The sequence below is a fragment of the Schistocerca serialis genome, chromosome 3, assembly GCF_023864345.2.
Source record: "Schistocerca serialis cubense isolate TAMUIC-IGC-003099 chromosome 3, iqSchSeri2.2, whole genome shotgun sequence".
Classification (NCBI taxonomy): domain Eukaryota; kingdom Metazoa; phylum Arthropoda; class Insecta; order Orthoptera; family Acrididae; genus Schistocerca; species Schistocerca serialis.
In genome coordinates, this window is record NC_064640.1 from 654,333,748 (window position 1) to 655,487,180 (window position 1,153,433).

The following is a 1,153,433-nucleotide window of genomic DNA, read 5'->3' on the forward strand; positions in this document are numbered from 1 at the left end:
AAAAAATAGTCCAGTGATCAGAACGTCTGTCTAGTAAGCAGGAGGTCTGGGTTCGAAACCCAGTCGGTCACAAATTTTCATCTGCCGTCGTTGCTGTATTTCAACGCGCTGTGACAGTGTGGACGTCGGTCCTTCGATATTTAAGATGCAATTGTTTTTTTGAGGCAATAGAGGTGATTTGCGAACATTTCCATCAATGTAACAGGACTTCAACGGCATCCAACCCTTAGTCATACCTTTGTGCCGGCACTAACCCATGTCATATACATGCGAATTAGATTGTAGTTCATATTTAGTCAAATAACGAATGGTCAATATACAAGTATGCAGGCCAGAGTGGCCGAGTGGTTCCAGGCGCTACAGTCTGGAACCGCGCGACCCCTACGGTCGCAGGTTCGAATCCTGCCTCGGGCATGGATGTTTCTGATGTCCTTAGGTTAGTTAGGTTTAAGTAGTTCTAAGTTCTAGCGGACTGATAACCTCAGAAGTTAAGTCCCATAGTGCTCAGAGCCATTTTAACCATTTCTGAAGTATACGAGTATTTACAAACAGTACAAGCAGGATTGCAGCGAACTGATCACTTAACCAAGTGCAACATGGAGTACCTGTGTAATGAGTCATTCCAGCTGCATAGCTGAGGGTAAGATTTGTTAAGCATTTCATTGCAGAATTAATGTAATACCCGCACGATAATCTCTGCATTCAAACTGTATTAGGAGCCCACAATTGGAGTACTCAAGCTGAGGCCAAATAAAGACAAGCGATGACGCCACAACACTATCTTTACTCAAGTAGGTAGTCAGCGCTAAATTACGTGCGTCACCATTAACGTTACTGTAAGCAGTTTGACAGCATAACACCACCACAACTACTGACAACCTCAACCATTATCATCTAGCAGTTGTGACTTTCAGTGATTACAGGTTGCTGATGTTTGTCAAGAATAGCGGAAAGCGTATCTAAAGTTCCATTTGCATTACGACTAGGACGGAGAGAATGCTAAATAACAGTAATAGGTCACCCTACGAAGATAAGAGTCCACGTATTGCCTCAAGTTCTTGCAGTTTGATATAATGCAGTTCCCGATAGTTTCACACTAACGGGTTCTTTTGGCTATCGAAATACTCATATGGGAATCATAAAAGTGTAATTGTTAGAACGCTCAACTACCTTAATAACACATCATTCTGGATCGAATACGACTCGGAAAGCGACGTTAATTTGACGTTTTCATCCATCTCCTGACGTCTCACTGAATGAAGTCTGAAGTGCACGCACAGTTGTGTTGCCTGCCGCAAGGATTCTGTGAAGTGTTGTGGCAGCTGGCAGTCATTGCTGAATACACACATGTGCAAATATCCTCACTGCTCTAGCGGAACTCGTCTTTGTTGCATTTTTTCCATACCGTAATTAGCACAATAACATGAGGCTTGTTCTGCTGAAGAACTTGATACCCATAAGTCTTTAAATAAGAATCTCCTAGCGGCAGTAATACATGAAAGGAAACAGACTGTTGGACAAAAGAATGGACAGCTCCCTGCTTTTGGCGTTTCCGATAGCGCCCACGATAAGAATCTGGTGTCGTATTATGCTTCAGAACTCTAAACTGTTTATTTTTTTTACTTCATACTAAAACAAAAGTTGTGATATGAGAAGAGGAAATGACTTATATGCTTCACAGGAACTTTAGTTTTTCGTCTTTATTTTCTCACTTCATATTAAAACAAGGGCGTTAATATGAGAAGAGGAAATGAAATATACGCTTCCAAGACATAATATTTCCTTGTGTGCTATTACTGCATACATGAAAGCCTTGCAGTTAATTTTTGTATGTTGGATAAATTTTGATATCACATCACATTCCTTTGTGAGAAGGTTCCTATTTTCTTGGGATTCAAATAGAGTGGACATTTCATCACTGGTTAATATTCTGATGACTAATGACATGATACCCGTTGCAATTGCTCCATGGCACTTGTGAGTAGAGTCTCACGTTGGTTACTATAAGAACACGCAGGCAGTGATATCCGCTCACTGCAGTCAGAGCCAAGGTGATTTCTTTCTGTTTAGGGCGAAGCGTCTGCTGCAGTGTCCACGCTCAGCCAACATAAACAAATCGCGGCGGCATTGGGCACTGCTAATCGCTGTACCTGTTGCGAGCCTCTACAACAAGAGCGCACTGTCTCTGCTAACGATACTATGGAGTTAATACATCTTACTTAACGTAATACGCAGGACGTGGGATGGGTAAAAATTCAGTTTGTAACTTCCCATCGCATTAAAATACTTTAGTCATATTTGATGCAATATTTATTGTTGGTTGTCTCTCTAATGTTAATAGTACTGATTCAGATTGTGGGTGAACACGAAATCACACACACACACACACACACACACACACACACACACACACACACACACACAGTCATTGATCCGAGTGAGGGTGACAACTACTGTGTGTTGAACAACAAAAAAAATGGCTCTGAGCACTATGGGACTTAACATCTTAGGTCAGAAGTCCCCTAGAACTTATAACTACTTAAAACTAACTAACCTAAGGACATCACACAACACCCAGCCATCACGAGGCAGAGAAAATCCCTGACCCCGCCGGGAATCGAACCCGGGAACCCGGGCGTGGGAAGTGAGAACACTACCGCACGACCACGAGATGCGGGCTGTTGAACAATACATGCACCAGTCAGTTCCTCAGTTAGCGTCGAGTGGATGAGATTTTTCAATTACCTTGCATTGCAACAATTGTAAGCAGGAGACTGAAAGTAAATGGACTTGCTGTATGCTAAAGAGCTGCGACAAAGCAAAGCTTGACCGATTATCAGAAAATTTTCCACATGGGTTTTGTGGACGAGTATACTTTTAGTAAGCAACCGACCCACGATCATTACGTAAGATTTCTCGAGGGCGTAGGGGAATTGATTTCATTAAGTCTGTAAGTAGGCTGTTTAGGTCTTTTTATTGGTAACGCCACCTCTGTATGATAATCACTGGCTGTGCTGTGTGCAGTCTGTGGCTGCTTTGCATTGTTGTAATACTCGCCATTGTAGTGTTGGATGTGAACAGCGCGTAGCGTTGCGCAGTTGGAGGTGAGCCGCCAGCAGTGGTGGATGTGGGGAGAGAGATGGCGGAGTTTTGTAATTTGTCATGAACTGCTATATATATAATGACTTGTAAGGTAAATACATTGTTTGTTCTCTATTAATATCTTTCATTTGCTAACTATCCCTATCAGTAGTTAGTGCCTTCCGTAGTTTGAATCTTTTATTTAGCTGGCAGTCGTGGCGCTCGCTGTATTGCAGTAGTTCGAGTAACGAAGATTTTTGTGAGGTAAGTGATTTGTGAAAGGTATAGGTTAATGTTAGTCAGGGCCATTCTTTCGTAGGGATTTTTTGAAAGTCAGATTGCGTTGCGCTAAAAAATATTGTGTGTCAGGTTAAGCACAGTCTTGTATAATTTTTCAAAAGGGGACGTTTCATATGTCGACCCTTAGCCAGGATACCTCACTGAAATCTTCTGATTTTTTTCTTGTAGTTTGTGTAATTAGTGTAGATTTTGTTTATTGCTATTGCGTAATTGTAGAGAGAATCTCCTTGGTAGTTGTGGTTTTTCATTGTGGCACAGTAAAACAGTTATGGCATGCATGTAGATTTGCACCAAGTATTTCGCAGCTGCAATTAACTAGATATTATTTTCAGTTCTATGTTAATGTATTCTCTTATTTTTGCTCTTAAAATTGTGCTTTTCTGTGTTGTCGTGTGAAATACTGTGACAATAATGGCGTGTGAAAAAGGTAATACTAGGCTCCAAAGTAAACTGAGAAATGACAGTGAAAATGAAAGCAGCGTGTTAGCGCCACCGAGTAATAAATTAATTGATGTTCAAAGTAGTAATTTGGTAATTGTACATAGGGAAATGGAGCGGGCTGCAAACAATGGTGTAGACAGTGAAACAATTAGTGAACAGGGAAGCATTATCGATCGATCGGTCGGCAACAGCTCGCCTCAGGAATCCGAAATGACAGGACACAATTTTGCAAATACTGTAGATTCCGGTTTTGCGTCCTCACCGTTTTCTCAAATGAGTCAAGACACATTTTCCGCTTGTCAAAATGTGAATGTTGCCGGTGCAAATTCACTGCCGAAAAGCACTGAGGAACATGTTTCAGACACCAGTGCATTGTTATTACAATTAATGCAACAAATGGGACAAAAGCTTGAAAAGTTAGACACAATGGAACAAAATCAGAGACAAACACAGCAAAAGTTGGACACAGTGGAACAAAATCTTCAAAAGTTAGACACAATGGAACAACACCAGAGACAAACACAGCAACTGTTAGACGCAATGGAACAAAATCTTCACACCACGCTTGAACAAACACGTGAAGATTTAACTAGTGAGTTACATAACATTGAATCGAAATGTCAAAAAGTCTGTAATGACGTAAAAACACAAATTTGTGAGCATTTTCAACCTATTTTTGCGCGGCATGAAAATGCATTACAGAATCACGAAGCAGCCATAAAAGAACTGCAAACCATTGTTCATGAAAATCATGAGACCTTGTGGGCTAAAATTGACTCAGTTGCATCTACCGATTCGGTTACGCAACTTGCAAAAACTCAGGAAAACTTAAAGGACACAGTAGATTCGATCTCAACACAAATGGACACTCTGAAACTTGGTTCAGAAAAACACACTGAGGAAATGTGTTCACTATCGGAGAAAGTAGCCGAACTTTCGGATCAGGTCACTAACTTATCTACAAAGGTAGATGATGATCTGAATGACACAAGACCCGTAGCCTTCACTGACACAGAAGAGTATGAACAAATAAGAAAATTCAAACAAAATCAAAATCAAATCAATACACAGTACAAAAGAGAAATCCGGGAAGTACAAGATCAGTTGACGCAGGTGATACAAGAATTACATATTTCAGAGGACACTCGCGCTCCAACGCGGGAAGAGGAACTTAGAAATACGGAAAAGCCACAAAATAATAACACAGGGCATTTCGGTAATTATGAAAGGAATTGGCAAGGTGGACCGAATTTTGAGATGGAACCGCCGACACGACGTAACAATGACCGATATGCTACTCGCCGACACGATGACTTTGACTATAAGCTGTTCATTACTACACGTAAATTCAAAACATTTAAGAATTCTGCCAACGACATTCATCCACAAGCGTGGCTCCATCAATTCTCTCATTGTTGTCCTCCCAACTGGTCATTAGAACACAGATTAGAATTTATGTGTGGCTACTTGGAGAATGAACCAGCTGTAAGAATGCGATCGGTCATTCACGATTGCCACAGTGAAGGAGAGTTTTACCATGCCTTCCTCTCAGCATATTGGTCTCAAGCCACACAAGACCGAGTAAAACATAGCATCATAATGATGAAACGTTTCGAACAATCTGAATTTTCCAGTCTTATGAAATATTTTGAAGACATGTTGCATAAGAATCAGTATCTTTCAAACCCATACAGCCCCTCAGAACTTATCCGCATTTGCTTAATCAAATTGCCTGAATATTTACGACACATTATTTTGGCAGGACGTTGCAAAGACGACATTGAGGCTTTTCAGGGACTGTTCCAAGAATTGGAAATTGACACTGACAATCGCGGAATGCGGAAACAGGAACACAACAATTACAGGTCACATCCGTCACAATTCCTCGATAATAACTGGACGCGACAAGGCTATTCTCACAACACAAATCGTGACCAAAACAGACACCACCCGTATGACAACCGTTGGCAGAGTAGTAATAATTACAGGGAAAGATCACCTCTCCGCGGTAATGACTATCACAGAGACAATCAGAGAAACAGACAATATGGGAACCAAAAAAATTATTATCAAAGGAGACAGAATAACTTTAGACGCAACGGTCCAGCGCGCAGTTACGACTCAGGGAGAAATTCTCCACCACGTGACCGACAAGAAAGAAACTATGGAATCTACCGACATGACGACAGACGATATGATCGTAACGACAGACCTGAACTGCATCAGAACTGGCGGGATTCTCGTCACGGTGAATTTGTAGAAGTTAGGTCTCCAAATCCCAATAACGACGCGCGCCAACAAAGGGACAGACAATGACTCGCACCGCAGGCAGCCGCTTGCGCCGGCTGGCTCAGAGAAAAATGACATAGACGCTAACCTTAAGAAAAATTCCAGTATTGTTTAACGACGTATACCGCATGATAATTGCGTTGAAGCTGAAACTCTGCGTACTAGGAAGAGTAAAGGATTGCACCACATTTCACATGTAAAACCGTTTATTGAAAGATAATCTACTTTTTAACTTTCTCTTTGCCATAAAACTTTTCACTTCACATTTCTAGTATGCTTTGTCAGACTTAAGAAACTGTTAACATGCAACAATGTTTGAAGTTAAATATCCAGTTTAGAACCTAGGGGACATTTGTTGTATTTGTACATTCTTGCTTGTTAGTTGCACGATTACGTAACGACTATCAGGGTTACATACTTAGGACACATACTGGTACTGCTAATGAGATTTTAATGCAACATTTTGGTTTACTTGAAAATACATTCTGGGTTTAAAGTACTTTCTGTGAGATACCAGACGACACAGTGGTTAGTTTATGTGACAACTACACGGTTTTATCACGACGCTACTAATGTGTGACACAATTTACCTTGTTGCTTTTGCGGTGTATCTGCTTTATATCTGCACAGTTTTTCTGAATTCTTCTGGAAAGTAAAACATATTTAATAGTGACTTATGTGGTATAGCTACAATGAGACAGCCTTTTCCGTAGCACAACAATACGTTACAGCACAGTACTTTCTTCATCACAACAATAAGCGTAATAACTAAGATATCTATACGCTAAGCATTTCACTTTTGTTTATCATGAGGTAAGTACATTGGCTTCTGCTTCTGCAGAACTTAGCTTTTGGAGGACGATAACTACGACACTTCCACAGAGATTATCTTACAACAAGATGCACATTTAGCGCTGCAGGACACGCATTTCAGTGATTAATGTTGTACTTAAAACATTTATTTTTAAAGATTTTTGAATTACAAAGAAAGTTTTCCGTGATACATTTCATTCCATTGCTGTAATCTGTAACACCTGAGGGTATAATTACATTAATCCTCAGGGGGGTACATGCTTACTTTGTGTACCATGTGTGTGGCAACCACAAGGAACCCTAGCTAATATGGTATTTGCTTATACAACTTTACACATCGGTACCATATTTCTCTAACACAGAATTACACAGCTATCTGATCATTTAACAGAGAAAGAAACTTTTTTTACTACGTCAGTGACAGATGTTTACGCAATTACACAGTTGGGTAACTTCACACTTACGAAATGGTATTTTGTCTGTACTTTGTGAACTGTTCATATTTTTTCAGAACCATTGTGATATTATAAGAGCTTTGAATGATATATTTGGTATGAGATCATGATTTTTAAAGTACGTTTGAGGCAGATGTCACTATTGAAATGAGCAGAGAATATTTTTTATGGTTTGAAATTATTGCAGAGATCTACGACCTTTTTGAGATTTGACTGAGGTGTTATGATGTTATTTTTACGACGACGATGTGTATTATGCTGTTGAGGTATGTTTATGTCAATAAGATGATGCTACCATATATGAACAATGTGATTACGTGTTTATATGTATATGAATAATGAATAGAAGTTAGGGACTCTTGACTTGTGAAACAGGATGTTGGAAACCAAGAATCGTACTTTAAGAGTTATGAAATGTGTGTAAATGCGTGAATGTATCACAATGCCGGCGAAAATTTTTTTCGACACTGTTATATTCATAGGATTTTGTTTCTACACATTTGCAACGTAAATTCTCGACCTGTGAAATTTTTATATGAGACTGTCACTGTAGCGGAAACTGCTGTCGTAAATATTTCCTTAAGAAAGTTAAGTGACCACCTGCACGTGCGTCGTCGGCACACCGCTGTGTCAGACACCTGGAGAACAAGCCATTAGGGTGTGCCTTTCCGGAAGCACAGGTAGAAAAAAAAAAGGGGATGCCATTATCCTCGCTATTGACATTTCCTTGTTGAAAGCATACTGTGGAGCTCGTAATTTATGATATTTACTGAAATGCCTAATGAAATGACGAGAAATATTTTTACATCTGCACACCTGATTATGAGAAGCGTCTTTCTACGAGAGTTGAGAGAATTTCTACTAACTTATGAAATGTCACATGACTATTGAATGATATTTGTATGCTTTGGTTTGCGTAATTGCTTATTTCATTTGATACCTGTTTTCCAGCTGTGTTACAGCATTAGTTTTATAAAATAAAATTAGATGCATTTGCTAATGTGAACACTTTCTGTCAACAGATCTATTAAATGATAATTTTGTAATCCACATTCTTATAAAAAAGGAGCACTTGGAAAGGAAAGAACAATAAGAAGGGACTAGTAACAGTAACTGGTTACATAATTTTCTTTTCAAGTACTTGGTAATTTCTTTTGTAGAATAATTTGTGGTGCACCACTTTAATTACATAGACATGAAGATGTGAATACACTCCTGGAAATGGAAAAAAGAACACATTGACACCGGTGAGTCAGACCCACCATACTTGCTCCGGACACTGCGAGAGGGCTGTACAAGCAATGATCACACGCACGGCACAGCGGACACACCAGGAACCGCGGTGTTGGCCGTCGAATGGCGCTAGCTGCGCAGCATTTGTGCACCGCCGCCGTCAGTGTCAGCCAGTTTGCCGTGGCATACGGAGCTCCATCGCAGTCTTTAACACTGGTAGCATGCCGCGACAGCGTGGACGTGAACCGTATGTGCAGTTGACGGACTTTGAGCGAGGGCGTATAGTGGGCATGCGGGAGGCCGGGTGGACGTACCGCCGAATTGCTCAACACGTGGGGCGTGAGGTCTCCACAGTACATCGATGTTGTCGCCAGTGGTCGGTGGAAGGTGCACGTGCCCGTCGACCTGGGACCGGACCGCAGCGACGCACGGACGCACGCCAAGACCGTAGGATCCTACGCAGTGCCGTAGGCGACCACACCGCCACTTCCCAGAACATTAGGGACACTGTTGCTCCTGGGGTATCGGCGAGGACCATTCGCAACCGTCTCCATGAAGCTGGGCTACGGTCCCGCACACCGTTAGGCCGTCTTCTGCTCACGCCCCAACATCGTGCAGCCCGCCTCCAGTGGCGTCGCGACAGGCGTGAATGGAGGGACGAATGGAGACGTGTCGTCTTCAGCGATGAGAGTCGCTTCTGCCTTGGTGCCAATGATGGTCGTATGCGTGTTTGGCGCCGTGCAGGTGAGCGCCACAATCAGGACTGCATACGACCGAGGCACACAGGGCCAACACCCGGCATCATGGTGTGGGGAGCGATCTCCTACACTGGCCGTACACCACTGGTGATCGTCGATGTGACACTGAATAGTGCACGGTACATCCAAACCGTCATCGAACCCATCGTTCTACCATTCCTAGACCGGCAAGGGAACTTGCTGTTCCAACAGGACAATGCACGTCCGCATGTATCCCGTGCCACCCAACGTGCTCTAGAAGGTGTAAGTCAACTACCCTGGCCAGCAAGATCTCCGGATCTGTCCCCCATTGAGCATGTTTGGGACTGGATGAAGCGTCGTCTCACGCGGTCTGCACGTCCAGCACGAACGCTGGTCCAACTGAGGCGCCAGGTGGAAATGGCATGGCAAGCCGTTCCACAGGACTACATCCAGCATCTCTACGATCGTCTCCATGGGAGAATAGCAGCCTGCATTGCTGCGAAAGGTGGATATACACTGTACTAGTGCCGACATTGTGCATGCTCTGTTGCCTGTGTCTATGTGCCTGTGGTTCTGTCAGTGTGATCATGTGATGTATCTGACCCCAGGAATGTGTCAATAAAGTTTCCCCTTCCTGGGACAATGTATTCACGGTGGTCTTATTTCAATTTCCAGGAGTGTATACATATCCCTTATCTGCATTGTTGTTTTTACTGTAATATTTTTTCTGCTTAAGCTATGTCATGTTTAGGCACACGGGTAAGTTACTGCTGTTTGCCAGGCATAGTGTTACTGAATTTAACTTTGTGGTACTCTGCTAAGCCAGTTTTACTACTCATTTATTTTTCTTGTAGCTGCACATTGGCTCATATTAGTTGTAATGTTGCATTGCTTGGTAATTTAGATTTACTGTAGCTTGCTTTGCAATTTTCCATTTTTTTGGTCATTGCTGTTTGTGCTGCTGCATTGCCTCGTCCCTTAGTTTAGCATCTGAGCTCAGTAGATTTAAGTTAGCGTAAGAGGGGGTAGCCTCTAAGAGAATGGGTTGCGATGAATTGGAAGAAATGCATTCAGAAGTTATATGAAAAAAAGTACAGAAAACAGGTTTAGGTAGGATTTTCTTGGAAATAAATGTTGAGGTAAGAAATGTGTGAACATATAAATACAGAAAGCATGCTTAGATAGAATTTTTTTTGGTGGAAACAAAGGATGAAATAAGAGGAAAGATATATGAAGTTTTGGGTTGGACTGCAGTACCACATGTTACACTGAAAACGAACCCTGTCCTTTCCTATTGGTGTTATCCCACTATGTGTTTGTGTACCCTTGTGTATTTGTTTTCTTCCTGTCTCTGTGCAGTTTCATAGAATTTTTTCTTCTTTTAATATTAAGCTACATTCACTATGATGAGGAATACTGTTATCCTCGAATATAATTGGCATTAATAATATGTTATTTACTTTGTAAAGATGTTAGACATTATTAATTCTGTTCTGTTTAATGCTCATGTGTGAAGTTGATGTTTCAAAAGTTATTGTGATCTTTTATGTATGTACTTATGTCATAATTCCACTGATGTACATGTTAGTTCGATTCTTTTGTAAAGCCTGTACTACAAATGTTATCTGTACTATTATGTTCTTTAATGATGTATTTTGTAATTGTGTTTTCATGTTGTAAATTTATAATTGTATAGACACCAGTTCTTCACATTAAGTTACATTTCACTGCACACGTTTCTGTTGGTCATAGTATATGGACAATATGTGAGAAGTAGGTACTATTAGTGTTTGCACGTGTGTTAATAATACAGCAAGGGACTGGATAACAGCATTGCTGGTTCTAAGGACAATTCCAAAAACTTTGTGAGTGCACAAGTGGTGGTTATGGACCTGCTACATTATCCGCAAGACTCTTCAATGGTGATTGTGCACCTGCACAGTCACAACAGATGGCTGCTGACCATCTCTACAAGGACTGCAGTGGGTCTGCATCTTTGATGACCCACCAATACCATTATTTCTACAAGGACTGCAGTGGGTCTGCACCTTTGACGACTCACCAATACCATTATTTCTACAAGGACTGCAGTGGGTCTGCACCTCTGGTGGCCCACCAATACCATACTCTCTACCAGGACTACAGTGGGTCTGCTCTGTGATGACCTACCTACCAATCTTCTTCAAACTGTCGAATAACTCTGCTGTGGGTTTGCTCTGTTGTGGCCCATTACCTGTCAGCATGTCAAGAGTCAGCACTGTCTTTCCGTTGGAAGGACAACACTACTTCTTCAAGACTGCATGGAAATCCACTACTTCTGTGTGCATTTTCTTTTACTGCTCAGACTTTGAGAAAAACTCTGCATTTTTACTGTGATGAACAATCTGGACTGTCTTTATGGACTGTGCGAAATTTTTAGCTTTTGACCAACATTGTATCAATAAGTGTGTGCATTTGACTTCTTTGTTATTGTAATTATGAAAATTTTTTTTCAAATCTGTATTGGCCACTGCCCAATCCAATTTGTAAAATTTTTTGTGGGGAGCATGGGGGCTATGTAAGTAGGCTGTTTAGGTCTTTTTATTGGTAACGCCACCTCTGTATGAAAATCACTGGCTGTGCTGTGTGCAGTCTGTGGCTGCTTTGCATTGTTGTAATACTCGCCATTGTAGTGTTGGGCAAAGGCAGCTGGATGTGAACAGCGCGTAGCGTTGCGCAGTTGGAGGTGAGCCGCCAGCAGTGGTGGATGTGGGGAGAGAGATGGCGGAGTTTTGTAATTTGTCATGAACTGCTATATATATTATGACTTGTAAGGTAAATACATTGTTTGTTCTCTATTAATATCTTTCATTTGCTAACTATCCCTATCAGTAGTTAGTGCCTTCCGTAGTTTGAATCTTTTATTTAGCTGGCAGTCGTGGCGCTCGCTGTATTGCAGTAGTTCGAGTAACGAAGATTTTTGTGAGGTAAGTGATTTGTGAAAGGTATAGGTTAATGTTAGTCAGGGCCATTCTTTCGTAGGGATTTTTTGAAAGTCAGATTGCGTTGCGCTAAAAAATATTGTGTGTCAGGTTAAGCACAGTCTTGTATAATTGTTCAAAGGGGACGTTTCAAGTCGTCGACAGTGTAGCGTGATGGTTTATTTCCCACCATACGTTTTCTATATTCGTCCAAAGGTCGCTCGCATTTGTAGGGACACATGGCAATGACCTTGTTACCTCTGCCCGCATATTCTCTATCTGGTTGATGTTCGGTGATCGTGGAACAAACGGCAACAGCTTTATCCTCTCTTGGCCCTGAAACCAATCTCGCACTACTCTGCTATGATGGATGGGCCTCCGCTCCTGTAAATAATCTTTTATCTCGTTAGTTCATATATTTTTATTTAAATAACGTATTTGTAATAAGCACATTGGATTATTATTTTCCACGGTGTTTAAGACCTCATTCCCTGTCATAGATAAGTGATCTGGATTCAACAGTCCGATTAAGGATGTGGTTCACCCAGTCTATCATATGATGAGAGTCGTAGTAAAAAAAAAATGTGTGTGACATCTTTTGGGACTTAACTGCCAAGGTCATTAGTCCCTACGCTTACGCACTACTTAACCTAAATTATCCTAAGGACAAACACACACCCCCATGCCCTAGGGAGGACTCGAACCTCCACCGAGACCAGCCGCAGAGTCGTAGTCGGATATCCAAATTAAGACTGACTGGCTGAATCCGATTAGGACGATCTTGTTTCGAAATGAATTACAGAAATCGGACAATTTGAACGTCTGTATTGCAACAATGCTGCGCACATAAATTCCTATGATGGAGTAACAGCTAGCAACTGTCTAAGAAAAAGTGAGAAATATGTCGACTAGCAGCAATGTAACGTAATTATAACCCATATTTATTTGATGGAAATATTGAATGGAACAATACACATCTATTTCAGTGTTGGGAAGATACTCCATATCAGATTTGCTGATGACATAATGACAATAATAATAATAATCCCGTGTGGCCGATAGGGGAAACCCTCCCCCATATGGGTGGTACCGAGGAAATCAAATACTTGGGGTGAACCAAATACTAACACAATCCTGAACGGCTACTCAATCCGTTGAACCCAAAATCCAGACACATCTGAGTGAAAATCATCGCTACTCTGGTCACCGTCTGTTATCTCAATGAGCTTGGCTGAAAATATTTGCTTCCAAAGGCTTCAACACCCTCTGGTCCTGTCTGGTCCCGGTATCACCCAGTCCAAACCAATGAAACACACGAAAACATGAACTATGCAAGCAAAGGTAACTTTACCCCAGGTGGTACACAACTTGGCCACCGATAGGCGGCAGTTGGATTTTCGCACTCTGGGGAGTCCAGGTTAGCACGGCAGAGAATATCGAAGAACTCTGGTAAATTTCCCTACCAGCAGAAAACATTCATTTGAAAACTAAACATCGATACATTGATCCAAACAAGAAACCTAAATAATCTCACAAAAGAAATCGTCCGCCAAAAAATTCTCATCCTTGCTCTTCAAGAACCACGATTAATTGACAATTAAAACTTGCATTACGGAAACCATGGCATCTTCAAGAGCAAAAAACAAAAGGTAGCGAAAGGCGCATCAATCTTCGGCATTGCATTTCTCGAACACAGATCTATCAACAATTCTGTAGAAGAAATCACACCCACCAACAATCGAGTTATGACTATGCTCATTCAGAGCCCCTATAAAAAATATACACTCATAAATGCAGATGCACCCACCAACATCGAAAATAAGGAAAACACCGAAAATGTCGAAAAATTGTGGAACACACTCGAAAATACTATGAGCAAAATTCACCAAGATGACGTGAAAATACTAATGGGAGACTTCAACTTTCTGTTTGGGACAGAAAAAACCTGTAGAAAAGTCATTGGTACTAATTCAACACACCGAAACGCTTAGACCAACGGAACACGTCTGACATTTGCCAACAATTCAACCACAAAAGAATGTCTTCCTACTTTAGGAAGTAGCCTGTTCCCAAGAAACATGTTTGGCTACCAAGTGCAAGCTGCTTTCGTAGTTGTGTTGGTCGATTTTCTTACGCTGAGACCGAAAGGTGTCTCAGTTGTTGGCAACAAATTCCAGCTGTGTTGCACACAGCCCATGGGGCAGAATTCGTAGCCCAAAACACACTTTTGGAGCTATCAGATGTAAAATATTATGTTCACATTACTCTTTGCTCGAGGTTATGTCTTTTGGAGGGGCGCAGCCTTTCATTTCTTCTTAGGAAGTTAACGATAAAGGCATCATAACACGTCACCAGTAACAGTACTGCATACGAATGCTCAATGAGCGACCTGATGACGTTCAATAATAGTCACTCCGTTGATTTTTGTTGTTTCGAATTAGAGCATGCAGTACTCCTACACCAGACTTCTGAACTTTGCCTGTTGAATGCAAATGTCGCATGATGGTAAAATGATAATCTATCACATATATCAGTAGTCGAGACTTCCATAATGTGAAAAATCATTCATGCCAGAACGATCTTTGTTGAAACAAGAATATCTTTTTCTGGCGTATTTTTCCCAAAAGCACTCGCTCCACACACAATTCAAATCTTTCTAGCTGCCTCCTCTGCACTCACCCCTCTGTTATACCAAAAGTAAACGTTGTGTTGCAGATGTTACACCTATTTCCACTTGCGACTCAATTTTACAAATCTTAACTGTAGTTCATGATTTTCTAGTATGCAAAATCCAATGCTTAACTGCAAGATGATAACTAGAACTTCAAATTCGAAAATGACAGTTGATACATACACTGACAGCGTGGCGCCGCGTTCACCTGGGCGGCGCCGGACTTTAGGCGGCGGGTGGCGTCTGGCCGGTGGTCGGTAGCCGCTGCAGCGCGACGAAACGCTCGAGCGTAAGCTGCTATGATCGCGGCGCAGCCATGAACTGTCCTGCGGAATTGTTTCTGGAATATTGGGTATTGCTGGTGGGTAGAATGTTAAGCGAATTATCTTCGATGTTCAGTCAGACTCATAGCTTGAGACCGACTGTGGTAAAAAAAAAAAAAGTAATACAGTTGGACGCGAACAGACGACTAAGTTTAGAACGCACGACGCTTGCCACTTTTTTTTTTTATTGAACAAACGGGGAGTACATATATATATATACACAAAGCAAAAGTTCTTCAAGGTACCAGTTAAACATATACAAATGTGTGTTAGGTAAACAAATTATTAGAATAACATGAAATACAACAAATTAGAACATATCCTGTTTTCCTTTTTTGTTTTTTTTTTTGTTTTTTTGTTTTTTGTTTTTGTTTAAAAATTTGTATTGAACAAACTAAAAGTACATATATATTCACTCTGCAAGAGTTCTTCAAGGTACCATTTAAAAATATACAAATGACTGTTAGTTAAACAAACAAAAATATTAAAAAAGAAAAACATTAAATACAACAAAATATAACGTATTCTGTCTTCTTCCTTTTTTTAAAAAAAATAAATAAAATAAAAAAAATTGTGTTTGTTTTTGGTCGATGCATGAGAACGTGGATAAGGGTGCTGCATCATGTGACAGGTAGGCATGGTACACCCCAACTTCGAGGGGGGTCAAGGAAGACGCTGCGGAGATAACCGGCGAAAGTTTGTCGGTAAGATGGTTTTTGGGTGAGGGTGCTATGCGCGGTCACAACTTTGTACCAGAAGTCAAGGACTGTATGCGGACCACTCCGAAAGAGATATTCTAAAGCCTGTCCTCGAAACCAGATTAGGGTATGGTGCTTAGCAAGAGGGTAGTGAAATGTCTGGGGCAACAACAAGAAATCCGGGGTTACCGTCGTTGGCGGGGCACGGAGGTAAAAGCCCACGATTCGTTGGATGAGGAGCCATACGTTTTGTTTCAGGGGGCACGTAAGACGGTGCTCGTCGGTGTCTTCGAGCTGACAGTCAGGGCAGAGTGGGGAGGTGGCCAGTCCTATGCGATTAAGTCGACTATTAGTCGGGAATTTTCCATAAACTAAAACATACCAGAGTGCAGACACAGACGACGGTAAAAAGGGTGCATGCACACACCCCAAAACCGTGCGCCAGTTAATGTCAGGATGCTGTAGCACCATGGGGTCGCAAGGGTTGGACAGCATAAACAAACGATAATAATCTTTTGTACGGGGAGGACGGGTGACTGGAAGATCGGCCCGAACGTAGCTGAGTTCTATGAAACAACTGGCGACGTAGTACAATAATGGAGAAATAGGTGCCACATTGATCGGTGGATCGAGAGAAGCTGGTCGGAGGATATCTAAGAGACTGCGTGTTAAAGACGGGACCGGCCCCTGCCAGTGCCGCAACAGAGTGTGGACAAAGAGTGCAGAAGAGCGTGCCCGCAAGTTGATGAGTCCGAGGCCACCTTTTGCAGGAGGCAGTTTAGAGTGTTGTAGCGGACTTTGAAAAGTGCCCCTGCTGACACGAAATATCCAAAGGCTGATTGGATGCGGCGGCCAAGGAGTAACGGCATTGGGAGGATCTGGGCAACGTGTACCAGCTTAGGGGCGACATAGATGTTGACATAGGACACACGTTGGAGTTGGTTTAAGTTACGCTGCACTTGACCGCGGACATGGTGCCGAATCGACTGTAAAAGCCGCCGGTAAGCCAGGGACACTGTGCGGTGTGTGGAGCTCGTATATTCGATACCCAAGTAACGAAGGGTGGCACTGACTGGGAGTGGGGTCGGCACCATAGCCGGGAGGCCGCGCCCAATGTGCATCATAGTCGATTTACGGACATTAAGAATGCTACCAGAAAGACATCCATACTGGTGGATCCATTGGATGGCGTCATTGAGTTCCGTGGAGGAGCAGGTGAGAAAGAGGAGATCGTCCGCATAAGCCCTACAGTGAAAGGTGTGGTCACGCAAAGTGAGGCCCTGCAGTCTAGAGGTAAGTCCAGTGATGAGGGGCTCAAGTGCAATGGCATATAGTAAAGTAGACACAGGGCATCCTTGACGCACAGAGCGGCGTATAGGAATCGGTCCTACAAGCCTCCCATTGACTTGTACCATCGAGACCGCGGGAAGGAGTAACCGACGAATGGCATCGACAAAAAGCAATGGGAACCCATACGTGTCGCCACCATGAGGAGGAATGGGTGTCGAACGCGATCAAAGGCACTCGTGAAATCGACGGATACCAGTGCTGCACGAAGGCGACAAACCGACGCCAGTGCAATGAGGTCACGGCATTCTCCTAGGGCTGTTTGTAAGGTGGCCCCACAACCACGTGCAGTCTGCTCAGGTGAAAGGACCGTAGGTAAGACGGTGCGTATGCGCGCTGCTAAGAGGCGTGAATAGATTTTATAGTCTGCATTCAGTAGTGTAAGGGGGCGATATGCAGAGACATGAGACCCTCCCTTCGGTTTAGGCACAGGTAGAAGAATGCCAGTGACGAATTCAGGTGGAATTGGGAAGGACGGAGTAAAGAGTTCCTGAATCATTTCCGTCCAGCGAGGAAGCATTAACGTGGTGAACGCCCGGTAAAACTCCACTGGGAGACCATCTGGTCCGGGTGATTTGTTCTTGGCCCCTTTGTTGATCGCATCTACCACCTCTTCTGCGGTGATTGCAGACATCATGGACGTTGACTCCGCTACGGTGAGGGTCCGATCACGGAAAGGACGGAGATCATCAGGGATGGGCGTCGCCATCGGTTCATCATCATAAAATTGGCGATAATGTTCAGCAAAGGCGGACACGACTGCCGCCTGTGTTGTGTGGTGAACACCATCGGAGGTCGTGATGTTGGGGACGAAAAGCCGACGTCGACGACTATGGTCGGATGCGGAATGGATTGTGGATGGGGTTTCGTCGTGGAGGAGGTCTTGTCATCGGGAACGCACCACGACACCGTGCAGTCGTGCACGTTGAAGAGAGAGGAGACGAGCTTTAGTACGTTGTCGTTCCTGTGGGTGTCAGGTGATGGAGGGAGCGCATCGAGCTCACGGAGGACGGCGTAGTGAAATTTGTGGTGTCTCGATGCCATGCTACTGCTTCCTTGCCACATTGTATGAAAGCCTTTCTGATCGCAGGTTTGGCACATTTGAGCCACCAATGGAACGTGGATGTGTACTGCGGAAGGCGTCTTTCGCAAGACGCCCATGTAGTGGCAATACATTGTCGGCAGTGTGGATCATTAAGGAGGGAGGTATTAAGCTTCCAGTAACCTCTGCTGCGCCACACTGACTGAGGTGGCAGAGCCAGGGAGCAAATGACAGCGCAATGGTCCGAAAATGCAAGGGGCCATCGTTCAGCTTGGGCGACTTCATTGCCGCGGTGAGCAGAGACATAGAACCGGTCCAGTCTGCTCGCAGAATGTGCTGTATAATGGGTAAAACCGGGGGTATTGCCATGAATTTTCTCCCAAACGTCCACTAGATGAAAATCTTCGATTAAGGTGAGCAGAGCCGGGCATGGCGAATAACCAGGTACTTGGTCCTGCGGATGGAGGACACAGTTGAAATCGCCTCCCATGATAAGGCGATCATAGCGTCCAGAAAACAGGGGCGCCACGTCATGTCCGAAGAAAGTGGACCGCTGCCGACGGTTCGTGGAGCCAGACGGAGCGTAGATATTGATGACGCGCGTGTCGAAGATGGTAACAGCCATGCCTCTTCCACAGGGAAGGATTGTCGTGTCCATGAGTGGGATTCCTTCGCGTATGTAGAAAGCCACTCCACGCTCTGATTGATCACATGTGGACGTGTATGAGTCGTAGCCGTAGACTGGTGGTAGTGTGGCAACGCGTACTTCCTGAAGAAGGGCGACGTCGACGTCAGAGGCCCGAAGCATGTCACATAGGAGTTGCAGCTTGGGGGCAGTGCCGATCATGTTGATGTTCAGTGTGGCAAACCGGTATGTTTGTTTCAGTGGTGGTGGACGCGCATCTACCATCACCAAGGGAAGTAAGAGGAGGGCACCGACAGGAAGTCCCGTCCCATCAGCTGCAATGCCTCGCTTTTGATGTTAACAGGCAGCCTCGTCCGGCGGAGGTAACTCATCCGAAGGAGGGGGCGTACCTTCCTCAATGTCGTCGGCCCATGCTCCTGTGCCGTGGGTCTGTCCAATGTCCATGGGAATTGCTTCGTGGTGAGAGAGATCTGGAGTTGTCGGCGGGGAGACAGGCGTCTCAACCGGCGCACCGATCGTTACATTGTGCGTGGCGACCTCCATAGTGGTCCCGTCCTGCGAAACGTCTTGTTCATCGTGAAAGTTGTCCGCCGACCTCTGCGTGGAAATGTCGGCTGCTTGGGTGTCGTCTTCGTCATCGCGGGTGGCAACGCTCTGAGAGCCCGTGGGTGAACGGCGACGGCGTTTGCGCCTACGTGGCGAGTGTTGTTTGCGCACGTGTTCCTCAGTGTCGGACGACGGCAAGGAGGAGCGTCAACCTGGTTCGAAGGCGTCGGTGGGTACAATGAAATTGTCAAACAGGTGTTGTGAAAATGTACTGGTCTCCTCAGCGTCCGGTGCGGGAGCCTGTTCGGCGGCAAGGTTGTCAGGTGGGACGTCTGTACCGTCCGTTGGTGACTGGGACGGTGGGACGTGCCGATCGGAAGGACCGGGCGACGGACTGGACGAAACTGTAGACGTGGCAAGAGCCGCTGCGTAAGTGACCGGTAGGGCGGTCATCGTGGGTGTGACGGACGCTTCCGACAACGGGAGCTGCACGACACGTCGTTGAATGCATTCAGACCGCAGGTGACCTTCTTTCCCGCAACCGGAACAGGTCCGAGGTTGGCCGTCGTACATTATAATGGCACGGCAGCCTCCGATACGTAGATAGGAAGGCACGTGTTTCTGCAACTCGATGCGGACCTGTCTAACACCGTTTAAAACTGGATAGGTCTGAAATTGGACCCATCGTTCGGCAACATGTTCCAGAACGTTGCCATAGGGACGGAGCGCCTCGATGATGACGTCTGCAGGTAGTTCGAACGGCAGTTCGAAGATCCTTATCGTCCGTGTGCCGAGACCTGCGTGATCGACGGTAACGGGTCCGACGTTGCCGTCGGAATGACAGAAGCGCAGTCCACGTTTTGCCTCTTGAAGCACCTTGTCGCACGCCGCATCGTTGATCATTTTGACGTAGACGGTACTGCTAACTATAGACAAGTGGATACCAATTAGATCCGTTGGTGGTATTTTAACTTCATCGCGTATGAATCGTTATACCTCCAGGGCCTTGGTCGGGCGAAGTCGGAACAAAAGTTGAAACGTAATGTCTTCTTCCGATAGTTGTGCGCCATGGTGGTCTAGAAGGAAAACGGCACTTACAGCGGCCGAAGTAAACACAAACACACCGTGCGCGCCTCGCCCGCAGCGCTCTGGCGCGTGACCGCCTCGCAGCACTGCCGGCGGCAGACTGCGCTGAGACCGAAAGGTGTCTCAGTTGTTGGCAACAAATTCCAGCTGTGTTGCACACAGCCCATGGGGCAGAATTCGTAGCCCAAAACACACTTTTGGAGCTATCAGATGTAAAATATTATGTTCACACTACTCTTTGCTCGAGGTTATGTCTTTTGGAGGGGCTCAGCCTTTCATTTCTTCTTAGGAAGTTAACGATAAAGGCATCATAACACGTCACCAGTAACAGTACTGCATACGAATGCTCAATGAGCGACCTGATGACGTTCAATAATAGTCACTCCGTTGATTTTTGTTGTTTCGAATTAGAGCATGCAGTACTCCTACACCAGACTTCTGAACTTGGCCTGTTGAATGCAAATGTCGCATGATGGTAAAATGGTAATCTATCACATATATCAGTAGTCGAGACTTCCATAATGTGAAAAATCATTCATGCCAGAACGATCTTTGTTGAAACAAGAATATCTTTTTCTGGCGTATTTTTCCCAAAAGCACTCGCTCCACACACAATTCAAATCTTTCTAGCTGCCTCCTCTGCACTCACCCCTCTGTTATACCAAAAGTAAACGTTGTGTTGCAGATGTTACACCTATTTCCACTTGCGACTCAATTTTACAAATCTTAACTGTAGTTCATGATTTTCTAGTATGCAAAATCCAATGCTTAACTGCAAGATGATAACTAGAACTTCAAATTCGAAAATGACAGTTGATACATACACTGACAGCGTGGCGCCGCGTTCACCTGGGCGGCGCCGGACTTTAGGCGGCGGGTGGCGTCTGGCCGGTGGTCGGTAGCCGCTGCAGCGCGACGAAACGCTCGAGCGTAAGCTGCTATGATCGCGGCGCAGCCATGAACTGTCCTGCGGAATTGTTTCTGGAATATTGGGTATTGCTGGTGGGTAGAATATTAAGCGAATTATCTTCGATGTTCAGTCAGACTCATAGCTTGAGACCGACTGTGGTAAAAAAAAAAAAAAAGTAATACAGTTGGACGCGAACAGGCGACTATAAGTTTAGATCGCACGACGCTTGCCACTGGACCACGGGCTCACGTAGTCCGACAACGTCTCGGAAGTAGACAACACTTCCACATCTTACAGTGTTGCCAGATTGTGCATATGGCCGGACTTAAGAGTTGTCAGGGGCGGTCAGTTTTATTGGCCACCTTAAGTGAATGACTCGGACTTAGTCTCTTTGGCGGCCGGCCGGCGGTCAGTTTTACTGTCTAAAACTGTACTTGTTAATCATTTATGTTTCATTTTATATTTCTGTGTAGTTTATTAATCGCAATTCTAACCAATGCATAGACTATCTGACTGCAGGATCACAGCTACAGATTATTATTTGCAGCGAATTAGCTGCGGGGCATTAAAGCAGACGTACGCGGCGCGACCCTATGACTACATTGAGCTATTCTTTTTAAACAGAGCCGTGCATAGCCCACGCACGTAAAGTACGAATAACAACAGTAAAGACGCAGCTGGTTTGCTCGCATGGGACGCTGTTAGGGAGAGCAACTAAACTAGCAGTAACAGTTAGGTACTGTCGCTAAATCAGAACATAACCAAAACATGCTGAGTCAAGAAACGGTAGTTCTGTATGATGGAGATGGAAGGTAATGATTTCTTCAGCTCTGACAGTATAACATCAGTTATAAGAAACAGGGAAAACGTAGATTGACCAACTGTATCGTGGATGAACAAAAGATCCATCACTGTTGAGAAGCACAGTTTAATGCAGTTCAAATACACTCACAATCACGATGTGGACTACTATGAAGTGAATTTCTGTAAACGAGCCGACGAATTGTTTTCGTTTTGTATTTGCACCACGTCTCGACAATTTATTCCTACGGTTACTGCTGATTCTATGTTCATCGGAGGCGGTACCGGATCACCTGTCAATTAGTTAGTGCAATTCTTGTTCTTCTTTACACCTGTTTTCTTCGCTCATTAATGTTTGCTCGGCTCACGTACTGTTCATTGAACCACTATTTCGTTGGCCCCGCTTAAATAATTCGACCAACTGTTCCCTATTGCGATTGAATTTAATGAGTGCTTTTATCTCTTCCTAATCTTTTAAATCAGCAGGAATGGTCCTATCTGAACTGGCGTTACTGCCTGATGACAATATCTTCTACTTGTTTCTTTACATGGGAAACGTCGGTGAATACATCCAATTCCTTAATGCTGTCAAAATCCTCTCGTAAATCAACGCCCGATTTCTTCACTTCTTGAATTTTCCTGCCTGATTTATTCTTGCAACTGCTAACCTAATCCTGATCCTCACTGTTGTTTTAATTTCCTAACGTGATCACTGTATTTCTTAAATTGATCTGCAATAGTTTTAAAACGCGCCACATTTTTTTTTTGTTTGCCTACTTAAAATGTTCGTCTATATTTTTAAATTTTTCGTGTCTTTTTAAAATATTCGTCTGTCCTTTTGAAAAATTCCTCTCTATTATAGTACTGCTTGTCTGCCTTTTAGTCTGTCCTTTTGACCTGTTCTTGTCTAGTTTCTAGCACCCGATATAATAGTGACTATACATCAGCATTTGATGATAGAGAATAATTTGGGGGCGAAAGGCAACACACTGGTTACGTTCTCGCGACCACCGGCTGAGGAATCTTCTGTTGCCTGAGACATTGTCACATTCTCTTCACTTAACACCCCTACTTCTGCTTGTTCTATATTACTACGTAAGTGGTTTGTTTCCCTATTTACGTGTATGGCTCGCCTATATTACTCTCCCGACTACCCATTACTTCAGAACTGTGCGAACTGCCTTGTTGGATCTCCATGCTGTGTTAACGGTTTACTGGTTGACTCGTTTCCTTCATATCTACCGTACTCATTCTCTCTTGCTCTATGTGCACGCGCATGAGTTATTCTTGACATAACCAAATACTGACACATAAACCACGCAGTTTTTCCCAAATAACCAAAATTCTGACTACACGCCACAAAATAAAGTGAAGTTCTTAGCCACACTCGTAAACACATAAAAATATTTTCCCCGAAAGTCCAACGATGTGAACTCTGGACAACGACGGACTTTCACTCAACAACGTATTGTTGTTTTGTAGGAAAAAAGCACAAATTACTAACGTGCTTGCATTTAAAATTAGTTTAGATTTGATGATGTTCAGTTGTTATTAAGTGTTAGTCCCGCTTTTCCAGTTAAAGTCAGTTAAAAGAAAATTTGACTACACACATTAGTATGTCCAGGCTTCGAAGAGCCTGGGTAAGTGTCGACAAAATCTTACGCAGGTTGTCGGTTGTAGTTGGAGCATACCCCTATTATATACGCTACGAATCTCTGATGACCAACAGAGTGAGGAACCACTCCAAATGACCACCCAAATTAATTTAAAACAAGGATACCGTTCCGCAATGGAAACGTCTTATTTAAATGAAAGTTAATAGGGGTGGCCTAAATAAGCATGAAACAAATGGAACCACACCACTCATATAGATATATTAGTGGGAGGCTATGAATGGAAACAAATGGTCGCTATAACAGTTAGATTTATTCTCTTACGAAACGACACAGACATGCTTCGAAGGGTTGTAGGGGTTGTATAGAGTGTTGTGAGGAACAAATTGAGGATAGGAACCCATGTCCAGAAACAATTGGTCACTATAACTGCAGAGCATTGAAGTTACAGGCGTCGGCGTCTTCTGGTAGGCCACCCCTTCGGCAACAAACGTGACTCTGTACGCCGACAGTCCGTAGGCGGAACGTCTCGTAATGTTGCTTGTTATTCAGTGATAGCAGCTGATTGCCACGATCGGCAGTGGGAAAGATGGAAGTAACTGCTGCGTAGACAGGCCTTGTCTCATATGAATGCGATGCTGTGTTGACACGGTGGATGACGGTTCCAGACACTGGTTTCCACCTGCAGTTTATTCTTCTCCTGTATACCGAAAAATATTGGAGATTTTAGAGGGTTCCAGGAGAAAAATATACTGCAGATGGAAACCCGTGTCCGAAAATGTCATTCACTGAGGCAACAGAGCATTCATAGGAAACAAGACTTGTCTTCACAGCAGCTAGCTCCGTCTTCTCCACCACCGATCGTGGCAATCAGTCATGATCACCGAATAACAAACGCCACTGCGAGACGTTCCACATACGGTCCATTAGCACAAAACGTCACGTTTTCTCCTGAAGCGGTGACCTAGCGGCTGGTGCTGGCTCCTATAGCTTTAAGGAGATGTAGAGTCGTTGGATGACGTTCGCAGGTACGGATTCCTATTCTCAGTTTGTTCCTCACGACACCATCTACAACACATCGAAGTTGTTTGGTAGCGTTTTGTAACACCTGGTATTTTAAAAAGAATCATTGACAAGTGGACAAGTGATTATAACTCTAAAGCATGACTTTGGCACAGGTGGGGGGGAAGATGAAGGACAGTTACGCTAATAATTCGCAGACACAACCAGTGATTGCAGAAGTTGTTAATTAAATATAGAAATCACACGGAAATATAGGATTGAATACCATAAGATTGCTAAAATGTCCATTGAGAGCAACAATATGCATGTGTGAGTTTAAACCTGTGTAGATGCCTACTGAAGGGAGTAAACTAACTTCACGACTGGACGTCTGAACGCCATTGGCGGGTGTGATGATGGCGCAACTTACCAAACACTTGGAGCATGAATAAGGAAGGCGGTGGCAGCAGCGGCTGGAGAATATGATTTCAGCCCTCGCTTTGTACTAAAGAACAGACAGCTTTTTCGTGGGAGCTAGGCTCGTCTCATCAGTCACCTCTTAAGAAGTCTCTCTCCTATCCTAAATTCTACAAAAGCCCAACATGAAGTCTTCACTCTTACAAAGCCTAATGTGAAGTTGTTTACTCTTTGACTCTCTAAAGTGAAGTTTACTCTTCCAGACCTTAACGCACTGTTGTTTGGCTGTCCTTTCGCCAGAGCGGGAACTCGCCACCCAACGAGCGCAGAGATTGTGAGTTCCAGTAAATTAACAATAGGTAACTAAGTCAAGCAATACCCTACTTATTTCTGTCTCATTATTCCTAATCCAATCAATCGGAAGGGGGGAAATGGAGCCAGAAGACTTCTTCCGTTCCATGACATGATTCTGAAACCGACAAACGGCAAATTTGGCACATAGGCCTCAAATAAAAAATGCGCCAAACCTCGAGAGAGAGATGGTAAACCATTACGATTTCTGGATTCCGAAAATTTTGAACAGACATTTGCTGGAATGGCCATGGACTCAAAGCCATTTCCCACAGAGGGCTAAGGGAAGCAACACCTCTTTAGAAGATTTTTATCGATCCATAAAGGGCCTCCTTCCAGAATGTTGTGTCTTTCGGAAAGAACACATTCGCAGCCACTGGTCGTACGGGAGGTTAATGATGCCTGGTGAATACCGTTCTGGCTGCCTCCTGAAACCTACTCTAGGCCTGAACAAGTTTACAACTCTGTTATGTTCTTTTAAGAAACGCCTTTTGCTCTCCAGCCTTGCTCTCAGCTTTTGGAAGCCTCCAGTGTAACACTAAGAGAAGGGAAGAAAAACAGTGAAATGAAAGCAGCCACTGGTGACGCTGGCCCAGCTCTGGAGTTACAGGGCAGTGTAACTGAATGACTTCTTGATCAAGGGAATTTGCATATCATCTTTTCAAATCTGTTAGTGGACAATTTCAGAGAAAAATGGCCACGTAACATCATCATATTGTATTTTAGCCAGAAGGATAACTGCCCATCTTGGATTTCCTGCCCGTTTACAGTTAGGATAAGCACCCTGACTCCACAGTGACGTCATAGGAGTGGGGAGAAAACCCTGCCTATTTTGAATTTCCTACCAATTTTTGAACTTTTAACCATTTCATACAGTGAGCAATAGGCCTATGTCAGAGGGGTGAGGGAGAGAGAGAAATCTGGCAACAATGCATGACGTCATAAATGACGTCGTAATGAGAAGAGAAGGCAGAAATTTAGCAGCAATGCAGGCTGTGTCAGAATCCGCCTAACAATACTAGTAACTCCTGGCCACACAAGCTGTGGTAGGTGCTTTAAGATCTATGTTATGTGTTTTAATGTTTTTCCACCGTACGTTAGTCAAAAAAAATGTTCAAAAGTGTGTGAAATCTTATGGGACTTAACTACTAAGGTCATCAGTCCCTAACCTTACACACTACTTAACCTAAATTATCCTAAGGACAAGCACACACACCCATGCCCGAGGGCGGATTCGAACCTCCGCCGAGCCCAGCCGCACAGTCCATGATTGCAGCGCCTAAGACCGCTCGGCTAATCCCGCGCGGCTGTAGCTTCGTGATGAGACGCGGCGTACGTTAGTCTCTGTGTACATTAGTATACATAATTTATTTCAGTTTCCTGTTAATCGGTCGACTTTTGCAGTCTTTACTACCATCCGATACAGGAAGCAATATTAATAGTCTCCTTTAGAACTAATGATGGAAGACAATCGACGGTTTTGTTATTGCTATCTAGTTCTTTCTCACGTTGATAAAATAGGCATTCCTCATTGAAATAATATAATTACAGCAAAGATTACACTTAGCATTTTTGTGAGTTACATGTAATCGAAGAAGTTACGATCAGTGACATAAAATGTTGCTGTTGTTGTTGTTGTTGTGGTGGTCTTCAGTCCTGAGACTGGTTTGATGCAGCTCTCCATGCTACTCTATCCTGTGCAAGCTTCTTAATCTCCCAGTACCTACTGCAGCCTACATCCTTCTGAATCTGCTTAGTGTATTCATCTCTTGGTCTCCCTCTACGATTTTTACCCTCCACGCTGCCCTCCAATACTAAATTGGTGATCCCTCGATGTCTCAGAACAGGTCCTACCAACCGGTCCCTTCTTATTGTCAAGTTGTGCCACAAACTCCTCTTCTCCCCAATTCCATTCAATACCTCCTCATTAGTTATGTGATCTACGCATCTAATCTTTAGCATTCTTCTGTAACACCACATTTCGAAAGCTTCTATTCTCTTCTTGTCTAAACTATTTGTCGTCCACGTTTGACTTCCATACATGGCTACACTCCATACAAATACTTTCAGAAACAACTTCCTGACCCTTAAATCTATACTCGATGTTAACAAATTTTTCGTCTTCAGAAACGCTTTTCTTGCCATTGCCAGTCTACATTTTATATCCTCTCTACTTCGACCATCATCAGTTATTTTGCTCCCCAAATAGCAAAACTCCTTTACTACTTTAAGTGTCTCATTTCCTAATCTAATTCCCTCAGCATCACCCGACTTAATTTGACTACATTCCATTATCCTCGTTTTGCTTTTGTTGATGTTCATCTTATACCCTCCTTTCAAGACACTGTCCATTCCGTTCAACTGCTCTTCGAAGTCCTTTGCTGTCTCTGACAGAATTACAATGTCATCGGCGAACCTCAAAGTTTTTATTTCTTCTCCATGGATTTTAATACCTAATCCGAAATTTTCTTTTGTTTCCTTTATTGCTTGCTCAATATACAGATTGAATAACATCGGGGATAGGATACAACCCTGTCTCACTCCCTTCCCAACCACTGCTTCCCTTTCATATCCCTCGACTCTTATAACTGCCATCTGGTTTCTGTACAAATTGTAAATAGCCTTTCGCTCCCTGTATTTTACCCCTGCCACCTTCAGAATTTGAAAGAGAGTATTCCAATCAACATTGTCAAAAGCTTTCTCTAAGTCTAAAAATGCTAGAAACGTAGGTTGGCCTTTCCTTAATCTTTCTTCTAAGATAAGTCGTAGGGTCAATATTGACTCACTTGTTCCAACATTTCTACGGAATCCAAACTGATCTTGCCCGAGGTCGGCTACCATCATTTTTTCCATTCGTCTCTAAAGAATTCGCGTTAGTATTTTGCAGCTGTGACTTATTAAACTGATAGTTCGGTAATTTTCACATCTGTCAACACCTGCTTTCTTTAGGATTGGAATTATTATATTCTTCTTGAACTCTGAGGGTATTTCGCCTGTCTTATACATCTTGCTCACCAGATGGTAGAGTTTTGTCAAAAGTGGCTCTCCCAAGGCTGTAAGTAGTTCTAATGGAATGTTGTCTACTCCGGGGGCCTTGTTTCGACTCAGGTCTTTCAGTGCTCTGTCAAACTCTTCACGCGGTATCATATCTCCCATTTCATCTTCATCTACATCCTCTTCCATTTCCATAATATTGTCCTCAAGTACATCGCCCTTGTATAGACCCTCTATATACTCCTTCCACCTTTCTGCTTTCCCTTCTTTGCTTAGAACTGGGTTTCCATCTGAGCTCTTGATATTCATGCAAGTGGTTCTCCTTTCTCCAAAGGTCTCTCTAATTTTCCTGTAGGCAGTATCTAAAATGGTTCTGAGCACTATGGGACTTAACATCTGTGGTCATCAGTCCCCTAGAACTTAGAACTACTTAAACCTAACTAACCTAAGGACATCACACACATCCATGCCCGAGGCAGGATTCGAACCTGCGACCGTAGCAGTCGCGCGGTTCCGGACTGCGCGCCTAGAACCGCTAGACCACCCCGGCCGGCATAGGCAGTATCTATCTTACCCCTAGCGAGATAAGTCTCTACATCCTTACATTTGTCCTCTAGCCATCCCTGCTTAGCCATTTTGCACTTCCTGTCGATATCATTTTTGAGACGTTTGTATTCCTTTTTGCCTGCTTCATTTACTGCATTTTTATATTTTCTCCTTTCATCAATTAAATTCAATATTTCTTCTGTTAACCAAGGATTTCTACTAGCCCTCGTCTTTTTACCTACTTGATCCTCTGCTGCCTTCACTATTTCATCCCTCAAAGCTACCCATTCTTCTTCTACTGTATTTCTTTCCCCCATTCCTGTCAATTGCTCCATTATGCTCTCCCTGAAACTCTGTACAACATCTGGTTTAGTCAGTCTATCCAGGTCCCATCTCCTTAAATTCCCACCTTTTTACAGTTTCTTCAGTTTTAATCTACAGTTCATAACCAATAGATTGTGGTCAGAGTCCACATCTGCCCCTGGAAACGTCTTACAATTTAAAACCTGGTTCCTAAACCTCTGTCTTACCTTTATATAATCTATCTGATACCTTTTAGTATCTCCAGGGTTCTTCCATGTATACAACCTTCTTTCATGATTCTTAAACCAAGTGTTAGCTGTGATTAAGTTATGCTCTGCGCAAAATTCTACCAGGCGGCTTCCTCTTTCATTTCTTAGCCCCAATCCATATTCACCTACTATGTTTCCTTCTCTCCCTTTTCCTACTCTTGAATTCCAGTCACCCATGACTATTAAATTTTCGTCTCCCTTCACTACCTGAATAACTTATTTTATCTCATCATACATTTCATCAGTTTCTTCGTCATCTGTAGAGCTAGTTGGCATATAAACTTGTACTACTGTAGTAGGTGTGGGCTTCGTGTCTATCTTGGCCACAATAATGCGTTCACTATGCTGTTTGTAGTAGCTTACCCGTACTCTTAATTTTTTATTCATTATTAAACTTACTCCTGCATTACCCCTATTTGATTTTGTATTTATAACCCTGTATTCACCTGACCAAAAGTCTTGTTCCTCCTGCCACCGAATTTCACTAATTCCCACTATATCTAACTTCAACCTATCCATTTCCCTTTTTAAATTTTCTAACCCGATTAATGGATCTGACATTCCACGCTCCGATCCGTAGAACGCCAGTTTTCTTTCTCCTGCTAACAACGTTCTCTTGAGTAGTCCCCACCCGGAGATCCGAATGGGGGACTATTTTACCTCCGGAATATTTTACCAAAGAGGACGCCATCATCATTTAATCATACAGTAAAGCTGCATGCCATCGGGAAAAATTACGGCTGTAGTTTCCCCTTGCTTTCAGCCGTTCGCAGTACCAGAACAGCAAGGCCATTTTGGTTTGTGTTACAAGGCCAGATCAGTCAATCATCCAGACTGTTGCCTCTGCAACTACTGAAAAGGCTGCTGCCCCTCTTCAGGAACCACACGTTTGTCTGGCTTCTCAACAGATACCCCTCCGTTGTGGTTGCACCTACGGTACGGCTATCTGTATCGTTGAGGCACGCAAGCCTCCCCACCAACGGCAAGGTCCATGGTTCATGGGGGGAGGGACATAAAATATTGGTGGGTAAAAGTAGAGAGATGTACGAATGTGGCGCTACGGTAAGGCACTTGACAAACACTCCATATGGTAACCGTCACCCAGATTTGGAGTTATGTGCCTTTCCAAGGTCGCTAAGTAAAAATGTTATATTGGTTCCTTTGTAAGGCCGCAGCTGATTTTCTTCTCTATTATTCTCCCACTCGAGCTTGCGCTCCGTGTCTAGTGGCGTCTTCATCAATGGCACATCAAACTCGAGCTCCCTTCCTTCCAAGATTATCAACAGTAAAAACAAGTTAACTGTGGGAATCTACTGAATTGACACGACTTAGCACTCATCCATAAGAATTCAGCCTACGTTCTGAGCTGACTCGACAACACCTGCTGCACTTCATCTAAAGGGCCTGGAATCGTGCACGGAGTTAGATGCCCTTCCACTGAGCTCTTTCATTCCAGTTTGTGCGTATAGGGATCTAGAAACTGGGGAGTCTTGCCTCTGTCACTAAACGAAAAAACAAAAACACTACAGTTACGGAACTTTTACCACAGGAATCCTGAAAGAGAAGCTGTCCGAGAATTCACAATGTCAGGGAATAATGGGAGTGAAAAGTCAAAATCAGTCCTATTTTAATTGCTGAGCATCGTCACAAGGGTGGTAATCCTCACACTGATTTCTTGGCAAGGGCCTATTAGGGATGGCGTGTCAGGGTCTTTCCTCTCCATCCAATAAAATACCAGAAATTCCAAAAATACACCACGAATGAATTACCTGTATGGGATCTAGATCCAATTTGCGCGTTGGATGGTCAAAATTTCGAGGTGATTGTGGGGTCCTGCCAATAATGCTCGAAACGTTCTCAATTGGTGAGAGATCTGCTGACCTTGCTGGGCAAGGTGGGGTTTGATAAGCACGAAGACAAGTAATAGAAACTCTTACCGTGTACGGGCGGTCATTATCCTGGCGAAATGTAAGCCCAGGATGGCTTGCCATGAAGGGCCGTCTTCGCTATTCATCGGGGCTTAATTCAAAGCGGGACTCATCGCTGAAGACAATCCTATTTCTTGCAATGAGATTCCAGGCAGAAGGCGTGTCTGGAGCCTCCCAGGACAGTGGTCGTATACCAACCGGACTGTCACCCACCATACGACCCAAGAACCAAACGTGATCGTCTGAGGTGCCATTTCTTTTCATAGCAGGACTCCTTTGGTTGTCACCCGCGGCACCCTTTCAGCACAGTGGTACGTCGATGATATTCTACGTCCGGTTTTGGTGCCCCTCATGGCAAATAATACTGGGCTTACATTTCAGCAACATAATGCCGGCCTGCATATCGCGAGATTTTCTACTGCTTGTTTCTGTGCTTGCCAACTCCCACCTTTGCCAGTATGATAGCTGAATCTCTCGCCAGTTGATAACGTTTGTAACATTATGGGCTGGATTTTCCAACCAGCTGAAAATCTGGACGATATAACGTCCCAGTGGGACAGATGTGGACAAGATATCCCTCTGGAGGACATCCAACTCTGTCAATCAATACCAAGCCGAATAAATGCTTGGATAAGGATCAGAGGTGTACTAACGCGTTATTGACTTGCTCAATTTGTGAAGCTCTTTCTCTCGAATAACTCATCCAATATTTCTGAAAGTGTAATCATTTATTCGTCTGTACATGTTTATCCCCTCTACAGATTTTCATCCCATTTGGATAATTCCTTCGTGGTGTAAGTGTAGTTTATTTTGTCTTTTATTTTCTTCGGGTTTTCTTAGGGTTTGTCGGAGTGGGTAAACTCATTATTGTTTAGGGTTTGTCGAATCTGCGACCGTAGCGGTCGCTCGGTTCCAGACTGTAGCACCTAGAACCGCTCGGCCACCCCGGTAGGGTGTCTAGGTAACAAATACGGACCGTATGGTTGTACATAACAGGTTTTGAAACGTGTTAGTTGTATGGAATTCATATACATTTCTGTTGCTATTTCTTAAAATACTCATTTATTGTTATGATATCGTCCCCTGGCGACAGACGATCGTTCTGACAATGAATTGATGTGCACCTGTTTCTGCTAAGGAATTTATGACCCTTAATTAAGTAATACTAATTACCTCTTAAAATTACGCTCTACCTAATTTTAAGAGAGAAGAAATATAATACAGTGGTATTAGTAAGGAACTAATCATAATAAAATGTACGACAGAGAGATGAAATAGAAGACAATAGAAAAGAAGAAATATAAGAAAGAGACTTGGTAATATTACTAAAAATATTGAGGAGACGACAGTTTTTCAGTAATTTCAGTGGCTAGGATACTCCATTTCCAGTTTTCTTTCCGCTGTAGCTAAGGAACAAAGTGGATCCGAAAGCAAGTCGATGGACCCTTGAATTATTTGCACTTCATTAACTGTGTGACAGGTTAGACACTGAAAATCCGTCTCCCACTCTAACTCGGTGTCCGATCGAAAGACACTCTGCTTCCGATTCAGGGAGATGTTACGGTTTACGGGCTGTATTTGCCTCCATTCTGCTTCTTCTTTTGCTTGTATCGAGCACTGACCTTATTCCGCAGATATAATTGTTACACAGGGTACATAATTAATTACACAATTGACCACCAAATTGGAGGTTCAATTATATCTTTGCCGATATTTAAATTGTATGATGACAACCAACGCTAATGCTGTTTTTGGCATAGTATGCTGTAGCAGAAAGACTGCTCTTCCATACGCAGGTGCGCCGCTTGTCTCGAATGAGCGAGATACGCTTCTTTACGGCCTGCCGCGATATATGTGTTTCCATTTTGTCCCTGAGGCTGAGTAGAGATAAACGGCAGCGCTTTTAGTTCTGCAGCCCTGGGGACGGAAGAGAAAGCGGGCGGTAATGAAACGCCACAGAAGTAGCTGCTGATTTGCATCGCAGCCTTTCCCGCAGTCGACGGAGAACGCTCCGGTTCTCCAAGGAGCGATAAATTTCGCCATCCTGGAATTACGCTTTTCGTCTACGGTGATGGTCGATTATTCAGGACGCTGATGAAACTTTCATATTAACGAAAAATTATTCCAAAGAGAGCTCGTACATAATGAGAAAGTTATAAATTTTGTATCCCGCTGGGAAAAGGGCACGTCGCTCCCGCCAGATGATTTTTAGTTCCGTCTGAGACTTGTACTGGTGTCGCGCCCGCTCCACAAACTCACGTCCATGCGGCAAGTACATAAATTACTCTACAAAAGCTATGTACGGAAACTTCCACAACCGGAGTGAAGACAACTAAAGCTCGCAAGAATTAATGCAGTAGACATGGAAGTAAGTTTCGTTACTAGTACTTATCAAGTCAATGAACGTGAAGTAATGGTCTATAGTAATACATTACCTGACTGTCAACTGATTCCCTGTGTTACATTCAAAATTTGTCGATAGAATCAGAGCGTCATAGAATGAGACATTATTGGTGGTTACTCCGTGCTATTTGAATTGAGTATAGGAATAATCCCTTTCGTAGCTCATACACTGGTGTGTAAAACTTACGGACAGAAGCAGCTTTCTCGGGATGTCTCACTGCCATATGAGGGTACGTAATACCCTCAGGAATTTTGTCGATGTCGGCCTTGGTAGCTGTACGGTCAGCACGGTAGGCCGCTAACCAACGAGGCCTGGGTTCAACTCCCGCTCCGGTCGGAGAGTTTCCCCCTTTGGTGACTTGTTGTTGTGCTGTACTTAAATTAGTATCGTCACAACTGACATTCCACTGTTGAAATGACTGTATGGGCACGGACCGAAAGCCAACAAACTTGAAAAAAAAACCCACATTGTCGAAGATGATTATTCTGGTGGTCCAGGTGTTATTGTACGGGGAGGCATAATGCCGCGTGGACATACTGACCACCAAATTCGGTGTACTCACCGGTCAGTGTTGTTCTGAGACTGTACTCCTTCCCGTGGGTCTCTTCAGGGATGCGTTTGGCCCTGACTTCATTCTTATGGATCTCAATGCGCGACCACAGGAATAGCGCAGGTGGACGACCTCTTAGAACGAGAGGATATTCGGCGAATGGATTGCCTGCCCGTTGCGCCTTCTTGAATCCCATCGAACTAACTCAGGTTAGCGAGGAAGAGAGCTCACAAATTTCTTCATCCATGCAGTATCCAGCTGAATACACTCATTGATTATTAAATGCCGTACACTGCAGATCTATCTAAGTGCGGGGATATTGATAGCTACGCTTCATCCGCTGTTCCAGACTCAGACATTTCCAATGGATTAACATCGAGTTATTAGCGGGCCAGTAGATGTGCGATTGCTTCGTCAAACCAGGAACGTAGCGTACAGCCTTGTGAACAGTGCTGTTGTCATGCTGGAATACAGCAGTGTCCTAATAACGAAAATGTAGAAGAAAATGCAACACCTTGTCGCTGAGAATATTGAAAAACACTTCCCGGTTACTGTAGGCGGTAACCTGAACGAGTGGGCTCAGGACATGGAACTAAAAATACTCCCAAACCATTACAGAACCAAATGTGACATGAACGACGCCAACTGCTGATTAAACGGCTCATTGTCGGTGCACTCGACGCCTTGCGTCTTTTGAGAAGCGGAAAAATCACGATTCGCTATACCACAATATACGTCTCCACCCACCTAATTACGACACACATACAGCTCTCAGCGCTAGGTTCAGGCTTTTGTATGCCAATCTCCCATAGTGCTCAGAGCAGTTTTGCAATTTGTTTTGATCTTCTCATGACTTTACTAGACGAAAAACGACAGCGTCATATGCAAACAACCTAAGACGACTGCTGAGATAGTCTCCTGCTTCGTTTATGTAGATCAGGAACAGCAGCGAGCCTATAACACTTCCTTGTGTGACGCCAGATATCATTTCTGTTTTACTCGATGACTTTCCGTCAGCTACTACTATCTGTGACCTTTCTAACAGGAAATCACGAAACCAGTCGCACAGTTGAAACGATACTCCACAGGTACACAATTTGGTTAGAAGTCGCTTGTGAGGAACGGTGTAAAAGTCTTTTGGGGAATCAAAAATATGGAATCAGTTTGACATCCCCTGTCGATAGCACTCGTTACTTCGTGAGAATTTCACAAGAACGACATTTTCTGAATTCATGTTGGCTGCTTGTCAATAAATCGTTTTCTTCTGGACGGTTCATTGTGTTCGATCACAGAATAAGTTCCAAAATCCTACTGCAAGTCGGCTTTAGCCATATGGCTCTGTAATTCAGCTGATACTCCCGTTTTCTTTGTTGGGTGACTTGTGCAACATTCCAGTCTTTAGCTACGGATCTTTCCACGAGCGAGTGGTTCTGTCTGATTGCTAAGTATGGAGCTACTGTATCAACATACACTGAAAGGAACTTGACTGGAATAGAATCTCAACGGAGTCCTTGTTTATTAAGTGATTTAAGGTGCTTCGCTACACCGAAGATACCTACTTTTAAGTTCTCCATACATATTCCAAACTCAAACCCTTGCACCGGATTGCCACAGGTTATAGCATGTCCCATCACTCCAGATTACCCGTTTCCAGTCATCCACGGTCCAGGTCGTCGCTGTTTACACCATATCAAGTTTCACTTGGCATTGGCAACAGAAGTACGTGACTTACGAGGATCTGCTCGATTGTTGTATCCTGTTATTTTTAACTCCCTATGCACATTCACTGCTCTAGCCGGAGTGCTTGTATCACGTTGGAACTCAAGAGTGATTTCTTCCAACGACTTTATATGGCTTTTTATAACCACTCTCCGGAATGTTCGATAGTCACTGTCCGTCTGCCTGATAGTGGATTAGCTGTAGTTCCTTCGCGTTTTCACTTCAAAATTCCCTTACCGGCAATCGACTTAGGCAGTTTTGAAAGGGTTGAAATGTACTTGATGGATTTTTTAGATGGCGTCCAATAACTCAGCTCTGCTGACCGACCCCGTCTACTGTTACTGCGTCTCTGCTGACAGCAGGCCGGTGTGGCAAAGCGGTTCTACGCGCTTCAGTCTGGAACCACGCGACCGCTACGGTCGCAGGTTCGAATCCTGCCACGGGCATGGATGTGTGTGATGTCCTTAGGTTAGTTAGGTTTAAGTAGTTCTAAGTTCGAGAGGACTGATGACCTCAGATGCTAAGTTCCATAGTGCTCAGAGCGATTTGAACCATTTTTCTCTACTGACAATACAATACTGCCTCCCTCCTATTACACTGGCGCGCCCGCCTCTCGTGACATCTGGTGGTCAGTTCAGCATTAGACAAGGGTGTACAGATGCTTTTGATCAGACGGTGCATTTTGTTCGTCGATCATGTAATGGTAGCATCAAAGCGTCAACATTTCGCAGTACGAGTGAAGGATCGGAGCAGTTATTTAAAACAGAAGGTGGCCTCACGTTCACCAACGATATAGGGATGGTCTGGAGGGTATACTCATGTGATGCTCGGTTTTGATCAGTGGCGACTGTTCCTTGATGCTTCGAAAGTAAGCCTTAAAGCAGTACTTTTATACAATGGTAACAAATTTCCTGCTATTTCTGTGGGAAATGACACAAATACAAAAGAAACATGTCACGACATTAGTAAAATCCGTGCAGTAGTAGGCTATGCAAGATACAGATGGGTAGTTCGTGGGCTAGACGTGATAGTGACAAGTAATAGTTGAAAAGACAGTAATTAACTTCTGAAACGAAGCACCACAAACATTTGATTCCAGCCCTACATATGAAACAGAATCTGATGAAAAATTTTGTAAGAACTTTAAATGTAAGTTGTTCGGTATCCAATACCTTGCGTCAAAAATTCCCTTTACAAAGCAGAAATGGGATATAGAATTCTGACACCTTCAGTGATTATTTGTGGATGGTGAAACGGGACCCTCCTGTATCGTAGTAACAGAGGTGGGCAACAAGAGACGCTCTTGACATATAGAATATTTTTCCGTCTTTTTGGCTCAAATGGCTCTGAGCGGCCGGCACCGCCTTTTTCAGATTTTCTTGCAACATATATCATTACCTCAAAAATGACAGCCGATCAATCAGTTTAATTTTCATTTTAGTGTTCTGTGATCCAAAAATATAAAGAAAATAATATTCTATTCACTATACCACTAAGATTTTCAAAATTTGTAGAAACGTGTTATTTCTCGTGCAGTTTCTTGTTAGTGGAAAAGAGTACAAGTCATTCTTTATACAGAAAATAAAAGAATGGATGTCCAGAATTACAAGCCAATTACTGCTAATGTCCATGTGCTGCAGTATTGTATGGCATATGCTAAGCTCGAAAAATATGGCTTTTTGGAGAAATAGATGCTCCTTTCAAGGAATCAGCACTCGTATGAAACACAACTCGTTCTGGTCACGCTAATATCTTTAAAAGAGTCGATATAGGTGAACAAGTGTATTCCACACTCCCAGAATTCCTTAAGGTGTTCGATTTGTACCACATCGCCACTTGATAATTAGGATATGATCATACGAAGTATCTTCATAAATATATGATTTGACTGAGGAATATTTGAATAGTAGAGCCTAGTACTGTATACAGGCGAAAAATGTTTAGCAGAAAAGAAAGCAACATCGAGAGTGCCCAAACGTAGCCTACCAGCACGGCTAATACTCTGCTAAATAACAGCACACTCCTCAGATGTGCTAATTCACTCACTACATGCTGTAGTAAAATTAGATCGGAAGTCAGTATATGTCAAAGTTGTACTGACAGTAAACCTATTTTGTGGCTTTCTGAATGAGTTATAGTATATTAAGTTATTAATTTTATCATACAGTAATCCATTTGAGGCGCTGAGAATCATAAGGGCCTAAACAAATTCACCATCAATTGTGAGATTGTAGCATTTATTCATGCTTCTGAAATTTGTTGATCTTATGGTTAGTCAGGTTTATGTGTGCTGTAGGACCACACTGCATATATGATAATTCATGTAAAGCTGTATCACTGGTTTATCTGATATTCATTTAAATGTTAGATCGGCGGCGGTGTGCTTTAGGCCCTTATGGATTTCAGCACCTCATTTTCATTCTAGTCAAGTGAACATGTTAGTAGACATTTCCACAAACGGCACTTTGTGTTTGCAGGTTGTTAACTGTGCGGGATTCGGCTTTCGTGTGCTGTGTAAACACTAACTATGTTGAATCTATTTTAAATGCTGACAGAAAAGCTCAGTCGGTAGAGCACTTGTCTACGGAAGGCAAAGGTCCAGAGTCTCGGTCTGCCACACTGCTTTAATGTGCCAGATAGTTTCATATCAGCGCACACTCCGCTGTAGAGTGAAAATCTCATTCTGGGAACAGAAAAGTAAATTGCCAGGAAAAGTCAGCCGCAAAGGAACAAGTCCTCCGAGAAAAGATACTTTGATTGAGAGAGTGATGAAATTAAATAAGCGTGACTACAGGCGAACATTTAACAAGGAATTGTACAGTTAACACAAGTAGTTGCTTGGATCAGCATAAGAATATCTGATTTTCAGCCCGGAAGTAAATTCGTGAACTAATACATCTCTTAGGGATCTTGTACATTTGTCCGAAAAAATGGAAAAGCACGAAAACTCCAACTTACGCAAAAATGCCAAATCAAGGGTTGTGAAAGCTTACACATTATTTCGTTATTGCCCTGAACTGTACTTAATTATGTACAAAGCAACAAAATTCCACAAAAACAATTCTTTCTTTTGTCAGTTAAGTTATACATCATATTATTATTATTATTAATGTCGTTATTGTTATTGGTAGTGGCTGTAGTTGTATAAATTTGTTGGTAAGCGTAAATGATATACAGCAGATGCTATTAATTTCACATTCTCAAATTTATCTGAATCTAAAAATTTGTGAACACTCTGAAGCAATACCCACGAGCCGCCACTGCCTATCGCGGAAGCAAGTGATGACTTTCCCAGGGTTGTATAAAAGCGAGCGATCTCTGAATGCCTTGGGTGTTGTTTAAAACCTCTGCTCCAAAAGGAAACAGTCGACAGCCTAAAGTGCCTCTCCGTTTTATGACCAACCTTATTGTGTCTTGTGTAAAAGTTCTGGACAGGCCACTCCGGGATGTTAAGCTGCCAGACATTGGTGTATTGTAACAGCCAACTTCATCTTGCGTGTGAAGGCATTCAAGGTCATACAGACCCATTGTATTAACGGAAATCGCCGATGTTTAGTCACGATTAAATGCAACAAGGTATCGTCTCTCAAAATCAGGGAAAAGTTTCTCTGTATCAACGTAAGCTATTCGTTCGTCGTCGTTTCAAACATAAAACTGATTTGCAAATACACAAATATATTATTTAACGAATATTCTGGATTTATTTTTAGCCTCGAGTGCTTCATTTCCTTTAATATGACTAGTTACAAAGTTCAAGACCATCCGCTGTGGACGAGCGGTTCTAGGCACTTCAGTCCGGAGCCGCGCTGTTGGTACGGTCGCAGGTTCGAATCCTGCCTTGAGCATGGATGTGTGTGATGTCCTTAGGTTGGTTAGGTTTAAGTAGTTCGAAGTCTAGAGGACTGATGACCTCAGATGTTAAATCCCATAGTGATTAGAACCATTTGATATCTGAACCATCCTTTCAGAGGGTGGTTTGACAACGTTTTTACAACAGTTCAGTTGCATCCGTTGCATATTATGTGTAGGATACATGAAAATCAAACAATAGGTATTAGGATTTGCACCAAGACGTATAGAAAGTCATTTTCCCTGGTTCTGCAGTGAAATGGAACACCAAAGAAAGTCCTAATGTTGGTATGAAGTACCATCAGCCATGCACTATGCAGTGGCTTTTGCAACATTGATGTGGCTTTATCTTCTCCCTTAGCGTTTTGAGAATAATCAGTAGACTAGTGCGGAGCCTGGAAACAGAAATAACTGAATAAACATTAAATAAAAATGTTGAAATCATTATTTGGAAAAAGAAATTTTGATCTGTCAGATTTCAGACTTTGTGCTGTTAGAGTTGATCAAGTCTAATAGATTATTAATTTGTATTCTCATATAATTTTTATTTTGTCACCGAAGAGATACAATATTCTCTAACAGTAGCATAATGAGGATACCTGCCTGCAGGTAACTAGTAACTCAATGTTACCTCATACCTTATTTTTCGCTCTCCAGCAGCAACCAATTGATTATTTACAGGCGGTTACATGTTTTTTACGTGGGATACTAAACATAAAAGATATTCATAACCGTTGAGTGTATTCATATGTGTAAAGACTACAAATGAATAACACAAGAAAAGTAGTTTTTACCTTATATTTATAGCTTTTTTCAGATTGTTCTCAATAAGATAACATTAATCAGTGCCTGTGCATTTGACCTGACTCCTGTAAAAAAAAGTGATTCGTACAGCGTAGTGCAGCGCAGGATTAGCCGAGCGGTCTAGGGCGCTGCAGTCGTGGGCTGTGCGGCTGGTCCCGGCGGAGGTTCGAGGCCTCCCTCGGGCATGGTTGCGTGTGTTTGTCCTTAGGATAATTTAAGTTAAGTAGTGTGTAAGCTTAAGGACTGATGACCTTAGCAGTGAAGTCGCATAAGATTTCACACACACAGCGTAGTGGCGTATTTCGTGCGATATGCTTCGAAGTCTATAACAGAAGAAGTGAACACAGAGCAAGCTCAGCGTCGCGTGAGGACTGTAATTCCCGGCAGCGATGAATAACAACTGTCCATCTGCCTTCTGACCATCAGAAATATGACTTTGTGGCTAATTTAATTAATGCTCCATTAAAAAAAACTGTTAGTGGTATTACGTTAGAGAAACACTATTCACAGTCGTTTACATTTCATGTAAGAATATTAGACAGGCGACTTTGAGGGAAGTAGGGAGGCCTTTCATCATTATTTCGGTGTGCACTTGAAATGGCCATGCCCTCGTTCAGTATCTCAGTACAGTACATTCCTCATTCATCCATGTAAATAAGACAAGCTAAACGTGCCTGCGGACAAAAGGCAGGCCAAAAATAAATTTCCATAATGTAAGTGGTTCGCTATGGGAAGAAACGGAATGTGCGAATTTGCAAAACAGATCTAGAAACTGATGTTAATTATTAACGAAATTCATTTGACGTTCTGTGGGAGAAATAGGAAAGAAGGAAAGTAAATTCGGCGAAAGCAGTGGAATGTTATGAAGAAAAACATTGGGTGGTAGCCATTGCAGAAACAACATCTACCAGACGACCAGCAGGAGTGAAGTCAACTCAGTGAAGATATAGGAGCACTTGTTGAAGAGGCAAGCGCACACTGAACTATCTCATCAAACGGCGTACCTGGCTGGAACGGTCAGAATCTCGTTGATTCATTCATAAGCCTCACTACTGAAATGAGAGTGTCCTTCGTTATTATGTTGCAGTGCAAAGTGTAACTTCCTGTTTCTTCCCTGTGCTCTGCATGTTCGTTAGCATGTCCTTGTTACGACATGTTACTATTAAATTTGGAAATTGGCTGATTTCATAGTTTTCTACATAAAGATATAGTTAGAAAAAAAATCTTGATTTGGTGTCGCGCTTTCGCTCTCCGTGCGTGTTGTCCAAGTTTGCATGGAATGACATCTACATCCATTATGAATTTAGAATAGCTTTGCGAGTGACCGGATTACACGCTGGAGACTGTCACTACGACGTTGCGACAAGACCCAAACACAAAAATAACAGCCAAATAATATTCTCTATTTGCGAAGGTGTAGAACGATCAATCAGTACCAGAAATTGTACTTAGTTACGGTGCAGAATGTAATATTATACTAGTGCAGTCTGGCAACGTGGCTTGGAGTACTATCATTTGTAGTCGTTATATTACTGAAAACATATCACATGTGCTCAGCTGATTGGCCAGTACAATGCTGTTTCGAAAAATATAGTTTTTTATGCAACTGGTCACAATTTATTCGAAAGTGAAAGGCAAAAATTTTGTTAATGTTGCTTACAAACGGCATTAAACTTAATTCAGCAGTTTCCTAATTGTCACAAGAATGCTCCTTGATCCGTGAATACACTGCTCAGCTTGTATCTTGTAGTTATTACAATTCTCATCACGAAGCTACAGCCGCGCGGGATTAGCCGAGCGGTCTGCGGCGCTGCAGTCATGGACTGTGCGGCTGGTCCCGGCGGAGGTTCGAGTCCTCCCTCGGGCATGGGTGTGTGTGTTTGTCCTTAGGAAAATTTAGGTTAAGTAGTGTGTAAGCTTAGGGACTGATGACCTTAGCAGTTAAGTCCCATAAGATTTCACACTCATTTTTTTTGAACGAAGCCACAAGTAATTAAAAGAGCATCGCAGAAGACAGATAATAATTACAAGAATTAATTACTCATTGCTTTGGAAATCTGTCAACCTCAGTGACCATTCAGTATGCATACTGGATACATTTTAACTAATCCAAAACTGTCGTTCCACCCTCCACAGCTGGATAAAATTCGTGACGCTCCCTGCCTGATATGACCATTTATCCTTGAAGCCACTTCGGCGGTGGACGTGTGATTTTCAATACATTTTATCCAAGGAGCCTCTCATACAACCTCACCACACGAGCCGACCATGCTCCAGATTCTCCCAACCCAAAAACCGTGATCCCCAGAAATAGCGTTATTTCTTTAGTGTTACAAAATCACCACATCATCAACTCCAGCACATATTCTCAGTTTTTTCCCAACAAAACTTTAAGTCCCTCTTGTATTAAATATACAATGCTTAACAAAATAAGTGAAGCATCCGGAAGGGGAGGCGGAAACGAAATGAAACTTGACGGGTTGGAAGGGTATGTGATGTTACTGAAGGGATTACAAAATCGAGTCAAATTTACAAAGAACTTGGTACGATGAGCCCACCTATCATGATGAAGTTGCTCCTCTTCTTGCCTAGATACGCGTACTGATTCCGTTTGGAAGGGTGTCATTAAGCCGTTGTATCCTCACTTGAGCAACAAATGTACTAAATGGTCCTTGGTGTTATGCTGTCAATGTCTCGGAGTTGACGTCTGAGCTGGTCCTACACGTGATTTATCTGGGACAGATCTGAGAATCTTGCTCTCCACTGGAGTGCCTCAATATCACGCAGACGGTTCATAGAGATATGTGCTATGTGCGGACGAGCATTGTGCTGATGAAAAATGGCACACGGGACTGTCGTATGAGAGATAAATGACGAGGATCCAGAATGTCCGTAATGTACCGATGAGCCTTCAGAGTTCGATCAATCACTACCAGCAGTGACATCAAGCCCTACTCGACGTATCCGACACCATGACGCCAGGAGCACCACCGATGTGCGTCCCCAAAGCATTGAAAGAATCGGATCTCTTCCCAGATCCCACCATATTTCCCGACGATGGTCATCCAGGGCTGTGCAAAATCGTGATTCATCGCTGAACACCGTGCAACGCTATTCATCAACACTCCATGCTTCCCAGTCACGGTACCAATTCAAACGCAGACGTTTGCGGTGCCGTATCAACGCCATCCTACTCATGGGATAGTAATTCCTTAGTTCGGCTGTTCCTAGACTCTGACCAGTGGTATAGAATGACGTAGAATGTTGAAGGAAGACCATTACTTGTCTCGGATGGCAGTTTCAGATGTGAAGGGTTACGATGTGCCTGGTCCTTAGTGTGTCTTTCGGTGCTCCGACGCAATCGACAGCAACCTTCACGACTGACATGCTTGCCCTCTCTTTGTTATGGTGCCCAACATCGAGTCGCTGTCACATCTGAAAGCCCCTCAAATCTGTACACTGCACAACTCGATCAGCCGGCCAAATGGAGACCCACAGTGAGGCCACTTCAAAACTCTCTCAGGAGCTGATAGTGCTGTCTGTTGTGGGGTTGTGAACCACTGAGGGATACGGCGGGACGGAGCCTCTTCGCCGTTTCTAGGTCCCCGGTTTAATACACAATACACACACAGTCATGGACTGTGCGGCTGCTCCCGGCGGAGGTTCGAGTCCTCCCTCGGGCATGTGCGTGTGTGTGTGTGTGTGTGTGTGTGTGTGTGTGTGTGTGTGTGTGTGTGTGTGTGTGTGTGTTTGTCCTTAGGATAATTTAGGTTAAGTAGTGTGTAAGCATAGGGACTGATTACCTTAGCAATTAAGTCCAATAAGATTTCACACGCATTTGAACATTTTTTTGTAGAATCACGCCTACCAACTTTCATTTATATCGCACAACTTCTTCTTGATGTTGCAATTTTTTTCTTTCAGTGTAGTTTTGTCCCTCTCTCTCTCTCTCTCTCTCTCTCTCTCTGTGTGTGTGTGTGTCTGTGTGTACTTCTGCGGAAGAGACGCTTGCTTGTTTCTCCTCTTCTTGTGTGACACATGTTTTACGCCCATAAACTGTCGGTAAAGAGCGACATGAATTGTTTCAGGCACTTATCGACAAGCTCTGAAGAAAGGATAAGTCACACACAATCATTGTTCTCTTGAAGAACATGTTGTGGCAGAGATTCTTAGGAGACATTTAGCAGTTTCTGTTAGCAAATGAAAGCTATGGTTGGGCAGTTGATGGCACTATTACATGCACAGTGGACTAACGTATCAAAAACTTTCGAAGAACAAAACATAAGTTTATCAAAAAATTTAGAGCCACAGGGCTAGAAATTTGAAGCACAACCAACTCAGATTGCGAGTTCTATTGCACCTCTGAAAAGGGACCTGTCGGCAGAGTTGGATGTCATAAACCGCAGTGGAGTCTCCTGCTTGTTTGAGTTCAGACTCTAGCTTTTAAAATGGAAGTTGTGATTTCTGAGAGGGTTCTTTCAGATAATGGCGACGTCTTCATTAAAATTACCTCTAAATTGGATACAGTAGATGAGTAAATAGTAACTCATGCTAGACAGTTCGATGACCATCCTAGAGTGGGAGAAGTGAACATGGTAATTTCTGGCCAAAATGTGTTGTTGTGCACCATTAACGCCAAATTTCACTCGACTGAAGGACGATTAAGAGTTCAAAGCAGATGTAGATGATAAGATTTTTGTGCAGTACTTAGTGAAAGAAACTAACCAGCTAGATAATTTGTAAGGTTTCAAATGTCGATGCCGGCTGCCGATTGAATAAAACTGTTGCAGTCATACCACTGTTGCTAGAACCGCAGGCAGGCTTCTTTGCCCAGGAAGGTGCTTCTTGTGGCCTCTCCCTAGGCCACGGCTGCTCGTCTGTAGTAGCAGCCCCACACTCACCTCTTATGGAGGCTGCTGTGCCGACAGCGGCAACTTTGAACTTGCGGTCCCTGAAGGAAGGAGAGTGAATTAAATAGAATCTTTCACTTCGACAGAGCAGGCTATGTTGGTGCCAGAAGGCACATGTACCCAGCATTCAGTGAGCAAGAACATGTCTTGCTTCCACCTAATTCCTGGCTACCTTTCTACCACTCAACTACATTGTTTATCCCTCCTGACTGTAAACAGGTTAGTGGTATGTCATCAAAGATACACCAGCTTGATTTTGTGCAGAATTTCAGTGGCTGTTTCGACATAGTCCACATTAGTCCCCGGCAACTGCTGAGTGTTTTGGGTCTGCACCTGACTTCCGTAGCTCGTCTCTGGTTGTAGATTACAGAGTAACGCTGTTCTGACTTTTTTGTGCAGAATTTCAGTGACTGTTTCGACATAGTCCACATTAGCCCCCTGCAGCTGCTGAGTGCCTTTGGTCAGCACCTAACTTCCAAGCACGTCGCTGTGGTAGATTACAGGGTAACACTGTTCTGACTTTATACAATTAGTTTCTCGTTCAGTAGTGGGGCGCGCTTCATCAACAAAGTCATACGCTGCTTAACGTCAAGCCTGGCATACAGTGCGAGTGGCAGAACTCTCTGAGCGATTTTCTTGTGTGAGGTATCGGCTGTTTGCCATCTGAACCCACCAGTAGAGCCAGTAGAAATGATTCCTATGATATATATTAGAGGATGCCCGAATGGGCACGGATGCAGCTGTCAACCGTCCCCACTAACTGCATGCAACAGACTTTAGACATCCGCGCCATCTTGGTCGACATCCAAGAGAAGCGAAATCGCCGAAATTGCTATAACGGAGGTGAAGGTCGTTCTCCTAACCAGTCACAATCCTTAAAGAGTCAGAGAAAAAAGGCCTGGAGGGCGAATAATCAGTAGGGGCACAAGCAGAATAGTAATTATCAGCCGAGTAGCCCAAACGAGATGAACCTCATGTCAGTACAAAGTGTAAATACACGATGAAGAAAGCGAAAGTGAAACCAATGTCGGCCACGCACACTGCCATATGAACAACTAGAGATTGGGTTTACAGTGGCAGTAACATCTTTCACCGAAGATACTTCGGAAAACTAAACAGAGCCTATCGAAAAGTCTGTCATAGGAGTAGGGAAGCTGTTAGAATTCAATGCCACACATAACACTCTAAGTAGATTCATTATATTCCACAGTTCGAAAAAATTATTAATTATCTAGTCCACTACATGAAAGATTATTCCACAGCCGCCAGCCGAGAAGATGTTAAACAGGCCTGTAATCAAACCAACAAGATAAGTGTCGAGATTACTTCCTTCCCCTACTATTGACTTGGAAAACAAACAAGCATGTTGAAAATTAGGAGGTAGGAGTTTTGAGGAAAAATAAGGCATGAGCACACCTCGAAGAAACCTACGATCAAGGAAGGAGACATGGTACTGGTCAGAAATCACCTTCGGTCAGACTTGATCGAGAAGAAAATATCCAGGTTCTACCCTTTATAAGTCCGCACTTACCAAGTGGAGAAGTTCCTAAGCGACCACTCATATGTATTTGTAGATCATGATACTAGAATCTAGAAAAGGATACAAAACATTGGAAACGTTAAGCCATTGTTAGTTAAATCCTCTCCTTAGTATTTGTACTGATATTTGTGTAAAATTACAAGTTGTTGCAAGATCAGCTGTCTCTGCACCATAATGTGTTTCTTACCTGTGCGCTGTAGGCCTAATTTCCTTACGGTCTAGAGGTAGTACTGGGGTTGTGTTTGTTTAATATCTAAGTTTGTAAAATATTGTACAGACACTGACAGGTCCACTAGGTGCACAAAATGTGAAGAGCGAGAGAGACCTCTGTCAATGCCAATCTGCTGAAATGTCTGAGAAGAATGTGAATTAGAGAGAGAGAGTACTAAAGTACGAGCACGTGTCCCCGAATTATCTGGGTAGCTAGTGGAAGTGGAAACAGTAAGAGGGCTGCTCCTCTGACGGTGAATACACCCTTCAGGTGACTGCCGTGCATGACTGAGTGTAGCCGGCACACTACCAAACACCCCCTACCCCCAAACACAAATACCTGCCGAAGGTACACCTGATCAAGGTAATGATCTGTGATACTGAAGCCCTCCAATTAGCAGGCTTATTCTAATTGATTTATTTAACCTGTGGACTGCAAACGCACACACACGCACGTTTCTGACACAGACTAAGAGGAACACTTAGAAAGAGTTTGTCCTCTCCATGATAGCAGCAGTATGCATGAAAAAAAGGTACTGGCAGTCGGTGTGACTTCAGAAATAAGTAGTGGCAGCTAAGATCATAAGGAAGGGTACAAAAAGGAATATATATACAGGGTGGTCCATCTGAGATGTCAGAAGAGTTAAACGATACGATATCTATTACAAGAAACTATTCTAATTTATTGCTTTTTAACGGTCCATACATGTGTAGGAGAGTCTGGAGTTTGTGTCTGAAGTTTGTACCACAGCACATTAGCACATGTCCACCATCGCATGTATCACACCTCGCATCCATGTTGTGCCACGTAGTGCGCGGTATTTCTACAGTGATTTGCTGAAAGGCCTGTGTAATCTGTCTCCATAGTCTTTGTGCATACACTGTTGACTTGACGTAGCCCCACACAAAATAATCTATAGGCGTTAGTTCGGGGCTATTAGGAGGCCATGGGATAGGTCCGCCACAGCCGGACCACCGATATTTGAATATCTGGTTCAATTGTTCCCGAACTATGAGAGCCCAGTGCGATAGAACACCGTGCTGTTGACAGATAATGACGTCCGTTACTTCGTCTTTCTGTAATTGATGACACAATACTGCTACATCATTTCAAGGTAACTGACGGAACGAACAGTCTCCTCCACAAAAAAGAGTGGGCCGAAGACTTTTTCATTGCTCAGTCCGCACCACACATTCACTTTCGGGCTGGTTCTTTCGAATTCTTATGAGACATATGTATTTCCGGTTTCCCAGATGATGAAGTAATGCGTGTTGACACGGCCACTCATATGAATATGCCATCGTCCGTGAACATCCACCGCATCAATCATTTATCGTCCGCTTGCTGCCGCTCACATATCATCATAACAAATTGCAGTCGGTTCCGAAATTCGGCTGTGTCGCTGCTTGCGTGTGCTGAACACGGTATCGATAAATGTTAAAGTGCCGTCTAACAATCCTCTGACATGTTGTGTATGATGTATTCTGCTCTGCTGATAAACGGCAGAGTGACTTCCATGGACTCTGAGTCATGGCTTCTCGAATATCTTCCTCCTTGTTTCTACCACCCCGCCTTCCGTCTGTGTGAGGAATGTGCAGACTATTTTCTAAGAACGTGTTTAACCATTTAACAACGTCTCGATGTGATCGGGCATACTTAACACTGTACCGACGTTTCAAAGCTCGCTGTCGTCACGTAACGACTATTTTCACTTAACGATCGAGAAACACTAATCACGATAATTTGTGCCACCTCTGTACAATGTTTTTCTGACATTTTGTGTCTGTGCTGTGAATTACTCGCTGTTGGCTCGCATCCCAGAGCACGGTCCGTCATTATTAACTTCCATCATCTTCACGTGCATTAGAGAAAACTTGCTCAAAGGTATATACATAACATGTTACACTTCCCTGACGTCTCAAACAGATCATCTTGTACATACACTGACGGAAAAAACTCGCAGCACCACGAAGGAGGTGTGCGACATAAACGAAGTTTGGTAGACGTGCTTCTGCATCAGGAAGATGACGTCTCTTCAAATTTCGCGCCATCGCATAAGAGCTATTAGCGCCACTTTGAGGATGCAAATCTGGTTTGCTTTACTTGATGTTGGTCAAGAATGCTTTTAAGGAGACAAAGACGCCATTATCAATACCTTACTGAGTTTGAACGAGGTCGTGTAATAGAGATACGAGGAACTGTTTTCTCCTTCTGCGATATTGTAGGGAGACTTAGCAGGAATATAGACACTGTACGTGATTGCTGGCAGTGGTGGTCCCGAGAACGTACGGTCGCAAGGAGACCGGCCTCCGGACGACGACTTCTGCACGACTGAGTAGCAAGACCATTGTGTTCGGTGCATGGCTCTGGCACATTGTACGGCATCTGCAGCAGCTATTTGAGCAAAAGTTGGCACCGCAGTGACACAACAGTTACGTCAAGGTCAGCTCCTGACCAGACGTCCTGTAGCTTGCACTTCACTGACCCGAAACCGCCGCCATCGACTTCATTGGTGTCAAGCGAGAGCGCATTGGAGGGCAGGTTGGAGATATTTAGTGTTTTCTGGCGAAAGTTGGTTCTATCTCTGTGCCAATGATAGTTCAAAAATGGCTCTGAGCACTATGGGACTTAACTTCTGTGGTCATCAGTCCCCCAGAACTTAGAACTACTTAAACCTAACTAACCTAAGGACATCACACACATCCATGCCCGAGGCAGGATTCGAACCTGCGACCGTAGCAGTCCGGCGGTTCCAGACTGCGCGTCTAGAACCACTAGATCACCGCCCAATGATAGTCGTGTGTTATTTAGAAGGAGGCTAGTTGAGGACCTAACTAAAAAATTTTACGTCAGTCTGGCGATTCGACCTGTTGTGATGCAATTCATGAACAACATTCCCGATGACGTTTTCCAACGGGATAACGCTCGTCCACATGCCGCTGACGTAACGTTAGTTACTTGGTTTCAGTTTGTGTCTGACAGATAGGAGGGAATTTTATTTGCTGCAAGGGCAGCTAACCTTCCATTTGGAATCCTTGGAAGGAGCAGGTTGTAACACATCGACTTTCTGAAGACATTTAGAGCACTTGGCGAAGTCTCAGCAACTGTCCAGCCAACTCCCGTTATAAAAGGAGAGTGAGAAAAACAACAGTTATGAGCTCGTTTCACAGATGCAGATTTGTTATGCAGTTAAGAGTTCAATAGTAGGGGGCACAAGGCTGTACACCAATTAATTAAAACGATGATTTATCTTAATCAGCTTATCTATGAATTAAAAGTAAATTTTCCAAGCCAACACAGTGGGGACAGACCGATTTACATGATCACCAGTTATTTAATTCATAAAATACTCAAGATGGCGTAAATCTGCACATTTTCCAGTGGTCGTTAGTTTCAAATTTATGCTAAGCCAACAGCAATATGGAGGCAGACTGACCCATTCTGCAGTCAGATAACTGGCGCCATCCTAGTACCATCAACCTGCATGCTGGGGAGGCCAAAATGCTGCTCGGCAGTAAGACAGTGCATTTCCGCCCCCAGTCAAGTTGACTACACGAACCTCTTGTCTATCGGAGGAAGCCCACAGTTGTGCAGTGTCCGATGTAACAAAACTACTGAGAGGCGCCCTCTCATTCTCTGTTTGTTGCCATTCTTGGTAGGTGTCACTTCGTCATTAATATTCGTGCGGTAGCTGCAACCAATTTTGTGTCACATTTGTTGGTTCCCATCACGCTGGAAGAAAACATGCACTCTTACGTTCAACTTTTATCAAACATTGGCGGTAGAGTGCTTTTAGCAACTCCGACTGTGATTAATATGCAAATACTCGATTTGCACCATGAGAAATCAGCATTGAGGCTCCATCAATGTTAGAGTGGTAATCTTTGTCGCGCTGCCCCTGTTTGCATTCTCGCATCTCGTGTCTATTTATGGCTCATTAGTTTTGTCCGTCATTCCAAATTCCTACAGTCATCTCTGATATTCCGATCAGTACTGTCTGCAAGCATTGCACTAGTTATCATTACTTCTCATGTGTTTCTATGTATTTTCACGTACTTTTGGTTAGCCTGTAGCAAGACTTCAGATCACCGTGTAGTCAAAATTTATCGACTGGTAAGTTCCTTTTTTTTGTGACGAGCCTGCCTTTCATTTCTGTGTGTTATCAAGATCTAATTGTAGCTCTCTGCTACTCGGCTGTAGTCTCCCTGTATTTTCCACATTAATTAAGTATTGGATGTGGCAGTCGAATTCCTTCTGTACGAGAAGTTGTCCAGTGTCTGCATTGTCCAGGGAGCTGAAGAATGTCAGGTGAGATCATTTTACCCTGATGATAGAGAAAACGATGACAGGCAGAGCTCCTCGCATTTCTTCGTCCACAACAACCACCAAATCTACAGACTTGGTGATTGTGACATGACGGGTAGAGAAAAAACCCACGTACAGTGCTGATCGCCAGTCACTCTTGTAGATTTCGAAACGAGGCGCTCTAGTAGTCCAATACTCAGTCTAATACGAAATTTTTTAGTTATTTGCTTGAGATATCCATACGTTCCTGAGTGTGATTAGGAGGATTTCTGCACAAATTAGATATCATTAAGTTCATGTTTGACTCGTAGTTGTACAAGGAGTATGGTTTGGAAGTGATTAATACGCCTGATAGTGATACAGCAATGACTGTACAAATTTATTAAGCGCAATTGGATTAAGCTCAATTTTATTACATAATGAAGAGTGGCACACGACACTGCTGATATGTCAAAAAAAAAAAAATCAGGAGGCATTAAATGAAGCAGAATCGTTAGCCATGCAGTAGACCCCAAAGTCGGCTGTTAGAAGGTAATCGGACATGAGGTGCGATGGTGAAAACTGCTGCAGTCATAATTCAACCATTCATTTTAGGTTCTTTGAAAGGTCATAAACGTCATACGTCCTAGAATAAGAACATCACTTGATAAAGAAAGTTACATTTATGCTATCGATGCTTGTGAAGTAATTTTTGGATACAGTGAGCCACAATGAAATTAATAGTAAAGCATGGTGCAGAAACGCCCTCCAAGTGAATTAATGTTAGTCCATTTAGCTAACTGTTACCAGTATTAATGTGATAAGAATATAATTGGAATCGCAGATCAAATTTTCAAATTCTTCAACTTTGATTGCCAAAATTCAGAACCTATAACTAACACTTTTACCGTCATTATGAAAAACATGCTCTTCTTCTTCTTCCAGATCAGGTAGCCAAGTGGGCGCTCCTGCCGTTCGAAACTGCTCTTCTCCTCCGCCAAGAAAGCTGTACAACCTGACCGATTAGGAGGCTTCATTCCCCCATGTTAATCATCTTTCTAACATTACTTCGTTAGTTGTTACGAGTTTCGCGATTAAACTAATGTGCTTGTGGTATCTTCTGAGTGCAACATGTCAGAACTGCTCTATGTCTTTCCTCTCTTGTCTTTCATCAGTTTAATTAGTCACAACACTACTTTCGTGCGTAGCCTCGTCCTCACAGACAGGCACTCTAGTCATTGTAATCCACTGTTTCCCACGCCTGGGTGATCCTGCTTGGTGCCAACAAGTCTCAGCTTCTCTACGGTACCATTACAGATTTGAAAGTGAGCGGCGATCCCACCCAGCCCGCCGACCAACGCCTCTCATTTCCTCTATGGAAGTCTCCAAACTACTTCTCCACCTCGATAGAATAAATTCTCCAGTGCTTTGAATCTACCTTATTTTATCTTCATATCACATGATACGTAATACCATGTACCACTGAAATATGCTAGGACTCTTGTGATGCACACAGCAGGTGGTACCATCTTCCGTAGATCTCTATGTGACGAATACAAGAACTGATAGTAAGCTGATTCAGTTAAGCGTGCTAATAGTACTCCAGGTCCTAAAAGATACTTACCAACCATTACAACTCGCCGACTGTTATAATAACTAGCATGCTTCCAGAACTAATTTTCACTCTACAATAGAGTGTGCACTGATTTGAAATTTCCTGGCACATTAAGACAGTGTGTCGGATCATAAACCAAACTTGGTACCCTTACCTTTCATGCGAAAGTGTTCTGCCAACTGAGCTGCCCAAACACGACTGACGACCCACCATCACACTTTCATTACCGCGAGTTCTTCTTTGTACCAGGAGCTCCAGTCCCACAAATCACGGAGGAAAATTTCTGTGAAGTTTGTAAAATATGAGATGAGGCACGGGCGGAAAAAAAACTGTGAGGGTATGTCGTGACTCGTGAGTCATGTCTGGATAACTGTCAGTACAGCACGTAGCCACGAAAGATAAAGGTCCCAGGTTCAAGCCCCGGTTTGGCACACGGGAAGTTTGAAGTAGTATCCAAGTCGCCCCCCCCCCCCCCCTTGGTGAACACGTGTATGTCGAAGGTGGCATAATTAACATCTTTATGAAGAAATCATTGCATAATTTCTACACGAAGGCCGAAATCGCATATGCCAACTGCTGTACATAGCGAAAGTAGTGTACGAGTAGGCTTTACGCCTCCAGAATCCTCCAGTGGTTACGTGGCTTGTGCTGAAGTGCTGGCCACAGCGCGTTTACTGGTTTGAAGTGCATAGTTACACGCCTGTGTCACGGGATCCTCAAACTCGGTGTTCTTACATCCCTCCTACCACCAACACGCTCAGCACGAAGATTCCCTGTTCTCGAGAAAGTGTAACAGTGGTACTGTGGACTGGATGTGAATGCAAATAGCAAATAAATGACGTGTTATCTTAATACCTTCTTAATAAATAATGATCTTCAGTGTGTCACTCGATTGTCCATCAAAGCCATTTAAGTTCTTCCTTGGCAACGATCACCGCTCGATACAAATCTCTCCATCTGTCCATCCAGCATTGCAACTCTTTTTCCCGAAGGTTTAGCATTCCCATTTCAGAGGCTTATGTGCCTTCAGTCGCACCTCCGTTTCCTAGGTGCCATATTTAATCCGTCTCATTATTTTTCTTGAAGTTTACATTGACTTAAAGTGACAGTATTATATCAGAATTATAAAATTTTTCATTTCCCGAATTCTTCTGCCTGTTTCTTCACTACTGTTTTCTTGAAAAAATAGCACAGTAGCAACATAGAGTACCTCTTGCTTTCTGAACATTTCAGTAAATTCCTGCTTGCGCAGGTATTTACTTTTATTATATCCATTAGGCAGTAGTATCACTTTTAACACCTCCTTTGTTTCGCTAAATCTATGAGTACTTCTTCCAGTGTACCACGGCCATGTTGAGACGGCTTTCTCTTCGCTGTTGTGTCATAGCAGAAGTAGTTGCTCAATAGCGCGTCAATCTGCTCTCTTTTTAATTTGACTTCACGATATTTTCTAGTGCTAATTGAGATTTCTTCCAATGTCACTTAGATTTAGTCCCCGGTTTTCGGCTGAGAGGATCAAAGTGTCAAACTTGACTTTGAAAATTTTAACACGAGTTATAAAATGACCCAAAGCTGAGAGAAATCTTGCTGCTGTTTCAGGTGGTACGTGTAATACATGTACCACATAGCTGATTTCGACACGTTGCATGTCGTCAAGTATTCTCACGCTACATTTTGACGCCGGTTCGCACGGTTGCAGGGATTTTCCTAGAGTTTGCAGCTATAGTATGCTTTATACAAGATTTGTTGTCGATACCTAGAATTTGCATATGGGTGACCACATTTAGTTCTTCCGTGTCTTGCAAAGATATTCCGCGCCCTGTATTCATGGTGCGTGATTTAGGTTTGCTTAGCTTCGCACATGATGCAAGTTCGCATTTGCTAATGACCTGCAATGTCATCTCCACGTCACTTTCACCGATGATCACGAAACCAACATCATTATATTCTGGTCTTGTATGCACAGCCCTCGTAGCTGTTTATGCAGACTGGCTAGCAGGGGATCAATGGCTGCGGCAAACAAGGCCATCGGCGCAGGACGACCTTGTCTCACCGAACTCGTGAACGCAAGTTGCCTAGTTCGCTGACCATTAATCATTATTTAGATGTGCTGTTCTTCAATATCTGAGAAAACATTGGGGAAAACACACTGCGGTCATTGTTTTGAGAAGGTGCTGGTGGCTCACCCTATCGAAAGCCTTCTAGAAATCAAACTTCATTACAGCGCATCTGCCGTCGGTATTATATCACTATATTTTCACACGGTCTTTATCCATACCAGTTTGATATGGGCCAGTTATCTCATACATCATCATTTTCAGTCTTCCGGCAAGAATGCTCGCCCAAGTTTTGTAATCATTATCCATGGGAGTAACTGGTCTTAGGTATTTTATTGACCCGCTGCGTGGGTATTTCGGAATTAGCATTACAGTTCCTTCTAGAAATTCCTTTGAGATTTCACTGTCAGAGCTCATTAATTCATACATACGTGGAGTAATTTAGATTTCATTCGCGCCTGGAAGCCGGCCGGTGTGGCCGTGCGGTTCTAAGCGCGTCAGTTTGGAACCGCGTGACCGCTACGGTCGCAGGTTCGAATCCTGCCTCGGGCATGGATGTGTTTGATGTCCTTAGGTTAGTTAGGTTTAAGTAGTACTAAGTTCTAGGGGACTGCTGACATCATTAGTTAAGTCCCATAGTGCTCAGAGCCATTTGAACCATTTTTTTCGCCTGGAAAACTTGGTATAGCTCTTTTGAGAGGCCGTTAGGCCCGGCTCTTTGTTGTTGGGTCTCTGAGCAATTGTCGTTACCAAATCATCATTGTCAATCTCTACTACAAGATTCAGACACGCAGCAGTGCTAAGTTTGCCTTGAAGATTTTGTGACGCGTCTACTTGTGCTTCGCAACTGACAGAACTGCCGGACATTAGGTCAGCAAGGTGGCCATAGATTACCATTTTGATGTCATTCTATGTTGTGAGAACAGTCCCGTCAATTCCTTTAATTTATGTGTTTATTTTTATAAGTCCCCTCTTCTTTTCGCGTATTTCAGAAATATCGAAGTTTCTTCCAGGTGAGACCAGTTTGTACAGGTCCTGCAGGCAGTAGGAATAAATCTCGGCTGTTTTCTTGTACCAGAACCGTTTTTTCCAAGGATACCGAAGATAGTGGATTAATATTTTCTTCAATCGAGGTTTCGCGCATTTTAGCCACCAGGCCAGAGAAGAAATGTAGGACATGAAGTAACTTTCACATTCCTGCCAAGTTTTGTGGAAACACTCGGGTCGTTTGGCATTTTGCAAGTGTGCAACGTTTAGCTTCCAGTAACTTCTAGTGCGAGAGGTGTCCTGTTTGCCAATATTAATTGTGCATTTACACTGAAGAGCCAAAGAAACTGCTACACGTGCCCAGTATCGTGTAGGGCACCCGTGATCATGCAGAAATGCCGCAACAGGACGTGGCATGGACTTGACTAATGTCTGAAGTAGTGCTCGAAGGAACTGACACCATGAATCCTGCAGGGCTCTCCATAAATCCGTAAGAGAACGAGCTGGCAGAGATCTCTTCTGAACAGCACGTTGCAATGCATCCCAGATGTGCTCAATAATGTTTAAACTCAGAAGAGTGTCCCTGGAGCCACTCTGTAACATTTGTGGAGGTGTGGGGTGTCGCATTGTCCTGTTGGAATTGCCCAAGTCCGTCGGAATGCACGATGGACATGAATGGATTGAGGTGATCAGACAGGATGCTTACGTACGTGTCACCGGTCAGAGTCGTATCTAGACGTATCAGTGGTCCCATATCACTCCAACTGCACACGCCCCACACAATTACAGAGCCTCCAACAGCTTGTACAGTCCCCTGCTGATATGCAGGGTCCATGGGTTCATGAGGGTGTCTCCATACCCGTACACGTCCATCCACTCGATACAATCTGAAATAAGATTCGTCCGACCAGCCAACATGTTTCCAGTCATCAACAGTCCAATGTCGATGTTGACGTGCCCAGACGAAGCGTAAAGCTTTGTGCCGTGCAGTCATCAAGGGTACATGAGTGGGCCTTCGTCTCCGAAAGCCCATATCGATGATGTTTCGTTGAATGATTCGCACGCTGACACTTGTTGATGGCCCAGTATTGAAATCTGCAACAATCTGAGGAAGGGTTCCACTTCCTTCACATTGAACGATTCTCTTCAGTCGCCGTTGGTCCCGTTCTTGTAGGATCTTTTGTCTGGCAGCAGCGATGTCGGAGATTTTATATTTCACCGGATTTCTGATATTCACTCGTGAAATGGTCGTACCGGGAAAATCCTCACTTCATCGCAATCTCGGAGATGCTGTGTCCCATTGCTCGTGCGCCGACTATAACACCACGTTCAAACTCACTTAAATCTTGATAACCTGCCACTATAGCAGCAGGAACCGATCTAACAACTGCACCAGACACTTGTTGTGTCATATAGTCGTTGTCGACAGCAGCACCGTATTCTGCCTATTTACATAACTCTGTATTTAAATACGCATGCCTACATCAGTTTCTTTGGCGCTTCAGTGTAAATGCAGCGTAGTCAGTAAAGCTGGTGGGCCACACTTCTCACTTCTGTGTACAGGATATTAGTTTTTAAGTTATTAGATATGTGTATCCTAGGTGATCTAATTAAAATCAGGCGTGTCACATTTTTGTGCTCTCACACATGTCAGTTAAACTGAACTCTTTAATTACGTAATTCTAGTTCAGCAGAGTGTCTAATATTAGGGATTTGATCGCCCGCTAAAACGATGTTATCGTAGTGCACTCCGGAGAGGAGGACAAATTCATATTTAAAAAACTCTGGTCTGTTCCGTTGTTTACTGCCACCAGATTGAGCTTATATATTAACGATACAGGTGTTGTAGGTAGTATAAGTGATACCTCTGCTATTCGTGAATTTTTCAAAGTGATTGACTATTATACCCTCCTTCAAGAGTATCGCTGTCTCAAGTTCACTTCCAGTTGCAGCATTAATCATAGCGATATACCCAAATACATCATGTATTGCAGTGTCGGTTACTTCTTGTAGTAGAATAATATCAATGTATTAAACAAATAGGAAGTCTTTCAAGCCATTTAATTCCAGTGAACTGCGTATGCTGTTGATGCTCGAAGCTACAATTCTGTGGGCTTGAGACGGGTTCATAATATGCTTTATAAGTTCAAAAAAATCAAATGGCTCTGAGCACTATGCGACTTAACTTCTGAGGTCATCAGTCGCCAAGAACTTAGAACTAATTAAACCTAACTAACCTAAGGACATCACACACATCCATGCCCGAGGCAGGATTCGAACCTGCGACCGTAGCGGACTTATAAGTTCAACTCTTTCATCACACGCATTCAGTATGAAAGCTGGAATGAAATTTTCACTCTGCAGCGGAGTGTGCGCTGATATGAAACTTCCTGGCAGATTAACACTGTGTGCCGGAACGAGACTCGAACTCAGGATCTGCAAGGTACGAAAGGTTCGCAGGAGAGCATCTGTGAAGTCTTGAAGGTAGGAGACAAGGTAATGGTGGAAGTAAAGCTGTGAATATGAAGAATCGATATAACTGTTTGGAATGTCTTTAATTTCTTAATTTGTAGTTCTGCAGGACCATCGACGTCGTGTTGTATAGTACTGACTGTTCTCAACTTAGGATCGTCACGTAGGCCATTAATAATCAACTGGCAGGTAAGAATAAATTCTTTGTCTTCCGATCACTTACCAGTTGTTCCGGAAGTTCCTAGCTTATTTATCACAAAGGTGCAAATACAACTACATGAACCTACACAAAGTAACAGGCCCATTCTGACATGATACAGAAAAGAAGAACGGCACGATTGGAGTTGGAAGGATTCTTAAATCCAAAAACCAAGGACATTAAAATGTCAAGTTTGTTGATCAAGGTAAAGGGTTATAAGGAACTCCTGAAATTTCCTTACTACCACACGCTGCCCACGAGCTGCATTGTTTAACAGTTACCAGAGAAGCAGACCCCATCCCCAAGCACAGAGTATCCAGATGCACTTCAGGAGCCGTTACTGACGATCGAGCTGCAGAAATCTGTCACCACTAGTAGAACAATTCATGAAGGTATGTTCCGTCTATGTAACTAAATGAAAGGCAGTTTGTTTTCTGCCATACGCGTTTCCCTTCTTTTATTTAAGGAGCATCTTCAGTGGCCTGTAATACATATAATAAATCTATTATGTATTAGTCACAATATGCTACTATGTTACATTTTGCCGTGTTTTTCTCTTGTTTTTCAGATTAGAAAGAACTTTTGTAGCACAAAGTTCGTGGGGTTAAGTCATCGTTTGGTGTTACTTACGATTTAGAGTGTTATTAATCAATATGTGAGGTCTCGCAGATGTGTTAATTCTGTCCCCATGCTCCAGTTGACCGATTTCCGGCGTTTTTTGAGCCTCACTTTTCATTTTGTGACCAACATGTGGTGTTAACAGTGTGCAGTGTTGCCAATTGTCGTTGTATTTTTATCTTTCGTCTTTTGTTTGTGTTGTGTGTGTGGTTTGATAATCGTAGCACCAAATGATGATTTAACCTCACGAAATTTGTGCTACAAAAGTTGTTTCTAATCTCGAAAACAAGAGAAAAACATGACATCATATAACACAGAAACATATTGTAACTACTACATAATACATTTATTATGTGTATAAAAAGAAACTTGAGTTACAGGTCACTGAAGATGCTTCATAAATAAGAGGAACGGAACGCGTATGGCAAAAAACAAACTCCCATTTAGTTGCATGGATGGAAAATACCTCCACAAATTATGAAGCAACCAAGGAACGACGAAAAACGGAAAAAATGACGAGTAGAACTATTATTCGTGTCCCAGATACACTATCTAATCACATTAATGTCACCACCAGTCAGAAGCCTGAATAACCGGCTCCTTTTGCAGGGCATACTGCTGCGAGACGCGAAGGAAGAGAGTCAGTGAAGTTCTTGCAAGTACCGACAGGGATGTCGAGCCATTCCGACTATAGCGCCGTGGTCAGCTGCGCTAGATGTCTCCTTTAAGGATCCATGGCACGAACAGCCCGCTCGAAGTGATCCCACAGGTTCTCGATTGGGTTTAAATCTGGTGAGTTCAGTGGCCAGGGGAGCACTGTAAACTCATCCTGGTGCTCTTCGAACCATGCACGTACTCTGCGAGCTGAATGACGCGTTGCATTGTCTTGCTAGTAGATGCCATCGCGCCGCGCGGGATTAGCCGAGCGGTCAAGGGCGCTGTAGTCATGGACTGTGCGGCTGATCCCGGCGGAGGTTCGAGTCCTCCCTCGGGCATGGGTGTGTGTGTTTGTCCTTAGGCTACTTTAGGTTAAGTAGTGTGTAAGCTTAGGGACTGATGACCTTAGCAGTTAAGTCCCATAAGATTTCACACACATTTCAACATTTTAGATGCCATCGCGCCGAGGAAAAACAAACTGCATATAGGGGTGGACTTGGTCCTCAACGATAGGTGCATACCTGTATGATCCATTATGTCTTCCGGAATGACGAGATCATACAGTGAATGCCACGGATACATTTCCCAGACGACAACAGATGCAGGGCGTCTTCTTTCGACATTTCACACCAAAAATGGTTCAAATGGCTCTAAGCACTATGGGAGGTCATCAGTGCCCTAGAACTTAGAACTACGTAAACCTAACTAACCTAAGGACATCACACACATCCATGCCCGAGGCAGGATTCAAACCTGCGACAGTAGCGGTAGCGCGGTTCCAGACTGAAGCGCCTAGAACCGCTCGGCCACAGCGGCCGGCTATTCAACACCGTGCACGCCAACGGCGACCTGTCAGATGGAGCGTGAAACGTGATTCATCTGGAAAGGTCACCTATTTCCACTCAGTGGACGCCCAGTTGCGGTGTTGGCGTGCAAATTCCAGCCTTAGTCATCGATGAGCAACAGTGAACATTGGTGCAGGCGCCTGCTGTGGAGGTCCATACGCAGCAACACTCGCTGAGCGGTCATTGAGGAGACACTGTTGATAGCCTCCTGGGTCATCTTGGCGGTCAGTTACTCAACGGTTACAAGTCTATTCGCCCGTATTCATCTCCACAGCCGTCATTCACCCCAGACATCTATGGTCCGTGGTGCAACGCAGTTGCCTCGGCGCCGGTTTTGGATAGCACCATTTTGCCATGCACGGTATACTTTAAACAAGGCGGCACGAAAATTGATTCCAGACTTGGTTGTTCCGGAAATGCTTCCATTCTCTAGGATGTCAGATACATCGTTCCGTTTCCACAATACGACAACACCTGCATTGTTTTCCGCGTCCCCCAGAAGCTATATACTCGTATATATTTTCCACTGCTAGCATTGCCACCTGCCGTTGGAAATGTGTGGCTAGGGCCTCCCGTCGGGTAGACCGTTCGCCTGGTGCAGGTCTTTCGATTTGACGCCACTTCGGCGACCTGCGCGTCGATGGGGATGAAATGATGATGATTAGGACAAAACGTGAACTGAATCGAATTGTATTCGGCTTGTGTTAACAGACAACCGGCATCGTACTGGCCAACACAACAGTTAATGCCCCTACGAGGTGCTGGATAGTACAAATGGTTCAAATGGCTCTGAGCGCTATGGGACTTAGCATCTGAGGTCATCAGTCCCCTAGGACTTAGAACTACTTAAACCTAACTAACCTAAGGACATCACACACATCCATGCCCGAGGCAGGATTCGAACCTGCGACTATAGCGGTCACGCGGTTCCAGACTGAAGCGCCTCGAGCCACTCGGTCACTGCGGCCGGCCTGGATAGTACGTCGATTTACGGTTAGACTAGTGGTTAGCAATCTTAAGTTATTCCCTAGTACTAAAGTATATTTTTGCAAAGGGGACCGTACTGAAAATATTGGCGCCCGTCTGGTCAGCAATATGTAACACCCACAAAGAATGGTGTGAGTGAAACAAAACTGAAATAATGCATCTTCTATACTAATAATAAAACTGTAAAACAACCGTGTCCGTCTGTTTGTCTATTTGAATATGCTAATCTCCAAAACTACTAGACGAATTTTCGTTGGGTTTCCACAGGTAACGTAAGCGTAGCTTGCTGCACCGTCCAGGCTTTATTTCATAAAAATCGGTAACGAAAAAAGAAGAGGAAAAAAGATCTCGTCATGTAAAGTCTTACCCAAAACATCGTGGCAGTCTGTTTGTCTCTTAGAAAACGTTAATCTACTAAACTACTAGACAAATTTTCATTGAGTTTTCACAGGCAACTAGTGTTTAGCTTGGGGCAACATACACTCCGGGAAATGGAAAAAAGAACACATTGACACCGGTGTGTCAGACCCACCATACTTGCTCCGGACACTGCGAGAGGGCTGTACAAGCAATGATCACACGCACGGCACAGCGGACACACCAGGAACCGCGGTGTTGGCCGTCGAATGGCGCTAGCTGCGCAGCATTTGTGCACCGCCGCCGTCAGTGTCAGCCAGTTTGCCGTGGCATACGGAGCTCCATCGCAGTCTTTAACACTGGTAGCATGCCGCGACAGCGTGGACGTGAACCGTATGTGCAGTTGACGGACTTTGAGCGAGGGCGTATAGTGGGCATGCGGCAGGCCGGGTGGACGTACCGCCGAATTGCTCAACACGTGGGGCGTGAGGTCTCCACAGTACATCGATGTTGTCGCCAGTGGTCGGCGGAAGGTGCACGTGCCCGTCGACCTGGGACCGGACCGCAGCGACGCACGGATGCACGCCAAGACCGTAGGATCCTACGCAGTGCCGTAGGGGACCGCACCGCCACTTCCCAGCAAATTAGCGACACTGTTGCTCCTGGGGTATCGGCGAGGACCATTCGCAACCGTCTCCATGAAGCTGGGCTACGGTCCCGCACACCGTTAGGCCGTCTTCCGCTCACGCCCCAACATCGTGCAGCCCGCCTCCAGTGGTGTCGCGACAGGCGTGAATGGAGGGACGAATGGAGACGTGTCGTCTTCAGCGATGAGAGTCGCTTCTGCCTTGGTGCCAATGATGGTCGTATGCGTGTTTGGCGCCGTGCAGGTGAGCGCCACAATCAGGACTGCATACGACCTAGGCACACAGGGCCAACACCCGGCATCATGGTGTGGGGAGCGATCTCCTACACTGGCCGTACACCACTGGTGATCGTCGAGGGGACACTGAATAGGGCACGGTACATCCAAACCGTCATCGAACCCATCGTTCTACCATTCCTAGACCGGCAAGGGAACTTGCTGTTCCAACAGGACAATGCACGTCCGCATGTATCCCGTGCCACCCAACGTGCTCTAGAAGGTGTAAGTCAACTACCCTGGCCAGCAAGATCTCCGGATCTGTCCCCCATTGAGCATGTTTGGGACTGGATGAAGCGTCGTCTCACGCGGTCTGCACGTCCAGCACGAACGCTGGTCCAACTGAGGCGCCAGGTGGAAATGGCGTGGCAAGCCGTTCCACAGGACTACATCCAGCATCTCTACGATCGTCTCCATGGGAGAATAGCAGCCTGCATTGCTGCGAAAAGTGGATATACACTGTACTAGTGCCGACATTGTGCATGCTCTGTTACCTGTGTCTATGTGCCTGTGGTTCTGTCAGTGTGATCATGTGATGTATCTGACCCCAGGAATGTGTCAATAAAGTTTCCCCTTCCTGAGACAATGAATTCACGGTGTTCTTATTTCAATTTCCAGGAGTGTATAAACTTTCAAATGGTTCAAATGGCTCTGAGCATTATGGGACTTAACATATGAGGTCATCAGTCCCCTAGAACTTAGAACTACTTAAACCTAACTAACCTAACCATATCACACTCATCCACGCCCGAGGCAGGATTCAAACATGCGACCGTAGCGATCGCGCGGTTCCAGACTGAAGCGCCTAGAAACGCTCGGCCACAACGGACGGCTATAGGCTTTATCTCGTCAAAATTCTAACACAGGGAAAAAAGTAACGTAATTTAAAGTTTCATCTAAAATCGTGTGCTCAGCTTAGTAGTTCGAATGTTTAATCATCACAGCGTTGTACACCAAAATCCTAATAGAGTGCGCTTTTGATTTCGTGGGACACCGGAGGATCAATAGATGGCATCTATTTTTAACTCAGGTACTGATGTATTTTCGGAAGTTTACGTCAATGAAAGGATTACGCGCCGAAATCTTATCTTTATTTGACTACGGTATGCGGATTTACTGATTTCGCTTTATTTATTAAAAACGTAACGGCAATGCTTTGTTTTCTTCTATATGTTTTCATTATATTCTTTGCTAGGAAAACGAATCTATCAAGTTTGCTTCGTGATTTGTGTGCCTACTCACTACATTTTGATTTAGTATTGTTTACCAATAAAACGCCTGGAAACGGTCGAGTCTTTCTCAGTACACCAGAGATGCTAAAAGACTGAGAACTCCGCGGTCTCCAGAACCCAATGAAGATCGTGAGGTGAAATTTGCAGTAGTCATTAGGTACTGGAAATCATAATGTAGGCATAGCAATGGACGACAGTCATTCTGTCTGTGTGCTACTAACGAACCACACAGATTTGTTCACATTTTTACTTGACCATGGAGCACTGATATTGCCGTGGATACCTTTTGGACACTACCCTGGTTACCACAATTCGGCAGTCTGCGCTGTAGTGTCATGGTACACTATGTTGGATGGCGTAACAGATAAACACCAAGTGTGATGATTTGGTGTGCTGTAACTAATAGGTCAGAGGTGAAACCAGAAGAACTAGCAGATAAATGTAAGCAAACAGTAAAAGAGCGGAAGCTCTCGGTACTGGCGTCATGGAGCATATAATCATTCATCCGCATGACTGCATGGCCCTACTGAAGGCAGCTGCCGCCTTGAACGAGGATCCACTGTTGCTCATGTGTAGGTTACCGGCGACACAGTTTTATCATGCTTGCTGTGAGGGCATGGTTGCTAGATGCTGCTCCTGAAAATTCATAACACAGCAGCCTTTTATGCTTCCGAACATAGAGTACACAGTCCGAAGGTTCTCACTTTGTCGAAAGAGATATAACATCAGTCAGACTTGCCTCGATTGAGCGCCGCGCAGCTGAAAACAGTTAATAGCATTTACATCATAAAAGGCAATGTACCCGCCCTCTTAGGGCAGCCCATAGGAAACAGATGTACTTCGTATAATTCCGTAGTGCCTCAGAAATGTGTGAAACAGAATTTGTCGCCTGTCACCGCCTCAAAAGTAGTTTAAGAAGCTAGTCCATAAAACAGCTTTAAAAAAATAAAAACTGAAAGTTCCATTCAGTGCCAGGATAGTTGCGCCAAATCTGTGACGCTCAGCTCACGACCAGAATCAGTGTCGGAAGTTCCATGCGGCTTTTCGCGGATGACGCTGTAGTATACAGAGAAGTTGCAGCATTAGAAAATTGTAGCGAAATGCAGGAAGATCTACAGCGGATAGGCACTTGGTGCAGGGAGTGGCAACTGTCCCTTAACATAGACAAATGTAATGTATTGCGAATACATAGAAAGAAGGATCCTTTATTATATGATTATATGATAGCGGAACAAACACTGGTAGCAGTTACTTCTGTAAAATATCTGGGAGTATGCGTGCGGAACGATTTGAAGTGGAATGATCACATAAAATTAATTGTTGGTAAGGCGGGTACCAGGTTGAGATTCATTGGGAGAGTGCTTAGAAAATGTAGTCCATCAACAAAGGAGGTGGCTTACAAAACACTCGTTCGACCTATACTTGAGTATTGCTCATCAGTGTGGGATCCGTAGCAGATCGGTTTGAGGGAGGAGATAATCCAAAGAAGAGCGGCACGTTTCGTCACAGGGTTATTTGGTAACCGTGATAGCGTTACGGAGATGTTTAATAAACTCAAGTGGCAGACTCTGCAAGAGAGGCGCTCTGCATCGCGGTGTAGATTGCTCGCCAGGTTTCGAGAGGGTGCGTTTCTGGATGAGGTATCGAATATATTGCTTCCCCCTACTTATACCTCCCGAGGAGATCACGAATGTAAAATTAGAGAGATTAGAGCGCGCACGGAGGCTTTCAGACAGTCCTTCTTCCCGCGAACCATACGCGACTGGAACAGGAAAGGGAGGTAATGACAGTGGCACGTAAAGTGCCCTCCGCCACACACCGTTGGGTGCCTTGCGGAGTATAAATGTAGATGTAAATGTAGATGTAGGGGCTACTTTGCACTTCGCATCTCACTCCTCAGGTATTTGCGTAGCTCATTTACACCGCCTACGTGCGTCTTGTACAGCTGTCTGTCATCAGTTACAGTAATAGCTAGTTTTCTTTACTTCAGTGTTGGTTCCTTGAATTTCTTGACCAAACTTTCCTCGACAAGCCGAATACAGTGCAGGTTTGTGTACCAGATCACCTCAACTCTCACCCTTAATCTGGAGCAGACTGGTGTTGAGAACTCGTAATGTGAAAGGTGACACGCAGACATCTGGTCTTAACAACGCCATCAGATCCCTATTTCTGGGTAATAAGGGAAATATGAAAAACATCCTCAACATCCGGTTGATTTTGTGCCTGTAGCAACATATTTTCTCAGGAAATCTAAACTGCTATATTTCAACTGGACAACGTTCAGCCACATGAGACAATGACTATATTAGTCTGTGTGACGGGTGATACTGATTTCCTATTTTGCTCATTCATCTAATGTGTGGCCGATTGACCATTTCTGGGAATTGTTTCGTTGCGCCCCTTCGGTAACCAATGTCGACTCACAGGAGACTGGCACTCAACTGCGTGGAAGGAGGTTCGCAGGGGTTAACACAGACCTCTTTCATCCCAAGCGAGGCACTGGTAACAGTTTTTGTGCGTTTCAAAATGCTCAGGGTTAGTGACCATCTACAGATTTGTCATCTTAATCATTTGTGTAGATCGTCTTTGGTATAAGTTCCTTTTCAATGAGAGTTACACTCTAGGTATTGCAGTCGATGTTGCTATGTATTTGCATTAAAGATTGTGTACTATTAACTGTAGATATAGAGCGTTCACCATATTTTTCTATATGTTTAACGTTTCTACGCGCTCAGTAATAATAATGTGATGTAACAAAAAAGGAAGCCTTGGTTTATTAATGTTAATCTCCGCCCATCGACCTCTGACGGAACTGAGTGTACAGCTGAAAGGATTGTGCAGCCGCGAGGGCTGTCGTGGTCGCTCGTCGCTATTGCACTGAGGGGCGGGCAGCTATCGATTGGAGTAGTCTTTGGCAGAGCCTCTGCTCACCCAGCCGTGAACAGCCGCCCGCGCACTAACTTTCTGCCAAGTCTCAAGGCCTAGCGCCAAATTACTTATCCTCTCCTCTGACGCCGCTCGGCACAAATATTTCGATACAGATACTAAGCAACAGACCACCAGGTCTCAACAGTGCCATTAGATACCTATTTCTGGTTAATAAGGAAATTATGAGAAACAGTCTCAACAACAGCGTCCTTTAATCCAATACCGATTTTGCTTCTTTTGCTGTTAACTCAACCTCCTCGCTACAAACAGCCGGGGATGGGAGCTCATCGGCAATAGCTCAATTTACTCCTCAACCTGAGAGACTTAAGATACACTGGTTTTCAAAAATTAAGGACGAAAGTAATTTTCACATGATGTGTCGCTGCCAAGTAACATAGCTCGATGAAACTTGGACAATACATAGAAAGAACTGCTACATTATAGTAAAGAAGAAATACGAAATGAGACGAACGGAACTGACATTTTTATTCAAAGACATCATTGAAATTGAAGTCACCGCGATTCATTATGGTCCCCAGGACATTACAGAAGGTAGGGTATGTAATCACCCGTGCATGCTGTGCAACGTGTTCCCACCCTGGCCACAAGGTCGGTAAGGAGTGCTTGTAGTAGGATGTTGCAGTCTTCCACCAGCGCAGCTGACAACGGCTGGATGGTCGTTGGTGCATCTGGACTTAATGCAATACGTCTCCACAACACCTCTACCACAGAAACGATCATGTCAGTTAAAGTTGGACGTACTTTCATATGGTAACCGCCAGGAACGTTGTCGATCAAGATTGTTTTGGTAGTACAGGTGTTACGGTGTGGGGCAGCATAATGTTGCATTAGCGTGCTGACTTCCAAATCTTTGAACATAGTGTCCTCACCAGTCAACGTTATGGTGACACTGTAATATTTCCCAAAGTGCATGTTTCCAAGTGGGCATTGGGCCATTACTTTATTTTTATGGATCACAATGTGCGAACAAATCCAACAGTGCTGGTTGAGGAGTTCTTGGAAGAATAGAATATTCGGCGGATGGACTGGTCTTCTTGTTTCCTCCTCCCCCCCCCCCACCCCTTTAATCTCATCGACAACGTATTAGGTGCGTTGTGAAGACTTCTGCAGCACGGCCACCTGCACCAACGATTAATCCGGCATTCATCAACCACACTAATGGAGGAATGGATCGCCCTACCACAAGAACTCCTTACCAACCATGGGGCCAGCATGGGAGTGCGTTGCAGAACATGTACGGCCGTCCGTGGTCATCATACATCCTATTATCGGAAGGACGACGGTTCAATCCCGCGTCCGGCCATCCTGATTTAGGTTTTCCGTGATTTCCCTAAATCTCTTCAGGCAAATGCCGGGATGGTTCCTTTGAAAAGGGCACGGCTGACTTCCTTCCCTAATCCGATGAGACCGATGGCCTCGCAGTTCGGTCTCCTCCCCCCAACACAACCAACCAACCAACATCCTATTAAGAAACATGTTCCGACGTTTGTAATGTCCAGGGGATCATCACGAATGGCGGTGGCTTCAGTTTAATTACTGTCTTTGAATAACAGTCTCATTTCCGTTCGTCTCGTTGCGTATTTATTCTGTACTACGGTGTGCAGTTCTTTCTATGAATGGTCCAGGTTTCTTTGAGCTGTGCTACTTGGCAGTGTCGCATTATGTGCAAGTTACTTTCGTCCTTAAGTTCTGCACACCAGTTTATATACAAGTTCCTTGTAGGAGACACTCACTCACTCACACATACACAAAAATACACACACACGCACACGCGCGCGTACACACTATAAGTTTTTTAGTATACAAGCCCTATTGCTTCATGATTATATGGATAAAAACTAATTTCTTGCACTTATATGTGAGGAAAGAAAGATTAGTGTTCTCGTTTCTTCGGCGACTAGATTAATAGAAAAGAATCTGACAGTGGGGCTGGGGAGGCAAACCGGCCGTGTCCTTTTCTTTGGAACCATCACAGAGTTTGCCTTAGGTGGTTAAAAGAAATAAAGAGAATTCTATATCGTGATGGTTGTACAGGGGTTTGCGTGTCCAATGTCTTACCATTATACCATTCCTCTCAGTCTGATGTTTTTGGTGGTGATACTGGAGGTGCAGGGCTTTGTGACTGTTCATACGAATGGATGGAGGGAAAGTGGAATGTGTTGATCATGAATATCAGTTGAGCAGTACTATAAGGTGGCTATAATTTTAACCTTACAAGCACTCATGCACATACTTTGCCGTGATCTACAAACACCATTACGTATCACGTGATAGGTTGTACATCGTATATATGAATATATAAAGGAAACTGACATTGTCACGTACACCTTGCAAATAATTGTTAACGCTTATTTCATGAAAGGTGACGGAGTGTCTTTATTATCGGAACGGCGTAATGAATGACTGCCTATACTAGTAGTGGTTGGAACGACAGTGGAAATGAAATGGCAGGCGGAACACAAGCCCTGGGTGGAAGGCCCACACAGGTGTGGTGGTTCAGCTCCACACAGGAAGTGCCAAGACGGACAGTCTGGACATCTGAGCGCGAAGATGCAATTCAGGGGCGGCCGGCCGCTGTTGTAGTAGGGCCTGAAGGATAACCGGATAATACTTCCGAAATCTGGAAACCTTGGACGCAGCTGAAAGGAACGAAGAAGTGTCATCTCGGAAACCACGCAAGCTGGGTCATTTCCAAGGATTTTTACTCAGAAGCGTATCATTGTACGAGTATAGGTATTTCTTCGCAAACTTTCCGCGCTGGACGACAAAAGACTAAAATATGGTTGGTCGGCATGTCGAAGAATCTGTAGAGAGGGAGAATATTCCGTGGTTTCGGAAATATGATTCGTTTTCGGAATTACGAGGATGGGGAGCCGAGCCTTGCTGAGAATCCAGCGGTGGAGAGACGTGGTCTTCGGTAGTGAGCGCCTGTGTGTGACGGTCACCCAGTATCAGCTTTGTTGGTACAGATGGACTTGCTGTCTTTGATCTCAGTAGAGTTTATAGTTAGAACAATTAGACACTGTACTTTTGCGAACCTATACGATTCTGGACTTCACCTCCAGGTTGGAAGTCATCGTTGAGTTCGCAGCGTTCAGTAAATGAGAGCACTTCTTCTGCCTATACTTCCGTTGAGACGTTATCTGAACTCCGTCCTTGTGGCTGGGAGTTCGCGTTTCTCGTCTGTAGAACACAGAGAGGAGAAGACAGTGTTAGAGTGTATTAGTCAGAGGACCACCTTCCGCCGTCCTAGTGTTTGAAAGAGTTTATTTGTGGCTGGAGTTCTTCCATCGTCGCAGAAGAGTACGAGCACCATCACTTCGACGCATCGGATGCAGTACATACGGTTGTAAGTAGGCTGTTTAGGTTTTTTTATTGGTAACGCCACCTCTGTATGAAAATCACTGGCTGTGCTGTGTGCAGTCGGTGTCTGCTTTGCATTGTTGTAATACTCGCCATTGTAGTGTTGGGCAGCGGCAGCTGGATGTGAACAGCGCGTAGCGTTGCGCAGTTGGAGGTGAGCCACCAGCAGTGGTGGATGTGGGGAGAGAGATGGCGGAGTTTTGAAATTTGTCATGAACTGCTATATTTATATATGATGATATCAAGGTAAATACATTGTTTGTTCTCTATCAATATCTTTCATTTGCTAACTATCCCTATCAGTAGTTAGTGCCTTCCATAGTTTGAATCTTTTATTTAGCTGGCAGTAGTGGCGCTCGCTGTATTGCAGTAGCTTGAGCAGCGAAGATTTTTGTGAGGTAAGTGATTTGTGAAAGGTATAGTTTAATGTTAGTCAGGGCCATTCTTTTGTAGGGAATTTTGAAAGTCAGATTGCGTTGCGCTAACAAAATATTGTGTGTCAGTTTAAGCACAGTCATGTATAATTGTTCAAAGGGGACGTTTCATATGGCGACCCTTAGCCGAGGATACCTCACTGGAATCTTCTGATTTTTTCTTGTAGTTTGTGTAATTAGTGTAGATATTGTTTATTGCTAGCGCGTAATTGTAGAGAAAATCTCCTTTGTAGTTGCAGTCTTTCATTGTTGTACAGTAAAACAGTTTTGGCATGCATGTAGATTTGCACCAAGTATTTCGCAGCTGCAATTAACTAGATATTATTTTCAGTGCTATGTTAATGTGTTCTCTTATTTTTGATCTTCAAATTGTGTTTTTCTGTGTTGTCGTGTGAAATACTGTGACAATAATGGCTTGTGAAAAACGTAATACTAGGCTCCAAAGTAAACTGAGAAATGACAGTGAAAATGAAAGCAGTGTGTTAGCGCCACCGAGTAATGAATTTACTAATGTTCAAAGTAGTAATTTGGTAACTGTGCATAGGGAAATGGAGCGGGCGTCAAATAATGGTGTAGACAGTGAAACAGGTAGTGAACAGGGAAGCATTATCGATCGATCGGTCGGCAACAGCTCGCCTCGGGAATCGGGAATGACAGAACACAATATTGCAAATACTGTAGACTCAGGTTTTGGGTTCTCACCGTTTTCTCAAATAAGTCAAGACACATTTTCTGCTTGTCAAAATGTGAATGTTGCCGGTGCAAATGCACTGCCGAAAAGCGTAGAGAAACAGATTCCAGACACTAATACATTATTATTGCAATTAATGCAACAAATGGAACAAAATCAGAGACAAATGGGACAAAATCTTAAAAAGTTAGACACAGTGGAACAAAATCTTAAAAAGTTAGACACAATGGAACAACACCAGAGACAAACACAGCGACAGTTAGACACAATGGAACAACACCAGAGACAAACACAGCAACAGTTAGACACAATGGAACAAAATCTTCAAAAGTTAGACACCACACTTGAACACACATGTGAAGATTTAACTACTGAGTTACATAACATTGAATCGAAATGTCAAAAAGTCTGTAATGACGTAAAAGCACAAATTTGTGAGCATTTTTAACCTATTTTTTCGCGGCATGAAAATGCATTACAGAATCACGAAGCAGCCATAAAAGAACTGCAAACCATTGTTCATGAAAATCATGAGACCTTGTGGGCTAAAATTGACTCAGTTGCATCTACCGATTCGGTTACGCAACTTGCAAAAACTCAGGAAAACTTAAAGGACACAGTAGATTCGATTTCAACACAAATGGACACTCTGAAACTTGGTTCAGAAAAACACACTGAGGAAATGTGTTCACTATCGGAGAAAGTAGCCGAACTTTCGGATCAGGTCACTAACTTATCTACAAAGGTAGATGATGATCTGAATGACACAAGACCTGTAGCCTTCACTGACACAGAAGAGTATGAACAAATTAGAAAATTCAAACAGAATCAAAATCAAATCAATACACAGTACAAAAGAGAAATCCGCGAAGTACAAGATCAGCTGACACAGGTAATACAAGAATTACGTATTTCAGAGGATACTCGCTCCCCAGTACGGGAAGAGGGACACAGAAATACGGAACAGGCACAAAATAATAACACAGGGCATTTCGGAAGTTATGAAAGAAATTGGCAATGTGCACCGAATTTTGAGATGGAACGGCCGACACGACCTAACAATGACCGATATGCGACTCGCCGACATGATGATTTTGACTATAAGCTGTTCATTACTACACGTAAATTCAAAACATTTAAGAATTCTGGCAACGACATTCATCCACAAGCATGGCTCCATCAATTCTCGCATTGTTTTCCTCCCAACTGGTCGTTAGAACACAGATTAGAATTTATGTGTGGCTACTTGGAGAATGAACCAGCTGTAAGAATGCGATCGGTAATTCACGATTGCCACAGTGAAGGAGAGTTTTACCATGCCTTCCTCTCAGCATATTGGTCTCAAGCCACACAAGACCGAGTAAAACATAGCATCATAATGATGAAACGTTTCGAACAATCTGAATTTTCCAGTCTTATGAAATATTTTGAAGACATGTTGCATAAGAATCAGTATCTTTCAAACCCATACAGCCCCTCAGAACTCATCCGCATTTGCTTAATCAAACTGCCTGAACATTTACGACATATTATTTTGGCAGGACGTTGCAAAGACGACATTGAAGCATTTCAGGGACTCTTACAAGAATTAGAAATTGACACTGACAATCGCAGAACGCGAAACCAGGAACACAACAATTACAGGTCACATCCGTCGCAATTCTGTGATGAAAGAAGTAATAACTTGACACGACAAGGCTATTCTCACAACACAAATCGTGACCAAAACAGACACCACCCGTATGACAACCGTTGGCAGAGTAGTAATAACTACAGGGAAAGATCAACTCTCCGTGGTAATGACTATCACAGAGACAATAAGAGAAACAGACAATATGGGAACCAAAATAAATACTATCAAGGGTGACAGAATAACTTTAGACGCAACGGACCAGCGCGCAGTTACGATTCAGGGAGAAATTCTCCACCATGTGACCGACAAGAAAGAAACTATGGAATCTACCGACATGACGACAGACGATATGATCGTAACGACAGACCTGAATTGCATCAGAACTGGCGGGATTCAAACAGAGCAGGGCCCTCTCGTCACGGTGAATTTGTAGAAGTTAGGTCTCCAAATCCCAATAACGACACGCGCCAACAAAGAGACAACAGACAATGACTCACACCGCAGGCATCCGCGTGCGCCGGCTGGCTCAGAGAAAAATAACATAGACGCTAACCTTGAGAAAAATTCCAGTATTCTTTACCAACGTATACCACATGATAATTGCGTTGAAGTTGAAACTCTGCGTACTAGGAAGAGTAAAGGTTTACACCACATTTCACATGTAAAACCGTTTATTGAAAGATAATCTGCTTTTTAACTTTGTCATTGCCATAAAACTTTTCACTTTACATTACTAGTATGCTTGTCAGACTTAGAATCTGTTAACATGCAACAATGTTTGAAGTTAAATATCCAGTCAAGAACCAAGAGAACTTATTGAAACAGAAATGACGAATGCATTGTTATAGTGAACAGACGTCACAGTGTTATTGTGTGTGTACGTTCTTGCTTGTTAGTTGCACGATTATGGAACGACTATAAGGCTTACATACTTAGAACATTTACCAGTACTGCTAATGAGATTTTAATGCAACATTTTGGTTTACTTGAAAATATATTCTGGATTTAAAGTACTTTCAGTGAGATACCAGATGGCACAGTGGTTAGTTTATGTGACAGCTACACGATTTTATCACGACGCTACTAATGAGTGACAATTTACAATGTTGCTTTTGCAGTGTTTCTGTTTTATATCTGCACAGTTTTCTGTTTTATTCTGGAAAGTAAAACAGGTTTTAGTAGTAACTTTTGTGGTATAGCTACAATGAGACTGCCTTTCCCGTAGCACAACAATACGTTACAGCACAGTACTTTCCTCATCACGGCAACAAGCGTAATAACTAAGACATTTATACGCAAAGCATTTCACTTTTGTGTATTATGAGGTAAGTACATTGACTTCTGCAGAACTTAGCTTTTGGAGGACGATAACTACGACACTTCCACACAGATTATGTTGAAACAAGACGCACATTTAGCGCTACAGTACACGTATTTGAGTGATTAATTTTGTACTTAAACCATTTATTTTTCAAGAGTTTTGAATTACAAAGAAAGTTTTCCATGATACATTTCATTCCATTGCTGTAATCTGTAACACCTGAGGGTATAACTACATTAATCCTCAGGGGGGTACACGCTTACTTTGTGTACCATGTGTGTGGCAACCACACGGAATCCTAGCTAATATGGTATTTGCTTATACAACTTTATACATCGGTACCATATTTCTCTAACACACAAATTACACAGCTATCTGATTATTTAACTGAGAGATAAACTTTTTTTATTACATCAGTGACAGATGTTTACGCAATTACACAGTTGGATAACTTCACACTTATGAAATTGTATTTTGTCTGTACTTTGTGAAATGCTCATATTTTTTCGGAACCATTGTGATACTATGAGAGCTTTGAATGATGTATTTGGTAAGGGAGCATGATTTTAAAGTACGTTTGAGGTAGATGACACTATTGAAATGAGCAGAGAATTTTTTTTAGGTTTTGAAATTATTGAAGGAAGCTACGACGATTTTGAGAATTGACTGAGATGTTATGATATTATTACGACGACGATGTGTACTATGCTGTTGAGATATGTTTATGATCAATAAGATGATGCTACCATATATGAGGAATAAGAAGTATGTTGGAAACCAAGAAGCGTACTTTAAGAGTTATGAAATGTGCGTAAATGCGTGACTGTATCACAATGCTGACGAATATTTTATTTGGACACTTATATTTATAGGATTTTCTTTCTAAAGATTTGCAACGCTAATTCTTGACCTGTGAAATATTTTTATGTGAGACTGTCACTGTAGCGGAAACTGCTGTTGTAAATATTTCCGTAAGAAAGTTAAGTGACCACCTGCACGTGCGTCGTCGGCACACCGCTGTGTCAGACACCTGGAGAACAAGCCATTAGGGTGTGCCTTTCCGGAAGCACAGGTAGAAAAAAAAGAAAGGGGAGGCCATTGTCCTCGCTATTGACATTTCCTTGTTGAAAGCATACTGTGGAGCTCGTAATTTATGATATTTACTAAAATGCCTAATGAAATGATTAGAAACATTTTACATCTATTGTCTTTGTAGTCAAGAGATTGCTCATTTTGTTTAATATCTGGTTTCCAGCTGTGTTGCAGCATTGGTTTTATAAAATAAACTTAAATGCATCTGCTAATGTGAATACTTTCTGTCAACAGATTTATTAAATAATTATTTTCTGATCCACATTCTTCGAAAAAGGAGCTCTTGGAATGGAGAGAACAATAGGAAGGGACTAGTAACAGTAACTGCATACATAATATTCTTTTCAAGTACTTGGTAATTTCTTTTGCAGAATAATTTGTGGTGCACCACTTTAATTACATAGACATTAAGATGTGAATATACATTTCCCTTATCTGCATTGTTGTTTTTACTGTAATATTTTTTCTGCTTGAGCTATGTCATGTTTAGGTATAAGTTACTGCTGTTTGCCAGGCATAGTGTTACTGAATTTGACTTTGTGTTACTCTGCTAAGCCAGTTTTACTACTCACTTATTTTTCTTGTTGCTTCACATTGGCTCATATTAGTTGTAATGTTGCATTGCTTGGTAATTTAGATTTACTGTAGCTTGCTTTGCAATTTTCCATTTTTTTGGTCATTCCTGTTTGTGTTACTTATTTTGTGCTGCTGCATTGCCTCGTCCCTTAGTTTAGCATCTGAGCTCAGTAGATTTAAGTTAGCTTAAGAGGGGGTAGCCTCTAAGAGAATGAGTTGCGATGAATTGGAAGAAATGCATTGAGAAGTTATACGAAAAAAAGTACAGAAAACAGGTTTAGGTAGGATTTTCTTGGAAATAAATGTTGAGGTAAGAAATGTGTGAACATATAAATACAGAAAGCATGCTGAGATAGAATTTTTTTGGTGGAAACAAAGGATGAAATAAGAGGAAAGATATATGAAGTTTTGGGTTGGACTGCAGTACCAAATGTTACACTGAAAACGAACCCTGTCCTTTCCTATTGGTGTTATCCCACTATGTGTTTGTGTACCCTTGTGTATTTTTCTTCCTGTCTCTGTGTAGTTTCATAGAATTTTTTCTTCTTTTAATATTAAGCTACATTCACTATGATTAGGAATACTGTTATCCTCGAATATAATTGGCATTAATAATATGTTATTTACTTTGTAAAGATGTTAGACATGATTAATTCTGTTCTGTGTAATGCTCATGTGTGAAGTTGATCTTTCAAAAGTTATTGTGATCTTTTATGTATGTACTCATGTCATAATTCCACTGATGTATATGTTAGTTCGATTCTTTTGTAAAGCCTGTACTACAAATGTTATCTGTATTGTTATGTTTTTAATGATGTATTTTGTACCTTTGTTATTGTATTCTTATGTTATAAAATTGTAATTGTCACCAGTTCATGATATTATTAACTTGTTAGTTACATTTCACTGCACACGTTTCTGTTGGTCATAGTATATGGACAATATGTGAGAAGTTGGGGCTGTTAGTGTTTGCACGTGTGTTACTAATTCAGCAAGGGACTGGATAACAGCATTGCTGGTTCTAAGGACATGTCAAACAAATTTTTTGTGAGTGGACAAGTGGTGGTTTATGGACTTGCTATATTCTCCGCAAGACTCTTCGATGGTGATTGTGCACCTGCACAGTCGCAACAGATGGCTGCTGGCCATCTCTACAAGGACTACAGTGGGTCTACATCTTTGATGATCCACCAATACCACAATATCTACCAGGACTACAGTGGGTCTGCACCTCTGGTGGCCCACCAATACCATACTCTCTACCAGGACTACAGTGGGTCTGCTCTGTGATGACCTACCTACCAATACACTTCAAAATTTCGACTGACTCTGCTGTGGGTTTGCTCTGTTGTGGCCCATTACCTGATGCATGTCAAGAGTCAGCACTGTCTTTCCGTTGGAAGGACAACACTACTTCTTCAAGACTGCATGGAAATCCACTACTTTCTGTGTGCATTTTCTTTTACTGCTCAGACTTTGAGAAAAACTCTGCATTTTTACTGTGATGAACAATCTGGACTGTCTTTATGGACTGTGAGAAATTTTTAGCTTTTGACCAACATTGTATCAATAAGTGTGTGCATTTGATTTCTTTGTTATTGTAATTATTAAACATTTTTTTCAAATCTGTATTGGCCACTGCCCAATCCAATTTGTAAAATTTTTTATGGGGAGCATGGGGGCTATGTAAGTAGGCTGTTTAGGTTTTTTTTATTGGTAACGCCACCTCTGTATGAAAATCACTGGCTGTGCTGTGTGCAGTCTGTGTCTGCTTTGCATTGTTGTAATACTCGCCATTGTAGTGTTGGGCAGCGGCAGCTGGATGTGAACAGCGCGTAGTGTTGTGCAGTTGGAGGTGAGCCGCCAGCAGTGGTGGATGTGGGGAGAGAGATGGCGGAGTTTTGAAATTTGTCATGAACTGCTATATTTATATATGATGATATCAAGGTAAATACATTGTTTGTTCTCTATTAATATCTTTCATTTGCTAACTATCCCTATCAGTAGTTAGTGCCTTCCATAGTTTGAATCTTTTATTTAGCTGGCAGTAGTGGCGCTCGCTGTATTGCAGTAGCTTGAGCAGCGAAGATTTTTGTGAGGTAAGTGATTTGTGAAAGGTATAGTTTAATGTTAGTCAGGGCCATTCTTTTGTAGGGAATTTTGAAAGTCAGATTGCGTTGCGCTAACAAAATATTGTGTGTCAGTTTAAGCACAGTCATGTATAATTGTTCAAAGGGGACGTTTCACGGTGATATCACAAATTGCTTCGGCTTATTAAGACTATAAAGCTAAAGAGCTGGGATCACGTTAATTTATTTCCGCTGAGGTTCCACACCACCATAGATCATCTTTGAAAGTAGTGTCCTCCAGTGTTTGATACGTAGATGATGTCAGTCATTTCGCGTTAGTGGTATTCGACCGTGCAGTCATAATAAGGGGCAGAGACGGGCAATTGATTAATAATTTTAGTTAGGAAATATAGACAATTGTACGTAAAGGGTTGATTTTAATCTATAATAAATATGTATTAAACAACAACGTTTATCATTTAGTAGTGTTAGTTGCCTTCATCATTCATTTATGTTTAGATTGTAATTTATATGTAAAAAAGAGCATTAAGGGATCCTAAGATCTGCTTCTGGGGGTAGTCAGACAGGACAAAACATTTTAGCGTTTATTATTTTCCGTTGCGCACATTCATTTTACACCCACCAGGAGTAACATCTTGGAGTACATTATGCAGGTTTTGATGGAGAACGTTTTGGAAAAGTAGTGAAACGGAAATTACACTCCAGGAAAGTTATGGGGTGGACTAGAGAGAAGAGAAGGCCTGAAATGAACTTGTAGGTGACTTAAGGAAGGCCACAGTAAACATAAGTGTTGATGGCTGGATGGGGCTTGAACCGCCGCCCTCCCGGAACCGAATACAGTGTAGTAACAACTGCGTCACGAGGAGTGGAATGCGAAATAAAACGATTGGTTTTAGGAAATTTGAAGATGTTATAACAACAATTTTTTTGCTACACTGTTCTTTCGATCCCCTCTCTCTATATGAGCGGAGGTGGGCTTTCATTTGTACAAACTTACCCTGTTCAATTTAATGGTATTAGAATGCAGTGATTTTTACATTATAATTAAAAAATTTGAAACATTTACATTCGTTTTTAGAAATATTTTAAAGAAAATTTTCACAGGGAGTATAAAAAATATAACAGGCGACGAATTTATCGTTTTAAATTTAGAAAAGCTATTAAAAAAATTGATTAAGGCGACACGGAAAGGCGGAATATCTTGAGAACAAGCACTGCGCATTCACTGAAATTTGAGGGATGTGCTCAGGCAACAGGCTGAGTTACACGAGGTAATGTTAGAGGTTCTGTAGGGTCACAGGTTGTGGGTGAAAACGAAGGAGTTAGGTAGATGACGAAGGTAGGTGGAGAGGGGGAGTGGATGGTAGGAGGCAGAAACGGAAGAGAAAGAACAGTGTGTAGAATGAGCCATGTTATGAAAAGGAAAGGAATAGGGAAAGAAGGAATGGGAGTAAGAGTGCCATGGGAATACTGTGGGAATCATGAAATGAAATAGGACAAGAGAGAAAGAGAAAGGGAAAGAGAGAGAGAGAGAGAGAAGGACGTAGCGGTCTAATAACGGCTCGCCTAAACGACCGTTGAAAGGAAATCCAGTTACCACATCGGAGCGCAACCAGCTTTTTGATACTATGTGTTACTCCCGCAGTTGATGAGTATTCTCACTCTAAACACTCTTTCGCCTCTCTTGCGGGATGATTTACTTGTCACCACAGCATACTTTTAAACTAAGCAAGGAGGAAAAGTCGTAAAAGCTATCTGTCTCGGTTTTTTGTTTCAACTGTCTAGGTATTGTTTTTCTAAGGTGGACTTGTGGAAATAGACACATGTTTGTGTAGACAGGTGTGGCAAAGCACCTAATATCTCATTTCGTGTCAGGTATGCTCTTCAGTTCTGTGCGAGGATTCGATAGAGATGAAGCTTAACGTCTCCAGATGTTAGCTCAGCTGGAGGCAAGAAGCGGGAGCAGTGCTCTCTAAGAAGCCGTTCCCGAAATGGCCTAAAATTACTATATAAATCTGGTTTACCAGAAAAGGATTTCCTTTCCGACATATTTAGCAGGCTAGTGCAGTGGTTCAGAGAGGGTATGCGCTTTCAGACAAGTTTTCTGTGGTTTCCCCAAATCGCTGACGGCAAATGTACGCCAGTGCAACTAACCCTCTCATTAGTACCTCTATCCAAGCAGAACCCAAAGTAGAGATTCCGTTCCCTGTAGATTCGAAACCATTGTCACATGATGCTAATTACAGGTGTGAATCAAATAGTCGGTTGGTACATTAGCCAAGATTAGTTATTGGGATATATGTCACAAATGAACGCCGCTTCCAGTCATATCACTGGAAAGAGCCCCAATTTGACGCGATAATTGAAGTATATTATGCACAGAAGACTTTAGCAAACAAATACTTTGCACTAAAATTGGACGAAAAGCGAGTACCAGTAACTGTCGTGAAGTTTCACCGGCTAACAAAAAGATGAACTAAAAAAAATTACATAATTAATAACTTCCAATACTTAGAAAGACATTATAGGATTGACAAAAAGAAAGTTAGGGGTTAACGTCCGGTCGACATCGAAGTCATTAGAGACGAAAGAGCTGACAGGATCGAGAGAGAAAAATGCGATAAATTAGAAGCGACTGTGGTACATGACGGCATATTACGTTGTCTGTAGGCTGAAGCGTTACGTGTTGGCTGCTTCAGAAGGCTGATAGCAGTGAGACTGACAAGGGGACCTCACGACAATTCGATTTTTGTAATTTTCTTGTATTTATGGTACGTGAAGACTAAAACTCAAGTATTAATCACCCAAAATAGTTCGATGCGCCGGCCGCGGTGGTCTAGCAGTTCTAGGTGCTCAGTCCGGAACCGCGGGACTGCTACGGTCGCAGGTTCGAATCCTGCCTCGGGCATGGATGTGTGTGATGTCCTTAGGTTAGTTAAGTATAAGTAGTTCTAAGTTCTAGGGGACTGATGACCACAGATGTTAGGTCCCATAGTGCTCAGAGCCATTTGAACCATTTAGTTCGATGCGACTCTCTAAAATTCTCGAGAAAATCGACTTTGAAGTTTCCGACCATTTGCAATATGCTAAAGCAAGGTCAGTTTTTATTGACAGGCCGTGTGGCTGTGTGAAAGAATATTAGCCTACCACCGTGGCGTTTCAGGTTCGATTCCCGGCTGATACAATTTTCTAACGGGGTGGCCCCTACCAGGCAATTCAGTGAAGTTTAAAATATCTAAAGACGGGAAAAAATCAGCAGCGCTTGGGACTGGTAATGGCTGGTTCGACTCTCGTTTAGATCTGTATTTCTTTCCTTTTTTCGTTCAGTTCGAATACCTATGCCATTTAAATATAAAATTCGTCAAATATATGCTAACAGATACCTAATTTCTACTTTTATTAAAAATCACCTTCTCTTATTTATAATTACTAAGTACGTATCTCTCACAAAAATCCAGTTTTCGTTGCAAATATACATTTTTAATTAGTGATCCTTTATATAAAGTTGTTTATATTAAAATATCACAGATGAAATTCTTTTCAAAACCTTACTTATACCTCGCTGAATAGAAACGTTAATAGAATATTCGCCTTTGTCTGAAATTTTGACAACGCTGGAAATCGAAATACGCTACACACGTGGTAGGTAAGCATTCTACCACACAGCCACACGTCCTGTCGAGAAAAGCGACCTTGCTTTGGCATGTTAAAGAGAAATCGATTTTATCGAGAATTGTTGAGAGTCGCATCGAACTGCTTTTGCTGACTGATATTTGAGCTCTGAGTAGCACGTACCATACATTTCGAAAAATACGGAAATCCAATTGCCATGTGGTCGCTAATAAGAGACTGATCCACTGGCCTCTATTTACGATCTCGGCCCCAGCAAGTAAAGGGCATTCTTTCGTGATTGGCATTATTTCTTGAGGTTACCGTAAACGGAAGTTCCTGCTGAAAAATAGGCCTCCCTTCAAGCGCAATCCGGTGAGAGGGGGGAGGGCGGTGGGGGGGGGGGGGGGGTGGGAGTTACTGGAGAGGTTATGGGTTATCGACCTCACCTCCAAATGATACATGAAATTACTTGCCTGACGGCTAGCCAACAGGAGTGGACTTGCAGAAAACATTCCAGCCAAATATCAAAATATCAACAGAGGCGGAACGACCAACAGAAACGGCGCTCTCTCCATTTGCACATTCATGTAGCCGCAGTCCACAAACCTGATAATGCTGGGTGAACACACTGATTTTATTTCATGTAAATTGTTACGTTGTCACAGTTCTGAGACTTTATTGTTTAAACAGTTGCATGGCGTAAGTAACTTTAAAATTTTTGGACAGGTACTTTACAAGTAACATATGTATTTGTGTGGCAATTTCTTGAAAACTATGCTAAAGCGATTTATTTAACGTGGACACAAGGAACACCCATAAATTTTTTATGTTTAAGCAACTAACTGAAATATTCTCATAACGTATTTAAAACTATTAATTCTGCTACATAAAAGAGTAATACAAACAATAAATGTAACGATGATATGGATTATTAGCCATAGGTTTTCTGATGATATAAAATGGAACCTATGTTTAGTATGCAGGACTGCATTCATTTAATTTCTGATAGCTGCTAAGGTCCGCATTTCTAACATGATCGTGCTGGCCGCGGAATAAAGACTTCGTTGTCGCTCACAAAAGGTCGGTGTAATTTAAACTCAGCATATGCATTATTTTACCGTGGCTTACAACCTTTTCAAATGACGGGTTAATTTAAAGATACGGAAAGTTTATACCAAAGGGGCTGAATCAAGGATCGGACTGAGCGTGCGCTTGTGATGTCTTAGCATTCCCCACTTATTGAATAAATGCTTCAGTTCAGTGATCATAACCTTTCATCTCATAGGCTTTAAAATTATATAATATCCAATGGATAGTCACAGATCCACAGATTGTCACATTACGTTTTTAGGGTCAATGCCTCTATGTCATATGAAATATTTCACGATAAATACATTTTCGAGTTTAGGTGCAATAAATGCCCTTAGTTATGACATTCCTGAAGCGGCTTTCTTTTCAAGTGCATCACAACATTATTCTGTAATTTCAAATTACTGATAAGTTTCCTACTACCTTGGTTCTTCCTGTCTTGCGACATATTGTCTCCTCTTTCTTGAATTCTTCAATTATCTATGAACAGTGGAATGACTTCGAGCAATAAGTACTCGAATTTCTCCTAAATAGTTGGGCTGAAGTGGAACTTTCTCCGTTAAATTGTTTTCCTCGACAGTTACCTCGCTGCTACCACTGGCAATTACTACGTCATTTTATGTATGATATGTGAGACGAAAGCTTTTTGAACAAGTGATTTTATTTAGTAATTGCAGTTTCGCATGTTATAGTGCATCTAATTAAAGAAGTTTACAACCAGAGGACGATACTGCTACTCTCATAAAACGCTGCTGTGTGTTGTCATTCTTTTAACGTGGCTGTACTGCTATAAAGTGCTTAATGTGCAGACGGGAGAAAGGCGTGAAAAATTCTTCAACTGTTTCATGGGCCATTTTTGTACCAGTTTAAACCTAACGTATTAGATATTTTAAAAAAGTAACTATGAACCGTGCGCTGTTCTCTGTCATCTACATCTACATGACTACTGTGCAGTTCACACAAGTTCCTGACAGAGGGTTCATCGAACCATCTTGAAAATATTTCTTTATCGTTCCATTTCCGAACAGCGCGCGGGAAAAACGATCGCTTCAATCTTCTCGTGCGAGCTCCGATTTCTCTTATGTTAGTGTGATGATCATTTGCCCCTGTGTAGGTGAGCGTCAAAAAAATATTTATGCATTCGCAGGAGAAAGTTGGTGATCGATATTTCGTGAGAGATCTCGCCGCAACGAAAAACCCCTTCTTTATGATTGAATCCCATACTGCGCAGCAAAACTCCAGAAGTGGACGGACAAGCGAAGTGTAGGAAGACTCTTTAGCGGATTTTTTGCTTCTTCTAAGTGTTCTGGCAATAAAGCGTAGTCTTGGGTTCCCCTTCCCCACAACATTAACTAGTGATCGTTGCAATTTAAGTTGTTCGTAATTTCAATCCCTAGATATTTAACTGAACTGGCAGACTTCATATTTGTGTAATTTATCGTGCAACCGAAATTTAACAGATTCCTTTTAGTGCCCAAGTGGATGACCTCTAAGTCACTTTCCGCACCATACAGACTTCTTGTCTAAATCATTTTGAAACTGCTTTTGATCTTCTTATGTCTTTACTAGACGATAAACGAAAGCAGCATCTGCAAACCGTCTAAGCTGCTCAGATTGTCTCCTCAATTGCTTATATTGAGGGAGTGAACAAAAATATGGAAATACGGCGGGAAATGCGTACTTGAACATAAATGTAGGTTGCACTGTTGCATTTGACCACGAGAGGCACCTGTACCATGTCCTCAATACGTCGCAAGTGTTAGACGCAGTCAGGACAGTGTTCTGTATAGTTGTGAGTGCCTTATGATAGTGCTCCGTGAAGCCGAACTTGAGCAAATTTTTGGTGCTCGTATGGTGGGTGCTTCCGTGACCATCCGCTAAGTCACGATGCGGATGAAAGTATGTGTCGACTAATAGTGAAAGACGGTCATTGAAGAAGAGTGTGAAGAAAAATAAGAGGACGACAGCTGCAAAAGCCACTGCAGGACTGAACGTTGCACTCGCGGACCACGTCAAAACGAAAACAATAGGAAAGGAGCTCCTTAATCAAGGAATAGCAGGGCGAACTTGAATTCCAAAACCATTCATCGATGATGCCAACGCCCGTAACAGTAAACCGTGGCGCCGAAGCCATAAAATGTGGTGTATGAAGCAATGGGAGGATGTCGTTCGGTTGGATGAGTCTTGTTTCACAGTATTTCCATCTTCTGGTTGAGTTTACGTCTCAATAGTGAAACATGACGAGGTTTCAGTTATGATATGAGCATCCATATCGTGTTATTGCATGGGCCCCACAGCCATGTCGTGTTATCGTATGGGCCCCATGGCTTCTCTGCAAGGTTGTGTTACTGCCAAGATTGTGTGATCGCTTTGGCTAAAGAGGTCTGTCTCATGGTACAATAATTCTTCCCCAGTGATGATGCCGTGTGGTAAGACGACAAGGCCGCTGTTCACACAGGTCACGTCGTCCAGGACTGGTTTTGTGCGCACGACGGGGATGAATTGTTGCAGCTCCCCAGTCCACGACACTCATCAGGTGCCGGCCGAAGTGGCCGTGCGGTTCTAGGCGCTGCAGTCTGGAGCCGCGAGACCACTACGATCGCAGGTTCGAATCCTGCCTCGGGCATGGATGTGTGTGATGTCCTTAGGTTAGTTAGGTTTAACTAATTCTAAGTCCTAGGGGACTAATGACCTCAGCAGTTGAGTCCCATAGTGCTCAGAGCCATTTGAACCATGTTTTTTTTTTTTTTTAACTCATCAGATCTCATATTATTGACCCTGTCTGGACTACTTTGGAGCGAAGGGTGCGTGATCGCTACCCACCTCCATTATTGTTATGTGAAATTGCCACTATTTTGCAGGAAGAGTTGTATAATATTATACTACTCCATTGAAAACTTTACAGGACCCGTATTTATCCATTCCGAGACTACTGGAAGCTGTTTTGAATGCTAACAGTTTTCCTACACCGTATGAGGCATGATACTGAGCTGTGTTTATGGTTTTTCACATTTTTGTCCATCCGCTGCAGATTAAAAACAACTCGATGACTTTCGGTCAGTTATCACATACTGTTTTTTTTTTCTGACAGGAAATCATGAATCCAGTAGCACAACTGAGGTGATATTCCATAGTTACGTAGTTTGATTAGCATCTGCTTGTGGGAAACAGTCTCAAAAGCCTTCTGGAAATCTAGAAATACGGAATCAATATGAGATCCCCTGTCGATAGGCGACCGGTCTACCCGACGGGAGGCCCTAGACATACGACAATTCATTTCAGCAATCATCATTTTATGTTAATAAAAAGCCAGCCGTCTTTCGCAATAACGATATTTTCTGAATCCGTGGTTACCGTGTCGTAAATCGTTTTCTTCGAGATAATTCGTAATTTTCGAATACAGTATATGTTCCAAAATTCTCGTGCAAATTGACGTCAGTAATATGGGTCTGTAGTTCAATGGATTACTAGGTTGGGTTGTTTTGGGGGAAGAGACCAAACTGCGATGTCATCGGTCTCATCGGTTTTAGGGAAGAGCGGGAAAGGAAGTCGGCCGTGCCCTTTCAAAGGAACCATCCCGGCATTTGCCTGGAGTGATTTAGGGAAATCACGGAAAACCTAAATCAGGATGGACGGACGCGGGATTGAACCGTCGTCCTCCCGAATGCGAGTCCAGTGTGCTAACCACTGCGCCACCTCGCTCGGTCTCAATGGATTACTCCTTTTTCCTTTACTGAGTATTGATGTTACCTGTGAAACTTTCCAGTCCTTACTTACGGATCTTTCGTCGAGCAAGTGGTTGTACATGACTGCTGAAGATGGAGCCATTATATCTGCATACGCTGAAAGGAACCTAATTGTTGCACAGGCTGAACCGGAAGACTTGCTTTTATTAAGTGATTTGAGATGTTTCTCTACGCCGAGGATATTTACTTCTAAGTTTCTTATGTTCGGGGCTGCCCTTAGTTCGAATTATGTTACTGGGCTAGTGGAATATTTACCTCGTCGTCTTTGGTGACTTCTATCGGTACCATAACCGTGGCTACCGCACAGTGAAGTTTCTGGTGTAGTTTACATACGACCAGAATCTATTTGGATCTTCTACCAAATTTGTAGACATATTCTCGTTGTGGAAACTATTAAAAGCATGTTGCGTTGAAGTCCGCGCTAAATTTAGAGCTTTAGTACAAAATCACCATCTTGGAGATTTTGTGTTCTTTTAAATTATCATGCTGTTTTCGTTGTTTCTGCAATAGTGTTCTGACCTGTTTTGTGTACCGTGGGGGATCAATTCCATCTCTTACTAATTCACGTGGTAAAAATCTCTGAATTCCCATCTTTTCTATTTTTTTAATGTAAGCCGCATCTGGTCTACGCTTACATAGTTAGTTTGGAAGCAGTGGAGAGTATCTTGGGAAATCATCAACCCAATTTTTACCTGCTTTTTTAGAAACTTATATTTTGGTGATGAGGATTTGCCCTACTTGTAGACAGAGTTTGCACATCTAGCATGGCCCGTTCGGATGCGGTTCAGGGTATTCCAAACTGCCTGAGGCTGGTCAAATCCAGCGCGTTTGTTCTGCATGCAAGACAGTTTCAGGCACTGCGGAGGACAGTTTTGTTGCTAGCAGCATTTCCATTCATCGATGGTATTGAATTCAGTTTCCGTGAGAGTTCTGGGTGGATGAGTGTGGGATGTCTTGATCTAGGTTGGTCTGATGCCTTGTCGGGCTTTAGTATTGCTATGATTTTTTATTGTTTCATGTTTTTCGGCGCCGATCCAGATATATAACATCAGCGAAGAAATCCGCCAACCATCTTTTTGCGTAGTTCCCATTATGCAGAAGAAATTCTGTGTGGATTTCATCATCAGCAATAGATAGATTCATACCGCATAATTTAATAAGAGACGGGAATGATCCACCATGGTACACAAAACACGTCAGAACGCTGTTGCAGAAGCTACGAAAAAAGCATGCCAAATTCAGAAGAACGCAAAATCCTCAAGACTGACTAAGTTTCACGGAATCTCGAAATTTAGTGCGGACGTCAATGCGAGATGCTTTTAGTAGTCTATGTAAAGTACACCAGTGGCAAAAAACAGCCAATACCGTCACAGCGCGATAGCGATGGAAATGTTACTGATGATGGTGTCACTAAAGCGGAGTTACTAAATACTGTTTTCCGTAATTCCTTCACGAAAGAAGACGAAGTAAATAATCCAGAATTCGAAACCAGAACAGGTGTTGCGAAACAACTCAAATCACTTAAGAAAGGCAAGCCTTCCGGTCCAGATGGTATATCAATCAGGTTCCTTTCAGAGTATGCAGACACAATATCTCCTTTCTTAGCAATCATATGCAACCTCTCTCTTGACGGAAGGTCTGTTCCTAAACACTGGAAAGTAGCACAGGTCACACCAATATTCAAGAAAGGAAATAGGTGTAACCCATTGAATTACAGACCCATATCACTGACCTCAATTTGCAGTAGGATTTTGGAGCATATAATGTACTCGAACATTATGAATCACCTTGAAGAAAATGACTTATTGATACATAACCATCACGGACTCGTTCTTGTGCACAGCAGCTAGCTCTTTATTCCCATGAAGCAATGAGTGCTGTCGACAAGGGATCTCAAATGGTTCAAATTGCTCTGAGCACGATGGGACTTAACATCTGAGGTCATCAGTCCCCTAGAACCTAGAACTACTTAAACCTAACTAACCGAAGGACATCACATACATCCATGCCCGAAGCAGGATTCGAACATGTGACCGTAGCGGTCGCGCGGTTCCAGACTGAAGCGCCTAGAACCGCTCGGCCACACAGGCCGGCACAAGAGATCTCAGATCGATTCCATATTCCTAGATTTCCAGAAGGCTTTTGATACCGCTCCTCACAAGCGACTATTAATCAAATTGCGTGCATATGGAGTATCGTCTCAGTTGTGCGACTGGATTCGTGATTTCCTCTCAGAGAGGTCACAGTTCGTAGTGATAGACGGTAAATCATCAAGTAGAACAGAAGTGGTATCTGGCGTTTCGCAAGATAGTATCATAGGCCCTCTGCTGTTCCCGATTTACATAAATGATCTAGGTGATAATCTGAGCAGCCCCCTTAGATTGTTTGCAGATGACGCTGTAATTTACTGTCTAGTAAAATCATCAGACGATCAATTCCAATTACAAAGCGATCTAGAGAGAATTTCTGTATGGTGCGAAAAGTGGCAATTGGCACTAAACAAAGAAAAGTGCTAGGTCATCCACATGGGTACAAAAAGAAATCCGATAAATTTTGGCTGTACACAAATCTAACGGCTGTCAATTTGACTAAATACCTAAGAATTACAACCAAGAGCAACTTAAATTGTAAAGACCATATAGATAATATTGTGGGGAAGGCGAAACAAAGACTGCGCTTTGTTGGCAGAACACTTACAAGATGCGACAAAACCACTAGAGAGACAGCCGACATTACACTTGTTTGCTGCGCGGTAGGGGATCCTTACCAGGTAGAGTTGACGGAGGACATCGAGAAAGTGCAAAGAAGGGCAGCTTCTTTCGTGTTATCGCGCAATAGGGGTGAGAGTGTCACTGATATGATACGCGAGTTGGGGTGGCAGTCACTGAAACAAAGGCGGTTTTCTTTGCGGCGATATCTATTTACGAAATTTCAATCACCAACTTTCTCTTCCGAATGCGATAATATTTTGGTGACACCCGCCTACGTAGGGAGAAATGATCATCATAATAAAATAATAGAAATCAGAGATCGAATGGAAAGATTTTGTTGTTTCTTTTTCCCACGCGCCATTCGAGAGTGGAATGGTAGAGAAGTAGTATGAAAACGGTTCGATGAACCCTCTGCCAGACACTTAAGTTTGAATTGCAGCGTAACCATGTAGTTGCATATGTAGATCTCGATTTCCTAGTGCCTTTCCAGGTTTTAGTGTTTTAAGAGCAGCAGAAATTTAAGATACAGAGAAAGCTCTTCAGAACTCGGATTCTCCATTAGTGTTCTTTTTGAGCAATACAAGTTTGCGCCCGATACATCTTGTACGAGGTTTATCTCTTGGTGCTGTTGATGTGAACAGTAAATGTGACGCTGTCCTATTAGCTGATATATGAATGTTGTCCCTTACTTTAATTATGTTTCCATCCAACTTCCTTAGTAATGACCACGCTTCTCTACTTGACGTCTGAAAACTGAGTGACTCAACAGTATTTATACACACAGTACGTCTGGTGGTATCGAGGCTACGAAGTAAGTTATCCGCTACTTCCACGTTCCTGCTTTTTAGAATTTATCGTACTGTTTCTCATTAGTTTCATTCCAACCTGGAATATATAGCTTTCTGTAAACCCTAAAGATTGCCTTCTTCGCGGCACTTATCGTAGCTCCAACAAACCTCTCATGACTTTTTGCTTTCAAATGCAGTCAAGACATTTGTCTAGATTTTTGACAAATACATCCCACTTTGCTTTCCTAAAGTTCCATCTAGATTGTGGAAAGCATGATACGAGTGGGATATTTGTCCCGATTTCAATCAAGACTGGACGGTGTTGGCTGTGTGGGAAGTCTTGTAATTCAAACCGCGAACTTTGGAGAGGTAATTTAATTTCATTGGTTGTTATAAAGCATAGACTGTGGTTATACTCCTGACCCCAAGCTGCTAGTAGAAATGTTCCTTTATCCTTTGAACCAAACACCAAATACCGGGTGATCAAAAAGTCAGTATAAATTTGAAAACTTAATAAACCACGGAATAATGTAGATAGAAAGGTAAAAATTGACACACATGCTTGGAATGACATGGGATTTTATTAGAACCAAAACAAAACAAAGTTCACAAAATGTGCGACAGATGGCGCTGGACAGCAAAACGCCAGTGACTGCCCACGACAATCGTGTATAAAAGGAGCTGTAATGAGAGAGAGAATCAGATGCGCCAGCAGTCGCAGCATGTTGACGTTATCTGAAAAGGCGCTTTTAGTGAAGCTGTATTATCAGAATGGGGAATGTGCTAGTTCACGTTACGATCCTATCGCCATAGGAAGGGGATTCGAACGGGTAAAAGTCCGTTGACAAAAGCATTTGTGGCGTGAATGATTTCGAAGTTCGAAACCACGGGTTGTTTAGCCGATAGACTCCGTAGTGGCCGACCGAGCACAAGGCGTAATGCTGCTGAGACAGTTCAAAAAGAAATAGAGACTGTAGCGGGTTTGTCTATGCACGGGGAAGCCAGCGCTCGTGCAGTCGCACGTGGCACCGGCATTCCATACACTACTGTTTGGTTGGCACTTAGGCGTACTCTCCGATGCTATCCGTACAACATCCATCGGCATCATGAACTGTTACCTGTCGATTTAGGGAAGCGGCGAGCATTTGCGGTGCGGGCGTTTGAAAAGATGGTGGAAGATGACGATTGGTTGAGTAACGTGTTGTGGACCGACGACGCTCATTTCACGCTCCGAGGGTCTGTCAACGCCCACAACTGCAGAATTTGGGCTACCGAAAATCCTAGAACTGTTGTGGAAACTCCAATGCACGACGATAAAGTCACGGTATGGATTGGATTTACCACATCTGCCGTTATCGGGCCTTTTTTCTTCGAGGAAATGCGTGATTCTGGTATTGTAACTGCTATTGTGACGGGTGAGATGTACGCCGAAATGTTACAGAATCGCATCATCCGCAGCCTGGCTGATAAACACCTGCTGGAACGTATGATGTTTATGCAGGATGGCGCTCCACCCCATATTGCTAGACGCATGAAAAATCTCTTGCGCGCGTCGTTTGGTGATGATCGTGTGCTCAGCCGCCACTTTCGTCGTGCTTGGCCTCCCAGGTCCCCAGACCTCAGTCCGTGCGATTATTGGCTTTGGGGTTACCTGAAGTCGCAAGTGTATCGTGATCGACCGACATCACTAGGGATGCTGAAAGACAACATCTGACGCCAATGCCTCACCATAACTCCGGACATGCTTTACAGTGCTGATCACAATATTATTCCTCGACTACAGCTATTGTTGAGGAATGATGGTGGACATATTGAGCATTTCCTGTAAAGAACATCATCTTTGCTTTGTCTTACTTTCTTATGCTAACTAGTGCTATTCTGATCAGATGAAGCGCCATCTGTCGGACATTTTTTGAACGTTCTAACAACGGCGGTACGCAGACAGTTTATAAACTTAGCCGTTTCGGAAGTTCTTCCACCATTGTCCCGAAAACCAATGACAATGCCCTTTTGGATGTCAGATAAATTGCTCCATTACCACATTGCGACAATGATGAGTGCACTGTTTCCCACGTTGACCGACACCCTTTGTATACCCTCCACTGCCAGTTCTGCCACCCGCCGTCTGTGCGTGGTTATTACACGTCGATGTCGAACATAGGCGATGGTCAAATTAATGTGGTGGCCTGTCTGCTTCTAATCTTGTCTGACTTCTAATTTTTATTCGCTGAAGAAAACAAGCAAAATAACTTTTAAGTCGAAGTTAAATTCAGGTAAAGCAACTTACGATACATTCTTTCGCATATATGAAAAACCTTCCAAAATTTATGACGCCGATATCAACGAAAGTAGGTCTACGTTGAGTGGACAAAAATTCACAAAACCCATATGTAAGGTGCAAGAGAAAAATATGCATAAAATATTTGCGACAGCAAGTGAACTTACATTCACTAATTGCATTTACTTCTCGATGTTACGTTTCAATTAAAAAGACAACAACAACATCAACAAAAACGCCATCAGTGTCTACATGAAAATCGAAAGTTTTCTGACTGCATCAAGGAGAATCCTTATTAATAAATTCAATCCTGGCACGGTAAATACTAATTTAGGTGAAATACCGGTATGAGAGCTATACTTCATCTGCATCAATGAGGCCGCTGACTTGCAGATTGTTCACCGAAACTCAGATGCTTGATAAAAGTTACTCAATGGGTCGAATTAACGCAATTAATGAAAACAGGGGGACCCTTGTATTGAATCGCATAGACCAGTATTCCTATAATTTCCTGTTAACCAGCTTCATGAAGGGGGCCTATTGAGTGTAAATCATTGGCTTGGACCAGCTAAATCCCAATATTTATTACAAATTCTTAGTGTGCAGCAGTTGTTAAAGAATATTACAAGATTTCTACAGAAGAACACAACAGTTCGTAGTGAAAATATTTCTGTTTTGATAAATCAGATATTTGTACAGTATTTAACAAGAGCATTGCTGGTGAATTAAATAAAAATTTTGTTTCTGCAGCGCATCATACGAGGGCAGTTCAATAAGTAATGCAACACATTTTTTTTCTCGGCCAATTTTGGTTGAAAAAACCGGAAATTTCTTGTGGAATATTTTCAAACATTCCCGCGTCGTCTCGTATAGTTTCATTGACTTCAGACAAGTGGCAGCGCTGTACGGAGCTGTTAAAATGGCGTCTGTAACGGATGTGCGTTGCAAACAACGGGCAGTGATCGAGTTTTTTTGACGGAAAACCAGGGCATCTTAGATATTCATAGGCGCTTGCAGAATGTCTACGGTGATCTGGTAGTGGACGAAAGCACGGTGAGTCGTTGGGCAAAGCGTGTGTCATCATCGCCGCAAGGTCAAGCAAGACTGTCTGATCTCCCGCGTGCGGGCCGGCCGTGCACACCTGTGACTCCTGCAATGGCGGAGCGTGCGAACACACTCGTTCGACATGATCGACGGATCACCATCAAACAACTCAGTGCTCAACTTGACATCTCTGTTGGTAGTGCTGTCACAATTGTTCACCAGTTGGGATATTCAAAGGTTTGTTCCCGCTGGGTCCCTCGTTGTCTAACCGAACACCATAAAGAGCAAAGGAGAACCATCTGTGCGGAATTGCTTGCTCGTCATGTGGCTGAGGGTGACAATTTCTTGTCAAAGATTGTTACAGGCGATGAAACATGGGTTCATCACTTCGAACCTGAAACAAAACGGCAATCAATGGAGTGGCGCCACACCCACTCCCCTACCAAGAAAAAGTTTAAAGCCATACCCTCAGCCGGTAAAGTCATGGTTACAGTCTTCTGGGACGCTGAAGGGGTTATTCTGTTCGATGTCCTTCCCCATGGTCAAACGATCAACTCTGAAGTGTATTGTGCTACTCTTCAGAAATTGAAGAAACGACTTCAGCGTGTTCGTAGGCACAAAAATCTGAACGAACTTCTCCTTCTTCATGACAACGCAAGACCTCACACAAGTCTTCGCACCCGAGAGGAGCTCACAAAACTTCAGTGGACTGTTCTTCCTCATGCACCCTACAACCCCGATCTCGCACCGCCGGATTTCCATATGTTTGGCCCAATGAAGGACGCAATCCGTGGGAGGCACTACGCGGATGATGAAGAAGTTATTGATGCAGTACGACCTTGGCTCCGACATCGACCAGTGGAATGGTACCGTGCAGGCATACAGGCCCTCATTTCAAGGTGGCGTAAGGCCGTAGCATTGAATGGAGATTACGTTGAAAAATAGTGTTGTGTAGCTAAAAGATTGGGGAATAACCTGGTGTATTTCAATGCTGAATAAAACAACCCCTGTTTCAGAAAAAAATGTGTTGCGTTACTTATTGAACTGACCTCGTATAACTTTCTTGGCAAATGCCTTTCCGAGATTATTGTCTGAAATACTCCTCTGTGATACAGAAAAGGGGGAGATTGAGTCAGTAATTAAATCACTGAAGACTAAGGACTCTCATGATTATGATGGATTGCCTAGCAAAATATTAAAGTACTGTGCTGCACATTTTAGCCCTGTATTTAGCTATCTTTGTAATTTTTCCTTTAGGAATGGCCAGTTTCTTGAACGATTAAAGTACTCTGTAGTAAAGCCGCTATATTAAAAGGGAAAAACGGATAATGTAGATAATTTTAGACCTATTTCTATGCCATCAGTGTTTGCTAAAGTTATTGAAAAGGCTGTGTATGTAAGGATAATTGATCATTTTGTATCTCACGATTTGATATCAGATGTACAGCTCGGCTTTAGAAGTCGTTTAACAACTGAAAATACTATTCTCTATTCTCTGTGAAGTGCTGGATGGGTTAAACAGAAGATTTCGAACACTACGCATATTTTATAATTTAACTAAGGCATTTGATTGTGTTGATCACAAAATGTTGCTCCAGAAGTTGGACCATTATGGAATACAGGGAGTAGCTCACAACTGGTTCACATCTTGCGTTAGCAACAGATAGCAAGAGGTTATTATTCACAGTGTTGAGAGTAGCTGTGATGTGGGGTCTGAGTGGGATACGGTCAGGTGTGGAGTGGCCCAGGGATCAGTGTTAGAGGCGACTCCTGTTCCTTATTTATATAAATGATATGCCCTCCAGTATTACAGATATCTCTAAAATATTTCTGTTTGCTGATGACACTAGCTTGATAGTAAGGGATGTTGTGTGCAACGTTGACTCGGTTTCAAATGGTACAGTTCATGACCTAAGCTCATGGCTTGTTGAAAATAAACTAACGCTAAATCACAGTAAGATTCAGTTTTTACAGTTTACAACACAGAATTCAACAAAACCTGACGTTTTAATTTCACGGAATGGGCATATGATTAGTGAAACTGAACAGTTCAAATTTCTAGGTGTTCAGATGGATAGTAAGCTGTCGTGAAAAGCCCACATTCAGGATCTTGTTCAAAGACTTAATGCTGCAATTTTTACTGTTCGAACGGTATCTGAAGTGAATGATCGTTCGACACAAAAATTTGTCTATTGCTGATGTTCATTCGCTTATGTCGTATGGTATTACGTTTTTGGGTAACTCTTCCCATTCTAAAAGGATATTTTTGGCTCAGAAAACGGCGGTTCGGGCAATAAGTGGTGTAAGTTCACGAACCTCTTGTCGACCCCTGTTCACGAGTCTGGGTATTTTGACACTGCCCTCCTAGTATATATATATATATATATATACATATTATTATTATTATTCACGTTTGGGCCCTACTGGACCACGCGAAGTACAATCACGGGGCATTCAGTTATTTTCTTTTAGACTTTCTCTCTGCCCAAATTGTTTTCATTCTCTCGGAATGAGCTCTTTTCCTTTCATCAGACCATGTGGTTCCACTTTTCTTTGGTTTTTCAGCTTGACCAACTACCCAGTCATGAATTTTTTGCCTAAATAATTTTCTGTCTTGAATTTCATCTTGTTTTATATCTGCCTCTTTCATGTCCTCCTTTATAGCAGCAATCCATTTTATTGTCTCAAATTTAGCTTTACTTCGATTTTCGTAGAATTCCACTACTTGTTTAGTTAGTCTGGTAGCATCCATTCTTTTAATATGCCCATAAAATTTTAATCTGCGTTTTTTCATATCCGAATATATGCTGGTGTATTGTTGAATTTCACTATTTGCTCTTAGCCTGTATGTTCCTTCTTCAGTATATTTTGGACCTAGAATTTTTCTGATTACTTTTCTTTCTCTTTTTTGGATTTCTTGAATGTCCTTTTTTCTGTTTAAAATTAGCGTTTCAGCCCCATAAAGGCACTCTGGTTTTATGACCGTGTTGTAATGTCTCAATTTAGAGTACCTCGAGAGACATTTTTTGTTGTAGATGTCTTTTGTAAGTCTAAAAGCTGTCTCCATCTTTTGACAACGAATTTCATTTCCAATTTTTTCTAGACCAGTCTCTGAGATTGTTTCACCTAAATATTTGAATTGCGAAACTCTTTTGATTTTTCCATACTTAGTTTCCAAAAGTTTGGGTGCCAGTTTGTTGCTAGTCATATACTGTGTTTTTTTTTTCAAATGAGATTTGGAGACCTACTCTTTCTGCTGTTTCTTTAAGAATTTCTATTTGTTTCTGAGCAATTTGGATGTCCTGCGTTAGAATAACCAAGTCGTCTGCAAAGGCCAAACAGTCTATTCGAATATTTGTTCGTCCTAATTTCACTGGTTGGTCAATTTTGAACTCCAATTTTCGTTCGCGCCACTCTTGTATTACTTTTTCTAGAACGCAGTTAAATAGCAACGGAGAGAGTCCATCACCTTGCCTCACGCCTGTTTTTATTTCAAAGGATTCTGAAATTTCTCCTCTGAACTTTACTTTTGATTTTGTACCAGTTAGCGTGTCTCTGATAATTGCCGTGGTTTTAGGATCCAGGCCTTGTTCTTTCACAATTTGGAAAAGAGATTCACGATCCACTGAGTCATAAGCCTTTCTAAAATCTACAAAGGTACAAACTAGTTTTTTATTGTAAATTTTTTGATGTCTGAGAATTAGTTTGAGGACTAAAATCTGTTCTGGGCAAGATCTATTTGGCCTGAAACCTGCTTGATATTCGCCAATTTTCCATTCAAGTTGTTGTTGTGCTCGGTTCAGAAGACATTGAGAGAGGATTTTGTATGTGACTGGAAGAAGAGAAATTCCTCTGTAATTATTAACATCAGTTTTGTATCCCTTCTTATGAAGTGGGTGAATCAAGGCGGTTTTCCATTCATCAGGAATTTTTTCAGTTTGCCAAATGTTTTGCATGATTGAAGTAATTTCTTTAACGGTTTTTGGACCAGCTGCCTTTAAAAGTTCTGCAACAATTCCATCTTCACCAGATGCTTTGTTGTTTTTCAACCTATGAATTTCTTTAATGATTTCCTCTTCATTTGGTGCAAGTGAAACTGGATTGCATTGTTGGGGAATTTTTGGTGGAAATCTTTCTGTGGGCTCGGGGCAATTTAGAAGATTCTTAAAATATTTAGAAAGTTCTTTGCAATTTTCTTGGTTGTTAAGAGCCAACTGTCCATTTTCCTTCTTGAAGCAAAGGTTCTGGGGTTGGTACCCCTTTATTTTGGTTTTAAAAGTTTTATAAAAATTTCTGGTATTGTATTTCTGAAAATCTTCTTCAATTTCTAAGAGTTGACTATTCTCATATTGTCTTTTTGCTTGTCTAATTAGTTTTGAAGTGTCTTTTCTAGTTGTCAGGAATGTATCATATGTGTCTTCTGTCTTGTTGCTATTCCATGCTTTAAATGTCTCTTGTCTGGCTTTGATTGCATGATCACAGTTTTCATTCCACCAAGCATGTTTCTTGTGTTTTCGTAAAGGAATTTGATCTTGAGCTGTTTTGATAATCTTGTGTTTGAGTTGTTCCCAATTTTGTGCACTTGTTTTGTCAAATTCGTCTGCTAATAATGATGGTTGGATTTTACTGGTGTCAAATTTGGGGATTAATGGTGTCCTTTTGTTGAAATTTTGGGGTTTTAGCTTTAGTTTCACACGGGTTAAGTAATGGTCTGAGTCAATATTGGCGCCTTTACGAACTTGAACATTTAAAATTTCTTTGTGACATGGATACGAGATTGCAATATGGTCAATTTGGAATTCACCTATGTCCTTGTTAGGTGATCGCCATGTCTTTTGTTTTGAAGGTTTTTTCTTAAAATGACTTGACATAATTTTGAGATTGAAATTTCTGCAAAATTCTACCAGCCTCTTTCCATTTTGATTGGTCCATTTATGTGCAGGGAATTCACCGACCGTTTTTCTAAATTTTCTCTCTTTCCCTAACTGTGCATTAAAATCACCCATTAAAATCTTTACATAATTTTGAGGAATTTTGGAGACTGTATTCTCTAACACTTCCCATGACTTATTTACTTTTTCTGGATTTGTTTTATTCTCCTGGTTGATAGGCATGTGTGCGTTAATTAAACAGTACATTTTATTTGCACATTTCATGGAAATTGTCATTAGTCTGTTGTTTACTGGATTTACTTCGATTACGGAGCCAAGAATGTCTTGCGAAATTGCGAATGCAACACCCAGATGCGGAGTGTTTTTAAGAATTCTTTTGTCTGTTTTACTTTTAAACAATCGGTAGTTTCCAAACTCCATGGTATTCTCATCAGGCAACCTTGTTTCTTGCAGGGCTAAAATTTTGATATTTTGTTCTTTTAGTGTGTCTCCTAATTTTTATATATATATATATATATATATATATATATATATATTCCTTACTGTCATTTCTTGTTAACAATATCAGCTTATTCCCAAGAATAAGCAGCTTTTACTCAGTTAATAGTCGGCAGAAATCAAACCTGCATTTGAATCGGACTTCCTTAACTCTTATGCAGAAAGTCGTGCAGTATACTGCTGCACCCATTTCCAATAAACTACCACTCGAATTCAAAAATCTTAGTAGTAATCCACGCGCTTTTAAATCGAAACTGAAGTGTTTCCTCATGGGTCACTCCTTCTATTCTGATGAGAACTTCCTTGAAAAATTAAGCTGATTCTTGTTGTATTGTTGGTTGCTTTTACTTAAACTTATGGATTGACTTTTTTGGGCACATAATAATTTATTTTTATCTTTTATTACTTTTTTGTTGTAATTCCATGTACTGACACATTCCATTACTTTGGAGATTTGCTCCTCATTTTGGTCCTACGGAACTTGACGTGTAAATAAATAAATAAATGACATCAAAGTGAGACATGAATAAAGGTTATAATAAACAATGGTACGACTGGCAGAAATTGTTCAACAGGCCTACGTGTTTGATGCATATCAATTCCGTACTGTATTAATACTACACAGCATAACTGCGAAATAAAACCATTAACTGCTTAGTCATGAGAAGTCAGTGTGAATTTTTAAAATAGTAACAAATATATGACCCGTTCCGTCCTAACTAGCTGATGCCACTAGATGTTCTCACCACCATGTGCCTGTAGACCAGCAGATTGAGTGCTGTAAGTGGATACGTCACACCAGTCTTCTCTGCAAGTGAACTCCGCCTGTCTGCATCTAAGTCTGCTACTACAGATGTCTGCAGAAAGCCGTCAGCAACCAAACTGCCGTCGGGATAAAGTCTCTTAGCATACTGAAGTCTACTACCAGAGTATTGATATGAGAACAGCACATGTTAAAACATTGCCCATGAATGAGCACAAAGTTCGTTTGGCGCTAGTCAGTACTGTACGTTTTTTATATTGTTGAGTTCTCTCACTATGGACTGCATAAAAATCGTCCTCTAATCGTTCGTTCTCCTGATCGCACCGTTCTTAGCATCATGGGAAAGGTGGCCAATGTCAGAAGCTCGTGTCTCCTACTTCCAGTCTGCAGTCTCTTCTCAAAATAATGTTGGATACTTTTCAGTGACCTCCATTTCTTAGCTGTCTTTTTCAGAACATGCAAGTCATAGCTTTCACGACCGCAGGATAGAAAAGTTTTTCCTCATTGCATCTGCTTTCCACGAACTCACCGGCCAATGACTTCTGCAGAAATCGCTTTGCGAGGAGCGACACATTGTAAATCGCCTTTTATCGCGGGAAGTGTGTCGACAAGACTGTATTTCTAGCGCATTCTACATGTTGTTCTTCGTTTTCTAAATTTCTTACAAGAAGCCTACTTCGTCCTCCAACGCAGCGCCAGAGGGACAATGTTTCGAATGCTCGCCTTGGGCGGCCAGGGCCGCCACACATACTTGGTCAGCGTCCTGCCTTTTAATTTGCCCCAAAGATCCCTTGGGAGAAGCATGGTAGGGAGTGCTGGTCACTGCCCTTTGCGTCCTGTTAATACTGACTGCTCACTGCCTCAGCTTGTAAGCGAGAATACTACATTCATGCATCGACTCGCAATGACTAGATAGAAAAGAGATGAAGAAAGATGTCTTGATCTATACAATCACTGTTGCAGTTCTCGTCATTTGAATCAACAATAATGTGTTGGTCGTCCTACTCATGACTTTGATCAGTGTCAGATCTGATTTCCATATCGGAAAAAGTGACCGTTACTACAATCCACATGAGCTATACAAAAGGTCACGCAAACTCTAAATGGCGGTGGTCATAAGGATCGTGCGGTGGTTGCCAGGAATGTACCTGCTGACATGGTATTGGATGGAATGCAGCGCACACCTAGCAGTGTACTGCCATCTTGGTGACGTCTTGATATATACCATGCCATTATAAATGTCGGAATGTAAGTCATTTTGTTCTAGATACGCCCAAGTGTTCCTGATAGAGGCGTGCTAATACCTCTGACCTTAGAACTCCTGGAATAATCACGAGGTCGCCATTTGCGGTCGCACATGATAGCACGGTAAGCTCTCTAAGCTGGTGGAAAAGAGAGAACAGGATTTTGGCCACTACTGCTTGATGGCCATCCGTTGCATGTTTAATCCCGAATACGCCGTAAAATATGGTATTTATTCAATGCATCTGCTGTTTGTGCGTCTGTCAGCGGCAGATCTATTAGAGGTGCTTGTGGTTGGTAGTGTATTTGCCAACAGACGTATCGGGAGGCATCAGTTGGCTCAATTGCATCCGCTGGTAACCGCTATAAAGTGTCTGCATTTGTAGTGAGGAGTGAAGCTATATACCGGGTGATCAAAAAGTCAGTATAAATTTGAAAATTGAATAAATCACGGAATAATGTAGATAGAGAGGTACAAATTGACACACATGCTTGGAATGACATGGAGCTTTATTAGAACCAAAAAAATACAAAAGTTAAAAAATGTCCGCAACTCAAACAACACTGAGTGGCTACAAGAGGAATTTTCAGATAAATCACATTTTGTGCTGCTTTGGACATACGGCCTTTGGCATGTAAGGACCTGCAACAATTGTCAGAAAGGTGTAGGTGGAAAGAGGGAGTCTTATGGTCTGGGGAATGTTTTTGTGGCATTTCCCGGGTGATCTCGTCATTATGGAAGACATAATGGAAGATCAACAAAAATATGCATCTATCCCTGGGAACAACGTCCACCATTGCATGTAGTTTGTTTCTTCCTCGACATTCATTTATTTCTCAAGTAAAGACCTGCTGCCTGTTATTATATAGCAGGTCGTACATTGTGTGGTTTTACATGTTATATCATGAAAATCCTGTTTTACTACTAATACTTTTTTTGTTCAAAATTTTACAAAATGAAAATTTAAAAAAAAACTATTTACAAAAAACTCTACAAGAGACAAATAGAAAAAACAGAGTATGATGTCATCAACAATCTCAACTAACACACAGCAAAACAAAAGCAGTGAGACAACACTCTTTGGATATCCAGGGTGTTTGGGGAGGAAAGGTCAATATTTTAAACAGTGATGTTATAAGTAATTCTGAACAAAAAATGTTAAATGAACATGGGTCCGCAAATACTTCGTTAGGGAGGTATCAGTACTGAAAGGAACTTTAATTCTGCAAAACTGATGTGCACAACGTGAACGTATACGCAATACAACTGAACCGTAACGTGATTTTTTTGCATACAATGCACGGGTACATGCCATGTTTACGCTATGCAACCTACCACGTATTATGGTCATGTGACGTACGTTGTACGTATTATAATCGCCTGTTGTTTGCGCAGTTGTGCCGTGTAAGCTGCATTGTGTAGTGTACCGGCGACAGATCGGTTAGCTGTGTAGTGTATGTTGTTAATTGTGTAACATAACTGTACTTCTCTGTAACATCTTGACACACCCAAACAACATAAACGTAAATTAATTCTTCCCTCGCCTGAGGATAGGTTACCGTATAATGAAACAACAGCTTCAGAAAAATACGAATATGACACATCAAAATGTAAACCATACATGCAAGCTATACGTTTCGTCTACGGTGGCAATACGCACGAAAAGACAATTCAGGTGCAAGAAACAGTTATCAGTGAGGAACATACGCATACAGAAAACTTCAATCAATAAAAATTGATCACACACCATGTCGATACTAAAAACAACATGAACACACAAAAAGCTCACACTGAAAAATCACAACAATCATCAACTGACTAAGACGTCACATCACCCAAAACCGGAAACTACACAAAGAGATAAACACCATGACCCAGTTAGTCAGTCACAAAACCACGAAGTAAGAAACAAAAGCCGCGCGGGATTAGCCGAGCGGTCTAGGGCGCTGCAGTCATGGACTTTGCGGCTGGGGCCGAAGTTCTTTGTTTTTACTGAATTTCCATAGCGAAAGTCTTGCAGCTAAACTGTATAGCTAGCACTACGGTGGCCGCAGAGCTTGGCAGGCTAGTGAACTAGGTATGCGCGGACATATTGTGTCTGCAAGAACCATACACACGAGATGGAAGAACTCCTGGCCTCCCGAGGCAGTACATGCAAATGACAGGCACGAACAAGGCCAAGGCTGCAATCATTGTGCTAAACAATAACATTACAGTAACATAAATATTGCAATTACGCGCGCAACATACGGCTACAGTCGAAATAACTGTAAGCAGGGAAACATGGAGCATCTCGTCGATCTACGCCCAGTACTCATTTCATATAGAGCCTTTTCCTGAAATAATAAAAAATATTGCTCAATTTTCAAATGGCAGACGACTACTTATCTTAACAGTCACAAATGCTAGGTTAACCCTCTGGCACTCTGACAGAACGGACGCCAGAGGACAAATAATAGTCGACGTTATACACGAATGTAATTTTTCGTTTTAAACAAACCAGGTCAGCCGCCAACTTACCACGGAAATAGTAGAGTAGGCAGCAACGTAGAGATTTCTCTGGCGAACAGCCCATCATTAATACAGGTAGTTAACTGGCAGGTGCTCGATAAGAAAACACTCAGTGATCATAACGGAATAATCACATACACTAAAACAAACACAGAAACAGACACATTGCAACACCCAAGGCTGCTGCTAGGCAAAGCAAACTGGCAAAAACTAAGGCACGTGATTGAAGAGCTTCCTCTACGTGTCACCCAAGGAAGCATAGATTACAGAGCTCACGTTCTTACAGACGTCATACAGAGAGCACAAGTTGCAGCAATACCTGCAGCGCGCGACGCACCCAAAGGGCACCATGGTCAGCACTATTAACAAGCCTAAGAAAAGACGCTCGTGATAGACGACGATATTACCAAAAATCAAAGACAGCATGGGAAAGAGAAATTAGACTTCAACGTTATCTTGAAGCTAAAACACGATACGAAGACGAAATACATAAGATCAGGAAAGACCACTGAGAACACATATGTTGGGACAAACTTACATAACAACATCTGGGGGGGGAGGGGGGGAGCCGCTTAAACTGCAGACTGAACATATAAAGAATCCTACAGTTTTATCAATACTGAACAAACCAGATGATTCTACCACAAGAGGCTGGAGATGCACAGCACAGTATCTCCTCAACAAACTACCTCCTGATAATGACCCCACTCAGGACAACCAGCTTCGCACCACCCTTCGCAGACTACTTTATGACAAATACGAAGACGAAGGTATCACCATCCCCTTTGCTCGCGAGGTAATACACCAAATAAAGAACAAAAAGGCTCCAGGCCCTGACGACATCCATCCCCAAACCATCAAACAAGCTGCTCCACTTATCGCAGCATTCCTGACAGACTTATTGAATGATGCTCTGCTAGAAGAACGAATATCAGACATATAGAAGACGGCAAATGCAGTTATAATCAAGAAAGCTGAGGACAAAGACCCGACTGGCCCTAAGACATACAGACCAATATGCCTCATTGACATTCTGGCAAAGGTACAGAAGAGACTGCGTGCGACAGACTTCAGTCGCACCGGCAGCTCTTCGGCCTTAGCCCACATCAGTTTCGTTTCCGACCACGTACATCCATCGACGACGCAGTAAATAAGGCCATGGAAATGACACAGACAATACAAGAGAAATACATAGTAGCAATTCTAATTGACATAGCTCGTGCTTTCGACAACCTTTGACGCTGTTTGCAAGACTTAGAGAGACGAGTGTGCCACTCGCTCTAGACAACAGCCTTAAAGATTATTGTAAAACCCGGATAGGGAATGGAAGACTGGTCGCCAAAAGGTTATAAAGAGGGTAACATAGGGTTATCCGCAAGGATCCATAAGCGGACTGATTTTCTGGGACATAGCCATAGAACCACTACTGAATGCACTAGAAGATAACGACATGGTTAACGGAGTGATTGGGTACGCTGATGACCTTATGGTCATGGTATCTGCAAACACCAGGTCCAAATTGGAGAGTAAAGCCATGCGTCTCCTTGCGTTCATCGGTGAATGGTACACGAACAACAAACTCACAATAGCATCAAACGGAGCTGTTTACCTATTCTAAGAGGCACTCTAAAAATAAATCCAGTTATTAAGTTAAACAACATATCTATAAAAAGGGAAGTTGTGACAAGATACCTTGGCATTTATATGGAGGAACATTTTCACTTTAAAGAACATGCCAGACTGACAATTAACAAAGCGACGAAACTCATGAATAAACTTGCAAGACTGAACACTACAAGATACAGACTACCCCTTCAGACAATAAGGCCATATTACACAGCACTCTTTGAGTCAGTAACTTGGTTTGCGGCTAGTGCTTGGGCACATGGTACGCATAAAACCATTGTGAGGCGCTGCCAGAAGAGTATTCTACTCACAATCCCGGGGGCTTTCGGCATGACCTCGATTTAGGCACTTGCGTGGTACTGGGAGTTTTCCCTATAATGACAAATCGGCACAGAGCAGCTGCGTACTGGCTGACGTGACAAAATAAGAGAAATAACTGGACATAACCGACAAAAGGAAGTCAAACAAGTGGAGAACTGATACATAGCAGACAGAATGGGACACAACTGATAAGGGTAGACGAGTCTACTCTTTCTTCCGCAGTATACGAGAGCGGATGAATTTGAAGTTCATAATTCCAACAGGTGTGGTGATGCACTATCTCACGGGCCATCGCCCTTATCCTATGCATCTTCACAGGTTTGGCGTAAAACAGACTCACAGTTGTGCCAATGGTGAGAATGACACACCTGAACACATAGTGTTCATCTGCGATGCTATAGGACACATAAAACCGAGTTTAGGAAACCAGGACATAGTCAATTAATACGCAGGCAAGATGACTCGAACTCTATAAACAACATTGCAGACTAAGTATCGCGAGCATTATATGCCGCATACAAACAGGAGAGACCATACGCCTGAATAAGACAGACTCCACATCGGACAGATCAGCGGTACATAGTAAACGACACAGGCACAAGCACAGAAACGGAATCGGATGCCATATCATACACAGGAAGTGAAGACGATGAATATACAAACATAACAAAAGAAAGCAAAGGTTCTATAACACTAAACCGAATCAATCTGGAAAAACAACCTCTCTGTGTAGCCGTTTGTTATACCACTTCACAGCCAGTAACATTATCTGAGGAGGTAACATTTCTTCTTCTTTCGCTGCATCGGGTGTGATTCGCTGGAAGTTTTACCGAGCACTCGCACCTGATACAGCTGACTATGACATTTTAAATCAACTCTCAAGCTTCACTGTTACCTTAAGTTCGAAAACACATTGTAACCTAACTAATCAGTACATTAAATTAAGTATACAACTTGTATGACAACATATGTAACAGACCGAACCACACACCCAGAAGGTATAAAGGGAAGATATGTCACATAGTATCTAAGTCAAATTTCAATCTCTTGTTTCTCCCATTAAATGCACATTTAATTCTAATTTAAAACCTATTAGGTATCTTATTTATTATCATCATCTAAGTTAGCAACAAGTTCAAACAAAATTGTATATATGCAGCTCTACTGGCCATTAAAATTGCTACACCACGAAGATGACGTGCTACAGACGCGAAATTTAACCGACAGGAAGAAGATGCTGTGATATGCAAATGATTAGCTTTTCAGAGCATTCACAAAAGGTTGGCGCCGGTGGCGACACCTACAACGCGCTGACATGAGAAAAGTTTAAAACCGATTTCTGAAACACAAACAGCAGATGACCGGCGTTGCCTCGTGAAACGTTGTTGTGAAGCCTCGTGTAAGGAGGAGAAATGCATACCATCACGATTCCGACTTTGATAAAGGTCGGATTGTAGCCTATCGCGATTGCGGTCTATCGTATCGCGACATTGCTACTCGCGTTGGTCGAGATCCAATGACTTTTAGCAGAATATGGAATCGGTGGGTTCAGGAGGGTAATACGGAACGCTGTGCTGGATCCCAACGGCCTCGTATCACTAGCAGTCGAGATGACAGGCATCTTATCCGCGTGGATGTAACGGATCGTGCAATCACGTCTCGATCCCTGAGTCAACAGATGGGGACGTTTGCAAGATAACAACCATCTGCACGACCAGTTCGACGACGTTTGCAGCAGCATAGACTATCAGCTCGGAGACCATGGATGCGGTTACCCTTGACACCGCATCATAGACAGGAGCGCCTGCGATGGTGTACTCAACGACGAACCTGGGTGCACGAATGGGAAAACGTCATTTTTTCGGATGAATCCATGTTCTGTTTACAGCATCATGATGGTCGCATCCGTGTTTGGCGACATCGCCGTGAACGCACATTGGAAGCGTGTATACGTCATAGCCACACTGGCGTATCACCCGGCGTGATGGTATGGGGTGCCATTGGTTACACGTCTCGGTCACCTCTTGTTCTCATTGGCGGCACTTTGAACAGTGGACATTACATTACAGATGTGTTACGACCCGTGGCTCTACCCTTCATTCGATCCCTGCGAAACCCTACATTTCAGCAGGATAATGCATGACCGCATGTTGCAGGTCCTGTACTGGCCTTTCTGGATACAGAAAATGTTCGACTGCTGCCCTGGCCAGCACATTCTCCAGATCTCTCACCAGTTGAAAACGTCTGGTCAATGGTGGACGAGCAACTGGCTCGTCACAATACGCCAGTCACTACTCTTGATGAACTGTGGTATCGTGTTGAAGCTGCATGGGCAGCTGTACCTGTACACGCCATCCAAGCTCTGTTGGACTCAATGCCCAGGCGTATAAAGGCCGTTATTACGGCCAGAGGTGGTTGTTCTGGGTACTATTCCTCAGGATCTATGTACCCAAATTGCGTGAAAATGTAATCACAATTCAGTTCTAGTATAATATATTTGTCTTCTTGGTGTAGCATATATATTTTATCTTCCTCGGCACCATGGCATCTACCAGCAGGGCAATGCAATACGTCACACAGCTCGCAGTGTACGTGTGTGGTTCGAAGAGCACAAGGATCAGTTGGCCATTGTCCTAGGACCACCAAATTCTTCGGATTTAAGCCCAGTCGAGAATCTGTGGGGCCACCTCTATTCGAGAGTTCGCACGATGGATCGTCAGCTGAGACACCTAGCACAGCTGGCCATGGCGCAGGAGTCGGCACTGCTCCACATCCCTGTTGGTACCTTACGGAACCTCACTGACTCTCTTCCTGCACGTGTCGCAGAAGTCAGCGCTGCACATTGTGGTTATTCAGGCTTTTGAAAGGTGTCACATTAACGTGACTGGAGCGTGTAATACTAGCGGGATAGAATGAATTGGACATTATGGAGTTAGATCAAGATAGATAAGAGATTGTACGGGGTGCACTCAGCTGTTGTGAGGCAAACTGAGGACCCGAAAGAGTGGTGTGCTGACCACATGCCCCTCCGTATCCGTATCCAGTGACGCCATGTGGTTGAGGGTGACACGGCGGCCGGTCGGTACCGTTGGGCCTTCGTGGCCTGTTCGGGAGAAATTTAGCTTTAGATAAGAGATTGTAGTAGACTGAGAGTAGGTCATGTTTCCTACTGAGCAGATAGCCTTCATAGACAGTTTATCTGAGACACAATTATCAGAGTGTAAGAAAAGAGACACTTATACAGGTAGTGTTAATATGGAAGGGGATATGATGACATCATGACACACTGACACGATTGTGGCAGTTACAAATTCTGAAGTAGAGGGTAGCGTCAGAGTGAACAACACAGCACAGAGAGTTACTCAACTGAGTCTGACGCCCCACCGCTAAGGAAACATAGGACCCAAAGGAGGTTAACTTTGGAATTTTAGAATTTAAAAAAAATGTATGACGAGGCAAAAGAGGCAAGGGAAGAGAAGAAACGAAGAAATGTCCAAGTGATGTAGATCGGGAAATAAAGGAGCTGGGAAGGAGGTAAGAGAGACAAAGGAGGAATCCCATGCAGGCCTCTCGAAATTAATAACACAGGTGACATAACAAAGGAGTTAGAACAAATCCCTGGCTTGCCGAAAAATGCCAGCATGGTAAAAGAGAGGCAATAAGAGTAGGAGGGGTTGAAAAGGTAGAAAGACGTGTAATTAAGATCAAAGAAAAATTTGTCCACTTGCTGGGAGAAATAGAAAAGCAACTATGTGAACCCACATAGCAACTAGCAACCACATATTTGCGGCGGAAGAAATCGGGATACGTGAGTGCTTGGATGGAACGTGTCCTGTATCAGTTGTGGAATCCACGGAAATACAGGAACTGTTTGCACTTAAAGAAAAGCAAGAGGTGTTAAATTAATCGACAGAAAGAGGAGAATGTTAACCTAGCAAAAGATTATGGTGGATTCAAGGAAAAAGTAGTTCCAGTGTTACACTGACAGGTAGACATGAACAGTGCGTACAATTTCAACCTAGTCAGAAGAAATCACACCCATGGGACGAGCAGTATCAAATCACGAAAGAGCTTTGGTCACGGATTTTGTATCAATCTGAGGGATGGTGGATTTTGTATCAATCTGAGGGATGCTGGAAGCAAGAATCTGATTACAAACACTTCCTCTCAGTTTGCAAATTCCAAGTGTACAGAGACAATAACAACAGCTTACACCCTAAGGTATGAATTGTGCAGTTTGAAAAATTAGTATCATTGTAATATCCTTCACCTATAGCTGAGTGGTGCCGGCACGGTAGCTCAGCGTGTTCGGTCAGAGAGCTGGTTGGCTTCTGTAATAAAAGACTGAGGTGAAGGATCTACAAACGAACTTGACCGAATGTCATGTGATGTCCGCAACAACCAAACATAACGATCAACAACGGAAAAAAGAAATTGGTTAGCGCGGCGGTCTCTCACGCCAAGGGGCCCGGGTTCGATTCCCAGCTGGGTCGGAGATATTTTGTATCTGATCTTAGTAATTGTATAATATTGTCAATTGTTGTTAGTAGTATGTAGCATCTTATGTTGAATTAGATTCAAGGAGAGGAACTGATATGATGTCTAATAACAAATTCTCACTGGTAAACCCTGGAAACTTCCTCCTGCAGGTAGTTGTTTCAGGTTATATAAATTAGAGTGTAAGATCTCATAATGTCTTCTCCATAGATAATTGTATGAAGATAATAAATAGAAATAGGAGCAGTAGTGAGAGGAATACAGCTGGTGTAAGATGTTGTGGCAAAGGGTGTGCTAATATAGTGAATGGAATGAGGTTTCTCACAAGCAAAATGAAGACAATATGTGAGTGTTGGGAAGAAAGAAGTAATGTTGTAGTAAGAGGTGATATTCACTTGAGATATTAGAGTTATGAGGAAAATTTTGTCTTTATGAAATTCAGTATAGAGAGGGGTACTTCAACTGTGCTTGATTTTGCATCTGGCGTTAGCTGGCGAAAAGAATTATTGTGATATAGTGTATAGTTTTGTCGATATCAGGGGAGCATCAGGACCGTACAGTAAAGAGAGTTTGTGGTTAGTGTTCATGCCAGGGAAGTGTGAGGACCAATTGGAGAAATGAATGAAGTATTATGAATTCATCCAACATTGTAAGTACATGTGGGTCTTCGTGATACGTTAACTGTGGACATTTAAAAAATTTTTTTTTGGAGCATGGATGGTGTGGGTACTGCAGTTTTAGTAAGGAAATTACTTGACTTACATAGTTCGAAAGGCCAACTACAAACTGAGACAATCCAATACCCATATCCTGCATCAAGACGACCAGCATTCCATAACGAACCTTATAGATAACCGTGAAACTCATGAGTCAGTTGGAAGGCCATTTTAAATTTATTGTTTTTGTATTTCTTCTATGGAAACTTATCTAATGGAGACTGAGAAAATAGCAAGAAAAGGAAAGATCACATGGATTACAGGAAAACACAAAAAGAATGCGACTGTACAGACACAACCTTTGTTGAAAAATGACCACAATAAATGGTTCAAATGGTTCTGAGCACTATGGGACTTAACATCTGAGGTCATCAGTCCTCTAGAACTTAGAACTACTTAAACGTAACTAACCTAAGGACATCACAAACATCCATGCCCGAGGCAGGATTCGAAACCGCTACCGCAGCAGTCGCGCGGTTCCGGACTGAAGCGCCTAGAACCGCTCGGCCACACCGGCCGGCAAAAATGACCACATATGAGTTAACCAGGTACGCATTGTGATAAAAGAAAGATATGGTTATATGTCGTACGAATTTTTGTTGTACCAAGTATCTATGTTCAAAACAGAAGATGCTATGTCTAAAAGTTTTATGTAAAGTTAATATTCACAGATCAAGTATTTTCTGTACATGCATGCCGTCAGCCGGCTGCTGTGGGCGAGCGGTTCTAGGCGCTTCAGTCCGGAACCACACGGCTGCTACGGTCGCAGGTTCGAATCCTGCCTCGGTTATGGATGTGTGTGATGTCCTTAGGTTAGTTAGGTTTAAGTAGTTCTAAGTTTAGGGGACTGATGACCTCAGATGTTAAGTTCAAATGGCTCAAATGGCTCTGAGCACTACGGAGATGTTAAGTCCCATAGTGCTTAGAGCCATTTGAACCATTTTGCATGCCATCAAAATATAAAAAGACAAAGTAGGAATGAGGGCCATCGATGACACCTTGGCCAAGGAAAGAGATAACAGAAAACAGAAGGAATCAAGGACACACGAGAAGTAAAGAGAGGCTGGCTAACTGATCAACAGTAGAGACACTGTATGGGTGCCAGTTGCATGTTCCTCTTTACTTTATTGATTCCATTAGGGGGCATAGGAAGTAACACAAGGATTTTTATTAATTTAAGGCATGTATGTAAACTAACAGTTGCATGAATGGAAGGAGGAGTGATGCATGTCTTTCCTAATGACTAATAAATCTAATAATACTAACTTAATAATACTAACCTAATAACATGTAAATGACAGTCCATTTACAATGTAAATATAGTACTACGTTAAATGGATACAATTTTATCAAGTTAAAAATAAAGGGATGAGATAAATAATTTACAAATAAGAGGAGTATTGTAGAGCAGTTCAGTCAGAATTCGGTTTTCAATCAAACTAGATATGGTAAATAAATGTAATTAGAATAAAAAACATGTGAAGAGCAGCGAAATCAAAATAATTTGCAATTTTTAATCAAACAAAATATTGTAAGTAAATTTAGTTTGAATACATAACATGTAAAGCAAGCTAACTGTGAAGGTATAACCCATAAAAAAGCAAATTGTGTGTATAATGAATTAACAAGTTAGTGAGGGTAAGATTGTATTTCCTGGACCTTGAGTAATGTGCCACAGGCTGAGTGAGAACGCAAGCAAACGACTTGGGCATTAGTCAGTAGTCGGCAAACAGACATCGTCATGCGATGATGCGGCCCTTTCTGGAATCGGCGGTAGCAGCGTGCAGCTTCGCTAAGGAGAAAGGAGGCAGCAGCGCACAGGTGTGCGGCAACAACTTTTGTTTGCGCTTCTGATGGTGTGAGTGAGCCGCTTCAGCGCCGAAGAGCCTGGCGGGGCGACACACTGAAGGCAGATACCCGCACACTGGGCCACCGCACACTGGGGACGAGCTGCTGCCGCAACTGCACAAGGCGCCCATCGAGGATATTAGCAGGCGTCCCACCTACAGTGCTAGCTGCTATCAAGTCACGTAATAGCAACATGTAATCCGACTCGCGTTAGCACACCACAACAACAGAAAAGGAACACTGAGATGCAGCTTTGCACGCGTTAATAGATGAAAGCAATGCAAAAGCAAACACCACACATGTTCCTTTTCTGACAACGACATCGCTAGTCCGCTATATATAGCAGCTGTGCTGTAAATATTTCCAAGTGTTTTCCTCCTTAAGAGAATTCACATGTGCTATCACACATGCACAAGCTGTATGAAAAGCATAAAGTCTTTTCCTTCCTCTGTCTAGCAACCTTTTTACAGCTCATTGTTATCAGTGAAGAGGAGATCAAGACAAATTACGGTATGCTGTCTGCTACACCAAGAAGGACCAATACAAAGTAAACACTTCCTTTCTCCATGAACCATTAAGAAACCCTGGTCAAAATCAGAGACGTTGAGAACAGGAAGCAAAAGTATTACCTACACCTTGCCAAAGCCACCACGCTTCATCACACCAACATTGGCCCTGCCTGGGTGACTCTTCCGCTTAGAGAAGGAGACCTGATCGATGATAGCACGTTATGAGGAGCCTGCCTAACCAACTGCACACTACCGCTATGCAGCTACAATCAGTCAACCCAACTCGAACTGAACTTCGTTTTGTATGTTTTCCTTTTTTTTCATATTTGGGTGCCAGTGTCCGTATACTCCCATGTCGTGTGGTGAACTCAGCATATCACACAGTTCTCAGGATAAGTTAGGTTCCATGGCGTAATTATGCATTATATGGCGAAATAATTTCAGTGGATTTACGTGTGAGGATAAAAGAGAAATCCTACTTTTCGTTGCTATATTTTTTTGTGATTTATGTATATACATTTGCGTAACTATAACTGTTTTCACACTCGCCTTAGCTGCACCCTTTTCAGAACACATTCACATTAATGTATTTTGTATCTCTTTATTATTGTTTAAATACAACTTGTAATATGAAAGTGATCTTGAGTCACTGTTTTATTGAGATACATCTTCACATATGGTTTAAAGTTTTACCTTTTCTATTGTATGTACCTCATATATACAGAAAACAGAAATAATATCTAGTTGCATCAGGTGGTTAGGGCGGAACAGAATTAATGTTCGCTAACGTTTCAGTGAAACTCACGCTGGCTTTTCATTACTAAGCAGAAAGGCACAGTTGTATGTAATCCCATTTTCTATTTCCGGCATGACCACGCGATCACAGGTTTCATGTCGAGCGGTATTAGTATATCAGGAAGTTGATTTGCAGCAAACCAGTTTCCCCATTAAATTACCACTACGACTGCCGATTATAACCTTGTTTCATGTCTGACTCTGGTGCTTTGTTGTGTGCTCCTATAGAAATCTTGTAACGTCCTTCATCAAATTGTGCACTCTAAGAATTTTTAATAAATGTTGAGATTGGGATTATAGAAATGGAAGAGGACATAGATGAAGGTGAGATGGGGGATGCGAGAAGAATTTGACAGGCCACTGAAAGCTCTAACTCGGAACAAGGCCCCGCTGGCAGGCGACATTCCATCAGAACTACTGATCGCCCTGGCAGAGCCATCCATGACAGAACTCTTCCATCTGGTGTGCAACATGTATGAGACAGGCTAAATATACTCGGACTTCGAGAAGAATATAATAATTACAATTCCAAAGAAAGCAGTTGCTGACAGGTGTGAATATTACCGGACTATCAGCTTAATGAGTCATGGATGCAAAATACTAACAGGAATTGTTTACAGAAGAATGGAAAAACTGGTAGAACCCGACATTTGGGAAGAACAGTTTGGATTCTGGAGGAACGTACGAGCACCGAGGCAGTACGGACCCTACGACTTATCTTAGAATATAGGTTAAGGAAAGGCAAATCTATATTTATAGCATTTGCAGACTTAGGGAAAGCTTTTGACAGAGTTTACTGGAATACTCTCCTTGAAATTGTGAAGCTAGCAGGGGAAAAATACAGGGAGCGAAACGCTATTTACAAACTATACAGAAAACAGATGGCAGTTATAGGCATCGAGGGTCATAAAAGGAAAGCAGTGGCGGAGAAGGGAAGGAGACGGAGTTGTAGCCTATCGCCGATGTTATTCAATCTGCACGCTGAGCAAGAAAAATTTGGAGTAGGAGTTAAAGTTCAGGGAGCAGAAATAAAAACTTCGAGGTTTACCTCTGAGACTGTATTTCTGTCAGAGATCGCGAAGGACTTGGAATGGCAGTTAAACTGAATGGGCAGGAAGATTGAATGGAAGATATAAGATGAACATCAACAAAAACAAAATAAGGGTAATGGAGTGTAATAGAATTAAACCAGGCTATGCTGAGGGAATTAGATTAGGAAATGAGGCACTTAAAGTAGTAGATGAGTTTCATTATTTGGGAAGCAAAGTAACTTTTGATGGCCATGGTAGGGAGGATGTAAAGTGTAGACTGGTAATGAAAAGAAAAGCGTTTCTGAAGAAGAGAAATATAGTTTTAAGTGTTAGGAAGTCTTTTCTGGAAGTATTAGTATGGAGCGTAGCCACATATGGAGGTGAACATGTACATTAAACAGTTTACTCAAGAAGAAAATATAAGCTTTTGAAATGTGGTGCTACAGAACAACGCTGAAGATTAGATAGGTAGACCACGTAACTGGAGAGAAGCTGCTGCGTAGGACTGGGGAGAAAAGAAATTTTTGGCACGACCAGACTAGAAAAAGGGATCGGTTTATAGAAGCAATTCTGAGACTTCAAGGGATCGCCAATTCAGTACTAGAGGGAAATGTGGGGATAAAAATTTTAGAGGCCAGGAGATGAATGCAGTAAGCAGATTCAGAAGGATATAAGTTGCAGTAGTTATTCGGAGATGAAGAGGCTTGGGCAGGATTGAGTAACATGGAGAGATGCATTAAAACTGTGTTCGAACTGAAGACCACATCAACTACACTGGGATTTACCTGGACCAAATTTTTGATTTGTAGTTAGTAACTTACTTTCATGAAATTAGTTAACAGTAAATTATGGAAATACTGGTACCTGAAATTCAATGCTAGGGCCGTCCATTTTCTTTAACTGGCTTAATTAGATCCGTTTTGTAACATTTTTTAAATACATAAATTTCGGGGAGCGATATGCTGTTCGCCAGACTCACTGATGCAGATCACGTAAAGGGCTCATGTATGTATTTCCCAGACTTCTCATATTTCTCCTGTGTGGTTGAAATGCCCTCCACCTCAGAAGAAGGCTGAGATTTCGCATTAGCCCATAAACTTGCAATGGGAAAGCTTCCTGAAGTCATCATCTTGGACAACTGACCCCAGTTCCGATCTCAAACCTTTTCAAACTTTTGTAACCTTTGACATAAAGTATCTAGTATCCGCTTCATTCCATCATGCAGACGCCTTCCAATGATCTACCAGAATATCTGATGTGGACGATGAAGACACGTATGACCCAGACAATGCAGGAGACGAAGTGTGGTACAGCATTTACCACCTTAGATGTACGTAATATACTACACTCATCAATGAACGAATGGCCAGCAGAATTGCTTCAACGTAGACAAACAAGGACAGCGCTAATCCTCCTGTATCCGGACATCACTGTGAACCCAGCATACCTTCAGAGAAGAAGATGACGTTCTCATTACTGGGTATGAGCGTCGATCTCTTTGGATCCTTGGCACTATCATCAAGTTATAATGTCCAGCAATGGGTGCTGCACAAATCCAGATCGGAATGGTTCAGCGACACATCAACTAGATCAGGGTCAGCCATGGAAAGCAAGTAAAACTTCATGCATACACAATTTGCTGCATACGTGCGGTCCGAGACCCAATCTGCCTCGCTCCTACTCAATACATCTCAACTTTGCTCGCTTTGCTACGCTTTCTACCAGCATTTTTTGTGGGATTTTTCTATCGGCACAACTTTCTTCAGTTCTGCAGAATCGTTGTGCCAGTGCTGTTTATCCTTCCCTGTATGTTCGTTGTATAAAGGAAATTCTCAGGTCCCCTGTCCGTCTCACAAAAAAGGCAGTCTAACCATCGATCGTCAAAAGCCTTTAAAAATGTGTCAACTGTTCTGTCTGATATGCGCTATGAGGACGTGTGGGGCGTCGTTTGGAGCTAATAAAACAAAATTAGTTATTGCCCAATTTATTGTTCAATATACGTCTCGTAGCTGTGTCTTCTGTGACGGCCGGTTTCTGCGTAGGCTGTGGTAAAACTGCTGTCATCAGTTGCAGGCTGAGCTTCCCATGTGGCAGATCCACGAAGGAGGCGTCACCGTGGTGCATGTGTGGCTAATTTACACACCACCCTGACAGTGCTCTGTCCCCCTCTGGACACAGCCAGCAATGTCCCATCAGATGGACCTCTGTGTCAGAAATCATGAACTCTGATGTCGGCAATGTTTGCTGAACCTGGCCCACTTGTTAGGTGGGCCCTCTGGTCTGTACAGTGCCAAAGCATCAGCGTGCAGTTTCCATCCTGGACTGTGGCTTCAGTTATCCGTAGTTACTGAACTCCTGTCATTACCTCAGCCAGCGAGAGTATGACTGTCACAGTGTGACTATACTCAACAAAAAATGGTTCAAATGGCTTTGAGCACTATGGAACTTAACATCTATGGTCATCAGTCCCCTAGAACTTAGAACTACTTAAACCTAACTAACCTAAGGACATCACACAACACCCAGTCATCACGAGGCAGAGAAAATCCCTGACCCCGCCGGGAATCGAATCCGGGAACCCGGGTGTGGGATATACTCAACAGTCTTACACAAGATGTTACAATACAGTAATCAGAGAATCAGTTGTCTTGTGACAGCCAGAGCGAGAGCACCAGCAGCAGCGAGTACTGTTTGTATAAAGCGTTTATTTTGCATTTTGTTTACGACCTTCCACTAAGGAAGGGATTCTATTTGTGTTTATCTGCTCTGCATAGTAACTAACAGTTCTTGATAAAACTTTAAGTAGTTTTCGTGTTAGATTTCTTAGTGTTTTCTTGATCGTTTAGAACAGAAAGCGCCCTAAAACCGTCTTTTGTTTGTTTCGCGGCCGTTAGCCACTAGTCACTTGAATCAGCAGTTGTCTTGTGACAGCCAGAGCGAGAGCACCAGCAGCAGCGAGTACTGTTTGTATAAAGCGTTTATTTTGCATTTTGTTTACGACCTTCCACTAAGGAAGGGATTCTATTTGTGTTTATCTGCTCTGCATAGTAACTAACAGTTCTTGATAAAACTTTACGTAGTTTTCGTGTTAGATTTCTTAGTGTTTTCTTGATCGTTTAGAACAGAAAGCGCCCTAAAACCGTCTTTTGTTTGTTTCGCGGCCGTTAGCCACTAGTCACTTGAATCAGCAGTTGTCTTGTGACAGCCAGAGCGAGAGCACCAGCAGCAGCGAGTACTGTTTGTATAAAGCGTTTTTGTACTTATTTGCTGCGCTTAGCTTTTAAATAGTTTTTCTGGGAAAACCTAGCGTAGTTTTCGCGTCTCGTATTTCAGTGAGTGTTTCTTGATTATCAGAGTAGCTCATCAGAAGATTATCTTGGGAATTTGTCACCGTATAGAGTAGGGTAAACATAGTCATGTGTAGGGACTGTGGTTGTTGTGAGCGGACGCAAGGAGAATTGGCCACTCTTCGGGGGCAGGTGGAGGCTTTGTCTGTTAGGCTCATCGAGCTCGAGGCGCAGGCGTCGGCTCGTAGTGGCGTTGGGGCAACTGTGGTGAGACCTATGCCTACTTCGGTGGCCTTGGAATCACATGGAACCCCTGATGTCGCTGCGTCTTCCGGCAGTGAGCATCTTACCGGTCAGCCATCACTCCAGGGTGAATGGCGGACAGTGGTGGGCTCGCGCGTGCCTGGCCGAAAGGCGAAGGTGGGATCTGGCCGCGTGGCAGCTGCCTTACCCCTTTCCAACAGGTACGGGGTGCTTCCTAGTGGTGATGACATCGTTTCCGAGCCACCACAGGATGCCTCGCCTGTTGGGCCAGTGGCCTATTCTCCGGCAAGGTCCCGACAGTCACAGAGGGCGGGCCTATTAGTTATAGGGAGCTCCAACGTTAGGCGGGTTATGGAGCCCTCAGGAAAATAGCGGGTAGGTCGGGGAAGAATGCCAGTGTGCACTCGGTGTGCTTGCCGGGGGGTCTCGTCCGTAATGTGGAGGAGGCCCTTCCGGCAGCTATTGAACGCACTGGGTGTGACCGGCTGCAGATAGTAGCACATGTCGGAACGAATGACGCCTGCCGCTTGGGTTCTGAGGCCATCCTTGGTTCCTTCCGGCGGCTGGCTGATTTGGTGAAGACAACCAGCATCGCACGCGGAGTGCAAGCTGAGCTTAATATCTGCAGCATAGTGCCCAGAGTCGATCGCGGTCCTCTGGTTTGGAGCCGTGTGGAGGGTCTAAACCAGAGGCTCAGACGACTCTGCGACTATAATGGTTGCAAATTCATCGACCTCCGTTATTGGGTGGAGAACTGTAGGGCCCCCCTAGACAGGTCAGGCGTGCACTACACACCGGAAGCAGCTACTAGGGTAGCAGAGTACGTGTGGCGTGCACACGGGGGTTTTTTAGGTTAGAGGGACCCCCCCTTGGGCGAAACGATAAAATACCTGACGGCTTACCAGAGAGGACATTATCATCGTTGATAAAGAACGTCCGTCCTCAGAGACCAAAAACAGGAAAAGTTAACGTAATATTGGTAAACTGCAGGAGTATCCAGGGCAAGGTTCCTGAATTAGTATCTCTTATTGAAGGAAATAGTGCGCATATAGTATTAGGAACGGAAAGTTGGTTAAAACCGGAAGTGAACAGTAACGAAATCCTAGACACAGAATGGAATATATACCGCAAGGATAGGATAAACGCCAATGGTGGAGGAGTATTTATAGCAGTAAAGAATTCAATAATATCCAGTGAAGTTATTAGCGAATGCGAATGTGAAATAATCTGGGTTAAGTTAAGTATCAAAGGTGGGTCAGATATGATAGTCGGATGCTTCTATAGACCACCTGCATCAGCAACCGTAGTAGTTGAGCGCCTCAGAGAGAACCTGCAGAACGTCGTGAAGAAGTTTCGTGATCATACTATTGTAATAGGGGGAGACTTCAATCTACCAGGTATAGAATGGGATAGTCACACAATCAGAACTGGAGCCAGGGACAGAGACTCTTGTGACATTATCCTGACTGCCTTGTCCGAGAATTACTTCGAGCAGATAGTTAGAGAACCAACTCGTGAAGCTAACGTTTTAGACCTCATAGCAACAAATAGACCGGAACTTTTCGACTCCGTGAATGTAGAAGAGGGTATCAGTGATCATAAGTCAGTGGTTGCATCAATGACTACAAGTGTAATAAGAAATGCCAAGAAAGGAAGGAAAATATATTTTCTTAACAAGAGTGATAGGGCACAAATCGCAGAATATCTGAGTGACCACCATCAAACGTTCATTTCTGAGGAAGAGGATGTGGAACAAAAATGGAAAAAATTCAGAAACATCGTCCAGTACGCCTTAGATAAGTTCGTACCGACTAAGGTCCAAAGCGAGGGGAAAGATCCACCGTGGTATAACAATCATGTACGAAAGGTACTACGGAAACAAAGAAAGCTTCATCATAGGTTTAAGAGTAGTCGAATCATAGCTGATAAGGAAAAGCTGAACGAAGCGAAAAAGAGCGTAAAGAGAGCAATGAGAGAAGCATTCAACGAATTCGAACATAAAACTTTGGCAAACAATCTAAACAAGAACCCTAAAAAGTTTTGGTCATATGTAAAATCGGTAAGCGGATCTAAATCCCCTATTCAGTCACTCGTTGACCACGATGGCACCGAAACAGAGGACGACCGAAGAAAGGCAGAAATACTGAATTCAGTGTTCCGAAACTGTTTCACTGCGGAAAATAGTAACACGGTCCCTGACTTCAGCCGTCGCACGGACACCAAAATGGAAAATATTGAAATAAACGATATCGGAATTGAAAAACAACTGCTATCACTTAGTAGCGGAAAAGCATCCGGACCAGACGAGATACCCTTAAGGTTCTACAGTGATTATGCTAAAGAACTTGCCCCCTTTCTATCAGCAATTTATCGTAGATCGCTGGAAGAACGTAAAGTACCTAGCGACTGGAAGAAAGCGCAGGTCGTTCCCATTTTCAAGAAGGGTCATAAATCAGATGCGAATAATTATAGGCCTATTTCGCTTACGTCAATCTGTTGTAGAATAATGGAACATGTTTTGTGTTCTCGTATTATGACGTTCTTAGATAATACAAATCTCCTTCATCATAACCAACATGGATTCCGCAAACAGAGATCATGTGAAACTCAGCTCGCCCTATTTGCCCAAGAAATTCACAGTGCCGTAGACACTGGCGAGCAGATTGATGCCGTATTCCTGGACTTCAGGAAGGCATTTGATACGGTTCCGCACTTACGTTTAGTGAAAAAAATACGAGCTTACGGAATATCGGACCAGGTTTGTGATTGGATTCAGGATTTCCTAGAAGAAAGAACACAACATGTCATTCTTAACGGTTCAAAATCTGCAGATGTAGAGGTAATTTCGGGAGTACCGCAGGGAAGCGTGATAGGACCTTTATTGTTTACAATATACATAAATGACTTAGTTGACAACATCGGTAGCTCCGTGAGGCTATTTGCAGATGACACGGTTGTCTACAAGAAAGTAGCAACATCAGAAGACTCGTACGTACTCCAGGAGGACCTGCAGAGGATTAATGCATGGTGCGACAGCTGGCAGCTTTCCCTAAACGTAGATAAATGTAATATAATGCGCATACATAGGGGCAGAAATCCATTCCAGTACGATTATGCCATAGGTGGTAAATCATTGGAAGCGGTAACGACCGTAAAATACTTAGGAGTTACTATCCGGAGCGATCTGAAGTGGAATGATCACATAAAACAAATAGTGGGAAAAGCAGGCGCCAGGTTGAGATTCATAGGAAGAATTCTAAGAAAATGTGACTCATCGACGAAAGAAGTAGCTTACAAAACGCTTGTTCGTCCGATTCTTGAGTATTGCTCATCAGTATGGGACCCTTACCAGGTTGGATTAATAGAAGAGATAGACATGATCCAGCGAAAAGCAGCGCGATTCGTCATGGGGACATTTAGTCAGCGCGAGAGCGTTACGGAGATGCTGAACAAGCTCCAGTGGCGGACACTTCAAGAAAGGCGTTACGCAATACGGAGAGGTTTATTATCGAAATTACGAGAGAGCACATTCCGGGAAGAGATGGGCAACATATTACTACCGCCCACATATATCTCGCGTAATGATCACAACGAAAAGATCCGAGAAATTAGAGCAAATACGGAGACTTACAAGCAGTCGTTCTTCCCACGCACAATTCGTGAATGGAACAGGGAAGGGGGGATCAGATAGTGGTACAATAAGTACCCTCCGCCACACACCGTAAGGTGGCTCGCGGAGTATAGATGTAGATGTAGAACGACATGGATGCCATCAATCCTACTGATCTAGTGCTTTTAAGCTGGCTGGTCTGTGAATTTATATTGAAGTGAGGAGAGATTTTGCTGTGAGACATCGATCGTAATGACCGCATCAGTCCTGTCTACTGAGACTCGTCAGCAGTCTGCAGTTCCGCTACAACGGGTCCCTGATAGGTGTCCTATCTAGTGAATATTATTTAATGTTACGATGGCAACGAAAGCACTTCGGTGTGGTCCGGTCTTACATTTTTCAGCTGAGCTTGCTCACACTCTCACGCAGAAGCGTCCATGTCGCACTCTTGGTGAATGAGTATCGAAATTTTACGCCTTGTGGCTGGCCTGTACAGACTCATCCCAGCTCTGAAGCAATGCTGGGCTGTAGGGACTCTCCTGCTTCAGTAATATCTCAGTACATAACACTCTCCTCCACATTTCTCTTTGTCTACTAGTTTTGTATCTTACATATTTACAGTTTCTTTTACTCTGAATATCCGATTTCTTAAATCAACAATAAAGACCTTAACCAGTTTAACTTTATTTTCCTAGTCTACTTCGTAATTCATTTTTCTAGTATTCCTTGCTTTCTGTCGCGAATCAATTCTATGGGGATTTCATGAATGGTTGCTTCGCTCGCAAGAGCGATTTTCCTTTTTAGACAAAAGTAAACTGCAGAATTGAATGTCAGTGTCAGAACAACACCAGTAGTTGATGCAGTAATCCTAATGATATTCCATCATTAATTCGTCTATTGCTTGTAGTAGCTGTTCAGGAAGTTTCGGTTTTGAATGGGTACTACACCTACAGGTTTCTGTGGCCAATGCAACACTGGTCGAGTGCCTGTAATTATAGTGGTGCCTGTAATTGTAGCGGGAGGGTGAAATTGCGTTCTGGCTACGTCACACTTGGTTCCATTAGTCAATAATACACTCTGTCGTAAGTCTAATTTCGGCATATCTGTAAATACTCTATTGGCTCTGAGCACTATGGGACTTAACATCTATGGTCATCAGTCCCCTAGAACTTAGAACTACTTAAACCTAACTAACCTAAGGACAGCACACAACACCCAGCCATCACGAGGCAGAGAAAATCCCTGACCCCGCCGGGAATCGAACCCGGGAACCCGGGCGTGGGAAGCGAGAACGCTACCGCACGACCACGAGATGCGGGCAAATACTCTATTATCATAGCAATTAACTACTGCTGTTTACGGCAAGAACATGGAACAAATCCAATGATTTACAATCCACTGAAAGTTTGTCTGTGGCACTGATATTTTAGCCGAGCGGTTTAGGCGCTGCAGTCATGGACTGTGCGGCTGGTCCCGGCGGAGGTTCGAGTCCTCCCTCGGGCATGGGTGTGTGTGTTTGTCCTAAGGATAATTTAGGTTAAATAGTGTGTAAGCTTAGGGACTGATGACCTTAGCAGTTAATTCCCATAAGATTTCACACACATTTGAACATTTTTGGCACTGATATTACGCTATTGCATTCTGGTGCTTCCATTTGTCCTAGGAACAGCCGAATTTCACACGATCGCTAGTAAATCCATACCATCTGAGTTGGACAAATGGTGACTAATTCCTTGAGCAACTGCTGAGTTCTCCTATTGACATAACAAGGTCGACATCCCTTTGTTCCGAAAGTAGTAATATCCCGCGAGTTTGAAACTGTACCCATTTATTAATAAGTTTGCATTTGAGTGGATACGAATGGATCGTAAAACACTGGTATCGAGCATTTAAACCTACTACTGGAAATTGTACATCAGTATATATCCTAGCCTGATACGTATAGATCTTAGCCGTGGAAATGTGATAGAAAAATGCTGTATTGCTAGACCTACGACATGTCGTAACCCCGTTGGAAATTCTTTTTCCGCTTCTTATAATCATAATAGAACTTGTTGTGGAGTTAACAGCGTTGCTCTTAGCTGTCTGTGTGTGGCATAGTGAACTACTTCCTGTACCCTCTCGACTTGTATTCTGGCATCTCCCGAGCTATTAGCCAGTTCTCGTAACAATTTGACTTACTAATCTCTCATCTAGTATACTAAAATGATTTCGTGTTTCCTTCAGAACTTTGTTTAGTGTATCCATAGTTTCTTCTGTATACTGCTGTAATTCTGATTTTATTTTACGCATTGTTTTAGTAGTGTTCAACATACCTTGTTCTATATTCGCGATCTGTGTCTTATGCTGACTTACTGTTGTATCCGTGTTCTTGGCTATTTCCTGCACCAACCCTACTGTATTATTTAAGTTCGTGATGTCTTCACTGTTTGCCGTCCCAGATATTGTTTTCAGCAGGTTCAGATCAGCGTCTAACCAACTTCTCTTCTTTCGTACTGGTGATTCCAGAATTACTTCTGGCAGTTGCTGTAACTGTGTCCTTAGTTTCTCGTAGAATAATTTCAAATCCTTATATTCATTCCGTATGTCCGCTAGCGTTTCACCTTTGGCTGCCTCACCAGATAAGTCTATGAACATATCTAGTAATCGTCGTACTTCATTTCGTATCTTCCAAATGATAGACGTGAGCTTTAGTGACCACTTGTAGTTTGTGAGCAACACATTTGCTTGCGGTGAGAATAAGATTCCAGTTTACAAGGATTGGTTCTTAACCACATTTGCCTGACATAAGCGTAAGAGCACTACGCTCTCGATAATACTTTTGAACATCATCGTCGACACCACCTAGTAGAAAGGAACTATCATGAATTTCCTCCTTCGTTAGGATAAAGGTGTATCTCAAAAGGAAATGACACGCGTTATATCAAACTAAGCAAAATAATGTTATCCTAGGTAACCTAACACAAAACTAAATCCATATAACCTGATAGTCTATTACCAATCCCCAGATCTCACCTGATATGGTACATTGTGTGTTCGTTTCATCCTGTGGAGTAGCTTCTCTTTATGTTGTAAACCAGAAGGTACTTGTGGTAATGTATTATTGATGCCCTTAAAAGGTTTTATCCAACTGGCATGGACTACTGACGTTTTGGTTGGTAACTCTAACTTGACGTTTACCAGTGAAGTCAACTCCACTACTTGATATGGTCATTGAAACCAGCCTTGTCAAGAATTTCTTAGCTTTACCCTTTGGGATATAAGGATTTGCTAGTAAGACATATCATCCACCTCTGTACTAAGGTAACTTACTTGTAACTTGACCAATGCGATATTTACACTCCAAAGATTTCGTGACGGCACATTTTACTAGTTGTAATACCTCTTACAATGTTTTTGCTAATTGTTTCATGCGTTCGCCCTGAATTCCTAGCTTTGGCTGGATCATGTCAAAAGGTGACAGCATTTTTCGCCCATACACCACCTCCTATGGCGAAAGACTCATTCCTGTGTGTGTTTTAGAGTTTTATGTGCTCACTACACAACTTAAGTTCATACTGTAGTGTAAGTGTTAGCTATTCACGTAATGATTTAAGATTTTTGCTATGTTACAGTGGACTCACCCCATATGACTATTTGCTCGTGGGTGAAATGGACTGGTAGCAACATATTATGTTTTAACAGGCAACATAAATGTCTAATCGCATCAGACATAAAACTGGTTCCTTGATCTGTAACAGTGGTTTCCAGTACTCTGAATTTAAGCACCCAGTTGTTAACCATGGCTTGAGCTACAATACTCGCTTTTTGATCTGATATCGCTACCACTACTAGGTATCTCGAAAAATGGTCGGTAATCGGTAGTGCATATTTATTCCCTGCCGAAATTCAATTAAATGGTCTGAAAACGTCAATTCATACCATTTGAAATGGTTTCTCTGATTGCAGAAACCTTTGGAGTTGTATTTTCTGGTGATTCAAATCTATTCGTTAAGCACATGCGATGCAGTTTCTGACATATTGTTCCACATCACCACGTCGTGTTTTCCACCAAAATCTTACTGCAGTTCGACAGTCATTCACTTTTTTACCTCCATGTTCTGACAGCACATGGTCGAGTGCCTGTCATAACACTTCAGTTCTGAGTGTTGCAGGAACGATGATACGTGGTCCACATTTTGTTGACTTGCACAGGAAACATTTGTGTATTAGAAACTGTGGCTGCTTGATGTACTATTGGCATTGTTTGGCAGTTGCTTGCACGTTCTTCCAGTCTGTCAGGCTCAACCCAGATATCTGTAATATACCGAGTTTTCTACTGATGTGTCCACATTTGAGTGCTTAAATCCAGGCTTGTGAAGTACTTCGTATTGAAACTCGCTTGACTACAGTGCCCATCTTGTGAGTCAACTTGAAGGGTCTTTCAATTCCAGTAACCACTTCAAGGCTGCATGATCTGTAACAACTTTAAATTTACGACCATAAAGGTAACAGTGGAAATAGAAATCATCATACCTTCTTTTCGTTACCATGTTAATTCACGTCAGCTTCGTTTCTTCTGGTCTTCCTAATATTCTTTCATTATCATAATTTTCAACCTCCTTCACTCTACTGTCCATGACGATTTTGTTCTCGATATAATTCCGTCCTCAAAATCTGTCACAACCTGAAGTTTTGATTTAAAAATCGCCATGATGTGTCTCTCTGGTTCCTGTATTCCCATTTCTTCTAGATCCGTTTGTACCTCTTGAAACTAGAGCACTTTGTTCTCTTGTTCACCAGAAACTGTGTTATTTTATGTTCTAATCTCCCCTGGTCGAGTCTAAGGATATGTCCGAAGAACACTCTCCTACTTTTCGTGTTGATGTCTGAGATTCTCTTTATCTTGGTATACCATTCTTGGTTCACTCGTTATATAAATTGACTATCTTTTGTTCTTCGAGGTCCCACTATCCTCTTGACAATTTCTCAGTCCACCAGCTCTAGTCCCATATGTACTCCTGTTCTTACTAGGTTAAGAGTTTCTGCTGCATGGAAGGCCTTAGGATGTATCACTGTGTGGTAATGTTTCCGTTTTGTATTGATCGAAATATTCTTCTTATTTTAGACGTTCACTGTTAGTTTGTATGCTAAATCCATTTTGTTTATTTGTGGTCCCATTGCTTCCTTTTTCGTCAGCCCTGTTTATATCCATTTTCCCAGGGATTTAAATCTCTACTCTTCTGAATTTATCCTCCTCCTATTGTCATCCATACAGGAATTGCCTCGATGTTTGTCATACAATGTGTCTTCTCGATAGAGATCTGTAGGCCTGCTTTAGTCGCTTGTATCTGCAGTTGCGTGATTTGTTTAACCATCTCTTTTAAACAGTCTGACATAATCACTATTTCGGCTGCGAATGCTAGACAATCTGGTATTCCATTTTCGTTGCACCCCAGTCGTATCCCGCCCACTCCTTTCATTTATCGTCGCCATACCCTAATCACATTATCAAGTACACTGTTAAAGAGCCAAAGAGGCGTGTCCATTTCCCTGTCTCACTCCAGTTTTGATCTTGAAGGCCTCTGAAAGCTTTCCTTAACTTCATATTGGATGTTGTGTTCTTTAAAGTCTGTTTCATAATTTCACTGAATATTCTACCTAAACTCATATCATTTAAAATTGGGCACAGTGTTCGTCTATCTACTGAATCATAAGCTTTTTTGAAGTCTACAATAGTGATCGCGAAATTTTTGCTTCTCTCTTTTTGATATGCTATTTAGAGGTTCAGATCCAAAATTTGTTCTACACATGATCTCGCCTTTCTGAAGCCTCCTTGGTACTCACCAAGTGTGGATTTCACTGTTTTTCCACGTTGTTCAACAATGCCTTTCATAATGCTTTATAAGCCACTGCTATTAACGATATTCCTCTGTAGTTCCTGGCCACCAATTAAACTCCTTTTTGTGTGTGGGATGTATTAATGCTGACGTCTGTCCTTCATAAAGCTGCTCTCCTTCCAAAATCGTTCTTGTAATAGTTGTCAGTTCGATAATCACATTCTCATTCGAATACTTCAAGAGTTCTGCACTGATTCCCTCTTCCACATGAGCCCTGTTAATCTTCAAGGTATTTATGGTACTCCTAACCTCTTCTATAGTTGGTGGTTCAGAGTCGGTATTTGTTTCTCTCGTTGCAGCTAAATGTCTCAGATGGCACTTCACAACTTAGGAGCTCTTCAAAGTACTTGACGGAGATTTGACTGTTTTCCATGTCTCCAACTACCGTTAGCGTTCAATGAAAAGGTAAAAAATTAAATTAAATCAGTGCTAAGACAAGGTGTAATAAAAGAAGCGGTCACTTCTTATAAAAATTATCTGAGGTCCGTCACGAAAAAAGACTGATCTATCCAGCTGGTGCTTGATCCCCAACATATCAACACCATAGATGAAACAGACAGATAGACTGGAAACGCTCGAGAAATTAATGCAGCGATTCCATGTTGTGCAGGTCCTCACAACCGTGAAATTCTGCATACGTTACTGACGGGCTAAACTGCATTTTGTGTGCTGACAGTAGATGGCATTTTTATGTTACAGGCTGAGTTATCAGTTTAAGGAGTCACCATTCGGACTAAAGTGTCATCGGTTACATTCATTAAGGGCTGGATTCCTCATCCTAGAAGCATTGGGGAACAAAGTGACATTCTACATCAATGATGCTCTCATTGTATAAAAGACGTGGAAAGATCATAATACCATTTTACATCAGTTACTTAATACTTTCAAGGATCAAGTAGTCACAGTTAACTTAATGAAGTCAGAGTCTGGACGCAATGAGGTAGGATTCCTGGTGTATGTAATATCTGATAGTGGTATCCAGCTCGACATGGGAGTAGAGTGGCAACATCCATTACAGTGCACTTTGTTAGTGCGAGTTGCCTACATCAGGGGCAAGTATGCTCTCAGGAGCAAACCCATAGTTCTCTTTTGATTGACAGATCCTTAACCTATTGTTCTGCTAAGAGGATTATGACCCCTTGGTGATAATCATTCCTTTCATTGAGAGATCCTTAACCTATTGTTTCCCGCCCCTCCCCCTCAACCCATCAGGAAACCTCCAACCCACCCCCTCCCCCTCGCTGATACAGGTACACTTTCAGGTCTGAGTTATTCAGATAGCCCCCTCTCACTCTTATCAATTTGATTGACTACTTAATTAGTCGCACGGGATTAGCCGAGCGGTCTAAGGCGCTGCAGTCATGGACTGTGCGGCTGATCCCAGCGGAGGTACGAGTCCTCCCTTGGGCATGGGTGTGTGTGTTTGTCCTTAGGATAATTTAGGTTAAGTAGTGTGTAAGCTTAGGGACTGATAACCTTAGCAGTTAAGTCCCATGAGATTCCACATACATTTGTACCTTTGAACTTAATTAAATTGATCAATTAATTAACCCCTCCCCTCTGGTAACTCACCTCCGCAAATCCCCCCACCCCTCTCCCACTCTCCTCCTCTACCCAGAAATTGGCAGCTCTGCAGTGGACAGGCAGGGATCTCATGACAGGAAATTCAAGGGTATATTGTTTCTATATAACAAATTCAGTTTGCCAGGGTTGGATTTCTCTTGCTCATCATTCTCTCCTTTTTCGAAAGCAGGGAAAACCATCATGAAACACCTATCACACGTAATTATAAAGTATAAATCTTTCTATCACAAATCATGCACCGTTCACTGGACTCCACGGAATGCCAGCGCACATGCTGCCAGGAGTCGGGGTACAAAGGCGGTCCCCACAAAGCGACAACGCAGCCATCAGCTGCTGAGCCATGCACAGATGTACGTTTGGGTCCCACAACTGACAGATTGGAGGTGACACTAATCCTCGAACTCGAACAAAAGCAAGAGGCAGTTGCATCCCTTTAATACTTGACACCTGAAAAATTCCTGTCAAAACATGTGTTAACCTTGCCAAAGTAGCTGACCCATCCCCTTTGTACCTTTGGGTCCAGTGCCAATCTAATTGCCAACCGAGATGTTTGGCCAGCAACCCACCCTCGCAGGTGCAGCTAAAAGGTCGCCAGTGCTATACTGACATCTCATGCCTATGTAAATAACAGCCATGTCTCCCTCTGGACGTTCTATAGAAGTTTTTTTTGCAATGCTTTCACAAACTGTTTACCAAAATATCCCAGAATAACAGCGAATGCATACCTCCTGATGGTTCTAATGAGGCATCTTATCCATCACCTTAGAACCACTCCCAGAAATTGTAATATCGTGCTTCGGACTCAGTACCTGTACGATATAGAGTCTTCCTAAATTTTCAGATAAAGAACACCACTGTAGCTGTTCATACTGCCTTTTGTACTGCTTCATGTTGCAGAGGAAGGCTTTGTTTGGCACTGACCTTACACATCATACACGGTTGGCAGATCTATGACAACATGTCCCCATTTCCACCGAATGTTCGAAACATGTTCCTGTCGCACTAACTCAGCTTAGCCTGTTTCTACATTCTACATCATCATCTACATTTATACTCAGCAAGCCACCCAAGGATGTGTGGCGGAGGAAAGCCACTGTCATTACCTCCCTTTCCTGTTCCAGTCGGGTATGGTTCACGGGAAGAAGGACTGCCGGAAAGCCTCCGTGCGCGCTCGAATCTCTCCTATTTTACATTCGTGATCTCCTCGGGAGGTATAAGTAGGGGGAAGTAATATATTCGATACCTCATCCAGAAACGCACCCTCTCGAAACCTGGACAGCAAGCTACACCGCGATGCAGAGCGCCTCTTTTGCAAAGTCTGCCACTTGAGTTTGCTAAACATCTCTGTAACGCTATCACGCTTACCAAATAACCCTGTGACGAAACGCGCCGTTCTTCTTTGGATCTTCTCTATCTCCTCTGTCAATCCAACCTGGTACGGATCCCACACTGATGAGCAATACTCAAGTATAGGTCGAACGAGTGTCTTGTAAGCCACCTCTTTTGTTGATGGACTACATTTTCTAAGGACTCTCCCAATGAATCTCAACCTCGCACCCGCCTCACCAACAATTAATTTTATATGATCATTCCACTTCAAATCGTTCCACACACATACTCCCAGATATTTTACAGAAGTAACTGCTACCAGTGTTTGTTCCGCTATCATATAATCATACAATAAACGATCCTTCTTTCTATGTATTCGCAATACATTACATTTGTCTATGTTAAGGGTCAGTTGTCACTCCCTCCACCAAGAGCCTATCCGCTGCAGATCTTCCTGCATTTCGCTGCAATTTTCTAATGCTGCCACTTCTCTGTATACTACAGCATCATTCGCGAAAAGCCGCATGGAACTTCCGACACTATCTACTAGGTCATTTATATATATTGTGAAAAGCAATGATCCCATAACACACTCCTGTGGCACGCCAGAGGTTACTTTAACGTCTGTAGACGTCTCTCAATTGAGAACAACATGCTGTGTTCTGTTTGCTAAAAACTCTTCAATCCAGCCACACAGCTGGTCTGATATTCCGTAGGCTCTTACTTTGTTTATCAGGCGACAGTGTGGAACTGTATCGAACGCCTTCCGGAAGTTAAGGAAAATGGCATCTACCTGGGAGCCTGAATCTAATATTTTCTGGGTCTCATGAACAAATAAAGCGAGTTGGGTCTCACACGATCACTGTTTCCGGAATCCATGTTGATTCCTACAGAGCAGATTCCGGGTTTCGAGAAATGACATGATACGCGAGCAAAAAACATGTTCTAAAATTCTACAACAGATCGATGTCAGAGATATAGGTCTATAGTTTTGCGCATCTGCTCGACGACCCTTCTTGAAGACTGGGACTACCTGCGCTCTTTTCCAATCATTTGGAACCTTCCGTTCCTCTAGGGACTTGCGGTACACGGGGAAAGTTCTTTCGCGTACTCTGTATAGAATCGAATTGGTATCCCGTCAGGTCCAGTGGACTTTCCTCTGTTGAGTGATTTCAGTTGCTTTTCTATTCCTTGGACACTTATTTCGATGTCAGCCATTTTTTCGTTTGTGCGAGGATTTAGAGAAGGAACTACAGTGCGGTCTTCCTCTGTGAAACAGCTTTGGAAAAAGGTGTTTAGTATTTCAGCTTTACGCGTGTCATCCTCTGTTTCAATGCCATCATCATACCAGAGTGTCTGGATTTGCTGTTTCGAGCCACTTACTGATTTAACATAAGACCAGAACTTCCTAGGATTTTCTGTCAAGTCGGTACATAGAATTTTACTTTCGAATTCACTGAACGCTTCACGCATAGCCCTCCTTACGCTAATTTTGACATCGTTTAGCTTCTGTTTGTCTGAGAGGTTCTGGCTGCGTTTGAACTTGCAGTGAAGCTCTCTTTGTTTTCGCAGTAGTTTCCTAACTTTTTTGTTGAACCATGGTGGGTTTTTCCCGTCCCTCACGGTTTTACTCGGCACATACCTGTCTAAAACGCATTTTACGATTGCCTTGAACTTTTTCCATAAACACTCAACATTGTCAGTGGCGGAACAGAAATTTTCGTTTTGATAAGTTAGGTAGTCTGAAATCTGCCTTCTATTACTCTTACTAAACAGATAAACCTTCCTCCCTTTTTTTTATATTCCCATTTACTTCCATATTCAGGGATGCTGCAACGGCCTTGTGATCACTGATTCCCTGTTCTGCGCTTACAGAGTCGAAAAGTTCGGGTCTGTTTGTTATCAGAAGGTCCAAGATGTTATCTCCACGAGTCGGTTTGTCTGTTTAATTGCTCGAGGTAATTTTCGGATAGTGCACTCAGTATAATGTCACTCGATTCTCTGTCCCCTACCACCCGTCCTAAACATCTGAGTGTCCCAGTCTATATCTGGTAAATTGAAATCTCCACCTAAGACTATAAATGCTGAGAAAATTTATGTGAAATATATTCCAGATTTTCTCTCGGTTGTTCTACCACTAATGCTGCTGAGTCGGGAGGTCGGTAAAAGGAGACAATTATTAACCTAGCTCGTTTGTTGGTTGCAGAATGTGGTAGATGTAGCTCTGCCTGAATTCTGCTCAGTTCTGACCTAAACTGGAACGGTCACATGTGTAAAGCTGCACCGATAGCAGGGTAAAGTGTGAGGAGCAGTTACAAGATGCATAGGGGCTATCTAAAGCCATGTTTGAATTTTACTGTAACGGACAGGTTCGGAAAAGGTTACTCGGTTTGAGATATGAGAGTGCCACGAACATGATTCTATAGTGGCTGTAATCATTAAAAGACTTCTCCATAGAATCCAACACAGGTATATGTTACATGGAAAGACTTGACTACAAATCGCTACTGGAATTTCTACTGGAAAGCATAACACTAGAGATCTGGAAAGCCTGTTTACATTTCTTAAGACCTTTATCAGCACACTGTCTACTGTATGTGATTATTGTCTATCAACCATCACCTATAACCCAGTGGATATATCGCAGAAACTCTGATGTGGTATTGAAACAGAATGCATTACAAATACTGGAGAAATATCTAGTGGCGGCGTGAGGGAGTTGCAAACACCTGCTTCATACCAAGTTCCTTAGCCGAATCACTTTCTAAATTCGGTAATTTTATTACGAGCTTACACTGTCAGCGACGTGTTAACCACACTGTTGGTCTATTAATATACACACTGGCGATCACCGTCTATATTCAGTGACGCGGTATTTGTGTGGAAAAAACACTCCGGAGGTAATTTCATACCCCGATTTATAAGGCTTTTATAGTTTTTAACGTGGATATCGTTAGTAATACTTGTGATCACCTTAGAACCAAGACCGATTGTGACAGTAAGATGAACGTTACGATCGTGTTTTTAACATTTAGCGGCTTGTAAGACGATTACGCCTCTCTATCTAAGACACAGTGGTACTACACACAAGAAAAGCTTATGAGTCATGTCCAGCCATCGCTGATTTTAGCTCAGTATGTTTCATATCGGCAGCATTCAGTTATTGGCCAAGTATTATACTTAGTAATAGGGGATGCGTGATAGATTCGCCTTGAGTATCAGGCTTATAAAGAGTGTGTGTGTGTGTGTGTGTGTGTGTTCCGACATGTGCAAAGGAACTGGACATGTCCTGTCGTAAGGGAAGGATGACTTTGACGTGCAATACTGCAATAGCGACAAAGGGAATTACAGATTTTTTTTTTGTACTTGGAAAATTTTGTCAAGACGTAGGAATGGTACAGATATTTCTATTTCCAGAGCCACAGTCGTCAGAAGACGGTATTTCTGATACTTCACTCATTGTTGAATGTCGCCCAATTGAGGTTGCAATCATAATATTTAATTGTAAGAACAGCGATCAAATGAATGTGTGTCCGGTTTCCTAGTAATATAACTGTGTGGGGGTGTATGGTGCACGGTGGCGGTGGCCAGTGGGAGGAACAATTGAAGTTTCTGGCTTATGGCAGGAGCCGTCCGAATGGAAAGGCCGGTTGGGGTACAGGAATATAGCTGACCTAACCTTGGCTCTGAGCAGTATGGGACTTAACTTCTAAGGTCATCAGTCCCCTAGAACTTAGTACTACTTAAACCTAACTAACCTAAGGACATCACACACATCCATGCCCGAGGCAGGATTCGAACCTGTGACCGTAGCGGTCACGCGGTTCCAGACTGTAGCGCCTTTAACCGCTTGGCCACCCCGTGACCTAACCTTGTCACCCTCTAGATGATTGAATAGCAAACACTCATTATGTGTTGCACAGCCATTGTGATCGCATGTGTTCTCCATAGGAATTTGAGAAGATTCAATATGGGCATGTGTTTACGCTGGAGCATTATTACCTGCCATGTAAATTGTCCAGTTGACTGCTTCTGCACATTTCTCGTCTTTGTTTAGGAGAACATCGACTGTGGTGTGTGTTGTGTGCATCTAGGAGGTGAAAGACGGGTGGAAGACACATTTGCTGGTTCTCTAGACATGATAAACACCGTAGTTGACGTAGTAAATTATAGGGATTACTTGGAATCTATTATATCATCAGCATCAGTATTCGCTAGTGGAGTTATCAGTTTCCTCTATTTTTTTCGAGTTTTCACATAAAGCTACTGGCAGACGAGATAATTTTTTCGTTCTCTGTGGTTTACAGCACGTTCCACCTCACTGCACTTCGCTAAGGTTTTGGGTTTCTGGGGAAATAATTTCCAGCTTGTAAACTCAAAATTATACAGTGCAAACGATACTGCTATGCAAGCGACATTGCTATGTGCTTGATATCGAGAAATATCGCGTAAGTGATATGATATCCTGGTAAACCTTGTGAAATACATATGTTCTTGTAATTCCAGAGTCTGGAGATGGGTGTAGAAAGCAAGCAAGCAAGCAGGTCGGGGTCAGAAATAGTAATGTCTATGTGCCGAGGTGAACCGACCCAGCCTCCATACAACAGTTTGGAAAGTGATTTTGGTCCTCTGAGGGTGCTCTGGTTACACGTCGGGCCAGTGTGTGTGTGTGTGTGGGGGGGGGGGGGGGGGGGGGCAGATGACTTGTGACCGTCTGCTGCAATGGCTGACCACCCGACCTCATTGCAAATATCTAGAGCTGTTAGTGTATACTGCTTATGTGCTTATGCTATCTGTCTTTGTAGTATATGTAAGAGTGTTTGGTGGTCGGTAGCTGTATGCAGGATGCAGAAGTGGTGATTTTGAATGGCATAGGATACGAACTGTATTTTAACTACATTGATATCTGATGTGGGGATATAACTGGGTTGTAGATCGGGTTCATGCTGAAATATTCAAGCTTTCTTCGACATTAGCAGAGCTGTGTAATTGAGGAACTGTCTTTCCATATCTGAAGATCTTTTGCGGGGTTTACCTGTCACTGCAATATAGCCATCTGTAACAATTAGTTTTGCCATTGAGAGTCTCGTCTGCAGAAAAAAATGGCGGACAGTGCTCCTACACCGACAGCAGCAGCAGTTTGACAGGTAAATTCAGTAAGAGCCAATTGGAATGCTCCATTCATTCACAAGACATCCTTTGTGCAGGGACGTAGGAGCCTCTATAGAGTAGTTCGAACAAGATTCGGGCAAGGTATCTATGGAAAGTTCTGAGAGTAACGTGATCTCTTCTTTGTTCAAGTGTTCAAAGACAAGTTGAAACAGACCATCCATCTCTTGCGGGATGCTGTCCGTCATCCGCCATTGTGGTATTAGGACGTCTTCAGACCAAGAGCTGTAGGACACCGAAAATTCCAGACATTTTTCCCTTCTGTAGGACAATGCTTCCAATTCTGTTTGTGTAATTGTTGTGATTTTCCTGTCTATGCTTAGACAGTGGTCTTTTTCCAAACACCAAGAATGCTTTATGATTAACAGTGTTTTCGCAAGCATGCGCAGACCTGATGAAGACTTTTAGTGGTGATAATATGAGCGAACGGTTACCATTTCTGAGACGTATGTTGATAGCAAGATATTACTGTTTCTGGGAAGGCTAACACTTGATGGACGGGGTTCCTCGTTAGGACCATCAGTAAGAATTCAGTCGGTGTTATTCTGGGATATTTTCATAAACAGTTTCTGATAGCATTGCGAAAGATTTCTATAGCATGTCCAGAGGGAGACTTGGCTGTTATTTACATGGAAATGAGATGTCAGTATAACACTGACAACTTTTTAACTATGCCTGTGAAGGTGAGTTGCTAAGCAAACATCTCTGTTGGCAATTAGGCTGGCTCCGGACCTGCAGGTACAAAGGCGATGGGCCAGCCACGGTGGCTAGGGAAACACGTGTTTCGACAGGAATTTGTCAGGTGTCAAGTATTAAAGTGATGCCGCCACCTCATTCTTTTGTTCGAGAATTAGTGTCATGTCCAATCTGTCAGTTGTAGGAATCCAACAGACACCTTCGCATGGCTCAGCAGGTGACGGCCGCGTTGTTGCTTTTCAGGGTCCACCAGTGCACCCTGACTCTTGGTAGCGTGTGCGGTGGCATTCTGTGCAGTCCAGTGGATGGCGCATGCTTTGCGATAGAAAGGTTTTTAACTGTGTAATTACATGTTATAGGTGTTTCATGATGGTATTCCTTGCACTATCAGAAATAAATGAAAGGCAATCGATTTAATTACTTGTTACAAGACCTGTATCTTCCCAAAAACAGAGAATGATGAGCAAGAAAAATCCAAAACCGCAAACTGAATTTGTTACATAGAAACAATATACCCATGAATTTCCTGTCATGAAATCCTTCTTAGGGTTGAGCGGAGGGTTGAGTGATGGGTAGGTTACCAGAGGGGAGGGTTTAATTAATTGATCAATGTAATTAAGTTGTCAATCAAATTGATAAGAGTGAGAAGGGGCTATTCGAATAACTCAGACCTGAAAGTGTACCTGTATCCGCGAGGGGGAGGGGGTGGGTTGGAGGTTTCCTGAAGGGTCGGTTGGGGAAGGGGAGGGGGAGGGGTGTAGCTAACAACGCACTTACAAAATGCACTGAAACGAATGGTGCCCTCCTACTCACAGGAAAGCTTGAAGCGATCACAACCCGTTCACTACCAAGAACGAGTCATCAAATACGTGCGATCCTGGGACAGGTGAACTGTTATAAGTATTTCGTGAAAGAGACAATTTACCATACCTAACTTGTCATTTGATAGGTAAGAAAGTGACATGTAACTGATGTGAAGTAGAGCAACGCGAGTTCAAAGAATTTTGAGGACACCACTTCTGCTCTGACCAGACTTATGCCCGGCGATCTGCTTGTGATCTGATGCATCACGAACCAGTCTAGGGGTCCATTTGTTCCAGAAGGTCGCACAGGAGGGAGAATTGGTTAAGCAGACCATCGCATTTGGTAGATGCGTCCTGAGCAAAGCTGAAAGGAATTACTCAGTGACTGAACTTGAGGTATTGGCAGTTGTGTGAGGATTTACTAAATTCCAGTACTTACTGATGAGGAGATTAACGAAACTTCACAAGGCTCCAGAATTACTGATGGTTGCGACATTTACACACGGATGCCTTGCCTGCTCGACCCTTTACAAGAATTAAGGTTCTATGCTGTGCATGTCCCAGGAACAGGAAACATTGTAGGAGGTGGGTTGGCATGAGCACTAACAGAACTAACACGTCTGAACAATAATGAGTTAAAGAAGATAAATTTTGATGTTCTGTACATGAGGAGAGTAACGTGAATTTTGTGGGAACCACACTTACTGATATTGGGAAGAGGTAAGACAATAATTCCATCTTGAGAAAAGTTAATGTGAAACAACAATGTGGTGATGCGGCCCATATCAGACAATATTATCTAATTAAGAAGGGCTTTTAGTTCAGGCGATCCAATCCTAATGAGTGCATATAGTTTTTGTGCGCGCCGAAAAAGTTCATTAATAAATTAATCTTATACACACATTTGACAAACGCGCATTTCGGGCTACAGAAATTCGCGTTCATTTCAGCAACATGGATATGTGTATTAGAAGGGTATTAAGCAGTTATGTGCCCAGAAAGCCAAGCGTTCAAACGTCGTATACCAACCAGACACATTTCCTATAATCCCAAGAAGACTACGAGACACCGAGCGAGGTGGCGCAGTGGTTAGCACACTGGACTCGCATTCGGAAGGACGACGGTTCAATCCCGCGTCCGGCCATCCTGATTTAGGTTTTCCGTGATTTCCCTATATCACTTCAGGCAAATGCCGGGATGGTTCTTTTGAAAGGGCACGGCCGATTTCCTTCCCCATCCTTCCCTAACCCGAGCTTGTGCTCCGTCTCTAATGACCTCGTTGTCGATGGGACGTTAAACACTAATCTCCTCCTCCTCCTACAACGAGACAGCGCTGCCACCGATTTTTTGGCCAGTTTTGAGAACACTTAGAGACTCCGAGTACATACTTGTGACCATAGAGTTCATTCCTAAAAGTGTTACCTCCACACATCACTTAAGACTGGAACTGGTAGATCGGTAACTACAGCTTTCATTAACCATTTTCTTCGCGTGTTTGGTAGAGTAAAAAGAATGCCATTGGACAACGGAGCACTGTTTCGTTCAAGGTGTTCGAAGATTGTCGTGAGTTAGGACAGGATGAAAATGATATACACATCTGAATTAAATTCAGGCTTAGTTGCAATTTATTCTTTTATTAACAACGCTTTTCGTCTTCATGCCGCATCTTCATACTATCCATAGGGATAACAAATTAAGCAAAAATTAGGGTATGGTCCTAGTATGTTTGATTCTAAATGTGAATAAAGCATTATTACTAACCTTAAATTTTTCCATTTAAAACATTTTAAAAACCATAAAACGACTCTTTGCTGGATTGAAGTACACATCAAATCAGATAAGCCCACAGAGACCTAGTCAAAAACAACTAATATAACATAGATAATCTCAAGATGTCCCACGGAGGCGAGACGCGTTGTTAGTAAAAGAATAAATTGTAACCAAGATTGTTTTTATGTTAGATATTCTAAACGCGGCTGCAGTACCAGACCACCTAATGGAGTGGAAGATATTTTATGATATACGTATCCCCTGCCACCTGACCTCGAATCACGCAGAAAGGATTATGCAAGAGATAGTGTAGGGATTCCGATTCTACTGCCAACATCAACACAGATCTTGGGATGAATATTCAGCAGACATTCAGGAGACCATATATCATCCGCTACATGAGGTTACAGGGATGGTGCCAAGACTACTACTACTGAACTAGGCACAGTGGATACAGTGAGAGGGATTGTGGTTATCTGCCTGCTGGATACAGACGTCACCGACAAATAGGATAAATAAAAAGGCCGCAAGATTCAGGGAAAGTCAAAGGGTTTAATACAAAAATGAAGTTCACCATGTAAGATAAAGTGTTACTGAAACCAAGTAGAAGGTAAGTAAAGTAGATGCTTATACTGCATCATTCTCAAGAGGGTTCTTTTACATATTTCGTGGGCCGTTCCGTGTGTAAGGAATAATACACGACAATACTGTAGAACTGCAGATAATGTGAAGCTGCAAATCAAATGTGAGAAAGCACACACTGAGGTGCCAAAAGTCATGGGATATCTCCTAGTATCGTTCGAACCTCCTTTTGCTCTGCATAGTGCGTGGACTCAACAAGTGGTTGGAAGTCCCCTGCAGAAATACTGAGCCATGCTGCCTCTATAGCGGTCCATAACTGCCAAAGTTTTGCCGGTGCAGGATTTTGTGAACGAACTAACCTCTCGATTATGTCCAACAAATGCTCTATGGGACTCAGGTCGGGCGATCTGGTGGCGAAATCATTCACTTGAATCGTCCAGGACGTTCTGATTTGGCGCATTGTCATACATAAAAATTCTATCGTTGTTTGGGAATATGAGGTCCATGAATGGCTTCAAGCGGTCTCCAAGTAGCGGAACATAACCATTTCCAGTCAATGATCGGTTCAGTTGGACTAGAGGACTCAGTTCATTCCATGTTAACACAGCCCACAAGATTATGGAGCCACCACCAGCTTGTGCAGTGACTTGTCGACATCTTGAGTCCATGGCTTCGTGGGGTCTGCGCCACACTCAAAACCTACCATCAATTCTTGCCAACTAAAAGCTGGACTCATCTGACCAGGCCACAGTTTTCCAGTCGTCTAGGGTCCAACCGATCTGGTGACGAGCCTAGGAGAGACGCTACAGACGATATCGTGCTGTTAGCAAACGCACTCGCATCGGTCGTCTGCTTCCATAACCCATTAACTCCAAATTTCGCCACACTGTCCAAACGAATACGTTCGTCGTACGTTCCACATTGATTTTTGCGGTTACTCCACGCATTGTTGCTCTTTTGTTAGCACTGACAACTCTATGCAAGCGCCCTGCTCCCGGTCGTTAAGTGGAGGCCATCGGGGAGTGCGTTGTCCGTGGTGAGAGGTAATGTCTGAAATGTGGTATCCTCGGCACACTCTTGACACTGTGTACCTGGGAATATTGAATTCCCTAACAATTTCTGAAATGGAATATCCCATGCGTCTAGTAGCTCCACCTACCATTCTGCGTTCAAAGTCTGTTAATTCCCATCTTGCTGCCATAATCACGTCGGACACCTTTTCACATGAATTACCGGAGTGCAAATGGCATCTCCGCCAACGAACTGCCCTTTCATACTTTGTGTACGCGATACTACCGTCATTTGTGTATGTGGATATAGTTATCCCTTCGCTTTCATCACCTCAGTGTATTTCTCACATCAAGATTTTTAAGGAGTAAGAAGGTTTATAAGAAGATGCAAAGACAGTACATCTAGTCTCCTGATGTTTAAAAGAAAGTGTGTATATGTGAAGAGAAGGCAGTCTGACCCACGTAATGAGGTGTCGTAAGATGGTACTCAATATTTTTGCATATGGGATAGTTGCAATCGTGATCATGTGGAATCACGGAGACTGTGTGGATATTCCAAAAGAAGAATCACTGGCCAAACCGTGAGATAAATTAAATAATGAGGGTGATTTACGTATATTATTGATGATGATTTTTTAATAAGCCAAGTCTGGAGGTAGCACTGCACTGGATCTCTTAGAGATTAGGTATTAATTGAGCCTGCCGGAGTGGCCGAGCGGTTCTAGGCGCTACAGTCTGGAACCGCGCGACCGCTACGGTCGCAGGTTCGAATCCTGCCTCGGGGATGGATGTGTGTGATGTCCTTAGGTTAGTTAGGTTTAAGTAGTTCCAAGTTCTAGGGGACTGATGACCTCAGTAGTTAAGTCCCATAATGCTCAGAGCCATTTAGGTATTAATTGAGCCATTATGAGGTAATGATGAGCAGTTGAGTGAGCCAGTTGAGAGGTAGCACTGTGCCACGGTATTAGGATGATTAGGAAGATACACAATTTTTATATGAAGATACATAAGTACTGTAAGAGTTGACTGAGTAAATTTTTTGTATGTTTTATTGCACTGTCAACACGATTGACGCCTGAGCCATTGGAGCAAACCCATACCGAAATATGCAAAAACGAGATGTACTCTGAAAGACGAGAATTTTAGGCACGGTAAAAAGGACTACAGAACGACTGATAAAAGGATAATTAGCATTCGGTTCATTAAAGTAACGAATCGCCATGATTAAATAGGTTTGGTACGACCAAAGCAAGGTAAGAAAGTAAGAATAATATGTGGTCAGATAACCTGTGAGATAAAAGAACTATGTCGTCTGGTATTTTTACTGTGAATGGTGAACAGTGCTATGTGTACAGGAAAAATCATTTGGTAGGGAGAAATTTCAAAAAGTAATTGCATAGAAAGAAGAGCATCAATTGAGCAGCAAATGGGAGATGGAAAATCAGAGATGAAGTAAAAGTGAACAAGAAGACTGATACGGTAATACTGACAGCGTGAGTAGAGTGGCCACATTAGATGCGTTTTCACAGTAGTTGATTGTGAACTAAAAGGTAACAGCAAGAAGCTTGCACCAGTATCAGTAGACATCTCAGCAGCAATAATGTAGTGCATAACTGAATGAATAACAGCATGTAAACTAACCCATTAACAAATCAAACCTGACAACCCAACCTATACTCCCTACCAGTAAAAGTGACAACTGTTTTATGTTGAACTCAGAATGAAGCAAGAAACTTGTGCCGTCTTGTTCCTGGTTGATCTGTATGTAGATAAAGCCAGTGTGAATTATGCCCTTGGATTAAGGTTTATTCAAAATAATTGTGAAACAGGAAAGCTTAGAGCAAACTTTGTATCCAAATAATCTTTTGTAATCTTCATGAATTAATTGTACGAATGAGGAGTAGCCTATGATGAAGGAATGTAACAGTGTTCTTTATTATATTTTTGTAATGTATTTTTGCAACACTGTTCGAGGTTACATGAGTTACGCATCTAAAAGAGGCACGAGAGAGCAGCAGCTGGGATGAGATAGAAGTCACTGGTTAACGAGGCATCTGGCACACCGCCGCTGACATGGGACAGTGGCCTTGGCCACACCTGAAATCTGGCAGAAGAGTCTGGCATAACAGTAATGTCGTTGGCACACGAGACCACACTGCACTCAGCTGACCCGAAACTGACCGACATGCAGAGGAGCAGTGCAGTAGAGGGGCTGTAACGTGGGGCCATGCATCGAATTATCACTTGCTGGCTGCCATGAACTGACTATGGAGGGATCCATCCTGGAGTCCTGCCACCACTACACCAGTACACCGCAAGCACCCTTTCAGCGACTGTCTAACATCAACAACAAAACAACAAATGAGCCACGCATGCTTCAGCAGATCTGGAGGGTGACCATGTACGTAGGGTCTGCATGTGGATGCTATAAGACATCTATTACATGTTGCCCATGGAACACAATGAACTCATCTTCACGTGTATCACGCATTGACCTACGACGATACTGATCAATCGACACAAGGTACTGTTCATGGGATACAATTTACGCAAGACACATGAGAGCTGTACACAGGGATCAACAGTGCACTTATCTTGAGACAATGTTGTTTGGTAAGTGAAAATGGACCATGTAAGGCATCTAACCATCAGGCATTCGAACTCTTGAGTAAGCAGAAGAACATCATAATCTGCTTAAGTTCACGAGACGTTTACAGCATTACTGAGAGACTGAACATTTACTAGGTAACAGGAACTTTTACATAGCAAAAACAAGCAAGAATAGTAGAGACCAAATCAAAGACTCGAAGAGTTTTTGAAAAAGATAGGTTGTGGTTGTAAACAATACGAATACCTGGATGAGTGAACATACACCGATGCATGACGAAAAGAGTACAGTAGAGACTTTGTGCTGAGATGTATCTCGCAAGTTCATTCAACAATTACAGAAAATCAATTCTCCTTTGCTAATGAATGTAGATTCATACCAGCGAACATTAACTTGTAACTTTAATTCATTTTTCACATGCTGAACTAATGGTAGAAATTATCTCGTGGGACGAACATATCGAATGCCCTCGAACCACTAACACATTTTTGTGTTTACGTTATCTTACTGGACCGCCGGCCGGAGTGGCCGATCGGTTCTAGGCGCTACAGTCTGGAACCGAGCGACAGCTACGGTCGCAGGTTCGAATCCTGCTTCGGGCATGGATGTGTGTGATGTCCTTAGGTTAGTTAGGTTTAAGTAGTTCTAAGTTCTAGGGGACTGATGACGTCAGAAGTTAAGTCCCATAGTGCTCAGAGCCATTTTTTGAACCTTACTGGACCTGATTCATAACTTTTAAGGCGTTGTATATGTTGTAACTTCGATTCACAGGAACTGGTCTTTAGGCAGTAATAATAAACAATAATTCGCTGTGTAATTCCAAATAAAGGAATTACCAGTCTGATGGCGAATTAATAGTGACATTGTCAGAGGTGTAAAGGCATTGATCAATGAATATTAGTTATAAAATCTTGCATTAGTCAATAATATTGAGCTCCATGTGGAGGACATAAGCCTTGACTAACGCTGTAGTGCAATTCTTACACCATTTTATGTGCTCCCATTTACAGTAACGTACTTATGCTCATGAACACATAAAATTAAAATAAATTTTGATATGTGTCAGTGACGAATTTAAGTAAAGGCCAATGACTGTAAAGCTGATCTAAAAGGATGGATGAAATCTGTGAGCTGGTGCTCACTTTGAACACGATGTTCCCTGAAATGAAGTTTACCTTCACACCAACAATTAGCGTGAATGTGTGGTGGCTGAATGTGTGAATGTATTATATGGTAGGATGTATCTCTGGAGAAAATCCTTTCTCTTACCTAAAAGTCCATATCGTGACAAGCACACGAAAAGCAATGCCATGTAAAGAAAATTTCGTTGAGGTACTTACGCCATGACAAGTGTAAGCATAATTTTGAAACAAAGGGAGGAGTGATGTTACGTAATTGTTTATGTCAAAACTGCCGTGTACCATAATAAAAGTACAGTAAATTGATAAACCCATCCAATGTAAATCAGTCTAGGCGAAGGCTGTAATTCTGACTCATTAAGGCAGCGAGGTATGTTAATCGTTCACTGGGTGTATCTCATGTGGATTATGAGCAGAACAATAATAACCCAAGACTGTTCGAAGTGTCTATGATTTGTAATGCAAAAAGATCACCTCAAACGTACATATGAAGCTGAGAAGCTGCACTGTGTATAACAACAAGATAAGTATATCTACAGGACTTGTGGATTTGGGAATCTCCGTTGCTAGTGGGGGGGGGGGGGGGCAGTAGGAGTTAATGCCAATTAAAATAAACATCAAGTAGATCTCACTGCGTCATTATCCTTCTAGCTTAGGATGATTTCCAGCTGCCAGATATAGAAGCCCCTGGCTTACTACGTACTTCTCACTACGAGTCCACTATAACTAGTACTTTAGTTAATTTTGTCGTTTTTATATACACTTTTTTAGCTTTCGTCAGTGTTCTTGCGATCTATTTCAGTTTGTTTTAATTAGATGTAATCGAATGGAACATATTACATGCTCTTTATTAACGAGCTGTTTTGCCGGTCTTGAAAGAGTAATGACAGTTATTCTAAACTAATGAACCGTTCACCTAATTTAAGGTGCTTCCTAAAGTGCTGTATTCATATTACAATAATATTTCTATATCAGAGAAGTAAACGGCTGTGTTTTTAAGAACTGCATATTGACCACGTCAGTGCTTAATAAAAAATACAGAGAGAAAGAAAATGGTCCTTATCTGTTGATAAAAACAGCTACCTATTACAGTCACTAGGGAGCGGCAGTTTCTGTAACTCATGTTACATATTATTTGCTAAAGTGTGCCCATGTATTTATTTTGCTGCTTCCTACGGGCATTGGAATACACAAATATTTTCACTTCACTCGTATTTCTGGGAATCTCATACATTTGTCTCGGTGGAAATATTACTGTCTGCTCCGATACCGCTTCAGACTGTTACTCGTCCATAATGCCTTTTCTGAGATTTTACTCTTTGTTTCATGGCCAGTATTGCTGAGACTTCATTTTCTGTTTTATGACCTCTTATTTCCTCACACGTTAATAATATTATGTATGTACCACTCACAGGAACCCTCACACTTCGTTTATGTTGCTGTTCTGACTTCCTTTCCTAACAAGCATTCAGCAGACCCAATAGGTCTGTTGTTTCGCTTTTCTAAACGACTCTAAAACATTGCTCCGTTGCTTTTCCTCGGAATTGGCCCTCTCAATGGCTTTCGCTGAATGCAACATTCGGATATATCTCATAGCTCTGATCTTTTATAAGTCCATTTTACATTCATCTTTGTTTGAAATAAAGTGTCGCTGGTCAATTTTATCGACTCATAATGCTCATTGTTAACTGTCTTCAGTCTATAACACTCTCACTGTTATTCGCTCGCAGTTGTGTGGTGTGGCCTGAAAAGAAACAAAAGGCCATTTACTTCGTAGAAAGATTTTACTACTGTCATGCCATTTCTGTGTAACTTTCATATGCGGCTATCGTCTGTCGACGAGAATGTCCTCCGTACATTTTTAATTGCCTTTTGATCTTTCATTTGCTGTGTAGTTATACAGTCAATCGATTGCTTCAGCCGTGAGTGCTATCCGCAGCTAATACCCATTGTGGGCCCACGAATATTTTTTCATTGATATCAATTCTCTCTGAAAAACTTATTCAGTACACCAAATAAAAGGATCTCTTTCACTCGCCAGCGGCTCGCTATTTCTTGTTTGCCGGAAATTTGTGACGACTGCAGGGATCAGGCATCATTTGTTGGATGAAGTTTTCATGAGGAAGCAAGTGTGCTTGTAGCAACGACGTGCACTTCAAATTCTGAATAATATGTGTAAGACGCGATCAAAAAGTTTCCGTTTGTGAGAGTTGCTGCAGTATATATAACGTAGCGCGACTCCGATGCGAGTACACTACTGGCCATTAAAATTGCTACAACTCGAAGATGACGTGCTACAGACGCGAAATTTAACCGACAGGAAGAAGATGCTGTGATTTACATATCATTAGCTTTTCAGAGCATTCACACAAGGTTGGCGCCGGTGGCGACACCTACAACTTGCTGACACGAGGAAAGTTTCCAACCGACTTCTCATACACAAACAGCAGTTGACTGGCGTTGCCTGGTGAAACGTTGTTGTGATGCCTCGTGTAAAGAAGAGAAACGCGTACCATCACGTTTCAGACTTTGATAAAGGTCGGATTGTAGCCTATCGCAATTGCGGTTTGTCGTATCGCGACATTGCTGCTCGCATTGGTCGAGATCCAATGACTGTTAGCATAATATGGAATCGGTGGGTTCAGGAGGGTAATACGGGACGCCGTGCTGGATCCCAACGGCCTCGTATCACTAGCAGTCGAGATGACAGGCATCTTATCCGCATGGCTGTAACGGATTGTGCAGCCATGTCTCGGTCCTTGAGTCAACAGATGGGGACGTTTGCAAGACAACAACCATCTGCACGACCAGTTCGACGACGTTTGCAGCAGCATGGACTATCAGCTCGGAGACCATGGCTGCGGTTACCCTTGACGCTGCCACCACAGACAGGAGCGCCTGCGATGGTGTACTCAACGACGAACCTGGATGCAGGAATGGCAAAACGTCATTTTTTTTAGGATGAATCCAAGTTCTGTTTACAGCATTATGATGGTCGCATCTGTGTTTGGCGACATCGCGGTGAACGCACATTGGAAGCGTGTATTCGTCATCGCCATACTGGCGTATCACCCGGCGTGATGGTATGGGGTGCCATTGGTTAGACGTCTCGGTCACCTCTTGTTCCCATTGACGGCACTTTCAACAGTGGACGTTACATTTCAGATGTGTTACGACCCGTGGCTCTACCCCTCATTCGACCCCTGCAACCCTACATTTCAGCAGGATACTGCACGACCGCATGTTGCAGGTCCTGTACGGGCCTTTCTGGATACAGAAAATGTTCGGCTGCTGCCCTGGCCAGCACATTCTTCGTATCTCTCACCAATTGAAAACGTCTGATCAATGGTGGCCGAGTAACTGGCTCGTCACAATACGCCAGTCACTACTCTTGATGAACTGTGGTATCGTGTTGAAGCTGCATGGGCAGCTGTACCTGTACACGCCATCCAAGTTCTGTTTGACTCAATGCACAGGCGTCTCAAGGCCGTTATTACAGCCAGAGGTGGTTGTTCTGGGTACTGATTTCTCAGGATCTATGCACCAAAATTGCGTGAAAATGTAATTACAATTCAGTTCTAGTATAATATATTTTTCCAATGAATATCCGTTTATCATCTGCATTTCTTCTTGGTGTAGCAATTTTAATGGCCAGTAGTGTTTATAAGCACCAACATGTAGGCAAAGGATTAGTGTGACATTGAAGTCTTTCCGACGTACGTGCGGTAAATGCTGAAACGTGAACTATGGCGACATTATTATCAGACAAGACCAATGTGCTGTTATTCTTTTATTGGTTGCCGAAGGACAAACAGCGGTAGACATAAATAGTAGAATAAAAAATGTGTAATGGGCAGTACGTCTGTCGAAAACCGTAGTTGGGGAATTGCGCGACAGGGGATGCTGCTGCTTCATGGTAATATAGCACGCCCCTATATAGCAAATATTGTCGCGCAGAAGTTACGCCAACTCAAGTGGGAGACATTCGAACACCTGCCCTATAGTCCTGATATCTTCCCACACTGTTATCTCGCTTTCAGTCCCTTGAAAAAGGCCTTGAAGGGTCGACGATTCCTGTTGGACGAGGATGTGCAACAGGCAGCTACGGTGATTGGCATACCGGTTCTGCACTGAACGGCCTTCAGACGGAAACTTAGCAGGTGTAGAAGTACGAAACCGGAATTTCCCTATAGCTGGTGCTTGCCGTCAGTGTGGGGACCTTGAGACCGCGTCTGTAGCGCCATCTGCTTCCTGTAACGGGTGACGACGACTGTCAACACACAGTAACCAAAGTTTCACACATCAGTATCGGTTTCAAGCCCGTAAACATGTCGAGTTTTGTGCCTACGAACTACGATTTGCGGACAGCATTGACTTTCTGTTATCATTTGAAGAAAACTGCTGTCCGCAGCTCGTGGTCGGGCGGTAGTGTTCTCACTTCCCGCGCCCGGGTTCCCGGGTTCGATTCCCGGCGGGGTCAGGGATTTTCTCTGCCTCGTGATGACTGGGTGTTGTGTGGTGTCCTTAGGTTAGTTGGGTTTAAGTAGTTCTACGTTCTAGGGAACTGATGACCATAGATGTTAAGTCCCATAGTGCTCAGAGCCATTTGAACCATCTGAACCAGAAAACAGCTGCAGAATCGCATCGAATGCTTGTCGAAGTTTTCGGCGAAGATATTCTTGGGAAAACACAGTATTTCGAGTGGTTCAAAAAATTCGAAAGTGGTGATTTTGACGTGAGAAACTACAAGCGCAAGAAACAACCGAAGAAGTTCGAAGACAACAAATTGCAGGGTTTATTGGATGAAGATGATGCTCAGACTCAACAGGAACTCGCGGAACAATTGAATTTGACACACAAAGCCATTTCTCTTCTGTTGAAAGCTATAGGAAAGGTGCAGAATGGCGGAAAATGAGTTCGGCATGAACTGAATGAAAGACACCAAGTAAATCGAAAGACCACTTGTGAAATGCTGCTCGCCAGCTCTCCATCGAATAGCGACAGGTGATGAAAAATTGATATATTTTGAGAACCCTGAGCGTCGTAAATCGTGTGTGAGTCCAGGCAAACCATCGACATTCACTGCAAGACCAAATCGCTTTGGAAAGAAGACAATGCTCTGTGTTTGGTGGGATCAGAAGGGTGCCATCTACTATGAGCTGCTAAAACCTAGTGAACCGTTAACTCTGATCGGTACCTACAGCAAATGATCGATTTAAATACAGCTTTACGTGAAAAACGACCGGAATATGGAAAAAGGCAACGCAAAGACATATTGCTCCATGATAATGCCCCATCACACGCAGCAAAACGGGTCAAGGAAACAATCGAGGAGTTCAGTTGGGAAATGCTAGGGCATGCGTCTTATTCTCTGGACTCGGCTCCATTCGATTATCATCTGTTTGCATCACTGGGACACGCTCTCGCTGAACAACGCTTCAGTTCGTATGAAAATGTACGAAAATGGCTCGCTGACTGGTTCGCTTCAGAAGAAGAACAGTTTTTTTGGCGTAGTATTCATAGCCTACCGGAGAGATGAGAGAAACGTATAAATAGCACTGGAGATTATTTTGAATCAAATATTGTGCTGTGGTCTTCTCCACCAGACATCACTGTGCCTAGAGTATCAGCAACCAAACTGACAGCCTGCAGCCGCGGGTTGCCCGCCTCGCAGGTACACCGAAGCACTACACAACCGACAGGCAATATTGATGAACGGCCACAGCAATAACCACAACAACAACACCACTGCAAAGACACCAGCGGCCACCAGGGGCCACTACTGGCCCACAAAAGACATAAGGAAGAGGTCGCTGCAGATCCCGGAACTATTTTCACACGTCAAACCACGTGATGGAAAATAGTTCCGAGGTACTCATCCGCCGAAGTGCTATAAAGGCCGGTGCTCGGGGGCACATCGGCAGTTCATCGACCGCCAGCAGACATGGAGAGCTGCCGCTCCGGCGGCCTGGCTCGGGTCTTCTCGCTGATCTCTGGATTAGGCTTGGTATATCGTAGAAGTCACTGGCGGAGACTAGTAGGAACTTATTTCAGTTGTTTACTATATTATTCATGTATGTAGTTGTGATTCGAAGACGGATCACTGTTATGTGTTGGTGTTATACTTGGAGAAGTTGTTTTGGTTAATTGAACAGTCCAATAAATTGTTTTCGGACTTCTATCGTTAGTTTCTTCTGCTTACGCAGGCATGTCATATTGTTTACCAGTTTCAAACAACAGACGTATAATTATTGCAACCAAATTCAGGTTTTATACTTCTACACCTGATATTATAGCATCTTATAAATTATCGAAGCTGTTCAAAGTAAAGCTGATTCATTCGTATCAGTGAGAAAATTAAGATGATAAGGGTTATGGAAGCAGTATTAAGTAATGTAATAATAATTGAAATGCTTTCATAATCGGTGTCTAAGGGCGCTTATGTTTTATTTGAACTTTTGTTGTAATCCTTTGTGTTTGGTGGCTGTTGTTGCCACCGTTCTACTGCTAACAATCCCACTCAGAAACATAAATTATTACTCATCTACTTTCGGGACAGTAGCTACTATTACCGACATTCTTTAATGACTAAACAATTGCAGTTCTTGCACTTTGCGAATTTCACTGTCGCAAATTTTTTCGTTGTTCAGCACACACACACACACACACACACACACACACACACACACACACACACACACACTATAAAGAACGCGAAACCCCCAGTCAGAATAAATGACCAACCTGTGAAAAGAAGCGAAGTATATAGTTACCTTGGTATATACATTGACGAAAAGCAAAACTTTGACCACTTTTAGAAATCGTCTGGCAAAAAAATAAATAAATAAATAAATAAATAAAAATGGTTCAATTGGCTCTGAGCACTATGGGACTTAATTTCCGATGTCATCAGTCCCCTAGAACTTAGAACTACTTAGACCTAACTAACCTAAGGACATCACACACATCCGTGCCCGAGGCAGGAATCGAACCTGCGACCGTAGCGGTCGCGCGATTCCAGACTGTAGCGCCTAGAACCGCTCGGCCACTCCGGCCGGCAAATCGTCAGGCAGACAGGCATTAAAACCTTGAACAAAATAACAGCAACTGACCATAGAAGGTTTCAGCTGCCACTAAGTGCCATAGGATCGTACCACAGACACAATCTTAATCGTCATTGTAGGCTACGGGTCAAGCATTTGGGCTCACATAGCCAGAAAGTTAAGGACAGCATTGGCTCTACGGTGAGCACAGAGAAGTGTACTCTGCCCTTGACAGACGAGTGTAGAATAACGCCAACTGAGGCGCTGCTGGCAACAATAGACTTGCTACCTCTAAACCTAGTAGTAAGAAACAGAGGTGCACAAAATTGGCTCAAAAAGTGAATGTGATAAGGTACATGAAACACTGGGCAGTCCGCAGCTCGTGGTCGTGCGGTAGCGTTCTCGCTTCTCACGCCCGGGTTCCCGGGTTCGATTCCCGGCGGGGTCAGGGATTTTCTCTGCCTCGTGATGACTGGGTGTTGTGTGCTGTCCTTAGGTTAGTTAGGTTTAAGTAGTTCTAAGTTCTAGGGGACTGATGACCATAGATGTTAAGTCCCATAGTGCTCAGAGCCATTTGAACCATTTGAAACACTGGGCACAAGAGCCACATCGAATGAAGAAGTAAGGGTTTACATTATTATGAATGGCAAGAAATGTGGGACAGGGCAAAACAGGGAAGAGAACTTTCCATTTCCTTGAATCAAGAATGTCATACTTTCTTCCGACGAAGGGAGCAACACACTACCTCTCCGGACGTAGGCCGTATCACGGCTGGTTACTGAAAATACAACGCACCACAGAAACTTGAGAGTGTAGAACAAAGGTCTCCCTTGGTATGTGGTAGCCCTTTTGTCGATCTCAAGAATACTAATTGCTATTCTACGGCGCAGTATGAGGTGATCTATTTTACATTCGTTGCTTCTGTACAGAAGTCATTTTAAACAGATACATCAATTACATGAGCAGAGATGGAAAAATATTTTTTGCCTCTTACAGATGTGCAATAAAAGGATATGTTTTGACCAGTACGGTCAGCACCTCTCATATGGCTGTTGTAAGCTTGAAACATTTTCAGTTGAGGCACTGTCACTCACTGTTTCTTTTCCCCGGAGTAACTTCCAACTTGTCTGAAAGCCAAAACTTGATCACAGTTTGTGGCAATGGTAACAATGTTATTACCGTTCCGTCGGACGACCGATATATCTGAAACAATGGAAAATGAGTATGATACATACACTCCTGGAAATGGAAAAAAGAACACATTGACACCGGTGTGTCAGACCCACCATACTTGCTCCGGACACTGCGAGAGGGCTGTACAAGCAATGATCACACGCACGGCACAGTGGACACACCAGGAACCGCGGTGTTGGCCGTCGAATGGCGCTAGCTGCGCAGCATTTGTGCACCGCCGCCGTCAGTGTCAGCCAGTTTGCCGTGGCATACGGAGCTCCATCGCAGTCTTTAACACTGGTAGCATGCCGCGACAGCGTGGACGTGAACCGTATGTGCAGTTGACGGACTTTGAGCGAGGGCGTATAGTGGGCATGCGGGAGGCCGGGTGGACGTACCGCCGAATTGTTCAACACGTGGGGCGTGAGGTCTCCACAGTACATCGATGTTGTCGCCAGTGGTCGGCGGAAGGTGCACGTGCCCGTCGACCTGAGACCGGACCGCAGCGACGCACGGATGCACGCCAAGACCGTAGGATCCTACGCAGTGCCGTAGGGGACCGCACCGCCACTTCCCAGCAAATTAGGGACACTGTTGCTCCTGGGGTATCGGCGAGGACCATTCGCAACCGTCTCCATGAAGCTGGGCTACGGTCCCGCACACCGTTAGGCCATCTTCCGCTCACGCCCCAACATCGTGCAGCCCGCCTCCAGTGGTGTCGCGACAGGCGTGAATGGAGGGACGAATGGAGACGTGTCGTCTTCTGCCTTGGTGCCAATGATGGTCGCATGCGTGTTTGGCGCCGTGCAGGTGAGCGCCACAATCAGGACTGCATACGACCGAGGCACACAGGGTCAACACCCGGCATCATGGTGTGGGGAGCGATCTCCTACACTGGCCGTACACCACTGGTGATCGTCGAGGGGACACTGAATAGTGCACGGTACATCCAAACCGTCATCGAACCCATCGTTCTACCATTCCTAGACCGGCAAGGGAACTTGCTGTTCCAACAGGACAATGCACGTCCGCATGTATTCCGTGCCACCCAACGTGCTCTAGAAGGTGTAAGTCAACTACCCTGGCCAGCAAGATCTCCGGATCTGTCCCCCATTGAGCATGTTTGGGACTGGATGAAGCGTCGTCTGACGCGGTCTGCACGTCCAGCACGCGCTGGTCCAACTGAGGCGCCAGGTGGAAATGGCATGGCAAGCCGTTCCACAGGACTACATCCAGCATCTCTACGATCGTCTCCATGGGAGAATAGCAGCCTGCATTGCTGCGAAAGGTGGATATACACTGTACTAGTGCCGACATTGTGCATGCTCTGTTGCCTGTGTCTATGTGCCTGTGGTTCTGTCAGTGTGATCATGTGATGTATCTGACACCAGGAATGTGTCAATAAACTTTCCCCTTCCTGGGACAATGAATTCACGGTGTTCTTATTTCAATTTCCAGGAGTGTACATACCTGTACTTCAGTGTAAAGTAACTAATTTTCTGAGTACTGACGTATTTACCTGACCTTTTATCTGAGCAAAATTAGTATGAACCTCTCTTTTCCTTCTTGAATTTTTCCAAATTTGGCCAGTATGCAGCGCTTAGGAATTTGGGTTTGACGAGTAGTATTTGATACATCGATACCTCTTCTCTTCTGATCTTGTAAATGTTCAATACTAGTAAACTGATTATCAAAGAATTGTCGATATGGTACATAACAAACCAATTGATCGGCATAGGTCATTACGACTCCGTATCCTAAGCCTTTGTCAGCATATTTTTCACATCAAGTTACAGCTCGTTGGTAAGGTTCCAGCCATACAGTTGAACTGTCATTGGACTCTCCGAACCAGAATTTGTATCCACACTGAGTCGGCTTTCCTTTGCTAAATTAACTGCGTCCACGACTTCCAGAACAGTGAATCATAAAGTCATCTTCAGAATGATGTTGTTGGTGTGGTGCAAAATGTTTGAAATTCTCATTCTGCATGCATAGTAGCCGTCGGAATTTTGAAAGCGATCATATTCATCTAGTGGATCGTTGTTACAAACATGCATTTTTGTCGTAATGAACTCTTTGTGACTCTCATTTTCTGATTACCAATACATTTTTCTCATTTGGAGATATCCCATAAACACAAGCATTTCATTTTCACTGCAATCACCTAGACTGTTACTTTTGGCGGCATACTGATTTGTGTATATAACCATTATCCTAATTATTTCTTCATCAAAAATTTTGGTGAAATAATTTGATGGAGTTTTCACTAGTTTTTAGGGGACTGTAGGCGTGAATGGCCTTCCAATATGACATGGAGCTAAATTACCCTTTGTTTACTCATACTGAATTTCTTTTTTAGTTTTTTCACTTATTCTGCAGTCGGGAGGATGTGGAGTTGCAGAGTGTGACGCCTGACTTTTGTTTGACGATTAAAATGGTCCAGAGTAACAGCTGATGCTGATGATTTTGTACTATTATCTGTGTATTCATTGATGGCTGTTATACTTCGTATCACAATTCGTTATGAAAACAATGGAGTTCAGTTGTTTCGCTTATAAATTGGCTAGACGTAGATTGTTCTCAGGACCAGAATCTTCATCTACCAGGTCATCAGTTGCATTATTGGGTGAAAAAAGTTTCACATCTAGCTTATTTTCGGGGACATCATCAGTGCATTACAGTATTTCGCACAGATCATACAACGTAATTCGTTTCCTGTAAACGAATAAATCTACATCTCTTCATCCTAACCTCCTTCTGAAAGGATAACAAGAAAAATATCACTCCTATTCCCGCCACACATGTGCATATCTCAAAAATAGTTATGGATAACAAAGATATAACATTCTCTCTACTATACAACATATGCAGTGAACTTTAAATAATTATCGAAATCATAGAACATAATCTTACCCATCCAGAATTACGTCTATCGACTCATCCAGCGCAGCTACACATTGAACTTCCCACTATTCAAACACAATATGCAATAACATAATGATACAGTTCTCAACAATGTACATTTAAATTATATTTCATTGTTGAAAGAAATTTGTGATAAAATTAATAACATGGAAATAAAACTGTTATTTTAAGAGTTTTCAAGCCTTCTGGAATGACGCCAGTTTCATCTGGGTTATCCATCGACATTACGATACACTTGGTACACATGTTATCCCTTGCTATACACTTTAAAAAACAGAGTAATGTATACATTACATAAATTACAAAAATCATGTATTTAGGCGCTTGAGTTTTAGACCAAGTACTACTTCCGTTCCAACACTATCGCCCCTTTTAAGCGGACATTTCCAAGGGAAATATTAATCTGGGAATGAAATTGAAAATATTTCATTAACTACGTAGTCATATGTTGCGTTAAACGTAAAGAAAAATAATTTTAAAAACACGATTAACAGATTTTAAGTAACCTGATTTTGATTGAGTGACTAGTATTTCTTATTCAATATGTTGGCGAAATTCGGATGACATTATCCGCAGTCATCGACTTAAACCCTTTTGTTTTTCTTCCAGCGTGAAACGTCTCTTTAAAATACACTAAAAATAATGGTGACTAATACCTTCGTCATTCATCCACTTTAAGGGAAATATAATACACAATTAGTCATAAAAATTGTACTTTTGACCATCTGTGGTCAAATTTGAAGTCTCAACTCATCAAAGACTTCGAAATTCATATTTTTTCGACGTTTTATTTTAATTAAGGGAAATAATGAACGAAAACATTTTATTCCTGTGGGGCAGAGATTGTGTGTGTGGGGGGGTGGTATTCCACAATCACTTTAACATGTTTATTATGTTTGCAGTTTAAAAGCCTGTCAAGGGCCAGGCCACTGCAAAAGTGTCCAATAATTTAATCTGCTTAAGAAAGATGCTGTTTGGGGAGCAAAATAACTGATGATGGTGGAAGTAGAGAGGATATAAAATGTAGACTGGCAATGGCAAGGAAAGCGTTTCTGAAGAAGGGAAATTTGTTAACATCGAGTATAGATTTAAATGTCAGGAAGTCGTTTCTGAAAGTTGGTTCAAATGGCTCTGAGCACTATGGGACTTAACTTCTGAGGACATCAGTCCCCTAGAACTTAGAACTACTTAAACCTAACTAACCTAAGGACATCACACACATCCATGGCCGAGGCAGGATTCGAACCTGCGACTGTAACGGTCGCGCGGTTCCAGACTGTAGCGCCTATAACCGCTCGGCCACCACGACCGGCCGTTTCTGAAAGTATTTGTGTGGAGTGTAGCCATGTATGGAGGTGAAACGTGCACGATAAATAGTTTAGACAATAAGAGAATAGAAGCTTTCGAAATGTGGTGCTTCAGAAGAATGTTCAAGTTTAGATGGGTAGATCACATAACTAATGAGGAGGTATTTTATTAGAATTGGAGAGAAGAGAAATTTGTGGCACAATTTGACTAGAAGAAGGGATCGTATGGTAGGGTATATTCTAAGGCATCAAGAGATTATTAGTTTAGTACTGGATGGCAGCGTGGAGGGTAAAAATCGTAGAGGGAGACCAAGAGATGAATACGTTAAACAGATTCAGAAGGATGTAGGTTGCAGTAGGTACTGGAGGATGAAGAAGCTTGCACAGGGTAGAGTAACATGGAAAGCTGCATCAAATCAGCCTCAGGACTGAAGACCACAACAACAAGAAAGATTGCGCGTTAGGATAATGAGAGCTTCGCTGTATCGCTTTGACAGTAACGCAACTGAAAAAATGCTTGAACTGTCAATAAATGGGCTTCATGAATCTAGGAAACTGCGAATAAGTGTCCGTCTGGCCAATAACGCAGTGCGCCCACAGCTAAGAATTCAGCTCTGCTGACAGACCAATCGTGAGATGATTCTAAATATTGTTTTTTGTGTCTGTGTGCAGGGTGATTCAAAAAAAGTTTGCAGGCATGGCACGTCTGACATACAATGAGAATCAATAATCACACAGGAACCGGTGATCGCAAAGGCCATCCGGGGCTACTAAATCGCGTTGCGTTTATTTAATCACATGCTGCAAATGGACGCCCACTGCAGAAGATGCTCAAAGTTTTAACCAGATCCATCGAGACACACCTGACATCGGCGGTGCATTGGGTGCATTGAACGGCGCACCCTCTCAAAGATACTTGGTGTATCTCAAAGACATTCTGCTGTCGCAACGATCCTGCCCTCTAGGTCCTCCCGCGATATAACAGGTGTTTCATACACAGGGCCGTCCATATTCCCCCACGGGAAAAAAATCGATTGGACACATATCGGGTGATCGTGGTGGCCATGCGAGTGGTCCACCGCCACCAATCCAGCGGGCGGGAAAGCTTGCCTACAAATGTGTAGTCACTCGTCTGCTGAAATGCGTGGGGACTCCGTCGTGCTGAGATTGAATGTGGCGACGAATAGGCATGGGAACATCGCTCAGCGTGTGCGGCACGAGGTACGCGCGACAGTCAAGGCAGTCTGGGAGAATGCACAGCCCAATTAAACAATCTCGGACGATACCAGCCCGCTCGTTAAGGGTAAATTTGCTTTGTGAGGCATGCGAACATGTAACATGTGAGATCACATCCGCCGACGCATGCAGGTTGTGAATGTTCATCACGCCTTCGAATGAGAACGCAGCCTCATCGGTGAAGACGACATTCGCTGTGAAGCTTCGGTCGGCTGCTGACTCCTGCAGGAACTACCGCGCAAATACCATGCACTTGTTGTAGTCCCCGGTCGCAATGACTGGAAGCGTATGAAATGATACGGATGCAGTCCGTCGTGTACACTGCGCCAGACGGAAGGTTGGGGAGTATCAGTGGCTCGGGGTACACCACGTGTACTTGTTGACAGTGTACGCTGTACCCTTTCGAGAACGCTTTCTTACGCCACAACTGTCCGTACTGTTCGTTGGCGACCAGCATCCGGCCTGCGCAGTCATGAAACAAGCCATTTTCTCGCAATCAGCGATGCAGGATGGTGAATAACGTGTGGCACGGTACCTCTCTATCGGTATATTTCGCACGATACAATCGCACGACATCTCGTCCATTGCAGATGGCCACTCCGTAAATTAATTGCACCTCAGCCATTTCGCGATACCTGTACCTAGCCATGTTACTCCTAACGCTTCCACGGCGTGAATGGCGACAGTCTCCGTGCGTTCCGTCCGTGTTTCTATAACAACGCTCTCTTGTGACCGCAGCGCCCTCTAGTGGCGTTTACGACCCCCGGTTCCTATGCGATTACTGATCCTTGTTGTATATTCGATGTGTTCTGTCAGTTTGTGAACTTCTTTTAAATAGCCCTGTATATACGTGGTAAAGTGGAGGGCGGGTGCCAGCCTGCATTTACCTGAATGAATGTGAGAAACTGCTAAAGGTTATTCGAGACAAAAAGACCTTTCATGCCTTTTCTGTGAAGCTACATTACAATATATGATATCCCTTGAGTGAAATCTGTTTCATTCCGTATTCTAAGGATTTTGTACAATATGTACCATTTGGCTCTATTGTCGTCTTTGCGGCTTTGCATGTCACTATATAAAGTAACTCAGTACTCACAAACGAAGCTCATAGCCCAATATGAAGCATCCAACCACAGTTTGTAAGTTAACGATCTTAATCGAACATGTAGGTGACACTATAGCAACTCCGTGCTACTGCGACTGTGTGTATGTGTGTTTGCGGTAGTAAAACGTAGGAGTTAAGTGATTTAACATGCTTGTGATTCTGTCTGCGTGCAATTTGATACCATACACTAGGTTAGGAACCGAATTTGATTCTCCTCACAAAGGCAGTTCGAAGGAAAGAATGCTTGTAGCTACGACAGGAATAGGGTTTTCCTGGAAACTGCCCTTTAACTGTTTATCGGCAGACATCTCGGTATACAGTAGTGGAAATCAGTATAAAGATATAGGTTTTTGTAGGAAAATTGACTTTGTCGGATACAATATGCAGCCAAACGGTATCGCATTTGTTGTCAGCAGTAGAGCACACAATAGCTATTCAGACGGTGGAGAGTGGGACCCGGTATAAGGGCAGTTGGCTGTGTGTGGTGTTAGTATGTGCGTACGTGCCTTTACTGCAGATAGGACACAGTCACCACTAGTGACAGAGCGTGTTGTGTACATAAACCACGACTGTGACGATGCTACACAGAAAACAGTTGTCATCTGACGAAAAAGCAAACATCGTTGCGTACAACGAAATGGAATACACTAATAGATAAATCGGCAAGAAGTTGGAACTCTCAAGTATAGTGATTAATAATTTCGTTCGATTTGGCACACGATATCGACAGAACGGAAAATATGGTCAAAGTAGAAAATTATATGGCACATGGAAATGCTTAGTGCTGGGCAAAGCAAGGGTCACAAACAGTTATTCTTCTCAACTTCAGCTGATTTAGCTGTCAGTAACTGCGAGACATGTAAGACAAATATTGTCGCATGACAAATATCTAGCATTCAAGAAACGACTGCAGAAACCTTGTATGCCACTCAAACATAAATAGGCTAAAGTGGAGTTTGCTGAAAAACGTATGACATGGACGTTAGGATAAAGTGATCTTAAATGATAAGAATAAGTTTAATTTAAATTGGCTGGTTGGATTTCAGTATTTTGACATGATCTGAGAACAGAGAAACTGATAAGAATGAACAGAAATTTTGGTGCTGGATGAGTTATGATTTTGGCAGCCTTCTGCGCTAAAAGTAAATCACGCATTACTTGGTTGAAAACTAAAATGAACTCTAACATTTACACTGAGGTGCTATAGACAGAAGTGATTAGAATGTATGAGGACCTAAGGGACGAAAGATTAATGTTTCAACAAAATAATGCATCTGTGTACCTTTCTGCTCCAACCAAAAAGTGATTTGAAGATAAAGATATCGATGTATTGCCCTAGACTGCACATAGCCCACACTTGAAACCCCGTGGAGAACCTTTGCGGAGTACTTTCAAGACGTGTTTATTACGATGGCGGGCAATTTCAGGACATTTGTGAACTGAAAAGAGTGATACGAGAAGAGTGGGTGACAATTTCACTTCAAGAACTACGAACCCTAACAAAATCAATGCCAAAGAGAATTTTTGAGGTAACTAGGAACAACGGAGGTTGGAAAAAGTAATAGCAATGCAGCAAGACGGCAGTATGGTGAGTGCATTGATACTAATTTCCATCCAGGAAATACGAACACCTTATTTTGTTACTCATGTTACAAAAGAAACAGTGCAATTTCGTCATAACCGCTTATGTCTTACATGTATCTACCACTTAAGTTCGATACATGTTGCTTCAGGCATAGCAAATTACTTTCGTGGGATCGCTGCCTTTATATTGATTTCCACTGCTGTACCTCTCTGAGCTCTAGGCCGTTCATCTGAACACAGGAAAAGTCGGTCTCTGGAGAATGACTGAGACAGATCAGTGCAATTGCACCAAAACACCATTAGAAAATGGCAACTCTCCGTCCTAGAAGGGACTTTCAATGACCAGAATCACATCTCACCCAAAAAAGGGTATTCCTGTGGGAACGTGGTCGTGGGGGAATTCGTTTGATGAACGAACAAAGTGGCATCGATAACACGTAGTGCGGGTGACAATGTTGTAATGCGACGCTCCACCGATTGCAGAAAGTGCCACGAAAGAATCAGTGAAAGAAACCCATGGGAAAAGGAAGAGCAAAGGTAAGAGCACATTTGACAAGAGATTTCTGTTTGGTTTGTGTGCAGTCCTCAACCCTCGACTGCACATTGACCAACGAAGCGCCACGAAACCGCATCAAGAAGCGCTGACCCGCGAGCCAATAGAAAAAGTTCAGCGCCGGCTGTCAGCCCTGATGTAACCAACCGCCCATCGCTGGTCGGGCTCAGTTCAGTCGCAGACTTCGAGAGCATCAACACTGAGTAATAGGACGACGTTACTTAGCCTGCGTTCTGCGAGTAGTAATAGCGAGTAATGTAGCTGCATGTAAGGGGCACAGGAAGCACAGAAACCAAGTCAAGTTTTGTTTCTTCCCTCAACAGAAATAAAGTTTTACATTAATTATAAAGTGTTTTGAACAGATAATTTTGGATTCCAGCCACCGGCCATCGCAAGTTCTCTCCTTCCTTGTCTGTGCCGGTGCTGACTCCCACAGTAGAGGACACAGTACTTGGAGCCTTAGAGATGATGATGATGATGATTGGTTTGTGGGGCCCTCAACTGCGCGGTTATCAGCGCCCGTACAAATTCCCAACCTTTGCTCAGTCCAATTTCGTCACTTTCATGAATGATGATGAAATGATAAGGACAGCACAACCACCCAGTCAGGAGCCTTAGAGAACATACAGAGACAGAGCTGTTCTGGTCAATATTGTCATCGCCATTGTCTCTGAGATTCTTCTGCTACCAGCGTCGTAGTTGTTCCTTCTGGATTAATCGCAGCTAGCTGAGGACGTTACGCACTGAGCGCTCACACGAGGACTTCCTTGCTACCTGCTGACTGCATCTGCCGGCTGCCTCAACAAGCTGTAGACAACTTCTAATCCCATACAGCAGGTGCCTCTGGTGTTACGCACACTAAACACCCTAGGAGAATTTTGAACAGCTGGTCAATATTTTTGATAGTCAATAGTTCAATACATGAACTTGCAAAAGTTTAAGTTTCAATGCCTGGTATATTGTATCTCTGAAGTTCATTCTTAACGTATCTCCCTTAGGAATTATGCTCACTGTAACATGTTTTAATTGACTTGTAGTAACCAGCCTGGCACCCAGATCAGTGAAGTAACTGAACTTCTTTAGCATAAACTGACCTAACAAAAATTAATTATTCTAAAAATTGAAGTCTTGACGTACATTTTATCTGATCAGGCCATATTTTTCTGCGTTTGGATCATAGCATTTGGCATCTTACGTGGAGCGAGATATAACGATCTGACATGGAACAAAACGTGGTTTTTAAATGTGAGGCACATGCTGACGTTAAAGCTTTGCATGAGCAGCTGAAGATACCCATGTGTAGATTGCATGCAATGACAGGTCTTGTCGAGCAGCACATATGCATGGAATGTAAGCGTGGGAACAGCACTAGTGTGTCTTGTCTATGTCCACTTACCGATTTATCGGTGTCGTAATCATTTTGTCAGTATTTATGCATGTTGTCAGATGGCCTATACTTTTAAGGTCTGGAAAAAGTATTACAATTAACTCAGAGAAAGTAAACAAGGCCAAGGAAATAAATCCAGCAGCTGAGGTCCTTGTAGTGTCCTGCGGTCTGCAGGAAAGAATTAACCATCAAGTTTAAACACACTTTAACTGAAACGCCTTCTTGGCGTGCACTAATTTCCAAGCTCAAGATCAACAAGAAACACAATAATTATTGTGGTGACAAAAGCCAGATAAAAGTTACAAGACAATGAAAAGAAATAATAACAACCAAAATACTATGGTATATAATTCCAAAGTGGCGTTACTCACAACAAGATACAAATTTCTACAGAAGACTACGGCGAGTGTCTACTGGACTAGAGCTGGCGTAGGTATTGGCCGGAGCTGCTGTGGCTGTAGGCACACACTGCCGCTCTGACTCTGCTGGCGTGCTTATAACACCGATTCTGTGGAGTGCTACACTTAGTCACATTAGTTCCAATTCGTGGATCTCTGACACATGGCTTTTCACGAAATAGTGCCCCGTTTATGCGGAAAGTCTGTTGATGGTTACATTCACCGGCGATATTTTGATGTGTTCCTGAAAAGAGGCCGGCAGACCACCTTGTTTGTCTGTTGTGCAGGCCCTCTAACTGATAAGGGGCCGCTACGACAGTCATAGTTAGTTACACTGTGAGGGAAAAAACAATTACGTCTTCGGAAAATTTATCAGTTGCTCTAGATTCCATGCCACTGGTAAATCGTAATCTGTTAAAAAACTATACTTCCGTAAGTAAGTATCCTCTGCTGGCACCACTTCTCTTTGAGGTACAATGACATGTCTTTATCAGAAGTACTGTGAAAGCAGGGTTTTTATTTTCTTTTGAATTTTCTTCATTGTTGCCTTTGACCTATGCTCTTCTCATGTGCAACATATTCTATTAAACGCTGTATTACGTTTGTTTCGCGTTGTGATAATTTTTACTTCTGGTATTAGAAATACACAATCTTATTTCATATCATCAGTTAGAAGTCACATGTTCTTTGGATCAAGTTGCCATTTTCTATCTCCTTTCTTGACGAAAACACTCCGTCAGAGAGCATCAGGAGCTGTGAAGCGTTCAGCTGCAGAAGTCTTCACTTGTTGAAGGCACGTGTGTGTGTGTGTGTGTGTGTGTGTGTAAACTCTCCGGCTTCTGATGGTAGCATTCGTGTAATATCATATACACTGTCACTCACGGATATACAGTAGACTTGCCTTCAGTTCCCTGCAGCATTCAGCATCAGGATGAGGGCAATGAGCTAGGCAGTCTGCGCTACTCAATGTATTCCTGTGGTGCGCTAAATGGAATCTGTAAATAGAGACTTAGCTGATGTGAGTAAAATGATGCAGATTATTTGGTTCGCTGATATGGGGGAGGGAACCAAACAGCGAGATCATCAGTCCCATTGGATGGGGAAGGAAATCGGCCGTGCCCTTTCAAAGAAGCCTCCCCAGCATTTGCACAAAGCGATTTAGCGAAATCACGGAGAACCTAAATAAGGATGGCCGGAGGTGGGTTTGAACCGTCGTCCTCCGGAATGCGATCACAGTGTGCTAACCACCGCGCCACCTCGCTCGGTGGTCCAAATGGTCCAAATGGCTCTGAGCACTATGGGACTTAACATCTGTGGTCATCAGTCCCCTAGAACTTAGAACTACTTAAACCTAACCTAAGGACATTACACACATCCATGCCCGAGGCAGGATTCGAACCTGCGACCGTAGCAGTCGCGCGGTTCCGGACTGAGCGCTTAGAATCGCTAGACCACCGCGGCCGGCCTCGCTCTGTGATGCAGATTTCAAAACTGAGATGACGACTCGGATCTACTATGGTAAAAAGAGTCCGTATCGTATGATCCTTGAGCAAATGGACGGGTATCCAGAAAATCTGCAAGGCGAAATAATTGGAAAGCTGGATGAGCACTCCTCTATTCTCGTCATACGCGTCGGTGGATCAGTCGGTATAATTATGCTTGGATCCGGTGACGTCAACAGGCGCGAGGTCCGCCCCGACAGCTGAGTGGTCAGAGCGAAGGACTGTCATGCCAAGCGGCTCAGCTTCGATTACCGGCTGGGTCGGAGATTTTCTCTGTTCTGGGACTGTGTGTTGTGTTGTCTCTTATCATCATCTCACTCCCATCGACGAGTAAGTCCCCGAAGTGGCGTCAACTGAAAAGACTTGCACCAGGCGGCTGGTCTACCTGACGGGAGGCCCTCGCCACACGACATTTCATTTAATTTCAACCGGCGCTGGGCGGAGTGGCACATCAGCCGCCGCCAGGTCCAATGGTTAAACACAGTGGGGTTTAGGGACTTCCAGTAGCACTATCTTGGTTCACTGCCAGGCCACTGGGTGTGCTACAGATTTTATCATTTCGTTTTGTTATTGGATGACAAATATTCTTCCACATTTTTCTTCATTTTGTATAATAGAGAAGCTGGTGTTCTAAAGACTTACTCACAATTGTTCCTTCGTTAACTATTTCTTATCCTGTCGTGCTACGTTGATAATCATTACTTTAGGACCATCTAATCACACTATTTTTTTTCTTTCCATAACCGTTTCGTCTGTATTATTTGTCAGACATCATCATTTGTTGGTAGAGCACTTAGAAGATGTGACAAACCCTCTAAAGAAACAGCCTACATTACACTTGTTGCTGGAATATTGCTGCGCAGTGTGGGATCCTTACCAGGTGGGATTGACAGAGGACACCGAAGAAAATGCAAAGAAGGGCAGCTCTTTTAGTTTTATCGCACAATAGGGGTGAGAGTGTCACTGATATGATACGCGAGTTGGTGTGGCAGTCACTGAAACAAAGGTGGTTTTCTTTACGGCGAGATCTATTTACGAAATTTCAATCATCAGCATTCTCTTCCGAATGCGAAAATATTTTGTTAATAGCACCTACGTAGGGAGAAATGATGATCATAATAAAATAAGAGAAATCAGAGCTCGAACGGTAAGATTTAGGTGTTACTTTTTCCCACGCGCCATTCGAGAGTGCAATGCTAGAGAAGTAGTATGAAAATGGATCGATGAACCCTCTGCCAGGCACTTAAATGTGAATTGCAGAGTAACCATGTAGATGTAGATGTAGATCACTCGTCTGTAACATATAGGTACAATGTTGTCTTTAAACTATTTTCCTTTATAATCTAGGCAATTTACATTGCGTTTATAAACAGTTCTGGTACCGTCTGTTTATGTATGATGTGTCCATCCATATTATAAAAATGGATGTACATATGTCTGTTTCACATATCCTCCTAAACCACTGGACTGATTTCAGCCAAACCAAACACATTTCTTACTGTCTGGGAAGACTCTATATGTAAGAATCACTTACCTCTCAAAGTGTTGGTTGTGGGAGTGGGGGTGAAAAAGTAGTATAGCTTTCGACGTGCAGATAACCAAACTCTGTTCATCCTGTATTTGAGAATGAGAGAACTTAGTTACTAGCAACCAACTTTACACATAATTTTAAATCTTTACCACACTTTTTCTAGCTGACATCTCCACGAAATGATGAAAGGAAAAAATATCGCTGTTGATGCAGTGAAATTACCACATCAGCCATATCATTTGCAACACATTTTACAGACAGTATTCACATTTACCTCTGAATGTACATGCAGAAATGTATTATTGTATGCCACATCGTTCAGGAGATATGACGTCAAATACTGAGTCCCACACACGAGAGCAAGCCTTAAAGATTTTTATTTCCGTTTACCGTTCCTTGCCACATGATGGGTCCTTGGCAGAATTATTACACGGTCGCCATCACCGTACCCAGTTGCATTTTCTGCTGCTTCTGCGGAAACTGTTCATTCTGCCTTGCCAAACATAGTTTTAGCATCAAGTGAAGTCTTTTTTTTATAAAGTTTTTGGCAAGGAAATGCGTAGGGACTGCAGCCATAACAAAAGTCTTGGGATGTCCATTTTAAATCATTCAAGATTCCGCTGGGATGCAGCGGAGTCACTAGAACTAGCTGTGGCGCCCTTGTGTCAGTGATTCTGCTGCACAATTTTTGCCCACCGATAAAGTATGCTGCTGGGGTCCGCAACAGCAGTAATCTTCGCCTCTATGCCTGTCGTGGCCGTCACTGTTCAGCGTGGTAGCAATGAAGATCGAAGACACGCCGCCACCGCCACCGCCACCGCCCCCGCCACCGCCGCCGTCGCTGACATCGCCCACTTCAGCGCCCGTCCTGCAGCCTGAGCCAATGTCCATGGAGGTGTCGCCCCCAGACGGCCATCACGCCGCCTCAGGAGATCAATTTGCTGTCAACCGGATCTCAGCATCTGCGCCACTGGATGCGGGCATGCCCCCTGCGGCCGATTTTCGGCCGGTGTTCCCAGTAACTTGCAAGATGGATACCGGGGTTCGAACAGGGAGCTGCCATCGTTTGTCGTTCCACTTCCTGTCTCCCCATCAACGTCCGCATTCAGTCATCGCCCCCCCCCCCTCCTCTCCACACCAACGTCACGTGACACGGCGCTACCCGACGATGGTGCGGAGATCTGCGGAGAAGAAAGACGTTCCGTGTAAATTGGGTACCTCGTGACGGAACTACAAGTAAGCACAGTCGCTGCCAGATGCTGCAACAAATGATAAACATCAGCGTAGATACACCATCAAGAGCTTACATCCCCCGCCGCTGCTGAAGATTTACTCTCGTCAGAGAGAGGTGCTGCTCAGCCCATTCTGCAGTCATCCTCGAAGACGACAGCATCGTCTCACTACAGAGAGAGTAGCACGAGAGATGTATTAGACAGAGTTAAGTAGCAAAGTTTACAGTCAGTTGTATATTGAGAGAAAAGACTTATCTTTTACTGTATCAAATGATACATCGACGTTCAGTGACAGTAACAAATACACGTTACCATTCCTTTGGAGATGGATTGTTTCACAGTTAAGTACTTCATCTTGTTCGAGTTATACTTAAGTAATCTAATATTTTGTGTGTGTTGTAGTATCCACTAGGCCTCCTCCAGAAGAAACTCTAAGACCCTACCACGGTGCCGACGAGTATTTTTTCGTCCGGCACAACAGGGGAGATGGACAGACAGAAAGGCAGAAGGATCAGATGGACACAGATAAGGGGGAGGAGAAGGCGGATAGAGAAGGGGGAAATGGGCAGAAGGGGAAGAGGAGGAAATGGACAGAAGTGGTCTCCTCTTTGTAGGGAAACGTACAGAGAAAGGAAAGCGGGATATGGAAGAGAGAGGGAGTAGTTAGAGATAGGCAGAAACAGTGGGAGGAGGAAATGGACAGAGGAAGGGAAGAAGAGGAGATGGACGGGAAGAGGGGGAAGGAGGAGATTGTCTAATAGAAGACTGGCATAAATTCATACCGAACCAACGCCGGGTACTCGGCTAACTGATAGTACAATCTTCTGTTTACAGCTTTCGTAGATGCTGATCTACATGTTTTCTTATTCCTTTTATACAACTGTTCATCTCCTGCCTTCTGGCATACGGAATTTCGTTTTCACAGCACTAGCAAATGAAAATTTGTTTATAACGTCAATATAAAATATCCAAAATATAAAGCAAAATAGTTTAAACCAAAAACGTATATACTCCAGGTCACTGAAGAGGCCTTGCAAATACTAAAGGCGAAATGCCTAAGGCAAGAAAACATTGTTTTATACAGTTGTGGTTAGATGGATCTAAAGTAATAATAATCGTCACGACATAACGTTTCCTCGTGCTTACTACTTCATTCGCTTATTGCAGTATTTAAATTTCATTATTAAGTGTATTGCTCGTATCATCTTTGATTTTTGTCGAATCTGTAATACTGGATGATGTAAATGATTCGAACTTTAGTAAAATGTTAACTTTCACGGCAGGAAATGTCACAATTCATAAAATGTTCCGGGCTATTATGCCGTGGTCGTCTGGATTTCGCACTTAAACCCAACGTGGATTTAAACTTAAAATCCATGCTACCAAGGCATAACAGTTGGAAATATTTTACTCAGTGTCATTTCCGGTCGTGAAAGGTTACATTTAGCAATTAGACACCTCTACGGGGAGGATATGTCAAGATATATGAGGCACATGGAAGGTCTCCGGAAGAAGAAAATGCAGCGTTTGTGTTCCCTCACATTTCTCTCTCGTTGCACAGCGGTCAGTGTGTTTCCGCAGTTTCTGAGGATTAAGCGACATGCAGTTCGGCCAAGGCGTAGCGGATTTTCAAGCGGATGGAAGAGGCATTCAACAAGCCCGCCAGGACCGCGCAAGCACGTACTACAAGTTAATATCTCTCGATATTACTACCAGCAATACATTGTGTAGTTGTGACTGGGGTAGAATTGGCAGACTACTTCACGATAATATTAGGAAACGTATGTAAACAATTTCTAATAGACGGAAGAAGTAATTTGATATTCTGCCGGCCGAAGTGGCCGTGCGGTTAAAAGGCGCTGCAGTCTGGAACCGCAAGACCGCTACGGTCGCAGGTTCGAATCCTGCCTCGGGCATGGATGTTTGTGATGTCTTAGGTTAGTTAGGTTTAACTAGTTCTAAGTTCTAGGGGACTAATGACCTCATCAGTTGAGTCCCATAGTGCTCAGAGCCATTTGAACCATTTGATATTCTAACTCAATCAGACGATCCGCCGTTTAGACGCTTCCCGCATGGTTATCAATTTATCCGGACATTCGTTACCTGACGATGAGAGATCTGTGCTATCTAGGGGTGGAACTTTTGCTATTAGTCCGCAAGTTGTGCCCACGGAAGAAATAATAGCCAGTGCAGAAGCAAACATTCGTAGCGTCAACACGGCTACAGCCAAAGAAATCCGTATAGAAACTGTAAGAGTACTGGCTGTCGCAGAGCCTCCAAAAAGTAATTTAACTGTGAAAGGAATGCCATAAAACGCCTGAATGAGTACTACAGTACTATCATTCTCCCCCTGACGGGGGGAATGCGACGGTTATTTGAATGTAACCGACTATCATGGTAAGATTAACGACTTACAGACGTATAGAAAACTGAGTGAAGTCCCCATTGACAAAGTTCTTAGAACTTTATACAGTTGATAAGAAAGTTCTCTACCGAACAGAGCGTTCAGAAAAATCTGTTCAGTTCAGCTGCGCAACCTCCAAGACTTTGCGGGTCGTCGAAGGCACATAAGGAATATGTTCCTCTAAGACCTATAGTGACTGCTACTTGTTCGTCCAGGTTTTGACGAAATTATTACGACCATATGTCGGCCAATCGGATTCGTATATCAAGAATTCGGCACATTTTATCAGTCAATTAAACGACATAATGGTCCAGCTGGAGGACATATTATTTAATTTTGGTGTGATACTGCTATTTACTATGGTTCCGCTCAATGAGGTGTTACTACAGTTGAATCGAATTTTTCCTCACAATATTGCAGAACTGTTTAAATATTGCCTCACAACCATGTATTTCAAATGGAACGATGATTTCTGTGAACAGACGGATGGCGTGGGTATGGGGAGTCCCTTAAGCCCAGTTATAGAGAATGTTTTAATGGAAAGATTCGAGGAGCAGGCACTGGAAACTGCCAAGAAGAAACGGGATACTTAGTTCTCCTATTTGAATGATACCTTTGTATTGTGGAGGCATGGCAGAGAGGAACTAGGTTGTTTTCACATGCATCTATGCGGGGTTAATCCGTAGATTCAGTTTACCATGGAGCAGGAGGCAGGCGGAAATTAAAGTTTCTTGATGAGCTAGTTTCCAAGAAAGAAGATGGCAGCTTAGACCACACAGTTTACCAAAAACCTACACACACAGATCGTTACCTGCACCGAGAATCGAACCACCACCCACAAAAAAAGACAGGCATCATAAAAACATTGGCGGATAGAATAAGGAATATCTGCGAACCTAGAGCTGCTTGACGCGGAATTAAAACATTTCACCAGTCCATTGCTCAAAAATGTGTACTCGTCCGCTGACGTAAAAACAGCGTTAACACCACCGCGCAAAAATCATAGCGGTGCACAAGCGTCTGTGGAATCGAAAGTTTCCTACCTTTCACTAAGGACGTTACTAACCGTATAGAAAAAATCTTGAAAAAAAGAAACGGAACATCGCTGTAATCTCCAAACCCACTAGGAAGATGCAAGAACATCTAAAATTGGCAATTGGCCGAGGATGCCCACAAACCGCTGGATAACGCAGGAATCTATAGGATTCCGTGTAACTGTGAAGAGGTGTACATCGGTACTACAAAAAGAACGGTCAAAAAATGACCATCAGAGCGTAAGGGCAATTGCAAAAGGAGGGAGACTTCACGGATCAGCTGTTGCGGAACATGCTTCGCAGCCAGAAGACTACCAAATTCATTTTGATAGGACTCCAAGTACTGGCAGCCACAAGCGGATACCATGAAACGATACACAGAGAGGCCACAGAGATTGTAGAACACCCCAGGAATTTCAATAGAAAGGAAGAGGGCGTGAAATCGAATGCCATTTAGATCTCGGTGCTCAAGAAGATGTGTACCAGTATTCCACCACGGGGTGATAGCAGCAGCGGACAACTGCAGTCGACAAAGGCCAGTTGCGCTCAGGCATTCAAAACATGTAACGTCATGCCACTGCGCGGAAGCATGCGGAAGCGGAATTTTGCTGCAGTCAGTAGCGAGCCAAGGTCTGAGTCGGACTCTCAAAGAAGCAACGATCCCCCTTGAAAACGTCGACCACAGATGTAAATGAAACATAGGTTTAAACGTGAAATCCATTCGACCACGGCATAAGAGCCCGGAACTCTCTATTAATTATGGTTCCAGTATTTGTTTTTGTTTTGTATAATTCCAATATTTGTTTTTGTTTTTGTGTATTGGGCGATTTAGTTACGTTGTAAGCATACTGCTCGTTTTTTGTTTGCATCTATTTTTGTATTTTCTCGCTTTTAATGAGGAAAGTGGTGTTATCAGCTCTTGACAGCACTGGTGTTCAACTTCATTCCTTCGTATCACGGAAGAAATATACAATTCTTCATTGAATGGCACTGCACTTGCCCCAGTGTGTAGTTAGTAATATTGCACCAGAATAAGCAATTATTGTCCCACGCAATACTACACAACAAAACTATTCTACATCGAAGCGCAATTTTGTACTTGACATTATATAGTATAGTGCGAACGTATTTCCACCATACTGAATGGTAATGCGTTTTGTAAACTGTTGTTATACAGAATTAATTGGTATATCCAATGATCAAAACATGACAGTGGTGAAGAGATATACTCTATATTTTAAGTGCATTTAAAGGTGGTTGGCACTTCTGATGAAAATGGTTCACTTTGCCTTACAACAAGGACTCTGGGTAGCCGAGCGCTATCTGTTCACAAACCATATGATTGACATTATTTATTTAGCTCTGAGTGCCACGTCATCTGAAGTTCCATGAATTTCGGTTCATTATCAACCCTACTCTCTATCCTAAAGAGAAAACTGTGCAACGGTATTTAATTAGTGAGCCACAGAACAATCGATCAGAGATCACCCTTTGCTAAACATATTAAGTATTTTTCTCTCAGAGATTCGCTAAGGACTACAGGAAATGGAGAAATGTGGTGGGGCGTACTTTTGAGTGAAGTGTAGCGAACTAAATAGCTGCATTGTTAACATTTATTTCACAAATGGAGCATATTCCTGAAACTACATTTACATGGCACACACATAAAAATACTAAACCAAATAACACTAACATACCGATCGTTTGACAGCAAAAGGACCAGTGGATTAAGGGAGCGCAACATGGACACGCAGTTTCTCACACGCAAAGATTTTGTAGCAAAATTCACCACTTTGCAATACTAACTGAATCCTCAAAGCAATCTCGTGAGTCACAGCGAAAAGAATCATGATAATCAAGTGGGCATACGTTGCAGGAACTGCTTCATGACCGATCAAACACCGATTCAGTTCCATCGGAATTTATGTGAAAAGATACTGAAATCGTCACTCGTGAGAAATAAGCACTTCTATTAATGATGGAGTTTCATCGTTATTGAGAAAACTAACTCGGAATTGAAAATAACTCCAGTCCTAAACCACTAAAGTTTCTCTAAAATTTAAACTGCCTCGCCTATGCATACAGAGTGCGACAAAACTTTGTGGGGGCATATTGACCGACCCCATAGTGCTTCGTTTAGGAAGAGGTGGCGTTTTGTCCAGTCAGAAGACAACAGAGGAAACGCTCGCTTCTGTCTGCCTATCATGTTCCATTCCTTTGAACGGCTGAAATTTTAAAGACGTCTTTTGAAGACTTTTCGGTCTCGGAAACTCACAAACGGCCGGGAGAGCGGTGTGCTGACCACACGCCCCTCCCTATCCACATCCAGTGACTTCTGTGGGCTGAGGATGACACAGCGGCCGGTCGATACCTTTGGGCCATATGGCCTGTGCGGAAGGAGTTTAGCTTTATTTTGGAGACTTCGTCCCAGTTGTCGGATACGAAATGACCAACATACGACTCCACGCGGCTGCATCTGGCGACATAGTGTCGCACCGACTTGACGCCACCAGAGCTGGCTTCAAAAATAGAGTTCAACTGTCTCTCCAGGCTGAAATGAAAAAACTAAACCAAGAGCCTCGGTCTGAAGTTGTCTAGTTGCATGGACTCGTTATTACACCCACATTCATTCAAAGTGGACGTGCAGCCATGTTTTGGACAGGTAGTAACAGGTACATGGTGTAGTGACTGTCATCTGTAATTAAAGTAAGAATGAAAACACAGAATTTCCCGTTCCCAGCGCGGCATGGAAAATACGAGAAAGGAAAATAATAGTAAATGCAGGTAGAGAAAAGATACTCTATCAGACTTGATCAGGCAAAATCACCGAAATTATTTGACAGGCGGAATTACTGACAACTTTCACATTGAAACTTCCTGGCAGATTAAAACTGTGTGTCGGACAGAGACTCGAACTCGGGACCTTCGCCTTTCGCGGGGAAGCGGTCTACCAACTGAGCTACCCAAACACGACTCACGACCCGTCCTCACAGCTTCAATTCTGCCAGTACGTCGTCTCCTACCTTCCAAACTTCAGAGAAGCTCTTATGCGAACGTTGCAGAACTAGTACGCCTGGAAGAAAGGATATTGCGGAGACTTGGCTTAGCCACAGCCTGTGGGATGTTTCCAGAATGAGATTTTCACTCTGGAGCGGAGTGTGCGCTGATATGAAACTTCCTGGAAGATTAAAACTGTGAGCCGGACCGAGACTCGAACTCAAGACCTTTGCCTTTCACAGGCAAGTGCTCTACCAAGGCAAAGGTCTTGAGTTCGAGTCTCGGTCCGGCACACAGTTTTAATCGGCCAGGAAGTTTCATATCAACGCACACTCCACTGCAGAGTGAAAATCTCATTCTGGAAGCTTTCACATTATTCGCTTTGAAATTTTTATGAGACTGGGAGCATAATTCTTATGCATTGATTTCTGCTAATGTGCACTGGTTTTAGCACCTGCTGATAATTTCTGAACACATTTGAGTAACTGTTGTTGCATTGTAACTTTTGTAAAGAATAATGCTGTGCTTGTACTGCAATGTTTGACATTACACTGTACTCTCAAGTGGAAAATGAACTGGATTGAACTGAATGTTACAGCATGATGGCGCTGAGTAGATCTACAATTTTACTGTCTTGCGAGTTACTTTTGTTCTGTTTCTTTTTATCTTTTGTTGCAAAGTCACACAAAACAGGTCCTTAAATTTGAACGACATTCATACACATTCTTGTGGCAATATTCAGCTTAGTGGAGGTCTGCTCCAACTATAATGCTCAGCACATTGTAGTTGAATGGCTTCATTAGGTTTGCAGAATTAAGTCTAATTATTTATCATAATATGTAGCTAGATTTGTTCTTCATCGTTATACGCAGTGGTATTTGCTTAAATGAGTGCTGAAGCTAACAACATATACAACTAGCAGTGTTACACATCCGACTCTGTCAGCAGACTTATTCAGTGCATTTGGGTTACAGATATTTTCTGGATTAAATTAGAGTAGTAATAATGCAGTGGAATTATGCTCGCACTATAACGTACGGATATGTAATACAAATGAGAAATATCATTATTTTCTCACCCTACTATTAAGCAACAGAACATCACCAGAATTACAATCCGTACTCCAATGGAAATAACCAATATCTGTCGGTAATGGATAGTTGCATATCGTTTCTGTGTTAAGATGCAGTGACATTACATAAATACGGAACAACTTTTAAACTATCTGTCCTTTACCATCCTCCACTGTTACACTGTTCTGGATTAAATTAGAGTAGTAATAATGCAGTGGAATTATGCTCGCACTATAACGTACGGATATGTAATACAAATGAGAAATATCATTATTTTCTCACCCTACTATTAAGCAACAGAACATCACCAGAATTACAATCCGTACTCCAATGGAAATAACCAATATCTGTCGGTAATGGATAGTTGCATATCGTTTCTGTGTTAAGATGCAGTGACATTACATAAATACGGAACAACTTTTAAACTATCTGTCCTTTACCATCCTCCACTGTTACACTGTTCTGGATTAAATTAGAGTAGTAATAATGCAGTGGAATTATGCTCGCACTATAACGTACGGATATGTAATACAAATGAGAAATATCATTATTTTCTCACCCTACTATTAAGCAACAGAACATCACCAGAATTACAATCCGTACTCCAATGGAAATAACCAATATCTGTCGGTAATGGATAGTTGCATATCGTTTCTGTGTTAAGATGCAGTGACATTACATAAATACGGAACAACTTTTAAACTATCTGTCCTTTACCATCCTCCACTGTTACACTGTTCTGGATTAAATTAGAGTAGTAATAATGCAGTGGAATTATGCTCGCACTATAACGTACGGATATGTAATACAAATGAGAAATATCATTATTTTCTCACCCTACTATTAAGCAACAGAACATCACCAGAATTACAATCCGTACTCCAATGGAAATAACCAATATCTGTCGGTAATGGATAGTTGCATATCGTTTCTGTGTTAGGATGCAGTGACATTACATAAATACGGAACAACTTTTAAACTATCTGTCCTTTACCATCCTCCACTGTTACTAATATTTATTACTTTAAAATATGACACAATCTTACTCATTTTGCTGAAACCTTCCCTCTTATCCCATCTTCCCTCTCCCTCCCCCCTCAAATAAATAAATAAATAAAATTAAAAAAACTGCTCCTCCATCTTACATAAGCACTATTACACTGAAATATTTTTTCTGTGTTTGCAAAAATTTATCATTTTGGAAAATATGAACGCACAGTGCTTAACTTCTAGTAAATATATTGTATCTAAATGGAATGTTAACTTTCATAATGGTAACCAAAGTAGAACAGTCACAGTATTTGAATTAAAATTAAATTTAATTGTGAAATTTTAGTAAAGCAAATGGAATGTGGAATATCCTTATCGTCGATGTGAATTTAATCTGATATTTTTTATTTTAATGACATCTTACAGAAATGAAGGTGATTCACACAGGAAGGAAAAACCCTAATTTAAGATTAAAATTTTCCTGGATACAGAAGTGGTTATTTTTTAAACCTAAACTGAAAACCAAAATAACAGAATAAAAATTTCTATAAATTGGCTCCTGCATAAAGAGTGAGACATTAAGCAGGTTCAGTATATCAATTTCAGTATATATAAAGACATTAACTATAGTTATTGATATGGGTGTGAAGATTACTTTGTCCAAGCAGATTTTGTAAACATATCTCGGCACAGGTTAAATCCTGGAATTATACTAAAGCATGTAGTTTTGATTTTATATCAAGTGCATCTTACTTCTTTATTTAAAATGCGTAGGTGTAGCCTAAGAAGACTGCAAGGGTTACTTCCCCCACACCGTTTGGGAGGAAACGGTAAAAAATTATCATGTAGCTCGCTTTCTTTGAATTTGTGCCATTAAATTTTTTTTTGTCCTACACTCAAGTAATATGTCATGCCTCTGCTCCTAATTTATTCCCCATGTGGTCCAAAGAAATGATATTTAGAAGGTTTAGTAGATTTAATTCGATTGAAAATGACTGAGCAGAACAGTTTCAGGTGAGTGAATTGACATAAATATTAATTAGTAGAAATTAACAGAAATTGATTTTAGTAGACATGAGAGTACGTCGTTATTTCGCAGTGTAAAATGTATCTGCTGGTTTCTGACTGAGGTTTCTCGAATATCTTACTCTTCGAAGTCACAAAAATCTTTTAATTTGCGGACACGACATCAAGGCCCACCGATGAATCATAAATGCCGGCCGCGGTGGCCGTGCGGTCCTAGACGCTTCAATCCGGAACCACGAGACTGCTACGGTCGCAGGTTCGAATCCTGCCTCGGGCATGGATGTGTGTGATGTCCTTAGGTTAGTTAGGTTTAAGTAGTTCCAAGTTCTAGGTGACTGATGACCTCAGATGTTAATTCCCATAGTGCTCAGAGCCATTTGAACCATTTTTTGAATCATAAATGAACAATATTGTCATATAATTTGTGAGAAAACCGACAGCGCTCATTGATAAATTTATTCGTACTCAAGCGCTTCACAGTCGGACAAGTTTAAAGTGTTCTCCGGCAATGGCGTTTAAGTTATTTAGTAAATCTCCTTAGTATTTTAATGGCCAAGAGATGTCCACCTCTGAAGTCTTTATTTTTGTTTGGACCTATCACAGTCCGTGATTTATTTGTACTTGATTAGTGTTCAATAAAGCTATTTTTTTTGAGGAAGTAGTTTTACAACAAGCACAGTTAGGAAATAGGAAGGACACAGGAAGAGGAACGTGTCGACCACACCGAAGCCACAATATGTGAAACTAATCGCGAAATACACTCCTGAAAATTGAAATAAGAACACCGTGAATTCATTGTCCCAGGAAGGGGAAACTTTATTGACACATTCCTGGGGTCAGATACATCACATGATCACACTGACAGAACCACAGGCACATAGACACAGGCAACAGAGCATGCACAATGTCGGCACTAGTACAGTGTATATCCACCTTTCGCAGCAATGCAGGCTGCTATTCTCCCATGGAGACGATCGTAGAGATGCTGGATGTAGTCCTGTGGAACGGCTTGCCATGCCATTTCCACCTGGCGCCTCAGTTGGACCAGCGTTCGTGCTGGACGTGCAGACCGCGTGAGACGACGCTTCATCCAGTCCCAAACATGCTCAGTGGGGGACAGATCCGGAGATGTTGCTGGCCAGGGTAGTTGACTTACACCTTCTAGAGCACGTTGGGTGGCACGGGATACATGCGGACGTGCATTGTCCTGTTGGAACAGCAAGTTCCCTTGTCGGTCTAGGAATGGTAGAACGATGGGTTCGATGACGGTTTGGATGTACCGTGCACTATTCAGTGTCCCCTCGACGATCACCAGTGGTGTACGGCCAGTGTAGGAGATCGCTCCCCACACCATGATGCCGGGTGTTGGCCCTGTGTGCCTCGGTCGTATGCAGTCCTGATTGTGGCGCTAACCTGCACGGCGCCAAACACGCATACGACCATCATTGGCACCAAGGCAGAAGCGACTCTCATCGCTGAAGACGACACGTCTCCATTCGTCCCTCCATTCACGCCTGTCGCGACACCACTGGAGGCGGGCTGCACGATGTTGGGGCGTGAGCGGAAGACGGCCTAACGGTGTGCGGGACCGTAGCCCAGCTTCATGGAGACGGTTGCGAATGGTCCTCGCCGATACCCCAGGAGCAACAGTGTCCCTAATTTGCTGGGAAGTGGCGGTGCGGTCCCCTACGGCACTGCGTAGGATCCTACGGTCTTGGCGTGCATCCGTGCGTCGCTGCGGTCCGGTCCCAGGTCGACGGGCACGTGCACCTTCCGCCGACCACTGGCGACAACATCGATGTACTGTGGAGACCTCACGCCCCACGTGTTGAGCAATTCGGCGGTACGTCCACCCGGCCTCCCGCATGCCCACTATACGCCCTCGCTCAAAGTCCGTCAACTGCACATACGGTTCACGTCCACGCTGTCGCGGCATGCTACCAGTGTTAAAGACTGCGATGGAGCTCCGTATGCCACGGCAAACTGGCTGACACTGACGGCGGCGGTGCACAAATGCTGCGCAGCTAGCGCCATTCGACGGCCAACACCGCGGTTCCTGGTGTGTCCGCTGTGCCGTGCGTGTGATCATTGCTTGTACAGCCCTCTCGCAGTGTCCGGAGCAAGTATGGTGGGTCTGACACACCGGTGTCAATGTGTTCTTTTTTCCATTTCCAGGAGTGTACATAAACAGAGGAGAGAGCTACAAGATGATTCGGACTTAACAACATAGAATTGAGACATTTAAGCATAACAAAATAGAATGTCATAGCGAACTGTGGTAGAATCGTTAAAGAACAGCGCTCTCGAAGAGGTAAACAGTACATCTGGATGAAGCCTTGTTGCTAGACGTAAATCATAGAATTTCATGTCGAGATACTGCAAACAGAACAGTACCCCGAAATCATCCTTGTATGAAATCGAAAATTAATTTTCGAATTAAAGCTACACCTGAACGACGTAGGATTCTGATAGTCCAACGAACTGACATAAGTGAGAACGTCGTGTGACTTAGAGTTCCATGCTCAGTGTTTCGTGGAAATTCGTTGGTAATATTTTGGAACGTAGCTGCACAGACAGAGAACAAGCTTAAAATTCTAACATGTTACTTAGATGAGGAGATGCCAGAAGGTGAATAGGATATGCCGGCCGCGGTGGTCTAGCGGTTCAGGCGCTCAGTCCGGAACCGCGCGACTGCTACGGTCGCAGGTTCGAATCCTGCCTCGGGCATGGATGTGTGTGATGTCCTTAGGTTAGTTAGGTTTAAGTAGTTCTAAGTTCTAGGGGACTGATGACCACAGATGTTAAGTCCCATAGTGCTCAGAGCCATTTGAACCATTTGAATGGGATATAGTGCTATATAAGTACATTTCTTTCCACGCGTCCAAACTGTGCCTATCGGTGCTCAAAGGAAGATGGTTTTCATTCAGACCTTGAGAGAGACAGATGACGCGGAGCGACCGCAAATTATGATAATTGAAATGATGAATAATAAAACTAGTTGTAATGAGCATCCTCACATCCCTATCGACACAGTCAGGGGTACAACCATTACGACGAGAATATAAGTAATCGTTTTTTACAGACGTGTCACAAGTAAAGGAGAATCCTTTGGAAGCAAAATTCATCCTCTGTAATTGCGGAGAAGGCTGGTGAACGCGATCAATAGCCAGGATCGAAATGATGGTACTAGAAATCACAAACGGCACAGAGTAGTGCTTTCGCTCCACGGTCTTCAGACACCCGAATTTGAGGATGCGTTCTAGGGACGATTGAACCACTCAATCGACGATAAGCTTTTGAATGTCAGATGTTTGGATTCAGCCCCCAAGAAGTAGGATCAGGCAGACTTCGGAGGTAATCATACGGCTGTGAAACCTATCCCAAGAAGTGCTCAAAGTAAATGGGATTGGAACAGTGAACTGTGTTAATTCAGGATCTCAACATACCACACTATCGGACGGATTCCTTCAGAGAATCATTGCTAGTAACGAAAGTATAAAGATGATTCTGACAGCTGGTCTTGTTTTAGTAGCTACCTCTTGGCGAAAGGGAACAGATATGCAGTAGTTCGTTTGAGTAGGTACGAGTGGATGGGCAATGTAGACAGGGAATCCGCGCTAGATGCTAAAGGGCAACTGTACCATAGGGGCAACCATACAGTCTTCAAGACAGTTTTAATGACCAACACTCTTCACACTCAGACATCACAGCACTTATACCCCCAGTTTTTCTAAATATACAATGGTGGGATATTCAAACAGTAGTGGAACTGAGTGGGTCTGAGTGGAATGATTTATGACTGTTATGTAAACAGACACCATCCATGATCCTTATCTATCGATCTATCGCTCCCCCCCCCCCCTTTGCCCTCTCACAGTACACCACTTGGACTGTTCTCTGTTGTTTATTTAGGATCTAATTTATTACTCAATGTGACTTAGATGTTTTAGAAGATAACTTCATCCTATTGTTTATGACCCAGTGTGGTCGGCACACAATGCATCACTCTCAAACATGTCTCCCCGAGCTAAGTCCGACACTGTGACATTACCGTGAACATGGCCCAGTGTAAAAAAAACGGGGCGAAATTAAAAGAATCTAAGTAATATTTTTTTGTCTGTTTATTCAGGAACGATCAGCGCAGTGCTAAATATAAAATGGCATGTAATGCTAGACTTTTCTACTTTAAAACAATTGCTGACGTGTTTTACTGCTTTATTTAAACATTACAACATTGTCATCCAAAGGCACATGTACGGGGACGTGCTAAAAACTAATGCCCCCGAATTTCTATTCTGTTCTCAACATTGTTTGAGCGACTACATGTCATGCATATTACTCGGTTGACTTTCCCGCTTCGCTGACCCAGGATGCCGCTAGAGGGCTCCGAATTTTAGTGTGTGGCATGGTGGTGTGTAACGTAAGTTTGTCAGTGTGCTAAAGGCACCATCATAAACTCTGCACCATACTGCGATACCTTCAGAAAATTGAAAGCATGAATCTGAAGAGTTCTTAAATACCTGGACACCTTCTCTTTCAGCATGACAATCCCAGACAACACACAAGCACTGTGACATGTGCAACAATCTGACTGTCATCGACCATCCTCCATACAATAACGACTTGACCCCATCCGATTTTAATCTGTTTCCAAAATTTAGAGGACACCTTTGAAGACTTTTCTTTGATAGTGATGAAATGAGCAAGCAGAGATGATATTGTGGCTCCGTCAACATATTCAGACGCTCGACAGTGATGGTACCAACAAGCTGGTCTGTAAATAAAGTACGCTTTTTTATAAAATCTTTAAATTTTTTGACATAAAAAGTTTGGAGGCATTACATTTCATGCGACACTTTCACTGTTTAAACAATAACCGCTCGGCACTTGTTGTAGGATAGAGAAGAACAAGAACGTTTATTAACTGAAAGGCTCAGAAACCTGCTGCTCTGCTGACCAAGCACGGAGAGTCGAGACTCTATGTAGGGTCGAGCGCCACCAGTATAGACTAAACACTACACTTTGAACGCACTACACTGCTCGGTCTCCAGCCAGCAAAAGCACCCGCCGGCTGCCGCCTCATATGTCTGAGTCAAAGGTCCAGCCTGGAATGGCTCTAAGCGCTCTAAGCAGCCCATTCATAGCCCGACCAGTGCGTCGATCAGCTCACCGACCCGTCTGGCAGAGTGTGCACGCAGCGACTGCTTGTCGAGCCCTACCTGCCTACACATTCGGAATGTGGGCTGGTAGGAAGTGGTCAGTGCTAGCAGGTAGTGGTTCGCTGTAGGGACGGGAAAAACCGAACTATTAAAACCGATACCGGTATTTTAGTTCTCAATAACTGATATTTATCAGTATTTGTTTGGTGTCGGTTATAACAAGCTTTTTTATATTTGTTACTAACAACTAGGTAAGAAAACGAAGAATCAATTAACTAGTAGCAGTGCCAAAACTTTGCCTTTCAGGTAAATCTTTTTTAAAGATGGGTAATTTTTATGTGTAAAATTTCTATTGTTTTGAAATATTGTGTTATTATAGAAAATGAGAAAAGTTGTCAGCGATATTTTAATAACAATGCCGACAGAAAAGAGCAACAAACACATGGTCTGAGAACTGGTACAGCATTGCTGAGTTAATAAAGTACTTGTTACCATGTGGCGTGGCCTGTTGGGTGGTACACATGTACATGAAGTGTGGGAGATTTGCCCCATCTGGTCCATATGTTTGTTTCATGTTGTCGTCGTCAGACTTTAGTTCTATTACCGACCGGCACCATCCCTGGTCTGGAAGTATTGTACGAAGTGCAGTGTCAGGGAAGTACAATGCTCCATTTGCTCTAAAAGAATAAAAACGGGGTGAGCCACAACAAACTTGCAACAGCATAGAACGATAAAACTTATCAATTTATTCATAGTTTACAATTAAAATAGAAAGTAGCTGATCTACCTCTACATAATATGCCGTTATCTGCTTGTATCCCTTGAAACAGGATAAATTAACATGAAAATTAAGAGTCCTCCAACCTCAGTTTTCACCCTTTAGCACTGGCTGCTTGTAATGCCCACATAGTGGTATGACCCTCGATTACAACACAATTTTTATGCAGAGTTTCGAACAATTAGAATCAATAGGAGACTACTGATGATTTTATGTAGCGTCTAATCACGTATCGGTTCTCAAGGAAAGCAGCGAATGGTGAACAGTGTAAGTTTTCTTTTATTTACCTATTTAATTAAAATATTTTAATTCTATTTACCTTGAAACTGAGGAAGTCAAAATTTTTCCGCCTTTGCTAGATTTTCATTTTTATCACAGGAAATAATAGGAATAAAAAACCGAAAACCGGTCATTTCAGAAACAGGTTATTTTGAGCGGTTTTAACACTCAGGTTTAAGTGGCGTTGAGAAAAAAGCCGATATAATCCAAAACCGGTTGTTTCAGCGATAACCACCTAGTTTGCCATCAATCTGACGCATCCAAACAACGGACGCGACTGCTATAAAATTGCCCACACACAAACGAAAGGGGGCGGAGCAGACTCACTCGGCAGTGGGGGTGGTGGTGGGAGGAGGTTAGGCCTCCGACTGATCGGCCTAACTAGGGGGGCCTTTCAGTGAAGGGCGAGCAACTGCTGGCAGTGCACTTGAATTAACACATTAAGCGTCCCATTCCGCACCCCACCCCGACAGCAGTGACTTTTTCGTCTAAAATCTAGAAAGGAGTGCAAATGTTCTTTGACACCTATTATTTTCGGATGAAAGTGTTCTAAGCATGGACACTGAATGAGAGGGTTCGAATTTTCGAGTAAAGGTTGTCTAGAACGAGCGCTTCTATGTACAGTCGTGGACAAAACGAGCGAGACCCCTCGTCTTCTCGTTATGCTGATCTGCACAGCTTTAAAGTCTGCTACACAGTATAACAGGCAAGGCGACCAAGTGCTACCAACGTACTATGCACAGGCGTGAAAGTGACGAACTATCCAAACTTTGTCAGATTGTTTTCAATCATATGTAAGACTATACGAGGGTTGGAACTTAAATAGTGGCAACTATTTATTCACAACCGATACAAAAGAGTTACATGTTTGCACCTATTACTGTCCTCCAAAGTAGTCATCAGCGTTGTGTAGAACCCGTTGCCGCTACTGGCTAATAACAGTATTTTGTTATTTCGATAAACATCCCGAATGATTGTCACATAAGAGGTGACATAAAGGTAGAAAATTCATGTTTTAGAGTCCAGAAAGCTCTATGCAACAGAAACTGCAGATCATTTTTCCATTTTCATTGCGAAATTGCCGGCTTATTCATGTCTGGGGTAATAATAGAGGGCTGTTTGCCTGGGTTGTCTGCTAGCGTAGTGAAAGGTGTTTGCTATTGCAAGGGAGGTCTGGTTTGTTTTCGGTTCTGATCTCTATGGAGGCAGATAGACTATCAGTACAGCAATTTTAAGAAATTCTCGCTCCCCCAATACGTTTTATTGCTACATTTACTCTGTAGTGGCGCCCTGTAGATGTCAATATGAAACACTTGTAAAATTTCATACTTGTTACTGCCTTCCTTTTTCCGCTTCTGTCAATAATTGAATTGACTTACGTGTGGCACTGAATGATTTTTAACTGAATTTCGTTATGAATCTTCACGCATTGCAAAATTTGCACACTTTCATGGTAGTTTAGCAATGGTAATCCACTATGACTTGTCTGAAAGATGACACAAACCGTTTCGCGGACGAGTGCGCATAATATTTTGCTAATTCGTAACGATCTCGGGCACTTTGTCTTACTAGAACAGTTGCGTTATCTCGATAAGCTGAAATTCATTTTGTTACTACAGTTCATACTAATTTGCGTTTCGTCTTTCGTTTATATCTTATATTTACGTGTTGTATTTAACACACTAATCAGCATTAATATAGTGTTACACATAACTGAAAACAGTCTGCCAAAGTTCGGATAGTTTGTCAATTTCACGCCTGTGCATAGTATGTTGGTAGCACTTGGTCGCCATGCCTGTTATGCTGTGTACCAGACTTTAAAGCTGTGCGGATCAGCATAACGAAAAGGCGAGGGGTCTCGCTCGTTTTGTCCTCGACTGTACATAATGTTCACTGATTCGCATGCTCTCTTGAGCGACTGATTAATAGCACAATGAATATAACCCAATAACTCACCTGAACTAAGAGTTGGCACAAAGGATAAAGCGAAATCAGATTAGAGTGCCAGGGAAGCCAACCTATCCAAAGCAATGCTGGATTATATCAGACTGCACATTTGCCTTTTTGACTCCCTAATATCTTTAACTACGTTTTAGCGCTGTGTGTACAGGTATCTCTCGTGGTTAAATACATATGGATGGAATGCGGACGGGTATGGATGATAAAAAATCATTTGCGCAAACAATAGGTTTTTTTTTTCTTTTGAAATGGCTAACATTTAAGAATCCAAAGGAATTGTGGCGACAACTTTATTGAATACATTCAGTGTGTTCAACTCATGGCACAAACAGGTTCACTGGATCAAAATTGAATTGGTGGTGGTCACTTAATACATTATGTGGTGGAATCGTTTGGCTACCGGTGTTTCGGGGTAGTGGACACAGTCTAAGATTAGAGACTGCTTAGTTCACTACTAGACGGCAAAATTAAATAATTCACACACACTTACATAGTAAGAAAAACTTGCAACATTTTATTCTGCTCGCTACGGTTTATGATCCAAGCAGAGAACGAACGCAGGAGATCGTTGGTGATTTAAAACCAATAAAATAGTGGCTGGACAATCATTCGTAATCCATGTAGGTGGTCATTCTGCACAGATTTTAATGTAAACACAATGTAAGATTTTATAGCTCACTAGCTGTAAAACCATTAACACGGATGGTTGTGCTGAATAAAGGATATAGTACTGTGCACAATGAAAATACAACCAAAGATTATAAAATCGTTCACAAATTCCTCCGCTTACTCTGCGAATTAATGATAGCCAGTATAGACCTGCAATACTTAAGGCAAGGAGTTTGTTGATCCTGAAATTAAAATAACGCATTGAAATACCTCTATCCTCTATCAGACAAGACAGCTAATCAGAGCAGTTTGTCAACTAACCCAGTCAGAGTCGTTGTGAATATCATGGTGCTCACCGGAAAATGGCTCTGCTTTCAAACTAGTGGTAAAGGTGAGAGGTTAGTTCGATCTAACGTACCACAGCACGACTAAGATCTGTCCTAACTCACATACATCATACATAAAGTCTATTCGCAGTTGCGAATATGGGCAACCACCTGCTGTATAATGGAATGACGATGACGAATTCCCGCTTTAAACGAACGGTTGCCTTAACTGCTTTGGTTATCCGTGCACGACTCACTGCCAGACTCAGACTTCCACATGTCGTTGTTGATGTGTCACAACCCACACTCGTACATATACAATAATTCCCGTGCAAGTCGGACATTTTAACTGACAGTCATTGCCTGGTATCGGCGGATAAATTCGATGTATGCATCGAGCTTCTTAACAACACAGGCACTGCAGTATCGTATATGTTTGACTGTTCCCCCAAACTTCGTATTGCCAGGCCTGCTCATAAAATTTGGTTGCTAATGGAGCTACGCTATGCATCCTCCACTGGTTGCCCACCAAAACATTTCAATTACAGATACACTTATCTTCACACACTTATGATCATACACTGAAGAGCCAAAGAAATTGGTACACCTACCTAATATCGTGTAGGGCCCCCGTAAACACGCAGAAGTGCTGCAACACGACGTGACATGGACTCGACTAATGTCTGAAGCAGTGCGAAAGAGAATTGACACCATGAATCCTGCAGGGCCGTCCATAAATCCGTAAAAGTACCAGGGGTTGGAGATCTCTTCTGAACAGCACGTTGCAAGTCATCCCAGATATGCTCAATAACGTTCATGACTGGGGAGTTTGGTGGCCAGTGGAAATGTTTAAACTCTGGAGAGTGTTCCTGGAGCCAATCTTCAGCAATTCTGGAAGTGAGGACAGTCGCATAGTCCTGCTGGAATTGCCCAAGTCCGTCGGAATGCACAATGGACATGAACGGATGCAGATGATCAGACAGGATGCTTACGCACATGTCACCTGTCAGAGTAGTATCTATAGGTATCAGGGGTCCCCTATCACTCCAAATGCACAGACCCCACACCATTACAGATCCTCCGCCAGTTCGAGCAGTCCCTTGCTTAAATGCAGGGTCAATGGATTCATGAGGTGGTCTCCGTAACTGTAGATGTCCATCGATACAATTTGAAATGAGACTCGTCCAGGCAGGCAACATGTTTCCAGTCATCAATAGACCAACGCTGGTGTTGATGGGCCTAGACGATGCATAAAGCTTTATGTCAAGCAGTCATCAAGGGTACACGAGCGGCTCTGAAAGCCCATATCGATCATGTTTAGTTGAATGGTTCACACGTTGACACTTGTTGATGTCCCAGCATTGAAATCTGTAGCAATTTGCGCAAGGATTGCACTTCTGTCACGTTGAACGATTCTCTTCAGTCGTCGTTGGTCCCGTTCTTGCAGGATCTTCTTCTGGCCACGGCGGGTAGTACGACAAGGCCAACACGAGCACATTTTGTTAGTATGGGCTGCCTACATCAGGGACAGGTATGCACTCAGGGGCGTACCTATTGTTCTCTTTCACTGACAGGTCCTTAACCTATTATTCTAGTAAAAGGATCCTTCCTTTTGATTGACAGGTACTTAACCTACTGTTCCCCCACCCCCCACCCTCCCACCCCTCAGGACAACTCCAACCGACCCCCTCCTCCTCGCTGCTACAGGTAAACTGTCAGGTCTGAGTTATTGGAATAGCCCCTCTCACTCTTATCAATTTCATTGACTACTTAATTAAATTGATCGATTAATTAACCAGTTGCCTTTAGTAACTCTGCCCCCTCACCCACCACCCTTACCTCTCCCTCTCTTCTCCTCTGCTTGGAAATTGGTGGCTCTGCAGTGGAGAGGAACGATCTCACGAAGGGAAATTCAAGGGTATATTGCTTATTTATAAGAAATTCGCTTTGTGGGAGTTGGGTTTCTCTTGCTCATCATTCTCTGCTGTTTGGAAAGCTGCAGGTCTCGTAAGAAGAAAGCAGAGTGTATGACCAGAAACCACGTGACCGGAAGTGCAATCATCTTGGATCTTTACAGTATAAAAGAAGTCCTGACAGCCGCAACTGATCAGTCTTCCGCGGTAGATGAAAGTGTCCACATAGATTCCTCCAAAGTGCTAAACATTCCAAAGCTATAAGGGAGGAAGGCAAGACCAACGGACGAGCGCTTCGGTTTGTGGTTATTACAGTAGAACCTGCATAATCTGGCTACTGACATTGGTAACATAAATTATACCGACAATAGTAAACCACTTAGCGAGAAGATTGTAAAAGTGCTTACACCTATTACAGAACTGTTTTGCGATAACATTATGGTGATTAAATTCTGTCACCAAGTGGACTGTCAAGAACAATTAGAAAGGGACGGTCTGTAATGTTAAAGAAGAATATGTGTGGCTCATTTAACTATTGCCTATGTTGTAAATTCTCCAATTTCGTAACTGCAAGACATGGTGTCAAGGCGAAGCTACCTTTTCTCCTACACAGGAACGATGGTTTCACAGCAAGAGGAATACTGGAAAAAATCATCGGCAAGGAAGCACTGGAAACTATTTCTAAGAAATGCGAAAATCCTGTGGTTATACCATATAAAGTGGAATTATCTGTCATTAAAATAGATATTCTAATGGAGGAGCTACCTAGAATATTACAACAGCTACGTGTAGACGACTATTACATTTTGGATTTGGACATAATGCAAGACTTCGCCAGCATTTTTAACAAAATGGAGATGTGCAACTACTAAATATCAACCCAGGACCTCTGCATGGAAGGAGATCACCAGGGCACAATGATACAACAGTGGGAATAGAGTGTTCAAATGGTTCAAATGGCTCTGAGCACTATGGGACTCAACTTCTAAAGTCATCAGTCCCCTAAAACTTAGAACTACTTAAACCTAACTAACCTAAGGTCATCGTACGGTTCCGGACTGTAGTGCCTAGAGCCGCTCGGCCACCCTCGCTGGCGAATAGTGTCTAACGTGGTTAAGACCCAACTGTGGAGTAAAGACACATAATAAATTTACATGTCCAGAAGTGAAGAAAGATATTGGTAACCACATTATAGATTTTATAAAGTGTCCAGACATGTGACTAAGAGAAACTTTTAAGTCCTTCTTAGCTAAATAGCATGGAATTACCAGGTTGGAGGCTACAATATACAACTACAGAATGGATCGTGTATTCGACCCTGTGGACGAGTGTTTACGTGTAATGGACACCAATAACCAGTATTTACAATGTGCTCCACTTTACTCTGTTCCACCTGCTTCCATATGGAGTCAATTAACGGATAACATACAGAATAATTGTTGTGTTGTGTTTAATAACTTTCCGCAGTTTGTGTACTATGGTAATAAGACTACCCGAAAATTGACAGGTGTACAAGTAAGTCTTCCAGATACTCCAGACAGAGAAAAGCTTATCAGCTATGTTCTGTCTGCATACAGTTTCAATTATCTACCTATAAACTATGTGGAGATTCGTAACTCTGATTCGAATAAAGACAATGTAAGTATTATACAAAAGTGTTATGTTAAAGCAGGAGAAACTTATTTTTCTGAGTCTAGAACACTGTTCTCCAGAATACCGTCTGATATCGATATTGCGGAATTGGGATTGGTTGACACGAGCAACGTTATTACACAAGTCCTAAGAAAAAGAGTAAATATATCACACACACTTAAACCATTTCCCATTGAAGAAATTACGCTTTGAAGTACAGTTAATATGTTATGTGCACGGAAAAGGAAACTGGAAATGGAAGACATCGAAGTAAAGAAATGAAAACTGGAGTATACAGAAAAGACAACAGCTATAAAGGAAGAATATAAGCTGCAAATCGAAAAGGAAGAGGCTGTAGCGGATGTGCAGGCCAGGTTTATGTATGGCTTTAAACACAAGATATGGAGAAATCTAGCTACGACTGGAGAATACCAGATAATAGTGTTTACTGTAGCAGTGGTGAGTGGCCATATATCGGAATACTGGCCGAAAACGACGGACTGCAGCATGTTTATTATGTTAAAGGACATACGAAAAATCTGTTTATCAAACTCCATGCCTCCTTAGAGCTGCTTACAAAGGATGGATACATTATATCGAAATGTGGTGGGCTCGATGTCATACACTTAGCAACAGAACAGCCATTTGCAGAGCTAAAAACAACAGAATAACAACCTTTAATAGCAATTCGTTTGCAAAAGTTGTAAACATAAAGTTCTATACCGAAATATCGCAAGAATGTGCAGCAGAAGAACTTGCAGCTTACACCCAGGAGGATGTGGTGTGTTAAAGCAAAAGTGTCATCCAGGAAATAAGAGGAAAAATTAAAGTCCCCCAATGTTCTTTTCTAGAAGAACTGCCAGAAGGAACAGAACTAATTGTTAAAGCCATAAAAGAGATAGTTTACAGGAAAAAGTTAGATATATACTGGAGTTCGAAAACATACCTTCTCTGTATTTGTGAAATTACTGTCTAGAGAAAGAAATAGATGTTTCAGATGTGGATTTAAGTTATAAGTTAAAATTTAAATTGGACATTATTAAAGCTACACCTACCAAAAATAAGGAAAGCGTTGTTTTCTGTGTGTAAATGTAGATACAAAAGATAATAAAGATTTGGTACTAGAATATTTGCTTGTCTTATCCGCTAATCTACTAAAATTCCTTAGATATTTCCTATATATAATGAGCCATGGACATGCATTTCGGTTGTGGAAAGTGGATAGTCGGATTACCTTCAAAAGTTGTTGAAACTAGGTAGTTGAAAGTACAGTGACACCCTTTTCATACCTGTACGAAAGGGATGCCGCCGCCTCATGCTTGTGGGACCCGAATAGACACCTGTGCGTGGCTCGGCATCTGACAGCCGCGTCGTCACTTCGTGGGGGCCACCGGCGCACCCCAACACCTGGGGGTGTGTGCAGAGGCGTACCCTTGAATGTCCCTTCATGAGATCCTTCCTCTCCACTGCAGAGCCACCAATTTCCAGGTAGAGGAGGGGAGGGGAGAGGATAGGGGACGAGTGAGGGGATGGGGTGTAGTTACCAGAGGGGAGGGGTTAATTAATTGATCAAATAATTAAGTAATCAACCGAATTGATAAGAGTGAGAGGGGCTATTGCAATAACTCAGACCTGACAGTGTCTCTGTAGCAGCGTGGAGCAGGGGGTGGGTTGGAGGTTTCCTGAAGGGTGGGGGGAGGGATGGGCAGGTGAACAATAGGTTAAGTACCTGTCAATCAAAACGAAGGATCCTTTTAGTAGAACTGTAAGATGGCAAGAACTATGGCCCTTACATGAAGTCATTAAAGATCACCTAACTCACGTTGAGCGAACAGTAGGGCTGAACAAAAATGACTGACAAGGCACAAGGCACAATGCATCTTGTAGAGGGTATAGTATGGACGTATTGGAATAATTAATGTTGGGTGATGGTTTTAAAGTAATTCACACGACATGAAAACTTTGTGGAAACGTGTTGATTTACTGGAGGCTAGTTTACCCCAGGGAAGTACTCAGAATTGACCGTGGCCGCTGGGGGAGCGGCTAAGGGAAACGACAATAGGCAGCTTAGGGCGGCTCAAGCTCTGATAAAGTGGTAACGGGGCGCGGCCTCCAGCCGCCTTAAGATGAGTGACAGTGAGTGGGTGGTAGACCCCAACTCCATGTTGGTGTACCAGTAAACAGATGGAGAACTTGTACGCCTGTTGATAAATGTCTGTCGTCCCGTTTTCTGTGAAACATGCGACAAAGCTGAGCTAAACTGCGGTGGAGTGGTCAACAGAGGTCAAAATATGCGTGTTTGTGACTATAGCAACTTCACGCTGAATTCACGGTCTACAGAGTCTGAAGCAAATCAGGTGAAGTGCGACAGAATGAAATACGCCAGCCTCCGATGGGAACGTAGGACCAAGGAATCTGAAGTACTCTCCTGGGAGTCAGAATTCCAGAAAACTTGGTGTTGTGCAGACGCTAATATTGATGGGTGTCCTGGGAGGAGCTAAATAACAGAAGCTGAGAGGAAGGGAAACTTTGTGGGAATTTGTTCACTTCCCAGAGTAGTCATTGGTCGGCGCTGGGAAGTGACGCATAATTAACGCGACTTGCGCTGCAATTGGCGTAAGTGATTTTGCTGGAGGGGAAACCGAGGCGAAAAGCGGACTGTGAGAAGTCTCCGTAGAGGTCTTCCGTTCCCAGCTTGCCTAGAATGCGGACGTGGCGATCTTTACTCAGCTTGCCTGTGAAAGAGTGAGCATCTCTGCAGTTTAGGACCTAGCAAATGGAACGATTGAGCTTGGAGATAGGACGTTTTGGTTCAGCTATGTACTGAGCAAGATAGCTAGGAGTGAATAGACGAGTGCAGCCTTGCAGCACCACGAGGTCGGCCGACGTCTGCACAACGACGCTGCTCCGCCATGCTGTATTCAGTGATATTGCGGCCTCTCTGGCCACTGATTAATTTGCTGGATCACGTCAGCAAAGTTTCCTCGAGGGTTTCATGGGCCGTGTAGTGTAGAATTCTTCTCGCACTTTACTCCACGCAAACGCAATTTATTACCACTGCCTGTTAGGAGAGTCATGTAATGTGATGATTGAAGGTCGTGAGTTAAAAATAAATTTGTGCTAATCGACTGCATCTGTTTTCAATCAAGTAGTTGAAATCCCAAGTCACTTTCTTAATTAATTTTATGTTCAACATTTGCATCTGGTGTTCAATAGCTGAATATAACATCAATGTGCACCCATTTTAATTAAAAGGGATCAATTCTGAATCAATTAATGTCAACACTGCCGCTGCAGTTCAATCAGGAGTCACGGGGCCTTATTACTTTCTTTGCGTTATCTGACATTGCGGCAGTTTTGCACTCTCTATTGATCTGTTAGTCAATTACCTGGGGAGAACACACACCAAAACCAGATAAGTGATGGGTGGGGTGTTGTAGCACAATAGGTTAAGGACCTGTCAACCAAAGGAGAACAATAGATTTTACCCTGAGTACGTACCTGCCCCTGATGTAGGCAACCCAAACCAACAAAATGTGCTTGTGTCAGCCTTGTCCCACTACTGAGGCGATGTTGGAGTTTTGACATTTTACCAGATGCCTGATATTCATGGTAGACTCGTGAACTGGTCAGATGGGGAAATCCCCACTTCATCCCTACCTCGGAAATGGCGTGTCCCATCACTAGTGCGCCCACTGTATCACCACGCTCAAATACGCTTTTAGTCTTAATAACCTGCCACTGCAGCAGCAGTAACCGATCATGCCAGACACTTGTTGTCTTATATAGGCTTTGCAGACCGCAGAGCCGTTTTCTATCTGTTTACATATCTCTGTATTTGAATACGTGTGTCTGTACCAGTTGTTTGGCGCTCAAGTGTGCAAAGGGTACACAATCACTAGAAAGAGGATATACCAATAAATAAAGGAAAATGTCGGACAGTTTCTTCTCCAGAGACTACTGGTCTACAGGATAGGTAAATGAGCAACACGAAAATCAGCGTTGCAAGTTCACAAAATATTAGATCAATGAAACTGTGCTGATGGACTCATCTCAATCTCATCAGCCCCTGAACCACAGATGCCAAACGCACTGCCAACGCTTGTAAGCTGCCTCCACGAATATTATCACGATGAAACGACGGGGGAGTAATGCTGGCTCTACAGATGTCATCACAGCCGCACACTTCACGTCTCGCACTGCTGCCGCCACCGTACTCCTACTCACAAGTCGCCCTGGAAGACGTCTCACTCTGCATACTGTCGATACGGCTGTCTAAAGCAAGTGCAGGATAGTACGAGGGTTGCCCAGAAAGTGATGCACCGTATTTTTTTTTTTTTTGCTCAGCCGAAAACAATGCTACGAATGAGAAATGTTACGTACACTACGTGATCAAGAGTATCCAGATAGCTGGCTGAAAATGACTTAGAAGTTCGTGGCGCCCTCCATTGGTAATGCTGGAATTCAGTATGGTGCTGGCCCATCCTTAACATTGATGACAGCTTCCACTCTCGCAGACATACGTTCAATCAGGTGCTGGAAGGTTTCTTGGGCAATAGCAGCCCATTCTTCACAGAGTGCTGCACTGAGGAGAGGTATCGATATCGGTCGGTGAGCCCTGACACGAAGTCGACGTTCCAAAACATCCTAAAGGTGTCCCATAGGATACAGGTCAGGATTCTGTTCACGCCAATCCATTACAGAGACGTTATTGTCGTGTAACCACTCTGCCACAGGTCGAGCACTATGAACAGGTGCTCGATCATGTTGCAAGATGCTATCGCCATCACAGAATTGCTCTTCAACAGTGGGAAGCAAGAAGGTGCTTAAAACATCAATTTTGGCCTGTGCTGTAATAGTGCCACGCAGAAAAACAAGGGGTGCAAGCTCCCTCCATGAAAAACACCACCACACCATAACACCACCGCCTCCGAATTTTACTGTTGGCACTACACATGCTGGCAGATGACGTTAACCGGTCGTTTGCCATACCCACCGCCTGCTATCGGATCGCCACATTGTATACCGTGATTCGTCACTCCACACAACGTTTTTCCACTGTTCAATCGTCCAATGTTTACGCTCCTTACACCGAGCGAGGCGTCGTCTGGCATTTACCGGCGTGATGTGTGGCTTATGAGCAGCCGCTCGTCCATGAAATCCAAGTTTTCTCACCTCGGGACTGCTACGGTCGCTGGTTAGAATCCTGCCTCGGGCATGGGTGTGTGTGATGTCCTTAGGTTAGTTGGGTTTAAGTAGTTCTAAGTTCTAGGGGACTTATGACCTAAGATGTTGAGTCCCATAGTGTTCAGAGCCATTTGAACCATTTTTTTTCTCACCTTCCGCAGAACTATAGTACTTGCAGTGGATCCTGATGCAGTTTGGAATTCCCGTGTGATGGTCTGGATAGATCTCTGCCTATTAGACATTACGACCCTCTCCAACTGTCGGCGATGCCTGTCAGTCGACAGACGAGGTCACCTGTAGGCTTTTGTGCTATACATGTCCCTTCAGATTTCCACTTCAGTATCGCATTGGAAACAGTGGACCTAGAGAGGTTTAAATCTCGCGTACAGACATATGACACAAGTGACACCCAATAACCTGACTACGTTTGAAGCCCGTGAGTTCCGCGGAGCCCCCCATTCTGCTCTCTCGCGATGTCTAATGACTACTGAGGTCGCTGATATGGATTACCTGACAGTATGTGGCAGCACACTGCACCTAATATGAAAAACGTATGTTTTTGGACGTGTCCAGATACTTTTGATCTCATAGTGCATGTTTTATTTGAGGTCTCATGAGTGAGCGCGCCAAGTTTCCGTCACTTCTGGCAGATAGCGTACCAGCAGGACAGTTTCAAAATAGCATCTGTAGGTGATGTACGTTACAAGCAACATGCCGTCATTTAATTTCTCGCTGCAGAGAAAGGAACTGTGAGGAATATTCACAACCGCTTGTGAGAAGTCTATGGAGCATCTGCTGTCGACAGAAGTACAGTTAGACACTGGGAACTGAGGGTGACGCCATCAGAAGGCGGTTCGGTGGAGCTTGACGATGTGCAGCGGTCGGGGAGGCCATCCACGGCTGTCACACCTGACAGCCCTGACCTAGTCCCCTCGGACTTCCACTTGTTTGGGCCATTAAAGGATGCCATTTGAGTAAGGCATTTTGAGGACGATGAGGTGGTGATTCACACAGTGAAGTACTGGCTCCGCTACCAGGACAAGGATTGGTACCGACAGGGCATACACGCCCTTGTTTCACGCTGGAGGACGGCCATAGAACGGGATGGATATTACGTGGAAAAATAGAGTGTCTAGATAAAACATCATTCTTTCGTGTGTGTAATTCTCATTATGCTCAGTAAAGAACTGTTGAAAGAAAATGCGGTGTATTACGTTCTGGACTTTGTAACCTCCCCCTCACTTATCGACCTTAATGACAGTGAAAAATTTAACCGCGTGTACCTAATAGAAATTTGGGAAAAGCAATCGCCACCGAAGTTAATTTGTCGGTAAAGAGGGAGGAAAGGGTTACATCTAAATGAAAGGAAAAATGCAAATGAAATTGGTGGAAATTAATTTTGAGAAAAGGGTAAAATTAATAAAGAAAGTAAATGTGCGGTCGCTACGTTAACAATTAATTGGCGTTAATTAGGTATTTGAGATTTGGGAAAAATTACGGTCGCCAGTCCTATGGACAACTACTATAATAACTGAAAATGAAAGGTTATCGCACATATAATTAGCACTAAAAGCGTGGCAACTGAAGGTTGACACGTGTTGTGTGAAAACTGAATGTATGTCGGAAGTAATAAATTTCGCTACACTCTGACTTAATTTAGCAAAAGAATTAATAAAACCTGAAAATTGAAAGTTAATTCAGTGACTGAAATTAATAGTGAGCTTTGTTTCTGAAGCACTACGAAATTCAGTAAAATAAGATTAGTCTTGGGCTACCTCAACAATCATTTCAAAAGCTACTTGAAGCTACGCAATTTAGAAATAAGAGATTTAACTTTGAATTTGAATTAAATGATTCTGAACAATTAACAATTGTAAAATTTAGTACGTACCAAGCTGAGCTGCAGTCACAGGTAAGCTAAAATATGGTAACAAAACTTGCACTCTTAATTTGTGCTTGTGTAATCTGAATATTGTAGCCAGCTATGAGTACTTTAACTGAACTTTGAAATCAAAGCAGTGACATGGAATGATATTACTTTAATGCTGGCGTTTGAGTTTCAACGACACTCGGGTTCATTCCGGAAAAGGAAGGGACCCTGCTTGGTAATGCAATTGGGACAATGAGCAACAAAGGTTCATGCCAAGTTGCTGTAATTTTGCTAATGGAATAGTTCGAAAAGCTGAGGTCTGCCATACAGTTCTAAAACTTCACGTGCTTCTAGTCTTCCTTGTTGGTTGATTGAAGGTTTGCAGTCGTCGATCGGGGAGGTGGCGACAGTCACTCATTGTCGGCCGTCGCTGTTGCAGAAGCTGGATGTTGGCGCGCCTTCTTCTCGACACGGTCACCAGGCGAAACGGGCTCTTGATGTGCGCCAGCTAATGCTTCCCGTCCGCGACACCGTGTCAGAAACCATCATAGCAAGTCGAGCGCAATTACATGCTGCTAAACCCCGAAAGCGCGGCAACGTCACACAACACACCTGTTCCAATGCCCTACTCCAGCCAGACTCTGCTCTGACAAACATGAGACACAGAAATGTCATATCTTCAGGTAACAAAACAAGGAAAAAATTTAGTGTATAATAGATGGAAATAGGAGGATACGCATTTCCGGCGTTACAACATCCCTCGTAGTTCCCATTACCACTGCTTGAATGCTGCTTGTGTTGGTGCTGCAGTCACAGTCCATGTGACCCAAGTTAAAATGGCGGAGAAATGTTAAAATGCAAGCAGTAACCTTATGCTCTATCCCATGTTCAAAAATGGTGGGAAGCTCAAAATTGTCCTCAGTTAAAATGATCAATATCCCACTTGAGACCTAAACACGTTTACACTGATTTACAAGTCTACTCAGGTCCGTGAAAACTATCGCGAATATAGATGACAGGAGGAACGACATTTTGAGGCAGTGGTGCTTAGTGGGCATCATCTGCATAGTAGTTCGACACGAAAAAACTGTCACCAGTGTCAGGACCACAGCATATGCTGTCAGCATGATCTGGAGACTTCAGATGAGAGCCCCCCCCCCCCCCCCCCCAAGATTCGTGTAATGAGAGATGACGGTGTCATCATAGCGAAGCTGCAGGGGAAAGACAAAAATATAGAAACACAGCATTAAATGCTTGCTTGAACGTAGCTACAGATGCTAGCCAAGCCTGCAGACTGATCTGTTGTTCTTGAGCAAGAGTGTCACCTGCGTAATGTCCTTAATGCGTTGCAAGTGTCAATCGTAGCCACAACACTGTTCTGTGGAGCTGAGAGGGCATTATGTCGGATCTCAGTGCATTCGAAAGCCGCCAAATTATTGGCGCTCGTATGGTGCTGTAACCAAAGGAGCTGAAGTGTTTAGTGTTTCAAGAGGCACCATACTGGAGATTCATACCACATACAGGGAAAGAGGAAAAACGTCATCCACTAAGTCACAATGAGGACGAATATTTGTCCTGAGTAAGCGCCACTGACGGTCACTGCCGAGGAATGTGACGAAAAATAAGAGGACCACAGCTGCAAAATGCACTGCAGAACTGAGTGTCGCACTCGTGAACCTTATCAGCACGACAACAACACGAAGGGGGCTACAGAATCAGAGAATTGCAGAGCGATCTGGAATTTCAAAACCATTTATCAGTGATGCAAATGCTATCAACAGGGAAACGAGGTGCCGCAGCCATTAAAACGATGATTTTGCCATCCGTATCCTGGTATTCCATGGGCCCTATGTGTCCTCTTCAAGATCGCATTACTGCCAATGATTATGAGACCATTTTGGCTGATCAGGTCTATTCAATAGTATAATGTTTGTTGCCTAATGTTGATGCTCTCTTCCCAGGCGGGTTCCCTGTTCACACAGCTCACATCATCTAGGACTGGATTTGTGAGCACGAGGATGAAGTGTCGGCTGTCCCCGGGCACCAAATTCATAAGATCTCAGTATTACAGAGCCTTTGTGGTCTACTTTCGAGAGATGGGTGCATAAGCGCTATCCTCTTCTATCATTGATAGCTGAACTTGTGGCTGTTTTGCACTGGTACGTGCTTTCAGAGTGTTGAGGTGCTCGAATCTACTCAGAGTCGTCTGTCGGTGCTTGGCCATTGGAGCAGTAGGTGCTCCGAGCAGTATTTGTCACGATAAATAGACGATCCTGTACCATTCCATCGTATGGCACCCAAGGATTGGTAACTGCTTAAACTTGAAAAGTCTCGTATGTATGATGATGTACACATGTCCTTGGATGACGATCTCGTAATAAATTAGATCCTAAATAACCAACACATAACAGCCCAAGTGGCCTAGCGGGAGAGGGGTAAGGGTACGGAGAGAGGGAGATAAGGATGATACGTGGGGTTTGTTTACAGAAGGGCCATAAATCATTCCACTTAAACTGGCTCTGTACCACTGCTATTTGAATTTCCTACTATTCTATACTTAAGACAGCTGGGGATACATACGCTGTGACGTTGGAGGGTGTGGATGGTGTTGTTTATTAAAACTGCAACATCTTCAAAAGTGTATGGTTGCCCCTACAGCACAGTTTCTCCTTAGCGGATAGTATGGATAGCTTATCGACATTGCCCCTGCACTTGTATGTACTGCGCTCCACTACTACTGAATCTACTCATAATAGGCCATGCGATTAATACGATCTATGTGGTGGGATTATTTATTACTGGACTGAGTTTAGAAGTACTGATAGGAGTCGACGTTCGGCCTGAAAAACAGCATGTTGTTCACTCGGGAAGAAAAACAATAAAACGGTTACTTTCCGAATAAACACTGTAGGCAGACAAGGATAAAAACGTGGGTATGTATTCCATCAGAATATATATAATGGTGGTGTGCTGAGACGCTTTATGGAGACTTTTGCGGAAGAAAAACGGAAACGCACTGATTAGCGAGAATACTGCTGGGAAGAATGCCCGAAGAATCGTTCAGTTTAGGAACTGTTTCAGAGGAAAGAGCACGGGAGATAAGGACCTTGAATCATTGGAGCTAGAATTGAGTCTGTTTAAAGTGAAATATGTGAGAGAGATACGAGCAGGACGCTGAAGGACGCAGTCAATAAGAACAGCTTATTGAATCAAAAGGAGAAGAAAGATGGTGGGAATATTCTGTGGAGGTACAGGCAAATATTTTGGTTCGTCTCAGACAAATTCTTCGAGTACAGATTTCATGCAAAAGACCAGAAGAACCTGGTATCTTGTACCTACGTAATCAGTACAGAGATGCGTTGCAGAGTGCAACAGCTGCCATGGAACATAATAACGTTATCAAGAACGTGTTATCAATCCACTGACCACTGCACCTAAAACGGATGACGTTGTTCGATGATGTCCAGATGTAAGTGATTTAAACAAAAAGGGATAGGCATATGATGAAAGGTATAAGGTCTGCGTAGAAATACTATTCGCGTCCCTAAAACATTTATTCACTTGTATTACAATATTTTAAACCACTTTAACCCGTTCGATACCCTTGAACTCTGACGTCAGCTTGCGCCTGGTCTCAATTGTCCTTTGCTGACGTCAGACATCGTAATTTTCGTTTCCTAGACTAAGAATGTAGATACCGATCATGATCACATTTTAATTCAATATCTCCGTCCGCACAGTCATAGGCGTCACTGGATGCAGATATAGAGGGACGTGTGGTCAGCACACCGCTCTCCCGGCCGTTGTCAGTTTCCTTGACCGGAACCGCACCCTTTCGAGCAAGCAGTTCCTAAAGTCGCCTCGCAAGGGCTGAGTGCACCGCGCTTGCCAACACCCCTCGACAGACCCGAATGCTCAACCATTCAAGTTCTAGCCAAGCCCTACAACGCTTATCTTCGGTGATCTGACGGCAACCGGAGTCACCACTGCGGCAAGGCTGTAGGCCCTTAATCCAGCGTAGTATGACATATTCTTCAGACGTTCCTTGATTTACAACTTTAAATCACATTTACCGAGAAAAATTTTGTGAAATTCTCTGCAGTATATTTCATCAACATTGGGAAGTTAAATGAAGTGGTGTTGAAAGTTGTCGTCGCATCATGTTTAACGCTAGCTACAGAGGGTGAACGAAAATCCGCTACTTGGACGCCACAGTGCGATTCCTTGCATACTAAAGTGCGCGTCATTTATCTTGGCGGCCGAGTTTAGGTTCGTTCTGCGCATCTGACGTCACAAAACACAGTCAGCCAATGAACAGAGAACGACGTTGCCACATCTCGACTGCAGTGCAGAGCATGGACGAGTGTCTTCAGTTTTAGAAACGTTCAGTCATAAATAAAGTAATAGAACAAAAGCAATGTCTTGATAGCAGACATTCTTTTATAGAAAGTTTGGAAAAAGCATTCTTTATACCAATTGCTTCATATTCTATTAATTAATTAAACCAAACAAGCAATAAGACTCCTAATTCAGGCGATAGCAAGGAAAGGTGTTTGTATCACTCTCACGAATCGCTTTTTCGCAATAAAGAACAGCGATAATTGTTTATTTCCTATTGTACTTCGACGAAGCGTGAGTAATTCATAGTCATACCGACAGTGTTTGTCAGTATTTTGCGTGACACGTTATAATCATCATGGCGCTATATAGTTACACGAGGTGCGTTAGCGTAACGGTTAAGGTGTTGGGCTGCTCCGCAAAAGGTTATGAGTTCAAACCTAGTGCACTGCTTAATATTTTCATTATTTAAAAACAATATCGAAGTGCCTAATTTCGCGAATTACATTCGTTTGAATGCAATTTTTTGAAATTTCTAGTGCTTTGTCTCTTCATTAACCCTTTCGCTGCTGCAGACACGTGCTCGCCGCATTCCGCGCTGTGAGCGATTTTGTCATCACTGCACTGCTCGCCGCTGGCTAAAGTGGCCGTGCGGTTAAAGGCGCTGCAGTCTGGAACCGCAAGACCGCTACGGTCGCAGGTTCGAATCCTGCCTCGGGCATGGATGTTTGTGATGTCCTTAGGTTAGTTAGGTTTAACTAGTTCTAAGTTCTAGGGGACTAATGACCTCAGCAGTTGAGTCCCATAGTGCTCAGAGCCATTTGAACCAACCACTGCTCGCCTGTGCAGACACATAGTGTTCCCACTGCTTTGACACACTTATCATTCGATTTCACAAAAACTACTTGGCCCAAAAATTTGATTTTTACACGTCTTCTTGACTGATACCTTCCCCCCATAGATGACTTAATTTTGTTTCGATGTTCAACGCAGTTATTATGCAGCATTAAATGTAGTAAACCATTGCACGGAATTTTGAAGAGTTTGCAGAGGTAAAAGTCCATAGCGTATACTTTCCGTATGGTCGATTTTAGTTGCTACAATGTTGAGAATGAAATGTGGACAAGATACCTAGATTTCATATAAAATTTACTGTATAACAATATCTCATTTAATTTAAGTACGACATAGGTGTCGTATGTAATATTGAGAAATATTCCGTCTTTCGCGACTGTAATAAAAGTATTATTTACACCGGACGCGTTTGGCTTTATTTTAAAGCACTTCAATCAAGGAAAGGTATGGCACATACACAATGGTACTCATGTTTTCTTTCTTGTTTTTGTTCCACAGTCGCAGTTTTACCAATGGTACTGAAATATATTCCTCTTCTGCAACTGTAATAAGGGGCTTATTTAGACCAGACGCGTTTCTCTCTTTTGAAGCATCTTCAGTGGACAGTATTTTCTCTCCTCCATTGCCAAGTCACCTTTCGTAGTTTTGTGCTGCGGTAACACAATATTCAACGTTTGTGTTGGCAGATCAGTGTTTTAGCAAATAAATGATGTTTGTGTGTGCCACACACAAAAATTATATTTGACATAGCTCAGAGCACTTCACTGGTAGACGGTGTATTCAAGTCCTAATGTTTTTGTAAGTCCACAGTTTTGTTTAATGTATTTTGTCTACTTCCTTTTGATTGACTGAAGTGCTTTAAAATAAAGCCAAACGTGCTCAGTGTAAATAAAACTTTTATTACAGTCGCGAAAGACGGAATATTTCTCAATATTACATACGACACCTATGTGGTACTTAAATGAGCTATTGTTATACAGTAAATTTTATATGAAATTTAGGTATCTTGTCCACATTTCATTCTCAACATTGTGACAACTAAAATCGACCATACGGAAAGTATACTCTATGGACTTTTACCTCTGCAAACTCTTCAAAATTTCGTGCAATGGTTTACTATATTTGATGCTTGCATAATAACTGCGTTGAACATCGAAACAAAATTAAGTCATTTATGGGGGGAAGGTATCAGTCAAGAAGATGTGTAAAAATCTAATTTTTGGGCCAAATAGTTTTTGTGGAATCGATTGATAAGAGTGTCAAAGCAGTCGGAACACGATGTGTCTGCACAGGCGAGCAGTGCAGTGACAAAATCGCGCACGGCGCGGAAGGCAGGGAGCACGTCTTTGTAGCAGCGAAAGGGTTAATGCGGCCGTGGTGGCTTTACTTCATGAACTGCGCGCTCCCCCCTAAACGTAAGTTTGCGAGCTATGCTATACTATGGCGCTGCTTCTATTGGCGCGTGCGTCGTGTGCAACTGGCAACGCAGCTATCTCCCGCGTCTGGGCGGGCATGCGCGAGCCGCCAAGATAAAAGAATTGAACTATAATAGCAAAAACATGTCTGTAACAAAATTTCGTTCCGTGTATATTTGCGATAGAAAATACGTAGAAAAAGGGAAATTTGGCAACACTGTAATCACGTGAATACCAAATACCTTTATTCCATATAATGTAGCAGAGCTGCACAGTTTGTGCAGTGGGTAGTTATGCCTTAGAATACTCGAATTAGAGAGTTCGATTCTGGGTCTAGGTGCATTTTCTTTTTTATTTTCTAGGCTTCACGGTGTATCAGGCTTCTCAGTCGTTATACAGCAAGTGTTACACAATTATTCAATACGAACACAGTAATGAGGCTTTTCGTGGACAATGCTGTTGTACACAGAGAAGTCGCAACGTTAGAAAATTGTACAGAAGTGCAGGAAGGCCAGCACAGGATCGACGACTGGTGCAGGTGTAGGTAGTTGACCCTCAACATAAACAAATGAAACGTACTTCGCGTAAATAAGCACAACGTTACATTATTGTATGATTGCACGACGCCAGAAAAATCACCGGGAGCAATCACATCCATAAAGTATCTAGGAGTTTGCGTGCGGAGCGATGATTTAAAGTGGAGTGACCACATAAAACTAATCGCAGGTAAGAGAGATGCCAGACTGAGATTCATCGGAAGAATTTTCAGTTATTACAGTCCACCCGAAAAGAAGGTAGCTTACAAAATCCTCTTTCTGCCGATACTAGTATACTGCTTGTCAGGCTGGGATTCGTATAAGATAATAATGACAGCGGAAACAGAGAAGATGAAATGATAGCAGCACGTTTCATTACAGGTTCATTTAGTATACGGGAAAGTGTCACGGAGATAATCAACCAGTTCCAGTGGCTGACGTTGAAAGACAGCCGTTCTGCATCACGGTGTGGTTTACTGTTCAGATTCGGAACGCATATGTTCGACGAAGAGTCAACCGATGTCGAGAAAAGGCCGTGAACGTAAAATTAGAGAGATTCGCGGTTACGCAAACACTTACCAACAATCCTTCCCGGACCGGAAGAGGGCGGAAGTGACAGAGGTCCACAAAAAATCCTCCACCACACGCTATAAGATACTTTCGGAGTGTAGGTCTAGATGTTGAATTCAGAGTACAATCTTTTTTTATTCCTCCACCTATAAAGACTTCTTTTCCTTGAAATGTTAGCTCTGTTTTCTTCCACGCTCTAACTCCACCACGTTTTCCAGTCCACAGTCAGCATTGTTTCCCTTTTCTTTAGTTATACCCCTCCCCAAGAGTACAAAAAAGAAAAAACGCTGACTCCATACCTCTCTATCTTGGTCTATCCCTGCTTCTTTTATTCTAAATATTTAACCTGCAACCATACAAAGCACATCGTCTAATTACAGAAAAACTTGATTAAAACGAGGCGTGTATAAATCGAAAATCTGCCCAAACCGTACAAGTGTTTCAGTCCCAACGTATTCAATCCACTTTTATGTGCTAATTTTTTTTATTAAGTGGAACGTGCCTAACATGGAAACGGAATGCAAGTTTTCAAACTTAATTAATAATTCATTGTATAATGTAGAAAAGAGCTTATACAGTACTACTGTATTACAGTATGCATCAGTTATTCACGACCGTACAAGGACACTACTTTTAACACAAAGACAGTACAACCCCGACAACGCTGTCAAGCGGCGCAAAACCAAGGCGCAGCGCCGCTCTGTGCAACAAGGAACAAGTTACGAACAGAGTCGGTATATCAGAGGAAATGGTTGGTTCGTGAGCGGTGTGTTTGCCGCCGTTTCTCGTTTTACGTTATTACTGAGAGTGCGCGGTCGCACTCTAGAACACTGTCGGGCACCTACGAACACTCTGCTGCCATATGGGCAGTGAAAGAGTTGGATGTTGTTCCGTTAAACAACGATTTTACTCGGCAAGGTCAGACATTCCAAAGAAATATACTACCTGCATTATTTTCTGCCAGTTTCATTTGACTAGTAGCAGTTTAAGTGATAACATGATGTCGAACGAAAAGTATGTGTCGCTAACACGTAACCAAAAGATTAAGGCAATCGAGGTTAGTGAGGAAGATAAACACTCTTTTTGCGAAATAATGTTGCGTTTCAAATGCGATAAATCACAAATTTAATAAAAGCTTGGAAATACGCAGTTTAAGGCATCCAAAAGACGCCTGGACAGTTTCAAAGACAGCAACAACATTGTGTGACACGAAGCGTGTGGGGAAGCTAAGGATGTGCAGGAAAGTGTAGCAACAGAATGCAAGACAATATCGTACGACATAAAGCGAATTTGACCCAAAATACGTGTTCAGTGCCGATGAAACGGGACTGTTTTATCGCGAACTGCCTTCAAAATATCTAGCAATTCGAGGTGAAAAGCGCACCTGTGGAAAAATGTCCAAGGAAAGACTCACTGTACTGCTTTGTGGAAACATGTTGGGTGAAATGGAGAAGCCACGGCTGATCGGGAATGCAGCAAAACCACACGTTTCAAAAACATAGACGTGAGTAAGCTTCCAGTCACATGGTGAAGCAATACGAAAAGTATGTGTCGCTAACACGTAACCAAAAGATTAAGGTTATCGAGGTGAGTGAGGAAGATAAATACCCTGTTTGCGAAAGAATGTTGCGTTTCAAATGCGATAAATCACAAATTTAATAAAATCTTGGAAATACGCAGTTTAAGGCATCCAAGGGACGCCTGGACAGTTTCATAGATAGCCACATCATTATGTGAGACGAAGCGTGTGGTGAAGCTAAGGATGTGCAGGAAAGTGTAGCAACAGAATGGAAGACAATATCGTACGACATAAAGCGAATTATGACCCAAAATACGTGTTTAGTGCCGATGAAACAGGACTGTTTTATCGCGAACTGCCTTCAAAATCTCTAGCAATTCGAGGTGAAAAGCGCAGCTGTAGAAAAATGTCCAAGGAAAGTCTCACTGTACTGCTGTGTGGAAACATGTTGAGTGAAATGGAGAAGCCAGCATATACATACATCATACATTAAAATAAGGGAGTTTAAACAGCAATATATATATAACCAGAACTACGTTATCTTGCTGACAACGTTAATAATCAGTCGCCAGACCTGCTACAACCCAACATATACATACATAAAAGGAACTCAAAACGCAACATACATATATATACACTCCTGGAAATTGAAATAAGAACACCGTGAATTCATTGTCCCAGGAAGAGGAAACTTTATTGACACACTCCTGGGGTCAAATACATCACATGATCACACTGACAGAACCACAGGCACATAGACACAGGCAACAGAGCATGCACAATGTCGGCACTAGTACAGTGTATATCCACCTTTCGCAGCAATGCAGGCTGCTATTCTCCCATGGAGACGATCGTAGAGATGCTGGATGTAGTCCTGTGGAACGGCTTGCCATGCCATTTCCACCTGGCGCCTCAGTTGGACCAGCGTTCGTGCTGGACGTGCAGACCGCGTGAGACGACGCTTCATACAGTCACAAACATGCTCAATGGGTGACAGATCCGGAGATCTTGCTGGCCAGGGTAGTTGACTTACACCTTCTAGAGCACGTTGGGTGGCACGGGATACATGCGGACGTGCATTGTCCTGTTGGAACAGCAAGTTCCCTTGCCGGTCTAGGAATGGTAGAACGATGGGTTCGATGACGGTTTGGATGTACCGTGCACTATTCAGTGTCCCCTCGACGATCACCAGTGGTGTACGGCCAGTGTAGGAGATCGCTCCCCACACCATGATGCCAGGTGTTGGCCCTGTGTGCCTCGGTCGTATGCAGTCGTGATTGTGGCGCTCACCTGCACGGCGCCAAACACGCATACGACCATCATTGGCACCAAGGCAGAAGCGACTCTCATCGCTGAAGACGACACGTCTCCATCCGTCCCTCCATTCACGCCTGTCGCGACACCACTGGAGGCGGGCTGCACGATGTTGGGGCGTGAGCGGAAGACGGCCTAACGGTGTGCGGGACCGTAGCCCAACTTCATGGAGACGGTTGCGAATGGTCCTCGCCGATACCCCAGGAGCAACAGTGTCCCTAATTTGCTGGGAAGTGGCGGTGCGGTCCCCTACGGCACAGCGTAGGATCCTACGGTCTTGGCGTGCATCCGTGCGTCGCTGCGGTCCGGTCCCAGGTCGACGGGCACGTGCACCTTCCGCCGACCACTGGCGACAACATCGATGTACTGTGGAGACCTCACGCCCCACGTGTTGAGCAATTCGGCGGTACGTCCACCCGGCATCCCGCATGCCCACTATACGCCCTCGCTCAAAGTCCGTCAACTGCACATACGGTTCACGTCCACGCTGTCGCGGCATGGTACCAGTGTTAAAGACTGCGATGGAGCTCCGTATGCCACGGCAAACTGGCTGACATTGACGGCGGCGGTGCACAAATGCTGCGCAGCTAGCGCCATTCGACGGCCAACACCGCGGTTCCTGGTGTGTCCGCTGTGCCGTGCGTGTGATCATTGCTTGTACAGCCCTCTCGCAGTGTCCGGAGCAAGTATGGTGGGTCTGACACACCGGTGTCAATGTGTTCTTTTTTCCATTTCCAGGAGTGTATATATATATATATTTTAAAAACTAAAACTATGTAATCAAGCAAGTCACAAACACAGAGTACAACTGCTAGTGGCTGTAAAACATTCGGTAATAACAGTTTTTGCAACTGTACGATGATTGGACAGTCAACGGCGCTCTGTCGAAAGGCTCCTGTTGTTGCGTGCCGTTAAACTAATTGTCGTTCAACGGTGCACGTTAACAACAACAGGACAATACGGGGAACACTACGAGAAAGCCTCGACACGAATCCGCAAGATGCGAATTTGCAGATCATGTTGACAATATACCTCTTAACGGTGAACACACACACGCGCAGGCAGACTCAAACGGCCAAACGGTGAGCGTCGCTCTACCAGGAGGCAATCTCGCCGGTGCAACCTTGCCGGCAGCAAAATAAATAGCAAACAACCAGCACAAACTAGCAACCAAGAGTCCGATCTGCGTGAGGCAGCTTCCAATCCCTCGCGAAACGCGGCCGTCCACACGGGCCAACAGCCGCCAACTGCCAGTGCGCTAGTACGTCCTCTCCGGAAGCCACCGGCGATCGCACGCTAAGCACCTTGACCCCTTCTGATGATGTGCCAGAGGAAGGAGAGCACGGCTCACTGTTTCCTATACTTAGTGCTGAAGGAGCCAAAAGTTCATTTTCTCTTGTACAGTGTCGGCCGTGGTGGCCGTGCTGCTCTAGGCGCTACAGTCTGGAACCGCGCAACCGCTACGGTCGCACTTTCGAATCCTGCCTCGGGCATTTGATGTGTGTGATGTCCTTAGGTTAGTTAGGTTTAAGTAGTTCTAAGTTCTAGGGGACCGATGACCTTAGAAGTTAAGTCCCATAGTGCTCAGAGCCATTTGAACCATTTTTTTTTCTTGTACAGTCAGTGGATTGGCTTGACGGTAAGGGAAATAAAGACCGGAACTTTTACTAAGTGTTTCGACAAAGCGGGGTTTCGAGGTCAAGAACAAAACGCTTCTGTGGCAATCATAGCTTCAGGAATTGCACAAGCAATTGCTGAATTAATTAAAATGGGAAAGATTTCCTGTAGCGCAAATGACTAAATTCGAAGTGATGACTTTGTGTCCACTCAATCCATATTTACTTCGGCAACAGATTTAATAGAAATTGGCAGCACAGAAAATGATCAGGAAGAAACAAAGGAAGAAGAGGAACAGAAATGACGTCCCTAGAAGAATTAATTCGTCTGAAGAAGCTACTGCATGCATAAAGGATATTACGCAATTTGCAGCACACACAGCTTCTCCTAAGCTGTGTTCCAGGACAATAGGTCTCCGTTCATACAGCTCGCATCGTCCAGGACTGGCTTCTTGAGCACGACGATGAATTATCGCACTTTCCTTGGCCACCACAAGCACATGATCGCAATGTTATTGAGGCTTTGTGGTCTACCTTGGAGAGAAGGGTGCGTGATCGCTGTCCACCTCCATCATCGTTAACTGTGCTTGCCACTATTTGAAAGAAGAATGGTATAAAGTTCTGTTGTCCATTCCGAGACCACTGGAAGCTTTTTTGAATCCCACCGTGTTTCCTACACCGTACAAGGGCATGTTAATACGTTATGTTTTAGGCGTTTCCACATTTTTGCCCTTTGTATACATTGTGAGAATGTGGGAAATTCGAATTTTAAAGCGCAAGAGCTAAATGAGAAGAGAGGCATCCATTAGATCTGTTTCATAAGATTTGACTTTTTTGAATTGCCGTTTCCGCCCCTCGCTACTCAGATGTGACGGGAGCAGACCTTGAGGAAGGACGACTGCCTATTTATTCATTTCATTCATATAAAAAGTATCAGCGTTGTACCTCCCCCCTTCCCCCCCCCCCCAACTTGTTCGCACATAAATGTGAAAGTATGATAGTAGGGTGAATGAACGTATCTTCATTCCTATTTTCGCCCACCTGCTTGTCCGTGGAGATGAATGTAGTTCATCTACATCTACATCTATACTCCGCGAGCCACCTTACTGTGTGTGGCGGAGGGTACTTATTGTACCACTATCTGATCCCCCCTTCCCTGTTCCATTCACGAATTGTGCGTGGAAAGAACGACTGCTTGTAAGTCTCCGTATTTGCTCTAATTTCTCGGATCTTTTCGTTGTGATCATTACGCGAGATATATGTGGGCGGTAGTAATATGTTGCCCATCTCTTCCCGGAATGTGCTCTCTCGTAATTTCGATAATAAACCTCTCCGTATTGCGTAACGCCTTTCTTGAAGTGTCCGCCACTGGAGCTTGTTCAGCATCTCCGTAACGCTCTCGCGCTGACTAAATGTCCCCATGACGAATCGCGCTGCTTTTCGCTGGATCATGTCTATCTCTTCTATTAATCCAACCTGGTAAGGGTCCCATACTGATGAGCAATACTCAAGAATCGGACGAACAAGCGTTTTGTAAGCTACTTCTTTCGTCGATGAGTCACATCTTCTTAGAATTCTTCCTATGAATCTCAACCTGGCGCCTGCTTTTCCCACTATTTGTTTTATGTGATCATTCCACTTCAGATCGCTCCGGATAGTAACTCCTAAGTATTTTACGGTCGTTACCGCTTCCAATGATTTACCACCTATGGCATAATCGTACTGGAATGGATTTCTGCCCCTATGTATGCGCATTATATTACATTTATCTACGTTTAGGGAAAGCTGCCAGCTGTCGCACCATGCATTAATCCTCTGCAGGTCCTCCTGGAGTACGTACGAGTCTTCTGATGTTGCTACTTTCTTGTAGACAACCGTGTCATCTGCAAATAGCCTCACGGAGCTACCGATGTTGTCAACTAAGTCATTTATGTATATTGTAAACAATAAAGGTCCTATCACGCTTCCCTGCGGTACTCCCGAAATTACCTCTACATCTGCAGATTTTGAACCGTTAAGAATGACATGTTGTGTTCTTTCTTCTAGGAAATCCTGAATCCAATCACAAACCTGGTCCGATATTCCGTAAGCTCGTATTTTTTTCACTAAACGTAAGTGCGGAACCGTATCAAATGCCTTCCTGAAGTCCAGGAATACGGCATCAATCTGCTCGCCAGTGTCTACGGCACTGTGAATTTCTTGGGCAAATAGGGCGAGCTGAGTTTCACATGATCTCTGTTTGCGGAATCCATGTTGGTTATGATGAAGGAGATTTGTATTATCTAAGAACGTCATAATACGAGAACACAAAACATGTTCCATTATTCTACAACAGATTGACGTAAGCGAAATAGGCCTATAATTATTCGCATCTGATTTATGACCCTTCTTGAAAATGGGAACGACCTGCGCTTTCTTCCAGTCGCTAGGTACTTTACGTTCTTCCAGCGATCTACGATAAATTGCTGATAGAAAGGGGGCAAGTTCTTTAGCATAATCACTGTAGAATCTTAAGGGTATCTCGTCTGGTCCGGATGCTTTTCCGCTACTAAGTGATAGCAGTTGTTTTTCAATTCCGATATCGTTTATTTCAATATTTTCCATTTTGGCGTCCGTGCGACGGCTGAAGTCGGGGACCGTGTTACGATTTTCCGCAGTGAAACAGTTTCGGAACACTGAATTCAGTATTTCTGCCTTTCTTCGGTCGTCCTCTGTTTCGGTTCCATCGTGGTCAACGAGTGACTGAATAGGGGATTTAGATCCGCTTACCGCGTTTGATTGTGTTTTCTTTGGATGAAAGGTAGTATGTTCTTTTAACATAGGTATGCCCAACATAAAACAATAGTGTGCGGACAGAGAAGCTCTTTAGATGTAGTAGTCCACGGGTGTTCCTGCTAAGTTGGGCAGAACGAGCTAAGCTTCTTTGAAGCACTTTCCTCCATACACAGCCATGAGTAGCCAGTGAACGGAAATCGTTTGGGGCAGCACTTACGGCGTGGGTCTTAGATAATATAGACGTGGATCCTCTCCACTCCGTATTTGGTGCCATAAAGATATTCGAATTTTCGTTTTAGTGCATTATCATCTTACTTAATAATTTTCCTTTCGGTGTTTAAATATTAGTCTAGGATTCAGTGTTCAGATGTGTATAAATCATGCGTTTAGGGGAACTTTTGATTTTTTCAAGAGATTACTTTGTGTATTGGACTGCTGGCCACGCATAATGATCATAGAAAAAGAGTAAATACCTGTTTAACGTTTCCTGTAATAAATCCACTCCCTATTCTTAGGAAGAACTGTTGTGAGCCAATGCGCTCCATTCGTGGTCGCACTTCAAAATCCCTTTCGAGTTACTAGACTTAAAAACTCAATGTCTTTGTGCCCTTGTGCGATCCCTTGTTAACTTGTGTTGCAGTGCGGATTGTACTGAGTGAGGATAAATTATTAGTAGAGAATTCCGTTATTCTGCCTATTGTATGGTAAGATTTATTATCCATTCTGTGTCGGAATTTTAGTTGGTTTCTTTGTGAGAGTAGATTGACGAACGACCACGTATCTTGCGGACAATCCGCAGGCATCTGTGGTATCATGGGTGAGCTAGAATTCTCTCCCATGTTTGTCAGTCAATCGTGGGCAGCCGGAGTAGATGGCTAAACACGTGGTTTTCCGAAACGTAGCTATATTTTCGGGAACTTAGATCATTCCATTTGCTGGCGCGGTAGCGCCTCTATGTTCTGATTTCATTTCTAAGTGATTCATTGAATACATGTATGAATGTCTGGGTTTCGGGTGTTTCTCATCCCAGTATACCGGCAGCGCTCTCGATGCTCGCTGCGCTCATGTGTAGATATAGTAGTATGATCCATCCTTATACATAACGTTCTCTTATTGTTAATTGATAGTGGCAACCACATTTTCTCACTTTTATGTGTATGTTAATTGTTTAATGAAATCTGACGAACTAATGGTGAATAAACTCCAAATGATGGTTCACACTATAAGTAATTAGAGACAAAGTCGTTACCAATGTAGGCCATTAGTCAAATTCATTTCCACAATAAGTTGTTTGGGGAGCCCATCTTAACAGTAGGATCAGGCCGTTTGTAGTGCATTTTGTTAGTGCGGTTTGAATACATCAGGGGCAGGTATGCACTCAGGGGCAAACCTGTTGTCCTCCTTTGATTGACAGGTACTCAACCTATTGTTCTCCTTTGATTGACAGGTACTTAACCCATTGTTCTGCTAGAAGGATCCTTCCTTTTGCTTGACAGACACTTAACCTATTGCTCCCCCTCCCACTCCCCCCCCCCCCCTCCTCAGGAAATCTTGCCCCCCGCTGCTACACGTACACTTTCAGGTCTGAGTTATTCGATAGCTCCTCTCACTATTATCAGTTTGATTCACTACTTAATGAAGCTGATAAATTAATTAAACCCCTACCCTCTGGTAAACCCCCTTCCATCCCACCCTCCCTCCCGGAAATTGGCGGGAAAAAGACTCAGTTGATCCATCATTTTGAGCGAATTCCATTGCAGTGTATGGAATATTGCTTAAACAATTTAGACATTGTTTGGAATATTGTTTATTTAAACAATTTAGGCGATTCAAGGCAGTGTATGGAATATATGGAAACTGGTGGAGAGGTAGCATCTCATAACATGAATTCTTTACAGACGAATAGAAAAACAGGTAGAAGCCGACCTCGGGGAAGATCAGTTTGCATTCCGTAGAAATGTTGGAGCACATGAGGCAATAATGACCATACGACTTATCTTAGAAGATAAATTAACGAAAGACAAACCTTCGCTTCTTGCATTTGTAGACTTAGGGAAAGCTTTTGACAATGTTGACTAGAATACCCTCTTTCAAACTCTGAAGGTTGCAGGGGTAAAATACAGGGAGCGAAAGGCTATTTACAATTTGTACAGAAACTAGATGGCAGATGAGAATCGCCCACGTCGGTGACGTCTTTCCAAGCATTACGTTTGCGGGTGTGGTATTCGTAATTAGACATAGTGCCAGACGCCTGTACAAAATAATTTTTGCACTGAAAGACTCATCTGCAGAAATCCATGGCCGATGGTGTTCCCACACCGGCAGCAACAGCAGTTTGACAGGTAACTTCAGTGACAAAAGGGGTGGCCCATTAGGATCGCTACGAACAGTGTACCCTGTGCTATTTTGGGAAGTACTGGAACATCTCTCAGCTCTATACCCACTCCGCAGCTATGCATCATCGCACCAACACCTGTTTCTAGGTGAACGCATATTTCGACAGGAATTTCTCCAATGTCAAGGATGAAAGGGATGCCACCGTCTCATGCTCGCTGGACCCGAACGGACACCTGTGCATAGCTTGGCAGCTGATGGTGATCTTTCGTTTAAACTATATTCCATCGATCTCACCGACCAATAGGATGCTGCGAATTAAGAAAAACTACCGCATACATGTGAAGAAACCGATTTAATTAATTTGTATTTTTGTATCAACCTGGTGTTAGCAGTCTGTGAAATTCGAAAAGTATACCAGAAAATGGTGGGAGGCCATAACTAATTACTTAATTTGGTATCAAAGGCGGTACAATAGTTTAAGGAAATGGGGGTGACATGGAAAACCACTTAACAGAACAACAGGTTAAGTGCCGAGAAAGGCCCAAACATTAGATTAAGACACCTAGAGTACAGTGCCGAACGTTAGGTTATGCAAAATGTTTGCTTCTTACAAAACCTACATGTTTCAAAACAGCAGAGACATGAGAAACAGAAATCCAACCTCACAAACTGAATTTTTTATAAATAAACAATACACCTTTGAATTTCCTGTTATGAGATCCTTCCTCTCCACCAATTTCCATTTACTCCATACACAGACTTGTATCCCCTAAATTGTTTAAATAAACAATATTCCACACAATGTCTAAATTATTTATACAATATTGCATACACTACAATCGAATTCATTCCATATGATCGATTAACTGTGTCTTTTTCTTGCCGACTTCTACGAGGGAGGGTGGGAGGGGTGGGGGTTTAATTAATAGATCAACTTAATCAAGTAGTGAATCAAATTGATAAGTGTGAGAGGGGCTAGTTAATAACTCAGACCTGAAAGTGTACCTGTAGCAGCGAGGGACGACGTTTCCTGTGGGGGGGAGAGGAGTGGGAGCAGGAACAATAAGTTAGGTGCCTGTCAATCAAAAGGAAGTATCCTTTTAGCAGAACAATACGTTAAGTACCTGACAATCAAAGGAGAACAACAGGTTTGACCCTGAGTGCATACCTGCCCCTGATGTAAGCAACCTGCACAAACCAATTGCGCTACAAATGGGCTGCCCCTACTACTCTTCTTTACATGTTTAATAACCAATCCATTGCCTATCTTTGATGAAAGTAATGGAGGGGAAATTAAAATCGAAATGTAATCACTGTGTATCTCTCTCCTTCTTATTCACGGCAGTGTGTTCTGACTGACCCCTCATGCTTTTAGAAACATGTTACTTATACGTGTCTGACCCTAACAGTATTGCCAGCCCCAATAATACCTCCCCCCCCCCCCCGAATAGGTAGCTTCTGCATGCCAACCCAGCCATAGCAGATATAGCATACATGCCGAACCTGCCATTGTGGATAGATTGTAGCTAGTAACAGTCCACTGATAGGATGCCTTCCTCACCCTCATTTCCTTTCCATGATGTGCAATGACACAGCTGCTAACATGACTAATCGGTAAGAGTGAAGTGAATAAAGTGCAAACAAAGACCTAGAGCTCTGCATTGTGAGACAGTGAACTGAATGCTGAGGAAACCAGGACCCCCAAAGTGTGAAGTTTATTCAAGAGACTTTACTCAAGACGGAGAATGTGAAGAATGCAACGGTTGTAATATATCAGTCATTTTACTTCAACCAGCAGCAACCCTCAGGCGCCGATTTTCCTAAGGATGGAGGAAGTGTAACGGACTAGAACACAGCTTGAGCACAGAGTCGTAACTAGGGCTCAGTCGCCGAAAAATGGCCTCCCTGCCCAGCAGGAGTGACACCTTTCTGCACTAAATTTCCATTAGTCAATGTCCTCGCACTGATCTACCCTTGGGAAGCTTCTGCGGAGGTGGACCTCTATCACTGGCCTGTATTCGAGACACTCCCGCGTGAGACAGAAATGGGAGCCGTCTGCCTAGTCAACGCCAGACAGCTGCATTCAAACCTCTGGCCCAGTCAAGTAATTTGCTGACATGGAAGGTTCACGCACGGCACCTGCCGCGTGTCAGTCGTTGCCACGTGTTCTATGACGCAGCGCAGCGGATCACATTCCAGGATTCATCTGCCTAAGATGCACTGCCAGCCGTCACGCCACTAGGACACCACCGACTACAACATAAGATGCCTTCTCTGCCAGCTGCGAGATAGCGCCTGTAATCACATATTGCCTCCCCAGCAACGTGCATAAGCCGCAGGATGTTTGCTCCGCCTACCTCGCCGAGAGGAAATATTGCCAGATATCAAACTGTGCCTGAAATTGCGGCGCATCCATTTAGCTGTGCAATGATGGAGTAAAAAAGAACTGTTTTCTTCACGCTTTACTCTGCAGCCACCTCTCTACGCTGCTACATTCTGGAGACTCTCCTGTCTCTCTCGCCATCATACGTACGGAGGATGCCGCAAGTGGGAGTCGAGTACATCCTGAAATATATGAGGACGGCTCTCATCACCCAGTGGTCGTCATTGGACCCCAACCTGCTACAGATACAAGCAGTACCTAGTACTAATTTTTCAACCACTATATGTGAGCTCGAGTCATATTTAGGTCGAAATAATAATATCAGTTTAATATTCACCAGCCCACTGTTGAACGCGTGGAACTGATTGATAAATAGTGACATATTTTGATAATTAATGTCATTGTTGGGTGACGATGTTTATACGGCATAACTATAAATTCAACCTAGTGTCGCAGTTGTGCAAACACAATAGAAAATCATGTTTGCGATTTTCCGTGTGGAAGAATAGGATTCAATTATTCTGGTAAGTGCACAAATAAAACTACAATTCAAAATCATTACACAAACTTGTCACAACATGACCTGCTTCCAGTACAACTAATGTAGGCGCTGCACTTGCCCAAAACTGTGAACATGGTTTATAGTAACAAATTAACAACACTAACAGATGTTTGCTACCTGTTGTATCCATGGACAATAGTAGAGGAGTGTCCTAATTTGTTTTCCTGCATTCTGTAAGTCGTTCGTAACCACAAAGTGCTTGCATTACAAGAGCTGTGTTTCACAGTATCGAAGATGAATTGTAGCTGATAGCTCTTAAGGTAACAATTTTAAAGTCCATGTGTACTGGACATTTTCTTTCGTTTCGATCCATACTACCACCTCTCAAAATGTGGAATACAGGAATACTTCCTATCGCCACCAACACCTCCTGAGAGGTCGTGAACGTACCTAACTCAGCTGACAGCCTTCATTTAACGACCGAGAGCAGTGGTATTTGCATAGAGTTGTTAGTGCCAACACACAAAAAACACTGCGTGAAATAACCGCAGAAATCGTTGTGGATAGTTCGACGAACGGATCCGTTAGGACAGTGCGGCGAAATTTGACGTTAATGGGCTATGACAGCAGACGACCGACACGAGTGTGTTTGCTAACGGCATGACATCGTCTGCAGTGCCTCTCTTGGGCTCGTCACCATATTTGGTAAACCGTAGCCTGGCCAGATGAGTTCCGATTTCAGTTGATAGGAACTGATGGTAGAGTTCGAGTGTCGCGCACCCATGAAGCCATGGCCCCAAGCTGCCAACGAGGCACTGTACAAGCTGGTGGTGGCTTCAAAACGATCTGTGCTGTGTTTACATCTAATTGACAAGGTCCTCTTGTCCAACTGAACCGATCATCGATTGGAAATGGTTATGTTCGTTTACCTGGAGACTATCTGCAGCCATTTATGGACTTCATCTTCCCAAACAGGGATGGAATTTTCATGGATGACAATACGCCATGTCACCACGCCACAATTGTTCGTGATGGGTCTGAAGAACATTCTGGGCAGTTTGAGCCAGTGATTTGGCCACCCAGATAGCCTGACATGAAGAACATTTATGGGACATAGCCCAGAGACCAGTTCGTACATAAAATCCTGGACCGGCAACATTTCCGCAACTATAGACGGCTATAGAGGCAGAATGGCTCAATATTTCTGTAGGGAATATCCAATGACTTGTTGAGTCTATGACAGGTCGAGTTACTGTGGGCAAATGGTGGTCCGAAACAATATTAGGAGGAATCCCATGACTTTTGTTATTTTATTGTATTATGTGCTTTTAATTGCTTAATTATATCACCATATATGTGCTTCAACAAGTATTTTAGCATTACACATTTGCATAAATCCTGATTTCCTGCATTAATAACCTGGTTCATGTGGGACTGTTAGGTAATTTATTTTCCGTTAGTGTTGTGATTCACCATTTGTGCCTGATGAAGGAAAGTATTTTGTTAATTTACCTGTTAATTTGTTTTATCGCCAACTAAGTCAGTTCACATGTCACTACTGTACCAGAATAGTGATTTGGTAGGGTTCGTGTTAAAGATGTTGAAAGACTCATCGTAAAGATACGACGATGACATGCATACATGTCAGAAGATTTTCACATTCTGACAGATGCTGAAGCATACCGTTTAATAATGTCCATAAAGCCGAAATTGGCATAATGCAAATAAATAGCTTCTCGAGTCTAAAGTGATTATGCTGTCATTTGCAAAATTGTGATTGACCCTAAGTCCCAACCACAAGAAGTAATAACTACATTTATTGTCCGATTTCTCTAGTAGTAAACTCACAAACGGGAGGAAGTGAGTATGGTATGCTTTGAGAGGTGGCATGAGCCCCCTCTCATATTTCTATCTTACGATTTTCGTCTCTAATTGCATGCAGTGAAAAGTCGCTATTCCTTCACACGCGGACTTCCCACGCAGCGTCTCTCGTCACCCGGGTGGTCCGGTGACAGGCGGGCTCTGCTGGTCTGGAAAAGGTTAAGCCGACGGGTGTGAGGAAGTCGAGTGAATGAATGCTTTGCAGACGCCGACATTGTCAAAAGACACGCCCGGAGGGGTCTGAAGTAGTGGCTGGGCTAGAGGTTCCGTTACTTCGCAGAATCTTAGCGAAAACACTTTCTGGAGGGCTACCAGCGAGGCGTGGGAATGACTTGTGTACCCAGGCAGTTGTGGCGGGAAAATTCCCGCGCTTTCTGCAAAATAGTAACTGTGATTGGCTTGCTCAGGGCATAGCTCCATGACGTAGCAAAATCAGCGCAGAAATTGGCGCCAAGAATCTCCATTGGTGGAATGGTAGTGCTCCGGCAATAGAGTGGAATTTTCCGCCGGTTTTCGAGTTGCTGATTGGAACATTTAACCACGGCCACTGTTGTGGGGGCGGGAATGTTGTGTGTTCGGCCTGTACGGGTGCTCTTGGTAGTCGGGTCTCGCCTTTCTGTCGAGGACGTCGAAGCAACCAGCCATCGCCTCCGGTACGCCAGATCGCATTCTGGCAGTTAAGAAGACAGTTTGGTAATGTATGTCCGCAGCACCGACAGATAGGGATTTTCCTAGGTGATAATCAGAGCTCAGCAGAGCGCGCCTGTTCGTCTTTTTCTAACTTTGTTCTGTCTTGAGTAGCAGCAATTAATGTTGGGTTAGCTGTGTGTCTCTCTTAAGATCTGAGTGGCAAGGAATTGGCTCCACATACCACTTCGTCATAAACCTCACAATCTAGTTTAGGGACAACTTCACCTTCACAGCGTTTGTTTGAGTATCCAATTTGAGCCAATTTGATGTATTATAAATGTTTCATGTGTTTTTGTTTATTATTTTGTGTTTAGTCCTAAGAAATCATATTGTTATTTAGGACAGAACTTTCATTCTGTTAATCGGTAGAGCAACCCATCATTTCTCACTACGTTAATGAAACCTTCCTTTATTTAACTTATTTATCAAATTAAATTATTGCAGGTGCCAAACTCTTTTCTACTCCACTTGCAGGGTTGATTACAGTCAGTTCGCGTATATTTTTTAATCCATGTGCAACAGCAAAAGTCGGAGTTAGAATAGGGGGGCTTAGAGCATCATTTACATATGTAGATTCTAGAATTTAGTGTTAAATACACTGCTTGCCCCGGCACCTCGCATAAAATGGCGACCCTTAGCCTCAGATCTTTCCTGTGAATCGCTGATAAGCAAGTATTATTAGTAGTAGGGACACTCCAAATTTTTTTTTGCTTAATTTTTTTTATTGATTAATACCCAAGTTTTTTTCTGGTAGTTCCGCGTTTAGTTTTAAGTAGCGGCGCATGATTACAGTTTTTGTTTTCAGTGTATAGATTCTTTTGTTCATTGTTTTTGTGTTCCTTTGATGGTGTGTCCGTATCACATCACACTTTATCAGGTTTGTGTGCGGTTTCTGTACAACAACAAATCGTGCGTATAATTACAGCATTGGAGAGGCGTTGTTGAAATTTTATGTCTATGTGTAAAAATATATGAAGTAGATTAATTTTATTGTGCATTTTAGATAAATTTGTTTTTCATGAATGATAACGAGAAGTAAGGCACAACTATTATCGAGCGAAGCTAAAACAAAAGAGGATAGCATAATGGATAAGGGGCAGTTTACTGACGGGAATAGGTTCGGAGATGAGATGGGCATATTTTTAGCAGGACAGGAGCCAGGGTCATTGATGAGGAAGGTGATTTGGACGCGATCTCAGAGCAGGGTTGCGGCCGTGATTATGATAGTGAAGTAGAGGATGAAACAGAGACAGGCACACAGGTCGAGACGGTAGCAGAAGTTTATAATCAAACGAACGAGAGCAGACAGGGGCTAGCTCGGCCACGTCAGAGCTCTAGCGCCCAGGTGTCCAGAGTTACATCTCCCACATTTGAAGAGGATTAAAAAGATGACGTAAACCCAATACTGAGCTTCCTACGATCAATGAAAGAAGAAGCTGACGAACAACGTAAGAAGGAAAAGGAAGAAGATGAGAAACAACGTAAGAAGGAGAAGGAAGAAGACGAGAAACAACGTAAGAAGGAGAAGGAAGAAGCTGACGAACAGCGTAAGAGGGAGAAGGAAGAAGAGGAGAAACAACGTAAGAAGGAGAAGGAAGAAGCTGACGAACAGCGTAAGAGGGAGAAGGAAGAAGAGGAGAAACAACGTAAGAAGGAGAAGGAAGAAGCTGATGAACAGCGTAAGAAGGACACTGAGGTAATAATTTCGCATATAGGGGAAATTCGTGGGGAATTACTAACAATAAAGAGAGAATGTGGAGAAGTAAAACAAATGTCAATGGCTGCACAAAAAGTAGCAGGCCTGGCCAAAACGGCAGCAATAGGGGCAATGAAAGTCGTGGAAGCAACTTCTAAACTCGCAGGGTGCTTGCGACGTACAACACAATCCCACTCAAAATCCCTATCATTCTTAAAAACTCAAGGTAATATCGCGGTTGCGAACACCACGAAATGAATGGAAGAAGTAGAGAGTCGGATAGCAAAACTAGAGCAAAACGGGCACACGAGCACTGCGCGTTAGGATACCAATGATGGAATACACAGAATTGTGTCTCCGAAGAAAAGCCCGCCGTGCTCTAGCCCAATGACTGAGTGCGGAACTAACAATGCACACGCAGAAACAGCGAGTAATAGCTCCAATAATTATAGCCCACTTAGGAGAGTGAATTCTGAGTGCCACTTCCACTGTGATACAGAGGTAGCACATCACAGTTATCAGCAAGATAGAACAGGAGACTCAGCAGACGTGCAAATATCGGAAACGAGTGACAACACCAGTGCGAGGATCAGACAGGATTTTGATCACAATCACTTCCTGTCGATACTAAAATTCCAGAAGTTCAAAGAAAATGGAGGGCCGATGCATCCGAAGAGCTGGGTGATGCAGTTTACAAATTCATTACCGGCATCATGGCCAACCCAGGCAAAATTAGAATTCATGTGTGGACACATCGAAGGCCAAGCCGCGGAAAAGATGCGGGGTGTGGCAGTGACGTGTCGGACTTATCAGGAATTTGTTGGTGCATTCCTGCGGACTTACTGGTCAAAGGAAACGCAAGACAGGATTAAAGAGGAAATAATATTTTGTCCTGAACTGGAAGTGTCCGGGCATAGGAGCGCAACCAAATTTCGTGATTATTTACTCAAGAAGAATCAATTTTTAGATAGTCCATATAGCAACGGAGAAATCATTAAATTTTGCTTTTCCAAATTGCCAGTTACGTACCAACAGACACTTGTCGGGAAGTGTGGATCTGACACAGAAGCATTCAAGAGTCTATTGCGCGAACTCGATGTAGTCTTTGATAAACAAGACGCAAAGGACAGGAAGAAGAGGCAAAGTAACAAATACCACGGGCCAGGAAGGGAAGACGACAACAGATCGCATAATCGCACTGGTCAGTTAGGAAACCAGGGTTACGGAAGTCAAGGTTACGCTATTCAAGGTTATGGAAACCAAAGACACGGAAAGCAGAACGTCAGGGAGCAGGGTCAATCTAGACAAGGAATCTGGGATAGGAGGAATAACAAACGGCAAAGCGACCGTAATTGGAGAGAGCGAAACCAAGGACAACAGTGGAACCAGGAGATTGAAACTAGACCCGCAAATCCTAATGCACGTCAGAGGAGGGGGAGCTTAACAAGGGATTGACGCCAGACCAGTGCGAACACAGGCCGCCGGAATTTCGCACGTAATCTCGGACCTGGCCAACTACGGATGATACATTACGAAGATTTATCAGAAATCCTGCTCGAGGAACATAAAGCAACTCCTCGACAAGATCGGCAGCCTCTTATCACAGTAGCAATAGCTGAAAAGAGTATGAATGCGATAATAGATAGTGGAAGCTACATAACAGCAATATCTGAGGCAGCATACAAGAGGTGCTCTCAGGAGATGGACTGGCCTGTGCTATCGGTTAAGAAAACCAAAATAAAAGGGGCATTAGCGGGGAAATGTACGGAGGTCACCCAACAAACAAGACTGGAATTGTACTGCCAAGGACACAAAATAGAGTCTAACTTCTGGATCGTGCCAAATCTGGCGATCGACATGATAATAGGAACGGACTTCCTAAATGAACATGAAGCGATAGTTGATCTAGGACGAGGTGAAGTGGTTTTGAGGAAAGGGAATCCCGTCCACATAAAGTTCGACGACCAGCTGATCCCAGCTCAACTACCGTCTAACTGTGTACGGGTAAACTACGCGTGTCTGAAAGACAGAAAGGAAGAACAGGTCGACGTTGCGGGTAGGGGAGAGGACACGGATGAGAATGAAGTCGGAATAATGGGAGAAATAAAGGAGAAAATAGGAGAAAAAGTGGAAGCAATAAAGAATATAAGGTGCGACCACCGCAAAGAACTTCATAAATTACTAGTAGAACATGCGGAGGTCTTCCTTCCCAAGACAGGATCAATAAAGAACTTCCAATATGAATTTCGTGTACGTCCGCACAACCAGTTTCGTGTGCCACCCTATCCAATCCCCTTGGCATATCGACAGAAAGTAGCAGCTGAAATTACGCGAATGCTGAGTGAAGGAATAATAGAACCTACGGCTTCAGCCTATAATAACCCGTTAAGAGTAGTCGAGAAGGCAGATGGTAGTATTCGTTTAGTCTTGGACTCGCGACAAATTAATACCATAATAGAACCCGAAACAGACAGATCGGAACGATTAGAGGAACTCTTACAAAACTTCCATGGAATATCAATCTTCTCATCAGTTGATCTAAAATCGAGTTTCTGGCAGATCGAGCTCCATCCAAATTGCAGACAGTACACAGCCTTTTTAGCATTTGGAAGATGTTACCGGTTTCGTCGTCTGCCATTTGGTTTGAACGTTTCATCTGCCGCATTCATTCGGGGGCTGGACGGCATACTAAGCGATAATTTGAAACGTCATGTCACCAGCAATGTGGACGATTTGCTGATCGCGGAGAAATCTTGGGGAGAGCACAATGCGGTCCTCGGTGAACTCCTTGCGACATTCAAGGAATACGGAGTGACCATCAATATCGAAAAATCGAATTTTGGGACGTCCTCTGTCAAATTTCTAGGACATATCATCACGGGTGAGAGCATTGCGCCAAATCCCGAAAAGATCGAAGCGATTCCTACGACAAAGAAGCAGTTAAGGGGGTTCATGGGGATCATAAATTTTTACAACCGCTTTATACATGTCAAAACTCAGAGCAGTCCTAGGTTGCATCAACTTACAGGAAAGAAGATTCCTTGGGAATGGGATGAGGCGGCCGAATCCGAATGGAAAGCATTAAAATTCGCATTATTACAAGCACCCATCGTATCACACCCTAATTTAGCAGAAGAGCTTTGCATAGTAACGGACAGTTCATACTCAGGTCTGGGTGTCATGGTGTTCCAAGACTATGTACATGAAGGAAACAGGGTGTGGAAGACAATTGCGTTTGGTAGCAGAGTACTAGCCAAGAGTGAGAGGAATTACTCAGTAACCGAGTTAGAGGCGCTGGTTATTGTATGGGTGTTTGAGAAATTCAGATACCTTCTGTTTGGTCGCAAGACGAGGGTCTACACAGACCACAAGGCACTCGAGTTCTTGATGACTACAAAGCTTAATCACAGGCGGCTCATTAGGTGGGCATCATATCTGCAGCAGTACAACTTTTCGATAGAATATATCCCCGGCAGTCAGAACATTATTGCAGACGCCTTATCACGGTCACCGATCGGATTTGAGCACAACATTGAAGAAGATCTGGAGGAAAATCACTACTGCCTTTTCTATATGCAGAAAGTAGCCTCTGAAAATTGTATTACCTGTAGTATGCAGGACATCAAGAAGGAGCAAGACAAGGACCCTGCCCTAGTGTTATTGAAACAGAAATGGATAGACAGAAGACACGCCACCATCAGGCAGTTATACCTCTTGCGGAAAGGCAAAATTTTCCACCGAAATTATGCAAATGACACTGAATGGGGGCTATGCATCCCTGAACACCTAATAAACAAGGTTATATGGCATACTCACCTCAGCTATGGACACTTCGGACCACGCAAGTGCAATCTCAAGCTAAGGACCATGTGTTACTTTCGAAACATGGAGCGTCGAATTCGGAGGGTACTGTCGGTGTGTAAAGACTGCCAAAAGGCTAAGCACACCACTGTGAGTATGCAGGCACCATTATACCCAATCGTACCGACCAAATTAAGACAATTAGCAGCAACAGATTTGATGGGACCTTTGCCAAGAACAAGAAGAGGATATACTTACGTATTAGTGTTTGTTGAACTAACGTCCAAATACGTTACCTTTACGCCACAGAAGAGGGCGACAGGACGAACTGTATCACGAACCCTAATCCGGGATTTCCTACCACAGGTTGGTCATGTGAGTAGAATTATTTCTGATAACGGGCCACAGTTTAAGTCAAAAACATGGAAGGAGACGTTGCGTCAATGTAAAATTGATCCCATTTTTATATCTTCACACCATCCGAGCTCGAATGCTGCAGAACGGGTTATTAAAGAACTCGGAAACTTGTGCCGGTTGTACTGTAACAAACAGCACACGACATGGGACGTTTTCCTTAAAGACTTCCAGGAGGTGATCAGTGAGGCACCCCATCGGATAACAAAATTGGCACCCATTACAGTACTGAAAAACCGGATTCCTAAGGACTTGATAACCGAGGTCGTAAACTTCCCACCAAGGGCGCGAACGCAGCACCAAGCCATAGTGGATTTGGCTCTCAAGAGGATACGGGCTGCAGCAGAGGTCAGGAAGAGACGTGCCGACAGGGGAGCTCGTCTACGACACTTCCAAATTGGACAAAAGGTGCTCGTTAAGTCTTTCCGACTTTCGAACAAACAAAAAATGAAATGCCAAAAATTCTATTCTGTTTACAACGGCCCGTACCGTATAAGGAGATCAGCTCACCACAATGCTTATGAATTGGAGACGCTGAAAGGAAAGAAGTCCATAGGACTCCACCACATCTCTCACATAAAGGAGTTCGTGGAATAGTAGTAGTGTAAGTGGTGTACATAGTAGAATGGGCAAATACATGAACCTTGCTATAGTAGTAGTGTAAGTGGTGTACATAGTAGAATAGGCAAAGATATGAACCTTTCTTCGGGGAACAATAATCGTTGCATTAATAGATTAAGATTGTTAAAGTATTAACACGCTGCGTTTTCTCGCATAAGAATTTACTGCTGTTAACTTTTTTTGTCTATGTTCGGGATCTCCTCTGTCGTTGCGATAAGAGGCACTACCTTTCCATGAGCAATGTTTTTGACCTTTCCTATCTGGTGTCCATGTTAAGGGATAAAGATGAGTGACGAGATGTCGCACAAACGGGCGCATACAAGAACGTGCTCTTAGAAGCGTTCTGAGAAGTCGTGATACGCTCCATAGCGGCCACAACCAGTTCGTGAGACGTTCATACCAATGCTTGCAGGCACGCGTCAGTGCACTGCAAGATTGTGGTATATTGCGTGATTTCGAGGATGAATATGGGCTGTATAGTTTTTTGCAGAGCTGCGCCCGCATCGTTGTCTTGCAAGTCGGGGTTAACCTGTGAGCGTTTGACTCCAATGGTGCCCTAGACGAGAGAAATGCGGGCATAAAGCCCACCATGCCAATGTGCTGGTTGGGGATTTAGCGTGCTGCTCGTGACTGTCACAGATGAATAACCAGGGACTTATACTTGGATATTCGTGACATACTGTGTAGCTGGCGTGTGTTGGGCGACTGAATCCTCAACAGGAACCAGTCCTGGCTTGGTCATATTACATTGCCTCTGGAAAGGTGTGCTTTGATCGCGAAAACCGCATCACATAGAGAAGGAAGTTGCAACTATAAATTTATTGTCGTGTATAGCCATGGCTAACCCAGTCTCTGGAGTTTCAGTGAGGCGTAATGAAAACTCGGAGGTCATGTCGTACGGCGCGCACATCACTGTCGTCAATAGCGGCGAGCAGCGAGACATCTCAACGTAACAGGAATTATGTAAGAGTATTGTATAAGGTAAACAAAAAAAAAAGGTACTATATACTAGGATAAGTTAAACTGTAGGATTTAACAATAACTAGATTAATATTGTGGGGGTTTTCTACCACAAGTGTTTGGCGCGCGCCTGTTGGGATGTTATTTTTCAGGTCATCAAATCACAGACCCAAGATGGAGGGACGACCGGCGAGCGGACGTAGAATAGTTGCTTGTTCTTTATAAGCTCAGTAAAACTTCGACCTGCATAATAACATAATTTATTCAAAAGACATAGAATGTAGATCGTTGGCAAATGATAGTTAATTCTTGAGCATGTCTACTGTCGATCTATATAATTAATAGTAATATTAGTGCGGGCCCGCACATTTAATTGTTCATCCATTACATAGCATCAGTTATCACACACCATGTACAATACTGAGATCGGTCTCTACACAAATATCAAAATAAATTATTTCCATGTCTAGATTAGATACACCAAGATAGCTACAGATAAATAACTATAAAATTAAAATTAGAGTGTCTGAAATGACAGACCATCAATGTATCGTTATGTAAATTTATTATAACATAGAAGGTCATGGGGAAAAGTTAGGCATAAGATTTTTGTAAGAATTGTGCAGATGACGGGGATCGTGGCAATGCAGAGGCCAGCCGGAGCACAAACAAGAGGTCATCGGCTACCTGCAAGAAGAGAGCGTCAGCGCACCACCTGACGTGAAGGGCGCGAGAGCATCCGGTCCTACAAGCTGACAGTCACCGGGCCGTATACCTGAGGGATTAGGCGGCAGACAGCCCTCGCCGGGCCACAAGCGAAAGTGAGGCTGGCCGTTGACACTGACACGTGACCCACACGCGACAGCCTGCTAGCTCTCCGGACGCGGCAGCCGTTTGGAGGGATTCCCTGCGGCAGACCACGTTGTCGTGAGTACACGAAGAAGATCACATATCGTGTCAGAACCTGTGCCTCATGTGTCTCAGGACAGAAAGGGACGCTATATACTCACCTGTTTGGGTTTTTACAACTCACTAGCATTGGCCGATCTGCATGCACAAAGCAATATCGTGCCACACTAACAAATGAATGGTCTCATTTCTAACTTCTCCTCTCTATTAGAGAGCAGTTGTAGCAATCGTCGCTCCTAGTTCGATCCTGTATGGATGACCTCACACACTTGTGGAGTCACTCCATGTGCCATCATCCCTCATCGGACTGCAATATTGGGAAACGTAAAGTACTGTCCAGCGAGAGAAGAGACCTAGACTAGTGATGTATCCCAACAAGTAGACCTCAGAGACAATTAATCGACATGAGAAGAGCCTATCACTGTGTCTTCCTACCGTACTGCCGTGATCATATGCGTGGGTCTTGGTGCAATCTCAACAGAGTACTGCAGATGCTCCAGCACACCCTATTGCCGTTGCAACAACGTAGCAACAACACCCGACGTTTAGCCCTATGTGATGTCAGTACTGTGGAATTTGTGAAGTGCTTCGAATATTTCTAACAATGTGATTTAGTGCCTCATTCTCAGCACAGTCGTGAACATTGTGCAATGTGCACACACAACTTGATGCCCCATGAACCTTGTTTTTTTTCTTAAATTTCTTTCTCTAGTGTTGTTTTTGTAATGTATGTTATACCTTGTATGTGTTTGTGTTTTACACTGTAATTCTTATTACAAATTACTGTATTGTTCTCCACACCATGTTTTTTTTGTATTTTGTATTTATTGTTGTGTGTATGCAAACAGTGTGCCTGAAGTCCACATAAACTGAAGCAGATACCACCACTGTCATTGTGAATGGACCATCAGTTCAGGGAACATTTTGTAAAGGTTATTCTTGCTGCAGGGAGACAGAATGAATCGGAGGTTGTAACTAGATTCTGAAAGCTCACAAAGAGATTGTTAACTTAAATAGTATCACGTGTGAGTGAGGTCAGGTTAGTTTCATGATTGAAATTGTTGTAAAATCTTGGGCATTTAATTGCGGAGCACTCCAACTCTGACTGTAAAGAATAAACTGCTCCATATTTGGCTCACATGCCCGGGCCATATTTAGAGCGTGAATGTCTGTGTGAATCGGTGTTTGGAAGGGGCTCCCTGGGTATGGATGTGTGATGTGAGTGTTAGTGTTCCATATTAAGAAGGTCAAGTTGGCTACATCATAAATAATCCTCCCTCTATGAGCTGCATTTTTCAGTTGCAATGATTTTTTTTATAGAGTGCGGCATGTGGAGTCAGTTTGTAAGATTGTTCTTGGGCGATTGACTCACTACCTTGCTCCTAGGTGAGCCAACCGCTCACCAATTACAATCTAAAATGGCGTAGGGGCTATGAGAGGTGGCATGAGCCCCCTCTCATATTTCTATCTTACGATTTTCGTCTCTAATTGCATGCAGTGAAAAGTCGCTATTCCTTCACACGCGGACTTCCCACGCAGCGTCTCTCGTCACCCGGGTGGTCCGGTGACAGGCGGGCTCTGCTGGTCTGGAAAGGGTTAAGCCGACGGTTGTGAGGAAGTCGAGTGAATGCTTTGCAGATGCTGACATTGTCAAAAGACACGCCCGGAGGGGTCTGAAGTAGTGGCTGGGCTAGAGGTTCCGTTACTTCGCAGAATCTTAGCGAAAACACTTTCTGGCGGGCTACCAGCGAGGCGTGGGAATGACTTGTGTACCCAGGCAGTTGTGGCGGGAAAATTCCCGCGCTTTCTGCAAAATAGTAACTGTGATTGGCTTGCTCAGGGCATAGCTCCATGACGTAGCAAAATCAGCGCAGAAATTGGCGCCAAGAATCTCCATTGGTGGAATGGTAGTGCTCCAGCAATAGAGTGGAATTTTCCGCCGGTTTTCGAGTTGCTGATTGGAACCTTTAACCACAGCCACTGTCGTGGGGGCGGGAATGTTGTGTGTTCGGCCTGTACGGGTGCTCTTGGTAGTCGGGTCTCGCCTTTCGGTCGAGGACGTCGAAGCAACCAGCCATCGCCTCCGGTACGCCAGATCGCGTTCTGGCAGTTAAGAAGACAGTTTGGTAATGTATGTCCGCAGCACCGACAGATAGGGATTTTCCTAGGTGATAATCAGAGCTCAGCAGAGCATGCCTGTTCGTCTTTTTCTAACTTTGTTCTCTCTTGAGTAGCAGCAATTAATGTTGGATTAGCTGTGTGTCTCTCTTAAGATCTGAGTGGCAAGGAATTGGCTCCACATACCACTTCGTCATAAACCTCACAATCTAGTTTAGGGACAACTTCACCTTCACAGCGTTTGTTTGAGTATCCAATTTGAGCCAATTTGATGTATTATAAATATTTCATGTGTTTTTGTTTATTATTTTGTGTTTAGTCCTAATAAATCATATTGTTATTTAGGACAGAACTTTCATTCTGTTAATCGGTAGAGCAACCCATCATTTCTCACTACGTTAATGAAACCTTCCTTTATTTAACTTATTTATCAAATTAAATTATTGCAGGTGCCAAACTCTTTTCTACTCCACTTGCAGGGTTGATTACAGTCAGTTCGCGTATATTTTTTAATCCATGTGCAACAGCAAAAGTCGGAGTTAGAATAGGGGGGCTTAGAGCATCATTTACATATGTAGATTCTAGAATTTAGTGTTAAATACACTGCTTGCCCCGGCACCTCGCAGCTTCAGTTCCACGCATATGAATTGGGAAAAAATTGTACAACACCAAAAAAATGGACCAAAGCTCCCATTTCATGTTCTCGCGACAGAGATGTGAACGTAGTCGTGAATGCAGCAGTGAAGTGATCTGTTATGTGAGTGATTCTGTTCAGGCGTGGTATAATTCTAATCACTGGTGTAAACAATTTATACGATTCAATCCAGAACGGCACTTTGAGGGAAAGGACAGCATACCGACATTACAAAAACGTCTTCCTGAAAGTGACCTGTCAGTAGTTTGTCAGAGGATGTCCCTGTGAACGCTATGCAATCCGTCTCGACAGTGGAAATGTCGCTCTCTGGAAAATGAATGTGGTGGACGAAGATGCCATTAGAAAATAACGAGCAGAAGGGAATCTGGCCGTTGTAGAAGGATCTTTCCAAAAACTAGAGGCAGGCGGTAGGTAGGGATGAAAATTTATGATTGAAAGGTGTTTATAGAGTAATTATGTTTGGTTTACAGCTATTTACGTGTACTGGGGATGCAACCTGCCAATGTGTGTCACTGCCGCCTTATCCACACTCTGCCGCTGCTGATCTCATGGGTCTTCCAACCCTGACCCTCTGTTTCAAGACCTACCACATCATATTGAGGGTGTCAGGCACTCAGTCTGCTCGCTAAGGTTGGTCTAAAACGTGGCTCTCCGTTATCAGTGCTTTCTGTGAATGCTACATTTCATTAAATGGCATGTTTAATTGTGATTTTTTGCTGTTGAAAATAACATTTTACAAATTCACAAGTGTATCCCTCTGCCCTGCACAAACTTGAAATATTCCTCCTGTTATTTATAGCCGTAGTTGTTGCACTGTGGCTAGTCATAAGTGACAATTAGCAGACACTGTGTTGATGCAACGAAACTTACACAGAGGTGAACAAAATGTAGAAACACCAATAACGCACACATTAACATGCGCGATATGGTATATGAAATCCGTTGGTAGTCAAAATAACTTCCAGTGGCCTTTGAATGGATAAATGCAGGTCCGGTATGGTTTCTACCACTTTTCACCCTTGGGACGTAAACTCAGACAGATGTTGGAAATAGAGTTAAACAATACTCATCTAACCAAATAACTTCTTTCCATTGTTCCACAGTTATTCCCTTTTGTAGTCCTCTTATTTTATTATTCAACACGTACTCTCGTCCACGTTGTGACTTGGTGGATGATGTTTTTCTGCATATCCTGTATGCGGTATAAATCTTCGAAACGGTACCTCTTGGAACACCTCGGCTACCTTCGTTATGGAAGTACCCACCATACGAACACCAACAATTTACCCGCGCCAAAATTCACTTAGCTCCGGCAAAAAGGTGCATGGACACCGATACTGATGAACACGGTTCAAACCATGACTGAAACCTGCAACACGTTGACGATATTGCCCAGGTACCGTTCTTGGTTAAATACAACACGCTGGACTAGCATCTGGATTTGTGTTCAAGCATGCATTTCTCGTGGTGTTTCCACATTTTTGCCCAACCTCTTTATGTTCTGTCCTGTATAGGCGATTACTTGTCAGCACTTAAGGACAATGTTTTCTGTAACGAAACTGATAATAAGTTAGTTGTTATGACACTGTAAATATTTGCAACCATTCTGACCCAGTTGTTACACAACAAATATAAAATACATGATAAATGGCCACGTTTGTGTGCAGTGAAAATTTCCCTCCAGCAAAACAGCCTGGCTTTAAAATTTTTTGGTTATGAAACAAGTATGAAAATATTAGTAGCCTGAGGTTGAGAATAATGACATAAATTTCCACACAGTACAGTTAGAGTCCCTGTTTAGAATATGGTTTCTAGTCGCTTTGTTACGTTCACAGATGTCTCAACTCCGTTTTCAGTCACTCGATGTTGTTGTTGTGATCTTCAGCCCAGAGACTGGTTTGATGCAGCTCTCCATGCTACTCTATCCTGTGCAAACTTCTTCATCTCCCAGTACCTACTGCAACCTACATCCTTCTCAATCTATTTAGTGTATTCATCTCTTGGTCTCCCTCTACGATTTTTAGCCTCCACGCTGCCCTACAATGCTAAATTGGTGATCCATTGATGCCTCAGAATATGCCCCACCAGCCGATCACTTCTTCTAGTCAAGTTGTGCCACAAATTTATCTTCTCTCCAATTCTATTCAATACCTCCTCATTAGTTATATGATCTACTTATCTAATCTTCAGCATTCTTCTGTAGCACCACATTTCGAAAGCTTCTATTCTCTTCTTGTCTAGACTATTTATCGTCCACGTTTCACGTCCATACATGGCTACACTCCATACAAATACACTACTGGCCATTAAAATTGCTACACCAAGAATAAATGCAGATGATAAACGGGTATTCATTGGACAAATATATTATACTAGAACTGACATGTGATTACATTTTCACGTAATTTTGGTGCATAGATCCTGAGAAATCAGTACCCAACTCTGGCTGTAATAACGGCGTTGATACACCAGGGCATTGAGTCAAACAGAGCTTGGATGGCGTGTACAGGTACAGCTGCGCATGCAGCTTCAACACGATACCACAGTTCATCAAGAGTAGTGACTGGCGTATTGTGACGAGCCAGTTGCTCGGCCACCATTGATCAGACGTTTACAATTGGTGAGAGATATGGAGAATGTGCTGGCCAGGGCAGCAGTCGAACATTTTCTGTATCCAGAAAGGCCCGTACAGGACCTGCAACATGAGGTCGTGTATTATCCTGCTGAAATGTAGGGTTTCGCAGGGATCGAATGAAGGATACAGCAACGGGTCGTAATACATCTGAAATGTAACGTCCATTCTTCAAAGTGACGTCAATGCGAACAAGAGGTGACCGAGACGTGTAACAAATGGCACCCCATACCATCACGCCGGGTGATACGCCAGCATGGCGAAGACGAATACACGCTTCCAATGTGCGTTCACCGCGATGTCACCAAACACGTATACGACCATCATGATGCTGTAAAAGGAACCTGGATTCATTCGAAAAAATTACGTTTTGTCATTCGTGCACCCAGGTTCGTCGTTGAGTACACCATCGCAGGCACTCCTGTCTGTGATGCTGCGTCAAGGGTAACCGCAGCCATGGTCTCCGAGCTGATAGTCCATGCTGCTGCAAACGTCGTCGAACTGTTCGTGCAGATGGTTGTTGTCTTGCAAACGTCCCCATCTGTTGACTCAGGGATCGAGTCGTGGGTGCACGATCCGTTACAGCCATGCGGATAAGATGCCTGTCATCTCTACTACTAGTGATACGAGGCCGTTGGGGTCCAGCACGGCGTTCCGTATTACCCTCCTGAACCCACCGATTCCATATTCTACTAACAGTCATTGGATCTCGATCAACGCGAGCAGCAATGTCGCGATACGATAAACCGCAATCGCGTTAGGCTACAATCCAACCTTTGTCAAAGTCGGAAACGTGATGCTATGTATTTCTCCTCCTTAAACGAGGCATCACAACAACGTTTCACCATGTAACTCTGGTCAACTGCTGTTTGTGTATGAGAAATCGGTTGGAAACTTTCCTCATGTCAGCACGTTGTAGGTGTCGCCACCGGCGCCAGCCTTGAGTGAATGCTCTGAAAAGCTAATCATTTGCATATCACAGCATCTTCTTCCTGTCGGGTAAATTTCGCGTCTGTAGTACGTCATCTTCGTTGTGTAGCAATTTTAATGTCCAGTAGTGTACTTTCAGAAACGACTTCCTGACTCTTAAATCTATTCTCGATGTTAACAAATTTCTCTTCTTCAGAAACGCTTTCCTTGCCATGGCCAATCTACTTTTTATATCCTCTCTACTTCGACCATCATAATTTATTTTGCTCCCCAAATAGCAAAACTCATTTACTACTTTAAGCGTCTCATTTCCTAATCTAATACCCTCAGTATCATCCGATTTAATTCGACTACATTCCATTATCCTCGTTTTGCTTTTGTTGATGTTTATCTTATATCCTCCTTTCAAGACACTGTCCCTTCCGTTCAACTGCTCTTCCAGGTCCTTTGCTGTATCTGACAAAATTACAATGTCGTCGGCGAACCTCAAAGTATTTTAATTCCTACTCCGAATTTTTCTTTTGTTTCCTTGACTGCTTGCTCAATATACAGATTGAATAACATCGGGGATAGGCTGCAAACCTGTCTCACTCCCTTCCCAACCACTGCTTCCCTTTCATACCCCTCGACTGTTATAACTGCCATCTGGTTTCTGTGCAAATTGTAAATAGCCTTTCGCTCCCTGTATTTTACCCCTGCCACCTTCAGAATTTGAAAGAGAGTATTCCAGTCAACATTGTCAAAAGCTTTCTTTAAGTCTACAAATGCTAGAAACGTAGGTTTGTCTTTCCTTAATCTATTTTCTAAGATATGTCGTAGATTCAGTATTGCCTCACGTGTTCCAATATTTCTACGGAATCCAAACTCATCTTCCCCGATGTCGGCTTCTACCGGTTTTTCCATTCGTCTCTAAAGAATTCGTGTCAGGATTTTGCACCCGTGGCTTATTGAACTGATAGTTCGGTAATATTCACATCTGTCAACATCTGTGTTCTTTGGGATTGGAATTATTATATTTTTCTTGAAGTCTGAGGGTATTTCGCCTGTCTCATACATCTTGCTCACTAGATGGTAGAGTTTTGTCAGAGCTCGCTTTCCCAAGGCTATCATTAGTTCTAATGGGATGTTGTCTACTCCCGGGGCCTTGTTTCGACTCAGGTCTTTCAGTGCTCTGTCAGACTCTTCACCCAATATCATATCTCTTATTTCATCTTCATCTGCATTCTTTTCCATTTCTATAATATTGTCCTCAAGAACATCGCCCTTGTATAGACCCTCTATATACTCCTTCCACCTTTCTGCTTTCCCTGCTTTGCTTAGTACTGGGTTTCCATCTGAGCTCTTGATATCCATGCAAGTCGTTCTCTTTTCTCCAAAGGTCACTTTAATTTTCCTGTAGGTAGTATCTATCTTACCCCTAGTGATATGCGCCTCTACATCCTTACATTTGTCCTCTAGCCATCCTTGCTTAGCCATTTTGCACATCCTGTCGGTCTCATTTTTGAGATGTTTGTATTCCTTTTTTCCTGCTTCATTTACTGCATTTTTGTATTTTCTCCTTCCATCAATTAAACTCAATATCTCTTCTGTTACCCAAGGATTTCTACTAGCCCTCGTCTTTTTACCTACTTGATCCTCTGCTACCTTCACTATTTCGTCTCTCAAAGCTACCCATTCTCCATCTACTGTATTTCTTTCACCCATTCTTGTCAATCGTTCCCTAATGCTCTCCCTGAAGCTCTCTACAACCTCTGGTTCTTTCAGTTTATCCATGTCCCATCTCCTCAATTTCCCACCTTTTTGCAGGTTCTTCAGTTTTAATCTACAGTTCATAACCATAAGATTGTGGTCAGAGTCCACATCTGCCCCTGGAAATGTCTTTCAATTTAAAACCTGGTTCCTGAATCTCTGTCTTACCATTATATAACCTATCTGATACCCTCCAGTATCTCCAGGCTTCTTCCATGTATACAGCCTTCTTTCATGATTCTTGAACCAAGTGTTAACTATGATTAAGCTATGCTCTGTGCAAAATTCTACCAGGCGGCTTCCTCTTTCATTCCTTACTCCCATTCCATATTCATCTACTACGTTTCCTTCTCTTCCTTTTCCTACTGTTGAGTTCCAGTCACCCATGACTATTAAATTTTCGTCTCCCTTCACTATCTGAATAATTTCTTTTATCTCATCATATATTTCATCACTCTCTTCATCATCTGCGGAGCTAGTTGGCATATAAACTTGTACTACTGTGGTAGGCGTGGGCTTCGTATCTATCACTCTATAAGTAGATATAATTTAAAATATTATTGACAGTGGAACTGAAGAAGTTTCCACTGCTCCTTTGGACTGTCTTCGTCTGAAGAAAGGTTACTTTATGAGTTTGTGAATGACCTTAACTGAGATTGTATATTACATACGTGTAACGCAGAAAATCATTACGAGGTGTCATTCTGCCGTAGTTAGCCGGGGAGCCGGCTGACGCTGCCTACTGAGCCGAGCGAGCCGTGTGAATAATCATGTTGCGTGCAATACGTTACACATACTCTCGAATAATCTAAAGAAGTAATATTAAATATTAATGGATCTTTTTCACACTTAGCATGGATAACACGAGGAAATTGTTAAAATTTCAAATCAATAACTTCCATACTTTTGGAGATCTAAATTGTTACCAAAAACACATAATAACCACGCTGGCATTGTAAAACTGAGTTAGGGACTGTAATGTATTCGTCTATAGTATCAACTGAAACTACAACCAAGCGGATAGGTTCACATAATCTAATTGTGTGGAATTTTCTTTAGTTTCATTACCACAGATTTGTGACGTAATTAAGAGTACTTTGGAAAATTGTTATTTCATTGTGTTTTGGTTGTGTGAATGTTTTGAGAAACTGAGAGAGTGAATGGAGGACATACGTAAAGTGAGATGTGATATTTTATTAAAACTATGTAAACTTATGGGTGAGAAAGTTGTGCAATTTGGGGTTGTAAAAGGTAGGCAGAAGGGGCGTTGAGTATTAAATTTATTAGTAATTTATTTTGTGAAAAGGAATCGTATTTTGTTTTAATTAAATTTTATTCGGTTTTGGAATTACGAGATTTCTAGCCTAAATTACTTATGGTGTGACTGACTGACATTAGAAATACCGCGAGAATAGAAGTATTCAAGGTGATCTGACTGGCTGCTTAACATAGTACGCAATAGGAATTTAGCATTTCCCGCGCGTTTCAGTAGGGCTTTGTGTCTCAGATCTATGAGTTGAGATAGTCGCTCGAAAACCGTCTTCCAGAAAACATCTATGTTAAACTGCGCTGATCAAATTTGTACAAAAATGCAGAAATTCTGGCGTTTGATCAGTCGGTTCTCGTGTTGTTGACGAAAGGTGACTATTGGGAGTTTTGTGAAGGTTTGAGCCTTGTGAGTTTTTTTGTTTTTTTAGGTATTCGCGCGAGAAATTTCATGTCGTACATAAACTCCGTATGGCGTGTTGCATGGCGTGTTTCGTGCAGATTGTGGGACATTCTGGCGAACACTACTTTACAAGAGGTCCACTGAACGACGGAATATGTTAACTCGCAAGTAGTCCTGGGTTGGTAACTGCTTAGGAAGTTCGAAATATCCTGTCGGACCAAATATATTCTAGAATGAGATTTTCACTCGGCAGCGGAGTGTGCGCTGATATGAAACTTCCTGGCAGATTAAAACTGTATGCCGGACCGAGATTCGAACTCGGGACCGTTGCCTTTCGCGGGCAAGTGCTGCAAGGTTCTTAGAAGAGCTTCTGTGAAGTTTGAGAGGTAGGAGACGAGGTACTGGCAGAATTGAAGCTGTGAGGACGGATCGTGAGTCGTGTTTGGGTAGTTCAGAAAATGGTAGAGCAATTGCCCGCGAAAGGCAAGGGTCCAGAGTTCGAGTCTCGGTCCGGCACACAGTTTTAATCTGCCAGGAAGTTTTAAATATATTCTGGCTGCTTTCGTGTGCGAAGTTGTAACGGAGGCAGTCAGTAATATTGCATAATTGATGTCGGGATATTAAATATGGACTTGATAGCCATTTTCCGTGTTTTAAAGACAATAAACCAACTTAACGGAAACTTTTTACTTTTTTTCAAACCAGCCATGCAACACTCCCTAACGATCGATAGTTGAACTAACTTTCAGAAACTGCCCATGGACTGGAATTATGTGACCTTTGCATGGTAGGTATTTAGTCGAATTACCGCCAACGCTGCTTTTGTAGGATAAAACCAGTATCTACCATCGCAGAGTAAAGGACAGACAACCTGAAACCTATCCAGATAGGTGGCCTGATTGCTTAAAATTTAGTGAGAGACCAACCCGCGCTGCTGCAAGCATTAAGACGTCCCCCACTCAGCTGCTTTCGTAATCATAAATATTAGCAGTTTCATGCCGTAAATTACATTGCTACTAATCAGTAATAGTAGAAAAGCTCAATAGTCCTCATGATTTTCCAGACGCAGTTCCTACTCTGATCACTGGCTGCTCTACGTAGCCCACAAGTAGGAAAGAGAATAGCGAAAAGTCAGGACAACTCTGAAGAGTCGTCGCTGATAACGTAAGTGTGCAGACTGAGCACTTGAATAGTCTGTCATTGAAGTAACTATGCAGTTTCAAAGGAATGATAAATAAATGTGAAATACACTGTGAGTGAATAACCCCAAAATTTTCTGCCATCTAGTTGCTAAAAAAGACTTGTGTAGTGTAGCAGCAGCACATGGGAACAGTAATGTCAGCATTTTCAGGGTCAGATTACAGCTGAGGCAATTATTCTTGTTATGTTCAGGGTTACTCCTCCCCTCCTCCCCTTCCTCGCCTCCCACCACCTCCGATTTGCTTGGCCAATCGCCCGGGCGTCCCCTCTTCTCTCGGCCAAGGAGAGTCGTTTCAGGTCGGTGCTTCGAATGGAGAGGTTCATTTTGTTATAAAATATAAAAAGATTAATTTTATTATTATTCTAATTACGGGAGCTTCATCATTCAAAGTCTTTACACTATAAAGAGAAGACAAGCAGCAGTGGAATTATCATACCTGTAAATATTACCATAATTCAAGAGGTAAGACACTTTGACAGTAGAAATTGATCATATTCTGACATATTCTTCAAAATAGTGGTAAATATTAATGTAAGATGTTTTGACATTACAATGTGTTATAATTTAATGACGGCATGGAAAATTCTGCGAAAAAGTGAACTATTTGTGTGTGTGTGTGTGTGTGTGTGTGTGTGTGTGTGTGTGTGTGTGTGTGTGTTTGTGTGTGTGAACGACAGTGTGCCATCCCACCTAAAAATGCTAATGCATTGCTAACGGATCGCTAATGCATCGCTGACATATATTTCATGGGTACCTTCAGTTTCATATCTTAATTAACACAATTAGCAGCAAATATTGGGCATTTTTTCTGTAAGCAGTCAATTTTCCATTGTAATTTGAGTAAAGGCTAATTGCCTTACGTAAAAATAAATTAATTTTATTATTATTCCAATTACGTGATATCCATCATTCGTTGTAGTGAGAAGACCATCAATAGCAGGGTTATCCTGCCGTAATTTATGACATAAAGTACTTTGACAGTATTACTTAATGATGTCATGGCATTTTCTGCAAAGAGAAGTTGTAACATCGTTGCAAGCGTGGCGCTTGTGATGTGACCAAGGCTTGCTTCTGAGGTTCCGTTGGTCTCTTGGCGGCTACAGTGATGGTCGTATTCGCACTTCGCATCGGTGTAACTGTTCGACAGCCTGCTTCCATTTTAGCGATATGCAAACCGCGTGAACTGTATATGAACAAGAGTATCTAGCGTTAATATCAGACCTTACTACTGGTGTGTGTGAACAAGTAGATGACGAGTATTCCTAGCTAACGGTTTAGACAGAATAAAAATAAAAGGTGAAAGAAAACATGTAAGGTCAACCAACGTACGACAACACAATATATGAAAAAATAAAACTAATGCTTCATACCAAATCTATGTCAGCCCTACAATATTACTGTATGTGTGTTAAAACGAGAGTATTGTCCTATCAGAATTACTATAATTTAGTGATGTCATGACGTTGTCTGTAATCATTAAAAAGCGTTGACCACCGAAGTATTCCAGAATACACACGTAAATATGAGATGCTTGAATGTTTACTAATGCATTATTTAACTACAAATACTCATTTCTACATTATGTCCACATTATTAGTGCGCCGTAACTGTAAGACTGCCTGAGTATAATAAATGATTCACACTACAGTTTTTCAGACTACTACTATGAATAACAGCCGTTTGATTATCATGCAACACAGCATGCACCTGAATTATTGAACGAGGAAATGCAGCTGGCATATACATACAAGCACAGCGACGGCCATCTTATACAGGGCTATTAGAAATGATTGAAGCGATTTCATAAATTCACTGTAGCTCCATTCATTGACATATGGTCACGACACACTACAGATACGTAAAAAAACTCATAAAGTTTTGTTCGGCTGAAGCCGCACTTCAGGTTTCTGCCGTCAGAGCGCTCGAGAGCGCAGTGAGACAAAATGGCGACAGGACCCGAGAAAGCGTATGTCGTGCTTGAAATGCACTCACATCAGTCAGTCATAACAGTGCAACGACACTTCAGGACGAAGTTCAACAAAGATCCACCAACTGCTAAATCCATTCGGCGATGGTATGCGCAGTTTAAAGCTTCTGGATGCCTCTGTAAGGGGAAATCAACGGGTCGGCCTGCAGTGAGCGAAGAAACGGTTGAACGCGTGCGGGCAAGTTTCACGCGTAGCCCGCGGAAAATTGGCTCATGCCACAACTGGAGTCCGACAGCGCCGACTTCATCTTTCAACAGGATGGTGCTCCACCGCACTTCCACCATGATGTTCGGCATTTCTTAAACAGGAGATTGGAAAACCGATGGATCGGTCGTGATGGAGATCATGATCAGCAATTCATGTCATGGCCTCCACGCTCTCCCAACTTAACCCCATGCGATTTATTTCTGTGGGGTTATGTGAGAGATTCAGTGTTTAAACCTCCTCTACCAAGAAACGTGCCAGAACTGCGAGCTCGCATCAACGATGCTTTCGAACTCATTGATGAGGACACGCTGCGCCGAGTGTGGGAGGAACTTGATTATCGGCTTGATGTCTGCCGAATCACTAAAGGGGCACATATCGAACATTTGTGAATGCCTAAAAAAATTTTTTGAGTTTTTGTATGTGTGTGCAAAGCATTTTGAAAATATCTCAAATAATAAAGTTATTGTAGAGCTGTGAAATCGCTTCAATCATTTGTAATAACCCTGTAATAGCAAGTGTTCCAGTTACCAACAACATGTATTTATATTTCGATCGCGTAGCTTACAATGTTCATCAGTTACTCCCTGAGGCTCAGAGAGCACCTGATGAAGATTTTGAGTTACATGATCGAAATAACGTGCAAGTACGCGGATTATAGGCAGAAAACCCGATTTTCCAAGATGACAGCGTCTCGCCGGAAAAGCCTGAAGAACTATCTCAGAGGACGTTTATGCAAAGAATTTTGATGAGTGTTGTGCTTATATATGCAGTATGTATGGTACATCGTCACTACCCGACGGTTGTAAAGAATTATGTGCGTTGTATGTCCTATAATGCTATATGAAATTTTAAAAAAAGAAAATAAATGGATTTCTCCAAACTGCAATGTACTATTTAAAACTACTGTTGTGCGCCACTGGACAGACCTGAATTATTGGACGAGGAAATGCAGTTGGTAAATATTACCATAGTTTATGGGGTAAGACATTACAGTGTGTGTATAAATGAATGACATCGCATTATATTCTACAAAAAGACAGTAAACATTAACGTAAGATAATTTCACACTAAGTTGAGTGTGTGGTAGAGTTACTACCACAGTAAGCAGAAGACTCCGGAATACTCATTACAAAATATGACTCTGGTTATAAATACCTTCGCTTCCATTATAAGATAAATAAGTAAATATGACATTGTGACACATTCTACAAAATGTCGGAAAATGTCAGTCCTCTAGGCCACTTACGTGTGACAGCACATCATCCCTAATCACATAACGTGATTTGTATCAGTAGTGTCATTATGTATTCTAACTATCATAACTAGAAGTGATATCATGATCACATGGGCAAATTGTAATACTTACGTTGCGGTATACATTGGGAAACACTTGCTGTCTGTAACTTATACTGCAGTACTTTCTTGCAGTCGTTAGTATTATCAACGAGTATGGATGTGCACTACGGGAAAATGGTGGTAAATATTACATGGCATGTTCTGAAAAAGTGTAACAAACACACGTTAAGCAAGTAACACACTACAACAAATATGTAACAAGTATATGGTTCAAATGGCTCTGAGCACTATGGGACTTAACTGCTGTGGTCATCAGTCCGATAGAACTTAGAACTACTTAAACCTAACTAACCTAAGGACATCACACACATCCATGCCCGAGGCAGGATTCGAACCTGCGACCGTAGCGGTCACGCGGTTCCAGACTGTAGCGCCTAGAACCGCACTGCCACTTCAGCCGGCGTAACAAGTATAATTTAGCTGTGTGTTATGTATTCTCATAAACAATTTACACAGTTAAAAAAGACAGTAAACCTACAGTACTAGCATAGGATGAGAATATGAGAGACAAGCACTTTCATTTAATACAAATTAAGATTCTAGAGACCTACATGTGACTGTCCACACTTGACTTACCTGGTTGCAAGTTGGGAAGACGCTGCCACAGATCGCCACGTCGCAGCTTCACAACAGATGAAAGAGGGAGAGGCCAACACACACACACCACAAAACACACACAATTTAGAAATGGCAACTCAGCTTTCAGCGCGTGACACTTGCTGGCAGCTTGCCGTCTGACAGGCAGTAGTGTAAGTCAGTTTGTTATCCTGTTGCTCTCTGGGGTGTCTCCAGATACATCTTTGCCAGTATTCGGGGTTCATTTCGAAGAGGGTCTCACACCCATATACAATACTACTCCAGTCAACAAGATTCCATGCAGAACACGTGTCTGGAGACGCCCCGGAGTGTGGTGGGATACCAGCCTGACTGTCGCCCGCCATATGGCCGGACAACTAGGATGTTGGTCTGGAGTGTCAAAAATGGCTCTGAGCACTATGGGACTTAACTACTGTGGTCATTAGTCCCCTAGAACTTAGAACTACTTAAACCTAACTAACCTAAGGACTTCACACACATCCATGCCCGAGGCAGGATTCGAACCTGCGACCGTAGCAGTCGCGCGGCTCCGGACTGCGCGCCTAGAACCGCGAGACCACCGCGGCCGGCGGTCTGGAGTATCATTTCCCTTCATAGCAGGACCCCTTTGGTTGTTATCCACGGCATCCTCATAGCACAGCGGTACGTCTTCGATATTCTATGCCCCGCTTCGTTGTTGTCCGCAGCTCGTGGTCGTGCGGTAGCGTTCTCGCTTCCCAGGCCCGGGTTCCCGTGTTCGATTCCCGGCAGGGTCAGGGATTTTCTCTGCCTCGTGATGACTGGGTGTTGTGTGATGTCCTTAGGTTAGTTGGTTTAAGTAGTTCTAAGTTCTAGGGGACTGATGACCATAGATGTTAAGTCCCATAGTGCTCAGAGCCATTTGAACCATTTGAACTCCGCTTCGTTGCGATTCATGGCAAGCCAACCCGAGCTTACATTTCAGCAAGATAATGCCCGCCCGCACATGACTAGAGTTTCTACTGTTGGTCTTCATGGTTTCCAAACCGTCCCTTGGCGAGTAAGGTGGACGGATCTCTCTCCAATTGAGAACATTTGGAGCATTACGGGCAGGGCCCTCTTCCCAGTTCGGTATTCTGATGATCTAACGAACCAGTTGGACAGAATTTGGCACGATATCTAATAACTCTATCAATCAATACCAAGCCGAATAACTGCTTGCATAAGGGCAAGATGTGGATCAACGCATTACTGACTTGCTTAATTTGTGAAACGCTTTCTTTTGAATAAAACATCCAATTTTTGGTAGATTTTAGTCATTTGTTTCTCTGTACATGTGCATCACATCTACCGATTTCCGTCCAATTCGGATAATTCCTTCGTGATGCGCCGTGTTTCTTGTCTTAGGGTGTATGTACCAAGTTCGGTTGAAATCGACCAAGGGGCTTAGGAGGAACACTTTACCCATAGTGCTGCCACCGTTTCTACATATCAAGTGTATTTCACACATATTTGTACACATATTTTACCTATATCTTTCGCGAATTTCATGCTGCCGTTTCATTTTCACACAGCTCATTTTCTAGGACGTCATATTTCCTGAGCTATGTTGCATACAATGATGAACACGGACTTGCCAAAGCAACTGATATAAGAATGCATATTCAAATACAGAGAAATGTAAGCAAGCAGCATACGGCGCTGCGGTCGGCAACGCCTACGTAAGACAACAAGTGTCTGGCGCAGTTGTTAGATCAGTCGCTTCTGCTGCAATAGCAGGCTATCAAAATTAAAAGTGAGTTTGAATGTGGTGTTATAGTCGGCGCACGAGCGATGGGACACAGCATCTCCGAGGTAGCTCAAATGGTTGAAGTGGCTCCCAGCACTATGGGACTTAGCTTCAGTCCCCTAGAACTTAGAACTACTTAAATCTAACTAACCTAAGGACATCACACACATCCATGCCCGAGGCAGGGTTCGAACCTACGACCGTAGCGGTCGCGCCGTTACAGACTGTAGCGCCTAGAACCGCTCGACCACTCCGGCCGGCTTCGGAGGTAGCGATGAAGTGGGGATTTTCGCGTACGACCACTTCAAGAGTGTACCGTGGGTATCAAGAATCCGGTAAAACATCAAATCTCTGACATCGTTGCGGCCGGAAAGAGATCCTGCAAGAACTGAGCCAACGACGACTGAAGAGAGTCGTTCAACGTGACAGAAGTGCGATCCTCCCGGAAATTGCTGCACGTTTCAATGCTGGGCCGTCAACATGTGCAGGTACATCCACGTGTCAGCGTGCGAACCATTCGACGAAACATCATCGATATGGGCTTTCGGAGCCGAAGGCACCTTCGTGTACCCTTGATGACAGGACGACACAAAGCTTTACGCTTCGCCTGGCCCCGTTAGCCGGCCGAAGTGGCCGTGCGGTTAAAGGCGCTGCAGTCTCGAACCGCAAGACCGCTACGGTCGCAGGTTCGAATCCTGCCTCGGGCATGGATGTTTGTGATGTCCTTAGGTTAGTTAGGTTTAAGTAGTTCTAAGTTCTAGGGGACTAATGACCTCAGCAGTTGAGTCCCATAGTGCTCAGAGCCATTTGAACCATTTTTTTGAACCTGGCTCCGTCAACACCGACGTTGGACTGTTGATGACGAGTCTCGTTTCAAAGTATATCGAGCGGATGGACATGTACGTGTGCGGAGACAGCCTCATGAATCCATGGTCCCTGCATGTCAGCAGGGAACTGTTCAAGCTGATAGAGGCTCTGTAATGGTGTGGGGAGTGTGCGGTTGTAATGGCAGGGGAGACCTGATACGTCTAGATACGACTGTGACAGGTGACACGTACGTAAGCATCCTATCTGATCACCTGCATCCATTCATGTCCATTGTGCATTCCGACGGACTTGGGCAATTCCAGCAGTACAATGCAACATTCCGCACGTCCAGAATTGTCGCAGAGTGGCTCCAGGAACACTCTTCAGAGTTTAAACACTTCCACTGGCCACCAAAATCCCCAGACGTGAACATTATTGAGCATATCTGGGATACCTTGCTTGTTTCTCTGCCTCGTGACGACTGGGTGTTGTGTGATGTCCTTAGGTTAGTTAGGTTTAAGTAGTTCTAAGTTCTAGGGGACTGATGACCATAGATGTTAAATCCCATAGTGCTCAGAGCCATTTGAACAATTTTTTTGGGATACCTTGTAACGTGCTGTTCAGAAGAGATCTCCATCCCCTCGTGCTCTTACGGATTTATGGACAACCCTGCAGGATTCAAGGTGTCAGTTCCCTCCATCACTACTTCGGATATTACTCGAGTCTATGTCACGTCGTGTTGCGTCACTTCTTCGTACTCGCGGGGACCCTACACAGTGTTAGCTATGTGTACCAGATTCTTCGTCTCTTCAGCGTAATATTGCAGGTACATCCATTGGTATATGTTGATACTGTTTGCGAAATATGTTGGGAACAGAGTTCGTAGTTAAGAAGTAAGAAATAAAGGCATCATATATGATTCGGCAGTAGTTCCCGCATCTCAGCGTTTATGACGTCATGCCTCCTGAACTATGTTTCAAACAATGATATATTTTGCAAGGACTTCAGTAGCATATGTGAATACTGTCTGCAAAACGTGTTGCAAATAGACTTAGTACTAAAGAAGTAACAAATAAATAGATAATAACTGATGTGGCAGGTTTACTCCATAAACTTTGTTCTCTTCATCATTTTGTACCCGGTGTCAGTGAGAAATGTTCAAATGGTTCAAATGGCTCTAAGCACTACGGGACTTAACATCTGAAGTCATCAGTCCCCTAGACTTAGAACTACTTAAACCTAAATAACCTAAGGACATCACACACATCCATGCCCGAGGCACTATTCGAACCTGCGACCGTAGCAGCAGCGTGGTTCCAGACTGAACGGCCTGGAACCGCTCGTCCGCAGCGGCTGGCTAGTGAGAAATGTCTCATAAAGGTTTGAAATTATGTGTAATGTTGGTAGCTAGTCACCAAGTGCTCTCAATCTCACATACTGGTTGATTGTAGTCATGCTATTTGCGCCTTGTGAGCTATGCTTCTTTTTAACCCCACCTCTTTAGAGGTAGGTGGTTCTCACCCTCATCATATGTGCCAAATTTGGTTGAAATCGATCTAGTGGTTCAGGACAAGATGTGAAACATACATACATTCACCATATACAGTGTGAGGCATTTAAAATTGTTCTTGGAAATAGCAGGAAAACTACAAATCGGATGAAGAAGTGGATGTAATAAAAGTTGGTGATCTCGAAGGGCAACATCCAGTGGTACCAAACTCAACCCCCTGCCGCACGCACTCCCATGGAATCAACTATGATTTTTTTTTCTGTGGATTCAGATTCTTCAGGAAAATACATGTAACTTTAGTATTTAACATTGTTTTCGTTGCATGATAGATCGATAAAAATCATAATGGGTTCAAAACCGTTGATAGGTGATAGTATCTCAAGAATTACGCATCAGATTAGGATCCTAGAATGCGAGAAAGGCAGTTATTCTAAAATCTTTAATGAGGAAACCGTTTTTTAAAGCAAAAAAAACTGCTTCTCCAGAACATGATACACTACTTTGTCCACATTTTCGTGTAATTATTTTCACAGATGTCACTGAAGTGGAGTGGAGTTGGGAGAATTTATTGTTCTGTGCATCAATGAATTAAAAACTACTTTGCTTCTCACTATCGGGTTGCTTCTTTTAGGTCATTTGCATGGATAAAATGTTTCACAAAAAATAGTCACCATTTCGAATATTTGCTTATCATTTTTCAACGGTTTCTAACCCCCTTTTTTTTTGCCGATTACAGCGGCATGTCACGCAACGGAAAAAAGTTAAATACAAGAGTTACATTTTAGTTACGTATTTTTTCCCGTAGAATCCGAATACGCAATAATAAATGGGGGTTCCTATTTAAGATTTCAAAGTTGAACCCACTCCCACCCCCTCGGGGTGTGGCAGGAGGTCGAGTTTGATGTCATTAGACGTCCCTTTTTGAGACGAATAACTTTTATTACAACCTTTTTTATCCGATTTCTAGTTTTCAGGTATTTGCAACAACAGTTTTAAATGCATCAACCAGTATACATACACACATACATTCAATTTTATGGCATGTATGGATTTCAAGATGTTTTGGGTTGTGTCAGCCATGCCACAGTACCAGCAGTATGTTTCTTATTTTGTGGTTGCGTGATGCTGTCGAACACTCATGATAATGAGGGTCTGGTGTTACTACTTACACTGAACTCCACATTCAGGCTTACGACTGCCAACACACTGAGCATGCATATGAATCAGTTTTAAAGTATACTCATACAAGTGACATTGCATTCGTATGTGAGATAGATCCCTTCAACCACTGTATAATCACCAGTGTCAAGTTTGCTTCATATTCTTACTGGATACCACTGTGAAGTACATTTGTAAGAATGATTACCCGTAGGCGTTACATTCACAGTCAATGGAAATGTATCATTTGTTAGTGTCTTAACCCACTGCACTTACAACTTACACCGCACTTTACATGGATGTTTAGGATTGTCAACGGATCAAACATGCTACCGGGGGTTCTTCAAGATATGTGAATTACGTGTTTACACAGCTCTCATAAACTGAGGCTGCAGGGCCAACATCTAGTAACGCACCCAGATGCATTTCGATAATACGGATTTGATGACTAAGACATCAACGTTAGCAGCACGTGATATCTGAACTTACGTGCATGCTGCTGATATTCTACTAACACTGTGAAAACAACGGAATACTTACTCACCCCGATCTCTCTCACAATAACGACCAAGCACATGGTTAGAAAAATGTGTGCATGACACCCTCAAACTATCATACCACAGTATGATTTGGTCCTTATAGCACAAACACAGCCATTACGCTGGAAAACAGAACACAGGAACACAGTTCTTTACCAGCAGAAAAATGCTCCTGTCGAAGCACAAAGAGGCGAATATGCTCCTGTTTATGAAAAGTGAGGTAGTAGCTACCTCCTGCAAGCTTCCTCAGCGCCTTCAGAATTTTTCCCTGACATTTTGACGTGGAAACATATTCACGCTCTTTTTGATATGCAGCTCAGGTTTCACTTCAACAAGCTGCCCTAACTGTAACTCTCTCCACCCACTAGTGCATCGCTATAAATCGCTCATACCCATCCACTCCCACTTACTCATTCTCAGTCACTGATTCAGCCCAGCTCATTGTCATTATCTCTTTACGTCTCTCTGACTATCACTGTCCCCTGTCTCACAACCAGAGTCTCCTTCGTTTTTTCCTTGTAATATTGTCTCTTCTCACTGTAGCTGTCTTCATCTTGCTCTCTCTTATGTTAATATCTCATTCATTCCTTCCCAGCTCTTCCGTCTCTTCTCACTGTCACTGTCTCCTTCTTCTTCGTTTTCTTCGTCACAGACTATGTCTCTCCAGCAAAAAAAAGCGTGAATATGTTCACATGCCAAAATTTTTTGGAAAATGTGTAAAGGTGATGAGAAAGATAGAATGAGGCAGCTGGTACCCCACTTTTCAATCAGAGTCCTTAAAAAACAACAGGATACTCGCCTTTTTTGTGATGCAATTGGAGGTTTTTTTTCAGCAGGTTCCTTTCTTTTCCGTGCGACAGCATATCATGTCACTCATATGAAAAGAACTTTATAGGTCAGTAAAATTTCAATAGCTTACTTGCGTGAAATCGAAATAACGCAAAACTATGTAATTTCCACCTTATACCGCACTTTATATCCAAAAAAATCTTGCATGTGCTTTTGTACTACAAGAACATGGGGTTCCCAGAGCACTTCTGACGATAACGGAGGCACTTTTTACCATATTTCTCCGTGCTACGTCACTTTACAAACTACGTTTCCGCCTCACGGCGTATTTTACGTGCTTATATTGCGTGTACAAGTAGGATAAATTTGAACTTCTATATCTCAGAAACGGCCAAAGATATGAAGAAAATTTCCAAGGTTGTTCGAGATCAGGGTCTTATGAATATATCGGAAAAATTTCAGCCATTTCCTGCGCATAGGTGTCTTGGAATACGTGGCTAGGTTTTGTAAACCAAAAATCATGTTTTTTGGGTGTTTCTCTGTATAATGGATTTCAATGTTAGTAAAGAAATAATACTGTCGCCAGTCACAATAGTGTGTGGTCACTGTGGTGCAGATGACTGAGAATCTATGGTTATAAACCTACTACTGCAACTAGGTGGGAACCTACTGCAATCCATAGTATGAATCTACTGCTACTACCTCACTGAATTTGCCGTTGGACCTACTGACTGAATGTATGGAATGAATGTACCACTAGTACTTTACTAACTGAGCAATATCGATCACACTCATTTAACAACTTCCGTAGCACATTTTCTTGCACCATATAACTGTGATCTGAGGATCACTAACACTGATGTCTTAGCCATCAAATCCGTCGGATCTAAATGCTTCTGAAACACTACTGGATTCCGGGTCTACACCTGCAATTTATGGGAGCTGCGTGCAGACATTCGATGTCACATACCTCAGGATTAAATCCTTATAGAACTGACTCATCTACATCCACATCCTTGTCCAGAAAAAGACTTCCAACGCAAGCATGCTCTTGAACGGATAAGACCCACATTCATCAGATATTATTTAGAAATGCTGTGGAAACGTTTGACTTCTATGTTTGTCGTTTATGTATATTGAGATGAAAGATATTCACAGTATAGTGTAAAGAACTGTGTTCTATCTTCATCAGGATGGGTGTGTCTATGGTACAAGGATCAAATCGTGTCACAGTACGTTAGTTTCAGGATGTAATGCACACATTTTTCTAACCATGTGCTTGGCAGTTATTGTGAGAGAGATCGGGATGAGTTTGTGGTCTCTTCTTTTCACAATGTTAATACAATATCAACAGCATACACTTAAGTTCAGACCTCAGGCGATATTGACGTTGATGGTTTAACCATCAAATTCATCTGATCTAAATGCATCTCTGACCCTTGTTGGATACTGGCTGTGTAACCTCATTTTACGAGGTATATGTAAACATGTAATATCAGATTCGTTCAGAAACATGGAAGAACCCATTTTAGCATGTTTGTTCCAGCGACAATCTTAAACATCCATGTAGTGTGTAATGCAAGTTGTAAGAACAATGAGTTAAGACACTGAGAAAGGGCACATTTTCATTGACTGTGAATGTAACTCCTACACCTCATTGTCATGAGTGTTCAACAGCATCAAACCACCACAAAATAAGCAACATACTGCCGGCACTGCGATGGTTGACACACACCCAGAACACCTACAAAACGCTATACATGGATGTTAAAGGATGGGCTTTTTTTAATTTTTTAATAATTCGACTTACAGAAAATGTTTTCTGTACAGGAGACATTTGCTAGCTTGCAGACTGTTAATAGCACATAATTATTGGAAATATTCTTGGTATTTAGAGAGAGATGTTCAATAATTTTTGTCTTAGAGGAGCTGTCTGTGTCCTCTGCTGGTCGCTCTGACAGGATAAAACCTGCTGACGTTGTCTCACCTACTTTCTGTCAGGCAGTGCGTGGTTAAAATGTGTTGCACACCTAACATTGCGTCTGCACCCGTAAGGTGTGTGTGTGTGTGTGTGTGTGTGTGTCTGTGTGTGTGCGCGCATGAATGTCAGTCTCTCTCTTTCTCTATCTCTGTATTTGCGATGCCATCGTGACACAACAGGCAACTATCGTGCTGTCTTTTCCTGCCTACTTTGGGTAAGAAAACTAGGGGCAGAGTATAGCGATGTCGCACACTGGCAGTGTATACTTGATACGTATTTGTTGTACTGTATTTGTTTACTGTGGGATAGGCATGTATTTTTAAGTCACTTTTGCATAATATGCCTTGTAATATTTACCACCATTTTCCGAGTGATCCACATACGTACTCATCAATAATACTAAAGACTGCAAGAGAGTATTGCGGTGTGAGCATAGGTTACAGATGGATGACAGCAACTATTCCTCAAGCCTTAAAACTACAATGTACGTATTACAAGTTGATCATGTGGTCATGATATTGCTTCCAGTTATGAGTGCTATATTAGAGTAACTAAAGATACTACTGATGAAAACCACGCTACATGATTTGGGGCTATTATGCTGTCACACACAAGTGACCTAGAAGACTAACATTACCTCACATTTAGCAGAATGTGCCCCAACATCATATTTACGTATTTACCTTAGAATGGAAGTCTAGATATTTAGAACCATTGTCATGTTTGTAACGAATTTGTTGGAGTCTTCTGGCTTACTAGTAATTCAACCACACAGCCATTGTAATTTCAAAGTATATTAATTTACATACACACACTTATTCTCTTTCTTTTTCTCTCTCTCTCTCTCTCTCTCTCTCTTTCTCTCTCTGTACTGTCAAAGAGTGCTCGTAATTCGCAGTAATATTTACTGACTGCAGTTCCTCATTCAGTAATTCAACACACATACACATACACACACTCGCGCGCGCGCGCGCACACAGACTTTTCACCTAGAGGACTGACAGTTTTGCAGAGTTTGCAATAACATCTGACGTCATTAAATTACATGCACACTTTAATGTGTATGTCAAAGCATCCTGACATTGGCATGAGATCATTAATTTATACGTCAATGTTTATTACCTCATAAATTATGGTAATATTTGCAGGTAGGATAACTCTGCAGTTGATGATCCCCTCACTACAGAGTACAGACCTCGAATGACTCCCATTCGCCAACAGCAGTGAGGGACCCGCAGTGATTGGTCAAGAGCGTTGTGACGCGAGCTGACCGGTTGCCGCACCCCTATCCAGCCATTTACTCGCCTCTCCTCCCGTCCCCTACCAAGGGGTGATCTTGATTATGGGAAGAACAACTACCTCAGCTGTAATCTGACATGTGAAGTACTGACTTCACTGTTCCTGTATGCCCAGTGCTACACTTCTACTCGATTAAGTGTTATTAAGATTTATGAAGTTCTAGTGAAATCAATGTTGAGTATGGATACTCCAGTTAAACAATGTCATCGGGAATAGTTTAACTGCAATACTTGAAAATAAGCAGAAAAACTTTGCCCGTGTAATGTAGTGTTGAAAAAATATCCGTTTTGTGAATACATCATTGTTAAACAAGTAATAAAAGTTACTTAGTGGATCCTTTTTGCATTTTTCGTAGTTTATATCGGTATATGTGCATAACGCATCAAAATACTTGCCGAACATTGTCCATTATCTAACATACGTTTTCTGAATTGATCTTGCAGTTTCAGTGGTTATGATGGAAACTGCGATGAGTCTGTTTAAATAATGTAAACACGAGGTTACGCTACAGGTCTGTCTGTTACCACAACCTCTATTTGGCATTCACATCTACTGCCTTACCAACTCACAACCAAGTTATCTCCTTTCAAACTAAACTAGACCTCGGGTTATGCTTCAGATCCGTCGGCCACCACAACAAAAATTTGAAGAGGGTCCAATATTACACTCTAGCCAAACATTTCAGTGCTGCTAACAGGTAAAGCACCAAGTGTAAAATTTTACTCGGTTCATTTCTTCGACCATGAATGGATTATACATCAATAACATTGGACACAAGGTTCTTAGAACTAAGTACGAACGTCGGTCAATAGACAGCACACGACGCTGAATATTGTAATGCTTCTTTTAATTGTTACTTGTAACTTTTAGTTGTAACTGAAATCACAGTCAGTGCTGATGATTGTTATTGTGGAAACTGTGACTTCTTGATCACTTGTGATTTGTAATAGATACCTAATTTCTTCCCCTCCTCTGCTATCTTCTGAGAACTCATCATTACCTCCCTCTGTCGACAACCTTTGCCAGAGATGGGGAGTAGTCATCTGCCTTTCAACAAGCTTCATACCTGTACACAAGAACTTGTAATCCAGTATAGCTTCCTCCTCTAGCGATACGCAGGTAAAACACTCTCAGAGAATTTTGCTCAAACGTACTCCGCAATCCACCATACGGTGCTTGGTGGACAGTACTTTGTGCGGATGCTGGTCATTCCCTTTCCTGTTCCACTCTCAAATGGCGCGACGGAGAACAACTATTTGCACCCCTCCGTACAATCCGTAATTTCTCTGATCTTGTTTTCGTGGACCTCAGCGCGGCGTTGGTGGCAGTATAATCGTTCTGCAGTCAGCTTCAAACACCGGTTCTCCAACATTTTCTCAATACTGTTTCGTAGAAAGAACTTCGTCTTCCCTCCAGGGAATCCCATTTTAGTTTTTAGAGCGTTTCTGTAATACTCGAGTGGCGTATAACGGCAAAGAATCTAGCAGCACGCGTCCGAATAGCTTGGATATTTTTCTTTAATACGACTTGGTGGGGATTCAAGACGCTCGTGTAATATTCAAGAATGGTGGCACAAGTGTTCCATATGCGAACTCCTTTATACGTGAGCTACACTTACCTAGAATTTTCCCAATAAACGGAAGTCAAGAAATTGCCTTCCCTGCATCTGACACTATGTGCTTGGTCCATTTCATTTCGATTTCCAAGATAACGCCTATATACTGGATCGATTGACTATGTCCAGCAGCACCACTGATAATGTAATCAAACATTACATAACTGCTTCTTCTACTCATAGTATTGACTTATATTTTTCTACGTTTAGAGTAAGCTGCCGTTCATCACACCTAATAGAAATTCTGTTCTAAAAATTAATCATCCTATATCATTCTACAGTCACTCAAGGTCGGTACTTTCCCGTACACTATAGCACCACTAGCAAACATTCGCAGTTCGTTGCTCACCCTATTCGGTACTTGTACTTGCTTATTTCCGATGGCTCAATACGTATATTTTCCCACGTTAACGTTTCATTGCCTGACAGCCCATATCTCCATATCACAGTTGCAATGTCTTGTTTTGAAGGATACACTCTGTAACATCGATAATTAGTTTGTAGCAACCAATATGTCGTCCAGAGCTATGAACTAAGTGAGCTCTGTAAGTATAAACTAACACGTATATATTAATCATCCTTGAAAAGCCTTAAAGTGTATTTCATCGAACTGCAATATATTTGTCTATGTGAGATATACCTCAACAGGTACGTGATCCTTGTAATGCTAAAGCACACATAGGCTCTAAAGCATAATTTTGAATCAATTTCCCTAATTTCATTTTAGCGCTCGGATCTGTTCTACGCTGTAATTTTTTTCTGTGCAAATGTACGGTTTTTAATCTTTACTCACTCTTCACGAAGCCGAATCTAACAATTCGCTATTGATTTTAGTGAATGAAGCAGTAAAAACAGACAGACAAATTGACATCATTGTCGTCAAAATACTTGTTACCACCTTTGCTGTAAATTTCTCTTAGTTCCGGCGTTACTTCTTAAAATATCTGTTGTAGTATCACTCGAAAATGTTTGCAGAGAACTTTTTGTATTCTAACGTAAACATAATACTCAAAAGTCGTTTGGAGAGTACCGAATTTATTTGACTATTTGAAGCTCCTTTTCATAAACATTCACTCATGCTGAATTCTCTAAATCTTATGTTCCAGGTACAGAATGCCAAAAACCCAACGTTAGAAACTCTGAATCTGAATCAGATTACAAATAACGTTGTTTTCACGTAGATAAGTGTATGTGATCGATAGTGTATGAAATTAAATAAGGCAGACTGATAAGTTATTAAATGCAAGACAAATATAACTAATCATTTGAAAATGTTTACTTAAAATAAGATATTAATAATCATTTAATAAATTTGGCTCTACATATTTGTTTACAATTAATTTTGTGTTACTTACATCTGTCTATAAAAGGAACTGTTGAGAGATCTTCAGAAAGTCTCTTGTATACTGACTGCAAAAAAAAATGGTTCAAATGGCTCTGAGCACTATGGGAGTTAACTACTGGGGTCATCAGTCCCCTAGAACTTAGAACTACTTAAACCTAACTAACCTAAGGACATCACACACATCCATGCTCGAGGCAGGATTCGAACCTGCGACCGTAGCGGTCACGCGGTTCCAATCTGACGCGCTTAGAACCGCACGGCCACACCGGCCGGCCGTATACTGACTGCAGATTGAATTAAAACTTGAACTGTTTTTTCTACATTTTCGTCAGTAAGTAGTTACTATTGTAGAGCTGTTCCCAGTAAGAAGCGAACACCCAGTTCACTGTAGTACAACTGAGTCTTCATTATCAATTTAAAACGTCGCAGAAATTCTTTATGCGAGCATGAGGCATGCAGATGGCTTCAACAGTAAAAAACTAAATTTTTTAATGGTTCAATGCAGTATCAACAACACTTATAGTTAAACATAGCGCTGAATGAGTATTTACAACATAGTGCATGGGCTAAATAGGTCGAAGTCTGAGCAAACATTTTCCTTACATATTTAACATTGTATTTGATAATAGCTTTTGCCGATGGTACGTAAATGCCTGCGAGACGAGGAGACCTCTGTCTTGTCCCGCACACAGACATGCTATTTCGTATTTTGATGTTACCTAACGACAACAACCGCGTTGCTGAAGTATACAGAACCAGACACTTTGGCACGTCAGGCACGACATCAATAAATAATTCTCTTAATTTTAAAGGAGATATTGTATCCTAAGAGAAAAAACTGGGAACCATGTCTTGTATGATACAGCAACCTAGACAGCACGTTTCGGGCCTTGCACGCCGTAAGCAGCGTTACGCGCTACGTGCGAAAAACAAACATTCTCAACTCCGGTCCAACTGATATTAGCTACAATAACAGCGAATTAGTGGTGATATGTATGCAGATTCATCATTCTGCATCTTTTTACGAATTACTAGCTATACCGGGCGAACTGCTTTCCGCCTCTGAAAATCTTTATATGTCATAGTTGACCCGGCAAACGTTGTTTTGCCATATAAACTATCTCTTGTCTATAAGAATAATGTATATGTTTAACACAATGTATATGTGTAACACAATGGCCGAAAACTGTGTAGGGAGTGAAAAAAGGCTTAGGGGGAAGTCCGGCAGTATCGGCCACTATTAGTTCTAGCGTTCCTACCGTAGATCGCGAGTATTTAACAATTGCAGCCGGTACACGGCTCGTCCATGAGCGTACAAACATAGCGGCAATTTCGTGTCGAAATGTGTTCGCCAGCATTATGAATAACGCCAAGCACACGCGCATTAATTTTTATCGTACGTAAAAATGTTTTGCGATTAAATTCTTTTAGAGGAACAAAGGAGAGCATAGGAACTTCTTTGTTCCACTAAAAGAATTTGATCGTACAATATATTTCCGTACGATAAAAATCGATGCGTGTGCGCTAGGCCTAAATGTTGGTTTCGCGAATGACGTGTGCTACCTAGTTAAAGTTCTCGGTCTAGTTACGTCGATTCAAAGAGGGATATTCGAGTCGTTGCTGTTGGTACGTTTTCTTCAATTACCTATCTATCGAATAGTGAAAGACTATCACGGTAGACATCTGGCGGGGATAACTGATCAAGTGATAATTGTTCAGTTATCGACCGGGGTTGAAATTTATTAAATTACTAAAATCGCTATTAAAAAATAGGGGTTGGTGGTAAAAGGGTGAAAATTTAGGGTTGTGTGTATTTTGTAACGCCACATCATAAAAAAATAAAAATAAAAAGTTCTGTGCAAAAAAATAAGAAAATTTTTTTTGGGGTGGACCACCCTTATCACTGAGGGGTATGAAAAACAGATTGCGACCGATTCTCAGACCTACCGAATATACATGTAAAATTTCATCAGAATCGATTGAGCCGTTTCGGTAGAGTATGGCAACTAACACTGTGACACGAGAATTTTATATATAAGGATTTTATGAATTCTAATCAAATATTGTGGTGTTCTTGTATTTTTGGAGTATAGTTCCCCTTATTTTCTGTAAGTAAACCGTAACACATGTACTTGTTATTTCCGCTAACTTATTTTTTAACAGCAGGTAATTATTTTCATTGGGAAATGTGGTGTTATATTGGTAAAATTTAATGCTATATTTGTTCTTAGGAAAGAATTCATTTGAAAATTGTCTTTAATCGCGACGAAAATCATTATTGCTATATTGAATTCTCAAGTAAATTGCTCTAAACTTTCCTTGATGATTTTTAAATATTACCTCTGCTCTTTTCCTGACCCATGGCATACAAACTAATTTGCGCCCTTGCATGTTTGAGTTGTCAGATAAGATGGTATTTACCGTCTGTAACTTGCACTGTGTGGAAGAAAAATATCTAGCTGTCTTTCTGCGCTGCTGTGTTATGCAAAAAGGTTTTCACGCCACGTAGTATACCAATCAGTACGCCACATTAGTGTTCCTCCCAGTATAGCGAAGAACTTCGTAAATCTCTCCCTCCGTCAAGGTAAACAGGGTGTTTTAAAAGTTATCACATATTCCTACAGAAGATAATACTCATCAAGGCTAGCAGGAAAATTCTGGCAGTGATGTGTCGGGAAACCAATACCTATTCAGATATTGACCGTTGAAGATCCGCGGTTCACATCTACATCTATACTCTGCAAACCTCTGAGAAGTTCACTGCAGAGCGTGTGTCCAACTGAACCAGTTAGTGGGGTCTTTTCAGTTCCATTCACTCACGGAACGCGTTAAGAATGATTATTCAAATGCCTCCGTGAGTGTTGTAGTTAATTTAATCTTGTCCTCACAATCCCTACGGGAGCGATACGTACGGGGTTGTAATATACACTACTGGCCATTAAAATTGCTACACCTCGAAGATGACGTATTACAGACGCGAAATTTAACCGACAGGAAGAAGATGCTGTGATATGCAAATGATTAGCTTTTCACAGCATTCACTCAAGGTTGGCGCCAGTGGCGACACCTACAACTTGCTGACAGGAGGAAAATTTCCAACCGATTTCTCATACACAAACAGCAGTTGACCGGCGTTGCCTGGTGAAACGTTGTTGTGATGCCTCGTGTAAGGAGGAGAAATGCATACCATGACGTTTCCGACTTTGATAAAGGCTGCTTGCTGCTCGCGTTGGTCGAGATCCAATGACTGTTAGCTGAATGTGTAATCGGTGGGTTCAGGAGGGTAATACGAAACGCCGTGCTGGATCCCAACGGCCTCGTATCACTAGCAGTCGAGATGACAGGCATCTTATCTGGGTGGCTGTAACGGATCGTGCAGCCACGTCTCGATCGGTGAGTCAACAGATGGGGACGTTTGCAAGACAACAACCATCAGCACGAACAGTTCGACGACGTTTGCAGCAGCATGGACTGTCAGCTCGGAGACCAGGGCTGCGGTTACCCTTGACGCTGCATCACAGACAGCAGCGCCTGCGCTGGTGTACTCAACGACGAACCTGGGTGCACGAATGGCAAAACGTAATTTTTTCGGATGAATCCAGGTTCTGATCACAGCATCATGATGGTCGCATCCGTGTTTGGCGACATCGCGGTGAACGCACATTGGAAGCGTGTATTCGCCATCGCCATACTGGCGCATCACCCGGCGTGATGGTATGGGGTGCCATTGGTTACATGTCTCGGTCACCTCTTGTTCGCACTGACGTCACTTTGAAGAGTGGACGTTACATTTCAGATGTGTTACGACCCGTGGCTCTACCCTTCATTCGATCCCTGCGAAACCCTACATTTCAGTAGGATAATGCACGACCGCATGTTGCAGGTCCTGTACGGGCCTTTCTGGATTCAGGAAATGTTCGACTGCTGCCCTGGCCAGCACATTCTCCAGATCTCTCACCAACTGAAAACGTCTGGTCAATGGTGGCCGAGTAACTGGCTCGTCACAATGCGCCAGTCACTACTCTTGATGAACTGTGGTATCGTGTTGAAGCTCCATGGGCAGCTGTACCTGTACACGCCATCCAAGCTCTGTTTGACTCAATGCCCAGGCGTATCGAGGCCGTTGTTACGGCCAGAGATGGTTGTTCTTGGTACTGATTTCTCAGGATCTATGCACCCAAATTGCGTGAAAATGTAATCACATGTCAGTTCCAGTATAATATATTTGTCCAATGAATACCCGTTTATCATCTGCATTTCTTCTTGGTGTAGCAATTTTAATGGACAGTAGTGTATTTCTAGACACATCATTTAAAGCCATTTCTTGAAACTTCATAAACAGGCTTTCTCGAGATAGTTTACGTCTGTCTCCAAAAGTCTGCCAGTTCAGTTTCTTCGGAATCTCTGTGACACTTTCCCATGGATCAAACAAAACTGTGACCATTCGTGCTGTCCTCCTCGGTTTACGTTCAATATCCCCTGTTAGTCCTATTTGGTATTGGTTCCACACAATTGAGCAATATTCTAGGATGGGTCGCACTAGTGATTTGTAAGCAATCTCTTTGTAGACTGATTGTATTTACCCAGAATTTACCTACAAACCTATGTCTACCATTTGTTTTACCTACGACTCTGCCTATGTGATCATTCATTTCATGTTCCTACAAAGTGTCACACCGAGGTATTTGTATGAGTTGACCTGTTCCAGCCGTGCCTCACTGAAACTATAGTCATAGAATGCTACGTTTTCCGTTTTATTAAATGGACAATTTTACATTTCTGTACATTTATAGCAAGTTGCCGTCGTTGCACAACTCCGAGAACTTATCGAGATCTGACCGAATATTTATACACGTTTTTTTAGACAACACTTCATTATAGATTACTGCGTCATCTGCAAGAAGTCAGTTTACTATTAATATTGTCTGCACGGTCATTAATATAGAACAGCAAGGCTCCCAATACGATTCCCTGCGGTTGATCCGAAGTCACTTCTACGTCTGTCGATGACTTTCTATCCAAGATAATTTGTTGCGTCCCCCCTACAAAAAACCCTTAATCCAGTCATAAATTTCGCATGATACACCATAAAATCGTACTTTTGATAATAGGGATAAATGTGATACTGAGTCACGTGCTTTTCGGAAAGGAATAAATACTGCACCTAACTGAACGCCTTGATCCAAACCTTTCAGTATGTCGTGTGAGAAAAGTACTAATTGGGTTTCACACGATCAACCTATTGGGAATCCATGCTGGTTGGCGTGAAGGCGGTCATTCTGTTGGAGACATCTCATTGTCTTTGAGCTCAGAATGTGTTCTAAGATTCTAGACCAAATCGATGTCGATGATATCGGATGGTAGTTTAGTGGACCACATCTACCATCCTTCTTGTAAACCGGTGTGATCTGTCCTTTCTTCCAACAACTGGGCACGTTTTTTTTATTCAAGGGACCTACGATAGATCGTATTTAAACGAGGGCCTAACTCAGCCGAAAGTTCAGTACAGTATCTGATAGTTATTCCTTCAGACCGTAGAGTTTGGTTCAATTTAAAGCGATTTCAGCTGTTTCTCAATGCCACTGACTATAATATCTATTTCACGTATCATTACATGGATTAAATTGGGGTAGTTCTCCTGGATTTTACTTTTTAAAGTAACATTTGAAACGGAGTTAAGCATTTTTTCCTACCCTTGATTTCAGTTCCTGTCTCATCCACGATTGGACCCTATCTTTGGTGGCACTAACAATCTTTACATACGACCAGAATTTCTTTCTGGTTTTTGAAAGGTCATTAGACAAAATTCTGCTACTGTAGTCGTTGAAGGCTTCACGCGTTGCTCTCTTGAGAGCCAAACGTGTTTCATCAGCATCTCTGTATCTATAATCCAATGTATTTTTTTACACCTACTATACAGTTCTCTGTATCAATGGGGGTTACTCTGGGAAGAAGGTAGAGCTGGCAGAGGCTGCAAGTAAGATGGGACTGAACGTTTCAGCTGTTAGTGACGTTCGGATAAGGGGTGAGAAAGAAGAGGAAGTGGGAGAATACAAGGTCTACGTGTCAGGAGTCAAAGCAGGAATAACAAAATGGGGTGTAGGGCTTTACATCAGGAAAGAAATGGAACCCAGCGTAGTTGCAATAAGGTATGTAAACGAACGACTGATGTGGGTAGATATGACAGTGTCTAGCAGGAAAATTAGGATTGTGTCAGTATATTCGCATTGTGAAGGGACAGATCAAGATAAGATGGATAGTTTTTATGAGGCACTCAGTGATGTAGTTGTTAGAGTAAAGGAAAAGGACAGTGTTCTGCTCATGGGTGATTTTAACGCCAGGATTGGAAATCGAACAGAAGGGTATGAAAAGGTTATGGATAAATTTGGAGTAGATATGGAGGCCAACAGGAACGATAAACAACTCTTGGATTTCTGTGCCAGTATGGGCTTAGTAATCACAAACTCCTTTTTTAAACATAAGAACATTCACCGGTATACTTGGGAAGGCAGGGGAACCAGATCTGTCATCGACTATATAATAATAGATCAGGAATTCAGGAAGGCTGTGAGGGACACACGTGTATTCAGGGGATTCTTTGATGACACTCATCATTATTTAATCTGCAGTGAAATTGGGATTGTGAGGCCGAAAGTGCAGGAGGTCAGGTCCATATGTAGGAGGATAAGAGTGGAGAAACTTCAGGATAAGGAAATCAGGCACAAGTACATAACAGCGATCTCAGAAAGGTACCAGTTAGTTGAATGTAGTCAATTACAGTCATTGGAAAAGGAATGGACAAGGTACAGGGACACAGTACTAGAAGTGGCTAAAGAATGTCTTGGAACAGTAGTGTGTAAAAGTAGGCTGAAGCAAACAGCTTGGTGGAATGACACAGTCAAGGCAGCCTGTAAAAGGAAAAAGAAGGCGTATCAAAAATGGCTACATACTAGAACCCAGGTAGACAGAGAAAGTTATGTTGAAGAAAGAAACAAAGCCAAACAGATAATTGCAGCGTCCAAGAAGAAATCTTGGGAAGACTTTGGAAACAGGTTGGAGACTATGGGTCAAGCTGCTGGAAAACCATTCTGGAGTGTAATTAGCAGTCTTCGAAAGGGAGGTAAGAATGAAATGACAAGTGTTTTGGACAGGTCAGGAAAACTGCTGGTGAATCCTGTGGATGCCTTGGGCAGATGGAGGGAATATTTTGAAGAGTTGCTCAATGTAGGTGAAAATGCAATCAGTAATGTTTCAGATTTCGAGGTAGAATGGGATAGGAATGATGATGGAAATAGGATCACATTTGAGGAAGTGGAGAAAAAGGTCAATAGATTGCAGTGCAATAAAGCAGCTGGGGTGGATGAAATTAAGTCGGAACTCATCAAATACAGTGGAATGTCAGGTCTTAAATGGCTACACAGGATAACTGAAATGGCCTGGGAGTCGGGACAGGTTCCATCAGACTGGACAAAAGCAGTAATCACACCAGTCTTTAAACATGGAAACAGAAAAGATTGTAACAACTACAGAGGTATCTCTTTAATCAGCATTGTGGGTAAAATCTTCTCAGGTATTGTTGAAAGGAAAGTGCGAGTATTAGTTGAGGACCAATTGGATGAAAATCAGTGTGGGTTTAGGCCTCTTAGAGGTTGTCAGGACCAGATCTTTAGCTTACGGCAAATAATGGAGAAGTGTTATGAGTGGAACAGGGAATTGTATCTATGCTTTATAGATCTAGAAAAGGCATATGACCGGGTTCCTGGGAGGAAGTTATTGTCTGTTCTACGAGATTATGGAATAGGAGGCAAACTTTTGCAAGCAATTAAAGGTCTTTACATGGATGGTCAGGCAGCAGTTAGAGTTGACGGTAAATTGAGTTCATGGTTCAGAGTAGTTTCAGGGGTAAGACAAGGCTGCAACCTGTCTCCACTGTTGTTCATATTATTTATGGATCATATGTTGAAAACAATAGACTGGCTGGGTGAGATTAAGATGTGTGAACACAAAATAAGCAGTCTTGCATATGCGGATGACTTAGTTGTGATGGCAGATTCGATTGAAAGTTTGCAAAGTAATATTTCAGAGCTAGATCAGAAATGTAAGGACTATGGTATGAAGATTAGCATCTCCAAAACGAAAGTAATGTCAGTGGGAAAGAAATATAACCCGGTTGAGTGTCAAATAGGAGGAACAAAGTTAGAACAGGTGGACGGTTTCAAGTACTTAGGATGCATATTCTCACAGGATGGCAACATAGTGAAAGAACTGGATGCGAGGTGTAGCAAAGCTAATGCAGTGAGCGCTCAGCTACGATCTACTCTCTTCTGCAAGAAGGAAATCAGTACCAAGACTAAGTTATCTGTGCACCGTTCAATCTTTCGACCAACTTTGTTGTATGGGAGCGAAAGCTGGGTGGATTCAGGTTACCTTATCAACAAGGTTGAGGTTACGGATATGAAAGTAGCTAGGATGATTGTAGGTACTAGTAGATGGGAACAATGGCAGGAGGGTGTCCACAATGAGGAAATCAAAGAAAAACTGGGAATGAACTCTATAGATGTAGCAGTCAGGGCGAACAGGCTTAGATGGTGGGGTCATGTTACACGCATGGGAGAAGCAAGGTTACCCAAGAGACTCATGGTTTCAGCAGTAGAGGGTAGGAGGAGTCGGGGCAAACCAAGGAGAAGGTACCTGGATTCGGTTAAGAATGATTTTGAAGTAATAGGCTTAACATCAGAAGAGGCACCAATGTTAGCAGTGAATAGGGGATCATGGAGGAATTTTATAAGGGGGGCTATGCTCCAGACTGAACGCTGAAAGGCATAATCAGTCTTAAATGAAGATGATGATGATGATGATGATATACAGTTCTCTCTGTTTCTTTAGAAGTTTCTTCACAGTGTCCGTATACCACAGAGGGTACCTCCTATTATGAACTGTCATACTTGGTACATATCTAGCCAGTGTATGGTCAACTATTCTTTTAAACTTGAGCCATAGCTCCTCTACATGCAGCTGTCGTGTGCTAAAAGTTTCAAGTTCCACACTGAGTTACGACACTAATGCTTCCTTTCTAGTTCACTGAACATATGTATCTTTCTGCTTGTTTTATTTGCCCTTTGTACTTCGGTAATCATTGATTCCACAACCGTGTCATGGTCACTGATATAAGTTCCGATAGTGAAACCCTCAAAGAGGTTAGGCCTGCCGGCCGAAGTGGCCGTGCGGTTAAAGGCGCTGCAGTCTGGAACCGCAAGTCCGCTACGGTCGCAGGTTCGAATCCTGCCTCGGGCATGGATGTTTGTGATGTCTTTAGGTTAGTTAGGTTTAATTAGTTCTAAGTTCTAGGGGACTAATGACCTCAGCAGTTGAGTCCCATAGTGCTCAGAGCCATTTGAACAATTTTTTTGGTTAGGTCTGTTTGTTGCCATTAGATCTAAAATATTCCCCATCGTGAGTGGGATTCTGAACCATCAATTCTAGGTAGTTTTCAGTACAGGCATTCAGTAATGTTTCACAGGATGTCTTTTCTCGCCCACCGCTAACAAAACAGTAATTTTATCGACTGATTGTTGGGTGGTTAAAGTCTCGTTTGATGATGACAGTATAACTGGGGCATCAAGTACAAGCGAAATAAGGTTTTCTCTAAAGTTTTCTGTTACATCGGGTGAGAATCTGGTGGTCAACAGAAGGAACCTACTACAATGTTATGCCCACCTCTGATACTGACTCTCGCCCAAACAATCTCGTATGCAGTTTCAGTTTCTGTCTCAGTGGATTTGAGTGACTTGTGTACTGCGAAACATACATCACCTCCTTTTCCTATTAGCCTATGCTTTACATAAGCTTAAATTTTCGCCAGAAATCTCACTGCTCTCAGCTTCAAGTTTTAGCCAGCTTTCTGTACCCAGTGTTATGTGAGCTTCACTGCTTTTCAGAAGCGCTTCAAACTCTAGCATTTTGTTGCGAATGCTTAGGCAGTTAATTGCTAGGGTTTTAATACTCTTGCCTGCCTGTGGGGAAATTCCTTTGAATCTTACACTGATAATTCTGGATCTCATACTGCTGTCATTATCTACACTGGATGGGGAGTCGCCTAATCCAAAAAAAAAAAAATGTCTTGTGTGCACTCCACACACGGTTAGCTACTTGGGTAGCAGCCTCTGATATGTAGTGCACGCCTTACCCGTTTAGGGGGCCCTATAGTTACCAACCCTACGGCACAAGTCCAGGAAGTCACAACCTAGTTTGCCACAGACCCTTCGAAGTATTTGATTCAGCCCTCCGACTCGACTCAGAGCCAAGGGGCCACGATCAGTTCTGACGACAATGCTCCAAATTGTGAGCTTCCTTGAAACTTTTTACGAAAGGCTGGTCTCCTCAACTTTACCTGAGAGTCACTGGAGGAATCCAAGTACGACCTCGAAACTCAGACGACAGGTATCGTTTGTTCCAACGTGCGCCAAAATCTACAGTTGGTAGCACCCTGTTCCCTAAATGGCTGCCGGAATAGACTCTTAAACATGTTAAATAAGGTCCCCAGGCATTCACTCTTAGTGCACTGGTCTTCCTCCCTGTCCCTTACTGCCATTTCCGTTAGGCGTACCATTATTCGCCGCATGTTTGAATTGCCGATCATTAATAGACCCCTATCCTTTTGTGCTTGCCTTCTCTTGACACAGAACAAAGCAGGTTTCCCAGTAGGTGAAGGGAGTCCCACTCTGTCAATTTTAGTTTCAATAAAATACAGCACCTCGAACCTGTTAGTTAGGGGGATCTTTATAACGACCTGAGCCGGCCAGTGTGGCCGTGCGGTTCTAGGCGCTACAGTCTGGAACCGTGTGACCGCTACGGTCGCAGGTTCGAATCCTGCCTCGGGCATGGATGTGTGTGATGTCCTTAGGTTTAAGTAGTTCTAAGTTCTAGGGGACTGATGACCACAGATGTTAAGTCCCGTAGTTCTCAGAGCCATTTGAACCATTTTTTATAACGATCTGAGTCCTCCCTGCTCCCTGTCTAACCTGTAAACGACGTCAAGTGGAGGAATAGTGACAGACCGCATACTTCACACAGATGAGACAGAGGACAGTGCCCGAGGTGCCTTCCCGTGCACGACTCTTGGAAGACCTCCTAACACGCACATTCTCAGCAGCTACCTATCGTTTGACAGTATTCAGGGCGATTGCCACCTGCTTACAAACTCAAACTAATTCGTCCCATGTTCTAGAACAGCATTCACAGCGGGTCTGCATTGTGGCTGTTGCAGCGTTTTACAGAGCAGTGAATAAATAACTTCAAACAAAGCCTCATTATCTTTTAACCTGTTTATCTAAAAATATTCCTAATTCTATTTAAGATCTGAAGCATCTAGTACAAAAAGGAGAATTCCATTGAGACAACAGATAAACATATGTTAAAAATTATTAGTTTTCTATAACTGTTTGAGGCTGTAGTTGCTAACAGACTCGAAAGAAACCTTCATTTACGTTAAATGTAGGAAATATTCACTCCTCTTGAAAGGAAAAACTAGATGTAACATGATATGTTGTAAAATGAGCTGCTGTAACTGCAGTATATGATCAGAAGTATCTGGGCACCTGGCTGAAAATGACTTACAAGTTCGTGGCGCCCTTCATCGGTAATACTGGAATTCTACATGGTGTTGGCCCACAATTAGCCTCGATGACAGCTTCTACTCTCGCAGGCATACGTTCAATCAGGTGTTGGAAGGTTTCTTGGGCAATGGTAGTCCATTATTCACGGAGTGCTGCACTGAGGAGAGGTATCGATATTGCTCGGTGAGGCCTGGCACGAAGTCGGCGTTCCAAAACATCCCAAAGGTGTTCCATACAGGGATGTTATTGACGTGTAACCACTTCGCCACAGGCCGTACATTATGAACAGGTGCTCGATCGTGTTGAAAGATGCAATCGCCATCCCTGAATTGCTCTTCAACAGTGGGAAGCAAGAAGGTGGTTAAAACATTAATGTAGGCCTGTGCTGTGATATTGCCACGCAAAACAACAAGAGTGCAAGCCCCCTCCATAAAAAACACGACCACACCATAACACCACCGCTTCCGAATTTTACTGTTGGCACTACAAACGCTGGCAGATGACGTACACCGGGCATTCTCCAGACCCACACCCAGCCATCGGATCGCCAAATTGTGTACCGTGATTCGTCAATCCACACAACGTTTTTCCACTGTTCAGTCGTTCAGTGCTTACGCTCCTTACACCAAGCAAGCCGTCGTTTGGAATTTACCGGTGTGGTGGGTGGCTTATGAGCAGCTGCTCGACCATGAAATCCGAGTTTTCTCACCTCCCGCAGAACTGTCATAGTACTTGCAGTGGATCCTGATGCAGTTTGGAATTCCTGTGTGATGGTCTGGATTGATGTCTGCCTATTACAAATTACGACCCTCTTCAACTGTCGGCGGTCTCTGTTAGTCAACAGACGAGGTCGGCCTGTACGATTTTGTGCTGTACGTGTCCCTTCACGTTTCCACTTCATTACGACATCGGAAACAGTGGACCTAGAGATGTACAGGATTGGGCAAATATCGCGTACAGACACATGACACAAGTGACACCCAGTCACCTGACCACGTTCGAATTCTGTGAGTTCCGCGGAGCCCCCCATTCTGCTCTCTCACGATGTCTAATGACTACTGAAGTCGCTGATATGGAGTACCTGGCAGTAAGTGGTAGCACAATGCACCTAATATGAAAAACGTATGTTTTTGCGGATGTCCGGGTACTCTATATCACATAGTGTACATCACAAACGCCGATTTAACATGAAATAGATAATGCTCAAGACCATAACAGCGTCCCAAAAATCTCAAAAATGTGCATGTATTCGCTTTGATATACGCTGAAATTCGGGATGAATTTCATTAACCGCGAATAGTGATCTGCTACGAAACAAGTTAGCTACAACATTTGTACAAAAATTTTCTAAAATGTAATTTTTTAACCGTCGAAAATTCTCAAAATAAACCTGTTTATCTCGAAATTATACACTGAGGTGACAAAAGTCATGGGATAGCGATATACACATATACAGATGACGGTAGTACCGCGATCGAAGATTTATGAGAAATAATCGAGACGTCAGTTATTGCATAAAAACCTCCGCCAGTATACTTTCGTAATTATGGACGGCCATAGAGACAGTATGGCACTATGTTTCTGAAGGGAACTTCCAACAAGATGTGAAAGGGCATTTCATTGGCGAGGCTGTCACTTGTACTCTGGTGACTCATGTCAGAACGTTTTCGCAGATTATGGTCGCACGATGGGAATTAACAGACTTTGAAAGCACAATATTAGCTGTAACTAGACACATGGGACATTCCATTTCGGAAATCGTTAGGGAATTCAATATTCGGAGATCCGCAGTGTCAAGAGTATGCCGAGAATACCAAATTTCAGGTATTAGGCCTCACCACGGTCGATGGTCTCTTAACAATCAAGCGCAGTGGCTTTTACAAAGAGTTCTCAGTTCACCAACACTTCGTGAAATAACCGCAGAAATCACTATGGAATGGTGGACGAACGTATCCGTTAGGGCAGTCCGGCGATATATGGCGTTAATTGGCTATGGCAGCAGACGACCGACGTGACTGCCTTTGCTAAACAGCACGACATCGCCTGCAGCGTCTCTCCTGGGCTCGTGACCATATCTGTTGCACTCTAGATGACTGGAAAACCGTGGCCTCGTCGGATGAGTCCCAATTTCAGCTGGTAAGAGCTGATGGTAGGGTTCGAGTATGGCGCAGACCCCACGAAGCCATGGACCGAAGTTGTCAACAAGGAACTGTGCAATTGGGTGGTGGAAACAGAATGGTGTGCGCCGTGTTTACATGGAATGGACTGGGTCCTCGGTCCAGATGAACCGATCATTGACTGGAAATGGTTATGTTTGGCTACTTGGAGCCATTCATAGACTTCATGTTCCAAAAAAAAACTTGAAATTATTACGCTGACAATGCGCCATGTCACTGGGCCACAATTGTTGGCCATTGGTTTTGAAAACCATTCTGGACAGTTCGAGTGAATGATTTGACCAACTTGATTACCCGGCAAGAATCCCATTGAAGATTTATGAGAAATAATCGAGGCGTCAGTTATTGTACAAAATCCTGCACCAGTAATACTTTTATCATTATGGACGGCTCGTAGAGGCAGTATGGCTCAGTGTTCCTGCAGGGAACTTCCAACAACTTGTTGAGTCCATGCCACATCGAGTTGCTGCACTATGCTGGGCAAGAGGAGGTCCGACACGATATTAGGAAGTACCTCATGACCTCTGTCACCTCAGTGTACAAACCGCGAATTAGCCTGATATCTGTCACTAGCCACGTGCATCGTAGCCTGGAACCAGTACTTGACTGGTACGAATACATCATCTTTCTTTTACATTGCTATTAACACTGGTGTGACGCCAGTTCTGCACAGCATATTCAAATCCGTTTTTCGAATGACTGGGTTATTTGCAACTCGTGGAGTCCATCAATTTTTTTTTCTCATTAGGCTACTAAAAATTATTTAGGCTATAGGGCACAGTTTTTACAATAGAGCAGGAAATGACCTCATAGAGTACATGCTAGTAGTAGTGCAACAAGAACATGGCTCCACTCTGCAGTGTTGCGAAATTTATTCAAGATGGCGGATCCAAGATGGCGGCAATAGATGAGACAATGTCGGAATCACTCATAGCAGGGAGTTCAAATTTTGGTGGGAAAATAGGTCTATTGAGCTACCTCCACAAACCTAACACCTCTCTTCGCCCACCTCCCCTCCCTCACCACCTCTTCCCTACCAAGAAAATGGTAGTAAAATTTTAGCTGGAAAAATGGTGGGAGAAAATCAATTTGTCTACCTCCTCTAACCTAACTCCTCCAACGACCACCTCTTCCTTGGAATTGGTGGGAAAAGGACTGAGTCTGTGATGCACTGCTGGATAGGATGAGTGTAAGTCAGTATTTTGCGTGCATTGTTTATTTAAACATTTGATTTGTCATAGACAGTAGCTTCATGAAATGTGTTCACCATGAGGTCCAGAGTCCGACTAATGTAGTACACAGTACCGCCACCAGAGGGCACTGTCATCCTTTCCATGACATAATCGAAGGTGGTGATCTGGGGAAGAAATGGCGGGAAAAGGAATCATTCTGTGTCCTGCTGCTGGAGAGGAAGGAGTGTACCTGATTTATTTTCAGCTGAAAGTTGTAACAGTTTATTTAGGGATGGATTTGACATAATTTATTTATTACACTGATACAAAACACTCACCCTGGCATGCTTGGTGTCACAATAAATAACCTACAGATGTGGAAACTGCTCGTAAATTACCGAAATAATGTAGTACACTGGTGTACAGACACCCAAACAACTCGTGAATTGTCAAAATAATGCATAAAAACCCTCTGCAAATGCGCTCACTACTTGTAAATTGTCGAAATAATGCACTGCACAGCGAACAGACATGTTCACAAAATAATGCAATACACTGATGTATAGACACACTTACTACATGTAAAATTGTCAAAATAATGCATGTATAACACTTCACAAACTTGCTCACAACGTTTAAACAGCCTAAATAATGCAGTGCACAAATACTCATTACATGTAAAAACACTTTCGAGCTATCTTCAAAATATTCGACAGCGACGTGTCAGCAATCTGTTTCCTACAGAGGTTCGAGGCAGAATGATGACTGGATGTGTGGGCATCCACAGCAGCTTAGCCTGTCCCCCACGCGAGATGCGTTTGTCCTCGCAAATGTTTACCATTGCTGGTGTGCTAATGCATCGCTTTTCTACCTGCGGGTTCAGCACTGGCCTAATTGCCGAGCGACATTTTTGCCTAGCTACTCACCCTGAAAGGTGCAGCTAAAAGGTTGTCAGTGTTATACTGACGTCACATGTCTATGTAAATGACAGCCAAATCTCCCTCTGGATGCACTATAAAAATCTTTTGCAATGTTTTCCCAGAATAACACAGGATGCATTCTTCCTAGTGATCCTAATGCAACAGCCTGTCCATTATATATCAACCCTTCCCAGAACTTGTAAAGTGCTGCAAAAGTTGCCTTTGTTGATGTAGGAGCTTCCGTGATGTCTCAGCTTGTCTGCATGGAAATTCTTGTCCTAACAGGACCTGTTTACGAAAATATCCCAGAATAACATCGAATGCATTCTTCCTGAGGGTCCTAATGAGGGACCCTGTCCATCATGTGTTACCCCTCCCAGAAATCGTAACGTCCTGCTTTCAACATATGTCTCAGAAACGACAAACGTTCGCTAATATTTTCACAGCTAAAACCCTTCATCATGTCTGTTCATGTTTGCAGAAACACTGTTAATCATTAAACCTTTCTTGTTGTTTGGAAAGAGAGCACTGTCTACATATAGAGGGAAAAATCGGAGCCGGCCGGAGTGGCCAAGCGGTTCTAGGCGCTACAGTCTGGAAACGCGGGACCGCTATGGTCGCAGGCTCGAATCCTGCCTCGGGCATGGATGTGTGTTGATGTCCTTAGGGTAGTTAGGTTTAAGTAGTTCTAAGTTCTAGGGGACTGATGACCTCAGAAGTTAAGTCCCTTAGTGCTCAGAGCCATTTGAACCATTTGAACCATTTGAAAAATCGGAACAATTACGCAAACAGAATTTGAAGCACTGCCCCACAAAAGAGAAAAATGGCTGGAGTTTTCAGTGTCCTACAGCTGGTAGTATGGTGATGTCCTAATGCCACTATAGCGGATGAGGGACAGCATCCACCCCAGAGATGGATGGTCTTCTCCAACTTGTCTTTGAACACTGGAACAAATAAGGCATCACGTTACTCTCAGAACTTTCTGTAGATACTTTGCCCCGTCTTGTACAAACCAGACTCCTATCCTCCAACACAAATGATGTCTTGTGAATGAAGGGAGCATTTTGTGACTGGCTCTTACTGAATTTACACTTCAGACTGCTGCTGCTGCTGCTAGAGTGGGAGCACTACCCTCCATTTTTTATCTGCAGACGAAATTTTCAGTGGCAAAACTATTTTGAACAGATCGGCATGTCGCACTGACAGTTAAACGTTGCAAAATTGGTCTACAGATGGTCTAATACGGAAAGACACTTACGCAATTACGCCGCTCTGCTACTGTCGAGGAAAGCTCTAATATTTCAGCGTGAAACCGATCTGATACCCGGCTATATCACCACATACCATATCGATGTAGTAAACACGCAGTTCGTATCCTCCACCATACAGAATCATTCTCTCTGCATCCTGCATCTAGCTGTCAACCACCAAACACACGTACATACACTAAGAAGACAGATAGCGTAAGTAGTTGCACCGAATATACTTCGCGCACCACTACATATTTCGCACAAGGTCAGGTGGCCATCCACTGTAGCCGATGGGCACAAGTACACTGACCCATCACACACACTGGCTTGACGTGTGACCACAGCACCCTCATCATACCGAGGTCAATATCCGATCTGTTGTACAAAGGCTGGGTCTGTTCCCCTCGGCACAAAGGCATTACTGTTTCTCAACCTGACCTGCTATCTTTCTTGCTTTCTACACCCATCTCCAGACTCTGGGATTACAAGAACATGTATTTTCACATGGCTTACCAGAATATTATACCATTTCCGCGATACTTCTCTATATGATGCGCATAGCAATATCGCCTGCATAGCTATATCGCTTGGACAGTATAATTCTCAAGATATAGAGTGGAAATTATTCCTCTAGAAATCCCAAACTTTTGCAAGTGCAACGAGATGGAACGTGCTATAAACCATGCAGAACGTGAAACTTATCTTGTTTGCGAAACCCATTATGTGAAAACTCGAAAAAAAAAAGAAAATTCTACTCACGGATACCAATGTTGGTGATATAACAGATTCCAAGTCGTCCGTACAATTTACAAAGTCAACTAAGATGTTTCTAATGTCTAGAGAACCAGTAAAAATGTCTTCCACACGTCTTTCACCTTCTAGATGCAAACAACACACACCTCAATCAATGTTCCCACAACCAAATAAAGCAGTCAACCAGACAACTTACATGGGAAGGAATAATTCTCCAGCACAAGCACACGCCCATATTGAATCTTCTCAAATTTCCACACAGACCATATGGTATCACGAAGGCTATTCAACACATACTGAGTATCAATTCGCTATTTAGCTGTCTAGAGGGCGCCACGGTTAGGTCAGATATATTCCTGTACCCCAATCGGCCTTTCCATTCAGACGACTCCTTCCGTAGTCCAGGAACTTGGATCGTTCCCACCATAGGCCACGACTGCCACACGCCACGCACCCCAAGACAGAATCGTCCTAGGAAGTAGGCCACATATATATTTGAAAGCTGTACTTAAAATTAAATATTACTATTGCAGCCTCACTCGACAATGAGCGAAGTATCGGAAATACCCCCTTCTGTGGCTGTGGAAATAGAAATGTTCAAATGTGTGTAAATTCCTAATGGGCCAAACTGCTGAGAACATTGGTCCTAGATTTACACACTATGTAAACTAACTTACGCTAAGGACGACACACACACCCATGACCGGGAGAGGACTCAGACCTCCTGCAGAAGGGGCCATGCAATTTGTGACATAGCGCCTCTAACCGCGTGGCCACTCCACGCAGCTGCAAATAGAAATATCTGTGCTATTCTCATGACCTGAGATTAATTTCCAAGTAGAAATATATCTTCTATTCCCTCTGCGGCTATCGCAGTTTTCCACCTCAAATCCATATCTTCCCTTACGACAGGACGTATCCATTTTCTTTGCACATGTCGGAACACACACACATATAAGCCTGATGCTCAAGGCGAATCTATCATGCATCCCCTACTACTAAGTATAACACTTCGCCAATAACTGAATTCTGGCGATATGAAACAATACGGGGGGAAAATTACTGATGAGTGGACATGTGTCGTAAGTTTTTCTTGCGAGTGATACCACTATGTCTTAGAAAGAGAAATGTAATCGTAATCCAAACCGCCAGATATTAAAAACACGACCGCAATGACTATGTTACTGTCACAATCGGTCATGATTCTACAATTGCTCACAAGTATCGCTAACGATATCAGTGTTAGAAACTATAGAAGCCTTATAAATCGAGATATGTCATTACCTCCGAATAAAGTGGTTTTTCCACACAAATACTGTGACACTGAATATCGGCGTTGATCACCAAAGTGTGTATTAACGGTCCGAAATTGCGGTTAAACGTCACCAACGTCGTAAGCTCGTAATAAAATCTCGAATTTAGAAAGTGATTTGGCTAAGGAAAGTGGTATGAAGCCAGTATTTGCAACTTCCTCATGCCGCCGCTAGATATGTCTGCAATATTCTGTGATATGTTCACTGGGTTATAGACGATGGTAGATTGAAAATGATCACATACAGTGGATGGTGTGCTGAATGAAGTAGTAAAAAATGTACACAGGCTTCTGTGATCTTTAGTGTGTCTGCGATTTGGAATCAGGTTGTTCCATTAAGCCACATACCTGTGTTGGTTGCTATGGAGAAGTCTTTTAATGATTACAGCCAATAGCGAATCATACTCGTGGCACTCTCATATCTCGAAATGAGTCACCTGTCTCAAACCTAGCTGCTACAGTAAAATTCCAACGTCGTTTTAGATAGTCCCTACGCATCTTGTAACTGATTCTCAGACTCTGTCCTGCCATAACTGCAGCTTTGCGCATGTGATCGTTCCTATTGAAGCCTGCGCTGAGCAGAAGTCGGAGAGAGATATATCTACCACGTTCTGCAACTCGTGTAGAAACAGGCTAAGATGAGTTAGTGCGACAGGGCCGTGTTTTGACCATTCGGTGGAAATGGGAACATGTTGTCATTGCTCCGCCAACCTTTTATGATGTGTAAGGTCAGCGCCAAACGGAGCCTGCTCCTGCAACACGAGGTAGTATAAAAGACAGTACAAACAGTTAAGGTGGTGTTTCTTATTGGGAAAGTTAGGAAGACTCAACATCTTACAGGTACTGCAGTCAAAGGAGATCCACATCCCTCAGGTTCCATTCACGTCTATCACCCCAACATTCTATCATCGTTGCGAACTATAAAAGCTCCGCTAACTTCATCTAATAAAGAACTCAATAAGATTTTTATCACGTGTCTCTCTTCCGATATATCTAAAACAAATACCGTATGCATGCCATCACCGAGCATATGTGGCAATCGCATTAAATATACAGGTATTGATCCACTGCACAGGCCAGTGTTAAGTGTCAATGCCTGTACTGTAGGAGGAGGAGGACCATATCCCACAGACTATCAGTGGCAAGAGAGGCTCCCTGTGACCCTGTGTCTTTGTTTGAAACATTGTGTTTTTTCTGCTGTAACACACTTTGTGCGTTACCATAAATTTTGTTTTTTCCGCTATGACTTTGAGGTCTGTGTCAGGTTGTAAACTGATGTTAACAAGTTTCGATATATTGCCTGTCACAAGACTAGACGTCGCACAGTGTAAACCACGTTGTTGCTGCTGCACCCACAACACAGCACCCCCTCCCCCCCCCCCCCCACATACACACATAGTTGATGATTTTAAATAAAAGACAGTCACAACACAAAGAGAATGGAAGAGTTTCATAGCATTGTGGAGCGTTTCCAAACTGCTGTCCAACAGTGATTGATGGCCTCTACATTTAAACTCATCTGTTACAGTGACATGATAGGTGGTGGCTCTATTTTCTGTTTCGATTGATTCGTCATATTGCAGTCATGCACATGATCCCTGTTTTAGTGCTAGCCATCTCCAGAAAGTGTTGCCCCTCCACCAAGACTCTTTCTCCATCTCAAACAAGCGATGTCAGTCAATCATTATGTGGTAATTAACATTTTACCAGTGGATGGATGAGATGGAAAAGATGCCGTCAATGTATACTAATAATAAGGATCGCAGTTGATAATGCGTACAGTTTTAGCAATTCTACCATAATTTCAGCACCGACAAATGACACGGCAGCATGCTTCGCAGATTCTGTATCACTGCAAAACCACCCCTCCTCTACTCTGTGAGTACCATTGCGAATGTAGATAGATGACTGCGCAGTATGTCCATTCATTGTTAATTCTCGAATATACACATCAAAGTATACCAGATAACAATCTATATATTTCTAGCACTCCGAGCATATCGCGTAATTTACGATCTTTCTCTACACGGACAGGAGTAGACACCTTTGGTTGGCTAATACACATCCATGCGATCAGTGTCTATATTCAATGTTGCAGTGTTTGTATGCATGACCACTTCATTCAGAAGCAATACCATATGACGATTTATAAAACATATACGTTGTTTAACATGGATCTTGTTAGCGATACTTGTATGTGCCTGTAGAACCAAGAATGCTTTTTATGCACGGTGACAGAAACATAGTCATTGCAATCGTGTTTTTAACAGCTGGTCGCTTATAAGACAATTATGTCTCTGTTCCTAAGACATACTGGTACCACTCGCAAGAAAACCAAATGAGGCATGTGCATCCATCGCGGATTTTCACTCAGTATTGTTTGGTGCCACCAGCATTCAGTTTTTGGCGATGTATTATACTTAGTTGGAGATGTGTGATAGATTCACTGTGATCAGCAGGATTATAAAGTAAGTTGTGTGGTGCAAAATTACTGTGGTGAGTGTTGTGGCATGTGAAAAGGACAACAAATAGCCATAAGCAGGATGACAGATTTCACATGGAAAGTTATGCGCAGTCAGAAGGAGGGTATACATATTATTATTTCAATGTGGGATTCATCCCAGAGCCATAGCCATCAGGAGGATGTATTTCTGATACTTTGCTCATGTGGAATGTCACCAGATTGGGGCTGCCATCATAATATTTCATTTTAATTACAGTGATAAATATGTGGCTGCTTTCCTCAGATGACTCTGTCAGCTGTCCAGGTATGTAGCAGAGGTAGCCAGTGTCCAGAACGAATTGATATTTCTGGCTTAAGGCTGTCGCAAGCTGCAGTTAAAAAGGAAGGTTCTAGCTCTACATCTAGTCAGTTCTTGCCTGCAGGTGTGGAGCACGTCCTGGCGGCGGCGGCCTCTGCACAGCTGAATAGTGAACCAATACTTAGTATACTTAGTATGCATCTCCACAGTCGCATGTGTTGTGTGCATTCTCCATGGAGAATTGAGCGATTCAATGCAATCACTGCCAAGTGTTGCCACTGGATGTATTGATAACATCCGAACTCCAGTCATCTCTGGATGCCCTCCATAGCTGGGGTGGTGCCTTCTGGCAGGCACATGCGTCCATGATTGTGGCTGCTGTCACGGCGGCAGTTTCGTCCATCATCTGTTCATTGGCACTGGCGGTTTACAAGAGGATGTATGCACTGTGTGTGGACATCTGGGAAGTCAGTGGGCTGTATGTACGAGTGTTTTCATCGATTTCAGGAATCTAGCCATGACAACTACTATGATCGTGAAACTTCCTGGAGATTAAAACTGTGTGCCGGGCCGAGACTCGAACTCAGGACCTTTGCCTTTCGAGGGCAAGTGCTCTACGAACTGAGTTACCCAAGCACAACTCACGCCCCGTCCTCACAGCTTTACTTCTGCCAGTATCACGTCTCCTACCTTCCAAACTTTACAGAAGCTCTCCTGCGAACCTGGAAGTTTCGTATCAGCGCACACTCCGCTGCAGAGTGAAAATCTCACTCTGCGTACTAGGATCGTGGTTTTGTGCCCTCTATCTTGTACTGGTATTCGTTGTTGTTACCATCTTATTACACAATAGATCCTTTCCTCCTCCTTATTTGCCTCCGTGTAACTGAGAGAACAAACTTCGGAATTCGAAACTGCTTCACAAAATAAACTTAGCAGGCTTGTAGTGGTCGGATATTCCACAACTGTGATGGTATAAATCTACGCCGAAACCTGAAATTTTAACTATCCTATAATATTCTATCCTCAGCTACCTTCAACGTAATGGACTTCCTATCAAATGATGTAACTGTGACAGTATCCACCAGTAGGATGGAAGAGAAATCTAGATGAGTTTGGGAACTGTGCAGTTGCAGGATCAAATCTGTAGAAACACCCCAGTCCTAGTATCTACTAATAGGAAGCAGGGAAAAACTGTCCCATACAGAGGACATCGATTTAATTAATTAATCAGTCAATCAGGTAGAGTGAGCTAGTATCTGCAAGACATCCACACCTGGTGATTTACCAATTATCCACTACTTTCTTCATGACAAAAGAGGAGTTAGTGTGGCACAAACAGACGCTCACGAGGCAGGAAGTAGCCACTTGAGAGAGGGAGTGACAGAGAGAGAGAGAGAGAGAGAGAGAGAGAGAGAGAGAGAGCATGTGTTTGTGTTTTGACAGGAATTTCAGCATGTGTTTGTGTTTCGACAGGAATTTCTCAGGTATCAATATCAAAGAGTTGCCTCCACCTGATGGTTTGTTTGGGGTCGTGAGATCAAAGGAGGCTGACATCTGGTCCGTGGTTGGAGGTATTTAGTATCTTGATCTGTAATTACATTGGGTGATTTTTGACAACCTTGACGGCGTCCAGACGACAGACACATATTCGGGAGGCCCCTCGCGATGGCTACTATACCGCACTTCATTTCATTCCTTGGTGCTTCAGTTATTACATGATGGGAAGTGGGGATGGGGGTTGCAGACGTCAGCTCCACCCAAGTGGGGGAGCCCTGTCTCCCGCAAATTGATTAAATAAAGAATATGCAACAATATATTATTGACAATGATTTGAATTTCGTGCTGTGAGATCCTTCCTCTCCAGCACAGAGTGAGTCTTTTTCCCACTAGTTTTTTGTAGAGGGGTGGGGAGTGAAGGGGTGAAGTGTGGGGTAAGAGACATCCTCTTGTGGTAGCATCATGGACTAGCTCAGTCAATCCCTGCATGTCAAGGTGATCACACACACTAAAATTTTCCAACGAAACAAAACTTACAATCTGCAGGAGTGTAATTATGTAATTAGAACATGTAGTTCCTGGATGTGAGCTTTTCCCGCCAAATAAAGAGACTCAGCCTCTGACAATTTAATTTTATACATGACAGCATATCCTCTGCTATGTGATTGACATTTTGTATCACGAGATCCTCCCACTCCAGTACATGCTGAGTCCTTTTCCCACCAGTTTCCAGGTTAGGGAGGATAGAGGGAGTGGGGATGCAAGGGGAGGACTACTGGGGGATATCCCAGAGGAGAAGGGGTTAGTCAAGTGTTGAATTTAATTAATTAGTCAATTAATTTGATATCAAAAGTATACTTGTATCAGCAAGTGGGAGAGGGTTTGGGGATTTCCCAGAAGGGTGGTGAGGAAGTTGGGAGGGGGCATTTCTCAGAGGGATGGAATGTTCCCAGGGATCATAAATCAACCCCCAGGGGTTCATAAATCAGTTAACAGAACAATTGGTTTAGTGGAGGGGGAGAGGTTACATGAAAACCCACTTAGTAGAACAATGGTTGAAGTCTTAAATCAGTCAGCTGTCACAATTTAATTATTTTCCACATCAATTTTATGTGGTGTAGGAACGCTGTTACCCTACTACTTGCGTTACAGCCTGGGGAACGTTTTCGTCGCATTCCCTGTATTATCTCGTCCTTCTGGAAGGCACAATGCATCAACACAGCTATGCATCTATCCTTGGGGACTATATGGTACCTACCAGCAGGACAACGCATCGTGTTGCACAGCTCGCATAAAATGTGTGTTGGCTGAAGAGTACCAGGATGAGATTATCGTATCACGTGCGCACCAGACTCACTGGCTTTAAACCAATCGAGAATCTGTGGTACCAACTTGATAGGGCTGTTTGCATCAAGAATTCTCAACCGAGAAACCTAGTGCTGCTGACGGCGCCACTGGAGTCAGCATGGCTTCACATCGCTGCCAGTACCTTCCAGAACCTCACCAACTCTCTTCCTGTAGGTCTTGCGCGAACTGCACCGCAACAGATGGTTATTCAGGCTTTTGTCAGGTGGTTACATTTGTGGTGTCACCGCCAGACACCACACTTGCTAGGTGGTAGTTTTAAATCGGCCGCGGTCCATTAGTACATGTCGGACCCGCGTGTCGCCACTGTGTGATCGCAGACCGAGCGCCACCACAAGGCAGGTCTCGAGATACGGAAGAGCACTCGCCCAGTTGTACGGACGACGTAGCTAGCGACTATACTGACGAAGCCTCGCTCATTTGCAGAGCAGATAGTTAGAATAGCCTTCGGCTAAGTCAATGGCTACGACCTAGCAAGGCGCCATTAGTAACATTGCATGTATCTAAGGAGTCTCACTTGTATCGCCACAATCTCCAGATGTACCAAAAGGATGGATTAAAGTTAAGTATTCCAGAAGCTACGTATTTTTCTTTATAGCATTTATTACGTATCCTGTTTCAGACCTCACGCACCCTGCTTTAACTTAGCGCGTGCCTTTCGTCTTCCTCTCATTGTGCCTAGGCTGTCTTTGTAACGCCGGAAATGCATATCCTCCTATTTCCATCTATTGTACTATTATTTTTTTTCCTTGTTTTGTTACCTCAAGATATGACATTTCTGTCTCTTTATATATTGTAATTGTTTTACTGTTTGTATATATATATTTATGCACTCATGTCGATGTATAATTGGTTTGTTTCGTAAATATTATTTGTATTTTTACACTGGGTCTTGCCTAGGGAAAACTGCTATCGAACGATTACATCGATGGGTCGTGTGAAGAATCAAAGTGTGTAGGATCTTTGGTAGTGTTAACTCTGCCGCGTGGAGCGCGGGCAGAGAGAGTCTGGCTGGAGTAGCGAGTGGAGCAGGTGTGTTGTGTGACGCTCCCGCGAGTTGCCGCGCTTTCGGGGTTTGGCAGCATGTAATTGCGCTCGACTCGCGATGATAGTTTCTGACATGGTGTCGCGGACGGGAAGCATTAGCTGGCGCACATCAAGAGCCCGTTTCGCCTGGTGACCGTGTCGAGAAGAAGGCGCGCCAACATCCAGCTTCTGCAACAGCGACGGCAGACAATGAGTGACTGTCGCCACCTCCTCGATCGACGGCTTCAAACCTTCAATCAACCAACAAGGAAGACTAAAAGCACGTAAAGTTTCAGAACTGTATGGCAGACCTCAGCTTTTCAAATTGTTCCATTTGCCTCGCAAAATTACAGCAACTTAGCATGAACCTTTGTTGCTCATTGTCCCAATTGCATTGCCAAGCAGGGTCCCTTCCTTTTCCGAAATGAGCCCGAGGGTCGTTGAAATACAAACGCCAGCATCTTTCGATTTCACTGCTTTAATTTCAAAGTTCAGCTGGCTACAATATTTAGATTGCACAAGCACAAATGAAGAGCGCGAGTTTTGTTACCGTATTTTAGTTACCTGTGACTGCAGCTCAGCTTGGTACGTACTAAATTTTACTATTGTTAATTGTTCAGAATCATTTAATTCAAGTTCAAAGTTAATTCTCTTATTTCTAAATTGCGTAGATTCAAGTAGCTTTTGAAATGATTGTTGAGGTAGTCCAAGACTAACCTTATTTTACTGAATGTCGATGTGCTTCAGAAAGAAAGCTCACTATTAACTTCAGTCACTAAATTAACTTTCGATTTTCCAGTTTTATTAATTGTTTTGCTAAATTAAGTCAGAGTGTAGCGAAATTTATCACTTCTGACAAACTTTCAGTTTTCACACTACACGTGTCAACCTTCAGTTGCCACGCTTCTAGTGCTAATTATATGTGTAATTACCTTTCTTTTTCAGTTACTATAGTAATTGTCCTTAGGACTGGCGACCGTAATTTCCCCCAAATCTCAAATATCTAATTACCGCTAGTTAATTGTTAACGTAACGGCCGCACATTTACTTTCTTCATTAACTTTACCCCTTTTTAAAATTAATTTCCACCAGTTTCATTTGCATTTTTCCTTTCATTAAGATGTAACCCTTTCCTCCCTCTTTACCGACAGATTAACTTCGGTGACGATTGCTTTTCCCAAATTTCCATTAGGTACACGCGGTTTAATTTTTCACTGTCATTAAGGTCGATAAGTGAGGGGGAGGTTACACGTGGCGACCTGGTGACAGGACAATCTTCGGATTTGAGGTTGTTCTGGACACGAATTTTGTATGTTGCAAATCTCGTAACGAAGTACTGGTTACGTACAGGCCGTTACGTCAGCGAGAATAAGTAGTGGGAGTAATCCTAATTATATTTGAGATTTGGCATTTATATTGAAAATTATTAAAATGAGTGAAGGCAACAATTACCAAAATTTGGTAGACTTGGATACGGAACAATCGGTCGAACAGTGGGAAACGCGCACCGCGGTACCCATTGTTCAGGGGCAGGCGGCGAACATGAAAGACGCGACCGCCGAAACGCAACAAAGAGCAGAAATGGAATTCCAAACTTTAGAAAATGTTTCGGAATCGGAAGTGAAAATCAAATCTGAATCCCTTGATGACGAATACGGGGGGAAAATTAAAGAGGAAGCCGCTGCGGAAGTAAAACCGGTAGTTTCCGGGAATTTAACTGATTTGTTGAATGTTTTGATTAACGAAATCAAGAGTCAATCGGCCAAGCAAGAAGATCAGGCTGCCAAGCAAGAAGCTCAGTCTGAAAAATTTGAACGGATGCTAGACAATCAGAACAAAGCTATTAACGTTGTTATCAACAATGTTGGAGTTGTTAACACAAAAGTTGATAAAATCAAAGAAGATATTGTTGTAATTAATACCGAAATCGGTAATCTTAAACAGGAAATGATAGGCGTTCAGGCGGAAATTGCGAGCATAAATACTCGTTTTAATTCTGAAATTAGCAGAATCGAGAAAAATGTAGGAGAATCAGTTGCTCCGATCATCGAGAATAAGGTGACGGAACAAATTCAATTAGTGAAAAAAGAGGATCAAAAGAAGGTGGAAACTTTAAAGGCTTTAGTATCCGAAGTAGATACCAAAGTGACGAAGCAGGCTAATACCTGCGAAGAAAAAAAAAGGGAAGTAGAAACGCTTGCGACAACCACTTGCCAAGTAATTACGAGAGTGTCAGAATTAGAAAAGAAACTTGACGAAAAACAGAGCTATGTGCCAATCTATGCACATAGTTCGGAATTGTTGACGAAAGAGGAGCGGTTCGACCCCTTGAAAAAAGGCGGTATACACGCGACGGATTTCATTAAGAATTGTGAAAGAGTTTTACCCAGATCATGGACTGATGAGAGAAAAATTAATGCGATTATTGATGTGTTGGCTGGTGATGCCAAGCGTTGGGGCTTAAACCTCAACATTACGAACCTGACTTTTGACGAATTTAAAAATTTGTTTCTGGCTGAATACTGGTCAGAGCAAAAACAGTAAAGTGTCTGGCGCGAATTTGTCGTATCGAGGCCTTTCGATGCGAATTCGCGCGGTTCGATGAAGGAGTTTTGTGAGGGCTGGATCCGCAAGTTGGAATATTTGCGTGACCGCCGCTCGGAATCCGAAATAGTCTGGGAACTCTACAAGAAGCTTCCAGATGATACAAAACGATACGTAGGAAGCAATTACAGGACAATCAATGATTTCCTGGAAAGAGTGGAGGACGAGGACAATTGGCGCAATAATCGCGACAGTGGCAGAGGCCGTGGTAACAACAACGGGTACCACAGCAACCACAACAACGATAACCACGGGAATAATGCATACCGCAACCATGGCAGCAATAACAATAATGGTTCGGACCGTAATAACAATCGATACAATGCAAATAATAACAGGAATGACGGAAACCAGTATCATACTAACGTGATACGGGCTTCACAGAATAGTAATAACGCCAGAGGGTGTGATCAGCCACCTCAGCAGCATCCGGGGAGCGTATCTGCTGGGACGAGACAGGGAAACCATTAGCCGCGCCGGTGAGGAGCCGACCAGGCGTGGAGAAATTTTGGTGGCCCAATAACAGGAGAAAACCCAGGTGTCGTCGTTATGAAAATTCCGTGTGGAATAATCAACGGCGGGAGAGTGTGCCAGTGTTAGGAGAAAGGAGTGCGCCCACAAGTAGTAGATCAACTGTATACACGGCAGTAGAAAATACATTCACTGTCAGTGAGAACAATTTAAGTAGTGTTCCGGAAATCGATTATAAAGGGGCAGCTGTAATACCCACAGCGGAACTGGAGATTGAGTTTAAGAATGATTCGCAATTGTTGAGAGAAGATCAGATGTCGGATAACACGTCCGTCATTGAGCGAGGGGATGCAGAGAGGGATGAGGTCTGGTTAAGGCAGTTCGGTCGCTTATACGACGAACTAAGAGATTATAGGGGCCTGTACGGGAGAAGCATTTATGGAGAGCGCGGGCAGAATTTGCCGCGTCTCGTCCCACAGGAAGATAGTATTTGTGAAGTGATGGAAAGTTCTGGCCCTAACCGGCAGACTTTACCAGAAATAGTTGATGTTAATGGGGAGCACGAGCAAGATTCGTCGTGTTTCGTCCCGCAGGAGTTAGATGTTGAAGTAGTAACGGAAAGTTCTGGCCCTAACCGGCAGACTTTACCGAAAGTTATAGTGATAGAAGTAGCCGACTCATCCGACGCAAACCTCCAGTTTAAACGTTGCGAGAGTATTAAGGAGAAAGATTACGAAAATTTTAGTGATAGCCGGGCACGATTGGTAGAAAAGCACATAGATTACAGCGTGTATGAGGTTAGAGCTGACATTATACAGTCAGACGATAGCAGTGTGGGTTGCGCAGATCCAGAGGAAGTAATTTCAGATGCTACTGGGCACATTCCTCCAGGTAGATTGGCAGATGAGATCAATCTGACCAAAGTGGAATCAACGAAGGTGACAATTAGTAAATTGATAGCAAAGCAACACTCACTAGTTGACGAGTTACAGGAAAAGGTTTCGGTATTGGAGGCGAAGCTAGAGACTAAGCCTCAGGACAAACGTGTTGAAATTAAAACTGTAAGTGAACAGAGGCTGAAAAAGCCGCCAGATAAACCGGATTTAGGATCAAAGCCGGATGGTTTGTTCTGGAATGACCTGGATATAGAGGAGGATTTACTGTGGGAAAATAAAGAAACAGTCGAGGACAAGTGTAGACAGATAGTAGTGTCTGTTAATATGCACGACCTACAACTAAACGCGTTGATGGACACCGGTGCAGAACTGAGTGCTGTATCTGGGAAAATATTTGAGTTACTGAAAAACAGACCCGGCATCGTAGTTGTGCCAGTAACAGGAGTGAAAATTATCGGTGCTACTGGGAAGGCCAGTAAACCGGTCACAAAACAGATTTTTGTCAACTTCGAGATATGTGGGGCACAATTTGAGCAAGAGTTTGTCGTCGTGCCAGACTTAACTACGGAAGTAATTATCGGGTTAGATTGGCTATTAAAGTACCGTGCAGTGATTAATTGCGAAAGCAAAACTTTGACATGTACGTCCCAAGATAAAACAATAGTAGTTAGTTTTGACGAGGCAGGAGACGGTGTGCATAGGCAATACCAGCCTATACGCATTGTTAACTGGCCCAATGGTATTGACGTAGGTATGAATTTGAACTACTGTAATGTGAGGAATCTCGGCATTGACAATAGTATAGAAAGTGAATTGGAAATTATTGTAGACGGTGTGTCAAACGTAACACACGAACAAAGACGAGGCCTGTATGAAGTAATAATGAGGAATAAGAGTGTGTTTTCAGACAAACCGGGACTTATGGAAGGATATGAGTGCAAGTTGCACGTAATTCCGCACGAACCATTCTTCGTGAGACCGTATGTTATACCGCTGTCCAAAAAGGAAGCAGTGCAACGGGAGATAGATAAGATGATCGAATGGGGAGTGATTGAAAGAAGTACGAGTCCATACAATAACGGTTTGGTCATTGTAGCAAAACGGGATGGTAGTGTGCGTATTGTGATTGACGCACGCACGTTGAATAGGGTCGTTCAACGCGAAACAGACAGACCAGAGAGTATGGAGGAGATTTTGCAACGTTTTCATGACGTTAAGTTCATGACTAGCCTCGATCTGACGGCTAGTTACTGGCAAATAGAACTCGAAGAAGAATCTAGGCCATAAACCGCCTTCTTGTTTGCGGGCAGGTGTTATCAGTATAGAGTACTGCCGTTTGGACTTAATATATCTGTGTCCGTATTCATCAGGGCCCTAGATAAAGTGCTAGGACCGGCTTTGAGTTCAAGATTAACTGTATATGTTGACGACCTATTGTTGGCCAATGCCACTTGGCATGACCATTGTGACCTGTTAGATGAAGTTTTTAGAGCATTGCGCCGTGGCGGAATGACTCTAAAGCTAAAGAAATGCGAATTTGTGAAGCAGGAACTGAAATTTTTAGGGCATGTAATTACCACTGCTGGTATTACGAAAGACCCAGAGAAACTAGAGGCAATAAGGAATTGTCCTCCACCCAAGTCTAGGAAACAGTTAAAAAGTTTTCTGGGGCTCACAGGATTTTACCGTAAATTTGTAAAAGGACAAGTGTTTAATGATGAAAATTTGAATAACCTCTTACGCAAAAATGTTCCGTTTGTGTGGACTGACGGGTGTCAGACCGCTTTCGAGAGATTAAAAGACGAGTTGTTAAGATCTAACATACTATTTCATCCTGATTTATCGCTACCCTTCCATCTGGGAACGGATTCGTCGAATTACGGGGTGGGGGTAGAACTGTTCCAAGAAGTTGGTAAAGGAGAGGATAAGGAACACCGGACGATAGCGTTCGCGAGTCGAACTTTATCAAAAAGTGAGCGAAACTACACGATTTCTGAGAAAGAGTGTCTCGCTATCGTGTGGGGATTCAAGAAGTTCAAGGGTTACCTATGGGACCGTAAGGTGATTATTCATACGGACCATAAGGCGCGCACTTATCTGAAGGATTGTGAACTACTTCACGAAAGACTGACTAGGTGGTCGCTGTATTTACAGCAATTTAACTATGACATTTGTTACGTAAAAGGGACCGACAATTGCGTAGCGGATGCGCTGTCGCGGTTGCCCGAGTCTAATCAAGGTCTATTGAAAGATGAGGCAGATGGAGTGGTCAAATTGTACTATTTTAAAGAAGTTGAGGGACGTAAATTAATAATGAACATTTGTAAGAATCTACGTCGTCATCAGAACGAGGATGGTTGTTTAAATATGGTGAAAACCCGATATGATGAAAAGAGTCCAGAAGGAGAGAAATTAAGGAAGTATTACAAGATATACGATCATATCTTGTACATACGTAAGGGTGAAGATAGTAATATTTGGCGGGTATGCTGGCCCAGCAAATACGTCACGGAAATAATAGACTACTACCATTTGGCGTATGGTCACTGTGGACCAAAGAAATGTACGGAAAAGCTGAGTGAAGTAGTGCATTTCAACAACATGTTAAAACGAGTTACTGACAGAGTGAAAACTTGCGATTTATGTCAGAAGGTGAAGGTTACCAACTGTACGAGTCGTGGTCCTATGCAAAGTATAAGGCCTAACGACACCTTTGAGTTACTTTGCGTGGACTTGTACGGACCTTTGCCCAAGTCATCAGGAAACTTTGCCTACATTTTAGTAGTGCTAGAAGCTTTTTCCAAGTTCATCAAACTATACCCGATTAGGAAAGCTACAGCCAAAGCGGTCTATAGCAAGCTTGTGAACGATTATTTTGTTCATATTGGTAAGCCCAAGGCGATTCTATCAGACAATGGGGCACAATTTACTTCTAAGTTGTGGAATGAAGGCGTGGAAAGTAATGGGGTCGAGGTGATCCATATTTCTGCTTATTGTCCGGCTGGGAATCCCGCTGAGAGGTATATGCGCGAGCTAGGCCGACTGTGCCGTACCTATTGCCATCACAACCATAGGGCATGGGGCAAATATGTAGCAGCATTTGAGAGAATTATGAACACCTTGAGACATGAATCGACGGGATTTTCTCCAGAGGAAATCCTGTTGGATGACAGAAGTAAAAGTTTAGTGGAAGAGATAATCAAATTCCCTCCACGGATTGACATTAGTATTGGTGTGAAAAAAGATCGTTTGCGAGAAGTAATGAAGCTTAAAGCCGATGCTCGCATACGTCGTCATGACGCTAAAGCGCGTTTTGCTAAGTTTGCGATCGGAGACTTAGTACTTGTAAAAGCTCATGAGAAATCGAGCGAGATAGACAATGAAATCTCTAAATTTAAGTTTGTTTATAATGGACCATATAAAGTCATTGGTATACCTCACACAAATGCTTATTGCTTAGAGTATCCAAGCTCTCGAAAGCTATTAGGTATACGAAACATTGTAGACCTGAAATTGTACCAACCAAGGATTGATTAGTACCACAGATAGGGTAATTTGTACAGTATGTAGATATAGAGTGTAAGATTTAAGGATGTGCCATGTGGCGATGCTTTTGCCTGACCTAGAGGTCATTAAAGAAGTTGTAATTAATAAGTAATTTATGTTGATTAAATGATTTAAGAGTTACTGAATATTTATCAATTGAAAAATCCAAGCTGCTAGTTTAAGTTTTCAGCTGAGTCACAGTAGATTAAGCAATGTAAATATGATTTTGTAACTAGCTGTAAGATTTCATGAACATGTGTTTTACTAGTCATTGCCGGTGTACTTAGACGCTGTTTTAAGTTTCAGGCTTGTACATGTGTGATGATGGACAGTGTTGACTTATCCACTGTGATAGTGTTAATGGACTCCTTGAGATTACTCGAGAGTGAGTTTTTCCGAAAGAATTCAGTGAAACGGACGTTCTGGAAATGCCGTTACACAGGCAAGTGAGATCAAGCGTGCCGCACAGGCGGGCGCAACAATACTGGCGAGGCGGTGACGCTGTCGGCTCTTGTGCCGCTGTCGGTATTCTTTGTACTTGCGAGTACGGAAGGCGGAATTGTTTTTCTTCCCGGACAGATGATGTGAAAGAATTCTGCTGTCAATACTTATGTTTTTTTCGATCTACTGAATATTATTTTCTTGTTTAGCATTAAGTGGACTCTCATGGCAAGCGTATTAATTACGAAAAGGTTATATAAAATGTGTATTCTATGTAATTAATAATTAATTTGCGTATTTTGATCTACCTGTTTTTATGACCATGTACTCTGATTAATTTTGTAAATAGTATTCCATTTCATGATAGTGTTACGGATTTTGACGATTTTGGAATAGCTAAACCATTTTCTATATCTTCTATGAATTTTAATATGTTGTCAACCTGTTTTATTTTGTGCAAGATGACAGAGTGGAATAAGATTAGGAGTGCCTCCACTCAGTTATTATGGTCTAAAAATTGATTTATGATTAATTAGACGAATGCTAAATTTTGTTGATGTTTTGAGCATATGCATTTCCGTTGTTTCTTTTTTGGGACATTTTCTGAGTCTGTTTACGTTACACGAACATCCTCAGACAATGTGGGGCACGTGTAACGCCGGAAATGCATATCCTCCTATTTCCATCTATTGTACTATTATTTTTTTTCCTTGTTTTGTTACCTCAAGATATGACATTTCTGTCTCTTTATATATTGTAATTGTTTTACTGTTTGTATATATATATTTATGCACTCATGTCGATGTATAATTGGTTTGTTTCGTAAATATTATTTTTATTTTTACACTGGGTCTTGCCTAGGGAAAACTGCTATCGAACGATTACATCGATGGGTCGTGTGAAGAATCAAAGTGTGTAGGATCTTTGGTAGTGTTAACTCTGCCGCGTGGAGCGCGGGCAGAGAGAGTCTGGCTGGAGTAGCGAGTGGAGCAGGTGTGTTGTGTGACGCTCCCGCGAGTTGCCGCGCTTTCGGGGTTTGGCAGCATGTAATTGCGCTCGACTCGCGATGATAGTTTCTGACATGGTGTCGCGGACGGGAAGCATTAGCTGGCGCACATCAAGAGCCCGTTTCGCCTGGTGACCGTGTCGAGAAGAAGGCGCGCCAACATCCAGCTTCTGCAACAGCGACGGCAGACAATGAGTGACTGTCGCCACCTCCTCGATCGACGGCTTCAAACCTTCAATCAACCAACAAGGAAGACTAAAAGCACGTAAAGTTTCAGAACTGTATGGCAGACCTCAGCTTTTCAAATTGTTCCATTTGCCTCGCAAAATTACAGCAACTTAGCATGAACCTTTGTTGCTCATTGTCCCAATTGCATTGCCAAGCAGGGTCCCTTCCTTTTCCGAAATGAGCCCGAGGGTCGTTGAAATTCAAACGCCAGCATCATTCGATTTCACTGCTTTAATTTCAAAGTTCAGCTGGCTACAATATTTAGATTGCACAAGCACAAATTAAGAGTGCGAGTTTTGTTACCGTATTTTAGTTACCTGTGACTGCAGCTCAGCTTGGTACGTACTAAATTTTACTATTGTTAATTGTTCAGAATCATTTAATTCAAGTTCAAAGTTAATTCTCTTATTTCTAAATTGTGTAGATTCAAGTAGCTTTTGAAATGATTGTTGAGGTAGTCCAAGACTAACCTTATTTTACTGAATGTCGATGTGCTTCAGAAAGAAAGCTCACTATTAACTTCAGTCACTAAATTAACTTTCGATTTTCCTGTTTTATTAATTGTTTTGCTAAATTAAGTCAGAGTGTAGCGAAATTTATTACTTCTGACAAACTTTCAGTTTTCACACTACACGTGTCAACCTTCAGTTGCCACGCTTCTAGTGCTAATTATATGTGTAATTACCTTTCTTTTTCAGTTACTATAGTAATTGTCCTTAGGACTGGCGACCGTAATTTCCCCCAAATCTCAAATATCTAATTACCGCTAGTTAATTGTTAACGTAACGGCCGCACATTTACTTTCTTCATTAACTTTACCCCTTTTTAAAATTAATTTCCACCAGTTTCATTTGCATTTTTCCTTTCATTAAGATGTAACCCTTTCCTCCCTCTTTACCGACAGATTAACTTCGGTGACGATTGCTTTTCCCAAATTTCCATTAGGTACACGCGGTTTAATTTTTCACTGTCATTAAGGTCGATAAGTGAGGGGGAGGTTACATCTTGTCTAGACACAACAACATTAATGTGACTGGACAGTGTAGTTCTACATGGTCATGCCGCTCGTACCAATAACTTTAAGATAATTCGTCGAGCAAGAGAAAATAATCGCACTTTTTTGTGTATCTCCCACACTGCACAGACTGCAATCTATGGACGTTATTTTCATACCTATTTCTCCACTTACTATGAGCAACAGATTAGCAAATGGACGATCGACCACCCAGCGAGACAGGTAACAATTTACCAAGTAACAAAACTGTTTGGGAGCTCACTTTACAGGACAGCTGTGATGGAAATAGTGGTTTTAAGAGAACCAGAGATTTTCCCTTTCAACAGATACACCATCCCAGAGCATTTATAGCTCCCTTCATAACAATGGAAAGGGCTAGGCCTAAACAACCACAAGTGGCTGCAGCGACAGAATCGTCCCCAGTCCCACCCTAAACGACAGAGGCAGTGATCAATCTTCAATATCCTCAGATCTTCCAACATCATTAACAGTAACTGATAATTAATTGAAAACCTCAGCTGCCGACAGGTGTTGTTGATATACCTCGATGGAGACAGCTGAAAATGAGTGCCCCAACCGGTACTCGATCCCTGCATCTCCTGCTTACATGCCAGACGCTCTATCCATCTGAGCCACCGAGGACACAGATGAACAGCGCGACTGCAGGGACTTATCCCTTGCACGCTTCACGTGAGATCCACATTTCCAACAAAACCTGATGGCAACTAAGGGTTACAATTAATTATCATTTATTCTAGAGAAGCTGCACGGTCATCAATGGTATCTGTTCTTTCGAGAACAGTTACTATCTTCATATACACTCCTGGAAATGGAAAAAAGAACACATTGACACCGGTGTGTCAGACCCACCATACTTGCTCCGGGCACTGCGAGAGGGCTGTACAAGCAATGATCACACGCACGGCACAGCGGACACACCAGGAACCGCGGTGTTGGCCGTCGAATGGCGCTAGCTGCGCAGCATTTGTGCGCCGCCGCCGTCAGTGTCAGCCAGTTTGCCGTGGCATACGGAGCTCCATCGCAGTCTTTAACACTGGTAGCATGCCGCGACAGCGTGGACGTGAACCGTATGTGCAGTTGACGGACTTTGAGCGAGGGCGTATAGTGGGCATGCGGGAGGCCGGGTGGACGTACCGCCGAATTGCTCAACACGTGGGGCGTGAGGTCTCCACAGTACATCGATGCTGTCGCCAGTGGTCGGCGGAAGGTGCACGCGCCCGTCGACCTGGGACCGGACCGCAGCGACGCACGGATGCACGCCAAGACCGTAGGATCCTACGCAGTGCCGTAGGGGACCGCACCGCCACTTCCCAGCAAATTAGGGACACTATTGCTCCTGGGGTATCGGCGAGGACCATTCGCAACCGTCTCCATGAAGCTGGGCTACGGTCCTGCACACCGTTGGGCCGTCTTCCGATCACGCCCCAACATCGTGCAGCCCGCCACCAGTGGCGTCGCGACAGGCGTGAATGGAGGGACGAATGGAGACGTGTCGTCTTCAGCGATGAGAGTCGCTTCTGCCTTGGTGCCAATGATGGTCGTATGCGTGTTTCGCGCCGTGCAGGTGAGCGCCACAATCAGGACTGCATACGACCGAGGCGCACAGGGCCAACACCCGGCATCATGGTGTGGGGAGCGATCTCCTACACTGGCCGTACACCACTGGTGATCGTCCAGGGGACACTGAATAGTGCACGGTACATCCAAACCGTCATCGAACCCATCGTTCTACCATTCCTAGACCGGCAAGGGAACTTGCTGATCCAACAGGACAATGCACGTCCGCATGTATCCCGTGCCACCCAACGTGCTCTAGAAGGTGTAAGTCAACTACCCTGGCCAGCAAGATCTCCGGATCTGTCCCCCATTGAGCATGTTTGGGACTGGATGAAGCGTCGTCTCACGCGGTCTGCAAGTCCAGCACGAACGCTGGTCCAACTGAGGCGCCAGGCGGAAATGGCATGGCAAGCCGTTCCACAGGACTACATCCAGCATCTCTACGATCGTCTCCATGGGAGAATAGCAGCCTGCATTGCTGCGAAAGGTGGATATACACTGTACTAGTGCCGACATTGTGCATGCTCTGTTGCCTGTGTCTATGTGCCTGTGGTTCTGTCAGTGTGATCATGTGATGTATCTGACCCCAGGAATGTGTCAATAAAGTTTCCCCTTCCTGGGACAATGAATTCACGGTGTTCTTATTTCAATTTCCAGGAGTGTATATAGTTAAAGGCTACCCAGCCATTGACCTTCGTCTGTGCGAATGCGCATAGGTTGCCCTAACTCTTGCGGAAATCGTCAGTCTAGTGTGCGCGAGTAATGAGTGGATGGGCAAATATCTATTAGATACATTACGTATGTAGATTGTGGACAGTTGGGAATGTGGATCTCACGGGAAGCGTGCAAGGGATAAGTCCCTGCAGTCGCGCTGTTCATCTGTGTCCTCGGTGGCTCAGATGGACGCCGGCACGGTAGCTCAGCGTGTTTGGTCAGAGAGCTGGTTGGCCTCTGTAATAAAAAAAAACTGAGTGGAAGGATCAACAAATGAACTTTAACGGATGTCATGTGATGTCCGCAACGAACAAACACAACGATCAACAACAAACAAAATGAAAAAAAAGTATGGATAGAGCGTCTGCCATGTAAGCAGGAGATCCCAGGTTCGAGTCCCGCAAACATGAAATTGATAGACTGAGGCGATAATATTGTTAACCTGGGTGAATGAGTTTTGGTAATTTACTTTCCCTAATACAAAAATGCATTACTTCAGTTTAGTTTAATATCTGCATTGAAGAAATAATAATAAATCGGCAAGAGCAACAGGAAATTGTTACTTTTTCGAGTACCTTACCCAATTTCACCCAACCCCTTTTTAAAATGGTAATTTTGCTTTCATTTTCAAAATTTATTCTCCCGAGCGTTAAGTAAATCATTTTAAGCAGTAGGATATATTTTAGTTGTCCATATAAGTCTAAAGAGAATAGCTGGGAAACTGAAACTTTTGAAAGTCCAGAATTTCGAAAATTAAAAAAAAAACAGTTACCGGTACAGTAACCAGTTTTGCCCCATCTATCACCGATTTCCGCGCGATGAACTACCAGTGCTACTGGAGAACGTTACACTTGGACAAAGACAACGGCTGCGGTATGTGCACGACGGGGCACCATCCGATTTTCTACCGTTCGTGGGACAGTACCTCACTGCAACGTATCATAGGCGATAGATTGGTTGAGGGAGTCCGATATCATAGCCTCCTCGTTCACCGGATCTGAATCCGTTGCATTACTGACGATGCTGATATTTAAGGGCACTGCTGTATGCCCAGCCCATCGTCGACGTACATGTGTTACGGGAACATGTGACCATTGCAGAGCGCCGGGATCAAGTGTATCTGAGAAAGTACGTGATTCAGTGCGAAGGAGGGCTGAAGGATGTCAGGATTCGTAGTAACTACGTACAGTGATACCGATAGTGTCTACTTCAACGTTAGAGACAGACGGGAATGAGAGGACAGATTGGCCAAAATCTAGTTTTGTCCAATACTAACTCCTGTACGGATATGACACACTTTTTTTAAACAACCCAGGATATAATATTAGTAACAAGATGCTCAAGTCATTTTACATGCACGAAGTATTTCACGAATTATTAATTGCAGTTAGCTTTAGTGTTTTGGGGTATCTTACGAAGAGAATTTCGAATGGACTAATACAGCAAATATGTATAGTGAGCGAAAAATGCAAGTCGCAGTTACATTGTGGATACCTAAAGATAATACCGAGCACTATTAAAATTTTATTTGTCAGAGAAATTATGATAAAAGATTTGAACGGAAGAAAGCAAAGAATTTTTTGGTGTGACAATTTTGTGCAATAAAGGAAGAACATTGGAGTTTGTCGTTTTGTTGATGACGAGGCCATCACAGCCGGTACGCAAGCTCGGATCGCACACAGATGTGGAACAAAATTGATCATACCTTTTTCAAACTATTCACTCCAGAATTCGCCCCAAACAATTCAGAAGCACTACAGAGAAGATAAATCTATATGGCCGGAGGGAGATTTGAACCCCAGTGCTCCCGAACACATGTCCTGTGCCTTAACCCCTCAGCACCGCTTCCTTGCACGATGTGATAGTGACTGAGAAGTGAGTTTATCATTCTTTACAGAGCGTCGATACGGTATATACTAAACTAGATCACTGGAAGCACCTGTAACATAAATTAAGTTTATGGGTTAAATAAACGCTCGTAAGAAGTAGAATTAATGACTGTCGAAAGTTTCAGAATCAATGTAAAAAGAGGGTTGTCACATCATTTGAGTAGTTAGTAATTGCAAATTGTTTCGTTTCAGTAAAACTTAATTTAGGCGAGTTTCTATTTGTGCGTGTAATATGAGAACGAACAGTCGACACAGAGAAAGTTTCCCTGTGTAGGTTAGTTCGAAACTTGTCGTTCGGCGAGTTCTATGATAATACTCTCGCGCAGTTTATAATAGCCAGGTCTGGAGAAAGTGGGTTGGTGCGGATAAAAAGTGAAACGGGTAGTGCGGATAAAAAGCGAAACGGGCAGGTGGCTAGCGGAAAGAGAAAGCCCCATACAGCAGCGCGCTTTAATAGGAGTGCCTCGCGCCGCGCCCTTTGTGTGCGTGGGGGGTGGAAACCAACTTCCCCGGGAACGAGAACTTGCAGGGAGAGAGATGTGCGATGCAGAGGTGTGCTGGCCCCGCGCTCCCCCAAATGTTCCCCGGGGGATGCTCGGTACAGCCGCGCGCAAATGAGATGAAGCACGCCTCGAGCATCAGCGCCACGTTAAACAAGGGCCTACAAACGGTAACGAAAATAAAGCTCCTGAGGCACCACAGAAGGAAGACAGGCGGAAAAGACCTTAAAGAGAGGTGCTCTAGGCGCATTCAACGTATAACAGTGAAGCACAGGTTGAAGATCTGCTACGGGAGGCACGTACGGGTAATGATGGCACCTTCTTTTTCCTTTCGTTTCTGAGGTCCTCAGCTGTTCCTATATATTTGTATGAGTAAAATTAGAAAAGCTGTTATTGGATGTTTCTGTGCTCTAAAAGTTGTTTTATGACACAATGTTATAATTTTTGCTTTCAACTACAGCACGATTTAGTCCCAGACTGTTTCATGAGAGTTATTGGATACTTCGTATTTTTTTTTTCCTTCGCGTATTATATGAAAGCTAAACTGAAATACGTTTCGCTGTAACGGAATCCAAGCTGTTCTCGTTTATGTAGTGTAAAGGTGAGGGAAGTGAAGAGAATAACACGTACCACGCGATATAGGATCTGTTTCTAAGAAGAAAAATTAGTAAGCTGAGTACTGGCCTAACTTCAAAATTATTATTTTTTGCGGTTGTGTGCTTCATGTGGAGTGTTCTCCATCAGAGAAAAAGGACAGATTTTGTCTCCGTGAGGCTCTAGTATATTAAATGGCCTGTTAAGTAGTATCTTACCGCTTTGATGAAGGGTAAGAGAATTAAAATACTTATTGATACATATCACCTAGGAAAGAATGGTAAAGTTTAGGAGGATTCTCAATTACGTGGAACTGACTTGAAAAGAAAACTTAGTTTACTGTGGCGAGAAATGAAATGTGCATGATTGGAATAAGTTCAGTAGAGTAAAAGACAAGATAGTTCTCATTTTCGTCGCTTCCTGAAGTCTAGCAGAGCAGTGTACTATGTAAACACTGAAAAGTGTGATCATGTACTCAGTGAAAAGTGTTGTGCTTTGGTTCGTGTACTCAAGATAAACCTATCAGTCCACACTTGTATAGAGACGGAATACTTGTAGAACTACGTATGTGTACCGCACTCCGTAAATCGAGATCGGTCAGGCGAGTTACAATTAAACGAAGTCGACCCTTTAGTCTCGGCATAAAAATAAGTTTGGATTTTAATAGACACGCCCGTTCTCAGTTTGATGTTGCTGGTGATGCCTATGCGCAGTTCTCACAACTTCGTCATCAAGGGCTTTCGTTTTGCCAGTGTCTAATCTCATTAAAGAAATGTAAACATTCGACATCGCACGATGAAAGAGATGATTAAGAAATCAGTTGCTTTTACATTAGGAGAGCTTTCATTGGTTCATAAAATTGAATCTCGGTGATCGAGATATGAGCATTAGATTTTCCTCATTATATTCACTTTCTGGTTCATTTCATACAAACTTTTTCAGTTCCATAAGAAATTTTTCCCATTCTGATAAAATTAAAAATGTATTTTAAACAGTAAATTTAACTGTCTGTCTGTGCTAGAGCTGATGAAAATCCCTACTAACAACAGTTATATTTCGTATTTCCCCTCTTTTGGAAATTATTATTGCAGTTATTTGTGTCGGTGGTTATTGACCTGTTGTTACTTTATTGACTCATTATGGTGTTAATTTAAACTACGTTATACGTTTTACTCTGTCATTAAGCACTAGAAAAACATTAATGTAGCTATTTTCATCTTTTTTGGAACCCTTCAAAATATGATGATTGACAGTACATTTCATAAATTACGTTGCTTTTAAGCTATTCGTTGATATATGAAACTGACATATTATTAGGCACTACTTTCCTCGTGAGAAAACTAGTGACCCGTGGTGGTTAGAACCTGTTAAAATCGTGACAAATACAGACATTTATTTTGATTTCCTGCAGTAAATGGGGAAATAGTTCAACATTTCCCTACCATTTAACACTCATATGCAGTTATAGACAGAAGATTTTCCTTATGTAATTGAAACAGGCATATATCAATGAAGTAAGTCACAGCATATCACTGCTGGCACATTTTAATGTACCATACTGTTCTGTACGTGCCCGTAACCAATATAAACAACTGGTAGTTTAACCTTAAAATATTTTGACCTTTTGTGCATTTAATAATTAACTTCATTTATGAAAAATAATTGTAGACAGTCACGAGAGCGCAACACAGAAAACGGATCCTCGCGAAGAGCATCGCGATTCTCATTAGCTTGTTTCTCACTTGATGGATGTCTTCAATAAAGTCCTTTCTTCTACGTTTTGAAAGCACGAAGAGCATTCATAAGTTTCAGAATTGTGTAAGATTATCAATAGAAAGACTTTTAAAGCAGTTTCTTCTGTTACGGCTTTGTACTCCTTTATACTTCCATTTTCTATAGCTATCGCAGAGTCCCAATTTTGGAGTTTCTCCGTAGATATTCGCTTCCATATTGACTGATACGCTGAATGGTCAGATGAAAGCGTCTATCCTAAAATGCTTCTGACGTGAAAAGACCAACGCGAATTTCCACTTTTATCTGAGTGAAGTGAAATCATATTAACTGCCTTTACTTCACATGTGCACGTCTCCAGAAGTGTGGACACGAATATGCTCGTCCAGATAACGGAGCATTTCTATACTATTATGCGATATTGTGTACATACTGACGAAAGAAACTATGCGTTGGTACTGAATGCTTCCCGCCTTCCTGTTAACTGGTGTGATGAAAGTGGAATGTGCGTTGTAATGTCGTAATGAAACATTCAAAAATAGTTGTGAGCAAGAGAAATGATACAGGTGATGTTCTGCAGGTACACTGCCTATGCACACCGTCCGTTGTGTCGATTATCGAAAGAGATTTAACATCTTATATTGAGATTAGTTCTGCGACTTTTATTGATCAAAAATTATGTTTCCGTGAGTGCTAGGAAAAATATTAGCTAATGCCGAGAGCAAGCATGTCGCAAGAATAATCCCAGTACCTTGCCGTTCTAATGCGGGGCGATACTGGAGCGACATAAAATATTTACCTGTGTAGTCGGTTACCCGAAACAGCATTTTGCCGTATTTATTAAGGCAAAGGAGGATTTTACCCGTCTTTGCATGCAGAACTACCTACAGGATTCAAAACACTGTTCCATCTTCTCAGCACATGTTTTATGCAACAATTTATCAAAACTAATTTTTCAAAATTTTTACAGCATGTGAAACGGTTCAATGAACTGCCTGAATGAAGACAAAAAATTAAGACTCAAACTTTCCGATTTTTTTAATGTGGATCCTAACGGTATTTTGACGTTACAAAGGCTAATCGGTAGGAATATCTGGAGATCCATATGTAACTTCCTGTTTTACACTATGAATCGTACCAAATGATCGAGTCACAGATAGCGTCTTCTCCGAATTCGAAAATAACATTAAAATGTTGTAAGTATAGTGATAGACTACTCCTTCCCCTAACACTTGCTACTAAACAGTCAATTCACACATATATTCTTGAATGCTTGAACTAATGCAAACCAAGAGGCTACAGATGAACGTTTTATGAACCTGTCATGATAATCGCTCAGTTCGTGTCGTAATTCTTCAGAATACTAATGAAACGAAAATTTCTGTCGAGATATTTTCAATTAGGAACAGAACTGTTGATCAACTGGATGAGTATAGCTGAACGTATTGTCCGTCTTAATACATACATTACAACTACTGCTGTAGCTGTGGTGGTACAGTGCTTGTTACACAAGCCTTCATGGATTTCTGAACACAAGAAGTGAGTATGTTCGATAGTTACTTTCCTAACAGAAGAATTTGATCAGTTTTACTGATAATTTGCATGCTGCTAATGTGTTCGCTTTACGATCGGGATTTAGTAGTATTAGGAAGTATGTTTAAGAAACTAATTGGATGTAAACATTAGATAACTGTGTAAGCCGATAAACAAATTCCTTAGATAAGAGTAATTTGTGCCAGGGGGTGCAGTTCCTTTATCAGCTAGAAGTATCAAAGAGAATGTAAAAATTGTGATGGGTATTGATAGAAAACTAGCAGAACTAATAATAAGTCATAAAATGTTTGACACTAGGATGATGTTTATTTAGTACATTGTTTAATATATACACTGATGCTGCACTATGTAAATGGCATTTTGTAAGTAACACAGGATTAGACTAAAAGGCATATCAGTGCCGAAATCATTCCATCATACTTAAACCTAAACTGATTTGTTGAAAGAAGATCAACTGACAAGAGAAAATACACAAACTGAACAGTGTATAATTACAGCTTTTTTATTTTAAAAATTTTGATAAAAAAACAGCTTTCATATACCAAATTCATGTTGTAACTAACATCGTTGTTATTAATGGAACACTAAAACAAGTGTAGCCGAATGGTAGCGACACAGAAAATAAAAATATTACACAAACAATTTCACGCTTTTTTAACAGTTTTAAGTAAGATCTAGTCTGCTGATGGATGCCAGTTGGTAAGGGAAAGGAAATATTACTAAGGGTTCATTTATTCTCCGGTGTCTTGGACTGTACAGTCTGCGTAAACCCTTCCATTTCTGTAATTATCTAGCAGCTGATAATTATATGTAGAACGTTTCCTGTAAACAGTTGTAAGGAATAACTGTTAGGCATCATCATCGCCATCATTAAAATTTATCTATCTGGAACCTCTAAATGAATACAGTACATTCGAAGCAAGTTTTTGATTTTCTTCATCGAAACGAACGAAATCCATAGAAACGGTCTATATTGAAAAGAAAAGGAAAGAAGCCACTGTTTCTAGCTAGGCTAAAATAGCACTCATTATCACTGCAATACAAACTGATATTCTGCTATTCTGCTCTGTGAAACACATCTGAACATTTCATTTGTATTTGTGTTCACTCAATAGTTAGAGATACAAAAAATCATTTTATACTATACACTCAATGTCTCGAGAAAAACAGGTAACTTAAGTTTGAAGTTTAAACATTTAGTTTGTTTCAAAACGTAGAGCATGTGAATATTAATACTCGACTGTCACAAAATTCCGTTTGTCTGATACTATTACAATTTTGCATACAGTACTGGCAACTAACTCAATTGATGTATATTAGGGTATTTTTGCTTTTTAATATACAGAATTTTTTACCAAACTAGATCACATACGTACGGAACTACGAATGTTCCTTGTTCTTATAAATAAAATGAACACTGTCAGATTCCTCCTTTGTCACCAACTAGCAATCTCGTGAAAATTTAATTCGAAAATGTATTCCACTTGGTTGGCACACAAATACGTGAACCTCCATAACTTACATGGAGATGCACGTAGGAATTTAGGCCGAATGTGAACTCGTAGGCAGGCATGTGCTGTTAGATACTTCCGTTTCCTTCACATGACAAGTTAGCCAACTGCTGGACTTTTATCATATTTACACTTCGTAAACATAAAATGACTCAAGTATACCCCCACAAAACGTTATATCATTCATAAGAGCAAAATGACGTTTCTTTCCCATATTAGTCTACAAGAGTAGTTATGGATCACAGTGATTCTCCTGCCACCGAAGCGTAGATCAATCTTATCTGATAACTTAGTCAGTAACCACGTTCGACACAAATCAAGAAAGTTAAAGTGACATACCAAAACAAATTATTTATTGCACAAAATGAAAAATTACATCAATGTGATTTGTCGAAAACTTTAGTAAATTCATACTTATAACAGCCAACATTTTAAAAAGGACTGAATTATCGAATGAGAGTGATTAACTATTATCGCTTAGCAGAAACAATTCTCTTTTAAAAAACTAACAAGTTAGTATGCACGTAAGTTAGATACGAGTGTTTACCAGCTATGTAACTACATACCACTTTAATTTATCTTTGACTAAAGCGACCCTGCAGTTACAGGACCTCTATGTTTATGTATTACCAGAGGGTACTTAGCTTTGAAAATAACTTGCTATGAAGTGCACATTAACGTTCTGCTTTTAATAGTTTTTTTATACCGAAAATTTCGTAAATGTGCGGCGTACGTGGCAGTAGACAGAAGAGAGATGATACTTGTTCAGCTAATTCATCTGGGTACACAAATATTTTTCTTCCAAAGTCCTGGTGATTCTGCAAGGATTTTCGGATGTTCCGATGATCCTGAATCCTAACGTACTTTCATTTTTGCTAATCGTCTCTAGTTTTCAGATGTACAGTTTTCTTCAAAAAGCGTTATGTTTCAATTTCTCCTCGCTGCAGACAGCTGTACCAAGAAATCTGGACCTTTCTTTTTATTGTTAGTGTTGTTTTTTTGTTTCTTTTTCCTGTAGTATCGTGGTATTTAAGATTCTACTGCGTTTACATTTCCATTCAGGCTTATACACTTTTTGTTTCTATTTTCGTAAGGATAATTCTTCTCAAAACTGTAGTTTGGATGCCTAAATTTTCTTCATTTGTGCTGGAATAGGGGTTCTTTAAATTATCCTGATGATTTCTGTTATATCTTTGGTGAATACGCTCTCCACACTAGCAGGTAAGACATCACTGACTTTGTCAAGGGAGCACATCTTGCATATTTCAGAATGCACTCTGGGTACCAAGCTAAATTCTCCCCTCTCTCTCCCCTCCCCTCCCTCATAATGATTGTAAAAGTCGTGTGGAAAGTCTAAAACAGTGAAAAAATGGATAACTGGAAGTTTCTGTTCTGGAGTGCTATGATATGGGGAGAACCAAGAAATTATCACGATGACTGTTGCTTTAATGTTGTTGTATGTAGAAAAGGTTTCAATTGAAACAGAAAACGTAAGCAGGAGTGTCCAGATCCGGAGCCAGCAAGGCAATCTGTTACTCAAAACACAGACGTTCCTTACCAGTGTTTAGCACACTCCCACAAATTCCACTGTCAGAGGCCGAATAACAGGACTGTGTTAGTAGCAGTGGATTTGAATAGGAAGGAAGTGGTTCAGTACCTCAGAATTTCTCACAGGAAGAACTCAGTGATCTCACATGAGACTCCAGTCTAAGAAAGTATCTGAACCTTTGAGATCTTCCATAGTTCAGTGAAGATGATAAAGTCGTGCACTGCAAGAATATCCCTGATCCACTTATTAAGATAGTTTACCGGAGTGTGGACCAGAGGATGGGAGGCTTTTTATGTTTAGGTTCTGCAAAAGCACGAAATGTGTGCTATTACAAAATGGTAACTGCTACGCCCCTGTTTCTATTGCTCATTCAGCGCAGATCTATGAGTTTTATGGAAATGTAAATGTGGTCTTGCGGAAAATTTATGATTAACATCAGTTGCTCTCAAGATGGTAAAATTCTTACTCTGGCAGCAAAGTGGGTATACGAAGTACTCGTGTTTCATATGCATGTGGGATAACAGAGCACAACGGGATCATTGGAGAAAGGTAAATGGCGTACAAAGGAACAAATGACACCTAGTGTAGTGAACATCGTAAATGAATCTTTGTTTGACAGAGAGAAACTAATTATTTCATCACTGCACATAAAACTAGGTCTAATGAAACAATTTGTGAAGGTTATGGATAGAAATAGAAAATGTTTCACGTATGTCTGGCGATCCCTTCCTGGACTCAGCAATAAGCAGGAAACCTTCGATACTGCTCGTATTTGCAAACTCATGCATGGATCAAATTGCACTACCAATAATGACATTGCCTTTTCTCTGTTGTAAGGAACATCTTGGACAACCATAAAATATGCACCTATGAAGAATGGGTCTGCAACATGCTTGCAAACTCTCAGAATTTGGGAGCTAGGATGAGGATGAATATTCAGATTATCCACAGCCACTCAAGAAGATTTCATGAAAATTTTGATAAGGTGAGAGGTTCCATCATGGCGTCAAAGGTATAAGGATAGACTGAACAGATAGCATACAACTGCTGGAATCTGCAACGTGTCGTACAGGAGAAAATCAAACACACAGAAATTTCTAATCTCATATCCAGACTCCATTTCCATTGTGTGGTTCATATATACAGTTTGTAACGACTTTTTTTAATAGCGAAAGCTATTCATGTAGTCTAATACTTTTCGGTTCTGTTTATTTATTTCTATAAAATGATGATTATCTCAAAAGCTAGCGTGAATCAACCAAAATCAAAAACATATTTTAATTCAGCCTCACAAAGTAATCCTAAAATCACTTTTATAGAAATGGTGATAGAGTCATTGTTCCCCAGTGATACAAATATGAATTTTTCTAGTGAAGGTTAGCATATGTTACTTCTTATATAAAGAAACCATCAGGTACACGTTGGTGAGAGGCTATTTCCCCATCCTGCGCAAACACTGATATGCTTAGAACTTTTGAAACCTAAAAAAGTCTTAAAATGTTATGAATGCTAAAGACATTTTTCCGTCGTAATATGCCAGTTTAATCAAATCCATTCAAGGCCAATGAAATGCGAATCAGTGTCTCAAAAGCTACTGTGCATTCCACTTAGGAAGCCTTCACATCCCATTATCAGTCAGCGAGATATTTTATTGAAAATCACCTTCAGCGAAATAAAAAATCGGTAATGATAATGTAGGGGCTTAGGTGGCAGGACGATCTGGTTTTTGACGTATAAAGTTAAAGGAAAGTATGTCGCTACGAGTGAACCAGTATTTAACATTATAAAGAAATTTCAGTGACCATGACTTGAACGTACTCTGAAACCTACGTTCATTTAAACGCTTTAAGTGCACGTCATGGCTCTGTTTTAAAATGACCTTGATGATCATCTTGAATACCGAATTTCACTAAAAAATGAATGATGTTGCGACAAAGATTTGTGATCACCTGTCTGTCGAAGTAAAATATACGACAGATACCAAAGTTATTTCTTAAAATAAATTGAAAATATATATTTTCCTGACAATTCCCTCAATTGAATAGACGATTATATGTTTAGTAGTATGTACAGTACAAAAGAACAGTATACGTGTTTGCTATTGCTAAACTTGTACTATTGTGTAAATGAGCTCCTTCTTTTTAACAGACTTCAAAATTAATTCTAGAATAGCGTTAAAGCCGTCTCATTCCACATCAGTCTGACATGGCATGTAAATAATTTATGGAAAATTTAAGTAAATAGCTAACGAAGCAAGTAATTAACTAAATGACGCACTAACTTTCGTCTTACACAATGAATACTGTTCTTAATGAGGAAGCGATTTTTCAGTTCTTCTTTACATGTGTGTTGGTTAGTTAAAGTATGAAGACTTGAGTGAGAATCATACCGAACAAAACTTGAAACAAGTTCGCTAGGCCGTTCTATTGCTCACTTTAGTGCCAAGCACAAGCAAGTCGGTCTGTTGCCGACGCAGTTTATGCAACTTCATCTTGAAAATTAAAAGGAGAACATTAGCGGATGCTGAATTGTAAGTGACCTGGCACATGGACGTTTTTATATGAATGTGACTGTCGAAATTTCTCTGTGACTGGCGTTCACCGAAAAAAATGAAATTGTATTACTCTCAAGATATCATTTGTGACAGGTTAACACTGTGGCGGGGACAGGCCGAGGGTGGAATCTGTTTCGTGAGCAGCAAACTTTCGATTGAGTCCCTGGTCAAGTCTCAAAAGTGATTAATGGGATGAACATGCCACGCGCTCACTTACATTCCTTCGAAACTTCAAAGAGGCTCTCTCATGATGCTGTGGAAGCAGGACTCCCGGAAGAATATATATGGCTGTGAGTTGGATACCACAGAATCATGGCTGTAACTTAACAACGATTTTTTTTTAACTCTCGGTGGAATTTACTCTGTGTTGATTGTATTACTAAGGCGCTATGTTCCTAAGGCACTAACCTTAAAGGGTCGCAGGAAAGGTTCTTTGGAGTCTAGGAAGAATGGCGAAATTTTACTCTTGGAGGAGTTTATACGATGTTGATCCTAGAGGATCATGGGAGCAGTTTTCGGTAGCGCCGGCAGAATGGCATTAATTTTGTCTCTATGGAATTCACACCGTGTTGGTCACATTCCCTCTATATAGCATCTTGTGAGAGGCTCTTTGGAGTCTGAGAAGAATTGTAGAATTTTGCTCTTCGTGAGTTTGCGGGGTGTTGAGTGCATTCCTTTGTGAGACCTGTCCCTTAGGATCGTGGAGGGGGCTTCAGCTACGTCGGTTGGAATAGAGGTGTTTTACCTTTAATCGATTTTGCGTTGTATCAATCATATTCCTAGGAGTTCTAGGCAAATACAACAGCAGTAGAAAGCTGTCGGAATTAAGAAGAAATAATGACAAGTTGAAGCTTTTATTCCTTCGATGTGGGCTAGTGCGCCTCAGTCAGAAGAGAAATGTCGGCGAATATCAAGTACTTGCGTTCGCCTCCTCGTGTGATATACAGTTTCGACATGTCGCAAATGATAAGACAAATAGTTGTCCAACTTTTGTAGAGGCTAATCGAAAAATATCGCCGAAGAAGAAAACTGAATGGTACGGAGAATGACAGATGTGAGAGTACAGTCTGGTGGATCTAGACATGTTTCACACGTACACGATGCTCCTGTGAGAGTGAGGTCCGCAGGAGCTGAGACCAGTTTGTTTACAAGCGGAGCACTAGGGCGGCGGCGAGCAGTGCCGAGGCGGCTGCGGCAGCCGGTGTGGGCTTGGCGGCGCCGTTGTCGGGCTGGCCGCCGAAGCCGAAGCCCGCGCCGACGGCCGCGTGTTCGAGGCCCAGCTGGTGCGGCGCGCTCGCCGTGCTGGCGCTGGGCAGCCACGCCGTGGGCGCCGCCTCGGCCGCCGCTGCTACCGCGGGCGACGCCGGCCAGTCGGTGGGGGGCGCCGGCCGGCTGCTGGGCAGTGGCGGCCAGCTCTCGCTGGGCGTCTGCCGGTGGAACGGGCTGGGGCTGTGCGTGCTGGCCGGGAACTGCGCCGTCCACGTCGACGGCACGTAGCTGCTCCCTGTAACAAACATCGTAGCCCTGTACTCACCTGTCTCCAATGAATACGTGGTCAGAAAAGAAATTTTGTGCCACAACTCATCATATCCTCTCAAATGAACAGATTCCACAGATGTAGAGGTGATTTCAATGGCACCGCAAAGACTTGTGATAGGAGTGTTACTGTTTACAACAGAGGATTATTTGTAGGTGTGGTATCACATATCGATACATTGGTATCAGAATTGTAGGTTTCTGTTCGATGCCGGCAGCGGTCGCGCGCGATCGGGCGGGCCCGATTGTGCGCAGCCAGCAGCTCCGTACCACGAGGGCACTCTGCCGCCGCGCTATAGGATAGCCGGCAGTAGCTGCTTAGCCCACTCGAGCTAACAAGGGAACCTCACCATCGCACCCTCCTCAGATTTAGTTATAAGTTGGCACAGTGGATAGGCCTTGAAAAACTGAACACACATCAATCGAGAAACAGGAAGAAGTTGTGTGGAACTACGAAAAAAATAAGCAAAATATACAAACTGAGTTGTCCATGCGCAAGATAGGCAACATCAAGGATGGTGTGAACTCAGGAGCGCCGTGGTCCCGTGGTTAGCGTGAGCAGCTGCGGAACGAGAGGTCCTTGGTTCAACTCTTCCCTTGAGTGAAACGTTTACTTTCTTCATTTTCGCAAAGTTATTATCCGTCCGTTCGTTAATTGACGTCTCTGTTCACTGTAATAAGTTTAGTGTCTGTGTTTTGCGACCGCTCCGCAAAACCGTGTGATTAGTAGACTAAAGGACGTGCCTCTCCAATGGGAACCGAAAACATTTGATCGCAAGTCTCGTTAGCAGAAATATTCTCTCTTCCGTCTCTTCCGTGCGCTGTAGTCGACTGACGTCGTGTGTTTCGATGTTTGATTAGGTGTAGCGTCCCCCATACTACGCATCGGACGGACGGACGGACAGACAACAATTGGCTGAAAAAAAAAAAATTTGACTAGAGGGGAGATTTGAACCAAGGTCCTCTCGTTCCGCGGCTGCTCACGGTAACCATGGGACCACGCCGCTCCTGAGCTTACACTATGCATGGACTTCTCAGTCTGTATATTTTGCTTATTTTTTTCATAGTTCCACACAACTTCTTCCTGTTTTCTCGATTGATCTGTGTTCAGCTTTTCAAGGCCTATCCACTGTGCCAACTTATAACTAAATCTGAGGGGGGTCCAATGGGGAGGTTCCCTTGTCAGTATCACATCACCACGTGACACTACACAGACGCGATCTAGTCGACACCACAGTTCGTGCTTAGTACAGCGAAACTCTTCCCTTTCGACATTGATGAGCGGGGCTCTGTTTCTTATTGCAGTATTTATACAGGGTGGAAAGTATTTAAACCGAAAAACTCTGGGAGGTTGTAGGGGACATCAAAACAAATATTTTTTCCTAATGTATTTTTTTCCTATGAGGATTATTTAAACTGATGGATGCCATATTACTCTCTTCAGTTGTTAGAGACCGTATTACTATCTTCAGTATTACGCTCTTCAGTTGCAGGCAACTGCTGTCCACCAGTGTAGTAGTGCATTTTTAATATTTTTTGTGGGATCTAAAATTTAAAAACCTCTCTCACACCGGCCTGATTTAGCTTCACTGATCAGCATAATAAAAAACATGCGTATATTAAGGGAATTTTCATTCACAAAGCAGGCTTATCACATTCACACAGTTCAATACCGTTCTATCCTGATTAAATTGAGCTTAACTTAAATTTCATAAGGCAGTGAAGCAATTTCGAAGTCTCGGTGCTACGAAAATTGTCAGTCGATCTCCAGAAAACATTTGTAATAATTATTAACTTACGGTGATCACATGGGGAAGACCGGAGATCTGCTGGTAAGACCGTGTTAGCCCATTTATTGAAAGTAATAAGCTGGATATCTTGAGCATACAAAACGGCAGGTTCGCCCAGTGTAAATCAGACGTTCCCCACTGATCCCGTGCAACACAGCGTAGTAAGCAGACACTGTCAATAATAATCAGTTAAATAATACGCGAACACACTTACTTTAGTTTAGTTCATGTATTAAATTCCTTCTCATACAGAATCTCATCAAGATGGCGACTAGCTCAACAATACATACATATACGTCTTCGTTCTTTCACGGCTAATCCGCAAGATCTCCTTCATTCTTTTCATAAGAGAAAACATAGATAGCAGAGAAGCTATTCCATGGAGTAAATGGACGCTCCAACGAATAATGTGTGTGTGTGTGTGTGTGTGTGAGTGTGTGTGCGTGTGTGTGTCTTGTAGCTATCCCACAGTCGTCTGATTGAGGATAGGAGCCCGAGTCCGGAAACGTCAGCCAACGATGATGCAGAGCGTCTAAGTTATATGCGCCGGCGCCTGTCCCTAGGCCATCCCTCCGGCAGCAAACGTGGCTCTGTACGCTGACGGACGTTAGGTGGAAAGTCTAGCAATGTTATTTGTTATATAGTGAACTCGACTGATTGCCACAATTGCCTGTGGCGAAGACGGAGCTAACTGCTCCGTACATAGGCTTTCTCCCCTACGAATCGGATGCTCGCTGCATCGGTGGATGACAGTTTCGGACACAGGTTTCCATCTGCAGTTTATTATTCTTCTGTATACCGTAAAACAGTGGAGATTTCAAGGGTTCCACGAGAAAAATAAACTGCAGATATAAACCTATGCCCGAAGCCGTCACCACTGAGGCAACAGCGGATCACATTCATAGGATACAAGGCCTGTCTACGCAGTAGCTGCTACATCTGCTCCATTGGCGATCGTGGCAATTAGTCTCGATCACTGAGTAACAAACAACGTTGCGAGACGTTCCGCCCACGATCAGTCGGCGTAGTAAGTCAAGTTTGCTGCCAAAGGGGAGGGCAAGCGGCAAGCGCCGACGCTTGTAACTTCGACGCTCTGTAGCGTCGTTGGATGACGTTTCTGGATACGTGTCCCTATCCTCAATTTGTTCCTCGCGACAACCTTTACAGCCCCTCGAAGTCTGTCGGTATCGTTTTGTAACAGCCGTATAACTGATCTTGTAGATACGTCAGAAACTCGATAAGGCTGTTCGAAGACGTTGCTGTGTCTATTAGAAGGCAGCAATGCCACAAGACTGTAGCGGACTGTGTCTATGAAGACGACCAAAGACTGCTGCAGGGACTGGAAGCTGAACCTGAACGTAAATAAATACAACATATTTTACATTGATAAGTGAGTAAATAAACCAGTTTTCGATCACACTACTGGCGACAAACCACTAGAAGTAGTAATTACCGTAACATAGCTAGGAGAAACCACCCGAAGTGACCTAAAGTAAAATGACCACATGAAACAAACAGTAGGAAAAGCAGACACCTGACAGATACTTTTTTTTTCTTTAAATGGCTCTTAGCACTATGGGACTTAACATCTATGGTCATCAGTCCCCTAGAACTTAGAACTACTTAAACCTAACTAACCTAAGGACAGCACACAACACCCAGCCATCACGAGGCAGAGAAAATCCCTGACCCCGCCGGGAATCGAACCCGGGAACCCGGGCGTGGGAAGCGAGAACGCTACCGCACGACCACGAGATGCGGGCACAGATTCTTTGCAAGACTTTTCGGGCAATGTACTTCATACACGAAATACGTGCCTTACAAAATATTTATTCGGCCGATTGTTGAGTATTGGTCGCCAGTTTAAGATCTTTGCCAGGTTGGATTCATTGAAGAGATAGAACAGATCCAACTAAAAGTGGCACGTTTCGTCACGGGATCCTTTAATCGTCGAGAGAGCATTAAGGAGATGCTGAACAAACTCCAGTGGCGGATGCCACAGAAGAAGCGTTGTGCATCACGCTCAGATTTACTATTGCCATTTCGCAAGAGTTCGTTCTAGGAAGTGTCGGGCAACACATTACTTTCTCCCACACACGTCTCACGAAATGACGACAACGAGAAAAACAGAGAAAGTACAGCTGATTCAGAAACTTAGCGACAATCATTCTTTCCACAAGTCATTCTCGAATAGAACAGGAAAGGGGAAAAGATAATTTAAGAGCAGAACGTTTCTCAGCAACTTCACCAACCTCATAATCTAATATTTGTAACTAACCAGTACACCATTCTCGTGTATGATCGTGTTTCAGAGAGTTTAGTGAATATATAATCCAACAACTATTAATTTATAGGAATATCTTTGTTTATTCCAACATCTGTCCATCATCAAAATGGCTCTGAGCACTATGGGACTTAACATCTGAGGTCATCAGTCCCCTAGAACTTAGAACTACTTAAACCTAACTAACCTAAGGACATCACACACATCCATGCCCAAGGCAGGATTCGAACCGGCGACCGTAGCAGTCGCGCGGTTCCGGACTGAAGCGCCTAGAGCCGCTCAGCCACCGTGGCCGGCTGTCCATCATCATACGTAAAAATGTTTCGAGTATTTTGTTTCAAATTATACCAACCTGTCATCTCTGTACCTTATTTTAAGCATACCAGTTTCTATATTAGCTCATAGTTAAGTAAAATAGTCAAATGATACCATATGCTACGTATTGCTACATTGCTATCTCTTAAGTCAAACAGGTGAAAACTAAGTGAAGCATCTCTGTCAACGTATAACATCTCTGAGCAACTATTGTTTATTTGGAGTCAACCTTGTGTACATATTGTGGTATATTGTCAAAATCTGGCATTCTAATATTGCATGTAGAGGAGATATACAGCGATATTTTAGAAACCAGTATACTGTGCTGTGTCAGCCTCACGATAAAAACATTGAGAAAAACGAAATGTGCTTTAAACAGTGCAGAAAAGTGATACAAATGTGCGGACAGATAGTCAGCCACCACAGCAACCAGAAGACACACTGTAACGATGCAGTACTCCCATCCAGCTATTGCAATAACTTCAAGAAACTGGGCAATTTTTATCTCTGCGTTTGGCTTTCTGTGCTGGGCAGGGCGGGTGCCCCGAGTTTCTAGTGATGATACCTGTCTCTCAAGCACAGTACAAATTCTCGGAAATCACAGCCGTGTAGGCCACAACATGCTCTGGTAGGTGTCCTCAAATAGCAAGGACAACTACGGCTGCCCGCCAAATACTGTCTCACCAACTCACAGAACGAAGGGCGTGCTGAAAAGCAATGCCTCCGAATTTTTAATGAGAAAACCCTTAAAGCTTTTCAAATAAAAGAAAAGTTATTAACATTCTACATTTTTATTTTTCATGTCTACATATTTGTTTCTCAACATAGTCACCCTGGCGAAGAACTCATTTCTCTCAGCGAGAGACCAGTTTGTTGATACCATCACTGTAGATAGAATGTATGCTTTTTAGATGGAGCCACAACCTCGCCTCTGCTTGCACTGCTTCATCACTATCAAAGTGAAGTAGCCGGTCGGGGTGGCCGAGCGGTCCAAGGAGTTACAGTCTGGAACGGCGCGATCGCTACGGTCGCAGGTTCGAATCCTGCCTCGGGCATGGATGTGTGTGATGTCCTTAGGTTAGTTCGGTTTAAGTAGTTCTAAGTTCTATGGGACTGATGACCTTAGAAGTTAAGTCCCATAGTGCTCAGCGTCATTGTTTGAAAGTGAAGTACTCGAAGGTGTTCTTTATGTTTTGGAAACAGAAGAAAATCCGATAGTACCAAGTAGGGACTGAATGGAGGATGAGCAGTGACAGTTTACTCAAGGTGTTGGATAGTTGCAGATGTCGCATCAATCGTTTGTGGTTTGACATTGTCATGCTGAAGAAGAGGGTGCTTCATGTGTGGACGAAATCTTGGAATTCGAAAGTCTATTACAGCACGCTGTTTTTCATACATCAACATAATTACGTTACATACTGCCGTGTTACTCGCTACAAGTCGAAGCCCTCTAGCGACAGAGGGCTGCAAATATGTATACATGTGAAATAAATATGTATAACGTTAATAATGTTGGTTTTATGTAAAATGCTTTAATAGTTTTCACACAAAAATTTCTCAGGCATTACTCTGAATCATGCCCTCATAATCAGAGTAATAGACTAATATTAAAACTGACGTTTAAAGGATAGATATAGTAACTTACGATACAGACAAGTCTGACTGAGGCAATAAAACCTGAATTTAACCTCAGCAAATATTATAACATGACAGAAAAAGAAGACATGTTGCCGGTATGGTTGCACTGTGATTGGCTGTCACTTACAGCAGTACATCCAATCTGGCCAGGATTCTTTCTTACTTCCTTGGCAAACATGCTATAGCTCAGAACTAGTGGAGATTGGGTGACTTTATTATGCCATGTAGGCTTATTGGGCTGAAAATTGCGAATGCCATGGTAGTTGGTAGCGGTGCTGAAACTCGTTTCTCTTCCGCTAAACCTATAAGACATAGCTATTGCCCTCTTACAGTAGTAAGAGTTTTGTAGCTAGAATTACTATTACTCATGTGTTAAAACCAGTAGCGTATTACATGTGCTGACTTCTGCAATGCTATGCTAATGGTTTTCTAGCGGTTTGGGTACTGTAGAAGTAATAAACTTCAGTGTGTGTCATAACAGAAATTTTAAAGTAATTCTCATATTTTCAACCGACTTTCCCTCGCTGCGTCCCGGTCGCTGTTGCAGGAACCACCCAAATACAAGCAGATGTACTGTGGCTTTTCTCACACGAGTCTCATTAGTTTATAAGATGCAGAGTCTTCTTCACAAAACCACAGAATAACATTTACATGGCAGCACGTCGTTATCACAAGGAACACACCACACAGTTTTACATTTGTGGCTATACATAGAATATAAGCACTAACTCCCCCAGTAAATGAAATGGAAGGAACTGTAACATATTTTACCAAATATACTCTAAGACGAAAAACGATGCACAATGAGAGAATGATCGGCATGGGGCGGAAATTGGTAGATGTAATATACATATACAGACAAACAAATGATTACAATTTCACAAAAACTGGATGATTTACTTAAGAGAGAGCTTCACAAACTGAACAAGTCAATAGCGTGTTGGTCCTTCTTGGGCCCTTATGTAAACAATTATTTGACTTGGAATTGATTGATAAAGTTGTTGAATGTTCTCCTGTGGGATATCGCGTCAAATTCTTTCCAATTGGAGCGTTATAAAGTCAAAATCCCAAGCTGGTTGGCGGACTGTACCCATAACGCTCCAAACGTTCTCAATTGGGGAGAGATACGACAGTCTTGCAGGCCAAAGTAGCAAGCACCAAGACAAGCAGTAGAAACTCTCACCTCGTGCGGGCTGGCATTATCTTGCTGAAATGTAAGCTCAGGGTGGGTTGCCATGAATGACAACTAAACGGGGCGTGCCGCGCGGTCTAGGGCGCCTTACCGTTGTTCGTGCGGCTCCCCCCGTCGGAGGTTCGAGTCCTCCCTCGGGCATGGGTGTGTGTGTGTTATCCTTAGCGTAAGTTAGTTTAAATTAGATTAAGCAGTGTGTAAGCCTAGGGACCGATGACCTCGGCAGTTTGGTCCCATAGGAACTTAACACAAATCTCCAGTGGATGAGAACCAAAGGAGTCCTGCTGTCAAAAGAAATGGCACACCAGACCATTGCTCGTAGTTTTCGGGCTGTATGGCGGGGGACAGTCAGGTTGGTATCTCACTGCTGTCCAGGGCGCCTCCAGACACGTCTCCGGCATGGGATCTCATTGACTTGAGTAGAATTGTCTTCAGTGATGAGTCCCACTTGGAAATGGGCTCCGATGTCCAGCGAAGACGTGTCTGGAGACGGGAACAAATGCCTCATTCTCCTTTCCGATACAAGTTGGGCAGACCTTGCAATAAAATCTGATACTACGTTAACCATAGTGGCTTATCGACTGTTTCGGACACGTTCCGCTCGTTCTTGCTGGTCACGAGCACATTGCAGCCTTGTTCAGGAAGTGTTTTTTATATTCGGGTCCAAGCGAAGGTACTGGAGATGTTTAATCTTCAATCCTTGATGGAGCCCTACCTGGAAGGAAACGTCAAAAGCCTCCAATCTAGCGTCCACAGCTGGTAAGCAAATCGTTACAAAATTACACTGTGTTCTTCCTCCATGAAGCATCGTGGACAAATTTTGAATGTAGAGCAGGAATTTGATCAATTTTTCTTTGGAATGAATGGTACGAACCCTTAACGGATGATATCTTTCAGAATATGAAGAATAATAAAGGTGATGCTGAGCCTTTTTGTATCTGACACTGTAAGTAGTCAGATGCTTTTACTAAAGCCCTCCTTCTAAGAGGGATTACGTTCTACTTCAGGGTGACAATGATTGAACTAAAAGAAATAAAATTGTTAAAACTTCTGAACGGTTTGCGTTGGTACGATCAAACTGCACGGCTGGTCGCGAGGCATGATGGGAATTAATATGCATATGTATGGTTTGGTTTAGTGACGAAGCCCACTTTCATTTGGATGGGTTCGTCAGTAAGTAAAACTGTCGCATCTGTTGACTGAGAATCCACATTTCGCGATCGAGAAGTCTCTTCACCCTCAACGAGTGACGATGGGGTGTGCAATGATCAGACACAGTATAATCGGTGTGATATTCCTTGATGGCACGGTGACTGCCGAATGGTACGTGAAGGTTTTGGAAGATGATTTCATCCCCATTATCCAAAGTGACCCTGATTTCGACAAGATGTGGTTCATGCAAGACGGAGCTCGACCCCATCGAAGCAGGAGAGCGTTCTATATCCTGGAGGAGGACTTTGGGGACCGCATTCTGGTTGTGGGGTACCCAGAGACCACTGGCATGGACCTCGATTGGCCGCCAAATTCTCCGGATCCCAACAAATGCGACTCCTTTCTGTGGGGCTTTGTTAAAGACAAGGTGTACAGCAATAACCCCAACACCTTTGCTCAGCTGAAAATAGCCATTCAGGAGGTCCTTTCAGCATCGATGTTCCGACACTTCAGCGGGTCATGCAGAATTTCGCTATTCGTCTGTGCCACATCATCGCCAATGATGGCAAAACCAAATATCTGTAGCGACGTTTACATGTTGAATAAAGTGTGTGAACGCCGTAGTTTGTAATTAATTTATATTTCTTTTCATACAGTTCAATAATTGTCGCCCTGCAAGTGCTTTCATCCAACGGACGTCATCATCTCCATTTAATGCCTAGACGTTTTCCCAGGGTAGTTCGACTCTAGGGTTCTACGAACTGGCGGCATTTCGAGATGCTCTGCAAGAAGTTCAGATGATCCTCTGCTATTTGGCGTTTGGCCACAGTCAATGCAGTTGCGTCACAATTAGCGAAATAATTTCTTAAGATTATCTCTGACCTTGCGGAGAGATTGAAAATTAACACCAATATTTAAAAGTTGAAATAAGGTGGCTTTCATTGACCTGTACTAAGCATTTATGTATGTTTCGTTGAATTAGCGAAACTTCGTGAAAATTATTCTTCCGTGCTAACAGGAATTTTATTGTTATATGATTGCCACACTGTAGATGACGAAAGTCATGGGATATAGCCGTCCATAATTGCGAAAGTGTTGCCGGTGCAGCATTTTGAGCACGAACTGAACTCTTGAACCCAACTCTCCTGTTGGGCGATCTGGGTGGCCAAATCCTTCGCTCGAACTGTCCAAAATGTTTTTCAAACCAATTGCGAACAGTTGTCACCCAGTGAAATGACGAATTGTCATCCATAAAAAAAATCCTTCGGTGTTTGGGAACATGAAGTCCATGAATGGCTCCAGATGGTCTCCAGGTAACTGAACAAAACCATTTCCAGTCAATGATCGGCTCACCTGTACCAGAGGACCCAGTCCATTCCATGTAACCACAGCCCACACCATTATGGAGCCACTACCAGCTTGCACAGTTCCTTGTTGACAACTTCGGTCCATGGCTTCGTGGGGTCTGCGCCATACTCGAACCCTGCCATTAGCTCTTACCAACTGAAATCGGGACTCATCTGTCAAGGCCACAGTTTTCCAGTCATCCAGGGTCAAACAGACATGGTCAGGAGCCCAGGAGAGGCGCTGCAGGCGATGTCGTGCTGTTAGCAAAGGCAGTGGCGTCGCTCATCTGCTGCCATAGCCTATTAACGCCAAATTTCGCCGCCCTGTCCTAATGGATATGTTCATCGTACGCCCCACATTCATTTATGCGGTTATTTCATGCAGTATTTACTGTCTGTTAGCACTGACAACTGTACGCAGACGGCCGGCCATTGTGGTCGAGCGGTTCTAGGCGCTTTAATCTAGAACCGCGCGACCGCTCCGGTCGCAGGTTCGAATCCTGCCTCGGGCATGGATGTGTGTGATGTCTTTAGGTTAGTTAGGTTTAAGTAGTTCTAAGTTATAGGGGACTGATGCACTCAGATGTGAAGTCCCATAGTGCTCAGAGCCATTTGAACCAATTTGTACGCAGACGCCGCTGCTCTCGGTCGTTAAGTGAAGGCCGTCGACCATTGCGTTCTCCTTCGTGAGAGGTAATGTTCGAATTTTGGTATTCTCGGCATACTCTTGACACTGTGGATCTCGGAATATTGAATTTCCTAACGATTCCCGAAATGAAATGTCCCATGCATCTAGCTCCAACTGCCACTCCGCGTTCACTAGTCTGTTAATTACCGTCGTGCTGCCATAATAACGTCAGACACCTTTTCACATGAATCACCTGAGTGTAAATGACAGCTCCGCTAATGCACTGCCGTTTTATACCTAGTGTAAGCGATAGTAACGCCATCTGTATGTGTGCATATCGCTCCCCCTTGACTTTCGTCATCTCATTGTATAAGAGTTGTTAAAAACGTATAACAACATTGCAGTCGATACTGTTACAAAATTACACTGTTTTGTACCTGAAAAGAATTGTGCTCCATTTAATGTATTCGTGATTCTGTCGTGGTTCATACTTCCAGAGTAGAAAAAGAAATTATGTACAAAACTGCAGTAAACTTTGAATCTATACAAATAATAATTTATTAATCATTTTTTGTATGTAGGATAAAGGTTTCACATTAGAAGACTGCATTGTAATCTCGTGGCACATTCTTACCATTATTTAAATTTGTAAGCAATATTTTGCCTACTGTGGACACACCATATTCCCTTCTTTTCTCTCCCGTACTCAGCCTCAACTAAATTCCCCTTTTGCCTTTATCGGCAAACAGGAGACTGGCATGTGCTACTAGCGAGAGTTTCCTGACATTATTGTTTCTCTGATAAAAAAAGGTCAGTTTCTCAGCTAATCTTTCTTTAATGTTTGTTCTGATAATTCAGACAGGTAAACCAAAGATTGGGGGCTCGATTCCAGGCTAGTACAACGGTTTTCTTCGCTACAGGTGGCTTCCACCTTTATAAATATGTCGCGTATCTCTGGAATTTCTAACGTTCTTCGTTCGAATGTTAATTATCAACTTACGCAACCCTGCACACTCCCTCCCCTGTCCTTTCTACGTAAGGTGGCTTGCGAAATACAGACGTAGATTTATCTACTAGTTTATCACGTCATCACAACTATGACGCTCTGAAGGTTGCTTTTTCGGATGGATATTGTATCTAATGCAAGAATTTTAATTTACTACATCAAGGCGTTTCTAACGGCTCAAGATAATCTATTCCGAAATGAATATTTGACTCCGTGCGAAGTTAGGAAATATCCAGACGGAGCAAAACTGTCAGCCGTAACGGGCCTAGTGTGCAGACGAGACGTACCGACAGATTTGAACCACTGAAAGCATGTCCTGAGTCCCACCTGGAGAGCTCAGTCAGTAACACTTCTATGGAAAAAAAATTGGAGGTTCGAGAGCTGTCTCGACACACAGTTTTAATTTGTAAAATTTTCAAATCCAAAATAGCTTACTTTTATTTTATAACAGCGTGTGGGGGCCTGAGCTGCAGCACTCGCAGATCACAAAATTCGGATACTAGCCACGCCGAAGGTCCACTTCGTCAGTGGCATCGGCCAGTGAGGTAGATGGCTACATCTTATTTGGAAAGAGGTGAATTCTGATTTTTTTCTAACTTCGAGTCAAACTGAGAATGATCCTTTTAATAAGGAAGCAGTGGGTTCCTTTGGTGAGTTCTTGTCCAACTACGCTAGTGTAGCTGCTGTAAGAACCACTTTCACAGCCATAACTAAGGTAATGATATCTTATATGTTTGTTTCATTAACAGAAACGCACAGCCAAGAGACACAGAAAACAACCAGTATCGATCAGAGCCTCTTAACCGCGTGGCGGCTGGATATTTCACGAAAAACTACAAAAATCAATCAGTATAAAGGAAGAGTCGACAATTGTATTGCTCAGAACTTAACATGTAGCCTCTAGTGTCCATCTTTAATACCGAAAAGTTTCGTAACTGTTATAGCGTGGTAATTATTGTAATATTCATTATGCCCATATTGATATCTGATGATCATATTTAATAAAAGTTGACACATGGTGAATGCTTCGCACATACCGAACCTAGATAGGTTTTTAACAGGTTAATTTATACTAACGTTTGATTTACAGGGAACTTTGTTGTCAATATTAACGCTGGTGATTTGAAAATGTGTGTTTGATAGTGGTATTTCTGATTCCATGGCCGCGAATTATACTTATCACAAAAATGTTAGACGCGTGGTGTTGGGATTTATAACTTACCTAACTGGTTGTAATTTATTATAAACATTATTCCAAGATCGCTCTTCTCACACCTCACAAGTATCCATCTTTCATAAGTGTTTAACTAGCTTTAACGCTGAAATCACGCTTGAATGGACGGAAACGAATAAAGCAAGAATTGATTTTTTTTTTATATTTACTCCATTTAAGCGCAAAGAGCGAGGTGACGCAGTAATAAGATATTGGAATCGGATTCGGGAGGATAGTGGATTTTAAGGCCATTCATTTAGGTTTCCCGTGGTTTCCCTAAATTGCTGAAGGCAGAAGTTGGGTAGGTTCCTTTGAAAAGGACATAGCAGATGTCCTTCCCATCCTTCCTCAATCAGAGCTTAGCTTCCTCTCTAATCAACTTGTCGACAACGGGACTTTGAATCACAATCTTATTTCATTCGTTAGTCGTGCTTCAGGAGGTCGACAAACATTGAACCACGAGTATCTACTCGTAACACTGCTGGAAGTCTCTTGCTTTTTGATTATTTCAACCGCCCCAGTCGGCTGGAAATATGTCTGACAAGTGGTTCAGGCTGACAACAAGTGTGAAGCAAAAAATATCTCTAGAACACGGTAGCTTTATAGCATGATAGATACGAACTGAAAGGACAGGCAATTAATATTGAGTGCTGCGATGGAAATCTAGTAATGCAGTCAGTGAATCTACAGGACTGGTTCTTCGTTATTCTTACTCATTTTTCTGTAACTCACTCTTTCTTCCACTCCCTGACACTATCTTTTCGGGTTGTTGTGAAAAGGGCCTGTTTTAGCCACATTTCGTGTAACTGTCATCTGTAATCTGTAAGCTTCTCGGAATTAGTCTAACAGACTAGTCTTCTGCTATTTTTTATTATTATATTTATATGCTGGGAGAAGGACTGCGTAGAGACCCTTTTGTGTGTGTGTGTGTGTGTGTGTGTGTGTGTGTGTGTGTGTGTGTGTGCTTTCCGTGATCCCCACCTTGAATAAGCTTTGCACTGTGTGATTGTGCGGCTAACTGAATCTGCGTATGTTCCAGTAGTGATCAGGATAGCTTTTCTTACTTCTCTCTGTAGAGTTTTAGGGACTTTCCGTTGAATCTTGTTCGTACGTGGCCTGTAGATTGATGTGGCTGAGGACAACAGATGGCTCGTCTTTTCTCAACGTTCACGTTTCGTCAAGCAAGTCATTGAGTGAAGTCGTGGAAATTTTCCACCGAACTCCGTTGAAAATTTTGTCCGTTAAACTGGCACGTGTGCTGAAGAACGACCTCTAACCTTTTCTAGCGTTCCCCCGACTGGACAAACGCCTGGCGAATATAATTGGCGGTTTTTGCGATTGGTCCGCCACTGCCTCCTCCTCCCCCAGCCAGTAATGATGCGCGGGTAACGGCGGCAAAGCAAGGTAGTCTGAAAGGTCCTGAGAGAACACTGTTCTGGCGATGGCGTGGTGAGTGGGTAGTGCTCTCAGAGGATACTTAGTATAAGTTTGAATTTTGGCTGAGATCCGTTCACATTTCCCTTTTCAATGTAGGCAATCCTTGAGTTTACTGAAATTAACAACCAAGAGGATCGTGTGAAGTGAATATTTACTTAGATTCATTGCTTCCTTTTTGCGAAGCATGAGCGCGATCTCTGAATCAAATTATCTCCTTAATTAGCGATAGTTGCTTTTCTTGCTAAGTGAAATGAATACCTGGGTATATGTCCAAATTTGTATGTGTCGAATTTTACTAGTCTTAATACATTTTTTAAGGCTTGATTTCAAAGTTAGTGTCCACCTGCAATAGGACCATGCAACTATATCCCACTCAATTTCCTGATCAGAATGGATACTCACAAGCCAGAGAAAATGTTGATAGCTACAGATTTCTTGGAATTATTAGATCTTCAGTCACTATGGTAGACTTAGTTTCTTCTGCCCCTTGATATACGATTCTAATGATAGTGCATGCTGATACGCTAACCCTGTGCAACCTCCTTCCGTAGTATTTTCTTTTCTGACTTCTAAGCCGAAACAGGTAGACGACATTCCCTTAGAAGTATTCAGATACTTGGAAGAACATACTATGACGAAACTATTTCAGCTGATATGTGAGGTGTGAGAGACAGATGAGATACTGTCAAAAATCACGAAGAATGTAATAATTCCAAATACGTCAAGTAATGACAGGTGTAAACATTACCTAAGTATGAGTTTAACTAGTCTTCTTTGCAAAATACTGACACGAGTTATTTTCAGACGCTTGGAAATATTGACACAAGCTAACCACGTTGATGATCAACTTGGGTTCCAGAGAAATGTAGCAACAGGCGAGGCAATACTGAATACATGACTTATATTATCGTAATTTGAAGAAAAACAAATATACATTTACTGCATTTGTAGATTTAGACGTTCGATAATGTTAAGTGGAATGTATTATTTACACTTCTCAAGGTAAGAAAAAGGTAAATTCCGCGTTCTGGGCTTAGATCCGCCAGTCGGTCCCTATCGACCACTATGTCATCGTCTGTCAAAGGCCATATTGCATGGGACATGGAGGGGCATGTTGTCAGCACGCCGCTCTTCTGGTCGTCTCACGTTTCTTGACCTTGCAACCGCTATAAGTAACTCCCCAGTTCACCTCAGAAGGCTGACTACACTCCGTAACACTCCTAGGAAAAATTTCTGGCACTACAAGGAATCGAACTCAGGTCCCCATTGCACCAGCAAGCTTAGCTGACCACTCAACTATGGAGATGGACAATTTTGAAGGTAACAGGGAGAAAACACAAGGAGTAAAAGTTTATGTAGTTATTGTACAGAAACGAGGCTGTAGTTATAAGAGTCGAAGGACATGAAACGGAATTGGTTGAGAAAGAAGTGAGACAGGATTGTTGTCTGTCCCCAGTGTTGTTCAGTCTCCATAATGATCAAGTGGTGAAGGAAATCAAGCAATAATTTAGAAAGGGGATTAAAGTTCAGGGAGAATAAATAAAAATTTCGTGATTTGCCAAAGACGTAATTCTGTCAGAGTCATCAAATGACTTCGAAGAGCAATTGAACGGAAGAAACGTCTTGAAAAGGACTTAGAAGATGAACATCAATAAAAGTAAAACAAGGATAATGGAATGTCGTTGCGGTCTTCAGTCCAGAGACTGGTTTGATACAGTTCTCCATGCTACTCTATCCTGTGCAAGCTTCTCCATTTTCGAGTAACTACTGCAAACCTACATCCTTCTGAATCTGTTTAGTGTGTTCATGCCTTGGTCTCCTTCTAAGATTTTTACCCTATTCGCTTCCTTAATGATCCCTTGATGCCTCAGAACGTGTCCTACCAACCGATCCCTTCTTGTAGTCAAGTTGGCCACAAATTCCTCTTCTCCCCAATTCTATTCCGTACCTCCTCATTAGTTACGTGATCTACCCATCTAATCTTCAGCATTCTTCCGTAGCACCACATTTCGAAAGTTTCTATTCTCTTCTTGTCCAAACTGTTTATCGTCCATGTTTCACTTCCATACATGGCTACACTCCATACAAATACCTCCAGAAAGACCTCCTGAAACTTAAATCTATACTCGATGTTAACAAATTTCGCTTCTTCAGAGACGCTTTCCTTGCCATTGTCAGTCTACATTTTATATCCTCTCTACTTCGACCATCATCAGTTATTTTGCTCCCCGAATAGTAAAACTCATCTACTACTTTAAGTGTCTCATTTCCTAATCTAATTCCTTTAGCATCACTTGATTTAATTCGACAACAAGCCATTATCCTCGTTTTGCATTTGTGGTTGTTCATCTTATATCCTCCTTTCAGGACACTGTCCATTCCGTTCAACTGCTCTTCCAGGTCCGTTGCTGTCTCTGACAGAATTGCAATGTCTCAAAGTTTTTATTTCTTCTCCATGCATTTTAATTCCTACTCCAAATTTTTCTTTTGTTTCCTTTCAAAAAAATGGTTCAAATGGCTCTGAGCACTATGGGACTCAACTGCTGAGGTCATTAGTCCCCTAGAACTTAGAACTAGTTAAACCTAACTAACCTAGGGACATCACAAACAACCATGCCCGAGGCAGGATTCGAACCTGCGACCGTAGCGGTCTTACGGTTCCAGACTGCAGCGCCTTTAACCGCACGGCCACTTCGGCCGGCTTTTGTTTCCTTTACTGCTTGCTCAATATACAGATTGAATAACATCGGAGATAGGCTACAACCCTGTCTCACTCTCTTCTCAGCTACTGCTTCCTTTTCGCGCTGCTCGACTCCTATAACTGCCATCTGGTTTCTGTACAAATTGTAAATAGCCGTTCGCCCTCTGCATTTGACCTCTGACACCTTTAGAATTTCAAAGAGAGTGTTCCAGTCAACATTGTCAAAAGCTTTCCCTAAGTCTACAAATGCAAGAAACGTAGGTTTGTCTTTCCTTAATCTATCTCCTAAGATAAGTCGTAGGGTCAGTATTGCCTCACGTGTTCCAACATTTCTAATGGAATGTTGTCTACTCCCGGGGCCTTGTTTCGACTTAGGTCTTTCTGTGCTCTGTCAAACCCTTCACGCAGTAACATATCTCCCATTTCATCTTCATTTACGTCCTCTTCCACTTCCATAATATTGCCGTCAACTACATCGCGCTTGTATGGGCCATTCATATACGCCTTACACCTTCCTGCCTTCCCTTCTTTGCTTAGAACTGGTTTTCCATTTGAGCTCTTGATATCCATGAAATTTGTTCACTTCTCTCCAAAGATCTCTATAATTTTTTGTAGGCAGTATCTATCTTACCCCTAGTGATATATGCCTCTACATCCTTACATTTCTCCTGTAGCCATCCCTGCTTAGCCACTTTTCACTTCCTGTCGATCTCATTTTTGAGACGTTTGTTTGCCTTTTTGCCAGCTTCATTTACTGCATTTTTATATTTTCTCCTTTGATCAATTAAATTCAATATCTCTTCTGTTACCCGAGGATTTCTACTAACCCCCGACTTTTTACCTACTTGATCCTCTGCTGCCTTCGCTATTTCATCTCTCAAAGCTACCCATTCTTCTTATACTGTATTTCTTTCCCACGGTCTAGTCAATCGTTCCCTGATGCTCTCTCTGAAACTCTCTACAACCTCTGGTTCTTTCAGTTTATCCAGGTCCCACATCCTTAAATTCTCTCCTTTTGCAGTTTCTTCAGTTTTACTCTACAGTTCATAACCAATAGATTGTGTTCAGAGTCCACATCTGCCTCTGGAAATGTCTTACATTTAACACCTGGTTCCTAAATCTCTGCCTTACCATTATATAATCTATCTGAAACCTTCCTCTTCCACGTATACAACCTTCTTTCATGATTCTTAAGCCAAGTTTTAGCTATGATTAAGTTACGCTCAGCGCAAAATTCTACCAGGCGGCTTCCTCTTTCATTCCTTACCCCCACTCCACATTCTTCTACTACTTTTCCTTCTCTTCCTTCTCCTACTATCGAATTCCAGTCCCCCATGACTATTGATTTTTCGTCTCCATTTACTATCTAAATAATTTATTTTATCTCATCATACATTTCTTCAATCTCTTCGTCATCTGCGAAGCAAGTTAGCTTATAAATTTGTACTACTATGGTAGGCGTGGGCTTCGTGTCTATCTTTCCCAGAGTAATGCGAACTCACTATGCTGGTCGTAGTAGCTTGCCCGCGCTCCTATTTTTTATTTATTATTAAAAAATGGCTCTGAGCACTATGGGACTTAACATCTGAGGTCATCAGTCCCCTAGAACTTAGAACTACTTAAACCTAACTAACCTAAGGACATCACACACAACCATGCCCGAGGCAGGATTCGAACCTGGGACCGTAGTGGTCGCGCGGTTCCAGACTGAAGCGTCTAAACTGCTCGACCACAGCGGCCGGCTTTATTATTAAACCTACTCCGTCATTATCCCTATTTGATTTTGTATTCATAGCCCCGTATTCACCTGACCAGAAGTCTTGTTCCTCCTGCCACCGAACTTCACTAATTCCCACTATATCTAGCTTTAACCTATCCATTTCTCTTTTCAAATTTTCTAGTCTACCTACCCGATTAAGGGATCTGACATTCCACGCTCCGATCCATAGAACGCCAGTTTTCGTTCTCCTGATAACGACGTCCTCCTGAGTAACCCCGGCCCTGAGATCCAAATGGGAGACTATTTTACTTCCGTAATATTTTACACAAGAGGACGCCATCATCATTTAACCATACAGTAAAGCTGCATGCCCTCGGGAAAAATTACGGATGTAGTTTCCCCTTTCTTTCAGCCGTTCGCAGTACCAGCAGAGCAAGGCCGTTTTGGTTAATGTTACAATGCCAGATCAGTCAATCATCCATATTGTTGCCGCTGCAACTACTGAAAAGGCTGCTGCTACCCGTTTTCAGGAACCACACATTTGTCTGACCTCTCAAAAGATACCCGTCCGTTGTAGTTGCACCTACGGTACGGCTATCTGTATCGCTGAAGCACGCAAGCTTCCCCACTAACGGCAAGGTCCATAGTTCATGGGAGTAAATCAAGCGATGCTGAGAGGATTAGACTAGGAAATGAGGCACTAAATGTAACAGATGATTTTTGCTGTTGGGCCAGTAAAATAACTGATTTAGAGATGATAAAAAGTGCCGACTGGCAATAGCAACGAAGCGTTTCTGGAAAAGAGAAACTTGTTCACATCGAATGTCAATTAAATAAGTGTTACAAAGCCTGTTCTGAAGGTATATGTCTGGAGTTTAGCCTTTTACGGAAGTGAAATGTGGATGTTAAACAACTGGGACAAGGCAGAGAAGGAGAGAACACAAGCTTCTGAAATGTTTTGCCATACGGAAATGATGAAGATTAGATGGGTAGATCGGATCACTAGCTATTGAATGCAGTTGGGGAGGGAAGGAATTTATGCCACAACTTGAGTGAAAGGGGGGATAGTTTGACAGATCATATTCCGAGGCGTCGAGGAATCGTCAGTTTGGTAACGGATGGAAATGTTGGGGAAAAATATTGTAGAGACACACCAAGGCCTGACCGCAATAAGCAAGTTCAATGGATGTAAGTTTCACTAGTTATGCAGAGATGAAGAGCCTTGCATAGGACAAATTAGCTTAGGGAGCTGCATTAAACTAGTCTTTGGACTGAAGACCACAATAACAAGAATTAATAGTAGTAGCAGGAGCAGCAGCGACAACAACACCATGACATCATATACGACATGGCTAAGCGATAGACGTAATACTTTACTCCTGTAGTTATGCAGAGATATCGTGATTGTCCCGATGACCAGAACAGGAAAGAGAACAGATCCTTTATGTGAAAGTAATGGTCCTCTCTGTGTCTCCATACGTTCAATACTTCGTTGTAGGTTCGAGTCTGTAGTGACAAACGAAAAATTGATTTTGTTACAAGCGTTACTCTAGCTGTGGTGCAACAGATACCATCACAGAATACTGTACTCATTTCTCAGTGGGAAATCCCTTTACTTATGTACAGAAAATGACGTAGTAAAAGGATCGGCAGAAGAAACTTTAGAATCGCCGTGCGGAAAACGAAATTACAAGGTAAGAAAGGGGAGAAATTAATTTCTCATTGGTGTCTCCCTTTGTTTCACTGACTATATATACATCTCCGTAAGCCACGGCGCTCGAGGTGCAATAATGAAGTCTTGTTTCCATTTGCCTCCCTTTTTTCGCAAAATGAAAAGACGGAAGGCTCGTCTACCACTAGCGTTTTAGCAGGACAACTGCTTCGTTGGTCTTCGAGCAACAATGTAAACCGACTCCGCACTGAACGAAATGCTTTTAGTGCTGAACCGTTCCACTTAAGTAACATGTCACGAACTGGGAGAACCCGTATAACAGAACACATCTAATTACGAGTTCCAAATTGTTATTGAAGAATTAATATATCTAAAATACCAGAAAGGTTCATAAAATTGAATTTTCCTCAATGAATTTGAAACCAAGCGTACCGAAATTTTTAAAAGTTTTGCACTGTTGATCGTTGATCATTAATTAAGTATGTCACAGCAACCTCGGAAAATATTTTCCATGTAATGATGACATATTCTCAGAAGGACATTACTTCAATGTTTTCTTGCAACCACATATTACTTCCAAATATTTTATAGTATGAAATCGTTGCACCGAATGTGATATACACAGCAATTTACAAGCATTTGAAAGTGAAATGGACAAAACGGAATGACAGATTTTGATAGCTGGCAAAGAGGAACGTAGTTTACACTGCAGAAATCAAAACATACTATTTTGAATACTTAAAATGTAGCTCGTATAAACGGAATAGAAGGCAAAACGAATTTCAGTTTACAAAATTAACTGTTCTAAAACTTTATTCTGAAGCAATTTGGTTTGTTAGCTGCAACAAATAAAATTACTTAACAGTGCAACTCATTGCATGCAGATACTGAAAACCTTCTTAATTTTAAATGAATACTTAATGTGCATTACTTCGCATTTTCTGTCGCTCAAAAATGTCTAGATCTCCCTAGAACCGAACATCGGGTATTTCACGGTACATTGATAAAGTGTCGCTTTCGCCATCTCTCGGCAGATTGCCGAATTACAAGCACATCGATTAGGAAACCGCGCTCTCGGCGATCTCGAGCGGAGAGAGACATTATACGCATTGTTGAGAGAAACAATCTTCCGATGAATGTGTTCCATGACAAAGCTGCAAAATACATGTCAATTTACGCGGGTTTTTCGAAATATCACAGTTTAATCCGCAAAGAAGACAATGAGCACATAGCTGAAACTAACTGATAACCGTAAAATTCTTTTGTATTTAGGGCCTACCCGCTAGTAACAACAGTCAATCAACATTTGATATTTATTCTCAGTTCTAGTTTCTTATGGTGACTGCTTGCTTCGGTTCTGCCCTACGGAATGCAAAGGCTAAGAAAAGTTATATGGACCAGAGGCACTAACAGTTAGTAGTTACTGAGTGGTTGTAATCATCCTTGCTCTATAGTTTACTTGGACTATAGTTAAATTATCGTTGAACTACCATAAGCCTCAAATAAAGTTAAACTCTTCCGAAAATTTATAAAATCCGTCAATATATGTGTCCGTCAATGAGCGCATTGGAACTAATCGTGTTTTTAACATATAACGATTAGGTCTACTTGCCGTATAATGTTACATGTTGATCGGAAAGCTTTTACAAATGGCACCAATGTATAACCGACAGGGGAAACCAATGAAACAATAGAAATATCTGTAAGTTGTCAACTTGTCATAAACTGATGACACACAATAACCATTTACATAATTAATTTCAAGATAAAGAAGAAAAACATTACGTTTGGTAAATGGGCGCCCTGTGTATAACTGCTCAAGAACTTAGGGATCTTAACTCCATTTGTGAATGTAGCGAACGTTAAGGGAATAAGTTTTGTGTTTTGTTTTTTATTACTACATAAATGAAGAATAAAGTTTTTTTCCCTTTGTATTGAACGATGCAGTCTACTTCAGTTTTCTAGAACACCTTTCCACCAGTAAATAGACGACACAGAAAAAAAAAATATAAATCTGCTTGTAAATAGATAGCTTTCTGCTTCGCTTCCGAGTTTCCGTTTGCATTCTGTGTGCTGTACCAGAATTTGAAAAGAACGCCTACGGACCGAGTGCTAAATGCGCTGCAAATCAGTATTTTCCGAATGTGCGCTGCCAGTTGTAGGGCAGAGGCACGAAAACGAACTCAAAACTGATTGCTATCGGCGTCCGTTGAACGTAGAGGTGCACCAAATCCCCGATAATTGGATCTGATAGTCAGATATTGTTTTTAGGTCATTTCGGTTCGCCCTCTCGTTGGAATGCCTTGTGTGCCACCCAGAAAAGGCTAATTAATCGAACCAGGAAATGTGAGATACGCATTTCATGTACGGTCTTGCCGAATGCAGCGGAGCAGAAACAACAAACCTATGCTATCTGATTAAAAGCATGCGACATTAAAATGCGGCTCGTCTACCCTCGCCTTTATGACGGTTGAACTCTGTTAGGAAAACTTCCAATGGGTGTCTAAATGTCTATGAATGAATTATATGTGACCTTGTCTGGGGTACTTCATTCAGCTTATATTCATAGATGGACCATCCTTCTGATAAACAGTGGGAGTTACAGTCAAAAAACTTTCAGACGTATGATGGGGTTCACTACGGCGCTGTTAAGCCCGTGTTTCAGTGATTTAAAATAATTATCGATGTTACTGAGAAACTGTCTGATTCTTGAGAAGCCGGCCGGAGTGGCCGAGCGGTTCTAGGCGCTACAGTCTGGAACCGCGCGACCGCTACGATCGCAGGTTCGAATCCTGCCTCGGGCATGGATGTGTGTGATGTCCTTAGGTTAGTTAGGTTTACGTAGTTCTAAGTTCTAGGGGACTGATGACCTCAGAAGATAGGTCCCATAGCGCTCAGAGCCATTTGAACCATTTGATTCTTGAGAAACTAAAACCAGACTAGCTGCTCAGACTCAGTTGCCTGTACTGTGTGATTTGTCGTTTTTGTGAATATAAACTATTGTATTAGAAGAAGTCAACCACGCACAAACCTATTTACAGATTCTTGTAATCAGCTTTGAAACGTTTATTCAAAAAATGTTTCAAATGGTTCTGAGCACTATGGGACTTAACATCTGAGGTCATGAGTCCCCTAGAACTTAGAACTACTTGAACCTAACTAACCTGAGGACATCACACACATCCATGCCCAAGGCAGGATTCGAACCTGCGACCGTAGCGGTCGCGCGGTTCCAGACTGAAGCGCCTAGAACCGCTCGGCCACACCGGCCGGCGAAACGTTTGTTACTAAGACGAGAAATCTAAAGCTCTTTTTGTAAGACAAGAGAAATTTTCTTGTTGACGAAGCACATTAATTTTCAAATGACAAGTGTGAAGAGATGCGAAAAAAAAGTAGAACTATCGGGAAGAAGAAAATGATGCCTGGAGACAGTGGCGGCGTTAGGCGTCTGCGACAGCGGCGACCGCTGACGGCCTCGCGCCTGTAGGGGGCCTCGCGAAAAAGTTATTGAAGCTGTTAAAATTTTAGCTTCTAATTTGTCCGTCTCTATTTCCATACGAATGTAATAGTATTTATCTAGGGTCGTCTAGCAACATTATGACAGTTAACCCAAGCGTACAAGTTTGGGACTGCGGACTGGCTCTGGTAGACCTATTACATTACACGTCTGGCACGGGATATACCTGTCGGGAATCAGCGTATGCGCACTAGACGGTGACAATGCATGGAACTCGAATGAGACTGTTTTGTTGTAGAGTCGTTCACACAGACTAAAAAATTTTTTGTAAAATAAATTATTTAACTATATACTTAGAGGGGAAGTTGGTTGCCATATTAAAGAAAGCTGCATGTTAAACGGAAAATACACTTACTTTCCTCTATACCATATTCACAGTCCTCTTGGTATGCACAGTCTTTCCGAATTGACACTTCGATTCACAACAAGCAAATGCAACAATGCTCTGTGGAGGAGACAGTACAGGCACGAGCATTGTCTTGGCCAGTACTGCCACCTCTCTGAAACCAGTCCTGCCAAGTCACACTTCACTCTTTATCAAGTTATTTAAGTGGTACAAGTCAACAAGTCTTTTATCTTTGAAGGTGCGGTTGTACCATTTTCAGCCATACATACTAAAGGAACCCAATCCTAGGGTAAGTAAGCATACAAGTACATTTCTTGGCGTGTTTATTTGGCTGCTATCATACATGACAGAATAAAAACAAAATATTCTGCCATGTATGATAATCGCGCAGCCTATTCCTCTACACTATGACACTGAGTACTTTAAGTACCCTACTGTACTAATCAACGTATTTAGCACAAAATGTATTTAAATCATCATGTCTGGAGGGCCATCAAGAGACAGAGACATAGGGAGAAAATGGGATCCGTTGCATCAAAAAGGAAAAGAAAGGCTGAGATGATTATTTCCATTCAAGCTATGAGTCCGAGTATGATGAAATTTCTTAAGAAAACTTCAGTAGTAACTGCTCCAGAGGTTTCCGATGAAGCTCTTATCCAATGGCCTTTAGTTTCTGAAACAGAACCAGCTTCAGGGTCGAATGAATCTGTTACCCTTCCCGATATAGCATCAGAGTTGGGTGAAACTGCTGTGATCCGAGACTGTGTGCCGAATAATCACTTCAAAGGTGATGATCAACAACAAACCGTTCATATAAGAGAGTCATTTATAAAATTAGATCCGAGAAAGTGGGTATTTCCAGTAACAGATCTGCAGCGTCATGATTTAATTCAAAACGATTCCCAACAAAACACAGAGAAACATGATGAAAGTTACCCCAAAGATGCAAATATAAAACCTTTTACTAAATTTCATTTTAGTAGAAAACTGAGTAACGACGAAAAGCAACATCACAGCTTACTCCATATCTCAAGACAGTTTATTCCTTTCCATGTCGACGTTTTTCACATTTGCGGACACAGATGGTAAAAGAAGGATGCTGTGACTGGAAAGATCTGAGCAGGATATTGCAAAGACGTGAACAAAGTTAAGGACACATGTAGTGCTTGATTAACTGGATGGAATTCTATAAAGGAATCAAATACGGGAAAACAGTAGATAAGGAAAACGAGAGACTTATTAGGAAATAATAAAAGTATTAGAATAACTTGTTTGAAAGATTGATCGATATTATAAAATACTTAGCTTCACACAATCTGGCGTTTAGAGAGCATCGAGAATCCCTTAACCTGAACCAAAACGGAAACTGTGGAAATTTTATAGACTTGTTTAAATTGTTATCCAAATATGATCTAATACTAAAAGAGCACTGGCAACTTATTAACGAAAAGCAATTTTGTCAGCATTATCTGAGCCACAACATAAAAAATGAATTAATTACAGCAATGTCCAAATCTGTTACGAACGAACTTATAAACAGTCAAACAAGCAAAATATTATGCCTTCATGTTCGATTTTGCCAGGGATTCGAGCCGTGTGGAACAAATGTCAATAATATTAAGATTTTGTAATTCCTCAACTGGAGAGGTAGGAACATTTCGCTGGGTTTATTGCTGTGGCAGAAACAATGGGAGAGTATTTAACAAATGCCATTTTAAAGGAACTAGAAAATTGTCGAGGGTAGGAGTATGATAAAGGTGTCAATATGGTTGGCATTAATAAAGGTGTTAGAACAAGAATACTCAATATTAATCCACCAACTTTGTTCAAGCCGTGCGGATGCCATTGTTGGAATTTGCTTTTCCCAGATGCCGCTAACGCTTCTGCAACAGCTAAAACGTCTTTCGGCTACATCAGTAAAGTTTATGTGCTTTTTACAAAGTCAAGCAAGCATTGGGATCTTATAAAAACTAAACTGAAATTGGCATTGAAGTCTCTGTCTGAAACACAATGGGAAAGTAGAATCGGAGCTGTAAAAGCGTTATATTTGCAATTTGATGATATCCAAAGTGCAAGAGACCTGAAAAATAGAACTGATGATTCCGAAACTCTTAGCGACAGTGAAGCAGTCTTGAAGAAAATGTTAACTTTTGAGTTTATTGTTGCAATATACGTGTGGTATGAGATCTTAGTACGTGTCAACAATATAAGTAAACTATGGCAATCGGTTTACGTGAACTTAAAATTTGCTGTTGATACTTTACGTTCATTTCGTGAGTGGATTCAAGAATTCCGTAACACAGGATTTGAAACAAGCGTTGCAGAAGCTCGATTGTTTGTAGAAAAAATAGTTATGAAATTGAGTATCAGTTTACAAAAAGAATAACACAGAAAAAACGAATGTTCAGTTAAGAACAAATTGATGAACCTATTTGCAGATTTGCTGAAATGCAGTACAGAGTTAGCTTTTTTTTAACACAGTGATAAGACACTATAATAGTCGACACTGAAAATGGATTCAAAGCGCTCAACAAATATTTTGAAAGATTTGGTTTTATTTACGACATGAATTATTTGAAATCGTTATCCAAGGACGACCTTCGTAAACATTGTAATGACTTAGGTACAATACTTCGAGAAGGCTAAAATAACGACACATAGCCTTTCAAACTTTATGAGGAACTCCAACTTTTAAAATCCAACTTACAGGACTCGATCAAAGACGCAAAAAAACTTATTCAGTACACATTAGAAAATAATTTGCGAGAAGTATATCCAAATTTTTACGTGACAATCATAATAATGCTCACAGTTCCGGTCAGTAAAGCTTCTGCCGAGAGAAGTTCCTCAAAGTTAAAATTGATTAAGAGATACTTAAGAAGCACGATGTGCCAAGAAAGACTATCTGCGTTGTCAGTACTATCTGAAGCGGAAATAGCAGCTGGTATCAACTGCGACGTAATCTTACAAAAGTTCAGTTAGGCGAAAAGCCGGAAGTTTCGTTTATTTTAATGTGTGTTTGTTTAATGTAATTTTTTTCATTGCAGTAATCCTTGTATACTGTAATAATAAAATTTGTTTATAATTATTATTAGTGTATAATTCAATCCATTTAATTTAACATTTTTTTCTGAAAGGGACCTCGCAAAGCCGATTCGTCGCCGACGTTCAGTTTCCGCCTAGAGCCGCCACCGTCTGGTGAGAAGTTGGCAAACGAGACGCTGACTTTCACCAGCAAGTGAGAATGTCAATGGTAAAGTTCATTGACAGGATTTTTACAAGAAAACGATACACCTTGCAATACCATGGAACGTATATCAGATTGTTATGCTGTTTTACATCCCACCAATCTGATTAAAGTCAGATAGTTCGAGGCCGAATTAGATGATAAAGAGACGTCAAATCAGCTAGGAGAACCGAACGTGGCTGGTATAGCAAACGACGATCATCTAACTGTAGTGTTTTGAGTTGCAGGAGTTTCGCCTTCACGCGGCGAACTTCCATAATTCTTAAAGGGACGTCTCGAGCACTATCATAAGGATCACGATGGACAGCATATTAAAATTCCCGAGTCCTCCACATTTCCACCGCTTAACCAGCGCCAAAGCGCGTGAGTACAGCGCGAAGTCGAGGTTTGCTAATGGCAACCCACCATTCCATAACTGAGGAATAACGCACTTGGGAACGGATTGCCCGCCCCACACGACAACAATGATATCATCCAAAGATGGGTCTGCCAGATGTAAAATATTTAGCTTCCATATAGGGCGACAAAGATGTACCCGCTGCGAGACGTGCTTAAGAGTAATTGAAACAGCACAGTGGTCAGTGAAGCTGGCAGGGATTGCATCAATTGACAAGAGCTGGCTACATAGGGAAGCAGACAAATAAAAACGGTCCAGTCGACTACTTTAAGTACATGTAAAATGCGTAGAACGAACTAATGTGGGATATCTGCAGATCCCAGCATCTTGTAGACTCAACGACGCCACCCTATTATTAAGTTCACGACAACAGTTATAGTTGAGAGGCTGATCCACAGAAGATAAGACATAGATGAAATTCCCTTCCCCCCACACCCCACCAAAATGTTTTGCAGATTTTGACGAAGTGAATAAATAGCACCTTCCTTATAAAAGCGCGAGTGGTCATATTTACGACCAGATACAGATGGAGCATAAAGAAAAATTAAGGCGAGGTCACCAAATTGATACGCTATACCACGACCGTCATCCAGAGTTTCAAAGTCTGTCAACGGAATACCGCCCCTATAAATCACTGCCATGCCAGTAGAACGTTTTGGCGCAACATTAAAAACAAAGAATACCAGGGAGACAAAACACATAAAAAATAACACTTCTTGCAAACACACAACATCAGCTTGGGAATCTTAACCAAACCATTGTACGCAGAAAGCCATAACGGTGAGTTTATTCTGTTAACATTTAGGGTAAGAAACTTATATCCCCCCATTAACTAGAAAAAATATATACGCATCACGTCCCGCTCTCCACGACACCGGAAGACGGCAAAGACGAAAGGACTACATTGAAACCTCTCTACCAGAGGTTGCAGATTCCATGCTTTGTTTTTTTTTTTTTTTTCGTCGCGACGCTGCACCTTCAGTTTGAAAACTTTGTTGCTCACCACTCCGTGAAAACATAACGTCTTGAATAACTTCTTGACGCAGAAGTATAGGAGGCTCATCAGGGTCTGCTGCGGGATGGGAGGCGACCCCAATCCACTCAACAGAATACGAGAAATATAACCAGGAGCGATGAATTTCATCATTATATAAAGAAGAGACAGAAAATGCAGCATCTGAAGCTGGCTGCATCATCTGACTACCCGGAAGAGCATTCGCACTAACCTGTTGCTCCACCGCATCAGATTGAGGAACAGATCGCATTTCATTAGAACACTGTAAAGGCAGAACAGCAGACGATGTTTCCGTTAAATCGTGGAACCCACCGGAACAGACGTTCGTACGGGTGTAGGAAAGGACGCAGATGCAACATTCATTTCAACTCATCAGAACCACCCTCGTCATCTCTGGCGAAACAAGAACCGTAATTGTCGTCAGTATTCAAAGCATCGCCACTGGAAGAAGTACCTCCACCACCACCTTCTCGGAGAGGCGAGATTGGGGAGGGGTGACATCCAAATCTTCAGAATCGTGAGTACAGCGGCGTTAAATAGCGCTGCCGTTGCTTGCGCCTTAACGGGAACTGGGGCCGCATCTGAACGTGCCGGTAACGGCGGGAAATCTTGCGAAGTAGGGGGTAATGTCTCTCCAACGTCCTCAAAAGCTAGAGAAGTGCTGACAGCAGATTGCGAAGACACTGATTCTGCTTCAGTCAACGAACGACGTTTTTCATAGGACGACTTTAAAACCGTAACGAGGCGTGGGCAACTGGATCCGAGATGGCCACTTTCACCACAAAGGAAGCAGGTTCCTTCTTGCCCTGTATACGTAACATGAATCCAGTAACTACAGACATTCAGATGTGAAGGAATATTCTTTTGAACACGCATTTCTACGATTCGAATACCACTGTAACATTGTAAGCGATGCTGAGCGGACCAGCGTTCCCGCCGGATAAGCCGAGCGACTCCATAAGGAAGCAACGTCACCTTAAGAAGTTAATCGTCCACTTCAGGTGGATGATAGTAAACTCTAACCGGAATGTATTTGAAAGCCGCATATGCAAGGAGGACTGGACTAACGGATCCATTACGATCTGTAAAGATCACCTGAGAACCAACCCGACAGAGAAGCCGGCCTGCTTGTAAAGGATAGTGAAACATGACAAAAAATGCATACAAATCTGAATCAAAATAAGCAGTATTTCTCTGATCAGATGTAACCCGAATCGCATCATCCAACCAATTGTGAATTTCTACAGAACACGATTGCAAATGATGCGTACCCTTGTCAAAAATGGTACACAGCCGAGAAATATTCTAGGAAGACTCGACAGACATCATGCGCTGGCAGAGAACGCTGCCGTCCGCAGCTCGTGGTAGTGCGGTAGCGTTCTCGCTTCCCGCGCCCGGGTTCCCGGGTTCGATTCCCGGCGGGGTCAGGGATTTGCTCTGCCTCGTGATGACTGTGTGTTGTGTGATGTCCTTAGGTTAGTCAGGTTTAAGTAATTCTAAGTTCTAGGGGACTGATGACCATAGATGTTAATCTGATTTGATCCATTATAAATGGTTTTTGAAAGCCTGCGACTGTAGATACAATAGGTTTGTTTATAAATAATAAATCTTCTGCTACCAGTCACGATTTTTTATTTTACTATTCGCACGACGCGTTTCGAGAAATAATTCTCATTGCCTAAGGAAAATAGAATTTTATAGGAGATATGTAGATGACACACTACTGTTAGTGAAAGGAGATACCAAAGACATCACAGACATTCTTAATCATTTCAATAATCTAAATGAGAAAATCAAATTTACAGTGGAAAATGAGCAAAATAAAAGTATCAACTTTCTTGACCTAAATATTACAAGACACAACAACACATGCACATTCAAAATTTATAGGAAAAACACAATGACTGACACCACAATCCCTGCAACCTCATGTCACCCAAATATCCATAAACAGGCAGCATACAGGTCAATGCTGCATAGGGCAACAAAAGTACCATTGAACCAGGAAAATATGCAACAAGAAATAAACACAGTGAAGAAGATTGCAGTTGCCAATGGTTACAATGCTTCCATGGTTGACACAATCTTAGACAAAGTGAAGAGAAACCCAGGTACAAACTGCACCACAGAAGAAAAAGAGAAAAACAAATATATATCTAGCATTCCATACATAGGCAATGTATCACAGAAGATTGCAAATATTTTCAAAAATCACAGAGTAAAAATTGGGTTTTCTACATCCAATAAACTACACCAAAAACTAATACATGATATAAAGTGTAATCATGATCCATATTCAGACTCTGGAATATACAAGATAACATGCCAGGAATGCTCCAAGTTCTACGTAGGACAAACGGGCCGAAATATCAACACCAGATACACAGAGCACATTAGAGCATACACACACAACAAACACACTACATCAGCAATAGCAACACACATACATAATACAGGACATCCATTTGGAAAAATAGAGCAAAATGTCAAAGTACTCCACCGACTAAATAAAGGACATAAAATGGATTTGCTTGAAGAACTGGAGAAATATTCACATTACAGAAAATATGAAGATAAAATATTAAATGAAAAACTTGAAAGTTAATCAGTGAATTTCTTCGGATGTTTCGATAATATACTTAAATAAAAATAGTAAAACATATAAATAAGCACAATTGTAAAATCAATATAAATAATTCATGAGCCAAACTGTTAAGATAAATAACCTCTGTACAAAAGCATATCATAATCTGTGGAAGACCTATAATGTTATCTCTGTGAAGATCTTTGTAACTGTTTTGTTTATATAAGATATTTTCGATGTGTAAAGTGTACAAGTTGTGTGTGATGTTAAGTGTGTGTGAGACTCTACACAAATGGACCATTAGAAAACTGTAAGTACAAATTGTTCTCAAACTTTAGCCACTAACCTCACAGAAAGAATTGATACCCAACTAAAAATCGCGTTTCTTATGTATTACAGTAAAAGCCAACAAAATGAAGCAGACTCACACACACTGACAACATCAAAAGAAATGGCTTAACACACATCAAAGAAACGCACTTGAAAATGAGAATTATTTCTCGAAACGCGTCGTGCGAATAGTAAATAAAAAATCGTGACTGGTAGCAGAAGATTTATTATTTATAAACAAACCTATCATAGATGTTAAGTCCCATAGTGCTCAGAGCCATTTGAACCATTTTTTTTTTAACAGAACGCTGCCGCCGAAGAACAAACAACAACGAACTACGCTAGGTAAGAGGGATGTAACACTGGCCGACACAAACACAAAGGTTCGACACAAACCGCGCTGCTAGACAGGTGAGAGTAAAGCTCTGTATAGGGCAAGTACGGCCAACTTGCCAGTAGCCTCCATTTTGGGTCCACTGCACAGCTGGTGATACATGTATCACCAGCGGCGCAGTGGGCCCAAAATGGCGGCCTTTGGCAAGTTGGCCGTACTTTCCCTATACAGAGCTTTAGGCGAGAGTAGGAACGATCTGCTCACGCGATGTGCAGGGCCGAACTTCTATAGAGGCAGCATGGCTCACTATTTCTTCAGCGGACTTCCAAACACGTTTTGAGTCAATGTCACGTCGAGTTTCTGCACTATGCCGGGCAAGAGAAGGCCTGACACGATATTAGGCGATATCCCATGACTTTTGTCACCTCCGTGTACATCATGAATGTACAAGTGCAGGTTGCAAACACATGGTTCACGGCATATGAAAGTTTAGGTCTAACTGTGAGTAGTGCACGGAAAGCCTATGGTACCCCGGCACAGTAGCTCAGCGTGTTCGGTCAGAGGGTAACAAAAAGAAAACTAAGTCAAAGAGTCAACAATGAGCTTGAACAGGTGTCAAGTGATACCCTCCAGATCACATGCAACGAACAATTACGAACAAAATGGAGAAAAAATGGTAAGGCGGCCGTTAGCGATAAGCGGCATATCCCGGTTAGCATCTTGATCCGACACTAATTTTCACTGTCATTATTCCACTATGTAACTGATGGTTGTCCATATTCGCAACTGCGAGTACATTTGATGACTTTCTCTATTTTGTTTCAGCGGTCGTCATGTCCTTCCTCCTCTGTCCGATTCCACTGACGTTTCTGCGAAGACTGCAGGTTTCTTGTTGCAGGTACGACAGGTTGAACATATTGGTGTGTGTCTTCGTTGTAGGACACGATAATTGCTTTGCTAATCACTTCACTGGTGAGTGTATAACGTACATCACTATCCAGGGCGACACTGTGTGGCTGGTTTTGCGAAATTTATGTAGCAGGGGGGGGGGGGGGGGGCTGCAATCGCTACCGTCCCTGGTGGTGATCACAGCGTAGCAAAAGATTTAACGATGGAACTACGCAAATACTGGTATGAACTGTCACTGTTTACATTGCGTCACCACTAGCCGAGGGCGCCGATGTTCTCTCTTCCGCGTCTCCGAGCGAACTGAACGCGTGAAGTTGAATAGAATGACTAGAAATACGACTTGTAAGTAGGCTGTTTAGGTTTTTATATTGGTAACGCCACGTAGCGCTCTGTATGAAATTCACTGGCTGTGTTGTGTGCAGTCTGTAGCTGGTTGGCATTGTTGTAATATTCGCTATTGTAGTGTTGGGCAGTTAGATGTGAACAGCGCATAGGGTTGCTCAGTTGGAGGTGAGCCGCCAGCTGTGGTAGATGTGGGGAGAGAGATGGCAGAATTTTGAGAGCGGACGATCTGGACGTGTGTCCATCAGAATGAGTAAATTTGTAATACTGGATATCATGAACTGATATATATATATATATATATATATATATATATGATTACTTTTGAACATTGTTTGTTCTCTATCAAAATCTTTCATTTGCTAATAATGCGTATCAGTAGTCAGTGCCTTCAGTAGTTAGAATCTTTTATTTAGCTGGCGGTATTGGCGCTCGCTGTATTGCAGTAGTTCGAGTAACGAAGATTTTTGTGAGGTAAGTGATTCATGAAAGGTATAGGTTATTGTTAGTCAGGGCTATTCTTTTGTTGGGATTATTGAAAGTCAGATTGCGTTGCACTAAAAATTTTGTGTGTCAATTTAGCGTTGATCTGAATAAGTAAAGAGGGAAATGTCTGAGTACGTTCAGTTCTGCTCAGCTATTTGAAAATCAAATAACGTAAGAGGTTTATCAGCACAGTAATTCATTAATTTTTTTAAGGGGACGTTTCAAATGGCGACCCTTAGCAGAGGATACCTCACTGGAATCTTCTGATTTTTTCCTTGTAGTTTGTGTAATTAGTGCAGTTATTGTTTATTGCTAGCGTGTAATTGTAGAGAGAATCTCTTTTGTAGTTATAGTTTTTCATTGTTGTACAGTAAAACTGTTGTGGCATGCATGTAGATTTGCACCAAGTATTTCGCAGCTGCGCTTGCAATTAACTAGATATTATTTTCAGTGCTATATTAATGTGTTTTCTTATTTTACTCTTCAAATTGTGCTTTTCTGTGTCATCGTGTGAAATATTGTGACAATTATGGCGTGTGAAAAACGTAATACTAGGTTCCAAAATAAACTGAGAAACGACAGTGACGACGAGCGTAGCTTAACAGCACCACCATGTAATGAATTAACATTCAGAGAAGTGATTTGGTAATTGTGCATAGGGAAATGGAGCGGGCGGCAATTAATGGTTTAGACAGTGAAACAATTAGTGAACAGGAAAGCATTATCGATCGATCGGTCGGCAACAGCTCGCCTCAGGAATCCGAAATGACAGGACACAATCTTGCAAATACTGTAGATTCAGGTTTTGCGTCCTCACCGTTTTCGCAAATAAGTCAAGACACATTTTCTGCATTTCATAATGCGAATATTGCCGGTTCAAATGTACTGCCGAATAGTACTGAGGAACATGTTTCAGACACCAGTGCATTGTTATTACAACTAATGCAACAAATGGGACAAAGGCTTCAAAAGTTAGACACAACGCTTGAACAAAATCAGAAACAAATGGGACAAAATCTTCAAAAGTTAGACACAATGGAACAACACCAGAGACAAACACATCAACAGCTTCGAAAGTTAGACACTACGCTTGAACAAACACGTGAAGGTTTACCTGCTGAGTTACTTAAAATCGAATCGAAATGTCAAAAAGTCTGTAATGACGTAAAAACACAAATTTGTGAGCATTTCCAACCTATTTTTTCGCGTCATGAAAATGCATTACAGAATCACGAAGCAGCAATAAAGGAACTGCAAACTATTGTTCATGAAAATCACGACACCTTGCAAGCTAAAATTGACTCAGTTGCATCTACCGATTCGGTTGCGCAACTTGCAAAAACTCAGGAAAACTTAAAGGACACAGTTGATACGGTTTCAACACAAATGGACACTCTGAAACTTGGTTTAGAAAAACACACTGAGAAAATCAGTTCACTGTCGGAGAAAGTAGCCGAACTTTCGGATCAGTTCACTAACTTATCTACAAAGGTAGATGATGATCTGAATGACACAAGACCCGTAGCCTTCACTGACACAGAAGAATATGAACAAATTAAAAATTTAAACACAATCAAAATCAAATTAATACGCAACACAATAGAGAAATCCGGGAAGTACAAGATCAGTTGGCACAAGTAATACAAGAATTACATATTTCAGAGGACACTCGCGCTCCAACACGGGAAGGGGGACGTAGAAATACGGAAAAGCCACAAAATAATAATACAGGGCATTTCGGAAATTATGAAAGAAATGGGCAAGTTGCACCGAATTTTGAGATGGAACCGCCGACACGACGTAGCAATGACCGATATGCGACTCGCCGACACGAGGACTTTGACTATAAGCTGTTCATTACTACATGTAAATTCAAAACATTTAAGAATTCTGGCAACGACATTCATCCACAAGCGTGGCTTCATCAATTCTCTCATTGTTTTCCTCCCAACAGATTACGATTTATGTGTGGTTACTTAGAGAATGAACCAGCTGTAAGAATGCGATAGGTCATTCACGATTGTCACAGTGAAGGAGAATGTTATCATGCCTTCCTCTCAGTATATTGGTCTCAAGCTACACAAATCCGAGTAAAACATAGCATCATAATAATGAAACATTTCGAACAATCTGAATTTTCCAGTCTTGTGAAATATTTTGAAGACATTGTTGTTGTTGTGGTCTTCAGTCCTGAGACTGGTTCGATGCAGCTCTCCATGCTACCCTATCCTGTGCAAGTTTCTTCATCTCCCAGAACCTACTGCAACCTACATCCTTCTGAATCTGCTTAGTGCATTCATCTCTTGGTCTCCCTCTACGATTTTTACCCTCCACCCTGCCCTCCAATGCTAAATTTGTGGTCCCTTGATGTCTCAGAACATGTCCTACCAACCGGTCCCATCTTCTCGTCAAGTTGTGCCACAAACTCCTCTTCTCCCCAATTCTATTCAATACCTCTTCATTAGTTATGTGATCTACCCATCTAATCTTCAGCATCCTTCTGTAGCACCACATTTCGAAAGCTTGTATTCTCTTCCTGTCCAAACTATTTATCGTCCATGTTTCACTTCCATACATGGCTACACTCCATACAAATACTTTCAGAAACGACATCCTGACACTTAGATCTATACTCGATGTTAACAAATTTCTCTTCTTCAGAAACGCTTTCCTTGCCATTGCCAGTCTACATTTTATATCTTCTCTACTTCGACCATCATCAGTTATTTTGCTGCCCAAATACCAAAACTCCTTTACTACTTTAAGTGTCTCACTTCCTAATCTAATTCCCTCAGCATCACCCGACTTAATTCGACTACATTCCATTATCCTCGTTTTGCTTTTGTTGATGTTCATCTTATATCCTCCTTTCAAGACAATGTCCATTCCGTTCAACTGCTCTTCCAAGTCCTTTGCTGTCTCTGACAGAATTACAATGTCATCGGCGAACCTCGAAGTTTGTATTTCTTCTCCATGGATTTTAATACCTACTCCGAATTTTTCTTTTGTTTCCTTTACTGCTCGCTCAATATACAGATTGAATAACATTGGGGAGAGGCTACAACCCTGTCTCACTCCCTTCCCAACCACTGCTTCCCTTTCATGTACCTCGACTCTTACAAATGCCATCTGGTTTCTGTACAAATTGCAAATAGCCTTTCGCTCCCTGTATTTTACCCCTGCCACCTTTAGAATTTGGAAGAGAGTATTCCAGTTAACATTGTCAAAAGCTTTCTCTAAGTCTACAAATGCTAGAAACGTAGGTTTGCCTTTCCTTAATCTTTCTTCTAAGATAAGTCGTAAGGTCAGTATTGCCTCACGTGTTCCAGTATTTCTACGGAATCCAAACTGATCTTCCCCGAGGTCCACTTCTACCAGTCTTTCCATTCGTCTGTACAGAATTCGCATTAGTATTTTGCAGCTGTGACTTATTAAACTGATAGTTCGGTAATTTTCACATCTGTCAACACCTGCTTTCTTTGGGTTTGGAATTGTTATATTCTTCTTGAAGTCTGAGGGTACTTCGCCTGTCTCATACATCTTCCTCACCAGATGGTAGAGTTTTGTCAGGACTGGCTCTCCCAAGGCCGTCAGTAGTTCTAATGGAATGTTGTCTACTCCCAGGGCCTTGTTTCGGCTCAGGTCTTTCAATACTCTGTCAAACTCTTCACGCAGTATCGCATCTCCCATCTCATCTTCATCTACATTCTCTTCCATTTCTATAATATTGTCCTCAAATACATCGCCCTTGTATAGACCCTCTATATACTCCTTCCATCTTTCTGCTTTCCCTTCTTTGGTTAGAACTGGGTTTCCATCTGAGCTCTTGATATTCATGCAAGTGGTTCTCTTTTCTCCAAAGGTCTCTTTAATTTTCCTGTAGGCAGTATCTATCTTACCCCTAGTGAGATAAGCGTCTACATCCTTACATTTGTCCTCTAGCCATTCCTGCTTAGCCATTTTACACTTCCTGTCGATCTCATTTTTGAGACGTTTGTATTCCTTTTTGCCTGCTTCATTTACTGCATTTTTATATTTTCTCCTTTCATCATTTAAATTCAATATTTCTTCTGTTACCCAATGATTTCTACTAGCCCTCGTCTTTTTACCTACTTGATCCTCTGCTGCCTTCACTACTTCATCCCTCAGAGCTACCCATTCTTCTTCTACTGTACTTCTTTCCCCCACTGCTGTCAATTGTTCCCTTATGCTCTCCCTGAAACTCTGTACAACCTCTGGTTTAGTCGGCTTATCCAGGTCCCATCTCCTTAAATTCCCACTATTTTGCAGTTTCTTCAATTTTAATCTGCAGTTCATAACCAATAGATTGTGGTCAGAGTCCACATCTGCCCCTGGAAATTTCTTACAATTTAAAACCTGGTTCCTAAATCTCTGTCTTACCTTTATATAATCTATCTGATACCTTTTAGAAGACATGTTGCACAAGAATCAGTATCTGTCAAACCCACACAGCCCCTCAGAACTTATTCGCAAATTGCCTGAACATTTACTATATATTATTTTGGTAGGACGTTGCAAAGATGACATCGAAGCTTTTCAGGGACTGTTACAAGAATTGGAAATTTGACACTGACAATCGCGGGACGCGAAAACAGCAACGCAACAATTACAGGTCACATCCGTCACAAATCCGCGATGACAGAAATAATAACTGGATACGACAAGGCTATTCTTACAACGCAAATCGTGACCAAAACAGACACCACCCGTATGACAACCGTTGGCAGAATAATAGTTACAGAAAAAGATCGCATTTCCGTAGTAACGAATATGACAGAGATAACCATAGAAACATACAATGTGGGAATCAAAACAATTATTATCAAGGGAGACAGAATAACTTCAGACGCAACAGTTCAGCGTGCAGTTACGATTCCGGGAGAAATTCTCCACCACGTGACCAACAAGAAAGAAACCATGGAATCTACCGACATGACGACAGACGATATAATCATAACGACAGAGCTGAATTTCATCAGAACTGGCGGGATTCAAACAGGGCAGGGCCCTCTCGACAAGGTGAATTTGTAGAAGTTAGATCTCCAAATTATAATAACGAAGCGCGCCAACAAAGAGACAGACAATGATTCGCACCGCAGGCAGCCACGTGCGCTGGCTGGCTCAGAAAAAAATAACATAGACGCTAACCTTAAGAAAAATTTGAGCATTCTTTACCGACGTATACCACATGATAATTGCGTTGAAGTTAAAACTCTGCGTACTAGGAAGAGTAAAGGATTGCACCACGTTTCACATGTAAAAGCGTTTAATGAGAGATAATCTGCTTTTTAACTAAGTCTTTGCTATAAAATTTTTCACTTCACATTACTAGTACGCTTTGTCACACTTTAGAAACTGTTAACATACAACAATGTTTTGAAGTTAACTATCCTGTCTAGATCCTAGGGAACATATTTAGACAGTAATTACGAATGCATTGTTATAATGAACAGACGACACAGTGTTATTGTGTGTGTACAGTCTTGCTTGTTAGTTGCACGATTACGTAACGACTATAAGGCTCACATACTTAGAACATATACCGGTACTGCTAATGAGATTTTAATGCAACATTTTGGTTTACTTGAAAATACATTCTGGATTTAAAGTACTTTCTGTGAGATTAAAGATGACTTAGTATTTGGTTTCTTTGACAGCTACACGATTATATCACGACGCTACTAATGAGTGACACAATTTATATTATCGCTTTTGTGCTGTATCTGTTTTATATCTACACAGTTTTTCTGAACTCTTCTGGAAAGTAAAACATGTTTTAGTAGTAACTTTTGTGGTATAGCTACAATGAGACAGCCTTTTCCATAGCACAACAATACATTACAGTATAGTACTTTCTTGATCACGGTAATGTACGTAATAACTACTTTATCTATACGCATAGCATTTCTCTTTTGTTTATTATGAGGTAAGTACATTGACTTCTACAGGTCTTCGCGTACGGACAACGATAATTACGACACTTGGCACATTTTTTACCCTTAAGTAATGACAGAGATTATCTTACAACAAGACGCACAGTTTAGCGCTACAGTACACGTATTTGTGTGATTAATTTTGTACTTAAAACACTTATTTTTAAAGATTTTTTAATTACAAAGATACAAAGAAAGTTTTCCATGATACATTTCATTCCATTGCTGTAATCTGTAACACCTGAGGGTATAATTACATTAATTCTCAGGGGGGTACACGCGTACTTTGTGTACTAAGCGTGGCTAGCGCTAGGAGTCCTAGCTAATATGGTATTTGCTTATACAACTTTACACATCGGTACCATATTTCTCTAACACAGAATTACACAGCTATCTGATTATTTAAAAGAGAAACGAACATTTTTTACTACGTCAGTGACAGATGTTTATGCAATTACACAGTTGGATAACTTCACACTTATAAAATTGTATTTTGTCTGTACTTTGTGAACTCTTCATATTTTTTCGGAACCATTGTGATACTATGAGAGCTTTGAATGATGTATTTGGTATGGGATCATGATTTTTAAAGTACGTTTGAGGTAGATGACACTGTTGAAATGAACAGAGAATTTTTTTTTTTTTTTAGGTTTTGTAATTATTGCAGAAAGTTACGACGTTTTTGAGATTTGACTGTGGTGTTATGATGTTATTATTACGACGACGATGTGTATTATACTGTTAAGGTATGTTTATGATCGATAAGCTGATGCTATATGAGGAATTTGATTATGCTACGTATTTATTATGATGAAATATTGAAGAAGTGTCGACGAATATGTGTATGTTTAATAAAGTAAGGAATAATGAGTAGTGGTTAGGGACTCTGATTTATGAAAAAGGATGTTGGAAACCAAGAAGTGTAATTTAAGAGTTATGAAATGCGTGTAAATGCGTGAATGTATCACAATGCCGGCGAAAATTTTTTGGACACTGTTATATTTATAGGATTTTGTTTCTACACATTTGTAAAGCAAATTCTCAACCTGTGAAATTTTTTTATATGAGACTGCCACTGTAGCGGAAACTGCTGTCGTAAATATTTCGGTAAGAAAGCTAAGTGACCCTGACGTAATGCGCTGTAGGCGCCAAGCTATGCGACAGTCACCTGGAAAAAAAAAGCAGTGCCTTTCAGAGGCACAACAAAAAAAAGGAGAGGCCATTTACCTCGCTATTAACATTTCTTTGTAGAAAACATTTCACATAAGACACGCTCATACTTGAAACATATGTTAACAGTTTTGAGCTCATACTTTCTGATATTTACTGAAACGCCTAATGAAATGACGAGAAATATTTTATGTCTATACACCTGATTATGACTACTGTCTTTCTAGTTGGAGATTTTTTTACTGCCTTATGAAATGCCATATGGCTAGTGAATGATTTTTCATGCTTTGCTTTGTATATATATTTGCCTATTTTGTTTAATATTTAGTTTCTAGCTGCACTGCAGCATTGGTTATAATAAAATTTTATAGATCTACTGATGTAAATATTTTCTGTCTACAGATCCATTAAACAATAATTTTATGATCTACTTTCTTAAAAAAAAAAAAAGGGAACCCAAATAGACATTTTCCTTCACAGGAATTGCATAAATAATTTTTTAACGGTTTGGTAACTTGTCTGCTAGAGTAAGTTATCGTGATGCATCACTCTAGTGTTAAGAAGTGACATAGGTATTAGACATGGCCATCTTTACCGTAATATTTTTTTCTGCTGGAGCTTTGTCATGTTTAGGTATAGGCTATAGCATTTGCTGCTGCTGTTTGCCAGGCATAGTGCTACTAAATTTCACTTTGTATTACTCTGTTAAGCCAGTTTTACTACTGATTTATCTTTCTTGTTGCTGCACATTGGCTCATATTAGTTGTAATGTTGCATTTGCTTTGCTAATTTAGATATACTGCTGCATGCTTTGCCAATTTCCATTTTTTGTCATTGCTGTTTGTGTTAATTGTTTTGTGCTGTTGCATTGCCTCGTCCCTTAGTTTATGCACCTGAGCTCAATAGATTTAAGGGAGTAGGCTATATAAGAGAATGAGTTGTGATGAATTGGAAGAAATGCATTGAGAAGTTATATGAAAAAGATTTGGGCCAAAGTGAGTAATGTACAGTGAAGAATAATTATTTTGAAAGAGAATATGAACAAAACAGTAGGGTTTAGGGACAACAGGTATAGATAGGACTTTTTGGGAATAATGACGAATGAAGGGAGATCTCCAAGAAGTAAAGAAAGTTTTGTTTGCAAAATACTGCACTAAAACAAACCCTGTCCTTTCCTTTTCTGTTATTCCGCTATGTGTTTGTGTACCCTTGTGTATTTGTGTTCTTCCTGTCTTTATGTGTTTATCTGATACGAGTTATGTTGTAGAATTTTTCTTATATATGTTAATTTTCTAAGTAAAGATGTTTAGACATTATTTATTCTGTTCTGTCCAAAATGGTTCAAATGGCTCTGAGCACTATGGGACTTAACGTCTGAGGTCACCAGTCCCCTAGAACTTAGAACTACTTAAACCTAACTAACCTAAGGACATCACACACCTCCATGCCCGAGGCAGGATTCGAACCTGCGACCGTAGTGGTCGCGCGGTTCCAGACTGTAGCGCCTAGAACCGCTCGGCCACCCTGGCCGGCTTCTGTTCTGTTTTAATGCTCATGTGTGAAATTAATGTTTCGAAAACTATTCTCATTATTTTATTTATTTACTTATGTCATAATTCCTGTAACACAGATGTACATGTTTATTTCTATTCTATTGTAAAGCCTGTATTACTACAAATGTTATCTGTATTATTATGTTTTTAATGATGTTTTCGGCACCTTTGTAACTGTATTCTCATGTTATAAAATTGTAATTGACACCAGTTCATCAAATTAAGTAACTTATAAGCATTCATTTCAGTGCACACATTTCTGTTGGCCAAAGTATATGCACAATATGTGAGAAGTTGGAACTAATATTGTTTGCATGTGTGTTAATAATTCAGCAAGGGACTGGTTAACAGCATTGCTGGTTCTAAGGAGAATTCCAAAAACTTTGTGACTGCACAAGTGGTGGTTTATGGACTTGCTGTATTGTCTGCAAGACTTTGTAATGGTGATTTTGCACCCGCACAGTCGCAACAGATGGCTGCTGGCCATCTATACAAGGATTACAGTGGGTCTACACCTTTGATGACCGACCAATACCATTATCTCTACAAGGACTACAGTGGGTCCGCACCTCTAGTGGCCCACCAATACCAATATTACTACAAGGACTGCAGTGGGTCTGCACCTCTGGTGGCCCACCAATACCGTATCTCTAACAGGACTACAGTGGTCTGCTCTGTGATGACCTACCTACCAATGTTCTTCAAAACTTCGACTGATTCTGCTGTGGGTTTGCTCTGTTGTGGCCCATTACCTGTCTGCATGTCAAGAGGCAGCATTGTCTTTCTGTTGGAAGGACAACACTACTTCTTCCAGACTCCATGGAAATCCACTACTTCCATGTGCATTTTCTTTTACTGCTCAGACTTTGAAAAAGAAAAAAACACTGCACATTCACTGTGATGAATGATCAGGACTGTCTTTATGGACTGTGAGAAAATTTTAGCTTTTGACCAACATTGTATCAATAAGTGTGTTTATTTGATTTCTTTGTTATTATAATTCTGAAAAATTTTTTCAAATCTGTATTGGCCACTGCCCAAAACAATTTGTAAATTTTTTTGTGGGGAGCTATGTAAGTAGGCCGTTTAGATTTTTACATTGGTAACGCCATGTAGCAATCTGTATGAAAATCACTGGCTGTGCTGTGTGCAGTCTGTGGCTGGTTGGCATTGTTGTAATATTCGCTATTGTAGTGTTAGGCAGTTGGATGTGAACAGCACATAGCGTTGCGCAGTTGGAGATGAGCCGCCAGCAGTGGTGGATATGGGGAGAGAGATGGCAGAGTTTTGAAAGCGGACGATCTGGATGTGTGTCCATAAGAAAGAGTAAATTTGTAACACTGGATATCATGAACTGATATATATATATATATATATATATATATATATATATATATATATATATATATATATATACGATGACTTTTGAACATTATTAAGGTAAATACATTGTTTGTTCTCTATCAAAATCTTTCATTTGCTAATTATGCCAATCAGTAGTCAGTGCCTTCAGTAGTTAGAATCTTTTATTTAGCTGGCAGTATTGGCGCTCGCTGTATTGCAGTAGTTCGAGTAACGAAGATTTTTGTGAGGTAAGTGATTCATGAAAGGTATAGGTTATTGTTAGTCAGGGCTATTCTTTTGTAAGGATTATTGAAAGTCATATTGCGTTGCGCAAAAAATATTGTGTGTCAGTTTAGCGTTGATCAGAATAAGTAAAGAGCGAAATGTCTGAGTACGTTCAGTTGTGCTCAGCTGTTTGAAAATCAAATAACGTAAGAGGTTTATCAGCACAGTAATTCATTAATTTTTCTAAGGGAACGTTTCAGACTTAATGCCCATGTGTATCACCTGCGGTTCATCAACGGAAACATTGGATTTATCACTTTGACAAGAGCATCACTTTGGTGGACTCCAGTGATTGGAAGTGAATATCACCAGAAATATTGTGTTTAATGAGTGAATAGTGCAGCCCTATGAGGTTCACGAGTTAATAATAATATCAAGTTCTAATACATTCGTGTTACATCAGTCGGTAGTGTAGAACCTCCTTTATCCCCTTTGTAGTTACCCGTTTTACGTTGTAACATTGCAGCTTCGTTGAGTGCAGAACTATGGAGGATGAAGTAAACGAGAACTGGACAGTGCAGGTGAGTGGTACAGGCACAACAGCGACGAAGCGTCCATTAAGGCTGGTTTTAATCCGATATGATCACGTAAGTTGGTAAATATTTTCAAACAATTTACGTTTTAACTTCGAATATGCGTCCTCTAATATAATGCATCACTCCTCTAGCTCTGCAACCAGTAGCTGCAAGGAATTCAGTGCTTGTCAGGAGCATGGGCAGTAAACAAATTTCTTTTGCCTGGCAGACTGGGTTTCTACAAAGCTGATACGATTTTTAAAAGCTGGCGTTTGATTTGTTTCTTCTACACTACCGGCCATTAAAATTGCTACACCACGAAGATGGCGTGCTACAGACGCTAAATTTAACCGACAGCAAGAAGATGCTGCGATACGCAAATGATTAGCTTTTCAGAGCATTCACACAAGGTTAGCGCCGGTGGCAACACCTACAACGTGCTGACATGAGAAAAGTTTCCAACCGATTTCTCATACACAAACAGCAGTTGACCGGCGTTGCCTGGTGAAACGTTGTTGTGATGCCTCGTGTAAGGAGGAGAAATGCGTACCATCAAGTTTCCGACTTTGATAAAGGTCAGATAGTAGCCTATCGCGATTGCGGTTTATCGTATCCCGACATTGCTGCTCGCGTTGGTCGAGATCCAATGACTGTTAGCAGAATATGGTATCGGTGGGTTCACGATGGTAATACGGAATGCCGTGCTGGATCCCAACGGCCTCGTATCACTAGCAGTCGAGATGACAGGCATCTTATCAGCATGGCTGTAACGGATCGTGCAGCCACGTCTCGATGCCTGAGTCAACAGATGGGGACGTTTGCAAGACAACGACCATCTGCACGAACAGTTCGAAGACGTTTGCAGCAGCATGGACTATCAGGTAGGAGACCATGGCTGCGGTTACCCTTGACGCTGCATCATAGACAGGAGCGCCTGCGATGGTGTGCTCAACGACGAACCTGGGTGCACGAATGGCAAAAGTCATGTTTTCGGATGAATCCAGGTTCTGTTTACAGCATCATGATGGTCGCATCCGCGTTTGGCAACATCGCGGTGAACCCATATTGGAAGTGTGTATTCGTCATCGCCATACTGGCGTATCACCCGGCGTGATGGAATGGGGTGCCATTGGTTACACGTCTCGGTCACCTCTTGTTCTCATTGACGGCACTTTGAACAGTGGACATTACATTACAGATGTGTTACGACCCGTGGCTCTACCCTTCATTCGATCCCTGCGAAACCCTACATTTCAGCAGGATAATGCATGACCGCATGTTGCAGGTCCTGTACTGGCCTTTCTGGATACAGAAAATGTTCGACTGCTGCCCTGGCCAGCACATTCTCCAGATCTCTCACCAGTTGAAAACGTCTGGTCAATGGTGGGCGAGCAACTGGCTCGTCACAATACGCCAGTCACTACTCTTGATGAACTGTGGTATCGTGTTGAAGCTGCATGGGCAGCTGTACCTGTACACGCCATCCAAGCTCTGTTTGACTCAGTGCCCAGGCGTATCAAGGCAGTTATTACGGCCATAGGTGGTTGTTCTGGGTACTGATTTCTCAGAATCTATGCACCCAAATTGCGTGAAAATGTAATCACGTATCAGTTCTAGTATAATATATTTGTCCAATTAATACCGGTTTATCATCTGCATTTCTTCTTGGTGTAGTAATTTTAATGGCCAGCAGTGTAGCTCTCAAACGAAAGTTCCAATTTTAAATCCGTTTTTTTTATTTGAAAGCTGGTTTGTTTGGGACGGTTCTTAGTTATATTTCTGAAAGCCTGTTCAGCCGTTTAAATTTCATCAGCTAAATGAAGCAGAAATGTTTTTCGCCAGCATGCTCTCTTCAAATACGTTACGTAGTCCATAAGAACTACGTCACGTTATGTAGTACCAGATTGTAGAGCTCATAAAGATGAACCTAAATAAAAGATTACGGTTGAACGATAATGATGATTTTTGTCTTCTGACGTTGCCAGTTTCAGCACCTACAAAGCAGAAAAAGTGTGATTGTGACTCAACTGTGAATGACAAACATATGCTCTCGCTGACTTTTTGTGGTTCTTTTTGAGGTCTACAATTCATTACTAAATCAAATGATTTTGCTCTAGTAGTTTAAGCAGCGTATTGCAAGAGAGCGCGACGGCAGCCCACTTTCCTGCGACTTGACTAACAGTTATAGCCACAGCTTTTTTCTTGTGCTACCTAAAGTAGCTAAATATATACTAATAGATAGTAAATGAATATATCTGTGAGTTAAAAAAAGAAACATGTAAATCAAATAAGTGGTTCTCGAGTTATAATTGCCTATCTGTATGTCTGTTTGTGAATTCAGTCTTTGTAGGCCACGATTCAGACAGGTCGTGTCTACGGCTTTTTCAGTTTCAATCAATTTACCTTATTAGCCTTCGCTGCCTCACAGAGAAGCCAACAAACAATCCAACAGGCACTTTCGAAATTCACATTCAACAATATTACTCACTCATTCTATGTACGTTAGTCGCTTGCAGTTCAGTTGCTGTTCTGCTCAGAACCGACAGCATTGTTTCGGTTTGTTCGTAGTGTTTATTTACACATTGTGACAGTGAGTGGACAGGAGAGTTTAATAGTTATGTATACCTCTACAAAAATTAGTGACTTCTTTAAACCTAAAAGACAAAAAGTTAGTGACAGCAATGAAAACCGCAGTTGAGATGTAGAATCCACGACTTCAACTGTGGCTGGAGAAGAAGATGCAAACAACAAAGCACACAATCCTTCTCCTACGTCGTTGTCGCTAAATGAAAATTTCTGTAAGTTGGTGGATATGGATACGGACAAAACATCTATAGGCAGTAATGATAATTGTAATGGTGATGAAAATCCAGATTGGTGGTCTATCGAACAATGTACAGATTATAAAGCTAAAAACCCGTGGTTAATCATTTAAAAAAAACTAGGTTGACAAGTTTGTAGAAGTGTATCTACACTACGTGCTGAAAAAACGAAAGGGTTAAAACTGAGTGAGCAAAGGGTTTTAGGAACTGTAAGCCCATATGGGACAAATAAAAAAGATGAACTAACGTCTCTTCGAAAAAACTATTTGATCACCGCACATCTCAAGCTCACTGATTAGCGAACAAAATCCAGACTAACGCAGAAAAACATCACATTCAGAATTCAGTTGCTTCCATGGTAAAGGAACAAATTGTTACTGAGCATGTATTTCGCACAGCTTATAAGCAAGCAAAGTTAAATAGACCGTTTTATGAGTTTGAGACAGAAATTGATCTCCAAATTAAAAATTGTTTGGATATGTGCCGAATACTACATTCAAATGTTGCTTTCTCTAATATAGTGCTTCATATTTCTGACCAGATGACATCAGATCTAATAAATAATTTAATAAAGAGTGACTCCAAATTTTCACTTTTTTTGGATGAAGTCACTTCTCTTTCAAACAAAAATGTTTTGATTGTATATTTCAGAAACTTGTTAAAAGGAATAGAAAACCTCATGACAATTTTTTGACGCTTTTTGAGCTAAATGACACAACGACATCTGGTATCTTGAAAGAACCTTTATAGCAGTTAGAATCACTAGGTCTAGGCTATGACTTTTTGAAAGACCATTTAATCGCTTTGACTTGCGATGGAGCTTCTGTCATGTTAGGAAAAAAGTCTGGCCTCGCAAAGCAGATGATGGAAATGTTTCCAAACTTATTCATCTGGCATTGTTTGAATCATCATTTAGAACTCGCCGTGTACGACACGATAGAAAAAGTGGCGGGAATTAATCACTTTAAAATATTCATGGATAAAGTTAGAGCCGGCCGAGGTGGCCGAGCGGTTCTAGGCGCTACAGTCTGGAACCGCGCGACCGCCTCGGTCGCAGGTTCGAATCCTGCCTCGGGCATGGATGTGTGTGATGTCCTTAGGTTAGTTAGGTTTAAGTAGTTCTAAGTTCTAGGAGACTGATGACCTCACAAGTTAAGTCCCATAGTGCTCAGAGCCATTTTTGATAAAGTTAGAAATATCTTCAGCTGCTCTCCTAAAAACAGCAGGGAGCTGGCAGTTGTTGCTAAAGGTTTGGAGCAAGAAATTTTAAAAATTGGTCGTGTGCTTGACACTCGTTGGGTGGTCTCCAGTTTATTGGCAGTAAAAGCTGTATAGAAATATTACAGGGCTCTGTACAGTCATTTTTAGAAGCATCAGAGGACACGAAACGGGACTCAAAACAACGGTCTTCTTACAAAGGGCTTTGTAATACATTGTCATCTACATCTTTTGTCTCCAACCTAGCTGTAATGTACGATGCCTTAGAAGAGTTGGCCGATCTATCCCTACGGCTTCAAAGATCAAGAGTAAATCTTGTTCAAGCTCACAACGACATTACACTTTTAATAAAAGTGTTTGAAAGTCGGGTTGATGCAATTGGACAACATGCAAATGTAGCTAACATTGCACTGGAAAATATGAACTTTCAATGTGTCGAACTTTCTGAAAGAACAAATATTTCTAAGATTTCTGATAAACAGTTTTATCGCAGCTTGGCAAATAATTTGTCATCCAGGCTGTTATCAACAGTGAATGCATCTGAAAGCTACGATGTTGTTATGAATGACATGAAGGTCATTCACCCCAAATTCTGGCCTAAAAACATATCGGTCACTTACAGAGCAAATGAGATTTTTCGAATGTGTGAAAGATTTAAGATTAATGGCCCTCGTGAAATAATAAAGGACTTCGGGGAGTACAAACAGGGTCTGAAACCAGTACTAAGCGGAGAAACGCCAACTATTCTTGTACAGCCACCAATGTTCAAAAATTCTTACCAGTAATAAACAGCATTGCAGTGTCGAGCGCTGCGTGTGAACGTGGCTTTTCTGCAATGAACTTCATTATGACACCAGTGAGATCTTCACTCTACATCAGCACTGTTTGTAGTTTATTACGCATCAGACTTCTGGGACACCTGTACCTAGATATGAACCTGGGCGTCATGTAAAGTCTTGGCTGGCGAAGGGATATCATTCTGCACTTGCTACACAGTCAAAAGCACGAAGTGATAAAGTGTATAATGAAGACAATGTTGCATTATGGAAATGTTTTTCTTAATCCATCTCAAACTGTTTGTGATTGTGTTTGAAATAATTTCGCAACGCTTACTTTTTCTTCCTTTGTTTGAGCCACTGAGTATGAACTTAGTTAAAACTATGAGCTCAGTTAAACTTCAATACGTCTTAAAAAGGTGCTTTTTAACAATAAATAAACAACGTATATTCTGTATAAATTGACTGGTCATATGCCATTGACTTTTTCAGAATAACAGTTGTTTGTCATTTTAAGTTAATATGCTATGTTGAAAGTGTAATAAAATTTAAAGGGAAGTATTTAAACAAAGTTGTATACCCTTAGGTCAAAGATATATACTGCATGTTGACAGGACTTGTTATTTTATAAGTGAAGGGAAATTAAATTCATATTTCAGACTACAAAATTGTAATCTCAAAATTAGCGCTGAATACGATTTATTATTAATGTGATATTCTTGATTTGGAATCATTTGTAATTTTATCATAAATGAGTTACCAGGTCGATACCCAATCCGACCGATTTAGTTTATTGGTCATTAGCGTTTTAATTGTTGAACGGAAAATCGAGCCAAATATCTACTGAGGTGCGGGATTCTTAAAGTTTTGAGCTGTTGCTTGAAATAGTATAACATCTTCGTGCAGCCCACTGAAGTAAAATTGTTTAAATAATGGTTTAACGTACAAACCAATTTTTTATATACACAGTATATTGCAAATGAAAAAGTAATTTTAACAGAGCTGTAATGGAATTCAAGAAACTTTGATATTTTTGTAAAATATTCGCCAAAGATGGATGATTGTTATAAGTGCGACCTTGAATGAAATGGACGACTTCGCTGTGAAGCTGATTTTAATTTAAGTGCATGTTTATTTTTGTAATAATTCTCTCCCAATGCCAAATGCGTAGATTGCATTTCCTACAAGATGTATTCTACGTGTAAAACGATTTTCGGTCAGATTGCAGCAAATGTGTTAACATTTTAATAGCAGGCTCCTTTTGACTGTTTGTGGTTTAATAAATAAATATTCAGTTTGCAGCGGCTATTCATGAAATATGTTTTTCTAAGTTAAAAGACATTATGGGCTTATAGCAAAGAAAAAATCTGTCGTCTCTATGACGAGTTTGTCATTTTCCGATTATTATAACGTAATGTATAGCGTCACAGAATTTCCCAGTTTAATGGTTAGTTCTGAATAAAACTGGTCATTTTTTTTATCAGATCTCTCTTTAATTGCTGTTGCTAACAACAAAATCCCACGATCCTTCAATTTTCATAATTGTTTTCCAGCAATTAATTTCTGTATATATTTGAGTAAATTATTTTTGTGTGAATCTGTGCTATAGACAGAGAAAGCATTTCTTTGGTTATGCTCACTGCGGGAAGCAAGATATGGAAATATTTAAATTACATGGCATTTTCCACAACTATTGTTTTCGTTTAGAAACAATACCCGTTGGTGCGTCTTTTATGGCCAGGCATATTGTAACTTAACTGCATTACAGATTTGTTATAGAAGTAATTTTATTTAAACTAATTTCTGTGGGGTCATAATAACCTGTGTTCTGTGTTTACAATAATATATATTCAATAGCGCGAGCAAAACAAAAGGTAATGTTTATTGAGCGATTTGGTAGACAGTACTGACAATAGTTGAATACAACGTTTTGGCGTCGCACATTGTCACAGCAGCAGTTAGGTCTACATTCCGTATAGATTCAGAATTACTTTCCAAATTACAATGCTTAACAAGTTTCACTGGCATTTTCAACCGCGCTTCATGTTTTAGTTTGATTACAGAGAAATAATCAGTAGATGCAGAAAGAAACAGACGGAACTGACTTTCTGAGGTAAGTGCAAAAGGCCTCACCACACGACACCACCGAGAAGCGGTTCTCTGCCCTCCTGAGCATTCGAAAGGTACGGATCAGCATACCGCCCCTGGCAACGTGTGCTGCTGCTCCTGCAGCGGTTTTAATGCCGCTGCGACCAGCTTTGATGCTGCCGCCACTGTTACTACTATGCTGAAGTTACGTGCCGATTGTTCATATGAGGTGACCCGCTGCTTGGCCCGGTCAGCGGCGCCACGGAGTAGAGTTATGTCAAGGCCGCCAAAAATTACAGACAATAGTGGATCTTCAGTTCAATTTTTAGACGTAAAGTATCATGTTAATTAAATGGTAAAGACCTTTCTCTTTGGCTAGTAACATAGAAACTACTTAATTATTTTACGAATGCAAAAGTAAGTCGTAGATAGTTTTTATTCTATTAGTTACATTTTACAATTAGAAGCGAATTTGTTTATTACCTGTATAAATAAAACTTGTGATTTCTTTTTCACACACTATTGTGAAAGTTTCTAAGGGCAAAATCTGACTGAAGAACATTACATATAGCACTTCCCCATGGCAGTGTAACATGATGTGGGGAAGAGAGGAGAGGAGGAAGATTACGGCAGCCTCAGGGTGAGGAGGGGGAATGTTTTGTCTTTACCTTGCATTGTTATCAGCTCAGGCGCGAAGCAACGATCAGCTCCTATGGTACAAAATGCACACGGAAATAACGTTTCGTGAAGACGTGCGAAATCGGAATTGTACGAGACCCAGATGGAGCAGGAATATCTTCATCGTCATTAACCGCTAAATGTCTTGATTAATACTGAACACACGTTCATAGAGCGCTACAAAGCAACTGTTCGAACGTTGCGGCTGGCAGCATTTGAAAACATGATGTCATAGTCACGAAGACTACCGACTTGGGCCAATACGTATGAAGCAGAACTATGTAGCAAAGTGACAAAGTGACACTGGTACGGCGACAGGCGGTGGCAGCTGTTGTTTATATTGGAACCTTGTGCTGTTATGTTTTTGATTATAAGATATTATAGTTTAAAAACCTGAATTTCAGAACAGTATTTTGTAAAAAAATGATTTCTCATTGTAAGTATTATCACAATTCTCTCTCTGTGGCCGGGGGAGGGGGGGGGGGGGGGGGGGAGTGGTAGAAGGGGGCTCGTTCCGTCACCTAAACTTTAGAAATTAAGCACTGATCCACTGATCAACAGTACAACAAGTACTTGTGGTGGAACGTGAATTTTGCATTTGAAATGTTTAGTGGTACTTGCAGAGATAGCTGACTACTGACTGGTATGTCGGTGTGTCCTGTCCCGTGTATGGTGTCGTCGCCATGTCATTGTGTTGTCGAAATGGTACTGTAAGTAGCCTAATATTTAAATCTTTATCTTGCAACAGATGGTACTGCTGACTACTTCCAACTGCAATGGACGCATTTTCGTCCCAATATCCACTGATTTCTTCTCTCATCTTCCCTTGGAAGATAAACTCTTCGTGGAGGAACGAATGCTGACCCAAAGTCTTTCCATTTAAAAAATCTTACGAAAAATTTGTAAGACATCTCCGAGGGTAAGGAACAAACTATTTTTTGTTTTTAGTGTGTGGTATTTGGAATCGATAATGGCGATTTAGAATGGTGTAAGTTGTGGGCAGGGGGGGGGGGTAGGCGAAAAGAGTCGACTTCGAGTTTTCCTTTCGAACGATAAAAAGCATGAATGTTGTATTTCAGTTATCACAGTATCTGTTAAATGCAGTCAGCTTGAGACAATAAGAATTGACCATGCTCGTTCAGAAGCAACGCTCCTGGTAGCTTCATAAGGCTGATCGAAACAGAAATATAACGAAGAGACTTATTTCGACTATTTGTTTCTTAGCACGGCAAAACTTAGCTCTTCGTGGCCACGACGGATTTGAGGTGTCAGTAAATAAAGGGAATTATTTAGAACTTTTGAGTTTCTTGGCAGAGAAAAAACCATACATGAAAGTTCATTCAGCGTTCGATGGAGTGTTCAAAGACACATCCTGTGACAGAATGAATCAATAGCTTGTATTACGAGTATTGTTAAAGAACAAATTTCAAGTGTAATTGAAAACAATCCTTTCATACCAGTGCCGACGAAACATCGGGTGACTCAACTACAATTCAAATGAGTGCAGTTTTTCGTTACGCGAATAACGTGTCGGAAGAAATAAAAGAAAGATTCTTTGAGTTTTATGACGTATCCAAAGACCGGAGTGCATAAGGCAGAGCCACGGGTTTGTTGCACATGCTAAGCATCCGGAACATTGGTAAAACCAAATTAGTATTGCAAACATACGACGGCGGCAATGCAATGGCAGGGAAAAGTGTCCACTCATATTTTTAAACAAGCACATCCTCATGCTCTCTTTATCCACTTCTACGCACATCAGTTAAACCCAGTCCTTCTCTCTGCTTTTTTTTTAAAAAAAACCGCAAGTAAAGATTATTGTGGCAAATCCATCAGGATTTCACGTATTTTTAGCCATTTCTGTAAAAGGAGTGATTTTATGAGGGGAAACTACAAAGTCCTTGTGAAACAACGTGTAATTTTAATTCACGCACCCTGCAAACCATTATTTTTCGCTATATAGACCTGAAAGCAGCATTTAATGATTAATAAACAATGATGGTTGGGGTGATGATTGTTGTCATCAAGCAAGGGGGTAAATAATACACCGGATGATCAAGATTTTCTTTTTCTGCTGCAGCTGTACAATTCGATTATCTAGCATACAAGTTTCTTGTTTGACTCTTTGAAAAGCAAAAATTCGGCTATAAGAAGCTGTAAGCTCGAAGTTGAAAACTGTATTATGGCTGTCGCAAGACTAAGATGTGAGGAAATGATTCTGAACTGCAAAGTGGAAGCTAAGAGCCTTATAAATTCAGCAGGAGTATCTGAAATTAATTTTAACGAAACAGAAACAGCTATTCAGAAATTAAGAAGACTAGCATTCGAAATAACTGACACAGTAATAGTAGACATGGAAACTACATTCAAGGACTTTCAAGAAATAGATATTACAAAAGTTGAAAATGACGAAAAATTTTCAGGTTGTAGTAGGCCAAACAACTTCCGACATGTGAGGTTGAAAATATCCTAACATATATTCCCTGTTTGAGGGTGACAAACTGAAAGGAAAACTTATGTTTATTTCCAGCAGTGACGATAAACACCTACAGCCACGGGATCTGCTTAAATCCATTATTGGATTAAAATATTTGTTCCCTGGATGTGTGCAATTACTGCCGTTGGGTATTGCCGTTCTAGAGACCACCGCTTCTTGCGAAAGAAGCATGAGAGCATTAACACATGTTAAAACCAATCTTCGCAACATAGTGACAAATGATCGACTACCAAACTTGGAGATTTTGGCTTTAGAGGAGGGAACTGTGAAATCCTCAACCAAACGGCGGTAGTTTGCATCTCGTGTTATCGATGTCGACATTAATATTTTATGTATTTATTTATTTATAACAATTTCTGTAGTAGATCTATGCAATCTCAGTAGAAATATGCAACTAAGTTAGTTTTGCAGTCTTTTTATGTTACAGGTTTTTGTTTCAATAATTTTGTTTTTGTTTCTTCGAAATTCGTATTTCTCAGCCAATCCTACAGCATATGCCACGCTTCGCCCCTGAGGCACACGGTCGCTAAACATACATATCCCCTTACACCATGACACCCACAATAGTTCGCTTACATGGCGACTGTGTTTTAGAGTCTAAAATCCTCAGATCGACGTACGGATCGCAGTGATTTACAAATTAATATTCACGTGGCAACAACATCGTGAGTGCTTTGTACAGTGATAGACGAGTAACCTGGGTGCACAGTAGACTTGGCCACTGTTTCTATGTTTCGATACAGTGTATCGATACCTGGAACTGTTTCAGTGTTTCGGAACGGCTATGGTTCACTGTTTCGAAACAGTGGTGTTTCATTCCGCCCCTGTCTCGGATCTCGAGCCAGACACAGAAACTGTATCATTGTTTCAAAATAAGACTGTTTCAGTCCACCTGCGCCTGGATTGGACTAATTGTATCGAAACAGTGATGTTTCATTCCGCTCTGTGTCGGACGAGATTCGGGCTCGGCACAGGTACTGAAACACAACATACCACTTCATGAAACACTTTCAAGAGTGTCGAAATCTTTTGACAAGCAATAGCATGAAGCTTAAGATATCCGAAATTAAAGCTTCGTTTCTAGCTGACTGTCCTATTCCGAAATGGCGTAACATCTGCTTTATAAACACTAACCAAACAATAAAACAACGCATACTATTCGCATTCAAAATAATAAATATGTGAAAATCATTCAGTTAAATTACACTTTTTTTACAACATACGCTTCTCTGTTCATGTACAGTAATCATATTAAGAAACGCAAGTAAGACTGCAGCATTTTAAATAAAAAAAGGCGTAGAGTGACAGTTATTAGACATGTACATAAATTTGATGTAGGTATAATTGCAAGCAATCTGTCTGACATATCACTCATAGTGTAATGGTGAACGGGAAGCATCGTAAATTTATAGTAACGGTTCTAAACACCTTGAAACACAATTTTTTTCTGTTATATTTTATTATTTGTTCGAATTATTTGGCGTTATTTGTGAGTCTATAGTCACTGTGTCTATTATCCACAATGATTCCCTTTGTGTGCATGGAAATTAGCAGGATGGGTATATTAGCCATACTAATAGAATGTGGGAATCCCAGTAGCATATCTGTTGTTTCTGCAGTTTGCTCCCACCTCCACTCGCTGAGTGGCAGTCAAGGGTTGAGCTTGCTCCTCTTACTCGCACACTGTCAGTCATAGGCCCCCGCTTGTACGGGTGACACACTAGGGGTATCTACGGCTTTGCTTTTATTAAAGCATCGGCGGGAACCCAGTCAAGGTTTGCAGCAAGGACTTACGGCGGGCAGGATATTTTTTGGCGACGCCCGACAGCAAAATTGTCGTGTTTTCCTCTTCCAACTGCGGGATGTCGAGCTCCAGTGGTGCTTTGGGGTCGAAGCGGTCAAACGTTGTCGACAAAAAGCGCGTCTTGTCGTTGCCGCGGGCCGCGTCGTCGGCCGTCTCGAGCGCCCCAGCTGCCGCAGAGCCAGGCTCTGCCCCCCCCCCCTCCAAGGTTAGGGAAAATGTGGGCTAGGACCTGGGAGTCGGCCGCGGAACCGCAGAGAAGGTTCCCGCCGCCGCCGATCAGACCTCCGCGTCCACAAGGAGAATAGGGCCAGCAACGCAGCCGGGCCACCTAACGGTGTCAACGAAGGCTGTAACTGGCACCCCCCTGGCAGCACCCCCCCTCTCCGTTCCGGACGTGGCAAGTAACACAGCAAAAAATGCCACCCTACACAGAACACCAACAACCTCATACATCGTCAGTACTTGCAATCCCACCCCTCCTAACCTCGTCCTAACCCCGCTCCTGCTTGCCCACGCCACCGACACACTACCTGAATATATTGAATCCATGAAAAATGGCAAGCAGACGAACCGTCTGCCGACCAAAATCCTCCCCAAACCCACCCCCTCGTCTCAGTCCTCCACCCGTTCCAAATACCTTAAATCCCCCCCCCCCCCCCCCACACACAAGTCTACCACATCAAAGCAGCGGCGTGTAAAGAAGGAAAGGAAGGAGAAGCACTCCAAGGGGAAGAAGCAATCCACCACCCCCACCCTAACCAATTCCACACCCTCTGAGGAGCTTGCGCCCCCGACAGCACCTGTCGTCGCTCTGGGAGGGGACCAGGAAACACTGGCACTGGAAGGGAACCGCGTAACCGGGCAGGACTCGGATGGTTTCGTGCTGGCGAAGAAAACGTTTCGCCAGCCGAGGCTTCCGCCGGCCCGGGGAGTGGAACCCACCCCAAACAGATTCCAGGCGGTTGCTAAGGAGCCAGAGACAACAGAAAACACAACACAAACACAGAACCAAGTCGCCCACCACCTCCCCCCGATTGTCGCAGAGTTTCCTCATAACTACGAGGAGCTCTTCGAGTTGCTCAAAACAGAAATCGAGGGAGGCAGTTTCCAGGCAAAACCCGCCGGTGGGGACAAAATAAAAGTCACAATACACACACTCGAACACTACAACACAGTCAAAACACTATTCAACACAAGAAGCATACCTCACTACACATTCCCAACAACAAAGACACGGAACAGGAACATAGTAATCAGAGACCTTCCAAGACGAGTGTCCCCCCAGGCAATCAAAACAGACTTGACTGCCCGGGGGTACGTCGTCAAGGTGGTACAGCAAATGGGCAGCATAGACAGTAAGTGGCCGCTGTACCAGGTAACACTCCCTGACATACCCCAAAACAAGAGGGAGATTAAGATGGTCCTGGCAGTGCCTGTCACCACGGAGCCGATGCGCCGTAAAAACAAGACGGTGCAGTGCTTCAGGTGTCAGGGCCTGAACCACATAGCTGCGCACTGCACCATGCCAGTAAGATGCAGGAAGTGCGCCGAGGCCCACGACACCAGGACATGCACACTCAAGCACACGGACCCACAAATAAGGTGCGCACTGTGTGGCAAAAACCACACAGCGGGTTACCAAGGTTGTGAGGTCCACAAAAGACACTCACAGCAGGCAAAGGGCGCAAAGGCCGCCCCCCACACACGTAAACAAAACACGACAAACCCAACCAAACACACAAGAAAACAAAATACAACAACACACACAGACAAGGCCTGGTTAAAACCAAGACCAGACACACCCAGGGCAACATATGCAGAAGTGGTTTCTCCCCCGAGAAACCATGAAAGCGTGGCGCCGTCACCACAACACCAATCACAGTCACAAGACCAACACCAGGAAACACACAACAACAGCGACCAGGTCCACCAAGTCAGAGGAAGCTCTAGGGAACCCCACACACAGTCCCCCCCCCCCCCCCCCCATGGACCAGTTGTTAGGCGTTATGGTGCAGACCATGAACCTCGTCATGGAAATGATGAAGGAATTCAGGGAAGCCCAGAAGCAGAACACACAGATCCTCGTTGCCCTTCAGGCAACAGTCTAGCAGTCGCTCCCCTCTGCGACTTCCTCAGTAGTTTCAAAACCCCATCATGGATAGACGACCAAACATCCATGGCCTGACAATGTGCGTCTTTAACGCAGACGGCATTGTTAACCAAGAGGTCGAGTTCAGAGAACTCATGAAGGAGTTCTCCATCGACATATGCATGATGGGGGAAACCCACTTAAAACAGGGAACAAAAGCGACAGTCCCCAACTATGTTAGCTATCGCAAAGACAGGCCAACCCATGGCGGAGGAGTGGCCATATACATAAAAAGAGGGATCCCCCACCACCAGGTATTCTTACCAGCTACCAATAAAATCGAAGCAGTGGCAGTGGAAGTAACCACTGCCACTGGACCCCTAACAATCGTTGCAATCTACCGACCCCCACAAGACCAGATAGATGAGGGAGACATAACTACTCTAGGGCAAATTGAAGGCAAACTCATAATAGGGGGCGACTTCAATGCCAAACATCCTGATTGGAATTCTAGAGTAACCTCCAGAGCAGGCGCCAGATTGCAACAACTAGCGCGCAACCACCATTTCGAAACATGGGGTCCAGTCGAGCCCACACATTTTCCAAAAAATGGAGGCAGGCCCGACGTGTTAGACATAGCTCTCACTAGGAGGATTACGGGGTTTGTGACCGCGAGGACGATCAACAGAATGTCCTCCGACCACAACCCAGTGATCCTAGAGGTCGACGTGGGAGAATGGGTAGTACTCCCACGGTACCAGACGTCTTAGAAACGTACAAACTGGGAGCGATACCGAGAAACTGTCGCCTCTGATATCGCTCGCGCTCCGCCACCTACTGCCGAAACAGTAGAACAAGCGCTACAAGACCTAACAGGTACCATCCTGCAGGCAGCAGAAGAGGCCACCCCTCCACAAAGGGATGGCCCGCCACCGCAAATACAGCTCCCGGAACACTTGCTAGCTCAAATTCGACATACGAACAGAGTGGCAAAAGAGTGGAAGATAACCAGAAACCAGGCCACAAGGAGGCTGCTCAATCGTCTACAGAGAGAATTGAAGGTAGCGCTCAATGAGCACAGAAACCAGCAATGGCAAAACCGCCTCAGAAGCCTCAAAGTAGACGATCACACACTTTGGCAAGCAACCAAACAATTCACAAAAAGACGCGCTAGGATGCCGCCACTGCACGGCGAGCGGGGTATGGCCTACAGCCATGCTGAAAAGGCCAACGCCCTCGCCGACACTTTCGAGAAGCAGTTCCAAGCGGCTGAACCCCAGGATGATGAGCATGAAAGAGTGGTCCGTCGTCAACTGGCCGTCTTCCTCAATGCTGAGGAGGACCCAGAAGACAAACCCACAGTTTTTGCCCCTAAAGACGTGGCAAAAGTAATTAGGTCCCTCCCCTCCAAAAAGGCGCCAGGACATGACAATGTCACCAACCAGTTGGTCAAAAACCTCCCACCCACGGCAATCGAACACCTCGCGAACGTCTTCAACGAGATTACTCGTACCCGCGAGTTCCCAGCTTGCTGGAAACACGCGGAAGTGGTCGCAATACACAAACCAGGGAAAGACCCTCTATTCCCGCAGCACTGCAGGCCGATTAGCCTCTTGCCAACTCTCAGCAAGATCTATGAGCGCCTCCTGCTAAGACCCATACAAGAACATATCACCAGAGAGCAAATTCTGCCGGATTTCCAATTCGGATTCCGGCAGAACCACTCTGCCCCACAACAGATCATGAGAGTGGTTGAAGCAGCCACAGAGGGCTTCAACCACAGAGGCTACTGTGGGATAGTGCTACTAGACGTAGCCAAAGCCTTTGACTCGGTATGGCATAGAGGGCTACTCTACAAGTTGTACACTCAAGGGTTCCCCGGGAGTGTAGTTAAGCAGATCAAAAGCTATCTCTCGAACAGAACTTTCTCTGTCAAAGTAGAAACAGCCACCTCCACCAAGAGGCGTATTCGTGCTGGGGTGCCACAGGGATCGGTCCTGGGGCCCGTTTTGTACAGTCTATACACTGCGGACACACCAACGGCCCCCCTGGTGCACACCGCTCAGTACGCTGACGATACAGCCTTCTACACAAGAAACGCGAACAAGGACCTGGTCATCCGTAGGCTACAAAGGGTTTTAGATGACACAGAAACTTGGGCCCGTCGCTGGCGAATCACCATCAATTCTGAAAAGACGCAGGCGATGCTGATTACCCGTAGGCTCGGAAGGCGCGAACCTCCTCAACGCCCCCCCCCCCCCCCTCCACCTTCACCTAAACGGAACCCAACTCCCCTGGCGCAGAACCGCCAAGTATCTTGGCGTAACCTTGGACTCTCGTCTTACGTGGAAACCCCACATAGACGAAGTCCATAGGAAGGTCTGCGCCAGAATGTCCATCCTGTACCCAATCCTCAACTCATCCAGCTCCCTTTCCTGCTCAGTAGGAGTGAACGTATACCAGGCCCTGATCCGGCCAGTCATGGAATACGCGTGTCCTGTCTGGGGATACACGGTGAAGCAGCACCTGGACACTCTCCAGAGGCTGCAGAACCGCGCCCTCAGGAGGGCACTGCGTTTACCCCTTGGATTCCCTATTGACGATTTACATGCCGCTGCGGAAATCCCACTCCTGAGAGAGCGTTTCCAAGACCTGGCAAGGGCCTTCTATGAAGGTACTTCCAGGTCGGGAAACGCCCTCATCCACTCCCTAGGTCGGTATGACATGTCCCGCGATAAACACAATCGCCCCATGACGATCGTCGACGACTAAGTCGAAGAGAAAAATTCCAATACCCATTCCCAAATCCTACTCCTACCCAAAATACTACAATTATCTCGCCAAACCTCAGGCAAGTACCAGACTCACACAGAACAAACATCACATCTCACAGACATCAAAAAAGTACAGAAATAATCACACACACAAGTACACAGGGGAGTAAAAGCCGAAAGGCTACAAACTCCCCCTCACACTTCCCCAAAGAGGGGAAAGTATTAGATGTAAGCAGCAGCTCCCACCTCCAGTTCCGTTCGTGGTGGTTCTTCTGCCTTCAGCTAAGGCTTTCCTCAGCCAATTGAAAAGTATGAAAGTCGCGTGACACTAAAGCAGCGCATTTGCTGCAGGAAATACGAAACTTCCAAGACGCCTAAGTGATAGTTTCATACTTTTTGCAATATGATTAGTGATCTCGCACCTCATTTGTGTTTATATGGACATACTTATACAGTAGACATTCAAGATGATAAAATGTGTAGGTTTATTAGATTACAAAACACAAACTGTTTCACTGTTTCGAAACACCGTATCGAAACATTACATTGTACTGTTTCATTTGTTTCGAAACATTTACGTGTTTCAGTTTGCCCATCTCTAGTGCACAGTGATACCACTAGAAACTATAGCAGGGCAGCGCTCTGCAAAGAAATTGAGCTCAAAGAGGTGGCAATAGCTGTGCATCAACTTTCCCTCCAATTGAAAAAAGCAGGAGTGCAAATACTAATACCGCGTGCAATGGAGAAGAAGAATAATCCGTGGATGATTTGCTATGATAAGAAGGAAAATTTCCTGAAGGGGCTTTGTAACCGATTTTGAAAGCTGAGATTATTAACTTGACGCTCTTTTATACTCAGGGAATCCTATTAACATGATATTGCAGAAGTTATACGTCTCCTGACTAAAACAAAAAATGAAAATGTAGACTCTTCCACTGAATGAAGTATGTGTTGTGGCCACTACACATGCAGAAAATAAAACTGTAAGGGAGCAAATTTTGGTCCCTTTGAAGATTATGATGTTGTGGCACTGGCTGTGCCTTGTGCTGGTGTTGCCCAGGATACCGGTATGTTGGAAATGGAGGGCGATACATAAGGCTCGTTTAACGTTTGTAGCAGAAATGTGAAGGGAGTTAATGAAAATTGTTGGCTACGCAGCAGGGTCGCTCAAAATTTCGTAGCGGGATATGAAAGATTGCTGAAAAGGAGGGCAACATTATTGTATCTAATGGTGTCGTCATGGTAAGAGAATCTATAGGAGTGACAAGATTGGGATCACAAATTGCACCGCAGAATGTACACAAAGCAGATGCCTCAGCACTGAACAAGAAGCAATGAGATTGCTGTGCATCAACTTTCCCTCCAATTGAAAAAAGCAGGAGTGCAAATACTAATACCGCGTGCAATGGAGAAGAAGAATAATCCGTGGATGATTTGCTATGATAAGAAGGAAAATTTCCTGAAGGGGCTTTGTAACCGATTTTGAAAGCTGAGATTATTAACTTGACGCTCTTTTATACTGTATCTGTATCTAACACAAGAACATGAACAATATTCCACAAGGAACTACAGTATGTAGTGTACTGATCAGGTATACACTGTCCTTGTACCTCTTTCCATAGATGATCACAACAGTAGTATGTGAACATTCATCCAGCTTCACCATTTTCGGCAGACTTGTTCACAGGCTGTGTGGCAGTTCTGGTAGCATTGTCATTTAGATATTTATGCATAAATGTAGCGCTGTTTAATTTCTGTATCTTTCATTTGATAATTAATATTATGCAGGGTGACCAGAAATAAGGTTCCAATATATACAGAGGATGTAGTAGGCATCAAAGGAAGAAAAAAAATGTTCCTATAAACACTGGTCATAAATCTTGTATTTCCAGCCTGCAGGTGTATGAGGAGCATATCCAACACACTGAGCCCTTTAGCATGAGAGAAATGATTAAACAGCAAATGTACTAGATGTTTATGCAGCACAATGTGTTTGCTTTGTATCAAGCACACACCTAACACAAGAACATGAACAATATTCCACAAGGTACCACAGTGTGTAGTGTACTGATCAGGTATACACTGTCCTTGTACCTCTTTCCATAGATGATCACAACAGTAGTATGTGAACATTCATCCAGCTTCACCATTTTCGGCAGACTTGTTCACAGGCTGTGTGGCAGTTCTGGTAGCATTGTCATTTAGATATTTATGCATAAATGTATTTTTGTTAAACAAACTTCATTCAGTAGTGCTATAATATTTGAGAGTATCATATGTTTTGTTTTATTTTTGGTAAATAGACTGCATTAGGTAGCGCTGTTTAATTTCTGTATCTTTCATTTGATAATTAATATTATGCAGGGTGACCAGAAAAAAGGTTCCAATATATACAGAGGATGTAGTAGGCATCAAAGGAAGAAAAAAAATGTTCCTATAAACATTGGTCATAAATCTTGTATTTCCAGCCTGCAGGTGTATGAGGAGCATATCTAACACACTGAGCCCTTTAGCATGAGAGAAATGATTAAACAGCAAATGTACTAGATGTTTATGCAGCACAATATGTTTGCTTTGTATCAAGCACACACCTAACACAAGAACATGAACTATATTCCACAAGGTACTACAGTGTGTAGTGTACTGATCAGGTATACACTGATGAGCCAAAACATTATGACCATCTGCTTAATAGCTTGTTTGTCCGTCTTTGAAATGAAATACATCACTGATTCTGTATATCAGGGATCTGACAGTTTGTTGTTAGGTTTACATGAGTTGACTATAATGCTCCTCAAACCACTGTAGCACAGTTCTGGCTCCGAGACACAGACAATTATACTGATGAAAGATGATGTTGCCTTCAGGGAAGACATCAAGCATGAAGGGATGCAGGTGGTTTGTAGATGTCAGCATCTCTTCAAATACTACCAGAGATTCCATGTAAGTTCAGGAGAATATCTCCCACAGCATAATACTGCTCCCACTAGTGCGAAGTGTGATTCACCCAAAGAGCCAACACATTTCCATTGATCAATGGTCAGATCCTGATGGTTCTGTGCCCACTACAGCTGTAATTGACAATGTCATTGTGTCAACATGTGAAAGTGTAGGGGTGGTCTATTGTGGACCTCCATGTTCATCAATGTACAATGAGCAGTGTGCTCTGAAACACTTGTGCATGCTGATAGTTTCACTGTCCTTGTACCTCTTTCCATAGATGATCACAACAGTAGTATGTGAACATTCATCCAGCTTCACCATTATCGGCAGACTTGTTCACAGGCTGTGTGTAATAATAACCGGCCCTTTGTCAAAGTCGCTTATCTCTTACTGATCTATGTGCCCACAATGCCAGCAGGTGGCACCCAGTGTCACACTGGGCGGTGGTCATAATGTTATGGCTGATGAGTATTATTTTCACCTGATGTACCCGTAATGTTCATACGGCACACTGTTGGTTGTGACACAACAGTACTTTGCTGTAACTTGTTCCCGTGTCTATCACTCGATGCACAGTTCTCAATGGAGGCCTACTATTCAACATAGAAGATGGCAGATATGGTCTTCTGCTACAGGCATACAGATGGAAAGAGCCATCAGGCATATAACCTGTATGTTGTCAAATATCCATGATGCTGTACACCATCTGTAAAAATGTTTAGTATCCCATTTCAGCGGCTTTCTGAAACAAGATCTTTTGCTCCATGAATAGACCTCGAACAACTCTCACATGTGATGTGGAGCCATGCTATTAGAACATGTGGAGGACAATCCTGGAATGAGTGTCCAAAGAATAGCTGCAGCAGAAGGTGTTTCTAAGTCTGTTGTCTGGACAGTCCTCCATGAACAGTTGCTCTATTCCTATCATATGCAGCTGAGTCCACACATTGCAGCCAAACAATCAGTCCATCATATTGTATTTCCACCAGTGATTTCTCCAAATGTGTGCTCATGATTTGCAGTTCTTGGTGCAGGTGTAGTTTACTAAAGAAGTGGGCCTCACAAGAGACAGTATTGTAAATTAGCATAATATACACGTATGGGCCAATGCCATCCTACATGTAGTTGAAGAGAAATGACACCAGCACATATTTAGTATCAACATTTGAGCAGGCATCCACAGTGACAGATTGCTAGTTCCCTACATTCTACACCTCATGCTGAATGGCGCAACGTGTCATCACTTTGTTTGGAACTAATGACCTGTGTTGCTGGAGAACGTGCCATTACCTGAACGACGACAAATGTGGTACATGCATGTTGGGCCACTGGCCCATTTTCAGCTTTGGGTGAGTTGACACCTAACACGAAGCTTTCAGGAACAGTTGATTGGTCAGGAAGGGCCAATACCTTCACTTGTCCATTCTCCTGATGTTAACCCTATAGATTTTTGGCTTCTGGGACATGTAAAGACCTTAGTGTGTGCAGTCCCCATAAATGATATGGATACACTATGAGAACACTTGTTCAGAGGCTATGATACAATCCGGCAACAATCAAGAGTGTTCCAATGAATGCATGATTCCATGAGGCAGAGAGAGGAAGGCTTCTATGCAATGGATGCTGGTCAAATTTAGCACATGTTGAGAAGAGTAGTGCAGAGACATACTGATCACTGACAGTAGCGGCAGTAGTAGTAGTAGATCATAACTCCGAAAATATGAGGTCTACAACCAATGTTTGTAGGAACTACTTTTCTTCACCTGTCGCATACTATGTAGATAGTGGAAACTTTTTTCTAGACACCCTGTATACAGAGATTACGTCTGGTAGTGCTGTGCATTCAGTCATATTTGTTCTAAATACCATCTGCAATAAACTGAATTTGGTAGTGCTGTGACACCTTTTCACTTTAATGTGTTTCTCTTTTGCTACTATACCCAAATTCTCTTCCACATTCTCATGTTTATTGCATTTTTTGTAATTGTTATTGTAGTTTAGCTGCACTGTAGGTCCAAATATAACAACGGCTGTTTTTTTGCAAAATCTTTGTTGATAACTGCTTTGTCTGACACATTACAAACTAACTGTAAATTCATGTGAATGACTATTGTTAGCCAAACCAATCAACATTAATGAAATTTACTTTCAATTCACACTGTACAAATGTTTCTTGTTTTCTCTTTCTCATGGGTAACTGAGCAGTACCAGAGTTCTCATGCCAGCCCGCCCCAAGGGAGCTTCTCTTTCCAAATTATTTCAGAATGTACAGAAAATTTTTCTGAGGAAATGTAAGCATATATGCTGCTATCATTGCTGATAGCAATAGCTAAATCAGTGCATTTTGTTTCTATTTTGTGTGGCGAGTATCTGGTAACACCTGATTCCAAGAACAGAGACTAGTTAGCAGTCAGCTGTCTCACCTAACAGATCCACTGAAGAATTGGGCTGATTGCAAAAAGATGTGATAAAAAAGTACCCAGTGATGTGTATTTATATGAGCACATCATCTAACGGCAGAGGTGGTTCGTGAAATTTGTAAAGTTGAATAGAATAATGAGAAATACGAAGTAGTGCCTGTGTGCGTTTACCCATGCCACATCAATGGAAAAGTTGTATTAATCACATTGCCACAAGCAGTGATTGGAACTGAATATGACTCAAAAAATACTATGTTTTAACATGTCAACAGTGTAGGCCTGTGAAGTAAATAATAATATCAAGTTCTAACACATTCATGGTACCCCAGTCAGTAGTGAAGTACCTCATTTATCTCTCCTATGTAGATATGTGTTTGTTGTAGCAACACTGCAGCTTTGATGCGCTGCAGTGCTGCGGAGGAAGAAGCAAATGAGAACTGGACAATGCAGGTGAGTGGGATGGGAACACTGCCATTAAACATACACATCATCCATTCACCCCATGACACCCAAAATAGTTCACTTGGAGTACCTCTTCTACTCGACAAAGCACATTTCAAAAGGAAATATGGTCTGTACCCATGGATCTGCATATGGTACACATAACGTATGTAAAATGTTTGTCATGCTAAGTAAAAAGCCAAGTTTCATATATATTTCCCATTCCTAGCACTACAGTTCAAGTCCTCTATATGTGACTTAAAAAATGAAAACAATTTTCTTTATAACAAAAATTCTACACCTCATCCATATCTTGCAAACCTCTGTGAAGTACATGGCAGAGGGTACTTCCCATTGTACCAGTTATTAAGGTTTCTTCCTGTTCCACTCATGCATAGAGCACAGGAAAAATGATTGCTTAAACGCCTCAGCGGGCACTGCAATCAGTCTAAACTTGTTCTTGCAATCCCTACAGCACCGATACGTAGGGGGCTGTAGTACGTTCTTAGATTTATCATTTAAAGCTGGTTCTTGAAACTCACTATGTAGGCTTTCTCAGAGTAATTTTCCTCAAACTCAAGTGCCTTGTCACTGAGTTTCTTCAGTATCTCCACAACACTCTCCCATGGGTCAAACAAATCTGTGATGGTTAATGCTGCCCTTCTCTGTATACATTAATATCCCTTTTTAGTTCTATCTGGTACAAGTCCTACACACTAGAGCAGTGTTCTAGGATGGGTCACAACAGTGCTTTGTAAGCAATCTCATTTGTAGACTTATAGCATTTGCGTAGTATTCTAGTAATGAACTGAAGCCTGTTGTCCAGTTCACCTACCACTGTACCTATGCAATTTTTCCATTCCTTATCCCTACAAATTGTTACGCCCAGGTATTTGGATGAGTTGATCAATTCCAGTTATGACTCATTGATATTGTAGTCACAAGACACTATGTGTTTTTGTTTTGTAAAGTTCATAATTTTACATATCTGAACAAAGCAAGTTGCCAATCTTTTCATCACTTTGAAATCATATCAAGATATAAATGAATATTTGTGTAGCTCTTTTCAGATAGTATCTCGTTATAGATAACTATGTTATCTGCAAGAAGTCTGAGGTTACTAAAATACTGTATGTGAGGTCATCAATATACAACATTAACTACAAGGGTCCCAATGCACTTCCTTGGGGCACACTTGAAGTTACTTTTACATCTGTCGATAACTCTCCATCCGCAATAATTTTTTGCATTCTCCCAACCAAAAAATCAATCCAGTAAAAAATTTTGCTTGATGCCACATACAATCGTGCTTATGATAACAAGTGTATGTGGGGTACTGAGTCAAATGATTTTCAGAAATCAAGAAATACTGCATCTGCCTGATTGTCTTGATCCATGGCTTTCAGGATGTCATTTGAGAAAACTGTAACATTGGTTTCACTTGGTCACTGTTCTTTGAATCAACATGGAGGATGTCGTTCTGTTTGAGATATCTCATAGTGTTTGAGTTTGGAATATGTTCTAAGATTCTACAGCAAATGCATCTCATGGACATTGAACATTAGTTTTTTGGTTCACTTCTGAAACACTTATTGTATGTGGGTGTGACCTGTGCTTCCTTCCAATGACTGGGCATGGGATTTTGTTGGCGGTATCTACTGTAGACTATGAAAACAGAGAGGCTAACTGAGACACAAGTTTGGTATAGAATATGTTAGGGATTCCATCAAGTCCTGAAGCTTTCTTCAGTTTTAGTGATTTCAGCTGTTTTGCAACACCACTGGCACAAATATCTGTACCACACATGTTTGCAGTGGTGCGAGAATTAAATATTAGCAATACTCCTGGATAATTCTGCATATCATTACCGTTAGTACCAAGTGAAGAAATATGATCATTATAAAATTATATGTTAAGTAAGACATACTTTAATAAGACTGAGTAGTCATCACAAAGTAACTTATGTACAAAAATCAAAAAAATATACGGTGGCAATGCATAATGATTTTCATATCAGGACATAGTACTCATCACAAAAGAAGGAAAGGCAACATTTAAATGATAAAATAACTAGAATGAGTGTCATATGCATATTTAAGAAAACATACCATAAAATGTTTCACAAATTTTTGGCACTCTTCCTCTTTTTCTGGCAGCAGGATGTTTATATATATATATATATATGGTTATAATAGAGGGAAACATTCCACGTAGGAAATATATATCTAAAAACAAAGATGATGTGACTTACCAAATGAAAGTGCTGGCAGGTCGACAGACACACAAACAAACACAAACATACACACAAAATTCTAGCTTTCGCAACCAACGGTTGCCTCGTCAGGAAAGAGGGAACGAGGCAACCGTTGGTTGCGAAAGCTAGAATTTTGTGTGTATGTTTGTGTTTGTTTGTGTGTCTGTCGACCTGCCAGCACTTTCATTTGGTAAGTCACATCATCTTTGTTTTTTTATATATATATATATATATATATATATATATATATATATATATATATATATATTGCTGATCACATAAATGACACCACCGGTAACTTACATCACACTGCCGATGGTGCTTGGACATAGCAGCACAACGCCTCACCGTGGAGATATGGAGGTGGAAGTAGGCCATGACATAGTGAGCAGATAGTTTCCAGGAATACTGAGCACAAATTCCACAGATTTCTGGTTGGGTGCAGATTTAACTGGGTGCAGTTTTCAAGTAACCATGTCAAACTATTAATCTAACTAATCCAGAAACACTTTCATGAGTTTGAATTTCTTGGATTCCAGAGGCTGTTTGAAACCTTAGGTGCTGCAAGCAATTCTTTTCATACAACGGAATAGAAAGAAACTAATAGATTTAAATCTTAAAAACAAACAGTTGTGAAAAAATACCTAAGTTAACAACTCCAAACAAAAACAAGATGCATTGTGCCACTTCAAATTTTAGGATCTGTCCACACTTTTGGCACTCCAAAAGACTGGATAAGTTTGTTTATGCCAGAGACGTCAAAAACATCATGGAGAATGTTGAATGTTGACAAGTACCACCTCTTATTTTCATTTTTGTGAGTAATGTTCCGAAAGCCTTCCAGAAATCTAAAAATGAGGAAACAATTTGATATCCCCTGTTGATAGCACTCATTACTTCATGATAATAAAGAGTTATTTGTGTTTCACAAGAATGATATTTTGTGAATGCATCATCTGGTTAAGGTGAGATGTACCTTAGATCATTAGTGAATAACCAAGGTTTCCTATTAATCCATCATCCTAATAATAACATTGAAACTATCAGGTCTGTCTTCTAAAATGATGATTTTTGCATCCACCAAGCTAAAATCATGAATACATGACATCAGAAATGTTCAGGAACTTTCCCCCATTTTGACTATCCTGTTGAAGGCTGGTTGTACAAAGCAGTTGAGCTTAGATTAGGACAGCAAATGAACTCAGATCAAACTGAACTCAGAAATCTGTATCGTATAAATGAAAATCTGAGATTATACTGATATGAATGAGGGTCATCTTTGGCAGGCAGAATTTTGCATATCGAGTCAAATTCAACTGCAGTTATTAGCTCACAACCTGGTGAGATTACAAAACATTTCGTTTGTCTAGGAGAAATACTGGTAGAAAAGAAGCAAATAATAAAGAAGTTGTTATTAACAAAAAATAAGTAAATATGTGAATATCCTGCTCCCACACTGCTGAAACTTGAAAGATACATAGTGCTCAGAAACAGTCTGAAAAGGTTGTAAGGTTGTTGCAGAGTACGTTGGAAAGTATCAGCTATACAATTAATGAATGCAGATAATAAGAGTCACAATTCATTGAGATGGCTCAAAATTAGTATGATTACTGTTTTTTCTATACAGATATAGCAGCACAGTAAGAAAGGGAAATTAGAAGCATTTGCAGTTAATACTACAGTATATGGAGTTTCACAGCAGCCAAAATAGTGGAACACCTCTTCCAAAAATGCTCTTTAGGATCAAACAGAACTAGTATAAATGCAATAACAAGAATGTAATGAATAATGTTATGAATTACCTATTACACAGCAAATTCATCTAAAAAATTAAACTGTTTGTATTAAAATGTGTACAAACCTTTGCATCTAACTTTGGGATGAAAATTCACATCATCATAGGGCTGCAGTTAGCATCTGTCCACCTTCTGTAACTATGGGCGTGACAAAATTACCATCTACAGTTTTTTGCATTTCATCCTTGTAGGGATAATAGTTTGACCCTGTTTTTTCCTCAAGTTTATGCATAATTACATAAAGATGAAACGCAGTAACTGTAAAGTGCACCTTAAAATTATAGTACCTTGTCATGTGTGAATGTATTCTTGGACCATTTCTTTATATTGTCATAACACATTTTCCAGTTGTTCCAGACACAATATGTCTCTGTGTCCCATAAACTGAAATCAATGGCAACTTCTTTCCACATCTTTTCTTTGTTAGCAGTAGCAACTTTATCAGTTGTTTGCATTCCGTCGTGTTGTTAAACTTACCCAACATGAGTTTCAGTAATAAATCTTCTTCAATTGTAAGAAAGTCTGGAGGGCACACCTTTATTTGCTTGTTCCCTTCCATTTTTACAATTCAACACTTGTGATAATAAATACTATGCATCTATAATGGATGATTAGTATCTGTAGTCAAATAATCATGTCACTGTTTCATTTTGTTAGTGTTGCCTTGTGTGTTTCGTATTAGTTTAGATCAACTTCATTCAGTCAGTTCAAACTTAGTGTTACACAACAAACTGGATTTCTGAACTGAGTTTAGTTTATGAACTAAGTTCAAAATTGATCTCCTGTCAGTTAAGTTTATACAGTTGGTCCTAAATCTCTTGATCTGAACCTCACTGAAAATCTCTAGGATCACCTGGGACAATGTTCCAAATTTTGTAGACAGTATCCACAAAATGTGTTCACCAGGGTATATTGTTGCCATAGAAGGTGTTGAACATTGATATCTTTTCCCAACGTAAACTTGTACTGACCATGTACAGTTAACTGTTTTCAGTGTTCAACACCATTTTAAATGGGAGGGATTACTAGTTATTTTGTCCACTCAACTTACATTAAAACATGGTTAAAAAATGTGTGAAATGCTAAAAATTAAGGTGCAAAATAAATGTGTAAATAAAGCCACACAGATCTTGCACATGCCACTTACAAAGCAGTAAAAATTAGTAAACAGCAGACATTTGTGATAGTTTAAAACTTTGTATTGCACCATATGTTAAATGCTGACACTTGCCTTTAGCAATCAGTTCTGCTTCAGTTAAAACAGGAAAGAAAATTAGCATTTAGCCATCTGTCAGTATGCATTCATTAAATCTCAAGCAAAATGCCTTCCATTTGAGCTGACAAGGTAAACGAGATGGCAAATGCAATGATTCATCTAGCCTATACCTCCTCTCTATTTCTTCCAGATCTCACTGAGGCTCTCCCACTGTGCTGTCAGGGTAGCACGCTTGGAGGAGGGATACAGTTTAAGAGTGGCTCTTCACCACAGGTCTGAAGTTGAAAGTGGAAAGTACTATTGCTCTTGTTATGTGAAAGAAAGAGAAAGGAGTTAAAAAAGAGCCACTTTGCATTTATCTGCATAATCAAATTTCTCAAATGCAGAAGTGTTGCACATGAAAGACAGGCATTTGCTTTGAATCCTAGTATACCATGTCATAGCAACTTCAACATTGCAGTGTATACTATGTAGCAGAGTAAACCATTTCATCTTAGCAATGTTATGAAGCTGTTAAGGTGTCACACATACTACTGCACCTTTTCAATTAGAGCCCCTGGGTTGTAGAGCCTCATTTGCAGTCTGGAAGAAACAGAGCTACTGATAAGTGGAAGCTTGTATTCAGTTCATGAGCACATTTAGATTGTTCAGATGGAAAAAAATGGTGCTTGTGGAAGCATGGGTGGATTAAAGTGGGGGAGGGGGGTGGGGATTGCCCCCTCCAAGAGTTGAAACTAAATTAAAGTCAAATGGTAATTTTTGTAATCTGTGACAAAGTTAAGCACGCTAATTTAGAGTTCTGGTCAGTGAATTTAATTCAGTATTCCCAAAGTCATCTTACTTTGTGTATCCAAGAGAATGTACTACCTGTACCAGTGACTTCTGCCACAGCAATACACTTTATATAAATATATGTAGTGTACTGTGTACATATGTGAACTAAACTGACAAAAATATAACTGTCAACAAATTAAACTACAGTTTTAAAAGTATTTTATTCTCATTTCAGCTTATTTGCATTTAATTTGCTTATCAACTCTGTTTTAACAAAAGGTTTATGAACTTGTTGCTGTGTGTTAACAATTATATATAAGAAGCTACTCAGAAAAAGATTTTGAATGCTAGACATTTCAAGAAATTTAAAAGTTTTTTGTCTAAATTAAAACACATTTTTGCAGTTGTTTGATAATTTTAAGTATCAGAACAGCTTAAAACAGTAGTTTTTGAAGGTTTCTTTCCTCAACTTTCAGGGAGAGGACCCCTGGGTCTATTTTGTCTACTAGGCAACTGTCCCCCATCTACAAAACTTCATTACTTTGCACCTCTGTGGAAGAGGTCTCTGTGGAAGTCTGGACATGAGTGTACACTTCTAATGGCCACACACAGTGCATTATCTATACTGTGCTGTGGAAAAGTAATGCAGTAACACTACATGCACACCCAAAATGGTTCCGTGAGAAGATCAAATACCTCAGTGTCTCGCTGGACTGGAAACTACTCTGGTGGGACCACATTCAACACATGACCAACAAAGCAAATGCAAGGCTCAAAAAACTCTACCCTATGCTTAACAGGCGTAGCACACTGAATAGGAGGGTGTTCAGGTCCATGTACACCACACTTATCAGACCTCTGATGACGTATGCTGCTTCCATCTGGGAATACGCTGTGCCCACATGTCTGTGCCGTCTGCAGCTCATACAGAACAAAGTACTCAGAATCATAAGCAATGCTCCGCACTACACACGCACTGTGGATCTTCACCAGGAATATTGGCTAGATACCATCTTGCAGGTATTCCAAAAACTCTCCACACGACTGTACAGAAACACAAGACACTCACGTAACCCGTTTCTCCTTTCTCTGGGGAACTATGACCACAACCATAGATGGAAACATAATAGACCAAAGACACTATTATCAAGAAACTAAACATCTATGGTCCATAGCACGCTAACACGACAGTACTGGCAAGCCCCTGCAACACAGCTACTGCTGGCAACCCCAGATGCTCGACCCGCCGAAAAACAGGCAATCGCCGGGAAGGCGTACTGTACACAAAATGCAAACCAACCACACACACACCCTACACTGTGAGCTGATCTATGGCTGATCGCCCAGAATGTATGATGACCTTGAACTGTTACAGGGATGCAGCAGGCCCTACAACGAGCACCTGCAACGGCAAAGGTAACGATGCACAATACCTCGCACTAACATAACCACACCTTGCATGCACTGTCACAGCTAGCAAGCTGCTACTGCCCTTACTACCCATCCTAGTGTCGCAGAGTTTTTTTTTCCCTTGGCGCTTGCCTTCACACTTTTTTCCCTCTGCCCTTACAAACTGTTACCCTTTGATTGCTTTCATCCACTTTCTGTCTCCTGATGGACCATGTCAATGAGTAATCCTACCCAGACGCATGGACAACATCACAGCCCACATCCTGTGACTCCTGATAAGAAAACTAACATGTTATATGGAGGTGACAGTAGAACTTTTGGTTTGTTTACCACGTCAGTGTGGGCATGGAGAAGCCCCATCCTAGCCAAGTAAGGCAGTGCATTTCAATAACGAAAATGAACAGAGAAGTTTTTTTCCATACATAGCCAGCTTATTTTTAAGTAAATGTAGTGTCACTGCAGATACCAACTTATAAAGTGCCATTAATTCTATATTACAATAAACTGCTGCTTTCAGGTGGGCACATGAAGTATTTGATTGATGAGTCAGTGGTCATACTTGGGCTGTGAACTCTAGCAAGAAGTGATAACCATAGCTAGTAAAGCTATTTAAATTCAATTAAGTTCTTGAATTGAATTTATATGAATGAAGAAAACAATCAACATTCAAATGTGGTTTCTGAATGAGATACCGACTGTGTAATCTTCAATTATACAGGGTGACTCACCTAAAACTTACACCGCAAATATTACAGAAATGGAAAGTGCTGCAGACGTGCAGTTTTCACAGAATGGATTGGTAGCCAGAGGCTCATATTGTTAGCCAATAAACAGATTGTAGTAACACTTAGAGTGTGTATTTTTTGTGCAAACATACACTTTGGAAATGGATCAATGCCTGTTGACATTTACTAACTAAGGGTTGGTTAAATTAGACTGTCAATGGTGTTTGTCACAGGATTATAGTGAAGTCATTTATGAGATATCATATTTTGAAAGGTTCCCACACCAAAACTTGTACAGTACCTGTGCCAGCCCACACTAAAGAACAACACAAGTGCATACACTATCTACGTGGACTCTGACCAGTAAAGAGACAACTGACCATCACAAGTTGTGTTCAAAATAACTGCTGGCAGCAGCAATACATGCTTCCAGTTTGGTCTGCAGTGACTGCTGCACGTTGTAGCTCCTCATTGGAGATGTCTGAGCAGGCTGAAGTAATACATGATTGCATATTATCAAGTGTAGTTGGTATGTCCTTGTAGACAGTATCTCTCAGATTTCCCCACAGAAAAAAATCTACAGGCGTCAAATCTCAGGAACGAGCTGGCCGAGGTATAGGTCCTCTGCATCCAATACAACAATTTGGAAACAATTAATGAAGGCATGCTGTATTACTTTGTGCACTATACGCTGGACAGCCATGATGTTGCTACCATAGGTTCCCCCTAGTCTGCAGAGGAATGTCTTCTAGCATCCATGGAAGATGGTCTGTTAGGAGACTGTGATACTTGAGTGCATTCAGTGTTCTGCTATGAAAAATGGGCCTATGAGCTGATGGTTCACTATCCCATACTGTGTTTACACTCCATGGCACTGACATTGCACCTGAGGAAGTCAATGGGGATTGTCAACAGATCAATAGTGACTGTTTTGGTGGTTTACCAGGTCATTATTGGTAAACATGGCTTCATCACTGAACAAGATACATGATACATCTGGAGTATCCTGTTTTAATGCCCATGCACAGAAGTTAATTCTGATAATTGTTTCCATGCAGCTCCTGATGGAGAGAGATGTGATAGGTATGGAACCTACATCGAAGGAGTATGTGTAAGACACTTGCGTGACTCATGCTCGTTGTACCAGGTATTAGAGTATCTCCTCACTCAATTCGCATATGGAGTGCAGGAATAATGACTGTTTAAATGCCTAGATGCATGTTGTAATTAATCTAATCTCATCCTCATGACCCCTATGGAAGCAATGTGTAGGTAGTTGTATATTTCTAGAGTCATCATTTAAAGCTGGCTCTTGAAACCTTGTAAGTTGGCATTTTTGGGATAGTTTGCATCTTTCTTGAAGTATCTGCTAGTTCAGTTTCTTCATCATCCCTGTGACAGTTTCCCGTGGGTCAAACTAACCTGTGACCATTCATGCTGCCCTTCTCCATATATGTTCAATATCCCCTATTAGTCTTATTTGGTATGACTCCTAAACACTTGACGGATGCACAGAAGTTTTGTATACAATTTCCTTTGTATATTGATTGTATTTTCCTAGTACTTACCAATAAATTGAAGTCTTGCCACTGCTTTGCCTATGACTGAGCCTCTTAGATCATTCCATTTCATATCCCTACAAAGTGTTACATCCAGGTATTTATATGAGAGGACCAATTCTAATTGCGGCCTACTGATACAGTAGTCATACAATACTATATTGCTTCATTTTGTGAAGCACAAAATTTCATATTATTGAACATTCAGATCAAGTTGCTAATCTTTGAACTATTTTGAAACCTTATCAAGCAGGCAGTGTTTCATTATGGATAACTGCATCATCTGCAAAAAGTCTGAGGAGGTTACTTTTAACATTGTCTGCAACAGTAGGGGTCCAAACACTCTTCCCTTGAGCACACCCAAAGGTACGTCTACATCTGTCAATAACTATCCATCCAAGACAACATGCTGCATCCTCCCTGCCAAAAACAATCCTCAATTCAAACAAAAAATTTCATTTCATACCACATACAATGATACTTTTGATAATAAGAATGGGTTTCGTACTGTGTCAAACGATTTTTTGAAATCTAGAAATACTGCATCTACCTGACTGCATTGTTCTTTGTTTTTGGTGTGTTATGTGAGAAAAGTGCAAGTGTGGTTTCACATGATTGATGTTTTCAGAATGTATGATAGTTAGCATGAAGGAGATCATTCTGTTTGAGATACCTCATTATATTTGAGCTCAGAATATGTTTTAAGATTCTACAACAAACAGATGTCAAGGACACAGGAAACTTGTTTAGTAGATCATGTCTGCAGCCCTTCTTTTAAACGGGAGTGACCTGTGCTTTTTTCCAACTAGAGGCCACATTTTTTTTATTTTAGGGATCATGTTAATAATATTTAAAAGAAGATGTAACTCAGCCAAAAATTCAGTATAGAATGTGATGGGAATTCCATCAGACCCTGGATCTTTGTTCAGTTTTGGTGATTTGAGCTGTTTAACACCACTGAGACTAATATCTCTGTCACTCATCTTGGTAATTGTGTGAGAACTGTGCTGGGGAATACCTCTGGATTTTCATTTGTAAAGGAACATTTGAAAACTGAGTTCAGTGTTTCCGCTTTGCTACCCTCAATTTCCATCCATGTCTCATCCATGACTGTCATGACACTACATTGGTATCACTAATAGCCTTTACATATGACCAGTTTCCTTGGTTTTTGTGAAGTACCGCCACCTGGTGTGATGGTACAGAATACCATTGGATATATATGATCATATACCTCACAATTTGGTACATTTCTGACACATTAAGGCCAGAAGCTGTACCTTATTGCAAAGTCTCCATGATGTTTTCAACAAGATAATATAGGAATGCATGTTGCCTCAGCCAGATGGTGTTCAACTGTTGCCTTGGTCAGCATGTTCTCCAAATCTCTCACCAGGCAAAAACAGCTGTTCATGGGTTTCTGAGAGACTGGTACACTACCACTCACCAACAACAATGATTGATGAACTCTGGCATAGAGTTTAAGCAGCATGGAATGACATACAAACCCAAGCTCAGTTTGGCATGATGCCTATGCGGGCTACAGCGACTACTGCTGGCTGAGACGACAGCTATGTGTACTAGAAATGATCTACAATTTTAATTATGTGTTTTTTGTATCCATGTGCAACTAATATTACTTACAATAGTACAGTTTTTGAAAAATCATTGCATGCTTGTAAGGAGCAGTGAGATGGTAGTAATAAGTGCAGAAATAATGCATGTACATTACAGTTGTTACTGCTGTTCCTAACAGAGCAGTCTCAGCCATACCTATTCCATCATCATCAACATTAACAGCAGCAGCAGGAATAGTGGTAGTTGCATCAGCAGCAGTAGTAGTTGTAATAATAGTAGCTGTAGAGGTGGCAGAAGTAGTGGCAGCAGTGATGGTATTAGTAGTAGCAGCAGCATCAGTACTAGCAGTGGTGCTAGTAGTAACACTAGTAGTAGTAGTAGGAGGAGGAGGAGTTGTAGTAGTAGTAGGAGGAGGAGGAGGAGGAGGAGGAGGAGAAGGAGTAGGAGTAGTGATAACAATAGTAGTAGCAGTAACAGTACTAGTACTAGAACTACCATCTTCAATATCTTTGGAGGAAACTGAGTTCAGATATCACCATCAGATTCGTTGAGGTACCATGAGATGTTCCACCACCAACAGAGGCATCAGAGCAGCATGCAAATCAAGTGAAAAAATAAGAGTCAGGAAGGGTCTTCATTGAATAATTTCTCATATCCACCTACAATAAGGTTAGAAATATAGCTCAAAATTATCAGTTCATGTCGCAGAACTTGAGGACATAAATAAATGGCAAGGATTACTAGTACTTTTGCGTATTGAGTGTGCACTATGGCTTGTTTAAAAGACAATTTGAAATAAATATACATCTTAAGATCAAACCACCTTGGCCTTAAGTTATATTAACTGTCTAAGTATTTTCAAAAAATGGTACTAAGTACATGAATCAAACACACTAAATGCTTTCCATTTACTTTGGTTTGTCAACACCCTATGATGCAAACAAAATATCTGACATTAAATTATTAAACTGGAAAAGAAGAGAAAGTTATTCCTTAAGTGAAAGGAAGTATTTTGCAATAGTTATTACACTGTCATAGGGGGAAAAATTTAATTTTGAAGTCAATTCTACTAGATGAACGAAAATTCATTTTCTTACTTAATGGAATTTCCTGCAGTTTCTTCAATAATTTCCTCCAAGTAAATACTGTACTTCATTTGGGCAATGAAAAACACTTAGTAAATAACTCTATATAATAAATTCTACTATAACAATAACCATCAGAGGAAGTCTCATACTCAATATTTCATCAAGTTTTAAGCTATAGAAAAAAAGTAATAAATTCAGATATACAATAATTCAAAACAACCACATGAAAAGTTCATATTATGTTCATGATGAGCAGAACACAAACTGATAACTCTTTTATAAGTACCTCAGAAACCTGTTAATTCACCTTGCAGTCATATTATATTCACAACAAATAATAGTGCCACCCTCTGGTGCACAGAAACAGGACTAGCCAGTTAGAAGAGAATGCTTGAGAATTACAGAATAAAAACAAAAATATCAGTGCCTGATAAAAAATCGGCAATGGAGAGTAAAAGTGTTGGTGTGCCAGCCATAAATATGGCTAAAAATTTATGATTTGTAAAGGGGTATTGATCACTAAATGCTACAGTTGTCAACCTGGGCAGTATATCTCTGATGACAGTGTCCTCCACATCCATGTATTAAAAAGGTGTATTCCAGCATGTGGTGACTGTGTCACCCATAGCTCTTGTGTCATATTAGTTATTACTGATTTTGTAGAATGATTGCAATCCTTAACATTACATTTTTTCCAGCCTATGGATGCCTTCATTCTAGTAGTATTTGAACAGATTGTAATGTCTCATTAGAGGGATAAAATCAGTGTTAACTAAAATGATTGTTGCCTGTGGGATTTATTACCAGATGATTAGTGGGAAATAATAAAAATGTGAGAAGAGTCGTACCAGTTGTGTGTCTGAAAAGGAGTGGACAGACAGAGAGTTATGCTAAATCAAACCAATAGATAAAGTTTGGTCTTGAATAGTATGGCAGCTAATGGACTCCAGTAATTAATGAATCAGTCACACAGGTGGCTTGGATTTGCTGGGAAAACATGTCCAGAGTTGAGCCTGGATAAATTATTGAGAAAAAAACTCAAAATCCTGAAGAATTTAGTGTAGGTATTACCACTATCACACTTTGTTGGTAGTGGGACAAGACAGAGATAAAGAGAGGCAGAATTACAGCAGTTCTAGTTATTGCTTTTGGAAATTTTGGAACATGAGAAAAGTTTATGGGGCAGAAACGTGAATGAGATGGCAAAAGTGGCCACTAGAGTTAGATGCATATTATCTGTAGAGGGAAGGTGGTGGAGTTAGATGGACTAGGACTTACCATGTTAGCTGTGTCTCTTGTATTTGATAGTTTCATTAATAAAAAAGTTAAACAGGATTGAAGCAGCAACATAAATGTGTTTCCATGACTAAAGGTGGCATCAGCTTTATAAACAGTAGTACATACAGTCATGGAAGAGAGTAAGGTTGTCATCAAATGAACTTATAATTATCATTACTTTTAGTGTTTATTTTTGGTAGTTAGTGTATCCTTTTTCTGTTTTACTTATAGATACATTGCTAGCTTAAGTATTTCTTAGGCATCTCATTACAATCCATGAATGCATCTCTAGAAATCATGTAGAAAAGACAGAGGACCTGAGGGATTATTCAGTATTAGATAATCCAAAAAATGACAGGGCACTAATCAGTAGATGAATGGTTTGATACTGTAGTGGGGAAACACAACAGACAGAAGGATTATTAGATCAGTTTTGTCAGCATAGCAAACAAAAAGTAAAGTGGTCAGTGTCTGATCCACTTGGGATTTGAGAGTGGCTTAGACTGATCTCAGGTACGCCAGGGCACTTCAAAAAGATTCATTCCATTTCACAAGACTGTATCTTCAACATGAATGAAAACAGAAACTTGGGGAAGAATTCAACTTATGCAGCAAAACTAGAACTATACTTGGTATCAGTTGTAAGTTGTCAGAAGGAGTCCCCCTGGTGTGGCTAGTTTGCTCTCTCACTCATTCATTAGTTAATGTGTATCAAGTCAAATTGGCATAGCCACAAAAGACATTTTACTTTCTCCATTTTAACAGGCACAATTCAATTATAGCAGTGTGGTGTAATTTTCATTAAGAATACGGCACTGTGCCTCCTAGAGCTCAAAGCAAGTGGCTTATTTAACGTTCATATAAGTGTAGTAGTCAAGTTGAAAATTTGTTTGAGTGTTCTTAGTGCGCTTGTTTAGTTAAATCCACCAAATCATTGTGTAGTTTTGTATTTAGCAGGGGCAGATTTGAATTTTAATATCTGTGATGTGCAAAGTCATGTAGTTGTCTGTCATTTGTTTATTTATTTCAAATAGTCTTTGTACATTACTGACAGTACAGTTATCCTTCTGCCACTGAGCAGTGTGTCAGAAGTGCACAAATAGCAGCATTACTGCATTTACTAGGCAGTCTTGTATTTTAATAACAGTTTAAATTTTGTGTTGAATTGTTTGTGCTCTGTGTAGATTAGTTCGGATGTTCTTTGCACAACAGTATTTAGCATGGATAGTGACTGCAACTGCTATGTTCGGATGTGGGCTGAGTTGGCATCCCTCATTCCTGGCTTCAGGTAGTGTTGGCTTCGGTCACACAGCTTGAGGCTGCTGCAAATGGGCATCGCTGTGGGGGTCCGGATGATGGTTTGTCGAGGACGGCCAGCTCATCCCACGCATCCCCCAATCAGACTATGGCTGTGGCTGCCCGGGATACTGCCCACATTGAGGCTGACCCCTCACCCATGGTAGAGTGGGAGGTCGTCTTGAGGTGTGGTAGGAGGCGAAAGACATTCCAGAGGGCTGAACAGAAGGCCTCTCCAGTTTGTCTGATGAACCGGTTTCAGGCTCTGTCTCCAGCTGATACTGATCTTTGGCTGGACATGACTGCTTGTCCTTTTCCAGAGGTTGCTCCTCAATCTGCAAGATCCGGGCAATCACAGAGGATGGGATTACTGGTAGTTGGGAGCTCCAACGATAGGCACGTAATGGGGCCCCTTATGGATATGGCTGCAAGGGAGGGGAAGAAAACCAATGTGCACTCTGAGTGCATACCGGGCGGAGTCATTCCTGATGTGGAAAGGGTCCTTCCGGATGCCAATAAGCGTACAGGGTGCACCCATCTGCAGGTGGTTGCTCATGTCGGCACCAATGATGTGTATCGCTATGGATCGGAGGAAATCCTCTCTGGCTTCCGGCGGCTATCTGATTTGGTGGAGACTGCCAGTCTCGCTAGTGGGATGAAAGCAGAGCTCACCACCTGCAGCATCGTTGACAGGACTGACTGCGGACCTATGGTACAGAGCCGAGTGGAGGGTCTGAATCAGAGGCTGAGACGGTTCTGCGACTGTGTGGGCTGCAGATGCCTTGACTTGCGCCATAGGGTGGTGGGGATTCAGGTACTGCTGGATAGGTCAGGAGTCCACTACACACAGCAGGCGCCTACATGGGTAGCAGGGGTTGTGTGGCATGGACTGGGCAGTTTTTTAGGTTAGAAGGGAAGTACAGAAAGGGCAACAGCCCCAAAGGGTGCGGGGCAAAGTCAGGACATGCGGGTACCAAGCAGCAATCGGTATTGTAATTGTAAACTGTCGAAGCTCCGATGGTAAAGTACCAGAACTTCAGAGTTCTGATAGAAAGCACTGAAGCTGAAATCATTATAGGCACAGAAAGCTGGCTGAAGCCAGAGATAAATTGTACCAAAATTTTTACAAAGGCGCAGACGGTGTTTAGAGAGGTTAGATTGCATGTAACCGGTGGTGGCGTGTTTGTCGCTGTTAGTAGTAGTTTATCCTGAAGTGAAATAGAAGTGGATAGTTGCTGTGAATTATTATGGGTGGAGGTTATACTCAACAACCGAGCTAGGTTAATAATAGGCTCCTTTTACCGACCTCCCGACTCAGCAGCATTAGTGGCAGAACAACTGAGAGAAAATCTGGAATACATTTCACATAAACTTCCTCTGCACGTTATAGTCTTAGATGGAGATTTCAATTTACCAGATATAGACAGGGACACTCAGATGTTTAGGACGGGTGGTATGGACAGAGCATCGAGTGACATTGTACTGAGTGCACTATCCAAAAACTACCTCGAGCAATTAAACAGAGAACCGACTCGTGGAGATAACATCTTGGACCTACTGATAACAAACAGACCTGAACGTTTCAACTCTGTAAGTGCAGAACAAGTAATCAGTGATCATAAGGCTGTTGCAGCATCCCTGAATATGGAAGTAAATAGGAATATAAAAAAAGGGAGAAAGGTTTATCTGTTTAGCAAGAGTAATAGGAGGCAGACTTCAGACTACCTAACAGATCAAAATGAAAATTTCTGTTCCGACACTGACAATGTTGAGTGTTTATGGAAAAAATTCAAGGCAATCGTAAAATGCGTTTTAGACAGGTACGTCCCGAGTAAAACTATGAGGGATGGGAAAAACCCACTGTGGTTCAACAATAAAGTTAGGAAACTACTGCGAAAGCAAAGAGGGCTTCACTGCAAATTTAAATGCAGCCAAAACCTCTCAGATAAACAGAAGCTAAACGATGTCAAAGTTAGCATAAGGAGGGCTATGCATGAAGCGTTAAGTGAATTCGAAAGTAAAATTCTATGTACCAACTTGACAGAAAATCCTAGGAAGTTCTGGTCTTACGTTAAATCAGTAAGTGGATCGAAACAGCATATCCAGACACTCTGGGATGATAATGGCTTTGAAACAGAGGATGACATGCATAAAGCTGAAATACTAAATACTTTTTTCCAAAGCTGTTTCACAGAAAAAGACCGCACTGCAGTTCCTTCTCTAAATCCTCACATGAACGAAAAAATGGCTGACATCGAAATAAGTGTCCAAGGAATAGAAAAGCAACTGAAATCACTCAACAGAGGAAAGCCCACTGGACCTGATGGGATACAATTTGATTCTACACAGAGTACGCGAAAGAACTTGCCCCCCCCCCCCCCCCCCCTTCTAACAGCCATGTACCGCAAGTCTCTAGAGGAACAGAAGGTTCCAAATGATTGGAAAAGAACACAAGTAGTTCCAGTTTTCAAGAAGGGTCGTCGAGCAGATGCGTAAAGCTATAGGCCTATATCTCTGACATCCATCTGTTGTAGAATTTCAAAACATGTTTTTTGCTTGCGTATCATGTCATATCTGGAAACCCAGAATCTACTCTGTAGGAATCAACATGGATTCCGGAAACAGCGATTGTGTGAGACCCAACTCGCTTTATTTGTTCATGAGACCCAGAAAATATTATATACAGGCTCCCACGTAGATGCCATTTTCCTTGACTTCCAAAAGGCATTCAATACAGTGCCACACTGTCGCCTGATAAACAAAGTAAGAGCCTATGGAATATCAGACCAGCTGTGTGGCTGGATTGAAGAGTTTTTAGCAAACAGAACACAGCATATTGTTATCAATCGAGAGACATCTACAGACGTTAAAGTAACCTCTGGTATGCCACAGGGGAGTGTTATGGGACCATTGCTTTTCACAGTATCTGTAAATGACCTAGTAGATAGTGTCAGAAGTTCCATGCAGCTTTTCGCGGATGATGCTATAGTATACAGAGAAGTTGCAGCATTAGAAAATTGCAGCGAAATGCAGGAAGATCTGCGGCAGGTAGGCACTTGGTGCAGGGAGTGGCAACTGACCCTTAACATTGACAAATGTAATGTATTGCAATTACATAGAAAGAAGGGTCCTTTATTGTATGATTATATGATAGCTGAACAAACACTGGTAGCAGTTACTTCTGTAAAATGTCTGGGAGTATGTGTACGGAACAGTTTGAAGTGAAATGATCATATAAAATTAATTGTTGGTAAGGCGAGTGCCAGGTTCAGATTCATTGGGAGAGTCCTTAGAAAATGTAATCCATCGACAAAGGAGGTGGCTTACAAAACACTCGTTCGACCTATACTTGTGTATTGCTCATCAGTGTGGGATCTGTACCAGTTCGGGTTGACAGAGGAGATAGAGAAGATCCAAAGAAGAGTGGAGCATTTGTCACAGGGTTATTTGGTAATTGTAAGAGCGTTATGGAGATGTTTAGCAAACTCAAGTGGCAGACTCTGCAAGAGAGTCACTCTGCATCGCGGTGTAGCTTGCTGTCCAGGTTTCAAGAGGATGCATTTCTGGATGGGGTATTGAGTATATTGCTTCCCCCTACTTATACCTCCCGAGGGTATCACGAATGTAAAATTAGAGAGATTCGAGCGCGCACGGAGGCTTTCCGGCAGTCGTTCTTCCCGTGAACCATATGTGACTGGAATAAGTAAGGGAGGTAATGACAGTGGCACGTAAACTGCCCTCTGCCGCACACCGTTGGGTGGCTTGCCGAGTATAAATGCAGATGTAGATGTAGCATTTAATTATGGCACCAGCAGTTTAAAGACAGTGGTTGTTTATGTAATGGGAAGTCTACAGGTCACACTCAAGTGCTCTTTCAAGTCACAGTACATAGTAAACAGAAGTCTACTCATTGTGTTAGCCAAGAGTTAGCCATTTCTGATGTATCTGTGTGGAGTGTTTTGTTTGTGTTTCATAATGCAAAGGATTCAGTTGTTATAACCCTTTCAAGAAGGTCATAAACAATTATGTGAAGAGTTTTGGGAATTCATCTGCATTTGGAAATGGAAGATAATGATTTCCTTTCATGTTTAGTGTACAATGGTGAGGCTACATTCAACTGAAGTGTAAAAGTGAACTGCCGCAATATAGAGTATGGGGAACACAGCACCCACATTCCATAGTCAAGCATAAGAGAGTGTCTCCAAGACTTCATGTGTTTTGTGCTCATTCTCAATGCCAGATTTACAACACATTCTCTGTTGTGGAAAAGACAGTTACATGAATCACATATTCAGATATGTTATAGATTTGGCTTTTATCACAGTCGTGAGAACATGCCAAAAATGCATTTTTCAGCACCAGCAGAGCACCACCACATGAAGAGCATTTTTAACAGTGAGTTGCCTTAACACTGGTTCAGACGCAAAGGGTATATGGCTGTCGTATAGGAGTTCAGAGTACGAACTTCATCACAGTACAAACTGACTGATGGAAAGTAACATGCAGACTAACATGTAATTTGATTGGATAGAGTGAAAGTCTGTTTCACCATAAATGTGACTTTTGGCTGCTTAGGGAATCAGAGTATGCAGGAGAAAAATAAAAATACAAAGGATATGGTGAAGTTCAAATCATAAGATAAATATACATGTAATTCAGGTAGGGTATGTTGGTCCATAAACATACACAATGTTGGTTGAGAAAATTTAGAAATAATGATCAAAGTAATATTAATAGTAGTAGTAGTAGTAATAATAATTACAGTAAGGAAAATGAGATAAAGATGAAGACGGTACACAGAGAGATTCAGAGGATGAAGGTATGATGAGAAGTGACACACTGAATAAGACTGAGTGAAGAAAAGTGAACAGCCATAATCAGGTGTCTCCAAGTTGTAAGTCGAGAGGAGGAGGCAAGAGAGCCAAGTAGAGATGTTGAGGACACTGTGTGTGATGTAACTTAAGGACATACTAAAAGAAATCTAAGAACTAAGAGAAAACACAATAAATAAGTAGCAATGAGAAAGAGTATAAAGGCCAGACAAAAAGAGGCTGAAATTAAAGGTTAGGCATAGAAATGGCATATAGGACTAATGAGAGAAAGAGAATAAGATAATTGAGGGCATGTGGTACTGGGAAGGTACCAGTGTAGATTCCTCATGCAGTTTGGTGGATACCTATATTTTAGGACTAATTTTTCATGGAAGATTATCTAGTTAGATGACCGAATTCGGCTAGTAAAAGCTGTGTCAATGTCCTCGACATAATTCTGTAATGTATATTTCCCCATAAGGTTCTGAAAATTATTAGTAAAGAGATATTTTCCATGTCCATTCATCTGTGTAACAAGTGTTATATGGGACATGCCTAAAAGTTGCTTAGAAAGATTGCCTGTAAGTTTCTAAGTCATATGAATTTGTTCTGAAGGTAAAATTTATTTATTTGATGACAGTGAAAGTGGTATATGTCAGTGGTTTATGAAGTAGGGTGAATTACATGAATGAGAAACAAAGGTTACGATGTCGATTTAGAACACTTCACCCTTTTCTCTCTCTTGCTTTTCCAGTATCATTTCACATAGCCTCTTGTGTTTATCTGCAATAATCTTCTCTATCTTTCAGTCAGTTGAACCTTTCTGAACCGTGCTCATTGCTAATGTTCGGTTTGGCTTACTTGGTTGCTTTCATTGTAAGTAGATAGGAAGCAGAGTGAAAAGATAGGAAAAACCATCAGTGTGATCACTAAAAAATGGTTCAAATGGCTCTGAGCACTATGGGACTTAACATCTGAGGTCATCAGTCCCCTAGAACATAGAACTACTTAAACCTAACTAACCTAAGGACGACACACACATCCATCCCCGAGTCAGGATTCGAACCTGCGACCGTAGCGGTCGCACGGTTCAAGACTGAAGCGCCTAGAACAGCTCGGCCACTCTGGCCGGCTCAGTGTGAGCACTGTTGGCCCATTCTATTACTACTCTTAATAATAATAATAATAATAATAATAATAATAATCATCATCATCATCATCATCATCATCACCATACTTCTTCTCCTCCTCCTCCTCCTCCTCCTCCTCCTCCTCCTCCTCCTCTCCATTGTTATTATAATTAACTTTTGGCTGATTTACAACATACACCTTACTTCTCTTCAACTGTTCCCACCTCTAATCATTTATCTGAATGTATTTTTATTATTTAATTATTATTTAGTATTATTATTAGCTACTGCAGAACTGACTCTCATATACTAGAGCCAACTGTTAGTTTTGCCACATGTCATGTTACTCAAATGTTTTTCTTGTAGTAAATATATAAATCATCACTCATTCCCCCTCATTTCTGCCATTTATTTATCACTTAGTTCTGATAAATGAATTTACGATGGACAATGTCATACAAAACTAGGATCAGACCAAAGGGAGGGGAGAAAAAGAAGATGTTTGGAGCTTCTTAATCAATGGGTCTTAGAAGTTTTTGCAGTTGATGTCCTTGCCAGTCTATACCACAAACAAACAAAGAAGATAACATGTTTCCTTTAATTGCATTCACTATTATTTTATGGGTTATTGATTTTTGAAAGATGCTTTTGTTTTAAATGGGAATTTCGCATTACATAAACACATGCCATGAAAATAGTGTTTGATGTTTATCTGGGATCATCTTGTGGAGCAGTATGCATTTTAACTACAACTCCACAAAACAGTTGAAAATAAATTTTAAAAAAGCACGTAATTACAATACAAAAAGTTATCCACATTAATTTTCTTTAAAATTGCCTTTGACTCAAAAATAGTTGATCATGTTAAAGCAAAGATTCCAAATTATCATTCCCAAAAATATAAAATGTTTACCACTAACATATATAGAACTTCATTTAATTTTTTGTCATCTTGATAATTTTTGTAAACATATCAGGAACAGCAGCAACTTCAATGAACTAGTAATAAATTATAGAGAACAGTCTTGATTGCACAAAATTACTTTTATTCATAAGGGGTGATCAGTTTCAGCACAATGTGGTTCGTCTTCAGATCATACTCCAGTGATGACATGTGGTGGCAATGGAACAAAGTAGGAACTATTTCAGTTTGTTTTCAAATTTTGCTTTGCTGTCTGTCAGACATTTCATATCCCTGGATAAGTGATCAAAAAATTTAGTTGCAGCCTTATGCATCACTTTTTGTGCTAAGGACAACCATAATGTGGGGTAATGAATGTAATTTTTCCTTCTGGTTCAGTAATTATTTACCTCATGGTTCCTTTTAAAATGTAGTGGATTATTCATGGGGGTATAAATATATTGTGAAGCAGTAGCCAGGATGCTTAAACAGATATCTACGAGGAGACTGTGGGTGAACACCACACATATCATTCTTACAGCACATTTTTTAGCTATGATGTCTTTCTTTCTTAAAGATCAGTTACCCAAAATATTGTTCCATATGACATTACTGAATGAAAATCTACAAAATATGTCAACTTACTGATTTGTCTCTCCATAAGATCTACAATAATTCCAAGTGCAAACATAGCAAAACTAGGAGTTGCAAAATGTGCTTTTTCCAGTTTAAATTCTTATTATGCTGGCATGATACAGAAATCCCAGTATAGCGGATACAGTGTGTGTTTCCAGTCTGGCTATCAGTGATGCAAAATAAGTGCACCAGGTCTTTGAGAAACAATTTTCTTTGTGAATTTTTGTTATTGTTGTTGCCTTCAGCCTCAAGACTAATTTAAAAACAGCTCTCCACACTATTATATTTTGTGCAAGTCTGTTGATCTCTGAATAACTACTGGAACCCACATCCATCTGAACCTGTGTATTGTACTCGTCTCCTGGTTTGCATCTATCACTTCTATCCCCCATACTCCCCTCCAATACAAAACTGACCATTCCTTCGTGTATTAGAATTTTTCCTACCAACAGATCCCTTCTTTTAGTCAAGTTATGCCACAAATTTCTTTTCTCATCAATTTTATTCAGTATTTCCTCATTAGTTACTCAATGTACCCATATAATCATCAGCATTCTCCTGTAGCATCACATTTCGAAAGCTTCTATTCTCTTCTTGTCTGAACTGCTTATTGTCCATGTTTCACTTCTGTACAAGGCTACTGTCCAGGCAAATGCCTTCAGAAAAGACTTCTTAACACTTAAATTTATATTTGATGTTAACAAATATCTCTTCTTGAGAAACATTCTTCTTGCCACTGATATTCTACATTTTATATAGTCTCTACATTGGCCTTCATAAGTTATTTTACTGCCCGGCTATCAAAAGCTTACCACTACTTTTAGTGTCTCATTTACTAATATAATTCTCTGCCCATTGTCTGATTTAATTCACCTACATTCCAGATCCATATTTTGATTTTGTTAATGTTCATTGTATGTCTTCCTTTCAAGACACTGCCTTTTCCATTCAACTACACTTCCAAGTCCTTTTCTGCACAAGCTGTAAATTGCCTTTTGCTCCCTGTAAATTACCCCTGCTATCTTCAGAACATAAAAGAGCTTATTCTGTCAACATTGTCAAAAGCTGTCCCTAAGTCTTCACTGTGACAGGCTTTGCAGCTTTGATGAATGTTTTGAATGACTTCATGATGCCTCCCTCCACTGCCATTCTCTTTATTTGATGTACATTTGTATAACTTCAGCCTTAGGGTATTTTCAAGCATTTTATGGATGATTTTTTAATGGTATATTATTCCACATATGTCCTTACTCCTATGCCTCCATGTAATTGTCACAAAATAGTTTATAAATAATTTTTGCTATTTTAGGAGCATGTTACTTTTGAGCTGCTGTTGCAAAGCTTTAAGTCTGCAAATGCTATAAACATACATTTGCCTTTACTTATTCTACTCGCATCTTCTAAGAGAAGTCATAGGGTCAGCATCATTCCTACATACCTCTAGAATCCAAACTGATCTTCTCTGAAATCAGTTTCTACCACTTTTTTGACTATTCGGTAATGAATTTGTGTTTGTATTTTGCAACCATGACTTATTAAACTCAAAGCTCAGTATTATTCACAGTTGTCAGAAACCACTTTTTTTTTTGGAATTATTACATTCTTCTTGAAGTTTTGAGTGTATTCCTGCCATCTCATACATCTTGCACACCAGGTGGAATAGTATTGTTATGGCTGGCTCTTCCAAGAATATCAGCTGTCCTGAGGGAATGTTGGGTACTCAGGGGGCCTAGTTTCAGGTTAGGTCTTTCAGTGCTCTGTCAGTTTCTTCTCACAGCATCATATCTCCCATCTTATCTTCATCTAATTTCTCTTCCCTTTCTATAATATTGCCTTGAAGTTTATTTCCCTTGCATAGCTCCTCTATATATTTCTCCCATTTTCAGCTTCCACTTCTTTGCCTAGTACTGGTTTTCCATCTGAACTCTTGCTGCATCTCTTTTCTCCAAAGGCCTCTTTAGTTTTCTTGTAGTTGGTACATAACTTTCCTCTAGTTATACATGTTTCTATAGACTAACATTTGCCCTCCAGCCACTCCTGCTTAGCCATTTTGCATTTCCTCATATTGTAAACATTTGTATTCCCTTTTCATCTGCTTCATTTGCTGCATTTTTATATTTTTTCCTTTCATGAATTAAGTTTCAATATCTCCCTGTGATGTTGAAGGATATCTACTAGGCCTCATCTTTTTACCTGAGTCATCCTTTGCTGCCCTCTGTTTCATCTCTCAAAGCTACCATTTTGTCTTCTACTGTATTCTTTTCCCTTATTTCAGCCAGTTGTTGCCTAATGCTCCCTTTGAAATTCTCAGCAAGCTAGCTCTCGTTCATTGAAATTATCCAGGTCACATCTTCTTAATCTCATGCCTTTTTGCTAATTCTTCAGTCTTAATCTACAATCATAACCAATAAATTGTGGTCAGATTCCACATCTGCCCCTGGAAATATCTTACAGTTTAAAATCTGGTTCCAAAATCTCTGTCTTACCATTATGTAATCAATCTGAAACCTTCCAATATTGCCAGGTCTCTTCCACATATACAGTCTCCTTTCAAAGTTATTAAACAAAGTGTTAACAATGATTAAACTATGCTCTGTGCCAAATTTTACCAGGCAGCTTCCACTGTTATCCCTTTCCCCTGGTCCATATTCTCCTATTATTTTTCCTTCTCTTCTTCTTCATATTACCAAATTCTAGTCATTCTTCACAATTAAGTCTTCCTCTCCCTTAACTATTTGAATAATTTCCTTTATCTGATCATACATTCTTTCAATCTCTTCATCACATGCTGAGCTAGGTGGCATATAAATTTTTTCTACTGTGGAGGAAGTTGACTTTGTGCCTATCCTGGTTATAATAATGCCTTCATTATGCTGCTCATAGTAGCTTATCTGTATTCCTATTTTCTTTTTCATTATTAGACCTATTCCTGCAGTAAATTATTTGATTTTTGTATTTCTAAATCTGCATTCACCCAACCAGAAGTCCTGTCCATCTTGTCACCAAACTTCAACAATCCCAACTGTATCTTACTTCAACCAATGAAGAATTAGAAATCACTGTTTATTTGAGAGTCCCTATCACTGGCTGTTGAAGGTTTTGCAATGCATCACTCCAGGTTACATGGACCACACACTTTGAGAACTCTCAACCTTGAGGTATGAATGTTTCATAAAACAGAAGAGGATGCTTGCATGTTTTATTTAAACTGTCCAGCAAAAAAAGTGAAGCACCCAGAAGGGGAGGGGAAATGAAATCAAATTTCATGGGTTGAGAGGGTATGTGATGTAATTTCAGTGATTACAAATTTGAATCAGATAGTATATGCTCATTTTTTAGTATGATATTGCTCCCCCCCCCCCCCCCCCCCCAACCTGGATGCATGTACTGATCAGGATGATGCCAGGAGTAATGCTGTTGTACCTCTCCAAAATACTGGAAGAATGAGACTTCCCCCCCCTCCCCCCCCAGTTCACCAGCATACTTGCTGCTGACAGTCAAGTGAGGTAGCACAGAACCATGATTCTTCTTGTACCAACAATATAACTTCGTTGATCATCAGTACATGCCTCCCAGTTATGGCACCGCTTGAGATGGAGCTATTTGTGTAGTGGTGTTAATAGCAGCCTAGGCATGGGACAATAATTCCCTGTGTGGCTGCTAATCTTTGATAAACAATGCAGGGTGGCATAGCATGTTGCATGGAGCCAAATACTTGTTCTTGAATGGCAGGTTTGAAGGGTTTACAATGTGCCTGGCGCACAATATGGTGATCCTCCCTTGCCATGATCAGAAGAAGTTGACGGGAACCTTGACGATGAGTATGCCTGCTCTCAGGTTTCCATGCCATCCGACATTAGGTCTCTGTCACTTATGAATGCTCCCTGAATCTTGACCAGCTGGCCAAATGGAGGCCCGCAATGAGGTCCCGTTCAAAGTCTGTCATGTGCTGATAATGTTATCTGTGTGTCCTTCACAATGATTACTCAACATCTAATGCTTTTCATTCTCCCCATATACCCTACCATGTCTGGTAACGACACTAAACATGAACAACTCTAATGCACTCCGGTGACCATTCCCTACCTCTCACAGAGAACTGCAACTCCAGTCACTTGCATACTGCTAATGGTGTGTACATGTATGAAGTTACATTGATATAAGACCATGTCTTATGGGTGCTACTTTCTTTTTTTTGGAAGGCAGTGTATCTGTTTTATGAGGCATGTTTTTTTAAGTAAGGTCTGTTTGAACATAAGTACACAACAAAAGGTTATTTCAAAAAAGTAAATTTATTTTCAGAAATTACATACTTGACTCTATTTTTTGACATAGGTGTCAAGTTTGTTCAAATATGTATTATACCTCCCAACCAATTTTAAAATACCCTCTTCATGCAAACTTGCCACCTGCTCCAATAATCAAGAGTCCACTGCGGTTTTCACATCGTCATCATCATTGTAACAGTTGCCACTGAGGTTTTGTTTGAGGTGGAGGAAAAGATAGTAATCACTCGGTGCAAGATCAGGACTGTAGAGTGGGTGGTCTAAAACTTCCCAGCCAAAACTGTCCAATAAATTGCTGGTGTGACCTGCAGTGTGAGGTCTTGCATTGTCATGGAGAAGGACAATTCCCTTTGTCAGCATGCCATGACTTTTGTTTTGAATCGCTCTGCATAGCTTTCTCAGGGTTTGGCAGTATGCTCCTGCATTGATAGTGGCTCCTTGTTGCATGAAGTCAACCAACAAAACACCATGCCTAATCCAAAACACCGACACCATGATTTTGCACTAGGACACAGTCTGTTTGGCCTTCACCTTTACAAGTGAGTGTGTGTGTCTCCATTCCATGCTCTGTTGCTTCGATTTGGGAGTGATAGGCGAAACCCATGTTTCATCTCCAGTTACGATCTGACTCAAGAAGCTATCACCTTCTTCGTGATAATGAGTCAAGAACTTCATCGTACACTCAAATCTTTGGTTTTTGTGGTCCTCTGTTAGGGGTTTCGGGACCCAACGGGAGGACAGTTTCCTAAACTTTAGGTGTTCAGAAACAATGTTGTAAAGCACTGATCTCGACACCTAAGGAAATTCATTTGAGAGACCTCTTATTGTGAAGCGCCTGTTCTCACGAATCCAACCAGAGCAGTCCTCATCATGGATGTTGTCATGGCCATCTTCGAATTCTTGTACCCACTTACGCACTTTGCTTTCACTCATAACCGTAGCACCGTACACTTAGCAAATCTGTCGATGAATTTCTGCAGCAGACAGGTTCCTTGCAGACAAAAACCGTATCACTGAGCACACCTCACATGCGGCGGGTGAGTTGATAGCCTTAAACATTTTGAAAGCACAGAACAGAACCATACAGGTTAACTACAGAGCTGAGACTGAGCACAGCTGTTCCCGAGGCATGCCGGTACACAGTGCATATGCTCATTGCAATATGCATGTGAACTACTAGTGCCTACAACAAAACGGACCTTACTTAAAAAACATGCCTCGTATTTAGTGTGTGCCATATGGTCAAACACATAAGATACAAAGAATAGTAGAAACGAGTACAAAATTTCAATAAGAAAACATAAATCCCAACTGTCACAAACAGACAGATTTTTTTATGTATTTGGTTTGTATCTCAGGTAACAGTGACAACAAGATTGACAGCCAGAGCCAGAGTAGTGTTAAAGTGTATTCTGTGCACAAACAGAGGGACAATATTGTGCAATGTCACCAGTTTTCTCACTGTCTCGCTTGATATGTTAGGCCTATACCACATGCTTCAACTGATTGTTGCCTTAAGTGGTGCATCTCCCTACCTCCCACATTCTTACTTCCACTCTAGTACTCAGAAAAGTTTTGTTACAACAAGGGACACCTAATATGTAGTCTACAAGATACTATGTAAAGAGCAGTTATATATGGAGTACAATGAGTAGAAGTTCTTGCTCTAAATGACTGTTTAGTGAGTAACTGTACACATTTTCTGTATCCAATCCAGGACTTTTTGGAAACTATTTTAATTACTAACAAAGCAGGATTCAGTTTTGACAGCATAATTAACATTAAAAATAATTATGGTTGGATGCAATCCTATGTGCACATTATCTACATCAGTTTTAGTTAATGAGCGTGCAGGTACCTTAGAAGTCAGTTGTGGGGTCTTACAAGGAGAAATCTACAGGGGTGGCATTGGCTTTTTGAAACCATCTATGTGGTGTAAAAGGTAAGGGTCCCATGTATCTCATCCTGCAGCCATTCACCCTGGTAGGTCCTTATGCATGAATAATTGACGGAAAAAAAATTGCATGATGTTATAGAGCCATAAAATAGACAGTTTTACTTATAGAGGGGTTGTAGCATAATTGTTAGCATATGAGCGTGATGTGCTGAAGCTTATAGGTTCAAGTTTCAACAGGTGCTTCAAAACCTTTTATTTTTAAATGTATATCAAAATTACTTTGATAATTATTTTTATTCAGTTAATTGATTTAAATATATATTTTTAAAAACGTTTTAATCCTTTGTCACATCATTTCAATCATTGTATTAACTTTATCATTTGCTCTTGTTTTTTCTTCCTAACATCCTATTTTCACTTGGAATCTTTGTGCATGTGATTTCAATTACTTTTATTTATCTATCACGATATTTAAGCATTTGAAAATTCTGATCTATCAGTTAAAAAACAAAAGAAGTAATAGTATATTTATAGTGACTGTACAGTGGTATCAAAAATGCATTTTTTGACATACAAGATGTACATTTGGATGGTAAACTTCATACAGACATTTAAAACATAAATTACTGTTGCACTATGGACAAAATAAGGCAGCTGAAGATTCAAATGAGAGAAGGGATTGTAAATAAGTGCACAAAATGAGGAACAGAAATGATCATTCCAATAACATGGACAAAAATGTAATTAATATGATGATTAAAATGACATGATAAAGGATTAGAATTTTTTTAAAGCATTTAAATCAATCAACTGAATAAATATAATGATCTAAGTCATTTTGCTAAAGATTAAGAAATTAAAAGAATTTGAAGCACCTGACAAGATTTGAATCCACAACCTTCTGCACACCACGTTTATTTGATAATCACTATGTTACGCCTCAGGGTAAGGCTGTAGAATATAATACAAAATTACAATTTTTTTCAGCAATTACTTGCAAATGAGGGCCCATCAGTGTGAATGGCTGCAGGATGTGATACCTGGGACCCTAATCTACATCCCCATTATAGATGGGGACCTCTCCTGGTTAGCTTTTGTTTCATAGTGTGACGGGGAGTGTTAGAAACATCTAAAACTTGCACTACCATAGCTCCTTCAGAATATTTAATAATACATGGTTCATGCATGACAGAGCACCAGCCTATTTCTTTCATGGCATGTAATGCACACCATGTTTATTACAAAAATTGTGGATGGTCTGGAAGATGGGATTACTGGTGCATTCCACAGAATCTTAAATGTGCCTGGAGTGCTTGTAACAGGAAGGTAGTCAAAAAAAAACTTTTATCAGAGTGGGTAGCACTTACTGGAAAGATCTCTGAGTGTTTAGCCTGTAAGATGTATTGAAATAGCCTTTTTAAACATATCAAAAGCTACTATTTAGAAACTGGAAGGCTTTTTCCTCCCTCTTTTGGTCTCAAGAACACACTCCAGCAATTTGCATCATTGTTTGATTGCCAGTCTGTGTGTCTATCCACAAATGAACATCATGTACTCATGTATAAAGTGAATTGTGTTATGTATCCTATAAAAAGACCTGTTTCACTTTGTGTAAGTGTCTAACATGATGACTTGAGTTGCTTCCAACTGTTTCATTAGGATTATGGGAGTAGGTTAGGGACACAGAAGTCATCAAAGTGATGTCCAATTGAATGACTTACACCAGGCCACTGAACCACACGAAATTATTGTTTTTGTACATATCTGACAGTGGGTTACAAGAGACAATAACTACACCTGGGAAGACAAGAAACTGAAAATACAAGGATGTGGACAGAGAAAGAATTTCATGGAAAACTGAATAGAAGGAAAGAGTGCAGACAGAGCAAGGGATGTCAGTTAGAATGACATACACATGAGTTTATGGTTAAATTTTGGGAGAGGGATGGGAACAGTGTATACTTCAAATAAAATTGGCATAGACGAGCATGCAGTCCCAAGAATTAAGCAGGAAGATGAATCAGTCATGTTTTCGGACAATATCATGTACAAATTTCAGTTATTTTTCATCTCTATTGAAGGTATTTTACCAGCTGTATAGCATTGTAACAGAATCCTCCAATTTGTCACCTTACACTAAGCATTTTGGTGATGGGCTTGTTTTTCAAGATGGTAATGCACAAGAACACTCCACTTATGAATATTTGCCTCTAGGAAGCAGGAACTAACCAAATGAAGTTGTCTGCAGACTGTGATGATGGCATGAACCAGAATGAGAATGTTTGGAACTAGCTGAACTTGCAGCATGTTTGCAAGAGATCCTCTATGGTTTTACCAGGCTAACATTAGGGACAAAGTCAGATTTAAGTAGAAGTTAATTGGTAAATTTTGCATGACTGAAATCTGGGCTAAGACTATGATAGAATTCAATCTATCATTAAGTATTCATATTTACATACATCCCATTACCAACAGATACATTTTATCCAATATTCATGCCATTTAACAGATATGCAAAACAAATTTGGCATTGGAGAGTATCTATATTTCAAGCGTACTATACAGTGAAACAGTATTACTTTAATAATAGACTGAGGAGTAGGACAAGGCATTTTTTACTGCTGTGTGCAAATATAAATGTAGCACAGTAACAACAGATAGCTATTGTGACAAAACCAATGTAGGATTTATTAGGAATGTATTTACTGCTTTATTTAAACATTCCTGACAAGTTCTTAATCACCAACAAATTGTTGCTTTTATAATGACTTAGGTTATGAATCTTAGTTACAGTACAATCCTTTTTTTTTTTTTTTTTTTTTTTTTTAGGATAAAAATGTCTACCTGCAGTGGACTGCCATTTTGATGACATCATATCATCTGTTGATCGCTGTTGATGCACCAGTTCATTAATTGGTGAGTAATTGTTCGTCCTTGCCAAGTTGTCCATTGGTACTGTAGGAGGTGGTAAACAGTTTTCTGGATTTAATCTGAAACATTAATACAGAACTTCATATAGGTTATTACCATCATTAATTTGGTTATTATCATTACTGGGATGGTGTCTTTGTTTCGTCAGAAGATTTCTCTGAGCATCTCAGGATTTTCCATGCTGAAATTCCAAATTTCCCTGAATCAATTTTTGTTGTATTTAAGAGCAAGATTTACTTTACTAGTTTTTGTGTTTCTACATCACATATTAGTGATTATTCCAAGTTCAACAGTGATTAAAAACAAGATACACATGAAACTGAAGATGTTGTTGTTATTCAATAAATAATATTCAATCATTATACTTTATTATGCAGTTACTTAAGTAATGTCATCCTCTCAACTACCTGCAGAGAAGAACACTAAATGAAGATTATGTATGCTCAAATGAAGATCATGTATGCTCAGGACCACATTTCAAATGATGTCCTGCAGTCTGCCATTGTCAAGCCTTAAACAAAGAAGCCACCAGACACCAGCATTCTGGTCGGTTTGTTGCCATTACAGAATAACTGTGTGCTTAATATCCATAACAACCAGTTCTGAATTTGATATGTATTTGTGTCTTTTTGTGATACCAAATAAAACAAAATTAAAGCCACTGGCAATAGCTCTACTTGTGTAAATAAAATTACAGTGGAAGGGAAAAAAACAAATATTCATGCTTGTATCATATCAGTTTTTTTCCACAACAAAGGCAAATTAAACACCATATGCAGTTTTCAATAGAATACATTCTAGAGCCCAAATAATGGCCTGAAAATTTGGAAACCTGGAGCAACAATGGAAAACTAAGCTTCCTGATACAGATTTGTCAAAATAATGTAGGGACTGCTCCCAATTATGCTGTAATACTTTTTCAGTACCGCTGACAAAACTAATGAAATTACAGAAACACAGTGCAATAAACTGTGACTTAAGCTCTGATTTTCTGAATATACTGATGGAGAGATTAGTACCTAAATCTCTACCTAGATACCAAATAGTGAAAACAAAACAACAATTTATTTACAATTTTATCAAATCTCCTATAAATCATATTCCATAATTAACATAGTCCACCACAATTATGTGCTGTGTTATGACATTTTGTAATAAATCTCAAGTATGGTATATCAGAAATTCTCACAGGAGCATGACTCAGACTATAGGCATATGAGTGTGATATCAAAAAAGTTTCATAGCAACTATGCATTATGTTTCAGACTGGGAATGGTCATTGTTCAGCTGAAGCATGACACTATGACATAGATGAAAAAGTATTACTTTGCGCTGAAGTTACTAAAAAAGAATCAGAGCCTGAATATTCAGTGCTGATCTACAAAATATGTGTGTTAAAATATGGATCCACATTTGTAATTTGTGTACAAGCTTTCTGTGTTTACACCTATGGTGAAAAACAGTAAAAGAGATAAGAATATAGAGAGGCTTCACTGCCCTGGCTCTGAAGCAAGTTGAGCAATACTGCCTCATGTTTTATTTAGTGAAAAAAATGTGTTTTCTAGGATACTAATGGATAATATGTAAAAGAATGACAAAAGAACACCCAATGGTTAATATTTAGCTGTAACATTTAGAAATGAAAATACCCTGGTTATGGTGGATAAAGACTTTATACAGTACTTCATCTCTCAGCAACATCAGTGATTTACATAAAAATGCTGTTGACACAGATTATCAGTTAAATGACTTTATCAAGGAGAAGACATTGAATCATAGTAAGGTAACTTAGGTCTGCTTGCTATAATACCGTTCCTGGCAGAAATAAATTATTTTTTTCTGCTCTCTGTTCCAAAAGAAGTATACATAGGCCACTATGCATAGTGAAATATCCAAATTCTTATCCAAGCTGTAATTTTAAAAATCTTATTATTCAGTATATAGATAACAAGTAGCCCATAACAGAGTAAATGGTTCATGTAAAAACTTCTTATTTAAAGAAATATACAAAATTTAGGAATCAAAAAACCCATGTGCACTTGCAAACTTGACTGGCTAATAATTATTTGTTCTATAATTTACATACCTTATTTGAAAGCTATCACTTTCTTTTCTCTGGCTAACATATTGAATATTCTAAAACTGTGTAGTTACAAAGTTCTACCTATGTAAAACTGTTATTATGGTAAGTATTTAAGAATATTCAAATCTTAGAATGAGATCCTTTTAAAAATGCAATTTTATTGCCTGGTAGCTCTAATTTTTCTATGGTATTGTAGGAACTTTGCATCATAATCAGAATAATGCAAGCACTGCAATATCATATTTATGTGCGATACTGGGGAGCGACTTGTAAGTACAGTGTCTGACCTGTAAGGGAATATACGTCATGGATGTACGAGTACAGGTCATCGATGCATGGTTGATGACATTTGGAAGTTTGGGTCTGGTCATGAGTCATGCACGGATAGCCAAGTGATAAGTGGGAAATCCGGTTTCGAGTCCTGTTCCGGCACAAATTTTCACTCTCGTCATTCTGTTCTGCAGCTGGTGGTTGTCCTTATTCACAACTGCAAATTCGTTTAATGTATCAAATTTTTTGTTTCCAAAAATGTATAATTTTAGTAAAACAGAATGTTAGTTAATGAAATATTTTATTCAGAATATTTGAGTTTCCTGAAATTTCTTGGTGTGCTTTTCTGAATCTCATGGATAAAACTGTGTCTCAAAAATTCCATGACAATAAGTAGAACCTAATGTTTAGGTAATTTAGCAGTATTACACACATCTTTAAACAGGGATTGTGCACAAAACCAGCCAATCTGTCTGCATCCAGAATTCATAATAAAAAAATTATTATGTTATTCCATCAGTGAGTAAATTTTCATGATAATAGTATATAGAGTCATTGGCTTCAATTCCCAACCAAACATTTAATGAGTATTGACAATATATTATTGCCACTTTTTAAATTTTGTTAGAATCCTTGTAGTCTGTGTAGCTTAGTGATGTGTTTTAAGCATGATGCTTACTATTCAAAAGCTGATAACCATCAAATTGGGACAGTAATAATCCATGATGCTGTATCAAGTTAGTTAAAAATTACCCAAAGCTGCCAATGATCAACAACTGGACTTTAGTAGAAGATGAAGACTTCTGAGGCACCACCCATCCATTCTGACACGTCATCAAGTTTACATTGCTGAGTATAAAATTCTGCTTAAACCTTAATGCGATTTAGTATGCTCTTTTGTACAGAAAGTAGTGTTCCAATAAATTTTTTTACAAAAGTATGAATTGTGTAGGGGATGCTTGTGGTCTAAAACTTCCAGAAAAGCACACAGAGTTAATACGGAAATGTTTTAGAAACAGTTTACTTTCAGTTAGATGTAAATATCACTTAGTCACGTTAATCTGCATTTAAAATGAGTGAAGAAAAGTACATGATCAAATCCAGAATCTCAAATTCACAGATGAGATACATTATGGACTAAGCTACCTAATCAGTTGATATACTACAAAACTTTTGGTTGATAATATGTCTAAAGAATTAAAAACTATCATAGTACCTTGAACAATTACATATAACATCTTTATCCTAATGAGTTTTTAGTCTGCTGGTAACCTAAAGCCACATTTCACACTATAATTTCCCATGTACATTTGGATTGCAAGATTTAGTGTCATAGTCCAGTTCTCACCTTGCTTGATGAACTTGATGGACTTTACATGCACTGAATTCTGCTTATGATTAGATATGGCACCACAATGGTTGCTCCACCTTTCTTTTCATCTCTTCTCTTTGTTAACAACAATGTTGTATGATTGTGAAGGGCATCATATTTTTTCTTTGGGTGCGTTACTACAGTTTTGTTACAAATACTGAATGAATGACCTTTTCTACTATAACATTTTTGTATATCTTTTTATGCTTTTATTTTACATAACTACAGATACTGGTAGTTATGCTTTTATTATCCTATACATACATGATTTTCCCATTAATTGTTCTAATTCACTTCTTTTTTTAAAAAAAAAATCCTTCTGTTTAGCATCACTTTTGAACTTGATATGCTGTATGATTCTGATGGTGACTTGGTTGCTCTGTAAATAAGGATAGACAACTTTGTGTTACTACATTTCACTGAACTAAATAAATGTCATGCATGCTTTTTCACAATTGTAGTATTTATAATGGAAGTGGGAATACAGACATTCCAGTCTGGATGGAAAACTGCTCAAACCAATAGCTAGGCAATTAATGGGAAAATCATGTATGTATAAGATAATAAAAGCATAACTATCAGTATATGTAGTTACGTAAAATAAAAGCATAAAAAGATATACAAAAATTTAATAGTAGAAAAGGTCGTTCATTCAGTATTTGTAATAAAACTGTAGTAGCATACCCAAATAAAAAATGTGATGCCCTTCACAATCAAACAACATCTTTTAATATGGCTACAGGCTGGTGAATTTATTTTCTTCAAGGGCAAGTATTTCCAATTATCATTAAATACTATTCATATTACAGTTACTTACGGGTATTTACTACACTGAACATGCAAGAAGTTCAGAGCCTTATCTAATATTTGTTGAGAGAATTCTACAGCAGACTCTGGGTCAGCTGCTGATCCACAATTACGTTTTGTTTCACTCAGAACACATTCACGAAACTGATTATGGAAACTGAAAGGAACAAAAATGCATTAGAATATGTTTCTGAACTCATTGAAGATTGTATTTTGCAAAATATCCATAAATCTTCAACAAATGAGATACACTAAGACAAATATACTAGTAAACTGATGTTAAATGGTAAGGGCTGTAATGCATTATAGATTTACAGAATAAAAATTACGTTATTTTCAGGGAAAAAATCAAATCATATATGATATTCATGTCTGCATTGTAAATATTATCTTTTATGAAACAGATATCATATGTAACTATAATATAGAAAAATATAGGGACAAAAGGCTAATATGCTTTGCTTTAAATAATTAAATATTCCATCAATTTGTTTGTTTATTTTTTTAGCCCATAGACAGCTTTCAATCTGCATGAGGCACCATCCACATACATATATGGTGTAACACTTTTCAGTTAAGCTTATGGTACATGGGCCACATTTGATTATATTATCTACAGTTGCCATATACATACTCTAAAGAATAACAGGGACAAAAGCTGTTTGTTTCAATTTGAATTAATAGATCATTTACATTACTTTTTACAAATGCATCAACAGTGTAGAAAGTTGTATCTTGCAGCGAGGTTTATATTGCCATTCTGAAATTACTAATTTTCATCCACCTCATCCCACTTGGTAATTTCTTAGTAAATTTTTTTTCCTAACTGCAGAAAGTTATACACATTGCCTTATGAAAAAATTAAAGCACTCAGAAAATGTGGTCAGGCATCAACTTTACATTGTACACATGCACACCATCACTGGGTATGTAAATGTTCAGAACTGAAATTCACTGTAACAGATAGAATGGTCACTGAAATATATTTGTATTGTTCATGTTTAGTGTCAGATGTTCAGTAATCAGTGGAAATACATGGAGATGACACATATTCATGTGTGACAGTGTTATCAGCACTTTGAGGTGTTTTAAAGGGATCTTATTGAGTATCTTCATTTGGCCAGGTTGTCAAATCATGCAATATCCAAATTTGTGGGGCATTCAGATGTAACAGTTGTCTAACATTGGACAGCATGGGAACTTGAGGGCAGACATATTCATTGTCAAGTTTCCATTTGACAGCATCTGACCACCACAAGGGAGGATTGCCATACTGTTCCTTCAAACCTGTGCCTGCTATTCAAGAACATGTAATGGTGGGTCATCCTGCACCACTGGTCAAAGACCAGTAGCAGCCAGACTTGGGAATTACCGTCGCATGCTGTTAACACCACAACACAAATTCTTCAACTGAGTGGTGCCATGACTGGGAAGCATGGACTGTGTTCAACAATCAATCATAGCTCTGCATTTCCATGAATGACTGTCATAGGTGAGTACAACAGTAGCCCGGTGTTACTCCTGGCATTGTTGTGTGTGTACCCATGGAGTATGACTTCAGGTCATGTTTGATAGTGATTGAGGGGACTCTCACAACACAACAGTGCATTATAAACATCCTACATATTCATGTGTTATGTCTCTTTTGTTGTTGTACCGAGTCAGATAGCACAGTGGTTAGCACACTGGACTTGCATCCAGGGGGATGACAGTTCCAATCTGTTTCCAGCCATCCTAATTTAGGTTTTCTGTGATCTCCCTTAAACACTCCATGCAAATGCTAGGATGGTTCCTTTGACACGGCACAGCAGGTTTCTTTCTCCAACATTAAGAAAAATTCAAGGTTCCATTCCATATCTAATGACCCTATTGCTGACAGGATATTAAAAGCTAATCTTCCTTCTTTTTTTAGTATTTTTATGCTATTTTTCAACAGGAAAGTGCGCATCCACATGTGGCACATGTCTCCATGAACTGTCTGCATGATATCGAGATACTCTCATGACCACCAAGATCCCCAGATCTGTCCTCAATAGAATGTGTGGAGTATGCTCAGATAGTAACCCTGTTCCAGTGGCAGTATCCAGGATATCAGGGATAATGTGCAGCAGTTGAGAGTAGCTTGCCTCAGAAGAGGATACAGTGGTCTTATGACACTCTTCCCAACTGAATCAGTGCACACATCCAGGCCAGAAAGTTGCAACATTGTACTGATATGTGGGCTCATACTACCAGGTTGTTCGTAAATTTTACTCAGGTTTGTAATCACTGAAATAATATCACGTATCTCCGCACCCCATAAAGTTTCATTTCATTTCCTCTTCTCATTCTATGTGAAAATTTTATATACACTGACGGAAAAAAATTGCAACACCAAAAAATAATTAATGTAGAGTAATGAAATTTCAGAAATTAATTTGTCCAGGAAACATTTTAAGTGATTAACACTTCAAGATCACAGGTTAATGTAAGCACAAGACAAGCCATTGCATATGTGAAATTCTGGTATATTAATAACTGGTTTAACTGCCAGAATGTTAAATGCAAGCATGCAAACATGCATACATTGTGTCGTACAGGAGCCAGATGTCAGTTTGTGGGATGGAGTTCCAGGTCTGTTGCATTTGGTTGGTCAATGCAGGAATGGTTAATGCTGCCTGTGGGTGACATTGGAGTTGTCATCCAATGATGTCCCATGTGTGCTCAATTGGAGACAGATCTGGTTATTGAGCAGGCCAAGTTGACACTGTGTAGAGCTTGTTGGGCTACAGCAGTAGTATGAGGGAGAGTTACCCTGTTGAAAAACACCCCGTGGAATGCTTTTCACATGTTGCAGAACAACAGGTCAAATCACCAGATTCACGTACAAATTTGCAGTCAGAGTGTTTGATAACTATGAGAGTGCTCCCTCAATTGGCCTCCTTCTATTCAACACAAGGCCATCACTGGCACCGAGGCAGAACCAGCTTTCATCAGAAAACACAACAGACCTCCATGCTGTCCTCCAAAAAGCTCTTATTTGACACCACTGAAGTCATAAATGGCAGTGGCTTGGGGTCAGTGGAATGCATGCTACAGGGTATCTGGCTCGGAGCTATCCTTGACGTAACCAATTTGTAACAGTTTGTTGTGTCACTGTGATGTAAACTGCTGCTCTGCTGCTGCAGATGCAGTACAAGGCACCAGAGCCACATGCTGAACATACGGTCTTCTTTCTCGCTAGTGCCACATGGCCACCTGGAGCCCAGTCTTCTTGTGACTGTACATTCTCATGACCACCGCTGCCAGCAATCATGTACAGTGGCTATATTCCTGCCGAAACTTTCTGCAGTATCACAGGAGAAGCTTCCAGCTTCTCATAGCCCTATTACACAACCTTGTTCACAGTCAGTTGTGTCTTTGTCCCCTTAAGGGCATTCTTGACTAAAATTAACTCAGCAAGTCCAGTCTCAAAGGTAACTTACACTCGTGACTATTATAGCACCTATTTAAAGCAAACCTGATTTACGTCCTCGTAGTAGTGCTACTAGTGCCACTCTTATGTGACTGGTGCCAAATTGGAATAGACTTCATCTTGGAGATGTAAAAACACACATTCCAACTTTTGTTTATGTTGCTCAACTCCTTCTCAGTGTTTTTTTCCTGTCAGTATATATATGAAACATCATGGGTTAAGAGAACATGTGATGTTATTTCACAAAACTGAGTATGTGCAAATAAAGGGAATATTCAAAGAGTCCCTACTCCTGGTTCTGTAAGAGTGGATGTGTGGTCTTCTATCATTTTCATCTCAGAAGATCTTGGCATACATAAGGATATGAAATATGTATAGACTTATGACATTCAGTATTTTATTTTCAGTGAAATGCATTTTGAGGAGACTGTTGACTCTCAGACCCTACATATATCTAATGGTTTCTTCCTGGCAAAGAAAAATTTTTTTGGCTCCAGCATAGTTCTCCCATATCAGTGCACAAAAGTTTAGTATATGCCTAGTAGACAAAAGGATGGGTCACATGAGTGTTATATAAGCAATCCCTTTGTCAACTGACTGCATATTTCAGGTATACTATATCGTGAAACAGGTATTGAAGTCGAGCATGTTGTGCTCATTAGCATGTTGTGCCACATGGTGGTCAGTTCTCTTCATGGCCATATTTTGGTGATGGCCATTCACTCTGATGGACAGCTGTTGCTCGTGTCCACATAAAATTCTGTGCAGAAGTTGCAGACGAGCTGGTATATCACATGGATGCTATCCTTATTCCTCCACAACCTCAACAACTTCTCTCCCATCTGCATCACCTGCTCCTTCTCAACACGATTTGTCACCTACCTGGATGTTCACCTGCACTTCACTGATGGCTGCATCAGATGGGATCAATTATTATAATGCCCACTAACCACCAACAGTATGTGCATTTTGACAGCTGACACCCATTCCACACCGAAAAGTTTCTCCCATGTAACCTGGCCACCTGCAGATGGTGTATCTGCATTGACAATGGTTCCCTTTCCCAGTATGCTGAAGGTCTCACAAACGTTTTCTCAAACAGGCACTACCCGAAACCTAGTCAGCAAACATATTTCCCATACTATTTTATGTGAGAATGACCACCAAATAGCTGTCCACCAGAACAAATGGCCACTGCCAAAATGTAGACAAGAACAGACTTGACCACTCAATGGCAGAACACGCACATGCCCAAGTTCAGTGGCTGCTTCACAACCTGTGCTATTTGGATCTTCCCCTCTAGCACAAGCTTTTATGACCTATGCTTACCCTCTCTCCCCACACCTTCTTCCCAACAGTTTCCCCTTCCTCTGTGTTGTCACCTTCTCCCAAACCATGCCTTGCCTCCACCTGATCTTCATCATATGCCACATCTCACCTGCTCCAGAGCCTGTGTGTCAAATACCTAGCCTATGCATCTGTCACCCTTCCCTCCCACATTCCTAACCTGTGTACCTACATCTCCCTCCAAACTGTGAGGTAAATGACAAAGGGGATTTATTCTGAACGCGAACAAGGTTTTCATTTTTTTGTGTGTGTATGTATGCCGACAACTCAGTAGTTCCACTGTTCAGTGAGAATATCCTTTACTTGTATATTTCTTACATTTTGCCACATCTTTTGAAAGCTAAATATGTGTCCTATTTCAAGGAGGAACTTTGGATGTTAGATTTGGGAAAGAACATGTTGAGGAACTGTGGCTCAAGTTTAGAAGAACAATTGACCAAGCACCAACTAGATGTGTACCCAGTAGCAAAGTTCATTATGGGAGGGGCTCTCCATGATATATATGGATAGAGTGATGCTAAATGCTATTTTGGTGCAAAAAACACCATACTTTAATTAAAAAACTTGGGGTAATGTCTGTATCTTAATGATTAATGAAGTTGTTAAAATGTGGTGATCTTCGTTGTTTGAGTCCACGGCCACTCTCTGTCTTGGTGGAAAGAGATTACAAATATCTTTATTGAGTCAAAAGTTATTTCATTTAAAAATCTTAAGTGTGTCACCCTGCACATAAATATTCCACTTTTACCATAACTTATCAGTCTTCCTCAGTGTTGCAACTGCCTGATGATGTCTCATTTGTGCTCTGACACTATGGCAACATGTCATACATTACCACATTCTGCCTACCGTAATGACACAATGAATGAGTTACTCATAAGATTATATCACTCACAAGTGTGAATTGTGATTCATCTATCATCCCTTCAATGCTTCCATTATTTGGAAACTTTATTAAAATTTACACTGAAGTGAATTACTATAAATCCTTAGCTTCTGTGAAACTAAACCTTTCTTAGAACTGGCCACAAAGAATATTCAGCTATCAGTCAGTATGACGTATATTCAATTTAATAGTTTTTGAGAATACTGCTAACTTTTGTGATGGACAAGGACAACCTTTTATCTCTCCTGTTCTCCTTCAGTATTAATGTTTGTGGTCAGAGGACTTTGTCAGTCTGGGCAGTGTAGTTTTTATACAGATGCTGTAGTTCATATTCCAGCCTACCTTTGCATAACAGAAACATGTCTTTTTATTTATTTATTTATTTATTTATTTATTTACATGTGCAGTTCCATAGGACAAAATTGAGGAGCAAATCTCCAAGGTCATGGAATGTGTCAGTACATGAAATTACAACATAAAAGTAAAAAATACCCAGACTCATGAACTGGGTTCAACAAGAGATTCATGAACTTACACCACTTACTGCTCGAACCACTCATTTCTGAGCCAAAAATATCCTTTTAGAATGGGAAGAGTTACCTCAAAATATAATATCATATGACATTAGTGAATGAAAAACACAAAATAGACTAAATTTCGTGTCGAATGATCTTTCAGTTCAGATACCGTTCGAATAGTAAAAATGGCAGCTTTAAGTCTTTGAACAAGATCCTGAATGTGAGCTTTCCATGACAGTTTACTATCTATCTGAACACCTAGAAATTTGAACTGTTCAGTTTCACTAATCATATGCCCATTCTGTGAAATTAAAATGTCAGGTTTTGTTGAATTGTGTGTTAGAAACTGTAAAAACTAAGCCTTACTGTGATTTAGCATTAGTTTATTTTCTACAAGCCATGAACTTAGGTCATGAAATTGAGCCAATGTTGCACACAATATCCTTTACTAGCATGCTAGTGTCACCAGCAAACAAAAATATTTGAGAGTCACCAATAATACTTGAGGGCATATCATTTATTTAAATAACGAACAGGAATGGCTGCAACACTGATGCTTAGGGCAGCCCCCCCCCCCCCCCCCCCACTTGACTGTACCCCACTGACACTCCACACCACAACCATTGTAAACATTGTGAATAATGACCTTTTGCTGTCTGTTGCTAAAGTCAGAGGTGAACCAATTGTGAGCTACTCCCCATATTCTATCATGGTCCAACTTTTGGAGCAATATTTTGTGATCAACACAATCAAATGCCTTAGTTAAATCAAAAAATATGCCTAGCATTTGAAACCTTTTGTTCAACCCATCCAGTACCTCACAGAGAAAAGAGAACATAGCATTTTCAGTTGTTAAATGACTTCTAAAGCCAAACTGTACATTTGATAGCAAATCCTGTGATACAAAATGATCAATTATCCTTTCATACACAGCCTTTTCAATAACTTTAGCAAACACTGATGGCATAGAAATAGTTCTAAAATTGTCTACATTATCCCTTTCTCCCTTTTTATAAAGCGGCTGTACTACTGGGTACGTTACTCGTTCGGGAAACTGAGCATTTCTAAAGGAAAAATTACAAATATGGCTAAGTACAGGGCTAACATGCACAGCACAGTACTTCAATATTCTGCTAGGCACTACATCATCTCCATGAGAGTCCTTAGTCTTCACTGATTTAATTATTGACTCAATCTCCCCCTTGTCTGTCTCACAGAGGAGTATTTCAGACACCAATCTCAGAAAGACATTTACCAAAAAAGTCATATGATTTCCTGTAGAAACTAAATCTTTATTTAATTTGCCAGCAATACTCAGAAAATGATTGTTAAATACTGTACATATATCTGATTTATCAGTAACATAAATATTTTTACTACGAACTGACTTTATATCATCAACCTTCTGCTGCTGACCAGACACTTCCTTCACAACTGACCATATGATTTTAATTTTATCCTGTGAATTAGCTATCCTATTTGCATGCCACACACTCTTTGTCTTCCTAATAACTTTTTGAGCACATTACAGTACTGTTTGTAATGGGCTACTGTAGCTTGATTGTGACTACTTCTAATATTTTGATATAATTCTCGCTTTGTTCTGCATCATATCCTTATCCCACTAGTCAGCCACCCAGGCTGCCTATTACTGCTAGTACCCCATTTAGAATGTTCTAGAGGAAAGCAACTCTCAAAGAGCATGGGGAATGTGTTAGGAAAGCATTATATTTATCATCTATGTTATCGGCACTATAAACATCCTGCCACTCTTGTTCCTTGACAAGGTTTAAGAAACACTCTATCACTGTTGGATTAACTTTCCTACATAGTTTGTAATTATATGTGACATTTGTTTGAGTACAAAAGCCTTTTAGTGTTAAAATTTGTGCATCCTGGTCTGAAAGGCCATTCAGCCTTTCACTAACAGAGTGTCCATCTTGTAATGAAATGAATACAGGTTTTGTCTATGGTTGTGCTACTGTTCCCCTGCACCCTAGTTGGAAAAAACACAATCTGCATCAGATCATATGAATTTAGGAAATCTACCAACATCCTTTTTCTTGCACCATCATATACAAAACTTATATTGAAGTCACCACTTATAACCAATTTCTAGTACTTCCAGCAAGTGAATCAGAACCCTCTCTAGCTTGAGCAGAAATGCTTTGAAGTCAAAGTTGGTGGACCTATAAACAACAACAATTAGAAGTTAAGTTTCACTAAGTTCAACAGCCCCTGCACAAAATTAAAATATCTGTTCAGTATAGTGCCGTGATATGTCTGTGGACTCAAATGGAATACTGTTTTATATGTACATAGTCACTCCCCCACCCTGCAAGGAAATCCTTGAAAAACAGCCTACTAATCTGTATTCTGGTAAAGGATGTCATCTTTAATACTTAATTTCTGCATATTGGGTGAAGACAACAGTTAATATGATAGTATTGAAACTTACTATGGCCTATTTCATACATAAATATTCAAAACAAAGCAACCAACAGCAAAAAAGCAGAAGCAATTAACCAATAACAATCTACCACTGCAGTGACAGTATACATGACAATAATTCGTAGAAACTCTAACTGAAGCACATTTTGTTGTGAAAAATAGGACAATGCATGGAAGATGAGGAATAAACCGATTAGAAAACAGGATTACAGTCATTAAATGTAACTTTTATGCATATGACCACAACTGCATGATATTACCTCACAGCAACAGTTGAAGATGTGTACAATATGCAAAAACTGAACAACTGGAGAGTATGTGGGTGAAACTGAAGACAGAATGATAGTTTTGACACCAGGCATTAGCCACAGACGTCAGTCTGATAATGATAAACATTATTATCTGAGGCCTTGAACAAGAACACACTGCACACACAAAATCTGTAACTTGTTGCCAGTAAGAAGGAATGGACTAAAGATGGGATTTTAACATAAGCATTGAACCAATAATTTTGAAGGAATATGAGGTAGGAAGTTAAATACTTGACACTTCTATATATTAGATAGCACCTGATGATAGTAACAACACACCTAGAGGAAATATTGTACCAGGAAGACATTACTGCTTAGATCCAAAATCTCATAATCTGAATATTATTTACATGTGCTGTAGTACAAAGAATTTTGCTCTATCTTTATTCTATGTGCTTCTTATCAATTTAGTTTTGTAATCTGGATTTATTATATTGACGAAAAATTTCTCCTCAGGAAGGCATCTTGTGATGCATTTTGGTCATGTGGACACTTTGTAAGAACTGAAGTGAGCATCAAGTCTAAACACTTAGGAATTTTGACAGATGCCATAATTCTGTTGCAGAGTCCACATGTTGCCAAGGTTGTTTCGACTACACTGCAGAAGTTTTGCTGGAAAGCCTTTACACATCCTCCAAACAGTGCCAATCTACACCCATGTGATTTATGTGTTTTTGGAGCCCTGTAGGAAACATTAATGGCTGTTGATCTGCTTTGGGCTAAGAGGTGCACATCTTAGTGCAATCATGGTCCTGGAGGCAACTGCAAACATTTTTCCATGGAGGCAATGACCATATTGTCTCTCAGTGAGATAAATGTATTAACAGTTATGTTGATTACGTATGAAATAATAAAATGTTTACATACTTTTTTTCCACATGTCTCATTTTCATTTGACTGCCCTTTATATACATTTCCATCCTTGTTTACATGCCTATCTGCCACTCAATGCTTCTACTACGTGATGATTAGTTATCTTGACTCATCTCACTGTAAGTATTCCACCCAGAATTTTCAAGTAGCATGTTAAATTTTCATATTTTATTATGATACATATTATTGAAATATGTAGCTTTAAGATATAAATGGATTACTAGCAGTTCTCATGAGAACAGGGTCTTTTAAAATGGATATTTCAATCTACAGCAGAGTGTGCTCTATTCTGAATCTTACTGACAGATTAAAAATGTTGTATAAAACATTGTCAGACTTCTTGTCATGACAGTTCAGGGTAAAACCACGAGCTTTCAATTATTTCCACCATTGACACTGTCAGGAACAGCTGACTGTCAAAATTCCTGCTGTGGTGGCCTTGTATAGCCCAAAGATGGCATCTGATTGGACTGGGACACGGTTTTAATCTGCCAGGAATTTTCAAAACATAATGAAATATTCATTCTGGTAACAATCCCCTGCATGATGACTAATCCATTTCACCACAATATCCTTCCTTCCAACAGTGCTAGTCCCACAAGTTATGCTGGAAAACGTCAGTGGAGTTTGATAAATAGGTGAGAGATACTGACAGAAGTGAAGTTGTGGGGGCACGCTGTGAGCTATGACTGGCTAACTTAGTCAGTAAGAACATTGTCCATAAAAGGTGAGGTTCCGGGCTTGAGTCCTAATCCAGCACAGAGCTTTAATCTGCCAGAAAGTTTGAAGGGGATCTTTTGCTTAATGTGTTTGCATGTAGTAACTGTTGTAGTATTTGATTATGAACACAAATAATAATGAAGTGGGTAACATATTTTTCGAAGCAGAATTGTCTAAAATACTACTAATGAACCTAGCACTTTGGAGCTTTAATTCAAGTGGTTTATGCCATTTTTGGTTTAAGAGAAGATATAAAATGTTGATAAATTAAGAACTCTTAGGATCTGAAGCTATTAATGGAATTGAAGGTAAAGTAGTTTTGCATGTATGGATAATACACTCATGTTCAGAAAAAAACAGAACACCTTGAACAACTAGAGATAGGACATTCTATTCACAGGACATGTACATCAGTATGTTCTGCAGAAATGATTAGTACTTGAAGCAGGACACCTGTGGGTTCAATTCCAACATTGATATCGTGGCGCAATGCCACCTACAAGTGAAATGTACTAGCAGCTCTCATTGTCACTATAAACTGAAAGTAATGGATCAGTGTGACTTAAGCAGGTGCGCATGATGCCTTGTAGATGTATGCATGAACTATACCATCAATCAGTATGTGTGAAAGAGGGCACATTATTGGCATGAGAAAATGTGATGCATCCATCCAGGAAACTGCTGCTCATGTGGGATGAATTGTTTTGGCAGTGCAACCATGTGTTCACAATGGTTCATGGAAGGCCACAGAACAGGATGAGATGGGTCAGGTCACACTACCCAGACCCCCTATCCCCCCCCCCCCCCCCCACTCTTCTGAGAAGACAGACCTCATCCAAGTGGAATTGCAGGACAAATCTGTCTCCTCTTCAGCTCTGGTACAATAGTGGAAGAGTGTAACAAATCGTATGCTATCAGGAGTGACAGTCCAGCACTGTTTATTATGGCATGGGTTACATGCACATTGTCTACCTCTCCACTTACCTTTGATGAATGTGCAGAAACATGCTAGACAGCAATGGTGTATGGAACAATATCACTGGGGACAAAAATGGCATCAGATACTGTTTTCAGGTGAATCCAGGTTATGTTTGTTTGAAAATGATGGCCGAATTTTGGTTCGCCACAGACAGGGGAAATGGCATCACAGTGACTGCATTTGCAAAATACATACAGCACCAACTCAAGGCCTTATGGTGTGGGGTGCTACTGGGTACAGCCACAAATCACAGTTGGTACATGTCCAGGGCACTGTGACCAGTGTGACGTGTAGCCATATCCTCTCTGCACAACACCCCAGATGCCATTTTTCACCAAGACAATGCACTACCACATGTTGCTGCATGAACACACACCTTATTGGTGTCACAGGATGTCAGTCTTTTGCCCTGGCCTGCCAGATCACAGACTTGTTGCCAGTCAAAAATGTGTGGAATATGGTGAAATGATGGGTGCAGCACTGTGACACAGTGCCAACCACCACAGTGGAACTTTGTAAGCAGCTGAATTCAGCCTAGTGGGCTACACCACAGGATGCTATTAGCACCTTATACGCATCGATTTCATCATGCATGGGACAAGTTATCAGGGCCCATGGTGGACCCTGTACCTACTAAGCAGCAGGACACATGCTGAACCAAGCTGACTGAAATGCTTATCATTTCTGCAGAACATACTATTGTACATGTCCTGTGAATATCAGTGTCACACCTCTAGTTGTGCAATGTGTTTTGTTTTTTTCTGAACATGGGAGTATTATTAATATATTTAAATGAATTATGTTAACATTACCAATGGTGGTACAGATGAGATTACATTAAGGAAATAATTTAGCAGCATCTATACTCCCAGAATATTTTGACCAATAACTATGTTTTTATGTGTTTGAGAGATTTGCTTTGTGTTACCCACATTGCCCCCAAACGTCTCTGTCCTCCTATCTTTTTAGATGCATACCATGAAATATGAACTTCAACAAAACTGAAAGGTGGTACTCTAACGAGAGGCATGTACTGTGCCATTTAATGAATAACTAATTTTACATGATTTTTTTCTGAAGAATTTTATATATTATTTATATGCTTCTTAGAATATTCTGCATGTTTCTTCTTCTAGAAAGAGCAGCACCAGAGATCAGCAAACATAATAGGAGTGAAGCCGAAACATGTAAGTGTGTTCACAACTTACCAGCACAGATGCCCTGGTTCATTTTCTCCCATAACCTGATCTAACAGACGCTTATAATGAGGAGAACAGTGTCCTTCTCTCGTGATTGTTGACTGAATGCATGCTGCTTGTTGAAGGTACTCTGTAATTGTGAAAAGAATCCAGGTTTAGACTTAATTCTATACATTCTGGACGTTTTTGAAAATTGAATAATGCTACTGTTAATACAGTTTTTCCATGAAATCATAAAATACTGTGGACAGCATGTCAGTGTATATAGAATGTCCAGACATTTGTTCAAAGCTCTTCACCATGTGATGCAATATTGAATTTTAAAACAAAAATGGTTGTAATACATTATGCACCATTTCTGAGGAAACCCCTGACAAAATGCATGTTAAGAGATTACTACTCAAAGTTACTACTCTAAAATACTGTCAATAACTTTCATGTTATAAGTGAAAGGAGGACTTATTGTTTCAAATAGGCTAGGCAAAGGTTTTGGATCTGGAATGTGTCATTTTTGATAGGTACATTTTTTAGATGTTTGCCCCATCCAAGCTCAAAAAATGTGCTCTTTCACTCATGAGAACCTGGTGGGAAAGCAGTTCTCAACTCAAAGGTTTGTTTTAATATAGCAGTGCTTCATTAGGCATGCTCATACTGTAAGTGATATACCCATTATACACTGTCCAGTCACTTTAATGTGAGCACCTGTCAAAAGCCTGAATAACCAGATTTTGTGCCACAGACTGCTGAAATACATGCAGGTACCGACAGGGATGTGAAGGCATGCCAACTCCAGTGCCTCAGCCAGCTGTGCTAGCTTTTGACAATCCATGGTGTGAACAGTTGATCAAGATGGTTCCATAGATGCTTGGCTGGGTTTAAATTTGGGGAGTCTAGTGGCCAGGGGAGTATCATAAACTCATTCTGGTGCTCTTTGAACCATACTCTCACACTGCAAGCTGTGTGACATGTTTCATTTTCCTACTGATAGATTCCATCATGCTAAAGAAAACAAACTGCTTGTAGGGGTGGACATGGCCCCAAGGATAGTTGCAACTTGTGTTGATCCATTGTACCTTCAAGAATGACAAGATCACCCAGGGAATGCCACAAAAACATTCCCCGGATCATAATGCTCCCTCCTCCGGCCTGGATCCTTTTGACAATTGTTGCAAGATGTTTAATTTCAGACATTTCGCGCCATACATGGCTTGGCCATCCGTCCAATGGAGCATAAAATATGATTCATCTGAAAAGGCTACCCATTGCCACTCAGTGGACATCCTCTTGTGGTATTAGTGTGCCAATTACAGTCATTGACTCCAATGAACAGCAGTTAGCAAGGGTGTCTTTAAACAGCTGCCTGCCATGGAGACCCATTGAGGAGACACTGTTGGTAGCCGCTTGGTTCATCTGGGTAGTCAGATGCTCAATAGTTGCACATCTATTCTCCTGTACACATCTCCGCAGCTGTTGCTCACCCTGTCATCTAAGGTCCGTGGTGAACCACCAGTTGCCTCAGTGCTGGTTTTGCATAGTGCCATTTTGCAATGTACAGTATACCTTAACAATAGCAGTACATGAACAGTTTAGAAACTTAGCTGTTTTGTAAATACTTCCATCCTTGACCTGAAAGCCAATGATCATGCCTTTTGGGTGTCAGATAAATCACTCTGTTTCCATGTTACAGCAGTGGCTGCACAGTTTCCCACATCCCCTGACACATTTCATATACTCTCCACTGCTAGTGCTACCACCTGCCGAGTGTCAATGGTTACTGCACACTGCCATCTAAGACAGGCAGTGGTCACATTAACGTGACTAGACCAAGTGTTGTAGGACACAAGATGATCAGCAATTGGAGAAGCAAAACTTTGTAGCTGGTGGTCACTGTTGGTAGTGGCAAAAATGCAAAAGCCGCTGTTCAGTGCAGAAGGGCTACAGTTGAACCCTGACTGACATTAGTGATATTTAAACTGGTGTAGTGTTTCAGAAAGTGCATCAAAAACCAAGATGACGTGAAAGTCATTGTAAGCCAAAATCTATAATACCAACTTCCAAGTCCGTGAATATAAACAGGGAAGATCAATGAGTCATTATGCATTTAGTAGGATACTATGTTAGTGGAAGTATCATTCAGTACTTTGCAGTGAATGTAGGTGAGCATTTGTCATGTTGATAGATTTCTCTGTCATTGCTTGGTAGAAATGAGGGTTGAACCATGGACTTCTGATTTGTAATCTGACATTCACCTACATAGCTACTGAACCACATTTAAGGACTGACATTCTTATCAACCAGATCACTGCAGCAAAGATTTGGACTATACTAGGAACTTGAAGCAGAGTAGCACAACTGGTGTGATATGATATGCAAATAGCACATTTGTTTACTCCCATCTCTAGTTACTCAGACAAAGAGACAGAACACTTATACAAGGAAATAAAGAACCTGCATGATAAAAGAACTGACTGCCACTTCAGGTTTATAAATGGAGATATAAATGCCAGAGTGGACCTTAACCTGAAGAAGTTAATGTGTACACTGTGAACTCTTTCATTACGAAACACCATACTAAAAAGTAGCTCTAACTATGAAACAGACCATAAGCTCACTGACTATCAAAAATATGTCTCCATTTTAAATGACTTTAACACTGTAAATGACCATGGGTTGTGTGTGTACTAGATAGGCAAAAAATGATCAAGGAGAAGAAAATAATTTTGAATATTGATTATCTGAGTAAGAAAAGTAGTAGCCTCACAAAATAGTTCAAGAAAGATTGTCAGACAAGTCATGTGGTGCAACTGAACATGCTGATGTGAGCTATGATGAAAATAGCTGCAACAAAGGAAAACACTAAGCTTAACGGAAAGTTAAGCAATGAGACAAAAGGTATGCTATTAAGGAAAAATAAAGCAAAAATTCAAATCAGTAAGAGTGAAATAGAGTTGTGCCACACTGTTAGAAAGAAAAATTAAGCTGACATAATGAAGAAATACATCAGCACATCTGCAACTTCTACCACAATTTATCCAAAATATTGGAAGAGACAGAGCAGCTACCAGAAACAGTAGGTAACCATGAAAGCAGCAGTACTTCCAGTAAAAGTACAAAAAATGCCACTGAACTGCTGAAGAAAGGTAAATCAGATGGGTATTGTAATAAAACAGGGTCTGACAGAATTTTCTCAGTTAATGAAGTATGTGATAACACCTAAATTATAGCCAGATTTGGCCTTGTTTCTTTTATTTATTACTGTGAATGTTAACAAATGTTTCTAATTCTTGAGCATAAATTTTACCATAAATATATTTTTTGTTTATGCATTGATATATTCACTTTATGCAGATATGCCTTTTGAAGATCAATTTTAAAAAATTCATCAGCACATCCTGTTCAAACAAAACTAAATTATCTGCTAATAATTTTAACAGATTATTTAAACTGCAGATAAAATTTATGTCACCATTTATATTTGCATATTTATTCAGCCAATACGTAATTGATGTTGTAACATACAGATAACAAAAAGGTTCCAGTTTTAATATTGCAAATGTTTTAATCTTCCTTACCAGCTGTTATCACTAAAAATCTTCTCATAAATACATGTGCCACTAACTAACTAAACTAACTGTTCTCAAGAAACGCTCACTAAACTAAATTTGATGAATAATCTAAAAACAGAAATCACACTAATACGGTATTGACTTGTTGAAAGTTCTACAAGCCTCAAGATAAAACAGCTTATACTGTGTCAGACTGTTTTTGATGTGGACTAAGTTCACATCTGTAAAGCTCTTTGCAGTGTTTGCAGGAGATTGACAATGAAAAGAGTTCTGTGTTTTATGTGTTGAGATTTTCATGTGGAAATGTGAAACGGTGTGCTAAATTTCAAGTGACGTGATAAATAAACCACAATTTCTGACAGCATAACTATTAACTATGTGCCATGCCATTTAATACCCTGGACCTCGAATGTGGCATTACACAACATCTGAACGTCTCTGGACGCTGACACCTTCTTAGAAGGCTGAATGAGTTTTTTAAAAATTGTTCGATGTCACCTTTCTTGCACTTGAATATCCTTCGCTTGCTAAACAGTAAATATTTTTATGTAATGTCAGTGTGAATTATAAACACAAATTTCTTATTGCTAAAGCAAGGGAGTAGCGTCATAAGTAGGAGCTGCCACTGGGATTATGTGCTGCTTTGGCTGAAGTATTAATAGTTTTTGCATTACAGAGAAGTGCCACAGAAAACCACACTTCACTGATGAATGTTATGTAAGCAATATGCTATGAAGAAACATGGAATCTGGATACTGAAGGAACACTGATTTGGATTTGAAAGCTGCAAAAGAACTTTATGCCTACACAAGCCACAAGTAAATAAAAGCAATTAAAATAAATCTCATGATCTTTGCACAAGGATACAGAAGCAATAATTACAAGCTCAGTATTCAAGAATTATTACAATTGTAACACTCTGGGGTGAAGTTTTTCTAAAATGACCAATATGAGTGCTAACATCAAAGGGAAAAATGGTGTAGAAGGAGTGGTGGTAGATGCAAGGCACGATATTTTTGATGATTCAAGTGATGTATAGGTGGATAAAAGATCAGAATCGAATGAATTGTTGAGATCTGTGTTAGAAAAAAATGGGAGAATTGGGCTCAAAGTTAGCAAATCTGAATCGTCAAGGAATTCAAATAAAGTCTCTTTAAAAGAGGACTTGGAATCTTCAGTGTAGTCAAACAGTGAATTTTAAGATCAATAATGAGGAAAATAGAATCTTCAATTAAAACAAATACCAATTCTGTGAAATCAGAATTATCTAACCAAATTATAGACTTTAAAAAAGAGATGGGGGCTATTTTAAAAAATATGGATGCAAGAGTAGACGCTATTGAAAATTGATTAATAGCATTAGAAATTCATTAATTCAAGATAATAATCAGATGGAGACTATTGAATAGCTACAGACAATACAGAAAACTGTAGAAGATAAATTTAGTCATTCAAATACTGAAACAGTGAGACAATTATCTAAATTAAATAAAAAGATAGAAAATGTAATAAGAACATAAACCATGATTTATATGTATTGGATCAAAAGTTAATAGAGGTTGAAGAAAATTTTGTTACTAAAAATGTGTGTGTACACGGTGGCATTATATGGTCCAACTTACCAGTCAAAAATTGTCCTAATGACAATTTGCACCCTGTTGACTTTCTACAACATTGTAAAGACAACAATGTGTCTGGTATGCAATACAATTTAAAAATTAAAGTTGTCAAAAAGTTTCTTGAAGGAGATGCATTGTCATGGACAAAATTTAACTTTGGTCAGTGGACATTATTTCAAGATTTTGAAAAAAAAAAATCTTAACTAAATTCTGGTCAGACTCGGAACAGGCTAGAATTAAGTGTGAATTTTTGAATGGTCATATTCACAGAGAAAGAAATGGCTCTATGCAAGATTTATGTTGGAATCAGTTAAGGAAATTAGTTCATGTAGACAAAGCCTTTGATGAAATGACAAAGACTGATGCAGTTAAGAGGAGATTACCTCAAAGGTTACAGCTGGAGCAACTTCATGGGTCATGTGATTCTCCTGACTTATTTTTGAAATATGTTGATATATGGGACAATGGCTCTGGATAGAAATACTGGACAGAACTTTAACCAAAAACATAATTATGTTGGAGGATTGAATCTGGTTTTAATAGGGAAAACTATGGAACATGAGATAATGGGAGCCACATATTTGGAAATCAGAACAGTGGGGCAAGTGACTATAATGGGAATGTAAGAGACAGGCAGTGGGGTAGAAATGGTGACAACAGGAATAGAAGTTGGGATGCAGTACACAGAATACATCCAAATTGGAGGCAAGATAACAGAGAAAACTCAAGGTCACCTCAATTCAGGTCCACAGTTTTGGGGGAACAGAATAAATAACTATAGCACCTCCAATGTAAACTGGAATGGAAGAGGGAAATTCAATGTCAACAGATGGGAACAGAACAGCCGGTATACTTACCATGTGAACAAATTAGAGTTTGGTAAAACTCTGGGACACTATGAAAGTTAATAATCGTTCAGAAAGTAAATTTGAACATAAAAGATACAGAAATGTGTGTTGGGATTCTACCTGAGTTTTGCAATGGGGCAGAAAGTGAAGTAAAGAATATAAAGAAGGAAGATAATGAGTGTAATAGTTCTGATCTGGGAGATTATATCAAGAGAAGGTAGGTGACTATATGAATACTAGTAGCAGGCAGCAACGACCTGAGAATATGATGTTAATGAGATGGAGGGAAGGTGAGGGGAAGGAGGTGTGAATAGGTATACTGAGAGTGATTATGATGAAGCAAATAGAGATAATTTTACTAATAGTGAGGAAAGTGATGTTGAAATGGAGGATAAAGCTTATGTTGAAATAAATGTAGATGATATAATGAAGTTCAGTGGTGATGGAGTTTTGTGTAGTGGTATAAGAGGAAATGAGGTTACTAGGGAAAATGTTTCAGAGAAACAGATGTTGCCTGCTAATACTGGTCAGCCTTTAGTCATTTAAGGATTGGGAAGAGAGACTGGAGGAAATTAGAGAGGAAAGGAGAAAAATTTTTAAGATTAACGTGGGATTCTCATAAGAAAAACAGTAGTAATTAAAAATTTTGGGAAATGATTGCTAAAATCAGAAAGATCTTTCATCCAAACTGGTGGAAAGATCTGAAAAACTGACTGAATAAAAATGGAGAACTACAAGTAGTTTGTTTTGTGTACAGCCCATGGTAGAAAAAGATGATAAAAGGAAGGGTCATGAGTGGCTGCTCTTAATCTATTTAAAACTGAAAGTGAGGAATTTCTTGAAAAGGATTAATTGGAAGATATAAATTTTAAAGAAACTGAAAATAATTCATTTTTTTAAATGCTGAGGGAAAAGATGTAGGTGATGAGCTAGGCTACCCAAATATAAAAGTGAAAATAGAAGTCAGGGAAGAGAAATGTTTACGTGACACAGAAAAACACAAAGTGCCTATATTTAAGAAAGAAGTAGCAGAAAGAAAATTGCAGAAAATAGAAAGAAGGAGGAAGTAATAAGTACCCAAGGTTCAGAAACCTAATAAAGAACAAAGAACTTTTACGTTAACCCTTGAGCAGGTCAGGCATGCCTATGTATAAAGTGCACAAAAAAAAAAAAGAAAAAAAAATGTATTTTACCATTCCATTATCATTTCACAATTGTGGGCCCATACCTATTCCTTCATTAGTGCATCAACTAATGTGGTGATAAGTTGTGTTGTCTCCCGTCCAAGTGTGCAGCAGTAACATGAATTAAATAGCAAGCTATGCAAGAAAAAGTTTACAATCCATGTAATAACAAGCCCATAATGAGGCAGTTGTCTACAAGTTAATTAGTAACTGAATAAGCAATTGGCTGGGATCTGAAGTTACTGTGGTGTTTAATGCTCCAAGAAGGTCATTTCTTAAAGTGACACTCGCATGTAACAAAAGAGTGATACTGTGAAACTTTATTTTATTATTGTTTAATTAAACAGTGCTAGCTCGTATAATGTAAATTTATTTTAATGTTGTTGAATTAAATAAGATTTGACTGTGATTTTGCTCATGCATATTGACATTGGTGACATAAATACAGCTACACTTTATAAGAGGGTTGGAATTTTAATAGTGGCAACTATTTATTTACATCAGGTAGCTGTTGCACTCAGCAGCTGTTATATTGACTTGTAAATTATAGATTGCAGCAATCAGTTGTCCTTTTTAAATTTTATTGTGCAGATCTAGATTTTGGACGGAAGCCACAAGTATTCAATGAACTGTGGATGTAGCCCGACCAACAGGGAATTACATGCATTGAGTGAAAATAATAGTGCATTGAGAATGGCTGTCTTCTAGCCTAAATCTAGAGCTGCACAATAAAATTTAAAAATGGCAACTGATGAGCGCAATCTATAATTTACAAGTATTTATTTACAGCTCATACAAAACAGATACGTGTTTCAAAGTTTTTCTGACCTTCAAAGTAGTCACCAGCACTGTGTACAATCCATTACCAGCAATATGGAAGTTGTAGGATACTCCTAGCAATGCTAGTTGTGTTGACAGTTCGAGCAGCATTGGTGTGTTTCCCAATGAATTTGTAGCAGTTCTGAAGTGAATGCCGTGAAGTGTTTTCTTCAGTTTAGAAATCGAGTTGAACTTATGAGGGCTTAAGTCAGGGGAGTGCAGTGGGTGGTATAGCACGTAGCAGCCCCATCAGTCAAACAGATCAGTAACAGCTTGCGCTGTATGTGCTTGAGCATTGTCCTGCAAAATGAGGGTCAGGTCCTGCAGAAAGTGTCATCACTTCTGTCTCTAAGCTGGTTGTAGGTTGTGTTCCAAAAATGAACAGCATAGAGACAGAAGTGATGATGCTTTCTGCAGGACCTGACCATCATTTTGCAGGACAATGATCAAGCATGTACAGTGCAAACTGTTACTGATTCGTTTGACTGATGGGGCTGCTAAGTGCTATACCATCTACTGCATCAACCACCTACTGCATCAACCACCTACTGCACTCCCCTGACTTAAGTCCTCATGAGTTCAACTTGATTTCTAAACTGAAGGAGACACTTCATGGCATTCGCTTCAGAACTGCTACAAATTCTTCAGGCAATAGACAGGTCCGCTCGAACTGTCAACACAACTGGCACTGCTAAGAGTATCCTATGACTTCCACATCACTGGCAATGGTTTATACACAAAGCTGGTGACTACTTTGAAGGTCAGTATAACTTTGGAACATGTATGTATTTTGTACAAGCTGTAAATAAATAGTTGCCACTATTAAAGTTCCAACCCTCGTATGTTTACAAACAGCACCAAGTGCTTGCTCATGTTATGAAAAACAGTGCATCCACTTCAGGGTTACGTGAATATGTGTGTTGTATGTAAAAAATTACTTTTTCTAAAATGTTCACTTGTGTGAAATAAAGAAATTTTTTGACATTTACATTGGCCACCTTGAAACACTTTTGAATTCTAATCCTAATGCTTATAGACTGGTCCATAACAAATCTAGAAAATTATCGAAACTATAAAAATATGATCTCTAAAACTATATTCCTTGTCAGTTCAGTTATTTTACAAATGTCTTTGATTCAAACTGCAGAATGCAAAGACCAATTAATGTAATGCATGCACACTTGAAAGCCACGCACATTAGCAGTATGTTATCATCCGTGAGAATGCAATATGAAAGAGCAATAGTGTGAACATCCAATAGAGCCCACCCTGGGTGGGAGCCTATTAAAACCCTGCCGCTCCGTGCTCGTGGTCAGTGGTCACATTATTACTGCTTGCATACATTTGCCTTATCTTATTGTGTTAGGTGTATGTTATGGCGACTGGCATACATGCTACAATCTAATAAAGTTGTGTGTCCAAGTTACATGTGGCGATGAGGATGGAATTGTCCTCCCCACATTTTTCAATCTCTGGTTGATACTCCATTGCGTTTATGATATCTGATAGTGCTATTGATGAGTTTTTATGCCAGTTGGTTGATCAGCAAGGGATTCTTACTATGGCATTGGTGCATCTCAGTCAACAGCAGAAGGCGTTTTCCACAGTGCAACACAATAAAACCCAGATATTGCAAATGCTTGGCTCTGTTTTGGGCAGTTTGGGGCTGTCTAAGTCTACATCACCTCCTACATTGTCCCTTGCATCTTCTGTTTTACCTGTCGCTACCCTGGTTGTTTATTTCCTGCTGTTTCTGACTTACGATGAATCTGTTGAAAAACGGGAAGCCTACGAAAAATGGTTGTGGCAAAATTTTCCTGTGTGTGGGTTGACTGATGTTACCTTATGCCTTGCTTTTTTTTCATCTTGGTCATTGCCTCACATGTGTCAACTCTTTAGCCAACTACCCCTCCTGTAGCATCCATCTTCACCCTCTTTTGATAACATGTGACTTTCTTTCAAAATACTACTGTAAACAGACACACGTTATTGTTGTTTGAGTTGAGTTCTGTAGGTGCCACAAGAAACCAGAACATTCCTATAAGACTTGGGCAGCTGATCTCCACGGTTTAAGCCATCATTGTCACTTTGTCACTGATGTACATAAGCAATTGTGTGCCGACCAAATGGTTTGTCATTTGGTTGGGCCCTGATTGTATGGTTCGTGAACGGGCCCTTCAATGTGAAAACCCCTCCTTCTCCAATGTTCTGACTATTGCACAATAATTTGAGGCTTCAAGGGCTGTGGGTACTCAAATTGAATCGTGGTGTGAGATTGCAGAATTTCAACTCACTTACCCCTGCCATTTGTCCAACGGTTCACAAGGGGAAATATGGTGGCAGCAGTCTGTGTTTGAGCAAAACATCATAAAGGCTGGCCCAACTCCTTGCAGCCCTGCGGGCTTGGGTAGTGCCACTAATTTCAAAGCCCACATCACCATGAAACCTTCAGCCAGACCCTGTTTCTTCCAGCTCACCCAGTGCCAATGGTAGTGTATGACCAAGTGAAGGCAGAGCTTGTCTGCCTCACAGCCTCGAGAGTCGTCCAACTGATTGCATCCAGTGAATGGGCTACCACCTTAGACATTGTCAGGAAGCTGTCATGATGGTTACACTTTTGTGGTTATTTCAAAGGTTGGTGCCACTAATTTCAAAGCCCACATCACCATGAAACCTTCAGCCAGACCCTGTTTCTTTCAGCTCACCCGGTGCCGATGGTGCTCTATGACCAAGTGAAGGCAGAGCTTGTCTGCCTCACAGCCTCCAGAGTCATCCAGCTAATTGCATCCAGTGAATGGGCTACCCCCTTAGTCATCGTCAGGAAGCCATCGGGATGGCTACACCTTTATTGTGATTTCAAAGTTTCTATCATTGGCATTTACCCCTTGGCATGCCCTGATGAACCTTTCACTAAGCTTGCTGGTGGTCAGTATTTTTTCAAGATTGACCTCTCTGATGCACATTTTCAGCTTCCCATTGATGCAGACTCTCAATGGCTCTTGGTCATTAACACACCTTTTGGCTTGTATCAATACTTGTGGTTACCATTTGGCGTGGCCAGTGCCCCAGTGATTTTTCAACAGTTTCTCAAACAACTTACGAGGTCTGTGCCTGACTGTGCCAGCTATCTTGATGATATTGTGGTCTTCGGCTCCTCCACTGCTGAACATCTCAACAACTTATGTATGCTCTTTTCAGTGTTACAGGCCTCTGGGTCAAAATGCAATTTGGAAAAGTGCTACTTCTTTCAGCTTTCTATTGTTTATCTTGGGTTCGAGGTCACTAGCATGAAACCTCTTCTTCAGAATGTCTCTTCCATTGTGGCTCTTCTACATTCTACATTGGTCACAGAACTCCAGTTTTTTTTAGGTAAGCTTGCTTATTAACATCAGTTTTTGTGTGTGCCCCTGGTAGCTGAGTGGTCAGCGTGACGGAATGTCATACCTAACAGACCAGGTTTGATTCCCGGCTGGGTTGGGGATTTTTTCCACTCAGGGACTGAGTGTTGTGTTGTCCATATCATCATCATTTCATCCCCATTGATATGCAAGTCACTGAAGTGGAGTCACCTCAAAAGATTTGCACCAGGTGAACGGTCTACCCAACGGGAGGGCCTAGCCACATGGCATTTCCATTTTCCATTAGTTTTTGTGGGGTTGCCTCAGTTGCACATTCATTACATGCCTTGCTGTGCAAGGGAACATCTTTCCACTGGTTACAGTTGTATGAAACATCATTTTCCAAACTGAAGTCTATGTTACAACCTGCACCTTGCCTTATACCCTACCAACTGGGTCAATATTTAGTGTTAGTAACAGATGCATCCCAACATGGGCTGGGAGTGATGTTAGTTCATAAATATTCTGATGGCTGCAAGTGACCTATTGTGTATGCATTGAAGGTGCTTAATTTGGATAAAACTGGTTATTCAGAAGTAGAGAAAGAAGCCCTGACCATTGTGTATACCTCAAAGAAGTTTTATGTTTTCCTGTATGGTGTAAAATTCCATCTTATCATGGACCACAAGCTGTTAGTTTCTCTGTTTAACCCCTCAGCATCATTGCCAGACAAAGCAGCACATTACCTTTAACATTGAGTGCTGTTACTCTCTCGGTACAACTATGAGATTCACTTCTACCCCATGGCTAAACATGCAAATGCTGATCTGCTCTCCTATCTTCCAGAGCCGGTAAGGACTCAGTTTTTGATCAGGAGGAATTACTCTCTTTCCATGTTGATGACTGTGCTCAACAAACTGTCAATGGTTTTCTAGTCACTAGCACTCATGTTGTGCTGGCTAGTGCTACCAATCCAATTTTATGGTAAGTGATACATTGCGTACACCATGGCTAGCCTGAGGTGTCTCCATCACAGGCACACAACACCCTCTGTAGCTGCTGTGTGACACCGGTAACATAAGCACATTAAAAACACAAAAAGGTAACAGACACCAGGAAGGTAAAATTATTACCTTACACCACACTGCACAATGCACTTTGCTCAGTCAGTATTCAAGGTTGCCACAGCAGCTCCCCACCTCCATGGAAAGCTGTAGAGGCTACAACTAGAAAAAATGGCACATTGTGCCTCAACTTTCTTCTGCCCACCCTGAGGACTTTGGAGGAGGTGACCAACATATTCCTGTGGCAGCCTGCTGAAGTGGGGACATGGCTGGGCCAATTCAGAATGAGTTGAGGGTGGTAGAAGGGGGCAACCAACAGAGAGTGCAAAAATATTGGTAGAAATCTCAGTCAGCTAGGCAAAATTGTCCTGCTGCTTTATGTCCACATGAGAGCGTGGCATGCCGGGAACATCCAGGTACTTGCATGTGAGCAGTCTGGCTGTACGAATCAATATGGGAGAAGTGTGAGCTGAGGCAGGAAACTATGCTGTACCTTACACAGGTGTTGCTGGCTGCAGAGTGGAGGGGGTGTGGCCATTGCATGTTGTTTTCGTACTGGTGTTAATACCACATAACTGCTCTCACGCTCATTCATCGAACTATCAAGGAAAGCTGGTTTAAGTTGCTCAATGGACACAGTTTCATTCACACCACCATTGCCAGTGACAAAGTTGTTCATTATCCTTGTTGTTACTTGATATAGGCCAGAATTTGGAGGAGTAGAAGGCACACATTAAGTGTCATCACACAGCCAAACATGTTGTGGTTTTCAAATGTGAAAATAAAAGGACAGTGTTGTTCATTGTGTTGAGGGTTATGTGGGCAAAGTTCTTGTATGAGCAACTCAAGTTTTCATAGAAAACCTGTGTGGTCACAGGACAGCCAAGTGGTTGGGAGAGTTTGCATGATAAAGTCACCAGGACACATAGCAGTTTACCGAATACCAATTGCACCAACAAGAAAGACAAATCATCCTTTACAGCTGTTTGTAGGCCTAGCATAGCCCATGGCGATAAATTGATCCAGGTATCTTTGTGGCACATGAGAAGAGATTTTAGAGAGTGATGCATGTGCTCCACCATGTCATTATTGGCAGCGTGATAGCTTGTATGACTATGATGACTGCTACAAAGGTTAAGTAGCTCATTGAACAAAAAATCCTCAAACTGATGGGCTGATATTGGATTTTTGACACCATTGCTAATAATATAACACTCCCAGAGACTGTTTTCAAACATCTTGGTCAGCCACACTGAAGAATGTTGTCTTTGATGTGGGATAGTCCAGAGTCCCACATCCTGCTAAGAGGAAAACCCTTGTCTCTATTAATCAAGTTGCCTGACAACCTAATTTCCATATCCCCAAAGGGCCACATTACACACTCAACATTGGAGCTCCCAACTACCAATAATCCCACCCTCAGTGACTGCCCAGACCTTGCGGACTGAGAGGCTTTCTCTGTAATAGGGCGAGTGACTGCATCTGGCTCAGGGTCTTTGGCAACCATAGGTAGTACCTGAAATCTGTTTGTCAGACAAACTGGGAAGGCCCTCTGATTGGCCCCACAGAAAGCCTTTCACTGCCAGCCTTTCAATGACCTTCCTCTTGCCCACAGGTGAGGTGTCAACCTCAGTGCAGGATCCGGAGTGGCCACAATAGCGGATTGATTGGGGGACACATGGGCCATGCTGGATGTCCCTTAGATCTGCACATCCAGAACCCCTGCAGCCAATACCAACTGGAGCTGAGTGAAACACAGCAATCACAGTTCCTATCCATAGAAAAGACAGCATAAATATATTCTAGGCAGTAAACAAACAAATAACTGACAATAAGTCATTCCTGTTTGAAGCTCATAAAAATATTTAACAAACGAATGGCATACTCACCTGATCTGCTGCAAGAATGTAAGGAGCTGTCTCACTCACTGTCTAACTGACACTGAACTGTTCTAACCAAAACAAAAGACTGCCTGTGTGATACAAGAGTCGACACAAGCCGCGGTGCCTTACTATAGACTTCTATTAAAATGAAATTCTGTGCCTAGCAAGCACTCAGATGTGCAATAAATTTATGAATTAAACTAGTAGCCACACAGATAATCAAAAATAAGTTGCTCTGGTTTGAAGCTATTAAAAATATATAACGAATGGTTTGGTTGCCTGATCTGCTGCAGGAACGTAAGGAGCCGCCTCACTGTTGGTCTGACAGATACTCAGCTGAGTTTAGGAATTATGATGAAGAAGTAGTTCTACCAGCTGACAAGGGAGAGCCATGTTTGTTTTGACACAGGCTGATTATATCCTAGAAATAGATTCACTATCCAGTGACCCGACTCACAGAAGATTATGCAGCAGCCCCACAGAAAGGATTAAATGCAAGACTCTTTCACTTTCAAAATGAGCATGTTGTTGGAAGATTTGTGCAAGGAGCTTCATGCTGCTACTACCATTCTGCCAAGGTTGTGTGGTTTGCAAAAGAGACATAAGGTAATGTTACCTTTATCCCTGTAGTTAGTAATTTGGGTGCACCCACTTACAACCTGGCAAAGTACTTCACATCTGTTCTTCACCCACTTGTTGGCAAGGGTGAAAACCGTAACTCCAATTATGTGGATTTTATTCAATGGTTGAAATCTTTGAGGCTGCATCATTCAGATTTATTTGTGAATTTCTATGTTGTGAGGTAACACATCAAAACTCATGAGTAAATCTAAAGGATTCAGTCTCAAAGATTTCAACCCTGTTGAAGAGTCACTGAATTTAATAAGTGAAAAACTGAATAAAGATTTGGTGAATCTTTGCAGTCAGTGTTGACATGCATGTCTTTTTCATTTAATGGAAATATTTTTTAATGAAATGATGGGTTGGTGAGGGGTAGGATTTTGAAGTAGGGCATTAAGGACATTGGCTTTATAACCTGTGTGCTTCTGAAGATAAGTTTACTACACATTTTTTGCCTGGTACCATTTATGGAATTTTCTAAACTGATATTTGGACTCCTTCAGCTGTCATCAGCCCAGTATTAAATTTACTGTGGAGATCAAAAGTGATGGGCAGCTTCCATTTTTGGATGTAATGGTTTAAAAAAGACATGATAGCACTCCTCCCCATGAACCATGGACCTTGCCGTTCGTGGGGAGGCTTGCGTGCCTCAGCAATACACATGGCCGTACCGTAGGTGCAACCACAACGGAGGGGTATCTGTTGAGAGGCCAGACAAACATGTGGTTCCTGAAGAGGGGCAGCAGCCTTTTCAGTAGTTGCAGGGGCAACAGTCTGGATGATTGACTGATCTGGCCTTGTAACATTAACCAAAACTGCCTTGCTGTGCTGGTACTGCGAACGGCTGAAAGCGAGGGGAAACTACAGCCATAATTTTTCCCGAGGACATGCAGCTTTACTGTATGATTAAACGATGATGGTGTGGCGGCAGCACCGTCCAACGCACGAAGGACTGAACTACGGCACTGCCGACACAAGTAGGGGCAGCTGTACTGTTATGCGGAATTTCGGCAACGGTGCGTCGCACACCGGACCGCACGGGAACAAAGCTGCCACCAGTGTGAGCTAGACGACGCGACGCGACACACGTCTCCCCAGTTCTTCCGCCGCGGACCACGTGCGTCGAGTCAACGTGACTCCGCCGTAAATGCGTACGCGCGGTCGTAAACGCAGTCGCCGTTAAATTGTCTTTCGCTTCTTCGCGGACGTTACGGCGCCTCCGGTCGCGCCAAGAGCAGAACATTCAGTGACGCGGCCTTTTGTCTCGCTCGGTCCACGCGGTCGCGCCACGGCTCGTCACTGGAGTGTACACCCTCCGGGATCGGTGACCGAGCCGTGCCGCCAGTGCAACGCCCCTATATAGACGGACATCAGCGAAGTATATTATTTGTCATTTATTGTAACGGCAGGAAAAATAAATGTGTCCTGTCCAGAAACCGCTTTAGTCATTTATTGCCACAAAGCCTCTCCCATGAGCATAGTGCGTGGGCGCGGCGATAAATGCCGGTTCACTGCACATGAGCGACTGTAAGCGGGGATACAACACGTTCCCGCTTCACTGGTGACCCCGCGCCCATTTGCGACAGTCCTTCCGAAGCCCGGGCCAGACGAAACGCGCAGCCACGAGCGTCGCAGTGGTGTTGATGCCGGGGTGTGACAGTCCGTGGACACGGTCGAAGGCACTGCGCCGGAATTTCCCTGGGAGGAACGGTCGGTGCGTGCCGGTTGAGGTGTCACACCAAATCTTCCGTGCGGAGCCGGGGACAGGCACCAGCTCCAGTTGCAGGCCGCTGGAAGTGTCGTGACGGAAGCGGTGCAGTTCTTCGTCACTCTCCTGTACTTGGGCCACGTCCTCAAAGTTCACAGGGGGTGAAATAACGGCACACGCTCAGGACAAACAATCGGCGACGATATTGTCTATCCCCGAAATGTGTCGAATGTCAGTCGTGAATTGCGACACGTACTCTAACTGCTGGAGTTGGCGCGGTGAACACTTAGTGTGGTTGTTCTCGAACGCGTGGGTAATGGGTTTGTGATCGGTGAAAATGATGAACTGTCGGGCTTCTATGGACGGTCGGAAGTATTTCACCGCCGCGTACACCGCAAGCAACTCTCGGTCATAAGCGCTCCAAGCACGTTGCGAATCGGAAAGCTTTTGAGAGAAAAAACCGAGAGGCTGCCAACTCCCGCCGACGCGCTGTTGTAACGCCGCGCCGATGGCGGCCTGGCTGGCGTCCACGACTACACCTAAGTCCGCGTCATGTACCGGGTGCGCGAGCAGCGTCGCTTCCACGAGATTCCTTTTTGAGTCCGTGAAGCTCTGCTCCATTGCGTCTGTCCAATTCACGAGGGTCTTTCCTTTTGAGGTAGGACCTTCTAACGCCTTAGTCAGTGGCTCTTGCACTGCTGCGGCGTTGGGCAGGTGTCGACGATAAAAGTTCAACATGCCGAGGTAGCGTCGTAATTCTTTGTGCGTCTGCGGACGTGGCATGTTCTGTATTGCCTTAACTTTCTCCGGTAGCGGTGTCGATCCGGTGGGCGTAATTAAATGGCCGAGGAACTCAATTTCCGTCACGCCGAACTCGCATTTAGCGGGGTTAATGACGATGTCGGCTTCACTCAGGTGCTGAAAGATGGTCGTTAAGTGGCGGCGGTGGAGTTCGGGCGACTTGGAATACACCAAGATGTCGTCGAGGTACGCGAAGCAAAATGGCAAGCCTCGCAAGACGCCGTCCAGGAACCGCTGCCAAGTCTGGGCAGCATTCCGAAGACCGAAAGTCATAAACAGGCTTTCGAAAAGCCCAAAGGGCGTTATGATGGCTGTTTTTTCGATGTCTTCGGGCGCCACCGGAATTTGGGTGTACACCTTTGCGCAGTCAATCTTGCTGAACACTGCGCAGCCCGCCAAGGCGTAGCTGAAGTCCTGAAGGTGTGGGACTGGGTAGCGGTCCGGCACCGTTCGCGAATTAAGGGCGCGATAGTCCCCACACGGGCGCCACGAATTGTCTTTCTTGGGCACTAAATGCAACGCCGATGACCATGGGCTGCTCGATGGTCGCACGATGCCTTGCCGCAGCATGGCCTCAAACTCTGCCTTTGCTGCTGCGAGTCTGTCCGGCGTGAGTCGACGTGGGCGGCACGATGTGGGGGGTCTGGGTGTGGTTATTATGTGGTGCACCGTCGAATGTTTGATGTCTCTCGGTGCACCGGCTGGGCGGGTGAGGTCGGGGAATTGTTCAAGAATGTCAGCGTACGGTCCGGGGCACTTCACGGGTTTAACGCTGTAGTATGCAGCCTGCCGGCGCTGTCCCGCTATCTTTAACTTAGTCGTGGCGTCGATGAGCTGGCCGTTTGCGATGTCGGCTAGTAGCCCGTAGTGGCCGAGAAAGTCTGCGCCCAGGATCGGCTCATTGACGTCGGCCACGGTAAAAGTCCACGAGAACGTGCGCTGTAGGCCCAGATCTATATTGCAGCTGTGTGTGCCGTAAGTTTTAATAGTGGAATTGTTCGCCGCTGTAAGGCAGAGTACCTCGGCCCGCCTGCGGTCTCGTAACATAGAACGGGGGAAGATCGAGAGGTCCGAACCCGTGTCGAAGAGGTACCTCACGCCTGCCCCCCGTTCCGCAACAAACAGACGCTTCGATATCATATTGCAGCCGGGTGCGCCTAGGTCCGGTCGCAGCTGGCGTTTGGGTGCGAGCAAGGAGCACGGCACCTGGTTGCTTCGTTGCCGAAGCGGGCGTGGTACCAGCAGTAGCCGCTTTGTGCGTGGTGTGACGTCGGCGGGGTACCGTTGGAGCGGCTGTTGCTGCGTTGCCGGCTGCACGAGCCACGCCGCCTGTCGCCCGGTCTGCTGCTGCTGCGGCGCGTGCTGCCCTCTTGCTGCGAACGCGCAACCCAGTCGACTTGCGTCGAGAGAGCTGCCACCTGCGCGGTCAAGTTTTGCACTAGCTGGTGCAGGTCGGCATCCGATGCGGGTGCGGGAGGCGCTGGCCGCCACGCAGGTGGGGGGACGGAGTCGTAAGCTGCTGCAGCCGCGGTGCTAGGCGCCGTTGTCAGCGCGTCGTGCACCCTGTCGGCCAAGTTAGCGACGGCGTCCAGCTGCATCTCCGTCTGTGCGGCTATCACTGCCTGCACCTGAGCTGGGAGGCTGCGCACCCAGATAGTGCGCAACAGCGAATCTGGCACCATATCGGACTGTGCGAGACTCCGCAAGTGGCGCAGGAACTGCGAGGGCCTCCGATCGCCGCATTCCTCTTGCCGCAGCAGTTGGTGCACACGCTGTTCCTCTGACGACGAAATCCGCCGGATCAGCTCTTCCTTGAGCCGTTGGTAGCTCGACTGCGTCGGTGGGGCGGTGATTATATCCCGCACTTCGGCCACATAGTTCTGGTCCAGCTGGCTCACTACGTGCCCAAATTTCGCCAGGTCGCAGGTCACGTGGTTGCTCATAAATACCGCCTCAACCTGGCTGAACCACATTACAGGGTCGCGCGGCCAAAAGGGAGGCAGCCTGATCAGTGCCCGTCCTGTGCCTGTCGGCGTTCCAGCGGTCGTAGGAGGCGTCGCTGTGGCGGGGATTTGCGCGCCAACATTGTCCTGAGCTGTCTGTGGCTGCGCGGCGTCCGCGCGTGTAGTCCGTGCCTGTAGCTCATTCTCTAGCCTCGTGTTGCGTGTGAGCAGTTCCTCGACGGTCTTTTGCAACTCCTCTAGTGTCGCCATCTTAGTTCAGAGTCGAATCCTCGTACAAGAGCAAAGTACACAGTGAAAATAACACAAGGGAAACACACGAAAAGAAAAAAAAAAATAACACTAAGCAGTCCGCGATCAAAATATACGCACACAAAAACAATACAAAAAAAGTTAGTTAAAAAAAAAATTTTACTACGGAGCACTGTTCAGCGCGGGCGTATGCGTGCAAGCCTACTCGTGGTTCCACGTCTCTCGTACCGACGAACGTTTGTCACCACATGTTTTTTTAGCCTCAGATCACGTCAGGGTCACCAGTGAAGCGGGAACGTGTTGTATCCCCGCTTACAGTCGCTCATGTGCAGTGAACCGGCATTTATCGCCGCGCCCACGCACTATGCTCATGGGAGAGGCTTTGTGGCAATAAATGACTAAAGCGGTTTCTGGACAGGACACATTTATTTTTCCTGCCGTTACAATAAATGACAAATAATATACTTCGCTGATGTCCGTCTATATAGGGGCGTTGCACTGGCGGCACGACTCGGTCACCGAACCCAGAGGGTGTACACTCCAGTGACGAGCCGTGGCGCGACCTCGTGGACCGAGCGAGACAAAAGGCCGCGTCACGGAATGTTCTGCTCTTGGCGCGACCGGAGGCGCCGTAACGTCCGCGAAGAAGCGAAAGACAATTTAACGGCGACTGTGTTTACGACCGCGCGTACGCATTTACGGCGGAGTCACGTTGACTCGACGCACGTGGTCCGCGGCGGAAGAACTGGGGAGACGTGTGTCGTGTCGCGTCGACTAGCTCGCACTGGTGGCAGCTTTGTTCCCGTGCGGTCCGGTGTGCGACGCACCGTTGCCGAAATTCCGCATAACGGTACAGCTGCCCCTACTTGTGTCGGCAGTGCCGTAGTTCAGCCCTTCGTGCGTTGGACGGTGCTGCCGCCACAATGGCGTCCTCTTGGGTAAAATATTCCGGAGGTAAAATAGTCCCCCATTCGGATCTCCGGGCAGGGACTACTCAAGAGGACGTCGTTATCAGGAGAAAGAAAACTGGCATTCTACGGATCGGAGTGTGGAATGTCAGATCCCTTAATCGGGCAGGTAGGTTAGAAAATTTAAAAAGGGAAATGGATAGGTTAAAGTTAGATATAGTGGGAATTAGTGAAGTTCGGTGGCAGGAGGAACAAGACTTTTGGTCAGGTGATTACAGGGTTATAAATACAAAATCAAATAGCGGTAATGCAGGAGTAGGTTTAATAATGAATAAAAAAATAGGAGTGCAGGTTAGCTACTACAAACAGCATAGTGAAAGCATTATTGTGGCCAAGATAGACACAAAGCCCATGCCTACTACAGTAGTACAAGTTTATATGCCAACTAGCTCTGCAGATGATGAAGAAATTGATGAAATGTATGACGAGATAAAAGAAATTATTCAGGTAGTGAAGGGAGACGAAAATTTAATAGTCATGGGTGATTGGAATTCGTCAGTAGGAAAAGTGAGAGAAGGAAACATAGTAGGTGAATAAGGATTGGGGGGAAGAAATGAAAGAGGAAGCCGCCTTGTAGAATTTTGCACAGAGCATAACTTAATCATAGCTAACACTTGGTTCAAGAATCATGAAAGAAGGTTGTATACCTGGAAGAATCCTGGAGATACTAAAAGGTATCAGATAGATTACATAATGGTAAGACAGAGATTTAGGAACCAGGTTTTAAATTGTAAGACATTTCCAGGGGCAGATGTGGATTCTGACCACAATCTATTGGTTATGAACTGCAGATTGAAACTGAAGAAACTGCAAAAAGGCAGGAATTTAAGGAGATGGGACCTGGATAAACTGAAAGAACCAGAGGTTGTACAGAGTTTCAGGGAGAGCATAAGGGAACAATTGACAGGAATGGGGGAAAGAAATATAGTAGAAGAAGAATGGGTAGCTCTGAGGGATGAAGTAGTGAAGGCAGCAGAGGATCAAGTAGGTAAAAAGACGAGGGCTAATAGAAATCCTTGGGTAACAGAAGAAATATTGAATTTAATTGATGAAAGGAGAAAATATAAAAATGCAGTAAATGAAGCAGGCAAAAAGGAATACAAACGTCTCAAAAATGAGATCGACAGGAAGTGCAAAATGGCTAAGCAGGGATGGCTAGAGGACAAATGTAAGGATGTAGAGGCTTGTCTCACTAGGGGTAAGATAGATACTGCCTACAGGAAAATTAAAGAGACCTTTGGAGAGAAGAGAACCACTTGTATGAATATCAAGAGCTCAGATGGCAACCCAGTTCTAAGCAAATAAGGAAAGGCAGAAAGGTGGAAGGAGTATATAGAGGGTTTATACAAGGGCGATGTACTTGAGGACAATATTATGGAAATGGAAGAGGATGTAGATGAAGATGAAATGGGAGATAAGATACTGCATGAAGAGTTTGACAGAGCACTGAAAGACCTGAGTCGAAACAAGGCCCCGGGAGTAGACAACATTCCATTAGAACTACTGATGGCCTTGGGAGAGCCAGTCATGACAAAACTCTACCATCTGGTGAGCAAGATGTATGAGACAGGCGAAATACTCACAGACTTCAAGAAGAATATAATAATTCCAATCCCAAAGAAAGCAGGTGTTGACAGATGCGAAAATTACCGAACTATCAGTTTAATAAGTCACAGCTGCAAAATACTAACGCGAATTCTTTACAGACGAATGGAAAAACTGGTAGAAGTGGACCTCGAGGAAGATCAGTTTGGATTCCGTAGAAATGTTGGAACACATGACGCAATACTGACCTTACGACTTATCTTAGAAGAAAGATTAAGAAAAGGCAAACCTACGTTTCTAGCATTTGTAGACTTAGAGAAAGCTTTTGACAACGTTAACTGGAATACTCTCTTTCAAATTCTGAAGGTGGCAGGGGTAAAATACAGGGAGCGAAAGGCTATTTACAATTTGTACAGAAACCAGATGGCAGTTATAAGAGTCGAGGGGCATGAAAGGGAAGCAGTGGTTGGGAAAGGAGTGAGACAGGGTTGTAGCCTCTCCCCGATGTTATTCAATCTGTATATTGAGCAAGCAGTAAAGGAAACAAAAGAAAAATTTGGAGTAGGTATTAAAATCCATGGAGAAGAATTAAAAACTTTGAGGTTCGCCGATGACATTGTAATTCTGTCAGAGACAGCAAAGGACTTGGAAGAGCAGTTGAACGGAATGGACAGTGTCTTGAAAGGAGGATATAAGATGAACATCAACAAAAGCAAAACAAGGATAATGGAATGTAGTCAAATTAAATCGGGTGATGCTGAGGGAATTAGATTAGGAAATGAGACACTTAAAGTAGTAAAGGAGTTTTGCTATTTAGGGAGTAAAATAACTGATGATGGTCGAAGTAGAGAGGATATAAAATGTAGACTGGCAATGGCAAGGAAATCGTTTCTGAAGAAGAGAAATTTGTTAACATCGAGTATAGATTTAAGTGTCAGGAAGTCGTTTCTGAAAGTATTTGTATGGAGTGTAGCCATGTATGGAAGTGAAACATGGACGATAACCAGTTTGGACAAGAAGAGAATAGAAGCTTTCAAAATGTGGTGCTACAGAAGAATGCTGAAGATGAGGTGGGTATATCACATAACTAATGAGGAGGTATTGAATAGGACTGGGGAGAAGAGAAGTTTGTGGCACAACTTCACTAGAAGAAGGGATCGGTTGGTAGGACATGTTTTGAGGCATCAAGGGATCACAAATTTAGCATTGGAGGGCAGCGTGGAGGGTAAAAATCGTAGAGGGAGACCAAGAGATCAATACACTAAGCAGATTCAGAAGGATGTAGGTTGCAGTAGGTACTGGGAGATGAAGAAGCTTGCACAGGATAGAGTAGCATGGAGAGCTGCATCAAACCAGTCTCAGGACTGAAGACCACAACAACAACAACAACAACATGATAGCACTTTGGGAAAACCAGCATATACCAATTGATATCTGTATGCAAAGGGTTGCCACCCATTATACCAACACAGCGTCATCTTTGTGGCTCTGTTACACGGGGCATATGTTATTTCCGAAGCAGATGGTCTAACACGGGAATTTGCACACTTGGTGTATTCAACTGGCTATGCAATTTGGACCATATTTGGAGATGTATGAAGAGAAGCATAGCTCTCTGGCATTTATTCCTAATGCAGGTGACATATCCTTTAAGACAGCAGAATTTTAATTAAATTTGACATTAAAACTGTGTTTCATCTGCCTGCCAAGATCAGGGCACTACTTGGCTGTGTCAAGGATGATTTGGGGTTTAGGAAGCCTGGCATGTACAGAATTTCATGTGAGGGTGGGAAAGCTTATGTTGACCAATCAGTTTGTACAATTCAGTACAGGTGTGCAGCGCATCATCATCACGCAGCCTGACAAATCGGCAATAGAGAACATTGTTTAAACAGGGAACATGGAATGAAATTTCATGAGAGCAATATAGATGCTATTACATCTAGTTTTTTGGGCAGTGTTTACGAGGGCCTCCCCAGTTTGTCTGACAAACAGGTATCGGGTCCTACCTATGGCAGCCAAAGACCCTGAGTAAGATGCAGCCACTTGCCCTGCTACAGAGAAAGCCTCTCAGTCCGCAAGGTCTGGGCATTCACTGAGGGTGGGATTATTGGTAGTTGGGAGCTCCAATATTGAGTGTGTAATGGGGGCCCTTGGGGATATGGCAGCAAAGGAGGAGAAGGAATCCAGTGTGGAATACTGGGAAAAGTCATTCCAGATGTGTTAAGGCTGCTTCCAGATACTATGAAGAGTGCAGCCAACTGCAGGTGGTGGTTCATGGGGGTACTAACAATGTGTGTCAATTTGGATTGGATTAGATTCTCTCTGGTTTTGTGTGACTAGCTGAAATGGTAAAGACTGCCAGTCTTGCTTGCAACATGAAGGTGGAGCTCACCATTTGTAGCATCGTCAACAGAACAGACTGTGATTTGTTGATACAGAGACAAGTGGAGGGTCTGAATCAGAGGCTCAGATGGTTCTATTACTGTGTAGGCTGCTGATTCCTCAACTTGTACCTTAGGGTGGTGGGTTTCTGGATTCTGATTAATAGGTTAGGGGTGGACTACATACAAGAAGTGGTTACATGGGTAGTGGGGGCTGTGTGGAATGGATTGGGTGATTTTTTTAGGCTATAGAATCTTGGGAAACCACAGAAAAAGGGTGTCAACCTAAAAGAATGCAGGACAAATGCTGGAAGGTAGGCCTAGCAACAATCAGTATTGGAGTTGTAAATGTCATAGCTGTGTTGGGAAAGAACCAGAGCAACAAGCACTAATAGAATGCACTAAAGTGCAAATTCTTACAGGTATGGAAAGCTGGATAAAGCTGGAAATAAGTTCAGCAGAAATTTTTACTAAGAACATAACTGTATTCTGAAAGGATGGATTAAATACAGTTGGTGGTGGAGCATTTATTGCAATCAGAAGTAGTCTACTTTGTTATGAAATTGAAGTAGATAGTTCCTTTGTATTAGAATGGGTAGAGATTATTCTTGACAACTGAAATAAGTTAATAATTGGTCCCTTTTACAGACTGCCTGACTCAGATGATACAGTTGCTGAACAGTCCAAAGGAACCTTGAGTCCCATTTCAGATAGATACCCTACTTATACAACTATAGTTGGTGGTGAGTTTAACCTAGCCTCACTAAATTGGCAAAAATACACATTTAAATTCAGTGTTAGGCTCACAATATTGTCCAAAATCATACTGAATGTGTCGTTAGAAAATTATTTTGAATTATTCATTCTGAAGCCCACTCAAAGTGTAAACGTTTTGAAAGCATATTTGACCTCTTAGCAACAGATAATACTGAGCAAATAGGTAGCAATATGCTGGATACAGGGATTAGTGACCACAAGGTCATTTTAGTGACACTGAATACTATAACAACCAAACCCACCAAAAAATATGAAAAATACATGCAAAAAAAAAAAAAAAAATAAATAAAAAAAAAAAAAAATTTGCTTGACGTCTTCATAAGAGATAGTCTCTACTCCTTCCAATCTGACTATTTAAGTGAAGACCAGATGTAATTTGGATTCAGAGAAATAGTATTGACAGCAATCAAGAGATATTGATCAGATAAATTAATAAGAGGTGGTACTGATCACCCATAGAACACAAAGCAGATCAGAACGCTATTGCAGAATCAACGAAAAAAGGACTGCAAATTTAAAAGAATGTAAGACCCCTAAAATTGGTTACATTATTAGAATTTTGAAATTTAGTGTTAACTTCAATGTGAGATGATTTTAATAGATTTCACAATGAAACTCTGTCTCAAAATCTGGCAGAAAACCCAAAGAGAATCTGGGCATATGCCAGGTACACTAGCATCAAGACACAATAAATACCTTCACTCCACAATACAAATGGTACTGATGACAGTGCCATTAAAGCAGAGTTACTAAGCACAGTTTTCTGAAATTTCTTCACCAAGGAAGATGAAGTAAATATTCCTGAATATGAATTGTGAACCACTGCCAAGCAGTGAACACAGGTTCAGAAAATATTGCTCTTGTGAAATGCAACCAGCTCTTTATTCTCATGAAGTAATGAGTGCTATTGACAGGGGATGTTAGTAGGTTCCATATTTTTAGATTTCCAGAAGGCCTTTGACACTGTTCTTGTAAGGGACTTCTAATTAAATTGCATGCCTTTGGGGTATCATCTCATTTGTGTGACTGGATCCATGACTTCCTATTATGAAGTTCACAGTTCATAGTAACTGATGGGAAGTCTTCAAGTAGAACAGAAGTGATATCTGGCATTCCCCGAGTGTGTGTTATAGGCCCTCTGTTCTTCCTGATCTACATAAATGATTTTAGTGACAATCTGAGCTGCCCTCTTAGATTTTTTGCAGATAATGCTGTGATTTAAAATCTTGTTAAGTCATTAGATTATCAAAAACAATTGCAAAATTATTTAGATAAGATATCTGTATGGTGTGAAAAGTGACAATCAACTCTGAATAATGAAAAGTGTGAGGTCTTCCATGTAAGTACTAACAGGAATCTGCTAAATTTCCATTACACAATAAATCACACAAATCTAAAGGGTGTAAATTCAATTAATTGACACTGAAAAGAAAAGAAAAATATTTGTTGATAATCTGTACCATTATTTTAACATTGCCTTTTCTCTCATAAAACGTACAGAAAAACTGTTGAGAAGCAACAGATCAAAAGGATGGATCACCAAGAGAATAATTACCTCATGTGCAATCAATAAAAACTTCACAAAGAAAGCAACACAAACAATGATAGCTCAATAAGCAGAGGATGTTTCCCAGAAGTACTAAAGACCTTGAAGACAATTCAAATTTGAAAAAGGGGGACAGTCATGATGTAAACAATTATTACAAGGGAGGCAGGACAACCAAGAGTACAGGATGATGGCATCACCATCAAAGCGAATGGAAACTTGATAAACAACAAGCCGGAAGTCAAAAACATTTTGAATAATCATTTTTTAAAAGTTGTAGAGAAAATAGGATCTAAATGTTCATTAGAAGAAGCAAGGCAGTTAATGGAAGAGGCCTTACACACACCATTTGATACAATTGAAATTCCACCCACCTCTCCATCTGAAATTAGGAAGATAATAAACTCTTTCAAAAATAAAAGCTCACATGGGATTGATGGCATTTCCAGCAGGATAATAAAAGCTTGTTCCCAAGAAATAAGTGTGATTCTTAGCCACATATGTAACAGCTCTCTGAAGCAGGATATTTTCCCAGATAGACTGAAGTATGCCATTGTTATACCACTGCATAAAAAAGGGGATACATCTGATGTCAACAACTACCACACAATCTCTCTTCTGATTGCCTTATCCAAAATTCTTGAAAAAGTAATGTATTGTAGAGTAGCTTCACACCTTTGTAAAAATAAAGTTTTAACAAAATGTCAGTTTGGTTTCCAGAAGGGTTTTTCAACGGAAAATGCTATATATACTTTCTAATGAAATATTAAATGCTCTGAGTAACCGGAAGTCACCAGTTGGAATTTTTTGTGATCTATCAAATGCTTTTGATTGTGTCAATCATGGAATACTTGTAGATAAGCTCAAGTATTGTGGTATGATTGGGACAGTGCTCAAATGGTTTAATTCATACCGTACTGGAAGAGTGCAGAAAGTTGAAATAAACAGTTCACATAATATGCAAAAAACTGGTGATTTCTCAGACTGGGGAACAATCAAGAATGGGGTGCTGCAAGGTTTGGTCTTGGGTCCTCTGCTGTTCTTAATATATATTAATGACTTGCCATTCTATATTCACGAAGATGCAAAGCTGGTACTTTTTGCCGATGATACAAGTATAACTATCACACCCAACAGACAAGAATTAACTGGTGAATTTGTAAGCGATGTTTTTCAGAAAATCATTAAGTGGTTCTCTGCAAACAGGCTCTCATTAAACTTTCACAAAACACAGTATATACAGTTCCACACAGTAAATGGAATGACCCCATTAATAAATATAGACTTCGATCAGAAATTGGTAGCTAAGGTAGAATATTCAAAATTTCTAGGTGCATGCATTGATGAGGGGTTGAACTGGAAAAAACACACTGAGGATCTGCTGAAACGTTTGAGTTCAGTTACTTATGCTATTAGGGTCATTGCAAATTTTGGCGATATACATCTGAGTAAATTAGCTTACCACGCCTATTTTCATTCTCTGCTTTCGTATGGCATCATATTCTGGGGTAACTCATCATTGAGTAGAAGAGTGTTCATTGCACAAAAGCGAGTAATCAGAATAATTGCTGGAGCTCATCCAAGATCATCCTGCAGACACTTATTTAAAGAGCTAGAAATCTTCACTGTAGCCTCACAATATATATATTCACTTATGAAATTTGTTATTAACAATCCAAACTAATTCAAAAGTAATAGCAGTGTACATGGCTACAACACTAGGAGAAAGGATGATCTTCACTACTCAAGGTTAAATCTAACTTTGGCTCAGAAGGGGGTAAATTATGCTGCCACAAAAGTCTTTGGTCACTTACCTAATAGAATCAAAAGTCTGACAGATAGCCATATAGCATTTAAAAGGAAATTAAAAGAATTTCTTAATGGCAACTCCTTCTACTCATTAGATGAATTTTTGGATATAGTAAGTGGGTAATTTCCCAACCTCCCCCCCCCCCCCCCCCAATCATAATAATAATAATAATAATATTGAGTGTCATGTAATATTTTGTCTAATGTAATGTCTTGTATAGACACCTTTTATTAATCTGACACATTCCACATCATTACGAACTATATCCAAGATATCTGAGAAAGTCTTATAGCTCAGAATCACAGTGTGTCTAGAAAAGAGCCTTCAACCAAAATGAATTTTCTTTTGGACTTTTCAATGACCTTAGTAAGGCTTTTGATCTCATTAATCATTCACTGTTGCTTCAGAAACTAAAATTGTATGGCATCGGAGGTACAGCAGATAACTGCTTTAAATTCTATCTCATCAACAGAACGCTAATGCTAGAAATCACAAGCCCTGAATGTATAAAAATTTATTCTGGCAAAGACCTTATGAGCTGTGGAGTCCCACAAGATTCAGTACTGGGCACTCTCCTCTTCCTACTCTTTTATCAATGAACTTTCTTTAAATCACATAACACTTCTCCTGTATTGTTTGTAGATGACACAAACTTCCTCTTCCAGTTAGACTTAACTCTGTAACTGAAGGTCAAAATTAATTATACAACTGAAAGAGCCCTCTCATGCCTCCACTACAATAAATTACTGTTAAATATAAACATGACAAGTTGCACACTTTTCTACCCATCCTGAAACCATCCTGTCTATATAGAACCCTTGCAGATAAATGGCAAACTGAACTAGAAACAGAAACAAAGTGTTTTGGAGTCTAGCTTGACAGTTCACTCCAGTGGGATGAAGACGGGGCACAACTATTAAACAAGCTTGGTAGTGTCTGCTTGCTATGCTTTCAGAAATCTTGGGCAGTCATGTAATGTAAACACATTAAAAACTGTTTATCATGGGCTTCTGCACTCAATAACAGCATGTGGCATCCCTTTGTGTGTGTGTGTGGGGGGGGGGGGGGGGGGGAGGCTACTCACAAAAAACTGTCATCATGCAAGAAAGGAATAATAAAAGTAAAGAAAAGAGTACCAACATGATTTGCCACCAAACCCATTTCCAAAGAGCTTAATATATTGCCAGTCCCCTGTATTTATATTCTAGAGACAGTTTCTTTTGTCAGAAAAACCTCGATTTCTTTATAACAAATGGAGATATCCAGAACCATGACAAGCACAAAAGCGAACTTTCATCTGGTGAGACAAAGATTAGGCAAAAGTCACAATGGGGTGAGAAATATGGACAACCTACTTTGCAACAAACAACCCCTATCAACTAGAAACAAAAGCAATACCTCCAGGAAGAAAGTTAAAGATTTACTAATGAAATATACTTTTTAATCTGTTGATGAGTATCTGAAGGCAAGCTTTCATTAATTACTTGTCATTATCCTCTCCCTCACTGTGCCCCACAGTGCTTGTAATTACTTTTTGTGCTTGCCTCCTGCTGAAAGCAGAATTTCTGTTAGTCACTGTTTGGTAGGGTTATATAGAAATAATGTGCTTGTACTCATATACAACAATATTTACTTAGATATTACCATATATCTTCTATATTATAGTATATTAAAAGTAGATGCTGAGTTTTTTCTGATTCATGCTATTGTAGCCACTATTTTATTTTGCACATTATACGTGCTACATTTTCAAGTATATTTTAATCTATGTAACTGCCTAAGATAAATGTTATGTTATAGCTCTCATTACTAAGTATCTGCTTATTTGCTTGCAAATACAGTGTGTACAAATGTAATTAACCTGAGCCTCATATCTTTGTGGCTACACAATATAAGATCTCATGGCTTCTAATAAACAAGTAGCTGTCCACACAGATGAATGGGAGCCTCAAATAAACAAATAGCTGTCCACACAGATAAATGACCACTGACATTCTGTGGGGAAATGTGTGCCAATACAACAAGTATAAATTGTAATACATCAAATGGATGAATAAATAAATAAATACCCACTCACTGGGACAACATGTTCCTAAGTAAAACATAGATTACTGAGACTTCTTAATAGCTTATGACAGCTATTTTAACTTGCCCCACCCTCTAAACCTAGCCTCTTATTTCACTGTCTAAAATAAGGAACAACTAGCCTTGTTTGGTTGATTTCTCATTGGTGTCATATTTATATTCCATTCCCTTTCCTACCCCTCTCCTCTCCCTCCTTTTGCTATCTTCCATGTTCATTCCCTTGGCTCCACCCATCATATCAGACCAGAATAAAAACATTTTTTGTAACTCAGGCAGCAGTAAAATTAGGTATATAGAAAAATCTCTGTTTCTTAAAAACATTTGTTGGAAAAATATACAGTAAAGACTCTTGTACTTTTTATAAGTTTACTTTTTTATGATATAAAATATAATATAGCTCTTACCTTGCTGGTACTGATGCTCAGTGCACATTCGATGGACAAGGTCCACTGGGCTTTCGACAGCTTTTTTAAATTCCTCTTGCTGGTTTTCTGTAAAGCAGTCCTTTGTATAGTCATTTATGCATTCTTCAAATCTTAACCATGTCCTAGAATGAAACAATCATTTGATAATGTGAAAATAAGTACATTTTAAGGACACAGCAGATCGGATCTAATAATGTGAAATCAATTGTAATAATTCATTCCTGTCATGTGATACCTCTGGCAAAATAGTAGTTTGTGTGACTGGATTATGTCCTATTGTTTTCATTATATCACTAGGGAAGGCTGAAATGAACTCAAAGCAAAATACAGAGTGAACTTGAACTCTTGGAGGTTGTTGAGAGATACTGTCAGAGTATGATGGTGTAAGTGACGCACAGTCTCAGGTCATCTGTTACAGGGTAATAATGTAATTATGATTTCCTTATTTTTTATCCCAGTGACTTTTACTTCTCTGAAAATAGTTTAACAAAAATCAAAAAGCCTGTACTATGCAAGGACCAAAATATACTACACAAATCCTATAGCAGTGCATCAACCTGCAGATGCCAAAGAACTGCGCTGCGGTCGCCTTAACTATGGGAACAGCACAGCATACTCAGTATTGTGTCAATACTTGTGTGTATTATGATATATTGTGCATTTTCAAACATTTGTGAGAGGTTTATAAAACTTGAGCAAGAGGCATATCATAAAATGTGAACTTAATTTGCACTTTTTGGAAACTTTGGCAACAGTATCTTCATTGGAGAACAGATGGTCCTTAATTTCATCATATATTTGTGTGAAAAAGGTCATTTTTTTAGTTTTAGACTCTTACAAATATATATTTTTCATAATTTTATTAAGTTATGAGCATTATGCATAACTTTCATACTAAATCAGCTTTTGTGGCTTACAGAAACTGTAAGTAACTAACATATTTTGACACATTCTAAGAGGAGTGAATATTGTCCGCATTTATCATAAATTAACACTACTGCTGAATTTGTTAGTGATAGTCAACATAACATCACAAATACTTCAGAGAAAAAGTAAATTTTATAAAGTTTTTCTGTTGTTATAATAAATATCTCAATTTGGCTGTTAATCACTTTAGCTCTAAAAAGCTACTGATGATACTTGCAGCATATCAGACCAATAAATTAAAAGAGAATCAGCAAACTTAATTTTAAGTTATTTATTTGCTGTTTTGTAGAATACTGCACCACCCACAATGAAGCCCCATTGTGTATGCTTTTCTGAAGCATAAGATGTGTTAGTTGCTTTCTGTAAGAGCTGGAAATCACACTGACTACTGCCAAGTGATTAGAGGTTACCGCAAATGGGTGTGTTGGGAGACTCACCAAGAGTGATGTACCAGATACCATAGGTACTATCCTCTCCTGGGCATACTGTCTCTTTTACAGGATGTACAGGATCTGTGACTACTCATCCACTTAACTGTACAGGAAAGACAGGGACCAGTGAGAACTCAGGGTATTACACCTGTCCCCCTAACAAACAAGCCTGAGGTGCCATCTTCCACTGAAATTGAAACTGAGCCAGTGAGTCTCACTTCACCTGTTGGAAAGTGTTGTTTCTTCTGTAGGGGAGGCAAATGAAAAAGGACAGGACTCTGTTAGTCATTAGAAGTTCAACCATGTGGTAAATAATTGTACCTCTTAGGGAAATGGCAGCAAGGAATGGGAAGGAACACCATGTGAACTCAGTGTGTATGCCTAGAGCCCTCAAGCAATATGTTGAAGAGGCTATTCCAGCATCCATTGAGGGAGCAGGGTGCATTAAACTGCAGGCTGTGGTGCACATTGGGACAAACGGTGCCTATCATCTGGGTCCCAAGCTCATTTAAATCATTCCAGCGACTGGCAGGGAAGGCTGAACATGGACCCCTGATTCTGAGTGAAGTGGAAGGCTTGAACCAGATTCTGCAAAGGTTCAGTGACAAGCTAGGCTGCGACTTTAGACTTGTGATTTGGGTTGAGAACTGTAAGAACCCCCTAAATGGGTCAGATGTGTACTACGAATTAGAGGCTGCTACCCACATAGCTGACTGTGTGTAGGATACACAAGCTACTTTTAAGATCACATAACTTTCCATCCTGTCCAGATACTGATAGCTATAGGAGACCCAGAAGTATCAGTGTAACATCCAAAGAAGTGCCCCCCATAGGCGAGAGTGCTAAAATCTTTATGGTTAACTGCTGAAACAATTGCAACAAAGTGCTAGAGTTTGAAGTGCTCATAAAAAACAGTAAAGCTCACATAATATTAGGAACAGAAGGCTGATCAAAACCCAAAATTGATAGCAGTGAGACTTTTGGGGAAAGTTTAAGCATATATCAAAAAAATAGGCTAATGGGAAATGGAGGTTGCCTGTTTGTCCCAGTGACAAGAAACTCTAACCCATTGAGGTAGGAACTGAAGCTGCTTGAGAGATTGGTGGGGCATTGGATCCTTCTGTCAACCACCAGTCTTGCCTCCTGATGTAATTGAAAACTTTAGAGAACGCCTCAGTTCACTAGTATGTAAGTTCTCCAACAATGCTGTAATCATCAGAGGAAACTTTAAACATCCTAGAATCAAATGGAAAAATTACACTTTTGCAAGCAGTTGGTGTGGCAAGACACCGTGCAAAACATAACTAAATGATTTTTATGGAAACTACCTAAAACAGATAGCTCAGAACCTCTCTCACGATGGAAATATATTGGATTTAATGACAACAAATAAACCTGATCTCTTTGAGGATGTCCACAATGAAACTGGTATCAGCGACCATGAGGCAACTGTAGCAACAATGATTACCAAAGTACAAAGTGCATCTAAACTATAAAGAAAGATTTATTTCTTCATTAAACTATATAAAGAAGCAGTAGTGTCATGACTCAATGAGAAGCTTGAAATATTGAGCTCAGTTCAGGAACATGTAGAGTACTATGGCTCAAGTTTAAAAGAATAAGTGACCATGCACTGGTCATTTCATGAAGGGAGGGACTTTCTACAGTATACAGTCACTGTAATGAAACGTCTAAAGAAAGAGAGACTACTGTGTTGTATGTATAAAACAAGTCATAGAGCTGTAGATAGAGAGATACTGAATGAAATGCATTTATCTGTCAAGAGGGCAATGTGTGAAGCCTTCAATGATACTGTTGCAGAATATTATCAAAAGATCTTTCACAGAGCCTGAACAAATTTAGGTCATATGTAAAGGCTGTTAGTGGCAAAAAAGTTAGTGTTCAGATACTTGTGGATGAGACAGGAATTGATCCTCAGGGTAATAAAGCAATCACATAAATGCTTAACTCTGCTTTCAAAAATTCCTTTACAAAAGAAAACCTAGGGGTTTAATTTTTGAACCACTGCAAAGATGAGTGAAATAGATATTTGTGTCAGTGGTGTTGAAAAACAGCTGTAATCATTAAAACTGAACAAAGCTCCAGGGCCTCATAGAAACCCTATCATATTCTATATCAAATCTGCATCTGAGCTAACCCCTCTTTTAACCATAATATGCTGAAGATTCCTTGAACAGAAACCCTGTGCCCAGTGGTGAAAAAAAGAGGCATGGATCACACCCCTCTACAAGAAGGGTAGCAGAAGTGATCCACTAAACAATTGTCCAACATCTCTGACATCTATTTGTTGTAGAATCTTAGAACATATTCTAAGCTCAAATGTAATTAGATATCTTGAGCAGACTGACCTCCTCCATGCCAACCAGCATGGTTAATAAAATGCTGCTTGTATGAAACCCAAATCACAATTTTTTCACATGACACCCTGAAAGCCATGGATCAAGGCAATGGGGTAGGTGCATTGTTTCTTGACTTATGAAAGACATTTGGCTTAGCACCACACATATGCTTATTATCAAAAATATGTTCATATGGGGTATCAAACTAAATTGAGGATATCAGGGTATGTTAGATTCCATGGAAAGTCATTAACAAATGTAGAAGTAATTTCAGGTGTGCACCAGGGAAGTATGTTGGGAACCTTGCTGTTCATGTTGTATGTTAGTGACCTTGGAGACAATATTAAAAGTAACCTCAGGTTTTTGCAGGTGATGCAAATATCAGTAATGAAGTACTGTTTGAAAAAACATGCACAAATATTCAGTGAGAGCTTGAGATGATTTCAAGGTGTTGCAAAGATTTGTAGCTCACTTTAGATGTTAAGAAATGAGAAATTATGCACTTCACAAAAATAGGTTGTATCTGATAACAACAATTTCAATGAGTCACAGCTTGAGTCAGTCAACTTGTACAGATATCTGGGTGTAACAATTTGTACAGGCGTGAAATGGAATGATCACACAGCTCAGTTGTAGGTAAAGCACTTGGAAAACTGCAGTTCATTGGCAGAAGACTAAGGCAATGCAATCAATCTGCAAAGGAAATTTTATATAAAACACTCATATCACCCATCCTGCTGAAGTGTATGGGACCCATATGAAATGGGGAAAACAGATGATGTTGAAATTATACAAATAAGAGCAGCCTGAAAGGTCACAGGTTTGTTTGAGCCATGGGAAAATGTCATGAAGGTGCTGAAGAACTTAACTGGCAGATTCTTGAAGACAAATACAAATTATCCCATAAAATCCCACTTACAAAGTTTCAAGAACCAACAAATATACTATGACCCCTATGTATCACTCTCATAGTGACTGAGAAGACATGATCAGATTGATTACAGTGCACACAGAGAAGTTTAAGCAATCATTCTTCCCATGCTCCATACATATATGGAACAAGAAAAAGCCCTAATAACTGGTACATACCCTCGACCAGGCATATCACAGTGGTTTTCTGAGTATAGCTGTAGATTCTGTCATTGTGCCACTCTTCCATTGCATTCAGCAAACTGAATAATGAGGTGCATATCAGCAACTACTGAACAGTAGTTGGATCCAAAGTACCAAGTACAACTGTTAAAGTACAGTTAACTCCTCCAGAAAAACAAATATGAAACAGAACCCAAATGTACTGAATGCAAGCTTGAAGGTGAAGGTCAAAGTGGTCCTTACTGTGTTAACAGCAAGTACTGTGAACAAATGGAACAATTTAGTTTCCAGACAAGATACATGATATACCATTGACATACGTACTGCTGTGCATATATTTTCAGTGCAATAGAGGTACAAAGATAAAGGAGGGGAGAGGTAAAAATCAAATTAAATGCGATTACTCTGTAATGAGTCACTGGAGACCATGTGTTTCTCATACCAAAACAGAAAATATCTCTGAACAACCTCTGGAATTTTGTCAGTTGATTTCAGGTTCATCTTCCATACTAAAAGACCACAGAACATAAGGCTGGTTCCTGGTCAGTTGCTCATCATTTATTAAAAACTGAAATGTTAACATCAGTATAATTTGTCTTGTTCATACAGAGTTGAGGCAACTTTTTTATGAAGTAGCCAAAATACTAATACAAATCTTTGTCTGAGATTAGAAGCACATCAAGATCAAAGCAAATTAAGTGGTAAAAGCAGTCTGAATGGTAAATTTAGATACTTAATTGTAGACTAGGCACATTCTGGTTTACTGAGAAGTTAGAATTATTGATGAAAACATTCAAGCTTCTGTGTATATGTATGTGCAGACATCATAGATGTTTGAGACTAGAAAAGGTCTCTGGAACCATATAGTTTCATTCTGTGTATATCTGTCAGGCAACAGGGAAATTAATATGGACTTAAAGTTGAGCTTCATTTGACTGGGTCTGCTGATGTCATTGGAGGGAGCAGAACTGAGGGGAGTAGTGTTATCTCTTAGGTATCTAAATAAAATTTGCTCATTTTTCTGGACAAATTCACTTGCCAAAACAATATTATGCTTTGGATCTGCATAATAGCTGAATTATTTTTACATATTCCAGATCTCTGAAACATCATGAAAGCTACTACTTAAAAGAAATCTTAGATCTTGTGACAGACTAAATTTAATTCGCAGGTGTGACCACTGCAAGACAGTAAAAGTGACTGGGCTGTCTATACGATGTGCAATGCAACTGCAATTGTAATTAACTCGACCCACTGTGCTGTGTCATTTTTCTGTGTCATGTCGAGTAGGTAAAATAGTAATTTGTTGGAAGCTGTATAATTTTTCTTCAGTGATAATTGTGGAAACTGCATGTCTAATAACTTGCATGTGCAGGGGAAATTAAAAGTGCGTAACTGAAAACTCAACTGTTCTGTGAAAGTTCAACTTTGGTAAACAATACAGGGTTATTACAAATGATTGAAGCGATTTCACAGCTCTACAATAACTTTATTATTTGAGATATTTTCACAATGCTTTGCACACACATACAAAAACTCAAAAAGTTTTTTTTAGGCATTCACAAATGTTCAATATGTGCCCCTTTAGTGATTCGGCAGACATCACTAAAGGGGAGAGTGCTTAGAAAATGTAGTCCATCAACAAAGGAGGTGGCTTCCAAAACACTCGTTCGACCTATACTTGAGTATTGCTCATCAGTGTGGGATCCGTACCAGATCAGTCTGACGGAGGAGATAGAGAAGATCCAAAGAAGAGCGGCGCGTTTCGTCACAGGGTTATTTGGTAACTGTGATAGCGTTACGGAGATGTTTAATAAACTCAAGTGGCAGACTCTGCAAGAGAGGCGCTCTGCATCGCGGTGTAGCTTGCTCGCCAGGTTTCGAGAGGGTGCGTTTCTGGATGAGGTATCGAATATATTGCTTCCCCCTACTTATACCTCCCGAGGAGATCACGAATGTAAAATTAGAGAGATTAGAGCGCGCACGGAGGCTTTCAGACAGTCGTTCTTCCCGCGAACCATACGCGACTGGAACAGGAAAGGGAGGTAATGACAGTGGCACGTAAAGTGCCCTCCGCCACACACCGTTGGGTGGCTTGCGGAGTATAAATGTAGATGTAGATGTAATCAAATTCCTCCCACACTCGGCGCAGCATGTCCCCATCAATGAGTTCGAAAGCATCATTGATGCGAGGTCGCAGTTCTGGCATGTTTCTTGGTAGAGGAGGTTTAAACACTGAATCTTTCACATAACCCCACAGAAAGAAATCGCATGGGGTTAAGTCGGGAGAGCGTGGAGGCCATGACATGAATTGCTGATCATGATCTCCACCACGACCGATCCATCGGTTTTCCAATCTCCTGTTTAAGAAATGCCGAACATCATGATGGAAGTGCGGTGGAGCACCACCCTGTTGAAAGATGAAGTCGGCGCTGTCGGCCTCCAGTTGTGGCATGAGCCAATTTTCCAGCATGTCCAGATACATGTGTCCTGTAACATTTTTTCCGCAGAAGAAAAAGGGGCCGTAAACTTTAAACCGTGAGATTGCACAAAACACGTTAACTTTTGGTGAATTGCGAATTTGCTGCACGAATGAGTGAGGATTCTCTACCGCCCAGATTCGCACATTGTGTCTGTTCACTTCACCATTAAGAAAAAATGTTGCTTCATCACTGAAAACAAGTTTCGCACTGAACGCATCCTCTTCCATGAGCTGTTGCAACCGCGCCGAAAATTCAAAGCGTTTGACTTTGTCATCGGGTGTCAGGGCTTGTAGCAATTGTAAACGGTAAGGCTTCTGCTTTAGCCTTTTCCGTAAGATTTTCCAAACCGTCAGCTGTGGTACGTTTAGCTCCCTGCTTGCTTTATTCGTCGACTTCCGCGGGCTACGCGTGAAACTTGCCCGCAAGTGTTCAACCATTTCTTTGCTCACTGCAGGCCAACCCGTTGATTTCCCCTTACAGAGGCATCCAGAAGCTTTAAACTGCGCATACCATCGCCGAATGGAGTTAGCAGTTGGTGGATCTTTGTTGAACTTCGTCCTGAAGTGTCGTTGCACTGTTATGACTGACTGATGTGAGTGCATTTCAAGCACGACATACGCTTCTCGGCTCCTGTCGCCATTTTGTCCCACTGCGCTCTCGAGCGCTCTGGCGGCAGAAATCTGAAGTGCGGCTTCAGCCGAACAAAACTTTATGAGTTTTTCTACGTATCTGTAGTGTGTCGTGACCATATGTCAATGAATGGAGCTACAGTGAATTTATGAAATCGCTTCAGTCATTTGTAATAGCCCTGTAGTTCTTGAACTTCCTAGCAAAGATTAGCAATCTATCCAGTGACATATAGCAGAGCATGTGGGAATGCTGTCACTCAAATCTTTCCACTTTCTGGAGTAATAGGAAATTTTATTGGTAGATGAGTAGCATTAATGAGCTGACAATAGTTAATGAAAGGTTGAGAAACAATAAAAGGTACAGGTGTGGGCTAAGATGAGCCATGGGGCTTAGGGTTCATGGGAACTGTTCATAGATATCTTCAGTAACATGTAGCCTCATGTTTATAATGCAAGGACTTGGAGATGTGTATAGCTTCTCATCCTAGGTTAAATCGTTCACCATACAGCCTCTTGCTGCCACAAATGTAACTTTCTGTCAAAGGATTAAAAACATGTATAAAATCTATGCACAGGAATGGCTTGAGGAAAAAGGCCAACTGGAACGGAAAATGTTAGCAGTACTATCTATACTCCTTTATGTATTTTTCAGCAATGAGGCTGATGGTGATGAACTAATTTTCATGGGACATAACTGCACAAGAGAATCTTAGAAGTGCTGAAATTGTTATAGAGCCCAAACTGGATTTAGAAAACATCCAAGTTCAACTTTGGTAAACAATAGTTCTTGAACTTCCTAGCAAAGATTAGTTTTCTATCCAGTGACATATAGCAGAGCGTGTGGGAATGCTGTCACTCAAATCTTTCCACTTTCTGGAGTAATAGGAAATTTTATTGGTAGATGAGTAGCATTAGTAAGCTGACAGTAGTTAATGAAAGGTTGAGAAACAATAAAAGGTACAGGTGTGGGCTAAGATGAGCCATGGGGCTTAGGGTACATGGGAACTGTTCATAGATATCTTCAGTAACATGTAGCCTCATGTTTATAATGCAAGGACTTGGAGATGTGTATAGCTTCTCATCCTAGGTTAAATCGTTCACCATACAGCCTCTTGCTGCCACAAATGTAACTTTCTGTCAAAGGATTAAAAACATGTATAAAATCTATGCACAGGAATGGCTTGAGGAAAAAGGCCAACTGGAACGGAAAATGTTAGCAGTACTATCTATACTCCTTTATGTATTTTTCAGCAATGAGGATGATGGCGATGAACTAATTTTCATGGGACATAACTGCATAAGAGATTCTCGGAAGTGCTGAAATTGTTATAGAGCTCAAACTGGATTTAGAAAACAGTGGATACATTCTAAATATTGAGCATCATTACAAGGAACTCTTAACACTCATCAGTTAGACCAACAAGAGATAACTTATGCATGCTTCCTCACAATCGATCGAGGATCACAACTGGTCTATGCTCGAGATGAAACACACTGAAAGAATAGATGAACTAGAGATGTAAAATGTGATTGTGATGCCAGACAGATTATGTGAATCAGAAAAAGTGAATTCCTGATTAAGAGAGGAACTGAGAAGTGGCAAACTAGCTGATGCTTTGTAGTTGGTTTTCACAAAAATATGCACCTGATCTGGAAATGTTTGATACTGAAGAAGAAATAAGTGTACTTTCTATACAAATGCTGCATATTAGAACTGACAATAATACTATATCTCCCTCCCCCCTACCCATTTCAAATAGAGGTATCTAAGGAAACTCTAATGGTTGCTACACAGCAATCTTTGATAAAACTATACTACTCACCAAAATATTACAACATTGTGATAAATACCATACAATAATAAAGATATCCACAAAGCAGATCATCTTTACCATTATAAGTAGTGAGGATAGAGGATGATTTAGACAGAATTTCTATATTGCTCCAAATGCAGAAAAATGTAAGTTAATGCAGATCAGTAGGAAAAACAAGACTGTAATCTTTGAATACAGTATTGGTGGTGTGTTGCTTGACACAATCATGCCAATGAAATATCTAGGCAAAATGTTGCAAAGTGATATGAAATGAAAAGACAAATAAGGAAGATAGTAGGGAAGGCAAATGGTTGACTATGGTTGTTTGTGGGGATTTTAGGAAAGTGTAGCTCATCTATAAAGGAGAACAATAGTGCAAACTATTCTTGAGTGCTGCTAGAGTGTTTGTTATCCTCACCAGGTTGGCTTCAAGGAAGGCATCAAAGCATTTCTGAGGCAAGCTGCTAGATTTGTTACCATTTGATTCTATCAACACACAAATATTACAGAAATGCTTCATGAACTCAAATGGCAGTCCCTGGATGGAAGATTATATTTTTTCCATATGCCAATGAAATATCTAGGCAAAATGTTGCAAAGTGATATGAAATGAAAAGACAAATAAGGAAGATAGTAGGGAAGGCAAATGGTTGACTATGGTTGTTTGTGGGGATTTTAGGAAAGTGTAGCTCATCTATAAAGGAGAACAATAGTGCAAACTATTCTTGAGTGCTGCTAGAGTGTTTGTTATCCTCACCAGGTTGGCTTCAAGGAAGGCATCAAAGCATTTCTGAGGCAAGCTGCTAGATTTGTTACCATTTGATTCTATCAACACACAAATATTACAGAAATGCTTCATGAACTCAAATGGCAGTCCCTGGATGGAAGATTATATTTTTTTCCATAAAACCCTATTGAGAAAATATAGAGAACTGTCATTTGCACCTGACTGCAGAACGATTCTTCTGCCACCAACATATATTTTGCATAAGGACCACAAAGACAAGATAAGAGAAATTCGATCACGTATAGAGACATATAGCCAGTTGCTTTCCCCTTACTCCCTTTGTGGGTGGAACAGGAAAGGAAATTACTAGTTGTGGTACAAGGTGTGCTGCGCCATGCACCATAAGGTTGCTCAAGGACTGTGTATTTAAATGTAGTAGTACATTCGTCACATACAGTACTACCATCATATAAAACCTTATCTGCACGAATCTATGGTACAAGCAACTGTCCTCCTAGGAGGAAAGAGGGTAAATCTGTTCAAGATTAAAGTGATGTAGTTGTCAAATTGCCGAGAGAGGTGCAGAGAAAGTTTTCATGTAAAAGTATCATAACAGAGCAGCTGACATTATTAACGCCTCACCAGAAAGACCTCTTCATTTCACAATTGTGAGTCAGCTGCTACAAGAATATCAGTGTCACATTAGTAAAGGCAACAACGGCGAAATATTAAACGAAGATCCAAACTGTCTACAACATTAAGCAAGCAGAATGGTACAAATTTAGATTCGAATCCAATTACATATCTACCTACAGGAATAACAAGGAATATGAATTCTCGTTAATTAGGCGCCGTTAAGCCACAAGGGAAAGCAATATCTAAGATGTAGTGGAAATGAGAGAGGCTTACTAGGTTGAAAAGGCAGGAATGCTCTGGAAAATGGCTATTTCAGGAAGTCTCCGACGTACAATGAGAGCGAGGTAGCTGAGTCATACAGAGAATAGAAAGGAAAAATACAAATAGTGTAGTCATCTGGGACAATGAGTCGTGCAGGTCTAGGCCTGTGTGTATTTTGTTTGCTCTGAAGAAGGATTCGCACGAAAGCTAGCAAAGTTCTCAGTATTCTTTACCTGGCTGTGGATGACACAAGACCTCATCTAACCGGCGATTGGTTACCTTTATTCCTTACTTTGATTATAAACGAAAATACTGAGTGACAATCGATCTGAAATGGATATGGAGTATATAGATCTTGTCGAAGTGATATCGTTTTCTCCAGAAGACGTGAGAATACGAATGTCAAATAAAAATTGAAAAAAGAGGCATGGAAACCCACATGGAACTGTTAAAGGATGTGAAGCAAGAAATCATTCCACCCTTAACTCAGCTACTAAAACACTGCTTAGTAAAGTAATTTCCATAAATCAGTGAAAAATCACTTTAGTGACAAACCAAAAATTTTTGTGTCGACTGTGACAATTTTAAACAATAGTAAATTAACGTCATATGGTATTGCTGGATGAGAGTAGGTTCAACCGTCTACATAGAGAGGTTTTCTTCGCAAATGTTGATCCTTTTTATTTGCTACATGTGTGTCTTGTCGTAAGCATATATACTGAGTTTAAGTAGCAGTGATGTGTGCATGTGTAGTTTTACTGTCATGTTTGCCTTGTTGTTGAGAGTGAGAGATAAGCGAGAAAGGGTGAAACTCGATGCAGTAATATAGCCTACTTGTCTCGAATAGCACCAAGGGAGCCGCCGAACTGTCGACATCCGCAGGACAGATCACCATCAACAGTGTGATTTCAGTAGACTCTCTGAAGGGGTCTGCACTTAACGCAAGACACTGGTACAAATTATGGTGATCAGGAATTGTATGACACCATGTTTCCTCTTCTCACTGGTCAAAGGCGAAGGCTTCCACCAACAGGATTCGAACCAGCTACTTTCGAGTAGAAAGCAAGAGCACAATTGTCGGCTAACGCTCACTTCAAGTGCTTTAGGAATCCATGAGGAACCTAAATCAATGGATGGACCCCACTCCTCCGAAACAAGAGCCCAATGTGGTACCCACTGTTGAACATACCGCAATGTGATCGCTGAACTCCATTACGGGTCTTTTCGCAACACACTTTTTTTTTTTTCCGCGAGGGTTTGCGGAGGGCGACTGCAATCAGGAACATACCCCAGACAGAGTCGAATCCAGGATTTTGGTCTCGGAGGGGAGGGGGTGCGGCTGAGCTCACAGAAATTTTGAGTCATTATTAATATAATATGTACATTTATGTTAACAGTAATGTAACCTTAGCATTTTAACAAAGTCTGAATCACACGTCTACCTTCAACCTTATACCACACCAAATAATAACAGGGAAACTGTTTTGTAAGGACGCTCTCCGAATTCCCTAGAGTAAAAGAGGGTTTTTTCTTAATCTGTTACAATACCAACTACGACAGCTAGAAAAATTTTTCGAGACTGTTGAGTGTGAAAGCTATGTTGCAAAGATACTTATTTATTTTCTTATAACATTAAGAAGAAACAGATGTAGTTCTAGAAAAACACATGTGTCATGCAGTTTATTTATGAACTGTAATAGCAACAAACACTCAAAGCTTTGTCAACGTCATAATTTACACAGTAAAATATCTGAGTGTGCACTCCCCATTATCAGTACCTCACTTAGCGCCACCATTGTGAAGATTTGCCTATATCTATATGTACACGATCACTCAGCAATTCACGCTTAAATGTTTGGCGTATGGTTCACAGAACCAACTTTCAAAATCTTGGCATTCGGAGAAGACGGTTGCTGACTGAAATTTCGTAAAAAATTTCGCCGCAACGAAAATCGACGTTGTTTTAATGGTTTTCGCCCCTAATAGCTTATCATACCCGTCACACTATCTCCCATACTTTGTGATAATACAAAGTGAGCTGCTCTTCTCTGAACTTCGATATCCACTGTCAATCCTACAGGGCGACAATTATTGAACTGCAGGTATACGAGAAAAAAGTAAACGTAAATTAATTACAAACTATGACGTACACACACTTTATTCAACACGTAAACATCACTACAGATATTCAGATTTAGGTTATGACATGTTCGATATGCCTGCCACCATTGGCGATGATGTGGCGCACACGAATAGCGAAATTCTGCATGGCCCGCTGAAGTGTCGGAACATCGATGCTGTCGATGACCTGAATGCGCGTTTTCAGCTCAGCAATGGTTTTGATTTTATTGCTGTACACATTACCTTTAATATTGCCCCACAAAAAGGAGTCGCATGTGTGCAGATCCGGAGAATATGGCGGCCAATCGAGGCCCATGACAGTGGCCTCTGGGTACCCTAGAGCCAGAATGCGGTCCCCAGAGTGCTACCCATCAAACTCTCTCCTGCTTCGAGTGGGTCGAGATCCGTTTTGCATGAACCGCATCTTGTCGACATCAGGGTCACTTTGGATAATGCGGATGAAATCATCTTCCAAAATCTTCACGTACCGTTCGATAGTCACCGTGCTATCAAGAAATATCACACTGAATGTTCTGTGTCTGGACATTGCACACCACACAGTCACCCGTTGAGGGTGAAGAGACTTTTCAGTCGAAATGCGGATTCTCAGTCCCCCAAATGCGCCAATTTTGCTTATTGACAAACCCATCCAAATCAAATTGGGCTTCGTCGCTAAAGCAAACCATATACGTATCAAAACCCTGTTCATCAATTCTGTGGACAATAGTGTTGGCGAAACGCAACCGCTGTTCCATAGTCCCAGGGCTTGAGGGCTAATGCGTTTGAATTTTGTATGAGAAGAGATGCAGGTCTTCAACAACAATATGTTGCAGTGTCTCCTGGTTGATTTCCACCACTTGTGCAGCTCGTGTGATCATTTCCTGCGACTGGTTTGAAACACAGCAGCGCGTGTCTTCTCGATGTTTCCAGGCGTTTTCACCCTTTTTCGACGACCGACATTGTCGACACTGTGATCACGAACACTACCTGTTCTCTCAAACTTGCGAATCAAATTCTTGATTGTTAGCACACTTGGACCGGTTATCTTCAGCTTGAACTCAATCACAAACTTTCTCTGAGCCACAGTTGGGCTGCTATTGCTCACATAGTAGGCCCTCACAAGCGTTATACGCTGCTGCACACTGTACCGTGACGTTTTCACGTGCAAATGGCCGACAACGACAAGATGCTTGCGTATGCGCATACTAATTCCCCCCACGCCCCGAGGACAACCGTGTAGTTTGAACGTCCTAACGCAAACCGTTCAGAAGTTATGACGATTTTATTTCATATAGTTCAATAATTGTCACCCTGTATCTGGTAAGGATCTCATGGCGCAGCAATACTCCAGAAGAGGACAGACGAGCATAGCAAAGGCAGTTTCTTTAGCAGGTTTGTTGCATATCCTAAGTCAGCCATGGGGAACCTTTGGTAATCCGCGGGCCTAATTCACTTGGCCGGCCGGTGTGGCCGTGCGGTTCTAGGCGCTTCAGTCTGGAACCGCGTGACCGCTACGGTCGCAGGTTCGAATCCTGCCTCGGGCATGGATGTGTGTGATGTCCTTAGGTTAGTTAGGTTTAAGTAGTTCTAAGTTCTAGGGGACTGATGACCTCAGATGTTAAGTCCCATAGTGCTCAGAGCCATTTGAACCATTTGAGCCTAATTCACTTAATGCCGGCCTGAGTGGCAGTGCGGTTCTAGGCGCTACAGTCTGGAGTCGAGCGACCGCTACGGTCGCAGGTTCGAATCCTGCCTCGGGCATGGATGTGTGTGCTGTCCTTAAGTTAGTTAGAACTAATTAGTTCTAAGTTCTAGGCGACGGATGACCTCAGAAGTTAAGTCGCATAGTGCTCTCAGCCATTTTTGAATTCACGTAATGACTTAGGGCTAGCGCGCATGGGTGATTTTTTTTTTTTTTCACCGTGGCAAGAAAGTTTGTTACTGCCAGTCACGCCATAAAAGTGGAGTGCGCCCACAAAGGCTGACAGTCACTAAACTCGTTTTTGAAATCCAAGCGTCATTTGTCGATACGGGTTTTATGGAGACGGTCATTATTTACGAACTGGTGGACGTCAAAGAACATACACTCCTGGAAATTGAAATAAGAACACCGTGAATTCATTGTCCCAGAAAGGGGGAACTTTATTGACACATTCCTGGGGTCAGATACATCACATGATCACACTGACAGAACCACAGGCACATAGACACAGGCAACAGAGCATGCACAATCTCGGCACTAGTACAGTGTATATCCACCTTTCGCAGCAATGCAGGCTGCTATTCTCCCATGGAGACGATCGTAGAGATGCTGGATGTAGTCCTGTGGAACGACTTGCCATGCCATTTCCACCTGGCGCCTCAGTTGGACCAGCGTTCGTGCTGGACGTGCAGACCGCGTGAGACGACGCTTCATCCAGTCCCAAACATGCTCAATGGGGGACAGATCCGGAGATCTTGCTGGCCAGGGTAGTTGACTTACACCTTCTAGAGCACGTTGGGTGGCACGGGATACATGCGGACGTGCATTGTCCTGTTGGAACAGCAAGTTCCCTTGCCGGTCTAGGAATGGTAGAACGATGGGTTCGATGACGGTTTGGATGTACCGTGCACTATTCAGTGTCCCCTCGACGATCACCAGTGGTGTACAGCCAGTGTAGGAGATCGCTCCCCACACCATGATGCCGGGTGTTGGCCCTGTGTGCCTCGGTCGTATGCAGTCCTGATTGTGGCGCTCACCTGCACGGCGCCAAACACGCATACGACCATCATTGGCACCAAGGCAGAAGCGACTCTCATCGCTGAAGACGACACGTCTCCATTCGTCCCTCCATTCACGCCTGTCGCGACACCACTGGAGGCGGGCTGCACGATGTTGGGGCGTGAGCGGAAGACGGCCTAACGGTGTGCGGGACCGTAGCCCAGCTTCATGGAGACGGTTGCGAATGGTCCTCGCCGATACCCCAGGAGCAACAGTGTCCCTAATTTGCTGGGAAGTGGCGGTGCTGTTCCCTACGGCACTGCGTAGGATCCTACGGTCTTGGCGTGCATCCGTGCGTCGCTGCGGTCCGGTCCCAGGTCGACGGGCACGTGCACCTTCCGCCGACCACTGGCGACAACATCAATGTACTGTGGAGACCTCATGCCCCACGTGTTGAGCAATTCGGCGGTACGTCCACCCGGCCTCCCGCATGCCCACTATACGCCCCCGCTCAAAGTCCGTCAACTGCACATACGGTTCACGTCCACGCTGTCGCGGCATGCTACCAGTGTTAAAGACTGCGATGGAGCTCCGTATGCCACGGCAAACTGGCTGACACTGACGGCGGCGGTGCACAAATGCTGCGCAGCTAGCGCCATTCGACGGCCAACACCGCGGTTCCTGGTGTGTCCGCTGTGCCGTGCGTGTGATCATTGCTTGTACAGCCCTCTCGCAGTGTCCGAAGCAAGTATGGTGGGTCTGACACACCGGTGTCAATGTGTTCTTTTTTCCATTTCCAGGAGTGTATTATAAAAAGAGTAGTGGGTACAACTCTTTTGGACTGTCAGGCTAATAAGTGGAAAGTCTTACACAATGTTTCATAAACTTCGAGAAAATCAAGAGAGTCGAATGAGTGTTGCAAATTTTCATGAATTATTTCCCATTTTACCTGCATTAACATACAAAAATACGAACATGAAATTGCCCATCCTAGATCTAAATAAGTTGTACCAAGCACTTAAAAATCCTTTAAGGTTCAGATTTATGTCTGAATAATCTGTTGTTTTTCTTTTTGGTCGAAAAGTGCTGGACTTTTTTCCACTTCTTCTATAAGAATATCATAATCAGTGTTGTATTCGTCTACAATCACGTTGTGTGAAGTCGTTGATACCATGATTCCGTGTCACTTTGTTGTTAGTCGGAAGACAAACTGGAAGCGGAGAATGCGTGTAGAGTGACAATTTTGTCACTCGTGCTCGCACAGCAATAAAAAAGGAACAATGCGGTAACAATTTTGTCACATGCTTGTTCATAGGTCGGCGGACAAAAGTGTCGCCCCGTTGTCACGTTGTAACACCCGCACTTCTACGTATATATCCACAGACTGGACAAGAGTGACTAAACAGTCACGGTGACAAAAGTCACCCGTGCGCGCCAGCCCTTGAACTCCCGGGCCGCCTCGTCACGTGACGCGATAGCAGTGCTCCTAGTGTATAAACTCAAAACTGTAGCGTCCGTCGACGGCAGTGCTCCTAGCGCATAAACACAAAACTGTAGCGTCCGTGACTTCCATGTTTATGAGGTTAACGCACACGAGACCTCTGTAGCCAGCCATCCGCACCTCACCTGGCGCATGCGCCGAACCTATTTCCCGCACGGCTGCTGTGGCGCGGAGTGACAAATGCTACTGTGTTTTGTCCTCACCTTGCGCATGCACAAAGCCTGCTCTAGCCTACAGAAGTCACTAGTTATTTTTTATGTCATGTATTCTTCTTCTTCTTGTTACTATTATTAATACAGCGTAAAATGTAGTCCTCTGCGTCCTCGCTCTGATGAAAGAATAAAGGCGCCACATTAACTAACCACGTGTTTCTATGAACGGTCATTTCATTGACTCCTGTTAACATTTTCGCAAGACAGGCGATTTTGAAGACAGCATGCTCTTTAGAATAATAATACCAACATTATTGTAAAATGAAACATAAATAAAACTATGCAAATAACACCATGTGAAAATAAAACTTTAACCTACCTAATTGGATTCCGAGAAGGATCTTCCGGCTGCGTTAGGGCAGGATGCATTCGTGTATGTCCGAAGGAACATTGCATCGTTCTTGTTAACAACACGGGCATTACAGTACTGTATTTATCCGTTGATACAAGACAGCAACTTTCAATTAAAATGTCCTCTCCTGTACGGGAATTGCGAAGTGCGTGTGCGAGTACGTGTTGGGATGGAGGAACGACAACATGTGGAAGTTTTGGCGCAGTCTAAGATAAACAGTCGTGAGACCCTGTAGGGCAAAAAGTCAACCTTGTGACAGCTTATGCGATGCTAGAGCTCCAAACGGCTAGCCTGCAGTAACGCAAGAGTGCTATGACGCAAACGGAGAATTTGCTATTTCCCATTTCTTAGTCACTAAATATCGTCGTGAATTTTCCAATTCTAATAGGAAAATGTAATTAAAGTAATATCCCATATCTTGTTAATGTCAGTCTATAATAACAAAACATCAGTGCGGTGTAATACGCTTGGTTCACGGTAGCATAGTCGTAATTGTAACGTAAAATCGTTTAACACAAAAAATGTATTATAACCGGATGTGTTTAAGTTAAAAAAAGAACTGATTGTGACTGTGTCTGCGTGCTTGGCGCGTCATTTTTGATGCTTTGCGCCGATTTTAGCTCGTCTCACTAACTTTTTACAATAGTTCTGGCTCATTTTAATTCATTCAAAACTAGACATGATTTTTCATTTTTAGAGAGTAGATCCTACTTTTCCTTATAAACGCCCTTTTCGCCTTGTCGTTGCATGTGTGCCTTGCATGTACATATTACGTTTATCTTTTCTGCTTCCGTGGTATCAAACTGTATTTATCTCTTCAAGAATCTCTTTCCCAGATGCAACATTTAGTCCACCTGTGGAGCTTTCTTCTTATTTCATGCATATCTTAAACTACAGCTGGGATATGTTTGAAAATCTGACATTAACGTCACTTCGTCCCTACACAGATTTACAAGTTTTTCACTTTGAGAAAATTGCTTCTCCTTCTCTTTCAACAAATAGTGCAGCCTCTGTTATGGAGTCTGTATTCAAGGCACTCACTGATGCACTCAATTCACCTCCATCAGTGGTATCCACAAAGCATGACTGTTTGCTTTTTCTGCACTGGCACAGTACATCCGTTCGGAAATTCGAGTGAAATAGCAGGGGTTGGTGTGGAACACCAAACAATGTTGTCACTGCATTCCGCACTAATTTCTTCTTGTCTGCTTTTGTGAACTGGCATGCCTCAAAATGGAGAGATAAACCCTAATATTATTGTAGAAATACTGCGTATACTTCTTCATAACGTCGCTCTTCTCGTATTTATAAGACACTTCTTGCTCCTGGAGAGTGAAAATAAACGATTTCTCTATGAAAGAAGAACACAACACATATATATTGGACCACAAAATACTTTCACATCATCCGTAAAAAATTATAATTATCTCTTCGTTGACACCTACATAATGTAATGATGATGTATTATACGGCTATCAGTTGGCTTTAGGAAAGGTAAATGCACCAGAGAACCAATTCTGTCGTTGCGGTTGATAATGGAAGCAAGACTAACGAAAAATCAAGACACGTTCATAGGATTTATCGACCTGGAAAAAGCATTCGACGGTGTAAAATGGCGCAAAATGTCCGAAATTCTGTGACAAACAGGGGTAAGCTATAGGGAGAGACGGGTAATATACAATATGTACAAGAGCCAAGAGGGTATATAATAAGAATGGACGACCGAGAACGAAGTGCTCGCATTAAAAAGAGTGTAAGACAGGGATGTAGTCTTTCGCCCCTCCTGTTCAGTCTGTGCACCGAAGAAGCAATGATGGAAATAAAAGTAAGGTTCATTAGTGGGATTAAAATTCAAGGTGAAAGGATATTAATGACGCGATTCGTTGACGACATTGCTATCCTGAGTGAAAGTGGAGAAGAATTATATGATCTACTGACAAGGGGAAGGCCTCAGACACGGCCAACCGATTCAGCTCAAATTTGGCAAGTCGCTTGTGTACAACCTAAAACGAAGGAATCTAGGATATTTTGGGTCAACACCCCTGAAATTTTGAGAAAATCACCCCTAAAGGTTATGACGAGCAATCGACTCAAAATTGGCGGAATCGATGGATAATTGTAAATAGAGCATTTTTCATCATCAGGTATAGGGTCCGAAAATGGATACCTTTCCAGAAATCGAGGTAAGAAACTTTTACAACTCCCGCTTCTGTACCCACACAAGTAAACGCTTTCTGCAGACAGCACCGATAGCGCAACGGCCAAATACCGTCCGGCTTTCGCCGCCGTGCAGTGTGGACGTGTTGTTTCCGCCTGCGGAGCGCGCGCGCTCGCTGTTGTTTACATTTCAGCGGCCGTCACTTACGTGTCGCTTACGTGCACTAGAACCATGGCTAACCGTTTTCGAAAATCAACATTGCGATTCAACTTCTGCAACGAATACGCACGACCAAAGGTCTTGGAAGTGGAACGCTTCCTACGCGACGTTGCTAAGATCCCCGCTTCCGACATCTTGGGCGTCCATTTGCCCATATTAAGCAGTACTGTGGACGTCAAAGTCGTCAATGACGCGGTATGTAAAAGAATACTTCGTGACACCAATCACGGATTACGCTTTTGCCACGCCGACGGCAATGTCGGAGCGGTCACTGTCGACCATGCCGGCTTAGGAATGCGCACCATACGAGTTTTCGAACTCCCGTTCGAGCTCCCGGCGGAAGACGTTATCGCGGCTTTCCGCCCCTATGGCACTGTACATGGCCACACTGCCGAACGCTGGGCGCAATTCCAAACGTACCCCGTTTACGGCAGATCACCATCGACCTCCATCGCCACGTGCCATCTTACCTGCAAATTAGCGGGTGCCGCGCGGTTGTTATATACGACGGTCAACCCAAGACCTGTTCCGGGTGCGGCAAAGAAGGCCACCTCAGATCTGAGTGTCTTCAGCGACGAATCACCCAATTGCCAGCCGCTACCGTGGCACCTCCGGCTCCGACGACGGTTTTACCGATCACCTACGCATCGGCGCTCTCTTCACCTCCCACCGGCCGACGCCCATCGGACCACGTACCGGTGACTCTCCCAGCTGCTACGGATACCGCCGGGGCCGACACGTCGCGCTCAAAGCCTGACGCTACTCCGGCGCCACTACCAACAGCGACGACTGCCGACACCCACCCGCCTGAACATATGGACACCCCTTCATTTGACGTTCCCGCGACGGCCTTCCTCTCAGAGCGACGCGACTCCCTTCCGTCTTCTGACACGGAGGGACGAACCCGCAAACAACGTTCACCTAAGAGGCGCAAGAGGAGGCGCCGTACGGTCTCGGAACGAGACGGATCATCTCCCCCTGACGCTCCAGAGGCCGTCCGACCCGACGAGGCCTCGGAGAACCTGCACGATGATACGAATGACGACAACATGACGCCAACTGTGGCTCTGTCGATGCCTACTCTACTGGCTCGCTCAGGTGCTCCTGAACCAATGGACTCCACCGTTGCGACTGCCGCCGAGACGTCCTCCGCCCCTACGACCGAAGTGGAACGTACGACCATCACAGCGACAGCGCCTTCAGTGGTGTGGAGTGAGGACGTCGATGAGGACCCGGACCACACGCTGGGGACAGAGTTACCCCAGACGGAAGCATCGTTACGCCGCTGATAACGCCGTCAGGTGGCGTACGGCACGACTCGCCGTTGCCTCGCCACTCTTCATCCTCCGCCGGTGGAGTTCCCCTCCACGGCGGGGTGAGATGATATGGGCGTCGGACGTCGATATCGCACTACTACAGGAAGTACACTTGGCCACACTTCCAGACGTCGCGGGATATAACACTTATCCTTCTCCTGGTGACCACCTGGGACGCGGCGTAGCCATCTACGCCAGAGAAGGCATTCCAGTGGCCGATATCACATACCTTCCATCTGCCAGAGGCATGGCTGTCACCGTCATGGGGACGCGTATAGTCAACATTTACGCTCCGTCAGGCTCCACCCGCAGACGCGACAGGGCACTCTTCTATTCAGAAGAAATCGCTCCTTTGTTTCTTGGACGCTGCGACCATTACTTGCTTGGGGCGATTTTAATTGTGTCTTTCACCCTAAAGATCAAGTGCCCCACTACAACACCTGTCAAGAACTGCGTCTTGTCCGAGATCTGTTGCTCCGCGACACTTGGGAAGTTCAGCACGGCGACGCGCCTGGGCATACTTACCAGACGAGTCACTCAGCGAGCCGCCTTGATAGAATTTACGTCTCTCGGGAACTCACACCTGCAGTCCAAGGTGCAGAACTTTGGCCCCTGGCTTTTTCGGACCACTGTGCCTACATCTGCAACATTCTCTTCCCCAAGCAAGTGGTCTGGCGTAGTCGTGCACCGTGGATTCTAAACACCTCCCATCTTCATGATCCCGAATGTCTTCAACGTGTTACCGAGACATGGGCCACCTGTGAACGTCGCTTACCTAAATACTGTACGACCTTGACCTGGTGGCTGGAATGTGCCAAACCTGCCATTCGACGTACTTTGATTCAGTATGGAAAGGAAGTTGCTATGTGGCGCCGGCACACTACCGACTATTTCTACGCCGTTCTCCGCGACCTAGACGCCCAACCACCCACCCCCGATACCCAGAGGGAACGCAGCAGGATTAAGGCGCAAATTGTAACTTTGACACGCCGTAGACTGCAGGGGGCTATGGTGCGAACCCGATGTCAAGATTCGGCGGAACAAGAACATCCGACCATGCATCATATCGCCTCCGATAGGAAACATCGACGACAACAACTCATCACCGAGATCACCACCTGTCGCGGCCAGCACGTCACTTGCCAGGCCGAGATCGTCAGTGCCTTTGTCGAACACTACCGCACAATGTACCAGGAGGAGACTACCAACAACGACGCTGAGGAGTCTGTGTTACCACACGTAACTCGCACCCTCACCAGCGACGAAGCGGACGAGCTGATGGAGCCTATTACGCGTGACGAAATCCACGATGCAAAAAAAAAGGTGCTCTGAATAAGTCACCTGGTGTCGACGGATTGCCGATAGAATTTTATCGCGCTTTCTTCACACTAATGGCGTCACGGTGGACAACGATGTTTCATGAACTGCTGACGATGGGGAACGCCGTACCGCCATCCTTTGTCACGGGAATTATTATACCCATCCACAAACCGACACCAGGTGTGACGACAGCACATTACCGTCCCCTGACTCTGCTTAACGCAGACTGCAAAATTTTTATACGCCTACTGGCAGCGCGATGCCGCAAGGTCCTGCCCAGCATTCTATCCCCGGAACAGACAACTCCGGGCGGCTCAGTTAATATACAGACGGCCACAGGAGAATGTCGCGATTTAATTGCACTGGCAGCGGCGTGCAGACTCCGCGCCGCAGTGGTTGCCATTGATTTTGACAGCGCATTCGACCAGGTGCGGCATCTTTTTCTGTTCTCAGTGATGAACCGCATGGGTTTTCCACCAGCCTTTATCGACATGATCCGGCGCCTGTACGGCACCGCCGAATCGCTGATTCAGGTTAATGGCCGTGTGGCGGGACCAGTGGCGATCCGGCGTTCCGTACGGCAAGGCTGCCCACTTTCGACCCTACTCTATGCCATAAGCCTGGAGCCACTCATCGGGAGTCTGACGAGCCACCTTTCTGGTCTCACTCTGCGACAGCACAGTTTTCGATGTCGTTCGTATGCGGACGACCTCCTCCTCCTGATCCGCTCACGGAGTGAAACACACACGGTACTTGATTTGATGTCAACGTACGGCACTGCAGCGGGCAGTAACATGAATGTGGCTAAATCCGCGGCGATGCCCATTGGACGCGGCCTCTCGCACGACGACTTAGCACCTCTCCCGTGCGTACGAAAACTACGATACCTTGGTATTATTTTCACCTCCACCGTGTGCCGCTCCGCTGCCATCAATTTTCGGCGTGCACTCCAAACTATCCGCACGACGGTGCGACAAAATCTTCTCCGACGACTCGATTCTTTACAACGTGTCCAATACCTGAATCAACATGTGGCGTCCAGAATGGTCCACATTGCACAGGTCCTCCCGCTGCCATCAGCTATTGGACGCAGCCTCCAGGCTGCCTTCCGGTACTTCCCTACGGCCGGTGCGCTCTTTAAGGTCCGCTACGACACGCTCACCCTTCCCCCGCGAGCGGGGGCCTCGGCCTTGTCAATGTGCGACTCCGCGCGGCGTCCTTGTACATGTCCACCATGCACAATCAGTGGCACGGGGGCACCTCCCTTACGCGCAGCTTGCTGGAAATTCTTGTGCCCACGACCATAACACCACCAGTACCAGTCGGACACATCAAGCACCATCTGATGCACATTTCTGATTTCATCGTCGACTTCAGTTATGCTCACACACACTTACCGACCACGCGTTCTCCTCGACCTAAGGATTTTTACACCCCACTCCTTCGTTCCATATCCAGCAACAATATCGAACTGAGACATCCGTCCACGCGGTGGCCCACGGTTTGGCGTCACATCCACCAGCCTTTTCTTCCCTCCAACGTCCGGGCAACATGGTACCAAGTCGCAAATGAAAAATTCGCCACAAATCATCGTCTTCACTCCATCGGACTAAAGGACTCTCAACTTTGTTCCATTTGCCACCTCGTGGATGACGATGTCCATCAACTGACTTGTGCTGCCACCAGTGACGTCTGGAAACTTGCCCGACAGTTCGTTGCCTGTTACCTCCGCGTTCCGCCGGACACGATTGACCCAATGACTTTTATCCATCCTGAGAATACTTATTTCCCCGCCACCAAAAATCATGCGATTGTATGGGTCAAGGGATGGACGATCACCTACATGTATAATGATGGCGACAAATCACGCCTTGATTTCTGGCAGTACTTACAAACCGCCCACAGTGAAGTGGAACACCGACCGCGCTACCGCGCCTTCTTCGCCAATTACCTACATGCGATCTTTACGTCACCCCCGCTCAGTTGGATGGTGCCACACGCCGACAGCACTCCCACCCCCCCTGCTGACATCTGAGATCCCCTCGCTACTTTCTACATTGTAACCCACAGTGGAGTAGGCGCATGGACACGCGCCTCCTTTCTTTTATGCACTATACCAGAAAACGCTGGTTTTTCCCTCACTCCACTGTATATTGCTTCACACCTCTTAGCTTACATCAGTATTATTATTCTTTTTTTCCTACAACTTGTTCATAAAAAGAAAAATTGCTCCCCTTGTACGAGTATAATGTCTTGAGTTATTTTCGGCGGAAGGATGGCATTTCTGTTGTATTTAAGTTTGTACCAATAAAGATCTTTTGTTCTTTTACCCTGTTCCTGGTAAAAAAAAACATAATAAAAATAATAAAATAAAATAAAAATAAATCAAAAAGCTACTTTGAGGGAGTGATTCGGGGACGGGAGGGGGAGACATCGCGGCCAGGCCTCGGGTTCCGACCCCTGCCCGCCTTGTCTCCACCTACTCATAACTATACACTCTTAAAATAGCTTTCTATAAAAGCTAAAAAAATAAAAAAATAAAAAAAACAAAAAAGGTAACTTTCTGGGGCTTGGAGAACCCGGGTTCGAATCTCGAAGAAACCTAGCGGATGTTGTTCTTTTCGTTTGTATTTTTCCATATCTCAGTTAATAGGGATAGGAGGGTTAATAAAGTAAGTATTATTATCATTCCTTATTGATTTATGTATCTTATTAACCCTCCTATCCCTATCAACTGAAATATGGAAAAATACAAACAAAAATAATAACATCCGCTACGTTTTCCGATTCCCAGCCAATTACCTTGGCTATTGCGCTATCGGCGCTGTCAGCGAAAGGCGTTTACTTGTGTGGGTACAGAAACGGCAGTTGTAAAAGTTTCTTTCCTCGATTTCTGGAAAATTTTGCGTTTGCGGCCCCCATACCTGATGATGAAAAATGCTCTATTTACAATTATCTATCGATCCCGCCAGTTTTGAGTCGATTGCTCGTCATAACCTTTAGGGGTGATTTTCTGAAAATTGCGGGGATGTTGACACAAAATGACTTAGAGTCTTTTGTTTTAGGTTGTACACAAGCGACCTGCCAAATTCGATCCGATCGGTTGGCCGTGTCTGAGGCCTTCCCCTTGTGAGTGGAATGAATAGTCTAATGAGCACAGAATATAGATTGAGAGTAAATCGAAGAAAGACGAAGGTAATGAGAAGTTGCAGAAATGAGAACAGTAGTGAAACATGGACTGTGGGAAAAGCAGAACAGAAGAGAATCGAAGCATTGGAGATATGGTACTACAGAAGTATGTTGAAAATTAGGTGGACTGATAAGGCAGGGAAGGAGGAAGTTCTGCGATGAATGGAGAGGAAAGGAGTATGTGGAAATTACTGACAAGAAGAGGGGACAGCATGATAGGACATCTGTTAAGACATCAGGGGATGACTTCCGTGGTACTAGAGGGTGCTGTCGGCTGTCGAGGGGAAAAGCTGTAGAGGAAGACAGAGATTGGAATACGCCCAGCAAATATCTGAAGACGTAGGTTGCAAGTGCTACTCTGAGGTGGAAATTTGTCGTAAGATCTTATGGGACCAAACCGCAGAGGTCATCGGATCCTAAGTCCACACATTTCTCAATCTAACTTAAACTAACTTACACTATGGACAACACACGCACCATGCCCGAGGGAGGACTCGAAACTCCGACGGGGGTATCCGCACGGACCGTGGGAAGACGCCAGGCTTACCAACAACCGTTCTTCCGGCGAACCATTCGCGAGTGGAACAGGAAAGGTGGGAAGTGACAGTGGTTCACAAAGTGCCCTCCGCCACCAATCGTAGGTTGGCTTGCGGAGTATAAATGTAGATGTAAACAGAACAGACTGGCCACCTGTGACAGAAGTTTACTGTTACGTCGGAGGGTTATTGTTTCGTTACTCCTTGTTTGTGCTGTACGTTGTGGCGAGAGAATAATACAGGTTGTTTCACTGTTATGAGGCTATTTTCATAGAAACACAGAAGACTTAGATAACAAATTCAATAAATAATAATTACGTTTTTACTGTGTGACTAGATACATTAGAACACAGGCCTCCTATACAAAAATACTCAGAAAACTTCCCTAACGAAATTTTGTCAGTGGATTTCGGGTTCACTACGGACCATATGTTTGCACCGTTAAAAAGTTTCCCTCTGCTGTAGCGAAGGCAGACAGAAATAGGGCACTGCATTTCCGTCTAAGAAAACAAATTTCCAGACAATGCCGAGCACTCTAACAAGTGTAAAAATTTTGACCTACCTATGGTGATCGTCTGTAGCTGGCCCGTGCAGCTAATTTGATGTATGACGTTAAAAACAGTGACTTCATTTTGCGCTTTCTAGAATGAAAACTAACAGGTCTTCTTTGTGTAACAGCTTCCAACTGTCAAAGCTGGCCGCAGGGTGTGCATGCGTTTATCTCCGTGTGTGTGTCTGTGTGTTTGGCTACTTGATTCAGTCGCCGAGCTTGGCACCGACTGGCATTGTGGTGAGCGCATTTCGCGTCGCTCCTAAAACAGAGACGGTATTACATGAATCTAAATGTCACAGGAGTGGGTTATATGAAGTTATTATTACTATTATTATTATTGGAACATATTGCATCATTTCTCTCACCTACTACGTTTGGGCTTTTTTTAAATAAACCCATTGTGTAAATTGAATAGACGCTATTCAGCGCTACGAGCTGACAATTACAGCTGTGGCAAGAATTTTTCGTACATGCTCGATCCTGCTTATCTAACATCTACTCGTATTCGTGTATCGATACACTACTCGGTTATGGAATATAATTACGTTATTTCGGCAATTTTTAGCATTTCCGCACCGCTATAGCTGCTGTAATCACATTATTTCGTCTCAGTTTCTGTGTATTAAGACGTTGAAATCATCGTCTTCCTGCAACCGGTAATGTCATGATGTCTCACACAAGCACTGCAATGCTGTAGTACCACACATCGTAATACTTAGAACATCTACATCTACATCTACATGGATGCTCTGCAAATCACGTTGAAGTGTCTGGCAGAGGGTTCATCGAACCACTTTCAAAATTCTCTATTATTCCAATTTCGTATAGCGCGCGGAAAAAATGAACACCTGTATCTATCCGTACGAACTCTGATTTCCCTTATTTTATCGTGGTGATCGTTCCTCCCTATGTAGGACAGTGTCAACAAAATATTTTCGAATTCGGAGGAGAAAGTTGGTGATTGGAATTTCGTGAGAAGATTTCGCCGCAACGAAAAACGCCTTTCTTTTAATAATGTCCAGCCCAAATCCTGTATCATTCCTGTGACACTCTCTCCGATATTTCGCGATAATACAAAACGTGCTGCCTTTCTTTGAATTTTTTCGATATACTCCATCAATCCTATCCCGCACCGCGCAGCAGTATTCTAAAGGAGGACGGACAAGCGCAGTGTAGGCAGTCTCCTTAGTAGGTCTGTTACATTTTCTAAGTGTCCTACCAATAAAACGCAGTCTTTGGTTAGCCTTCCCCCACAACATTTTCTATGTGTTCCTTCCAATTTAAGTTGTTCGTAATTGTAATACCTAGGTATTTAGTTGAATTTACGGCGTTTAGATTAAACCGATTTATCGTGTAACCGAAGTTTAAGGAGTTCCTTTTAGCACTCATGTGGATGACCTCGCACTTTTCGTTATTTAGGGTCAACTGCCACTTTTCACACCATTCAGATATCTTTTCTAAATCGTTTTGCAGTTTGTTTTGATCTTCTGATGACTTTATTAGTCGATAAACAACAGCGTCATCTGCAAACAACCGAAGACGGCTGCTCAGATTGTCTCCCAAATCGTTTATATAGATAAGGAACAGCAAAGGGCCTATAACACTACCTTGGGGAACGCCAGAAATCACTTTTGTTTTACTCGGTGACTTTCCGTCAGTTACTACGAACTGTGACCTCTCTGACAGGAAATCACAAATCCAGTCACATAACTGAGACGATATTCCAGAAGCACGCAATTTCACTACGAGCCACTTGAGTGGTATAGTGTCAAATGTTTAAGCTATGCTTCTCACATAGGACGCAGTCTCGTATTGATGTTATACACTAATAATACATCACGGTTCAACTTCATTACATTAAAAGTCCCAGCAAAACCTTACTTTATGTCGAAATTCAAAAGATGACAGTCGTCTATGTGTATGTGTTTCAATAATGTAGACACCGCTTCCATTTTAATGTTAGCTGATTCCAGTTTCCGTTTTTCTCCGAAGTGATTTCCAATATTCCTCTTGCCGTCACATTATGATTCCCATGTAGGAGAAATGGTGGATTTGCTTGACATCGCGTCTCATAATGCAGATATTCACTGGCATAATATCACCGTAAAACGTTCTGTAATCGGTGTAAGCACATTCCGTTCGTTTCTGATAAGGAAATTACCATTTTTCGGTATACTTTATGTTGCCAATGTCAAATTATCCAGGTTTTTCAATAATAGCCACATACCTTAACATTGGTCGACTGACCTCGTCTTCCTCCCTAATAGCTTTTATTTTTTATTGTTATTTTCATTTCCCTCGCCCCATGTGGCAGCGGTACTATCAACCCGCTCTTCAGCCAGTATACGTTGTTCTCTAGTAAGACGCTAAACACAAAACAAGGAGACATATTTACCATGAATCTATATCAAGATAATGTTCATGGGAGAATGTAAGAAATAACATTATCTTAGTGAAAAGTTTAAAAACAGTGATAAAAATTACAGTACAGTACAGTTAAAAACACTTGAAAAACACTTGAACACTAAAAATTCGAAAAAACATTTGAAAAACACAGAAGAGACACCTAACATTAAAAACGGAACATTGTACATTGTCAAAACTGGAACAAGATCTGGCGTAGGATGATAGATTGTTGATGAAAAGAGGGGTGGTGATGAGGACATGACTAGTAGTGAGAAGGCAAGGGTGGCTGTGGTGAGGTTGATTGGTTTGTTTTGGGGGAGGAGGGCTGTGGTGGACATGGGGAGAAAGGTAGCTGATATGGGATCTATAAATCTGAAATAAAAAGGGGGCGAGGGGCGACAGGGAAGGAGACAAGGAGGTGGTGTGTTATTGGGAGATGACGAAGAGGGAGGGGTTGGGGAAAGGGTGGGATGGATTCAGAATTCGTAGGACGGGTATATGTCGGAACAGAGTTCTAGGTCCAGGGGAAGGAGAAGGTCGAAATTCCCTTGGGAGCGGACGTGGATGGTGTGCAGGGAGAGTGTCGGTCGGATGTGGAGGTAGAGATGCAGCATTACGCTAGGACTGGAAAGGAGAAGGGACACAATAGCATTGCTGAAATCGAGTTTGCGGATGGTGTAGGTTATTCGGATGTGTTCAATGTGAGTGAGGTGAGATGGGAATTTTTATGTGTTGGTAAAGGACCCTTGTGGGGGAAAGTTGGCGGATGCAGAAAGTGAGACGGAGAGCATGGCGTTCGAGGATCTGGAGGGACTTAGAGAATTTGGCTGTGCCGCGCGGGATTAGCCGAGCGGTCTCTGGCGCTACAGTCATGGCCTGTGCGGCTGATCCCGGCGGAGGTTCGAGTCCTCCCTCGGGCATTGGTGTGTGTATTTGTCCGTAGGATAATTTAGGTTAAGTAGTGTGTAAGCTTAGGGACTGATGACCTTAGCAGTTAAGTCCCATAAGATTTCACACACATTTGAACATTTTTTTAGAACTTGGGTGTGGCGGATATCTAGGCAACATTTGCATAGCATAGGATGAGGCGGATCAGGGATTTGTTTGTGTGAAGGACCTGATAGTTGAGGGATGTCTCCTTTCATACTCTACAGATCCGTGATAGTGGGACTCTGGTGGGTTACAACCACACAGCAGCTGTTCTGTAGGGTATTCATTAGCAGATACTACATGGAAGTGATTGACACAGGATACTAGGCAGTCTTATACAGGCTCCCACGCATGATTCATTCTGTTTGCAGGTAAGACATTCTAATGCACTCTTTATTTGGATTTCAAGTGCTGTGGTGTTCTGTACCAGTATATAAGAAGTAGAAGTAAAGTTCTGGCAGCTCTTAACTGGGGTTAGGTGCGCGATATGGCCCCAGCAGTGTGACTGCCTGCTTCAAGGAATGCCGCAAAAACCAGTTCGACATTGCTTCTTCCACGCCACGCCATGCTCATACGTTACAACTATACCAAGTACAAATAAAGGAAGGGTCGCTTTCTGTGTGTAAATGTATATGTGATTTTGTACAAGAATAATCGTTTTTCGTATTCTCTTCCCTGCCAAAATCTCCCAAACAGGTCCTCTGTTTACGGTGGTCTATATCTATGTGTTGGAGGTGGGAAGTTGAGTGGGCTTGGAAGGTAGGTAGTTGAAAGTGTAGTAGGGCTCATTTCTTACCTATACGACGTCATTATTTCATACTATCAGAGGAACTTACTCTGCTTCTCATTAACGTGCAGACGCCTCGAATGGAGAGCAACAGCGCATGGCTGATAGATACTGCAGGTACTCGTACTTTGAGCACTAAATTACTTATGGACATTGACGTGATGAACACCTTTTGCGTTTTGCATGTGGGATGTCGTATCATTTGGGTATCTTTTACAAAAAAATGGCTCTGAGCACTATGGGACTTAACATCTACGGTCATCAGTCCCCTAGAACTTAGAACTACTTAAACCTAACTAACCTAAGGACAGCACACAACACCCAGCCATCACGAGGCAGAGAAAATCTCTGACCCCGCCGGGAATCGAACCCGGGAACCCGAGCGTGGGAAGCGAGAACGCTACCGCACGACCACGAGATGCGGGCTATCTTTTACAGGCAAAAGTAAAATTAATTTGTTAATATAACAAATAACCGAGCACTGAGCTACATTGGAGAGCATATTGCCTGAAAAACAGTGGGAGACCCTTTCATCCATGATGTGCATACATGTGGTGACACCATTTCACCAATTATACAGCCTGTTTACTACTTTTTCTGGGTTGGACGTCCTACCAGGTTACCGATACTATCACTTCTCACTGTTTTGGTACCACTTGACTAACAGAATTTTTGCAGACTATGTTGTGACCTCATAATTTCATACTGTCAAAGTATCTCACTCTGCTTTACACGATAGAGCAGAGACCTTGAATGTAGAGCAATGGCGCAAAGGTAATAAATATTACAGGCATTTAAGATTGCTAAATTAATTATGGACGTTGTCCTTTGGTTACTATGGTGTGTGAAACACATTTGAGATATTGTCAGATCCTTCGTATACTTTTGGCAATGTTAATTAATTAGTTGTTATAACAAATAACCGAGCAAGGGGCTCTAATGTAGAGCCTATTGCTCGAAAACAGTGTGAGTGTCTTAACTTCCGCGACATTTACGATGACATCGACGAGCTGAGGGTGTGTAGGGTGGGGTGCGGTGGCGGACACGCCGAGTGCGGGCGGTGTGGGGAGCAGGCGACAGGGGGGACCCTCCCCTCCCCCCGTAACTTGGGAAAGAGGCCGGATGTGATGATGCTGGTGTCATGATTCGCGGTATGGCCTGCGTAAAACACGTGAACGTAGTGGCACTTGCAGGCGACTCAGTTCCCATGAAAACGTGGACGTATAACGTGTGCTACTCATGCGACTATGCCAGTGCTGCATTAAAGGTGTGGGGGCACTTCATGCTAACATGTCACATGCAAACTGCATGCCATTGGCTGCCACGTGCAGGCGTACAGGTGCCATGGGTTTGGTCCCTCCCCATATCCTTCTCCTCGAAGGCCTTGCATGTGGCCATATGCAGGTCCCCATATGGCCTTGCAGAAAAGGAAGTGCTGATGCAATATGACTAGTGCAATTGTCTCAGCTATAATATGACACCGCAGATAAGAAAGTGCTTATGCTGTTCTCAGCATATTATCGACAAGTACCCATAATGTCACATTAATTGCGTGATGTTGAGGTGTCAAGATCCTCAGATTGGTTCCCAGTAGAGCATGTGTTGGACCAGCTCAGATATTAACTCCACCCCTGTGCCAGTATCCATGATATCAAGAACCAGTCATATAAGATGTGGCCTGGCTTGTCTGGAAAGGACACAACGGATTTATGACACTCTTTTCAACCGAATCAGCGCATGCATCCTGCCGTAAGTCGGCGTGCTGCGTCATATTAGTAAGTGGCCTCATAATATCAAATTATTTGTAAATATGACTCGTTTTTATGTTCACGGCAATAACATTACGTACTCTCTCAGCCCCACAAAGTATCATTTGTTTTCCTCCCTCCCTTCTGCGCTTCACATATTTTGCCAGGAGGTGTAATTGTAGTTCCTGGGTAATTAATTGAATTTATCGTGTAGCCGAAATTTCGCGGAATTTTTTAGTAGTCATGTGGAGGATGTCACAGACTATGGCTACGCAAGAGTGTAAATGAGTGGAACTCTATTTATTTTTACCTTCAGGATGTGTGTTTTTGTTATTTTTTCCTTAGTCTTTCCTTTTATGTCTTGCCATACTCAGCTTTCTGTGGTTTATCGATTGTACCTGTAGAATATCGAACCGTGCCAGATTTGTTGTTGACAGCAAGGGCGCCTTTTCCTGGCCTGAATGTCGTCTGCAGGCGGTTACGCCGTGAACTCTGCCATGTGAGCAGGTTCTCGCACAAGCAACTGAAAATTATTCTATGTCTTGTAGTTTCTGGATTTTTTTGCCATTTTAGAGACTTTTAGTCTTCATTTTACTGTATTCTACTAAAGTCAGCTGATAAAATTGGAACTTAATCTATCTATCGCTTGCGCCCTGGTCCCGCATTGTGCGTGGGGATGGGGTGGTTAAATCGGATTTGGCATGTTAATGTGAAGGGGTGGCCGGATGCCCTTCCTGCCGCCACCCCGCACCCCCCCGGGACGGAATCAGAGTACCCCATTACCCCATCTGTCTGCGTATAGTGTAAATCGTGGAAAAGTGCGGATGTGTGTCAAATGTCTGTGAGTCGTGTAACTGAGGCGGGACGTGGGGACCAGCCCGTTATTCACCTAGAGGGAAAACCACCTAAAAACCACATCGAGGCTGGCCGGCACACCCGCCTTCTTCGTTAACCCGGCGGGCGGATTCGATCCGGGGCCGGCGCGCCTACCAGAGTCCAGGAAGCAGCGCATTAGCGCTCTCGGCTAACCTGGTAGGAAAAATTGGAACTTAATATAATTGTGAAAAATATAAACGCTTTTACTAAAATGTTTTTAGGTAGGCTTCGTGACCCACATGATCCCCTGCCCCTCGCTCCCCTCCCCCTTGAAACCGTGCCTGTCCACAAGACGAGGGACGAGCAGCGTGGCCGAGCGTTATCACTTTTTGGGGTGAATTTAGTACTTCTTGTCACTTCTTTCTCCTTTTTCCTAGCTTTCATATCGTATCTTCACGGGGTCTGCATGTTACGATTTTGCAATGTTAGCCCAGAGGGTGGGCAGATGGCCGTCCTGTCACCATCGCTCCCCCGGGGCGGACTTTATGCACACCAGCTGTCTGTGTCTGTGTCTAGTGATGGTCCCCTTGAAAGTGTGCGAACGCGTTCTAAATGTCTGAGGAGCGTCTAACTGAGGTGCGACGTGGGTACCAGCCCGGTATCCACCTACTCGCCGGCCGAAGTGGCCGTGCGGTTCTAGGCGCTGCAGTCTGGAACCGCGAGACCGCTACGGTCGCAGGTTCGAATCCTGCCTCGGGCATGGATGTGTGTGATGTCCTTAGGTTAGTTAGGTTTAACTAGTTCTAAGTTCTAGGGGACTAATGACCTCAGAAGTTGAGTCCCATAGCGCTCAGAGCCATTTTCCACCTACTCGCACATGGATAATTGCGTAATCACCGCACACAGGCTGACCGGTACGTCGGTACACCGAGCAGATTCGATCCGCGGCCGCCGCGCCTTCACAAATCTCGGAAGCGGCGTGCTAACGCGTGTGGCAGTTTCAGTACCTGTCGACACGTGATAAATCAGGATTCCGACTTCATTGCTTAAATTCCTCAACGCGAACTTCAAGCTGATTAATTTGAAACAGACATGTCCGTCTTATTTTCCCTCTGTGCCTAATCTGAATAAGTGCTTCGTCTCAAACGACTTCGTCGTAGACAGAATGTCACTATAGTCCTCCTTCCTTTTACAAAATGTTCAATGTGTGTGAATTCCTAAGGGCCTCTAGACTTACACACTACTTAAACTAAGGTAAACTAACTTATGCTAAGAACAACACACACACCCATGCCCGAGGGAGGACTCGAACCTCCGTCGGGAGTGGCCCTTCCTCTTACTTTCCATGGATGTGTCCTCAGGATTCGCCTGTCGAAAGAGTTTATGGATTCTGTTTTGTAGTCTTGGGTCAGAGGAGCAGATGAAACGCGCGAGCGCCCCGATTGCTTCAGACGGTTACAGTCCTTTCATTACAAGTGCAAATCATCCAAGATTCTCTCCAAGTACAATAAAGGTAAGGGATAGAGTTATACACTTCAGATGGTTACATTAATATATGGAGATACAGGGAAATAAACTCGTAGTTTACACCGAATAACAAAATATGCTGTCTTTTTGGATTGCATCGGTGTGTTGCTAAGGCAGACCGCCGTGCGTCAGTGAGAGCAACAACGTTCGGAGCTACGGCTGGTAAAGACCCAGCTGTGGCGTATCTCAATCCATCCAGAGCGCTGTAAAGAAATGAGTTCAAAATGCCTTCAATTAGATCGCAGCTTCGTAACGTATAGTACGACACTAGCAATGCGGTGGCTGTAATGTGATATCACACAAAGGAATAAGAGCTTCACCATTCGAACAAATGCAATTAGTTTGCTGGCAAGGCACGAGCTCTCAAAACACTTTACGAGATGAATGAAACATACTTTAAAATTTTGTATAGTGTCTGACTTTGTCCCCAGATTTCTAAGAATGAGACTGAAACATTTTCCCGTTGTGGCCCAGTTATTCACTTTAATAGGTCATGTAACAACATAAATCTGGTGCATCATTTTAGATTTTTATCACATAATTTATTCCTCAGTTTGAAATGAATTTTATAATCGAACTGATGATGACAATGAATTTTAGCATCGGTTCAGGCATATATCTAAGAACGAAGTGTCACTGTTATACAGCCCCCGGGTTCGATTCCCGGCGGGGTTAGGGATTATCTCTGCCTCGTAATGACTGGGTGTTGTGTGATGTTCTTAGGTTAGTTAGGTTTAAGTTGTTCTAAGTTCTAGGGGACTGATGACCATGGATGTTAAGTCCCATAGTGCTCAGAACCATTTTGTTATACAGCCGGCCGTGGTGGCCGAGAGGTTCTAGGCGCTTCAGTCCGGAACCGCGCGACTGCTACGGTCGCAGTGTTCGACTCCTGCTTCGGGCATGGATGTGTGTGTTGTCCTTAGGTTAGTTAGGTTTAAGTAGTTCTAAGTTCTAGGGGACTGATGACCTCAGATGTTAAGTCCCATAGTGCTCAGAACCATTTGAACCATTTTGAACTGTTATACAGTTTGTTCTAAAAGAGGGTGGGGCCGCTACGACAGGCTCATCCAAATATACCAAGATCGAATAAATTATTATGACACGGACTTTGTTTTTGTTTTTTTTAAATGAAAGTATTAGAGGAGAGAGTGTTCTAAGAGGACTTCAGCAATACAATTTGTGTGAAACTTGATCAAGTAGTAACAACTTCTCTCCCTCTCTCACGAGAAGAGATCCCACAAACTTCTGCCCTACTGTAGCCTACATAAAGCAGACATGTAACGCAGATACGGTTTGTATGCTCACCTGTTCTCTCGAAGCCTATCAGTCTGTGCTCTGGTGTTACAGTGACGATACAACTTGCTCGTGAAGGTATTCAGACTTCCGCAATGCACAAGACAGTCGAAATAATTTGATACGGTTTACGTTTACGACGAATGTCGCCAAACTGTAAGAGCGGCTGTGCGGTTGTATATTGATAAATATACCGATCAAGTTAAGTCCTAACGATCTGTATTTGCAAACATTATAAAAAAGTTCAAGAAATGTGAAGTAGGGAGAATAAATTGCGCAAATGAAAAAAATACAGCAACTGTCGAGAAAATTACAACTAATATTTACATTTTTCCGCAGGTATTGCCCTACAATTCGAAAATATTTAAAGAACCCGGACAAGAGCGTGTATGACTCATGCTCTAAGGGTTCTGTACAAACTTAATTACGTAGGTTGGAACTTAAATAGTGGCAACACTGCTGTGGAGACACTACGCAATGGAATCTACTATTGTCGCTGATAGCACACGTTGTTGACATACCTACCTTACCTCCGAGCAAATAGACTCGCCCTTCCCACGTCACCGGCGTGCACACAGTCGAGGGAAACACAGTCAATTGTCTAACGTAACGGTGTCACTATGTTTTTGAAACAGGAGCAACAGAGTTGGATCAAGATTGAATGTGCCAGAGGTTGTACAGCACGACAGTGTCATGAAGGTCTTCAAGAGCCGTGCGGGGAATCGGTATTGCCGTACAGAACAGTGGCACGTTGGGTAAAACTCTTCAACGAACGTCGGCAAACTGTGGCAGACATGCATCGGACAGGTCGTCCTGGCGTCTCTGAAGAAGATGTGCATGCTGTTGCTGCGTTGGTGGACAGTGATTGACGCCGTACGTCATACGATTCGTGAGCTCGCCCACGAAACCGGTTTAGCGCATACGACTGTGCTTTACATCCTGAAGGAACGCCTGGGTATGCGAAAAATTGCATCATTATGGGTTCCGCATGACTTGACGGAAATGCATAAATTGATGAGTTACGACGCTGCTCAGACGCACTTGGAGCGCTATGAGCGCGAAGGAGAGGCTTTCTTACGCCGTATCGTAACACTGGATGAGACATGGGCCACATCGTACGAGCCAGAACTGAAACGCCAATCCAACGAATGGCGTCGTTATGGATCACCGCGAAAGTCGAAAGTGCGTCAGAGCCCCAGTATGGTGAAAGTTATGGTGATTCTCGTGTACGGCTGTGATAGTGTTATCCTCCACGGCAGACCGCCGGTGCACAGTATTACTGTTCGTTTCTGGAGTATCACCTGCGACCAGCTTTGCGAAAGAAGCGGCGACACTTTCTGCGCAACCTACCCATCATTTTGCACGACAATGCGCGGGCGCATACAGCGCAAGCTGTGGCTGCTCTGTTCGGTCGATGGGACTGTGAAGTACTGTACCACCCACCATACTCCCCGGACTTAAGTCCTTGTGACTTTGATTTGATTCCGAAGATGAAGGAACCACTTCGTGGCATTCGCTTCAGAACTGTTCCGGGAATTCGACAGGCAGTAGACAGCTCCACTCGCACCATCAACAGAACAGGCTCTTCTAACGGTATACTACGCCTTCCTCATCGCTGCCAACGGGTTCTACACAACGCAGGTGACTACTTTGAAGGAGGTGCAAACATGTAACTATTCTGTATTAGTTGTGAATAAATAGTTGCCACTATTTAAGTTCCAACCCTCGTAATGTAGTGTGTAGACTTAGATGCCGAAAGTTCTCATTATCAGTCTTTGATAAATATATAAGTGGAATAAAAAGGATTTATCGACGAGTGGAAGAAGACAGTGGAAGAAGTCGTCAGAATTTTTAGTCTTCTTAATCACAGAAAAATATAGCTACAATAATGGACTGTGGCATCGGCTCCGTATTGATTACGATGCAGATTCTCTGTCTATTCGTTGGAAGCGTCAAGGACGCTAGATGAAAATTCTTTGTAAAAGAACCACACATTAATAACAAATGTAATTCATGCTTGTTGCAATGACGTACTTAACAAGGTTATTTAACTTTTCTAGTACTTAATGAAAATATGTTGTCAGCACGTTTACAGGTGATTTATTAGGTACAATAGTCTCTCATGCCGGCCGCTGTCGCCGAGCCGTTCTAGGCGCTTCAGTCTGGAACCGCGCGACTGCTATGGTCGCAGGTTCCAATCCTGCCTCGGGCAGGATGTGTGTGATGTCCTTAGGTTAGTTAGGTTTAATTAGTTCTAAGTTCTAGTGGACTGATGACCTCAGATGTTAAGTTCCATAGTGCTCAGAACCATTTGAACCAACCCTTGTAAGTGTAAGTATATAGATAGATCATCCACAGGTTTTGACGAGTCAATTTGTGACTGTCAAACTACGTGACATAAACCGCCGTGTCTTATGATTGCATTGACTTAGAAGCTTAAAATTTTTACAGCGCCATGTGTCCTTTGATCTTAGTATTTTACATAAATTTCAACTTGATATCTCTACCCGTTCCCGAAAAAAAGGGTCTTAACATGAGGATAGGCGTATGGACGGACAGACGGACAACAAATGGCAAAACGAATTTCTTGCGAGATGGTTACAAATTAATAGTTTTTCGACTTTTGCCTTTACTTGTACTGTGAAACCTTACTCGTCGCCAAATTTCATAATTCTAAATCAATGGGAAGTACCCGATAAACTTCAACTCGAGACTTCCACCCGTTCCTGATAAACAGTCTTAATAGGCTGGCAGATGGATGGACAACAAAGTGATTTCTACCGATTGAGGTACGGAAGCCTAAAAATCATGATTCACCTCAACGCAATCAGTTCTCTCTTCTAAACATATAAATCTTAAGTTCTAATTATTATAATTTCTCTGAAACTACATGGTCCAGTCACACCAAAGTGACCAGTAGTTATCTTCGACGTCAACGTGCAATAACCAAACCCAGACTGCAGGTGGAAGGACTATCAGAGGTGGACATGGAAAGTAAGCGTTTCCGGACACATGTCCACATAACATATTTTCTTTCTTTGTGTGTGAGGAATGTTTCCTGAAAGTTTGGCCGTAGCTTTTTGTAACACCCAGAAAAATTCGGGCACTCGAACTATAAATATATAGGATGTTGAGGGTTCGATTTTGGGTCGAGGCATATTTGTATTCATTTGCTAAATGTGGTCTGCGTGGTACGATATCTGCTGTCTTAATCGCCATACAGTGATAACAGGGGGTATTCTACAAAACATTTGCACATACATACTAAGAACACAGAAATGGAAGTACAATCATTTTCACTGGTCAGCTTTTAAAGAAGCCTTTTGTGCGTTGTGGACGTGAATTGTTTCACACCACTGCATCTACTAGATTCCAAACTTGTTTTCTGTGTACCCTCCCCCAATGGTTCCATCGATTAGTACCAAGTGTTATTCTTGCCACATTCAAGTCCATTACATTTCGTTATAGCCTATGTCACCGGTAGGGCTAGCAAAGTGCTTTGCAAATAATTTCCAGAGACGTACTTTGTAAAATTCTGATACATGTGGCTTAAAACGGTGTATACTACAATATTACATGGCAGAATGAAATTGGCAAATGAAAACAAATACGCCTCAGCCAAGAATCGAACCCCGACCTCCCGTATGCTAAAAGAAAATGCTATCCATTGCACCAACTGCACAGCACTACTGCTGCCTCCTAACAGAGGTGGTTACATGTGTGTGTGTGCGTGCGTGCGTGTGTGTGTGTGTGTGTGTGTGTGTGTGTGTGTGTAAGTGTGTGTGCGTGCCTAGGGAGCTGGAAAAGCGAGTGAAAATGGATCAATAGTTGTTAGGGAAGCGTGATAACTAATGTTAACACTCTGTGATGTTATTATTCTTAACCAGAGTCGTCTCATACAAAGTGGATGTTGCTCTACTCACTTGCACATCTCGTCTATGTCGCGCTTGTTGTCCGGGAAGACGAGGTGGGCCTGCGTGAGTAGAGGGCGAGCCATGTTGAGGCACGGCAGGTACTTCTCCTTCTCGCACAGCTCCACCCTCTGCGCCGCCAGGTCCCCCGCTGAAAATGACCAACACACATCTCTCATCTCTGCAATTGACAGTTTAGCATCTTTCATCTCTGCTGCAGAACGTAAAGTTAAGAGCGGTACAAAGATACTTCTGAATGAATCTTTCACTCTGCCGTTAAATGTGCGTTTCCTGGTAGATTAAACGTATGTGCCGGACCGAGACTCGAACCAGGAACCTTGTTTTTCGCGGACAGTTCACTTATCAGATGAGCTACCTTTATTTTCTTTACGTTCATTCTTATTAACTCTAGTGTTTTTAAAAGTTTATTCAACTTTTTTTTACAAAACTCCAATGTTGGTTCAAAAATGGATCTGAGTACTATGGGACTTAACATCAGATGTCATCAGTCCTCTAGAACTTAGAACTACTTAAACCTAACTAACCTAAAGACATCACACACAACCATGCCCGAGGCAGGATTCGAACTTACGACCGTAGCGGTGGCGCGGTTCCAGTCTGTAGCGCCTTGAACCGATCGGCTACTCCGGCCGGCTCCAATGTTGGTAGTATTTGTCTGAGTAACAAATAAATGTTTCATGTATAGCAAAAACAAAGAATATGTTGCTCAGAATGAGAATACGCAAGTAATTCGACCTTATAACTGCAGCTGGTAAAACCAGAATTTATGGAATAGGGACCTAAAATTCAATTTTCCCAATTACATTTGGAAAACCAAGTTAATTCAACTTCTTTTTGAAACGCATTTTCACTATGATTCTTAAGAGCTAACATTGCTGTGTCTGCTCTCTCTTTTTCCGCGAGTGTCCTTAAATATATTCTCGATGAGTGCACGTGAGGTTCGTCTTCAATAAATTCAAATCTAGAGCTACAATTTTGCAAAGTTTTTCAGTCTTGTCGTTTTTTTCCGCTTCGGCATTCTGAGGGAGACTTCCCACTAAAAATAATAAAATAAGAGGAAAAACAAAAAAGGAAAATATAAAAATATGTTATCTATACATTTACGTATTAAGCACCACTATAAAGAAGTTTGACCAACGGACTTGCCGAAGTGGTAACACCGGTTCCCGTCAGATCACCGAAGTTAAGCGCTGTCGGGCTGGGCTAGCACTTGGTTCAAATGGCTCTGAGCACTATGGGACTTAAGATCTGAGGTCATCAGTCCTCTAGACTTAGAACTACTTAAACCTAATTAACCTAAGGACATCACACACATCCATGCCCGAGGCAGGATTCGAACCTGCGACCGGTGCAGTCGTGCGGTTCCGGACTGAAGCGCCTAGAACCGCGCGGCCACCAATGCCGGCACAGCGCTAATGTGCGATGGTGTGTGTTATGTATGTAAACGAAATGGACCTGATTTATAAGGGGAGAAACAGTTTTTTCGCTAAGTGTCGTATACGACACTGCCTTCGACATGTGTCCTTATTTTCCATCTTGTCGCAGGAACGCTAGGAAGGAAATGTACTGGAACAATAACTTTCGAAGAAACGGTCTCCTCCTGCACGAGGAGAAATGTAGATGTATCCTGTTGACCCTGGGGGTGAGCTGTCCTACGGCTCTTTTCATTTTGCTTTTTTAAAGGCTCTTGTTAATATTAGGGACGAAATCAGCGTGGTAGCCATTGAATCGTGCTATGAATTTGGTGAACCTATATTCACGTTCATATACTATTTTAGATAATGGGGCATTATGTAATCTATATAGCATTGACCGGCTATAAAGCTGCCTTTTATGCTGTACAGGGTGGGAAGAAGATCTTTGAACAACCAAATCTGTGGTTGCTGGTTTCCTATAAATGTCATAATCAAAAGAATTCCTTGACACAGTGCTTTTCACAAATAAATACTGCTACTTTAGATTTATCAGCAAGTACTATAAGGCCCTCCTTGTCTGACAATTTTTTGTTAATACCGACTATAATACCCCATAACGTCGGGATGACACCAGATAATTTCAATAAAATTCACCACCACTCCATTTCGTAGAGCTGTGGTCAAGAAACGTTCATCTAGGACTGACACAACATGGGCCACTAAGTTATCAATCAGTTGCTGTGATGTAGCCTGGTGTGAATTATGGACTAGACTTTTATTATGCCGTTTCATCTAGTGCTGGCCAGAAAAGAACATAGTTAGATTTACCGTCTTAGGACAGACTGAAACTCATAAAACGTAATAGAATTTTCACCATGGTATTTCGACACACTTAAGAGCCTGTTAAGTTTGTATTGATGGCATCTAGCTAAGCCCTTTCCTAGTTGCTGAATATACATGTCAATATGCTCACTGATACAAAGAAAAAGTTTGCCACTCAGCATCTGAAAAAGTAGCAAATGAGACATACGAATCCTTAAGTATACTAATTTCCTTTACATACTGCATTCGTACTTCATCTCGTAAATTGAAGAACATAATTCTATGTTACATGGATCCCGACAGCGAAATATTCCAACTGAACATGTGTTTACATAGTTAGGAGTCACCTTATGTGTTACACACATTTTATTAAACCTAATGTTTGAAATCCCTTTTGCAAGAAAATTCTTGAAATTTGATTATTTATAAAATGCCCATTTTACCGAGCCTGGCAGCCCTGAACATAATAATTTACTGGACAGGAATCTCCAGCCAAACTTTTGCACATTGAATAAAAGCCACTGCAGCTGTTGTATATCCATTATTAAAGACACGACCGGTTAAGTAAGTTAAATTACATCCTCAGGTGCAAATCTGAATAAAATTAAGGAGGAGACCGTAAACAATATTAAGCATGACCCTATCACAGTGATACAAAGTGTCCGCAACACAGAATATCTAAATAATAGTGGTCAAGCCAATTTTACACTCAGATCCCAAACTATTCTTCAAAATCAGAAATTTAGCAAAAAGTGATTGTCATGAATTAAAACGCGGCAATGTAAAAAGAAAAAAAGAGCCGTAGGGCAGTCCCCTGCAGGAGACTGGCCCTAGAATCGTTTCTCATCATATGATTACGTACTATGGAACTGTTTCAAATAGAGTCGGTATACAGTTGACTACAAAAGACATTGTCCCAGCATATTTCCCTCCTAGGAATAGTGGGCTGAGGATAAACGCAGGGCGAGGACGAAACGAGAGAGCAAGATGTCGTCAGGTATTTACATCACCTCAGTCCGGAGCCGCGCGACCGCTACGGTCCATTTGCCTATACACGTGGTAATTCGCATCCCACTATTAATGGCCGGCCGCAGTGGTCTAGCGGTTCTAGGCGCTCAGTCCGGAACCGCGAGACTGCTACGATCGCAGGTTCGAATCCTGCCTCTGGCATGGATGTGTGTGATGTCCTTAGGTTAGTTAGGTTTAAGTAGTTCTAAGTTCTAGGGGACTGATGACCACAGTTGTCAAGTCCCATAGTGCTCAGAGCCATTTGAACCATTTTATTTACATCACCACCTGTGATAATTGCTATATAGGTATACAGGCGAAACTGGTAGGTCCATTGAAGTTAGGTTTAAGAAACATATTTCTGGTTCGGGATCCAGTTTTGCTTTGAGTTCACATTCATCCGAAACTAGGTCACTGAGTATTCAATATAATATCTGGTCTTAAGAATACTGCATACCGAACACAAAGGTAACGTTCTTAACATCTTGGAAGAGATGGAGAACTTTCGTGCGTTAAGAAAATCTTCAAACCAAACACTTAATTCTGTAACTGAATTAAGGTATAAATCCATTTTGGTTAAGTTTGATTACTTAAATGTGTAGCCAGGTTCATTCACCCTCTCCACTTTCTTTTCTTTTGTGCCTTTACTAGAGCTACTCTCCTTTTTGAAAAAAAATTAAGATTTTTTAATTTTTTAAGAATTTTTGAGATATTTTAATTCTAAATGTTACTTTTATAAATGGCCCAAAACAGGTTCTAAACTTTTATACCTATGTCTTGAATTATTAAGTTGACATTTGCTATCTTTATCAGCATGTTTATTTTTGTGCGCCCGGTTCCAGGCGTTTACGTAAAGTATAGCGAATGTTATTATGCATCCACGCATGCGCCGCTTCCGTCGGGGCCTATGTTTTGACAACCTTTCACTTCGTGTATGGCAGCCGCAGAGCTCCGTCCCGGCGCGGGCTCAGCTGAGGTACTGTCTGCTGCTCTATGTTCGTCTTTCTGCCCCCTCCCCTAATTCCAGTGCTTTTTATAATCTTTTCTCTCGTCCCATTTGTTATCAGATTCCAGTTTTATTGCCGTGTTTTAATCCATGATTATCGCTTTTTGCGAACTTCCCCTCAATTTTAAAGGAAGTATTCAGTCTTGCCTCCATTTCTTATCACAGTGATATGATCTTGGCGTAATATTGTTTAGAGTCTCTTTTTTTCCTTTTATTCAGCCTGACGATATAATTTAAGTTACGAAACCACCTGTGCTTTTATTAAAAGTTTTTTTTCAGCATGTAAGTCACATTCAGGCATAAGTAGAGTACTATTTAACAAAAGTCTATTCTAATAATTATATCTTGATAATTACCCTAAGAATTTTCTGTTGGTCTGTAAGTTACACTAGTATCAAACCATCAGGAATTAATTTAAGAGTAATTAATGCCATCTGCGAGCCATTGCTTAGAAACTTCACGCCGTGCTCATCTTGGTAGACCTCTAATTGTTATTTTTGTTTCTGTTTGTCTTGTGTGTACTGTATATGGATGAACCCATTCATCAGATGCATTTAGCTTTTACTGATAAAGTAATAGCAGTGATTACATTGTAATCAAACGTTTAAGCCACAAAAACGAAAATAATTGCGAAGGTTTTGTAAAGAAGGGTTACCCAAATAATTCTCTATTTTCTTAATTTATGGTGTTCATGTTGCACTTGATGATTCTGAATATTATTCAAAAATACTCTATAGTTCCAGCCCCAAGTTACTGAAATGTATTGGCCTTTTCGTTTGATTAACTTTACGTTTGCCTCCTCTACGTCTTTGAAGTGCCAAGTATGAGGCTCTCAGGAAACTGCGCAGCTGTGGAAACATTCTTCCTGCCGCTAGCCTGACAACTGGCAAGATTTCCTAATAAGTTTGTCAATAGTGCGGTCGTTATTTACTTCCTGTAGCGGGCTGAGAATTAGCGTACTATATTCACTTGATATTTTCTTATCATTTAGATTAAATATCCTGAACGGTTCTCATTTAATGGGTGATATTAAGTTAGAAAATCTATGTTTCTGACCCCAGAAAGCTCGTTCCAAGTGGGAAATATACATAATGTTAGCTTTTACGTTGCGAATTACCCGTTTTAACTGTCAGTGGCGAACTGACAGAGTGCTAAATGTGTGTTTACACAATTATGTTGAAACACTGTGCTGTGAATAAGTTGATAAGAGGATTTTGATATGCCTTTGCTTCCACAGCTACATTTTCATAGGTTTGTGATAATCCTGTAATGTTACTTCAGCCGGCCAGAGTGGCCGAGCGGTTCTAGGCGCTTCGGTCGCAGGTTCGAATCCTGCCTCGGGCGTGGATGTGTGTGACGTCCTTAGGTTAGTTAGGTTTAAGTAGTTCTAAGTTCTAGGCGACTGATTACCTCAGAAGTTAAGTCGCATAGTGCTCAGAGCCATTTGAACCATTTGTTTTGTATTAGTTCGGAGCATGCTATCGTATAATTTTCATTAATTATTTTAATAACGTACTGATTTTGAAACAAATGGCTGCAGCGGTAAAGGTTCACAATCGACTTCAAATATTTTTAGTTGTGGAGATTAATGTATGAGAATTATAAACAAGGAGTAGGTTTAAGTTTTCCCGTTTCATCGCGGAAATTGTTAAATTCGTTCGTCTTATTATCTGCGCTCTCTAGACACGTTATTAATCTATCGAATAACCACTGTAATCTTCAACTCAAAGGATTAATTTTTTGTTGGTGCCTTCAGAACTATTGTTTTCATATCGATTCACGAGGATCGGTAGGTTATTGCATAAATAATGTATGCATAAAGGAAATCGACAGCAGCGGCATCATTCGTTGCATTGAAATTAATATTTTAGTTGTCGTGTGTACCATAAACGTTGAAACTAATGGAGACGACAAGTAATGTAATTTCACTCTCGAGCAAACCAGCAGCGGCCTACCACAGCAAATATTGTAGCCTTGCTACTCGCTGGCAGTCCCGGCGGGTGGAAAGTGGCACGTGGCTGGGCTCCGTGGCCTCTAGTGATTCGCAACACAGTGTGTAAAGCAGGATCCCTGCAAACGCGGGTTTGCTCTTAATACTAGCAGAGATGGTTAGCGATTTTCGGTTTATTTAAACGTTCGACAAGTTGAAACAACAGCAGAAATTTGTCTGGATCTTATAACAACATGTCGAAACGTGATCTTGAATTTTTTACGCGGGAAGAATACAGCAGAAATTTGTCTGGATCTTATAATAACATGTCGAAACGTAATCTGGAATTTTTGACACGGGAAGAATACACCGAAGGATGTCAAAATTTTAGCTTCCCAGACGCACTGCAGGCATTTTTTTTTTAAATGTTGAAAGTCGCCAAATTTGTATCTCTTCAGGCGACTGGAGTAATGTACACCTCTGTTGCAGGTGTGGCAGACAGCACACGAACATCACACAGCTGCACAGGTTTGGTTGATGGCGCATCCTTAAACAGATAACACCACTAAACAAAGCGAATTTCAGTTTCTGTTGATAGCTTCTCTGACAATTATTCACAGTTACTACTCGGTCGAGTTTGCAACTCATGTAATATCCATAATAATTGTCTATCGGCATTGCAGTATCGCTAAGCGTTAACACTGGAGATAAAACTGAATTAATTTTCCTTGTGTTTTTTTTCGTGTGTGCTTGCCAATAGCATCTGTCTTTGGCATGTTACAGAGTTTCACAGTGATGTGGAATCCAATTCACATTTTCAACCTAGCAAAGAAGATATGCGAAAACGTGGTATGCAATAGGAAACACCTACTTCTGCTGAAGACCTACATATTTGTTATTTACTAGTTAATTTCTTAAACATTCATTCGAATAATGTTACTATTTCGTTACAAAATATTGAAACATTAGACATGACTCGCATTCGGGAGGACGACGGTTCAAATCCGCGTCCGGCCATCCTGATTTAGGTTTTCCGTGATTTCCCCAAATCGCTTCAGGCAAATGCAGGGGTGATTCCTTTGAAAGAGTACGGCGACTTCCTTCCTCGTCATTCCCTATTCGATGGGACGGATGACTTCGCTATTTGGTCCTTGCCCCCAGCCAGCTAACCAACCAACGAAACAGTAGAGGATACAGGAAATAATTCTGATGATTTGTGAACAGTGTTTCGAAAGATGATTGTTGTGCTAATGAAAGTCCAGAACATAAATACAATACCTTCCTGGCCCAAAAGAGAACGTCACAGTAATAGCTTTCAGTGGCAAAACAGAGTTTGTAAATTTTTTAGTGAAATGAAGGAGGGAGAAAACATTTAGAGGGAAGCAATCTGCAAAGCTGGTTTCGTTTCACAAAATCTGAACGTAAATTGCATAAATGGAAGAAAGACTTACACGAAATACAAAATATGCACCAAAATAAAACTCACAATGTGTGAAAGAAAAACTATTTACAGACTTAGAATTGCTCGTTAGAGTCAATGCATTACCGAGGGAGATGTATGAGAATGGGCACTCAGAACTGTAAATGAGATAAATTTTACTAATTTTCAGACTTCTTCAACCTACAATGGTGTCTAAAATTAAACCAATAAACCACTATTTCCCCGGCCTGTGTCTAATTCACGGTATAACCATACAAACTGTCAACAGATGTCCGTACGATCGTGTCCTGTACGGAAGATGGCATTCTGGTCACCAGACAACAACGCCAACGATGACGTCGGGACACCTATCAAACGGTATAGTGTTTGCTGGGTAGTCCCACATCCACAATCGCTGTGTACACTGTCACAGACGATGCAGTATGGCACAGAGAAGACGCCTACCAGCCTCTCTGCGGTGGAGGGCCTTGGGAAGAATGGAAGCAGGACAGTCGCAGAGAGGCGCTCTGCATCGCGGTGTAGCTTGCTCGCCAGGTTTCGAGAGGGTGCGTTTCTGGATGAGGTATCGAATATATTGCTTCCCCCTACTTATACCTCCCGAGGAGATCACGAATGTAAAATTAGAGAGATTAGAGCGCGCACGGAGGCTTTCAGACAGTCGTTCTTCCCGCGAACCATACGCGACTGGAACAGGAAAGGGAGGTAATGACAGTGGCACGTAAAGTGCCCTCCGCCACACACCGTTGGGTGGCTTGCAGAGTATAAATGTAGATGTAGATGTGGCCCGATGGCTTAATGTTAATAACTCTGTTGTTTCTCGAATGTGGCGACAGTTTATAGAGATCGAAACTATCCCGAAGACAAGGGCGGGGCCGACCACGTGTAACATCAGAAAGAGAGAACCGTTATTTGGCTGTAAGCGCACGACGGTGCCGCCTTAATACTGCACGGAATCTGGCATCTAACCCCGCAGCATCCACTGGACGTGCTGTAGCGAGGCAAACGGTCTACAGAAGACTTCGGCGAAATGGCCTTTATTATTGGAGACCTGCTGTATGTGTCCCTCTCACGCGTCTTCACAAAAGGGAACGTCTGGATTGCGGCCGTCAACATGCCACCAGGACGGTCGAACATTGGTCCAATGTTCTTTGCACAGATGAGTTCCGATTTGGTCTGGACAGTGATTCTCGATGGATTCGCATATGTAGGGGACGTGGAACACGATTTCGGGACCCAACCATTGTGGAAAGCGACTGATATCGAGGATGATTCCTAATGGCGTAAGCAGGGATTATATTGACCTCTAGAACATCTCTTCATGAAATTGTATGGTTAAATCGGCGAGGTTTAACTGCTGTTAGGTATCGTGACGAGATCTTGGGACCTCATGTGCGGCTGTTGCGAGGTGCTGTGGGCCCAGACTTCGTACTGTCGTACTGCTGGATAATAATGCTCGACCTCCTACAGCACTCGTGGTTGATGTTCTCTTGGAAACGGAAGATATTGCACGCATGGTGTGGCCTACTCGCTCTCCCGATTTGAATCCCATAGAGTACGTCTGGGATGGATTACAAACATGGGTTGCATCACGTCAACATCCCCCAACCACACTGCAGAAAGAATGGGCGTTATTGCCTCAACATGAGATTAATGAGATCATTCAGAGCATGCTCCGTCGTTTCTCAGGTCTGTGTTGCTACCAGAGGTGCTCATACCCCATAATGAGCGCTTTAACCAGTTGTCGGAATGTGTGTGTAAACCCGTTAAGTTGGGAAAAACGAAGAACACTTTTTTACCGTTATGCATGTGGCATTTGTTTACGTTCTGTATTCTTTATATTGTTTCTACTTTACTATCAGCTGATATACTGTTTCGTTGCAAAATAAACGCATCCTTGCAAAATTTCGGCTTGTGCTGTAATTTTGGATACCAGCTTAGTTAAAAGATTCAGGAGGTTGTACGGAAAAGGAAGTCGCAAAATTACGAAATATACTTCAAGTAAACGTGTTGAGGAGATATCATTAATAGATAATAATACAGAGAAATTCGTAGTTGACATGAAGATAATGCTCCTTCTTTCTCCCTAAAATGCTGTGTATAAAGCCAGTCAGGTTTTGTGTAAAAACTTTCTGCAAACCTCACTTTATCATTTCGAGAAAAGAAAGATAGAGTAGCTTTGGAGTCGATGAATGCTATGATACATTCATATACAACACCTTCAGTTATAAGTGTGAGTGGATTACTGTTTGCGCAGCTTCATATCTGTATGCAGGAAACACAAGGCGGATTAGAAACAAATAGTAAAAAATACGACTGTTCGTTGCAAAAAATCTCGTAATCATTGTGAAAATCTGAAAAAATGGAAGAGAATAAGTTTCACAGTTATATTTGAAATGTCTTTTTACCAGTTGCAGAAAATAATTCATTGCTTTTGTTGGACTCTTGGCACACGAAAGTAATAGGGTGATTCACCCTCTCGACAAAGAAAATTTTCGACAGTATAGAGCATTTTTGAATAAATTGTCAGACAATATAATTATCAATAACTTTTTGTCATTTTAGGTTTATCACCGGAATAATATGGTTAAACTTCAGATATTAGTGCATTGTCAATTCGTATCACCACGTTTTACGAATCTGACCAAGTCTGCCTGGTACGCAGTACAATATGCTGAACAACGGCCACGAACATTCCTTAATCCATCCGAATTTTGTCTAAATAAAACTAGTAATTACTGTGAAATGCCTGAATGCATTTTTTTTAAATCAGGTGTGCCTATGTAACACCGAAAATGCAGATAAAATACCCTCTGCACCGCCCAAAATTTTCGCCATTTAATATCCGTTGATAACTTGCACTGTACTCTTGATTATGAAGCTGTAAGCTGTATTACAGAAAACATATTTAATACGTCATCGACGTACTAGTGTATTTATTTTTGACTGTATATAATTGACCCTCCCAGGGGACACCGCCTTAACGGGGTGGGAGGGTTTTGCTTGCTTTGATGAAGTCAAGGGCTATGCCGACGGTTGCGTAGCTACCAGCAGGGCCACCCAAGTCGGACAGGCCTTGGCAAGGGAGCCAAACGAAGTGAGTCCCACAACATAGGGCAGGAAGGGCTCTAGAGGCGTAGAGAAGCTAGCTTTCCTCGGCAAGTAAACCCTTACAAGAAAATCAGGCCTTGAAGTGGCAGCCCCACTGTCCAACTATATCTGCGCAGCCCCCGTAAGGCGGCCAGGCGAAATACGAGGTGCGACAATAAAGTAATGAGACTGATTTTCTTTGCAAGAGGAGGCAACCCTGCAGGCTTGCGTAGGCACAATATTTTTGACCTTGGTCTATAAGCTGCTTCTAGTCCAAGGAGCACATCGATGCAACTGCTCAGTCGTGAGTTGTGCTGTAATAAGTTAACATGTGTTTGTGTCTCTCGTCACGGAAATGGAACCGCATAATATCGCGCAACGGTATGTCATTCCTTTTTGCGTTAAATTGGGTGAAAATGTGGCGACAACTTACGGTAAGCTTCAGAAGGCTTTTGGAATGGAGGTTATGTCAAGAGCTTTTCGTTGGCATAAAATGTTTAGTGAAGGCAGAACTAATGTCAAAATCAAAAGTGAAATGCATGCTTGTGTGCTTCTCTGATTCCAAGGGAATTATTCATAAAGAGTGGGTGCCTCCTCGACAAACAGTTAACCAATATTATTACAAAGAAATTTTAGAAAGACTTCGTAAAAGAGCTCTTTGTGTCCGTGCCAACATTGCTGATAACTGGATTCTACACCACGATAATGCGCCATCCCATACTGCTCTGTCAGTACAGCAATTTTTAATCTCAGAACAAATTTCAGTAGAACCACAGTCACCTTATTCACCAGATATCGCTCCGTGCGACTTTTTTCTATTTCCAAGAGTCAAAACGGCAGTCAAGGGACACCATTTTCAAACAACACAGGATGTCCAAAAAGCTGTGACGAGGGTCTTGGAGGATATTACAGAAGATGAGTTCCAGAAATGTTACCATCAATGGCAGAAGCGCTGGAAAAAGTGTGTGCAGTCACAAGGGAACTACTTTGAAGGAGACAACGTTAAACTTGAATACAACGGTAAGCAATATTTTTTTTGCCGCGCGGGATTAGCCGAGCGGTCTGAGGCGCTGCAGTCATGGACTATGCGGCTGGTCCCGGCGGAGGTTCGAGTCCTCCCTCGGGCATGGGTGTGTGTGTTTGTCCTTAGGATAATTTAGCTTAAGTAGTGTGAAAGCTTAGGGACTGATGACCTTAGCAGTTAAGTCCCATAAGATTTCACACACATTTGAACATTTTTAAACAGTTTTTTTTTCACATTAGTCTCATTACTTTATTGTCTCACCTCGTAAAAAGGTACTGGCAAGCTACATAGGGAAAGCCGGACGGAAAACCATACTACGAACCGGAAAAGGAAAAAGGTTAAAGATTTTGGTGTAGCGGAACATGTAAACTTAAAACAGGAACGTCAAAAAAATGTTCAAATGTGTGTGAAATTTTATGGGACTTAACTGCTAAGGTCATCAGTCCGTAAGCTTACACACTACTTAACCTAAATTATCCTAAGGACAAACACATACACCCATGCCCGAGGGAGGACTCGAACCTCCGCCGGAACCAGCCGATGGAACGTCAGAGGGATATCGACAAAGGAAGGAGAACTACATAAAATATTAGAAGAAAGGAGCTGTGATATAGCATTTATCACAGAAACTTAAAAGAAAATGAAAGGAACAAAAGATATAGGAAATTATACTATGATATACATCGGAGTAGAACAAAGCAAAAGAGCACAAGCTGGGGTTGCCATAATAATCAATAAAAATGGACAAACAGATTGATAAGCTAAGCATGGATAAACGAGCGGATATGCAGCATAAGATGTAAGCTTTCTAGAGGATATCTAACCTGTATAGCAGTGTATGCCCCAGAGGAAGGGGGAACGAAGGAAATCGAGACGTTCTATGAAGATTTACAGAAAACAATGGATAGGATAAAAAAGAATGACTATATTGTAATTGTCGGAGACTACAATGCAAGAATAGGAAGGGAAAGAATAGATAAAATAGTTGGCTATGCTGGAGAGACTACAGTCAACTGCAATCGAACCATGTTGAGAGATTTTGCAACTTTCAGTAACTTCAGAATATTAAAATCTTTCTTTAAACACAAAGACATACACAAATACACATGGTCTGCCAGAGGATTTAGAACCAAAATTGACTACTTCGTGGCAAACCAAAAAACAGCTACTGTGTTTCAGGATGTGCGTGTATATATAGGGCACGACATTAACGCAGATCACTTCCTGCTACAAGCAAAAGTTTCTCTAAAGCAGAGATGACATAAAATACGTAAAAAATTCCCAGAACAACCAAGGGAGGTATATAAAGTCTACTTAATAGAACAAGAGTCAATAAAGAATCTTTATCAAAGACGTATAGACACAATAAAGGGCACAGTTCCAGAATCAGAGAGTACTGAAAATGAATGGGACCAGATTAAGGACACATTAAGAACTGCAGACAGTGAAGCTTTAGATAAAACGAAACACAGGAAGAAGAGAAAAGGCCACATGATTTGGAGGAGGAGGAGGAGGAGATTACTGTTTAACGTCCCGTCGACAACGAGGTCATTAGAGACGGAGCACAAGCTCGGATTAGGGAAGGATGGGGAAGGAAATCGGCCGTGCCCTTTCTAAGGAACCATCCCGGCATTTGCCTGAAGCGATTTAGGGAAATCACGGAAAACCTAAATCAGGATGGCCGAACGCCATGATTTGGACAAAAGAAATTGAGGAGGCTGTTTAAATAAAGAGAAAGCTATATAAAAAATATCTACAATACCCACCTCAGGAGAATAATGAAGCATACAAGAAGCAGACAGCAGAAGTGAAAACACAAAGCAGGAAGCTCCGTGAAGACGATTGGGATAACCTTGCTGCAAGGATCGAAAACGATGTCCACGGGAGACAAACACTTGCATATAAAATGGTAAGACACTTGAATAACAGCGAAAAGGATGTGGCAGATATAAATGTAATAAAGAACAAAGACTAGCTGCATTATTACAAGGAAATATGGACTGATGAAATTAACACAGAAAATAATGAAGATCTTGGATCAAATCCAGATCGCCTTGAATTCCAAGAATTAGAACATGCTCTCAGATATACAAAGAACCGAAAGGCAGCAGGAAGTGATGACAGTAACAGCGAACTAACACAATATTCTTCAGTAGCATTTAAAAAATATTCCTCATATTTTTGGATCTTTGCTGGATAACAAAGGTAATATATTTAGAAAAGGAGACAGATAAAAAGCCGAAAATTATAGAGGCATATCACTATTAAATACAGCATATAAGATCTATGCTAGAATAATAACCGAAAGACTATAATCCATAATGGAGTGCCTGCTGTCAGAAGAACAAAATGGATTCAGAAAGGGGAGAAGCTGTACAAACAATATATTTATGCTACAGCAAATTATAGAAAAACATAAGGAAATCAATAAAGAAACACACATCCTTTTCGTCGATTATGTAAAGGGTTTCGATAAAGTAAATAGACAGCTATTGTGGGAAATTTTAATAAAAAGAGGTATACCAATACACATTGTAGAGGTAGTTCAAAAGATCTATTCTAATACAAGAATCCAAATAATTGGGGATAATGAAGAAACAATAAAGGTTATTACTTTAGGAGTTCGACAAGGTTGCAGCCCCTCTCCGCTGCTTTCTAATATATACGTTGAGGACATTATACGGCAATGGGCAATGAAACTGAAGAACTATACATATAACTTCAACCAAAAAGATTACATTATGACTTTGTTATTCGCAGATGACCAAGTGTTAATTTCGAATAATGAAGATGGACTGCAGAGAGCTGCCTACGAACTATACCAAACATGCCAGATATATGTATTATGTCAACATTAGTACAAAAAAGAAAAGCGATGGCTTTCTGTGGAAAAATATAGTAAGAACAAAAATAATTATAGACAACAAGATTATAGAGCAAGTAGATAGATTCAGATTTGTTGGAACCATGCTGTCGTACAGGGGAGACCTAGATCAAAAAGACAAAATTGAGAAATTTAACTACTTAAATGGCACTATCAGAAGAGTCCTCCAACGTAAAGTAAGAACAGAAACAGATCTAAAATTTTCTAAAGTTATGTCAGTACCAACATTACTATATGGAAGTGAATCTTGGGTACTGAAAAATAGAGATAAAATAAGATTACAAGCCAATGAAAGGAAATTCCTACATAGCGGGATACACCAAGCTAGACTACAAAAGAAATACAGATATCAGGAAGCAATTAAATATTTTCGATGTAAACAGTAGGGTTGACGAATACCGACAAAAATGGATATCCCATCTGTTACGAATGGACAAATCAAGATTACCACTACATTTTTGGCGATATGTTCCGCAAGGTGAAAGATGCACTGGAAGACCTGCAAAACGATGGAAGGACCAGGTGTAGCTACAACAGGTTGAGGGAAAGCCTAATGCATGACGGAAGACGAAGATATAATTGATTGTAATTTCGATGAAAATATTGTAAATTGCTGGGTAATAGCCAAGGGAACTTAATTGAAATGTGTCGAAAGCAACGACAAAATGGTAGTAGCTGTGCGTATGGAGAGTCTCTGTCACGTTGCGAGCAGAGAGGAGGCAGAGCAGATTTAGTTATGAAAGAGTGCAGAAGCGTTTGTTGGGCGCTCCCGCCGCCGCGGTGTGCAGCCATGCTCGCGCCAATGTAGACGCGCCTGATTCGTTAACCCGCAAGTATTGAGGGAACGACAGGAGTGGACAGACGGAGGAAGCTGCAGTTCCAACTCTTGCCTATCCCATAATTATCCGTGGCTCTGGAGACGACTCGAGGTTCTCATCGAACAGCAGCAGCAGCAAAAACGGCAGCTCAGCATTGTAGTCGGCTACATTCTTCGTCGTCCGCACAGTAATGCAGAGTCTTTGCCCAGTTGATTTTCTTTCACAAAGTATGAATAACTTGAATAATAACTTGCAATAGTTCAAACTTGTAGGGCACCTGTGTTGTCATTGTCCTCAGTCATTATTAACAAGCAGGGTCCCTTTCCTTTCCATGCAATCACCGAGTGCCGTAAGAATATGGAAAGTAATTAGCTATTTACTGCCAGTTTGTGTGTTTGCTAAAAAACCGGTTTCAGTCTAAACTGTTCATTCTTGTATTGCATAACAGAAGCTACTTAAAGTAAAATGAAATTTCTCTAGCAAAGCTAATAACTAAAGATACTGCACAAATCAACAATGCGCAAGTTCATTTATTCTGTTTTTAGCTTAGCGAGTGACTTCTGCTGGCTTGGTATGTATTCTATTGTTGTTATTTTAAAAGTAAAACCAATTGCATATTTGCTTAAAGCAAATTCGGTTCAATCTTTCAATAATCAAAAGTAAATTACTTGCCTTTTTCTAAATTTTGCGCTACGTTGCGCTGAGGTTACTGAAAGTAATTTTTTACATAACAGTGTTTGAGCTAAGCCTGTCGTTTATTTAACCAGTAATTTCATTTAACGTTACTTTCAAAATTTAGCATTTCAGAATAAGTAACGGCAGACTCAGTGCTTTCTGATTCATTCATTTTCTCGTAAACTGTTGTGCTGTGGAAAAGCGTGACAACCTACTGTTGCCACGCCAGTGATTATTTACTTTAATTTCTTTGCCATTACCTTTCTCAAGATTCTGGAGATTCATTGCCCTAGCGGGCTGGCAACCGTTTAATTATCCATTTTCTAGTTAATCACTGCTTTCTTTATGTTACCTGTGATTTTTGCAGTAAATATTATGTGACAACCTTCTTCCCCCCTGTGCGGTTCGTGGGCGATTGCACTATATTACACCCATTTCAAAATTATCATCAGTATTTAGCTTAAATGTAGGGTAGATTCTTCCTTCAGAAGAGTCTGTTGTACACTTTCCTCCAACCAGCGGGGGTTATTTTCCTTCGGTAACGATAGCCTTACTGACTGCAGAATTTCATTAGGCATCCCCCCTGCGGGTTCGGGGGTTAGAATAGGCCCGCGGTATTCTTGCCTGTCGTAAGAGGCGACTAAAAGGAGTCTCACATGTTTCGGCCTTATGTGATGGTCCCCTCTCGGGTTTGACCTCCATCTTTCTAAATTATTCCGAAGAGCGAGCCAATTGGGGAAGGGCGCCTTACATGGTGCACTGTATCCGTCGTGCATTGAGACCTTTAGCCGGCTTTTTCGTCGTTGCAATGGTGTCCCGCTCGTTTTCCATCTCTTGGGCGAGGATCCGTCCCTGGGTACGATTCCCACGCTGCACTCTGCAGTGTTGCTTTTAACTGCGGCGACGACCTTGGACATTTTTGCACCTAAGATCCAGCACGGAAGCCAGTCCGTTGTGGTGGGGCCGCCATGTACTCTGTTGGTTGTAGCCCCCTGACAACACAGGGATCGCTCTACTGATGCCTGCGCCGTTAACTCCCCACGTATGCCAAGGAGTAGATGCCCATCTCCCTGGGGCATCAGGACTCCCGGCAATGGCCATCCTGCCAGGTGGCTATTGCTGCGGCTGGGTGGCGCCCGTGGGGAGGGCCCTTGGTCGGAGTTGGTGGCATCAGGGCGGATGACCCGCAATGAAGCGTGGTACATCATCTCTCGCTGGCGGCCAGCCACCAGCAGTCCCTAAGCGTTCGAGGGCTCATTTTAAAGCTAACGTTTATGACCCCAAATCGTTCCCCTCCCTGGCCACACCTTGGGAGGAACGAAAGGCAATGAATGACAGTGACGTGTATTCGCCCAGGTATCTCGTCTGTACCAGAGCTGATGGTGACTCGTTTCTATCCGTGAAGCCTCAGTTCTTTGTAGAGCATTTAGAGGACAAGTTTTGGGAGGTGGAGGGCTTGTCCAAAATGCGCTCTGGGTCAGTTTTGATAAAAACGGCATCCTCTGCCCAGTCATGCAGGTTACTTGCTTGTGACAAGTTGGGGGATGTTAACGTTACCATCACCCCACATAAGAGTTTAAATATGGTCCAGGGTATTATTTTCCATCGGGACCTACTTTTGCAGTCTGATGACGAGCTGCGCGCCAATTTAGAGCGCCGTGGTGTACATTTCGTCCGGCGCGTTCATCGGGGTCCGAGGGACAATCAGGTAGCTACCGGTGCCTTCATCTTGGCCTTCGAAGGTGATACATTACCAGAGAAGGTCAAAGTGATGGTCTACCGATGTGACGTCAAACCCTATATCCCTGCCCCAATGCGGTGCTTTAAGTGCTGGAAGTTCGGTCACATGTCCTCTCGCTGTACTTCTAGCCTCACATGTCGAGATTGTGGACGCCCATCTCATCCCGATACTCCATGTGCCCCGCCTCCCATCTGTGTCAACTGCGGGGAGCACCATTCACCTTGCTCGCCAGACTGCAGAATCTTCCAGAAAGAACGCAAGATCATGGAATATAAGACCCTGGACCGACTGAACTACACTGAGGCTATGCGGAAATTTGAACGGCTACATCCCGTGCGCATGATGTCATCTTATGCATCCACTGTCACTCCTGCTCCAGCTCCTTCAGCTGCAAGTCATACCGTCAGCTCTCAGAGTCAGAGGACCTCACCTGCCCCCTTGATGATGGGGGCCCCTTCTCTCGCTGTTGCTCCCACACCATCTACCTCGGGAGCAGCACCCACTAAACCGCTGGGGACACCAGTCCCCACTTCTAAGCCGGAGAAGCGTAAGTCTTCTTTGGCTTCTCTCGCTCGGAAGGGATCCCTTGGGTCACTCCCTTCCCAGGTTCCTACCAGCGGCACAGCAGACACCAACCAGTGGCTGCAGACGCCACAGGTCGCTGGTCGACGGGCTTCGCGATCCTCTTCGGTCCCGGAGACTGACTCCAATAAGCCCTCTCAACAACGGCAACCAAAGGAACAGCGAGATAAAACGACTTTGAAGACCCGTAAGACCAAGACCCCTGCGGTGGCACCTACTCCACCGCTACCTAAAAGCTCTGCATCTGACGATGAGGTGGAGATCCTTGTGTCCGCTGAGGACCCCGATCTCGTCGGTCCCTCAGACGCAATGGATAGCACTTGCACGGGTGCTCCATTGGAGGCAGCAGGTGACCCAGCGGCGTAATCTGCCTTCCCAGTTCCGTCACGCCTTTCTCCGCCATGGACAATACCATCCTCCAGTGGAACTGCAGCGGTTTCTTCCACCATCTACCTGAGCTCTGCCAACTTATCAGCCTTCACCCTTTCTTCTGCATTGCTCTTCAGGAAACTTGGTTTCCAGCAATGTGAACCCCCGCCCTCCTTGGCTATCGGGGTTATTATAAGAACCGGGCAGCATATGAAAGGGTGTCTGGTGGCGTCTGCCTCTATGTCCTTCACTCTCTGCACAGCGAGTCTGTCCCTCTCCACACACCTTTAGAGGCTGTCGCTGTTTGGGTGTGGACGCCACAGGCTGTTACCGCCTGCAGTCTTTACCTTCCACCGGATGGTGATGTCTCGCAGCATGTCCTGGTTGCGCTGATAGCCCAATTGCCGCCACCTTTCTTGCTATTGGGCGACTTCAACGCCCATAATCCTCTGTGGGGTGGGTCAGTGGAAACAGGTCGAGGCGCCACCGTTGAGCATTTATTGTCGCAGCTCGATCTCTCGGTTTTAAATGATGGTGCCTTCACACACTTCAGTGTGGCGCATGGCACATACTCCGCCATTGACCTTTCAATCTGTAGCCCTAGCCTCTTACGTCTGTCCAATGGAGTGTGCATGACGACTTGTGTGGTAGTGACCACTTTCCGATCTTTCTGTCACTACCACAGCGTCACTCTTCTGGGTGCCCTAGCAGATGGGCTATGAATAAGGCTGACTGGGACTTGTTCTCCTCCACTGCCGCTATTGAGCCTCTCTGTAATGACGACATTGATGTGGTGGTTCAATCGGTCACCACCGGCATCGTTACTGCCGCCGAATCTGCCATTCCCCGTTCCTCTGGGTCCCCTCGGCGGCGGACTGTGCCTTGGTGGTCGCCTGAGATCGCTGCAGCGATTAAAGATCGCCGGCGGGCGCTACAGCGTCACAAGCGACATCCCTGCATTGAACACCTCATCACCTTCAAACGGCTGCGAGCGCGGGCCCGCCGCCTTATCCGCCAAAGCAAGCAGGAGTGCTGGGAGCGGTATGTGTCCACCATTGGCCTCCATGTCTCTCCATCGCAGGTCTGGGCCAAGATCCCACGCCTCTATGGCTATCGGACCCGTGTCGGCGTCCCTGCGCTCTCACTGAATGGAGCAGTTTGTACCGACTCCGGCGTCATTGCAAACCGCTTAGCGGAGCATTTTGCTATGAGTTCCGCTTCTGCGAATTACCCCCAGGCCTTCCGCTCCATTAAAGAGCGGATGGAACGTCGGAGCCTTTCTTTTCGCACCCACACTTCTGAATCCTACAATGCTCCATTCAGTGAGTGGGAATTTCACAGTGCCCTTGCCACTTGCCCTGATACCGCTCCCGGGCCAGATAGCATCCACTGTCAGATGCTGAAACACCTTTCAGTGGACTGCAAGCGACGCCTCCTCGACCTGTACAACCGTCTCTGGGTCGAGGGTGAGTTTCCGTCGCAATGGCGGGAGAGCATTGTCATCCCCGTTTTGAAACCGGGCAAGAGCCCTTTGGAGGTGGACAGCTATCGCCCCATTAGCCTCACCAACGTTCTTTGCAAGCTTCTCGAACGAATGGTGAGCCGGCGCTTGAATTGGGTACTGGAGTCTCGGGGCCTTTTGGCTCCGTCTCAGGGTGAGTTCCGTAAAGGCCGCTCTGCCGCCGACAATCTGGTGAGCCTGGAGTCGGCCATCCGTACTGCCTTTGCCCGCCGTCAGCACCTGGCCGCTGTCTTTTTCGACATGCGGAAGGCGTACGATACGACATGGCGTCATCACATCCTTTCCACGCTTCATGGATGGGGTCTTCGGGGTCCTCTGCCGATCTTTATCAGAAATTTTCTGTCGTGTCGTACCTTCCGCGTGCAAGTCGCGGCCTCATCTAGTTCCTCCCACGTCCAAGAGACCGGTGTGCCACAGGGTTCTGTTTTAAGTGTCTGCCTGTTTTTAATAGCCATTAACGGGCTCGCTGCGGCCGTGGGAAATTCTGTCACCGCTTCCCTGTATGCTGACGACTTCTGCCTTTACTACAGCTCTACTGGCATTGCAGCTGTTGAACGTCAGCTACAGGGCGCTATCCGCAAGGCGCAGTCTTGGGCTGTAGCTCATGGGTTCCAGTTTTCGGCAGCCAGGACCTGCGTTATGCATTTCTGCCGGCGACGTACTGTCCACCCGGAGCCGCGGCTTTATCTTGCCGGCGAACTTCTTTCAGTGGTGGAATCACACAGATTTTTAGGGGTGGTTTTCGATGCCCGGTTGACTTGGCTGCCTCATATCCGGCAGCTTAAACAGGCGTGTTGGCGGCATCTAAACGCTCTGAGATGCTTGAGCCACACCCGCTGGGGCGCCGACCGATCTACCCTGTTGCGGCTCTACCAGGCGTTAATCCAGTCCCGTCTGGATTTTGGGAGCCTGGCTTATGGCTCAGCATCCCCATCTGCGTTGCGGGTGCTGGACCCCATTCTCCACAGCGGGATACGCCTTGCCACTGGTGCTTTCCGCACCAGCCCTGTGGACAGCATACTAGTGGAGGCAGGTGTCCCTCCACTGCGGTTACGACGCCAACAATTACTGGCTGCTTATGCTGCCCATGTTCTTAGCTTGCCCGGGCATCCAAATTACCGTGTCCTGTTCCCGCAGTCAGTCGTCCATCTGCCAGTCCGTCGGCCACGGTCGGGTTGTCCGATCGCAGTACGCGTCAAGGAGCTTCTCTCCAGGCTTGGGTTTTTCCCTGTTCCACCTCCTTTCCGGGCACCTCTGCGTACACCCCCGTGGTGTGTTCCTCGCCCTTGCCTTCGGTTCGACTTGGCACAGGGCTCGAAGGACTCAGTCCCTCCTGAAGCCTTCAGCCGCCGCTTTTATTCCATCCTGGCCACGTATCAGGGCTCTGGAATTGTCTACACTGACGGTTCGATGGTTGCTGGTCGTGTCGGGTATGCGCTAACTCTAGGGGACCATTCTGAACAACGTTCCTTGCCGGATGGCTGCAGTGTTTACACTGCTGAGCTGGTCGCCATCTTTCGTGCCCTAGAGTATATCCGCTCCTGCTCAGGTGAGTCCTTCGTTATCTGTAGCGATTCCCTGAGCGGTTTACGAGCTCTCGACCAGTGTTTTCCTCGTTCTCGTCTGGTGATGGCTTCCATGAGTCCCTGCATACTCTTGCGCGTTGCGGCCGCTCTGTGGTTTTTGCATGGACCCCCGGTCACGTCGGCATCCTGGGCAATGAACGTGTTGACCGCCTGGCCAAACAGGCCACCAGTGAACCCACCCTGGACGTTGGCCTCCCGGAGACTGATTTGCGGGCAGTCTTCCGCCGCGCAGTTATCTCGCTTTGGGACACTGAATGGCGCAATCTGCCCACGCCAAACAAACTCCGTTCTCTCAAGGCGACGACGCGTGTGTGACAGTCATCCATGCGAGTCGCTCGCAGAGATTCAGTTGTTCTTTGTCGGCTCCGCATTGGCCACACCCGACTGTCTCACAGTTATTTATTGCGTCGCGAGGACCCGCCTCTCTGTCGCTGTGGGGCGATTTTGACGGTGGTGCACATTTTATTAACTTGTCCGCTTTTAACTGTGCTCAGGCAGACATTTACGCTGCCTGATACGCTCCCTGCCCTTTTACTATATGACTCTACCATGGTGGACTTAGTTTTGCGTTTTATTCGGGCAGGGGGTTTTTATGGTTTAATCTGAGTGTTTATGTTTTTTAGTGTTGATTCTGGCTTTTAGCCTCTGATTTTAAACTGAGTTTTTAATGTGTTCTTGGTGGTTGGCTTTTCCTCTTTTTTTTCTCTATGGTCGGCCAACCACCGTCACCCTCTGTGTGTTTTAATTTGTTTTGTCTGATCTCTGTCGGAGTCTTTCTCGTCCTGTGTCGCCTGACGTCTTTCCTGCTGTTCGTTTTTTATTCTCTTTGGGCGGTTTTAATTTTTTTGGAAAAAGGGACCGATGACCTTCGCAGTCTGGTCCCTTTAATCCCACAAACCAACCAACCATCATTAGGCATATGCGGTCACTGTCAGTTATATCGCAATCCAATAGGCTGATTAGGAAGGAGGAGGTTACGCCTGATGTTAGGATAATGTTTTTTCGTCATCCAACAGACAATTGGAAATTTTGTGACGACTACAGTGAGTAAACAAGGCACTGTTTCTTTGTTAGCAAAATATAGATTATTGAAAAATGATCATGAGAACTTTTCTACGGGAACTGTTATAAAATATTTAACGCCAACAAATTAAAGTCCCGACTGATGGAAGTCGTTTGCAATGTAAGGCCGTGCACTGCCTTGATTTTCTTTCCTCTGCTAGTCACTTGTGTGACAGTTACATCTACAACAGTTTAGCTGTCAATATGAATTGCAATTTATTCAAAAAATTAGTGATTTGAGGAATTTGTGGTACGGTTTAAATTTTTAAAATTCGTGAGTATGCACTTTGGACTTCTCGCAACATGGCGTTAAGTTCTCTCGTCACGGCTGCGTTATTCGACAATTCGCGCGCTAAGGAGGAAGCGCTGTACAAACCGCCGATAGAAGCGTGGTGGTTTGCCCAAAAAAAAGTTCAAATGTGTGTGAAATCTTATGGGTCTTAACAGCTAAGGTCATCAGTCCCTAAGCTTACACACTACTTAGCCTAAATTATCCTAAGGACAAACACTCACACCCATGCCCGAGGGAGGACTCGAACCTCCGCCGGGATCAGCCACACAGTCCATGACTGCAGCGCGCATAGACCGCTCGGCTAATCCCGTGCGGCTGGTTTGCCCAAGTAGAGGCAAATTCTATTTATTCAGGCGTTACCGCAAACGCATCTAAATTTGCATTGGTGGTGAGTCAATTTGAGCAGAAGTGCAATATATCATCGTCGCACCACCTGAAGGACGAACGGTTGAAGATGAAAGTGATGCACCGCGTATCTGCATTACAAGAAGAGCGCATCCGTCAGGTTATAATTCAAGAAGATATTGGAGACGGAACACCGTCACAGCATGTGCGGTATCTTAGAAGTAAAACGGACGCTGATACTGTTCCCGATATTCTGCTGTGTACAATCTGGAGCAGTCGTTTACCTTCATATTTCAAAGCGATTATCGCGACGCAGTCGGAGATGTCGTTTGACGCCATGGCAGAACTGGCCGACGAGTTGCTGGATGCCGTCTCACCTGTACCTATTACGGTATCAGCCGTGCAGCGCGCGAGTACAGCCACCACGGTAGCGCTAGCTGAGTACGATGCATTAGCGGCGAAGGTCTATCAACTGACGCAACAGAATAACAGAATAAGCAGCGTCGGTGGAGATCGCAGCCGGCCAAGATACAGGAGACCCTCTCACAGCAGGTCCGCGTGCCGCTCGCGTGCGCCGCCACCCGACTATAACAGAAGGACGTGTGCTGGTACCACTGGCGTTCCGGGGAACGTGCGCAACGCTGCGTCAAACCGTGCCAGTTCTCAAATGCCAGCGGCAACTGAACGTAGGCACTTCGTCCGATTGCCGGCCATCACAGCGCCTATTCATCAGCGATCGACACACCGACTGTAAGTACTTGCTTGATACTGGCTCCGACTTACGTATTTACCCACGTATGATGTTACATCAGTGACGACCGCGTACGTCGCTCTGCCTGGCGGCCGCGAATAACTCGCCTGTTGCAACGTACGGCTTGCACAGAATAGAGCTGGATCTTGGTCTCCGCCGCGAGTTCCTTTGGATTTTCACGGCGGTGGATGTGGCAGAGCCAATAATAAGAGCGGATTTCTTGACGTATTATAACCTTTTGCCAGATATGACCAACGCCCGCCTCGTAGACCCGACCACGGGGCTGACGGCCGCAGGTTTCCGGCGTCAACATCTACCTAATCTGCCCGGCTGATTACCCCCAGGGGACTGACGACCTCTGATGTTAAGTCTCATAGTGCTCAGAGGCATTTGAATCATTTGATTACCGCCATTGACGATGAGTACGCCGCACTACTGAAGGACTTTCCAGCGTTAACAAAGCCACCGGGCATTCCGAAGGACGTCAGGCACAACAGTGTGCAGTATATCAAGGCAACTGAGAGGCCGCCAATCTCCTGCCGACCACGACGACTGGCGCCGGACCATTTCAAGATAGCCAAGGCCGAGTTTGGTAACATGATAAAAAAGGGCATCTTGCGTCCGTCTGACTGCCCTTGGTTTTCACCGTTACACCTCGTGCCCAAAAAGTGTGGTGCGTGGTGGCCTTTTTGGGGATTATAGCGCACGAAACACCAGCACAATACCTAACAGGTACCCGACACCTCTGCCCCACGGCTTAAACTACGCGTTAAGCGGCGCTTATGTGTATAGTGTACTACACTACTGGCCAATAAAATTGCTACACCAAGAAGAAATGCAGATGATAAACGGGTATTCATTGGACAAATATATTATACTAGTACTGACATGTGATTACATTTTCACGCAATTTGGGTGCATAGATCCTGAGAAATCAGTACCCAGAACAACCACCTCTGGCCGTAATAACGGCGTTGATACGCTTGGGCATTGAGTCAAACAGAGCTTGGATGACGTGTACAGGTACAGCTGCCCATGCAGCTCCAACGCGATACCACAGTTCATCAAGAGTAGTGACTGGCGCATTGTGACGAGCCAGTAGCTCGGCCACCATTGACCAGACGTTTTCAGTTGGTGAGAGATCTGGAGAATGTGCTGGCCAGGGCAGCAGTCGAACATTTTCTGTATCCAGAAAGGCCCGTACAGGACCTGCAACATGCGGTCGAGCATTATCCTGCTGAAATGTAGGGTTTTGTAGGGATCGATTTAAGGGTAGAGCCACGGGTCGTAACACATCTTAAATGTAACGTCCACTGTTCAAAGTGCCGTCAATGCGAACAAGAGGTGACCGAGACGTGTAACCAATGGCACCCCATACCATCACGGCTGGTGATACGCCAGTATGGCGATGACGAATACACGCTTCCAATTTGCGTTCACCGCGATATCGCCAAACACGGATGCGACCATCATTATTCTGTAAACAGAACATGGATTCATCCGAAAAAATGACGTTTTGCCATTCGTGCACCCAGGTTCGTCGTTGGGTACACCATCGCAGGAGCTCCTGTTTGTGATGCAGCGTCAATGGTAACCGCAGCCATTGTGTCCGAGATGATAGTCCATGCTGCTGCAAACGTCGAACTGTCCGGCAGAAGGTTGTTGCCTTGCAAACGTCCCCATCTGTTGACTGAGGGATCGAGATGTGGCTGCACGATCCGTTACAGCCATATGGATAAGATGCCTGTCATCTCGACTGCTAGTGATAAGAGGCCGTTGGGATTCAGCACGGCGTTCCGTATTGCCCTCCTGAACCTACCGATTCCATATTCTGCTAACAGTCATTGGATCTCGACCAACGAGTGCAGCAATGTCGCGATACGATAAACCGCAATCGCGATAGTCTACAATCCGACTTTTATCAAAGTCGGAAACGTGACGGTACGCATTTCTCCTTCTTACACGAGGCATCACAATAACGTTTCACCAGGCAACGCCGGTCAACTGCTGTTTGTGTATGAGAAATCGGTTGGCAACTTTCGTCATGTCAGCACGTTGTAGATGTCGCCACCGGCCCCAACCTTGTGTGAATGCTCTGAAAAGCTAATCATTTGCATATCACAGCATCTTCTTCCTGTCGGTTAAATTTCGCGTCTGTAGCACGTCATCTTCGTGGTGTAGCGATTTTAATGGCCAGTAGTGTAGATTGCGCCAAGGCCTGCACACAGATTCCGGTGGCGGACGAAGATATACCAAACACAGCCATTATTACGTCATTTGGCTTATTTGAAAGCAAATTTATTACTTTGGGTCTCCGGAATGCTTCGCAAACGTGGCAAAAGTTTATCGATTCAATGCTGCGAGGCCTGTCATTCTGTTTCGCTTACCTCGAAGACGTTTTTGTCATCTCAGCCTCGCCAAAAGAACATCGCCAGCATCTCGTGGAGGTTTCTCAACGGCTAAGTGAATAAGGAATTGTGTTGAACGTGGCGAAGTGTATCTTCGGACAGTCGCAAATTGACTTCACAGGTTACCACATTACTCCTTCAGGCTCGCTACTACTTCCGGAGAAAATAGAGGCTATTCGTCAGCTGCCCCGGCCGGCCAATGCAAGGAATTATGACGCTGCCTAGGTATGCTGCACTTTTATCGGCGGCATCTGCTGCATACAGCTGAAGTTCAAGAGCCGCTGACAGCTGCGCTGGCGGGCCCGAAGGCTAAAGGCAACTCGACGATTACCTGGACGGACAACATGATCGCACCATTTTAGAAAACAAAACAAGTGATAGAGGACGCGGCATTGTTGGCACATCCAGAGCCGAATGCTCTGTTGGCTATGGTTGTAGATGCGAGCCAGACAGCGATAGGTGGCGTGCTTCAACAACGCGTTGATGAGGCCTGGCATCCGCTAGCTTTCGTCTCTAAAAAGCTGACCACCTCGCAGAAGAAATGGAGCGCATACCACCGTGAACTGCTGGCGATGAACGAGGCTGTCGAATACTTTCGTCCTCACGTCGAGGCTCGCCCCTTCGCAATATGTACAGACCACAAGCCGCTGACATTCGCCTTCCGGCAAAATAATCTAAACTGCTAGCCGCGGCAACACAGTCAACTACTACACGCTGCCCAATTCACCACGGACGTTCTACACATTTCCAGGATTGACAACATCATGGGGGACTGTCTCTCTCACGTCGGCAGCGTCTCTACACTGGATTACGCGGCACTCCCAGAAGCACAGAGGTGAGACCAAGAGCTCTGAGATTTATTAAAAGCTGCACAGACTTCATTGCAGCTACAACGCGTAGACATTCCTGGCGACGGCATGCAACTGTATGGCGATGTATCCACGACCAAGCCACTTCCATTTCTGCCTCCGAACTTAGACGGCAAGCGCTCGAATCTCTACACGGTCTGAGCCACCCAGGTATGAGATCTACGCTCCGTCTTTGTGTGGCCGGGAGCAAAGAAGGATTGTAGGAAGTGGACGAAGTGTTGTCTCCAGTGCCAACACAGTAAAGTCGGTAGAGACGTACATGCACCAGTAGGTAATTTCCCCGACGTCACAGAACGATTCACACATGTTCACGTTGACGTCTTCGGACCGCTGCCGCCTTCAAATGGCCAACGCTACCTGCTCAGCTCACCATCGTCGACAGATTCACTCGTTGGCCGGAAGCAGTACAATAGATGATATCTCGGCCTACCATTCTGTCGCATTGGATATCGTGGTTTCGCTGCTCGCTCCACGTCAGAAAGAGGCAGACAGTTTGAGTCTGAATTGTTCGCAAACAGTCAGTACGTTGCGGCGTGAACCATCTTCAGACAACCAGCTACCACCCGGCAAGCAATGGAATAGTGGAACTATGGCATCGCACCCTAAAAGCAGCCCTGATGTGCCATGCGACTGGATGGACTGAGGCTTTACCAATCGTCCTACTCGGACTCCGAAACATATACAGATCCGACGTGGGTGGTTCCTCAGCCGAATTAGTGTATGGGGAAGTGCTGATACTACCCTACGATTTCGTAGAAGCAGCTCTAAGACAAGAAGCGGATCCTTCTACGCTCGTTGGGCGTCTCAGAGAGCACAACCAGAAGATACGCCCTCCACAGCTGTCCAGGCACGGCATCGGCCCACTGTTCGTACACAAGGACCTCAGCCCGTGCTCTCACGTGATTTTACGAAGTGACGGCATCAAACCGGCTCTCCGACCGCCCTTCACCGGTCCACACCAGGTTGTCAGTAGGGGAGACCGCACACTAGACAGTCTCCTGAACAGGAAACGTATCACTGTCACTACTGACAGAGTCAAGTCAGCCTACGTTTCTCACGAGCCGCCCCCAGCGAACAGACAACTATTGCCGTTCTCCCGTCAGCCGACAGCACGTCTAGCGGGTGTTTTAGCCGTAGTGTAAATGAATTAGGTCCCGCGACTTTGCCATGCCGTTAGTAAAACATCTGTACTGCGAGCCAAAATGCCTGCTAGATGTACCGTCGGCTGACGTGAGAACGGCAATAGCTGTCTGTTCGCTGGTGGCGGCTCGTGGAAAATGTAGACATGCTTGACTCTGTCGACAGCGACAGTGACACGCCTCCCTTTCAGGAGAATGTCGAGTTGTGGTCTCCCCTATTAATAACCTGCTGTGGACAGGTGTAGGACTGTCTGACAGCCGTTTTGATGCCGTCACTATGTAGCATCACGTGAGAGCAGGAGCTGAGGTCCTTGTGCCTGGATGACTGTGGGGGGCGTACCTTCTAGATGTGCTCTCTGAGACACCCAACGAGCGTAGAAGGACCCACTTCTTGTCTTGAAACTGCTTCTATGAAACCACGGGGTAGTCTCAATGCTTTCCATATACTAGTTTGGCCGAGGAACCACCCACGTCGGATCCGTATATGTTTCGGAGTCAGAGTAGGACGATTGGTAACGCCTCAGTCCACCCAGTCGCATGGCACATCAGGGCTGCTTTTAGGGTGCGATGCCATAGTTCCACCCGTCCATTGATTGCCGTGTGGTAGCTGGTTGTTCGAAGATGGTTCATGCCGTAAAGTACTGACAGTTTTGCGAACAATTCGGACACGAATTGTCTTTTTTTTTACGTTAAACTAAACGATGGAACTTTATGTGGCATTACATTATTTAATAAGTTATTTGTAAAAAAAGGTATTGTATACCGGGAGTAAATCTAATGATTGTCTCTAACTAGATGTCTGTAAATGTATGTGTATACGAATTAGCTTATTTTAAATTGATCTAAATTTGTAAATACTTTGACATGTCCTATATCCTTGTAAAAAGAGATCTATGGATGAATAAAGCTGCTACTACTACTACTACTACTACTTTTATGTGTGGTGCTAAAACAAAAATGGTTCAAATGGCTCGAAACACTATGGGACTTAACCGCTGAGGTCATCAGTCCCCTAAACTTAGAACTACTTAAACCTAACTAACCTAAGGACATCACGAAGCGCCTAGAACCGCTCGGGCACCGTGGCCGGCGGTGCTAAAACACAGAGCTCACGATTCTAGTAATGTGCAATAGTCTAGTCGAGGTCAGTGAGCTCCTCGTTGCTAGCGTTACTGAACACATGTGAAAGGAACACACACTAGAGAGAGAGAGAGAGAGATAAAAATAATTAACATGCGAAAGGTAACAAAAACAAGGAATAAATGGTCCGCGCTTCGCGCGAATAAACCCAGGGCGTCTGGCGGCGCTCACGGAACTACTGACGCACGCGAGAGAGTTTGACGCTCGCGTACTGACACACACACACACACACACACACACATGGTAGACGGCTGCGGGTCGCTAAAACTTTAACATTTTTAAAAAATACTCGCAGTGCGCCTTAGCAGCAAAAATTTTTACGTCGCATTTATTTCGGCATATTCTTCCTGTGTGAAAAAGTTTAGGTTAGGTTTCGACATGTCGGGTTGGACCATTCCTTCGTTAATGGAACTATGAAAACTACGCTAACACATAACATGGTTCTCATGGAAACATAAAATCCTGTAATATCGATGGATAAATATTGATAAGAGTTTTCCTGATCCTACTCCGAAATTGTGGTTCTCTAAATAAATATGCTTACTAGTTTTTTTCTCATCCTTTTCCGAAGTTGTGATTATTAGCTCCATAGTGACCAACGATACGTCCATTTGTAATGTATACTATGTTCGAAATGTGTCATCTCATGTCTTATTGGTGCATCTATTCACTGTCACTGTGAGACACTTCGTAAGGTACGAATAACATACAGTTCTAAATCAACAATGACCGGAAAAGATGGTCCATAAACCTGTGGACGAAAAGAATCCAACGAATGTGTGCAGTGCAGTTCTATTCTAGCGTCTGCTAACATGAAAAGAGTAACAATTACCATCAGAACGCGGAACAAGGAGTGTAGTCTACAAAGAGTCATCCTTAAGCAAAATTGTTATTCAGTCTGTCAATACTGAAAGAACGACGCGTATCATTTACTTGTAATGACTGCAGTATAATCACTGGTGATGCTTTGTCAATAAAAGCGAAGAGAATCAATGTTAAAGAGTTTTTCATCCTGCAGTAAACTTAAGACAGACAGAGCCCGAATAATAATAGGTTCTCCAGGCTGAGTGTGGTGCTCATTGTCTTTGCAGTCTCTCACAGTCGGCGCACAGTATTATTAATTTAGACTCTGATAGTTTCATATGAACGACGCCTCTAGACTACCATAATATTCATATGAGGTGTAATGCGACGGCACAGAAGGCTGAACGGTTCTAGTGTTTTGCAGACACTATCTGTTCTATTCCTTTCTTGGTGGTGCACGCCGTAGTAGACGGTGAGTCCCAAATTGAAATTAAAAACTCTTTATTCACGGCACAAGCTCATAATTAAGTGATTCTAATAACAACTGAAAAATCGTTCGTTATCACTTGAGAACAGCAGAAACAAAGTTCACTGGCGTGATACTAATGCCGACAGGAGCCTCATCACGAGTGGCTTGAAGAGTGACGTCCGCGGGGCCGTGCCGCGTGGCGCAGAGCAGAGCGGAACGTCTGGGCTGGTGCAAGCGAATTCTGATTGATAAACTACGAGATGTAGTCGGTTCCTGGCCCGGAACAGAGCGAGCAGTTGAATTCCACTGCAAGAGGTTGCACTTCGCCATAAGTATACCGCACGCGGAAGGAAGTCCGCGACCACGTGACGTGCGGACCATACTTCTTTCCTCAACAACGCCGTCTGTTTCTTGTTGCACGCGTGGCTGCTGCCCCATGGTGGCCAGCAGCCGCACCTCACCTTGCGCATGTGCAAAACCCGCTCACCCCAGCGGCCACGGTGGCGCGGAGAGCGACAAACAACTGGCGCGCGCGAGCGTTTGGAGGCTACACGCTGTTGGCAACAACATGCAATTTTTTCTGGATTCCTTAATACAATATAGTGACATTTTTACATTTATTACATGAAGCTACTTACAAGGGAACCTCCCCATAGCACGCCCCTCAGATTTAGTAATAAGTTGGCACAGTGGATAGGCCTTGAAAAACTGAACACAGATCAGTCGAGAATACAGGAAGAAGTTGTGTGGAACTATGAAAAAAATAAACAAAATATACAAAGTGAGTAGTCCATGCGCAACATATACAACATCTAGGAGAAACTGAGCCCTGGAGCGTCGTGGTCCCGTGGATAGCGTGAGCAGCTGCGGAATGACAGGTCCTTGGTTCAAGTCTTCCCTCGAGTGAAAAGTTTAATTTTTTAAATAATCAACTTCGCTCTCCAAAATTCCAGGACATGTTCAGATTTGCTTGGAAGTATGCAGGATTTGACGGTCTACACACGGAAAAATTTGAAAACGTTAAAAACATATGTTTTGACACAGCACAGGGAAAACTGTGCGACTGTGAAACTGTTGCATTCATTTGTTGCAGTTTCTGTGACAAACTCTTATGTTTTCATCACTTTTTTGGGAGTGATTATCACATCCACAAGGAAACCTAAATCGGGCAAGGTTAGAAGAATCTTTTTACCTATTCGCCAGGTGTACAAGTTAGGTGTGTCGACAATATATTCCTGTAATGTGAGGCACATGCCGTCACCAGTGTCGTATAGAATATATCAGACGTGTTTTCCTGTGGAGGATTCGGTTGACCTATGACCTTGCGATCAAATATTTTCGGTTCCCATTGGAGAGGCACGTCCTTTCGTCTACTAATCGCACAGTTTTGCGTTGCGGTCGCAAAACGCTGACACTAAACTTATTACAGTGAACAGAGACGTCAATGAACGAACGGACAGATCATAACTTTGTGAAGATAAACTTTTCACTCGAGGGAAGACTTGATCCAAGCACCTCTCATTCCGTAGTTGTTCACGCTAACCACGGGACGACGTCGCTCCTGAACTCTACCCTCCTTGATGTTGCCTACCTTGCACATGGACTACTCAGTTTGTATATTTTGCTTATTTTTTTCATAGTTCCACACAACTACTTCCTGTTTTCTCGATTGATCTGTGTTCAGTTTTTCAAGGCCTATCCACTGTGCCAACTTATAACTAAATCTGAGGGGGGTGCTATGGGGAGTTTCCCTTGTTAGTAATCAAAGAAACTTTAAATTTCCTAGCATTCGAAGTTTTAACTCTATCAGCCAGCATGATTCGTCTGCTGTTTCTGTAAGTTGCGCCATGTTATTTTTATGCGTTAAGCGAGTTTGGAAAGTTATTTCTGCGTTTTGCTGAATCTGCCGTATGTTTTCATATTCTAGATATGTACTGTGTAATTAATTGAACTTCCAAAATGTCACTTGTATGCAATTTATTCGATAAACAATTCGAAATGCGTTTTACATTGAAAAGGCATTTTTCGAACATTTGTGCCGGTCAAGAATTTAAGGAGCCGCCAAAGAAACTGAACAAATTACTTAACGGTGCTATATTTCGGGAGAATTATATGGACCGCAACAGTTTTAATGATCATGTGGGTAATAATCATGACATTAGGGCAGCTGCCCCCCCCCCCCCCAGAAGATATTCGCAGTTTTTCACTAGTTTACTGTTTTATTTAATAAGAAATGCTGCATGTTTTCTCGGATTGTACAAGTGCATTCTTGTATTTAAAACGTTTATTAAAAGCAGTTTTTCACTGGTTTACTGTTTTATTTAATAAGAAGTGCTGTATGTTGTCTCGAGTCCTTGTTTCCTGAGACTAATATGACCTGCCCCCCCCCCCGTCCCACTCCCTGGTTCAGATCCTGGGTACGCCCTTGCATTATACTGCAATATATCGGAGTATGACACCCCTAAAGTTTTCCCAGATGATATAAACAGAGAACTTAAAATTCAAGAAACATTTAAAACTGATGGTATTGTCTGACTAAAATGAAAGTAGTTTTTCACAAAGAGGGATACGTTTCTGTTGACTTCTACTCTGGTAGGTCACAAAAATAAAATAGGGCACCTAACTTCAGACATTTCAGAGCGGAGGTAAATTAGAGCAAAAGTAGCTAAGAAAGTACTGTACAGCAACATAATGGATCATGTGCAGTCAAGTATGTCTGAGGATGATTTTAAGCAGAGACATCTAATTTCAAGACATGACCTCTACAATACTGAGAACGATTTTCTCTACACAATGAGGCAGTAAGGTATACAAATGACGCTGTTAGTATGGAGGCCTGAGTAGAAGCAGAAAAGCTGTCAGGGAGAAGTTATGCCTTATTTCATACACCTCAAGACGTTCTCTTGTCGGAATTCAAAATTTCAGTAAGGATCACATTGCTCTTGCAATAATGACATAATCCCTGCAGGAAATTTTAATTAAATATCGGACAGACTGTGTCTGCATTGATGGGACATATGGAATGAACGCTTATCTGTTCAAATGGCTCTGAGCACTATGGGACTTAACTTCTGAGGTCATCAGTCCCCTAAAACTTAGAACTACTTGAACCTAACTAACCTAAGGACATCACACACATTCATGCCCGAGGCAGGATTCGAACCTGCGACCGTAGCGGTCGCGCGGTTCCAGACTGTAGCGCCTAGAACCGCTCGGCCACCGCGGCCGGTGCTTATCTGTTTCACATGATAATTCTACTGGTTTTATATAGATGATGTGAAACAAGGATCCCCACGTGCATTTTTCATAACAAATACAGCAGATAAAAGCGTTCTAGAGTCTTTTTCCTTCAGTACTGAAAATAAAGTCCGAAACATAAGTTGCAGAGTACTGTATGTCAGACATCAGAGTCTTTCTACAGTGCCTGGCAAGGAGTAGTGAATATGCAGACATGCGTTTATTTTGCATATCGCACGTGATAAGGGCATGGAATAAAAATGCATTTAATTATAAATCCTAACAAAAGAAAGACTGCACTACATACACTAAGAGCTCTGCTTCAGGAAATGGAAGTCAAAGCTTTCAATTTGATGCTGGAAAGGATTATTCACCAGCTCTTCAATGACGACGAAATAAGAGCATTTGGATCTTATTTCTAGGATCATTATTCAAGAGCCTATAAATTATAGGCTTATTGCTACAGAACAGGAGCAGAAGTCAACACAAATACGCAGTTGGAGTCCATGCATAATACTGTAAAATACATATTTTTAAAAAGAAAGTCGGTAAAGACGCTTGATAAAGCAATACATGCAATCGGGCACCTTGTAAGACAAAAATTGTCTGATCGCTTGACACTACTGGGAAGAGTTAAAGTTAGGTCAAAGATAAGAAATCTCAAGCATCGGCACAGAAAATCTCTTACTAAGAGATCTGAGTATGTGTTTCGAAACAAACATGGGAAGCTGGCCGGTTATGAAATCTATATACAGCACGACTCGTCGATTTAAACTGCAAATATAAAATGTTTTGCAGACATTCAAATGTTTGTATCCACAAGTACGGCTGTAGTTGCATTGGTGAAAGAATAATAAGAAATATGTGTAAGTGTATGCACTTCTTGAGTCGTATCCTTCGTAATGGTGATGCTAAATCAGATTCTCGTGGTCAGAATTCCGGAGAAGGCATCAATGATCTGTCTGAAAACACAGTAGAAGGACAAAACGTAATCACTGAAGAAAGCGAAAGTAATCATAAATGTGTAAAAACAGTCCGATTGGTAAGACTGCTGATATAAACAAACTGAAATGTCAGACAACTGATGATGTTCATGCTATCCAGAATAATATAACTACAGTAGAAGACGTTAATATATTTATAAAAACTATTAAATGTTGAAACACGGCAAGCATTTTGCATTTCAGTTTCATCAAAAAACGAGAATATATTTATCATTCTGAGTCTGACTAGAAGGAAAATCGATATGAAAATGTTAGTGATATTATAAACCACAGTGACTGGCAGCAGGGAGCCCTGTGTAATTTGCACGTCTGTCTTTATTAACTCAGTGAATGGATTACGAATGTTTCTGGGGCACATGCGAATGTGCAGTGCATTGGACCTGACACAGAGCGATAGGAAGCGTTTTGGCCAAGCGGGTCGATGGTCGGGTAATGGGACAGCAGCTAGGCTGGCCTAAGATTCTTGGAAGTGAGGTCGACCCCTAACCCACAAGGGGCGGCAGGCGTTGTCCTCCCACCCAACTGCTTGCGGCTACTGTCCAGCTGGAGTGCAATACGGCGCCGTATGAGGGAGTCGGGCTCGCGCTTCCGTGCTTTACTTCTTTTGAATATACGAGGGCAGTTCAATAAGTAATGCAACACATTTTTTTTCTGAAACAGTGGTTGTTTTATTCAGCATTGAAATACACCAGGTTAGTCCCCAATCTTTTAGTTAAACAACACTATTTTTCAACGTAATCTCCATTCAATGCTACGGCCTTACGCCACCTTGAAATGAGGGCCTGTATGCCTGCAGGGTACCATTCCACTGGTCGATGTCGGAGCCAACGTCGTACAGCATCAATAACTTCTTCATCATCCGCATAGTGCCTCCCACGGATTGCGTCCTTCATTGGGCCAAACATATGGAAATCCGACGGTGCGAGATCGGGGCTGTAGGGTGCATGAGGAAGAACAGTCCACTGAAGTTTTGTGAGCTCCTCTGGGGTGCGAAGACTTGTGTGAGGTCTTGCGTTGTCATGAAGAAGGAGAAGTTCGTTCAGATTTTTGTGCCTACGAACACGCTGATGTCGTTTCTTCAATTTCTGAAGAGTAGCACAATACACTTCAGAGTTGATCGTTTGACCATGGGGGAAGGACATCGAACAGAATTACCCCTTCAGCGTCCCAGAAGACTGTAACCATGACTTTACCGGCTGAGGGTATGGCTTTAAACTTTTTCTTGGTAGGGGAGTGGGCGTGGCGCCACTCCATTGATTGCCGTTTTGTTTCAGGTTCGAAGTGATGAACCCATGTTTGATCGCCTGTAACAATCTTTGACAAGAAATTGTCACCCTCAGCCACATGACGAGCAGCAATTCCGCACAGATGGTTCTCCTTTGCTCTTTATGCTGTTCGGTTAGACAACGAGGGCCCCAGCGGGAACAAACCTTTGAATATCCCAACTGGTGAACAATTGTGACAGCACTACCATCAGAGATGTCAAGTTGAGCACTGAGTTGTTTGATGGTGATCCGTCGATCATCTCGAACGAGTGTGTTCGCACGCTCCGCCATTGCAGGAGTCATAGCTGTGCACGCGGGAGATCAGACAGTCTTGCTTGACCTTGCGGCGATGATGACACACGCTTTGCCCAACGACTCACCGTACTTTTGTCCACTGCCAGATCACCGTTGACATTCTGCAAGCGCCTATGAATATCTGAGATGCCCTGGTTTTCCGCCAAAAGAAACTCGATCACTGCCCGTTGTTTGCCATTTTAACAGCTCCGTACAGCGCTGCCACCTGTCGGAAGTCAATGAAACTATACGAGACGAAGCGGGAATGTTTGAAAATATTGCACAAGAAATTTCCGGTTTTTTCAACCAAAATTGGCCGAGAAAAAAAATGTGTTGCATTACTTATTGAACTGCCCTCGTAAGTATACGCCCGCTTGTAGAATGCGAGGGCCACATGAAACAAACGATAGCTTTGTAGCAGTTCTATCTGAATTTCTTGAAACCAATTGCGAGTCTTTGGACATCTGCGGGAGAACGTGCAGATGGCGTGACGATGTGTGACGTCAGATCGCAGCGCTGAAATGAATGCTTTTTAACGGCAGGGAAGAGTTTCATGTTCTCACTGGAAGCTGGAAATGGGAAATTTGTCGTAAGGTCTTATGGCAGCAAACTGCTGAGGTCATCGGTCCCTAAGCTTACGCACTGTTTAATCTAACTTAAACTAACGTACACTAAGGACAACAGACACACTCATGCCCGAGGGAGGACTCGAACCTCCGCCGGGGGCAGCCGCGCGGTCCGTGTGACAAGGCGCCCCAGACCGCTCGGCGAACCCGCGCGGTCCACTGGAGGCTGAAAAGGACGCGCTGTTTTGGGTGAGATACTCTTTTGGAGGGAATCCTCGCAACTGGACCGCAGTGGTTCGTAATTCTGCGATTGGGTACTGGCACCTTTTGGTAGCAAGAAATAGGCTGGGTGGAAGTGAGTGGCGCGAGGGGAGCAGACCGGGGTAGGACGCGAGAGTATCCGCATAGAATTATGGTTGGACGCCGTGGTGTCCTGATCGACTTGCATATTTCTGCCAACGAATTAATTTCTTCCACAGCAGTGTGTCACCTCGTTATGGAGGCGATAAACTAGTGTTACATTCCACCACACCGCTGTTCACCCCAACTCACCCTCTCCCCTCCCCCGCCCCCATTGTGAATGTCTGATAGATTATTGCATTGGACACAGATTTATATTCTTGTTCTCAGCTTTTGTGAGTGGGTATTCTGCTGTTGGCTTGAAGATGAATACTTAAGAATAATACGAATATTCAGTGTGGTGAAAATCCAACGTTTCCATTCCTTCAGCTCCACCCTAAAAAATAATAACAATAATAATAATAACAACAAAGTTTGGCCAATTCCATCAGTCATCTGACGATTATGAAAAGCTGCATTTTTATCTACACAGCACTGCAGCTCAGACTCAAGGGTTTCTTATGATTTCGTCACATAATTTCGTTGTGATCGTTTTAAATTACAGAAGAAAACAGGAAACACACCTGACTTTAAATACAGAAGAGTCTCGACAGTTCGAGTAGAACGGGACAGGGATCATCTCGAACTACTGATAACTCAGACTATTAAAACTTATATGGGATGTTGAAAAGAAAATATGAAGCTCATTAGAGCGAAGTGTTTACATAGGCATTTACATTGGCAAGATAAGCTTTTTAACCTAAGTCTGGTAACAGTTTACTTCGTGAAATAATTATGGAGAGTATTTTTTTTTTTTGTGAAGCTTTAACGTTTCCGCGCGGTAGTATCACGCCACCGTCTGAAGAACAAGGTATCGCCTCAGGTTGTTCCAAGTAGCGCGTGGCAGCCTCAAGTGCAGCGTAGCCATCGGTGTGGCCCATTGATACAGTCTCGACCTCATCCTCATCACTCTCTGTAATGGTGTGGGGCGTGTGCAGTTGGAGTCATATGGGACCCCATAATACGTCTAGATACGGCTCCAACAAGTATACGTACGTAAGCATTCTGTCTGACCACCTGCATCCATTCATGTCCATTGTGCATTCCGACGGACTTGAGCAATTCCAGCAGGTCAATGAGACACCCCACACTTCCAGAATTGCTACAGAGTGGCTCCAGGAACACTCTTTTGAATTTAAACACTTCCACTGGCCACCAAACTCCCCAGACATGAACAGTATTGAGCATATCTTGGATGCCTTGCAACGTGCTGTTCAGAAGAGATTTTCACCCCCTCATACTCTTACGGATTTATGGACAGCCCTCCAGGATTTATGGTGTCAATTCCCTCCAACACTACTTCACATATTAGCTGCGTCCATGCCATGTCGTGTTGAGGCACTTCTACGTGCTCACTGTGTACCAGTTTCTTTGGCTCTTCAGTGTAGTTTTATCATCTTTATTTTGTCTCCATAATGAGTGGGATAGGAAATTTTCAGGGTGGATGTACGTCAGATGTTGGATATACATGTCCTGTATTAGAATATTAAGAGTGCTGCACTTCGCATGACTAATATTTCGGAAACCACATGGCTTTAAAATTATAGCATGTTTAAGTGCGGAACTCTGTAGCCTTAGGGGTGCGGGTGTTTATGTTCTCCGATCATTTCTCCCTTGCCAGTAGCTTCTTAATACTGACCCCAGACACTAGAACAATATTTCAGCATTGATAGCTCAGTAGATTTACGTAAAATACTTCAAACTCTCTCTGTTTGGAACTCCAACACACATAAACCACATGTTTCTTCTTTACCATCTGTTATATCACCACAACTTTGTCATATCTATCATGAACCGATATGGGGTGCTAACCTCCTCAACGTCCACGCATCTGAAGAGATCTTGTGCACTTGGATGGAGGCCATGCGTAAGATTGGTGAGCAACTGTCCTTGCTGAACAGCAGTTATGGACTCAGCTCAGTCTGTTCCTGCATGAGGCATGGAATGTGGCGGGTATAGTACCCCCTACTTCTGGTCAGTTGCAAATTAAACTGGCTACAGTGTTGCAGGAGGTTTGTTGAAGACAGTGCGAAGAGATCTTTCAATCTCCAACTTTATCCCATGAATGCAAGAATACTCTGTGACCCCCATACAGATAGGGAAAGATAAACAATCGTAATTATAAATTTTGTATTATGATTAAGTGCTAGAAATATGTGAATAACCTAACTGCGCCGATAGAGGACACTGTTCAGTATACTTAGGTGTATATGTCCGGGAATTAACCTTGAATGGAGGGACTGCACAGTCATCTATCTACATTCGTTCGCCATCTAGCATATGGTACTCGCAAATTAGTGGAGAGGTGGTTTAGCGATGATACAGAAACTGGGAAGCATGCTGCCGTGTCATTGATTGACTTTGAAATCACAGAAAAACAGGTGAAATTGCTAATACTGATCACACTATCAACTTCGGTGCTTATTACAGTACGTCAGCCCATATCGACTGTGTCTTTTCCATCCCATCAGTCCACTGGTGCGCTGTTGATTACCGCACAATGATTAACTGACAGCACTTGTTTGAGATGGAGAGCGTCTTGGTGTGAGCTACACCTTCTGGGGACTGCCAGAGCCGAAACAGTATTCGCGTACATGGCCACAATGTGGGGGATCGACGCTTTTGATCTCTTCGAAACGGGACATCGAGACATCTGCTACCACTTCACTGTGTAAGATGAGATTAAATGTAGAATTCTTCACCTTTCGACAGTCGTTTAGAAACTCTTCACAATGCCACAAACTCTTACAGTTTCCATATGTTGCGATGTCTTCCACATTTTGTTCTTTAAGAAACACCGCCACTCTCTTTTATTGCAACCATTCTGTGTGATGTGGGAGCAGTAACCTGACTTAACGAACATAATCCGCAATTTATGAGCTGCTAATGACACAAAATGACAACAGAGTTCACGTTCTGAGATGTGTTTTCTACATATCCCTGAAAGGCTGGATTAGTGGGTGGATGCTCCGAGAAGTCAAATGAGAATCCCTGGAGGGAAGACAATGTTCTCTTCGAGCAGCACAGTTAACGCCATGTGATATCAAGGTTTATGTGAGAGCCAATGGATCTAAACGTGTTAATGTCAGTTTAGCACCTGACACAGATCTCGAGGTCATGGTAGAAAACAAAATGTATGGCTGTGTATACAGCTGTAGTCATACACTGTTTCGACGTGTTACACCAAGAATCAATGTATCAAATTGCTTATGAAACAACAACACAAAAACCTTCCCCTTGTGACTGATAGTCGATATGGTCTTCCTCCAGTACAGGCTACAAAACTTTACACAGATCCTTGGAAGCGACTTCGATCACTAGTCGCCTGCTCTAGCGGACCAATCCGTATATATTTCATGGGATCACCATGTGTGGTCGATGTCAACACGCAGACGGTATTTGTTTCCCAATATATTGGAAGAGAGAGAGACGGTAAAATCTTAATGAGTTCTCTACCAGAAAACGCTAGTGAGTTTTTTTTTGGTTAGTAGTAATTTTACTTTGTCGAATGTTACAAAAATAACGAAGAGAGAGAGAGAGAGAGGGACTGTGCTGTCAACGAAGACAAGGACATCATTGATGTATCGTGGGAAAACATATTACGACCTTTCAAATACGTCTCACGAAACGACTGCAAGGAGAAAACTAAGGACCAATACGAAATCTTGTACAGAGAGATAATCAGTAGCAGAAGTTTTGTCTTTCGTTTTCTCGTTAAATAAGAGACGACATTCTTCTGTGTACCTGTAAACGGATGGACTGACATGTTAATAGTCTACCCATTAACAACGTTTAAATTTGGAGGAGGGTTGATGTCAAATACAAGAGATGTCGTTTTCAGGTTGGTCTTGAGGTATGTTTGCAAATAGCGTTGCCTGATTTAACTGCACATTGAGCATGTTTGCCCTGTCATATAATATGTAAAAATTCCGTTCACGACAAAAATAAAAGGCGAGATAAAGTGCGAAGCAAGCTGTGTTGAGTAGTATTACACAGTCTGGTCACATTAATGTAAACACTGCCTATGTTGGACGTCAACGTGACATAACCATTCACAGGCAGCAGGTGGTAGCACAAGCAGTAGAGGGTATACAACCATGTCGGAGGGATGCAGAAAGCAATGCAGACAGAGCTGAATTGTATAAATGGGGCGATTTATCTGACGTCGAAAAGAGCATGATCACTGACTTTTCGACCAAGGGTAGCAGCATCTGCAATATAGCTAAGTTTGAAAACAGTTCGCGTGCAGCCATGATTAAAGTATACCATGCACGTCAAAATGGTGCTATCAAAAACCGTTGCCAAGGCAACTGTGGTGCAGCACGGGCTATAGATGACAGGGATGAACAACGGCTGTGGGGATGTGTACAGGCGTATAGACGTGCAGTTGTTGAGTAACTGACCGACCAGATGAACCAAAGGGCTACTAACAGTGTCTCCTCAACGAGCGTTCAGAGAACGTCGCTGCGTGTGGGCCTTCGCAGCAGGTGTCTGGTTCATGCAGCAATGTTGACTGCAACAACAGTCAGAGGTTGGATTTTGCACGCCAGTACTGCAACTGGACGTCTAGTGAGTGGCAACAGGTGGCCTTATCACGTTTTATGCCCCATCGAATAGATGGCCGTTGGCATGTATAGAGTGAAACGTGTGAAAGCCAACACCCTGCATGCGTGGAACATTTTTGTGGCATTCGCTCTGTTATCCTGTCATTCCGGAATGCACAGTGAATCAGCACAAGTATTCATCTTTGCTTGGGGACAATTTCGAGGTCTACATGCAGTTTTTTTTTTTTTTTCGCGGCATGATGGCATCTACCAGCAGGACTAGCAATGTGTCACATGCGGTCGTAAAAATCATCAAATTTCAAGACATTGAAACAATGCTTTTTGCAAATAACAGAACGCAAGAGGACGTACTTTGTCGTATGACTGACACTGGAAATGCTTTGATCAATTAAACAATTAGTTTTTGTCTGAAATTTTATACACCAAGAAAGAGTGAAAAATGGGCAAATGGGGTATCAAAGTGACCAGCATGAGGTCTACTTTTGCAAAACAAAATTGCTGGAAAGTATTCAGGGTAATTAAGGAAAAAGTAATAAGTGATTTGAATGAAAATCGAATTATTTCACGAACAGCTGCTGCTAGCTTTCTGCCGGCCGGTGTGGCCGAGCGGTTCTAGGCGCTACAGTCTGGAACCGCGCGACCACTACGGTCGCAGATTCGAATCCTACCTCGGGCATGGATGTGGGTGATGTCCTTAGGTTGGTTAGGTTTAAGTAGTTCTAAGTTCTAGGGGACTGATGACCTCAGAAGTAAAGTCCCATAGTGCTCAGAGCCATTTGAACCATTTTTTTTTTTTTTTTTTTTGCTAGCTTTCTAAATGAAATGTGAAATAGTTCAGCTATCAAGACCTATCTATTTTGCGAATTGAAAGATACATTAGTGTGATATTTAACTGTGAAAAATTCTTGTTTCGAATCAAATACTAAATTTAGAAATTTATAGAACAGAAGACGCTAAGAAGGCAAATGAGGTGTCAATAAGATCATGTTTTCAGAATAAAACTTGGAAGTAAAAAGAATGAAAGAAATCAGTCAAATACTCTATGAAATTGTTTGTCTAAAAGAAATAAAATCTATCATAGAAACATTTGGCGTGCATTTGAATGATGCTCGAACTCATGTACAGCAAATGAGATGCATCAAATGTTTCTCTAATTTGCGTTATCTCTTAGTTTTAGACAGATCGTTTCATAAAACGTTTGACTTTCTTTTTAAAAAATTGTGGACTTTATTTGTGGAGCCTATTTAGATTAATTGAAACGCTTGGCATTAACACTTATTGCTGATGAATTACTTTCCCAACAACAAAATATCAGCAAAAATTTCATGGTTGTTCATTGTACTTTATTCGAAATTTAATTTGTGTGGTACATTTGGCTATGTGTGTATAAGTTCAAGTACTTTGGCAAGACCTTAAAAATATACTTTGAGATGCAGTGTAAACAGCGTAGATAAAAGTTAGTACACAGAACAGGTGATAGGATTGTGGTTGAATCTGTTAAAATGTAGAAAATATAGCTAGCTGGACCCGGGACTCGTTACTATCCCGACTACCATCCTATTACACTAGAGTTACACCACGGACAACTTCTGCAGTAACTTACTCATTGTTTTGTATTTACGTTAGTCATTCCTCTGCACTTATCGGCTTGTCGAAAGCTCTTGGTCACATAAGGAAACACTCGTTTTTAATTTATTGATGAAAAAGTTCGACGTATCTCTACTCATCCACTTACATTTGAAGAGTTTGTCTGGTGGTGTTCGTAGTTGATGATATAAATTATGAAATTCTGCATGAAGATTCCTCCCTTTGTAAATTTTATGCACAGCGCTCCTTTATCGTCTTATTTTATTAAGCAAAACTAGTTTTGTTGCCTTTCTCTCGACCTACTGTTTACAGGTGCCCTTTTATAAATACAGCTGGTCGGATCTATGAGCCATCCTCAAGTGGGAGATCATCGCTCCCACGTGTGACGCCCGAGTGTATCGCCCGATACTGCCGCTTGTTGCTGGAATGTCCCGTATCCAGACGTCGCACTCTGTCGGTCGCTTCTGGCACTTACGTAGGACGCTGCTGTAGGGCACCATCTCGCCGCAGCGCTGCGCTCGCAGCGTGAGTGCGTCGTTCGGGTCGCCACGTGAATACGCCGGCCTGTGCGTTCCTCGCGGCTACTGTATTTACGTTTGCCTCGGCAGCTGCGGGGTCAGCGCGGCGGATTGTCACCGGCTTCGGGTGCGATTCCGGCCGGGTCGGACATTTTCTCCGCTGAGGGACTGGGTGTTGTGTTGCCCGTGACGGCATAGTGATAGTCTACTGTTGAGATGGCTGCATAGGCACGTCCCGAAAGCCTATATATAAATATTTAGCCCAGCGAACGATCAGTCAGTTCTGCACTCTCATCTGATATTGTCGGTTCCTATACAAACGTCTCGAAAATGAGATCGACAGGAAGTGCAAAATGGCTAAGCACAGATGGCTAGAGGGCAAATGTAAGGATGTAGAGGCTTATCTCACTAGGGGTAAGATAGATACTGCCTACAGGAAAATTAAAGAGACCTTTGGAGAACAGAGAACCACATGTATGAATATCAAGAGCTCAGATGGAAACTCAATTCTAAGCAAAGAAGGGAAAGCAGAGAAGTGGAAGGAGTATATAGAGGGTCTATACAAGGGCGATGTACTTGAGGACAGTATTATGGAAATGGAAGAGGATGTAGATGAAGATGAAATGGGAGATACGATACTGCGTGAAGAGTTTGACAGAACACTGAAAGACCCGAGTCGAAACAAGGCCCCGGGAGAAGACAACATTCCATTAGAACTACTGACAGCCTTGGGAGAGCCAGTCCCGACAAAACTCTACCATATGGTGAGCGAGATGTATGAGAGCGGCGAAATACCGTCAGACTTCAAGAAGAATATAATAATTCCAATCCCAAAGAAAGCAGGTGTTGACAGATGTGAAAATTACCGAACTATCAGTTTAATAATTCCCAGCTGCAAAATACTAACGCGAATTCTTTACAGGCGAATCGAAAAACTGGTAGATGCGGACCTCTGGGAAGATCAGTTTGGATTCCGTACAAATATTGGAGCACGTGAGGCAATACTGACCTTACGACTCGCCTTAGAAGAAAGATTAAGGAAAGGCAAACCTACGTTCCTAGCATTTGTAGACTTAAAGAAAGCTTTTGACAATGTTGACTGGAATACTCTCTTTCAAATTCTAAAGGTGGCAGGGGTAAAATACAGGGAGCGAAAGGCTATTTACAATTTGTACAGAAACCAGATGGCAATTATAAGAGTCGAGGGACATGAAAGGGAAGCAGTGGTTGGGAAGGGAGTGAGACAGGGTTGTAGCCTCACCCCGATGTTATTCAATCTGTATCTTGAGCAAGCAGTAAAGGAAACAAAAGAAAAATTTGGAGTAGGAATTAAAATGCATGGAGAAGAAATAAAAACTTTGAGGTTCGCCGATGACATTGTAATTCTGTCAGAGACAGCAAAGGACTTGGAAGAGCAATTGAACGGAATGGACAGTGTCTTGAAAGGAGGGTATAAGATGAACATCAACAAAAGCAAAACGAGGATAATGGAATGTAGTCGAATAATGTCTGGTGATGCTGAGGGAATTAGATTAGGAAATGAGACATTTAAAGTAGTAAAGGAGTTTTGCAATTTGGGGAGCAAAGTAACTGATGGTGGTCGAAGTAGAGAGGATATAAAATGTAGACTAGCAATGGCAAGGAAAGCGTTTCTGAAGAAGAGAAATTTGTTAACATCGAGTATAGATTTAAGTGCCAGGAAGTCGTTTCTGAAAGTATTTGTATGGAGTGTAGCGATGTATGGAAGTGAAACGTGAACGATAAATAGTTCAAGATGAGAATAGAAGCTTTCGAAGTGCGGTGCTCCAGAAGAATGCTGAAGATTAGATGGGTAGATCACATAACTAATGAGGAGGTATTGAATAGGATTGGGGAGAAGAGGAGTTTGTGGCACAACTTGACAAGAAAAAGGGATCGGTTGGTAGTACATGTTCTGAGGCATCAAGGGATCACCAATTTAGTACTGGAGGGCAGCGTGGAGGGTAAAAATCGTAGAGGGAGACCAAGAGATGAATACACTAAGCACATTCAGAAGGATGTAGGTTGCAGTAGGTACTGGGAGATGAAGAAGCTTGCACGGGATAGAGTAGCATGGAGAGCTGCATCAAACCAGTCTCAAGACGGAAGACCACAACAACAAACATCATAGTTATATTACGGGCTATTGGATAACAACCTCGCTTGTTATTTGTATTTCCCTCTTCTCACGATACGGATTGTGTCTCTCTTTGTCCTTGCCTGTTGACGACATTGTGGCGAAGGTTTCCGTTTTCCACTTCGTTATTTACATAGGTTTCTTTGGTCTATAGCCTGTCCGCCGTTAGTCACCAGTGTTTACGTCTGATACCGCTTGGTGTGGTGTGCTCTTCTGCAGGCGGCCCTTCCACTTTGCGTCCGGAAGCGAGCGCTGATGTTCGTCTACTCGCGGATACAGCAGTAACCCCTTCGCATCAACGCCGGCCATCGAAATCAAATAGTGGACTTCCTGCAACATTCTGCGCCATGCCGCGCCATTGCTCGTAGCCCAGACTAGGAAACTACCGAGTCATGAATCTGCTGCCGTTAACACAATAGCACAACGGCTGTGTATGCACTGGTGCCGTTACCGGGAGTGTGGATTGCTGATGAATAGCGTCGCATTGTGTTCCACGACGAATCGTCGTTCTGTACCGTCATGACATTAGGATATGCCAAGATGCGAAAGTGGGTATCAGGTATCCATGTTAAAACGTAAGATACGGGCAAATTTAAGGATGCAATTGGGTTAAAAATTGTTGTATAAAATCTGATTACAGAAAGCTCCGGCGAATACAGCGTGGAGGACACGTTCCCGATTTGCCACGAGAAGAGAGCTCCCTGGTATTGAGGACTGACACAAGCACCCCTAAGCTCGTGTGACATGTGAAGAAGTGCTTTAGCCACGAACCAGCAGCTTCATGTTTCTCAAGCCTCAAGGCAGGCGACGGTCGCCTCTGGAAGTGGGGAAGCTCCTTCAAGTAGCAGTCGACCACTCGTGTTCTCCATACGACTTTAATCTCCAGATTCGCGGAGTTTGATCCACATGGACAGTGGATAAGATAGTGAACTAAATAGCTGTAGTCAACGGAGGTCCTGCTGTACTTCTATTAACTGTATTGGAAAGTCACTTTTTAAGTTTGTGTCTAAGAATGCGCAGCTCGAATAGAAACTGTCTGTGCATATTTGTTGACAGTCTTAAGCTAAAATATAATTACGAGGAATGCCTTGAAGTTTTTACGTGTTAGTAATGAAACCCGAACCTCCATCGATACGGTCGCAGGTTCGAATCCTGTCTCGGGCATGGATGTGTGTGACTTCCTTAGATTAGTTAGGTTTAAGTAGTTCTAAGTTCTAGGGGACTGATGACCTCAGATGTTAAGTCCCATAGTGCTCAGAACCATTTTGAACCTACATAGATACGAAGTAGGAGAACACATATATAGCTTAAATTCTGAATTCTGATTTTAATTTTATTTGCAAATTTCTTCTTATGGGCCCTGCGGTCTTCGGAAAACACCAAACAGAATACACACTTCAGAGGGCTTTATGACACTCCTTTAATAGCATGAAGTCAGTGTTAACGTTTTACAGTATTTATGACCTGATCGTGAAACTATTAGATTTTAAGCAGCAGTAACGACGGTGATTAGTATTGTGCAAGCGAAGCAATGCGTACAGATATGTAGCAATCCGCCACGCTGACCGCGTATCTATCGGGGTGGACTAAGTATTAACTCTAATTCTTCTATTCACCTCCAGACGTTATAGATCATTGCACAAATATTCCACGCTGCAGTAAGCTGGTAATGCCTCCATCCGAGGCTTATTTCAATTAAATCTGCAGAAAATTTAGCTTCGCTTCCACTAAATGGTGTTGATATTCCAAAGGCTGGCGACTGACTGCTAGCTGTTCTCCTCTTGGTGGGGTTACACGCGCTTTTTACACTCATGTTCAAATGGCTCTGAGCACTGTGGGACTTAACATCTATGGTCATCAGTCCCCTAGAACTTAGAACTACTTAAACGTAACTAACCTAAGGACGTCACACAACACCCAGTCATCACGAGGCAGAGAAAATCCCTGACCCCGCCGGGAATCGAACCCGGGAACCCGGGCGTGGGAAGCGAGAACGCTACCGCGCGACCACGAGCTGCGGACCACTCATGTTCAGAAAAAAAACAGAACACCTTTAACGACTAAAGACAGAACGTTCATATTAAAAGGACACGTATATTAGTATGTTCTGCATAAATGATTAGCATTTCAATGAATTCGGTTCAGCATGTGTCCTGTTGCCTGATAGGCACAGGGTCTGCCATGGGTCCTGATAACTTGTTCCATGTGTGATGACATCAACGCGTATAAGGCACGAATTGCGTCCTGTGATATGGTCGGTCATGTTGCATTCACGTGGTTCCAAATTTCATCTGTGGTGGTTGACATTGGGTCATAGAGCTGCACCTGTCGTTTCACTACATCCCCCACATTTTCGAGTGGCGACAAGTCCGGTGATACGGCAGGCCAGGGCAAAAGTCTGACATCCTGTAACACCAACACGGCACGTGTTCGTGCAGTAACATGTGGTCGTAGATTGCCTTGCTGAAAAATGGCTTCTGAGGTGTTGTGTAGAAAGGGTATGACTACGGGTCGCAGGATGCAATTCACGTACGTCACACTGGTCACAGTGCGCTGAACATGCACCAACTGTGATTTGTGGTTCTACCCAATAGCACCTCACATCATAAGGCCTTGATTTGGCGATGTATGTCTTTTGCGCATGCGGTCACCGTGATGCTGCTACCCCTGTTTGCGGTGAACCAAAATGCGGCCACCATTTTCAAACAAATAGAACCTGGATTCGTCCGAAAACACTATCTAATGCCATTCCTGTCCCCAGTGACGTCGTTCCACACACCTTTGCCGTCTAGCGTGTTTCTGCACATTCGTCAAAGGTAGGAGGAGAAATGGACGACGTACACGTAACCCAGGCCGTAATAAAGGGCGACAGATTGTCACCTCTGATAGTGTACGATGTGTTACACTGTTCCACTGTTGCACCAGAGTCGAGGTGGACGCAGATCCTTCCTGGTTGGTTGGTTTGAGGAAGGAGACCAGACAGCGTGGTCATCGGTCTCATCGGATTAGGGAAGGATGGGGAAGGAAGTTGGCCGTGCCCTTTCAGAGGAACCATCCCGGCATTTGCCTGGAGTGATTTAGGGAAATCACGGAAAACCTAAATCAGGATGGCCGGACGCGGGATTGAACCGTCGTCCTTCCGAATGCGAGTCCAGTGTCTAACCACTGCGCCACCTCGCTCGGTGATCCTTCCTGCAATACCATTCGGGTGAGGTGTCGATCTTTTCGAAGACTGGTCTGGGTGGTGCGACCTGACCCATCTTGTCGTATTCTACGGCCTTCCGTGAACCATTCGGGACACACCCGTTGCACTAGCGAAACGTTTCGTCCCACACGAGTAACAATTTTCAGGATGGATGCATCACATTCTGCCATGCCAATAATGCGCCCTCTTTAAAACTCACTGATTTGACGGTACGGTTCGCGCATACCTCTGCGAGGCATCCTGCACGTCTACTCCTTCGGTTTACAGCGACAACGAGAACCGTAGGTACATTTTACCGGTAGGTGGTGTTGCGTCGCGATATCGATGTTGACCTTGAAACCGCCGACAGACATGTTCCAAATACTAATCATGTCTGCAGAACATACTAATGTACATGTCCTGTGAGTATGAACTTCCTATTTCTAGTCGTTCTAGGTGTTCCGTTTCTTCTGAACATGTGTGTACTTTGGCGCGTTAAGCACCTTCCATCCACTAAGGGACTTCCCTATACCTTTCCCTTTCCCTTTCCCAAACATACATTTCTACCTGTGAATTCTCATGCATGAATCAGTGGTAGACTCAACATTTTGCCATACATAAACCACACATTAAAATTATTCGTGATTGCTACAAACAATAAATATATGTATGTATATGAACGGACAATAATAACACAAAAACATTATATCAATGGCACAGTATGTTGGTGTTACAGATTCCGTATAGTATTTGCATGTGAAGAGGCTACTTGCATTTAAACTAAGGACATAATGAACACAATAAGATAATTTACGAGCCGAAACCAATATGTCTTTTGTAGGAAGATGTATAAAAACTGCATTTGTTGTGACAATCTTAAGTTCAGCAGTAAGTACGAAACGAATGACCTAAAGCGTCAAAATTAATGAAAAAGAAAGGGAGGAAGATCATGATTCTCTCTTTTACCGATGAAGAAGTCATTAGGGATGGAGTACAAGCTCAACTTGTATATTAATTCCATTTTAGGAGACAAAGACAAAAGAGGAAATTGTAGTGATATCTGTTTATTTGAATGTTTGCTGAATGAAGTCCGCCAACCTATCAAAAATTTAGATAGAACTTCTAGTGTCAGATTTGTTGGAACATTAAGGAAACTAGTAGGGACAGTTTCATTAAAGGCAACACGATGAGTATTTAGATTGTTTTCCTCCGGCCGAATATTTTAATAGCAGTATTATAATCAAGTGTTTTAGTCTGGCCTACTGCTGGTCGCCGGTGTAACAGTAGAGCACAGGATATGTACGGGATCCTGCACGTCCTTGGTCTTGCGTCTTGCAGACCCTGGGCTTTTCCCATGCCAGCATGTCAAGTCTTCACAATGGGATGAATATCGCTGCCTTCAGAATCAACTGCCGTGGCCTACAACATGTTGATGACGGAAGTCAGCGGATAGACCTTGCAATGATCCTGCTCTAAAAATGTGTTGTCTGCTTAGTTTATCGAACATGTATAATCTTGAGTAATAGGGTTTGGAGAAGGGGAAAAATAAGATTAAGTTTTACCGTCACACCAAGGTCATTAGATACGGATTGCAAGTACAGGTACGTCAAGTCTCCAGCGTTCCAGCATTCTTCTTAATCGGTTTAGTGGTGAAATGTTTTATAACGTTCAAAACAATAAAACTCACCTGTTTTTCTAGTTTTTCATTACCCAACAAGTAGTAAGACTGTCAAACATATGTATTACTTACCTCTGGAAAATGTTCCTTATATCAGATTCGGTTTCTGCCAATGCACATTGAGGTCATGCACCAAGTTCATTCGGTTCCTAGCTTTTGTTTTCATTGTTATTATTCGACGAATATCCACTTTCACAACTGGAATTTGCCTGCTAATGAAATTATCATTCTTTGGCCTTTCCTGTTTTACAAAATTTATTTTCAGCGTGTTGTCTTCCTCGAAGCCTTAGAAATTACTGTTTTGCATGAATTTCTCTACCTGAAAGTATTTCTTTATTTGCTGAAAATGATCCTAGAACTTTTTCGAGTTTCCAGATCGGAAAAATAATTAAAGATGATAATTCGGATCACTACTAATGGATGAACAGCAAAAGCGTCAACAGATGAGTAAAAATGGTCTGGAATGCATTTAGTAAACTAAACCGAAGTTTCAAAACCAACCTTCCAATGTGTTTGCAACTCAAAGCTTACAGTCAGTATGTAACCACTTTTGACGTACGGAAACCGAACAACATGTGAGGTTTGCAGAGTGAGAAATAGATGAATGCATATTGCATATTGCCGAGAGAGGCGGGAAATCAGATGAGTATATCAAGGAAGAGACAGCAGTGGCGGATGCAATTATGATTGTAGTGAAAGCGAAATGGAGATGGGCAGCACATATCGCCACGTGAACGGATGATACGAGGGACGTTCAATAAGTAATGCAACACATTTTTCTTTCTCGCCCAGTTTCGGTTGAAAAAATGGGAAATTTGTTGTGGGACGTCTTGGAAAATTCCTGCTTCATTCTCTATAGTTTCACGAAGTTCCTATAGGTGGCGGCGCTATCGTAGCCTTCAAAATGGCGTCTGTAACGGAGGGGCGTTCCAGAACGAGAGCTATAATTGAACTTCCTTAGACGGAAAACCAGAGCATCGCAGATATTCGTAGGCGCTTGCAGAATGTCTACAGGGATCTGGCAATGGACAAAAACACTATGAGTCGTTAGGTGAAACGTCTGTCAACATCGCAACAAAGTCGCACAAACCTGTCCGATCTCTCGCGTGCCGACCGGCCGCGCATAGCTGTGACACTTGCAATGCTGGGACGTGCAGACACTCTCATTCGCAATCAAACACCTCGCTGCACAACTGGACTTCTCTGCTGGTAGTACTGACATTCTCGTCCACCAGTTGGGGTACTGAAAGGTGTGTCTCTGCTGGGTTCCTTGGTGCCTAACAGAGGACCGTAAAGAGCAACGAAGGACCATCTGTGTGAAATTGCTTGCGCATTATGAGGCTGATCGTGACAGTTTTTTGTGGAACAAATGGTTCAAATGGCTCTGAGCACTATGGGACTTAAAATCTTAGGTCATCAGTCCCCTAGAACTTAGAACTACTTAAACCTAACTAATCTAAGGACAGCACACAACACCCAGTCATCACGAGGCAGAGAAAATCCCTGACCCCGCCGGGAATCGAACCCGGGAACCCGGGCGTGGTAAGCGAGAACGCTACCGCACGACCACGAGCTGCGGACTTTGTGGAACATCGTCACAGGTTTTTTTGGGGGAGGGAACCAAACAGCGAGGTCATCGGTTCCGTCGGATTAGGGAAGGATGGGGAAGGAAATCGGCCGTGCCCTTTCAAAGGAACCATCCCGCCATTTACCTCATGCGATTTAGGGAAATCACGTAAACCCTAAACCAGGATGGCCGGACTCAGGTGTGAACCGTCGTCTCTGCAGTTTAGGACTTAGCAAATGGAACGATTGAGCTTCGAGATAGAAAGTTTTGGTTCAGCTATGTACTGAGCAAGATAGCTAGGAGTGAATAGACGAGCGCAGCCTTGCTGCACCACGAGGCCGGCCGACGTCCTCACAGCGACGCCGCCCCGCCACGCTGAATTCGGTGATATTGCACCCGCTCCGGCTTTAATTAGGCCACATTAATTTGTTCGATCGCGTCGGCAAAGTTTCCACGAGGATTTCATGGGCCGTGTATTGGGGAATTCTTCTCGCACTTCGCATTACGCCTGGCTCAGTCGATAGGAATTAATGTTGACTTATCGCGCTTTACTCCACGTAAACGCAATTATTACCACTGCCTGATAGGAGAGTCATGTAATGTGATGATGGAAGGTCGGGAGTTAAAATAAATTTGTGCTAATCGACTGCATCTGTTTTCAATGAAGTAGTTGAAATCCCAAGTCATTTTCTTAATTAATTTTATGTTCAACATTTGCATCTGGTGTTCAATAGCTGAATATAACATCAATGTGCACCCCTTTTTAATTAAAAGTGATCAATTCTGAATCAATTAATGTCAACACTGCCACCGCAGTTCAATCAGGAGTCACAGGGCCTTATTACTTTCTTTGCGTTATCCGATATTGCGGCAGTTTTGCACTCTCTGTTGATCTGTTAGTCAATTATCTGGGGTGAACACACGCCAAAACCAGATAAGTGACGGGTGTGGTGTTACAAGTGTGTGAATCAGGAGGGAGGATATCTCTTGCTAATAAATGTAATAAATGTTTGTTTCATGGAATGTAATTCACTCTTCGTTCTCCTCCGCCCCTGCCCTCCCCCCACCTCACCCTTCTACTCCTACGTTGACCTCCGTGCAGTCCACCGCCTTCCTGTATCCCCTGTGAAACTATGGATGGAGAGAGCTCTGCTTGGGGAATGAATAACAAGTGTTTAATAAAACCCGTTCCCTGACTCGTCGTGCTGAAGTCTCAATTTAATTACCGCTGCTCTTTTCACATAATTCATTGGATAAGCTTTCAGAGAGGCTTCACATAACATTGTCCACTGTGGATCTGGCATGTAGCAAAGCTTTCCCCGCTATAGATAAGAATCATAGTAGTTTCCGAAAGTCCATGGCATATGATAAAAACTGTGATCCGAATAATAAGAAATCAAATATGAATATGAATCAGGAATCAAAGCAGAGGGTTTTTAAACGAGATAAAGACTCTTCTTAAGGTATGATTATTTTACATTTATTGACTGTACGCTTGCGTTTATGCTTAACACCTGGCATGTCGCGCTGAAGCGTTCAGCATTAGTCAGCCAACATCGCTTCACTCCATCGACCCTCTCGGTATGACTCCTTCACCACTTTTGTCCCTGACTGGAATTAGGTGCTCGGGAAAGAAGCCAAGATGTGAAACGAGGAGATACATTTTGAGGGTCATATTGCAACCCAGTTGCCTGTACGCACTTATACGTTTGTACACAACATTCTTATAGACAGCAGATTTACAACTTCCAAGGATGGTGGCTACGATTGACTTGCATGCCACCTATGCATGCCTTTCAGCATCCCCCAATAAGCTTTTGGAGGGGTTGCCACCAATGACCTTCCTTATTTGTGTACCCATGAATACATTTTCTTTCACTTTCGCATAACTGAACTCCGGCAACCTGATGGACAGGAACCGAGAAACATATAAGTCTTTGCCTAGTGCCTTCACATAATTCTTTATGAGCCAAGTATTCTAAGCGACGGCGTGATAACTTTGTAACGCTCAACCAACAGCAGACAACATGCGATTTTACTTCTTGGTTGTATTCTCTCTTACGGACCATTTCAGGAGTGCTTGATGTACCCTTTCGGCATTATCATAAGAATAGTGATTACATTGAAATATTCATAAACACGCCAGTTGCACTCGCGACAGTGTACATTTTCAAAATGTAGCGACATGCTTTCTACGTTTATTTCAGGTAGGAAGAAAATCCAACCTGTACTGACGCACGTCTATATCCGTTGTGTAATAGTACTATCTCCAAACTTATCTTACAAGGGAACATTACCAATTCGAATTCTTCATTTGTATGGCCATATTGTCTGTAACTACTTTCAGTTCATATTCGCTCTGTTGTTGCAGCTACAAGAAAATGCTTGTTTCTTTCACCAGACGCGGTTCGCTTTCTTGAGATAAAACATCATCAGTGGTTTGTAATTGAAGATATTCATAATATTAAAAACAAATCAAATTATAAATATCTTTAATTACAGACCACTGATGATGCTTTACCTCAATAAAGTGAAACACCTCTGGTGAAAAAAAAAAACAAAAAAAAAGAACACGCATCTTCTTGTAGTTGCAACGACTAAACGAAAATACCCTGAGGAATTACATATTCGACCCCATATTCTGAGGATAAAAAAGCACACGTGCAAAATATTAGACCCAGAAACAGATCCCGTGCGAAAATTTATGCCATTATTCTGATAGCACGCAGTTGTGACGTATTGGAAGTACAGCTTTTCAACACGAGCGCGAATTGCTTGTTTGTCACTCGCCCCGCCCCACTGGACCCGCTTGATGCTCGAGCGCGAAGTACTGTGCAGTGGAGCGTGTGAGAGTTTTTTTTTCCGTTGGTTTCCGGGACTTGCCCATAACAGCCACCTCAGTAGTTTAATGTCAGTTATGACGATACGAACATAAGGACAACACGACACACAGACCCCGAGCGGACAATATTTTCAACCCGGGCGGGAATAGATCCCGGGCCTCTTCGGTTAGCAACCCGCCCCTCTGACTGCGCAGCTACCGAGGTGGACATGGGTGACAAGTCTGTATTCATTAGGTCTGTGAACCAACAAGCGGTAGAGCGACACCTCCACGTGCGGTACGGAATGACGACCAAACTGCAACGTTTAAATGTCAAAGAACGAGATCTCCTGAAATTCGTCACTATTAAGTATTATTATATGTGGCTATCCGACTACCTTTCATACAAGACAAACGAAAACTTATGGGGCTTGTTTTGTGCCTTTATTTGTACCTTTCAATTTCACTGCAGCAATCATAAACAAGTTCCCGATGCAAGACGTGCTAGATACAGAGCAAACCATCTGACAGACGGTCGCTGCTTATTTGCTAGAGGATAACGATGACGATAATGAGGCTGCCTTTCTACCGTAGTCACATTCATCGAACAACTTCACTCGCCTGCTTTGAAGATGTAATATCATCGGATACGACTTTGCTCCTATCTATAACAAAGGAGTATATGAAACGTTTTGCCTTTTGCAAAAGTGGAAAGAAGGGGAATTTGCCTTTCAGGACCATCAAGAGAAACTTAAGATTATTAAAACAACAAAGAGATCCGTATATCGGAAATACACACATAAAAAAAAATTGCATCACCTCGGTTCCGAGAGTTCCGGAACCTGTACAGAAAATTGGAATAGAGATCAACTTAACCATCGTTTACGGTATCACTAATACCCAGTAGCACGTCCTCTTGCATTGATGCATGCCTATATTCGTCGTGGCATACTATCCACAAGTTCATCGAGGCAACTCCTCAAAGCCGATTCGGCGTAGATCCCTCAGAGTGGTTGGTGAGTCACAACCCTTTTCAATCTATTCCAGGCATGTTCGATAGGTTTTATGTCTGGAGAACATGCTGGCCACTCTAGTCGAGCGATGTCATTATCCTGAAGGAAGTCAAGATGTGGATCATGGGGGCGCGAATTGTCGTCCATGAAGACGAATGCCTCGCCAATATGCTGTCGATATGGTTGCACTATCGGTCGGATCATGGCATTCACGCATCATACAGCCGTTACGGCGCCTTCCATGACCACCAGCGGCATACGTCGGCCCCACATAATGCCACCCCAAAACGGCAGAGAACCTCCACCTTGCTGCACTCGCTGGACAGTGTGCCTAAGGCGTTCAGCCTAACTGGATTGCCTCCAAAATCCAAAAACGCCCCTGACGATTGTCTGGTTGAAGGCATATGCGACAGTCATCGGTGCCGAGAACGTGATGCCCATCCTGAGCGGTCCATTCGGCACGTTGTTGGGCCCATCTGTACCGCGCTGCATGGAGTCGTGGTGCAAAGATGAACCTCGCCATGGATGTCAGGAGTGAAGTTGCACATTATGCAACCTATTGCGCACAGTTTGAATCGTAACACTACGTCCTGTGGCTGAACGAAAAGCATTATTCAACATGGTGGCGTTGCTGTCAGGGTTCCTCCGAGCCGTAATCCGTAGGTAGCAGTCATCCAATGCAGTAGTAGCCCTTGGGCGGCCTGAGCGACGCATGCCATTGACAGCTCCTGTCTCTCTGTATCTCCTCCATGTCCGAACAATATCGCTTTGGTTCACCCCGAGACGCCTGCACACTTCACTTGTTGAGAGCCCTTCCTGGCACAAAGCAACAATGTGGACCGCGGTAATGACCGTCTAGGCTTGGTCGAACTACAGACAACACGAGCCGTGTACCTCCTTCCTGGTGGAATGATTGGTACTGATCGGCTGTCTGACCCCCTCCGTCTAATAGGCGCTGCTCATGCATGGTTGTTTACATCTTTGGGCGAGTTTCGTGACATCTCTGAACAGTCAAAGGGACTGTGTCTGTGATACAATATCGACACTTAACGTCTGTCTTCAGGAGTTCTGGGAACCGGGGTGATGCAAAACTTTTGATGTGTGTAAATATCTTGTAACCCAGGGTACCCATCAACAATAGGTCAACTAAGTATGTCTTGATAGATTTAATAATGCATTCAACAAAAAAAAAAATGATGATCCACGATATTAATACACAGCAGTGGGGCATTCAAGCACCAGTCGAAGTGAGACTAAAAAGTTTAAAGCATCTGCTGGGTGGACGTACACTTTCAAGAACAAACAGGGTATTGTGTCGGTATAACCCACGTCACTACAATTCAAAAATGGTTCAAATGGCTCTGAGCACTATGGGACTTAACATATGAGATTGTCAATTCCCTAGAACTTAGAACTACTTAAACCTAACTAACCTAAGGACATCACACACATCCATGTCCGAGGCAGGATTCGAACCTGCGACCGTAGCAGTTGCGCAGTTCCGGACTGAAGCACCTAGAACCGCTCGGCCACCACGGTCGACACTACAATTAAAAAGATGGGTAATAAGGCAGTCATAGTTACTGCATGTGAAGAGTTTGTCGCTAACACCAGAGCTATTATGTGTGGTGTCACCGCCAGACACCACACTTACTAGGTGGTAGCTTAAATCGGCTGCGGTCCATTTAGTACATGTCGGACCCGCGTGTCGCCACTGTGTGATCGCAGACCGAGCGCCACCACAAGGCAGGTCTAGAGATACGGACTAGCACTCGCCCCAGTTGTACGGACGACATTGCTAGCGACAATACGGACGAAGCCTTCCTCTCATTTGCCGAGAGACAGTTAGAATAGCCTTCTGCTAAGTCCATGGCTACGGCCTAGCAAGGCGCCATTAGCCTTACCTAGTTTGAGAGTTATCGTATAAATGTCTCAAGAAGAACTTTGTATACCCACAAAGAATAAAGTTAAGTATATTCCAAAGCTACGTATTTTCTTTATAGCAGTCATAACGTATCTTGTTCCAGACTTGACGCCAGTCGGCGTGTGTGTACGCGTGCCTTTCTTTTGGCTCCCTTCCCAGTGTGGCGTAGCAAGCTTGTTACGCCACAACAGATTGGCGACGAGAAAAGTGTTCTTTCTAATTGCTTACATTTACTTGTGTCATGGCTTCGCCAGATGTACTGTCCGAATGTTATCGCTTGCAGAATCAGCAGACGCAGGCGTTATTGGATGCCCTTGGACAGCTCGTCCAGGGTCAACGTCCACTGCAACACGATGCGGCAGCTGCCACTTCACCTCTACCGCAGCCACAACATGCAGTTGCACCACCGTTTCGCAGTTTTAATGCGGCGCACGAATCGTGGCCAGAATGGTCCCGACAGTTTGGCTTTCATCTAGCCGCCTACAGAATTCAAGGTAATGAGCGGCACCCGTTTTTGCTTTCTTGTGTCGGTGTGTCCACCTACCATGTGATAGTGAAATTGTTTCCCCGACGCGACGTAGCAACTCTGTCCTACGAAGAAATTTTGTCTGCCTTAGATGCCTATTTCAAAGAAACAATTAATGTGGTTGCAAAACGGTATATGTTTTTTCGTACGAAACGTACGGCCGGTCAAACTAATAGGGAGTGGGTAGCAACATTGCAAGGACTTACTAGGGACTGTGCCTTTGAATGTGACTGTGGCCTTTCTTATTCAGATACAATGGTACATGATGCAATTGCACAGAACGTTTCTGATGTTCGCATACGGGAGCAAATTTTGAAACTAGTTAATCCCTCCCTTCAACAAGTGATAGACATATTGGATAGACAAGACACACTTGACTGTGCTCAGGAATCTTTTGAAACTTCGCCAGCGGTGTGTAACATTAACCGGCCCGCAGGAGGCGCTGCGTGGCCCGGTAACCTGCCCTCGCGCACTTCGACGCAGCTGCCGCCGCGCTCTAAAGGAGGTGTGCCGCGCCAGCACACCAATGCAGTGAAATCATGCCTGCGGTGTGCTACTCGACATTCGCGTGAACATTGCCCGTCACGCCAAGCTATTTGCTTTTTCTGTAATAGGAAAGGACATGTTCAAAGTGTTTGCCAGAAAAAGCTCAGATCAGACAATCACAACCATTCCAGGCCCTTTACTTCGCGCCGGAATCGTACCAAGGACACTCAGGCTCGTGGACCTTCGCCCATGGACATTCATGTCGTTACTTCCACCCCGTCCAGTGCCACTTTCTCTAACAGTGACTGTGTTTGTCCCACAAAAACTGTGGGTCGACGTCGCCGGAAATCACGTCAATTAGCAAGTGATGGTGTACCTGTATCAGTTCAAATTGCACGAGACAGTCGCTCTTGTCGTCCGCAGGACAATAAACTTTTTGTGGACTTAGACTTTGAAGGCAAAGTGATACCATTCCAGCTCGATACCGGAGCTGCAGTTTCATTGCTCAATCACGACACGTACAAACAACTGGGCAAACCTCCGTTGCATGCCGCAAATGTTCAGTTAAAAAGTTATTCAGGACAGCTCATCCCTGTGTTAGGACAGTGCACTCTTCTTGCCACATACAAGGGACAAACAAAACTTGTGTCATTTTACGTTCTTCGTTCTTCTTCTGCAGTGAACTTGTTTGGTTTAGATTTATTTCAGTTGTTTAACATGTCTATTGTAAATCAGGTCCTATCAGTGAATCAGACTGTGCCTTCAGACAGTGTTCTCGGCTATGTGCCGAATTTGCAGGCATTTTTGCACCGGGCTTAGTTTGCGCTAAAAACTATGAAGCGCAATTGGAATTGAAAGTAAACGCGCAACCGAAATTTTTCCGAGCGCGCAATGTTCCCCACGCATTGCGTGATGAGGTCGCAAGAACATTAAACGATTTAGCATCACAAAGTGTGAGTGAATGTGCGCAATGCCTCTTCTCTTTCAGCTCCGCTTCATCGCGTACGCCGTACAGGTGTTCCGTTCGTCTGGACGACGGAATGCGAACGCGCCTTTCGCCAGTTGAAATCGGCGTTGCTTTCTAATACTTGCCTTACGCCATTCGATCCCCAGAAACCCCTTTTGTTGATGGTAAATGCATCGGATTTCGGGATCGGTGCTGTGCTTACGCACAAAGTTGGCTCGCATGATCGCCCTATTGCCTTTGCGTCCAAATTGCTCTCGTCTGCGCAATGAAATTACTCACAGATAGAGAAAGAAACTTTGGCTCTAGTGTTTGGTGTTACTAAGTTCCATGATTTCTTGTATGGTCGTCACTTTACCATCATCACAGACCACAAACCTTTGACATCGCTTTTTCATCCGACCAAGCCTGTACCTCCACGTACAGCGCAGAAATTCATTCGCTGGTCTATTTTCCTCTCGCAGTACCGCTACGATATCTTGTATCGGTCCACTGCTAAGCACGGAAACGCCGATGCGTTGTCCCGTTTGCCTGTTGCTGAGGATAAAGCATTCGATTCTTCCGAACTTGCTTGCATGTTCATTGATTCGGAAACCGATGAAGTGGTCGAATCGTTTCCGATTGATTTTCGTCGTGTAGCTACAGCCACAGCTGCTGACCCTGTCCTTGCTACCGTTTTGCGTTTTGTTGCTACGCAATGGCCTTTGTCAAAGTCTCGGATCACGGATCCGTTGGTTCGCCGATTTTTTGCTCACAAGGAGCGACTTTTTGTTCGACGTGGTGTTTTGTTGTTGCGTTCTGATAATGATCAGTCCAGAGTAGTGGTCCCACGTTCGTTACAGTCCTCTGTTTTACGGCTTCTTCACCAAGGACATTGGGGTATAGTGCGAACGAAACAACTTGCTCGTCAGCACTGTACTTGGTTCGGAATCGATGCTGCGATTACGAATATGTGTTCTTCTTGCATGGCGTGTGCCGAACAACAATCCGCACCGCCGTGGAAAGTCTTTGCATGGCCTCAAGCCACTTCCCCTTGGCAACGCTTGCACATCGATTTTGCTGGTCCATTCTGGAATGCTCGATGGTTTGTTCTGGTAGATGCCTTCAGTAATTTTCCTTTTGTTGTCCGGATGTCTTCCACGACGTCCTCCGCCACCATCCAAGCGTTGTCTGCTATTTTTTGCATTGAAGGTCTTCCGCAGACTATTGTTTCCGACAATGGCCCACAATTCATGTCCGCAGAATTTCAGTCATTCTGCAAGGCCAATGGTATTCAACATCTGACATTCGCCTCAGTCAAACGGTGCCGCTGAACGATTGGTCCGGACTTTCAAGTCACAGATGTTAAAGTTGAAAGAGTCGCATTCTCGGGAGGACACATTGTTGCTCTTCTTGTCTTCGTATCGCTCTCAGCCCCGAGATGGTCGCTCGCCGGCTGAGTTGCTCCACGGTCGTCCTCAACGAACCTTGATGTCTTTGCTGCATCCGCCGCATCAGGTTCCTGTGCAGCGGGAGACTCCTGCTTTTGCTCCAGGCGACGTTGTATTGTATCGCAACTATCGCGGTTCACGGCGTTGGCTCGCAGGACGCATTCTTCGCTGCCTCGGCCGCGCGATTTATTTGGTTTTGGGGGCCTCTGGTGAGGTGCGTCGGCATCTCAATCAGCTGCGGCCTTGTCGTCGCACGGGTTCTCCCGCTCCCAGTCTGCTTTCAGCGACGGTGCCGTCCGGTCAGCGCCCTGGGGACCCATCTACTGGCTCGCCTCATCCCCAGGTGTTACCGACGATGCCTTCCATTTTGCCCCATGGCGACGCGCCGCCGCAACCGCCGCCGCCGCCGCCGCCTGTTCTCCCGCCGGCGCCGCCCGCGTTCGCCACTTCGCTGCAGCCGCCGAGCGCCTCCCTGGGTCACGCGCCGCCGATCGCTTCCCGTGACCAGCTGTCCTCCGCCATGGAACTCTTGCCCGCTCCGGACCACATGATGTCATCGCGCGTCGGATACCCCGACGCAATGGAGGTCGACCCTTCGGCCCCTCCTATCTCTTTACGGGCGCATACACCGCATGTTGACGTGCACCCTGGACTAGGTTTTCAGGCGTTTCCTAGCTCCCCTCGGACGGAATGGCCGCGTGCGGGTGGCACGGCCTCGCCTGTTGTTAGGCTCCCCACCTCATCGCATACGTCAACGTGGGGTCCTCCCCACGGCGGGCGGAAGCCTTATAACACGACCGTTCGCCGATTTGCGGGGGAGGAATGTGGTGTCACCGCCAGACACCACACTTGCTAGGTGGTAGCTTAAATCGGCCGCGGTCCATTTAGTACATGTCGGACCCGCGTGTCGCCACTGTGTGATCGCAGACCGAGCGCCACCACAAGGCAGGTCTAGAGATACGGACTAGCACTCGCCCCAGTTGTACGGACGACATTGCTAGCGACAATACGGACGAAGCCTTCCTCTCATTTGCCGAGAGACAGTTAGAATAGCCTTCTGCTAAGTCCATGTTTACGACCTAGCAAGGCGCCATTAGCCTTACCTAGTTTGAGAGTTATCGTACAAATGTCTCAAGAAGAACTTTGTATACCCACAAAGAATAAAGTTAAGTATATTCCAAAGCTACGTATTTTCTTTATAGCAGTCATAACGTATCTTGTTCCAGACTTGACACCAGTCGGCGTGTGTGTACGCGTGCCTTTCTTTCGGCTCCCTTCCCAGTGTGGCGTAGCAAGCTTGTTACGCCACAACATCATGGAAACGGTCGTTAGAAAGAATGTGTACGATACTGATGAGAGCGATTTTTAATTGAAAATCACGTCCCGTCGATCTCTTGCTAAAAAAGGGACGACAGACGTCGATACTGTCGTGCAGTCCATCAGTAAAGATTGCGCACAGCTACACAATGCCAACAGTATCTGCAGATGGACACTTGCTGTCACCTGTGTTTGAAGTTTTACAACAGCCAACAAGAACGTTTGCGCTATGAGTTAAAGAGTTTGTTTCATACGGACAGTACTGTAGCACGCGCTTCATCTTCTGGAAAAGTGAACAAGGAACATTTATAGATGTGTTGACAGAAGGTATTTTCTAAAGTCGTTCGAGAAGACAATAGAATAGTTGTAACCGTGGATTCATTTTCCGGCCACAAATCTAGAAAATGCATGGACAGAACGAAGACGCTGCAGTTTCTATATTACCGCGTGCAATAAGATACTGTCAACCGTTGGATGTATTTGCCTTTCCCGTATTTAAGGTTCTTGTTAGCAGGTCTGATAACTCGATACGATTTCTTGGCGGCGATGTGAACTTTGGCCAGTGCAATAACGTCATTACAGGCAGCTATGTGCACCAGTATTTCGGCCAATCTTTCAGTACGCTTTGGTATCGAAGCGGCTACACCAGTGAACGGCCATATCACTTCGTGCATCAAGTCAAATATCGTTTTGACTTTAGAAACGTGCTTTTCTCATAGTCTCAAAGTGCGCGGTTTCTAACATGCAGCTGGTGCCACAGGTCCCTTTGTTTTGAACATATATAAACTGCTATCCACAAATGCAGTATAAATGGAATGAAACGAATGAGTGTGTCGTCAAAGAAGTAGTGAAACTATATTTAATTATTGACTTCGCTGTTGTGGGTTATTTTCTTGGACTGTAAAACTGACAATGTTAAAGTGAAGTAAATCTACAGGAGTTGGGGCGTTCATCAATAGGAGGGCATTGGTTGCTACTCTCCTGCTACAGCACTTCGTGCTCAAGCACTAAGCGGGAGCGGTGGGGGGCAGCGAGTAACAAGCGACGCGCGCGCGTGTTTAAAAACTGTATTTTCAGAAGGACAAATCTGCTTACTTTCAGAATAATGCCCCAAATTTTTGCGCTCGATGAATTTCTGGTAGTGACATCTTGCACGTGTGCTTTTCTCTCTTTAAAATACGATGTGGAGTTGGTGATGTTTCCTTATTAGATGAATCGATGACAGTCACCATGCCTCAGTGCTGTGTTCCACCCGGAGGCTCGAAATACGGGTAAGATACCTGGTGCCCGTAGCTAAATTTAAAATATTTCGATCTCTGGAAAGTTGTGCAAATGACAGTTTCATTGGAGTTCCAGCAAGGATGCTAGGCTAATTTACGGCGCAACTAAACAGACTGAAAAAAAATCTGATGAACTGTATCTCAAGAAAATAATTTTTCTCCATATCTTTAAAACATGACGTTATAGAACAAACCAGTATTCAGATATGACACAGCATTAAAAACTGTATTACAAAATTTATATATTTAGCCTTGTTTCGTGGGTTTAAGCGAGGATATCGAGCTTTATAAAAAGCTGTTTCAGGAGAATAGTAGTGTAAAAATTTCGTCTTCGACAGCGCAGACTGAGAAAAAGTACCTAATTAACAACCGTAGTTCATGTAAAACAGTGTATCAAAGCTTTATATTCACCACTACACGGACGAGAGGGGATGTTGAATTGCGTATTTTGAGACAGAGAAAATGTTTGGAAATGAATATTTCACGCTGTACAAGTCTTCGAATGGTAAACGCGTTCGGACATGTGTTTATTAACTGTTGAAGGTTCATAACAAGTAACTGGTTGCCGCTAGCGTACGCCTTTCACCTTGAAGAACTGTGTAGTCTACATAGAGCTTTGGGGATTAAAATAATACAGTCTGCCATGGTCCTTTGTCGCAGTCCATAAGTGGTTCGAATGTTAGCACGGACGTTAGCACTCCAAACGACTGCCACAGCATTTAGCACATTGGAAGGATGAGTATCACACTGAATTTAGTCAGCTACTAAAGGTCAGTCAAATGACGTAGAAGTAGCAAAGTGTCAGTTATTTGTAATCCTCGAAGACGAAAAACAGTGTATGTCTATGAATTTGAATGTGAACAGTGACCGACCTCTGAAAGATTTGTCAACTTGACATACTGTGGCATTTCAGCTCATACAACGGTATGTTCCCACGACAGTGATGGTTGAATGGAATAGTGAGGGCAATTAACAGAAAAGTACCTCACGCAGTGACGAGCGGGCACTGCACCATTAAATGCAACCAAGGTAGTGATGGCGCACCATGTCCGAAAACCCTACACCTCCTTCCACTTTGTTCGACGCTGGACTATTGTGGAGCTGTCTGTGTCGACAGTTAGAATTAGTCAGTGACAGGCTGAACTGGAGCACGCATGCCACTGTGTATCCTCCACTCTCCAGAAAACATAAGGCCTAAAACTGCTACGGCACCTGAATACTGTGGCTGGCGTGCTGACTGACAAAAAGTACGGAATTAACAACCGTAGATCATGTACAACAGTGTATCAAACCTTTAGGTTCATCACTATAAGGACGAGAGGGGATCTTTCGGAAATGAATATTTCACGCGGTACGAGTCTTCAAATGGTAAATTCTCGTGGGACATGTGTTTGTTAATTGTTGAACTTCATAACAACCAACTGTCTGCCGTGTCGAAGTTCGTGGTGTTACCTTGAAAAATAAAAGGACGGTCCACCATCCCACTTCAATACAAATGTCCCCGAGCACCAGAGCAACAAATAAGTTAATCATTCGACTGGAATAGCTGGGCTCACCCCATTGTCAGCGCATTCGTCGGATCTCACTCCATCGGATTTCTTTCCTGTGCGGTTACATGAAGCTGTTTATGTAAGAATCCTCATAATAAACGGAAGGAGAACCGCTTGATAGGGTCATAGTGTCGTTGTAATGTACTCACATAGACTCTCTGTCGTCGCTTTGAACTGTTTCTGCCGGCTTAATTGTCGTTATATGGTTAACTAATTGTTATCAATAAAATGATAAATATTCAGTTACAACCAACAGTTACTTATCTCAAAGTATTCAGTTCAAGATTCTCTACCATCTGTGTGGTTTTAGTTCTACATTTCGATGATGCTAGTCGTTCATGTATTATCACGTACCTAATCTATAGTATAGAGTTCGTTTAGTCACATGTATCCTTGCAGTTCTCACCAACGCTAACAAATACAGAGTGAGGCAGCTAGGAAAGAGCATCTGAAATTTGTCCAGAACCAGTTACTATACCGAGATGCAGTTTTTGCTGCGTTATAGCGGACAATGGGACAAATTTGATGATGTACTCAAGTAATGTCTAACGTTCATAGCGGTAGAATTATGAACTTACTTACGTACATCAGAAAATTCACCGCATTGTCCTCAGCATCTTAGTGAAAACTTCACCTTAACATATTCAGTCATTTTGGGTGTATTTGAGCTGGACTGTTTCAGCTGCTTCTCTGTGTATACAGGGTGGTCAGAAACAGTCTGGAAAGCTCGTAAGGATGTTGGAGGGTAGGTTGGGCTGAGAGATAATTATTAAGAAAACATTCGAGACGTTGCGTCGTTTCCGAGTTAATTACCGCTGAAGATAGCCAATCAGGCCTTCATTGCGCACTCAAATTAAAGCGGCCCGCCAAAGACGTTATCGCCAAACGTATTCTTCATTTGGTTTCTTAAAACCAAGCAAGAGAGCGATACAAAAATAGGAAATGGGGCGGTAGTAAGGATCAAACCCGGGCCAAAGGTTGAGCAGTCTCATGCGCTATCATATAGGCTTTGAGAACAACTGGCATTAAATGCGTTTGGCGTGCCACTTGAATTTGTGCATGCAATGTGTAAGGTATCCAATTTGAATTTTTGCATGCAATGTGTAAGGTACCCCTTATTTGCAGACAAGAGCGTATTTTACTTTATTTCCAGTTTTGCTTTTTCACATACGTGACGTGAATGTATCAGCTGTTGAGTGTTAATTAAGTAAATAAATTAGTGAAATCAAAGTGAACTAGGTAATTAGAATATAAATGGAAAACTTGGTTTAGTTTAGAGAGTTACATACTCGCATTCAGTGCGCAGAACAGCAGAACAGAAGAGACAATGACCATGAAGTCAGCGAGTTCCACATAAGCAGGCGCTGTCGATTCAGCCGTCAGGGCATCGCCCGACCGGCTCACGTGTTTCTCAGTTGTTGCATGTGAGCAAAGGCCCTCGCCTACATTCCAAGAGCCAATGACCGACGTTAAGAAGATTCTTCGAGAAGCTTTTCAACGTGACGGAAGAGGCAATGACCGGCTCACGTGTTTCTCAGTCGTCACATGCGATCAGAGGCCCCCGCCTACATTCCAAGAGCCAATGACCGAGGTCAAGAAGATTCTTCGAGAAGCTTTTCAACGTGACAGAAGAGGCAATGGCCGTGAAGTCGTTCACCTCCAGTGAACTGAAGTGAATAAATACGCGAGACGCGGTGGGCCCGACAGATGAAGAGAGTTGAAGACAGATGAAGACAGTTGAAGACAGATGAAGATGGATGAAGACAGATGAAGACAGACGGAGACGAAGACGAGAGACGAAGGAAGAAAAGAAGAGTAGCAGTAGTTTTCAGTCAGTTTCGGTGCTGAAGACCGTCGTGCAAGAAGAGACTGCATCATGCACAGACGCACCAAGTCCGCCGCTGTAATGGAATAGCAAGCAGCAGCCGCGGCGCCAGAAGACAGAAGTTAAAAGGTATTGGAAGTCTGGTTTTTACATACCCGGGTGACTCGTGAGGACGGGAAGGAGACGGCCTCACATCAGTAGTCACCTGTGAGCTGGGATGAAGAGCTGACAGCCGAAGACTGGCAAGCGGGAGTCCGTGGTTCGAGTTCGGGACACTGGCCTTGCCCCGCCGCGCTGCTCCGCTGGTCGACGCACAACACACGCGGCCGCTTAGAGAAGAGAAACACTGGGACGCCACATTCAAGGTATCACCATCCGATGCACGACGTCGCTCGCAATAATTAAACGGGCCATCTCGCGCTGCGTATCTCCGGTCAGCTGGGCGAGACGGCGACACGAGATACACACCGCTACGCGTAATCAGACGCCGCCGCCGCCGCCGCCGCCGCCGCTGCCGCAGCAAAGGCTACGCAAACGACACGGCTGCCGCTCTCCGAACCAGAACGTCCCAGTAAGATACAGTTGTACGAAACTTTCAATAAAAGTTATCTTATGTAAAAATGATGTTTCATTCGACCTCATACCCGAGCCAAGGGAGAACCCACCCTGCCCACATGTTGTAAGAGAGAAAAGTTAATTTATTTAATATTTTCACCCTGACAGAATGCTTAGAATGCTCATCCTGACAATTGACAGCATCAAAAAGACAAAACCCCGTTACATTGAGTGACAGAACTGTCACATTTAGTAACACAACTGTTACATTTGGGTGTCAGAAGCCGTAGTAGTTGCTACATTTGGTGTCAGAGAAAAAACCCTTGGCTCAATATGAGGTGTGAATGACAGTCACTAAAGGTTCCCAGTTAGTATTTTTTAATGTGTGAAAGGATAGAGGTTTGCATAGTAGTCGTAATATTTTCTTTATTTAGAAGTGTATTTTCTCTCATGATTTTAACAGTTTGTCGGAAATATTTAAACATCTTTTAAATTCAGTATAGGAAGATTGTGTAACTAACAGTTTGTAAAATGATGACACGAAATCGTACAAAGTTAGAGTCAGCACCACAAGCGGTTTCTACTGATGAAGCTATTCAGAGCTTAGTTAATCAAATAGCACAGCTTAAAAATGATAATAATACATTATTTAAACAGTTGATTGAGGTTAGGCAAACCAGTTCAATCCCTCCCACCCTAGATTCCTCAGCAGCAGCCTTAGTAACTCCTTTTTCAGGTAAACCTGGCGAGGACATAACAGCCTTTTTTGATGATTTAGTAGCAGCTGCAAAGTTAGGATCATGGTCAGATGAACAGCTCTTACAAATGACAAAGTTAAGATTGACAGGAGAGGCTAAAGCACACGTCTTATACCATGAAGAATTACGGAATGCTCCAACATTTGAGGAATTGAAGAAAGGATTGCTTAAACGTTTTCAAAAACAGAACAGCTGTAGATTTTATAGGGAAAAAATACACACTACCACTCAGAGGCAAAACGAGTCGTTAGAAAGCTTTGTAGATAGGATTAGAAAAGTTAATATTAACACCTATCAGTTGACAACTAGTGATGAAGCAAATAAAGTTATTTTACAAGAGGCAGAAGATAGAGCTCTGGATACATTTTTACGTGGGTTACCTCCTGAAACGTCCCGTCGTGTCAGGGCAGAGTTTCCTAAAAATTTAGCAGAAGCTGTATCTGTGGCTACAGCTTTTGAAGAAATTGACATTGCCACCAGATACAAGGAGAAGCGAAATATATTTTCAGCAGGAGTACGATGTTTTAGGTGCGATCGACACGGACATATAGCAAAAAATTGCAGACAACCTCAATGCACTAATTGTCGAAGAATAGGTCACACATTCAAGGAATGCAGGTCTAAGAAAGTTTTTGGAAATAGAAATCAGTTAAACTCAAACGGGAATGTCGGAGCCGCAGCCAGGCGTTCCCAATAAAATTTCATGCCATTAAGGCGAATGTGAAGGCGGAATGCTGGTTATCTGCTACCATACAGGATAAAGAGGCAAGGATACTGGTGGATACAGGCGCAAACGTATCAATAGTAAGTAATGAATGTATTGGAGAAAAGAAATATGACCCTCCAAGGTATAGATTGAGTGGAGTAGGAGGAGGTACAGTTAAGTCATTAGGATGTACATCATTGATTTTCTATATTCACGGTGTACAATTTCAAGAAGATGTAGAAGTGGTAACAAAGGTAACTGACGGGTACAACGCGATCCTAGGGTTGGATTTCCTGAATAAACATCACGCTAAAATCGACCTCAGACAGCAAACTGTAGAACTTAGCGGAATAGTGTTCCAGCTAGGTGACACCTCTGCAAAGGGCCCTCTGCCGCAAGATTTCCCTAACCGGAAGGCGAAATCAACTATACTGCGTGCAACGTCCTTGAAGGTTGATTCGCGGGATCAGATACCATCTGGCTCAGGAAAACTTCTCTGGATGACCGGTGACCACGAAGTACCTACAGATACAGTGTGTCTAATAGAGCCTTTAGAGGAAAATGAGGAATTAGATGTATCACATTGTTTTGTACGTAGGAGTGTTGTACGGGTTCAAGACGTTGAGGGAGAAAGAAAAGTACCGGTACATATTGACAATTTCGGAGTGGAGGACAAAGAGTTGCATAAGGGAATATTAGTGGCTACAGTCAGTACTTTTGAAGAAGAAGATTTCATTTGGTCAGATATTACTGATGGTCAGAAACCAGACGCCTATAAAACCGCATTGCGCCAGAAGATTGAGCATTTGAAAGGAAAGGATAGAGACACGATAGAAGCAGTTTTAGTTGAGTTCCAAGATTTATTTAATGCAGAAGGTCCATTGCCAGCAACAGACATCACACAGCATAGGATCCCAACAGGAAATAGCCCCCCAGTTTATAGGAAGCCTTATAGAGTTGCGCATCACTTACAGCCAGTACTGGATGAATTTATAGAACAGCATCTAAAAGATGGAATTATAGAATATTCTGATTCGCCTTATAATTCAAATATCGTAATTATTCCAAAGAAGTCTCCCGACGGTACTAAACGATATAGGTTTTGTTGTGACTACAGACACCTTAACAAACAAACTATATCAGATGTTTATCCTCTTCCAAACATTACAGATATCATTGATAGTTTGGGTAACAGTAAATACTTTTCAACAATCGATCTACGTAGTGGATATCATCAATTGGAAGTTACACCTGAAGATAGGCATAAAACAGCATTTTCTACCCCTGGAGGCCACTGGCAATTTAAAAGAATGCCTTTCGGTTTGAAAAATGCACCAGCAACTTTTCAAAGACTACTCGATGGAGTATTGCGAGGACTCAAAACTCAGCAATGTTGTGTATATCTAGACGATATTATTGTATTCTCCAAAGACATTAATGAACATGCTGTGCGTCTTCGTAGCGTTTTTCAGAGACTTAGAAAAGCTAAATTAACATTAAATATGGAAAAATGTACTTTTGCATTGACAGAGGTTACATACCTAGGGCATGTCATTAGTGAAAAAGGAATTAAAACAGAACCTCGATTAATTTCGGCAGTTAAGGACTTCCCAACACCACAACGCGTTAAGGAAGTACAAAGTTTCATTGGTCTCGCATCGTATTACCGAAAATATGTTCAAAATTTTGCTGAAATTGCCCGACCCTTAACCCAATTATTGAAAAAGGGTGCAAAATTTCATTGGTCTGAAGATTGTGAATCAGCATTTCAAACCCTTAAAGATAAGTTAACACACAGTCCTGTATTAGCCTACCCAGATTATAACAAAGAATTTCTTTTATCCTGTGACGCAAGTGGTCATTCAGTAGGAGTTGTTTTGAGTCAGAATATTAATGGCGCGGAACACCCCATAGGTTACGCTTCAAGGCAACTAACAACAGCAGAAAGAAATTATTCCACAACGGAGAAAGAATTGTTAAGCGTTATTTATGGCATCAAATACTTTAAATGCTACTTGTATGGTAGGAAATTCAAGGTCATTACAGACCACGCAGCTTTAAAATGGTTGCTTGGATTAAAGGATCCATCTAGTCGTCTTACCCGTTGGGCCCTATGTCTTTCCGAAATGGATTTCGAAGTTATCCATAAACCAGGCAAAAAACACACGAATGCAGATTGCCTAAGTCGGAAAATAGCAGTTTTGGAAGCAACAGGCCGAGATACTGAGGACTGGAGAAAGGCACAAGATGAGGATACAGAATGTAAAAAATACGCAACTCAAAAACAATTTTGCTTTGAAGATGGTGTATTATGCCGTAAAACAAAACTTGGACCGCGAATTGTTGTTCCCCAACACCTTAGACAAGAAATAATGGCAGAGGCCCACGATCATATCCTTGCAGGACACGGTGGACAGCGGACAACCGAAAGACGAGTAGCAGAGCGATTTTGGTGGCAAACCAGAAAGCAGGATGTTGCGCAGTACGTTCGTAATTGCATTGCGTGCGCACAACGAGCTGAACTTTCTCGTTCACAAATACCCTTACAGAGGCTCCCCGAGGCTTCACGTCCATTTCAAATCTGCGGAGTGGATCTCTACGGGCCATTTCATAAAACACCTGCTGGTAATAAGTATGTTCTTACAATTATCGATCACTTTTCACGCTATCTAGCTATGGTGAGTCTCCCAGATCAGCAAGCAAATACAGTTGCCCAAGCTTTAGTTAACAACTGGATACTTAAATTAGGCGTACCTGAAGCTATTATCACAGATCAGGGATCTAATTTTATGTCTGAATTAATGAAACAGCTATGCCACTTATTAAAAATACGCAAATTACGCACAACTCCATTACACCCTCAGTGCAACGGGCGCACAGAAAGAGTTCATCGGACAATTGGCAAGATGCTTAGTTATTATATTAACGAACAACATTCTAATTGGGATACGTATTTACCAATAATCGTGTCGGTATACAACGCCAAAACACATGAAGCAACTGGCATGTCACCTTATGAAGTGGTCTATGGGAAAAAAATGCCGTCCCCTTTTGATGTAATCAGGCAGAAAAACGGAAAAGTCGGAGAAACAGTAAGAGATTTCAGTCGAATGATGAAGGATGTATGGAAAAAGGTTCAAAAATCTAATACAAAGGCTTTGGAACGATAGGAAAGATTAGGTAATACCCAAGCTAAATATCCAAATTACAAAATCGGTCAGTGGGTTATGCTTTCAACTCCTTACATAGCCAAAGGAAAAACGAAGAAATTTGTAACTAACTACAGAGGTCCTTATCAAATTATGGAGATCACGTCACCAGTCAACGTTAAATTGCAACTGCCCACCCGAACTACCATTGTCCATGCAAGTCGTTTAAAACCTTTTAAGGGCGCTCCAGATGTAATTCCTTCAACAATAGTGTCTGCTTTTCCGAAGGGTGGAGGAAGTTCCCATAAAGGAAAAAGAGTGGCCACGCCAGCACAACATACAGACATGGCACCATATAATCTTCGACCAAGAGTGCGAATGTCCTAGTTGAATCTTAGTAGACTGTGGACAGTATACAAATGTAAATAATTAATAAATTATAATGGTTTATTTTTTAAGAAAGAAAAGTTGAACGTAGCAACATGTAGATCTTGTAGTTAACAATGTATTTCCTCTTTTCTTTATTTTTGTTTTTACTAGGTTCGTAGGTCTATAACCATGTTTGAATTTTTCAGAAAACGCCATGCAAACATTTCCTACACGAAACCTATCCTACCTCAATGACTCCCTTGACAGTTCCCTTCTGAAGTCATTAGATATGTTCATAAACTCACAGCAAGGCAAAATTGATGCCAATGTTATGATGCAATATGTCTTAAAATTAAAAGGTGAACACAAAACTAAAATTATAATGCTAGGAACGGGTATATCTGGAACCTTTGTGTTGGTGTTTCTGCTTTGTACAGTTTTCTTTTATTTAAGACGAAAAAATTCGCCAAATAATAATATACCACTTCATCAAATCCCTGTTAACTGGATACCACACTCTTAACTAGTGTACTTCAGTAGTTACTTTTGAGCATTAGTGTATTAATTTTGTTTATTGTACTTCATTCTTTATTAAACAGTCTCTTGTTAACATGAACAATACTGTAGAATAGATATTCTTGCATTAGTATAGGGTAGATTAAACAGCTGTTGCTATGTAATTTTCTAAGTGCAAAATCTATTTTTTGTTTATTCATTGTCATCAAGATTTGTTACACTTATTACAACCATTTATGTAAGAACTATGTGATTCATGACCGTACAGTGCTTTTGTAAGGTGATAAAGTATTTTCCACATACTTAATGTGAAGCATGTGTAATCTTCTAACTCGAGAGTTTTCAGTGTTTGTGCTTTTGCCGTGTGAAGAGTGGAGGAATGTTGAGTGGTAAATTCGAGGGCGAATTTCTCCGAAGGGTGGAGGAATATTGAGTGTTAATTAAGTAAATAAATTAGTGAAATCAAAGTGAACTAGATAATTAGAATATAAATGGAAAACTTGGTTTAGTTTAGAGAGTTACATACTCGCATTCAGTGCGCAGAACAGCAGAACAGAAGAGACAATGACCATGAAGTCAGCGAGTTCCACATAAGCAGGCGCTGTCGATTCAGCCGTCAGGGCATCGCCCGACCGGCTCACGTGTTTCTCAGTTGTTGCATGTGAGCAAAGGCCCTCGCCTACATTCCAAGAGCCAATGACCGACGTTAAGAAGATTCTTCGAGAAGCTTTTCAACGTGACGGAAGAGGCAATGACCGGCTCACGTGTTTCTCAGTCGTCACATGCGATCAGAGGCCCCTGCCTACATTCCAAGAGCCAATGACCGAGGTCAAGAAGATTCTTCGAGAAGCTTTTCAACGTGACAGAAGAGGCAATGGCCGTGAAGTCGTTCACCTCCAGTGAACTGAAGTGAATAAATACGCGAGACGCGGTGGGCCCGACAGATGAAGAGAGTTGAAGACAGATGAAGACAGTTGAAGACAGATGAAGACGGATGAAGACAGATGAAGACAGACGGAGACGAAGACGAGAGACAAAGGAAGAAAAGAAGAGTAGCAGTAGTTTTCAGTCAGTTTCGGTGCTGAAGACCGTCATGCAAGAAGAGCGGCCGCTTAGAGAAGAGAAACACTGGGACGCCACATTCAAGGTATCACCATCCGATGCACGACGTCGCTCGCAATAATTAAACGGGCCATCTCGCGCTGCGCGTCTCCGGTCAGCTGGGCGAGACGGCGACACGAGATACACACCGCTACGCGTAATCAGACGCCGCCGCCGCCGCCGCCGCCGCCGCTGCCGCAGCAAAGGCTACGCAAACGACACGGCTGCCGCTCTCCGCACCAGAACGTCCCAGTAAGATACAGTTGTACGAAACTTTCAATAAAAGTTATCTTATGTAAAAATGATGTTTCATTCGACCTCATACCCGAGCCAAGGGAGAACCCACCCTGCCCACATGTTGTAAGAGAGAAAAGTTAATTTATTTAATATTTTCACCCTGACAGAATGCTTAGAATGCTCATCCTGACAATTGACAGCATCAAAAAGACAAAACCCCGTTACATTGAGTGACAAAACTGTCACATTTAGTAACACAACTGTTACATTTGATGTCAGAAGCTGTTTTAGCTGTTACACAGCGCTGCAGTGCCGGCTAAGTTTTGAGCGAGCGGTAGGTTCCCTGGCTGGCTAGCAGAGGTGGTTGGCCATCTGGCGCTTTCAAAGCCACTGAGATGAGGCGCCGATGCAGAAATCGCTCGTGATGTCAGGAAAGAGACACGTACAGAAAGCGCATTTATTCTGGTGGGAAACAAGTAACATATTTATAAATATTTTCTAACAGAAGTTGCCTTTTGCCACTCAGACATTAGGCGGAGTCTATGGATCTTAAGTACTATCTTTCAGTAATTTTACCAAGCCAGGAAACGGTGATATTAATAAATAAATGAATAACTTTGACATAACCGAAGATGTACGATATTATACGAACTAAACCGATTGTACACCCATGTTACAGACTATGCGTCACAGTCGGCAGTCGTCGATAGGATGCCTTTCGATCTAACCGTGTGTTAGGCCATATTCTTGTACCGTTAATAGTTAGCTTATAATCAGTGTGAACAAGTTCATTTTACGGTGTTTCTTAATTAATCGCATGACATATATGCACAAAAAAAAACTGTACCGAGCGAAATGGCGCAGTGGTTAGCACAGTGGACTCGCATTCGGGAGGGCGACGGTTCAATCCTGCGTCCGGCCATCCTGATTTAGGTTTTCCATGATTTCCCTAAATCGCTCCAGGCAAATGCCGAGATGGTTCCTCTGAAAGGGCACGGCCGACTTCCTTTCCCGTCCTTCTCTAATCCGATGAGACCGATGACCTCGCTGTTTGGCCTCTTCCCCCAAACAACCCAACCCCAACCCACAAAAAACTTCTCGCTTCATTACGTAAAACATAGACTGCAGTATCGCACTTTCAGAATCCAACGACGCTGCTACGACTCTGCAAGGGGACATAAAGCTACGACAGCTCCTCCACATGACGGGTAGGAAGTATTCCTATGCGTCGGCTCACTAAGCCAGTTCAAGGACGGCCTGGCTTGACTATCGCAAAATTCGGGTGGGAAAGTGTGGCCAATTATGCTGTACGCCCCTTATACCACCATCTACGGATTCACTGGCTAAACTGAGACATTTCTAGAGGTTTAGTACGCGTGGAGGGTTCTTGCAAACGGCCTGACTGGTTAAACTCAATGCTAATTAATCGGAAACGGCGCAACGTATCGAATTTTTTCTTAACAATAATTTATGAGTACAGCCTACCCTACGACACCCTTACAAGCTTTTCAGACTGTTTCTGACCACCCTGTATATACACTGCTGGCCATTAAAATTGCAACGCTATAAAAGTAGCATGCAACAAACGTCCAACTGGGATAAGGGTACTACATATCTGTAGACGCAAAAGATTTGTAGGTCAGCGCAACTATAAATGGTAGCTACGAGTAGCGCAATCTCCATTAAGTATACGCAGAAAGATTACGTAGTGGGTTTTTCATATAGAGGTCGCACTTGATTGTTAGTGAGAAGGTAGTGTTATGCCTCGTGTAAGAAGGAGAACGACTACTAACACGTGTCAGAATTTGAGAGCGGTAGTCGTGTCCTATTAAGAACCCGGCAGGGTATCCGAGAGCGCTAACGCGCTGCTTCCTGGACTCGGGTAGGCGCGCCGGCCCCGGATTGAATCCGACCGGCGGATTAACGACGAGGGCCGATGTGCCGGCCAGCCTGGATGTGGTTTTTAGGTGGTTTTCCACATCCTGCGAGGTGAATACCGGGCTGGTCCCCATGTTCCGCCTCAGTTACACGGCTTGCAGAACTCTGAACTTTTTCGCACTATTCCATGGATTACACTCGACCCAGACAGTTGGGGTGCACAAATTCCGTCCTGGGGGGTACGGGGTGGCAGCAGGAAGGGCATCTGGCCACCCCTTAAACATTAACATGCCAAATCCGATTAACGATGGCTGACCCTGTGTAACTGCGGCACAAGCCTCAAGCGATAGAATAGTCATATCCTATCGAGATTACTGTTTATCGTTCCATATTATTGTACCTTGTCTTGCGGAGACCCGACGACTGTCATGTGGAAATGAAACTGATGGGTTCAGGAGAAGATCAAATTCAAAGCCATGCAGGATCTCAATGCCCCACACGACTAGAGCCGTGGACCACCAATATCTTCATCTGCGGGGTGATTATAATTAAAGTGCAGCTACTCACAGAGATCCAGTATGGGCTGTAATTGTCGCATGGCAGAGAAACTTGGTGGACACAGAACCGATTCAAGCTGTAAAAAAAATTAGTTCCAGTTTTGGCCACCATGTGTAAACCGGACGCTGTGAATGCAAGAAAGACATATACAGGTTGGTTATTCTCACCGTGTACAAACTCTAGGGATTGCTCGATGAGAGGATACGGAACAAAAAAGGTCTAATGAACTTATGTCTGGAAATGCATGGTTTCCGTGCTAGAGACCATTTATTGAATTGTACATTATTACAGAGACTGCAGTCTACTACACGCTGTACCATGCAGTCAGAATTACAGTATGTGCTGAAAATGGTTTCCATGTGCCTCAACGCATGCGTGTACACGCTGTAGCATGTTCTGCCCCACGCTTTCATATCGGCCAGGCTGCATCCGGACAGCTTCAATGGCAGCACAAATACGCTGCTGCAGTGTCTCCACATTTGGAATGGACTCTGCATAGATGATGCTTTTGAGATGGTCCCATAACCAGAAATCGCACGGGTTGAGATCTGGCGGACGAACAGGCCATGCAACAGGACCCCTCGTCCAATCCATCGACCGGGGAAGATACGATGAGATGCGTCCGGACGTTAACAACGAATTGGGCTGGAGCACTATCATGTACCAACCACATAATCCTTCCACTCATCAATGGAATTTCTTCTAGCTGGGGAGACAAAGTCACCCGCAAGAAACGCCGATAGTCCCGCCCTTTTAGGAGACGTTTACGGAAGACTGGTTCCAATTTACAGTCGCCAATTATCCCGGCCCACATTCCGACTGCACCGATGCTGATGATTCGCTGTCACTATACCGTGGGGGTTCTGCATACTTCCCACAGACGACTGTTATGAAAGTTGAAGATACCACTCTGCGCAAAGGCAGCCACATCTGTGAATGTGAGGATGGATGACACATATCCCAGAATCGTGGTGGCCTGGTGAAGAAACCAGTGACAAAACTGCTCCCAGTGTGGAACGTCTGTCATTAGTAAGCCCTGCACACGCTGTAAGTAATAAGGATAGTAACAATTGTCATGGTGGATGTTCCACATGGTCGTCTTGCTTACCCTGAGCTGGCAGGCCAGCTGCCTGGTACTGACATGGCGGTCGCCTTCCACAATATTAATCACTTCCAAGTCTGATGTCCGAACATTTCCGGTACATCCTTCATGAGTTCCTGTTTGCTGAAACGACCCTACCTCAAACAAACGGCAAAATACTGTTGCTAACATTGGATGCTGTGGTGGTTGTCAGCGGGGATAGGTCTCCTGGTACGACCTCGCTGCCCGCCTCCTGTTGCTATTTGCCTTTCCGTAAGTAAACACCATGTCGCCAAGCTCTCGATTTGAATACGGAACCATTGTGTACAGCGCTGTATCACATCCACTACACAGTGAGTCAGCAAGAGAAGTGAATCGGAAACAACATTACCAATTGCTACCGAGCGAGGTGGCGCAGTGGCTAGCACGCTGGACTCGCATTGGGAAGGACGACGGTTCAATGCCGCGTCCGGTCATCCTGATTTAGGTTTTCCGTGATTTCCCTAAATCGCTCCAGGCAAATGCCGGGATGGTTCCCTTGAAAGGGCACGGCCGACTTCCTTCCCCGTCCTCCCCTAATCCGATGAGACCAATGAGCTCGCTGTCTGGCCTCCTCCCACAAACAAACCAACCAACCAACCAGTTACTATCGCAGGAGAGGGCGCTAGGGCATGACGTATGAGGAACAACACCACCCTCTAGGAGGAAACCATGCATACTGTAACTGTGGCTGCGTGGTACAGCACTTATTAGATTGCAGTCTCTGTAACAAAGTATGGTTGAATAAATCATCTCTAGCATGGAAACCATGCATTTACGAACATAAGTTCATTAGATCTTTTTTGTTCCGTATCGTCTCATCGATCAATCCCTATAGTTTGTACATGGTGTAGAAAATCACCCTGTAGAAATGTTTCCATATGTAACGGATTAGGAACAGGGCGAGTTCATAGAAGGTCGAATAAGTGAGAAAGGCATAATGCTGATTTTGATATTAACCTCCAGTTACACAGTTTATTCAATATGAGCACTGGAGACATCGACTAGATGCTGTACATCGCCAGACTTGCACATGGTGGACAAAATTGGAACCAATTTTTGTTACAGCGTAAACGCTTCCTCATTAATATATTAGCATTTCTACCAAGTTTCGTTGCAGTACTATAATTACAGTCCATACTGGAGCTCTGTGAACACCTGCACTTCAATTAAAACCATCCGATACATCCGTATGATTACTCACTGTTCCACACAGCCAAATTATGTAGCTTTAGCCAGGAAATAGACTTATTTGCATCCAAGACAGGTATCCACAGACACAGAGCGGCAACGTCTGTAGTACCACGGATAATTAGTGCGGCGACCATTGTTGTGGCTGTCATTGACGTGGCAGCAGAAAGAGACACACATATACTCTTTGAAGATGGTACAAGTTCCTGCCCACAGGATCATGATGGACGTGTCCGCCTGTGGAGGCTTCGAAGAGAACGAACGTTGCCAGATTGCATCCGTCATTGTTGTAAGGACGCTAAACCCGGCGAGAGGTTATGGTTAGCCGTTTGCTACACGACACGATCATCTCTACTTCTCATTGCTTATAGGGTGAACAGCAGTCCTTACATTTCCGACACATTAAGGGCGGTGGCTGTGTCACACCTTTAACGTCACCGTGACATTATCTTTCCACAAGATAACGCAAGACTGCATGCTGTCGTGTTTCCCTGAGTTACCTAGATATAGAGGATGCTCAGCTGGTGCACTGGCATTCTCCAGATCTCTCACCCATCGAAGCTTTCTGCTCATGGGTTGCCGAGAAACTGGTGCACCGCAATTCGTCAGCCACAACGATTGGTGAACTCTGGAATAGAGGTCAAGCAGTGTGGAATGACGCACCCGTATCTGTCATCCAAGTGCAGTTCGACTCGATGCCATGCCGGATTACAGCCATTGTTTTTGCCAGTAGTGGCAGCTCAGCATACTAAATTTCTCAGCCTATACATCCCCAACTCACCTAAAAATTTAATGAAGTATTCTTCTCCCTATACTTTATACAATGAGAAAGTCTTTGTTATTTGACATCCTTTCTGGTGTTGCAGTTTTAATGGCCACAGTGTTTTCGAGAAACTTGTGGCTCCTTGATACCACTGGCTTTGCGAGTACATCTTCTCCGTGGGTAGCTTAGAAGACACATCCGAAAACAGCCATTTACGTACAGCATGTTGCATCTACACCAGAAACTTTGAACGTATCTAGCTCACTAACTAAAATTGATAGAAATATAATTAAAATTGATTTATATGCAGTTGGTTTAAATACATTAGCTATCTGACTAAAAATCTTAATGTTCTACTTAAAAATTATATCTTTCCTGACAATAACTAAATAAACTACGGTCATAACTCAACAGAACGAGTAACGTTTCTTATGTTCACATATAAGGGGCAGTTAATTACCACACGCATTAAGAGATTTATTCCACAAGGAGACGAGACCACCAGTTCCTGTTTTGTTGACCGCGATCGGACGCTGATGGATCCACAGCCGCCCATGCTCTTGCATCTCCTTGTCCGACTGAAACCGAAGTCCATGCATATCTTTCTTCAGGTCTCTAAAAATTTGAAAATAATTCGCTGAGAGATGCGGGCAGTATGGGGGATGTTGCATTGATTCACAACAAAATCTCTGAAGAACGGGCTTCGTCCGATTGGTACTCTGAGCGGGCGTTGTCGTGCAACAGGATGATTACGTCCGACAGTATTCCTTGGCGCTATGAAGGCTCTTTGCAGAAACTGCGGCGCACCATAGAGTCAATAGGCCCAGGAAGTTTGTATGACGGAATCATCCTGTTGCGCATAACGCCCGCCTCCAAACTGTCACTCGGACGAAGGCTACTCTTCAGCGATTTGGTTGAGAAACACGGTAACATTCTCCGTACAGCTCGGACTTTTCAGTAAGCGATTTTCACATCTTTAGCGACCTGAAGAAAGACATACGTGGACGACTGTTTCAGTTGGACGAGGAGTGCAAGAGCGGGTGCGGTTGTGCATCCGTCAGCGATCGACCGCGTTCTGTCTCGTCTCACATTGGGAAAATGTCTTAACGAGTGTGGTGATTACTTTCCAATGGAACCATACCATGGTCCCAGTGTGGCAGGCGTTCTGTTTTCACTTGAATGCCCTCATCTCTAAATAAATATTCCTTCCCCCTATTATTTTGTAAGTTACAGAGAAAAACAGTTCTCTGAAACACACTATATAGGTACATCTGACAAACATTTAGTCACCCCCAGGAGACATCCCGCAGATACCAGCTCTTGCCTTGATAATGGGTTCAGTTCGGTGAAAGTGAGCAGCTTCGTTCACGGCGTCATCAAGGCCAAGTTTTAACACGATAGCTCCTTTCTGACGTTGTGCCACGTCTCCGCATCGACATATCTGACCGTGCTGACAACCCATCGACGCAAAAACAGTACACACCACTTCACTGCCATGGTTTACGTCAGCAATGGTTGGTTACAAGGCCGTCATGTACAAATTTCACACACACCATCTACAGCGTTCCAATGTGCTCTTTACATGGGGTGGCTAATATGACCGGTGAGAAGAGTAAAAACTACTACCCCCATAGTACAGATAAAGATAAATGGAAAAGATTTGTCTGTATCGACAAGGTATTTCAAATAGTGAGAATGATATGATGATGATGATGATGATGATGATAGGTAGCTGGGTTTTGCTCATTTCAAGTCGATAAAACTATCATTATCATTATTATCTATACGCAATTCCTTGCTGATCTAACCAGTCTTTCTATTTGTCTCCATGTATACTATGTGGTTGTACTGTAGATCCTACTGTCCATTTCCCTGACCATACTTGTGCTCTGTGACTGAATCTTGACTTTCTTTTCAACTGTTTTCCTTCTTTGATATTCCTCAGGCCCGTACTACAATGTATACAATTTTTGTCAGTTATCTTCTATAAAATATGTTTTATAAAATCTTTCACGTTGTACTGGGGTATTTTTATCATATGTTGTATAAAAATTAAAAGTCTGGTCCCAGGTTTTATGAAAGATTGTCGAAGAGCTTTTAAAGTGTAACACAGACTTTAGAAAATCGTGGTGCTGCAGAATCAGGTATCAATTTGGTCTTTCTTTTTTTTTGTCATGGGTATCATTTAACACTGTATCATTTGTTTTGCTTTCTGTTTAAGAAGTTTTTGCTATTATTTTGCATACCCACATCTCTGCTGCTTCTAATTTGTTCCTTTCCTGTTTCCCAGGAGCCATAGCATGAAGTATTGTAAATAAGTGACTTGACAAATTCTTTCTTTGTTTCTAAAATAAAGTGGCTGTTGGATAAAAGGATACTTTTAGTTCTGAAGGCTGTCTTGGTCACTGTGATTCTTCTGATATTCCTTACGTTCCTGTGGGCAACAGTCACTACAACTACGAAAGGCAAGCTGTGGTGATATCAGTACCGACGCTTACAACCGTTACATTTCACATTTGTGTCCACTGTCTAGCGGCCTCGAGAGGGCACTGTACGACACAGTGTAATTAAAGTTAGATGTAGTATGTCAGATATGGAGACAAATCAATCATATATTAACGCAACTAGTAACCGTTTGAGAAGGTGCCATCTCTAGGGAACTGATCGACATTGCATGTGACCTCCCAGAGTATTTAAAATTCGTCGGGGAACTGACCGAGGTTGCATCTGGCCTCCCACAGTATTTAAAATTTCAATGATGCAAGCATCACAATAGGGAAACTTAGTTTAAGTGTAAGACGAGTCTTTTCATCGAGCGACGTGGCACAGAGTTAACACGCTGGGTTGGAATTGCGTGCAGCCTTCAGATTTAGGTCATGCGTGATTCCTCTATATTACTCCTTGTAAATGTCGGAGTCATTCGTTGAGCCCGACAGAGGGAACAGGTACTCGGCACTTAGCAGTCTAGCACGCAGTAAAAGATAAGTTAGTGGGCTCGAGGTACAGAAAGTCCTTCAAAGCCAGGTGTGGTCGACAGCTCTGCAAAACGTAGCCAGTGGGCGTGCGCGCCGACAGAGGCATCACAGCTGAGTCACAGCACAACGTGCACACATTCGCTTCCTGTAGACGTAGCCGTGCAAATCCAGCAACTATTTGCGGATTTCCTGTTGAGCATTCCGCAGGCCAACGCTAGCTAGAGAGCCATGCAATCAGCATGTCATTCACGTAGACACGATTGCGGACTGCCTAATTTTCTTGATGAAGGAATTTACTGGATTTATTGTCTGTAGTTGAGAATGAGACAAAATAATAAGAGAGGAAAGGTGTATGTTTAGGAGTAGCGATATGTGAATTTATTCACGAGAAACGCGTTCGTAAGCTTAGTGTAAAGGGTTGTTTAAGCGTCTCTGAATTCCTACTCTGCCAGCCTTGTACATCTATTCCTTAAAAGCTTCATAATTAATAACGTGAACTCATTCAAATGAACTGTAGTAATAATTTTTTCAGTAATCACCAAGTAAAGGAATCGCTTCCGGATAACCCATATTTAACTGTTCTGTGCACTGAGGTGACAAAGTCGTGGGATGTACATATACAGATGGCAGTGCTATCGCAGAGCTGTCATTTGTACTCAGACGATTCATGTGAAAAAGTTTCCGACGAGAAAATGGCCGCACGACGGTAATTAACAAACTTTGAACGCGGGATGGTAGTGGGACCTAAACGAATGGGACGTTCCATTTCGAAAATCGTTGGAGAATTCAGTATTTCGAGATCCACAATGTCAAGAGTGTGCCGAGAATACCAAATTAAAGGCTTTACCTCTCACCACGGACAACGCACTGGCTGACGGCCCTCACTTAACGGCACAGTAGCGGCGTTGGCGTAGAGTTGTCAGTGCTAACGGACAAGCAACACTGCATGCAATAACCGCAGAAATCAGTGTGGGACGTACAACGAACGTATTTGTTAGGAAAGGGCGACGAAATTTTTTGGGCTATGACAGTAGTCGACCAGTGCGAATGGCCTGCAGCGCCTCTTCTGGACTCGTGGGCATGTTGGTTGCACCCTAGACGACTGGAAAACCGTGGCCTGGTCCAGATTTCAATTGGTAGTAGCTAATAGTAGGGTTCGAGTGTGGCGCAGACCTCACAAAACAATAGGCCCAAGTTGTCAACAAAGCACTGTGCAAGCTGGTGATGGCTCTGTCACGGTGTGGGCTGTGTTTACATGGAATGAACTGAGCACTCTGGTCAAACTCAGCTGCTCATTGAGCAGAAATGGAAATGTCTGGATGCTTGGAGAACACCTGCAGCCATTTATGGTCTTTATATTCTCGGACAAAGATGGAATTTTTATGGATGACAATGCTCCATATCACGGGGCCACAATTGTTCGCCATTGCTTTTGAAGATTATTCGGGGCAATTCGAACGAATGATTTGAGCACGCTGATGCCCAGCATGAATCCCATCGAACATTTATGGGACATAATCGAGAGGTAAGTTTGTACACAAAATGCTGCAACTGCACCACGTTCTCAGTTATGGACTATAGAAGCATCACGGCTCATTATTTCTGCAAGGGACTTCCAACGACCTGAGCCCATGCCACGCTGAGTTGCTGCAATACGCGGGGCAGAAGGAGGTCTGGCACGATATTAGGAGGTATCCCATGACTTTTGCCCCCTCAATGTGGACCGGTTTGCACTATTCTGCAGGCTCCATTTTCATAGGTTTCCAGCAGAAGTAAGTACATTGTGCGTAAACTGCAGATCGAGAGATCTACTCGTATGTTGAAAGGCTTCCTTTGACACAGTCGTTGTCTGTCTTCAGCTGTGTTATTTATTTCTAAATACCAAATAATATCATTGCTTTCTGCATTCTTTTAAATTATTTCAGTTTTAAATCTTTAATGATCAATCGATAAATAATTTAGGGATTTGTGTTCTGTGCTGTTAACTTCAGCTGACTTATTTCCATGGAAAACGAGAGAATAAAATGAATAAATAAACAAGAATAGCGTGTATTTCATGGCCCTGACTCCTAGCAGCGGGATTTCGAACGATTGCAGCTTCTGCATAAAACAACCAAAGTGAAATTATTTACTCTCGCAATCGGAAAATCTTAGCGAAATTTAAATCAACTAGTAAGTACAACTTTGCGACTAGAGCGAGAAAAGGAATCTATTGGGCCCAGCATGCATTTCGTCAGGTGTGAGGAATAGACGTTAACCCGCAACACAGTAAACATTTTCATTTGTGACCGTGGTTCAGATAAATACGATGAATCCAGTATGGAATTTTCACTCTACAGCGGAGTGAGCGCTGATATGAAATTTCATGGCAGATTAACACTGGTGTGCCGGATCGAGACTCGAACTCGGGACCTTTGCCTTTCGCGGGCAAGTGTTCTACTAACCGAGTCTCGGTTCGGCACACAGTTTTAATTTGCTATGAAGTTTCAGATACGGTGAAGCTTTAAGAGCCATAAAACAGGAAGTTGGTATCGTTACTCCTAGAATTACTGACCTACAAAATTGCTGTAAGGAATAATATACGTTGGTCAAGGCAAAAAGAGAATTTGTAGTACCTGTTTACTAGTCAAATACGAATTCAGATGGAACGATTTTCTTTCCGAGCAGTAAAAATGTAGGGAAAGAATTCATCTAATGACTTTTCCCTCAGCTGCACCAGAGCTCCTGTGTGTGAGGGAATGCATTAAATTTTGTGCGCTTTTGACATTTCTGATCATGCAGTAACCGTATTTTGCCAACACATTGAGAAGAAAAAACTATATATAAGCCTGCTATGAGATCACGCTGAGGCTTGCTTTTAGTTGCAGCAGTGGCCGTCAGCACTGATAATCATAATACTCCATATTCAGATTATTTGCCTTTATTGTAGAGTTCATGCGACAACGGAAGTGTCTTATTTCTGATACTTTATGACAAAACTGAAGATTGCAGCTCTCTCTCTCTCTCTCTCTCTCTCTCTCTCTCTCTCTATCTATCTATCTAAGCATTTATCCCGACCTGCGGGGTCTGCTGGTTAATCAGATGTGGCATGTTAATTTGAAAGGGTGGCCGGATGCCTTTCCTTCGCCACCCCATAACCCCCGGGAAGGAATTAGTGTACCCCAACTGTCTGCATCAAGTGTAGTCCGTGGAATAGTGCGAATGTGTTCAGATGTCTGCGAGCGGTGTAACTGAGGCGGAACGTGGGGACCAGCCCAGTATTCACGTAGCAGGATGTGGGAAACCGCCTAGAAACCACGGCCAGTCTGGCCAGCACACCGGCCCTCGTCGTTAATCCGCCGGGCGGATTCGATCCGGAGCCGGCGCGCCTACCCGAGTCCAGGAAGCAGCGCGTTAGCGCTCTCGGCTACCCTGACGGGTTTAAAACTGAAGATTGCAGCTGTTCTCACTAAATTAACAAGTACGGTATTGGTTGTAGCCAATCTCAAAACTGGTAAATCCATAATTATAAGAAATAAAGATTTTCCCATCATTTTGAATAAATTTTTAATTGCCTGCAGAAATACTGGCAATGAAACGGCGCCAACTCATTTTTTTCTACATCACACACACACTGATATAATATATAAATGATAGGTTCTAATTCTTCCGTAAAAATCTTTAGTGGGTACTATAGTAGCTGTAGTTGCATATTTTCTTTGGACACACTATTCCATGGATATTACAGGAACTATTGTACAGTCAGGCACTGACAATGTCATCATTTACTACTGTACTTCAAACTTAAGTTTAAATATTGTAGTACAGTCAGTTTAATCTTTTTTATGCGCCATTTGTTTTATTTAAATTGATCTATGCTCCCGTGGCTGTATGCAAGGCTTTCAGCTGAGTGTCCCTTCCTTTCCGTGTAAAAGTATGCCTTGAAATTGTTCTGATACATAAACACACACTAAGTAGTAGACACACCGATAATACTTGCAAGTGCTATGGCTTTCTTCGACCGCGACCTCTTTTTGAGAAACTGCCGAGTCACGAGCTCTCACGCAGCACTGAGATGAAATAAACAGTTTTATAAGGGATTCTGCTTAAAATTTGTTTGGAATTATTATACAGAAATCTGTGTAATAATTCTAAAGGTTTTTTTTATTATCTCGTAAGTATAAGAGTACTTCATTTGCGCTGCCGAGTGACATCGTTTGTATATTGGGTATAAGCATCGGATTCTAGTACTAGTAGCGGCTCATTAATCTGCATGAGATATAGTACAAGGAAATCCCAAAATTTATATTCCAGAATAACAAAGTATTTTTATTAAACAGTCCAGTACTTAGAGACAACGGCCAAAACTGAGGACCAGAAAGAAAAATCCGCCTATAAATTGCTAGAGTTTCTTTCATACAAACGAAGTTAATATCGTCTTCCGAAGTCTTATTATATACATGGTGGTCCATTTATAGTGACTGGGTGAAATATCTCACGAAATAATAATCAAAAGAAAAAATTACAAAGAACGAAACTCGTCTAGCTTGAAGGGGGAAACCAGATGGCGCTATGGTTGGCCCGCTATATGGCGCTGCCACAGATCAAACGGATATCAATTGCGTTCTTTTAAATAGGAACTCCCATTTTTTTATTACATATTCGTGTAGTACGTAAAGAAATATGAATGTTTTAGTTGGACCACTTTTTTCGTTTTGTGATAGATGGCGCTGTAATAGTCACAAACGTATAAGTAGGTGGTATCACGTAACATTCCGCCAGTGCGGACGGTATTTGCTTCGTGATACATTACCCCTGTTAAAATGGATCGTTTACCAATTGCGGAAAAGGTCGATATCGTGTTGATGTACGGCTATTGTGATCAAAATGCCCAACAGGCGTGTGCTATGTATGCTGCTCGGTATCCTGGACGACATCATCCAAGTGTCCGGACCGTTCGCCGGATAGTTACGTTATTTAAGGAAACAGGAAGTGTTCAGCCACATGTGAAACGTCAACCACGACCTGCAACAAATGATGTTGCCCAAGTAGGTGTTTTAGCTGCTGTCGCGGCTAATCTGCACATCTGTAGCAGACAAATTGCGCGAGAATCGGGAATCTCAAAAACGTCGGTGTTGAGAATGTTACATCAACATCGATTGAACCCTTACCATATTTCTGTGCACCAGGAATTGCATGGCAACGACTTTGAACGTCGTGTACAGTTCTGCCACTGGGCACAAGAGAAATTACTGGACGATGACTGATTTTTTGCACGCGTTCTATTTAGCGACGAAGCGTCATTCACCAACAGCGGTAAGGTAAACCGGCATAATATGCACTATTGGGCAACGGAAAATCCACGATGGCTCCGACAAGTGGAAAATCAGCGACCTTGGCGGGTTAATGTATGGTGTGGCATTATGGGAGGAAGGATAATTGGCACCCATTTTATCGATGTCAATCTAAATGGTGCAATGTATGCTGATTTCCTACGTAATGTTCTACCGATCTTACTATAAGATGTTTCACTGCATGACAGAATTGCGATGTACTTCCAACATGATGGATGTCCGGCAGAAAGCTCGCGTGCGATTGAAGCGGTATTGAATAGCATATTTCATGACAGGTGGATTGGTCGTCCAAGCACGTTCACCGGATCTGACGTCCCCGGATTTCTTTCTGTGGGGAAAGTTGAAGGATATTTGCTATCGTGATCCACCGACAACGCCTGACAACATGCGTCAGCGCATTGTCATTGCATGTGCGAACACTACGGAAGGCGAACTACTCGCTGTTGAGAGGAATGTCGTTACACGTATTGCCAAATGCATTGAGGTTGACGGACATCATTTTGATCATTTATTGCATTAATGTGGTATTTACAGGTAATCACGCTGTAACAGCATGAGTTTTCCGAAATGATAAGTTCACAAAGGTAAATCACATTGGAACAACCGAAATAAAATTTTCAAACATACCTATATTTTGTATTTTAATTTAAAAAACCTACGCCGGCCGAAGTGGCCGTGCGGTTAAAGGCGCTGCAGTCTGGAACCACAAGACCGCTACGGTCGCAGGTTCGAATCCTGCCTCGGGCATGGATGTTTGTGATGTCCTTAGGTTAGTTAGGTTTAACTAGTTCTAAGTTCTAGGAGACTAATGACCTCCGCAGTTGAGTCCCATAGTGCTCAGAGCCATTTGAACCATTTTAAAAAACCTACCTGTTACCAACTGTTCGTCTAAAATTGTGAACCATATGTTTGTGACTATTACAGCGCCATCTATCACAAAGCGAAAAAATTGGTCCTAGTAAGACATTCATATTTTTTAAGTACTACTCGAATATGTAATAAAAAATGGGGGTTCCTATTTTAAAAAAACGCAGTTGATATCCGTTTGACCTATGACAGTTCCATCTAGCGGGCCAACCATCGCGCCATCTGGTTTCCCCCTTCAAGCTAGACAAGTTTCGTTCTTGGTAGTTTTTTCGTTTGACGCTTATTTCGTGAGATATTTGGCCCGGTCACGATCAATGGACCACCCTGTATAAGCTTGCCAAAATGTCAGTCGCCACCGAGATCAGGTTTAGCATACATTTACATGTCAAACCGTAAAGTACTTAAGTATAAGTCTATATTCAGGACAGATAGCATCGCCTTTCAATGAAGAGTGCCATGGCGTGTGTGCAATTTGTATATGAACAGACATCTTATTTTTAATATTGCAGAGCGTGAAAATGGTGTCCTGACTTGAATAATTTTGTAGATTTTGTTACGTCTACATTGTTATATAGGCAATTACATTGCATTATAGCTCTACCTTGTGCAGCATCAACCAAAAACAAATCAACCATTCAAGTGGCTGAGGTTCGCATAAAATCGAATCATATGTCAGACTCGAGCTACGTACTCACCAGGCAGATCGTACGAGGAGTTACGAGCTATAATCATAAAGTTGTAATATCACTTCGAAAAAAAAAAGATAATGATTTTTTTTGTCCACAGTCATATAAATTGGACTCGCCGCGCCACAGTACAGCAGCACGCCACTTGAGGAGAAAAACAGATTGCGCAGCCCATTGATAGAGTATTCCACAGTAATTATTTTGTTTCTGAAGGGTAGCAACGTGGAAACAATCCATGCTGACTCGGCGGAAGGATGCGGCAACAATCCACTATCATATCACACAGTAGTTGGGTGGTCAAGTAAGTCTCAATGACGGAGAACCATCTCTATGTGACTATGTCTAAGTGATCATTCTATGTGAAGCATGTGGATTCATCAGTGTCGAGAAAGCCGGAGACCCAAACATCATCGGGCACGAAGATGGATTGGATTGTTTGGGGGAAGAGACCAAACAGCGAGGTCATCGGTCTCATCGGATTAGGGAAGGATGGGGAAGGAAGTCGGCCGTGCCCTTTCAAAGGAACTAACCCAGTATTTGCCTGGAGCGATTTAGGGAAATCACGGAAAACCTAAATCAGGATGGCCGGACGCGTGATTGAACCGTCGTCCTCCCGAATGCGAGTCCAGTGTGCCCAAGAAGATGCTGAGTGGTATTTGGGACTGTCATGGTGTAGTGTTAATAGATTATGCCCATAAGGAACAAATCGTCACTTGAGTGCACTACCGAACTCTTCTGACGAGGTTATGGGTTGCTGTCAAGACGAAACGTCGGGGAAAGCTGTCCCAGAGGGTGTTTTTGATAATGCCCCATTTCATTCTGCTCACACGTGGTACTTCTTTGAACTATCAAAATAAGATTCACTCCCCGCATTCCTCTGACATGGTAGCCAATGCCATCTTATTCTTTCGTTGAGTGAAGAAACTTCTGCGTAGCAGACGTTTCCAAAATGATGACAAGGTGATTTTCGAGATGGAAAGTTAGGACATCCAAAATTCAGACGTATACAACCAGTGTCTCCTGCAAGTCACCAATCGTTGGGAAAAATTTGTCGCATTGTGAGATGAGTATGCAGAGTAGGATTAAGACCATCACCACGTTTCGTGGTGGCAGCTAGATTGTTTCGAGGTGGTAATCAAAACTTCATGACTATCCTTCGCTAGCACTCCCCTGCAGTACATCTATTCTCATGAAATTTGCTGTTAACGGTTCATTGTAGGTTGAGGGTAATACTATACTAGAATCTAAAATTACCTGCACTTCCCTCTAGTGAATCTAACTTTGATACAGAAAGATGTGGAACACTCAGCTATAAATCCCTTTGATAATCTGCCTATTGAAATCAGCAGCTGTCTTCAAACGTAGATTAAAGCTGTTTCTTATTAACTCCTATACCACAGGGAAATTCCGGAGTGGAAGAAATTAGTCAATTACCAATCTGTAAACGGCCCGCTTTTAGCAACATAAATATACTAGCTGAGTATCCGGCGTTGCGCGGACATATATTTATTCCAATCTTCTATTAGTTCATCTTGTCCTTCCCCCTCTCTCCATCTACTTCTCTCCCGCCTGGAAGAGGTTCTTAGGCTCTTTACCACATCCCAATAGGCGAATACCAGGCGGGTTCCCATGTTCCACCTCAGATACACGTTACGCAAACATTTATAAATCTTTCTCACGGTTCCACACAGAAGGCACTGTTAGTGAAGCTTTACTATCAGGATAGAGAATCCTCTACTGCAGCTTTGCTATTCTGTGGCCATAAGAAAATGATTCGGACGGGTAAAGGTCCTGTGACAAATGTCGCTGTGAAGAAGATGATAACCAAGTTCGAAGCCACGGATTGTTTAGACTTTAGACGATGGGCACCGTTGCGGGCGACCAGACACGAATGCTACTGCTTCTCGGGCAGTTTAGGAAGAAGTGGCGACTTTAGCCGATTCATCTCCGCATGGTGAAGTCACAGCTCGTGAAGTCGCACGTCATACCGGCATTCCACATACTACTGTTTGGAGAGCACTAAGGCGTACCCTCCAGTGCTATCCGTACAAAATCCAACGTCACCATAAACAGCTAGCAACCGATTTTGTAAAGCAGAGAGCGTTTGCGGCGTGGGTACTTCAAAAAATATGAGAAGATGACGATTGGTTGTCTAACATGTTGTGGACCGACGAAGCCCATTTCACACTCCGACACTGTCGACACCCACAACCGCAGAATTTGAGCTATCGAGTATCTTAGAACTGTCGTGGAACTCCTACTGTATGACGAGAAAATCACGGTGTGTTGTGGATTTTCCACATCAGTCGTCATTGGACCATTTTTCTTCGAGGAAACACAGAGTGCTGTTTTTGGAACTATCAGAGTGATGTTTGCGAGGTACGCCGATATGTTACAGAATCGCAGCATCGCTAGCCTGGTTGATAAAGATCTGCTGGAAGGTACGACTTTCATGAAGCGTGGCGCTCCACCTAATATTACTATACGTGTGAAAGATCTCTTGCGCACAACGTTCGGTGAGGATCGCATGCTGAGTCGCCACTTCCGTCATGCTAGGCCTCTTAGATTCCAGACGTCAATCTGCATAATTATTGGTTGTAGGGCTACCTGACAAGTCTACCGCAAACGTCCGACCCCATTAGCGATGATGAAGGACAATATCCGATGGCAATTTGTCACCACACCCACTGATATGCTGTATACTGCTGTTCACAACATTGCCCGTCGACTACAGTTATTGTTGATGAATGATGGTCGATATGCTGAGCATTTGTAATAAAGTGTTCTTTCCTAAAAATCAAATATTATGCTAATTATTGTTTTGGTATCATATGAAGCGCCATCTGTTGATCATTTTGTGCACCTTTTTTGGTTTCAATAAAACCCCATGTCATTTTAAGCGTGTGTATCAATTTTTATCTTCCTACCTACATTATTTCCTAAGAACTGAAGTTTCAAATGTTAACGGACTTTTGGGTCACCCTGCACTTTAACACGTGCAGGACTTACACAGTCGTGTTTCCCAAAACATAAGCTGCCGTGTTGTCGTACACTCTTCCCTTATTCGTCATCGAAGCGCAAATGTGGAATTTCAGTAAACTGATTAAAACAAAGAGGAATGGAACAGCTCCTGGCAAATATCTTTAGTACGCCATACCTGTGGTTTATGATACTGGACTACTGCAGTATGGATACATTAACTTTATGTAGCACGTTCACATGTTTAAGTGTACGTACTGCTCTATTCCGCTGTTCTTTAATCACTTCACTGAACTTCATATTTGCAGTTGTGTCGTTTCATCAGTAGCTCGTGCTTCTATGGGTTTTAGATCCGATAACTTTCAATCGATATTGCACTCAAATGCAGAGCTTTAAGACATATGGTCTTGACGGTTGGTATAACTGACGTATCTACTAATTTTGAAATAGTTTCTATTAGGTTTTGGCGATCCGCGCTGTGGTGCCTCCCTTGTCAGAGTCAGGCTGAATCCGACAGCGGCGGTGTTTCAGCCTGACAACTCATAGATAACAGTAGCTACAACCAATGATGTGACATGATTGCTTACAGATGTGTCTGTGACCATCCGGATAGTTTTATCCGTCCGTTTACTACCAACCTACCGCTAATGATTCAGAAACCATACGAAGATAATGAATACACTTCCATCCGCTACGTTCTTGGTAACAAACAAGTGCATTAGGCTGCCGACACCAGAAGACAAATTGTGATTCTCGGATATATACAGGAAGCGAGAAGATCACAGTTAATAAGGAAATGGAGCATTTGTAAGTGTAAAAGGAGAATACAAGTTGTCATTCTACTGCCACTAATATCTCATGTTTGCCTGAAAGTTAAGCATACTCCAGAAATGATAGCGTTTTTCTTCAACAGGATGTAACAAGAGTTAAGGAAGACGCTTAAACTAGATCACAAGAGACATGGCATACATCAGTGTTCAAAATGTGTGAACAGCCTAGTCCTCACATTGAAGATTAGTTTTCTTAAAGCAACAATACTGGGAAAACTATGTTGAGAAGCAGTCATTAATCACCAGGTTTGTTAGATTTAAACTATTAATTGATTCCGTCATTAACAGGTTAGATAGAACAAAACGTTCATCTTCCGATAGCTGCAGTATATTAATAAGACTAATCATCTGTTGCATGTTTTTGAGTGTTGCAGTGGAAAGATTTGAAACATAAATGAAGGTTATGGTTGAATACGTTGTAAACTTTCGAGAAAACTGCATTAATCTACACTCATTTCCGTCAAAGCTGTTGGCTGCGATACGTGGACGACACTTTTGTCACTAGAGGGCATGGAGAAGCAGAGCTACATAAGTTCTATCAGCATATCAATAGCCTGAAAAGAGCATTCAGTTTATGTTAGAACAAGAAATCAACGGTGTGATGCTGATCCTCGACGTGGAGGTCTGCAGAACTACCAAAGACAATCGGCGACCCAATGATCAGCGAAACCCAACTATACAGGATAGCCAGCCTGTATGACAATATTTATAGTTTCATACAAATTTTTATTTCAAATTTTTCAATTGAGTCTTTCAAGCAGTCTCCCAGCATAACTTCACTGTGGATTATGTGCCAAGCCAACCAATTATTCAGGACAGAAGCAGCTCATTCCGTTAAAAGCTGCTGACAGGTTACGATTTTCAGCCCTCTTCTGCATAAAGTAAATACCCACACCATCGTGTTGAGCCAGTGGGAGACGTGAGAAAGGAATCATGATTGGCGGCATCTTGGTGAGCAGACTAGTGTTGTCTCTCTTGCGACCCACACTTCCAAGAGAGCAGACGGCTCGCCTCCGTCTTTGTCCTCCAGGACCAGCCACCAGCGGGACCTGACGTGAATTACCTTCTCTCTCTCTTCCTATTCCTAGATTTCACGATCACATAGACTGGAAACTACTCTGCCTCCACCCTTTGTGCGCCCATCTGTTTCGCATACTATCGGAATACATTCCACATTCGCTTTATTTCTCCCTTTTATTTCAATCCACTTCCCTTCCAGTGCCCACCTCTCTTATACTTGACACAGGCAACCCCTGAATTCTGCACGACCTGTACACAACCCATACCAGATGGTAACTACACGCCTAATACTGCTCACAAGGGAACCTCCCCATCGCACCCCCCTCAGATTTAGTTATAAGTTGGCACAGTGGATACGCCTTGAAAAACTGAACACAGATCAATCGAGAAAACAGGAAGAAGTTGTGTGGAACTATGAAAAAAATAAGCAAAATATACAAACTGAATAGTCCATGCGAAGATAAGCAACTCAAGGGTTAGGCGAGGCCAGGAGCGCCGTGGTCCCGTGGTTAGCGTGTGCAGCTGCGGAACGAGAGGTACTTGGTTCAAGTCTTCGTTCGAGCGTAATATTTTATTTTTTATTTTCAGACAATTATCAAAATTCAGACACTCACACATAATCAAATTCGCTCTCCAAAATTCCAGGACGTGTTCAGATTTGCTTGGACATATGCAGGATTTGACGGTCTGCACACGGAAAAATTTGAAAACGTTAAAAACATGTTTTCACAGAGCACAGGGAAAATTGTGCGACTGTGAAACTGTTGGATTCATTTGTTGCAGTTTATGTGACAAACTCTTATGTTTTCATCACTTTTTTGGGAGTAAGTCTAACATCCACAAGAAAACCTAAATCGTGCAATGTAGAAAAATCTTTTTACCCATTCGCCAAGTGTACAAGTTGGGTGGGTCGACAACATATTCCTGTCATGTGACGCACATGCCCTCACCAGTGTCGTATAGAATATATCAGACGTGTTTTCCTGTGGAGGAATCGGTTGACCTATGACCTTGCGATCAAATGTTTTCGGTTCCCATTGGAGAGGCACGTCGTTTCGTCTACTAATCGCACGGGTTTGCGGTGCGGTCGCAAAACACAGACACTAAACTTATTACAGTGAACAGAGACGTCAATGAACGAATGGACAGATCATAATTTTGCGAAAATACAGAAAAATTTTTCGCTTGAGGGGAGACTTGAACCAAGGACCTCTCGTTTCGCAGCTGCACACGCTAACCACGGGACCACGGCGCTCTTTCCTTCAGACTATGTTGCCACCTATCTGCGCATGGACTACTCATTTTGTATATTTTGCTCATTTTTTCATAGCTCCACACAACTTCTTCCTGTTTTCTCGATTGATCTGTGTTCAGTTTTTCAAGGCCTATCCACTGTGCCAACTTATAACTAAATCTGAGGGGGGTGCGATGGAGAGGTTCCCTTGTCAGAAGTGTTCTGTCCTACACATGCTAACTGGCTGAGCCCACGGCATGGATGGTGCAAACAATATCAAACATGAAGTGAAACACCTACATAGCACCTTGTATTGTATGGAACTGGGGACCTAGAAACGGCGGAGAGGCGTCGTCCCTGCCGTAGTCCACAGTGGTACACAACCCCACAACAGGCCACAGCAGTCCTCTCACCCTCCCACACCGAACCCAGAGTTATTGTGCGGTTCGGCCCCCCACTGCACCCCCCTGAGAACGTCTCACACCAGACGAGTGTAACCCCAATATTTGCGTGGTAGAGTAATTATGGTGTACGCGTACGTGGAGAAAGTGTTTGCGCAGCAATCGCCGACATAGTGTAACTGAGGCGGAATAAGGGGAATCAGCCCGCATTCGCCGAGGCCGATGGAAAACCGCCTTATAAACCATCCACAGGCTGGCCGGCTCACCGGACCTCGACACTAATCCGCCGGGCGGATTCGTGCCGGGAACCGGCACGCCTTCCCGCCGGGAAAGCAGTGCGTTAGACCGCACGGCTAACCTGGCGGGCCGAATAGCACCTTACTTGTCAACAGATACGAAAGCGAAACATTAAGAAGAGCTACAGAATATAACATGAAGAAAGAGGGAGCAACTGAAATAAAAGAACAGCAGCCCGTGCTGGAAATTCACAGGAAATCCTGTTTTAGAGACCCATGGCACCCATAGTTCTGATTGTTAAATATCGCTACCTTCGTCAAGAGTTCATATTGTGCTTAACCTCTACTACACCAAGTTAGGATGCAAATACAAAGCAATAATAGGCTGTTGATTGCACCTCTAAATTGGTGGTGCAATATTTCTGAAAACTTGTAAAAACATTAGGTGCTGACATTACATTTTGTAACATAGCATCAGATTGAATTGTCAACAGCCTTTGTGTTTTTAGGTAACACTGTAAGACTTATAGAACAGCTTAAATGTGGAAATACTTAATTTGAGGGTGCAATATGTCTTACACCAAGAGTAGGCTGAAATAATAACATTATTCCAGTAATTCAGACAGTCTATTTGTTTGAGTGTTTGCCTCCTTAGCAAAGTATTTTAGGTAGAATGTATTTTCTGCTGAGTGAGTATGTGTGTGTGAGCGTGTGTGGAAAATAATAATGCGATAAGTGACATGAACAGTACACTTTTTGTTTTGCTGACGTATTTCTGCAGACATTTTAAACTTGGAAAGAATATTGTGACTCTCGAAAAGCAACATAGAACAATTTAGATAAGGAAAATAATTAATTTAAGGCTCAATTGTGCCTTACACTATGTATCGTACACAGATCGAACTTTGCACGGTTGTTAGTGCAATGTGTGGTGCATGGACGCTTCACCACAGGCATGGATGTTTTCTGCCCAGAGACTGCCCAAGTGGATAGCGCCATTTCACCACTGTTCACCAGAACAGTATCCCACTCAGCGTATCAGACGGCACTAACGGGGTCATTTTCGACCCTGTGTGCCGAACCCGGGGTATTTTGCAATGCTATAGATACTGCACCTCCAGGGGCAGCTATGCAGCTGGGGCAATCACTCACTAGAAGGCAGCGCGCCACAGACCGGGCACAAGGCGAAGATTTCATTGACCACACTCACGGACAATGGCCTTGTACCATTGGCAACAGAGGGCCACCACAGGAGTAGCGGTCACCACCACGCTACCTACCTACGAGCTATAACGGATTGCTTCTTCAACGAGTAATGCTGTTACACTACTTGCATTTCACTCAAGGATCCTAAGTGAGTTATTGGTGATTGTACTGCTGACAACGCTTGATTAGTGAGTAGTTTTTGAAGTGAATAGTGTCAAAAACCTGTGTGATTTGAAGGCTCCTGTAAATGACTTGTTGCTACAGCTGAATTAAATTAAAGACATGATAGTTTTGAAAGTATAACTTACATTTGCACGTGGTGAGCACTACCAGCAGCGTCCACACCGAATTGATGTTACCCATGGCCATATCTGTAACAAAACCATGCACATTATTTTTCGAGCAGAAAGATATAAATCTGTTTACCCTACGTAGATAAAAGGGAACGACACATTGTTTTCTCCAAATGCAACACTAACTGTATTAATTTAGTTCACGTTAAAGCTAATACTTTCATTCACAGGAGGTTATGACCGCTATTACGAGCCATCTTAAAATTTCAATTGTTTGGTTGCAGTAGCAAAAACAGTTATGTAACTTCACTCTGCATCTTCGACTGAGGCAGTTGACCGTGGAAATATTTCTGTTGGTCCTTAACACTAGCAGCGCAAGGAATATGATACACATCTCACCGCCTCCGAGACACAAATGTAGCCTTACTGTATATCTGTAGTTCGACTAACCTATGCTCCGCAGAAATCTTACTGTCTTATTTCCTTAATGACGGTATCTTCCATGTGATGCAGGTAGCTAGATCGGACAAGTAAGCCCTGTTCAAAGCACTAGCAACTGGTTGGTCTAGCCAAATGATGTAAAATGTGGGGCGTTTATTAACTCTGCGAAATTGTGAAGACTAACAAAGATTGGAAGCTATTTTTTAGTTTTGACTTCAGTCACTTGGTTTTCCCTATTCAAAAGCTCTCATTAAGGAAAGATAAAAAATGGTTCAAATGGCTCTGAGCACTATGGGACTTACCATCTGTGGTCATCAGTCCCCTAGAACTCACAACGACTTAAACCTAACTAACCTAAGGACATCACACACATCCATGCCCGAGGCAGGATTCGAACCTGCGACCGCAGCAGTCGCGCGGGTGCGAACTGAGCGCCTAGAACCGCGAGACCACCGCGGCCGGCGGAAAGATAAAATTTGTCCCATTTGGAGAGGGTAAACTATAACACTACACTTATAAACTAATGGCCCTTAAAATTGCTACACCATGAAGATGACGTGCTACAGACGCGAAATTTAACCGACAGGAAGAAGATGCTGTTGCGCTCTCTCTCTAACACTCAAGGCCACACGCCTCGCGCAGCGGCTACGTCACACTCTTGGTCACGTGACTTACACAGCAGCATAAGGCAAAGTCACACAGCCATGAAATAAAACCCACCCACCTCCCCAGGGGTCGTAACCCCTGCAACCCACAGAAGAGAAAGATGCTTCAGTAGCTGATAAGAAATTTTTTGGGAGATGAGGATCTTTATTAGGAATGATAATATACAGTAATGTCACCTTGTACTTTAATATAACTTGCTAAAACACCATCAATCTTGGCCCAAACATTGATTCTTTCATTGGCATTAACACGTCTTCTGTTCCTTGTATACAATGAAAATGGTTTATCAGTATGTACAACAGCTGTTCCATAGTTCCTATCACCTTGTACACCATGGCTGTGTGACTTTGCCTTATGCTGCTGTGTAAGTCACGTGACCAAGAGTGTGACGTAGCCGCTGCGCGAGGCGTGTGGCCTTGAGTGTTCAGAGAGAGAGCGCAACACGGTGCCTAGTATTACTAGCACCGTGTTGCTGGAAAATCAAACTGCTGGTTGCGCAATCGGGACTGATATGGCGCGCTGGCGCTGTGCGCGCATGGTGGGGGACAGGAAGTACATCCTGTTCTGAGGCAGCAGCATGCTCATTCGACTCGAAGCAGCCGCACGGAGCACACAGCCATGCCGTACAGGAGGAGAATGTATAGAAGAAGGAGCAGACTACCAGTGTACAAGACAGTGGACACTTTCAGTTTTGTTCCTAATAATGAGGAAAGTTTCCAACCGATTCCTCATACACAAACAGCAGTTGACCTGCGTTGCCTGGTGAAACGTTGCTGTGATGCCTTGTATTAGGAGGAGAAATGCGTACCATCACGTTTCCGACTTTTATAAAGATCGAATTGTAGCCTATCGCGATTGCGGTTTATCGTATCGCGACATTGCTGCTCGCGTTGGTCTAGATCCAATGACTGTTGGCAAAATATGGAATCGATGGGTTCAGGAGGGTAACACGGAACGCCGTGCTGGATCCCAAAGGCCTCGTATCACTAGCAGTCGAGATGACAAGCATCTTATCCCCTTGGCTGTAACGGATCGTGCAGCCACGTCTCGATCCCTGAGTCAGCAGATGGTGACGTTTGCAAGACAACAACCATCTGCACGAACAGTTCGACGACGTTTGCAGCAGCATGGCTGCGGTTACCCTTGACGCTACATCACAGACAGGACGCCTGCGATGGTGTACTCAATGACGAACCTGGGTGCACGAATGGAAAAACGTTATTTCTTCGGATGAATCCAGGCTCTGTTTACAGCATCATGATGCTCGCATCCGTGTTTGGCGACATGGCGGTGAACGCACATTGGAAGCGCGTATTCATCATCGCCATACTGGCGTATCACCCGGCGTGATGGTATGTGGTGCCATTGGTTACACGTCTCCGTCACCTCTTGTTCGCATTGACGGCACTTTGAACAGTGGACGTTACATTTCAGATGTGTTACGACCCGTGGCTCTACGTTTCATGCGATCCCTGCGAAACCCTACATTTCAGCAGCATAATGCACGTCCGCATGTTGCAGGTCCTGTGCGGGCCTTTATGGATACAGAAAATGTTCGACTGCTGTCCTGGCCAGCACATTCTCCAGATCTCTCACCAACTGAAAACGTCTGGTCAATGGCGGTCGAGCAATTGGCTCGTCACAATACACCAGTCACTACTCTTGATGAACTGTAGTATCGTGCTGAAGCTGCATTGGCAGCTGTACCTGTACACGCCATCCAAGCTCTGTTTGACTCAATGCCCAGGCGTATCAAGGCCGTTATTACGGCCAGAGGTGGTTGTTATGGGTACTGATTTCTCAGAATCTATGAACCCAAATTGCGTGAAAATGTAATCACATGTCAGTTCTAGTATAATATATTTGTCCAATGAATACGCGTTAACATCTGCATTTCTTCTTGGTGTAGCAATTTTAATGGCCAATAGTGTATTTAGTTATGGTTTATGCTCACAAAGGCAACACAAATAGTAGGGAGTTGCAGTTGTGGCTTACTTTATGTCACGAACCTTCCGACAAGCTCACTGTACAATTACAAGTAATTCTTCTGCAACTAACAAACAGAAGGCTTGTTAGAGAAGAAATGATCGGAGCGAAGCAGACTATGTGCGACGAAGGTCAGAAAACAACATATCGATAATGACTGTAAAATAGATAGAAGTCTCTTTCGTTATCGGTGGGCACTCGCGAGATGTTTTATTGACCTATTCACTGTGCGGCCCAGTGGGCCGTAATGCTACTAGAAAGAACCAACGCGTTGCGTAGCTGGAGAGAAATAAAATGAAGAGTCTGCCTCCGGAACTGAGTGGCCAATGTAGATGGCTGCCATGCGGACAGCCCGGATTCGATTCCCGGTATTGCCAAATATTTTTCCTTGGTGAGAACATTGAAATGGGATCCACTCAGCCTCATGATCCTAATGGAGGATCTACCTGAATGAGAAGTAGCAGCTCCAATGTCTGTAAGGCCTACAACGACGGAGAGAGTGGTGTGCTGATCCCACGTCCCTCCACATCACATGCAGATCACGGACGCCACTGGCTGAGAATTACACGGCGGTCTGTCGGTTCCGATTGGCGCGTCCGTAGCTTGTAAGACTCGTTCCCAAACAGAGCTTTGCCATAAGTTTCACTATTCGTGGCTGCGGGAAGCGTTCCCTTCCTTATTCTACTCTGTGCTGTGCTGGGCAGCTGTAGGATGCTCTATTGGTTGTTCTCATCAGTCACGTAGGTGCGCGATACGATGGTCCAAGTAGTCCAGTCAAGGAATATGATTTCAATATCGAAACATGTTAGCGCCTCTTTATGGTCATATAGCGCATAATTTTTTTCGTGCACGGATAAGGAAAGATCAGTTCTTTTGTTAATTCGTCGACCCAGGAGATTATGGGTCTTCGTGATATGAATTCTGCAACTCTAGCAGTTACCACTAGAACAAGAAAATTGTTTGTTAAAACTTGATTCACGCTGATGTTTCCCACTTCTACCGTCGACGTGAGATATCTAGAGCAGTCATTGTTCTGTCTCCGATGTAAAGCTCGGGCCTTGATCAGGTGCGTACTTGGTTCTCAATCACACGAAAAATTCAGGACGGAATCTCTACTGAAATCATTGTCAATGAGGAGTTAAATTCAGAATGCCTTAAATTGATTTTTCATGTATCTAGATGCGCTTCGGGAAACATAACGAGAATGATAGTGGATGAAACCTGGTGATTTTAACAATAGCGAGATAATTTGGAGGAGATAAGAAACAACCTCATCTTAAAATATTATAACTTACTAGATGTATAATATTATTTCTACCGCAAACTAAGCTCTCTCTTGTATCATATCCTCCAAAAAAGACGTCTACCAGTACCCTCATTGCACATCTGACACATTTACCTCCTCCTGTCGTTCCCACCGTCTACAGACAATCCTGAACCTTTAAGCTCAATATTATGGAAACGGCAAATTCCAAAACTGAGCATTCCGTACAGATCTACGACAAATAAAAACTAAATATAATGTTTAATTATCGATTTCGTTTTATGAACCCTGTCAACTTTAGATACAAAAAGCATCAACTGTAAAATTTTCAATGTCCTGTGTAGAACAGACTTGTCTAATATTTCCTGGTAAACTTCGAATTAAGGTTTCGGAAAATAAAATAAATGGACCATAAAAACCATGAAAACAGACACATACTCTGAACTCTTTTCTGTCGGATAGCCATTGGAATAAGTGTAGACCGTATAACGAGTAGAATAAGAAGTAGAAACGATCAACTGGCATTCGCGATTCCAGTCCACTGTCTGAGAACACATAACGTGATTTGTTGTTTCAGATAATGTTCTTTCATTGTTCTAACAGCTTACCACTTACGTTACAGCACCACTTTAATCAGTTTCTTGGTCCCTGGTTTATCTACTGCACGTTTTTCATCCAGTCTACGAATCGTGCTGCTAGTGCCGTAACTGATAGATGTCAGGCTAAACCAAAATTTCTTTCATAGCTTTCCGTTTAGATTTTATCATTCGCCCAAAACATAGAAACTCCATACCTGTCAATATTTTAGAATTTTCCGTCCATGTTGGGTTTTTTACCTCACAGATTTTTCTATTTAGACACTTCATCACTCACTAGTGAACGAGGTGTTTGAAATTTTACCGATGTCTTATGGTTAATATGATGAAAGTGATGAGTAGTAATAATCATTATTCTCTCAGCAGCATTCATCAGTAGCCATACGTCTATTTCGATAGCTGTAGCTAAGGAACTTTTAATTCAGGCACGGAGGTTAGTTCCTTTCTTTCCAGGAGGTCACACTACAACACGTTATTGAAATTTCTTGCAGCCTGTAAAACAGCTCAAGCGGTAACGACTCCCTGAGATAGCAAAAATCTTAGTCATGCTTAAAACTCTCACCCCATTCATTCCTGAATATCATATTAAGCTGATGAATGGTTTATGACAAAATTCCTAATGTATTATGTTTGTGCACAAGTTCGTAGCGTGTTTGGTTTGCATGTTGGTTTCAGGTTGCTATGGGCTTATTTACCGATTGTCATTTTTCATCTGTAGTTCACTGTTGCTATTTGAGTTTATATATTGCCATTTTGTCGCTTGGAGAGAGCGAGTGGAGTGCCAAATCGAGAAATCGGAACATTTACGATATATTCTTCCGTTTCAGTTCAACATAGGGGTGACAGCAGCGGGGTCAGTCGGAAACATTTGCGCCGTGTATGAGCATAATTCGACTGGCTACAGCACGGCAAGAAAACGGTTCGGAGGATCGTTTTGTCATTAGTGATTCTCCACGTTCAGGAAGACCTATGGGGTTTGATGACGATCGTTTAAACGCATCAGTTCACAATGATCCACGTCAGTGTGATCGAGAACTGCCAAATGTGATGAAACACGGTCGTTCCACCATCGTGCGGCATTTGAATGCAATGGGGAAGGTTCAAAAATCGGGTGTATGGATACCGTATTCTCTAAGCGAAAACAAAAAAAATCCGCGGGTGGCTACACTATGTGATCAAAAGTATTCGGACACCTGGCTGAAAATGACTTACAAGTTCGTGGCGCCCTCCATCGGCAATGCTGAAATTCATTGTGGTTTTAGCCCACCCTTAGCCTTGATGACAGCTTCCACTCTCGCAAGCATACGTTCAGTCAAGTGCTGGAAGGTTTCTTGGGGAATGGCAGCCCATTCTTCTTATATATTCAGTGCAAATGGCATTATGCACAAGAAACTCGAGTTGGAATATTTCATCTCTCGGTGTCGTATTGAAATATTTTATGTCTCCGAGACTCACCTCCACCCCACCCCAATCATCATATCGATTACTTATGAGATCACCACATTAGTTGTAGCATACCGCAGCCCCAGCGGACGTTTGAAGAGGATGATTGGCAAGCACCTTAAACCATTATCCGAGGTTGCCGTTGTGTGATGATCTTAGTGCCAAACACTACTTGTGGAACTCGAGGTGTAACAACCCATGGGGGGCAGGGGGTTCGCCTTTACCAATTGGAGAAAGTGTGGAAGCGATGAAATTTGGCCCAAAGTGCCCCACCCACATTCCGTCGAATCCAGCTCACAATTCAAATGTTTTGGATACAGCGGTGTTAAAGAACTTGCGGCCGGATCTCCGTCCACAAACACTAAATGATTTGACATCTGACCACCATCCTGTATTGGTGTAATATTAGGGGCTCGCTTCCACCTGCCTACCACGTCATCAACTCTAATCCACTGAGAGGAATATGAGCGGTGGCTTAATAATAATGGTAACCCTACCGAAGATGTCTCTAAAACTGAACAGATAGATGATGCCATCTCTACTCTCTACAGCAAAATCCGACGTGCTTCCCAACGGGTCTCCGTCGCAGTGGAACGACATCCACCATCGAACGGCACCTATTCACCACTGTTGCAAGAGCTGAAAGCCTTGAACTACGGGAAGGTAAGGTAGCTGCCATTGAGCTTCGGTCACGTGATCACTGGAACTGGTCTGCAATCTCCGAAACCCTAAATCACTTACAAGAGTGCTTCAGAGTCCAACAGGCCTTGTCTATGACCCACTGGGAAAAGAAGAAGTTCTTGTTTCCACCTTTGAGGCTCAAAACACACTAGGCGAGTTGGGGAATGATCCGGATGCCGAACAGGTTTGTCAGAGAACTCAAGAAATTAGAGAAGCTGACCATCGTACTGACCCAGACCTTACAACGCCTGCAGAAATCCATAATATCATGAGACACTTGTGTTCTCAGTCAGCCCGTGGGCCAGACGGACTCACCTTAAGCATATCCCATGGAAACATCTTGTGCACATCACGGGGATATATAACGGTTGTATAAGGATTGGCAGACCCTTGGAACTTCACATGTCACGCTCCGCATAAATTTAAATTCGTCACGACCTGTCCACCTCTTTCATTTCGTGTCGCGATGTTGATAGGCCTTCATTTCAGCTCCACAACAAGTGGTATTCACATGAAATTAAGAGTAACATACCGTTCATAATCCCAGGCCGTTTAATATTGCTACGTAGCTAATCGGCAGTATGCAGTGCTACACCCTTCACAGTGGTTTATATCGTATACAGGGTGTCACGGGATGAATTGTCAACATTCAGTCATATGACAGGAATAATCTTTCGGAGCCAAAAAGTCTAATAAACATGGGTGGTAAAGTGCGTACCTTAAGAGCTATAAGCAATTCATCTTCGGTAGTGTGAAACACATCTCTTATACTAAACAAGTGCTCATAGCTCTTATGTTATGCATTGTAGAGCCCATGTTTACTAGACTTTTTTGCTTCGAGTAAGTGTTTCTGTCCTATCCCTAGATATTGACCACTCTTCCTGTGACCTACCGTGTATGTAGATGTAGCTGTTGTGTAAAGTTGATTTGGTGCTATAATTTTCACAAATGTTAGTGTAAATGACTGCCGTATATCCATATTATCATTACATTTCATTTTACGTAAAAGCTACTCACAAATTCTCTAATGAATAGAAATTAGAATTAACAAATCATTTACATTTATTTATTTGGCGTCTTTTGCTACCTACATGTACGAGAGGTAGGTTAATTCATGAAAAGTGAAGATTAATTTCATTCGTCGTCTTTTTGTGCAAATAAAAATTAATAGAGCCTATGCAGTCTTTTAACTGTATGCAGCTGTTAGTGATAAACTTCACAAGTGAATAAATGAACTGTGAAGCTATTCTGCTACGTCTAGTTGCCTAAATTAATTTCCAAAGGATGTCTGTTTCTGTATGACACACATTAACTATTAAAAATGATAGGTCACAGTATCATCCCAGCTTCAACTGTAACATCTTTTCTTTTAATTTTGAACAGCTCTGAGCAGATTCGAGAGAGTGGGTATGTTCTTGTAAGTCTGTGGGCCTTCCAGCAGAAAGCGGACATGGGCTTTATTTTATCTGTAATTTTATTTGTAGTTCTTGAGCCACAAATAAAGCGAAAACTTTAAAATTAGAATTTTTAATGTGACATCAGTTGGAGATAGTTGTGGGTTGAATCTGTAAGTCGACCTAGGAAGCGCGCACCATCTCTCAGATGCGCATACAAAGCATTGATATGAAATGCAGTTTTGGCCACACATACAATTTTAGCATGTTACAGTTGTTATTCGTGGATTCTGTTTACCAGTAAAGTACTGTACATGCTGCTGGTGATTCAGCACATGTATTGTGATTTTCTCTCGGTGCATATTAAGTGCACTGTTGCTTCTATGTAGATCGGTTGACGTTGCCCATTATGGAAACCTACTTGAAGATCATCCTGAAAAGTGCGGCCTATACCAGCAGTATAATGTATCCATTTATAGAGAAAGTAATAATACAAGTTCAGAAACGCAATTACAAGAGAACTTAATGGACTAGCTACCATGTTCGTCCGATCTGAACCTTGCTGAGCGTTTATGAACGATGTGACCGACTCCTTAAGTTTGCCATCGTGCAGCCGAAGAAAACAATGTGGATCAACATTTAACAGATCGTCGACGCCGAGGTCATTAGAAACGGAGTACAATCTGGGCTTGGGGAAGAATACAAAAGGCAATTAAGATAACTGGCCATTTCCTTTTCAGAGGGACATTCATGGCCTTTGCCAGCAGTATATGGAAATAACGGAAAATCTGCATCAGGATGGCTACACGGGAATTCAAACCGCAATCTTCCCGAGTGCAAGTCGAGTGTCTTACCAGTGCGTTACCTCGCTTACTCTTTAGTCTTAGTGTAATCGTGTGTAATGCATTTTGCAAGGCGCTTCTTGTTTTTATCGTTACAAGGCTAGCCGGATATCATCATCATCATCATCATCATCATCATCATCATCATCATCGTTAATCATAGAATAGGTCTTAAACCTCCGCCATCCAACATCGTTTCGGTCTTTCCACTTAACGTTTCATATGAGCTCTGTAGTCCGTAATTGTAATGGTAATCTGCCGTCTTCTTCCGCTTAAAAAAAAATGGCTCTGAGCACTATGGGACTTAACATCTATGGTCATCAGTCCCCTAGAACTACTTAAACCTAACTAACCTAAGGACATCACACAATACCCAGTCATCACGAGGCAGAGAAAATCCCTGACCCCGCCGGGAATCGAACCCGAGAACCCGGGCGTGGGAAGCGAGAACGCTACCGCACGACCACGAGCTGCGGGCTCTTCCGCTTCAGATGAGCCAACAATATTTCTCCGTAATTCGTTGTTACGTCATCAAGTATGGTTATAGGAAGTTGTCTGGTATCTTCGATTCTTTGCCGGTGAAATCCTGTTCCACCTTACACTTTTAACGCTCCCTCGGAATCTCATTTCAAACATTTGTATTTTTTATATCTTCTTTTTCGTGAACGGTTAGGTATCAGTTCTACAGATCAATAAGCTCACCGACTAGCGAGATCAATGAGGGTAAGTAAGTTCAAAAATGGCTCTGAGCACTACGGGACTTAACATCTATGGTCATCAGTCCCCTAGAACTTAGAACTACTTAAACCTAACTAACCTAAGGACATCACACAACACCCAGTCATTACGAGGCAGAGAAAATCCGTGACGCCGCCAGGAATCGAACCCGGGAACCCGGGCGCGGCAACGCTACCGCACGACCACGAGCTGCGGACTAAATAAGTTCAGTGCGAGATTAAGTTGTTATAGATGCTCATTCTAGGATGGTGATACGTCTTGTGCAAGCATATTCCTGTGGTGTGTAACGTTAAGGGGAAAAACACACTTTCAGTTAGACTTTCGTGTTATTGGTAAACTGAATCGAGTTTCTTTTTGTCAGTCAAAAGAAGCGACAACGTACTGAAAGGCCATGCAGCTTCCAAATGATTAAAGGATGCCAATAAAATGACAATTTGCAAACATTTTGTAGGGACTTGCGGGCTCCGGGTGGTTTGCGTGCAGAGGTGACGGGTTTCCGCTGTTTATGCGGCTGGCTGGCTTTGCGAGCAGTCGCGCCGTTGCTTTGCCCAGAAGGTCATCGCCACAATCTTGCATACACTTAAGCCTGTCACCGGGCAGTCCGCTCAGCACGTTGCGTGCATATGTCTAAATTCGTCAGAACGAGCAACAAAAGAAGCTGTCCATCTTGTGGACAAGAATAACTATAACTCTTGCTCTGAAACTTTATTGACCAGACATTTTTCTTCTACACCTTCTTGATCTACAACAGAAAGGAGTGTCAAATGTTTTTTATTCCAGTCTTGGATCACAATCTCAATTCCTTAGACGATGACCGGTTTCAGTCCGTAATGACCTTCCTCATATCTACAATATACAAATATATTCCCCTAGTGAGCGGTGTGTCTTTCAACATAAATTGCAAAACGTATCACAATATACTGTCATACAACCAGGGAAATGTACAGATAAAATACGGTAAAACGTACCTTTTTTACACCATGTCCTAAAGTGCTAAGGCCATATTGGCATCGTCAAAACATATAAATATAATCAGCACAGCATCTTCATATAGATCTAAAATAAGGTGTAGAATAGGCCACATCGTCCACACAATGATTATTGCAACTGGCTACTGAGGTAACAGTAGCTACCAGAAATCCGTTTGCCTACATCCTCCCTAGATGTCGCTACTGTGGGCTTAGATGAAGTCATCATTTAACGCAACAAACATAGTCTGATAAAAACACATTATATAAAATACATGTAGCAGACCTTTAAAATTGATAACTATCATGGAAACAAATTGCGATACATTAAAAGACAAATACAGTTACCCATATAAAATTATTAAAAGGAAATATATGAAGAGAATAGGTCCGACCCTTTTCATGGTGAATTTATGGTCAACAATTAATATAAGTAATACATTGCCTGTAGCAACCTATAAATTGCCTATGAAAGATAAACAGGCAATTTATAGGTTGCTACAGGCAATGTATTACGTATATTAATTGACACAATTTCACTTCGGCTGGACGCGACATTGCATTTGGTCTCTATACAGCCAGAACTTCAAGGCGAATCTGTATAAAATTGAGACATTTTGCCCACACGAATCGTAGTTTCCGGTGTTCTTCTACCTTTGAGTACGTTTCCAGTTGCCGCGTCATTTCACTCTCATACTGTGATGCACGTGATCCGTACCGCAGCAGAATTGTCTGCAGGAAACGCGGAACATGTACTCTCTTCTGACGTAGCGCTACTGTTGTTTCTGCACGGGTCTTACTATGGAACGACATGTGTAACTTATTTTTTGAAGTCCCCTTGTAACCAAACAATCCCTGGACTTTGATTTAGCTGTTCTAGAAGTATTCACAGGTGGATGGAAAGCAAAATCCCTTTGGTCGTTCAGCAATTCTTCGTGGCCATTCCGACGCTTTTTTTTCTTTTTTTTCCTAACATTTAAAGCCGTGAAAGTATCTATCCTCTCTGTTCTGAGTGCAGGATATCGACATCTGTGGAATATCTGTGGTTGTATTCTATACAAAGCCATGCAAAGATGGAGTCTGTTTTCTTTCATTATCAGCACCTATGTGCTGTTCAATTATGTGCTTTGAATAAAGTGCTTGGTCTTTAAATACTGAGAGATTACTGAAACAACACGATACCTCACTGTCTAACGTAAAAAGAAGGACGCATCATGAAGGAATTATCCGGATGGGACCGAAATCGGTAGATGTGATGTACATGTACAAACAAATTAGTAGATATTGAGAAAAATTGGATGAATATTCAAGAGCTTCAAAAATTGGCAGTGATTGATGGAGTTGTTTGGACGACCTCCTGAGGGTTATCGTGCCAAATTATGTTCAACTGGCTCGTTAGATCGTCAGAATCCCGAACTAGTTTGAGAACCCTGCCCATAATGCTCCAAACGTTCTCAATTGGGGAGAAATCCTGTGACCCTGCTGGCCAAGGTAAGGTTTGGCTAGCACGAAGACAAGCAGTGCAAACTGGCACCGTGTGCGGGCAGGCACTGTCAGCTTACGATGGTTTGCCATGAAGGGCAACAAAACAGGGTGTAGAATATGGTCTCTGTACCGCTGTGCTGTAAGGGTGCCGCAGATGACAACCAAAGGTTCCTGCTATGAAATGCAATGGCACCCTAGACCATCCCTGCTGGTTGTCGGGCTGTATGGCTGGTCTACCACCGCTGCCCGGGTCGGCTCCAGGCACGTCTCCGCTGGTCATCGGAGATCAGTTCAAAGAAGGTTTCATCACTGAAGACAATTTGCTCCATTCAATGAGATTCCAGGCAGAATGTGCTTGACACCAATGCAGACGTGCTTGTTGGTGTGCAGAGGTCAATGGTAGTCCGTGCAAGGAGCGCCGCGAGTTCAGTCCCCCTTCTGTAAGCTTTCTATTACTTGTCCTGGAGGTCACTGAACCACCAGTTGCACTTCGGATCGATGATAGTGACGAGTCCTGGGCTCTGAGCGCCTGTCCGATAATTGCTCGGTCCTCTTGTTCTGTCGTCTCCTTCTTGAGGCTGAGGCAACGGCCTTGCCACAGTGGATACACCGGTTCCCGTCAGATTACAGAAGTTAAGCGCTGTTGGGCGTGGCCGGCACTTGAATGGGTGACCATCCGGGCCACGTGGTACTTCACTACGGATCCTACGTGACGTAGTTTGTTCGAGATGCGGGGAATTTCAGACGCTAACGTCGTCGTGGCTCCAATAAACCTACAAAAAAGTAGTCACCTTCAGGGATAGGGTCGTAAATACGAGGAATAAATTCCGCCTGCACGCCTAATCGACAAGATACAAACGGATAAAGAAGCATCGGTCAGTCAAATGCACATCAGGCGTCGAGCAGTGTTTTCAGGAGACACTGGCCAGGAGCCGACAAAGTGGCTAAAACGATGTGATTGTGTCGTTAAAAACAACAGGTGGGGTGCTACGATGTTTCTTGCCAACCTCTACTTTTACTCAGACGGTACAACCCAGCAGCGATTTCCGAACAACTGGTAAATCTCAAGTGCTGAGAAACTTCGGACGGGAATTAAGTAAATATTTGGCGACATCGGGCCTTAGATCCATATTGCTCAAGAACAAATGAAGAACACAGCCCACCGCCAGAGGGAGACTATACAGTTGTGCTGTCTCCCCGCCAAGAGAAGTCGCAGCAGCTTGGAAGCATGTCAGCTAGTGCTGACGCTACAACCTGAACTACCAACATTACCCACATACCACCTTTACAATTACTGCATCTCTTTCCTAGCGTAATATCAATCACTTACCCCTCTCAGAAAATAGAATAATTCCGAGCTCTACATCTCTTATCATCAACAATCCATCCCATTGCTTCCTCCCCAAATCAAGCCTCCAAGCCATCGATTTACTTTTTTACTTTTGCTAAGAAGGGTTAAAAACGAAGACGTAACCACTGTCTGCGTGGCCCCTACAGGAGGAATATATAAATATTTTAGTTATTCAGACAGTAAGCACACATATCAAGGCAGCGGTCCATTACTGTGCACTCCTTATAAGATTGATTTTAGAACTTGCTCTCGCTTTCAGCTCGTGCTCCACGTGACGTCACAGTTTTACACACTCGCTGCTTGAGCGTCTATGCGGCGCAGACTGCATATCGCTTGCGATGGCTTGGTATGGTAGGCGATCACACTGTGGTTGGCCAAGCATTCACGATCAGGTGAACATTTTCAGTGAACTTGAGGCAGATGGGTGTCCTAATGGCTCTGTGCAATTGGAAAACACGGCCAAGTAATTGGCGCAAGGACATCGAAGAAGTAAAAGCCAAAGCAACGTGCAGGGATCATGAGTTCTTTCCATTACTAAGTTCATCCGGCTACACTCTAACAGGAAACTGAACTCGTATAGAAGGAAACGCAGTGGTTAATTTTCTAGTACGCAGCAACTGTCGAAGCAATGCGTAAAATATTCATATCGACTGCCTACATAGGACTCTGAATCGAACACCAAAACTCAGTTAGCACCTACCATGGAATTTTCTCTATCAGGTAACAGGAATACCTTAGGTCCGAGAAAGGTTAAGGGGATGAGAATATTACTTCTATGGTAGATATACCGTAGTATGTCGCGGTACCGACAAATCCTCAACTTGATCCAGGGGTCGACCACCGTAACGCCTGCTGCTATGCTAAGCTTGTTATTTCAAAACACTTATATCGCATTGATTTAAGAGTTTCTGAAAGACCTTAATGAAGACAACCACGAACAACCATCATTAGTGTCCACGACCAAGCAAGTCTTTTAACATATCATAAGAAATGAGTTCAATATGCAGCAACAAACATTTTTCGTCATTTGCCCAATAACATGAAATGTTGGACAGATAGCAAGTCAAGTTTTAAGCCTAGCATAAAATAATTTCTCCAGGACAACCACTTCTGTATCATGGAAGAATTTTTTATGTAAAAACTCGTAACACGTAAAAAAAACGGAAAAACTTAGTTTTTAAGTGTAGGGCTAGAAAATTATATGTTCTTTGATGTTAAAGCTGAATGAATTCTTCAATCTGCAGCGGAGTGTGCGCTGATGGAATTGTATGCCGCAGAAGGCAAAGGTCCCGAGTTCGAGCCTCGGTCCAGCACACAGTTTTAATATGCCATGAAGTTTCAATGTTAACTCTAAGCACACACACATATATATATATATATATATATATATATATATATATATATATATTCTGTAAACTGACTCGTTTCACATCATTTACGTATAATGATATGGGCTCATCCTGTTTGTTACTGTGGATGCCTGAGGCGATTTTTGTTACCCGAGGGGATGGCAGTCAGTCTCTCCGTAATCCTCCTAAATGGAAGATCTGCTATGCAGCCGCAGGGATGGTTGATTTACCACGATGACAAGTATTTCTTAGAACCTGCTGGAAATATCCCTTTCAAAAGCCCTATCAGCTCTTTGATGAAAAGTTGCATTAGCTGGAGCAAGAAATGACCGATGTGGAAATGCCTGAATTCCGTGCTTGAGCCTGACTAGCTGAAAGGAGACAAGTATTTCTTAGCACCTGCTGGAAATATCTCTTTCAAAAGCCCTAGCACCTTTAGCTGGAAAGTTCCATTTGCTGGAGCAAGAAATGACCAATGGAAATGCCGAATTCGGTGCTTGAGCCTGACTAGCTGAAACGGCAAAAATGGTACAAGGAATTTGGAGGAGTTTCTTAGAGCTCGTAAAATTGAAAAGTCAGCTGACATTCTTCCCGGGCTGAATGAGGCATATCTCGTGCCCTTTTGAACGGAGGTGGCCTTTCGAGATCAATTTCTTGATTCGTTAGTCAGTTATCCCTAGTGATCAACCAAGTTACTTTCACAATACAGAAACCCTGCTACAGTCTGAAGTGCGTGGATCCTTATTGTGGTATTTCCGGTTTTCTATGTGAGTGATGCAGTTTAGTGAGTAATCATGTGCCCGTTAGATAGTGTTAGTACATGTACATCTACATACATACTCCGCAACTGACGTACAGTGCACGGCGAAGTGGAGGGGGGTGGAAGAATGACTGTCTATACTCCTTCGTATGAGAACTAATTTCTCGTATTTTCTCTTCGAGGCCCTTATGCGAAACTTACGTTAGCGGCATTAAAATCGTCCAGCAGTCAGCTTCAAATGCCGGTTCTCTAAATTTTCTCAATAGTGTTCCTGCAAAAGAACTTAACCTTCCCTCCACAGATCCATCTCCAAAACACGTGCGAGTTGTTCGAACCTACCGGTAACAAATCTACACAAGTGCCCAAAATTAAAGCAACAAACGGAAATTTTGGAAGATTGCGTTTAATTTGCCACAAATCAGTATAAACAGGTGTCAATAAATTAAAAACGATGTAATGAAAACAGAACACAAAGTACAACAACATGCATAACGGTTGACCAATATCTCTTCGTTTTTTTCCAAACTAAGCGGATTCCAACAATTGGTTAATGTGCTCAGTATGGGGTGTGACCACCTCTGGTAGAAATACAGGCCTGACAACGACGGGGCAGGCTGTGAATGATATCATCAATCTCATGTTGAGGCAATAACGCCCATTCTTCCTGCAGACCTGCATGGAGTATGGTCGGTGGATGCTGAATTGATGCAACCCGTCTCCCTAGTGCATCCCAGATGCTCTATGGTACTGAAATCTGGAGAGCGAGGACGCCACGCCAAGAAAACATCAACTACCCGTACTCTATGAGGTCGAGCATTATAGTTCATCAATACGGAGTCTGGGCACACAGAGCCTCGCAAGAACCGCACATGGGGGCCCAAGATCTCATCACAATATTTCACAGCAGTTAAACCTTGCCGATTCACCCATGCAATTTCATGAAGAGATGTTGAAGTGGTCAACATAATCCCTGATCACACCATTAGGGGTCCTCTTCGATACCAGTCTCCCTCCACAATGTTTAGGTCCCGAAATTGTATTCCGCGTTCCCTCCAAATGCGAATCCGTCAAGAATCACTTTCCAAACCGAGTCGGTACTCATTTGTGATAAGAACATTGGCCAACTGTTCGACCGTCCAGGTGGCATGTTGACGACTCCTCTCTAGACGTTCCCTTCTATGAAGACGTGTCAGAAGTACACAAACAGCAGGTCTTTGACAATAAAGGCCACTCTGCCGAAGCCATCTGTTCACCGTTTGCTTCAATACAACACACCCAGTGGATGCTGCGAGGTCAGATGCCAATTGCAGTGCAGTAGTAAGGCGGTACCGTCGTACCCTTACAGCAAATAACGGCCTTCTCTTTTTGACGGCACACGTGGTCGGTCCTGCCTTGGTCTTCGAGACACAGTTTCAGTCACTATAAACTGTCGCCCCATCCGAGAAACAATAGAACGATTCACATTAAGTCATCTGACCTCATTAGTTTGCGACTGTCCTGATTCCATTCTTCGTATGGCCCTCCACCACACAGATTCCCGAAAGCGTCTTCTCTGTGCCATACTGCACCGTCTGTGACTGTATACACAGCGCCGTCCGAGGTGGCCGAGCGGCTATAGGCGCTACAGTCTGGAACCGCGCGACCGCTACGGTCGCAGGTTCGAATCCTGCCTCGGGCATGGATGTGTGTGATGTCCTTAGGTTAGTTAGGTTTAAGTAGTTCTAAGTTCTAGGGGACTGATGACCTCAGCAGTTAAGTCCCATAGTGCTCAGAGCCATTTGAACCATTTTGTATGCACAGCGATTGTGGGCGTAGAAGTACCCGGTAAACACTACCACGTGTGATAGGTGCCCTGACGTCATCGCTGGCGTGGTTGTCGCTTGACTGGAATGCCATCTGCCGTGCAGAACATGATCGTATGTGCATCTGTTGACAGTTTTTATGACTATATCTTGAATTAGACACAGGTCGGGGAAATAGCGGTTTGTTCCTTGAATTTGGACACCAGTGTAGCAGCCCGCCTCTGAATTGCTTCGATGTCTTCCTTGAATCCGACCTGGTGCGGATTCCAAACACTCGAGCAGTACTCAAGAATAGGTCTGACTAGCGTCCTACATTGAGGTGATAAAGACATGGGATATTTTTTAACATCGCGTCGGACCTTCTTTTGCCAGCCGTAGTGCACCAGCTCGACATGACATAAATTCAACAAGTTGACGGAAGTCCTATGCAGACATACTGAGCCGTGCTGCTTCTATAGCTGTTCACAATTGAGAACGGTTTGCCAGTGCAGGATTTTGTGTACAAACTTACCTCTCGATTATGTCTCATAAATGTTCCATGGGATTCATGTCGCGCGATCTGGGTCGCAAAAATCATGCTCTCGACTCGTCCACAATGTTCTGACATGGCCCATTGTCATCCAAAAAAGCCGCGCGGAGTGTCCGCTCGGTTAGAGGCGTCATGTCACAGATTGCGCTGCTTCTCCCGCCGGAGGTTCGAGTCTCCCTCGGGCATGTGTGTGTGTGGGTGTGTGTGTGTTGTTCTTAGCATAAGTTAGTTTAAGTAGTGTGTAAGTCTAGGGACCTATGACCTCAGCAGTTTGGTCACTTAGGAATTCACACACATTTGAACATCCATAAAAATTCCATTGTTGTTTCGGGCCATCAGATCCATGAATGGCTGCAAATTGTCTCCAAGTAACCGAGTATAACCATTTTCAGTCAATCATCGGTTCAGTTGAATCAGAGCACCCAGTCCACGCTATTATGGAACCACCACCAGCGACACAATGCCTTGTTGACAACTTGGGCCCACAGCTGGGGTCTGCGACACACTCGAACTCTATAATCATCTCTTACCGACGTAAATCGGGACTCATCTGACTAGGACACCGTTTTCCAGTGGTCTAGGGTCCAATCAATATGGTCATGAGCCCAGGAGAGGCGTAACAGGCGATGCCGAGCTGTTAGCAAAGGCACTCGCGTCGGTCGTCTGCTGCCATAACTCATCAACTCCAAATTTTGCCGCACTGTCCTAACGGATACGTTCGTCGTACCTCCGACATTGATTTCTGCCATTATTGCAAGCAGACCTTGTCTGTTAGCGCCGGCCATTATTGCAAACAGTGTAGCTTGTCTGTTGCGCCAACTCTACGCAAACGCCGCTGCTCTCGGTCGTAAAGTGAAGGACGTAGTTAGAGGTTATACCTGAAAGTTAGTGTTCTAGGTACACTCTTCTCACTTTGGATCTCAGAATACTGAATTCCCTAACGATTTTCGAAATAAAATATGTCATGCGTCCAGCTCCAACTACCACTCCGCGTTCATAGTCAGTTAATTACTGTCGTGCGGCCATAATCATGTCGGAAACCCTTTCTCATGAATTACCTGAGTACGAGTAACAGCTCCACCGGTGCACTGCTCTTTTATACCTTGTTTACGCGTACTACCATCATCTGTATATGTGCATATCTCTATCCTATGTCTTCTGTCACCTCAGTGTGTAAGCGGTCTCCTGTACAGATGAACCACACTTTCCTAAAATTCCCTCAATTAACCGAAGTCAGCCATTCGCCTTCTCTCCCACAGTCCTCACCTGATTTTTCCATTTCACATCGCTTTGCAAAGTTATACCCAGATATTTAAACAATGTTACTATGTCAAGCAGAGCCGTACTAAATCTATATCCGAACATTATGGATTTGTTTTTCCTACTCATCCGCAATAACTTACATTTTTTACATTAGAGCTAGCTGCCGTTCATCACACCAACTAGAAATTTTGTCAAAGTCATCTTGTTGCCAACTGCGGTCACTCAACGACGACTCTTTCCCGCACACCGTAGCATTATCAGCAAACAACCGCAGATTGCTGCCAACCCTGTCCGCCAAATCATTTATATATAGAGAGAACAACAGCGGTCCTATCACCCTTCTCTGGGTCATTCCTGATGATAACCTTGTTTCCGACTCGAGGACTTCATACTGTGTTCTACTAGTTAAAAAGTCCTAGAGCCATTCACATATCAGGAAACCTATTCAATTTACTCGTGCCGTCTTTACCACTCTGCAGTGAGGTGCCGTATCAAATGGTTTTCGGAAATCTGGAAATATGGAACCTATCTGTTGTCCTTCATCCATAGTTCTTAGTGGTTAGTTGTAGGTTATGTCGCATAAAAGTGACGGAAATTGTGAGTTTTAACTGAAGCCGCTATATTCAATTGAAGTGTGGTATTGTGTGTTTTTTGACCAATTGACATTGAACTGTTTTGATGTTTTGTTGTTGTGGAGACTGTCAGCAGAAGTTGCTAAGAGCCAGGTGGCGTATGAGGTTCCAAAGGTGTACATTTTCCTGTGCAGTGATCGTATCGTGGAATATTTCTTGAAGTAGATAGAATGTTACAGGGCATTTATTAGTGGTATGAGTCTAGCGACAGTTTTAACTTCGTCGCGTGTTAATACGAGGATGTCGTCCACTGTTTAGACTGATTTAATTGTGAAGCAGTTGAGAAGATAAATATGGGTCCGCTAATAAACATTTCCCAGTAAAACTGCAAAGCAGTAAGCCGAGAAATTAGTTTCGCGCGCCACCCATCGCTGAGAGTGCGTGGGCTCCGCCTGCGAGTGGCACTTCGCGGAATACCTTTGAACCTCTGAGGATGAACAAAAGAAAGGCTTCCGTCTGAAGGCATAGCACATGAGGTTCAACATTCAAGCCAAAACGGAATGCAAGAACTCCCACGAAGAGAAGTATCGAGAGCAATACCTGCCGATCTGATTGGAGTCCTGTGCCTTAGGAAACATATGACAGTCAACTGCTGTATTTAAAAAAGACCACTAAATCAGTTGTCGAAATTTTCTGTGTAATAACGGAATCATCAACCCGGCTTGGCAACTGAAAACGTATCGTGTATCATACATGCTGCTAAAAATTTAGAAATTTCGATCAAAAATAGATAGACGGGGAAAAAAATCGCAACACCGAGCGGAAGTTGTGCGACATAATAAAGTTGCGACATAATAAAGTTGGTAAGCGTGTTTCTGTATCTGAAAGATGATGTCTATTAAAATTTCGCGCCATTTAAATAAAAATGGTTCAAATGGCTCTGAGCACTATGGGACCCAACTGCTGTGGTCATAAGTCCCCTAGAACTTAGAACTACTTAAACCTAACTAACCTAAGGACATCACACACATCCATGCCCGAGGCAGGATTCGAACCTGCGACCGTAGCGGTCGTGCGGTTCCAGCCTGTAGCGCCTTTAACCGCTCGGCCACTCCAGCCGGCCCCATTCAAATAGAAGAGTCACTAATAACGTCACTATGTTGATGTAAATAAGATTTGCTTTAAATACACGCTGTAACTCTCGTGAGCGTTAGTTACCTTTGAGATTGGACGTGGTGAGTTGATGTTAGTGGCTGGCTCTGAGCTCTATGGGACTTAACTTCTAAGGTCATCAGTTCCCTAGAACTTAGAACTACTTAAACCTAACTAACCTAAGGACATCACAAACATCCATGCCCGAGGCAGGATTCGAACCTGCGACCGTAGCAGTCGCACGGTTCCGGACTGAGCGCCTAGAACCGCTAGACCACCGCGGCCGGCAGTTGATGTTAGTCAAGAATGTCTTTAAGGCGACAAAGACACCATTACCAATACCTCAGTGAATTTGAAACATGGCTACGAGAAGCTGGATATTCCTTCTATGATACTGTAGAAAGACTGGGCAGGAAAGTTGCCACTGTATATGACTGCTGGCAGCGGTGGACACGAGAAAGTACGGTCGCAAGAAGACCGGGCTCCATACGGCCACGTGGCACTATCGACAGGGAAAACCATTATGTTCTGCGTGTATCTCTGACGCATCGTACTACATCTGCAGCAGCAATTGAGCAGCAGCTGGCACCATAACAAATCGGTTCCTTGAACGACAGTTCCGGGCCAGACGCCTGTAGCATGCATTTCACTGACCCCAAACCACCTTCATTTGCGACTTCAGTGGTGTGAAGCGAAAGATCATTGGAGGGCAGGGCGGAGATCTGTTGCGTTTTCTGATGAAAGCTGGATCTGCCACGCTGTCAGTGTTGACCGTTCCTTGGTTAGAAGGAGACCAGTTACGGCCTGCTACCAACCTGTTTGCATGCTGGACACATTGGACCAACACCTGGAGCTATGACCTAGGGAACGATGTCGTATGACAGCAATAACGCTCTCGTGGTTATCCCATGCACTCACGCTGCAAAATTGTACTCCAGTCTATGGATTCGACCTGTTGTGCTGTCATTCATGAACAGCACCCCAGGGGGTGTCTTTCAACATGATAACGCTCGCCCACATACCACTGTTGTAATCCAGCATGCTCTACAGAGTGTTGATGTGTTATCTTGGTCTGCTCGATCACCAGATCGGTCTCCAGTTGAGCAGATATGGGACATCAGCGTCGTCCGCAATCACTATTAGCCGGCTCTATATTGACCGACCAAGTGCAACAGGCATGGAACTTCGTTCCACAAACTAATATCGGCACCTGTACAACACAGTGCATGTTTTCATTCAACATTCTGGCTGTTACACCGATTATTAATGCACCAGAATTTCACATTTGCAACTTCCTATCTCGCGCTTACACTAGCCTGTGATCTTGCAATGTTAATCACATACATATGTTACCTAGATAAATGTATTCATTACTCCACATTAATAATTTTTTGGTTTCGCAACTTTTTGCCGTCAGTGTATCTACCCCTACGTATGTGAGTAGCCCGAAGGATTCTTGAAGTATAGAAACAGCTATATTTCACTGCAAGTGTATATCCGAAGCTAAATTAGCGTCGGGTATGCTCCAATGAATTTTGATAGAGCCTCGGTCTTCTCTGTATAGTCTGATTATCTAGAACATTATGACGATCCCTCGACCGTCGGCATGAGGACAATAATAACCTAGACGGAAAATGACGTGGGAAGACTGGTGTACGATAGGTGTTGCAAATACAGATAAATCGTTCTATTGACTCATTATGCAGATAGGTGATTTAAGCGACTTTGATTAACGAGTGACAGAGAGTAAGTATCATGAAAACGGTGTGGCACAGTCTGATGTTTACGTTCACAGGCCAGAGGCGGAATTAAGGCGCAGTGGAGGAATTTTTTGGGGTCTCCATGAGACCTGTGGTTGTTACACGACGAGTGCTATGCACTTCTACGCTATTACTCACCTTTTATCTAATATCTTCTATTTCGTCATTGAACACTGATCTTTGCATCGCTGCCATCTCCACATCGAATATGGTATTCAGCAGCAGCAAAAATGCCGATAATATATTGCTAAATTACTGATTCATTCAATTCCATTTGATTTTACGGCGGCAAAACCGCTGTGTATCAGAGAGTGGAATAAATCAAGAATAACGTTTAGATTACAATCAAGCATCTCGTAATCGATTAACAGAGCGCATATTACGAGCCATTATGATGGATGCCGGCCGCGGTGGTCTAGCGGTTCTGGCGCTGCAGTCCGGAACCGCTGGACTGCTACGGTCGCAGGTTCGAATCCTGCCTCTGGCGTGGGTGTGTGTGATGTCCTTAGGTTAGTTAGGTTTAAGTAGTTCTAAGTTCTAGGGGACTTATGACCTAAGATGTTGAGTCCCAGAGTGCTCAGAGACATTTGAACCATTATGATGGATGGTTATTTGAGAACGGTAAATTATGGTTTCGTATAAATGTTTGAGATGCTTGATTACGGCCTTGAGAAATGGCTGTTGTATTTCATATAGGGTCATGGTGGTTTCCTGCTGCTATCTGCGTACCGATGGCCTTTGCGTAGGCTGAGCCTCCTATAAAACAGCGCACAGAGAGATTAGCATATCGTGAAAAGTTAACGACGTATCACGGCTTAGAACCGGCCGCACTAAACTTATACTGAAGGTGCAGTGCTAGTCAAACACTTTATGGCCTGTGAAGTGTGTAGATAACGGGACTTGCGTGTAGCGTAGTGGTACACAAGAGCTTGTAATGTCATATTATACGTTCTAAGTTACCAGATGATTTCAAAAATAACGCACGTTACTTTTATTTCATTTGTATGTTTTATAGTACCTCCACCAAGTCCTTCAGTAAAATCTCCCTGCTTTTCAATGATCGCATTATGTCTCGAAAGCTTTACATTTTATCGAAGACACAATATCTACTGATCTGTTAAGTGGCTCGGATAACGGCGACAGAAGGCTATTCCAAAGAAGGAAAACGAGCTGCGCGTTTAAATTGTTTCAACTTTAGGAATGAATCAAGATCTGATGGACACAAGTCAACAGAGTAGTTGGCATGAGGTAGCGTCTCTGTCATATTCGCGTTCCTTTTTGGTTAAGAGTTTTCCTTTAAGTGGGCAAACATTGCCGTGCAGGAAGAAAGGTTCAGACTGCAGCGGATGAGGACTTGTTTTATGCATTTTTTGACGTATTTTTGCATGATATTATGATCTATTGCGATAATACTTGCTTAACCATACTTAGCAAGTGTTATGCACGCAATACCAGGAAAATATGCTTCCAAGCTCTTTACTGTATAACACATAGGATGCAAGCGCACTTGTATCTCACATCGAGCTAGGTGGCATAAGTGGTTAGCGCAATGGAGTCGCATTCGGAAGGACGACAGTTAAAATGGTTAGCACAACGGCGTCGCATTCGGAAGCACGATGGTTAAAATCTCCATCTGAATATTCAAATTTAGGCTTTCCGTAATTTCCCCAAACTGCTTAAACCAAATATCATCAGGAAAGGGCACAGCTGCTTTGCTTCCTCATCCCTGTCTAATCTGAGCTTATGCTCTGTGTCCAATGACCTCATTGTCGAGGGGATGTTAGACACTAGTATATCTTCCTTTTCTGTCAGTATATCTCATCACCTAATCCGCCGCCCAAGCTACACGTTTCACATATGGCTGAGCAGTAATGAACTGCCTTGGCATTGGGATGCATTCCACACTTGCCATTTCAATAATCATTTGTGAAGTGTCCGACAAATAACACACCTTCCATTGAATTCCTGGAACAATTCCAGTTAAATTCACATGTCACACGACATAGTTACGTGAAAAAATACGAATTTTATTTATAGGCAAATCGAATAAACAAGACAACATTTCGTGAATATAAACCACTAGGACTTGCACGCAAGTACTTTCCCAGACCCGAGCGTCGAGATGCAGTTCTGAGAAAAGCAGAATTTTACAACGGCAACGCCCGTCATATGTTTTGCTGAAACCTTCACAGGGGGACATCCAGTGGACATAATTCGACACTGGAGCCACTGCACAGGCCACCAACAGAAGCCGCCCTTGTCCCTGCTTTTAACGACGACACTTCAGAAAGCCTTTCTGTAGGAGCACGGCTGGAGATGGCACTTTCAAAAATGTTCAAATGTGTGTGAAATCTTATGGGACTTAACTGCTAAGGTCATCAGTTCCTAAGCTTACACACTACTTAACCTAAATTATCCTAAGGACAAACACACACACCCATGCCCGAGGGAGGACTCGAACCTCCGCCGGGATCAGCAGCACAGTCCATGACTGCAACGTCTAAGACCACTCGGCTAATCCCGCGCGGAGATGGCAGGTAGGCGTCCGGAAAATACCCACTCAAAACACTGGTGACTCACTGTAGCCACCTGTGTTAAAACCCACGTGCAAAAAAAACTGTTTGTCTCAATATTATAGCAGAAGTTAAACTCTGTCCTACAAAAGAGACGACACCTTTGAAAGGCTACAGATACCTTAGTGGTGGGAATTATAACAAGTACAAATACTCTGATTGGCCAGAAAGGAAAAGCTTGGCCACCAACTTTGATACAGGCAAAATGCAGACAGAAAAATTCGCTCTGCTCTTGCAGCAAATCGTCGAGTGTTTGAACAATGCGACTCACGCCATGCTGAGTCGATTGCGAAAGTAATTATGTGAATACTTGTTCACAGGCTCATCTTAACCCTTAAGGAGTTAAGCTGCAATGTCTCCTAGTGTGGCGAATTGCACCGATCACTGACAGGTAGCGCTTGCCAGCGATTTGAGGGCAATGACGTACGTGCCATTCCTGCCAAATAGCATCTACCATGCCAGTTTACTTAGCTAGGGAATAACTAGGAGTATCGGATTCACCAAAGACGTAGGAAGTGTATCAGACTGGTTTTTAACGGCCGAGAGAGATTTAGGATAGATTCTCAGGTTGACAGCTCACGCCCACAGCAGCCGCTGCTGGCGCTGATGAAAAGTAAACACGCGCACTTGCACTATGCCAGCAAGTGATATTCAATTGACACTCAGAATTGGGGTGGTCTCCGTCTCTTCTATTTTTTTGGTACATTCAACCATGACTTGTAGTTACACATATTCACGATTGTCTAGCTTAATTGAAAGGAAAAAAACCGCTATACATCCGATCTAACGAAAAAGGATGGATCATTCACTGCAGAGTGCTATAAACTCTGAAGGTATTGAACTGCTTTAATTGTACGATTTTACTTGCAGTGATATTTAGGTATCCTATACAGATCCCGTTCATTTTTGGGTATTTTCATTGTGCATTTTAGCTTAATTGACATCTCTGGCCCAACTTGTCTTTAACTTGTTTGGATTTTATCGACCCCGACATGCTCATCAACCATCTTACTATTAAACAACCAGAGAATAGTCAGGAATTTCGTTCCACAATTGTGAAAACCCAGTATCAATATTTTACCATCCTGTATGTATTATAATTATGATTGTTATGTAATAAAGTCATACTTAGAGTAAAAATAAACCTTAATAACGAAAATTACGCCTGAGACTGTACACTAATTTCTGTTACCGATAACATTTCCTTCACAGGGAGTGTAATACAACCGACATTGAGATCATTGTCTGATTACATCGCTGTCCATACTGCTTCACTCTTCTGAACTCTGCATGGCGAGCTGGTGTCTTCCTACCTTGCAGGCCATAGGTTCAATACCAAATTCCTATAACACTCACAGAGCGTCCTTGAGCAACTGTAGTAAGGAGATAGATCAGAACCAGTCTGACACATGTTAGATAATGGCGACCCTGCCAGGATGGTAAAATACCATAGTAAGGAGGTCGACGATATGTAATTAGTAGGCCAGAAAAATATCCTCTTATCGACCAGTGGTAAATATCAGTGGTTACTGACAAGTCAATAGGGAGATGGTTCAAATGGCTCTGAGCACTATGGGACTTAACATCTGAGGTCATCAGTCCCCTATAGCTTAGAACTACTTAAACCTAACTAACCTAAGGGCATCACACACATCCATGCACGAGGCAGGATTCGAACCTGCGACCGTAGCAGTCGCGCGGTTCCGGACTACAGCGCCTAGAACCGCATGGACACCGCGGCTGGCCACTAGGGAGACAGGAACGTGCAATGCACTGAGAGACATACACAGTATCCCCATAGTTCATTTGTTACGTCACTGTTAGCTTTAAGTTTTTCTTGCAGGGGCACAGGTGGCTGACACAGCATCGATTATTTGGTTCTACCCCAACTGGTAAGTGACAGTCGTACAGTCCTGTTTCTATATCAAAGGAACTAGGAACAGTAGAGAAAGGGTGAAGGTAATAATTTTATGAAGCGAGTAATGTCGTATGATTGTATGATTACGCAAAGTAGGGAACGGCAGTTAAAATTGCAATGACGGGAATCAGAGAAATTAGCAGTGGCAGATCGAGACCTTGACTGAATAGTAGTTGACACCCGACAACATAATGTATGGGAACCATAGGACAGAAGAACAGACGACACAATGCCGAGAGAAATAGATCAGGGGGCGCATCAGAACGATAATGTACAGCAAGGCACCGGAAGTGACGAGCTACAAATTGCAGAGGTGCAGAGAAACTGGGAATTGTTTGAATCGGTAGAATCCATAGTACATGTAATAAGACCTCCGTCACAACCGAGTGCAAGCAATACAAGTCGAAATGTGTCACCGCATGGTTCACTACAGTTAGTTACGGACAGACACGAGAATGGAAGCACAGAACGAAGCGCATTTGAAGAAGAGGTAGTAGGACCTGTTAATTTGTCGGACACTCTCCAGCAATTAACGCGCACCATAACGATAGAAAACATAGAGATTAAACAGCAGATACGTGAGCAGAGTGCGGGATCAGCGAAACAACTGCGTGAAATCGGACAACAATTAAGCCACATAGAGGAAGAGGCAAAGGAATCCCGAGATATGATCGAAGACCTAATAATAGGTCACTCACAATTATGAACAGATATTGACAAGGTCCAAGTGGACGTGCAAACATTGCGTGACGACACAGAGACCGAAATCAAAAGATTACGTGATGATACTCACGGTGAAATTGAAAAGATAACCAAACATGTTAATGCAATTACACGCAAAGCAGTGGGCACAACACACAGGCAGTTCTCAAGAGGTACGATACACGCATCGTGAGAACAGAAGCGAAAACAAAGCACCAATTCGAAAAACTCAGGGAAAAACTGTTGCGAACTATACAAGAGCGAAGCGATTAGGATCGTACAAGCTCTGAATCTGTAACAACTTTCGAGTAAATAACGCCACCAGAAAAGCAAGAAGTTTCCTATGGAACGAAAAAGAATTTCACACAAATACGATTCCAATCACAGGCAGAATGGAAATTACGTGATATCCGGTCACCGGTAACAGAACAGGCACCTTTCGAAACCTTTGAAGATCAGTCAGCACCACGAAGACATCGGGTACCACAGGCATACTTTTCGTAACAATTCAGTCCACATGATGAGGCGGCAAGATTAGTTAGGCAAGACACTGAGCCAATACATGACAGGGAAATGCAAGGCCGCGAAGGTTATAGTGCAATGCATACCGCCACTCGCGCAGAGCCGATGGAAGGAAGTCCATTGCAACGATATCATGCAAGTCCAGGCGAAAGTATAGTGGGCAATATCCAATGTATTTGCCACAGCCTGAAAGACTGACACGTGAAATGATCGGAAATAGAAGCGGCGAGGATTCTCGAATTTCGTACGGTATCATGACGAAGTACGACAACGATCATTTCCTCACTGTAAGGAAGTTTCAGCATTTCCGTGAAGGAAACTCGCTGCATCCACGAACCTTCATTGATCAACTCAGAGTAGGACTACCAGATCATTGGACATTAGAGCACAAACTAGGCTATATGCCTGGAAAAGTAGCAGAAACGGTGCAAAACGCTACATGTCGATCATATGAAGATTTCGGTAATAAGTTTCTCTCGCGCTTTTGGTCGAGTGAAGCGCAGAATAGAGTGAAGTATGAACTGTTACAAAATCCATACTTCGAGAATTCAGGGGAAAAGAGCTCTGTAAAATTTTTCGAAGCAATGGAGAAGAAAAACCAATATTTGGATGTGCCATGCAGCGATGGAGAATTGATTAAATTGTGTACCATGAAACTGCCGCTGAACTACCAACAGCCATTGGTAGGCCGCGGAGGCAATGACGTGAAAGCCTTCAAAGCAATTTTGAGAGAACTAGAATTCATATTCTCGGAAGATGAGGGAAGAAACAAGGGAAAACCAAGTGAAAAAGTGAACGAACATTGTGATAACTTCGCGCCGAGGAGTGACAACAAACACCAACAAAGAAACGGTAATGGGTACGAGACAAGAAATGGCAACGGTTATCCGCCCAGGAATGACAATAATTGCTACAGGGGGAATTACGGCAATCGCAACGGGTATTGGAAGACAAACAGGCCGACAAATTACCAGCAACGTAACCCGTCTCACCAAGTCGAAAAAAAAAAACAGGAAGGACCGAAAGAAGACGTGGAGATAAGGCCACCAAACCCCGATGAACGTTCAAATTGACGAGAGAGCATCCAAGCCAAGGAGAACAGCACACCTACCGAAGCAAGCAGCAGCAACGTAACAAGAGAAATATACACCTTATCACGAGAGGTGAAACATGAAGAAACAGAACCACAGGGACAGAAAGAAATCGAGACACCGCAAACATCAGGTTGGACAGGAGGATTTCGCAAAAAACGGACTACCGAAAAAAACGAAGCAGGTATAACGGAAGTAGAGTTAAAAGGAAAAGTAATTAGCATTGTAGAGTTATTTAACACTGGGACCAGGGAGAGCCGATTCCGAGAGGACAACACACCATCGAGAAAAATAAATATTTTGTCACGACTGGTAATAAATGAGGAAACAGGCTCGAAGGGATCAAAAGAAGGCAGGAAAACAACATCACTTTGGGACGAAATTAATTGGCAGGATACCGACGAAGAGAGCGAACTACCAGAGGCAGGCACAACAGAAGATAGGAATGGGGACAAAGCAATTAGATTATGGAGTTATTTGAGGCTGACACCAGGGAAGTCGAACTTCAGCAGGATAATGCGCAGTCGATGGAACTTGAAAATAAATTACATTTGGGCACAGGTTCCAATGTGTTCAATGATGGAAGAAATATAATAAGGGCATTTAGATGCGATTATTTGGGAGTTTCAGCGAAGAAGGAAGAGGCAGAGGTAGTTGAGTTGAGGGAAGACGAAGCTAAATGTGGAGAAGAAGTTGTAGAAAAAAAAATGGTTCAAATGGCTCTGAGCACTATGGGACTTAACATCTATGGTCATCAGTCTCCTAGAACTTAGAACTACTTAAACCTAACTAACCTAAGGACATCACACACATCCACGCCCGAGGCAGGATTCGAACCTGCGACCGTAGCAGTCGCGCGGCTCCGGACTGAGCGCCTAGAACCGCTAGACCACCGCGGCCGGCGAAGTTGTAGAAGACAGAGAGTTAGTGGACGAGGCATATCCTAGAGGAGGTTCGAATTCACAGGTAAAACTCCTGAAACAACTCACGTATGATTCAACAGAGGATGTTTTAATGCAGAGAGGTGAGGAAGAACAGAGCAAACCGGTCGAGATTCAACCACTTATGAAGGTCATGTAGAAAAAATCCCAGTTAATGTAGTTATTTACAGCAGAGGCAAGCTAACCGCGATTTCGGAGAACTTATTTAATGAATGCAATGCTAATGAAGAATTACCGATATTGAAAACGAAGAATATTAAAGTGAAGGGTCACATCAAAAATCATGCTACGGATGTCAGTAAGCAAACAAGGCTATCTCTTTCATACAAAGGTCAAAAGATCGAAGCCAATTTCGTTATCATAACGAACGGTAGACATGATAATGGGAGTGGATTTTCTGATTCAAAGACAAGCTGTGATAAACATGGGAAAAGATAGAGTTACTTTTGAGAGCATTACACTTCTCTTTGAGCCAGGGCTGTACAGTATCAAATATACGTGAAAGAGCAAGAGCCTTCCAGACCGAAGGAACGATGTTCCACCACTCATTCAAAATGGTATACACAGAACGAACTGAGTACTGAATGAGATAGGTAAAAGTTTAGGACTTCATCATGTAAACCATATTAAAAGGTATGATGAATAGTCACTTACAGGCATCATAAATAATATCAAAGAAGACTTCAAGTATGTTTCAGACAGAACATGAACAGGAGTCTGAGGAAAAGAAGAGACAGAGAAATGAGAAGTACCTTAATTTTTATATGTAGCAACTAACATGATATGTAGAATTTGTTTGCAAAGGTGAAACCGATAAACCATGATCTAATAGCATGACATACTATCACGCCACACCACGACACCACACAAGACGAACATGAGTCTGATTAGATGAGGAACAAATTGGAACCTGATAGAGAAACTAGAACTGTAACCGTATGCAAGAAACAATCCTCAACTGCCCATGACGATGCGGGGGATGACAACTGAAGATCGTAAAGGATGTGAATGGACACAGCCAATGATCTTCTACGATACGGAGGCTGCGTATCGCCCTGCGCTCCGCCGCTGAGATGTTGTTTTTTGGCATTCCCGCTTTGTCTAGGATTCTGCAGGTCTCCTTTCTCACCTCTTCAGCGGCTTCAGACGGCAGCCAGCGTATGGCCTGTTCGACGCTGCTGATGGTATTATGGTCAGCTTTGACGTAACATCTCTCTTCACGAGGCTACCGTTAGAGGACTACTTGAAACTACTGGAGAATCATTTCGACGAAGACACAGTGGAATTATTCCGCCATGCACTCACGACCACGTATTTCCAGTGTGGGGGCAAGTTTTACCAATAGGTGGATGGAGTCGCTATGGGATCCCCACTGGCACCATTTATCGTCAATCTGTACATGGAATACTTCGAGGATATCGCCTTGGAAACAGCACGCCTTAAACTCAAGGACTTTTATCGGTACGTGGGTGATACTTTCGCGGCCTGGCCGCACGGCGGGGACACTAACGGAATTTCTCAATCGTCTGAACAGCACACACACGAACATCAAGTTCACAATCGAATTGGAAGAAAGTGGGTGCCTACCCTTCCTCGATATCCTAATAAAGAAGAAAACGGACGGCACACTGGGACACTCGGTATACCGAAAGAAAACAAACACAGACCTGTACCTCAACGCCATAAACTGCCATCACCCAGCACAACGGAAATCCGTGCTCACTACTCTTGTCCGCAGAGCTCATGACATATGCGACAAGGACAGTTTATCTACTGAGATTCAGCACATGAGAAAAACCTTCCAGAAGAATGGATACACCGAAACGCAGATTACATGCGCTCTCAAGATGAGCAAGAAGAAGAAGAAGAAGAAGAAGAAGAAGAAGGACCTTCAGGAAGAAGAGAACAACAAAGGTCTGTCGTTCCTCCCGTACACAGGGCCGCCCACGGCCAAGATTGTCAGGATACTGTAGAAGAACAAGATAAAAACCATCTTCCATCCTCCAGCAAAAATCAGAAATACGCTGGGCTCAGTGGAGGACAACTTGGGACTAAGAACATCGGGTGTCTATAGCATTTCCTGCGAATGTGGGAAACAATATATTGCACAGACGCAGCGTTGCATAACACAACGCATCTTTGAACATGGGAGAAGCTTTCACCTCGGACAAAAAGAAAAATCAGCGGTAGCGGAGCACAGCCTCAGTAAACAACACACGTTTCAGTTTGAAAAAACCAAGAGATTGTGTAGAGCGAAAGGTTTCTGAGACTATTATTAAAGAGGCAGTGGAGATAGGGGTCAGTGATAACCTGGTCAATCGGGTAGTGTCTTCCAACTCAGCACCGCGTGGAACACAACACTATCAAGAATAAGACGAGAGAGCGCCGATGGAGGCAGGTCGGTGGCGGCAGATGGAACAAACAGGCCGCACCGGGACGAGACGCCCGCAGCTCCCCCCCCCCCCCCCCCCCCCCCCGCCACGCGCGGCCGCGCAGATCCCACTCGCGCCTGATTGGCCCGACCGATGCCGAGGATGCAGAGAAGCCCGTGGTCCAGCGGCTATAAAGATTCGGACGAGACGTGAACCCGACCACTCGCTGAGTAGCAGTCGAGGGTTGAGCATCGCTCCTCTCACTCGCGTACTGTCAGCCATAGGCCCCCGCTTGCACGGGAGTAAAAACAGAAGTGTTCTCTGGCTCTGTTTTTTATTAAAACACTGACGGGCACTTGCGCCGAGGTCTCAGCAGGAACGGCACTTGGAAAAATTTTGCATGGCGTCGCCTGGCAGAGTTGTCGTGTCCTCTCGTCGTTGCGGTATGCCGAGCTAGGGTGGCGCCTTGGGATCGCGGCGGTCCCTTTCCGCCGACGACACGAGGCGCGTTTTCATGTTGCCGCGGGCCGCGCGGCCGGCCGTCTCGAGCACTTCAACTGCCGCAGAGTCAGTCTCTGTCCCCCCCCCCCCCCCCCCCAAGAACAGGGAAAAAGTAGGCCAGGACCTGGAAGCGGGCCGTGGAACCACAGAAAGGTTTTCCGCCGCCCCCGTCCAGAATTCCGCGTCTGCCATCGTGATATTAGGGTCAGCAATGCAACCCGAAAACCCAACGGTGCCAACAAAAGTTGCAACTGACAATAACCTGGCAGCAAGCCCCCTTTCCGCTACCGACATGGCAAAAATACACGGTACACAAACAAACAAATACATCGTGAGTATTTGCGATCCCGCCCCTCCCTCCCCTCTCCTCAGCCCTCTCCTGCTTGCCAACGGCCGTGACCGCCTTGCTGAACATATCTTCAACCTAGGTGGCAAGCAGAAGTCCAGTCAACCGACTAAAATCCTTCCCTAACCCGCAACGGCCACCCAACCCCCTAACCGATCCCAGTTCCTCAAATCCCCCCCACTCAAGTCCACCACATCCAAGCAACGGCGTGTAAGGAAGGACAAGAAGGAGAAGCACTCCAAGGGGAAAAAGCACTCCACCACCCCCACCCCAACCACTTCCACACCCTCTGAGGAGCCAGCGCCCCCGACAGCACCTGTCGTCGCACTGGGAGGGGACCAGGAAACACCGGCACTGGAAGGGAACCGCGTAACCGGGCGGGATTCGGATGGTTTCGTGCTGGCGAGGAAAACGTTTGGCCAGTCGAAGCTTCCGCCAGTCAGGGGAGTGGAACCCACCCCGAACAGATTTCAGGCGGTTGCTGATGAGCCAGAGACAACAGAAAACACAACACAAACACAGAACTAAGTCGCCCACCACCTCTCCCCAGTTGTCGCAGAGTTTCCTCAAAACTATGAGGAGCTCTTCGAGTTGCTCAAGACAGAAATCGGGGGAGGCAGTTTCCAGGCAAAATCCGCCGGTGGAGACAAAATAAAAGTCACAGTACAACACTCGAACACTACAACACAGTCAAAACACTATTCAACACAAAAAACATACCTCACTACACGTTCCCCACAACTAAGACAAGAAACAGGAACATAGTTATAAGAGACCTCCCAAGGCGTGTGTCCCCCCAGGCAGTCAAAACTGATTTGACTGCCCAGGGGTACGTCGTCAAGGCGGTCCAATAGATGGGCAACATCAACAGTAAGTGGCCACTATACCAGGCCACACTCCCGGACATCCTTCAGAACAAAAGGGAGATAAGAATGGTTTCGGCTGTGCCTGTCACCACTGAACCGCTGCGCCGTAAGAACAAGACGGTGCAGTGCTTCAGGTGTCAGGGCCTGAATCACATCGCCGCCTACTGCACCATGCCAGTAAGGTGCAGGATGTGCGTCGAGGCCCACGACACAAGAACATGTACACTTCTACACACGGACCCACAAATGAGGTGTGCGCTGTGTGGCAAAAACCAAGCAGCGGGTTGGTTGTGAGGTCCACAAACGACACACACAACAGGCAAAGGGCGCAAAGGCCGCCCCCCACACACACAAACAAAACACCATAAACCCACCCAGACATACAAGAAAACAAAACATGACAACACACACAGACAAGGCCTGGGTAAAACCAAGGCTGGACACACCGAGGGCGACTTATGCGGAAGTGGTTTCTCCTCCGAGGAACCATGAAAGCGTGGCCCAATCACCACAACACCAGACACTATCACGAGAACAATACCAGGAAACACAAAGCAACAACGACCAGGTCCACCATGACGGAGGAAGATCTAGGGAACCCCACACACACTCCCCCCTCCCCCCCCCCCATGGATCAGTTGTTAGGCGTAATGGTGCAGACCATGAACCTCGTCATGGAAATGATGAAGGAATTCAGGGAAGCCCAGAGGCAGAACACACAGATCCTCGTCGCCCTTCAGGCAACAGTCCAGCAGTCGCTCCCCTCTGCGCCTTCCTCAGTAGTATCAAAACCCTATCATGAATAGACGACCGAATATTCAAGGCCTGACAATGTGCGTCTTTAACGCAGACGGCATTGTTAATCAAGAGGTCGAGTTCCGAGAACTCATGAAGGAGTTCTCCATCGTCATATTCATGATGGGGGAAACCCACCTAAAACCGGGAATAAAAGCGACAGTTCCCAACTACGTTAGCTACCGTAAAGACAGGCCAACCCAAGGCGGAGGAGTGGCCATATATGTAAAAAGAGGGATCCCCCACTACCAGGTATTCTTACCAGCTACCAACAAAATCGAAGCAGTGGCGGTGGAAGTAACCACTGCCAGTGGACCCCTAACAATTGTTGCAGTCTACCGACCCCCACATGACCAGATAGATGAGGGAGACATAGCTGCTCTAGGGCAAATTGAAGGCAAACTCATAATAGGGGGAGACTTCAATGCCAAACATCCTGATTGGAATTCTAGAGTAACCTCCAGAGCAGGCGCCAAACTGCAACAACTAGCGCGCACCCACCACTTCGAAACATGGGGCCCAGTCGATCCCACACATTTTCCAAAAAATGGAGGCAGGCCCGACGTGATAGATACAGCTCTCACTAGGAGGATCGCAGGGTTTGTGGCCGCAAGGACAATCAACAGAATGTCCTCCGACCACAACCCAGTGATTCTGGAGGTCGATGTGGGAGAATGGGTAGCACTCCCACGGTACCGGACGTCGTACAAACGTACAGACTGGGAGCGATACCAAGAAACTGTCGCCTCTGATATCGCTCGCGCTCCGCCACCTACTGCCGAAACAGTAGAACAAGCGCTACAAGACCTAACAGGCAGCATCTTGCAGGCAGCGGAAGAAGCCACCCCTCCACAAAGGGATGGCCCACCGCCGCAAATACAGCTCCCGGAACACTTGCTAGCTCAAATTCGACATAAGAACAGAGTGGCAAAAGAGTGGAAGATCACCAGAAATCAGGCCACCAGGAGGCTGCTCAATCGTCTACAGAGAGAACTGAAGGTAGCGCTCAATGAGCACAGAAACCAGCAATGGCAAAACCGCCTCACAGCTCTCAAAGTAGACGATCATACACTATGGCAAGCGACAAAACAGTTTACAAAACGACGCGCTAGGATGCCGCCACTGCATGGCGAGCAGGGACTGGTATACAGCCATGCTGGAAAGGCCAACGCCCTCGCCGACTCCTTCGAGAAGCAGTTCCAAGCGGCAGAACCCCAGGATGAAGAGCATGAAGAGGTAGTCAGTCGTCAACTGACTGTCTTCCTCAATGCCGAGGAGGACCCAGAGGACGAACCCATACTTTTTGCCCCCGAGGACGTGGCAAGAGTAATCAGGTCCCTCCCTACAAAAAAGGCACCAGGGCACGACAGTGTCACTAATCAGTTAGTCAAAAATCTCCCACCCACAGCAATCACACACCTCGCGAACGTCCTCAATGAGATTACTCGATCCCGTGTTTTCCCAGCTTGCTGGAAACATGCGGAAGTGGTCGCGATACACAAACCAGGGAAAGACCCTCTATTCCCGCAGCACTACAGGCCGATTAGCCTCTTGCCAACTCTTAGCAAGATCTATGAGCGCCTCCTGCTAAGACCCATACAAGAACATATTACCAGAGAGCAAATTCTGCCGGATTTCCAATTTGGCTTCCGACAGAACCACTCTGCCCCACAACAGGTCATGAGAATGGTTGAAGCAGCCACAGAGGGCTTCAACCACAGAGGCTACTGCGAGATAGTGCTACTAGACGTAGCCAAAGCCTTTGATTCAGTATGGCATAGAGGGCTACTCTACAAGTTGTACACACAAGGGTTTCCCAGGAGCATAGTTCAGCTGATCAAGAGCTATCTCACGAATAGGACTTTCTCCGTCAAAGTAGAAACTGCCACCTCCACCAGAAGGCGTATTCGTGCTGGGATGCCACAGGGATCGGTCCTGTGGCCCGTATTGTACAGTTTGTACACTGCGGTCACTCCAACGGTCCCCCGGGTGCACACCGCACAGTACGCTGACGATACAGCCTTCTACACGAGAAACGCGAACAAGGACCTGGTCTTCCGTAGGCTACAAAAGGTTTTAGAAGACACTGAAACTTGGGCCCGTCGCTGGCGCGTCGCCATCAACTCTGAGAAGACGCAGGCAATGCTGATTACCCACAGGCTCGGAAGGTGCGAACCTCCTCAACGTCCCCCCCTCCACCTTCACCTAAATGGAACCCAACTCCCCTGGCACAGAACCGCCAAGTACCTTGGCGTAACCTTGGACTCTCGTCTTACGTGGAAACCCCACATAGACGAGGTCGACAGGAAGGCCTGCGCCAGAATGTCCATCCTATATCCTATCCTGAACACAACCAGCTCCCTTCCCTGCCCAGTAGCAGTAAATGTGTACCAGGCCCTGATCCGGCCAGTAATGGAGTATGCGTGCCCTGTCTGGGGATACGCGGCAAAGCAGCACTTGGACAAACTCCAGAGGCTGCAGGACCGCGCCCTCAGAAGGGCACTTCACCTACCTCTTGGATTCCCCACAGACGACTTGCACGCCGCAGCCGAAATCCCACTCCTGAGAGAGCGCTTCCGGGATCTGGCAAGGGCCTTCTATGAGGGTTCTTCCAGATCCGGAAACGCACTCATCCACTCCCTAGGTCGGTATGACATGTCCCGCGATAAGCACAAGCGCCCTATGACGATCTTCGACGACTAAGTCGAAGAGAAAATCCCAACACCCAATCCATCATCCTGTTCCTTCCCATATAACACCAAACTTCTCGCCTACCTCAGGCAAGTACCAGACACATTCACAACAATCATCACAAATCACAGACACCAAAAACTATAGAAAAATCACACACACACACGTTCACAGTGGAGTAAATGCCGAAAGGCTACAGACTCCCCCTCACACTTCCCCAAAGAGGGGAAAGTAACAGATGAGAGCAGCAGTGAACCCGACACTTCACGCGATGCACGCCGGCAAGCACCCACTCCGCTACTCGATTCACTGCGGCTCACTTCGTTACCGTCGCTCGCTTACGCCACAAGCCGCAAGATATGGTCGGAGGGAAGGGAAGCAAGATTGCAGCCGCGCTAGAGCTACTCATCGATGCGATGGGAAGCAACCGCGGCCACCGACGACAGCCGAAGCGCACTTGGCGGAAACGGAAGGACGTTCAGTGCTACAGGTGCCAGCAACTGGGGCACCCTGCGAGTGTTAACAAGAACGCCGTCGCGTGCTTGAAGTGCGCGGCAGCGCACGACACTCGTAGTTGCACCGAGCCACGAGGGATGGCCAGCAGATGCGCGAACTGCGGCGGCTCACACGCTGCAAACTCACGTAGCTGCGGCTGTCTCAAGGAGTTTCGCCGCCAGCACTCTGCGACACGCCCTGCGGCGGTGTCCGGCGCCAAGACGGCCGCCCCCCCTCCCCCCCCCCCCAGCCCACACTCTGGCGTGGGGTGCAAGCCACGCCGACTCGAAGCCGCCACTGATGACGCCATGGCCGGCTTCCAAGCCGACTTCGCGGCCGAACGAGCAGCGCTTAAGGAAGAGCTCGCAGCTGTTCATCGCCAGCTCCAGCAGCTGCGCGAGGAGCTGCGGGTTCTCAAGAAGAAGGTGACCGCCCCCACCCCTACCACTCCTGCGGGGCGCTCAGTGGGGGTGGACGCCGTCACGCAGACGTCCATCGTCTCGCCCCTGCAGAAATGCAGTTGGCGTTGGACGTCGAGTCGCCTGGACTGCCTCCCGCCGTGGAGACAGTCCCACGAACCGGGGAAGAGACGCCGTCCGCTTCCTCCCACGCCGAGGAAGAGGCATTCGAGGAGGATGAGCTGCCCCTGTGCCTGCCGCTCCCAGATGAGCGCAGTGTGCAGCCGTTTCTTAAGAAGATTGTGGAGTCCATAAAGGATGAGTCGTCCCCGATCTGGGACAACCCATATCCTTTCACGCCGCCGGACATTCCCAAGCCTCTCCTTCCTCACCACCCGTGCAACCTCCGCCACACCCGTGGCCTGTTGTACGAGGTCGTGTCTCGGAAGGAGCTGCGAGCGATCAACGCCCTCCTTGTCTTCACCCCTCACAACTGGGAGCACATCTACCAGGTCGCGGAGAAGTGGCTGAAGGAGGAGTGGCGCTCCGGCAGAAGACGGGCTGCCCTTGAAGACCTAGCCGCCGTAGCCTAATTCCAAAACCTAAGGAAGTAGCGTGATGACCATCCGACTGAGAGGCAATCGCTACCACCAGAGATTAGAACGGAGGAACAGCAGCTATGCTGCTTAGAGTCCTGCTACACTGGACTCGATGAACAGTCCGTGACCTAGTGAGACCGAGACCGAACCCGACACTTCGCCTCAAGATGGCAAGTAAGAAACTTGCTGAAACGTTGCAGGAGAGCAACGTATTGACTCGGCTGTCAACGCCAGAAGATTTAATCATCGAGATTCGCCGAGAAAGCCTGCATTCTGATATGTATATTATTTCTCAAGTCAACATCCCCTTTTCTCAACACATACTAATCGTGCAGGGATGATGACATAATGTTAGAAACGTTTTAAACCGACTTCTCATATTGCATTCCGATTTTACGCTAAAACTTACTATTTGTGGAAAATATTAACATGAAAGAGACTTCTAACTATCACACGCAAAAGGGCATCATGGATGATTTTTGGTGGCTTGACGTTCGTCGTCGATCGTAAGGGTGAAACAGTCAAGAGAGTTGGGAAACGGTAATGAGGTCATACCTATTTTTTACGAAGTTAACTTATTAATCACAAATAATGGACTCCCTTTTCATATTATCCTTTTATAAATACTATTTGGTTTTTAAAGTTCTTATTAACTGGATAATTTGTATGCAGCATTTTCATAGATAATAACCGTGCCCTCTGTGGTAGTCCATTATCTCTGCCCGTCATGCAATTTCACTTTCCTAAACGAGTATACTTTTCCAAACAACAAACATATTTGTCATTGTCGCCTTGAATTGTGATTTACCTATTGCTACTACGGTGTAACGTGCTTACATAAAGTACGAAGTGCAATTAAAATCTCAAAATACATTTAGAGGTTATTGTGGCCTTAGTGATGTACCGGGTAAAAAGCTAACAGTACGTTGTAACCTATACATTTCGAATTTATGTACTTCTTTGCATTTTATATTCGTATTTCTCATTAAACTATTCTCCAACAGCAGTTAAATGTAAATATTAGCTCTAAAATTAGAAGCTACAAGCAACTGCTGACAGTCAAATATTGTCATGAGCAGTAAATTACATTTTTTTACTTCTTTATTTTGTGTTTGTATTTGCTCATTAATTACTAACTTTTCTCAATAACAGCCTGGTGTAACTACTACTGTCATAAACAATAAATGACAGGTTTACCATGCTAAGGAAAAGAACATTAGAAGCTGTCAGTGAGAAGCATCGCTCCAAAAACACGAAGTGCTGAGTTCTATTGACAAGGGATTTCAAACCGATTCCGCATTTCTAAATTTCCGAAGGGCTTTCGCCACTGTACCTCACAAGCGGCTTGTAGTGTAATTGTGTGCTTATGGAATATGGTCTTACTTATGTGACTGGATTCGTGATTTCCTATCAGAGGGTTCACGGTTCGTAGTAAGTGACGGAAAGTCACCGAGTAAAACTGAAGCGATTTCTGGCGTTCCCCAAGGTAGTGTTATAGGCCCTCTGCTGTTCCTTACCTATATAAACGATTTAGGAGACAATCTGAGCAGCCGTCTTAGGTTCTAAGCAGATGGCGTTGTCAATTATAGACTAGTAAAGTCATCAGAAGACCAAAACAAATTGCAAAAAGATTTAGAAAAGATATCTATATGGTGTGAAAATTGGCATTTGACCTTAAATAATGAAAAATGTGAGATCATCCACATGAGCGTTAAATTAATCCTTTAAACTTTGGTGCCACGATAAAACAGTCTAATCTAAAGGCCATAAATTCAACTAAATACCTAGGATTACAATTACGAACAATTTAAATTGGAAAGAACACGTAGGAAATGCTGTGGGGAAGGACCCAAAGTCTGCGAATTATTAGCAGGACACTTAGAAAATGTAACAGACCTACTAAAATCCTCTTTTGGAGTACTGCTGCGGAGTCTGGGATCCTTACCAGATAGGATTAACGGAGTACATCGAAAAAGTTCAAAGAGGAGCAGCACGTGTTATATTATCACGAAACAGGGAAGAGAGTGTCACGGACATTATACAGGATTTGGGACGGACACCATTAAAACAAAGGCGTTTTTCGTTGAGGCGGAATCTTCTCGCGAAATTTCAGTCACCAACTTTTTCCTCCGAATGCGAAAATATTTTACTGACGCCCACATACATAGGGAGAAGCAATGATCATAAGAAAATAAGGGAAATCAGAGCTCTCACGGAAAGATTTTGCCTACGCTGTTCGAGAGTAGAATAATAGAGAATTATTGTGAAGGTGGTGCTACGAACCCTCTGGCAGGCACTTGTTTGATTTCCAGAGTATCCATGTAGATGTAGACAACGGTGGCTGTAACTCAAACATCTATGACATACAGACCGAGGTATTGTAATGCTCTGTAAAGAATTTAGTTGGAAGTTATGTGCATGGAAATGTTTATACAAAGGTCTGTCATAAATTCAGGATTATTTTTTCACGCCCTTCGGTTCATTTTTAAAGATGGTTTCTCTTCATTCTTACAGCTATCTTTATGCCGACGACTACACTTATACCATATGCTGTCATTATTTAAAACTATAAAAGTAAGAAAGCTTCGCACGGGTGCCCTGGTATGTTACATTATTGCTCTACTAGACACCGATAATAAGTACGTGATATCACATTAAGCAGAAGTATTATAAACAATCAGTTACAAGTTAAAAACATTTTGAAATACAATCTGTTTGAAATTCAGACAGATTTTCATTTTCAATACAGGTAAATTTGTTAAGGCTCTGAAGAAACTGGGTTCATTTGCAAGTATAACATCATTCATGGTAAAAGACGTTCTTCTGTTTCAAGCTGAAAAAGAGTCCACGACCGACGAAGTACGGCTTAATGGTCCTCATACAGTTCTAAAAGTATACAGCATTTTACTCATTATCAGGTCTGTACCTGAAGAATTAACACTATCCCAAATAGCTTTAATATATTATGCAGCACTTAAATGTGCAGAACGCGAAATACCCTCTTAACAAGGAAACCCTCCAATGCGAGATCGCAAGTTTAATATTTAGTACGGCTTGTTTGAAAGTGTTGTGTTAACAATTGCGACAGGAAAAGTATTAGCTGCTAATGACTCAACATGTGCATTAAGAGGTCAACTGAAAATGAGTGTTCACGAGCTGTAGAGACGACCCTCCTATTGTATAGAGGTATTACATTTCACAAAACGGACATCGTCGACATTCATGAAATGTTCAAAACAAACCATTAACTTGCACTGTGAGCACTGAATGAAAAATGGCACGCTACAGTGATCACAAAGGTTCGCACCCTCAAAATCGAAGGTAAAGTCCTTGGAAGTTATAAACTGTGAGGACGTTTATCTAGGTACCCACTCTTAAGGAATGCATGTAGAATCATGCTGGTGTAACGGGGTGACGAGAACGGATCGGAATGTGATGGCATGCAACTGAATGCGAAGCAATCTTTCGTGGAGCTTATCGTGAAACCAACTATTATATGGATGCGTGGCATCTGTTCTTTTGGACATGTGTGAAAGAACAGGCACCATAAATTCATATAATTGATTCGCCTAGATGAGCAATGGATCCATCTTCTTCCCTGCGGATGTACAAGTACGTCCGACCTCCTGCGGGAATCTCAGAGTAGCGGGCGACTGGGACTCCAGATAGGTGGCGCTCGGTGGGAATGTGTGTCGGCCCTTAAGCGTCTTGAGATAGTCCGTGCAGTTATGCTAACACTGTGTTCCGGATGGCGCAGTGGTTAACGCACCTACCTACTAAGCATGAAATCCTGGGTTCGAACCCCAGTGTGGTACACATATTCATTCGTCGCCGCTTATTCCGCGTAATATTCCGATGCAGCTGACATCAATAATGCGTTCCATTTCCTTTCCTTTCTCCCTCCATTCACCTTCAGTTTATATTTAATAAAACTTGGAAGAATTTGGAAATTTATGGTAAGGTCTTATGGGAGCAAACTGGTGAAGTCATTGGTCCCTAAGCTTACGCACTACTTAAGCTAACTTAAGCTAACTTACGCTAAGGACAACACAGACACCAGTGCCCGAGGGAGGACTCGAACCTCCGACGGAGAGAGCCGCGCGGACCGTGACAAGGCGCCCAGACCGCGTGGCTACCCCGCACGGCAATAAAACTTACTATCCTTTAAGGTGTAGTTACAGACAGTGCAATAATAAGTTTTATACACACAGAAAAAACAAATTTCCACAAGCTGAATTTGTCCAGTGGTTCTGGGTGGTATGAAATGCAATGCCACTCACTTTTCAGGTGGAGTAATTTACTCTAAAGGAGTGTGGTTTTTAAACCAGACCAGGAATCAAGAGTCCGCAGCTCGTAGTCGTGCGGTAGCATTGTCGCTTCCCGCGCCCGGGTTCCCGGGTTCGATTCCCGGCGGGGTCAGGGATTTTCTCTGCCTCGTGATGACTGGGTGTTGTGTGCTGTCCTTAGGTTAGTTAGGTTTAAGTAGTTCTAAGTTCTAGGGGACTGATGACCACAGATGTTAAGTCCCATAGTGCTCAGAGCCATTTGAACCAGGAATCAAGCAAAAGCAAGTTATTTTGACCAGCTATTGGCCAAAAGCAGTGGTCATACCAGAGCTGTAGTTCTCTTACCCCCATTTTCCCACTCTTGCTTCCTGTGACGTAAATGTTTCCTACCACCCCTACAGAATCACGCAAACGAGGAAGAATGGTAGAGGGCAGAGCACCTCCAACTTCTAGCTGCACAGTACATAACTTTCCGACCAATTTACCATCCAGATTAACATTTGGCCCAATTGCATACAAACGCGTTAAGGCATTTATATTAGTTGATATTGTTATAACTCCCAAGGTACCTCTAATATCCAGGGCTCCTTTCATATGCATTTCGTCTCCAAATTCCTCTTGGTCGAAGTTGAAAACAGATTCCTTACTGAACGGTGGGATAAGTTTGTTTATCTCATCTACAATTTTTCGGGCCTATTCCGCCGTTTTCGCGTATCATCAGGTTGAAGCTTTTTTGAAATTTTGTTATCTTACGTCTTCAAATTCTGTAGCGCTGTTTCAAGTTACGCAGCCATTTACTGCTTCCCTTGAAATCACTGTAATCTATGTCGCCCTCAGTTTAATGCGCATAACGTTGTAGACCACTATCATGCAGATATTGTAAACTGTATCGAGCAGCCTTCAAAAAAGCGCAAACACTACTTTTTGTAACAAGTGCGCCCTGTCCTGTCTAGAATATCGGTAGGTTTTCTTGTGAACTACACGGTTATATTCCTGCAGGCTTATTCGAAATCTGTTCATAATTATTTTTTTTGCTGTGCGGCAAATGATCTTCCATGTACGTAATTGTTTCTTACCCGCTTCATGGATAACGATTGTCCTTTACTGCGTCTCACTGCGGACTGGATTTGTGGCCCCCTGTCCGACAAGGGCGGAGAACTACATAGCCTGTTGCATCATCACCTTCATTTGTTAACCATGTATCCTCATCTACACTACTCATGTACACTGCCCGAACAGTCTATCGTATACGACACCACACATTCCACAGACGAATCTTGCAGAAACGCTAATATTTCATCTGCCACTTCTTTCTCACTGTGCGAAGTTCCTTTGGTTCCTTTCTGACGAAATGTCAGCTTCGGCAACTGTTATTGTAGATATAATAAATGCTTGCTTTGTTTATCGTTCCCATTGCTCTGCTTTGTATCAAAACCACTAGCACTGTATGTAGCACTGTTATGAGTTATTCGTCGGCTAAGCAGTTAAAAAAAAGGCACATCACGTAAGAAGTATCCGAATTGGACGAAAATTGTCAAATGTTATCTACATTTAAAGACAAACAATTTATTATAATTTCAGAAGAATTACATGACTTATTCAAGAGAGAGAGTTTCACAAACTGAGCAAGCCAATAACGCGTTGTTCCATCTCTGGCCCTTACGCAAGTGGTTATTCGGCTAGGCATTGATTGATAGAGTTGCTGGGTGTTCTGAGGGATACAGTGCCAAATTATCTCCAAATTGGAGCATTAGACGGCCTAAATCCCGTGATGGTTGGAGGGATTTGCCTATAATGCTCCAAACCTTGTCAGAGGGCGAGAGATCCGGCGACCCTGCCGGCCAACATGTGGTTTGGCAAGCACGGATACAAGCTGTAGAAACTCTCGCCATGTGTGGATGGCATTATCTTGCTGAAATGTAAGCCCATGATGGTTTGCCATGAGGGACAACAAAACGGGACGTAGAATGTCGTCGACGTACAGATGTGCTGTAAGGGTACCGCGGATGACAACCAAAGGGGTCCTGGTTCAAATGGCTCTGAGCACTATGGGACTTAACTTCTGAGGTCATCAGTCCCCTAGACTTAGAACTACTTAAACCTAACTAACCTAAGGACATCACACACATCCATGCCCGAGGCAGGATTCGAACCTGCGACCATAGCGGTCGCGCAGTTCCAGACTTAGCGCCTAGAACCGCTCGGCCACCCTGGCCAAAGGGGTCCTGCTAGGAAAAGAGATGGCATTCTAGAGCATCACTCTTGGATGCCAGGCTGTATGGCGATCGACAGCCAGGTCGATATGGAATCTTATTGACTGGAGTAGAACTGTCTTCAGTGATGAGTCCCACTTTAAACTAAGCCCCGTGGATCAGCGAAGATGTCTGGAGACGCCCCAGACGGTGATGGAATACCAACGTGACTGTCACCCACCATACGGCCTGACAAGCAGGGAGACGGTCTGGGCTGTCATTTCTTTTCATAGCAGGACCCCTCTGGTTGTCATCTGCGGTACCCCTACAGAACAGCTGTACGTCAGTGATATTCTAAACCCCGTTTTGTTGCCCTTCGTGGCAAGCCATCCTGAGCTTAGATTTCAGCAAGATAATGCCCGCCCGCACTCGGTGAGAGTTTCCACTGCTTGTCTCCGTGCCTTTCAAACCCTACCTTGGCCAGTAAGGTCGCTGGATCTCTTCCCAATTGAGGTCGTTTGGAACATTGTGGGCAGGGCGCTCGAGCCAGCTCGAGATTTTGACGATCTAACGCTCCAATTAAACAGAATATGGCACGATGTCACTCTGGAGGACATCCAACAACTTTGCCAATCAATGTCAAGCCAAATAACTGCTTCAATTAGAGCCATAGGTGGTCCAACACATTATTGGCTTGTTCAATTTGTGCATATCTTTTTCTTGAGAAAAACATGCAATTTTTCTGAAAATGTAATCGTTTGTGTGTCTATAAATTTACATCATATCAACCAATTTTCGTCCCATTCGGATAATTTCTTCGTATTTTTTCTTAGAGCGTATTTACAAATGGTGCACATATCACAACCTCCTGTCTAAAAACAACAAAAAGTGTAAAAAGTGGCGGAAGCTGCTAATGGCAGTCTGTAGTGAGCACTCCTTCATGTGATTCTAAAATCAGTCGCTAGCCTGAGATACCAACCAAATACATTGTGTGTTCTTAGGCAGACTATCCTCTAGGTGCAACACTCTCCCCTATCTACTGTCCTTAAGCTAGTGGCAAAAGCATGGAAGAATAATTGCAATTTTTTGTTGATACTCCCTTCTTCAAACGACACAGCGTCTAAATATTAGTTCTGTAGCCCACTTTAAAGAATTTTGATTACAGTCGTGACAGTTGACGATTATAGAGTGCTTCAAAAAGCAGCTTTATTCGGATTGAGACTACGAACAAACATGTTTAGAGAAAGCGTTGAAATTTGAAAAAGTGTAAGTTATACTTGTATCCGCAATCGGACGCAACACAAAGGTGTGATCACATAGTGAGATACCTCCGCAAAAAATGGCTGAATTATTCGTCTTCAGAGCGAGGCCACTCCTTGAAGACCCGAAAGACCTTGACTAGCCGTTACCGCGATCGCGTGCTGCAACTGTTTCTGTGTCACGAATGAATACTGAAGTAGCGAGCATCGAAAGCCTGGCGGCAGACGGCTCTGTTCCCACACGAATACGCGGATCTGGGAACGTGAGCCACTACGTCCATCCTGTATCAAGAACTCTATGAACAAGGGTATTGATAGTACTCGTCGATTATTACCGCACCCACAATGTTGCCCTGTAATGCTTCAGGGCTCGAGGAATGCCGGTGATCGAATTGCATACGAACCAGTACAATGGAGACTCGCGCTTTTGAAATGTACGGAACGTGGTGCAGCGGTTAATGCAATGGAATCGTATTCACGGAAAGTGGGAGAGGTTTGAAGGTGGACAGTATTCATTTCCCGGCACCATCATCATGATTTTTGGTTTCTGCTGTTTTCCTAAACCACCGTGGCCATTTTCCTGGGCCATCTTTTTCCAGTCTGGGCTGATGCTACACTTATACTCACCTTAACGGGTTGCTGAAATCGTAATATTCTTTACTTGCTTCAGTAAAAATAGTCTTTTCGTCCGTTCGAACCAATTTATGTGCATCCATCTTCTAAATATGCCAGTGTGATGACAAAATTTGAATTTCCGCTTAGAGCAATTAACAAAATAGTCGCAGTGGAGTAATGACCGATTTCATCCCACCAACACTACGCCGTAGCGTTTCATATGCATCATCACATTGTAAGGATCGCTGTCGAAGCACTTGTGAAGAACAGTCTTGCTTACGGGTTGTTATATCTGCATATGTAAGTCAAAAAGTGAGAGAGAATTAATCTTGATTCTGGAATGTAGTCTTGTCCTTTCGACGGACACCGACTGAGCTGATACATTGCTGGGACATTGCAGTCGTATTCAGGAGTAATGCCAGTCTTTTAACATTGATTCACGTTTTCTACGGTTACCCTAAATTAGTTCAGTCGAGTGTAGTGACGTTGTCTTAAAGGTCCCAGCTAATTCCTTCCCAGTTCCCGTGGTCCGTCTCCAGCGAAGTGGGCCATGAACTAGCGTTAAACTTTAAGTTACCTTTTTCTTTTTCACCTCGAGGGCTACAAAATTATCATGCTTAACGTCCATTTGAGGACAGGCACACCACCAACGATATCCTCTGTCCTTATTCAAAAACGGCGCACAGAAGTTCCAAGTTTCGATCCAAGTGATTAGATATTAATGTGTTTGAAATGGGGCTTCCAACCCTAGCTTCCCTTCATCACCACTGTATGCCACGTTACCATTAATTGACACCTGTCTGTCCACAGGATTCGAACCAGCTATCTCCAGGTCAAACATCACTACGTAGTTCACTTTGTGATTAAAAGCACACGTTCAATACACTAACGTTCCCAACACAGCTGCTCTCCCCCTCCTCACACACACACGCACAAACACACACACACACACACACACACACACACACACACACACACCTACACACACACACACACACACACACACGCACGCACACTCACCTCAACGCTGTTCCTTCAAGTTGAAGGTCAACATCCTGTGTCAAGAACATTCTGTCATTCAGGGAATCGAATCAGCTACCTCTGGGTTGTATGTCACCATCTTCTCCCGAAGTGAAGACTCGACTAAGAGAAGTGCAAGTCGGGCTCTGACAGCTGGAATGGAGACTGTTAGTCACTATTAATGAGGGTTCCTAACTGCTCACGAAAAGAGGAGTGACTGCCAGTGCCGTGCGTCGCCTAGTAATTGCGCTGTTGCATTATTCAGGCTGGCCCGCCTCTTCACACGAGACGTACCTATTCCGGCAGCTGATGCTTATGAAACGCTCGCCGCGGTCAATAGCGCTGCCAACCCGCCGTGTCCGCGACAGACACCCATCGGTCGCTCTTCTGCATAAAGTGCAATGTCCTAACCTCTACTAATAGCCTCCGCAGCACCTTTTCTAAAGAACTGCAAATTTTTCATCGCTTTTCTTCAGTCGGAGAGATTTTTCCAAACCTGTATCATACTTTGAATATAAATAAAGCGAAATTTACTGAATACGGTCATCATAATACACATCAGACCATAGCATGTAATTTGACGAATACCATTCTGAAACTAATTCATGCCCTCATGTTGACGTTTTAATTAATTCGCATTAAATGAAACACTGTCTTGCATGGGAAGCTTGGTGTCTGAAAAGAGATAACTTGACCTCATGCTTTAGTTGAGATACTTCAGTTATTTCATATATCTGTTCCTAGACAGTAGCCGAAACTAAGTGGTACAGTGATTGAGCATTGTTTAGCAAGGTTAGGTAATCGAAGCTGTTCCCCCACAAAATTTCTTATCTCACTATGAATAAAAGATGGTTCGAAGTGTCAATAAAAGTTGGCAGTGTTGGGCATAAATTTTTAAAAGAATAACAAAAGTGACAACTTCAAAATGTTCAAATGTGTGTGAATTCCTAAGGGACCAAACAGTGACGACTTGTAACATCTACAGACATACGACTGAGCAAATGTATGTAAAATATTTAGTATCCAAACGAAGGGAAATATCAAGCAGCCGTCTACTGTAGCCACAGCGTATATTATGTTACCCCAGAATCAAATTCCATGTATATCCATGTGGTTTAGATATCTAAAATGAAAATCGACCAGTTCCATCTGTCGAGCTTTGTAAGTAGAAACTGATGGATTCATTAGAATTATGGCACAACTGGCACGAATGAGACTGAAGTGAGCCATGTGCAACAACGAGAGTCTTTTGTACCACTGTATGAGTTGGCCGGGGTTATCTTGGATGGACAGTCGTCTTCAGATATAGACGTAACTTCAGGTTGACCCCAGGGAAGTGTGTTGGGTCCCTTGCTGTTCGTGATGTATACACTATGTGATGAAAAGTATCCGAACATCCCCAAAAACATACGTTTCTCATATTAGGTGCATTGTGCTGCCACCCACTGCCATGTGGGCGGCAGCACAATGCGACCTCCGTAGTCATTAGACATCGTGAGAGAGCAGAATGGGGCGCTCTGCGGAGCTCACGGACTTCGAACGTGGTCAAGTGATTGGGTGTAACTCGTGTCATACGTCTGCACGCGAGATTTCCACACTCCTAAACATCCCTAGGTCCACTTTTTCCGATGTGATAGTGAAGTGGAAACGTGAAGGGACACGTACAGCACAAAAGCGTACAGGTCGACCTCGTCCGTTGACTGACAGAGACCGCCGACAGTTAGAGAGGGTCGTAATGTGTAATAGGCAGACATCTATCCAGACCATCACACAGGGATTCCAAACTGCATCAAGATCCACTGCAAGTACTATGACGGTTAGGCAGGTGGTGAGAAAACTCGGATTTCATGGTCGAGCGGCTGCTCATAAGCCACACATCACGCCAGTAAATGCCAAACGACGCCTCGCTTGGTGTAAGGAGCGTAACCATTTGACGATTGAACAATGGAAAAACGTTGTGTGGAGTGACGAATCGCGGTACATAATGTGGCGATCCGATGGCAAGGTGTGGGTATGGCGAATGCCCGGTAAACGTCATCTGCCAGCGTGTGCAGTGCCAACAGTAAAGTTCGGAGGCGGTGGTGTTATGGTGTGGTCGTGTGTTTCACGGAGGGGCTTGCACCCCTTGTTGTTTTGCGTGGCACTGTCACAGCACAGGTGTACATTGAGGTTTCAAGCACCTTCTTGCTTCCCACGGTTGAGGAGCAATTAGGGGATGCCGATTGCATCTTTCCACACGATCGAGCACCTGTTCATAATGCACGGCCTGTGGCAGAGTGGTTACACAACTGTAACATCCTTGTAATGAATTGGCCTGCACAGAGTCTTGACCTGAATCCTATAGAACACCTTTGGGGTGTTTTGGAACGCAGACTTCGTGCCAGGATCACCGACCGACAGTGATATCTCTCCTCAGTGCAGCACTCCGTGAAGACTGGAGTGCCATTCTCCAAGAAACCTTCCAGCATCTGATTGAACGTATACCTGCGAGGGTGGAAGCTGTCCTCAAGGCCAAGGGTGGGCCAACACCATACTGAATTCCATCATTACCGGTGGTGAGCGCCATGAACTTGTAAGTCATTTTCAGCTAGGTGTCCGGACACTTTTGATCACATAGTGTATTAATGACCTTGCGGACAATATAAATTGTAATCACAGACTTTTCGCAGATGATACCGTTATCTACAATGAAGTACAGTCTGGAAGAAGCTATACAAATATTCGGTCAAAATTTGATGAGATTTCAAACTGGTGCACAAATTGACAACTTTCTTTAAATGTTCAGAAATGTAAAAGTATACGCTTAATAAAATGAAAAAAACTGTTAACATATGACTGCAACAGCAATGAGCTACGGTTGGAATCGGTTAACTCATACAAATACCTGTGAGTAATACTTTGCAGGGACATAAAATGGAACGATCACATGATTCATTCGTGGGTAACGCAGGTAGCAGACTTCTGTTTATTGGTAGAATACTGGGGAAATGCAATCAGTTTACAAAGGAGATTGCTGAAAGTCACTCGTGCGACCATTCCTACAATATTGTTCAAGTATGTGGGATCCCTACCTGGTAGGACTAATAGGGTATATTTAAGGTATACAGACAAAGGCAGCAGAGATGGTCACAGGTTTGTTTGAATGGCGGGAGAGTACAATAGAGATGTTGAAAGTATTGAACTGACAGACATATGAAGACAGACGTAAACCCTCTACACATCGCTCTCATAGAGATCGCGAGGACAAGAATAGATTAATTACAATTAGCACGGAGGCATTTAAGTAGTCGTGCTTCCCGCTGTCCATACGTAAATGGAACGGGAAAAAACATTTATAGCTGGTACAAGGTGACGTGCCCTCTGCCAAGCACTTCACAGTGGTTTTCAGTGTTTGTATGTAGACGTCTATTTAGGTTGTTTAAGTGATCACAAGATCGAGTTAAATTTATAAAGCATTCAGCACACGTCGGTATGACGTTGCACCCTTTCCGGCTTAGATGCATACATTGATTCATTTGGAAGGCGCGTTATGAATCCTTTTTATCCTCTCCTGAGGCAAGTTGCTCCACAACTATTGTAACCGATTCTTGATATCCTGGGTACTGTCACTGTGTCGGACTGGACGTTCTAGCTGGTTCACACATGTTCCCTCGGGGACACTTCTGGAACCTTGCTGGCCGCAGGCGTATCTCAACATCAAGAAACACAGTACATAGAGACATGTGCCCTATGTGGACAAGCATTTTCCTGTTGCGATACAGTCGCATGAGAGGTAATACATGACATACCGTCGTGCCGTCAGAATTCCCTCAGTCACTACTGCCAGTGACCTGAACCGATGCATACCCACACCATGACGCCATGAGCAACAGAACTTTACCTCTCCAAAGGGTAGTATGGAAGCGCGATTCATCGCTGAATATAGTGTGACGACATTCGGCAGCAGCGCATCCATCCTGGTCACAGCAGCACTCCAGATGCAGCCGTTTGTTAATGTTGTGTTAATGGCAACCTACGGATGGGACGGCAATTCCTTGGTCTGACTACTGCTACTCTGCGACTTGTGATACAGGATGATACAGAATGTTCCGGGGAGTGCATTACCTTTTCTCGGATGATCGACGCAGATGTGAAGGGGTTACGATGTGGCTTGTGTACAGTACGACAATCCTCCCTTGCGATGGTCGGCCGGAACCTTGACAATGAGTATGCCTGCTCTCAGTTCCCACGTAGTCTAAAATATATCCCTCTTATGGAGCACGGGAAGAATAATTGTTCAGATGCCTCCGTGCGTGCTGTAATTAATCTAATCTTGTCCTCACGATCTCTATGTGAGCGATATATAGGGGACTGTAGCATATTCCTAGATTCTTCGTTTTAAGTCGGTTCTTGAAACTTTGTGAGCAGGCTTTCTCGGGATAGTTCATGTGTCTGGCAGTTCAGTTGTTTCAACATCTCTGTGACGCTCTTAACGTGGGTCGGACAAACCTGTGACCATTCTCTGTACACGTCAAATATTCCCTCTTAGTCCTCTCTAGTAGGTGTCCCACATAATTGAACAATATTCTAAAAGGAGTCGCACGAGTGATTTGTAAGCAGTATCTTTTGTAAATTGATTCCATTTCCCTAGTATCCTACCAATAAAGCGAAGCCTGCTATCTGCTTTACCCATGACTGAGCACATGTCATCGTTCCATTTTATGCCTGTACAGAGTATTACATACAGGTATTTGTATGAGTTTACTGATTTCAGCTGTGTCTCGTTGATACTGTAAACATAGGCTACTACGTTTTCCAGTTTTCTGAGGTACACAGTTTTAGATTTCTGAAAATTTAAAGCAAGTTTCGAATCTGTGACTTTGAAATCCTGTCAAGATCTGACTGAATATTTGTACTTCTTTCAGATTGTACTTCATTGTAGATAACTGCACTGTCTGCGAATGAGGTTAATGTCAATATTGTCCGCAAGGTCATTAATATACATCGTGAACAGTAAGGGACCCAACACACTTCCCTAGGGTCCACCCGACTTTACGTCTACTGCTCTAAATAACTCTCCATCCATGAGAACTTGCTGTGTCCTCCCTACCAAAATATCCTCAGTCAGTTACAAATTTCTCATGATACCCCTTACGGTCAAGCTGTTGATAGTAACTGTGGGTGGGGTACTGAACCAAATGCTTTTCGGAAATCGAGAAATACTGTATCAACCTGACTACTTTGATCCATAGTTTTCGCTATGTAATGTGAGAAAACTGCGCGTTGAGTTTATCATTATCGATGTTTTCCAAGTCTGTACTAATTGGGGTGAAGGATATCGTTCTTTTCGAGGTATCTCATTATGTTTGAGGGAAATGTATGTTCTAAAATGCCACAACAAATGAATATCAGGGTTACTGAGCGGTAGCTTTGTGGACTACTTCTGCTACCCTTCTTGTAGACAGATGTGACTTATGGTTTTTTTTCCAAATACTGGGCAGGGCTTTTTGCTCGAGGGGTCTGTCATAGATTGTAGTGACAGAAGGGCCAATTCAACACAAAATTGGCTATGAAATCTGATAGGGATTCCATCCTGAAAGTACGTCCAATTTTTAACGATTTCATCTCTTTCTCAACGCCACTGACACTAATATCTATTTCCCTCATTTTTTCAGTGGTACGATAGTGAAATTTTGGTAGTAACAGAGATAAGAATTTCTGCTTTTACCTTGCTACTCTTATTTCAGTTCTTGTCTCGTCCGTGAGTGACTTACCTACATCAGAATATTTTATGATCTGAAGGTGGCAGTAGCCGAAACCGGTAAGTGTAAAAGTTCGTGTGATCAAGACGCACCTGTAAAATAAAGTGCCACAATATGATGAAGGACCCTTTTTCAGACTTAATGTCTTTGATTGACTAACTTTGGTGCCACGAACAGTGTTCCGGCGTAACGATAGTCGACGGCACGGAGATGAAGAATGCAAAAGCAAAGAAGGCTGTGAGATGACGTCAGCCAATGGCCCGCTGACAAGGACCGCAGCATGATAGGAGCGCCCTCTAGCCGAAGAGCCTATAAGCGCCGGTCCTGCCAGCCTCGGCCACACCTTATTCGCACAGTACCAGACCAGGGCTCGCAGACCAGCACAGTATTAGCACAGTACTAGGAGAGCACTGCGACAACAGTGACGTGTGATCCATCTCAATTGCTCACATGGACCTTGAAACAGCAAAGGACTTTAATTGTTTGCATATCGCCTATCGCTTGCGACACCGTTGTAAATTCTAAGTTAAGTATTGTCAATCTCCTTATTTGCAATAAAAACTATCAATGTGATGTGCTTGAATTGTTGTATAGTATTCCGAGAACACAGCATCCTTTACACACCCTATACGAGACGAGTGACCAGGACCTCACATACGGCCCTTACATACAACCAAAATTTCATTGGGTTTTGCGAGAGATCTATGTTCTGCTATAGTAGTCATTGTTCTCTTGAAAGCAAGAGTGCTCATACTAAAGTTTACGAGGGGGGGGGGGGGGGGGGGTAGACCAGGGGTATGGATTATTTTTAATATCTTGGAAGACGAATGGCGACTTGTAAGTAGCCATAAAAATGTTTCCGTTCCGACCCTATTAAAAACTTGGGTAATAACAACTTTTAGATCACTTTCTTGAAAGAAAAACACCTGATTACACTATAATTTTTCCTTTCCCTGAGAGTAAGATGGTGGGGAGGGGGCGTGCCCCCCCCCCCACCTTGCCCCCAGATATGGGAGCCCATGCTTGACAGCCAGACACGTCTCATTCAGCATCTCTGTATCTGTAGCGCCATGATTTGTTTAGTAGTCTCTGATTATTTAGAATTTTCTTTACAGTGACTGTCTACCATGCAGGATCTCTCCCGTTAAGAACTGTTTTACTGGGTACGTATCTATACATTACATGGCTAACTATTCTTTTAAACATCAGCCATAGGTCTTATAGCTGCTCTTTTTCTGAATTAAAGTTTCAAGTTCCTCGTTCAGATATAGCACCACTGCTTCTTTGTCTAGTTCGCTGAAGATATAAATGTTTCTACTTGTCTTACTCAGCCTTTCTACTTTGATACTGATTCAACATATCAATTTCGATGCAGACATCCTCAGAAAGGTAAGGCCGTTTTGTTGCCACTATGACATCACACACCCTGTAAACTTGTGAAGTTTCATTTGGGTTTCTCGTCCCGTTCTGTGTGCTTAACTTTTTTTTGTCAGGCAGTATATATGGAAGTCGTTCGCTCCCTCTGTTGCTTGAACTTTTATCAGAATTGTGCCCGCCGCAAATAGCTTTCTTTTCAATCAAATTTTAGCATCAGGTTTTAATCAGAAGCACAAGCGAAGGTGGTTAAAAAGGGTGGAGGATGTTAAGGGTGCAGTATCCTATCGACAACGAGTGTACTGTTGTACTGGGAAGGGGTGCGACAGCCAATAGAACACAACGTATCCAAAGGAAAGATAGAATTCGCTCTGATGTTTTAGGAGAACCGCGAGGAACCTAAGCCTTGAGCCTAGACAACAATTTGAACTCCATTCCTCCCGAAAATGATTCCAAAACCTTCACAATTGCGCCACCTTGTAACTTTCCATCTCCTCTGCCTGTTGCGAAACCGTAAAACTAACATCGACAACTGTCGTAAAAGCAATCCAGACTATGACTGACGTATACGATTTCGCTATAAGACGTCGTTACGCCACGGTATCTGAAGGTGGCACTAATCGGCAAACTTGTTACACTCCTAAATCCGTAAACACTTACGTTGAGAGACGCTTGTATTGCTTTGAGCGAAAAATAAGATCAAATAGTTGCAACTTCGTCACCAGCCATATGAATCGTGCACCAGTATGATTGCACACATATTTCAAGATCTGGCCACTGAGCTGGAAATCATCTTGTAATACCACCAGTCTCCTATTAACCTCCAATTTTTTTTTTTTTTAACTTCCAGAAAAAACGAAGATATTTCAAAATTAAGAGGCTCGAAACAGTTACACACCTTTAGACATTTAAATTTCTCGGATGCAACCGTGTTTACATTCATATTGGATAACCTTGTCAAGTCCAGTTTTTCGAGAAGCACTTTCTTCGTCTAGATATTAACCCAACGATCTACCTCTCGGGTGACGCCCAATATTAACACCCACCGCATGGGACTGATTACAAGACACTCGGCTCTGAAAATTACGACTTTCACACAGATATCACCAAATTAGACTGCCGTCGTAAAATCACGCAAGCCTTCCCTACATTGTAAAGTATGTCTTCGAAAATTCAATAAGATGATAATATTTCACGCCCCCGAAGGAGAATGTTATTGCGATTTCACGCTAGCTCGCATACTCCGCAAGCCACGATACAGTGCATGGCGGATGTACCACTGATTTACATCGGAACAAAGGAGAAACGACTATATTTATACTTCCATATGAGGCGTAATTTCTGTGGTCTTGTTTTCGCGATCCTTAAGCGAGGTGTACCCCGTCGGCGGTAGAATCGTTGTGTAGTCTGTCGCAAATGTTAGTTCTCTATATCTCTTCAATAACTATTTACGAAGAGAACGCCTGCTTCCTTCTGGGCTTCTGGTTTGAATTCACGGAGCATTTCCGTAATACCCGTGTGTTGATTTAACATGCCGGTAACAAATCTAGCAGCGTGCTTCTGAATTGTTCTACATCTTCCTTGAGTCGTACCTGGTGGGGATCGCAAACACTCGAATTGCTCTGAGCACTATGCGACTTAACTTCTGAGGTCATCAGTAGCCTAGAACTTTGAACTAATTAAACCTAACTAACCTAAGGAGATCACACACGTCCATGCCCGAGGCAGGATTCAAACCTGCGACGTAGTGGTCGCTCGGTTCCAGACTGTAGCGCCTAGAACCGCACGGCCACTTCGGCCGGCACTAACAAACACTCGAGCAGTACTCTAGAATGTGTTGCAATTGTATTCTATAGGTGGTCATTTATATAGATGAGCTACACTTTCCCAGAATTCTCCCGGGTAGAAGTATATCGCTTTGTCACGTGTATTCTAGATATTTATCGTCATGGCTGTGTCAAGCAGCACGCGTCAATACAGAATTCTAATAGCACAGGGTTGTTATTTATACTCATGTGCGTTAACTTATATTTTTCTTCATTAGAGCAAGCTGTCATTCATCATACCAAATAGAAAATCTAAGTTATTCAGTATCTTCCTATAGTTACAAAACTACTACAATTTCCCGTTCACTACAACTTCTTCAGCAAATACTCACAGATTGCTCCTGACGCAGTCCATCAGATCCTTTATGTGTACAGAGAACAAGAGTGGTCCTGTCACTCTTTACACAGGTAGGTGGTTTTTAGCGCTATAGCGAAGATTTACAGACAGTAAGTGATATGTGTACCGAGCTTGGTTGAAATCGGCCCGGTGGTTCAAATGGTTCAAATGGCTCTGAGCACTATGGGACTTAACATCTGAGGTCATCGGTCCCATAGACTTACAACTACTTAAACCTAACTAACCTAAGGACATCACACACATTCATGCCCAAGGCAGGATTCGAACCTGCGACCGTAGCGGTCCCGTGGTTACAGACTGAAGTGCCTAGAACCGCTCTGCCACAGCGGCTGGCAGCTCGTGTCACTAGGCCAGGCCTTCTGTGATCATAAGAACCCCTCAGATGTTCCGTTGAGATGCAAACTGAACAATATCGAGACTTCAGCTAAACCACTCTGACGATCCTGATTCGAATTAGTTTATAGTTTATACATTTATCTTACCCTGTATCTTCTGTATTTAGGACATCTCTTATTGTATCAGGTGAAACTTCAAAGCGGAAAATATAAAACTGATACATCGTAAGCGTAAACCGGAATAAGTAAGTGCAGTCGTATTTGGTGAACTATCATCGTGCTTAAAATATCGGTACCGTTAGTATTTTGCACTTTCCTTAACTTCAGCATTGATGCATTTCGCAAATTCTCCTTTTGTAATGTTGTTCATATGAACTCTCAAAAAAACTCTTTGTCATTCATTTGTACTTCGTTTACCAGCCGGTTCTAAATGTAGACTGTAGATGGACGTTCACTATTACTCTCAAAGCTCGACCGTAAAGTAGTTTTCCATCGAAAGGGCATTTTTAATTGACTTAACAATTACGACGCTACCACGAAAGGAAACGGCGAACACGCTGGCTGTAAACACGACAGTTAAGTCAGCAAGGCCGCAGAGCTCGGCTGCACACCACAGCGGCCAAGAACAGACTGTGTGGCAGCTGCGCCACTACCAACGTTAAAGCTCAGATGTCATGATTAGCATCATCAGCTATTTGAAATTCATAGCTGTATAAAGGCCTCCCTCTAAATTTTTCCATGGTTTACAGTGTTCGATGATACATATTCATGTTGCTCCCGTATGTTCAGTAACCTGCCAATATGTCTTGTTGGTGTATTGATTATATCAACAAAAATAAAATGTCTGCCGTCAGCTACACAAGAATGCCTTGATTTGGTTCACTTTACCGGTTTAGACGGTTTAAACTGTCATCTTCAGAACTGAAACAGGCTCAAATCATTGGTAAGCCAACGTCAAAATAAGAATCGGATGGTAGTGTCCTTTGCTACGGAATTAGTAGTTCTGTAATAAAGGACACTGCAGCCCTATCTTATTTTGACGTTGGCTTACTAATGATTTGAGCCTATTTCACTTCTGAAGATGAATGTTTGAACTATCGAAACCTGTGAAGTGAACAAAATAAATTTTTTCTGTGCTGCGGATTACTGTTTTTTCATCTTTGTTGGAATATTCCGCAGCTGCTGAACCTCAGCTATGAACAAAATAATATTCATTATATATTACAACAGTCTTTTACAGCCAATTGTCCTTAGCGCCAGCTGTCGAACTTGCTTCATTAGATGCTTCCAGTAGTTGTTGAAGTTATTCTGCTTAAAAAGAAAACAGCACAACGTTATCAGTAAATCAAACGTGTTTCAAGTATGTTCCATCAACATACATACCTTTCACCCTGATAAGGATCTAAACATTCCTTGCAGGACAGCTGAGAATAATTTTGATGGTATATAATCTCTCTGCCTGACTCTTCTTCCAGTTCTTATTTTTCCAATGTCTCGATGAATTCTAGTAACTGGAGCAGTGATGTACATATTCTTCAGCGTGCTAACAGATTGGATCAATTCTTTGCCCGTTAATAAAATTTTTAAGAAACGAAGTCAAACAAAAGCATTTAAAAATCTACGAATCCCAAACAAAGTAGCAGTTCATAGTCACTATTCCATTCATTCTCAGCTTTTTGATGATGGTACAGCCAGCTTTTTCGTTTGCTTGATTAAAATTAGTTGTTTTATTTTCTATACGGTTGCTGATAATTTGAGTGAATGTCGAGCAATTACGGAGAGAAAGCCTAGATCTATAGCAACGTCTCGTCCGCATGTTTTGTACCTCACGGAGAGCAGGTTGATAGGTCTGTGCTTTCATATGACTTGTCTCTCACAGTTCCCGTGAAGTAGAACAAATACGCCATTATTCCAGTCTCTGGTTTGTCTACCAGCAGATATTTTGTTAATGATTTTCTGTATCCTGTTATACCACTTTGCCTCCAACCTTACAATCTATTGAAACATCATCAGTTCCAGGCGCCATTTCTCTCTACATATAGCGAATTATTATACAGGGTGGACAGAAACAGTATGCAAAGCTTGTAAGGGTGTTTCTGGGTAGGTTGTGCTGATAAATAATTATTAAGAAAACAATTCGATACATTGCGCCGTTTTCCAGTTACTTAGCGCTGTATTTATCCAATCCGGCCACTGCGCGCGCAAATTCAAGCCCGCGCAAGAGACGGTGTCGCAAAACGCGTTTCCTAAAACCGAACAAAAGAGCGATACAAAAATTGGACATGAGATGGCAGTAAGGCTCGAATCTGAGCCAAAGGCTGAGCAGTCCCGTGCTCTATCATCTGCGCTATGAGAACACCTAACACTAATGGTATCTGGCGAGCCGTTGAATTTGCGCAAGCAACGACGTCATTGGCTAACTTCAATGCTAATTAACTCGAAAACAGTGCAACGTATCGAATTTTTTTCCTCAATAATTGTTTCATAGCATAAGCTACCCTGCAACACCCACACAAGTTTTTCTGACTGTTTCTGATCACTCTGCATAAACCTATTCTCATATCAGTTACGGAATGTAAAATTTTTCCTTATTTATTACCTGTGTCCTGAGTCATCTCTTGAGCTATATGTATGTTATTGAAATTATATATACTGGTATAATTTTTTCTCTGTAGTTTGTTGGTGTACCTTCAGCTACCTTAAATGATGAAATGTGATATCTGCCCAGCATAAGTTCCTTTTTGGTTTCTTCATATTGTTATTAGTTACCAAAGCTGCCCTTATTAAACTGGAACTGCAGCTTATCATATTACGTTGGTGTTGTTTCCGAATGAGTTAACTGAATTCTCTACCTCATACAAATTTCGAATTGTTATTTATTGTAAACTCTCGCCTTCTAGTTAATAGCTGTCCTGATCAAATTATGATTTTCATTTCGTTTCCTTTGTTCGTACCTACAACGTCTTTTGCTCTTCACGTAAATGCCGTTTTTTAAATAATTGTCGCTGTATACTTCTATGTAATCTTCATTTCCCAACATTCTGAAATTGTTGCTCAATTTGATATGATACATCTGCTCATTCTTTAATAAATTGTTGTAATCAAGTGTTTTAATTTGTATCTTTTTTTGTTCTGCACATTAAAAATGTATTATTATCAGCGGTAATTCTAAAGGAGGTAAGGACTGTCACATCCTATAAAATTTCTTCAGTATTTGATAAAATACATTCAGATTCATTTTTGGTTCCGTTTGATGCTTGGCAACTGAAAATTAAATTTGATTTCTTGCGGCAGATTGTGTCAAGAAAAATATATTGTTTTTCTGGGAAAATTCTATCAACTTACGACTTCTGCCATTTGTGATAGTCAAACATTCCCACAGAAGAATGCACCATTATCTTGCAATAAGATTTGATGCCATTTATTAGTTTCTGTAATTGTTCATAGAGGAAATACCTCTACATGGATATGATCGCGAGCCACCCCACTAGTAGACTATTACTTTACTAGTCGTATTTATTAAGTACAGACATTGTGGAACAATTAACGTTTGTGTAAAGTTTGTGAGTGCTAAGTAATGTAGTTTGCGAATATAGTAACTCCAAGTCTTTATTGATTTCTTTCATTTTTGCACCATTTAAGGCTAGTTGACCGAACGCCTCCTGATCATTCAATTTCTATATGAAAAAAATGCAGCAGTCCTTGTTGCAATTATTATGACCATGTACTGCACTCTGCATGGATCGCAATATTGCTTTCGAAATATTTTTAGCATGTTGCTGATCACGCAGTTGCAGCGGCAAGATTAGGTAAGTTGTCTATTGCGTAAAGGAGCGTTGTAAAAGAGTTGTTGGGAGTTGTTAGAGAAAATTTTAAAACTCGCAGTGAGATATTTGAGAATTGATTCTTTTACGATTAATTTCTGTTTCTTTTGTTCTCAATCAAAATTCTAATTGTCAGAGATGCAGCGTCACATATTTCCGTACGTCTTTCACCAGAACAATAAATAATTAAAAATAATTACCAATCAGTTTTACCTGTCGACCTGCCTGCAGGATTTCGTTTCTTTGGATGATTTCGCTGTTACAGATGCTTCGTCTTGCTACTGCATTTGGAAAATTTTGTGCAATATCTCCTGGTCAGTAGTTGCTGAATAGAATTTCTTGTTGCTTGTGCGCTTCTTCACCTTAATTCAAAACTTTTTATTTCAACCATTTTCTAGTTCAGGATTTATTTTGTAACAGTGAAGTCAACAGTTTTGTGACAGATAGTTGTTTTGCATTTTTATTATTTTGTTTATTGCTACAACGACAATGAAAAGGAGGGCACAGGAAGGAATGGACAAGACTATAAAAGTAGCTTCAAATGAAGTGTCGGAAAATTCGAGACATAGTGTAGAAAATTCTTCTCAGCATAATGAAGTCAGGGAACTTTCGAATAATACTGTGAACATTCAGAGTGTAAACTATTATTTGCCAATCATGCATGATGAACTGCAGGGAACTACACGTAATTCAGGAGATCCAAATACCGTGACAAAATCCGATTTTGTTTCGAGAGATTCAGATATTGCTTCTACTTCTACAGAGCAAAATAATGTTGCCTTCCCCTCTTTCAATAATAATGTTACACAATTAATACTAGCTCAATTTGATGAGGTGAGAAAATCCAATAATCAATTGTTTAGAAAATACGACAATGAAATTAGAGAATTTAATAATGAGATTAAAAAAATTTACGAGGAACTTAGTGACGAAATAAATGACAAGATCAAGGAGTCTAGTGTCGAAGAGTTACCCGAGAGAGTGAAGGACTCGAACAGTGATTCAGACAAAAAGGCAGACGATACTCAGCTGGTTCCGCTCGCTGATACCCAAGAACTTCAGTCTCTGCAACATTTTAAAGAAGGGCAGATGACTATTAATCAGCAAAATAAACGTGATGCAAGAAAGATAAAGGAACAGCTTGCCTATATCGAAGAAAAGATCGATCGTGATAACGATACCAGTAGGTTCAATAATCATCACGTTGAAAATCATAATGAACCTACTAATTTTGGAAATGCTAATCACTTCCCTCGTGAACGTGATATATTGAGAGAACACAATGAGTGGAATGCGAGTTATTGTATGAGGCAAAACTCATGAGTTCAGAAAAACGATGATTTTAATTACAAAGATTTTCTCGCAGTTAAGTTACGGGATACATGTTACTTCAGTAATATGGAAAAGCGAATTCGTACTGTCTTGGCAAAATGCAAGCTGTGCCAAAAGCAAAACCACCTACCGTTACGCACAGAACACGACCATTTACGATCATTCCTATGAAACTAAGAGAATTGGCTGCTGTTGACATTTTCGATCCTCTTGCGAGATCTAAACATGGTCATTCATTGTTTTTTTTATCTGTTGAGCTTACCTCTAAATTTGTGTCGTTCACACATTTACGGAAAGCCACTGCAAAATCTGTTTCTATAGCATTCGTCAAGAATTTCATGAAAGAAGTAGGGCATGTTGAGAAAGTAATTTCTGATAATGGCCCACAATTTCGTTCTAATATATGGCTAAAAACTTCGAGACGTAGAAGACTGAAACCAATATTTATATCACGTTTTATGCCATCTTGCAACCCTTCAGAACGCATTATGAAAGAATTAGGAAACCTTTGTAGACTGTACTGCTATCATCAACACAGAAATTAGGATTTATACCTATCTGATTTTCAATATATCATTAACGAACTACCGAATGATTCTGCAACCTTGCCTCCACTCGTTGTATTAGGAAATAAACCACCACCAGCTCGTATAAAACAGTTAGTTGCCGTCCCTACACAACGACGTTTAAGACATCATAAAATGATTAATTTAGCATTGGAAAACATCAGGAAAGCCACAGAGAAAAGGAAGAAGCTACAGAATCCACGAGGGAACGTCAAGAGGTTACAGGTAGGTCAGAAAGTGTTGCTCAAATCGTATCGTTTATCTCATAAAGGGAAGTCATTAAATAGCAAGTTCTTCTTGGTATATGAAGGCCTTTTCGCATACGACGAATCGCACATGCAAATACTGTGTAACTTGAAACCATACGCAAACATAAATCACCTGGTCTTCATCATGTATCGAACATCAAAATGTACAAAGAATAGTACCTTACGGGGGTTACTATACTTTGATACACATAGCGAGCTTAGGTGCCCCAGCTGTTGCCGTGCATTTTCTTACTTTAGCTTTCAGCACTGTTTCATGCTAATCTGTAGATCTGTCAGTGTATCTCTTACTGTCAATCTACTTCGTAAATAATTTTAATGTATGGCGGTGATCTATGATTTGTGTTGTGTGAAGAAAAGTACTTTGAATTTGCTAAGCACAGTCTGACAAGGTGATAATACAGTGGCAATAGACAATGTTTTTGCATCTATATTTCAAAAATGGTTCAAATGGTTCTGAGCACTATGGGACTTAACATCTGAAGTCATCAGTCCCCTAGAACTTAGAACTACTTAAACCTAACTAACCTAAGAACATCACACACATCCATGCCCGAGGCAGGATTCGAACCGGCGACCGTAGCGGTCGCGCGGTTCCAGACTGTAGCGCCTTTAACCGCGTGGCCACACCGGCCGGCATCCATATTTCACTACGATAATATGGAATGGTAAGCCATCTGTGAACAGCTAGAATTCCGTTGGTAGTATTCTGAGTTTACTGGTACAGCATCTGGTTGAAATGTAATACTGTTACCTTATATCATGAGTTTGGAACTTTTTTTTTTTGAGATTTTGGTGTAGTGGAGTACACTTGGTTTTGAGGTTCCAAGATAATCATTTATCTCTTCAAGAAGATAGTTTGCACATGTAATGAAGTTTCTTGTGTCTTGTCGTAACTTGTGATGTACATTTGCTTTACCATTACCAGACAGAATACTCTGTCATTTTTGAGGAAGTGCATGAGATGCCTTTTTATATACGTATATATTTTGTGAAGTAGGACATGAATTCTAGAGTATAACTACTGACCTTTTTTTTAATGAGAGACTGTCTGAGTGGTTCTGAATTGAGAAAGGTATTTCTGAGGGGCAGTAGTTTAACTAGGAACATTCCTGACTGATGCTTATTTGCATATTTAGGAAGTATTTTGAAGAGTGATAATTTCAGAGTTTTATGCATACACATGATGAATCTTGGGAATGCTGTGCGATATAGATATGGAATATGATGAAGAATTTTGCTTCATGGTTGCCATGTGAGGCTTATGATGTTCTTATGGTTTATTATGGTGCTACTATGGTGTATTATGGTGCCATAATGATATATCATATGAAGTGGATTAAGATTCGTAGAATATTATGCTGAAGATTAATGAAATATTTTGTTCTGAGGGAGACAGACGAGGCGTTATATACGATTTAGTGAGGAAGCATTTTTTGCAGCTATTTATGGAATAAGACAAGGTAAGAAATCTACACTCTCTAAATGAAGCAACCCACAGCTGTACTAGATGCTTGGAGGTTCTGTTTGTACACACTTTACTCGAAGGTAGAGTCACAGTGATATCTTCAAAAGAGATTTATTTTGTCATGAAAGGATTTCTGAGGGGAAGTACTACTGAAACTTTGTTGCAACTGACAAGATGTATGATGATGTTAAGAGCTATCGATTATTGAGAGAACACGAATTACAGTTTGAGATACCAATCATAAAACTCCAAAAAACACGAGACCCTTACCTGTATGAAACACCAGCGTTTGCAGATGACACATTTTCTTTTCACCTATTTAGATAAAAGAGTGCATATGTGGATGTATCTGTCGGGTAATGAGCAGGGATAATTTTACAAAGATTTTTTCTCTATTGCTAAATTATGTGCGGTATGTGTGAAATGAATTTTGTAGCTTTGCGAAGTGCTAAAATTAAATTGTCTCAGTGAAAAATTTTGTTTTTCTACTTATTACTATTTACACTTCTTATACTTTATTTTTTGTGTGTGACATTATCATAATTGAATTTTCCCTGTTGCAGAAGTGATAGGAAAAACTCAGAACTCTATGCATTTGTATGAAACAAACAATATAACGTAGGTATCTAGCAAACCCGTTCTAACAATACGAATGTTGCAGTGGTCTGTTACGGAGAACTGGACATTCCAGAATTACCCAGTCGTGTTAAAAATATTGATCTATGACTTGCCTATAATAATGTTATGCATTTTGACAACTTTTTCTTTTCAACTTGTAGTATTATTACGCCTTGATGCAAGTTGATCACCTACATTTTTATGCTCGTTGTAAATAACTGCGTAAAATTAGTTACTTCAATAACAATTTTATTTCAGACTTTATCTTATGGTTCTACTACAGCAGCGATGCAGTGCCCATGTATTGAAGCTCAAGAAAAGTAATTTGGTTCATTTTTGGTTAATAAACTATTTCTTTCAGCTACTACTCAACAGTTCGAGGATAAATCTTTTTTGTGTTGCATCTTTGAGTACGGTATGTCATTATTATTTGCTTTATAAGATACGTCTTTTGAATGTCGTACTTATTTTGCTGTTGTGATTAACTATGTATGGGCCATACGATTATGACTCCATTCGACTCTGACTCCATACAATTCCATTCCACACAGACAAGTACACACTTAACATCTAATGATACTGACCTTGTGATGCTACTTACTATTTTCTATCTGATGATCATCATGTAAACGTTACTATGAATTTTACAAACGAAATAATTGTGTTGTAATACTAAGAAAGTACTCGTGATAATCACAGACCCATTACTCAGTGATTGAATGTGTAATACGTTATGAGAAAAAACTGTTTATGCAGTCATCGAAATGACATTCTTTACTATCTTAACGTCGAATGGAGTTCAAATCACTCATACTGTATGAGAAGCAATTGTAAGTATACTCACATATGTTTTTTTCTTAAATATCTACCACAGAAATTGGATTATATGAACTTCATATTTTGATTGTTTTTCTGTAATTTTACTGTGTATGTGAACCTATCTTCGCGAAATGCAAATTTTGTATTGTATGAAACAAGTTGCCACTATGTGGTTGGCCTGAACTTCATACTTACAACTGTACTTCAAGAAACTTGCCACACTAATGTAATTATGTGTGGTCATACATATTTTGAGTCATTGACTGAGCACTGAGCTTATGTGCTTATTCACATAATGTTGACTTTTATATTCATATGTATATAACTAACTAGTATTCATTTATTCACTATTATTTGTTTCTGTAACTGTTCATATACGAGACTTTTGATCTTCTTTATCAATTATGAGCACCTGTTTTCTCAAAGGGGTACAATGTCAATGTTTTTATGATCTTCATTAATTGTTTGACACTCAACAAGGTATACTTGTGCCTTATACTATTACTACTGATTCTGCACAGTATCTTTATCTGATTATGGAAAGGTGTGACATACAGAAACATATTGGTGTGGTTATCAGTCGACATAATGTATGTAATGAGTCCCTCAGTCAGTTTACATTTCAAATTTGTGTCGTAAAATGAATATATTAACATTTTTTTGTGTTGTCAGTGGACATAATGTTAGTAATGGGTCCCTGAGTCTGTTTACATCTCAGACTTGTGTGTCGTCAAATGAACGTATTAAGATTTCAGTGTGGTTGTCAGTGGACATAGTGTGAGTTGTCCCTGAGTCTGCTGCACCTAAAAATGTGTTCCTTTACCTGGTTTTCTACTACCAGATGATTTTTACTCTCTTGAAGAACTGTAAATAACATTTTGTTATCTTGTCAAATGAACTCCCGCCAATGTCACTCAGATATGAGAGCTTACCTGCGCAGTGATACTTGTATATTTATTTCCTCTCTCTTTGCACTATTTGCAATTCTATGTAATATTTGTATCTACACCACTGAAAGACATTTTTTACATTCTTTGAGAACTATAAGTAATATTCTGTTATCCTGTCAGGTAAAGCTCTATCGATGTCAATTGGAGATGAGTGCTTAGAGCATAAGATGATACATGTATATTATTTTATCTTGCCTACACTGTACAGCTTATAAATTTCCTATTATGTACATAATATATGTTATCCTGTGCTTATTTTTATGTATTCTACCACTTTCGTAAAACATCTAACGCTATTTTTCTCAATTTTGTTATGTAAGAATTTTGATTTTGCTCCTTGCCAACATGTTAGACCAGAATTGCCCCACAAAATTCTTAAAAGTGAGGGTGGGGGTTATGAAAGTTGGACGTTACTGCTTCTTTGCAAAGTTGACCAATGATTTTGCTGTGGTGTGCATTCACAAACTCTGAGTCTGAGATATTACTATCGTGAGCAGTGGCGAGCGAACAGTAGTTGAGAGGAGTCCGAAGTGGTCGGACACAACCTACGGTGGAGAGAGGCTGCGTGACATACGAGCTCACAGCGCGCCGTGGTTGTGGTAGTAGCGCCAGAGGAGACTGATATTAATTGAGGAGTTCTGGTATCTTGCCTTTGTGCTGAACGAAGTTGTCGCTTGCTTCCGCACTGGAGGGATTTTGTCAGATTTGTATATGCATACATTGAGAATAATATTCGTATCTTTGTTGTGGCCAGAGTCGTGTTTATTGAGTACAGACATTGTGGAACAATTAACGTTTGTGTAAAGTTTGTGAGTGTTAAAGTATTGTATTTTGCGAAATTAATAACTCAAAGTCTTTATTGATTTCTTTCATTTTTGCACCATTTAAGGCTAGTTGACCGATCATTCAATTCCTGTATGAAAAAAATGCGGCAGTTCTTGTTGCAATTATTATGACCCTGTATTGCACTCTGCATGGATCGCAATATTGCTTTCTAAATATTTTTGACATGTTGCTGATCACGCAGTTGCTGCGGAAAGGTGAGGTAAGTTGTCTGTTGCGTAAAAGAGCATTGTAGAAGAGTTGTGAGGAGTTGTTAGAGAATTTTTTTAAACTCGCAGTTAGATATTTGAGAATTGATCCTTTTATGATTAATTTCTGTTTCTTTTGTTCTCAATCAGAATTCTGTTATTGTAAGAGACGCAACGTCACATATTTCCGTACGTCTTTCATCAGGACAAATAATAATTAAAAATAATTACGAATCAGTTTCAACAGCTTCAAACTTCTCAGAATTTGACAAGTGAGTGAAAGTGTTAAGTATTTGACGTTGAGCGTGTGAGCGAGAAAAGTCCAGAAAAGTTTTGAAATTAAATTTTAAGTTTGTTGGAATTCGCGAACTGCCCTGATTATTTATCAAACACTGCTTAAGTACAGTGTGGTTCATAAGCGCGTCATTTCAAGCAAAAGTTAGTTTCTCTCATGTCTCAATGTTTATGATGTCATATCTCCTGAACTATGTGTCGTACTATGACATAATTTTGCAGGAACATGAACATTCAGTGGTATGTTGTGAGTACTGTCTGCAAAATGTTTTAGAATGGAGTTAGTAGTAAAGAAGTAACAAACTGAATCGTCATGTCTGATTCGGCAATTCTACTGCATGAACAGCGAAAATGCACTTATATATATACTTTTTTCATTTCTTCATTTTTTTTTTTGGGGGGGGGGGGTGGCGGGTGGCAGCGAGAAGAAGTTTCGTAAGAGATTGAACTTATGTGTAAAGTTTGTTTGCTGCAAGTCAGTAAGTCCTCTCATTGTCAAATACTTGATGAACGTATTCTGGGTATTTGTGCGGCGAGTTACGCTGTCTGAAGACATATACAGAGTTTCTAACTATAATACTTGTCTTATTGTGTTAAATATTTAACATAAGGTTGTACCTCTTAACGAATAGGTTACAACAGCGTTTTAAACTTGTAAATTCGGTCAGTAATCACATAAAATATTGAAACTCAAAAATGTTTTTCCCCTGGAAGCCGTTAGACAGGCAACGTGCAACTGGTATTGGATACTATGAAAGGGCTTACCCGTTTAAAAGTATAGGTTTGGAACTAAAGTTAAAAATTCACTGAACAGTAGAGGCGTAAATACGATACTACAATGTCTGTGTAGTTAAGAAGAACTATGCAGTGTTCCATCGGACATTCACGCATGTTCGAAGGAACATTGCATAGTTCTTCTTAACAGCACAGATACTGCAGTATCCTATCTATCCCCCGATACCAGGCATCGACTTTCAATTGAAATGTCGTTCCCCGTACTGGAATAGCATATTATGTAAACTAGTACAGGTTGTGGTTCAGAAACGACGACTTACGAAGGTTTGGGTCTGGCCTTGAGTCGTGCACGGATAGACAAAGTGGTTAAGGCGACCGCTCGCCTAAAGCGGAAAATCCTGGTTCGAGTCCCAGTCCGGCACATATTTTCACTGTCGTCATTCAGTTACACAACTGACGGTTGTTCGTACTCACATCTTCGACTATATTTCATGAATGTCATCGAAAGGTATATAAAGAATATTGAGAACATTGCTAGCTTTCGGACGAACCCATTTTCGACTCACACACACACACACACACAAACGCGCGCGCCCATGACGCACGGTAGATAAGTACCGAAGCTCGAAAAAGGACACGTTCGAAAGTTAACAAAGCTCGAAGTATGCTTTAAGTGACTTTCGACTACTGAGCGGCACTATTGTTCGGTGGGTTGTTAGCTTCGCTCCTAAATTATATATATTCGACAGATGTTGGATAGTAGTGTTGCCAGTGAAAGCCTAAGAAGACAGGGAAGATGTGGACGGTAGAAAAGAAGGAAGCTTACAGAAAAAGAATGCAACAATCGGGTCAATGTTAATTCTTAAGAAAAAACAGCTGACAGAAATATTATCCAGAGCATTCTGTCTGGTAAAATCATTTAGTGAAATTAGTCTCGCCTAGGATTGGAAGAACATATAAACTTTGTTTTCGTAGTGGAGTAGCCTTGTAATAAACTTTGTCCAGTGTTGCTTCTTGTAAGTCCTGTTTCTCGATTTTAAAATTGTGACTCTAAGTTTTAACATATGGGAATTTCAACGAAGAAAAATATTTGCTCACCGCCAGGATCACAATATAAATATTTGCTGATTAGGGGCTTAAGCTTTATAGCAAACCATCTTCAAATCTGAACAAGATGTTATTTTGCTTAATATCATTGAAGAAGGTCTACAGAACGTCAGTCGTGTTATTACGCACCGGCAGTGTCAGATAGACAATCAACAGTCACGAGAAACAACTTCAGAAGTGCATCGTGATAAATGAGAAACTTGAGAATGCAGTTCCGCTGCCTTCCGCCAGAGAAACATTTCAAAAAATTACGTGCACTTAACGCGTGCCTAACGAAGACCTACAGCGCCAGTGCTTGCGGTGGCTGAGAACCTATAATTTATGAGTTGTGGCTGCTGATGGCCAAGAAGAAATTAAAGCAAAGAGCAGCCTTGCGACTGGCTGAGTAGTCGGTTGCCGCTGCTCGCTGGGCGCGCAGAGATTGTATGGCTGCAGCGCCGCCCCTCCGGCAGGCGCGCGTCCCCCTCTGCACTACGATTCTCCCCACTGCCGGTTTCTCTGTCTCTCCCGCAACTTTCCGATACGCTACAGGGGAGAGGGGACGCGAGAGAAATCTCCTACAAGGCGCGCGCTACTCACGCACTGCGAGCCGTTTTCTCGCTTCAGATTAATCTATACTCGTGCGCAAAACTGACTAAAATGAATCTCGCGTGATGTGTCACTGCCAAGTAACAGCTTGATGAAGCTTAGACCATACATAAAGAGAACTGCTAAAGTATAATACAGAAGGTAAATGAAACAAATATGCAATGGGTGGAAAAGAAAAAAAATGGTTCAAATGTTTCTGAGCACTACGGGACTTAACATCTGAGGTCTCAGTCCCCTAGAACTTAGAACTACTTAAACCTAACCAACCCAAGGACGACACACACATCCATGTCCGAGGCAGGATTCGAATCTGCGACCATAGCGATCACGCGGTTCCAGACTGAAGCGCCTAGATCCGCTCGGTCACTGCGGCCGGAAAAAAAAAAATAAACTGATTGTGGCCGAGCGGTTCTAGGCGCTTCAGTCTGGTCCTGCGCGACAGCTACGGTTGCAGGTAGACGGCAAATTACATTTCCTCGATGTGCTTGTTTTTAGAAACGAAAATGGTAGTTTGGGCCACTCAGGATACCGCAAACCCACGCACACGGACCGTATTTGCACCGGGATTCGAACCACCACCCACAACAGAAGCGGGGTGTTATCAAGATGTTAACCGACAGAGCTAGAAATATTTGTGAACCTGAGTTGCTAGACGCTGAGATGGAACATCTCCACAATGCACTAATGAAGAACGGATATTCGTCCGTCGAAATAAAATGTGCGTTGAGACAGCCACGCAGAAATCAGAGTGACGTACAGGCTACTGCAAAATCTAAGGTTTTCCTGCCGTTTGTTAAAAATGTAACGGAAAGAATAGGGAGGATCTTGACGAAGCGGAATATTACCGTAATTTACAAGCCCACCAGAAAGATACAGGAATACCTTAAGCCTGCCTAGGACGCTCGCAAACCATTGGAAAACGCTGGAGTGTAAAGGATCCCATGCAGCTGCGGAGATGTCTATGTGGGTACCACTAAAAGAACGGTTTCAAAACGTTTGAAAGAGCACAAGGGCAATTGTAGAAGAGGAGAAACGGAACGATCAGCTGTTGCGGAGCATGCTTTCCAGCCAGGTAACCACCATATTCGTTTCGAGGCGGCGCAAGTACTAGCGGCCACAAGCGGATATTACGAAAAGCTCTACAGGGAGGCAATCGAAATCGCCAAACATCCTAATAATTTCAATCGAAAGGAGGAGGGCGTGAAATTAAACGGTATATGGATGCCGGTGTTGAAGAAGATGTGTACCACCCGTCCACTGCTGGGTGATGGCAACGGCGATCGACGGCAGCGGACAGCGGCCAATTGCACTGACGTTTTCAAAACACCTCACGTCACGCCTCGGCGCGGGAGCGCGCGGACACGGAATTTAGCGGCAGTCAGTAGCGAGCCAGTAGGTGTGTTGGACCTTCCATCGAGCTACAGACCCCCTCGAAGATGTCCTCCGCAGACAGGGACGAAACGTTGGGAATTGGCACAGAATTCATCAACCGACCACGGCATAGCAGCTCGGATAATTACAATGGACATTACATGACATTGAAAGTCTACATTTTAGTATAGAAAAGAAATGACATTTTTATTCGAAGACAATAATTCCACTGTACTCATTGCGATTTATGATGGTCCTCTGGACATTATAAAAGAAGGAACATGGTTCTTAATAGGCTGTGTGACCACCACGGACGGTAACGCATGCTCTGCGACGTGCTCCCAAGCAAAGGTTGGTAAGACGTTTTTGTGGAACGTCCTCCATCAGCACGGTTGACGCCTGTTGGATGGTCGTTTGTGCACGTAGACGTGCTGCAAACGTCTCCTTAACCAACACCACACGTGTCTGTTGGGGGAAACGGGCAGCTCAGTCCATTTGCCCAATATTCTATCGTTCCAAGAGCTCCTCCACCCGCGTTATCAGAAGCGCTCGTACATTGCCAATGATGTCAGGGCCGAATGCACCCATGAAAAGACGCACAGAGGGAAGGAGTACGGTGTCACAATAACTTAGACCGATGAGTATACTATGCTCAAAGAACTGGAGGTCAGGACGCCCATGCTACATAACGTGTCCCCACACCATAACACCTGGGCCACCAAAACGACCATGTTCGCAATATTACTGAGTGCATTACGAATTTCAACCTCTCGCCATATGAGGGTGCATTCAGAATCACTACACAGACCGAATTTTTTCTCATCCGAGTAAAGCACGCTACCCCACTCCTCGTTAGTTCAATTCCCATGCTCTTGGCACCATAGCAAATCTTTGAATACGGTACACTCAGTGGTCAACGTTATTACGATATTGTTGGCCTTTCTCATTTGTGTCTTTTCAGGGTTACATTCAGTCCTGACTTCATTTATTTGGATGAAAATGCTCGAGCGCATCTAACAACGTAGATGGAAGAGCTCTCGGAAGGACAGTATATTCGGCGAATGGACTGGGCTGCCCAATCCCCCGCCTTACATCCCAGTCCCGTCGAACACATGTGGTGCTCTCATCAACCTTGTGGTCAGCATGGGAGCACGTTGCAGAGTATATATTTTCGCCTGTTGTGGTCACACTCTCTAGTAAGAACTTTTCCCGCCTTTTTTAATTAACTTTCGAGCTCCTCGTCTAGGCTGTGTGAGCCCAAGGTATATCTGCCAGCCGCCATGTCATCCTCTGCCTTGGCCGTTGTGGGAGCGATGTGGAGGGGCATACCGTCAGCACACCGCTCTCCCCGTCGTTTTCAGACCTGGAGCCTCTACTGTTCGGTCAAGCAGCTGCTCAGTTTTCAATACGAGACTGAGTGCACCCCGTACCAGCCCTTCAAACCACGAAAAATGCTTGGCAGTACCGGGATATGACACAGAGCCCTCCGCATGGCAGCCATCTACGATGCCCACTCAGCTACGGAGGTGGACCGTAGTGTCCAGGGAACTATCATAAATAGCCGGCCGCGGTGGTCTAGCGGTTCTAGGCGCTCAGTCCGGAACCGCGCGACTGCTACGGTCGCAGGTTCGAATCCTGCCTCGGGCATGGATGTGTGTGATGTCCTTAGGTTAGTTAGGTTTAAGTAGTTCTAAGTTCTAGGGGACTGATGACCATAGTAGTTAAGTCCCATAGTGCTCAGAGCCATTTGAACCATTTTTGAACTATCATAAATAAATCACGTGGAGTACAGCGTAATTTTTGTCTTTTATTAAAAATATCATTTCTGTTCGTCTCACTGCGTATTTCTTTCATTTATATTACGTACGTACTGTGTTACTTGGCAGTGGCAAATTATGTGAAAGTTACTTAAGTCCTTAAGGTTTGGAAACCAGTGTAATCAATAAAAAATTTAGAGATGTGAATCCACTTGTAGTATAGACATTTAAAGACATCCTCGAAGGGCAAACATGGTGAAAAGTCCACACTACAGACAACCTGAACGAATAACATAATACATTTCTTCAAACCCTTATCACTTTTTGTGATAAATATTTTCCATTCAAAAAAATTTCAGACAGATATGGAATATTAACAACGAACTGATTTGGATAACTAATGTAATTAGAACATCGTGTAGGAGGAAATGGGAGTTCTACCACCATATGAAGGATTGTTAGAGCTGTTTATATAATTTCACTACAGGTAATAGTGAAATGTACTGAAGAATGTCAAAAGACAGGCTAAAATAATTCATTACCTTACGTACACAGAAATCTCTCAGAAGAAAATTAAAACTGTATGGTCAAATGTGAAAGAGGTCTCAGGGCAGAATTTGGATGCTCAACATATTACACCTCTCTTGTGTGAGAATTAAATTACTAGTAATCCACCAGAGCTCCACAAAATATTTGAAAATCACTTCCTGTCAATGGTTTCTAAGTTAAATCAAAATTTTGCTGGTTCAGAACTCCTTAAAGCTGTAGTTGCGAGACAACTATATCACATACAACTACAGGAAAAAAGCTGTGATTAAAGTTAATCCATTATTAAATCACTAAAGATCATACACTCTCATGAGTATGAGGAAGACCCAAGTTCAGCTCCCTGGTGGGAGGACTGGAACGGTGTCCATTCAGCCTCGGAGCTACTTGAATGAGATGTAGCGGCTCCAAGTCATGGGAAGTTGACAAAGGCCGGGACAGCGGGATGTTGACCACATGCTCCCTCCGAATTATACCATAAGGTAGAGGACGATGCAGCGGCCGATCGGCAACCAACGGTCCCTTGGACCTGATCGAGGAGTTAATTTTCTTTTATTAAATCAGTTAAGTGTAAAGATGCCTACGCGGATGATGAAATATAAGTAGGATTATCAAGATCGGTGCACCTGATATCAGCTCTACACTCAGGCGTTTGTGCCATGTATTTTTCAGGCGTGGTCAAGTTCCTGGCGGATTGATAAACTCGTTAGTAGAACCACATTTTTTTAAGAAAAAGGGGAAGAGATAATGTAAACAATTACTGGAGAATTACTTTGCTGCCAGAGTTTACGAAAGTTTTTGAGAAAGTGATGTGCAGACGAGTATCTGCAGATTGTCTTTCAAATTCATAGGTTGGCTTCAGGAAAGGAGTATCGAGAGCGAATGAAAAGTTCTCTTTCGTGTGTGAGACACTAGCAGGGCTAAACCGCTGGTTGCGGACAGCAGATATTTTCATATACAATTTGTGAGACGGAATCATATAGTTTGTGTCTCAGAATTTGCTTATGAGACGTCGTGTAGATCATGAAAACTGGAAAAAACGAGGCTCTATCCATTTATATTGAACTCATCTAGTTCTTGTGGGCGTGCTGTCTTAACAGCTGCTGACTCTCATATTGCATGTTTATTGTCTAGAGATTTAGATACTGGATTAGAAATGAAAGTTGGGACGCTTTTGATTCTAAGTAACATAAATTACTGATGTGAATTTAATCCCCCTGTGTGCGTGTGTTAACGTAGTTAATGTCTTTTTCGAAAAGATATGTCATCATCTGATTACAGTCCTTATACGTCGCTCTCGACATTTACTAAGCTTTCGGAGCTGCGTCCCATACTTACACCGAACAAGTTTCTTGCATTCCTATGTTCTTTGTGCAAAGGACCTTTAGTGAAGAATCAGTCTGTGACAGTAATGGTACCGTTGTCGAGAACCATTTCCAAAGTTTCTTATTATTAATTCAAGAAATATCTTGGATTTATTTTCGAACCATGCTCGAGATTTAAGTAATACGAATTAAAAAAAAAAAAAAAAAAACGTGCGTCCCAACGTGTGGAAAAAGTGTTCATACAGTTAAGTTTGTCGTCCCATTAAGCTTATCCACAAGACCTCTCAGTGGTTTCACCAGGCCCATTCGATTGAGACAGTTGTTTTACTAATTTTCCTCCTGGGCATTTAAGGAAAAAATTACAGCCAAATTACAAATGTTGTTGCTGATGATGTCTGTTACCGACATTCCTTTGTACAGGACGCTAAAAATCCTACTTCAGATAACGCATGGAAACGCGTAAATCACATGGGGCTGAAGTGAAGTTGATCAAATGCTGCAGTAACACCAAGCAATGAGGAGAACGTTGCAATAAACATCCATCTCACAACTACTATGTGATTCAACATACAGTAAAGGGAGGACAAAGGAAAAAAGGTTACATATTTAACAAGTGTGATAAAAAAAACTAGCGAATATCATTTTCAAAATTAGCCCAGTTTATTTCTCAAAATAATATTCGTCCTGTGGATTCCCAATATCTTTTTTTTCCAGTAAAAAATAAAAACAAAAAAAAAGTTCTTGTCCAGCTCTACAAAATCATCACTAATGGGATAGGTCACTTCATTATGTGATGTAAATTTCTTTCTACCAAACTAAACTTTCAAGTTGAGAAACAGGAAGAGCGTGGACAAGAAATCGAATACGCCCTATCCCTGCTTCATTGCCGTTATGGTGTGCTGTGTCTTCCGAACAAGACACAGCCAGGGAAAAAGCGCCATAGGCGCAAAGATGCGAGCTGATACCAGCGCCATAGAGACTCGCCACTTGCGCGAGTTCCACCAGCGTCACGGACGGCGCTGAGGATGAAGATATCGACTTCGCCTCGTCCAATTGCCGGCCGAGTACAATCGGCCAATGACCGGACGACAACGGGCAAAAGCCTACTCGTAAGATAGAAGAGAAGCTCTCGCCCACTTTGTTATAGGTATCGTCCAGGGTTGACTTAGACAGGGAACGTCGTTTAGTCAACTCTTGGAAGTGAAGGGACAGTTGTAAGTTGCATTTGCTATGTACTATGAAGCTTACCTACTATTATTTGAACCTAGCCATCGAGGGCCTTTTTTGTGTTATATTACATGTACTGTTGCAGAATTCATTATTCAACTGGTCACAAAAATAAGTAAACTTTTGAACTCAGTTGTGTGACTTTGTTGCTAATTTGTTGGAGTGTTGTAGAACCTTCGTTCTCCTATCCTGTTGCCTGATCCTTGGGCATAGCAGTGTAATAGTGGCAGGGAGAATTTGTCTTAGCGGCGTGCTACACTAGAAGCCGGTTCACGAACTCGCAAACTCTACCTACCGTGGCAACTCGGCCTCAACGAGGTCTTTACAAACTGGTGACGAGGGTTTACAAAATGGTGACAGCTGTGTGTAACGATGACCAAATTAGACGGGATTCGCATATATAATTTTTCAAACTTTATTTCCAACTACTGAAAAATCTGCCTTTCCAACAACTGACAGCATAATACGAAATTTCGTCGAAATGCTATGACCCACGTGACTCGATTTAGACAAGGATGGAAAGGCGACCGGCCGTGTTCGATTAAGATGTACCACCCAGAAAATCGCGGGAAGTGACTCAGGATAACCACAGAAAACCTATATCTAGATGACTGGAAGGAGGTTGGAACCCTACTTCACCTAATTCGAGCTCAGTTTCGTAATCATTTTTCCAGCTCGCTCCATCCCAACGAGAACTATTGAAAAATTTCATATACCCCGACGTTAATGGTCGGATTCAACCGGTTACGTAGTGGTCACAGAAAGTGCAGATACGGGGTGAAGTAATTTAATTCCAGGAAAATGCTGCTTGTGGACGTAATGTGGAGGGACCGATATTCTCACTAGCCAGGAACTTGGTCTTTTTCAAATTCATTAGTTGTAAGTGAAGTGAAAGAACTACAATTGGACTTCCTTTCGTTCTTTATCTACGTAATTCCTCTCATTATCAAGAAAATAACGACTGACTTACGTATGCACTGTCAGACAGTGCACGTGTTGCTCATAACCGCTAATGAGCAACTAAACTAGTCACGTCCCTAGTAGCGTGCAGCAGCCTGGTTATAGCAGCTACCCACGTGCATGGGTTCCAGCAGAGAACTCAAATCATGGAACAGTCACCTGGTGCATGGCGCGTTAAAACAGCTGCCCACAGTTCAAAGAGACTGTTTGGAACCGGGACCAAGGTATATTCAACAGACTGAAGATCTGCTGCCCACGAGAGCCAACCTCGCGTCCTCTCGTCCGTGGGGTCTTCAGGCAACCACTCTAAGCAATTCGAGGGCAATGACCAATCGAGGTGCTACAATCAGTAAGATACTCGGAACTCGCATTCCCTCGTGTTGACCATGAATTAAGGCTCTTGGTGGTACGTTAAATCACTTGAGGCGAATGTCGAGACACTGTCAATTCACTTCGGCATCTATGTTTAAATGAGCTGGCCGTTCCCTCGTTAAAGAGTCCAGCATAGATGAGATGATGGACTCAAACCTTTCTTCTAAAGTAATGGCGCGGTACGTTGTTTTAAATGTGAACTCGAGTGATACGTCTCAGTCCGTGTTAATATTCTTCATACTTCGCGACGTGTCCCAGGTATTTACTGTCTTAAATACACACAGAACAGGGGATCATAATTTAGTATTTTTACATCAGAAACCAGTTGACAAAAATGAGTATTTCAGGCGGTACGAGGTCTTGAATGCATTGCACGTGAGGTACGGGTTCGTAAACAGCTCATGTTTCAAAACAAACAGCTTCCTTCTACATCGACATTGGGGATAATATATTGAATTGATTTTAACATTGAAATATCATTTACGGTCAATATTCTCAAAAATCCCCCCCATGAACCATGGACCTTGCCGTTGGTGGGGAGGCTTGCGTGCCTCAGCGATACAGATGGCCGTACCGTAGGTGCAACCACAACGGAGGGGTATCTGTTGAGAGGCTAGACAAACATGTGGTTCCTGAAGGGGGGCAGCAGCCTTTTCAGTAGTTGCAGGGGCAACAGTCTGGATGATTGACTGATCTGGCCTTGTAACATTAACCAAAACGGCCTTGCTGTGCTGGTATTGCGAACGGCTGAAAGCAAGGGGAAACTACAGCCGTAATTTTTCCCGAGGATATGCAGCTTTACTGTATGATTAAATGATGATGGCGTCCTCTTGGGTAAAATATTCCGGAGGTAAAATAGTCCCCCATTCGGATCTCCGGGCGGGGACTACTCAAGAGGACGTCGTTATCAGGAGAAAGAAAACTGGCATTCTACGGATCGGAGCGTGGAATGTCAGATCCCTTAATCGGGCAGGTAGGTTAGAAAATTTAAAAAGGGAAATGGATAGGTTAAAGTTAGATATAGTGGGAATTAGTGAAGTTCGGAGGCAGGAGGAACAAGACTTTTGGTCAGGTGATTACAGGGTTATAAATACAAAATCAAATAAGGGTAATGCAGGAGTAGGTTTAATAATGAATAAAAAAATAGGAGTGCGGGTTAGCTACTACAAACAGCATAGTGAACGCATTATTGTGGCCAAGATAGACACAAAGCCCATGCCTACTACAGTAGTACAAGTTTATATGCCAACTAGCTCTGCAGATGATGAAGAAATTGATGAAATGTATGACGAGATAAAAGAAATTATTCAGGTAGTGAAGGGAGACGAAAATTTAATAGTCATGGGTGATTGGAATTCGTCAGTAGGAAAAGGGAGAGATGGAAACATAGTAGGTGAATATGGATTGGGGGGAAGAAATGAAAGAGGAAGCCGCCTTGTAGAATTTTGCACAGAGCATAACTTAATCATAGCTAACACTTGGTTCAAGAATCATGAAAAAATGTTGTATACGTGGAAGAATCCTGGAGATACTAAAAGGTATCAGATAGATTACATAATGGTAAGACAGAGATTTAGGAACCAGGTTTTAAATTGTAAGACATTTCCAGGGGCAGATGTGGATTCTGACCACAATCTATTGGTTATGAACTGCAGATTGAAACTGAAGAAACTGCAGAAAGGCGGCAATTTAAGGAGATGGGACTTGGATAAACTGAAAGAACCAGAGGTTGTAGAGAGTTTCAGGGAGAGCATAAGGGAACAATTGACAGGAATGGGGGAAAGAAATACAGTAGAAGAAGAATGGGTAGCTCTGAGGGATGAAGTAGTGAAGGCAGCAGAGGATCAAGTAGGTAAAAAGACGAGGGCTAATAGAAATCCTTGGGTAACAGAAGAAATATTGAATTTAATTGATGAAAGGAGAAAATATAAAAATGCAGTAAATGAAGCAGGCAAAAAGGAATACAAACGTCTCAAAAATGAGATTGACAGTAAGTGCAAAATCGCTAAGCAGGGATGGCTAGAGTACAAATGTAAGGATGTAGAGGCTTGTCTCACTAGGGGTAAGATAGATACTGCCTACAGGAAAATTAAAGAGGCCTTTGGAGAGAAGAGAACCACTTGTATGAATATCAAGAGCTCAGATGGCAACCCACTTCTAAGCAAAGAAAGGAAGGCAGAAAGGTGGAAGGAGTATATAGAGGGTTTATACAAGGGCGATGTACTTGAGGACAATATTATGGAAATGGAAGAGGATGTAGATGAAGATGAAATTGGAGATAAGATACTGCGTGAAGAGTTTGACAGAGCACTGAAAGACCTGAGTCGAAACAAGGCCCCGGGAGTAGACAACATTCCATTAGAACTACTGATGGCTTTGGGAGAGCCAGTCATAACAAAACTCTACCATCTGGTGAGCAAGATGTATGAGACAGGCGAAATACCCACAGACTTCAAGAAGAATATAATAATTCCAATCCCAAAGAAAGCAGGTGTTGACAGATGTGAAAATTACCGAACTATCAGTTTAATAAGTCACAGCTGCAAAATACTAACGCGAATTCTTTACAGACGAATGGAAAAACTGGTAGAAGCGGACCTCGGGGAGGATCAGTTTGGATTCCGTAGAAATGTTGGAACACGTGAGGCAATACTAACCCTACGACTTATCTTAGAAGAAAGAGTAAGAAAAGGCAAACCTACGTTTCTAGCATTTGTAGACTTAGAGAAAGCTTTTAACAACGTTAACTGGAATACTCTCTTTCAAATTCTGAAGGTGGCAGGGGTAAAATACAGGGAGCGAAAGGCTATTTACAATTTGTACAGAAACCAGATGGCAGTTATAAGAGTCGAGGGGCATGAAAGGGAAGCAGTGGTTGGGAAAGGAGTGAGACAGGGTTGTAGCCTCTCCCCGATGTTATTCAATCTGTATATTGAGCAAGCAGTAAAGGAAACAAAAGAAAAATTCGGAGTAGGTATTAAAATTCATGGAGAAGAAGTAAAAACTTTGAGGTTTGCTGATGACATTGTAATTCTGTCAGAGACAGCAAAGGACTTGGAAGAGCAGTTGAACGGAATGGACAGTGTCTTGAAAGGAGGATATAAGATGAACATCAACAAAAGCAAAACGAGGATAATGGAATGTAGTAAAATTAAATCGGGTGATGCTGAGGGGATTAGATTAGGAAATGAGAGACTTAAAGTAGTAAAGGAGTTTTGCTATTTAGGGAGTAAAATAACTGATGATGGTCGAAGTAGAGAGGATATAAAATGTAGACTGGCAATGGCAAGGAAATCGTTTCTGAAGAAGAGAAATTTGTTAACATCGAGTATAGATTTAAGTGTCAGGAAGTCGTTTCTGAAAGTATTTGTATGGAGTGTAGCCATGTATGGAAGTGAAACATGGACGATAACCAGTTTGGACAAGAAGAGAATAGAAGCTTTCGAAATGTGGTGCTACAGAAGAATGCTGAAGATAAGGTGGGTAGATCACATAACTAATGAGGAGGTATTGAATAGGATTGGGGAGAAGAGAAGTTTGTGGCACAACTTGACTAGAAGAAGGGATCGGTTGGTAGGACATGTTTTGAGGCATCAAGGGATCACAAATTTAGCATTGGAGGGCAGCGTGGAGGGTAAAAATCGTAGAGGGAGACCAAGAGATCAATACACTAAGCAGATTCAGATGGATGTGGGTTGCAGTGAGTACTGGGAGATGAAGAAGCTTGCACAGGATAGAGTAGCATGGAGAGCTGCATCAAACCAGTCTCAGGACTGAAGACCACAACAACAACAATTCTCAAAAATATCTGTTCTTTATGTAATTAGAGCTTAAAAACCATTAAATATCCAGCGCTTAAAAACCATTAAATATCCAGATCTGATTACGTGGCAGAAAACGCTCTGTTATTGGCTGATGCTCTGCTGACGTCACAGACTGGGAGTCAGACGAAACTGTACGTGTGTTATAAGAGCTTTAGCCAAAACTGCAAGGTTTTAATGCAATTTTTCTGCAAACAGTTCAGCTATTTAGTGATCGAAAACGCAATTACAGCTTTAAAGTAAAAATAGAAAGGTATTTTGTGAACGCTGATTGTGGAAGCCTTGCGAAAGTTGATGCGCTTATGCTCCACCGATTTAGACCGGCGATAGGAGCAACGGCAGACATCCTTGCTTTGCTCCCTGTAACATCATTAAACTAGCTTAAAACTGAGGAACTGTAGAAATATTTCAAATGTGTCCCTACATTGTAACTAGATTGCTGACTGTCAGTCATGAGCTACGACCCAAAGCACAATAAAACCTAAGGACATCACACACAACCATGCCCGAGGCAGGATTCGAACCTGCGACCGTAGCGGTCGCACGGTTCCAGACTGAAGCGCCTAGAACCGCTCGGCCACTCCGGCCGGCGAATAGTTGGTCACATGTTTTGAAAAGTTTTACGAAGTACGAAAATAGCGTTAGCAAAAACTGATTGTAGCTTGTTTCGCTTGTGGGATGTATTATATATAACTTCACATTAGTCCTAGTCTGAGAAATGGACAACTGAGGATAAATGAATTTACTTTGCGAACAAACAATTCACTTTTTTGGAAAGCATAGGTAGTAGTGAAGACCATACGCCCACAGCACAACGAGGTGTAGGCGGATGAGGTTATATAGAGAGATATAAAGCGTGTACAACATGCAGGTGACACAAACGCAAGGGCTGTGATGTTTGTGAATGTAAACTAACTTTAGCGTCTGAAGAAGACTTACTTCAGCTTTATGCAAGATGATGACATGTTAACTACACAGTGAAACACATTTTTAATTAACTTAGTGAACTTGTGAGTCGGTATGGTGGCAATTTTCCGGTACGGTGCAACCACACTTTACCCATCTTCTTATTCCTTGGAACACTCAAAAACAACAGGAGTTTTTATAGATGTATATTATAGATGTATATGTACAGTAGAGTACTACATACCATTTGTAACCCATTTCCCGAAAGGTAAATTCCAAAACAATGCTCACTGTGAATTAGTATTATGACAGTAGGAGCAGCGAGCTAGCCAGTGACGCCACAGGCATCACATGACTCGAATGGAACATTTTAGCGGGCTTTGAAATTATTTTAATTTCATTTCTGTTTTTATTAAAGAATACTGAAATTAGAGAGGAAAAAAAGCATGTTAGGAGCATAAATGGACATCATTTATCATTTAAGACAATTTCCAGAGAACAGTCAAATACCCTTTTTAATGTCTCACTGCACAACAGAGAGCATGAATATTCGAGAGCCTGTCGTATGATTCCATGCGCCATTGCACTGCACGCCTTACGACTGACAGTTATCAGTTTGAACATTTGATACGAGTTTCAGCTGATCTAAAAATTATAAAATCCAATAACAGAAGCAATTTTAGCATCTTCTTGAAAGAAACACTTACAGATACGGTAACACATAAGCAATCGAGTCACCCAGTTTGTCAAAATTTTGCAGCCATCAGATGTACGGTATACAGTCGCAGTAGAAGGCCTTAGAACATTAATAACTATCAAGAAGAATCAAGCACGATCATCACCATAGCAAAAGATAATGGATACTATAGCAAAGTAACACACTAGCTACACAACATCATTAGAAAGAAGATAGAAACAGAACAATTTTTATAGACTAACTCTTAGGGCATAGTGCCCTCTCAAATCAAAGAACTCAGCCCACAACACAAAAAAATGCCACGCCATAATATCATCATACTCAAAAAACCGGTAACATCTTTCAAAAAGAAAATGTAATTAAAACTGCTTTCGAAACTAATATTATAATTTAAAAAATGTAAATAGTGACAGAAAAGAAAGATTAGTTTAATAACTCAGAGCTCTATGGATTAAAATGTAATAACTGCAGCTCCAAATATATTGGGATGACAACTAGAAGGTTAAGTACTAGACACAAAGTATACGTAATGACCCACTTCACGTATGCTAAATATTTAATACAAGAAAATCACCACCACACTAGGGTAAAATCCGGCATGACAAGAGCAGGAAGGGCTTTCTCACAGTCCAGGAGGAGTATTTAATACATAAGGAGACGAAGAAAAAGAAATTACTCTCATTGGCCAAAAACTCCTTACCGAAAGAACAAGAGTTCCATTGAATGACAACTTACCACCAAAATATGTAGAAGGAAAAAGTTCACCAAAAAGATAAACACACACACACACACACGAACACATTCAGAGTGCTCCCATATCTACACTATCCAACCAAACTGCCAACTCCACCCCAATGTCTCACTCCGTTGCTGTCCTCCACAGTTTCCATGATCGCTGAGACAAGCTAGAAGCAAGTTCACGTGCAGAAGTCAGAAAGACTGGAACGTAAAGTTTATAGGCCGTCAGTTGGAAGATTGAGGAAAGGAATTGATTGAAAGCTTATAAAAAATTGACTCCAGAAGTTCTTAAGAGCCAGCTGCACAAGATTAAATTTTATATACTGATTACCATCGTCATGCAATTGAAGAATTCAGCTAACGCCATTAGTATGTGATTAAGAAAAAAGTATACATAATTCAAGTAAAATTACGATATATGAAAGGAAAGCATTCATAAAACATCATAGAATTACAGTATACAGTCTCGTTTGTTGTCTGAAATTCAGATGCCGCTGAAGACGACCATTTGTCCGGTACTAGTTCTGCAACAGAGTAAAAAGTAAAAGGTACACGCTATTAAGTAGCTTGCGTCGGTAGATATAATAACACGACATAGATTCAGTATCTGGAAGCACCACATAAACAAGGCTACAGAATAAGTGATGTGACTGGAATAGCCGATAATTTTTCAAAAACTGCGTCAAGCATATTACGTTCCCTGTCAATGAAAGGTGAGTGGAAGTCCAGCAACAGGCATTGTTGTTGCTATTAGCGCATTTCCTTCAAACTCGACAGAATAATTCCAACTTCAACCAACCCATTTATCAGGGGTGAATCACAATAACTTACTGCAATAGTCTGATTCGACGTAATCTGATATGTGGACATTGATAACACAAATTGGGTATTTGAACACTAACGCGAAAAATTTAACAGAAGACTGCATCGCAGTCTCGCTATCCACCGCCTTTCTTAGAACATTTGCTAGTACTGCCCCTGGCCTAGTATGCTCCAAGGTTATTTCACAATTGGGAACCATCAAGTAGGAATATTGTTTCTTACTGTGATTGGCGACTGCGAGTTACGAAATCGTGGTGTTATTACTGCTGTTAAAGGGACACAATGGAAAGCTCGTTTCGTAATGCCGGTTGAGCGTCGTTCTACTGGTATATTGTTAGCGAGGATACAACTGTGGAGGCCTCATTTTGAGAAGACGACCATTTGTCCGGTACTAGTTCTGCAACAGAGTAAAAAGTAAAAGGTACACGCTATTAAGTAGCTTGCGTCGGTAGATATAATAACACGACATAGATTCAGTATCTTGGTTTTGATCTGTTCCACAATCGAATTTGGCAACAACGCCCGCTAGATTTTTTCGATCTGTGTATCCGTTCCTTCATAACATTGTACACAGAAGTGATTTAGCAACTTCTTCATTCTCAGATTCTGCTATGTTCATCAAATGAGAGAGATGCTGGTTCAAATCTGACATCTTGGGAAAGATGGACACGTATCTGGACCTGAAGATGAAGCATGCCGTTCCCACTTCATCTGTTACGAGCCAATTGTCGGCATATTAGTCACCTATCAACGACGTGCTACAAAAATACGCGGTGCATATTAGCGTAAAACAAAGGAACGGGGAAGACATAAGCAAAATACCTTAATCTACATTCAGAAAAATACCCACTGGCCACAATATATTTTTGGCCACGTTTTCAAAGATTACTGATGTATTTTCGAGTTTCTAGCCGAGTCGAAGATTCGTTTTATCGCCATATATTTTGACGGCTGACCTAGTGATCGTCAGGTACTCACGTGAGCTAGCTACTTGGATTCCAAACAGAGTAAGGAATAGTTGGTGCCGCGCATTTCTTTATAGGAGAGTTTAAAATTCGGTGACCCCTATGCACAATCATATTTAGTGAAACTGTGCTGTTTTCTAGGAACAATCAGCCCCAAGCTGTTTTTGAACTCTGGCGAATGATCTGATTGGCGAGATCTTAATGTACTGAATGCCAGAGCAGACGCCTTGCTTCAGTTCAAACCTTCCTCCCTGTTTGTATTCTTCTCCAACTTTCTTATTTCAATATGCTCATTATCCACATTGCACCAGCAACTTGGGACCTACAACACGTTTATGTGATCTTACTCCAAGCAATGCTCAATCACAGCTGATTTGATTGCATGTTGCAGTCGTTGTGTCATAGCGCTGAATGTCGGCTTCAGGAGTGATGCACCTTCGTTAACATTAAAAGAGCGCTATTCTATATTTATTGACAGGTGAGAAATTCAGTGGCGGATATGCAATCATTGACTTTTCTATTTGTTTCTTGGTTTTGATCTGTTCCACAATCGAATTTGGCAACAACGCCCGCTAGATTTTTTCGATCTGAGTATCCGTTCCTTCATAACATTGTTCTGAGCGTTGGAGTTCTTCGGCGAGCTTCTGTCAGATGGTGTCGATTTTGACGTGCTAGGGGTCTTAGGACGGCATTTCATTGTGTCGGATTCTGATAGCTGAAGACGAGATAATTTCGGTGTCTCGAATTTCTAAATTGCAATGACTTCACGAGGTTGCGGGGAGAAGGGTGGTGTGAGGTTGGTGAATCACAAGGAAGAAACATCTCACCAGAAACTGACACCACAGACGCCGGATGAGACGTCTGCATGATTGGCGCACTTCAGGTTGATAACTCCTAATGGAGATACCCGTCCAAGAAACATACAAAATTTACAACTCAACGAAACATTGAGCTCGCAGATTCTTCTAGAGATATGAGTAAACTAAGAGTTATTATGCAGTGGTTTTACAACGGACAGTTTTTGGGACGTTTGTGGCTTTTACCGTGGAGGAAAACGAGTGTGACTGAGATCAATGAAGACCGCTCTGAGACTATTCGACTGGTGAGACGTATAATCTGAAATGGCTAATCAAATGCAATTCTGAAATACTCCAGGGGAGAGAAGAGACAGACTGGCATTCTTACAACGAGACAGTTTACTGCACCACTGCAACCACTGATGAAACTACACTCAGTCGTGGTTTTGAGTGTAATAAATGGCTAACAACCAGACTTATCGTCAGAAGACGACTGTCACTACCACACCTGGAGATCTCAAGAGATTTCGATCCTACAACACAATCTGTTCACCAACTGGTAATGTAATGCACAAATATATACAGGGTGTTACAAAAAGGTACGGCCAAACTTTCAGGAAACATTCCTCACACACAAATAAAGAAAAGATGTTATGTGGACATGTGTCCGGAAACGCTTAATTTCCATGTTAGAGCTCAGTTTCGTCAGTATGTACTGTACTTCCTCGATTCACCGCCAGTTGGCCCAATTGAAGGAAGGTAATTTTGACTTCGGTGCTTGTGTTGACATGCGACTCATTGCTCTACAGTACTAGCATCAAGCATATCAGCTTCTCAACAACAGATTCGGTGACCGATGTATTGGTAGAGGCGGACCAATTTCATGGCCTCCACGCTCTCCTGACCTCAACCCTCTTGACTTTCATTTATGGGGGTATTTGAAAGCTCTTGTCTACGCAACCCCGGTACCAAATGTAGAGACTCTTCGTGCTCGTATTGTGGACGGCTGTGATACAATACGCCATTCTCCAGGGCTGCATCAGCGCATCAGGGATTCCATGCGACGGAGGGTGGATGCATGTATCCTCGCTAACGGAGGACATTTTGAACATTTCCTGTAAGTGTTTGAAGTCACGCTGGTACGTTCTGTTGCTGTGTGTTTCCATTCCATGGTTAATGTGATTTGAAGAGAAGTAATAAAATGAGCTCTAACATGGAAAGTAAGCGTTTGCGGACACATGTGCACATAACATATTTTCTTTCTTTGTGCGTGAGGAATGTTTCCTGAAAGTTTGGCCGTACCTTTTTGTGACACCCTGTATAAGTAAAAGGCTGAAAAACACACCTGATATAATTATTGATATAATGAGGACATACACTGAGGTGACAAAACTCATGGTATAGCAATACGCATTCATTTGTACTCAGGTGATTCATGTGAAAAAGTTTCCGACGTGATTGTGGCCGTATGAAGAGAATTAACCGACTTTGAACGCGGAAATGTAGTTGGAACTAGACACATTGGGCATTAGATTTCGAAAATCGTTAGGGAATTCAATATTTCGAGATCCACAGTGTCACCAGTCTGCCGAGAATACCAAATTTCAGGCGGTACCTCTCACACGGACAAAGAATTGGCCGAGGGCGTTCACTTAACGACCGAGAGAAGTGGCGTTATTGTAGAGTTGTCAGTGGTAAAAGACAACTAATATCACGTGAAATAACCGTAAATATCAATGTGGGACGTACGACGAAGATATCCACTTGGACAGTAGGGCGAAATTTGGCGTTAATTGGCTATAGCAGCAGATGACCTATGCGTGTGACTTTGCTAACTATACGACATCGTCCGCAGCGCCTCTCCTTGGCTCGTGACGATATCGGGTGGGCCGTGGCCTGGTCAGATGTGACCCGATTTCAGTTTGTAAGAGCTGATGGTAGGATTCGAGTTGAGTCCATACCATGTCGAGTTGTTGCACTACGCTGGCAAAACGAGGTCCAACACGATATTAAGAGGTATTCCATTACATCTAACATCTCAGTGTAATTGCTATCTTTATTTACTTAATCTTAGATAAGGAAGATGCAAACTATTTCAGAATAAGGCATTAAGTAGCTTTGTAATAAGTAGCTACAATGAATCTAGCCTTGGTTCAAAACAGATAAATTTTGTGGAAACCTAATTACAATGGACGTTAGTTACATCCCTGCAGCTGGCGTTCCTAATATAATCTGTGGCAGTGCCTTGGGATACACAATCCTTATACAGTGTTCAGCCAGAACATTGTGACCACCTACCTAATAAATAGTATGTCCACTTTTGGCACGGATAACAGACGCGACGCGCTGTTGCATCGAAGCAATGAGGCCTTGGTAGGTCACTGGAGGGAGCTGACACCACATCTGCACACACAAGTCACCTGATTCCTGAAAACTGCAGGGAGGGTGGCAATGAGCTCCTATGCCACTTTCAATCACATCCCAGATGTGTTCGATCGGATTGAGATCTGGCAAGTTAGGGGCCAGTATATCAATTGGAACTCGCCACTGTGTTCCTCGAACCACTCCATCACACTCCCGAACTTGTGACGTGGCGTATTATCTTGTTGAAAAATGCCACTGCCGTCGGGAAACATGATTGTCATGGAGGGGTGTACGTGGTCGTCAACCAGTGTACGATACTCCTTGGTCGTCATGTGGCTTTGCACAAACTCCACTGAATCCATGGATGCCCAAGTGAATGTTCCCCTGAGCATAATGGAGCCACCGCCAGCTTGTCTCCGTCCGCAGTACAGTTGTCAAGGAGCTGTTCCCCTGGAAGACGACGGATTCGCGGCCTCCCATCGGCATGCTGAAGAAGGTATCGGGATTCATCAGACCATACAACGCTCCGTCACTGCACCAACGTCCAGTGCCGATAGTCACCTGCCTATTTCAGTCATAGTGGCCGATGCCGTGGTGTTAACATTAGCACATTCATGTGTCGTCGGCTGCGGAGGTCCAGCGTTAGGAGTGTTCGGTGCACTTTGTGTTCAGACACACTTGTACTCTGTCAGCATTAAAGTCTGATGTTAATTCCGCCAGTTCGCCGCCTGTCCTGTGTTTACCAGTCTCCCCAGCCTGCGAGGTCCGATATCTGTAATGAGGGATGGCCGCCCAACCCCACGAAGTCTGGACGTGGTTTCAAATGGTTCATATGGCTCTAAGCATTATGGGACTTAACATCTGAGGTCATCAATCCCCTAGACTTAGAACTACGTAAACCTAACTAACCTAAGGACATCACACACACCCAAGCCCGAGGCAGGATTCGAATCTGCGATCGTAGTAGCCGCTTGGTTCAGGACTCAAGCGCCTAGAACCGCTCGGCCGCAGCCGCCGGCGACGTGGTTTCACCTTCGTTTCTCGACGCGTTGAAGACAGTCACTCCCGACAAGTGGTACAATTTTCGAAATGTTCGTGCCGAGCTTCCGTGCCATCACAATCCCTTGGTCAAACTCAGACAGATCGCGAGCTTTCCCCATATGCACACGGATAGCACGCTCACTGATACTACATGCACCATGCGTGTGTGTGACTAGTAGTCACCAGGTGACGCTGCTATCCCCTGGACGGGTTTATATCGATAGTAGGTCGGTGGTAATCATGTTATTGCTGATCAGTGTAATTTGTGAGAGTTTTTCACCTTCTGGATCCGAACAGTAATTTTTATTTATTAAGACCAGTTTCGGTAATCGTGCGATAGGTGTAAGCATAAAACCCTCCTTACCATAATATGGAAAAAAGACTTCTTTGTATTTTGCGGTTAAAGGCGCTGCAGTCTGGAACCGCAAGACCGCTACGGTCGCAGGTTCGAATCCTGCCTCGGGCATGGATGTTTGTGATGTCCTTAGGTTAGTTAGGTTTAACTAGGTCTAAGTTCTAGGGGACTAATGACCTCAGCAGTTGAGTCCCATAGTGCTCAGAGCCACTTCTTTGTATTTGACCAAAGAACATGAAGTTTTATGGATGATTATATCAATTTATGCTGACTTCTTAAAAATATTATTTCTATCAACGACAGACATGGTCAGCCCTAAATAGTTAAACATTATTGTAATGCAGTTGTGTTTTATTTACAAAATAATGGAAAGATGTTATGTTCCATCCTAATTTTGCGGTGATTTCACGTAACGGCTATAAGATAAGACAACATCACGATACTGTTAAGCTCACAGGCAATCATGTCATTTTGTCATCCACTGCTGATTAAAAACTTCACTGAAAATTATATATGGGCCACGAGGTATTTTATCTCAATGACTATTCCAAGGAATACAACTGGAAATAATTAATGTATGTTCTGCTTTGTGGCATGCCTGAACGCCACATGTAAGATTCACTGAATTTTCATGTCTTATTCCAACCGTAGATCTTACGATGCTTTTCGAAGAAAACTGAATCCTAAAGAAAATAACTTTTGTGACGCAAAAGTGCGGTTGATCAAAGTTCACTACAATAATGAGCCTGGTTAAGGCACCAGTCTTCATTTAATTTTACTAATACACAGAGATAAGGTAACTACCTGACTTGTTTCTAATTCCATTGTAACGTTTGTGTTAGGATGGATAGAAATTACAGAGTTTTTCTATGCCTTGTAGCCATAGCTCAAAACTTTTGTCCATTTTTGTGCCTTTGTTTCAACGTGTACCATGTACAGGTTCGCTACAACGGGTAATGAATTAAGAGAGCGGAGTATAAAAACGAAATACACCATCCAGTCACATTAACGTGACCACCAGTCGAAAGCTGATTAATCACCATTAGCAGCGAGGACCGTTGCGAGACGTGAAGGAAGAGGTTCTGGAAACACGGATAGGGATATGGTGCTACGCTGACTCCTATGCTGTGATCAGTTGAACTAGATTCAAATGGTTCAAATGGCTCTAAGCACTATGGGACTTAACATCTGAGGTAATCAGTCCCCTAGACGTAGAACTACTTAAACTTAACTAACCTAAGGGCATCACACACTTCCAAGCCCGAGGCAGGATTCGAACCTGCGACCGTAGCAGCAGCGCGGTTCTGGACTGAAGCGCCTACAACAGCTCGGCGGCCGGCGCGGAGCTAGGTATCTCGGTTGAAGATCCGTAGCGAGAACAGCCCAATCGAGGTGCTCCCACAAATTCTCGATTGGGTTTTAAGCCGGCGAATGTGGTGGCCAGGGGAGTACGGGAAACTCATCCTGGTACTCTTCGAACTATGCACGTACACTGCGCGCTGTGTGACACGTTGCATTGCCCTGTTCGTAGGTGCCATATTCCCGAGGAAAAGCCGGCCAGGGTGGCCGAGCGGTTCTAGGCGCTACAATCTGGAACCGCGCGACTGCTGCGGTCGCAGATTCGAATCCTGCCTCGGGCATGGATGTGTGTGCTGTCCTTAGGTTAGTTAGGTTTAAGTAGTTCTAAGTTCTAGGGGACTGATGACCCCAGAAGTTAAGTCCCATAGTGCTCAGAGCCATTTGAACCATTTTGAACCCGAGGAAAAACAAACCGCATGTAGGGCTGGACATGTTTTCCAAGGATAGATGCATGCTTGTGTTGATCCATTGTGCCATCTAGAATGACAAGACACAGGGAACGCCACGAAAACATTCCCCAGACCATAACGCCCCTTCCTCCGCCGTGAATCCTTTGGGCGTTCGTTGCAAGGTGTTTGATAACCATCCGATGGAGCATAAAATGTGATACATCTGAAAAGGCCATCTGTCGTCTTTCAGTGGACGTCCGATTGCGGTATGGCCTGCAAATTCCAGCCTTCGTCACTGATGAACAGGAGTCAGTATGGCAGAATGAGCCAGGCACCTGCTGAGGAGGGCTATACGCAGCAACATCCGCGGTGCGGGAGTTGAAGAGACGCTGTTGGTAGCCCTTGGTTCATCTGAGCGGTCAGTTGCTCAACAGTTGGACGTCTTTTCGCCCGTGCAGATCTCCGTAACCGTCGTTCACCCTTGTCATCTATGGCCCGTGGTGCACCACAGTTGCCTCGGTAACGATTTTGTATAACGCCATTTTACCAAACACGGTATACTTTAACCACGGGGGCAATCGAACAGTTTACAAACTTAGCTGTTGCGGCAGTGGTTCCATCCTCGGACCGAAAGCGAATGATTATGCCCTTTCGGGCTTCATAAAAATGGCTCTGTTTCCGCATTAAGAGAACCGCTTCACTGTTTCCGCGTCCCCCCGATACGGTTTATATACACTCTACTGGTAGTGCTGCCACCGGCTGTCTGTGAGTGGATATTGCACGTTGACGTAGAACATCAGTGGTGGTCACTTTCGTGTGACTGAACCGTGCGCCTTTATTCGACTTCAAAATAGTCTCTATTGCTCACGTCTTAAAGGTGTTGGAACCCCTGAATGAAGGCTTCTTTTGCAATTGATCAAAAAGTTCATATCACACTGTAACGTTACTGGCCATTTTCGGGCCCTACTGATGTCCTTTATCTGGATCTATTATTTTTTACTAAGACTCTTCCATTACTGTACTGTCTCGTATAGTATCTTATAGAAGTACAGGATCGTGGCGAGAGTCTGTTCCTACGGCTGGAGGTAGGTGTAGCAGCATATTATGTCACGACATACGGTTCGTATAGCGGGCCTGGGATGTGAAGAGCGGCTCGCAGTATGAGACGATAGCTTGCAAGCTGACAGATCTATGACAGAAGGATGACACGGAGGTGACACGGAGAATGGGCGCAGAACAGTAGAAACTTTAAATATAAATATTAATAGCAATAAATCATATTTCATATGGAAAAAGTCTTCGAACCACTCACATATCTGGGAACCCAAGCCGTATGCTCGGACCTTCGCCAACAGTCTGCTTTCCGGAAATTTAGGAATATGGACTCCGCCTGTTGCCCTCAATCCACGGTTTGTAGGATATCATGTGACAAAAAGGGGAAGCTGAGTTTCGCACGAGCGATGCTTTCGAAAACGTTGCTGGTTTGTGGACCGAAGCTTCTCCGTCTCTAGGAAATTTATTATACGCGAACTCAGAATGTGTTCACGAATTCTGCGGCAAACCGACGTTAAGGATATTGGTCTGTAATCACGAGAGTAAAAGAGCTGACCCGCATAATTACAGACCAATATCTTTAACGCTGACTAATATTGGTTCAAGGTATCCTATGCCATACACCATACGGTGGCTTGCGGAGATGAATGTAGGCATAGACGCAGAATTACGCAATGTAATTAAGAAAGACCAAATGGCGTGAGTGAAGGTCCGTTTTACCCGTGTAACAATAGCGTCTGACATCGTGAAAGCAGCTACTCGTCGATACGCAGCTTGACTCGCTAGCTGCGGGATCTTAGATGAGCTCTTACACTAATGTTATATGTATTTGCATACACGGTTAAAAGAGCGGAGCACAGTTCAGTAGTTCTTTAAAGATTTAAGAGATTTTAGCTGTTTTTCTCGAGCGAGACGAATTCCCAACATTAACCGCCAGCATCTGTCCAGCTTGCTCGATGCCATCTCGACATATTCGTTGGCGGCACACGCGAATATAGTACGTTATGAACACTTTCCATTCACTTCTGAAAAGGTTTGTAAGACTTGTAAACACATTTTCTGCTCACTGATTTTGTTCTGTACTCTTGTATCAATGTCGTGTATATATCTGCTGTCATTGTTTGCTATTTGTTGCAAAATTTGATGTTTGTACATTGTTTGACTACACTACGACAAGAGTCTTCGAAATCACTATGTTCACCACGCCACAGCAGGGAGACTTCTTCAACTTACTCTGTTTGACTGTAAGTGCGGTTTCTAGACATATCTCTGTATGCTTACATGTTTGGGCGCATTTTTACACATTTTGACATTTAGGTATCGGTAATTTCACGGTACTTTTCAGATGCACAATAGACAGAAGAGACTGCAGTGAGGCGGAGGATGCGCTGTCTGAAGGACTTCAGAAGAAAGATAATTACTTCATAGAATGTATCGTGCAAAGTAGTCCACTAAGGGCAGAAACAGCTTAGACCCACTTCAGTAATGAGAAGGTATACTACCAGACTCTGGGCACACTCTCACCCGCAAATACTGTACCTCGGTATTACCGTAAACAAATTCTTACGCTATCAGTACTATCTTCAGAAACTGGCTGCTTGACTTAAAAGCCGTAATATACATATAGGACTATATGAAGCTTAATAGGAACTATACTGCCCCACAAAGATAAAGGGTCACTGTTTTGAAAACCCATCATTTTGTCCCATTGCGACTCAGAAGTTCAAAATTTAACTCGAATATGCCTACAACCTTCCTCTGTTATGGGTCAAAACGGGGTGCCCTGTGATGTCACCCTCCAGCTCGGCGATACTTCAAACAGCAAGGTGTCTATACGTATAGAAAAAAGGTCAGAACTCAGTAGTTCATGCGAAGAGTAAGGTGAGATAATGATGTCACATTGGCACCTCATTTCACCACAAGTCTGCCCAATGACACCGCGGACGTGTCACATCACAGGACGTTCGTCACACCTCCGCTTACCCACATCTCACACCTTCTCTTGATGCCTCTGCGTAGGACCGCACCGTGCGATGAAATCACGTGGCTTTTATAGGTGACCGAGGAAATCACTTAAGACATACCACTACTCAGAATCTATTCAAAAAGGCCTCAGGAGATGTCACACAGTGTCTGACTGAAACCACCACTTTCCTTCGGGCGTTCATTTTCACACATTTTCGATCGGAAACGGCAGTTCGCACTGCCATACAACGTTCTTGGCAACCTTTGACACTAATGACACCGCTAGGGCGATTTAATCCTTCTTGAAGTACATAGTGGGACTGCAACACCAATGAACATGGCCTCTCCCCAAGAGTACAGCATCACCGCAATGTTTGCTCTCGTTCAAATGGTTAAAATGGCTCTGAGCACTATGCGACTTAACTGCTGAGGTCATCAGTCGCCTAGAACTTAGAACTAATTAAACCTAACTAACCTAAGGACATCACACACATCCATGCCCGAGGCAGGATTCGAACCTGCGACCGTAGCGGTCGCGCGGTTCCAGACTGTAGCGCCCAGAACCGCTCGGCCACTCCGGCCGGCGTTTGCTCTGGTATACAGGGCGGAGCCGTTATGGGCCGTTAAAAAATACGAAGGTAAGTCAATTATTACCCGCAAAGTAGTTATAAAATTTTATTGTAATCAATTAGGAAACTCACAAGAACATCATTTTTTGACATAGTCTTCTTGCGTTTCAACGCACATGGTTCATCGTTGTACAAGCTTCCTGATGCCCTCATAAAAGAAGGTTGTCGGTTGAGCTGCGAGCCAGGAATGCACCGCTTCTTTCACTGCTTCGTCCGAGGCAAATCGACGGCCACTTTATACCTGTCTGAGTGGACCAAACAAGTGATAGAAGGGGCAAGATCGGGACTATATGGAGGACGATCCAGTACTTAAAATCTGAGATTATGGAGTGTTTCAGCAGTGTTGGCAGCAGTATGCGAATGGGTACTGCCGTGCAAAACCACAACACCTTTTGACAGCAATCCTCGGCGTTTGCTTCGAATTAAAGACTTTAGCCTGGCAGTAATCATCTCAGTGTAACGTACACTGTTTATTGTTGTGCCCCCTTTCGCCGGCCGGGGTGGCCGAGCGGTTCTAGGCGCTACAGTCTGAAACAGCGCGACCGCTACGGTCGTAGGTTCGAATCCTGCCTCGAGCATTGATGTTGTGATGTCCTTAGGTTAGTTAGGTTTAAGTAGTTCTAAGTTCTAGGGGACTGATGACGTCAGAAGTTAAGTCCCATAGTGCTCAGAGCCATTTTTGCCCCCTTTCCCCATAATGTTCCAGTACTGGACCTTGTGCATCCCAAAAAACCGTAAGCATCAGTTTTCTTGCGGACGGTTGGGTCTTGAACTTTTTCTTGCACGGCGAATTTGGATGTTTCCATTTAATACTCTGCCGTTTACTCTCTGACTCGTAATGATGGATCCATGTTTCGTCACCAGTAATGATCCTGTCTAAGAAGTGGTGCCCTTCGTTACCATAGCGATCCAAATGTTTTTTGCAAATGTCCAAGGTAGTTTGTGTTCCAAAAATGAATAGCATAGAGACAGAAGTAATGACACATTCTGCAGGACCCGACCATAATTTTGCAGGACAATGCTCAAGCACGTACAGTGCAAGCTGTTACTGATTTGTTTGACTGATGGAGCTGCTAAGTGCTATACCACCTACTGCACTCCCCTGACTTAAGCCCTCGTGAGCTCAGCTCGATTTCTAAACCGAAGGAAACACTTCACGGCATTCGCTTCAGAACTGCTACAAATTCGTCGGGCAATAGACCGCGCCGCTCGAAATGTCAACACAACTGGCACTGCTAAGAGTATCCTACATCTTCCACATCGCAGGCAACGGGTTATACAACATGCTGGTGACTACTCTGAAGGTCAGTAAATCTTTGAAACATGTATCTATTTTGTACGAGCTGTAAATAAATAGTTGCCACTACTAAAGTTCCAACCCTCGTAATATGGAAAATTCAAATTACGCGTTTTCCGTGGTAATTTTGATATCAAGTTGTTTCTTTTTAATCGCACAATAAGTGTCTGAGAGATTCAAGTAATGGAGTATTAATACTGTTTTCATTTTTTCCCCTTTAACTTTAAGAATTTTCTGAGGTGTTTGAATTCCTGGGAACTGGGCAAAAGTTCTGTCCTGTTCTTAAGCTGGAATAAATGGAGAGTTGCTAGACCGTTCTGGGTGGGTGGTCCGGCGAGAGAGAACCCAAGGACAGGCAGATGACGCTTGTGGAAAGAGGGAGTCACGGTTTTTTTTTTACTATCTGTGCGAGATTCCAATTGCCGCGCTGTGGCGTCTGCGATTGGGAGATGGGAGAATATAACGAAGCTATGACCTCTTAAACACACTGCGGTATGCCCGGCAGCCTGGGGGCAATGGGCGCTGTCGCGCAAAAAGTTTTAATGACAGATGAATGCAGCAAGAAGAGCTCGCAGTTGAGATGCGGTCATTCCCAGACTCGTGAAAGTAGGACACCTCTTAGGACTATATTTCCAGCTTTTAATTTGCAGTCCTGTGTGGGAGGTAAAGCGTACTTACGTCTGTAAATGGAGTGGTGAAAAATTTTGGTACTTATATGCCATTATGTGTGCGCGGTTGACCACCAATGGTAGCCGCACTAGTGGGAGTTAAAATACCGATACGGAGGTTTTGATTGGAAGATATGTCTGCCATCTGCTCAACTATTCCGTTGTTCTCCCATTTACATTTTGATTTTGCTATGGCTTCATACTCGGGCTCCGACTAATGAACGCACTCAACTCGGGCTTCTAAACATTAACACTTGGCACCAAAACACCATCTTCGAGCGCTTCTTTGCATGCTAAGGTTTTCGGTGAGCCATAGGTCATCATGTATAAAGTCATAGTTTACCGTTTTCGCTGGGAGGAACTGCCGACTTCACCCGGCTGCACCGACGGTATGAGGAGGCGAACATCATTAGCAAGTGACTACCATATGTTGCTTGCTGACCAGCTGCAGGCGCAACTCGCTGTCGCAGTACATTTGCTGATTCACCCATGGTAAGGACGCTGTGCTATGCAAAGCGTCGAGCGTATAGTTGGTGGAGTTTCAGTATAGTTATCCGGGGATTCAGTAAGCAATAAGATGTCTGTAGTGGAGAACAGAACTCAAACTTGTTCCTTTTGTCCTAATTCAATCACAGTCTTGCCTCCTCATTTGAAATTACATCTCGGATTTCGTAGTTTTTTTCGTGTTTAATTTTGTGCTAATGTAATCTTATCTTGTTTTGCACGAAAGATGAAGCAAGACAAAATATCTTTCAATTGCGTAAACCACTTGTAGCGACACGAATTTTATGTTTGCTCTTAATTAATAAAACCTTTTACTGGATCACATCTTCCATTTAATAGTAATCCAAGGTATTAGAAAGAATTGTGTTAGTATGGTTCTGCAACCACAACTTAACGTCACAGCCACTTTTAACTGCCGGTTGAACTCCAAGTAATCTGTGAGTAGCGTTTCCCAAATGCGCAGACTTAGTGAGTGCTGAAGTTAGTGGGTTCAGGGTGTCAGGGATAAGTGCTAACCTCAGGTTACGTACAACTCGAGCGGGCATACTTACTGTGCTTTTATATATCTCATTTTTTCGCGCCTTGCTTTGGCGTTTGCAAGGTGGAGGGGGGGGGGGGGGGGCGGAAGTGGGACATTGACACCTGCGCGAACAGAACCTCGAAGTGTTCCTCTCACACACCCCAATTCGTTGGGCCCTGTAAGGCCGACTCTTCACAGGTACACTTATCCATCGAACCTACCCACCGGCAGTATAGGCAACTCTTTCGACAGCCCTCAGATTTCACATGAGCCCAGCAGATGCTGATGTGTGAAAATTAACGCCCCAAAGGAAGGCATGGTTTCATTTGAAATCTTTATGACACCTGCTGAGAATTTTTCGTGACGATTCTTCTGTGTGTCCGAAATATTATCCTCGTAATAGAGGCGTCATGAAAAGGGGTAGATGTGAGTAAGGGGGGTTGTAACGACCTACCAATGGTGTAACACGTCCACGGTGGCGTTAAGCAGAAATCTGGTGGCAATGCAATATCATTAACCCACCTTACACCTCACATGAACTACTGAGCTCTGGCTTTTTTTTTTCTTTTCTTTTTTCGCCATCTCGCTGTGTGAAGCGTCGCCGGATCCGAGGGTGACGTCGCAGGATGCCACGCTTTAGCACAATTGCAGAAAAAGGTTTTAGGCACCTTCTACCCAAAATTCGAACTTCTGCATTGCAAAGGGAGAAAATGATGGGGTTTCTAAAAGTGACCCTTTAATTTTGTTGCGCAGTGTAAATGCCACTACATTACGATCAACTGTTTCAGCATTAGTATAGTCACCAGCTAAATATTGCTCTACTTGTGGCTGAGGAGCTCTCTCACTAGAGAGACTGATGTGCAACTGTGCCACACAACGAGAATCATTCCTGATACGGTTCTCGTAACTCCGGTTCAATCGTTGCCCTTACTGAGCAAAACCTAGCCTCCTCAAACTGGACGGTAAAACGCCTTTGTCAGATTATGGCGCCCTAAAGAAGGACGCCTGACATTGTTACTCATTTCTCTCACTAATTAATCGTTGATTTTTACTTGGAGTACAGGCTTAGAACATTTCATACTGGTTACGTGCGATATGCAATTTTAGATGAAACATATTCATCGTACACTCTCCCTCTTTATCGATTATGTATCTATGAAACAAAACGTTTCTATTATGTCGTCTTCTTGGTTTTGCAAACGAGAAAGGAACACCTTTGATCCTTTTACAACCAATTCGCATTTCTGCATGTTATGGTCAACATTTCATTTACATTACAGTCACAGTCACGCCTTCCACCCTCGTTATCTCCTGGTCAATTTGTTTGTTTCCTGGCCCCTATTGATAAATCCCAGCATGTACTTCTCCGTTTCCTGGTGACCACCTTTTTCATTTTTTTTGCACTGAAAATTTATGTCTCGCTGTCATAAGTTAAAATTAGAAATTGGCGTAGATTGTCAGTATTTCGTTTCAGACACGTTGGAAATTTAGTTTTGAAAAAAAATTATCAAGTTTACCAAAAGGACTTCAACCACTTCTTTACTCTTGTGTTCTTTCAATTCACTGTTGATATAGTCGTCGATTTCAACTGCTATAAATTCAAAAAGTCTACTACCCTTTCTATGGATTCTTTCTTAATTGTACAATTTTCTTTCCGATATGTCGATTGCTTACTATTTTCGTCTTGTTTTCGGGCCCACTTACAAACCTGTTGTATTAAGTTCCTCCGTAAGCTGCTGAAATTTATACATGTCCTAATACGGAATCTCTTCTCTGACTCCTCTTTCATTTCTGAATTTCTCAATATCCAGATGAAGTCTAATGGAAGCTGCAGCACTGTGCATAGATTTTTCTGTATATGTACTTAAGTTAAATCAATACCTCGTCCCTCCAGGGCTGTTAGGTCATATTTAGTTAAGATTGGGTAAAAAGCGTTCGCAGAATCTATTAGTTCCAGGCTTTACCCCATTCTATAACTTCATTCATATATCGCCTGAAACGTCGAAGTCGTGCGCCTCCTAAACAAGAAATATTAACATTCATATGACTATAGCACAAAGTATAAAATAATGTTAAGTACTCAGTGTTTCCCTCCTATACGATCTGATTTTTGTATAAAATGTTAATGTGATAACACTTCTTCATTGTAAGAGGCGTGGTGCAATAAAAAAGCGCAAAAATACATAAGCAGTTCGGAAACTGACCTAGATGATTCATACAAAAAGGACCAATTCCTCACCCTTTCAAATTATTTCCTGTTTATTAAAGGCTCACTATACCCGCAGATAAAATACACATTTTTATCTTATCTTCTCCTAGCAATTGCATAACTGCCACGGAAATATGTGGATTACGCGCGTTAAACTTAGGTAGAATCATCTAGTTGAGAATTCGGTCACCACGTTACTTCCGTCGCCACAAATTTTCGGAAAAAAAAATTCTCTCCGCTACCAGCATTACAACCAGCTGGTACTAAGAGAGGCGCCATCACGATTTAGCGACTTGTCGGACAAGCGTATATATAGCTACTGTCATCAACAGCTCCCTCTGGCGTGCTGCCCGAGGAATTTCTCTCTCTGTGCGGCTGCCGTTAACAGTCGACGCATTAACGGAAATATGCGAATGGCTCGTCGGCGGAATGTCCACCTCCGTAGCTGATCAGCGCAACTATCACCAGGAGGGCCCGGGAACGATTCTTGATGCTGTCAAGCATTTCAACAACAACATAGCACCAAAAATTTTGTGAAGGCTTGGTAGCACGTCTAGGTAGTGGCCATAGATAAAGTTGGTAAGGATCTATACTTGCCAAGAGCTTCTGTTCCATAAGCCTGCTTTCAGGCGCTTTCGAGGGTTAATGCGCTCTATCTTCCACGCGAAAGCCAAGCATAACAAAACCGAACCTATCACGGATTACTGAACACCAATCGCTAAGACTAAGCAATTTCCTTGAGTAAATGGGGAATGTGACCAGGCAGGGAGCAGATTTCATACACTTTTCTAGCTTCAAGAACCCTGTCTAAGAAACGAAAGACTATTAAAATGTGGCTGCTTTTTTTAGAAGCTGATTGAGAGGGGGGGGGGGGGGGGGAGGTATGGTACTTGCACTGCATTTGGTATACATTTACTTTGTTTATTTATTCTGCCCACATTCGACAGAAGTTCCTCCAAATCCTTGGACACAGGTATACACTACGTCGACGTGGCTCTAATACAATCTTTGCTCAGAATTTGACCGATGAACTGAATGTTTGGTTGGAAAAAACTACACTTAATTAACTTACGTTTGAGCCGACTAGCTGCAAGCCTCTTACATAATGGTTTTACGTTGATGAGCTGCTGCTTCCTGCTACGACCGGTGACCATAATGCCATCTAAATAGTCTGCAGCTTGAGATACACTACCTTTATAAACTGCTCCAAATATATTTGAAATTTAGCTGGAGTACTTATAACACTAAAAGGTAATATATTTTATTGATATAATCTAAACTGCGTGTTGATCACCAAAAAACGCTTTGAGAATGCATCTAAGTATAATTCGAGTTAAATGTAAGTTACATGTACTGTATTTTAGAATAGAACCAGCGACCTGATAACTTAGTAGCTCTTTTGGACTAGGAATCAGGTAAATATCTACATTGGATTTAAGCACTGAGCAATGTTTGAAAATCGCAACAAATCCTAACTGTACTGTTAGGATTTTTAGTTACCACAATGGACGTCACATATCGTTTTCCTGCGATCGGTCGGTCTAACATCAACTGAAGCCTCTAAACGATTGAGTTCCGCTTTAAGTACTTCCCCCATAACAAAACGAATGGGCCAAGCCTACCCCAGATAAAAAAAAAAAGGAGTAGCAGCATTCAGTCCTAACGATATGGGCGCTTCAGGTGTTTGCGCACAAACCAGCTCCGACTCATATCATAGTATTCCTTACATATAGTTTTCAAACTACTATACGAAATCATATTACATATAACGTTAAGGGGCTCCGCAAAGCCCTGTCTGTACATTGATAAAATAGCGCTTATAAATAACATGTTTTTTCAAAAAAGTGTTTCATATCAGTGAGATAATACGTTTAAGCTAAGTTTTGGTATGAGCTTATTGCAGGTTTTTTCACGAAATTTCGAACACCAACTTTATCCTCTGAGTGTGAAAATATGTTATTACCGCCAACCTTCATAGGGAGAAATGATCATCATAATAAAATAAGACAAATCAGAGGGCAATTTAAGTGTTCATTTCTCCCACTCTCTGTTAGAGAGTGGAACGGTCGAGAAATAGTCTGAAGGTGGTTCAAATCAAAATGGTTCAAATGGCTCTGAGCACTAAGGGACTTAACTTCTGAGGTCATCAGTCCCCTAGAACTTAGAACTACTTAAACCTAACTAACCTAAGGACATCACACACATCCATGCCCGAGGCAGGATTCGAAGCTGCGACCGTAGCGGTCGCTCGGTTCCAGACTGTAGCGCCTATTACGACTCGGCCACCCCGGCCGGCGAAGGTGGTTCGAAGAACGCTCTGATAGTATCTTAAGTATGAATTGCAGAGTAGTTGTGTAGATGTACACTATGTGATCATAAGTATCCGGACAACTGGCTGAAAATGACTTACAAGTTCGTGGCGCCCTCCATCGATAATGCTGGAATTCAATATGGTTTTGGCCCATGGATGACAGTTTCCACTCTGGCAGGCATACGTTCAATCAGGTGCTGGAAAGTTTCTTGGGGAATGGCAGCCCATGTTACTATCATGTAACCACTCCGCCACAGGCCGTGCACTATGAACAGGTGCTCGATCGAGTTGAAAGATGCTATCGCCATCCCCGAATTGCTCTTCAACAGTGGGAAACAAGAAGGTGATTAAAACATCAATGTAGGCCTGTGCTGTGATAGTACCACACAAAATAACAAGGAGTGCAAGCCTTCTCTATGAAAAACACGACCACACCATAGCACCACCGCCTCTCGCCTAACTGTCATAATACTTTCAATGGATCCTGATGCAGTTAGGAATTCCTGTGTGATGGGCTGGATAGATGTCTGCGTATTACACATTATGACCCTCTTCAACTGTCGGCGGTCTCTGACCGTCAACAGACGAGGTCGGCCTGTTCGCCTTTGTGCTGTACGTGTCCCTTCACGTTTCCACTTCACTATCACATCGGAAACAGTGGACCTAGCGATGTTTAGGAGTGTGGAAATCTTGCGTACAGACGTATGATACAAGTGACACCCAATCACCTGTCCACGTTCGAAGTCCGTGAGTTCCGCGGAGCGCCCCATTCTGCTCTCTCACGATGTCTAATGACTACTGAGGTTGCTGATATGGAGTACCTGGCAGTAGGTGGCAACACAATGCACCTAATATGAAAAACGTATGTATTTGGGGGTGTCCGGATACTTTTGATCACATAGTGTAGATGTAGATGAACTACCACCGCCGCCACCAGCATCACCACCACTAATAGAATATCTATCTTCACCACGTTGTATTTTTGTGTAAGTCTTCATCGAGTGGGATCATATAATTACACTCCCAATCTGCTCATTTAAGTCTTTGTCTGATGGTACCACGGAATCTATAGCTGAAGAAGTGGTCACGTCATCGGCTGACTTAAATAAAAGAAGAAAATTAGAATTCATCGTATAGTCGACAGCATTGCCATCACAGATGTAGTACGAACTCGGACTACGAAAGGATGGAGCAGGAAGTCGGCCATTCCCTTTTTATAGGAAACATCCCGGAATTTGCCTGGAGCGATTTAGGGAAGTCACTGAAAACCTAAATCTGGATGGGCGGACGGGGATGTGGACCGTCGTCCTCCCGAATGGGAGTGCAGTGTGCTAACCACTGCGCCATTTCGCTTGGTAGTTCGCTTTAGGGAACTACACTGTGTAGGATGCCATTTCGATTGACTGACCTGTGTGAAGTGGCTCAGTCTAGGATCAGGCTTCCTCGTCGGCAGCTAGACTCACAACTACATTCCACATTAAAGATTCTGCAGAAGAAAAGTTATGCAGATTTATTCAAAACAGTAAATTTTCAGTTTTCGAGTAATAATCAGTTTTTGACACTTTTATAGCTCATTAAATACTGTCAATAGAAGAATTTTAATTATGCAATATTTATTATCTCCAAATGTCCCCATCTTACTTTTCCTGCAGGAACAGATTCAAGGTCATTCTTTTGTCAAAGTAAAACTAGTGATTCTACAGTCAGCCTTTGAGCCATTTCCACTTCTTACTGCATGATTACATAACATTTATTCCCATTCTCACATACGTAATTAACAATAATTACTTAATGTAACATTCATTTTCACTAACCACTGTCCACTAAGACCCTGCAAGTTGTCCAACCTAGACCTTTACCACTGGTTTACATTCTTCTGACACTTGTTAGAATTTCGATCTAGCAGCCGCTACAAGCGGTTGGTTCTCGAGAAGAATGGGCGACATACTACACAGGAGGTCGAGTGACAAGTTACTAGGTTCTGCGAGCAGTTATAATTTGGAGACCAACTCGTATGTGAGACCATTAGAAGATAATACAGCAAACTAAAAACGAGTATCAGAAGTAACTATCCATCCAAAACAGCAGAAACCGTTGGAGAAACGTATTCTAACTTTCCATTGAATCAACAGACGCCCGAAATGCAGGTGCTGACAACGCTGGCGTGGATACCAGTGGTGCTTATGCTGTCAGCAGCACGTTGACAAGTCTGCTGTACGCTTCAGCAAGTCGCCTGCTTTTACTATTGTATCTCGAACTGCCTCTTAGTTTGCCGTAGCTGTTCCAGTAGTTCCATTTGCAGAATCAGCTACTGCTGCCGTATTTCAAAATTTTTTTGTCCAAGATGCACTCACGACACGCAGGGATTTTAGTTACTCGTCACCACTTTCGCAACATAGTCCGACAGAAGCTAATCAGGCCATTACAGCAAACCACGTAGCGCGTGGATACAAAGGTGGACACTGGGTGGAGAGCCGAAAACACGGTAGAGACCGAACACTACGACTGGGTAACTTGACTTCGAATCAGTACCAAAGATCAAAGCCACAATCATCTTCAACATTAACACAAGATATAACTTCGTAATAAAGGTTCAGGTCCAGATAGTGAGAGACCCCTGAATCACTGCAACGAAGGCTTCAAATACGAGATACGAACTGTTGATGCGGCCTTCGTACCGGGAATTTATTTCGTGTTGCGGATCAAAGGCCATGTTCACGTGATGTGTTTGTCGCGACCCCACAAGTCACAGCAGCCGAAAACTTCATCATCTGCCACGCAAATAATATCGCCTCCACTCTCTGACATTTTTCTGCATATTGCAGGAGTAGCGGGGTGTTAGACATGACAGATACTGTGGACGCGGTGGTTTTACAATCCTGTCCCCGTATTCAGCTTACTCCGCAGCGGGCAACACAGTGGTATACAGGATGGTCAGAAACAATAAAAAAGTTTGTTGGGGTGTTGCAGGGTAGGCTATGCTGATAGACAAATGTTAAGAAAAAAATTCGATACGTTGCGCCGTTTCTCAGTTTCGTAGCGTTAAAGTTAGCCAATCAGGCCATTGTGAGCGCAAATTCAAGAGGCCCGCCAGAGACGGTGTCACCAAACGTTTTCATCTTTTGGTTTTCTAATACCTAAAAAAAGAGCGATACAGAAATTGGACATGGGACAGTAGTAAGAATCGAACCCGAGTCAAGGGTTGAGCAGTCGCGCGCACTATCATCTAAGATGTGAGGACAACTGACGCTAATTGTATCTAGCGGGCCGCTTGAATTTCCGCGCGCAACGACCTGATAGGCTAAGTTCGTTACTAATTAGCTCGGAAACGGCGCAACGTATCGAATTTTTTTCTGAAAGATTATTTCTCACCGCAACCTACCCTGCAACATCTTTACAAGCTTTTCAGGATATTTCTGACCATCCTGTATACGCCCAGCGTAAGCGTTCGTGCTGAGTCTATAACGGATGCAATAGCTCGGTGGCGAAGCATTCGCAGCGGCGAATAGACACCCCGAGCGAGTGTGCATGGAAAAGAACTTGAGTGTCACACTTAGCAGGCGCCTACCTCCACTGCACCATGCATTAGGGTTCCTTTTCGTTCCACTCGCGCTCGGAGCGTGGGAAGGGTTAACGCTTAACGCGTCTGTGGGTTCTGTATTTAGTCTAATCTTGTTTTCGGACTGGAGTATATTCTTACGTTTCTCGTTTAATATTGATTCGTAAAATTTTAGGCAGACTTTTGGGGAATAGCTGACAACCACCTTGAAGCGCCTGCCAGTTCAACTGTTTCAGCGTATTCGTGATGCTCTCCCCTGGGTCCAACAATCCTAAGACTAATCGTTCTGCCCTTTCTTGTATACGTTCAATATCTACTTGTAAGTCCCGTTTAGTTTGCGTCCCACAAAGTATTCTAGGATGGTTCAAACGAGTTTTCTGTAAGCAATATCATTTGTGGGCTGACTGCATTTTCCTGTTATCCTACAAATGAACCAAAGCCTGCCACCTTGTTTGCCTACAACTAGGTCTATGCAACTGTTCCATTTCATCACAGGTTATACGTTCCGCCTTTATGCAAAAATAATGTTTTTCCTTTTCACCCAAACAAATTTAGGCACCTCTTGGCCATCATCAGTGCGTTTTGTTTATTGGTTGGTTGGTTGATTTGGGGGAGGGGACCAAACAGCGAGGTCATAGATCCCACCTGGTTGGGGAAGGGTGGGGAAGGAAGTCGACCGTGCCCTTTCAAAAGAATCATCCCGGAGTTTGCCTGAAGTGATGTAGGGAAATCACGGAAAACCTAAATCAGGATGACTGGACGCGGGTTTGAACGATCGTCCTCTCGAATGCGAATCCAGTGTGCTAACCACTGCTCCACCTCGCTCGGTTTTGTTTATTGAAAACTGTAAAAAGTGAATATATTTTAGGTTGTAACTCATCTAACAAAGTAAGGCCTAAAGAAAATTTCCTTTCGTTTTCTTCTTACCGTGGTTTTACATTGTATGGTTTTGCAGGACCATCTCTATGGTGTCCTGCACTGATAGCTTGTCACCTGCGAACCAAATGATGTAAATGTGAATTTCACCAGCGAGTTAAAACATCCCTTGATTTTTAAAAAATGTGATTTTGGCGTAGAAAAATGTTTTGCGTATATATTTGTTATTACGCACATTTTGTCGTGACTGATGCTCCTTCCTTTGCCTTCTGGGAACACTGTACACACATGTTAATGTACTTTGTGTGATTTCGTTTGTTATAAACGCCTTTTCGTTTCTCAAAACGCAGTGAGCACTATGTTGTTGTGTTTCCTAACCCCGTCGGCGTTCATTTACTCCCGAGAGAGTTTGGCGGCGAATAATTTTGTTTACTTTTTCTCTCTCTTTCTGTGTGTGTGTGTGTGTGTGTGTGTGTGTGTGCTTTTACAGAGAGTAGCGTTTTTATTTAAAACTTGTTTGCCTTGTGCTATTACCATCTGTATGTGGAAGTTCTCTTCTACTGTCAGACTCATACATTAATGAAATAGCAACCATAGTGAAGACCACAACAGCACAAAATTACTTTACGTTCAGCAAAACATTTTATTCTCAACATCAAGGACTGCCAGTCGGATCACCAATTAGTGGCCTCCTATTCATGAACAACTTAGAGAACAAGATCTACACACACATAGTAAGACCAAAAAAATACAAAGTGGTACACTGGTATTGTTACATCGATGACATAATATGCCTGTCTGATGAACCACACACACACACACACACACACACACACACACACACACACAACACAAACAGGGACTTCAAATAGGATACAGGACAGCCAACACAGAAAAAACTCTGAACACAGGAGACACCCACAGATAAATTCAACAGATCAGGAACATATGAACTCACATGCAACACTTGTCAATCGCCGCGTGGAGTGGCCGCGCGCTTAGAGGCGCTATATCAGTTACTGCGCAGCCCCTCCCGCCGGAGGTTCGAGTCCTCCCTCGGGCATGGGTGTGTATTGTTCTTAGCATAACTTAGTTTAAGTAGTGTGTAACCATAGGGACCGACGACCTCAGCAGTTTGGTTCCTTAGGAAATCACACGCATTTCAACTTTTTTGAACTTGTCAATCAGCATACATAGGAAACATGCAGGAACGTTAAAGCTAGGTACTCAGGAAACCTCAGAGCCCTAAAAAGCTGACCACCTGATAGCCCATAACTGAAATCCAGCTACAGCCAATACCGCAAATTAAAATAGAAGAAAACTTCCAAATACAGAATGCAACAGCACAAGGCAAACAAGTTTGAAATGAAAACACTACACTCTATAAAAGCACATTAATTAACACATTAAAGGAACTATACAGAAAAGGCAACACAAACCGATAAAGGAACTTAAACATACACACACACACACACACAGAAAGAGAGAAAAAACTTATACAAAATTATTCGGCGCCAAACTCTCAGGGACAATTGAACGCCGATGGGGTTAGGGAACGCAACAACATAATGCTCATCGCATTTTGCGAGGTAAAAAGGCGTTTATAACAAACTAAATTACACAATGTACATTAATACGTGTGTGCAGTGTGTTGCGCTAAAGAAGAAGGATCAGTGACAACAAAATGTGTGTAATAGCAAATATATATGTAAAACAATTTGCCACGCCAAAATCACATTTTTTGATAAACAAGGGATGAGTTAACTCGCCGATGAAATTCACATTTGCATCGTTTGGCAGGTGGCAAGCTGTCAGTACAGGACACCATAGAGATGGTCCTGTAAAACCATATAATGTAAAATCATGGTAAGAAGAAAAACGAACAAAAACTTTCTTGAGGCCTCACTTTGTTAGATCAGCTACTGTCTAAAATATTTTCACTTTTTACAGTTTTCAATAAACAAAACCCACTGATGGTGGCACGTAGGTGCCAGAAAATGTTTGGGTAAAAACAAATAACAGTGTTTTTGCATAAAGGAAGAATCTATAACCTATAGTTTAACTGCAAACACGGAAGGAAACACAAGAGCTGCAAATCTGAAAGATGAATATGTTCCATTTCATATCCCAACAAACTGCTACATCCAAGTATTTGTAAGAGTAGATCGATTCGAAAGGTGACTCATTCATAGGTTGGTTAAAGGATACCACTACTTTTTTGCGTTTTGCAAAGTGCACAATTTTACATTTATGAACATTTAAAGCATGTTGCCAGTCTTTACACCTCTATGAAATATTATCAAGATCTGACTAAGTATTCAGACCATATTTCGTTATAGACAGCTGCATCATCTGTGAAAGGTCTGAGGTTACTGCTTCAAGGTCATTAATATACAACATGGATCCCTAGACACTTTCCTGGGGCACATCTGAAGCTACTTCCACGTCTGTTGATACCCTCTAGGGAAGACAACATGCTGCATCTTCCCTAACAACAAACCGTCAATCCAGTCATGAATTTCGTTTGATACCGCACCCCATGTGCTCGCTCTTACGATAGCCGGCCAGAGTGGCCGAGCAGTTCTAGGCGCTTCAGTCTGGAACCGCGCGACCGCTACGGTCGCAGGTTCGAATCCTGCCTCGGGCATGGATGTGTGTGTCGTCCTTAGGTTAGTTAGGTTTAAGTAGTTCTAAGTTCTAGGGGACTGATGACCTCAGATGTTAAGTCCCATAGTGCTCAGAGCCATTTGAACCATTTGAACTTACGATAATAAATGTTCGTGTGGTACCAAGCCGAAAGCTTTTCCGGGGTCGAGAAATGGTACATGTACCTCATTGCCTTTGTCTATTGTTTTCAGGATGTAATATGAGAAAAGCGCAAATTAGGTTTCGTATAAATCATGTTTTTGGAATTTGTGTACATTAGCATAGGGAGAACAGTCCGTTCGAGATAGTTATTACGTTTGAGCTCAGATTACGTTCTTGCTCGCGTATATATGAAAAGGGGACCAAGTCAGTGTGTATACTGTACCATATACAAATCAACTGTTTCCGACTACATATATCTCGCGAAAAAACCATGAAGATAAAATTAGAGAGATTCGAGCCTACACGAAGGCTAACCAGCGATCGTTCTTCCTGCTAACTATTCGCTACTGGAACAGGAAGGGGGGGGGATGACAGTGGTATACAAATTACCCCCCACCACATAACGCAAGGTGTATTGCGGAGCATAAATGTAGATGCAGATATGATACTCACTGCTAAAGCCGGCGCCGAACGTCCCACACAACCTTGGAAAAAGGCAGGAACAATGTTTAGGGATTAATGGTCGGCGTCATACCGGTCATTTGAGACGTGGCACAAGTTCAGACTGTTTCAAGGATGGGGAAGGAAACTGGCAGCGCTATTTTCGAAGTGACCATTCCGGCATTTGCCTGGATTGATTTAGGAAAATCACGGAAAACATAAATTTGGCCTCACACGGATTTGAACCGTCGCCCTCCCGAATGGGAGCCCAGTGTCCTAAAAACTGCGCCCCCTTGATCGGTACAGGATCTTTCCAGTAGCAGCGTGTAAGAAGCTGCAACGACTCATTCTCGAGTGCGCAGCAGCAGTCTGGGAAAACGTGGATGATACATTGACCGTTCACTCAGCTGTAAAATAGAGTTCTGAGAAACAGTTTGCAACAATGTCGTGATTTCCAGACGGCCGATATGCCGATAGTGTCAGGCGATCGGCTGGTGACTTCTGCAATCAATCTAGAACATTCGAGAACCGACACATCCGCAACCTACATACTAGGTTTGATCTCTGTAACGCCACTAAGCGACCAAATATGCAGGCCGGCTCATCTTTTTCCTTCCGGCATACTACTATAAAAGTCGCACGGGAAGCATGGTTTCTCAAGGTTGCAAAAAGGCCACAGGTGTCTGCCGTGGGCCCGCTATTGCTTTCATTGCATGTCATCGCCGGTTTCGTCCTCCCGTAATCATCATTTTTATGCCGATGAGTTTTACGTACGTTCCAGACCGAAAGATACCAATATTTCCTTCGTCCAGATGAATGACGATCTGTCTTCAGTGTTCAGATGGGCACAAAACCTGATACTTAAATCGAATGCGAAATTTTCACAATTAATTTTAGTATCCCATCAGACATTAAATTGGTCTCTTTTCCACGAATAACTGCCCCCGAACTTCCGCTCTTTTCTTCTTTTTCCTGATCTTTCTCGCGTATCTTCAGGTGGTCGGTAGATTAATTATTGGATTTGTCATCCCCATAGCAATGAAATCGGAATTTATGTGCCTCAACAATTTATATTTAGTGTACCCCATGTGACAATGTGCAAACGTTTTTTAGATGTTTGCGAAACGTGCAACTGAGGCTGAACATAGCTCCCAGCCCGATATTCAACTAGTCGGATCTGAGAAACCGCCTAAAAATTCACTAGAGGAGTAGGTGAAGTATTAGAACAAACATGTGTGAAACATGCTAAATACAGTGTGATATTTTCCACCGTGTACAAACTCTAGGGATTGATCGGTGAGAGGATACGGAACAAAAATGGTCTAATGAACTCCTGAAATGCATGATTTCCATGCTAGAGACCATTTATTCAATCATACTTTGTTACAGAGATGGTGATCTGATAGGAGCTGTACCATGCAGCCACAGTGACAAAATGCATGGTTTCCTGTAGAGGTTGGTTCTGTTCCTCATCCGTCCTGCCCTAGCGCCCTCTCCTGCCATAGTAATTGGTTATGTTGTATCTGATTCACTTCTCTTGCTGGCTCACTTTGTAGTGCATGTGATACAGCGCTGTACATAATGGTTCTGTATTCGAATCGAGAGCTTGCCGACGTGATGTTTACTTACAGAAAGGAAAATGTCAACTGGCGGCTGACAGCAAGGTTGTATCAGGAGACTATCCCCACCGATAGCAACCACAGCATTCAATGTTTGCAACAGTATTTCACCGTTTGTCTGAGACAGAGTCGTGCCAGGAAGCAGGAAATCATGAAGGGCGTACCGGAAATGTTCGGACACCAGACTTGGAGGAAAATATGATTGACACTGTGGAAGACGACCGCCGTGTCTGTACCAGACAGTTGACCCGCGAGTACAGGGTAATACAGACGACATTCTGCATGAGAGTTGATACTACCTTTGTCACTTACAGCGTGTGCAGGGCTTACTAGCGACAGACTTTCCACATCGGGAGCAGTTTTGTCTGTGGTTTCTTCACCAGGGAACCACAATTCCAGGATTTGTGTCATCGCCGGCCGTGTGGCCGAGCGGTTCTAGGCGCTTCAGTCTGGAACCGCGCGACCGCTACGGTCGCAGGTTCGAATCCTGCCTCGGCCATGGATGTGTGTGATGTCCTTAGGTTAATTGGGTTTAAGTAGTTCTAAGTTCTAGGGGACTGATGAATGGTTCTGATGTGTTGGCAAATGTGCCAACACCTTGTAGATAGAGGAGGCCGAAATGCACGCTATCTAACGCAGACGGGAGTGAATTCTGGAACAGGATAAGTAGTGAATGGTAGCAAGAAAAGTACGTTGCTTTGGGAATACTTAACTTTTATATAGTCCTTTGGTTTACAACGTTCTTGATGAGACATTTCATACGATAACTATCAAACTATGTAAGGCTAATGGCGCCTTGCTAGGTCGTAGCCATGGACTTAGCTGAAGGCTATTCTAACTGTCTCTCGGCAAATGAGAGAAAGGCTTCGTCAGTGTAGTCGCTAGCAAAGTCGTCGTACAACTGGGGCGAGTGCTATTCCGTATCTCGAGACCTGCCTTGTGGTGGCGCTCGGTCTGCGATCTCACAGTGGCGACACGCGGGTCCGACGTGTACTAAACGGACCGCGGCCGATTTAAGCTACCACCTAGCAAGTGTGGTGTCTGGCGGTGACACCACAGGTTCAAATGGTTCAAAATGGCTCTGAGCACTATGGGACTCAACTGCTGAGGTCATTAGTCCCCTAGAACTTAGAACTAGTTAAACCTAACTAACCTAAGGACATCACAAACATCCATGCCCGAGGCAGGATTCGAACCTGCGACCGTAGCGGTCATGCGGTTCCAGACTGCAGGGCCTTTAACCGCACGGCCACTTCGGCCGGCTGGGACTGATGACCTCAGATGTTAAGTCCCATAGTGCTCAGAGTCATTTGAACCATTTGTGTCATCCATCCTACTCACAGATGAGGGCACCTTTATGCGGAGTGGTATCTGCTAGTTTCATAACAGTCATATGTGGCGTAGTATGCAGAGCCCCTATGGTATGGTGACAGCGAACCACCAGCATCGGAGCAGTCGGAATGTTTGGGCCGGGATGATTGGTGACTGTAATTTGGAACAAATCTTCCATTCCACGTCGCCTAACAGGCCGTAACTATTGGTGTTCCTTGCCGGTGACTTTGCCTCCGCTGCTGGAAGAAGTGTCATTGATGATTCGAAGGGTTATGTGGCTGTTATATGACGGTGCTCCAGCCCACTTAGCTGTTAATGTCCGCACGCGTCTTAATCGAGTCTTCGTTGGTCGATGGATCGGACGATGGGATCCAGTTGCATGGCCTGCTCGTTCATCGGATCTCAACTAGTGCGATTTCTGGTGATGGGGCCATCTCAAAAGTGTCGTGTAGGCAGAGCCCGTTCCAGATGTGGAGACAATAGAGAAGCGTATTCATGCTGCCTTTGACGCTGTTCGGATGCAGCCTGGCCGATGTGAACGTGTGAGACAGAACATGCTACGGCACGTACAGGCATGGGTTGAGACACACGGAAACCATTTTCAAAACATACTGTAACTGTGGTAGCATGGTACAATGCGTATTAGACAGCAGTCTCTGTAACAATGTATGATTGAATAAATGGTCTCTGTCATGGAAACCATGCATTTCCGGACATAACTTCATTAATCCTTTTTTGTTCCGTATCCTCTCATCGATCAATCCCTAGAGTTTGTACATCGTGGAAAAAATCACCGTGTATATGTGAAATATATGTGCCATGGACGAAGTGGACAAATCCATGGGTAAAAAATTCCTCCTAAGCCCCTGGGTCGATTTCCATCGAATTTGGTACACATATCATTTACTGTCTGGAAGAAATACTGTGGAGCTAAACCAGCACCCTCCTCTTGAGGTGGGGGTGGTAATGTGTAGAGAGAAAGGGGAGGAGAATATTAATGGACAGGGAGAGAAAGTAGGAGATGGATACATATAGAGGAAAGAAGGAGATGGACAGAGAGCATGGGAGGGTGAAATGGACTGTAAGGAAAGATGAGGAGATGAACAGAGAAAGGAAAGAGGAGGAGATGGAAGATGAAGTATGAGAGGGGTAGAAGAAATGGACAGCGGGAGCGGGGAGAAGATGGACGGATAGAGGGGGAGGAGGGAACTGACTGAGAAAAAGGAAAGAGGAGGTGACTGTAAGAGAGGGGGAGGAGAAGACGAACAGAGAAAGGAAAGAGGAGTGGGTGGACAGAGAGAGGGGGAGGAGGTGGTGGACAAAGAAGGGGGAAGGAGGCGATGGACAGAGAGAGGAGGAAGGAAGAGATGGACTTACAGAATACTGGAATAAATATATGCCTGAGCAACACTGGGTACTGGACAGTAAATTAATAAATAAAGTATTTATTCTATTTACGTTTACAGTATTTCAAATCTACAGCAAAGAAGACAATCAACAAAAAGAATACCGCTAAGAAGACCTCGAATGGGTTCAACATCACAGACGTTGTTAGAATGTGTTTCCAGAAAGAACCAAGTGAGTTCGAATGGGGTACCACGGTAGCGGACCTTATTTTTGGGCATTTCGTCAGAGAGAGTTCATAGACGTCACACGCGCCCTGCTTAACGATTTTATTGAGAAGTAGAAGAAGTAAATGTTTTATTAAGATTTCAGGTGTGCTGCAGGGGAGTGTCGTAGGACCGTTGGTATTCACAATATATATAAATGACATTGTGGATAACATCGGAAGTTCACTAAGGCTTTTTGCGGATGATGCTGTAGTATATCGAGAGGTTGTAACAATGGAAAATTGTACTGAAATGCAGGAGGATCTGCAACGAATTGACGGATGGTGCAGGGAATGGCAATCGAATCTCAATGTAGACAAGTGTAATGTGCTGCGATTACATAGAAAGAAAGATCCTTTATCATTTAGCTACAATATAGCAGGTCAGCAATTGGAAGCAGTTAATTCCATAAATTATCTGGGACTAGGCATTAGGAGGGATTTAAAATGGAATGACCATATAAAATTAATCGTTGGTAAATCAGATGCCAGACTGAGATTCATTGGAAGAATCCTAAGGAAATGCAGTCCGAAAACAAAGGAAGTATGTTACAGTACACTTGTTCGCCCACTGCTTGAATACTGCTCACCGGTGTGGGATCCGTACCAGATAGAGTTGATAGAAGAGATAGAGAAGATCCAACGGAGAGCAGCGCGCTTCGCTACAGGATCATTTAGTAATCGCGAAAACGTTACGGAGATGTCAGTTTTAGTCTGCGGTGAAATTAACTGAGGTATTTAAGGAAACATTTCAAACAAATCTTTGCTGCTCCCGCTGTGGAAACAGTTTGGAGTCAGATCTTATTTGTATCAGTTTTGATAGTAATGCTACACAAAATGTTGATTCGAAGAAAATCACGAGATTGTGTTTAAATGGCCTGCTGAGAAGAATTATCCTAAACGGTATGCAACATCTTCCAGAAGAATTTACAACACCAACAACTGATGCCATTAATGTAGCTATTGCTGTATTATTATTGTCTGTTCATAAATATATATATTTATTCATATCTGTAGTAATGATGAATACTTTTATGTATATTTTTACGTGGGAAAAATTTGGTCTTATTACTGATTTATGCATAGGGATCGGCAGGTAGTAATGTTTATGTAGGGAAGGAAGGTCTGGAGCAAAAAGAATTATCCTAAACGGTATGGAACATCTTCCAGAAGAATTTACAACACCAACAACTGATGCCATTAATGTAGCTGTTGCTGTATTATTATTGTCTGTTCATAAATATATATATTTATTCATATCTGTAGTAATGATGAATACTTTTATGTATATTTTTACGTGGGAAAAATTTGGTCTTATTATTGATTTATGCATAGGGATCGCAGGTAGTAATGTTTATTTAGGGAAGGAAGTTCTGGAGCAAAGTTCGTCTGTATGTAGGAGGTGGATAGCGCACCAAAGTAAAAGGCGTAATTAACGCGCCAAGAGAGGAACGTTCACCAGTCTGTCTCTAGCCTTTAGACTACCAACACAAGATGTGGAAGGAAGAGTTATATTAGAGCAGTCTGACTGGTGAACCACGCTTGCGCAATAGTAGTCAACGCGATCACCGTCGCCGTTCAACGTACCGTCGCGCCTACGCAATATACTGTTTCATTCGATTTATAAATTTGCAAGAATCAGTACCTCCTTTGCTGTGATCTAATACATTACTGGAACTTAATCTTTGTGTGTTCCAAGGCAGCTCTGACCCTACTCACGTAACCTCTACTGGGGCCTATTCCTAATACCAAAAACTGTCAACGATGTTGAACGTAATTATAAAGACTGTTTGGTGCTGTTAATGATAACAATGGAAATGCTAAAAATAGGAGTAAAACCATTATTAAAATTAAAGGAATTCTGATTGCATAACCTAAACAGAACATTTGTTTGTTGAAGAAAATAACTAAAGTCGTATTCCATTCCGTTTTGACGCCATTCTTAAGTAAGTAATAGATACAAACATCGCATATTGTGCAATTTTTATTGTACTGATAGGGCTACCCCGCCCCCTATCCCATATTCTAGAAAAAAGTTGATTGCTTGAAAAGATGTTGTAAGAGAGATATTCTTTCAAAGCTAGACAGTTCAGTTAGCAAACGTTATTGTAAGGGAGAGATTTGCTAGTCTGTTAATGTCTCATTGTAAAGAGATATATAGACGCTGTCGATAATTATTGATTTTGAGAACCTGTGCCGTTTTTGTTACCGTAGTACAATTAATTACAACTGTTAAACGGGTCCCTGTTGAAGTACTACCTTCGAATCTATACTCTCCTGTATAACATAATGTTGTGTTTAGTGGATGAAACCGATAGGCTAATTGCTTAAACTCCAGTAGTTACACGATCACGGTCACAAATCCTGTAAAATGGTAACACTAACTTGTATTATAGTAATATAGTAAAGGGGTGTCAATAACTATATCGTAGCGTTGCGTAGCTGACCGTGTCGCCCAAGCACATGACAGAATTTATTCGCAATGTTTCACCAAGAATGGAAACACTTTCCCATCGGGTAGCATATTCTAGAGGAGAATCGTCCCTTAAAGCCTAGATGCAGCAATAGCAGAGGACAGACTTAGGAAAAAAACAGGAAACATACAGGGTGAGTCACCTAACGTTACCGCTGGATATATTTCGTAAACCACATCAAATACTGACGAATCGATTCCACAGACCGAACGTGAGGAGAGGGGCTAGTGTAATTGGTTAATACAAACCATAAAAAAATGCACGGAAGTATGTTTTTTAACACAAAACTACGTTTTTTTAAATGGAACCCCATTAGTTTTGTTAGCACATCTGAACATATAAACAAATACGTAATCAGTGCCGTTTGGTGCATTGTAAAATGATAATTACATCCGGAGATACTGTAACGTAAAGTTGACGCACGAGTACCACTCCTCCACTGTTCGATCGTGTGTATCGGAGAGCACCGAATTACATAGGGATCCAAAGGGAACGGTAATCGACCTTAGGTACAGAACAGCACATTACGTCCACGTGCTAACACCTTTTTATTGGTCTTTTTCATTGACGCACATGTACATTACCATGGGGGTGAGGTACACGTACACACGTGGTTTCCGTTTTCAATTACGGAGTGGAATAGAGTGTGTCCTGACATGTCAGGCCAATAGATGTTTAATGTGGTGGCCATCATTTGCTGCACACAATTGCAATCTCTGGCGTAATGAATGTCGTACAGGCCGCAGTACATCTGGTGTAATGTCGCCGCAGGCTGCCACAATAGGTTATTTCATATCCTCTGGCGTTGTAGGCACATCACGGTACACATTCTCCTTTAACGTACCCCACAGAAAGAAGTCCAGAGGTGTAAGATCAGGAGAACGGGCTGGCAAATTTATGCGTCCTCCACGTCCTATGAAACTCCCGTCGAACGTGTACCTCACCCCTCATGGTAATGTACATGTGCGTCAATGAAAAAGACCAATAAAAAGGTGTTAGCATGTGGACGTAATGTGCTGTTACAGTCTCTTCTGTACCTAAGGTCCATCACCGTTCCCTTTGGATCCCTACGTAATTCGGTGCTCTCCGATACACACGATCGAACAGCGAAGGAGTGGTACTCAAGCGTCAACTTTAGGTTACAATATCTCCGGATGTAATTATCATTTTACAATGCAACAAACGGCACTGATTACGTATTTGTTTATATGTTCAGATGTGCTAACAAAACTAACGGGGTTCCATTTAAAAAAACGTAGTTTTGTGTTAAAAAACATACTTCCGTGCATTTTTTTATGGTTTGTATTAACCAATTACACTAGCCCCTCTCCTCACGTTCGGTCTGTGGAATCGATTCGTCAGTATTTGTGGTGGTTTACGAAATATATCCAGAGGTAATGTTAGGTTCAAAATGGTTCAAATGGCTCTGAGCACTATGGGACTCAACTGCTGTGGTCATCAGTAGCTGAACTGTCCAATAGTACTACCACAGTCCAAATTACTTTCATCTTAATAGTTCTACTCTGAATTTGAGATGCACTGAACTGGAATGTAATCTTCTTGTTAGTTCCTACTGGAAAGCATGTATAAGGGTGAATGGTTGGCCTAGAGCTCGGAGACATTGTACGGAACTATGCGACAATGAACATTCTGAATTTTGTTAAAATTCGTATCCTCATTTTTAGTCTGTGAATGAAAATAATGACCTAGGTATTTGGGTGTGTCCCAGGTTTGAAACACATTTAATGAAACACTTGCAAGCGATACCTAAACTGCTTGCACGTTAATACCAGTCTGTGAAGACATACGGCGCCGAGGGTTACTACTTGGATCTAAGGCAAATTGAATGTACTCAGCTGCAACGTCTACATGCACAGATTGTCACTATTCCTGTGCTTCCAAAACTCTGTCGCCCGTGCAGACACCTATCTGAACTCTCGACCTTCCTGTTGCTGACATTTGCAGTTAATGCTATTGAAAACGGTACTGACACACTGAGAAAGTCTAGCAGCTATGCCTGTAATTGTGATCCTGATTCTCCTCATTTAAATCAGACACAGACTGACACCAGCTATTTATGAAGAGTATTTGAAAGTCAGCAGAAGAATCCCCGTGCGCACTGATACATTAAAAGTTCATTAGTCCCACAGCCCATGTAGAATGGAAGAGCAATAATTATCCGAACGTCATATCGCTGAAGTGGGGCTATGGGGCTACGATTGAGATGTCTGGGTATTTCCTGGGGTATTCATGAACAATGTTAATAATGATGCTTTGAGTGTTCTACAGCTACATTTTATTCCATGGCATTATCAATCATTTGGGAGTAATTAAAATCAACTGCTGAATACCATTTCTTCGGGTCTACGAACCGGTGAACAGAAATTAATGACTGTCGGCGGTTAGACTTAGGACGCGGCGCTGCGAGCGAATTTAGCGCCATGTATTTCTGGCCCTACTTTAAATTTCCAAGTAGCAAGGTGTTTCCCTTCTTAATTATTCCGTGGTGATGAGGAATGGGGCGGCGTACTATATGCAGCGACCACGCGATGCTACGCTAAGCAGCCCGCGGCCGACGACCTGTTACGTCTAGCAGGAAAATACTCGGATTCACTGCCTGCTTTTTCGTACTGGTCGGGCTTCTCCATCTTCCGTCCTTATTGTGTTGCTCATGTGTAAGTGGTTGAATTGATACTTCTCGAAGCGAATGAGTTCTTCGCTAACAAGTGATTTCATGGTTCTTGAAATAAAACACATCATTTGTCAGTTAATTTGTAATTTTACTCGCAAAACCAGTTTCGATCCACCTAAGAATCATGCTCAGCTGCTTATGGGAACAGAAGTATATTCTGCAATAAGTAAGGGGTTAAAAGAAGAATATAGTTGCAAGACGAATTAAGAAAACACGAACAAATATATCTTAAGCGTAAGCAGCTCATTGTTACACTGATGATGACATCCGGCTCGAAATAAAATAAAAGTACTACATGAGGAAGATCATTAGAGTTAGTAACGATGAATTTCCACGTTAAGTTTCCTGCATGACGTAAGTGATGTATCCGACGTTGTGTAGGTACCAATAACTTCAGTTTGTAACTAACAAGCGAGTTTGAAGTGGTAAATAGCGCTACGAGTTTTTTCCGACCCTTTATACTAGCAACTGATTGAGAACTATTTCTCCACTTACTCAAGTTACAGCCTCCAGCCACATGATACGCTTCAAACTTCGTTTTCGCCAATAGCTTCCTTGCTAGCACGCTACTGACTTCACTACATTTGTTTCCGAGAGTATTTCCTAAACTTTCCATCCATAGCGACACATGTCATTAGCATTAACTTATTTTATCTATCATTAGGTTTTTATATGTTACTAAATACGCTGGTTATGCACACTTGCATTTTCGTTTATGTCATATGGCAACTACAGTTATACTGTTATTTTATTGTACGTTTAGCCTCTCTGTGACCAACCTCAAAGTATGTATGTCGTTAGCTGATTAGCTCAAATTGTGGAATGATGTCTGTACAAGTATTATGATCGTCATGTGGGCACTTAAGAGCTCCTTTTGCATTAACTGATTTTATTGTTGTACAACACAGTGTTCTCGTATTTTTTTTAGGTCTACAGAAGTATACTGAATTTACACCTGCTACTTTTAATGCTAGCTAATAATGCGATTATTGTAAGGATGTACAACAGTTTTGCCACTAAATTTTTAAACTTCTCTTTCTTAAAATTTAATAACTAGCTCATATTTATTTGTGGTATATTTTTCTGTACGGTCTTCCTAAGAATGGCTCTAGGTGCCTGAAACGGGTAAAGAAATAAAATCTCTTTTTTGCAAGTGGTTTATGATTTTTTCTGCAAAAAATAGTGCATAGCCATGTAAGAAGTAAAACGAACAGTCACGGGAGCGTCATAAGTGATTAAAATATTATCTGTGGATTGCAGGATAAAATTGGAAGCTACATGAAAACTTACGTCAAATGATTATGCCGAGAACAGTGTGGTCACATAATAAAATACAGGGGATAAAAAATTTAGAGTGTTTAAAGGAGATAAAAAGAAACGCTTTTGGTATTTGACAAAAATGTAACATGTGATGCGTTTCAACGATAGAGGTCGATGAAGGTTTTGACGCTGGTAATGTTAATTTCCGTGTGATAAACATTGTTTTAGAGATATTTCTGAGAACTTCATCTGTTTGCAGTGATCTACAACTGGCATCTAGGTGCTAATGATTGTCTGACTCCCTCGGAACAGCCAGGTGTTTCACGAATAATGGCTGCAGCTTCAGCCAAATGGGCAACAAGCCCCTCGGGTGTGCCTGCTAGGCTATCGTACACCCCCATAAAAGAAATCCATAGCAGTGAGGTCGGGAGAACGTGGTGGCCACAGCACTGGCCCATCCATCCTAATCCAACAGTCAGGGAAAACATTGCCTAAATATTATTTGATGGTCAAACGGCTCTGAGCACTATGGGACTTAACATCTGAGGTCATCAGTCCTCTAGACTTAGAACTACTTAAACCTAACTAACCTAAGGACATCACACACATCCATGCCCGAGGCAGGATTCGAACCTGCGACCGTAGCAGCAGCGCGGTTCCGGACTGAAGCGCCTAGAACCGCTCGGTCACAACGGCCGGCTAAATGTTCTTTGACATAAACGGCAAAATGAGATGGGGCATCAACATGGTGGAACTACAACCGTTGTCTGAAAGCTAGTGGGATATTCTCAAACTATTTCGGTAGTATTTTATGGAGGAAGTCACGGTAATTTCCTCCACTGAGCGTCTTAGACAGAAGATACGGCCCAATCACATGGTAGTAAATGATATCAGCCCCACATATCTGTGGTTAATCTCTGTTGAAGATTGAACACAAGACTTGTCTTATCATTTTCCAAACTCTAGACGTGGCGGTTGTGGCTGGTGAATATTCCATCCCTTGTGAAGGCAGTGTCAGTAAAGTAAATACACATTTCTAAGACAGGGTTGTTTAAAATTTGGAGTAGATACCATTGACAGAATTACACTCGCTGGGGAAGGTCATCAATTGACAGGTGTCGTAACTTCTGACACTTGAATGTATGCTGTCTATCTCGTGCAGGACTTCCCACACACTGGCGTTTGAGGTATTTAGCTTCTTGAGTATGAATCATGTGCTGGTGTTGTTCTCAGTTAATGACACAGTTTCCTCAAACTGAAGAGGTCGCACACTGTGAACTCCAACAGTTTCCTGTTGCTGTAGTCTAAGGGATCCTCTCTTACGAAGACAGCCATCAAGCCTTCGAAACGTGACACGATTTGGTAACCACCTCCTTGGAAACTGTTCTGCATACAGGCGCATTGTCACTCGAGTGTTCCATCGTGCCTTCCCATAGGTCAATGCCTGTCAGCTAACTCGGTTAGCATATAATCAGCTCTCTAGAACTTGTAAAAACCAATAGCAAATTTCATGTAACACGACATACCATAATAACAATGCAATTGTTTATAGCAGTAATGAAAACTTACCATTCATACCACTAAAGTGTAATTGTGTTGCAAATATGATTCCATTGTCAGCTTAATGCACACAGAGCAATCGAAACAGTTTCAAGTACATCTAGAGGGAAAACGTTATACCTGTGACAGTTGTGTTATATAACACAGTTATTTCTTTTTACGTACTCTAATATCTCTACAAATTTGTATACGTATTTTTTTCCACGCTGTATATACAGTAGGACCATATGTGCCGATTTCAGCTGCAGTAACAAATTGACAGTGGATTATGAAATCTGAACAGGGGACAGTGGCTTCTTGTCTTGTCGAAAGATGTAACTGCTGACTTCCAGAGTTAAAATTACTCTTGCCAAAAATACTCAGTAATTAATGAAAAGCATGTAACTGCGATTTTGCTTTATTGATGACCTGTTCAGTCACATTAACGTGACCTCCTGCTGAAAACCTGAATAACCACGTTTTGCAGCGTCGACCGTTGCGAGACGTGCGGGAATAGAATCAGTGAGGTTCTGGAAGGTACCGACAGGGATGTGGAGTCATGCCGACTTCCGTGCCCTGCACAGCTTTCTCACGTGACGATTCGCGGCGAGAAGGGTCGGATCGAAGTGGGTCCACAGCTTCTCGACTGGGTTTAAATCATGAGAGCATGCTGGCCAGGAGAGTGTGGTTAACTCATCCTGGTGATCTACGAATCACATACGTACACTGAGAGCTTCGTTAGGGGTTGCGTTGTCCTGCTGGTAGATGTCATCATGCCGACGAACAACAAACTGCACGAAGGGGTGGACATGGTCCCTACGGATAGACGCATAGTTATGTTGATCCATTGGGCTTTCCAGAAAGACAAAACCACCCAGTAAATGCGACGAAAGCATTTCCAAGAACATAACATTCTCTCCTCCGGCCTGGGATCCTCAGACGATTGTTGCAGGATGTATGTTTTCTGCGCGATGGAACATAAAAACGTGATTGATCTGAAAAGGCCAGCTGTCGCCACTGAGTAGACGCCCAGCTGTGGAACTGGCGTGTATATTCCAGCCTTAATCGTCGATGAACATCAGTGAGCATGGGTTCATGAACCAAGTGCCTGCTGCAAAGGTCAATACGCAGCAACGTTCGTTGAACGGTCGCTGAGGAGAAGTTGTTGGTGGCTCCTAGGTTCATCTGTGTGTTCAGTTGCTCAACAGTTGCACGTCTATTCACCCGTACACATCACCGCAGCCGTCGTTCACCCGTGTCATCTGTGGCCCGTGGTGCACCGCAGTTGCCTCAGCGCCTGGTTCGGATAGCACCATTTTGTGTTACATGGTATACCTTAACCATGGCGGCACCCGAACAGTTCATATTCTTAGCCGCTTCGGAAATGCTTCCACCCTTGGTCCGAAAGCAAATGGTCATACTCTTTAGGATGTCAGATACATCTCCCCATTTCCGCATTACGACAAAGATTGTAACGTTTTCTGCGTTTCCCCGAAACGCCTCATGTACCCTCCACTGCTAGTGCTGCCACAGGCCGTCTGTGAGTGGTTATTGCACGCTGACGTCGAGCATAGGCGGTGGTCACATTAATGTGACGGGACTCTGTATATTCAAATATAGCAAAGTAACAAGGGCGGATAGGAGAAGGGGCGGGAGGATAAAACAAGAAACGGGGCGCAGCTGGCAGAGGCACGGGGAGGGGAGCGCAACGTCCAAGTTTGCAGCGGGACAGGAGGTCAGAAGGGCCGCACGAGCTGGAATAGCGGTCAGTCGAGGGCTGAAGAGGAACGGGAGATGTGGCTTTATCAACTTGTGAATGTAACTCATGCTCAGCACATCCTTGGCCGGATATTGCCATCTATACAACGAAGTGCTGTATATGCACGTGCCATATGTGCTTAGATGTTTTTTTTTCCTAAATTGTCGCACGAATAATAGCGGCTGCACCGTCTGGAAAGTCTTCTAAACGGCCGGGAGAGCGGTGCGCTGACTGCAGTCTCCTCCATACCGCAACCGCGTTACGGCACAGGGCAAAGGATGACACGGCGGCCAGTAGACATCCCTTGGGTCTTCACCGCCTCATGAGGAGTTCGTTTAAATGAGAGCTTCCCTATCTTGTGTGTCAACGTGCCTTCGCTTTATTGAAATCAGAATAGATAGCAGCATTTTCCGACAAGGGTTCGTTTCCTGATAGTACCAAGAATTGTTTCTGGCAGCTGGCCTGACATACGTTTCCGCAATGAATATCTTTTGTGTGTGTGAAGAATGCGAACTACGCGGTGTAGGAATAAAACTTTTCAGGGCTCTGAAACACACCATATTATCACACTTCCTCAACACTTCGCCCTCTGTTGCAAGGACCATTGTCAATGTGCTAACAGATATTAATCTCTAGAAACCATTTTTATCTGTCCAATACATCGTTTTGATGTACGCCTTCGTTTACCATTGCCTAATACGTCATAAAAGTCTCTTCTAGGTGTGGGTGGTGGATATAAATTCTTGTCTTTGATAGGCCAATTTTGGCGAATCATAAAAAAGTTCATTGTACCACCGCTGTCAACGGTAACCGAATGTGTACGTATCAGTGGACGAGTTTAAAGGAAAAATGATTCCTCCACGAAAGAAATGGCCTACAAAACAACTTTTGTATACTGTTTGTAAATACGGGAACTTTACTGGGTAGGATTAGTAGAGGAGACAAAGAAGATGCAAAGAAGGTCGGCGAGTTTCGCCACGGATTCGTTTAGTAATCGCGATAACTTTATACGGAAAGCTAATCCAACTACAGTGGCTGACATTGCGTGTGATGGAGTGGCATACTGTTAAAATCCTAAGAGCAGAGTTTCTTAGAAGAGTCAGGCAGCATTTTAATTTACTCTTATATACACACGCATCAAAAAAAGTTTTGCATCACCTAGGTTCCAGGAGTTCCAGAATCTGTACAGAAAATTGGAATAGAGATCAACATAAACTTCATTTCCGCCCTTTTTATTGCTCATGAAAAATACACATTGCATGTTGTACCACCATACAGAGAGACCTTCAGAGGTGGTGGTCCAGATTGCTGTACACACCGGTACCTCTAATACCCAGTAGCATGTTTTTGCATTCATGCATGTTTGTATTCGTCGTGGCATACTATCCACAAGTTCATCAAGGCACTGTTGGTCCAGATTGTCCCACTCCTCAACGGCGATTCGGTATAGTTCCCTCAGAGTGGTTGGTGGGTCACGTCGTCCATAAACAGTCCTTTTCAATCTATCCCAGGCATGTTCGATAGGGTTCATGTCTGGAGAACATGCTGGCCACTCTAATCGAGCGATGTTGTTACCCTGAAGGAAGTCATTCACAAGATGTGCACGATGGGGGTGCGAATAGTCGTCCCTTGAAGACGAATGTCTCGTCAATATACTGCAGATATGGTTGCACTATCGGTCGGAGGATGGCATTTATGCACCGAACAGCCGTTACGGCGCCTTCCATGATCACCAGCGGCGTACGTTGGCTCCACATAATGCCACCCCAAAACAGCAGGGAACCTCCACCTTGCTGCACTCGCTGGACAGTGTGTCTAAGGCGTTCAGCTTGACTGGGTTGCCTCCAAACACGTCTCCGATAATTGTTTGGTTGAAGGCATATGCAACACTCATCGGTGAAAAGAACGCGATGCCAATACTGAGCAGTCCATTCGGCATGTTGTTGGGCCCATCTGTTCCGCACTGCATGGTGTCATGGTTACAAAGATGGACCTCACCATGGACGTCGGGAGTGAAGTTGCGCATCATGCAGCCTATTGCGCACAGTTTGAGTCGTAAGACGAAAAGCATTATTCAACATGGTGGCGATGCTATCAGGGCTCCTCCGAGCCATAATCCGTAGGTAGCGGTCATCCACTGCAGTAGTAGCCCTTGGGCGGCGTGAGCGAGGAATGTCATCAACAGTTCCTGTCTCTCTGTATCTCCTCCATGTCCGAACAACATTGCTTTGGTTCACTCCAAGACGCCTTGACACTTCCCTTGTTGAGAGACCTTCCTGGCACAAAGTATTAATGGCGACGCGATCGAACCGCGGTATTGACCGTCTAGGCATGGTTGAACTAGAGACGACACGGACCGTGTACCTCGTTCCTGGTGGAACGACTGGAACTGATCAGCTGTCGGACCCTCTCCGCCTAATAGGCGCTGCTTATGCGTGGTTGTTTACATTTTTGGGCGGGTTTTTGACATCTCTGAACAGTCGAAGGGGCTGTGTCTGTGATACAATGTCCACAGTCAACATTTATCTTCAGAAGTTTTGGGAACCGGGGTGATGCAAAACTTTTTTTGATTTGTGTATCATTCGAAATCATAAAGGGAAATGAGAGATATTTGATTTCGTACGGAGCCTTACCAAAATTCGATCTTACCCACGCACCATTCTCTAAGGGAACAGGATGATACTGGCATAAAATGTATGCTCCGACACACATTGTAAAGTGGCTTGTGGAGCATGAATAGATGTACCGGCTGCAGCAGCACGACGGACGACGCTGGATGCACGGCCTTGTGGAGAGTAGCCTATTTCCGCAGTTCTCGTCACCGGGCGAGGTCTTTCATTACTCACACCAACAGTTTCCGTGTACGTTGTTACTGTGGTTTGTGAGAACATATTTTCATGTGAATAGGCTTTGCTCTGTGAGAATTACCGTAATACGGGAGAAACAGACCACGCGATTTGTTTTAGAAGATATGTCGAAGAAAGAACATTGAAGAGCAAGGGCGATAAGGTTGTAGCATATCCAGCATGTTAGTCTGTACAAGGAGCAAGCAGTAAAGTAAACAGGGGAAGGATTTACGTTTCGTGGAGAAGTAATAAAAACTGCAAGATTTGCCAAATACATAGTAATTCTGTCAGAGAAGGCTAAGGACTTCGGTGATGAGAAGAATTGAATGAATAGTGTCTTGAAAAGAGACAATGATATGAACATCGACGAAAATAAAACAAGGGTAATGGATTCTACTCGAATTAAATCATGAGATGCTGGAGGAATTTAATTACAAAATGAGCCACTAAAGGCAGTAGCTGAGTTTTGCTATTTAGGCAGTAAAATAACTGAAGATGGCTGAAGTAAAGAGGATACCAGGTGCACGCTGGCAACAGCAAGAAAAGTTTCTATGAAAAAATGAACTGTGCTAATAATGAATATAAACTGAAGTGTTAGGAATTCCTTACTGAAATTATTTGTTTGGACTGTATGCTTATATGGAAGTGAAACATGAACGATAAAATGTGGAGTTTCTGCAATGTAGTGTTACAGAAGAAAGTTGAAGATGTGATGGACAAATTAGATAATTACCGAAAAGTTACTAAATCGCATCGGGGAGAAAGGAACTTAATCGCCCGCGTTGACTCGAAAAACCGCAGCTCGTGGTCGAGTGGTTAGTGTTGCCGCCTCTGGATGGCGGGGTATTGGGTTCGATTCCCGGCCGGCTGGGAGATTTTTTTCTCTCGGGGACTGGGTGTTTGTGTTGTCCTCATCATTTCATCATCATTCGGGAAAATGGCGAGACTAGACCTTGAAAAGATTGCGAATTTGTACGGGCGCTGATAACCGCGTCGATGAGCTTCCCACAAATCAAACATGATTATTGACCAGAAGAAGAAACTGATTGAGTGGACACATCAGTAATTAATTTGGTAACCGAGAGAACTAGCGAGAAGGGGGCGGGGAGGGATAAAATCTGCAGAGGGAGACCAACATACGAGTACAATAAGCAGTTTCAAGTGTATGTTTGTAACACTACTTATGCGGATATAAAGAAACTTGCACAGGACAGACTAGTATGGGGAGCTGCCTCAAACCATTCAACATCTACATCTACATGGATACTCTGCAAACCACATTAAAGTGCCTGTCAGAGGGTTCATCGAACCACCTTCACAATTGTCCATTATTCCAATTTCGTATAGCGCGCGGAAAGAATGAATACCTATATCTTTCCGCACGAGCTCTGATTTCCCTTATTTTATCTTCGCGATCATTCCTCCATATGTAAGTCGATGTCAACAAAATATTTACGCATTCGGAGGAGAAAGATGGTGATTGGAATTTCGTGAGAAGATTTAAAAAATGGTTCAAATGGCTCTGAGCACTATGGGACGTAACTTCTAAGGTCATCAGTCCCCTAGAACTTAGAACTACTTAAACCTAACTAACCTAGGGACATCACTAACATCCATGCCCGAGGCAGGATTCGAACCTGCGACCGTAGCGGTAGAGCGGTTCCAGACTGTAGCGCCTAGAACCGCTCGGCCACCCTGGCCGGCGAAAAGATTTCGTCACAACGAAAAACGCCTTTCTTTTAATGATGTCTATCCCAAATCCTCTATCATTTCTGTGACACTCTCTCCCATATTTTGCGATAATACAAAACGTGCTGCATTTCTTTGAACTTTTTCGATGTACTCCGTCAGTCCTGTCTGGTAATGATCCCACACCACGCAGCAGTATTCCAAAAGAGGACGGACAAGCGTAGTGTAGGCAGTCTCCTTAGGGGATCTGTTATATTTTCTAAGTGTCCTGTCAATAAAACACAGTCATTGGTTAGCCGTCCCCACAACATTTTCTATGTGTTCCTTCCAATTTAAGTTGTTCGTAATTGTAATACCTAGGTATTTGTTTGAATTTACGGCTTTTAGATTAGACTGAATTATCGTGTAACCGAAGTTTAACGAGTTCCTTTTAGCACTCATGAGGATGACCTCACACTTTTCGTTATTTAAGGTCAACTGCCACTTTTCGCACCATTCCGATATGTCTTCTAAATCGTTTTGTAGTTTGTTTTGATCTTCTGATGACTTTACTAGTCGATAAACGGCAGCGTCATCTGCAAACAACCGAAGACGGCTGCTCAGATTGTCTCCCAAATCGTTTATATAGATAAGGAACAGTAAAGGGCCTATAACACTACCTTGGGGAACGCCAGGAATCGCTTCTGTTTTACTCGATGACTTTCCGTCAGTTACTACGAACCGTGACCTCTCTGACAGGAAATCACAGATCCAGTCACATAACTGAGACGATATTCCGTAAACACGCAATTTCACTACGAACCGCTTGTGTGGTACAGTGTCAAAAGCCTTCCGGAAATCCAGAAATACGGAATCGATCTGAAATCCCTTGTCAATAGCACTCAGCACTTCATGTGAATAAAGAGCTAGTTGTGTTTCACAACAACGATGTTTTCTAAACCCATGTTGACTGTGTGTCAATAGGCCGTTTCAAATGTTCAAATATGTGTGAAATCTTATGGGACTTAGCTGCTAAGGTCATCAGTCCCTAAGCTTACACACTACTTAACCTAAATTATCCTAAGGACAAACACACATACCCATGCCCGAGGGAGGACTCGAACCTCTGCCGGGACCAGCCGCACACTCAATAGACCGTTTTCTTCGAGGTAATTCATTATGTTCGAACACAATATATGTTCCAAAATCCTGCTGCATATCGACGATAACGATATTGGCCTGTAATTTAGTGGATTACTCATACTACCTTTCTTGAATATTGGTGTTACCTGTGCAACTTCCCAGTCTCTGGGTACGGATCTTTCGTCGAGCGAACGGTTGTATATGATTGTTAAGTATGGAGCTAATGGATCAGCATACTCCGAAAGGAACGTAGTTGGTATACAGTCTGGACCAGAAGACTTGCTTTTATTAAGTGATTTAAGTTGCTTCACTACTCCGAGCATATTTACTTCTACGTTACTCATGTTGGCAGCTATTCTCGATTCGAATTCTGGAATATTTACTTCGTCTTCTTTTGTGAAGGCATTTCGGAAGGCTGTGTTTAGTAACTCTGCTTTGGCAGCACTGTCTTCGGTAGTATCTCCATTGCTATCGTGCAGAGAAGGCATTGATCGTTTGTTGCCGCTAACATACTTCACATACGACCAGAACCTCTTTGGATTTTCTACCAGGTTTCGAGACAAAGTTTCGGACCGAAGACAACAAAAATACAGTTACAGAAATAAAATGCTGGTGTTCGTGAAACAATTACCAAAATACGTAAACGGCACTGTAGAGATAGAAGCCGCGAGGAGTGGCCGCGTGGTTTGAGACGTCATGTCACAGACTGCACTGCCCCTCTCGCCGGAGGTTCGAGTCCTCCCTCGGGAATGGGTGTGTGTGTTGTTCTTAGCATAGGTTAGTTTAAGTAGTGTGTAAGTCTAGGGACCGATGACCTAAGCAATTTGATCCCTTAGAAATTCACACACATTTGAACATTTTTAGAGATAAAAAGCTGGTACGCTACCAAATATAAGGTATTGAATAGTAGCGAACATAGCAATGCTTCGTAATTGTTAAGTATGTGTGGCAACTGGATGTAGTCCTAATGTGGGTTATGTCTAGGAATTGTGACAGGATGAAAATTTCGCCTCCTCGTTGAGATGGAACTCGAAATTGTAATAGATCATATACAATATCAATGAAAATAGATCTTTAAAACTTCTTGACTGATTTATTTTAAATTCTTACACGCTCAAGAACTTTTCGAGATTTTTCTAACAACGTTTAACGACTTGCCTTTAGTGTAATAGTATAAATATCGTCCTGGAGTCTGCCAGCAAATCACATAGTGTAAATCCCATTATATTTCGTGCAGGCAATTGCTGCAAGAGCTTGACTGAGCAGTGCGTGTTAGGCATACGATATCTCATTAAAACAAAAAGTGTCCCATTCCCACAGAGGTTCGTTGCAGTACTTTTAAAAATCATGCACAGTCACCTGGGACGTATCCAAGGTGGAGTTTATCATTGTTTACAGTTCGTAGTTGCTTGTCGAAGATGGAGTGTTACAGGGGCTTGCAGACGCACATTTAATATGTGGAGCAGCAGGATGAATGCTTCGAAAGCTGAAGGAATGTGCAGAGGAAAGTATTGCAACAGGCATCATCCTAACTACAGGACATTTTGTGCCGTGTTTAGAAACTTACGAGAAACAGAATCGTTGAAGACACAGAGAGATGGTCGAGGTTGTCGGCCAAGTATTATTGGCACAGTACAAAGTTGAGTTTGAGGGGAGGATGTCGGTGTATATGGGTGACGCTGCATCAATAAGGACCTGTGAAACGTACACTTCCATTAATAAAATATGGTGAGTAGTGGTGGTGCAGTATCATAAACAACGCGCACTAGCGAAGGGATCAAATGGTTTTAGCCACTTTTCATTTATGTCAACGTTTTACATTTTAATGCGTGCACTGATACTGTCGATCCTCACTTTGAACAAGTGCTAAGAGCTTAAGTTTTGATACAAGTTGCAAGTTAGTTAGGTCAGCAAATAGACTACATTTAGTATTTCGCCCATCATCAGCAACAGTATTTCTATTTGTTGAAATAATCAGCAACCAGTTGCACAAAAGAAATTTTATTCCCTTACCGGTTTCAGGTATGTAGTGTCCTTCTTCAGAAGGCTGTACTGAAAATATACCACAAATAAATAGAAGTTAGATATGAATATTAAAATATAAGAACTAAAAGTTTAAAAATTTAAAGATAAAATGGTGGTAGTTACTTATAACTATCGCACTAATTGCGAACGTCAAAAGTAAGATGTATGCAGCATGTTGCTGTGGTCCTGGAAAATGAACGAAGAAAATGTAATATAATAATGAATAAATCAATGCATAATGAACTCGTAAAGGCTTACATTTGAATCGTACAAATATGCTACGGCGCTACTGACCTCACTACACTTGTTTCGGATATTAGTTCCCAAATTTCCCGTCCATAGCGCCGTTGGTCTTTTGTATTAACTTATGTTATTCAACATTAGGTCTTTATATATTGCTTATTATCTTGCTTATGCGCACGTACATTTTCCTTGAAGTCTTATGGTCTTTATTATTTTATCGTACTTTTACTCCGCCATGAGACCAACCCCAAGATAAGCATGTTATTAGCTGATTAGCTCCTGTTCTGGCATAATGTCTGCATTTGGTGTTTAGTTCCCTTATACCGTTTTTGTAAAGGTAAATTAACCACATGTAAGCATCTACTATCTCGTTTTGCGATAATGGAGTCATTATTGTATTACATATTGTTCGTGTATTTTATAGGACCACAGCAATTTGCTACGTGCATCTTACGTTTGATGCTCGCAAACAATGCGATAGTTAGAAGCATGTGCTATTTTTTAACTTTAAGTTTTTAAACTTTTAGTTTTTAAACTTTTAGTTCTTAAATTTTAATATTTTTATCTAACGTCAACTTATTTGTGGTGTGCTTTTCTGTACAGCCTGAAACTGGTAAATGGATAAAATATCTTTTGTGCAACTGATTGTTGATTATTTCAACAAAAAACTTAAACGTTCATTTTCGACGATTAATTCTTTATCTGAAAGTATTCTGTTCGTGATATCTCTGCCAGCTGTATAATTTCGACCGTAAAGATCCGGGACTCCTTTTAAACCAAAATTAAGTATCCGTATTTGTAAAACAAAATTACATATGTAGCGCGTGTAAACAAATAGCATTGTTAAGTGAGGTTGAGATTCCAACAACGACGATTAGTGAAACAAGAGACCACTGTTGATGACACAATGCAAACAGGGGAGCAGTCCGCGAAGTGTGACTGACTATGCTGTTTTGATGAAAGAGTTCCCATTTAACGTGACTGTTCAATGGCTCTGAGCACTATGGGACTCAACTGCTGAGGTCATTAGTCCCCTAGAACTTAGAACTAGTTAAACCTAACTAACCTAAGGACATCACAAACATCCATGCCCGAGGCAGGATTCGAACCTACGACCGTAGCGGTCTTGCGGTTCCAGACTGCAGCTCCTTTAACCGCACGGCCACTTCGGCCGGCTAACGTGACTGTAAAACACTACTCTGTCTGACTGTAAAAAAGAGAGAAACTGAAGGATATGCGTAGAGTTCCGTAGAATATTCGGTGTGTGGAGTAGGTGTAAGTCATTGTGTGAGCAGCGGTAGCTTAGTCATTGCGACACGTGTGTCATGCTACGTCGGCGTCCTCTCCATTGTAGGCTGCGTCGCTCACCGCTGTGCAACGGGGCTTGACTTCCGGTGTACCGCGGACATTGCACACGCGCTCTTCTCTTTGCGAAACTGGTACCAACATTGTAATTTCTTATACTTATTATTATTAGTATTATTATTATTTCTTCGCCGGGCGGTGTGGCCGAGCGGTTCTGGGCGCTTCAGTCTAGAACCGCGCGACTGTTACGGTCGCAGGTTCGAATCCTGCTTCGGGCATGGATGTGTGTGATGTCCTTAGGTTAGTTAGGTTTAAGTAATTCTAAGTTCTAGGGGACTGATGACCTCAGATGTTAAGTCCAATAGTGCTCAGAGCCAGGTGAACCATTATTTCTTCCTCTTCTTCTTTTCGTCATTGACAGCCAAGAACCACGTTATTTCGCTTGAACTTGTTTTCTTCTGGTCTATATCCTTGTCCAGTGACCCGCCAGGTTAGCCGAGAGCGCTAATGCGCTGCTTACTGGGCTCGGGTAGGCGCACCGGCCCCGGATCGATTTCGCCCAGCGGATTAACGACGAGGGCCTGTGTGCCGGCCAGCCTGGATGTAGCTTTTTAGGCGGTTTTCCACATCCCACTAGTTGAATATCGGGCTGGTCCCCATGTCCCGCCTCAGTTACACGACTTGCAGACATTTGAAACATGTTAGCAGTATCCCACGATTTACACTAGACGCAGACAGCTGGGGCACACTGATTCTGTCCCAGGTGGATACGGGGTGGCGGCAGGAAGGGTATCCGGCCACCCCTTCGAATTAACGATGCCAAATCCGATTGTAACAGTGCCGAAACTGAGGGACAAAGGCTCAAGCAAAAGACTATATCCTTGTCCAGTATTCGTTCGCTCTCCTACTTTGACACTAATTTCACTCTTGTGTCCATGATTTATTTTTACTGAGTTTAATTCTATCATGGAAATCTACGACAACCTCAGATTTTAATTTGAAAGTTACCTGTTCCAAATATCGTTTTCCTGTATTCCCATATTGTTCATGCCTATATACCTCTTGAACCAGTGTATTGTGGTTAACACTTTCAATAATTTTGTTTTCCACAAATCGAGGAAAGCAGGCCCCGATCAGGATATCACCCCCACTAAAATTCGCCCAGGTAGACAGCGTTAGCAAAACAACAGACCGCTTCGGACTTACTTGCCTGACGACTGCTTTATGTGCTGCTGCTCTCTGGTCTATCAATGCTTCTTCCTCTGACCAATAACGACTATTTTCGTATCGTTGTAAACAACGTCCTCTATTTGCTCTGGTCGTGAGTTTATTCCTGGCCTCCCGATGTGGTGGAATGCTGTAACTGCTGGGCGGCTTCATTCTGAGAGGAAGACTGAAGCGCTTAAATGAGTAAGAAAACTGAAATGGCACGATATCATTTTTACCCCTGCATATAAATTGATCATACTGTCCAGAACAAAGCAGGATATACTGAATACTCTTTAGTTGTGAACTTTGTTATTTATTCTGTAGACGCAAGCTCATTATTCGTTTTATCTAAGGCTGTGTCAGTGTCGCTGCCTACTGTAGTGTTCGTTCCTTGATCTTTGGATGAAACCACCGCAACATATTTCGGTCGATTGTTACATGCGACAAGTACATGTTTAACATGTTTAACATGTTTAAAGTGACACTTAAACCCAACGCGGCAAGAAAACTGCGAAAATTTTATCCCTATATTTGTTTGGAGTTCAGGAGAACTTTGTTAAAGCAGCGATAAGGAAACTGCCCCTATGGTGCCAAACCCCATTAGCCGAACTTCACTCGAATTCTGCGAAAGCTCAGCTGATCTGACGACTGGTATAGACATATTAAACAAGGAGTCTTCAGCTGTGGTGAAGTGCAACGCTATTGCTTAAGCTCAACATTTAACCCCACCACAGAAATTTGGCTTTCAAGGGTTTCTAATTATAGTGTATATGTTGCACAATAATCTTTAAATACGAATCTTTCCCTTTCCAGCCATACTTTTAGGCATCGACTATGGTTTGGAGGCTTTCATGACTTATGACCGACGGATGGCGTCTTTGACAAACATGCCCGCAACTCAGTGGAGGTCCAGTTGCGGTACTGGCGTGCTAAATCCAGCCTACGTCGCCGATCATCAGCAGTCGGCATGGGTGCATGAACCGCGTTCCCGCTGCGGAGGCCCATACGCAGCAGTTTTCGCTGAACGGTCGTTGAGGAGACACTGTCGGTAGTCTCTTGGTTCATGTGAACAGTTAGTTGCTCAACGGTTGCACACCTATTCGTCCGTACACATCTCCGCATCCGTCGTTCATCCCTGGTATCTGTGGCCCTTGGATCATCACAGTTGCCTCGGAGTCGGTTTTGGATAGCATCATTTTGCCATACACGGTATCCTGTACCACGGCGCCACGCGACAGAAAGCCAATGATCTCGCCCTTTTGCACATTGGATAAACTGCTTCATTTCCACATTACGACAACGACAGGACTGTTTTCCGTGTCTCTCCGACACGCTTTATTTACCCTCCACTGCTAGCGCTGCAACCGGCTGTCTGTGAGTGGTCGTATTACGTTGACGTCGAGCATGGGCGGTGGTCACATTAATGTGACTGCCTCATCTATAATTTTAATTGAACTAGCAAGACAATATCTGCATTAGTCACTTTTGTTATGAAATAAAACTGACATGATGCAATGTTACCAGCATCAGGCTATTACATTGCACGGAAAGGAATTATGTCACACATCGTGTTTTGTATTACAATCTCTTTGCTATCTCTGAAACGCAATTTGTGAGACAACGCAGTTTCGATCACGTGGAAGAGGTCCTAGTTTTAACAAGGGGAAAATGTCCATTTTAGCTAAATTTATTGTCTTATGGGGTTGTACTTGTCATAACTTTGAAGAGTGTCTCACAACTGCTTGAGAACTTGACGTTCGTGAAGTCATAACACCTGCTCCGTTCACCACCACTGCCTACCATCATGGTGTAAATTGTCTGAAGATAGGCAAATTCTGACTGAAACCGGTAACCATTGTAAATAAATGTTTTGTTGCGGCCGAGACTGTTTTTAATCCACTTTAAAGTACTTTTAGCCTGACCGTTGTTTCTCCACAAGAAATGTTCTAAAAAATAACTCTTTTAAAGACGATATCCATTCGTTCAACTGCTCTTCAGAGTACTTTGTTGTCTCTGACAGAATGAGAATGTCATCAGCAAGCCTCAAAGTTTCTATTTCTTCTTCTTGAATTTTAATTCCTTTCCGGTTTCCAGAACTACCCTTCGTTTCCTTTGCTGCTTGCTCATTGTACAGACTGAATAACACGGGAGATATGCCACAAACCTGTCTAATTCCCTTCTCAACCACTGTCCTTAGGCTAAAATAACAGGAGTTTGGTTTCTGTACAAGTTGTAGATAACCTTTTATTTCCTGCATTTGTGCGTTATAATTTCAGAATTCCAAAGAGTGTATTCCAGTTAGCTTTACTAAAACGTTTTTTTCTCAATCAACAAATGCTGTAAATGTTGGTTTGTTGCTAATGCACAGCATGTGCCAATGCAGTGGCCATTGCTGCATCGATCGTCCGTCATGCCATATCAGTTCCTGTTGGATCGTTAAGTAATACATGGCGAAATACAGAGAGTGAAACGTTCAGGTGTCATGGGACTGAATAGAGGTTTGAATATAGGATTTACCACAACTATTTTTACGAAAAATAGACTTCATCACACAACCCGTCGCCATTGCAAGTGATACATCTTATAATTGCGCATGGAGGTAGCTCAGGTGTCCATATTGTCACCCATTTGTGCAGTTCCATTCGCCTAAAATTACCGTAGGATAACTTCTGCCAACGGTTTGTTATATACACTGCCTGTCCGTTGATGTTATCTTCAATCTCGTTCACATATGAGTCAGCATTAGGAAGTGATGGAATATTATATTTTCAAAAATATACATTTTAGCGTAGATGAAAATATTCATACTACTACTCACATCAGGCACTGCTGCCAGTTTAAGATGAATGTACGATATGTAATCAAAAGTTTCCGGACACTCCAAAAATGTTTTTCATATTAGGTGTATTGTGCTGCTGCCTACTGCCAGGTACTCCAAATCAGCGACCTCAATAGTCATTACACATGGTAAGAGAGCAGAATGGGACGCTCCGCGGAATTCACGAACTTCGTACGTGGTCTGGCGCCTGGGTGTCACCTGTGTCATACGTCTGTACGCGAGATTTCCACACTCCTAAATACCCCTAGGTCCACTGTTTCCGATGTGACAGTGAAGTGGAAACGTGAAGGCACACGTACAGCACAAAAGCGTACAGGCCGATCTCGTCTGCTGACTAACAGAGACCGCCGACAGCTGAAGAGGAACCACTGAAAGTAGGGTCTACTGTGACAGTTAGGCGGGAGGTGAAAAAATTGATTTTCATGGTCGTGCGGCTACTCATAAGCCACACATTTCGCCGGTAAATGCCAAACGACGCCACGCTTGGTGTAAGGAGCGTAAACATTGGACAATTGAACAGTAGAAAAACTTTGTGTGGAGTGACGAATCACGGTACACAATGTGGCGATCCGATGGCAGTGTGTGGGTATGACTAATGCCCGGTGAACGTCATCTGCCAGCGTGTGTAATGCCCCAATAAAATTCGGAGGCGGTGGTGTTGTGGTGTGGTCGTATTTTTCTTGGAGGGGGCTTGCAACCCTTGTTGTTTTGTCTGGCACTATCACAGCACAAGCCTACATTGATGCATCCCACTGTTGAAGAGCAATTCGGGGATGGCGGTTGTACTTTTCAACACGATCGAGCATCTGTTCGTAACGCACGGCCTGTGGCGGAGTGGTTACACGACAAAAACATCCCTGTAATGGACTGGCCTGCACAGAGTCCTGACTTGAATCCTACAGAACACCTTTAGGATGTTTTGGAGCGCTGACTTGGTGCCAGGCCTCACCGACCCACATCGATACCTCTCCTCAGTCCAGCACTCCGTGAAGAATGGGCTGCCATTCCCCAAGAAACCTTCCAGCACCTGATTGAACGTATGCCTGCGAGAGTGGAAGCTGTTATCAAGGCTAAGGGTGGGCCAACACCATACTGAATTCCAGCATTACCGATGGAGAGCACCAGGAACATGTAAGTCATTTTCAGCCAGGTGTCCGGATACTTTTGAGCACATAGTGTATGAGTTGGAATGGTTAGTAACTATCCATTAATACCGTATCTTCTCTCAATACATCTTACAGGACATTGTTCGCAACATCCATGCCCGAGGCAGGATTCGAACCTGCGACCGTAGCGGTCGCGCGGTGCCAGACTGAATCGCCTAGAACCGCTCGGCCACACCGGCCGGCCTGCTCACGCAAATAAGAAAAAAATTAGAACGAGAAAGATTTTGTTTTCGTCTGAGTAACCTGTTCTTGTAGCTGTAAAAATATTTCTGAAACATCCAATATGATTGACTTCTCATTACATTTTTTTTTAAACTACTGACGGAATATGACAATACTTCAGGTTTTTGTGGGACTGTTGTGTGGTTAGAGAATTAGAGGACCACGATGAACCAGCACAGTACCTATTACCGATTGACTGTTTGTCTATCTCACCTGTGTGTGTGTGTGTGTGTGTGTGTGTGTGTGTGTGTGTGTGTGCCCTCCTGGTTGAGAAATGGACGCTCCTCGATATGACGATCGTTCCCCGTTATTCATACATTTTAAAATAACGTCATGTTTACGTTAAAGGTAGACTGTGACATGTCTCTGGGTAGGTCTTTAGGGGAGACAGTGGATTACCTATAATAAACAATATAAGTTGCTATTTAAATATGACATACTGTTGTTCACAACATCGCAACGAACAAAGTTACAAGAAAGACAATCGTGCAGGTTAATGCCTCACCAGTAGCTAAACAACATTTGCTCGATATATTTTTATTTTGCTTCTGGCTCAGAAGATATAGTCAAGATAAATAAGACACCCTGTATATATGGATCTTTAAATAGTAGAATATGTCACTGTGATTCCGTGTCAGCGCAGTAGCACAACAGAGGGAAGCTATTTTAGAGTGTGTTAAACAATATGCATTTGTGGGACGAGCTGACGTCAGACTTGGAGCACAAGGCCGAGCTGCATTTTGCGGCAGCGGAGGGGGAACGACGGCGAGTGTGCGAGGGGAGGGCCGGATCTCATCAGGGGGAGAGAGGCCCCCAGCTGTCGCCGGCCCCCACTCCGGCCGTTCATGGAATCTGCTCGCAGCACTTTCCCCGCAGATGAAATCCGCCCGGGTTGCCCCACATATTTCTCCCGGTCCATAGAGAAAGAGACGAATTGTAGACGTTACGCTCGAGGAAATCGATGTGCAGGCTCCGTTGTTCCTAACAGCAAGCAGCCGCGTACGTGCTACTGCAAAATACGATCTTCTGTTTCTGTAAGGGCTCTTATTTTTGGGAAAAATTGTGAGAGCTAAACTGTACACGTGCACGAGTATAAACAGGGAATTGTAACGCAATATAGTGAAACGATTTTTACAGCTTATTTTAAATCTATTTTTACAGTTGTTAAAATACGAAGAAGTAAACAACTGGATAGAAGCTCAGTATATCGCCCTTAATGCAAACTCAATTATATATATATATATATATATATATATATATATATATATATATACAGGGTGATTCAAAAAGAATACCACAACTTTAGGAATTTAAAACTCTGCAACGACAAAAGGCAGAGCTAAGCACTATCTGTCGGCGAATTAAGGGAGCTATAAAGTTTCATTTAGTTGTACATTTGTTCGCCATTTCAGCCAATAAAGTTTTTGGTCCCTTTTTCTTCGAAGGTGCTACTGTAACTGGACTACAGTATCTGGAGATGTTAGAGAATTGGCTGTTCCCTCAGCTCGAACAAGAAGCACAACAATTCATATTTCAGCAGGATGGAGCGCCACCACAATGGCACTTATCTTTCCGTAACTACCTGAACGTCAACTACCCGAGGCGATGGATCGACCGCCAGGCAGCCCGTGACAGAGCACTTCATCACTGGCCTCCAAGAAGCCCTGATCTTACCCCCTGTGATATTTCCTTATGGGGGTATGTTAAGAATATGGTGTTTCGGCCACCTCTCCCAGCCACCATTGATGATTTGAAACGAGAAATAACAGCAGCTATCCAAACTGTTACGCCTGATATGCTACAGAGAGTGTGGAACGAGTTGGAGTATCGGGTTGATATTGCTCGTGTGTCTGGAGGGGGCCATAAATCGTAACACGGTCCCTGACTTCAGCCGTCGCACGGACGCCAAAATGGAAAATATTGAAATAAACGACATCGGAATTGAAAAACAACTGCTATCACTTAGTAGCGGAAAAGCATCCGGACCAGACGAGATACCCTTAAGATTCTACAGTGATTATGCTAAAGAACTTGCCCCCTTTCTATCAGCAATTTATCGTAGATCGCTGGAAGAACGTAAAGTACCTAGCGACTGGAAGAAAGCGCAGGTCGTTCCCATTTTCAAGAAGGGTCATAAATCAGATGCGAATAATTATAGGCCTATTTCGCTTACGTCAATCTGTTGTAGAATAATGGAACATGTTTTGTGTTCTCGTATTATGACGTTCTTAGATAATACAAATCTCCTTCATCATAACCAACATGGATTCCGCAAACAGAGATCATGTGAAACTCAGCTCGCCCTATTTGCCCAAGAAATTCACAGTGCCGTAGACACTGGCGAGCAGATTGATGCCGTATTCCTGGACTTCAGGAAGGCATTTGATACGGTTCCGCACTTACGTTTAGTGAAAAAAATACGAGCTTACGGAATATCGGACCAGGTTTGTGATTGGATTCAGGATTTCCTAGAAGAAAGAACACAACATGTCATTCTTAACGGTTCAAAATCTGCAGATGTAGAGGTAATTTCGGGAGTACCGCAGGGAAGCGTGATAGGACCTTTATTGTTTACAATATACATAAATGACTTAGTTGACAACATCGGTAGCTCCGTGAGGCTATTTGCAGATGACACGGTTGTCTACAAGAAAGTAGCAACATCAGAAGACTCGTACGTACTCCAGGAGGACCTGCAGAGGATTAATGCATGGTGCGACAGCTGGCAGCTTTCCCTAAACGTAGATAAATGTAATATAATGCGCATACATAGGGGCAGAAATCCATTCCAGTACGATTATGCCATAGGTGGTAAATCATTGGAAGCGGTAACGACCGTAAAATACTTAGGAGTTACTATCCGGAGCGATCTGAAGTGGAATGATCACATAAAACAAATAGTGGGAAAAGCAGGCGCCAGGTTGAGATTCATAGGAAGAATTCTAAGAAAATGTGACTCATCGACGAAAGAAGTAGCTTACAAAACGCTTGTTCGTCCGATTCTTGAGTATTGCTCATCAGTATGGGACCCTTACCAGGTTGGATTAATAGAAGAGATAGACATGATCCAGCGAAAAGCAGCGCGATTCGTCATGGGGACATTTAGTCAGCGCAAGAGCGTTACGGAGATGCTGAACAAGCTCCAGTGGCGGACACTTCAAGAAAGGCGTTACGCAATACGGAGAGGTTTATTATCGAAATTACGAGAGAGCACATTCCGGGAAGAGATGGGCAACATATTACTACCGCCCACATATATCTCGCGTAATGATCACAACGAAAAGATCCGAGAAATTAGAGCAAATACGGAGACTTACAAGCAGTCGTTCTTTCCACGCACAATTCGTGAATGGAACAGGGAAGGGGGGATCAGATAGTGGTACAATAAGTACCCTCCGCCACACACCGTAAGGTGGCTCGCGGAGTATAGATGTAGATGTAGATGTATTGAACATCTCTGAACTTGTTTTTGAGTGAAAAAAAAACCTTTTTAAATACTCTTTGTAATGATGTATAGCAGAAGGTTATATTATGTTTCTTTCATTAAATACACATTTTTAAAGTTGTGGTATTCTTTTTGAATCACCCTATATATATATATATATATATATATATATATATATATATACACAGGGTGTTACAAAAAGATACGGTCAAACTTTCAGGAAACATTCCTCACACACAAAGAAAGAAAATAAGTTATGTGGACATATGTCCGGAAACGCTTGCTTTCCATGTTAGAGCTCATTTATTACTTCTCTTCAAATCATATTAATCATGGAATGGAAACACACAGCAACAGAACGTACCAGCGTGACTTCAAACACTTTGTTACAGGAAATGTTCAAAGTGTCCTCCGTTAGCGAGGATACATACATCCACCGTCCGTCGCATGGAATCCCTGATGCGCTGATGCAGCCCTGGAGAATGGCGTATTGTATCACAGCCATCCACAATACGAGCACGAAGAGTCTCTACATTTGCTACCGGAGTTGCGTAGACAAGAGCTTTCAAATGCCCCCATAAATAAAAATCAAGAGGGTTGAGGTCAGGAGAGTGGGAGGCCATGGAACTGGTCCGCCTCTACCAATCCATCGGTCACCGAATCTGTTGTTGAGAAGCGTACGAACACTTCGACTGAAATGTGCAGGAGCTCCATCGTGCATGAACCACATGTTGTATCATACTTGTAAAAACACATGTTCTAGCAGCAAAGGTAGAGTATCCCGTATGAAATCATGATAACGTGCTCCATTGAGCGTAGGTGGAAGAACATGGTGCCCAATCAAGACATCACCAACAATGCCTGCCGAAACGTTCACAGAAAATCTGTGTTGATGACGTGATTGCACAATTGCGTGCGGATTCTCGTCAGCCCACACATGTTGATTGTGAAAATTTACAATTTGATCACGTTGGAATGACGAAGCTAAAATGAGCTCTAACATGGAAATCAAGCGTTTCCGGACACATGTCCACATAACATCTTTTCTTCATTTGTGTGTGAGGAATGTTTCCTGAAAGTTTGGCCGTACCTTTTTGTAACACCCTATATATATATATATATATATATATATATATATATATATATATATATATATATATATATAGTTAATCGATCTCGAGGATCGAGAATCTCGATTGTGATTCCTTGTTATCGATGTCTATACTGGCGATATATCTGTTCGGGGAATTCCAAGACTTTAGAGAATGTATTAATATTGAGTTTCAGTTAAAATTTTTGTGTGATTTGGCATACGCTATTGGAATTTTTCATTTATTTTATTAATTTTGTTTTATATTAAGATGCTTTGCTAATTAAGAATTGCAGATGCTTTGACTTCGTCTGCCCTCGTCCCTTTTGAGATTCCTGATAACATTGACTGAAGTCTCCAGAGAAGGAAACGGTACAGCCAATCGTAGGGCTTCTGTTGTTACGCAAATTTCGTTTCTTATGTGTAACACATCAATGGACATTTTATGGGATGTAGGAACCTCATTTCATGGTGAAACCCCGTGCCGGCACCAGGTGCTCAACAACAAGAGGTCGCTGAGCTTAGCCTACCCATGCAGCTGACGGATCACACTGAACAGTGTCACACGCCCACAAACCGTGAGACACACCTAAAAGGCTGCTGGTATAACCCAGTCACTTGAGCAAATTCTTGTGATCAGGGGCCACAATCTTTCTGGCTGACAAATACTGACGAGGAAAAGTGTTACAGTCAACATGATTTGAAAGTTCGTCTGCCGATGTACGAAATGGACCGGGATCTGTACGAAATTCTTGTGGATCTATATAAGACTTAACAAAGGATGGGACATTTATTACTTGGCTAAGTGATTTTAATAACTTACTGCCCAGGCCAGGTGCGGAAATGCCACTCATCGCTTTATGAGAAAATGGAGTGCCCGTAATGACCAAGTGCTCGATGGCGAAAACAATACGCAAATCGCACAGGAGAAACCGGGAGTAATCCAAAACGCGAAATCCAAGAATCGTCAATGGAATACAAAGCCACAATAGCAAACCGAGAGAGAAACCAAGGGCAAGCGACCAACTGTGTGCGAAAGTAACGTCAGCGACCGGGAAGTTTCGGAAACTTTATCAGAAGTGGGAGAGGTAGGTGCACACACTTTCTTGCTAGCTTATACCACCAGACGGTCTTGTCAACAGACACGAATTGTTTCTTGCGACGATCACGCGGTTGACTTCCTTCTCAATCGCGTGGAGAGTGGTTTCTACCTTGGATTTCTCTCGTTTCTGATGATGTTCACGTAGTACCTATGGCACGGTTGTCTCTCTGCCATCCATTCTCTCATATATTCATTTTCTTTATGGTTCAGCCTTGTGACGTCAATGAACCTGTGCCACATTTTCATTTTCATTCCGACGGCCGCTGAGGGCGAGCGGTTCTAGGCACTTCAGTCTTGAACCGCGCGACCGCTACGGTCGCAGGATCGAATCCTGCGATGTGTGTGATGTCCTTAGGTTAGTTAGGTTTAAATAGTTCTAAGTTTTAGGGGACTGATGACCACAGATGTTAAGTCCCATAGTGCTCAGAGCCATTTGAGCCATTTTCATTCCATACATCGCTTGTCCGTGGTTTATTGTTCCCGCCTAACTTTTTAAGACGGGTAGAGTCACGAGGCTGATGACGGTCCCATTAACTTTCCCCTAAAGACGGTGGAGCACTTCTTTCCCACATAGAAATCTACTGACTTAGCGTCATTTCAGCCGCTCAGTATTAACTCGTTTTCGGTAATGTTGAGACATCTCGACATCCGAAGTTATGAAATAGTTGAGGTATTTGATGCGAATAATTTTTCTGAGTGGTTGATTTTGTATGATTATGGTGCTGCCACCTGAAAGCCACACCATCATAACAGAGAGCCAAACATTCATCAAAATTGAAAATTATACAGTTTGAATACACCTGTTTAAATATCTCTGTATTATTATTGGGAATGTAAGATATGGTGATAGGCTGATGTCTGAGCGTAGCCCGAGGTGTAGGTTAAGATGAAGGGTGACAGTTTGGTTGTCAATTACTGAAGCCAACTGATGTGATGTCATGTGAAGAATTTTAATTCTTCTTGTGGCGGGTGTTTAAAGCATATTGAATTTCGAAGAGCATATTATGTCTGCCGTTATGGTGACGTCGTTGGTCAAATCAGACGAGAGGTATAGCCAGGGTGAATATTTCCAGCTTGTGGACAGCTTTAGCTTCTATTTAACCACATGATAGACTCGATGTGTTAGGTATGTCATTACGTGTAGACTGAAAACATGTCGTGCTGTGTTACTGTACGTCGTACAATAAGTTCTTGATTAAAAATGTGTATTGTTTCCTATTGACTTACAAGGTGAATATGTGTTCTGTGTTGTACTATTATAATGCTAAGAAAACCGATGATCTGTATGTTCAATGCTTTAATGACAGTTTCTATGCGTATCACTGAGTTTAGTTGGTAACTCAGGTTGGTAGTTACTTGGCACCATGTCATTTCTGTTTATTTGCAATTATATGAAAGTATATTAGCAAGAGGTCTGGCAGAGAACCCGAGAAAATTCTGGTCCTATGTAAAATCGCTAAATAGGTCTAAGGCTTTCATCCAGTCAGATGTTGAGCAGTCTGGTGTGGCAGTTTAAGACAGGAAAAAGGAAAGCCGAACTTTTGAATACCAAAACGGAAGTTTTAAATTTCACGTTCAAGAAATCGTTCACGCAGAAGAATCATACAAATATACAGTCTGACAATCGAACAGACTCCCGTATGGACGACGTAGTAACAAGCATTCCTGACGTAGACAAACAACTGAAAGAGTTTAAAACAAATTCAGTAATTCAGCAGGTCCGGTTGGAATCCCAATACTCCACAGCATTGACCCCTTACCTAGCTTTCATTTAACGCGAATTCCTCCCCCAGTCGCCACGTCCGGAAAAAAAGCGCAGGAGACTCCTGTATATAAGAAGGGGAAAAGAAAAGACCCGCAAAATTACAGACCGGTATCGGTAACATCGGTCTGCTGCAGAATCCTTGAACACATTCTCAGTTCAAATATAATTAATTTTCTTGAGACCTGGGATCTTATGTCCACGAACCTGCATGGTTATAGAAAGCATCGCTCGTGCGAAACTCATCTTGCCCTTTTCTCACATGATATACTGCGAACTATGGATGAAGGGCAGCAGCCAGATTTCATATTTCTAGATTTCCGGAGAGCGTTTGAGATGGGACCCCATTGCAGTCTGTTAAAGAAGATACGAGGTTATGGAACAGGTTCACAGATATGTAAATGGCTTGAAGACTTCTTAGGTTATAGAACCTATTACGTTGTCCTCGACGGAAAATATTCGTCAGAGATAAGGATATCGTCAGCAGTGCCCCAGGGAACTGTGACAGGACCGTTATCATTTTCTATGCACGTAAATGATCTATTGGACATGGTGGATAGCAATCTGCGACTGTTTGATGATGATGCTGTGGTGTATAAGATGTCGAAGTTGGGTAACAGTAGGAGGATACAAGAAGACTTAGACAAAATTTCTAATTGGTGTAATGAATGGTAGCTAGTTCTAAATGTAGAAAAAATGTAAGTGAATGCGGATGAGTAGGGAAAGCAAACCCGTAATGTTCGGATACAGCATTAGTAGGGTCCCGCTTGACACAGTCACGTCTTTAAAATATCTGGGTGTAACGTTGCAAGACGATATGAAATGGTACGGACCTGTGGGGATTGTGGTTGGGAAGGCGAATGATCGGTTTATTTGGAGAATTCTAGGAAAGTGTGGTTCATCTGTTAAGGAGACCACATTTACCATGCTAGTGTGACCTATTCTTGAGTACTGCTCGAGTGTTTGGGATTCGTAGCAGGTCGGATTAAAGGAAGAAATCGAAGCAGCTCGGAGGCGGGGTGCTAGATTTCTTACTGAAGTTTCGAACAGCATGCAAGTGTTACGGACATGCTTCGGAAACGACATGGGAATCGCTGGAGAGAAGGCAACGTTGTTCTCGAGGAACACTATTGAGAAAATTTAGAGAACCGGCATTTGAAGCTAACTGCCTCCATCATACATTGCTCGTAAGGACCATGAAGATAAGATACGAGAAATTAGGGGTCTTACGGATTCATATAAATAGTCGCTTTTCTCTAGATCTGCTTGCGAGTGGAACACGAAAGGAAATGACTAGTAATGGTGCGGGGTACCCTTCGCCACGCACCGTATGGTGGATTGTGGAGTGTCTATGTAGATGTAGATGCAGATGTAGATGAAAGACGTTGACCGTGTTTGATATTTGTTCCATTGGGTTGGGATGAAATCGATTTGAAATCACAAGGCAGGACCACTACTTTTTATCGTTTATGTAAAGCAGTAATCGCTGTAAATCGTATTTATGCAAGTAGTTGCACCGTAGACGACATACTGAGCGAGGTGGCGCAGTGGTTAGCACACTGGACTCGCATTCGGTACGACGACGGTTCAATCCCGTCTCCGGCCATCCTGATTCAGGTTTTCCGTGATTTTCCTAAACCGCTTCAGGCAAATGCCGGGATGGTTCCTTTGAAAGGGCACGGCCTATTTCCTTCCCCATCCTTCCCTCACCCGAGCTTGCGCTCCGTCTCTAATGACCTCGTTGTTGACGGGACGTTAAACACTAATCTCCTCCTCCTCCTCCCGTAGACGATATAACAGAAGAGCCTATGCCGATGGCACTGTTGTGGTGCAACTGGATTATAAGGAAATTTTCATATCCACATGATTATGACATATTTTGGCCGTCTGGTGCAAGTATTTTTATTTGACGCCACTTCGTCGACCTGCATGTTGATGGTGCTGAAATGATGAGGGAAACACAACACCCAGTCCCCAAACGGAGGAAATCTCCGACTCTGCAGGGAATCAAACACTGGCCCCTCGCATGGCTGTCAGCCACGCTGGTGGCTCACCTACGGAGGCGGACATTTGTCACATTAATGAAACACCATCCATCTGAAATCCAGTGCATGACGCATAACCAAGCACGGGACCCGCAGATTGACCAACCTGGTTCTAAAAATCGTTGTCAGTGTTCAAAAGACTAATGGACACTTCTTTAAGGTCATTGAATTAATGTTGTACGTCTATAAAGAATAATCAGTGGTGATGTGGATCACAGATAATTTGATAAGATTCATAGGGCCACAATACTAAGTCAATGGTTCTGCGTCGTAATGAATACCGAGAATTATTATGAGTGGCATAATTCAGCACTATTAGGAATTTCCGAGTACCCTAACTTCCTGGCTGTTGAGAACCTTCACATAATTGATCACGAATTCTTACCAGTAATTTCTCTCGTAAATTTCATTACTGACGTACGTTTTGACAGCTGCGGTACGGAACTCGATGACCTTCAAACCTTATTGAACTGAGAGCCACTGAAAGCGGTGTGTAAAGAGGACACTGACCCCCATTCTCACGAAACAAACTGTACACTCATGCACAATCGCCGTACGTGACCATTAGCGTTAACACGAGCCGCGTGCACCCTAGGGAAGTGAAGCTACAGGCTGCTTTCCGACGATGAATCATAACTGCACGACGGGAAATGCACCAGTCGTTGCATGGGAGTTATCACAGCACAGTGGCAATGAACCAGGCAATAACGCTAGTCCTCTCCGTCCTTCTACAGTCAGTGGCTCTTCCCTCTCGGCCGATGCACATCGCATTCTAAGCTACACATCGTCACACTCACAAATTTCTTTCACCGTGCGGTGACACTTACCATTGTGTGAACTATTTAGCAAGCGAATTGCAATATTCCCTGACTCGGTAGTATTATGTAAACAATTTTTTCTGTGATCACTTTACGGGTAATATTTTAAGCTCCTACAGTAACATACAGGGCGATTCAGATAAGCTATTCACCTCAGGTATTTCCTGAGCCGTTTAAGATATCGTATAAAATACGATAAATTTTGAAACAGACCTCACTAAATGACGTATATTTTCTTTTCACAGCGATATTAATTACAGGGATATTGGTATCAACCTCACTTTTAGAAATGTATCTATAATATTTTCTCCTGCTTGTATCGTAATTGTAAAAGAGACGAATTTAACGGCGTTACACTGCTCAAAGTCAGATTGCTAGTTTCGGATAAATTAAAATATCAGTGTTTAATGTTATAATTTATCAGTTCTGATCAGGAAACCAGCTGCTGTCGTATGCGGAAGTTCGTGTTCTTATACGGAATTGTCGCCACAGTCTGATGGGGTGTTAGAGCCTGACGCTGGTAAGAGAGTTTACTTACAACAGCGGATAGTGGAGAAAAGTTTAATTTAAAACTAAAATTAATCACCCCTCTATGCATGAGGTTGGATGCAAAAAGATATAATATCTAAGGAAGAGTCACCAATTAACTACAGTGACAGTTCTGCTCTTGTTTCTCCCAGAGTCTTGAAAGAAAGTTGCATGTCAATAATTGAATGGATTTATGAAACAGGTAATTGGATTATAAAGATTGTTTAGTAATAACTTCGCGTCATGAGCCAAGATACACACTCACACTGCAAAATTACATCAACAACAGTAACAAAAACAAATTCACGAAAGTATGTGGAAATAAACACTTCCTTATAATTCCATTCATGTCGTGAAGTGTTCGAATTGCACAGCATCTAATTTTCACTCGCTGATTCAGGGACTTCTGGACATACTGAAGAAATTCCGTCAGTATGACTGCCAATGCTACAACAATGGTGTTCTAATTCTTCACCGGCCGCTGTGGTCGAGCGGTTCTAGGCGCTTCAGTCCGGAACAGCGCAGCTGCTACGGTCGCAGGTTCGAATCCTGCCTCGGGCATGGATGTGTGTGATGTCTTTAGGTTAGTTAGGTTTTAGTAATTCTAAGTCTAGGGGACTGAAGACCTCCGATGTTATGTTCCATAGTGCTTAGAGCCATTTGAACCATTTTTTTCTAATTCTTCTTGGGTTTTGGAAATTGTACATAAACTTCATCTTAGAGTTCACCGCAGAGAAAAAATCCAATGAGGTCACATCAGGCGAACGTGCTGACCAACTGCTAATGCCTAGACATCTTATCCAGGAACCTGAAAGGAACTAGATGAGCGCTTTCCTAATCGCAAGCGAGTAATTAGCCGGACAACCATCCTGCTTATTCTTGATAAATCTACGTACTTCACGTGGCGCTTCCTCTATGAGAGATCCAGTAACACTTCAGTAAGGAATTTTCCGTATCTTTTACCCGTTAATCTTTCTTCAATGAAGCAAGGGCTAGCCACAGAGCCTGCAACAATCCTGCAGCAAACGTTCATACTCGACTGCCTCTGATGCTTACGTGCCTTAGTCGGTGCGGATTCTCACTCACTGAACCTATACTGCAAAAATTCTAATGTTTAGTTTCCCATGATTTGCAAAGTTAACTTCATCGGTAAAGGGAATTCTTTGAAGAATGAATCTATTGCCGCGAGGTCGCACCAGAACCGAGTGACAGAATTCCATACGTCTCATGCTGTACAATCACGCTGTTAATCTCCCACTGTTAATCTTATGGCGAAGTGACACATTTCTGGAGTCCTAAGGAAAGGGATACGTGGCAGTCGATTTCATAGATACAATCGTGGTTTCGTAGGCAACAGCAAACATTTTTCCATGAAGGCATTGACCGTCCTGTCTCATAGTGGGATAAACGTGTTGACAGTTATGGCAACTAATTTTGAAATGACGAACAGTTTTCTTAATTTTTTTCATCTTTCTCGTTTTCATTTGACTGCCCCTTACAGGTGCAGATCCAAGTAGGAGGAGAGAGTGAAGCGTACATTTATTCGTCAGCATTTAAATAAGACATCCGTATGAAAAGCAAGAAGCACACACTTGCGCCTTGATGACGGGGTGCCATGGACTGCCGAGACAGCTTCACTCACTGGCGTTCAAATGCGATCCAAACTCAAGGCACGCTCATCTCACTCGATGGCGTCTTAGTTATGCTCCATGGAACAGAGGCCAGGAGGCCACACTAACACATTTTAAAATAATTCGAGGGTGATGGTGTGGTAAATTATATTGCTGAAGATGCAGGCACGTGCGGATACTGTCGGCGAAGAAACAGATACACACATAGGGCAGTAGGTTTATGTTTCGCTCACTGATGGCAGAGGACGGCAGTCATATCAGGATCCCAATTCCCTTCCATGTTAACAACCCGCCACTCTCTCACGAGAATACCTGTCTGAGCAATGATTTGTTATCATGTGGCATGCATTGTGGTATGTGGTTTCCTACGTTCTCGTACTCTGCCATTGAAGTGTACCACAGTTTTGAGTTTTCTAGCGTCCAAAAACCATTTCTACGTCCAATGACCTTTTCCACGCTAGTATTAATTTCTGAGCCCTATAATGTGCAGTGAATAAAAGTATACCTGTAGGTCAGTGGCTTTTATACCCCATGGAGAAATGGTGGTTCTTAATGATATGCCTTCTCATCGGTTGAAGCCGACTAGGTATCATCAGCGAGTATTTTGCTGAGTTGTGGCCTGTCTATCCACTCTTTCCATTGACCGCAGTCGGCGGCGACTACTGTCACCAAACGCTCACGACATTTGACCCTGGCAGCAACGGTTTTTCCCCTGACTGAGGTAGTGATGGTATATACTTGAAACGATGGCACTTGAAATGCGCAGTCGATCTGCGATATCGGGTATTGCGTGTAGTATGCGTCGGGCATCTACTATCTGGCCGCCATAAGGTGTGTTGATTTTGCGTGTCTTGTCCATTCTTCACTAAATTGTCATGCTGAAGATCAGCAGACGGCCTGGCAACATTTCAGTCACGTAACACGCCGAACTATTCAATTCACTGTAGCGACACGATTGCGTTCCCTCCAACTCAGCATAGTTCCTTATACGATTGATCATGAGTGTAGTATCGTACTCAAATAGTTTTTCCGTGCAGGATGCAAAGTAATTAATAACGAAGGCTTCAACTGCAGCAGCCGCGGTCATTGAACTCGGGCGCTAGGGTGGCGAGGTGGTAATGACCAGTTCACTGACCACCCTTCGCGAGGCTCCGAGAAATACGACCGCTTTTGGCGCATATCGACCGCCTGTCCGAAGGGTACAGTCGCTACCTTCTGTTCTTACTCGGTGAAATGTAGAGTGGACGGCGCACCGACAACGCTTGTTACTTATCATGTAAGAAATCCAGTCTAGACGTTTTCCGTAGTAATTAGAGACAGATCATTGCCTTCGTTTCAATTAGTTTACTGTCAGCGCTTTGCGAAGTGTAACGAATATTCATCAGTTATCTTTCGCTGCGTTAATGCGCTAAATTTTTAATCGATTCCAGGAAGACTGGACATACAAATCAGCTTAATTTTGTCGTGCTAGGTAATAGCTTTCGTACATTACTTTTCGCGTTGAAAATAAGAAACTAAATGCCAATGGCGTTAAAAGTAACTCCGACACGTATATATGTTGGACTAGTAACAGCTTGAATTTGGGCTCTTAGGATCTTAATCTACAGTAATATAAGCCTCGGTCGGCCAGAGTGGCCGAGCGGTTCTAGGCGCTACAGTCTGGAACCGCGCGACCGTTACGGTCGCAGGTTCGAATCCTGCCTCGGGCATGGATGTGTGTGATGTCCTTAGATTAGTTAGGTTTAAGTAGTTCTAAGTTCTAGGGGACTGATGACCACAGCAGTTAAGTCCCATAGTGCTCAGAGCCATTTGAACCATTTAATATAATCCTCCCCGAGTGACATGCCGCAGTAGCAGGAACTCCGGGTTTGACATCTCTATGTGGCCATCCAGAGTTACGTTTTACCGAGGATTCACTGAACACTGAGATGGTTGCACGTAAAAAGGACACTGCCGATTTATTTCCCCATTATAACCTCTCGCCCGGGACAAGATAATAAAAGTAGGTCAGCGAACTTCACGTAGAAACCTGTTCTGCCAAATTTTCAGGCATTCGCGGTAAATCATGAACTCGAGGAACATGGTAAGAAATGTTTGTATTATCTGTTTTAGGTTCTCGAGCAGTTAGCGAGTAGAATTCACGATTAATAAAACATTGGCGTCCATGTGCCTATAGCGTTCTGGGCCACAGTACTTAAAAAAAAAAAAAAAAAAATGTGACAAGCCGTGCAGTCTATCGTTGCCGCCACCAGAGCTACAATCTTCATTTGTACCTCTGCGTGTGCTATCCGGGCACATTGTCGTGGCCAGAGATACTCTCTGTTGAGTCTCCCACGCGCCGTCTGTTATTTACTATGCAGGATTTCATAAACTGTGTTCCCTGGAGCACTGGTGTTCCGCAGGACGCGAATAACAACTCCGTGAAAAACTGTTAATAACATGGCGGTTTTCTTCGACATTTTGACGATGCTAATTATTTTTTTAAATTTTATCATGGTGTCTATGTTATTAACTAAAGTTTAAAACTGAAGTAATCGCTGAATGAAACCAGTTTTTCAGTTTTCAAATTTTTGCTAGTCCTCAAAATAAACGAGGTGTTCCACCAAAGTACCATGATTTTCAAAACGATCCGTCAGAGGAAAAATTTGGGAACCCTGATTTAAAGTAAGTAAGGCATTTTCAAAAGAAAATGTGAAGGCCGCATATCTCACACCAGCGTTCCTTCATCTGTATGTGTGCTCCACCTCTAATCTCCCTCTCACCATTGAGATACTTTTGCAGTGGATACCTGAGTTACTCACATGTTGTTCAAGACATTCTTCAGTGGGGTCGGAATACAAACGCTGAGTATCTCTCGGCCTCGATGTCTTAATGACTGAGGCACATTTACATACCAAGGCGGCAGTACGATTTGTGCAGCCAATAGTGGTACGCCAGAGAGAAGATTTGCTCGTAGCCACCCACGCAAGTCGCTGACAAATTTCGTTGGCGAGGCGAAAGGCGAAAGGCGACGAGGCGGCGGGCGCCGGGGCCGGTCGCGTGCGTGACTGCACGTCGTGCTTAATCTGGCGGCTGGACGCAGCGTGGCGTGCCGATTGTTATCCCGCAAGGTCAGTGGCCGGCCAGTGCGGATATCTGCTTGGCCGCCCAGCGGAAGGCCGCGCCCCGAGCCCCGAGCTGCCGCCCACACTCGCCCGCACCCCATACGTTCTCAGCGATATCACCTCCTCCGTGGCAACCAGAACGAATTTCAAAAACACCGACCACGGGAAACCCAACGTGTGCTCTTCCAGAAGTAGTTCAGTCAAATGGTGATTCTTGTGGAAAGTTTTGAAGAAGTTTTCTGACAAGCTTTCTATACAGGGTGATTCAGTTGGCACTACCGATAGGTTTTATGCAACCCACATCGCCTTCAGAACCCACGTGCGAAATTTTTACATTCTCTCGCTCACTATGCACAAACTGTTAGTCCTACATAAAAATGAATAGAACACTTTTGTAGGAAATTTAATGTAGTTAAATTTTGTACTAGGATACGTTTTCGCAGGGGGCCACGATTCTCGAGTTCTTGAAGAAAATCGCGTTTGAAGGTCATTTTTGTACTTTTTCTTGAATAATTCCAAAGCTACAGCCTCTAGCGAAAACGTATTCCAGTACAAAATTTAACTGCATTAAATTTCCTACAAAAATGTCCTGTTCATTTTTTTCTGTAGGACTAACAGTTTCTGCATAGTGAGCAAGAGAATATGAAATTCTTGCAAGTTGTATTTGAATGTGTTGCGAGCTGCATAAAATATATGGGTGAATCACCATGTATGTTTTTGAGGATGCTAAATCCAAATTTTCGCAGCATCATCGAAATTTCAGCCCAGAAGTGGATCAAAAACGGAAAAACCATGAATAAATGGGACTTTACTGGGTTTGTCGCTTATAATTCGGAAACAAAGCAGTTTATGGCAAAGTTGACTATTTATGAAAATAAAGAATGAAATTTCTCACAAACTGGAGTTCAGTGACTCCTTTTTCTTCAGACTAATTACTTGGCGTGTAGCGCACATTGAATTTATCGTTCTTTATGGCGCCATCACCAAAAACCCAACTCGTCATCTCTCAGTATGCTACGACGTTCATTCAAATGGAAAAATGAAAGCTTTCATCACAACTGCAATAAAAAGGGGTTCAAATAACTTGAATGACATAATAATTATTCTTTGTTTAAAATTTGCTAACAATAATAATAATTATCGTAATATTATATTATTAATACAATAATTCAATAATTTTAAAACAAATTTCAAAAACGTTTCATCCTCTTCACACTTCTTGCACCACTACCCTCGTCAGTCTACTGAGGCAAATAACTGGGTGTAACAGTTTGTCAGGATTTGAAACTGGGGAGATCACATGGGCCGGCCGGGGTGGCAAAGCGGTTCTAGGCGCTACAGTCTGGAACCGCGCGACCGCTATGGTCGCAGGTTAGAATCCTGTCTAGGGCATGGATGTGCGTGATGTCCTTAGGTTAGTTAGGTTTAAGTAGTTCTAAGTTCTAGGGGACTGATGGCATTAGAATTTAAGTCCCATAGTGCTCAGAGCCATTTGAACCATTTGAAGATCACATGGGCGCTATAGTACGTAAATCAGGAGATCGCTTTAAAAGTACACGTGTGACTCATGCTAGAATAGTGTTCAAGTGTGAAGGAACAATATCACATAGGACTGGTAAGGGATACTGAACGTATACAAGGAGGGGCAGTAAGAATGATCAAAGTTACTTGACACAAGGGGAAATGTCACGGAAATGTTGAGAAACGTTAAGTGACGGATTCATGGAGAAAGAAGTCAAATATATCGCTAAAGAATTGACCCATTTGTTACGTTTCTAGAACAAATATTAAATAAAGGACGGAGACATACACAATAGCCCCTATGTGTCACTCCTCAGGCTAATTACAAGGTGCACCGATGCATTTAGGCAGTCATTTTCCCGCGCTCTATACACGAATGGAACGAAATGGAGTTCTATTGCATGGTGCTGTGGGAAGTACATACTGCCGTATACTTCACAGCGGTTTTAAGAGTGTGGATGCAGATATGTGTAGATGTAAATGTAGTTGTAGGTATCTCAATAAGTGCTTGACAACGCTGTATAAAATAGTGCCGTGCTTTCTCAAATATAGTCGTTATCTGTTTACAATGAGACAGTCAGCCAGGGCCCTACCAAACAATACTTCTGAAGTTTTTGCTGGCTTTTCACATCCTAACGACACCATGTACCCGATAGGAAAAAGTGAGATCTGGCGACCTCGCTGCCCATGGGACGGGACATCCCCTTCCAATCCCACAATGAGGGTATCTTATTCACATGCGCAAGATCGACACCCTTACCCTCACTAAGATGTAATACAGGCAATTACCCAGCCCTTAGTAGTCTTTTCAGCCTATATACCCATCTAAATTACAGTTCCTCCCCTCCACCTTCCTCCGAGCGCCAGATAGAGATAGGTAAGTAAAAAATTCACTTCCGCTCTTCTTACTAGTGGGCTATTTCAGTCCCCTCCACTGTTAATGAACAACTACTATCATGGCCAATTTTGTCTCAAAATACCCAAAAAGTAGTATCCGAGCTTCCATGTAGTCCAGAAAGCCGCTGTGGCTCGCTCTTCTCGGTAAGTAGAGCCATCTGCCACATTGTAATTAAAGCGCCTAAAATTAGTCTCCCGTCTGAAATCAGGAACGAATAATTACTAGTTTGGCAAACCATTACTACTGATGAGGGAAAGACAAGTTGCAACAAACATTGCGCTGGTTCCTAATGTTCGTCTCATGTACTTAGGTAAGGAAGAAATATGCCACAATTTACGTTAAAGCAACACTTTCACGCATTTTGCGAAGGACGAGATGACGTTGTGCTATGGACGATAGCTTTAAAAGTACACGTGTGACTCATGCTAAAATAGTGTTCAAGTGTGAAGGAACGGTGCTGAGCTCACGACAAGTGTATCTGCTCTTTCAGTTATCGCACTGGAATAGAAGGCATTGCATGGATTTGTCGAAGAGTACAATTCGCGCAGTAAAGTGATTTCAGCCAGACCGCACTGTGGGCCTGCAAGGGACACGACAGTGGCTTACGATGAACTGTGCCACAACCTCAGCTTCAGCAGAACTAGCTGGAATCTAAGCCATGCTGGTGGCCAAGCTTTCTCCAGACCTCATTACTGGGGTGGAAGTCTTAGGTTGTACAGCGAATTGCACAGCTAGATTTCATGAGTGCAAATTCTGATACGAGGTCAGTAATCGTCACTTGAAAGTTCAGCGATGGTCACCAGAACAGTAACTACCGTAGTGTATCACGCAGAGATACATACGATCATCTCTGGGTGTCATGGTGGAAAGCAGTTACAGCTATGCTATTTGATAAGGGAGTACTGAATACTACAAGATACGTCCTCAACATCATCCGACGGTTTCTGCTGTTAGCGCAACGGTGCAACGTCAGTGAGATGTGCAGTCCCATCAAGATAATGATTGTCGCTTTTCTTAACTCTCACTTAAAAATCGTGAGCTACTCTCACTGACACCGTTACCAGATATGTGTCCAGTCGAGGATATGTTGGACGTAATAACACAACAGGCTCTGTCCACATGATTGATATCACTTTATCATTTGCGACAACAGTTTGAAAAAGCGAGCAACATCTGTCTCCCAAATTCACATGCGGCCGAGCGATTATGGGACTCGATCGTAGCTAGAGGAGGCTATGCAAGGATATAGGAAGGAATGACAATGAACATAATACACTACAGGCCATTAAAATTGCTAGAACAAGAAGAAATGCAGATGATAAATGGGTATTCATTGGACAAATATATTATAGTAGAACTGACATGTGATTACATTTTCAAGCAATTTGGGTGCATAGGTCCTGAGAAATCAGTACCCAGAACAACCACCTCTGCTCGTAATAACGGCCTTGATACGCCTAGGCATTGAGTCAAACAGAGCTTGGATGGCGTGCACAGGTACAGCTGCCCATGCAGCTTCAACACGATACCGCAGTTCATCAAGAGTAGTGACTGGCGTATTGTGACGAGCCAGTTGCTCGGCCACCATTGACCAGATGTTTTCAATTGGTGAGAGATCTGGAGAATGTGCTGGCCAGGGCAGCAGTCGAACATTTTCTGTATCCAGAAAGGCCCGTACTGGACCTGCAACATGCGGTTGTGCATTGTGCTGCTGAAATGTAGGGTTTCGCTGGGATCGAATGAAGGGTAGAGCCACGGGTCGTATCACATCTGAAATGTAACGTCCACTGTTCAAAGTGCCGTCAATGCGAACAAGAGGTGACCGAGACGTGTAACCAATGGCACCCCATACCATCACGCCGGATATGGCGATGATGAATACACGCTTCCAATGTGCGTTCACCGCAATGTCGCTAAACACAGATGCGACCATCATGATGCTGTAAACAGAACCTGGATTCATCCGAAAAGTTGCCATTCGTTCAGCCAGGTTCGTCGTTGAGTACACCATCGCAGGCGCTCCTGTCTGCGATGCAGCGTCAAGGGTAACCGCAGCCATGGTCTCCGAGCTGATAGTCCATGCTGCTGCAAACGTCGTCGTACTGTTCGTGCAGATGGTTGTTGTCTTCCAAACGTCCCCATCTGTTGACTCAGGGATCGAGACGTGGCTGCACGATCCTTTACAGCCATGCGGATAAGATGCCTGTCATGTCGACTGCTAGTGGTACGAGGCCATTGGGATCCATCACGGCGTTCCGTATTACCCTCCTGAACCCAATGATTCCATATTCTGCTAACAGTCATTGGATCTCGACCAACGCGAGCAGCAATGTCGCGATACGATAAAGCGCAATCGCGATAGGCTACAATCCGACCTTTATCAAAGTCGGAAACGTGATGGAACGCATTTCTCCTCCTTACACGAGGCATCACAACAACGTTTCACCAGTCAACTGCTGTTTGTGTATGAGAAATCGGTTGTAAAGTTTCCTCATGTCAGGACGTTGTAGGTGTCGCCACCCGCGCCAACCTTGTGTGAATGCTCTGAAAAGCTAATGATTTGCATATCACATCATCTTCTTCCTGTCGGTTAAATTTCGCGTCTGTAGCACGTCATCTTCGTGGTGTAGCAATTTTAATGGCCAGTAGTGTATGTACTCAGATATATGATCCTGAGACTGTGATCAAATACCATGTATATACACTCCTGGAAATTGAAATAAGAACACCGTGAATTCATTGTCCCAGGAAGGGGAAACTTTATTGACACATTCTTGGGGTCAGATACATCACATGATCACACTGACAGAACCACAGGCACACAGACACAGGCAACAGAGCATGCACAATGTCGGCACTAGTACAGTGTATATCCACCTTTCGCAGCAATGCAGGCTGCTATTCTCCCATGGAGACGATCGTAGAGATGCTGGATGTAGTCCTGTGGAACGGCTTGCCATGCCATTTCCACCTGGCGCCTCAGTTGGACCAGCGTTCGTGCTGGACGTGCAGACCGCGTGAGACGACGCTTCATCCAGTCCCAAACATGCTCAATGGGGGACAGATCCGGAGATCTTGCTGGCCAGGGTAGTTGACTTACACCTTCTAGAGCACGTTGGGTGGCACGGGATACATGCGGACGTGCATTGTCCTGTTGGAACAGCAAGTTCCCTTGCCGGTCTAGGAATGGTAGAACGATGGGTTCGATGACGGTTTGGATGTACCGTGCACTATTCAGTGTCCCCTCGACGATCACCAGTGGTGTACGGCCAGTGTAGGAGATCACTCCCCACACCATGATGCCGGGTGTTGGCCCTGTGTGCCTCGGTCGTATGCAGTCCTGATTGTGGCGCTCACCTGCACGGCGCCAAACACGCATACGACCATCATTGGCACCAAGACAGAAGCAACTCTCATCGCTGAAGACGACACGTCTCCATTCGTCCCTCCATTCACGCCTGTCGCGACACCACTGGAGGCGGGCTGCACGATGTTGGGGCGTGAGCGGAAGACGGCCTAACGGTGTGCGGGACCGTAGCCCAGCTTCATGGAGACGGTTGCGAATGGTCCTCGCCGATACCCCAGGAGCAACAGTGTCCCTAATTTGCTGGGACGTGGCAGTGCGGTCCCCTACGGCACTGCGTAGGATCCTACGGTCTTGGCGTGCATCCGTGCGTCGCTGCGGTCCGGTCCCAGGTCGACGGGCACGTGCACCTTCCGCCGACCACTGGCGACAACATCGATGTACTGTGGAGACCTCACGCCCCACGTGTTGAGCAATTCGGCGGTACGTCCACCCGGCCTCCCGCATGCCCACTATACGCCCTCGCTCAAAGTCCGTCAACTGCACATACGGTTCACGTCCACGCTGTCGCGGCATGCTACCAGTGTTAAAGACTGCGATGGAGCTCCGTATGCCACGGCAAACTGGCTGACACTGACGGCGGCGGTGCACAAATGCTGCGCAGCTAGCGCCATTCGACGGCCAACACCGCGGTTCCTGGTGTGTCCGCTGTGCCGTGCGTGTGATCATTGCTTGTACAGCTCTCTCGCAGTGTCCGGAGCAAGTATGGTGGGTCTGACACACCGGTGTCAATGTGTTCGTTTTTCCATTTCCAGGAGTGTAGTTCGTAAGATGTGGAATAAAACGTCATTCATGTAAGACAATTGCTCAGAGTTGTTGATTTTTATTTCGTTTTGCTCAGCGCATTGGATTGAGTGTCTAGTAGTAATATGCCGTGGAACATGATCAGAATCGATACTACGTAGAAGTGGGATTGGACTGTTCAAAAGTGGTTCAAATGGCTCTGAGCACTATGGGACTTAACATCTGAGGTCATCAGTCCCCTAGGACCTAGAACTACTTAAACCTAACTAACCTAAGGATATCACACACATCCATGCCCGAGGCAGGATTCCAACCTGCAACCCTAGCGGTCGCTGGAATAAGGTTGCTAATTAACAAACTATTGTTAGGAAAAGAAACGGAATACTTAACTTGTTTATCAAAATGCCACACAAACTTTCAAATATATTCGGAGCAGGTATCTGCTGAGGCTACACTAGGTGCTGGGCTTCACTATAGTTTTCATCAAATCAGTCTCCAACAGTTCCAAAAAATGGCTCTGAGCACTATGGGACTTAGCTTCTGAGGTCATCACTCCCCTAGAACTTAGAACTACTTAAGCCTAACTAACCTAAGGACATCACGAAACACCCAGTCATCACGAGGCAGAGAAAATCCCTGACCCCGCCGGGAATCGAACCCGGGAATTCGGGCGTGGGAAGCGAGAACGCTACCGCACGACAACGAGCTGCGGACCCAACAGTTCCAGAAACGTGAACTGGGCATTAATGTCTTGGTATCCAGGTCGTTCAGAAAGAAACAATCTTCAGCGTTGATTCAAAATAGTTGCCCAGGATACTGACATAATCCTACCCTGTAACACTACCATGTTAGACAACAAACGGATCAAGACGTCGGGCTCCACAGCACCGCTGGACCTGCAACATGCTTCATGTAACCAGATGAAATTCCCACATTCTGTGACCAGTTTGTATGCTCGCTACACCAATTTCGCCGTTTCGAGGAGTTGCATGGTGTAATCAATGGTTCTGAAATAATATTTTTACCCCGAATGGTTGGTGTATGCAGTACCTGCCGGATAGGTCCTGATGATGCAACTTTTTGAAGATGTATATTCAACTCATATCTTATCTGAGATGCTGTTGTCTTATACTGTCATTCCACTTCAAAAGCTTTCTGCCACTATATCAGATACGTAGTTGACTGTAGTATATTCCTACATTCCTGACTTAACACCGTTCTTGAAACTATGAAGTAGGCTTTGGCATGTAATTTCAAGACTATTTTGTAAGCAATCTCTGATTTAGACTCGCTGCATTTTCTCAGTGTTCTTCCAATGAACTGGAATCAACACCTGGTTTATTTAGGACTCAGTCAGTTTGATCGTTGCATTTCACTACCTCACAATTTATGTTTGTCAAAGCTTTATTGACCTGACTGACACCGGCCGATGTGCCCGAGCGGTTCTAGGTGCTTCAGTCTGCAACCGCGCGACCGCCTCGAATCCTGCCTCGGGCATAGATGTGTGTGATGTCCTTAGGTTAGCTAGGTTTAAGTAGTTCTAAGTTCTAGGGTACTGATGACCTCAGATGTTAAGTCCCATAGTGCTCAGAGCCATCTGAACTATTTGACCCACCTGACTGACACCAGTTACGACCCACTTATATTATAGTCATGGGATACGACGTTTTACATTTCTAAGCATTTAAAACAAGTTATAAAATTTTCACTTCACTTTAAAACCTTATCTTGGTTAGCATTTGGATGGGTCATCGTCCGGGTCCTCCGAGCGCTATTGGCTAGCAGCGTACACTCAGCTGTAGTGCCGCCAGTTGAGGAGCTACTTGATTGAAAATTAGCGGCTGCGGTCACGCAAATTGACAACGACCGGGAAAGGGGTGTGCTGATCACATGTCCATCAACATACGCAGCCAGTGACGCCTGTGGTGTCAGAACGACGCATCGGTCGGTGCGTACCGTTGGGCCGTCAAGGTCTATTCGCCAGGAGTTTTTTTTTTTTTTTGAAAGATTATCAAGATCTGGCTGAATGCTTGTGCATCTTTTTCTGACAGTACTTCATGGCAGATAACTGCATGATCTGCAAAATCTGAGGCAAGTATTAATGTTTTCTGCCACGGCATGAACATACGACAGGAGCAGCAAAGGTCTCTACACACTTCCTCAAGCGCTCCTGAAATTACTTCTGCATACAAAATTATATGCTGTGTTCTCTCTACCAAGAAATCCTCGATCCAGTTGCAAATTTCGTTTGATATCCATTATTTTACTTTCATCCATAAGGAACGGTGTGGTGCTAATTCTCTAGCAAGACAAACTGGTAACAACCATGCCTCTTTTGAAGTCTGTAATATCAACTGGAATGAAGTTTTAACATTACAATACAGGATGGTCCATTGATCGTGACTGGGCCAAATATCTCACGAAATAAGCGTCAGACGAAAAAACTACATAGAACGAAACTTGTCTAGCTTGAAGGGGGAAACCAGATGGCGCTATGGTTGGCCCGCCAGATGGCGCTGCCATAGGTCAAACGGATATCAACGGCGTTTTTTAAAAATAGGAACCCCCATATTTTATTACATATTAGTGTAGTGCGTAAAGAAATATGAGTGTTTTATTTGGACCACTTTTTTCGCTTTTTGATACATGGCGCTGTAATAGTCACAAACATATGGCTCACAATTTTAGACGAAAAGTTGGTAACAAGTAGCTTTTAAATTAAAATACAGAACGTAGGTACGTTTGAACATTTTATTTCGGTTGTTCCAATGTGATACATCTACCTTTGTGAACTTATCATTTCTGAGAACGCATGCTGTTACAGCGTGATTACCTGTAAATACCACATTAATGCAATAAATGCTCAAAATGATGTCCGCAACCTCAATGCATTTGGCAATACGTGTAACGACATTCCTCTCAACAGCGAGTAGTTTGCCTTCCGTAATGTTCGCACATGCATTGACAATGCGCTAACACATGTTGTCAGGCGTTGTCGGTGGATCACGATAGCAAATATCCTTCAACTTTCCCCACAGAAAGAAATCCGGGGACGTCAGATCCGGTGAACGTGCGGGCCATGGTATTGTGCTTCGACGACCAATCCACCTGTCATGAAATACGCTATTCAATACCGCTTCAACTGCACGCGAACTCTGTGCCGGATATCCATCATTTTGGAAGTACGAGGGCAGTTCAATAAGTAATGCAACACATTTTTTTTCTCGGCCAATTTTCGTTGAAAAAACCGGAAATTTCTTGTGGAATATTTTCAAACATTCCCGCTTCGTCTCGTATAGTTTCATTGACTTCCGACAGGTGGCAGCGCTGTACGGAGCTGTTAAAATGGCGTCTGTAACGAATGTGCGTTGCAAACAACGGGCAGTGATCGAGTTTCTTTTGGCGGAAAACCAGGGCATCTCAGATATTCATAGGCGCTTGCAGAATGTCTACGGTGATCTGGCAGTGGACAAAAGCACGGTGAGTCGTTGGGCAAAGCGTGTGTCATCATCGCCGCATGGTCAAGCAAGACTGTCTTATCTCCCGCGTGCGGGCCGGCCGTGCACAGCTGACTCCTGCAATGGCGGAGCGTGCGAACACACTCGTTCGAGATGATCGACGGATCACCATCAAACAACTCAGTGCTCAACTTGACATCTCTGTTGGTAGTGCTGTCACAATTGTTCACCAGTTGGGATATTCAAAGGTTTGTTCCCGCTGGGTCCCTCGTTGTCTAACCGAACACCATAAAGAGCAAAGGAGAACCATCTGTGCGGAATTGCTTGCTCGTCATGTGGCTGAGGGTGACAATTTCTTGTCAAAGATTGTTACAGGCGATGAAACATGGGTTCATCACTTCGAACCTGAAACAAAACGGCAATCAATGGAGTGGCGCCACACCCACTCCCCTACCAAGATAAAGTTTAAAGCCATACTCTCAGCCGGTAAAGTCATGGTTACAGTCTTCTGGGATGCTGAAGGGGTTATTCTGTTCGATGTCCTTCCCCATCGTCAAACGATCAACTCTGAAGTGTATTGTGCTACTCTTCATAAATTGAAGAAACGACTTCAGCGTGTTCGTAGGCACAAAAATCTGAACGAACTTCTCCTTCTTCATGACAACGCAAGACCTCACACAAGTCTTCGCACCCTAGAGGAGCTCACAAAACTTCAGTGGACTGTTCTTCCTCATGCACCCTACAGCCCCGATCTCGCACCGTCGGATTTCCATACGTTTGGCCCAATGAAGGACGCAATCCATGGGAGGCACTACGCAGATGATGAAGAAGTTATTGATGCAGTACGACGTTGGCTCCGACATCGACCAGTGGAATGGTACTGTGCAGGCATACAGGCCCTCAATTCAAGGTGGCGTAAGGCCGTAGCATTGAATGGAGATTACGTTGAAAAATAGTGTTGTGTAGCTAAAAGATTGGGGAATAACCTGGTGTATTTCAATGCTGAATAAAACAACCCCTGTTTCAGAAAAAAAATGTGTTGCATTACTTATTGAACTGCCCTCGTACATCACTATTCTGTCATGCAGTGAAACATCTTGTAGTAACATCGGTAGAACATTACGTAGGAAATCAACATACATTGCACCATTTACATTGCCATCGATAAAATGAGGGTCAATTATCCTTCCTCGCATAATGCCGCACCATATATTAACCCGCCAAGGTCGCTGATGTTCCACTTGTCGCAGCCATCGTTGATTTTCTCTTGCCCAATAGTGCATATTATGCCGGTTTATGTTACCGCTGTTGGTGAATGACGCTTTGTCGCTAAACAGAACGCGTGCAAAAAATCTGTTGTCGTTCCGTAATTTCTCTTGTACCCAGTGACAGAACTGTACACGACGTTCAAAGTCGTCGCCATGCAATTCCTGGTGCGTAGAAACATGGTACGGGTGCAATCGATGTTGATGTAGAATTCTCAACACCTACGTTTTTGAGATTCCCGATTCTCGGGCAGTTTGTCTGTTACTGATGTGCGGATTAGCCGTGACAGCAGCTAAAACACCTACTTGGGCATCATCATTTGTTGCAGGTCGTGGTTGACGTTTCGCATGTGGCTCAAACTTCCTGTTTTCTTAAACAACGTAACTATCCGGCGAACGGTCCGGACACTTGGATGATGTCGTCCAGGATACCGAGCAGCATACATAGCGCACGCCCGTTGGTCATTTTGATCATAATAGCCATACATCAACACGATATCGACCTTTTCCGCAATTGGTAAATGGTCCATTTTAAAACGGGTAATGTATCACGAAGAAAATACCGTCCGCAATGGCGGAATGTTACGTGATACCACCTACTTATACGTTTGTGTCTATTACAGCGCCGTCCATCACAAAGCGAAATAAGTGCTCCTACTAAAACATTCATATTTCTTTACGTACTACACGAATATGTAATAAAAATGGGGGTTCCTATTTAAAAGGACGCAGTTGATATCCGTTTGACCTACGGCAGCGCCATCTGGCGGGCCAACCATAGCGCCATCTGGTTTCCCCCTTCAAGCTAGACAAGTTTAATTCTTTGTAGTTTTTTCGTTTGACGCTTATTTCGTGAGATATTTGGCCCGGCCACTATCAATGGACCACACTGTATACTTCGTATTCGGCAGCTGTCGTTGGAAGTAACAGACTTACGTAAGTTCCTACTTGCTAGGAAGTGCGTTTTACCATCAGAGTGTGAGAATAGACGACAAATTTTTTTGAATACTGATTTTGCAGTTTTTCATATTAATTTGTCTTTACCATCTATGGGAATGATTTAGTGGATATTGTCTGTATTTCTGTGAGATTATTTATGGGCGGCCTTTTCGCACACAGAAATGGCTTTATCTCTATAAAGGTTCTAGGAAATATAGGACAACTTAAAAAAATCCTGGCTGCTGACAGTCAAAAGGAATGTAGTGCGAAAGATCATTACACTATCACTAAACATCAGTAGTGAGACATAATCCTCAAATACGCAGAGGTGCAGGTATGAGACAGATCTGCCGAGTAAATCCAATGACAAACAGAGGAAAATGACACACAGCGATTCACTGGCGATTTCTGATAGGGTACAACAACGGTAACAGTAAAGCCACTAACAAAGCTACACAGAGAATTAATCGTTCTCATACTTATTAAGTGTCATGTGTTTGCTGCATCAGCATGCAAGCACAAATAAAATTTCCATAAAAGTCAGGTTAGAGGCATACAGCTACAGATGTATATCCTGCATTCATAGAGAAGGTAAAGCTATACAGCATGTTTCAAAAATAGTTTTATAAACTTTTGGGACAGCTCCCTTGCATCAAAACAAGAAAAAAAGCTAACATAGGCTATAAAATGCATGCCTTACGAGCTACAAGCACTTGTTCACCTTTGTTACAATGAAATATCTCTTCCACTGAACAAGTGCTCGTAGCTCTTAAATTATGCATTCTAGAGCCCATGTTTACTGGACTTTTTTTTCTTGATTTGATCAACATTATCTCCTTCCAAAATCTGGAAAGCTCTAGAAGAGACCTGTTTCACAGTATCGAAGATGAACAAATGATCAGAGCTCTTGAGGTATGCATTTTAGAGCCCATGTTTACCAGATATTGTTTTCTTATGTTGCTGCAAGGAACCTGTCCCCGAAGTTTGTAAAAATAGTTTCGAAACACTCTGTATTACTAATCACTTTATTCGAGTAAAGATCGTAACGACGAAATCCATGAAGTTAAGACTTATGTATAAGTAGTGAGGACAGTTAATATTCTCACGCACCACTTCTGAACGACCTGGGGTGGTGCGCAAGTGATATTTCTACACCAAATCCATCCGCCATCACTACGCGCCGGTGTTTAGAACACAACTGTTAATATTGTCGTACATCATTTTCTTCTAATTTCATTAAAGTGCAGAAATTAATTATAACAGTTTCTGACAACTTTTGACACGCTAAATCTATTTTTATCGGAAGTATAACTAATTTGATAGTACAGGATTTTAAAGTAAATAGCAAAACTCCATCGAAACTATCGGTCTACGGACCTAAGATGGCTCCTAACGGTGGTAAGTTAATGAGTAATCGGCGTCGAACAAGGAAGAAACAGGATTTTATGGAACGCCAATAATTAATCAAAGGATGATCCTCATGTTTTACAGAAACTAAACATAAATGTTATGATTTTTTCTGCAGCACAACCGTACATGACGCTATTTCACTTCTAAACTCTGTCTCGAGTGACATCTGGGACATTGCATAGCCAAACAGCCTTCCACGAAAAGAGCTAGCTACTAACCAACACTGTTTCGCCAGCAAACTGCTATTTCAGGATGTTGCGATGACTGCTTCACACTTTTAAACTTGACGTAAATGTATGATTTATGACAGTTTACATATACTATTAAAACGGCTTAGTGAATCAGGAACACAAGAAAATGCTTATTACATGTACATCATATTCCACAAGCCATCTAATGGTGTGTGGCGGAAGGCATTTCTGGTATCTCAAATTGATCCCTCCTTCCTTGTTCCTCTCGCGGATGGTGCGTGGGCGTGGGAAGAATGATTGTCGGTAAGCCTCTGTATTAGCTCTAATTTGTCCAATTTCCTTGGCTTGGTCATTTCGAGAGATATATGTGGGAGGAAGTAAATTGTTGTCTTACTCTTCCCAGAAAGTGCTCTCTCGAAATTTCAATAGTAAAGCTCTTCATGATGTTCAACAACTCTCTTGTAGCGCCTATCACTGGAGTTTGTTGAGCATCTCTGTGAAGCTCTCGCGCCGACTAAACGATCCTGTGATGAAACGCTCTTCGTTGGATCTTGTCTACCTCTTCTATCAGTCCTACCTGCTAAGGATCCCACATTAGCGAAGAATACTCAACAATCGATCTAACAAGCGTCTTGTAAGCCATTTCCTTCGTGGATGAGTTACATTTCCTTAAGATTCTTTCTATGAATCTCAGTCAGGCATGTGATTTTCCTACTATTTATTTTTTTGTTGGTATTCCACTTGTGGTCCTCTGGATAGTTACTACATATTTTACGGTAGATACTGGTTCATCGCTAGTGTAGTTGAACAGAAGTGGATTTTTTTCCTATGTATGTGCAGTACGTTACCTTTATTTACGTTCAGGGTCAACTGCGAGACCCTGCACCATTCATCAATCCTCTGAAAGTCGATACTGTCTTCTGGCGTTGCTGCTGTCGTATAGACAACCGTATCATTTGCGAACAATCTTAAAGAGCTTTCGAAGCTCCCTCCTAGATCACTTACATACATTGTAAACAGTAACTGTCTGGAACCGCGTGACCGCTACGGTCGCAGGTTCGAATCCTGCCTCGGGCATGGATGTGTGTGATGTCCTTAGGTTAGTTAGGTTTAAGTAGTTCTAAGTTCTAGGGGACTGATGACCACAGATGTTAAGTCCCATAGTGCTCAGAGCCATTTGAACCATTAAACAGTAACTGTCCTATAACACTTCACTGGGTCACACAGAAAATTACTTTTACAGGTGTCGCTTTTGTTTCATGAAGAGCGACGTGTTGAGTTCTGTCTGTAAGGAAGTCTTGAATCCAGTCAAAAATCTGGTCCGATTCTCGGTAAGGTCGTATTTTTTAAATCATTAAACAGCAGTGCGGGACGGTGTCAAAGGCCATCCTGAAGTCAAGGTATTAACCTGAGCATCACTGTCTGCAGCACTATGGAGCTCATGGAGAAACAGAACGAGATGAGTTTCAAAACACCTCTGTTTGTGGATTCCGTATTAACTTTTACAGAAAGGATTTTCACTCTCCAAAAACGTCATAATTCTTGAATATGAAACATGATCCACAATTCTACAACAGATTGACGTCAACGATATAGGCCTATAATTATGTGCAACTGTCCTATACTTTTGTACATATACTTTTATGCCTTCGTTAGGGCATTGTACAATAAGGTACGTAAACGCTGTGCGATGTGTTTGTCTTCCAATTTTGATCAAACCGACTTATAAACGTAATAAGTTATTTCTAATGAAGAAGATGCTTGAAAATTATTGATGTAATTTCATATTTCCTATAAACAATATCGTTACCTCAGTAATGAGACACTAACTCCACTCAAGACCAATGGAATGAGAGATGGCTGCTGTCGTACAGGCTATAGATACTTCGGGATGTCAAGTGACTGGCCATCGAGCACACGATGGTCAAACCGAGGCATGTGTGAACCTCTGATTGTAGACGCCCGACACACTACTGCCGAGATCGCGGAGGCGTGTCAAGGTTGTTAGGAATGTGCTTCGATAAGGAGAAATCCGTCACCGCTAGAATCGACTACTGTCGGCAGCAATTTCTTGGTTGCGGCAGGGTCATTTAAGTGGAGTTGGTAATAGATAGATCTAGAAACTCATAAAATCACGATAACCTACGGATGACTACTCTAACGGGACGTTTTACATTATGGGAAGGAAACTTGAAAAGCAGAACGGTAAGACATAGTAGAAGCTGATTATCGGTTAATGTAAGAGCAGCCGTTCCATATCTAAATCATACGGCGCTCATGAATAATTATTCATTCGAAAGTGGAAATTGCGAAAGTTTGTCGCAAATGTACTGATAGTATATGATATCTATAGTGTTTAATCAATCATTTCAGGACACATATTAACCGTAACATCATGTGCACCACGACGGATTCACATACCAATTACACTTTAGTTATACGTGAAAATACATAAATTACTTTATTTAACGTGACCAGTTTCAGTGACACATTGCACCCTCTTGTGAATCAATGTGACAACAACATTAGTCATCCAAGAAACACCGTATATACATAAAAAAATGTTAAAGTGAATGCTACCAAATACTCTTTCCTTAATAAACAATATGATACCTTAAATCACTGAAGCATATCATCAGTTAGGCTGAGAAAATTATACTCGTGATTTGTTCCATCGAGTAATAAAATTAAAATTAACTAAATTTCAGACGGATGTTACCTAACAGGAGTAGCTAGTCATTGAGTAAATTAACGTTCGAGAGAGACGCGCGGAGTAGCGCCGCGGTTTCTGGCGCTATACCACGGTTCGCGCGGCCTTCCCCCGTCGGAGGTTCGAGTCCTCCCTCGAGCATGGGTGTGTGTTGTCCTTAGCGTTAGTTAGTTTCAATTAGATTAAGTAGTGTGTAAGCCTAGGGACCGACGACCTCAGCAGTTAGGTCCCATAGGAACTTTCCACAAATTTCCAAAAAACCTTCGAGAGAATGCACTAACAGTAATTGTGAATTCAAAATGGCCGCAAAACAGGACTCTTGCTTATTGATAGTAGAAATTGTATATATTGAACACATTAGTGAACCAATTCCAACAGGAACAAAGTATCTCATCATTTATATACGCACTGACTGTCTACCAGATTCCACTATTTGTGTTCAATGTAAGTAAAATGTGAGAAAATGGTTCTTAAGTAACAACAAGCATGAAAAAATAGCCCCAACAACACAGTATATAAAATTCTTAAAGACTTCCATCCAGCCTATAAAAAACCACACATCGTCTCTGCTCACCTCTAAAGTGAAGTTTACAGTCACCGAAAAATAGGATCACGAAACAAAATCCCTCTATAAAACCCTTCTAAAACCGTCTTTCAGACCTGACCAATACAGCGCGCTGCAAGATACGGATATCGCATGAGGCAGGTAAATTCGAATCCAACCTTAAACTGTGTGTTGCCTCACTAAACACGGTATCATGCTCACACACACTAACATGTTCCACCTGTTGATGCAGCTACAAGAGACCTGCAGCCCTCGCAGTAACGTCAACCGGAGCGTTCTGAGGAGGAAGGACACGACGGCCAACGACATAAATTGGAGCAAGTATTATGTGCCGACACTACCCATGAAGGCACCATCAGCCATGTACTTATACAGTGATCAGCCAAAACATTATGACCACTGCCCACCGCGACGTTGATGCCGCCTGGTTGCGTTGCGGGCACGTGACACGGTAACAAAAGTATGTAAGCGGATTAGAGGCGCGCGTCGTAGCCGCGCGGTCAATGGCGCCTTGTCATGGTCCGTGGGGCTCCCCCCCCGTCGGAAGTTCGAGTCCTCCCTCGGGCATGGGTGTGTACAAATGGTGCAAATGGCTCTGAGCGCTATGGAACTTAACTTCTGAGGTCATCAGTCCCCGAGAACTTAGCACTACTTATACCTAACTAACCTAAGGACATCACACACATCCATGCCCGAGGCAGGATTCGAACCTGCGACCGCAGCGGTCGCCCGGTTCCAGACCTTAGCGCCTAGAACGGCTCGGCCACCGCATGGGTGTGTGTGTGTGTTGTCCATAGCGTAAGTTAGTTTAAGTTAGATTAAGTAGTGTGTAGGCTTAGGGACCGATGACCTCAGCACTTTGGTCCCATAAGACCTCACCACAAATTTCCAATTTTTTTTAAGCGGAATAGACATTGACGGGGGATCAGCCTAGCGGTATGGGATGCAAATGATGAAATTCATTGAGATAAGCGACTTTGAAAAAGGCAGATTATTATTACGCAGGGCCTATGAACAAGTATCTCGAAAACGGTGAAACTGAACGAATGTTCAAGTGCTATTGTCGTGAGCGTCTACGAAAAGAAGCAAAAGGACAGTGAAACTACCACTAGGCGCTAATTGGTTGGATGTCCACTACTCTTCACAGAACATGAGTTTCGGAGGCTTGTCTGGTCTTTAACGTAGCGTAGATGGTGATCTGTCGCATCCCTGCTGAAAGAGCACAGTGCTGGTGCACAACAAGTGTTTCGGAGCACAAAGTTCATCGTACATTGTTGAACACGGAGCTCCGCAGCAGACCACCCCTATGAGTTCGCATGTCGGCCCAACGACATCGACAGTTACGATTGCAGTGGGCACGGGATCGTAGGGATTCGACAGTCGACTAACGGAAACGTCTCGGCTCTTCAGGTGAATAACATTTTTGCTACACTAGGTCACTGGTCTTCTCCACAAACGCCGTCATTGAGGTGAACGATGGCTTGAAACGTACAGCGCGCCACGGACGCAGTCTGGTGGGCGCAATATTATGCTACGGGAGACATCCTCCTGCGCTTGCACGGGAGCTGTGGTAGTAATCGAAGACAAGCTGACATCTGCGAAACACCTGAATACCTTCATGCTTCATGTCTTCCTCGACGGCGATGTCATCTGTCAGCAATATGATTGTCCGTGTATCGGAATCGGAACCTTGCTATAGTGATCTGAGGGGCATTATAGTGACCTCACGCAGACGTCTCTGCGACCAAATTCGCCTGATGTAACTCGTATGGAACCCATCTGGGTCGCTATCGGGTGCCATCACCGCGTACGCAAATCAGCGGCCCGTTATCTCCGTGAATTACATGACCTGCACGTAGACATCTAACGCCACATACCTCCACAAACCTACCAACAAAATGTCGGATCCCTGACATGCAGAATCAGTGATGTATTTCGTACCAAAGACGGACAAACACGCTATTAAGCAGGTGGTCATAATGTATTGGCTCATCGGTTTAAGCTACAATGCTAACTTATATGCATCCCTGACGAAGAGCCTTTCATCTTATTTGTTGAAAGTAGAAACAGAAACATAGGTAGAATCCACCCTATGGTGCTAGACAAACTTGTTGTTGTGGTCTTCAGTCCTGAGACTGGTTTGATGCAGCTCTCCACTTTACTCTATCCTGTGCAAGCTTCTTCATCTCCGAGTACCTACTGCAGCCTACATCCCTCTGTATCTGCTTAGTGTATTCATCTCTTGGTCTCCCTCTATGATTTTTACCCTCCACGCTGCCCTCCAATACTAAATTGGTGATCCCTTGATGCCTCAGAACATGTCCTACCAACCGATCCCTTCTTCTAGTCAAGTTGTGCCACAAACACCTGTTTTCCCCAATCCTATTCAGTACCTCCTCATTAGTTATGTGATCTACCCATCTAATCTTCAGCATTCTTCTGTAGCACCACATTTCGAAAGCTTCTATTCTCTTCTTGTCCAAACTAGTTATCGTCCATGTTTCACTTCCATACATGGCTACACTTCATACATATACTTTCAGAAACGACTTCCTGACACTTAAATCTATACTCGATGTTAACAAATTTCTCTTCTTCAGAAACGCTTTCCTTGCCATTGCCAGTCTACATTTTATATCCTCTCTACTTCGACCATCATCAGTTATTTTGCTCCCCAAATAGCAAAACTCCTTTACTACTTTAAGTGTCTCATTTCCTAATCTAATTCCCTCAGCATCACCCGACTTAATTCGACTACATTCCATTATCCTCGTTTTGCTTTTGTTGATGTTCATCTTATATCCTACTTTCAAGACACTGTCCATTCCTTTCAACTGCTCTTCCAAGTCCTTTGCTGTCTCTGACAGAATTACAATGTCATCGGCGAACCTCAAAGTTTTTATTTCTTCTCCATGGATTTTAATACCTACTCCGAATTTTTCTTTTTTGCTTTACTGTTTGCTCAATATACAGATTGAACAACATCGGGGAGAGGCTACAACCTTGTCTCACTCCCTTCCCAACCACTGCTTCCCTTTCAAGTCCCTCGACTCTTATAACTGCCATCTGGTTTCTGTACAAATTGTAAATAACCTTTCGCTCCCTGTATTTTAGCCCTGCCACCTTCAGAATTTGAAAGAGAGGATTCCAGTCAACATTGTCAAAAGCTTTCTCTAAGTCTACAAATGCTAGAAACGTAGGTTTGCCTTTTCTTAATCTAGCTTCTAAAATAAGTCGTAGGGTCAGTATTGCCTCACGCGTTCCCATATTTCTACGGAATCGAAACTGATCTTCCCCAAGGTCGGCTTCTACCAGTTTTTCCACTCGTCTGTAAGGAATTCGTGTTAGTATTTTGCAGCTGTGACTTATAAAAATGATAGTTCGGTAATTTTCAGATCTGTCAACACCTGCTTTCTTTGGGATTGGAATTATTATATTCTTCTTGAAGTCTGACGGCATTTCACCTGTCTCATACATTTTGCTCACCAGATGGTAGAGTTTTGACAGGACTGGCTCTCCCAAGGCTGTCAGTAGTTCTAATGGAATGTTGTCTACTCCCGGGGCCTTGTTTCGGCTTAGGTCTTTCAGTGCTCTTTCAAACTCTTCACGCTGTATTATATCTCCCATTTCATCTTCATCCACGTCCTCTTCCATTTCTATAACATTGCCCTCAAGTACATCACCCTTGTATAGACTCTCTATATACTCCTTCCACATTTCTGCTTTCCCTTCTTTGCTTAGAACTGGGTTTCCATCTGAGCTCTTGATACTCATACAAGTCGTTCTCTGTTCTCCAATGGTCTCTTTAATTTTCCTGTAGGCAGTATCTATCTTACCTCTAGTGAAATAAGCCTCTACATCCTTACATTTGTCCTCTAGCCATCCCTGCTTAGCCATTTTGCACTTCCTGTCGATCTCATTTTTGAGACGTTTGTATTCCTGTTTGCCTGCTTCATTTACTGCATTTTTATATTTTCTCCTTTCATCAATTAAATTCAATATTTCTTCTGTCACCCAAGGATTTCTACCAGCCCTCGTCTTTTTACCTACTCGATCCTCTGCTGCCTTCACTACTTCATCCCTCAAAGCTAGCCATTCTTCTTCTACTGTATTTCTTTCCCCCATTCTTATCAATCGTTCCCTAATGCTCTCCCTGAAACCCTGTACAATCTCTGGTTCTTTCAGTTTATCCAGGTCCCATCTCCTTAAATTCCCACCTTTTTGCAGTTTCTTCAGTTTTAATCTACAGTTCATAACCAATAGATTGTGGTCAGAGTCCACATCTGCCCCTGGAAATGTTTTACAATTTAAAACCTGGTTCCTAAATCTCTGTCTTACCATTATATAATCTATCTGAGACCTGTCAGTATCTCCAGGCTCCTTCCATGTATACAACCTTCTTTTATGATTCTTGAACCAAGTGTTAGCTGTGACTAAGTTATGCTCTGTGCAAAATTCCACCAGACGGCTTCCTCTTTTATTTCTTTCTCCCAATCCATATTCACCCACTACGTTTCCTTCTCTCCGTTTTCCTACTACCGAATTCCAGTCACCCATGACTATTAAATTTTCGTCTCCCTTCACTATTTGAATAATTTCTTTTATCTCCTCATACATTTCTTCAATTTCTTCGTAGACAAACTTATTAGACGCGAATGTGAGTCATTGCTCGACATTACTGTGACAGAGGAAACAGTTCAAATGGCTCTGAGCACTATGGGACTTAACATCTATGGTCATCACTGCCCTAGAACTTAGAACTACTTAAACCTAACTAACCTAAGGACATCACACAACACCCAGTCATCACGAGGCAGAGAAAATACCTGACCCCGCCGGGAATCGAATCCGGGAACCCGGGCGTGGGAAGCGAGTGGAAACAGTGTCAAGATTGAGACTGCGTCGGGGTTAACTGGAAATGCCTTGATTCAACATTACTTCTTAGACAAAGCAAATTTGGAGGCCTATATTCAGAAGTTGTTTACTGCTAAACAAGCAATCATCATTAATGCTGAAACCTCCCTTACAGACGACGGACTGCTAACGGAAATGAAGTGTTGGTGCGATGTTATTGCCATCAGGTGATTTAGTAAAATTATGAACCTGAAAGGTAACTAAGCCGTCACCAATTCGTGTTGCGACATTTAGATCACATTGTCACCCACAGTTTGTTTATATTCATGGAGTTCGCTGTCCAGTGGACGTGTATGTGCTATAACTGTTCGCGCTTTTGGTATGGCAGCAAACAGTGCAGAGGTAACACAAGATATGCGTGCTGCGCAGGCCCAGACAGAAGTTATTCCTGTGGGAGGATCAATCAAACAAGCTGTATTCATTATGTCGGTGGTCTTTGACCTGTCCAATGTATCTCAAACATGGAAATTAACAAAGTTATGACTCTCAATAATATTACCTTCCCACAAGCAAGTGGTTCAAATGGCTCTGAGCACTATGGGATTTAACTGCTGAGGTCATCAGTCCCCTAGAACTTAGAACTACTTTAACCTAACTAACCTAAAGACACCACACACATCCATGCCCGAGGCAGGATTCCCACAAGCAGCAGTGTGTTTGAAAAGAGGCCTTTTGCAAATGCAGTTACTTCTCCCAAAAACATTATGAGACAGGGTACAGAATTCCTGCACCTTCCGTCTCAACATCGGCTCGGTGAAAATTATCAACGGTGCCATCTATTGTCCGCAACAACCAACCCATGCCATGATGACAATGTCGTCAGGAGCAGTGGCTCCCGTGGACTCACCGCCGATACCACCGCCCCTTCCTCTAATACAGCATGCTCAACTAGACCACCAACAACTCGTAAATTCTATGGAACATAGGAGGCGACACCAAAGCGCTGTTCTCCGGGACCAACTGTACTAACCAGAACTCTGCCTTGCTCTTATCCAATGTGTCCCAACCCCCACCCACTATAATATCACAGTCTCCGTCAACTGAGTGATGTTGGGAACTACCGTGTTAACAATACTTTAAGAATAGTACCAACATGCTGATAATGGACCCACTCCAGTACTACAAACAGATCCCATCCCGATGTCAATCCAAAATATGTTGACCCCACTCCTTGCACCCCAAAATGCCTATAAAATCACCCAATGGAAGGCAGTATCGTTCAAGGCAAACAAAGAGAACTTTCTACATTTTCTGCTCGAAGTTAACGTAGATACTTGTGCTATCATTGAAACATGGTTTAAACTGAAAGTCGTTAGGGACGATAAATATGAGGGCTATAGCAGGGCAGCGTTGCTGGTAAAACAAGATGTCCACTTTTCCGTTGTCAGCACTGGCAGTGAGTAAGACACATTGAAATGGTGGGTATCCGACTGCGGATCACGGACCTCCATCTGAATTTGGTCTCAACATACAAAGCACCTAACGAAACACTTTGCAGACGACAGTTAACAAGAGCAATTGACTCCTTCGGGAAACCTTTCCTGCTACTAGACGACTTTAACGGCCATCACACAGTGTCGGGCCGCAGAAATGCTAAGGCAAAGGGAAAAATACTAGTGGATGTACTACATTCGAAAAACCTTACAGTACTAAATTATCACTCGCCAACATGAATAGTCGGAACAAATCAAGTGCCTACGGCAGTAGACTTGAGCATAGCATCCCCTGCACCATCTACCGGAGCGACATGGCAAGTGAAACCAGATACTTTAGGTTCGGATCACTTACCAATCCAAATCATAATAAGCGCACAATATAGTAGACTGTCAACACGCAATCAGCCGGAAGCGGAACACAAACAAAGCCAATTGGAGTCGATATGAAACACTACTGGAATAAAAACTGGAGTCGATCGTCAAAACAGAGGATTCCAGAAGAGTTTATGGGGCGTGGTATCGCTTTCCAGTGAAGCAGCGGAATTCTCAGTATCTCAAAACGGACATAAGCGGACTTCGCACAGACTATCACCCTGTTGGTGGGATTCACAATGTGACGCAACCCTGAAGGGAAAATGGGAAGCATTACGGTAATACAAAACCGTATGTAATGATACCAACTTTATTGCTCTTAAGAAAACTTAAGCAACAGCCAAGGAAATATTGAATTACAAGAAAAGAAAATGGTGGAAAAATTTCTGCACTGCAATTTGCAAAGAAACAAAACTAGCCAGGATTTGAAATGTAATAAGGAACATAAAAAGCGGTATGACAGTAGACATGCACACACCTGTATCATGTGTTACATTTTCGAATTGTTTAATCTTTTCAGTATACTGTGGATGTAAAATTTGTTTTATGTCGGAAACTCTCCTTTGTTAAGCCTATGAAACTTCGTACCAGTGTACTTAAACTAATGTCCATTCTGAATTGTCGAAACATTCTGTAGTATAACATTTCCAGTGATGCCATTGCTTTGTGGACACATTCTGAAAGCCAATAAATTTTTAAAAAAGATAGGGACAGGCATCATTTGTGTGCTGATGCAATATATTCCCTTGATGACATGTGAAGTTGGTTTTAGTTATGTATCCCACACATTATATTGACGATGAACTTAGTGACGTGGACTGCATCGCGTGAACAAAAGTTGCAGAATATCCTTAGAAAAACATTTTTATAGAGATAAGGGCTGGCCAATTGTATATTTTCAACTGACTACTTAATTCTGTTTAAGAACTTCTGTACAGTGTAGAAGAAGCTGTCAAGTAGAAAAAAGTATAATTTTTGTATTTGAAAATAGTGTTGCACAGGGTTAGACATTTTATTTCTGTGGCCAGTCTGTTAAAGAGTTTTATAGCTCTGTATTTTAAACCTTCTATGGCTAAATGAGCCTCTGGTAGTGCAGATTACCCTTCGTCCAAGCACTCTACTTTTGAACATTTCTGTTATTCTCAAACTATGCTGGATTGCTGATAACCAATCTCATCAGTAGAAAATTTACTGTGACGTTATTAATATTCCCAACTGATAAAAAAGATACAAACAATATTTACTTGTGTGAACCACACATTTAGTTCTCATTACTGTCTTTTTGCATGAGTGAGGGGTTACTCATAATATCATCCGATATGACATTGATGAAATTCGGTCTCCAACGTTTATCCAGTATACACATAAGAAAAATAAAATGATGTGGAGGGGCACATATAAACCCAATGACATCAGATATAGGCCCAAATGCGTATGATTAATTTGATATCTACCTACGAAGCCAATATATTAAGGTGTCTACTGTGCTGGCGTTCGCTGCCGCCGCACACCATGCAGCATAGAGGTTATGAGAGTATCGATGGAGGCCAACGACAGACTAGCTGGAAACAAGCCGCCAACGCCCTCTCGGCCGCCAATATTTAGGATCGTCACCGCGTACTGGAGGGTCAGTTAGTTCGAGCCTGTTACGCCGAGTAAGTTCAGTTAGTTCGAGTCTGTACGCTGTGTGAGTTCCAACGTGTCACCAAGACGGAGCTGCAGTCACAACCTCTAGCTTAGAATCAGACAGCATATAGCAAACAGAATAGTGTTCATCGCGGACTTTGTACTTCAACAGCATTGAGGCTAAAGTGGACCAGAGGAGAGAGCTTGTACTACAACACATGGAAGGTTAAGTTAAGTTGCTTTTGTTTATGTTAGTAAATAACCCAGTTAATAATTGCGTGCAGTTTGTGTTATTGATAGGGGATACCGGCCACCAAACAACTTCATCTCCTTGCTCCTATGGTACAGCTCTACAGCGACAAGGAGATGACGTAAAAGATAACGACAACGAGGATTCAACAGCTGCGATCAGCGACGCCAAACTACCAGACACCAAGTAAAATTGTGAACAAATCCATAAACTAAAAAAAAAAAGGAGTGGCTACGTCTGCAATGCTGGTCAGGTGAGTTAGTTACAAATAAGTGTTGTATCCGAACTGACCTTTCCTTCGGTTTACTCAGTCAATAAAAATTTACGTAAATCTGTTTTGAATGAAACGATAAATACATAGGAAGAGATAATCTGCGTTTCAAAGCCATTGAGGCATACATTATTTGGAGTTTGAACAATGTGTCAGTCTTCGAAAAGACGCTACCGGTAGATCGAAGTCAATTCTTTCAGGCTCATTAAGACTATGAAGTATTGCTTATTCTTTCTAGATTGTTTATTATTTTACCTTATACTAAGGGAAGAAATACAGCAGCGTTAAATTTCAAAAAGAGCAGACATTAAAGATATTTTTATAAGCAAATTGCTTAAAAAACCTTGTATATTATTCTCATTTTCCAGTGACGCTATACTTACGTACTGAATCGTCACATTCTTACTGCTATCGTGACCCGCACGCAACAAAACGATTACATGAGTTATCTCAACATAAGATTACAGGTGGTGCTAAAGGCAGTAGTCAAGGCCGCTAGTACGCTGTTCTAGAAGTTTGCTGGTCACGCGTGGCGTGCAATACATTCACCTGACACCCCTCTCAGCAGAATTTACATTTACATAGCTTCTCCGCAATCCACTGTCTGCTCTACAAGCCGAGAGCACAACACACACGTCACTGACAATATATACTGCAGTAGTCTATGGACTCTTTCGAGGGTTCGTGGCAGTCAGAGTCATTACCACGCATCTTATTTCTTTTATATATTTGTTACTGTCCTGAACATACTCTTCTCGTGCGTTTATCTCTGTTCGTTTTCTACTTTCCCTACGTCTTGTCGTTATTATTTCTGCATGAAGTAGGTGAGAAGGTTAAAGTAAAGATCCCTTGACGAAATTCGATTTATTGCAGGCGTATCTACGCCTCCCCACATACGCCTCAAATTGAAGAGTCTCCAACGTCTCCAAAGCAATCTTGCGTTTATTAACTACATTTTCAACAAAAGCACCATACCATTTTTCTTTTTCTTAGCACACTCTAGATAACCTCCCTCAGTCTGGTTGAGTAAAGCGTCATATACTAATGCGAAATTGATTTACAGATCCCATTCCATCCCTATAACGACGGCAACGTATCTTGACACAAACTCCACGATCCATTACCGCTCAACCGCAGATAAAAGATAAAAGAGATTGGTGGAAACTATGTCAAAGAGGGACACATCTGTGTAGCTGGCATCCAAATATATTAAATAGGACTAAGGTCAGGTGACCTTGGGCCTACACAAGCACTTCCATATCATAGATTTACCCACAAACGTCTGCCACGATACGTGAACGATGAGGGTGTTGCATTTTCATGCTGTAGGCGCACGAAACGATGTACACCATTAACCAGCAGGTGCCTGTATCGTACGCTGTTGAGAGACGATCGGGGTCTCCATGTACACTACTGGTCATTAAAATTGCTACACAAAGAAGAAACGCAGATGATAAACGGGTATTCATTGGGCAAATATATTATACTAGAACTGACATGTGATTATATTTTCATGCAATTTGGATGCATAGATCCTGAGAAATCAGTACCCAGAACAACCACCTCTGGCCGTAATAACGGCCTTGATACGCCTAGGCATTGAGTCAAACAGAGCTTGGATGGCGTGTACAGGTACAGCTGCCCATGCAACTTCAACCCGATACCGCAGTTCATCAAGAGTAGTGACTGGCGTATTGTAACGAGCCAGTTGCTCGGCCACCATTGACCAGACGTTTTCAGTTGGTGAGAGATCTGGAGAATGTGCTGGCCAGCGCAGCACTCGAACATTTTCTGTATCCAGAAAGGCCCGTACAGGACCTGCAACATGCAGTCGTGCATTATGCTGCTGAAATGTAGGGTTTCGCAGGGATCGAATGAAGGGCAGAGCCACGGGTCGTAAAACATCTGAAATGTAACGTCCACTGTTCAAAGTGCCGTCAATGCGAACAAGAGGTGACCGAGGCGTGTAACCAATGGCACCCCATAATGACACGCTGGATGATACGCTAGTATGGCGATGACGAATACACGCTTCCAATGTGCGTTCACCGCGATGTCGCTAAACACAGATGCGACCATCATGATGATCTAAAAAGAACCTGGATTCATCAAAAAAAAAAAATAACGTTTTGCAATTCGTGCACCCAGGTTCTTCGTTGAGTACACCATCGTAGGCGCTGCTGTCTGTGATGCAGCGTCAAGGGTAACCGCACCCATGGTCTCCGAGCTGATACTCCATGCTGCTGCAAACGTCGTCGAACTGTTCGTGCAGATGGTTGTTGTCTTGCAAACGTCCCCATCTGTTTACTCAGGGATCGAGACGTGGCTGCACGATCCGTTACAGCCATGCGGATAAGATGCCTGTCATCTCGACTGCTAGTGATACGAGGCCGTTGGGATCCAGAATGGCGTTTCGTACTACCCTCCTAAACCCACCGATTCCATATTCTGCTAACAGTCATTGGATCTCGGCCATCGCGAGCAACAATGTCGCGATACGATGAACCGCAATCGCGATAGGCTACAATCCGACCTGTATGAAACACGGAAACGTGATGGTACGCATTTCTCCTCCTTACACGAGGCATCACAACAACGTTTCACCAGGCAACGCCAGTCAACTGCTGTTTGTGTATGAGAAATCGGTTGGAAACTTTCCTCATGTCAGCACGTTGTAGGTGTCGCCACCGGCGCCAACCTTGTGTGAATGCTCTGAAAAGCTAATCATTTGCACATCACATCATCTGCTTCCTGTCGGTTAAATTTCGCGTCTGTAGCACGTCATCCTCGTGGTGTAGCAATTTTAATGGCCAGTAGTGTAAACATCGTTCACACGAGAATACCTCCGTCAACTTCCTGGACGCTGCTTGTTGGAAAGTACGTCGCTTGCTTTGGTTGTATCTTCCCAGTCCACGCGACAGTCTTCCATACTTCGAGCGTCCAGTGACGGGGCTGAACTAACGTACAGTGAGGAAAGGTCCTGTACCAATCATCTAGCAGCCATCAAAAGTGTTCGGTTTGCCCATTCTACGTTCCACGGTTATCCAGAGGATCAGTCGAGACTTTGACTACATCCCAGTCAAGTGACACGCCAGTTATTCCTTTCGCCGTTTGACAGGAACGCTCTCTCACCGACCAGAACAAAAGTTTTAGAATTCATATGCTCGTGAGTATGTTATGCCGAAGAGAAACTTTTCAGAAGTAGAAATAGAAATGTATGCCGTCTCGAATACAACAAACAACTTTTGCTCTTGATCAGTAGATAATATGCTGCGTCACGCAGCATGTGAAGGTTGCTGTGTGTGGTCGGGTTACTCCTGTAACCGAAATTTCAGATCTGAAGATGGTTCTAGAGGAACCGAAACCGGTCATGTGAATAAACATTCTTGCAATCAAAACGGATTATAAATGACATTACTGAAAATAGGTTTTATTTCTCCTTTCTTAGACTCTAGGTTCTTCAAGTACTACACTGCAGTGTTCTACAAAACTTACGGACGAGCTAGATAAAGTAGCGTTAGATATTAAATGCCCGGTGGGTATGAATGAAGTGTGGAATCATGTTGCCAGATGTCTCCCAGTTGTGTACGGGATGTTGGACGTCACACAGTGTGAGGTCAGCGTGACTACAGCGCCAAATCGGGAACAGATAATATGTCTCAGTCAGAGTTTAGCTACGATGCATTGTGGTGGGGTTCTTCATTACAACATTTGGATGATTTCACACAAGGAAGAATCAGCGGAATACTGGAGAAAAGACAAAGTGTGGCAAGTGTAACTCAGGAGTTTGGTGTTTGCTCACAACATTGTTCACACGCACGAAGTAAGTTCCGAAATACAGACACTGCTGCCCGAAGGAAAAAAGACAGCCGACCACGGTCAACTACAGCAGCAGATGACCACTACATTGTGCAACACGCAGGAAAGGACCCACGTCAAAGAGCGGGTGCAATTACAATCACATTTAACAGGACTGCGATGCACGCAGCCTCAAGCTACACACTAGTACGTCGACTACATAGGTTAGCCTCTTTGCCCGACGGCCTTGTGTTCCGTTGACACCCGCACAGCGGCGGCACAGTTTGGGATGGTGACAAGGGCACAGGGAGTGGACAAACGACGAGTGGGATCGCGTGCTCTTCTCGGATGAGAGCAGATTCTGTTTGTGTAATAATTCTGGACGTACACTCATGGGGTGACAGGTGAGAACACGTAATGCATGCAGGAACATTGTCGAACATGATAGTTTGTATGGTTGCGGTATTATTATGTGGGAAGTCTGTTAAAGGTATCTGAATTTCAAGCATTCTGTGTAACATTTTGGTGACTACGTAAGGTTTTGTTTTGAACTTTTCAGTGACTTTTGTGGCCATTTGAGATGTCTTAAACTATTTTTTAGTATATAAACACACAAAAAACTAGTATAACAACTTCTCCTTATTGTCAATAAAAATTATGTTGCACATGAAAAATACTGTCGCGAAAATATTGTCACTTGTACCGGTATGTCACTGAAATACTTAACATATCTCAGGTACGTCAGCATTTCTTTCACACAATTACATTCAACAAAACGATGAGATTATTTTGGGAATTTTATGTATGACAGATTTTTGTATAGATATTTGCTTTATGTCGATGCTTCAATGGTATATTTCCTTTTCTATCCAGATGCATCATCTTCCGATGAAAACGAAGATCATAGCAAGCCAGAAAAAAACCCTAACAATAAAAAAATCCATAACACAGTTGAAAAGTCGTCCCTCATGAATAAACTCAAGAAAACATTGTTTCAAAAAAGAGAAAAAGGAACGTGGAGTCATATAAAGTGAATAAAAGAAAACGCTTAAGAAATCTGGGACAAGACCATACATCTACAACAGGAAAAATTATGCATACTAGAGTCATACAGCCATTTCAACATTTTCCCAGAAGAGAAGATTTTCCATGAAGAGTTTTGGGAAATTGGTTCTTGGCAACAACAAACGTCCTTCATAGTAAAATGTGTTTCAATTGCCAAACCAAGACTTCAGAAACAAAACTGTAAGAAGTCAAAAACACAAAGTACTGTCATTATCCTGGATGGTAAATGAGAGTGTAAGGAGTTCTTCCTGAAGACATTAACTATAAGCAATCGCCGGTTTACCACAGCTGCATTATAGAAACCAAGAGTGGAACATTATAGAAACCAAGAGTGGAACACCTATCCCCAGTTGATCAACGTGGTAAACATGCTCATGGAAATAAAGTACCAGAAGATAGCCTCACTACCGTAAGGAACCACATAAAAAAATCTTTCCTCATTATACAAGTCACTATTCTCGTAAACATAATCCTCACAGGAAATACCTGTCGCCAGAGTTATCTGTCTCAAAAATTTATATGCTTTATACTAAGAAGCGTGAGGAAGAAAACGTTTTGCCAGTGAAGGCCTCCATTTACCGCAAAGTGTTCAATTCAGAATTTTATCTATCATTTTATAAGCTAAGAAGTGACACCTGCAATACTTGTGACCGACTATAAAATTTAATCAAAGCAGAGGTAGATACCAGTAAAATTAGCAATCTAAATCTGGAGAAAGAGTTTCACCTAAGGTAAGTTGAACAATCAAGAGCCACTAAGAAAGGAGATATACGGAAGTCAAAAGAGGCGCTCAACACATGAACTTATTTTAGACCTTGAAAAAACATTGCCAACTCCAACGCTAACAACCAACGTTATTTACTACGAGAGACAGCTTTGGACATTTAATCTAGGAATACATGACTGCAGAACAGATCATGCTTTCATGTAAATGTGGTCTGAAAATACTGCCTCACGTTAACCTTCAGAAAATGGTTCTTGCTTACTGGAGTATGTAACCTCATTGCCATCTGATTTTTAATCATGTCACTACAGTGATAGTTGCGGTGAGCAAAACAGAAATCAAATAATCGCCCGATTTTGGCTCTATATTGTTGCTCATACTTCTATTGAAATTGTTGATCATAAGTTCGTCGTACCTGGACATAGTTACCTTGAAAATGATGCTGATTTTTCTCACACTGAAAGGAAGAAATAGCAAACCTAGTTTATATTTGTGCCATAGGATTGGATGAAGTTTGTAGAAAATCCCAGGGTCACATTTCATATGAAAGAAATGGAGCATGATGATTTCCTATCTACAGAACCAATTGCAAAACTTTTCTTCGACAGAAAAATAGACACTGAGAAGCAAAAGGTTAACTGGTTGACACTGAGGTGGATGCAATTCAGAAAATCTGAACCAAAAGCTTTCTTCATCAAGGAGACATTGAATGAAGACATACAATTTCGAAAAGTAAATCTTGCACGGCCATGTAGGTCTGGGACAATACCTGAACAACTTACACTATTTCGACATGGTCCAGTATATTTAAAGCAAGCAAAAATTGATGACTTGACGTCGTTGTTACAGTTTATTCCTCAAGTGCACCACAACTTCCATAAGAGTCTAACACCGATTCAGAGCTCACCAGAAAACCAACCAGGACGTCGTGGTTACCCTTGTGGTCGTCCTCGTAATCGTGGCAGAGGTCAGCATCATCTTTCACACGTTCCACAGTACACTGCACAGCCAGGTGATGAAGAATGCTACCCTGACGACTGTGGTAGTGATGAAGTGAATGAAAGTGAGTGAGAGGAAAGAGTTTATTCTCTAAAGGCATAGTGTTACAAGTGACATTTTATGAAGACATTTTCAAACCATAATGGTACAAGTGAACTTTATGGATATTTTAAACTATGACGCCTTACACCAAGGATCTTCAGATACTTATATATGTCCTTCAAATGTAAAACTTTGCATAAATCTCATTTTGTATAACCTGAGACTTTATAAAAACTCTGAAATGCTTACGGTCGTTTTTGTCACGATAAACTCTGTGCTATTTTGTAGGGAGCACATTGTGCTCATGTGGGAGCGATCTAGATACTTGTAAAACAATAAACTGGTAGTCAAGATCGCAGGAATTCTTTTTATTCCATGATTACCGGTTTCGGCGAAACTAAAGCCGCCATCATCGGATCCTGTATGCATCCATGGATGGCAGCTTTAGTTTCACCGAAACCGATAACCATGGAATAAAACGAATTCCTGCAATCTTGACTACCAGTTTACTGTCTTACAAACTCTGTGCTAGTTACACCATTATGATTTTCAGCGATTCAATTGTGCCTATACCAGCATTGTACTCCGTCGTGAGATCTGCCACAGATCGCCGCATGTCCCGGTTTACAGATTGGCAAACCTCCAATCTCCACGTTCTGTGATGAACCATGGACGTCCAAAATTTCTACATCTGCATCTACATCTACAGCCATACTCCGCAAGCCACCTGACGGTGCGTGGCGGAGGGTACCTTGAGTACCTCTATCGGTTCTCCCTTCTATTCCAGTCTCGTATCGTTCGTGGTAAGAAAGATTGTCGGAATGCCTCTGTGTGGGCTCTAATCTCTCTGATTTGATCCTCATGGTATCTTTGCGAGATATATGTAGGGGGGAGCAATACTGGTTGACTCCTCGGTGAAGGTATGTTCTCGAAACTTCCACAGAAGCCCGTACAGAGCTACTGAGCGTCTCTCTTGCAGAGTCTTCCACTGGAGTTTATCTATCATCTCCGTAACGCTTTCGCGATTACTAAATGATCCTGTAACGAAGCGCGCTGCTCTCCGTTGCATCTGCTCTATCTCTTCTATCAACCCTATCAGGTAAGGATCCCACACCAGTGAGCAGTATTCAAGCAGTGGGTGAATAAGTGTACTGTAACCTACTTCCTTTGTTTTCGGAATGCATTTCCTTAGGATTCTTCCAATGAATCTCAGTCTGGCATCTGCTTTACCGACGATTAATTTTATATGTTCATTCCATTTTAAATCACTACTAATGCCTACTCCCAGATAATTTATGGAATTAACTGCTTCCAGTTGCTGACCTGCTATATTGTAGCTAAATGTAAAGGATCTTTCTACCCATGTATTCGCAGCCCATTACACTTGTCTACATTGAGATTCAGTTGCCATTCCCTGCACCATGCGTCAATTCGTTGCAAATCCTCCTGCATTTCAGTACAATTTTCCAATGTTACAACCTCTCGATATACTACAACATCATCCGCAAAAAGCCTCAATGAACTTCCGATGTTATCCACAGTGTCATTTATATATATTGTGAATAGCAACGGTCCTACGACACTCCCATGCGAAGCACCTGAAATCACTCTTACTTCGGAAGACTTCTCTCCGGTGAGAATGACATGCTGCGTTGTCGCCTACTCGTGGTTTCACTGTCCTTCAGTCACTTGCCGTATATGTTTACGAAAGTAGCATGAGAACTACCGACCAGCTTCGCCGTTTCCGAGATTGTAGTTCCCAGGAAGCAGAGCATAACAACCTGTCCGTTATAAAAGTTCCTTATGTCAGTGGATTTTCTCGTCTGCGACACGGACCGTCGCAAGGATGATACCTCATTCGTCTCTGCTCCGCATTTAGACTTTCTGAACCTTGTACGTGCCCGCAACGCCAGCGAACGGTGTTCATCTGTATGGTGGGCTGTGGTCAAATATTTCGGCTCGTCATTGTATCTTACCCAAGTATTCATAGATAAATCGAGTAGTCTGAAGTTTACATCGTTTCTGCTAATTCTAAGGACTTCACTATAGTAGAGATACGACACAACTAGTTACTGGACTAGTTTTGATTCTGGTTTAGGTGGAAATATTTTTTCAAGTTTTTGAATTGAATGTAAGCAAAAGGGAGAGTTCCTGTATTCTGTGAAAGTCTGTTATGCCCAACTGAGTTGTCCATGTATTGTTGGGGGAGATCTTTTACTATTTGACACTTCTTTCTATTTTAGACACAATCACATTTATGATATGATAAAAATCATTACCGGTTTCAGCATGTATTGAACATCTTCAGATTCTACAACATAAAAAGAAAAAAGAACATTGAAATTTCAAAAGATGTGTAACATTTGGTATTTCTGTTTATATTTAACATAAAACAAAAATCAAAAGTAAATGGCCATACGACATAGGAGAACAAAAAAAAATTAGGGATTTTAAGTTTGTAACGTAGGTTTTTATTTTCATGTTTTATTTTCTGAAGAAGACATTTGTATGATTGGAAACGACTTCGATTATTATCACATTATAAATGTGATTGTGTCTAAAACGAAAAGAGTGTACGAACGTTATTCTTATTCATAGACAGAATGTCGTTTTCATCTAAGTTCGTTAATTGTATTAACAGGATAACAGTGTGGTATCGAGGAGTATGGAGGAAACGGCAGCAGGAAAGTGTCATTCTGTCGGATCAGGTTTCGTGATTATATGTTAATCTTGTGGTCTAGGTGTACTATTTCTTATCATTTTTCAGAATAAACGCTAATGGTTTCCTCGTCTCTTGTTTAGCATAAATGTATGCGAAGGCCTGCGGAGCGGCCATGTCTTTGTGCGGCCAAGTGATGGTCAGCCGGAAACGGGTGTCCGGCAGTCCCTTGCTAGCTGCGCCCGCAGCGGCCGTGGCACCGACTCGCAGGAACAAAGGCTCCTATCAGATTGTCGTCAGCTCACTACAGTTACCTCGTAGACACGCTTTCTAGGCTTCTGAAACCACCCGCGGATCCGCAGCAACTGCCTAAGATATTTCAAACACGTTCATTTCTGTTTCGTAGTGACAATTTTTTAGACGGCGATAGAAGCGCAGGAGTGTTTTACAGTGTCGCAGTTCACCTCGTGCTTACTCGCTAGAGTAATTTAGATTTTGCGTCGTTTCTCTTAAGCACTTTATGTGCAAGGCGAGGTCTTCCCTTCAAAATGACGACTACAGTTACAATATCTCAATCCTGTCAAACTGTGTCTCCATAATATCACAGTCGATGAGATGTTAAAAGCTTGAAACAGACAAAAATACAATTTAAAAGGAAATGAAATTAAAATTCTTGTCTTTCTCCATAGACTTTTGTGGAGCAATTAATGTAACAAATTCTGAGCAGTGGTTCTCTTGCTACGGCGTTTGGAAACTAGAAGTTTAATTATTGGCACCTGTTTACATTTTGTCGTGAATAATGAACAATTCGAGTAGATACTTTCACATTTATAATGGCATGGAGTGGCCACGCGTTTAGAGGCGCCATGTCACTGACTGCGCGGCCCCTCCCGCCGGAGGTTCGAGTCCTCCCTCGGGCATGGGCGTGTGTGTGTTGTTCTTAGTATAAGTTACTTTAAGTAGTGTGTAAGTCTAGGGACCGATGACCTAAGCAGTTTGGTCTCTTAGAAATTCACACACATTTGAACATTTGGAAAAAACACGTGCAAAAAATACGTCTTGCCATTTACTGCTATATTACGAGAACAGTGCGTCAGAGCTCGACAGTTTTAGGGATGCGAACTTGGAATGTACTGCTTGACGGTTTGTAAGAAGAGGAAGGTTAGTTATCAAAACAAAGAAGATAAAAAAATGAATAGACAGTGACGTGACAGGCTGGAGAAGTTTAACGGATCGTCACTCAGAGGTGAATTCCTATGATGGCAGTTGATACCGACCTTCAGTACAAAACAGTTTGTGCTTGAGGCGGTTAACAGCAGAGGCATCGGCAGAGCGAATGCTGAGAGGCGGACGGCGCACGCCGGAACTGAGCCCCGTGTTCCGTTATCCCAGCCACCGGGCGTGCGCGCTTCGTCGCTACTCCCTCACCACGATCGGCTTGCTGCTTTTTATTTACTGTAAAACTCCATTCACGGTGAACCACAGAGAGGTCGGGCTCTGTTGGTTTGGTCCTAATATCGTCGTCTATGGGATATTTGAGAGTTGCTCGATCAAACATTTTCGAAGATGGCGCTCGTTGGCTTCGCGGCATACAATCGCGTAAACCTTGAGAACGGCAGCTGATTATTTTTCAGAGTAAGTTAGTTGTGAAAGGCTGCTGCACTAGGGCCGTTCCCCCTTCATAATCGAGACAATAACCGAAGTATTTATGAAATTTGTTTAGACTAGACATGGAACTGTTTTTGTTGCACTTAGTCCTAATTTTCTGTAAATACTGCCCTTTACTGACAAAACATTTAACATTTTAACTCATCTAAATAGGGTCAGTGCTGCTTTGTTACGCTGACGTGATTCAAGTAATGGAAAATTTCGGATTGATGGTATTGCTCTCACTGATTCGTGTTCCCGCTTCTTCCTCTACACGTCTTTATTTCGTGAGGCCGACAATCATTACTTAACGTCCTGAGTTATGGGTTCCAGTTCTAGAAAGTAAATAGTGTGGTATACATATTTCAGCGAGTTCGTCATTGAATGGTAGAAATTCCATCCTGTTACGTTTCTTAAATTCACATTATAGAGTGCGAAATACCTCACCGTCTATTTTTTTGAAATCACGATATCTTGATCTTCAAAGTTTTTCTAATCCTGCACAAACTGACGCCTCTTCAGTGATAGATATTTTTAGGGTGTTTGGGAGAACGATGAAGAAAAACTGATCGATCTTCCCTCTTATAGGGTTTGGCTTGAAGCTGTGTATTGAACAGTAGTCTAGTTCCAAATGTCTGGAAAAGCTTTTAGCGGTATATTTCTGTCGCTCCAAGGTCTACCAGTAAATGTATCAGTACAAGAGCACCATCGCATCTGAGAAAAACGAAAATATAGAGCAAATAGAAGCCCGTGTCTTCACCGAAATGTCAGTGTGGTCAAAATAAAAGCGAGATCCCAAATATGGTGCTGTGTCAGGAAAATCAAGGCAAGCCATCAGAGACACTCGTGCTTGTTTACAAACGTTTTGTGTTGCTTCTGTAGATACTGACGTCCACACGAGACAGACGCGCATCTGGCACATTCGTCCATAGACTGGAGGAAAGATATGGCGGAGCAGTTTATTTCCTCCAAGAAGTGAACTAGGATATTGCATATTATTGCCCTCACTTACTAATTGTAAAATGTAAATTTCCACGACCGGAAATATCACAGTTAATAAAATATTCCGGGTATTATCCTGTGGTCGGATAGATTTAAAACCCTACATTTCGTCACAATCTCAGGACATTTTCAAGGGGGACCGCAGCTTCTTTGAATTTCCGATTCACACCCTGCTGAATCGGACATTCAAGAAGCTATGATCCCCTTGAAAATGTCATCAGATGGTGCCGAAACGTTGGGTTTTAAGGGGAAATCCATGCGACCACGGCATAACAGCCCGGAATATTTTATTAATTTTGAGATAAAGAACTAGTTTTGTGTCGCGTAGATTGTGACAGAGTACTGACATTGAGGACAACAGCAGCATTTCAGTAGCAGTGACGTAATACACGAAATCAGAATGATACCAGATATCTTCGAAGACGTTCCTTTGCCAGTTGTCTGAAGAGCTCTATCGCAGTTCTCGTAGCAACTCTGGGTGTTTTGCAGACGAGGAGAAATGCGGCGAATCACGGAAGCTAAGGCTAAACCTGTGTTCGCACTAACAGAGTAAGTGAGGTGGTGCTGGTGAGCGGGGATGCACGTGGTGCGCAGAAGTGCAGAGCAGGGAGCAGGGAGCACTCACCGAGCGCGGCGCGACGCGGCGGTCTGGCGGCGGCGGAGTGAAAGCCAGGCGGCGCGCATCAGAAGTAGAGGCCGCCCCCGCACGCATGCGTCCGGCCCGCCGCCACCAGACCGTGCCAGCGCGCTCTCCTACTCCCGCCCCTCTCCACAGCAGCTGCTGCTGCTTATTCTGTTGTTTCGCGCGTTGTTTGGACGTTGTCGTGCCACATTGCGCTAGCTTTCTGTTGGTACGCAGCAACTAGGTGATTTAGACGGGCTAACTACACTGATTCCCACGGCTGATAAATGGTACGTGAGAGCATATTCACGTATGAAACACAGCGATTGAGAGGACCCCAAAAATGGCCGTTTGGTTTAAGATTTTCGAACATATGGGAGCTTGGGCAGTTCAAGAAAATAAACAGTGGGCACAATATTGGACATCACTGCCGCCTTTGACAACGTTTGGCGGCCTGCGATTTTCGCCTGTCTGAGAGATCTCCAAACCCTGAAATACCCTTGTATTACACTACTGGACATTAAAATTGCTACACCAAGAAGAAATGCAGATGATAAGCGGGTATTCATTGGACAAATATATTATACTAGAACTGACATGTGATTCACGCAGTTTGGGTACATAGATCCTGAGAAATCAGTACCCAGAACAACCACCTCTGGCCGTAATAACGGCCTTGATACGCCTGGGCATTGAGTCAAACAGAGCTTGGATGGCGTGTACAGGTACAATTGTCTATGCAGCTTCAACACGATACCACAGTTCATCAAGAATAGTGAGTGGCGTATTGTGACGAGCCACTTGCTCTGCCACCATTGACCAGACGTTTTCAATTGGTGATAGATCTGGAGAATGTGCTGGCCAGGGCAGCAGTCGAACATTTTCTGTATCCAGAAAGGCCCGTACAGGACCTGCAACATGCGGTCGTGCATTATGCTGCTGAAATGTAGGGTTTCGCATCCGGTGCGCAGGTCGCCCAATGTGGCGTCGAATGGGGTAAGACCTGCACCAAGGCGGCCGGACCGGCCCCGTAAGGGGCATCCCGGCCAATGACGCCAAAAGCTTATTTCCATTATGTTCCTTGTTCCATAAAAATACATAACGAAATGGTCTTCTTTAAATTTCTTCGAACTTTTCCGTCAGATATCACCTGATAGGGATCATATACCTTGCAACAATTCTCCAGAAGAGGACAGAAAAGTTTTATACCAAAAAAGTGCAGTCTTCGTTTTATCTTCGCCACAATATTTTTTATGTGATCGTTGCAGTTTCAGTTGTTGGGAAGCGTATAAAACTTTCGAAATCATCTACAAGCCACCTCAATCTGAAACTGAGACTTTTAAATTACCATTGTCAGCAATGAGACAATACTATAGCACAATCTTTATTATCATTGTTGGATTCACAGCCAGGTAAAATAGTTGCCCTGCCAACATGAGAAAGCACACCTTAGACGTAAACAGTGAGGTGCACGTATAAGATCAACAGGACCATTTCGTACAACACCTTTAGAGGCATAGTTAGAAATTTTGGGAATGTATTCTGGCGATATAATTGTCATACTACTGGTTGCGATAAGGAGACACTGAGCAGCTGGGGCAGGTCAGTGGGGACAAAATCATTGTTACACCACAATTACATCAGGTGCGATGAACTGTTCCTGCGATGCTCCGCAAAACGACATCGTATAGAGTGAAGCGAACGCCAGCCTGAAGTCCAGACACCGTTTCACAAGGCGTATCAGGACGCTGACGAAGTCGAAGAAGGTACCCAGCACCTCTGAAGGTCGAAGCTGAACAAAATTACAGGTCTGGCTAGGATCCTGCAGGAACTAACGAACAAGAAAATCAGGACAAATGAAGTCATCGGCACCAAATGACGACACTCAACCATTACCGCCTGTTGTGCTTTTCGGTGTGGTTAGTGCTGCTGTTGGATGAGTACTTGCCACAGGCTCTCATAAATCCCCCCCCCCCCCCAAAAAAAAAGGTTCCCTCACTCTCAGATGTTCTCAGTTGTTCACAGACATCCTCTATACACGATAGTATTGTGGTGTGTATCTGATGCCGAAAACCACCATCTTCGTCAGTTGTTGACTTCGAGGTGAAGACCACTGCATTGCCAGAAGAACCATCCATTCACCTTCCAAGGACTTCTTCGTCTCCGCAATCTGCAGGCATCTGTCTGAGCTGTGGATCGTACGCAAACTACTAGGCGTCTTTGCACCACTGGGTCACCAGACGGATGACTATCTTATGCTGCCAAACATCTCCTAGTGGGTGGCATGTTCGAGCCTGGGCTAGAGCTGCCCAGTCTCTCTGTAGCTGTTCACCAGTATCTGAGGGCCATCCTCGTAGTTGATCACCAGCCAGTACGGGCATATGCCTTCAACTTGGGCGATATTGGGTACTACAGTTTAAACACCGTTCTTTGCTGTGTGGTACGTGTCGACCAAAAGGCAGTCAGGCTGCCAGGAGCCTCACAGGGCACGAATCAGCACCTCTGCTGGCGCCAACGCCCGTCGCTGGTAACGCATGCTGTCTGCCGGTCCGGCATTGCTGCATCAAATGGAATAAACGCTTATTTTAAGCAGGGATGTTTCGTTAACAGCCGCCGCGCGATTCAGCCACCACTACCTCTACAGTCCACGTCCACGCGTAACTTACGAACAACCGATTCCTCTGCCACTGTTGGGGTCAATTTTCAGCGCTAACACTATGAACAAACTTCAGTGAAATTGCTGGGGTCTGGTGCGTGGCAAAGGAACTATGACAAAAACCAGAACGAGTAAATATATAGGGGTGAGATTTTCGCTAATTATAGAGGATAATGTGGTGAAGTTTCTGACATATGCTGCAATTGTTTATATTTATAGCTGTCGAATTATGACATTTTCTTTTCGTTAATAGAACTGGTAAGGCCCGTCGAAGACAACTTCAACGAATGTCGAATTATTACACTTTGTTTTTGTTAATGGAACTACATGATTTTTTTCTATGGAACTGGTTAGGCCCTTTGCAGAGAACTTCAACGACATAATATTTGTGTAGCGTGACGAAATTATAACAGAACTTACAACCACTGTCATTCCATCAAGAGAAGAGGGCCCGCTAATATCTGCTCTATTGATCCAAACGTAAGCAAAGACGTACGTCAGCAACGGTTCGTGTGTTTATTATTGTGAGTGTCATATCAAGTGCTCAAAATATTAACACTGAGCAATGAAACATGCTATAAAGTGATTCCGGACAGACAGCACTCAACGTTGAATATTATCTAGAATTAGAACAGAATATACCCTTCTTTTAAGCCATTTTATGTCTTCGGTAATCAAAATGGCTCTGAGCACTATAGGACTACAGGACTATAGTACCAACATGACGGTCGATCTACCCAGTCGACACAGGTAATTATACACCTTCTTAGCAGAATATGTAGAGATCGTTGAATTTGTGTTTAGAAAACAAAAAACATTGCATTAGTCTATACATCTCAGGCGAGGAAAATTAAAGCGAGAGGTCTAAACGGAAACGTCGACGATTACCGAAGCCAGCCGGAGTGGCCAAGCGGTTGTAGGCGCTACAGTCTGGAACCGCACGACCGCTACGGTCGCAGGTACGAATCCTGCCTCGGGCATGGATGTGTGTGATGTCCTTAGGTTAGTTAGGTTTAAGCAGTTCTAAGTTCTAGGGGACTGATGACCTCAGCAGTTAAGTCCCATAGTGCTCAGAGCCATTTGAACCATTTTTTTGCAATGTGCTCATAAGTCTTCGTAATCGGTGATAGAGTGAAGTGAGAGAAGGTCATGTCCGACGTATGGCCGCTGGTAGCGTATCATACGCTATATGCGACCAACACTTTTTAATGCATGTGTTCTATAGTTTAATTCTTGTTTTAAGGGGATCTTTTTCCGTATTCAGATAGCACTCATGTTTCGATGAAATGTTCAGTTTATTCACAGGAGCCGACACGTCTTGTGACGACTTTTCTGATCTTTTCATTATTTCTTTATCTGTTGTGTGCTCTGTTCTTATTCATACAGTTTTTTTGTAATTTTTCTTATTATAAATATTTATATCACTGTTTGAAGCTTCAGTTGTTGTTCTTCATGTGTCTGGGCACCACCTCAATCGCAGTTGTCCAGTATCATGCTGGTGACGACCATAACAAGCACTCACCTTTTTATTATTGTTTCATTCTGTTGAAGTACAGTCATTACAAAGCCCTTGTTAATTTCACCTTTGACGTGTTCTGCTTGATTCTTATGTTTTCTGAATGTATCTCATGTTTACCAGATCCAACTCTTTGAATCTGTAACTAATAATTTAGCCAACTGAGTGCCCAGGTCCTCCAGTCATAAGCAATAGACGAGACCCCTGACATATTCGGGAACTTCAGTTATGGCGTTTCCAGTGGGCGTCGCAGTTGATTTTTCAAGCAGCCTATTTACTTCATGGTCATTTCATATGATATGGAGTGACGGACTCAAGGAGCAACTGTTGAGCAAGGGAGCTGTGTTCACAGCACACCCAGCTTCTGGAAACGTAACAAACGCATCCGGAATATTTCAATCCTTCTACAGCTGCTCAAAGGAACAATTTCAGCTAAACGAAGACCAGCAGATCTCATGTAGTGACAGACAGGAAACATAAAGCATAGCAGAAGGTGGCTGTAAAAAGTCGCGTGAAATCATCGGAAGTAATTACTCGTGAGTTTCGACGTGCTACCAGAGGTATAGGGTACAATGGTCGATCAGCTCTCCATAAGCCACACACTTCTGTAAGCAGTGCTAAGCGATGCTTGAGGTGGTGTAAAGAGTAATGCCACTGGACAGTGGATGACTGGAAACGAGTTACTTGGAGTGGTGACTCACCTAAACGCTGTGATGGAAGAATTTGGGTTTGGCGAATGCGTGGAGATGGTTACCTGCCGTCATGTGCAGTGCACACAGTGAGATACAGAGAAGTCGATGTTACAGCATGGTTGTGCTTTTCGTGGATAGGTTATGGTCCGCTTATAGCGATTTAGAAAATTCTGAATGCTGACGGATCTGAACACATTTTACAGCAATGTGTACTGCATTTAATAGTGGAAAAGAATGGAGATGATGATTAACTTTTCAGCATGACAGTACACCCTGTCACAAAGCAGTGTTTATGAGGCACTGGTTTGCGGACAGAAAGATTCCTGAAATGGAATGGCGTACTGAGAGTTCCGACCTGAACCCAATGCACCACCTTTGGGTTGAGTTCACCTTCGCTCCAGACCTCAGCGTCCAATGTAACTATGTTCACTGAATTCGTCTCTTGAGGAAGTGTGGGCTGCCATTCCTCCACAGACATTCGCCTCCATAACGGAGAAGCGTGCTGACATTCCATATTAATGTCAATTAAAAGGTGCACAAATAATTTTGATCAAATAGCTTACAAAACAGTCGTTCGACCAATACTTGAATATTCTTCATTTGTGTGCCATAGTGTCCGTAGTTGCTTTATAATTCTTGAGGGTTTTTTTCTTCTGTCATTGCAACTACAAAAATGCATGTCTTTTCACAAGGAGCGTTTCGCTTTATTGAGGTAAAGCATCATCACTGGTCTGTAATTAAGTTATTTACATTTTGATTTGCTTTTAGACCGAAAAACAGTTCGTTAGGAATAAGTTGATTTGTACTTACGGTGATTTTAGGTTGATTTTTCGCTTACCTCGGGAACACAGTGGTGTGCATAAAAGTGTGTTGTGAAAAACATAAGAAATGCATAGTGTTGCAGAACATCTAAAAATTAGACCAAAATTATCGGTGTCTAACGCAGAAAACGATGTGCTAGCAGACGGCATTTCCCGATGTAACCGAGAAATCAACCGACAGTCACCGTAAGTACAAATCTACTTACTCCTAGCGAACCGTTTTTTATCTGAGAGCAAATCAAAATGTAGATAAGTTAATTACAGACCACTAATAATGCATTACCTCAATAAAGCAAAACGCGTCTGGTGAAAGATAAAAAAAACTTCACGCATTTTTGTAGTTGCAACGACAGAAGAAAAATACCCTCGAGACTTTAATATTGCTTGTCAGTCTGGGATCCATACTAGAAGGGATTTCTAAAGGTAATAGAGAAGACCCAAAGAAGAGCAGCACGTTTCACGCTAGTAAGCGTGAAAGCGTTACATAGATACCCAGCCAACTCCACGGGCAGACGCTGCGAGAAAAGAATTCTGCATCACGGTGTGTTAAAGTTCCGAGAGTGCTCGTTCCTGGAACAGTCAACCAATATATTACTTCCTCCTACCACGCGAAAATACCATGAAGATAAAGTCAGAGAGATTTGAGCCCACGTGGAGGATTACTAGCAGTCGTTACTTCCGCGAACCATTCGCGACTGGAACAGGAGAACGGGGAATGGCTCTGGCACTCAAAGTACACTCTGTCACACGCCGTGAAGTAAGTTGCGGAGTCTCGACGTAAATGCAGTTCATAATGTGCCAAGCCATTCTCCGGGCGGAACATTTATTTCATACAGGGAGGTTCTGAAGAATACACACTAAATATGCCAACAGCGAGGAAGACAGAGGAGTGTGAAATGGGGATTTACCACAGAATGTTTAAAATATTGTGAACAGCAAGAGTAACTAACACCGAAGTACTGCGAATTATTCGCAAACAGCGAAATATGTTAACAAATGTTTAAAAGCAGAAAAATGGCTGACGTACGACATACATTACGGAACACCAAATATATGCTTCTACAGTTGATTACAGAACGGAACGTTGAAGCGGAAAATAGGGGGAGGGACGAAGAAGTACGAGGGCGTGCTGTGTTGAGAAATAAACACGTAGACAGAAAAATAAAGTTGTAGAATGTTAAAACGTTTGTTTTATTTAAAAATGCTTAAGAGTTTTTACACAAAATATTCGGAGGCACTACTTTTCAGCACGTCCTCGTATATCTTGATTAGATAACATAACCCAGTGGACAGGATTATCGAGTGCAGATCAACTATTGCTTACTGCAGGTTCATAGAATAAAGATGTATCATATACTCGCCAACATCCATTAATGCATAAGCAAAAGAAGAAGAGAGTTAACGGACCTAGGTAAACAAAACAGGATTTATGGATTTGTGGCTAAGGTTCAAATGGCTCAAATGGCTCTGAGCACTATGGGACTTAACATGTGAGGTCATCAGTCCCCTAGAACTTAGAACTACTTAAACCTGACTAACCTAAGGATATCACACACATCCATGCCCGAGGCAGGATTCGAACCTGCGACTGTAGTGGTCCCGCGGTTCCAGACTGAAGCGCCTAGAACCGCTCGACCAAACCGGCCGGCTGTGGCTAAGGAAGACGGGACTGTGGGCCACACAAATAATATTGCAACTACCCTCCGAGTCTGTCTTCATATTGCTAGAGTGGTGGATTACTAGAAGAAACGAAACTAAAACAGTAATACAGCAAAAATACAACTGAAAACAAAAATAAGATTAGGTACCTCACTCGGATAGCATTACGGCTTACCTGTCTGTCTGTACGGTCTAGCGACATCCAGAAACAAATGTCTCTGAACATGCTTTTATGCGTATGACGCGTCCTGGTAGGACAGCACTCTGCGAGGAAGTTACCGAAAATCTCAGGATGACTGTCTCCCCCCCCCCCCCCCCCCCCTACACAGCTTACCTATGATACTGTTTGTTAACCGTTTAGATGATCGATTTCCTAATTTCATATGCCACTCAGTCTTATCTCGATCTTGCACAGCTGTTACATTTCGACTACTTGCTGATTTGCTGGGTCGTTTTAGGCGCGAAAATCTGGCCGTCCACTTTTCTGAAGAATCGCTGCAGTAGGGCTAGGAAATGAGAGCACATGTTTCGAGATACTCCAGAACTTCTTGCTGCATTTCTCACAAACCATGCGCTCAGAAACCGAAGAAAGCAATACGCTCGGACTCTTGCGGAATAAGCCAACAGCAAATCTGTGATTTTTCAGGCCTGCAACACGAAACAATGCACGGGGAAAGTTCTGTCATTTCATTTAAGCTGCATCAATCATTATAAATGAGTACAAGAGTGCTAAATCCACAACTTTTACTGCTTATTGCACCGAAGAGGAAACCACGGGCTTGAAAGCTGTCTGTTATATTTGGATTGTTGCCAGCTACCAAAAACTCAGTTAATTTCATATCGATTATCCAAGAACAAATTTTTGGCCTTGCCTCTGAAAGCAGCCTCTGCTACGGTAGTGTCTCTGCTGAACTTTTTTGCTGCGTGAGCAGCCTAAACAAATGTGGCCCGAAAGCGAGCACACACTAGACATGTTTTTGACGAGTTTCGAAGGTGATTTTTCTCACGGTATGAAATGGTGTGTTACTGACAGTGGTTGCATATGCAGGGTGAGTCAGAAGGAAAGATACGTGCTCTGAGGGGTTGCAGTAATAACGATCGTAGATAGTAGACACCTAATCTCACTTGCGTACGTTTTTCTTGAATAACTCAAAAACTGCACCCTCCAGCAAAAACGTGTTACAGTACATAATCAAACTACATTTCCTACAAAAAGGTCCAGTTCATTTTTATCTAGCAGCAACAGCTTATGCGAAGAGAGCGCGAGAACAACCGAATTAAAACAATGAAGTCAGTCGGTTGTCGGAAAACAACCAACTCATTCGTTTCGCGTTTTACGTATCGGTTGAATTTTTCATTCATTCTTTTGTGTGAAACCAATCAATGGGAGGTACAGAATGGAAACAATGGAATCAGTCGGCTGTGTTTTTACATATTGGTTGGATTATTGTTTATTCATTTCTTTAGCGTGGAACCAGTCTGTGAGGGCAATCGAAAAAAAAAAAACAGTTAACACAGTCCGGTGTTGTTTTGCGTACTGACTGAGTTATTCATTCTTTCGTTTGAAGCAAACCACTCAGTAGTTTTTCCCTCTGTAGAACCATGTATTCATTCGTTCATTGAACTGACAGCACTTTTTACTGGTTTAGTTGACTGAGTTATCCAGTTTCTGAGAGAAACCGGTCTGCAGTACTTTTCGTTAGGCGAAGCAAAACAGTGGTATACAATAAAAACCGGGGTACACATAACCCCAGGTGTACGCGAAGACATTTTGATGGATACACCGAAGTTAAAGTAAGCAATATGTATACTCATTTAACTATGTACAGAAAGCTAACTGTTTTCTCACCATTTAAAAACTGGCAAATAGAGTGCTGGGCATTAAACTGGTGCAATTAACGCGAAAGCTTCGTTTGAGAGTACGAAGTTGAGCTAGCAATAGAAGCTCTCTTAGGGGTACGACAAGATGAAAGAAACTTCGCCAAATTTTTGCGACTGTTTGCATTTCGTTTTACTGAAAAGGTGTAATGATGTGCATTATTATTATTATTTATTTATTAATTAAAAATCCATTTTAATAACCTCCACGTCAGAATGCTGCTGCCGTCCGTGCCAGGACGGCAGACGGCGGTAGGAGGTAGTCAGTGACAGCACTGCGCTACTGCGCTCGCACCGGCCACCGCGCCACCTCCTCGCGCCATGCTACGCTGGCCCTGGCGGTAGCAGCAGGAGATACGGCGACGGCACCGTCCCATGGAAAAGGAACAAAAAGTATGTATGTACGTGAAATCACTCAAACCCACAGATTGAGTGAAAACATTCATATAACTACGTAACCGACAGATACATGTGACAGTCGGGAATTCTACATTACATGAACCATGGCCGCAGACTAGTTTTATTTGTTTGTTTCATTCGATTGAAAACACCGACTGAAAGAAAATTGGCCAATCGGTTGTTGAAAAGAGTCGTTTGTCCCATCACTACGCGAGAATATTGAAAACTCGCGTTGCGCTCATACGCTGTAGTTCAGGTAGTTTGTGTAGGCCAGTAATTCTCATTACGTAAAGTAATATGCATCACTTGATTCTTTTAGTCAATATGCTCTGTATTTCGATATGTAATTATTGTTCTGTTATATCCTCCTCAGTTTAGGCCTGAAGATGACGTGGTGTAACGTCGAAACTGGTTGCCTAGAAATAAACGGATACAACGGCGATTGGTATTGTTTTTATTGAACTTTTTGGATTAAATAATTATTTTCAGATCGCAGATGGTAAGTTACGTCAAGAGCTTCGAGAGGGCGCTTTCTCGACTTTTATTTATGGGTTTGCGATACTGTGGTTCTGCAAGTTCTTTTCAACGGCATCTTAAAACTTCGTATACGAAAGCATAAATTTGGGTTGATGTCTTGCTTATTAGACAAATATTAAATATTATTACAAGGATTCGAGCTGAATTCAGCTACGGTGAGGTTAAGCAATAGAAAATGCCAAAGTACTACAGGTGTTAATGAAAATGTCAAGTTGCACAATATAAGTATAGACGCTTGTATAATCACAACTGAGAATAGTACATTGCATTTTGTTAATTTGAGCCTCATTTAATTTTTTGTGGAACGGTAACCTTTATGTGGAACTTAGCGATCACGAAGCGTTGCAGTTGAGATCATAAGTAATATTCAGTATATCGACATCATACAGTCTTAAGAATATTCCATGGATTTCCGAGGAAATAAAGAACAACTTCATATTTATTTCATGTATATTAGTTTCGAAATACAGAATACAACGGACGTGATTCACCGTTTGAACAACCACGAAATATTTGAAGGCAGTCAAGCGTCTGCTAGAAGATCATTATTGGTTACTAGCGCAGGCATAACTAATAACGACAGTATGTTACTCATTTTCTGGGCGTGAAAGGTTTTTATATGAATGGTAGGAACAAAATTGTTAGACTGTGTTGCCATACGCATCAGAACAGTTTTCTTTGTATTAACCTTGTGTACGGAAATTACTTCTGTACTTACCTTGTCTCTACCTACACATATAGAAAGCTTCAAATGAATTCGGATTCCTATATATTTCGACTTTCCTTACATCGGCACCGCGTGATATAATAACCTCAATAAGGTCCGTGACCTACAGCAATCAGGCGTTGATGCCTGGACCCCAAGGAGGCGCAAGAAGAGGCTGTATCAGCGACCCTCTGGGTCGGATACCAGGGTATAAAGCAAAGCCTGGCGTCGCATAAAGTAAAACTTAGAGTAGAGCAACAAGTATCTGGACACAGGATCTTCCTTGTTTTTCTTTCAATAGTTTCTATGACCAAATTGTCGTGATAACATCGATTTAATGTAGCTAATCTTAAAAAATTTTCTACCACGAAGACAAATTGACGTTGATGGCTTTGTGGGGATTAATTAGTGCCATTGTATCATACAGAGAAGACTGAAAAGCCGAAATTGTGACTTTTATTAACGAAAACTAGGCACAGAAGACTTTTAAAAATGTAAGTTGCGTGTGTTGTGTGATACTAAACGCCGACGTAAGCAAGTTCTCTCTTTCTTCTCAGAGGACGTGATATTCGGAGCATTTATGACTGGACTCTATCAGTTGAGACGGCTTCACCGCCGATGTTTTGTCCCAAAGTTCTGGAAGTGGTGTCACCATACCGGTTTATCCAAAATTCTAGGATATTCCACAAATTTTCAACATATGTAAATCAGAAACATAATTTTCCTCTACATACGAACTTAACATGTCACCTTACAGTGCAGAGCGTACTTCATGTATTGCTGTCTTTTAATCCAAATCTAGTATTTTCCCATTAGTGCACGTTTGCCTTCAGTACACCAAGACTTCACGTTACCCGTAGTTTTGTAAATCTAGCCCAACATATTATGCACCCCCAAATTAGCGCTGACTCACTTCTAATCTTTATAGTTGGAATTGCTGTACATGTCTGAGCTGCAGTACTGTTCGTGCAAGGTGTAAAGTTAAAAATATAAGGAATATCAGCGAACTAAATAATGCCTCCCCTGTAAAAAAATTATATTGCTTTCGTTAAGAGCTGCATGAACTGAGTACTAATAACGTATATTGTTTCTTACTGAACGTATAACAGAAAAGCTGTTCTGTTCAGGGTGGCGGTTTTTCTTCCGACTTCGCATCTGTCATCTTGAATACCAAATTTAGAGCAAAGACAGCTCATAGAGTATTCCTAATTCAGTGGAAGAGCAAAAAGAACTAGGAACAATGGAAAACAATGAAATGCGTTTGTTTCTGAATTACATCGAAACTGGGTTTAGTTCTACGACATTTTTTTGTAAGTAAACTTATTTCAATTTTTACTCATAACAATTGTGCCGGCATATCAGCCAGAAATGCAGCCATTTAAAGCCGCATATCGATATGTGCCACTGCAACGAATAACAGTTGATTTTACGCTCGAAGCAACCGCGTTCGTGACCGCAAAACCACGGTTAGTCGATACGCGGCTTAGCTAAAGTTTCCATCGCTACTCTGAAGAGCGTCCACTTTCAATTACTTGTCACCGCCATGACCTTTACCTCCTCAACTGAACTTTCTGTCGACTGACGAAGATAACAGACACTTGCTGGCCGTGAACGGTGAGTGGACTTTCGCAATCTTTACGCAGCCCAGCCGAAAACCAGCCTCTAAAGAATTCACGGTTCGTTCTCATACTAAATCTTTTATTCTTATAAATTCACAGGAGGTTTGTACTGTTACAACACAAAGTCTGACAAAAAATGTACAAGAATAACAATCATAGACATAACACACTGATGGTCTGTTCTCTTGACATCGACGTCTGAAAACCAACGAATTGTCGGGTTTAGCACGTACGGATGCTCCTCTTTATTTGCTCTTTGATAACCTTCAAATAATATCCATGCTTGACCATGAAAAGAATTAGAAATGCCTTTGAAAAGCCGCCTTCTCATATTTTCACTAGTGGCTGCGTTTTACCATGAAGTCATCATATTAAGCCACTTTTTTGACTCTGTCAGTTTCAGTTGAGAGCGTCAGGGCAACAGTAGTCTAATTCACATTTTTGAAGACTGGAGGAGAAGCAAGTAAAAGTTACATCATTGTGTTTTTTCTTAGCATTTTAGAAACCCAATTCTGTTGGTTGTAGTAAGTTAGATGATGCTTAGTCAATTTAACTACAAAAGTACATAAAGTTTCGTATTGTAGTTTTAGACGCACAGCACTCTAATGACTAAACTACTGCACTTTTTATTGGAAAGACCACTGTTACACTCAAATGTATGTAGGATAGGACAAGAAATTTGTTTACATGAAAGTTAGACTTTTTACATGAAATGAAACACTGTTTAATCCTAAAACTCTTATATAAATTTTACAAAGAGATTTTTCACAAAAAAATTAATTAATGATGAGCCCAGTGACAAAGGGAGTTATCCCAAACACACTGTGAAAACGGTAATTTTTTTTGCACGTAAGCAAGTCATGCCTTGTGAGACTTTAGTTTCTCCCGGTGTATGCAATTTTCAAATAACGTATGGGGATGCAACCGGGTGACGTTGTCGACAATCGCCGATATTTCGACTGGAGCATTCCCTGCCATTTTCAAGGCAAAACTGCAACAAATATGCACTGTGCAAGCGAATTGAAAACCTCGGTTTTTAAAGAAACTCCATAAAGAAAACACACATACACAAATACACACTGTGAACACTGGCGCCGTCACAAGCCAAAGAGACCGACGACTAAAATTATCGATACAATATCTCATACGTCGCTAGTCTGTATATGTGGAGTTAGCAATGCTTGCTGCATGTCCAGTGTTGTAAATTTCATAGAACTCTGTTCTTTCGAATAAGTTACATCAGCTTTTAGATTGTTTTATGTTGTCTGCGCCTTTAACTGGTACAAGTTTAACCCTTCCTGCAGTTTTCTTGTCGGCATCATTGTCTGCAGCTGAAACTTTTATACGCAGAGAGTCACAAACGCCGCAACTGTTAGTAGATGGGGTAGAAACGGAGAGATTGAATTTTGTGTTGAAAATCTACCTGTAAATATGGTCACTAATAAAACAATATTATAGGAACCATGTTCCTGTGTCGTCCAGATAAAATAAAGTTCATACATAATAGAAACATTTACACTTTCAGGCAAGTGCTTTCTGTTGGGAACAGAAACTCTACGATAGTGAGACTCTTGTAGTGGGAAACTATTAATATGATTTACGACTAAACTGTATTTATGGTCACTAGTTTTATTGGGTAGGTTCACATAGCATCCACGACCATCAAAGTTTTTGGTGGTCTTTCACTCTGCTTCTTTTTTACTGCTCTAGAAAGCCTCCCATTATCAATCCCAAGCTTCTTTACAAATCCTTTTTGTCACAGCCCTGAATAGAAATAAGGTACTCGCACATGTTCTGTCTTTTGCTTTCATTTCCATTAACACTATACATTTCAGTAACACCTTTTATTTTAACACATCCACTAAGGAACGCATTTTGCGTAATGAAATCAACAATATCCCAGAATTGCTTGAACGCTGCTTCAGGTTCTTATTCACTAAAACATTCGTAACTCTTACGTTCACAACCACATGGACTCCTGGACGTTCTTGCTAGATCTACCTACATAGTATTGTCCTGTATTCCTTTTCTGCTTTTTAATGTTTCTTGCCCAGAAAAGTATTCGTACATCCCTCGTTATTTTTCTTTCACGTTTTCGTGAATCTTTCATGTTACTTTCGTAGTTTTCAAAGCTTGAGAAGTTACTATCGTCTCGAATGTCAGCCATTTTGTTTCTGTTACACGTGACTTGGTTCTCAATGTTCATTGGCTGCGTCAGGCTGGACCAGTGCTGCGCTCAAAGCGAAATGAAATACTTTTAGGGCAAAGATTGAAGGTTTCATTACAAGATACATATTACGAATTGGACTAATCGACTTGGTAGGAAGATGGTTCATCCCAATGGCAGATGACGGAGTCAGTATTTCAGTTTTCGCATCGGAAAGGGTTAGACCCTGTTGCGCTGACCCTCTCAAATTAAACTTGACGTGCTTCATTTAGATTTGCTTTTGCTGAAAAACGCATGGGTCAGTCAAACGGTATGTACTCTAGCTTTTCGGTTCTTTTCCTAACGGCTCACAATACCAACCTTCTTTTCCACCGTTCCATCGTTCTTCCCTTTGCACAAAATGCATATCTGGAAATATCTGCGCAATTTGTTATCCCAGTATTCAACATGTGTACTCTGTCGTGCCATAGCCTTTTCAATTCCTGAAATTCCTGCGACTACGGCACTGGACAGGCTGTCCGTCCTCATTCGATGATAGTAAACGGAATGGTCAGTCAGGTTAGTCAGTGAACTAATATAAATGGCGAACTTCTCTGCGTGGCGGAAGAGGCGGGTCCATGACTTCAACTGTGAACTTGCACTGTATGACATTTTTGCATACAAAATTTTAAGGTATAGGTTTTATGACGGTGATAAATTATTCGTTGCTGACCGTCAACTGGAAACACGTTTTGCACAAGCACTCGGCTAAGTGACTTGGTTTTGCATTTACTTTATTCAGTACAGTAAAAGGTTTCGATCGTTATCATCACCATTAGATTGATCCACCCCATTAAACTTAGTAAAGGAGCAAACAAAAGTTATTGTCATGATTGACATACTCTCATAATATAAAAACAAGATAGCACTGTGATGGGCACTCATGACCCGAAATTTACGACACAATTTCAACGTGTTTTTATATTATATGACAATGACAAGTGTTTATTTCGTCTGCTCCTTTGCTAAGCTTATGGAGACAGTTCAGTCTGATAATCATCTCAACGCTTGAAACTGGTTACTGAACTGAGTAAAGCAAATTTGCGTAGATTATTTTGGTTTCTACGTGTTTTCATACACTTATTATCCGGTAAGGCCAAATGGTAACTCGGCCATAGCAGGAACTAAGTTGCATCTGACTAGGTACATTCACGTTCCAATTCAAAGTAGGGCGCGTTGTTACTTCGCAGTGAGAGCATGAAAATTTATCCCGGAAAGCGAACGCGAAAAGTATCTTCACGAGAGGTGTGCAAATTACGGAGGAAGTGACACGATGTAGGCAGATTTTATTGTATTTTCGGTTTCGTTGTCCATCAAAGTATTTCTCCGCCAATAGTCATCAGACATGTTTTTATCGTGATAAACGGTCTTTCAAGTAGTCTATCGTCATTGTATGATGATGATGATGTTTGGTTTGTGGGGCGCTCAACTGCGAGGTTATCAGCGCCCATACAAATTCCCAACCTTTGCTACCCCAATCTCGCCACTGAATGATGATGAAATGATGAGGACAACACAAACACCCAGTCATTTCGAGACAGGTGAAAATCGAAACCATGTGCTTGTAGTAATGCTGTTTTCTGTTATGGTATTGACAGGACAGAAGAACAAATTATAGATGTAAGCGCATTGTGATGGATTAGTGCCGTCATTAATGAATGCAACCTAGCAGCCGGCCGGTGTGGCTGTGCGGTTCTAAGCGCTTCAGTTTGGAACCGCGTGACCGCTACAGTCGCAGGTTCGAATCCTGCCTTGGGCATGGATGTGTGTCATGTCCTTAGGTTAGTTAGGTTTAAGTAGTTCTAAGTTCTAGGGGACTGATGACCTTAGAAGTTAAGTCCCATAGTGCTCAGAGCCATTTGAACCTTTTTTTTTTTTTTTTTTTTTTTGCAACCTAGCAAATTACTGTGTACCATGCAAAATAACGTGGCATTTTAAACTCCTTATGTTATTTGGAGAAGAATACAAGGTATGCACTGCATGTGTCAACAAACATTGCTAGGTTTTTCACAAAGATCTGATTTGGCGCGTATTTCGAAATGTCTGCACATGGGGCTGTTTCGCCCTGTACACGTGGGTCTATTTCCGCTCGGTCAAATTGTTAGCTTAATCGATGTTTAATGCGAAATTCTAGGTAACATGTTTTCTTGTTTTCTTTTCGTATGATCCGTACACACAAAAGGAAAAAGCCAAGCGCTTCATGGTCAGAGGAAGAAATGAGAGACGCAGTAAAAAGTGTTATAGGCGGAGACAAAAGTATGAGAGGAGCTGCTGCGTTGTTGAAAATTCCTTATTCGACATTTAAAGATCGGGTAACAATTTCAAAACGGGATTCGGCAGTGGGAGAAAAGAAACCTCATAGGCCAGCTAGCTGGTCATCCGACTGTATTCAACCCAGAAGAATAGACTAATTTAAGTTCTAGGTTGAGACACTACGAGGGGTTTTGGTTGCATTCCTGAACAAATTCGAAGAGCAGCATTCACGTATGCAACGACGAATAACATCAAGCATCGCTGGGGCATGGAATACAAGATTGCAGGTAAAGACCGGTTTACTAGGTTAATGAAGAGGCATAGTGATTTATCACTCCGAAAACCACAAGGCTTGTCAAAAGCATGAATAAGTAGGCTGTCACTGCATGTCTCGATATGTATAGGAATCTGTCTGAGCAGACTGGAGTTCGTGGTACGTCTCATCTCATCTTCAGTGTTGACGAGAAGGGTTTGCCCCTTAATAATTCTCCTTCTAAAATATTGACAGCATAAGGTACCATGGAAGTAGTGAAGATAACAAACATGGACCTTGTTGTAGTGCTAGTGGCGTTTTTATTCCTCCTTTTGCTATCCTCAGAGGTGATGGATTTAGACAGTGGTTCAGAAGCCACTATGCCAGCTAAAACCATCATGCTGCAAAAACTTACATACTTTCGACATAGAAGGTGTAGTCAACAAGTTTAACTTCGGAGGAACTGTTTTCCACAACTTGGAATAAAACTACCATCGTTGGAAATGGTGTTAAAGTATTTAAATGCACTGTATTGTTCCATTTAAATCCGCTAGTTATGTCCGAAGACAAATTTCTCCCCTCAGTTCATTTCCAGGCAGATACTTCCAGTGTGATATCATGTTGCCTTCCGCAGATTCCCCCATGTTCCCAGCTGCGACCTGAGTCCCCTTTGCTAGGACCCTCTTCCTCCGTTCATCAGAAGACTTCTAGTTTCAATGCAATTATTTTCAGCCCAGCAAAAAGAATATCCCAAAGGGCATCACAAAAGAAAGGAACGGAACCGAAGCATTTGACCTCAGACACGAACTACGAAGCGACGAAGGCAAGACGCAAACTAAAAATGGAGAAGAAAAGCAAAGATAATGCAAGTAACAAACGTCGTCCTCAGGTGAGTGAGCCGGATGATGACTTACAACCAGCCGGCTTTTGTGGCCGAGCGGTTCTAGGCGCTTCAGTCTGGAACCGCGCGACCGCTACGGTCGCAGGTTCGAATCCTGATTCGAGCATAGACGTGTGTGCTGTCCTTAGGTTAGTTAGGTTTAAGTAGTTCTAAGTTCTAGGGAACTGATAATCTCAGATGTTAAGTCCCATAGTGCTCAGAGCCATTTGAACCATTTGAACGTACAGCCAACTACAATTGAAGACGGTCATGAGCACACCCATTGTGGCTTTTGCGGTCTGAAATATTATTAGAATCGGTCAAGAAGGGAGACTGAATACAGTGCCAGCAGTGAGCTACATGGCTTCACGAAGTGTGTGCGCGGATGCAATAAGTGGAAAATGCTTACCTATGGTAAATGCTTATGATCTGGACACTAAAATAGACTGGGCGGAATAGCCCCACCATTTTGGTGTATTGTGATTTCTGCCTTCTTCAGATATTTGTTCAATATTTTATTCTTGTAAACAAATTTCCAAGTTTTATATACTGGAATGTATTCACAATTAAACTGCCATATTGTATTAGATTGGCTGATTTTTTAAAGCGTTTAATGTTATATTACATAGGCTTATAGTTGAAATGAGCGTAATAGCCCCCCTGTACCATACAACTTTTTCGGACTGTTTCCGACAATCCTATATAAACGGAGCAGAGAATCGTACTAGCGACAATTTGGGGAAACCCTCTGACTTTTACAGAGAGCGAATTGCCTTTTGGTTGTGGACTTGATAAGGACGCGGTCTATGTGCCTCGTCTTCCAACTGTGAACTGTGAAATCATGTAGTCATAGCAGTAAATGCATCAATTCCAAAACTGCTCTCTAAAAAGTGTGGGACGAGTTTAACTATCGTCTGGATGTCTGTCATCCGTTCGATGGAGGGAACATCGAACACTTCTGAAAGGTAAATGATAACTTTGACAGTACATGAAATTTTAAAAAGCACCTTAAGTTTGTATGTGCATACATGTCAAACTCATACTGCTGTCAAAAGTTAAAATTCCCCACAACTCTATCATTGTTCATGCAGAAGATGTATCTTGTACATTGGATGATTTTTTTTTAAACATCCTGTATTTTGTATGACTATTCATAAATCTGCGATTTCACGTTAGCTGTACGTTTTACACGCTACTGCACAAATGTAGTTGAAGTTAAATGTTCTTATTCTTTCTACATTCCAGTGGCCACTTGATGTTTAGTTTCCTTACTGAGTAATAGTTTTTTCTCTCCCATGTCGTTGCCGTTAGCAACAGGCTTTTTGACCCAATAAAATTATCCATCATATTGTTTTGCTCGCCACGGAGAGGTGTATTATTTATATTCCAAGAATAAACGATCCAGAAAGAGTCCGGTAACATGAACATCCTCTAACGTCTATCTTGCGAAATTACAGTGACAGGAAAATGACAACTTTGGATTCTTACGGAAGGTTACCGACTGTTGTTTTCTGCGCGTACCATTAGCATAATGAACAGGAAAGTGCAGAAATGCCAGTGGAAACCAAAGTATCCTCGGCCTATGGTATGCGGAGTATAGATGTAGATATACAGAGCTGCAAACAATGTTATCATTGGCCTGTGGATATCCGGGTATTTGTTTTATGGACTGTTGAGTCACGATAGCCGATGCTCGAATGAGCAGCTGTGTACTTGGTGAATGCTTGGTCAATCATTATTATAAGAGTGTGATATGGCGATTGGGACATTCGGTGGAGGTTTCGTGATGCTCTGGGGCCATGCTCGCATTGGGAATTGGATCCTTAGTTTTCATCAGTTGCAGTAAGAAGCAACTGCTTTTAAAAACATTTCACGCAATAATATGCTTTACATCTACTGAAAATAGTGTGAAACTGGAAATTCTGTCTACAGCACGATAATACTCAAGTCTACAAGGCTTGGACAGTTTCGCTGCGGCTCACACAAAACTGCAGAATTGGCATGCTCACTTCACCGACCTGATCCCTGTCATACATTTTTGGGTGGAACAGAAGCGTCAGTTGTGTGTCGGATTTAATCACCATAGCGCTAGAGGTTATTAAATTATCTATTTGCTTATTAATTTCACCTAGGCCGGCCACTGTGACCGAGCAGTTCTAGGCGCTTCAGTCCGGAACCGCGCTGCTACTACGGTCGCAGGTTCGAATCCTGCCTCGGGCATGTGTGTGAGGTCCTTAGGTTACTTAGGTTTAAGTAGTTCTAAGTCTAGGGGACTGATGACCGCAGATGGTAAGTCCCATAGTGGTTAGAGCCATTTGAACCATTCCATCTGGAAATATTGGGCTCATCAGGTTCTCTCTTGCAGGTAGCCACACATTATTCCTTCTCTCTCTTAACTGTCGCTTGGGCCTTGGAGACCATACGCGTTCTCTACATTCCTCTTCCAGTGTTTCCAGTGCTTCCAGTGCTCCATTCATCTTTACTCATGCTCATTGCCATCGCGTTCTCGTCGATGTCGTCCCTCTATCTGGTTCGTGACCTTCCTCGTTTCCTTCTGCCCCCTATGGATCCAGAGAATGCTTCTTTAGGTAGTTGTTCCTCATCCATCTTAATTAGATGTCCGGCTGACAGCAGTCTTCTCCTCTTGATCTTTATATTTTCAATAACATTCATTACGAGACGCCTGTATAAGTTACATTCAATATACAACGTTACGAACCATATCGTAATTGCTAAAGCGCAGAAAGAGAGAAAAAGAAGGGCAGCTTACATTCGTTCATGAGAAGTACAACAATAGAGGGAAGTTACAGAAAAACAGATTTAACTACATGGGCAAGCATCAGTGGACGTGCGAGAACGGGTGGAAGAGAGTGAAAGAGGGGCGTGATAAAATGCAATATATGAAGACAGGGAAAAGGGAACTAATGTCACTGATTGGGATATGAAAAGAAATACACAGTCTGATCAAAAGTATTCGAATACGTATGAGTAAACATAATATGGAGTGTAACCAGCCTTAGTCGTTATTGGCTTGTACTCTGATGGGGAAACTTTCAAACCACACAGAATCCGTAGCTGTGAAACATGTTACATAAATTGAAGGAGGATGTGGGGGAAAGGAAAGGAATGGGATGACTGATATCAAACTGATTCCATATTTTTAGATTTCCAGAAGGCTTTCGACATCGTTCCTCACAAGCGTCTTTTAACCAAACTGCGTGTCTAAGGAGTATCGCCTCTGTTGCGCGACTGGATTCGTGATTTCCTGTCAGAAAGGTCACAGTTCGTAGTAATAGACGGAAAGTCATCGAGTGAAACAGAAGTGATATCCGGCGTTCCCCGAGGAAGTGTTATAGGCCCTCTATTGTTCCTGATCTATATTAACGACATAGGAGACAATCTGAGTAGCCGTCTTAGATTGTTTGCAGATGATGCTGTCATTTACCGTCTTGTAAAGTATATCAGATGATCAAAACGACTTGCAAAATGATTTAGATAAGATATCTATATGGTGCGAAAATTTGGCAGTTGACCATGAATAAAGAAAAGTGTGAAGTTATTCACATGAGTTCTAAAAGAAATAAGCTAAACTTCGATTACGCGATAAGTCACACAAATCTGAAGGCTGTAAATTCAGCTAAATACTTAGGGATTACAATTACAGATAACCTAAATTGGGACGATCACATAGATAATATTGTGGGTAGAGCAAGCCAAAGACTGCGATTCATTGGCAGAATACTTAGAAGGTGCATCAGGTCTACTAAAGAGATTGCTTACACCACGCTTGTCCGCCCTATTCTGGAGTATTGCTGTGCGGTGTGGGATCCGCATCAGGTGGGACTGACGGATGACACTGAAAAAGTAGGAAGAAGGGCAGCTCGTTTTGTATTATCGCGAAATAGGGGAGATAGTGTCACAGACATGATACGTGAATTGGAGTGGCAATCATTAAAACAAAGGCGGTTTTCGCTGCGACGGGATTGTCTCATGAAATTTCAATCACCAGTTTTCTCCTCCGATTGCGAAAACATTCTGTTGCCACCCACCTACATAGGGAGAAATGATCATCACGATAAAATAAATCAGGGCTCTCACAGACAACATTTAAGTGCTCGTACTTACCGCGTACCGTTCGAGAGTGGAACGATAGAGAGAAAGCTTGAAGGTGGTTCATTGAACTCTCTACCAGGCGCTTTATTGTGAATATCAGAGTAATCACGTAGATGTAAGTGTAGATGTAGATGAGATGCATCAGGACTTTGTGTGGCATCAGCGGCCGGGACTCAAACCATACATCTCCTGCTTACTAGGCAGTTTGGTTAACCACTGCTCCATCCGAGCGCAACTTTTATCGCCTCTGAGCGGACATCTCGGCACGCCTCTCGGGCGACCCACATTCCCACCTACCGCCACCTACCTGCAGTCCTACCCTGACCATATCCTCTATGCTCGCTACTTTGCGATTCTCGCAGGAGGTCGGACGTGCATCCGCACTGAATGTGGTGGATCCATTGCCCATCGAGGCGAATCAATTATGTGAATGCAACTCTCCGAAAGAATACACACCACACATTCATATGCATATTCTTCGACGGGCAATGGATCCACCACATTTAGTGCGGATGCACAATTACGTCTGACGTCCTGCGGTAATATCAAAGTAGCGAACATGAAGGACATGGACAGGGTCTGTGACTAGGTGGGAATGTTGTTTGGCCTATAAGCGTGCCAAGATAGTTCCAATAATCACTGTGTCCAGGTATCAAAGTGATTAACACCACTGTTTAGTAAGCATGAGATCCTGGGTTAGAATCCCAGGCCGGCACATATTTTCACTTGTCGCTGCTGATGCCACACAATGTCCTGATGCAGCTGATGTCCCTCCTTCCATTTACACAAGTTCAATAAAGAGTCAGAATGACTGGAATAATGGCAGCCCAGTCTTTCTCAAGAGCCGAAACCATAGAAGGTTTTCTGATGTTGGACGCTGAAATCTGCAGCGAATTCGATGCACTAACTCGTCCCAAAGGTGTTTCACTGGGTTCAAGTCGAGACTCTCATCAGTCCACTCCATTTCACTAATCTTATTGTCCACAAATCATTACGTTACAGATGATGCATCATGATAGGGTGCATTGTCATACTGGTACATTCATCGACTCCGAACTATTCCTCTGCTGCGTGCAGTACACGTGGCTGTAAAATGTGTTCGTATCATTCTGCATTTAGCGTTTTCGTACGAGGACCCAAAAAGAAAAAAAAAAACACTCGCATACCTTAACACCAACTCTCCGTACTTCACTGATGCAGGGCAGGTAACGCTCTCAAGGCTTTCTCCAAACTCAAACCTCTCCATTGGATTGTCGCAGGGTGTAGTGTGAGTCATCGTTCCCATACACTCGTTTCCAGTCATCCACTATTCAGTGGCGACGTTCTTTACATCGCCTTAAGTGTCGCTTAGCATTGAGTACTGGAAGAGCTTTGAAATTCGCGAGTGATTCCTTCCGTAATACTCGACAGTCCTTGTTATCAGTAGACGTCTGCAGAGGACTGGTTCAGCTGTTGTGATACCTTCACGTTTCCACTTTACGAGGTCGAGCGGTTCTAGGCGCTTCAGTCCGGAACCGCGCGACTGCTACGATCGCAGGTTCGAATCCTGCCTCGGGCATGTATGTGTATGATGTCCTTAGGTTAGTTAGGTTTAAGTAGTTCTAAGTGTAGGGGACTGATGACCTCAGATGTTAAGTCCCATGGTACTCAGAGCCATTTGAACCACTTCACGATCATATCATTAATAGTCGACATGGGCAGCTTTACAAGCGTTGAAATGTCCCTGATGAATTACTCGGATGACATCCAATAAAAAGTCCACGTTCGAATTCACTGATCCCTCCTGACCTACCTCTCCTGATTTTACCTCTTCCTCACTGACAACACAACAATCCCCGCACTGTTTAATAGTGGCGGTCCGCCTTCGTGACATCTAGTGGTCAATTCCGCATTAGATAAGGATATACGCATAGTTTATATCAGATAGTGTAGGAGAGTAAATGAAAGAAGATGGTAGCATTTTGTTTATTATTTGAGACAGGGAAAAGTGGCCATACACGTTAATTTTGGGGGAAACGTTATGAGGGCGCTTCGTCTTAAAAGAAACAGGCAATTTAATTTTATGCAGAGCACAGTGTAGCTAGTTCTAGAGTTGGAGAAAAACAACAGAGAAGGAGTCTGCGAATGTTTTTGTTTTATGGGTTGCCACGCTTGGCGTGCTACATAGTTGAGACCCTTTGTTTGGATTAAGATGAGATGACAAGTGGTATTATGGTGCACATGCACTGCGGTGCCGGTGAAGTAAGTATAGCGTATAGTAATCACGTAACTGGCCTGACCCCCATCCAACCTAAATGGACGGACTTTGCGGATGTATTAGTCCGCAAAAATATTATTGCACCTTGGAGTGAGGGCACTTTGGCCGGCTCCTGTGTTTCCTTATACGCTTGAAGCCGATCAGAATGTGGTCTGCTGTTCTAACGACCACACAACTTGAACGATACTCGAAAACTTTGATGAGGTTTTTGTTTACTGTAATCTCACTGTCCGTTTCAGATAACGGCCGTGGGAGGCCAAGTGCAATAATATCGTGGTCGGGTAGTAACGCACAGAAGCATTCAGAGTTACTTTCAGACGTCGAGTGCTCTCACTTCTCGTGTCATATTGGATTACACTGCAGTGGTGGAAGTTCGGTAGAACTAGTGACTGCACATGTCTCCATTTAACATCATGTGGAAATACGTTCCCAAGCCTTTTACGGGCACAAAGGCAAGCGGAAGTCTTCCTGCATGAGGCGACAGTATTTTTTGCCCCGTTGAGACGTTCATCCGGAATTATATTTATATCCAGCTTCTTAACTGTTTTTGTTAAGGTACTGGAGTACCATCTGGAAGAAAAGGAGGCAATTGTTTGCAGAATTGATATCTCATTAATTTCTGATGGGATACTAAAATTACAACGAATGTTTTCGCATTTATTTTAAGTCTCAGGTTTTCGTGCCCACCTTGTCTCCAAAGACAGATCATAATTCATCTAGAAGTTTGCAGTATTGATGTCTTCAGGTCTGGCACTTCAGTAAAGGTGGAGGAAATTGGCATGGAAAGATGAAAAAAAAAGGTTCAAATGGTTGAAATGGCTCTGAGCACTATGGGACTTAACTTCTGAGGTCATCAGTCCCCTAGAACTTAGAACTACTTAAACCTAACTGACCTAAGGACATCGCACACAGCCATGCCCGAGGCAGGATTCGAACCTGCGACCGTAGCGGTCGCGCGGTTCCTGACTGCAGCGCCTAGAACCGCACGGCCACTCCGGCCGCCGGAAAAATGAACGTTGTTGGTATAGAAATGATATCTACATGAGGATAGAACCGACGAGATATCATCCACGTACAAGGAAAACAATAGTAGGTCAATGACTGACCACTATGTCACTTCCTGGAGAATATGCTTCCAGGACAATTTTTCATTCCCACAGAAAACACGTTGCTGTCTGTTTTACAGGTAGCTTTCAAAACACTTCAGCCTACTGTCTAACACTTTCAGTTGTCTCATTTTGCTGAGCAGTACGGCAGCTTTAAATTATTTGCCGAAGTCTAGTCTTGTCAGTATTATGGCCTCGTAGTTGTCCATGTCACATTTTAGGTCATTAATTACCTTAATTAATGCAATGTTTGTACTGTGGTGTTTAAAGAAATAGTACTGATTTTTTGTCGCCTACGTCGAATTTCCTTCTTCAGTAATTTGGTCGTCAACAATATATTCCATTGCTTTGTATACGACGGCTAATCAGATGGTGATTGTCGGGTTTGGCTCTTAGGGATAGATCGGACTACGCTTTACCGTGGAATGGGATATGTTGCATTCATGAGAAAACACTTAAATATATCTGTTGAGACAGGTACGACGCAATCTACAACATTCTCGATCAGGATTATGCTGATACCGTCGTTAACTATCGCTTCAGAAGAGATTTTCATAATTCCTTTTTTTGAGTTTATTGCAACGTGTTTATGTAGAAAGTATTGTTGTTAGTTGTGTAGTCCGTGGATTCTTGCGGGCGATAGTTCTTTACAGCAAGGGGGTTGACTCGTGCTGTGAAAAATTCACTCATATAATGAACTGATGCCTGAAAAAGTTTCTGGTTATGCCTTTCCGACATCCAAACTGCGGGATTCTTGGACAGAATCATCGGTGTCGTATCGCTGCGCCCAAGGGAACGAGAGTGCCTCATTTTTGCATTGCGAACGCGTTGTTTTACTCTGTTTCACAGCTTTATGTATTTTTCTTAACGTTCCAATTTCAGATCTGTCTTCAAACGTCTACGAGCAGCATGCTTGTTGTTCATCAGTTCAGGTTAGTTGCCAACCTAGGAACAGGAATTTTACTTAAACGTATTGGGCGCATAGGAACACTTTTGTCGAGGAGAGCTGTGAGTTTGTCATTAAGTTCATGAGTTCAGTCAGCTGTTCCTACAAGTTATGTGACGCAATTTGAGCTTCGGAGGCTGTGAGGAGTAGAACAGGAATATTAATTTATGCGCTGAAAGGCTTGGAGTAGAGTTTTGACCTATATTTCTTACTTTATAAATCTTTTTTGTCGTGATTACATCTACAGGGTGTAAACAATAACTGTTTACCACGTTCCTCAAACGTGTAGGGAAAGTCGAGACGCACAATTTGATATATGACACTTGCGGTCTATCAATCTGTAAAGTAACCTCATATTGCCCTTCAATAGCAGATTAAGGTAAAGCTTATGGGCGCTGCGCGAGATTTTCAATATCCTCTCGCTCTATTACACCACTGACGCACTCGTCTGTTTCGGTACCATTTATAATTTAAACTTTCCGTGAAGGTACTGAAAGAAATGAGACTTTTGTAAAAGCTATGCAAAAACTAATTTCGCTTGTAATTCGATCTAAGCTTAACCTTTACAAGTACAGTAGCTTCGTACTAAGGAGGTGAGATAAAGTCCGACTCGGTAGCTACGGGCTTAGCGCTGTAGATGGCTGACCGAAGGGGCCCGCGTACGATCCCAGGCCGATTCGGAGATTTTCTCCGCACGTGGGCAGGACGTTGTGTTCTCCTTACGTTCGTATCGTCCTGAATGGAAAAATCGTCCCCAAAATACTGCCCTATCGTCTGCTCATTACTGAGCTGGATTAATGGACACGACCCGAAAGCCAATAAACTGAATAAAAAAATCAAACAAAAAGGATTTAATTGTTAATTTTATGCTGTTAAAATTCACAATATTTTCAGCTAAAATTTAAGCAAACGTCCGGTTTAATTTTGTGAGTATAAGAACAAGTTGTGCTTAATACTTAATGACGATTAATCAGGGTCCAGCTAGTCTATGACCTGGTCCGTGTGCCTTCTTCCTCCAACTTGGCTCAGACTTTGCCTCCTTAAAGGCTGCAGATAAACCTGCTGAAAATTAACTTATCGTTCTCGTTCACTCCACCACATAAATAAGAGGGCACTCCGTCTTCAGGCCACAAGTGGCCCATCGGGACCATCCGACCGCCGTGTCATCCTCAGTTGAGGATGCGGATAGGAGGGGCATGTGGTCAGCATTCCGCTCTCCCGGTCGTTATGATGGTTTTCTTTGACCGGAGCCGCTACTATTCGGTCGAGTAGCCCTCAATTGACATCACGAGGCTGAGTGCACCCCGAAAAATGGCAACAGCGCATGGCGACTGGATGGTCACCCATCCAAGTGCCGGCCACGCGCGACAGCGCTTAACTTCGGTCATCTCATGGGAACCGGTGTATCCACTGAGGCAAGGCCGTTGCCTACATAAGTAAGAAGAGAGATGGAATTCACATTCTTATATTATTTTCCAAATTACACCTCAATACATGACTAATGAGATCAGCAAGCAGCTCGTACACTGTCATAACAGATCTGATATTCAGCTTGATAATTAACAGTTACAATACATTTTATCTTTGAAATTTCGCGTTCTTATATTTCTTGGAGTTCTTTCCTCCGCATCATCTGCTCCATGGAACTCCTATGTCCACTTCAGCACGTAGGGTCGTCTGAGTGCTATCACTTCCGTACAGTCACTGGATTGTTAGCCTTGGTATCAGCGCCTACAATTTAAAACATCTCCCAACAGTAGGGTGCTCATCACTTATCGAGTACTGTGATACCTCCCATTCAAGAAATGGTATGTATCACTACAGTGTGTGTGTGTGTGTGTGTGTGTGTGTGTGTGTGTGTGTGTGTGTGTGTGTTTAGTGTAGTCTCGTTTTCGTGTTGGAGATGATGAGAGAAGGAAGAAGGGGGGAGGCGGAAATCCGGTGCCTCCATGCGACCCACGCCTGTCGGATATCACCAAGGTGTCGCCGAGCTTCACGTCCCCATCTGACGGAAGGATTGTCAACAGCAGTGTCGCATGCCCTCACTTCATGAGGCAATGAGGAGAGATTTGGAATTCAATCCAGGACGTTGGTGTAAGGACTGGTGATCAGGGACTTAACGTCACCTCTGCCGCAAAGTCAAAGGAAAGTTGCCAAGATTATGCGGCGTACTCTGATGGTCACCCATCCAAGAACTGACTATGACCTACGACGCTTAACTTCAGTGATCTGACGGGAATCGATGTATTCACCTCGGCACGGATGTTGACATTATCATTCTAATTATCTATGTTACTTATTTTTTATGTTTTAAAATGTTACTTCACGATTTAAATTCACGCTTTTTTTCGTTTTTTGTTTACCGTTTCACATACGTGTATTTTGTTAATTTAAAATAATAACTCATTATAATGATATAAAATAATTACAACAATGACAATCTGTAAAGCAATGCTTAAAACATAACTTTTTACAACATGCCCATAAAATGAACGAAATTTCTTCACATAATACACACGACGGAATGGACAATAGAAAACAAAATTCAACACGATTCTCAAATTGTGGCGGGCGATCCTCAAATCATCCTGATTTTTACCACCCATATTTCAGCACATTTTAATATCTCGGCGAAGAGAATTGATTATGTACTAGTGACTGCAGTTTGATTATATTGTTTCTCAAGTGGAGATCGACACCATAATCAATCAACAGAACTAAATCGGAAAATCAACTTACAAAGTTCTTCCAATATCGAAAGCCGTATATGTCCAACGGCTGTACCTGCCCGGTCGGGCCATTTATTATCTCAAAACGAACAAGTTTCTTATCTTGAGGTATGATGCTCAAAACGGCTCTTTTACGATGACCACCCCGAGAACCTAACAGTAACACAGACTCACCGTAGTGGAAAGCTATGTGAGGACACAGTAACAAAGACTTTTTTTTCCTCCCATACTGGGAAACAAAACTTCCGTCAAATATCCTTTGACATGGTCAGGCGTTAGTTTACCAGATTCCAATGAAGTTGCAAGAATATTTGGGGCTTCAAAATAAGATTATCGAATTCTCCGTCCAAACTCTGCAGCTGCCAAGTTGCTTATCCTCCTGTTTCATAGTATTCAAGAGACGTATGGAGAATTTGGACCGAGAATTCAAGAATCAAGTTTTGAAGTCACGAATGTTCTTGTTACGGCATCGAAATCTGGTGAAATAACGTCTGACCACGTCAGAAGATGTTTAATAGAAGTATTCTTTCCCAGTGCGAGAAAAAAATCTGTATTATTAATAGATTCTTGGGGTTGCCGATATGAAGGAACCGTTTTGAGTGTCGTACCTGAGGACAAGAACTTGTTCATTTGGGGATCCCAAAAGGATTGACGGTGGCATATACGGCTTTTGATGCTGGAAGAACTTTGTGAGAATATTTTCTAATCTAGTGCTGCTGAATGACGTGTAAGTAGCCCAATCAATGAAAAAGCTGTGATCGCAGTGCTTCTGTTACAAAGAGATGGAGGATCTCACGGCAAAAGAGAAACAGAGATGTTAGCAGTAACCAATATTAAGTAATAACTACAGTTATGTTAATAATAATAGAGTTAATATAATAAGAATCATTAATACTCTTATGTGTTCTGCACGAAGGTAGATCTTCACACGTTTCCTTTACGTGTTCTTCTGTCGTCTGCTGCTCACTACATTCCCGCGTAGCTTCCACTTCAATTAATATTATCCACTATCTTATATCTTCTCCTTCCTTTCATTCATCTTCCACACATTATGCCGTCCAATGCATTCACCATCGAACAGCTCGTGTGACCAAGCCAATACTTGTTTCTTTTCATTATAGCTTTCTATAGTCTTTTTCTCTCGCCTATTCTTTCTATTGTATCTTCATTAGTCACCCTTCCGCTAACTTCTTCCGCTAAATCCTTCCTACCTCCTTTCGTCCTCTCTTCTCAATGTCCACATTTCAGTTGCTCTGTGTGCCACGCTCAAGATGACACACTTAGATATTCTTTTCTTAGCACTTTATTTAGCTCTCAACATAAGAAGTTTCTCTTTCTATTGAAAGTTTCTCGGCTGACGCAGTTCGAGATTTGACTTTTCGTGGCAATTTAGATCTTACGTTCTTTTCCCCAGGTATTTAAAACTGTTGTGGGGCGGCGGGTGGAACAATTTTTAATGTTCCTATTATTTATTTAATGATGTTGCTTGCCGTTCTCAACACTGGCTCTCTAACTACAATATTGGCAACCAGAAAGTGATTAGCAAAACGTGAAGCCTGTAATTAGAATTCCTATTGCCCACTTCATCTGAGAAATACATTTATAGCTACAGCTTATAGCTCTGAGGAATTAGGAGATTGACTGGGATTCATAATCAAAAACCATTCTCTCTAAAATGTTCATTATATTCTGCAAGTCACAGACCAAAAAGAGTCCACACAATCCAACTACCAGAGCAGTTCAGAGTTTAATGCGCTGATGCAACTACAACTGTTCAAATTGAATGTTTAAGTGAATGCTCGCCATAATTTGATGATAATGTTCATCAAACGCCACGCTAATAATGGTAGAATGTCTGTCCTGCGGCGGCACGTGAAAATACGACATACGCAAACTAGAGACAGATCATTAACGTCATCCTAAAATTAACACTTCACTCGAAAACGATTTCTTGGTTACGCATATCCCGAGTAACTTATTACTGCATCCGAGGCTGTTTATATCAACGATACCGACGCAACGCGACTCCCGGCACAGATGGTGCGCTAATCAGCATCTGGAGAGAACTGGAGCCTTCCTTTTCTCGCGCAGCGTTCTTACATATAAAGCTGTGGTGCGGACAGCTAAGGGAACGCCTGATCAAATCTGCTCTCCCGACTAGCCGCTGGGCTAGTAATGCACCACTTTAAGTTATCGAATAAATCATTGCTTCCTTTGCTGATGGCCGATGAAGCTTTCAATTTAATTGTGCAATCAGCACACAGGTAAGTAATCATAATAATAGTCTGACGTGGCTAAGTCAAATATTTTAGGCGAGAGAATTAATTTAATTACACTACACGCAGTAGACGAGCTCTGAACTTGCTCTTTGGAGATACGCTATAGCTATAGTTTTATAGTTATTCTGTTGAAACTTCTCACATTTTTATGATTATAGCGGATCTCACTTCTACTTAAATTTAAACATCCTAGCTTTATTTATTCGCCTACTTAATCTATACTGCTTCCTTAATTTCTAAGACAAAAACCAGAAAATCATGAATTTCAACTAAAATTTTAATTTGTGAGATCCAGAATACTGTTTCTACTAAATTATTATGCAAAAGGAATCTAAATATAAATTTTTAAGTTTCTAGCTCTTTTCGGTTGCGCCAATGATTTTTACAGAAAAACATCCAAATTTCGAAAACGTTTAAAGTTATTGAACTGATATCCAACACATATTGATTTTGTATTACTCCTGACATGCTAGAAACGTTTCAGGTTATTTACTTCAGTTTAAAGTATTGCGCAATATTTATGACGTCAGAGCTAGTTACAGCGGACTAGGCTGGCACACAATGGAAAGACTTATGTGAATTTTATAAGGCGTGAGTATGCTGCTTTCCTACACTGTCACTTGGTTTTCTTAATTTTTCCTTTCTTATTGTCAGCTATTTTAACTCTTTTGGACTTTGTTTTTCTGTTATTGACCTTCATATCACACTTTTCACAAGCTGCATTCAGATCTTTCAACATTTTTTGTACTATGTTCACTTCCTGCTTTTAACATCATATTATCTACAAATTGTATACATGCAATTCTCTTTCTTCCAACAGAGACTCCATTATTCAAACAGCGACCTGTCCAGATAGCCGTGCATGTTAATCAGGGTCGGGAGGGTGCGCCAGAATCGGATCGAATCCGCCCGTCGGATGAGCGAGGATCGATGTGCTGGCTAGCCTGGATGTAGTTTTTAGGCGGTTTCTCCCATCCCACTAGGTGAATGTCGGACTGGTACCCAATTCCTGCATCAATTATACGATTCACAAATATTTATAATACTTCCGCTCACTTTCACACTATTTTCAGATAGTTGCGGTAAACATATTCCATCCCATGCGGGGTGGGCTGCGGATGGGTAGGGGGGAGGGGGCAGTCGTGGGGCAACGGAGTGGATGGAAAAAGCATTCACAAATACAGTAAAATTTATTTCCCAGACTTATTAATAGTCCAGTTCCATCTCACACTTCTTTACCCTTTCTAAATGATCCAGGCACATTAATGTGACCACACAGTATGTTCTGTGTCAACGTGCAATAATCACTCACAGGCTACTGGAGGCAGCACTAGTGGTGGAGGGTATATAAAGCCTATGGGGAGGGTGGGGGGGGGGACGATGAAGACAGTGCAGTCACTGCTGTTGTAAGGAAATGGAGTGATTTATCTGACTTCTGAAAGGACATGGTCATAGGATTTTGGGTCAAGGACAGAAGCATTTCCGTAACAGCCAAGTTTGTAAACTGTTCACATGCTGCCATAGCTGAAGTATACCGTGCATGTCGAAATGGCGCTATGCAAAACCAGCGCCAAGGCAGCTGTGGTGCCCCAGAGGCCATAGATGAAATGAAATGTTATGTGGCTAGGGCCTCCCATCAGATAGACTGATCGCCTGGTGCAAGTCATTTTTAGTTGACGCCACTTCAGCGACTTGCGTGTCGATGGCGATGAGAAGATGATGAAGAGAACACAATACCCAGTCTCTGAGCGTAGAAAATCTCCGACCCAGCCGGGAATCGAACCCAGGTCCCTTTGCATGGCAGTCTGTCACCCTGACCACTCAGCTATCGAGGCGGACACAGGCCATAAATGACACCACATACGTCGCTCTCTACTGTCATCATCACAGGCCATAGATGACAGTAGGGACGACGGATGCGGATATGTGTACGAGGGAAAAAAACGTGCAGCTGTTGAGCAACTGACCACCCACATGAACCATGGGGCTAGCAACAGTGCCTCCTCAAGGGCTATTCAGCGAACCTTGCTGTGTATGGGTCTCTGAAGCAGGTGCCTGGTTCATTCATGCGCCCATGCTGACTGCTGTTCATCAGCTACGAAGGCTGGAATTTTTCCCACTGAATGACAGCATGTGATCTTTTCTGATGAACCATTCTTTTGGCGATATCGTCATTTTGGAAGGCACAATGGATCAATTCAAGCATGCATCTATTCTTGGGGCCATGTCGTGCAGTTTGTTTTGCCTCTGCATGATGGCATCTGCCAGCAGAACAATGCAACGTGTCATACAGCTCGCACCTGTATGTGCGTGGTCCGAGTGGCACTAGGATGAGTTTACCGTACTTCTCTGTCTACCAAACTTCCCCTATTTAAACCCAATAGAATCTGTGGGACCACCTCGATCGGGTTGTTTGTGCCATGGATCCTCAGCCGAGAAACATAACGCAGCTGGCAATGGGCCTCAAGTCAGCATGGCTCCAAATCCCTGTCGGCATTTTGCAGAACATCATTGACTCTCTTCCTGCAAGTCTCGCAGTGGTCCTCACTACAAAATGTGGTTATTCAGGCTTTTGACAGGAGGTCACATTAATGTAGCTGCACAGTGAAAATCCAAACTGTTTCTCTACAATGTGATGTCGTTCGAAGAACAAGGACCCACCTCAAAGTTGGTACCTCACAACGAAACCAAAAGTATGGACAGCGGCTGCCTGGTGCAACAACGAATGAGAGAGGTAGCGTAGACACTCCCTCAAGAAGTTTCATACGCTACCACTGCCAGAAGGTTACTGAAGTCAAAGCGCAGGGCAGCTTATCTGACTCTGCAATCATAGCTTACGAAGGCAGCCTCGACTTACTTCAGATCCTGCAGCAAGAGTTGTATTAGAAGCCAGAACTTTATATTGCAGTTTTTAGTCAATTGTTCATTGAGGTAAGACTATAATTCGAGTCGGAAACTGTGGCCGAGCGGTTCTAGCGCTTCAGTCTGGAACTGCGCTGCTGCTGTGGTCGCAGGTTCGAATCCTGCCTCGGGCATGGATGTGTGTGATGTCCTTTGGTTAGTTAGGTTTAAGTAGTTCTAAGTCTAGGGGACTGATGACCTCAGATGTTTAGTCCCATTGTGCTTAGAGCCATTTGAAGTATTTGAACAATAATTCAATATTTTATTGAGTGACAAGTTATTAGAGCGCAACGACAGTAGCAAAGGCATAAGTGACCACCCTGCGGACATGGATTGTTTCCAAGATAAGTACTTCAGATTGTTCAAACTTTCACAAAGGTATCTAATATTTTGTGAGTACTGTTGTGTCCGCTCGATCTTCTCTGGAAATAAATCTAGACTTGCTATGACCCTCTACCATGGCGTCGCGGTTGTTTCAAGTGTGTTTTCGTCTGGCTCTCATACAATGTGCCAATCTAACTTTCCATATAATCTTCTGTTCAGCCCTCCGAATAATATTTTGGCAGCATGAGTAAACTGATATTTGTCTGTTATTCACACCTTTTCACATTATTCTTTTTCCCAGTTGCCACTATCCCGTTAATGTAAATGCAAAACATTATTTAAGAGAACAAAGGTTATTACATGTTGTAAGATGGCTTGGTCTCATGACCTTCATTTCTTACGTATTCCGACCTCACCTTCGTATTCTGCGTATCAAGAAATTTCATTCGAGCCCAAACTCGATAGGATAGAGTCAATTTTAAATATTTCCATTTAATTGATATGCAAATCTAATAAATAAATCGTAAGTGCGCACCAAGATTGAAAAGTAGAGGCTGGCATACAGAAACATTCAAGACACGATGGCCACAGGAGTTTTTGTTTGGCAACCAGCCCACTGGAAAGTCTGTAGGAGAGTGGGTTAGCTACGCAGCTGCACCGGCAGCTGACCGCCCACAGACCAAAACAGTTTTTGCCAGAGAAAAGGGATAATGGCCAGCGTGTTCGCCTTAAAAGCAGAACCTGCTGTATTGTTGGGAAAGCCCCGGCATATGCATTTTTTTGATGGACCACGTGCGCAGTTTCAGAGTTCTCACAAGTGGACAGAAAACGATTAACGCAGATGCTATATATTTCCGGATTGGTCGGCTTAAACGAAGCGCCATTCTCCCGCTTGTAAGAGTAACGCTGATTAGTGGACTATTTCTGACGCAATGAGACAGAGGAGTGAGGGAAAGACAGTGGATGATATACCCTTTCGCTTTTTGCGTGAGGAAAGTCGTTCCGGAGATGCTCTTGTTGCGGGAACACATAGCAGAAGTGAGTGCGCTCGTGCGTGTATGCAGAGAGCGAGGAACAAAGTCTCTACTCATTACTACACTGAGAGAGCACCTCTGCCGCTAGCGAATCGGAGTGATACTCTATATTGAGTCGCTCGCGATCAAGCATTTGTTCACTGTGTTGGCCGCAACACTTCATATGCGGTGTAAACACAGACAAAGTATTAGTCAGCGCCTGGGAGCGATCGTTGAGTGGCATCGCGGTGGACTGGTTATCTGACCGGTGTGCCACAACAATAATTAGACTACGGGCAGATAGGAGTTCTTGACTTCATCAAGGCGTAGTGAGAGTTCGATTGGCGAAGATCAATCCAGATAGAAAGAGATAGTTTTGTTATTTTTCAGCGGCGAACGACGCGGGCAGCAGTCGTCGCAGCTCACGGTATTGTGCGCTACAGCATAGGCGAGCCCCATCTTTCCCCCATTAGAAATAACATACTTCATCCACGTCAGTCCATTACATTTCTCACGCGACAGCCTCGACTGTACTTAGAAAAATTAAATCGGATAATTATTCAAGTTGAGTAGGCGTGGCTCTCAGCCATTCTGCCGAGTAAATAACATTCTTAAAGAAATGGGATGAAAAAGCTTTCCCACACTTCGTATATAAATGTCATTAACAGGATTCCTATCCATAAGAGGTAACCTCCTATTCCGAAAAGAACATGGAAATTTGTGTATCAGTTTATAAATAAAAGTTTCATTTGGTTTTTCTTAAATTTTGCAATAAATAATATTTTCCATTCATTTAATGTTTTTCTTACACTAACTAGCAATACTCCAGTACCCAAGTACCCCACCCCTGATATTTGTTGCTGAAAGTTTTTCAGACATTTCTTTTGGTACGTTAGGAGCGTCTATCTGACTTCTGTAGTAGTGTGGGGTGGAAATTGTTTCTTGCAGGAACCAAAGAGTACTTGTCTGATGAATCCGTTGCGCAACTCGTCAACATAATACCCACATACTGAGAACATTTTTGGTAGCAAACTAAGGGAAGCAGGCGCTCGGGGTCACAGCAGCAAGTTACAACACCTGAAGATGGACATATACGAGCCCGAAACCGGTTGCGTGTTAATAAAAGGACCTTACAACTGTAGCGGTATTTTGAACCTCTGGTAAGGGAAGTATTGTTAATTTTATAGCTTGCCTGCGCAGTTTCATTTGATGTTATTTAGTTCTGTCGTTTCTGTAACTGTTTTCATTCCAGCTGCGGTCTTGACAACTGACCTACCATCGCGGTTCCACATATTCTGAAAGCCGAAATGGGATATGGTGTTGTTCAAAGTCTTTATCCTTTAGAGTGTCAGATATTCTCTTATTGTTAACATTGTCTTTACTAACTTTCTATCCTTCTTAAAGATCTCCGCCGGTCTTCGATATGAGACGAACTTAATATTATAAACCGAAGTTTAGTAGTGCCTGGTACTCTTCCTTTAACCCAAAGGTCCTGCCGATGTACACCTTAATTAATTCCATGCCTAAATTTCACATGCATCCTGTCTGAGGAGGTTGTCTGTATATTCCAGCTCATTTTTTTGCTGCGCTGAACCGGCTATTCCGCTTTGATACTATTATAGTTCATCAGTCGTAGCATACAGTTTTTCTCGCATAACCTCGTGTCTTTTTCTCATACTCAGACGCTTCTTAGAGCACTAATTTCTGCAGTATTAGTAGCAAGAGTTTCACCCATTTTAACTAAGGCTGCTAACCCGAGGTGTCACCTTCCGCCGTGAGCCGGGCCGCCACACATGCTGCTGTGCTGTTTCACGTGCTGTTATTAACTTTCCTGTATACCATTTCATCCACGGTAGGTATTGGTGGAGCACAGAAAATACAGCTGTCTTTGCGGAAAATACTGCTGTTTACTTAAGTTTCACTTAAACTAAACTGAGGGGAACACAACGAGCGAAGTGGCACAGTGGTTGGCACACCCTAGTCGCATTCGAGAGGACGACAGCTCAATTGCCGACCGGGTATCCATATTTAGATTTTCCGTTCAAATGGTTCAAGTGGCTCTGAGCACTATGGCACTTAATATCTGTGGTCATCAGTTCCCTAGAAGTTAGAACTACTTAAACCTAACTAACCTAAGGACATCACACACATCCATGCCGAGGCAGGATTCGAACCTGCGACCGTAGCGGTCACGCGGTTCCAGACTGAAGCGCCTAGAACCGCACGGCCACACATGTTGGACTAACACTTGCAGCCGTAAACCTACTTGAATAACTGACCGAATTGCTCCAGACCCACATCGAAATAGAAGTCTGTATTGATATGAGATTTACGAAATGCCCGAAACATTTCCACTGCGTCGATATACTTACTGCAGAATCAGGGTTTCCCTGACTGTGTCTACAGGAACACGACTGATCCGCTGGAAGTGAATAAATGCTCCACGAAAAACTATTAATAACGTGGCGGGGTATTTTTCGACGTTTTATTTTTAAAATTTTATGAAGATTTCTGTGTTATTAGTTAAGATTTGAAATTGAAATAATCAGTGAATAAAATAAGATTTTCTCATTTCTTAAAAATTTTATCAATCTTAAAAATAAAGAAAGTGTTCCAGCAAAGTACCAGGTGTCTCACAATGTTTCGCCATAGGAAATATTTGGGAACCCCTGCTGTAGATCGTAACTTCGGTCACGGAGGTGCTCTATGAAGAATGACCAACAGCTTACACTGTTATCAGAGGAAACATGTATGGACCAACGAAAAGCAACTTTGGGCAAAACGAATGGGTGTATGAAACTTGCTGTAGACGTGTGGCTGCGTTGTCTGGAGAACCCATTACGAACTGATACCAGCGACCAGATCCAAAGACAATTTAGTTCATTCAGTGATACGTACGGAAAGATATGGATCCTGTACGTGAATTAGGAGAAACTCAGTGTTGCATGTTTTAACCTGCGAGAAAACTGCGGGTAGTGCGACGTGACGAAGCTACTCCTGAAAACGGAATGCCAAAATACTGCTGTAAAAAGGAACTGATCCGTTTTTAAACATTTCTTAATGTTTGTGAGTGTAAAATTTGACGTTCTTTTTAACTACATACAATTTTTCTTGAAGCCTATGAAGTGTATTGAGTATGACACAAAATCAATCATTTCAGAATGGATAGATACGAATTCCGATTTCAGTACATGAGATAGTCCTGAAGATTAAACGACGACATCGAAGCAAATAGTAACTATGAAACTTTACAAGTCACATAGTTTGCTGACTTTTTTGGAAGTATGGAGATTTTTGACAGCACAGTATATATTTAGCACGATCCAAGCAAGCGTTTATGGCATCTTTCTGCTGTATGGAACGACTTGTATATAGGGCATCCCAGAACTACAGTAAAAATTATAAAAATGGTAGAGGATCCTAAAGAAAAAAGTACTTTGGAATAGGGATTTAGTGACCGAAATCGAATATTTAGTTTTTTTATAGAAATTAACAAGTCACACCTTGTTGTTGTTGTGGTCTTCAGTCATCGGCGTACCTCAAATTTTTATTTCTTCTCCATGGATTTTAATACCTACTCCGAACTTTTCTTTTGTTTCCTTTACTGCTTGCTCAATATACAGATTGAATAACATCGGGGACAGGCTACAACCCTGTCTCACTCCCTTCCCAACCACTGCTTCCCTTTCATGCCCCTCGACTCTTATAACTGCCATCTGCTTTCTGTACTAATTGTAAATAGCCTTTCGCTCCCTGTATTTTACCCCTGCCACATTCAGAATTTGAAAGAGAATATTCCAATCAATATTGTCAAAACCTTCCTCTAAGTCAACAAATGCTAGAAATGTAGGTTTCCCTTTCCTTAATCTTTCTTCTAAGATAAGTCGAAGGGTCATTATTGCCTCACGTGTTCCAACATTTCTACGGAATCCAAACTGATTTTCCCCGAGGTCGGCTTCTATCAGTTTTTCCATTCGTCTGTAAAGAATTCGCGTTAGTATTTTGCAGCTGTGACTTATTAAACTGATAGTTCGGTAATTTTCACATCTGTCAACACCTGCTTTCGTTGGGATTGGAATTATTATATTCTTCTTGAAGTCTGAGGGTATTTCGCCTGTCTCATACATCTTGCTCACCAGATGGTAGAGTTTTGTCAGGACTGGCTCCCCCAAAGCTGTCAGTAGTTCTAATGGAATGTTGTCTACTCCTGGGGCCTTGTTTCGACTGAGATCTTTCAGCGCTCTGTCAAACTCTTCACGCAGTATCATATCTCCCATTTCATCTCCATCTACATCCTCTTCCATTTCCATATTATTGTCCTCAAGTACATCGCCATTGTATAGACCCTCTATATACTCCTTCCACCTTTCTGCTTTCCCTTCTTTGCTTAGAACTGGGTTTCCATCAAAGCTCTTGATATTCATGCAAGTAGTTCTCCTTTCTCCAAAGGTCTCTTTAATTTTCCTGTAGGCAGTATCTATCTTACCCCTAGTGAGATAAGCCGCTACATCCTTACATTTGTCCTCTAGCCATCCCTGCTTAGCCATTTTGCACTTCTTGTCGATATCATTTTTGAGACGTTTGTATTCCTTTTTGCCTGCTTCATTTACTGCATTTTTATATTTTCTCCTTTCATCAATTAAATTCAATATTTCTTCTGTTACCCAAGGATTTCTACTAGCCCTCGTCTTTTTACCTATTTGATCCTCTGCTGCCTTCACTATTTCATCCCTCAAAGCTACCCATTCTTCTTCTACTGTATTTCTTTCCCCCATTCCTGTCAATTGTTCCCTTACGCTCTCCCTGAAACTCTGTACAACCTCTGGTTTAGTCAGTTTCTCCAGGTCCCATCTCCTTAAATTCCCACCTTTTTGCAATTTCTTCATTTTAATCTACAGTTCATATCCAACAGATTGTGGTCAGAGTCCACATCTGCCTCTGGTTCCTAAATCTCTGTCTTACCATTATATAATCTATCTGATACCTTTTAGTATCTCCAGGGTTCTTCCATGTATACAACCTTCTTTCATAATTCTTAAACGAAGTGTTAGCTATGATTAAGTTATGCTCTGTCAAAATTCTACCAGGCGGCTTCCTCTTTCATTTCTTAGCCCCAATCCATATTCACCTACTACGTTTCCTTCTCTCCCTTTTCCTACTCTTGAATTCCAGTCACCCATGACTATTAAATTTTCGTCTCCCTTCACTACCCGAATAATTTCTTTTATCTCATCATACATTTCATCAATTTCTTCGTCATCTGCAGAGCTAGTTGGCATATAAACTTGTACTACTGTAGTAGGCGTGGGCTTCGTGTCTATCTTGGCCACAATAATGCGTTCACTATGCTGTTTGTAGTAGCTTACCCGTACTACTATTTTTTTATTCATTATTAAACCTACTCCTGCATTATCCCTATAGCATTTTGTAGTTATAACCCTGTATTCACCTGACCAAAAGTCTTTTTCCTCCTGCCACCGAGCTTCACTAATTCCCACTATAGCTAACTTTAACCTATCCATTTCCCTTTTTAAATTTTCTAAGCTACCTGTCAGATTAAGGGATCTGACACTCCACGCTCCGATCCGTAGAACGCCAGTTTTCTTTCTCCTGATAACAACGTCCTCTTGAGTAGTCCCCGCCCAGAGATCCGAATGGGGGACTATTTTACCTCCGGAATATTTTACCCAAGAGGACGCCATCATCATTTAATCATACATTGAAGCTGCATGCCCTTGGGAAAAATTACGGCTGTAGTTTCCCCTTGCTTTCAGCCGTTCGCAGTACCAGAAGAGCAAGGCCATTTTGGTTAGTGTTACAAGGCCAGATCAGTCAATCATCCAGACTGTTGCCCCTGCAACTACTGAAAAGGCTGCTGCCCCTCTTCAGGAATCACACGTTTATCTGGCCTCTCAACAGATACCCCTCCGTTGTAGTTGCACCTACGGTACGGCTATCTGTATCGTTGAGGCACGCAAGCCTCCCCACCAACGGCAAGGTCCATGGTTCATGGGATTATACATCGTGAGAGAGCAGAATGGGGCTCTCCGCACAACATAAAATCACAGCACATGTTCAGTGAGACAAACAGTCACTCTGCATTAAATCATAGACCACTGACAGAACAGAACGTAGGGTTCAAAATTATTTGGCCCCAGCGCTTGTACATGTTGTCTATGATAAAATTCTAAATACTGCCCCACCCGTTGTTGTTGAATATTGTCCGTCACAATCCTCAAATTATAGGGAAAGAGCAGTTCTTTGTCGAGATCCTTGGCTCTTAACAAGCAGTATCTCCTTAGTTTTTATCCAAGACGATGAATTTCTTCTAATTACGGTAACGCCTATTGTTAAAGGTTCTTCTATAAATTTGTTTGGCTTTCCGGGTACTACACTCTACTCCATCAAACATTAAACACACGTCTTCAACTTGTGTAACGAGTAATCCTGTCTTACAGTTATGAACTATAGACAGTAGCCGGCCCAAGTGGCCGAGCGGTTCTAGGCTCTACAGTCTGGAACCACGCGACCGCTACGGTCGCAGATTAGATTCCTGCCTCGGTCATGGATGTGTGTGATGTCCTTAGGTTAGTTAGGTTTAAGTAGTTCCAAGTTCTAGGGGAGTGATGACCTCAGAAGTTAAGTCCTATAGTGCTCAGAGCCATTTGAGCCATATAGACGGTAGTCAACTTCGCCGTAGAAACGTCATAGATGATTGCGAATTGGTTTTCACGGCAGCGCCACCAACGCCGGTGCGGCAGAGAGTTGTTTATTGTGAAACGTAAACAGCACAATTTCACATGCATTACAAGTTCCAGACCTCATACCACCTGAGCCATACATTCCTGATTGCCGGTTCCTTATCTGAAAACATCTGTAGACATTAAGGAATGTCCCTCGCATTCATGTAAGATTTGTCTCTCGGGAATTCTACATTCCTCGGAAATGGGACTCCGTGGATAAATAATCTGCCGGTCGATGTTGCCGAGCGATTCTAGGCGCTTCAGTCTGGAACCGCGCGACCGCTACGGTCGGAGGTTCGAATCGGGTATGGATGTGTGTGATGTCCTTAGGTTAGTTAGGTTTCAGTAGTTCTAAGTCTATGGGACTGATGAACTCAGATGTTAAGTCCCATAGTGTTCAGAGACATTTGAACCATTTTTGGATACATAATCTATTGCGTTCCTGAGTCTGCTACGTAAGCTGAATGCTGTATTGGAGCGCTGCTGAATCACTAGGTTGTTCCTTACAATGCCACACGATGAGTTTACCGTCAACACAGCCGTAAAGTACTGAGGAATTTAAGATGGCGGTTCCAGGAACTAAAATTCGACCCGTGGAGTAAAAAGCAATGCCAGAGACAGACTGTCAACGGTTTCATCGTGTGATGAAGTAAATGAGCAGTTTCATTGGCATGGCTCATCACATACGTTAACATGGTTTTGACTAGTTGCTCTGTGACTTCTGTCGTAGCGCGTGGTTATAATTAAAGTGCAGGTACTCACAGACGTCCAGTGTGGGCTGTAATTATCGTATGGCAGAGATACTTGTTAGATATTGTAAAAAAATTAGTTCCAATTTTGCTCACCAGGTGCAAATCTGGCGCTGTGAATGCAAGAAAGACGTTTGTAAATCTTTCCATACATAATGGATCAGAAACGGGATATGGGCAGAAAGGGTCAAACAAATGAGAAAGGCATAATGTTCATTTTATTATTAATCACCGCTTGTACAATTTGTTCAGTATGAGCGCTGGAGTTGTTAACGAGACGGTGCATCCGCAAAGCGACGTGATTAGCAAATGCTCGCAGCAGTTCCGGTGGAATAAGAGTAACATGTTCCTGTACATTGGTTTGCAGATTAGGTAGAGACCGAACATGTCTCTGGTAAATCCATCCCTTTAGATACCATCCGAGCCAAAGTCGGCGGATTCTGATCAGGTGATCTTGCGTCTGGAAAACTTCTGGAGATAATACGTTCGTGGCAGGTTGCATTAAGCAGAGCTTTTTACTGGACGAGCAGCATGAGGTGTTGCTGCATCTTTGCATGAAAACAGTGGATTCCACACAGTTGCGCTCTTCCAAAGCAGGAATTACATGCTGTACAAGGAGGTCTCGGTAACGTGCAGACTTCGACGTATACCTGACAGGCCTTATGGGTGTATTCTCTTCTAAGAAGAACGGACCGAAAATAAAAGTTCTTGTGAATCCACATCACACAGGCAAATACGGCGATTGCAATGACTCTTCGTGCACAACGCCCGGTGTGACAGAACCCCAAATTGGGCAGTTCTGTGTATTCACTGCATCCTCCAGTGCAAAATGTGCCTCGTCACTCCATATAATATTGCCCGGACACATGTCATCAACATCGATGCTTGCCAGAAACGGAAGAGCAAATTCAGAACGCTGCTGCAGATCATGAGATTTCAGTTGCTGCACCGTCTGGAAATTGTACAGGTACCAGTGTTAATTAGACCGCAGAACGTTCCGTACTGTTGACCGTGGGATCGACATTCTCGTGGCACTTCACAAGCACTAGCACTACCCGGGGCACGTGCTGCATGGTCAGTTACAGCAACAGCAACATCGTCAGTAACTTCCACTGGTATCGAACGTCTTCTTCTTCCAGGTGCCACGCCAAGCTGACTCGTGTTTTTGAATTTCATTTGAGAGGCACCCACATGCCTTGCTCATACTGTGGCATCAAGCAGTCAGGCCTGCAAGATGAGTGGTCTGCCAAGCGAGTGGATTCATTCTTATTTATTGAGTAACATGAACTCCCGTACTCACAATTAAGTCACAAATTATCCTCCTGTATGAATAATACGCAACGGAAACGCACATCTGACTATCAGTAATTTACAGAACTCTGACTGTTCACTACGCACTGGCAATACCACATTTTCTTTTTTCTTTTATTTAACGGATTTTATCAACACGTGGCCATCGCACTGAATATGACTGGCGCACACATTATAAATTCTGGATATCATGACAACATACAATTCGAAGGAAAAGGCCACCAATCTTTTTCGTTTCACTATCTTATTTATTCCGATAAGTTCTATAAATTCTATAACCTACAACAATAACACATGAGAAATTCCGCCCAGTGGGCATGGCTTTACATTGGTGATTCTCTACCTTATGGTCTCGTAATTATTTAACACTACAGTGCACTTTCTGGATAGGATGGTGGATCTTTTATTATATCTCGCACTTCGTCTCTCACAACCATCGTTACGAAACTTTCCCCCAGACCGAGCGGTACAAAAGGAACACGCATAACCCGCTACCTCTGCAACTACCTAGCTACTCTCCCATGCAAACCACACATACTTAAATTACATGACATACACCACACTACAACATGGAATACAACACAATAAATAGTCACAACACTATCACGTTCAGCTTTCCCACTTCAATTAGTATTTATCCCAGTTTCACACGACAACGACCCACTTTGTAATTCTACTTTCCTACTATGAACTCTGCAGATATATGCACGTCTTCCTGTGCAATGCAAGCCAAGTGGCGTTGCTGGATAGACGGCTGACTCACCTTGCTTCTCTCTCAGAGTTTGAATCAAGCGTCACACGGAATCATATCACGCAAAGTAATATTAAGAACATATTCATCACACACGCGAGTCCTCAACTGATACCGTGGACGAGTACTTCTCTTTATCCTTTGTCTCATACACACATTGAGACTCACACAGTACTCACCACGTGGAAGTACTCGTCTCTAATTTCAAGTCCTGCACACGCCATTTCTTAAATATTTCAACTTATAGTACACACACTAGTAATTCAGCTTAACTTAAGACACGGAAGTATTTCAACTTATTGCTACACGTGGTTTCATTGTGACCGTTGGTCACTTCCGAAGATTACTACGATCCCATTAATATTACCTGCCTGACATTTAATTCTCCCCACAAAAGTTCCTGAAATAGAGAAATTATTATTTCAAACTACTCTTAAATATTCCACATGCATACCATATCTCCACTCTTTTGTCTTTACGGAGCACAACTAAGACAGGTCTTAACAGCACAAGATCCAGCGGCAGAGTGCTGAAACATGGCCGTTCTTCAGGTCCTCTCGCACCTCTGTCGAAGTGGGGGAGCACCTTGCTACTGTATTGGTTAGCCACATTTCAGGCGCTCAAAGCTCAGGTAAATTTCATCCTTTGGTCCCACCAAAGGTGGCCAAGGGATCGTCTCAAAGATGATCATACATTCACATTCACTATCTGCGGTTAGCAGACGACCATACATTCATTGATTTCGCAGATCTCACCAAACGGGATGTAGGGATTTATTTTGAGGGAGTGCACATGTGATCAATTAAATAAATAAATTGTCATTCTTTCCCACACTGGTATCCGGCTTCGCTGTATTAATTGAAATTGAGTTATTTTACAAAAAAATGTGTTGTTCTGACAAAAATAATGAAGTATGTTGTACCTATTTTCAATGTCGGGCGGTACTGTACCCTTTCACATTATTATCTTCTTTAAACCATTTAATGACAACATTGCTCTCCTCAGACCTTTCAGCCTGCGATGCTCTCTCAACGCAGCATTGTAAAACACTCTGTCTCTCTTCTCGATAGCCATACTGTTCACTCACGTTATTGCTTGTGAAATTACAACGTGGACGTCATACGGTCATACAAACGGTGAATATCGCCATATTTGCACCTGGTTGCCACAACTGGATCTATTTGTTTTCTCAGCGTAAAGCTGTTCTGCATTAGCATACCTACCATGTTTCGCTGCTATACGATACTTACAGCTCACACTGGACTTGTAGTTTAATTACAAGCATCTGGTATATAATTATAGGCTGTACAACATTCCTAGCTAAATTAGGGACACCAGAAACTCACGTGAGAGAGTCATTTATGTATAAATGAACCGCGAGCTGACAACATCTATGGAGCTTCTTGCCAGATTAAAACTCTGTGCCAGACCGAGATTCGAACTCGGGACCTTTGCATTTCGCGGGCAAGTGCTCTACCATCTGAGCTACACAAGCACGACTCACGACCCGTCCCCACAGCTTCAATTCTGCCAGTACTTCGTCTCCTACCTTACAATCTTCACAGAAGCTCTTCTGCGAACCTCAGATGGTGGAGCACTTGGCCGCGAAAGGCAAAGGCCCGAGATCGAGTCTCGGTTCGGCACACAGTTTTAATCTGCCAGGAAGTTTCATATCAGCGCACACCACGCTGCAGAGTGAAAATCTCGCTCTGGAAACATCTGTGCAAATGAACGGTGACAGGATTTTGACTGTCAAACCGCTTACCACCATTATTGGCAAACTATATGACAGCAGTCACAATATTTTAACGATATATTGGGCATTGGAAAAAATAGCCGTTGTAGCTACATGCCCCGAATGTTCACAAATCGTGTACAATAGTATTGGTGTCACGTTTCTCATCGTGATATGGGATGCATATCAGGACTCACGAGCTTTGGGAGGGTAAATTGTAGCAAGGAACTAAGTATATGTAGCTTACTTCGATCTAGAAATAAAGCAGCATCAATAAGGAAACAATGAGCAATGTTCAAAATGGTTCAAATGGCTCTGAGCACTATGGGACTCAACTGCTGTGGTCATTAGTCCCCTAGAACTTAGAACTGCTTAAACCTAACTAACCTAAGGACATCACACACACCCATGCCCGAGGCAGGATTCGAACCTGCGACCGTAGCAGCAGCGCGGCTCCGGACTGGAGTGCCTAGAACCGCACGGCCACCGCGGCCGGCAATGAGCAATGTCCTTGAAAGTAGCCATACGTTAGTTTTTCTGTGTTGAATTTATTGTTAGTGATGTCGCAGATTGCGAGGGTTCTTGCTGATCTAATTCGTCTATCGACGTTCTGCTGACACATACTGCGCCAACGTAATCCAGAACATGTTCTCCGGTATTACTGCAGCATGTCATCAAATGCTCTCTTGCAACATTCTGTTCTAGCATGACAGTATACCATGTCAGACAATAGATGGAATCGTTTAGGCTGTTCATTTCCATGGTTTCTCAGCCTTATTGCTTTCACCTTACACTCTAGATGGAGGAGTAGCATGCTGTGTGGTAAAAAAGTTTGCTGTAATGGTGATGTACTCAGCAGAAATCCATAAATACCCACAAGCTTTTGCTCGAGTCAGACATTCAAGGGTCGCCAACTGTATTTTAACAAGTTTTAACCATGTATTGAATTTGTGACATGCAATAGTGCTGTGAGTTTGGTAGCCAGTGACGAAACGCAAAAACGTGTTGCCATATGCTAGTGATGAAATAATAACGTGTCTGAAGCAGAAAATTGTTAGTCGAGCATTATCAAGCAGACGTAGATCTCGAGAACCATGTACAATACATTTTAGGGACTAAAGAGTTAGAAAACTATTTTTTAGATACATTGCACCTAGGATTCCGAAAACGTTTCGTTCTATTCTTGACATTGCATTCTTTGCTCCAGCGTAGATGAACTTCAAAAACGAAGAAGAGGACGTAATACAGCAAGTTTTAAAGTAGACATGCATGTAAACTGTCACAACACTAAAATGATGTGCAATGAATATGTCGGAAACAAAATTGTATATATTAATAACACATTCATTGAACCATATGAGGAATTTTTGTATTTACAGCAGTTAAAGATAACGCCTGGATGTCCAACACAATAAATAAACAGATGTTAAAAAATACCATGGAGAATTTTTCCTAAACTATACTTCCTATGTGGTCGAAACGGAAAATTTAAAATTAGTATGTGTTAAGCGCTTTGCCTTATGGCAGTGAGCCACGATATGTTAACACCAGAAACATTCAGAACTTACCGGTAGCCTGCCAGCAACGGAGAGATGCACTTTAGGAACGATTATGAAAGGACGAAAACCACACAAATGGATGAGCCAACAGGCAAGAGATGACGCCCTGGCTATGATCATGATTGAATGAAACTGAACTGGGCAGGGCATGACATGAATTTCCATAAATTATAAAAAGACCGACATGAAGACCTCACTGAAGACGTCACTGAAGGTGGATAGGGCGCATTAAAAACAAGTGGCAATCACATGGATCCAAATGTATGAAGACCGTTGTTGTGGATTGGCAGGAGAGCCAACACCGGGTACTAGAGGAAGCCGAAAGACACGCGTTTTAGCTCACGCAGGCTGGCGTGAGGTCTGGAACAGGACAAGGAAATTAGACTTTAGAAAAACAGACTAATCCATTAATGATGAGCGTCGCTCTTGACTGTACATGATTCAGTATCAATAGTAACTGGTAATGGCGCCTTGCTAGGTCGTAGCAAATGACGTAGCTGAAGGCTATGCTAACTATCGTCTCGGCAAATGAGAGCGTAATTCTCAGTGAACCTTTCCTAGCAAAGTCGGTTGTACAACTGGGGCGAGTGCTAGGAAGTCTCTCTAGACCTGCCGTGTGGCGGCGCTCGGTCTGCAATCACTGATAGTGGCGACACGAGGTCCGACGTATACTAACGGACCGCGGCCGATTTAAAGGCTACCACCTAGCAAGTGTGGTGTCTGGCGGTGACACCACATTCCTCCCCCGCAAATCGGCGCACGGTTGTGGCATAAGGCTTCCGCCCGCTGTGGGGAGGACCCCATGTTGATGTATGCGACGAGGTGGGGAGCCTAACAACAGGCGAGGCTGTGGCACCCGCACCCTGCCATTCGGACCGCGGGGAGCTAGGAAACGCCTGAAAACCTGCTCCAGGGTGCACGCCAACATGCGGTGTATGCGCCCGTAGAGAGTCAGGAGGGGCCGAAGGGTCGACCTCCATCGGTCCGGGGCACCCGACGGGCGAAGACGAATATGGTCCGGAGCGGGCAAGAGTTCCATGTCGGAGGACAACTGGTCAGGGGAAGCGATCGGCGGCGCGTGACCCAGGGAGGCGCCCGGCGGTTGCAGCGACGCGTCCACTGCGGGCGTCGCCGGCGGGAGAACAGGCGGCGGCGGCGGCGGCGGCGGCGCGTCGCCATGGGGCAAAATGGAAGGCAGTGTCGGTAACACCTGGGGCTGAGGCGAGCCAGTAGAGGGGTCCACAGGGCGCTGACCGGACGGTACCGTCGCTGAAAGCAGACGGGGAGCGGCAGATCCCGTGCGACGACAGAGGCGCAGCTGATTGAGATGCCGTCGCACCGCACCAGAGGCCCCCAAAACCAGATACATAGCGCGGCCGAGGCAGCGAAGAATGTGCCCTTCGAGCCAACGCCGTGAACCTCGATAGTGGCGGTAGAAGACAACTTCGCCTGGGGCAAAAGCAGGTGTCTTCCGCTGCACAGGAACCTGATGCGGCGGATATAGCAGAGACATCAAGGTGCGATGAGGGCGACCGTGAAGCAACTCAGTCAGCGAGCGACCATCGCAGTGCTGAGAGCGATACGAGGACAAAAAGAGCAATAACGCGTCCTCCCGAGAATGCGACTCTTTCAACTTCAACATCTGGGACTTGAAAGTCCTGACCAATCGTTCAGCGGCACCGTTTGACTGTGGCGAAAACGGCGCGGACGTCAGATGTTGAATACCATTGGCCTTGCAGAATGACTGAAATTCTGCGGACATGAATTGTGGGCCATTGTCGGAAACAATAGTCTGTGGAAGACCTTCGATGCAAAAGATAGCAGATAACGCTTGGATGGTGGCAGATGACGTCGTGGAAGACATCCGGACACCGAGCGAGGTGGCGCAGTGGTTAGACACTGGACTCGCATTCGGGAGGACGACGGTTCAATCCCGCGTCCGGCCATCCTGATTTAGGTTTTCCGTGATTTCACTAAATCGCTCCAGGCAAATACCGGGATGGTTCCTTTCAAAGGGCACGGCCGACTTCCTTCCCCTTCCTTCCCTAATCCGATGAGACCGATAACCTCGCTGTCTGGCCTCCTTCCCCAAACCAACCAACATCCGGACAACAAAAGGAAAATTACTAAATGAATCTACCACAACCAACCATCGAGCATTCCAGAATGGACCAGCAAAATCGATGTGTAAGCGTTGCCAAGGGGAAGTGGCTTTTGGCCATGCAAAGAATTTTCGCGGTGGTGCTGATTGTTGTTCGGCACACACCATGCAAGAAGAACACATCTTCGTAATGCGGCATCGATTCCTAACCAAGTACAGTGCTGACGAGCAAGTTGTTTTGTTCTCACTATACCCCAATGTCCTTGGTGGAGAAGCTGTAATACAGAGGACTGTAACGAACGTGGTACCACGACCCTGGACTGATCATTATCAGAACGCAACAGCAAAACACCACGTCGTACAAAAAGTCTCTTCTGGTGAGCAAAAAATCGGCGAACCAACGGATCCCCGATCCGTGATTTTGACAAGGGCCATTGCGTAGCAACAAAACGCAGAACGGTAGCAAGGACAGGGTCAGCAGCTGTGGCTGTAGCTACACGACGAAAATCAATCGGAAACGATTCGACCACGTCATCGGTTTCCCAATCAATGAGCATGCAAGCAAGTTCGGAGGAATCGAATGCTCTATCCTCAGCAACAGGCAAACGGGACAACGCATCGGCGTTTCCGTGCTGAGCAGTGGACCGATACAAGATATCGTAGCGGTACTGCGAGAGGAAAATAGACCAGCGAATGAATTTCTGCACTGTACGTGGAGGTACAGGCTTGGTCAGATGAAAAAGCGATGTCAAAGGTTTGTGGTCTGTGATGATGGTAAAGTGACGACCATACAAGAAATCATGAAATTTTGTAACACCAAATACGAGAGCCAATGCTTCTTTCTCGATCTGGTAAGTCACGAGCAAAAAACAAACATATGTCCTTCCGCAAGCGAAGACCATTTTGTCGCAAGACCTGAAATAATGTCTGAGATTGGCTAAATATTCTTCTTCCGTCTTTCCGGAGATCACAGTATCGTCCAGATAGTTTGCTGCAGTAGAGACTGACGCACAAACAGTTTGTAGATATTGCTGAAACAATGCAGGGGCGGATGCACACCCGAATGGCAGTCGTTTGAATCGATACAAACCAAGATGCGTGTTAACCACCAAAACGCGCTGGGATTCTTCATCCACCAGTCTTTGCAAGTACGCATCTGCTAGGTCCAACTTCGAAAAATATTTACCCGGGCACAGTTTGTCAAAAATATCTTCCGGGCGGGGTAAAGGATAAGTTGCAATCACTAGTTGTGGATTCACTGTTGCCTTGAAGTCCACACAAAGTCTCAAATTTCCGGAAGGTTTTGGCAAAATTACTAAGGGTGGGGCTCAGAGAGAAGCCTGCACACGTTCAATTACACCTTGCGATTCCAAATCGTGTAATGATCTTGCGACCTCATCACGCAATGCATGGGGAACATTGCGCGCTCTGAAAAATTTCGGTTGCGCGTTGACTTTCAGTTCCAAATGTGCTTTATAGTTCTTAGCGCAACCAAGGCCCGGTGCAAAAATGTCTGCAAATTCTTCACATAGACGAGAAACACTGGCTGAAGGCACAGTCTGGTTCACTGATAGGACCTGATTTACTATAGACAAGTTAAACGATTGAAATAAATCGAAACCAAACAAGTTCACTGCAGAAGAAGAACGAAGGACGTAAAATGACACAAGTTTTGTTTGTCCCTTGTATGTTGCAGAATAGCTAGTTAACTTAACAGTTGCGGCACGCAAAGGAGGTGTGCCCAGCAGTTTCTAAATTTCTTGATTGGCAGTGAAACTGCAGCCCCAGTATCGAGCTGGAATGGTATCACTTTGCTGTTAATGTCCAAGTCCACAAAAAAGTTTATTGTCCTGCTGACGACAAGAGCGACTGTCTCGTGCAACGTGAACTGACACTGGTACAAAATCACTTGCGACTTGACGGGAGTTCTGGCGATGTCGACGCACACTATTCGTGGGACGAACACAGTCACTGTTAGAGAGAGTGGCACTGGGCAGAGGGGAACTGACTCTATGAATTTCCATGGGCGAAGTTTCGCGAGCCTGAGTATCCTTGGTTCGATTCTGATTCCGGCGCGAAGCAAAGGGCCTGGAATGGTTTTGAGCTTCTGTTCTGAGCTTTTTCTGGCAAACACTTTGAACATGTCCATTTTTATTACAGTAAAAGCAAATAGCTTGGCGCGACGGGCAGTTCTCAAGCGAATGTCTAGTAGCACACCGCGGGCATGGTTTCAGCACTGCATTTGCTTGCCTGCGTGGTACACGTGGCTGAGAGCCAGACGGCAGCAGCGCGGCTGGGCGCGAGGACTGTTTACTGTTCTGTGCAGCTCACCCAGCGGGCCGGTTAACCTGACACACGGGTGGCGAAGTTTCAAATGATTCCTGAGCAAAGGCAAGTGTGTCCTGCCGATCCAATATGTCCATCACTTGTTGAAGGGAGAGATTGACTAGTTTCAAAATCTGTTCCCTTATACGAACATCAGAAACGTTCTGTGCGATTGCATCACGTACCATAGTATCTGAATAAGGGAGTCCACATTGACACTCAAAAGCACAATCCCTAGTAAGGCCTTGCAAGGTTGCAACCCACTCCCGATTAGTCTGACCTGCCGTACGTTTTGTACGAAAGAAGGTATACCGTTTGGCAACTACATTGACTGATTCTTTGAAATATGCATCTAATGCAGATAAAATTTCTTCGTAGGACGTGTCGGGGAAATAATTTGACTATCACACGGTACGTGGTCACCCCGATGGAGGACAACAAAAGAGGCTGCCGATCGTTACCTTGAATTCTGTAGGCGGCGAGATGGAATCCAAATTGACGTGACCACTCCGTCCAGCTTTCCAGTGCAGCATCAAAAGGACGAAAAGTTGGTGCAACTGCGTGTTGTGGCTGTGTTAGCGGTGGAGCGGCGGCTGCCGCATCGTTTTGCAACGCACGTTGACCCTGGACGAGCTGTCCAAGGGCATCCAGTAAGGCCTGCGTCTGCTGATTCTGTAAGCGATAAAATTCGGACAGTACGTCTGGAGATGGTGGCGAAGCCATTATACAAGTAAATCAGGGCAGTATACTTAAGAACACAGTGTTGCCTCGTCGCCAATGTTGTGGTTTGGCAGGAGAGCCAACACCGGGTACTAGAGGAAGCCGAAAGGCACGCGTTTTAGCTCATGCAGGCTGGCGTGAGGTTTGGAACAGGACAAGGAAATTAGACTTTAGAAAAACGGACGTAGCTGGTGGAATACTTAACTTTAATCCATTAATGATGAGCGTCGCTCTTGACGGTACATGACTCAGTATCAATAGTAACTGGTAATGGCGCCTTGCTAGGTCGTAGTAAATGACGTAGCTGAAGGCTATGCTAACTATCGTCTCGGCAAATGAGAGCGTATTTTGTCAGTGAACCATCGCTAGCAAAGTCGGTTGTACAACTGGGGCGAGTGCTAGGAAGTCTCTCTAGACCTGCCGTGTGGCGGCGCTCGGTCTGCAATCACTGATAGTGGCGACACGCGGGTCCGACGTATCCTAACGGACCGCGGCCGATTTAAAGGCTACCACCTAGCAAGTGTGGTGTCTGGCGGTGACACCACAACCGTAATGCCTGGAAAACGCTGTAGGGGACCTTTTCAACGCAGTGGCTGATGATGATGATGAGACGGCAGCGCATACAAAGAAAGAGTAGTCAATTTGGTTCCAAATGTTGAAAGCAGCCGCAACGCGACGGCTTAGCGTAGTACCTTGTGGAGTTGCGTGAGCTCGCCTGTACGGCCTTTGGAACATGTTGCTCCTACTTCCCAATGATAATGCACGTAGTTTCGAATGGTGCGCACTGGACGTTTGTTTGCACGTTTGACAAACTGGTGGTCTAAATGAGGTGCCTACACACAAAGTCTGTGAGTTTGACAAGCAGCTTGGTCCGTGCCATTCTGTTTGATTATACTAAGATTTCGACATCCAATCCCACTGTTTTGAGACTGTATGATCTGCCCACCAACCTGAGAAGATATACCTACTTGATTGTTCTCTTTCTAAGCATGAGTGGCTATACCAATACATATCCCTGTATTTTCTCACACCTTTGCCCTGGCGATTAATGGAAGATTATGTGTCCCAAAGTACTTATTATGTGCTGCTACTAATATGCATCCACAGTTATCCCAATTTTTAACAGTGTTGTGGAAGTGCGTACCGTCTTCAACATACTACAAACCGACTAGATTATCTTTCTCTTAGGTTAAGCCCATTGAGTATGTGTTATACTGCTGATTTTCAGTAGCACTATCCATAATGCTTGTTGAAGCAGTTCGGTAACAGGTAAACAATCACAAAACTTGTCTTATTTATTATAGAATTACCTTCTTAAAGATATCATAACCTATTTCTTTGTGCTTTTCGCACAAGGTAGCGTGTTATCTATACTTATATAGAGTGGTACTTTTTGCCGATGATAAATGTTCAAATGGCTCTGAGCACTATGGGACTCAACTTCTGTGGTCATCAGTCCCCTAGAACTTAGAACTACTTAAACCTAACTAACCTAAGGACATCACACACATCCATGCCCGAGGCAGGATTCGAATCTGCGACCGTAGCAGTCGCACGGTTCCGGACTGCGCGCCTAGAACCGCGAGACCACCGCGGCCGGCCTGCCGATGATACAAGTATAGCTATCACACCATACAGAAGAGAATTAACTGGTGAAATTGTAAACGATGTTTTTCAGAAAATCATTAAGTGTTTCTCTGCAAATAGGCTCTCATTAAACTTTGACAAAACACAGTATATACAGTTCCATACAGTAAATGGAATGATCCCATTAATAAATATAGACTTCAATCAGAAATCGGTAGCTAAGGTAGAATATTCAAAATTTCTAGGTGTATGCATTGATGAGGGGTTGAACTGGAAAAAACACACTGAGGATCTGCTGAAACGTTTGAGTTCAGCTACTTATGCTATTAGGGTCATTGCAAATTTTGGCGATATACATCTGAGTAAATTAGCTTACCACGCCTATTTGTATTCTCTGCTTTCGTATGGAATCATATTCTGGGGTAACTCATCATTGAGTAAAAGAGTGTTCAATGTACAAAAGCGTGTAATCAGAATAATTGCTGGCGCTCATCCAAGATCATCCTGCAGACATTTATTTAAAGAGCTAGAAATCTTCACTGTAGCCTCACAATATATATATTCACTTATGAAATTTGTTATTAATAATCAGAACGAATTCCGAAGTAATACCAGTGTACATGGCTACAACACTAGGAGAAAGGATGATCTTCACTACTCAAGGTTAAATCTAACTTTGGCTCAGAAGGGGGTAAATTATGCTTTGGTCACTTACCTAATAGCATCAAAAGTCTGACAGATAACCATATAGCATTTAAAAGGAAATTAAAAGAATTTCTTAATGGCAAGTCCTTCTACTCATTAGATGAATTTTTGGATATTGTAAGTGGATAATTTCCCAACCTTCACAAAAAAAATATTATTGGGTGTCATGTAATATTTTGTCTAATGTAATATCTTGTATAGACACCTTTTATTAACCTGACACGTTCCACATCATTACGAAGTGTCGTATTTATGATCTATTGAACAAGTACTAATCTAATCTAATCTCTAATCTAGTGCATGTTGATCTTTGACAATTCAGTACTACTGTAAAATGATTATACATGAAACAGAGGTTGAGTACTGTTTTTAGAAGGCCGTTAAGCAGAACACAGCAGAAGCCACGGAGATCTACAGTCCACTTTAATTGCTGTATCTGCTGACATTACATTGTGGACATTGTTATAAATACTTTAAACTTTTGTGGACAATACCAAGAGTACGTGTGAGTTCTATGAGTTTCTGATTACATGCCTGTCTCTTTCCCAGTTGAATACTTTAGAAACTACCATCATTGGCGTTAATCAGTGGTTAACACAGACAGTTATCTGAATATAACTTACAGAAAAGTTCTCAGAAAAGTCCCGTGGCATTGTGGGTTGTCATCTGAGGATGGAGTGTCAGAACACTAGCTCGTGGTGTCTTCCTTACCTGCAAATATTGGCTACTCTCCTAGCGGAGTACGTGCATTATGCTGATACTGAAAATGGATGATATTGTTCACATGCTTTTAAGTATGAGACTCAGATTTCGTCCTCAACCAACATGGGTGTGACATTATTAAAGTACTTCCACTAGTCAATGAGCCACTATTTTACCATTATGTCTTTTTAATGAAGTGGAACAGCACAAATAACTAGCTTTACAGGACTAAACATGAATATGAATCTGAGAAGTCAGTATGGCGTATAACTCAACGTGCTGCATTTCCATGTTCGATGTGGGCTGTATTAGAGTCCACAAGACACTATCAGTGAATGTTGAAAGGCCGTGATGCACAGGTAGCGGATCAACCATTTTCTACAGTTTGTCATTTGTGCTACTCATCGTTCCCTGAATAAGGCTTACTTATTCGTCACCACACGTGTCACGACATTTTCCTCGTGAACAGTGATATGTGTAGAGGACCAGTATTTTGAGTTCTGTTACTACCTTATTTAGCAGTTGCATTTCGGATGATCCTCAATCCTAGGAGCAGAGGTAGTATGTTGTCTCTAATAACGCACCAAAATCATCACACTTCGAAATGCTCCGCCTTGTCTCTCACTCGTGTAGACTGTGAAACTGCCCTCACTATGCTTATGTTTAACCCAGATGCAGTCATCAATGAATATCAGTTTGATGGAGGTCTTAAAAGGAAGGAAGACATGCGTTAAATGTTGTGTCGACATCGTGGTCATTAGTTACGGAAGTAGGTCTTGTCCAAGAACGCTGTTGACTTCCACTCAGGCCACCAGTGACGGTATTCACATTCTAATTGGAACCTGAGGCGATTGTGAAGCCGGCTCAGTGGCAGATAGGTGCCAACATGTTACATTGCTTTGCCCATAATCTGGATGGTGTACAGTTCATTATGGCCGTGCAGACCAGGTGGCAGTAGTGGCTCACCACCGCGCGGCGCTGCATGCGACCCTTTTATTTCTCTGGTTCCACATGTACATCTGTACCGTAGCCGCATGCTCTGTACGAGTCTAAATACTTAGATAGTGCTTGCGTTAGTGTTTTCGTTTTGACTGCTCTTCATAGAATGTGGCACTCACCCCTCCAGCCAGACAAAATGGTGCTACTGGACCACGTATACACTATCCATTTGCAATTATAATAACATGTTGTTGGTACATTGTCCCACACATCAAAGCTTGTAGTCATACGTTCAGTTCTTTCTTGCTGCTGCAATTTTCACTTGTGCTAGCTTATTAAGAGTGGGTCTTCTTTCCAATCTGCAATGGAGTCTGTGGGTTTATTAAGGTTCCTGCTAGATTAAGACTGTAAGTCAGACTCGGAATCGGACCCCGAGTTTTGCCTTTATCATGCAATGCCGTTGCCACTCTGGGCACGACTGACGACCGTCTTTAACCGCTTATATTCTGCCAGTCCTTCTCCCTTTAGCATACGAGTGCAGTTCAAGACTTGTTCCGTAGCTGAGGCAACTAATGGTAGCTATCGCATCCCTGCTGTCCAGTGAATTTTGATATACACTTGAACTTGTGCGACGAAGGCATTATTTGTACGACCCCTTGTTTCACCAAGGGCGGACACAAGACAAAGGGAGGAAGGTAAATATGAATTATAGGTGGAGCCACTGCCCACAAAAGGAAGAACAGGGATTGGGTCATGTAATATGAACACCAATGAAAATATAAACGAACTGGTCAGAGCCTTGAAAAGAGGTTATAAGATGAACAACAAAAGTAATGGAATGTGGTCGAATTAAATCAGGTAATGCTCAAGGATTTAGATTGGGAAATGAGACGCTAACAGTAGCGAATAAGTTTTCGTACTTAGGCATTCAAATAACTGACGATGGCTGAAACAGAGAGGGTATAAAATGCTGACTGACGATGGCAAGAAAAGAGCTTAGAGAAATTTGTTAACATCGAATAGAAACTCAAATGTTCGAAAATCTTTACTAAAGGCCAAATACTTAAGTAAAACATGAACATTTCAGAAAAGAAGAAAATGGAAAATTTTTAAACGTGTTCCTACAGAAGAATTTGGAACATACGCAGCGCCGCCACTATTTCTTGGTATTATTGCAGAAGCTAGCAGTTCTGCCGCAGGAATGGAAAGCAGCAGGCAGATGTTAATGTGCCGGAATGTAGGTTGTAGCATCGGGGCTGTTAAGACAGCACGAGGGTGACTAGGCCAAGCACCAAGATATTGCGACCGCAGTGGTAAAACAGAGCTCATGCAGAACGTGGCAAGCCTTTCCCGCACTCTCAGGTCACGGATTTATTGTATCGAGCGCAGCTGGAAACAACGTGTCGAAATAATCAATGGACCACGAACGAGTATAAATAACCATTAATTTGAGCATAAGGGTCAGCAGCACGAATGAAGATGGGAGTGCATGCCGGACGATCGGGTGGTATGGGCCAAAACACTACCGCAACAAGTTCCGGCTTTCAGCGCCGCACCTTCTGCTAGTGCCAAGTCCTCCTACTTGGAATTGGTACTTTACTGGCGGGCTACCCACAGGCACACTCTAGCAGACTCCTGCCCTATAAGGCAATAGAACGAGACTGGGGCAGTCAACACGCCGCCGCCACGCCGCCACACGCCGTCCTCACCACGTGATGCAAAGGGGCGTGCCCAACGCCTCCACGGAGACGCTAACAGTGTAACTAAATGAGTGTTAATAAAATATTTTGATTTTTGATGCTGTTTGTCTAAACTACTTACGGCCTGCTCCCATGACCTCGCCACACCGCCATGACCAAAGCCCAGACAGAAGAGGTCTGACACACTGGGACTGCTTCACTTAGATGGTAGATCGAATAACTGATGAGGAGGTAGTAGTGGGAAGTGGTCGGATACTAGGACACACCCTGAGGCAACAAGGAATCATCAGAGATCAAGGCATGAATTCATTAGGCAACTTCAGTTGGATGTAGTTGATTCAAATGGTTCAAATGGCTCTAAGCACTATGGGACTTAACATCTGTGGTCATCAGTCCCCTAGAACTTAGAACTACTTAAACCAAACTAACCTAAGGACACCACACACATCCATGCCCGAGTCAGGATTCGAACCGTAGCAACAGTGCGATTCCGGACTGAAGCGCCTAGAACCGCTCGGCCACAGCGGCCGGCAAGGAAGGTTGAACATGAAGGGGGTTGCACGGGATAGGTTAAATGGAGAGTTCAAACCAGTCTTTGTACTGAAGACTACAACAATAGCATGAAACATGAGATGGAAAAATAAATTATACAAAATAGTCAGTGTGACCTGGACTCACTCCTCCTGGAATAAGATCGCTAATCCAGAAAGTGTCCTAGGGAGAGGAAATCGACAGAACAGTTTGCCTTCTAAAATACTGTATTAAGATTCAGTTACGTCCACAATATGTGCTGAACCTTATCATCGCCTTCAGTAAACCATTCTCGAAGCATTCCATAAGTATGGTTGAAAACAGTATTTTCCGATACACAGGATGGTTCAAATGGCTCTGAGCACTATGCGACTTAACTTCTGAAGTCATCAGTCGCCTAGAACTTAGAACTAACTAACCTAAGGACATCACACACATCCATGCCCGAGGCAGGATTCGAACCTGCGACCGTAGCAGTCGCTCGGCTCCAGACTGTAGCGCCTAGAACCGCACGGCCACTCCGGCCGGCGATACACAGGAATACAGATGCACATGGAGTACAGTTTTAAGCGCTGGATGAAGATAGTTCCCCAGGGTAATGAAGTAATTCCTTGTTGCAACCCGTCCATGCAGGACAAATGGTCCAAGATATCATGCCCCACACCACTGTTGAGCCCGGCTGAAACCTTACAGTAAGAGAGAAGATATTCGTCTCTTGCTTGAGAATAGTGTGAACGAGGATTCTTTTGAGGAAATGACATCTCCCATTGCTCTTGTATTTAATTTGTATGCTCTCAATACAGACACTTTAGTTTCAAGCAATCACACAATTTTGAAATATCGTCCTTACCGTGGATATCTGTCTCATGAATTTCACACCACATATATTTTGGCGATACAGCTACCTCTAGTTGTGTATTACTCAGATGGTGTCTGGAATGTTGTTGTATTTTGCTTTCAGGCCACAAAATTCGTGTCAAACCCCTTCTATTTCAATCATCCAGCTTCGACTTTCGGTCTCTGTTTCGCTTGGGAGACGCAGGCTTTCATTATATTCAACAAGGTACTTCACCCGACACGAGCAACGGTAGCCGTTTTTGCTACTGAAGTTTCGGTAGAATGGTCTCCAAAAATCATTCCACTGTCGACACTTCAGAGATCTGTCATAATGAAATTTTAACACTGCAATGTATTTCATAACGGACGCTATCAGTGCAAACAACAGACTGATCTGTGTACATTTTCGCCCTCTAGGTGGTGTGCCCAAACACTGGATAGACGGATGTATACGACATGTTTCCTTTGGGCACTGTTAACACACAAATGTCCATATTATTTTCCCTAATTACTGCACAACTGGTCGCTCATAAGCGGACGTAACTGTACACGCTGAGTTATTTTGCCGATTTTCGCTAATCGATATCAACTGCACTTGCCTTTGGAATAGTGAATTGACCTCATTTTTGTATTGAGTACGTGTGATAATAGAAGTTTCTTGGTTTCGTAATGTGATATATACTGAACTCGCGATATAGTAGTCGCACGATAGCCATTGTATGCCTCTCCGGTTACAGGCTTGACATAGACCAGTCCTTCCGCACTATCCATAAATTTCGATGATAATCTATGTTTTTAGAATCGGAACGTGTATCTGCCCAATAAGTGATGCAGGGATGGCACCGTCAAGTGCCTTATCAACAAACTATGAGCAAATTACCTGGGATAAATTTAAAACTCTCTGCGGTGTCGCGTGAAGTGTGGGAAAATGATACTGTCGCTGTAGATTCGACCTTGAGATGAGGCCGTTGAGCTCAAGAGCAGCCTTGTTGGTGGTCGATAGTCGGCTGTATAACGCCAGCAGACCTCTTAACAGTTCTTTCTTTACATTCCATACTCAACTACTGTAACACATTTACTACACTGCTCTGGAAAAACATCACAACTGAAAGTGCATAGCTGATACTATTTAGCTGGATTGAAGAAGAGCACGGCTAACCACCTCTACAAGGACCTCACTCAGGATGTCTATTTGGATTGCCGTATTCTAATGTACGTCCTTCGAACTGAACTGATAGATGTGATGTACATATACAGACAAACAAATGACTACAATTTCAGGAAAATGAGAGTAAGAGCTTCACGAATTGAGCGAGTCAATAATGCGATGGTCCATATTTGGCCCTAATGAAAGCTGTTATTCAAAAAAATGGTTCAAATGGCTCTGAGCACTATGGGACTTAACTTCTGAGGTCATCAGTCCCCTACAACTTAGAACTACTTAAACCTAACTAACCTAAGGACATCACACACATCCATGCCAGAGGCAGGATTCGAACCTGCGACCGAAGCGGTCGCTCGGTTCCAGACTGTAGCGCCTAGAAACGAGCTGTTATTCGGCTTGGCACTTATTTTCAGAGTTGTTGGGTGTCCTCATGAGGTATATCATACCAAATTCTGTCTAACTGGCACATCAGATCGTCAAAATTCTGAGCTGGTTGGTGACCCATGTCCATAATGCTCCAAACGTCCACAGATGGGGAGAAATGCAGCAACCTTGCGGCTAAGGAAGAGTTTGGCAAGCACAAAAACGGGCACTGCCGCGGATGAAAATAAAAGTTCTGCTATGAAACGAAACGGCACCCCAGACCATCACTCCTGGTTGTCGGACCGAATGGTGGCCGACGGTCACCTTGCGGCTAAGGAAGAGTTTGGCAAGCACAAAAACGGGCACTGCCGCGGATGAAAATAAAAGTTCTGCGGCTAAGGAAGAGTTTGGCAAGCACAAAAACGGGCACTGCCGCGGATGAAAATAAAAGTTCTGCTATGAAACGAAACGGCACCCCAGACCACCACTCCTGGTTGTCGGACCGAATGGTGGCCGACGGTCAGGTTGGTATCCCACCGCTGTCCAGGGCGCTTCGAGACATGTCTTCGGCCTGGACTCTCATTGATTGTGTTCAGTGATGAGTCCTGCTTCGAACTGAGCCCTGATGATCACCGAAGACGTGTCTGGAGACGCCCCCAACAGCGGTGGGATACTAACCGACTGTCGCCCGCCGTACTGCCCGACAATCAAGATTGATGGTCAGGGTCCATTTCCTTTAATAGCAGGACCTCTTTGCTTGTCATCCACGACATCTTCACAGCACAGCAGTACGTCAACGACATTTCACAACCCGTTTTGTTGCATTTCTTGGCAAGCCTCCCTGGTCTTACATTTCAGGAAGATAATGCCCGCCCACACACGGGAGAGTTCTACTGCTTGTCTTCGTACTTGTCGAACCCTATCTTGGCCAGCAAAGTCGCCGGATCTCTCTCCAGTTGAGAACGTTTGGAGCATTGTTGGCACGGTCCTCACACGAGCTCGGAATTTTGACGATTTAAAACACAAATTGGACAGAATTTGGAGCGATATCCCTGAAGAGGACATCCAACAACTCTATTGATCAATGCCGAGCCGAATAACTGCTTGCATAAGGGCATTATCAAATGGCTCTGAGCATTATGGGACTTAACATCGGAGGTCATCAGTCCCCTAGAACTTAGAACTACTTAAACCTAACTAACCTAAGGACATCACACACATCCATGCGTGAGGCAGGATTCGAACCTGCGACCGTAGCAACAGTGCGGTTCCGGGCTAAAGCGCCTATAACCGCTCGGCCACAGCGGCTGGCATATGAGCAATAGGTGGACCAACACGTTACTGACTTGCTCATTTTGTGAAGCTCTTTCTCTTGAATAAATCATCCATTTTTTCCGATATTGTCATCATTTGTTTGCCTGTACACGTAAATCACCATAACTAATTTCCATCTCATCCGGATAATTCCTTTGTCACGGAGTGTATATGGTATGATGAGAAACACTTATTCTTCATCAGCTGTGAATCAAGTACTTGCTGTAGTGATCTTCTTAACGAGGTGTTTTTTTTTATTTACAGACAGATGTGTATCCCTCGTTTCAGATCTTACAGAATTATGAGACTGAGCGATCCTGTAGCTCAAGAATTGCACTCTTATTCAGCAAATGCAATCCGAGCCCCCTTTGGTGCTTGCCATTTCACTCCATGTACAGCTTCAGCAACTTATTGGACGCCGAGAGTATTATTTCTCAGCTATACATTATTTGCGATGCTTCTCCCAAAGCATCACTTGCACGCACCCTAAATTTCAAATTTAAAAATTAATTCTGACATAATAAATCTAAAAGAGGTAAATATCACTCTTCACGAAAGTACCTTTTTCGTATAAAAACGATACACAACTTAAACCTAAAGCGGTGCCGCCTTTGTTTCGAAATATTTCTTTCTTCTGGAACAAATAGCTTGGCAGTATATTGCACAGGTTGGGGCATTAGAAGAAAGCTACATGCGTCTCACATTTTACTCTTTTACATGCATTGTTGCTTCTTCTTTATAATAGTGCGAAACAGATCCACGTGAATATAGTACGTAGGTGGGCAACAATGCTTCTGGACCAACCTTAGGGATTTGACCTTAGGGGTGCCTTTCTGCAGGGGCATAGGCAATGAATTTTGACCTGGACGTTAAACGAATGACATCATCAGTGACCCTGAAAAGTCAACTTGACCTTGAAAGTCTCCTTCTCCTCTTTCTTCACTTCTTCTTTCTTCAAATTACGCCTAGTAATTTTACAAACCATTAAAAACGAAACAGCCAGTCAGTATGTACTCCTCGAGCACCTCCATCATGTTTTGTGTACTGAGCTTGGTGACATTTTCCAACTCCTGCTTACGCGATGCTCTTGTCTTGGAAATACACCAGTCAGAGATCTTCTAAGTCAACACACATATTTACGTCTGTCAGTCAAAGCCAAGTTTTCACCTGCTATCAAAAACGGAACAGCAAATCAGCATGTGCCTCAGCGTATGCCATCTTGTCAGCATTCACACAGGTTTATAAACATAACCATTGCTTTGACAAGTCTTGCCTGAGACACTGCTGACTTCGCAGCAGGCTGACACAGCTTTCACTCACACACACACACACACACACACACACAAACAAACATTTTGCTCTCTCAAGCACACTTTGCAACAGCCTCTTTCTTGGAAATTGTAAGCCAACAAATAATGTGGCTGTTAACGAAGTTAAAAGTAACGTGATAGGTATAAATCACTAGGAAAACTCTGAGACATCTAGCTCAGTATTAAGTATCAGAAATACGTCACATTTGGACAGAATACTATTGACTCAGGGGTAACCTCATTGCAAAAAGCGCCAGTATATGCACACCAGCAGACGTGTGGCACTCGGCTGTTCCTCAGTTTGCGTCCGAGGCACCCAACCTGGCTGTCTCCATGAGTCTTTAGCGCATCAACATCATTCCAACCCTTCAACGGCTTGGATATGTCGCTCTACGGTCGCAGGTTCGAATCCTGCCTCGGGCATGGATGTTTGTGATGTCCTTAGGTTAGTTAGGTTTAACTAGTTCTAAGTTCTAGGGGACTAATGACCTCAGCAGTTGAGTCCCATAGTGCTCAGAGCCATTTGAACCATTTGATATGTCGCTAGCATCATTTTTATGCAAGGTGGCTCTCCTCTGCACATTGCACAGCCAGTGAAGCAGCTGCTGCAGAGGCATTTCGGAAATGCTAGAATTATTAGACGTCATTTCCCCATAGCTTCGCCACTTAGATCATTTGTTCTTAACCCGTGTGACTTCTGCTGTGGAGTTATCTGAATGATGTTCTGTTGAGCGCTCCAGTTGCGAATGTAGCTGCCGGCCGCTGTGGCTGAGCGGTTCTAGGCGTTTCAGTCCGGAACCACGCTGCTGCTACGGTCGCAGGTTCGAATCCTCCCTCGGGCATGGATGTGAGTGATGTCCTTAGGTTAGTTAGGTTTAAGTAGTTCTAAGTCTATGGGACTGATGACCTCAGATGTTAAGCCCCATAGTGCTTAGACCCATTTGAACTATTTTGAAAGAATGTAGCTGAATTGCCCAACGCATTCTCAACATGACTACCGAGACATGCCGATCCGTTGTGGAACATGTTTCTCGATTTCAGTTTGTGGTAAAAAACGTTGCACAGTTAGAAACCGAAGTCATTTTGCTTTTTATGCGGTTTTGTCACAGGACAATTAAAAACCGATGTTAATTTGGTTTTTAATGGGGTGAAAAAATCTGAAAGTGACAGAAAATTAAAAATCGATATTTTGCGTAGAATGTGTTGTAGAGGCCACCGCCAATGATTATAATGTGTCGTAAGTTCCGTCAAAATATCTACATAGTTCCTAGAGCGGTCGCAAGGAGCAGCTCTGTGTAAACCCCAGCCAACGAGCGGAGTAGCTACCTTGTTCTGAACAAATTACCAGTTTCTGAAGTAAAACCAGGTATTTAACTAGCAACAAGGATAGACATTGCTGTAAGTATATCTTTAGGGTAATAGAGGGAGAGACAGCTATAAGGGGGAGACGGCCAACAGCTGTGGTTCTCCAACTACCCGCATTCCAGCAGTACCAGTGAATTGATATCTACTCTTTGTTGTGGGTGCGTATTAATGCTTACCTTGACTCTTTATTTAAACAAAAAGTAAGTATTTTTCATGATTTTAGTTTTTAATACACCTTAATATTATATAGCATTTTAATACTATTCCATTTTTCCATAAATTAGACTTGAGTAGTTATGTAAGCTTACATTTCAGAGCTTTATATATCTAGCTGCATACTGTCATTTTATTTCTCTTTGCGTTCTTGTCCACTATGTTTGATGACACACTTTGGGCATCTCTCCCTGCTGTTTGGGAGAGATTGCCAAATAATTTTTGGGATAGTTAGCCACCCTGTAAAACTTGATTTATATTTTAGTTTTGATGGATGTTCAGTTTTTTTACAGATGCTAACTAAGTACCTTCCCTAGATTGATTCTCCTAAAGGCAGATGAAGATAAGACCTTCAAATTGTTATGAATAAAGTAAAAAGTTATAGTTATTCATCCGGAAAAGTTTCTGTATCGTTTAATATTCCAAGGTGAACATTACTGCGAAAAATGAAAGGTGGTTCTGATTCAAAAAATTCAGTGGGTCCAAGTACCTGTTTGGGTTTAGCCAGTCAGGAACAACTTGTGTGGCTTTCTATAATTCTCTCTACAAAACTTACCTGTTACAAATAATTCAATAAAACATGTAAATATTATTGAATACTCCTTTAATATAACTTCTCTTTGTTTCTAAAGTGTTTTGACAATTGGCAAGCTATCCCTTGCATGTCTGGCCATCTAATCCTTGCACACAGATGGGGTGGCCAAGGTGTACATAATTTTAAAAAAAGTGATGCTAGTGTTCAGATTGATGTGCCACACACAACTGTGGCCGTTGGGAAAACAGTGAGATGATTGCAGATGAAATTTATGTGATGAGAAAAAAAGTGGAAACAATGGCAGAATAGATTACAGGCTTGAAAAAAAGAAACTGTAGAAATGACAATCTGGAAAGAGTTCTCAGGAACATTTTAGTGGCTTTGTTTTAGAATTCATAGCCATCCAGTTGAAAAAAAGAGGCGCAAGAAAGAATTCCAGGCGATGCAGTGAACAAACCAAACAATTTGAGCTCACTCTGCATTTCTATACCCCTAGGGGATATAGATTTGTACGCTGTATATTTCTTTTGCCTCACCCTCATGATCAGGTATCGTCAGTAAATTGTGAACCTGGCTATCTACAGGAGGTTTTCAACTACCTAAAACATAATACCAGTGACAAACGATATCTTAAAAACGGTAAACTTATTTGTGATAGTATACCAATCAGGAAGCAGCTTGTGTGGAACAACGACAAAATTGTGTGTAGGCTATGTTGATTTGGCAACGCTGTGAATATACCTGTATAGCCCTTTGGATACTGGAGTTGAGTCTGAACTCAACACAACCCAATTCAACGATGTGGTGCGCCAGCAAATAAGAAATACATGAATACAATTCTATGTACATTACTATACAGTTGAGTCATATTTACATTTACATTTTTTCCTCCAATTTGGGTCAGCTTATTGTTTGGAAGGATTGTGTGTTTCGGACCTATCAAAAGCAAACTTACAATCTATCAGAATGCTGTAATTTCGCATCCTGGCAGAGTCACCATTTTGTCATAATCCGACCTTAATATCTGCACACTAAGGGTATTAATGTGTGCAAACTTAGCTTATCCCTTAGCGTGCAAATGGACAAAACATCTGAACTGTCTTCTCAAACCCAGGGTGTTAAACAGACATTCTAAATAAATATGAAATTGGCCCTGTAAGGCAACTAATATCAGGTGCGGATCATAACAAAAATCATTAGAAATGCTGCTGTCACGTAACTAGAATACATGAATTAATAAAGGTGAAAGTTTGGGGTCTATTCTACAAAGACAAAACAGCTTTTCCCTTTTTTATTCTACATATAATTTATCAACTGTGCTTTCAGGAGTCAAGTGATACACAACAATCATGTTCAATTACTTTTGACACTCAATAACAAAATATTTAACTCTTGGACATATTGAACTGATGATTATTAAATTCGTTATCCCTACACATGAAAAAAATTTTATCACAGGAAACAATGATTAAATTCTTCATCAGCTCATTTACTTCTACGTTGTCATAGCTAGTCAACGCACTGAGTAGGTGGAGAATAAATTTTACTTTTTCAACCAATAAAAAACTCTCATGTACTCAGTGTGAGGGTAGGGTGGTATCCAAGCTTTTGATATTCAATGGTCAAAGTGTATGCAAGTTGGAGTGAGCAAAATCTAGACTCAACATTTACTGCTGCCTAATGCGTGATGGTACTTTACCAAGGGGCATCTGCAACGACGTTGTCTCTGTGCTGGATCTGAAACTCTAATTCCCTACTCTGGCCTTGTCTGAATTCACTCAGTCTCAACTTTCCTGCATTCCACAAAATGTTTATCTTTCCCTAGTCAAAGTTACGGCTATTGCACACTCGCTAAGGGTCGGAGCAACGTGCACAATTTCTTTGCCTTAAAAATTCCCACAGGAATAATTAACTACCTCTTTGCTATCTGTTGGCACGATACGTGATGCGTATCACCCTCACTTCACAGAAAGCAAAGCTCTCAACACCCTCACTTATTTCTACACAGTTGTGTGGTCTGCTGTCAGAAAAGAAGACATCTACCCATTTTAGTTCTCAAAATGCTTTTATATATCAGGGATCTCCCCACCGTGTAGCATCTGCATCACCCAGTATGGCATCAGCCAGTCACCGTCTTGCTAGAGGTGAACTTTATTTTTCTTGCTGGGTCGCAGCCTAGACCTGTTAATGCTGTGCAGCCACTTACCCTTTGTCCCAGCCGTATTTACGTTAAAAGGAATAATGTATTGTTCCGATCTTATCCCTTTCTGCGCTGAAACTGTCCATTCTCTTGTTAAATGGGGTTTTCTAGTGCCATTAACCACCTTCTCTGTTCATCTCCAAAATGCGTTTCACTTTAACTTGTTTATTCACGCCCCTGTCCATATATTGGTGGATATTATTTTGTTATCTTTCAGTACATGAGAATAACTGCAATTTCCATCTGTTGATATAATTATTATTTTCTGCAGATCTCATACTGTATCATACTGTCATTATGGGTCAAGCTTATGTAAGGTCCTTAAAATCTGGACACTTTACAACTATGACAATCTCTCATGGTTGCCCTACGAGTCTACCATTTTGTTTAATAAATTTCACTAGTTTTGAGAAACATAAGAGTAATGATATTACAATCGAAGCGCTTTGGACACCTTCGGGTCACTTTGGCACGTCTGGGAGATGAAGTACTTTGGCTGCCTTAGTCACTTTGTTTCGGGTGTTCTTCATAGCCGGACGTGTATCTCTGTTTTGGACGGACATGTCATACTTGATATTGGAAGTTGTCAGGAAAATTACCACACTGTTAAGAAAGTTATGTCGAGTGTCGTAGAAGACAGTGTAAAAGGTGATATCGTAAAATATAAACAAACAGGATACATTAATGAGAGGTGTCGCCTACCATCATTATCACTACTACAGATCTTGCCCTCTGTAGATACAGAGAGTAACCTGGGCAAGTGGAGTCCCACAAACAAAAAGCACCAACACATTGTCTAGTTCGACATGACAGCATAGCAGCCTCCACCGAATAAGATCCCACGACCAACAGCTGTCTTCTGTGCTGGAGAGACAGCTTTGGAAGACGACATGTTGGTGGAAAGAACGGTTAAGGACTCTTATTCAGTCTCTACAGGTTTCTCCAACTTCAGATCTGACTTCCAACACGAGAACGTATAATTTATAACATACTTGCAACAGATTACAGTCGTTCGCCCGAGATCTAAGCAATTTTATACTGTGCAAAACTTTCAGTCACCTCATTTCGCTCCTGGAAACAGTATTCGTTAAGGGGAGTTGGAATGCCCTATCTCGCCAATGTTAAATTTGCTAACTTTGTGTACCTTTTTCTTTGGAACTATTATCTTCAGAACTTTGAAATTCTGGCAGAGGTTTTCAGCATATATTGTGAGCCCACTGAACTAGAACCAATGTTTTCTTTTTGTTGGTATAGTATTTATGAATTTTTTACCATTAAGCCATTTTTTATTGGAAAAAGTATAACATAAACTTCCCTAGTTCAGAGAATAAGCCAGTTCTTGTCATGATTCTAGTTCAGTGGCCTCTTTGAACTGTTTTGCAGCATTTCTGAAAATTTGAATGTTGTTGGTTGAGTGGTTTATGAGATAAAGGTACATGTAACACTAAAAATGTCAAATGCCAGAAAATGCGATTAAAGTAATTTATTATGAAAATTCACAAATACCTTTTATTCTATTATCAAAAGTGTCCAGCAGAGTAATCAGGGTCATCTTCTAGTTCTTCTTCTTCACCTAGAAGCTTTCTTCTCCTTGCTGCCCTTGCTTTTTTTGTATTAAATTCAGCTGCATACTGAGCCTTCCTTACTCGCACGCTGTCCAGAAGCTGAAGACCTCTGATGGTGTTGATACCAGGAGCAATGCCGAGCCTTGCCATGACCTTTAGCCTACCCATATGACCATCATTGAATGAAATAACAGCATCACTGACTCCCCATTTCAATGTTTTTATCCCAACAAATACATTCTTAGGTACACGAGTCCAAATGAGGTTGTTGAACGACTCGTTTTGATTCTGGGTACAACCATGAAGACATTTTCGCAGAAGATCAGGATGCCCCAAGTCTCTATATATTGGTTTAATTACTTCCATAACAGCCAATGGAATATAATTTTTATGGTGATAAGGATCCCCAGTAGCTTGAGATTTTCTATAATTGCACCATGACTGAGGACCATCTGGACAAGCAAAATGTTGAGGATTATCATCAGTTGATGATCGATGTAAATATGTGGCCCATACAGCTTGTCTCATTTCCTGCAAATTATTTGCATTATTTCTTATTGCCATACCATAGTATTGTTGTAATTCATTTATAATTTTATCTGACAGGCGACCTCTAATGGTTTTACCATCTGACAAAATTTTGTCCTTCAGATTCTGTTTCAGTTTCCTTAGACGAGTGCCCATTCGTTTCTGAACATGACCGACACATTCTAGTTTAGTTATTGTCTTATTGACATATGGCATGGATTCTGTAACACTTTTGTATGCCTTGGAGTCCCCATCTCCAAGGAATTTTGTGTAAAATACTCCCCGTTCTTTTTCTGATCTGCTAAACATTTTCACAGCAGCGGCAGCCTCCATGCCTCCACTCGTACCTTCATAATTCTTGCTACATATGTGAGCTGCTTCTATCTTACCAGATGCACAATGGTAACAATGTTTAGTGAGCACTTCATAGTCCAAAACTTTACCGCTGTCCACACTAGTAACAGTAGCAACAGCATTTTTGGATGTGTGACCCCTTTTCTGCCAGGTTCCATCAAAAGCAACAGGGATATCTGGGTTTCCTTCATTTATATATTTTGCTTCACTGGCAGCAGCTTTCATTGATAAATCTGCTACAGACTGAACAGCATCTCCTATCACTTCAGTGTAATTGTCAATTTTAGCAGGTGGAGGTGGAAGATTCATTATGGCACAAAATGTTTGAGCAGCAGTATGTCCTTTACCAATTGCTCTCATTGCATACATTAGCCTGATATTACTCTCAAACAAATTGCTACTGCATGTTTTAGAGCTCCAAAAACAGGTCTCATTTTCACAACTGGCACAAACTATAGCAATTTTGCAGGAAAGTCCTATAGATTTTGTTATGTTCATATCAAAAGAACCTCCACAAAGATTACAACACAAACATTTCTTCATAAACTCAGTAAAAACAGGAAAGTCGACTAAAACATATTGTTCATTAGAAGCTTCATCTGTAATTTCACTTGCACAGTTTGATAACTTCTTTTTTGATGCACTGGTGGGCGTGTCTCCTTCACACATCTCAGCTGTACAAACGTCAGAACTTTCACCAGCATCAACAGGTGCTGAAGCAGAATCACTTGAACAAACGTTATTTGTAAATCTATTACCGCGAAACTTTCGCTTTTTAAATAATGATGCACTCCTAGGCATCGTAGAAACTACGCACTCACCACTGAAAGTCAAAACAAGACAGATAACAAACTCCAAATGAGCGACAAACTAAACTCGAGGCTCAAAACAAACACTCACAGATCAAAAACTGAACAATAAACACAGCTAGTCGTAAAAACAATGGTACCTATGGAAGGATCAAAGATTCTACAACTGAAGAGTGAAATCCACAGCCTTCTATATGTAATGTTTTCGGAAATGCGAAGATTTAAATGTGTACAAATCACAAGATGGGTAACTTTGCTGGGCGCACATGTAATTTTGAAAAATTAAATAAAAATACTTCCAATTGGAATTTCTTAACAAATTTTGCACCATTTTAAGCAGAAAATTTCAAATTAAGTTATAAGGTTAAAAACTGAAAATGTGAATTTTTTCCATTTTCCGGCATTCCAACTCCCCTTAGTCAACGAATGTGTATCTCAGTTATACTAAGTTAGGAGACTGAAGTTCAATCATTGACAGGTAAAATCTAAAAGCTGTGACAATAGCACATATAAGCGAAAGTTAACAACACATTGTATATTAATAAGCACTAGATGACCCACGAACCATTGACATTGCCGCAGTGGATGGTTTGCATGCCTCAAAGACACAGACATTCTAGCTGTACAAGTACCCACATTGAAGGAGTATCTTTGGAGAAGCCAGATGAACAGGAGCTGAAGATTGACAGCAACTTTTTCGGTTGTTGCAGTGGTGGCTCTCTTAGAAGAGTGACTGATCAAGTTTTGTGACATTTATCAACATGACTTTGGTATGTTGGGACTACAAATGGCTGAAAGCAAAGGGGAATTACAGCTGTTATATTTCATCGGTGGCATATATCTCTACTGTATGGCTTAATGAAGATGACGTCTTCACGTGTAAGATATTCCGTAGTTAAATTGACCTCCATTCAAATCTCCAGGTGTGGACTACTCAAGAAGATTTTTTAAAATTTTTTTTAGGCTACATCGACGATACAGAAAGCAGTAACTGCACTGACTGATCTTAAACATTAAGTTAAAGGAAACTGATAGATTACGCTCATCATTGTGAATACTGCAATATACTAAGGAGATATAAATATAGTCGTGATTTCGTTACTTACAAGTCTGTTCTTAGTGTAGCTTCGTATGCAGTATCTTATTAAAACAAGTTTGAATCTTCATATAAAAATACGTTTTCTTTATTTAAACGGTTTACAAACGCACAACGCAGTATTGCAGCAACCAGGCTATCACCATAATATTTCTAAGTGAACTTTCGTAAATTTTACTAAATTAAAGTCCCCCGCCGCGTTTCACCACGGGAGGCAGTGCAGTGGTTAGCGCAATGGAGTCACATTCGGATGAACGACGGTAATTTTCAAATTTCCTTCCGGCCGTCTTGAATTAGGTTTTTCTGGATTTCCCTACGTCGCTTAAGGTAAATTCCAGGATGGTTCCTTTGAAACGGTACGGCCGGTTTCCTTTTTCATTACTCATTTAATCGAACGTGTGCTCCGTCTCTAATGACGTCGTTATCGACTAGACGTTAAACATTAATCTGGTTTCCTTCTTTTCCGCCGCGTTTTCCTGCTTATATTAAGGTTAAAGTCAGAAATTACTGAAGGGATTTTTGATATGACTACCGAGGAAGATTTGTGTGTATAATTTGCAAATACTTGGTGCTAACTGGCTGAACCATGGTGAATTAAAGTCCCTCACGGAGCTTTACTATCTTTATGTGAAGGCTATTCTCAGGAAGTACTGTAGGACTTTTGAGACGATTTTCAGTAATACAGACTGATTCACGAGGAAAATTTGTGTTTGTAGTTTGTGAATATAATAATGAAGAGTGTGTAATATTTGTATTGTTATGAGTTCCATATTTCATTGGTGTTTGGAGTAACAGCTCTTGGCAATGATGAGATCTACGACCTGGTCTGCTGCAACAGTGGGGGCGGTATCTGCTGGGAGAAGCAGCAAAGTAAACGGCAGCTGCAGCGCCAGAGAGCAGCTAAGCTTGACTGGAATCTGTACGTATCTGTATGTCCGTCCACATTCTTCTTCTTCTTCTGCCACTCAAAGGATACACCTGGTGCCTCTTCCTGTCTCATCATCTCTTCTTCGGTCATCCCATCATTCTCTTGCGCCGTCCTAGTTTAGGAAGTATTTGTGGCGGCATATGAAAATACATGTTCTCTCCATTTTTCTTTGCATTTGATTGCATTTTGGTTACTGGTTACATATCTAGTCCTGTCTTATTCCTTCGTTGCAAATTATTCTCCCTAATGCTGTCTTTCACAGATCTTAGAAATTTCACTTGCGATGCCTCTAGTTACCGTAAATCACTATTTCTCAGCGTCCAACTTTTTGCACAATATAATAAAGTGGAAACTACCATGACTTTATAAAATATCAATTATGTCTCTCTCCTTGCTCCTTTCTCATCCCTCATTGTGCCACATATGCGGTGGTATGCATTACCTTCCTTCTGTGTACCCATTATATTGATCATATGACATATTACACCCTAAATACATTACGTGATCAAAAGCATCCGGACTCCTGAAAATGACTTACAAGATAGTGGCGCCATCCATTGGTAATGCTGGAATTCAATATGGTGTTGGCCCACCCTTAGCTTTAATTACAGCTTCCACTCGCAGGCATACGTTCAATCAGGAGCTGGAAGGTTTCTTGGGGAATGGCAGCCCATTCTTCACGGAGTGCTGCACTGAGGAGAGGTATCAATGTCGGTCGGTAACGCCTGGCACGAATTCGGCATTCCAAAACATGCCAAAGGTATTCTATAGGATTCATGTCAGAACTCTGTGCAGGGCAGTCCATTACAGGTATGTTATTGTCTTGTAACCACTCCGCCACAGGCCGAGCGTTATGAACAGGTGCTCGATCGTGTTGAAAGATGCAATCGCCATCCCCGAATTTCTCTTCAACAGTGGGAATCAAGAAGGTGCTTAAAACATCAGTGTAGGCCTGTGCTGTGGTAGCGCCACGCCAAACAACAAGGGATGCAAGCCCCCTCCATGAGAAACACGATGACACCATAACACCATCGCCTCCTAATTTTACTGTTGGCACTACACACGCTGGCAGATGACGTTCACCGGGCATTCACCATACCTACATTCTGCCATAGGATCGCCACATTGTGTACCGTGATTCGTCACTCCACACAATTTTTTTACACTGTTCAATTGTCCAATGTTTACACTCCTTGCACAAAGCGAGGCGTTGTTTGGCATTCACCGGCTTGATGTGTGGCTTATGAGCAGCCGCTCGACCATGAAATCCAAGTTTTCTCACCTCCCACCTGTCACAGTACTTGCAGTTGATCCTGATGCGGTTTGGAATTCCTGTGTGATTCTCTGGATAGATGTCTGCCTATTACACATTACGACCCTCTTCAACTGTCGGCAGTCTCTGTCAGTCAAGGTCAGCCTGTACGCTTTTGTGCTGTACATGTCCCTTCACGTTTCCGCTTCACTATCAGATCAGAAGCAGTGGACCTAGGGATGTTTAGGATTGTGGAAACCTCTCGTACAGACGAATGACACAAGTGACACCCAATCATCTGACCACGTTGTAAGTCCGTGAGTCCCACGGAGCGCTCCACTCTGCTCTCTCACGATATCTAATGACTACTGAGATCGCTGATATGGAGTACCTGGCAGTAGGTGGCAGCACAATGCACCTAATATGAAAAACGTGTGTTTTTAATGTGTCCGGATACTTTTGATCACATAGTGTATTTGAATTGGGCTACATTTTCTATAGGTGTTTGTTGACGAATACTTTTTTCATACTGGATGCCGCGTGGGATTAGGCGAGCGGTCTAGGGCGCTGCAGTCATAGACTGTACGGGTGGTCCTGGCGGAGGTTCGAGTCCTCCCTCGGGCATGGGTGTGTGTGTTTGTCCTTAGGATAATTTAGGTTAAGTAGTGTGTAAGCTTAGGGACTGATGACCTTAGCAGTTAAGTCCCATAAGATTTCACACACATTTGAACATTTTTTTGAACATACTATATGAATGTCTAAAGGGGCCAGGCTTTTAGTTTCATTTATATTGCCAGATTGCAGATTTCGCTCATTGATATGGTTTGTGTAATATCATTTGTAATTTATCTTCGCTGTATGATAACTTAATCATTCGCAAATAACATTCCTCCCAAGATTTATGCCTGATTGTGTTCTACCTCCTTTCCATTCTCTGATCATGTCACCCATAATGATATTGAATAATGTTGGTGACAAGCTAAATTCTCGTTTTACGTCTTTTTTTTTATTTCTGATGTTATCTCTTTACCTGTGTGAATTATATTTCTGGTGTTCATACACTGGCTATTTGTAGCTTGTATCAGATGTTTACGGGTTCCCTTCTTTCCATATTGCCTATCGATTATATCTGTGAATTCTGTCAAATAATTTTTGTAATCCACAAACGCTAGGTCAGTTTTCAGATTAAATTCTCTTCTCTTTAGTATTATCTGTTTCAGTGTGAAATATCATCTACGAATGACCTACCTTTCCGCCACAGCAGCATCGAACTTCTGTCTCGGAAGGAAGCAGTTCATAGGTAGGGAGGTACTGCTGCTGTCCCTCTGCACGAGGGAGAGTTTCTAACCCTGCAGCCGTGGGCACATAGGGGAATCCAGCAGATGTACATGTCACTGGCCCTCCTCATTCAGGGCCACATAGTTTTATCTCAGGCGTCTCCTGCTGAGTGAGGTAAACGGTGCCAGCAAAGCAAGACATAGAGGTCAAACGGTCATCCAATAGCACCAGCCTTCCTGGTTATCAGCGTCACCTGTGGACGACGTACTTGCAGTCAGCGAATCCATGGGCATCGAATATCTTGCAGCAGAGTTTACCTAGCCAGCCCAGGCCACCACCACCTCCTCTATAATCCACCACTCTACCACCTCTACACCATAGTGGTCCCACTCTCCCAGGGTATCTATAGAATGGTGTCAAAAGTACTTGTGGACCTCACGTGGCAACTGGTGTCAGCACCGTCAACCTCCACACAGCAGTCAGCTTCATCAGATATTGGGATTATTGAGCAGATTATTGATTTTTGTGTATTTTGCCTGTTTTATGTGTAGAGGCCATGGAGTGCAAATGAGTGATACATAGGGATTTGAGGGTTTGTTCTCAGTCAAGTGTTAAACAGAGAGGAGCATCCGGTAGCATAGGTATCTAGGCAGTTGAAGAGAGCAGAGGAAAAGCTGACCATTGTGGCCAAGCGGTTCTAGTCGCTTTAGTCCGAAACTGCGCTGCTGATACGGTCACAGGTTCGAATCCTACCTTGGGCATGGATGTGTCTGATAGGTTAAAGTAGTTCTAAGTCTTGGGGCTGATGACCTCAGATGTTAAGTCCCATAGTGCTCAAAGCCATTGAGAGCAGAGGAAAGCTACTGAACAACAGAAAAAGAAATGTTAGTGTGATATATGAAATCATGTATTTCATGTATGCAAACAGGTTTAAAGTAGTAATGTACCATGCAGCCCTCAAGTGGTTGTTGGGGTTGAAAGACCCTTTTAGTACCCTGGCTAGATACCCATTCAGGTTAAATGAATCTTAGTACAGAGCTATACACAGACGTGGTAAGAGACACACAAATGCAGATAGTTTAAGCCTAAAAATAGCAGTGATAAAGGCACTGGATCACGACCATGCACCATGGCTGGCAGTGCAATGGGCATATACGGAATATAAAGAGTATGAGTCAGAGTCACAGATCACTTTTGCGATGGGTTATTGTGAAAGACAACGTGGTTTGAAATGCTAAAAGAAGTGCATGAAGACATGTTATCACACCATGGTGTCTGTAGAACAACAAATAGGTGACTAGTGAAATCCTGCTGCTGGAAGCCTACAGAAGAAGATGTGAATCTGTATGTAAAGGGTTACATCCAATGTGTGCAGTGGGCAAATATGATCTATAAGATAATAGCTTTGCAGAGGTTAATAGAAGTAACAGAGCCTTTTAAAATGATTGGATTGGACATTCTTGGGTCATTCGACAAGATGACAGCTGGGAATCGATTTGTGTTAACCATTATTGATCATTGTTTTGCATATGTGCACAAGCATTGGCCAACAGCTGGGTGCTCAGGTTTGGATTACCAGGAACAATGATCACTGATCAAGAGACAAACATTGTCCAAATTGTTAAAGTGGCTTGTAATATCATAAAGTTTAAGATGTTAAGGATGAGTGCATTGCGCACTCTGGCTAATGCTAGAATGGAGAGGGTAAATTTTCACAGTTGAGAAGACATTGAGTCATTATGTGGATATACACCATAGTGTCTGTAATGTGTATTTATCTTTCGTTGTGAGCACATATAATTCAAAAGTCTATTCTGTGACAAGTTTATCACCAAATGAGGTAGCTTATGGGAGGTGCATGCCATCACTGTTTCACAGAATAAGGCCAAAAGATGGCAAGGTCGGGGAGTTCATTAAGGATTTTATTAAAAAAGTGAGGGAAATTTGGAAGTGTGTTCAGGAAGCAAACCCCAGAGCCATGGAACATCACAAGTAGTTGGGGAATTGCGTGCACAGACTACTACCATACAAAATCGGTCAGCGGATAACGTTATCAAACCTTCCGAAGACTCATACAACTATTCTACATGTGGGCATCTGAAGCGATATCGCAGGTGTCATCATCTATTGAGGATAGGAATACGGGTAATAATATGAAGAGGAAGCAGGGAAACCTTGCACGATCTGTGCAGGACATTCCATATGGATTAATACCAAGGAAGTAGGTGGGAATAGTTTACATTTGGATTAGAGCACACCTACTATTGAGAAACATAAAGGATTAGCATACCAGTAGATGATAAAGGTAGGATTCTAGACAAACTGCCATTGGAATTACATATTCCGGATTATATCTACTGGAACAAAGCTTCAGAAACGCTTGGTACGAGGTGATAAGGGTTTTAATCTGCTCGACGAAGCGTCTCTGGAACATTAACTGCATATGATGCGGATAAACATCTCTCAAGTCGTCATATTGCAGATAGGATTTTAGCTGATAAGCCTAAGGCGATATGGAGAAGAAAGGATATTGGTGTAGGTCGACGCATCACAGCATTTGCAGTTGATAAAACCACGTGTGGAATAATTGAGTTGGGTTTATGAGTGATGAATTTCAAGCGAGTTATGACTGCTGCACATTGTGCACTAAACAGGAAGAAGGACACGGGCGGGAAGCAGAGCTGTTTGAAGAACTGTATCCTGAAAGTAATATATGCAGCTAAATACGCACTGATGCAGAAAGATGCGGGAAGATGAAGAAGAGGATCCGTTAAAACACCTCGAGTTCTACCAATACTCAAGACGTCAAGTGGTATTCTTCGCTTTCTCATACCAGCCATCTCCGCGCTCTCGGTGGTAGGATCCATCGCTGGTGGTGCTGCAGCTATTGCTCGAACGGTCAAGAACGAGCAAAACTCCTAAGCGCAGTTAGAAGAGGCAAGAAGACATAACCCCACGATGGAAGCCGCAGCCATCGGAAAAGGACTATACTTGAAACGGTGCAGGAAAGGGGTTGGTCTATTCATAAATTTAAAAAAGCCCACTAGCGGTCCTAACAGATAGACCACTCACAAATACTGATCTTCTTAAGTTTGTTAGAAAAAATTCAACATTCCAAGATTTCGTGGTGTGTTTATGCGGGATACATTACCGAAGTGTATATGGAAAACTGGTGAATATGGTATAGTGTATTTAAATGTTGCTGGAGGCCCCGGCACCCACTGGGTGTCATATGTTATGAAAAATGCGGATACCGTCTATTATTTCGAATCATTTGGTGACCTGCAACCGCCAGAAGAATTACAACGATAATTCACTCACAGAAGGCATGTGTTCTGCAATTTTCGGTGCTATTAGGACTTTAATACACATCTCTGCGGACATCTATCCATCATGTTTCTCTAGACGTTTACAAAGAAGAAGAAGCAGACCATATAAGGAACAGCTTTAAAGATTCCTTCATCAGTTGAGGTTCAGAAGCAATGTCGTACACTTTGACGTTAAAAGAACGATCATCTGTATTGCGTGCAAATTACTTCCCGCCAATTGATTTGAGCATTGGTGAATGGAATATTGCATTGATTGGACTGGGGACGTACAACAGCATCACAAATATCAACGAGACTAACAACAAACTGCATTTGGATATTAATGGTGAAAAAGATATTGTGGAAATAGAAGCGAGTGCATACGGTATCGACGATATAAACGAAGTCTTAAAAGAGTCTGGAAAAGGTATTGAGTTACGTGCAAACATCTGTACACCTAAATGTGAAATAAGGACTGTAAATACAACGCTTGACTTTAATCAAAGAGTTTCAATAGGGTGCCTACTGGGTTTCACAAAAGGGCAGGTTTTGTAGAGGGATCCAAGTAAATTTTACAAGTCAGATCAGATTGTGGACCTACTTCCTGTCAGCACAATCCGAGTGGAGTGTAACATTGCAACGAACTCCTATCTCAACGACAGTCTGATTCATGCAGTTTACGGATTCTTCCCCTCAGTTGCAACCGGGTATAACATTGTTGAGACTCCTGCCAAAGCAATATACCTTCCAGTAACAGCTCAGACGTTGGACTATTTGGAGCTGCGTATTGTGGACGAGAATAATCAACTTGTTGACTTTCGTGGTGAGGAAATCATTGTATGATTATATCTAAGGCAGGATGGGCGTACGGCATAAAACAAGTGCACGTAATACACAATACGTTACTTCACTATCGAACCGCAAAGAGACACTACATGCGTACTATGAATTTCTTAAATCAGTTAGCTTGAAACCTCGCAGTGACGTCCTCCAATCAAGTAGAGTATGATGAGAGAATTATTCGTCATGAATACTTCTCGCATAAACCTTACGCTTCAACCACATTAAACAAGAACGATGGAATTAGGATTGTCATCCAGCACCAAGACGCACTGACGCTTCCATGTAAGAGTGTCATATATCTAGAGGGGGCATTCAAGAAAACCGATGGCAGCGATACAGTGGGATCCAAGCTTATACATAACGCTTTAGCATTCCTGTGCCAAGAGATATGCTATGAACTCACTGGATCTGAGATTGGCCGTACACGCAATGTCGGCATAACATCAACCCTAAAAACATACGTCTCTGCATCACCCGCGGATTTTCATAGTTTAGAAAAAGCGGGGTGGTTCATAGACGATCCGGAGGATAGAACGGTTGCAGAGTACAAGCGATTTACTGCATGCACACCTCTAAAAATGCTTATGGGCTACTTTGAGGACATGAGGCAGATTATTATGAACTCTAAACAGCAACTCGTTCTGGTAGGGCGTCGACAGATAATAACTCGTACATTCAAGGCGCTCAAGAGGAGAATATGATCACAATCAGCAAGATCATATGGAAAATGCTTCACATCAGCGTATCAGACAAGGAGCGTTTGAAGCTTTTAAAAGTCCTGAATTCCGGCACATTTCTATCACTGACATTCCGCTTGTGGGAGGTTTTCAAGTACCCAGTGTTACCGACTGCGAGCAGACAAACACGGGATATTAAAACCTCTTCGCAGCTAGAGACACCTAAATTCATCATACTTGCGTTTCAAACTGATAGAGGAGGGAATATAGCAAATGATTCCACCGCGTTCGACAACTGCAAGTTAACTAATGCCAAAGTCTACCTGAATTCAGAATTCTACCCATATGGCAATTTACACGTGCAGTGGAATGAAAATGTATACAGTCTAGAGTATGACATGTGTGCAAGGTTTCATGCTTCTTACTATGAAAGAAGGAGGAGGGTGTCTACTCAGTCCACGGAAGTTCAAGAAGCTGTCACCGATCATCGTAATACGAGGGTTGGTATTTTAATAGCGGCAACTATTTATTTACAGCTCGTACAAAATAGATACGTGTTTCAAAGTTTTACTGACCTTCAAAGTAGTCTCCAGCATTGTGTATAACCCGTTGCCAGCGATGTGGAAGTCGTAGGATACTCTTAACAGTGCCAGTTGTGTTGACAGTTTGAGCGGCGTGGTCTGTTGCCCGACGAATTTGTAGCAGTTCTGAAGGGAATGCCATGAAGTGTTTCCTTCAGTTTAGAAGTCGAGTTGAACTCACGAGGGCTTAAGTCAGGAGAGTGCCGTAGGTGGTACAGCACTTAGAAGCCCCATCAGTCAAACAAATCAGTAACAGCTTGCACTGTACGTGCTTGAGCATTGTCCTGCAGAAAGTGTCGTCACTTCTGTATCTAAGCTGGTCGTAGGTTGTGTTCCAATAATGAACAGCTATCGGCAATCCATTTGTCTCGTCCTTCATAAGACCAACAACGTTCTTGTTCTGTGGAATAATATCATAAGGATTATTGGTCATGTACGAGGACGTGTCGAATTCATTACCGTGGTACCTCATTACTTCATATGGATTGCAGTTCTTCACTAAATAGATGAATCTATCTGTATCCATATAAAGTAATTTAAGATCTGCAAAATGAGTTTTCGCAAACTAATAATGAAAGCGGTACATGTGTAGTTTGGATAGGTCTAGTATGCACATCCCCACATAAATAGGTTTCGTAAACTCTTCTGCAGTCTTAGTCATCTCCACAGCAACAAAGTTCTCATTGAATATGGTGATCCGCTTAAAATTCGGTCTGGCAATGCATTTTCTTACGCCATAACGCCCATCCAATTCGGTTATAATCAAAATTTTACGTCTTTCCCTCAGATTCTCCATTGTTTTACCAAAAACGGAATTATTCATGAATTTGTAAAATTTTTTCTCAAAGTCACACTTTGCGGAAGCTCTGTATCTCGTATTCAAATCAATATACTCCTTCAACCAGGGAGACTGCTTGAAGGAGATAGCCCGGGAGATTCTAACCAGCTCCATATCCAAGCTGAGACACTGCTGGAGATTACGGTAATGAATAATGTGTCTCCACTTATCCCCCAGCGTTGTCATCAGTTTTGGCGTGGAGCCACCTTGTGGCACAAGATGCTCCGGACACAGTGACAAATCGGTGTGCACATCATGCAAGCTAATAGGGTATGTGAGTTCTGCCTCCACCACATACCCTACATCAGAATCAGCTGCAATACCCCCCATGATGTTTCCACCTAATCCCTTGCATTCGCCTTCGGGCACGCATTGAAACTCAATCGGTAGTGATTGCTGCATGGCGTGCCCGTATAAGTTATTTACGTCCAGGTACATTATGTAACTCGAATCAAGTGATGCGTTGAACTTGTCACCCATCAGCGTGCCTACGGACACATTGGCAAAGTCCCCCACGGATCCCTCGCTCAAAGAAAGGAAGCTTGTCAGAATCGGTTAATAATTCGATTTGGCACTTCATTTTCTTGAGCATTACGTCCCAAGACAACCCAGGTGCCGTGTAATAAAAGGCAGAATCCAGAGATTATGTGGTCATGCATAGAGTCCGGGATTTCTCGAAAATGTGCGCAAGCAAGCGCACGTCTGTGTCCATGTAAAGTTGTGCGTTCTCTCCTAAAGTGGAGATGCTGAATTCCCGCCAGACATTCACGGCATGCTCATACTCTGCATCCGTTATGGCATCACCTGCAAGGTTGCTGGAGAATGCAGCTATGTCGGGTAGCCTGGTTTCGTTGAGTTTCGCCGTACTATCCACATACTCATATGGGAAAACCCCTTTCCTAGTCACAAGTTGAAACTTTTCCTCGTCGGGAAACGCAGCTCGAGTAATATGCATATAAAAAAAAATGGTTCAAATGGCTCTGAGCACTATGGGACTTAACATCTGTGGTCATCAGTCCCCTAGAACTTAGAACTACTTAAACCTAACTAACCTAAGAACATCACACACATTCATGCCCGAGGCAGGATTCGAACCTGCGACCGTAGCGGTCACGCGGTTCCAGACTGAAGCGCCTAGAACCGCACGGATATGCATATCCTCCGGAGGCAGAGTTTCTACAAGTTTCTGGAGTGGCACCTGCATAAAACGTAGCGTATCAAGGAAGAAGAGCGTAATTATTGGCCTCATTCGTTTGGAGAATGAAATGTATTTCTCGACGCTCTCAGGTAGGACACTGACCTGATTTTTCTCCCAACGGAAATCAGCCAGCTGCCTAACTAGAAAGTGAGCGTCATACCCGCTTAAATTGTGAAAGAAAACGGGCATGTGCCTTGGTAGCTGAGACTTCAAATTGCACACACTGTGAGCTGCGCCACGGAACTTCCCCGTAAAACGACAGTGGTTCCTACGAGCAGTTTCTGCTTTTCTGTCTAATGGCAGCCCACAAATATGACAATCAATCGTGTTATTATACAAATCTTCATTTCCTTCGATTTGGTCATGTTAACGTTGTCGCTGTAAAGCTTATCAACCTCATGTGAAAGTGTTTCGAGCTCAGTGAGCAGCCAAGCAGCAGGGCTACCCCCGACATAAGATTTGCGGTGGTCAAGACTGTAATCATAGGACGGTACAATTTGGTTCAAATGGTTCAAATGGCTCTGAGCACTATGGGACTTAACTTCTGTGGTCATCAGTCCCCTAGAACTTAGAACTACTTAAACCTAACTAACCTAAGGACATCACACACATCCATGCCCGAGGCAGGATTCGAACCTGCGACCGTAGCAGTCGCGCGGTTCCGGACTGAGCGCCTTAACCGCGAGACCACCGCGGCCGGCACAATTTGGTACGCTGCAGCATATGGTACGTGTTTCTCTGTAAAGGTGGTGTGTGAGCCTGTAGGGTCACCTTCACAAGGGGTGACAGGAGCGAGGAGGCATTCAAAGTCGGCGTACACTACAAAGAGGCATCGCTCCTGGTGGTGAGCGGTCTTGAACTTTGTGAGTTTGTTTTCCTCAGTAGGCATAATAACACGCACCGGGTCCTTGGAAGCGCAGTCTACTAGATGTGCCGCTAATAACTTGTCTGAGGAGAAATAATTCAGGAACCTTAAGCAGATATGCTGCTTATGTTCATGTTTATTCGTCTGGGCGGAAAGGAGTCTGGACATGTCCTTGATCGAAACATAGTGATAATTATCGCCTTCAGAGAAGAGCAGCATGTTAACATGCAACTCACACTCTGGGATGTAGTTCTGAGTGCGGCTGCTTCAAAAGACGCCCCGGCAAATCAGAGTGCCAGGCTGTGAGGCCGTGGGAAATTAGCATCCTCTGCCGGCGTGTTTTCGTCTTGCCTCCAATCGAAGACTGCAGAGTGAGCTTGCACTGTGGCGCGCTGAGGGGAGATTTAAAACAGCCGCCTCCACCGTGGCTGCAAGCAGCGGGCGGCGTGCCGAGTCTTCTTCATGAAAGAATTGTCTGAACTCTTCCTGCTATGTGTGGACGCCGTTTGCTTTCCACACAGATACTCCCAGATCTCATGTTTCATTGTCCACGTTATTGTTGACTGAGTTGTTGGCACATAGGCTGGAGCCCTGTTAGTACTGTGGCTGCGATGAGTTGTGGCACTTCCTTCATAATTTCCGAGAATCGTATCTATGGTCTGTTGCTCTATATGCAGCATTGCCAATAGTGGTAGCTCTGTCGCCAGTAGATCGGGTTCCGTCAGCGGTTTCGCGACTTTGTGCATCACGAGCTGCTGCTGCCCCGCGCCATTGAGAGCTACTAGCCGTTCTTCATTGACTGATGACTTTCGTGGTTGGTAGAGACTGGAACTTCGTGTATTGTGACACTGGTAGTTGGGTGACCGGTCAGGCCCCGTGTTGATGTGTCCGATTCAAGGCCATAGATTGAACGTAACTGTAGCTTACTGTAGCTGAGTAGAATGAGGAGTTCTTGAGCCTAATAGCAATTCATTTGAATGCCTCGGATCCTTTTTACCTGGCGACATCTCCGGGTTAATTCCAGTGGACGTAGAAGGCGTTGTTATTCTCCTTGCCTTGAGTGCAGTCCTTGCTGTGGTATTCTTGGCAGCATTTTATGCAGCCCACTGGCATAGTAATCGCCAGGCATCAGAAGCATTGTGGGGGCCCTCCAGTTTTCCTGAGTTACGTCGCATACTGCGCTTGGTGCAGTTTGCCAGAGTCCTTGGTTATTCTCATCACAGGAACCCATAATCAGAACTATCGGCAATGCAGCAATTGTGTACGGTTATTTCATTCTATTGACTGAGCACACATCATTACCTTGCGATCGTAGTTGTTGTTTTACAGCAATCGTGGACATCTTGAGAGGCATCTCATAGACGATCTTGTATGACTTTTCTAGCATCTGTAGACAGCGTAGAAGTCAGACCCACGTTCTCCAATCACACCAGCGACACGGTAGTGGTCTCTCCCTGCACAAAGGGATATTTTATGAATGCCTTTTCAACCCATTTTGTCTGAACACGGATTTCTTTGCACCGTCTGCTCCACAAGGTGGTAGAGAGTCATGTAATCTGCATAACAGTCGGTGGTGGTGCTGTGCCTCGGTCCCGTGGGGCGCTGGTGCGTGACAGTTCATTATTGTCAGCAATGTCTTCCAGTGGTGCGAAGATATTATTGGTTGTGCAGGGTCTGCTGCCGTGAGATTGGAAGTACGGGCTGTTCTGTGAGGTTGCTCAAAACATTCTTCAGCCTCAGTTGGTGGACGAGTAGGCGTTGTGCGTTTCTTGGAGGCCTTATTGCTTGTGAGAAGAGTAGCACCCTTGCTGCTAGAGACGGCGGGTTATTTCTTCCTGTGTGATGTTTCTCTTCAGTAGCTGGCCGTTTCCATCTGAGGTGCTCGTGTTTCATTTCGTCTGCTTCCACATGGAAGATAGAGGACGCAGAAGTCGAAGTGAATTTCTAAGTAGCCAAACTGCTGAGATCATCGGTCCCTAGACTTACACACTACTTAAACTAATTTATGCTAAGAACAACACACACACACACCCATGCCCGAGGGAGGACTCGAACCTCCGGCGGGAGGGCCGCGCAGTCCGCGACATGGCGCCTCTAACTGCGCGGCCACTCCTCGCGGCGACGCAGAAGTGACTCGCATTAACATATACTGAAGCGCCAAAGAAACTGGTATAGGCATGCGTTTTCCTAATTCAGAGATATGTCAAATTGTTCAAATGGCTCTGAGCACTATGGGACTTAACATCTGAGGTCATCAGTCCCCTAGAACTTAGAACTACTTAAACCTAACTAACCTAAGGACATCACACACATCCATGCCCGAGGCAGGATTCGAACCTGCGACCGTAGCAGTCGCGCGGTTCCAGACTGTAGCGCCTAGAACCGCTCGGCCACACCGGCCGGCAGAGATATGTCAACAGGCAGAATACGGCGGTGTGGTCGGCAACACCTATATAAGACAAGTGTCTGGTGCAGTTGCTAGATCGGTTACTCCTGCTACGATGGGAGGTTATCACGATTTAAGTGAGTTTGAACGTGGTATTATAGTCGGCGTACGATCGATGCGATACAGTACTCCGTGGTAGTGACGAAGTGGGAATTTTCCCGTACGACCATTTCACGGGTGTACCGCGAATGTCAGGAATCTGATAAAACATCAAATCTCCGACATCGCTGCGTCCGAGAAACGGTACCAACGACGACTGAAAAGAAACGTTCAACGTGACAGAAGTCCAACCCTTTCGCAAATTGCTGCAGATTTCAATGCTGGGCCATCAACAAGTGTCAGAGTCCGAACCATTCAACGAAACATCATCAGTATGGGTTTTCGGGGCCGAAGGTACATTCGTTTACCCTTGATAACTGAACGACTCAAAGATTTACGCCTCCCATGGGCCTGTCAACACCGACATTCGACTGTTGATGACTGGAAGCATGTTACCTGGTCGGACGAGTTTCGTATCAAGTTGTATCGAGCGGATGGGGGTGTACGGGTATGGGGACAACCTCATGAATCCATCGACCCTGCATGTCAGAAGGGGACTGTTTAGGCTGGTGAAGGCTTTGTAATGGTGTGGGGCGTGTGCAGTTTGAGTGGTATGGGACTCCTGATACGTCTAGATACGACTCTGACAGGTGACACGTACATAAGCATCCTGTCTGATCACCTGCATCCATTCGTGTCCATTGTGCATTCCGAAGGACTTGGGCAATTCCAGAAGGACAATGCGACACCCCGCACGTCCGTAATTGCTACAGAGTGACTCCAGGAACACTCTTCTGAGTTTAAACACTTCCGCTGGCCACCAAACTCCCCAGACATGAACAATGTTGAGCATAACTGTGATGCTTTGCAACGTGCTGTTCAGAAGAGATCTCCACCCCATCGTACTCTTACGGATTTATGAACAGCCCTGCAGGATTCATGGTGTCAGTTCCCTCCAGCACTTCTTCAGACTTTAGTTAAGTCCATGCCACGTCATGTTGCGGCACTTCTGCGTGCTCGCGGGCTTGCTACACGATTTTAGGCAGGTGTACCAATTTCTTTGGCCCTTCAGTGTGTCAACTCCGCCATCAATGCGGGAATATGCCCAATTTGTAGTGATGTCCATTTCATCGTCTTTATTTATAGCAAGTGCCGTCTTATGGAGCTACCGGCTGTGACTCGGGCTGTCGCTTGTTGACCGGCCGACACAAGTGTCGAACGGCCGACACCCGTGTGGCTGAAGCCGGCTCGTTCGCCTCGGTACTCGCAACGCGAGCTGCACTGGCGTGGCGCGACCGGGCTCCGTTCGCCGCGCAAAGACCTCCTCTGGCTGCAACATCGCTGTGCTGGGTACTGTGTAGTCCGACTGTCGTGATCAGTCTCGTGTTCAGTTAAAGAAGAGAAGTATCCCGCGCTGACTCTGAAGAAATACGGTTATTGTGTAAAATTCTTCCGACTGCTGTTAATGAGACATCGTAATAGGCTGAGCAACAGAGGGTCAATGTTTATCAAAATCTACGCAACCACGGTGAGCGAAGAATAAAAATAACGACCAGGAAGCCATTTCGGCGGTATGACGATAATATTTTGATGAACTTTCCCACTCTCCTGCTGTGGCTATTTCGCTTTATATCCACTGTCGATGGCCCACCAAACGTAGCCGGAAGAATTTTACCCAGTAACCCACTTCTTCAGATAAACGCAGAGAAATTCTCCTTTTTTAAGTGAACGTGACACTGGTGTTTGACAGTATGCAGCTGTGAAAATCAGAAGACAATGAAGAAATCCCCAGTAGAGAGATCGGAACGTAGATCGTGAAGAAACTGAGAAAGAATATGACGCAGCATAACAACCCAGAAAATATTATCTTGTAAACTATGTATCGGTTGTAAAATATCTTCCGGTATAAGTTGCATTTTTAAATTTTTAATTAGCTCATTTATTATGACATTATCTTAAGTTCTCGAAAATCCTCGAAATAAAGGTGTCGAATTTCCGTAAGTCAGGAACGTTTTTTCAGTGTCGAATTTCAAGAGTGTGATGCATTGTTGCCCTTATGAAAGCCACATTGTGTTCCTGGTCGCAGTTCCTGATTGTCTAGCCACCATTCCAAGCGGAGATTGATGAGATATCCAGAGGTCTTACCCAGACTTGAGGACGGTGTAACTGGTCTCTACGATGTTGCTCGACCAAAATCTTTCCCATATTTTAAGAGGGCACTAGTACAAGAATTTTCCAATCATCTGTAACGATGCCTTCTTTCCAAATATCGTTGAAATTGTCCACGACAGCGCGTTAAGCACTGTCGTACAAGTCTCTGATAATAAAATAACTGAACTGGTTCGTATCCATGTATTCACCGAGCATTGTAGAACTTTGACTAATTCGTCGACGGGAAAACGTTTGGTTAAATTATCACTCGACGTAATTCAGTTGGCTTGGACGCTGAGGGAGTAGCTATATAGTGTCAGCAAACTCTTCCGTGCCGGACCACAACTGCCTGGGAGTGTGAGCCGGGGTGAGTCGCGGGTTTCCTCGTGAGTGAGGAAACCGCTGCCCAGATCTGACTGTCGGGGAAAATTCTGATAATTTTTCGCAAAATTTCTTTCAGTGTTCTTTCCTATAAATCTTGAGATAGCGTTTGGTTCAAATGGTTCAAATGGCTCTGAGCACTATGGGACTCAACTGCTGAGGTCATTAGTCCCCTAGAACTTAGAACTAGTTGAACCTAACTAACCTAAGGACATCACAAACATCCATGCCCGAGGCAGGATTCGAACCTGCGACCGTAGCGGTCTTGCGGTTCCAGACTGCAGCGCCTTTAACCGCACGGCCACTTCGGCCGGCTAGCGTTTGGTGGTGGCGTTCGTCATTTTATAAGAAAAGTAGTTCTTCCATGTAGTATGTTGCTTCAGTAGACTGGATGTAAGTGCTGTTGTGGCTGCTTATCACGAACATTCTTGATTTCACCAGGTACTGGTATCCATGAACACCCTGTTTTGTTGAGTATTAAGTGATGCTGCTGGGTTAAGATGATACATAGAGACACTATATCGTTGCAGGGAATTCAAGCTAGTAAGGGGTAACATTTTTGGATCCATTATTTCACCATATTTAGACCAATCACCTTTCTCAACATTACATTACTACCGCTGATTTTGATGCGTGTCGAGGTTGTCAGGCGGAAATTCTACTTAGTCTGGTGTGTGCCAATTTTTCATAAGGCAGCTGAGAAGGTGAGCTGTCGTGAGCGTAGTCGGTAGCGTCGTTTGGTATAACTTTTTTGCTTCAGAGTAAGGTATACACTTGATTGTTTTAGTCTCTTTAACTTTTTTTTTTGCCTCCGGAAATATTACGCGGGCATCACCACAACTGAAGCAGAATTCCTCTTTATAGGCTGCTTTGACCCATGCTCCACAGTTTGCCTACCTGTTGCATGTCAGAGTTTTGTAGACATGTTAGTGACATTTAAACAGCCCACGAGTTTGGTATCTGCTCGTATGGCCGCACTTTCAAGCGGAGGTTCAAAATTGCTCTAAGCACTATAGGACTTACCATCTGAGGTCATCAGTCCCCTAGACTTAGAAACTATTTAAACCTAACTAACCCAAGGACATCACACATATCCATGCCCGAGGCAGGATTCGAACCTGCGACCGTAGCAGTCGCGCGGTTTCGGACTGAAGCGCCTAGAACCGCTCGGCTATCGCGGCCGGCTCAAGCGGAGGAATCCTTCCTTAATAAATTGCTGCAGATTTGGTGAGTCAAAGGATAGAGTAAATGATTAGCTTTTTGGAAGTCACCATTGACGCGTTTCATGACGTTTCGTTTATCTATTACTCGCACTTCATACCATTCCAAAGACGATTCATTCATCTTGCGAGTGATATAATCTTCTGAAGAAGGGCACTAAGTGTCCGAAATCGGTAAAGAAATTAAATTTCTTTTATACAACTGATTGCTTATTATTCCGTTATAAACAACTACAGTTGCTGAGGATGGATAAATTACTAAATTTTGGTCCGGGTTATTTTTAATGCAAACTGTAATTGTCGGTTATGACCAGGACGGCGGTGACCGTTATAGAGACTTCTTGTTTTGAAGAAGGCGCGAGGAGCGCAGGGATAACGTCCTATGAGGTATCGGACGGTTATAACCAGTCACGTAATGGCATCCCAACGGATCTGGAGAGTTTCGTCAAAACTCGCTTCTAAGGCGATATAGCCTTTTTCAGGAAAGCACTTGTAGGGCAGCCATAGGGAGTAGTCGCTCACTGACTGTCTAACATTTTATTGTTGGTACCGAGTTTTTAAATAGGATTGACAAAGGCCACTGGGCGTTATTTTCGTCCGTGTCCTGGAACAGTCAATACGCAGCGTTTGCGTAATCTGTGTCCATCGCAGAGGACCACGTGATAGGTGCCATGTTGATGAAAGTCTGGCTCTAATACCTAACCCACTTATAGCAATAATAAGAACCTTTGAAAACCAAGTGTGATGTTTACTATTCACACGATCGGAAGACAACTGCTGGCCGCCGTCTGCACAGGACGGCGTGATGCTAGGCCTACAGGCTAGATAACACGCCATCTTACTCCATTCTTGCTCCTCATTCTCTCTCTCGCCTATCTCAACCCTATAGTGTCTTTCTAAATTGATACTTGATCACTTGTGAAACCTGGTACGGAAGTCTACTGTATTGTTTCCTACAGACTTCAGACCTTAAGATTCGTTTTCCTATTTGTTTGTAACCTGAAATCCAGAATGCATTTCATTAATGAGTGAAATTTGTGTTCCTCTTTTGTTACGATTGTGGCACTGCCCTTCCTGTTCACCTATAGCCCCATGATAAGCCTTGATTGCTCGGTGTTCAGGCACTGACTGTCTGATTCACGCCCGTAAATAGGATTGCTTCAGATCTATCAAAGCCACACAGTATAGTATCACGTGCTTTGGGTTCCATCTTATAAAGGAAGAGGGTGGTAGGTGAAATGTACCACTACAGCTGTTGACATATATATTGCTGATTGCTCTAGAGAACTAGCCTGTCCACCCGTCTCCGGTGGTTGGGTGTTGGATGCAGCTAGTGGTAAACCCGATCCTCCGAGGGATTTTGTATTTAGAGACCAATGAGCTTGTTCAAATGTGTGGAAACTCCTAAGGGACCAAACTGCTGTGGTCATACGTCCCTAGACTTACACACTACTTAAAATAACTTATGCTAAGAACAACACACGCATCCATGCCCGAGGACTCGAACCTCCGGCGGGAGTGGCCGGGCAATCCGTGACATGGTGCCTCTAACCGCGCGGGCACTCCGCGCGGCGCCAATGAGTCATTTCGGTTCCACGATCAGGTAGGGAAATTAGGATCCACCCAGACAAAGCTCTGCTTGCCTGAGTAACTTTATACAGCTGAGGTTCGGAAAGTTCCCCAGAAGTTACCCGCTAGTGACCGTTTCACGTCAAGAAACAACCATCCTATCGGCATGTAGCGCACCCTGAAGTTGAGGTTTTTTTTATGTATTTACACACTGTACCTGTAATCCGGACGGTTAAGCAAATAATCCTGTTCCCAGCGACATACAGTTTAGGAAGAAATTATTGTGATCAGGAACAGTCATAAAATATCCCCGAGTACGCTTACGAAAAGATTTAGCTTCGCACGACTACATAAATCTAGTTATATGAAAAGCAGATGCCAATCTCAGATACATTGGAAAAACCATAAGGACATTAAATTCATCCACAAAAAAAATTGTTTGCAAAACTCTATTTCTACTGTTACTCGAGTATTGCTCCTCAATGTCGGTTCGTTTCAATGTAGAATTGATATAGAAAAGTTATACGAGGAACAGCAACGATTTTCGTCACGGATTCGTTTAGTAAGCGTGAAAGCCTCACAGAGGTGCTAGGTCCAGTGACGGAGGCATTGTAGTAAACCGTTAATATTCCGGATGCGTAATTTCTTAGAAGAGTCGAACAACACAGTGTTTTCTCCTACCTATATCTTGCGAAAAGATCATGAGAGAGATTCGATCCCACTCGGAGGCTTATCAACAATCATTCTTGCCGCCCACCATTCGCGTCTGGAACAGGAAACGGGGACGTGTTAGTGATACGACAGGTACCGTTTGCTGAACACCGTAAGGCGGCATGAAATGTAGAAAGAGATGCTCCAGATACTTTTGTGGCAGTTCTTCACATGTTCATTTCCGTAGGACGTACGAGCGAGGTTTCGAGATACAGGTAAATGAGGGACATATTTATAATTTTAAAACGCAACCATGGTGGAGATGAGTCGTAAAACTGGTAAAAAATAAATAAATAAAGGAAATAATACAGAGCCTTCAAGATGGCTAAAGTATGTGCCTAAAGGCAGCAGGTAAACATGCTTTGCCGCGCAAGGTAGCCGCGCGGTCTAGGGGCGTCTTATCACGGTCCGCGCGGCTCCCCCCGTCGGAGGTTCGAGTCCTCCCTCGGGCATGGGTGTGTGTGTTTGTCCTTAGGCTAATTTAGGTTAAGTAGTGTGTAAGTTTAGGGACTGATGACCTTAGCAGTTAAGTCCTATAAGATTTCACACACATTTGAACATTTTTTTTTGCTTTCACTTAATATTTCAAGAGTGTCATTCCTTCTTCCTCAAAGCTGTAGAAGTGGGTTGGTACAATAGGGGTTGATCACGAATTTGGCCAAATGTGATAAAATTTTGTTGAAATGTCAATGTGAAAAAATTGCCTAACTTTCAATTGCTCTCTGTTAGGCAGCTTATTAACTACGTCATCGCATTAAATATACTGAAGCAAACATGACCTCTAAAAATGAAACGTAAACTTATTTTTGGGAGGACCTGCCCGTAGTTAGGATCCCGGGCCTGCACCGTTAAATCCTCGTGTAATTATGTTTCGAAAGTGGGATCGTATGCAGAGGTAGGTATAGCATCTACCTCATTAACAGAAATCGGAAATACTGTGGTTCCCATTATTGCTTATGCAGAAAGCAAATATTCGTAGCATAAGCGCCAGCAGAATGTTCCCTGGGACAATTTAAAATGTTTCAAACCTATCCCTTAACAATTACTCCACGACTTACATTAAAATTCGCTGATATTAATTCCTTACTGAAAATATATAGATTTTTATGAAAAAAATTTATTGGTTACATAAAATATCACGCCAAATTTGACGCGGTAATAATATCAATAACATTTTGTACAATGAATAAGGTGCCAAAGGCTTCGTTTGCCTACGAAGATGGACTCAGTTGCAAATTATCACACCTCCTGAACTACACTGTTGATCATTAAAACTGCAGCATCATAAACACGGCTTCCAACAAATGGCAAACTGGCATGACGTGTGCTACTACAAACTTACATAGATTAAATGATTACTATTGCAGCAGCATCGCACGAAGTGGGTAGTAGTAGTGCCATATATATTCATAAAACATTTGAAGGGGCAGTGGATTTTTCCATTCAGTAATAACATTTGAGTATTGGTTGTTTCTGAGAAGATTGCGTTATGCGTTGTATAACACGGAGAATATGTGGTGTCACCGCCAGACACCACACTTGCTAGGTGGTAGCCTTTAAATCGGCCGCGGTCCGGTAGTATACGTCGGACCCGCGTGTCGCCACTGTCAGTGATTGCAGACCGAGCGCCGCCACACGGAAGGTCTAGAGAGACTTCCTAGCACTCGCCCCAGTTGTACAGCCGACTTTGCTAGCGATGGTTCACTGATAAATTACGCTCTCATTTGCCGAGACGATAGTTAGCATAGCCTTCAGCTACGTCATTTGCTACGACCTAGCAAGGCGCCATTATCATTTGCTATTTATCTTGTGATGCATGTACCGTCAGACCGATGTTCACCAATTATGGATTAAAGTTAAGTATTCCAGAAGCTACGCACTATTTTTGCTAGTTCATTTCCGTGTCCTGTGAGCTTAAACGCGTGCCCTTCGGCCTCCCGTCCTAGTGGATTGGCTGTCTTGCCAGGCCACAAAAGAATAACTAGCAGCACGCGTTGGAATTCGACAGCTCAGGACCGTGCCCCATCGATGCAGCAGTATATGGGGCGTTCCAGAAATGTTGCAACAAATTTCGAGGGGTTGTTCAAAAATGGGTCAAATGGCTCTGAGCACTATGGGACTTAACATCTGAGGTCATCAGTCCCCTAGAACTTAGAACTACTTAAACCTAACTAACCTAAGGACATCACACACATCCATGCCCGAGGCAGGATTCGAACCTGCGACCGTAGCATTCGGGCGGTTCCGGACTGAAACGCCTAGAACCACTCGGCCACCGCGGCCGGCAGAGTAGTTGTAGAGGGTGTATTGTGGAACAAAGCGGGTATAGGAACCTGTGCCCGGAAATGTCATCCAACGGCGCTACAGAGCCTCGAAGTAATTTTTCTCCTGGAATCCTTTGAAATCTCCAATGTTTTTGGTATACAGAAGAAAAATAAACTGCAGATTCAAAACCTTGTCCGAAACCGTCATCCACCAAGGTAAGAGAGCATCACAGTCATAGGAGACAAGGCCTGTACGCGCAGAAACTAGCTCCATCTTCTTCCCTGGCGATCGTGGCAGTCTGTCGCGTGCGGTGAGTAACAAACAACATTGTGAGACGCGCCACCTATGGTCCGTCAGCGCACAAAGTCACGTTTGCTGCCGAAAGTGTGGTTTAGCGGCAGACTCCGGTGCCTGTAATTTCGACGCTGTGTAGCGCTGTTGGGTGACGTTTCCGGACACGGATTCCTATTGTCGATTCGTTTCTCAAGACATCATCTACAACCCCTTGAAGTTCGTTGCAACATTTCTGGGATCCCTGTATTGTTCTGCAGTTTTGCTGCTCGCATTGGTCACGATTCTATAACCGTTATGCCAATATAGAATTTATGTTTTAGAGGGTGCATACCCAATGCTATGGAGGATCTCAACGGACTAGCGCGATTAGCGGGTGAGAGGACAAACATGTTCACTCGATCGTGTGGGATCGTATAATTACCTTACGTACCTTGAGTCAAGAAATTGACTTATATGCAGCCATACAAATATCCAGAAGGAGGTTACGACAATGTTGAAACAGCACGGACTGTTATCTCGGTGACTATCCGTATTGCTCAGGCTTCCCTTGACGTGGCACCAGGCAGGGCTTGCCAACAGTCAAGCGTCTAACGGTAACACTGCACACAGGTGTGGCACCACTTCGTCTTTTCGGACAAGTCTCGTTTCTAAGTAAAACATCACAATGTACATAGTCCTATGTGGAGGCCCCGAGGAGAACTAGTTGTCAGGTTGCATTCTTTGTCGTCATACAAGACCAGTACCTCGCGCAATGGTATGCGGTGGCATGGAGTGCAAAACAAAATCATCTCTGATTGATATAGCTGGTAATTTGGACGACACCCTTTATATTTATTTCGTGTTGAGGCCTGAGTCAGTGCCCCATACTCCATGGCTTTATCTTCAGTAAGATAGCGCAAGGCCACAACTGGCCCGTGCTGTCCCAACCAGCCCAATACGAAAGGCATTCGACTGTTGGCCTGGAAATATCGGGTCATAGGTTGCCGAGAGACTGGGATGCCACCACCCGCTAGGCACTACTGTTTATGGAGTGAGTTGAAACAGCATGGAGCGACATTCCCATATCTGTCATCTCAGACCAATTCGACGCGATGCCGAGCTGGGCTGGAGCCGTTGTTACTACCTAAGATGGCAGTTCTGTGTACTAAACTATGCACCCTACAAATTAAACGTTTTTTCTTTCTCCTATACTGCATAAGGAGAAGGAGGATCAGTGTTTAACTTCTCGTCGCCAATGAGATCATTAGAGAGGGAGCATGAGCTCTGATTAGGAAACGATGGGGAAGGAACTCAGTCGTGCCCTTTTCAAAGGAACAACGCTGGCTTTTGCCTGAAGCGATTTATGGAAATCACAGAAAAGCTAAATCCGGATGGCCGGAAGTGGATTTGAACCGTCGTCCTCCCGAATACAAATCCAGTGTGCTAACCACTGAGCCGCCACGCCCGGTCTACACTGGGGTGGCAAAAGTCACGGGACAGCGATATGCACGTGTACAGATGGCGGTAGTATCCTGTACACAAGGAATAAAACGACAGTTCATTGACAGGGGTGTCATTTATACTCAGATTCATATGACTGGGCTATGGCAGCAAACGACCGATGTGAATGCCTTTCCTAGAGTGTGGCGCAGACCGCACGAAGCTATGGACTCAAGTTGTGAACAAGGCACTATGCAAGTTGGTGGTGGCTCCATTAGAGTTTGGTTTGAAGAACTTCCTGGACAATTCGCGCGGATGATTTGGTCACTCAGATCGCCCGACGTGAAACCCGTCGAACATTTATGGGACATAATCGAGAGGTCAGTTAGTGCTCAAAATCCTTCACCGGCAACACTTCCGCAATTATGGACGGCTATAGAGCGAGCATGGCTCAATATTTCTGCAGGGGACTTCCAGCGACTTATTGAGTTCATGCTACGTCAAGCTGCTTCACTACGTCGGGCAAGAGGAGATCCGACACGATGTTAGGAGACTTTCCACGCTTTTGTCACCGCAGTGTATACTGCATAAGCACAACATATACAAGTCCCTTATTTGTCATTCTTCCTGATGATACAGTTTTAATGGTCATCAGCGTATCCGTTATCCCTATTTGTTACGAAAACCTGGTTGATAGTATAATGTGTCTCGCAGTGCTGCAGAACCGGCTTCTTACTAAAATCACCGAAAATTTACAAAATATTTTCGAACAGGACGCGGCTCCATCGCACTGGTGTGGAAACGTTTAACGATATTTCTATTTATCTGCATCTCATCTGTGGACAGGAAACATCGGAAAAAGAAACTTAGCACTGTTCATCGATGGCGTACATCACGCGCTGGTTCTTAAATGAAGCTGTTTATGTGCTGCTTCTACCAACATCGTTGGATGAACTAATAGATAATTTAGCAGCTTCAGTAAAATCAGTAGCGCAGGTTATTTTTTAACGGTTGATGAGTCGTTTTAGTTGCTACCGGAATCGTGACCATTTAACATGAGGGAAATCGTAAAACTTCTAAAATCTTTCATTTCAGAATAATCAAGTGTAAACCACATCATTCATAAATCGTACATAGTTCATTAAATACATTCTGACGGTACAAAATTAGCGATCATCGGACTGCGATCTATAGTCTGCCCCCGTTGCCTTCCAAAGTGCAGTTGTACCCGTGGCAAATGACTAAAGTTAACCGAAGCTTCCGCGTGGCACGCCAATACTAAATCATGTGTGAACTGGAAAGAGGACAGCGGCGGCAGAACTCGTGCGTCACGATGTACACCGACGTCGTGCATGACGTCAAGGGCAGGCTACTGTCCGAGTGTTTACATGACAGACTTGGAGGTAGTAAGCAATAAATTACTAAGGGCAAGCAGACAATATGGTCAGCTGCCTGTGTTTGAAGCGAACTAGACGGCTTCTCACAAATACTAACCATCACGCTGTGTACACGCAATTCCAGATTGGACAAAGAACACACTACACAGCTGTCCATGTTCCTGTCCATTCACATCACCGTTATGTAACTACTTACAAACATAAGCGAAACTAGATTAGTAATTAATGTTCACAATTCGTTCTTTCCAGACATAACGTCCGATGCGTCTTGTGGGAAACCAGTACCTATAAATTATTGTTACGCCCTCTTAATGATTCCTCCGATGTAATCGTCCACTGTCACTGAGTTGTCACATTTTAATGAAACCTGTCGCAGCTAAATAACAAGGTTTAAGATCGAAAAACTGTGACAAACTGATACGAAACAATAGTGTAACGCGAGCACCCTCCATTATGTTAAATCAAGATGTTATCATTGGTCTAAAAGTCTTCGTGCTGTTGACTCGACATACATATCCAAAGGTTATAATTTTTATTTGGTTCGTTTTTCCAGTAGAAGAGCACGTCTGAAATTATGTAGTGCTATTTTTAAAATTTTTTCGCAGTATCTCTTCATACGTTCACCGTGTATCTGCTTCGTTTCTTGTGCTGATCCTGTAGCTTGTCGAGGGTATTATTCAGGAAATTTGTGACTTTTAATTAGGATTCTGAATTTTGTTATGTCTTCAAATATCTTTTCGTGTATTTCAATTTTCTCTTGGACATCGTGTATTTCTATTAGCCGCGTGTGTCGCTTCTTTATCGAATATGCTATGTTCAGAATTTTCTTAATGAGCCTGTTGTTCAATCTATATAAATGACAATAAAATTATAATTGCCGTTTGTGACTGGTTATGTGACTTTTTTTCTGTAGTTTCATACCAGTCCTTTGATTCATTCATCTAAATTTCTTTTTCGCATTTTAGTCTTACGATTGTTCTCAGAGGTTTCCTTTCTTCTTTTTTGATGTTTTTAACTCGGTTTTTGTGACTAGTGATAGCACTTTTAAACGAGTAATATGTTTCTGTTTTCACAACTGTGTTATAATCTTGCAGTGTTGGCTGTTGTCATAGAGAATGGCTTTTTTTATCTGTTCCAAGTGAGTTTGCATGATCTCTATAGTTTTGCTAATCTTTGTTAGTTAAATTTTCTCATTTTCTCCAGTCTAGTGATCAACGGACATTTCCTGAATATGTGAGATGTAGGCCCTGCCGCATACTGCACCTTCTCGTATGAAATTCGGGGTCAGAATTTTGCCGCTACTTCATGTAGTTCTTCTACAATCTGAAGAGCTTCTTGTCTGTTATAATAGACGATTACAGTCTTATCATCAAAAGCTGGGCAATCAAGGTGAACCTTTATTAAACATCTACAGTTTTTTATGCCCTTATTCATTTTGCCATTTCTCCGGAACTAAACTGATAAATAGTGAAATAAGCCATTCGTTTGTCTGATCCCTGTGTTGAGCTTGAATAGTGCAGAAAGTTCACCTAAGACTTTTGATTTGTGTCTGTCAGACTTTGGTTGATTGATTTCCAGCTTTTGCTATAACTTGGAATTCTTATAGTATGTTTGTTACTCAGTCTGTGTGTAGAATTGCAAGCTTTTTTCCAGTCAAGAAACATGACACCATTGAGAGTTCATTTGGTATTTCGAATGTGAAGGACTGTTTTAAGGGGCAGGAGTTATATTAAATACGAATTAATTTTTCGAAACCCTCCATGATATTCGCTATTTATGTAACATATTCTTTTATAATGTATTCGGTAGGGATTTAGAGTGGAATTTTTAACTGACAGATAGTAATGAGTCTTCTGTAGTTGTTTACATATAATTTGTCACCGTTCGCCTGAAGTGACTGAATTACACCATTCGTTCCTTCTTCGGGTATTTGAATAGTTCACTAATTACCCTGTAAAATTTTTTGAAGATTCTGAGCCAGTACGTCACCACTCGTTATTGTTATTATTGTTTATCGTGATGCACACATTAATGATAACTATAAAATCATTCTCTGCATGATATGTATGACATGTATAGGTATACATGGCAAAAGAGCGTTAATTATATATTCGGCCATGTGATTCTATGCACTGAATTTCATATCGAGTTGGTAACATAAAGTCTAACATTTTTCTCCGTACATACGGATAGTAGGGAAGAGTGTTGTACCTAGAGGGCAGCGTACCTAGGAACAGACACACATTTCTTTTCGGTACTTCCGTCTAGTGACTGATTTTAATATCACAGGAAGGAATGCGCACTAGACACCGTCATGAGCAGTTTTCTCCATTTTCTACATTTTTTGTTGTTGTTACACATCAGGTTGTGTTTTGCACAGCATTTGCAAATATTTCACGTTCTACACATTTAGTACTGTATAATACACCATATTTAGAATATATTTTTAATTATTCAGGTACAGAATTTTATGGTGAGCAGAATGATATATTTTTGAGAACTTTTAATGTACTCACGGTCATTTAAGCCATACTTCGTTGCCCGTGCACCAACTTGCACACTTAAACATAAGAAGGTCTTCTACAATGGAACATGTGATACTTCCAAATGAAGAGTTTCTTTAATGTCTTAACAATTTTATCTGTCTTGCAAATGGAAATTTGTGTTGGTTCCAAATAGTTTCTGTTTCAAAATACATTTAAATTTTAACTGGTTTCTGGAAATGCTTCTGCTTAAGCTGATTCCCCTTACTAATTACTGATGTTCAGTAGAATAACAATGTAACAGATATACTGTTATATACACAACTGACAATATTTCATAGATTGCAAAATTTCAGCAGAATTTTATTCCTAGGTACATGTCCATGTTGTACATTGGAATATGTTTTTACATGTGAAAAACCTTAATTTTCCAGAGTAATTCTGTAACTTCAGAAAAAGACTTCAACACTTAAAAAGTGAATACCATCAATTAAAAACGGAATAAAAATATATTAAACTCTCATTGCATGGCTGGCGAGAGGCTAAAGTGTGAAAAATGTTGACTACCGAACAGACGGATAAGCAGCGCTACATCTGAACTGATCTTGTTGAGATTCTCCATCATTTGACGAAATATTCCTTACAAATTGCCAGATAGGCATGAATTCTGTAAGGATTAGAAGATATTTCATTGAAACGATGAGATTGTTCAGTGATAGTTCTTGGAGCTACTGCGTTCAAACCTACGAATTTTCGAGAAATTTCAATAAGTATCTCTTTACGGCGATGCCCATTGTCATGTCGTCGCTTCCTCGTTAGAGAGCAAACAGGTTAGTACTGTGTGTCTGGCAGCGTGTCGAGCCCAGACGACGAAAAGTGCGCATTGCCTGAGTCAGTCCGGGAGGAATATGGTCGGAATATCCGTCCTTCAGTCCTCGTTAAGTTTACCATGGTTTCACCAAAACACTGCAGGCAAAAGCTGGCATGGTTCCTTCAAAAGTTAAACCCATTCCCTTCCCCAAATCCTTTTGCAACTGAACTGGAGCTGTACCTCTAATAATTTCTTTGTCAATGGGACATTAAACACTAACTTCTCTTCTCCGTTTAAACCCAGATTCCTATGTTCTTCCTTCAGTGCGCTTCGAATTGGGCGTATGAACCCCTGTCTTGAACCGACATGACCGTCTATCCGTGAATATATTTTTTAATCCTCTCCAGTGCTCACTACAGTGAATTTAACGTCTGTGTCTGAATATTAAAGTCATGGATCTATTAACATGTTTGTGGAACTGTAATATACGAATTTTATGCAGTTTTTCGAAGTTTACTAATTGAATCCTGATTATAGGAGAATGCCCGCTTTTCGGCGAATTTCACTGATGGAATCTTCTCTGGTTATCAGCCGAATTGTGAAGTGTGACGTCGTATTGTCACAGCTATCCGATGAATATCCTACTAGTCATTTTCAAGTGAAGTGTCGGATTCACGTCCATTTGGTTTCTTTACAGCCAAGTGGATCACAGGCCTCTCTGCCAAGGGCCCAACGAATGGGTCAATCAGTCAGAGGTGTCCGTGGCCCATTTGGGTGGGGTAGCAGGGGAGGGGGGGGGGGAGGGGAAGGGGTTGTGGAATGGGGTCCGGACCTCGAGTGCTGGTGCGGTGTGCGGACATTTGCCACGCCGGACATCTGCCACGATTTTACCTGCTCCGAAGGGTTGGGTCCCTTGTCTCCCCCTCCTCCTCCTCATTGCTATCCCACAATAAAGGTAGCTACTGAGCCTTTCCGCTGGTTTACTTAACATAAGATCAGAATCTCTTAGGATTTTCCGCCACATTTCGAGAGAGACTTTCGTTGTGGAAACTATTCAATGCATCTCGCATTGAAATCCGGACCAAATTTCGAGCCTCAGTAAAACTTCGCCAATCTTCGAGATTTTGCGTTCGTCTAAATTATACGTGCCTTTTTCGGTGCTCCTGCAGCAGCTTTCTGCCGTGTTTTGTGTACCATGGGGGATCAGTTCCGTCTCTTATTATTTTATTTGGTACGAATCTCTCAAGTGCTGTTGATACTATTTCTTTGAACTTAAGCCACATACGGTCTTCACTTACATAGTTTGGAAAAATTGAAGACTGTCTCTTAGAAAGACGTCAACCGAATTTTTAGCTGCTTTTATAAATAGATATATTTTGCGTTTAGTTTTGGTGAATTTCTTTGTTACGGAATTGAGCCTCGCTACTACTGTGTGTCCACTAATCCCTGTATCCCTCGTGATGCTCAGGATTATTTGTGGCTAAGAGGGCAAGTGTGTTTTCGTAACCATTTACAATTTGAATGGCCTCGTGAACTAATTGTTCAAAATAATTAAAAAAAGCATTTAGAACAATTACGGAAGTGGTTTTCTATCTACAATAGGGTCTGAAAATGTATTTTTGTCAACATACGGAAGGTAGATTGAAGTCACTGCCAGCTATAATTGTATGAGTAGCGTACCTATTTGTGATGAGACTCAAGTTTTCTTTGAACTATTCAGCAACTGTTTCATCTGAGACCGGGGGTCGGTAAAAGGGGCCAGTTATTAATTTATTCCGGTTGTCGAATATAGCCTCTGCCCATACTAAGTCACAGAAACTATCTGCTTCAATGTCGCTTGTGAACTCAAACACACATTACAGTATTTTTCCTTAAGTTGTGCTTCTTGTTTCTGTTGTAGTGCAGATCATTACAATTACGGCTTTTCCCTCCAAAACCTAGGATGCTTCCTCTGTGACCCTGTAAATACCAGAGCTAAACAATGTAGAACAACAACGTACAAGCATAGCATTCTGTATTACTTCATTTCCTTATTTCTAACATTTTAAAATTGTACGTCGACTTTAGATGACATGTCAATCATAGATGGTCTGATCTCTATTTAGTGAACGTATTTTCAATCATGTTTTGAATACTGTCCCGCTATACTTTATCAACTAATGTTTCGCCGCAAGGGATATCGGATTTTAGAGAGTAAATTAATATGGAGTATGTCGTTCTTCTTTTCAAACATTCACATTCCCATTTCTTCTTTCCTTATTGTCTTTAAGGCATGCAGTTGTAGTATTTAAAGTAGGCACAAATGCAGTGATCAAAAGAAATGATTAGCGTACATTCGCATTCTCTTTACATCGTTCCTTTCTTGTTGCTCCCCTCCCGATGATCTGTTTCTATCGCAATCAGTAAGCGTGAAAGGAAGCTACCGTACAGGCAGAGGGATCTATATTTATATTTGGCAGAACTAATTATATACTGATATAATCGTCGGTATAGCTATAGTTTCCCAAAAGTTATAAATATTTCGATTTCGGAAAAGAATCTCTGTATTTCGCCAAGATGTCGAAGAAGAAAGTCCCTTAAGTACTGGTTGTATCGAGTAAGATGTGGAGACGGCGGTTTGAAAGTGGACAGAAGAAGTACGAGGAAGAGCGTCCCTTACCTGAGGGATCGCTACTCAAGCTACCTGGCGAAGGGGCAAGTGTGGCAAATTTCCGGCGTGGCAAATGTCCGGCGTGGCGAAAGTCCGGCATACGCTGGTACTGCCTGCCTGTTTCTCCTGAGGTCTCCGCCGCTTTCACATAGGATATTTCGTGACATAATTTTGGTAACACTATAAGAAAGCAATCCAGAAGAAGAAACCAAGCGCCTGGCGTTTCTTCCGTGTGCACGTCCTCACACAGCCAAGACTGCCAGTATAATGGAGAAGCGTAGTATAATAACTGCTTTTCCTCAGAGGTTGAAAAAAGGAATACGATGGGTTCAGTCAAAGACCGACTAGGGCTAAGGACACCTGGCGACCACAGAATCAGTTGGGAGTGTGACATGCTATAAGTCGGCTAGACGTGGCGATGGATCTTGCAGCACTGTTCAGAACATCAGGAGGGATGGTTTTCGGTCAAATAGACAAGCCTGCAGTGACAGAGCACAGTATCAGCGAATGACACGTTTGTTTTTCAACGGACAAACGTGCAGTGCTGCACGAACAGGTTCTAGGATTCGGTCATCAAAGAAGCGGTGGAAATGTGAGTATATGACAATCTTGTCAACTGTGACAGCGGTTTCCAGCTGAGCTCTGCATGGCAAGCGGCGTTAGCAAAAATGCGTTGGGAACGCTCTGGTGTAAAAGTGACGTAGGGGAGGGGTGGAATACACATGCAGCACCTGGACTCAACCCCCGTACCCCCTCACCCATCTCTCCCGCCCCCAACTAATGGCCACGACATCTCTTCCAGAGGCAGGTAATTAGCCCACCCGATGGGCCCTCAGCATATGAGTCTGCGTTATAGCGGCTATAAAGGAACCAAATGGACATGAAACCGACACTTCGCCTGAAGCTAATGAACAGGAAACTCGTTGAAACGTTGCGACAGCGCTAGGCCACGACTCGGTTGATAATTCGAGAAGATTTCATAAATTGCTCTTCGTTGATTCCATTCTCTGCTACGCCTCTCTTATCTATAGGCGCATATAACAGGAAGTCTCTCTCAACAACACTCATATACAGGGTTGTTCAGTATGCTCTATAGTCTTTCAACGATTGCAAAACTTTTTGTATTAAGATTAGGTACTAGTCGGTCTTTGACTGAACCCATCGTATTCCTTTTTTCAACCTCTGAGGAAAAGCAGTTATTATACTACGCTTCTCCATTATACTGGCAGTCTTGGCTGTGTGAGGACGTGCACACGGAAGAAACGCCAGGCGCTTGGTTTCTTCTTCTGGATTGCTTTCTTATAGTGTTACCAAAATTATGTCACGAAATATCCTATGTGAAAGCGGCGGAGACCTCAGGAGAAACAGGCAGGCAGTACCAGCGTATGCCGGACTTTCGCCACGCCGGACATTTGCCACGCCGGAAATTATGATTATTTGTAAAGAAATAGAAACTCAAGAAGTTTTTTGTGCCATGTTCACACATGTTCACCTTGTGATCCGTTAGTCATACGAGACACGTCCAGTCTATAGTCCAGTTCGACCCACACTCACGCTAATATGTCCGCTTCGACGGCAGTCAGAACTACCCTGCTCTGTCCTCTTTAGCCAGCAATACGTGTAACGACATTCCTCTCAACAGCGAGTAGTTCGCCTTCCGTAATGTTGACATGCATTGACAATGCGCTGACGCATGTTGTCAGGCGTTGTCGGTGGATCACGATAGCAAATATCCTTCAACTTTCCCCACAGAAAGAAATCCGGGGACGTCATATATATATATATATATATATATATATATATATATATATAAGGACACCTGGCGACCACAGAATCAGTTGGGAGTGTGAGAATGAAACTCGTCTAGCTTGAAGGGGGAAACCAGATGGCGCTATGGTTTGCCCGCTAGACGGCGCTGCCATAGGTCAAACGGATATCAACAGCGTTTTTTTAAAAATAGGAACCTCCATTTTTTATTACATATTCGTGTAGTACGTAAAGAAATATGAATGTTTTAGTTGGACCACTTTCTTCGCTTTGTGGTAGATGGGGCTGTAATAGTCACAAACATATGGCTCACAATTTTAGACGACCAGTTGGTAATAGGAAGGTTTTTTAAATTAAAATACAGAACGTAGGTATGCTTCAACATTTTATTTCAGTTGTTCCAATGTGATACATGTACCTTTGTGAACTTCTCATTTCTGAGAATGCATGCTGTTTCAGCGTGATTACCTGTAAATACCACATTAATGCAGTAAATGCTCAAAATGCTCAACATCAATGCATTTGGCAATACGTGTAACGACATTCCTCTCAACAGCGAGTAATTCGCCTTCCGTAATGTTGACATGCATTGACAATGCGCTGACGCATGTTGTCAGGCGTTGTCGGTGGATCACGATAGCAAATATCCTTCAACTTTCCCCACAGAAAGAAATCCGGGGACGACAGATCCGGGGAACGTGCGGGCCATGGTATGGTGCTTCGACGACCAATCCACCTGTCGTGAAATATGCTATTCAATACCGCTTCAACCGCACGCGACCTATGTGCCGGACATCCATCATGTTGGAAGTACATCGCCATTCTTTCATGCAGTGAAACGTCTTGTAGTAACATCGGTAGAACATTACGTAGGAAATCAGCATACATTGCACCATTTAGATTGCCATCGATAAAATGGGGCCAATTAACCTTCATCCCATAATGCCGTACCATACGTTAACCCGCCAAGGTCGCTGATCTTCCATTTGTCGCAGCCATCGTGCATTTTCCGTTGCCCAATAGTGAATATTATGCCGGTTTACGTTACCGCTGTTGGTGAATGACGCTTCGTCGCTAAATAGAACGCGTGCAAAAAATCTGTCATCGTCCGGTAATTTCTCTTGTGCCCAGTGGCAGAACTGTACCGACGTTCAAAGTCGTCCCCATGCAATTCCTGGTGCATAGAAATACGGTACGGATGCAATCGATTTTGATGTAGCATTCTCAACACCGAGATTCCCGATTCTCGCGCAATTTGCCTGCTACTGGTGTGCCGATTAGCCGCGACAGCAGCTATAACACCTACTTGGGCATCATCATTTGTTGCAGGTCGTGGTTGACGTTTCACATGTGGCTGAACACTTCCTGTTCCCTTAAATAACGTAACTATCCGGTGAGCGGTCCGGACACTTGGATGATGTCGTCAAGGATACCGACAATCATACATAGCACACGCCCGTTGGGCCTTTTGATCACAATAGCCATACATCAACACGACATCGACCTTTTCTGCAATTGGTAAACGGTCCATTTTAACACGGGTAATGTATCACGAAGCAAATACCGTCCGCACTGGCGGAATGTTACGTGATACCACCTACTTATACGTTTGTGACTATTACAGCGCCATCTATCACAAAGCGAAAAAAGTGGTTCAACTAAAACATTCATATTTCTTTACGTACTACACGAATATGTAATAAAAAATGGGGGTTCCTATTTAAAAGGACGCAGTTGATATCCGTTTGACCTATGGCAGTGCCATCTAGCGGGCCAACCATAGCACCATCTGGTTTCCCCCTTCAAGCTATACGAGTTTCGTTCTTTGTAGTTTTTTCGTTTGATGCTTATTTCGTGAGATATTTGGCCCGGCCACTATCAATGGACCACCCCGTATATGTATACACATATGTTCGTTAGAAGTGGTGTTCCAAAGTACCGCAGATGAACAAGTGCTCGTAGGTCTTTAGGTATGGATTTTGGAGCACATATTTACTGGACTTTTTTTTCTTGTTTTGGTCCATATTATCACTTCTCGAAATATGGAAAGCAAAGAGCTTGCAGTAGAAGAGATTTGCTTCACAGTATCGAGGATGAAAAAATTCTCGTAGTTCTTAAGGTATGCATTTTCGACCCTATGTTTACTGAGATTTTTTGCTTCTAGTATTGTGTACTTTCAACTGTATGCGTTTTCGTCATTAATTATGATTCACCATATATATATATATATATATATATATATATATATATATATATATATATATATATATATATATATATATATCCAATCAGCTTCTGCAACAGCATACACCCTTAGTGAGACTCGTCGAGAGCGATTGTCACTTACCTTGAGGTATACCCAGAAAATCGACCTAAATCAACGAATATTGCTCACCAGCTCTGATGGAACAAATGTTTTTAAACGTTTCTGAAGGGTATGTGAATGTAATTCGTTTATGAATGAAACGTGGATGTAACTAAATTTTGAACTTGTGTATATTTGAATTCTTTGTGTGAAAGAAAATAACTTCTTTCACTGAAATGTTTTCGTATTCTACGTATAATATGTCACCAAAAAATATTGTATTAGTAATCACTTTAGAAAAGTCTGTCATGAAAATTTTCTTTAACTGAGATGTATTCGCAGCAAATTTAAATAAGAAAAGCGACCATTGAATTTGTTCGTTGTTCTTTAGCTCTGAGGGAGCATTTAGAGTCACGTTCTTACGATTTTTATGACAACCAGAATTTGTTATAATTGTAGATTTAAAGAAAAATATTTATTTATTAAAATTATTACGTCTAGTTACTTGAATAGCGAAAACAGGAACTTGTTAAGGCAAATAACAATTTAAATACATAAGTTTAACTTTTCGATTTTCCAAAACTGTATCAGATATTCTGAAATACTGCATGAGCTCTCAAACAGTTCTGATACTGTAACTTCCTGGCAGATTAAAACTGTGTGCCGGACCGAGACTCGAACTCGGGACCTTGGCCTTTGGCGGGCAAGTGCTGTACCATCTGAGCTACCCAAGCACTACTCACGACCCCTCCTCACAGCTTCAATTCTGCCAGTACCTCGTCTCCTACGTTCCAAACTTCACAGAAGCTCTTCTGCAGGTTACCTCAAAGATGTTTCAAATGGCTCTAAGCACTATGGGACTTAACATCTGAGGCCATCAGTCCCCTAGACTTAGAACTACTGAAACCCAGCTAACCTAAAGACATCACACATATCCATGCCTGAGGCAGGATTCGAACCTGAGAACGTAGCGGTAGCGCGGTTCCGGATACCTCGAAGAGAACGGACTATTGTCACACAGTCAACATGGGTTTAGAAAACATCGTTCTTGTGAAACACAACTAGCTCTTTACTCACAGAAAGTGTCGAGTGCTATTGACAAGGAATTTCAAATTCCTTCGGTATTTCTAGATTTTCAGAAGGCTTTTGACTCTGTACGAGACAAGCGGCTTGTGGTGAAATTACGTGCTTATGGAATATCGTCTCAGTTATGTGACTGCTGTCAGAGAGCTCACAGTTCGTAGCAATTGACGGAAAGTCATGGAGTAAAACAGATGTGATTTCTGGCGTTCCCCAAGGTAGTGTTATAGGCCCTTTGCTGTTCATTATTTATATAAATGATTTAGGAGACAATCTGAGTAGCCGTCTTATGTTGTTTGCTGATGATGCCGTCGTTTATCACCTAGTAAGGTCATCAGAAGATTAAAACAAATTGCAGAACGATTTAGAAAAGATATCAGTATGGTGCAAAAATTGGCACTTGACCCTAAATAACGTAAAGTGTGAGGTCACCCAGACGAGTGCTGAAAGGAATCCGTTAAACTTCGGTTCCAGAAAAATCAGTCAAATCTAAAGGCCGTAAATCCAACTAAATACCTAGGAATTGCAAATACGAACAACTTAAATTGGAAGGAATACATAGAAAATGTTGTGGGGAAGGCTAACGAAAGACTGCGTTTTATTGGCAGGACACTTAGAAAATGTAACAAGCCTACACTACGCTTGACCGTCATCTGTTAGAATACTGCTGCACGGTGTGGGATCCTTACCAGGTAGGATTGACGGAATACATCGAAAAAGTTCAAAGAATGACAGCATGTTTTGTATTATCATGAAATAGGGGGTGGGGGGGGGTGGGGGGGAGTGTCAATGAAACGATACAGGATTTGGGCTGGACATCATTAAAACAAAGGCATCTTTCATTGCGGGAGAATCTTCTCTCAAAATTTCAATCATCAATTTTCTCCTCAGAATGCGAAAATATTTTGTTGACGCCGACCTACATAGGGAGAAACGATCATCATGATAAAATAAGGGAAATCAGAGCTCGTACGGAAAGATATAGGTATTCGTTTTTTCCACGCGCTGTACGAGATTGCAATAATAGAGAACTATTGCGATGGTGGTTCGATAAACCCGCTGTCAGGCACTTAAATGTGATTTGCAGAGTACCCATGTAGATGTAGCTGTAGATGTAGAAATGTATCTGAAACTTACAATGGTATTGCAGTGCACCATAAGCAGGTCATTCAAATTTTCATGGCTATTCCATTACGATTATCCGTTATAACAAGCCACTAAATACCCTCTCGCTAAAGGCACGAGAGGCAGGTGTACATAGAACTTCTCGTGCCACTTGCGACAGTCTGGGATAAGCTGTTGCTCTTGACTCGCACCACTCCAGAAGTGACTGTCCCTCACCTGGTTTTCCCATCAACAGGTACATAGAAACTTCATAGGCAGTTTCCTCCTCCTCCACTCATAATGCCAAGATACTCTTTGCACGTTTGGAAGGCATTGATGTTGAGGCTTCGTTCTCTGTATGACATTTTGCAAGTAATGCAACATGCCTGCATGGAGAAGAAATACGTTACATCCCATAGCTGCTATTAAATTTGGTCCATTGTAACATGAATCTACGTCTCTTCACTATCATTGGATCTAAACCCTACGGGGCGGGGGGTTGGGGGGGGGGAGGGGGTGGTACTGATAAAATATCGTCTTAGCATAACTAATTACAATCGCATTTACCTCGTAGTGCACACCTCCCTTTCAGTTATAGTGAGTTGCTTTAGATGAATCGCCTGTGGTCCTAGAAATAATGCAGTCAAATGCACTGACTTTATTTCCATTTCTTCGCTTAAGAGGTTTCGAGCGCATGCTTCCAGCATGTTTGACAATACTGAGGCAGACCGTTTTCTTTAAACACGATCTTTTATCCAGTTCTGGGTGTTCAAAATATTTAACCAAAATATAAAAGTTTTTTGTTTATAAATGCGTCGTTTTACATATATCAGGGTGTTTACTTCACTGTCCGCTGCATTCTCAGCTGTACTTGGAAAACCAATGACACAAGCAACTGCAGCGTCGGACCACTGGTAGCTTTCACAACTTTTGTAGCCTCTTGAAATACTTCGCGAAAATAAATTAATTTGTCACGTACCTAGTAATTCCAGTTCCCAAATAAGTATGTTTCCCCAAATTCAAGTAAAACTTTTCCGTGCTGCATAAACACGTATTTTAGCATGAGTCGCATTCCAGTGAGTCTCAACGTTCTGCTTTACGGTAAACCACAACCCTGAGCCTTTCACATGGCCACCTCTTTAAATAAGTTAGTGCATTTTTCGTTGATTCCAACGATGAGTGAACGTTAGGACAATATTCCTGCAATCATTTATCCACAAGTGTGTGGCGTAGAACAGTGCTGAGGGAGTGGTTGTTGTATGTCCCACCTGCAGTGGCGCGCAAACACAACGGTCGGCTACCGCGGTAAGAGTTACGAGGACTCCCGCCCGGAAGATACTTCGACACAGCCGATGTCCAGGTGCCACGTCTTTGCTACGCCGGCCATCGACCCCGGACTCTGCGCCCGCGTACTTCCTCGCCATCCGCCGGAGAGCGTCGAGAGAAAACCCGACAAAGGAACGTAAATTCAGTTCAGTTGCTAATATTTCAGTTCAATAAGGTGGCATATTCTTTGGCTTGTTATAAAATTTTGGTAGTAGAAGAAGCCGTTGGTTTTCGAAGAAAGTTTATCTTTTTGTAAATTTAAGTGGTGGCCTTGCTCCACCTAATAAAAATTTTTGTTCGCACATAGGTGTTAATCTGTGGATATAAAACCACCCGATCGGTTAACGAACGTAACCCTTGTAAATATCCCTCACTTGCTCATATCAGTTCTAGTTTCGTCCTGCATATTTGTAGCACTGTTCTCCATATCCCATGATAACTCTGCAACAACCAGAACCCGATCTTCGCTGAGCATCTCTGGAGGGACTGAATGCTTAGCAAAAGTCAAATAATGCCGTAAGTGTACGCGTCTGTCCACATGTCAGTTCTACATGCGCACCCACCATCCTCCGTATTCTGCAACACTTGGGGGACCGTAACCAGACGGTACTGGTATGCTACTTGTTTATCATGATAAGAAATTGTCGGCAGGTGAGGAAGCACGTATCTTGCACTTGCAGTGGGGCACTGTGCTCCTATTTCTGGTAGTGTCTGAGTAAGGTCTAGAAAGCCTACTCGTGCTGCTTTGCTGAACGGCCGCGGATCTCTCTCTTGTGCTCATTGTTACACACTTCTCTAGGACAATGGATTGTCAGACGCCGGAAGGTTGCCATTACTATTGATCTGACTATTAGTAGACGCTTCGCAGGTATTAAAGTGTTGCAAAAGGGTAATGGTACTGCCATAGCGTAAAGCTAACAACTTAAGACAGCCACGTCTCTGTTTGATTCGTTTCATTCTATTTAACTTGTGTTTCGTGCTGTAACGCTCAATCATCTGTAGTTTAGTTTTGTACTTCGTGTTCTCCCCCATTCAGTGATACACATTTACAATAAAGTATCAATTTTTCCAATAAGCACCTAATCCTATGAATATTTCCAACATTATGCGCTTCCAGATTTCCTCTCTCTCCCTCTTTATCATCTGTATGAATGAGTGAGTGGAAGCTCATTTCAAACTCCACTGACAAACATGTCACAATAACATCATTGAGGCTTACAGAATTTGCAAAGGAAATTTCTACTACTGACTCAAAACTAATATATAAGAAACTGCCCCAAAAATTTCTTGACAAGGTTGGCATTCTTAATAAAATGAAATGAAAGAAGTAAGAAAATTTATATGACTAAATTATCAAGCTTATTCCCATACACAACAATCTACATAATTAGGACAATTTACTACAAACAGATGTAACCACTATGATACCCCCAGGCAATAAAACAAACAAAAATTTCTTGCTCCGTATACCTAGAATAAAATAAGACCATTTAAAGCATCGCTTTAGAGTAAATCAGATAATATTAATGACACATTTAAAATTAATTCAACAAAGCTAGCAAAGAAAATAAAATCAACAGACACTATGGACAAAACCCTGGTGTCACCTTGACATGCTCTGCCTCCATCGGCGCACTGCTCATTCAATTAACGGTTACATATTCAAAGTGTGATGCAGGCCCTTCGACCTTGTTGTCCAGATCGTCTCATTTCGATGTTGAGTGCGTTTTACGCGTTACGGACCAATTCTTTCCTTACTCTTGTGGCTTCACTTCTATTGAACCTACTTTGGCTTCACACTCCCCTAAAATCAAGGAACATTTGACATCCAAACTTTAAATCATTTCATAATGTGGCGTAACTGAAAATGAAATATTGTCTTCTTTCACTCATGGGTGTATAAAATAAAGTTATCCTTATAGTCTAAATTGCAGAGAGGGTTACTTCATCAAGGAGGGGTTACATATTTCCGATCCCGTTTCCCCAAAGAACACAACATCATGAATACTGGACATAAACCGCCTTTTTTTTAGATCGACAACTGAAACAGTCTACACATTAACATTATTCATAAAGGCACAGTCTTCTCACCAAGCACTGGTAATAAATTAATCGACCCATCTAAATAATGGTTCAAATGGCTCTGAACACTATGGGACTTAACATCTGAGGTCATCAGTCCCCTAGAACTTAGAACTACTTAAACCTAAATAACCTAAGGACATGACACACATCCATGCCCGAGGCAGGATTCGAACCTGCGACCGTAGCAGTCGCGCGGTTCCGGACTGACGTGTCTAGAACTGCTCGGCCACATCTACAATAAGCTCCGGGACAGGCTCCAGTCTCGTGTAATCCTTCATGTTTATTTCCCAGCTGCATTCAAAAACTACAAAGCAAAAATCATCCCACACAAACTCAGTCTAAAAGAAAAACTAACGATACAACCTGTTTATCTATCTTTATAGAAAATCCATTAACAAATAATGCATCAAGTAATCTCTTAACTAACACAATAGAGCTACAAATATCAAAATTTGGAGTGTGCATATACCACACATGAATTTCACCTTAAACATCCGAATTACAAATATTTCTTCGTGGTACCACCACACCCCGTACAGTATCACTTGTGAGACAGCAAAAACTCCTTTTCTGGAAAAGATGACCACATCTGAAATTCATAATCATTCCTTTCCTATAGAGAACGTACGTCCGTTCGCACTTGTCACATTTTCCTGGAGGGTATCGCCCTGAGTATCTGATAATTATCACTCAGCCCGTTCACTAGTGCTCGCCTAACTGTGTCTGCTGGGACTTGGAGGTCTAACCTCGACTCCAGAGGAAATATCTGCTACACCTTCGTTCGTACACCTTTCTCCCCGTGACTGACTGCAGTTCTGGTTCCCATGATTTTGTTGGTTCCCGAAATGCTATCGGTTATCGTAATTTTGTTGGTTAGCGTAATTTTGTTGATTACCGTGACGATACCTATCTTCCCTCTTATTATTACGCCAGTTCTGATGTGGCTGATGTGTTTCATTCTCTTATCGGTCTTGCTTCCATTTGCGGCCCCTCGCCCGTTTGCGCTGCGGCCGCAACTACGGTCGCGACGCCTCTGTCTATACGCATATGATCCGCTATACTGTGTACGATCAACTGCATCGTACTGCAGTTCATGCAGCATGGTTCTAAGTCCCTCTACGTCTTCTTTATATCTCCCTGCAATGATGATGTGGAGCACGTTCATTGGTAAGTTCATAATGAAAATGCGAATTAGTTCTGCCGATCCGTAGGGATCGTACAAGAACTGATTTTTGTATAGTATATCATCGAATAACTGAACCGGGCCCGAAAAGTCTGAATGATGCAAGTTCGGAATCATAATTATCCCGTGTTTAAAGTGGTCCTGGGGTGCCTCAGACCAATAAGTCGATAGAAGACTCTGTTGGACCTTCTTGACTGAGTTGCAGTCGCCTGCTGCCGCCCTCAGGCATATAGCTGGTTCACTCTCGAGATACCCACACATGTATTCAATCTAGTACTCGTCCGGTCAGGCAGGAGGAAGGAAAAATTGCAACTGTTGTAACCAATCCCTGGGATGAATCCCGTTTGGAGAATTCCGAAACACTTCCAACTTTTTCACCGAGAGGAAATGTTTAAAATGAAATCCGTGCATTTCCTCTAGTAGAGATCGCTCGCGAGCGCTCCCATTTCGCTTTCTTCTTGTATCGTCGTCCGAATCAGCAGCGTGTCCAGAGTCCCGATCTGTACTCTCACGTCTGTGTTTACAGACACGTCCTCTAGTCTCTGCATTGTACCTGAGGTTCTCTAAGTGCCCCACCCGCTCACACAATTCTGTCGTAGTATCCCTACGTTGTATGTTTGCTTCCCACTGACCCCGTTGAATTTTCAGTGGTAATATCCTCCGTACTGTCTCAGCTACGCTGATCAATGCATTCTTGTCGCAATTGTCGCTAATGAAAGAGTCCCCTAACTTTCTGGCCATGCTTGCGACCTGGGTTTCCAGTATCTGTATCGCTTCGCTCTTAGCGTCCACCCGTCAGCTAATGTGCTCCGGTAACTGTGCCGCCGGACTTCCCACAAGCGTCTGTATCTCCAAGTGTTCGTGCCTACACGACTCAGCTAGCGCACGGAAATCCTCCGTAAGACGCTGTTCCTGCGGTTTAAGTTGTTTGCTAGCGTGCAGCTGCCCCTCTTCTAAAGTGCAAACACGCTGGTCGAGAATATGAATCTGCTCCTTAAATTTCGCATCCATACCATTTTTCATCTTTACTACGAGACCCGCTAGCTTCTGATCCTTTTTGCCCGCATCTCGTGGTCGTGCGGTAGCGTTCTCGCTTCCCACGCCCGGGTTCCCGGGTCCGATTCCCGGCGGGGTCAGGGCTTTTCTCTGCCTCGTGATGGCTGGGTGTTGTGTGATGTCCTTAGGTTAGTTAGGTTTAAATAGTTCTAAGTTCTAGGGGACTGATGACCATAGATGTTAAGTCCCATAGTGCTCAGAGCCATCTGATCCTTTTCCTTAAATAATATTTTATTACTTTCTTCTACGGCCTTACGATTTTCCTCAGATAATTTTTTATCACTTTCTTCTAACGCCTTACTATTCTCCTCAGATAATATTCTTACTAGCTCTCTCATATGACATTGATAGTTTACTACACGGTTGATTGGGGACTCAGCTGTACTTTCACTACTATTACTTAAGGTCTTCCCAGCACTTTCCGATACGAAAGCGGATGGTGTGTTCGTTTTCAAAATGTACGTGCGTGCATTGTTACTAACATTTCCAGTTCAAAATTGTTCATTACTCTGCACTGCATCAGAAAGTACGGAATCCCTCCTACTATACTTCCGTCCGCTTGACTTCAGAAACAATAATTACTCTGTTCCATCGTGTCAACATTTTCGCTCCTATTATTGCTTTTGGACCGGGTACAAGTCATCAAAAGAGAAGCCCACCTCCGCAAAATATCACTATCAAAAATCTACAGCCAGGTAGATCTAAAAAATAACAGACGCCTACTTTCCTAAACAAGCAGACAGAATATAAGTTTCACACGCAGTCTAAATACAAGTATCATATGGAATCGCCACACGCAATGTATTCCCACTCACAATAAAACAAAAGAGTTTCCGAACTTACAAAATACATATATACACGATACGGAGCAATGCAACTCTGAGTCGAGAACAGCGCTGTAAAACCACGAGAAGAAATCGCCTTGGAACAACGTGTAAGTTGTTCGAGCACTAAAGGAAAAAAATTGCAATTAATATATCCCACCTACTGACTGTCTCTCTAGAGCTACAGCTATGTTCGCATGCGGGGTCGCCATATAAATGGTTATTCGTGGACGAATGGTTATCTGGAGAGTGATTTGCAACAGAAAGTGGGAGAAGTTAGCCAATGTGGAACTCTGCAGTCTACTGTAAGTTTCGCGTGCAACAAAATTTTTCTGGCTCGCCACCCAATTTAATTAAAATTGGGAAAATTCAGTATAAAATCTGAATAAATCACTGAGTAGGTAAGCATAAATAACGTTTTAATATTAATAAAACGATCCAGTTGAATATATGGTATGAGCGTATGGGAACAATTTAAGTACAAACGTTCAATCAAATGATTCAGAGCAAGCAGGAGCTTAAACCTCAACAAAAAGAATAAGATAATCCGACAAAAGTCTACAAATATAAGGGCTGCCTTTTGCACTTCGGAAACGCCAGAAGGGATGTATTAAAAATAATCTTACAAAATTGGAAGGGTTTGTTTGAGAAACAGTCATCACAATTTAGTATAGTTTATTAAAATAAAACGTCATATTAAAAATTCACAAAGTAATTCCAGACTATGACCTGTCGTTGCCTGTTATGTAATTAATTAATTCACTTGTATTACTACTATACTGAGTTCTGTGGTAAATTGCGGTGATAAATGAAAAGGAGATCTTACGCACACATGGGAAAAGTTCAGACAAACATACACGATTCACACACAAGAATACAGATAAAAAGAATTTTGCCCATCACAGTAGGTCAGAGGCTCAGAGGTTCATCCCTATCGCAATGACTGATTTAGTGTGAATAAGAATATTATGGAACACTTTCCGACACAGTAATTTATCTGCATCACCTTGCACATCAAACACGTGAAACACCCGCAAATGCCGTGAATATTCATGAACAAAGCAAAATTATTAAGACTAGTGAAAACGTCAAGAACGCAGATGTAAACCATATTGACATAAATAAAAATAAAATATCTCGCCGCTCGGGATTAGCCGATCGGTCTTAGGCGCCGTAGTCATGGACTGTGCGGCTGATCCCGGCGGAGGTTCGAGTCCTCCCTCGGGCATGGGTGTGTGTGTTTGTCCTTAGGATAATTTAGGTTAAGTAGTGTGTAAGCTTAGGGACTGGTGACCTTAGCAGTTAAGTCCCATAAGATTTCACACAGATTTGATTTTTTAAAATATCTCGCGGAATTAAGAATAAAGTTTATTCAAGATTGTACTGAAATTACACACGGTGAAATCCTCAACATGTGGTTGAAAAAAGCTACACAATGTTATAACTGAAACGAAATGACAAGTAGAGGAAATAAAACACATACACACCAGAAAAGTTCACATATACATTCCATACATTGCAAAAGAGAAGTCAGGCAACTGAATTTTAAACCTGTGCTGAGCAACGAACTTCCTACACCATGTGTTCTGATTACACAAGGTGAAGATCGGAAAAACTTACTACATACAGAAAAATATACTCGTGACTAAACTCTGAAAAATACACTCCTGGAAATGGAAAAAAGAACACATTGACACCGGTGTGTCAGACCCACCATACTTGCTCCGGACACTGCGAGAGGGCTCTACAAGCAATGATCACACGCACGGCACAGCGGACACACCAGGAACCGCGGTGTTGGCCGTCGAATGGCGCTAGCTGCGCAGCATTTGTGCACCACCGCCGTCAGTGTCAGCCAGTTTGCCGTGGCATACGGAGCTCCATCGCAGTCTTTAACACTGGTAGCATGCCGCGACAGCGTGGACGTGAACCGTATGTGCAGTTGACGGACTTTGAGCGAGGGCGTATAGAGGGCATGCGGGAGGGCGGGTGGACGTACCGCCGAATTGCTCAACACGTGGGGCGTGAGGTCTCCACAGTACATCGATGTTGTCGCCAGTGGTCGGCGGAAGGTGCACGTGCCCGTCGACCTGGGACCGGACCGCAGCGACGCACGGATGCACGCCAAGACCGTAGGATCCTACGCAGTGCCGTAGGGGACCGCACCGCCACTTCCCAGCAAATTAGGGACACTGTTGCTCCTGGGGTATCGGCGAGGACCATTCGCAACCGTCTCCATGAAGCTGGGCTACGGTCCCGCACACCGTTAGGCCGTCTTCCGCTCATGCCCCAACATCGTGCAGCCCGCCTCCAGTGGTGTCGCGACAGGCGTGAATGGAGGGACGAATGGAGACGTGTCGTCTTCAGCGATGAGAGTCGCTTCTGCCTTGGTGCCAATGATGGTCGTATGCGTGTTTGGCGCCGTGCAGGTGAGCGCCACAATCAGGACTGCATACGACCGAGGCACACAGGGCCAACACCCGGCATCATGGTGTGGGGAGCGATCTCCTACACTGGCCGTACACCACTGGTGATCGTCGAGGGGACACTGAATAGTGCACGGTACATCCAAACCGTCATCGAACCCATCGTTCTACCATTCCTAGACCGGCAAGGGAACTTGCTGTTCCAACAGGACAATCCACGTCCGCATGTATCCCATGCCACCCAACGTGCTCTAGAAGGTGTAAGTCAACTACCCTGGCCAGCAAGATCTCCGGATCTGTCCCCCATTGAGCATGTTTGGGACTGGATGAAGCGTCGTCTCACGCGGTCTGCACGTCCAGCACGAACGCTGGTCCAACTGAGGCGCCAGGTGGAAATGGCATGGCAAGCCGTTCCACAGGACTACATCCAGCATCTCTACGATCGTCTCCATGGGAGAATAGCAGCCTGCATTGCTGCGAAAGGTGGATATACACTGTACTAGTGCCGACATTGTGCATGCTCTGTTGCCTGTGTCTATGTGCCTGTGGTTCTGTCAGTGTGATCTTGTGATGTATCTGACCCCAGGAATGTGTCAATAAAGTTTCGCCTTCCTGGGACAATGAATTCACGGTGTTCTTATTTCAATTTCCAGGAGTGTATAATCATTCGACTACCGAATTTTAAAACCAACTAGCTGATCAAATGTGTACATCAGTTGGAATAACTACACACCATCACACATTGATACACCCATCAGCACCGAGTTGCTCTTAAGGGTACCGTCTTCAATCACCAAAGGTCCACTGCCGAGTGCCGAGAGCACGCTTTTCCTGCAACGAACTTCCGCCATGTAGCCGGGAGAGGCCAGAGGGGTCGTTTCAGCCACCAGATTTAACTACCGTCGAATGACTACCGGAAGAATATTAATCTCTTTACCTTGACTGAGAAAGCTACGTTGGCTACACTGTTGCTATCACAGCAGACAGCCAGATGCTGCACTGACAAACGATTTAAGAAAGGAAACAAAAATCAACAATCTAAAGCTAAAGTATGTATATGAAAGTTGAATCTGACTGTAACACTGCAAAATACTGATTTAAACTGTCAAAATAATGGTTTTCCTCGTTATTTTTGTGTCAGTATCATAGTGGTTACATTTGTTTGTAGTAAACTTTTCTAGTTCTGTAAACCGTTGTGTAAGGGACTGTAGTTAGTCGTAAATAACGCTCTGTATCTGCAGGTAGCAGCGACACTGAATTCACTCCATTTCCTTACCAAATCTTGGACAAGAAACATCCTGACAAATTTCTCAACGTAAATAATATTTTTAACTATACTATGTAAGAATTCACTTTATTGTCTAAATTTTCACTCCAGCTTACATATGAATCTCAATATTTCACTCATACAAGTAACCTTCTGAGAAATAAATTCATTTCTTTTGCACATTGAAATATTTTCGAAAGCTTGATAATTTATTGATATAAATTTTCTTATTTCTTTCATTTTATTTTATTAAGAAGGCCCACCTTGTCAAGCAATTGTTGGGGCAGTTTCTCGTGTATTAGTTTTAAGTCAGTAGTAGAAATTTCCTTTGTAAATTCTGTAATGCCTGTTTGAAGTTATTGTGAGATGTTTCTCAGTGCTGTTTGAAACGAGCTTCATGATCTGGTAGCATCTGCTGGAGGTTCTGCAGTTAAGAGCATGGCATCAGCAGTTACGACGGATTTCTCAGGTGCGCTGATAACAGACGGAGTCCATCCAGTAGCGAAAAAAGCAGACCTGGGGGGGGGGGGGGGGCTGGGCCCACCGCCCTACTTCCCAGCACCGAACGATGGCGGCAGACTTAAGGGTCGTGGCTACCTGCTACCTGCCAAGCCGAGGCCCACGGCCGAGGCCATATCCACAGGAGAGGATGTTAGCTGGCCTCCCAAATGCAGCGCGCTCTGCGACAAGGGGGAGGGGGGGGGGGGGGGGGGAGGTGCGCCGGCCGAAGTGGCCAAGCGGTTAAAGGCGCTACAGTCTGGAACCTCACGACCGCTGCGGTCGCAGGTTCGAATCCTGCCTCGGGCATGGATGCGTGTGATGTCCTTAGGTTAGTTAGGTTTAAGTAGTTCTAAGTTCTAGGGGACTTATGACCGCAGCAGTTGAGTCCCATAGTGCTCAGAGCCATTTGAACCATTTTGGGGGAGGTGCCACTCAACGGCGACTTACGTCAAAAGGCGACTATATCTCCATCGGGGGCTCGGCGCAAAGGAGACACCAACTGGCGTTTCTGTGTGTTGCCCTCAGCAGCAGAAACATCAGTCGAGGTGCAGTCGCCCATTGACATAAGTCGCCGTTGAGCGGCACGCCCCCTTCGCACAAAGCGCACCAAGTTCGGGCGTGTCTGCCGGTTGACATCCCTCCTGCAGACTCGTGCTCAGCCGTAGGCCTCGGCTTTGCATGTAGCCACAACCGTTAAGTCCTCTGCCATCGTTCGGAACTGGAAAGCAGGGGGGTGGAGGGGAGGTGGAGGCTAGTGGTCCCTTCTTGTAGGTCTGCTTTTCTCGCCACTGGACGGACCGCGCCTGCTATTGGTGCACCTCGGAAATCAGTCATTAGCTGCAGATGCCATGCTCGTAACCTCAAAACTTCCAGCAGATGCTGCCGGCTCACGAAAAAGGAAAATTTGTGGCACACGAAACTGACAGTAGACTGCAGAGGCCAACACTGACTAACTTCCCCAAGTTTCTGTTTGCAAATCACTCTCCAGATAACCATTCATCCACCAATAACCATCTATGCTCTGCAAAACCTACAAATATTTTGAGTTCATGCAACCCATATAATATCTTACCATACCTTGCTACCTTCAGACACGTGTCGGTTCCCTGCTCTACCTTCAGAGAAATTTTTTTTTAACCTCTATACATTTTCTAATCTCTGGACGTTGCAAGGACCTTTGTTGATCGATATGTATTTCTGACATAATGATAATAATAACAATAATAATAATAACCCAAAGTGGGTTGGTCACAGTGTCTTCTGCTGAAATGTTTGCATCGGGCTGCATTAGCTGGCCACACACGAGCACGGCCACGGATACTCCCGACGGATTCTAGAAGACTCACAGTCTTCGCCTGTGCATTAGTAGAGGCACGATCTTGACGACCGTCAGCTGCAGTTCTCGGAGCAGCCAATCCAGGCTCATTAGCTGGGCGCACACGTGCGTAACTCTGTAGCAACGGGTCAGGCCGCGTTCAGAAAATTTGAAAACTTATGCAATTGTACCGCGAAAGACAATGTCTGTGGAAAATGGCTCAGGGACATTACACGAAGAAGAACACAAGAAGTAGGGTGCACAAAGATGTTGCTGAAACTTTCTAGAAGATATTCCAGCTGTGGACCGAAGTGTAATAAGTTTCAAAAAACAGCTGCAAAACGTAAAGGCTCTAGAAAAAAGCGGAAAAAGGGAAGGATGAATTCTATAAATCAAATATGTTCATCATTGTACTACGCACTGTTGTGTTATATTGATCATTTTACATTATTAGTTATTCTTCTTTATAAAAAAAAAAACTTCACGATTCTTATAGAAGTACAGACGTCTGAGAAAGGGAACCCCCTCTTGTGTGGCAACTCATTCCCCCGCCTTCCTTATGCTATGTGCTTCCCTGTCACACCGCGCCCTGTTGACACCCTGGCTCGGACGAGTCGCCGGCCTCGACGGCGCATCGGGGCTCGCGCAGTTCGTTTTCGGTAAAGTTGAACCCGACTATCGGCGGTGCGGGTATCAGAGCGGAGCAGTCGGGCGCAGGCGGGTTCTTGCGGGTAAACGTGGCGCGATGCACGGCTCTGGTTGCCAGAACCCTTTCGGGTGAGAACAAATTTTGTAAGTACGGCTCTACGCAATGGACAACCCCTTCTTATATGGTCGCTCATTGCAGTTTGTTGAGCACCTTTCTGACACTTGCGGTGACCAAACACCACAGTAACGAATTGTCCTGCTCGTCCTTCAGTACAGCTTGGCATGGAACCAGGACGGACGAACAATACAAACGAATTGATCGAACAAGCGTTTTGAAGGCGATCTTAGAGTTGTTTAAGTCAGTCTGGATCTGTCTTCTGCCTTCTTCACAGGTACGTTCATGTAGTCGTTTCAGTTTAAATAGTTCGGACATACACTCCTTGATGCATGAAAGTTGTCACTGATTCCAGTTCATTTTCACCCACTTACTCGTAGACGCATCCCAAGAAATTGATTACTATTTACTGTCAGCTGCCAATAGTTACACCATGCGCTGATCAGCTGAAAGTCTGGGTACATTTCGAAACAGCTTGAAATGGGGATGTTTGTCTTCTATCCTACTCTGTGTAGGTGCAACACAGTTAATAACTCGCACTGGTGGTAACACAGAGACCAAAATAACAAAACAGGCGGTTTCGGAGGTAAATAATAGCAGACAACACGAAGTGAACGAGTAAGCAAAACAAGTCTAGGACATCGAAAAGTCGTCTTAAGCGTATACAACAATTTAGCGAGCAGTTCAGATCACAAATGTAAATCAGGCAAAGTCAGTATTCCGCTATTCAATGGCACGTAACTAAGAGCCTTAGTGACTAGCGAGAGGCTGGTTATCAATTGCCGGGTTGCGGTATTTAACACTCTTATGGCTGCGCCATCTCACGTGTTTGCTGCCCGTCGCGTAGGCGCAAGCCGCATCTGCTCCTGGAGCCCGAATATCTCTGACGTGTTCTCCCTACCGATAATTGGGCTAGGAACAGAATCTGAGTCACTGTCGGATACTAAAGTTTGTATTTTAGAAGTAAGATCATCACTTACAGCTGAAACTCTCGTTACATCCATGAATGTTTGTAAACAGGGTCCGGAAATTCCCGTTACAAACTTCTAGGACTTGTAGGCGGTGAGTGAGTACATATAACTTTGAGTAGGAACCGAGGTATCGAAACATAAGGTTTCTCTTTTCGACGGTTTCATTTCGGATGTTTAATCATCCAATTCTGCGTGAGGAACTGAATTAGGGTTGACACAATACAATTATTAGGTAACAATGTGAAAGGAAATATAACAAACATCCATTTATCACTTAAACTCATTTGTTTGTATTAACAGTTAAAATTACGTTCTGTACGTAAGACATGTTGGATTATTTTTCGCTTTGGAGTAATATAAACACGTAATGTTTAAGTGTTAATACAAAGAAATGTGCTTAAGTGATAAATGGATATTTCGTTATGTTTCCTTTCGAATTGTTACCTAGTAACTGTACTGCGTCACGCATAATTCCATTCCTCAATTAGAAGTGGATGAGTTACACATTTGAACTTAAACCATCGTATAACGAAGACGGGACGTTTTCGGACAAGGGTTACTTGTTTATTCAGTGTAGGGTAGTCGTTGCCTATCGTTTCAGACTAGATTCTCTTTTTTGCTGTTCTTGCTGTGTTTATTATAACTTGTTTTTGGTGGGAAGCGTCAGGGTTAGTTATTGCTTGTACCATAGCGCTGACTCATGGTAATGGTACACGATTCATGGTTCCTTTTTCTCTTTAATAGGTTTGTTCTTCCAGACTTAAAGAGAACAAACGCATGTACTGAACGCGTACTGAGCCAATAGTTCCGCGAGCTAGCCACACAAAGCACGGTTTTATAGCGAAATCCGTGATACGTGCCCTACAAGCGCTGTTATCACTCTATCAGATTTACAGATGGCTGAAAGATCGATCGACCTGCGTTTGCGTCAGCTGCGTAATGGATGCGCTGCGGCCACGAAGCGTTATGTAGTTTCGTAATAATTCCGTGAGCAATTTCGTCTGCAGCTCAAAGTTTAAATATCATGTAGTTTCAAAAGCATTAAAAATGGGTTTAAAACTAAACATTCGTTTAACTGTTTACGTAATAAGCGCCCTCTGCCGTAAGAATAAAACTGAAGCATAAACTTGGAAGATAGAGGTGGAAGCCAGGCATTTACTTGCATACAAAATGAAGAAGCAAAGCTTTCGATTCACAGTGTATGAATAACCTTTACTTTTTCCTCCCACCTTTTACTCCTAACATAAAAGCAAAAGCTTCTAGCGTTTTACTTCTTCTGCTTTGTCAACAACCTTTTTTGAGTGATCACGGGCATCTGACTTCGCTGTTTTGTTAGCCTTTCGCTTTATTTGTTCTAAGTGAGCACATGTGAATTTTCAATCAACGGAGTCCTCATTCGATTCAGATGAAAGCTCGGTATGTGCAGAAAGTACAATAGTGTTTTTAAGCACGGCTTTAAAAATATATCCTGAATTATTGGAGAAATCACAACTCCCGGAAGCAAAGAGAAAGAAACAAGTCCTCGTCTACAACAAGTTTATATGACATTCCACCGTCCTTGAAGAAAGCAAAATGTTTGCCAGAATCAGAAGAGACAAAGGTGCTCAGTGCCACAGAATTACGCAGGGCTGGTGTTACTGGAATAATTGAAAGTGTCAGGGGTGCAAATGAAAAAGAAGCTTTGATAATGAACTTCCTTAGTGCAAAGATGTACTAGGAAAACAATGCTCAAGAAGAAGAAAAAAATGGTTCAAATGGCTCTGAGCACTATGGGACTCAACATCTGTGGTCATCAGTCCCCTAGAACTGAGAACTACTTAAACCTAACTAACCTAAGGACATCACACACATCCATGCCCGAGGCAGGATTCGAACCTGCGACCGTAGCGGTCACGCGGTTCCAGACTGATGTGCCTAGAACCGCACGGCCACACCGGCTTTTAAAGTACTACACTCTATTGGAGACGAACACAGTGATCTCTTGAAGGGGGGGGACAAATATAGATAGAAACGTGATTAACGTTATTAGAAAGGGTGCTCGCTCCACCTGTAACGCACCTTGACGCTTTGCACCGCTTACTGCAGTATATTCATTGTTGTTGTTTCCTTTTTCTTTTTGTTAACATTAGGATGAGAACTTCAATTTGTTGTGTTAGTGTTACGTAAATTTTAGTAATTGTATTCGAATAACTCTCTGACATACATATAGATTACTCTTAGTGACATCTGTGAATGTTATATGTTGTTGTTAATTCCATGGTTGTAATTAACAGAAAGTCGTTTCTGTTTTTGTTCTTGTGTCCTGTCCCTTAAAGTAGCTGAACTGAAATTCAAAAATGGTTCAAATGGCTCTGAGCACTATGCGACTTAACTTCTGAGGTCATCAGTCGCCTAGAACTTAGAACTAATTAAAACCTAACTAACCTAAGGACATCACACACATCCATGCCCGAGGCAGGATTCGAACCTGCGACCGTAGCGGTCGCTCGGCTCCAGACTGTAGCGCCTAGAACTGAAATTCGCTATGCGTTGATTGTATCTGACGTGAGGGTATTATGAAGAAGTGAAAAAGTACTAATTCTGCTACGCCATTACTATTTTAAATTGTGTATCTACCTGGAATCAAAAACCGTTGTTGAAGAAGACAGTCACATATGTAGCGGATTAAACTTAATAGCTATCTAAGTATAGCATTCTACCACAAACCGATAGCAATTGCCGATATTTGTTGTAGTGATTTCTTTCGTTTATTTTCTACATCGGCGTGCCAAAGGACAAATATTTCCTCAAATATTAAGAAAGACTTAAGCCTATATTACGCTGCTTTGTGCATCTGCAAAGCAGAGTCTGAACTGGATTTTCTTTGCTGCCAGAATTTAACGTTGTCGATTACTTTGCTAATTTGAACTGACGCGCTTATAAGTGGGAATAAGGAGATGGCCACCAATCTGCACTAGTCTCGACGTCACAGGACATCACGTGTCCCTGAGTGTACCTTCGTTAATGTGGTGCATGATGCCTTATTGTATGGTGATTATTTGATATTCTGAATGAGAATGCGAGAAATAGTAAATTTTGCTCGTTTTCTATTATGTTTGGTGCTGTAACTCCGCACTTAACATATAACTCTGTGATAAATAAGTAGATAACACTTCTACTATTTTGCTTTGGACATATGCTGTACAGTGCAATTGCTTCTGCTTATGTACGTGATATAGAAATATTAAATACCTATTTTATATTCTCGAAGTAGCTTCTGGGACTTCTATTGGTATAAATAACCTGAGACTGATCCCATAATTTATATGGGAGGAGGAAGACGTAAAGTGATGACAGATCATGAATTTATGGTGCTGGTGTAACCATTTGCAAACGAAGATGAACTGGATTTCGATGATTTTTCGGATGAAGATCATACTGTAAATGCTATAGACCTGGAATCTACTATTTCAACCCAAACTCTCTTCCATGTAGGACCAGAATGAAAAAAAAAAAAAAAAAAGAAATCGTTGCAGACCGAGCAACTTATATCCAACCAAGACCAAGAGACTGAAACACAAAATATCTTAACTGCCTCCAAACGATGTGATATTAGGTCGCTTCCAACATTCACCACTTTGGAAAACGAAAAGAACAACGTGAAAACTTCTCAACCGCAAAGGACATACATACACTGATCAGCTAGAACATTATGACCACCGACATACTCTCGATATAAAACCGGCCAGGCCATAGCAGCCCCTCCTGGGGAGGAGGAATGACACATGCACGGCGCATGAGGTCCGGAGGATCGGCACGACAACTGCTCGACGACTTTCTGGGTGTTCGAAGAGTGCTGCGGTGAGTGTCTTCAACACGTGGCGAAACCGAGGTAAAACCACGTCCAGACGTCGTAAGGTTGGGCGGCCACCCCAAATGACAGATGTGGGACCTCGCAGACTGGGCAGACTGGTAAAACAGGACAGGCGGCTAACTGTGGCGGAACTAACACGAGACTTTAATACTGGCAGAGTACAAGTGTATCTGAACACACAGTGCACCGAACACTTCTAACGATGGGCCTCCAGAGCCGATGATACATGCATGTGCCAATGTTAACGCCATGACATCGGCAACTACGGCTGAATTAGGCACGTGATCATCGGTACCGGACATCGGCGCAGTGGGAGTGCGTTGCATGTGCTGATGAATCCCGATACCTTCTTCAACATGTGGACGGGAGGCCGCGAATCCGTCGACTTCCAGGGGAACAGCTCATTGACACCTGTACTGCGGAACGGAGACAAGAAGGCTGCGGCAGCGGCTCCCTTTTCCTCTGGGGAACGTTCACGTGGGCACCCATGTGTTCAGTGGGGCTCGTGTAAGGCCCCATGGAGACCGAGGAGTATCGTACACTGGTTGCGTACCACGTACACCCCTTCATGAGGATAACGTTACCAGACACCAGTGGCATTTTTTAGCAAGATAATGCGCCATATCACGAGGCTAGGAATGTGAAGGAATGGCTCGAGTAACACAGTGGCGAGTTCCAGTTGATGTGCTGGCCCCCCAACTCGTCAGATCCGAAACTCATCGAACACGTCTGGGATGCTAGTGAGCGTGGAGTCCGAGCTCATTCCCTCCCTCCCTGGAATTTACGAGAATTAGGTGATCTGTGTGTGCAGATGCGATGCTAACTCCCTCCAGAGGCCTGCCAAGCCCTCATTACTTCCATTCCACGACACGTCGCCGCTGTTATCTGTCCCAAGGGCTGACATACCGGCTATTAGGTAGGTGGCCATAATGTTCTGGCTGATCAGTGTATGTGTTGTATGAATAATGTGAAGTGAACTTTGTTTGAATAAAGATAAAAACTGCTACTGTTCATTCCACACCGGTCTGACAAACACTAATTTGTAGTGTGGGAGCACATCACTGAAAGCTTTGGGGATTTTATTTCTTATACTTATTTTTTGTTTTTTATAAGCTTCCGTTTAGTATTACACGTTTTCTATATGTTTACATTTACGTTTAGTTATATTCCAGAAAAACATGAGTGAAATGTTTTTTAAAAACTTTTGTTGTATTCGTTGACCAGGCCTGCACTTGAAAATAATTATTACCGGTCATTTATAGAAAGTTCACAATGATGGATCAAGCTAGAACGTCGCACACTGTCGTCCGAAAGGGGAGTGTACTTACTCCTACCTCGTGTCCTCTCGTTCAGGAGTTAGATAATACTTCTGTCACGAAAAACGTGTGCCTTTGTCGACATTAGCTTACTCTTACATTCAAGAAAATGTCCTAAATTTGCTCCTAGTGGAAGTGATCTTTCATCATGAAGGAATACTTAGTGTGCTAAGACGATCACCCTCTCTGGAGACAGGGTGGCCTCTTTCTCGCCAGCTTGTGTCCCCCAGTCTGGGCGCTCCCGGCTCCACGGCGTTACACTTGCTTTAAATCACCATCATAGCCCTTTGTTCATCAGCCGTGCCCTGCCGTATTGGGTAGTTATTGATGAGTAACTAATACATTCATAACGATCTAGCATTTCCTCGCTAAAAGGTTCGTTTCGAGAGAATACACTTAAAAGTTTGAGAAGGAATCCTATTTTAATAATCTATTTAGAAATTAAATGCTTTTACAGCTGGATTAAAAATATAGGTACTAGATTAAGAAGCAATGAGGCAAATACGGGAAGGTGTGGCACAGACTGTGAACAAATATTGCCACTAGCCTCATTTTCAGTGGTCATTGCGTCGACACGAAGGCTAATATGATATGTTTAAACTCTATCCCTGGAAAACAATAAAAACAGTATCTGCGAGCATAGTAACTGTCACTTAGAGTTCTTGCTCCTATGTTCATACGACGGGCCTCGCTCTGTCCTTCTTCACATAGAACACACAGAATATGCAGCACCCACCACCCACATGCAGAAACGTTCAACTCTAATCTTCCATAAAAAAAAGAGAGAGAAAGAAAGAAGACCGAAAAGCGCCCGTTGTAGCAGAATGTCACCAATACTCATATCGGGAAAAGTCTTTCTGCTGAAGGCAGGGTCTATCAATCTCCTAGTTTCAACTGAATAAAGCTTTCGTGAAGTACATTGCTGGCCATTAGAGCTGCAACAGCAGTAAGGAAATTTTACTTTCGCACATATACAGTGTGTAGGAAGAATACATAACGTGATTTGGGAACATAGAGGATGCGAAATTTACACAGAACTGCCACTGGTTTCGGCAACACCTGCTTTAGCCCAACTGATCATCCAATCGAACAGCGCTTGAGCGACAAATATGTCTATGTCATTCCATGTTCCTTCAGCTCGAAGTTAGAATTCATCAGTCATTGTGGTTGGCAAGTGGTGGTGTGCCAATCTATCATCAGCCCGTGACGAAATGTTTTCAGTGTGTGAGAAATCTGGAGAATGTGCCAGCTAGAGTAACAGTCCAGTTCCCTCTCTGAGAGCAGTGTGTCACTTTGAGTTCTTGTGTTGAAAGATAATGCCACAGAGACCTCGAAGACAGGGCACAGCCACCAGCCTCAACAAGACGATAATGTAATGTTTAGTTTTTCATTGTGGCTAACTTGTATCCAAAGGCACCCTGTACTATCAAGCCAGATGTGGTGCCCGCACAGTGATAACGAATGTAATCTTGTAACATACATTATCTTTGAGAATTCCATTCATCGATATGTCCATCGTGGTTCTATACATAGAGTTGGGACTAATTTGAAAAGTCGTCGTGATTCTACTCCTGTGTCCAGTGTTGTAGGGCATATCACTATTGGCATGTATCTCTCTGCAAGCAGTAGGTAATACACTCCTGGAAATGGAAAAAAGAACACATTGACACCGGTGTGTCAGACCCACCATATTTGCTCCGGACACTGCGAGAGGGCTGTACAAGCAATGATCACACGCACGGAACAGCGGACACACCTGGAACCGCGGTGTTGGCCGTCGAATGGCGCTAGCTGCGCAGCATTTGTGCACCGCCGCCGTCAGTGTCAGCCAGTTTGCCGTGGCATACGGAGCTCCATCGCAGTCTTTAACACTGGTAGCATGCCGCGACAGCGTGGACGTGAACCGTATGTGCAGTTGACGGACTTTGAGCGAGGGCGTATAGTGGGCATGCGGGAGGCCGGGTGGACGTACCGCCGAATTGCTCAACACGTGGGGCGTGAGGTCTCCACAGTACATCGATGTTGTCGCCAGTGGTCGGCGGAAGGTGCACGTGTCCGTCGACCTGGGACCGGACCGCAGCGACGCACGGATGCACGCCAAGACCGTAGGATCCTACGCAGTGCCGTAAGGGACCGCACCGCCACTTCCCAGCAAATTAGGGACACTGTTGCTCCTGGGGTATCGGCGAGGACCATTCGCAACCGTCTCCATGAAGCTGGGCTATGGTCCCGCACACCGTTAGGCCGTCTTCCGCTCACGTCCCAACATCGTGCAGCCCGCCTCCAGTGGTGTCGCGACAGGCGTGAATGGAGGGACGAATGGAGACGTGTCGTCTTCAGCGATGAGAGTCGCTTCTGCCTTGGTGCCAATGATGGTCGTATGCGTGTTTGGCGCCGTGCAGGTGAGCGCCACAATCAGGACTGCATACGACCGAGGCACACAGGGCCAACACCCGGCATCATGGTGTGGGGAGCGATCTCCTACACTGGCCGTACACCACTGGTGATCGTCGAGGGGACACTGAATAGTGCACGGTACATCCAAACCGTCATCGAACCCATCGTTCTACCATTCCTAGACCGGCAAGGGAACTTGCTGTTCCAACAGGACAATGCACGTCCGCATGTATCCCGTGCCACCCAACGTGCTCTAGAAGGTGTAAGTCAACTACCCTGGCCAGTAAGATCTCCGGATCTGTCCCCCATTGAACATGTTTGGGACTGGATGAAGCGTCGTCTCACGCGGTCTGCACGTCCAGCACGAACGCTGGTCCAACTGAGGCGCCAGGTGGAAATGGCATGGCAAGCCGTTCCACAGGACTACATCCAGCATCTCTACGATCGTCTCCATGGGAGATTAGCAGCCTGCATTGCTGCGAAAGGTGGATATACACTGTACTAGTGCCGACATTGTGCATGCTCTGTTGCCTGTGTCTATGTGCCTGTGGTTCTGTCAGTGTGATCATGTGATGTATCTGACTCCAGGAATGCGTCAATAAAGTTTCCCCTTCCTGGGACAATGAATTCACGGTGTTCTTATTTCAATTTCCAGGAGTGTATTTTGGGCTACCACCTCACTTTTTCTCATAATAAGTTAAAATCTTTGTATATGACGAAGTGGGACTGCCCCAAATATCACCTACAATGCAAAAAAGCCAAACTAATTACCATGAACAAAGACTGAAAAAGTCAGTTAAATCATAGTTTTACTTGAATAAGAAAATAATTGAAAATCTGTTAAATTATAAATTAAACTGAAAAAAATTAAGATCAGTTAATTATAATTTCATGCATGCTATAAATTTTTAAAATAAAAACTCTATAAATATAGCATTATTAGTTTTTTTAAATACGAACTTTAAGAATATAAACCTAATAAAAATAAATTGTTTTTTCATTTTTAAAAATATAATAAATTTCTTATCTTAAAAAGTAGCTCCCCAAATCTACACTCCTGGAAATTGAAATAAGAACACCGTGAATTCATTGTCCCAGGAAGGGGAAACTTTATTGACACATACCTGGGGTCAGATACATCACATGATCACACTGACAGAACCACAGGCACATAGACACAGGCAACAGAGCATGCACAATGTCGGCACTAGTACAGTGTATATCTACCTTTCGCAGCAATGCAGGCTGCTATTCTCCCATGGAGACGATCGTAGAGATGCTGGATGTAGTCCTGTGGAACGGCTTGCCATGCCATTTCCACCTGCCGCCTCAGTTGGACCAGCGTTCGTGCTGGACGTGCAGACCGCGTGAGACGACGCTTCATCCAGTCAAAAAAAATGGCTCTGAGTACTATGGGACTTAACATCTCTGGTCATCAGTCCCCTAGAACTTAGAACTACTTAAACCCAACTAACCTAAGGACATCACACACATCCATGCCCGAGGCAGGATTCGAACCTGCGACCGTAGCAGTCGCGCGGTTCCGGACTGAGCGCCTGAACCACTAGACCACCGCGGCCGGCCTTCATCCAGTCCCAAACATACTCAGTGGGGGACAGATCCGGAGATCTTGCTGGCCAGGGTAGTTGACTTACACCTTCTAGAGCACGTTGGGTGGCACGGGATACATGCGGACGTGCGTTGTCCTGTTGGAACAGCAAGTTCCCTTGTCGGTCTAGGAATGGTAGGACGATGGGTTCGATGACGGTTTGGATGTACCGTGCACTATTCAGTGTCCCCTCGACGATCACCAGTGGTGTACGGCCAGTGTAGGAGATCGCTCCCCACACCATGATGCCGGGTGTTGGCCCTGTGTGCCTCGGTCGTATGCAGTCCTGATTGTGGCGCTCACCTGCACGGCGCCAAACACGCATACGACCATCATTGGCACCAAGGCAGAAGCGACTCTCATCGCTGAAGACGACACGTCTCCATTCGTCCCTCCATTCACGCCTGTCGCGACACCACTGGAGGCGGGCTGCACGATGTTGGGACGTGAGCGGAAGACGGCCTAACGGTGTGCGGGACCGTAGCCCAGCTTCATGGAGACGGTTGCGAATGGTCCTCGCCGATACCCCAGGAGCAACAGTGTCCCTAATTTGCTGGGAAGTGGCGGTGCGGTCCCCTACGGCACTGCGTAGGATCCTACGGTCTTGGCGTGCATCCGTGCGTCGCTGCGGTCCGGTCCCAGGTCGACGGGCACGTGCACCTTCCGCCGACCACTGGCGACAACATCGATGTACTGTGGAGACCTCACGCCCCACGTGTTGAGCAATTCGGCGGTACGTCCACCCGGCCTCCCGCATGCCCACTATACGCCCTCGCTCAAAGTCCGTCAACTGCACATACGGTTCACGTCCACGCTGTCGCGGCATGCTACCAGTGTTAAAGACTGCGATGGAGCTCCGTATGCCACGGCAAACTGGCTGACACTGACGGCGGCGGTGCACAAATGCTGCGCAGCTAGCGCCATTCGACGGGCAACACCGCGGTTCCTGGTGTGTCCGCTGTGCCGTGCGTGTGATCATTGCTTGTACAGCCTTCTCGCAGTGTCCGGAGCAAGTATGGTGGGTCTGACACACCGGTGTCAATGTGTTCTTTTTTCCATTTCCAGGAGTGTAGTATTCAGACATTCACAACATACGTGAAAAATGTAAATCAGTTGTAGCAATTTTAAAAATCTAACAAACTTTTTGTCTTATAAATTAAGACATATAAAACATGAGTAAATTATGGGATCCATTGAAATTAGACAAAAATATTTTAGTTGAGGAATCAGAAGAGAAAAAAGTTAAATTTAATATTTGCAAAATTTATTATAAACAATCTTTAGTTATGGAACATTTGAGAAGTTTAAAACAGATTTCTGGTACTGATTATTTTAAATGGCTTTATGGAGAAGAGTTATATAAATCTGAATATAATTTTGAGCAAACAGATACAGATATTTGGGAAGAAATTGAAAAATATAGCTCTCTCTTTCCTATGACTATAAAAAATAGCGGTTTATCAGCCTTATAGACGTCAGAAGATTATAATTTCCCATTTAATAATTTACCAAAAATATTGTAAAATTACTGTTTACCATTAGATAATTTAAAAATATTGCAATATTATGTTCATGGATATATAGCTGAAGCCAGAATCTGATACTAGCTGGGCGCTGTATTTCTAGTAGTAAACAATAATTTCACGTCAACCGTGGTAGAAATTGCTTCCGTATACGAAATATTTTGGACAATATCAATATTCTGGACAATTAAAATCGCGAAGGGCATTTGAGCAGCACAAACTTTGGGCCACGTCCTTTGTTTAAATCTACTCGTCGTAAGATGTTTCACAGTTGCGGTTAAATTCACCTGGCGTATTATTCAGGTTACGTGTCAAAGCGCCTGTGCTCCGGGCACTCTACACGATGCCGGCTGGAATGTTAGCAAGCCCTCTAGCCGAGCTTAACAGCGAGTTCATGGAGACGGTTTTGCAAGTGTCTACATGCAGAAAATGTCCATTCCACTTCGTTTCCACTTCTCACGGACAGCTCCCTTTCGAACTTCATAGGCACCGGTTATGTAGTGCGTTCAATGCCCGTAGATATTTTAACATACGTTGCCATACTGCTTCGACTAACCTGTAGTTATAAGTTGCACAAATTTTGTTAAGACTGTACTCGTTGGAGGGACTAAAACAAAACTAATGTTTTTTTAATTGAGCATATGAAGAAAGATTATGCATATTGTTAAATACGATTCGCTTTATGCTACAAACTGATTTTCAGTGAACGTTTAGAAGGAACCGTTGAGACATAATGCTACAAAGATAGAGTGGAGCCGGTCCCGCCTGGAATGCGTTACAGAGGAGAGGGCTGTTTGAGGAAAGCGATGTCATTGTCCTGGCGCTGGTGGCAGGCGGCGTGTGGCGGACCCGCAACGCCAGCGGAGCGTCACCGTCGCGTTTCCTGCCGCTTTTTTTGGCCCCTGCTCTCCAGAATAACGCACCTCTCCCACCCGCCGAGCTGCTCCAGACTTTACTATCTCTAACGGTATTCACGGATACAACTCTGTTGGCCAATGCAGAGGATCCTATGGAGGGTGGCCAAAAACATGAAAACACCGAAAACACAACAAATTACCATGCTTAATGCAGTGTAGGTAAACAGTCAGCATTCAAAACACCTTCCAGTCGTCTTGGAATGGATAAATAAAGATCCTGTATGTTTTTTTAAGTGAAAGTTATACCGTTATTCCCGCATAATAGTGGCATATTCAGGTAACGATTATAGTGGTGGATAGCGATCAAGCACCCTTCCCTCCAAAGTAGATCACAAAGGCTCAATAATACTGATATCTGGTGACTGGTGGTTATGAGGGCTCTGGTAGTTCATCTTCACAAAACCAGTCCTGGACGATGCAAGCTGAGTGAACAGGACCTTACCGTCTTGGAAAACAGGATCACTACTGCGTAACAAACACTGTACCATACGATGGGCGTGGTAAATTAAAATGGACACATAATCCTTGGAAGCAATGCAAACTTGCAATGTAACCATTCGGACCATGGAATACTAGGCTGAAGATGCCCAAATTATCCAAGAAATACCACTGTATTTCACACTTGTGTCGTACACTCGGCCAGAAGTTGAAAACCGGACCAAATGACTTTCTTCTGATGTTCCATAGTCTAGGTTCATGGCTTCTGCACCATGTTTTCCTGCTACGGGCATTTGCATCACTGATGGGTGGTTTTGGAATTCCAGCTCGTCTTGAAATTCTCTGCTTCTGGAGCTCCTTTCGTGTTGATTTTGTGCTGACGGGATTCGCGAGTGTAACATTCTATTCTGCAGTGATTTTTGCAGCCGCCGCCCTGTTATTTTTCGTCAAAATCCTATTCAATGATCATCTGTTACGATCTCTCAACAAATACATTCGTCAGCCTTGTGACTTAGCGGATGATGTTCTTCCGCTTTCCCCGTAAGCGGTAAAAATCTTCGATGTGATGCCTCTTGAAAAATGAAACACTTTGACTACCTTGGTTACGGAAGCCCCACAATACGAGTACGAACAATGAGCTCACGTTCGAAGTCACTTAGCTCCAACATAATACACTCACTACAGCCACGTTCTGACGACAGCTGACACACAGGTGCCGTTCGTGATCAAATACGACAGCGCAACCTGCAGGCTTGTCTAGCATCTGTAATTATGTTCAAGCATGAGCTTCTCGCGGCGTTTCCGCATTTTGGTCCACCCGCTTACGTCTAAGAATGTGTCATTTAGTTAAACTGACAGTGAATTGTACCCTCTTTATTTTTTGCAATTTTACCTTTGCGAAGTTGAGATGGCAGTCGCAACGACGTTGCCCGTGACTTGCCCTCTGCAAAACAATATAAGTAGGTTTTAATAACAATAACAATAAAAGGTGATTCTGAGATACGTGATGTCCAAGACTAGTTTGGTGCAGCTCTTCACGCTACTCTATCTTGTGCAAGACTTTTCATATCTGCGTAGCTACTGCCTCCTAATTCGATTTGAGCTGCTTATTGTCTTGGTTCCCCTCTACAACTCCTATTAGATTTAGATCTACAGCAACGTCTACGCGAATGCTCTGAAAGCCACAGTATGGTACATGGCTGAGGGTACCTTGCACCACTACTAGCAATTTCCTTTTCTGACCCACTCGCAAATGGAGCGAGGGAAAAATGACAATCTATAAGCCTCCATACGAGGCCTAATTTTTCTTATCTTATCTTATCTTCGTGGTCCTTAATGCGAAATGCACGTTGACCCCAGCAGAATCATTCGGCAGTGAGTCTCAAATGCGGGATCCCTAAATTTCCCAATTCCCACAGGAATTCCCATTTGAATTCACGAAGCATCTCCGTATTACTCGCGTGCTGATCTAACCAGCCGGTAACAAATCTAGAAGCACGCCTTTGAATCTGTGCGATGTGTTCTTTTAAGGGGCTCCGGAAAGGCTCAAAATCATGAAAAGTTCAATTTTTACTTTTTTGCGTTTTCTGAATCTGCAGACTATTACCTTTTAATAGATATATAAGTTATTCAATTCCGAAGACTACAACTATTTTTAAATTTTTTTTGAAATGTGTTCTACATGGGCGTGACCCACTGTGGCGTTGTTAAACTGCTGTCAAATGGTGTTATTATTAACGTCCGTGTTCATCAGGTACATTTTAGTAATGTGAGATAAAGTATGTGTTGTGGCTAACCTGTGATGGTTCAATATATATCGCTGGTGTGATTGTCGATTGTTTCATGTTTATTTACTCTGTCCTTATCTCGAAAATATTCGTAATTAATTCTGTTTCTTGAGTCTCTGTTTTGTTGAAGTATAATAATGAGTAAAAGTAAAGTTATTAGAAATCCTCTGAAGGCTTTTAAGAAAAGGAGAAATGTTGGAAAGCCAAAGGTATGTGTTATTACTGTAAACAATAAAGACGATAACCAAGTGAGTGAACCTAACCTCTCAAGTACACCTGCCCATAGCAGTCAAAGTGGGAAAGAAAATACTTCACAGAAGAAGCTTGGTTCAATGAGTGATAACTATGAATGTTTTATGGGCGAATCGGATGTGAATGAAATATTTGATATGTCGGTTCTCAAAGGAATTTTTTCAAACTGTGTAAGATGTATTCATTGTAGTGAAGTTGGTCTGGAACTCTCCATAATAAAGCACGTAAGAATTGCTAGTGAAATACAACTGAAATGTGATAAGTGTTCATACGTGACCACCTTTTGGAACAGTGTTGCAGTAACTGCAACTGAAGAAAATGGTAGCAAAATCTACGAACACGACAACGAGCGATGCTTGCTTTAGACAAGGAACGCCTTCGGGCTGCAGACAGGGCTGTAAAGAGTCTAGAAATACAAGCAAGAGTAAACAGGAGGAGGAACAAGAGGAAGCTGGAGGAGGAGTTTGCAGAGGATGAAGATAATCCATCCTATGGACCTGGAATGCACTAAAAAGTTAATCCAATGTTTGTCGCTCGATTCCCAAAACTTTTATTTTCTCATACTAATTACATGTTTTCTAAGGATCTTCCAAACATATTTGTTTCAAACTTTCAGTAAATGTTACACAGTACCTTCTGCATAATTTAACACAGCCTTTTTCCAAAAAACTGTATATTTTTGAATATATAAATAAATAATTGCAAAAAAATGTTGTGAATTTTCATTACAATTGAAAAAAAATCATCTTTAATGACTGAACTAAAATTTTGTAAAATCCCTGTGTTAAGTTGTAGCCCATATTCCAATAAATAATCTGTAAAAAGTTCAACTTCCTACCTCAAATACTTTGTGAGGAAAGATGTAATTTATAAGCGTTATTTTAACATTGCAAGTATAGGGCGTTCCGGACCCCCTTAATTCGATCACGTGGGGATTTCACACACTCTAACAATACTGATGAATGGGTCGCAGTAATATTCTATACGCTTGGTTCAAATGGCTCTGAGCACTATGGGACTTAACTTCTAAGGTCATCAGTCCCCTAGAACTTAGAACTACTTAAACCTAACTAACCTAAGGACATCACACACATCCATGCCCGAGGCAGGATTCGAACCTGCGACCGTAGCGGTCTCGCGGGTCCAGACTGAAGCGCCTACAACCGCTCGGCCACTCCGGACGGCTATTCTATACGCTGTTTCGTCCACAGGTGAGCTACATTTTCCTAAAAGTCTCCAAATAAAACGAAATCGTCCATTCGCCTTCCCTGTTAACGTTCTTAAGTGATCGTCCCGTTTCATATCGCTCTCCATCTGCATTGGTGTGTATGATACTGTTGCTACTTTTAGTGACGGCAACGTTGTAAGGTGCACAATATTTAGAAATCTAGGATAGAAGATAGGTTTGAACATGGTAAGAACGATGCCTGCTTTAGACAAGGAACGTCTTCGGGCTGCTGACAGGGCTGTAAATAGCCTATAAATACAAGTCAGAGTAAACACGAGGAGGGCAAAGAGAAAGCTGGAGGAGGAGCTTGCAGAAGATGAAGATAACTAAAATGGTAATCCAAACTTTGTCGCTCGATTCTCAAAAGTTTTATTTTGTCATACAAATTATATGTTTTCCCAGGATCTACCAAACCAATTTGCTTCAAATTTTCAGGAATTGTTACACAGTCTCTTCTGCGTAACTCAATACAGAATTTTTCCAAATGCCTTTATATTGTTGAATTTATAAACAAAAAATGGCGCAAAAAGTTGTGAATTTTCGTTACAACAGAAAAAATTAATCTCTAATAACTGAATTCAAATTTTTAAAAATCCCTGAGTTAGGTTGTAGCCAACACTTCAATAAATAACCTGTACGAACCTCAAATGTTCTAGCTCAAATACTTTCTGAGAAAATTTATAAGTGCTATTTTAACATTGGAAACATAAGGCTTTCCGGAGCCCCTTAAAAGTGTGTGTCTCTGGCTCAGTGCGTAATTTTCAGCCTACAGGTCCAAAGCTCCTGAGTTAAATTCCTCTACCATTTCTAACATTTTAATGCTTCTTTCACCGTAGGCAGTGGTTTGTTAACGGGAGGTTTACTATCTTTTGGTTAAAAAATCGATTTTTTTAAACTACATTTATGGATCCACAAAAGTGTTGAGATTCCACCCGTGAAACGGTTTTTTCGAATACGGAACGGAAATGTTTGTTATTCGCGGTTGAACAAAAAAATGCACCTGCCTGAAATCGGCCTTTTTCACGCACCAGTTTTTTTCTTTCGGAGGACGATTTTTTTTACCGGTGCTTGGGAGGAAACACACAAAATTCAAATCAAAGTTTGAACGCGTGTGTTTGGAAGTTAGCCCCCAAGCATTTGCATTCTGGTGCGAAGTCTGTGGAGACTGTGACTTTCCTGGCAGTGAGCAGCTTCAACGAAGGGTATTCAGAAATTCTGAAGACCATGACAACGATGGACGTCACCCTGGGACTCTATTCGACACAGTTCGCCAAGTATTCGGACGACAACCGGATTCAAGATGCCAAAAACCGCTTCTCACCGGCCGTACGAGCGGCTCTGGATCAGCGCAGGATGGCCCAGATCGAGCAGAACGCCCTCTATGAGGAAGATGAAGGACTAGTTTATAGACCCGGAATAGCAGATTGAACGTAAGTTGCATAATATTGCATTTATATGTACTCAAAACTTCAAATGCGTTTTTCTCGAAATGTAATTTCTTTTATCGCATGATATGGTACTAGACTCCTACTACAGTGTGGTGTCACCGCCAGACACCACACTTGCTAGGTGGTAGCCTTTTAAATCGGCCGCGGTCCGCTAGTATACGACGGACCCGCGTGTCGCCACTGTCAGTAATTGCAGACCGAGCGCCGCCACGCGGCAGGTCTAAAGAGACTTACTAGCACTCGCCCCAGTTGTACAGCCGACGTTGCTAGGAAAGGTTCACTGAGAATTACGCTCACATTTGCCGAGACGATAGTTAGCATAGCCTTCAGCTAAGTCAATTGCTACGACCTAGCAAGGCGCCATTTATCCTTTGCTATGTATCTAATGAAGCATATACTGTATCAACAAGACCAATGTTCACAAATTGTGGATTAAAGTTAAGAATCCAGCAGCTACGTACTTTTATTTATAGCATTCATTACGTATCCTGTTTCAGACCTCACGCCATCCTGCGTGAGTTTAAGCGCGTGCCTTTCGGTTACCCGTCACTGTGGATTGGCTGTCTTGCCAGTCCACAACATACAGCAGTACAAGTTTATATGCCAACTACCTCTGCAAATGACGAAGAAATTGATGAAATGTACCCCCCCCCCCCCTCCCCCATGAACCATGGACCTTGCCGTTGGTGGGGAGGCTTGCGTGCCTCAGAGATACAGATAGCCGTAGGTGCAACCACAACGGAGGGGTATCTGTTGAGAGGCCAGACAAACGTGTGGTTCCTGAAGAGGGGCAGCAGCCTTTTCAGTAGTTGCAGGGGCAACAGTCTGGATGATTGACTGATCTCGCCTTGTAACACTAACCAAAACAGCCTTGCTGTGCTGGTACTGCGAACGGTTGAAAGCAAGGGGAACCTACAGCCCTAATTTTTCCCGAGGGCATGCAGCTTTACTGTATGGTTAATGATGATGGCGTCCTCTTGGGTAAAATATTACGGAGGTAAAATAGTCCCCCATTCGGATCTCCGGGCGGGGACTACTCAAGAGGACGTCGTTATCAGGAGAAAGAAAACTGGCGTTCTACGGATCGGAGCGTGGAATGTCAGATCCCTTAATCGGGCAGGTACGTTAGAAAATTTAAAAAGGGAAATGGATAGGTTAAAGTTAGATATAGTGGGAATTAGTGAAGTTCGGTGGCAGGAGGAACAAGACTTTTGGTCAGGCGAATACAGGGTTATAAATACAAAGTCAAATAGGGGTAATGCAGGAATAGGTTTAATAATGAATAAACAATAGGAATGCGGGTAAGCTACTACAAACAGCACAGTGAACGCTTTATTGTGGCCAAGATAGACACGAAGCCCACGTCTACTACAGTAGTACAAGTTTATATGCCAACTAGCTCTGCAGATGACGAAGAAATTGAAGAAATGTATGACGAAATAAAAGAAATTATTCATATAGTGAAGGGAGACGAAAATTTAATAGTCATGGGTGACTGGAATTCGATGATAGGAAAAGGGAGAGAAGGAAACGTAGTAGGTGAATATGGATTGGGGGGAAGAAATGAAAGAGGAAGCCGCCAGGTAGAATTTTGCACAGAGCATAACTTAATCATAGCTAACACTTTGTTCAAGAATCATGAAAGAAGGTTGTATACATGGAAGAAGCCTGGAGATACTAGAAGGTATCATATAGATTATATAATGGTAAGACAGAGACTTAGGAACCAGGTTTTAAATTGTAAGATATTTCCAGGGGCAGATGTGGACTCTGACCACAATCTATTGGTTATGAACTGTAGATTAAAACTGAAGAAACTGCAAAAAGGTGGGAATTTAAGGAGATGGGACCTGGAGAAACTGACTAAACCAGAGGTTTTACAGAGTTTCAGGGAGAGCATAAGGGAACAATTGGCAGGAATGGGGGAAAGAAATACAGTAAAAGGAGAATGGGTAGCTTCGAGGGATGAAATAGTGAAGGCGGCAGAGGATCAAATAGGTAAAAAGACGAGGGCTAGTAGAAATCCTTGGGTAACAGAAGAAATATTGAATTTAATTGATGAAAGGAGAAAATATAAAAATGCAGTAAATGAAGCAGGCAAAAAGGAATACAAACGTCTCAAAAATGATATCGACAAGAAGTGCAAAATGGCTAAGCAGGGATGGCTAGAGGACAAATGTAAGGATGTAGCGGCTTATCTCACTAGGGGTAAGATAGATACTGCCTACAGGAAAATTAAAGAGACCATTGGAGAAAGGAGAACCACTTGCATGAATATCAAGAGCTCTGATGGAAACCCAGTTCTAAGCAAAGAAGGGAAAGCAGAAAGGTGGAAGGAGTATATGGAGGGTCTATACAAGGGCGATGTACTTGAGGACAATAATATGGAAATGGAAGAGGAAGTAGATGAAGATGAAATGGGAGCTATGATACTGCGTGAAGAGTTTGACAGAGCGCTGAAAGATCTAAGTCGAAACAAGGCCCCAGGAGTAGACAACATTCCATTAGAACTACTGACAGCCTTGGGAGAGCAAGTCCTGACAAAACTCTACCATCTGGTGAGCAAGATGTATGAGACAGGCGAAATACCCTCAGACTTCAAGAAGAATATAGTAATTCCAATCCCAAAGAAAGCAGGTGTTGACAGATGTGAAAATTACCGAACTATCAGTTTAATAAGTCACGGCTGCAAAATACTAACGCGAATTCTTTACAGACGAATGGAAAAACTGGTAGAAGACGACCCCGGGGAAGATCAGTTTGGATTCCGTAGAAATATTGGAACACGGGAGGCAATACTGACCCTACGACTTACCTTAGAACAGTCTCGTCCAAACTGTGCCCCTGGGGCGCTAGCGCCCGCGATCACCCGCGGCCAGCGCCCCGGGCGAATTCGTATGTTGTCGCAGTGGCCGAACCGTGTCACTTAGCTGGCCGTGCAGACCGCCCGCCGAGCCTCGCCATACCGCTGTACGCAAATATTGCAATAGATAAAAATTTATTTTGCGACCACACATTGCTGTCCTTTTCAGTGGAACTGGGGGAAAACGCATCTAAAACCAATCTTTTTTGTTAGTTTTTTGTTTGAGTTTCAATGAATGAAACAATTAATTGTTAAAGTGATAAAAGTGTTTTAAAACAGGATTGTAAAAAATTAATGCTAAGTTATTTTCTGGCGTGCTACGAGCAGGAAACAGGTGGGCAAAGTTTGTGCGCAAGTTAGGAATGATCGCTGAGAATTGGGAAAGCAGGGAAACCCTTTGCTGCTGGGAATCTTATTAGCCTGGTCGACTCGGCGGCTTGTATTTGTCCACCAGACCTCACGGAAAAATTTGAAAAAATAGCTCTTTCGCCTCAAACTGTTGCTCACAGAGTCGAAGAAATGGTCTCAGATATGGAGCAGCAATTAATGGAGAGAGCGGCAAACTTCAGTTCACTTTCTATCGCTATTAACGAGTCCGCAGACGTTGCGGACATACCTCAGCTCGTCATATTCATTCGAGATGTCGATGACAATCTGCGTGTCACCGAAGAATTTCTCGATTTTATACCATTAAAAGACACAACCAGGGATCGGGATATTTTTCTAGCCGTGGAAAACGTGTTAGAGGCAATGGGTTTAAAATGAGAACGCCTGACCAGTGTAACAAGGGATGGAGCCCCTGCGCTACGAGGGATACGCACTGGATTTCTGAGTTACGTGAGGTCAAAAATGGCTAAAGTTGGCTGTTCCTTATTCGCGACAGTCCATTGTATGATACACCAGAAGGCACTTTGTGCGAAGATTGTCAACATAAAAATGTTATGCAGACAGTTCTTCGAACGGTTAATTATCTTTGCTCGCATGGACTCACACATCGCCAATTTAAAGAATTACTGTCTGATATCGAAGCGGAATACCCGGCCATCCCCTACCACACCGAAGTAGGATGGCTCAGCAGAGGAAAGGTGCTTCACCGGTTTTTCTCATTGAGGGGCGAAATAAATACCTTTTTCGAAATGAAAAGACGTCCAGAAGAATTACTTTGTGATCCTAAGTGGGTGGTGAATTTGGCTTTTTTGAGTGACCTTACTGGTCATTCAAATACTTTGAACATTTCACTCCAACGCGAAAATCACTGTGTCGTTGATTCAGTTCAGACGATTCAAGCATTTAAAAAAAACAAAAAAACTTATTTTGTGGGAAAAACAATTGCGCGAGAAGAATTGTGGACACTTTCCTTCAATAGACAGCGTTAAAGAAGATGTGGATTTTTCAGATTGTGTTGCAATCATTTGCGAATTACAAGAACGGTTTGAAAACAGATTTTTGGGGATAAGTGAGCTTCAATCGGCCTTAGATATATTTATTCGCCCTTTTTCCCTTCGGCATAGGACGTCTCACAAGTGCTTCAACTAGAGCTGATTGACCTCGAGTGCTATATCCGCCTGAAGGACCGCTTTCTCATGTGTAAAACTTTGGATGACTTTTACAGCTGTCTTCCACGAGAGAAATATCCTCTTTTGCATAAGCAAGCGGCCTAAGTTCTCTCAATGTTTGGTTCCACGTATGTCTTTGAGCGCATTTTCTCTCTTTTAAAGCTTGCTAAAACTAAGAAGCGTTCATTACGTGGCGATAAAAATTTGACTAATTCTTTGAGGTTATTAGTCTCAGGGAATATTGTACCAAACATTGACAAATCCGTTTCCTCGAAAAAGAAAAAAAGTGTAAAATGTTAATTGTCTTCTTTAACAATGTTGACTGTAAGAATTAAAGAGCTTTATAACCTTAATTCTATTTTTTAATAAATTTTCAAACTTGATCGGTTAAAATTATTACGTACAAAACAGCAAACTACGGATCCGATTTCTTAACTCTGAAAAGGGATACAAAGAGATGTAGCCCGGAGTATAACAGAAAATATTTATTTGTAACAGCTAACAGTAAGAATGAGACTCTATATCCCTTACATAAAGTTATTTCTAAAATAAAATGTTTATTACTCTAGTTCATTTAAGAAACTGATATATTTTTCAGAAGACGCCTATTGTACATATGGCGAGTGTGCATGTGCAGTACTAATAGAATGAACCTGTGGGTCAGAAAACAACTAAGATGTTCTTCGATTCTTGTTTTGAATATTGTTGTCTAAAGCTTTGCGTAGTAATTCTGCCACACGAAAACTAGTTGTTACCTAAACGGTAAGTGGTTTGCTTGTTTTACCGCTCATGGGCCTCTTTTACAGAGGTGCGCTTCCTCTCTTATTTTGTTTGCGTTGGATCTGACTGCGGGACACTCCACCGCAGAGCAGTGGTGTGCGGTCTCACTCGCTCCGCAGCTCTCTCTCTCTCTCTCTCTCTCTCTCTCTCTCTCTCTCTGTCCTGTGCCGACACTAGCGACACACGGTCGCGGACGGGGCCCTGAACTACACTGCCTGGAGCCCGCGGGGCGCGGGCGCGCCCGCCGGGCGCAATTCTTGGATGAGCCTGCCTTAGAAGATAGATTAAGGAAAGGCAAACCTAAGTTTCTAGCATTTGTAGACTTAGAGAAAGCTTTTGACAATGTTGACTGGAATACTCTCTTTCAAATTCTAAAGATGGCAGGGGTAAAATACAGGGAGCGAAAGGCTATTTACAATTTGTACGGAGACCAGATGGCAGTTATAAGAGTCGAGGGACATGAAAGGGAAGCAGTGGTTGGGAAGGGAGTGAGACAGGGTTGTAGCCTCTCCCCGATGTTATTCAATCTGTATATTGAGCAAGCAGCAAAGGAAACAAAAGAAAAATTCGGAGTAAGTATTAAAAGCCATGGAGAAGAAATAAAAAATAGAGGTTCGCCGATGACATTGTAATTCTGTCAGAGACAGCAAAGGACTTCGAAGAGCAGCTGAACGGAATGGACAGTGTCTTGAAAGGAGGATATAAGATGAACATCAACAAAAGCAAAACGAGGATAATGGAATGTAGTCGAATTAAGTCGGGTGATGCTGAAGGAATTAGATTAGGAAATGAGACACGTAAAGTAGTAAAGGAGTTTTGCTATTTGGGGAGCAAAATAACTGATGATGGTCGAAGAAGACTGGCAATGTCAAGGAAAGCGTTTCTGAAGAAGAGATATTTGTCAAAATCGAGTGTAGATTTAAGTGTCAGGAAGTCGTTTCTGAAAGTATTTGTATGGAGAGTAGCCACGTATGGAAGTGAAACATGGACGATAAATAGTTTGGGCAAGAAGAGAATAGAAGCTTTAGAAATGTGGTGCTACAGAAGAATGCTGAGGATTAGATGGGTAGATCACATAACTAATGAGGAAGTATTGAATAGAATTGGGGAGAAGACGAGTTTGTGGCACAACTTGACTAGAAGAAGGGATCGGTTAGTAGGACATGTTCTGAGGCATCAAGGGATCACCAATGTAGTATTGGACGGCAGCGTGGAGGGTAAAAATCGTAGAGGGAGGCCAAGAGATTAATACACTAAGCAGATTCAGAAGGATGTAGGTTGCAGTAGGTACTGGGAGATGAAGAAGCTTGCACAGGATATCTCAGGACTGAAGACCACAACCACAACAACAACAAAACATGGTAGCTTCAAATATACTGAACCGATTGGCATGATTCTTTATTTCCGACGAAGCTAACTAAATTGTCTAGGAGTTGTACCACTTTTACTCCGATTCAGCAACCGTAAATATTTTTACTTACGACGAAGTCGAAAAATCGATGAAAAAACCCTATTTTTTCAAATGACCGCCATTTTGCTTCCTACGGTCCAAATAACTTAAGCGAGGTACAACTCCTAAAGAATCTTATATACTTCGCTAACGTCAACTCAATTTTGATTTCAGCCGGCTGACCTGTGACATACCACGCGTGGAGGTCTACATCGAAATTTTACTTCGTTCCGACGGCACTTCCGCCTTTTCTCTTTTACATTTCCGGTTGAAAAAATTCCAGTTTGTAGAGAAAATATCAATAAACATTTTGACCAAATTTGACATTGATATCTATAACACATCCCAAGAAAAAAATTCTCAAAGAACATGCTTTTTTCGGGCCAAAGATAGTAAACCTCCCCTTAATGTGATCAGTGCATAGTTTCTACATTGATCCGCGTCCCCCTATAAATGGCTGGTTATACCGTCTCCAACGCCGAAAGAAAGAAAGGGAATACACTTCCAAAAGTATCATATCAACATATGAGTTGAGAAAATTTTGTGTGCTTTGAAAGGGACAGTATACCAGTCTGCCTCAATGTTGCATAAATTTTGACAGCGAATAGTATCAAATTGTAGCTCGGAGAGAAAAATTACTTGTTGGGCGTTCTCTAGTTTGGAGTGGTTTGTAAACTCATAAAGCAATATGTGAATTCCAATCGTTTAGTCTGATTTTGTACTGGATACCCGTCACTAATTTCGGAATACGACATGCAAACAGGTAAACACAAAATCACACGGACGACAGTTACACCATTTGCAAACAGATGGCATCTACCACATCCCCTCCTTAACTGAAGAGTACATTGCTTGAGAAAATCCTTCAATCACAGAAATAAGTGCCAGCAAAATGATGAGGGGAAGATTCATTACGTTCAGACACAGAGAAATAGGATAACATCAGGAAGAAAAATTTCAAAGAATTGCAACGGTAGAAACAACGGGAACTTCCGTTAACTGTTAAAATGTGAACCTATGGTTTGAAAAATTTTACTCCCTCTAACTGTTTGCAAGGCACCTTACTTTATGTATCTGATTATCCAGCACTACCTGTATATTGTGCCGTCTCATACAGTTCTCACTCTTGGTCTCTCCTGTCTCTTCCCTTAATTTTACTGACAACATCTCGTTTCATCCCCACCCTTGAGAACTCCTGATCTGTTGCATATGTAGTAATGACTTCCATCTTACCTGATGATACCAGTCCAATCAAGTGCAACCGGTCATATCGTAATCATCCACCAATGAACGCTCCAGCTCACCCTTTCCCGCCTTGATGTCAATCCTGCCCACTTGCAGGTAACTATGCGCAATCCATCTGCCCTTTCCCATACCTATATCTTGCGTAATTTCCATATTAAATCCTGTGCATTGCCACGCCATCAGCCAACTCTCTTCCTACCCCTCCCCACACAATAAATGTTACCAGAAGACGTGATAATTATTATCATCATGACAAAGAAAAACTGACATTACGAACAGTACCAAAAATGCAGGTGCTGACAAGACAGACTGTTACCAAACCGTCGGTTAAGTAATTCATTGTGGTATAATTTAGCACCAATTATTGAGAGAAAGATGAAATGACTGAGAGAAACCAATCTGGTGGAAGATCAGTTTGCGTTCTCGAGAAGTGTAAGAACAAGCGATTTTTCCTAGACGATAGATTGACGAAAGGCAAACCCTCATTTATAGGATGTGTAGATATGCAAAAATATTTTGAAAATATGAACTGATATACACTCTTCGGAATTATGGGGGATAAAATACAAGAAGCGAAAGATTATCTACAAATTTTACAGACACCAAACTGCAATTCTATGAGTCAAACGACATGGCTGGGTCGCAATTATCTATAAGTATGTGAGATAGGGTTGCACCTAATATCTGGTGTTATTTAGTCTGTAGACTGAGCAAGTTGTAAAGGAAACTACAGAGCAATTAGCTAAGGAATTGTAACTGTAGGTAAAAGAAAAACGAAGCTTTAAGACTTACTGACGATATTGCATTTCTGTTAGTGACTCGAAATGACTTGTAAGGTCAGTTGAAAGAAATGGATATGCCATTGAAAGGGGTGCAAGTTTATCACAATAAAGGTAAAGCAAGAGTAAATGTGTGAAGTCGAATAAAGTCACATGGTAATGAGGGAATTGTACTATTAAATGATACGCTGAAAGTTGTAGATCAATTTTGCTACTTTGGCAGCAAAATAACTGGTGACGGCAGAAGTACAGAGGATGCAAAATGCAGACTGGCAACAGATAGAAAAGTATTGGTTCAAATGGCTCTGAGCACTGTTCGACTTAACTTCTGAGGTCATCAGTCGCCTAGAACTTAGAACTAATTAAACCTAACTAACCTAAGGACATCACACACATCCATGCCCGAGGCAGGATTCGAACCTGCGACCGCAGCGGTCGCTCGGCTCCAGACTGTAGCGCCTAGACCCGCACGGCCACTACGGCCGGCAGAAAAGTATTCCCGAAAACAGATTATGTTACCATCGAATATTTAAGTATTAGGAAGGCTTTTCTGGAAGTATTTGTTTGGAATGTATTCTTATATGGAAGTGAAACGAGGACGAAATGCAGAACAGACAAAAAGGCAATAGAATATTTTGATATATGGTGCTATAGAGAAATGCTGATGGTTAGGTAAGTAGATCTAGTAGCTAATGAAGCGTTACTGAATAAAATTCGCGAGTTGAGTAAAATAATTGTTCCTTGATAGAACGCCTCCTGTGGCATCAAAGACCACTTGCAGTCCATTCATGGATTTCATGACAATGGGCCATGCCAGCGGGCACAACTGTTCGCGACTGGTTTGAAGAACTTTCTGGACAATTCGAGCGAATGATTTCTCCACCCAGGTCGCCCGACATGAATCCTATCGAAAAATTATGGGACGCAGTCGAGAGGTCAATTCGTGTACAAAATCTTACATCGGCAACGCTTCCGCAATTATGGATGGCTACAGAGCAAAAAAATGCAGGTGCTGACAAGACAGACGGTTACCAAACCGTCGGTTAAATAATTCATTGTGGTTTCATGACGAATTTTACTCACAACAAATCCTCCAATAAAAATAAGTAATGAATCAGCACTTCGAGTGCGAGGCACAGAGGTGGACAAAGAATGGAAATGCCACGAGCATAACACAAGAAGCCTAATACGGTGTAAGCAAACCACTGGCATTCAAAACGAGCTTCCAGGTCCTGTATGGTTATCAGTGGAATCTTATACCACTCTTCCTGCACGGTGGTGACACTTTCAGATAACGATTATGGATGTGGATATCGATCGCGCACCCTTCTCTCCAAATTAGACCACCAAGGCTCAATAATATTGAGATCTGGTAACTGTGGTGGCCGTGGGGAGATTACAGAGTTCATCCTCGAGCTCACAAAACCCGTCGTGGACGATGCGAGCTTTGTGAAAACGGGCTCTGTTTTATTGAAACACAACACCATCAATAAGGAAAAAAAGAGTACCATGTGATGTACCTGAACAGCACAATTCTATACCCTGGCAGTAATGTGACCCTACAGAGTGACCAAATGGGACCATGCAATACCATGATATGGCTGCTCAAATCATAGCTGTACCTCCGCCATGTGTCACCCACCTGACCAAACGACGTTGTTCCATTGCTCCACAAACCATGTTTAATGGCTTCGTAACCACGTTTTCCTCTTACCATTTCCGTCACGGATGGGTGGCTTTGGAATTCCAGCTCGCCCTGCTTCTGGAGCTCCTTTCGTGTTGCTTTCGTGCTGACAGGATTCTTCAGTGCGACGTTCAGTCCTGCAGTGACTTTTGCAGCTGTCGTCCTCTTATTTTTCGTCAAAATCCTCTTCAATGACCGTACGTCGTCATCAATCTATACACACTCCCGTCCGCGTTGTGACTTAGCGGATGATGTTTTTATGCTTTCCCTGTATCCGGTGTAAGTTTTCCATACGATGCCCTTCAAACATCAAATTCCGTACTTCAGTTACCTTGTTTATTGAAGCGAATACCAAATGAGCACCAAAATTTTGCCATGTTCAAGTTCGATTAGCACAGACATAATGCACTCAAAAGTAGAATGATCACTGTTCTGAGCACGACTGGCATTCGCAAGGTGTTGAGAACATAGCACAGGTGCGGTCAAATACAATAGTGCAAGCTGCAGGGTTGCCTAGCAACTGCATTTATGTTCAAGCATACATTTATCGCGGTGTTTCCGTATTTTTGCCCAACCACTGTATATAGGGTTCATTTTTTATAAGAGAAAATTTTTTTATCCCGTACAAAACGAATAAATCATGAATATAGCATAAAGTAAATATGTAGTATATTTGCAGTTAATATGAATATACTATGAGTACTGTATACCTTAGCAGGTATCATGGACCAAGCATATGGGCTCACAGACTGAGTACAACAGCGGCCCAGGCAATACGAAGTGCGTGAAGAAGTATACTAATAAACTTAAGTAGAGTATATCGAACGACACCAATAGACGTTACTTTATCATGCTTGGGATCTAGCCAATGGATGCCTTAGAGGTGAAGAGTGTTGGCTAAGAAAAAGAATCAGAGAGAAAGTTAATAGCATTATAGCAAAATATGCAGACAGCAATTTGTAATAAATAATGAATATGATGTTACGTGTGTGTGTGTGTGTGTGTGTGTGTGTGTGTGTGTGTGTGTGTGTGTGGTAGAGTGAGGATGCATAGATTTCCGCATACACACACACACACTTCTTTTCGGTGTTTAGTCCCTTTAGATTTATTTACTGTTCAGCTTCAATATTTTCAATTACGTTACCACAGCAGCGCCAAAGTTGATATTTACTCTGTGCTTGCAACTAATTCTCCATGTGTAACATCTTTTTCAGTGTTGTTCACCGGTAAGGGCGAGAGTTGTACCTAGAGAATAGAATACATACGAAAACATGATGTCTCGTCATCGGTATTTTAATCTAATGACTGACTTTAAAATCACATGAAGAAATTCGCACTAGAGACTCCCATAAGCAGTTTCCAGCATTGCTGTTGTCCTTGTTGTCGTGAGACATGAGCTTATGTTTTCTGGATCATTTATACACTGAGGTGACAAACGTCATGAGATAGTGATATGCCAGTACTGTCGTGTACACAAGGTATAAAAGGCAGTGTGCATTATTGGTGGAGCTATCGTTCGCGCTCAGATGATTCATGTGAAAAGGTTTCCGACGTGATTACGGCGGCACGAAGGGTATTAATATACTTTGAACCTGGAATGGTAACTGGAGCTACACGCATGGCACGGAATTCAAGTGCATGCCGAGAATACCACATTTTAGGCATCACTTTCACCACGGACAACGCTGTAGCCGACGGCCTTCACTTAACGACGCAGAGCAGCGGCGTTTGCGTAGTTTCAGTGCTAACGGACAAGCAGCACTGCCTGAAATAACCGCAGAAATCAGTGTGGGACGCACGACGAACTTATCCGTTACGGCAGCGTGGCGAAATGCAGCATTAATGTGCTATGGCAGCAGACGACCTACGCCAGTGCCTTGGCTAACAGCACGACATTGCCTGCAGCGCCTCTTCCGGGTTCGCGACAATATCGGTTGGACCATAGACGAGTGGAAAACCGTGGCCTTGTGAAATGAGCACCGATTTCAGTTGGTAAGAGCTGATGGTAAGGTTCGGGTATGGCTTAAACCCCACGAAGCCATTGACTCAAGTTGTCAAGAAGGCACTGTGAAAGCTGGTGGAGGCTTCACAATATTGTGGGCTGTATTTTCATGGAATGGTCAAAGTGAACCAATCACGGACTGGAAATGGTTATTTTCGGCTACATGGAGACCCTTTGGAGCTATTCATAGACTTCCTGTTCCCAAACAACGATGGAATTTTTATGGATGACAATGTGCTGTGTCACAGGGCTAGAATTGTTCGTGACTGGTGTGACGAACAACCTGACAGTTTGAGCGGATTATTTGGCCCCCCCAAATCTCCCGGCATAAATCCCATCAAACATCTATGGGACATAATCGAGAGGTCAGTTCGTGCAACTCTTGTTTAATTATGGACTGTTATAGAAGCAGCATGGCTCAATATTTCTGCACTGAACCTCCAACGACTTGTTGCGTCCATGTCACGTCAGGCTGGTGCACTACGCCGCAAAAGGAGGTCCGACACGATATTAGAGGGTATCCCATGACTCTTGTCACCTCAGTGTAAGTATTAAGAGTTCTGCATATTTAAGTGTTGTACATATATTAAAGATATTTGAAAGATATTGTTAAGTCTTCAGTTACATAATTTGTGGTGAGTTAAGCCATATTCCATTGACCGTGCACCATCTTGTGCCTTGAAATGGATGAAGGTCTTCTGCTACGGAGTACGTTATATTTGCAAATGATCTAAGTTTATTTAATGTCTTAATAATTTTCCTTGTCTTAATATAGAAATTTGTGTTAGTTGCCAATAGCATGGAGTTCAAAATGTTTTGGTTTGTAAGTGGTTTTCGATAACACTTCTTCGAAGTGTGACTTCATGCACCCATTATTGGTGTGTAGAAGAGTAATAATGTTACCCATAAACTATTGTATAGAGTACCTGTATCAGCATGGTTTCCTCGATTGAAACAGTTTTAACTTTGAATAGAGTACCTTTTCGTAGGTATATGACCCTGTTGTACCTTGGAATAGTTTTTTCATTTGTATGGGAGTTATTCGTCCGACTAATTTTTATAATTTCGAAAAACAAGTATCGCACGTATAAAGTGAATGCCGTGCCATCACTTCATAATATACTAAGAAAATGTGTTAAATTCTATTACAGGGTTGGCTAGAGGCCAAAGTCAGGAAAGTGTTCCCAGGTACAGCACTCTCGCTTACTGTATCCTTACTGATGCGATAGTGAGTTATATTCTGATGTCACCATTGTGCGCCAAAAACCGGTTAAGGAAATTAATTGATACTGTAGAACAACATTCCTTAATCTCTTCGCTAAAAGGAACCCGTTTTAATACCCAGCTTCATCGTGGAACCCCTGGAATGCTTCTATAGCACATTTTAAGGCAAATTTCGATAAATGGAGTGTTTTCAACATGAATGCCAATTACTTGAAGCCGTGCGGTTCTAGGCGCTACAGTCTGGAATCGCGTGACCGCTACGGTCTCAGGTTCGAATCCTGCCTCGGGCATGGATGTCTGTGATGTCCTTAGGTTAGTTAGGTTTAAGTAGTTCTAAGTTCTAGGGGAGTGATGGCTACAGCAGTTAAGTCCCATAGTGCAGAGAGCCATTTGAACCAATTACTTGAAGTAATGTATATTCAAAATTAACACACAGTTCTTAAAGTAACTTAAATTTACGAGGGCGTGCTGAAAAGTAACGCCTCCAATTTTTTTTTGCGTGAAAACTCTCTATTGAAATGAAACATAAATTATTAACTTTGCGTCTCATGTCGACAAATTTTTCTCACCGTCGTCATGCCAGGGATGAACGCATCTCTCCCAACGGGAGACCAGTTTGTTAATTCTGCCACTGTAGGATGTTTGACTTTCTTGACGGAGCCACTACCGCTGCATGTACGCTTCATCATTATTAGACTGAAGTCCACGAAGGTATTCTTTAGGTTTTGGAAACAGATTACAATCGGATGGGGCCAAGTCGGGAATGTATGGACGATGACCGATGAGAGTGAACGTTAGGCGTCGGATTGTTACACGTGTCGCAGCACTTGTGTGTGGTCTGCCATTGTCATGATGAAGGAGATGGTGCTCCATGTGTAGGGGAACTCTGCGAATTCGAAACTCGATTGCAGCAAGCTGTTTCTCACACATAGATGTAGTTACATCGCAAACAGCCATGTTACAAGCTAAAACTCAGAGCCCTCTAGCGGCAGATGAGTGCAGATATGTAGACGTGGAGAATAAAGACGTAGAATGTTAATACGGTGGATTTCATTTGAAAAGCTTTAAGAGCATAATACATTCGGTGGCATTATTTTCCAGTACGCCCTCGTAAAATATAATCACACAGAACTTTCAAGTTTTAATTTTAATGAGAATAGTCCTTATTTTCGCATAAATACTTATTATTATTATTTAGGGCTGCAGGTTGGATTCTCATGACAAGTTCGGCGTCAAGAGTACTGCAGTATTAATTTTTTGTCGACACATAAACTGAGAATTCTATTTCACATATGTGTGTATTTTCAAACGATAAAAGTGTCAACAAGACAGCCTTATCCCAGTGTCACAGCCGTACCGCCTGCTCAAATTAGTAAGGGAAGCTACGACTAGTTGATGTTCTCCAGAATGAGAATCTGCCAGGAAGTTTCCGTTGACGCTCTACTTTTTAAATTTCGTAGAGGCGTTAATTTTTTTAGCTCACGTCCTTGAATGTTACGAAAAGAGGCATGTAGTTTCGCGGAACCCTTGGGTAATCTTATGCACCCCAGGGCTCTGTAGAACAAATTTCGAGCACTGCCGCTGTGAAATACCCACAGTTTTGTGCTTTGCACTTTTAGTCAGGAAGTTGACTTTCAAGCAGCGACAGACTAATCATTTAACAAGATATGTCTTACTTGTTACCCATTTTAATTTCAATTTTTGCTGACAAGGTTATAAGCAGACTTATTTCCTGTAACTTCACAGAACATATTGGGTGTTTTATTCATCGCGAAATCGTTCATGCATTGGCTTCTAGTGGTTTACGAGAAAGATAGCGAACTTAAGTGAGTGTAGCTGCTTCGACATGGGAACTGACGTGGATATGTCTTGAGGACGCTGCTTATAAAGGTCGTGAAGGTCAGAAGACGATCGGTTTCGTAATCCGTTACGCAGCCCAGCCAATACGCGACACGTGCCCTGACCTACAGCCGGCGGCCGCCACCGCATCTGTATTATGAATGGCGGTCCACTTCTGGCGGGACCTTATCGACCGCGAGCACACGCCCGTGGTCAGGAACGTCGCTGTCTCCATATGACGTATACGGAAGCATTGTGTGTGTCACTGGGGAGCAGGGATGCCCACCGTGAGCGACAGAATTCTAATACGTTTGTTTTGAACACACTTCGTACGCCGTCATCGCAGTGTAGGCAATTTTATTATTTCAAGATGACCGGTTTCAACAACCTTAGGCTGCTATCATCTCACCTAAGGCGAAAACATAAAGATAAAAAGGGGGGAGGTGGAGAGAGACTACAATTCATATCAAGGATTACATAAAATATACAAAATTCAACGTGTCTCATGGAACTTGTTGTAAAGTAGCCATGTTACATTACATGAAGTCAAAGCATATCATCTTTATTTTTTCTCCTTAAATCAGAATATATCAACATAAGACTGTTGAAACTAGTCGTCTTGAGACAATAAAAGTGTCTCCACTGCGATCTTGGCGTACGAAGTGTGTTCATTTCCAACCAAACAGATCGCCTCACAGAACGGCATGTGTACGTTACATTTGCTTTGAAATTCGGAATTATTCAGGTTCGGAAGTGTCACATTTCTTCTGCATTTCTGGTACACATTCGCAAATACTGAAAATTACAGTTATTTTCATAACATTAATTAAAATAATAAAGTAAATAATAGCACAATTTCACCTATTAAAAATAAAGATAGATCCATAATTGTAAGAAATAAAGATTTTGACACTATACTGAAGAGGTTTTCAATCGCCTGAGCACAAAATTAATATCGTAATGGAATATACGCAGTTTTTAATTTTCGTATAAAAAAGCTTCAGTGGATACCGACTGGTTTTTTAAATAATACACTTAATTTCAAGCAACTCCTACACATAAATCAACAAGGACAGAGTCAAAAAGCAGGTAAGCTGCAATGTACATTTTATTTTATGTGCTATCAAAATTTTTGGAACTAATACTGTACTCATATGTCTTGAAAAAGTTTAACACACACATGCTACTTGAAGATGATGCTTGTTTTCAATGGGAAATAAGTTCCAGCGAAATTACTATACAGGAGGTGATGAATAAGCAAAGCAAGGTTGGCGTATTTAATTGACAAGATAAGGGCTAAAGTAGATAACATTACACTAATGGACCAACATAAGAAAAGAGAGCTGAAAGATTTGCCTGTAAAGTATAAAAGTATATTTTCCAGAAAACTGGGTTTAATGAGGTGACAAATGTACGGATTTAAAGTTAAACCTCACCAGCTGTTTAAGGTTGGAACCCACGTCATATCGCTATCGAAATGGGATGCTATAGAGAAAGAAATCCAAAGAACGTTGAATTTTCAAACTATAGAGAGGTCGACAAGTAAACACTTAGAGTATGTGACAAAGAAGGATGGATCAGTAAGGGTTACATTAGACACACACATCTTGACTAAAAGAATTGAGTCACAGTATGACAAGCTAGAAATACTGGAAGAACTATTACAGAAATTTGAAAGGGATAGCAAATTGTCCAGTCTGGATTTGACTATTGGCTATGGGCAGATTAAGATATCAGAAAGTTGTATAAAATACACGGTTTTCCAGTACAGAGGCAGATGTTGACAGTTTAAGGTATTACTATTCGTACTACATATACTGATGGCAGCATTCATACGAATGCTGGATTTCATATTAGGGGAGGAGTTATTGGCTAAGAGCACTGTTTATTTGGACGACATAGTGATCATTGCCAGCGATTGTCAGTTCGTAAGAGATGAAGAAGTTGGATCTAGAGAAACTGATAGAGCGGGAAACTATCGAAAGGCTAGACACGACAAGAAAGTCATAACAAAAGAATATGTAGTGGAAGACGTGGTGCTAATCAGAATCCATTATTATGCTGAAATAAAGATATATGTAGTAATCAGAATACCCATCCAAACCCAATAGAAATGTCACATCCTGAATGCCAGTCAGTAAAAAGTATATCTAACATGGTTGGTATTATAAAGGGTACCACAGTAACTAGGGAAAGCTGTCTGTGACCAGCATGAAAAACAGGTACTCGAAAGTGAACCTTTTTTTGTAAATAAATAGAGATTGACTAAAATAGTTAAATTTTATATATAAAGTAGGGGCGCTTCACCACATGCATTGTTAGTAAGGGAAAACTATGAATACTGTTAATGTTAATGTATGTTTATAAACATTTATTCTACAAATAATACGAGGTAAGATCGGAAAGTAACGCACAACAATTTTATTACCAAAAAGTTTGATAGGTAACAAAACAAAAAAATTACAAATGAACTTAGATCTTGTACCTAGTCTTCTACATATTCACCAATGTTCTCAACACTTTTTTCCAATTGTGGTAGCAGTTTCAGTGTTCCCTGTTTGTGTAAGTCCGTTTGGTTGGAGAATAGCCATCTGCGGGCTGCTGATTTCACATCCGTGTCCATCGCGAAGCGCTGGTCGGCCAGGAATTTCCTCATGGGAACAAACAGATGTAAATCCAATGGTGCAAAGTCCGGACTGTATGGAGGGTGCTGGAGCACGTCCCACTCAAATTTGGCAATTTTATCACGAACAGGCGCAGCAACATGGGGGGCCAACATTGTCATGAAGCGGTATGACACCATCCGCACGGATGCTGTGGCGTTTGTTACGAAGGGAATGACTCAAAAAGTTTTAATCTAGGCTGGGCATAACGCAACTTAACCAAAGTTTTTTGTAGGCTGCAGCATTCACAGTGGACCCGTGTTCAGCAAAGTCCACCAATAACACACCACGCATAGTACAGCAGATTAAGTAACTTTGAACTTTTTAGTACTGAGGAACCAGCATGTTTCCGCTCCATAGAGGCCTACTTGATTTCAGGCATGTAGTGGTACTCCCACGACTTATCACCATTGACGATTCCTCACTGAAAGTCATGCACTTCTGCTGCATAGCTCGGTAAGTGATTCAAGCTTGTCATCATTCGCTGGCCTGTCTGGCTGTCTGTGAGGTTCTTAGGCAACCAGCGAGCACTAGCTTTACGAAATTTCAGCGTGTCATGAACAATATCGTACACAGCACCATAGAAAATGTTGAACTGCTGTGTTAAGTTTCGCAGTTGGACAGGCCATTCGTTCAAAATTGAAGGGTTTGATGCAAGAAGGAGGCAGCTCCACTTTTTCCACTTTGTGGCAAATTTAAGTGATCAGTTTTCACCAAAACGAAAAAGGTGTCAGCCTTGTTTTAGACTATGGGGTATCTAATACACACAAATGCATGCACTCGGGGACGTGCAATAGAATTTTGAATTTTGGAGCTGCCTCCGTTTTGCTCCAAAGTGAATGAAAAGCTCTTTGTAGGACCATTTTCTTCATAATTAACCATATTTCAGTTTAAAAAACATTTATTAATAAAGAAAGTACAACATTATTGGCATAATACATTAATTCTCCAGTCCTTCTTCAGTCTTCTAGCTCCCCTTCAGTCACCTCAGGATCGTTTGAAGCATCTGACATCAACTGGTCGTAAAACCACATTTCCTTTTGCCCAACATACTTTCTGACCAGCTCTTTGACATCTTTCAACTTTTGGCCTTTAAGGAGGAGGAGACAGTCGTAAGCTTGATAAACGTGGTCCATTGTTATGAGACTCGCAGGTCCTTGGTTGCAAATTTGCCCATTCTGGAAGACAGTCATCCCTACGGTCGCATTGCATTGAATGATCCCTTTACCGATGTATGTCTGTTCATAGAGGAATATTTTGTACTTAATGATTAAATATTTTCCTCTTTCCTTGTTCCTTAACGATACGTAAGGGTTCTTTACAAAAAAATTCTTCAACGTGTCAACAAAGTGGAAAATAAATCTCTGGTCCACTTCAGTGAAATGAAATGCGCGATGTTTACACCGGTCTGCTGAACAATACGTAACACAACCTCCTTCCTGCTATTGTTTGGGGGAAGAACGAGGCAGTTCCCGGAGCTGCCTCTGTTTTCATGGAAACTCGGAGTACAGGCAGCTCCAACTGTTGGATTTCTCTGAAACTAGTGGGTGGAGCTGCCTCTTTCTTGCATCAAACGAAGGGGCTTTTTTTTATGCGATAGAATGTTCAACTCAATAGAGCCAAAACGTGGAGCTGCCTCCTTCTTGCACCAAACCCCTCAATTGATGCCTAAGTGGCTCCGACATTTTGTGGGGTTGCAGTTGTTACCGGCCGCCCTGACCATGGCGAATCACTAAGATTCCTAAGATTCATGAGAATCATTCCATTCTTCCACTGGCAGGATTGACAACTGATGGTGCATACTATCCGTGCTTTATTGGTTTAAGCCCTGCAGAATACCCCCTGCTGTAAATATGGTTCTGCATTCTACATCTACATCTACATCTACGTGATTACTCTGCTATTCACAATAAAGTGTCTGGCAGAGGGTTCAATGAACCACCTTCAAGAAGTCTCTCTACCGTTCCACTCTCGAACGGCACGCGGGAAAAACGAGCACTTAAATTTTTCTGTGCGAGCCCTGATTTCTCTCATTTTATCGTGATGATTATATCTCCCTATGTAGGTGCGTGCCAACAGAATGTTTTCGCAATCGGAGGAGAAAACTGGTGATTGAAATTTCATGAGAAGATCCCGTCGTAACAAAAAACGCCTTTGTTTTAATGATTGCCACTCCAATTCACGTATCATGTCTGTGGCACTATCTCCCCTATTTCGCGATAATACAAAACGAGCTGCCCTTCTTTGTACTTTATCGATGTCGTCCGTCAGTCCCACCTGATGCGGATGCCACACCGCACAGCAGTACTCCAGAATAGGGCGGACAAGCGTGGTGTAAGCAGTCTCTTTAGTAGACCTGTTGCACCTTCTAAGTGTTCTGCCAATGAATCACAGTCTTTGGTTTGCTCTACCCACAATATTATCTATGTCATAGTTCCAATTTAGGTTATTTGTAATTGTATTCCCTAAGTATTTAGTTGAATTTACAGCCTTCAGATTTGTGTGACTTATCGCGTAATCGAAATTCAGCTGATTTCTTTTAGTACTCATGTGAATAACTTCACACTTTTCCTTATTCAGGGTCAATTGCCATTTTTCACACCATACAGCTATCTTATCTAAATCATTTTGCAAGTCGTTTTGATCATCTGATGACTTTACAAGACAGTAAATGACAGCATCATCTGCAAACAATCTAAGACGGCTAGTCAGATTGTCTCCTATGTCGTTAATATAGATCAGGAACAATAGAGGGCCTATAACACTTCCTTGGGGAACGCCGGATATTACTTCTGTTTTAATCGATGACTTTCCGTCTATTACTATGAACTGTGACCTTTCTGACAGGAAATCACGAATCCAGTCGCACAACTGACGCGATATTCCGTAGGCAAGCAGTTTGGTTAGAAGACGCTAGTGAGGAACGGTGTCGGAAGTATAAAGAGCCAGTTGCGTTTCACAAGAACAATATATTTTGAAACCGTGCTGACTATGTGTCAATAAATCGTTTTCTTCGAGGTACTTCATAATGTTCGAATACAGTATATGTTCCAAAACCCTACTGCAAATCGGCGTTAGTGATATAAGCCTGTAATTCAGCGGATTGCTCCTACTTCCCTTTTATGGTATTGGTGTGACTTGAGCAATTTTCCAGTCTTTAGGTACGGATCTTTCTGTAAGCGAGTGGTTGTATATAATTGCTAAATATGGAGCTATTTTATCAGCATGCTCTGAGAGGAACCTGACTGGTATAGAATCTGGACCGGAGGCCTTGCCTTTATTAAGTGATTTAAGCTGCTTCGTTACTCAGAGGATATCTACTTCCATGTTTCTCATTTTGGCAGTTGTACTTGATTGGAATTCAGGAATATTTACATCGTCTTCTTTGGTGAAGGAGTTTCGGAAAATCGTGTTTAATAACTGTGCTTTACTGGCACTCTCATCGGTGACTTTACCGTTGTTATCGCGCAGTGAAGGTGTGCTTTATGTATGAACGAAATCTCTTTGGGTTTTCTGCCAGATTTCGAGACAGAATTTCGTTGTGGAAATTATTAAAAGCATCTCGCATTGAAATACGCGCCATATTTCGAACTTCTGTAAAACTTTGCCAATCTTTGGGATTTTGGGTTCTTTTAAATTTGGCATGCTTTTTTCGTTGCTTCTGCAACACCGATCTGACCCGTTTTGTGTACCATGGGGGATCAGTACCATTACTTACTAATTTATGTGGTATACATCTCTCAATTGCTGTCGATACTATCTCTTTGAAAACATTCCGCAACTTTTCTACACTTACATGATCAGATCGGAAGGAGTGAAGACACTATTAAAAAGGCGTGAAGAGCATTTTTGTCAGGTTTTTAAAATAGATATACTTTGCGTTTCTTTTTCGTGGTTGTAGGTGTTACGGTATTCAGCCTAGCAGCAACTGCCTTGGGGTCGCTGATCCCTGTATTCGTCACAATACTCACTATTTGTCCAGGATTATTTGTTGCTAAAAGGTCAAGTATGCTTTCGCTACCATTTACGCTTCTTGTGGGCTCATGAACTAATTGTTCAAAATAATTTTCTGAGAAAGCATTCACTACAATTTCGGATGACGTTTTATGCTTGCCGCCGGCTTTAAACGTGTAATTTTTCCAGCATATCGAGGGTAGATTAAAGTCGCCACCGACTATAATTGTATGAGCGGGGTACTTATTTGAAATGAGACTCACGTTTTCTTTGAACTGTTCAGCAACTATGTCTTCTGAGTCGGGGGGTCGGTAAAACGATCCAATTAATAGTTTAGTCCGATTGTCAGGTATAACCTCTACCCATACTATTTCACACAAACTATCTGCTTCAATTTCGCTACAAGGCAAACTACCTCTGACAGCAATAAATACTCCACCACCAACTGTATTTAATCTATCCTTTCTGAAGACTGTTAGATCGTTTACCTTACTGTGTTTTACCTGCCCACTTTTAGACGGACGTCCCTTCTGTGGTTCCCTGAGACTCTCTAACCTAAAAAAACGCCCAGTCCGTTCCACACAGCCCCCGCTACTCGTGTAGCCGCCTCCTGTGTGTAGTCGACACCTGATCTGTTAATCAGAACCCGGAAACCCACCACCCGATGGCGCAAGTCAAGGAATCTGCAGCCTACACTGTCACAGAACCGCCTGAGCCTCTGATTCAGACCCTCCACTCGGCTCTGCACCAAAGGACCACAGTCGGTTCTATCGATGATGCTGCAGATAGTGAGCTCCGCCTTAATCTCGGAAGCAGGACTGGCAGTCTTTACCATTTCTGCTAGCCGCCCGAGACCAGACAGAATCTGCTCCGATCCAAAGCGACACACGTTATTGGTACCGACATGAGCCACAACCTGCAGTTGGCTGCACCCTGCACTCTTCATGGCATCCGGAAGCACTCTTTCCACATACGGAATGACTCCCCCCGGAATGCACACGGAGTGCACACTATCTTCTTTCCCCTCCTTGGCACCATGTTCCTAAGGGGCCCCATTACGCGCCTAACGTTGGAGCTCCCAACTACAAGCATACCCACCCTCTGTGAATGCCCACACCTTGCGGGCCGAGAAGCTTCCTCTGGAACGGGATGGACGACTGCATCCGGCTCAGAGACATCATCATCAGCCACAGATAACACTCGAAACCTGTTCATCAAAAGAACCGGGGAGGCCCTACTATCGGCCCCTCGGAAAGTTTTTCGCTGCCTGCCAGACTTTGGAATGATCTCCCACTCGACTGCAGGTGAGGGATCAACCTCAGTGCAGGCAGTACCCGGGGCGGCCACAGCAGTGGGCCGATCGGAGTACACATGGGACGTGCTCGACGTCCCTCACATCCCTGCGTTCGATCCCCCACAGTGACGTCCCTTGGTAGCAGCCTCAGGCTTTGTGATGGAGGCCAAAGCAGCCTCGAGCTGTGAGCGAAGGGTCGCCAACTCAGCTCGCATCTGTACGCAACAACCACAGTTCCTATCCATTACTGCAGTCGCTCCTGTTTGAAGCTCGTAAAAATATGTAACAAGCGAACGGTCTACTCACCTTATTAGTAGCAGGAACTAGCGGTGCTGCTCTCGCTGACGGTCTAACCGACACTAAAGTCATAAAAATGAAAACGCAGTGTCTAAACATTTGGAGGAGAGGATGACCACCACCTAGGACACCGAAAGAGCAGTCACATACCTGGGTGTAATATGCACCGCAAATATGATAAATCAAAGCTCTGTGTCTCTTCGAAAACGGAACACCGAGACCTTTGCTACCCCGTCACTGTGGAAGATGAGATTAAATGTAGAGGTCATCACCCTTGGACAGCTGTTTGAAAACGCTCCACAGTGCTGCAGACTTTTCCAGATTCCGTATATTGCGATGTTTTCCACATTTTTGTCAATAAGAAACACTGCCTCTCTCTTTTATGTCAATCATTCTGTGTTTTGTTGGAGCAGCTTAGTGTACACCATGCTGTGTTCAGCTTTCTGTGAGAGTCAATGCGCTGGAACACGTTAATGCTGGCTTAGCACTTGACACAGACCTCAAAGTCTTGGTAGAAAAACGAAATGTACAGTTGTGTACACAGCTGAAGTCATACACTGTTTCGATGTGTTACAGCAAAAAACAATGTATCAAACAGCTTATGAAACAACTAAACAACCCTCTACTGTGACTGATAGTCTGTGGGATATGGCCTTCCTCCAGTGCAGGAGACAGAACTTCACACAAGTCCATCGAAGCGATTTCGATCAAAGGCCGCCTGCTCCAATGGAACAATACATGTATATTGAATGGGAACACCACATATGCTCGATGTCAACACACAGACGGTATTTGTTTTCGATACATCGGAAGAGAGAGACCCGGTAAAGTCTTATTGAGTTCTCTACAAGATGACGTTAGCCAAGTTTTTATAGTTCGTAGTTTGACTCCATTGGAGGTTACAAAGCAATGAGGAGAGAGAGAGAAGCATAGTAATCATAGAAATGCAATAAAGGAGATTATGTCATGTATAGGAGAATATTTATACTCTGTCATTTGGTATCGGTGAATTGTAGGTGTTCTGCTTCTGCTTATCTTTGTGCAGTCCCCTTATACTCTGCATGGTAGAGAATTTCCTCCGGTAAGTTAGTGTGCTATTTTTCTTGTTGTGATAGCTCTCTACCTGTCAGCTTTGTTACAAATGGAACAGTGCTGTCGGAACGTGATGGGATTTCGAGAGAATTAGTGAGGGTCTATGACTTGGCTAGCAGTATCAGTTCTTCAAACGTCGATTATCATGCAAGAATGTACATAACATAAATAAAAATCCTAAGGCTTTCTAATTCTAATTATTCCCTTTGTTCTTTGATGAATATGTTATAACGATGATATAGTGGGAGGGGTTTTCTACTGGGTATTGGAAAATGACACCCAGCTGGTGGAAGTGTGGACATATCACAATATTTCGGACGCTATACACCTATAAATGATAATCGAAAATGTGTATATGTTGGAGTGTAAAGCTACTGTGGTCAGCGTTCCAACATGTGCAAAGAAAATGACTGTCTGGTCGTCAGAGAAGTATAGATTTTATGTAAAAATCTGACATTTCAAGGGGGTGAAAGATTTAATGTGGAAAATTATGTCCAGTCATAAGAAGGATATAGTTTTACATAGGAAATTTACGTTTCCAGAACCACAGACCTCAGGAGGAGGTGTTTCCGATACTACACTCATTAGCGAATGTCACCAGATTGATGCTACAATCGTAATATTTCATTGTAATTACACTGATAAATAAGTGGCTGGTTTCCATGGAAGACGCTGCCTGGAGTCCAGGTGTGTAGCAGAGGTAGCCATTGACCAGAACAATTGGACATTTCCAGCTGAAGGCGCGAGCTGCCCCTGAACCTCATGAAACGGTCAGGTGGGGTACGGGGATGCAGTGTACCTCACAGTGTCGTTCTCTGGGTGGGTGAGTAGCCAACTAATACTCAGTAGGTGTTCGGTAGTCTTGACGATCATGTGTGTTGCGAGTATTCTCCGATTTTTACATGGATATTTGAGAAGATTCAATATCGTTCACTGATAAGTGTTGGCACTGGACGTATTGATAACATCCAAATTCATACCACTCCAGTCATCCTGCTCACCCTCCACTGCCAGGTGGTTCAAATGGTTCAAATGGCTCTGAGCACTATGGGACTTAAAATCTGAGGTCATCAGTACCCTAGAACGTAGAACTACTTAAACCTAACTAACCTAAGTACATCACACACATCCATGCCCGAGGCAGGATTCGAACCTGCGACTGTAGCAGTCTCGCGGTTCCGGACTACAGCGCCTAGAACCGCATGACCACCGCGGCCGGCAGCCAGGTGGTCATCTCCAGTAGGCCGAGTCCAGCTGCAGACCTGGTGTGATGACTGACACACATATCCACTGTGGCAACTACCACTACGCGACCGTTGGCCTGGGGTGTCGGGTGTAGACGTTGGGGCATGAGCGCGCAGGATGTACGAATGTTCCAGCGATCTCAGACATTTAACCATGACAACTACTGCTACGGAACGGAACATGGTTCAAGTGTGTGGTGTTCACTGCTTCTCAATACAGTCCAGTGGACTCTATCTTGTAGCAGAAAGGTGAGAGTGGTATTCGTTATTGCTACTACCCTGTCGCCTGATAGACCCTTCCTCCTCCTCCTCCTCATTCTTTGTCCTGGTATAACTGAGAGAATCAACTTACGGGTTATATAGTGATTTAAAAACCAATAGTGACATCCAGTTCCCCACTGATCTATTTATTGTCTCTGATGGTGGTATTGCAGGCACCCACAGGCAAATGCTGCTCCTTCTCCTTCAAACTGTATGAGGACATTACATGAAATTGAGGCGAAATTTTAAATTCTGGGTTATCTTCAACATAATGGATTTCCTGCCAAACGACCTACCTTTGCAAGTATCTGCTGACAGGATGCAAGGAAAAATCTGGAAGGGGGAAGAGTAGGGTTTGGAAACTGGGCAGTTGCGGGGTCGAATCCTGGAATTCCCCACCACATATGCCGATTCTAGCATCCATCAATAGGATGCAAGGAAAAACTACCCCACACAGGGGGTATCGAATCAGTTAATTAGTCAATCAATTTGATGGAGTGGGTGACCTAATTGCAAGATGTCCACAGCCCAGCATTTTTCGGAAGGGCTGGGGTTTCCCAGGTATTCGCTTCCTTGTTCAGGAGAAGGGAGAGGATAGTGTGGTTTCTGGTGGCACACATCAAACAATATATAGTTCTTCTGGAATGCCTTTGTTCCATTTGCTACATGTTTCCACAGAGCCATCAACGTGAGAAGAAAGGTATATACTGACTACCAGCGCCAGGTCTGTGTGTGCACACGTTGGTTCACTCACAAACAGCAAGTAGCCTTTTGACAGAGAGAGAGAGCAGTGGTGATTTCACAGGTATCAAATATCAAAGAGTTGCCACCGCATAAAGCTTTTTTCTATAGGAAGTAGCCTCTTGAGATGGGTTGACACATGTGCAGACCTCCAGTTTTGTCGCAGCTGGTGACAATGGCAGATGGTGCAGTGATGGCACAACAGCTGGTGTGTGGGTGCCTGAAGATACAATGTCCCTGTCGACATGGCCCCTGGCATGTGTACCCTGTGGTGGGTGTGAAGATGCAATGGAAAGTTTTTTATCTCTGTAATTACATACAGTGAGTTATGCTGACGTTGATTTCCTACAGTACTCCTCACACAATCGAAAAAAATCCCTTTCCATATTTAATTACTTCTTTTACATGTAATTTACAAGAACTGCATCTTCCGAAATTAAATAAACAGCAAAGAATGATGAGCTTTTCCCACCAAAGAAAGAGATCCAACCCATGCAAATTGAATTTTATGAATAAAAAGTGTATTATTATCTCCTCTGCAATGTAGCTGAATTTCCTGTTGTGAGATATTTCCACTCCCTTGTCTCAGCGACGTCTCCCACCAATTTCTTCTGGGAGGGGTAGGAAGGGAGAGGGTGAGGGGTGGGGGAGTGGGACTTCCTCTGGTGGTGGCAACATGCACTAGCTCAGTCAATCCCAGCACATTAAGGTGAGAACACATGTGAAAATTTTCCAACAAGACAATGCGTTCAATCTGCAGCAGTGTAATTACGTAATTAGGACATGTAATTGCTGGACAGGATGGAAAGGAAGGATCACATGACAGGAAATTCAATTACATAGCAGGATGTATACTGTTTATACACAAAAAATTCAGTTTTCAGGGGTCGGATTTCTCTGGCTCATCATTCTATGAGGTTTTGAAGATGCAGTATTTGTAAGAAGTAATTACATCGATCGTTTTTTTAATTCCAATCGCGCAAGGAATTCAGCCATAAAACATCTGTCACACGTATTTACACAATTAAAAATCTTTCGATCACGAAGCACGTACCGCCCGCCACTCCCTTTCCACACTGGACCGCACAGAACACCACCGCACTCAATGCCAGGAGTTGGGTTGCAGCGGCAAGAGCCTGAGAAGTAGCCACGCCACGCGCCAGTGTCCGTGCAGGCCCTGCAATTGACAGATGGGATGACACGCTAATCCTCCAGAAAAATCATCCGAGAAATTTCTGTCATAACACGTGCTCTTTCTCTGTTTCTCCTCATGTCGTGCCAGGCCTGCACACACTGTCGTTCACGGCTAGACCACACCTCAAATAAAGCAGTGTTTACCCAGTAAACCCCGCGGAATACCGACACCTGCGAGAACTCCATCCTTCCATGGCCAATTCCTGACTGAGAATGGATTCCGCCAAGGGCTCTAAGCTGCCGTCTGTGATGGAGGGAAAGGATCTCATGACAAGAAATTCAATTAGATAGCATAGGATATACTGTTTATTTATAAAATTCAATCTGCAAGGGCTGGATCTCACTTTTATTTGGTGGGAAAAGCTCACATCAAGCAACTACATGTCCTAATTATGTAACTGCACTGAAACAGATTGAAACTGTTGTCTTATTGGAAAATTTTCCTGTGTGCGCTCATCTTCACCAGCAGAGGACGTTCCACCCCTCCCCCCTCCCCGCTCGCCCTCTCCCAGATAAAATTCGTAGTAAAACGACTCACTCTGTGCTGGAGAAGAAGAATCTCACAACACGAAACTACAATGAAAGTCAATAATATATTGACACATATTCTTCACTTAATCGCTTTGTGGGAAACTGTGTTACCCCACTTGGGCAGACCCCCATGCTTGCTCCCCGTGATATAATAACTGTAATCACAAGAAAATGGAATGAAGTACAGTACAGTAGCCATCATTTGGGCTCTAACGCGCACGTATCTGTAGTCAGGGCACCGCCACGAAGGTAAAAACAGCCCAATGTCCTAATTACAGATCACGTTACTAAATACCACCAACCACAGACTGGATATCGGCCTCCTTTAATCTCGCGGCCCCTAAACAAAGCATCAGGTGGGAGCATTCTGTTAATGACAAATTCCAGACTCGCTTCCTGTCTTTGTCGCCCCCAAGAAGCCACTCCGTGCTTGTCTGTGTGAACCAACGTCTCCAAACACGAAGATGGTGGTTTCCATCTCTCCTCAGAATACTATATTCCTATTGGCTAATGCTGAAGATAAAGGGAAAGCTGACACAATTGCGATATCAAAAATAGAGTTAAATAATCTATTTGCATTACCATGTCAAAGCCGGCCGCGGTGGTCTAGCGGTTCTAGGCACTCAGTCCGGAACCGCGCGACTGCTACGGTCGCAGGTTCGAATCCTGCCTCGGTCATGGATGTGTGTGATGTCCTTAGGTTAGTTAGGTTTAAGTAGTTCTAAGTTCTAGGGGACTGATGACCACAGATGTTAAGTCCCATAGTGCTCAGAGCCATTTGAACCATGTCAAATCAAGTGTTCAACAATTTATAGGAGGCTAACAGATGGCTTAAAACACTCACTTCCACCTAACAATGATCTTCCTTCGCAATAAAATGTATTTTCAACGTTTTGCGGTTTGAGGCAAACATTATGTAAACTAAGTAATGCAATTTTCGTCACGAATAGATCGTAGCTCTAAATATATCCAAGGTCTTGTGCACACACCCCTCCACCACATCGTTTCCACTAAACATATCTGGTGAAAAAAAAATCCTGACGATTACACAAACTCGTGATCACAAAGCACGCGCCACTTCCAGCCGGCACTGCTCTTGTTCGCTGTAGTGTGGCCGCAGTCGCAGTTTTGGACGCTCGTGTATGGCAGAGATCACCACCTCCCTGCCTGGAGGGCATCCGGGGATGATTGGAGTGGTAGGTATTTGGATGTTATCAATATATCCAGTGCAAACGTCCATCATTCTGTATCATCTCTCATGTAACAGCCACACGTCCGCTTCTGTCACACTGGTCACTTCACTAGCCCTCGCTGCTGCGGGCAGGATCAGACGGGTAGACACATCCTTTATACACGTCAAAAGCTGAGCTAATCCGGTACTTCTGGTTGCTGACACCTCGCAACCTCCCTTGCAGGCAGCCGCTGTGCACTGCGAAATAAGCAGCTGCAGCTTGGACGTATACAGTAGTTCTACAATCGCACCCCAAATAGACCTGCCACTTCAAAAAATATATTTTACCCAATCCGAGGCAGTGATGTTGTTGACCATACACTCCGAACTTCTCACCCGAAATGTAGATTCCTCCCGTTTATACGAGTTATGTTCGAAGATAGAAGAAACTGGACAATACACGCGTTTTCATGTCGTTAATGTATCGTTACTTCTTGTACAGGACTATGGCATAGACTATATTCCCTCTAAGTATTCTTTCATCAAGTAGAATGATATATTTCCTTATCATGTCACGCATTACAGAACTAGAATATTAAATTCATTTTTGGCTCATGACGGGATGCTAAGATGTACCACTTTCACTGGACGCCCCCTGACTTTCGAACTCTCTCTTAAGGTAGCCAAATATCTCGCCATATACGAAGTGCCTTAAGGTAACAACACAAAGAAGCTGTAAGTTTTATACTAAATATTACTTTATAAATTCTGTAACACATTTGATTGTATTTCGATGGTTGTCTCTCCCTATAGGTGGACGATTCAAATATCGTTAAAAGATATCGTCGCAACGACAAAAACATCAAGTGAAGAATCATTTCTGTGGTGCCTTAGCCGTCGGCTATACCAGGCGGCATGTGTTAATACGAAATTAATAGGTTAGTTAATTAAATTTATCATGTGAGTCACATTGAATGGAGAGTAAATTTTCTTTTCCAGTAGACAGATTACACTTATTAGGTAGTTAAAATGAGAATTCCTGGAGGGAAGACGATGTTCTTTTCGAAGAACACTATTGAGAACCGACCACAGAAGGAGTCTACCGCAAGCAACATACGTTACGCGTAAGGACCGCGCTATTAAAAACATCATAACAACGACTGTGTTACCGTCACCAGTCTTGGTTCTATAGGTACACACAAGAGTCACTGATAGTGTTACGCTTTCTGGTAGAAATACTGTATGCGGTTTGGAATCAAGTCTTCCCATTCAACCACATTCCGGCGTTGGATTCTATGAAGATGTCTTTTTAATGATTACAGCCACTAGTGAATAATATTCGAGGCACTCTCCTATTTCGAAATGAGTCACCTGTTTCAAACCTATCTGCTACAGTAAAACTCCAACGTGGTTTTAGGTGGTCCCTCCGTATCTTGTAACTGCTCCTCAGTCTCTTCCCACCACCCCTGCACCTTTGCGCTTATGATCGTTCCAGTTTAAGTCGTAACTGAACGGAAGTTGGAGAGCGCTATGTCTACCATCTTCTGAAACCCATGTAGATACGGGATAAGCTGAGTTAATGCGACAGCACTGTGTTTTGACCACTCAATGGAAATGGGAACAAGTTATTGTAGCTCCGCCAATGGTGTACGATGTGTAAGGTCAGAGCCTAAACGAAACTTTCTCCTGCAACACAGTACGAACAGTTACAGAGATGTTTCTTATAGGGAAAATTAGGAAGACTCCACATCAAAGAGGTACTACAGTCCAAAGGAGATCTGCGTCCCTCAGAAGGCATTCATGTCTGTCACCCAAACATTCTATCATCGTTATTTTGTGGCATCCAACAGAGAATAGAAAACTGCAAACTACACTCCTGGAAATGGAAAAAAGAACACATTGACACCGGTGTGTCAGACCCACCATACTTGCTCCGGACACTGCGAGAGGGCTGTACAAGCAATGATCACACGCACGGCACAGCGGACACACCAGGAACCGCGGTGTTGGCCGTCGAATGGCGCTAGCTGCGCAGCATTTGTGCACCGCCGCCGTCAGTGTCAGCCAGTTTGCCGTGGCATACGGAGCTCCATCGCAGTCTGTAACACTGGTAGCATGCCGCGACAGCGTGGACGTGAACCGTATGTGCAGTTGACGGACTTTGAGCGAGGGCGTATAGTGGGCATGCGGGAGGCCGGGTGGACGTACCGCCGAATTGCTCAACACGTGGGGCGTGAGGTCTCCACAGTACATCGATGTTGTCGCCAGTGGTCGGCGGAAGGTGCACGTGCCCGTCGACCTGGGACCGGACCGCAGCGACGCACGGATGCACGCCAAGACCGTAGGATCCTACGCAGTGCCGTAGGGGACCGCACCGCCGCTTCCCAGCAAATTAGGGACACTGTTGCTCCTGGGGTATCGGCGAGGACCATTCGCAACCGTCTCCATGAAGCTCGGCTACGGTCCCGCACACCGTTAGGCCGTCTTCCGCTCACGCCCCAACATCGTGCAGCCCGCCTCCAGTGGTGTCGCGACAGGCGTGAATGGAGGGACGAATGGAGACGTGTCGTCTTCAGCGATGAGAGTCGCTTCTGCCTTGGTGCCAATGATGGTCGTATGCGTGTTTGGCGCCGTGCAGGTGAGCGCCACAATCAGGACTGCATACGACCGAGGCACACAGGGCCAACACCCGGCATCATGGTGTGGGGAGCGATCTCCTGCACTGGCCGTACACCACTGGTGATCGTCGAGGGGACACTGAATAGTGCACGGTACATCCAAACCGTCATCGAACCCATCGTTCTACCATTCCTAGACCGGTAAGGGAACTTGCTGTTCCAACAGGACAATGCACGTCCGCATGTATCCCGTGCCACCCAACGTGCTCTAGAAGGTGTAAGTCAACTACCCTGGCCAGCAAGATCTCTGGATCTGTCCCCCATTGAGCATGTTTGGGACTGGATGAAGCGTCGTCTCACGCGGTCTGCAGGTCCAGCACGAACGTTGGTCCAACTGAGGCGCCAGGTGGAAATGGCATGGCAAGCCGTTCCACAGGACTACATCCAGCATCTCTACGATCGTCTCCATGGGAGAATAGCAGCCTGCATTGCTGCGAAAGGTGGATATACACTGTACTAGTGCCGACATTGTGCATGCTCTGTTGCCTGTGTCTATGTGCCTGTGGTTCTGTCAGTGTGATCATGTGATGTATCTGACCCCAGGAATGTGTCAATGAAGTTTCCCCTTCCTGGGACAATGAATTCACGGTGTTCTTATTTCAATTTCCAGGAGTGTATAAAAGCTCTGTTAACTTCATCCGACAGAGAACTCGCTAAGACTTTCACCACATCTCTCTCTTCCGATATCTGAAAACAATTACCGTCTGCATGCCGGCATCGACCACATGTGGTGATCCTACTAAATATACAGGTATTGTTCCACTGGAGCAAAAAAAATGGTTCAAATGGCTCTGAGCACTATGGGACTCAACTGCTGTGGTCATCAGTCCCCTAGAACTTAGAACTACGTAAACCTAACTAACCTAAGGACATCACACACATCCATGCCCGAGGCAGGATTCGAACCTGCGACCGTAGCAGTCACTGGAGCAGGTGGCCAGTGATTGAAGTCGCCTGCACAGACCAGAGTAAAGTTTCATCACCTGCACTGTAGGAGGATCATATCTTACAGACTATAAGCCACAAGAGAGGGTCCCTGTTTTCTCGTTTGTTACATTGTTTTTTTTCTGCTGTTACGCGCTTTGTACACTGCCATACATTTTGTTTCTTCCGCCACGACTTTGAGATCTATGTCAGGTTTTAAACAGACATTAAAGGGCCTCAATCCATTGGCTCTCACAAAGAAACTGGACATTGCACGGTGTAAATCATGCTGCTGCTGCCCCCACAAGGCACACACTGGATGACTAAAAAAAAATGGTTCAAATGGCTCTGAGCACTATGGGACTTAACATCTGTGGCCATCAGTCCCCTAGAACTTAGAACTACTTAAACCTAACTAACCTAAGGACATCACACACATCCATGCCAGAGGTAGGATTCCAACCTGCGACCGTAGCGGTCACGCGGTTCCAGACTGAAGCGCTTAGAACCGCACGGCCACACCGGCCGGCCTGGATGACTCAAATAAAAGACAGTCACAACATAAGGAAACTGGAAGAGTTTTGTGGCATTGTGGAACGTTTCAAACTGCTGTCCGAAGGCGATTGACGACCGCTACATTTAAACTCATCTTTCTCAGTGATGGGACAGCTGATAGCTCGGTGTTCCGTTTCGACTGATTCATCATATTGCAATCACGTACACGATCACTTTTTCGGTGCTAGCCATCCCCAGAAGGCATTGCCCCTCCACCAAGATTGTTTTTCCATCTCAAACAAGTAATGTCAGTCAATCAACAGCTTACTAATATACAGATGGAACGGAAAAGACACCACCGATGTACTGTAAAAATAAGTATCACAGTTGATAGTGCGATCAATTTTAGCTATTTTACCAGTTTTTTACAACACCGAGCAGTGACATGGCACCCTCTTCCCAATTTCTGTATCATTGCTAAACTGCCCCTCCCCTACTTTGCCAGTACCATTGCGAACGGCCGGCCGGAGTGGCCGTGCGGTTCTAGGCGCTACAGTCTGGAGCCGAGCGACCGCTACGGTCGCAGGTTCGAATCCTGCCTCGGGCATGGATGTGTGTGATGTCCTTAGGTTAGTTAGGTTTAAGTAGTTCTAAGTTCTAGGCGACTGGTGACCTCAGAAGTTAAGTCGCATAGTGCTCAGAGCCATTTTGAACCATTGCGAACGTAGATAGATGACCGTGCAGTACGTCCAATCATTGTTAATTCTCGAAAATATACGTCAAAGTATACCAGACAGTGATTTACATATTTCTAGCACTTCGAGCATCATGCCTAATTTACGGTCTTTCTCTATGCAGACGGGAGTCACAGGGTATTCTCGCATTCTTAGTATAAAGTTAGAGACTGAAAGATATCCTCTCCTTGTCTTTGGCCAATCCTCTCTGCAGCACTGTCACAGATCTAATCTGCAGCTGACCAGAAGCAGACCGCTACATTCCAATTCTCGTGAAGGGATGGATCGGGCCGATTCTGCAACTTGTGTCCTACATCCATCCAAGAGAACAAGAATTCTCTATATGCGTGCACGTCGAGGAGGTTAGCACACGTTATTGGTGTACAGTAGTAGATATGAAAGTGTTGTGCTGTAATATCAGATGGTTAAGAAGAACAAGAAAGGGTGGTTTTTGCGCATGACAGAGCTCCAGACAGACGGAGTTTGAAGCATTTTACGTAAATCAAATGCGTTATCACTTCTAAAGTATTGCTCTAGTGTCTGGGGTCAGTACCAAGAAGGTACTGGTAAGAGAGAACATAAACACACGCACTCCTAAGGCAACACGGTTCTGCGCTTAAAGCAGGCTATAATGTTAGAGCAGTGGAGTTTCCGAACTATCAGTCACGTGTAGGCTACACGGTTCTGCACTTAAAGCAGGCTATAGTGTTAGAGCGGTGGGGTTTCCGAACTATCAGTCGCGTGAAATGCAATGCTGCTACTATCCCAAAGTAAGAAATATATTTGCTGCACATGACATACATTCTCCTTGCAGGTTTCTCTACGTTAAACTAGGGTGACAAACGGTGAAATGAAAAAAATAATTTCTTAAAACTTCGATACTTTGTAATACAGGCACAATATAGCTTTCGACAGGTGTATAGCGCCCACTGTTCACAACCGATCAAAGTTCAGAAATTAAACTACGCTCACATTAGTCCTACACACATCAAAAAAAGTTTTGCATCACCCCAGTTCCCAGAACTCCTGAAGATGGCTGTCGATGTTGTATCACCGATACAGTCCCTTTAACTGTTCAGAGGTGTCACTACACCCTACCAGAGATGTAAACAACCATGCATGAGCAGCGCCTGTTAATCGTAGGGGGTCCGACAGCCAATCAGTTCCAGCCATTTCACAAGGTCGGAGATACACGGCTGGTGTTGTCTGTAGTTCAGCCATGCCTAGATGGTCAATACAGCAGTTCGATCGCGTCCTCATTGTTACTGTGTGCCAGGAAGGGATCTCAACAAGGGAAGTGTCCGGGTGTCTTGGTGTGAACCAAAGCGGTGTTATTCTGACATGGAGGAGATACAGAGAAACAGAAACTGTCGATGACATGCCTCGCTCAGGCCGCCCAAGGGCTACTACTGCAGTGGATGATCGCTACCTACGTATTATGACTGTGAGGAACCCTGACAGCAACGCCGCGATGTTGAATAATGCTTTTCGTGCAGCGACTGGACGTCGTGTTACGACTCAAACTGTGCACAATAATCTGCATGATGCGCAACTTCACTCCCAACGACCATGGCAAGGTTTATCTTTGCAACCACGACACCATGGTGCGCGGTACACATGGGCCCAACAACATGTCGAATGGACCACTCAGGATTGGCATCACGTTCTCTTCACCAATGAGTGTCGCATATGCATTCAACCAGACAATCGTCGGAGACGTGTTTGGAGGCAACCCGGTCAGGCTCAACGCCTTAGACACACTGTCCAGCGGGTGCAGCAAGGTGGAGGTTCCCCGCTGTTTTGGGGTGACATTATGTGCGGCCGCTGGTGGTCATGGAAGGTGCCGTAACAGCTGTACGATACGTGAGTGCCATCCTCCGACCGATAGTGCAACCATATCGGTAGCACATTGGCGAGGCATTCGTCGTCTTCGTGGACGACAATTCGTGCCCCCATCGGGCACATCTTGTGAATGACCTCCTTCAGGATAACGACATCGCTCGATTAGAGTGACCAGCATGTTCTCCAGACATGAACCGTATCGAACATGCCTGGGATAGATTGAAAATGGCTGTTTATGGACGACGTGACCCACCAACCACTCTGAGGGATCTACGCCGAATCGCCATTAAGGAGTGGGACAATCTGAACCAGCAGTGCCTTAATGAACTTGTGGATAGTATGTCACGACGAATACAGGCATGCATCAATGCAAGAGGACGTGATACTCGATATTAGAGGTACCAGTGTGTGCAATAATCTGGAGCACCACCTCTGAAGGTCTCGCTGTATGGTGGTACGACAAGCTATGTTTTGCTTTCATGAGCAATAAAAACGGTGGAAATGATGTTTATGTAGATCTCTATTCCAATTTTCTGTACAGGTTCTGGAACTCTCGGAACCGAGATGATGGAAAACTTTTTTTGATGTGTGTATATTGTCCCGTAGAAGAAGGTGCAATCAGCTGAATGACGAACACTAACTGCACTTAACGAAGGTTTATTCAGCACTTGCACATACAGGAGCGCGGAACGAACTGCCTCCGGCTAGAACACATACAGTATATACACAGCTACAGAACATTCCAATACAATCATTCTTGACGTTTGTGGATGTACTTGAGCCGAATACAGAACTTAAAATTGTACAATAGTTGAGAGTTTTGAACTCACGATCGTCCATGGAACAGTGTAGTATTATATCCACTACACCACTGTGCTACTCAGCTTCTTCTGTGACACTGTTAAATGATCGTTAGTATCAGAGAATACCTCCTACAAAGAAAGAGAGAAATGCATAGCAGTGGTGTTTGACATGTGAAATTACACGTCATGCCACAACTAACTCCATAAATAGGACATCTGTCAACCAGATGTATACACAGGGATTGCTGAACGGCAAAAACGCTTGTCGCTAACTTAGAATCACCATAGTTATGAAACTGAAGACTCGATTTTATGCCCAAGATCTTGCAGGGCGATGACGTATGTCGCATAAATCTTTGTTCGCCTAGATGATGATGATGAATATGATGTTTGGTTTGTGGGGCGATCAACTACTCGGTCATCAGCATCCGTACAAAGTCCCAATTTTTACACATTCCAGTTTTTGTTACACAGTTCAATCTAGCCACTGTCACGAATGGTGATGAGGATGAAACGATGAGGACAACACAAACACCCAGTCTGCGGGCAGAGAAAATCCCCAACACTGCCGGGAATAGAACCTGTGACACACTGAAATATTTCGAGTGAATTCTTTGGGAACTGAGAGCTATTTTGCAGAGGTCAGGACTCTGATTTATTTTCGCCGATTGTTCAGCAGAACTTGTAGTTTGCCAATGAGGACTTTGATTATTTTCTGTCGCTGATCGGCAATTATGATTACAGCATAAAACGTCAACTAGGCTTCCGTTTATTTGAGTTAGTGTGGAGTTCAGATTAGATTAACTTTTATCTGTGAAAATTACTTTCTTTTCTAGGTATTTTATTTATTTGTTTTATGTAATGTGTTCACTAACCACTATATTGGGTGCGCGATGTAATTTCAGTTAACTACTCCATGTAGTGACTTACCAGCCGCCTACGAATTATTGTGTAAATTTACTGGTAATAAACTTTATTCACTTTATACACTATTTTGTTTTAGTATTGGTAAAAAGAATGATACGATTATTAAGGTTTTCCTTTAAAGCAGCATTAAACTATTTAGTGGGATCTTTGTCTGCCTTCGTGATTTATTTATTTTCAAAAAACTGCCAAACCTTTTTACTATATTCTCGTTCAGCCACAATGACGACAACATTACCATTAAAAAATATTAATATATCAGCAATATATCATTTATAACACCGAATTCTATTTGCTGTTTGTTGTAAATTTGTGTAGGAATGTGTCTCTAAAATGTTTAGAAAAAGATCAGCTAACGTTCCTGCCAAATAATTGCCCATCACAACAGCTGTGTAATGTTGGCCACCCTGGGTCTCTTGTACACTACTGGTAGCATTTTCATAGTCTCTTCTTGTATATCCCAATGCGGTACGCACGTTGTTCGCCATCCTGAAATGTCCAGAACGTAATAGAGCCTCGCCAATGATTGCCATCTAAAATGTAAACAATAATCATACTGACATTTGCACTGCCACCTCTCTCTCTCTTTCTCCAACTTGCGTACAAGCCTATACTTTGGTCTACCCTGAATAGGAGACCTCACTGAACGTGAGGCCATTTCCTAGGATGGCCTACGGCTGTGCGTCTGAGAAGGACTGTGTGATCACTATTGAGGTTCTAATAATTATACCACAATGGTCTGTATCTACCCTGCCTAAAATCGTAGTAACGATGCGAACATCGTACACCGTTAGGCATAAATACAAATTCTCTGTATGCTTCTCTAAATTGCTGTATCAATTGTTCCAAATTAGGTTTATAAAACCAAAGCTCCTCCAACACAATAACAGCAGCAGAATAATTAATTTTATTTCCATAAAATGTTAATGCCAAATCGTCGATTCGTTGCTGCGAAGTAGGAACAAGGAAGGCGAGGCGAAGGTCGTCTGGATAGTTCCTGATATGGTCCCAGTTTCCATAAAAAAATTCCAACGCAGACATTAGCTGTAAATAATAAACTTTATTTAGAAAGTAACTGTACCTTTCCTTTTACAGAAGGTCATATACACTCTGTTGCGAACTACAAATGTAACATATTTAACCTCACTCTGTACAACATCATTCTTTGCAGGTTCATCACCAGCTATTTCCAACCCTATATAAAAAGGATTAACACCTTGGAAAAGTTTGCTCTTACATTTACAAAGATTTTCTAAATCAGGCCATCCCTTTACTTTACTTATATCAGCACTTGTCTCTGGCTTGCAATACGTAACAAATTTAAATCGATTACGTCTACTATATTTCCTCCAAGGAACACCGGCTGATTTATCAGGCCTTAAACTAAATGGACCTAACTTATTACTACATGCTAGACGCACTTTCTCCAATGCACCTTGTGACGGTCAATGTTAAGAATAAACCGGGAATAGTTATAAAACATACCGGACTTGTCATATTTGTGTCTAATGACACATTAGACACATTTTATGGAAATAAAATTAATTATTCTGCTGCTGTTATTGTGTTGGAGGAGCTTTGGTTTTATAAACCTAATTTGGAACAATTGATACAGCAATTTAGAGAAGCATACAGAGAATTTGTATTTATGCCTAACGGTGTACGATGTGCGCATCGTTACTACGATTTTAGGCAGGGTAGATACAGACCATTGTGGTATAATTATTAGAACCTCAATAGTAATCACACAGTCCTTCTCAGACGCACAGCCGTAGGCCATCCTAGGAAATGGCCTCACGTTCAGTGAGGTCTCCTATTCAGGGTAGACCAAAGTATAGGCTTGTACGCAAGTTGGAGAAAGATAGAGAGAGGTGGCAGTGCAAATGTCAGTATGATTATTGTTTACATTTTAGATCGCAATCATTGGCGAGGCTCTATTACGTTCTGGACATTTCAGGATTGCGAACAACGAGCGTTCCGCATTGGGATATACAAGAAGAGACTATGAAATTGCTACTTGTACGGAGACACAAATATAAAGGCAAATCCACGCTTGTTGAAAAGATACTATCCCGTAAGCAACATGTATATCTTCTGTTTTGTTCGGAATTTGGTTTTGGGGGATATGATCCTCGTTTACATAATGTTATAGTATTCGAGGAATTCGATTGGCTTCGTTGGCGTCCATATGCTTCTATTTTGAAACGTATTGTAGAAGGACGACCTATGATGGCCTACGGCTGTGCGTCTGAGAAGGACTGTGTGATCACTATTGAGGTTCTAATAATTATACCACAATGGTCTGTATCTACCCTGCCTAAAATCGTAGTAACGATGCGCACATCGTACACTGGTAGGCATAAATACAAATTCTCTGTATGCTTCTCTAAATTGCTGTATCAATTGTTTTCGTCGTTACGTAAATTTGTTACGTATTGCAAGCCAGAGACAAGTGCTGATGTAAATAAAGTAAAGGGATGGCCTGATTTAGAAAATCTTTGTAAATGTAAGAACAAACTTTTCCAAGGTGTTAATCCTTTTTATATCGGGTTGGAAATAGCTGGTGATGAACCTGCAAAGAATGCAGTGTCTACAAAATAAAAGTTATGCTTCAGTACAACATCACGCATTTCAAAATCTAACCTTTTTGTTGGTGAACTTTCTTTTATAATAGGCCTACACTTGTGTTATATAGCTAGGGAAGGCCGAAATGCACGCTATAAGCTCACGCAGGATGGCGTGACGTCTGAAACAGGATACGTAATGAATGCTATAAAGGAAAGTATGTAGCTGCTGGAATACTTAACTTTAATCTATCATTTGTATACATCGTTCTTGATCAGACATGCTTCATACGATAACTATCAATTGCTATGGCGCCTTGCTAGGTCGTAGCCATTGATATAGCTGAACGCTATTCTAGCTATCTTCTTTGCAAATAAACGAGGCTTCGTCAGTGTTGCATTGCTAGCTAAGTCGTCCGTACAACTGGGGCGAGTGCTAGTAAGTCTCTCGAGACCTGCCGTGTGGTGGTGCTCGGTCTGCGATCACTGACAGTGGCGACACGCGTGTCCGACATGTACTAATGGACCGCGGCCGATTTAAAGCTACCACCTAGCAAGTGTGGTATCTGGCGGTGACACCACAACTTGATTGTTTTCTTATTGAAAATATCATACTTCATTATTTGTGTACTTATCATTTTTGGATAGTCTGTTTAATCTTCTACACTTGTTAAGTAATCACATGTACAATTAATGTCTTATTGCACTATAACTATGTTAATTTACACAAATAATGTTACAAATATAGCCAAAAATCTCGAAATAATTTTTACATTGGAACAACAATGAAAGAAACACGGTAAATTGACAAGAAGAAACAATTCTTCGAAATACGAGGTTTCGCAACGTAATATTTTAACGTTGCATGATATGAGGTTTTGATGCTATGCCACAGAAGAGTTAAGCAAACTCCTATTGATCTACATCTACATCTACATCTACATCTACATCTAAACCCATACTCCGCAAGCCACCCGACGGTGTGTGGCGGAGGGTACCTTGAGTACCTCTATCGGTTCTCCCTTCTATTCCATTCTCGTATCGTTCGTGGAAAGAAGGATTGTCGGTATGCCTCTGTGCGGGCTCTAATCTCTCTGATTTTATCCTCATGGTCTCTTCGCGAGATATACGTAGGAGGGAGCAGTATACTGCTTGACTCTTCGGTGAAGGTATGTTCTCGAAACTTTGACAAAAGCCCGTACCGAGCTACTGAGCGTCTCTCCTGCAGAGTCTTCCACTGGAGTTTATCTATCATCTCCGTAACGCTTTCGCGATTACTAAATGACCCTGTAACGAAGCGCGCTGCTCTCCGTTGGATCTTCTCTATATCTTCTATCAACCCTATCTGGTACGGATCCCACACTGCTGAGCAGTATTCAAGCAGTGGGCGAACAAGCGTACTGTAACCTACTTCCTTTGTTTTCGGGTTGCATTTCCTTAGGATTCTTCCAATGAATCTCAGTCTGGCATCTGCTTTACCGACGATCAACATTATATGATCATTCCATTTTAAATCACTCCTAATGCGTACTCCCAAATAATTTATGGTATTAACTGCTTCCAGTTGCTGACCTGCTATTTTTTAGCTAAATGATAAAGGATCTATCTTTCTGTGTATTCGCAGCACATTACACTTGTCTACATTGAGATTCAATTGCCATTCCCTGCACCATGCGTCAATTCGCTGCAGATCATCCTGCATTTCAGTACAATTTTCCATTGTTACAACCTCTCGATACACCACAGCATCATCCGCAAAAAGCGTCAGTGAACTTCCGATGTCATCCACAAGGTCATTTATGTATATTGTGAATAGCAACGGTCCTATGACACTCCCCTGCGGCACACCTGAAATCACTCTTACTTCGGAAGACTTCTCTCCATTGAGAATGACATGCTGCGTCCTGTTATCTAGGAACTCCTCAATCCAATCACACAATTGGTCTGATAGTCCATATGCTCTTACTTTGTTCATTAAACGACTGTGGGGAACTGTATCGAACGCCTTGCGGAAGTCAAGAAACACGGCATCTACCTGTGAACCCGTATCTATGGCCCTCTGAGTCTCGTGGACGAATAGCGCGAGCTGGGTTTCACATGACCGTCTTTTTCGAAACCCATGCTGATTCCTACAGAGTAGATTTCTAGTCTCCAGAAAAGTCATTATACTTGAACACAATACGTGTTCCAAAATTCTACAACTGATCGACGTTAGAGATATAGGTCTATAGTTCTGCACATCTGCTCGACGTCCCTTCTTGAAAACGGGGATGACCTGTGCCCTTTTCCAATCCTTTGGAACGCTACGCTCATCTAGATACCTACGGTACACCGCTGCAAGAAGGGGGGCAAGTTCCTTCGCGTACTCTGTGTAAAATTGAACTGGTATCCCATCAGGTCCAGAGGCCTTTCCTCTTTTGAGCGATTTTAATTGTTTCTCTATCCCTCTGTCGTCTATTTCGATATCTACCATTTTGTCATCTGTGCGACAATCTAGAGAAGGAACTACAGTGCAATCTTCCTCTGTGAAACAACTTTGGAAAAAGACATTTAGTATTTCGGCCTTTAGTCTGTCATCCTCTGTTTCAGTACCATTTTGGTCACAGAGCGTCTGGACATTTTGTTTTGATCCACCTACCGCTTTGACATAAGACCAAAATTTCTTAGGATTTTCTGCCAAGTCTACAGTGTCTTTCATCTGATGTGGGACACATTTCTCAACACGTAGAAACATGTAACTTAAAACTAACAATTTTTGATGGCTCTAAGCACTATGGTTCAAATGGCTCTATGCACTATGAGACTTAACATCTGTGGTCATCAGACCCCTAGACGTAGAACTACTTAAACCTAAGTAACCTAAGGACATCACACACATCCATGTCCGAGGCAGGATTCGAACCTGCGACCGTAGCAGCAACGCGGTTCCGGACTGAAGGGCCTAGAACAATTTTTGAGTTGTGAGTTTTTGTTGTGTTAACGACATATTGGTGTAATACATGGCCGAAACTAAAATTGTGAAAATGAAACTTCCTATAGTCACTGCCAAATACAGGGTGTTACAAAAAGGTACGGCCAAACTTTCAGGAAACATTTCTCACACACAAATAAAGAAAAGATGTTATGTGGACATGTGGCCGGAAACGCTTACTTTCCATGTTAGAGCTCATTTTAGTTTCGTCATTATGTACTGTACTTCCTCGATTCACCGCCATCAACATGTGTGGGCTGACGAGAATCCGCACGCAATTGTGCAATCACGTCATCAACACAGATTTTCTGTTAACGTTCGGCCAGGCATTGTTGGTGATGTCTTGATTGGCCCTCATGTTCTTCCACCTACGCTCAATGGAGCACCTTATCGTGATTTCATACGGGATACTCTACATGTGCTGCTAGAACATGTGCCTTTACAAGTACGACACAACATGTGGTTCATGCACGATGGAGCTCCTGCACATTTCAATCGAAGTGTTCGTACGCTTCTCAACAACAGATTCGGTGACCGATGGATTGGTAGAGGTGGACCAATTCCATGGCCTCCACGCTCTCCTGATCTCAACCCTCTTGACTTTCACTTATGGGGGCATTTGAAAGCTCTTGTCTACGAAACCCCGGTACCAAATGTAGAGACTCTTCGTGCTCGTATTGTGGACGGCTGTGATACAATACGCCATTCTCCAGGGCTGCATCAGTGCATCCGGGATTCCATGCGACGGAGGGTGGATGCATGTATCCTCGCTAACGGAGGACATTTTGAACATTTTCTGTAACAAAGTGTTTGAAGTCACGCTGGTACGTTCTGTTGCTGTGTGTTTCCATCCCATGGTTAATGTGATTTGAAGAGAAGTAAGCGTTTCCGGACACATGTCCACATAACATATTTTCTTTCTTTGTGTGTGAGGAATGTTTCCTAAAAGTTTGGCCGTACCTTTTTGTAACACCGTGTATAACGTTTTTCATTAAGGCCTGAAGTTGTCTCCTTGCATATCAAAAAGATTTACATTCAGTTAGCCTCCAGGACTAAACATTTCATTAACGTCCAACACCAAGTGCTTTAGACAATCATAGCGTTTTCAGTTCTGACATTGTCCTTGTTATTTCCTTATACTAAAACATTCATAGAAGAGTTCAGAACCACTAGAACATTTGTGATATTTGTGATGTGATTCTGATTTCCATTCCCTTCATGTCATATCTTACAATCTGTCAACAAGAGCAAATGGTTCAAATGGCTCTGAGCACTATGGGACTCAACTGCTGAGGTCATTAGTCCCCTAGAACTTAGAACTAGTTAAACCTAACTAACCTAAGGACATCACAAACACCCATGCCCGAGGCAGGATTCGAACCTGCGACCGTAGCGGTCTTGCGGTTCCAGACTGCAGCGCCTTTAACCGCACGGCCACTTCGGCCGGCCAACAAGAGCAATTTTTCGATATTTGTTCAGTTGGTGCATCCGATAACCTAATAGTGACATCTGGCACCAACAGCTCCAGCTTATAGAACCATAACAAAACACAGAGTTCATGAAAAACATTCGACTACTACATTCAACAGCGAAAGAAAAACTAAAATTCTTGATCGAGGCAGGATGGCACGGAAAGGTGTTGTTAACTCTCGTAAAAGGGACCACTAGCAGGAAAGAGTCTGCTTAGATTAATAAGAGTGTAGAAAACACAGCCTCAACGAAAACAGTGAGAAAATATTTCCATACACAAATCATTCCTGGTAGAGTTCCTAGTTGCGAAAGCAAATAAAAAGCTTCAGTGATTCAAGCAATGCAAACGTGGATGATGGTCAATGCAGACAGGCAATGCTCTCCAGCTATACTACTCTTCCGCTTTTGGCCACAGCAAGACGTGTTTACGTATCGAAAAAAATTGGTTCAAATGGCTCTGAGCACTATGGGACTTAACATATAAGGTCATCAGTCCCTTATAACTTAGAACTACTTCAACCTAACTAAACTAAGGACATCACACACATCCATGCCCGAGGCAGGATTCGACCCTGCGACTGTAGCGGTCGTGCGGTCCGGACTGAAGCGCCTAGAACCGCTCGGTCACCGCGGCTGGCTTTACGTATCGAGAACACAATAGTAAGCACGCGCTCTAGACTACCTTCGTCTGTTGTTGAGTTTGTTGGAGGTTCTGAAATCGTTCAGGTTGCCATTCCATGGCTTTCAGTGGTTGCTATGGGCGTACTGAATGGAAAGATACCTGTAATGTCCATGAAACCATTTCAAATTGCCCTGTGTGGTGACACTTCCCCCAGCTGCGTACGTAATGTAGTCATGTCACCATTCACACAGCTCTAAATATTTGACGTCTTTCATGTGCATAGTGAACTAGCAGGTATCTTCTAGCTTCCACAATCAATGTAGCTGAATGTTTTGTATGCATTGTGGTGTGTACAGAAAAACAGTTAATGCCCCATTTGCGACTTACAGCATCTCTAAAGGAACTAGAACAGTTTCTCTGTGATACATGATATCAAATGTCACAACGCATATATTTCGGCTGGAGGAGGATTCAGAAAGTCTTGGATTCTACTGGAGCCCGTACACTTTACCATGGGGGTGTTCGCGCTTTTTACTAAATTCTAATTTTTTGTAATTTCTCTCGTATCACTTTCCTAACCCGTTGTGTTGGAGTAGTTATGGGTTGGTTTGTGTATCAAATTATTGTGCGACATAGTTAATTTATCTTCCCCACAATCACTGAACACACTACAACAGTATTATACGAACACACTATAGCGGTGTACTTCGTATATTAATTTCTGTGTACTTCCTTTTACGTCTAGCGATAGAGTGTTCAACTAACAGGTGCCGATTCTGTTACAACGATTGTGCGAAATGTTGCTGCAGCATATTGTAAATTTGTGGAACGCGAGTGTGTGGAACGAAGCGACGGTCAGTACAGGAAGTGCCATGAGTGCCCTGTGCTGCTAGCCGCCACTTCTTCTCATGTCGCTCATAATAACAGTCACTGTCCTCCCCTCTGAAACGTGCATGTGTCACGCAAACTACTTTGCCTCATACTTCCATGTATTGCTTTCAGTTGCGTTCGTAACTAATGCACTGAGGAAACCATGAAGTAAAACTTATCAAGCTGAAGCTTCGTTTGGATGCCAAAGTGCTTTGGTAGCTTACGTCCTATTTGAGGTCTTATGTTTTCTGTCTATTCCTGTTACGAAAACTTGAACCGTAAACAGAGCAAGATTAAGCGTGTACTGTGCACTGAATGTACACCAATAGTGTAAACAAGCCAGTCCAGAAACAAAACTGGGTCGTTGCGCACACAATGATATTACGACATACTGAACATTACTTGCAGCATTGAACAAGTGATTACTGGCCACCTGGCCAACCTAATCCTGTGCGAAATGAGAGGTCTACGTGACGTGGATGGAAATGGTGGCAGTCATAGTGAGATGCAGCATCTGCGAGTTGCCATCAATATCCGTTGTAGGCGAGAATACTATGTGCTAGCCGCCACCTACCTTTGATCTGAAGTTGAAATAGGCAGAAAAAATCAAGCGACCGATTGGCTGCTGAGCCTGTAGTTTACCACTTAATCACTAAGGCACCCTGCGACAGTAAAAAGCCACAGTGCATTAAAGTATTGCACTAGAAAGCTACTCGTATCCACATTATCAGAAAATGTAGTTATTGCATGTTCTTACTCGATAAAGGACGGAAACCCTATATAACAATGAACGGACAGCAATTGCTCCAGAGTCTTATCTTTGAGTACAGCATGAGAACGTCATACCATTTCATTCTGTATACTTTCAGGGCTAATTACACAGAGCTATCAACCATCACTACATATTTAGACAACTATTTGTCATAGTATATATTTCGAAAGAAACAACGCGTCTCACTGGCCTTCTAGGACATCCACACTAAAGAGACATCATCTGGTATTTTTATGATCTGAAAGTGTAGTATGTAATTATGTAGTAGTTGTTTTTGGAAGCGTTTGGCTTTACACATCAATTAAATGTTAACCAGGCTAGATTTATCGATAGGTAACTGAACGGGCTTCCTACCTGTCAGCATTTTAAATCTATATCTCTCGTATTCCCAAGTATGATTGCTATCAAACTTCCTGGCAGATTAAAACTGTGTGCCGAACCGAGACTCGAACTCGGGACCTTTGCCTTTCGCGGGCAAGTGCTCTATCAACTGAGCTACCCAAACACGACTCACGCCCCGTCTTCACAGCTTTAATTCCGCCAGTACCTCGCCTCATACCTTCCAAACTTCGCTGAAGGTCTCCTGCATACCTTGTAGAACTAGCACTCCTGGAAGAAAGGATATTGTGGCTAAAAATGGCTCTGAGCACTATGGGACTTAACATCTATGGTCATCAGTCCCCTAGAACTTAGAACTACTTAAACCTAACTAACCTAAGGACAGCACACAACACCCAGTCATCACCAGGCAGAGAAAATCCCTGACCCCCCGGGAATCGAACCCGGGAACCCGGGCGCGGGAAACGAGAACACTACCGCACGACCACGAGCTGCGGACAGGATACTGTGGAGACATGGCTTAGCCACAGCGTAGGGGATGTTTCCAGAATGAAATTTTCACTCTGCAGTGGTGTGTGCGCTGATACGAAACTTCCTAGCAGATTAAAACTGTGTGCCTGACCGAGACTCGAACTCGGGACCTTTGCCTTTCGCTGGCAATTTCTCTTCTACGAAGTTTGGAAGGTGGGAGACGAGGTACTAGCGGAATTAAAGCTGTGAGGACGGGGCGTGAGTCGTGCTTTGGTAGCTCAGTTGGTAGAGCACTTGCCCGCGAAAGGCAAAGGTCCCGAGTTCGAGTCTCTGTTCGGCACACAGTTTTAATCTGCCAGGAAGTTTCATATCAGCGCACACTCCGCTGCAGGATGAAAATTTCATTCTATGATTGATATCGATAGTGGCAAAATGTCAGGGGCCCTGGACTCTCCAGCGACAGAGGAGCTACAGCATGTCATATGGGTACTGTCAGTGACACAGTGAGCAGTATATAATTTAGAAGGGCAGCCACAGACGACATTGTCCTGTTTACAAAATTATCTCAGGCGCGACATACAAGCTCTTCATTAAAATATTGAGTCATTCGTTTTCGTATCTCTCTTTGGTTATGTTAACTGATTTCATAACGATTTCTGCTTTGTCGATGACTTAGATTGTGTTTCCACTATCATCCTGAAACTGCCGAACTTTGTTATCTTGTTCTGCATGGATGTAGTTCTCAGTCACTGCTGAGTCTGTTCGATGGTCGTGTACGAGTTTCATCTTTAATCAAGGATAGAAAAGCAGCGAAGCGGATTTTTCGTTCCCAAACGTGCTTTGTTAGTTGATCATGCTGCCGCAGCAACAGCAGGAACAACATCAGCAACAACAACAACAGCAACCGCAGTTCCAACAACTGCAACAATAGGAGCAGCACCTACAGCAGCTCCCACAACAGCAGGGGCAGCATGCTGGGCTAATGCTGCTGTTGTGTCAGATAATCCAGATAGTTGAGCCATATCTTACCTCCCTTCACATGTCTTGACAGAGCGAACGAGGGACTGACCTCCACTGTAGAATAAGTAACATTGCTGATCCTAAAAGTCAAGTACATTCTTGTTGTCTTCAAGTATCCGCTTGTATGAAGTGGTCCAAACTTCACAGTCACTCTCAGATCCAGGTTTATGATCATTTCAAGACCTTTGAGATTTGCTGACAGAAAATTACAGTCACAGAAAACACTTCACAACCTCTAGCTTTAAGTTTAACCAACGTTATCAACGAAAGGGACAACAGCAGCACTGACTCATCGTGACTCTCTGCTGCATTAGACGCTGTTGATGAATGCAGTCAGACTGACTGGAGCACTTACCCAAAAATACAGATCCAACGTTTGAAACGTTTCATTTGTCAAATAATTTTTTGAAAGCCACAGAGGGTGTTCTAGTCTTAACAACATGGGAAGGCATTGGTATGACGGCGTGTCTATTGGTCGGGTGTAGACTCCACTCATCTACCTGTCCTGTCGTACCTGCTCCTTGAACCAGATGTTTCTGGCACAGTGTTTCACCACAAGGCTACGCCATACGCTCTAATGGGATACAGACTCCGCTGGGCCATTTCAGGGAGGCATGTAGTTGCTTGTTATGGATGCACACTCTTCATTTCTTACTTGGGACATATGGCACCAACTACGACCAGAGCTACACCTGTGCCCTCGTAATGATCTTTGCAATTGAAGGAGTTCCCCACTCCTCTGTGTCTGATAATGAGCCTCCAGTTAACGTCGTCAGAATTAAGTGCTTTTTTATTATTTTTCAGCGAAAGAGTATTGAATTCGTGACCACTGCCGTCTTTGCAACCGACATCCGACTCTGAGACATAATGCCTGAGCGGGAATTTTAAAACACAAATGCGGAAAGTCACAGTAGTGGTAGTAGTAGTAGTAGTAGTAGTACTAGTAATAGTAGTTTTATTCATTCACAAATCTCATTTAGAAGGACATTGGACATGTACAGATACTACGTACTTACAGGTCTAGTATGACCAGGATGAGACAGTTAGCCGGCTGTGACCTCATAGTAGGAACGAATCCAGCAGATACCTGATGTAATTTAGGGAAACCACGGAAAACCTAAATTAAGATGACTGGATGAAGACTGGAGCCTCCACCCTCTTTAATTAATTCGTTTAACCTCGAGTGTACAAGTAAGATTTTTAGTAATGTAAAAGGCTAATGCTGCACTGTCCATTCGTTTATCATTCTTAGGCACTGCACACACTCCACACACTATACACACAATGTTTCATAACGCTACACACTCTACCAGCTGAGTCAGGAACACTTTGTGCATCGTAACTTCCCATTTTCTAGCCTGAAAGCCTGAGGCAGCATCCCTTTACAACGAGTGACATGTTGAGCTCAGAAAAAGTATAAGATGTGAGTATTCTCAGTTACATAGCTTTGGGAGTAAGTATTTTGAAAAAAGAAAAAAAGAAGGAAAAATATAATATGAAACTGTTATGTGGAATGGCAGATGTTTTATTATCGTTGTTATTATTTATTTGTGTTTTTTTTACCAGACCCCTACTATGTATTATTTAAGCCCAAAATACCTGGGAGTAACATTGGACAGAGCACTTACTTTTAAGCAGCACTGTCACAACAATAAAAAAAAAGGTCTGTGCCAGGAACAACATACTGCGGAAGCTAACAGGTTCATCGTGGGGAGCTCTACCACATGTTTTGCGCACCACGGGACTGGTGCTGAGTATCTCAGCAGCGGAATATGCGGCGCCAGGTTGGAGAAACTCTGCTCACACTAAGCAAGTTGACGTCGCCGTAAACGAAACTGTACGTATTGCCACAGAATGCGTCAAACCAACTCCCACAGACATCATTTATCCCATCATAGGTATAGCACCACCCACTATCCGCAGACAAGTAGCCGCCGAGATCGAAAGATCAAAACAAAAGAATGATCCTCGGCACCCGATGCATATGCACCGAAAACAACGTATCCAGCGGAAATCCCGCAGGAGTTTCATTGAAACTACTGAAGAGCTCGCCACCAAGCCCGTCGCAAGGCGGCTATCTCTTTGGGAAGAAATGGTGCCACACTCCACAGTGGAACTACTTGAGGAGGGATCTGCAGGATTTCAACTACCTTTCACAACTTGGAGGTCATTAAACCGGCTGCGCACTGGAGTAACTGGGTGCAAATCAAACCTATTTAAATGGGGTTACAAAAAAAAACAAATGGCTCTGAGCACTATGGGACTCAACATCTTAGGTAATAAGTCCCCTAGAACTTAGAACTACTTAAACCTAACTAACCTAAGGACATCACACACACCCATGCCCGAGGCAGGATTCGAACCTGCGACCGTAGCAGTCCCGCGGTTCCGGACTGCAGCGCCAGAACCGCACGGCCACCGCGGCCGGCAATGGGGTTACAGTGATAGCGATAGGTGTGAATGCGGAGCAATACAGGACTTGGACCACCTACTGATTTGCCCAGATATGTCTATAACATGCACTAAAGATGATATTTTGAAAGTCAATGACAAAGCAAACTACGTTGCTAATTACTTGGAAGGGAAGATATAATTGGTGTATCAGGATACGGAAGAAGAAGAAGAACCCTTCAATGGCTCTAAACACTATGAGACTTAACATCTGAGGTCATCAGTCCCCTAGAATTTAGAACTACTTAAACCTAACTAACCTAAGGACATCACACACATCCATGCCCGAAGCAGGATTCGAACCTGCGACCGTAGCGGTCGCGCGGTTCCAAACTGAAGCGCCTAGAACCGCTTGGCCACACCGGCCGGCACCCTTCAATGTGCAGAATGTATTTCTTAATAGGTAATTTCTAACCACCTTTTGGAATAAGTTTGTTTTAGTTATCTCCTTGGTGAATATATTGAACAGTTTAGTTGCATAGTGGAAAATGCTATTTTGAATTTTATATTGGAAATGCAAGATCAGTCTAGAGCTCGTTCCGTGGTCACAGACAGAGTTCTTTGTGTAGTAATTATCAATGTTATTTTTGAAGTGTACAACTCACTGGTAAATGTACACACACGGTGCAGTTAAGACACTAGTGTTTTGAGCAGATCATAACAGTGAGCGCGACTACTATTTTTTGTTATTATCCTTATGGCCATTTTCTATGTTTTACTAAAAGTTTACTAACAGTTTAGACTTACTTGAGCTATGTGTTATCTCTTCTCTTTGTACTCTGTTGCTTGGTGTAATCGAAATGACTCACTTGCAAACTGTCTTATTGCTAATGCGTCTAACTGTCCCTGAATTTCGAGGTCGCAAAAGGCCAATGATATTTACGTCATTCGACACCCCACATATTGTCTACCGTGCAACCACAATATTGGCCGGCCGGTGTGGCCGTGCGGTTCTAGGCGCTTCGGTCTGGAACCACGTGACCGCTGCGGTCGCAGGTTCGAATCCTGCCTCGGGCATGGATGTGTGTGAAGTCCTTAGGTTAGTTAGGTTTAAGTAGTTCTGAGTTCTAGGGGACTGATGACCACAGACGTTAAGTCCCATAGTGCCCAGAGCCATTTTTTTTAACCACAATCTTGGCTGCTAATGGCAACAGGGAACGAGACTGGAGGTATCCAATGGTGCGCACAGCACGAGGCCATGGGGCGTAGTTGAACTGCTCAGTCGAAGAGTTACTCTCAACCGTGCTACAGTGCTAGTGGTGTTGATACCATGCAGAGCAATGGTAACGATAAACAAAACAAACATTGCATTGTATCTACAACAACAGTTGCCGAAGTTGACATTTCGTCAGCAAGTAAAACCAAGGAATTTCGCAGAATCACGAAGAAGTGGCAGATAAAATGTTAGCACTTCTCCAAGATGAGTCTGTACGGACAGTGTAAATGAGGAGTACAATGATGACGATACGTGGTCAGCGAGTGAAAGGGATACTGAAACAAGTGTCGAGCCACTTAGTGCCTCATCCTTATCGGACAGGGAGCCACAAATCCCATGTCCAGTGAAACGTAGTAAGGGACAATCGCTGTCCAAGGAGCGGTTTCTAAACATGATCATACGCATCATAGTGAAAAAATATTATGAACAGATTTCGAATAAGTTCGCAGCAATATGACTGTGTAGTGCATAAGAAAAGCTACGGATGTTCCTGTGACGACAAGGCGCACTTGTTACAAAAGCTAGTGTTTGCCCGTTTCAAGGATGCTCGATACCGTTTACAGGACGTGCGCGAAAGTGACCTACGTTATGCACATCAAACTGCGCGCTATACATATAACGGTGATTTCAAGGGAAGCAGTGGTTGGTTGCATAACTTCGAACAGTGCTACAGGATTCGAAGACGTAAGAAAAAGAAATTTCAGACAAAGCGTCAACTTGACGATGCACAGCAAATTGCGGAATCGGCCCGAAAATTGGTGGATGACATAAAAAAACTTACCCCATCGTTGAGTAAGGAACTTGTTTTCAACTCCGACCAATTGGGATTTGAACAGGAAATGGTATGAAAGTAACCCTGGAAATTAGAGGTACCAATAGAGTTGTATCAAAATCAACTAACATCAATGCCTTAACGCATTCGTATAAAATAATGCCTACTGTTAATCTGGATGCTAAATTGGCTGGAAAGATATTTATTGTGCTGCGAGAAGTTGCGGGTGCTCTACCCCGTACGATTCTCTCTCGTGTCTTTATCTTGCAAGAGCAGTACGGAATATTTAAGTCACAGCAAGCAAGAGTGGGAAAACGGGCGTAAGAGAGCTACAGCTATGGTATGAGCACTGCTTTTGGCCAATAGCTGGTTAAAATAACTTGTTTTTCCTTGATTCATGGTCTGTGTACAAAAATCATACTCCTTTAGAGCAAACTAACCCTCCCGAAAAATGTGTGACATTGCAATACATACCACTTGGAAACACTAGACGAATTCAGCCTCTCGGTGTTTGCTTTCCCGTGCCTATAAAACACGTTATCGCACCGTCTGATACTACGCCTGAAAGGATAGCCAATTTCACAATAAGCTCCGCGACAGACTGTTTCGCATTCCTTTGCATGGCGTGACCTTCCATCAGTTCTCATGACCTCGTTACCAATGTAGTTCTACATACATTCCTTTAGAGTGCGTATCTAATCAGTGTCCTTCACGGTTTGTAACTCGTAAGGATTTCACTTTTGATTTTGATGGTGCGAACGTTTGTGATCACTGTGGCGCGCCATTTTTAATTCGGTCTTCATGGTGCAAGTTAATGGTTTGTTGTGAATGATGTCCATTTTGTGAAGTGTAATACATACTTTCCATAGAATGTTGCTCTCTGCACCCGCCGGGTACATTTTCTGACGCCCTCCTGATGCACATGGTAACTCATTAGTAGTTAATATTTTTCCTGTCGTAATTGTTAACACAACACTTTCAAATGAGCCTTATTAAGGACTGAACTTGCGTCCTCGTACTCAAGAGGTTTCTTGTTAGCAGAACCTTTTTGTTGGAGTACCGAAAGCATTAAAAAGTTCTAAAAGTATGCCTGTGATATACTTCTCTTTGTCAAGATGATCAAATATAATTTTTGTGACTTCTACTATGGCTGATTACGAATTTCTACCGCTTCGGCAACAAAACCGATATTCACTTAGAAGGTTGGATTTATTCACGTTATTAATCTGTCTTTTGTAATTGATAGTTTTATTTTTGAGAATGGTGACAGCAGAGAAATGGATCAGTAATTTTCTGTCTTTTACATTACCTTTCTATTGCTGAGATGCAACTCTTCTCTGTTTTAAATACATCTGGAAATTCCTTGCTGCGAAGGATTCGTTTACTGTGTTTGTTAAAGGAGCTTGTGTACTCTCCATGCATTGTTTCAGTGCACACATTGATACTTCATCTATGCTTACTGACTTTTTATTTTTTAGTTTTCGTTTAGATTTGTTGACTTCATGCTCTGTTGTTCGAAGTAACATTGAGGATGTCCAGCAATAAAACACTGCCATCTTCGTCACAATATATTAAGTTCAACCCCGTTAATGGACGTAGTCTTTCTTATATTTTGTGTGGATACAGGTATCACACTCTGTTAGATTTGATGCACCAAGTTCATGCGCTAAACCTGCCTCGGCACGGAACTTTGGTACACATTGGTCATGTGCTTAAAGGGTCGTAGTAAACCATACAGGGTGACATCTGCTTGACCTTGTGGCCGTTCACGAGCTGTTCACGTGTCACCACAATCAGGTACGGCCATGACAATCTTTGCAAATAGCGCCCCCATTGTCTCGAAGTTGGGAACCACGCAACCACAACACAGCTAATCACCTCACAGGCATGCGTACATAATCAGTGTCCTTCACGGTTTGTAACTCGCAAGGATTTCACTTTTGATTTTGATGGTGCGAACGTCTGTGATCACTGTAGTTAACGTCTGATCACCACTGTAACCTACGACCCAGCCGTACTGACAACGGTCCCAAAAAGAAATTCCAGGCCACTTGATGGAGCCACATGGAGGTACGGTCGTTGCCGCCAACCAGGTAAATACACTCCTGGAAATGGAAAAAAGAACACATTGACACCGGTGTGTCAGACCCACCATACTTGCTCCGGACACTGCGAGAGGGCTGTACAAGCAATGATCACACGCACGGCACAGCGGACACACCAGGAACCGCGGTGTTGGCCGTCGAATGGCGCTAGCTGCGCAGCATTTGTGCACCGCCGCCGTCAGTGTCAGCCAGTTTGCCGTGGCATACGGAGCTCCATCGCAGTCTTTAACACTGGTAGCATGCCGCGACAGCGTGGACGTGAACCGTATGTGCAGTTGACGGACTTTGAGCGAGGGCGTATAGTGGGCATGCGGGAGGCCGGGTGGACGTACCGCCGAATTGCTCAACACGTGGGGCGTGAGGTCTCCACAGTACATCCATGTTGTCGCCAGTGGCCGGCGGAAGGTGCACGTGCCCGTCGACCTGGTACCGGACCGCAGCGACGCACGGATGCACGCCAAGACCATAGGATCCTACGCAGTGCCGTAGGGGACCGCACCGCCACTTCCCAGCAAATTAGGGACACTGTTGCTCCTGGGGTATCGGCGAGGACCATTCGCAACCGTCTCCATGAAGCTGGGCTACGGTCCCGCACACCGTTAGGCCGTCTTCCGCTCACGCCCCAACATCGTGCAGCCCGCCCGCCTCCAGTGGTGTCGCGACAGGCGTGAATGGAGGGACGAATGGAGACGTGTCGTCTTCAGCGATGAGAGTCGCTTCTGCCTTGGTGCCAATGATGGTCGTATGCGTGTTTGGCGCCGTGCAGGTGAGCGCCACAATCAGGACTGCATACGACCGAGGCACACAGGGCCAACACCCGGCATCATGGTGTGGGGAGCGATCTTCTACACTGGCCGTACACCACTGGTGATCGTCGAGGGGACACTGCATAGTGCACGGTACATCCAAACTGTCATCGAACCCATCGTTCTACCATTCCTAGACCGGCAAGGGAACTTGCTGTTCCAACAGGACAATGCACGTCCGCATGTATCCCATGCCACCCAACGTGCTCTAGAAGGTGTAAGTCAACTACCCTGGCCAACAAGATCTCCGGATCTGTCCCCCATTGAGCATGTTTGGGACTGGATGAAGCGTCGTCTCACGCGGTCTGCACGTCCAGCACGAACGCTGGTTCAACTGAGGCGCCAGGTGGAAATGGCATGGCAAGCCGTTCCACAGGACTACATCCAGCATCTCTACTATCGTCTCCATGGGAGAATAGCAGCCTGCATTGCTGCGAAAGGTGGATATACACTGTACTAGTGCCGACATTGTGCATGCTCTGTTGCCTGTGTCTATGTGCCTGTGGTTCTGTCAGTGTGATCATGTGATGTATCTGACCCCAGGAATGTGTCAATAAAGTTTCCCCTTCCTGGGACAATGAATTCACGGTGTTCTTATTTCAATTTCCAGGAGTGTACATTCACCCATTGTACCAGATGTTCCCAGTAGCTCCAATGCCCCGCTCTTCAGACGTCACAAATCTGACACAGTTGGCTATCTGTAAAGGAGATATGAAACTGGAAACTTTGGCGAGGATTCTCCCACCAGTAACTCCTCCTACCATAATGAATTAGATCCAGACCTGACCATTTTCATTACTACAAGCTAATTAAACAGAGGAGGAATTTGTCATCCCGACATAAGGCAACCTGTCTCCAGCGACAGAGACGCTACACCATTTACCTGGATAGTATCAGTGACGCAGTGAGCAGTATACCAGTAGGAGAACAGTCGCAGACGGCACTCGATTCGTTTTGGGTATGTATCTCCGGCCACATTAACGTCGGATCACTGGCAGTGCCGACATGTCTTGTCAATGTCTGTATTGATCTGGTTCCCACTCACCATTGCGTCTGTGATTGTGGTGCACAAGATTCATCCATAACTAAAGACAGAAAACTCTTCAAATGCACTATTGAACAAAAGAATTAAATACAACTGCTACGTCGTAAAGAGGGTTTTCCAATCAGCACGGAGAACGGAGCAGTTTGGCATATCACATAAGTGGGATGTTTTCAGACCACAAGCTGACCATCACTGTGTCAGCTAAGTGTAGGATGGGTAAGCCTAGCGATATTGGCACATGCGGTTGCGGATATATTACGGGTGCCCGACACATGGTACACTTAATTTCCGAGTAGGGTAGGTACTGGATTTATCGTGTACCACCGTATCAATAAAGTGCCGCAAATATCTTCGACTCTGTGAAAACCTACGCAACCATAATCAACTGACATGAGCATAGCATTACGACAGTGGTCACTGTCAAAACTGAGGATTGTAACATCGCATATAAGGGCCACAGTGTACCATATCACTCCCTAAATCAATGCTGGATAATTATCCGAAGAGCAGGCACACAATGCAGACCACTTACTCTCTATGGAAAGAGTAGCCGTCGCCCCACATTTGTGCTAGTACTTCCAAAAAAAAAAAAATGGCTCTAAGCGCTATGCGACTTAACATCTGAGGTCATCAGTCCCCTAGACTTAAACTCCTTAAACCTAACTAACCTAAGGACAGCACACATATCCACGCCCGTGGCAGGATTCGAACCTGCGACCGTAGCAGCAGTGCGGTTCCGAACTGAAGAGCCTAGAACCTCTCGGCCACAACAGCCGGCCTAGTACTTCCGCTGACAGCAGATCCCCACCCAATCTAGCCTCACGGTGGCAGCAGATAAACATATTTTAATTTAGTTAATATATTCCAGGTCGAACAAAAACCTTTTCTTCAGGTCAGAGGATGGGTGCTGGTCACAATCGGATATGTTTATCATTGATAGTATAAACGTGTTAAGTCATAAATTTGCTGATTTATTAACACGTAGCACTTAATAATGCAAACTTTTACTTTCCAATATTTAACAAAATACAGTATTAATTTTGTGGCCACTGCCATTTGATTTTTAACGCAACGCCTCACACAAAAGCGAACTCATCAGCCACTACATTGTGAGGCTTAAACAATACTATTTGCAGCCACTATAATCCGTTCATCATAAGAATAAGCCTGATGTAAACAAACACAAACGCGATGATTGGTCAGAAGCCGTAGCACAGGTACTCTGGTGTTGTTACGCTCTTGGAAGTAGGTCCTACTTATGTATCAGATCTATTATTACTAAGTTACGTTAAATGAAACTTTAAGATATTCAAATGTATTAACAGTCATCAAAGTTTTTCTTAATCACGCTTAGCTATGTAATTTTTATTTTAAAAATCGTGTATAGTCACAGCATCTGCAGCGTTGGGCTCTGATTGTCGCGCTGTTAACACGTACTATGAAAATGGCTGAAGCTGCTTTCTGTTGCGTAGTGAAACACATGAGTGGAACTCGGTTAAAATGTGCCGAGAAATAGGCTGTTCTTAATGTTTTTCATAAATTTACGGAGATAATTGGCTTTGAAGTTTTTCCAGCGTTGTATACAATGCAGTTGATAAACAAACCAACACTGGACATTTAGGACAGTCGGTAGCACCGTTGGATATGCGGTTATTCGTGCGTTGGTTCAAATCTCACCAGTATCATTTTTTTCCTCGTCCAGTTTCAAATACCTACATCTCGTAAATATAAAACTCATTATAATTTTTTATGAATAATGCACGTCTTCTTGTTTCTAATTACATATTGGACGCGAAATTCCTGTTTTAATTTCAAATACAAATTCTTAATTATCGATGTTATATGAAAGACTGTTCATAAGAGTTGTTTAAATTAAGAAAACATAACAACTTAATTTTTAAGGTAAAAATGAAAAACCAAATCATCTTTATTTGGACTATGTCCATCGTTTTATACCACAGAGGTAGATAAGTATCATAGAAACATGAAAAAGAATCATTTTCACAGCATCGAGCACATCATACAAATGCTCCATTTTTACGTTTACTACTGTACTGTTACAATATGAATCCAACAGAACTGATCTGGAGCTGCGAGGTTTGGCCCGAGAAGTAAGAAACTGTTAAGCTGCCAGACGTACTGGAACTAACGCACGCAGCTTTCCCACACGTCACTGCCTAACACTGCCGGGATATAGAACGGCTCGTCAAGAAAGAAGATAAGATGCTGCGCCTGGTTGCCTTCGAGGATTCTGTTATTGATAGGTTCGTCATAAACGTTGGAGGTGACACTTCCAGAACTGAAATGTATTTCTCGGATTCGGATAGGGAAGGAGTTAAGAGATTACCAGAGGACTGACTGTAAGTAATGTCTTCAGTAGCTTCACTATTTAACAATACGGTGAAATCCTTCAATACTCTCTTACGTTACACACAGCTTATGCAGATAAAAGTCAGGAATTTTCATCATTCTTGTTTTTAATTACAACTGTGAGATAGCCAAAAACGATAACGTGTAGGGGTTTTCGTCTAGTCGTCTAAGGAGCGTATTGTGAGAGATTTGCAGCGTATTGATTCATTCTGCTTAAAATTTAAATGACATTCGAAGCCGTATTGCTCCTCTGCTCGTCTCTTTTAGTGTGAACTGCAGCTGGCCACGTCACTGCAGGCTACCTGTAGCAGCTGACTGGCCAGTGCTGTCCAAGTGAAATGCGCCGGTAAAGCTGTTGTCCCGTATTATCGCTAAGTCTATGTACGCGTAACGCACAGTACAAGACGTACTATTATTATCGTACTTGACAGTACTCAAGACTGCTTGGCTGCAGCCCCACGTGAAACGGAAATCCAATGTGGTTCCAGCAAACGCGGAAGAATACATAGTGCAATGTTTACATCAGGTTTATGCTTATGATGAATGGATTATAGTGCGGTGCTTATTGTTACGTCACATTGTAACAAACCTTACATTCCCCAGAAACCAAAAGAAAATTTTTGTGACCTTTTTGGCGAGAGACAAAAGCTATAAAAATAAAAGCACAGGAATAAATATACTGACGGAAAAAAACGCAACACCAAAAATAATTTATGTTGAGTAATGAAATTTCGGGAATACATTTGTCGAGGCAAGAAATTTAAGTGATACACATTGCGAGATCACAGGTTAATGTAAGCGCGAAGAAGGCCATTGCAAAGGTGAGATACTGGCACGTTAATAACCGGCGTAACCGACAGAATGTTGAATGTAAGAATGCAAACGTGCGTGCAATGTGTCGTGTAGTTACTCGATGTCATTTTGTGAGATGGAGTTCCATGCCTGTTGCACTTCGTCAATACAATAACGATTAATGCTCTTGGTGGATAACGCTGGAGTTTTCGTCCGATGATCTGGTAATCGAGCTGGTCAACGCAACATGTCAATACACTGTAGAGCATGTTGTGTTACAACAGCGGCATGTAGGGGGAGCATTATCCTGTTGAAAAACAGAATATGGAATTCTGTTCATGAATGGCAGCCCAACACGTCTAATCACCAGACTGACGTACAAATTTGCAGTCAGGATGTGTGGGACAACCACGAAAGTGCTCCTGCTGTCATACTAAATCGCACGCGAGACCATAACTCCAGATGTAGGTCTAGTGGGTCTAGCAAGCAGACAGGTTGGCTGCAGGCCCTCAATTGGCGCTCAACACTGGCCATCACTGGCACTGAGACAGAACCAGCTTTCATCAGAAAACACAACAGACCTTCTTCTCGCCTTCCACTGAGCTCTCGCTTGACACCACTGAAGTCGCAAATGGTGGTGGTTTGGAGTCAGTGGAATGCACGCTACGGAGCAACTGGCTCGGGGCTGTCCTTGAAGTGACCGATTTGTAACTGTTAGTTGTGTCACTGTGGTGCCAACTGCTGCTCAAACTGCTGCCACAGATATAGTACGATGCGCCGGACCCGTACTCGGAACACGAGGATGGTCTTCCCCCTTTGTAGTGCTACGTGGCCGCCTGGAGCCAGGTCTTCTTGCGACAGTATATTCTCGTAGCCACCGCTGCCAGCAATCATATACACTGCCTACATTCCTGCCAAGCCTTTCTGAAGTATCATAGAAGGAGCATCCAGCTTCTCATAGCCCTATTACCCTATTACACGACCTCGTTCAAACTCACTGAGGTGTTGATAATGGGATCCTTGTCGCTTTGAAGGCATTCTTGACTAATATCAACTCACCAAGTCGAATCTCAAAGGTAATAAGGCTTGCGACCGTTACAGCGTAAAAAAAATTTAAAAAAAAAGAGATTCGCATCGTCATAGTGGCGCTACTAGCACCACTCTTACGCGCCTGGCGATATATTGGAATAGACATCATCTTTCCAGATGTAGAACCACGCTTACCCACTTTCGTTAACGTTGCACAACTCCTTCTTGGTACTGTGAATTTTTTCTGTCAGTGTATATGATACAGTATAATGTTAATGAGTATATCAAAATAAAACTTCAAAATAGTCAAGAGGCAATCACGTTAATGCGAAGCAAAACAACTAGCAATTAACATAAATACTTGCAACCCAAGTAGCATGCTTAGTGACCTACAGAAATGAAATATAAATATTAGTATAAATAATGCAAAATTGACTAAAAGATCAATAGACAGAATAAAATCAATTCGTGAAGCTCTTTCTCTTGAATAAATTGAATAAATCATCCAATTTTTCTGAAATTTTTATCATTTCTTTGTCTGTACAAGTACGTCACATCTGCCGGTTTCCATCCCATTAGAATAATACCTTCGTAGTGCCCCGGCTCTCTGTGTCTTAGAATGTAATTCTGCTTGAGATGAACACACAAACTTAAGTGTACTGTCAAAGAACCTATACCGCTCCACGCTAGAAAACGCACGTTGACTGTCGTTGTTGGAACCAGTAAGCATCTAGTAACATAGTCAGTCTTTCGTTAGTTCCCTCCAAATGGAGAGAGTTAGGGCAGACTACCACTGATGAAAAAGATTCTAGAGAAATCTGCGATCTTCACCAGTAGAAGCACTGGAATAGTTCAACACATCTACAGTGATTAAGTCGCAATCTTGATGAATGGTGACTAGGTTTCTGCAATGAATGCTTTTGGTCGCAAGCAGCGTTCGGTTTGCAAGCGCTGTGCGGCGTGGGCTGTGCTCCGCTGAGGCTACGGTGGGCGTGTCGGCAGCGGCAGCTGCAGTAACAGGACCCCCGCTGCGAAGAGGTTGCTTGCTCGCGCATGCGCAGTTTCAGTTTAGGCTGCGACACGCAGCTGAATGCGGGCACCGCCACAGCACTTACTAGCGACCAGTGCTGCGACGGAAGCCGTTCGACGGTGGTGTTCTACATCGTGTTGTCGCATGATTTCTATCCAAAGAAAACTACAATGAGACAGTTACAGAAAGTAATAATCTATGAGTTAGTCTCTCAGCATCAGTGTATTTCGATTTAAAGCATTATAAGTACGAGAACGCTTTGTTTCCAGAACCGTCACAGATGGAAAAGAGGCGTTTGGTCGAAAATTCCTTTGCTTCATCCACAAGTTTTTCGGTTCAAGCAACTGGGAGGCAGTTTGTAAGATAAATGCGGACAGTAATTCTTCCATAATTCTGCTGACGTATTCTGTACAGATTCGGAAGGAAAATGCTACATATGGGTGATGTTATATTGTTGATAAAAACCTGAAAATTTAGCTAGTATGCTTTGTTTTCATGAACCTTTGCATGTAACAGTATCAAATGTCTCTACAAAACCAAAAAGTGTGTTCTGTATGATCACTAGGTTTTCCTGGATACAATTCAACGTGAAAGAAAAGAAGTAAATTTCTTACTTTTAAGTATGATACTTTGATTTGCGTATAGTTTCCGCATCTTTGCCTTTGGGAATAATAAATTTGGACTGATAAAACTCTTGCAGAAAATTTAAGGACAGGTCTAAATTTCGTTGAATCCACATGTGTTCCCAAAGTAACAGCATTTCGGTCGGTTTTTTACATGATGTTGTTTTACATCTTAATTACGGTTTTTCGGTTATTTCACTGCTGTACTCCTAATACCGTGGGACATTGAATGTTTTACCGTTTGCAAACCGAACTGACAAATCTTGTCTTTCTGATTAAAATGTTTTCTTCCTCTAAAACTGCTATGAAATACAGCTGTGAAATATTTACTGTTGTTTTATTACAGCACATAAATCAAATACTAATACAACGTGGCAAAAAAGTCCCTATACATTTCCTCGCCTCTCACACAAAATTTTCCCCCGATAAATTCGTAAATTCTGTGGCAGGACTGGTCTGTTTCGTTCCCAGTAACTCCCAATTGACAACATTTAAACCTATTTTGACTGCGGATGCATCACAAGCAGGACACAGAGAAAACAACTGCGTTACAGGAATTCGTATAAGCGTTGCCATTCGATAGTTATCACGGAACAAAATTGACCAATTTTGCCACCGAATTTACCGGGAAAAAATAGGTTTGTTTGAGAGGTAACCAAATCAGTTTGAATTTTTTTCCACGAGGTATTTTATTGATACTGAATAACAAAGAAGCATTAAAATTGTATAGCAGTAGAACTAGCAGTTTTGGAGAAAGAGAGCATTTTAGTTGGAAAAACAGAGTTTGTTTGCTCTGTTTACAAAACAGAAAAACATTAAATCTCCAAAATTGTTAGAGCCATTGCAATGACATTTTAACAATGAGTTTATTATTCATATCTTTCGTAACATAATGTAAAACATTGACTGAAATGTTTTAAATGAAGGGGCACACGTGGATTCAGCGAAATTCAGATGTTTCCTAAACTTTTTTGCAAGCACTGTATTAATACATTTGACGAACTAAAACAGGAAATATTTTGTTGCAGATCTGTCTCCAATACTTGACTCTTTCAGTCGGAAGGAAAGACCGGCGGTATTGGTTCAAACATTGCCAATGATTCCAGAGACAATACAGAAGTTGAATCCGTATCACTTAAATTGGAAGAGCCTGAGATGAGACAGAGATACAAGCTCCATTAAATGTTTCAGATGAACATAAAACTTCCCTACAGATAAACAAAGGTCCTGATCCCAGCGGCACAAAGAGCAAGCAGGTGAGTGTTGGCAGCGGACAAGATGTATCTGTCGTCCGAAAAAAATGCAGACTGAAAGGGAGAAAGCATCCACAGAATTGAAAATAATATTCCTAGAGGCGCCTAGAAAGGAATATGATGCAAATTTATTCCTACTGAGCATGGGTATGGCTATAAGAACACTCCACCCTACTATTTTAGTTGAGTCAAAAAAGTATATGGAATATGGGTATAAACGTCAAAAATGAGAAGTTTAAGACTATGTCAGAAAAGGCTGATATCATTTGAGACTTGTGATCTTAGGGGCATGATATAATACCTTTTAATATATAGTTAAAGTATGTGAAATTTTTTTACTACATTTTGTAAGTTTTTTAAAAGCAGCTCGCCATTTAATAAATAGGATTTATATTAAATTCTCTCTCTTCGTTCCTGTAAACCTGTCGTTGGTGGGAGAGTAAATAAGAATTTTATCACAGTGACTCAATGCTATGCAGGAGTTGTTATCAAAACAATATGCAAGAGTGTTAATAAATAGTTATTTTCCAAATGTTTCACTGTCTTCACCTTATAGGGGAAATGTGACAGCATGTAACAGGAAGGGCTTCAATTACCAACTGAAAACATTCACTCTTAACGTTCTGTAATGTGTAAAAACTTAACTAGTTGTTAAACCATTACAACTGTGACAAAGAGAAAAAAAATTAATGTTTTTAGCGAAGAAGGAAATTACCGTCACTTCGAGTTTGTCAGTTGCATTGATAGATTTCTTGAACAGGTTGCACTTTTTTTCTGAAAGTTGCAAAATATGCTCAAATTAACCTAAAATGAAGTCTCAATTTAGTGCCGTCATTTAAAAGATGCGTGTTACTAAAAATTTTATAACGACTTTCACTGTCGTGTGCCACAGAAATACTAATAATCTCCTTCTCCTCCCAACTGTTTTGGAGAGACAATAATATTATCGTGTCATCCTCTTCTTCTTGTTATAAAGTATCTAATTAGATCTAAGACAAATCCAATTCTGCCACGCTTCTCTCCCACCCGTTGCCGACAGCCCGCTGGTGCCGCGGCTGCTCCTGGCCCGCTGTGGGAAACAGCGGCGGCTGCTGACGAAATCTCGGCCGCTTCGCTTTATAGCTGAGCAAGCAGGCACACCTTTCGCCGCTTCGGTGTGGGAGGGGGGGAGGGGAGTGGGAGGGGGTGGGAGGGTAGTGGCGGGGGGTGTCTGTCGCTGCCTGCCTCAAGCAGATGTCGCGCCTCGGACAACTCACCCATGTGCGACCGCGCAAACTGGGATGCGACGCTATGGTGGCGCGATACGCGGCTGCGCCAGGTCGCGTGGCGTTATGGTTGCGGCACAGTTCACAGTTCCTTTCGCCACAAAATGTGTGTGACATCTTGTGGGACTTAATTGCTAAGGTCATCAGTGCCTAACCTTACACACTACTTAACCTAAATTATCCTAAGGACAAACACACACACCCATGTCCGAGGGAAGACGCGAACCTCCGCGGCACCAGCTGCACAGTCCATGACTGCAGCGCTCTAGACCGCTTCTTTTTTTTTTTTAATACAGGTAATTTTATTGCTCAGTTTCTTAGAAGAATCAAGGCACAAAGGAACTGAAGACATTAGCTGCCAGTGGAAATTGGTTTATATCATTGGGGCAAGTTAAAATTTGTGCTATACTGGGTTTCGAACTCAGGTCTACTGCTTTTTTTTTTTTTTTTAATGTCATACATCTATACAAATACATACAAGTTAAATGAAAGTGAAAAGAAAAATTCGTATTCCAAGCGGATTTTTTTTTTTGGGGGGGGGGGGGGGGAACAGGAAGGCAGGGTAAACAAACAATCTTTATTCGTACAATTTACTATCTTAGGGATAAGAAAAGGATCAAGACTGCAAAAACAAAGCACAAACAATTTGGAAACCAGAAAATCAACGTAAAGGCCGCTCTTCTTTTGTGTAACATGAATAAAGTAAATGACAATCCTAGTCACGGGCGGGAGTGAAAATGAAGTTATCATCTGCATCACAATCCCTGCAGCACACGGTGTCGCGTCATAAATCTGGCAGACAGCCATATAATCTTGACCATTTCTGCCTTTGTGGGCGGCATGTATTTCTCCTGCGTCGACCAGGTAGGGGCCAGTTTTCTTCTCAGTGTGCTGTATGCCAATATAACTTAACCGCGCAGTATTGTCTCTAGTCATTCTGCTGCAGCAGTCTTCTCAGTTCTGGGACACCCCAACTGTCGGGCGGATTGTGAAAAACACTTCCTAAAAAATTGGAAATTAAGTCCTGTATGTCGTATGACTCCGTATGAGCTCGTGTTGTTCTTGTAAATACATCCAATAATCCATCACGGACTTAATATCGTACGAATACAAATATTTCGTCGCATGTCCAGCGATCCAATTGACCGCATACGTCTTTTGTCGCTCGGCTAACCCCGCGCGGCCCTTCCGCCGCGTTAGCACTACGGATGAGGTGATGCGGGGAGCGCGAAAGCAGTCCTCCCATATGCTTCCTTCGGCACCGTGCATGTGGACAGTGGTATTGTTGGCTTTCCGTAAAGTATTGCAATATTACTGAACTTTATTATCATTGATTAGTGTTCCGCTTTTTGCCATTTCAGCTTTCAAATCTTTTTTCATTAATACATTGTATTTTTCAGTTATTTGCACCTGTATAGTTTTGCTGTTTTGTTTCTTTAATGGTCTTTTTTGTTAGAACAACGTACAATTCAGTGACTGGTGAGCCATTAGCTTGTTTGCACCTTCTGTCCCCACAATGTTTTCAGACTGCAAGAAGGGGCAGACGATTCATCGTGAGGGGAAGTGAAATAGGAAGTAATATTATGAAATCGTGATTAAGAAGCAGGGCAGGAAATTTTGAATATTATACAGTGAAACAAGGTTGTCTACGTGCTGTGTAGTATGCTGGCGTATCTGTACGATCTATTATGAAAATCGAAACTGGGATTTCCACAGGTGTACCCCCATCGTGCTTCCGCTAAAAGGTGTCCAAGATCTGAAGTATATAAGTTTCACTGTGATAACTTGGATATGGATGTAACAAGAGACATTATGCTACATACATGCAGACATATTTTCATTGTAAGATGGAGGCAGTCTAGAAACGCCCATGAATGACAATGTTTTAACTGGTGCGTAGTGACGAGAAAGAGTATTTCAGTGGTTGCATACACGGTATCAGAATCAATAAATTAATTACTCAACAAACTACACAAATGAAGAATGTGATCAGTATTATTCTAAAAGTATGAGTATCCTGAAAGAGTGTGGTGATTTAATATATTTAATTTACTGATATGTATTGCTGACAAAGACAGGTCTACATTCATGACAATGTTTTTCGAACGACGTGAACTCTGCCCTTCACAAGACAACAAGGCCCACCAGCTTCTGCATTTCTGTCGCGCGCGCCAGTCTCAGCTGCTGACAGTACATTGACCATCATCCTGTGCCGTCGATCAATTGTTTACTTTTCTCAATAATAAGTCTCTTATTCCCAAATCACACATTGTCAGCATGACAGACCGTAGGTGATTAACCAGCTTCCGGGATCTGCAAGTCACTATGCCTGAAGGACATGCTCAAGTATTTTCAAAACGCTCAGACGAAGAAAAGGAGGAAAATCCTTTGCTAAGTTTCCATTCGTTCACTATTAAAAATGCGTTGGGTTATCGGGATTCCGCCAAAACTGCAACAGAATTAGCGATTTATTTTTGTGTTGCTTGTTAACTTTTTCTCATTCGAAGAACCAACATCATTTACGAATTACGGCAACATTTCTCTTGTTGACAGGTTTAGTGGTACTTCTTTTGGCAAAACTCAATATAATTTGCACAAACGCACATTGCAGCAGCTATTCCAATAGAAACCTGAAACTGAGTGCCTCCTTGAACAAGAAATTGGCGATCAGAGAGGTCAGTATAATAGCTTACGGGAAACCTCATTGTCTCGGTTTGCAGTAAAATAAGAGAAGACATTTCATGTTTATTTTCATACTAGGAAATCGTTTTTCACCAGCTAACGATAACACTTAAAAGTTACAGTACTGGATAACAAGAAAAAAAAATAGATAGAAACTACAGCTTCTACTATATCGCCATAAATTAGAATGTTCCATGTGTTAATGATCTGGCAAAATACTCTGCTGCTTGTGTGCTATCGTTCACCAAAATGTCGTTTCGATATCTCTACCGATTTAGGAGATATAAGGGATGTTTCAATCTCGCCCATGAGCGATCAAGGACGAACACGCTCCATACGATCCTTCTTCTCACGATTGGAGACAGATAGAGACCTCCTCCAAAGCCTAAAGAAAAATGTAATATGTCAGCTGAATTCCATACGTAGCACCGTATGATGTATACACCAAACAAAATATCATAACGACCCCTATTTTTCGCTGGAAACTTTTCGATTTCCGTGCAATGTATTACTTAAATTTGAATATTACAATAAGTATGACCATCAGCGATATAATGGATACTTCACCATGAAGTTGTCACACAAAACTACAAGTAATGTAAAAATCAACTATTTTTACCTAATAGTTTCTGTAAAATCGTTGGAGAAAGATTGCAGTGTATGCGCCTCGATTCTGTCAGCTCAGTGCGTCGCCAACTGGAGTGGGTAAACAGTGTCTACACATATCAATATTACGGCAAGAAAGGAAGAATGAACTGATTGTTGGTGTTCATAACGATCATCCTCCTTTACCTCCTCTGCATTACTGCAGATGACGTGTTCACTGAGCACATTTGTTCTGTGCATGCAGTACACGTGAGGCGCCTAGTTGTTTCCACTGCACTGTGTGGAATACGAAGGTTCTGTTAAAGTTCACTAACCTGCTGTCTTCAAGTTGATGTCCCCAGCGCAGAAAACAGCACACAGGTCTTAGGTCCTGTAGCTTGAGGCTGAAACTGACATAGCGAGGTTCTGTTCCGAAATAATGTATCACTTCTTTGGGATGCCACTCTCGTACTTTAATATAGCCACACGAGAAGACTATATGATCGTAATACAACACCTTCTCATATAGCAAAGTACATGATCAAACGCAAAGTTTACGAAAATGTATCTCTACACTATATGTGGCATGTGTCTATGCCTCATAACTACCGGAGTGAATCTTTTAATACTGAATACTGGCAAACACATCCTGCGACAGACAACATGTCTGTTCTTCTCGACTGTCTAATCCAGAGTGACGAACAGGAAGTTAAATAAAAATTGGAAACACATCCTACGACAGACAACATGTCTGTTTTTCTCAACTGCCTAATCCAGAGTGACGAACAACCAGAAACACTTCGCGCGCCACACCAGAAAAGGTGTGACCCGAACGCTTCCGAAGTGCTTCGTCTGCAATTTCGTCAGTCTTTTGATTTTGATTTATATTGTTTTTAATAATTCTAAAATGACTGATTGATAGCTGTTGAGAGATATTCATATTAAAAAGTGAAGTCATTCCATTGAGTAGTTTGACTAATAATAATAACTATACTTTAACGTTTTGGCGCCCTTGCTCCGAACACAGCAGCCAATCACAGAGCAGTAGCATTATGCAGGCGGTCTTTCTCACGGGAATGGTACCGAATCTAACGTCTGTGACAGGTACCACACACCACATTTCGTCATCTATATACTTCTTGCATCTTCAATGCTCTGGGAACAGCTTCTTGGAGCCTAATATGATGGCTGACTAAGCTAGAAATATTACAATATGTGCAGGTCCTACCAGCACGTGCACGATGTGCGTGTTGCGCTGTTGTCATATCACTTCACACATGCTATAGGCGTCCCAATTTGCTCCTAACAGACAATAGTCAGGCTGGTATCCCACCACTGTCTGGTGCGTCTCCAGACGCGTCTTCACTGGTTTCCGGCACTCAACCCGAATCTGAATTCATCACTCAAGACAGTTCTACGCCATTCAATGAGATTCCAGGACGAATGCGCTCGACACTGCTGTAAACGGACTTGTTGGTGTACAGAGGTCAATGGTGGTCAGCGCAGCCTGATTGTTGCGCGCCATTTGATTGTCATCCATGGCTCTCTTACAGTACCGCGGCACGTCGAAGATACTTTACGCCCCGTTTTGACGTCTTTATGGCAAACCCTCCTGGGCTTCATTTCAGCAAGGTAATGCCCGCTTGTACATGGTGAGGGTTTCTACTGCTTGTCGCTGTTTGTAAACCCTGCCTTGGCCAGCAAAGTCGGAGTATTATGAGTAGTGCTCTCCAGTCAGCTCAGGATTCTGATGATCTAACGCGCCAATTTGACAGAATGTAGCACGATATCCCTCAGAAGGACACACAACTCTCTCGATTTATGAAGGTCTTCCTCTTGAATAAATCATCCAATTTTTCAGAAATTATAATCATTTGTTTGTCTGTACATGTACATCACATCTACCGAGTTTCGTCCCATTCGGATAATTTCTTCGTGTGGCTCTTTTTGTGTCTAAAAGTCTATATATACACGGGAGCATCATGAAGATTGAGGTACCATCAGGGCCACCAGATCAGGCCACGAAACTTCCGTAAATACTTCTGAAAGAATTGTATCCCTATGCGTACTTATAGCACGGTGAGCATGAGTAATACCAATCATGATAAAATAGGTAATATGATTCTGATATATCTGTCTCTTTACTGTGGCATGTATAGCAACCTCAATCAACAACTTCTTCAGTATTTTATCAAGGAATAGTACACTTTAACAGATGGTAGTAAATCATGTGATACAGAGAAGAGCATTTTGTATCTTATGCTGCTACGATTATGATTATGATTATAATAATGTAATTAGTGTTGTTAATAATATAAACTATTGGCCATTAAAATTGCTACACCAAGAAGAAATGCAGACTATAAACGGGTATTCATTGGACAAATATACTAGAACTAACATGTGATTACATTTTCACGCAATTTGGGCGCATAGATCCTGAGAAAACAGCACCCAGAACAACCACCTCTGGCCGTAATAACGACGTTGATACGCCTGGGCATTGAGTCAAACAGAGCTTGGATGGCATGTACAGGTACAGCTGCCCACGCAGCTCCAACGCGATACCACAGTTCATCAAGAGTAGTGACTGGCGTATTGTGACGAGCCAGTAGCTCGGCCACCATTGACCAGACGTTTTCAATTGGTGAGAGATCTGGAGAATTTGCTGGCCAGGGCAGCAGTCGAACATTTTCTGTATCCAGAAAGGCCCGTACAGGACCTGCAACATGCGGTCGTGCATTATCCAGCTGAAATGTAGGGTTTCGCAGGGATCGAATGAAGGGTAGAGCCACAGGTCGTAACACGTCTGAAATGTAACGTCCACTGTTCGAAGTGCCGTCAATGCGAACAAGAGGTGACCGAGACGTGTAACCAAAGGCACCTCATACCATCACGCCGGGTGATACGCCAGTATGGCGATGACGAATACACGCTTCCAATGTGCGTTCACCGCGATGTCGCCAAACACGGATGCGACTATCATGATGCTGTGAACAGAACCTAGATTCATCCGAAAAAATGACGTTTTGCCATTCGTGCAGCCAGGTTCTTCGTTGAGTACACCATCGTAGGCGCTGCTGTCTGTGATGCAGCGTCAAGGGTAACCGCACCCATGGTCTCCGAGCTGATAATCCATGGTGCTGCAAACGTCGTCGAACTGTTCGTGCAGATGGTTGTTGTCTTGCAAACGTCCCCATCTGTTGACTCAGGGATCGAGACGTGGCTGGACGGTCCGTTACAGCCATGCGGATAAAATGCCTGTCATCTCGACTGCTAGTGATACGAGGCCGTTGGGATCCGGCACGGCGTTCCGTATTACCCTCCTGAACCCACCGATTCCATATTCTGCTAACAGTCATTGGATCTCGAGCAACGCGAGCAGCAATGTCGCGATACGATAGACCGCAATCGCGATAGGCTACAATCCGACCTTTATCAAAGTCGGAAACGTGATGGTACGAATTTCTCCTCCTTATACGAGGCATCACAACAACGTTTCACCAGGCAACGCCGGTCAACTGCTGTTTGTGTATGAGAAATCGGTTGGAAACTTTCCTCATGTCAGCACTTTGTAGGTGTCGCCACCGGCGCCAACCTTGTGTGAATTCTCTGAAAATCTAATCATTTGCATATCACATTATCTTCTTCCTGTCCGTTAAAGTTCGTGTCTGTAGCACGTCATCTTCGTGGTATAGCAATTTTAATGGCCAGTAGTGTAATTATAATTAACAGTACCAACACTATCGATAATGTTACTGGCGTTATTTCTTAGGCCGTACGGTTACTCCAGATGGTATTAGATACACTGAAATCATTTTATTGCAATTTATCGTATTCTTTAAGGAACTGTGATATGAAAAATATTGTATGCGCAAGTTATTGGACAGATGCGATAGATCCCATAAAAGCCACAAAAAATAAATTAAATAATATAAATAGCTGGGAAAATTTTGCGAGAGAGTTCTGTTCGGACGGAGCCTTACAGACCCATATGACAGACGTCGGTTTGCAATAGGATTTTGGAACACGTACAATGTTCGAACATATGAATTACCTCGAAGGTAACTGTCTATCGACACACAGTACGGATTCAAAAAAACGTCGTTCTTGTGAAATACTACTAGCTCTTTATTCGAACAATCTAATTAGTTCCATCGACAGAAGATGTCAAACTGATTCCACATTTCTAGATTTCCAGATAGCTTTTGACACCGTTCCTCACAAGTGACTTCAAATTAATTGCGTGCCCAAAGAGTATTACTTCAATTGTGTCACTGGATTTGTGATTTCCTGTCAGAGAGGTGGCAGTTCGTATTAATAGACGGAAAGCCATCGAGTAAAACAGAAGCGATTTTTGGCGTTCTCCAAGGAAGCGTTATCGGCCCTGTATTATCGCGAAACAGGGGCGAGAGTGTCACGGAAATGATAAACGAATTGGGATTGCAATCTTTAAAAAAAAAAAAACGCCTTTTCGTTACGGTGAGATCTTTTTACGAAATTTCGATCATCAACTTTCTCCTCTGAATGCAATAATATTTTATTGACGCCAACTTACATAGGAAGAAAAGATCATCGTAATAAATAAATGAGAACAATAACTTGAGAAACGCGCTTAAGTGGAGTAGGAAATTTTGTTTTATTTTTGATGACTAGTTTCAGACGGCTTGTCCATTATCAAATCATCCTGAAGGACAAAATAATGTGGATGTTACGATATATAGCAAGGAATGCTTAACAAATTTCCAGATCTGCTCGAAGGTAGATAAGAGGCCATGTACGTAAGTCTCGCATAATAACAAGACGTATATACAAGTTACTGGCTACAAAACATATAAACGCGGCAAGATACAATGTAGCGTCCACCCATGAACATCCCTGTATGTCAAAACGCAAAATGGTACTAAGCGGTCTCTGCAGAGACCACGTAAGCCAGGCGGGAGTCCGCTCGTGGCGGTGTGTGTCATAAATTTGGGAGTTCTTTTTTATAACGCAGATACATTTTACAGAAATCATTGGTAAAATTAAATCCTATCATGTATTGAACAGTCTACATTAATAAAACGTTATGAAATATAAAATAAAATACTTCCAATACCGTGACACCACACTCGACGTACTCTAAAACTACGAAAAACGGCAACAAGGGAAGGACTTACGGTGAATCAACTACAATACAAACAAATTAAAAGAAAATATAGTCTGATATAGGGCATGTGTATAATACGGGTGTGGTGTCCCATATTATACAAAAAGATGTAGCCGTAGGTTGGTTCTTCCTGAGCATCAAACATAAACTGAACAGTAAACCATGTTAAAATATAAAAAATATGAAAGAAGGGTAATGATAGCACTTATACTGTAGGGTCTGTACGTTTGTGTATTTGACAAAAACAAACAGGTACCTTGGGGGAAACGTTGTGCAAACAGTAAAAAGCATAAAAAAATGGCTCTAAGCACGATGGGACTTAACATCTGAGGTCATCAGTCCCATAGACTTAGAACTACTTAAACGTAACTAACTTAAGGAGATCACACACATCCATGCCCGAGGCAGGATTCGAACCTGCGACCGTAGCAGCAGCGCGGTTCCGGAGTGAAGCGCCTAGAACCGCTCAGTCACAGCGGCCGGCACAAAGCACAAAGACATAAAACTGCGTAAAATATTGTTAAAGCAGAACTGCAGTAAATTAGAGTCACGATGGAGTAAAACCAGAAACTATGACGATCACATTAGAAACGTCATATGCCGTACAGCAGTGTGATAACATACACTAAATCGCTAATAAGATGTAGCTATGTTCGATCGTCACTAGGTCGTAAATGTGGAAAGTAGGATCATTTTGAAACATATGTAAGTCTATGTAGCGTGAGAGCGGTACAGAATGGACATGGACCACATTAAGTTCTGAAGCAGATTGTTGGGGTTGGGTTGTTTGGGGAAGGAGACCAGACAGCGAGGTCATCGGTCTCATCGGATTAGGGAAGGATGGGGAAGGAAGTCAGCCGTGCCCTTTGAAAGGAACCATCCCAGCATTTGCCTGGAGTGATTTAGGGCAACCACGGCAAACCTAAATCAGGATGGGCGGACGCGGGATTGAACCGTCGTCCTCCCCAATGCGAGTCCAGTGTCTAACCACGGCGCCACAAAAAAAAATGGTTCAAATGGCTCTAAGCACTATGGGACTTAACACCTGTGGTCATCAGTCCCCTAGAACTTAGAACTACTTAAACCTAACTAACCTAAGGACATCACACGCATCCATGTCCGAGGCAGGATTCGAACCTTCGACCGTAGCGGTCGCGCGGTTCCAGACTGTAGAGCCAAGAACCGCTCGGCCACTCCGGCCGGCGTCTGTTCAAATTTCGTGCCATATGCGTAAGAGTGGCGCTAATAGCGTCATTATGAGGATGAAGATCAGGTTTCCTTTAAATACACGCTGTAAAGATATTGAGCGTTATTTACCTTTGAGAGTGGCCGTGGTGAGTTGATGTTAGTCAACAATGCCTTTAAGGAGACAAAGACGTCGGTATCAACATCTCATTGAGTTTGAAGAATGTTGTGTAATAGGATGATAAGGCTACGAGAAACTGGATGTTCCTTCCGCGATACTGGAGAGTGACCTGGCAGGAATGTCACTTGTGACTGTGGCAGCGGTGGTCGCGAAAATATACGGTCGCAAAAAGACTTCGCTCCAGATGGTCACGTGGTACTACCGAGGGGAAGACCATAACGCTCTGCATGTGGCTCTGGCGCATCGTACTGCATCTGCAGCAGCAGATTGAGCAGCAGTTGGCTCCACAGTGACACAACGAATTGTCACAAATCGGTTACTTGAAGGACAGCTCGGCGCCCGACGCCCTGTAATGCGCATTCTACTGACCCGAAAGCAACACCATTTGCGACTTCAGTGGTATCAAACTAGAGCTCATTGAAGGGCAAGGTGGGGGTCCGTTATGTTTTCTGGTGGAATCTGGTTCTGCCTCGATGCCAGTGATGGCCGTGTGTTGGCTAGAAGGAGGTCAGTTGAGGACTTGTACCCAACCTGTCTGCTTGTTAGACACACTGGGCCTAAGCCTGGAGTTATGGTCTGGGGTATGATTTCATATGACAGCAGGAGCACTCTCGTGGGTATCCCACGCACCCTGACTTCAAAACTGTACGTCAATCTCGTGAGTCGACCTGTTGTGCTCCTATTCATGAACAGAATTCCAAGGGGTGTTTTCCAGTAGGATAACGCTCGCCCACATACCGCTGTTGTAACCTAAGATACTCTACAGAGCGTCAACATGTTACCTTGGTTCTCTGGATCAAAAAATGGTTCAAATGGCTCTGAGCACTATGGGACTTAACATCTGTGGTCATCAGTCCCCTAGAACTTAGAACTACTTAAACCTAACTAACCTAAGGACATCACACACATCCATGCCCGAGGCAGGGTTCGAACCTGCGACCGGAGCGGTCACGCGGTTCCAGACTGAAGCGCCTTTAACCGCACGGCCACACCGGCCGGCGTTCTCTGGATCACCAGATCTGTCTCGAATCGAGCACATATGGTACATAATCGGACGACAACTCCAGCGTCATCCACAAAGAGCCTTAACCGGCCTTGAATTGACCGACCAAGTGCAACAGGCATGGCACTCCACTCCACAAACTAACATGCGGCACCTGTACAACCCAGTGCATGTACATTTGCATGCTTGCATACGCGCACTCAACATTCTGGTTGTTACGCCGGTTATTACTGTACCAGCATTTCACATTTACAATAGCTAATCTCGCGCTTACATTAACCGGTGATCTTGGAATGTTAGTCAGTTAAATATGTTACCTAGACAAATGTATTCCTGAAATTGCATTACGCAACATTAATTATTTTTTGGTGTTGCTATATTTTCCGTCGGCGTATTTCGTTAGGCTCTTTAACTTTAATCTCAAAAATGTGTAGTTCTTCCAGGATATCTAGGTGCTGGCCTTTCGGTACGTAATACTTCCAACGTAGAATTTATGTTACTCACCATATGTTCCTTTCTACGTAGATGTTAACCGAAAACAGTATTATTTGTCGGGTGTACATGCTCCCTGAATCGGATGAGAAATAACATGTTCTGTATAATATTTGTCATATGATATGCATCGTAATTTGTGTACGCCTGAGGAGTGAGGTATTTTATATATTTGATTTTATTCATTTTGTATTGCTGTAATTTTCATTGGTCACTGAGCAGCAGTTAGATTAATGTTTGGGTTAAAACTGGAGACAGGGTTTCTGCTGGAACCCACCAATGAACCTATCATATAATAAATTTTGAGTACTATTCTGGTCACATATTTTCTTCGTTTCACTTTGGTTAGAGAAACCTTGTCTCAATGTTGTACAGTTGCAACGATTTTGGGCCGTTTGTGTTCTTGACTGGAACAAATTATTGCGATCAAAGAAAAGTCTGTAGCCAGCATGTATTTCTTGGTAGCACTACCATCTGTATGTTTGTGTCAGGTTTCGCCCTGAAATTTGGCTTTAACTTTGTCAAGTCTGGATACCAGAGGGGATGGGTTTACAACCGACCGGTTCTTGGTACCCAGATGCCTTTGCTGATAGGAAATTGATCGGGAGAATTATGTTTGTTCCTGGTAGAATCGGGTTAGCTGACTGGCAGGAGAACTTGAGAAACGGCGCCCGAGGTCTGAGCTGCAGCACTGAGGCAGGTCAGAGGCACACCACAGAAGACAACAAAAGGTGGATGTGCTGTGTAATTGCTACTAAGAAATATAGTGCATGGAAATAAAAAGATTGAAGAAAAAGAAAAAGGACGATATTTAGAGGATCAAAATATCCAAGGGCACAATATTTCGGCGATCATACATGTCGCCATCATCAGGTGAACTGACGGACTGAGCTCCTGTGAACGTGCCGGCACGGAGATCCGTACGCTATGGCTGCTCAGAGGGAACTGGGTTCGGTCGCGGCGGTGGCCGATTTAAATACCCTCCGCCCGCGGCGCGCTCCCTCCGCCGTCCGCGCCCCGCGCCACGGTCGCGCGGTGGAACAGATTGCGACGGCGTCTGAGATGACGTCGGTGTGATGGCTCTGTCCGCCGTGGTCGTCACAACTATACGTTTGCTCGATTTACTCTTGATTAACCCGATCGCTGGTTCCCAAGCCTTGCTAAGATTATAGCCACAGTCACGGTTTATGAGGTCGTCATTGGTGCGAATTTCGATGGCCTCTCTAACAACGCTGTCCCAGTATCTCGACGTCTGTACCAGAATCCTCGTGCGGTCATATTCCATGGCGTGATTTTCCGACAAACAATGTTCAGCTACCGCTGTTTTTGATAATAAATAAGTTTAAAGAGACGAAATTAGTGGCAGCAATCTAAAGTTTAAAGAGGTAGATGAGTAATTAAGTATGTATTTTTATTTGTTTATTGATGTTTAGTATCAAAAAATCCGGGAAAAGCAAAATCACGCCACAGGAACATTACTTGTGAAGAAGCGGTGGTAGATCCATAAAATGGGACTTTAAATTGTTATTGCCCGGAAAATTTCCGTATTTTTCAATACATAATATGTGTTTTTGTGTTTGGTTTCAGAATATTCGTAATTTTTGTCAAACATTGTTTTGAGTTAGGCAGTCGTTTCGAGGGTTGGACAGGGCGGCCATCTTTGATGACAGGACAGTTGGTTCTGAGCGGGACGTGCCGCGTTCAGGAACAAGTACTTATGTAGTGACGTTCGAAAGCGTTCAAGTGGAGCGCAATATAGAGATTTAGGACAGCAGACAAGAGTGTATTTTGTGAATTGTGAACAGACTGTCGATTGCTGTGATCGCGACATATGAATTTTATAGTGAAGTGTTGTAGCATCAGTTGTTAACGACCGCCCTTATGTAAGTGCCCCTTAGACTACATTTTAAGTGTTTAGTGAATATACTAAAAAAAAAATAAACTACTTGTCCAAATTATGAATCAACGTGAGTGACTCAATATTTTAAATTTCATCGCAATACCTGCCAGCATTGTTCTGTTACATTTATTTCAGCTAAAAAATTGAGTTAACGACAGGTGTGAGCTGGCATCCTATGACGAAAAACGTAGCCAAACATTGACACCTGCCACGTTTCTGGGCCACTCAATTAAGCTAAGTGTAACAAACTATTCAAAATTCATTGTGTAGTGCCTAGAACCGTCGTAACACGTCAACAAAGGGATACGATCCCCACGTTCTTTGCCGTGGTGCTACTTTCCTATGAATCAACATTCACAAACGATGGAACGTTAACCGGTATAATATGCATTACTAGAGTGTAATTGGTAACGGCACGTTGACCATCAACTTGCTTGGTTGGTTAACGAATCGTGTGGCATCACGGGAAACAAACTCATTGGTTCGTGTTTTATCGACATCACGTTGAAGGACGCAAATATCGAACGTTTTCGGAACAGGAAATTGTAGTTTCAGTATGAAACTTTGGCCAGCGTATTATGCAATTGAAGCACAGGAGGTATTAGACCGTGTTCACACTGGTCGGTGGATCAGCAGAGATCGCCATATTAATCGGCCTGCTTGATCGGCGGATTTGGCGTCACAGAATTTCTTTCTGTAGGGATATTTAAAAGGTAAGGTGTACCAGTAAGTATTAACAAGCAGTGAAGAGATGGTCGACCGCATCAGAAACGCTTGTTTTGACATTCCCGCAGATATGCATCTGGGCTGCGTACCATCATTCGAAAAGCGGATTAATAAGTGTATCGAAGTTGGTGATACTACGTTTGAATACTTACTCTAATTGGAAAAGTAGACTAGTGTTCCCCTCGAGCCACGCTACAGTGTCTCGTCGAGTAGTCCCCTGTTCGATATGTTGGAGGAATACACTGCTGCGAATGGGACTTTCCAGAAAGAAGTTATGAAATACTGACCTGTCCTACCCTCTAGACTTGGAGGTAGGGTCCCACGCTCCATAGGATATTCAAGGACCATGGAGTAGTACGTCAAATTACGATTGCGTACCCATCTCTATTCTTCCGACTACAGCGCCATCTGTGGCGAATCGAAGAAAATGCTTCAGATAAAATGTGTGTAGATTTAGCCATAATATCATAACCTGCAATAAAAACTGGGATTCCCATTGAAGATTTCAAAGCTGGCCCCCACAACCCACGCACGGGGTAGGGTGGTGGGGGTGGGGGTCGAGTGTGACATCATTGAGTGTTCCCTTCTTAGACAAGCAAATTGGAATAACTTTTTTTGATGCGATGTGTAGTTTTCGAGATATTTCGATGTCTTCAATTAAAATGGACATCCTGTATACATACACTGACAGATAAAAAATTACTACACCAAGAAGGAGTTGTGCGACATAAACGGAAGTAAGTAGGCGTGTCTCTACATGTAAAAGATGATGTCTATCCAGATTTCAAGCCATTCGCATAAGAATGGCGCTAGCAACGCTACTATGTTCCTACTGCGATATTGCGGAAAGACTTGGCAGGAATATAGCCACTGTACTTAGTTGCTGGGAACGGTGGTCAAGAGAATTTACGGTCACAAGAAGACCGGACTCTAGACATGGCACTATCGAAAAGAAAGAGAATCGCGTTTGGCGTATAGCTGTGACCCATCATACCCCGTCTGCAGCAGCAATTGGAGCAGCAGTTGGCACCTCAGTGACAACGAACTGTTACAAATTGTCAACATTTTATATTCATTTGGGCCCACAGATAGTACATGCCAGTATAAGACATAGTGAAAATGAATCCTCCAAAACTGGCTCCAATACAGCAACATATTTTTAATATTTTACACGACAGACCTGTTTCGGCTTATAGCCATTACCGTGCGAGATGGCGCAGTGGTTAGCACACTGGACTCGCATTCGGGAGGACGACGGTTCAATCCCATCTCCAGCCATCCTGATTTAGGTTTTCCGTGATTTCCCTAAATCGTTTCAGGCAAATGCCGGGATGGTTCCTTTGAAAGGGCACGGCCGATTTCATTCCCAATCCTTCCCTAACCCGAGCTTGCGCTCCGTCTCTAATGACGTCGTTGTCGACGAGACGTTAAACACTAACCACCACCAACTATAGCCATTATCAGTGACCTGCGAAAGTAACATTGGTAAGGTTATCTATATGTAAATCATGACTGCTTTATGTTTACATTTGCATTGGTATTTACGTGTAGTTGGAAGTGGTGGCCACATTGCATCTACAGTAATTTTTTTCTGCCGTAAACTGATAAGTATAAAACTTTTTGTAGTTACAAAACCTAAAAATATACGTTTTTGTCAGATATTTTGACAGTTCTTTACTACGATACTGTATGTTTACAAAGTATATACAACTTACATTTCGTTAGTCTTAGTTTTCTTTACATTTTACCTATGTTCTGTGTAAGTTTTGTTTACAATTTGACTATTTCTTTTCGTATTCTATTATGTCAATAAAGTTTTCGAGGTACTATTTATGTTTAGGACCTATTTGTCCATTTATAATTCCGTAGCCGGCCGTTGTGGCCGTGCGGTTCTAGGCGCTTCAGTCTGGAACCGCGTGACCGCTATGGTCGCCGGTTAGAATCCTGCCTCGGTCATGGATGTGTGTGATGTTCTTAGGATATTTAGGTTTAAGTAGTCCTAAGTTCTACGGGACTGATGACCACAGATGTTAAGTCCCATAGTGCTCAGAACCATTTGAACCATTTTTATAATTCCGTATGTAAATTTTCAGTTCTTCGAGAATGTTCATAGTAAATCTTTTAGATATTTTGTGCAGTATTGATTAATTAATTAATTAACTAATTAATTTACCTCTATAGCAACCAGCTGTACAAAAAGAACTGAAAACACTGTAACACAGCCTATGGAAATGATTTTGATCCAGATATAGTAACAAAATTATATAAAACATACAAAACCGAAACTTATCACGATACATGATGACATACGTCTTACCAGAGAAATCTTACCTAGAACGAATATCAAATAAGATAAATGCACTATTTTAATCCACACACATACAACTGGCTTTCCATACAAATAACAATCTTATAACGAACTTATGTTAAGGCACAACCAAAATCTCAGTATACGCCTCTGCTTCAATATTTAAAATCACCTGTCACGTTCGCAACAATTTCTGTACTGGTCAAACCGAACGAAACTTCAATACAAGAATTAATGAATACATTGGAAATAGCGATAGTAATCCATCAAGCGGATTTTTACATCTGAAAACTCAACACCACAAAGGCGAGAAGCCTGAAACTATATCACGCAAAATACCGAATGGACTTGCTACGAACATTCTCGAAGAACGGGAAATTTATATTCATAGAAGGAAAGGTCCACACGACATTCTAAATGAACACACAGATTTTAAACGTAAATACTATCTCGAAAATTTTGATGACATAATAGAATACGAAAAGAAATAGTCATATGGTAAACCAAACTTACTCAGAACGTGGATGAAATGTAAAGAAAAGTAAGAACAACGCAATCCAACTCATCCCTGATAAGTTGTATATACTTTATAAATATACAGCATTGTAGTGAAGAACTGCCAAAATTGAACTGTCAAAATATGTGACAAAAACGTATATTTTTACGTTTCGTAAATACAAAAAGTATCATACTTACCAAGACACGACAGAAAATATTTACTATAGATGCAATATGGTCGTCACTTCCAGCTATGCGTAGATACCAATGCAAATGTAGACACAAAACAGCGACGATTTACGATCACATATACCAGTGTTATTTTCGCAGATCATTTGATAATGGCTATCAGCCAAATCATGCCTGTGGTGTAAAATATTATAAATATATTGCCGTACTGCAGCTAGTTTTGGAGCATTCATTTTCATTATGTTACAAATTGGTTACTTCAAGGACAGCTCAGACAGACGCCTTGTAGCATGCATTCCACGGATCCCAAATCACAACTATTTGCGACTCCATTAGTTTCAAGTGAGAGCTCATTGGAGGGCAGGGTGGAGGTCTGTTGTTTTCTGATGAAAGCTGGTTCTGTCTCGGTGCCAGAAACTGCCATTTGTTAGGAGGCCAGTTGTGGGACCGCAACCACCCTGTCTGCGTGCTAGACACACTGGACCTACGTCTGGAGTTATTGGGGTGGGATTTCGTATGACAGCAGGAACACTCTCCTGGTTTTTCCTCGCACCCTGAATGACAATCTGTACCTCCATCAGGCGATTCTTACCTGTTGCGCCGCCATTCATGTATAGCATTCCAAGCGTTGTTTTCCAAATGGTTAAAATGGCTCTGAGCATTATGGGACTTAACTTCTGAGGTCATCAGTCCCCTAGAACTTAAAACTACTTAAACCTCAATAACCTAAGGACATCACACACGTCCATTCCCGAGGCAGGATTCAAACCTGCGACCGTAGCGGTCGCGCGGTTCCAGACTGTAGCGCCTAGAACCGCTCGGCCACCGTTGTTTTCCAATAGTATGACCCCCCTTTCCCCCAGCCCCATAACGCTGTTGTAACCCAACATGCTCTACAGCCTTGGCCTATTCGATCACCAAATCTGTCGCCAGTCGAGCACATATGGGACATCATTGGACGAAAACTCTAGCTGTGGGGTGGCGGGTAAATAATCTAACAGGTCTTTACTTCGATTCGTTGTTATGCAAAGACACTTATTTTGTCTGTTCGTGCCGTACACCTACCTTCACTGTTTACAAGAGTCTGAAAACTATTTTTGCCGTCAACCAAGAAGCGATGGAGAACATACTGACCATAATTTCCAGTCCATAAGTCCACATTACTCATTGTGCTCACTCAAAGAAAATGTTCAAATCAAAAATGTTCAGATGTGTGTGAAATCTTATGGGACTTAACTGCTAAGGTCATCAGTCCCTACGCTTACACACTACTTAATCTAAATTATCCTAAGGACAAACACATACACCCATGCCCGAGGGAGAACTCGAACCTCCGCCGGGACCAACCGCACAGGCCATGACTGCAGGGCCATAGACCGCTCGGCTAATCCCGCGCGGCAAAGAAAATGGCAGTGGGATAAGGTACAATGACTAAATAAAAGTGACTTTTAACTGATCGATATATTCAGTAAAAGTTCACACGCACAAAAATAATATTCGTAATAATAATCATGATAATATCCCTAATGGAAACAGCACTATTAACAGTTCAGAGGCGACCCCTACGGTAAGATCCAGGTAAAATGGTCTGTCGCCTTGATTTAAAATTGCCAAAAGTTTATTGCTCGCCTGAAAAGTGGAAAATAATCTCGACACTTGACACGCGGTTTTGTCAACATTACGGCGGCACATAAACAGTTACTTCAGTGAAATCTAAGCGATCCAGGACGGTGCACAGTCCTCGCGAGTACACTTCCTACTTTTACCGTAAACGCTTTTGGAAACTGCCCGGCTGTGTTGTCATCCGAGGCGCAACGCACTCACGCATTTGACTGACGCGGACAGATCGATATCTCGGTGCGAAGTGTCTCTTGTTCACTACCCCTCTGGCTGTGTTTAGATGTGGGTGCAGCGGACTGCCGAACGGAACATCTATAAACTGCTCCAGGCACAGGTAGCAACATCTAACTGGCCCCTTTCTCGGACACAAATTAATTAATATCTCTGTAGTTTAATAACTGACAATCTTCTTAATTTTTTATTATTAGAGTTAAGTTTGCTTTAGTTACTGAAAAAAAGTTTTAGTTCGACTGCGTTGAAACTTTACCGGCTAGAATTTTTAGAACGGAACTGACAGTAGAACTTGACCTCTGAACTGACTCTTTAGAATTCCTTGTAACTGTAGTTGTTTACAATAAAGGAGAGGGAAGCGAGTTCCAGAAAATACATTCCGATTCCAGGAAGGCGAGTTTGTGGCCAGAGTGCTCAGTGATACCCTATTAATGCTTGATATATGATGGTTGCAGGCCTTAACACTAATGATATCCACATATCAACAGTACAACCAGCACAATGTAAAGCATCCACCTACTAATGACGTTATGGCTCTAGAAGTATTTCGTGAACTTAACTGTGTAGCCAAAACGACAATTAAATCTTTGGAGTACAGTCATGTTCCCAATGTGATACTGGAGGCTAAAAAGAAAGATAAACTCGTTACAGTATGTAGCACACACAAACTTCGATCTGAGACGTGATGGGATTCTGTAGCAATATGGTTTGATAGCTTGTTAAAGAACGGGGAAGCTACAGTGGACACAATTGTTTGTCCTAATGTGCAGTTTGACAAGGCTGTAAAGACCGCCGTGCTAGGGGATGAGGCATGCCAGAAACTGGAAAAGGCTTCTCGGTTACTGAAATTATCAATGGTGCTATAATCCGAGCAGAAGTAGATCATACTTTTTTTTACTGTGATTTCATCTAACGTAGAAACAGTCCTAAAAGAGGGTAAAATATTTTCTCCAGTATACAAATCAGCTATGAAAGCTGTCGTGAAAAGCAAGAAAGCTTTTACGTGCAAAAAGGATCCATACTTTAACAAACCCTCTGTACCCACGGTATAAGTGAGGAGCTCTTGTTGTAAATGACGGAATTAAAGTAATGAACTATCTAACAACACTTAGTAATTTGCTTCAACTTGCTTCTGGAACTTTTGCTGGAAATCCAGCGGAATTTCGAGTTAATCTGGTTTTATTTGCGAAAAAATCTCTCTGGGATACCGTTTTTCCATTGTCGAGGGCTGTGCAGTAAGCAGCCTTTGTGCACTTTGGTACCCAGGATTTGAAATGTACAGCCAACATCATCTGCGACGGCACACAACTGGTCCGCTCGGGGTCGGATTAACACAAAAGTCTAAAACATGTTGGCACCAAGAAGGACAGAGAAACTGATGTCCATGCAGTGGCATCACCGATACAGTTCTGACCTGGCAGGTATACACGTTCTACCAGAAGATATCTTTCTTTCATTATACTAATACTCAGTGTAATGCCCGTGTGAATATTGGAAAGAGAGTCAATAAGTGTTCTCCCTCTGTTCGAGCTCTGAGCCCTGGATTTAAAATAATTAATTTACACAATAATTGTAAATTCTCAATTCTAGAATATAAACGCCAGCAATTGTAATCATATTATACTTTCCCCAATACATCTAATTTTATCATTTAAACTTGTCTTTAAACGGTTTTAAACCAACTTTTTGGTTTAAATTAATCTTACTGAACCACTTGAAACAAGCGGCGCACCTCTAGCCATAATTTTTTAGAACATTAGTGTACGTAATGCACGATCGAATAAAAGTAAAGACAAAAGTTTTACAAATGGTGCCACTGCAAACGGAAAGATATCCATTGCCGCGGATAGAAAAGTACGAGGAACCGTGTTGTTCAAGTTATAAAGACTTTGTCGCACAGTAAAATTTGAGGAATGGAGCTGAGTCGTGTGGGAGAAGATTCATCAACAAGCAAACATCAACGTGTCTTTGAAATAGTGTCTTAGAATAACACATTATGTATATACGACTGGAGCAGCAATTAAAGGCCTATAATAAATAACGTGTGCAAATAATGACATCAAATGATTTTGTATCCACAGTTGACTTCTGGTAATGTATTACCCATCGCAATAATGCAGTACCGAACTTCCCACGGTTTATATTGTTTGCACGTGAGTTCTATTTCAACCGTGATTGTGTTTTCGCTGTCCAGTAGCCTTGTCTGAAATAATGAAAGTCAATGTGATATGCTCATCTCACGCCACCAGCAAACATTCTCTGTCAGCTTGTGGACATCAACTGCACAAGATCAACTAATAGAACTGTTTGCTGACACCACGTACAAATGATGCACTTCCGATGATTTTCATTTGAAATGTGTTGTGGCTCTTGTTAGAGACTGTACTACTTGTTACCCTAGAGAGGACAGAGTTTCAACAGGACAGCGCATCCTCCCACTTCAATGTTAATGTCCATGGGACACTGGAAAACATATACCTCGATGATTGGATTAGAAGGGGAGTTCCTGTACAGCGTTCAGCGCGATCACCGGGTCTCACTCTTTGTTGGTTTCAAACTCCAGTAGTATTTGAAGTGGAACTGGTTGGGAGACACAGCTCTTTGTACAACACACATTACGGATATCTGAGGGAAGATTGCAATATTTCAAGCCCCGCTATAATGCATGCATTGGGACTGGTGATCACAGTTTGAACATTTATTACGAGCTCAAACTGTTGCTATAAACTGCAAGCCATTTATGCCAAAAAAGGACAAAATAATCGCTTGAGGCCATTGGTTCCTAATCTGAAAGTACTTAGTTTTGAATCTCCTGTAGTATGTATAATTTTGGGGATAAAGTCTTTGAACACCCTTTGCTTATAGTTTCAAAGACTTAACATTTTCTCCTTCTTCTATTTTGACAGATAATAGCTATAGTTTTCGACGTTCTATGGGAAGAACTAAACTACATACACTGACTACTGTAAAAAAATTTAATGGCACTCCGTTGCCTTGAATCATATCTCAATATTTTCAAATATTCGATTAGTTTTCCTTTCTGTAAAGCAACTAGTAGAATTTTTTATTGCTGTACATGTAAAATTTGTTAATGGAACAAAACTGCATCTTCTACAGAGTCAAGTGGAAGTTTAAAACAAAAACGATCCTAGACAAAAACATATGGTACAACATTAACCGATTGTTTCAGATTCAGAGCCGATATTGCTAGTTAGAACGCAAAATGTTCCCAATGGTATGATTGCATAAAAAGATGATATATCGGACGGTGGTTTGGTGACTGAAAGATTTTCCGCTTAGGTAAACTCATGTCTGGCTGGCTGCAACTTATCTGACTGGCCGTTATAAGAGACGTGTAACAATTTTCTCTCGCGGTTAACGCCTTAAGCACGAGACGAGACAAACGAGCTGAGGCTACGGGACACAGGATCGATGGTCGTTAGGAGCGTCCGCAATGGCTAGACGTGGCCGTAGTGCGACGTGACTGACACCGCCAATCGATGTTGTCTGGCTTTCAAGTCTGGTGGAGTCTTAACGAACCACCGCCGTAGTCATCTGAGGAGCACCTCCTGTAGCACTGCCACATAAATATTCAAGTCTTACTGATCTATACCGCGGTGGCCGTGCGGTTCTAGGCGCTGCAGTCCGGAACCGCGGGACTGCTACGGTCGCAGGTTCGAATCCTGCCTCGGGCATGGATGTGTGTGATGTCCTTAGGTTAGTTAGGTTTAAGTAGTTCTAGGTTCTAGGGGACTTATGACCACAGCAGTTGAGTCCCATAGTGCTCAGAGCCATTTGACCCATTGGACCTTTTGAGACGAGACAGTTGAATTTTACAAGGAGAAGTGACTTTACGCTTGTTTGAGTCTGCCTCGAGACGCGGCCATCCTCTGGACGTGATCATGGCTGTCAGCAAGGCAAGAGGCTGCGCCTTGCAGTTTCCGAGCTCCAAGCATCTGACAGGTTGGCTTTCTCTAATAGTGTGCGATACGGGAACCCTACAGTGCATGTTGAATCTTATGTCCTAAGTGTGTCAGGCTCGTTGAGGGATATAGACTTTCCGATGACGTCAAGTATCCTACCAGCAGCTGTAAGTAGGAAATGAAATTTAGAGATTCCCGGAAGGCGAGGAGACAGCGCTTACCACAGAACGGCCATTAATGGGCTCAAGAAAATGTGTGTGAATTTCTAAGGGACCGAACTGCCGAGGTCATCGGTGCCTAGACTTACACACTACTTAAACTAACTTATGCTAGGAACAATACACACACCCATGCCCGAGGGAGGACTCGAACCTCCGGCGGGAAGGGCCGCGCAATCCGTGACATGGCGCCTCAAACCACGTGACCACTCCACGCGGTTGGGATCAAGAGAATGAACACATACAGTACCCGGTTGGAGTTATAAGCCACTCATTCTACACTGAAGCACCAAAGAAACTGGTATAGGCATGAGTATTTAAATACGAGATATGTAAACAGACAGAATACGGCGCTGCGGTCGGCAATGCCTATGTAAGACAACAAGTGTCTGGTACAGTTGTTAGATCGGTTACTGCTGCCACAATGGCAGGTTCTCAAGATTTAAGTGTGTTTGAACGTGATGTTATAGGAGCGATGGGACACAGCATCTCCGAGGAAAGGATGAAGTGGGGTTTTCCCAGTTCGACCATTTCACGAGTGTACCGCGAATATCAGGAATCCGGTAAAACATCAAATCTCGCTGCGGCCGAAATAAGATCCTGCAAGAACGGGACCAATGACGACTCAAGAGAATCGTTCAACGTGACAGAAGTACAACCCTTCCGCACATTGTTGCAGATTTCAGTGCTCAGCAATCAACAAGTGTCAGGGTCCAAATCATCCAACGAAACATAATCGAAATGCGCTTTCGGAGCCGAAGGCCCACTCGTGTATTCTTGATGACTGCGCAACACAAAGCTTTACGGCTCGCCTGGGCTCGTCAACACCGACAGTGGACTGTTGATGACTGGAAAGCTGTTGCCTGGTCGGATTGTATCGAGTGGATGGATGTGTACGGGTATGGAGACAACCTCATGAATCCATAGACCCTGCATATCAGAAGGGGAGTGTTCAAGCTGGTGGAGGCTCTGGCACTGATCGATAAAGTTATTCTTCCACTAGGTAATGCTAGAAATATTTCGCAAGTACACTGTTGGTGATTAATATGGAACACTAAGGAAACTGCACGCAACAAACGTGAAACTGACGCCAGGTTTTCTGCACACTTATACACAGTCCAGTCACATTAATGCGATAACCGACTGTGTTCATCGTCAACGTTCAATAAGCACTCACAGACAGGATGTGGTAGTACTAGCAGTGGAGGGTATATAAAACGTGTCGGGGGGATGCGGGAGACGGCGCAATCGTTGTCGTAATGTGGAAACGGAGTGGCTTATCTGACATCCTAAAGGATGTTATCAATAGCTTTCGGGCCAAGTTTGTAAATTATTCGCTTGTCGCCGTGGTTAAAGAATACCGTCCTTGGCAAAACGGGCTATCCAAAGAGGCGCCGATGCGATTTTGGTGCGCCCGTGGCGACAGATGACAGGACTGAACGACGGCTGCAGAGATGTTTGCTGGAGAAGAGACATGCAGCTGTTGAGCAACTGACCGTCGTGATGAGCCAAGGAACTACCATCAGTGTCTCCTCAACGACTTTCCAGCGAACGTGGCTGCATGTGGGCCTCCGAAGCAGGCACCTTGATCATGCACCCTTGCTGACTGCTATTCATCAGTGAAGAAGGTTGGAATTTGTACGCCAGTACTGCAACTAGGCGTTCATTGGGTGGCGACAGGTGGCCTTTTCATATGAATCACGTTTTATGCTCCATCTGCCACATGGCCGTCGGAAAGTACGGCGTTATACGTCTAAAAGTAAACACTGAGGGAGCGTTATGATCTTAAGAATGTTTTAGTGGCATTCTCTGGGTGGACGGCACACTGGACCAACAAGTATGAATCTGTCTTTGGGGACCAAGTCTACCCCGAGATGCAGCTTATTTTTCCTCGACCGATGACATGTATCAGCAGGACAATGCAACGTGTCACACAGCTCGCAGTGTACGTGCATGATTTGAAGAGCACCAGTATGAGGTACTGTCTCCCTTGGCCACGAAACTCCTCGGATGTGAACACATCGAGAATCTGTGGGACCACATCGATCGCATTGTTTGCGTCATGGGTCCTCAACCGAGAAACCTAGCGCAGTCGGCCAGGGTACAGGAGTCGGAGTGGGTCCACATCCCTGTCGGTACCTCACAGAACAGCATTGACTCTTCCCGGACATCCCGCAGCAGTTCGCGCTGCAAAAGGTAGTTATTAAGGCTTTTGACAGATAATCACATCAACATGACTGGACAGTATATTTGCAAATGCTTAGCATATCAAGGCAACTGCAGGAAGTGGATAGGTATAACACCGCCTGCATTCTTTATAGCAGGGAAGGTCACACAGCGGAAGATCGTGTTATGCCTAGTGTAGGAAGGAGAAATGTGTGCCAGCATCTGCTGGAGTACGATAGTGTCAGGCTCGTAACCTAACAAGGCTGCAGTTTATCACTTGGCGATATTGCTGCTGGCGTTGGTCCTGATCTCACGACTGTTGAACTCAACGCCATGCAGACCTCAGCTGCCGGCGAGGAGATATACATTATATTGTTCAGTCAGCAGTGAATGGACGTGCAGCCACGTCACTTACCTTGAACCTGGATATGGACTTGTTTCCAGAGAATTATTGATACGCTCAATGCGGCCGACTGTCAGCACGGTGACCACTGTTGCGGCTTCCCTTGACGTGGAAGCTGAAAGAAGTGAGCCAACGGCTCAGCGGTGAACAGGATTGACACCACGTCGCCTTTTCAGACAGTTTCCGGTTCTATGCAGAGCATCACAATCAACGTAACCGTGTTTGGTGGTTGCGAGCAGACGTGCCAACCGGTGTGGCCGAGCGGTTCTAGGCGCTACAGTCTGGAACCGCGCGACAGCTACGGTCGCAGGTTCGAATCCTGCCTCGGGCATGGATGTGTGTGATGTCCTTAGGTTAGTTAGGTTTAAGTAGTTCTAAGTTCTAGGCGCGATGGTACAGGCTGCCTTGACTACACAATACCATATACATCTACATCTACATCTACATGGATACTCTGCAAATCACATTTAAGTGCCTAGAAGAGGGTTCATCGAAACACCTTCACAATTCTCTATTATTCCAATCTCGTATAGCGCGACGAAAGAATCAACACCTATATCTTTCCGTACGAGCTCTGATTTCCCTTTTTTTATTATAGTGATCGTTCCTCCCTATGTAGGTCGGTGTCAACAAAATATTTTCGCATTCGGAGGAGAAAGTTGGTGATTGGAATTTCGTGAGAAGACTCCGTCGCAACGAATAACGCCTTTCTTTTAATGATTTCCAGCCCGAATCCTGTATCATTTCTGTGACACTCTCTCCCATATTTAGCGATAATTGAAAATGTGCTGCCTTTCTTTGAACTTTTTTGATATACTCCTTCAGTCCTATCTGGTAAGGATTCCACAACGTGCAGCAGTATTCTAAAAGAGGACGGACAAGCGTATTGTAGGCAGTCTCCTTAGTAGGTCTGTTACATTTTCTATGCGTCCTGCCAATAAAACGCACTCTTTGGTTAGCCTTCCCCACAACATTTTCTATGTGTTCCTTCCAATTTAAGTTGTTCGTAATTGTAATACCTAGGTATTTAGTTATCGTGTAACCGAAGTTCAACGAGTTCCTTTTAGCATTCATGTGGATGACCTCATACTTTTCGTTATGTAGGGTCAACTGCCACTTTTCGCACCATTCAGATATCTTTTCTAAATCGTTTTGCAGTTTGTTTTGATCTTCTGATGACTTTATATTCGATAAACGATAGCGTCATCTGCAAACAACCGAAGACGCCTGCTAAGATTGTCTCCCAAAACGTTTATATAGATAAGGAATAGCAAAGGGCCTATGACACTACCTTGCGGAACGCCAGAAATCACTTTTGTTTCACTCGATGACTTTCTGCCAATTACTACGAACTGTGACCTCTCTGACAGGAAATCACAAATCCAGTCACATAACTGAGACGATAATCCATAAGCACGTAATTTCACTACGAGCCGCTTGTGTGGTAGTGTCAAAAGCCTTCCGGAAATCTACAAATACAGAATCGACGTGAAGTCCCTTGTCAATAGCACTCAACACTTCATGTGAATAAAGAGCTAGTTGTGTTTCACAGGAACTATGTTTTCTAAACGCATGTTGACTGTGTGTCAATAGACCATTTCCTTCGAGCACAGTATATGTTCCTTCGAACACAGTATATGTTCCAAAATCCTGCTGTATATTGACGTTAACGATAAGGGCCGGTAATTAGTGGATTACTCCTACTACCTTTCTCGAATATTGGTGTGACCTGTGCAACTTTCCAGTCTTTGGGTAGGGATCTTTCGTCCAGCGAATGGTTGAATATGATTGTTAAGTATGGAGCTAATGCATCAGCATGCTCCGAAAGGAACCTAATTGGTATACAGTCTGGACCAGAAGACTTGCTTGTACTAAGTGATTTAAGTTGCTTCACTTCTCCGAGGATATTTACTTCGACGGTACTCATGTTGGTAGCTGTTCTCGATTCAAATTCTGGAATATTTACTCGTCTTCTTCTGTGAAGGTATTTCGGAAGGCTGTGTTTAGTAACTGCTTTGGCAGCACTGTCTTCGATAGCATCTCCATTGCTGTCGAGCAGAGAAGGCATTGATTGTTTCTAGCTGCTAACATACTTCACATACGACCAGAATCTCTTTGGATTTTCTGCCAGGTTTCGAGACAAAGTTTCGTTGTGGAAACTGTTATAGGCATCTCGCATTGAAGTCCGCGCTAAATTTCGAGCTTCTGTAAAAGATAGCCAATCTTTGGGATTTTGCGTCTGTTTAAATTTGGCATGTTTGTTTCGTTGTTTCTGCAACAGTGTTCTAACCCGTTTTGTGTACCAAGGAGGATCAGCTCCGTCGTTTGTTAATTTCTTTGGTATAAATCTCTCAATTGCTGCCGACACTATTTCTTTGAATTTAAGCCACATCTGGTCTACATTTATATTATTAATTTGGAATGAGTGGAGATTGTCTCTTAGGAAGGCGTCAAGTGGATTTTTATCTGCTTTTTTGAATAGGTATATTTTTCGCTTATTTTTCGAGGATATGGGGATTACAATATTCAGTCTCGCTACGACAACTCTGTGTTTACTAATACCAGAATCGGTTTTGATGCTCGTTATTAACTCAGGATTATTTGTTGCTAAGAGGTCAAGTGTGTTTTCACAACCGTTTACTATTCGTGTGGGTTCATGAGCTAACTGCTCGAAATAATTTTCAGAGAATGCGTTTAGCACAATTTTGGATGATATTTCATGCGTACCTCCGGAATTAAACATGTATTTTCGCCATCATATCGAGGGTAAATTAAAGTCACCACCAACTATTATTGTATGAGTCGGGTACGTGCTTGAAATCAAACTCCAGTTTTCTATGATCTTTTCAGCAACTGTATCGTCTGAATTGGGAGGTTGGTAAAAGGATTCAATTATTATTTTATTCCGGTTGCCAACAATGACCTCTGCCCATACTAACTCACAGGAAGTATCTACTTCAATTTCGTGACAAGATAAACTACTTCTGACAGTAACAAACACGCCACCGCCAACCGTGTTTAGCCTATCCTTTCGGAACACCGTTAGTTTCTTCGCAAAAATTTCGGCTGAGCTTACATCCGGCTTTAGCCAGCTTTCAGTGCCTATAACGATTTGAGCATCAGTGCTTTCTATTAGCGCTTGGAGCTCTGGTACTTTCCGAACACAGCTACGACAATTTACAACTGTTATACCAATGGTTCCTGTATCTACGTTCTTCCTGAGTTCAGCCTGCACCCTTTGTGACTGAAGCCCTTCTTATGTTTTCCCTAGACCCTCCAACCTAAAAAACCGGACAGTCCACGCCACACAGTGTCAGCCACAGACAGCATCTGGAACCTGTTTGTCAGACAAACCAGCGAGGCCTTACGTGCGGCCACCTGGGAAGTCTTTCACCGCCTGCTTCGCCGCGGGGCGACCTCCCATTCGACCACAGGTGAAGATTCAGCCTCAGTGCGAGCAGTAACTGGGTAGACCACCGGTGAGGACCGATCGGAGGACTCTGACGTGCTGGACGTCGTTTGGCCGGCCAACGGTGGTGCCCATCCACTGCAGCCTCAAGCTGTGCAAGCTGTGTAACCGAAGCCATCACAGCCTGAAGCTGAGAGCGAAGTGTCACCAACTCGGCTCGCATCCGCACACAACAATCGCAGTCCCTGTCCATACTAAAGGCCGTGGAAAACTAAACTATGCAGATAAACGGACTATCGGCATGTGCTGTGCAACTCTACTCTAGACCCTGACGGAAACGCACGAACTATGTCTAGTAATATGCAGATATTCGAAAACCTAACTACCGAAGCACTCCAGTGAAACTAAATAATTTGCTCCTGATTAGGAACTTGTAATATGTCACAAATCGGTTTACTTTCCGATGAAAACGAAATCGCGACAGCTGTGGCTATTAGATATTAAATTTACACGCAGAAACTCAAGAAACTAAACTATTAAAGCACACAGATGATACAATAAAATTCGCTCCTGGTTAGTAACTCGTAAATGACACAAAAGCGGTCACTTCCCTGTTGCTGCGTCTGTCTCGGTCGGCTACTACTGCCTGACACCTCTGGAGCGCAAGGCCGGTGATTTACACAGCTGAAGATACATTTTTAACGTGTTAAGACGGGTGGCTGTGCCCTACCATCGACGTCTCAACGACATTATCTTCCAACATGGTACCGCAAGACCGCATGTTGACTTATCTGGATACACAAGGTATTTAAATGTTGCTCTGCGCACCTCATTTTCCGGATCTCTCAACCACTGAAAACATTTGGTCACGCGTGCCCGACAGACTGACGGGCCATCAGGCACAAGCTAGTATAAGTGATGAATTCTAGCATCAGGTTGAAGCAGCGTGGAATGAAGCACCCGTCTCCATCATCCATGCTCATCTCGACTCGATGTGTAGTTGAGTTGGAGCCATTATTGCTTTCAGACGTGGCAGGTCTCTACATTAAATTCTGCAGCCTGTGCACCCCTGAATCATCTATAAATGTAATCGTATGTTTTTTTTATATTGTATACATACACTAAGACGGAACGAATGTGGAGTACTACAGACCGATAACCTCAGAGGATACTACACGAGAGATCAGATCAAATAGAGAAAATGCGTAGGAACAGAAAGAAATGTATGACTCAGTAGATAATACCCATTATTGGAGTGACAGTTACTGGAAGAAGGCTGAAAGGAACGTAAAAAGATCATTTGATTTGGAAGCACAGCATGTAGATAAAAACTTACGGGAAACGTATACAACAGTAGAGAAAACCATGGATGAAAATTGAAATTGTAGCAAAGCAGTAATGGGTGATTTCAGTGCAATGCTCGGTAAGTACAGAGCTATAATACACAACCATAGTGTTGATAATAGAAATGGCAGTGGTGATTTGATATACTCAGAGAAAGGAATCTAGCAATGGTTATACGTAGTTCGTGGACTGCAATAGGTTTCTTCCAGGGGAGAGTGTAGAGGGCGAATTTATGGACGTTCTGATATAAGGAACCTATAGCCGGAAAGCCACACGTATTATAAAAATGGATGTACGTATTTATATATCTATGTATGTCACACAACTCCCTCTAAGCCAGTGGACCGATTTCAAACATTCTTGATAAACATATCAGTTACTGTCTGGAAAGAATAGCTGTGGGGGAAGGAGTAACAACCATCTACCGATCATAGGGGTGGGGGTGGGGGCGAAAAAGAAGTGTACCCCATGACGCGTGAATACCCAGATTTTATTCACCAAGTATTTGAGAATGAAAGCATTTGGTGATTTGCAACGAACTTTACACATAATTTCAAACCTTTACGAAACTTTTTCTAACTGATAATCCCCACCATATGATCAAAAGAAAAAAAATTATCGCATACTATATTTTCGCTGTTCATGCAGTAAACTGACGCAGGCATCAAATTTTAATTTGCTATTTCTTTACTACTAATTGTATTCGCGACGCATTTTGCAGACTGTATTCACATACACCACTGAATAGACCAGCAAAATTATATCACTGTAGAATGCATAGTTCAGGAGATATGACATAATCTTGAAAAACTGTCGCATCATGCATGACATTCAAATTTATTACTTTTTTGCTACTAACTCTATTCGCAACACATTTCGCGCAAAGTATCCACATATAACAGTGACTTTACCAGTAAAATTACGACTGTATCACCGTACGACACCTGAATTGCGTGAAAACGAAACTGCTGGGAGAATTTCGCTACAGATACTGGTGGAATGTGTACAAAGATGAGCGAAATACGATGGTTATTTGGAAAGTAAGGAACGATCGGTCGCGAAATGGAAACCACAGTGAAAATCCCATGAAGTTTAGCACAGGTGTGTTGGGCAGTCTCTAGTATGCCCGTCGATCGCGTTAGGCGTTCTTTATAGTTCTGAGCACACAGGGAGGACATACAGATGCCTAGAACAATAGTGTATCCCTCTAAGTACGAGGGCCTGGTGAGAAATTTCGCCTGAAGCTGTGCAGCCAACATTACATAACGATCGTGCATTTTCTTCTTCAAGACAATTCTCAGCCGAATTCTGCAGGGACAATGAAGATACTCCTGCATCGTTTTCAGTCGGAAATGTTTGATTACCCAGAATACAGCCCGTAATTGTCTCCCTCTGATTTCATCTCTGCTCGCATGAACCGCTGGCTATGAAGACAACATTTTGGCACAGACATGGAGCTGTAGACCAGCGTAGAGAATTGGCGGAAAGCCCTGGCGGCTGCCTTCCATAACGGGGGTATTGGAAAGTTCGTACAACGCTACGACAAACTTAAAAGTCGGATCGGTGACTATGGAGATAAGTAGCTGGAAGTTGTAGCTAACTGTTGCAAATAAAACAGTTTTGACTTTCACTGTGGTTTCCATTTCGCGACCTATCGTTCCTTACTTTCCGAATAGCCCTCGTATATGTGACATGTGATTTCGGAAGCCAAACTGATTTCAAACTGATGAAAAAAGGTATAGGGACAGGATTAAGAAAACGCACATTTCACCGTGAGAATTTGTAAATAATAATCGTTATTTAGTACTTGATGAACTGCCAATAAAATTGAAAAAATTGAAAAATGCGTAGCAAAACAAAGAAGTTGGGCATAGCAAAATTAGCAAAGTAAAAGAAAGCATATCTCAAGATTTACCAAGTGAGATTATCGGTGCATGAAGCACACATACCCCGGAGAATGTCAATAAACATTGGATTAAGATCAGGGAAAGACTCATACAAACAGGATAGAGAACAACAGGGCAGGTGAAGGAAAAAGAACAAAACAGCGATGGGTCACAAAAAATTATTTTTGGAATAGAGGGAGTTGGAAACACAATGAAGAAGCAAGGATAATATACAGAAGACCGAATGATGACCCACAAAGAGAAGCTGAATTAAGTAAACTGAGGAACTTTAAAGAAAAGGAGGAGATAATATTCTTTACGAAGGAGTAAGAAGTACGTCATGGGCTAGATTTAGAAGTTGAGATTACATTATGAAATATATACACCACTGGCCATTAAAATTGTTACACCACGAATATGACGTGCTACAGACGCGAAATTTAACCGACAGGAAGAAGATGCTATGATATACAAATGATTAATTTTTCAGAGCATTCACACAAAGTTGGCGCCGGTGGCGACACCTACAACGTGCTGACATGAGGAAAGTTTCCAATCGATTTCTCATACACAAACAGCAGTTGACCGGCGTTGCATGGTGAAACGTTGTTGTGATGCCTCGTGTAAGGAGGAGAAATGCGTACCATCAAGTTTCCGACTTTGATAAAGGTCGGATTGTAGCCATCGCGATTGCGGTTTATCGTATCGCGACAATGGTGCTTGCGTTGGTCGAGATCAGACGGTTCAAATGGCTCTGAGCACTATGGGACTTAACTTCTGAGGTCATCAGTCTCCTAGAACTGAGAACTACTTAAACCTAACTAACCTGAGGATATCACACACATCCATGCCCGAGGCAGGATTCGAACCTGCGACCGTAGCGGTCGCGCGGTTCCAGACTGTAGCGCCTAGAACCGCTCGGACACTCCGGCCGGCTGGTCGAGATCCAATGACTGTTAGCAGAATATGGAATCGGTGGGTTCAGGAGGGTAATACGGAACGTCGTGCTGTATCCCAACGGCCTCGTAACGGATCGTGCAGCCACGTCTCGATCCCTGAGTCAACAAATGGGGACGTTTGCAAGACAACAACCACCTGTACGAACAGCTCGACAGCGTTTGCAGCAGCATGGACTATCACCTCGGAGACCATGGCTGCGGTTACCCTTGACGCTGCATCACAGACAGGAGCACCTGCGATGGTGTAGTCAACGACGAACCTGGGTGCACGAATGGCAAAACGTCATTTATCCGGATGAATCCAGGTTCTGTTTACAGCATCATGATGGTCGCATCCGTGTTCTGGTAACGTCGCGGTCAACGCACAATGGAAGCGTGTATTTGTCATCGCAATACTGGCGTATCACCCGGCGTGATGGTATGGGGTGCCATTGGTTACACGTCTCGGTCACCTTTTGTTCGCATTAACGGCACTTTGAACAGTGGACGTTACATTTCAGATGTGTTACGACCCGTGGCTCTACCCTTCATTCGATCCCTGCGAAACCCTACATTTCAGCAGGCTAATGCACGACCACATGTTGCAGGTCCTGTACGGGCCTTTCTGGACACAGAAACTGTTCGACTGCTGCCCTGGCCAGCACATTCTCCTGATCTCTCACCAATTGAAAACGTCTGGTCAATGGTGGCCGAGCAACTGGCTCGTCATAATACTCCAGTCACTACACTTGATGAACTATGGTATAGTGCTGAAGCTGCATGGGCAGCTGTACCTGTACACGCCATACAAGCTCTGTTTGACTCAATGCTCAGGCGTATCAAGGCCGTTATTACGGCCAGAGGTGGTTGTTCTGGGTACTGATTTCTCAGGATCTACGCACCCAAATTGCGTGAAAATGTAATCACATGTCAGTTCTAGTATATATTTGCCCAATGAATTCCCGTTTATCATCTGCATTGGATTGGGGGACAGAAATGAAAGAGGAAGCCGCCTGGTAGAATTTTGCACAGAGCACAACATAATCATAACTAACACTTGGTTTAAGAATCATGAAAGAAGGTTGTATACATGGAAGAACCCTGGAGATACTAAAAGGTATCAGATAGATTATATAATGGTAAGACAGAGATTTAGGAACCAGGTTTTAAATTGTAAGACATTTCCAGGGGCAGATGTGGACTCTGACCACAATCTATTGGTTATGACCTGTAGATTAAAACTGAAGAAACTGCAAAAAGGTGGGAATTTAAGGAGATGGGACCTGGATAAACTAAAAGAACCAGAGGTTGTACGGAGATTCAGGGAGAGCATAAGGGAGCAATTGACAGGAATGGGTGAAATAAATACAGTAGAAGAAGAATGGGTAGCTTTGAGGGATGAAGTAGTGAAGGCAGCAGAGGATCAAGTAGGTAAAAAGACGAGGGCAAGTAGAAATCCTTGGGTAACAGAAGAAATATTGAATTTAATTGATGAAAGGAGAAAATATAAAAATGCAGTAAATGAAACAGGCAAAAAGGAATACAAACGTCTCAAAAATGAGATCGACAGGAAGTGCAAAATGGCTAAGCAGGGATGGCTAGAGGACAAATGTAAGGATTTAGAGGCCTATCTCACTAGGGGTAAGATAGATACTGCCTACAGGAAAATTAAAGAGACCTTTGGAGATAAGAGAACGACTTGTATAAATATCAAGAGCTCAGATGGAAACCCAGTTCTAAGCAAAGAAGGGAAAGCAGAAAGGTGGAAGGAGTATATAGAGGGTCTATACAAGGGCAATGTACTTGAGGACAATACTATGGAAATGGAAGAGGATGTAGATGAAGATGAAATGGGAGATACGATACTGCGTGAAGAGTTTGACAGAGCACTGAAAGACCTGAGTCGAAACAAGGCCCCCGGAGTAGACAATATTCCATTGGAACTACTGACGGCCGTGGGAGAGCCAGTCCTGACAAAACTCTACCATCTGGAGAGCAAGATGTACGAGACAGGCGAAATACCCTCAGACTTCAAGAAGAATATAATAATTCCAATCCCAAAGAAAGCAGGTGTTGACAGATGTGAAAATTACCGAACTATCAGTTTAATAAGTCACAGCTGCAAAATACTAACACGAATTCTTTACAGACGAATGGAAAAACTAGTAGAAGCCAACCTCGGGGAAGATCAGTTTGGATTCCGTAGAAACACTGGAACACGTGAGGCAATACTGACCTTACGACTTATCTTAGAAGAAAGATTAAGGAAAGGCAAACCTACGTTTCTAGCATTTGTAGACGTAGAGAAAGCTTTTGACAATGTTGACTGGAATACTCTCTTTCAAATTCTAAAGGTGGCAGGGGTAAAATACAGGGAGCGAAAGGCTATTTACAATTTGTACAGAAACCAGATGGCAGTTATAAGAGTCGAGGGACATGAAAGGGAAGCAGTGGTTGGGAAGGGAGTAAGACAGGGTTGTAGCCTCTCCCCGATGTTGTTCAATCTGTATATTGAGCAAGCAGTAAAGGAAACAAAAGAAAAATTCGGAGTAGGTATTAAAATTCATGGAGAAGAAATAAAAACTTTAAGGTTCGCCGATGACATTGTAATTCTGTCAGAGACAGCAAAGGACTTGGAAGAGCAGTTGAATGGAATGGACAGTGTCTTGAAAGGAGGATATAAGATGAACATCAACAAAAGCAAAACAAGGATAATGGAATGTAGTCTAATTAAGTCGGGTGATGCTGAGGGAATTAGATTAGGAAATGAGGCACTTAAAGTAGTAAAGGAGTTTTGCTATTTGGGGAGCAAAATAACTGATGATGGTCGAAGTAGAGAGGATATAAAATGTAGGCTGGCAATGGCAAGGAAAGCGTTTCTGAAGAAGAGAAATTTGTTAACATCCAGTATTGATTTAAGTGTCAGGAAGTCATTTCTGAAAGTATTCGTATGGAGTGTAGCCATGTATGGAAGTGAAACATGGACGATAACTAGTTTGGACAAGAAGAGAATAGAAGCTTTCGAAATGTGGTGCTACAGAAGAATGCTGAAGATTAGATGGGTAGATCACATAACTAATGAGGAAGTATTGAATAGGATTGGGGAGAAGAGAAGTTTGTGGCACAACTTGACCAGAAGAAGGGATCGGTTGGTAGGACATGTTCTGAGGCATCAAGGGATCACCAATTTAGTATTGGAGGGCAGCGTGGAGGGTAAAAATCGTAGAGGGAGACCAAGAGATGAATACACTAAGCAGATTCAGAAGGATGTAGGTTGCAGTAGGTACTGGGAGATGAAAAAGCTTGCACAGGATAGAGTAGCATGGAGAGCTGCATCAAACCAGTCTCAGGACTGAAGACCACAACAACAACAACATCTGCATTTCTTACTTGTGTAGCAATTTTAATGGTCAGTAGTGTAACATTGGCGACCTTTTCTAACTAGTCTAATGGCCCAGTACCAACGAAAAAAGGCACCAGAAAATGAGGACACTACCATCAGCCTAATTCCTTGTTTAGCCAATATAATTTAAAGATCATAAACAAAAGACTGGAAAAATATTGTAAGAATACCTCTTTGTGGAAAAATTAGACTGATAAGAAATCGAGGGACATGGGATGGAGGGCGCTTACGCATTCTCGGAGAGATTTATTTACATGAGAAAAAGTTTACTTTATGCCTTTTGTAAACTTGTAGAAAGTTTTGACAACCTCAACTGTGAGTACAAGAAAGGAAAAATTAGTGACCTGAAAACACAGGCAGCTTTTAAATGAAATATATCTTGACCAAAAGTTTTAGACTGGAAGGGGATAGGACCAACTGGATAGAATCGTGGAAAGGTGAAGTAGAAGACTGTGATACATCACCTCCCTTCTTCATAATAATTTAGAAGATAGGAATGAGCGGTTTTTCCCAGCGGAGAACGCGGTAAAAATCGGTGGCTGAATAATATTGTGTTTGTAATTTGCAGACGACACGATTGTTCCAGATGCGGATGAAAATGAGGTTTCAGACTTGATTGAGGAGATCGAAATCAACGCAAGAAAACGAAAACAGTTATAATAGGAAGAGATGAAAGGATAAAAATAATGCTGAACAGGGACATGTGGTATGGAAGCGGAATTAACGAAAAGAGTGATGAAGTTTTATGTCCAGAGTGTCCTACGGTATGATGCCGAAACTTGAACCATGCAGAGAAGGCACAGGACACTGGAAACAGTTGGACTTTTTGTAAATGTATACATGGTGGAGAACAGTAAAAATAAAATTAGTGGACAGAGTGAGAAACGAAGAGGTACTGAAGGGAGTGGGAGAAAAAAGGCGTTACAATGACGACAATTTCATTTTTCAACCCTCGATCGGTCGCGGAATGGAAACCACAGTGAAAATTTAAAATTTTACCAGAAGCCGAGTGTGCTTTGAATACGAGTTCTTCCTTATCATGTGCGCCGTGGGTATGCAAATTAGACTAATGCTGAATCTATCAACCCAGATCATATGAAACAGGCTACTTGAAAAATCAGTATTTATTGAATTCCTGAACTCGTCGGGCGGTCTAGCCTGTTACTTACGGCTGGAGGACCTGGATATTTTGATTTAATAATTTAGCAACAATTAAGTTGCTAAATGATGGAGTTTGACCTGGGAAAATTATATTTATTCAAACATTGTGTAAATATCACTCATGACACATAAATGCCGTGGTTATGAAACAATTTGAGAATGAATGTACATAATTAAAATATAACAATGATTATAAAATGAATGGTTTTTAGGGTCGCCACCACCATGATGCTGGAAAATTTCGGTTGAGATGGTGTCCATACACGTAAAGAACACGAATTACGCTTTCAACTCTGATTGCAAAAGTTTAAAGTTACACAAAAAACGTACGAATTCGAACAGAATATGCAACAGATCAATGAATAAAGAAAGAACCAGAAATTAACTCAACAGCGAAGCAAATATTAGCAGTTATGAGAAAAATCTCCTTTGAACCAAGAATTACATTGCAGAAAAACATGTGTACCAGTGTGTGAAGCGCATAGAACAAGTTAAGAAGACTAAAAAGTAGAAAAAATTAATTAACTCCTCTTCCTTCAACATGTCGCGATTCCCGAAGTCGGGAGTGTGCATTGATTTTGCAGTCATATTGTGATTGCCACTGAGGTGGTTATATGAATCTAAGGTGTCTGTTCTTTCTGACATGTCCGAAGCAACATACACCCCGAATTAATTGATTCGCGTGGATGGGCAAAGACCCCGAACGCATCTCTCAATTTTTGCTAGCCTTTCATACCTCGAAAAGGCACACCACAGAATCTTCTCTAGCTTGTCCCAGAAAGAAAGGGCCTAAGTGCTCTTCCAGTCATTGATCTGAAAGTCCGTTCCCTAACTCCCACCATAAAGTTAAAATACATCTGCCAATGAGATACGTGTACATGTAAACAGGAGACGAGTGTCGTCCTGTTCCCACGTTCTGACGTGTTTGTCAGAAATTCTGGAAATTTTGTTGGGCTTTGCGCACCGTTCCCACAGGAAGGACAAAGTTTGGAAATTTGCAGACACACGAGTGGCTATATATTTTGCTTGAGGGAACGTGTCTGGAGACCACACACGGCAGCATGACGGCAAGTGGACAGTTGACGACTCTACCCGAAGTTTACTAACAACGAAGAGTTCTTACCCCTTTCACCAGTGGTTTCCCGTTCTGCTATTGAGGATCCCAGTTTCCCGTTCTGCCACTTCTCGGAATCTTGGGGAGGAGGATAATCCCTGCAAACGCTCGTCCAACTGTCCATGAGGCCCACTAGCGTCAGACCCTGCCGATTCCCTACGCTGGTCGGCGCTCGTTGTCTGTGCCAAAATGTTGTCCTCATAGCCGGTGGTTCATGTCACCAAAGACATGAAAATCAGAGGGAACAAAGTCCGGGCTATACAGTGGTGATCGAACACTTCCCGTCGAAAAAGCTGCAGGAGCGTCTTCTTCGTACCTGCAGTATGTGGCCAGGAACTGGCATGAAGATGAAAACGAATGGCAGTTACGCTATGTAGGCTGCATGGAATCAGGCGAATCCCCTCAGCAGGGCTTCACACTTCGCGAGAAACACTATTTTTTAGGCATCTGTATGTGCTCACTGTGTGCTCAGAACTTAAAAGTGCAACGTGACGTGACTAGAGCTAATACAGAGGCTTACCGAAAATCTCATTCTTCGCACACGCCACTCGAGAATGGAACAGGTAAGGAGGGAACCAGTTAGTGGTACCAAAATTACCCTCAGCCACACACCATCAGGTGGTTTGGGGAATATTGATGAGGATGTAGACAGATGGGCGTACTAGAGACACTATGCAACACATCTGCACAAAACTTCACCGGATTTTCACCGGAGTTTCATTTCGCGATCGACTGGCAGTTGGAACCAAAATAGCTCTCGTGGGTGTGTTTAACGCAGAGGCTCCATGTCAATCTTGTCAACAGGGATGGACGGGGCAACCAGCTAACTTCGACATGGAACCCTGCCCTAGCAGCTACAAGCTGAGACATGGCCAGCAGCTGACGCTTCGCGAGTCTCGGCAAGGCGATTCGCTGAGAGTAGGACGGTAGGCTGCACCTTCTCCCTTTCCCTCCCTCCATCCTACGGTTTGGCAACCCCGCATCAGGGGGATGGGACACCCCAGTAATCTCGACATTTCACCAGAAAATGATGAGAGTAACAGTCATACAAACGTCGTGGAATTTCAACCGGCCAGCTGAACGGATGTAGAGAAGATTTCGTCAGCAATACATGCCGGGAAAGCCTACATTCACATATGAGTTAACTTGTTTCGATGGTGGGTTATGGTTCAAACACATGGGTCTGCAGATAAACTCTGTCATAAGAGATCTGCCATTACTGTAAAACGAGAGCAAACAATAATTTCCTCCGAACTATTGGGATATTTGGTACTACCGCAAGTTATATATCATTAGTAATACTTGGTGTGTGTCTATCGGGCTAGGTAATTTAACAGCAAGCACCCTGGTATTAGTTAAATAAAGGAAATTTCGACAAAATTAGGCAGACGATTAGTCAATCAAATTTTAGCAGACAAATTATGAGCGGTATATTAGGCACAAGGCAGATAGAACGATAAGCTTCCCATACAGACAGCAGAACCTGAAATTTTTCGTAACGTACAGTAGAGATTGAATTTCCGTTTTTCCACCAAGCATATGAAAAAGTCATCTTGCTTACCAGCTGTGTAGGATAAGGAAAAGGCTTACACAGTCTGTTAAGTGTGGTGCTCTTGAAGAAACATGAGATTGTCTACAATTCCCAGTAAAAAAAATTAATCACCAAGAATACATGGACCGATGTCATATCTATGTACAAGTACATACCATACGCAGATATTTAAATGATTAGAGATGTAATTCTTGATGACATTTTCGAATGGCCACTAGAATTCACGAGTTTTGTTCGTGTTTAGTGTTGTTACCTAGACTGATATGGTGTATAAGTAGTGTGAATAGCGTCTGCTATTGAGCAGAGACTGTGAAGGACTTGGAGAGGCCACATGCTAATGTGAGACAGGTTTACAACACATGACATAGTCTGAAGTGGGCTTCACTGTGGGTCTTCATCTGGCCTACCCGGATTTGTACAGCATTCGCATGTGACAGTAGTCTGATGTTGGACTACATTTGAGTGTGACGTAAGTCATACTCGTTTCCAATCGATCATCGACCACGTCTGAGCACCATAAAGAAGGATCGCCGTCTTGTGCACCTAGCACATTATAGCCCCCTTACAAAACCGTCCCTGTATTAACAGCAACCACAGTCTGCTATATTGGGAGTTGATGAATGGTGTCGCATTGTGTTCGGCAATGAATCACAGTTCTGCACTACCCTAGATGACTATCGTCAGAGAGAATGGCAGTGGCCTGGGGCGAAATCTCATTCTTGCAATGTTTAGGAGGGGCACTGCGGTATTACTTCTGGCGTCATGGCGTGCGGAGCAACCGGGTATGACTTCTTGTCATGAATGGATGAATGGCAGTGGTTGAGGGAACACTGACTGCACGACGATATATCACAGACATCCTGCATCCTGCAGGCACATGACTGGGAGGACGTGGAAAGAGCATGATGTGATGTGTATTTCAGAGTAACTAATTGTGTTTTGAGGGGGTTAGGAATAATTAGCTTTGTGGTTTAAGGGGAAGCCTGGTAAATAAGGTTCATAGGTCGAATGCTTAACACAGAAATTTGTTCTGCAAATGTGATTGTTGTTGCATATTACACTACTGGCTACATCACCAAGATTACGCGCTACAGACGTGAAATTTAACCGACATGAAGAAGATGCTGTGATATGCAAATGATTAGCTTTTCAGACCATTCACACAAGATTGGCGCCGGTGGCGACACCTACAAGGTGCTGACATGAGGAAAGTTTCCAACCGATTTCTCATACACAAACAGCAGTTGTCCGGCGTTGCCTGGTGAAACGTTGTTGTGATGCCTCATGTAAGGAGGAGAAATGCGTACCATCACTTTTCCGACTTTGATAAAGGTCGGATTGCAGCCTATCGCGATTGCGGTTTTAAAAAAAAATGGCTCTGAGCACTATGGGACTTAACATCTATGGTCATCAGTCCCCTAGAACTTAGAACCACTTAAACCTAACTAACCTAAGGACAGCACACAACACCCAGCCATCACGAGGCAGAGAAAATCCCCGACCCCGCCGGGAATCGAACCCGGGAACCCAGGCGTGGGAAGCGAGAACGCTACCGCACGACCACGAGATGCGGGCGATTGCGGTTTATCGTATCGAGACATTGCTGCTCGCGTTGGTCGAGATCCAATGACTGTTAGCAGAATATGGAATCGGTGGGTTCAGGAGGGTAATGCGGAACACCGTGCTGGATCCCAACGACCTCGAACCACTAGCAGTCGAGATGACAGGCATCTTATCCGCATGGCTGTAACGGATCGTGCAGCCACGTCTCGATCCCTGAGTCAACAGATGGGGACGTTTGCAAGACAACAACCATCTGCACGAACAGTTCGATGACGTTTGCAGCAGCATCGGCTATCAGCTCGGAGACCATGGCTGCGGTTACCCTTGACGCTGCATCACAGTCAGGAGGGCCTGCGATGGTGTACTCAACGACGAACCTGGGTGCACGAATGGCAGAACGTCATTTTTTCGGATGAATCCAGGTTCTGCTTACAGCATCAGGATGGTCGCATCCGTGTTTGGCGACATGGCGGTGAACGCACATTGGAAGCGTGTATTCGTCAACGCCATACTGGCGTATCACCCGGCGTGATGGTATGTGGTGCCATTGGTTACACGTCTCGGTCACCTCTTGTTCGTATTGACGATACTTTCAACAGTGGACGTTACATTTAAGATGTGTTACGACCCCTTCATTCGATCCCAGCGAAACCCTACATTTCAGCAGGATAATGCACGATTGCATGTTGCAGGTCCTGTACGGGCCTTTCTGGACACAGAAAATGTTCGATTGCTGCCCTGGCCAGCACATTCTCCTGATCTCTCACCAACTGAAAACGTCTGGTCAATGGTGGCCGAGCAACTGGCTCGTCACAATACGCCAGTCACTACTCTTGATGAACTGTGGTATCGTGCTGAAGCTGCATGGGCAACTGTACCTGTACACGCCATCCAAGCTCTGTTTGACTCAAGGCTCAGGCGTATCAAGGTCGTTATTACGGCCAGAGGTGGTTGTACTGGGTACTGATTTCTCAGGATCTATACACCTACATTCCGTGAAAATGTAATCACATGTCAGTTCTAGTATAATATATTTGTCCAATGAATACCCGTTTATCATTTGCATTTCTTCTTGGTGTAGCAGTTTTAATGGCCAGTAGTGTAGCTATAAGTAAGACCCGAGGGGCTGGGTCTTTCCCAGCAGGGGTAACGTAGGGCTGCTACCATTTTATGGGCAAATCTGTGCGAATATGTCGTGGAGTACTGCAGCAGCCGCTGGTAGCTGGCGAACTCAGTCTTATCACTTTTTTCTGTCTTTCTTATTCCATTGAATCACTTTATGACATGCCTCGGGCAGATATGTTATTTAATCCAAGTGCCACGTAGTTTCTACAGTTAAACAGCATGAGCTGTATTTATCATCATAGCGGGATAAACGCTTTATACTTATGGATAGGGTGAATACATTAGCCTGGTGTCTCTACTCTCTAAAAAATTATGATAACTGATTTTATTGCAAGGCTGAGTGCATCCCGTCCCAGATCTCCCTACCACAGATTAACCGGAGTAGGTATCAGGAAACGAGCCCGGGTCGTTCCATACCAACAGTGACGAGCCATTCGGCCATGAAGGTGGTCGATTTTATTTTGTATGCTTGGAAGTGTAAAAGGCAATATCGTTGCCGCAATAGTGACAACTGTTTCCGTCAGGTCACTGAAGTTAAGCGCTGTCTGACTAGGATGGGTGACGGTCTGTGTCTGCCGAGCGCTGCTGGCAAGCGGGGTGCTCTCAGCCCTTCTGAGGCCAATTGAGGAGCTACTTGATTAAGAAGCTCCAGTTACAAAAGCTGACTATGGCCGGGAGAGCAGTATGCTGACCACATGCCACTACATACCCGCATCCTGTGATGCCTAGTGGCTGGGGATAGCACAGGGGACGATTTATACCGTTGGGCCTTCCTAGGCTTCGGATGGAGTTTGTTGTTTTGAAAGTGTAATAACATTAAATGTGATTTGTAACTGATATTTGAGTGAAAAAACATTATACAGTAATTATATTTATTTCATCTGAAAATTCCTTCATTTTAATAGCAGGTTGGCCGTTAATCTGACACATTAAATTTTGATTATGAAACACTTGAGCTAATCAGTGTGAAATGATACCACACACTTAAAGGTAACTGTTACAGCATTTGACATGGAAACGGGTGTGTGTGTGTGTGTGTGTGTGTGTGTGTGTGTGTGTGTGCACGCGCTCTTACAAAAAGTTTTGATGAATGATACCGTGGGCACTTTTCAATATCGTGGGATACTCTGAAACACTGTGATTGACTGAAAAATATTTCCCATCAGCGCCACCTCGCAACTTTTAAATTTGCCACACTCTGCCATCTTTAACCACATTAAATTCTCCACCAACTGTCATTTTTAATTTTTAAATTTACCACCATCCAGCATCTTAAAGTTTTTTTTTAAATTTCCTACGTTCTTGATGATGTCATCAATTGAAGGTCGTTGACATTATGGCCCCTGGCTTCTAGGCAACCTGTACGATATATTACTCTTCAAGGTTACGTGGCCGCCATCTTGAATTCCGGCATCAGTGGTATCGCGCGTACTTGATTGCCTCATTTAAGTGTAAAATTGGCCAGTCACTATAGACATACGGGTAACTCTTTGATGATGTTACAAACTTTCAGGGATGGTGGAGAGGAGTACATGTATCAGTCTGATGTAAACGACCCTGGTCTAGAAAAGATCCAGTAAACGAAAATCGTTCAGCTACCTCTGAAACTGAATACATGTGCCATTACCATTGTTGGTAAGATTGGAGGGCCTGACGAGCAGTGTGGTGTATAGGTTGGGATAACAACTTTCCTAGTGCTTGGGGCTTACGGGAGCTCGCCGGCCGGGGTGGCCGAGAGGTTCTAGGCGCTACAGTCTGGAATCGCGCGACCGCTACAGTCGCAGGTTCGAATCCTGCCTCGGGCATGGTTGTGTGTGATGTCCTTAGGTTAGTTAGGTTTAAGTAGTTCTAAGTTCTAGGGGACTGATGACCTCAGATGTTAAGTCCCATAGTGCTCAGAGCCATTTCAACCATTTGAACCTTACGGGCGCTCAACAACGAGGTCATCAGCGCCCTGACACACATTAAAGGAAACGAATGTGGACAAATATAGTAAAATGGAAGCATACACACAAAGAAAGCGGGAAAAGCGGGAAAATCCTTTCTTCCAGGATTGCTAGTTCTGCAGTAGCTGTGAGGAGGGGGCCTGAGTCGTGCTTGGGTAGCTCAGATGGTAGAGCACTTGCCCACGAAAGGCAAAGTTCCTGAGTTCGAGTCTCGGTCCGGCACACAGTTTTAATCTTCCAGGAAGTTTCACATCAGCGCACACTCCACTGCAGAGTTAAAATCTCATTCTGAAAGCGGGAAAAGATGAAAAATGCTGTATAAGAAAATAAAAAGAAAGAATACGAGAAAGGAGCATCAAGGATGCCACAGGATATTGTCACTGGCTGGCCACTTACGTATAATATGGGCGAGCCAGTCACCCTGTGAACAAATTAAGACCATCTTGCTAAAAACATTGGACAAGTCACAGAACTTTAAAACTTTAACCACATTTGTTTGAGTATTTCCTATACATGAATAAAACGGTCTCGGTTTTCCAGCCGCGTCACTTCGAATAAAATGCTCGAGCTTTCGATGGTCATCAGGAGTTCACTGACTGCCGGGGCCGCTACGGTTTCTCGCTTATATAGGCAGGATGACATCAGTAGCAGCGCGCGCGCGTACGTCGACCCGGGCAGCTAGCGGATCTATTGCCCGTGGCAGCACCGGTGACGTCAAGTGGCGCCAGGGACAGGCGCCACGTTTGAAACTGCCGCTCCCGCGTCGCGCATCTGACTCTGCTTTCTTTCGATGTCCAACGCCCGTCCCCATGCCCTGCTGAGTGTGTATCCCTGGTATCTGTTGAAATTTCAATTTCAATTTATTCATGTATGCCGTCGCGAAAGACTCCGAGGACATATTTCCTATACAAACGGAGCTGTACCAAGTGACGGAAGTTGGAGACATGATTTTCATGTATGGGCAACCGAACTGTTCTTCTACCGTACACAAGACCGTAAAATGTATTCACATCCTTGGGCATTTAGCGTATTCTTAAGCGTAACAGGGGGACCACACCTCATCCGTGAAACAGACCCCCATACGGTAACATTGCCTCCTCTCTACGTTACTGCTCGCAATTCAAATGATGGCAGGTAACGTTCTCTAGGCGTTCTTCAAATCCAAATCCTTCCATGCGACTGCAATAGGGTCCTGCATGTTTCATCACTCCAAATTACTAATTTCCAGCCATCCAGTGTCCAGTGGTGTCATTCTATACACTGTCTCAAACGTCGCTTAGCACTGACTACAGAAATGTGTGGCTTCTGAGGAGCTGCTCGTCCATTTTACTCAAATATTCTTACGTCTGCTGTGCTACCTGACTGCTGGCAGCTCTTTGGAACTCACGAGTGATTCCTTTCCCTGATTTATGCGATTATCTATAATAAAGCTGCAGTCCGTCAGTACATGAAGTCTGCCTGTTCTAGGTTTAGCTGAGCCTGTTCCTCCGTATTTTCACTTCACAGTCAAAAAGGGTCGAAATGAATCTCATGGATTTATTACTCGGTTGACACCCAATGACTACTCCACATCCGAAGTTACTGAGCTGACCTGATTGACTCTTTCTGCTGTTACAGCTTGTTTACTGACAACACAATAATTCTCGCCTCCTATTATACTGACGAGTCTTGACATCTGGTGGTCAATTCCGCTTTACATAAGTATTTTCAGATACGTTTGATCAGATAGTATAGTTTGGGATTCTGGTTCATCCAACTATCACCTTTACAAGCAAATATTGTTTAAAGTCTTACGTTATGTCACAGAAGTATTCCAACTTACAAAGTCGTCGGTATCTCAATTGCAATCGTCACTTCAAATCATGTGAATGCTGCAACCAAGACGCAACCCTTACATTAATCACATAAGAGTGGAAGATTTTAGCACAGCCGAAGAAGATATCCTTCCAGATGCAGGTCTTTTTCTATACAGAGCCTAATCAGAGCAGTGAGGAGGTCATTATTACGGGGATGAATTACTGCATTAAGTTTCTACACTAGACTCTCACTAATCCGGCCATTCCTGGCACATATGAGTGCCGGATTAGCGGAAGTGCCGGATTATTGATGGTTCCAATGGCCCTGAGCGCTATGTGACTTAACATCTGAGGTCATCAGTCCCCTGTCCTTGTTGTTGTTGTTGTGGTCTTCAGTCCTGAGACTGCTTTGATGCAGCTCTCCATGCTACTCTATCCTGTGCAAGCTCCTTCATCTCCCAGTACCTACTGCAACCTACATCCTTCTGACTCTGCTTAGTGTATTCATCTCTTGGTCTCCCTCTACGATTTTTACCCTCCACGGTGCCCTCCAATGCTAAATCTGTGATCCCTTGATGCCAAAAACATGTCCTACCAACCGATCCCTTCTTCTAGTCAAGTTGTGCCACAAACTTCTCTTCTCCCCAATTCTATTCAATACCTCCTCATTAGTTACGCGATCTACCCACCTTATCTTCAGCATTCTTCTGTAGCACCACATTTCGAAAGCTTCTATTCTCTTCTTGTCCAAACTAGTTATCGTCCATGTTTCACTTCCATACATGGCTACACTCCATACAAATACTTTCAGAAACGACTTCCTGACGCTTAAATCTATACTCGATATTAACAAATTTCTCTTCTTCAGAAACGCTTTCCTTCCCATTGCCAGTCTACATTTTATATCTTCTCTACTTCGACCATCGTCAGTTATTTTGCTCCCTAAATAGCAAAACTCCTTTACTACTTTAAGTGTCTCATTTCCTAATCTAATTCCCTCAGCATCACCTGATTTAATTTGACTACATTCCATTATCCTCGTTTTGCTTTTGTTGATGTTCATCTTATATCCGCCTTTCAAGACACTGTCCATTCCGTTCAACTGCTCTTCCAAGTCCTTTGCTGTCTCTGACAGAATTACAATGTCATCGGCGAACCTCAAAGTTTTTACTTCTTCTCCATGAATTTTAATACCTACTCCAACATTTTTCTTTTGTTTCCTTTACTGCTTGCTCAATATACAGATTGAATAACATAGGGGAGAGGCTGCAACCCTGTCTCACTCCTTTCCCAACCACTGCTTCCCTTTCATGCCCCTCGACTCTTATAACTGCCATCTGGTTTCTATACAAATTGTAAATAGCCTTTCGCTCCTTGTATTTTACCCCTGCCACCTTCAGAATTTGAAAGAGAGTATTCCAGTTAACATTGTCAAAAGCTTTCTCTAAGTCTACAAATGCTAGAAACGTAGGTTTGCCTTTTCTTAATCTTTCTTCTAAGATAAGTCTTAAGGTTAATATTGCCTCACGTGTTCCAACATTTCTACGGAATCCAAACTGATCTTCCCCGAGGTCCGCTTCTACCAGTTTTTCCATTCGTCTGTAAAGAATTCGCGTTAGTATTTTGCAGCTGTGACTTATTAAATTGATAGTTCGGTAATTTTCACATCTGTCAACACCTGCTTTCTTTGGGATTGGAATTATTATATTCTTCTTGAAGTCTGAGGGTATTTCGCCTGTCTCATACATCTTCCTCACCAGATGGTAGAGTTTTGTCATGAATGGCTCTCCCAAGGCCATCAGTAGTTCTAATGGAATGTTGTCTACTCCCGGGGCCTTGTTTCGACTCAGGTCTTTCAGTGCTCTGTCAAACTCTTCACGCAGTATCTTATCTCCCATTTCGTCTTCATCTACATCCTCTTCCATTTCCATAATATTGTCCTCATGTACATCGCCCTTGTATAAACCCTCTATATACTCCTTCCACCTTTCTGCCTTCCCTTCTTTGCTTAGAACTGGGTTGCCATCTGAGCTCTTGATATTCATACAAGTGGTTCTCTTCTCTCCAAAGGTCTCTTTAATTTTCCTGTAGGCAGTATCTATCTTACCCCTAGTGAGACAAGCCTCTACATCCTTACATTTGTCCTCTAGCCATCCCTGCTTAGCCATTTTGCACTTCCTGTCGATATCATTTTTGAGACGTTTGTATTCCTTTTTGCCTGCCTCATTTACTGCATTTTTATATTTTCTCCTTCCCTAGACCTTAGAACTACTTAAACCGAACTATCCTAAAGGAAATCACACACATCCGTAACCGAGGCAGGATTCGAACCTGCGACCGTAGTGGTCGCGCGGTTCCGGACCGAAGCGCCTAGAACCGCTCTGCCACAGCGGCCGGCTGAATTATTGAGTGTCTGAAACTTATTTTATTCATTTATTTTGTTTTTTATTTATTTTGAAAACATAGGAGATATAGTGTACTGTACTTTATTAAACCGAAGGATACAATTTTAAAACATAGAGGATATACTTTATTAAATACAAAACTACAATAATTTTCAAAGCAAACGTAGTCCTTCAGTGTATACTGCACATAAATACACAGTCGTATCACTCACTATGAAACATGTCCTAATTTTTAACTGTCGCAATGATGATACGCAACTGTGGCATGCTTTAGCACGCAAACGCTTTACAAGCATTACATCGGTACTGCATGTATCTGGTCGTTGCATAATGTACTCCAGGAAGACCTCGGCAGTTTCAGCACCAGAAGTGAGAGAACTCTTCATGCTTGGTTCAAATGGCTTTGAGCACTATCGGACTTAACTTCTGAGGTCATCAGTCCCCTAGAATTTAGAACTACTTCAACCTAACGAACCTAAGGACATCACACACATCCATGCCCGAGGCAGGATTCGAACCTGCGACCGTAGCGGTCACGCCGTTCCAGACTGACGCGCCTAGAACCGCACGGCCACACCGGCCGGCACTCTTCATGCTCTCTCCTCCTGTGTCCTCTTCTTCAACACTTTCATCATTACTTTCTTGCAAGCTTTTGATTATTTGTTCATCTGTTAAAGTTTGGTCCGTATCACAGTTTTTCTCATTCAGCCACTTAGTAATATCTTCATCATCGATTTCTTCTCCCCCTGGAAGATTGTGGAACATGTCAGTGCACACAGTAATTGATAATTCCGTATTGACTGGCTCGTCGCTGTCACTCACTACTGGATCCAACTCGGCATCAATGGATGGCCACAATTTTCTCCAGTTCTTCATTGTGGTAGCGCTCTCTACTTTATCCCATGCTTCGGCTGCTTGGAAAACAACATCACGTATGTTAATTGCTTTCCGCGCCTTCAGCATAGTCTCGATAGAATCGTTTCCACTTTCGTTCAGCAAGGAGACGAGAAGTGAATGTTGATAATGACGTTTAATTGATTCCAAAATTTCCTGGTCCATGGGCTGAATTAAGGCTGTCACACTCGGTGGGAGAAAGTTTGCTTGTATACCATCGGACTTTAGGGAAACATCTGAAGGATGACTGGAAGCATTGTCAATTATAAGGATAGCTTTCTGTGGAAGCTTTTCCTTCTTTAGCTCTTTTCTCACTGCTTGTACAAACGTTTCATGGAACCACCGAGAGAATATTGGTCTGTCCATCCACGCTTTCTTCTGAGCGCAATACTGCACTGGCAGAGTTTTTATGTCAGTGTGTTGATCACAACGTGGATGTTGGGATTTTCCGATCACCATAAGCGATAGTTCATGACTCCAAAAAATGGCTCTGAGCACTATGGGACTTAACTTCTAAGGTCATCAGTCCCCTAGAACTTAGAACTACTTAAACCTAACTAACTTAAGGACATCACACACATCCATGCCCGAGGCAGGATTCGAGCCTGCGACCGTAGCGGTCGCGTGGTTCTAGACTGTAGCGCCTAGAACCGCTCGGCCGCTCCGGCCGGCTTCATGACTCCCATTTCCATTACAACACACCATTAATGTTACGCGCTGTACCTGTTGCTTGTAACTACAAACTTCCACTCGTTCTTGGTAGCTAATGTTTTTGAGAGAACCATCTTGTAAAAGAGTCCTGTTTCATCAGCATTATACAAGGCACCAGCAGTTAAATCTTCTTCCTCTATTATCTTCCGTATCTTGCTTACAAAGTCATCATTGTCCTTGTCGTTAGCTGAGCGATTTTCCCCGGTGACTGTCAGCTGCCGAATGCCATGTCTTTTTTCCAATTTGATAGCCAACCTTCGCTAGCTGCAAACAAGTTACTACCGCCAAGTTGTTTGTTAAATGCAGCTGCTTTTTCCTTTATAATCGGGCCACTGACTGGAATTCCTTTACTGCGTTGTTCTATGAAGCATCTACAAACAGCTACGTCCAATTCTTCAAATGGCTCTGAGCACTATGGGACTTAACATCTGAGGTCATCAGTCCCCTAGAACTTAGAACTGCTTCAACCTAACTAACCTAAGGACATCACACACATCCATGCCCGAGGCAGGATTCGAACCTGCGACCGTAGGAGTCCCGCGGTTCCGGACTGAAGCGCCTAGAACTGCACGGCCACCGCGGCCGGTTCCAGTTCTTCATTCTCACGCTTTCGCATAACCTTCCGTTTTCCCAATTCACTATCCATTTGTGTTGACTACTGTCGAATAACATCTTCTTTCTTTTTGCTGTCATAAATAGTTGCTCGTCCAACATTGAACTCAGCAGGAATGGTTTTCTACGAAGAACTTCGATTTAACTGGTCTAAAATTTGGAGTTTCTGCTTGAGGTCTAGCGTAACGTGTTTCCTTTTAGATGACATGATTCCGAAATGTAAAGAAAGCTACAATTTCAAGTACTGTACATAAAGCATTGTGTAACTAAGCATTGTTGCGCACGCTAATTCATTGTGCACGTTTTTTTTTTTTTTTTTTTTTTTTTTTGGATGTGCATCGAATTACTGAGAGGCCGGATTACTGAGGACCGGTTTAGCGAGAGACTAGTGTATCTATTTGCCTACTACATCGAGTTTTTAAAAACATGTCTGCCAACTTATCAAAACTTTATAAAACACATTTCATAATAGTCGGAAATAAAAAAATGTCCGTTGTTTTACAATTCGAGTGCCTCAGCGCAGGCAGAGCATGACGCAGCTGAAACAAAGCTACAATTTCCGATAACGATGAAGAGCGAGCGGAGCACGTGTTGGCTGAAATTGCTGGCGTAACTCGTTTATAGGTTAATATCCACCTGTAGCCGTTCCAACGCTCGCATTAGTCGCTCAATGCTAATAAGTTGAATTACGAACCGATCTGCTCGCACAGTTCGATAACAGAAACTACGCATTGCTCGATGACAGCGTACGCTATCGCCCGAGTAGAGCCTTGAACAAGAGAGGAGGCAACAGATACTGTACTGTTTAGCAACCATTTACGATACCCGATCTAAGATCATTTCAAATATTTAATTAATTTTAATATACCTATGCCTTCTTTCTGCAATGTTTTCATTTAATTTATGGATAGTTAACGCCCATCATTCTTATTTGTATTTTCCACTCGTATCTTTTTTTCCCCTTGGAAGGCAAGTACACGTATAAGATGTGTAGTATCGATAAATTTCCTCATTGTGATACATTGGAGTCGAAGATAATCACTGAGTTAACTACGCTTTAGGCATATCTGTCATTTAAAAAAAACGCAAAGGAGCTTAAGAACGAAAAGGCGTTCTCTCTCACTGCAAGTGTAACGAACTTACATGAGTGACCTATGATTTCATTCTTGCAAGCAATCAATTTTATTTCGTGTCCACTGATTCGTTTCACCGTATCAGTAGGAGGGCGGTGCTCTGTAGAGCCTAGTGTAACTAGGCCCAGAATTCGCCGCAAGCGATTTCAGGTGTACATAGGAAACCTAAGTCGAAAGGGTGAGATGGGACTTGTACCGCAGTCCTCTCGAGTGAGAGTCCATGTTTTTGTTAATAAAATAACGGTACCAGTACCAGTCATTATGGATAGTGTAATAAAATGAGGTTATTACATGTTTTGCCCGTAACTGAAAGAGGGTTTCTTCACATCTTCAGCCGGCCGGAGTGGCCGAGCGGTTCTAGCCGCTACAATCTGGAACGGTGCGACCGCTACGATCGCAGGTTCGAATCCTGCGTCGGGCATGGATGTGTGTGATGTCCTTAAGTTAGTTAGGTTTAAGTAGTTCTGAGTTCTAGGGGACTGATGATCTCAGAAGTTAAGTCCCATAGTGCTCAGAGTCATTTGAACCATTTTTTTCTCATCTTCATGTTTCAACAACACTTAAGCGCCTGCCACCATATACTGCAGAAAGTGAATCGGACAGTAAGGACAGTTATGACACATTTCTGCAATTTTTGTAGAGTGCGCTCTACAGTCATAGAGAACAAAATGGCACAATCGGGTAGAGTGGTGTTCGAAGTACCACCCAACCATCCAGATTTAGGTATTCTGTGGTTCCCCTAAGTTGCTTGAACTATACAATGAGGTGACGAAAGTCATAGGATACCTCCTAATATCGTGTCGGCCCTCCTTTTACCCGTAGCAGTGTAGCAACTCTAAGTGGCATGTACTCAACGAGTCGTTGGAAGTCCGCTGAAGAAATATTGAGCCATGCTGCCTCTACAGCCGTCCTCAGTTGTGAAATGTTGCCGGTGTAAGATTCTGTGCACGAACTGACATCTCGACTATGTCCCATAAATGTTCGATGGGATTCAATTCGAGTGATTTACATGGCCAAACAATTCGCTCGAACTATCTGTTGTGTCCTCGTCGACACTGTAGAGTCCCGTACCGCAGAACTCAAGGGAGAGGATGTTGTCTGGTGGCCGGTACCCTCTTTCTACAACAAAACTGTACATATGTGTTAACATGGTTCTGTATTTACTTGAACAGATGGGTGCTACTTAACGCTAAAAGTGCGTGTTGTGGTATACTCCTGGCGAAGTACAAGTCCCGCTATGCGATGAATGACAGACGAAAAACTAGAATGTGAGTTAGTGCGCCAGTGACTGAGCGACTGCACTAGTGCCTGAGACTGACTCAGACTGCGGTCAGCGGCGGCGATCTAAATACTTGCGGTCGAGAGGGCGTTGGCGACGTGTTGCTTGCGAGTCTGTTTTTGGCCTCTCCCGATAGGCTTGCTTGCTCCAGCGCAACTATCGATCTTCTTGCTACATCTTTGCCAACTGGTGTCCTGGCGACAGCTTACGCCAGCACACTGTCCGGTATGTTCTTTAAATCATTTGTGAGCAGTTGTGGCCTGGTGATATCGCACATTGTCATCCATAAAAATTGCATCGTCGTTTGGGAACATGGAGTCCACAAATGGCTGCAAATGGTCTCCAAGTAGCAGAACTTAACCATTTCCAGTCAATGATCCATGTAAACATAGCCCACACGAATATGCAGCCACTACCAGTTTGCACAATGCCTTGTTGACAACTTGGGTCCTTGACTTCCTGGGATACGCGCTAAACTCCAGCCCTACCATCAGCTATTACCAGCTGAAATCGGAACTGGGCCACGGTTTTGCAGCCATCTAGGCCCAAGCGATACAGTCACGACCGCAGAAGAGGCGCTGCAGTCGAAGTCGTGCAGTTAGCAAAGGCACTCGCGTCGGTCGTCGGCTGCCATAGTCCATTAACGCCACATTTCGCCGCACTTTCCTAACGGATACGTTCGTCATACGGCCCATATTGATTTCTGTTGTTATTTGAGGCATTGTGGCTTGTCTGTTAGTACTGACAATCCTACACAAGCGCTGCTGCTCTTGGTCGTTACGTGAAGGCCGTCGGCCACTGCGTCCTCTGTGGTGAGAGGTAATGCCTGAAATTTTGTATTCTCGGCAGACTCTTGACACTGTGGGTGTCGCAATATTGAACTCCCTAACGATTTCCGCAATGGACTGTCCCAAACGTCTAGCTCCAACTACCACTGCGCATTCAAAGTGTTATTTCCTGTCGTGCGGTCCTAATCCAGTCGGAAACGTTTTTACATGAATCACCCGATTACAAATGACAACACCGCCAATGCACTGCCCTTTTATGCCTTGTGTATGCGATACTACTGCCATCTGTATATGTGCACATCGCTGTCCCATAACCTCAGTGTATTTTAGTGTCGTGTCACGGTTGACTTACTTCCTCAGCTTGTTCTAAGCTATATGACACGCTCCTTTGCAAAATAATTATAATAGTAATAGTTATTAAAAGCGCTCCTATTTTTACATACAGGGTGGTCCATTGATAGAGACCCGGCCAAATATCTCACGAAATAAGCATCAAACGAAAAAACTACAAGGAACGAAACTCGTCTAGCTTGAAGGGGGAAACCAGATGGCGCTATGGTTGGCCCGCTAGATGGCGCTGCCATAGGTCAAATGGATATCAACTGCGTTTTTTTTTTAAAGTAGGAACCCCCATTTTTTATTACATATTCGTGTACTACGTAAAGAAATATGAGTTTTTTAGTGGGACCACTGTTTTCGCTTTGTGATAGATGACGCTGTAATATTCACAAAGGTGTAAGCAACATTCCGCCAGTGCGGACGCTATTTGCTTCGTGATACATTACCCGTGTTAAAATGTACCGTTTACTAATTGCGGAAAACGTCGATACCGTGTTGTTGTATGGCTATTGTGATCAAAATGACCAACGGGCGTGTGCCATGTATGCTGCTCGGTATCCTGGACGACATCATCCAAGCGTCCGGACCGTTCGCCGGATAGTTACGTTATTTAAGGAAACAGGAAGTGTTCAACCACATGTGAAACATCAACCACGACCTGCAACAAATGATGATGCCCAAGTAGGTGTTTCAGCTGCTGTCGCGGCTAATCCACACACCAGTAGCATACAAATTTTGCGAGAATCGGGAATCTCAAAAACGTCGCTGTTGAGAATGCTATATCAACATCGATTTCACCCGTACCATATTTCTGTACACCAGGAATTGCATGGCGACGACTTTGAACGTCGTTTACAGTTCTGCCACTGGGCACAAGAGAAATTACGGGACGATGACAAATGTTTTGCACGCGTTCTGTTTAGCGACGAAGCGTCATTCACCAACAGCGGTAACGTAAACCGCCATAATATGCACTACTGGGCAACGGAAAATCCACTATGGCTGCGACATGTGGAACATCAGCGACCTTGGTGGGTTAATGTATGGTGCGGCATTATGGGAGGAAGGATAATTGACCCCCATTATATCGATGGCAATCTAAATCGTGCAATGTATGCTGATTTCATACGTAATGTTCTACCGATTTTACTACAAGTTGCTTCACTGCATGACAGAATGGCGATGTACTTTCAACATGATGGATGTCCGGCACACAGCTGTCGTGCGGTTGAAGCGGTATTGAATAGCATATTTCATGACAGGTGGATTGGTCGTCGAAGCACCATACCATGGCCCGCACGTTCACCGATCTGACGTCCCGGATTTCTTTCCGTGGGGAAAGTTGAAGGATATTTGCTATCGTGATCCACCGACAACGCCTGACAACATTCGTCAGCGCATTCTCAATGCATGTGCGAACATTGCGGAAGGCGAACTACTCGCTGTTGAGAGGAATGTCGTTACACGTATTGTCAAATGCATTGTTGTTGACGGACATCATTTCGAGCATTTATTGCATTAATGTGGTATTTACAGGTAATCACGCTATAACAGCATGCGTTCTCAGAAATGATTGGTTCACAAAGGTACATGTATCACATTGGAACAACCGAAATAAAATGTTCAAACGTACCTACGTTCTGTATTTTAATTTAAAAAATCTGCCTGTTACCAACTGTTCGTCTAAAATTGTGAGCCCCATGTTTGTGACTATTACAGCGCCATCTATCACATAGCGAAAAAAGTGGTCCAACTAAAACATTCATATTTCTTTACGTACTATACGAATATGTAATAAAAATGGGACTTCCTATTTTAAAAAACGCAGTTGATTTCCGTTTGACCTATGGCAGCGCCATCTGGCGGGCCAACCATAGCGCCATCTGGCTTCCCCCTTCAAGATAGACGAGTTTCGTTCTTTGTAGTTTTTTCGTTTGATGTTTACTTCGTGAGATATTTGGCCCGGTCACGATCAATGGACCACCCTGTAGATCAGTTTCTGAATTTCTAAGCTAACTTTCGGAGGATAACACAGCATGCAAAATTGGGAGTCTCCAGAATTACGAGGAACTGTAGAAAATTACCGGCTGTGTGTATAGTGCATGAGTAACAAGGCAGGTGCAGGGTGCTTTCTGTGTAGAGGGACAAACAAAACATTGCAGCGCCACCCGTGAGTTCTCTGTCTCTGTCCCGCCCCTCAACCTTCAGCAATTGGGTACCACGGTAGCTAGCAACCCTGGAGTAAGCGCCACATTGGACCACTGCTTCAGCTTCTACATCTACATCTACATTGATACTCCGCAAGCCACCCAACGGTGTGTGGCGGAGGGCACTTTACGTGCCACTGTCATTACCTCCCTTTCCTGTTCCAGTCGCGTATGGTTCGCGGGAAGAACGACTGTCTGAAAGCCTCCGTGCGCGCTCTAATCTCTCTAATTTTACATTCGTGATCTCCTCGGGAGGTATAAGTAGGGGGAAGCAATATATTCGATACCTCATCCAGAAACGTACCCTCTCGAAACCTGGCGAGCAAGCTACACCGCGATGCAGAGAGCCTCTCTTGCAGAGTCTGCCACTTGAGTTTATTAAACATCTCCGTAACGCTATCACGGTTACCAAATAACCCTGTGACAAAACGCGCCGCTCTTCTTTGTATCTTCTCTATCTCCTCCGTCAGACCGATCTGGTACGGATCCCACACTGATGAGCAATACTCAAGTATAGGTCGAACGAGTGTTTTGTAAGCCACCTCCTTTGTTGATGGACTACATTTTCTAAGCAATCTCCCAATGAATCTCAACCTGGTACCCACCTTACCAACAATTAATTTTATATGATCATTCCACTTCAAATCGTTCCGCTCGCATACTCCCAGATATTTTACAGAAGCAACTGCTACCAGTGTTTGTTCCGCTATCATATAATCACACAGTAAAGGATCCTTCTTTCTATGTATTCGCAATACATTACATTTGTCTATGTTAAGGGTCAGATAGCATCATCCGCGAAAAGCCGCATGGAACTTCCGACACTATCTACTAGGTCATTTATATATATTGTGAAAAGCAATGGTCCCATAACACTCTCCTGTGGCACGCCAGAGGTTACTTTAACGTCTGTAGACGTCTCTCCATTGATAACAACATGCTGTGTTCTGTTTGCTAAAAACTCTTCAATCCAGCCACACAGTTGGTCTGATATTCCGTAGGCTCTTACTTTGTTTATCAGGCGACAGTGCGGAACTGTATCGAACGCCTTCCGGAAGTCAAGAAAAATAGCATCTACCTGGGAGCCTGTATCTCATATTTTCTGGGTCTTATGAACAAATAAAGCGAGTTGGGTCTCACACGATCGCTGTTTCCGGAATCCATGTTGATTCCTACATAGTAGATTCTGGGTTTCCAGAAATGACATGATACGCGAGCAAAAAACATGTTCTAAAATTCTACAAGAGATCGACGTCAGAGATATAGGTCTATAGTTTTGCGCATCTGCTCGACGACCCTTCTTGAAGACTGGGACTACCTGTGCTCTTTTCCAATCATTTGGAACCCTCCGTTCCTCTAGAGACTTGCGGTACACGGCTGTTAGAAGGGGGGCAAGTTCTTTCGCGTACTCTGTGTAGAATCGAATTGGTATCCCGTCAGGTCCAGTGGACTTTCCTCTATTGAGTGATTCCAGTTGCTTTTCTATTCCTTGGACACTTATTTCGATGTCAGCCATTTTTTCGTTTGAGCGAGGATTTAGAGAAGGAACTGCAGTGCGGTCTTCCTCTGTGAAACAGCTTTGGAAAAAGGTGTTTAGTATTTCAGCTTTACGCGTGTCATCCTCTGTTTCAATGCCATTATCATCCCGTAGTGTCTGGATATGCTGTTTCGAGCCACTTACTGATTTAACGTAAGACCAGAACTTCCTAGGATTTTCTGTCAAGTCGGTACATAGAATTTTACTTTCGAATTCAATGAACGCTTCACGCATAGCCCTCCTTACGCTAACTTTGACATCGTTTAGCTTCTGTTTGTCTGAGAGGTTTTGGCTGCGTTTAAACTTGGAGTGGAGCTCTCTTTGCTTTCGCAGTAGTTTCCTAACTTTGTTGCTGTACCACGGTGGGTTTTTCCCGTCCCTCACAGTTTTACTCGGCACGTACCTGTCTAAAACACATTTTACGATTGCCTTGAACTTTTTCCATAAACACTCAACACTGTCAGTGTCGGAACAGAAATTTTCGTTTTGATCTGTTAGGTAGTCTGAAATCTGCCTTCTATTACTCTTGCTAAACAGATAAACCTTCCTCCCTTTTTTTTATATTCCTATTAACTTCCATATTCAGGGATGCTGCAACGGCCTTATGATCACTGATTCCCTGTTCTGTACATACAGAGTCGAAAAGTTCGGGTCTGTTTGTTATCAGTAGGTCCAAGATGTTATCTCCACGAGTCGGTTCCCTGTTTAATTGGCTCAAATGGCTCTGAGCACTATGGGACTCAACTGCTGAGGTCATAAGTCCCCTAGAACTTAGAACTACTTAAACCTAACTAACCTAAGGACAACACACACATCCATGCCCGAGGCAGGATTCGAACCTGCGACCGTAGCGGTCGCGCGGTTCCAGACTGAAGCGCCAGAACCGCTCGGCCACCAGCGGCCGGCCCTGTTTAATTGCTCGAGGTAATTTTCGGATAGTGCACTCAGTATAATGTCACTCGATGCTCTGTCCCTACCACCCGTCCTAAACATCTGAGTGTCCCAGTCTATATCTGGTAAATTGAAATCTCCACCTAAGACTATAACATGCTGAGAAAATTTATGTGAAATGTATTCCAAATTTTCTCTCAGTTGTTCTGCCACTAATGCTGCTGAGTCGGGAGGTCGGTAAAAGGAGCCAATTATTAACCTAGTTCTTCTGGCTACCCGCACAAAAATTTGTGTGCTCGGAAACCTTTCGTTGTCTCTTCTTAACGTAATACTTGTATTTACTTTTCTCCAATCACAACTAATACTATTGTTGCTCAGTACCTTCAGCATATCAAAACTAACATGAAAATCAACACCATATGTTCTACGTGAACCCTGAAGTTCAAGGTACAGAAACAGAAGGCAGGATAACTCTTCTGGCTGGAGCGTCACGCTGCAACTTTTCTGCCCCGCCACACCCACCTTCTTACGTACCCACCACATGACACAGGATACTTTTCCGTTTCTTATCTACATTGATTGTCTTGTGTCTGCCAGTCCAGCCAGGTAAAGGCGCCTATTCATAGGCTGACTGGACTGCTGAAAACGAATCCTGCATGCCACAAGAGCCTACAGATAGGACAGATATACCACAGGAAGTTGAATAAGGCAAGGTCGAAAGGAAAATGCACACTACTAGGAAACATAACACAGGAACGTTGACTTTCCTGAATGTGGACGGAATCGACAGAAAGGAGCAACATTCCCCAAATATGCACACTCGGCAGCCATAGTCTAAAGACTGGTGTTCACGTCGTAGTGCTAAGTGAACGTTGGATTTGACTTAGATTAACCCCTTCTGTCAGCTGATTATGATCTTGCAAAGAATAGAACCCACCACGCACCAATCACGACCAGTCTAAATGTAGCGTAAGTTGACCAACAGCCTAAACCTTTTATTGTCTCTCTTGGGTTTTGAAGTTCTGTCACAGCCAGTCTCCAATGCAGGAAATTACGACACCTGACTGTTTCTGTAACTAGCCTCGTCGTTTAACACACCACACAAACAGTCAGCACTGAACCACTATTATTGTTTTTTCTTGTCTTTTTATCTGTACGTTTGCATTATTATTTCTCGTTAATATCCTTCGTATTCACGTTAAAACACAGTCTTCCGAAATGCCTTCACAAAAGAATTCGAAGTAAATACTCCAGAATCCGAATCAAGAACAACTGCCAACATGAGTAACGTAGAAGTAAATATCCTCGGAGTAGTGAAGCAACTTAAATCACCTAATAAAAGCAAGTCTTCTGGTCCAGACTGTACACCAATTAGGTTCCTTTCGAAGTATGCTGCAATAGCTCCATACTTAACAATCATATACAACCATTCGCTCGACGAAAGATCCGTACTCAAAGACTGGAAAGTTGCACAGGGCACACCAATATTCGAGAAAGGTAGTATGAGTAAACCACTAAATTACAGGCCCATATCGTTAACGTCGATATGTAGCAGGATTTTAGAACATATATTGTGTTGGAACATTATGAATTACCTCGAAGAAAACTGTCTATTGACACACAGTCAACATGGGCTTAGAAAACATCGTTCCTGTGAAACACAACTAGCTCTTTATTCACATGAAGTGTTGAGTGCTATTGGCAAGGGATTTCAGATCGATTTCGTATTTCTTGATTTCCGGACGGCTTTGACACTGTACCACACAAGCGGCTCGTATTGAAATTGCATGCTTATGGAAAATCGTCTCAGTTATGTGACTAGATTTGTGATTTCCTGTCAGAAAGGTCACAGTTCGTAGTAACTGACGGAAAGTCATCGAGTAAAACAGAAGTGATTTCTGGCGTTCCCCAAGGTAGTGTCATAGGCCCTTTGCTATTCCTTATCTATATAAACGTTTTGGGAGACAATATGAGCAGTCGTCTTCGGTTGTTTGCAGATGAAGCTGTCGTTTATCGAATATAAAGTCATCAGAAGGTCAAAACAAACTGCAAAACGATTTAGAAAAAATATCTGAATGATGCGAGAAGTGGCAGTTGGAACTGAATAACGAAAAGTGAGAGGTCATCCACATGAGTGCTAAAAGTAACTCGTTAAACTTCGGTTACACGATAAATCAGTCTAATCTAAACGCCGTAAATTCAACTAAATACCTAGGCATTACAATTACGAACAACTTAAATTGGAAGGAACACATAGAAAATGTTGTGGGGAAGGCTAACCAAAGACTGCGTTTCATTGGCAGGACATTTAGAAAATGTAATAGACTTACTAGGGAGACTGCCTACACTACGCTTGTCCGTCCTCTTTTAGAATACTGCTTCGCGGTGTGGGATCCTTATCAGATAGGACTGACGGAGTACATCGAAAAAGTTCAAAGAAAGGCAACACGTTTTGTATTATTGCGTAATATGGGAGAGAGTGTGACAGAAATGATACAGGATTTGGGCTGGAAATCGTTAAAAGAAAGGCGTTTTTCGTTGCGACGGAATCTTCTCACGAAGTTCCGAATCACCAACTTTCTCCGCCGAATGCGAAAATATTTTGTTGACACCGACCTACATAGGGAGGAACGATCACCGCGATAAAATAAGGGAAATCAGAGCTCGTACGGAAAGATGTAGGTGTTCATTCTTTCCGCGCGCTATACGAGATTGTAATAATAGAGAATTGTGAAGGTGTTTCGATGAACCCTCTGCCAGGCACTTAAATGTGATTTGCAGAGTATCCATGCAGATGTAGATGTAGATGTAAAACTTGGAACGTAAGACAGCCCAGACATGTAACAACTCGACCATAACTGTTTCCCTCGTCAGTACTTTTATATTAGATTATTCTTTCGTTTCGTTATGTCGTTACTTTCGAACTGTTCTCTCGTGTTAATATTTATTTGTATTCACGTTCAACTTGTAAGGAATGACAGGTCAGACGTGAAGCAACTCAACCATTATTGTTTCCTTGACAATTTTGTATTTACGCTAGATCTTGTAAAGAAAAACACCTCAGCCCTGGCGCAAAAAGCGTGGCAGCTGCGGCAGCAGAGGGGCGACGTGAATGGTGGGGAGCAGCGCCCTCCCCCTCACACCCGTCACCCGGGCGACGAGACCGGCGCAACCGCGGGCTGTCGGCAGTCGGGCCGCGACGGCCGCCCAGGCAAGAAGGAAGATGACAGAAGCCCACATAACCTCCGCACCGGCGGTAAACAGTTCTAGCGGTGCAAAAATCACAGAGAATAAAAAACACAACACCACACAAAAATATACGTATATACGCTAAGCTGAAAGAACTGTCTTCATACCGCGAAACACACAAGATAAGCTAAGTGACGTAGTCATAATGATAAATACACTCCTGGAAATTGAAATAAGAACACCGTGAATTCATTGTCCCAGGAAGGGGAAACTTTATTGACACATTCCTGGGGTCAGATACATCACATGATCACACTGACAGAACCACAGGCACATAGACACAGGCAACAGAGCATGCACAATGTCGGCACTAGTACAGTGTATATCCACCTTTCGCAGCAATGCAGGCTGCTATTCTCCCATGGAGACGATCGTAGAGATGCTGGATGTAGTCCTGTGGAACGGCTTGCCATGCCATTTCCACCTGGCGCCTCAGTTGGACCAGCGTTCGTGCTGGACGTGTAGACCGCGTGAGACGACGCTTCATCCAGTCCCAAACATGCTCAATGGGGGACAGATCCGGAGATCTTGCTGGCCAGGGTAGTTGACTTACACCTTCTAGAGCACGTTGGGTGGCACGGGATACATGCGGACGTGCATTGTCCTGTTGGAACAGCAAGTTCCCTTGCCGGTCTAGGAATGGTAGAACGATGGGTTCGATGACGGTTTGGATGTACCGTGCACTATTCAGTGTCCCGTCGACGATCACCAGTGGTGTACGGCCAGTGTAGGAGATCGCTCCCCACACCATGATGCCGGGTGTTGGCCCTGTGTGCCTCGGTCGTATGCAGTCCTGATTGTGGCGCTCACCTGCACGGCGCCAAACACGCATACGACCATCATTGGCACCAAGGCAGAAGCGACTCTCATCGCTGAAGACGACACGTCTCCATTCGTCCCTCCATTCACGCCTGTCGCGACACCACTGGAGGCGGGCTGCACGATGTTGGGGCGTGAGCGGAAGACGGCCTAACGGTGTGCGGGACCGTAGCCCAGCTTCATGGAGACGGTTGCGAATGGTCCTCGCCGATACCCCAGGAACAACAGTGTCCCTAATTTGCTGGGAAGTGGCGGTGCGGTCCCCTACGGCACTGCGTAGGATCCTACGGTCTTGGCGTGCATCCGTGCGTCGCTGCGGTTCGGTCCCAGGTCGACGGGCACGTGCACCTTCCGCCGACCACTGGCGACAACATCGATGTACTGTGGAGACCTCACGCCCCACGTGTTGAGCAATTCGGCGGTACGTCCACCCGGCCTCCCGCATGCCCACTATACGCCCTCGCTCAAAGTCCGTCAACTGCACATACGGTTCACGTCCACGCTGTCGCGGCATGCTACCAGTGTTAAAGACTGCGATGGAGCTCCGTATGCCACGGCAAACTGGCTGACACTGACGGCGGCGGTGCACAAATGCTGCGCAGCTAGCGCCATTCGACGGCCAACACCGCGGTTCCTGGTGTGTCCGCTGTGCCGTGCGTGTGATCATTGCTTGTACAGCCCTCTCGCAGTGTCCGGAGCAAGTATGGTGGGTCTGACACACCGGTGTCAATGTGTTCTTTTTTCCATTTCCAGGAGTGTATATACTTCGATTTTATATTCAGTAAATTGCAACACATCCAATGTTCTGAGAGTTGGTTGCTGTTGTAGTTAAATTACACATTTACTTCCCAAATTTTCAAACTAATTCTTTTCAGATGCTGAATTTCTTTGAATTGCCACTTCTTATGGTAAAGTGACGCACTAAGAAATGGTGTAAGCAAATTATTATTATATACAAACATTTAATTTATTTTATTGTTATTGTTGGTAAAACCGTAAGTAATTGTGACAAGTTAAAAGTAGGGGAGATCGTATGTTATTTACGGGGGGAACTGAAATCCCTTAGCTCGTAACTGAACCCTGTATCCACCCCTGCGCCGCTGTCGCCACTAGCCGAGCCGCTAGTTTGGCGGTTGCAGCAGGGCTCAGTGCTATAGCGGTGCCCCCATAGCTCAAAAATGGTTCAAATGGCTCTGAGCACTATGGGACTTTACTTCTGAGGTCATCAGTCCCCTAGAACTTAGAACTACTTAAACCTAGAATGAAATTTTCACTCTGCAGCGGAGTGTGCGCTGATATGAAACTTCCTGGCAGATTAAAACTGTGTGCCCGACCGAGAGTCGAACTACGGACCTTTGCCTTTCGCAGGCAAGTGCTCTACCAACTGAGCTACCGAAGCACGACTCACGTCCGGTACTCACAGCTTTACTTCTGCCAGTATCTCGTCCCCTACCCTCGACTCTCGGTCGGGCACACAGATTTAATCTGCCAGGAAGTTTCATATCAGCGCACACTCCGCTGCAGAGTGAAAATTTCATTCTGGAAACATCCCCCAGGCTGTGGCTAAGCCATGTCTCCGCAATATCCTTTCTTTCAGGAGTGCTAGTTCTGCAAGGTTCGCAGGAGAGCTTCTGTAAAGTTTGGAAGGTAGAAGACGAGATACTGGCAGAAGTAAAGCTGTGAGTACCGGACGTGAGTCGTGCTTCGGTAGCTCAGTTGGTAGAGCACTTGCCCGCGAAAGGCAAAGGTCCCGGTTTCGAGTCTCGGTCGGGCACACAGTTTTAATCTACCAGGAAGTTACTTAAACCTAACTAACCTAAGGACGTCTCACACATCCATGCCCGAGGCAGGATTCGAACCCGCGACCATAGCGGTCGCGCAGTTCGAGACTGAAGCGCCTAGAACCGCTCAGCCACAGCGACCGGCCCCCCATAGCTGTGCTGCTTGCGACTGCCCCAGTGTATCTGCCTAAATCAGTATCCTCAGAGAATACTACAAGAATAGTCGTCATGCTGCGCATTGCAGAAGATTAGCGAGCAGTATTTATACCGTGGACAGCAAGACACGAGAGAAATAGGGGAGTCTAGGGTTTAACTTCCCGTCCACGACTAGATCATTAAACGCAGAGCAAAAGTTCACATTGATGAAGTATGGTCAAGGAAACCGGCCAGGTCCTTTCGAAGGCATTATACCGACATTTTTCTTAAGAGATTTATGGAAAACATGGAAAAACTGGATATGGCTGGTCAGACGGGTGTTTTAACCTCCACTTCTAGGATGTGCGTCCAGCAGTCTTACCATTATACCGGATAGCTGTGTAACAGTACATGAGCTTCAGCTGACGTCTTAGACTGAAGCGCCAAATAAACTGGTACAGGCATGCGTATTCAAATACAGAGATATGTAAACAGGCAGAATATGGCGCTGCGATCGGCAACGCCTATATAAGACAATAAGGCAACAAGTATCTGGCGCAGTTGTTAGATCGGTTACTGCTGCTACTGTTGTGGTTGGCAGGAGAGCCAACACCGGGTTACTAGAGGAAGCCCAAAGGCACGCGTTTTAGCTCACGCAGGCTGGCGTGAGATCTGGAACAGGACAAGGAAATTAGACTTTAGAAAAAACGGAAGTAGCTGGTGAAATACTTAACTTTAATCCATTAATAGTGAACGTCACTCTTGACGGTACATGATTCAGTATCAATAGTAACTGGTAATGGCGCCTTGCTAGGTCGTAGCAAATGACGTAGCTGAAGGCTATGCTAACTATCGTCTCGGCAAATGAGAGCGTATTTTGTCAGTGAACCATCGCTAGCAAAGTCGGTTGAACAACTGGGGCGACTGCTAGGAAGTCTCTCTAGACCTGCCGTGTGGCGGCGCTCGGTCTGCAATCTCTGATAGTGGCGACACGCTGGTCCGACGTATACTAACCACACCACACTTGCTAGGTGGTAGCTTTTAAATCGGCCGCGGTCCGCTAGTATACGTCGGATCCGAGTGTCGCCACTATCAGTGATTGCAGACCGAGCGCCGCCACACGTCAGGTCTAGAGAGACTTACTAGCACTCGCCCAGTTGTACAGCCGACTTTGCTAGGAAAGGTTCACTGAGAATTACGCTCTCATTTGCCAAGACGATAGTTAGCATAGCCTTCAGCTAAGTCAATTGCTACGACCTAGCAAGGCGCCAATTATCCTTTGCTATGTATCTAATGACGCATGTACTGTATCAACAAGACCAATGTTCACCAATTGTGGACCTAAGTTAAGTATTCCAGCAGCTACGTACTTTTCTTTATAGCATTCATTACGTATCCTGTTTCAGACCTCACGCCAGCCTGCGTAAGTTTAAGCGCGTGCCTTTCGGTTACCCGTCACTGTGGATTGGCTGTCTTGCAAGTCCACAACAATTACTAAGGGTGATGCCCAGAGAGAAGCCTGCACACGTTTAATTACACCTTGTGAATCCAAATCGTGTCATGTTTTTGCGACCTCATCACGCAATGTGTGGGGAACATTGCGCACTCTGAAAAATTTCGGTTGCGCGTGTACTTTTGGTTCCAAATGTGCTTTATAGTTCTTAGCGCAACCGAGGCCCGGTGCAAAAATGTCTGCAAATTCTTCACATAGACGAGAAACACTGTCGGAAGGCACAGTCTGGTTCACTGATAGGACCTGATTTACTATAGACAAGTTAAACAACTGAAATAAATCGAAACCAAACAAGTTCACTGCAGAAGAAGAACGAAGGACATAAAATGACACAAGTTTTGTGTATCCCTTGTATGTTGCAAGAAGGCTGCACTGTCCTAACACAGGGATCGCTTGACTTGAATAGCTAGTTATCTTAACAGTTGCGGCACGCAACGGAGGTGTGCCCAGCAGTTTGTAAGTGTCTTGATTGATCAGTGAAACTGCAGCCCTGGTATCGAGCTGGAATGGTATCACTTTGCCGTTAATGTCCAAGTCCACAAAAAAGTTTATTGTCCTGCTGACAACAAGAGCGACTGTCTCGCGCAATGTGAACTGACACTGGTACAAAATCACTTGCGACTTGACGGGACTTCCGGCGATGTCGACGCACACTATTTGTGGGACGAACACGGTCACTGTTAGAGAGAGTGGCACTGGGCTGAGTGGAATGAACTATATGAATTTCCATGGGCGAAGTTTCGCGAGCCTGAGTATCCTTGGTTCGATTCCGATTCCGACGCAAAGCAAAAGCCTGGAATGATTTTCAGTTTCCAATCTGAGCTTTTTCTGGCAAACACTTTGAACATGTCCTTTTTAATTACAGTAAAAGCAAATAGCTCGGCGTGACGGGCAATTTTCACGCGAATGTTTAGTAGCACACCGCGGGCATGATTTTACCACTGCATTTGCTTGCCGGCGCGGTACACGTGGCTGAGAGCCTGGCGGCAGCGGCGTGGCTGGGCGCGAGGGCTGTTTACTGTTCCGTGCAGCTCGCCCGGCGAGCCGGTTAACCTGACATACGGGTGGCGAAGTTTCAAATGATTCCTGAGCAAAGTCAAGTGTGTCCTGCCGATCCAATACGTCCATCACTTGTTGAAGGGAGGGATTGACTAGTTTCAAAATCTGTTCCCTTATACGAACATCAGAAACGTTCTGTGCAATTGCATCACGCTCCATAGTATCTGGAGTCCACATTGACACTCAAAAGCACAATCCCTAGTAAGGCCTTGCAAGGTGGCAACCCACTCCCAATTAGTCTGACCTGCCGTACGTTCTGTACGAAAGAAGGTATATCGTTTGGCAACTACATTGACTGATTCTTTGAAATATGCATCTAATGCAGACAAAATTTCTTCGTAGGACAGAGTTGCTACGTTGCGTTGTGGAAATAATTTGACTATCACACGGTACGTGGTCACCCCAATGGAGGACAACAAAAGTGTCTGCCACTCATTACCTTGAATTCTGTAGGAGGCGAGATGGAATCCAAATTGACGTGACCACTCCGTCCAGCTTTCCAGTGCAGCATCAAAAGGACGAAAAGTTGGTGCAACTGCGTGTTGTGGCTGTGTTAGCGGTGGAGCGGCGGTTGCCGCATCGTTTTGCAACGCACGTTGACCCTGGACGAGCTGTCCAAGGGCATCCAGTAAGGCCTGCGTCTGCTGATTCTGTAAGCGATAAAATTCGGACAGTACGTCTGGAGATGGTGGCGAAGCCATTATACAAGTAAATGAGGGCAGTATACTTAAGAACACAGTGTTGCCTCGTCGCCAATGTTGTGGGTTGGCAGGAGAGCCAACACCAGGTACTAGAGGAAGCCGAAAGGCACGCGTTTTAGCTCACACAGGCTGGCGTGAGGTTTGGAACAGGACAAGGAAATTAGATTTTAGAAAAACGGACATAGCTGGTGGAATACTTAACTTTAATCCATTAATGATGAGCGTCGCTCTTGGCGGTACATGACTCAGTATCAATAGTAACTGGTAATGGCGCCTTGCTAGGTCGTAGCAAATGACGTAGCTGAAGGCTATGCTAACTATCGTCTCGGCAAATGAGAGCGTATTTTGTCAGTGAACCATCGCTAGCGAAGTCGGTTGTACAACTGGGGCGAGTGCTAGGAAGTCTCTCTAGACCTGCCATGTGGCGGCGCTCGGTCTGCAATCACTGATAGTGGCGACACGCGGGTCCGACGTATATTAACGGACCGCGGCCGATTTAAAGGCTACCACCTCGCAAGTGTGGTGTCTGGCGGTGACACCACAGCTACAATAGAACGTTATCAAGATTTAACTAAGTTTGAACGTGGTATTATAGTCGGCCCACGATCGATGGGACACAGCATCTCCGAAGTAGCGATAAAGTGGGGATTTTCCGGTACGACCGTTTCACGAGTGTACCGTGAATATCAGGAATCTTGTAAAACATCAAATCTCCGACATCGCTGCGGCCGGAAAAAGATCCTGCGAGGACGGAACCAATGACGATAGAACAGAATCGTTCAGCGTGACAGAAGTACAACCATTCCGCAAATTTCTGCAGATTTCAATGCTGGGCTATCAACAAGTGTCAGCGTGCGAACCATTCAACGAAACATCATCGATATGGGCTTTCGGAGCCGTTTCAAATTGTATCGGTCGGATGGACGTGTGCGGGTACGGTTGGTTGGTTGTTTGGGGGAAGAGACCAAACAGCGAGGTCATCGGTCTCACCGGCGTAGGGGAGAACGGGAAAGGAAGTCGGCCGTGCCCTTTCAAAGGAACTATCCCGACATTTGCCTGGAGCGATTTAGGGAAATCACGGAAAACCTAAATCAGAATGGCCGGACGTGGGATTGAACCGTTGTCCTCCCGATTGCGAGTCCAGTGTGCTAACCACTTAATGGGTACGGAGACAACCTCATGAATCCATGGACCCTGCATGTCAGCAGGGGACTGTTCAAGTTGGTGGAGGCTCTGTAATGGTGTGGGGCGTGTGCATTTGGTGTGACATGGGACGCCTGATACATCCAGATACAACTCTGACAGGTGACACGTGCGTAAGCATTCTGTCTGATCACCTACATCCATTCATGTCCATTGTGCATTCCGGCGGCAGGACAATGCGACACCCAACGCGTGCAGAATTAGGACAGAGTGGCTTCAGGAACACTCTTTTCAGTTAAAACACTTCCGCTGGCCACCAAACTCCCCAGACATGAGCATTATTGAGAATATTTGGGATGCCTTGCAACGTGATGTTCAGAAGAGATCTCTACCCCCTCGTACTCTTACGGATTTATGGACAGCCCAGTAGGATTCATGGTGTCAGTTCCCTCGAGCAATACTCCAGGCATTAGTCGAATCCATGCCACATCGTGTCGCGACACTTCTACGTGCTCGCGGGGCCCCACACGATATTAGGCAGGTGTACCAGTTTGTTTGGCTCTTCAGTGTATGTCACATGTTCTTCCTGGGCTGTCTGTGTTATTGGTTTTTGCTTTTTGTCGATTTTCCGAAATTTCAGCTCATTTCTCTTTAATTTATTGAATTTCAAGTTCCATTTCATAAGTACTAGATAGTGATCGCTATCAGTGTCCGCAACTGGGTAATTGTTGCAGTCGTTGATGTGATTTCTGAATCTGTGTTTTATCAAAATAAGTCAATTTATCTCTTTTGACCCCTAGTATCATAGTATCATCTACGTATACTTCCTCCTCAAAAGGCTCTAGAAAATGTTAATCAAAGTGCCTAATTCACGCATAGCACATAATTCTATTAGTCTAATAGCTAACCGACCCCTGTGGCCGAGCGTTTCTAGGCGCTTCAGTCCTGAACCGCGTGACTGCTACGGTCGCAGGTTCGAATCCTGCCTCGAACATGGATGTGTGTGATGTCCTTAGGTTAGTTAGGTTTAAGTATTTCTAAGTCTAGAGGATTGATGACCTCAGACGTTGTCCCATTGTGCTTAGAGTCATTTGAACCTTTTTATTTTATTTTATTTTTGTATTTGCGGTTGAAATGTATACTTTAATGACACCATTGTCTGTTAGATATCCATTTTAAGTTCCATCAAAAGCGATTAATTTCCATTGCAGACGTTATTAGAAAGGTGCTTGTTCCACGAGTTACTGCTCCTATTACCGATTTAAAACATAAAAATAAAGAGGAAACCTCTTTACAAACTGATATGTTGATGGAGGATGCACATAAAATAGCCTACACTACACTGATTATATCCACTATTAGTGAAACGTATTACTGTTACTATCACCTAGAAACACTTAGTTGGCGGACCATTGTCTCGCAGGAATCACTTAAAGTTTCAAAAACCAACGACATAGCATTGTTGCTTTACTCGTAAGTGTCGTTAAACGATGCCGGGCTGGTTTTTAACTCACGCAGCTGCGAACAGGCATTTGAGAGCAGTCTCTATGGGTGCACTGGGTGGGATGCTATGTACAGTATTAATTGAACGGGACTACTAATATACAGGATGGAGAAAAATTGTGTCACGAAATTTTAACTCTGGAGAGCTGATGCCAGTAGGAACCAAAATTACTAATGTTGTGTAGGTCGACAACGCATAATTTTTAAACTATGGAAACTTGGCGCCACGCTCTCCGATTGGCCGCGTGTTTGCCCTGTTGTCGGATGCTCTGGACAACGCATAACTGCGAATGCTTTGCCTCCGGTGATCGCGATGTGTCCAAGCCCGCACGCTCGGTGGTAGCGCGCCAGCCTTCCACTCCGGGGGCGAATCCGCCGGCGTCCCGACACAACCATTGCAGTTTCATAATAAGACGTATCAGGAACAAACATGTCAACAGCTGTTAATTCGCGTACAGGAAGTCTTTCACAAATTGTGTCGGCCCTGAAAAGGACCTTTTTTGTAGCTAGGACATTGTTTACTTAAAGCAGGTGCTCGAACTGGCGACCGTCTGACGCGACACAACCTTGGTAACGTCGAACGGTGTTTTGACGGACTCTTTCAAAGATTCCTGGCATTGCCCTGATGTAATTGTCGGAGTGTTGAATGCGAGCCATTAAGTCCTCTTCGTTTTTAGGTGGTTCGCGTCCGGGTGGGTGAACAAGAATCGCAGGAAAAAGTCCGGTGGCATGAGGTCTGGTGATCGCGGGGGCCATGTTCTACGAGCACCTCTGCCAATTACCAGGCCGTCGAAGAGTTCATTTAAATGTCCGCGCACAGCACGCCTGCTATATGTGGGAGCCCCATCACGTTGCAACCACATGCGTAGCCGTATGTCCAGGGGAACATTTTCCAGTAGTCCTGGTAGAGTTTCTTGCAAAAAGTGAAGGTAATTTGCCCTGGTAGAGGAGGTAGACAGAGCGAACCAATCAGATGGTCACCCATAATGCCTGCCCAAATGTTGAGCGAAAATCGTTCCTGGTATCCAAGGACGTACGTGACGTGAGGCTTTCCCATTGCCCAGTAATGAAGGTGTCGAGTGTTGTAAAGGCCATCGCAATGGGAGACGCACTCGTCGGTAAACAACACAATGGCGGGGAAGTCGGGATCTCGTGCAACACGTCACAGAATCCATCGGCAAAACCCTAGCCTGTGTTTATAGTCCACCACAGGATTTAGGTCTTGGAGGGTGGAAACTAAATGGATGCTGGCCGTCATCCCTCAAAACCGACCAGACTATCCGATGAGTGACCCCCATGTCGTGTCCAACCGCTCGAGTACTTGTTGTAGGTGCTTCCTTGAAGCGCTCGAGAACAATCTCTTCAGATGCAGCATCCCGCCGTGTTCGAGGTCTTCCAGCATCACCATATCCCACTCGCGAGCCTGTTTGGGCAAGTCGTCGGTGAATTGCTGTAAACGTTTGCGATTGTGGGTGGCGTCTTTCTGGGTACCGTTCCTCATACAATCGTCGAGCTTCATGCGCATTACCGCCGGCTAGTCCGTAAACAAAAACCATATCTCGTTGTTCTTCAAACGAATACTGTGCCGCCATGCTTACTGTACGACTAAATCGCAGGTGACGTGTGTGTGCTCCGAAGCGATGCTTTCGTGTGAATGCCTTGACGTGAGGTGGAGACGAACAGCAAGGCCTATTCGACAAGTGTGTGTACCACGTTGGGGCAGCGACGGGGCTGAGGGACGTTTGTATGTGTGAACCGACAACCATAGCGCTGCCCGTTAACCGACGAACAGCAAAAGGGCAATATCACGGCCAATCCGAGCGCGGGTCACCAAGTTTCCGTAGTTTAAAAATGGTGCGTTGTCGACCTACACAACATTAGTACTTTTGGTTCCTACTGGCATCGGCTACCCAGGATTAAAATTTCGTGACACAATTTTTCTCCACCCAGTATAGTAATAAGTCAAGTGCATCATTCTGTGTATTCTTTTCGTCATGGTAACTTTCATTTATATGCTAATAACGAGTTGTATAGCGCATTATTAATTTCTCTAATATTTCAAACACTGCTACAAATTTATAATAATATTTAATCTCTATTCAGAGAAATGTCGTCCTCGAATACTGTTTTCTTGTACTGTCCTCAGAATCGTGTGTGTGAGTGTGTGTGTGTGTGTGTGTGTGTGTGTGTGTGTGAGTGTGTGTGTGTGTTTGTGTGTATAAGTATATTAAAATATATTTACTAAAATGTTCGACAACGTTGTTTTGAAAAGCACACACACACATTATGTCAAAGAAAGTGTTGCATCACCTCGGTACCCAGCTCTCCTGAACACTGACGCTGGACGTGTATATTGCATCAGTAACACAGTCCCATAGATTGTTCGTGGATGTCACTCAAACCACACTAACATGTCGCCTATGCGACGGAATGGATAAAACAGACGATCAGTTCCAGTCATAACACCAGGAAAAAAGTACACTACTTGCGTTGTCTGAAGTTCCACCACATTCCGAAGTTTTATCGTATCCAGGTTGTTACATTTTGCAGGAACGGTTCTCATCAAGGAAACCTTCCAGACGTCTCAGCGTGAACCAAAGTGATGTTGTACGGGCATGGAGGAGGTACAGAGATATAGGAACTATCTATCACTTGCTTTGCTCAGGCAACCCAAAGGCTACTACTGCAACTCATAACCGCTTCTTTCGGATTTCAGCTCGGAGGAACTATGAGAGGAACACCACCATGCTGAATAATGATTTTCGTGCAGCCACAGGACGTCATGATTCGACTCAAACTGTACGAAATAGGCTTAATGATGTGCAGCTTCACTCCCAGAGTACATAACGACGACCAACTTTGACACCTCGTCACCATGCAGCACTACAATCAAGTTCTATTCACAGAAGAGACTCGCATGAGCCTCCAACCAAACAATCGTCGCAGATGTTTTTGGAGGCAGTCGTATCAGCCTGAAGGTCTTAAACACACTGTCCAGCGAGTGCAGCGAGGTGGTGGTTCTCCGCTGTTATGGGGTGGCATTACGTGGGGCCAACGTACGCTACTGCTGGTCACTGAAGGCAATCAAAGGTCTATAGGATACAGTGATGACATCCTCCGACGGATAGCGCAACCACATCGGCAGCATTTCGGAGAGGGATTCGTATTAATGGACGGCAATTCCCGCGCTCATTGTGCACATCTTGTGAATGCGTTCCTTCATGATATCGAAATCACTAAATTAGAATGGCCAGCACGTTCTCCAGAGAAAAATCCCTATCCAACATGCCGCGATGCATTGAAGAGGGCTGCTTTTGGACGAGATGACCCACGACCTTATCTGTTATACATGATGTAACGGGCATAATATCTATAATAATTAGTCTGCAAATAAAGTAAACACTGATGTAATGTTGTTCAGTACAACATCCCCAGTCAGCAATAGAAATATCTGCACTTATACCCTTTATGTCAATGAGGACATCCGTCTGTTAAAACTGGCCACGTTCTACCCCCACCCCCGCCGTCATTCCCCATGAGAGAGTCAAATTTTTATTTTCAAATGGAAACTCCTAAATTTTTAGTGCAGTTTCGGATTCGACGCCAAACATTGCCTAAGATTTACCAGAAACATTCGTGGTAAATGGCGCTGTAATCGACAGAATTCAATTTTGGGGGTTTTTACAAATAAGAACTGACTAATTTGATACTACATTACATTTTCGATGAAAATGCAAACTTTTTCCTTCCAAACAATTGATGTGATTGTTAATAAATTAGTCTTGCAAATTTGATTGTGCAGGAAAATTTTTACGTTTAGACATTTAAAAGTAGCACATAAGCTATTTTTAACTTAACACTGTTTTCAGCTCCCTTTGGGGTTCGTTTCGGTGAGTCCCTACTTCTATGTCGTCTCGTTTTCACTGTAGGCTTGTACCATGGGAAGCAAGGAGAGGATGTTGTTTGGTGGCCGGTGTCCTTGCTACAAGACAACAGCACACATATATTAACAGGGTTCTTTATTCAGAAGAATAAGAAATTACTTATCTTTAAGCTAGTTGGTGTGGTACAAGCTCTTCCGTAATAGTCCACGTTAGCCCCACTGCTGGTGAAGTACAAGTGCCGCTATGCACACTACTCTGGTCGCTATTGCTGCCTGAGACAGAGACTCTGATTGCGCCTTCGACAGTCTGCGACTGCAAGCGACTGGGCTGCGATTGAAGACTTCACTCGTTGACTCTCTGGATGACTGACTGGGCAGTGGTACTCGGCGACGATCTAAATACTGGCGGTAGAGAGGCCGTTGGCGGCGCGTTTCTTGCGAGTTAGTCATTGGCCTCTCTTCTGATAGGCTTGCTTCCTCCGGTGTCTATTATCGGTCTTTTCGCAACCTCTTTACCGCCTAGAGTGCTGTCAGCAGCTTTCGCCACCACATTGCTCCCCCCGAAATGCCGCACCGTTGTTGTGTAGTGAAGCTGCAAACGACAACAGGAAGGGAGGCAGGACACTGGACGTGGAGATGAGCAGGGGGGGGGGGGGGGCGTACTTCCGACCGTACCTCGCCATCTGGCTTGCGAGGCAGCAGGAACATTCTCCGGAAAGCTGCTGCCAGGGCACACGTCCAGGCCTGAGGGTGTCTCGATACATGTCCACGGGGTCGGCGAGCGCGGTCCGCGGGGGCGAGGGCCATCGTCCATCCGCACCTCCTGGGGAGCCCTCGGGACACCATCGGGCGGCTGCGAAGACCGCGCCGTCCCGTGAGACCGTGAATCTGGGGGAAGAAAAGCGGCACAATCAAGGGCAAATGACACGCACGAATTTGGTTCTGGTGGCGGCGCTGCAAACCGTCAGGATCGGCAATTAAATACGTAGGAGAGCCAATGCGTTCCATGATCTTTCTCAGTGTCCACGGTTTCCATAAGCCCTGAAAAGATCAAGCGGCGCAAAGCGGCATTGGCGTCGCCGGATGCTATGGTGGGTGTAGCAAGTACAGTGGCGTCCGACGGCGGCGGCCATGCGGAAGTTCCGCCGGTGATGGTCCGTCTCGTGGGTGGGAGCGATAGGAGGCGAGAAATAGTTGCAGCGCATGTTCCCGTGTGTGGGTGGTGCGGAGCTTGGCCATCTGTTGCTTGAAAGGGCGTACGAAGCAGTCTGCTTTTCCGTTGGACTGAGGGTGAAACGGAGCTCTTGTTAGATGACGAATGCCATTGCATTTAAAAACTGTTCAAAATCATGTGAAGTGAACTGTGGTCCTTTGCTCGACACAATTACTTCTGACAAACCTTCTATGCAAAATATGGAGGAAAACTCTTCAATAGTGCTACGTGATGTGGTACAAGCCACAGACACTGCAAACGGGAACTTAATAAAAGTGTCTACCATTATGAGCCCACAAGTGTTACAAAAGTCAATGTGCACCCGTTGCTATGGCGACTGAGTCTTAGGCCAAGCTACGAATTCTTGTGGCGGAGCTGATTGGTCCTCCGCACACGGGGGGACACTGCGACGTCATCTGTACAATGTGGGCGTCCAGGCCCTGACAAGTACAGGGCCGTCGCCCTAGCTGTTTAGTGTGAACAATCCCCGAATGTTCTTGGTGGAGCAATCGCCACACATCCTTTTGCAACACTGTGGGAATAAGTACACGTGATTTTCCACTGTCATTTTGAACTAGAATCACACCCTGTTGAACTGATAGGTTATGCCGTCGTGTAAAATATCGGCTCACAATTGAGTTCTGGATACTGTTCAATGAACGAAGCCAAGACGTGCCAATGTACTGCAACAAAATCATGAGATCTGAGTCTGCTTCCGTGGCCTGTGCTATTTTTCTGTAGTGCAAGGGAAAAGTTTCCGTTAATTCAGAGTCATGCCCATCGATTTGACAACAATATGCGGCAGATGCATCAGAATCAGAGTCTGGGCCAATCGGAAGGCGAGATACGGCATGCCATACTTTGCCGTAGGTCTGTACACAATTTCATATTGATACTGCGAAAGCAACAAAGCCCAGCGTTGCAATTTTTGAGCAGTGTGTGTAGGAACCGGCGTTGACGGATTGAACAAGGATTGCAACGGCTTGTGGTCTGCCACTAAATAGAACTTGCGACCATACAAATAGTGATGGAATTTTGTCTCACCATACACAACAGCGAGAGCTCTTTCTCTATTTCAGAATAATTTCACTGAGTTTGCATTAACAACTTTGAGGAAAAATCAATAGCTCTGTCTTGTGCACCAGTTCTGTGCGAAAGCAAAGCGCCGATTCCGTAGGAAGAAGTGTCGACTAGCAAAACTGCTGGCTTGGCGGGGTCGAAATATACTAAACATCTGTCACTAAGCAAAGCATTTTTGAGTTTCTGAAATGCGTCTTGACAGTCTTTAGTACACACGAAATGTACATTTTTGCGACGCAAGCGATGCAATGGAGCCGTGATCTGAGCGGCATTCGGTACGAACCGAATGTAGTATGTTATTTTGCCTAATAATGACTGCAGTTCAGACACATAGCGAGGAAGAAGCAGATCACGTATTGCAATCAAATGAGATTGGAGGGGGTGCACACCCTGACTTTATCTCATGATCTAAGTACTGTAGTGCTGCTGTTGCACCTCTTCACTTAGAAAGAAAGCACTGATTTAACAGAAACGAGCAATGAGAATAGTACCTTATTTTCACCAACAGTCACTTGTAAATGTTTCTTTAAGCAGTTAGGCTTTCTAACTGCTTCTCCTTGATATGTTAACTAAACTCCTCCCGAACGGGCCATGAAGGCCCAACGGCACCGACCGGCCGCCGTGTCATCCTCAGACCACAGACGTCACTGGATGCGGATATGGAGGGGCATGTGGTCAGCACACCGCTCTCCCGGCCGTATATCAGTTTCCGAGACCGGAGCCGTTACTTCTGAAGCAAGTAGCTCCTCAGTTTGCCTCACAAGGGCTGAGTGCGCCCCGCTTGCCAACAGCGCTTGGCAGACCGGATGGTCATCCATCCAAGCGCTAGCCCAGCCCGACAGCGCTTAACTTCGGTGATCTGACGGAAACCGGTGTTACCACTACGGCAAGGCCGTTGGCTCTCCTTGATATCTACGAGATGTATTTAAAAAGTAACGGGAAACGGTGTAATTTTGTGTGCTGTATCAGTCCGATTCGCACGATTTTCTCGTTGTTTTGGTAACACGTCGAAAAAAAAAAAATCCGTATAATGTTTTCAGCTGTCAAATACGTTGCATGGTTTTTGGTAGTATTAACTAGTATTCATTTCTTTATAAAAACATATCAGAAAACTTTTGTTAAATTGTGCTGTAAAAACTGAATGAAGTGCAGCAAGGTACTGTTGTTGTTGTGGTCTTCAGTCCTGAGACTGGTTTGATGCAGCTCTCCATGCTACTCTCTCCTGCGCAAGCTTCTTCATCTCCCAGTACCTACTGCAACCTACATCCTTCTGAATCTGCTTAGTGTATTCATCTCTTGGTCTCCCTCTACGATTTTTACCCTCCACGCTGCCCTCCAATGCTAAATTTGTGATCCCTTGATGCCTCAAAACATGTCCTACCAACCGATCCCTTCTTCTAGTCAAGTTGTGCCACAAACTTCTCTTCTCCCCAGTCCTATTCAATACCTCCTCATTAGTTATATGTTCTACCCATCTAATCTTTAGCATTCTTCTGTAGCACCACATTTCGAAAGCTTCTATTCTCTTCTTGTCCAAACTAGTTATCGTCCATGTTTCACTTCCATACATGGCTACACTCCATACAAATATTTTCAGAAACGACTTCCTGAAACTTAAATCTATACTCGATGTTAACAAATTTCTCTTTCTTCAGAAACGATTTCCTTGCCATTGCCAGTCTACATTTTATATCCTCTCTACTTCGACCATCATCAGTTATTTTACTCCCTAAATAGCAAAATTCCTTTACTACTTTAAGTGTCTCATTTCCTAATCTAATTCCCTCAGCATCACCTGATTTAATTTGACTACATTCCATTATCCTTGTTTTGCTTTTGTTGATGTTCATCTTATATCCTCCTTTCAAGACACTGTCCATTCCGTTCAACTGTTCTTCCAAGTCCTTTGCTGTCTCTGACAGAATTACAATGTCATCGGCGAACCTCAAAGTTTTTACTTCTTCTCCATGAATTTTAATACCTACTCAGAATTTTTCTTTTGTTTCCTTTACTGCTTGCTCAATATACAGATTGAATAACATTGGGGACAGGCTACATCCCTGTCTCACTCCTTTCCCAACCACTGCTTCCCTTTCATGCCCCTCGACTCTTATAACTGCCATCTGGTTTCTGTACAAATTGTAAATAGGCTTTCGCTCCCTGTATTTTACCCCTGCCACCTTCAGAATTTGAAAGAGAGTATTCCAGTTAACATTGTCAAAAGCTTTCTCTAAGTCTACAAATGCTAGAAACGTAGGTTTGCCTTTTCTTAATCTTTCTTCTAAGATAAGTCGTAAGGTTAGTATTGCCTCACGTGTTCCAACATTTCTACGGAATCCAAACTGATCTTCCCCGAGGTCCGCTTCTACCAGTTTTTCCATTCGTCTGTAAAGAATTCGTGTTAGTATTTTGCAGCTGTGACTTATTAAACTGATAGTTCGGTAATTTTCACATCTGTCAACACCTGCTTTCTTTGGGATTGGAATTATTATATTCTTCTTGAAGTCTGAGGGTATTTCGCCAGTCTCATACATCTTGCTCAGCAGATGGTAGAGTTTTGCCATGACTGGCTCTCCCAAGGCCATCAGTAGTTCTAATGGAATGTTATCTATTCCCGGGGCTTTGTTTCGACTCAGGTCTTTCAGTGCTCTGTCAAATTCTTCACGCAGTATCTTATCTCCCATTTCGTCTTCATCTACATCCTCTTCCATTTCCATAATATTGTCCTCAAGTACATCGCCCTTGTATAAACCCTCTATATACTCCTTCCACCTTTCTGCTTTCCCTTCTTTGCTTAGAACTGGGTTGCCATCTGAGCTCTTGATATTCATACAAGTGGTTCTATTCTCTCCAAAGGTCTCTTTAATTTTCCTGTAGGTAGTATCTATCTTACCCCTAGTGAGACAAGCCTCTACATCCTTACATTTGTCCTCTAGCCATCCCTGCTTAGCCATTTTGCACTTCCTGTCGATCTCATTTTTGAGACGTTTGTATTCCTTTTTGCCTGTTTCATTTACTGCATTTTTATATTTTCTCCTTTCATCAATTAAATTCAATATTTCTTCTGTTACCCAAGGATTTCTATTAGCCCTCGTCTTTTTACCTACTTGATCGTCTGCTGCCTTCACTACTTCATCCCTCAGAGCTACCCATTCTTCTTCTACTGTATTTCTTTCCCCCATTCCTGTCAATTGTTCCCTTATGCTCTCCCTCAAACTCTCTACAACCTCTGGTTCTTTCAGTTTATCCAGGTCCCATCGCCTTAAATTCCCACCTTTTTGCAGTTTCTTCAGTTTCAATCTACAGGTCATAAACAATAGATTGTGGTCAGAATCCACATCTGCCCCTGGAAATGTCTTACAATTTAAAACCTGGTTCCTAAATCTCTGTCTTACCATTATATAATCTATCTGATACCTTTTAGCATCTCCAGGATTCTTCCAGGTATACAACCTTCTTTTATGATTCTTGAACCAAGTGTTAGCTATGATTAAGTTATGCTCTGTGCAAAATTCTACAAGGCGGCTTCCTCTTTCGGTTCTTCCCCCCAATCCATATTCACCTACTATGTTTCCTTCTCTCCCTTTTCCTACTGACGAATTCCAGTCACCCATGACTATTAAATTTTCGTCTCCCTTCACTACCTGAATAATTTCTTTTATCTCGTCATACATTTCATCAATTTCTTCATCATCTGCAGAGCTAGTTGGCATATAAACTTGTACTACTGTAGTAGGCATGGGCTTTGTGTCTATCTTGGCCACAATAATGCGTTCACTATGCTGTTTGTAGTAGCTTACCCGCACTCCTATTTTTAGTCATTATTAAACCTACTCCTGCATTACCCCTATTTGATTTTGTATTTATAACCCTGTAATCACCTGACCAAAAGTCTTGTTCCTCCTGCCACCGAACTTCACTAATTCCCACTATATCTAACTTTAACCTATCCATTTCCCTTTTTAAATTTTCTAACCTACCTGCCCGATTAAGGGATCTGACATTCCACGCTCCGATCCGTAGAACGCCAGTTTTCTTTCTCCTGATAACGACGTCCTCTTGAGTAGTCCCCGCCCGGAGATCCGAATGGGGGACTATTTTACCTCCGTAATATTTTACCCAAGAGGACGCCATCATCATTTAATCATACAGTAAAGCTGCATGTCCTCGGGAAAAATTACGGCTGTAGTTTCCCCTTGCTTTCAGCCGTTCGCAGTACCAGCACAGCAAAGCCGTTTTGGTTAATGTTACAAGGCCAGATCAGTCAATCATCCAGACTGTTGCCCCTGCAACTACTGAAAAGGCTGCTGCCCCTCTTCAGGAACCACACGTTTGTCTGGCCTCTCAACAGATACCCCTCCGTTGTGGTTGCACCTACGGTACGGCCATCTGTATCGCTGAGGCACGCAAGCCTCCCCACCAACGGCAAGGTCCATGGTTCATGGGGGTGGAGCAAGGTACTATAGATGTTAAATATTGCTTTTGATCAGCTTGCTATGAGCAAAACAAGGCTTCAAGGATGGTATAAGCATTCTGAAGACGGCCGTGAAGATGTCCAAGCTGATGAGCGCCCTTGACCCTCCAGCATATTTTCAACCAATGAAATCATGGAAAAAGTCATGAACGATCACTGAATCACTGTCAGAGAAGCAGCTGATGTTTCGGAATCGACAGGCGAACAAAAACAGCAGCGAATGCAAGATTTAGTCTCGCGTTTTGTAACAGTAAGTGTAAATTCAGTCAGTCTGTAGCGCAGTAGATACTCCCTTATTTGTTTTGAAGACATTAGTCCGTTCATTTCAGCCTATTAAACCAGTCACTCAAGCCCCCGCTGTTACCTGTGACACATCTCCGGCGCGGCAATTGACGTAGGAGTATTTAGCTTTTCCTATAGTTTCCGAATAGTACATATCTTAAATTTCACGCGTTTTTCTATTTAAGAGTTTTAATCTCGCATTTTTCTAACTGCAAGAGCCAATTCAGGAATTCTACAGAACAGTTTTCATTTCTTCTGAACAGCCAACTGAACATCCCATTAAGGCATCAGCATCTATTTGTGACACGTCAGGAGGGTAGCAAGAGGCACACCTGGGTTTCTGTCTGCTTTTATAGTTTACTTCTTCAATTAGTCTCGCTAGTATGGGCAGGGTGTGTACTTGCTGTGTGCAGACGCAGGAGGAGCTGGCTGCAGTTCGCAAACAGTTTAATGCACTTTTGGCTACGGTCAGCCGCCTCAGCTTGCTGCCTTGCGATGTGCCGGCCGCTGTGGCCGAGCGGTTCTAGGTGCTTCAGTCTGGAACCGCGCGACCGCTACAGTAGCAGGTTCGAATCCTGCCTCAGGCATGGATGTGTGTGACATCCTTAGTTTAGTTAGGTTTAAGTAGTTCTAAGTTCTAGGGTACTGATGATCTCAGATGTTAAGTCCCATAGTGCTCAGAGCCATTGGAACCATTTGAACCTTGCGGTGTAGCGGTGTTAATAATCTGGAGCATCACATGGGGCATCTCTGGCGTTGCTTGTTTCACCCACGTGCTCTGCTGCCGAGGTCCCTCCTAATGTATCCGACGTGGTGGATCCGCCTTCTCAGCAGGGTGAGTGGCGGGTGGTCACTCATCTGCGTCGCTCGAGACGGAGTGCCGACATGGAGACTGGCTGTCTGGCCTCACCTATTCGCCCTATGAGTGAACAGGCTGCTGCTCCTTCAGCAGGGTCCAAGCAGGCACACGTGGGGAGGGATTTGCTGTTTATCGGATGCTCTAACGTTGGGCAAGTTGTGGAGCACCTTGCGGAGGTACCTTTCAGGACTGGAAAGAAAGCCAATATGGACTCGGTATGTCTGCCTGGGGACCCCAACCCAGACGTGAAGGCGGCCCTCCCTGCAGCTATCGAACATGCAGGGTGCAGTGGTCTGCAAATTGTGCCTCGAGCCGGCACCAGTGACGCCTGTCGCATGGGTTCTGTGGCCATTTCAGATCATACAGGTGGGTGGCGGAAGTGGTGAGGGTTGCTGGCCCCGCGTGTAGGGTACAAGTAGAGGGCTCAATTTGCAGTATTGCCCCTACAGCAGATCGGGGTCCTACGGTTTGGAGCTGAGTGGAGAGTCTCCGTCGACTCTGTGACGGTCTTCGCTGCAGATTTCTTGACGTGCGTTATTGATTCGGGAATTGTAGGACTCCCCTCGGCAGGTCAGGTGCGTACAACACAAAGGAAGCAGCCACTCGAGTAGCAGAGTACTTGTGAAGTACATATACCGTCTTTTTAGGCTAGGTGGTAGTTTGAGCACACTCGCCAGACAATACACAGATAGCGAAAACAGACCGCTTTCAGCGTAAAGACTCTTCGATTGTCAAAATTCTATCAGTAAATTGTCGAAGTATTCGTAACAAAGTTCCCAAATTTGCTGCCCTCCTGGAAAGTTCTTGAGTTCAGATTATTCTTGGAACCGAGAGCTGGCTGAAACTCGATGTAGAAAGGTCTGAGGTACTTAGCGAGTCACGGATCGTATACTGGAAACACATTTAGACGTTATGGGAGAGGGAGTGCTCAGTGCAGTTGACAAAAATATTCTCGCTATTGATGTTGAAATTGAGTGTGACAGTGAACTTATCTGGTGGCTTGTAAGAGGTCTATATGGAATAAAGTTAATTGTAGAATGTTTTTACTGGCCACCCGATTCCGCTGCGACAGTCTTAGAGTCATTCAAAGAAAATCTATGGTCAGTAGCGTGTAAATACCCAGATCATGCAATGCTAGGTGGAGGCGACTGTAAGCTACCAGTTATACACTGGGACGTCTATAGATTCGCTGCATGGGGTACAGACAGACAGTCTTGCAAATGACTTTTGAACACGTTTACCGAAAACTGTCTTGAGCAGCTAGTTTGGCAGCCCACTGGCAATGGAAATATTTTAGATCTTGTAGCTACAAATAGGCTTGACCTAATCGACAGTGTCAGTATGGAGGTGGGGATTAGTGATCATATTATCATGGAGACTATGGTTACTAAAGTAAAAAAAAAATCAGTCAATAGGCGTAGGAGAGTTTCCGCTAGAAAGAGCAGATAAGCACTTGTTAACATCTAACTTCAAAATTATTGTTGTTGATTGTTGGTTGATTTGGGGGAGGGGATCAAACAGCGAGGTCATCGATCCCTGCGGATTAGGGAAGAATGAGGAAGGAAGTCGGCCGTGTCCTTCCAAAGGAACCACCTCGGCATTTACCTGAAGCGTTTTAGGGAAATCACGGAAAACTTGAATTAGGATGGCCGGACGCGGGTTTGAACTGTCGTCCTCCCGAATGTGGCTCCAGTGTGTGTCACCTCGCTTAGTTTAAAAAATTAATGGGCACCATTTAGTTCCAGTATGATGGATGTAGCGGAGTTACTGGGGAAATTTGAATTTTTTTAAAATCGTGCTATGGGGAAACATATGCCTAGTAAGTGGATTATAGAAGAAATACCCACTGTGGTTTAACAAATAAATTAGGAAAATGCTGAGAAGCAAAGGCTGGTGCAAGCTCGGTTCAAAAGAGAATGAGCAAATGACGGCAGGCAAAGTTTAGTAGAGATTCGTGCGCCTGTGAAAAGATCCATACGCGAAGCATAGAACAGCTACCATCATCATACCATAACAAAAGATCTGGCCGAGAAACCGAAAAAATTCTGGTCCTATACAAAACCGTTAAGAGGGCCTAAGGCTTCCATCCTGTCACTCGTTAACCAGTGCGATGTGGCAGTAGAAGGTTGTAAGGTGTCAGGCAAATCCAACACCTTTCATGAAAACCCTGACATGATAAGCAAATCCAGTAGTATGTCACATAGCTCCGAATAAATCGTGACATTAAATTAACCAAAGTAATACGAGTAACGAGTGAGCAAATGGAATACCACAGACTAACACAAGAATGCCTAAATGCATGTCATACATCCCACCGTGAGACAGACGCAGTTCCGAGGGTAGAAACGAGAACAGAAGCCGAGAGCAGAACCGTGTTAAGCTAGAAGGCCCTACGATAAGGGACGGACACCCATGTTGCCAGCTAACCGACAGGACCCCCCCCCCCCCCCCCCGGCCATGTTAAAAGCTAGAGCCCTCCAGAAGAACAGTATAGATCTTACGATAGCACTAAAAGGGCCACACCAGCCGCAAGTTTTAGCGTCAGACTTTCTCGTGGCTCTGTTACGTTGCAAACGTTAAAAACATTGCCCCACCACGAAAAGTAACCGACAGAACCACCCCCCAACCTATGTTAAAAGATAGAGCCCTCCAGAAGAACAGTATAGATCTTACGATAACACTAAAAGGACAACACCAGCTGCAAGTTTTAGCGTGAGACTTTTTCGCGTCTCTGTTACGTTGCAAACTTTAAAAACATTGCCCCACCACGAAAAGTATAACGTTTCTCATTGGATAGACAGAATTTTTGTTGGCGGAGTTTACGGTTAACATTGAGACCCTGATTGGTCAGATGGAAACACAGCCAGATAGTTTTTTTTTTTAACCAACTTCGGTAAATTGTAGTAAGGAGAAGTTAGGAGAGAGTTGCTTCCGAGACGGCGAGATGTAAGGAGTTGCGCCGCCCTGACGCTGCCTAAACAGCGACAAGGTAATGAACGCACGCGATGCCGCATTTTTGAGCGCATAAGGCTTCACTCAGAACTGCAGAAGTCTCATCTGTTACATCCCCTTTTTACGCAATACTAGTGTCGATCGTCAATTAAATCTCATGGTGTTCACATTTGCTACGTGAAGTAAAAGTCTGAAACACGATGATTTTTCTGTTATATAATTATTGAGAAGCCACATCAGCCACTGTAATTTACGACAAGTTAGATAAGTAATTAAAGATAATTGAGGGTCACTATAGACCATTTTGATAGTTTTCTCTTTTGTGAAACTTAATTTAAACCTAGATTATAGATGTGATATGGCATAGGTCATCCTTCGATCCATTGTAGAACTTGGAAACCCATTCAGGGAATAGTCGTTCACATTTTTGTTGAACGCAGTTGGTTTTTATCATCCTGTATTAAAACATTTCCTTTTATCAATAGTGCAATTTATAAACAATGTTTTGTGAGTAGAATAAAATTTCCATTGGTAAACTTAACTGCTTTTTCAACGTTATTTTACCAGCTAACTAAAAATAGGAAAGCCTTGAACCCCTTCCACTAAATTTAGTTAGTATTAAGATTCTTTTACAGGGAGTGCAGTGGAGCTGACGCTGAAATCATTAGTATTTGGTTATATCATCGCTTGTCTCACTAAACTCTTCTGAGCTCTACATGTCATGTGTGGTCTGGCGTGTCCTTACCAGCAACAGGTCCCAGGTTCAAACTAATCAATTCCCTAAAAAAAACACGCTCAGAGTGTTGTTGCGCGAAAGTGGTAGGGAGACACGACATAGAACAAACAGACACCACGCAGAATGTTAGAAGGTAGCAAAACGAAAGCGAAGTTTTATACCTCAAGTTTAAGAAATCGTCCACGCACACCGTCCTTTGAGCATAACACAGACTCCCGTATAGTAACAAGAATCCCTGGTGTAGACAAACAACTGAAAAATTTTACAGCAAATAAGTCACCAGTCCTGATGGAATCCCAATTCGGTTTTTACAAAGTGTAATTCTACGGCATTGGCCCCTCACTTAGCTTGCATTTATTGCGAGTCTCTCGCCGAGCGAAAAGATCCAAGCGGCGGTAAAAAAGCGCAGGTGACTCCTGTACATAAAAAGGGTAAAAGAACGGACACGAAAAAATTACTAGCAAATATCCTAAACATCGGAAAAAATTACTAGCAAATATCCTAAACATCGGTTTGCTGCAGAATTCTTGAACATATTCTAAATTCGAATGTAATACATTTCCATGAGATGAAAAAAACCTGCTGTCCAAGATTCAGCACGGTTTTAGAAAGTACCGTTTGTGTGGAAGCCAGCTTGCCCTTTTCTCACACAATGTACTGATAATTATGGATTAAAGGAAACTGGCAGTTTCCATATTTCTAGATTTCCCAAATGCATTTGACATGGTGCCCCACCGCAGACTGTTAACGAAGGTATGTGCTATGGAATAGGTTCCCAGATATGTGAGTGGCTCGAAGATGAGTATGAAAAACAAACCTGTAATGTTCGAATGCACCATTAGCAATACCATGCTTCACACAGTCATATCGTTCAAATACCTGGGAGTAACGTTGCGAAGAAATATGATATGGAACGAGAATGTGATGATTGTTGTAGGGAAGGCGAATGATCTACTTCGGTTTATTGGGAGGATTTTGGGGAAGTGTGGTCATCTGTAAAGGAGACCACATATATGACGCTAGTGCGACCTATTCTTCAGCACTGCTCGAGTGTTTTGGATCCGCACCAGGTCGGATTAAAGGAAGACATCGAAGCAGTTCAGAGGCGGGCTGCTAGACTAGTTGCCGCTATGTTCCGAACAACAGACAAGTATTACGAACATGCTTCGGGAACTCAAATGGGATTCCTCGAGGGAAGGCTACGATCTTTTCGAGATACACTGTTTGAGAAAATTTAGGGAACCACCATTTGAAGCTAACTGCAGGACGATTCTGCTGACGCCAACACACATTTCGCATAAGGACCACGAAGAGAACATACGAGAAATTAGGACTCACACTGAGGCTTATAGACAGCCATTTCCCTCGCTCTATTTGCGAGTGAGCCGGCCGGAGTGGCCGAGCGGTTCTAGGCGCTACAGTCTGGAACCGCGCGACCGCTACGGTCGCAGGTTCGAATCCTGCCTCGGATATGGATGTGTGTGATGTCCTTAGGTTAGTTAGGTTTAAGTAGTTCTAAGTTCTAGGGGACTGATGACCTCAGAAGTTAAGTCCCATAGTGGTCAGAGCCATTTTTTTTATTTGCGAGTGAAACAGGAAAGAAAAAAATGGCTCTGGGCACTATGGGACTTAACATCTGAGGTCATCAGTCCCCTAGAACTTAGAACTACTTAAACCTAACTAACCGAAGGACATCACACACATCCATGCCCGAGGCAGGATTCGAACTTGCGACCGTAGCAGTCGCACTGTTCCGGACTGAAGCGCCTAGAACCGCTCGGCCACCGCGGCCGGGAAATAGGAAAGAAAACCACTAGTGGTACAGAGTACACTTCACCACGCACCGTGCTGTGGTTTCCGGATTTGGAATGTAGCTGTAGAAGTTCGTAGGTGTAGCTAGATAAAAGTCAGTAACGAAGAAGGACTATTGTAACTTGTCATAAGAAGTGAAGAAATATGCTTTTACGTAATGACCTCGAATCTAAGGTTCAATCGTCCCAGTGGAAGCACTGCGGATCACTAACACAGAAATTAACTCGATAAGTGCAGTCAAATGTGATTATTATGCTCATTGTGTTCTTCGAACGATCAGTAAGGATTACTGCTTACAAGTTCAACAAGTTTCCATGACGTTATACAAAGATAACGTCCGGATTTGTAGCGAAACAATTCACTGGTGTTGCACCACGGTAATGCTCTTGCTCACACTTCGTTGCTTGTGAGTGATTTTTGGCTAAAGATGCTGCAGCTTTCTTATTCTCAATGCATGCCATCATGTGACGGCTTTCTGTTTCCAAAAATTAAAAAAAAATTTACTTTGATAAAGATTAAAAATGCATCGCTGAGAGAACTGAAAGCTACCCCAAAGAGTGAGTTCCAGAAGTGTTTCGAGGCTAGTAAAAAGAGGCTAACAGAAGTATGTAGTATCTAATGGGGACTATTTTGAAAGGAAAAAAAAATATGCAGGCGAATAAATTTTTTTAAACAGTTCCCGTTATGGAGCTCAGCCTACAGCCGAACACAGCGTTTATGGTCTCCACGCACACAATAAGCCGCCTCCAGCATACTGCATGATGACTCCGGCATGCATTATACTGATATTCTCGCTCTAATTGATTGGTGCATGTAGTTACAGGAAAGTCCGGCAGATGACAATGTAGCTGCTTTCGATGCAACTGCATTCAACTTCCTCCACGCTCGTTCGAGCGTGCCACACACGAATGTCCCAACCGTGTACTCTTAGTCGATCGCCACTCAGTCATTCGCTGCAGGATCAGTCGCGTGAACTTGAGACGAAGGAAACTATGAGAGGGAAGCTTAAATCGAAAGAATACGTCCTGATTGCGAAAGCAGATGGTCGTAGCAATGTTTGGGAGAGATTTTCGTTAGTAATTGATAAGGATAGAAATCATGTTGGTTACATGTACTGCGACAGGTGCTCTGGTGTCGTGTCTTACAATCCACTTTACAACATTACAACACGACAAAGTGGAAGTTCTGAAGCATTAATCGCGCGGAGTAGCCACGCGGTATAGGGCGCCTTGTCACTGTCCCCCCGTCGGAGGCTCGAGTTCTCCCTCGGGCATGGGTGTGTGTGTTGTCTTTAGTGTAAGTTAGTTTAAGTTAGATTACGTAGTTCGTAAGCTTAGGGACCGATGACCTCAGCAGTTTGGTCCCATAAGACCTTACGACAAATTTCCAGTTTCCTGAAGCATTACCAGCTTCAGTGAAAGACTCTGTTACTAAGAAGTGCGAAGAGATGAGTGCTAGAGATATTCATCCATTTAGATTAATAGCTTCTGGAGGATTTCACTCTTTATGTCAGGAGCTTGTAAACGTCGGTTCTGAATTTGGACGGGTTGATGTCTTCAACATTCTGCCTCAACCTACGACGATGCCACGTAATACTGAAAGATAAGCCAATGAAATATGGGGGAGTATGACGCCAAGCATTGTCCAGACCATAGCTACGAATGCGTGTGCATGTACTGCGGATTTGTGGACCGATACAAATCGAGAAAGGTGTTACCTATCGGTTACAGCACACTTTGTTGACCAACATCGGACACTCAGAAACATGGTATTGGCAGCAACTCACTTTTCTGAGAAGAGAAAATACGGGGAATTTATTAAGAAGCACATTGAGGAAACATTATTTAGTTTAAGAGCAAATCCCCAGTAACTTATTAAGATTTCTTTTGTCACCGATCGGGGCGTTAACATATGCGAAGCACTGCAATCCTTTCCGCATTATGCATGTATTGCACATCTTTTGAATATAGTCCTAAAACACGTTTTCGATTATGATGATTTGAAAAATGAGGTTCGTCGAGATATGGTTTCTCACAACCCAAGAAGCTGAAGGAGTTTAGTTGTTCAATAGTTCTGGTTTCCTATATGAATATGCGTCTGGAAAGTTACGAACCTTGAATTCTACGGGCTTGCCTTTATGTGTCGATATACTCAGATTATGTTGCTTTATTTTATATAGTTCATACAACACTCTCGATAAGTTATCTTTGTTATCGGCAACTAGAATCTTGTCGTCAGCAAACAAACAAAATTTACATCACATTTATTTCTTTGAAGATGTCCTCCATATCAAATTTCATAATCCATTGTTTCTATTCCCTCATAACGTCTCTGAAACATAAATTAAAATGTATTGGTGAGATACAACGTCGTCTGAAACCTTTATTAATATTTCCTTGGGCGATATTTCAAGATTCCAGCATAAAATTTGTGTGTGCCTGCATATATGTACTTCGGATAACTTCGATCAGATGTAGTGGTAAACCGATTTTTCCCTAATATCCAGTTTTCCTCAGTGCATATTGCAGAAAGCTTTCCTATAGTCTGTGAAGACCATGCAGGACATTAAATCGTATTCTCTTCTTCTTTTTATTATTTGTTTTAATGCGAGAGAGTTATCTTAGCATGACCTTCCTTTCCGAAAAGCAGGTTCTTCTTCGAATAATATGATGTCTACGATGTTTCTCAATTTTTTACTGCTCTCGTCGCATTTACTGTGAACGCCGTATTTAAGAGACTTATACCTCTAATTTCCATAGTCTGTTATTGATCCTCTTTTGAAAATGGGTATTGCTGTTGCTTTCTTCCATTCCAGTGGTAATTTTGTTTGCTGCCAGTATTGATTTACAAAATCTAAAGCGTAAACTTAACTTCTTCTGGTTGATATTTAAGAAGTTCTATATTTGAATCGCTCGTTCCAGGGGCTCTTAGGCTTTTACAGCTCTGTAAGGCCTCCTGAAGATCCTTAAAATCTATTTTATGTATTTCTGAAAGTCATCTGTTGATTTTTGTACTTCCTCATTTTTCTATTGTTCCGACAAGTGATTTTTACAGAACAGCGGACGCCCGGATAAATTTGTAAATTCCTCTATGTTTGAAAGAGTTATTTTCTGTTCCCACTGAAGTTAATTTCACAAAGTCTCGTAACATTTATCGGTTTTCATTAACTGCTCATTCTCCGTTTATTCCCATTAGGTTCTTGCTGGCTGTTTTCCTGTCCTAGCATTCATATCTCGTCCTATGACAATTTAGTCTTTCTTATTTATGGAATCAACTGTTGTAAAATATATCAGGTACCCTCTCTGTCACTTCTTCCAAAGTGTATATCGACATAATGCTCATATATCCTTCAGCTGTTATAAATTTGTTCGTTACACTCCTTTCATTTACGCAACTGCAAAATGTTACCCTGCTCCTTAGGTTTTTGTGATATTAGCAATATATTTATTTAGGGCATTCTAGAGAATGTCAGCAGCGCTCAGCAGCCAAAAAAATGGAAGCCCATGTTTTCGGAGTGGCTGGACTTTGGGCCACCTGATTCTCAATCAGCTGACCGCTGGCCGCCCTCTCCGAGCTTTCATAATCCCGCACGCAACTGTCGAGGGAAACACCCTATGTGCAGACCTCTGATGAGTATGTTGTGTTTATGTATTTTTGGTTGGTTGCAGAGTTCCAGGCGTTGTGGTTTCGTCAGTACTATGCAGTATTCCTGTTTATCAGTGAGTGAATAATGAATGTTGTGTCTTTTTCACATTTGCCTGAAATCGTAGATTTGTGTCTGACTTCAGTGTTTTTATGGTGTTGGCATTTTGTTTGTCTTGGTATTTATGTATTTCTTGGTTTTTGTGATGTATTATTCTTTGTCCATGAGTACTGTTAGATTTCCTTTGTCTGCCTTAGTTATTATAATACTTCTGTTTCAGTGATTCCATTGTGTCTGCTTCTGTGTGGTTGCTTTTATTATGTTTCTGCTGTGTTTATTCTAATACGCTCTTTATTTCTTTTTTTCACTAATTATCTTGTCATTCCTGTGTTTGTTTCTCTACTGTTTTATTGTTATTATTGTGTGTGAATGTGTTCAGTTTCTAGTATTAGATTTTATACCGGGTGGTTGTAGCCGTATACGTCGCAGGATTCCGACTGATCATAGGTGCTCTTGTGGAATATGCTGAAACAAATAATAGTTTCACTTTCTGCCACCAGGTGAAAATATGGCTCTGTAAGCAGCTAGGATGTGATATGGATGTAGCAAAATGGGAGGATAACGGTGATTCTGGAACATTTATTAGTATATTGTCACAAGTTACAACATGAGTTCAGTATGGTCTCCCGACTCAGCAATGTGCTGCATCCGTGACATAGCATTGTCGACAATTGCTCGCAACATGTCCAGTGTAATCAGAGCAATATGTCGTCGTACACAATCCTTCACATCAGCAAGAGTCAGGATACATACCTGATTGGTTCAAATGGCTCTGAGCACTATGCGACTTAACTTCTGAGGTCATCAGTCGCCTAGAACTTAGAACTAATTAAACCTAACTAACCTAAGGACATCACACACATCCATGCCCGAGGCAGGATTCGAACCTGCGACCGTAGCGGTCACGCGGTTCTAGACTGAAGCGCCTTTAACCGCACGGCCACACCGGCCGGCATACCTGATTGACACGATCTTTCAGATATCCCAAAAACTAGAAGTCTGGAAGGCCAGACATCTTGAAACCGCGAATAGATGATACAGTTGTTGCTGAAAGTTTATCAAAACAAACCTTTCACCTGGCAAATGACATGTGACGTCGCCCCATCTTGCATGAAAATAGTAGTATGGACATAGTTGCCTTCTTGCAAAGTTGGATCAGGTGTTGCACAAGGAGGTCCGTATATCATGAAGGTGTCACTGTACTTCTAATAGGCCAGCGACGTGTCATCTCCTCGAAGAGAAATGGACCGAGAATGAAGTAGCTTGTGAACCTACACCACACAGTAATACATGCTAAGTGCAGTGGATGTTCCTGCACAACATGTGGTGGAGCTAAATCACATATGCAACAGTTCTGTGCACTCACTGCACTGTGCAGGGTATAATGTGCCACATCCATCCTCAGAATATTCCCCGGCTACATGTCATCTTTGTCCATGTGTTCCAAAAACGGAGGGCAAAGCCATGGCGTTGTAGCCTATCTTGCGGTTTCATTAGGTGGACACACTCAAACCTGTAGGGATACCATTGCAAAAAGCGTCCCAAATTCTTTTAAACTGTTGACCAAGGGCGAGATAATTCCCGTGACACATATCGAGCACTGGTTGCAGAATTTGAGGCATGTGCTGCGTGGGCGGCTATAGCTGCACCAAAAATAAAATGAAATGTGTGACTAGGGTCTCCCGTCGGGTAGACCGGTCGCCTGGTGCAACTCTTTTATTTGACGCCACTTCGGCCACTTGCTCGTCGAATAACTGCAGCAACTTCAACAACAACTGCCATGGGAATGAGCCGCCTTCCTCCCCTGCTGCACCACCTAATTCACCTGTTCTTTACATTTCTTGAGCCGGCCGCGGTGGCCGTGCGGTTCTAGGCGCGTCAGTCCGGAACTCCGCGACTGCTACGGTCGCAGGTTCGAATCCTGCCTCGGGCATGGATATGTGTGATGTCCTTAGGTTAGTTAGGTTTAAGTAGTTCTAAGTTCTAGGGGACTGATGACCTCAGAAGTTAAGTCCCATAGTGCTCAGAGCCATTTGACCCATACATTTCTTGATCCTGTTCTTTAGCCCATTTACTGACGTGGGGCCTCTTCGCAACTGCTCCTGTTGGCGACATTCCCGCAATGCAGCGCAGCATGATAAAACAAATATACCAGCAGTGCACTGTCTTTATTCTCAATAGCTGTTGTGTTTCGAATAGAAAACTTCAACCTTCTTAACTATTTACACGAACAGTTACTTCAACACACGTCGCCAAGTAACAAACAGCATACTGACGTCGAAACAGGAAACATTTCGCATTCTGACTGCTATCGGCGCTGTATTTTCAACTGGTGGCAGAAAGTAAGCCTATTTTTTTTTCAGCATTTACCGCGATCACACCCATAACTACGATATTACAGTGTCCTACAGTGGTTATAACTTACACTGCAAGTAGCACTCGGAACTCTATCTGTTTAATTATAACCACCCAGTATGTAATCGTTTTTCAACCTGCTGTTGATACAGTATCTTAGACCTATCTCCAATAGCAGTTTTTCCTTTCATGCATTTCTTTAGCTGTGAGTTTTACTAAAGGGGTGAAATGTGTGGCCGCGCGGAGTAGTTTAAGTTAGTTTAAGTAGCGTGTAAGTCTAGGGACCGATGACCTCAGCAGTTTGGTCCCACAGGAATTCACACACACATGAAATATGTGTTGACGTCCGTGTGACTTCTCATTCTGAATGTAATTGTTTGTTAGTTTTTTTCTTGTGGTTCGTCTCGTTAAATTCTCTTATGCTTGTTTTGAATATGTTTCACTGCTGTGTACATGCAATTTCTTTACCAGTATTCTGAGGATTATGTAATTTCCTACGATAAGTGCTACATCTAACACAGTCTCACATAGTATCATGTTCAGTGACTGTTTTTTCGAATATAGCCTCTTAATTTCATTTACGAACCAAAACGTTTGTGGATATAGTTTCGAGTTTTGTGCGGGTGTACAACTGTTTTTAGAGCATACGTTTATGTTACTTGGAACTGGGTTGTTCTTCTAGCGACCTTGATTAAATTTTATGTGGTGTACCGTCTTACTGAGCTTCCGATATATTTTATAGATATTGTTGTACTTGTTGACAGGGAATGCTAGACGTAGCTACATTCTTGTCGTCCTCAAGTGGGTGCAATATTATGTTAATAATTATCACTTTGAGTTCGCATGAGTACGCCTAAATGAAACGAATTTTTCGTGCCATACTCTTTTCACACTTATTATTTGAGAGACATCGTTAGTGGTCTAAAGTGTATGCAAATATTTATTTAAAATATTGTGCTTTACATAGTTGACATTGTACACTGAGGTTATAAACAGTTCTCGTAATATATGTTTTTATTAAGACGTGGTACAGTTTACATTTATATTTACGAAATTCGAAGATACTGCTCCGCATGTGTTCTTGTTTTGGTTTTATATACGTTATTCTCCTTATTGCTAATCGCAATTTCATTTGCACAGCTCAATCGAATAAACACTCACTTACTTCATAATGCTTTGGATGTTGTTGCCGGCTGTTGAATGTTTTTGTCAACAGCTGGAAGTGTGTTTGGGATCTCTCTCTCTCTCTCTCCCTCCCTCCCTCTGTGTGTGTGTGTGGTGTGTGTGTGAGAGAGAGAGAGAATATGAAGTACTTTTTTTTTTTTTTTTTTTTTTTTTTGCTGTAAACGAATCGCGATCGTGACTCGAGATTCTTAACAGGACAGTACGATCCTGCATGTCAAGCAAATACTGTGTCTATTCTCTCAGGTGCTGGACCGATGGGCCCCTCAGATCCTGTATGACACTGAGTATGATCTTCCTGAACCCATCGAATTCATTTTCACATTATAGTCGTGGGAGACCAACCGGCGCGAGCAGCAGTATCATCTAATGATGAACAGCACTCTCAACTGGCCACGGTACTGCCACTGTCGTATTCCAGCATGTGCTATCAGACAATTCTTCATCTCCGATGGGATGTTGCATGATCTTCTCACAAACAACCAGCATTCAAATATGATTTCTGAATGAGAGCCCGCTGTGTCATTTTTCTTTATATAGAGAAGGTATGAGGGCAGTCAAATGAAAACGAGACAGATGGAAACAAATTGAGTAAATCGTTTATTATTTCAAAAGTCATCGCTATAACTGTTATATCCTAGCCAGTAATGCCAACCGAGCCCGCTGCCAGAAGGTTGGCAGCATCAAAGTCCGGACGCCGTCCGCATAAGCAGCGCCAGCGAGACAGGAAATCGCCGCAAGTCTGCGCGCGCCACCGCTGGCTTCTGGGTTCTTAAGCGCTGGAGTCGCGAGCGCTAGGACAGTTCTGTATTCGCCGCTCAGTTGTATACTCGCCACCGAATTGTGTACTTGCTAGTCAGTTGTGTGTTCATCGCAGCAGAGTTGTTGTTTGTCGTCAGCCGACGCTGACCTAGCCGCTCCGACTCGAACTAGACAGATTTCTGTAGACACCGAGTTCACTACTGTGTTACTGTATCTTCGTTAATAAAGATAAGTACCGACTTTTATTTAATCAGAGTGTTTGGGTTTTCATCTTTCTGTTCACTGTTCCAGCGGACCGGTCGGCCCGCTATTAAAAGTGTGGTGGTGACTTCGTAAGCCGCTTCTACAGCGAATTGCTTGTCGCTACGAACACCGCCACAAAACTGGCGACGAGGACTTCCGAACTCGTGTGCAGGGCTGGTTCACCTTGTTTCTTGTTATACTTATTATAGAGATAAAATTTTGGGGGCTGGTTTAATTTGTGTTCACTATGTCTGCCGAATTACAACAGTTGATCTTGTTACAGAGTCAGCAAATACAAAGTCTGGTGGAAGCGATCGCCAAACAAGCGGCTAATCCTCCAACACAAAAGGAACAAGCACAGGCAGCACCACCGTTCCGTGCTTTTGATGCATCACGAGAAGAATGGCGAGAATACTTCGCGCAGTTGCAGGCGCACATGACAGTCTACAAAATCACGGGTACTGAGCGGCAGCTTTATTTAATTTCCACTGCAGGCGTGGAAGTCTATCGCCTACTTTGTAAGTTGTTCCCGGAATCCAAGCCAGAAGCTTTAGACTATGACGTTGTTGTTACCAAGCTTACTGAGTATTTCGAGTCGCGAGTTCATGTGGCAGCAGCTAGATTCAAGTTCTTCAGATTAAAGGAACTGCCACATCAATCTAATAAACAGTGGTTAACAGATTTACGGGGCCTCACCCGTCAGTGCCGATTTAATTGTGTGTGTGGAGCTTCCTACAGTGATGTCATGTTACGAGACGCTATTACTCAAAACATTGCAGATTCTCGTATTCGTGCTGCTATCTTAAAGTTGCCTGACCCGTCATTAGAGACTGTGATGAACATCATTGAAGCCCAAGATACTTTTGACTATGCTGAGTGTGAGTTAGATCAGCCATGTATTTCTCAAATTGCCTGTGCTAAGCAAGTTATGTCACGCCCGCGGCCCCACCGGCAGAGTCAGACTGTAAACACTAGCCGGCCGCGTCATGTTAAACACATTCGTCAGCCGCGTGTGCAAAATGATAGAGTTAAGTCTTGCCCTAAGTGTGTTCTTGCTCATCCTCGTGAACGTTGCCCGTTAAGAAACGCGGTTTGTCACTTTTGTCAAAGGAAAGGACACATCCAGACTGTTTGCTTGCGTAAACCCAAGAACAATTCTAGTGCTGCCCAGCCCATGGATATTCATGTTCTTCAAAGCCAGCCCGCCCAGGAGGTCGCGTTTAAAGACTCTTCCACGGTTCGTGTGGGTAATAAACTTGTTCGCAATAAGCCACCCACCCAGCCCTCTGCTATGCGACCCAGGCGTAATTCAAACGCTGTAAAACGTAATGTACAGACTGCAAGTGAAGCGGGAGTTGTTGTTCCACCCGCCCAACCCACGAGTTGTCGTAAGCAGCGAACACGCGCTAAACGCGCTGATTTTGTATCTTCCGCCTCCACTGCACCGATCCAGAGACAGTGTAATAAACTATTTGTGAAGCTACGCATCCAGGATAAGACCTTCAATTTTCAATTAGACACTGGTGCGTCTGTGACTCTCATAAATAGTGCTACGCATGCGGCTATCGGCCGCCCTAAACTTTCAGCGGCAAAACATTCTTTGGCTACTTATAGTGGCGAACACATTCCTGTGTTAGGTGTATGTAGCGTGCCAGCCACATTCCGTGGCAATACAAAAACAGTTTCATTCACAGTGCTCCGCGCTACAGACAGTGTAAACATTTTCGGATTAGACTGTTTTGACTTGTTTGGCCTGTCTATCCAATACAATGTGTTGCAAATTAATTCTGTTGTTGTTTCTCAAGACAGCATAACCGATTTGTGTAAACGATACAGTGACATATTTAAAGATGAACTAGGTTGTGCTGCGAACTTTGCCGCTCATATTACGTTAAAAGATAATGCTCAGCCTCGATTTTGTCGTGCTCGTCCAGTGCCTCACGCCCTCCGGGCACCTGTGGAAGATGAACTTCGTCGTTGGCAAAACAACGGTGTTATTCAACCCGTTTCAGCGAGCCAGTGGGCTTCTCCCTTAGTTATTATAAAGAAACCGTCTGGCAAGTTACGTTTGTGTGCTGATTTTAAGTCGACAGTTAATCCTCAGACTGTCATTGATTCTTTTCCTTTGCCTAGACCGGACGAGCTGATGGATGTGAAGCATATTTGCAATTGCCCCTCGACGAGCAATCACAACAGTATTTTGTCATAAACACGTCGTTGGGGTTGTTCCGTTTTCTGCGTTTGCCTTTTGGTTGTGCGTCAGCTCCAGCTGTTTTTCAGCGTTTTTTGTCACAACTTCTGGCTAATGTACCATCGTGTTGCAACTATTTAGACGATATTGTTGTGTCCGGTCGGACGCCTGCTGAACATTTCCGTAATTTGGAGTGTTTGTTTAAAGTGTTGTCTCAGGCAGGCCTACATTGCAACATCGATAAATGTTCATTTTTCCTTACGGAGATGGAGTATCTGGGACATGTTATTAATGCTCAAGGCATTCATCCCTCCCAGTCACATTTAGCAGCTATTCGTGATTTGCCCGCCCCTCGCAATCTGCAGGAATTGCAAGCAGTTCTTGGCAAATTGACATATTATATTAGGTTTATACCTAATGCATCACAGATTGCTGCACCGTTGCATCGTCTCCGCCGTAAGAATGTTCCTTTTGTGTGGTCAGCTGATTGCCAATCAGCCTTTCAGCAGCTTAAAGAGGCTTTATTGAATGATCGTTGTCTGGTCCATTACGACCCTAACAAGCCTCTGGTGTTAGCTTGTGATGCCTCTTCTTTCGGCCTCGGTGCTATGTCGTCTCACCGAGTCGGTAACACCGAACGTCCTATTGCGTTCGCATCTAAATTGCTAAACAAAGCTCAGTGTAATTATAGCCAATTGGACAAGGAAGCGTTGGCTATTGTGTTCGGTGTCACAAAATTCCATCACTACCTCTATGGTAGACCATTCTATTTAGTAACAGATCACAAGTCCCTGACGTCACTGTTTCATCCGTCTAAACCAGTTCCTCAGCGGACAGCTCAGAGACTACAACGTTGGGCTCTTTTGTTATCACAATACCAGTATGAGATACTGTATCGCCCTACAGCTCAGCATGCAAACGCTGACGCGCTTTCTAGATTGCCGATTGCTGCGGATGATGTCTTCGATTCCTCTGAAGACTCTTGCCATCAGATTGACGCCGATGAGCAGCAATCTCTCCGGGATTTTCCGATTGATTATCGTCAGGTGGCACGTGAGACAGCTACGGATCCTCATCTGAGTTTACTATTACGTTTTATTCAACGTGGTTGGCCGTCCAAGGCAAAGGACATATCGGATCCTGTGGTTCGTCGCTATTATCCGCAACGTCATCTGTTGTCTGTTTCGCACGGAGTTTTGCTGTTACGCACCGAGAATGACCAGCTTCGTGTAGTGGTTCCCCAAGTGCTCCAATCCAAGGTCCTCGACTTGTTGCATCAAGGTCATTGGGGAGTGGTCCGCACCAAGCAGCTTGCCCGCCGTCATTGTACATGGATCGGCATTGATAAGCAGATTACGCAGATGTCTACAGATTGTTCGACGTGTGCCGAACACCAAGCTGCTCCGCCTCAACGCTATTTTGAGTGGGCACGCCCTGCCGGTCCCTGACAGCGAGTACATATTGATTTCGCTGGTCCATATTGGAATTCTCGTTGGCTCATCGTGATAGATGCATTTAGTAATTTTCCGTTTGTTGTGCCCATGCAGTCTACAACGTCTGCACAAACTATACAGGCGTTGACTTCAATTTTTTGTATTGAGGGTCTTCCAGAAGTTTTAGTGTCTGACAATGGTCCACAATTTACCTCTGCTGAATTTGAACGTTTTTGTTCTGCCAATGGCATTCGCCATGTTCTTACTCCGCCGTTCCATCCTCAATCGAATGGTGCAGCGGAACGTTTTGTACGCACATTCAAGGATCATATGGACCGCCTTCGTGCTACGCACTCTCGTCAGCAGGCCCTCATCACGTTCCTGTCGTCGTACCGGACCACGCCACGCGACGGCCCTTCGCCTGCGGAGCTTCTCCACGGCCGTCGTCATCGCACCCTACTACGGTTGTTGCACCCCCCGGATCGACCCGCCGCTTCTGAGCATCGCACGCGTTTTCAGCGCAACGACGCCGTTTTTTTCAGAGTTTATCACGGTCGCCGTCGTTGGGAACGTGGTACCGTGATACGTGTCCAGGGTCGCGGTTTTTATACTGTTCAAGGTGCTTCTGGGGTGCACAGGAGGCATCAGAACCAGTTGCGCCGCGCTGGCCGCCCGGATTCTGCCGCTCGTTCTTTGTCCACAGATTTGGTCCGCGGCGGGTTCCAGCCGCGCCTCCCGACTTCGCTGCCGCCCCCAGGGCAGCAGCAGCAGCCGTCGCCGCTACCACGCCGACAGCCCGTCCCGTTGATGCCTCCCGCGCAGCTTCATTCGGGAGCGCCCCAGGTGGTCGCTCCGGCGCCTGCGGTCCCTCTTCAGTCGCCACCGCCTTCGGAGCTGATGGACGTCGACCCCTCAGCCGGGCCGCCTTCCCAAGCGGTGGCTGTGCAGCCTGTCCTGCAGCCGCTTTCCTTGGGCACCCCCAAGGAGTCTGACACCGCAGCGCCTTGTCCGGCGCCCACTCAGCAGCCGTCGACGCAGCGTCAGGAGACGCTGCCTCTCTTCGTGGGTCCCGACGCCCCGTCGCGTCCAGTACCAGAAGCTGTGCCCGTGGTCACAGGCGTGCACCCTGACCTCGGTTTTCAGTCGGTGTTTCCCGAGGCCCCACGCGGCCAATGCTGGGGTGCGGACCGGGGACTGCCACCGACAACAGTCTCCGCCTCGGTCTCTTCTGCTACGCCTGCGGCCAGACCCCTCCCCCGCCGTCGACGCTCGCCACGTCATTATTCAACGACGGTGCAGCGATTTGGGGGGGAGGAGTGTTATATCCTAGCCAGTAATGCCAACCGAGCCCGCTGCCAAAAGGTTGGCAGCATCAAAGTCCGGACGCCGTCCGCATAAGCAGCGCCAGCGAGACAGGAAATCGCCGCAAGTCTGCGCGCGCCACCGCTGGCTTCTGGGTTCTTAAGCGCTGGAGTCGCGAGCGCTTGGACAGTTCTGTATTCGCCGCTCAGTTGTATACTCGCCACCGAATTGTGTACTTGCTAGTCAGTTGTGTGTTCATCGCAGCAGAGTTGTTGTTTGTCGTCAGCCGACGCTGACCTAGCCGCTCCGACTCGAACTAGACAGATTTCTGTAGACACCGAGTTCACTACTGTGTTACTGTATCTTCGTTAATAAAGATAAGTACCGACTTTTATTTAATCAGAGTGTTTGGGTTTTCATCTTTCTGTTCACTGTTCCAGCGGACCGGTCGGCCCGCTATTAAAAGTGTGGAGGTGACTTCGTAAGCCGTTTCTACAGCGAATTGCTTGTCGCTACGAACACCGCCACAAAAATAACTGTTATGAAATGTATCCCACTGTGACACAAGATGGTAAATTCCTCCGTAGAAAAATGTTTTCGATTGCCTACCGTGACTGAATGCTCACAATTTACGTCACATCAATCTGTACTTTTAAGAAGCGACAAATTGCGTACGATCGTTTCAAGATTTTTATTTAACAGTTATTATAAAAGCGCTCTTTCGTGACCAGTTTGTCTTATAACTGTTTGTTGCATCAGTTAATATCGTTTAAATACACCAGTATATTCAGCACTACTGCATAACGAAAGCTATTGCTCTGCGTCATCCGCCGCTGCGCTCGAAATCGAATGCCGAAGCTGCCGCCTGTGTAGTCGTGGTGCATGACTTTGTCTGTAGCAGTGACTGTAATTTTATTCTTCACAGAAGCTATTAGTGAACATAAAAGTTTCGCCCTATTGCTCACTGGAGTATATGCATTGCATTTATTTAGGCACCTAACTGTGGTGTCACCGCCAGACACCACACTTGCTAGGTGGTAGCCTTTAAATCGGCCGCGGTCCATTAGTATACGCCGGACCCGCGTGTCGCCACTGTCAGTGATAGCAGACCGAGCGCCACCACACGGCAGGTCTAGAGAGACTTACTAGCACTCGCCCCAGTTGTACAGCCGACTTTGCAAGGAAAGGTTCACTGACAAATACGCTCTCATTTGCAGAGACGATAGTTAGCATAGCCTTCAGCTACATTTGCTATGACCTAGCAAGGCGCCATTACCATTGTATAGTGAAATGGAGATTATATCTGTACAAGAGCGATGTACACCGATTATGGATTAAAGTTAAGTATTCCAGAAGCTATGTACTTTTCTTTATAGCATTCACTACGTACCCTGTTTCAGACCTCACGCCAGCCTGCGTGAGTTTAAGCGTGTGCCTTTAGGCTTCCTCTCATTGTGTCTAGGCTGTCTTGTCTAGACACAACATTTTTGGCGACGAGTCCAAAAAGGGTCTTGTTCTTTATACTTGCTTAGCTTTCATTGTGTCATGGCTTCGCCACAATCTCCAGATGTACTGTCCGAATTTTATCGCTTGCAGAATCAGCAGACGCAGGCGTTATTGGATGCCCTTGGACAGCTCGTCCAGGGTCAACGAGCGATGCAACACGATGCGGCAGCCGCCGCTTCACCGCTCACGCAGCCACAACACGCAGTTGCACCACCTTTTCGTCAATTTGATGCGGCAATGGAAAGCTGGACGGAGTGGTCACGCCAATTTGGAATCCATCTCACCGCCTACAGAATTCAAGGTAATGAGCGGCAGCCTCACTTATTGTCTTGTGTCGGCGTCCAGACGTACCGAGTGATAGTGAAATTGTTTCCCCGACGCGACGTAGCAACTCTGTCCTACGAAGAAATGTTGTCGGCATTAGATGCCTATTTCAAAGAATCAGTCAATGTCGTTGCAAAAAGGTATACGTTCTTTCGTACAAAACGTACGGCCGGTCAGACTAATAGGGAGTGGGTTGCAACTTTGCAAGGCCTTACTAGGGATTGTGCTTTTGAGTGTGGATGTGGACTCCCTCATTCAGATACTATGGTGCGTGATGCAATTGCACAGAACGTTTCTGATGTTCGTATAAGGGAACTGATTTTGAAACTAGTCAATCCCTCCCTTCAACAAGTGATGGACATATTGGATCGGCAGGACACACTTGACTTTGCTCAGGAATCATTTGCAACTTCGCCTGCCGTGTGTCACGTTAACCGGCCCTCCGGGCGAGCTGCATGGAACTGTAAACAGCCCTCGCGCCCGTCCGCGCAGCTGCCGCCAAGCTCTCCGCTACGTTTGCCGCGCCAGCAGGCAAATGTAGTGCTAAAATCATGCCCGCGGTGTGCAACCAGACATTCGCGTCAGAATTGCCCATCGCACCAAGCTATTTGCTTTTTCTGTAATAAAAAAGGACATGTTCAAAGTGTTTGCCAGAAAAAGCTTAGATCGGACAGTCACAACCATTCCAGGCTCTTTGCTTCGCGCCGGAATCGGAATCGAACCAAGAATACTCAGGCTCGTGAACCTTCGCCCATGGAAATTCTTGTAGTTAATTCCACTCCGCCCAGTGCCACTCTCTCTAAAAGTGACTGTGTGCGTCCCACAAATAGTGTGCGTCGACGTCGCCGGAAATCACGTCAATTAGCAAGTGATTCTGTACCAGTGTCTGTTCAAGTTGCACGAGACAGTCGCTCTTGTCGTCAGCAGGACAATAAACTTTTTGTAGATTTGGACATACATGGCAACGTGATCCCGTTCCAGCTCGATACCGGAGCTGCAGTTTCCTTGATCAATAAAGACACGTACAAACAACTGGGCACACCTCCGTTGCGTGCCGCACATGTTAAACTAACTAGTTATTCAGGACAGCATGTCCCTGTGTTAGGACAGTGCAGCCTTCTTGCAACATACAAGGGACAAACAAAACTTGTCATTTTACGCACTTCGTTCTTCTTCTGCAGTGAACTTGTTTGGTTTACATTTATTTCAGTTGTTTAACTTGTCTATAGTCAATCAGGTCCTATCAGTGAACCAGACTGTGCCTTCAGCCAGTGTTTCTCGTCTCTGTGAAGAATTTGCAGACATTTTTGCACCGGGCCTTGGTTGCGCTAAGAACTATAAAGCACATTTGGAACTGAAAGTAAATGCGCAACCGAAATTTTCAGAGCGCACAATGTTCCCCACGCATTGCGTGATGAGGTCGCAAGAACATTACACGAATTGGAATCACAAGGTGTGATTGAACGTGTGCAGGCTTCTCTCTGGGCATCACCCTTCGTAATTTTGCCAAAACCTTCCGGAAATTTGAGACTTTGTGTGGACTTCAAACCTACAGTGAATCCACAACTAGTGATTACAACTTTTCCTTTACCCCACCCAGAAGATCTTTTTGACAAATTGTGCCCGGGTAAATATTTTTCGAAGTTGGACCTAGCAGATGCATACTTGCAAATACCAGTGGACGACGAATCCCAGCGCGTCTTGGTCGTTAACACGCATCTGGGTTTGTATCTATTCAAAAGACTGCCATTCGGGTGTGCAAACGCCCCTGCATTGTTTCAGCAATATCTGCAAACTGTTTGTGCGTCGGTCCCTACTGCAGCAAACTATCTGGGCGATATTGTGATCTCCGGAAAGACGGAGGAAGAACATTTAGCCAATCTCAGAACATTATTTCAGGTCTTGCGACAAAATGGTCTTCGCTTACGGAAGGACAAATGTGTGTTTTTTGCTCGTGACTTACCATATCTGGGACATGTAATCAATGCCCAAGGCATACATCCCAGTCCAGAGCACCTCCGTGCCATACAAGACTTGCCTTTGCCGCAGAATTTGAAGCAGCTACAGAGTGTGCTGGGAAAAATTAATTCTTACCATAACTATGTTCCACATGCCTCTTCCATTTCAGCTCCGCTTCATCGCTTACGCTGTAAAGGTGTTCCGTTCATCTGGACGACGGAATGCGAACGCGCCTTTCGCCAGTTGAAATCGGCGTTGCTTTCAAATACTTGCGTTAAGCCATTCGATCCCCAGAAACCCCTTTTGTTGATGGTAGATGCATCGGATTTCGGGATCGGTGCTGTGCTTGCGCACAAAGATGGCTCGCATGATCACCCTATTGCCTTTGTGTCCAAATTGCTCTCGTCTGCGCAAAGAAATTATTCACAGATCGAGAAAGAAGCCTTGGCTCTCGTATTTGGTGTTACAAAGTTTCATGATTTCTTGTATGGTCGTCACTTTACCATCATCACAGACCACAAACCTTTGACGTCACTTTTTCATCCGAACAAGCCTGTACCTCCACGTACAGCGCAGAAATTCTTTCGCTGGTCTATTTTCCTCTCGCAGTACCGCTATGATATCTCGTATCGGTCCAGTGCTAAGCACGGAAACGCCGATGCGTTGTCCCGTTTACCTGTTGCTGAGGATAGAGCATTCGATTCTTCCGAACTTGCTTGCATGTTCATTGACGCGGAAACCGATGACGTGGTCGAATCGTTTCCGATTGATTTTCGTCGTGTGGCTACCGCCACAGCTGCTGACCCTGTCCTTGCTACCGTTTTGCGTTTTGTTGCTACGCAATGGCCCTTGTCGAAATCATGGATCGAGGATCCGTTGGTTCGACGATTTTTTGCTCACAAGGAGAGACTTTTTGTACGACGTGGTGTTTTCCTGTTGCGTTCTGATAATGATCAGTCCAGGGTCGTGGTCCCACGTTCGTTACAGTCCTCTGTCTTACGGCTTCTCCACCAAGGACATTGGGGTATAGTGTGAACGAAACAACTTGCTCGGCAGCACTGTACTTGGTTCGGAATCGATGCTGCGATTACGAAAATGTGCTCTTCTTGCATGGCGTGTACCGAACAACAATCCGCACCACCGCGGAAATTCTTTGCATGGCCGAAAGCCACTTCCCCTTGGCAACGCTTGCACATAGATTTTGCTGGTCCATTCTGGAATGTTCGATGGTTGGTTGTGGTCGATTCTTTCAGTAATTTTCCTTTTGTTGTCCGGATGTCTGCCACGACATCATCTGCCACCATCCAAGCGTTATCGGCTATCTTTTGCATTGAAGGTCTTCCACAGCCTATTGTTTCCGACTATGGCCCACAATTCATGTCCGCAGAATTTCAGTCATTCTGCAAGGCCAATGGTATTCAACATCTGACATCCGCGCCGTTTTCGCCTCAGTCAAACGGTGCCGCTGAACGATTGGTCAGGACTTTCAAGTCCCTGATGTTGAAGTTGAAAGAGTCGCATTCTCGGGAGGACACGTTATTGCTCTTCTTGTCCTCGTATCGCTCTCAGCCCCGAGATGGTCGCTCGCCGGCTGAGTTGCTCCACGGTCGTCCTCATCGAACGTTGATGTCTTTGCTGCATCCGCCGCATCAGGTTCCTGTGCAGCGGCAGACGCCTGCTTTTGCTCCAGGCGACGTTGTATACTATCGCAACTAGGTTCACGGCGTTGGCTCGCAGGGCGCATTTTTCGCTGCCTCAGCCGCGCTATGTATTTGGATTTGGGGGCCTCTGGTGAGGTGCGTCGGCATCTCAATCAGCTGCGCCTCTGTCGTCGCACGGGTTCTGCCGCTCCCCGTCTGCTTTCAGCGACGGTGCCGTCCGGTCAGCGCCCTCGGGACCCATCTACTGGCTCGCCTCATTCCCAGGTGTTACCGACGCTGCCTTCCATTTTGCCCCGTGGCGACGCGGCGCCGCCGCCGCCGCCGGTCCTCCCGCCGGCGCCGCCCGCAGTGGACGCGTCGCTGCAGCCGCCAAGCGCCTCCCTGGGTCACGCGCCGCCGATCGCCTCCCATGACCAGCTGTCCTCCGACATGGAACTCTTGCCCGCTCCGGACCACATGTCGTCTACGCCCGTCAGGTGCCCCGACCAGATGGAGGTCGACCCTTCGGCCCCTCCTGTCTCTTTACGGGCGCATACACCGCATGTTGGCGTGCACCCTGGACTAGGTTTTCAGGCGTTTCCTAGCTCCCCTCGGACCGAATGGCCGGGTGCGGGAGGCACAGCCTCGCTTGTTGTTAGGCTCCCCACCTCGTCGCATACGTCAACATGGGGTCCTCCCCACGGCAGGCGGAAGCCTTATAACACAACCGTTCGCCGATTTGCGGGGGAGGAATGTGGTGTCACCGCCAGACACCACACTTGCTAGGTGGTAGCCTTTAAATCGGCCGCGGTCCATTAGTATACGTCGGACCCGCGTGTCGCCACTGTCAGTGATAGCAGACCGAGCGCCACCACACGGCAGGTCTAGAGAGACTTACTAGCACTCGCCCCATTTGTACAGCCGACTTTGCAAGGAAAGGTTCACTGACAAATACGCTCTCATTTGCCGAGACGATAGTTAGCATAGCCTTCAGCTACATTTGCTACGACCTAGCAAGGCGCCATTACCATTGTATAGTGAAATGGAGATTATATCTGTACAAGAGCGATGTACACCGATTATGGATTAAAGTTAAGTATATTTCAGAAGCTACGTACTTTTCTTTATAGCATTCATTACGTATCCTGTTTCAGACCTCACGCCAGCCTGCGTGAGTTTAAGCCCGTGCCTTTCGGCTTCCTCTCATTGTGTCTAGGCTGTCTTGTCTAGACACAACACTAACAACTTTATTATCAAGACACCACGAAATTAAAGACATTAGCTGCCAGTGGGTTCAAAAATGGTTCAAGTGGCTCTGAGCACTATGGGACTTAACATCTGTGGTCATCAGTACCCTAGAACTTAGAACTACTTAAACCTAACTAACCTAAGGACAACACACACATCTATACCCGAGGCAGGATTCGAACCTACGACCGTAGCGGTCCAGACTGAAGCGCCTAGGACTGCACAGCCACACCGGCCGCTGCCAGTGGGCATTGATTTATATCAGTGGGGCAAGTTGAACATTTGAGCAGGACCAGGACTTGAATTTAGGTCTCCTGCTGACTAGGCAGATTCACTGATCTCTACTCCATCTGGACACAGTGATCACCACAACTGCAGGGACCACTGTAATATGCCTAAAGCCACTGTGTCCAGATGGCGTAGTGACCAGTGCATTTGCCTAGTAAACAGGAGACCTCGGTTCGGATCCTGGCCCAGAAAAAATTTTCAACTTCTCTCATTGATATAAATCAATGCCCACTGGCAGCTGAAGTCTTCAGTTCCCTTGTGTCTTGATTCATAGTGGCTGCTGGATCAAAATGGTGTATGATCTTTCGGACATGTCTGACGAACGGACACCACAAGTAGTAGTGCAAAAAAGTCATCATGGCGTTTTGTTATTGTGGGTTGTCTACATCAGGGGCAAGTATACATTCAGGGGCCAACCTACTGTTCTCTTTTCATTGGCGGGTCCTTAATCTATTGTTCTTCTAAGTGAATTATGACCCACAGGGGATAATCTGTCCTTCTGACAAAACTCCTCCAACCATTCCCCCCTTCCTATTCCCAACCCCTCTTTATACCACCGCCATGCGGGGTAGTCGCGCGGTTTCAGGTGACTTGCCATAGTTCGTGCGGCTCTCCCTGTCGGAGATTCGAGTCTTCCTTCGGTCATGGGTGTGTGTATGTTGTCCTTAGCGTCAGTTAGTTGAAGTTAGATTAAGTAGTGCGTAAGCCTTGGGACCGATGACCTCAGCACTTTGGTCCAATAGGAACATGCACAAATTTCCAATTTTTTTTTTCTGGATACCGCCAACCCTCCCCATACCCCTCACTGATACAGGTACACTTTCAGGCCAGAGTTATTGGAATAGCCCCTTGCCACTCTATCAGTTTGATTGACGAATTAATTAGATTGATCAATTAAGTAGCCCCTCCCCCTCTAGTAAATTCCCCACTCCTCCCACTCTCCCCCCTCCCCTTCCACCCGGAAACTGGCTGTTCAGTACTGGAGAGGAAGGATCCCACGACAGGAAATTCAATTACATAACATAACAGAGGGTATATTGTTTATTTACAACCGATTCATCTTGCCAGGGCTAGATCTCTCTTGCTCATCATTCTGTGCTGTTTGGGACGACACAAGTCTTGTAAAATACTTTGAAAAAAATTAATTAAATCGATATCTTTGTTATTCCATTTGCACGAGGAATACCGTCATGAAACAGACAGCACACGTAATTACATAGTTAAAAATAGTGAAGCATGGCCGTCCACTGCTCACATCCGCTGGCCCACACACAGAGTCGGCTTATGCCACAGCACGCGCAGGCTGCTCTAGTTCCCACAAAGCAATGAGTCTGTCGGCGGTCACGCCATGCACCAGTATACAAGAGGTGACCGCTCGGGCCGGCCGCGGTGGCCGTGCGGTTCTGGCGCTGCAGTCTGGAACCGCGGGACTGCTACGGTCGCAGGTTCGAATCCTGCCTCGGGCATGGATGTGTGTGATGTCCTTAGGTTTAAGTAGGTCTAGGGGACTTATGACCTAAGATGTTGAGTCCCATAGTGCTCAGAGCCATTTGAACCATTTTGACCGATCGGGCCCCACGGCTGACAGATCTGATGTCGCGCTAATACCTGAACAGAAGCATCAGGTGACCGCAACCCTTTGATACTTGATACCAGAGAAATTCCTGTCGAAACACCTGCTTTCTCTCTCTCTCTCTCTCTCTCTCTCTCTCTCTCTCTCTCTCTCTCTCTCCCTATCTCTCTCTCTCTTCCTGCAGCATGCCACTGCCGATCGGATCGAACCGCAAACGAATTATTGGTTACCTGGTAAACCCCCAGTTGTGCATGTTTTGGAAATATCCCCTGCCTCTGTCAGATTGACTGGCTAATCAATTAAATCGATACTCCTTGTGTGGGACAATTTTTCCTTGCCTCCTATTGGTGGATACCAGGATTTCAATATCTGTGGGATTAGATCATGCAAACACACGGTTTCCGAAACCTACCGATTTTTTTCCTCTTGTCTCCAATCAGTGGATACCGGGTGACTTATATGATTTGGTAGGAAGGTCATCATGTTCGAGGTAGCCAAACTACACCCGCGGCCGCGTCCGCAGTCGTTTACGCTCGTATATGCCAGAGTGGACCACCCCCGAGACATGAAGGGCATCCCGGGATGATTGGCGTGGTAAGAATTCGAGTGTTATCAATATGTCCAGCGAAAACACTTGTCATTTTTTATCTTCTCCTCACGCAACACACACGTCCGTTTCTATACCCGCTCACCCAGAAAACTCTCATGCGAAATACAAGGTGGTCCACTGATAGTGACCGGGCCAAATATCTCACGAAATAAGCATCAAACGAAAAAACTAAAAAGGACGAAACTCGTCTAGCTTGAAGGGGGAAACCAGATGGCGCTATGGTTGGCCCGCTAGAAGGCGCTCCCATAGGTCAAACGGATATCAACTACGTTTTTTTAATTAGGAACCCCGATTTTTATTACATATTCGTGTAGTACGTAAAGAAATATGAATGTTTTAGTTGGACCACTTTTTTCGCTTTGTGATAGATTGCGCTGTAATAGACACAAACGAATAAGTACGTGGTATCACGTAACAATCCGCCAGTGCGGACGGTATTTGCTTCGTGATACATTACCCGTGTTAACATCGACCATTTACCAATTGCGGAAAAGGTCGTGTTGCTGTATGGCCATTGTGATCAAAATGCCCAACGGGCGTCTGCTGTGTATGCTGCTTGGTATCCTGGACGACATCATCCAAGTGTCCGGACCGTTCGCCGGATAGTTACTTTACTTGTGTCCAGCCACATACGAAACGTCAACCACGACCTGCAACAAAATAATGATGCCCAAGTAGGTGTTTTAGCTGCTGTCGCGGCTAGTCCGCACATCAGTAGCATACAAATTGAGCGAGAATCGGGAATCTGAAAAACGTCGGTGTTGAGAATGCTACATCAACATCGATTGCACCCGTACCATATTTCTATGCACCAGGAATTTCATGACGACGACTTTGAACGTCGTGTACAGTTCTGCCACTGGGCACAAGAGAAATTACAGGACGATGACATTTTTTGCACGCGCTCTATTTAGCGACGAAGCGTCATTCGCCAACAGCGGTAACGTAAACCGGCATAATATGCACTATTGGGCAACGGAAAATCCACGATGTCTGCGACAAATGGAACATCAATGACCTTGGCGGGTTAATGTATGGTGCGGCATTATGGGAGGAAGGATAATTGGCCCCCATTTTATCGATGGCAATCTAAATGGTGCAATGTATGCTGATTTCTTACGTAATGTTCTACCGATTTTACTACAAGATGTTTCACTGCATGACAGAACGGCGATGTACTTCCAACATGATGGATGTCCGGCACACAGCTCGCGTGCGGCTGTAGCGGTATTGAATAGCATATTTCATGACAGGTGGATTGGTGGTCGAAGCACCATACCATGGCCCGCACGTTCACCGGATCTGACATCCCCGGATTTCTTTCTGTGGGGAGAGTGGAAGGATATTTGCTGTCGTAATCCACCGACAACGCCTGACAACATTCGTCATCGGATTGTCAATGCATGTGCGAACATTACGGAAGGCGAACTACTCGCTGTTGAGAGGAATGTCGTTACACGTATTGCCAAATGCATTGAGGTTGACGGACATCATTTTGAGCATTTATTGCATTAATGTGGTATTTACAGGTAACCACGCTGTAACAGCATGCGTTCTCAGAAATGATTAGTTCACAAAGGTACATGTATCACATTGGAACAACCGAAATAAAACGTTCAAACGTACCTACGTTCTGTATTTTAATTTAAAAAACCTACCTGTTACCATCCGTTCGTCTAAAATTGTGAGCCATATGTTTGTGACTATTATAGCGCCACCTATCATCAAGCGAAAAAAGTGGTCCAACAAAAACATTCATATTTCTTTACATACTACTTGAATATGTAATAAAAAATGGGGGTTCCTATTTTTAAAAAAACGCAGTTGATATCCGTTTGACCTATGGTAATTTTCTCTGCCTCGTGATGACTGGGTGTTGTGTGCTGTCCTTAGGTTAGTTAGGTTTAAGTAGTTCTAATTTCTATGGGACTGATGACCATAGATGTTAAGTCCCATAGTGCTCAGAGCCATTTGAACCATTTGACCCATGGCAACGCAATCTAGCGGGCCAAGTTTCGTTTCTTTTTAGTTTTTTCGTTTGACGCTTATTTCGTAAGATATTTGGCCCGGTCACGACCAATGGACCACCCTGTATACACACATCAAAAAAATTTTTGCTTCACCCCGGTTCCCAGAAAAGATAGATGTTGACTGTGGATATTGTATCATAGACACAGACCCTTTGACTGTTCAAAGAAGTCACTAAACCCGCCCAAACATGGAAACAAACATGCATGAGCAGCGCCTATCAGGCGGAGGATGTCCAACAGCCGATCAGTTCCAGACATTGCACCAGAAAGGAGGTACACAGCTCATGTTGTCTGTAGTTCAACCATGCCTAAACGGTCAATACCGCGGTTCGACCGCGTCCGCATTGTTACTTTGTGCCACGAAGGACTGTCAACAAGGGAAGCATCCAGGCGTCTCGGACTGAACCAAAGCGATGTTGTTCGGACTTGGAGGAGATACAGAGAGAGAGGAACTGTCGATGACATGTCTCGCTCATGCCGCCCAATGGCTACTACTGCAGTTGATGACCGCTAGCTGCGTATTATGGCTCGGAGGAAACCTGACAGCAACGCCACCATGTTGAATAATGCTTTTCGTGCAGCCACAGGACGTCGTGTTACGACTCAAACTGTACGTTATAGGGTGCATGATGCGAAACTTCACTCCCAACGTCCATGCCGAGGTCCATCTTTGCAACCACGACACCATACAGCGCCGTACAGATGGGTCCAACAACATGCCGAATGGTCCGCTCAGGATTGGCATTATGTTCTCTTCATCGATGAGTGTCGCATATGCCTTCAACCAGACAATTGTCGGAGACGTGTTTGGAGGCAACCCGGTCAGGCTGAACGGCTTGGACAGACTGTCCAGGGACTGCAGCAAGGTGGAGGTTCCCTGCTGTTTTGGGGTGGCATTATGTGGGGCCGACGTACGCCGCTGGTGGTCATGGAAGACGTCGTAACGGCTGAACGACACGTGAATGCCATGCTCCGACCGATAGTGCAACCATATCGGCAGCATATTGGCGAGGCATTCGTCTTCATGGACGACAATTCGCGCACCCATTGTGCACATCCTATGAATGACTTCTATTTTAATAATAAATTATATTCGCAACCCTGTGGTCTAGCTATGGGCACTTAGATTCAGTCTCATTATACTCCAAACCTGTGCATAATTCACAGTTATCGTCGCTACTGTCCGATTCAGCAGTATCAATAGTGATTTCGTCTATCGCGAGTTCGATGACACAGTCGCGCCACCAGTAATCTTCTTACATTGCTGCGTCTTCCTGCGATGCCTTTTTCTGTCATCAGTAATTACTGACAGAAGAGATTCATTTGCAGTCTTAAACAGATTTTCATTGGACATATTCCATGAAACGTCGCATTCCTTAAGAACCTTTTATTCAAGCCACTTCTATCGCATTAAATCACAATTATAGGGCGGCAAACGGACAACGGTGTGGTTTTCACTACAGCTATTTCGTCGACCTCGAACGAATTTTTAGCAGGTCTATGTTCTTTAATTAAAGAGAACAGGGCCTGCTTCCTAACGCTCTCATTACAGGCAATACACATCTTTTGCGACCGTTGCGACATCCTCGCTTCGGTATCATATTGTTTTTGTCCACCTGTCCGTTATGGTATAGCCGCGCGGGGTAGCCGCGAGCTCTTGGGCGCCTTGTCACGGCCCGCGCGGCTACCCCCCTCAGAGGTTCGAGTCCTCCCTCGGGCATGGGTGTGTGTGTGTTGTCCTTAGCGTAAGTTAGTTTAAGTTAGATTAAGTAGTGCGTAATCCTAGGGGCCGATGACCTCAGCAGTTTGGTCCCTTAACACCTTATCACAAATTTCCAATTTTTTTGTTATGGTATACAGCGTTTCCATCTCAACGACTGCCTTTGGAGGAAGATTTGAAAGACTCATATTCGCAGTGCAGCCACAACTACCGCAAATAAATCAAAATAATGGCAGGCATTTCTATAAAAAAGTAAAAAAACTGACATGTTACAGGATCTGAACTCACTACCTTGAGCATACCAGCAAAATATATTAACCGCTACGCTAAGACAGGGACCCAAAAATAGATACTGTAATTGCAGTTTTTGTCATCTAGTGGATCACAGGAAATTTATTCTTTGATTACTCGCATACAAGGGTCCACAAGGGTAAATGATAGAGGTGTGCGATTTAATACGTGGGACCCTATGCTACAAAACTTCCCATGTGATTTCAAACAATCTATCCCAATCCTGTGGACCTCTCTTTGTAAGGGAAACAGTACCAGGAGCTCCTACAATCCACTCATCGGTCAGAACATTATGACCACCGACGTACTATCGATATAAGCTCGACCAGATATCAGCGTCACCCAACGAGGAATGACTGATAGTCGGACACACGCACGTTGCATGTAGTATCAGTGAGCGTTCTGTCTGCATGTAGAATGGGAAAGCACGTGATCTATCTGAGTTTGACCGAGGGCAGATTGGCATGGCCCAGAGACTCGTTATAAGCATTTCGGAAACTGCACGGGTTATCTGACGTTCGAGGACTGCTGTGGTGAGTGTCTTCAATACGTGGCGAAACGAAGGTGAAACCACGTCCAGACGTCGTGGGGTTGGGCGGTCATCCGTCATTACAGATGTCGGACGTTGCAGGCTGGGCAGCCTGGTAAAACAGGACAGGTGGCGAACTGTGGCGAAACTAACATCAGATTTTAATGCTGGTACAAGTGTGTCTGAATACACAGTGCACCGAACACTTCTAACGATGGGCCTCCGCAGCCGACGACTCATGCACGTGCCAGTGTTAACACCACGACATTGGCAACTACGAGTCAAATGGGCACGTGACCGTCGGCACTGTACTTTGGCGAGTGGCAGAGCATTGCATGATCTGACGAATCCCGACCCCTTCTTCATCATGCCGACGGGAGGGCGCGAATCCGCAGTCTTCCAGGGGAACAGCTGCTTGACACCTACATCTACTACATCTACATCTATACTCCGCGAGCCACCTTACGGTGTGTGGCGGAGGGTACTTATTGTATCACTATCTGATCCCCCCTTCCCTGTTCCATTCACGAATTGTGCGTGGGAAGAACGACTGCTTGTAAGTCTCCGTATTTGCTCTAATTTCTCGGATCTTTTCGTTGTGATCATTACGCGAGATATATGTGGGCGGTAGTAATATGTTGCCCACCTCTTCCCGGAATGTGCTCTCTCGTAATTTCGATAATAAACCTCTCCGTATTGCGTAACGCCTTTCTTGAAGTGTCCGCCACTGGAGCTTGTTCAGCATCTCCGTAACGCTCTCGCGCTGACTAAATGTCCCCATGACGAATCGCGCTGCTTTTCGCTGGATCATGTCTATCTCTTCTATTAATCCAACCTGGTAAGGGTCCCATACTGATGAGCAATACTCAAGAATCGGACGAACAAGCGTTTTGTAAGCTACTTCTTTCGTCGATGAGTCACATTTTCTTAGAATTCTTCCTATGAATCTCAACCTGTACTGCGGGACGGAGACAAGCTGGCTGCGGCTCCATTATGCTTCGGGGAAAATTCACGTGGGCATCCACCGGTCCAGTGCAGCTCGTGCAAGGCACAATGACGATTAAGGAGTATCACACACTGGTTGCAGATCACTTACACCCCTTCATGACGATCATGTTTCCCGACGGCAGTGGCATTTTTCAACAAGATAATGCGCCATGACTCAAGGCCAGAAGTATGATAGAGTGATCAGAGGAAAAAAATTGGTGAGTTCTAGCTGATGTGCTGGTCCTCCAAATTCCCAGATCTGAACCCTATCGAACACATCCGGGATGTGGCTGAAAGTGGCGTCAGAGCTCATCGCCTCCCCCCCCCCCCCCCCCGGAATTTACTCGTGCGTGCAGATGTCTTGCTAACTCCCTCCGGCGACCTACTAAGGAATGATTGCTTCCATGCCACTACGCTTATCCGCTGTTATCCGTGCCAAAGGTGAATATACCGTCTATTAGGTTGGTTGTCATAATGTCCTGGCTGATCTGATAAGGGTGCTTTACACATAAATAAAGTTATCATCTTAAAGTAATTTAGACAAAGGGGAAGGCAGTTTCCTATCACTGTCGAAATGAAAAATTTGAATTGAAATTAACCTCTCCCTGCTGGAAGTTTCTAGTGGTTTCTCAGGATTATCTTTGAAAAATTTCCGATTTGATCTCACAGCTCTGAACCTTGCTGCTGTGTACGTCATTGATCATCTCATCGACTGAGAGAGAGAATGGAGAAACTCCTTATTTTAGCTTTCCTGCGCACAACATTTAGTGACATTACTGTCCTTCTAGCTTCATTGCGTAATGTGTGGACTGGAAAGACCATTCGGCACTGCCCGTGATGGCCAGGAATCACTTCGTCGCTCACCAAGGTGTGTATTAGTTTGCGACATAACTCAACACGACACAACAGTCACTTCCCAATGACTACATATTACTCGGAAAAGCGAAATTGTTATCTCATCACGGCCGCAGAATCATCGTGTTTATGATCGAGGAACAGGGAGGCGAAAATAATACAGACGTACACTCCAATATCTTTACAAGTGGAGCGTTGTCATACACCGCTCGTCAATCAACACATTTACACGCCACACAGTTTGCCAAAGGCGAAAATCTAACTTCTAAATCCGAATTCAATGTTCGCTGTCGTTTTTATATGCTATTCCTGAATCTATTTTGCTAACCCGATCAAGTATCGATTGTCGAATGCCACTTGTCTAACGCGAAATGATTACGTAAACCTGCCGTTCCAATTTAGTCCACTCTGTGAAGTGAGATTATCTCCGACTCTGTAGTATTTTTTATTTAATGGAGAGAGGAGGCTGTTCCAGGAAGGATATTCAAAAATCTTACCCATGCGAGACTGTTTTAACATTCCTTCTGCGAAGCGATCACTGCCTGAACGTTATTGTACTCAAACATTTTGGAACTCACCAATGACGAGAAATATTCTGAATAGATAAAGACTTGCGAGTAACCAACAAAAAGTATTTTGCATGATGATCTGGAGCATTAAAATTAGTGGTGGTGAGGCATATCCATGACGAGCCAGCGGTTGTCATTTCGAAAACCTTAGGTGCATTTTAATTTTTAAATCTTTATTAAAATCACTTTATTCATTATTTTTATTCAGTTACTGTATTTTCATTTGTTTTATTTCCACTCCTTTTCCTTCATTTTAATTATCGTATTAACCTTTTTATTTGTTCAACACCCTATGGATAGTTTCAAAAAGTCGATCCTCTCTCTCTCTCTCCTTGTGAGTTACTGAATCTTTGGTATCAGTAAATGATTGCACCTGAGAACGTTTGCCAGTAAAATAAAGTAGGTAAAATAATTTACAAATTATCGAGCTTCGAAGGATAAAACGGTTGTCACCAGTTAGTTTTACTTTGTGAATTTATAATATATTTCACCACTTCTGAATCTTCTTTCGGCAAAGAAAGATAAAATGTGATTCCGCACAAATAAATAAAGAAGACTTCATGGTCTGTCTCTGAGTGATAGACCGATGTTTTGATTTTTTAATCATATATGTGAAGTGAACCCTGAATGAAAAGCTTCTCACCGCCAGCATGCACAATAATTAAACGCTGACAGAAATTTTTATTGACCAATACTACTCACACATTATCACTCTGCCAACGTTTATATATCGTGTAATACATGTAAATTCATATTTCATTTACGTAAACCACTGGTTGCTTTGATTTTCATGCTTCTTTCTTCCGTGAAAACCTAATTTAATATGCTCTTTTTTGCAACTACCTCCTCTCGCTCATATATAACAACACATATACTTTGGCACCTTTTAAAGTTAAATCTCATAGACAGAACGATTTTTTATAAGTTTCCTTGCTAGCCTTGAAGTTTAGTTCTGTGTGTCAAAAGCTGTGTAGTTTTTGCATCTTGGTACTTCTTTATATTGTACATAAAAGTGTAGAAATTGCTGCCTCATAATTTATTTATCCATGTCGTCAATAGAATATCTAGTACGAGCACTCTACTACTCATTTCGCGTTTGAAACCTAAATTCGACTCTGCTCAGCTTTGTGTCCCTGCTTCCGTAATTTGCAAACCATCCTCTTGCTCAGCTTTAACTGTTTGGCTGCACGTTCCGTCGCCTTCCCTGCCGGTACGATAAATTCCTTCTCTTTACCATCATTAACAAATTTAATCACTTTAACAGGAAGCCATTGAGTTTACCCGCGAATACATTCTCCGCGTTTACCTTCCATGCTTGCACGTAACAAAGCGCACTGCTTCAGTCGGAGCTTGACTGTACCTAGTCATGTAACCGTGTTAGTTAAACATGAGTGCGCCGACGTCGACCGAATTGTCGATGAAGGAATTTTGGAGAAAACAGCAAATGGGTGCTGGCAAGGGGTGAGGGGAGGGGATGGAGGAGGGACGAGTAGAAATTGAAATGGCAGGTGATCCAAAGCTCGCCATAGGAAAATAATTACAAATAAGTAAATATTACTGGCGATAAAAAAGCTCTCAAACACCTGGTGTTATTCACCTCTAGTGACGTCTGTAGCTTTAACGAACGGTGCAGTCGCCGACGCGTGAGCTTTGTGCTGACAGCACGTACGAGCACAGTAAACTGTAATGAGCCGTGTTGAGGCACGCGAGCCTGTCGCCCCGCTATTCAACCATAAATATAAAAGCGTATGCCTGCCTTTCCTTGGGGAAAGCTACAGACAGCGCCACACCTGAACTGACTGCGTCTAAATATAACGTTACATTTCATTCTATACCACTGATGTATTTCGGAGTATGATATTAAAGGAACCTATTTCTTTCAAGATGTTCATAAGAAATGTTCATTGTTGTTGTGTTGCTGTGGTCTTCAGTCCAGAGACTGGTTTGATGCAGCTCTCCCTGCTAAACTATCCTGTGCAAGCCTCTTCGTCTCCGAGTAACTACTGCAACCTATATCCTTCTGAATCTTCTGAGTGAGTTCATCTCTTGGCCTCCCTCTACGATTTTTACCCTTCACGCTTCCCTCCAGTACTAAATTGGTGATCCCTTGATGCCTCAGAACGTGTTCAATCAACCGATCCCTTCTTTCAGTCCCGTTGTGCCACAAATTCCTCTTCTCCCCAATTCTGTTCAGTACCTCCTCATTAGTTACGTGATTTACCCATATAATCTAAAGCATTCTTCTGTAGCACCACATTTCGAAAGCTTCTATTCTCTTCCTGTCTAAATTATTTATCGTATCCTGACCCTTAAATCTATACTCTCTTCTTCAAAAAAGATTGCCTTGCCATTGCAAGCCTACATTTTATATCCTCTCTACTTCGACCATCATCAGTTATTTTGCTCCACAAATATCAAAACTCATCTACTACTTTAAGTGTCTCATTTCCTGATCTATCTCCCTCAGCATCACTTAATTTAATTCGAATACATTCCATTATCCTCGTTTTGCTTTTGTTGATATTCATCTTATATCCTCCTTTCAAGACACTGTCCTTCTGTTCAACTGCTCTTCCAGGTCCTTTGCTGTCTCTGACAGAATTACAACGTCATGGGCAAACCTCAAAAATTTTTATTTCTTCTCCATGCATTTCAATTCCTACTGCAAATTTTTCTTTTGTTTCCTTTACTGCCTTGCCAGCCGCGGTGGCCAAGCGGTTCTAGGCGCTTCAGTCCGGAACCGCGCGACTGCTACGGTCGCAGGTTCGAATCCTGCCTTGGGCATGAATGAGTGTGATGTCCTTAGGTTAGTTAGATTTAAGTAGTTCTAAGTTCTAGGGGACTGATGACCTCAGATGTTAAGTCCCATAGTGCTCAGAGCCATTTGAACCATTTTTGAACTTTACTGCCTTCTCAATATACAGATTGAATAACATCGGGGATAGGCTACATCCCTGTCTTACTCCCTCGTCAACCACTGCTACCCTTTCATGTCCCTCAACTCTTATAACTGCCCTCTGGTTTCTGTACAAATTGTAAATATCCTTTCGCCCCCTGTATTTAACCCCTGCCACCTTCAGAATTTGAAAGGGAGTATTCCAGTCAACATTGTAAAAAGCTTTCTCTAAGTCTACAAATGCTAGAAATGTAGGTTTGTCTTTCCTTAATCTATCTCCTAAGATAAGTCGTAGGGTCAGTATTGCCTTTCGTGTTCCAACATTTCTACGGAATCCAAACTGATCTTCCCCGAGGTCAGCTTCTACCAGTTTTTCCACTCGTATGTAAGGAATTCATGTTAGTATTTTGCCGCCATGACTTATTAAACTGATAGTTCGGTCATTTTCGCACTTGTCGACATCTGCTTACTTTAGGATTGGAATTATTATATTCTTCTTGAAGTCTGAGATTATTTCGCCTGTCTCATAGATCTTGCTCACCAGATGGTAGAGTTTTGTCATGGCTGGCTCTTCCAAGGCAGCCAGTAGTTCTAATGGAATGTTGTCTACTCCCGGGGCCTTTTTTTGCCCTAGGTGTTTCAGTGCTCTGTCAAATTCTTCACGCAGTATCATATTTCCCCTTTCATCTTCATCTACGCCCTTTTCCATTTCCAGAATACTGCCCTCAAGTACATCGCTCTTGAATAATCCTCTATATACTGCTTCCACCTTTCTGCTTTACCTTCTTTGCATAGTACAGGTTTTCCACCTTAGCTCTTGATATTCATACAGGTGGTTCTCTTTTCTGCAAAGGTCTCTTTAATTTTCCTGTTAGCAGTATCTATGGTACCCCTAGTGATATATGTCTCTACATACTTACATTTGTTCTCTGTCCACCCTTGCTTAGCCGTTTTGCACTTCCTGTCGATCTCATTTTTGAGTCGTTTGTATTCCTTTTCACCTGATTCGTTTACTGTATTTTTATATTTCCTCCTTTAATCAATTAAATTCAATATGTCTTCTGTTTCCCAAACATTTCTACTATCCCTCGTCTTTTTACCTACTTGATCCTCTGCTACCTTCACTATTTCATATTTCAAAGCTACCCATTCTTCTCCTGATGTATTACAATGAGAATGACAGGAAGTGCAAAATGGCTACTCAGGAAAGACTAGAGGACAAATTCAAGGACTTAGAAGCGTGTATCACTATGGGAAAGATAGACCCCACATATAGAAAAATGAAATGGACCTTTGTAGAGAAAAGAAGCAGCTGTATGAAGAGAAAGATCTCAGATGGAAAAGCAGTATTAAGGAAAGAAGGGAAAGCTGAAAGCTGGAAGGAGTTTATAGAAGGGATACATAAGGGAAATCAACTTGAAGGCAGTATTTTAGAAATGAAAGACGACGTAGATGAAGATGAGATGGAAGATATGATGCTGTGAAAAGAATTTGACAGAGCACTGAAAGATCTAAGTCGCAACGAGTTCCCTGAAGTAGACGACATTCCGTCAGAGCTACTGATATTCTTACCAAACAAAACTATTCCACCGGGTGTGTAAGATGTACGGGACACTCAAAATACCCTCAGACTTTAAGCAGAATGTAATAATTCGAACTCCAAAAAAAAGCAGACACTGAAAGATGACAATAATATCGAGCTATCAGTTTAATACGTCATGATTACGAAATACTAACATGAAATCTTTACAGAAGAATGGAAGAACTGGTAGATGCCCGCCCCAAGGAAGATCATTTTAGATTCCGGAGAAATACCAACCTCATGTTTTCTCTTGGAAGATAGGTTAAGGAAAAGGCAAACCTATGCTTATAGCATTTGTAGACTTAGAGAAAGCTTTTGAAAATACTGACTGGAACACTCTACATGCCGCGCGGGATTAGCCGAGCGGTCTGAGGCGCTGCAGTCATGGACTGTGCGGCTGGTCCCGACGGAGGTTCGAGTTCTCCCGCGGACATGGGTGTGTGTGTTTGTCCTTAGGATAATTTAGGTTAAGTAGTGTGTAAGCTTAGGGACTGATGACCTTAGTAGTAAAGTCACATAAGATTTCACACACATTTGAACATTTTTGAACACTCTACATGAAATTCTAAAGACAGCAGGGGTAAAATACAGCGAGCGCAAGGATGTTTACAACTTGTACGGGAACATGGCGGCGGTTGTAAAGAGTCGAGGGGCAGGAATGTGAAGCTGTGGTTGAGAAGGGAGTGTGACAGGATTGTAACCTATCCCTGTGTTATTCAATCTCTACACTGAGCAAGTTATGAAGGAAACCAAAGAAAATTTTGAGGTTTGACGATGACACAGTGAGTCAAATGGTTCTGAGCACTATGGGACTCAACTGCTGTGGTCATCAGTCCCCTAGAACTTAGAACTACTTAAACCTAACTAACCTAAGGACATCACATACACCCATGCCCGAGGCAGGATTTGAAGCTGCGACCGTAGCGGTCGCGCGGTTCCTGACTGTAGCGCCTAGAACCGCTCGGCCACCCAGGCCGGCACTAAACGAAAAGTTCGGTTGATATGACACATTCTGACAGCAAGGTGTCACCAATTTAGTAATGGGAGGAAGTTGGGGGATTAAAAATTGTAGAGGGAGACCCAGAGATGAACACAACAAGCAGGTTCAAAAGGACGTAGGTTGCGGTAGTTATTCGCAGATGGAGAGTCTCGCTCAGGAAAGAGTAACATGGAGAGGTTCTTGTTGTGTTCTTCAGTCACAAGATTTCTTATCTTCTGACTGAAGAACACAACAAGAACAAGAAGTAAGGGGCCAATGCCGAAGAGTACTCTCTGTAATCCGAAATGGGATTCCATCGGTACCTGGCGACTTATTTGTTTTAAACTCTTTCAGTGGCTTCCCGACGCCAGGGATGCCTACTTACATGTAATCTTGATAGGGGTGCGGCGATGAAACGATGGTATGCGTGTATGTTTACACAGCGTGAATGATTTTTTAAAGGCAAAGCTTAAAACTTCGACTATCCTTATGCTGTCTTTTATTGCCAGATCAGACTGGTCTCTATCGTCTTTATCAGGGGCAACTGACGGTCGTAGCTGTTGGTGTGGTGACCTTCCGCAGAAATATAGGCTGACGATTGGCCGGCGTACGTCGTCATCAAGTCATGCTACCACAGATTGTGTCAGCGTTTGCGCCGGGTTGCCAACGCTCTCGGAGAATCGTAAACCATTCGGCAAATCTCTGCATCTTCTCAGCGTGAAGAGCTCGCTTCCACGCACCAATGGTTATATCCGCTGTCGCTTTGCGAGAAAATATTCCACCGGGACAGCGGGTACAACCTTAGTGGTTCGCAGAATCGAGTTCACTATGCTGAGAAAAAACAGAAAAATTCGCTGAATGGTTTACGCACATACGGGAGTGATGACGCCACTAGCGCAGACGTTGACACAATGTATGGCAGCATTACGTAACGGTGACGTACGCCGATCTCTCACAAGCCATCTGTGAGCCATGAAAGGCTACCACAGCAGCAGCCACGATCAGTTTATCTTTTCCAAGAGAAGGCTGTTGTTCATAGAAAATTTGAGGGTTTAGCCAGATTTTACGCGGCAAGAAAAACGATGATATTCTCAGTTACAGATAGTGCCCTTGTTTTAATTCGGTAGTAATGTTTGAGATTTCCTTTTTTCGTAAATAAGTAAGCTAAATATGATGGCGCTTCGAATTTTAATGCTTTCGTTATGATTACCTCACATTGTCAAAGGAAGCAGGAGCCGATCTTCTACACCTGGGAGCCTATTATCCTTTTAGAACACTTTACTGCCTAGAGTGCAAGTTTTATTATAGTTGCTCAGCCCAGCATACAATGTCTAATATCTTGCATGTTCTGTAATTATACATCTGAAGATGGTCACTGAACACGCTGAAACTCTTTGTCTATGTAACGAAACTTGCTATCTAGGCAATAAAGTGCTCTAAATGGATAGTAGACTCTCAGTTAATGATTTCGTTGAGACTGCTTTCTACCACATAATACTAAGTCGCTTATTTCAGAGTTACAACGCCGTTCGGCGCTATCCTTTACAGGTACATCACGAGGAAACCTGACAAGAGAGTTTCAACCGCCAACAGTTGATTCACTGACAAGGGAACCTCCCCATCGCACCCCCCTCAGATTTAGTTATAAGCTGGCACAGTGGATAGGCCTTGAGAAACTGATCACAGATCAATCGAGAAAACAGGAAGAAGTTGTGTGGAACTACGAAAAAATAAGCAAAATATACAAACTGAGTTGTCCATGCGCAAGATAAGCAACATCAAGTATACTCTTGGCTTAGTAGCGCCGTGGTCCCGTGGTTAGCGTGAGCAGCTGCTCAACGAAAGGTCCTTGGTTCAAATCTTCCCTCGAGTGAGAAGTTTAATTTTTTATTTTGAGACAATTATCAAAGTTCAGGTACTCAAACATAATCAACTTCGCTCTCCAAAATTCCAGTTCATGTTCAGATTTGCTTGGACATATGCAGGATTTGACGGTCTACACGCGGAATAATTTGAAAACGTTAAAAACATATGTTTTGACAAAGCACAGGGAAAACTGTGCGACTGTGAAACTGTTGCATTTATTTGTTGCAGTTTATGTGACAAACTCTTATATTTTCATCACTTTTTTGGGAGTGATTATCACATCCACAAGAAAACCTAAATCGGGCAAGGTAGAAGAATCTTTTCACCCATTCGCCAAGTGTACAAGTTAGGTGGGTCGACAACATATTCCTATCATGTGACGCACATGCCGTCACCAGTGTCGTATAGAATATACCAGAGGTGTTTTCCTGTTGAGGAACTGGTTGACCTTTGACCTTGCGATCAAATGTTTTCGGTTCCCATTGGAGACGCACGTCCTTTCGTCTACTAATCGCACGGTTTTGCGGTGCGGTCGCAAAATACGGACACTAAACTTATTACAGTGAACAGAGACGTCAATGAACGAACGGACAGATCATAACTTTGCGAAAATAAAGAAGGCAAAATTTTCACTCATGGGAAGACTTGAAGCGAGGACCTTTCGTTCCGCAGCTGCTCTCGCTAACCACGAGTCCACGGCGCAACTGAGCCCACATCGTACTTAATGTTGCATATCTTGCGCATGGACTACTCAGTTTGTATATTTTGCTTATTTTTTTCATTTTTCCCACACAACTTCTTCCTGTTTTCTCGATTGAGCTGTGTTCAGTTTTTCAAGGCCTATCCACTGTGCCAACTTATAACTAAATCTGAGGGGGGTGCGATGGGTAGGTTCCCTTGTGAGTAATACGCGAGACAGTGAGAAAGCAAAGTGAAGTCCCCAGGCTATGAAATCGTTTAATGCTTTCGTTATGATTACCTCACATCGTCAAAGGAAGCAGGAGGCTGTTGCAACAGCGTGAGTGCAGCCTACAAATAATAAGGCTACAAGCACTCACTACCCACAAGGAAAAGTTTCAACTTTTTGCGAGGGGTAGCCATTGGTATGTATCATCTCAAAAAAATAGTTACGTAATTAACTTTCTGTTTGTTTGCAGATACACGTCTGCAGTCCCCATAAAATTTTAATTCCCTCCGCCACAGTGCCGTACGACTTAGCTAGAGGAAACAAAACAAAATGCCTAGCACGTTGGTAAAGTGGGGTATCATGCGGTAATTTATTTTAATCACATAGCCCAAATGTTACAGCTGTGTCACGCCTATCCACTCTTCTATCGCCACAAGTTTCCTTCTGTTACGTTGTCTACGTGTTATTTCAAGCAGCTGGATGAAGAAAAAAAGTGTGTGTGAAATCTTGTAGGACTTAACTGCTAAGGTCATCAGTCCCTAAGCTTACACACTACTTAACCTAAATTATCCTAAGGACAAACACACACACCCATGCCCGAGGGAGGACTCGAACCTCCGCCGGGACCAGCCGCACAGTCCATGACTGCAGCGCCTAAGACCGCTCGGCTAATCCCGCGCGGCTCACACCTATCCAGATGTCTACCTTCCCCATCTCCATTGTCCTGACACAGCTACATTTCCGTTGCTGGCGAAGATAAATTACCGTCTATTAAACATTTATAACAAGAAAAACACTACACTTGACGCAGACTTATCAGTTACACAAGCTTAAGTGACTGAATTAGAAATAGCTGCAGTGATGGAGATCGAATTCTCGAGTCACTGCGCGAGCGAAATTGTGACTTGGATGTCTCAGATGTGGCCATCAGGGAGATAGTTATCGCCAGATGGTGCAGTGGTAAGACACTGAACTGTGGATGAAGGCAGTTTTAATTCTATTCCGGCAAACCACATTTCGGTGTTCCGTGCTTTCCCTAAATCACATAAAGCGCATGTCGAGATGCTAATATAATAGTTCTTGAGTCAAGATCATCTACTCTCACGGAAAAAAATGTAGCACCATCAAGGACTGTGTTCAGTGTCACCAGGTCATAGTATTGCATACTCAGGGGTTGCAGTTTTAGTGATTTATTTGTCACAGTCATCAGTAATCGGACGGTCCTCACAAGGGAACCTCTCCATCGCACCCCCCTCAGATTTAGTTATACGTTGCACAGTGGATAGGCCTTGAAAAACTGAACACAGATCAATCAAGAAAACAGGAAGAAGTTGTGTGGAACTTTGAAAAAACAAGCAAAATATACAAACTGAGTAGTCTATGCGTAAGATATGCGACATTAAGGAGCGTGTGAACTCAGGAGAGCCGTGGCCCCGTGGTTAGCGTGAGCAGCTGTGGAACCAGAGGTCCTTGGTTGAAGTCTGCCCTCTACAGAAAAATTTTAATTTTTTATTTTCAGACAGTTATTATCTGTCCGTCCGTTATGTTTTCATCACTTTTTTGGGAGTGATTATCACATCCACAAGAAATCCTAAATCGGACAAGTTAGAAGAATCTTTTTACCCATTCGCCATTCGACAACATATTCCTGTCATGTGACGCACATGCCGTCACCAGTGTCGTATAGAATATATCAGACGTGTTTTCCTGTGGAGGAATCGGTTGACCTATGACCTTGCGATCTAATGTTTTCGGTTCCCATTGGAGAGGCACGTCCTTTCGTCTACTAATCGCACGGTTTTGCGGTGCGGTAGCAAAACACAGACACTCAACTTATTACAGTGAACAGAGACGTCAATGAACGAACGGACAGATCATAACTTTGCGAAAATAAATAAAGTTGTCGCTCGAGGAAAGACTTGAACCAAGGACCTCTTGTTCCGCAGCTGCTCACGCTAACCACGGGACCACGGCGCTCCTGGGCTCAGATTGTCCTTAATGTTGCCTATCTTGCGCATGGGCTACTCAGTTTGTATATTTTGCTTATTTTTTTCATAGTTCCACACAACTTCTTCCTGTTTTCTCGATTGATCTGTGTTCCGTTTTTCAAAGCCTATCCACTGTGCCAATTTATAACTACATCTGAGGGGGGTGCGATGGGGAGGTTCCCTTGTCAGTATGCCTGTCTGTGCGCCCTCTGTTTTGACTCTGCAGGCAGTAGCGGTGCTGAGGTTAGAGGCTAATAGCGTTTACAGCATTCTATCCGGGGTACAACCATGTCCTACATACGAGTACACATTTCAGTTGAACAGCTTCACCCATTTTAATGGCGTCACTTCGTGGGTCTGCGGGATACTGGAGGGACGTATACACGGATGGCTGGACATGTTAGGCACAATGTATCGGTGGTGTCCCACTGTTTTCAACAGTAGTCTGTGGAACATTCCAATACATGTAGGTGAGGTTCCGGAAGTACATACGCACGTCAGTATCGATGCATTATGCGAGCAGCGTTGACCCACCCAGCATCATCCAAGGACGAAATACGGACACTTTTTGTACTTTCTGTGTCATCATGAATCATTGAAAACCGTCTGCATGCAGCAGGATTAATATCACGTGTTCCTCTGGCCAGGCTACAACGTACACCGCGATATCACCACATATGGCTACTCTAGTGTCGTGAAAGAGTTGAGTGGAGAGTAGAGTGATGCTCTGTTGTCTTCGTTGATGACAGAAGGTTTTGTTTCTATGCAAGTGATGGACATGCACGTGTATGCTGTAGACATGGTGAGCTGCCTGTTCCAGAGATCATTCGCTCACGACATACAGGTCCCATTCGTGGCTTCATGGTGTGGGGATCGTTAGTTACAGCTCGCAGTCGCATTTGGTGTTTCTGCTCGGTAAAGTTACCAGTGCTCTATAAATTTCACAGGGTGTTATCCCCGTGCTACTGCCATTTCTTCGACAGGAAGATGACGTGCTATTTCAGCAGGACAGCGTACGTCCACATACGGTTGCTGCAACGCAACCGGTTCATCGTGGTGTAAAACAATTGCTCTGGCCACCAAGACCACTAGGGTTACCGTCGGGTCTGCCGACTGCTGTTGGCAAGCGGGGTGCACTCAGCCCTTGTGAGGCCAATTGAGGAGCTACTTGACTGAGAAATAGCGGCACAGGTCATGAAAACTGACAACGGCCAGGAGATCAGTGTGCTTACCACATGCCTGTCAGTATCCGGTGACGCCTAAGGGCTGATGATGACAAGGAGGCCGGTCGGTACCGTTATGCCTTCATGGCCTGTTCGGACGTGTGTGTGTGTGTGTGTGTGTATTACTGCCAGAGGGGTGGGGGTGAGGGAGGGGGGAGACTGTGTATTGATTCGAGTGTTTGGCCACCCTTTACAATAATGTGTGTTTCATTTGGTCTAAATCTGTTATCATATAGCCCTACAATGACGATTTACCTGGCATCTCTCTTCTCAATAAAATGACCTTGTCCACGAGGGTGTTGCATTTTCCCAGTGGTGTACTACAGATATTGTTATTACTGGTTTCAGCATGCTATTGCCATCTTCAGATGTGATAATTAATACGCAAACAGTTTCGTCATGATGTATAAACTCGAATTACTTGTATAATGAATATCGTGGAAATTGTGTAAAATATGCCAATAAAATATGCATAATGTCATCAAATCGTAAAAGAGACTGAATTTAAAATATTGCTGAATGTCTCCTGTATAGGCCTTAGATCATAGGGGAGGAAGAACTAAAGAATTACATGCATGCAAAGCGTGGTAGACAACAATGCACTTTGTATATATGTTTTAGAGTGTGGTTTTGTCTGCCCGTATTAAATTATAGCCTTAGTTTTGGAACATATATTGTGTTCGAACATTATATTTTACCTCGAAGAGAACTGTCTATTGATACACAGTCGACACTGACATAGAAAACGTCGTTAATGTGAAACACAACTAACTCTACTCACACGGAGTGTTGAGTGCTATTCACAAGGGATTTCAAATTTATTCCGTATTTCTAGATTTCCAGAAGGCATTTGATACTGTACCACACAAGCGGCTTGTAGTGAAGTTGTGTGCTTATGGAACATCATTTCAGTTAGTCCATTGGATTCGTGATTTCCTTTCAGAGAGGTTCCAGTTCGTAGTAATTGACGGTAAGTCACGAGTAAACAGAAGTGATTTCTAGTGTTCCCCTAGGTACGATTATAGGCCCCCTGCTGCTCCTTATATATATGTAAACGATTGGGAAACAATCTGAGCAGCCGTCTTATATTGTTTGCAGATGACGCTACCGTTTATCAACTAATGAAGCCATCAGAAGATCAAAACAAACTGCAAAAAGATTTAGAAAAAATATCTGAATGGCGCGAAAAGTGGCAGTTGACCCCAAATAACGAAAAGTGTGACGTCATCCACATGAGTGCGAAAAGGAACTCGTTAAACTTCGGTTACACGATAAATCAGTCTAACCTAACGCCGTAAATTCAACTAAATACCTAGGTATTAAAATTACGAACAACTTAAATTAGAAAGAACACATAGAAAATGCTGTGGGGAAGACTAACCAAAGGCTGTGTTTTATTGGTAGGACACTTAGAAAATGTAACAGACCTTCTAAGGAGACTGCCTACACTACGCTTGTCCGTCCTATTTTAGAATACAGCTGCGCGGTGTGGGATCCTTACCAGTTAGGACTGACAGAGTACATCGAAAAAGTTCAAAGAAAGGCAGAACATTTTGCATTATCACGAAATATGGGAGAGAGTTTCACTGAAAAAAATGGTTCAAATGGCTCTGAGCACTATGGGACTTAACATCTGTGGTCATCAGTTCCCTAGAACTTAGAACTACTTAAACCTAACTAACCTACGGACATCACACACATCCATGCCCGAGGCAGGATTCGAACCTGCGACCGTAGCAGTCGCGCGGTTTCACTGAAATGATACAGGATCTGGGCTGGACATTATTAAAAGAAAGGCGTTTTTAGTTGCGGCGGAATCTTCTCACAACATTCCAGTCATCAACTTTCTCCTCCAAACGCGAAAATATTTTGTTGTCACCGACCTACATAGTGAGAAACGATCATCATAATAAAATAAGGGAAATCAGAGCTCGCACGGAAAGATATGGATGTTCGTTTTTTCCGCGCGCTGTTCGAGATTGGGATAATAGAGAATTATTGCGAAGATGGCCAGGTACTTAAGTGTGATTTGCAGAGAATCCATGTAAATATAGATGTAGATGTCTGAGAACGTGTACTGTGACATAGGGTAGACAGTGCAAAAAATCACTCGCTAATCCAGTGCTGGACAGCAACTCGTGAGCAGTCGCAACATCCAGAACAATGTAATCACAATGTGGAATGAAACCATTACGGTGCTGATATGCACCTGGTCAGCTCTCGTCAAGCGAACAGATGCTATAGTGGTATGAGCAAAAGAAAGTGGGTGGTGGTGTGATATATGCAGTGGAAAAGAGCAGTGTACCATGTGACGATCCAGTCAATATCGTCATTCTGCCGTGTCTGCCTGTAGTGTGCATTTCAGGTTTCGCGTAGAACATTTACAGTTGTTTTCATGTTTGTTTATGTATGATCAACTGCAGGGTTCATTATAGGTGGCATAAGGCAAATTCACCAAACACGACAGTAGCAGAGATACCTTGGGCTACTTTGACCAACTTGAACCCTTGTGACATCACACACGCGAGTCACTGATCTTACCCACATGACTCCACACACAGGCTGCCTGTATGCAAGGGCACAATCCAAGATGGTGGAACCCAATACAATGGTGATGGAAAATTCAAACATGAAAGATGACAGAACTAGCCCAGTTGTGCAAAAATTGTGGCATAAAAAGCAACGAATCTGCTAAGCATTAAACAGGGTGACCAAAAAGCCCGCTAACATTTGAAAATGCACTAATTCACAGGTTAATGTAGCTAAAGAGGTAAAACTTGACACGTCTGCGTGGGGACATGGTTTTTTTTAAAACCAAAAATGGGTGTAAAATCCAGCCAACAGATGGTAGAGGATAGCAACACACCAGTGACGAAGCATGAAAATCGTTTATAAAACTGTGGCATTATGGATACCAAAAATCATAGACCTGTCATGGGAACCCAATTTGCATGACGAGAAAGTCACAGTGTGGTGTGTATTTACCTTTTGCTTCAAGGAAACGCGGGATGTGCTTTTCAAACCGTCAGCGTGATGGGTGCTAGGTACATCGACATGTTACGGAATCGCATCATCCCTAGCGTGTCTGACAGACACCTGCTGGAAGGTAAGTCTTTTACGCAGGATGACTCCCCATCCCATATTGCTACATGTGTGGAAGATCTCTTGTGCACATGATTTGCTGCGGATAGCGCGCCAAGCTGTCACTTCCCTCATGCTTGGCCTCCCAGGTCCCCTGACCTCAATCCGTATGATAAGTTATTGTGGGGTTACTTGAAGTCGCAACTCTACCGCGATCGTCCGACTTTATTAGGAATGCTGAAACACAACATCCGACGGCAAGTTCTCACCTTACCTACTGATATGATGTGTAGTGCTGCTAACAAAATTATCCCTCAACTACAGGTATTGTTGGTGAACAGCGGCCGACATGTTGAGTATTTGTTATAAAGAACACCGTCTTTTCTATGTTATGCCAATTACTGGTTTTGTATCATACGAATTGCCATCTGTTGATCATTTTATACCCCTTTCTTTATTTCAACAAAACCACATGTCATTTCAAGCATGTGTGTTAATTATTAACTCTATAACTACATTATTCTTTGTATTATTGGATTTTCAATAGCCTATAGCAGTGAGCTGCAAACAGACGCGCTACGACGCTCAACTGATTGTAGTGGTCTAGCAACTTGGAAATCCTATGGTAGCAGGAGGGAATGTACCAGTGCATGCTTAAGGAAGTGAGGCAAAATGGTCCAGGAACTGACTCTGTTAAAACTGAAATATTCACTGAAAACAATACAACTGTTTCCAGACAAATGGTTCAAATGGCTCTGAGCACTATGGGACTTAACATCTGAGATCATCAGTCCCCTAGAACTTAGAACTACTTAAACCTAACTAAGCTAAGGACATCACCCACATCCATGCCAGAGGCAGGGTTTCCAGAATGAGAAACACCCCCCAGGCTGTGGCTAAGCCATGTCTCCGCAATATCCTTTCTTTCAGGAGCGCTAGTTCTGCAAGGTTCGCAGGAGAACTTCTGTTAAGTTTGGAAGGTAGGAGACGAGGTACTGGCAGAAGTGAAGCTGTGAGGACGAGGCGTGAGTCGTGCTTGGGTAGCTCAGTTGGTTGAGCACTTGCTCGCGAAGACAAAGGTCCCGAGTTCGTGTCTCGGTCCGGCACACAGTTTTAATCTGCCAGGAAGTTTCAACTCTCAGATTGTTTGCAGATGATGTTGTCGTTTGCAGTCTAGTAGTGTCGTCAGAAGATCAAAACTAATTGCAAAATTACAAAACTAATTGCAAACAGGCAATTGACCCTAAACAATTAAAAGCGTGAGGTCTTCTACATGCCGGCCGCGGTGGCCGTGCGGTTCTGGCGCTGCAGTCCGGAACCGCGAGGCTGCTACGGTAGCAGGTTCGAATCCTGCCTCGGGCATGGGTGTGTGTGATGTCCTTAGGTTAGTTCGGTTTAAGTAGTTCTAAGTTCTAGGGGACTTATGACCTAAGATGTTGAGTCCCATAGTGCTCAGAGCCATTTGAACCATTTTTTTGTCTTCTACATGAATACTACGGAGATTGCACTAAATTCCAATTACATGATAAGTAATGGAAATTTGAAGGTTGAAGATTCAACTAAATACCTAGGGGTAAAATTACGAACAACTTAAGATGGTCAACTTTGATCCCATAGGGAACCGTCGTGGACAGCTACCGTAGAAGGAGAGGCACATAGCAGTCGGTCACAATCCAATTAGTTCTTATTATACTTGCAAATTTAGATTACGTCTGTACACAGCCATCTTCAGTGCATTTTCGATGGAATTAAACAGACTCGCGGCAGTTCGCGTCACCATATGTCCTTACAGGTATATAGGCAGGACACTCAACTTGAGTGGCCTTCTGCTTATACTCCTGTAAGAACCTATGGTGACGTGAACTGCCGCGGTTCTATTGAACTGCAACAAAAATGCATGAAGATGGCTGTTTACAGCCGAAGTTTAGATTTTCAACCATAAAAAAGCTACTGAGACTGCGACCGCCAGCTGAGTGTCTCTCCTAACTTAAGATGGGACCCCCACATAAAAACTGTTGTGGGGAACGCTAACCAAAGACTGCATTTTATTGGCAGAACACTTCAAAGATGCAACAAATCTACTAAGGAGAATGGCTGCACTACACATGTCCGTCCTCTTCTGGACTATTGCAGTACAGAATGGGATCTTTACCAAATACGATTGATGAAGGACATCGAAAACATTGAAAGAAGGGGATCTCGTTTTGTATTATCATGGAACAAGGGCGAGAGAGTCCGGACATAATAAATGAGCTGAAGTGGCTATCATTAAAACAGCATTTTTCTTTGCGGCGAGGTTTATTCACGAAATTTCCGTAACCATCTCAGTCTTCTGAATGCCTATATATTTTGTTGACTTACACCTACAAAGGGGAAATGACCATCGCGAAAAATAAAAGAAATTAGACATCGCTTAGAGACGTTCAGACTTTCACGAGGTATTCGAGAGTGGTAGGTCGGGTAATAGTCGGAAAGTGGTTCTATGAACCCTCTACCAAACACTCAAGCGTGAATAGGAGAGTAATCATGTAGGTGTAGATGTCATATATGGTATGGTTGCTCACAATCCGTGTCTTGAGATTGCGGTGAGCTTAAGTATATCTGGATTATGTCTGAAGCAGCATTATCTCCTGACGAGAAGGTAATTGTGATGATGTGGGATCTTACACTCTGTGCCCACTGATGTCCGGATAGCAAAGTTGCTCACCTTTTGTGTCCAATGACATGTAGCGACCACAAATGCATATGGGGAGGAGGGGAGGGTGGTGCTGCACTCTATGGTAATGAGGTGGTTATAAATGAGATGAGCGCGTACGCTCTGTCCCTCTTGGTGTGTGGTGAGGATAAATGCACGTGGTCTGAAGTGGCAGATATGGGTCTGTGCCATGGCTAGGAGATGGTTCTGGGTTAAATGGTTGCTCACACCCTGTACCCCGTGATGTGTACTGAGGTCTAGTACACATAACAGAGTAGTGAGAGTTTCAACTAGTAGTGTAGATGTGGTTTATGATGGTTTGGGTGTGCTTTATGTCCCAAAATGTGTGATGAGCATAAATGACACAGGAATCTGGGGACCAGTGACAGCTGTATTCCATGATGAAAATGTAATTCTGTATGGTATAATTGCTGAGGAGTTGTGCCGCGCCATGTGTCGTGAACATACGTATACATACAGTAGAACAAGGGGCTGTGATAGCTGTACCCCAGAAGAAGAGCTGGTTCTGGAAGCAAAGGATGCTCAAACGCACTTCTCTGTGATGTGCAATGAACATGATACTCATGCTCTGAACTGTGTGACGTGTAGTAAGTCTGAGTACACATGGAGACGAAGAAGGGGCGGCTATAACAGCTATACCCCATGGTAAAGTCATTAGTTAGCTATGGGGTATAGCTGTTATAGCCGCCCCTTCTTCCCCTCTGGATGGTATGGCTACTCACAGGTTTTTGATATTTAGTACTGAATTGACAATGGTACTCCGGCGCGGTGGTTTATCTGTTTATTGCAATAATCCGAGTTTGTCACGAGAAACCCTCTGACCAACGTCTTTACTATTGATAGCTGCAACTTTTCCTCTGAGCGTGGTATTCAGTGTACACCAATGCTTCACCGGCTACAGTATCGTCCACAGACATTTTCCCGTTGTTTCCACACTGTCTGGCTGACGACAACAACAAAACAGGACGATTCTGGTAAAACCGATTATATTACTTCTTTTAATTTTATCTAATACTAAATAATGCGCATTCTTGTCGTAATATTCGTGCAGGGAAATGCACTTACACATTGCAGGGTAGTCGGTACTCACAACCGTTAGGCCAGAAGTCGCAAAAGCTGACATTTTTAACGAGAGACGATGGACGTGGTGTAGTTTCTCATGATAACTTCGTTTTGGGGTAGCCTGTACAGAGATTTGGATAGTCGGGAGTGAGCGAGAATCGTACTTGAAACTTGTACGTTAATTTATAATAACTTTTTAAAATATGAATTTAATTCAACGGACACGTCATTCTGTTATTTCTTATTGCGGAGTTTATCGTCTAAATTTAATAAACAGAACTGACATTTCAGATAACACGACGGTACCCGGTCATAAGCGAAGTTATACAAAGCGTAATAGTAACAGTCTCTAAACCTGCTATTAGTTGTCGCCTAGGTATTATAACAGTCACAACACTGTGGCCGTCTTGAGTTCGACTTCTAAGAAGATTGGATTAACTTGCACTATGAAATGTAAGGGCATTATACTAAAAGTATTCTCTATGTCGTTATAAACGTATTTAACTGCATCCCGTACTTCAGTTGAGAGGGAAACCTACCATTACCCACACTCACATCACATAACCTCACCTAGCAGCAAGTGTTGTGCATAATGTGTTACCTTCTGCATTGATATGCTTTGGTGCAAAACACTAGAAAAGAGACTAGACAGAATCTATGGATCTTTTATAGTAGGTTTTAGTAGGTTTTCCGGTACTACTCTCTCGTTAGGCTGAATGACTGATATGCGCGGTAAGAAGAGCTTTAAAGAGTACTCCAACCTTCAAGGAACAGTTATTAGTATCTACAGATGATGAGAGGGTTTACAATAAGTGCAGCTTTTCTCTCCCCCATCCCCTTGTCCCCTCTATTCACCCCTGTCCTATCCCACTGTCTCTTCCCCTACCTCTCCCTCTATGCTGACTTGTCCCCATATTTTTCCTACCTCCTCTCTCTATCTGCTATCTATTCGTACACACATCCTCTGGTAGATTGAGTATGACCATCAAATGCTTTAGAAATATTTACTGCATACATTCCTAAAGTTGGAAGATTACCACCAACAGTAGTGTAACGTATTTAATGCATCGAATTACACTGAGATAACAGAAGTCATGCTGTAGTGATTTGCGCATATACAGATGGCGGTAATATCGCGTAGACGAGGTATAAAAGGGCAGTGTATTGGGTGTATTGGCGGAGCTGTCATTTTTACTCAGGTGATGCACGTGAAAAGGTTTCCGACATGAATATGGCCGTACGATGGGAATTAGCAGACTTTGGACGCGGAATTGTAGTTGGAGCTAGGCGCACGGGACATTCGATTTCGGGAATCGTTAGGGGATTGAACATTCGGAGATTCGTAGTGTCAAGAGTGTACCGAGAATACCAAATTTCAGGCATTGCCTCTCACCACGGACAATGCAGTGGCCGAGAGCTTTCACTTAACAATTGAGAGCAGCGGTGTTTGCATCGGGATGTCAGTGTTCAGAGACAAGCAACACTGCACAAAAAAACTGCAGATATCGACGTGGGATGTACGAAAAACGTATCCGTTACGACAGTGCGGCGAAATGTGGCGTTAATGGGCTATGGCAGCAGACGACCGACACGAGTGACTTTGTTAACAGCAAGACATCGCCTGCAGCGCCTGTCTTGGGCTCGTGATCATATCGATTGCAACCTAGGCGACAGGATGTAATTTTTATGGATTACAATCCGCCGTATCACCGGGACACAATTGTTCCGATTGGTTTGAAGACCATTCTGGACAGTCGAGCGAATGATCTGGCCACGAAGATCGCCCCACATGAGTCCCATCGAATATTTAAGGGGCATTATCGAGAGGTCAGTTCGTGCATAAAATCCTGCACCGGCAAAACTTTCGCAATTATGGATTGCTATAGAGACAGCATGGCTGACTACTTCTGCAAGGGACTTGAGTCCATGCCACTTCGAGAAGTCCAACACGATATTAGGAGGTATCCGATGACTTTTGTCACCTCAGAGTATGTACTCATACACATACCTATTGTTAGTCAAGGAGTGCACAAATTAGAGCATGTGAGATATGCTAATCAAAGGACAAATAGGAATAAGTGTAATCACAAATAAATAGAGAGAGCACATCTTAATGGTGTAGGTATATTATCATACGTGACGACGTCTTCACGATATAAAGCGACCTCTCATATGATGTAGAGAGATGTCGACCGTTACGTCATGAGAAAGAAGTGATGGTCGGACAAACTCAAACCAGGTTAGAAACAGGCAGGATACAAATCCAAGGGCGAGCGCGACGGGGAAAAAAAGGTGAACAGCAGCAATAACAAGCGTACATTGTAGACATGCCGTACCCACGTTTGGAAAGAAGAAAATTTACAACAGCAGCAGCATTTGCTTCTTCGATTTCAGTATTCTGATTGCCCTCGTACATGCATCACGCACTTTTTGCGCCTTCTCGCTACCGTTACTCTCGTTTTATCGAGCACACTGCATAATGCTTATTATTAGGTGTAGATTAAGTCACAGGAAGAATTATTGATAGATATAACAGCTGCCATCTACATACAAACCTCCCCCTTCTCTCCCAGTCAAGAATCTGTCTGAATAGTCTGCGCTGTGAATCATTCATACGCAGAATGATATGAGCTCATTTTAATTAACAGGAAATCGCTCTGTAATTTCTCACTTAAACGGCATTTCCTCCCAGGCACACACAAACAGTCAATTAGTTTCTCGACGGCGTACATTTCAGCAGTAGCGGTTAATGCTGGTTTATCTCTTCCCGCACCGGTCAGTCCATAAAGCTAACACATGTTGCTCGCTTCTGTGTGAGGCAGGAGATAGCCCAATACTTTACAGTTAGATAATTTTCAAACTAAACATGAATCTAAAGAATCAAAAATCATCCGATTTCATTTTACGAACTGAACATAAGCGTTAATTTACGATGTTTTGTGAAACAACGTGTGATATTTTGTAATTAACATTTTGTGTGAGTTACGAGAATGATTCGACTCTGACAAAGCACCAAAACCTAAATCTACGTTTACACTTTACATTCATTGTAATGTTTTACAACTCATCAAGATGAAGATATTTCACTCCATTATTACGATTCGAAGCAACACAAAACATCTATGGGACATTGTATCTAACTCTGCAATGTCAAATAGAGACACTGCACTAATTTATTTCATGCCGAAGCCAAGGCAGTCTGAGAAAACAAAATAAGTCTCTGCCTGTGTGGGAATCACACAACTGTGTGAGCACTGTGGGTAGCAGACACTGGGACATATGAAAGTTTGGATCTGTCCGTGAGGTTGTAAGTAGGCTGTTTAGGTTTTTTTATTGGTAACGCCACCTCTGTATGAAAATCACTGGCTGTGCTGTGTGCAGTCTGCGGCTGCTTTGCATTGTTGTAATACTCGCCATTGTAGTGTTGGGCAGCGGCAGCTGGATGTGAACAGCGCGTAGCGTTGCGCAGTTGGAGGTGAGCCGCCAGCAGTGGTGGATGTGGGGAGAGAGATGGCGGAGTTTTGAAATTTGTCATGAACTGCTATATTTATATATGATGATATCAAGGTAAATACATTGTTTGTTCTCTATTAATATCTTTCATTTGTTAACTATCCCTATCAGTAGTTAGTGCCTTCCATAGTTTGAATCTTTTATTTAGCTGGCAGTAGTGGCGCTCGCTGTATTGCAGTAGCTTGAGCAGCGAAGATTTTTGTGAGGTAAGTGATTTGTGAAAGGTATAGTTTAATGTTAGTCAGGGCCATTCTTTTGTAGGGAATTTTGAAAGTCAGATTGCGTTGCGCTAACAAAATATTGTGTGTCAGTTTAAGCACAGTCATGTATAATTGTTTAAAGGGGACGTTTCAAGGTATCCTAGAATAGCCGAAGCAGTTAAGGCAACCTCTCGGATAATGCGGTAATCTAGATTAGAATCCCAGTCTGACACAAATTTTCATTTGTTTCCAGTGCATACTATAGCTATGATGGTACCGTATTCGCAATTTGTGAATGCATTTCATAACTAAAAATTGAACATTATTGTAAGATTTAGTTTGTGATGTTCCATCGCGTCATGGACGTACAAGTATTCCGTCTATGATAAATGTGTTACGGTTTAATTCATCACTAGAAAAAGATAAAAAATTATCTTAAGCAGAAATTCTCCTATATCTTCCGTAATCTTGCTTCTACATGGCAGAGAATTTCTTAAATACTAATAGCTCGAACAACATAAACAGAAACATTATAGGAGGCTAATCAGACATGTCATATAGAAACACCATGAAGGTAGTTGTGCGCCACGGACTCTAGAATCGAAGGGACACTTATTTCAAGATAACAGGATTTAAAGGCACAGATAAGGAGATTTAAACGGACAAACGTCTGGTGATAAGACAATAGGATAGCTGCAGATGTTACCTCCCTTCCACCCCAGACTCTTCCATGCACCTGATTGCTTCTACTATAAGTATGAAGATAGTAACTCGAAAGAACAGATACCATTAATCACCCTGCACCTTCTCTAGAATAAATGATGTTGTTGTTGCTGTGGTCTTCAGTCCTGAGACTGGTTTGATGCAGCTCTCCATGCTACTCTATCCTGTGCAAGCTTTTTCATCTCCCAGTACCTACTGCAACCTACATCCTTCTGAATCTGCTTAGTGTATTCATCTCTTGGTCTCCCTCTACGATTTTTACCCTCCACGCTGCCCTCCAATACTAAATTGGTGATCCCTTGATGCCTCAGAACATGTCCTACCAACCGATCCCTTCTTCTGGTCAAGTTGTGCCACAAACTTCTCTTCTCCCCAATCCTATTCAATACTTCCTCATTAGTTATGTGATCTACCCATCTAATCTTCAGCATTCTTCTGTAGCACCACATTTCGAAAGCTTCTATTCTCTTCTTGTCCAAACTATTTATCGTCCATGTTTCACTTCCATACATGGCTACACTCCATACGAATACTTTCAGAAATGACTTCCTGACACTTAAATCAATACTGGATGTTAACAAATTTCTCTTCTTCAGAAACGCTTTCCTTGCCATTGCCAGCCTACATTTTATATCCTCTCTACTTCGACCATCATCAGTTATTTTGCTCCCCAAATAGCAAAACTCCTTTACTACTTTAATGCCTCATTTCCTAATCTAATTCCCTCAGCATCACCCGACTTAATTAGACTACATTCCATTATCCTTGTTTTGCTTTTGTTGATGTTCATCTTATATCCTCCTTTCAAGACACTGTCCATTCCATTCAACTGCTCTTCCAAGTCCTTTGCTGTCTCTGACAGAATTACAATGTCATCGGCGAACCTCAAAGTTTTTATTTCTTCTCCATGAATTTTAATACCTACTCCGAATTTTTCTTTTGTTTCCTTTACTGCTTGCTCAATATACAGATTGAACAACATCGGGGAGAGGCTACAACCCTGTCTTACTCCCTTCCCAACCACTGCTTCCCTTTCATGTCCCTCGACTCTTATAACTGCCATCTGGTTTCTGTACAAATTGTAAATAGCCTTTCGCTCCCTGTATTTTACCCCTGCCACCTTTAGAATTTGAAAGAGAGTATTCCAGTCAACATTGTCAAAAGCTTTCTCTAAGTCTACAAATGCTAGAAACGTAGGTTTGCCTTTCCTTAATCTTTCTTCTAAGATAAGTCGTAAGGTCAGTATTGCCTCACGTGTTCCAGTGTTTCTACGGAATCCAAACTCATCTTCCCCGAGGTTGGCTTATACTACTTTTTCCATTCGTCTGTAAAGAATTCGTGTTAGTATTTTGCAGCTGTGACTTATTAAGCTGATAGTTCGGTAATTTTCACATCTGTCAACCCCTGCTTTCTTTGGGATTGGAATTATTATATTCTTCTTGAAGTCTGAGGGTATTTCGCCTGTTTCATACATCTTGCTCACCAAATGGTAGAGTTTTGTCAGGACTGGCTCTCCCACGGCCGTCAGTAGTTCCAATGGAATATTGTCTACTCCGGGGGCCTTGTTTCGACTCAGGTCTTTCAGTGCTCTGTCAAACTCTTCACGCAGTATCGTATCTCCCATTTCATCTTCATCTACATCCTCTTCCATTTCCATAATATTGTCCTCAAGTACATCGCCCTTGTATAGACCCTCTATATACTCCTTCCACCTTTCTGCTTTCCCTTCTTTGCTTAGAACTGGGTTTCCATCTGAGCTCTTGATATTCATACAAGTCGTTCTCTTATCTCCAAAGGTCTCTTTAATTTTCCTGTAGGCGGTACCTATCTTACCCCTAGTGAGATAGGCCTCTACATCCTTACATTTGTCCTCTAGCCATCCCTGCTTAGCCATTTTGCACTTCCTGTCGATCTCATTTTTGAGACGTTTGTATTCCTTTTTGCCTGCTTTATTTACTGCATTTTTATATTTTCTCCTTTCATCAATTAAATTCAATATTTCTTCTGTTACCCAAGGATTTCTACTAGCCCTCGTCTTTTTACCTACTTGATCCTCTGCTGCCTTCACTACTTCATCCCTCAAAGCTACCCATTCTTCTTCTACTGTATTTATTTCCCCCATTCCTGTCAATTGCTCCCTTATGCTCTCCCTGAATCTCTGTACAACCTCTGGTTCTTTTAGTTTATTCAGGTCCCATCTCCTTAAATTCCCACCTTTTTGCAGTTTCTTCAGTTTTAATCTACAGGTCATAACCAATAGATTGTGGTCAGAGTCCACATCTGCCCCTGGAAATGTCTTACAATTTAAAACCTGGTTCCTAAATCTCTGTCTTACCATTATATAATCTATCTGATACCTTTTAGTATCTCCAGGGTTCTTCCATGTATACAACCTTCTTTCATGATTCTTAAACCAAGTGTTAGCTATGATTATGTTGTGCTCTGTGCAAAATTCTACCAGGCGGCTTCCTCTTTCATTTCTGTCCCCCAATCCATGATTGATAATTAACTGAAATCCTCAGCTGCCGACAGGTGTTGTTGATATACCACGATGGGGACAGCTGAAAATGTGTGCCCCGACTGGGACTCGAACCCGGGATCTCCTGCTTACATGGCAGACGCTCTATCCCTCTGAGCCACCGAGGACACAGATGAATAGAAGTCATGACTCGAAGTGACGACATGATCAATATATATATATATATATATATATATATACACTCCTGGAAATGGAAAAGGAACACATTGACACCGGTGTGTCAGATCCACCATACTTGCTCCGGACACTGCGAGAGGGCTGTACAAGCAATGATCACACGCACGACACAGCGGACACACCAGGAACCGCGGTGTTGGCCGTCGAATGGCGCTAGCTGCGCAGCATTTGTGCACCGCCGCCGTCAGTGTCAGCCAGTTTGCCGTGGCATACGGAGCTCCATCGCAGTCTTTAACACTGGTAGCATGCCGCGACAGCGTGGACGTGAACCGTATGTGTAGTTGACGGACTTTGAGCGAGGGCGTATAGTGGGCATGCGGGAGGCCGGGTGGACGTACCGCCGAATTGCTCAACACGTGGGGCGTGAGGTCTCCACAGTACATCGATGTTGTCGCCAGTGGTCGGCGGAAGGTGCACGTGCCCGTCGACCTGGGACCGGACCGCAGCGACGCACGGATGCACGCCAAGACCGTAGGATCCTACGCAGTGCCGTAGGGGACCGCACCGCCACTTCCCAGCAAATTAGGGACACTGTTGCTCCTGGGGTATCGGCGAGGACCATTCACAACCGTCTCCATGAAGCTGGGCTACGGTCCCACACACCGTTAGGCCGTCTTCCGCTCACGCCCCAACATCGTGCAGCCCGCCTCCAGTGGTGTCGCGACAGGCGTGAATGGAGGGACGAATGGAGACGTGTCGTCTTCAGCGATGAGAGTCGCTTCTGCCTTGGTGCCAATAATGGTCGTATGCGTGTTTGGCGCCGTGCAGGTGAGCGCCACAATCAGGACTGCATACGACCGAGGCACACAGGGCCAACACCCGGCATCATGGTGTGGGGAGCGATCTCCTACACTGGCCGTACACCACTGGTGATCGTCGAGGGGACACTGAATAGTGGACGGTACATCCAAACCGTCATCGAACCCATCGTTCTACCATTCCTAGACCGGCAAGGGAACTTGCTGTTCCAACAGGACAATGCACGTCCGCATGTATCCCGTGCCACCCAACGTGCTCTAGAAGGTGTAAGTCAACTACCCTGGCCAGCAAGATCTCCGGATCTGTCCCCCATTGAGCATGTTTGGGACTGGATGAAGCGTCGTCTCACGCGGTCTGCACGTCCAGCACGAACGCTGGTCCAACTGAGGCGCCAGGTGGAAATGGCATGGCAAGCCGTTCCACAGGACTACATCCAGCATCTCTACGATCGTCTCTATGGGAGAATAGCAGCCTGCATTGCTGCGAAAGGTGGATATACACTGTACTAGTGCCGACATTGTGCATGCTCTGTTGCCTGTGTCTATGTGCCTGTGGTTCTGTCAGTGTGATCATGTGATGTATCTGACCCCAGGAATGTGTCAATAAAGTTTCCCCTTCCTGGGACAATGAATTCACGGTGTTCTTATTTCAATTTCCAGGAGTGTATATATATATATATAATTTAATAGGTAATGACTTAAGTCTGCTCTACATAGCTGTTCGTTTAGGTATAAGGTAGACCAAAATTATTGAGTCAGGTCCCTCCGTTGTCAGGGATACTTACATTTGTTCTTTGCATTCTTAGGTTTACTGGTATGGAGATACTGACTGTCACTAGATTATTCCAAACTCCTAACACTAGCAAAAACCTCTGGGACGGTGGAGTTTTTGCCAGCCACAGTTGCCAGTACATAGCTGTAAATAATAAATATACTTCCAAGTATCATTATATTACCCAATTTTGTTTCTATAGTAGGTAACATAACCGAGTAACTTGACTGACGAATCAATTACCACGTAGGCGAATAGTCAGCCATCCAGCCTCTACAGCCATTTACAAAAGTTCTGTTAAGCGTTTATTATTGTAATGCATCGTTTTGTGGGCCATTACCGGCCCTGGTAACCTCTAGTGTCTGTCCTTCCACACGGGTCAACCATCAATCTGTATGTACACTGACAGAAAAAAATAGTACACACTTTAGAAAGTTTCCAATTCACTCAAGATTTAGCGTTGCAACAATGCATAAGGAGCACATGAAGTTATTACATTTACAGGTCAATAGCACAAGTGGTTCTGAGGTATCAGGTATCGGCCCATGGGAAAACATTCATATTAGTACGTGATGTTACCTCTACAGGTGGCAATGCAGGTGCTGGTTCTTGCATCCAGTCGATCGTATAGATGGCGAATACTAATTGATTCAAATGCCTCTGAGCACTGGGGGACTTAACATCTGAGGTAATCAGTCCCCTAGACTTAGAACTACTTAAACCTAACTAACCTAAGTACATCACACACGTCCATGCCCGAGGCAGGATTCGAACCTGCGACCGTAGCACAGCGCGCTTCCGGACTGAATCGCCTATAACCGCTCTGTCACACCGGCCGGCGATGGCGAATACTGTCCTGGGATACATTACTCCACGCGTGCTCGACCCATTTATGTAGTTCTGTAAGAGTTGTTGGTTCAAGAGTCACACAAGTCACTTCTCGTCCCATCATAGCCCACAAATGCTCGATTGGAAACAAGTCCGTAGATCGTGCCGGCCAGGAAAGCTACTGCACGTCTTGCAGAGCACGTTGAGTTTCAGGGGCAGTGTGTGGCCGAGCATTCACATGTTGCAACAGCAAATGACCTTCCTGTTGCAAGAACAGCAAAAGAAAGGGTCTAACGACATTCTGCACTTAGCGAGTGCTGGTTAGCGTCCCCTACATAAACAGAAAAGGTGAATAAGACTTGTAGCTTATCGCATCAGTTTGGGTTGGGGCCAGTGTGTGTTGGATGTATGCACTCTATGAGACAGCGCTCATTAGGCCTACATCGTACAAACGACCATCACTTCTGAGCAGGCAGAATCTGCTTTCATCACTGAAGACCACGGCGCGCCATTCCATCTTCCAAGTCATCCTCTGACGGCACCAGACGAGCCGTACACGTCGACACTGCAGCGTGATTGGAAGACGGGGTAGAGATGGGCATGCACGTATTCCAACTGCTAACAGCCGATTCGCAACATTTCGTGTTGACACGTCTGGTCTCACAACCCCTTCTATCTGTGCTGTGGTAGCTGTACAATCTGCCACTGCTGCCCTTACAATACGATAATCCTGGTGGGCGTCTGTGCTCCGTGGACGTACTGAACCTCGTATACAGATGTGAGAATGTTCACGTGACCACTGATACCAGCATCCTTGCACAAATGACGTAGCACGTACAACCTGTGTGGTAAGGACCATCCCACCACTCAGAAGGCCACAATTTACCACTTTTCTAACTCGCTCAGGCGGCATGGTTGTCTGCTTGCTTCCCACGTTTGCACCTCATTGAACCTTCCGGCTGTGAGCATTCTCTATTATAGGGTTGACAAAGATGGCGCTTGGTAGCTATGCCACAACGCTATCTATTGTCGGACGACGATGACATCATTGTCAGTATATCTACTATCCCCCAGGTGGCATAGGACGTCATCGGATAAAAATCGACGTCGTCATACCAGGTGAACTAATTTTCTTCCGGCCGTGTAATTACTCTAACTCTCCAAACGATGCTGGTTTATATCCCATGTCGGCCTGCTCCCTCTTTCGTCTTCCGCCCAGTAACACGCGAACCCACCATTCCATTGTCTGCCGCCAAGTCTGGAGTGATGACGGACCGGTCAGATGTTGCGTATCAGAAGCCGCAGCTACGTCCCGGTCACCAGGGGATTCCAGTGGCACCAAAGGTGTCGCAGGACTCGTCACTGGCGTCCCGACGTCACAGCAACTTTGAGCATTGACTAGAAGCTTGTCGGCGGTAGCCTACGTAGCTTCCAGCTGTTTTCGGACAGCAGCCAACTCGCCTTGTGTCCGCTCACAACAAGCACAGTCCCTAGTCATATCGTACTGTTTATAAAATACATATAAGGTCCCAAATGGGGCTACTGAGTTTGGAATGTATACAAAATATACCGAAGGAAAATAATATTACGCTAAAAATTGCTGTGTGGTTTCTCACTGTACTCTGAGACTGCAAGATAATAAGCGGAAATAAATTTCTCTACTGAAGTTGATGTAGTTACAGATATCTGTTATTAGAAATTCTGTTTACCGAAAAATATTCAAACTAGACTGCACTGATGAAAACTGTATGCCGTCTACTAGCACAAAATTAAAACTTTACAGCATGACGGAGTTTCTGGCAACGGGAAAATTGACTCTAGGAAGCCACTCTGCACATGGATATTCACAAGACTTACGCAAAAACAAAAACTACGTTTAATTTTCTAACCACTAGTCTACACAGTAAAATACACACGTGTATTTCAGTTCTTTGCAGAAGCACGTGAAAAAAAAGACTAAATTAATTCATTGTTTATCAGACAAGTGCTGCTGCTGCTGCGCGTCCTCTCGGCTCGGCGGCTGCCGCTAAACACCATTCTTCACATTTTAGCGTATTTCTCTATATTTTCTAATATCTTTCAACATTTTTTCTAATTTTTTCTGGTTTTTCCATATTTTTCACTTTTTCCAATTTTTTCCATATTTTCCATATTATGTAAAACTACATATTGCTTAGATTTCCTGGTGTGGGTTGCTATTTTTGTATCATGCAACAGTGACACACAGTCCCAAGCAAGCGAGAACACCTACAAACTATACTTCTTCTAAATGTCAACCCACATAATACACTCCTGGAAATGGAAAAAAGAACACATTGACACCGGTGTGTCAGACCCACCATACTTGCTCCGCACACTGCGAGAGGGCTGTACAAGCAATGATCACACGCACGGCACAGCGGACACACCAGGAACCGCGGTGTTGGCCGTCGAATGGCGCTAGCTGCGCAGCATTTGTGCACCGCCGCCGTCAGTGTCAGCCAGTTTGCCGTGGCATACGGAGCTCCATCGCAGTCTTCAACACTGGTAGCATGCCGCGACAGCGTGGACGTGAACCGTATGTGCAGTTGATGGACTTTGAGCGAGGGCGTATAGTGGGCATGCGGGAGGCCGGACGGACGTACCGCCGAATTACTCAACACGTGGGGCGTGAGGTCTCCACAGTACATCGATGTTGTCGCCAGTGGTCGGCGGAAGGTGCACGTGCCCGTCGACCTGGGACCGGACCGCAGCGACGCACGGATGCACGCCAAGACCGTAGGATCCTACGCAGTGCCGTAGGGGACCGCACCGCCACTTCCCAGCAAATTAGGGACACTGTTGCTCCTGGGGTATCGGCGAGGACCATTCGCAACCGTCTCCATGAAGCTGGGCTACGGTCCCGCACACCGTTAGCCCGCCTCCAGTGGTGTCGCGACAGGCGTGAATGGAGGGACGAATGGAGACGTGTCGTCTTCAGCGATGAGAGTCGCTTCTGCCTTGGTGCCAATGATAGTCGTATGCGTGTTTGGCACCGTGCAGGTGAGCGCCACAATCAGGACTGCATACGACCGAGGCACACAGGGCCAACACCCGGCATCATGGTGTGGAGAGCGATCTCCTACACTGGCCGTACACCACTGGTGATCGTCGAGGGGACACTGAATAGTGCACGGTACATCCAAACCGTCATCGAACCCATCGTTCTACTATTCCTAGACCGGCAAGGGAACTTGCTGTTCCAACAGGACAATGCACGTCCGCATGTATCCAGTGCCACCCAATGTGCTCTAGAAGGTGTAAGTCAACTACCCTGGCCAGCAAGATCTCCGGATCTGTCCCCCATTGAGCATGTTTGGGACTGGATGAAGCGTCGTCTCACGCGGTCTGCACGTCCAGCACGAACGCTGGTCCAACTGAGGCGCCAGGTGGAAATGGCATGGCAAGCCGTTCCACAGGACTACATCCAGCATCTTTACGATCGTCTCCATGGGAGAATAGCAGCCTGCATTGCTGCGAAAGGTGGATATACACTGTACTAGTGCCGACATTGTGCATGCTCTGTTGCCTGTGTCTATGTGCCTGTGGTTCTGTCAGTGTGATCATGTGATGTATCTGACCCCAGAAATGTGTCAATAAAGTTTCCCCTTCCTGGGACAATGAATTCACGGTGTTCTTATTTCAATTTCCAGGAGTGTACTATCTGCCAAAGCGTACTCTGAAACACATACACATACAGGGATTGCTCTTAAGGTTTAGTGCTGACAATCTTGTTACAAACAAAGACACACACACACACACACACACACACACACACACACACACACACAAACACACACACTATTTTGTATGTCAGTTTCCTGTAGAAGCCTCCATTCTCTCCACCCCCTGGGTCTACTGCTGGGGAATCCACCTTTGGACGCTACTCCAGAACGTATATAAGTCGCAACACTTCCAAACATTACTTTTGACATACTACTGGTGGGCCCACCTTTGAACACTACCTCGGACCTACCGTGCGAAGAACCCATTTTGAGATGCTACTACACACTTAAGGCATGGATGTGTCTTCAGACTCTATCCCAGATGCAACACACGTGGATGCATCCTGTATAATATCCTGGGTATAAAGTTAATGGACCCACTTTCTGATATTATCTTGGACATAACATCGATAGCTCCACACCGAACTATATTCTGGGGTTAATGCTGGTGAATCTACTATCAGATGACTTCTGAACTCTATCTCAAACCTACTTCAGACTGTGGGGGTCCCCATGGGAAATGAGTTTGACGTTTACATATACAGTAAGGAAAAAAATCGAAAAAACGGAATAATGTAAAAAATATGGAAATAACTGATAAACTGAAAAAATATGGAAAAATATTGAAAAATGGTGAAAATAGAAAAATGTGTAACATACAGCAAATTACGGAGGTGAAAGTGTTATACAAAAAAATGTTCAAATGTGTATGAAATCTTATGGGACTTAACTGCTAAGGGCATCAGTCCCTAATCTTACACACTACTTAGCCTAAATTAGTCTAAGAACAAACACACACACCCATGCCCGAGGGAGGACTCGAACCTCCGCCGGGACCAGCCGCACAGTCTATGACTGCAGCGCCTAGACCGCTCGGCTAATCCTGCGTGGCAAAGTGTCATACAGAATATCTGTATTTATAAAGAGGAAATGGTAGAAATTTGTAGCATAAACGCTAGATCTGAGTGTCTGAACATCTCTTGGATACTTTCCTTGAATGCTACAAGTCTGTATCAAGGTAGACAACCATCTGCTCCCAAAATGGCAGAGATCTGCGACAGTTCTCGCAAACTACTTGAAAAACATAGAGTTTATTGTTGATATAGGAAGAGTAGTAGCAACTTCTGGTATAAGCATTATATGACACACATACACTTAGTAATAAAAAAGCATTACAGACACATCAAAAAAAGATTTGCATCACCTTGGTTCCGAGAGTTCCGGAACCCGTACAGAAAACTGGAACAGAGATCAACATAAAAATCATTTCCGACCTTTTTAGCGCTCATTAAAATGCTGTACCGCCATACAGCGAGTCATTCAGAGGTGGTGGTCAGATAGCTGTACACTCCGGCACCTCCAATACCCAGTAGCACGTCCTCTTGCACTAATGCATGACTGTATTTCTCGTGGCATAATATCCACAAGTTCATCAAGGCACTGTTGATCCAGATTGTCCCACTCCTCAACGGCGATTCGGCGTAGATCCCTCAGAGTGGTTGGTGGGTCACTTTGTCCATAACAGCCATTTACAGGCTATCCCAGGCATGTTCGATAGGGTTCATGTCTGGAGACCATGCTGGCCGCTCTAGTCGAGTGATGTCATTGTCCTGAAGCAAGCCATTCACAAGATGTGCACGATGAGGTCGCGAATTGTCGTCCATGAAGACGAATGCCTCGCCAATATGCTGGCGATATGGTTGCACTATTGGTCAGAGGATGGCATTCACAGCCGCTACGGCGCCTTCCTTGACCACCAGCGGCTTACGTCGGCCCCACATAATGCCACCTCAAAACAGCAGGGAACGTCCACCGTGCTGCACTCGCTGGACACTGTGTCTAAGGCGTTCGGCCTGACTGGGTTGCCTCCAAACACGTCTTCGACGATTGACTGGTTAAAGACATATGCGACTCTCTCCGGTGAAGAGAACGTGATGCCAATCCTGAGCGGTCCATTTGGCATGTTTGTTGTTGGGCCCATCTGTACCGCGTACCATGGTGTCGTGGTTACAAAGATGGACCTCGCCATGGACGTCGGGAGTGAAGGTGCGCATCATGCGACCTATTGCGGACAGTTGGAGTCGTAACACGACGTCCTGTGGCTGCACGTAAAGCATTATTCAACATGGTGGCGTTGCTGTCAAGGCTCCTCCGAGCGACAATCCATAGGTAGCGGTCATCCACTGCAGTAGTAGCCCTTGGGCGGCCTGAGCGAGGCATGTCATCGACAGTTCCTGTCTCTTTGTCCTCCAGGACCGAACAACGTCGCTCTGGTTCACTCCGAGACGTCTGGCCACTTCCCATTTGAGTGTCCTTCCTGGCGCGAAGTACCAAAGCGGACTCGATCGATCCGCCGTATTGCCGCCTAGGCATGGTTGAACAACAGACAACACGAGCCGTGAACCTCCTTCCTGGTGGAATGATTGGAACTGATCGGCTGTCGACGCCCTCCGTCTAATAGGCGCTGCTCATGCATGGTTGTTTACATCTTTGGGCTGGTATAGTGACATCCCTGAACATTCAAAGGGCCTGTCTGTGATACAATATCCTCAGTCTACGTCTATCTTCAGGGGCTCTGGGAACCGGGGTGATGCAAAACTTTTTTTTAATGTGTGTACATCAGAAATTGTAAGGTCTCAGGCAAATCCAACACCTTCCATGAAAACCCTGACATGATAAGCAAATCCAGTAGTATGTCACATAGCTCCGAATAAATCGTGACATTAAATTAACCAAAGTAATACGAGCAACGAGTGAGCAAATGGAATACCACAGACTAACACAAGAATGCCTAAATGCATGTCATACCTTCCCACCGTGAGACAGACGCAGTTCCGAGGGGAGAAACGAGAACAGAAGCTGAGAGCAGAACCGTGTTAAGCTGGAAGACCCTACGATAAGGGACGGACACCTACGTCGCCAGATAACCGCTAGGACCACCCCAGCCGAAAGTTTTAGCGTGAGACTTTTTCGCGTCTCTGTTACGTCAGGACCACCCCCCAGCCCATATTAAAAGATAGAGCCCTCCAGAAGAACAGTATAGATCTTACGATAACACTAAAACGACCACACCAGCTGCAAGTTTTAGCGTGAGACTTCTTTGCATCTCTGTTACGTTGCAAACTTTAAAAACATTGCACGCATAACAGCGCATAAAGCTTCACTCAGAACTGCAGAAGTCTCATCTGTTACACCCCTTTTTGCGTAATACTAGTGTCGATCGTCAATTAAAGCTCATGGTGTTCACATTTGCCACTTGAAGTAAAAATCTGAAACGCGATGATTTTTCTGTTATATAGTTACTGAGAAGCCACATCAGCCACTGTAATTTACGACAAGTTAGGTAAGTAATTAAAGATAATTGAGGGTCACTGTAGACCATTTTGATAGTTTTCTCTTTTGTGAAACTTAATTTAAACCTAGATTATATATGTGATATGGCATAGGTCATCCTTCGATCCATTGTAGAACTTGGAAACCCATTCAGGGAATATTCGTTCACATTTTTGTTGAACGCAGTTTGTTTTTACCATCCTGTATTAAAACATTTCCTTTTATCAATAGTGCAATTTATAAACAATATTTTGTGAGCAGAATAAAACTTCCAATGGTAAACTTAACTGCTTTTTCGACGTTATTTTACCAGCTAACTAAAAATAGGAAAGCCTTGAACCCCTTCCACTAAATTTAGTTAGTATTAAGATTCTTTTACAGGGAGTGCAGTGGAGCTGACGCTGAAATCATTAAGTATTTGGTTATATCATCGCTAGTCTCACTGAACTCTTCTGAATTCTACATGTCATGTGTGGTCTGGCGTCTCTTTACCAGCAACAGGTCCCAGGTTCAAACTAGTCAATTCCCTAAAAAACACACTCAGAGTGTCGTTGCGCGAAAGTGGTAGGGAGACACGATATAGAACAGACACCACGCAGAATGTTAGAGAATGGCGACCCTGCCAGGATGGTAAAATACCATGATTGAAGGTCGACCACATGCCTAACTAGGTCAGAAAAATATCTTGTTAAAAATTTTTCGTAATAAAAAAAATTTTTTTTTGAAGGCATAAATAGTTGAAAACAGTAGCTGCAGCGATAGATAGTGAG

General features: G+C 43.0%; 1 protein-coding gene and 1 pseudogene across 1 annotated transcript; both read right to left on the reverse strand.

Annotated features, from left to right (window-relative positions):
• Nucleotides 1-308,011: 308,011 nt before the first annotated feature.
• On the reverse strand, nucleotides 308,012-791,779 carry LOC126471076 (uncharacterized). The gene is made up of 9 exons (XM_050099148.1): nucleotides 791,775-791,779; nucleotides 730,759-730,797; nucleotides 595,712-595,774; nucleotides 496,383-496,521; nucleotides 455,394-455,536; nucleotides 424,220-424,340; nucleotides 411,483-411,629; nucleotides 406,854-406,999; nucleotides 308,012-308,370 (listed from the first exon to the last, which is right to left on the reverse strand). Exons 3-9 carry the CDS (start codon nucleotides 595,770-595,772, stop codon nucleotides 308,012-308,014), a joined length of 1,116 nt encoding a protein of 371 aa, XP_049955105.1. The 5' UTR covers nucleotides 595,773-595,774; nucleotides 730,759-730,797; nucleotides 791,775-791,779.
• Nucleotides 791,780-1,078,144: 286,365 nt separating this feature from the next.
• LOC126472344 (5S ribosomal RNA) lies at nucleotides 1,078,145-1,078,262 on the reverse strand (annotated as a pseudogene).
• Between the last annotated feature and the right edge of the window lie 75,171 nt (nucleotides 1,078,263-1,153,433).

Bases quoted from the DNA above. Each gene is read 5' to 3' on its own strand.
- LOC126471076 (XM_050099148.1), bottom strand. From the start codon at position 595,772: ATGGCCATGGGTAACATCAATTCGGTGTGGACGCTGCTGGTAGTGCTC. The intron at 411,630-424,219 runs GTAAGTTGTGAA...TGTTCCTTTCAG, and splicing joins GAACCAGGGCATCTGTGCTG to TTTCCATAATCAGTTTCGTG. The intron at 308,371-406,853 runs GTAGACATTTTT...TGTTTGTTACAG, and splicing joins AAAATGGCAGTCCACTGCAG to GGAGCAGCTACGTGCCGTCG.